Source organism: Zootermopsis nevadensis, unplaced genomic scaffold, assembly GCF_977971745.1.
Source record: "Zootermopsis nevadensis isolate Lab colony 2312 unplaced genomic scaffold, Znev_1.0 Znev_ptg000030l, whole genome shotgun sequence".
Lineage (NCBI taxonomy): Eukaryota > Metazoa > Arthropoda > Insecta > Blattodea > Termopsidae > Zootermopsis > Zootermopsis nevadensis.
Window position 1 is genome coordinate 13792394 of NW_028259162.1, and position 999510 is coordinate 14791903.

At 36.4% G+C, this 999510-nt stretch overlaps 12 protein-coding genes and 7 long non-coding RNA genes across 40 annotated transcripts; 11 read left to right on the plus strand and 8 right to left on the minus strand.

Moving 5' to 3' along the window:
• Positions 1-680: 680 nt before the first annotated feature.
• Positions 681-173953, plus strand: LOC110831819 (opioid-binding protein/cell adhesion molecule homolog). Of its 3 annotated transcripts, XM_022068246.2 has the most exons (10): positions 687-871; positions 100514-100611; positions 123746-123953; positions 133424-133582; positions 143733-143861; positions 144673-144810; positions 149175-149324; positions 156819-156908; positions 162042-162137; positions 169247-173953. In XM_022068246.2, exons 1-10 carry the CDS (start codon positions 742-744, stop codon positions 169429-169431), a joined length of 1383 nt encoding a protein of 460 aa, XP_021923938.1. In that variant the 5' UTR covers positions 687-741; the 3' UTR covers positions 169432-173953. The 3 variants fall into 3 exon arrangements, with proteins under 3 accessions (XP_021923940.1, XP_021923938.1, XP_021923939.1); XM_022068247.2 differs by lacking the exon at positions 156819-156908 and having other exon boundaries at positions 689-871; XM_022068248.2 differs by lacking the exons at positions 156819-156908; positions 162042-162137 and having other exon boundaries at positions 681-871.
• A 2492-nt stretch (positions 173954-176445) lies between these two features.
• On the minus strand, positions 176446-177768 carry LOC147872144 (uncharacterized). Its single transcript, XM_087358828.1, has 2 exons — positions 177621-177768; positions 176446-176876 (listed from the first exon to the last, which is right to left on the minus strand). Exons 1-2 carry the CDS (start codon positions 177766-177768, stop codon positions 176446-176448), a joined length of 579 nt encoding a protein of 192 aa, XP_087214954.1.
• A 1026-nt stretch (positions 177769-178794) lies between these two features.
• On the minus strand, positions 178795-182333 carry LOC147872145 (uncharacterized). Its single transcript, XM_087358829.1, has 2 exons — positions 181984-182333; positions 178795-180333 (listed from the first exon to the last, which is right to left on the minus strand). Exons 1-2 carry the CDS (start codon positions 182331-182333, stop codon positions 179574-179576), a joined length of 1110 nt encoding a protein of 369 aa, XP_087214955.1. The 3' UTR covers positions 178795-179573.
• Positions 182334-191139: 8806 nt separating this feature from the next.
• LOC110831813 (neurotrimin) lies at positions 191140-669648 on the minus strand. Of its 7 annotated transcripts, none has more exons than XM_022068236.2 (11): positions 669396-669639; positions 587753-587990; positions 377459-377556; positions 247756-247963; positions 230445-230603; positions 223442-223570; positions 222094-222231; positions 213970-214119; positions 203640-203708; positions 199895-199999; positions 191140-192701 (listed from the first exon to the last, which is right to left on the minus strand). In XM_022068236.2, exons 1-11 carry the CDS (start codon positions 669402-669404, stop codon positions 192535-192537), a joined length of 1470 nt encoding a protein of 489 aa, XP_021923928.2. In that variant the 5' UTR covers positions 669405-669639; the 3' UTR covers positions 191140-192534. The 7 variants fall into 7 exon arrangements, with proteins under 7 accessions (XP_021923928.2, XP_021923927.2, XP_021923934.2 ...); XM_022068235.2 differs by having other exon boundaries at positions 199895-200002; XM_022068238.2 differs by having other exon boundaries at positions 192581-192701; positions 199848-200002; positions 669396-669647.
• LOC110831810 (sodium-coupled monocarboxylate transporter 2) lies at positions 256103-276470 on the plus strand. Its single transcript, XM_022068226.2, has 13 exons — positions 256103-256260; positions 257618-257839; positions 262265-262424; positions 263289-263406; positions 266292-266359; positions 266992-267146; positions 268669-268806; positions 269556-269664; positions 270502-270611; positions 271742-271925; positions 273692-273778; positions 273861-274015; positions 275638-276470. Exons 2-13 carry the CDS (start codon positions 257625-257627, stop codon positions 275888-275890), a joined length of 1752 nt encoding a protein of 583 aa, XP_021923918.1. The 5' UTR covers positions 256103-256260; positions 257618-257624; the 3' UTR covers positions 275891-276470.
• Positions 279906-305321, plus strand: LOC110831811 (sodium-coupled monocarboxylate transporter 2). Of its 4 annotated transcripts, none has more exons than XM_022068228.2 (13): positions 279906-280073; positions 286891-287106; positions 292169-292328; positions 293130-293247; positions 293933-294000; positions 295138-295292; positions 296297-296437; positions 298009-298117; positions 299262-299371; positions 300115-300298; positions 302064-302150; positions 302231-302385; positions 303272-305321. In XM_022068228.2, exons 2-13 carry the CDS (start codon positions 286898-286900, stop codon positions 303522-303524), a joined length of 1749 nt encoding a protein of 582 aa, XP_021923920.2. In that variant the 5' UTR covers positions 279906-280073; positions 286891-286897; the 3' UTR covers positions 303525-305321. The 4 variants fall into 4 exon arrangements, with proteins under 4 accessions (XP_021923920.2, XP_021923923.2, XP_087215035.1 ...); XM_022068231.2 differs by lacking the exon at positions 279906-280073 and adding an exon at positions 283399-283530; XM_087358909.1 differs by lacking the exon at positions 279906-280073 and adding an exon at positions 283402-284024.
• Positions 305463-329898, plus strand: LOC110831812 (sodium-coupled monocarboxylate transporter 2). 2 transcript variants are annotated; one of them, XM_022068233.2, is made up of 13 exons: positions 305463-305668; positions 315347-315562; positions 316447-316606; positions 318235-318352; positions 320098-320165; positions 320461-320615; positions 321766-321906; positions 322109-322217; positions 323800-323909; positions 325490-325673; positions 328074-328160; positions 328241-328395; positions 329583-329898. In XM_022068233.2, exons 2-13 carry the CDS (start codon positions 315348-315350, stop codon positions 329812-329814), a joined length of 1734 nt encoding a protein of 577 aa, XP_021923925.2. In that variant the 5' UTR covers positions 305463-305668; position 315347; the 3' UTR covers positions 329815-329898. The 2 variants fall into 2 exon arrangements, with proteins under 2 accessions (XP_021923925.2, XP_021923926.2); XM_022068234.2 differs by lacking the exon at positions 305463-305668 and adding an exon at positions 315023-315092.
• Positions 341226-361910, plus strand: LOC110831809 (sodium-coupled monocarboxylate transporter 1). The gene is made up of 13 exons (XM_022068225.2): positions 341226-341382; positions 341788-342076; positions 343287-343446; positions 344864-344981; positions 347227-347294; positions 348702-348856; positions 350281-350421; positions 351122-351230; positions 357872-357981; positions 358535-358718; positions 358805-358891; positions 359181-359347; positions 360144-361910. Exons 2-13 carry the CDS (start codon positions 341862-341864, stop codon positions 360394-360396), a joined length of 1767 nt encoding a protein of 588 aa, XP_021923917.2. The 5' UTR covers positions 341226-341382; positions 341788-341861; the 3' UTR covers positions 360397-361910.
• LOC147872146 (uncharacterized) lies at positions 507347-511724 on the plus strand. The gene is made up of 2 exons (XR_015537835.1): positions 507347-507599; positions 508213-511724. It is a non-coding gene; the product is annotated as an uncharacterized LOC147872146 (long non-coding RNA).
• On the plus strand, positions 512765-514375 carry LOC110831815 (uncharacterized). Its single transcript, XR_015537823.1, has 2 exons — positions 512765-512885; positions 514104-514375. It is a non-coding gene; the product is annotated as an uncharacterized LOC110831815 (long non-coding RNA).
• Positions 638093-647899, minus strand: LOC110831814 (uncharacterized). Of its 9 annotated transcripts, none has more exons than XR_015537915.1 (3): positions 647793-647899; positions 639915-640104; positions 638093-639198 (listed from the first exon to the last, which is right to left on the minus strand). It is a non-coding gene; the product is annotated as an uncharacterized LOC110831814 (long non-coding RNA). The 9 variants fall into 9 exon arrangements; XR_015537916.1 differs by lacking the exon at positions 647793-647899 and adding an exon at positions 645951-646055; XR_015537917.1 differs by lacking the exon at positions 647793-647899 and adding an exon at positions 644988-645099.
• LOC110831817 (uncharacterized) lies at positions 656008-657192 on the minus strand. Its single transcript, XR_002543722.2, has 2 exons — positions 657105-657192; positions 656008-656691 (listed from the first exon to the last, which is right to left on the minus strand). It is a non-coding gene; the product is annotated as an uncharacterized LOC110831817 (long non-coding RNA).
• A 1541-nt stretch (positions 669649-671189) lies between the features above and the next one.
• On the minus strand, positions 671190-678607 carry LOC110831828 (uncharacterized). The gene is made up of 2 exons (XM_022068251.2): positions 678322-678607; positions 671190-673177 (listed from the first exon to the last, which is right to left on the minus strand). Exons 1-2 carry the CDS (start codon positions 678401-678403, stop codon positions 672102-672104), a joined length of 1158 nt encoding a protein of 385 aa, XP_021923943.1. The 5' UTR covers positions 678404-678607; the 3' UTR covers positions 671190-672101.
• Positions 678608-708067: 29460 nt separating this feature from the next.
• Positions 708068-709363, plus strand: LOC147872147 (putative gustatory receptor 28a). The gene has a single exon (XM_087358830.1). The coding sequence runs from the start codon at positions 708068-708070 to the stop codon at positions 709361-709363; it is 1296 nt and encodes a 431-aa protein (XP_087214956.1).
• A 2052-nt stretch (positions 709364-711415) lies between these two features.
• On the plus strand, positions 711416-712767 carry LOC110831823 (putative gustatory receptor 28a). The gene has a single exon (XM_022068249.2). The coding sequence runs from the start codon at positions 711416-711418 to the stop codon at positions 712715-712717; it is 1302 nt and encodes a 433-aa protein (XP_021923941.2). The 3' UTR covers positions 712718-712767.
• A 1161-nt stretch (positions 712768-713928) lies between these two features.
• Positions 713929-727012, minus strand: LOC110831824 (uncharacterized). Its single transcript, XM_022068250.2, has 6 exons — positions 726760-727012; positions 723139-723332; positions 721703-721951; positions 719123-719306; positions 717868-718040; positions 713929-715886 (listed from the first exon to the last, which is right to left on the minus strand). The coding sequence occupies exons 1-6, from the start codon at positions 726953-726955 to the stop codon at positions 715689-715691; spliced, it is 1194 nt and encodes a 397-aa protein (XP_021923942.1). The 5' UTR covers positions 726956-727012; the 3' UTR covers positions 713929-715688.
• Positions 727013-747048: 20036 nt separating this feature from the next.
• Positions 747049-764572, plus strand: LOC110831827 (uncharacterized). Of its 2 annotated transcripts, none has more exons than XR_002543728.2 (3): positions 747049-747156; positions 760364-760544; positions 761327-764572. It is a non-coding gene; the product is annotated as an uncharacterized LOC110831827 (long non-coding RNA). The 2 variants fall into 2 exon arrangements; XR_002543727.2 differs by having other exon boundaries at positions 747058-747156; positions 760361-760544.
• Positions 764573-848263: 83691 nt separating this feature from the next.
• LOC147872148 (uncharacterized) lies at positions 848264-849087 on the minus strand. Its single transcript, XR_015537979.1, has 2 exons — positions 848979-849087; positions 848264-848693 (listed from the first exon to the last, which is right to left on the minus strand). It is a non-coding gene; the product is annotated as an uncharacterized LOC147872148 (long non-coding RNA).
• Positions 849088-933061: 83974 nt separating this feature from the next.
• LOC110829782 (uncharacterized) lies at positions 933062-935966 on the plus strand. Its single transcript, XR_002543084.2, has 2 exons — positions 933062-933360; positions 935418-935966. It is a non-coding gene; the product is annotated as an uncharacterized LOC110829782 (long non-coding RNA).
• Positions 935967-999510: the final 63544 nt, after the last annotated feature.

The window sequence follows — 999510 nt, forward strand, 5'->3', positions numbered from 1 at the left end:
ATAAACCATGCACAATGTTCAAGGGTTTATAGATTGCAAAGTTATTTTACAGTACACTTTCCCGCTATTTTTAATTATCATATAATGGCGCCCATAAATTAGCGGACGATATCAAAGGGGAATAACTATTTACTTAAAACACATACGAAAAACTTATAGGTTCTGCTTTAAAACAGGTCAAGTAAGTCTTCCTTCACAATTATACCAAAGCAAAGAATTCTTATAACTTACGTAGTTGAAACTGGGTCGTCAAATCAGTATATATTCTTTTAAATATTTGGTCTGTACGTGAACTGTCGCAGATCATTGGCGCCTGTTAACAAGAATTACACTGGCGCGACTAGCCGCGTGCGGCGTGTCGGGTGTTGTCGCGCGCGGCTGTTATTTGTATTGCTTTTTATAGATGAGAAACCCACTGACGCGGCGCGGCTACCGCGTCAGTGGGTTTCGCATCTATAAAAAGCAATACAAATAACAGCCGCGCGCGACAACACTCGACACGCCGCACGCGGCTAGTCGCGCCAGTAGGTCCCTAGCCAAGGTTGGCGGCTACAAGTCTTAATAAATATATGCAGAAGATAGGCGACTGACGTGCGGCAACCGACGTGTTTAGAGGCAGAGACTGGAGACGGCGGGCGCAGGTGTTGGGGCGCCGGCGTGGTTCTTGAGCATGTTGCCGTTATAGGATGGGGGGTCAGAACGGACACGATCAGTCGTGATGTGGCACGCGCTCTGTTGCACATGGTCGCTGAGAAACAGGGGAACTACTACATGACGGTCGCGATGTGCTCTGTTCAAGCTGCTCTCAAATGGCTACTCTTCACTGCCATGGCCATCTCTGTACTGCACCCAGTTGCAACCGACATCACTGGTAAGTGCAACCTCATAATATTATGCGATTTATATTTCTTATGCAGTTTCTTATTTTATACTACAATGAAATAACGTCAAGTTTATTAAAATCGATGTTTCTCATATTACTCGTATTTAATATGTATCGTAACTAAAAATATTAAACATATCCATTGGCATATTAATTGGTACTGTAACATTTCGGATTCGCTCTATATCACGTGAATAATGTCATCGTGAAACAGAACGCGTTTTTAAAGCTCTGGTAATAATATCAGTGGACCACGCATTGTCATACCCGTGTAAAGTGACGTTTTATTCTGAATTCAATGGTTTATCTGATAGTTTTGAACTTTAATGTTTATAAATATAAAACATGTTGGACTATAGATCATAAAACATAAACATGAATTAGTATGTAGTAAATTAAATACTGCAATAATATTTTGAGTTGAAAGAAAACGTACGACAAAAAACCTAACAACCTAACCTACAAACACGATCGTACTTTCCTTTAATGTTAAGGTCGTGTTATTGTCCGAAAATTCTACATGATGGAAATTATATTGTATCTCACATTGTCTGCTCTACAGTTATGAAGATAAATTGAGTATTCTGCTTTATTTTCTTACTGATAATTACTTATTCCTTTCAATAAATCAACATAAAATTTTAAAAGCTCTGAATGTCGAAAGTTGTCATGACTCAACTATCAAGTACGTAGAACAACTGCTAAACACAACACTTAGGTAAGTTAGCGGCATATTTAGGATAAGAGTGTTATTATTGTATTGCAATATATCTTATAAGCAACATTAATTCCTTTACACTGTGTTATGTAACTATATAGCGAAAAGTCTTTTAGGTCGGAATGTAAAATATAGTTCCCAGTGCTGAATCTGTGGTATTTCAAATTGGAATTCACATTTATATACACCACTTATAAGTCACTTTACAGTTAACACCTACTTGTTATGTTTGAGGTAATTATTCGTACATCAACTGCTATTACAAACACAGTCTACTTCCATATTAAACACCACAGTTAGAGATTATTCTGCAGAATAAAAATCAACTAGATCTACAATACTGGATCTATAATCAGAAATTTTGAATAATTCGAAGTAGAAAAATTATTCTCGTAATGTAAATTTTAGTGATCGCATTTTATAATTGTTACATTTCCGTTGGCCAACAAAACTCTAACTTATGTTAGACTTAACATAAAAATGTATTTAACAGTCGATAAAACACGTGACGATGTACTGTTAAAAGTAATTCTCAAAACTAGGTCATAATCATATATTTGTATGGGATTGTGTTTAACCCCTTCTATCGAACCATCAATATAGGATACTTGTCTGAAGCAGAGCTTAATAATGAAACTTATGGTCTTGTCATAAACACTAAATGATTAATTAAGTCTAGAAAAACAGAAATATCGAAAATACCGTCGTGTATTCAACAGTTGTTTCCTTGAAGATTCCGCCAATGCCGAGCTACTGGACCAGTGCAAAATATAAAATACCTTAAGAGCCAGTCGTAGATAAACATAGGCCCCTACTTGTATTAAAACTGCCAGGCAAGATATAATAACCTGCCCGACTGTCATACTATAAAACAAGAAGTTTCACACGGATATCACTTTGATAGAATACGGCATCAGCTGTGAAATTTGACGTCTAAACTGACTGAGCTATGACATAGTTTAATTAGTTGTGTAGGAAATGATTAGTTAAATGGTGGTTAATTAGGTCAATTCGAAATTAATTTCAATGCATAATTACTGTTGAATATCAGAACTCCGTGTGATAGTTTCGTGCCCCAATAGCTACGACCATGTGTTTGAACACTGAACCACGTCCGACAACTTGGAATACAATCACTGTCACAGCAGTTTACCACACAAATTCATCTCTGACAGGTTTCACACTTTCTGTGATCGGGAGTCGCTAATTAGTTATTAGATAACTTAATTAAAATTCCTTCCATAATATGTGTCATGCAAAATATTTTAGCCCTTCACTCATAAACGAATTTACTCTGTTAAAAATGCATGTCGTTGTGTTAGGTTTCATGTTACGCGTCTAAATTGAATTTATTTTCCAGTTCAGAGATTCGATGAAGGTCAGGTTTCATATGCTTATTGATTTTTTATACTATTAAGTTACGTCATATAGATTTGGCGAAGCAAATATGCACCTATTTACAATTCCTTTGTGAACGCGCCTAAAACAAGACAAAATCTATCAGTTATATCCACATTTGGATATTCCGACAGTATTGTATTTTGATGGAAACTTGTTGACTTTCTCATTCACACACGGCTTATTTATTGGAACACCATGCAACTTAATTTATATTGGATTCTAATTAACAAAATTCATTATGAGACAGGCATAATATTAGTAAATTTTAAGCCACAAACCTAATAGACGTATATAATGTTATTTATCGCTTTTATTTAATGACTTTAGTAAGGCTAAAATGTGTTTTTCTATCGCTAATATTTCCAGAAGTTGTATTTGCTGTCTATTATATTATTCGTCCGCGTATTTTTATCATATTTCGCCTTACCTGGAGGCAACTTCTCTGTTTTATTATAGACGAACACTAAATTAAGGTCTCTACAGGATATAACAGAAAGTTAGAGACAACTACATTGTCATTATAATTTATATGAATAATTGTACGAAATATTATGAGTGTGATCCAATCAAAGAGCGTGAGATGGGTGGGACACATAGAAGGCATAGAAGCGGCTACGAATGAAAACGGAGGTAGAATTGAAAATCGTGAAAGTAATAAATCAGTTAGGCCACCCAGAAGTAGGTGGAAGGATACTATTAAAATGAGTCTTAAAACAAAATGGTGGAATGTGTATTGGGTTATTCTGGGTCAAGATAAGTACCACGGCAATAAACGTTCAATTCCATTAAGAGACGTAAGTTTTCTTGGGCAACTGAGCTAGTAATACTTTCTCAAGGACACCCCTTCCTGGTCATCGTCAAATGCATACACGTATTAAAACGTCCTGAAGTACAGACTTACCTGCAATCTACTGTTCTCTTCCGTAAGTCGATATAAATGTTTCACTGTCTCAGTTAGCAACAAGTAAAATCATTAAAAGTTCGGGGCACATAACATCGATTGGAAGGAGGGTTCACTGACATTCCATTATATTTCAGTACCTTAGAAATGGCAGCATCATAGATTTCATATAACACGTGTTCGAAAGACGTTTGTCATTTGGAAATAGAAATAGGAGGTCAGTCATTTAAAGTATCCAAAATTATCGAACAAAAGTAGGATATATATATTATGTTAATTAACAATAAATGAATTTAAATAATAATGCAGTTTCACCACATAAAGGAACAGTATAAGATAATGTTCCCTTTTCCAGACTTTTATTTGCATTATTGATTGTTTGAAAACAAGTTTTTAAATTAACATAAAAACACTGTAGTGAAGAAAATATTGTTATTAAATCGGAACTCGAATTATTGGCATCTCACTTGAAATAACAATGTAACTCAGAGCTAAACAATTTCGACGACAAATTACTATAGAAATCTTAAAATTTTCAAGTTCTTAATGAGTCAATATATCTGACACACAAGGAAGATCTATATAGTAAGACATCAGGTTCTCACGGTGGTGAGTATTATCCTTTTAAACGCAATTTAATAAGTGCACTTTATGTATATTCCATGTGTAAGAACCATTAACATTTACTGTGGTATATTTTTGAGTGTATGATTAATTTTATTAAATAATCTGCATCTATAAATTATTATAACTCATTTGTTTTCTTGTAAATAAAGAAATATTACTGAATCGTCCTAGTAAATAAAAAAGTTTATTAAACTCGAGTGGAAATAATCTTTAAGAGTCTTTACAAAAGTATAATTAAAGCGAAGAGAATATTATTTCACTATTGAGATTGTCAGGGAAATGTCAAATTAAAGTAAACCATCTGTATTAGATACTCGATATGGTAATCAAATTAATGTAGTGACCAAGTTAAAATAACTGTTAAATTTGATTTAATTCTGATGTATTTAATAATAAAAGCAATTGATTGGCTATTTCTTCTTAGTCTTTTGTTGTTAATCAGCACATTTTAAGCTCTAGCTGGCTTAGTCTGCCAGAAAAGGAACTCAGGGGTCAAACATGCACATCTGAAGCTAACTATTATGTAGTGTTCAGATGGCACAATGGATTCTTTACGTAAAAATGAGAATACATGTTCCCTGATAAATGTTTTATGTCTCATAAGCATTCAGAAAATATTAGCTTATCAGGATACAAATATTTTTCATCATACTGTTCAGATAGTAAACATATGACATCTTGCAAGAAAACTTCATTGATCACATCAAGTCTGAATCCAGAAGTCAACAGCTCAAATTCAACTGTGGAATGTTTCGAACGCCGTAATAGCTAATGGCCTCTGTGACGTTTAACAGCACACTCTTCGGTGTCATAACATACAACTCAAGCGAGGAAAGTTTTTTTTTTTAAATAGGTACTTGAAAAAAGCGTCAACGAAGTGCAATATTTAAAAATGGGTTGCATACACATGCCACTATAAAGTAATTTATAACTTATAATCCTCGTATAAAGAATGTACCTGACGTAGCCATAAAGACACGTTTAGGTAACAGTAGCAGATGCGTCCCTGCGTCAGAGGGTACCACGTGTTTGCTCGCGTATGTCAACGGCGTATCCGAGAAAAATACTTACTCATAAAAAGAGCTGCTTTAAACACACGGATGGGACTTCTGTTTTTACCTATGAACAGACGGTACATCAACACGTCACTTCTTAAACCGACTACAAATTTCCAGGAATTATATCCATCTGTTCCTTTAATTCTTTGTCAGTTATTCACCGAATATAACGTAGCTTTGCTTGCTTAGTTGATAGACGCTGATCGTCCTTCACGCACGATCCTGTCATAACTTTAAGTAGCACCATTTCCGCTCACCGTCAGTAGACACTAAGTAGCGTTGTTCGCAATTAATCTGTCACACCCCTGCCTAACTCTCAATATTTCACTCCTAATTAATGCTGATCTATAGGTCAATCTGTTTTTCTCTCATGATTTGTATCAGACCAATTTATATTATTTCCCGACCTGTCTTTTAACAAACAATTTTAAAAATTAATATTAATGTTTCCAGCGGCAGTCTATATTTCTGTGCGTAGTTACGATTGGACCATCTGTATAAATGTCTGTTGTCAAGTTAACGGCGTACACATAAAGTGACGGCTGCAGACTGGTGTACATGAGTTTTATTTTCAAAATCACTAACTGAAAAATTAATTGTAAAGTTTACTTGGAGATTCAGTAAGTCCTAGACTAGTTTTCCAATTGTCCCTTTTTTATATGAACATTATTTTGTGTAAAACGTATAATATCCTGCGAATTATATCACCTGAAAGTATAAACAGAACCTATATTTCTTATAAATAAATTGTCAATATAATATTTGAGGTTTTCACGGCGATGAAGATGCCAATTTTGGTCTTCAGCTCTGAATATTGAGGTAGTTTCCTCTGAAACGTCTCTGTTTCTACCCACGAGGCCACACAGCTGTACAACCCAGAAGCCCAACATCAACAATTATTCCTATGAAAATGTTTCTAACAGTTTATATCAGTAATGACGAAGTGTTATGCTCAAAGTCATCAAAATCTTTTAATCACATTATTTCTTGCGCATTACCTTGTTTAATTAATTCATTTGAAACCCACATACGTGTTTACTGCATGCATCAAATACGTTCCATTTCATAGGAAACATAAAAAGAGCAGACTCTGCAAGCATTCACTGATCCTGTTAGTTGTTCCAACATTCCATATTATCCACATGTGGAAAGAGAATTTGTAAATATTTCTACTCTGCCATTCCAGAAACATCAAAGAGGGTTGCATAATTTGATTTCAGAAGGGGACGGTTTTGATCTCTTAAAAGTAAAGTTCCCTTGGTCTTATTTCGGTTGACGTGCCTCCACCTTATTAGTGGAGTAATTGGATTGCATGATGGCAATTAGAGAGCCAACTTAATGTAGCCGGCAGGTTGTTTGTTCCCTGGGGGTAGGCAAACACGACAGACATGAAAGGAGAGAAATCTCGCCAAGCACGTGGAAGTTAGGCGTAATGTGACGTGTGAGAGAGAGGAGAAAGTAACTCCCCCCTCTCTCCTCGTTGGTAAGTTCCCTCTCCTTGAAGACTGCTACACAATAGACTTCTACAATATGAATGCTATCATACTGCATCGGTGATAACATTGAAAACTCAGCCATGTTAAAATGACTTTTGAATTTGCAAGAGACTTGAACGGAGACGAAATCTGGAATGATTGTTCGTTTATGCTACAAGAAATGTGGGCTTCCAGAAGTATGACGACGAACAGATGAAGAACTCTAACGTGTATGTTGAGAGAGACCATTGTCATTTATGATGATATTTGCATATCTAAATGCATTTTATATATATACACATATACATATAGTATAGAAAGCATGACGACTACCATATACAAAGTGAGGCAATTTTTTCACTAAAATGTTTTAAATTAATTTTTGCGATTGCACTAGGCCTGTTTTCTGTTTCTCATGTCTGCACACAGACATATATCAAAAACGTTTTGACTATTATTACTTTCTTGTTTTGGACTTTCTCCAACATCTGTTTTAAAGAGTTTTAAGAAACATAAAACCTTTAAAGTCACTGCATTTCGGAAGAAAGATCCATCATTTGAAACGTGGTAACTTTTTTAATTGTATGATTTTTAAGAATTGTATCAGTAAACATTGTATAAAACCCAAACAAAACGTAATTATCTCTGATACAATACCATCACCGAAGGCATACAAAGAAAAACTTGGTGGCTACCAGAAATTCTACCACTAAACACGCAGCAAGAAACAAATTAAACCACAATGTACATCAAACGAAAACATTGGCTACGTACAGTTTTTACATTAAATAATGCCAACAAGATTTATTTCATAATCATATTGGAACTAGTTCACAAATTAGCTTTTTGTGGATGAAATAGCCAACGAACTCTTATAACCATTGCTTCCATTATTACCACTGAAACTGTTGGTGTTTATTGACACATTTGGATTCAACGATTTTAAATTATAATCACATTGCAGTGTCTACACAGAATGACAATTCGCGACGACACAGTACGTGATCATTTTGTGTACGTGACTCCACCAGCGGTAAGAGTAATTCTTGTCGGCCTACACGGTGAAGCGAATTTCAAAGAGCTTCCGAAACCCGATGCAAGCGAGGTCATTTTCTGCGCACGGAGAACAATAACTATATGGTTCAGGGTTTATGCAACTGATCTACCCTAAAATGGTGTCATGATGTCGACATTAATAATATTCGATAGTATTCCATAACTGTAGGTTCTCGGAAAAGATTTGAAAATCATACGATATTATATAATTGATAAATAGCAAATACATCTCAGAATAAAATTGGAAACACGTAATGTAGTTGAACCTCAGTTACCTACTTTAAATAGTAGGACGATAATTATAAGTATCGGGAAGATGATGAAGGCAGTAACACTTTTTAAACGTCGGTAGATTTCTACCAGTCTACACGGCGCAATATCCAAACACCTAAAATATTAGATCGTGAGATAGACATGTTAGGCGCTGAGTTTTAGCTTTTTGGGAATTTGCACAGATGTGTCATACTATAATAACGAAGTCAAGATTCCCTCTCGCTCCAAATATTTCCTCCAGTCACAAAAACAATGCTAGAATTTGGTCTCTCGCTTTTTCGTTCAGCTCACCCACCTCTGTGCAAGACATCACGGTGAGGTCACGTGATGGTTAGGATCGAGTCTAACAACTCATATCGGACTAAAGGATTGGGGTCCCTTCCCAGCTGCCTAATCCCATTCTACCGAGAAAGATTTCCTTTCGTCTCTTGGAAAAGTCGCGTTAGTCCCCTAAGCTTTGAAGGTTTTCTGCTCCCAAGCGACGTCCCTTTTCCTGAACTGCTGTTCCTTTGTTTAGTTTAGCGTGTACTGTGGTCTGGATCTAAGACAGAAAGTGATATTAATTGTAAAGATGAATTAAGTTTTTATAAACATTGAGTAATTTTGAATTCCAGCTGAGAGCATAGTGAAGAACCACGCTTCGAGGTTATCACTAATCCCGTCTTAGTTGACTAGTTTTCATGAAAATTATGGATGCTTTTATTATAATACTTTTACATTTTCATCTTTACTGGGTTCGGTTTCAACCTTTGCTACAAATCTCAAAGTAAATTGAATGAAAATCGGCCAGTTTTATTCCAACGAGTCACTTGAAGACGAATTTAAGGCTTATTGTACACCTAACTCCCAAAATGTCTTGTTAATCATCAAATACACCTAAGAGGGTACAGAATAAAACGTAATACTTAGACCGGTATTATATTCAGCAGAAAACGCCCGACTTCAGATCGAAGTATGCAAATATACTGTAAATTCAACAACTCTAAAGCACCATTTATACAGATTTATATTTCGAACTGTAACCCTACTTCACTTAATTCTCTGGTATGAATTAATCAATTTATATCTGTTACAAATTATGAAGTTCTTTAGCTCCAAGCGTGATAACTTTCTTGTTACGTATTATGTGAGAATTAAAAGTCAAGTACGCATTAAAATACTCCTCTGTCATTTTAATGAGATATTTTATATTTTCATGCAGAAATAATTAATCTAAGAATCAACCTATCAAATTATCGCCCAGTTATATTCCTCCGAGCTCTTTGTATGGGCGATAACTGTGTGGGAATACCGCCTACAACATCCTCTTGATTACTAACATTTCACTGAATAATGTCACCGCATGCCAGGGATTAGGAGGCTGTTCGAGGAAGAAACATGACCTCTGTGTACAGAGTACGTGCCATGCATAGTCCTACTACTAAAATATTCTGTGACGAACGAGAAGAAACAATAATTGAGCATTTAATTGCATAATATTAATTAAGATATATCTTATAAGAGAACAGTCAATAAAACTATTCCTTTAAAGCCGAAGCTCGTCTAAATAATATTTAAAAGTCCAGCGCGTAAAAGAAAAAAATACACTCAACGTTACAAAGATATAATTGCTGAGGCTGTTTAATAAACTAGTCCTTGTTTACACTGAGAATCGTACAAGGAATATAAATACAACATGCATAGTTACTGAATGTTAATTCAGGTGGTACATACAATAAAATTCCTGCTGGTATTTATTGTGTCAATTGCAGAATTAAGAAATATAGGAAAATATCTGTAAGAGATTAGAAGTAAACGGGAAAATAAAATTAGTTACACGTAATTGAATGTTTGGAAGGAGAAAGAAGAATTTTACTTTCATGTAAAAAATAAGTAGGTTATCGTATAGCAGGGCAATGGAGCTATTATAGATAGAAGCATCAAAAGTGCGGACCGCAAAAATTCTCTTTTGTACAAAAAAATTGGAATTTTATGAATTTATTAATTTGATCTAACTACCATCATAATTCCCAGAAAGGGCGGAGTCATCATCAGTGGTTATGTACGTTCATGAGTCAATACAAATAGCATGAATAATTTTAAACGAGGCTAATATTTTACTACCTATATGAACAGAGTCCGAGGCCCTGTGTAAAATTTCGCAACATGTTTTTATATCAAGTATTTAATCTCTCCCTTAACACTCAATCCAAAGGATCACCCTTTGTCATAGTTCATATTTGATTAAGTACCCAAATTTAGGAACAAAATATACATGACATCAAGACAACATTTTTTCCGAAAATTCGAATGCTGGCAGAACATAAAATTTCATAATTCAAACAAAATAAACACAATATTTCCCAAAATAATTATAATGTAAAAAAACAAAAAATGAAGGCATACCATAAACCGTTTGATGTTAAGCAAATTGTAATGCGTCTGAAAATTTCAGTGGAAATCCTCAACACCAAATATAATGACCCATCTCGGCTAATTGTATGCGGACAGACGTAGAGAGGCATGGCAAAACTAATTGGCGCATTTTGTAAACATTACGTTCTAGTGAGCCCAAATATTACCGCATCGCTTGCTCCATTGTGAAAACAGCATGGTACAAGTTTTAATAATATCACGTTTAAATTTCAGGCAATCGATATAATACATAAGCTCTTCAAAGAAGTTGTGGATAATATACCTTGTACTGTATGATGCTGCCTTAAACTCTGAGAGTTTTCTGATTTTCTTCTGACATTTATATTGAATAATTGATTGCACCAAATGTTCAGTCCACCAGTCGCTTCTACACATAACAAGAAAAACATATATAATATATGTTTAATATTTCAAGTAAGAATGTATTGTGTGTAAATAATATGTTTTCAATGCTTCAGGCAGGTCTGACGTTATTTGTCCAACTCTGCTAACCTTTGCAAACTTTGAAGCTATTTTCATTTTATCTTCTACCTAGAGAATACCAAATACTTCGGTAAACTACTAGTAATACAATAGTCAATGTAGCACCCCATTCGTGCATTCCAAAAAAAATTGGAATTAAATTCTGACTGTGGCGATTCTTGTATAAAGAAATGCTAACAACGTTACGGTGGCGCCCACAGTGGTGTCTGGCGAAATCAGCGTTCGACAAGAGTTTAGTGTTGGAAGGCCGTTTTGTGGTTGTGCGTTTGAAAGGAATTTGGATTCCGTCGCCGTGAAGATGTATCCACGTTTTATACATTGTTTTATTTAAGAGTTGTTTGTAAAGCTAATTCTAAAATATATTGTTTTTCTGTTGTACGTAAAGGAGGTTCATTCCCGCAAACTATAACAGTCCCTAATACGATAGTAATATTATAATGAGGCAGATGACTAGCAAGAAAGACCTACAGTTTAACAAGGAGAGAAATGTGACGGAATTTTGCCAGTTTCCTTGGTCTTAAAGCGTAAATACTGTTACAAGAATAATTTGCACAACTGCGTTTACATCAAAGCATCTTAAAGTATGCAATGTCGATTGGTGACAAACGTTGGATATTTAAGTTTCTATAGCAAGAACATCTCTATTTATTTACATAACAGGACCAACTACCGTTTGTACACTTTTCCTTACGGGTCACAACTAACGAATATTGGAGGCTTCAAATAAAAAGAGTGACCTTAAGTTATTACACAATAAGATTATATTATAATTTGTAATTTATAACTGTAATTTGAACAGACAGAACGAACTGCTTTATAACTTGGCTGTTAATTTTACCAATACGTCAGAATACGGATGGATTTCCAATACGTATATTATTTGGAAACATTCATTGTCCTACATTCTGAAGTCGACAACGTATTGATCCCCGCGGTCATTACCCGTTGAGGCATTAAACTACCAGGGTCATGGTCTTCACAATGTAATTTGTTCGTCAATTAACCAACACGCCAGGATCTGGTTTCGTTTTTAAGGCAAAGCACTGGTCATCCTATACATTAATCTATAACTTTGTTGTCCTATTTTCTGTAGTCGATAACGTATTGATCTGTGCGGTCATTACCCGTTGAGGCATTAAACTACCAGTGTCAGGGTCATTAGAATTTGTAATATCACAACAAAGAAAGCAATATTTCTGAATCTTGTTACTCTTTGTTTCCTGGTTCTTGACGAGTTTTTAAAACGTAAACGTGTCGTCCTGATGATTGAGACAGTAAGCTTATCTAAAACGCTTTTAAAATTCCGTTGCTTCACTATCTCTGTCATTATTGTGATATAATTTCGTTACTTTGAGCAAAATAATCTCCTGTTAATGTCGATATTTTTCCTAAAAATCTTAATTACGATTGAAGAAGTGGGCAGAAAGGAAACTTATCCTGGTTATTACTCTCGTCTCCCTGTCCGTCTCATACCCTGTGGAATAAGCCAGAAAATAGACCAGAATTAATTCTCACAATGTCTCCGATTTACTATTTACATTCACTTTCCTATTCGTCGGTATTACTTATTGAGTTCTGGGAGCGTCGTTAAGTATTTCAGGATATATTATTAATCATATATTAATTTAAGCCATTTAATATATCAACACGACATATAACCTACAGATAAACGTCAGCACAGAGGTGAGATTAGGCAGTGTTGTGTCGTCCGACTTGGGGCGTCCGGTAGTTTGCCTCCTGCCACCAGGTGAAGTTTGTGGGTTGTGGGAGTCCGAGCACCATGCGCCCAGCATCGTGGTGGGGGGGGGGGGGAGGGGTTGCGTGCAATCAACGCGAGAGTGTGAGCGAGATGGTAACCGTTTCCCGAATCGATTGTATCCAAACAAAATACAAACTTAAATAACCCAGGAAACATTTCAGGAGCAGGAAGCAAAGACAGCTTTTCTCACGAAGTATTAGTCCCTGATTTATTTATTACATTTTCATTATTTTGTTTGCAGGACTGTACTGTGATTGTTACAGAAATATAACTTCATCAATGCTTTTCAGCTTACTGTCTCGACTTAACACATTTGTGTTAGTAATGGAAAAGTCAACCAGTTACGATACTGATGACGAATTACTGGCCTATTATCAGAGTATCTGAAGAAATAAGATGAAAGCGAGACTATGGTAATCGACGTGATTTATTTTAAACTATACGCATAAAAATTCTGAGGTTAATTTTCTCGAAGTACTCCAAACCGAATCTTACTTTGGAATGACTTTCGAAAATAATTGCTACATGCAATATTTTTACCCTTGCAATTCTCTGTAATAGTAATTAAATGGAATAACTACATTATTAATTAATACCATTTAAATGAGGTACACGTTTGTCGAATTTGAAGATGCTTAAAAGTTAGTGTCTCTAAATGGAATTCATCTGACTTTGTTTTCGAAGATGACTGCATTCTAGGCTCTTTTGACGTGTATCGATTTTAAGAAGTGCTAGCTGCATCCAACTTCAGGACCCTGATATCTCGGCTCCAGTAGAACCCAAACAAGCCAATGCGCCTTAGCCTTCATGTAGATGAGGCACGAACTAAAGAATGTTATATCTTAGAACAAAAATTCACATACTCACCTCAAACAAAATTTACATAAAATTTATGCTTTATCATAAAACCTTCTGCAAGGCGCCGGCTGTGAACTGCATAATGATGTCTTGTGAATGCTGTGGTACAATCCATTTCTACATTGGTTTCTTTTCTGTTTGGTTCGTAAGAATTTTAAATGCGGAATGTCTACAAAAACCGCTTCATTTTACTACAGAATAGAATTATTAGGCATTTAGCGTCAGTTTAAAAGACTATAATTTATGCTCAGTGGAAAATATAGAATTTAATATGAAGAGAAACGAGAAACCCTCGAGGGAACCTGCCACGGTCCTACTTCTGGCAAAGTGTGGAATATAAATTAACTTGGTCTTTTATATGTATGATGTATATGTTGCCGGCAATATATATAATGCCTAAAGTCAGTAGGCAAAGTATGAAATTCAGGCATTCTCCTAACAGTTTATTTTATACTTTGCCTAGGTTTTCTATAGAATACCTAGGAATTTTTTAAAATGCCCCAGATTATTTAGGTAAAGTATATAACAAAGAAGTTTCTATAATACGATTTATACAGTTTTATTTTATCTTTTATATTTGCAAAACCTTAATACAAAACAATTTTTTTATTTCTCAAAACTTTTGTTAGGTTAGGTTAGTGTATAAAACAATTTCTTTAATTCTCAAAAGTTTTATTATGTTCAGATTCAGTAGCTCGGTGTTTTCGCGACTACCTTGCACAACCTCCATCTTAACAGATTACCCTATCGACTTTGATAATTTTCATTTAGACAACCAAACAATATTAACATTATTAGTTATTTCATACTTTGCCTACTGACTTTAGGTATTCTATACACTGCCGGTAACATTGCCTAGGTATTGTATACCAGTGGTATCAACCTGGGGTACGTTAAATTTTAAAAAAATATTATTTTATGATAAACACTGAATAATCAGTAATGTAATTTATATACTATGTATAACTTGAATTATACACCAACAACTTTGGGGGTACAAAGTTGAAGAGAAATTATATCTGGGGGTACGCGAACAAAAAAGGTTGAATACCACTGTTCTATACATTGTCACTAACATATACAAGCCGTGCGCTGATTTATGCATTTTACCGGATCTAAATAATTTCTTTGTATGTTTCATTAATAAACTAAACTTTTTAAAATGGCTTTATAATAAATGAAGAATAAAAATAAACGAAACTGTGATTGGCATTCTTTGTGGTTCGCGAATTACATAAAAAGGGCTTCCTAAATCATGGCGTTGTATCATTGAGTTATTTGATTCCATTACATCTGTTTTCCACACCCCGATAATACCCTGATATTCCGAAATTCTGCATTCTGTATTCATCACTAGCATGCAGCAAAACGAGGATTCTGTTTTGTCTAGGAGGAAGGAGGAAAAAGTATTTATATTGTAATATTAGACTTGGGTGACCGTGGCACGTTATGTGAATACCAATGTTAAACAACCCAGCAATGAATGCGTTGCTTTTATGTATCGAAAACGAATAGGGCAGATATTGGACGACCACGTTTTTCATATAATAAAGAGTAATTGTCCCTGTAAATCCATACAAAATGCCACGCTGTCAATAGGTTTTATGAGCAACATGATGGTGATGTTTGTATTTAGTTACAATTAAAATCAATGAAGTGGTAGTGATGATATAACCTGTTGTAAGCAATGACTAAAAAACTCTGGTAGACCAACATTTAATACGCCATAGAATTTTAAAATATTAGCCCTATAATCCGCAAATACCACCAGCTTTTATGATAAAATATATTCATGTCACGTATCCAGTGCAACGCGTTTGAAAGACAGTTTAAAACAAAACAATAACAATATTCTTCCTTCCGTCCCTTGTATCGTAACACTACTTAAATAAAAGCAACCCCTAAAGCCCTTGTTTTTACAGCTCATGAATACGAACAAAGTTATGGCTCTACAAAAAGTTATAATTTAAATATATATAACACATTTACTTAAACACAATCTGCAATATCCATAGTAATAGTTATTAGTGTGCATTTAATATTGTTGTGAGACAAGAAGTTAGAGGAGGCTACAAAAATTACATATTTGTATTGCATATTCCCTTCACTGGAAGGTGTAGAAACAACATTAATTATTATACTAGATGATTTGGTGGAAAGCAGATTCCATAATCAAACACGGAAGAGATTAATTTTAAAGCAACAAATTATCTTTGCAGTTGATGAATCTATACCAGATTTATTACGAGAAAAAGAAACAAGAGTAATTAAAGTAAATTTTTGTGATGTAGCACTGTAACGACTGAGAAATGAAGATATAAAATCTAATTTATTAGACGCAGTTTAAAATTCGTGAAAATAGATACCGGTTATTATTACAGTACGTTAATTTTGACTCAAAGTTTGTTGTTTGCGTAAGAAAACCAATTTTACTACATAAAAGTCAAAGTTTTATCACATAATTTTCTTAATAATTTATTTTACAAGTGAACATATACTGTACGTACTATTTTAAATATTTGACTACCCTGAAAGTTATCTGAAGTAACTTCTGTGAGATTTTAAACTTTGACGGTGTCGTAATTCAATAAAATTTTCCTGCGCGAAGAGGTGTTTTGATTAATAACATAAAAGTGTGATATTCCCTCTGCCTCCCTTTCGTCTTTAAAGCTAGCGTTGATGATCTGTTAGACGAGAATACAGCCACCGTACATATAACGTTTTGTGCAACAGTGTACTTACGCACGACATAACAACACCAACAAGCCACAAACCATGAACGATTATTCAAATAAGCAATCTAAATTCGCCTTTAACCAACAATTTCAATAGACGTGCACATCTTGGTGTCCCGAAAAAAATATTCCATGCAATACGCTATTGTGTGTCAGAATATTTTAACGCATTTGCACACAGGATGATGTAAACTACCAATAAACATTACGTTTTACTGCATAATAATGCAGATCATCAAAACCTATCCTCATTGTGCTACAGGTAACACAATATATAGGGATATAATATAATACTTTAATAAAGGTAAGCCCCTAAAAATGGAAGCAAATTTAGTTCCCGAAACGTCCGTATTTTATACCAAACCCCAGGACGGATTATAGGTGCAGAACGATGTACATAATTAACTAAAATCAAATAAAGTGTTAAAATAACATGTATAAATATAAAATAATGTTCAAATGATCACTGTGTTGGTTACAACGTCCAAAGCTTCAGTTACGTAAATTTCATTCCAGATAAAAGGGCTACTTGCATCTTGTAGCAGTGGTTATTTATTTCAGTTATCTTTTCAGGGTGACAAAACGTTTAAGTAACATTGAAAAGTTCATTAATTTATAACTGCTTTACCCTCCTAACCTTGACAAACGGTGCAATATTCATCCCATTATATTAGATATGACAAAATATTTCTGAAGCAACCTCCTGCTAAATTATATTAAGATCTATTAATTACAATAAATATATTAGAAAATATAGTGTCTAGATGGGATAATGCAAGAGACGCGCTCTTTTAAACGCACCCCTGTTTAAAGTCTGACATATAAAACATGTATATTTGACATGTTGTTATAAGTTTTGATGTTGTGCTGACTTGTAGGTAGTAATTAGTTGTTTGAAGCTTATAAGAGCAATGAACGTGGATATCCTGGTTAAAGCACTTTGAGGGCTTCTTAAAGTCTCTTAACGTGAATAGTTACATTAAAGAGTACAGATAATATAGTTCATGGCCTTTTTTTTTACTATGCATACCAACGCATTCCATCGATTCCTTTTGTGTAAGGCGATTACTGCAGTTTGAACAAATTAATTTAATAACTTTAAAAATAAACATGCGTCTATCTGCCCAAAATATGCATTTATATCCATCCCAGTTACGAGTGAAGAAATTTGGAGTAGAAATACAACCTTACGTATGTGTTCAAATTACTTAATAGAAAAGTATTTGTATTTTTCGTAACAGGCTGAAACACGAAATTACACGAAGGTACATGGGGACGTCTTAAACGTAAATACAGGACAAACAATGTTCACGCTAAGAATGGAAGTGGGACCAGGTACTGAGCGCACTGATACATATCTTGGTTCGACATAGGAAATACTAGGACCGTACTACGACAAAACACACATCCATCACTCATACACGTCTTCCCATACGAGCAATTCACCCATGGCCAGTATGCTTTATCATGATCTCCCCTTCTGTACACAATGTTGATACAGTGACAAATTTGGTACCCACTGACGTTGACAGGCCGTAAAGAGCAAACCTGCAGCTCTCAATCAAAATGTGCCTTGGCCACATTCACAAAAATGAACATTCTTTATGGTGTGTGTAAGCAAACTCACTGTTCGTTTAAAAGTCATTTATGTAGCCTGAGTAGTTTAATGCACTGTTTAATATAGAGGAAAATATCACAGGCCGCTCGGCATAGACACATTGGAAGAAACATATAAGGCTCCGAAGTCCATTCAAGCCAATATATTCTGGTTAGTTCTTGATATATGAGAAAATTCCATCGATGTTTCAGTGCAGAGTGAAATATGTTTGCGGAATTTTTTTAAATTTAAAACAAGTAATAATATTAATGTTCATTGCCATAACATCACTGCGTTTTCATTCAATGATTTGAAAAATTTTCACCGAAAATAATAAAAATTATTTAATATGTTAATGTTCTGCATTATTCATTAAGGCCGTTCGACCAATCCGAATACTTGTTTTGGGTAGTATCTGAGAAATGCCTCAGTGAAAAATGTTATATTTAGAAATATTTAATTTTATGTTATATATCGTTGTGATGGAATACGAGATTGCAAACGTTATGAAATACGAAATGGTATCCGATACTTGTTTCAACTTCGCATTGACAAAGAAAATGTGCCAGGAATCGAGAATGAACATTAAGCATCGGACTTTCGAAGCAGTTTGTTTGTTGTAACACTGCTGACAGGGACCCACACCGTTTCAGCACGATCACAGGGTTCGTGACACACGCCTCAGTGCCTCAGTGCGACAACGGTTTATCTCACATTACACTTAGCAGCGGCCAGACGTCGCGTTATTCCTTCCTTCCCATACAATTCTTAATCTCATTTCAGGTCTGCAGTATGAAGATGGCCGTATTCTGGGTTGTTGCACCGTGTTGTCTGAAACAAGTTTACAGACGCTTCGGAGTCTTTTGCTTCGTCCATCATCAAGGCGATCGACTACTCGGTGGAACAACCCAGAATACAACCATCTACATTTTTATCCTTGGAAATATTCTCTGTTCTCCGGTTCATACTTCTTGAGTTTACGATGTTTAAATAATCTATTAGTTACTGAGATTAAAGGCTAATTACTTGGTAATAATAAACTACCACTGCCAATCAAACATTTTAAAAATAATAATCTGCATATTTTAAAAAACTCCTTTATTAATTACTGCACATTTAATGTAGTATTGTTCATTTAAGGACTTGCATGATTTGCGCTCTTCTACCAAATTGTTCCGGTGTATTAAGTTGTAAAATAAATTCCAACGGAATTCAATGTACCCATAATTTTCCATCAGAAATGTTAACAAATAGTCCCACTTACCATCGAGGGCATTACATCCGTATGCATCGTCTTATTAACATCGACACAGATGGAATCGAGACAGCGTTTTCTTCATCTAAACGGATTTTTCCAGTTTGTGATCACATGCGCTAATCCTAGGTTCATTCCAGATACTCTGATAAGTTTCAGTAATACTATTTCGGAAATACTTCCTAACGGTTATAAGCAGACCAGTGTTTTAGAAAACACAGATTAAGTGAGAAAATGAAACAGCGCTTAATAATCTTTACTGTTACTTTCTTTCGTGCACAAGGCAAAAATTGTCTATGTCCTAAATTCCTACGGTCGCTTGGGTCTTATCAGAGTAATAACTCGCTCAATATCTTTCGGAGTTTGGAAGACAAAGACGTGTGGAAAGCATAAAACATGATTTACAATATGGTCAAGAGAACAATTTATTACTAGTCTGATTATAAATACTAACGTTAATGAATGAGGATTTTCGTCTTCTGGGTTGTTGAGCTGTGTAGTCTGGTAGATGTTTACCAACGTTTCAGAGGTGAATCATCGCCCTGATGACGGAGGCAGTATGACCTCTGAAACGTTGGTAAACATCGACCAGACTACATAGCGCAACAACCCAGAAGACGGAAATCTTCATACTCACCGCTGTGAGAACCTCAAGTCTTACACGTTAATGAATGAACTGTCATTGGCCACATGGGGTTAATAGTAGAATTACTAAAAGACTAAAAACAAAAATAATAATATCAACAGATGTAACGATTTTCTTAATTTGTGTCGTTTCCTCCGGTCCTTGAGTTTCTTTAATAAAACGAACTTTTTAAAAATATATTTTGGAGTTTTGTAAGTTACAAATTTTGGATACGTGATTTGTATCGTTCTGCTATTGAGACATTCAAATGTGTTTTGGGGAGTTGGGGAGGTGGATATGAACTGGTGGTGCGCTTCGTTAGGCAAACAAAACGTTTCCCCTCTTATCCCCTCTGCCATGGAGTTCCACTATCGACTATTTATTGTTCCAATCCATCACATGAATGTTTCCTGTATACACTCTGATCGAGATGTGGGCCCTGAATCAGCAATTGCAATATTACAAGAGTTCTGGTATACAAACACGTCTCATTCCGTTACATAACTGCAAATCAGTCAGATAAATCCAGTCAAGGGACTTCAATATAAATTACGTCGTAGTGAACTCTATCTTATGCTTAATAATATTATTCAATATATATATTTGGTTTCGGACACAAAATGGCTTTCAGACTTTCGTCTATAAATGGGAGGTTGATTTCTATAAACATTTTGTGTCTGTATATTCCATCTAAAATATTTTGGTAGAGAATATACGTATCAATATAATCACCAGTGAAAAATATTTACAACTTAATTTCAGTAATTTTTATAGGTTGTAACAACAGCTCATTTTTGTTATTATGGACACGAAACATATCTATATTTCAGTGGCCATCTTCCGACAATAATATTTCGCAATGTGAATGAATAATTACAAATTTAGGAATGAACGAAGTAAGTGATAATTAAATCAACATAACCGATGTAAAGTTAAACTAATCGTAAATGAAGAGTAATTTTTTTACGTAGATCCTAAAACTGCCATGTCAGCAAACATTATTAGTTACAATGAAACGATTGCTAGTTTATTCCACTGAGTGCGATGCATAGTCTAGAGCTACAGAGGAAAACCAAGGTATTATCCTATTATCTGGTAGGCATGATTTTGATTGTACGAACTCAGAATTACGAGTTTTGAATACCCTAAAATGGCATAAAGTCCACACCAAATTTCATAATAATCCGTCCATCAATTATCGAGTTATATGCTTACTGGCAATAACTCCATCACGGGCGATGACGTCATCATCTGTAGGAGTGGTTCATTGGTAATAACGTAATTGGGGAGGATCATCATTTATCACGATTTTCGATATCCGACACGTTGGTATTATACAGAATGTATGTAAATTATCTTTTTAATTTCATTCGTGAACAAAATCTTTACAAGAAAACAGACACATTGCTTGAGGGTCATCTGTCAGATAATCTTTCATCGAGTTCCCATTAGATGGTAGCTTTGATTGTTTTCTACGGCATTGTATCCGTCTTTTTAAATCAGGTCAGTCGACATGAGCATATGCAGTTAGGGCCCTTTCACACGTGGCTCATGTGAGCGGCTCACGTGAGCTGAAGCGACTGGTGGGGATAGAAATCCCAGCAAAATACAATGGAACGTTTCACACGAGAGCCGCTGAACCTGTGTGCGCAGCTCTTGAACCGCTATGCAGCTCTCCCCGCTATTAGCGGCTACTGGCGGGCAGAGTCTTATCTGCTTTAAGATGAAACCCTTTCACACGAGGCTCAGTGGGCTGCAGATTAGGGTTTGTCGGTTTTGAAAAACCGGGTTTAAAAACCGGTTTTTTGGATAAATTTGTAACATTCCAAAACCAGTTTTTAAAATTTAAAAAAACCGGTTTTAAATACTAGAATTAATCTGTAATAATTTCTGCTAAATGAACTAAAAATTTTAAAGACTGAAGTTATTTCCAAATTATTAAATGCTTTAGGAGTACGAATTCAAGAAAGAAGATAAGTTGGATTGCTAACCCTTTTGCTATATTTGCAAAATCCACAAAACATTTCAACAAAGAAATCTAGTGTATTTCCACTAGCTTCAAAACTCGATATTATTTAGTTATCTGGAAAAATATTGTCTAGAATATATCCAAATTCTTGCATGGAAACAGATTCCGATGATGAATCTATCAGAGACGGAGAAACTATTAATCAGGGCAATGCTCTAAAAGAAGCCATGAAAAAATCAATTCATAGGTTTCTTGAGGAACCTGAAGAAATAATATCAAATCCGAAGAAACTGAAGGCCGAATTTTCAGTATTTGAGGCAACCAATAAAAGAGCAAAGAATTTATATTTATTATTTGATGCTCTGAAAACGATAAAACCAAGTTCAGTAGCCAGTAAGAGAGTATTTTCTATATCAGGCAATTTTGTATCTAGAATAAGAACAAGATTAAGTAATCGTTCAGTGGACATTTTATGTTTTCTGAAATCATGTTTCCTGAAGAAAAATACCAAAATAAATAAAAATTAATAATTTATATTTTGTACGGATTTTAGTTATTTTAGTTTTTATTTGGTTTTGTATGGAGTATATTTTATTGTGTTATATTTTTGTAGTTCCATAAATATTAAATAAACTGGAATTTTTTAAAATAAGTATAAATATTTTCTATTTTTTTAATTATATTGTTTTTTATAAAAAATCTAAAATCGGTTTTTTGGAAATACTGTAATTCGAAAACCGGATTTTTCAAAAGTCGGTTTTTGTATAAACCCTACTGCAGATCAAGCCAGTCTTTTATACGGAAGAGTTACATTGTGGGAAGATAAACTCCAGTAAGTTGTTTGTAATATGTACTATTTATTAATCATTTATAATATTTATGCTCTGAAATATTACTATTACTTCTTCAAGTTCCAACATGATTTGATGAACGCTGCTAATACACAGAAAATATGTTGCTGGAAGGACTAAGTGAAGTTGGTAACTCTAGCGGAGGATCATGTAAGCCGAACTCTGAATTGCTTATCGGCTCCGCATGAGCTGCATACCGGCTTAGCGAGCCGCTCAGTTGAGCGGCTCACGGGATGACGTGTGAAAGCAGTCTTAAGGTACTTTGCGTGGCTATTGACTTGTCGAAATGAAATCGGATAAACAGGTCCAAAGACATTTTAGAACAATGTATCACAAGATGCCACCACTAAGATCATTGATATGTACCTGGTTCAAACAGTTTCAGCAGGACGGAAATGTTTCTCACAAGAAAGGTACAGGGAGTAAATCGACACGAGCTGCAATACTCATACGAAATTTCAAGAAAATTCGTTCATTCTTTCTCGAGTTGTTAAATGCGAGTTTATAGACATTCTTTAAAAATGTGAGAAAGCATAGAATGCATCTGCGATTGTTTCAAAAGGTAAAAGATAAAGATTTAATTCTGAGCCCATTTGTGTGATTTTGCATCTAAGGTTAACAAGGGATTTTAGACAGGGCGGTTAGTGTTAACTAGACAGGTAATGAAGAACAACTTAAAACGTACAAGGAGAGTGTGAGAATTTCGGCAAAAAACAAAAGACGGAAACTGATTTCGTGTGGCGGTGTTGGTACATGGAGTGGGTGCAGTAGCGTGCGCCATGAAAATAATCGTGCTACGTGGCATCACGCCGCATCCATCAGACACCATAATTGAATTTTACTTTTCCAAAACCTGTCTGGCTTTGAAACTTTTTGAGCACATAACACAGCTCCTGTAACCTGTTTACGGTTTCATTTTGAACGTTGTTCTTATAATTGCTTCCATGTTCGTTTGCTTTGTGTGGTATGTCCCATCACGCTTTGTTAAGTTCAGTTATTAGAGACAAATTGAAAAGTAGGTTAATAGTACTTGCAGACTGACACACATCTAAATGCTGTCAGCCAGATGTCACTAAATTTAGTAGTGTTTTAGAACAGTGCTTCTGATAACGTGGTCTTATAAATGGAGCAACAGCAAAACGATATTGCTAGGGGAAACCAAAGGACTCGGAAAGGAAAGAAACCTATCCCAGTGTCATTTTGTTTACTACAAATCCCGCATCAATTTTTATGGGCGCGAACCGAGATCTCAGCAGACAAAAGCCAAGGATAATAACCTTAGATATAACTCGATCTACTACGAGTTTTTGCCATGGGAATTCCTAGATATAACAATATCTTACACTTTCTTCCTTGGCTATCCTATTTTTATAATTATATTTGTTTTGCCTAAAGCCCCCCAAATCCTCTGTGTAACTGAATACAAAGTATGTAGTTAAATAAACTTTTTGTTAGCGGTATAAATTATTCTCGGTCTCATAAAATACGTAACTAAATATTTTAATGTAATACCTGTGTGTTATTTTCGTGAAATGTTTTTGTTCCTACATTAAAACAGTGTAATTTTATCCACTTTGCATATTTAACGTTTTATGCATGACGAGTGCCTAAGTTTGTTTCGGCAAAATATTATATTATCATAATAATGTCTAGAAGTAATGAGTCATTTCATAAATTTAATTATATTTTTCCTTTGTTTTTTTTTATTAAATTCTTTAAAACGAGTCACTGTTCTCGAATGGTAGATTTAGTTCTCAGTAACGATTCTAGATGGCAGAACGTTTTCTTTTACAAGTAATGCTACTATTAGGCAACTTATAGAAGTTTCTTAAGGAGCTACAGAACGAAAGGGATAATTGACAGGAGGAAACGTTATAAAGGATTGTGATTCTAACGACAGGAATTTCAGCAAGCCTTACTGATACCAAGATCAAAGATTCAATAATGATAATGGCATTTAAATGTAGTAAGACCATAATGTGATCAGAATAATTTGTTATATTAATAACGTTTAAAAATTTAGGGACATGCGATCAAATTATTAGGACAGTAAATTGCAGGAGACATTAATGAGTTAGGGTGTGTTGGGGAAACTTCTTAACAAATTGCCAATTTGAAGAAAAAGAATGCGACAGGATGATAACCATTTCGTTAATAAAATTTAAGGAGTGGGTTTTGAGAACACAAGTAGGATGCATCTTACTCGGTGGCCGGATTTAATTACTCGTGTTGAACTTTCTTGTTACGCTACCAAAGGGGTAGCAGTTAGTTATAAGTTTTACATGTATTGTAGGTTTCTTATAAATTACATATTTCATCAGGAAATACTCATATGCGAAATTTGAATTCTTCCAAGTGGTCTTTTGGTCGATTACTAACGCTTTAGAGGAACATTCTGTCGCCATTTCTAATATGAATATGGAGGAAACGTATTGCTCATAAACGCTGGTAACTATCTACAACACTACATAGTGTCAGAACGTAAGACCACAATCTGAATATAAATCTATGACTTAATTTGTCTTGCCGTAGGTCAACACGTACTGTACAGTTAAAATTATCCTTTTGCTGTTATTCAGGTTTCACCATTTGCTATTCAGTCGCTACGTTACGATTCATGGTCGTTCTATTGAAACATATATTAAATTCATTTCACCAAATTAATTTCCCTGTAACCCATCTATTACTGCTGACGTATAATAAAGCAAGCATTAACAGTTACTAGCTTGTACAGACTTTTTGCAAGGAATGTACAATTTATTGAATCTAAGCGAAACCAACTCAAGGTAATACATTCATGGAACAGTAAATCGTATCCTAATATAGGAAGTGTTGTCCAATTAAGCCTCCCTTCACAAAGAGCTTCATCTCTAAACCTGAGATTCTCGTATTGCCTTATGACGTGCTATTCACAGTACGACCGTATGTGTTGTGTGTATGTCTGAATAGAGCTGGGCAAAGGGGAAGTGTACCCGCAACTCAGCTGATTAAAATGTACTGAGGGGAAAGTGCAAACTTCTGCATCAGTATGTCTACCTTTTAAAATTTCCCTACTGGGCTGCTTACAACAACAGCAAAACACCCAAATGTAAGATCAATTCAAAGGAATTAGAAATTTAAATAACATACTTCCAGGTACGAGTGTCACTTATATTTCATTTGACTATTGACACTTTTGCTGTATTATTCTGGTTTATAGTAAGCCATTATTTAGAAAATCCCATTGTGATTAATACTTCACTATTTAAATTTCATGAAACATATCTCTTCTTCTCAATGCGTGTTAAAGGCCCTGCCCATGCAATCCTCAATAGATACTGCATTTACTAAGAGATTAAATTTTGGACAATTATTATTACATCGAGTACATCAAATATCATAATAGAATTAGTATCCCTGTGTGTATTAGATATAACGAAAAGTGACAAGGCTTTTTAGGTTACAGTTTTTATACACATGATTCTCTCCCTTCGTCCTTGGTCGGAAAATCTGAAATGAAGAGACCAGTAGGAAGTCCTAAATGTACAGTAGAAAATACAGAACCGATATTAAATAAATAGTTTCGGAGAGTTTGTAATAAATTGACCCTGCTCAGTGTATGGACCAGTAGCGATCTACTATGACCATGGCAGTACACCTTTGAGTTCCACAAAAGGCGGAAAGTTCTTGGCTAGCTGAGCCTGTTATGAACTTTTCAAGACCTTCGATACCGACTGAGTTAGGTCCTTCGTTCGTGAATTCGTACCTCAAAGAAAAACAATTTACAATAAAACGTTTAACCTGCTTAACGAAATAATAACTGCTTATTCTAAAACCACATGAAGTTCATAACTACATTTTGAACTAAATTCAGATTTACTGTTTATTAATGAAGGCGGCACACAAAGTTTCCATTACGATTTGAAGTTAAACACATATTGAATACAAACATTTAAGCAAGGTAGTATTAAAATTGCGCTCATGCTGTCACGTTGTACAAATTTACTTGCGTGTCGGTCTACATGTACACAATATTCAACTACAATAGTCTGATACTAATCAGAGATGTTTGCACAATAACAAGCAAACAGCATTAGTCACATCAGACACCATACACTAATGCAAAGAAGATGTGCACGTGCACTTAACATAACTTCAATACTGAATCTTAACACGCATACGTCTGAAAGCAAAAAACTCCATCAAACACATACATCAGTAGTACTGTTATAGAAATAATGTGTAAGTAACAAAAATGTTAAATTGATTCAGACAAAGATGTAGAATTCATAGCTATGTATAATTAACCTTTTCCATGCTACGATCGAAGTATTTTGATAACAGACCAGTGTATTTTAACGTCACTGCATTGCATTTGACAGTATCAAAGAGAAGATAGTTCCTACCTTTATTTCACAGTTTGAGACATTTATCACTCCTCTCTAAGAAACATACACATCTACGTAGGTGCATAAAACCAAAAGAACTACATTTTCATGACATACTGCATGCAAAACGTTAAACAAAATCCATACAGGGAAAAGCGCCTGGCTTTCGCATTTTTTATAGAAATGAACCGCATTGCAATGCTTATTTAATATTATAGTCTTATGAATATGTTTTCCCACTGACCGTAAAAATACCGTAATTCACCGAATAAACTGTACAGAAATAATATTTATTTATGGCAATATTACAAACACACGCAACCGAATGAAACGGCATGTTCGACATAACAAAATTACTAATACACCGAATATTAAAAATCTGTTGAAAAAAATTCACGAGTTCTTATTAAAATAAACGTTACTGTCAACACTCGAGTCTTCTATGTCACTACTCTGACTTTAACCATTTGCCTGTCACGTGTAAGTTATTGCGCTGTGAGGAACACGCGTTGTATTGTTTTTAATTATTATTTTATTTCTAAAAATTAATGAGTGTGGTACGTGTCTCTTATATGTTGTTTTATTTAACGGCGTGAGACAACATAGTGATCGTTTCATGCATTGTACAGTTGCCACGCAACGAAACAGCTGTGAACATAGACAGCTTTATTTAATGCAAAATAAATTTCAACTGTCGTCTATCTCTGAGTTCAGAGACGGATAATCAGAAGAATAAAACTGGTGAGAAAAGACGACTATTTTAGGCCTTCTGATAGGTCCATAATAAGAAATATTTGGAAAAATTATCTTCAACGTTACAAAAAACTAAAATTTTTAATGAGTAAAATATGGATGACGAAACGCTGTGTTATTGTATTCTCAACAACCTATGCTTCTGAAAACACTTACAAGAAATAATACTGCCAAATACTATTTAAATTCATTAACATATTGATCACATTTGAGAAATCATAAGTGAAATTGTAAATATTGATATCCTTATACATAAAATTCTCCTTTCATAATTTAACCCACTCTGCTCGTAATCCGTGTCTCCTCACATTTAACTTAAGCTCATGTTAAACTAATTACTAAACTCCAATACACCTTGTATGGGGTTTGTTACAGACTACTCTTAATTTGTATAAAGGTCACCTTAATCACTTCTGTCTACGCATGCGTGTATATACTACGGCTTGTGGTCTCTTCACTCATGCAGTGAAGGTGGCTGGAATAAGAGGATTCAATTAGAGTATAAGAGTGTTAACGTTGAAAACGGTTTTAGTATAATAGGTAGATATCTCTACCCCCTTCTTAGGAATCTCACTCTACCAAGTAGAGGTGGTCCCCACAGTGAAAATTACATCAGGAACCGTCGTAAAACAAGATTACATCGTAAATTATATTAATCTTCCAGAAATACAGACCACAAGGATCTCAAGCATTATGGGTACAGTTCAGTAGTAATGCGATGTACCTTAACATTTCATCCTTTGCTTTTAACAATTTGCTATGATATTTCAAAAGTAATCACTGTTATTACATGTTGTAACATTTTGTTGAACTTCAAAATGTATAGTCGTAGAGGCTGGTTTTATGGAAACATCTTTTTTTCGCGATTTCTGTCTGTTATTTCACAAGAAAAATAAATATTATCTTAGGTATAGTTTGTAAATTAATATTTAGTCGCAGTCCGTTATACAGTCGATGTGGCTTTGAAAACATGGCTTCAGAATTTCTCTTGTAACTGATCGACAGAAAACAGGCAAAGTCGTAGGTCACCGGGCGTTTGTTGAATTCTGTACGCGTATTCCTTATATTATATTTGAGTTTATAACAGCGGTGATGTCTATGTTATTCTTTTTCTTCAGCTTGATGCCCTGAAGTTGGAGACAGTATGTTTATCTAAATCGTTGATGTCTGCCACAAGTCTATACAGCGCTACTACCTGTCTCACAAACATCAAACAATTTCCTGCTTAGTTTACATTTAGCTGTACTGCTCTGGTTATTAAGGATATACGACAAATAATCAAAGCCGTGATTGAAATTTATCCATGATTCCATTATCTCTTTTCTTTACACCAGATGCAATGGTTCAATATTCACGACGCCGTCGCTTGGACACTGCTCTGAAATCGTTGTTCACCGTATTAAACGAGGCTTTTATTAAATCAGTACAGGCATACCTCGTTTTATTTCGCTTCGCAGATATTGCGTTTTTTTTTAAAAATTGAAGGTTTGTGTCAACCCTGCGTCTAGCAAGTCCTTCGGCGCCATTTTTCCAACAGCATGTGCTCACTTCGTGTCTCTGTGTGTCACATTTTGGTAATTCTCGCATTGTTTTTTTAAACACAATGCTATTGCACACTTAATAGATAACAGTATAGTGTAAACATAATTTTATATGCACTGGGAAACCAAAACATTCGTGTGACTCGCTTTATTGCGGTAGTCTGGATCCGAACCCGCAATATCTCCGAGGTATGCCTGTATAGGATATATTCCTAATCATAACACTCACACTATAGAATTTTGTTTTTGAACACACTGTTACACTCGACGCTTTTCGCTGTTTGCTATGTTTCTTCTCGTCGAGTACTTCTCATCGAATCTCTCGGATGTGGTTGTCATTTGTGGCTACTTGGTGGTTGATTTGGGACTCCCCATCCAGCTGCTTTGGTCGCAGAAGTGAGACTAAGTGAAGCATCAGAGGTGGGAACAGTCGGGGGATTTGGCTGACACACACTTAACAATGAGTAATGACCGATTCCTTTTCATACGAGAGGATACTAATTTTATTATAATGGCTGCAGCACCGATAAAACACACGCACTTCTTCGCAACGTTTCACGTTGGGATAAAATAATTCGGAGTCAGTCATGTGACATTAATATTTTAACCAATAATAAGTCTTCGTGTACCTCTTTTGGAAGAACTGATGATGTTAAATTTTTTAAACAGTTACGTGTAATTTTATAGATACAAATCTAGCTGACGTCCACCACAAGATGGAATTACTTCTGTATCTATTAACTTACTACTCACTTTCTGTAGTTCGTGATAAGAATAACTCCCACATAAATCGACAAGCGGTCTTTACCTGTATTATGGCACCACGTCTGAATTTTCCTGGAGAGAATGAGGAAAATAAAGAAAACTCTTTTCAGGGTGGTCGGTCCTCTGATCAAGATGAAAATCCGAATCTCCCGAATACGAAGCAGGAATGTCAACCGCTCAGTGTCGACATTCGGGCGACTTTACTGTGAATTTTTGTAATGATGTATAGATGGAGGCAGGCTTCCATTTCTAACTACGTACCATATTTCTTTCAAAGTAGTAAAATGTTTGATATTACTCAGATAAAAACATGTGTGAAGAGTGACGACCCAAGAATAATGTATTCCACATTGCGGCAAGGATACAATTATAATAGACCTTTTTATATCACATAATAATTGAATTGCTTGACTTAGGCATTATTGTCTCGGTATTTGTGAGAAAGCTCTTTTCAGATCCTTAAAAAGTGATACACAATTTTTCTGGAAAGATTACTTTGATTGTTTCATTGCTGGCACTTTTAGTGTTGTGTGTGGACTCTGAACACAAACTCTCCGAAAAGAAGTGGTTTACTGCGGTCATAATTGCATTACATAAACTAATTGCTCCAACTACAATAAAATGAATAGACTGTCTTACAAAGTAATGACAACTGCAAATATGAATAATATTTATATCTTTCAGAAAGTCTACGACTATTTTCTTTAATCTTTTATCATTGTAATAATAGTTGGCATAAAAATATGTCCTGATATTAACAAAAATTGTAAATTCTATTTTATAAAGTTTTTCATGCCACAAGAGTTTTATCTCTATGACAGATGAAAAATATTACGTTCTAAAGTTTATTGGTCTGTGAAGATGAGTGGTTACTCTCTGTAACAAAATAGAAATTGTGTTCACGATCTAATAAATTATGAAAATGTAATCTTTCACAACAGGCCGATGACAAGTAAACCTCGCATCAGAGGTCCAAGTAGGTCTAATTATCAGATCGTTACTGAGCAAAAATAAACCTTCGTTTGTGGCAAAGAATCTAGCTTTTTTACGGAAGTCATCTGTTTCGAACATGACCCTTCTTGTAGTGCACAAAGAATCTGTAGAAGCAACTTAGAAGGTTCTAGGGCTTCCTACACTGATATTTTATAATTCCAACTCGACATTCTGACTTCATAAGCTGCGCAAGAAGTTCAATATCATCACAGTTACTCTTACTGTCTTAATGCAGGACAGCTTAACTCACCAGTCTCTCGAAGACACAGCAGCCATACAGTGTACACTACAGCGGCGAGGGAACAAAATATCTTTAAATATAAAATGAAATAAAATAAAATAAAGAGAACTTTCGCAGGACATACTTGATTTATTCAAAAGATATTTGTAACTAAATTCAGACCCTTACGCAATTAAGCTAACGACAAGGAGTGACAGTTGTTCTTCAGCAGCTAACAGTAGTTCAAGAATTTTATCCATTTTATAAAATTCGATGATTCATTACCGTGTCTATAACAGTACAAGCTGGTCCCTGCTCTGAGCTTTCTGAACATAATCTACATGTTCATGCCCTATTAAGAACAAGTTAACATTATCTTACGTGGCCTCTTCCATTTATATATTCCAGTAAAAAAAAATTATAAATTCTTTAGACCTAAGAATTCCATGCTGCTACATGCCTCGTTCCATCTCATTCACCATCTTCATAATATTTGACGAACAATACACATTATGAAGCTCCTCAATTTGTCATGTTATCACTCTAAAATGGCGACAGTAATTGCCTCAGACCTTTGCAAATCTAGAGTCAAGTTCAAATATAGATTTCGTTTACAGCCGGTAGAAAATTACATAAAATAGTCGGAAGCTAGACAAGTAGTGAATCATTTAATAAATTTTATTTCAAAAAGCATTTTAAAAAGGGCATAAATACACAATTTTAACGAACTGTTATATTACGTAAGCAGTTATATTAAATTATACTGTAACAGAAATAAATATATTATTGGAAAGCTTTTAACATAAAAGGTAATAAAAACTAGGTATGAATTTTCCCTTTCATTTCTTGCCCAAACCATCAATTTCCCTAATTAGGTGGCATTTTGCCCACACTAGAATGACCGCCAAATAATTACTAGCCTTATAATAGTTCAAAGAGTATAATATATACAGCCTCATTTTGGTACCATATATGAACCACACAAACCATAGCTCTCCGCTGTCATACATATCTACTCACATTGTGTGTGATGAGAGAGCATTACAACTCTTCTCTTGATTAATTGAGTTCCTATTTCCACATCACAGTAGGTCAGCGTGCACTAATCCGTAACAAGTGCCAATTAATTGGAAATTAATTGTAGCGGTTTCAAAACACGTTAACGGATAAAGTTCCCTATAGCCAAATAGAAACTTGAATATATTATCTACAGAACACTGATTTCAAGAGCTCTCTGGCTTATTTAAGCTACGTTATATTCATATAATATAAATAAATTGGCCAGGAAACTGAAATTTAGTAACTTCATTTAGTACGTGCCAAAATATAATTTAACAGCGACGCCAATGTTTTGAACATTTAATCACAATTATTTATGAACAAATCAATACGTAATACAGTAGATTCCGATTAATTGGGCCATTGGTTAATCGAGGTAACCGTTTATTTAGGACAAATCTTAAAGAACAAACCTTTTTAACTTTTTACGTGGAACTTCGCATAATTGGGGCAGCCGCTTAATTGGGCCAACGTTTTCTTGCCCCGATGTGTCCAAATTGACCGTAATCCACTGTACTGTCATTCGATTTATTTATGGTATAGACTATTTCAATGCTTAATGGTGTAAATATTACTCTTTAAGGAAATTATTCTGAAAAGAAAACTGCTACTCTTACAACTCGGAAACGTTCTATGCAACTGCGTGGTATCACTTACTACTAAAATCTGCCGTAGAAACTGAGGATTAGTTCTCAGTTAATGACCCTTAAGGGTCCACAAGAGGTGTTACGTAATATCCAAAAACTACGGTGTTTCTCACAACAAGCAGTAAAGTTCTAAGCCTAGTGAACTGAAGCAGAGAAACGCATAAAAACGTTCAACTTCAATAAAAAGAAGCTGGTACAATTTGAATTTCCTGGGGTCTACCAATTTAACACTGGAGCTTTAAAACTGTAAGCAGTAATAAAATAAAACCAACCATCATGGCACAGGAAGGAAACGTGTGCTGGAGGAAACCGACATCTCACAACACAGGCTGAGAAGTAGATTTACAAACTCATCTGTATTTAACTATATTAGCATACTGGCATTACAATTCAGAGGAATAAACAGATAATTCACAGAGTAAACGCTGCAAAAAATGTGTAATATATTAATATTCATTACAGTTTTAATAACCTGATGACGAGGCACTCAAAATCTGCATACAGATCGTATTGTAAAGATTATCTCGGAGAGTGGATGAGAATTAACGGGCTTAATACTCTTACCCAGAATGCAGACGGGTTGGGTTTAGATCCTTTTATTCCTTCACGTTACGAATAACATTTCAACCTAAAAGGGATCTCGTAAAAGGCAATATAAGATAAGTTACTGCATAACGAGCATCTCTACTCGTGTAGGTCGCTTATAGTTGTTAGGCTAGCGAAATCAAAAAAGTTACCGTACACTGATCTGTAGCTTCGATAAGGCAGAATTTTGATGGGGAAAACTCTTATAAAGCGTCCATTTGGAAGACTACAATTTTGATGGGAGAATAACATTAAAATGGATCATAGGAAAGTTTGTTGTGAGGGTGGACTCTGGTCGATATTGGGTCAGATTTGAATTCCATATGAAGCGTTGATGTTAGCAGTTACGAATCTTTGACTTCTACTATTATAGAATATTTACTTTAAAATTTAGAAAACATTTCAAATACACAAGGAGAAACTGATAAAATATATTGCTTCTTCTGAAGAGATAGTTCTGACTAAACACACAAATGAGTATATTTGTATATATGCGTATAGAAAGTTATGCCTCTACATGTAGTTTTACCAGCTTCTGCATAATTACGTGGACTGTGGAAGAAAAAGGGGCCACTGAATTGTTGTACTACAGATTCTTCGTAAGTTACTACTTAACAAATAATGTAATTTTTGAAAATATGCAAATGATCGTTGAACCACTTCAACACAAATTAGATGGTCCTGAAATGCATTTATTCCGAATAGAGTATTTTCTCCTGGGTAATTGGAAACTTCCAAAGAAAACAAAACAAAACAAAACTGCTTTATTAACACACTGCGCACAAGCAGATATTCTAAGAAACCGATACGAAAGTACATAATTTAAAACGTGAAAATAAAATTAATCTCAAACGTAAACATGCTAATAATACGTAGGATCTGAATTGAAGGTGTAGACATTAATAGACCCCTCCATTGCCTATTGTGATTAAAACTCATCTGACATATACGAAAATAAATTTTTAATGTGAAGATGGCTGTCTTATGGAATGTTGCTCAGCGTAGTCTGATAAAAGTTCAAAGACGTTTTGTAGGTACTTTCTGCCTATGTCATCAGGCTAGATGAATAAAACACCTCTGAAATGTTGGTAAACTACCAGATTACGGCGAAACACCCCAGAAGATTAATCTTGATGCAAAAAACCTGTGTTGTATGTCGATACAATTTTGAGAAGAATTGTATCCAAATACCACCTCCACATTTAATACTCAAGATATACAACTGTGTTTTTGTCAGAAAAGTTTATATCTATAGTCTAGAATTCCACACGGTGTTACTACCCAGAGACCAACATAGAAATATTCATTGCCCTAAAAATCTCAGATTTCATATACATTCTTTACGCATAAAGTTTATTAAATTTTATTTCAAACCTTGGTGAAGTTCTCCCATAGTGAAGTCTGCACAGAATCATAAGCGGTAGGTTTTAGGTGAGATTCAATACCTCTTCAACATTCACTATCTTATGATTCAAAATAATTTGCATGCACACATCCACGAATTAGGCAGTTGGTCTCTATCCTAGACGCAAATTTAGACGAACGTTTAAAACGTAATATTCATTTCACGTGACATCAATCACAAATGAGACAAAATTCATTATACGACGGAGTGATAAAGCGCTATGCTATGTTGTTCATGTCTCATTAAAATTATAGTGTCCCTGTCATAATTCGGACAAATTAAAAGTGCGTTGTCGGACTTCGGTCGTTGCAATTCATTATCCGTTTCATGAATGAATACAGGCACTATACAAGAATTCAGGTTCTCACAGTCGTCAATATTCACAATGAATTAGACCTACCAAAAAATTCTGCGCAAAGGGAAAGCTTTTGGAGGGTCAAATAGCCCAATATATATTGTTTATAATGATGTACTTTTGTTCTTATAAATTTATTTGTATAGGTATTTTACTACTCTGTGTTTTATTTATTTATTTAATATTTATTGAACGACGGTCAGTTACTCAGACTGAATATTTTCGAATGATATGGTAATTAATAAATACAGATTATGAAAGGACATAGAGAGAAGTTGCCTTTTCCTAATTCAAGGAACTAAACGGCATCTACTTTAAGATAATAATGATAAATGCAAAAACCACAGTCATGATATCCTAGACGAGACTCGGAACTGAGATCTCCTAAATACGAGGCAGGAGTTATAATCACCAGGCAACGACGTTCGGTGACACTTCATGAATAATGAAAATGTGTAGACCACATGCCACATACAGCGTAATAAATCGGCAGCAATGTGTGTGAAACTTGTATTCTATTGAAAGTACATTCCTGAAGTAACTGAGGAAAAGAACGAGAAAAATGTAATTCATCATAGCAACTCACTGGTAGGAACTCGACCCGGGTAATTCCAGATCCGTTAACACTGCGCTTATACAGTCGGTATATACAGTTCTGGTACTTATTAAGCGTAAACACGACGAAGACGAAAGGGGCAGTGGAGATACAACTCCATTCGTTCTCGATATCCTCACTAGATAGAGGTAATGGTGAGCTTTAGGTCCCAGACAATTCTCCCAGGGAGAAAGCCCCCGATTAACACTTGATAGACCCCACAGCCTATCTGGACGTGAGGCCAAGAGAAAAATCTCTTGTCCCTGTCAGGAATCGAACACTAGTCATATAACCCGAAGTCAGTCATCATACCGAGTAAACCATAACAAATTTATTTTCTGATGTATTAAGTGAAGCCTTCGCGGCGACTGAAGGTGATGAAAGACTCTCGGGTTTCAAGCCGCGTCATGTGGCTGAATGGTGAATAAACCATATCTTCTGTCAACGTTTCGACAGCAATCTCTGCTGTCATCCTCAGGGCTGCTCTGGTCCTTTGTAGCGCGCTACGGACGGACCACCAGCTACACAATGCTACTACCTGCCGTCCACCGCCAGTTCCTATCGGCGAACGCGCTACAGAGGGCCAGATTTGTTACGCAGCAGCCCTGAGGATGACAGCAGAAATTGCCCTCGAAACGTTGGAAGAAGATATGGTTTATTTACCATTCAGCCACCTGACGCGGCTTGTAACCCGAGAGTCTTTCATCAAATTAATTTTGTCTCAGTCCCCACATGGACGTTCAACGGGGCTTGGAATTTGTGCTTTTTTTAATGTCTGTTCTAGGAAAATGTTCGACACTCTTCTGCTACACCACAGAAGCAGTGTTTTTCAAATTATGTTGCATAGCAGATGGCTAAAATGGACGATCTTTGATCAAAGGAGGAAACAATGAATTTATACAATATTTTGGTTGAAAAATATAAATCGCTTTCAAACCTGCGTGTAGATGAGATAATGATAAGCGTAGAAAAACAGACAAACTAAAGCAAGATAGTGTGTAATATCGGGCTCTTGTGTAGATCGTGGTGGTAAATCTTCGGAAAACGTAAAGTATTAAATTCAGTACACGGAGGAATATGATTTACTCAAAATACCATGGGTTTCGTTAACTGACTGACAGAATAATCTGTTGTTTGCTTGTTAGTTAGCTTTGTAGTTCAATAAAATGGTTTCATTTGCACAATACGTGATATAGCCTATACACTGCTAGCCTTATCTCTCGCTGAAGGAAATATTTTAGTTCTTTATACAAAATATGTACTTTAAATGAATAAGCATCACTGTAGACATAGTTCTTACAAATTCCGGTTTCTACATCAGAAGGCGATTTTCCTGAAAAGCGTCTTAAAATATGCTTATCTAATTCACACCATATCATGAGTAAATTTAACCCTGACACTAAGAAATATTTATATGCACCCAATAGCAGATTTCTTTACAATATAACTCTAAGGCACGAGTAGATGGTTAGCGTGCCTTGTTTCAAGTTAGTACAAATTCTGCCGTTAGAGCAGAGATAAAGCGTGAAGTATAACAGCAAGGAAACAGGAGCGATATATCGTATAGTTATTTATATCCTTGTATTTCTGTGAGGCTACTAGAGAGAAAGAGGCAATATTTGTTAGCTGATTTCAATGGCATGAAAGGTATAAACGCAAAAGGAATAAGAGTTTTACCATACCGGGCGATGTTTAACGTCACGAGAAATGAATAAATCCCTATCAAACTTACTCGACTGCACTCACTGTTTAATGTACAAGGAGTCTTCTAGTGCACCACAGGAAATTATAGGCTCAGACTTACGTTTGAATGCCAACGGTATTTTCAAGAACGGAAAAATGTGCACAGTAAGTTACATTAATGGAATTATATAACATGTAAAATGTCTGAGGGAACTTAGGAATGTGACAAAGTTTTTAGTAACCATATTCTGGTGGATATATATATATATATATATATATATATATATATATATATAAGAAATGCATTAGCATGAATTCTTTCAAGAATATCAAACACTGGATCTACAGAGTATATTGTAGGATTCCTAGCCACTAAACAACATGATGTAAATTAAGATCATAAATATATTTATTGACTGAAGTGTACAGTACATAACTATTAGATGAGAAGCAATTTTTAGTCTAGACAGTTTGTTTCAAAGTGAAAATAAGAATTTTACCAAAGTCTGTTGATTTTTCTTGCAAAGAGGACAAAAGAGAAAGAAAATACAAGACTATAATTATATGATTGAGTAAGTGTGAATCTAACTATATTTTTGCAGTATCGAGACTGTTCAAAAAGAATTCACATCAACGGAGAAGTTAGTAATTTTTTTATATTTTCAGTAACATTACTACTAATTATAAAAACTTAATTATAGAAATAAAAAAACGTAAATAAACACAAGATGTACTACGGATGTTTTCACACTACAAGTTCTGAAAAGTTGTTTACGTAAAAAAAACAACAGCGTTTGTATTAAGCCAGCGACTAGGTCTCAATAATCAGAAATTTCATAACAAATAAGTCCTCAGACCTTCTGAATGCATGGGAAGAAACATGGGTTAATACAATTTGTGATAAACTTATGATAAGCCTTTATGGCCATGAATATTCGTGAATTTAAAGAATGATGACTTAAGGGAACCGGATATATCGGTCTGTACAAAACAAGCCCAAAAATGATTCGTTATATGCACTTATAATATTATTAATCCTTTCTGATGGATGCTTTATTTGTTCCTTATGAATATGTTTTGATGAAATCTTACGTCGTTATGTCGTACAAGGTGAGAATTAAAAATATATTTTTCGAAAGGATATCGTTGAAGCCTGATTATGCTTATGCGAAGTACACACCTTTCAAGCAGGCAGCAAATTTTATTTTTGTACTTTATATGAAATTCCGCAATTAGATTTCTGAGCTCACTCGAAACTCTTAGAAATGTATCAAAATAATTTGAGTGCACAAAATGAAACAACTTATATCCTTGCTAAATGCCATATAATCATTAAATATAATACCGACCTACTATCATTATCCTAATGTCTATTGTGCATGAAAATAAAATTATTATTTTACTTTTCATATGACCTATCACTTACACAAATGTTCGTTACGAGAATTACATACAATTATCCCGGTATGACTCACAGACTATTTTATCCTCTGATATAATGTTTTCTTTAACATGAGCACTGTAAATATATTCGCGAACACATTGATTGTTATGCCGAAAAATTTATAACACTCAATATCGCTATGCAGAATCAAAGTGAATTGAAATTACTTCAACAACTATCCCTACACTTTCGAATGATATCAACCATTCATCCACAGTAAACGAACGTATTGTACATAGTCTCATGAGAAACTGCTTCAAGGAGTATAAAATGAAGGATATCAAAGTTAATAGTAAAACAAGTACTTAGTATCAAGTGACTGCAATTGTGAAACAAAGATTCTTGTAATTTGAAAACTTTGCAACAGATTTTGTAGCACAATTTTCAAGGGATGTGGAAATTTACATTTTACGTTATATGATGTATTTAGTTCTGAGTAAGTTCTGAAAGTTACGTTTGACTTAAGCTCATTTTACTCAGCCCCAAAAAATAAGTCTTTATTGGCTCTGTAGGCCTATGTTGCAGCGTAAATAAGACATCGCTAATGAATTGAAATATATAGAAATGTTTATGAAATTATAGTTATTCTAGAACAGTGGTCCCCAACCTTTTTGTGCCTACTGGCACATTTGAGAGTTTATGAGATCGTGGCGGGCACCAACCAATTAACAAAGCCAAATTTTCTTTTCTCTGGACAAATACGATATGGACACCAAATAATACACAACACAACACGTTGTTTAATGATGCAATCAAAAATAGTAGTTTTATAAGTACAATTATTATTACTCAAGTGGGAAGTTAGTGTGATGTTTGGCACTGCATTTCATCGGCCACTTTTTCAAATTTGGGAGTGTAAGATGACGTTGTTGCTCGCAAACAATCGTCAAGATGGGCGTCAGTAAGTCGAGATCTGCGCTTTGATTTTATAATGTTAGTGGTTGAACGGCCTTCATTATTCATTATAACCTCTTTCCGTAACAACGCGGGCACCCAAAAAAAAAGCCTTGGCGGGCGCCATGGCGCCCGCGGGCACCGCATTGGGGACCACTGTTCTAGAAGATAAGTTTAAGTTCCAAAATGCGACATTTTTTTGGACAACCTTTACCTTTTTACTAGTCATTTAATTTATCTCGAAGTTTTGTTGTTATTGGGCTGATTCCGCTATTCATTAGTCCGCTTACTTCACAGTAACTGCACGCACCACAGTATTTTGCAGTAGGAATACCATTTATATATTCACATAACGTTTCCAAGTACTTAACACATGCTGGGGCAAGTTTCACAAACGATATTAGATTTATAGAACTTATGCTAGTAAATGAAGCTTAAATGGCCGTGTTTTTGAGGAGTTCTGCAGTAGCTCCCATCAAACGCTTATGAAAGTAAAGGAATGGCTCGCGGAAGCTGTGGCTCGTTGGAGTTTTGGCACAGCACGTAACGAGATCTCGCCCTGGCTTATTATTAATATGTTGATTCTGCTTCTGCAAACCACCAAGCCAAAGAGAGAAAAAAGAAAAGAAAAGTAAAGTAAAGAATGTTAAAACAGGATGTATATAATGTACTAAAATTTCAAACATATTTATACTGGACCAAAAGCAACAAAATTATTTAAAATTTTGAACATTCTCTAAATTATCGAATCTAAGTTTTTTCGTAGTGGGAGAAGAAAACGCATTTGCGCCTGGAATTATCTTTAATTATAATGATAGATTTTAATCAAATAGCACTGTATTAAATGTGTAACGAATTAAACTAAAATCCAATTTGCTGCTTATTTTTATATTTACTCGAACAATCTAAGGAAATAATTCATGCAACCTTTTTCGCTAGTAGGCGTATTTAAGATGTACTCACAAAAGTGTTTATGCTCTTACGTAATGTGGTTGTTAAAATTATTTTACATAAATAAGAAATTAAATATTTCGATCATTTATAGCACTTTCTCCGCTATTTATTTAATTACAATCCTTTGCCCGGTCTTGTGTTGATTGATGCGCGCGGTGTAAGATGTTCACCCCCTACGGCACATCAATTGCGCCTAGACGTGCCTTATTTTTGCCAACCGCAGGTCATTTTAACACAAAACTGTTTTCAATAAACGTTATGAAAAACATCCTGTATTCATAAAGGCTCATCTTCCTTATGAAACAAATCCACACCCCCAAACCCTATTATCTAAGATAAATTTTAACATATTTATGGATTAAAATTGAACATATTATTTTCTTTAAACCACATCGTGAGAGAAACTATTTATGAAATGACACAAGTAACAGTGAGTTCCATATCAGAGTTTAGATATTTAATACTACACTGTGTATGAGGAAAATTTAAAATTCGTCTATGGGACTTTATACTTTTGTAATTAACCTTTTTAGATCAATGCCAGCTGTTCATATATTCATAACTTTCATAACTCACTCAGAGAGTCTGTCTATGGTTTCATTTGCATCTCAGAATAAAGTGCAACAGGTTTCTTAAAGATCGTTAAAACACATTTATAACGGTGACGCGTTTTCTCAGAGGTAACAGCGTCGTTTATAAACATTATGTAGAAGATTTACAAAAAGGTTTAAAGTGTTCTAAAGATACTCAACTCTCACACCATATAGAGGCTGTTCTTTTCTAGTTCTAATGAAATTATTCTGTAAAACCTGTAATGAATTCTGTTCTTCATAACAAGCACTTCGTACCGCGAATATTATATTAAAGAAAGCATACGTAACACAGCCTCAGAAAATAACAAGAGAATTTTTTTAATGACGGTAAATTAATTTGTGCTTTTTTAATCGACGAGGAATATGTTAGGCTTAAAAATTCTGTTTTTTTAATTATGAGATAATACAGAACGTAGACATTTTCGGTGTTTATTTCACAATATAATTTTTATAAATGCTACGACTGGTTTCTGTACATGTAAAGAGTAACGCGTTGTAGATCCACTTGTGGTGAAACCGTGTTCTTTTCATTATCTTTCGTTTCTATAATCCTATTATGCATGATTGTTTATCGCGTTTCTTATTGGTAACTCTTATTAAACACTAGTGACAATGGAGCTTTTGGATAATTTCTATTACGTAGAGATATTATTTTAACTCATTGCCAGATTATTGTTTCATCAAATCGAAAATTATTTCAGATATACTTCTAATTTATAGTTTACCACAATGAATATTTCGTCTTATGAGAACTTCAGGATGCTGTCATGGTGTTGTTATTTTGATTTTAACTCGCAAATAAAATTTCTGGACGACAAAAGTTGCTGTTTTATGTAGGCTTATTACTACCGGGTTAGAATTTCTGCTGACTACGTTACGTTTCACTAAAATATAGTGTTTATATTCATTCTGTCACTAAATGAATTAGAATATTTATGCCCTAGTTAAGGAAAATATAACAGATCTTTTACAGTTGTGTGGGAGCAGCTATTAGAATTATGCGTGTAAGAGGTTTTGCAAATTTCAAAGAATATAAATTCTTATAAATGGGTATGCAATTATTAAAGCCTTACTGCCTAAATATACTTTAAAAGAAATAAATAAAAATGATCACACCTTTGTTCATGTACATTCTTTTGTTTGCAAGTTTTCAGATTTAAATTAAAACAAAAAGAACAGGTAGTGAAATATCATAACGCCGGTTAATTACCCATGTAGTAAAATTGTAATGTGCTCTGATAACATAAAATATAAATTAAGCTTGCTGGCTATTCTAAATACGTTTAGTAGAATGCCTTAAAACGCGTTTAACGAAGGAAAATATGTTGTTACAAAAGACTTTAGAGCCACAGTATATCAAAAGTGCTAATTCCTTTTTAAAATCATGGAAGTGTGCACGTACTAGTAAACCATTTATATTCATGACCATCAAGTAGTAAATCTCGTGGAAGTAAACCATTACGACGAAGGGAGAGGAGATATATGCAAGACCACTAAAAAATGAGCAAAGTACACACTTAAATACAGAGCCCACTTAATGTGTATTACGTAATTTATTCATAGCTCACTAACCAAACGACATTAGTCTTTCACTAGCAAAATATATTGTACTGGCTAAAATATTAAGGAATGCCTATAAATTTGGTAACATAAAGAGACATCCACATCACCATACATAGAGCTCACTTCAGTTGTTACGAGACGTTGAGTTAGCGTAAATGTCGGCGGTGTACTGAAGTCTTCAGGCTTTTCGACTCGTTAAACAGAACATTCTGTTATCACCACAATCTGCGTCTTTCTAACGGGAAAAATCAGCTAACTGTACACTGAATAAATGTGAAATATAAAAGTTAGTTGCTTGTGCCAAGTGAACGTCAGGCGCTTCTCAAAAGAGATTCAAAGCCCGTATAAAAATTATATAAAAGTTTAAAACTGCGTCTATTTAAGAAACATTTAATGTAGTGAAACAACCAACGCTAACACATTGATAAAATACATTCATAACATTTATGAATTTATTGTTTAATCTCAGATAATGATAGCACACATTATCGTTTATAGCTAATTATATTAATTTTGCTTTTAAGATTTTAGGCTCTTCAGAGAATAATGACTTATTGTCAGGTGATTTAAGAAAGCCTTTTTTAAAAAAGAGAATTTGTGTGATGTGGGATAAGAAATGATGAACAGAAAAGTATTTGGAAGAAAACACCCGTGAATATTTGAATGCAATTTTTCACATTCCCTTGAAAAGATCATCAAAATCTACGGGACACTCCAGTCAGAACGGACTATTCGCTGGTTTATGGTTTAAGAGACAAGTAAAAAGTCACGACTAAAGTAAGATTTCTGTTAAATATCCTATATATCGTATTGCCTGTAACTTAGTATAACTATCACTTCAGATTTAAGTTTATGTGTAAATGGTTTAGGCCTATGAAAATAAGTAAACCCGACAAGTAAGAACTTCCCGAAATCTGTATTCACAAATAATGTCTTAAAATACACTACCGCCATATTTTCTAACTTGATATTCGTAATTGTTTAGTATTCATCGTTGACACTTTGCTTCGTTTACAACGATACCAGCCAATTACTGGGTCAGAGAGGAAGTCCTAACTTCGGGCCGAGGGTATGATAATGTGCATCTTGATCGAGGCCATCTCAAACCTCATGGGGTAGAGACAGATTAGCACGAAGCACCAATGTAATGATGGTTAGTAGCGGTAAACTTAAGTAGCCGGAGAAAACCCCAACACAGTGGCACATTCTTAGGCCGGGCGCAAACGGAGCCACTAGTGGCTAAACACGACCACTAGTGGCCGCCACTTGTGGCTAAACACGACCACTAGCGGAATAAACAGTGGTCGGAGGCAGCCACAAGTAGCGAGACACGGCCACTACCGCAGCGAGTGGCCCGGTCGGGCCACTACGAGGAGTTCGTCTGCGCTGAGTCTATTAAAACTCCATACAAAATACAGACCGCAGCTTGTGGCGGCCACAAGTGGCTGTGGCTAGTGGCTCCGTTTGCGCCCGGCTTTAGTCTACCATGAATCTCACTTGGAGTGGCCCGAGACAGCTGGGCTGACAACAGTGTGAAGCTAGCGTCTAGAAGCCTGAAATCGTGGCAGAGTCAAGTATTAATTACTATCCTGTGACTATAATGAAATTGCAGTCGCGAACAACAGAAAAGGGGAGGTCCACTTCGTTGAAGATTTGGAGGAACGTTTACAACTACCCACTGCAAGAATACTAGTATGTCATGAAATGTTACACAATAACTCAAATTTGGCGAGCTCCTTTAAACACGTTAATGAATATTCACGTGTCATAAAACGAGAAAAATTTCTTAACCACCTGATTGATCGTCAGATTCTCAAAGACTCTTCCAATGAGTTACATATTTTACTGCTATCTCCGTAACAGCAATGTGTAGGACCTGACTTAAGTGATGTTACGTCGTATAGTCTGATATAAGTTTACCGACGTTTCAGAAGTGCTTACTCTCTCCATTTACAGGGTAGGCAGCAAGTACTTCTGAAACGTTGATAGACTACACGAAAAAACATTCACATCTGTAGACGCGAGAACCTGAAACCTCACAAACTGTTGATGGATGTTACAATTCTGTGGTCTTACAGACGGATATTATGCGACGTGTTCTGGTGTTTTGCGAAAAACTGCAATGGCTAAATATTTTTCTAATGCCGGTACGTGCAGGTAGCTTCCAGTCCTCCGGTAAAGGAAGGGTTGGCGGGCGGGAGGGAGTTTCTCGTTCCGCATTCAGAACACTTCCTCCCCACCCCCTTGTTTTGCTCCCTTCTCGGCTGCCCTCATTCGTGAAAGCGCGCTGGTGCGTGTGAACTCGGGAAGGAAATAAAAATAAGAGAAGACTTGTCCAAAACTGTTTCTCTTCTCTTGCTGGCTCATTCTGAATGCCAAAAGAAAATGTTCCAGTGGTAGTTGGAATTAAACGTACCGTTTAATACCGTAATTCCGAGGATGTTATTTAAAAAGACTTGTAAACTGGGTTACACAGACCGACGACACAATATTTTAGAAATGGCAGAAAACACGCTAACACACGTACTGACAGGGACCCAGAGGATCTCGTGAGATAAAAGAAAACTTCAAAAGCTGTTAATAGTGCGAAAGTTTGCGCTGACTGAACATACCTGAAGATATATTACAATAAAATACAACAATTGACGGGTCTAATTCAAACAATACATGGTCATTTGTACATGATGTTCCACGAATTAAACACACAGTGCAGTGGCTCCATTTGAATTTCTCGTTTCCAGTCCAGCCGTTATTACCCTATTTTACTTAGGATACTCAGATACTTATACGACCCGTTCTTCAAGTGCCTGAGCACTGCGGGTCCCAACTTTTTGTTGACTTCATCTATAGACATTCGGTAGGACTCCTTGGACGAGGGATCGGCCCGTCGCAAGGCCTCTACCTGTACACAGGACAGCACAACACAGAAAAACGCGGACAAACATCCATGGCTTGAGTGGGATTCGAACCCACGGTCCCAGCGACCAACCGGCACAAGGCCCACGCTACCTGTTCATAATAACAGGAAAATCTTATGTGTTGCTTAAAAATCGTATTTTATTGAAAAATGTAAGACAGCAGCAAAACCATTGCTTATCTTTGCTCCATTACGGTAACTGCAAAGCGTTAACACGTAAATACTTATTTTGGTAAGTTGTATAAAAATTAATGTACATAATAACTTATGGAGGAGTGAACAATAATTTGTTTCAGTGCATTGCTTCCTGAACCCTGCATATACAAATTAAAATTAACTAATATTGTGGAACAAAACATATTACTTATCTCTGCCTTTATAAAGAACAATACAACTTCATTTATTGTAGTCTCAAATACGTATGTTCTTATATCGAGACTGTAATAAATGTGCGGCGTTATAGTACATGTACATAGTAGTCCCCCCCTTAACACAGCTGTCATGGCAAGGTTGTAATATTGTCCCATAAAGCCCAAAGTCCCTTAACAGTAAATGATCACCAAACCATGGCTCCGGTAATAACAAACACATCACAAATACTATCACGTAGGACCCCGAAATCCCGTATCAACAGCAAATGATCATCTACAAATCAGCCAAAATTGTTTACGTGTGTGTGTCTGCAAGGACCAAAAACAAACATTTCCATCAATAACTTTATCTTTCTTACATTTTCAGCGTAATGTTTACGTGTGAGGACGTGAATTAAGAACATTCTGTGATATTAATAAAGTCGCGGTAGTATTGAGCCTTTCCCATGCAACCTGTTATGTCCACAAGTGCTGCCATTTTAAGGCATACCATGTATATAGAAGACCGAACATTAGCCCCTTATTTACATATCTCTATCAGCCTTTAGAGGACAAAACAGTGACAGAAAAATACAAAGAGAAAGTTCATGGGGAGAAATAAAAAAAAATTGTAGCAGGAGAATCAGGAACATCACTTTGTTAGTAGATTCTCATAAAGGCACTGTTAAGTTGAAGACGTATGAAGTAGTAGGTAGAGGCACAGACAGCGAAACTTTGAATGTCAGATGAATTTATGACAAAATTGTAGGTGCTGCCGCTGTGTTCATAATATTTTATCTTCCCGTGTGATATTTAGTAAAGATTAAAATATACAGAACTGTCATTTTACGTAATGTTTTGTATGGGAGTGGGTGTATCACGTTAAACGAAGAAACATAATAAGGGTGTATGAGAAGCAGGCTCTAAGGAAAACGTTTAGACCTAAGAGAGATGATATGACAAAAGCGTAGAGAAATCTGAAAGACGAGGAGCTCTATAACTGCCACTGTTCCACAAAATATTATCAGTTTGGTCATGTCAAGAAGCATGAGATCGGCCGGACATGTAGCGCACATGGGGAAATGAGAAATGTGTTCATAATTTTCATTCGGAAACCTGAAAGAAGCGGCCATTTGGAAAACCTAGGCATGGATGAGAGAACTATTATAAAGATTTCTGTCTTCTGGGTTGTTGCGCTGTGTGTATATTCATCGCCCTGATGACGGAGGCAGTATGACCTCTGAAACGTTGGTTAACATCGACCAGACTACACAGCGCAACAACCCAGAAGACAGAAATCTTCATACTCATCGCCCTGATGACGGAGGCAGTATGACCTCTGAAACGTTGGTAAACATCGACCAGACTAAACAGCGCAACAACCCAGAAGACGGAAATCTTCATACTCATCGCCCTGATGATGGAGGCAGTATGACCTCTGAAACGTTGGTAAACATCGACCAGACTACACAGCGCAACAACCCAGAAGACAGAAATCTTCATACTCTGATGACGGAGGCAGTATGACCTCTCAAACGTTGGTTAACATCGACTAGACTACACAGCGCAACAACCCAGAAGACAGAAATCTTCATACTCACCGCTGTGAAAACCTCAAATCTTACAACTATTATAAACATTGCGTAAAAAGGCATGACAACAACAAAATAATATTTTTGTTTTATCTTTTACTCTTAAGCAGCGGGCTGGAAGACTTTTAATTTTAAAAATTTAATTTCACCTGCAATTAAATCTGTCAATTTCTTTGTTAAAACACTATTTTGTTACTCTCATTCAATAATATTCTACTGTTGCCACGTTTTCTGAGAATTTATTTTCTATCCATATATCCTAAGTTCTGGTGGTATAGATTTATACCGGTTAATTAACATGGACTGAGACAAAATAACCTAGTAAGTCACCTACAGAATGCCGATGTTTCAGCTGCAGGGTTTAGCGGATTATTAACATGGGCAATTATTTATTAATAAACGTCTGTGGAAAAGCTCCCGATAGGATGCGCATTCAATAAAATAAAACATTTATCTGTGGCTAGCGTTCAATGCAACACATTGGTAGATTAGAAACCTTTGAATAAATGTTTGCGTTAACTTCCAACTAGCAGAATATTGTAGCCGAATTCCAAACACGTTCAATCTTCGGCCAGTGTATTATTGACATTTGAAGTGCAAAGACCAATATTAAGATTGTTTATATATATACTAAAACAATGCTTGAAATAAATTTCGCAACATGCAGGTAAACTCACAGCTGAAATGTAGATTACCAAAGAAGAAATTTAGAATATATTATCAATTTTTAGACGCTTGCTTTTTGAAAACATGACTGCACTAACAGAATTTTGTAAGTATGAGGTTTTGGTTATATTTAAACAGCTATTATGAAATTTTAAAGAATATTTCTTCATACACGGACGGCTATCGCATTGCTCGGTCTGCTTCGACTGTGGTTTTTACACAGGCCTTCATCCGTCACACTTCTGTACACTTAGTAACGCTCTAGTGATGTCTCTGCCCTTGTTAAATCAAGGCGTAAGATGAGCTTGACATAATATTCTGAAAGTCCTTCAAGCAGAAGGAGCTGAATTAATCGTGCTGAAGAATCAGATCCTCTTAATTGACAAGCTGCATGGTGTGGACTATATGGATATCGCTTCGGAATAATTGGCGTTTTTGAAGTGATCAACAGCTTTATTCAAGTTTCAGGACCAACCATTCGTTACGAGTGCTGCATATATTTTTCGCGAACGCGCTTGTTTGCGTAGAATATTATGTATCCGAATATATAAAAGTATTGAACTGAAAACTTAATCGGAAATGAAAATCATTTTTGTTAAAGGAAAAAGGTTGGCTTATTATGTTCCTCAATGCTGCAAAGCAGTTGCCAGGAGGCCCATTCATCGCTTCTCCATCTTTTCAATTGTCTCTCTACAGTACATAAACCCCAAAATCTATGTAGAAGCTATGCCAATTAACAGTTAATGTTATTCTAACACGAGCAAGAGTATATTATTATGATCTCAATAATGGGAATGGTGGAGGATGAAGAATTTGGTACAGAAAAGTCAAGAACCACAGATATAAAACTTAAGAACTGCGAAGCACTAACTATAGGCATTTTCATGTGTTAACATTGTCAATATTCATGGTCTCTTATGAAAAGAACATAATAGAAGGACCAAAAATTTCAAAGAAAATAAACATTTTTTTACATAAGACCTCTGAAGGTATTCTGAAAACTAAGTTTTCAATCTTTTTCTGTCACCTGTTTTCGGCTTGTACAATTCTTGTACGGCTTCTACCAAGCAAGAATCGATAATAGCACAGAAACTTATTTAAAAGAATACTTCGTCACATTCGAGTGATTACAACGAAACAGAAAAGAGTGTAGACGTTTTTCTTGTCATTTTTCTATTGTCTGTCAAATATTCAGTCGTCAGCCTTTGAAAATTTGTATTTTGTTTGTCACATTTGTGCGTTTAAAAGGTTCTTCATTCTCTACTCATTCAGCATCAGATTATATGGGAAACGGTGTATTTATCCTGAAACTGAATGTAACAATAACTGATCTTGTAAATTGTTTGCAGTGTTACGTTTACCAGATTCAATCTTGTTAATGTGTTATTTTTGGAAAAAAATTCGGAGCAACGGAATTATGGTATCATGAATACATTAATAATTCTATTTTATATCGCAAACTAGTAACCACTCTCACATAGGTATGTAAAACTGGTACGGACTGTAACATTAATGCTAACTCTGTGTGAAACAGACTTATCCTATTGTTCTTTTAATGGTTTATAGTCGTCATGACAACCGTAAAGCAATTCTAGATGTTCAATATCGATGGTACACATATTTCATGTTTACTGGTTTCGCTGAACTTAATTAAAATTGCTGTTTAACACGGTTTAAGCTACTATTTGTTTAGTTCGTGTTTCAACATGATGTCCACAGAGTCATCAGCGTATGTATCACTTTGCTTTTTGACTGATAGCATGTACTACACTTTGCAGAGTTAAACGACGACATGTTCCATAAATATTCGTTTAATTTATCTTTCTGTATTTCTTTAACTTCACAGTTTGAGACGCATCGTAATATATCTAAAGAATTACACAAACACAGATTATATTTCAGTAACTAAGAAATGTTAATTCCCATAAATCTTGCTCTCATATACGCGGTTTCGTTATTACGCTTCAAAATATCACTTTTTAAATTGAGTGTTGGTAGTACAATCCGAGTCATCTCTTTATACCCTGTAGACAGAAGTTGTTACATAACCATCGAATTAACCTATAGTCGACTCAACTGCAGCCTACTGATTTCCTGCTGTTGATTGTGGTATTTCCTGCACACCGGATATGATGGTGTCTAGATCATTTTCAGTTTTGAAAATGGGACATACTACGTGTATACGTGCATGATTACGCGTAAGCTGGTCGTTAAAGTAGGAGGGGCTTCATGAAATGCAGCCTACGTAACATTTACGCATTCCGCATTATGAGTTACGTAGAATCAAATTTTAATTTTCATTTAAGACAAAGAGCACATCGCGCTCCCGAATGGAACTTCTAGAAGAATTATCTATAGAAATCTGCGAGGATGATGATGTTCGGTTTTGACGTCATGTAGATTTACAGATATTTACGGTCCTGCAGAAAACAGCTTCCTAGCATGAATTAAATGTATAGCTAACCGTGAAAATCTGTCTTTTTACAACCTCATAGTGCACATAGAGTACAGACCTACATTTTAAAGAAGAGAGAATGCTATTTAACCGACGAAGTATCGAATGCCAAGCCAGTATTAATATTCAAACACTAATATAAAGTCTGTCTTTTCCAAGCTCTGTACGAGTCTCAGAGTTTGTAATGAAGTAAAATGTGTGATACAGACATCCACTATTAAATTCTATAACACCGTTATTGTGTTTCTTTATCACCGCTTTGTTCTCTTATGAGTGCTAAATACTGCCGTGGGTTATTGGCTTAAAGGGAAACGAACGTAGATCTTTCTGACGTTTATTCAAAGTCTGATCTCTCATGAGAAGAGAAAGCATATCCTTACAAATTAAACATAAAGAGTAAACCATTTTCTCACTAAAGCACGCGATTCATTCTTACCACAAAGCGTACTTCGATACATAACTAACATATCACTTCTTTAATTCAGTTAAAATTGTATTTGTATTCGTTTTATTTTCTTGTGCTATGAAATTGGCTACTGTACCTGGTGAGTTGGCAGATGAATATAAAAAAATGAATTGAATTGTTATTATAAGAATCACCATAATACTGCATTCATCATCATTCTTTATTGTTGATGTAGCACACTAAAATATTGAATAGAAAATACAAAACTAAATTATAATTACCTCTACCACTACTAACATTACGGTCATGTAACCTGTAATACCATATACCATTTTCATATCATTTTCACTGATATTACAGGAACACCTATTGGGTTTCAGAGAATTATAAAATTTAATTTTGATTATTTATGATTATACATTTTCTGCAGTTGCTGTAGTAAAAATGCTTTAGGATAAACACTGCAATTCAAGCGTATTAAATCGGAGTGGGTCGATAACTGTGCACGTCTGGAGGGCCACCTCCGAGGGAAATGTCGACTTCCATGACCAATCAGTCACAAAATATTTACAGGTCATTCATCTGTATTAAATAAAATGTGTGGTTCATTGGCTTACATAAAGAAGAAACAATAATATTTAGAGGCTACCCCAGAGAGCAGAATTTTGCCTGGAATTCCGACTGTAATGTTACACAAAAATAAAATGTCATTCATTAACACGAGAAATGCACTTTCTACCACTTTCGAGCAAATGAATCTATATTTTAAGTCTTAGGATGATACGTATTTTAGAGGGACTCCACTTTATATATAGTTGCCAGGCTTCCTAGCGTAATGTGGCTAACAGGCCGGTAAACAAAGCAACTACCAATTTAAATTAAGTGCAGTTTATATAAAGCTCCATGTCAGAAGAGAGTAGAAATTGGGTGTCTGATAGAAGCACAAGAAATTGAGTTACATTAAATTAAATTAAATTAAATTACATAAGTGTTACAGACTTTCTAAGAACCCATCTACCTGTTTATGCTCGAGGTAATTGCCTTCAATTGAAATGGAACATTAAATTAGTGACGCTGTAAAAATATGTCCTTACAAATGTTAGACTAATGCAATTTCATTGAAGATAGGTTCTCCTGACGATACTGTATTCTTCCGTTCTGTCTATAAATTTCTTTAAGAATTCTGAATTATTTTAATAAATTTACGGAATCTCTAACATGGTGACTAAAGGCTCAGGTGCATAAAAGTGCCCGTTACGTAAAACAACTACTTTCGAAAAATCGAATTACCTGAATCACCTAGATCTCTTTAAAGGGCTCCACGCTCTTCCGTCACCCGCCATGAAACTCTAAACATAACTATGACATCAGGTGGTATCCAAGTTTCATCCTACGCCTTCATTCTTTTTTATTTCCACTAATCCTTTTCCGTACGTGAGTTGCGTTCTGCAGACGTATTTGTTATTAAATAGCTTTTACATCTTCGTGTGTCATTTTCAGACTCGTTACCGTTTTAGTTACGTATTTCTTTTACTTTATGTGTTTTCCGAGCTATTATTACATATCTGAACTTTAAGGGAGGTTTGTTTCATTTGCAACCCACACATTACGCAAAGCAAGTGAAAACAGCAGAACGGAAATTAAATAAGCGACCTTTTTGTTAAGTAGGTGAGAAATTTCTACGTAAAACTGTGCATCCAGACAGATAAATCGACACAGAGTGTTATCATTCCTGTGCAACTCACACCATGTCACGTAAGACAGAGAGGAACGCAAGCAGACACATTAAAGCGTCTCGGATGGTTTTAAACTTTAATGACCAAAGAGCCACCAGACTGATTTCAGTTTTTATGTATCAACGGATGTCTGGACTGATTTTCACTTTAAAAGATGTATGGACGTCTCGAGTGTTTCTTTCTTTTTAAATGTTGTAGATCTGGTGATCTCTTGAATGGTTGAAATATAAGATATTTCAATTTTAACTACAGATGTCAGTTGCATTCGAATGATGAGTGGTGTAATTGCATAATCGTTGATTATTCTTTTCGACGATTAATTACCAGTTAAGTCTAATTAAGTCATTTGAACTTAAGACACTCAGACTCAGACACTCTATGTAAAGTCGAAATGTTTCAGAATTTCGCTATTATCACGTAATTCAGTTCCATATATTTAACTACATTTGTTATGGTAAAGGGAAGTCTGGCTACTTGTGTGAGTCCCGATTAACTAACTGACGTGTTCATTAACTTTCGATTTAAGGTCTATTTTATGTAAAATGAGCTAAACTGGACCGACGCGTCCCCTCAATATGCCAAACTGCCACAGGACTATGTTTATTTTATTAAACATTAATTTTCCCAGGGACAAGTGGCATATTATGCAGCAAATGGTCTTGTCAAACCTTGACTGAAACATGAGAACAGAGAAACATTTATGAAGTGTGAGATTTGGTTCTGAAAGTGGTGAAAATGATTATATTGTTCAACCTGAATATGGAGTCAGTATGTTTCTCCTAAACCTTGGTATCTACCTATAGGTCCACAAGGCGCTACTACCCACTTCTATTAAAGTTGTCGAAATTTTACTTCAGAGTTCTGGCTCCAAATGGGAGTGCTTCAGTGATTGAAGTGCCAGTCAGAGGTCTTATTTTTCCTGTAGGAGAAATTCGTAGTCAAAATATTCACTTAGGGTGAGACCTTGAAGTTGATATATATCATGAATATAGAAACTTATGAGGGGGTAATAATTTTACACTTTCTACAAGTAAATAATTTAAAGCAGATGGCAGTGAAAGATACTCACTTAAATCCGCCTTAAATAAAGGGGAAGTTGGATCATGCTAAGTGAGTAGGAGGGCTGTTTTGCTGCGTTAGCGCTGTTTCGCTAGGAAGTGATGGTCACCTCAATTCCCGGTGGCGGCAAGCAACGCCGTAATCCGGTGATCCCTCCACGTCAGGCCGCAGAAGCCGCACGCGATCGGTAGGGTCACTTAACGGGAAGGCAGGTCTGGATGGGGCACTTGGGACGACGGCTGTGCCTAGCAAATTGCCACACTCAAGGGCTAGCAAGGCTGAAGCAGCCGTAGGTAGTCTAGCGGAACAGATCACAACTCCATACAAAGAAGCAACTCAGGAAATAGAAGTTAACAAAAATGGCTGTGTTTGATTTATTCATGTTAAGCTGACCCTTTGTCACTACAACAGAGAGAGTCTTCAAATGGCTGGTGGACAAAAAGACTTCCACGTGTGGAGGTTAGCTATGAATGTAGTGAATAAACAAATCTAAAACAACTGACAAGGGGTGGTCTACCACTCAGGGCTGGGCGACTCGTTAATAACTCCTCACCATGTTAATTAAAAGTTTTGTAAAGTTACACGGGACTTCGAGCGGGATACTTTGAAGACGATAATACATTTTCGTGTTCCGTAAAAAATGGCTATCAACTATTAACTTCTCACAAAGCACTCTGTTACATGGAGTCACCTTTATTTACATTGCAAATATTCATTAGATACACTTCTGTCAATAAACAGTGACCAGAATATAAATTATTTCCAATGTTGATTTTTTCATGTCACATATAAACTAAGTTTGTTCAGCCCTGTTGAGGGAGACGTCTTGGATAGTTCCCAGTTTCTCCCCTTTACAAATCGCGGTAGATTTTACCCTTCATAAACCGGTTTCCTTCAGATCGAAGTCCTTTGGGTGTAGCAACTTAATGATGCAGATCGAACACTGCGGACTTGGAATTCTGAAAACAAAGTTCACCCTTGCCTCTTCTCTATTCGACGTCAAGCGTGAAAATACATTTATTCCTCGTTAGAGAAATAACATCAAATCAGTTTCACTTACAAACGTTTTCGTACTGTTACAAAATCTGCCGTCCTCACAGAAAATTTTTCATAGTTTCAGAGAATTAGACCATTGTAGATCTTTCTGGTCGTAAGTCATCAATAATCACACTGTGAAGCAAACAATTATCATTTGAATTTCGGGGATTTAATTATAAAACACTCTATTCCTTTATTATGCGGTAGTGAACTTATTCATTAAACTGAATGTTGAATATTTGAGACAAATATTGTTTTAAACGCCGTTCCTCCAACTGCACAATTTATGGTGTGCTATGTCACAGGCTTGCTACACGATGGAGTTAATATTTAAACTTTTCCTACGGTACAGCGAATATAGTGTTTTTTTACGATAACACTTTCCATCACGTTCATTGTTACAGATCTACAAATATGGAACAGAATTGTGCTTTCTTCATCAGGTAAAAACGGGAGGAGAACAGAAAACCTATCTGTTCTGACCGCTGTTAGAGCTATTGAAATGTCATGATTTTACAGTATTATCAGACGAATCAGACAATGGGCAAAGTCCAAAAAAAAAATTGCACTTTGTAGCGCAATATCGTCAGAAACCTTCAAACTTCAGCTAAGTATCTGAAGGTTTAAAAATAGATTTTCATGTCTTCAGAATTAATGGACCAACATGTAATTATATATTGCTAAGAAAAGTGTCACATAATCAATGCATATGCGTGATTCACCTTGCTTGGCAACGGCAGTTTGATTATAGAACTTCCGTTCTTCACTTATGCTAAATACCTAAGTTAATTAACTCGTATTTGTGTAGGTAGGATGGCGGCGGTATAATTGGATGCATGTGGTAGGTAGTATGTAATAGAGGCCAGCAGGCAGTGGCAAGTACATTACCGCGAGGTTATCAGGTTGTGATACCGTGCGACAGCTCGTGTTGGCTGCTCCCAGATATCAACTGTTACGGCTAGCACGGTGCTCATTAGGCAAATATCGATCTGATGTACGTACATGGCCCAGTGCTGTCCAACCACTTCAGACTGCCGGGAAAATATTCAGACACGACTATACAGATTTATGATTCTTATATATGAGAGAGGAGGACGACAAAGCTTTTCGGAGTATCGATAACCGAAAATTGTAATTAAGTTTTTTGTAAAAGAAGTGTCTAATGTATCGCGTAATTTATCGTAGATCTCTTCCACACGACTCCTGTGCCCACCAAATCCTCCTCGATTTGATCATCCTAATGAAGTTTAATGAACTTTAAAAAGTATCACGCTCATCATTATGTATTCTTCTCTCTTCGATCCAAATGCGTCTCGTTTAGAAACGACTTATTTAGAAGTTGTATCTGGAAACTTTAATGTAATATGGACGCTCTGGGAGTTGAAATATTCGCTGAAATGTTATATTAGTCTACAGTGCATTATCACTAATCTATAATTTCTTCTAGCTTCAGCATAACTTGAATACTTCGACAAAAGTAGACGTTTTATGTTATTGAATATTATGTTCATGCAAAAATCTAACCTTCGGCAATTACAAAATTGTTATCCGAATTCAGCAAAAAATAACTTTAAATAATGTGTATGTAATTTTCGCACAGAATTCATTGTTTGTGATACCAGAAATAGGCTGTACAATTTTTCTTTACGTTCGTTAAACACTTCTTCAGCAAAGATAACAGTTAATAAATTGTGAACTCCGGTTATATAACAAAACATAAGTCAACGTTTCGTCAGTAGAGACTAATGCATTAATTAAAACACTTCAGGAAGATTGTGTGATTTAAATATTAATCTGTAGGTACGAGAGTAGTGTACATACACAAGGCTATAATAACCTGCTCTTTGTTTAATAGAAATAACTCCATACATACAATTCAGGATTTAACAGCATAAAATATTGCATAAAACAAACTCTAAGAAACAACATATTGTCTATGCATGAAAATATAAAGAAATGTTCACATAAGAAGTTAAACTTATCTCTTCTTTTTCAGGTAATAGCTGGAATTATTCGCTCCTAACTTTCAAACATTGTAGTGATGGTCGTTCTATGCCAGCAGATGAAATATGTACACGAAACAAGAAGGAAACAATATTCATCCTTAGTTTAACGCTCATATTGGCGCTTACCAGGTTCTCTATCTAAAGGTCACGTAAACCTTTCTATTTGCTTTTCGATTTCTAAACCAAACGATTTACAAATTATAAATTACTGCATAAATGTAAGAGCTACAAGAATTATCGATAAATGAGATACTCCTTTCATATTCGTTGTCACTGTTTTACTCTAGAGCTCAGAAAGCATAATTTTAGAAAACAGATTCTGAAACATAATGTAGGTCAACACACGGTCCTACTGCAGAAATACTATCCTAAATTAAATTCGAAATAAAAATCTAAAGAACGTGTACGCCTATACGTAGAAGACGTATTGTACACTAAAAATTGTTACCCCGGTATCTTTATGTACTGAGGTTTGAGACAGAATGAATATGCCTGTAGTGTGTTTTTATTTTATTTATAGGGACATTATATTTTTCTAAAACTTTATCATTGCGATAACTACCTATGAAAAAGCACCAGTGTGTTAAAACGTATACAAGATACCTCAAGGTAAATCTACGCTCGTTCTGTACATCCATACTAGACAGAGTAAAGTACACAGCTTCAAGCTCCGATCTACTTCACTCATATCTGATAAAATGGTTAGGTGATTTAGACATTATTTCTGCATGCTGTCGTCCGCACCTTTGTCAAAAAATTGTCATTTAAATTTAACTGACATTTTGAATCATGATTTATTATTCAGTACCCATGTTGTTGAAAATGTAACGTTTTAAATAAAACTTCTCCGAACGGTGTCATTACTCTCTAAATGTATTATCTTCTTTAAAAATTTGTAAATTCCGCCCAGTTTTTCTGTAACAGCAGTACTGTGTATGCAGAATCTCCTTGTTAATGCCCTTTCGCGTCACCGGCGAGACACATAAATCTAGATTTAGCCAGACTTAAAAACGTTAAAGAAATATGCCACCACAGCTTTAATTCATGATAAAGTGCCCACGCTATCTGTTAGGATAAGTACAACTGGGTGTCTATGCTTACTCGCCATGAAGAAATTACTAACAACGTGTGGTGCTAAGTATTCATGATGCACCTACTTTAATCCATATATGAAGCTGATTGCTACATATGACTACGTTATTTAAATAACGCTGTTTCAACTGCACGTAACATGAAGCGTCTAATAAGTTATATGATAACGAACGACAAGATTAAAAATATCTGAAAGAGATAGTCGTGTGAGAGTTCATATTGTTTATAACCAGTATTGTGGTTAATGAAATTATTATGAGCGCGCGACAATGTTCATAAGCCCATGGCTTATGTTCATCAGGAAGCATAATGCATAATTATTCACCCTTTGAAGCACTGAACTTTAACGTTATACCCAAAATTTAACTAAGTGCCTTTTCCTAGATTTCAATTTGATTGGCGATTTCTTATGTGAATGCGCGTGTTACCTTTAGTGAAACAAATACAAATATTAATTTTATTATCGCACATCCTGACAGTACTGACTACTGATTATATATAAAATAAAGGACCAAATAAATCGCACAACAAAAAAGTTTTTGAACAACACCTCTCACAACTATAACAGTGTCGGGACGTGTCCTCGATGAAAGATAGTTCCTTTCGTAGAGACACATCATCTCAGTTAAATTTAAGAGGGTTTATTAGCCGATATCCACGTTCAGAACAGGATATTCAGTAAGAGACCGGAAGACTGAAGGACAGGAATTAATGTGTTCGGAGCACAATCGCGCAAAATACTTCGGTCTCTGGAACAACAGTAACAATAAATTTAATATATAAAGCACCCAAGAATAAATTCTCCCACATGACTTTAAGTAGTAAAAGTTCTATAAATAATACAGAATAACAACAAATATGCGTATTTATTTGCTAGTTGCATAGCATTTAAATGATACCTCTTTTAGTATTTGAGGAAGAAAACTTTTGATTTGTTGGAAGTCGTAAATTACCGCAGAAGTACAAAAGTTGTTATGCGTTATGCCTATAAAAACTCAGCATGCAACAGGTTAATTATTACAACTAGACTTCCCACACAATTGCTTGAATGAAACGAATTACTCCTGCTACTGTATTGTTCTCAGAGTTTCACGAAAAAGTGCTACATTTTAAGGAACATCGACAAAATTATTACTACTTGATTCTGCATATTCCGTATATTTATTTACAAACAATATTGCACTAAATTATTTAAAAGTATTATGTTGTTTTATTTATTCGTTTATTTATCTTTCAAATCAAATAAATTATTATTGTCTTAAGCTTGCATTGGTAAGTAATCTCTTCCATTCAGTTGTTAATTACTTTTTATATAAAATTTCTTTTTTTAAAATATTCCTTTTTTCAACACATGCATTCCATCCTCATAAAAAAGTATTTTGGCGCTTGAAAATGTGATCGAATATAAGGCAGGTCCTCATAAAATCATAATTTTGTAGCATCAACATTTAGAAATGTAGCATCACACAATAAATATTATAACTATACGAAAGCCTATCACTCTTTTATACTTTTCAATACAGATCTTGTTCTCTCTTTTACAAAACGCCAGTATCTTGTTTAAGATCATTTTCTCTCACATTTCCGAAGCTGAATTTCTCAAATTGTACTCCAGCGAACTTACACTTTTAAAGACCGTCTATGGAAAGATATTTATCAGTTTCAATAATATGTATTGCATTATTCAAGGATTCCTCTCCAATACGTAACCCGAAAATTATCACAATGTTTCACCCTCGAACACTGTCAAGACCCACGATTTCAAAGAACTACTTAACTGGTATCTTATTTCCGTGGAGTTTAACTCTCAGATACTGCGACAGAATTATAAAAAAATAATTTGATGTTGTGGCAAAATTCTAGTCCCACCCCGAAATCCGAAGCTAAATAACCATTACTTATTGGATGTCAGCGATTGCTAATTAAACTATTTATCATTTAGTGAGGCCGTCATTTCTGTCCGAAACAGAAACTGCAAGTGGCAGTGTTCATATATTTGAACATATCAAACAATGTTATCTATTTCACAGTATAACCAAACAGTGTAAGATATAATATGTTTTCACCATTCAATCAACAAAACAGAAACAGATATTGTACAGCCCTGAACAAGCTCTCTATTTCTACACGTCAGTTGCAATAAGAGCACGCCACTCTTTACCCTCCATCGCCCCTTCATCATCAATATGGATTAGCATACTACATCAATATTTAAAACCGCCGACATTTGGATAACCCGATTCGACAATCATTGTCATTTTTCTTCTCTCGAAAATTACAAGGGAGGAAACAAAAGTTGTAGAAGAAGCTAGCACCAGGGTGTGTAATATTCATTATCATTTATGTACGCGAGAGAATAAAATCAGATGAGAAGAACAGATATAAACAAGGTAACAGTTAAAAATTCAATCACATATAAGACTGATAATATAGGGAATACGTAGTAACGCATTTCCAACCGCTGAAGCTTAGTTACGCGCGCGCCAAGGTCTATCAATGCATACTGCGTTCAGTACAGCTGTACCAGTGGCGAATGCTGCAAGGTTATAAACAAACTGCCCGTAACAGACAAGCTCGTGCAGACCTACAGTGCGCTCAGAGCAAGCAATGCAAATTGATACAACACAGACATGTGTTTCTGATACACGGAAATATGTTTCTAGCATCTTTCGCTTTATTTCCAGGTCGCTTTATATGTAACGTCACAGACTGGTACAGCTAGATTGTACGGAGTGTACATATATATCTCGTATAAAGAACAGAATGGTTACAGAGCATAAACTTGTAGGTTTTGTATTGCTATGCACTATTTCTGGTAGGTGCACGATAATTTTAAACTGCGAAATACGTATAGAGAATACTTCATACAAAGGTAAGTCACGTAATCTGCAAAGCAGACTCAAAACATTACAAATATACGTAGAAACAGGTGCCACTGATACACAACAGCAACAGTTTCTAGGTTCCGTATGGATAAAGAAATAAAGATACTAATACATAATAATAATTAGTTAATTTGAATTTAATTATTTTTCTGAGTGCTTTACAATAGCTAACAAAAGCCAATTACAGTAAATCACATAACTATACAGGATAAAAATAATATAATAAAATTAAAAACAATTCAATTCCTTATTATTAGTGTGCTGTATCAACAGCCAGAATGTCAGTTACAGATACAGGGCAAGAGAAGAACACAGGAACACAAAATAAATACAAAAAAGTAACAATAAAAAGATTATCTAAAATTACATAATTGTAGAGGACATTTATACATAAGTCAACTTGCGACAGAATACATATCTTTGTACTAATAGTTTAAATAAGTTAAGTAATTTAGATTACCATAAGAAAAAATATGCAAAACCTAAAAGGTATTAGTTCAGAGAATTTACATAATTATAATGACAACACACTGTTGGTCAAAGGTGAATAGTGGAGAAGAAAAAGGGGAAAATGTGTAAGAATTTATTAAGTGTAATTAATATCGAATTCCCGGATACCAGCACAGTTATTTTAGTATGTGATAAAGGGAAACAATTCTTCCTTCAAATATATCTAAGTACCTACAGACAACATCAGCAGGCGATGCCCATCTAGCAGAACTGTTTTTTAATCGAAGGGCTGTAACTGAACATAGAAAAATCTCTCAGATTCCGAGCAGGAATTATACGGCAGTATTTAAAACCGCTGTAAACTAGTATAAGGAATAGTGCATCACAACAATACCCCCTCTTACGTAGGGTTTGGAGTTTTAAATACTGTAAAGCATTAGCATAGATGTAATGCACATGCCGGAGGAAACGATTACAGCAAAGGTTTGCAAACTTCTGCTGAATACGTTCCAGTTTGTTGGCTTCAGTAGTCGTAATATAATTTAAAACGATAGAGGCGTTCTCGAGCTTTGATTTAACTAATAAAACATATAACATATGCAGACAGTCATAATAATAGCTCTTGTGGCAGTAGTATTGGTGGTATAATTATTATTATTATTTTGCTGTAAGTGTAATTCGCCATCTGGCTGCTAATGCAGTTTAATAATAATGAATAACTTTAATGAATTATTATTATTTAGTAGTATAGTAGTTATTCATGTAATTTGACATAACGTTGAAAAATAAATTGAGAATATTAAATAATTATTACGTAGAGATACAACTATTAACAAGAGAAAAAAGCCCGAATACAACTCAAATTAATTGTTGGTACCAAACAAGCGCTGTGTCTTGTATTTTATTTCACGAAAAACTAGACAGCAGATGAATTGCAAACAGCTGCATTACCGACATCGTCGCTCTGTTTATTCGATGACGTGAAGATATCTTGTGTGAAAGTGTGGCGGGTAACTAAACACTGCCTTCGCGTGCTTCGTATCTTAAGTCGGCATCGTCCAGAGTTCGAAGTACTTTGAGGGCGCTCGCCCACACACACACATCTCAGCACGTCTATCCACCAATGAGCATTACAGAGGAATATTGCATGATCAGCAATAATACGACATTTATATGTAATAAATCAGTCAATACCCAGCATTCAAGTGGCACATTCACGTACACCTATTATTGAGGTCACTACTGGCTTCACGGAAATTACATAAATTGTACGGATTGACACAGTTAAATACAGTACTTTCTGATCGAAAAAATCATGGTTTACCAACGCGTTATATAATTTTTAGAAGAAATAACCAAATAATACGCCTATCAGTTACATTTCTTCAAATACAGAAGTTGTAATTAACAGACTGAGATGAAAAAAAAAAATACAGTATAATCCCGGATCACCCCCGTAACTTTAAAGGCATTCTTAATTGAGCTACTGATTTAAACTGACCGCTGTGCTAACTTGGTTTTTTGTATATGCGTAGGGGTATATCGATTTCCACAGCTTTGTATCACCGAATAAGTTCTAGCTTCCTCAACTGACTCCATCATGCAGAGGCCTTCTTGAGAAGCTGGAAGTTGCTTATCTAGTCAATAAATTCCCTCTCTTTTACGGTGCTCAAAGTGTCGTTTCGAAGTAAAACACTTCGGACAGTGGATGTACCGACTTCTTATACCCACAATTTGTACTGACCTAATCGGTGACCAAAATGTTCCAGACTTTTAATTAAGCCCTAAGCAAAGACAACCGTGAGACGTAATATTCTCAAGGACAGGTGTAAGAAGAAACTATCTTTTGAAATGTTACAGCGTGTGTTCTCTTAAACAGGCTATTTATCGATGTTTCTGAGGTTCCTACTGCCTCCATCATCGGGGCAATAAATACGGTCGCGCAATCAATGAGGTATATATAAGCAAACTACGGGTCATATTTAGGGTCAAATCTCGCGGAAATTTTACTTCCTAATAACAACGATATATTGAAGTTAGAGTAGATATATAGATCCACGATTTTTTGGATTACTGGACGACGATGTATAAATTAAAGTTAATATTTGAACATGATTTCAGACGAAGAATTGGAAATGAAAGTGCTAGAAATCTATCGTGGCATATTCTAATTTTTCGTTAGGAAGACAAAGAGATTCACAAAACTACAAAAGTTAGAACAGTTAACACTCCGGTTGATATTCAAACAGAATACTTTGAGAAAAGAAGTATTAGGCAACAGCAAAGTAATTTCAGTATAGTCTGTGTAGCAAAGAAAGCATTTGAAAATTTCAATGAGAGAGAATTTTTAAACATTTCCTGTGTTGAATATAACTTAAAATCTTCCGGAAAGAATTTGAACAGGAATGCATACAACATTCTTTATACTGCGCAGGTTCTACGTAACGTAGGCGCATCAATCACTCCCATGATTTTAGGATGGTAATGATGACTCAGTACGTCTTGCAAGTTCCTTGATTTGATCCCAAGGTGGCTATGAATACTTCGAATGAATTTGCAACCTCGCATCGTTTATCATGTACCTATCTGGTACAAAGAAAAAGTCGATGATGGGAATATGTCTTCCAACGTGTTAACGGGGCTGAATCTGACGCTGTTCAAGCTGAACATGACAGTCTAACAAAGGAATTGTTGGCACTCCCCATGATTTTCAACACAACACGTCAGGGGTATAGCTGGACCAGTTTAAAAACACTATTTTAAAAATGATGAACCTGATTTTAACATTGAATGACAGCTAGTATAGCAGAGATTTATAATATTCACATTTCCTTATCTTCAGAAGTACAAATGATCAAAAATCGATTATTGTCCCAATACGTGGCACCTTAACTGATTTTTATTGTTATTACACGTGTTTACTGAGAAAACCAAGATTTGAAAGTAGATCAGTCAATATAAATTTTAAATCCGATCAAGCAGGAATTTCATCATGATTCGCTGACTCACTATTAAAACCAGAAGGTTTTAAACTTATAAAACAATATTTGACCACTGAGCCGTCTTAAATCATTTTTCCTTTGAATCCATTAATAGGAAATAATAATGATAGTACAACTTTTAAAATTCATCGCCACTTCATTCATGTACCTTTCTCACCCCTTGAAATTGCAATGACAGACAGACAAAGTACACATTCCTGGTAGATTCAGAACGTAGCAACGAAACTATGACTTCGGTGTACTCTAGGAGAATATCTTCTACAATATCAGAGTAACGTTGCGAAATGCCTGTGTGTCAAGCAGAACATCAGTAACAAACACGAATATAAAATCCTTAACAAACTATACAACTGTATATGCTACAGGTGGTAACGTACGTGGGATTGTCACTGATTTATATTCGCAAAAACATGTGTGACCAATAATCTGCATGAAGGACGGTCCTAATTGTATTGAGAAGGTTGTTGTCTCTTAGTTCTTCAAGAAACTCCCTATATGGAAACCGAATATTTATTATCCTGCACGTGTATCTACTATTCGGTTTAGAGTTTTAATTATAGGCTGGCTACAGCCAAAATCAAGAGATCTTGAGGTAACAATTGTGTTTGTGAAATTATAAATATATTAATAAATTCCTTTATCAGTAATACTTCATCAATACAGGTAAATAAGTGACGCTGGTAAATAGATAATCTTACACTACACTATGGATTAATTAACAGTCAATTCTAGTTCAATTCCGAAAGTCTTGACTGCTGTAATGTAACCGAGTAAAATGGAGTGTCTGCATTTTTATTTGTTACAAAAGAATTGTTAACATCCGCTGACAGCCTACATGCGTTGTAACATCGGTAAATCTACTTGACAAAAATTTAGCTTAATTTTTTATTATAGAAATAAATTTCCGTCTTTAAAGCAAGGAACGTGCAATTATGTCACTGTACTTCTGTATATTTAACCCTCTAAAGCAGACGCCCGTCTTCATAATATAATAATTGAGTCCGTACCGCAAAGAAATCACCACACTCGACCATTACAAATTTCAGCTGGTTAATGTTGTTTAAGGAAATAATTGCAGCTTACAGTGAGCGAGTATCAAACAAAGCACAGATGAAAATAGCTCACTTATTGATTGATAAAGCATGTTGGACATAAAGTTGCCACTTGGCTTTAAAGAGTTAATACAATAGAATAGGCTCGAATTCAAGTCGTCTAAATAAATCTTTAAAAGAAAACGAGCTTAAGTAATTTATTTATTTTATGTATTTCGTTGTTTATTTCCATCAAAACATTCTCGCATCCATACATTCAGTGTCGCATCCATCAATAGCATTAATTTATTACTGAAATATTTCATACTGTACTCCTATGACAAAACACAAGGTTCACGGACTAGGAGAGAATATTGAGAAGCTGACTCCTGATCTGTTAAATAAGTAATTGATTAAATGTGTTCCAATTATGTATCATGATCATTATATAATTATCTCGATACTCTAGAAACTTTCATGCAATAGAACTAGAATCTGATTAACTTTCGTGACAATGTGTTCCTTTTCAGATATGACTGAAATATGGACAGATTTCGTGCAACGGCGGAACAACACTATAGCATATTGCTTAACGACCAATATTTGGGTGCTGAGTACATTGATTTGTTGCTTAATACGCATTTTGCATGCTGAGCTCTGAAAGAAATGCAGGAATTTGAGATAATCTGGAGTGCTTAAAAATGTCAAACTTTCACACGTCATTAATCAGTCGCGTTAAAACTTTGTAATAACTTCGTTAGTGACAAATCTGAAATGTTATATAATGATGGACAGAAACGTCCATTTGTTTATTATTACGGAGTAAGTAGATTTATTCTATTTCTGCATTCTTATAAGTTTGATAATAATGTAGAATAGATGAGAGAATTATTAGTAAGTAAACATATTTCAAACAAAACTTCTTGAGATGATGTTGTTCTGGGTTTTGGCGCCGGGAGATGATAACGTTTCAGAAAAACATACTGCCTTCAACATAACGGCATAAGATGTTTATCCGAATCGTTAGCATCGATCGGCGAATCTACACGGCGCCAAAATATAAAAGAACATTATCATCATCCTCATCGCCGTGAGTACCTCAAATATGAAATTTAAATTAGATTCGTCTCATAGGTAACCAATAGTTAAATTTTTCCTCAGCATTAAGCCATCTAAGCATGTAACAAGCTTACATCTTTTGAGCATGAATATTAATATACAAGACTTCATGATAATTAGTTTCAGATGAAGCATTCTGTATCTCAGCAACAGATGGTCAGCGTCTCATTGTAGCCGTGTTACAGAATAATAGGAAATATCTCTGTACCTGTAGCCAAGTTCAACAGAGAACCGGTCTGAACTCGGTGGGATAAGGAAATCCTGTCTCAAAACGGAACAGAAACCATGCCTACCAGCAACGGATGAAGATATATTTATACCAAATAAAAAATAGTTTAAGACTAACAACTACAGAACTTTACAAGAAAAAGTTTCATATATATCTTTGTCCATCCGTCTGTATGAGAGTTTCTTCTAAATTATTTACTTTATTTTGCCTTTAAAATTTCAGCTTAAGTAATTTAGTTTCTTCTCTCAATTAAGGATAGTTATATTTACCAATTACTACCTACATGAAGTTCTTGGTGAAAAGCTAATAGTCGGTAAGCTGGTGAAGAAACTCGTATTGTATGGAACCCGAAAGTACATTTCCGTATTCGCAAAAGCCATAAACTCTACCCTAAGCCAAACGTAAAGGTCCAGTCCAAAGTCTCACACACTATCGAATTAAATTCTCTTTTACGACAAAATACTCCATGTGGTCTATCCCCTTCATGCCTTTTAACGAAATGCTGGCGAATGGCAACAAATACAACTCGAAATTACACACGGGAAAAAACTAACGAAGTTATATATAAGAAGATACAATGAAGTAGCGGTCTGAGGCATCGTGCTTCGAACCGGTGATACGGAATGCGCGCTGGTTCGAGTCTCGGGGGAGAAGAAATTTTCTCATGAGCTTTCGACCGGTGTATGTTATCGGTGCCAACCCAGCATCGTGAGGAAATTGGGGAGCTACAATGAGTAGCGTAATCCGGTCAGGAGAGCTAGCAATGGCCGGGGCTTCGTCGTGCTGACCACACGTCACTCTATATCTGGTTGGATGATCGTTCACCTCTGCTTAGGCTAGTCGGCTTTGGCTCTCAGAGGGCTCTTACGCCACTGATTATTATTATTATTATCGAAATGAATGTAATTATTGTATTATATTTCATGCTGTACTGTTGTTCAGTGCTTGACTGTTATTGGCCTTATCTGGCTGTTGTCAAGCACTTACATAAATGAATTGAATTGAATTAATGAAGTGCGTAACTTATATTTCAAGAATTTAAATTAAATAATGGAGTCATTTACGAAAATAAAAATGTATCTTTATTTCATAATGTTTAAAACAAGTCTAATATAACTAGAAGTGTCATTTAAGTATCAGATTAAATGTATCTTAAATTTGCATGTCTGAATGTATTACGTCAATTTCTGTCACATTGAAGATTCAATAAGATTTTCAACGTCTTTGTGAAAACCGCATACATTTTAAAAATATAGTTAACTTACAATATTTTTTATCATTTAACTGAATTTCCGCAACGCTATGTGCAGGGCGTAACCCACACTAAATAGGTCAAATATGAAAATTTAAACTACCAACATTTTCAGGGAATATTAACTACTCCAACAGACTGGGTTGCTTACTTTTCAGGAACTCGTTTAAAACAACATCAATATTTCAAGAAAGGTATTCGAACAGTCTCGTACTGCTGGAACCATGCTTGTCATAATGTATATAATACCATTTGTTTCAGTATTCCAGTATACGTGTGTGGCATTGTTTTATTAAACTTGACATATCTCGACGAAGTTACTGTATTCTCTGAATATTACATAACATTTACATTACAAATCTTACCGAGCAGCGCCATAATTAACATGTGAAAAACTCTGATACAAGCGGACTAAAATAAAATCAAAGCAACACACAAGATAGTCAACTGTTTCAATTCTCTGCAGGTTAAATGATAACGTTTAGTGTGTCCTCTGTCTGTGGTAGGCATTTATGTGCATATACGACGTTTCGGTAGCTGGAAGTCAAAAATTTTAATTTAAACGTGCCAACTTCGGAAAAATTTCGACGTTAGTAAAACTTAAGAAGCTCAATTCTAAAATGAGTTATGCAGAAAAACAAGAAGTCTGGAAAGAATCGTAGTCTACTTCTGTCATCTAGAATGCAGTCCTAGTCGTGCTGAAGATGGGGCTGACAGATTGATTCGATGCGTTTGCGAATCACGTCCTGCCAGGAAATGCACTCTTGCGTCACTCACCTCACCTGCGACGTCACGTCGGAGCTTTATGATGGCCTTAAGTGCTTTCAACTGTGCACCTTCCATTACCGCCAGAGCCCCCAATGCGACGAGCTGTCATTTATGAAATTTACAACTTGCTGCCCTTTAAGTCCGATAGTTGATGTTACGAAAATTAATCCATTGAAATTCAGGATGTGTACTGCTATAAGCAACACACATTACGACGAAAACTGTAGGCAATTTGTAACGGCAGTTGGCAGAATGAAATAACCTGCTTACCAAAAGACGTTCTCTCTGATTGAACGACAAGCACCAATATATTGGAACCAATCTCTACAACTCTTTCTTATGTCCCCACTTTGGTACACGATTGTAGGCCTGGATGTCTTTATCCTCAGATCGAATACCAATTCGAAGAATTGACCTACTGACCTACAGAATTACTCGGCTCTCTCACACAAATTCCAAAATATTACATAAACACTACAGTCTGTCTTCTTATAATTGTATTTTTATGTGATCTGCGAGTTAAACTTACTGCTAAGTTGGTGTGTAATCAAATGAGGCGCTAAATAATTCAGAACAAAAATTTTACACTAAACGTGTGATTAAACACTTGAATTGTCACTGGCTACTAACAAATGGTTTCTAACAGTAGCCACGGGTTATATTTTTAAAATTTCCATTATAGTTACAATGTACTATTACTTATACAATTAAATATGAAGAATTAAGCTGTCACATTTCACTTAATCAGGAACAATTTCAGCTTTCTAAATTTAAACAGCCACCCTACAAACCAATTGTGGACTTTATTTTGTTAAGTACCATACTGAAGAATCTTTATTATACGCATATTATTGTGCGATTACTAGCCATCGCATGATAAGCAAGGGTTTCTGGACGAACAGGGACCCTAAAGTCGACGTATGCAACAGAAGGAAAATCTATCTCTGTTTCCAGCTTCAAACATACAAACATATTAAAAGACTCTTAATGTGTCTTCTAATCGTGACAGAATTTCCTAGGTAGAGACCCCTCTAAGATCCTTTCCCGGTCTAAAGAAATGTGCACGCCAAGTTTGGTGTAAATCGGCTTAGTTGTTCTCGAGATATAAGCAAACACACATACTCACAATTTAAATTTTATATCGGGTAATCATAAAGGAACTTTTCATTTTCAAAATGATGCGGTAAACAAATGAGGTGTACTTATAAATTAATACATTTATACCAGTCGACAGAAAAACTCTAAGTTTTGTACACATCTCACAGAAAATCGATATGTGCTCCGCGAGTCAGACGGCAGATGTCGGGACGATAATCCAACTCGTCCCAAAATTTGTTGTGCAGATTGTCCTTAGTGATGGAAGTTATGGCAGTTTTGATTCACCGCCTCAACTCTGGTGAATATTAAGGCATATATGGATACTTGTCTGGGTGGTTCCATGTGAATTTGTGTGCTAAGGTCACGTTGAACAGCTGTTACAAAAACTATCTTCGCTAACAGGGGTAGCCAATTTAAAAACTAGTGACATTTAGTGGAGACGCACAACAATCACCTTGATCAGTTAAAACAAAACTTTCAGAGCTTCTTCATCGACTGGTGTGAAATTCTAAGTACGCCGCAACGCAACTATTTTCTGTGTCAAAATGGGACACGAACACAGGTAGAGCTGAGCAAGCCCGTTCCAACTTTAGCTGTAATCATGGTCTAAACGTTGAATTGGAATTCCGTAGCAATCGTCTGGATTATTTTGAGTTACTCATTCCCGATCAACGTGTTCACTAATTTTTTGGACGTACGGTGGTCTAGCGGTTAGAACGCTGGCATTGTAATCCTGGGGTCTCGGGTTCGATTCCCGGCGGTGCCCGAATTTATAACTTATAACTTGTGTTGGGCAAGGCCGTGGTCTAGGCAACACGGAGTTTTCCTCCGGGGGCTTCCCCGGTTTCTCCGTGGCATCCCAACAATTACTCCATTCACACACAGAAGAAGGCAATGACAAACCACTTCTGGATCATCTGCCAAGAACGTATATGAACAGGTCCAAGTCCGAGAAAAGGATGGAAGGATCCTGTTCATATGGACCTGTCGTCAGACAGAACACTAAATAATAAATACCTAACCTAAAAATAAGATGTAGATTGTACCACTGGAGTAACAGGAATTAAATAATAAAATGATCCGCGTCCCGCTTGATACAGAACTGTGACTAACAACCTGATCATAAAAGTTATTTTTTAAAGATAATAAGATGAGAAAAACAATATTTTGTACCTATATACTGAGAAAAGTATTCACCTCCTATTCACGTATTTTTCATTTTATTAATAATAAAATTATAGAGAATCATCATGTGCTTCTAGGCGATTTTACCAACACAGATCCATACTAGACCACCTCAATGATATGTTTGAAAATGCATACACCCCAGAGCGTGAAGTGTTAATAAATCGCTAATAACGTAGAAGGGATGTTTGTCTTGGAAGGTATAAATCCCCTCGAAGCGAACTAAATTTAGAATAAAATAATTTGATTAGTTTAAAACCAAATTTGGTTATGTCTGGAATTTTATAATCTATGTTGAGCAGGATACCGCTTTCCAAAGGAAACGAGTCTCATGGTAGAAATGTAGTATTATAACTAATGGACCTACCTTTTCAATGGGGCCTATCGTGTGACCATAGACAATTGATTTTTGAGCCCTTATTTTCATAATAAGCTATACAACAGACTGACTTCTTGGGACTATTGGGTCAAAATAGGAAGATAACGGCTGACGAAATACAAATGATAATTTTAAAAAGGAGAACATATGTCGGTATAGAGTGACAAATTTTTAATTATAAAAAATATCTGATAAGTACTAATCTTAAAACTTTGCATACCGTGTAGTGTATTAGAATATAGAGTGATGATGACCTCTTGAGGTCGAAACGCGTATGGCAATAGTGTCCATTATAGTGTTAATAGTTATTTGTTTGTTTACTCTATATGATAAGTACTAGTTATGACGAAAAGTTTGTCCAAACTAGAGTTCGAGACCAAGACGTCAAGAAGCCAAAGTAATCGTTTCTGACAGAATTTTAGAGTTCTATTCGTCGTTCCAGGGAACTGAGGTAAGACAATGAGGCAAACCCCACCGACTAAGTTACATGCACGTAGAATTCATTGCTTCTACTGCTTCCAAGCAGAATGCACGTGGGTGACGCAGGTGTTTCTAGGACCGATTACTTGGATTCTGTTACCAGTAACTCAACAACACGTCACATGTATATAAAACAAAACATTGAAAAATTTAACCTGCTTTCAACTGAACTTCCGCCCACTTCGATTTCACGGTCGGTGGTTCAGAGATTCTAATCCAAATATTAAACCTCAGGAAGGATGTTGAATTTCGTATGTCAGAAATACATCAGCTATGGTTTTCCTTGAACGGGATTTTCTGTTGGTAGCGTAATGATTAAGAATAATGCTAAAATACTATATCTTTCTAAAAACATAATTGTATGTTACTACCTACATAAGCATATAAGTTATTTGATATTTGTTCTTTGAGTCACTGTTTTTTTATAATTTTATAAATAAAATGGCAGAGATACTGAATTTTAAATATTAACGAAAAACTTAAAGGATAAATTTAAAGTCACACACTACATATTTAAATGTCCACAGAAAACAAGAGTTCAATGCTGGAAAGAGATAGACGTCGAATACCTCATAAGAGGTTAATACTATCTATGAAGAACTGCGTGTTTGTAATTCTATGTATCATTCCTTATAGATTGATATGTATGACAATTAGAGAAAACTCCCAGACAAATGCTTTACGGCCCCTTCACGTACAATTTTCTTAAATTCTCTGCTACAGCATCAAACAGCATGAGGGCTATGGGTATTTGGTAGTATTTGGTAGTATGTTTTTATTATTAATTTACTTCATTAATATACGAACTTTTGTTACTGTTACTCCGTGATAGTGCATGCAGACTACGAATATTCACGGTAGAAATTTGACTATCCAAAACCTTAAAAATCAAGAGTTACAAATAGTAATTGCAGACAGTACCACATATACGTACCAGTCGCCCGACTTTCCAACTTTATCAGCGTAAATAACTTTTACTCTTGTTCTGTGTTCTGCGAGCAATGTCCCCCCCCCTCCACTCATCTCCGTCATAAAAAGCACTAAGCTAATTAACTGGTTTTATATACTACGAAATTCTTTTTACTGCTTCAGAAGCTTACGCTTTTAGCTCAACATTTTAAATTAGGCTGCTTTGTTACTAACCAGACGCTACATCAAGTCTTTTTGTTACGCTTGGGCGTCTTTTTGTGAACAGCCTATACAGAATGCCTACTAACACTGTAAATAAAAAAAAATCTCAAAGTTTGCCTGTGACATTAAGAGGAATTATAAACCAAGAATATCTGCCTTGGGACTCGGCTTAAATGACGTAACATTTTATGCTATTTTTATTAGTGGAAAAGATCTGACGAAATTTAGGTTTACGTCTTAACCCACTAACCGCTTTCTTCCTACTTTCATAAATTCATATCCTTTGTAAGTACTTCTAAAACCTTCCTAATGACAGCAGTAAGTGTAAAATGCAATATTCTATCATATAACGTTATTACTGTGAACCATGTCGTGTATAACATATACACTTTCGAGTGGAATTGTAACTTAAAAAAGTTTACAAAATTTTGCTTTGCGCGAAACAAAGTAACAACAATGCTGGCACTGAAGTCAACAATGTCGCATTTTTTTCTATTTAGAACATGAAATCGAAACTTTTGTTGGGCGCATAGCTCAATGTTGATCCTCACTCGAATTCATGTGTCGAGTTCAATCTCGGCTCAGAACATTTATTAAGTTTTTTGTACATTTACTGAACCCTTCCAGCAAGCATTGATATAGCACAAAACACAACGAGACCTACCTCATTTTCAACTCAACATCTACCATTATCCAGTAATTTGACAATATGTAACTTCAGTAGATTGTAAAATGTTGACAAACCAGTAGATGATTTCAGGAATTATTGGCGATTCAAAGACGACTTTGTTTGGGCAAAGTCTCTGGAAAGATCTACACTGTTAGAATATACATACAGCCCATAGTTACATGTAGCCGTTCCCGGAAAACAAAATGTACAATCCAGCAAATAATAAACAACGAATACAGAATTTCAGTGGTCTTATTCTGCTCAGGAAGCTAAGTTTAATCGACGTATAAAGAGGTATTCCTCGAGCTACGAATCATTGTTGTAAGATAATTATTTTATATTTTAAGCACAACTTTTGTTTGAATAAGTATCAAAATTAATGCAGTGTTATACAGCTCTTCGTGTGTAATTATACACAATGTTATAAAACACACGCGTCTCCAGTCGAGGAAAGAAATCGAATTACTATGGGCCATATTCCGCACGAGTTGGATCGAAAATGGGTTTTATAACAGCACGGGGATTGTAGGAGCAGGTTTTAAAATGTTAATGGTTCAATGGTTTCAACAGACTGCAACTGATGTTTAATATTGCACGAATGTAGAGGAGACGGAAACTAGCGGATTGTCTAAAACTACTGCAATAAACATGCCAAACGGCTTCCACACTCACTCGCTGATGCGATTTAGCTCCACCCCCCCCCCCCTTCGTTTCCTACAGATCACGTATTCTGCATCAAGCCCAAAATCGGATTATTATTCAATACAAATTTATCGCAACAATTACATTAAGCATCTGGCATTGTTTCCAGGAACTTTCTTCCGTAAGTGCATATATTTTTAGCATAATTTCAGGACTAATAATCCACAGTTAAAAACAGACCTCTATTTAATGACAATTAAATCTGAATCAGGTTACATAAGTGCCATTATAATAATCAGGTTCAGCAGTCTAAGATTGCGTGGGGAGAGGAACAATGGTATAGAGAAGAAAATTTCTAGCCCCAAAAATGGATTATCTTAGGGTGGCTAATAAATCCTTTGAAATTGTTACAAAGTTCAAATATCTGGGAACAACAATAACAAATCAAAATGATACTCATGAGGAAGTTAAGAGGAGACTAAATTCCGGAAATGCTTGCTACTTCCCAGTTCAGATTATTTTGTCTTCCCATCTGATTTCTAAGGACCTGAAAATTAAAGTATACAAAACAATAATTCTGCCTGTTGTTTTGCATGGGTGCGAAACATGGTCTCTCACTCAGTGGGAGGAACACAGATTGCAGGTGTTTGAGAATAGGGTGTTGAGGAGGATATTTGGGCCTAGGAAAGAAGACGATGGGACATGGAGAAAACTGCATAATGATGAGCTTAAAAATCTGTACTCCTCCGCCAATATTGTCAGGGTGATTAAGTCGAGAAGAATTAGATTGGCGGGGCATGTAGCGCGCATAGATGGGACAAGAGATGTGCACCGAGTATTGATTGGGAAGCCTGAGGGGAAGAGACTGCTGGGGAGACCTAGACGTAGATGGGAGGATAATGTCAGGCGGGATCTATGGGAGATAGGAGTTGAAGGAGACTGAATTTTGTTGGCCCAGGACAGGGTCTGGTGGAGGGCTTTGGTTAATTCGGTGATGAACCTTCGGGTTCGGTAAGCCAGTTAGTTAGTTATAACCAGCCTACATCAAATGTGTGATCTAATGAAAAAACTGAACAATGTATTTCATTTGTCATGGGAGTGAGTATTCTGTGCCAGCATTTAAAATTGTTTGGTTTAAAAACACGTAGGAATACAACGCTCTAATTCTGTGGTCATCTTCAGCTGAAAGCAAAGGGAATTTACATTCTGCATACATCACCACATTATCGATAAATACTGAAGAGTTTAAGAAAACATTTGTTTTTTATGTATTGCCCAAAATTAATTCGGATATGAGCTTAGAGTAGTGTCATATGTGAAAAAGTGTGTGCCTGAATTATTCATGTAGCCTTTTAAAACTGCCCGCATATTTTTTTCTTAGATTGAAAAGAGTCACTTAGCAACATTGCATTTTTATACAGTTCTAAACCCAGCTTAGAACTGTCATTTCGATTGATATTTTATGTTTTCAGTAACTGGATAACAACATCTTTAACTAGATCAAAATCAGTAGCAAATGGTACATTCAACCATCTGAAACCTTCGAAGCCGAAGGTCATGTAAATAATGTTAAAGAATTTTGCTTTTATATATATATATATATATATATATATATATATATGATATTAAATTTCAGCTATATGATCTGAAATCACCCTTAGGCACTGAGGCAAAAACGTCAGGACAGAATACTTGGTTCAGACTTGTTACAAGACGATCGCATTTACAGCGACTGCATGTCTAAAGATAGTAAGTCAGCACATGAAAATTATATAAAATACTGTGCGTGTTTAAAATATGTCTCGAAACATGAAATTCTACACAAATTTTAGTGTATTTGTTTCATCACATCTGTCATCTTTTGATTCACGACTACAGAACTGAAACGTTCACACTTCGTTAAGATTCAAATTCAAAACAGTTAAGGAATCTCCGCATCTCGTATTCAACTGAAAACTGTCAGTGGATAGTCTTTGTCCCCAATGATAAAAATGTGACTGAAGCCTGAAATTTTACCATTTTCTCAGTCTAAAATACAGTTTAAGATTGCGTTGAACTTTGAATGCAACCCGTGCTTCTTTCAAAAAGTTTCTAAGCGCAAGGACATTTTCAAAAATTATTGTTTGCTGGAAGAAAGAAACTTTCCGACATTTCAGATGTGCTTACTGCCCCATCATCAAAGCGATCATCACATATTGTAATTCTTACTTAATATTACCATTATCAGCTTCAGAATCCGTAGCGACAGATATAGAGATATTTAATAATAGACACTTTTACAACAATTTTACCATTTTTTAACCTAACCTGAATAGCACTAGTTTTTTCCTGTTAAGAGATCGGCTTATGATTCACAAAAGCTATTACTAAAATTTTTCCTTGTTCTTCTATAAGTCTCCTAGCAACACAAGGTAATAAAACTTCGGTAATATAATCGGATTAAGAAAACGAAGCTAGGTTCAAGGCTATGGAAACTAGCAACTTTTCCTTCTTTGTAGCTTCCGGTATTCGCGTATATGAGAATTCAATTACATTAATGCATCTTCAACACAACAAAGAGATTGAGTCAAGAATGTCTTGTTCCTGTGTGTAGGCTATGCGTCATATAATAATCATTCATAACAGATTTTGGGCTTCGCAAATATTTTATATACAGTCAAATACTGACGAAAGAAATACGTTTCTGACAAAGATGCTGTCTGCTGGGTTGCAGCGCCGCGTAGTCTAGAAGTACACCAACGCCGGAAAGTCATCTTTGTACTCGCTGCCGTGAGAATTTCATATCCTATCTAATTCCTTGCAGGCTGCAACATGTTACGTCATGCTGAGTTTAATAGCAACAAAGGCGATAATGAAATAATAATAAAAACATCAGACGCAAAAATATCCAAAAATAAATATGCTACTGAATCAAATATAGACTATCAGGTGTCTGCGTGCTGTAAACTATTCGGCTTCAATACGTTCCACAACTAAGATGTCCAGAAAATTGGTCAAATTTCGTCATGATTAATTGTAACTTATCAATATAATACAATTAATTTCAAAATTCAGAAGGAACTGGTTTATAATTCATGAAATGTTGGCGGGCATGAAAGTAAGTTATAAGTCTTATACCTTTAAGTCATCGAGTATTCTTTCAACTGTAAAAGAAACAGGGGCATCGTTTTCACTGAATAAATAGAGATGAATACAGATCAGAGGTCCTGAGAGATTTAATACAGTGTTGATGAAACCCAACCTTCCCTACCAAAGTGAACTGCGGAGAAAGTAGATCGAATTTTCTTGGGGTGCACATGAAATCAATCAATTAGACGAGCTTGGGGTCAGATAATGTGACGTAGTCCCTAACATACCCCGGATGTAGCTACATCCAACTGGTTTCAGTGCAGTGTTTTATATACATTTGATCCTCTAATTTGATTCTGCAACACAGTCGAATCAAAACACAGTAATTACACGATTTACTATTGTGAAGATTGTCTCTGTTTCAGTAAATTCAGCAGTATAGCGTTTCTAGAGATTTACATAAGAACCTTCACTGAAGGTCAAAGTTGAATTCAATCGCAACATCTAAATGTTTATGGTTTGGATGTCGCATTTGTGTGTGTAACTTGGTCTAATCTAGATAAACAGACTTCACTTCACATGTGGAAATAGAGGGAACACAGACTTTTGTTTACATGGTAATGAACTTCCGTGTTCAACAATAGGAGTGGGATTTTTTTTGCTAGTGAGCGACTATTAGCTTCTAAAGGAGGATTCTGCTATGTGGAGTTAGTTATGAGTTACATGAGAAATTCACTTAGTCATTTACATAAATATTCTAAAAGAGAACGTTTCTCGCTAATGAGGTACAAGCTAATACAAAATGACTGACCTTAATGAGCTTAAAAATAGGCTTCATTCAAAGGTCTTATACACAGTGAATATCAACATTGTAAATAAATAGAATTAGACCAAAGTTACAAGATAAATTATGTAACTGACGAAATTATGTCATTAACAGCAATGTTGCAGCTGTGAAATAAATAAAGAGTATATACGGAACTGTACTTTTTGGAGTCACAACTTTATTCCTTTCTTAAAATTTAGACTGATAATTAAAATTTACTGGGTGCGTTTCTCCATTATATAGGGCTTAAAACATTTCCCCTTTTGGTAAAAATATTACTTCTGCAACTGCCCTTCCGCAGACTGCTTTCTTCTTACTCTGGTTGCCCCGGGATCAAACCCAGTAGCGTGCCCGGTTTGCCTGCGGTTACAGCTTGATATAACTTCGGATAATTCGGAAACATATAAGGAATAATAAGTGGTGTGGGGTTTGTCGGCGAGCAAGATTGTCCGACTCTCAGGGATTATACGGGGACTGTGATAGTTGGAGCGGCCGTGCGCCAAGGACGTGAAATCTGTGGGGATAATCAACTGCAGACCACACCGAAGTCACCTTGGAAATATTTCACCTTTTATTTCCTTTCAATAAGTTATTCTGATTGTAGGGTAGCGCGATGATTCGGCTGTTGTATTTATAATTGTAAGAATCAAGCAGAAACTGTCTGATTGCCTTGAAGAAACAAACTGTTGTATTTTGTACTTGAAATTTGATGAATCGAGCAGAAACTGTCTGCTTGCCGTGAAGAACCGAAGTTTCAGAGAGGGAGCCCCAACGCAATCTCGCTTTTTATATTCCCGCAACGTAACTGTTCTTGAATTTTGAATTAAATATGACAATCCGATTCGTCCCCCAAAAAGTCACTTATGACGTCGGAAACGTGCCGAACAGCCACATTCAAATTTCATTGGTCCGAGTCGTAGTGGAGCAGCGGTCATCTGGCAATCGTCACTTCACACCTACTAGGGCGCCCCAAACCAACGGTCACTAAACCGAATGTCGGGGGAAGAGACTTTTACACGCCAGGATGGCGCCACTCTCTTTCCCAATGTGATACATTGGACAAAGCCAAAACTTAATAAAATCACTCAAATTTTGATGAAGTGAGGTGTACCAAGTATCATCTAATCACACCTCCGTCGTTCATATAAACCAGATTAATATGCCAAAGCCTGGTTTACCCCTCATCTCAAGTTTCAGTCCGTTCGGGAATTGAGCCACGGACCTGGACTGGCAAACTTCTTTCGCTGAAACATACAATTGCATCATTCGGATATCTTTAATATCTGCGACAGATTTCTGTGAACCTTCGTTTGACGATGGGGTAGAAGAATATGTTTCGTTGTGAAGGGATACAGTACGCAGAGTCAACAAGCTCTAGCAAATTATGCATGTGAAGAAATTTAACACATACGGTGTTTTTTTCCACATTGTTGGCCAAATGGCAATAACAGTAAATATATGTAAGATTTGAGGTTATCTTGGCGGTGAGTCTGAAGATGGCTGTCCTCAGGGTTCTTGCGCCGTGTAGTCTGGTAGAAATGTCCTTTCTGCCTTCATCATCAGGGCGATCATCACCCTGATGATGGAGGCAGCAAGGACTCCTGAAACGTTGGTAAAATTTTACCAGACTACACGGCGAAACAACCCTGAGACAGCCATCTTCACAATAAATATGTGTTTGACATGAATTCATCTTTGAATTTTCATTAAAGGAAATAAATGATATCACCTACATTTCGACCCATGTTTGTCACGGATTTCTCTGTCGTCTGAAAACCTCTGTGCCTTTCCATCATAGCGGAAAGGACATTTTATAATGTCCACACTCTATGATCGGTATTACGTTTCTTTTTAGAACGTCTCTTCCACGTAGACATATTTTATTAAAACAAATATTTTAGCAGGAAATATTTCATGCTCAGCGTATTATATAGGCCCATCATATTATTTACATCTAACATGAAAAACAAAATTTTGTAATATTTAATATTTCCTTCCAATAGTTCTATCTGGAACCCAAGCCATGTTCGTAGATATTACTACACACGGTTCACCACAGGTACTGTAAAGGGTGCACATAAAGATAAATCCTGACAATTTTCCCTCCCTCATTGACCGCAAACAAATATTCACCCGTTTAGAATAACGAGAGAGAGAGAGAGAGAGAGAGAGAGAGAGAGAATATTGGTTAGGATCAACAGCCATCAGCTTTTCAACTCCACCAGCGTATACAGAGAACTGCATACACTGTCTACGGGCTGATGACAGTAAACAATTCTATCCTTCTCCAATTCTGTTGTTTGTGCCAGTGTACCATTTACGAGCTTTGTTTGTGAATGCCTCGCTTCAATGCCAGGTTAGGTCAGGTGAGGCCTGTGCCAGTTTGTATGGCAACGTGTATCAAGATATTGATTTTCGCATGTTTGGCGGTGGAATTGGTAAGGTAATTGGAGTTCCATTTGTAGCATCAGACGGCTATCTGACATGTATAAATATTTGTTGCCTGTCATGTTAACCACTGCTGTTAAACCGCTTACATGCAAACAGTCGAACAGGCCTGTGCAACTGTTGAATGCGTAATTCGTATGTGAGTAATCAACCTTCTTTAATCTCACTTAAAAATAGCAATGATTTTTCTCTCTCTTTATCTCTACACTCCCTGGTAATGTAGTATGTCCCAAAAATGTATAAATACAGTACATAATAAAATAAATGAATTTTAATCAAGTATATAGTTACATACGTCAGCATAGGTATTTATAATTATATTGCATTGCCATCTGTTAAGTGTAGAACACACCAGGCTCACCTCGTAAACACAGCACAAGGAGTTCGATAACAATGTTAATATTGGACATTATAATGTGTATACATATCCTTGAGACGATCTGTAATATTTGTACCTGGAACCTATGTACAAAATACAGGCTCCTGAAATCATTACGATTTTAGAAATTTGTGATAAAGTATACAGTTACAGTTTAATGCATGGTTTCATCATTACGTGAGAAAGATTAGTGTGTAAATTTAGTGGCAATTAACCTCTTCGCTGATGATAAAATGTTTTTAAACATACTATAATAAAATACAATATAGGCTTCATATTAACAGGATAAAGTACATTTTAAGTTTCACACTTATATAATTATTTCTTATTAATAATTAAACCGATAACTCACATTAATTACAAGAGTTAATAACATTAATTGTAAGATTAATTATTGTTTACCCTCAGACTTTTGATACCTTTGTTAAAAATGTGTCCCGATGGAAATATAGTATTAAACATTATTTTTTAAAAATTATGGTTCCCTCTGAAATTCTATAACCTTAATTTGTACTAAACATACATGTTATTTCCTTAACAATAAAAGACTATGTATAATATTTTAATATTTGTAGAAGTATTTATTCCAAAAGCCAATAAGCACACATTTAGTATCTCTGCATAAAACGTATTTTATTTTCGCCGGTCTGTAACGTTGTGAGATATGGCTTTACGCCGAGGAATAATGAACATAAATTGCAAGTGTCTGAAAATAAAACACATTTGAAACATGTGATTTTAATTCCTTATCTTAAGGCCGATTCTTTCCCTCGGAGAACTGTGAGGTTGTCTAGATTTGCCTAGGAACAATTACATTTGTTTCTTTTTATATTAGAGTCGTTAAGCCTTCGAGATCCAAGTCACTTTATCTAGTGTTGGAGTTTTGTAGCTTTTTGAACAGGTCCGATCTTATATTTCCTTGTTTACTATTAAATGCATATAAACACATATTGTGTTTTTTTAATTACCTTTACCTAGACCACAGACTGAAACGCTATGAATAAATATTCCAGAATTAAACATGTAATAACAGACATTGAAAAATATTACCGGATGGTGCTGATTCTTTCAAGTTTGTGCTATCTGATATCTACCCCCATAAGAAACAACGAATCTCATCAGACTACAGGCCGATTGTTCTGTGAGGTTAGGTTAGGTCTTGATTTCCTCCGTTGATTTAAATGGAAACGAGTACAGAAAGGTTACTGCAAGTTATGTAGATGTGACGTGTGAAGTAGCAAGTCGATTGGCTGGCACAGTTATTTTTATGTAGTCCATCAGAAGCCGGAAGCTATGTAAGGTTCGTTTGAAAAATGAGTTTTTATGTCATAAAAATGAAAATGATCCTTAAGATAAATATCACGTATGATTTGGAACAGAATCTATTCTTAGCAGTATAATATCAGTGTACTGAGAATCATGCCATGTTTAAAGCAGAGTAATTTGGATTGACTTAGGGCCTACTAACTATTTTCTAATCCCAAATAATATTTTCATGTGATGTTATCGTAGTCTACAATGGAAGTCAGGTACATTAGTAACAACTGCAATGCAGTGAAATTTACGAAGTAACTACTAGAACCTTTACACACGCTTTGCTAGTCTATAATATAGACTAATCAAAAGTTACGAAAGATGATGGCCAAATGTTCCCAAATTTATAAAACACAGATTTTATAAATACCTTCTTTCCGGTTTCAAATACAGTTCGTTGGAGTTAATTTACTGCTGATACAAATATTGATATATCACTAATGAATCTGTTCACCAATATTCTGCGAAAGCTCTATGGATAATTAATACTAAAAAAGAGATCGATGGAGAAAGTTTATATTACAACAAACACTTAAATAAATAAATACAATTCTTATAGTTCATTTCAAAGGTTCTGTTGAGATGGTACGTTCTAAATGTGAGTACTTAACATGGCTGTATATAAACTAGTCGTGTAGTATATGGTTTAAAGTTTGGCCAAGAAACAATTCCTGTGTATACTAATTACTTAAATTTATTTCGTACCATTCCTGCAAATTAAAAGTACATGAAATAAAGACCGTAATTTTTATTGGCAGAAAGTATTCCTGGTCTCAGTTTTCTCTTATCACTGATGGAGCTATGGACATTTCATGTAGATCCAAAGAAATAATTCCTTTAATAAGGCGCGCGGTGCAGAAATCTGGATTTATTATAAGCTTACATAGAAGCGAAGTGGAATGTGACGCGTGTGTAAATATTCCAAAATATTCATGCCACCAAAGAAGGAAAGGCGTGGAAACTGAACGTTTCAGAATGCATACCGACCAGTATTTACTCTGTGAGGACGTTTGACCACATCCATCACGGATCACTTGAGGTGCTTTGATTTTTTTTTACTTCAGTAAAACTTTTTATTTTATAATACAGTAATGGCCAATTTAATTCCGCAAACTCTAAACTACATGGCCCTCACATGCTCTTGAAATTGGTGCATAAGTTTCACATAATTGCGGAGATATCTGCATTTGTGCCTGTATGATCGGTAATTTGGCTCTTAATAGGCAGGTTAAATGTCTGTAGAAATTCCTTTTCTCACGGTACTTGACCGTTAAATAATTAGATCTGTTTCTCCTCTGAACCATAGAGTAAAGTGGGGAGACGTATGGATGGAAGTTGCTGTTTTATTCTGAGGGAAGACTAATAGAGAAGTTTTAATTGAAGTGAGGTCCCCCACTCACTCCAAAGCCACCACTTACTTTCAAGCACGTCGTTAGCAATGCAAGTCTGCTAATAGAGAAAAGACGAGGGATTTCGAATCTCGATTCTGTAGTCCTTAGTCGCACGTAAGAGAAAATTAGTCCGAGTGTTTTTATTTGCAAAATTGTTTAGTATTTTTGAGTAAAAAAGGTTAAAGGGACATGTTCAACGTTTTGCCTGACCACTTCCATAAATTAGGCGACGAAGGTGAGGGAGAAAATTTTACTTTTAAAAACGCTTATTATGTAGAAGCCTGTATACCTTTCAGAAAATCACTCAAAAACTGACCACATTTAAAACTCTAATGGAAGACATGACTTCATATATTTTTGCCATGACTCATAAATAAGATATTTCTATATGAAAAGTGTCACATTCAATTGACATAAATTTTGTATTTTACACTGTTCAGATAGATTTTAGAAGAAGAAAAAACTTGCCTTCTTCAGATCGCATTATTATGAGGTTTTTCGCAAATTTAATAAATAACACAAGAATATCGTAAAAGTCCTTTGTAAAATCTTCGGTGTTTTGAGGCGTGTCAAAACAATGTTTCTGAAAAAAGTTGCTGCCCCATTTAGGGTCTGAATTTGCAATTCCCAATAGACACTTGAATGGACATGGACATGAACATGGACAACTCTGATAGAACTCTTTCGTATGAACAAAAAATCATTGAAACAGAAAAGCACAAAATGGATTGTGAAAGATGGGAAAATTTTATAGGTTTACTAATCCCTGATTAATTAGAAGTCTGGCAACGTAGAGCACCCAACATCATAACACTTTTGTCTAACCCACTTCGTATTCATTAATGCCTTTGTCATCAGTTTACGAATAAAGGTTGCATCAGTAATGGAAGCAACAGTACCTCCCGAAACATGACATTCTTTGACATTGTCATACGAAGGAAAATATAAAATAATATATATCAGTTTCCTAAAATAGCATCTATTTCTGCTGAGTTTCATGGAAGAGAAATGCTTTCACCTTCTTCGTTATTGGTTTTTTAAAGTCAACAATTTAAAGGCATTGTTAAGAGAAAAACAAAGTTGCTACAAACGAAACACATCTGCTTACTGCAGATTCCGGAATGCCTTCTAACATCATAAAGAGCTGACATTAACGAATACACTAATTGGTTATACCTCTCTTCCTCTACCTCTTTGCCGTCTGATTGTCTATAGCACGTCTTATTTACGTACAATATTTGTTTTCGTTGAACACTTTTGATCTTGATGTCGTGCTCTTTATGCGTAGGACACAAACAAATTAAACAGGAAAGAAACGTAACTAGCACAAAGCGGAAGTTTCCTTGAAAATATATTTTATATAATCAAATACTGAAATTTCACGTATTATATTGTATCTTTTGATACACCGTGATCTTAATAAAGCTTTCTACAACTGAAAGAGAAAGGCTACATATCAATTCCCGGATTATTTGTAACTATTACAAAATACATTTTCTTGTAACCAACAACAACTTATTAGAATATGTACTATATACATCAACGCACTAATATTTTCTACTTTTGCATATGTTTACACATGTATATATATAATTTGTATTTTAAAATTTAGCGTATTTTTACAATTTATTATTTTCGTACGTTCGACGTACACCATCATAAGGGAATACTTCCTTTTTAATATTATTTACTGAAGGCGAGAGATAATAGCAAATGTCCTATATGTTTTATATATCTTCTGAGATGCATCGCTTAGATTTGTCGTGATTGCCCTTGTATTAGCGAAAACTGATTCTATTCATTAGATCCAGAAACAAATTTAATGTCAATAGAAGACCCGCTGAATTTGTAACAGTACTCAGTTATGTTCTTTGTGTCTGTATACTTAAATAACATGTACTTGTGCCTGAATTACAAATAAACTGCATTAACTATGCCTGTACACGGCTACTGTGTTCGGTAGAGATGAGGTAAAGTTGGTTTAAAACCCAGTCCTAATGAATGACATATTATGTGTGGTGATGAATTACCTGAATTCATACCGTGTACCTGCCCAGTATGAACTCCACCCTGTATAGAATTTCACCAACGACTCGTTATATTTTTCTTCTTTTTTGTGGCTTTATTTGTAATCTCTATGCTCATGTAAAGGCATATCCGACTGTGGGCGCAGTACGTTACGCATTAAATATCAAATACTCTCCAAACGACCCTAGGGATTCTAAAACCCCTTTTCGTCTGGTTCCCTGCGATAGCATATGTTTCCATGCACATTTTTCAGTCAATTAAGTCCCAAAAATCGGATTATGGAATGCCCAAAAACGTATAAATTAGCTGTCGTATGATAAAGCATGCTTAAAAATAATACAGTATATTATAAAATAAGTAAACAAGCAACTATTAACACTATAAAAAGACACTATTGTCATACGTGTTTCAACCTCAAGAGATCATCATCAGTGACGTATGGTGTCTTTTTTATAGTGTTAATAGTTGTTTGTTGCTTATTTTATATTCTAATACACTACACGGTATGCAAAGTTTTAAAAATACAGTGTATTGTTTCACATTAAATCACTCGGAATATCGTTAGTAGTATATTGCCAAGAATTTTCAGATGACACCCTACTTTGGACTTCTAATTTAAACTTTAATTAGTAATATGCTATAAGCAGTATAACATTTTAGCTGTATCATCCGATGTATTTCATAAGTTCGTTCCCACTTAGTTTTAATACGCTCCTGTGAATAAGCTATGGGATATTTAAATACACGACTAGTTTTAGGATCTTAAATTAAATTTTCCATATAGGTTAAGGTGGTCATGATATAACAATTGTAACGGCTTTTATTCAAACATTATTCTCATTAAACTGTTATTCTGTACTAAAATTTCTTAGAAGATTTTTATTCATATTTATGTCTGTAAATTAATTTATGTGGAAATCTTGCTGAGTAGTAGAAACATTCAGTCTTTTAATTAACAAAACTTGTACACATAAACGAAAAGTGGTCGCATTGTTTACGTCTCCATAGTGCCTACGTATTTTCGCAGAAATGACATACTGAGAGGTGTTTTCAGAAATTACCCCGTCCTGTGAAATGTTGACAAGAGAATTCCGTGAACCTTGCGAACAATTCTGTTAGTGTCCTTTGTATAGTCGACAGGTCTACCGGTAATGACTCAAGAGAATAATTCAGTCTCCTCGTCAATATGAAGCAGCTACAGCTCCAGCTGTAAAATTAGAGTTGCTTTTACTATGTATATTGTTAGCTGTGATGATAGTGATTTTGGAGATACTGGATTTCATGTTATGAACGCCTCTGTGAACACGTTAGATACACTTCAATCACACGGAAGTCAATCAGTAATCTAACGAGAGACTTGTATACTAATTGCAAGTAATTCTGGTTACACTGTCTGACTAATACCGGATTTTATTAATTTCATGTAGCGACTTGTATATATCTTGAAACAGGGTAGAAGGGTTTTTCGGTGCTGATGCTGGAAGCAACGTGTTCTCCTGAAACGCTATACAAACGTAAACTACACGGCATGATAACACGCAAGACCACAATTTAAACACACGGAATTGTGAAATCCAGACGAAAATATTTTCATTAAGAACTCTAATAGTTTTGGTCACACATTTTAAAAATAAAATTTATTGGAAATCTGAACAGAAGCTTTTAATTTAGTTACTTAAAATTTACCAATTTATATTAAAGAATACGAATATTTACACGCTGCAAGTCAAAGAACCATTTACGGCCTATATGTGTGCATTTCATTTTCGAAACCACCTTTTAGTCTTTCGAATGAAAACACTTCAGTTAAAAGCAAACAACTGTGATAATGAATTTCACGAACCCTATGATATTTGCACTGAAATAGAAATTGTGGAGTGACAGATCAAGCATTACAAAAATTCCTCAAAAGTTATTAAACTTCTGTCTTCGAAAATATAAGTACACGCATGCTTTTAAGGACCAGTGCACCGCAAACCCCACTTCAAAGGCCAAAAACAGGGTTGGTAAAGTTCAAGCTATATAAAGGTTATATATGACACAATCAATGAGGGTCGCAATGTGATTTAGCCTCCCTAACATTCAGTTTTATCTCCACATGGAGAAGAAAAAGGTCATTTTGCGTAAGGTAACGGAACAGGGCTGGCGTTCAGTTTACATTTATTTCAAACCTTAAAAATCCTGTGGTAAGAACACTATCAATAACCTATCTCGCAAACTTCTACCAGTCTAAAGGTGCAATGCCCCATCATATTCACCGCCGTATGAACGTTAATTCTATTAGTCTACGTCCTAAGTTTTTCAAAAGAATTTTTACGAAAAATAAAATATTAAGTAATTTAAAAAATTTCTGTGTGTGTTTTCATTGTAATTTAATACGACAGGAACAAAACGACAAATCTTATTAAATTGCAAAATATTAATTTGAAGTGATGGTAATATGTTTCTTCTAAACACCTCCCGGTCATCGTCAAATTTCATTTTTATTTTCTCAGTGCGCAGAGTCGGCGTTGTTAATTCATATAGTGACCGGCTCCGGACTGGACGGCCGGGGTTCGATCCCCGATGGGAGCAGAGGTTTTTTCCTCTAGTCTCTGCGTCTACACCGGCTCTGGGGCCCACCCAGCCTCCTATCCAGTGGGTACCGGCGTCCTTTGCAGGGGGTTAAGAGCGACCGGTACCTGTTGCTGACCACTCACCCCTATCTAGCGCCGAGGTTAAGAATGAGTAGGAGCTATAATTTCGCTCCCCTCATACGACTACGTGGCGTATAGTGGGACAGCTTTAATTTACTAGTGCGTTGATGTTGCAGAACCCATCAGTGTAAAACTATGTATTTGAATACAGAATTTTCAGGACATAAAAGAACCCATCTGCGCAGGCGCATAGCCGTTCTAATAAGCGATATAGAAACATCAGCTGAATCTCAGTTCGCCTTAGTTGTCTACCCTCTACTGTTTTGTCTCATTTCTGTAAAATCTAGTATGTATGGTGTCACAACCATCGCATCAAATATCATGCAGGTTGCTTCAACAGTGGGAATATTTTTAATAAGGGGCCGATGTTTTCGGGGCAAAGTTAAGCATGACGCAAGGCTTCAAGATCGAGAGACTTGTCCGCTCAGACAGACCGTATGTATGGCTTCATGTCTCATGCAGCTATATTTCGGATGTCGGTTGGTAGGCAATCAATCCTGCTTCCTATTTCAGAGATATCCGGTTAGAATTCTGGCTAAAATGTCTCAAATTTCCTTCTTTATTTTATCAAGGTTTATGCTAGGGCAATATTTTAAAATAGAATTAAATAGCTCCTCTATTGAGCAATTATTTCTCATTTGCACTTTATTTAACACGCAATAATTGTTCAGTTACGTTATCAAAATTTATAACCATTCTTTCTACTTTCCGTACGATTTTGGTGTATTAAATTTATTTTAAAAACACTATCTGAGTGGAAGTCACTGTCCTTGTCTCGTTATCACAATTTCTACTGGCAAACCACATTGTATGAGAGTATTAGGGTTATGATGCGGCTGTAGGGTGTCTTAGAGTTCATAAGACATCTTAAGACTACAATAAACACTTACTTGGCCCTTTGAATGATTTGAGACGATAATTTGTAAAATACACACAGCAGATAATTGTAGTAATTGTTGACATAAGGGGGTTTGAGATGTACTGGTAATTAACACACCTTCAGTAATGACGTAATTAAATTAGTAATGGTGCGGCTAGCGTCGCTTAATGTACTACCGCTAATATTGCTGACACCGGTGCGCATAATTACGCAATTATCTGAATACCTCGCAAAACAAGTGTATGCCCACCAACATCTGATATGCCCTGTTCGCTGTGTTCCATTCTCTAAAAGGAATTTTTATAATTTCTAGTACGAAGAATAAACATCTGATACTGTTACCGACGTTTATATTTTTCGTCAGCCATTTCTCTTTTATGGTAGTTAGATACGTATGATTAAACTCATTTCTTCGTGTTTTAAAATATCGATAAATTATATATATATATATATATTTGAATTTATTGCTCCAAACATAAAAAAGAAGAAATATAAATAAAGAAAGCTTTGATTTCACAAAAATACTTATTTCAATAAATGGCAGATCTTTTGTATTTGGTAGATTCATTCAGAAGTAGATATATTATTTTTCTTTTTTAATTCACATAAAAATGTCTGCTGATATATTGACTGTTTAATAATATTACAGATTCAAAATATATATTATAGACATGAACGACCAGAAACAAGAATTTGAATTCCTCCTTTTCCTATATCAACGTATTTAACAAGGGATTCGTAAATCAATTAACAATTCGAAAAAAAAAGTTTCTGTAACTAACAGTGATATGCATTTAGTTACAATGCTTAATCTGAATTGCAAAGGACATATTTTTTCACAACTTGCACCTGTAGTGATGATATGCACACAATTATTAACACCTGTATGAACCAACACGGTCGTGACTTTCGTTCAGTGCTGCTTATATTTAATACCAACATAGTCTGAGAGCTTAAAAATACAACTAAATTAAAGTGTAATTGCTTCTTACTCTCCTTAAGTTACTATGCACAACGAATATTAATTGACTTGAGGGCAAATACAATGAAATGATGGCATTTTCACTAATGTAGTGTAATAGAAATTTGCCGACGTTTCAGAGGTACCTGCTTCCTCCATAATAAAGGTTATGATCGCTTTCATGACGGTAGCAGAAAGTACCTTCGAAACATCGGCATAATCCTACCAGAGTACACGGCGCTACTACAAAGAAAATTATGATCCACAAATTACGAAGTTCTTTATTCTTAGTAAAACCAATGTGACTGGGTGTCGAAAAACAAAGTGCTGGCTAATCCAGTCTATAACCGATTTTCCTTTGAGAAGCTTCATGTAAACCCAATCTGGTGGTAAAAAAATAAGTTATGACACGTATTGTGAAAGTATGTATTATTTTACAATTTCTTTAATCATCAGTGAATTTCTTCCTGATGATGTCATGGCTTTAAAGACAGCTCCCCATTTTTAGAAATCTCTATCTAATTCTGACACAAATAGAGAGAAAGGTACGAACACGTCACTACCCTGCTTCTGCAAGTTGTCATACGGTTAACCTGACTTGTAGGTACATCGATTCTGTATTTACTGTAAACTTGCTGACGACGGGCGACTGTGTACTAATACCGCCCATTTACCTCTGTGCTATCTGAAGACTGAGAGAATGTGTGTGTATTTATAATTACGTGATTAACGGGCTTCTGATGATGTCTGAAGGGGACATGTTACGTTCTTGAACCTCAATTGAATTTGTCTAGTAAAGGAAGAAAGTAACGTGTTATTTGAGAAAATAAATGTTACCCAAGGAAAAACACTAGACTTAAACAAAGCATAATCGTCTCTAAATTATGTTCACAGTCTACTATGGCACTTTTATATGGTTTATTTAAAACAAACATTAAATATTATGCCCCCATATTTTAATACTAAGGCTGTTATTGAGAAATAATAGCAGAGAATATTTCAGTTACATAGTTTTCAATTAGCAACTGGACGATTTGACATTATTTTACAAGAACAATTTATTCAAATTTCGTAACTTTCACCGTTTCATCCTTCTAGAACAAGTTGTTTACCTTTAAATCAAATTCAGTGAAGACCACAGTGAATTTGGTTTCGGAACAAAATGTTTGTTCGGGAAAACCGAACGGCTATCAGTTTTGTTTCCATCTTTATTGTACAAATCGTAATAAAAAAGAGCAAGACGGAGTCACGTGCAAAGCGATAGTAAGTCCGGCGAAGAAAGGGTCCCAGCGGGGTGTCTCCGGGTAGAGAGATTGAAGCTCCGTGGAGTGAGTTAGATATGGGCTAGCAGCATGCAACGTCGTGTATCAAACCTGCACCCACCGATCTCACAATAATCCGACCCCTGTAGTTTAACTGCTAGCAGTCATCGGAGAGAAAATTATGCAGGACACATGAACGAGGAAACAATTTTTATAACGTCTTTTTCCATTATTTAAATTCTATTAGTACCAAATCATGAATTCAATATCCAGCACACTTCAAATAATTCTTTCACGTAAATATAAGCAAGCACTATATGCTAGATTCTATACGTTATGTATCTTTTTAATTTGCTATACAGGTAGCCCTCGATTTGCGCCGATTCAGAATAACTCCGATTTTGAAACCAATAAGTCAAAAAGTGAAAACAAAATATCATTATTTATAACGTTTTACAATGTTTCTCGTACTGCATCTTATACTAAATCGTACTTCTTACATCGCTGATTTTGAATAAAAATTATAAATACAGTCACCTCTACAATTACGTATGTTTCGTTAACGCGAATTTGCTCCAATGAGATCGATGAATCGGCAAAAGCTGTTTGTGAAATGCAAACTTTTGCATATGCGAGTTTGCTCTGATGCAATTTCATTCCTGGAGGTACCGGGATTATTTTTACTACGCGATTTTCTATAGGTCGGCGTCTTACATGAATGCAACTATCGCATAACAGCAGAGATGACTACAGATCAATCACATGAAAGAATCGCAGTCAATCACGGGGACCAACGAATTGCCGATTGTAAGTGTATAAAATATATTTTTTTAAATTTCCTTTACTATATTTACGTTATTTTAGAGCTTTAAATGTAATGCCATTATATTACTCGTCAATGTTTGGGTGCTGGGAACGCATGTCATTGACTTCCCATTGATTTACATTACAAAAGAGTTTCAATTTACGCCGATTCCGTTTACGCCGTTCCGTCCAGGAACGCATCCCCGGCGTAAATAGAGGGCTGCCTGTATATGAGTGTCAACTGAAGACAGACTTGTGAATCAAGATGCATAGAAGTTTATTCCATCGTTTATATCGTGTTCCTATATGCAAACTTTTCAGTGCTAAAAATTACGAGTGCCTACGATCGTAAAAAGTTTGGTACGACCTAAAACTTCAAATTTATGGCGTGGGTTTCTTTCGTGGAGTGAAATACACATAATAATAAACCACCTACAGTATAAAAATATTTTATTCTACTTCATAGGCGCTGCTAAAAATAAGCCAAGTTATACGAAATATGCTATCAATTCGATTTCGTGTCTGACGTATTCGTTTGTACTGAATTTAGCTTTATTTCATAACCACACATTTTTTGCTGACTGCTGTTAATAAACAGCTTTACAAAACTTATTTATTACTGAAGTTCAGTTATTGAAGTCATGACGGTAGCTTGTTTATCAGTAATTTAATAACGACCTCAGTTTATCTAATATTACTTCTATTTATCGGAGCATAAAATGTTCGTGAATTTCTGGTTGACTTCTTACGCCTTTGAGTACAATTTATTTGCACGGAACATTAAAGTGAAACATACTTCCATCTCATGGCTGTTAATCTTCTTGAGTTTTGAACAGAAGTCTCGTGAGGTACCTGATTATCATATGAAGTCATTTGGAATTATATGACGTAAAGTTATTTATTGTGACTGTATACAGATTTACTATCGTCTCTTGTCAGATGCTTAATATTTCATCGTACGGTGTATAAATACAATATGCATTCATTACCGAGCTCATACGTTGGGAAAATGAATTGTACAGTAAACAAATCAGAATTATCTAAAGGCACGCTGAAGGTAGTGTGTCCTGCTTAATTTTATCATATAACAGCTTTCTTCCATATACTTTTAATTCATCGTTCTCAGTCATACTTCAATCAGATGCTATAATTCCAAAACAGTTCAGAAAGGATAATTACATACGTAATTCAATTTATGCTGTAATATGAGTTACACACAAACACAGCGAAATATAATAGATTGTTATTGAGATAAATTGTGGACCTCCTTAAATATTTTTTACAACCAAAGAAACTACAACTTTGATTACACCGCCTTCAGTAACAACAGATTTCCATCTAGTCCACCAAGGACATTTACGTAATCACAACCGAAAAGGAATATTAACTTATTTTATGAGTATCAATCAGCTGCATTTGTAGTATTGAGTCAAATGATAGGACAGGTGATTTTAATGTATGTGGAAAAGGCCATTTAAGCTACTATCAAGTCAATTTCCTGTAGTCTACGGGCGAAAAGTCTCTCTGTCAGATCGGACCGTTTCTGAGCCAAAATACGATCTGAGCTTTACGATTACGAAGCAGGAATGGCAACCACTTCACTTCAACGTTCAGTAGGAAATTGAATAGACTTTATCTGAAGATTAAACATGCCTCTTCTAGATACGGAATGGTAAATTTGTGGATTTGGTATAGCTTGCTGTTACGTTTTGTGGACAAGAACTCTTCTTACGAAGCCTTCTGCTTGCCGTGGTCTTATAAATGTGAATTAACTTTTTATAAAGAACTTCGTCAAATAGAGCACAAAGAAATAAATCATAAGAGAACTTATGTTTTGTTGGTGGCGGAATATGGGAAATTATAAATAAATAGAAATTAACATTTGTATATATTATACGGGCATATCAGTTAGAAATGTATTCTTGTGGCATTTATAACATTATTTATTTCACTAAACTAACAGGAGTAGTTCTATGTGTAAATTATAAAATCCCACTTCTGCAGTATCCCATATTTTCCACAAACATTTTAGAACCAAATTTTCTTGAAAATGTTGTCTTCAGGCTCTTTTATTTTATGTCCACTTGTCAAAACATTAATTAAAAATTTTATAAGTGTACGAAACAGCGGATAAAATTATTTTATGTGTTATTTAGTTTCTCAAAAGTATACATCATAGCAACATACATAATATTTTCTAATAATCAGTAACAAACTCTGTAAATAGCACTACCTATTTAATATTACAGACCCTAATCGAAGGATGCCGACAAAGCCAATGATTAACTACACAAAAGTGTTAAAGTCAGTTCGTTGCTAATAAATAGAATGGGTCACTAGATCCGTTTCTTTCCATATAATCATTCGTCTTGGCTGCTGTAAACTTCGAGAACCATGATCAAGTGTAAACATGGCCATGGACTAATAATAAATTATAGTAGCTAATAGATGATTAATACAATACAAAATCTCGAAGAGCATAAAGTATATCTCATTGATCAGTTGGTGAATTGTTACCTATATATTTGACATGCTGTATATTTTATGGCTTTTTAAAGACGAAGAAATACATGTTTCATTTGTTAAAAGTAACGGTATATTCTGTTATTTTACTTTAATTAAAAAATATGACTACGTGTTTTTCATACAGAATACGAACAAGGTAATGTTCACATAAATAAAATGCAGCTTGAAGGCAGATGGACTTTGGGAACGAGACGTAGGTTGTATATACCTTTCTGACCTTGAACAAGAATAGCTTTAGCATATGAAACCAGACCCAGCCAGCTCACAGTGTACCACGTACTCTGGTCATAGCAAGAATTATTTTAATTTTGAGCAGACAAAGGGACTGCGTATTTTCTAGAGGTATTCTAGATTTGCACAGAACATAATTCACCTAATTTAAATCAATGATGAACTAAAATCATCGAATAAAAATAATAACATAACGATTAAATTAAGACATATAGTGGGGTTTTATTCCAACGGATACTTAAAGAGATTATTTCACGTCCATTGAATAGGGTACAAGAATATAACGGTTGCATGCCCCCCTCTGTCCTTCGAAAACAAAGTAATATAGAAATATTCATTTTGGTAACAAAATACATAGAGTTCACTACAGCAGCAAGAAATGCTGAAGATACTACACGGTACTACTTACCTCTATGTAATTCAGTTCTTGATCATGCCGTCCAACACTATAATTTCACGACAGAATACAGCATTTTTCACCACTAATATTCGATGAATCATTATCGTCTTTGAATGTAACAAATAATCTTCTATTGTACGTATCTTGCGCTTGGAATTACTTCCATACTATACGTCCAAGCACAATTGTTTAATCTCACTATAGGCTACGTTACACGATACAGCTAGTTTTTTAACACATTCATACACAAATTAACATTTTCCACAACCACAAAAAACAAAACTAACGAGAACACAACAGAAATAGCAAATTAAGCACGCGTCTTAACAGGTACAAGTCACACTCTGCAATAAATAAAGTACAAGAAACTACAGAAAACCAGTGACATCTGACGTTTCAATGGACAATTACTATTTCGTTTACGTACAGATGTCGTGCTGCCATCTAGAAGAATTTGTGCAACAAAGCGTTACGACAAACACAAGTTAACAGTAGACCACGTCCTGACCATTGACACAATATTTCAAATGAAGATGGCTGTCTTCTGCCTTGTAGCACCTTACCAAAGTTTCAGAGCTCCTTGTTGCCTCCGTCATCAGTCTGGCTTATCGCCAAAAAGAAGACAATCATCTTCGTTCACACGGCCGTGACAATTTAAGTAACATCTTATAGTTATTTAATAAAACAGTTTACAATAAGTATAGAATAAAATATTTATCCATGATATATCAGTCGACTCTATTACAGGCTCCACATGTACTTCATTACATTCATTTTAAACAATTTGAATAAAGAAAATGTATCAAAATTAACCACTGTGTGTAAGCCTAAACGTAGTTTCTTAATTAACGGAAACAAGGTAATTAAAGAAACTCTTAGTTAAAAACTAAGAGTTTCTGATATAAACACACAGGAGAACGGACAAAATCTACGTTCCTATTATGTGTTTACTAAATGCACATTGCTAAATGAGCTCAATAAAGTTAAAATTTCAGTACCCTGAGGACAAGATGGTTGTCGAAACGTTGGTGCTTTTTCTCCCATTCAACCACCTGACACGGCTGGTAGTCAGAGATGAATTCGTTATACTTAGTCGCCGTGGAAGTTTGTGATCATACACAAGACTATCGTTGGTTAATTGTTGTTAGTTGAGTGTTCTAGAGCAGTGGTCTTTAACCTGGGGTACGCGTGCCCCCGGGGGTACGCGAAGACATCTTAGGGGGTACGTGAAATTTAAAAATATACATTTTATTTTATGATAAACACTAAACAATCATTAATGTAATTTATTTAATTTATTTTAGAAGCAGATTATATACTATGTATAACTTGAATTATACACCAACAACTTTGGGGTTACAAAGTTGGAAGAGAAATTATATCTGGGGGTACGCGAACAAAAAAGGTTGAATACCACTGCTGTAGAGCTGTGGTATTCAACCTGGGGTTCACGTACCCCCGGTGGTACGCGAAGACATCTTAGGGGGTACGTGAAATTTGAAAAAAAATTATTTTATGATAAACACTGAATAATCAGTAATGTAATTTATTTAATTTATTTTAGAAGTAGATTATATACTATGTATAACTTGAATTATACACCAACAACTTTGGGGTTACAAAGTTGGAAGAGAAATTATATCTGGGGGTACGCGAACAAAAATGTTTGAATACTACTGCTGTAGAGAATACCGAATTGCCAAGAACAGAAAAGGTGATTGGTTTAAAATTCTCCTATGTAAAAATCTAGCTCTGAACAATTTAAAGCCGTTTGAAAACAACACAATATAAGCAAAGCAATCAGAGAAGTATTTGTTTGTCAATGCCAAAGAAAATTCAACCTTAAACGCACTAATCGTCAAAAATTATTTCTAAATTGTGTGCAAGACAATTAGACCTTATTAAACTCTCTTTACGTGTTAGAAAAATAGAATTTGATCACAGACATGTGAGATATAATACCATATCTAACAAGCATAATTTTTAGAAGATCTTTTTTGAAATTCCTGTAATAAACTTTACTGTTATTCCGAGACTTTTACTTTTTTACTTTGTCCGGAGATAGGGATTAGCTCTATCTAGTGGGCCCAACTGTGTATAAACCTGAAGACGGAGATAGAGTCCCATCTCCGAAACGTCGTTTTACGTTTTATATTTACTAGACGATGGATAATATCCAAGAAAATTTTTATTCAATTGACTCTTCACCATCGTCAAGAAGTTTTAGATTTGATTTACTGTTTCTGTTCACATATTCGTATTTATTGGGAAGACTGGTGAAACTCATGAATCCATTCCGATGGAACAAGATAGAATCAGTAGTACTGGGTTGTGTTATTAGACTCTTCCGTGCCAAGCCAACAGTACAGAAAACGATCTCACTATCTGATAAGCTCTTAAGCTAATCGCTGTTGACAGACGGGAATATTCTGGGGCTGGGCATTGATATTCGCCTAAAGTGGTACAATAAGCTGATTTCCGAATTACAACATTGGACTACAATGCAAATGTAGACACAGTCCAAACAGACTGTGGCCTATCAGACATCTATAAATCATTTTATTCTGGACAGTGACACAAATTACACAGTCACATCTTGTAACGTAGTAAATTTCACCGATTTCCGGAACATTACAATGAAATGAATTAATATATTCACACGGGAAGCAAATAGTTTTTGCTTTTGTAGAACAATAATTTAATTTTCATTCCTTTTAAGCTGCATACACAAAGATGTTAAAGATATTGTTGAGGATATTGTTCAAAAGTACAATTTTATAATAGTAAAAAATAATTTGAGATTAATTACAATGCAGCAAAATGCTAATCTAAACAATATTTCAAAATTTAGTTTATACCTCAAAGACAATGAGAACCGTCTCCACCAAAAAGATAAATTAATTGATACTGTTAATTTTAATTTGAAAGACATCACAATCCTGGCAAAAGACGTAATATTTTAAAAAAACTTTAAGCAGTTTAAAATGTCAATTCTTGCATTAAATGTCATAACTATCATTCACACGTCAAATGTTTAGATGTTCTTACATTCATACTGAGAATAATGTGAAATCCATAAACAAAACTTCAGCATTATGGCAGTTAAAGGAGGTGAAACATGTGGTTACAACTGTGTTTTAATGGGTTAAAACTTTGGCGGCGAACTATTTAACCTGTGTCGACGTTGGTCTTTGGTGTGTGACGGTATGTAACCGTGTATGTAAATACCATACTCGCACTGCTTCCGCCCTTACGGCTAAAGATGGAGAGTCTATGTTCCTCCGAAGCGTTGGTGTCCACCTACAACTTCACGCAGAGTCACAACCCAGAAAACCAACATCGTGAGCTTATCGGCTAAAAGAACCTAATCTTATAACATAGTGAACCACTCTTGATTGAATTTCCATGTTATGACTCAGGTCCTCCGCGTAAATTAACCTAGATTGTCTTAATATAAGCTGTATACCACATATTTTTAGATTCGTTATTTATAATGGTTTTGCCATTTGTCATTCGATAATGTCTGGCTTGTAAAGATGGCTGTCATTTGGGTTATAGAGACAAGTAATCTAGGAGATGTTTATCAGTAATTTAGAGGTCCTCTATCATCGGGGAGCAATAACAGTAGGGGATCCAAGAACGTTTGAAATGTTGGTAATAATCTACCAGAGTACACGGCGCTAAAAAGCAGAAGACAGCGGTCATATAACTCCACCGCAAGAACCTGTAATCATACTGTAGCACATATATTTGACACACCGTCGTTAAATATGCCAAAAACGAACGATCCTGTCTACGGATTTTGGTCTGAAGTCTGGTATCATGTAGATTTCTATGTGCTTTCTACATGGTTACAGATGTTTCACTGCCTCAATCCTCAGAGTTTCTTTCTACCCTATAGATGAAGGTTGAATGTTACTCTAAAAAGTTGGTCACGACCCTCAAGACCACACGAAGTTACAATTCAAATACGAAAACAAATAATCTCTCATAACTTTAGATCACGAACAAAATACCTGTTGTTTTTAACGCACCTGAAAATTTATATTAAGTACATACCAGACAGTGGATTTTATACAGTATGATATTTGTAAATGAAACATTCATTGTCAGAAACCTTTAGAGAACGAAAATGTATTTGTTGTAGTGTAGTAGTTTAAATTCTTATTTGGTACAACTGTAGCCTAAATATCTACTCCTCTAGTTCGTACGTGAATACCATTTTTATTTATAAGTTGCTTTGCTGTATGCTACTGTAACACCCGTCAGGTAGAAGAGTAATATTTTCTCATGTTTGCGTTGCAGACATGCCCAAGTTTGGCGAGCCAATCATCAACGTGACAGTGCCCGTGGGACGCGAAGCTACCCTGATGTGTGTAGTAGATGATCTTGGTGCTTATAAGGTAAACTTGACTTCACAGAATTCAGCTAATGATGATTGAGTAGAACTGTGTTTAAATACGTACTTATTCTCTGTTTGGTGTCGGTTATAAAACGTGAACACGCAGTATGCTTCACTGTCGTAATTAGGCATATTTGCTTTTTTATACCCTGTGCTACAAGGTTTGAAAAAAACTGACATATTGGTGAACTGTTCTTAGTTTGTCTTGTTAATGAAAGAACCCCACATTTAAATGCATGGGATATTTGATTAGTTATTGACATCTGCCGCATTTATTACCGTAAAACCTCTTTATAATGTAATATATTATATCCTTATCCTCATTCACCTTTAAAAGTTTCCCCCTAAAGTATTAATTACAAATTGTCTTAATCGATTGCCTTAAAGTTTTAAATTTCTTGTTTTGTAAAATGATAGGCTTATAGCTTGCTACTGATCTCAGTGGTAGCGTCTCTTAAATTCTTATTTGTTAATTTTATTTACCGAATATGCTTTGATTTAATACAATTACGAATACTGTAGAACCTAATTGAATTACCACATAAATACTAATAATATTGTGTTTAAACCTGAAAGAGAATTGAGAATTATAAATAGATTATTTTGTGTTTCAAAGTCAATAATTGTCTAGCTCTGCTATATGCTGATATTTGTGTGTTCACAAATATATTATATTAGGTTCCGTACATTATTATTTATCAAGGGTCAGTGTGAAAATACACATGTAAAATAGTGCCATTTATGACAATGTATTTAGTATCGTAAAATATACTGGGCTTCAAATGTAACTGAATTAAATTTGTGTTTGGTTGATGCAACACACGCGTCAGAAACCTCTCATTCTAACTGACTTTTAAATGGTGTTAGATTCTGTTACAAACATTAAATTATGAATGTTTGCTATTCATGTCATTGCTACGGCAATTTTCATTAGCCAAAATGGTGTCGATACGTTCATTATGAGCCATCGTTTTCTAATAATAAATGGCCACATGAGTGTTAGCAAGAAACTTGTACTGATGACCGATTTTGATTGTGTAAATAAGGAATTTGTCCTTGATGTACTTAACTTCCATTAGTTACATCACGTCTGTAATAACATAATACATTTGCTACTTTAAAACTGCTTGTCCAGAGCAAAGGGTCATATTCAGAAATTTCCTTTACATGTTTTATTTATTACTACTCTTACCCTTCTCCTGCTTTTATTAATATAAACTTATAGTGTGTATTTCCACACATCTTCGTACTAAAAATCATATTTATTTGGTGATCTTTTATGTTAATTAGGATGTCTATAACTTGAACCTTATTTTAATGTTTGGTTAATACTAAAGATCAGTTTTTTCATAAATATCCATGACTCAGAGTGCTCATTATGATTTTCCGAATACATGTCTGTTCTATTATTGAATGATGCAAAAGTCATAATACAACAGCTGTAACTCAGTTCTCGGAAGGCAACGATCGTGAATTATTAAAATAAAAGAGCATTTGTATGTGAGCTTTTAAAGATATTTGCAACGACAAACAAGAAAATTAATTAAATTAAATGTAAGGTAGTAAGGAAAAAGCATATTCTATATACGTTGTGACTTAAAGTGTGTCCTGGATTTTGCACCGTTGTGTATATTAAAGAGTGAATGACCATTATTTTAAAAGAAATGCAATGGCAGCTCTACTTGTTACTGTACACAACGTTCTTTAAATATCACACACACACACACACACAAACAAACAAATAAGGAAATTGCACATTTACAGTTGCTGAATTTAGTGTAAGATTTTTCAACTTTAAATTTGTACCTGCATGATTTAATGTACAGAAATGCGTGTCAGAATTTTGAATGGAGTTTTCCTTACGAAAGAATTGTAGGTTCTTTTGGACGACTTTCATCATTGTATCCCAGTTTCATCAACACACAGACGCGATATTATGTATTTTAAATTGTCTTTAAGCAAGCCCAGGGACAACTAAAGCTTTCGAATGTCTTTTGTTTCTTTAATTAGTCCTCCCTTTATAAAAGTCTATAAGATACCAAATAAAACAAAAGTAAATCGGCAAATTTAAATAAAAGATATAAGAGAAGACACTTCTTCTTCCTTGTCTTTATAACCCAGTGAGGGCCTTTACCGCCTCCCTTCGGAAGTTTTCTACTCTTTGAAATGCGCATTTGTGAGTAGTGAGTGACAAGCCCACTGCCTCTGCACAATTTCTACTCAATCCTGATTTTCCTGCTAGAGACATCTAGTAGAGAAGAGAGAGACTTTGGCGAGAAATGGCCGCTGAATTTTGCTTACGAAACATCTCGTTCATGCTCGTAAAGTTCATTTACATGCCGTAAATCTACGGCATAAGACCGCCGGTTTACTTCCCCTCCGAAGGAAATTATTACTCCTTAAAACCCATCGACCGCGCCCAGGTTTTGAACCCATGTATCTTGGGTCCAGCGGCGAGCACGCTAACCACTTGTTCACCGAAGGCGACATAAGAAAACATATCTACGAAAAGTATGCAATTGTTTCGTGTGTTTCAATATTACCCAGCAACATCCTGCTTAATACTGAGGGTACTTAAAGTAAATATTTTGTTTTATTTACATTTGTTATTGGTCACGTAGTCCAACACAGTGCAGTAGCAAATTTTATCTCGTTGAATGAGAGTTTATATTTTACACAGTTTTATTTTTCGCTGATTCTTTGGATTTATGTGCGTGTGTATGTACACATCATTTTAAACTGCCTTAAAATCGTCCTTATTTCCACGCTGACAACAAAGCTGCAATCCAAACTGAGTTGTGGCCTGAATTGTCTCCTCTGTAGACTAGGCTTACATCCACTATATTGTCGCATCAAACGGTGTTTTGGATAGGATTAATTAGTAAAAAGTATGTTAACAGTATTGATGCTTCCCAAAGGGAAAGAGAGGGATTGGAGAGAAGTCATCACCATCTTGTGATAAGCTCCAATTTTGTGACATAAGGCTGAGACAAAATATCTGGCTGAGATTCGAATAAAGTGCCTCTCAAAGGACAGGCGGTCCCATTGTTGGAACTAACTGTTGCGTAACATCGGGATATCATTGGGTCCCATTGTAGTGAAACAATGGGCCTGAGATCACATTAGTGGAAGAATTAACTTTAGACACAATAACTTTGGATCATCAATGCATGGACGATCTACATTATGTGGCGTGAAGAACATATTTTAAATGCTAGAGTATGTACTCCAAGAATATATATTTTAAATCATGGTATTATTATGATAAAATCACTGTAATTATTGTTATTATTAACTATCATCATGTTTATTTGTCCTTTCTTACTCACGTTATGCACGTAACACAACCAGAAACTAGACCAGGGGCCTGGGTATTCTGCAAAAGCCTAACATTGAAACCAGAAAAGGACAAAAGAAAGAATCAAAGAAATGAAGTAGGAAAGAAAAACATTAATAAAAAGAAACATAAAGTATGATTTAAATGCGGGTCATGTTTTACTTACAGAGATAGGCTTTTGCTGCAAACTTTTTGGTATCCTGTACAGGCAAGGGATTTGTAACTACAAACCTAACACATAAATAAAATTATATTATTCCCAAAATTAGTTACATACTGTAGTGCGGGGCGGGTGGGACCCAGTAAACAAATGTACAATGCGTTCCTTTCTCTACTTTGCCATATATCAGTATCGATTTGTCGTTCATTATTTCTGCATATACACAATAGACAAGCCAAATATGTTAATCAATTGCACCCATGAACAAGGTCTGCGGTAATGAAACCAGGAATTGCGTAATTTCATACACTGCTTCAATTGTTCTCCCACGAGAAATAATTAATTGACAATTATTGCCAAATATATTAATCCATTTCTCAACAATTTCTCTAGGTATATATATTGTGTTCTGAAAACAACAAGTTTTTAAAAATATTGCACATGGAAAACCGACTGAATTACTTCGAGTAAAATTTGTAATAATAATTTTACTTTTCAGCTCCGTGTAAAAATATCAATCTTTCATACACAAAACACACTGTATACACGCCTATATTTTTCGTACGTTTCACAAAAAAAGTGTAACTATATCGTCGTCAGTGAGGTACAGCTATGAATAAATATACATTTAATTTACTGACCATCAAGGAGTGTAATGACCTACATACGTCACATCATTAATATCACATTATTCTTGTGAACCATCCTGGATGTATAAAGGTAATAAACACAAAATCACTGTAAATCCATCGTAATCCTCGAACAACACGTGACACAGGAGTCGTAGGCTTTGTAATTGTTATATACCAACCTCCGACGTACTTTATAATGACAGGGTAATTTCGTGTTACCTAGGCATAAGGTTTAGAACTCTGGGTTAGTAGATTCACACTTTAAATTCTAGTATAAATTTTTACTTTTATGTACGGACGTGATTAATCACTAGTATTGTGCACACGTCACAGAATAGCCAGTTATATCTAAGACTTCTAAAACTAGGAATACCGATGAACTCAGAGAATGAGAACATATAGTTTAGCGGTTGTTAACCCATGGTCCGCCGTTGTCTTTATGGCCCAAAAAATATTATATCATTTATTACAGTGTAAAATGAAAAGCGTTTACCGCCTGAGACACATATTTAATATAAGTAAAAATTATTACCAACTAGATCTGTAAAAAATATAGCAATAGGCGATATGGTGTATCCAATAGTCCTATTTGTGTTACGTTTCTACGATGTTTCAATGAATTATCCTCATTTACAAATTTAGGATCTTACGCCACATATCACATGCTTAAAATTCTATTTTGGTACTATCTACTATTGATGATCGCTGGTTAAATATTGCAAAGAACGAGACGTTTATAGCGGCCTATTCACATCGTGTTTAATTAAAATGAACTAGTGTCTACAATATTAAAATTTGCAGTTATGGGGGTAAAATAAGTCGGATATATCTTCACAGTTCATAAGTAAGATTTAAAAGTTTCCACAGAAATCTAAATGGGAAAAAAAAAAAAAAAAAAAAAAAAAAATCGAAATTTTATTTATTTCGCGGAGTAACTTGTGAATGATTTTGGTGTTCAAAGAAGTGTGTGAGTACAAATGCTGCATTATTTTATTATTATGTTTAAAAGCGCCAATGTGGTGACGATGCGAACATTTAATACAAGTTTGCAAGAATAACGGAAACCAGCTGTTCTTCCATAGAAAAAGAACGCAATGGTGGGATATCATCTGGTCCTGCTAATTACAATATTCTGTATGAATAGCTATTACGCAGTAAGAGAGACAAAATAAATCGACATTTACCACAATATCTGCAAAGATGTGATATCTGGGAAGAGTTAAGGATTTATTGAGCGGAAAAGGAAGGGAAAAGTCAGTGCTAGTACGGAATTGGCAACGCTGCAGAGTGTAATATTTTAAAAAGGAATATATACAAGCACCTCATGAATCATAAATTTTATAAGAATAGGCGTGAATATATGAAGGCATACCGAATCAAGAAATGAATGGAGAATAGTGTATGGAAGGGTGGGAATATGATACAATCTTGTGTAGAAACCCTGGCATTTAAATTTAAAAATATGTAGACGAATCTCTGTGACGGTGTCTCACCTCAAATGAATCTTTCTCTTCTGCGTCGTACGGAATTTCTCTACCCTTTTCACAACGCTATCATTCTTTATACCTTTCGCTGTCAACCTTATGCAGGCTTTATAAGTTTGCAGTGGATAAGAGAAGGCGGACAATTTTTGCACATTCCCTTTCACAGTTCTGTCTGCCAGATACGGTTAAAAAAGAAATACTGGGGTGAAATGGTGTGAGGATGGTGACAAGGAAAGAAACATTCTCTTCAGCATCTTCCCCCGGGGTACATTTCCTTTATCTTCTTACTCCTTCTTCCTGAAAGTTAACCTCTACCCTGGAACTTCATTATCAGAAACTCAAGAACACTGTTTCAATGCTTCAGGTTGCTCGAGAATGTTGTTACGAGCCGCGAGGTGAACTTGTCTATACATTGATTACTGCAGAGTATAAACTTAATATTAATTTTCGCCCAGATAAAATTTTCCGTAACAGCTCAACTATGTATAACCCGACAAAGTTTGTGTTATTTTTCAATATTAGCTTCTCGTCTGTAAATCAGAATCGTTTCGTCTTTTCAACTTTATTTTCAGCATGTATCAACGATGAAATTAGTATTACTTCTAACAGTATCAAATAGTCGCTTAGGAAGATTTACTTTTGCTGTGCGGTGTCGGTCAAGAAGAATCTTCTGCACAAAATTTATTATTTTAACTCTGTGCAGTAAAACTGATAAATGAAAAGGAAATTTGGTTTTATATCTAGTTAAACACAGCCAGATTTCTAACAATAAATTGAAGTTATGAATTAATTAGCTAACGCATTACTCGTATAAGTAGTTTGGAAAACTTAAACTTGACAGTATAATACCATGCCCAGAAGCTGTTACGCTACTTGTAGTTATCTGTCCGGCGCAAAGCCTAGGTGTCATTTAACTCTGAACGAACCCTAAATCAATATCTACAAATTTAAGAAAAAACACTTGAAGCAGTAGGAACTATACGAGGAACTAGATGGCATGTTAGCAGTTAGTGTAAATTCATGAAATGTACATAGGCCTATATTCTTTGTGTAATAGGAAATACGTAATAGTTTTGTCAGCGAAGCAAATGCATGCTAGACTTAGGAGATTGCGGATTGTCATAACAGTTCTTCAAAGCTCGTGGATCACACGTTAACATAAATTAAAACAAAAAAATCCCAGATGAGCGAATCAGCTTATACCCTGAAGAAAATGTCGAAGATTTTTGTTGATGAAATTAAGAGTTTTACCCATAAACAAGCCATACACAGAAAAGTTACAAGCATTGACAAAGACAGTTTTTCGTAAACGTAAAAATGCCCATGTAAAAAATAACCTGAGAGTTTATAAGTCAACTTACACTTATGATCAGGAATGTCATGTATGAAGCATGAATCAACCAAAGAATAAATTTTAATTCCAACGTTATATGTATATGAAGGTGGTTGCCTTCCGGGTTGTAACTGAGTGTCGGCTACATACCTTTGATGAATAAGACAGCATCGACGTCAGAAACTTTGGCAAAATTCTACCAGACTACACAGCGCTACAACCCAGAAGACAGACATCTTCGTATTCACCTTCGTGAAAACCTCAAATCCTAGTTTTATTTATATTTTATAAAACACAGTTAAATTGTCAATTACTTTTTCAGTATTTAACGCCTCATTGATAATGTCGGAATATTTTACAGACTATTATAGCCCATATTTTCCTAGAAACGAAAAACATTAGGACAGTGTTACTGGTGTTACTGCCTTCAGTGTTTTCCATCTCAAGCCAATGGCTCTTAATGTTTATGGTTACAAGTCATATTATTTTCAACGACAGCGTGCTAGATTTTCCCATATGGAAAAGAAAGTAATACATCAATTTAATATCCTGTGTCCCTTCATCATGGTATAAAATTCTCCCCCATGAAACATTTGCCTTTTCTCATGGGACAAAGTAAAATGTCAGGTGAACCCTCAGTCATCACAAAATGTCAACGCGCCGTCAACATTACGAGCTAAATCCCCTGTCGAGTACAGTTTGAAATAGAAGTGGCGACTGTCGACATGCTGACATGTTTCAACATTTATTAATGTATTGTTTGACAGAGTCTGGTAATGACTGATTCAGTTCTGATTATGAGTTCAGAGCAATTAATAAGTGTTATTGCATGTATAAGACGATCTTATGTGGTTACTTAAAAACTTGCAACATACGCTCATAACATAACATCCGTATCGAGCTGTGTAATGAGGACAGATGGACGAACGAACGGAGATATTGTAAGAGGGGCTCAGCAGGATTGTAAACATGCTTAAAATCATAGATCTAGAGTAAGAGAGATTTGCGGTAGGTATCAATTAAACAGCGGGTTTTATAAAAATCTGACATCGTCAAGCTGACATATACATACATCCAAGAAGACCATAGTAGGATTATCTAATGAAATATTATTAAATTATTCAAGTATAGAATTCTTGGACATTATATTCCTAATGAATTTTTAATTATTGTGTTCATTATTTGAAAGTAAAAACTATAAAAACTTTAAAAATATATATATATATATAATAACTATTTTTAAATTGGTATAATTATGACAAATATTTTCAATTGAAATATGCTCATTACGTCATTCTTACAGAACATCAGACTTGTTAACACTCTCGACATTTGTATCACAACGAAATACGGAGAAAAACATGCAGAAGAATCGATGAGAGGACTTGACAAGCTAACACACCTTGTATATATTGTGTCGAAAGATACGATATCGTATTTACAATTAATGTATACACCAGTAATGGCAGATTTTCGCGAGATGCCGAAGAAATAAATCTCCAGAAACAGAAAAAGTAACGGCTAAAGAGAGAGGGAATACGACGTAAATTGTCCATAGTGACTGGGTTCCCCCTTCGACTTAGATTATAGTGTATTGCTTCGTGAATTACTGAAACATTTGTTCATGAATAGTTGTTACTCTTTAGATGAACAAATAACAATTGCTGCTAACATCGCATTTCTTCGTCCAATCACTTTATGTCTGAATTGTCTACCAGAAGGCATCCATTAGAGTTAGGTTAAGAGCAACAAGTCTAAATGGTATTACTATCACACTCAAAACGTTGACTGCCAATTATTACTACAATAACGCTAAACTGTTTCCTATAATATGACTGCGTATGCTGTGGGTTTATTGTTAAAAATAGCATAACTAACTAACTCCCTTGTAGCATAACCCACAGGTTGAACACCGACAACACCAAAGCCACCGGCCACGATCCTTAGCCAACTCCATCCATTTGCATTCCTTACAGCCAACCTCCCTAAGATCCATCTTGATATTAACCTCCCATTTCCTTCTTGGTCTGCCTTCTTGGTTTTTCAGATGGATTCCCTATCAAAAACCTGTGTGCACCCCATGCCCCAAGCGTGGTACATGTCCAGTCCATCGGAACCTCCTAGATTTCAGTATCCTCACTTTACTACGTGACCCGTACAATTCACGCAGCTCCTCGTTATGCGATAATCTAAATTACCCAATTATTTCATCCCTTCTAAGTCCAAATATCCTCCTGAGCACCTTGTTTTCAAACACCTGTAATCTGAAAACAGCATACAGATCTTAAAGCTTTTAGGTTTATGACAATATATGTGTGTATATATATACTACGCATCATTCAAGACTTAAAACGCATTATAATCACTCGCCTAGTGTTTGTGTCAGGTAGTGCCTCATTCGAATTGCTGTCGTCATATCATATCGTGACTAAGGGCCATCGCCTATTCCGGGATAATGCCGTACTATGGTCCACTTTCGCGTCTATTTCGACTCCCCCTTCCCCATCACGCTATTTCAGCATGAAACAACGTATTTGCCACTACATTACTTCAGAAGAATTCCCGTGTCGTGACACAAACATAGAAACCATAATTTTATTTGCTTTATTATATGAATGTGAAATGTGGAATATTATCCTAAAGACAGAACACATTAATGATTGTGAGATTTTAGGTTCTCACGACGGTGAGTATGAACATAGCCGTCTTCTGATGGAGGCACTAGGCACTTATGAAACGTCGATAAAGTTTTACCAGAGTACACGGCACAAGCCAGAAGACAGCCGACTACAGACTGATTGTGTTTGAGAACAACGTGTTGAGGAGACTAGCGGAATCAAAGATAAACGAGAGAGAAAATAAAAGTATAAAAAACTTTGTAATTTGTACTTTTCATTAAACGACTATAAGATTATCGATTCAAAGAGGACATGTTACGCATGGGTAAGATTAAAAATGCGTGAAAATTCCGTAAACCTGATGGACAAAATCAACTTATAATCGTGTCGTTGAATGAATTCAACTGAACTCAGAATAGACCTCAGTGAAATATCTTGAAGATCTTTTCCATAAACGAAAAATTTCTTAACCAACAGAATAAATATTATCACCATCTGTAGAAGACCTCCGCGTGGTGGCATTTGTTTGTTATATACAATCACGTTACAAACATAAATTGTCTGCTACCTTTACGTATATTAATCTTTGACTGTAGCCACAAATGTGACTCGTGATATTTAGTTTCATCATCACCGGCCACTCTCGTTCGGAATATCAGAAAATTTTCAAATAATATTTTTCCAACATCCACTGAAATGTAGGAAATCTCTACATCAGGTGATTATGACAGGAAACCAATGCATATGACAACATGTTCCCCTAAACAAATGAGTCAATAGTTTGCGTTACATACAAGAGCGGTCTAGTCCACAAGCGCACTTACTAAAACCACAATTCATATTGTAAATTAGAGAAACAGTAATATTTCAAATGTTCGACATTGATGAATTTCTTACATTAAATACAAATGTTAGTGTAAATTATGTTGTCAGGTTTAATGCTTTTAAAACGAATATACATTTTGGATTCAAGTCTGTATTTAAAGTTATTTTGAAATGGTGTATCAGCTTCAAGTTAATGCATTGAAGTCGTAGATATTAGACTGAGTTAATGTACGAAGAACATAACATTGCACGAGCGATTATTAAAATGTTTCCTACTGTGGCAGCCATTCATATGTACCTTTCATGTAATGTGAAGCAAAGTCATTCTGAGACATGATGTGCCTTCCAACAACTCGACAAATGGTAAAACCAAACACAAATAAAGTTTGAACTGTGGTGATATTTGCTACAAGAAACAGCATTACATGCAAATAGGAAATACTCAGAGAAGTACCTTCCCCACTGTAGGAATTATGTGAGGATAAACTGTACAATTTAATAGAGAAAAGATGGTTGTCTTCAGCGTTGTAGCGCGGTGTAGTCTGTTAAAAGTTTACAAACTTTTCAGAGGTAATTGCTGTCTCCATCATTAGGGCGATCGCCTCTCAAACATTGATAAACTTCTATTAGACTACATGGCGTTATAACACGCAAGACAGCCATCTTCACAATATCCGTCGTGAGAACTTCAAATCCTACAGCTTTTGCTGCACAAAATATAATCAATTTCAAGATCAATTCAATCTGTGAATTTCTTTGATAGATTTTCTACGGTAAAATTTTAGAAACATTCAATTACTGACTTCACATGTTGAGGCATAATGAATAAGTACGCAGAGGATTCTAATGCATGTGTTGGTGGTGTTTTGCTATTCGAAAATACAGCGTGATTCTCTCGCTAGATGCCAAGACTTTTAGCAGAAAAACCACTCTTTATGCACCATTTCGATTAAATATTGTAGGTACAAACATCAACCATTTTAAAACTGTGTCCCGTCACGTCAGATGCTGAGAAGTGATGAGCCCCGGCTTTTATACATAACTTAACGCGATGTTCCAAAGTGGCGAATAGACGTTGTAACAACTGCATTTAAGGCTGAAATTTCCTGACAAATGTTTTCTTTGATGTCCTTGATGGTGAAGGCTTATTCGCGCAAACATTTCACTTCAGTAGGTCCCACAAGAAAAACTGTTGGCAGAGTTATATTGGGGGCTTTGTCGGCCAAAGGCCTTTCGAGATAACCTGTTCTCTAAAAAAATTCGAATTACTCTGTTCAACTGTGCATGGACGCCGCAAGCGACCACCTCCCACCCCTTATACGACGAGGTACAGTGTCACAAGTAATGAGGGATGCATCTACATAAATATTGGCTTATATTGCTAAAAGTCTGGTGCCTCTAGCAAGATAATCACTTTGTACTTTCCATGACTGAATAATTTTACAATTTCTTCCGGATTTACCATAGCTGTTACATCTGCTGCAGGCTAAACTGGCAATGCATATTTTTATTTCGGAGCATGGAATCATACTTATGTACAAGTTCAAGGTTTTTCATATACATAACCGGTATGTAAAAATTCGTTCGTAAATTGTAACTCTTTCCTTAAGTGCAGATAAAAACAGGAAAGGTACATAAAACATTTTGTTAGGACAGACAACGGGTGACGAAGATAAAATATTCTTACTGTAGCGTGTATTTTTATGTGGAAAAAATAGACATGGTCATTCTTTAAAGGGGAAAAATAGGTGTTGGTAAAACCTCCTAGAGGCACGAACATGAGAGAAAGATTCACATCGTGTAACTCAACCAGCAATGGCAGTTGCGTGTATCCAAAACAGTGAAAGGAAAAACTGATGTGCAGAAGTAATATATATATATATATATTATTCTGATGGAAATGTAAATCTCAGTTACATCTTTAAAGCAAGTGTTCAATCTTAGGCCTGCTTTTGTATGGTCTGAGGAGCAATATTCAGTTTTCATGAGGCAAATACGCTATGGGATTTAAATGGCTGGCATATGAACCAAAGAGAAGGAATAATAAGTGTTACATTTCGACAGATTATATTCACAAAAAAATTAGGACTCTATAAAGAATTCTGCTAGCACTGAAATCTCTTCAATTGTTTGTGTGTTGAATATATGAAATTTAAACGTACAAAAATGTACTCTTTATAAAAGTCGGCAAAACAGTTCACGACTTTTCCGAGGGAGGGTACTTTCACACACTCGTCTATTTACAATGATGACATGATGCCAACTTTCAGATTCAATATCTTTTTCTTTATCGTAAAAAAGAGACAGATTACCTTGAATCATATTTTATTAAATTAAGGCGTAAGTCCATATGTGTGTTTAGTGATCGTAAAAATGAATATCAAATAATAAGAAATAAAAAAGGATAAAACTGGTCTGGTTCTGAACATCGTGAAATGCAATTTGTTCTTGATATATTTAATGGTGGTATAAAACACTGAATCCCGCAATAATTTAAGAGTCAAGCTATATAAATTTCGTAAGTTTATTTTAAAAAGATATACATGTACACAGCAGATGTAATTTTGATACTGGTGTATCCACTTCCACTGAAAACTTTAGAACACATGACTGATTTTTATTCGCTTTCTACAATATGTATTATGCAATTAGAGGCAACAGTATTTGAAACATCTAAAGGAAACTAAGTGTCGTAAGTTCCTCTGAAAAAGTATTTATTTTTTCAAAGAAAAGGATCATATGAGGCCGGTATTTAGTCTTAATTTATCCAGTATTAACCCACGTTTCCTGCAATTTGTACACAAACTACAGTCTTGTAAATTATAGCCAAATAAAAACTGGTTAGCATTACTGCTCTTCAAAATTATTGCAGCTGTCATACTGAAATATGACTACACACGTAATGGGCACTCATTCCTCTTTTTACAGCCCTACTTCACAACTGTCAGTCCAGTTATATACCACACACACTGTATTTGCCGAATAGTTTGTCGGTAACGCAACGAAAATAAGGGCATAATCATATCACTTGAAGAGCACGATGTACATAAAAACACTTTGGCTTTTTATCTGTTCCTGCGGCTTCAGCGTTCCATCCGCCCTCTACACGCGTGCCTTCTGAAAGGTCAGCATGTGTTAAAAAAAAAAAAAAAAACCACACACACACAGACACACACACACACACACACACACACACACACACGTACGTAGCGAACTTAAAAGACAACGCATCATAAAGTATTTTTGTTAACCTTAGTGATGTGAGTGTCCAAAATTGGATATTTACAAGAGGGCATTCAGTATGTCGTTGGCGGTGAAACAAATATAAGAGTTTTCTTCAAAATCGGTATTTATATTCAATGACAAAGTCGGCTAAGGAAAGAACACTTGGATTTTTTTAAAAATTCTTTAATAATACACTATAAATATTTCTAATAACTTTCAAAAACTTATTTATTTACGCTTTGTACAGACTTGCAGCTTATTTAACGACGCTGTTATAGTTGAGACTTGGCTTACATAGTATCGAGTAATAAAAGTATTAATGAATAATCAATTGGAAAAGATATAGTAACGCCTGTGGCTTAATGTTAGGAATTATACGGCTTTTGCCTGAAGAGAAAGGAACAGAACAACTAGCCTATCAGAATATCTCATTATCGGGCATTCATTTGAAAATGTAACCTCTTGAATACGAAATAGGAATGCTGAATACTCGGCTGCTACCTTCGGTGTAGTTGCCTTGATAAAATATTAATTCTTCTGAAGATGGCTGTCTTCTGGGTTTTTGAAGTTAACAAGCACCTTCTACACGTCACTTATACCATACTACATGGCTCAACATCTCAGAAGTCAGCCATCTTAACGTTCAAAACCACCAGAACCTCAAATCTTGATAATTCATATATTTACAAAAGGCGTGTGTTCCTTGAAATGCGTTCGTAAAATAGAAAGTCATTGAGTGAACATGTTAATTGCCATTAATTTAATGGACATAATTATAGACACAGCAGTTTTAGATTATGAAAATGCACTGATGCATAAATACATCAACATCTATTCATAGGGTAAGGTGATACAGTTTAGATACAGGCAAAAATTTCTGGTCACGGAAAAAGTAAAACGCCGAATTTCATGAAAAAGTATTTTAGAACTGCGGGTATCGGCCATGATGATTCAGTGATATTTTAGCTTTTGGTTTTAGTGCCTGTTTATGTGGTGAAAACTTTTCTCGTCAAGGTAAGTGCTCATATAAGAAGTTACGGTGCTTTATAAGAAAAGGATCAATAACATCGGCTGGCAAAAGCTTAGAAAGCAAGCTTGAATATATAAATGCGGTTGAGAATGCCAGTGAAAACCATGTAACCTATTGAAGTGGACAGCGACGCGATCATTTTCTTTAGTGATTTTTGTTAACCAAATTAAGTACAATGCTTTAGCACATTTTAGATAACAAAATCAATACAATTCCGATCAAAAATTTCTGACTTAATTTTTTTATTAAACTTTTGCCAGTGGCATATTTTAAGAAAGGTACGTTATCAATCTGCATTTCACCTAGAGTACGCTCGACAAAATACCTCGCTTTTCCAGAAAATATATTATTTATCAAGAATACCTTATTTTAAATACTTATAATACCTCGCTTTTCCAGAAAATATATTATTTATCAAGAATACCTTATTTTAAATACTTATAATTACTTTTCTTTTGAACCTCAATAAATTTGTTTTGAATATAGCAACTAAAAAATTAAATATTTTTTGTATAATTGTTTTGCTCTTTAAAAGGTTTGATACCGCATTCCTATATAAAAATAGTTCGTATTTTTAATACAACAAATTTATTTAAAAAATGTTTTTAAAACCGGAGGACCCAAAAAATAAAAAGTGTTTGGAATTGTAGCACTTTACTGTAATATTAAAGAAAATAAATTATTATCTGCAGATTTAGCTCTTAGTTTTGACGAGTACTTGAAAAGTCATGTTGAAGGTTAGGATCATTTTATATAAAATAAACAAAGACTAAATACAGCAACCAAGAAACAAAGCTTTAAAATGGCGGCGATATATTTCTTCGGAGCGTTGGTAGCTACCTGCAAGACTGCAATGCGTCACAAACAAGACGCCACAATCGACAAAATCTTTGCCCTGAGAACCTAAAATCTTAAGAACTAATAAAAACAGTGGGAGATGCAGAGTTGTCCATTTTTAAGCCGAAATGTTTTCCTTGGGAATACAGTGAAAATTCACTATGAATATCGAAAGAGAGAAATTTATTTTCGTAGTTAATGTGAAAATTTGTAATAGAAAAAGTTGTAGCTCATCTAATACTTTGACCATTTATACTGACATATTTGCATTCTTGCCTTGAACATTTTTGCGATAGTGACTCTAGGAACGTGAAAGGTACTTTGGACGCGTTCTTCAAATATTCTGAACGCCCCAAGTTTAATAAGTTAGACATTATGTTTCTATTTTTCCCAAGGATTTCTTTCATATGTGTGAGTCAATAAAATATATCGAAATTAAGACCGCCGGAAACATTAAAAAATAAGTTATTGTAAAGAGTGTACGAAGCTAAACCCTTGCCTGAAGTGACTTTTCGAGGTCACGTGTGGCGTGTCAGCCATGGATCTGCTCAAAAAATCTGCGGCATATGAGTGGCCATAATAAGCAGAGTGCGTGGATGTTTGATGAATAATTAACAATATAATCAAGCTAAAACGGTAATTAGCATTCTGTAACATGTGTTACCTAATAGCAGTTGGTTACCCTGTCACCATTTTGTGATTGATGACAGAATATATTAATCGTAGTCTCAAGGTGCGCAGATAATTATATTATAATGCCTATAATTTCAGTTTATTTTAACGATTGTATCCAATTTATGTTGTACATTAAATTTTATTTTCCTTATACGACTTGTTTATGAAATTATTATATACGTATATTTCACGAATTTAAGGCTGCAGGAGGTATAAGAAAATATAAAATAATTTTAAGTAGCTAAAATACTGAAACAAAGTAAAATACAAATAAAGGGCTCATCGCTTTGATGATGGAGGTAGCAAGGACCTTTTAAACTTTGGTAAACTTCTAACAGACTACAATGCGCTGGAAATGAGAATGCAGGCATCCGCGTACACACTGCCCTGAGAAGATTTTATAACCAAAAAACAGTTATAATATGATGCATACAAACAGGCCTGCACGAATGCATCTAAACATATGAATACATAACCTAAGCACCAAAATATGTTAATGATTAGGAGGCATAGAACGCACATTAAAATGAATAAATTAAACAAAATTATGTACTCTTCGCGTCAAATCTAGTCCACCACCCTCCCACTCAATTTTTTACAATCCAGTTTAATACAGGTATTTCCGTCTATGCTAAGATTTTGAAGAGGTTTCTTCTCTTAAGAATTTTTTACTAAAATTCCATAGTCCTTTTACGAATACTAACTGCAGCGTCTATATCCTCCTTCTCGGCTTGATCACCTCCATGGCATTTCGTGTTTCTCTACAGTCTAGTGCATACATGAGAAGGCCATAGACACAAAACCATTTATATACCTATGTTAATGAAAAGTCGAGTGGTCAGCTTCTATTTGGCCTAGTGATCGAGCTTGACTTTGGCACATTACAAAAGAATGCAATTTTCCTGGACACGATTACTTGTACTAAAACCATCCGCAAATAAATGTAAATTTTTGTTCATATTAAACAATAAAATATAAATTTGTATGGTTCTCTTTGAGCTCGCTTTATCTCAGCTTATCACGTCACTATTTTTTGTGGCGTCATGAACTTCAAACATCATGACAAAAGAATAAATATGGAGGATAAAGCAAGAGGAAGCATCATATTTCTATTTAAGCTATGTACAGCAAGTACCAGCTTACTTACTAGTTCAGGACTCAGGGGGTGAAGAGCAAGGTGATAAAGACTGCGCGCGCACCTCCACGATTTTTTTATTCGTTCTACCAGGCCGTTCCGTGCACCGACCAGGCCGTGCCGAGTGCAACTATCCACAGCACTAGGCAGCCCAGCTAGCAGTAATCTGGTCTCTACTGTATTCTCCAATTGAATCAAATCTGTCTAGAGACCTTCTAATTTTACAGGATAACTAACCCCTCGTTACGAAATTAAAAACACAAGGGCGGGTAGAATTTCACTGATTCATCCGCTATACACATAACATCTTTTCCCCCGCCCTCAGGGGAAATATCATCAAATCTCCCCGGGTGGCAAATACGTAATATGAAGAACTACAATCCTAACATGGGAGGAGTCAAGATTTTGTTTCTGTATGATACACATATGGACAATATTTGGTGAGAGGGTTGGAGATGAATGCTGTGAGCAAGGTACAATAACACTGCTTTATATATTGAAATATTCTGAAGCATTCTTTTGATTCTGAACCTCCATATATTCTTCCAGCACAGTATTGTGATAGTTCACAGAGACTAGGAGATCCAGAAACAAACCAATCACACTCGGGAGAAGTTTGTTGGCGCTGGAATTTTATTTTCTTCCTTCTAACCTCGGCAAGTCCGCAAGCTGACCCTACCAGCCCTCGTGTAATCATATTCAGCGTACTAGGAAAATGGCGCCGGGGATATATAGTTTTATATATTTTTCTCTCTGGTTTGCATGAAAAACTGTATTGTGTGTGTCAACTGTGCATTTATCGTTCAACCATTTCCTCTTTCCGGATATTTCACTTGGAATGTGCTATGTTTATAGGACTGTCTCTTGGCTTTACGTGGCTTCATGGCGAGATGTGATATAAAAGGAAATATGCACGTTGGTTTGAGGGTGAAAATATTATCTGATCTATTTTGAGACTTCTTTTATTAAACTGAAACCAGAGAAAGGAATTGCACTTGCTATATATCTTTGTTCTCTTATTCATAATGCGGTCCACAACGGGTAGCATGTGGTCTCAAATACTGGTCGTAACTTTACATATCATTCAAAACACCGGACGCAAGGAACTTGAGTACCCAGGAACCTGCATTGGTTAGAAGTAAAACCATGTCCAAACAGTATAATGAGGCACAATTCTTTGTGCATTTTAAAAATCAGGAGAAAATGGTTCAAGAATCTTTGAAGCTTGTAACACATTTTGTTCATTAAATCTTATCACAAATAGGACATAATATAGCACTTGTATTTTACAAGACACGTCTCTTCAGAAAATTTTATATTAATTCCTTCTTCGTGTTATTGTAGCATTTTTCCTTCTTCTTTAGTTGTTTCTAGAATAATGGAACTCGAAATGAATGTTTGTTCGATAAATTTTGGTGCAGCTAGCACTGATTGTATGTACTCTTGTTTGAAATTACTGGGCAGAAAGCCAATGGAAACTTTCTCCCATATGTTTCCATGGACTCAAAAGATAAATTCGGCTCCCTCCACCATCACTGTCCACGTGGTATGTTTCCTGAACTTCCCATGGCCTCGCCTTATGTTGCGTTTTTACAGTATTCCCGATTGTATGCAACTCCTTTACAACTTGCCTTCTAGCACCTCCCGTTGGGAATGCTTCTCCTTAAAAATTATGGCCCAGACACTCGCGTTGGGACTTTATCTGTGCTATAAATAAGGCAGACAGACAGATGTGGTACTATTTGAAAAAAAAAATACCAACTAACAAATATTTCCCTAAATAATCGATATTATACACTAGTATAGGGCCCAATCTAAACTTTTTCCAACCACTTTTATCGTCCTGATATATGATCCCTTAACAATACATTGTATGGAAACGGAGACTAATAGAAACATTTTAATTACATCCCAATGTGAAAATTTTTTGCTCGCATTCCTTCCATAACTGGGTAAAGGCTCATTTATCACAATTTTGTTGGGTACGTGCCCCTCCTGTCAACTCTTGAAACATTTGAATATTTTCACGGAACGTGGTTTGAACGGTATAGCAATGGCGGCCCCCCAACTAAATCTTTCTGATTTTTTAAAAGTGTTGAACGGTAAGACAGTGCAGTTTATTTGAGCATCACCCTTTCAAATCGCATTGAAAGTACATTTAAAAAATCATTTTAAGTAATGTATGATCTGGAGCTTTCACGGCGACAAAGTACAATAAATTCTTCTCGGGCTGAAAGACGAAGTGACTTCAGCAACCTGAGGTCCAGGACAAGATGGTTCTCGAAAGTTTGGATTTTTTCGTCATTCAACCATCTGACACGGTTGTTTGCACAAGAATAATTTATTATATAATTTCAACTGAAAATACCTTCACGGCCACTGAATCCAGATTCTTGGTAAAGCAAACAGCCGTAACAGCTGACGCGCCTCTAACCCCATCTGAGCGGTTTCGAATTTTTGTTTTGCAAAACCTAAACTGTATAGAGCAATTAAACTCACGCCACAAGGATAACTTCAAAAAGTATTTTGTAGCATGCGGGAGATCAGACATAATTCCAGAGGTAGCTGCTAAGAATATAACTGTTCCGTTAAGGATCCTACAGCGCAAATTAATTTGTATTTCTCCAATTCTAGAAAATTAAGAGGTTATATGGAAGGATTTTATTGTATTTTAGCTTACATAACCAAATAAACCAGTGTAAACAAATAACAAAATTTATTTTAGAATTGAAATTTTACGGCGATCAGACTTGTCATTTCAGAGTTAACCGAGGACTGATACGGGTCATCCATAAGAGTATTTTATAGCAAGAATTATTATTTCCCTTACTCGTCTTTCAACATTTAATTTGACATCTATCCATAAATAACGCTGCATGATCCAAGTAAGAGTTACAGAAACATAAAATGAGCGTATCTAAGAAAACAATTGATCGCATTAATCACCTACACTTATAATCTGAAAACTTTATGTTCTGTTTCACTGTTAATATCAGTTTACCTTCAGTACAGTTTTAATAAATAAAAATAATGGAATGACCATTTAGTGCTCACGTGAAGTACTGATATAGCATATAAGTTAAATTGGCACAATTTTGAAATAAAATACATATTTTCATTAATTAACAGAGAAATCGTAACATTCTATAATGGAGCAAAATTTCATAAAACATTGCATTTCGAAATGTGTACTTAATTAGAATTTCATTGGCTAGTCTATTTGACTTCAATTATCGCTTCCCTAACATTATAATTCGCACACGTACGAGATTACTAAATGGTGATTGAATTCATTGTCTAGAATCTGACCAAACAAACAGGGTCATCATAACAACTGATTGATGTCGGCTGGCGTTCATTCAATTTGACATCACGCAAGTTGTAATAAACGAAAAAAAATATTTTTACGCCTGTCGAATGCAGTTTGTGATTACGAGTTAAAATTTAGCCTACTAATCTCCCCCCCCCCAATATTAGCAGTAAAACAGAATTCTAGTTGAATGTTCGATTAAAACATAGGAAACCAGACGTATTACTCGTGTATGAATTAAAATGCATGTGGACTATCGCTAACGTTTACTAATATAAAGAGTAGAAGACGATTAATAGAAAGTGCCCTTAGGGGATTCTTCACCGTCAAAGAGGGCATACGGTTCAACAACATGAGTAAAACTTACATATGCGTTTGAGTCACAGAATAGCTTACAGACTGACAAATGTGTACACGAGTGCCCGTGCTAACTGGCAACACTTTAATTCTTTAAGACACAGTGACACTTATATCTACCAAAAGCATTAACATTTAGTAATTCTATACTTTCTCATCATGCTTATTTATGAGTTATGAAATTTTCAGTAGAATCGGTTGTTATTTAACTAACGTCAATAACAAATTAATACTATGATGGTGACCCATGTTTTTCTTAAAGTAGAACTGACTTTTAAAAAGAGAGTGAGTCAGAATTAGGCACAAATTTAACGAAATTGTAATTCTGAAATGAAGAAAGGTGAGGATATGACACAAAGCACATTACGTATATTAGAGCAAACTTTAATTTTGCCTTTGTATTTCAAAATCATCATTATGTAAGTATGTATGTGTGTTTTAGGACAGGATCCACTTGCGGACTTCTGTTAACATGGCAATGAACCTTCGAGTTGCATACAGTGCGGGAAATTACTTGACTAGCTCGACGAATTCAGTTTCTAAAGAAGGACTGTGTTCCAGAATGTATTTATTTTAGCTGGGCCATATGGATATTAATTTAAATGGATTTTCGTGAAAACAAGGTCCATACATAGAGGCACACTACTGCGTTTACAAAGAGAATTCATTGGCTATCCCAGCGGAATGCTGAACTCTTTTCATTAATATTCTGTTTCAATTTCCAAATCCATTATTATTTCGGTAAATCTAAATCCCTAGAAGGTACATAAGAGTTTTATTTCATTTTGATTCTCTGTTTATCATTATTTCCATTCCTTGTACTTCCATCAACGTTCCGCGTATCAATTCGAGTAATAAGTAAGCACCAGGCTGTTATTGGTTTTGTAATTTCAACATCTGCTGGAAACGTGTGGTTGCCAATCGTGATTTGCAGCGGTCTCTGAGGCTGGATTATCTGATATATCCCATAAGTTGCATAAATGTGTCCTCGATAGTAACATACTAGCATCCACCAAAACTATTACTTCCCTAAATTACTTTATTTTATAATTTATCACTATAAACTGCACCATGTCTCCTCACATTCATTAGTAGTGCGCGGGACATTTAGGAAGAACATAATAAATAAAAATAATAAAACATATGGCGATACTTGCATTAATTCAGCATAAATACACATAAATGTATAGGCCTACATATATTCACACTAAAGTTTACGCAGACAGACTTAATTTCTGAACGACGCTGTACAATGGTTAGCACGCCTTAGAGTTTTCGGGATTTTCCCGGTTGAAGTTCTGGCTATAGTAGAACGGCTATCTTGGTTGAGTGATTCTCTGCACATGTGACGTATGACAATGCCTACCTGATTCACTACACATATTGTTACTGGGCCTTGTTTATTATCTGATGCAAGTGTATTATAATAATCAAACTTCTATAACCTGTGATATAAGTAACAAAACTATATCTATAGGTCTGAGATTTAATTAAGAAGGTGACAGTTGCTAGGCAGCCAGTGAAAGAATTCCTTGTTTTTAAAGGAATCGAAAATCTATTATCGTGTCCACAAGTGCTCACACCCGAAATTCCCCTGAGTAATATTAATCTTCTCTACATTCTAACAATACTGTTAAGACCCATTTTCAAATTATTTTTCTATCAATGGATCTTTTCCAAAGGATTTTTTTGTTAATAACAAACTTCCGACTATAATTTTGTTCCAGTTTCTCGTGTCACATGAGTATCTCTTTCACCGCTCATCTCACCCTACCTTCTTTGGCAATCATGAATATTTCGTGATTGTTTACAATATATTTTGGGTAACATATCATACACCAGTGACGTGGTAAAGAACATAATGTGTCATAGTATGTAGAATACGAATATCCTGTCTGAAGGACAATATGCTTACAATAAAATTATAAAATTCTGTAGTACGTAATTTACAAGGGTTTTACATTTTATGTGTAAGTGTACGACCACAACATAATGTTCAAATACAATAAGCCTGTTATATTTATAATTAAATAACCCTTGCTCTCGTTACAATAAGAACAGGGCAAGGAATTTTACACACAACCTGCCACTAACGTCCATAATGTACCGATTTATTTGATAACATGTCCTCATGAAAACTGCAGTTTACAATGTGTTTCGAATTTCATTTGTTTCAGGTAGCATGGCTCAGAGGCGATACTCAGACAATCCTTACAATCGCCAGTCATGTGATCACCAAAAATCATCGCATTGGTGTGACTCACAGTGATCACAGAACATGGTTTCTACATATCAGAGAGATGAAGGAGTCGGACCGTGGCTGGTACATGTGTCAGATCAACACGGATCCCATGAAGAGCCAAATCGGCTACCTGGAGGTGGTGGGTGAGTGTCTGCCAACAAACACGTAGTCTGATTTGTGAAGACGCAGGGTGGGGTCCGCAAAGTGACAAGTTTCCGAAGCGCAGTGTCGGAAGTAGGGAGCAGTCAAGGCTTCTTGAATACTTTAACCTCTTAGCTGGAATAGATTGTTGCATGACTCAGGTAAAGGTCCATTTATATACTTCCGGGCCGTCCGTTCATTTTCCGGACAAGATGATTTACACCTTTCAGGGCAGTGTCAGTGTCTAGGGAATGGATTCTGGGATCGTGTTTTCGAAATCCACTAGAGAAGGTTTTCCTTGTCTTGTGTATATAGAAGCCTTGCGACTGACCGACTCCTTGTCTGAGGCGTCTCGCCAACTGTTGAAATACGTTTCCGAAACCTTACATGAGAATGCATTCTGCGTTATCCACACGACTGCAGAGCCACAGAGAAAGTGAACGGCCGTGTCAGTACCATTGCCTATTTTGTCAGATTTGTTTCTTACTGGTTCCTGCGTTGGGTGTGAAGAAGACAGCATTTCATCCTGAAGAATTTAACTGGTCATTGTCCTTCAGATAGAAACAATTATCTGATAAGCTTTGACACAAATGTGTTCATGAACGCTGGAAAACCGAAAGATTATGGGTAAACAAGCCAATTTATTTAAGAATGAGGCTAATTTTATTAATATTTTAGAATGTTTCAGCGTACATATAAAGTTCTACATAACACGAATAATGATATGGCCTAACTACTTTATTGCTTTTATTGTACGTAATCCGACAATTGTTTTAAATCAAAAGAAATATCACGGCAGTGAAAGCGAGTCCTCAATCAATATGGCGGTTATTTCTTAATCGGAAATTATTTAATATTAAGAAGTTTTCACTACAAATGGAGCCTGAAGCAGGAGTAGATCTCATCTCAACTGTCATGTAAACGAAATACATAATTTACCTCAGGCAGCTCAAATGTTTAATTTAAAGTAGTCACAGAAATATCTCACACGAAAGAATTGTTTCTCATACACTATTTCACAAGGAATGCCACTTTTTTAATAATAAGGAAAACTTTCCAGATGTATAATAAATGTAAAATTCCAAAAATTATATTACACTACACGAGACACCCAATGCCTTTTAAATTTTAAAATTCAATAACTATTATATTATTATTATTTAGTGTTCTGTCTGACGACAGGTCCATTGTTATGCCCCAAAACTATAATTGTTTAAAATATAAAATTAACTAAATTATTATTACTTGTATGCCGTAAACGATTATGGAAAGTTATCATAAAATATTCCTTTTAAAATTTACTTAAATATCCATTTTACATTGTAGTTCCATTTTCGTCTGATAAAAATGTTGTTTGAGGTTCTTGTTTATTTAGTTGCAGACGCTAGCTGCTGGTTATTCCCCTCAGGAAACGAACATAAGTCACGAATTAATTTCATGCTGTTGGTTTGAAAATAAGAATAAAATTGTCTGCAGACTGTGTGGTCTTTTGAGTAAATGTCTGAAAGATAAGACATCTCAGAAGACAACAAGCGATAAATCTTTACTGACCACAACAAATCGCATATGGAAAATGAATCTGTGGCAGCAAATAAATAAAAAATTATTTTCGTGATTAATTGTCTGATATAATCATTTTGGAAACAAATGTACTAAATCCAAGGATTGTGTTTTTATGTTGTAACAATAATTTCTTGCTTGGAGAATGATAACAATAACAGTTCTTTAATGACACTAACATGGGACAAATATCACAGAAATTTGCTGGGACATTGTAAGCAATGCGTCTATATCGATGAATTGTTTTAATTTAATTCTCTTTCAATTTGTTCATTTTTAATGCACACATTCATTAGTGTATGACTGTCACAGGCTGTTACCAAACAATCTGATAAAGGAACCCAATTGAATTGTTCTCATGAACAGTAGTAATGCTGCTTTACCATGCCAAACGTCTTATTCCTTATTGGCCTTCATAAAAATTGAATTCAACTGAGAATTTCGTGTTCGTGAATGCCTATTGGAAAAAATTACTGTTGAGTTGAATTTTAAATGTTCGTAAGTTACTGTCAGTAGTCTGTAGAGCCCAATAATTATTCCATGTTTCTCAAACACGTTACCATGGAGATGAGCATTATTCCACGCATCCAAGCAAGTACGGCGTCTAATATTACAGCATCGATTCGATCATTCAATTTAAAAGTAATGTATTCCGGTTTATACGTTTACCTTACATCCCTACCTAACCTATCAGCCCCACTGCACATTTGCCTGTGAAGTTCAGTGGAACGGAGGTCAGAAAAGGGGAAAATGAGCGAGAGAGAAGGACCGAAAGAAGGGAATATAAAGGACTTGGGCAAACAAGGAAAATTGCGGATTAGACATAGAAGAGGGCTAATGCTACGCTTCACACATATTTCGTGTTTCTATTGGTGGTGTCAGATTCATTTCTGTTTATCGCCTGCCCCTCACAGTCTACGTATTACTCGGAAAAAGCCGAGGAATACCAATTACTATCGTCTAGAAAGTCAATACTATTCCCGTCCCTTGCCACCGGACACCATCTGCCTGCAAGTCGCTGCTTCTTTCAGGTCACTCGGCCGTCGTAGTCGTTGTGGTTAGCGGAAAGTCGGTTTAAGGTTTGCTGGCTGCTTCAGTCTTAGAAGTGAGGTTAAGCCAGGGGAAAAAAAGGGTTTGTGAATTACAGATTGGAATGACCTTGCACAGGATCGGAGGTTCTCAACACAAAATGAATTAAACAAATTCAAAGGAGTAAAGAATTCTTTATATTTGCCTTTCTATTTGTTCCGGCTATAGTCTTATTATTACTGGATAACTCCTTTTTAATTGACTTGACACGGTACATTCACTATTTTTGGTTGTTCGCAAATTGTTTACCGTCTCTTAAATATTTCCGGAATGTTTTCTCAGTAACTACCACTTTCTGAGTCTTTGTTCTTTCTTACTACAACCCCTTCGCCGCCTTCTTCACAACGCCACTCGGTCGCGTCATTTTTCGTAGACCGAGCTGACCTTCACCGTCGAGGACAAAGCATCTGTCAAACTTGAAATATAATATTAAAAACTTAAATCACTTGAACTATAACAAGAGAAATGTTCAGACATCTATGCAGTGGATGATTGCCATGGATTAGAGTTCAAGTAGAATGGAAGGGATTCTTCGACGTCGGCGCCATCTTGACATTTACTATACATTTTACTAGCTGTCAGATGTTATGAATCCCTGACAACAAGGTTCACTAACGTTGTTCTAAACGCGTAGGGTCTTGTGGCACGGCACCATAATTTATCTGATTTACTGTTACGTATAATTTGTCTTGGAGCCCTGAAGAAGGGAGATAGGTGTTGAGGAAGGTAGGTTAGTTTGAACCACTACAGCAATTGATTAACTTTAAAGTGACGTTGTACTTTATGTATTCTTTGAAATAACGCATTGCATATTCCTTCCTTAGGCGGTGTTATTGTTTTAATCACTTGTGTTTGCAATTCTGCCAGACTGATTTTCCATGCGGACGGAACAAGAACTTCAATTAGAAATCTACCTGCCATGTCTTATAAATTGTCTATTTTGTTTGGAAATCATTAGGAAGCACACTCAGACAGGCCGCATTTATTATTATCTCATAGCATTTGTTCCCTTCAGAATCTATTATAATATCTAAGTGTCTGAATTACCCTGACCAATTATTATATGCTCACGAGTAAACCAAAGTTTCTTACAGGCCTGCATTGAAGTTAATTATTTTTAACATTTCGTGCATGAAATAAAAATAATGTTATGAAATCAATTATATGAGATGTTAATGTCACCTGAGCAGGTTGCTGACTAATCAGAAATAACACAAGGTGATACTAAAATATTTTTTCATAACGTAAAAATTACGCCAGTGCCCTCACGGTCTAATGAACGTAAAGTGTTTGCCTTGGAATTTTGGGATCATCGGTTCGAATACATTTGGAGGTTCTAACGGTACACGCATCTTTCCTGTTGTATTCCTTCATTGGAGCCATTAAATTGGACCAATTCTTCTCACTAGTCATATAAAATATGTAACGCAGTGGCATGAACTTAATTTCTTGGCTCTAAGTATGTTTTTTAAGTACTAAGTTGGAAATCGTTGAATAGCTACCATCTGTTATATCTTAATTATATTAGTTTACCACGCAGATAAAGATCCATACAAATAACATTATTAATTGTTAACTATTACACAATTCCCTGAAATCGAATTAATTATGAGTCTTGATTGATCCTTTTTTAAAGACAAAGTACAGTTGACTTCATTGGAATTTTATAAACACAGAGTATATGAAAGTAGTAGAAACACTATAGAAGACACAGAATTTAATCTTGCATTTTAAGATGTGTAATTTTCTAACATAAATTATTAATTATCTGGTAGATGTTCTGAGGCAGCCTGTAGGCACTTCCGAGTGATATTTTAAAGTTGTAATCATATAAACGTGTGCATGGAACACGTAAATATATTCAACACGTTTCAAACATGTCGCATCCTTTCAGTTTGTTCTCGTAGAAAACAAAATGACTTAGATCTGTATGCACAGATCTTCAATACCATCAAACGTTTCTGAGATTTCACCCCAAAGACACCGGCAATAGAGAAAAACGAGAAAGGACGTGCGTTTGAATAAGATGAGTTGGTTTACGGCAACAGCATCAGCATCCAGAAATAAGTCAGTGGAAGATTGTGTATGTGATGCTTTGTTCAATTGAGAGATCAACTTTTGAGACGACACTCTACGACTATAGGCTGTAGGACAAAACGACCTCGTTCATCGACTTCTCCCGCAGACACTGGTTTTACAGACACTCAGCACAACATTTTGATAAAAAGAAAACTTGTTCTGATTTAAGAGACAAATAACATGAGTTTCTACATTGTAAACATATCCATAACATTTTTCACTTACGCTGAAATCATACTGATAACAGAAGTGGATAGAAAGTGTTCATTCCGAATTTAACCAAAATAAGGCTTATGAATACAGCTTAAATATGTATATAATCTAATCGCGGTTGAGTGAAGAGTTATAGTATCTAAATATGAAGGCTTCAGTGTTAATAGTACTAAAAGCAAATGCCTCTGTAACGATGCTTCTATAAATAGTTGAACTAACATTATTCAAGTATTACCTCATTAAATTTAAACTAATTCGCACGACACTAAAAGTTACAAAATTAAATGCTTCGTGTATTAAAATATATATCACCATATTTATGAATTATGATCACTAACATTCAATATCCCAGGCATTTTTGGTGATATTTTCACTTCACGATTTAGCATGGCTAAAGATCAGATGTACAAATATTAGGGTACTAATTTGCATGCAGTTTACAATAAAGTTTTAAAACTGTCTCTGAATTAGTGCGAATAAGGAACGGATAACATGATGAAACATGTGATTGGAGTTTTGATAAAGGTTAAATATTGAGTAAGTTCATTATGTTTGATAGCGTAGACCTATTAATTGCTGTCACATGGAACATTTTCAAGGAACATGACTGTCATGGCAAAATATATGTTCAAATCTGAAATTTAAACAATATGTTGTTAAATATTACGTATATATTACTACAATCCTTTCCCGTCTGTAAGATCAACTTTGGGTAGACCTATACGGTTCGTTAAGTAGATTAAAATAAAAGACTTGGAAGCAATGTTATTCAGATTAAAATTGCGGCAGCTTCAGAGCCCTAAAGTAGAGAGAGTCCACAAATTTATGGTGCGGGTTTAAATCGTTGTTTTTCACAACCACTGATACAGAAACTTGAATGAAAGAGAAATTATAATCGTTTACGTGTGTTTTTAACGAAATTTGATGTGATATCCGTTCGTATCTTCGCATGTAGAATATTAACATGACAAAGCTTCATCGTGTTCCACTTTTACTGGAAGACTGCAGCTTATCTTCAGAATTCAGCTTCGAGCAGCAGTGTAATAACAGGGCCAAATGTTTGAAATGTTCATAATTTAATACAACATTTATTTTGAAAAGCAGGTAGAGTATACTAAACTACAAGATAAAATATTAGGATTTAAAAATTTATGCTACTGTATATTTTGTAGTTTTCTTTTTCTAGTAAACATTATTTCATTTGAGAACTAAATTTCTTAGGAATTTTCCAATTTTCATTTTAAACAGTGCTACAAAATTCAGTTCTTCAGACAAACGTTCCTAAGTTGAAAACAGGGTTCAGTAATTTGTGGTTGTTTAACACTAACTTTGTTTCCCTGGAAGCCGTATTATCTCTGCGAGATTATTTATAATTTAGTTATTTATTTTATTATTCAGTCTAGTACTCTTTTCTAAAATAATTCTAAAACGACCTGGACACCGAAGATGTAAATTACCCTTTTCATATAAACTGAAGGATAAGAGATGTCGGGAAAATCCGACAGAAATATGGTAAGAACTCCTAATACTTGCAAACGAACAGACCAGGCTGTGACGTTGAGTATTATTATCAGCCAATTATAATATTCACAGTCAGTGGTTACAGAGCTTAAGTAAATACCTTTATATTCCATAGTATATCAATTCTCCTTTAAAACACTGTGTTACCTAAAACGCATTGCTCTCAAAATCTGTATTTACATTTCACGGATGAATGTAGTCTCTGGTTTTGCTAGATATAGACGTCCATATACTCTGGGCTAAGCCTCTGCCGGATAATTAACACCACAGACTCTTCCCTTGCCTTCGTCTGCATTTTGCTTCGAGCACACGCAAGTGGACTATTATCATCATCACCTCACTCTTTGTGCTAATAGGATGCAAATGTATGGAAAACACCACTTCGTATTACATAACATCACTTCAGCAAGTCGTGCTATTTAGCGCCCGCCAGCACTGTGTTGTACGCTTTTTCGCTTGTCTCTTCTTTGATTGCTTGGAGCCAACAAAATTACAGCCAAAAAGAGCGGTTAAAGGAGTACATAGGAGAACGCGATAAAACCAATGATGTTTGCTAGCAGGCGTAATGCGTGGTTTTGTTATCTAACGTTGTAAAGACCTTATTCAAGCTCATATAATGAACGTAGCTGTTTGAGTAGTTTGTCACTCTTGATTTTATTCGATGGTCTTTGGTTCGACTGCCTGTCTATAGGTCTGATAGTGAACGCAACATTTAAGTGTGTGGGGGGGGGGGGGGGTGTTATTATACTCGAAAATGTTTTGGACAATTTGTAACTTCATAAAATTAGCATAATATTTTCCTTCCACATCTTTTAAAATTCACCAGTGTTATCATCTTTACAGTGGCCATTACATTTATTTAAATTTTATTTACTTTTATATGGTATAGTACATGAAGCTCTCAGTGTCTCAGACTGTCGAATGACAGAATAATTAATATATAATCAATTATAAATTGTGTGTAAGAAAGCGGTGGCGATATAATGCAAGGTACTACCCAGTATTTTCGTGTAATTACTGAAAGATACGAGGGACGCCAGTGAGAATATCCGGTCTCCGGGTCGAGATCTAAAGCTGGTAAGTCTCGAATACAAGACAGGATTAATAATCACTCGGCTACGATGCGGAACACAATTAAACAAATACCAAACCAACTTAGCTTATGACATGAACTGGATCCTACCTAAGTCCTTTATTAGAAATTTACTGAAGGATTACTTTCTTAAATTTACACGTATGGCTGGTAGTTTTAGAACGTACAATAAACAAAAACGTGTTTCTTAATTTTTTGTTTTGTTAAAAGAGGTAAAGATAATTACGCAAAAGGACTTTTTCGGTATTTGTCTTCAAATAATATTGTTAGGTAATTAAAAGATGTAAGTATAATTAATCCTTCGTACTTTCTAAATTAAGGATTAAAGGATCGGAAAGTTTCAAGACTGTGTCAACAGAGGGCGAATCGGATGTATTACGAGCTTCTGCCGCTAGGGGGTGCGGCCTACATTCATAGTGAATCAGTGTGCCAGCCGGCATCATCGAATTAGCATTTGTTTCTTAGTTACGGGCGTTCAGGTAGTGCATTACACCGACCCTCCTGCGATTTCGGAATGGCGTGTGCATCAAATTTTTCCAAAGACTCGCCAAAACGGCTACGGAAACCTATGAAATGCTAAAGCAAGCATTTGGGGAGTCCGCAATGGGTCGTACACAAACTTTTGTGTGGCATTCACGTTTTAAAAATGGCCGAACCTCTGTCGATGATGACGAGCGTTCTGGACGACCATCTTCGAGCACAACGCCCGAAAATGTTACGAAGATTCGGCAGGCCATTCACGAAGATCGACGTCGTACCATCAACGACTTGTGCGACATTGTTGGGATAGGCTATGGGACCTGTCAGCTGATTCTAAAGGAAGAACTCCACATGCGACGCATCGCAGCCAAGTTTGTGCCAAGGCTCCTGTCTGAGGACCAGAAACAGAATCGACTTCTCGTTTATCAGGAGCTCAAAGATCTTGCAAGAACCGACCCCAATTTCCTTTCTAAGCTCCGTGTGACTTCTTCCTCTTCCCAAAGATGAAAATTCAGCTAAAGGGAAGGAGATTTGAGACGATAGAAGAGATTCAGGCAGAATCGCTGATGGTGCTTGACAGGCTGACAAAGAAATATTTCCAGGGATGCTTCCAGGCTTGGCAGCGGCGCTGGGATCGTTGTGTTCACTCCCAGGGGAACTACTTCGAGGGTGATGGATGAATTTAATACCTGAGATAAGTGTACGGGTTTTTATACGCGCAGTCTGAAAAACTTTCGATCGCACCTCGTATGGGTTAATAAGTGTGCTTTAACAAATATGACAGAAACTTTATTCTTAATAGAGGATAAGAAATGAGATAAAATATTAAGCAAATAGTTATTATTTAGTGTTCTGTCTGACAACAGGTCCATATGAACAGGATCCTTCCATCCTTTTCTCGGACTGGGACCTGTTCATATACGTTCTTGGCAGATGATCCAGAAGTGGTTTGCTATTGCCTTCTTCTGTGTGTGAATGGAGTAATTGTTGGGCTGCCACAGAGAAACCGGGAAAGCCCCCAGAGGAAACCTCCGTGTTGCCTAAACCACGGCCTTGCCCAACACAAGTTATAAATTCGGGCACCGCCGGGAATCGAACCCGAGACCCCAGGATTACAAGGCCAGAGTTCTAACCGCTAGACCACCGTGGCAAATAGTAGGAAAATAATTTTCGATTATGTACATATTCCTAACTAGTTCTAGATACTAAATGTAGTTGGGTTTCGGGGTAACTTGATGTGCTAAATAAATTCCAACTCTAATAAGAAGTCTTTGTCCTCGTCATCACCTGTGAAGTTGGGGTTTCACGTTTCTCCAAAACGCTGGTATCTACTGGCAAGTCAAAACTGCGTTATAATCCCGAAAACTAACGTCAGCATGTCCATAAGCGTTATAGGAAGAGGGACTTATGCATGTTTAAATGTGTTCCTGATTGCAGTTCCACCGGACATTCTCGACTACCCGACCAGCACTGACATGGTGGTGCGGGAGGGGACGAACGTGACGCTCCGATGCGCCGCGACGGGCTCACCCCAGCCCAGCATCACCTGGCGTCGCGAGGGGGGCGAAACCATCCCTCTGGGCAACGGTCAAGAAGGTAGGAACGCCACCTTCATTCTTTCGTATCAGTGACATGGGCAGAATGTTTTGAATCTTTTAAATCAGGGTTTCTCGCCCTTTTTCGCTGGCGTACCACTAATTCTAATTGAACATATTAAATGTACCACCAACCAAAGGCGTTCGGGGAAAACTTATTTATGTTAATATTATTTTGATTTTCTTTCTTAGTTCGCGTACCATTCAACATTGGCTCGCGTACCACCAGTGGTAAGCGTACCATAGGTTGAGAAACGATGTTCTAAACAGCTCACTTCATTCCAAATCCACATTCGCATGTTTAATTCATTGTTGATATGGCTTAAGTATGTGACACTCATGGTGAAAATAAGTAATTGTTACATGTCGCATATCGTAGGTTATGATGGCGTAAATTAATATTAGGATGACGGAGATATCAAAGTGGTGAAATGAGAGGGGCATGTACTTTACATAAAGGAGATAAATGAGTGCAAATATTTGATTGGAAATCCTGTAGGTAAGATACCACTCCGAAGGCCTAGGTGTAGGCGGAGGTGGAAGAATAATATTAAATTGTTGGGAAATTTGGATTTTGGGGTGTGGGTTCAACAAATCTGACTCAGGACAGGGGGCGGAAGCAGTCTAGTGTAAACACGGTAATAACTCTCATGCTCCACAAACAACGTCTAATTCTTCACTAATTAAGCATACTGTTGTTTCTAAAGGGGGACTCTGCTCCAAGGAGTCAGTTATTTAGTTAGGAGATTAACAATTATTTATTTTAATCCGTCTTATCACAATATTTAAAATTTCTTATAATTAAGATACTAAAATATCATTGATGTTCCATATCGATTGATCGATTTACATTTTGGAACATCTTTTACACAACATGTTTCGGTTTTTATAAAACCATCATCAGGTGTAAAATATATCTAAGAACTTAAAACTCAATTATGATTTCTGTAGTATTTTGGTGATGTTTCATTACGTTTGTTTTTCCATTTTTTGGGCGAAGGTGTTGTTTTTCTTAAATTTTATTAGATGTACATATCGGTCTGTAAGTAAAAGATTGAAAGAAACACTAAAGAATTTGAAAGAATTTATAAAAGAATTTAGAGAATAAAATGCAAAATATATAAATTATAGTTAGAAAGTATCAATAAAATAGAAATAAAAATAAAAATAAAAATAAAACATACCAAAGATGTAGGAGTGATTTTTCCGATATGTCCAGAAGTACTAGTGTCTTCAAATAGGTGTGGGTCAATACTGACTGTGGTTGCTTGTGGAAGGAGTAAGTGAAAGGTGGCTGTCGGGGTTGGGGTTGAAAAAAAAAAATTGTTATAATATTCACAATATGACGCAATTACACTATCTTAGGAGATTAAATTTAACTTATGTTCATTATGGCGGTGATTGATATAATCTATATCCTTATCACGTAACATGAAATGTCTTGATCAGCTGAATAACTACTGCTCAAGTGGGTTTCCGAATCTCGGACATACACATACAATCACAGAGGTTAACACTTTGATTTAAAAGAATAATCTCAATGCTCGCCGTGTTACTGCAACAAAATTCGGCAAATATTTATGCTGCATATCAATTATTATGTTTCGAAAGCTTAATAAAAGGCCTATTCATTCTATACGTATCAATCATTAACACAGAACAAATTTATTCCTATATTCAATAGCTATATTCGTGGGACTCGATCCCAGAACTGTTTTAGGATAGTAAACCATATTTCCATATCTCAAATCTCTCCACGTAAACAAATAATTTTATACTGGAAGACCGTTCTTTCATTGTCCTTAGATTCCGATTTACAAACTAATTTAAGTAACTGGTAAGTGGAGGATTGCACACGTCAAAATTTTAGAATTTCACCTGGCCCGGCCAGAGGAGCACTTGCCTTGAGAGCGAAGTTCATCTTTAAGCGTCTTACCTGTACCCCACCTAAGTCTGATTTCATTCAATTCCAGCCAGAACGAAGCTCAAACTATTTACACTCTGCCCTGACTAACGTATCATTAATATATTTTTATTCCGAAGCAAGAAAGCCAGTAATTCTCAAATAATTTAATTCACGACGCTTGAACGACATCTGAGGTTCAGGAAAGGTACAAACATCTTATGCGAAGTTCGTAAGTTATCTTGAACTGTGTCTAGAAGGGCCGCTAAGAGGATCTCAGAAAAATCCAAGTTGGTACGTTTTCTTTTCCTGAGCCTGACTGTGTCACGAATATAAGATGTGTACAAGTATGAATAACATTTTCTTTGCTAAATATGCATATACGAGAAAACCCGAAATGTTCTGTAAAACGTTTGATTGCTATAATTTGAACCAAGCTCCAACCCGGCCCACACTCAAACATTATCTGTGCTACCAGCCTCAGGCCAGACCATAGAGTCAAGTGGGGCTGGAGCCCGAAGTCGAGGTCGGTGTCCGTGCAAACGTCTAACTGTAACATTTATCTAGAAAATCTGGGGTCACAAAATATTTGGAAAATCATAAAAAAAAATGCGCCATTATTTTCCAAAATGAGTGTTCTCAAATGTGTATTGTGCTGAAAACAATGCAGGAGAACTTGCTACTTATTTTAAGTATTTTTCCCGATGCATTTTTAAAGCTGTTAATATGGCAGAGATCAGATTGCTTGCTAGCTGATCTGCCTAGTACTGTGGATAGTTGCACTCGGCACGGCCTGGTCGGTGCACGGAACGGCCAGGTAGAACGAGTAAAAAAAAAACGAGGAGTTGCGCGCGCAGTGCTTATGACCTTACTCTTCACCCCAGCGACAAGAACACGCATGTGATATGGACCTTACCACACTCGGGAATCTTTTCAGTTTTATGAAGTATCTAAAATCTAAAACTATGGTGGTTTAATCGTACAATTCTTTTAAGACCAGTATACGATGCCATAATCTTTAAACTAAGAAACGAGTGGTTGGATAGGCAGTGTGTATAGCGCAGTCAGTACGATGTGCCGTAATAATTGAAGTATCAGTGTCGTGATACGCTATAGATGACAAGTGTTGAGTAATGACATCTGAAACTGTTTTCACTATGACCTATGCTAATTCGATCCAGCTTTTACGTTTCATAGCGAGAAGCAAAATTATAACCCATTTAAGATCTATGAGTCTGTGATGATCCTTAGGCACTTCATCTAGCTCTTCATAGTTGACGTTATAGCACATATATATAATTATACTTCATCATCATCTATGGCGCTTCGGCCCGTTTTCGGGCCATAACTTCCCCATAATTATACTTAACAGGCATAAATTAAATGAATATGTAAGAGATAATTCCATTTTGATATGGACAACCGTCTTTAAGAAAAATTTCATTTTTTTAAGGCGGCGAGTACGAAAATGACTGTCTTCCAGAATGGTGCGCCGTGTAGGCTGGTAGACGTTTATAGCGGTTAGAACGCTGGTCTTGTAATCCTGGGGTCTCGGGTTCGATTCCCGGCGGTGCCCGAATTTATAACTTGTGTTGGGCAAGGCCGTGGTCTAGGCAACACGGAGTTTTCCTCCGGGGGCTACCCCGGTTTCTCCGTGGCATCCCAACAATTACTCCATTCACACACAGAAGAAGGCAATGGCAAACCACTTCTGGATCATCTGCCAAGAACGTATATGAACAGGTCCCAGTCCGAGAAAAGGATGGAAGGATCCTGTTCATATGGACCTGTCGCCAGACAGAACACTAAATAAATATATAACATATTTGTCCATTATAGGGGCGATAGCCCTGCAATTACCTCTGAAACGTCGGTAAACTTGTACCAGACTACACGCCGTAACGTCCCAGAGCACAGTCGAATTTATGTAATATTTAATTCTATTTTTTTAGTAATTTATAGAATTCATTTACATTTTTTTATATCTATATAGCAATCAGGGAGAATATGGAATGGCTCTACGTACTACTGCAAACTCATAAATCAATTCGAAGGTTGATATTCTATTTCCGCCCCAGTTATTTTAACAATTTAGATATCCAATAACATTTCCTCCCGTTTCCGTTACTGTTCTCTTTCCTTTTCAATCAAAGGAAGCTATAATCTTTTCACTTGCCACACACGGACATTTCGTCTTGCGTTTTTTTCTACGGTGGATTCTTAGAAAATTACTTACTTCAGATATAATTTTTCGTTACATAGTAAATAGCAGTTAGTCCTATAATTCCTGTTCTTTTATGGATGTAATTCTTGATCTCTTACCTTACGGAAATACGTAGATTGAGGGAGTGCGTGAACAAGATTACAAAACACAATTTATTTAGCACTGCGGGAGTGGACATAACAAAAAGAAAACTGCGTAATGAGGAACTCGGTAATTTTCACTCTACGCCTAAACTTAAGATAGATGAGTTTTGTAGTAATGAACCGTTTAATCTGATAGATACTGTTGCATGTTTCAGAGGAACTTATAGCCAACACCATTTGGGAATTTGAACGTTGCAGTAATTTCCTATGAACCGTAGGTCAACATTTATCATAGTACAAAGTACAATATCCTAAAAGACAGCAAACGTCTTATTCATTGCAGTGAAAACCTTAATTGTCGTCAAATGTAATTAAGCACAACAAAATAAAGGAAAGACAGCATGTCACGAAGTTTTATTGATTTTTAGAAATGTTTAAAAGTGCTATATGATATAATAAAACACAATATTTTTGCTCGCGGTGAAGATTAAATAACTGTCTATTTCTCATTAAAATTCTGTAATGAAAAACGTAATTAGTTGTTAATTCCCCTCTTCTACAAGAGAGAGATAAACTAACTCCGTGAACTCAGACTCCTCCTTATGAATCTGATGAGTAGTCAACTAGCTGTTACATTTTATTTACACTTGAGTCTGTGAGCTTCTAACTACTCTAGTGCAATTACAGAGAAGCGATATCTTCTCGCTCCTCTTATTACGTGCAACTCTGTAATAAATTAGTAGGCTGTGTAGCAAGCATATTAAACGAAACCAAAATTTAGCTTACACACGTATTCTGAACGTAGGGCCCGCACATTGTCAATTTTGTTTCAGTTGATTACAAAGCTTGTTAAGTATGTATTTCGAAACAAAGGGTCACAGAACATCTATTACTTTCAATACGAAATTAACTGACTTGAGTGTAGCTTGACTGTTAGACACTAAATTTTATTGTAGAATTTTGATTTATTAAAGAATACTTTACGTAAGAGGATAAATAAAATTGTTATATATCACATCCACGTCCCATGACATATTTTGGCTGAACTTAATAAGCAACACTTATTCCAGTTTTGCAATGTGTAAGATTTTCACTTTGATTTATTCTAAGGTCGACATTATATAATGGTCTGAATACATTTTTAGACGCATCTCGCAAAGTATTCAGGTGAGAGTATTTCTTGAATAAAAGTTATGGAGAACCATAAAATACACATGTTACGCCCCGTACAGTATTTGCATAAAGCTCAAGAATTTAATGCCACCCTCGGGTTCATTTATTTTATTTACAGACAGAAATCTAATTACGAGGAGGATTATGGTAATTCATGGCGAACGCAGAGTAGCTCATCGTCACGAAGGATGATACTGTAAATGGGTACAGGCGTTAGCTCATTAAAATGCCATCACGCTATTTTAGTTTATGCATCAGACGACTATTTTTATATTGCTTGTTATAGGTATTCTGGTTTAGACGGCAGCGTTTTCGTAAATAATCCCTCAATCTGAGTGTAAGTAGTTGGTGTCTGCAATGTTTTTGAACAGCGTGAAGGTTAGGCGGATTCAACTTGACGGTTATACGAACGTCCTATAATACGTGATGTACTAGAGTGTACTTAAATTACTAATTGCCCCCCGTCTCGAAAAAAGGGCCACTACATTATTAGAAACAGAGAAGTGATCATTGACATCACCGAAAACAAATAATAAGTTAAAAATATATTGAATAAAAATTTTCTTGGATATTATCCATCGTCTAGTAAATATAAAACGTAAAACGACGTTTTGGAGATGGGAATCTATCTCCGTCTTCAGGTTCCAATCTCCGAAACGTCGTTTTACGTTTTACATTTACTAGACGCTGGATAATATCCAAGAAAATTTTTATTCAATTGACTCTTCACCATCGTCAAGAAGTTTTAGGTTTGATATAAAAATATATTGTTGACTGTATGGTTAAATCTGTAAAATCCCATTAACATTGGCAGGAAATCAGAAAATACTGATGGAGTTGAGAATTATACGCCATTGGTAATTTGGATTATACTCTTCTGAATTACTACGTAGTACACTAATGAATTTAAAATTAGGTAACAGACAATTAGATAAATTTTAACGCAAACTGTAAGGCAGACTGGCCAAATATAAAATATATCTTACAACTATTTGGATTTGAAAATATGAATTTCATAAAACTCGCTCAGGATAGAATTTAGTCATGTTCTTACCTGAAGACGATTATTAACATTCAGACTTGGTAAGAAGACAGTAAATTCTTAAGCAGTTAGAAAATTAGTAAGTCTTACTGTTCCAGAAATACCAGGGGCTATTTTGTTGGTCAATTTTTCACGTGAATGTAAATATGTTTTAAGCTACAAGTTCAAGATTAATAAATCAATTACTAGATTATGTGAAAGATGCTGTTTAAACTAGAAATTCCTAGACTTCCAGTAGGGTGTTTATTATAAACGCAGAGAGGGAAAGGAAACTGGAAGACCAGGGAAAAGACGGTCCGACCATATTTGAGTCTCAGAACAGACATTGTCCATTGTCTGAAATTATACTTTTTCACGACGTTTCGTGAGTTAGCTCTACTCTTGTCTTCAGGCGATTTGTTATTATTTTACTGACGTATTTTTGGCCACGTTTATTTTTATTCTAAGTGAGAACGCTTGGAATCGAATCTGAGACATCTCTAGTACTATGCTAATACGCTAACCTCTGTCAGTGGACAGTGTATAACTAATTATTTTTAAAATAAATTTAACCATTAAAGAAGTATTAGAATTTTAATTTCGTAGAAACAATAGGGACAATCATTGACAATTCTAAACCATGTATTGGCATTCTCATGAAAAGGGAGATTCTTCTAAGTTTCATTGATCATTTGACGGTAACTTAATCTCTCCAGTAACGATTATTGATCAGATTTTTAGGTCGTTTTTCTAAGTCTACGGAGCGATCTCCAAGCCCTCTCTGACAGGGGAATTTGTTGATGGCAACCTTTGGTCCTAATTGCACTTTGTTGGCAAATTCGGCTCCTTCATGTAGAGCATCAGCCCAGCACGGTAAATTAACCTCGATGCCTTTGTTCAGCGGACTATCGCCTTGTCTTGTTATTGTTGCGGATGGCCGACATTTATGCTCCAGTGACATGAAGAACAATGTTTATGCGTAAGATCTTAAGTCGTGAAAATGGGTAGATTCTGGGCTGCCAATTTTAGGCACGTCACATTTCTCTGCTGAGTGGTGAAGTCTAACATTTTTGTATCGACGCTTTGTACAAGCATGTATGTTATTACTTTAATTATGAAATTCCGAGAACTGTGACATATATTTCCTTGAATTATTTCAATCCAGGTTAGCAGTACTACTTTTAAATTAATGATTATAACCAGTATTCAGTTATTTATGTCTGTGCTTAATATCTAAAGATTAATACAGTTACCAACTATGCTAAATCTATTACATAGCTCAAGAACTTCTCTCCATGATAGTTCGATGGTAGTTTTATCAACAAAATAATTCGTTGAAGTAATTACTATGCCTACTTCCTTTCACGACTTCTAATACCACTTACCTTTTTATTAATGCTGAGAAATTGAACACCTAATTTCGTTGTAATATTTTTATATTCACTTACATGTCATGAAAATACTTAGGCCTAATCGACACAACTTCCAAATAAATAATTTGAAATATATATTGCAAATTTCCTGCATCATTATTTCAGTGCCAGTAATGACTGCATTTGTCGATATAAAGGCATCGAAGTACCTCACATTTAAATTATATTTTCTGCGAGTCCGAACTCTTATGCCTAATAATTACATTATTCTTTGAACTTCAAACCATTATCTGACTCTCGATTTTTCATGATTACATTCTCTCTTTTTCTTTTTAACATCCACTGGCTGTCAATCATAAAGTTTAGCCTATAAATCATAAATTCTGAGCCGAAATAGAGAATTTTGAGGACGAAATACCGTTTATCCCTGCAACTCTGTGTATTATCGCATCAACGAGTTTCAGTACGATATGGGATGTGGGAGAAATTTTGCCTTTGATCCCAGTCGCTCCATTTCTCCGTTTATTCGGTGTGTACCCTGATCGATTAAACTCAATCATCCGTCACCCTCCAGTGGCAAGCGGTCAGCTTTGTTCGGCATTGCAGTCACTCTTCTATTTAAACTCCCCTCATAACTTTCCATGTTACCTAATGCACCTGCTGAAACTATCCCATACGTTCATCTTCCCTCTGATTGACCCCTTCCTAATTACAATTTGATTGGAAACATCAATTCCACCCATTGTCTCCCACTCCCTTCAAGCCTTTGCCTTTCCCTCCCATCACTCATCGCTCTTGTAGATTCATGGTTGTGGATAATTTTATAGTAGGTACGCATACTAATGTTCACTGGGCACATGGCATTATGTAAAAAAGTGATCACGTTAACCATGCGTAAAACAGGGAAATGTGTCGCATGCCATACGGTCAGTCGGAAATTCCATTTTTGTTGGGGGGATATTACGGAAAGAAAAAAGGGCAAAAGGACTTTAAAAGAAACATCAGAAGCGCTGAGCTGTGAATATTCACGCACAATATGCAGCATGGCCAATTAAACTAATCAGTGCCATCAATTTTGGTGAAAACTGCACGCAACGACAAGTTTAATCTTTATTTTGGGTCTGTATTCTGTATTGTCAGCTGAATTATGCGGATGCATAACGTTTGTTTGAAATTAAAGAACGCGTGAAACTATAAGCTTGCTACATCAAATGTAGATTCCATTTTTATCAACTACTTTTTCGATATGTTATATCTACCACAACATTTATTAAGACAGGTAACGTGGAATTTTAATGCATTATAATTATTATAATTGTTTAAATTACTTCTCAACATACACCGGCAAGAAGTTATTAAATTAAAACAATTGTATCTTCTGAAAAATATAACCTATTAAATCGTGATATACACTCTGCATAATAACCAAATTTCAATTACTTACAAGCAATAAAAATTAGTTCGTCTGGATCCAAAATAATTTCTGTGACATCTTTAAACACGAAATTGTTTAAGCAGCTTTTCTAAACGTAAAGCAAAAGTGGTGTAACTGACGGGACCTTAAGCTTGTAATAAACATTACGAATGTTATATGCAGTACCCTGCTTTAATACGTATTGAGTTATTACAGTGATGGCAATTTATAACACACGTAACTGTGTGACTGATGGAAAATATGCTTTGGTTGAAAATATCCTGCCGAAATTTGGAATTTAAAGTTCTTACAAGAACTTATTAGGAAATTACTTTTCATACAAATTAAGAACAAAATCAACATATATTTCACCTGACGTCTGAATAAAGATTAAAACATTTCAGTTAAAACTGAGTGGATTAAAAACACACTCAATATTGCGGCATAACTCTAACCCGACAACTTCTCTGATATTTACTGTAGCGTAAAGAACATTGCCGTCTCAGTTGAGTTGTTGACTGTAAAATATTAGAAACATGTTTCCATTCGAAATTGAAATTTTTGTATCATTCCTCTGATTTTCACGAAACCAGATTGGAACAATTTACAGCAGCCAATTCCATGTTAAAGTCTAACTAAAGAAGCTGTATTAACGTGCAATTTTTATTTCTGAAGTGTCTTCTTGCGGTTTAATTGAAGTAGCTTAAATATTAAGAAGTGGTGAGAGACATACAGATCTTGAAGTGAAGTATTAATAAATCAGACTTGAATGATAAGTAATTTTGAGCGAGATACCTCGTGTATAACTTGCTAAGTGTACGTATGTATTCATACCTATCTGTTACATAGCCCTTGGTGTATATGTGTAACGGCTGACAGAAATTTATTTTAATGTTTTCTGTTTTGTGTGAAGAAACAATTTCGTATGGTTTATAAGGTTTTGCACTTGTTCTTTTTTAGTGGCGAGTGTGGAGGGCCCAGTGTTCAACATCACTAGAGTGAATCGACTGCACATGGGGCCGTATCTCTGCATTGCCTCCAACGGAGTTCCTCCGACAGTCAGCAAGAGGATTATGCTTATCGTGCAATGTACGTACTGTTATTTTAAGAATGTTTTAGTCCTGAAACTACTAAACGTTTTCGCTTCTTCTACGTAACTTCGTAGCTCTAACATTAAATCTACGCATTTGGTTTACGGAATATGTTGGGCAAATAACATCCGAACATCAGTAGAGAGGCTTTCTGTGAGGAAGCTCAGGTATCATGTCGGTAGAACACGGCTGTTAAAGATAACTTATATTAAAATGTACGAATTTCAGTAATATTAGTAGTACCTGTAAACAAGTTCATGGGTCAGTGACGCGTTCAAGAGAGGAAGAACATTTTTTGAAAGTTGGTCTGACGTGATTTTAAAATTGTATCTTTTCCCGTAATGATAGGTAAATCTTATTATGGACAAGGAATACGAAAAAATTAACCAGTTTTATCTTCTCCAAAGCGCAATTATTTGCTCTCTTGATACCAGCAAATCCTATGAAGGAGGATTAAATAGCTTACATGAGATAATGATTACGAACAATGGTCTCTGAATACGAGACTCGACTGGAATATGTTACGTCACTCGATTTTGACAACGAAAATCTGATCACATTTTATTGTTACTTAAAGACTTGTTACTAGGCGATAATTTTATTATTTTAAAAATTATGTATTTCGGTTGGCTTGTGCCTGTGTATTGGCAGTACGAGACTAAAATATTCGGCTGAGTATAACAATGAATACTTTATAGCGGAAATACATATATAGAACTATCTGGTATACTTAACCTCATTATTTATACATAATTATAAGTAGTTTCCGCTATTAAGTCCGTTTATTAATTTAAAATTTTGCCTTACAGTTCCGCCAATGATTTGGATCCAGAACCAATTAGTCGGAGCATATGAAGGTCAGCGGATAACCCTTGAGTGTCATTCAGAAGCTTATCCAAAGTCCATCAACTACTGGACAAAAGAAAAAGGAGAAATCATTGCTCAAGGTAGTTTGTGTAAAATATCGTTTAAATACTTAATCTTACACTAATGTCAGAGCACACGTAAGCTGGAAGTATACAGTATAACTGATTTTAACTAATGCGAATTTCCTATTTTCACTAAACGGTTTAGTGGCTTTTCTCAGTCACATCTACGTAAATGCAGTGACCAGAGACCCTTTGATGCAAATCCTCCTACGTTATCATTCAAAGTTAACTTATAATTCATCGTTAGATAGTAAAATGTTCTATTTTTGTAAGTGCTTCTACATTATATAACAGTTGGAAAAACTTAGAAAGGATATAAATATACGAAAAGGATGAAAATATGATAAACGATAAAAGTGATTAACATTCGAAAGAAGTTATTCGCCACTGTGTTTCAACGCGTTTTTCACTAATAAATATTTAATTTTTCTAATACAAATTCCTACTATAAATGTGATACAGGCAAATGTGTTATACAGTACAATTAATGAACAATATGTCATCCAGTTTGTTTGAGGATATCACGTATTAATTTTAATAGTATCATCACTGACGTATATTAAAGGTATCTTAGTTGAGATCTGTGTACATGTAGAAGTACATATCAAAAGATATACTCTGAGTGCATTTTGATACTTATCTTACCGGTATTATTTTCAGTTTAATACATTATGTTTATAGGTAAGCGCGTGTGGAATAAAGGATTCTCGTGTGTTCGTAGTACCAGACTTGGCATTGCAGACTCTCCGTATTATAATTTAAAGATATGAAACTATAATGTCTTTCATGCAGTTACTAGCACAAAGTTACGTTAAATGGAAAATGTATTTAATTTCAGAAACTGAACTTAGTGACTCGTAAAACTAAATTCAATATTTATTACTAATTATGGTGTCAATATTGAAAGCGTCCTGATAAAATTGGAAGAAAAATTATTTTTGTTTTATCTTTGTCTTGTTACTTACCTTTAAAGCGTTCGCAACTATATCTCCGTCCTTTTTTCTCCTGTATATATTTCCCATAGTTTTCAACATACTACACCATTTGAACGTTTTCGTTAATAATATTAAAAGCGCATTTAGATCTGTCTTATATTAGAAGCACTTCTAAGATATAATATTTTGACACACAGCGTGATTACTAATAGGGTTTAGGCCTCTATTAGCGCAACCAGACATGCAAAAAAGCAATCAAATATCAAAATTTGTTTTACGTAATACAGATATACAAATATACCTTTTACTTATTTAGCACGCAAAGAAATTCTACCTCTTTGAGTTCAATTGCTAGCAATCATTTCTGAAGAACACTGACACGAAATACGTATTACTGTAATCATGAATTATAATAAATACATGTCACTTAATTTCCTCGCTTATTCTTGTAATAATATTCACATTCATTACGATATCCTTGGATATATTTTTTTTATTTTCTGTACTGAAATATTAGGATCTGCGTCATCTATGAACTTTTACTGACACTATTCCGAGGTTCAACGAGCTCACAGTAAATGTTGAATTTCAAGTGAATAGAAAAGTCCATTGCCCGTATCATTCTAATTTTGTGGTTAAGAAAAAGAGGAATACTTTTATTTTCCGTCGTTTACACAAGCTTATTGTTAAAATCATATAAAATTTCACATAAAATTGTTACATTTTAAAATTGACGACATGTTTCGATATACAATCTTATCATCGTCAGGTCTATCAAAATTAAAATTAAAATCTGGTGTATCTGTTGCTCTGCTTATATTGTTAGAGCAGAGCAACAGATACACCAGATTTTAATTTTAATTTTGATAGACCTGACGATGATAAGATTGTATATCGAAACATGTCGTCAATTTTAAAATGTAACAATTTTATGTGAAATTTTATATGATTTTAACAATAAGCTTGTGTAAACGACGGAAAATAAAAGTATTGTATTGAAACACAAGCATGATGCAATTAAGATATAAGCTAAAAAGAGGAACTTTATCCGCCAGACCACCTTATACCTCTCATGCTAGTTGCTAAGTACAGGAATAATTTGCCATTATATACAGAATTTAATGAAATCTGAGGTTCATAAATGATGATTTTAAGCAGTTTTATGCTTAAGAGAGAAAATAATCTTCGTGGTAGAAACTGAGTTTTGTTTCATAAACAAACCCTACCCGTTACCAGAGACTTCACTATGAAAAATCTCATGAGAATTAAAACAAAGATCTGAATGCAACATGAGCAAGGCGAAGGCACAGTCTTTAATAACGGTCCTAGTACAGAAATGAAAACAGAATTCGTTAACAAAGCACGGGTTTTACGGAATTTAATGGGATTACAGCACCCAAGCCATAAGCGAGAAAATGGGAGGACAGGCCTTGATGTAACGCAAAGCCACAGCTAAAGCTTAGAGACATGGTGCAGAAATTATGACAAAATACCTACAGAGATAAACAGAGTTAAAAGTAACTAAAAGAAATATAAATATTTCACTGACAAACACTGTAATGAAATGAGTGTAAAAATTGTGTTACTGACACGAGTTTTGCTTAAATAATTATATTAACTGAGTAAATAAATATACTACTGCCTCAGATTCTGGCAGTGAACAATGAACTTCCATTTTCTTCTTCTCTTATAACATGGTGATTTTGGATATTTCTCAGAATTTACTTTCCTCATCACATCTTGTTTGTTATCGTAAAATGTAAATTTAGTACTCACATTCCCATCTGAAGTTAATTAGACGCCCTAAAAAGCAAACAAGATAGCGTAAGTAACCTTGTAAAATATGGATAAAATGACTGAATAAACATTTGTTGTACCGTTTTCAGTTCGAGATGAAATTTTATATGCGGCTTGTTTTGTTTTATTAAACATATGATAACATTTCCAGTGTAACTGCCTTCTGTCAACACGTCTCAGTTACGGAGACTCCCAAAATGCATGGAAACGTCAGTTTAAAAAAATAACGAAGATAATTCTATATTTTACGGTACGTTTATGTATTCTGAAGTTCCTCTGAAAATCCGGTCTTATTGTCGCGATAAATCATGGGGTTGGAATATAATTCAATTCAATTCAATTCAATTATTTAAGTGCTTGACAACACCCAGATAAGGCCAATAACAGTCAAGCACTGAACATTAATAGAGGATGAAATATAATATAATAATTACATTCATTCCGATAATAATAAAAGTAAAACATTACAAATACAAAATCAAACAAATGAAACTAAAAATATAAATGTGCCATATTAATAATAATTCAGTTCAATTCAATTCAATTAATGGTAAAAAATAATCCATTTTAACGTCACCCCGTCGAAACACAGGTCATGTAATTCAAGAAAGTATCTAAAATAAGACAAATATACACTTTATTTGGAGATTAAAGCCGCAGTCAGAAATGTCAGGATTATATTCTGATGATACAGATCTTAGGCCTCAGTACAATGAATTATATTGTTCAATGCATTCGCGAATTATGTTTCAGACATTGTACATTGAACGCAACAGAAAGACATTTCCTATAGTTAAGAGTAGTGAGACAACCAAATATCGTTTCTAACAGAGTCACCTATCGCCCTGATGATGGGGACAGTAAGGACCTCTGAAACGTCGGAAAACTTCTACCAGACTACACGGCGCAACTAAACAGTCATCTTTTATGGGATAATAGTTTTAAAAGGATTATTATCCTTTGTCCTTGGATAAATTATTCTACGCTTATGACTCTGCGTGTAGAATTTTTCTTCTTACCTACAGCCCTTTGTGTTCTGTAATCAAGAGTCAACTTATGTCTCTAATGGAAGATGATAAATAATTCCTAGTAAAGACACGTGCACTTCTTAAGCATATAGTCCCAATACTTAATGCTAACCTACACCTGCGAAAAGTTTCTAAGTGATAAGTGCCGATAAACGTTGTCTGTGACATAATAGTATTAAATACTGAAAACAACAAATATTATGTAAGATTTGAGGTTTTCACAGCGGTGACTATGAAGATTTCTGTCTTCTGGGTTGTTGCGCTGTGTAGTCTCGTCGATGTTTACCAACGTTTCAAAGGTCATACTGACTCCGTCATCAGAATCGCCCTGATGATGGAGGCAGTATGACCTCTGAAAAGTTGGTAAACATCTACCATACCACACAGCGCAACAACCCAGAAGACAGACATCTTCAACACATATTATATTAAAGTGTTTGTTTTATGCGTAATTTAGTAGAATTGATAATTAAATGACACAATATCAAGTTAACCAAGAAGAAAATCAGGCTCATTTTCATTAATTATAAAATTAAATCTGTTGTAGGCTTATTCGGAGGTACACGCTTCCTCTGCTTTACCTCTGGTCTTCCCAGAAATGAACATTTATTTTTTGTCGCAGGTAGCAAATACGAGCCAGTGCTTCTGGACAATGCCTACAAAGTGCATATGAAATTGACGATTCGGGCCGTCGGGCCTGCTGACTTCGGCTCGTACAAATGCGTCTCCAAGAACTCGCTGGGCGACACAGACGGCAGCATCAAGCTTTACCGTGAGTGTACACAGCACGTTCCTCTAGTCTTAGATCCCACACTCTTGCTACAAAGGTAAAAATTTATGAGATGCAGAAGGGAAAATTCGAATCATGGAAGAAATGGAAAACGTAGGCTACGATATTTTTGTCAGGAAATATGAAGGACAGAGACCATTTGAATGCTTAGACGTAAATGAGGGGATACTATTAAAATCAATCGTGACGATATGAAATGGATGAGGATACAGACCAGTGGCTGGTTCTTGTACGAGGGAAATGAAACTTGAAGTTTCATAAAAGGCTGAGAGTTTTCGGATCAATTTGAGTAACTATTAGCTTCCCAAGAAGGACACTGTTTCTACAGCGTGGAGAAAGTTACTAACCGTAAGGCTACATATTGATGTGAATAGTGCAGGAGAAGGGAGCAGAGAAACAACACTTTTGTTAAACCTATAATCTGGAAGCTCTTATAATGCACATTAAATTACCAGTCACTAAGTCTTGGTCTAAATATTGATATGGTACGTTCCTCAAAAACACTCTTATCTATCTACCTGCAAGTCTACACGGCATTACAAACCAAAAGATCAACAACTTCAAAGCCAAATAAAATCACTCGATTGCTTTTTTAAGAGGACTCCGTTTTCTTCGTTTTGCACAAGTGTTTTGCCTACGCAAGGATCTGTGGTGTAAGTTCTGCGCAAGCTGTCGCCGTACTGTGCGTCTTACACACAATACGGAGGCTAGAATTTTCCATGGCTCTTACATGCAGTACTTTGAACCTTGTTCAAATGATGATCCACATTTTGGAACAGATAAATATCGTTCGTCTGTGTCGAAATATGTTTTCCGAATATATATTAATTTCTTTGCATGTTACTTCGAATGAAAAACTTTACTGCAATTAATTATGAACATTTTTTCAATTACTGTAATTGCCGTTACGTACCAATACTTTAAGGTAACTGTTTTCAGTCACACGTACTTCAAGGAGTTAAACGCACAAAATTCCGCAAAATAATTTATCGAACCAGTGGCTATTACGTTGTTTTGTATTTGAGGGTCCCGATTTAACTTTTGTAAGATTTCTGATCAAGTGACACTAGTCTGTTCCTTTTTTTAAAAAAAGGTTTTCTTAATTGTACTTCTTATAACTCGCCAATTATAAGACGCAAATTGTCAAACAAACGATCAGCCATTACACAAGTGTAATGTGTCGAACTGTAAGCCCTTGTCACTTCTGTTTAAAATATCAGGTGCCAATGTTACGTAATAGAATGGGCACATGACCTAAATTGTACCCTCTCTGGATGTTACGTGCACAAGCAGTGGTGCCATATTGATCCTCTCATCCTCTTCCTGTAACCCAGTATTGATATTACACCTTTGCGGTCGCCTAATGGACTCCACTAATACAGCACGGGAAACTCACACAGTCTGTTCTGTCCATAGTTCCTAATGCATCTCACAAGAATGAGACGAAGGGAAGGGAAAGGCAAGAGGACAGGGGAATGGTATACGGTAACATATTAGACAAGAAGAGATCCATCAATGGTAGGGTTCTGAGAGCTGATCCCTAACTGGGTTTTCGTTAGTGTTAACTCGAAAATGGACTGACGTTCTGTCCGAGAGTACATCTCCAGAGAATTCAAACTTCTATCCACAACTTTAAAAAAAATACATCAAATTATGTTGGTAGTACTTTGATGTAAACAAGTTTGTTTCGTAGAAGGTTCGTTAGCTAGTTATGTGTAGGATCACAAATGAGATTTTGTAGATGCTAACTGCGTACAAAATTAACTCCATGAGATACTGCCTTTCTTGAGTAGATAACAGTCATAAATAAATTCCAAGCCTATATATGATCCGAAAGTTTATTACCATTCTCACAAGTGCCTTCCACTAGATTAATTCTGAAGCCAGATGACTTCAGTTCAAATAATCACACTGTATTTTCAAGATCCCATATATTACACACCTCCAACGCTTAGATCTACCAAGTGGTCTTTTAATTTAGCTTTTCAGTCACGTTTTTCGACCCTGTTGACAGACTCTCGGGTTACTAGCCGCGTCAGGCGGCTGAGTGGTGAATAAACCATATCTTCTGCCGTTTCGAGAACAATCGCTGCTCTCATCCTCAGAGCTGCTGCATAACAAACCTAGTCCTTTGCAGCGCGCTCGCCGATGAGAACTGGCTGTGGACGGCAGATAGTAGCAGGTGTTGCTGGAGGACTGTCCGTTGCTTTGTTTCGCGCTGACCAATAGGAACTGGTAGTCGAGGTCACGTGCTCGCACTCGCCGGCTCGGCCTTACGGGCGGACAACGGTTTTGTCACAGGATACCATGTCCGGCTCAGAGTGAAACTATAATCCCTATTGAAGTTGTGAAAGCGAATATCAATGGCTTCTTATCCTGAAGCCATGTCCAACACCGAGGTCCGGCTTGTGTCGATTTGGTGCTGACTTTTTGGGTTGTTCAAGACGGATGTGCCTGGTCTCAATAGATCTTCCTCTCTGCCCCACGTACACCTTTCCAAACTCTCAAGAAATCCGGTATACACCTGGGACCATCAGACTTAGGTCATCCAGCCAGTGCGAGCACGTGACCCCCGACTGACGGTTCCCATTGGCCAGCGCGAAACAAAGAAACGGACGGACCACCAGCAACACGATGCTACTACCTGCCGTCCACCGCCAGTTCTCATCGGCGAACGCGCTACAGAAGGCCAGATTTGTTACGCAGCAGTCCTGAGGATGAGAGCAGAGATCTCGAAACGTTGGCAGAAGATATGGTTTATTCACCATTCACCACCTGACGCGGCTTGTAACCCGAGAGTCTTTCATCACCTTCAGTCGCCGCGAAGGCTTCACTTAATATTTCTTTGACCTGTATATGTTCTGCATTATCGAATGAGATTAGAAGGAGGCGTCCGGGCCTATTTCAAGTTTAAATATAAGAATTCACAGAAGACAAGGGAAGCCGATTAAAATCCTCACGATAGCCGGCAGCTCTGTTGATATTCAAAAAGATTATCTCCCGAGTATACGTCCAGGGCTTTGCTGTTACACTGCCTGCTTGGTTTCTTCTTTTCGATATAGTTTCATGATTAAGGTGGTTTTGTTCAAAATTTGGGGGAAAAAGACGAAAACAGGTCTGTTATTTCGGCCTCAAAAGTATAATTTTGATACTGGGCGATATGTAGTTTAATTATTTGTCTATTCGGTTTATGTTTACGCCTGTGGTTAAATGAGAAATTGTTATGAGTGGCCTCTTAAACGTAAATGAAGCAAAGAGTAAACGTGCGCTATCGGACACACAAGTCAGCAGTATAATAATTTTCAAGCTTAAAAATTATAATAACATACGAATTACAATAGCTCTTCAGTGACATAAATCAAACCAAAATATTTTATGCAATTGTCATTTGGCGGCATAAACAATTATTCCAACAAATTCCAAATTTTTGTTAGAACCTTATCACTAGACGTGACCAAGAAATCGTTTTAAAAGGCACTGTTCTTCAACAGCAAAAGTTGAAAAAAATTCTGACAGCTAGCAGTTAAAAAAATTAAAGTATGGGATAGCCTGGATCGCATGCTGTTCATGGCGAATTTTAAACAAGTTAAGAAATGAATGCATAGCCTAACAAATCCGGCGCGTTCGTCACAATTTGAATTTTGACCATCGTAAATTACCACCATGTCTGGCTGGGTGATCGGGACATCGCGGGGTACGTATTCTCCTGCAAGGTTCCGTGGTTCGCAAAGGTGCTCCGACCCGGTCAATTAAGGCAGAAACGGATGTAGGTCTTTATGCATAGCAATTGTTTTACGATTTGAACAAAATTAAAATGCAGTGACAAATTTTAACAGTACTCTCCAATATCGAGTTTAATAATAACCCATTCAGCTGTTCTGTACTTGTTGCTTGCGGACCGGAAGACAGGGCAAACCTGATTGCCATATTTTTACAATTTCATTTACCAAGACACCTTAATGTTCCATCAATTCGTGTCTACTATGATGCCCATAACTGAATCAGAGCTGTTAGAATGAAAGACAGAAATACATGGAGATGGCAAAATGATTTCCTACAGATATTTTGAACACCGCCATTACAAAAACGTGTAGAATATATGAAGTATATACAGTAATAGTGTCCGGCGATATAGCCGCGCGGTCTGAGGCATAATGCTTCGGACCGGCGATATGGAATGCGAGCTGGTTCGAGTCTCGGGGGAGAAGAAATTTTCTCATGAGCTTTCGACCAGTGCAAGGGACCGGTGCCAACCCAGCATCGTGAGGAAATTGGGGAGCTACAATGGGTAGCGTAATCCGGTCAGGAGAGCCAGCAATGGCTGGGGGTTCGTCGTGCTGACCACACGTCACCCTATATCTGGTTGGATGATCGTTCACCTCTGCTTAGGCTAGTCGGCTTTGGCTCTCAGAGGGCTCTTACGCCACGGATTTAATTTTTAATACAGTAATATTCGCTCATCTATGGAGATTCATGTGCTAAAATATATACACGAAATTTAAGTAGAAAAAACGATTTAATGGCAGTGAAGTTTGCGAGCGGTCGGATGCAGCGATTGTAGGCACGTTCATGTTGAATTTTGGAAATAGCATTATGAGATTTTCTACGAGTGTATGATTCTAAACAATAACAACTTTTATGTGCATGCATAAGATACTAAATACTGGTATCTCTTGTTTACTAGTAATAAATACTGGTAACGATATAATTATTTTACTTCGTGTACTGAACGACAAATATGTACAGGCAACATATTGAATATAATATTTTTAAACTACAATGGTATATATATCATTGTTAGTTTAGATTCGAAATGTTATTTTTACGATACTCATTTTACAAAATGTGTTATTATGTGGATTGCATTATTACGCTCCAGAGACGCGTTTCTAAACACAAAGTTACTGGTAAATATGTTGGCAGTTTAAATGAGGGTAAACATTATTTATTTTATTCATTAAACCTACACTGTTGGTATATCTAAACGAAATCGTCTTTAAGGTGTCGCTACGTGCACATTGTCAAAAGCTCCTTTACAGAAATAAAACAGTATTGACCTATGCCTATTTTAACATTTACAAAGTAAAGTACCAAGAGAATTTTCACTTTTGTTTGTAAAGACTCTGTATTATTTCTGTAATTTTAGTAACACACAAATCAAAGTGTTACATTTCTAAATCTCTTCTAATCTTCGTAACTAGCGGACGCTTTGAAGTCCAACTTTCTTTTAAATTCTGAGAAATCTAATGTTTAATTTCTGAAATAAATCAAATGCAATATCACTAACTTATGAAAAATATTTAATTCCTTACCTACATTATTATTATTAATGCGGAAATCATCACTAGCAAGAAACATCCCAGACACTATCATAGAATGTTTTGAAGTTTTAAAGTGACTTAATTTTTAAAATGGAGGAAACGTTCTTTCCAATTGTAGATCTACTATTATATCTTCTTCAACTTCCACCCACGAAGTAAACAGTGGGATTTGATGACGTAACGTTCTACTGTGACTGAAGAGAGCAATCCAGATTTCTTTTTCTCTTAGCTTAGTCTGGATTTGAAACTGTAAACGGTCGAGAGATTCCAACCTCTCAAACCAGATCAATGACGTTGTTCAACCATGTGGTAACAGCGACATAATATATCACCGGTTCAGAACTACTCTCTCTGTTCTGCTTTCTTTTTTCCTGAAGTAAGCTCCGGTGACAATTTCTTTTCCAACGGCTCAACGAATTCAGCGAGTGAATTAGACAACATCTCTTTCTTCTCCTTCAACTTCTACTCCTTAAATCCAAAAAGGTGTCTCCTCTGTAGAGACTTGCTGGTAGTCAAGGGAGCAGCAGGACGTATTTTATCAATTTAAATAATATGAGGTTGAAAAAAGATAATTTATATTTATAAGCGTTTATATGTAGACTGCTAAAACCCTAAGATAGGTGGTTACAATGTACTGTATACAGAATTTAACTCGTTAAATAACTGATTGATTGATTGATTAAGCTGTCTAATTGACACATTCTACGGAAATTCGTTACTTCTGCTGTGTTTTGAATAAGCAGAAGGTAGAAGAGATTCTTAAAATATCTGTAAAATATTTGACGTGGTTAAATATAAAAAAGGAAGTCTCCGATATTTGGTTCCGAAACTGAAAGAATTGTATGAAAATTGTAATACGATGGGAAAAGATACGTCAAGGGAAGTAATTCCTGTTTTCTGAGTATCTGACAAATACAAGATAACCATATTTTAGTAGGTAACGTGATTTTCCACAGACCTTTCGCACTGTAGATATTGACACTAATCTCAGAAAGTGGCGAGCCAAACTGCACACACTCGTTATCCGAGACTTATTGCAGTGCTATAAACAATTTGGTTTCAAGCCTAAAACTCTGAATTGCAGATAGCAGTGCTGAATACATTAGGCAATATTTTACATTCCAATCTGTATCCAATGCTGTGGTCGGACTAGGAGTACGCTGCCAGGTGATTAAAATTGCAGGAACGTAAAAATATTTTACTCTATCACACAACAATGTATTATTATTTAAGTGCATAACGAGAATGCATAATTGGATGCACGTGTCCTTCCGTCTGTCCAGTCGAGTCTAGTCGTGAACTACTGGACGGTTTTAGATGTAATATGATGTGAAGGTTGTGCCATTTCGCAAGGACTTAAAATGGTACTTTTGAAGGCAACTATGGGATCTAACAACTCTCACTGTTGAGTCTTCTGTTAAACAATGATTAGCCATATAATCTATGGTCATATTTGGAAGACAATGAGTTGTTCTTACATTTGTGCAACACTGACCCTGTAAAACATCAGTGCAACAATAACTAGCACGCAATAAACCAGGATTAAGAGGACAAAAAGCGATATATGTAATATGGCGTGAAGATCACCTATGGAATGTTTTGAACTCCATAGAGATCGCTCTTCACAATCCTGGTTCTATGATCATATTCTTTACAGTTTCATTTCAAACCTACTACCATTTTCTAAAATGTATTTTTGTTATATTTCTCTACTCTCGTCGCATTGGACTATGAATCCTAGGAGTGGACGCCAAATAATCTGGTTAATTCTGTAGGTGCTGAGATAAAATGTCATATAGCCCCTGGATGAAATATTTTTTCGGTCGAGACTAATGTTACATGCAACTAGAGATCAAATGGGCCTAACCCGTATGAGATAATCTCCACACGTATTGCAGCAAGAGTGTGAGAAAGGGAGTATTTATAGTATTTTTACGTACGAAGTTCAATTACATTAATCAATGTTCAGTAGAGACGACGTGGCTAGACTGAAGTTACTCGGTACGTTATGGGAATGTTTTGTTTTTTATAAGACACTTCTTTTAATTGTTTAACAGACTTTACTAATTTACGGCTGTAATGTGTTTTGTTAAATATTATTTATGTGATATTTGGTTTATTTTGCATGTAGCATGCTCCTGTTTCTTCATTTCAGCCATTCCGTCTCCCCTTACTTCCTCCAGGACCAATATTATCACGATCAAAACCACAGCAACTACGGACGCGAGAAATCCTGTACAGGAAGGTGAGACAAATCTGCAACACAAGCAGTGGCTACAGGCCTCAGCCTACTGATTACTGCTATCTTTGACCGCTTTATCACTTTAAAATGGTCGTCGTTTTAAGGAATAAATAGCGATGCATAGAGTGTAAGACTGTGTTGCCTTATCCTCAAACAGTCAAAAGTATATATTGAATTATATTAGTCTTAATTAAAGTCATCAAAAATTTGTGAAGAGAAATATGTAATTCATACTAATAATTGTCTTCATTGGCATTAGAGGCAATTTTAATGCAATTTCGATAGATTCTTCACTGTTATATATAGTGGTGGGATAACAGGAAACATGTCTGTGGGTTCAATTTTAATTTCACTGTTTTGACAATATCTGTTGTATGAAAAACTGCTTTTTGAATACAAATAACCTATTTTAAAAGTTTGAAATAAAACTGGGTTAAAATACCTAATCGAAATATTACTGCTAGAGGTTTATAATGAAGGAATACTGTGATCTAGACACTTACGAGGCGTTTTAATTACAACCGTAGCCTGTATAATTATTTTGACTGGCCTCCTGCCTGTTGATACAGCACACTAATAATAAAGAATTGAATTGAATTGAAAGTAACACATGCTCCATCAACCTAGACCCAATGTTATATACCCTGAAGGAAGTTACTGATATATTTATTTTAAAGGAACATTTAAGAGTAATTTGGGGCATAGTTCAGTTTGTAGATTTATAATTTAATGTTTTAAAGTACTGTAATACAGAAAAGTCAGGGCAATTTTCCTTTCTGGTGACTGGTCCTAAAATGTGTATTATATATTTTTTCGAAATTATTATGTTAGATGAAGTTATACACTTTAAATACTTAGGATGCAATATAAGTTACAAGTATAAAAATGATATAAACAAAAAAAAGTGATAGTGGAACCACGGTTCCGGAGAATTTGACGTAAATACGTCTATACGGAAAGGAAGTTTATATATTGGCTTTATTCTAAATATTTCCTTTATACATGCTTTACAATTGAGATAAGTCTGATTAAGACATTGCTTATTTAACTTGAATTAGTTACGCTTAAGATGGGTCTGTGGTAGCTGAATGTAATGTAAAGTAATGTAATGTAAGGTAATGCAAGGTAAGGTAAGGTAATGTAATGTAATGTTTTATAGGTAATAACAATGCTAAGTAAACAGATGACGTTTCCTAGGTAACAATAATGCGTTTCCAAGGTAACATAACAATGCAGTTACACTTTTTCGTTCCACTTTTTGCCGAATGACACTGACCCTAAAATATAGACGTATTTACGTCAAAAATTACATAGATTCGAGGCAATATGTGAAACTGTACACAGGACCCTAAAAAATAAAACTAAGCAAGAAACAAAAATAATATTTTGTAAAGTCATGGAGGTGGCAAAACTATTATATGGTTGTGAAAGTTGTGCCGACACAGAGAGAAGTTAATAGGAAACAAGCAGCGAAAATGAGATTTCTTCGAAGAGTTAAATAATGTACAAAAACAGACAGGTTCAAAAATGAAGAAATAAGGAAGGAGCTGCTAGCAGAGGCATTAATTACAAAAATAATCGATTACCGCGGAAAATGGGTAGTACACTTATCAATGGTGGACAATAACAGACTACCAAAATTTGCTTCTAACTACTAACCCCATGGGAAGATGGGACTTGAGACGACCCGGAAAACAATGGAGAGACTTGTGTAAGCAGAACAAGCAATCATGCCCATCCCATGAAGTTGACAAGAAGCAGAATAAGAGTAATTTAGTACATGCACAACTCATAAGTGGTGAAATAATATGCTGTGCATTAGCACATTCATTAGTACACTTAGTTAAAGAAAAATTCGACAGTGCTTTGTTTTAAAATACTATAACAGATAATCGGAAACTGTGAGACATTTTAATTTTAAACTTATATACGTAATGTACACAAAAGTTCTGGTAGTATGAAGTGTTTAACTACCGTTCGCTTATTGGTCCCTTTAATAATGTTAAAATGAAAATTAAATAACCGTTTCACTAATAGAGACATCAACATAAACTACTGTAACAGAAACTGTGCTATTTAATACAGCTATGTATATTTTCCTCCATTAATGTCAATAATCTCCGAGTCTAATACATGTTAATCTCAAACTGGCGAAAATTGCTTATAAATATGCAAAGTTCTTAAGATGTGAAACAACACTGACACATCATTTTTAATAACCACTAGTTTATTAATTTTTTAGGTCAGTGAACATCATCCTATTAGAGAAGATCATACAGGGGAAAATTTATTTTGAGTTAATATATTTCTTAATGGTATAAACTATTTAATGTAAGACTGTTTTACTAAACCTTATATTCCCCTGAAAAACATAGGAATACTTAGATTTCTTGTGTTTATTAATTGATGTCAATTACAGACAATTTTGTCTCATAAACACGCGTCTTTCTACATAAGCCTTCGCCGTTTAACACAAGTAACTACTGACGTAAAAATTAAATTTCACAATGCAGTGTGCGTTGTCAGCTTAGGTTGATCATTTAAAAAGATTTCCCCTACGTAGAGTCACAATTTTCATCACAAATGTTTAAATTATACTTTTCTTTTATGAAGATTTACTATTAGATTTCTGTATAAAAGCTGAAATATTTTTGAAAGTTTCCTTCATCCAGGCGATGGCATCGTCATGATGATGGGGGCAGCAAGGCCCTCTGAAACGTTGGTAAACTTATACCAGACTACACGACGCTGTAACATAGAAGACAGCCATGATTGGACTCAACGCCCTGAAAACAGCGACTACTTTTGAGACATTATTCTTCATCGCATGTAGAGTAAATATAGGGGAACGGCAACATTGCAGAATATGGCTGTAGTGAGGAAAACGTTATAAATAATACAACATACTCGTCCTCAAATTATGTCCGTCACAGCGATTACGTTATAATTACATACTTCCATGAAATATATGAGTCGGCTAAGAGTACCTTACAATTTTAGATAAGATAAAATCACCAGAACAATCCCTATGAACAAAAACTTTCGATTGGCCAACTTCGATTCCCAGACTCACCACATTGCTTTGTAGTTATTGTCTTACTGATGTATCAAGTATTTAGACTGTATGGTATGAACTGTTATCAAGATACGTACAAAATGAATTATTATAGAAACTCACGATACATAGAAATCATCTTAATGTGCCATCCGGAAATATATTGTCATGGGTTCGTGCGCAACCCCCATTACATAGTTAATCATGTCTATGAAACTTATTTTTGAATAAACGTGCAATATCCGGGAAATTTTTAAAAATCTACATTATGTTTTCATGTTTTATGCATCTCCTATTCTCCTTGATTACTTCTGCCTCCGGACCATAATGTGATTTTATCTTATTTGTCTTTTTACGTTGTGATACTCTCATGTAACCTTTGATTTAGAAGGGCAGGTATAAGATTACCTCGTACCATAATTAAATTAGTAACGTGCGGAAGGCTTTTGAAGCATTGCATAACCAATTTCTAGTTGACAATGATTTAGATAAAATAACATATATAATATCGGTTCTTATTTATCATTCTTGTTATACTACATGGTTGTATTCTTCGTTGTAGGGCCGTATATTCTAATAGAAGTTTAACAACATTTCAGAGGCCTTTGCTGCCTCCGTCTTCACGGTGTTGCAACCGAGACAGCCCATATCCTACTTGTCTTATCCTCCTAATGAATTGAGTAGCAATGTAAGATATTACGGGACATTTGCTTAAATATGTTGTCATTCCGTAAACGTTCACTGAATGCAACGTAATGTAAATAAAGGTGACTAACTCCACACCTTAGTTTCACAACACAACTTCAGGTTAAAACATCGATTCTGCTCTATGTGATAGTTAATTATATTTTATTGTAATTAAGATGTTTATGGGTCAAATTTTTTTCACATTGGATTTTCAACAAAAATCACTGTTGAAACAGTCACACGGATAGAATTTTATGCATAGTGCAGAGAATAGGTTAAATTTAAAATTGGTCCGTGAACTAGTGTAGTCTACTGCTTCAGTTTGATGGCAACATCTTGTACTTAAGGTTAGGTTATTCCACTCGAAAAGAACTACGGAGTCGAATCAATTTCAGACCACTTCTTGGAGCGACGTGATATTGATGTGTCTGCTCGTTCTAGCAAATACGATGATGTGAAAGGAGTAACTGATGGAGTAACGATAAAAAATCATGTTACTTTTGTTCCGTAACCACATACATATGTGTCTTCTTCTGTCGGTATCTTTCTCTGCATTCTATCCTTGATGACACATGTGTTTAAAAATCAGTTATCACTACTCACGCATGAGCTGTTTGTATACAGACTAAGTACGAATGAACAAATAGTGGTATAGGTTTTTGGTGTATTTATCAACAAAATAATCTACAACAGTGTAACAGCAGGATTAATAAATGTGTCTGCTTTATGTACAGGAATGTCACCCATATTTAAAATTCACTTTACCTTTAAAATAATTTTCTCTTAAGAATTAAATTTGTTCCTAATTAATGGGTTAAATAGGTTAGAAATGTTTACTCAATTTCTCCGTCGATGGTATTTTTAAATTGAACTTCATCTTCTTCACAGTTCTGTTCATAAAATTCTTCGCTTAGCAAAAGATTCTGAAGTTAGAAGAATCTAATAATATGCTACTGCTGCTTTAAGTAACTTATTTTTAATTTGTCACATCTTTACCATTCATAATTCCTATTTAATCACAGAGAGGTCATTTATGAAAAGAGAATTTGAACCCTTAATATCAGTAAAAGTGGGCCTCAGATTTCTAGACTGCTTCATCCTATGCTCGGCCCAAAACAGAAAAATAGATAAAATTGTCTTTGAATTTGACTTTATCATGTCCAAATACTCGTAATTCATTTTAGATTTAATATTTATATGTGTAATAATTCACGACAAATATAATCCAGTCATCATGAATCCATTTATTTCGTGGGGTTTCCCTTCATATTTTTCCTTGTCTTTCTCCACATCCTTTCGTATTTTCTTTTGCGTTATGCTTCACGATTTTGCGACAAACTCATGGGCGCAAATGGGTGAGGGGCTAATCCCGCGGTTACTGACTGTGTTTACAGAGAAGGCGGCCGGAGCGTATCCCAGTGACCCTCTACACCCCGGAACTAACAAGATCATGGACCTTTCGGACCCACAACAAATCTCCAAACAGAGAGGTGGGTTTTTTCTTATGCACCAGCGGTAACGGGAGATATTTCATCCCTACTTGAGCGCTCCTTAAGCGTTAGTACGCTGGAACTGCTTTTGAGACTTGCAGGTTACATCTTGGTGTGCACTGTCTAAAAATAACAATTTTCAAACCTTCGACATTTAAGCTACTCCTTTTTCTTGTTACGCTGTTCAGAGTGTGATTCTTGTCTGAAAAGTAAATATTTAAAGAATTTGGCTAACTAGCGGATCCCACAGAACATCTTTTTCTCTTTGGGCTGCGGTCATCTTTAGTAATTCAATTATTTTATAATCTTAGAAGAAAAGTGCTAATTTGTACTCCTGTACTTTGACATTTAACAACTTTTTGTTTCCCTCACAAAGTACTATATTTATTAGTTTCGTTTGATTGACACAACAGCGAAAATCAACATTAATAAATTTACCTTCATATTGGAGACGCGTTGTGTTTCTTTGAGCTAAACACCGGAAATTTTGATTTTATTTAGATGAACTTGGTGTTTTATAAGATTAAAAGTAATACTATATATGGGTGTTGCCATTAATTCAATTCTGCGCAAAATATGTTACATATTTTTAGAAAGAATATATTAGGTTAAAAGAAAATGCATTTATCCAATAATAAACACATCCACAGCGCATCATGAAGTAAATCATAATAATCCCTCCCTTTATGAATACATTAGCTATACTTTGACACAGTCACTGAAAATGAAACCGAGGAATTAACTTAGTCATGCAACATAAAAATTCACATAGCGGAAAACAGCTTTAGCAGATTTTCTGTCATTTGCGACTGCAACAGAACATTTTGGGAACAAATTATTCACGTAATCAACCCCACTTCAACGACAAATACTTTGTATCAATCCGAATTTTCGAGGCACATAAGTTAATTCTATGAACTGAATCCATTAAGTTCTATGCTTTTCAGTTTATAATATATTAATTAGAATTATCTTCTTAATTACTCACTTTGTACATTACCAATTTAAAATGAAAACAAAGAATATCAACACTTCTTAAAAATTCTAATCAGTCGCTAATAAAAATAAGTAACTATATACAAACGTTTATTGTTATAAGTGTAATCACACTGGAAAACATAACTGATCAAATTGTTTACATTCGCCAGGTACTAGAGAAAAAGTGGGAGTAAAATGGGGCAGTCCATAAACTATTTATTGACTTTAAGAAAGCCTATAAAGGTGTCCCAATATACGCCATGTAGGCGCTTGGGGGGAGTGGAGGTATAGCTCCTACTCATTCTTGACCTCGGCACTAGATGGGGGTGAGTGGTCAGCATCACGCCCCGGCCGGCTTTACCCCCGGGAAAGGACCCCGGTACCCATGGGATAGGAGGCTGGGTGGCTCCAGAGCCGGTCTGGACGAAGAGGCTAGAGGAAAAATCCTCTGCCCCCGTCGGGGATTAAACCCCGGTCGCCCAGTCCGTAGCCAGTCACTGTACTGACTGAGCTTCGCCGGCTCCCAAAAGAAAGCCTATGACTGAGTTAAAAGAGAATCTGTGTATATTTTTCTTGAATTTGGTGTACCTAAGAAGCTAATCAGGCAAATTAAAACATGTTTAAGTCAAACTTTTAGAAAATTCGTGTAGATAAACATTTTTCGTATACATTTACTATTCAGAATAGCCTGAAACAGGATGATGCTCTATCGTCGCTGCTTTTCAATTTTGCCTTGGAATATGCCATCAGGAAAGTCAACGAAAATTATGGTAGTTTGGAACTAAATCGGACGTCAGCTTTCGATCTATGCCGGTGATATTCATTTGTTGAGCGATAATATAAATACTATAAAATCGAACACAGAAATACTCTTAAGGGCTATAAGTAAATGTTGAAAAGACTAAGTATATATTATCATGTCTCGGCATCAGAATTCAGGACAGAACCATAACATAAGGATGACTAATAAACTGCACGAAAATGCGATGAAATTCAAATACTTGGGGACGACACTTACAAGTCAGAATAACATTCATGACGAAATCAATAGCAGATTAAATTCAGTTAATCTTTTGTCTTCCAGTCTCATATACAATAACCGAAGGCTAAAATATACAAAAGTGTAATTTTGCCAGATGTGTTGAATGGGTCCGAAATTTTGTCTCCGACTTTAAGGGAGTAACATAGGATTCAGGGATTTTGAAACCAGTGAGCTGAGGAAGATGTTTAACACAAAAAGATAGGAAGACAGATCAGAAAAATTTCATAATGATGAGCTTCACGGCCTGTACTCCTCACCTGATATTGTTAGGGTGATTAAATCGAGGATGATGGAGCTGGTGGATGCGGCTTGCATGGTAGAGTGAGGGGTGTTTACAAGGTACTGGTTTGGAGGCCTGAAGAGAGAAGACCGATTAGAACACCTAGGCTTAGGTGGGAGGAGCGAACTGGATGTACCTGGCTCGGGATAGAGTCCGGTGGCGGGCTTTTGTAAGCACGGTGATGATCATTTGGGTTTCATAGAGAAGCTGGCTTATTCTTTGACAAGTCAAATATACATTAGATTTTGGAAAGAATATCTTGCACCATACAGCGAGTGAGTGAGTGATACTGTAAAATTATAAATTATTGATATACAAACTACGGGTCCTATCTTAAAGCTGTGTCTAGAAGCCTAAACGGCGCAAGGAAATGGAGGATCTGATGTATGGACCAGGATTAAATTAGTAGCGTTATAGCTTGAACAGGACAAGGGCTTAATCCATCCTACTGCTGCTGATAATGGATTATGATAAACCAGTAAGTGCTTGTGATTAGTTCGGTCGGAAGATAAAATTATCATATAGTCTAACATTAACCTGTACCTAGAAAGATATTAGAATACGTAAGAAATGAAACACGCTACAAAATATACTGGGAATTGATCATCATAATTGAATATGTTACTTTATGAAAGTACTAAATAAAGTATGTCCTTACGACCACAACATGTAGGCAAGCTTTTAAAATGTATTTGAGAGAATTTAATAAGTAAAAATAGTATTTTCAGGCAATATGCTCTCAACAGAGCAATACATAAAATATGATTAACAGTTATGGAGCAGTTAAGGCTGCATTTAGTTAAAGGGGCTGAAGGAAGCTGCACAATGAAGAGCTTCACAAGATGATTAGCACTACAAACCCCCTCCTCCCTATATACCATACAGAGGACAGATAAGGAATGCACTCAAAATTTTAACTGGAAACTTAGGCGGAAGAGAATATTTTAAGACTTCTGCTTGGCTTTTAAGTTAATATCAAAACGCAATAAAATCTTCTCGAGCAATCAGAGAAGACTTTATTCAGTCGCTGCGAAAATTTCAAATTAGTATTAAAACGGATCGTTGAAAAATAAGGTATCAAGTTTTAGAGTGGATTAAACTGGCTTGGGATAGAAACCGGTAATAAATATGCGGGTTAATTAAAAGACGGGACGTTTCTTGAGTAAGTGAGCGACAATTAGCTTCTCAGGACGGATTCTGCTACGTCAAGTTTCTTAACAGTCAAACTTAATTAAATATAATACAACCAAAGCTGTAGTACGCCAGGAAGAAATTTCATGAAATATGGAACAACTTATATACTTTGACTACACTTATGAAGTCTTTTGCCAGATTTCTTGTTATATATTTTCTTCGTTATTTCGACCGAAATTTGGCATGAGCCGGCCAGTTTTCTTTTTAACTCCTGTTAGTTTGTAGTTCATCTTTCCAGCTTCAGCTTACTTATGTTCAACTTCAGTTCGGTTTTAGGATTCAACAATAACAGTTCTTACGACGTTGCGGATGTCTATTTAACATAGAAGAGTCCACCACTTTGTTTCCCCCTGCTGCTTATCATTAATGATTCAGTCTTAAGGTTTTCCACTCTTTTCAATACACAATTCAGGACGTCTGAAAGTTTCATCTTGAACTCCAAGAAAGCAAAGAGCAATACTGCTGGATTTAGAAAATGTGAAATTGAGTTTATGCCTCTGGGAATGGAAGACGTACGTAAGGGATGTCTCATCTAAATCAACCTTCATTTGGAATGGTTTTACGTTCGTAGCTACCACCTCTTTTTAATAAAATATGGGTATTCTTTAACGAAGACCCATAAACATGCACCACACTAGTAGCAGAGGTAAATAAATGGGAAAATCTGTATTTGGTTTCCATCAGCTCCATCAACTTCACAACTACATGAATTATTTTTCTACACCGTATGAACTACACGTTGTCCATAACAGAACAATGCGTGTGACCTGCTATAACAAATTTTTAAAAAAGTTATCGCTACTTAAGGCACAAACTTCTAATTTCTTAATTCGATTCGCAGTAGTTCAGAAATGATGAACACGTATTATTGTAAAGTTTGTGCCTCTCCTGAAATAATCTCGAGTTTTCTTCATTTTTATCTCGCGCTTGCTGATCAACAGTCTCCATTCTGTTCATATTTTATAGGCTTTTACCGTCCACCTCTAAATCTACAGAGTGAAAGTCCAGTGCTTTCAGCTAAGTTGTTAGTTATGCAATCCCATATAATGGCAGTACAGCGCCGATTATCCGTAGTATTTGGAGGGAGAAGGGGCCAGGAAAATAAAAAATGGTTAATCCACATTATATTAATTTAGAATTATCATTACCCTTTCAAGCAAAATTATACATTTATACATAGATACATACGTATTAACATTGAAAAACACAAACAATATTAATCATCTTTTCTTAAATTAATTCCATCAGGAAGTCTGTAAAGGTTGTTGCATGATAGAGATAATCTGAGACCACGGATAATTGGACCCGGATAATCGGCGTTTACAGTACTTCAAAACAGTCCTTATCCCGTATTTATTCATTTTTCGTTCGTAATCTCCTTCTTTTCCATCCTGTCTCCATCCATTTTTTAATTTCCTTATTTCATAAGGTTACCACAAACGGTATACAGCCAAGCAAGCGAGTGGCTCTTAGTCGCTTAATGCACAGGAATCATTGGGATAGCACTGTATTTCCATACCAAATGCTTGAAGAAAGATCAGCATAAGGTCCCACGAGACTATATAACAAAAGATACGAAGGCATTGAATATTTACTATGTGTATTATTTCATCAAGTGCGTCTTGGCGGGTTTTCATCCTTCATAATTTCACATGAATTCCAGTTTTATTTCTTATTATTTATTCTTTGTTTACAAGGTTTCCTAATACTATTCCTCTTAAACGAATGGTGAACCATAACATTAAGGCTTCCCGTTTCTGATTTCCTTAAAATGTGTGATGTTCCTAGTTTGGCTGTTTTGTAGGGAATCTGTTGACTGCTTGTCTAGTACTGTTTCGAGATGCCTTTTAGTCATGTAGTTACAATTTCCCTGGTTACAGTTACTACCTGTATGACATATTACTTCATGTTCCACATTCGCTGAACTTCTATGCTATTTGTATTTATTTATTTAAATTTCTTTTCCAACTTCTTCTGTATTATATTCTTTTCCGACGGAATTGCTACATCTACCACTAAGCGAATTTAACATTTCAAAATTTTTAATTTCTATATAAGGCCTATTTGCCTGAAAGTTATTATCTGTTCGTATTCCTTGATTCCAAAGTACTGCTGTACATTCATGTTATAATATTGGCTTAGGAGTGTATTAGTTACATTTTTTTCGTTTGAATGACTAATATTTTGCATATTGAGTTATTATATGTACAGACTTCATCATATCTTGTTATTATATTCATTCTTTGCCGAATGTTACATCCTTATCTTATTTCAATTTTTTTCCTTAAAGTAATGCTGACTGTTTGATCCTGAGCTGACACTATAGTAATCTCTCCGACAATCAGAAATCGATACGACTGTTTCTAATCCACAAATTCTTTATTTAAGCTGTATAGAAACTGTCTATGCATAATTTTTTCTAACCATTTTTCTTTTGAGTTCTAAACTATTGTGTTCATTTGCCTTGTTTCACTTTAAAAGAATTCTTAATTTCTTATCCACTTGTAGCAATGTTGGTTAGTTTTATTCAGGTGTGTCCTTATAACTTGTATCAGTTGTAGGATTTGAGGTTTTCACGGCGGTGAGTCTGAATATTGCTGTTTTCTGGGTTGTTGATGCCTCCATCATCAGGGCGATGAATCATCGCCCTGATGATAGAGGCAGCAAGGACCTTTGAAACTTTGGAAAAACTCTACCAGACTACACAGCTACAATCCAGAAGACAACCATCTTCGGACGTAACGCCGTGAAAACTTCAAACATACTAACTTAGTATTTAGTTCCGTCACGATCAGATCGACAAGAAGTTAGAAGAGGTAAAGAGGTAGGGGAGACTGGGCCGAATTTCATAGACTGGACAGACAGAAATCGAGAGTGATTGGGAAAATCTATTCAGGAAGAGGTCCTAGCAAAGGGTAAATGTTGTTAGCAGTATTATTTATTGAAAATAACGCTTCCATTGATACATTTTTCTTTTACTGCAACTTGTCGTGCTAATAATTACTTTAAAAAACGAATTTCTTATTAAAGTGATTAATGTTTTAACGCAAAAGTGTGTGTGTGCATGTGTTTCATTGGCCACACGCCCACGTAGCATTCGCACATTTCACAAAATATTATTACTCTGATCAAATCAAGATGATGAAATGTTGCGGGCTTGTAGCATGCAAGAAAAATGAAAGATACACAGGCTAATACAACTTTAGTTCAAAAGAATGAATGTAGACCATTCGGATTACTTTGGCGTTGATGGCAGGACAATTTTAAAATGAATATTAAGAAGACAGTGGGAGTTTATGGACTGGATTCATTTAGAGAATAATAGGGACCAGTGGTGGTCTCCTGTGAGCACAGAGATAAACCTTTGTGTTCCGTGAAAGTTAGAGAGGTTATTGACTAGGTGAGCGACTCTAAGCTTCTTACTAATTACTCTCTTTCTTGTAGTTATAAATATAAATTGTTTAAGTGTAAGAGAAGGCAGTTGAACATTTCTGTAATTTATTACAAGGATATTCGCCTCAAAAGTTTGAGGATAGCCATAAATATGACTAGTTTACCGGGCGATAATCGAACCGGTTCATTTATAATATAAAGTTATGTATACTTTTGTTTCAGATTTGAAGTTAACAGGTGGTAATCTCAATGACAAGACCCTGGATCTGCTTGGCGTCAGCTCCAGTTCAGCCTACGTCTCCCATTGCTTTGTGCCCATGTTTCTTGTGATTCTCGTTTCCATCACGTGGCATAACACTTGGACGATCGTTCAGACAACTCAAAATAAAATCAGGACAAGATCTTAGTTATTGGAACAAACACCAGTCACAAATTCGCGCTAATCGAAACGTGTGCACTCTTGAGCCATGTTTACATATCGGACTAAGAGAGATAATGACGCAAGAATACCGGAATTGAAATTAAGTTATGTGCAAGTGACTTTCGTTATACAAGCATAGCTACCCGCCTTTTCCGCATATCCGCGGTTTAATTTCAGTATTATGAGAAGCATCGATATTCATCCAATACCAAATTTTAAAATCTATTTGTTACGTCGAAACTTCTCCAGGCTTAGTTAATGCGATGCAGATTAAAAGCTTTGCATCGAATAATTGTGGCGTCGGTTTAACATCAAAATGGCAGTTGTAAGTTTCCCGTTTGACGCGTTTTTGATATATGCTGTAATGTGTAAGAACGCAAACTCCGTATATAACGTGAGCCACAAGTATTACTAAATTGACGATATATTTTAAAGAAAATCAGTACATTAAAACAGATATTATTATCAAACACGAATCCTATGTGTTGTATCTTTTTATGAGCAACATATATATGTATATGTGTAACCAATATTATTATGCTCTAAAATACTTCAGACGGTACCACACATTATTTTTCTTTAAGAGTTTTGTACGTAAATTATACAAAGGGATGCAAATTATTACAGGAATACGTTTTAAATAAACATGGCATATTTTTGTGTTACTGTTCCAAACCTAACCCCAAAGGAATTGGCCAAAGTGAGTGTTTCAAAAGAACTGTGCTAATGAATTAACTCAGGGAAACTAAACTCAGTGGCAGTTCAATTCTTCTGGTCAGACGCCATACGTGCACTGCGCCAACGAGTGTGCAAGGGCGGAGCGTTCTTGTTAACCGCGTTAGCCCGGCTAACACTTTAAAACATCGAACAACAAAAAGACTTCTGTCTTTCTTTTGGTGGTTCGCTGGTATTCCATACACTGTAATACAGCAGAACCGATTAACTACGTTGCGTCGTTAGCCAGATTGTTAAGGCTTACGCAAGCGTGTTTCTGTATTCCAGTATGTGGCACAACTAAACCACGAAAGTGATACAGAAAGTACAATCTTTTAATTTTTTTATAAAAAATGTTTAGTATGGCTAACACGGTTATCAGTAACACTTTGCCCCGTAAGTGTGGTATGTGTAACGTTCAAATTGTTTAACTATCTCTTTTTTCTAAGTGGGGAAAAGAAGCTAATGGTCGTTGGAGCTTAATATTCATTTTACGCTAAACTTATTCTTTAATGAGGATGGTATATAGACTTCAAAACTGCAGTTCTGTTGGCGAAAATCACTGAGACTGCAGATTCTCCGACAGACCCTACCCTTAAGTGCCAATTCGTTCTTCTTTATTACTTGTTTATAATATTTTAAATTTTCAAGAATACCGGAAAATCTGGACTTTGTGTTTTTAAGTATGATTCTGACGTCCTGTGTTACATGTTATTTGGAAAGAAAGTTTACTTGAAGAATGTTTTTTATATTTTAATGCCGTAGATCCTATTGGTTAGCTGCAAAGACTTTCTGAAGGATCATAAAACGAAGGGTCGTTCTTTTTACAGCCTAGCAGAAATATTAAATGGACTCAAATATGAAACGGAGGCGAATGTCCGTTCTCCAGATCCACGTGAAAATGAATTTCGAGTATAGTACCTGCAAAAACATTAATTATCTATGACGAACCCTTTTCAATATTACACACTATCCTGCAGAGTTTGACAATTTAAAAAAAATTACAATAGGAACGTTATTGAAATATACATCTCAATGTAAACACATCAAATACTGATATACATCCTTAATTGTAAAGATCAAATTAAGGCATTTTATGGTAAGAGGAAGTGTAGCTTCTAATTTTTCTTCCCAGAGAAAGTGTATAGAATGTAAGTTACTGAATAAGAATTATACATTTGAAAGAATTTTAAGTGTTTTAGATGAGTACGCAATATGACGAACTGTTCTTCCACTGACCTAAGAATCGCATCATGACAGTGATATCTCTCTACACAGCATGCCTTTTAGCGTCAACAGGCTTGCACTTTATTCCCTTGCCAGAATGAAACTTGTAGTAAGAAGAATTTACTACCACCTGCTGAATTTATTACACCATCACAACGACTCTGTGAACACTTAAAAATACTACATATAAATTTTGTTGCCATGAGGCAAAATATGTTTATTTGCATTTTATTCTTAAGTAAGAGATAAATTTTATATAGTAAGTTTTCTAAACGAACGTGTAAATACATAAAATATTCTTCTGCATATACAAGTAGAAATGTGTTTAAATTTAATTAGATTTATCGATGTTTCTCAAACCGCAAACTGGTATACGTAAAGAACTTAACATTTGTACAAGAGTCTCTTATGTCAATAGTGATAAAAATATTCTAAGACGTTGTAGAAGTGACAGGAATAAGTGACTATTAATAACCCATGCTAACATATTTAAGAACTACAAAATGTTTTTATCTAAGAACAGGAAACCAACATGTCACATTACATTTTAAACAATACGTTTGAGAAACACGACCTAGGCAAATCTCTGTACATGAAGTGTGTATTTACGAATCTACTGACCAGATTCGTGAGGTGTGATGTAATGTTGTGTATATCTTTTGTTTATCGATAATGAGGAATCAATAATTTTATTTTAAAGTAATGTAAACAGTTCTGAAAATTTACTTAATATGTTTTTAATTATATACGTACAAGCACCAAAGATACAAGAATCCCTCCTCACCTGGAAGTCACAAAGTGTTTATAATTGTCTATTAATATTATAGCTCATGTTAGAAAGGCTTTCTCGCAACATTCTTTTATATTTGAATGTAAATGTACTGATAAATATAGTGTATATATAATTAGGCATTTTGGGTGACGCTACTAGGTACTATGTTTATTTTCATAACATTGAAGGGGTCTTAGCTCTTACTCGTTTACAAGTCAGTAAGATAATGCAATGAGAGCTACTACCGTCCACTTCAGAAGTTTAGCAGAAAAGAGAAAAAGAACAGCAAATTAGCGAACCACAGGGGGATTCTCAAACTTTATATTACTGGTTGCTTCCAAAACATTTTAACTTTATCGCAGAACATTTCTGCAGGCTTTAGATTAATTTGCGTAATTTGAATGTCTTGATAGTTTTTTAAAGATTTTTCCAATCTCAAAATTTATATTTCATTGCCTATCATGGACTTATTTCAAGTTTCGTCTCTATTTAATACAGAGGGCATAATTTTAAACCTATATATTTATATATTAATCAAATAATTATGTCACTGATAACATTTTAATTCCTGAAATTTTATGAAATTTATAATTGCTTCGTGATACTTAGTTTACAGTGATTATTCAATAGGAACACATAATAATAAATACGTAAACAAACAAAATAACAAACACAAAACCAGATTTTTAAATTTGCTGTCTCTGTGACTGGCTAAAGGCCCTAAATACTAGAAGGTGCTTTTATTCTATTTATTCTTTATTTAATGACGCTGTCAATTGCTTACACTAAATAGCGTCCAATAAACAAGTAATTCGTGTAATATAAATTGGGAATAACGCGAAAGAACATTTCATGGCATAAATTATATTAAGCCTTCATTTTCCTGTACTCTATACCTCAAACGCGAAATTCAGCAGAAATACCACGAATTTTTGCGATATAAATTATGTACAAATCTGAATAAAAAAATCAGGACCTTTTTGAATTCGTGTTACTACATATAAATAAAGCATAAAATACATTACAAATAGTGAAACCATTAATTTACTATCATTCCAACCATCATTTTCCTAATAATGTGCATAATTATAGTCAGTAACGTTTCAAAATACTGTTAGCCAAAACAGGCACTTGGAATTTTAGAACCGTGTAAGAAAATAATATGAAATATAATAATGTCTTCTATGAGTAGCTGCTATAGTGCCACCTAGGGGAATTATGACGTACCTGTTTCGAATTTCTGCTAAAGCCAACTATTTTAAGATTTACGATGACATTTCTGCACAGGATTTCAGTTTCTCACGGCGGTGATTATGAAAGTGGCTGCCCTCTTGGTTGCAGCGATACAACTCAGAAGACAGACACTTTTCTGCATTTATGTGCATTTCCTATAAATTGGCCAGATAGAAACTTTAAATAATCCATGACAGTCCTCTTTTAATGTAGTATACGTCGCTCACGCTTTATAACAGCAGAATTTATTACAACGTTATAAAATAAACAAATTGAAAAACAAATTAAATTATTCCGCATGTGAAATATACTTGTCAGCGAACGATTATACCGACTATCAAAGGAGAGTTTGAGAGCCGCCGGCCTGTATAGGATAGGATAGCAAAAATGGAAGGTTTGCATTAGGCCAAGAAATGATTTAGGCTTCCCAGACTGATGTACAGCTTAATTTCCTGTTCTTGTATGTATGTGTAACTGCCAGTATATAACGGGCATATTAAATGAGTCAACAATTATATGTATTATGTCCAGTGAATTACATTAAAACAAATTTACCAATGAACTGAAATTCATTTTCTCTATGTTCACGTTTCTGTTCCTTCCTTTATCCAGATTTTCAACATTTATTTATTTAACAGGTTTTAGAATGTCATGGGCAATTTACTTCGCTCATTTCAAGCAGAACGAACTGAATATTTAAATACAGGCAATTCTCGGTATACGAACGATTTCCGTTCCAAGACGATGTTCGTTATTTGTATCTTGCATACCTGAGCTTTTACGATACATATCGTAAAGGTTGGCAGCCATTCTAAAGCATTAAAACCATGTACCAAACATCGAATGGTCTGTACAGTACGTTTTATTATATGTATATAATTGTTATGATTTATCGTATTACATACGTAACGTACGCCACGCGGCGTGGCATATAAACCAACATTTTTTACTGGCTAGATTAGTTTTATTAACCAAGAACAATTCAGTATAATTATCATAGAATAATTTTCTGATAATTATTGTAATAAATATATTTTTTTTAAATTTTTTAATTTAAATTTTACAATTATATTCACTATACGTTCGGCATTTCGTTTCGTTTCCTTGCATCCAAGTAATTGTAGGTCTTACCCTCTTCTTCCTTCCTTGTAAATACCCCTCTAATACCTTCTTAAGAAGCCTGTCATCCGTCATCCTATTTACGTGTCCATCCCATTTTAACTGTTTGATTTTTTTTATAAAATGTACAATACAATTTTGTACATTTATTTTTTCCGTAATCACAATATTCCAAATTTTGTCCATTCTGGAAATCTTGGTAGAACGTCGCCAAAAGTCCATTTCTGTGGAATGTAATTTTGATTCTAACTTTGCTTTAAATGCCATGTTTCTTTTCCACATGTAATCGTACTGTTAATTATTGCATTATATGTATTTGATTTTGTGGATTTTTAAAATCCTTAATATAAATTTACTAAGTCAGAGTAACTTATGCCCTTCTTACCAAACACTAAATTTATACTTCATAAAAGATGCGTTTACCCGTTGCCTTAATAAATTGTTCCGGTACTTAAATATTTCCATTCACTAGCCCAGTGATTGATATTTCTTTCTAAAGGACATAAAAGAGTAGCTACTCCCCACTTCTTAGCTTGATGACCGAAACAGATTTAATTCACAAATTGTTTTCTTTTCGTTTCGGAATAATATGTCGATGAACGAAGTCCGGAAACCCAGTTGTGCTGACTTTAATAAGCCATCGTCAAATTCCTTTAGATTATTCAACGCTTTTATTAATTCTTACATAAGCATACATTTTCAAGCAGATTTACTATATTGGCATTCATCTGCCACTAAAAACAAATATTCTGCTAACCCTACCAAGTAGATATTAATTTACTGATATTTATGATTTGCAAAATACATTACATACAGCCATTCAACCATTGATACATACAATAATCTATACATACATAAACCTACACATCGACTGGACACAGGTATTATTAATCGAATGCTGTTTCATTGTTAACTTACGATACACCGACATATATTTCTTACATTTTTCTTAGAGAAATACAAAGACGCAACAACAAGTGTAACTCATCTGTTGAACAATTATTTAAGTGTTTTAACTGAACTATATGTAGTGTTAAAGTGTAGCACTAATACCTTTGTCATCATACGCACAATCATCATTGACAATGATAAATTCAGTACGCTAAATCGAATGTTCCTCAACCAAGGGTCCGAATATTGTGCCTAAGGATCCTGCTAGTTGATTGTATTCTACTCTTATATATGAAGCTCTATCACTGCAAGTAATAAGAATTTTTAGCCACATGTTTCTCTTTTATATGTGAGTTAAATACGACAAAAATATACCTTCTATATACATTTAACTCAGCCTATATTGTTCTTAAATCTTGAGATAATTTTTCTTTTTGGGGTGTTCGCCATTCCAGAAAGGTTGAGAGGGGAGGGGGCCCGCAAACAAAAATTTGAGGAACCCTGGGGTGCATCATCAGTATCGTCCACAGTTAATAGGCCTAATATTAACCTCATCATTTAAATTTAATAATCGTTATAAGAGAACAACTATAACGAGGAAAGTTGAACTGCTGAATTCTCTTCCAGATTTTAACAGTCGATTATCTAGCCGAGATATTTTCCACTTCTTACGGAAGCCGGAGGTTTCTTGCTGTGTTTACAGCAGCCAACCACTGCTCCTTATCCTGAGCTATATGATTCCAGCCCGCATCCCTAAGCTCTGTATTAAGATACATTAAATATCCTCCCATACGCGCTTACGTCTCTCAAATGTGTTATTTCTACCTAGTGTGTCACTCCTATTTCGTCACCTATGTGCGTTGACTTCTTCTCAAAATATTTTTCTAGAAACTAAAGTGCAATAATTCGGCTGTATTTACAGCATCCTGATAATAGTTTAAATAATGTTACGAAAAGAATCATTTTGGTCTTTTGGAAGTAACATGTATATAATATTAGCACTTCATTAATGCACTTATTTTGATAACTAAAGTGCACTGCTAACTATTTTTTTGCATGTGTAAACTGTAATAAGATGATAATATACGTAACTAGTGACTCCAGACAACTGCTTAAGAAGCAGTGATTGAGAGTAAAGAATCCACACGGACTGAATGCCAAGTTATGATGTAACAGCTGCTGTGAGAACAGCTGAAGTTCGAAGAGAGTGTTCGGGTCTAGAGGTTTCATCAAGGCCACTTTCTGCACAACCAACGCCGTGCGAGCTGAGTGGCGAGTTGCATACTGACAGGAGACTACGATGAGTATGAGCTTCGAGAGATGAAGTACAATCCACCAGAAGTTCAAGCTCAGAAATAGTGTCATAGGACTTGAGGTAACATTCTCAAAAAATATAGTAACTAATCCTAAGTGAAACTTTAAAGCTATTATTGTTAACACTGCCATTACTTCAAACAGGATTGGTACTTGATACACTGAATTAATCATAGTGGCTATATGATTTAATCTGAAATGGACATCTCTCAACACGTGTATTCTGGAACACATCGACTGCCTTCTTAAACTTTCTTTCCTGAAGTCACTGTATTTTAGATGTGGCATCGAAAGATTTGCGTGTCTGTATTTCGTTAACTTTGCATTCTTTGACTTCATTAAATACCACTGTGAGGACTGAAGCAAATAGTCATCCAATTCCATTTCGTCACAAAAACCAAATGCTTTAACAATCTCTAAATTTATCGTTTTGAAACTGTTTTTGATAAAATGAACGAAATTCACAAACTGAACTACCATTACGAGCCGAATGCTGTTTGTTTCGTATTTAGATAAGCCAGACAATATATCTTTACCTTTGTACCATAATTCATAGTCAAAATGATACAAGATTCCCAGAGCTGCACACCAAAATAACACTTGCACAAGCAAAATCACACCAGTTTTCCTGTATACGCGAGTTGTCGAATTAATTTCCAATAGAACATCAATTTGGCACATTTCGAGTACTGTCTGTCGAATTATTTGCCTGTTTCTTAAAACAATTTCACATATTGAAAGAAATGACGTCATAAATTGAAGGCTTACAGATAAGCAATCAATTATAATAAAAGTAATACTTCGATCACCAAACGTACTGTACATTTTCGAAATTTTCCACATTATAAAAAACGGAAAAGTAACTATGTACAATATCAAAACAGCAACAGAGTAAGTTATATCACATATAAGTGTTTTAAATGTGTTGATTTCGATTAAATTTCCAGTATCTCTCTTCATGGAACTGGGGAACGAGAAAGGTGCTAAGCCAACAAATTTTGAAATTAATAAGATCGGCAGCATTGCCGAGAATAGGTTGTCCGATTTCCACATAGGTTACTTGATTGATAAATTCACTCGCTCGCCACGACAGTGTAACTCAGTATGAATACAAAGATTGAAATCCACAAAATAGCAGAGAGCAGGTAAAATTCTAAAAAAAATGAACATAGGAAACTGCAAATATGTTCTTGTATATTATATTAAATTCGATAGATTATCATTCAAACTACAATGAAGGTTGCTTGACAGAAAGACACGAGATAGACATGTCGCATAAAGGTCAACAAGAGATTTTAATACACGTGTTGAAGACAAATTTGTATTGCAAAATATAGACATGACAAGTTGTCACTGGTAGCAATCCACTAAAATACGACGCGTGTTACAATTACGAAATTTACGTTTTATAAGTAAATCTATCCCACTATAAGCCATATAGGCTCTTGGGAGGAGGTTTAATTTAACTCCTACTAATTATTATATGGGTACCACGGAAAGGATTCTTATAACATGAGACATTAATATACGTTTATGTATATTTAACCTTTTAAACAATAGCATTAGTTTTATACGCAGAGATACAAAATATAATATTGAACGATGTGATTTTAAAGTAATATATAAAAACCACAGATATCTAAAATCGGGGGCTTAAATAGATTCAGATACTTTAACATTACACTCTGCATTCCGTGGTAATTTGAGACCCAGTTCTAAATAACAATTTACGAAGAGATGGGTTTATAGAAAATAAAATCATGGATTAAACAAACCCATTATAAGGCACGCCTCCTATTTGCTTCCCTTAATTTCATGCATTCTTTTGAGAGACACGAAAAAGTAAATTACTAAACGTCGACCGAGACAAGGCACCATGCAGCAAACGATTCAAAGGTAGAATAGAATATGGAATTTCGAACCTTCTTAACCATTTGTTTGCAGTTCAATATATTTTACTCTTTAAAAACTTTCACATTGTGTCGACAGGAAAAAGATATAATGATACATATTTTTCTTAAATACAGCTTGTTTTCGGTATATAACGTAAACCAAATAACGTACGTAAGAGTAGTTAAATAGGTTTCTTCTTATTTTGATCATGTTTATTTAACCATTTCTGCCAGAAATCAATTTTTTCAACATGTGGACCTACATTTTCATGAGAATGCTATGGTTACATGTGTTGAACACAAAATTAGTTTTGTTTCATATCTGTAACGCAATAACAACAGAAAAGACAATAACATTAGATATATTTTAAAACACTTACATTACAATATAATTTAAATTTAAATCTAACATTACAATAAGTTGCGTACGAACAGTAGCTTTATACTATTCGTATTTTCCTTCCATACACAAAAAGGACTTGCACGCACAAATAGAATGATGTTGCAAATTCTGTTGTTCCACTTTTATATTTGTGGCAGAGAAAGTAACTTTAGCAAACACCTGTCTTTGATGTAGACTTTTCAAGTTTATCTAAAAATTAACAATCTGAAATTGGGTATTTCGACATCACTTTTCCCATATTACCCTTTTAAGGCGATACTAAATTCGCGACAATACGAATAATTACTAATAATAATTACTTACGTGAATCGTCATATGATAAAATTGAAACCAAAGGTGAATGTTCAAAACCTTCGTGATTAATACACAGTTACAAACCACATTCACCGATAAATTATTAACACACCATTTCATAAGATACACTGCTTTAGATATTTCAAAAACATTGTTAAATGTAAGGTACGTACATAATTAAATTTAAAATCTAGTGCATACGTGTTTAAATGCTGTAAACATTAAGTGATTTATTAAATGCTGTTCCGTACGCCATTGACTTAGTATAATTACACAATTACGCGTGAATGCTGGCCATAAGACTCCCAGACTTGTGTCAGGAAAATAAGGAAAGTTACAACCGAACCAAGTGTAGAATATAAGAAGCCGAAGTCGAGTGTGAAGAAACCACAAGCTGTAAAGTTGGTATTAACGTGAAGAAGTTGCTGCGAAAATAGTTGAAGCTCCTCCAAAATATCATGGTCCAAATATCGGTTTAACAACAGTTTCTGCACAATCACTGCGGTGCGCTCAGCTTCCTTCTTGGACATCTCACAAGAAGCAGTGATGACAATCAACCGAAGTACAGCAGGGACTGTCCAGGCTAAATTCAACATCAAGAACGTGCTCATTGTATCCTTAACGGGCGTATCCAAGTCTTTAGTCAAGACGACTATCAATGTGTGAATATTTAGCGTAGTTGCGGTTGCAGAACTTATAATCGTCAGCATTATTTGAATACCAAAACAGCTATTCACTGTCATTATAACACTGTGAAGCAACAGATAAATTCTTCGCAATGTTCGTACTGTAAGTACTATCTGATTTCTTAAACGTTTTCTTAACAATTCATTAGTGTAGATATGAGTGTCAGTATCACTTTTGTAACGCAAAATATTCCTGAACCTCTTCTCTCTTCTGATCGTGTTATTTAAATCCACTTCTATAACAGAGACAGTGTCGTTTTGTTCACTACTTGATGCGTTCTCTTCTATGTTTATTTGGTTCGCTGTAATTGTACAGCTCAACTCCATATTCAGAACTGTAAATCTGTGTCCTATTAGAAATATCAAGTTTACAAACTGCAAACTCATTACAACGTCCAGGACATTTATAACGTATCGTATAAAACAATGAAAAAATCCAAAATCCGTTCTTCGTGTAATGAAGTCAAAACTGAATAGCGTTACAAAGTAAGAAAATGTAATAAATAGTTGCGAGACAAGAATTATGTTTGTCTTCTTATAAACAGTAGAGTAAGATTTTCTCAGCAAGTACGTGTCAATGTGACAGATCGTTAATAGAGAATCTTTCAATTCCTCGCGATAAATTATGGCTTGTTGAAGGAGTGACATTACGCTTGCAAGGAACAAGAACACCGAACCCACTACATCAAAAATTACGAAAGTGTAACTATAACTGAAATGGATATGTGTTATTTTAAAATTTAGGTGTGGTATAAAGGCAATTGAAAGACCCAGTATCAATATTAAAGAATGTGCAATACCCCAAGTAGAAGTTTCGATATATTTGTTGTTTCTGTTATTCTTACCAGGATATTGATCGGTAAAGCGGAAGGGAGCTATGCCTATTAGTTTCGATGCGTAGATCAAAGGTTTGATGGCTGACAAGAAATCAGTCTTCCTAATAAACCGTTCGTTCTGCATGCCTACGAAACAACTATACCAGAGTTGTTCTGCTAAGCAACTTCAGATTTATTAGAATATCAACACATGACTGGTGCATTCTATGATCGAATTTCTCATAAAATTCAACAGAAGACAGCCTGTCGGCTTGTCTGTGTCATAGCACAATTCAGGAAAATTGATTTATCCTTTGGGGCTGACAGCAAGGTTTTCAATCCAGGTCAGGCAACAAATTTTTCGAAGAACGAAAGTTATGTACACACATTGTCAATCACGCTGTCCTCATATTATGATCATTGTGTGTGCAATTTTGGTCCTTTCTGCAGAAAATGTTTCAACAAAAAGATCAGTTAATTGGTATAATTAAACACGTTTGTGCTCAAGAAAATAACTAAACAATTACGTATGTGCTACAAAAATATTTTTACAATTCAAATTTTTTTATTAAAATTATTGCATATTTTTAACTTAATTCTCGGAAACATTTCTGCTTCGTTACCTAACAAATTAAGAACCTTTCTTAACGAACAAAACCAACAAAATTCGATTAGTGTGTTAGTACAGTAAAGCTAATAATATTATTTAAATTGATACTTTTTTTTAATTTTGAGATATTTTGTTTTAAATTTTTTGATTTAGTAACAAGACAATGACATACGTTATCGCCACTTTGGCCACAGACCCCAGTAACGTATTGTTCAAATCAAGGAAGTCGCAGGCCGAAGCATTAATGTTTGTGTGCAGGAGCTGATGTGAGAACTGTTGAAGTTGGATCATCGTGTTTCGACTCTTCGGTCGAGAAAACAGCATCAGTTTTCCAACCAAAACCGATGTGTGATTTCCACAGGTCGTAAGCAACTGACAGCTTCTCGTGATGCCGATCAGCTTTGCGGCGTGCAGAAGCAACCAACTTGAACACCAACAAATTTTCTCTAAGCTAATGTAACTTTCGGAAATCACAAAATCCAAACTGAAATAGAGCACGGTAATTATATCGGCAATTATATTAAGCAACTCGAATATTGTAAACACTCCGTAAGTCGAAAAGACAAGCCTCGAAATGTTGCATATTTCGTTGTGGTTTATGCGTAACTGTATCAGCATATACTGCGATTCAGAGCTTGCATTTAGACTGTATTCTCTGTCAGTCATTAGCGATTCTTTACAAAAAAGTTTTTTATCGAAGTCATAATATTCATCCCAGTTCGTGTAATTTTTTTTTTGAAAACGTGCATTTCTATAATCAGGTGGATTTTTGTATTTACGTGTACATGCCATAGAAATGTCATCAAGTATACCGTTTTCCAACTCCCTCTCCGACCGTACACCAAATACTGAGAGCAACTGTTTATTCAGTAAATCAAACCTATGTTTAATTAGTAAATTAAAACTCACAAACTGCATGTTCATTAATATTCTAATGACATGTGAAGTGTAACGAGTCATTGAAATTATTATATTTTCCTTAAAATTTGAAAAGACATCATATGTGCACAGAAATCCAAATATCAAAGCAGTAAACATTATATTCAAAAGAAACAGTATGTACGTTTTTCTGTATCGTACATCAGATTCTGAATATCGTAATGTAAATTTATCACTCTTATTTAACTTTGAAAATATTACGAGTAACTTGTTTCTGTTAAACGTAATAACCTGAAAAATGGATATGAAGACCGTTGCAAATGTCAAAACTGAATTAAAACTGTCAGTTAATATAAATGTATACTTCAGCCTTTTGTAAATATTCCGTATCTTCAGGTGTAGAGAGACACAATGAAAAATAATTAGAATTATGAGGATTGTTAATGAGTACAGGCAGCTGCCAAATGTCGAACCTTTTAAACCAACCGAACCTTTGAAATTGTCTGGAGCAACAACTGATGATTTAAATCGGAGATGCGCGATCCCAAACACTTTCGATAAAATATAAAGGGGTTTCACTGCACTAAATATATTTCTGGTTTTAGAAATTATCTTCATCATGGAAGGAAGTGTTGGAATTAACCTCTGTGGCTGAAGTTCACTTTGTCACTGCGATACAAGTGTCCACAAAAATGGGTCTCCAAGCTGCGAGCTGACAGAAGCCTGCTCTTCTGACAAGCAGCATGAATGTAATATCGATTCCCTCGTATTAAATTTGCATCAACAACAACAACAAAGAATGTGTAAAAATTCTCTTGCAGAAGACCACCTGTCAGTAAGATATTTTCCAGAAATTCCAGCATTATCAAAGGCAATTCTTAAAATAATCTAGTTCTGGGATTTCAGATTCCGACGAGGAGTACGAAAATGGCTCTCTTATGGAATGTTGCGCTATATAGTCTGATAAATGTTCACTGACATTAAGAGCTGCTTACAGCGACCACCATTAGGAGGAAGTTAAATGAGACAGGAGAAAACTAAATAACGAGGAGCTTTTTCCACAAATAAGTATTAAGATGATAAATTAATATAGAATATAGGTGCAAGTAGTGATATAAATGTCACACAGTCTTTGATCAAAAACTGAAGGAGAGGCATTCCTTTGAAGACCTGAACATAGATAAATTAAATATATATCTCTGTATATAATAAGATAAATTATGTATATTTGTTTAATTTTCCAAAAGAAAGGGGCAATAACGAAGTCTCGTTGGCAAGGTTTTGACTAGCTGAATATCTACAGGGTCTGATGGAGGATTGTTTTTATGAGCAAATAGTTATTAATGCGGTAATAATATTGTATGCTAGGATTAGTTACGGTAATTTAAGATAATATTTTTAATTATTTTTTTTAATTTTAATGCTTTCAGTAAAATTTAACTGTTGACGTTCATGCATTACATAATTATAAAATATTTTTATAATCTCGGATAATTATAAGAATTAGTATTCTTGTTTAAAGATGAATGGACGAAGCAGGAAAGACATTAAAAGCAGATTAGCACAAGTAAAAAGAGCCTTCTTCAAAAAGAGAAGTCTACTAGTGTCAAATATTGACCTGGAATTAAGAAAAAAATTTCTGAAGTTGTACGTTTGGAGCACAGCGTTATACGGAAGCGGAATATGGTCAGTGGGAAAACCAGAAAGAAGAAGGATAGAAGCATTTGAAATGTGGTGCTATAGAAGGATGTTGAAAATTAAGTTGACTGTTAAGTACGAAATGAGCTGGTCTTAGGCAGGATAAACGAAGGAAGACGTCTCTGGAAAAATCTTACGAAAAGAAGAGTGAGACACATTCTGAGGCGCCCAGGATTGGTTAAATTGGTACTGGAAGGAACAGTTGAAGGGGAGAATTGTAGGGGGAGACAAAGATTGGAATATGTGACGCAGATTTTTGAGGATGTGGGCTGCAAAAAATATGTAGAAATGAAGAGATTGGCGCAAGATAGGCGAAAATGGAGGACATCAAACCAGTCGAAAGAATGATGACAAACAAATAAACAAACAAACAAATACTATGTACATTTTTAATAGCCTTCTCGCTTATTTTGATAACATTTCGTTCAGTATAACAGAGAATTAGGGATATACGAGGCTCGTCCTTAAAGTAAGTTTCCCTGGGGCCGTTTACAGAAACAAAACACAATTTCATGGAAATATTTATGGCAACAGATACAGCAAGTGTCCAGCTATTTTTCAACATATTCGCCACCGGAATTGAGACATTTGTCATACCGTGGGACCAACTATTGAATACCTGTGTCGTAGAAGTCTGCCGCCTGGGATTGGAACCACTGTGTGACAACCATCTCCGCCTCTCTATCATTCTCAAAACGCTGACGCTGACCGGACAGGAATTTCTTGAGGTGTAGGAAAAGATGAAAATCACTGGGAGCGAGATCCGGGCTGTAGGGTGAATGATTAAACACCTCCCAGCTGAACTCCTGCAGGAGACTTGCTGTCCGTCGAGCCGTGTGCGGCCTAGCGTTATCGTGCAGGAAGACAATACCGGCACTGTAGCATCCCGCGCCGCTTGTTCTGAATGGCCCGTCGCAATTTCTGCAGTGTTTCGCAGTAACGCTCAGCATTCACCGTCTCACCACTGGTCAGGAAGTCGACGTGGAGAACGCCCCGTCTGTCCCAGAACACCGTGCACATCACTTTCCGCGCCGACAACGTCTGCTTGAATTTTGTCTTACAGGGAGATCCACTGTGACGCCAATGCATTGACTGCTGCTTGGTTTCTGGGGTAATGTGTGCAATCCACGTTTCATCACCTGTGATGATCCGGTCCAGAAACTCGTCGCCGCCATCATGGTACCGCTGCAGAAATGTCAATGCTGACTCCATGCGCTTTGTTTTGTCTTCTGGTGTCAGTTGCTTCGGCACCCACCTGGCGCACAATTTCTTGAACAACAGGTGCTCCGTGACAATTTTGTGCAACAAGGAGCGGGAAATCTGCGGGAAATGACTGCTGAGTTCCGTAATTGTGAGGCGACGATTATCCATAATGCGTTCCCGCACAAGCTCCACAAGGTCGTCTGTAATGATGGATGGCCTCCCACTGCTCTTCTCATCATGCACACTTTGTCGACCTGCTGAAAATTGTCTGCACCAGCGACGCACCATCTGCTTGCTCATGACGTTAGGCCCATAGACCCGGCACAGCTGACGATGAATTTCGATCGGCGCTATGCTCTGTGCATTCAAAAACTTTATCACTGACCGCACTTCACAGTCGGCAGGAGCTGGAATAAGAACCTCCATCTTCAACAGCTGCAACGATGCTACTGTGAGAACGCGGGTAGTACCGTTAGTGCATGCGCCATGCTACGTCATTGCTCTATCACGTACGCACAGTCGCTTCGCTCAATATAAGGTTTGCTAGCTGTGGGACGAGTGGGAAACTTACTTTTGGGACGCGCCTCGTAATTCCCAACTCTTTGTACCAAACAGATCGAAAATATCTCGTCAGGTGAACCATTTCGTAAACATAGGCACTTTTCTCAGGGTTGCATCAAACATTGAGTAAAAGAGTTAATATATACATCTCTGAAAGGGGTAGACATTTTCAGGGCTTATTATAACGTTCTTTATTACCCGATTTTAATATAATTTGTTTTTCACAAATAGAACATATTTTGTGATCATCGTATATGATACTACTCTGCTCAGGTTTGACTTTTAATTCGATTAATTCGAATGTAACGAAAGTCTTCTAGAAAGGCAAACGTATTAATATTAATAGAATCGGTAAACATATCGCACTTCAAGTTTACAAACATTTCGACGTTTTACTCTTTCAGTAGTAGAATTTTAATAATACTTTACAAATGAAATGAAACAACAGTGTAAAATTTTTGTTAAAATTTGTCGATGTAAAATTTTAATCAAAACTTTGTTAGGTCACAGCTGATGCATAAAGAAAATGTTAAATAGGAAATGAAGATTCGTAATGAAGTGGGACACAGTAAAAAGGCAGTATAAAATTTAAACTGCATTCTACGGCAGATAATATGTAGCCTGTCATCTCGAAACCAGGTCAATTTCCCTCAGCAAAAATTACGTCTCTTGCTGTTTGGTAGCTTGTGATATTTTAAGAGCTCTTTCCCTTTTAAGCTTCTTGTCATCACAGTGATACAACATTTCATTGTGTCTGACTCTGTCTCTGAACATACTGAAAGTCTAAAACTTCAATAAATTTCAAACTGCATTTAACGGATCAGTGGGGATAATTCAACTAACAAATTCTCTCTACAATATAGAACTATAGACATAGTCTCCGTGTCGAAACTTACAAAAATTATGTAATTGATTATCATAAAAAGAAAAGAGATTTGATATTTTAGCAATTCGTCACAGCTTGTGATGGTATGGCCTCTGCATTAACCCTAGATTATGGTTAATACGATCGTCAACGATTCTTTAATTTGTTCCTTCACAACACAGTTTTAAGTTTACATGCAATTTTATCTGTTCACGGTTTCGAAAATTTAAAATAAAATTTTATACCTTCGGCAGCTTCACTCTTACTTCATGCGCTATCTCATATAACACGTCCTAACTGAAGGAAATGTTTCAGAATTTGTAATCTGCGTAGTTATGACACATAAAATAGTAGCCAATACCGACACGTTTAAAATTAGTCATATTTTTTTAGTTTTACGAAGTGATCAATGAAACTTACATTTCTTCAACACAAACTCACACGTTACGTCACGGAGTGTGGTAAAATGGCGGGCGATAGAAATTAAATAATTCTAATATTCACAATTCCTTTGGAACATTATGTAAAATAATAAAGTTACCCTTTTTTTGATGAGCCGGGATAGCTCAGTCAGTATAGTGACTAGCTACGGGCTGGACGACCGGGGTTCGATCCCCGACGGGGGCCAGAGGGTTTTTCCTCTAGCCTCTGCGTCCAGACCGGCTCTGGGGCCCACCCAGCCTCCTCTACAATGGGTACCGGGGTCCTTTCCCGGGGGTAAAGCCGGCCGGGGCGTGATGCTGACCACTCACCCCCATCTAGTGCCGAGGTCAAGGAAGAGAGGAGCTATACCTCCACTCACCCCAAACGCCTATACGGCGTATAGTGGGACAAACTTTACTTTTTTACCCTTTTTTTGAACTCCTCACCCTTCTCTGTTACTAAATTGGGTATCCTAACCCTAAGAAGATCGCTAATTATTATTTGTATACGAGTGATAAGAAATGCCAGAGGGCCTCTTGATCGGTCCCATTCAATGCCTTTAATGAACAAAATTTTAAAACTGAAAGCAGAAATTTTATAGATGTAAATCGATTTGCTCTTTCTCTAAAACATAATAAAAGTTCGAATTGTGAGTTTGTATCAGTTCAAAGATACGGAATAGATCGATACATGTGGAAGCCACTGTTTAGTGACTTGAAATTAATCGTAATCTAACATTTTCTCCGTAACGATGTTCCAAATTAAAAATGGTTGGGGTTTCCAATTTAATGTAGGCAACGGAGATCCTGTATAATATAGTAAAAAATGGCACTTTAAACAACAGATAATAGGGCGTTGAAAAAGTCGGGAGAAAGCGAAATTAATAAATATCACTAGACAAGCTAAAATACATACAAGAAATCCATCAATGTATTAGTTCTGAGCTTTTCTGCGGAGATTCATTATTAACGTAAATTTTGATTATATTACAGACAGATTTCGTAACTAGCAAGGTACATAAGGAAAAAAAATTATTGTGTTGTCGCTGCTGAGGTAATACACGAAAAGTGTCAAAGACTAATGTAAATAAAAACGCTGCCAACAAAATAAAGTTCCGAGTTGTCATGAAATTTAAAACAAAACATTATCTTGAACAGCTTAAACATTATTCTTCCATGACTAAAATTTAGATCTTTAAGAGTGTGGAAATAAATAACATGAATTGTAAGATTTAATATGAATTAATTTGTTTCCCACTGATGATAACATCTTGGTGTCGAAATGCGTTTTTAACTAAGTGTGTTTTCAAAGTGTAAACAGTTTTGTATGTATGCATGATTTTCTATAATATGATAATAAATTTTAACAAAATAAATACAGATGTACTCTAGTCATATTAGATTCATCGCCTCAACCCTGACGATTCAATCAGTGTGTTCCTCCGAAACGTTAGTATCTACCGATTAGTACACACGCTGTTCCAACGCTTAAGACCAATGACAAACTTTCCACTTACCGTGTTTTGTACAAACGGGTAGTGAGCAAATACTGAAATACAGCAATGTTGCAGGCCGAGAAACTTCATTACGTCGTCCAGTTTCTCCCAAACAACATTCTGGAACATTCTCGCTGAAATACAGTATATTCAATAGTTCAGTGTTTGTCCTAAGTTAATATTTTATGGACATTGTTACTAACTAGGGCTACTTCTTATAAAGTGGTGAACTAATTACTTTCTTAACTTTTGTTTTAATGTACTATACAATAAGTTTGCTCATGTAATTAAAAGCCACTGTTTACGTCCTACAGTAGTTTCAAACAAAGGTAAACAATTTAAATTATTCATTCATTCTATGACATAGAACCAAACATACGTTGCACACGAATACTAGCCAAGGAAAATTCATTAACTGCAATTTTATTAAATCATTTTTAATGTGACAAGAGATACTAAGATTATTTGCCTGCACATTATACTAACAGAATGGAAATCAATTTAAGAAAGCTTCTTGATATTTTTAGTTCTTATATATCGATCCACGTGTTCTGTCCAAATTCAAAATTGTGAGATGATTTAATCTTTTGTGCATTTAGTAAGACCTTTGGGACACGGTTTTGGCCCCATCGCACTGTATCTACTTGTGCAAGTCAATACGACACTCCCACCTAGACTCGTGTCCTCCATGTTACACCGTGCAACCATTCATAAAACACTAAAATGCTTATTAATTAAATTCGTCAAAAATAGTTTTAAGTGTGGATTCTGCTAATGACCCAAATAAGTTCATAAATGGAGTATAATGTTACGTTAATTCGTAAACATTTGTGACAGCTCACTCTTATTTCCTGACTCAATAACCAAGCACGTACTTGAGCAGTATATCGAGTTTTAAGGGAAGCATCCTGTCGTGTGTTGATCGTTAGTTTTGCAGTATACATAAAATTGTTATTATACTCTTAACGTTTATTAAGATCCATTACATCTTCAGGTAATTCTTTTCAAGTGCTCAAAACTAACAGATGTGGCTACTACATTTTACGTAATAGACTTTTTCTTAAGGAGCTTACCTTTTTAAGTAGCGTGGAATATCTATACGTACTCACTGGTGGAAAGGTATACTTGAACTGAAAAGTTTGGTTAGGTTGTGAGGTAGATGTTGTAAGGGGGCTTGAGGGACGTGAAGGGGAGTAGGACGGGAAAGGTGGTGGATCGTGGGAACAGTCCTAAGTTATATTGGAGTGTATCATGATTTAAAACATGAGGTTATTAGTATATACGTTTGTTTCTTTTAAATGAACACCTTATTTTAGACGGTATTGTATGTGATTTCAATAGTGTGCTCAATTTAACTGCTCGTTTTGGTCTCTTCGAGAATTTTAATTGTATTTTCCAACTTTCCTTACGTGCACCTAGTTTGTAAAATATGTAGCGAAAACCCTGTTTTAGGATTATTAGATTTTATATCTCCGATACTTTCCGTGAACCTAGTTTTGAAATTTCTACCTGTTTGTGCTATATAAGTTTCTAACAGAAAATATGTATACAATATGTCAGTCATATCTTTTAGTTTCGAGCACTTAAAGAGAACCAACTGAAGATGATTTTAATACACATTGAGAAAATAATAAAAAATTGTTGTGTAGGCGGAATGTTACGTAATGATCAGTAAATTATTTACCACGTTACCTTATTGCCTCGTAGGCTTCTGCACTCCTCAATCACAACATAATTAGGAATTCATATGAACCCAGATCTATGCCTCGAAAGCTGTCCTACAGACGATTTACGATTCTTGCATGTTGTTCTAACCATCGTCGGCACACGACTTTTCTCATTCCTTCACCTCCTAGATTACGCATGCGCAGAATACATCCTTTCACTTCAGTAATTTTCCTTTCACCAGCAGTTAGCAGCTGTATTCCTTTAGGTACGAGAAATTTTTGAAACATGTATAAACCTCGCCAGAATTAATACATTCCACTAAGTGTTCAATATTTACATCTGTTATTTTAACCGTATTTACAACATTACTCCAGCGTACAACACAAGTCTAGTTATTAATCTAATTGGTTATTTTAATCTGCTACGATTTTCCATAAAACGTACAAGAGAACGCGTGTTCTATTAATTTAAGTAACAGTTAGGAACAAAATGAGTTGTTGACTCATATGCATTATTTTCTTTAAATTATACTTGAATCATGAAGATACACATCCTTCAGTAATACGCAACTCCGATTGCTAATTAAGTAGGATTTTATATTCTTACGGAACTGAGTACGAAGATGGCTGTCTCCTAGGTTATCTGGTGTGGTAGAACTTTACTAGAGTTTCAGAGATCTTTACTGCCTCCATTATCAGGGCGAGTATAAGAGATATGGTAAGTATTTATGCTGAAGTTGGACAAATCTGGTGACTTTACCAGCATTTTTGTAAGTCATTAACATTTGACACAAACGAAATTAAGCACAACGCTTTGATTACGTGGCACTTCACTAGGTGATAGAATTGCTAGAATTGATTACAATGTGTTGAAATGGAATCTTCAGGAACGTGCGAAGTAAAGATTCTCAGTAACTTTAATGTTACTGAAGATTTCACCGCATTCAGTCTTTATTTTGCTAGTACAAAGCACACTTGAAAAGTTTAACATTGATCGAGAAATAAAATAATCATTTTTTCCACACAGCAGAAAGAACAGACGAATAAATCCTATCTGAAAAATACTGTTTATTTAATCACGCTGATTTGATGTTCATTAGAACACGACAAGTTTGCGCAAGCCTGCAACGTAAACATCCAATAATACTTTCACTTCACTTCCAATAACACAGTTCGATGATTAATAACAGGAGATAATACGAATACATTACAATACACAATTCACGCAAAAAGTCTGGACAGAATACATAAAGCATGGAGCACGTAGACTGAGGGACCATGGGTTACGGAAAAGCACAAAGATTCTGAACCCAAATTAAAAGTTAATTAATAAATCTAGTTTAACCTTAATTATTTTAAGTTTCAGTTCTCTGAGACCATAGATAAAGTCATAAATCCAATTCTAAATACCAGTTATAAATATTCATATACTAAAATTGTATAATACAGACTGTGTGCATTTTTAAACGACTACTATTTTTTTTAAAACTACACACTATTTCAGTATTACCAATATTGACTTACTTTATTTCACTAAGAAACGTAATCTAAACGCTTCAAAAAATTATTTTCTCGTCTGTAAAGACTGCTAATTAAAATAAAGAACAAACCTGCCTTTCTAATTTGCCCCCATGCATTTTCCATTGGTCAAATACCACTGTGTCACAAACAGTACGTACGTTGCGTAGGATTTTGTACACAGTTTTGGAATATCACATAACATTCTGTGCACGTTATAATTACGCATGTTCTTAGGCCAATTTCGTAAATACTCGTAGGCATAAACACTGGTCATTCAGATCACTGCCAACGTCATTTCGTATTTCTGTTAAAATAAAACAGCGGAGAAAGATAAGAAAAATCACATTAATAAACGCACAGTGAAGGTTCAGACAACAGATAATATTTAAAACAATGTAATTCATTTGAAATATATCGCCATAAAATAATATTTATCCAACGTTAGTAGCATCATCCTACGTAATTGTATTCGTCTTTCAAAGCAGTCACCAACCGTAAACAAGTGATCACTGTTTTATATTTTGCTTAGAAATCCCTGAGATCACTGGCTCTCATTTTTACATTCTTTTCTTATAATCCAAGCAATATTCCACGTGTTATTGGCAAAATGCGTGTTCAATCATGATATTTCTTCTTCAAAAGACAATTAAGCAAAGACGGGAGAGTCTGAACTGAGATGTATAAAGCTGGAGGATATTCTGTGGATAACGAGTATGTAATTTGAAGAAGCCTGGAACTGTCGCGCTATATCTTGAACACCATGATGAGAGACGGCAGAGTGTTCTTCTGTAGGGGGCTAGATTTTGTCTAGGGCGGAAGGTTTACAATTGTGGGAACTAGAATTTTCGACAGCCATAATGACGTAAACCATATCATAAGTGCCAGAGGAAGTCTAGATACGGCACACGATGTCGGTTCTTCTGCTATGGGCAATTCCATTGCGTTATCATGTGGTCTGCCCCTCAACTTCAGATCTGCAACACAAAGCGGATTATTTTCTGTAACGCCCGTGATAATCATAATGCGGTTATTATAAGTGGGCTGTTGCGAACACGGTATTGAAATTTCCGAGACCCATACAAGACGTAAAGGACTCTGTTCCATGGATTTATTATGGTACTATATTATATTGTATTATATCAAGAACACAGAGGAGATTCTATTCAGGAATACCCAGTGTAATTGGGCGCTTGTAAATACGTAATTAAACTTCCCGATTTTAACAAAAGATTAGGAATTTATAAATAGCTGAGCGACTATTAGTTTCCAAAACAGACGCTGTTAATGGAACTATTATTATAATATAAAACATATATATTTATTTGTGAAATATGATTCAATAAATGAATCGAATTATTATTATTGTTAATATGGTACATTTATATACTTAGTTTTGTTTGTTTGTTTGTTTTGCTTTTATTATTATTGAAATAAATTAATTACTTATTATATTTTATCCTGTACTATGGTTTAGTGCTTGGCTGTTATTGGCCTTTTTGGCTGTTGTCAAGCGTTTAAATAAATGAACTGAATTAAATTGAATTATATTGTGTAGCCTGTTATGCAATAGTGCACCATGTTGCATAAGAAAATATATTATAATGTAATTTTTGTATGCATTACTCTGTATTGATTAGAGGAATGCGGTTGTTCTAAGCTACGGAAGTGGCACATATAATCCTCCGTCATGGAATATTATTTTATTGGTTTGGTTAAACAAGAAAATTTTTTGAGAACACAGTGCTTCCTTTCAAAGAATCATACAGTAAAATCGGTCACTTTACATGCCTACTGTTAATAATTGGATATATCTTCAAAATTCCCTCACTGAAAGTGTAAGGTTGTTTACGTAAAGCAAGGAACATATACAGTGCGGCAACTGGAAAACGGGACTGATGCTGGAAAAAAATAATGGTTCCATGTATGAGCAATCTGAGCATTGTTTATTCAAAGTAGCTTCCTCCTGCATCTACACACTGCACACAACGACGGTGAAGCAAACGGGAGGAATGGCGGATGGCCGTGTCTGGAATTCTGTTCAGTACTCTAGTTACAGCCCTTTGAATGATGTCCACGTCGTCAAAATAACAGCCTTTCAGTGGTGCTTTGAGTTTTGGAAACAAAAAAGAAGTCACACGGTGCTAAGTCTGGTGAATATGGTTGATGCGACAATACACAGACTTTTTTGGTGACCAAAATCTCCCTAACAATGAGAGCCTTATGGCTTGGCGCGTTGTCATGTCTCGATACTGAGGCCGTACACGACGGATACTCTGAAGCAAACGTTTCAAAATGTCCAGATAGTAGGCAGCAGTAACTAACTCGCCACTGGGTATGAACACTTTGTGCACAATTCCCTCGCTATCGCAGAAAATGATTATCATTGTTTTGATTTTTGATCTTTCTTGGCGAACTTTCTTGACTTGGGGAGAGTTTGCTGACTTCTACTCCGCAATTTGTAGCTTTGTTTCGGGGTAGTACTGGAAACACCACGTCTCGTCACCCGTAACGATCGAATTCAGGAAGTTGGGTTTGTTTTCAGTGGCATCAATGAGTTCCCTGCAGTGTTCAACTCACGAGCTGTGGTTGATCGTCTGTTAATAAATGTGGAACAAACCGCGCACAGACCTTACTTTTTTTCAAATCCTGAGTTATTATTTGTCGAATGGTTTCCTTATTAACGCACGGATCCTCTGAAATCATTCGAAGCGTTGCACATCGGTTGTTGGTGATTATTTCCCGCACCTTTTCAATCAACTCTGGTGTTCGAATCGTTTTTGCTGGGCCTGGATGTTCATCGTCTTCCAATGATTCTGTTCCATGGCAGAAACGGTTATGCCACTCAAAACCACGTGTACGAGACAGACAATTATCTCCGTACACTTGCTTCATCATTCGAAACGTTTCCGTGGCACTTTTGCCGAGCCGAACACAAAATTTGGTGTTCGATCTTTGTTCCATTCTTGCTTCACAACACACACACAAGAGAGACGTCTACTTCAGCTAACACTAAGTTCTCAAATGACGGCAATGTACGAGGTGCGATCGGAAAGTTTCCAGACTGCGCGTATAAAAACCCGTACACTTATCTCAGGTATTAAATTCATCCATCACCCTCGAAGTAGTTCCCCTGGGAGTGAACACAACGATCCCAGCGCCTCTGCCAAGCCTGGAAGCATCCCTGGAAATCTTTCTTTGTCAGCCTGTCAAGCACCATCTGCGATTCTGCCTGAATCTCTTCTATCGTCTCAAATCTCATTCCCTTTAGCTGAATTTTTATCTTTGGGAAGAGGAAGAAGTCACACGGCGAATAAGGAGGGTGCGGGATGACGGCCATGGTGTTTGAGGCCAAAAACTGCCGAACTTTGAGGGCGGTGTGCGCTGGCGCGTTGTCATGATGCGTCGCATGTGGAGTTCTTCCTTTAGAATCAGCTGACAGGTCCCATAGCCTATCCCAACAATGTCGCACAAGTCGTTGATTGTACGACGTCGATCTTCGTGAATGGCCTGCCGAATCTTCGTAACATTTTCGGGCGTTGTGCTCGAAGATGGTCGACCAGAACGCTCGTCATCATCGACAGAGTTTCGGCCATTTTTAAAACGTGAATGCCACACAAAAGTTTGTGCACGACCCATTGCGGACTCCCCAAATGCTTGCTTTAGCATTTCATAGGTTTCCGTAGCCGTTTTGGCGAGTCTTTGGCAAAATTTGATTCACACGCCATTCCGAAATCGCAGGAGGGTCGGTGTAATGCACTACCAAAACGCCCGTAACTAAGAAACAAATGCTAATTCGATGATGCCGGCTGGCACACTGATTCACTATTAATGTAGGCCGCACCCCCTAACGGCAGAAGCTCGTACTACATCCGGTTCGCCCTCTATTGACAGTCTTGTAACTTTCCGATCGCACCTCGTATGATGACCTTCAGTGTGTAGATGCAGGAGAAAGCTACTTTGAATATACAATGCTCAGATTGCTCATACATGGAACCATTATTTTTTTCCAACATCAGTCCCGTTTTCCAGTTGCCGCACTGTGTAGTGTTCCTCAAGTCTTCTGTCTTTGGATCACTATGAGGAGTATTTGTAAGAATAAAAAACCCACGTACGCTCGTTAGACTAATCTAAAGACGTGAATCGCTCACTGGAATCGGCAACAAAGCCTCTACACAATTGGGTAAGCTACTGATTCACTGAAGACTTGACTTTCCTGAATACTGCGTTAGCAAAAATTCTTTCAAGTGTACAAAAGCAAATTAAGTTTATAATATTGTGAAATAAAAATGTTTACCTCTAAAATTTCACGCTACATTTCTCCGTTGTTTTTGTGCTGTTCTTATAAGGCTAGTTTCGAAAACATTCAAGCTTCTTTTGCACCACCAATACACGGAATAAATTATTTATTTTTATATTTCTTCCTTGATTACTAAAATACATATTTATATGAACGTTGCAATTCTCTCTTATGCTAGTCCACAAGATGTTCTGCAATGTAATTAAAAAGTAACGTTTTACATTGTTTCTGACGTGATAGTTTCAGATCTAAATTAAGAATTTTGCATCACGTCGCTCTCTAGAAACAAACTAGTAATGGGACGGGAATATAATATTCTTCATAAAACACAAAAGTAAAAATAACTTTCAGTGTAATGGATTTAGAGTGAAAATAGCATATTTTGTAACTTTTGTGGTTTTCTGAGTGTTTTGTTACGCTTTTCAAAGACAATTCAAAATTATTACATTTTATTAGTGGATTCCAAGTAATTGTTTCTTCCTCTGTGTATATTTTTCTTGGTTTCTTGTTGTATTTGTAAACATAATGTAAATGTTTGATGTTTTATTAGTAATTTAAATGTTAAACTCAATTAATTAACGGCCGTCTTTAACACGAATAATATATTATATATACGTTAGCAGATTCTAAATATAAATACAACTGCAGGGGGCAAGGAAAGCTATATTACACGTTTTGATTGAAATTTTATGATCAGTGTGCTGGATTTAGTAAATAAAAGGCTTTCCTCGTTATGGACAGGAAGTAAACGATTGTTATCCAGTTTTGTTACAAATAAGACAAACAACACTATAATAATTTAAATTTCACTCTATTTTACTTTGTGTTACACTGATCATTTTATAGCATTACGACAAAATTTTAAGTGCAGTGATTATGTCGAGTAGCTTTAAATCTTCTTAAATGACTTAATGACTTAATATGCAGCGAAGGATGCGGCAGAACGAAGCCGTAACCTAATTTAAGGTCTATCTCGATAGTCGGGGTTGTCGTTTTCCAGCAGAAATTCCAAAGCTGTTTCCTTCCGAACAAACGTCAAACTTTTCAATACGTCCAGCAGCCATTCTTCCTTCGAGTTAACGGAGAATAATTCTTAATGTGACGAGAGGATGTGTAATTATTTATTACGTTTGTGCCATAATATTAGTTGAGAATAATATTAAAAATATAATCGGAGGTCATGTACTGTGTGAGACATCCATTCCACATCGTTTTACCCCTTAGGATAATTAATTTTAATATTGTCCTTTCATCTACGCCCAGGTCTCTATAGTTATTTTCTACATTAAGATATACAGTCTAAACACGTACATTAATATATCATTTTTTCAACGTAATATAATATCTGATGGAAGCACAAATTATGAAGTTCTTGGTTATGTATTTTTCAATTTTTATTACTTATTCTCTCTTACGTCTAGATATTCTCCTTTACAGCCGGTACTGAAGCCTACATCCCGTAACCATAAATGTGTATACAAATAGTCAAATATAAATAAATATAATATGCATATTAGAGGGTACATTTACTTTTCTAGAAAATGTATTATCGTGGAAATTAGATCTTCTATCGAGTTGCAAAAAAAAATTGAAGGAAAATTACGCATAACAAATTCCATCAATCCATACAGAATCATATCCACAACAGGCTTCTATTTGGCACTGAGGTTGTTTGTCTGAACTAATTACATTCACTTTGCTCACAAAGTTCTTTGGATGTAACACTGGTGTATTACGTTATGTACTCGTACGCTTTCTGTCCACAGCCAAGTGAACTGGAATTGAAAACAGGGTTTAAGCGTTTCCTAAACTTTCACATGAGAAGCGCAAAAGAGAAAGGAGTTGCTTTGAAGTGAGGATGTGAATAAGCTCGCCTCCCCCATACAGCTCATACAGCGCGAGTTGGAACGAAAGCGATTTTGCACTCACAAGGTTTCAGAACAAGAAGGTTCTAACTCACAAAACGCGTCCAAAGAAATTTGTCACGACAGTATTTCGATTCGGGGTCCCCAAAAATAAGATACAGGCACTATAAATAAATTTATTAACACACATCTGCCTCATTGGTAAAATTCATTTCGTTATCCTCTGATACAGAAGCATACGACGGAGAACCACGTGATAAATTAATAAATATCGATTCCTCATCAAAATTTCATTTCACATCGTTATATTACCCAGAAGTTCCAAATACTGTCGAGGTTGAAAATACATGATGCTGTATTTCCACAGCACATAAAGTTATAAAAATATCTCTACCTTTGTCCTTTACCTTTATACATTACAACGATTTAAGGTGAAGTTACTTATATTCAAAATGACTCGAAAAGTAAAAATTCGTAAAACTGTTACATTTCTCAAATTTAGAGTTAAAAACAGAGGTTCCTTTCTTGAGCACAAAACTTTCAACGTTAAACGTCCTGGTCATTTATCGTTATTTAACATGAAATAGCGCTGCAATAACATACAAAATGCACGTTCACAAATATAAAAATAATTAGGAGTTAAAAATGACTTGTTTAAAATATAATACTCGTACTTACCAAAATATGAATGTCAGGTTCTTCAGCATTAGATGGAGGCAATATGTCCCTCAGAAATTTTTGCCTACAAGTTCACGTGGCGTCACAACTCAGAATACAAATATCAATACCAGTAAAGTCTGAATATCACCTTCAATTAATGTGGTAAGATCGGTCGGCAAAGGTTTTCTATGATTTTTGATCAACATCTGTAACCATAGTTTCAAAGTGCAGAACGTTCGCCTTTCAATTAAGCAGATACTGGTTTACTGTTTCGAAATATCACTGGGACAGAATGTTATAATCCTGTATGTTCACGTACAATGATTGTGTTTCTGAGAATTGAAATTACCTAGTCTCGTAAACGTACACAAAGATTTGCAGATCTAGCCCCTGACTTTTGGGGTTACCATAATATAAGGCCCAATCACTGTTATCGTACACCTCATAGGGAGCTGATAGATGTATATGGACCAACAGCGGAATAACGACAACTTAGGGAATCTTAAGAACCATGAGAAAACCCAGCTCCAGCGCACCCTCGTTCACTATGAATCACACTTGGTGCCAGGCGGGATAGATCCTGGGTCTCCATTGTAAGAAGCTATCGCCTAGCCGCCTGAGCTACTAAGTATGTGTATTATGTGCCATAGTACAGTGTCGTACCCAAAGCATTCTGTTAGAAAGAGATTCCAGAATGTTATGTGTCGTACGTCTGTTCTCTGAAGAATAGGCGACGCAGTTCTGTCTGCTGTAAGCCTCTTGTATCCGCTTGTCATTTTGATGAGGAAAAAGCTATTCTGCTTCAACGCCTATCAGCCCACCTGCATATGGAACTCAGATAAGTACTTTTCCTGACCGCTCTGAGGATACTTTACTACGAATATAGCAACACTACGTCTTGACGCCAGATACTAATGTTGAAGAAAAAATTACAGACTGCTTCTGGTTCTACGGACGCTTACCGTCGATCATTTTATCAAGAAAGTACCACCTTCAATAAATCTAAACGTTCCTTTTCGTGTGCAATATGGATGCCGTTGGAATCCATCCATAGCCAGCTACATTTCGCTCACACCATACATTTGCTTAAAATCCATGTAATCGTCTACAAGACTACACGACGCAACGTTCATATTCGTCGCTGTGAGAGACTTAATACTCATTCTTTTCTACGATAGCAATTTCCAAGAGTAATGTTATAACAAAACGGCGATTACTTAATATTCTTATCATTATGAACTGCAGGTAAACCTCCTGTAACAGGAACGTGTACGGACTGTGTTGTTAGGTTGTCACACCTGTGGTAGTGTAAAGCACTGCAGCCCCTTATGTCGCCACCACCCACCTCTCTCTTTGGTGATCTTCTCTGGGTCTGAAAGGTCCATTATCTCGTTACCAGCTTCTTCCTCGTTTGAATCCGGTACCTTCTGACGAGATTTTTGCTTCTTATCTGCTGAAATACGACAAGAACGTTTCAGAGCAAGAATGTTACTCCTCAGGTGATACATGGCAAAACTAAGTTCATGTTGTAAATAATCTTTCTTAAACAATGGTGATCTCATGAGTGTTGATGGAAACGAAAATTAGGCGCCTACCAATTTCTCAGAGCTACATACTACATTTATATTCAAAGGTGAATTTGGAGACAGTAACTTCCTCCGAACAATTTGTATCCACTTATAAGCCTACACGGAGTCACATCACAGAACACGACCGTCGACTTTTACACCGAAATGAAAACCTCATACTTATTGATAATTGTAGTTTTTAGACATCTTATTAATTTAACAGCAAAATACAGGCCTATGGTTTCATTTCTGTGTATCTGTTCACCTTACTATGTAAAGTAAAACAATATGGCAGTCGAGCGATATGCAGTTGAGTCCCGATAATCCAGTCTAAACAGACGACGAATGACGGTCGGGTAATCGAAAATGTCAGATAATATGAAAGATCACTTAAAAAACGAGGGAAAACATAAACGTAGTGTATAACTCAAAAAAACTAGAAAAAATACAAGGCGTCAAATTAAGAATCTCACAAACAAAAATAGCATTTAACATGAAGTACATTTGTAAAAAAAGAGCTTCTTTTTCAGAAATCAGTGATTGGCGCCTGCGCCTAAATCCATTTCTTTGCGGCAAGATCATAACAGCGTCTGAATAGCAGTGCGTCAGTAACGAATAGCAACTCAGTACTTAAAACGTAGAAGCTGCATGGTGGAGGAGTGCCATTAATTCTGCTACATACTGAGTCGACTGTCGATAAAATGGAGCGTTCCGACACGACACGACACGTCAGATAACACGAAATGAACGTCAAATAACCGAAGGACGGATAATCGGGTCTCTCATTGTCATAATTTTTATAAACGGAGATTATTAACAAATATAGGGGTAAGTACAAACTCCGTATAAACCATTTCAAATACTGTCAAAAATGTTACTCTGAAGGGTCATAATGATGCCGCTTTAACTTCAGTATTGGTGTTCTATGGTCCGCAGTGGCCGCGTGGGCCTTGTGCCGCTTGGTCGCTGGGACCGTGGGTTCGAATTCCACTCAAGCCATGGATGAGAATGAGAATAAGCTGTCGCTTTGTTCGACTTGTTTTTTTCAACAAGCGGAAAACGTTGCTGTTAGTAGCGATTCGCCTCAGCGTTGTGCACGTAAGTTATACTTGGTTGTTTGTCGAACAAAATAAGTACTGATGAAGATTGTTTCATTTGTGGAGGAAATGTCTGGCGAGTAGAACTTTTGTCTGCCCGGTGAAGTCGGCCAAAATTTGTTGACTTCGTTAATAAGGCCACTGTAGAGAGTTAAATTGTTTTCCTAATATTTCGTTAAATATTCTCGATATAAAATACTTTTTATAAAATTAGTACATCTAATTGATGTCTTATGTGCCTATTGTCTGAAAAGCCGTATTAAGTATAATAATGCTTTTCGATTTGTGCTTTATATATAACACGTTTTACTGGACCGCTTTGTAACTTTTGTTGCATACTCCAAAACCAATCCGTTTTGTACTTTTGTAGATAAAAATTGAGTAACGGCAGATAGGACCTTGGAATTATAAGCATAATTTTTTACTTTATGCAAATAACACAGAAATTTGTCAGAAACAATGAAGCACGACTTTACAATATGATTTTCAAAAGAAATTCTATAATATACGGTACTTCTTGAAAATGAATACACAAAATAAGTATAGCTTTTCTTATTTTCGTCAAATTTCTGTTGAGGAATTACATCGCCGAAGATGTGGAATTTACAGTATGCGAAATTTGTTACGAGGGCTTGGAAAGTCAAAACTTAGTGAATTTACCTGGAATGCATTCGAAAGCAAATGCGTTTTAATATTCATTTCAGAATGTTATAGAGGAACGCAAACATAGCTTCCATTATGCTTGTTCTTCCATCTCTACGCCGCTGGGTGAACTGAAATCTTCCAAAGATAAGGCAGTTTTTCTCAAACTCAGAACAACAACTCCACACATGCAGAATACGAGACATGCAAGTTATAGAACCATATAAAAATAAAAAATTCATTAATTATTAAATAGTAATATTACTTGACAATAACCTGTTATTTAAAATCGAATAATGACGTATAAAATTTATAAAGGTGTTTTTATAATACATGCGTTGTTACATTTCCAGAATACGATGATGCAGGAAGTGGTAAAAATGTCTGTAATTCTGGGTTGGTACCACTTCAGTTTCTTTTTAGTTTCGTAATGAGATGACACGAGACATGTGAGTGGGACGTCTCGTATAAATCCTCATAATCCGGAACCATCCGTCAGTGTAACTTCACATGACAGTTCGTTTTAACACTCGTGACGGTACTGCACTCGATATTACAAACCTATATGTCGTCTTCCAACTTCGAAGCCCGGACACATTTATTACAGGTCCATATCTCGTTTCCTTGTATAACAGAATCCGAAACCGAGGGCTTAGGACACACGACCCTTTCATCCGAGAGCGTCTGTCTGCTTTTATAATTTCGAATTACTGCTGTATCTTCGTTGACAACGTTAAGACATTTGGGAACGACGGAATAAAATGAAAATTGGAATATGTGAATTGGATTCACCTTTTTTAGAATGCTGGACTGCTTGTGGGGTCTTGAAAACAAGGTAATGTGTCTTCGGGTTGCACGCAGAAAATTTGACTAGCTGGGGCCAAAAACTCAAATCTTCTCATAACAAAAATAATAGCAAATCTCACATTAAATTGCAAACGTATATGATCCTTAACGAGTTACTTTTGTGAAATTGAAACTCAGATTATTCAGAAATATTCTCAATCAAGTAAGATTTAAAATTGTATTACAATTTTACATCTTGAGGATTCCGATCCGTTAAACCAGAGAATATTTTTGTCCATTCACCATCAGATACAAAGCGAACGTAAGAATAATTGTACACACTATCACTAACGATGCGTGGTTGGATGCTATGTCTCTATGGAACTACTGGACACAACCACATAAACCATATATTAACTATTAATAATTCATGACACACTTACGCTGCATATTTCGGCTAATCTAATCGTCAAACGTAACATAGTAACACACATTTAAGGTATTAAGTTTAAGTTAACAAATAAATCAATCATGTTTTAAATTGAAATGTTCGTAATTGTAGACTATCTGTAAGATATAGCACACCGTAATATTTAGTACCTTATGTTAAGGTGGCATTTCAAAGAATGTTCTAAATTTACGCCCAGTGCATACATTACTAGTAACTTGGATAATAGTTGGGCTTCATCTCTGAGTTGGCACTTCGCTGAGAAGTGGTTAATGAATTATATCGGTTTGAAAATAAGCCTATTCATAAATCTGACTAGTAGGAATATTTTAATTTCATCTCCAAATTTAGCCGACGCCAAATCTTGCTACAAACGCTTGAGTGTTTGCGTTTTGAGATTTTCATGTCGAAGCATATATGAATTGTGGCCATTAGGTTGCGTGACGGATCACATTCCAGAAAAAGAAATTATAATCTATAGCTGAGCATCCAGATATAGTAGCATTACAATTATTGATTTAATATATTTCTGACACATTCATCACTTACCTTTCTCAGGTGGAATATTGGGTTCTGTGGTACTCGTAGTTGCATAATGTGTTGAAGGTTGAGGAATACCTGTAAAAATAAATGTTTTTTACAAATGCGGGTGATGGCCATTTATCCTTCAATACGTTTAGTCGCCATGAAATATTTAACATTTCATACGATGACGTATTGTTTCGACAAAACCACTGCCAGATTTTTATTTATAAATCAGAAAATAAATTATTTGCTTCCCAGATCAAAAATTCATATGGTTTCTCTTTTCCTCGAAACATGGCTAATAAATATGAGCAATCAATGTCTAGATGTCGCCCTCGGTGGATTAGTGGTTAGAGTGCTCGCCACTGGACCCAAGGTTCGCGGGTTGACTCCCGGCCGATGGATTTTGAAGGGTGGTAAAAATCCTTAGCACATCTTCCTTCGTCATGTAAAAGAACCTTACGAGCATGATACGAGATGTTTCGTAAGCAAAATTCAGAGGCCATTTCTCGCCCATTTCTCGCCCATTTCTCTCCTGGTTCTCTACTAGATGGCTCTAGTAGGCAAATCGGGATTGAGTAGAAATTGTGCAAAGTCTGGGGGCTGGTCACTCACTACTCATAAATGCACACTCCAAGACCAAGAAATCTGTGAGAAAGGAGGCGGCGAAAACCCACAACCGGGTTGTAGAGCCAAGGAACAATAAAAATATCTAGATACTGTAATGTTAATTTCGTCGTAACGTGTTTGACTTCAGAACCGAATAGAATAAGAATATTCAAGTGATTCAAGTGGCGGTCCGCGGGCCATATCCGGACAGATATTACTTGTAACCAACCAGCAACATTACTTATTAGTGTGTTACTAGCTGTTACAAGCGAATTTACTTTCTTCGAATCCAATGTTTAAAAAAAATCTCGATTCTTATATGGTCTGCTATTTTACATAAAAATGTCACACATTTTATTGACTTTAAAATTCTACTGTAAAACGTAAGTTTTCCAGGTAAGAATTATCATTCATAAGCTGTTGCAAGGGCAGATTTAAAATAATATATACGTAACTCTGTAACAATCTGTGCACATTTCATTACTTAATTTTTATCCGATGTAAGATAAACGTTAGACCGCCCAGGTATAGGTAATATTTAACAACTGAAAGAAACATGGAAACATGTTACAGTTTAAATTTAAAACAAAAATTGTTTCAAAACTCAGCCTTTCTTACGTAGTAACAACTTCTGAAACACACGGTAAAATAAATTCATCTAGTTCTAATAGTACTTTTAGGTCCTGCTTCTTTCCCTGCTATAAATGTGGCTTCTCCCATTGCAACATCAATTTAAGGTTTTTGTGGTGTTGCAATGATAGTAACAAATCCTCAGGCATTACAACAGCGGAAATCTTTTGCTCAGGTGAATAGCTATTTGCTACTCATTAATATTTAGTAAAATATAAATTAATTCGTTCCATAAGTCAGTAGTCAAGAAATCAGATTAAAATTCACAATTTTGAGAGACAATATTATTTTAAGCCTATAGTGGATTAGGCAGAGAAGACGAGTGTTAGGAATTAGGCAGTAGGAAAATACGGCGTCAAGCCAGGATTTTCTCCATCTCTTCAGTTCGTCAAGAGCAGTTTCTTCTGTCAGATGAAATTGCTTCATCTGTTCCGCAGACTGGCTCTCGAGAAAACTCGCGATTGTATCAAGTGGCCGCCCAATGCCCGGAAAGCGTAAACAGTATTCTTTGTCAACATACGTTGACGGGTGTCACTCTCAGGTGTACCGAAATCAAGCAGCCATGATGGATCACAACCAAACGCCTAACAAACACTGATATTGATTTTCTGTTGGAATTCTTAGTGAAGTTCATGTCGCGCTTTCGTCTTAGAATACTTCCGAAACTAACAACAAATTAATTAAATTATACTCCACAAATTAAAATGTAGTGCGTGCTACCGAATTATTACGGAAGTGAAATCGTAAGGTAATATAAAGGGAATACTCGAAACATTTATTTAATATTGCAAAACCTAATAATTATTTCTCACCTAAAGTTCTTAATTTTCATCTTGTATTTCGCTGACAAAATACTTTCGAAAAGACATGTAAGTGTCAGATTCTCTTTAACTTAAAAGTTTCAATCTTACGTAATTTTAAATGGTACAAATCAGAAATAAAATTTATTAATTCCTTCAGTTAATCAAACGACGATTTCAAAATCAGTAAGGCTTCGAGGAAAATAATCACATTATATCTTTTTGCATTAATCTTTGATCAACAACACCAAAGTTGCTCACTGTGTGATACGTATTTAACACGCACAAAGTGAAGATGAACTGAATAAATTTCTGTACTATATTAAATTTATTTAAATTGTATATTAGTGGTAGAGATTGGGATTAAATAGGAATTATTTGATAATATCCATGTGTGCTAGCCACTATACCACTGGATATATATGCTGTATAGGTTTAAATATTTCATAAAAGCCTAAGGCTCCATTCTAGCAAATCCATATATTCAATATCATATCCTGTCCTGAGTGAATGTTCCAACATACCCATAATACATTTCTAGGTTTAAAAATAGTCTTTATTAGTTGTTTGTCAAATGAGCGAACGTTATGACAAATTACAATAGTGTTAAGAAAACTACGGTAACCCACAAATAGTTTCTTACTAGGAAACATTGTTCACAATACAAAATACAATTTGGCTTTTTTTAGTTTTCATAGCAGTAGTTGCAGGAAGGCCTATTTTATGTAAGGAGCAATACAAATCCATCTATTGCAATTCGCTGAATGCGCTGCTTGGAAGATGAATCGTCACTAAACTTGAATTCAAAAGATGCTGTCTGTGTGATAAATGGGAGAGCCACTTGGTAAAAGCACAAGGATTATTGATCTGGAGCAGAGGGGCTTAGCTCACTTTTTGAAACTGTGACTGATTGCCTTTCTGTATCGGCAAGTGTGTAGCCCACTTGGAAACCCCGTCAGTGAGCGAGACCCAGCTTATCCTCGTATTACATATCTGATGATAGGAAAACATATTCCAGCAAAAACGTGTTGTGGTTCTCCCCAAAACTCTCTCATTATAAATGCAAAGGATGCAGACGCTGATAGTCAATCAACTACTCAATATATTTCCCGAAATTTGTAGAAACCAATGGTTTATTACCGTGTTACTGGGCATCGCAGTGGAGTGATTAACTCTCCTGCTTTATATTCGGCAGGTCTCGGGTTCAAATCTCGGCCCAGAGACCGACTAACCTGACTGAGGTTTTTTCATGGTTTTCCTCAGACTCTCCAGGGTCCTAATAGTACCTCAAATTAGGTCACGACCGCTTCCTTCCACATCCATTCCAATTCATTACTCGCCGTTATCCCCTCATCCGATGTTATATGGTCTACATCAAAGGTTCCCAAGGTGTGGGACGCGCCCCCCTGGGGGACGCGAGTGGTTTTCTGGGGGGGGGGGGGGTGTTTGTATGAAAAACGTTTTTAACGAAATATGGGGAAACATTTTTAACATCTTTCGATTGGCTGAGGCAGTTCAGCAGTGGCAGCCATCAAAACAAAGTATCGTTCTACGATGAACCTAAAAAACGACCTTAGAGCGGCCATTTCAAAACTTCAACGTCGGTATGATAAATTATGTTCACAGAAGGAATCACATCCATCCCACTAATCCAGGTATAAAGCGTATATTTATTACAGTTTTTTAAATTAAATGCATTGAATAATATATACTAAATTATAAAAATGTATACTCATAGCTAAATTTTATGTAAAATCTGTTTGCTTGCATTTGTTCTGGAAAGGGGGCGTGAAATTTATGAAATGTTTTAAGGGGGGCGCAAAGTATAAAAGTCTGGGAACCTCTGTTCTAGATATTATAAGCGTCGTTAAATTAATTATAAATATTACAGTGTTTATGTAAGCAAGTCTCAGGTACTTTGTACATTCTGTATTAAGTTGGTTCATTAGTGTGATTTGTTAGCCCTTAAGCCCAGAACCCCGACCCATTGTGGCTGTCCACGACTGAAATACATTCTCATATCTAGACCCCTTCCACACCTGCAACCCGAAGATGCAGTAGAGGCAAGAGATAACATTATTAATGTTGCTACAAACACGTATAAGCCATACAACACGTATTTATAGGCCACATATTATTTAAAACTGTATGGAAATTGCATATAAGGCATTACCATCTCAATGTATTTACATGTGGTAAAAAAAGTTCTTATTAAAAGACTTATAGTTTCTCAGGTGATTAAGAAATTCGTCGCCTTTTATAGACCTCGAAGCACACATCGTTATTACAAGATAATGCTAAGACCTGGACTGAGACAGTAAAATCCAATCCACACAATTATACCCATTTCCTTAAGAACCGTTTTAATATTGAATTAAAATCTTAAGGTTTTCCAACTGCAATTTGTTCGCAATTTTCATCTCTCGTATGTGTAATAAGCCTGCATTCCTTCCGATTTATTTTAATTAATAACATTTTATTAATGTTAAAATTATCAATCTCATCGTTAAATAATTTCCTCTTCCCACTTTTGACTTGTATTTCTTTAGGTGTGTATATTTTTCCAACAAATTGTCTTAAACATCTTTAATTATACGAAGGGACAAATTGGATCACGTTTTTTATTTATTTATGTTGTCAAAACGAAAGATGTATAAGATTTGTACGGAAAATTCTCGTAATATATTGCTTCATGATGTGCAAGACGTAAATTTACGAGCATGGCTCTTTGAAACGAAACAGAGGCCTGCGAACCGAGCTAGTAGTCACCCTGTTCGACATACAAATGCATCCCTTTTCCTTCTCAACCCTTATTCGTCTTCAAAAGGCGCATCCTGCTTCATCACTCTAAATCCATTAGCTGTGGACAGGCCGTGATTCCCCAGCGACACTCTGCATTGGTTCCCACCCTTTCATGAAACTTCCTATTTTTCCCTTAAAAGCCAAGTACTACGAAGTACTTGGTCATAAGCATTACAAACCTATTTTGTTATGAAGATTTCTGTCTTCTGGGTTCTTGCGCTGTGTGATCTGGTCGATGTTAATCGACGTTTCAGAGGTCATACTGCCTCCGTCATCAGGGCGATAAATTCCGCAAGCAGAAATTTATCGAATGATGATTTCCTACTCTGTAACTGCCGCGCGCACAAAATTATATACGTTTCAAAGTAATGTGACCACTACTGGTGTCCTGCTTTAACCATAATATTAATGTATCCAGAAATTTAAAAAAAATAAACTTCTGCAGTAAAGAATTTTAAGGAAATTCGTTCAGCATGATGGAAGAAAAGGGTGAGGGATTTTAACAGGCACTCCGCAGGGTTGAAAATGCGCCTAAGACGGACTCGTGTCTTCTTAACGTTAATGTAGCTTACTGTTAAGTCACTGACCCCCGACACCATGGAACAGTCCTTAAAATCTGGACCTTATCCTGATCCAAATAAATCCATTCAATATCCTGAAACTCTATTTTAATCGATCTATTTTCAAACCATCTCTCCTCCTGCCCCTACATCTCTAGAGATATCTCTTAACCTTTGGAATTTCCGACTAAAATATCGCATGATACAAACTTATTCAGCATTTGCTCTGAAATTTTCGAGTTTAAGAACGTATATACAGTACAATATGAAATAAGCATAATATGTCATATCATTCTACAAGATACTGACGATTGAATATTGCAATTTTTTGGCTAAAGTTTTAAAAATTATAATTACGACTAACAGGGCATCTTTATTATGTGCTCCTACGTATTTTTTGGAATATTTATTGAGCTTTTAGGTGTTGAAGTTTCTCACAGATTAAACGCGACACAGGGAGTATACATACCCGGCTTGGGATTCATTATGTGCCCAATGATGGAGACTAGCTCCTTCTAATGGATACCAGGGAGTAGGAGCTCTTTTCCTTTTGTACCCTGACTTTACTTGATGACGGAGACAGATCCAGTCCCCGAAACGTCGTGTTATGAGGATCAACAGATGATGGATAGTGTCCAAAAATTGTAGCTAGATCTACGATATGACAGCTAAGATACCTGATTTGCATTCAGATGATATCCGGTTAGAATTTTAACCGAACAATCATCTGTGCTATTTGAGGTTAGTTTCGTTCCCATTCAAAAAGCGACTGCGTGTTGAACACGTGAACTAAACTACTGACGCGGGAAAAATATTCTTTTCAGTTTTCCTCCAATACCTTTTTCCAAAATGCAATATAAGTAGCTAATAAAGTTTGTTTAAATACTTTAAACTAAAACAAACACATATTTTCAGAGTGAAGCAATGATGTGTAAGTTTGTAGGCAAGTAAATTTGGGATAAAAATTTACGAACATTTTCATTGTAATGAATGGAGAGTTCAGAAACGGATCAATACGACGCGCTGTGCGATAATTCAAAGCTCGAAGCTTGTGGACATTTCACAATAATGGACAGCGTAAACTATTGTAGTTGGTAGAGTAATTGTCACATCATCTGAACAACAGAAACAGACTCCCAACGGGTATCGCTTTGAACGTGACCCTGTCTCTCAGTCTCTGTCCTGCTGCCAGCAATATTGCATATGTCCCATTAGAGGGAGGTTTGAACGTAGCATGTACTAAATGGATTTGTCCCGTGCGTGGACACAGTGACACAAGGGACACTGAAAATATTCGCGACCAAACATGCAGCGTTCAGTAAACTAAGACAAATCGCTGCCGAAACTAAGTTCTCACCGCCAACATAATAAATAAACTAACAGAACTCGTCGTGTTGTTGGAGATATTTACTTTCAAATCTATAATTTGCTTTGTTTTTATTGTTTACATCCAAGTTATATAGTACAAAGCGATGTGTCAGGCTTCTATACAAACAAAAGAATGCATCTCAAAATGTTGCAAATATTAATGTGATTATGAAATTATAATTTTGCTGTGTTATCTGATGAACCAGAAATCAAGGAGTAATGTTTGAATCGCCCTGATAACGGTGGCAGTATTACCTTTGAAACGTCGGTTAACATCTACCAGTCTACACAGCGCAACAACCCAGAAGACAGAAATATTCATACTCTGATGACGGAAGCAGTATGACCTCTGAAACGTTGGTTAACATCGACCAGACTATACAGCGCAACAACCCAGAAGACAGAAATCTTCATACTCTGATGACGGAGGCAGTATGACCTCTGAACATCTACCAGACTACACAGCGCAACAACCCAGAAGACAGAAATCTTCATACTCTGATGACGGAGGCAGTATGACCTCTGAACATCAACCAGACTACACAGCGCAACAACCCAGAAGACAGAAATCTTCATACTCACCGCTGTGAAAACCTCAAATCTTAAACTTGTGTGTTTGTTTTGCAGTGGAAAATTCTCTTTTCTATTAACTGAGAACTGTTATGGTATCTCTCAGTTAACATAGTTAAATGATTCCGGTATAGTACTCCAAATGTCCACCATCATCCTACATATGAATTTATTTAGATTTTATATGAGAATGTACTCTTTTTCGAAATAATGACCAACAGGTCCTAAAGTGATCTTTTTAATATACGTAGCGTATAAAAATATGTCTGTTCGTGATTCAAAGAATTGTTCTTTGTCAATCGAAATCTATTTGAGATAATAAATGAATATGTGTATTTTTACGACAGACACCAGAAGAGGACAAAGCTGGATTGCAGATTCATTTCTGTCGCTGGTGGCAAGCTAATTATATCTAGACAGTCATCTGTTAGGACATTAAAATGACGTAGTATTAAGCGGCAGTGAATACGTGTTTTAATGTCGTGTGCAAATATTATAGGCAAACGAGGGCATTTAACTTAAACCAAGTGAGTTAGTGGCATTATCATCTCCATCATATGACGTCACGCCATAAATATTTGTACCGCAGAGAGGTGTTTTTACTTTAAAGTTATTTAACGACACTGCTCCAATTACAGAGACTATACAGCAACGAATGAGATGAAAATATGAACAAAATGGCTGGCATGTAAGAATTTAGAAGGAGGCATTTCTGCTCTGTCATTCATCTTAAAAGACAGAATAAAATACGAAAAACCTTGTTAAGCATAACTCAGAAATATTTATGATAAGTAAAAAGCCTTGAACGTTAACTTTCGATTTAGTTTTCGCAATTTTAAATTCAGTGTAATTTAAGCCTCCTAATTTTCTCCAATTCGATTCCAAGAAACGTATAAACCAACAGGTAAGTGGCAATGGTAAAATCGTGGTTTTGTCAGCATGCAAGCCCGCCAACGCAATATTAGCCTCTAGCTACACTGTGATGTGCGTAGTTAGGCGTAACTCATGTAAAAACTTCTCCAATCTAACAATGAAATATTTCTCATCTCGAAGTTCTTAACATTTTTCTTGTGATAATAAAACATAAATTCCGTAATATCTAGTGACTGTTTATCATTGCTGTTAACGAAGATAACTGATCATTAACCACAACTCCGTTAGTATTTTTTGTCGATATATGTCTAACGACGTTTTTTTCTCTCTGAAATTCATGCTTACTCTCTGATAAGCTCTGCACTTCGGACTAAACCGTAGATAAAGCTAGAATGAAGTAAATGATTCCAGATGGAAAGTAATATATTTATTATTTGAGGGGCAATTTTAATATTGTATGACTTATGAACCCATCCATAAACAATGTGATAAGTACACAATACATGCTATTGAAAATATATTGATATATTATTTTATCTGTTGCCAGCGCGATATAAGTTATTAAATAATTGAAGAATTTGATGTTTACTCGTTGGAGATTCACAATCGCAAATTAATATCGGAAGTTGACCAAATCGATGGATATTCTGGAGCTGTCAATATACGTCAGAGATTTAAATATAGCGAAGGTGAATTTAAAATTATTGACTGAATGTCAAATATCTGCTGATCCACTTACAGATTGCTAATTTAATTCAGGCTTGCTTACTGTCGAAATGATTTGTTACAATTCAAAATATTTTGAATCTAGGTTAATAAAATTGCTGGTAAGAATAATTAGGTCTATGTAGACTGTCCATCAGCTTCCGTAATTCTGCTGTATAAACCACAAAAATCCATCAAAGGACTTGTGTTTGTGTGGGATCCCTCACCAAACCATAACTGACATAGGTTGATGGACTGTTTAAGTAATTTGTAACGCTGGATAAAATAACATTCACAGGTGCATATAATAAAGTATACGGGGCAGGGTTTTTCACGAGAAATTATAGTCTTTTACGTAGACATGTTATGTCCGGCATCTTAAGCAACACGAACGTTTATTACCGCGTTCTCAAGTGCATACAGTTGGCTTTATTTTAAGCCACATTAATCAGTTCCATACACTCACTTTCTACTTTTATAAGATTTTTAATACCATTCTCCCATCAACTATTAGCTCTCTAAATGATATTTTTTCTTCGGGTTTTGAATGCGTTTATCATATTCCTACGCGTGCTATATGTTCAGTGTCCTATAATATAAATAATAAAAACGGAATTACAGGAAAAATAGAAGACTTTTATTTGGAAAAATGTGAGAACACTTACGTGGCCTGCTCTTTCATCCCTTCATGCAACCACAACTACGAAATAAACGTCTCAATTGCAAATATTATGTATACAAAATATCAAATGTCCTTATATCATGATTTAATTTGTTCACTCGTTTTAAGAGGCGAAAATGTTATTAAAATAGTTTAGTCCGTACTAAATAAGTATTACAACAATTTTGATAATTGAATGTTAAAATACGTAAATACACACATAAATACTAAAACATAAAAAATCATTATTGTAACACTTCATTTATATTACAGGCATAATTACGATTGTTTGTTACATGCACTGCAATACGTAAGTACACTGAAAAAAAGTAAATTTGCCTACGTATTTGTACGTCTTCACAATAACAAATTTCCACAGATTTTCGAAGCTCCCTGTTTAAAACTTACGTAATTTAAATATTTTTATCGTTTTTATACGTGATTTGCATTTCAAAAGTAAGCTTTGGTGTGAGATGAAGTAAAAGACAGCTTTTGTAAAGTCAAATTTTATGTAAGTTAATTTTAACTTCTATTTGTGTTTTCAAAGATCACGCACTCTTGATACATCAAATTCAGAACTAATCATTGACAAATACATTTTTACGTCTGGTGCAGATATTCACGTATACCGTAAGTTCAAAATTTTGCGACTATCAAAATCGAATCTTCCAATGTATACATAAGAGTAATAATGCGGTATAAATCTTGCAGTGACGCGTTTGTGCCAGGTAAATTTATATTACACTTATACATCACACTTGAGTGTGTACACTCACGGTAAAGCTTGATGCTGCCGTCTGTGTCGCCCAGCGAGTTCTTGGAGACGCATTTGTACGAGCCGAAGTCAGTAGGCCCGACGACCCGAATCATCAATTTCATATGCACTTTGTAGGCATTGTCCAGAAGCACTGGCTCGTATTTGCCACCTGAAAAATAAAACGATATGTAATTTCCTGTTGTCGAAACATACTTTTGTATATCCCGCGTGAAAGCAGATTTACCGATTCTTCTGAGAGCTTCCGTTTAGAACAAGGTACGTTCTCGTAAGGAAATATGTCGACTTTTAAACTGAATTTACTTACTAGTGTAACTTCAGTAACATTAATATTCGAAATCTGAAGATATCGATTGTGGTATATACAGCTATGACGTCATGCGGGTGGTTGCCAACATTCTGGATGAGCCCATCACCTCCGGTTGTAGGGTCTTCTGGGTTGGAATGTTGCGTCAATATGAGTTAGGTACTTGAAGCAGGCTGCATTCTCTTTTTGAATAGACTTTATGTCACTATTTATTTTTTTAGGATTAATTAATAAAACCTAAAATGACGTTTCCACTGTTCCTTTCTGTAATTTGTTGCACATAAAATCAAGAAATTATTTTGTAATATTAGCAACACTTCTGATTAAGCAACAAAAATCCTCACAATTGGGATATATAATATCTCTTGAATCATCCAGCTCTTAAAATTAGGGTCTACAATGCAACTCACGAGAGACGTAAATATTCTCAGTACAGTACAGTAACTTTTTAATGTGATAAAATGTTGTTTACGAGAAAGAAGCTTGGCCTGAGTTTAAAATTATGATATTGCCACAGGAGAGCAGTAAAAACACCTAGGCTAGGACAAAGTTACTTACTACTACAATATTTTATTCCAAAATAAATAACAAAATACAGTAAATTATACAATTATGCAACATATATTACATGATGGCATAGTACAGATTTATAAAATCCAAGTACGACTTATTAACATACTAGTATTTAATCGTAACAAAATATAATTATATGTGAACCCCAGCTCTCGGGTTTAAAAATATATACCAGAAGTAAAGATGGAGGATAGTAAAACTGATCACAAATTTTCATACAATGCTGATATTAAGAAAACTTGGAGCTGCTGTACCTGAGGTAGAGAGTTTCACGAATTACAGGAGAAAGTTTAGCTTTAGCTCTTAAAGTAATTCTCAACATTTGATGCAATTTTCATTACTTCATTGAAAAAATTGGATACATAATACGTACCTAACTAAACATCCTTAATCTCTATATGGATTAAACGCTACAGACTTATGCACAATTTCATATCTGACAAACAAGAGAGATAATTAAATAATCAATTAGACTGTTAGTTAATGTTCAATGTATTATCTACCCTATATGTTACCAATATTACAATTACCAAAAATGTTACGGTTATGAATGGTTTAAGCTTGAAAGCATGACCATATTTGTCTTATGCGTAACTCCATGTTCATATTTCAACGTGCCATTTCTCACAGATAGGTGAATAACATGAGGATTGGTGGGAACAGCGCCTATAATCAGCTACTGTGCAATCATCTCTCATATTTTCAATTCATATCGTGCGTGTTAAATCTACATGTTCATCATAATTAAATTAAAAACACTTTAACACATAAATTAAACAGAAACAAGACTAGAGATTTTGATCCTCTGCGTACTAGTTTGCATTACACATTTTTCTCAACTGCTTAAATTCCACAGCATCGAATGGGAGAATTAATCTAAATGATAATTGCGAATGCATACGATATTTATCAGCAGTCCTAATATTTAGGCATCTATCTGGAGGAAATAAGAAGAATCACGAAAATTAAGTCAAAATTGACAATCATATTACCGATAATGAAACCCGGGATATTCCGAAATACGAAACATGATTGTTAACTAGTCAAAAGCATCGTTTCATACTAGTGACACTCGTGAACTATTAAACAACATTCAGTTATTTTTACCATCTGTAGTTAAGTAGTGATTTATTTATATTATAGATTTTCTCCACACTAGATTAACTAAACACAGACTATTTATGAATACTAATTTTAAAACATGTAACTTCTTAAATAATACACAGGGTATTTTTCTCTAAAACTGAAATATAACCCGAAAAGTCCTATGAACGACGTACGTTGTGTTTCTAATCAGAATCATATATAAACATTTAGGGGCAATGTAATCTGGGCTTAAAATAAACCAAACATATGTTATTTCAATAGTTAATTATCATATTCATGATAGGTCTTTGTGTCTGCTTCTGTTTGAGGTCAATATTAGTTCAAAGCATATATTCAACTTCCATTAGAAAACTCTGAGATGATGAATGTAATTTCTTCCTACCTGAGGAGCTGAAAGAATTCAAAGTGCAAAGCATATGAAATATTCATCGGCAAAAAATTTGAAGATGAAACAAATACCTTTATTTTGTAAATTGCTTCACACACAAAGGAGCATTATATATGGAACAGAAAGAATAAATCTGTATTTCAATGAGAGACAGGCTGAAAAATCACGTATCTTGCGAAATAATCTTGATAATCTTTAAAAATTAACTTGTCCGTTGCGTCAGTTGGATTTCGTATATGAGATTCTACATTCAACATTATAGAATTTTGGACTTTATTAAATATGTCCCCTCATCAAAATCTGTTCTGCATTCGACAAAAACAATTTAGAGTTTATGTTCTGATTCAAAACCATAGTTGAATATACAATACGTGCTAAACACCAGCCATTGTTATACACTAATACAAATGATATGGATATTAATTGAAATAAATGTGCGTTGAGAATGTATGAGAAATCCCAAGTCATAGACCTTCACAGTTTCAATATATACTTATATATTGATAATTTTATTTTATTTATACTGGGATACTGGATACTGGGAACGACCTGTTCTTCAAGTGCCTGAGCACTGTGGGTCCCAACGTTTCGTTGGCTTGATCTATAGACATTCGGTAGGACTCCTTGGACAAGGGATCGGCCCGTCGCAAGGCCTCTACCTGTACACAGGACAGCACAACACAGTAAAACGCGGACAAACATCCATGGCTTGAGTGGGATTCGAACCCACGGTCCCAGCGACCAAGCGGCACAAGGCCCACGCCTCAGACCGCGCGGCCACTGCGGACACCAATTTTATTTATGGTCTCTTAAAATCGATCAAAACAAAGACACTTTACCTTTCAAAATATTGTGAAGACTCATTACCGAATTATAAACATAGACCAATTCTTAACGTTCCGAAATTGAATGTTATGTTTAAAACCCTAACAATTGTATGTGAACAGAACGAAACAAAATTTCTTGATAATGTAATTATATTAATTTTAATCCGTATAAACTCATTCTATGAAATGCTTCTTTAAACAGAACTGCTTATCCTAACGCAATTAAAATAAAACAAGTACACAATAGTTATAGACATATTTCTATTCCCCTTTCAACGCCAGATGCAGATTCTGAAACTTGTTGAGCAAAATGTGTGATTTTATAGCGTAACCTCCTCGTGACTACGAGACTTCTTGTCCTGCATAAAAATCTTACGATAAAATGTTCCAAAAATCACGAGATATTTCGTAACACATATAGAGCGTTCAAAGTAAAACGAATACATAATAGAACTGATTGGAGAAATTGGTGAAAAGGGAAGATAGTGACGAAGAGGCAATTTTCAATACCAGCCTGAACTGCACATCGAGATTTTTCACTATGATTTTTTTATTAGGAATGCTACAGAAATATAAAGGAATGATGGAACCTATGTAATAGTAAGCGAGTCTGAGACCATCTTTACTGGTCTTTACACGACGTCCAGCGACGACTTGCGGTCATGTCCCCTGTCAACTAAAATATTCATGGCGTTGTGATAGACGTGCCCGATGTCAATTCTGCCACTACCTAACGCCTCTCCGTCTCCTACCGCGCCAGTAATTTATGTAACTTAATGAAATTACTCTATTATATGTTTTGTTGCTGTTACAAACGTAATGATCTTCTTTGAAAATAACCTGTTAGGGCTAAAAGAGGTGTGCAAAGTAAAATTATCCTTCAGCAGAAGTATCACATTTCAATTACATGCGTTCTCATACATTTTATTTTGAGGATATTAGAAATAAACTTAATACGTATTAACATACATGAGACTATGCGGGTACACATTCCAACTAAAGAATACATAAAATATCGAACTATCAGGTTATAAAGCAATGACATGTTCTGGCAAACATTTATGCCAAGTAAGACAACAGGATACGAAGTCAAATATAACGGAATGGAATATTTTTCTTTGTCTTCACGGATTGTAAATCCTATGTCGAGATTCACCATATTGTCTTACAATTTTCTTTGTATATGCATAATCAGATTATATTTTCAGTCATTCGTCTTTGCATGAGTTTCCATAATCGCCTGTACTATATGATCTCATAGTAATAACATTTATCCAAGGGTTTATAAGATATGAAGGAAGGAAACAGACCCACATAAGAGAGGTGAATATGCATTAATCATGTTGAAAGAATTAAATTTAGAGAGAAAGAAAAGGGAAATATTTAAAAAACTTATTCGAAGATGTACACGTACAAAACATATTCCTAATGGTGACGACATATTACAAGCTGTGGGCAGGGGTGATTCGAGGGTCGAACAATATTTAATGTGATGATAAATACATAAATAAAAATACAAATGAAGAAATGAACAAGTGAATTACTGAAAGAAATAAAGTACATTTGAATGAATGTAATGACAAACGACAGAAGAAACGAAATATTGAATTTAAAGAAGTAAGAATGAATGCCATCATGAACAAGGAAAATTAAATTAAGGAACTGGTAAAACGATCCCAAAGAGTTTGATAATGGACACAAGAGATATACAGCTTGTGAGTAAGCATCGATCGGATGTAGGATTTGTCGGTATATGGAATACTACAGTCTCTATCTGCTTTCAAGACTGAGATGAGTAGCCATGTTCACGCTCCAAATACTTTGTCTATGACTAACAGGATCTTTACTTTCGGACAGGGTGTCAGTGGACGCGACAACCACTCTGGATATAGTGGTGAAGAGGAACATTTCGCAGCGAAGAATCGAATCGAGTAAGAATTCGTGGGATTTGAGGTTTTCACGACGGTGAATCTGAAGATTGCTGTCTTCGAGTAAGAATTCACTTAAATTACTCTGCTGGAGAAACCTACGCAGTTAAAATTAGTGTCACAGGGACAGTAAAGGAACAGTCGAAATTTCGTACTGCGTGAAAATTTAGACTTATCACTCCTGACTATAATACTTTGCAATATGTCAAACGGAATTCATCCATTTTAACGATTCTTGTTAACAAGAATACAAAATTCAATTCTAAAGGGTTCTGACGACGGTGGATTACACTTAAAATTATTTATTGTCCAGTGACGGAGACTAGCTCTATCTAACGGGCCCAAATGAGTAGGTACCTCTCGCCTGAAGACGGAAACAGAGTTATTTTCCGAAACGTCGTGGTTTCTTCTTTTAAACAAGGGCGATGGAAAAAGTCCAGACAATGAATCATTTTAATTATAGAAAAGCGTAGATATCCAATGCAGTGCACACAGTCCCATTCGTATTTTAAAATCTTTTGTTAACCGACATACCTCACGGGCCGTTGTTCATTTTTATATCAAACTGAAATCAATAAATTTCTGAAAAGCTGATTGCACTCTAGGTATCACAAACTACAGAACTAGAAATTATTATATTTATTTTAATATATTTATATAATTACCGTGTTGATGTTTAAAATGAATTTCGTATATCCGAATGATAGCTATATTTGTCACATACTGTTTTCTTGTACGACAAAAATTGTTTTTCACAGAAATTTTGGAAGATTTAACTTGAGCTTCATAAGAAGAATATACATAGCAGGTTAGAATAAAAATTAATATCTCTCTAAATCTTTCGGTGTGAAACAAAACGTACCATATTCCAATTGTATATTACTAGTTTCAAAGAGTTTTTTAGAAAAACCTTTCAAAGTTTTTGATAACTTTTCAGCAATTTTAAAAATTTGGTTTGATTGCCTCAAAGATTTTAACGATATATTTTTGTACATCTAAACCACACATTTTGAAATTACCACCGATAATCCGTTTCGGGCTGAAATACTTTTGGTGAGGTTAATATATATAACTAGAACTTTGCATAAAAATGGTTGGATTTGGAATTGTTATTATACACCACTGCACGGTTATGATATTTTGCTACGGAGAAGAAACACGCGGATTATAAGGCCAAGCATTGACTTCACATTATAATTAATTTTATAATTTTTATCAAATAATTATCAAATTTTATGAAGTGTGACATCAATATCAGATGTTTCATATTCACTGTGGTGCACCAAAACGCATGACGTGAGAGTACCGTATAATAAAGACGTTAAGCTGTGGGTCAGCTTGTCGGCAAATTAAAATCTTCACTCTAAACGGTCTCAAGAGTGACAAGGATAGAAAGAAGTTAGTGTAATGCAAGTTGCTTCACAAATCGAATCAATCACTTAGCCTTCGGAAGGGCAGAGAACTGAAATGTCAGAAATATTTATCGGCCGTGCCTGCTACACGCAATGTAGCGCCACCTGTCTAGAAGGTGAAGTGCTACAACGTGACTCTCCATTATCCTGTTGCCTGTTATTTGCCTGTCAACCTGACTAATGGAACGAAGTCAGTGAAGGACTTACAACGTAATGGCGGGAAAGCCCTCACTGCGTATTTAAGAAGAATTGTTTTCTAATAGGACTTTTTGCACATTTGACTGGTTTTGAAGTTTACTTGTCTACAAATCTATTTGTTATTTACGAAGTAAATTAATTTTCATTCAAAATTACTACTGCTCGTTCGTTAATACTTAACAGATGGTTAACTGAATTCGACAGATATAATTCTATACATACTACAAAGTGAAGTCAATTCAGGTTTTAACAATGACCAACGCTGTTCGGTAGCTACAATTAACTGTAATATTGTAATAAATAAAAAAATAAAAAAATGGCACCTCTAAGAAACAATTAAGAATAATAGAGCAGGATTTTTAATGGTGTAACACGGTTAAAATTAAAGACACTGCATTTCCTGTGATTTGGTGCTTGGTACGAATAGCTTCTAACATACAATATATTTATTTAATACACTAGAACGTAGATGTCACAAATCGAATTGTAAAAAGGATTAATACGTCACGGATCTGTGACGTAACGACGTATATTAAGAGAGTTTATGCAATAAAATTGCGGTGAAGACAAAGGAACGTATCAGCTCCAACATTCAGAATTACGCACTGAAGAAATTTTAACTTTTGCCTCGAAGCGGCGGGAACTGACATTTGTTTAGAAATACAACTACGGATGTAACAGTTGATTTATTACGAGCGAGCCTTTCAGGAGGAAAATACTGACCCATTATAATCCACATTGAAAATATAGCAAGTAAAAATGACAGTAGTTTTAATATGAGGGCATTTGTTAGCAGAGTAATGTCAGTGAGCAGTCGCGGTAAAAATCTCATGAAAATACACAATTCACGGTAACAGATAGGCGTGACATCTATATTTGTCAAAACATAATTCCACGCGTTTACAGTTCGATTAAGCATTTGACTAAATGTATGAAATATGGAGAGAAAAAAACAGCGAGTCGAGCGATTTGGAGAATCTTCCTTTCTTTAAAGATGTCACGGTGAATGCGCCAATAGTTCCTTTTGAGAAACTTCACAGTTTTGTATTGGGAATCATATTTGCCCTAAGACTATAAATATAATAGGCTCGTTGTCAGAGACTTTCGATGTGCATAATAAATTAACGAAATATTTTTTGTAAAAATATTTTAATTCGATAACTTAATACGGATAAAATAAGACACAACTAAAGATTTCAAAGTCAATTTGGTTATAATAAATACGGAAAGGAGGTTGTTAAGAAATCCGAACGCGAACATAATTAACCCGTATATTTCACCACAAATCGTCTAGGGTGAAATCCTATACCCCGATCATAAAAATATATCTACCAACACTTCAACACAATTCACTTACATTAGGAATAAATCTGATTAGAACTCACCTTGAGCAATGATTTCTCCTTTATCTCTTGCCCAGTAATTAATGGACTTAGGATACGCTTCTGAATTACACTCCAAGGTCATCTGCTGGCCTTCGTATGCTCCGACTAATTGGTTCTGAATCCATATCATTGGAGGAACTGTAAAGCATAATTTATTTTTAATATTTATTTAAAATATCGAGAAAATTATTAAATGTGAACGAAGTTATTTTAGTTACGCTGTAGGTAAAATATAATAAAAGTACAAAAATTCGATGACAGTTTTGTAATTCTGTCACTGCATAGTTTTACTGATACCTTCATAAGAGTTGCACGATTATTTGGAAGAACCGAGAATTAGTAAAGGTTTCTTTAATAGAAACTTGATATCTTGAAATGATAAATAATATCACTGATAATAGTCTGTTAAATAATTCGATAAAAACTTACTGAGGTGAATATGATGATTTAAGATAAACGTTTATAGTCGGACAATAAAACTTACGAAATGAAAAGTTTCATTATTTATACTCTTCGTCACATATTTTTAGTTTTCCGACCAAAGAGGGTGAGGTTGGCGGAGCATATAGCACGCGTGGGAGGAATGAAAATAGCATAAGAGATTTTAATCGGAAAACATGAAGGTATGAGTCAACTCTGAACACATAGAGGCAAAGATCTGTGGAAAGCGATGTTACACTGGATGCAAAAACCTCAAGAAGAAAAGTTTCGTACTGGACTAGAGTCGTCACTGAGGAGAGGATAACGTTGAGGACTCTTGTGAGCATGATGATAAAAGTCCCATTTTACGAAGTGACTTAAATAAAGCACAATTTTGAATTTTACATCTCATCTGCTACTGCTTACATGGAATACTTCCCCTCACACGTTTATAATTATAATTAAATGTTCCTCTAGTAAATAAATTTTAACAATTATCAAGTAAATACAAAAACCACCTGATAAACGTCACTTATTTTATACATACAGGCATATACAGCGGTAATGATGGATAATATTAAGAAAATTGTAGCATTGTTTATTACCATAATATTCATATTGCTCTCCGTTAACATAAATACGCTTGCTGAAAAATTTTATATTACAGGATTAAATGATGGCTCATATAGTCTATGTTTGAAATAGATATGTATGGAACATATTTCCCATAAAGTCCCTGTTACAAAACGGTAATGCTTGATACTATTTCGCATCCATAGGCCTAAATCCACACACATATATGTTACAGAAATCATTATGAATTTAAAATAGCTTTTACTTGCTAGGTGAATGTTTATTTAGTTGCAGGAATCCATACATTAAATGATTAATCTGAGCAATGTAGTGCATCCTCTGATGTAATACGTACAGTGCACGATAAGCATAATCCTCTTGCTGACTGTCGGAGGAACTCCGTTGGAGGCAATGCAGAGATACGGCCCCATGTGCAGTCGATTCACTCTAGTGATGTTGAACACTGGGCCCTCCACACTCGTCGCTATCATAGAGACATAACTCTTGTTTAGGATGCAGGGACCATAAAAACAACAGCCTATTATGAGACAGTGCGCAACTGATATTTATTTTTAAAAGGTTTATATACAGACCAAAACACTAACTTGTAGCCTTTATTTATTTAATTCTGTATAACTGATCAACATTTTAGAGAAATAAAACATATGCCTTTACGAACTATGTTAGTGACACAAGAATCCAATTAAAGTTTAATGTGATTACACTTGTTATGAATTTGATATGGGATTTGCGTTGGTATCACAGCAACCTCTGAGAGCAGTAGACTACCGCGTCATAAAATAAAAACATTGTGGAGAAATTTACTCCTTACTAGAACGTGAAGGAAGACACGTGAGTTCCCTCCGGATGATTGGTAGTGCAATGAACACATAATGAATTTTGATGGAAAAGAAACACATCCATGGGTATTTTATTATTCGTGCTTCATTACGCAATTGGTAATTACATGCAGTAAAGAAATATATATTTCAGATGAGATGAAGCCGAGCGGAATGAAGGACGTTACAAAAGAAGGCACTAATTTATATACACTCCAAATTATATCATCTTAAAAAATTCAAACAATGAGCGTAATACATGGAGTAATTTCGGATGAGGGAAACGAATGGGTACCTTTTGGTTTTCGGGCACTTCAACGCCGAATAAAGAACAGGATCATATTAAAATTTAGGATATATAACGGAAATGGATTGTAAAAATATAAAACAGAGTGGAATTGCTGAGGATGATATCTAACAACCGGTTTTCGTGTTGAACTTACCGCTTGTCTAGGTAGGGACTATAAAGAAAGTCACATTTCAAAAATGTGAACAGTGAGTCAAGTTTCGAAAAAAAGTTAGTGTGTGTATCTGAAGACAATAAACACGGCATCTTCTTGAATACGCCAATAGGAGCCATACAAACTTCCCGCTAACAGACTCCGTGAATCGAGATAAATAGGCGTACATTTTAGAATATTTACTGCAGTATTAACTACTCAGTCAAAAACAACGAAACTTATTCAAATTCCTATTACAGCGTTCCTGCGGGTGCGTGGGGTGCCTGGTATTATTCGTGACGTCATTGATATTATAGAACCCTTAATTTTGTTTTCGGTCTCTTCATTAAAGTTGCATACACGCTATTGAGGATAGATTGTACAGTTATTTTATATCCTTGGATATAAACTTGACTCCACATGTGCTGATGTAGAACTGCTTATCATAATTCGTATTCGAAAGGTCTATAGTTAAAAATGATGTATTACATCGGCTTACTATAATTTTAAACTTATCGTGATGTTTCCGTGTTCATTCATTTCAAATATTGTTAAAATTCCTTGAAAGAGCGTGTCAAATATTTCCTCAGAAGTCTGTAAATTCAACTCGGTCTATATTAATATGTGCATTCCTCGTTAGGAAATGAAATAATAACCTAAGAATTGAAATCTGAAACAAATTTTATTCTGCGTTCTAATTAAAGGAAACTCAAAACACAATTACATTTTCGCCTATCCCCTCTTCGTATGTTTTAGTATTAGTTTGTCTAAAATATATTTTTTTTTAACAATCGCACTTTAATTATATACGCGTACATACTTTCTGTTTAACTATACACGACTTTGTAAAGACGAATAACCATATTTTAATGTAAACGCTGAGTCGCTTGTTCGTAACTTAGATAAGTGTAGTCTAAATCACGACGACAAAATTGTTTTAAAATTCTATCTCTTGATATAGAACTATAAACGCAATAAACTCTTTAAAAATTTAGAGTCAACTTAAACAATGACGAGCATAGTAACGTTACATATTTAGACATACTGAACCAAACACTGCTAACAGTTATGTAGAAAATACCCGAGCATGAGCTACGCTCTGTTCTGGATACAAGGACAAGGACTGAACTATACAGAAGGCAACCGAGTACTGCAGCTACCATTTCTCACCACAACGATGCTAACATGGGCAAGTTAGGATAATTACAGTCGTATAAGTAGAAATTTAACAACACAAAACCTCGTCTTCAAATATCCACATTTAGGTGTAATAATCCTGCAAAGTGGAGTTTGGTTATCTATGTTTAAGATTTCCATAAAACCACATAACATCAGCTCGTTTCAAATGCAACAAAAACGCTCTGGCAAAGAACCAACTTTGAAATACTTAGTTGTCTCCCCTACCTCTCTCCACAGCTCAATGTACTGAATATTGCATAGGAATAATTCAGGTCTGGTTCCAAGCTATTTTTTTATTTCCTATAGTACCTACATATATAAAACGATAAGGTTTCAAGCAACAGTACAGTCTGTTTCAGAATTAAAATAAATTCCCCTCAAATTGCAAGCAGAATAGTTTCAGAACAAGCATCTGAAGTAAGAGAACTGTGTCTTAGACAGGAAATCGAGATTGAATAGAATTTAAAAGAATCTAATATTAAGATTTTGTTGTTTCTGTGTATAAGTTGCATCTACAAAATCAGTCTGTTAAAACTGAAACACATACGGGCCCACAGCCTTTATAAGACTATTATTTATTAACATATTACAATTTAAACAGGTATTTACCTATATATCAAGATACAGACTAGTCATACACAGAAAAGAATTATGGATCAGCGAACAGCCCAGGAACCTCTGTCTGTCCTCTTTCTAAGCCAGGAAAACATCCACCCAATTTAGTCCGAAGAAATAGCAAAGACGTTACACGGTCGACTACAGGGCACAGACTGACTCACACTGCTAAAGCATAACAAAACAGAAGAAGACCAGGACGCAGTCTGGCGGGGGAAACGGTAAGGTTAGAGCAGGATGATACAAAGAAAAGTTAAGAAAGTACAGAGTGGGACAAAGGTAACGTCACAAAATTTAATAGGGAATCTTTCATTTTACAGTTCTGTCCCTTATATATATGTATACAGTGTATATGTAGGTACATACATACAATATTTTATATTTCTGACTTTTTGCAGACGAAATGACAATTTTCTCCAAAAACCATTACAGGTGCTCTAAAATAAAAACGAAAAGGACAGAAATTATGGAGGTAAATTTTTGCATGTTGCGCGAAGACTACGTAACTAAAGCAAAGTGCCTGGGATTTCTAACAAATTTTTTTCTAAATATTGTCACATATTCTTTTAATGACGGAAACTGTCGAGAGAGCTGATTACACGTGGCATACGAACTAAAGAAATGTTAACAAGCCTTTGTAGTTAGTGATCTTGAATAAGATGGACCGAGAAACTGATAAACAAAATCTTCCTGGACAGTGAGATAGTATGAAGCAGTTGATATTTTACTCAGACAATTCCATTGAGATGATCAGCAAAGAAAAAACTTCTCACAATCGTCATTTTCAAATCGAAATACGAAAATAACACCTAACATAAAAGGTGTAAGAATAGCAAGACAACGTAAATGTTAGTGAAAGTAATTTTAATAAAGAATTCGCAAATAGATATCAAAGTAATATCAATGAAAGCAACAATATAAAAATATTCTGAAGTTTTAAAGTTTACTCAATATTACATTTTGGAAAGAGTAGATTGAAATCGAAACATTTCATAAATAACGACGACAAAACGCAAAACTTTCTTCGAAAAGTCTAATTAAATCAGTAGACAGAGTAAAAACAATCTAAATTTGTCTCTTCAATATTTTACGCATGTTCAAATTGCAGACAAATAAAGAGACCACACCAAGATAGTTTGCCGATAATATTTCAAGTGTTAAAACTGAGACCGACAGAGTAACAAATGACAATAAATGTCCTCTTTAATGCTATTCTCTTATTTTAGCAACTGACTGCCCTTTTATAAGATTTGTACCCCGTATGTTGCATCAGAGAAGCTAAATTCCTCACAGTTAGAGGATCCAAATCAGTTTCTCATACCATACGTAACAGAGGACTTCTATGCTAGGGGCCAAATCCATAATCACAGGAGCAACAATTCAGTCAGCGAAATATGTAACCTAGTTGGTATTAGCTGGTGGAAAGAATTGGTGTCCATTGTTCCACTAATATATGCATAAGCACCGTTAACTCCCTGAGGTAAGACAAATTGTATCCAAGTATACACTGGCCTATTTCTGGCATCACCCTGTGTGATGCAGAGAACTGAATCAGTTCCTATAGAGGCCAATCTCCCATTATCTCGTACTGAACATTATAATATCTGCGATGCAGCACGTAAGTACTATTATTCCGTGACCCATTTAAGAGCTGGATGCTTCAGAGGGGTGACCGCCTCGAATCTGCAAAGCGTGCCAGCGGAAAGCACACAAAAAGTATTATCTTACGTATAAATACGGTCCGTATTTTAAAGAGTGTTCCTATATGATGTTACATTCGTGAACAAAGAAATAATGTTTCTGATGACGAAACATATCACTCGTTTCTGTAGAAGATAGAACGTAAGCAACATTTATTTTCTTATAATTATACTTATTTTACATCAACACTTATCGACAAATATACAATATCAAATATTTAATCGTCTCACAGTGATAAGAGTTATACACACAACTAAAACCATACTTAAATATTATGTTAACTTTAATCGTGGCACAAATGGGAAATATAAATGTATTTTTGTGAAAAGAATCAAAGTTACATAAGTGCTGTCCAGCCATCTTAAAAATACTTATTTTTTAACCACTCACGTTTATTTCGATGTAAGAACAATTAATATTGTGTGTTTCGTGTGCAGAGTAAAGAATTGCATACTAACAACTGATAGCACAATATCTAAATGAACACAATAAATAATATTAGCAGCACTGACATTGTTATATCAAGAATAATAAAGCTTAATGTTATGTTATTCGTGCATTGAAGCTACTGAGTAAAGTGCATTCAGTTGAAGGTGTCCTCTAAGAAAACTACGAAAGAATGTTAAAACCATGTAAGAGCATTTGTGATGATCCTAGGTGATAGTTGCTAATTTAATACATTTTGAAGTGAAGCCTAAACGGTTCAAGAATAAATTCCGGTAGCAACAGTTTTCGAAAAAATTTAATTACATATCGAGATACAAAACACGATATATTTTTTGTTAACCAAGTCCTAGAAGAGCATACGGCCCGGAGAAACTGAAGTCTGCCTGCTGCGAAGTTAAATTAAATATAAGTAACATTTATACATTAATTACGATAATTTGGCATGACTGACGAAATTAATATAATATATCTGCCAATATGACCAACTAGTAGAAAATTAGACAGGGATTTGAACTGATGCAGAATTCAGTTCCGGTCCAAAATGTAAACTACGTGGTTTTAGAGACGATTCCATTTAACAGGATCCCATGGTGAATATAATGTATGATTTAGCTATGTACGGTACATTTACAGGACTTACTTCATTTGAACCCCCCCAAATCCGTTAATTTGTATATTGGAACACATTTCTCATGAAATGAACAGAAACACAATTTGAAATTTCTGTAAATGGTATTAGTGCACGATTATTATGAATAACTACCGCATAAATTCAATTAATTATCAGACACTAATCGAAATGACTTATTTGCAGGATTAATAAACATGTAAAGTGGAAACTTTGATCAACTGATATTAATTATCCATATAAATAATTATATTTTCATATACATTTCTACCGCAATGATTAACTCTGCCAAGCGAATACTTTTATCACAAGGCAGCATATTTTTGGATGTAGAGAGTTTAAATCGGAAAATCTGAACGAAAGAGACCACTAATACTATGGAGTAGATGAGAAGAACTACGGTGGGAGAGGTTGAGTTTGTGAGGAACGACTGACAACAGATGATGAACTTTCGGATTGAGAAAAGAAAAGTAATTTTTGAAAAGATGAGCAACTACTATCTTTTCAAGGCGTAATATGCAACATGGAGACTTAACAACTTAGATTATTTCCTCACCTGTGCGTGGACAAACGAGGGAATTTGGATTGTTTTGCTTCGCGGTTAAGAGGATTTGCTATCTTTATTAAATTCCGATACGGTTCAAACTACTTTCGTTTGATACATTTATTTTAACCTCAATGCTTATATTTCTCACTTCAAAAAAACACATTTCGTCTCTCTTACTTATCCTGTATGAAGTTTACAAGACATTTAAGCTATGGGGGTGAAAACAGTTCCCAATTGTACGTAATACTGCAAAAAATTATAAACGTTTACTATTCCATTAGTACTACTTAACACATGACAAAACAATTATCGTAAGGGATAAATTAGGATTTCTCTTCAAATCAGTCACCTTAAATGATGAACCTATACAACGTTTTTTATACGGAAATGGGAATTTGTTTGAAATTATAAGTTAAGATCTGTTCATGCTTAAGCATGGTCGTGAAAATATAAAACGTCCAGTAACTGCATGTCAAAATGCATATGTGGCATATTCTATGTTGAAAAGTGAACTAGAATTCTAGTTAATCGGCGGGAAAACACACAGAACTCACTTAGAGATTTCCAAAGAAATTTAAATAGAATACATTAATCACTGGTTAAAGCAAGGCAAGATTAGAAAAAACAGAAGGAGGAAAAGATAACAAGGAAGAAACTGAAAGTCATGGAAGGTAATCTGAAGCGATAATATTGAAAGAAATGAGAACAGTGGAATTAAATTGAATAAAACAAAACCAACATTTCAATTCTATGCAGAATTACATTCTTGCATGCTGTCTAAGGACAAGTAAAATATGCCAACATCAGAAATACTAAAATGCGTAAGAAAGTAAAAAATCTGGTAATTTTATTTTGAGCGCAAGTACCTGCTCCCCACCACATTTGTGTCTGTAATTTTTCTTATAAATACAGCAACACCACTTAAAGGAACGTAACAAATATTTTATATAAAAGTTACCTACTCTCCTGCCCGTTGCCCAGAGGGATGGTTTCGCCCCCTTCGCGACGCCAGGTGATGCTGGGCTGGGGTGAGCCCGTCGCGGCGCATCGGAGCGTCACGTTTGTCCCCTCCCGCACGACCATGTCCGTGCTGGTCGGGTAGTCCAAGATGTCCGGTGGAACTGCAATCAGAACAAGGCAACCGCGTACTCTTAAAACCTTGCATACCGTGTAATGTACTGGAATATAAAATATGCATACAAACAAAACTCTTCACACTATAAAGGACACTAATAGCTAAGTACCCAATATAACTCCTGTGCAACCAACAACCACTGAAGTGTTACTAAATATGGTTTTGTAAAGAACTTAACATTTTTCTCTGTTAAAAAACAATCTCTTGATTTATATTATATGAATTAACTTGTCTTTTTGCCACTGATGATGACCTCTTGAGGTCGAAACACGTTTGATATTAGTGTCCTTTATAGTGTAAACAGTTTTGTTTGTATTCATATTTTATATACAACCGCGTACGTCAATTCTCGTGCAATACCCTCCATCCTATCCAATACAGGTCTCATTTCACTGGACTAAATTTTGAAAGTACCTTAAACCGTTACTTCATACACGTGGAGGCATTTCACATTCGACATTTATACACTGAAATCTATACACCTATTATTATAAAGTCAGTGTTTCTGTCGGTCTTTGGATCTTGAGTTTATACGCCGTGATTATGATGATTACCACTATCTTCAGGGTAAAAGTGCGTCGGGATCGGTATGTTAGACTTTTACATTTGCCGAGAACGACCAGTAGAAATAGAAATAAAATTAAGATACAGAAGATGGCATTGGTACCGTAAAACTGCATTTCCCATATATAGACAGTAAGACGACACTGAGAAGACCAAATAGCTGAGGGACGAATTAACAGTGAGAGGTATAAAGAGGAGGGAAATTAGGCGGTCCACAGGTAACGATTAGATAGCTTAAAATCCCGACGGAAATAAATCTTTACTTAATTAAGTACCTCAAATTTAAGATAATTCTGTGCCTGTTTGATCCGAAGTCTCACCTACAGAAGTGCTGGATAAGAACCGTTGTGTCGTGCCTCGGCATAATCCACGAAGCAGACACTATGTGACGGAATAATTGAAAATAATGGAAAAGAAGTGACACCCAATCCTTTAGAACTTATATTTAGTCATAGTGACTGCGTGGTCTGAGACGTGGGCCTTGTGCCGCTTGGCCACTGGGACCGTGGGTTCGAATCCCACTCAAGCCATGGATGTTTGTCCGCGTTTCTCTGTCCTGTGTACAGGTAGAGGCCTTGCGACGGGCTGATCACTCGTCCAAGGAGTCCTACCGAATGTCTTAGATCAAGCCAACGAAATTTGGGACCCGCAGATGCTCAAGGCACTGAAGACGGTTCGCGTAAGTATCCTAAGTAAGTATTTAGTTGAAGATTTCTGGGATGAATATCGCCCTGATGACGGAGGCAGTATGACCTCTGAAACGTTGGTAAACATCGACCAGACTACACAGCGCAACAACCCAGAAGACAGAAATCTTCATACTCTGATGACGGAGTAAGTATGACCTCTGAAACGTTGGTTAACATCGACCAGACCACACAGAGCAACAACCCAGAAGACGGAAATCTTCATACTCACCGCTGTGAGAACCTCAAGTCTTACAAGTATTTAGTTATAAATACGAACAAGTCAGCGCCTATTGTAACACTTTAACTCTTCCTCTTAACTACGACATCCAACGGCCAAATTATAGGTCATATAACAGTATTCAAATACCAGTATCGAAATTCGATCCAGATGTTCTCGAAATGTTTTTCCTGGTGTAAATTTATCAGAGAAAATATATTAACGGAAACAATTAAGAATCTAAGTTGCTATCAAATATAAACGTTGTATTTTCTTACGTAAGTATAAAAATCTGTTCTATATACGCATTGAAACAGAATTTAACGTGTAAGCGAAGGAATCCTACAGCACTATCTAGAAACAACAGGTGATTCCCATCACGAGGATGGCCTGTATTTCTGTCAACAAAATAAAATTGTCTCATCAAACAAGAAAGTGTTGTGTCACAGTTCAAATTAAATATTGTATGCTTCCTCGTATCTCATACATCTAATGTTAGTGAGCAGTCGCTAATTCGCAAACAAATAAATATTTTTATTCTAAGTAGAAGTTGAGTTTCTCACTTCGAAGAGTACAAACACGTCTGTCTTCTAAGTTGTAGCGCCATGATGTGGTGTGGTAGAAATTTACCATAGTTTCAGTGGTCTTTGCATCCTCCATCATCAGACCGATGTGTGTGACTCACTTCTTCACCATCACCAACATCTTGCCCTCTTCTGATTACAAGAATTAAATCAGTCTTTCTGTCTGACATGTTGCATTACTGTTCTGAGCTAACAATGCCACTGTTGCGTGTTCCAAAATAATCTCAGTTTTAATTTCTATAAAAAATTGATTCAGCGACTGTCTTATTTGTTTGTTCCAAAAATTATTTTGAGCCACGCGGGTTACCTTTTCTATAGACAGACAGACCAATGATGTTATTCGCTCATGCTAGAGCATAAAGAACGTCTGAAAACAAACAAAGGAACAGCTAAAAATGTTTGAATACAATGATGGAAAACGAATCTGAAATTTGTTGGGTCGTAAGCCTTACGTCGCTGTTCTTTGAGAATCGGTAATCATCTAAGCAACCTTCTGACGTCGGTGCACGTGATTTGGAGTCAAGAACACGTTTGAAACATCAGTATACTTCGAAGATAAAAGCTTTCGTCTCTTTTGATACTTGTTGCACAAATTCCCTAGTATCTGCATTACATTTATGATAAATTATTATGTGCGACTACTCTGAGAAAGGTATCTCCATTACTCTTACATGTTTTATTTAGCGTTCAACGGACAGATCCATTTAAAAAATTTGCAAACTACTGTTTACGACCGTTGAAATTGTAGAAATTCTGAACTAGTGTTCACAAGGTAGGCCTATAGTGTATCAGTCAAATATGGCGGGAATTCTGGCCATTGTGTCGTGAATTTTTAGATACAATCAGAGATTAGATAATTTATAATCGACTTAATTACGATTTATTCAAAGTATTCCACATTTGCAGTTAAAAACAACGTTCTTGAATTTGATGTTGAATTAATGAAATATCTGCTGTTAACGTAACATATAAATAATTGTAGAATGGCTATTTTTACATTACGGTGGTGATTTCGAAAGTATATTATTACGCATTAAAATTCTTATACAGGAATCTCAAACGTCGATAGCAGTATTTTCGGTTATGTTTTTGATGGGTCTGAATAAAAAGAAGACGATCACTGACAGATTTTCATCGCCATGAGAACCTCAAACCACATACATAACTCATTAATGTTTCTATACGAGAACTCAAATATATTGAAACAAGGTTCTTAATAAACAGCGAAGTAGTTCAGAAATTTATGTACACTGTATTGTAAAAGTGTTAAGAAGGAAAAAATTGTTTTCAGAAAAGGAAACTTAATCCCTTCTTTACCAGCTTAAATATAGGCTGAAGGAGATAGGGCGTTGAATATCAAATGGCCGACCAGAGACTAGAAAATTTTTACGGGTTTGAGATTACCTCGAACCCAATGTGACTTAATCCTTGCTTTCTCGTGTGGTGGTGTAGGCATTAAATGTCCTCATGGAAGCAATGTTATGCAACATGAGAAGTATTTTCCACATATTTGCATGTTGTTATCCCTACAAAGTTAAGCTACAGAGAAGTGGTATAGCATATAGTGATGTCAAATGTACTGAAAATGAGCCCTGGCTACAAACTACCTTCCCTCTCAATTCTTTAACCTTCTACCAACAAACCCTTTCTTTTAATCTCCCACAAAGGCAGGGGATGCAGAGTGTATTTGAAAGGGTTCTTGCGTGTCAAAATAGAAGCTAATTTACCACACCCACAGAATAACTCGTTTGTATACATCGTCTTCTCTTACCTTAAAAAAGGTTTTAGCGTGGTCTGGGGTGACAAGTAGTCAGTGCAATGTTTAAATCAGGTCATTTACCCGTCTTCCTATATTACCATCCATCATTGCAGTTAAAAATATAAATGTGGTACTGTTGATTTCCAAAAAAACACCTCCGTTAGTGTAAAATGATTTAACAAGGATTCAGTATTGTAGAACAGAATTATTTTTGGTGCTACTGGAAAGAAACTTAATGACAACCTATAGGATTAAAGTGAAAACCAGATGAATTTTACTTTAAAACTGGTGAAAAACATTTTTTCTCTATTATATAATCTGGATTTAAAAGTCAGTAGCCTATGGTTTATACTACAGCAAAATTGTATTTGGGCTTAATACACACGTATATTAATTTATGATTTATGTAATGTGCTTTACGGATTTGCAAAAGGATTTACATTCCTTGCAGGTGCTCAATAGTGTCACACGCCTGCTCCTTTTATGCAGTATTTTTATAATTCATGACAAATTTCTACTGCTAAAATTTTATACAGTATTTACAGAACTAATCTGTTTTATGACACTGCATATTCCCAGGGCTCAAGGAAATTTAGCTGTTGCTTCCAGAACTATTACAGTTATATTCTGAATACCTCTGTGCTGAAAAAGTGATTTCTCTCCGCGGTTCTGACTTATAAGTTAACTTATTGTTGTAACTGACTTTCAAAACAAAGAATAGTCATTAATACTAAGAATATCACACAAAGACATGTAATATATTTGGTAAGTTCTGCCCAAATTACCTTTATATTCTAAGTTATTCTATAATATCGACTTTGAGAGATGATATTATAAATGTTAGTTTTGTAATCTTCTTCAATTCGAACTGGTAAACGCCAGGAGAGATATTTATAAAATATATTACAAACAAATTCCTTGACTTGTCTTAATATACTAACCTAAAATATAGTTCTGCTTTTAATTCGATTCTGTAGAATCCTAATAGCATGTGACTGAGTTTAACATCGTTGAAGCATTCAAAGCGTAAATGGCGAGTCAATAAACTATAAACGAATGTTTTTATACGGTATGAACAGATATTCTTATAATTAAACTTTTGTGAGGGCTTAAGGGCATAATTAATTAAATATAAAATCCTTTTAATTTGAAGAGCGTATTATTTCCAACAGCTTTCTTGGAATGAGAAACAGACGATTTGGGCTAGCACTGCAGATATTTGATAAACAAAATGTTTTAGGTCTAAAGATGTTCCTTGCTGTTGGAAATAAGGCTGTTGCCAACATATAAAATGTGTGCCTATTATGTCCTGTCTCAGATTCAGAATAAGAAACTCCATTCTTTGATCTACAGTGATTTGGTTACAGATATAATTATTGTAGAAACTCATCGGCATTCCTAAAATACGGGGGAAAAGGAGACTATCCAACCTCTTTCTTAATTATAGAGTTAATGCAAATATGTGCGGTATCATGATTTATCTCTCAAAATTAAGAAATTTCAATTTAGAAAATTTTAAGCATAATTTAAAGCACACGAAATATAACGACGTCATGATGTAATCTAATGAATGAGAATAAAGTCTTTAAGGTAAGATGTTATAAATAAGCCTACATATCAGTACGAGAGCTATGTAAGGCTGTGCATCAAAACACACGAGCCTACACTTTCGTATATGAACAGTTTTAATAGATTTTTAAAAGCGTTCCTAAACGAAAATTTCAAGTAAAAAGAACATAGTATGACCAATAACACTATCATGTTTGCGAGGAAAACAAGAAGAATTTTATGCTTGAAGACTCTAATCGACCCTTTCCTGCTTAACACTTTGAAAATGTCAAAAAAAAAAAACCACACAAAATATAACATAATTTATTAGACCGTAACAAAATCTTCTTCGACTTTTGTTCACGCAACAAGTAGCGTCCAAAGATAGGTCCTTCGAAAGATTTAGAGCAGCTGCCATTTTGTAGAAATGACAGCCTCATTTCTATGCCTTCTACGACCAGACAAAGGTGCTGTGAAACCATTGCATTTTGGTGTTAATCTTACCACAGCTGTAAAAAAGTACCAGCCACGTGTAAAATGATAGGATTGAAAAAAGCGCACATAAACAAACATCGTGGTATTAAAAGTGTCGTCAAAATGTTAGAGCCAAAGCTTGTCTATGTTTCAACATTGCTCTCTCTAAAACTGCTTATAAATGCAAATGTATCCAATTTTGCGTGTATCTCCTTTCTTTTGACTTCATACATACATTCCCAACAGGATTCTCTTTTAATCTCAGAAAGATCATTATCAATTTTTATTTATATCACAAGTTTGAATTTACAGAAACACGCATTTATCTGAGGCGATTAATGTTACTAGGTCTCCTTCTCTTGGCTCTTCCCATCAAGATGATCAAAGCACATGGAAACACCGGAGGGTACGTCCCCCTGAACACACCACAGTCTCCATCACGGAGAATATTGAGCTCAGTTCACAATACGCTTAGCGTAATGAACCAGCCAAAAGTAATAAAATACATTAAAATAAAGGGATGAAAAGTTCTAAGTGTACTTTATTTAAATGGTAAACACAAATTAACTGTTATTAACACAAAATCTACCTTTATCACCGTAATTTTTCCCAGTTTTCTGGAGGTATAATACGAACATTACTAGGGAAATTCCAAAAGCAAGAATTTTAACATTCTAGCCAAGCAGTGATAGCTATGCCTGGAATTGATTACATGGAACAGAATCCTCCTTGAGAACCTAACAGTACGTTAGGCTAGTCAAGACGTTTCGTGTCTTTTATGGATTTCGAATGTTCGTTACCGTGGTCACAAGAACACGCCATCGATCCGTGCTCCAGTCAAATAAATCAAATTCGTACTATCCAATTCAAATTACGGAAATAACATAAAAATATTATACTCCCATTTACGCCTAGGTCTTTTCCTTCAGCCATTCCTGGATCCAAAATTGTATGCTTTAACTAAAGAAACAAATACTATTAGGATAGCAAAAAAAACAGGAATGGATATGGAAGGAAGCGGTTGTTCAGTTTATAGTCAGCTGCTACTTCGCCATTTAACTGGTTGGGGCTTAAGATCCCAGGCACTGCAGGACCTCCATAAGCGAATCATGAGTGTTAACTGGAAGATGACGCGCGTTGTAATAATAATATAAGAGAACTAGTAAAAACATTTATCAGTGCAATAAAACAGGTGATAAGAACATTTTAGAAAAACGCCTATAAACCGAATCCCAAAGACGGAAGAACACAAAACGTGGGACAGTAATATGGACGGCAACCGTAAGAGGTCGAGATACCAATCAGTTAAGCTGACGACACTAATATACATATAATACTTAAGAGAAAGGACTTTAGCCATATCATAACAGAGTAGAACGTCCCGTTCCCATCGTTATATATTGCAAAGCAAGAGCGTGTGTTTTATATTCCTTGACGCCCTACGAATTTAAGTCTGAAGTATGCAAGGCTGGGATGAGGTAATAGGAATTTGAAATGGTGCATACACTCAGCTGTGTGCACACGTGTGCGCCCTGGCGTCATCTTGAATAATGTACACTGTAGAAATCTTCGTCGGCAGCTCCTCCGACACAATTTTTTCTAAAAGAAATATCAGCCAGCATGACCAGTATTGACATCCCAATCTGCGTGGCCTAATAATTTCTGTAGACGATGGGGACTGTTCATCCAACTGCAGCCGTTTGTTTAGTCAATTCGTTACATCGCGACTGTCTAACTATAAATCTTCATAACCCAATTACCGGAAAAGTTTAATCCTGCGTTTTAATAAATTCACATAAATAAAGCAGCTTCATATCCGTAAAGTGATAGCCAGCAGATGTAAACTGAACTGTCCTGTCCTGTCCGTGTCATCTGTATTAATTAATGAAATTTCTGTGGATACAAAACTCAGTTAAATGAATCTGTAGAGAGTAAAGTACATTCTCAATTATTATTTTACACATAAAAACTTGCAGTGCGGTGTGTGTAGCTTATACACAGGGCTGAAATTCCGCCGGCAGTGTGATACGTAATCAAACTGAAGGCATAAGTTGGAATAGTCGAAGTCGTTCCAGAAATATATTTCTTGTTCCCAAAAATAGGCTCACAGCAAATTAAATATATATTTCGCTGGAAGATAAATGCATTCCTCCAACAGCTGGTAATTACTCATGTGGTATTAAAGTTCATTTTATGGAACTAAACATGTTCATTTCCATTTTAACAAAACACATTCAAGAGACGTTTTAATCCCATATACATATTAATTGAATTGAATTGAATTGAATTTTTATAACTACGTCTCTAACGATGATTTTAATATTATCGTAATACTTTGGTCTAATTTTTGAGAGTTTTCCTAACTTTAGATTTCCCAGCACAAATTTTGTAGCCTAGCAGTTCTTTAAAAACTTCAGATCATACGTCACTAAGCAGTTCTTGATTACTCGGCACGTGTAGTGAAATGCAAAAATCTCTAAGCTATGCAGAAGAGATAAAATACATAATTGTCGGTGTTACTGTGAATGTGGTAAGATTTATTTATTACAAAATTAAATTTTATCCGTTTTTGACACTTCCCTAATTACTGAAGCAATTTAAAATCTGTGTTTAAGTTACACACGCATTATTGAGCTCAAGAACATTGCATAGCCCAAACTAAGCAACAAGACATTCAGTTACTTTTTGTTTCTTATTTCGCGATTTTGAATGAGTCTTTGATTTGCTATGTTGCTGTTTGTCTTTATTGTAAATAAGGACATTACTAAGATATTTAACATTCATTACGTTGTATACCAAAAGTAAATAACTATGAAACACAAAATTAATAATTTTCAAAGGGAGAAATTTATAATTTGAAGTTTAAGAAAGTATTTTATTACCTACCCGAATTAGAATGAGAATGAAAAATTTACTAATCCTTTCTACAGATGATGCCCTTGTCGTAAAAACATACTTCACGAATTATACACAGCTATTCTGCCCACATTTGTAGTGCAAAGTAATAAAGTAGACTGAGAAGAACAAGGAATATCACGCGTATTATGGAAACAAGAGCTGCAAACAAATTTGTTGGAAAAGTTCGTGGAAAGAGCACGAAAGTTAGGATACTAATATTTTTAATAATCATACACGTATAGTCACTGGTAATAGTCTATATATCCCGCAAATTAGGTAATACCAGTGCTAAAGCTGGTTGAAGTAACCATTACCATTACGATTACGTATGAGACCGAGGGATTCCCCAGCCAGACATTTCCGCGTGCAGATCTTCGTGTAAATAATCCGTTAATGTCTGATTTTAACCAAAATTGGAATGTACGAGTATTTGAAAATTTTAGTGAAACTTCAACTTCCCAACATAAAATTTAACGAAAATCCATACATAATTTCTCGATTTATTCATGCGTGCAGCTTTCCAAACGTGCCTAAAATGGTGGATTATGAGTGTAAAATTCGACAGGTACTGGGAAGGACATGATTGCAGTTTCTTTGAAAAGGAGATCTTGGCATTTGCTTGGAGTGATAGACGGTAATCACGAGAGCCCTATAACTACGTCTACTCCGACATTCGATCCACATACTTCCCTAATCAGAGTTAAGTTTTGTTCACATTCCACAAACCTCCTGCATTGTAACCGTTGGAACAATAAGAAAAATAACCTAGGGGTCTATTACAGCTGATTAGAAACTTACACTAAGTATGCTTTGAACCCGTCTTTACTGTACATCTGGTTGGGAGAGCATAAGATGGATGGGACCAGCACAAAGCAGTCCACATCATGCTCAGAGCTCATCTTTACTGCCATCGCATCGCTGAATCTCAAAAGCCCATTCGGCTGCGCTCAGCCAAGACTGAACTGACTCGAGCAACGGCTAGGAATTACTGACTGGACTAAGGACGCTGTGTACATTTACACAGTTGTAACTTCGAGGTAATGGAATTGTCCATCCATATAATGCGTGGGCCTATTTCGGTCACCTGACCTCAATGTTTCGTACCGAAGAGCCAAGGTTACTTGCCAATCGGTATTCAAGTTCTCTATGAGAAATTTAATAAACAATATAGTACAGTTACTTAAAAATGAATTAAATATGTTAATATTTTGTTTGAATATTCAAACTGAAGGGGAGAATCTAGTACGGAATGCATGATATTGCATAATTAAGAACTAATTTTATAAAGCAGATTCATTATTCAGAAGCTAATAGTCGCTTAGTAATTAAAAAGTTAACAAATTTTATGGAACCGAAAGTTTCAATATTGCGTTCAGAAATTCCCACCACGTATCGCTGACAACTCACGTGAACCTTGTCCACACCCTAAAAATCATATTTATTTAAGATAGTTTTAATATTATTATTCCACGTCCTAGGTGTCCCAAGTGTTACCTGGCCTATAATTTTAAGACTCAGAAGCGTTTTATGCATTACGCGTAAGTTCAATTGTTTATCAGAAAATCGCAGCAATTAAAGCGAACAAAAAATTCTTCATTGATTTTAAAGAAGGCTGAAATCATATTTTTTTATTCTGTTCACTTATTAGTATATTACAATATAATTTTAAAGCATATATTAATGAACTTATTTATGTATATATAGGACCTATATAGACGCCACGGTGGTCTAGCGGTTAGAACGCTAGCCTTGTAATCCTGGGGTCTCGGGTTCGATTCCCGGCGGTGCCCGAATTTTTAACTTGTGTTGGGCAAGGCCGTGGTCTAGGCAACACGGAGTTTTCCTCCGTGGCATCCCAACAATTACTCCATTCACACACAGAAGAAGGCAATGGCAAACCACTTCTGGATCATCTGCCAAGAACGTATATGAACAGGTCCCAGTCCGAGAAAAGGATGGAAGGATCCTGTTCATATGGACCTGTCGTCAGACAGAACACTAAATAATAATAATAAGGACCTATATAGATAATTTCTTAGTATATGTGAAAATTTTAATAACACATAGTTTATTCATTCAGTATAAACTTTCAATTTCAAGCTCATTTGAATAAATATTTTTTAATTTAATATTTTTAAATAGAATAGAAAAGTTAATTGCACTCATAATTGTTCAGCTTAGTAAAGAGCAGGATATTCATACAACGTAAGGCAAACAAGTTTTGTCCTATATTATTAATTTCACCATTCTTACATAAGAAACTGAATAATGAACCAATTCACGCGCATTGGCATTTAGTTATTTCAAGTCATAATCAGAACTTACAGTGACATGCTTCGGGCCAAAGCTGTCGTTCTCATGATAAGTCTAACTTATCTATTTTGTCGTTTGAATGTTATAGTGCTACAAATGATAAAATATAATGTAATATGCTTTAATATGTGTAATAAGATACATATGCATAAAGCTAAATTTCTAATCCGTTGAACTGTGGTATGTGTTATGACTGTATATGCCCAAGATTCGTGGGGGACATCATAAAATACTCCATCATGGCGGAAATACAACAACACCAATTATAGATTTTATCCGTGTACACTTACAAATTCATCATAACAAACAATTTCGTAACATTAGCAAATTTTATTTAAAAAGAAGCCCGGTTCTTTCGCTAGTTAAAAATATAATATCGAGACATTATTTCGGGTATATAAATTACGGTTCTATTGTTCCACCAAAAGAATTCGCTTACGTCGTTCTTTATTCACAAAAGAAAATTAAACCCTTAAAATAAAACAATAAAAAATCGTCCAGCGCGGTCTTGCATTTGAGACTTCATGATTTGATGCTGTGGTCGGGTACTGTCCGGATGCCTAATGGCACGGTATAATGAAGATGAATGGCTGTCACAGGAACATGACGAATTAAAGAAGAATAGATGTGCTGGGCGGGCGAGAACTGCCTCGCAATGGCAAGCACAGTTTGACGGTTTATATACAACTCATTTATTCCGAAATATACTCAAGGCCTTTCTCCTTTCATAAAGGTCATGTCGTGTAATACTCTGATACCGAAACATCGATTAATCTTTTGTTACTGTCGTTTCTAACCCTGGTGTTCAGACATGCTCACTTTTCAGAAAATGACACAAGAAAAATTGTACACGGAACGGATTAGCTTCAGAGAGAAATATTTCTCAGACATAAGCAGTTTTAATACAGATTGTTAGTACATGGAGTTCTTAAAAACATGTTCTTGAGTTTCCTCAATATCTGTTCTGGAAGACTGAAGGAGTCATAGGGCACCTGGTTCACACTAAATAATGTACTTGATAGGGTGGAATCTTTGAGGTTAATGTTTTGGCTTCACGAAAATGAGTCAGTTAGTGGTTGTAATGGATCTACTGATAACTGGAATTCTAATCAGGGAAGGGCCAGATGAACACGTGCCGTATCGTTTGTGAGTAGTGATCCGAAATTCCGTCTTGTAGAAACGAAGAAGATACTCGTTCACACAGAGAAAATAAAGTTTATATCAAATATGCAAAGATAAAATATGATTGGAGTGTGTGTATTCTGTGGGCACTGCGCATATAGACTCGGTAATCAAACATCTTCGCACGTTCGTTTTCGAGAAGACTTTTTTGCGGTTCCGATGGTCTATCCATTAATTTTCTGAAAAAAAATATCATTTACTCCGGGTTTTGAACTGTGACACTCAATTCGCTCAGGCTAAGACCATTAATATATACAAATTCTATCTGACGTACATATACACTTCCTATAAGCGGACATTTTGAATAAAACGTCCGCTGATTATGCTTGTAAAACTGCCATAACAAATAACTTAAAAGCTGTTTGGACAAAATATTTTACTGTCAGGTTATAAATTTTGTATTTTTCAGTATGAAAGTCCCAATTATTATTAAAATTATATATAAAACACAGTTACCTGTATTGTTATTTAGTACGAAATAAAATTATTATTTTCTAATACAATCTATGTCTGTACTGTGAGATTTCAGGTCCTCACGACTGCGAATTTTAAGTTGGTTTTCTTCTGGATTGTTGAGCCGTGTAGTTTCTTAGACGTTTACAGAAGTATCAGAGGTTCTTGCTACCTCGATCATCAGGGTGCTGACTCTATACGGCGCACTAACCCACAAAAAATCGTCTTCATGTCTATCTTTTATATAAATATAATTCAGGCTCTCGTCTTATCAGAAAGATCAGCAAAAGGTGACTTTTAAAATAATTTTAATATTCAATTTCTGCGCGATATCGCATATAAAGCAGCTTCTGATCACGAAAGTAACATTATTACACATGAAGTAACCTTTTTTAAATTCCTGAAATAGTAGAACATCCAGCGTTATGTTAAATCTTTAGAAAGAATGCGCTATTATAATGAGACCTTTGGTGAATATATAGAAATTATATTGTCTGAGACAATCTTGTACGTGAAGTGGTTACATTCTCCGGCTTTAATAAAAAAACACAAGAAAGTGTTGAACTTGTTTCAAACCCAGAGGAAACAGGATAAAATTGGCCTCGCTTTTGAATGCAGCACAAAATTTCAGGAGGTCTATTTCCTCCCCTCGTTGTCGAGTCTGTATGTGCCATGTCTTCTTCATTGTCACAGGATAGCAAGGAGATTGCTGCTGTTACTTTAGATACGTGCTGTACCAGGGGTTTCCAAATGTTTCAGATCATGTCAAAGAGAATACTTAAACTTCCATAGGAGTTGACAAATTAAATGAGAATTTTATTTAACTTTATTTATTTTCCTCAGCAATTACTGAAACGAAGCGTAAATTAGGCTTATCTGCTTCATTACTAATAGAAATCTGACCTGTTTTACAGATTTGCACGTGTCTCCTTCTTACATTTAAATGCATGAGTCAATATGCTACAATAACCATTAATTAACAACTATGAAGATACGCCACTAGAAATGACCATCGTCATAATAATATCATTAATAATTTTATAAAGCGAGATTCTGAATTTCTGAGGCGGATAGCGTCAGTGCTATTCAATGCAATATCGTGAATAATTGTAAAACAATAAATAATTGAAAAATGCTGAATTTGTTTCATTAAATTTCATGATAAATGTAAATAACGACATGACGATCGCTTAGAATATTTTGGCATAATGAATTATGCTAAATCTATACACTGTCATGTTAAAAACTTAGCTATTATATATTAGGACTCGGAGTTCTTGTAAGATAACTCGAGACGTTGTTGGGGAAATAATTGGGAGTAAACATTTGTCTAAAATTCGTCATCGTTTAAGAGTTACGATGTTTTAACGCTTATGTTACTTCTATTCTTGTGATTGTTGATGTTTACAAAACAGAAACAACAGGTTTTAATATGTCGCATTTTGTTCCTGTTGGAGCTGAACGAAATAAAGAAATAAAGCAAATTCTGTCCTTTGTAGTATTTTCCAATTGTCACTTCACACGTAATTATGTTTGAGTACTTTTATGTTCGTGTGGAGAGAACTTGTCAGACGTATTACTACTACTACTATTATGACTACCCGAGTACGATAAAAGATCTTCAGGTTCTGTAGATTTAAAAACTCTCAGCTCGGAGCCCCGTTAAACGATCACAATATCAACACAACATTACTTCTAGACGGACCTCCTCCACTCTTCATATCTGACCGATTATAAAAAACCACTACATACATTTCACCCACGCAAGATCACAATATACGCGACATACATTTACGAAACAACATTGAATGTGATAACAAAGTACAATTGATCTAGAAGAGGATAACTTTCTGATATTTAATGGACATCTGACGAACGATTGCATTTAGAATATTACATTTGAATTTATATCGATTATACACCTGAAGATGGTTCATTGAAAACCGAAACATGTCGTGAAAAAGATGTTGCTCTGATTGTAAATCGAACATTTCGATAGAAAGAGCATCATTTTAATATATTTTAAATATTTTAAATATTAAATGTTAATTGTAGTAATAATATTTTAATATTTAATAAAATATTTTATTGTGATTAGACGGTTAATATTAAACAATTATAATCATCATAATATGACGCAACATTATCATCTCATCAACGCAAAAACATCATCAATCAGAAAAGGTTATCTACATTTTTTGCTCTAAATAATCCTCCTGTTAATCTCATAAATATTATACTGGAGCTTTAAATTACCCTGTACGCATTTTATATATAATATTTTGAAGCATTGATCCTCATATGGAATTCACTCGTTTGGATATAATCATGCTAATAATTCGAGAACGAAAGAAAAGTATGGAAAACAAACTTTTAAATTCGAAATAAATAAGCCTTTTAGATCCATGTACCTCACTGAAACCTAAACTTGCTTGTAACGTCTGACTCACAATCAAGAATAACAGATCGATGAATTTGAAGAAATTGGGGTTTTGTACAACTGTTCATTGTCATACGGAATTCCGTAGAAGAATACAACACAGAATAAGGATAAACTATTTTGTACTTCATACAACACTCGGTCGTATTTTAATATCTAAAACAGAACTAGTCAGTCGTTGGTGTGAATATTAAGCTGACAAAATGGATGTATAACTTTTTATTAATATTTCCTTCAGAATGCATCAGCTAGAATTTCAGTGACGTAATTCTTGTCTTGTTTTTCGATGACTGAGAGTGTTGGACAGCCCTGTTAGCTTGCAGGTGGCAGCGATATTGTAGTAGCAGGAGTATTGTATTTCTGCCAGTGCTTCTCAGGAAAGGCGGTAAGGGAGAGAGAGAGATGGAAAGAGAGAGCAACTGTGAGGATGAGAAATTGAATAACAACAAAGTGAGAACACTGCGTTCGTACATGAAGTGTCGAGGTGTGGGAGTCAGATACGCCAAGCAAGTGTTTGTGTGTCGGGAATTTCCAATATATGAGAGGGAATTATAAAATAATATCAATTGATAAAATGTATTCTTTTTCAATCCGCTAGACTCGTTGACTGCGTGATATTACTTTGTAATTTATTAAGACTGAACCGGATCATTCAGTGACCAATTATTAATAAATTCGACTCTGAAATTGCTTATCATCAATTGTTCCTGTTTAGTGTCCACTTTCATCTCTATAATAAATTTCGTAAACGGAGACAACCCTTTGCGGTCACATCCCTGGCTGTCCCTAATACATTAAACTAAGTAACTAACTTCCTGGTAGCATAACCCGCAGGTTCAACGACGACAACACCAAAGCCCGCCACCTGCCACGATCCTGAGCCAGACTCCATTCATTTGCCATCCTCACAGCCCACCTTCCAAAGATCCATCTTGATGTTATCTCCTATCTCCTTCTTGGTCTGCCCAGTGGTCGTTTTCCAGAAGGATTCCTTATCAAAATCCTGTGTGAACACCTTTCTCCTCCTATGCGTGCTACATGTCCAGCCCATCGGAGCTTCCTAGATTTCAGTATCCTCGTTATGCTGGGGGACTCGTACAATTCACGCAGTTTCTCTTTATATAAGATTTTAAATTCCGTACTTATTTCATACCTCCTAGGTCCAAATAACCTCCTGAGCACCTTGTTTTCAAATACTTGTAATCTCCGCTCTTCCTTCAAAGTAAGAGACCATGTTTCACAACCATGCAAGACAACCGGCAAAATTGTTTTTTATATATATCGTAAGTGTTATGGATAGTAAACGAGATAACAGTTTTTGAACTGAATAAAAGACTGTATTCCACTCTTAATTTCATCATGGACCTAATTGATATTTGTTATTTTCTTTGCCAGATACTTAAATTTTGAAAAAATTTAAATGATGTGTTATTTATAATTATGTTCTGTAGTTTTTGATGATGTTGATCCCGTATTACGCCCATGTTTCCTAATACGTTACACTACTAAAATTTACTCTTTCGATAAGCATATTTCCAGCCTTTAAACTTGGCTCAATGTCTCATATAAAGGTGATAATCTTCAGAGGCATCTTATCAGAATCTCTCTTCACTTAAAAAAGGTAACGCCGTTTTATTTCGGCTATATTACGACTTCGGAAAAATAATATATATTATTACGAATTATAATAATTGATCGCACATCACACGAAACCGTTACATGTCAAGCAAACCCTCAGAAATTTAAAACACCATTTTCTCGTTCCCCATGAAACACAATAAAGAGTAGCCTTCACCAAGCGACTGTTCCGTAAGAGATTTTAAGTCACGAAGACCAGTCTGTGGAGTTTGCGAATTAACTTTGTCATGCAACACTCTATTCCAGCTAAGAGGTTAAAGTATTCAAGAAGCCTTGACTGCTCCCTACTTCCGACACTGCGCTTCGGAAACTTGTCACTTTGCGGACCGCACCCTGCGTCTTCACAAATCAGACTACGTGTTTGTTGGCAGACACTCACCCACCACCTCCAGGTAGCCGATTTGGCTCTTCATGGGATCCGTGTTGATCTGACACATGTACCAGCCACGGTCCGACTCCCTCACATCCCGGATCTGAAGGTACCACGTTCTGTGATCACTGTGAGTCACACCAATGCGATGATTTTTGGTGATCACATGTGTTGCGATAGTGAGAATGGTTTGGGTATCAACTCGGAGCCATGCCACCTGTAAAAAACAACAACAAAGTACTTACATACTCCTTACTGTCTATTCGGATTACTTTATAATATTTTATCAACAACGATTAGTGATTTTGGGTCGAACGATGTACGAGACAACGGTTATCGATGGTAATCAGGGAGATATGTGACCACATTCAGAGAGATGTACTGAGTAAACCCTCTGCATTTATGGAGAAAAACTTAAATATGGCTGCTGCAAGCTCAGTTCGAATTCTTAACGCTTTTTAATAAAAATACCTACTCTTAAAACTACTACATTTATAGCACATAAGCCTTGAACATAAATTTTACTTCGTAAGAAAAAATTACGTTAATTTAAAATTATAATTAGATTGTATTTAATTAATAGTGGTGTTTGATGAAAACAATGCAATGAAATATCACAAAATCACTGAATATGTTACGCAAATTCCCCATTTGTTTCAATTAATCACTCTCTAATATTGTTCTATTAATTATGATACGCAAAATTGAATTTCAAATTAATTTTCGTACTTCACAACACTCACTAAATTTATTGCGGAAACATAATGAATCATTGTTCTGGTCACTGTCCGTGTTACAGCTTTAATTAATGTTTCACTGTCCGCGGAAAGTAGAGCTGTTAAAGCGGGCATGAGATCAAATGCCGTCCAGTATATGGCTGTTTGTGTAAAATATAAAGTCGTCTCCGAGCATATTTACGCATTGCACTGTGAAGAAGGTGATTTGTAGCTTCAAGCAGTTTCAACCTCTGTAATAAGTGAAGATTACTTGGCAGTATCACGCTCGAACCACTTTATCCCCTAGGAAAAAATCCTCAATAAACAACGGACTAGAGACTGGGCAGGTCCCATAGCCGATCCGCTCGAAGAGGGAAATTCTTGTTGCCACCGGGGAAATTTTTTATCAAAAGGATAAGCTTCCCACCATACAACAACGAGTGTTCGGCTCCAAGCAACGACTTCTTCCCCACCGAGGTGCAAAGTGTGTGAGAAAAAGAATTCTGAGACGAGACTTTCAGGACATGAGTTACATGGTGTCGTTTGAATAAAATCCAGTCAAATAAATGCAGATCAATTGAATTAGCATATACGAAGGAGAGAAAAGTACAACTGTTTTAGAGCTTGAAGGGAATAGACCACTTGGGAGACCAGGACATAGATTGGAGAATAATATTAATTTTAATATGAATGTTAAGGAATATTAATTAATCTTAATTAAAAGCATGCTGCTGTAATGATGATTAATCAATATAAAACAAAAATATGTCCACACAATTGCTTTCGTTTCGTCAAATGGATCATTTTCTGGTGAATTTATCTTAATCATACTACTTACTGGCAGGATTGTAGGAATATTATAATTATATTAAGATAGTTAAAATGATTAACATTGGTTGACACTGATTAGAAATTATTAAAATTAAAATGCTTCAACAAGCTGCATATGTTAGGAGGAGACAAGATTTGAATCACAAGGGTTGTTGTTTATGCGGGAATTTGGGTAAATGAATTTTGCTAAAGGTTTTATGGAAGTTTTAGCTCGTGGGTAAGAAACTTTTGTTGAGTACTGGGATCAAATATGGCGCTTGTGGACTGGATTTATTTGTCAGACAAGGGAAGTCGTTTTCGGTTTCTTGAGAAGAAGGAAATAAATAATCGTGTTTAGTAAAATACAGGATAATTTTTGGCTAAATGCCAATAGTTAGTTGTTTTATCCTCGTTTACATATCAATTTCTAAATTACCGTGTTAACCATATTACGTAATACAACCCACCCCAACATAATAACAGTGTTTATGTTAACATATTCCAACCGCATTTTATTATACAACGAAAAGCATTCGTGTTATTGATGTATTATCAATACCGATATATTGTTAAACAGATACGCTTAAATAAATAAATAAATCGATGAGACCAATAAAAGGCTTATTAGTGTACTTTTATTGCTGTCCTTAATTAGACATCAGAATGTTAAAATTTGTAATAAACTTAATGAGTCTTTTATTTTGCTTATCGATTCATATTTTTGTTTATTTTCACAGCATTAACTTCGTGTTGACTGATATCATGCACAGGTCTGCTACTTTTGTTACAGACTGTCAAAAGGGCTCAACTACTTCTGCCGTATTTTGTTTCAGAAACCGCCGATTCTGTTTCTCGTTTACGAAGTCATCTTGTGACCGAGTATTCAGATTCTCTGTTAGATAATTTTTAAAGAATACGTGAGAAAATTTTGTGCTTTATTTGGTTACTTAATTATTCTTAGCTAGAAATATAATAATGTCGACTACAGAATAACCTACAGAAATATGACAAATTTTGAAATAAATTATATTTTAATTTACAGTTTCTCTTGTAAAAGGAACAATTATTCAGGAGAGACAAAGTACCTTTATATTACTTTGACATTCTGCCAGACCAACCACTCCGTAAGAAATTTTTAGTATCTTTGGAAATTGTCGTAGGTTGGAGAAACATAAGCGAGGACGGATGGTATTAAGAGGCGAGCTTATAAAGTAATCTACACTGAAATGGAACAGAGGACTTCAACGGTGATGGTAATGGATTATTGTAACAGAAAGTTCAAAAATTAGGCTATTGCCTAATAGGAAAAGGATGCGTATAATAAATTATTATTATTATTATTACTGTGTTATCATATTTTAAATAGAACCTTATAAATTCTTAACTACAACGTCTCCATGAAACAAACATAACACATCAGTATAATTAAGGTGGAAGTGGGAGTTGTAAATCATAAAGACAAAATACTTAATTTTTACTTATTGTAAATTTTAAATATTTAAATTTCATGTAAACAGTTTCTGTAGTTTAGAGTAAAAATCATTTGGATTGAAACAAATAAAATTCTTTGACTGCAGGCATGTAACGTAGAAGTGCGAGATTATTAAGGAATAATACATTTTTATGATATATAATGAAGCGAATGTAGCCTAATTTGAGGTGTGTTATGCGAGTATTTTCCTGGGTAAAAAGTAGTTCTTGAAAGGCCGAAGCATTTCGTGCCTGTCTTAATGAAAACAAACCAACCTAAAAATTATTGTGTAGATACTTGAATCGACTGTGACATTTATTACGTGTAACATAATAGGTTACGTCTTTAGCCTATTGTTATTCCTTCAAAAAGCTACATAGACTTATGAACATTAGTCCTCGAGAATGTACTCGAATCTGCCCATCCTTCTCTTATCCGTAACAGTATCTGACATAATGAACGCATTTTTATGAAACTTAGTACGTAAATAATAACATTGGAGGTGATCCCAATTATGAAATTTTAATTTGTATTATTAGGTTAATCAAATCAAAGATGATGTTAGGTTTCTTGTATGCAAAACAATTCAAAAGTAAGACATTTGGTAGTGTAATACCCCAGGCATTTATTCACCGGCTTCTCGCCAAGGAGGACCAGGTTCGCTTTTTGGTCAGTCCATGAAGTGGACAAAGTAGCAATGAGACAGGATTTTCTCCGTATCTTTTGACTTTGTCTTGTTGACATCATTCCATTATATAGTCTTGTTGTCGGGCAAATAGACCCGTTAGATGTCCAGTTTCACAGACACATAGTTTTACCTCATCGCAACAACATTATATAAGAAATATATAGGCACACATAATTTTGGTCAGGAAACCTGAAGGTATTTGAACTTGTGATCTTGAAATAGGAAAATTTTTATTAAATTGGTGAGAACATGTGGATTGGATTTAACTCGCCCGCGACAGAGTACTGTGCTAGGATTTTATAAACACAGTATTGAAACTTTGAGTCCTACTAAATGAGGGAAATTTCTTGCCAGCATAGTTCATCAAACATAGTTTTCTTAGGATTAATTTTGTCTGGTTTTGTTCGTTTGTTCAGTGGTAAAAGATTTCTTCATTGTCTGCTACATATGAATCACAATGAACGAGCCTTACATTCTTTTAGTTCACTGGCCACATTCTTTTGTTGTTTCCAGAGTTGATTTTGACGTTAATTATATTTTAAACTAACTTACTGTAAATTGAGTTCATTAAAGTGTTTACAGCGCAGTGCGTTTTTTGAAATGAAATAATTAACCAACAAAAGTATTTTACAATTTCAGCGCAGTAACTCAGGTTACCTCCCCTCCCATTTACTCTTAGATTCATTTTAAAGTTACATTATTACATGCTCCCGCATTTTATCCTTAAACTAGAATATTTAAAAAAAACAGAAATGGTCATTGTCAAACATAAGTACAGGACAATTAATTAGCTATTGTCACAAACTTTACAGAATTACAAAGTACATTCCGACTCCTAAAATAACCTCGAAGAACCACGAGAGAGATTGCAAAACTGTATAGTCTATGCCATGCCAATATCTCTTACATCTAATTATTCAAAGGCTCTACAAATTCGGAATGGGATATACATGTACTCAAACTGTGTATAATAAATGAATTTATAAAACACGTTTTTCTCATGACGTCATCATAAATATCACGTATGTTACTTGATGGTGTTAGCAGTAATTAACATTCGGAAACATTTTCATTTCATGCACTACGTAACATATATTGTGACTTTCTTGCTGATTGTACTGAAATTCCATGCTCCAATATTGTGTCTAGTTTTACTACAGAGCTTCCTGTGACTGTGGAAGAACGATGCAGCTCTACATATCTGGATCTTTTCACACATGACTATAATACTTTGTAATTCAACCCAGTAGACAAGAGATGATAAATTATCTTAGGTTTGAACACATCGCTATGACAATTCCACTTAAGTTTATTCTGTTTTACAATTGTTTAAACTAAGGCCCATATAATTAAGGAAACTTTCTTTTTAAATAAATATCGATTATTAAAACTTTAATACAGTGGCCTTGTTACTGATACTGACTTCAGATTTGCTAGGATAAGTACACTAAAAACGGTAATTGTTTAATTTTAAACCCACTTGCATTCGGTCTTGGTGACAGCTCCATCAAAAAAGAATAAAAAATTACGTCCACCGAATTCGTCCTAATATTTCGAAGTACAGATGCTCTGAACTTTAATTTGTCTTTATCACACCACCACCTACCAGTCTCTTTATTCATTTATGTATTAGTTCTACTTAACGACGCTGTCAGTTATGTTAGATGATGGGCTTATAGCGTTGATTGATACGACTATTTATGAACAGAAAATTATATGTAAAGAAGCCATCGTGTGCCAATTTAAGGTATTATCCCAGAATTTGTCCCGACGAACTGATCAATATCACAAAAAGCCTCAGATGGTATATCTTGTCTCCGACCGAGATCTGAATCCTGAGCCTCCAGAATACGAAGGAGGAATGCTAACAACTTGGCTGTAATGACCGGTATTATCAGTGTACGACTGAGTGATCTGCAGTAACATCTTTCAAAAGGTATTGTAGATGCGTCATATTGTGAATTAATAGTATTAAAATATTTAAAAATAACCGTCAATCACAATAAAATTAAAAGATTAAAAGATTAAAATATCATATTATGTTCCCTATCGAGTACTCGATTTACATATGGAACTTACACAACATGTTATGGCTATATATAGCCGAAACATGTTGTGTAAGTTCCATATGTAAATCGAGTACTCGATAGGGAACATAATATGATATTTTAATCTTTTAATTTTATTGTGATTGACGGTTATTTTTAAATATTTTAATCTTTCAAAACTTCAATTAGGGCGGATAAATAAGAAGGGTATTGCAGATTGTACATATAGCTCACATAAGAGAAGTAATAAACATATTATTGTAATACCTAATATTGGACTGTTCCACTTTTGGAACAAGAAATTTTATTTTAGTAACAGTGTATACAAAACTAGAGGTTAAAGTATACTATTAAAATTGATGTTAAGTGGGTATTGTTAACCTCACTTGGAAGAAAATTTCTCACCTTCGATTTCAGTGGTAGAATTTTGTTTCACAGTTGTTGAAAGTCTGAAATCTAATACAAAATTTTTAGATTTTGTTACCGGTATTAGAGCTAATTTTTGGTAAAAGTTCATAATTCAATTAGTATAATAATTTGCGTAGTGCACCTACACCAGAATCTCTCTCCCTGCTATAGGCCTGTACTTAAGTTTATTGTTTAAATTACTGCCCATATTAGAGTTTTTCAATCTTAATTTTAATTCAGTCTTATTCAATTCTGGCTACACTGATTAATTTAAAAAAAATCACGCAACCGCACTTAAAAGAAAATTTCGCTTCAGCATGCTGAAGTCACAAATAGAATTCCGTAAAGCTATTACCTATATAAGCAATTATTAACATTAGCCAATTCCGAGTTTCTACACACCTGCGAAACAAATGTAATGAACCGTGGGACACGTTTACCTTATTAATATGTGAATAACACCTAAAAATCGTGAACATTTTTCGCAGCGTTGTGTCATAGCTTAGCTTATGTCGTATAAGTAGATTTATTCCTAACGAAGCATGATATATTGTCCATATAGATGAAGTATTTTTACCTTACAAGCTTAAATGTTTTTATTATAAATGTCAATGTAAATTAAAATTCGTTATCAGAGGGTACAGGTGTTTGAATTACGGAGATTTTCTTGTTGTAACATGTATATTATAAATTATAGACATGATATTAAATCAGAATTCAGAAATATGTTCAACCTACCTACTGTTTCTGCGATAATGTTTATACACATAGAATACGTTCCAGTGTTTAAGAATCTTCGAACATTTTTAGAACAGATCAATCACATGATTTTAAATAATATAAAATATGTTAATATTAACATTGTTTTGTCTAGGTTACAGAGGACAATCGGTGTTCGATTTTTGGAGGAAGAATTTACAGTGCCAAAGATCTCACCGTCTCACTGTCCTGACGTGTACAGGTTGTTCGTAAGCCCACACGTCATCGTATCCTATGTCTTCAGTTGGGACAGAAATTTGGTGGGAAATCCTTCTGCAAAACCACTTGCCCGACCAAGAAGGAGATGGGAGTTGGATTATAGACAGGTGTACTGTGAGGATGAAAAATGGATAGATTTGGCTAAGGATGGTGTCAGGTGGCGGCTTTGGCGTTGTCGGTTGTGGACCTGTGGTTTCAATTACCAGGGAGACAGTTAAATAGTTAAAATATATACATGTTAACTTAATCTTTTTTGAACATTTGTCATGTTATTTCATTAACATAGTACAGGAAATATTCAATAACGTAATCACTCTGAGAAAATCTATATTTAAATATTAATTCATAATCTAAAAAATACAGCGCGTTTCATTATATATATCAATTCATTAATGATGTTTCACGAGATATCGTTATTCTTATAGTCATGTAAAACCACAAATTCATTCTTTGAACAAAATCGAGAGTTACTGAACGTTGAATTGTGTGATACGTATAAGTACCCACTCTGTTTAAACACCTGGTACATGCACCTGAAATACTTTTGTAACGAGGTTACAAGAAGCCATTCCTCAGATCAGCAGTTCATCTAGCTGAATAATAAAAGTGTAACCAGCCTACGTGTCCATATTTCAGTTTATTCTTCCATGTAAATAAAACGAGAAGACAATAAAGAAACAAAGTAAGTAAATACAGAGAGTGAAAGCAAGAATAAAGACAAACAAATCAAAGGAAAGAAAAATAGAATTGAGATAAAGTACCGAAATAAGATGCAAAAAACAGTTTTTATTATACTCTAAACCTGCACAACATTAACGTAGTCCGCGCAGAAGATTTTGTGATTATTTTGAGTCAATACAATTCCAAACAGCCTGATTATTGTTTTTTGTTTATGGCTGTGAAGAAGATCATAGGTGATGAGTTTTAAACGGGAGTCTATTTTCATACTAAGAATATATAACGTCGAGGAAATCAGGTATGTTTATCTTTCTCAGCTTTCTCAGTTTCCGTTCTTCCATTCGCTTAGCGCTGACGCATAGCAACCGAGTCGTGTCTTAAAGCTGATATGGCGACAGCATGTTCCGTTTATCGCATTAAAGTCTCAGAGAGTAATTTACGATACAATATATAGATAAAGTCTCGTGCGACCTTTGTACGTAATTTGAATTGTTACAGTCGCTTGAATTTACAAAGGATTTTATTCTAAAATAAAAAAAATAAAACCTGGCTCAGTTTGTAAAACACCAGACGCGTAACTAGCACTTAATTGCATGCAGTCTTTGTTACAAACAGCTTTAAAACTATTCATGCTACGGAGTTACGATATGAGAATTCAGCGATCCTTCAGTACAACGTCGGACAACATAGGACGAACTGGCTGAGATATATTTTCAGGTAGGTGGCACTGATAAAACCTAAAAAACTTTATTTTGTTGATAAAGTTCTGAGATAAAAGTGTGCGTGTCGTATTCAGACGTAGCAAGAACAGAAGGCGAAGTTTATAGCAGGCTTACACACAGGCTAATTGAATAAGGTTTTTAAAAGTTTACTTTTTAAGAGTCGAAGCACTGTCGGGAATCGATTATAAAGTCGGGTTTCTTAACTACAGAAACCATGTACAAACATACGGCATTAAATTATATAAACAACGTATCAAATTCTGAAAATGTAAACATAAATTAAAGATTAAAAAATTATAGCAACATAAAAGTATATTCCAGAATTCCATTAGATTAGATTAGATTAGATTAGATTTCAGTTTCTCAGTTCAGCGAATATGAAGATGGTTATCTTCAAGGTTATTGGGCCATGTAGTCAGGTAGACGTTTACCGACGTTTCAGAGGTTGTTGCTGCCTTTCACCATCAGTGCCATGACCAAAACAACCCAAAAGTCAGCCATCATTTTTAGGATAATTGCAAGTCTCAAAAAGGGTTTGATGATATTGATGATAAAAATAAGAATAATGCGCTGATAATATGCACTTCAGTGCTTCCGAAGTTGGCCAAACGTTCAGTGTAGAAGGGTAATCAACAGTAATGAGAAAATAACTATTATATGACACGTAGTAATTTTCCAAATACTTTACAGTTAGTTTACCTGCGTTGCTGGGAATGGTAATTATTTATACCAGATACAAAAAATGTTGTAAATAAAACTGCATTTACACAGACACAAGATTTACATCATAAAGAATATTTTAAACTGCCTTTGTAAAAAATTTTAAGATACACGTGTTACTACTGTTCGCTTTATTAACATTTTTAAAATTATATGCAAATATCGGAAGAAATAATCACAACACCTGACCCTAGGCCCGAAACGTGCATTGTCATTGAACGTAGGTGACAAGCTACGCTTCATTCTATTACAGGAAATACGTGTATTCAGTATATATTTATTTATTATTTCAGTCTATACACAAACTTAATTTTAATTTTTAAATGTTGTAGTTAAAATTAAAATTAAAATTTAGCGCTTTTCATCGTTATTACGATGTTACATTTCAGCGCTTATTATTTTACGACATGTTTCGATGCTATTGCACCATCCTCAGGTTTTTTATTGTTATTTTAATCTTTAAAACTAATATATATTTATTAATGCAACGATTTATTGATTTATTTGTTTTGTAGATTTCTTTTTGTATGTATTCCTTTTGATCTTCGTAGTGTTTTGCATATTTTTGGTCAGTTGTTCATTATTCTGTGAAACAATTAATTAACATTCGAATTATTAATTATTGTATTCAGTTGTAGGATGAGTGCAAACTTGACAATACCTTACGACATCTCCAGGACATCGCCTGTTGTTGGCTGGTTGGATTTAACATTTTTTGGTCTCATGCTGGGTTCGTCAACGTTAATTGGCGTTTATTTCGGTTTCTGGGGTAAGAAAGAAGACACCCCAAAAGAGTATCTGCATGGTGGGAAAGCAATGGGCATAATTCCAGTAGCTGTATCCCTTGTATCCAGGTTAGTGTTCAGGAAGGCTAATGATTTTCACTCTTAGTTGTTACTGATTCTACGGTCTAATAATGCAACCTTATGTAACGAAAATAGTAACTCAATGATCACATAGTTAGGTTTCCGTCTTCTGGGTTGTTGCGCTGTGTAGTCTGGTCGATGTTAACCAACGTTTCAGAGGTCATACTGCCTCCGTCATCAGGGCGATGAATCGCCCTGATGACGGAGGCAGTATGACCTCTGAAACGTTGGTTAACATCGACCAGACTACACAGCGCAACAACCCAGAAGACGGAAACCTTCATACTCACCGCTGTGAGAACCTCAAGTCTTACATCACATAGTTACATGGCCACACAACCAGTAAAGTCTTCATTAAAAACTGATATTCGGTTTTGTATTGTTATCCAATGTTACAAATCATCACCACAGCAAAAAATATCGCGACTTGATACAACCCAAACTGCATTCAACTGAATTTACATTCACTCTAGATTTAGAACTAACCAGTACGTCTCGCGTAAAGATGAATTTCCGTTCTATGAAGCTTTATCACCAAAATATTGTAAATATATTTCCCATGGACAGAACATGTTTTAAATGGTCTACTAATACTGAGTTAATGCACATATGTAAATGATTTTAAGTCTTACGAATTGAGAATATACCAATGGGTTAAAACTCATAATAACAACGAGATATGTATTTGTTTTTATCAGTCTTAAATTCTTATTTTTTACAACTAATCATCACATATGTTAAGAGCTATTTATAAGGTTGTCATACACTGCAGAACTGTACAGGCGAAGTTCACATAAAGCTCCACGTATTCCTTATCTCTACATTTACGAGTTTTATTTCACACATTCACATTCCGGTCGCTTTAGCCAAGAAGAAATTACAGTACCCATTCTACGGAGACTGGAAGGGTCCAGAAATTTTTAACCCATGTGGCGAAGAGAAAAGTCCGTTACATACACGAAGAAATTTTAAATGTAACACCTCTTAATTTTTTTCCAATATACATGAGTTTTCTTGAACTTAATTCTGAAATTTAACACATGTCAATACGGTCTACTATGCTGCAGACACACAACCGTCAACGTTCGTATAACTAGGATGTTAAGTTCTCATGGCGGTTAGTACAAAAATGGCTGTCTTTTCGGTTTTAGCGCCGAGTAGACTGGAAGAATTTTACCTACATTTTAGAGTTGTTTCCTCCATCATTAGGGCGATCTACACAGTACTGTAGACTCAAAGAAATACATAAAACATATTATGATTATGCAGTTTTTTATCAAAACTGTTACGTATGACTCTCGAAGTAATATTAATATCATCTGGAATCTTTATAGTCGCTCGTATTCGTATAAAGCTTCACATACGAGTAGTCGTGTTGAATGAAAATCAGCCGCATGTGCGGATTAAATTTCCCAACATATGCCTTCAGCTTTCAATTGCCGATTGATATAAATCGGTGAGACGTTTTCTTCAGTAAAAAACTCAATCATTGCACTAGCTTAGTTTTCTTACACTGCGTCATTTCCACTGTTTTATTTAATTCATTGACCTCCAGTGGCAGAACTACCAAAGACCGCACAGAATTATTCTGGAACTATGAATCCTTTCAGGCACTTGGTATGGTATTTTTGGGCGGTGAGTGAGCCCACAGCAAGGGCTGTACTACATAAAACAACACAACACAAAAATACGTATCATGTATACCCCTATTCTGTGACATATTAAAATCATATTTCCAGAGTTTTAGCGATTATGTCCATCACCGTAGACCAAGAGAACACTGACTGGACAGTCCTCATAATTTCTCTTGTAAAATGTTGTAACTTCTGGGTAATTTAATGTTCACTTCTTGTTTATCTGTCGTACGAAGAAACAACCAGTCAGGTGTGACGTCATGACTGAATTGTCTAAACAATTCCATTCATTCAGGGGTTTGTAAACTTATAATTACATCATAGCAAAATAAGACTAATTATATACTAGTTGCTGTCATCACACCGAAAATCTTTTAAATTTTTTATATATATTTCTAAAACGAATAATCTAGTGTAGTGTACAGGAACGGGTTTCTCTGATGATAGCATTCAACTTTCAGGTTACACAAAACAGGGATATTAGTTATACTTGAATTACTCTGTACTGTTCAATAAACACTTCGTACCGCAAATGATCAAATAAATGTTTTCACTTGTGCTACTGAAATCAAATTTCATTATAACTTGTATTCCGACCTCGCAGTCTACGAGAAAGTAGGAGATTTTAAGATAGTTCATCAGGTGTACGTGAAAACACCCCCATCAGCAACAAATTCACTTCATTCTTTGTACTAGAAGAATTCGTTTCACTCCGTAACATGTCGGAATACAAAATGGCATCAGAAAACCAAAATATTCTGTTGTGTTATGACGAGTACTTATGCGTCCTTTCCGCAAAGGGAGTTTAAGTCAGTCTGTACGTCTGTCAGCATTCTGTAATCTAAAAAAATGAACGGATTCCGATATATTTTAATATTCAATTCAATTCAGTCCAATTCAATTCCTTATTATCAGCGTGCTTAACGAACAGCCGGAAGGTCAATTACAGTAGGAATCAAAATACAAAATAGTTCAATTAATTAATTTTTGCAAATCTCCAATATAAACAACACATTGGAGCTGAAAATCAGCTTTATTTATTTCCTCACACATAATTCACCATACTGGTGTATGGAGTATGATGTTTCGGTCATGGAATTTCAGTGCAACAAACAGTGAAATAATTTCCATAGGCTGTATATATTTGTAATAAATGAAAATCATGACAGTTCAGTATGAAAAATATTAAGCAGTGAATATTGAAAATGTATGTATTTTATTGGAGCTCCTTGCTGCTAGCGGACGGAAAACGTCTTCCCTCAATTGGAGATATCACTCACTATCTCCAGCAAAATGATTTGTTTGAACGTTTACACTCGCCTAATCAGCATTAAGCTGCGTCATGTGAAACCTCAACTAATGTGAACTTTGTTTCATACCAGTATACGCCAGAACTGTTCGGTTCATGTACCGGTATGCACCTGCCACTGAGACGTCCTGATTTCTCATATCTTAGAACTCTGTAGAACGTGTCGCCCTTACCACAAGCATCCGAAACTATTATCCTGTTAATATGCTGGTATTATTGTCATATTTTATTAAATCTTATGTAATCCTATATTACTAACGTGACACCGTAGGAATTAATAAATTTTTTTGACAAGAATTCAAAAATGATAAATAAAATAAATGTGAAGTCATAAATTTGGTGAAAGGTTTTGAAACGTGAAGGAAAATCAGAGTAAAATTTTACCTTGGTCGTCCTGGGAAGTTTCCTTGTTTTAAAACCTTTACGAAAGCACGAGAAGAGATTCGGGAAAGGTATAATCAGACATGTGTCACTACTGCCTAAATGACAAAAATCGACTACAACACAAACCACAGATGTAATTCGGTGCACTTGCCTTCTGCATGAAGTGATAAAATTTGGAAAGAAAAATTAAATCACTCTTCGCCCTAACTTGCACTTAACTTTCCAGCGCTCTTAACAAAAACATTGATTCTGTAGTATAAAATAACTGGACATTTTAATTTAACATATATATCAAGATAATTATTACATTTTAGCATATTTGAGAATTTAACACAGAAGTGAATGGTCCTGTCTTAAAGTCGCCTCCAAAAGTTATATAACAGTTTCAAACTGTACAGTTGGCCGTATTATTTGGGGACCATTATTAGTAATTTATTTATTTATTTAGTGTTCTGTCTGACGACAGATCCATATGAACAGGATCCTTCCATCCTTTTCTCGGACTGGGACCTGTTCATATACGTTCTTGACAGATGACCCAGAAGTGGTTTGCCATTGCCTTCTTCTGTGTGTGAATGGAGTAATTGTTGGGATGCCACGGAGAAAAACTCCGTGTTGCCTAGACCACGGCCTTGGCCAACAAAAGTTATAAATTCGGGCACCGCCGGGAATCGAACCCGAGACCCCAGGATTACAAGGCCAGCGTTATATCTGTAAAACGTCTTTAGTTTTACAATATTCCGTATTAAATTAGTAATAATTTATACCACGTGATAGGAATACTGTACAACAGAATTATGGGTACAGCTAGTTAAGTAAGCCAACTATAATTTACAATTTTTTGTATGATTTCAGATGACTCATAATAACGACTGGTATTGTTACAGTGTTGTAAAGAACTCCTGAAGAAACAAACTATTTAAGAACATTAAAATAAAACAATTAATAGGAAAATTAATATTTTAAAAAGTGATAATAAGGCCATATATAAGTTACTAAACATTAATATTTTATTAATTGAAACTACAGAACATCCTAAGGAAAACAACAAAAGTAACTTGGAAAAATTTACACATTTTTTTTCAGCACTATATCTGGGATCACAGTGATGGGCGTGCCATCCGAGATTTATATATATGGAGCCATGTATTGGTTAGTGTGCATTTCAGCGATCTTAGTTGGGATAATCAACAATTACTTCTACCTGCCAGTGTTCTACGAATTGCAGCTCACATCTACGTACGAGGTAAATCACTTACGGAATTGGGGGCGAGAGAATGTAATAAAAACACAGTTAATTAAAATTTATTTGGAGATTATTGCAATTATATATATACATATATATATATATATATATACACACACACACATAATTTCCTCTTAACAGTTCTTTCACAGTTTAACGTATTACACTCTTTCGGTAAGTCGTACATTAATTCCGTCAGGGATTGCCTATTGCTATATTCAAGGTTGTGATGCCGTGTAGAAAATGGGTGAGGTAGAACCATGAGGAAGGAGGTGATACGTTCGTCCTCACAACCCATAAAACCACAATAGACAGAATTTTAAAGACCTGAATATTTTTACAGAAGCTTTAGAAAAGTTTAAACACAAAATATTAAAATTAATTTTAATATGGAAGATACAGAAAAATATTTTTGTATAAGCCAATTATGGAAAGTATCACTAAGACCAAAGTTTGGTCTGTAATCAGCTACACATTTACAGATTCAAATCTCGTACCGCAGACTGGCTGAGGTTTTATGTCGTTATCCTCAGTCCTTCTAACTTGTTTCCAATCACGTATCGTCTTATTATTCCATGATATACAGTATAAGCTACTGACAGCGTGCTAAAATAAACAGTAAATACATAACAATTAAATCGCGTGTAATATCAGCTGAATATTTCTCACACACATTGGATTAATCACTTTGTTTATTGGAGGTAAGGACATTGTAATTTAAATATTTCAAATATAGACGTTTATATTGAGACTATGTGGGTAGAATTTGTATAGATACTACTAATCTTATTATCCCTGTACCTCGATATGAAATAAATATCCATAAGAATTCAGTAAATTTAATTGTACTATTTTTGTTTTCAGTATTTGCAGCTTCGTTTTAACAAGAGAATTCGCATCATGGCTTCGGTGTTGTGTACCATCTCTCTGCTACTGTACATTCCTATTGTTGTGTACGTCCCGGCCTTAGCAATCAGTCAAGGTAGGTTACTACATTTGCTTACGCAAGATAAACATTCGTGACACGTGATTTGTGCGTGGTCTTCGGGGGGGGGGGGGGATGTTGTGACGTAGTAAATCCTGTAGCCTACGTATTTTCCCTCCATCTTGAAAGTATATCCTGAGATTCAGGTCTTATGGTAACGATCATATAGGTGACTGTCTTATGTTATGTTGCATCGTGTAGTCTCATAGGAACTTACCGACGTTTTATAGGTGTAACATTCCTCTGATACGTCCGTCAGTTTCAACAAGGCTGCACGACCTAACATCCCAGAAGAAAGTAATATACAAAGAAAGTTCTTCCGAAAGTCTGCTTGTTTACAGTACTACACTGCGTCACAACTTGGAAGAATACAGTACAATTTTCACTGACAAGAGAACTTCAAATCGCAGTCTTTAATATTATAAAACTGAAACACATGTCATTAAATGAAAATATTTTAGTAAACATTTCTTGTTTTTTATAAAGTAACAATAAAATGACTTTATCATGAAGACTAATTAGATCACGGTTTAATAATTGATGTAGGCTTATGAAAAAATTCAGGATTATTATTTTATTCTTGTTTTTTTATAACTGCATTTCTTGTTACTTTTTACTCTACTGCTAAATAACGATACCTTTACAGTGACATTCTTTAATTTCGTAATGATAGCTGAGGGGAGGAGATCATTGCCTCTCATGATTCTAATGACAGATTCGGCAACTGATCTGCGTCATGATATTTGCTGTACAGACCCCACACGTTAAGGAATGGTGTGATTAATATACTGTATTTAGGCATAATTTATTCACATACTATCTGAAAAATGTTCCTAGGATGATGAACCTATGATATTAGAGAACCTGAAATTTGAAGTGCGATAAAGTTCGTATGAGTCAAATTCCTTCTCTGTGATTCAATTTATTATTACATCTTACTGTATACAATAATGAGCCGGGATAGCTCAGTCAGTATAGTGACTAGCTATGGGCTGGACGGCCGGGGTTCGATCCCCAACAGGGGGGAGAGGATTTTTCCTCTAGCCTCTGCGTCCAGACCGGCTCTGGGGCCCACCCAGCCTCCTATCCCATGGGTACCAGGGTCCTTTTCCGGGGGTAAAGCCGGCCGGGACGTGATGCTGGCCACTCACCCCCATCTAGTGCCGAGATCAAGAAAGGGAGGAGCTATATCTCCTCTCCCCCCAAACGCCTACATGGCGCATAGTGGGACAAACTTTAATTTTACTCTACACAATAACAATAATAGGGAATAAATCACTTACCTAATTTAATTTAAATTAAATTAAACTCAATTAGGTGGAAATAACTATTATAAATTTTTAAATTACTAAAATCAAAGGACATAAATTACTCTACTTTCATTATAATTATAACAGCCTTGTTGTTTTATATAATGCTTTAATTAGGTCAAAGCTTGAGTATGCCTCGGTCGTTTGGAATAATCTTACACAGACAGATTCTAATAAATTAGAAAATATTCAAAGAAAATTTGCCAGTTTATGCAATTACCGATTTTTCCAGTTTAATATCCCCCGAAAATATGAACTGATCCTATCTACTTTAAATTTTAGAACACTTTATTCCAGACGACGACATCTAGATGCGTTATTTCTTATTAATGTATTTAAGGGCAAAATAAATTGCCATTCCATTATGGACGCTGTTGGTTTACGTGTGCCGGCGAGGCAAATAAGAGAATTTTCTACTTTTAGTGTGAGCAGTGCACTAAGGCATAGTCCTTCAGCCAGGTGCGTCATCGCTGCAAATGACGTATGTAAATCTTTGGACGTATTTAGCATAAACATTGTCTCCCTTGAGGACACGTTCTCAACAAGGGAAATGATCTAGCTTGGTTATCTGTCTTTTTATATTTTTTAAAGTTTTACAATTATATTAGTGTTCCCTAGGTGGATTATTTGTTTTTATTTATGTTTCTTCATTTTTTGCTCTGTGTTAAGATTGTTTCTATTTTCGGTTTGCCTGTACTTGGCAGTTATATTTAATACTGTATATGTATAAGTTTAGTTAATCCGTTTGTGTAATATTATCCATTATTATTTCACTATTATTGTATATATTATCAGTGTTTGCCTGTAATTGGCTTCTTGCTGTTGGCAAACACGTAAATAAATTAATTGAATTGAATTGAATTATATTTGTACCGGTATATATTATATCACCCTAAATATCACTGATCAGATAGATAAGCAGGACGAATACATTTGATCATTTTAAAAATAATTCCTTTGCTCAGACTCTCGTGTAACCTAGCGTCCGAGTGTGTACAGAGCGGATTATGATCCTTTTTATTTGAAGGCGCTTTCTCAAGAGCGAAATTTATATGGCGGTGAATTGTAACATGACTAAGAGTTATGAACGGGGAAGGATCTGGAAGGAAGCAATTCTGGTGTACTTGAACGCATTATTCCAATATTTTAGTGTAAGGGCTGAGGGAAAGGAAGATATATCTCGGTTAGGACAGTGGCCAAGACATTTAACCTAAAACTCTGAGAACACGAAACAACCAAAAGCATATATTTAGAACAAAATATTTTTGTGTTTCTATGTTTTAAACTATAACGAACAATTTTGTAATTGGCATAAATGTTTCTTTAACCCTGTTGGATCAACTTTGAACATGCCCTACTTAAACAGAAACCAAAAGACAGTATTTATTGACTTCCAAATCCTAGTAAGGATACTCTACCTAATGGTTATTTTTATCATTCAAAATGATCATCTTTCAGCTGAGTTATCCTGCCTGTAACGTATTAATATTGTACCACGTATGAATAAAAAATAATGTAAAAGCTCAGTGGATTGATTACACTTTTTATTGATTAGTGTTTTTTTTATTACAGTAAGTGGCTTTAATTTGCATCACATCACTCCGGTTATCTCCGTTATTTGTATCTTCTACACCATGCTGGTAAGTAATCGGTTCACATTCCAAAATGTATTTGCAAAGTACATGTGTTATTGTGCATTGTGTTCGTCTGTGTTCCGACATATATATATATATATATATATATATATATATATATATATATATCAGAGATAATAGAATTGCAACATCAAAAATTACACTGGTTTGATAATAAATGATAAAGAAATATAAAGTGTTGTGTGGAATTTGTAAGGTAAGTTAAAAACATATAAAATGTTAATAATTGATGTACATTTCAGCTCGCTGAGCTGAGTGACTGATACATTATTAAGATGTATTAGACAAATTGTATGGCTGACGTTCTGACAGTTTGTAATGCATTTCTCTACGGACCGGTTATTGTATTAATTTCATGATAAGATATGTTAATTTAAGGATTCTGATGTTATTCAGTAACTTTAATGTATAAACAAATTATACATAACCCCTTGGAAACATAAATAACACTGCCAACAGTGAATAATTTAACAGAGTCTACTAGTTTCATATGATATTTCAGGAGTCCATGCCTACAATAAGCGCAGGAAAGCATAAGCGTTTATGTTATTATGGTAATGCATTGCGATCTCTATTAATAACGTACGAACTTAGTTACATATGTTTTATTTCTACAGGGAGGGATAAAGGCAGTAGTGTGGACTGACTTCTTGCAAGGTGTGGTCATGGTGGTGTCGAGTATTGCCGTCATCATCATGGGCTTTGTCCATGTTGGTGGATTCAGTGCAGTGTGGGAGAGAAGTAGAGATGGCGGCAGGTTACAAGTCTTCGAGTAAGGTTTTCACACATACACACATACACACACACAGAGTTTAAGTCGAATTTTGAAAGGTTTCTAACGACGGTGCGTTGCACGCCATTAAATTATTCTTTTGTGCTTTGTTTATAATCTAAATATTTTCAAATTATAAAATTAAAACATTGCGGAATTTGGTTTCTGCTTCCTTCCCCAGGTGAAAACGAGGAAGGATTAAATAAAACATGTCTGTCTGGACCCGGTTTGAAACTAACTCAACCAAGGGGCCCCCAAAAAAGGTATTTCTTCCTACTTCACTTTTACTTTATGGCGGAAGTAAAATTCAGCTTCCGGAATGTAATTTTATAATCAGGTAATATTTTGAAAACGGACAAAGCCCAAAAGAAGAATAGAGTACAATTTACCAAGTTGTAAACTCTATTTTTATCCCGTGTATAGTTGTAACACCAAACAAGTATTTACCTGAATTTCAGAGATTATTATACCACAGAACATGTTACAAGGGGCGGCCTGCAGCGTTTCAGTGCCATTCAGCGTTGCGTGGACTTCAACGGCGTACTGTGACTGTATAAAGGTTTGTGAAGGTGGTTGATTACTTACAGAAATATTATTTTGAATACTGTTCACCGAGGTATATTTGATATGCACAACGTTAAGTGAGGTTAAGTATGTGATACCATAATACTGAGATCACTTCCTTATTCCTTAAAATGAGTGGCAAAAACTGGACAAGAAGGCCAAATTTTCGAATTTTTTATCGTTTCGTGAAGTACATTAGCAATTTTACTTTTTTGCTTAAGCAGAGTGTATTTTACTGTTGATCACATTTGTCCTATGATATTCCGATAATTTTATTAAATGTCATATGCAGCAACCTCTTTCCGTTTAAATCGAACGTATTTTGAAAAGGACTCTGACGATGACATAAGCTGAAATACGTCGCTCATGTCTAAGCAAGGGAGAATAATATTAAAGTAGATCTTTAGGAAATAAAATTGAAAGATTTGAATTGGATTCATCTGGCTCAAAATAGGGACCTTTCGTAGGCTTTTCTAAACACAGTAATAAATCTTCCGGTTCCATAAGAGGCGAGAAATTTCTTAACCATATGACCTATTGTTAGTTTCTCAAAAACGACTGTTACATGGAGTTAGAAATGTGTGTGATTTATTATCTACTTACGACAAAGCTGGACTGCAGGCCGGTTCTGGAAATTGTCAATGAGACAATATTTGGCAAGATATTCCTTCATTACATTCATACTCTACTTAATATAAGACTAATTTAATTAGCTAAATCTTACATTAAGTTGTTCTTTTGGAGATTTCAGGTAAGCACCTATAGGAAAAATAACTGAAAGTACACTTCGATTTAAGCTTTGCCACACGTCGTAGTTAGAGGTTTAGATCAATGTAATCCCGGTTATCTTCATAATTTTTGCGTTTTCTGTAGTCTTTTCCCGTACCATAATTTTAAATTATATCTCGTGTAGTATCTGAGAAAGAAATACGTAATTGTAAACGAAATATATTTTCAGATTTGATCCTTCGCCTTTCCGGAGATTGACATTTTGGTCTGTCGTTCTCGGGAACACCGTAGCCTGGATGGGCCTTGCAGTAAACCAAGCCATGGTGCAGAAGTTCCTGACCTTGTCGTCACAATCTAGGGCACGCAAGTAAGTTACGTAAAGTGGTTTGCTTTATTCTAAATGCACCTATTTGAGGTGAGTTAAGTAGACAGACATTTGTTTAAAATTTAATTAATTGGGCAGGAAGTGACTTCGCTGAACATATGTACTAAAACTTAACTTCAAAGAATCCATAGAATGAATTATACCGATTTTGAAGAGCGTTACTTAAGAAAAACAAAATATTAGAATATATTTAAGGGATTTATTCTGGGTGTAATTTTTATTAATAAGAGTATTAAATTGAATTCCCGAAATAAACTGAAATATATTCACATGATTTCTATTCCGTACCAAAACAATCTGAATTACATCTCAAATACAGCAAAGTATTTACTTTATAATAACTGACACTGTTTTCTATGTTCTTGTTCTTTGAAAGACTCTGGAAGCGAATTAAAAAAGTGTAGATCGTGTGGACCTATGTGGAAATAAATTACCATAAGGTAACCGCTGTTTCTGATATAAACAATATTTAAATTATTTCCCTATTTGCCTGAATAGTTTAACATTTTCGAATTCATATCACGATACGCTACATGCAGATCATTGTGATGATATTTGTTCACTGATGACAAATCATGGGGAAAAAAACGGTTGTGACAAAACTTGGTTAGTACGCACAGCATTTATTTCTCTACGCCTATTATCAGTGTCATGGAAAGTTTGAATAGAATATCATGTTAATGTTAATCGGCACATCAAAGTTATTAACATACAACTTCAATCCATTCCAGATCACTTATTTTCTTCATAGTCGGATTAATCACATTCAAATCTATCAGCTGCTTCACTGGCCTTCTTATGTTTTCCACGTACCACGACTGTGATCCACTTAAAACGAAGGTAATATTATTAAGCGGGATAAATTTATTTTTGTGAAAAAGTATAATATTTTTTTTAAATTTCTAATTGTAAAAGGTATGTATCTTGGTAAATATCAAACAGTACAAGTTCTTAATAATATAAATATTAACTTTCGGGCATCGAAATGATTGGTAACAAAGTGTAATTACTCTCTGAGAAGCCCTGGTTAAGTATATTAAAACAGTTAGCAAACTACCTCATCGAAATGGTAGAAAGCACGTAGAATATTTTATTCAAACGATTAGCATCAAATTAAGCTGCAGAAACGCCGCATCTGTACGACCCTAAGATGAATTCCCCACAGAAAGGGGAAGAGAAAATGAGAAGAACTGGAGAAAATTCCCTTGTGATGAGAGCAAAACTGTTCTTCGATTATGCACGATGAATTTTAGATTTCGCGGGTATGCCCTACACAGAAGAGGAATTACAAAACGTTAGAGACCGTTACTCATGTAGCACATTCAACACGTACTGTATTACGTGTCTCGCTGCACGAATTTGTCTAATTTCACTTGCAGAAACTCTTAAAATCAATGCTTTGAAATCATAAAAACAATAACAGATGTAAAGTTATGGTCTGTTTACAAACAGTATTGAAGATGTTAATGTTGATGTCATGAGCACTTGTAATTTGATACCCGATTCTCGAAGGACCATAAGCCACCTTCAGAAAGTTAGAATCCAGAAGACAAGAATTGACAGACTTAATTTAACGCTGTTCAATGGAGAGAGTAGCTTTACTAAATTTGACAGATTTTCAGATAATATGGGTCAAATTACCGAGAATAATGCTTATTAGGAAAACAAATTTCGCAGGCCATCTCTCGTCCTGATCAGCTACTGACTTACTACGTGATGGACGTAGCAAGTTACATTCCAGGACTAGCCGGACTTTTCCTGGCAGGGATTCTGAGCGCAGCTTTGAGGTAAGCGATTATTTGTTTCCATAAAGGCTTGCGTTAATTTGTAAGCACATATCGCGAAAGTATTGAAATTAAAATGCAATAATGAAAAGATGGTAAGTAAACAGTCGTCGTATGGTTGGATTTAATTATGTGGAGCAATATCCTTCCTGGAAAGCTGAAATAGATGATAAATAAGTTCCCAGAATTCTTTGTAAACTGAAGTCAGCTAACAATTTGTATGCGTTTCTTATCTCATTAATTGACCCAACAAGTTATTGATACTTGATAGGCTTATATGAAATAATTCAAAGACCATGAATCTTCAGGAGATTATAGATCCTGATATGAATGTTTAGAAGTTAAAGAAAGAGAGCAAATTCATGAATGTGTCCGTGATCCGTTTGCAATTTAATAAGGTCCATCTCAAAACTATTGTGTGGTTTTTAACCCAATGGTAAAAGAGTCAAACTATGGGGCATATATGTGGATGAACGTTGTCAAAAGCACAAGAGCTTAACTGTACGTAATATAGCCTTTTAACGAATACCTGTCAACTGATAAATTTCTAGCCACAGATTTACCGCTATCGAAATTCTGTGTGGGTCGGCACTGCTGAGTCAAAACTTTTCTCCAGATGAACAAACAGTGTACAAGTGGTTGGTAGAGGAACGGGAGACAAGGGGATAATCACAAATCATAAGACTTTTAGTGCCTCAAAATAGATGTACACTTCGACTTTCGGGGTGAGACACGGCTAACTGAACTCCAGCCTTAAAAACAGGGAGAAATATTGAAAAAGTCGTCTTCGTCAGGGCTAAAAGAAAGAAGTTTTGTGCAGGATTTCAGATTGTCATGGCGCTGAGGCTGAAGATGGCTGTACTCTGGTAGAAGATTACCGACGTTCCAGAGGTCCTTGTTGCCTCCATCATAAGGGCAAACTTCTATCAGACTACACGGCCCAGCAACCAGGAATACAGCCATCATAAGAAGTTTTATCATAACCAACGCCGATAAGAAATATCATTTCATTCGTTAGCACTGATAATTATGTCAAATGTACAGACAATACTTTGAAGCATGTAAAACTTCAGATCCTAGCAGGAAAAACAACAACAAATGGGAGCCATAAATTAGCGTTTCTGTGTTCGCAGCACCATGTCAAGTAACCTCAACTCTCTCGGTGCGACTTTGTTCGAAGACTTCATACGCCCTTGCATGAAGAACAAGGTTGCAGACAACACAGCGAACAGTATCATTAAAAGTATCGTCGTTATAACAGGCGGCATATGTATACTTACAGTGTTTGTTGTTGACAAGCTAGGTAGTATTCTACAGGTAAGAATGTTTTATAAATACGTCTCTCTTAACATAATTGTAAGAAATGAATCGTAGAGTATCTTAAGATCAACACACAATACTGTAGATAGCCACATCATCTGATTCAGTTTTTGGTTAAGGGATTTTTTTAAGAGTGTTATTTGATAACTTACGAGGTACTAAAATTTCATAATTCCTGCAACCGATAAATGATATTTTGAAGTAAAGATGCATTTGGAGATCTACGTAAATATACGGGCAAGATCTCAAACTAAATTTTGAGGCTGTGGGCTAGTTCCATCTGGCTTAGAACAGAATGCAGTAATGAAAATTTGGTTTCGAAAACGAAAGATACTTCTCGAGTTGATAAACTACTATCAGATTCTCAAGAAGGACTATTTTCCGCGAAGTTTTCTTTTGTTTCTCTGGCAATTCGTTGGTGGGAGAGATTTAGTAGAAACATAAACAAAGACAAGACTGCAGAAAGTTAAACACTTTCCAACTAGAATTTAGTCTAATGTTAATTATTAACGCGGCTCATCGCAAGAGAAAAGTTAATTGACCTATAACCTCATAATATCGACTGTTGTTCCAATCAATATATAATGTTCCTCTGAAGTTAAGCTATTACTGTGACTCAATCTGTGGTTCACACAGATCACACTCGTAGTATTTATGGAAATTACTGTATCATAAAGAATGTAGAATAAGCAATTGACAACACGTTATGCAATATGTAATTATAAAGTACATACTTATTTCGTCCATTCTTATATTCTCGTATTTGCAATACATTTCTTAATATTTCCTTCACATGTACGAATACCATAATAATGTAATTACTGATATTTGGGTGGTACGGACTAAACACGATGTGCGTCACTTTCTGTACTAAAGACAGCATGTTTTATTAAAGTAAGTTTATATCATAAGGCTAAAAATGTTTCTGGCCGAAATTCTAGCAAATACCTAAGTAGTAGCAATCATTGTGAGATTTAGTAATATTGTACAAATACGAAGTTTTCCGAAATTGTGTTTGCCATAAAAATAACAAGTTATTTTAAACATAATTTAGGACGTGTCCTAGTAAATGAGCAATAAACTTTATTTCCATCATATATGAATATTATATGGATATCATAATAGTCCCCCATTTTACGGAAATAGTGTTTAATTCCTAATTATGTATAATAACCGGTGATTATGTATAATTTGCAAACAGCGAAATTGTATAATCGCCGGTTGTTATTCAGTCATATCCGGTGGAGACTAATTAAATGTAAATGGTTAATCGGTAATAGTAGTCGTAAATTTGAAACACAAAAACGAATACATTTAAATTGTTAGCCAGAAATTTAAAATGGATATCAACGCCCTACATTTTCAGTACACGCATTTAATTTCCTGTAATCTTAATATTTAATATAAGAATTTACCATTTCACTTCGTATGCGACATGAGACAAGATAGCTCATCAGAAAGTGACTGGGTACATTTTGGACAAATACGGTTCAACTGCTGACAAGAGTAGGAAATATTTTCTTCACTTCCAAACCGGCCTTGGACTCATCCAGGCTCTTAGCAAGTTACACCGGAGGAAATTTTCCTGGCGGTAAAGCGGCCACAGCTTAAAGCTGGTCCTCTCACTTCAATGAAGTCCTGACGTTGAGCGTACCTAGATCTTAACTAGTTCACTTCAATACGTTCTCATAGCGTGGTGATTAGGCCTCTTTATAGTGTATAAGTATGTAATTAAATAACATTCTTCTTAATACTGTTCTCAGCTCGCACTGAGTGTTGGAGGAGTCACAGGTGGAGCTTCGCTGGGACTGTTTTCTTTCGGAATGTTTTATCCTAGAGGAAATTCTAAGGTAAGTTCACAGAAACGACAGTCTGAAGTTTACAATTCAGTACAGTTCAGTAAACAGTAAAGTTATATAAGTAATGTTTCAGGGTGCCTTAGCAGGAAGCATTAGTAGTTTGATCTTCATGTCCTGGGTGGTGTTTGGAACTCAGACAGCTATTGCTAATGGCTCAATGAAGCAGAAAGTCTTGCCTACAAATGCGGACGGATGTGGCTTTAATGAAACGATTCCAGAACTTCAGCAGTAAGTATTTGTTTCTGCACGAAATCAAAACAGACTCTCCTCATTACAAGTAATATGAAATGGGTATTAATTCTAGAGGTTTGTGAAGGTGGTAGTCCTTAAGAGAAGCAGTGTTTCAGTAGTTCATCCATTGACTAGTTTTCCAAACAGAACACGTTCCGAAAATTGAATCTTCTTTCCGCTGGCTGTCCAGTGATCAACACCAACTCTTTCCAACGAAAATAACTGTGTAAGTACCCTCTACATTTTTACAAAATGGAATAAGGAGATATAGATTTTGGAACATACAGTTCTATGCTGAATACCAGGCTATGGACAAAACCAATAACTATGCTGTTCCTTTATTTAAGAATAGTGAATATAATTAATTGAACGTGGATGAGAATTTGTGTTTATGTGAGAGGAATTGAATGAAACACTATATATGGCTTTATGCATATACAGATGTGATTTATATTGCCATATAATGACTTTGTAAACACGACGCTAATCAACGCCTAGGAGAAAAATTTCAATTAAGTATACACGTATGCGTTATTTGTAATTTTTAAACTCCGCTAGCCTTGATGTTTATTTATTGAATTTAAAAATGCATTGTTTGATTACACTATGTGTGTAGTCGTATATAATTTTTCATATATTTTATTAATTACTCTCCATATCAATACATCTTTTCAAACACAAGTTCTAACTTCAACGAGGGTTAAGGACAATGAAACAAGTTTGTTCATGACGTATTTGTGAAAAATTTTATGAAACTTGATTTGAGCTTCAGCTAAAATAGTGACTGACTGCAGTCAACATTAAATTCGTCCGACAACTTTCGAAGTGAGCCCCAAAACTAAAACCCAAATCAGGTCTGCAGTTCCGGAGAATGACAATGCGAACGCATGGAAAGGAATATAAATTCTGCTTTTCCATTACGCGTTAATGTTATGTACATCGTCTAAATAATGCATGAGTTTCGGCGTAAATTGCAGTGTTGTAAATTAAGCATCAGGAATATTCTAACGGGAAATGTTTCCTTTTTGGTTTAAAATATGGAGTTTCATCGCATATGTAGGTCGCTTATGCCAACCTGAATACAGACAATATGTAAAGCTGCTGGTGGGATTTCAGGTTCTCACGGTTGGGAGTATGAAGTTGAATTTGTTTTGGGATGTTTTTCCGTGTAGTTAGAGGGATATTGACAGACGTTTCGGAGATACTTTCTGCTTCATCAGGACGAGTAAGCACCTCTGAAACGTAGGTCAGAATAAACCAGAAGAAACGAAGCACACATTCCAGAAGACAGCCATCTTCACAAGAACCTATCCCTACCCACAAAAGTGTTAACTGTTATTAATTAGACGTAGATGGGAAGATAATCTCAGGCGGGATCTATGGGAGATGGGAGGTGAAAGAGACTGGATTTTGTTGGCCCAGGACAGGGTCTGATGGATGGCCTTGGTTAATTCGGTGATGAACCTTCGGGTTCAGTAAGCCATCTAGTTACTCAATTAGTTATTTTATTCACAAGTATAATCTTGCAAACACGACCATTTTGAATATTATGCTTAGAGCACAAAACAGATACCTCTTCCAGTCACCGTATAGAATGAAGATGTATGTTTTAATTTCAGGAATGATACTGCAACAGATGACGTTTTTATCTTGTACCGGGTCTCCTTCATGTACTACACTTTTATTGGGATGGCTGTGGTATTTATAGTCGGAGTAATAGTTAGTCTGCTCACAGAACCACCAAACCTGCAAGAGATGAACCCAGCTCTCTTTACTCCTATCGTGAGGAACTACGTTGAGCGTAAGATTCGGGGATACGTCGTCAAGGAATCCTCAGAAATGGAAAGACTTAACATAGAAACTCACAACTAGTATATTTTAAACTCAAGCGTGTTAATGATAAAAGACTTGTAAAATTGAGAAATATATTTCATGCCTATTAAAAACAAAGTGATACTATACGTATCATCATCAGAATAACACTTATCTTCGTAAATACGTCAACACTGTAAAAATGATAACACTGGTTTACGATTAAAATTTGCGATAATGGCTTTTGCGACAATGAACGCTATGTTTAGCTCAATGAATGTTTGTAAATTTACAGCGAACATTTTGTAAAATGAGTTAAATGCTTTATAAATAAAATTACGGTTATAATGTTAACCGTCAAGTCACGTCAAACTTTTCGAAGTTCTAAAAGCAATGTTGATTTCGATGTTTTTGTGTGTTGTAAGGCCGTATATACTCGTAGGATGAAAACAAAAGTTTTGGAAAAACACAGTTCTAACTTTCTGAAGTGAAGACTCGGTCGAAGATAATATGTATCTCCGAAACATTGGTATCTGCCTACGACTCTACACGGCATCAGAACCCAGAATAAAATATGGTCAATGATTTAAAATTGTTAGTGTTAAGAGTAATAAAGCAAATAACATCAAGACGAGTAACAGGAAGTCGTAATTTATTGCCCAATATTGCTATATATGAGTTGGATCTTTGAATAGGTTTGCATTATGCAGCTGCTTAAAGTGTTATTTCTCCTCATACAAACTGATGCATCATCTTGAATGTTACTTAAAAGTAAACAAGCTCACCGAATAAAACATAGCTGCTAATTTGAAAAGACTGTCTCGAAGAGTTCAGTCTACACCTATCAATATGAGACAGGAAAAGCTGGTAGTCAGCAGACACAGGACATAATTTCTTCCTTTCCCTTGAAATTTTAAGATTAGAAGCTACGAAATCTCGTAAGAATGTTTTAGGAATTTATGACACCGCATCGAGAATTCTTTAGGTCTGAATATAGAGCTCATCCTAAACATCAGTGGAGTAAGAACAGCATAAAGTACATTATTAATGTCGTACTGAAAATTGTATTCTAGCAATATCTTTACTCAGAAGATAGCAAATTTTCTCAGTAAATATATGTATATTTATAGATAATTAAAACAATGTACCCTTCTGAAAATTTGATATTTTAACATTTTATGGACCAGAAATACTATAGTCATATAGAAGAATGGTCATATTCCCAAACAATTCATTGCAATGTGCGTAATTACGCATGGCAATTCACCCACAGCTCTCACTTTGTAGGAATCAAACTTCAATTACAGAAACCATTCTCTATTAATTTCAAGTTTAAAACGTGAAGTAATTCATACCAACAGACACCACCAAAATGGAAAATTACCTTTGAGCCCTTTCAAACGAAGTGGTATCTACACGTTCCGCCTGCTTTAACAGTTATTTTGCGTTTTATTAGGAAGCTAGTTAGATGAATTAGAGAGTTTCCGCAATTATTTGTTTTAAAGCTTGTTGTGTTGGCTGCGCTGCTTATTTTACGGGCAGAAAGAAGCAAGAACACGCTACATTCCTGTGAAATACTTTCGACCTTGATCGGTCATTTGCAGTGTCGTTGTAGTAGAGTTATCATGGACATGCACCAAAGAATAGCAGCGTGGGTTGAAGCTGTATCAGGGGCAGAAATTAATCGCAGACTTTTAGCACAACATAGAAACAGTGCTTTATCGCAGCGAAGTGTGGATTGCCTGGTTCACAAACGGTCGCACAAGTGTCAACGATGAAGAACTACCATGGCACCCGTCCACATCCACTACAGAGCAAAACACTGAAAGAGTTCGTGCCATGATTGTGGATAATCCACGGGTGACTATCGATGAAGTTGTGCATCAGTCATGATTCTGCATATGAAATCATCCTAGGTTTTGTCGAAAGATGTCGCAATTTTGCACGATAATGACCGTTCGCACACTTCCGCCCTTACTGATGAAAGCCTCTGTCAACTGAACTTTGAGGTGTTGAAGCATCCTTCATAGTCCTGATATGGCACCTTCATGCACGTTGGCATAATGTGCTCGTCTCTGTATCTGCGCATAAACGTTAGTAGGCTGAAAAATGTTATCTTCTTTCTAAGATTCTCAAAGTGTCGAATATGACAAAATATTTTCTCCCTGAGGACGAGGACGAAGGTGAGCCTCGATACTCTGGTTTTTCCGCCTTTCAACCACCTGACACGGCTAGTAGCCCGAGAAGAATTCATTACACGAAGATGGTTGTCTTCCGAGTTGTAGTGCCTCCTGATAGTTCAGGCTTCTAAAACGTCGATAAACTAACACTAGACTGCACAGCGCAACGTACCAGAATATCTATTTTTGGTAGTGGTTTGCCCATTTACAAACCACAGATAATAACAATTATAAATACATGTAACTGCAGACGTTTCAAAAAATAGAAAGAAAAAAGACCGTTTGGTAGATCAAGATGTAGATGGAAGGATATCAATTTTATCTTCTCAAATAAGATATTAGAAAAGTGACCGAAGGCTGGATCTTGTGTACATGGCAATTAATCTACGAGTCTTATTATAAGCGTAAAATTTTCCTTCCGGCTGGGAGACTAAAAAGTCTTGTCAATAAGGAAACTTTAGATACTTAAGTAAAAACGTTTACTTCTCCTGTCTTCTGTAAGTTATGATGTTGCAGATGTATACAGCTGTCTTTTTACTGGATGTCAAGATATGGCAGAACAATGGAAATTATTTGTTTTGCAAGACCGTTTGTTTTATGACAGCTTGTAATAATTTCTTAGCCAAGAGAAGTAGGACTGACATTAAACGGTTCAATGATATTTGTTGTCTTGAATACCGTACTTCATTTTTTGTGTTTACTTTCTGCAGTAATTAAATAAGGAACATAATATCAGCATCATTCGGGTAATATTTTACTAAATCCTGATTAATGCAAATGTAATCCAGATACAAATTACAGAACTTGTTACGACGAAACGAAAAGCCTTCCTGGTATGGCCATGACTGTCGGCAGACAATGCAACTCCGCTAGTCGTCAGTGTTCGTCCTTATTAAAGTCAAAATTAATATTTCCCAGACAACGAAATTAATTTAGATAGCTTCGGTTTTTGCCAGTTTGTAGAATTAAACAGCAGACACGTTAGGCTATATTAGAAAACAGTGTATAAAATTAATGAGGGCACGCTGATCTGTATAGAGACCTACCACCATTGGTTCAAGACTGTCCCCAAAAAATGTAACAAACTATAAAGCAGGGCATAGACTAACGATCTTGGGTTCTGCATGACTAGAGCCGATGGAAATTCGGAAGACCCGAATCAGGCCGGTTCTGGATCTAGCAGCGCGGTCAGTCCTATTAAACGGCCCCTAACAAGATCAGGGGTGTACAATGACCTCAGCAGTTATCTGAGTGCCTACGTGAAGATTTCCTTTGAAATGAATACCAACAATAAAAATGTATTAGCCAAATGCAGTTAAAATGCCGACTGAATGCCTCCCAAATATACAAACACACAGAACAAAATCCTTCGTCATAGGTTGCCTTTGGTTTTGTATTTATTTCAAGAATGTTTTCAACTGATGTTCATTTTTCTTCCCTTCCCTTCTGTTTTCTCGTCTTCTATCGAATCAGATGAATAATTAATCTTTGAAACCTGAGCAGGTATAGGTTTTGGTTCGATTACATTGAATTAAATCATGGCAGTGCCTTGTAATTCGTGTAAAGACTTGAAAAACAACAACGAAAACCCTTAGTCATGATAATCAGTCTGCAGTTAAATTATCGAACCCCGGACCTCCATAATACGATTTTGGAATGATAACCATAACATGCGACGTATAACCGTCGAGTTTCTGGGAGCAAAACGAGGACTTCAGTTATCGGTCTATGGTCTGTAGCACATTTATTTTGTTTAGCCGTAATAGGTGTAATTTTACAATCACACAACTTGTCCTCCTCCTCAAATATCTCTTCAAAGGACAGAACAATCTTGCAATCAACTACAAACGTTATATTGGCCTTGACACGTCAAGTGAATTAACTACAAGAAAGCGAGTCTTGAAGGCGTCGGCAACAGCGAAGCCATTTGCGATCTAAGTGGTTGTTGAATTTGAAATGTGCTGCATAAAAAATAACACTGCTCCGGACATCAAATAAGTGTTACGTCCTGCAAGATGCTGGACCTTTACAAGATCCATAACAACACAAATTGTTAAAAGGAGGTGAGTTAAAGGTTTTGGTACCATTTTTCAATAATGCAGACTTAGAGTAGCTACCATTATATACACAGTCTATTCTTTCAATCCACTTATTTATTTTTTCATTCATATAGGTATTTTTAATAATAAATTATCGACAAAAGAGGTACTAAGTAACAATATTAAAAAAGACGTAAAGATGTGTTGAGTTAAAGGAAGGCACGGTACCACTCATAATGTTGGTCACAATATATTAAATATTTGATTAATATTGTGGTATAAAATAATTTAAAATAATATATGCATAATCAGCACTTCCAAACAAATTCGTACTGAAACCGATTATAGTACGGGAATCTATCCCGCCCCACACTGGGGGCTCTTGTTCTAATTATAAAAATTCCTGAAAACACTTCACGGCATCCTGTGATGAAAGCCAAGTAATGTGACTACCTCAGAACATAACATAGGTGAATATATCGGGATTTAATATTATTCTACTGACTTCACGTGATATACGTCGCTTTACAATTGAGATTTGTGCATGTTTCTATTCATGGCCATGTATTAGACTCCTCTTTAGGACAAGAAGATGAGTAAAGCATTTATTGATACAGGAATCTGTCATAACATTATATTTCCTTCTCTTATAATGAAATATCAATTACCCATATCAACAGAAGCAACAATTGCGAATGCCTTTTCTGTGTCATAAGTGCAGTAGAGTTCTTAAGAAGAAGGTAGTAGCCAAGCTAGTCAAGAAACTCCGCATATTTTATGGTTTAGTTCCGTTTTAAGCACAGCCCACCACCGGACTTCATCTTCATCTACTTCATAACTTCAAAATTCTAACACCCCATTTCTTTCAATTTTTTTCAATATCATCATGTCTTGTCCATATATCGCAAGTAACGTTTCTTTTAATAAACTTACAATTTTGTTTGAATTTATCATCATTTTTATGCATCGTAGAAGTGCAACCAACGCCGTCATCTTAATTTCATCACCATAATAACGGACTGATGATTAATGCAACGTATGAAGCTGCTTATTATATATATTTATCTTGTTGTTTATTTTATTTCATGGGTGAAAATATTAGTAGATATTTTCAGACCAGGCTGTGGCATAGCGAACGCTTTGTGAATAGCTAAGAAAATCTATCAAATATAATAAAAAAATAGTGATAGTGGAACCACGGTTCCGGAGAATTTGACGTAAATACGTCTATACGGAAAGGAAGTTTATATACTGGCTTTATTCTAAATATTTCCTTTATACATGCTTTACAATTCAGTAAATTTTGATTAAGACAATGCTTATTTAACCTGAATTAGTTACGCTAAAGATGGGTCTGTGGTAGGTGAAATATCTCAAAATTTTTACATTTTAGAATATCAACATTTCGTGCAAACACCATATCTATATAAGATTTTGATCTAGTAGTACTACATTGAGGATTTGACATCAACATTAAGCCAAATGTTTCCTCCATAAATGTGACAAAGCTTTGATTTTCCAAGTAAACAGATGACGTAACAACTAGTTTCTTAGGTAACATAACAATGTATGCAGAAGTCCATATAAAAGTCACTGATATCGTAATTAGTATATCGGATGATTCTAGGGACATCTCTGAATTTGTACGTTCCATCTGTACTTGCCGTATACATTGCTGCAAAGCCTGCCAGCTCAACATTTTCCATTGAATCAATAGGACGATTTTCATATTTTTGTATAATATTATCATACCATATATCAGTAGAGTTATCATCGAGATTTTCTTGTTCCATCTGTTTCAGTGTTTTTCTACACTTTTGTCTCTCGTGAGGCATTAGTTTTTGGTTTTTTTTGCGAACTTAAGTTCATTATTTAATACTTCTATTTTTTTACTATTTCTGTACTGTCTCATATATTCTGCGTTATGAAATCTTTTAGCTTCAATGTCATCCATCTTGTACATAGTATGACGCAACAAATTAACGCAAAAGTAGATTTCTTAATAATTATTATATAAGATAAGTACTTGTGATATTGTAAAACGTTTTTACCAGCACAAAATTATCTACTCCACGACGCACTTCTTCTAAAAGCGAATCACAGCACAGCTCTTTCCGCAATAACGAAAGCGAATTGTTGACGGCAGTAATGAAACACAACAATGCAGTATAAACATATGACGTTTCCTAGGTAACATAACAATGCATGAAAGCTGACCATTGTTGTCAGTCCATATTTACAAATTGTAGATATTTGCTAGGTAACCATCTTACACATTTTTCTTACACTCTTTTGCGGAATGACACTGACCCTTCCATATAGACGTATTTACGTCAAAAAAGCGGGACTAAGAGAAATATTAGATCGAATTTTCAATCATAAATGTAAGAAGTGTCCATGAAATATAAAGCAGATAACCTGAAATACAGCTTTCGTCTGTGCATAAAATCTGCAATGGATAATTCTGAAAGAGTTATTTTCTATTCAACATTAAGTACAGATCCTAAACACCTGCATTCTTTGGATGTTTTAAGATGCCCGGAAAGCAGGCAGTCACTACTAAAATCCCGCTGTTTTAGGAATATTCATATGGAAAGGCATAAAATGTTTTTCTGAGCACAACATAATTCAATAATTTTGTATGAAATGTATCGAAATTTCTGGAGTTATAAATCATAAAAGCATGTGGTAATTGGATTAGTTGAATGCTTTTATCACAGTGTGACCAAACAGCTTCTATTACACTTACATAAACCTTACATGACTTGTATCGGCTAGAAGCGTTTCAAACTGTCTCTGTTATATCAGTGCTGTATTGTTCTGGTATCAAGATAAAATGACCAGTTTAAATAATGGAAATTAAAATGCATGCTTGGTTATAGAGGGCATTCTTGGAAAATATTATGTATTACATTACTTGGGTATTATCAAAAATAGTTTATAGGATTCTGATAGACAAATTAAATTACGGAATAAGAAACTATAATATTAAAAATACATTTGTATATAGTCTTTTTATACATATCTCTACCCAAGTTCAAATTTATGTATTAAATTGCGAATGTAATTTGCATTAAATTAATGCATAAACGAGTGTTATCAAAAATTAGTCAGATAAAATGAGAAACAGTCTGAGATTTCGAAATCGAAATAGCATTGGTGTTCAGCTGTCTTACTCTAGGTGACCATGACATATCAACATCGAGATTATATTTACAATGTTTGCGAACTGCTTATTCATTCTACCTAATAATGATCATTCGGTAGAAAGCAAACAAAATAGATAACATAAGTAATTTATAATGGCATTCTATTACCATGAAGGTCGAAGGTTTTGACGGCAGAGTACGTAGTAACGTTAGCCTACTGTGTGGTGAAAGTTGGTTGTGATGTGTGATGTGCTACGTGTTGACAAGAGTGCCGGAGGCCTACCACCAGCAACAGAATAGAAATTAGCATGTGGTGTTAAACTGATCTACAGGTTCTACCTAACAAATAGACATCATAAAACAACTCGTCTCATTATATTGATATTCAAACTACAACACTTATATGCCGGATCAAAACTGAGTAGACCTATTAACACTTACGTATTTATTTATTTCTTGGTTCATTTAACAACTCTGTCGTTAAAGGAGAAAGACTAATTCAGTAGCGTTATTCTGAATTCAGTTCCTACATATACGCATTTGAGCAGTGAGATTATAAGAATATGTCTCTGTGAAATGCGGCCGATAACAGATCCAATATCTATATATCAGATAATACAGAACAGAACATGGAGTATCGGTCGAATAATACTGAACGGAAACCTGAAGGACCCCGAGAAAAACCCGCTCAATCGCCACTTTATCCACTGCAAATTTCACATTAACTGTTCTGGGAGCAAACCCTGGCCTCCGCGGTGTGAATTCCAGGAATGCACCATAAAGTCTTCTTTCTATATCATTCGCAACTCATCCCTCACAGTTTCGAGTAATTTTGGTTTCACGTTACATAACCACTGCAGTTTAAATAATTACATATTACCAACAAAAACTGTCATATTTCTAACAATAAAGTGATAACCAATGATCCAATCCATAATCGACGTTTTTAGTCGACAGTATTTAATAGAACCATTAACAAAAAATTGTTTTATTTAACTCTTTAAAACTTTCAACTGTTCAACTAAATAATATTTAAACACTTAGTTCTTACTCAAAAGAAAACAACAGGATATATTTCTGGGTTTTTTATGGAATACTACTGTTTATATTAAAAATCATATGAAATCATATGTACAATCTGTGGAAGAAATTCAGGGTTAATAAATGTTAAAGTATGTGGTAAGCCTACATATATCACATACCACAAACTGGGCTTTAATGGGTTTTAAACAAGCAGCTACGACGCAAAATTTATGAACCGTTATTGTGTAACATAAAATAAGCTAAATAATATATGACCGCTAAAAATGATTAGTCATCATGTGGTGTCACAAAACCTTGTACATAATTACTTGCTCTGAGATCTACTGCATTAACTCTCAATCGCAGGATAAACATTGACATGAAGTTATGTGTCTCAACAATAATAAAATGTATCTCCCTAATACACAGGATGACTGTCAAAACAATGGAACCTTATCTTTCACATTTCACATTTTTTCTACATAAAAATTAACAAGAGTCTCAATTCTATCAGTGTCAGTGTCACATTGTCGCTTCCTAGACTGGAATACTTAGTTTCTTATCTATAAGAATAATTTTCAGTCTCAAACAGGTAACTTAGAGATTACTTCAAGGATCCTCTCCAGAGTGCAGGGCAAAACCATTACAGACGAAATAATAAGCTTATAAAATCCTTCAAAATTCTAATAAACTTCAAATAATTGGGATTACATTAATATATCAGTATGAATTTTAGAATTATGGGTTGTGACACTGTAGTCTTACAGTTAATTTTAACGTGTCGCCTCCATCTTCATGGTAGAAACTAAATGTTCTCCTTAAATATTTGTAGCCATCTACAAAACTATATACGTTATCATAGCCCATAAAACCACAATCTACAATCTTACCGCAGTAGAAACGTCAAATTTAATGTACAAATTATAATCAGTTACGAGTTCGCGATTAGATTAAGACATAATTAAACTCGCGAAGTATTCATTACCATGAAATTCGTAATCTGTTTTGTCTTTTTATTTGATATCCACACACGTAGGATTAAAATTACATACTATAACTTCAAATTTGTTTTGTATGGCTGTGGTAATTCGTATTTTAAATGAAGGAAATATTACTGATAGTTCTGAGGACAGGGCGGGCGTAAGAGAGAAAATAAAAGAAAACTTAAATTTTACTGTTCACCAAATATTATAAGGGCGACCAAAGTACGATGAGATACGCAGAGCTTATGAATGTATAGGAGAGATGAGAAGAACATTCAAATTTTTGTTCTAAAACCTGAGGGGTATATAAGACGGTTTTTAAAATAATACAGTTAAATTCAGTGAATCGAATTTATCTTACTTACGACAGAGACAAATGTTGAAGTTCGTGTGAAATTTTTATGTATTATCGGATTCAAAAAGACAGAGAAACTGAAAGCTACCCTACTGATTTCGATTAATATTAGTATTTCATATCAACATTTATGGTTAATTTTATATTACTCTTCATCGGTTTATTGTAAAATCTACATCTATACGTAACGCACAAATTTGTACACTTTATAAAACGCGAATAATACAGCAATAGGATTACGAACTACAGATCTCAATAATATAATGACTTACAAATTTCATATAAAATATTTATCGTAAAGTGAATGTTTAACAAAATACAAAAGAAATTTTACGTCTCAAAAAATGCACAACTACTTTTGCAGTTTATCAATTCCGAGCGAAATGTATTTGTAATAAACAAACAGCCGGTCTAAATTTGATTACGTAAAAGAGCAAATTACACGTTTGGAAAGTGTAGTAGAAAGTTAATTAGACTAAAACTTTCCTCAGATTTCACTTCTGTTGCCATAGATTTTTATCACGAAGTTTGTGTTACTTCTTAGATACAACTGAGAGCAATATATTCTTACCTGATAAACATATATTCTAATTTCATTCTGATGTCTTTGATGCAATTGTCACAATACCATGGAAAAAAAAAAATAGAAACCAAAAACACTAATTTCGACAAAATGCGATCACTTACACACATACAACTAGTTCGTCAGACGCCTTGTTACTCGGTGTAGCCTGGTAGAACTGTACAGATATTTTAGATGTGCTTGCAGCCCGAATATTCAGAGCGGTAGCAAGCATGTCTGAAAACGTCTTTAAACTACTATCAGAATAGACGGCGAAACAACCCAGAAGACAGCCATCTTCCGATTTACGGCCGTGAGAACCTCAAATCACACATAATACGATTTATTCCCCACTGTGTGTTATGTATAACGGTGCAACATAAGGATTAAAGGATTTCTTCAGTCAAGATATGTAGTAATCTTGTAATCATTACCTCTCCTGCTTTATCTTCACCTCCAACATCGCGTCACTGCGATCCATTTTAGCCTTTCCTCGTACCTCATTCCTTAAGGACTGAGAGTAAATCTGAATCAGGGTTAAGCAGGATATTCTTTAAGCCCCAATTGTGATTTTAATATGAACTGAACAATATTTTTCAATGCTCAATTTTTGGAGTACAATGAACTAATTTAAAGGAAGAAAAAGATATACTGCATATCTGCCTGAATTATTTATATCAAAACACCATTTTAATGAAGACAAAAAAACAATTAGCATAAATGCTTCTTGAGGGATCTAAAATTAACTTATATCGAGGTCATTTTGCAGCGTGAAAATGAATTTCACCATGGATACTACAGAAGACGCGACTAGACTTCTCTTCGGCTGGCTCGACATTTGCTTCTTCATACTTATGTTGGTACTGTCGACATTGATTGGCGTCTACTTCGGTTTCTGGGGTAAGAAAGAAGATTCTCCTCAGGAGTACTTGCTCGGGGGGAAAACGATGAATACGCTGCCAGTAGCTGTATCGCTCGTAGCCAGGTGAGTGCACCATCTTTGAAGTTTACGAAATAAGAATAACTAAAGTTCTAATTCATTCAAAAATATTTACATACTTAAATGCTTGTAACATATCAGGGAGTTAAAAAAGTTTAGGAAAGTTTATTTCACGAAATTAACACGTTGAATATATATATATAAAAAATTTAAAAGAACGTAGTAACACAGATGTACAGTAAGTAGCGGCAGAGAATTGAATTAGTCATTAGAATTCAGTCCATGACACAGTGCAAAACTTAAACAAGATATTGGCTATTGCCACTAAAACAACCTGCAGTATTTATCATCCAATTTAGAAAAGAACGTTCTGATTAATAGCGTTTTCAAAGTAAGATACGTCAACTATATATTAATAATACAATTATTACTAAGGGTAACAATTATTTAATATTGGTTTTTTCGACTTTGAACTTCATTGATAAGAGTGCGGAATATGGACAAAGTGCAGAAATCTAGTAATACTAGATTTTTACAAATGACATACGTAATTCACACTGATATTTCTCTGTAATTTAGGAACCTGAAATGAGGGATGAAAATGAACATACAAAATAAGTTTCCAACAGTAAATTTTTAAATAAATCATTATTATTATTTTTTTATTATTATTTATTTGACTGCAAATGGGTTTTTACCCGGTGGCAGTGGTCCTACAATAAGACACAACAAAACATAAGACAACAAAAACAATAAGAAACAACAGAACAATGAGACAGAACAAAACAATAAGACACAAAAAAACATAAGACAACAAAAATAATAACAACAGAACAATGAAACAGAACAAAACAATAACACAAAAAACATAAGACAACACAAACAATAACAATAAGAAACAACAGAACAATGAGACACAACAAAACAGTAAGACAAAAAGACATAAGACACAACAAAAACAATAAGACAACAAAACAATGAGACACAAAAAACATAAGGCACAACAAGAACAATAAGACACAACATAGCAATGAGACACAACAATACAGTAAGACAAAAAGACATGACACAACAAAAAGAATGAGACACAAAAAACATAAGGCACAACAAGAACAATAAGACACAACAAAACAACACACCACACTCAAAATAAAACAACTCATAATATTACAAAACCGTATAACCTAAAGTACATAACTTAAAAATTAATACCAACTAGACATAAGTCAGTAACAGTAATGAATCACACGTTTCATCAGGACCTTCTCTTCACTTCACTACACTTATGAAGCCTTCCCATCCTCACCCCAATTTACCCCCCTTCACTGCACCCACCCATCTATTCCCTTTACTTCACCTCATTTATCACTTTCCTAACCTTCTTCCTAAACGTACTTGGTTTACAGGAGAGAGTCCCTAAAACCTCAGCAGGTAGCTGGTTCCAGAGTTGGATGGTCCTATTTACAAAGGAATATTTTCCGATATCTGTTCTTTGTTTTCTGCTCCTAATTTTCCGAATATGATCGACTCTGCTCAGGTAGTATGGCCTTTGCAATCTGTCACCTATAGCTTTCCATGCCCGATCTCCCGTGTACGCCTTGAAGAGAGCACATATTCGTGCTATCTTTCTACGCTGTGCCAGGGTTTCCCAGTTCGAATCGCTCCTGTGATATGCAATTTTACATGCTTTCCTTTGCACCCGTTCTAACGCATTTATCTGCCCCTCCCTGTAAGGATCCCAGCACGCCGCCCCATATTCCAGAATCGGACGCACTAGTGATGTGTAGGCTAGACTTTTAGTGTTACTATTCCCCTTTTTGAGAACACGCATTGTAAAATGAAGTGCCTTCCAGGCTTTTTTCACCGTATAATTTACTTGATCAGCCCAGCTTAAATCGCTGCTTAAGATAATTCCCAAGTATTTACAACTGCTCACTTCCGGAATTATTTGGTCCCGTAACGAATAGTTTAGTGGTTCCTTCACCCGACTTCTCGTGAAACTAACTGCCTTACTTTTACTTGGGTTAATTTTCATAACATTTTCAACCGCCCACTCCCCCAGACTGTTTAGATCCATCTGCATCTTTTCTATATCTTTACTATTTATAATTTTCCTATATATTATACAGTCATCTGCAAAAAGTCTAATAGTCGATTCAATGTTCCTCCAAATATCATTTACGTACGCGAGGAATAGAAGTGGACCCAATACACTCCCTTGCGATACTCCTGATGTTACTCTGACTTCCTCTGATAATTGCCCTCCTACTCTAACTCTCTGCGTTCGGCCTAAAAGAAATTCTCTTATCCATACGACTATCCTCGAGTCCACGCCCGATGCCGCGATTTTCATAAGCAGCCGATCGTGAGGAACTAAATCGAAGGCCTTCGAAAAATCGATTATAATCGCGTCTAACCTTCCTCCGTTATCCAGTGTGTCTGCAATGTCCTGACAAACCGTGATTACTTGACTTTCACATGAATATCTCGGCCTGAACCCATGTTGACCCTCGAATAACCAATTCTTTTCCTCCCAGTTTTTCCTCAGGTACGATGCTATAACGTGTTCCATTTGTTTGCAGACCACCGATGTTAAACTGACCGGTCTGTAATTTGTGACCAATGATCGATCACCTCCTTTGTAAATAGGAACCACTATGGTTTTTTTCCAGTCCCTTGGTATAGTGGCATTATTAATTGTTACGTCCAATAATCGCGCCAGGTATGGAATCATGGCTTCCCCACCCAGTTTTAGAATTTCCCCAGAAATGCTGTCAGGCCCTACTGATTTGCTTTTTCCCATCCCTGCTAGCCTTTTTCTAATGATTTTAGTACTAATGGCGAAGGGTTCGCCTGAGTTAGCGCATTGTATCTGCGGGATGCTACGCTCGCAGCTAAATACCGAAGAATAATAGAAATTAAGGGAGTTGGCCTTTTCTATCGAGTCAGTAATGAGCCGTCCATTACCATCCTTGATCGCCGGAATATTTTCCCTGTTTCCTTTACGTCGTTTTACATACTTGTAGAAATCGGTCCAGCATTTACCTTCATTTCTTAATATTGTCCGTAAAAATGTTTCCTGCGCATTTTGTTTAGCTAATAGCAACTGCTTTGATAGACGTTTCAGTTCCTCTTGGTGCTGTTGTCCTAATTTTCTGCTGTTATATGCTTTTCTCACCCTTGACTTTAACCGTTTCACCTCCTTATTGTAGTATTCAGGGTCCGAATTTTTTCTCAGTATTTTATGTGGCACAAAACGTTGGATACTCTGGAATATTATATTCTTGAAATTATCCCATATCTCTTCCACGCTACTACCATTTCCAGCCCACAATTTAAACTTTTCCCGAAGAAAGGTTTGTAAACCTAAAACATTTGTTTTGCTGTACACCGGGACACTTCTTTCTACCTGAGGTTCACAGCTATTTTCTTCCCATTCCACTTCTAATAATACCCCACAGTGGTCACTGGTCACGCTTGTCAGTAAAATGTTCGTTGGGCACTCAGCACTGTCTATTTAAGAAATTAATTTAAAAATTACGAGATATTTAATTTTTCCTGGTAAAATAACGTTACATTCTACAGACGATATCCTTTAAGAGCGTGATATTCTTACCATTATACACAGGTAATGCGGCTAGAATATATCCAACTTAAAATAAAATCTTCTAAATTGTTCAGAAGAAGAAATAATGAACAGAGAATACACGAGCAGTCATTTAAAAATAATAATATAAGTCAGAGTCTCTGAAAAGTATTTTCTTTGCAAAATATTTAATTTGTTAGAAGTTATAATAATTTATATTCCTCATACACATTTATGAATACAAATCGAAACAGGAAATTAAATTGGCCTGCACCTCCGAAATAAGAGAAGAAATATGATACCAGATTGATAACTAAATGCTCACTAAAATCCACGACTTTAAAGTCCACTACCTGTGTGATGAAATCGCCTGCTCCTTGGTCTATTTATCCAAAAATTTAATTTATATTCAGAAAAGTAAAGCGTTTCATGTTTCGCAATTTAAAGACAATTGATTTAGAGAGCTTTACAATATTTTCGAAGTGTCTTTAGCTTGCGTTATTGATTCTTACTAAACTCTCGTGGAAAACACAAATTCAAATTTTTTTGAGTAGTTAAAATGATTCCGTTATTTCAAGACATAAATGCAATCTTCCTTATTAAGTTTAACTCGTATTTCTATCAAAGTAAGTTCGTAAATTTCAAGGAAACACAAGGTTACGTTGCAAGCAATATTATGTACTATATACGGGCCTACTTCCTATTGAGACAAATTTGTAGTCTACTTCTCATAGTTTTAAAACCAATAAAAGACTCGTAATATCACGAAAATATATCTGATATTTTTTGAACTGACCGATTTTAATTATAACATATGAAAACCGTAACTGTAAGCTTAAATACCTTTGCAGTTCTACTTTCTTGCCAATATATTGGCCCTGAACAACAATGAGGAGAGAATAAAATTTTTAACTCTAACTGGGTTCTGAACAGGTTTCTAAAATTCTGTGCGGTTATGGGTATTTTTGAAAAAAGTTTGAAAATCTTATTAAATACATATTTTTTAGATTCTTTAAAGTTATATTTATACTCTTGTTCGAAAACGAAAACCAATATACTATTGAATTACTTGCGGTCACATGATAAATATGCTAAAATTACTAATACAAGATTTTATCATATCTTAACAATTAGGCCTGTAAAAATAAGATAAATGTGAGCCTTTGTGTGTTATGAGGCAAATTTAACGGAGATGTAGTCTGTGTCATTGTAAACTGTAAGCAGGAATAAATCCCTGAATTGTAAATTGTGTAATTATTAAGTCAATATTCTCAGTGGAATCACCATATATATTGAAGCAATTAAAATAGAATAAAATTTGCTAAGTTTTCCCAGAACATTAAAAATTTATATGTATATATACACTTGACTAAATTATGAACCGAAGTTACATAAACGTGTATAAACCTTGTTTTGAAATATCTTCCATACACTTATATCAAAATTATGAATGGCGTTTAAAATAAATAAAAGGAATGAATCGTTATAAATATGATGACAAAATACTGTGCTATTTTTCAGCCTAGTGTCTGGAATCACGGTGATGGGAGACCCATCGGAAATCTACAACTACGGAACACTCTTCTGGTTGAGTTGTTTTTGTGCCCCATTTGTTGGAATTTTAAACAATTACTTTTATCTACCTGTATTCTACGAACTTCAAATTACTTCTATATATGAGGTAAATCATTTTTGTTTACAAACAAGCAAGTATGGTGTCTAATAACACCATACTTGTCTTTAGTAAGTACAGATTTTTTTATTTTAAAAACTACATAATTTTTTTCTGGGATTTATGTAAAACATGTGTAAGTGTTGGTCTGTCACAACAAGGGATAATATAGATAGATATGCTTTTATAAAAAAGAATCTGATATTATCTGAATCTTAGAAGGAGAGAGCAACACATGGACTGACCAATGACGTGGTTTGTAATTTGTGGTGTTCTCTGAATAGAAGATGATATAATAATATACGTTTCTTAAAATTAAATTTAATTGAAATGTGTAGTTTTATGAAAAATAGTGGCATTTAAATATTTCAATAATCCTTAAAGAACAAATTTAATTCTCCCAATCGTAGTAACAATAATATCCTATTGTCGAAAATTTAAATGTCCAATCACTAATTTGAATTTAGATTGCTGTCTTGTAGGTTGTAGTGCTGTGTAGTGTGGCAACGTTTACCTCTGAAATATTTTTAAACTCCCATCAGTCTACACGACGCCACAACCCAACACAACAGCCATTTTCAGATTTACTGCTGCGGAAACCTCAAATCATATATATTATTTTTATAATTTGTGGTCAGTTCATATTATTTTAATTTCAGAGGTAAACCATGACAATTGTGTAAATATTTTGACACACGTGCATCACACGTTATTTTACTATATATATACGTTTTTGACAGTTAAATGACACATCTGAGCCACTTAGACCAATTTAAGATGGGTATCTAATCGTCACGATTTATGTTTCAGTACTTGCAGCTTCGTTTTAACAGAAGTGTCCGAGTTATGGCATCAGTACTTTGTACAGTTGGAATGTTTTTCTACATTCCCATAGTAATGTATGTTCCAGCCTTAGCTCTGAGCCAAGGTATGTCTTCATTATTCTCTAAATAAACCCACTCGCGACAGTTTGTGTGCGTTCTCTTTCTCTAACAGAATTTGTCTAAATTAAAATAAATTCATTAAATTCAGTACGAAACTGTTGTCAGTAAGGGCGACTAATTCAATCATACGTATTTTTTTAATATATTTCCTCATAAGCATGACAAGAAGAAGGCAGAAGTCCGAGGTTATGCGACAGGCAGTTCATTAATATAGAGTATATAATTTTTGACATCGGAAGAACGGGTGTCTTTTAGCTGAGTTTCGTAACTTTCGGAACATACAGCAGAACGAAAGCATATAATTTTTAATAGAACATGACTGCCACGTGGTAAGATAGTAATGCACTGTGACTTCGAAAGCAATAAACCTATATAATCTTCGTACTCCTCTCAAACTTTCATTTGGAATATGCAATTCCATGAAAAGGTTTTGCATGTACGCACAGGAAACATTTTCATATGAGCAAACACACGTCTCAAGTGTTGAATAGACATGTAATAAGTATCTGATTTCAAAAATTGTATAAAGCATAATCCAAAATGTGTTACTGGATATTACGTTATATTACACAGTGCTTACAATATAACATAGTAATGACTGTCATTAAACTAAGTTTTATAAAGAAGATACAATATTCCAATTAAGATATGTTTAATTGTTCTTTTCAGTAATTGGGATAAATATACATTACATCACTCCAATCATCTGCATTATTTGTATCTTTTACACGATGCTGGTATGTATAATTATTTGGTCAAAATATTAAAATATTTTATAAGCACAGGAAGTATACAATTTTCTGAATCAAATATCAGACTGTAAAAATGGCATGCAATATTCTTTTAGAATATTTATTGAAAATTGTAGGCCTACACATTACAGATTGGGTTATTTTATACTTCATATATGTATTTGCAAGCACCTATGAAACCAAATTTGCTAGAGAGACAAATTTCCCGCTGTCATTAAATCTATTCAATTTCTTAAAATTCTTTATAATCAATTATAAAACATATTTAAAAATAATTACTTCACGACGAAACGTTAATGTAGTATGTAGATAAGATTTATCAGAACATAAAACCTAATCTCAGTCTGCAGTTAATGGTATTTCGAAATGCCGACACCCAACATTTATATTTAAATATTATTCCTAGCCCAGTCATTCTTAAAAGAAACTAAATGACATAACCTATCATAATCTAACTTAACATGTCCTAAACTGATATAACCTAAACTAACCTAACCTGATTTATCCTAACCTAATTTAAACTAACGTGTCGTAACCTCATCTAACCTAACCTGTACCAACAAAATCAATTTGATATAACTAACCACTTTAGCCTATTCTTAACATATATCAACACAATTACGAAGAAAACCACGGTGACCATTCATACTTTGATCGGTCTCACTTTGGGTACCATATCGCACCACCTAAATGAGCTATTGTAAGTCCATCTAACGAATTTCCTCATTCGTAATTTTGTAATCACTCCTAGTAGGATATTAGAAAGTACGATTTTGAGTTAGTGCCGAATGGCATAATCTCAATACCAAATTTTATGCAATGCTCCCAGTGTTTCTCAAATTGTATCGCTCTGACAGACAGACGGATATACGGGCGAACGGACACGACGACTTATCGACGAGCCCATAATGCGGCATCCACATGCATGTGTGGAAATATCGCACAACTACAGAAACATTACAGTATGTATTTCTTATAAAGTATCATTTTCGCCAGAGTCTAACAAAAACCAAAATGTTTAGAAAACGTCCAGTGCAGATCCTAATCTTCAATGTAATCCAAATCACTGTAGGTAGTTAGGACAGTGTTGGATTCCTTTCCAAACACTCTTTGGCATTTCAGGGTGGAATAAAAGCCGTCATATGGACCGACTTCCTACAGGGGGTGGTGATGGTTGTGGCAAGTTTAGCTGTCATTGCTCTAGGACTCGTCCATGTGGGAGGCTTTGTTCCAGTTTGGGAAAGGAGCAGAGATGGCGGAAGGATAAGAATTTTCGAGTGAGTATTGTTACGTTGAAGGCAAGGCAATATGGTATCACGTTTGTGTAACGATTTTGTAAATGTAATTGAATTAATAAATTCTTCCCAGATGAATTAAATTCTTACTAGTTCCACGGAATGAGCCGGGATAGCTCAGTCAGTATAGTGACTAGCTCCGGGCTGGACGACCGGGGTTCTATCCCTGACGGGGACAGAGGACTTTTCCTCTGGCCTCTGCGTCCAGACCGGCTGTGGGGCCCACCCAGCCTCCTCTACAATGGGTACCGGGGTCCTTTCCCGGGGGTAAAGCCGGCCGGGGCGTGATGCTGACCACTCACCCCCATCTAGTGCCGAGGTCAAGGAAGAGAGGAGCTATACCTCCACTCACCCCAAACGCCTACATGGCGTATAGTGGGACAAACTTTACTTTTTACTAGTTCCACGAAACAGAGACCACTGTGAAAAGTTAACAACTCAGGTTGTCAATAAATTCATCGCCTCCAATGAATTCTGAAGATTCATTAACGTGTTATCATGAGCGTACGACTGGTCATATCCTAATATAAATGAATATCCTCATTATCGTACTTAATTCAGGTTCAGTTTGTAACTGTAGTCCCATCCGCTTCTAAGTCTTCCAAGTACTCCACCATCCTAAAATTTCCGACTTAAATTATTCATTTCTACTTAGCGCTGCTTTATAGTGTACAACTGAAAACAACAATGGGATTATTGACAAGAGAACAACAACATATTACAGTCAATTAAACGACTATTCTATTAAAGATATTTCCACGTAATAATAAAATAAAATAACAGCTTGTTTTCTACGAAATTGGTGAGAAATATCGAGTTTTTGGGAAATACATATTACACCAGCAATACACATTTCTTAAAATTGAACATAATTCACATCAATACTGTTAGATATAACAATAACATACAAACACTAATATTTCATACAAATAAATAATAAAATGTCCAGCTGTCGAGAACTTATTTTTTAACATTAACTGTTTCAGGATGAGTCTTTCTCCCTTTGAAAGAATGACGTTTTGGAACGTTTTTATAGGCGGAACAAGCAGCTGGCTGGGAATTCTTGCAGCAAACCAAGGAATGGTCCAAAAATTTCTGTCGCTCCCTTCATATGCGAAAGTACGGAAGTAAGTACTAAGATAAAATTGGTTTCTTAATAATAAATATGCTTTAGATGTACCAAGAAACTTTTATCAAGTTTAATATCAAATAGTGTCGACAACTGCGTTTATGCCTCATTAATACTAGTACCGACGTTTTAAATACGTCGCATTTGGTAACGTTATCCTTATTAGAATAAAACAGAACAAAAATTAGAAATAGCTCAATGATGTACAGTTTAAGTCAACACTAACAAATTTAAATACAATCGATTCGGTAATTTAGCGTTGTTACTAGTGAAATGCATTTTAACTGATAAATCGATTTAGAGTTGTTGTTATGAAACATATCGTCATTGCGAACGGCGTACGCAAGTACGGCTAATTGTTGGCTATTTAAAAAAATATAAAGTAACAATAATTTTAACAATATATTTCATCTCCATTCAGTAATTTGCTAGATACCATTAATTTAGGGAATGGGTAATACTAATGAGGTATATTCCTTATAGACATAGGCTAAACTTTAATTTACTGAAGAAAAATAAATAAATAATATGTAAGATTTGAGATGTTCACAGCGGTGAGTATGACGATTTCTGTCTTCTGGGTTGTTGCGCTGTTTAGTCTGATCGATGTTTACCACCGTTTCAGAGGTCATACTGCCTCCGTCATCAGGGCGAAGAATATTCATTGCCCTGATGACGGAGGCAGTATGACCTCTGAAACGTTGGTAAACATCGACCAGACTACACAGCACAACAACCCAGAAGACAGAAATCTTCATCGCCCTGATGACGGAGGCAGTATGACCTCAGAAACGTTGGTTAACATCGACCAGACTACACAGCGCAACAACCCAGAAGACAGAAATCTTCAAATAAATAATATGTTGGCAGAGTCCTTGTTAAAAGGGTTATAATCATGGGATATTTCATTTTCATAGAACCAGAAATGTTATTACTGTGAGCACAAGAAGTAACAAGTGGTCCCTATCTTGAGCCACATAAGACCTATCGACACCCTCAGATTCCACTGCCTTTAACATCAATTTAATATTATTTTTCTATCAACGGTTAGATTTCCCAATTTGTTTCCTTTCTTCAGACTTAAAAGACCTCAATTCTTTACTTCTTCCTCTTTTCTCTCGTTTGTGGGCCTACCACAAACTCCGCCCATCTAATCCTCTCCGACTTGATTATTTTAGTCGTTGCGATGAGTAAAATGTATGAAGCATGTCATTGTGCAGTTTTTATAACAATTATATTTCTCTTAGATACTTAATTCACCCAAAAATTGTATTTGCTGATCAAATTTGTTACTGTCATTGAAATAATTCAAAATTTGTGTCTTTCCAATGTTTAACAGTTCGATGTTCAATTCAGAATGGAATCATCGCCCAGTCACATTTAATCGTCTTTTATTTAGCCCGTCCCTTACTTTAAGACAGTTTGGTACAAAAAACATTAAAAGTTAAAATTTAAAATGGTGGTTACAATATATTAATTTTATTACAGATGACAAAACTAAATTATATAACGGAAATTAGGTAACATGTTTTATATGTTTCATTTTACAGTCTCAATTTGTTGTTTCAGGTCACTAATGTTTCTAGTTTTCGGAACCCTACTAATAAAGTGCCTGACTTGTTTCATGGGGCTCATTATATATGCTACATACTACGACTGTGATCCTATGGACACAAAGGTAATTATTTAAATGAATTGCTTCAAGAGAGTACTGTTACGTAATTTTAAGTTTACGTTTCTCTTGTTCGGACATCTACATTTTTGTTAAAAAGGCGTAAACATGGCAATACTGTCACACATGTAGGTGTAATATTTTGACCATCAGAAAGGAGAATTCGTAGACAAAATACGTGCCGATTACACGTATATGCTTATCTGAGTTATAACTGATGACCAGTAAAAACTATTGTCATAAAAATTGTAAAGGAATATAATTTCACACAGGAATTTGATAAAACTAATGGGTCAGAGCTAATAATGAAGTCTGCATTTAAATTTAAAATTTGTATGAAACTCAATACATGAAGATTTAACAAAACGAAATTCAGTGACTAATTAACGCAAAACAATACCACATAAAACCAATAAACAAATAATTTCAAAAGTAGTTTAAAAGAATTGTATATATATTCTTTAATTCAATATAAGTTCACATCTAGTCTGAGTTTTTAAAAGCAAAGATTAACGTGTTCGGTGTTTCAACTGTTTGATTTAAAACATGGAAGTATGTAGACGATTACTTTAAAGACAAATGCAAAGGAAAAATATTTGAAAGCAGTGAGAACTGAATAAACTGAGAAAATTGGTTTCTTATAGTTACTTGAATAAAGTAAAGGAGGTTTACAGTGGATTAAACACGTAGCTGGTAACGAATATCATAAAATAATTACAGGATTTTTAAACATAAAATGTCCACTTGGGACACCTAAATATAGACTGGAGGACAGTATTAAAATTGGATTTTGAAGAAAAATTAATTAACAAAATGTGAAATATAAACTCCTGTCTTTGGAGAAAGGCCTTTACATTAGATGAGTCGAATACTCGATTTAAAATGCCTCGAAATTACTTGCTGCGTTGTATATAGCAACACAGTTAAACATTAAATAATTTATTATCTTATTAATTAATCACATATATAATTAATTTTACAGGAATATGTTTTAAAACCTAATGGATTGTTTAAAATTATTCCATAATTTAAGAAAAATAAGACTCCCTAAGAATGTTGTAAAATAAAAATTAGCCTTAAGAAACCGGAAGCTGTAGAATGTAATTATCCCACGGAATTATTGATATCTAACTACCTGATCTGTTCACAGGCCATTTCCCGGTCTGACCAGCTGCTCGCATACTACGTTATGGATATTGCTTCAGCAATTCCAGGCTTGCCTGGTCTCTTTATGGCGGGGATATTCAGCGCTTCTCTTAGGTAACTACGACGCCAATGTTTGTACCTAAGATGATTAAGAGGACTAGCCAAGTACTATGATGGGATAACTCTCAATTTTGTCCTGCTGGCAATGTAGTCATACTATAATGCATCAGGACAGATATATAAAATAAATGTATAAAAGAAAGAAATTAGTAAAATACAATAATGATACCTATACACAGTCATTCAAAGCAAAGATTAATCGCTTTCGGACAGAACAGCATAGTCGTATCTTTAAGGACACTCAAGCTGAATTACATATCTAAACCCACGACGATAAATGCGTATCTGGACTGTTTATAATTTATAAACAAGATTTTGTGTGTGTCAGCTAACACAAAATATGCCTTATTGTAAAGAAATATATGTCAAGGTTATTTCCCCTATTTGATTCGTTCATTGTAAAGAAATAAGAATGGGAATGTCGAGTTTAAATTTTACAACTTCAGTGCTAATTCTAGTAAAACTAAAAAAAATAATCATTTACGACGACGTCAGTAGAATTTCGAGATCAACTGTTTTCGTAGTGAGTTTTCTCAGCAACATAGAATTTATAAATACTGTATTATATGAAACATACAGGTTAATTCAAATGCAATTCACAAATTACCAGTTGTGGCCTTGCAGTTGGTCTCTATAATTTCAGAGAAACGTATCACCCACATCTTCAGTGCTCACAATCAATATATCTACTACCTTTAAGCTAAAAATCTTAATTAAACATGTTTCTATACTTTCAGCACCATGTCCAGTGCTCTAAATTCTTTGGGCGCAACATTATTTGAAGACTTCGTTCGTCCGTGTTTAAAAATTAAATTATCAGATAAAACCTCCAACAACATAATAAAATTACTGGTTATAATAATAGGAGCAGTCTGTGTTATTATGGTCTTCTTCGTCGACAAAGTTGGTGGTATTGTGCAGGTAGGTCCATAAAAGTGGTCAAATTTCAACAGCATGCTCTAGATTAGCATGATATAATTCCGCATACCATGCACCTAAAATTTACCATCAGAAGTTGATAAATAAACTTCATTACACTATTAATAATTAGTTCCATGCGGCAGAGTCCTTCTTGAGAAGTTAATAGTCACTCACCCAGTCAAGAAATTACCCCCAACTTTAAGGAGCTGTAAGGTCTACTGCATTAGAAAGGTGTGTTACTTAATACAGATCTAAGATTTATTCTATATGTTGGACTTCCTTCTCATTGGCTTACTTATTATATCTTTACGTATTATTTTCCGTCCACACACTTATAATAATTTGGTTGTTTTAAACATCGTAAGCAGTTTAATTAATACCACGTATCTCCGAGTAACTTGTCGCTGCATCAGCTTTCTTTGCAATGAATTCTAATGTAAGTTCATAAGGTTTAGAACACTCCGACTGTAATCAGTTGAATAACACATTCAATTAGAAATTACTGAATCTGTTCTCTTAGACTTCCAGTCGATTGGCGTTCCATCAGACTATAAGGGCTTACTTCATGTAAATGATTTTAAGTGTAAACATCAATTTCAATTATTTTAATGCATTTAAACACTACTTAAAATATTTAACTATCATGTTAGTCCCATAAAAGTAATTCTACGATATTAACATACTGTGAACTGTAAAAGTGTTCTCTTTATTATTATATCCACCTGTCTTGCTCCATGTCTGTCAAAGCATAGTCAGTCAGGTGATGAGATTTATGTATTCAGACAGACAGGCATTTAGTTGGTTATATACAGGTAGGTGGGAAGTAAGTAGGCATCGATAAATGGTTATAACCTCCATATTTTCAATGTATACCAATTATTTAGTGCCTACTTACTTCCCACCTACCCTGTAGTAACAAAATCATGTAGGTGAACCTACGTAAATGAGTGACTATTTGTAAATAATAGCCATTTTTAAATCACGGATGCGTTAAAAACTACTGCTGCTTTAATACAAACTTACATAAAAAATATATGGAATTCTGCTTGCGAGATGGGACACGAATACTCGATTTCATACTAAATTCTCTCAAAATTCTAATTAATATCAGCATCAAATAATATTTATTGTTGCAAATTATACTTAATATTACACGTTCTCAGAAAATAATTTTTGAGTTCTTGAGTGTTTTGTATAGTCATATGGAATTAGACCTAACTTACGTTTGGATCATTTACATTCCTGATAACAAGATATGCAAGAATATAAAATAAGCAACAAACAACTATTAACACTATAAAAAAGACACTATTGCCTTACGCGTTTCTACCTCAAGAGGTCGTCATCAGTGGTATCAGGGAAATTAATTTATTTAATCACTAGTACAGTGTCGCTAAAAATACTTTAGTTAAATACCCTATTCATTATTTATTTTCTAAATCCAGTTTAAACCATTTGATTAAATGAATTAATTTCCCAGATGCCGCTGATGATGACCTCTTGAGGTTGAAACGCGTATGGCAATAGTCTTTTTTATAGTGTTAATAGTTGTTTGTTGCTTATTTTATATTCTAATACACTACACGGTATGCAAAATTTTAAGATATGCAAGGTATGCTTACAAATCTCAAGTATTTCTATATTTTGAAAAAATTCAGAAGTAACCATATTAAAATATGGCCTAAATTCCATTTGAAAGCTACGTAAATAGGATGTAAAAATTTCAACATTCATCTATCTACTAACAAGTCAATCCACTTTTCAGCTGGCAATGAGTACGAACGGTGTTGCATCCGGAGCATCGTTTGGACTCTTCACTTTCGGAATGTTCTACCCACGAGGAAACTCTAAAGTAAGTCCACAGTGTCTTCTTTAGGACTGATTGAAAACTTTAACCCTACTTTCAGTTGTAAACTTCGATATTTATTTCAGGGTGCTCTAATTGGAAGCATAGTTTCTTTGCTTTTTATGGGATGGATCGTATTTGGAGCACAAAAGGCTTTCGCTGACGGCACCTTGTCATATCCCAAGTTACCCACCTCAACAGAGGGATGTGGTTTCAACCTAACGTTACCAGAACCCATCGTGTGAGTATCCGAATACAATGTGCAAAGGAAATTAATTACAGAATATAGCATTTAAAACGCAACGAAATATTAATCACGTACTACGTTATAAAAATTAAATCAGAAGCTGGTCCACCCTCGTGTTAGTCATCCAACGACTCCCTTGGCGATCGAGTCAAGTTCACATAGATCGCTGCTCTTTCAGAACTAGTGGTGATGCAAACATGGTGTATCCTCGAGCAGAACTTATGTTCATTTTCCAATATTACTTCGCACCGAAATCTTATACAACTGTTCTGGGAGCATTTAACACTAGGTTCCCTGACAAGGACGCAACAACTAGGGGAAAATACATCTACTACGGAACAGTGTTTGTAACAAGTGCTCACAGAGTGACAAAATGGCTGAAATTAAAGCCATGTCAATTTCAAGCAGTGCAACATTTGCGACACCAAGAACCCTCTGCAAGAATTCTATACTGTCATTGGTTTTGTTGTTCTGTGCCTGACGGGGTTCATATGAAGAAGATATTGTTGTGTTTTAAATGCAACGGTTATAAACATTTTTAAAGCGTTAGAAACAGTACCTTAACTTAAAATAAAACATTTATTGATATAAAACTACTGCTCAGACCGTACAAAGTATAGTAGGGACCAGATTACTTACGAGTTCTTGACGCGGGGGTGAAGAGCTAGGTGATAAGCACTGCGCGCGCACCTCCACGCTTTTTTTGTCCGTTCTACCAGGCCGTTCCGTGCACCGACCAGGCCGTGCCTAGTGCAACTATCCAAAGTACTAGGGAGCTCGGCTAACAAGCAATCTGGTCCCTACTGTACCATGCCAGCGCATTTACTGCTCTAATTTACTTCAGTACTCAATTCTATGATAACGCATTTCTGTATTTCAGAACTGACATTCCGCCAGAGGAGGCATTTGTTTTGTTTCGGATAAGTTTCATGTACTACACACTGATGGGCTTCATGATAATGTTTCTTGTGGGAATGATCGTAAGTATCTTCACAGAATCGCCGAACATTGAAGAAATGAACCCAAACCTCTTCACTCCCATTATAAGGAAAAACTTTTTGTGCAAGAAACAAAAATTTGAAATGAAAGTTGTTGATGGAAAAAAAGTTTTATATACGTCTCCTTCAGAATGAGTAGTATAAGACAATTTATAATTAATATATAAATGGAAGGAAAATTAAAAACTTCGTAAACGACAATACACTTTATATGCCCGGTATAAGTAGCCACAGTAGGCCTATAGTTTGAATTAAATGTGAAGGTTTCCGGGTCTGAGCAATGAGAGTTTTAGACAAACAGAATTGCCTCTTTCTGTGGATGAACTTAAGTGGTGCAGAAGAAAACAGTGAACTTTGTGAATAAATTGAATCATTCTGCTCTGCCCACGTTATCACGCGTCCTAGCGTATAACAGCTTTACATTCGTAAAAATATATGACAATTAAAAGGAGCTACGATTAAAATAAACTGGTAGCATAGTATATATTAAACCCAAATATAATATTATATATTATGGACATTGTTAATGTTTTGACGTGGATTAATTTTCGGGTAATTAAATGTTACGTCGGAGAAATAAATGGTGTATAATTCAACCTTATTAGCGTATAAAGATATATAATCAAGTAATTTTTACTTTAAAATTATTTTATATTAATTTACTTTAATATTAGTAAAGTCACAATTGTTAAATTCGCAAATCGTAGTTCAGTAATTTATCGTAATAATTCACCGACAACTCTTCGTCTACATTATTAATAATCGGCAGTTAACTAATTTAAATTAATTATTTAAAACAGTATGTATTTAATTTATAAAACTCCCAAATTGCGTAATTAATTCATATAAGACGGTTTACACCTTAAACATTTTGACTGGTATTAAGATCTATCTGCGCTATTTCACCGTGGTAGCAAATGACCACAGTATGAGTATTAAAATAATTTATATCAAGGCAAAAGTAACAAAAATATATCAATATAATGATAATAAAATTACCTATGCAGTACAGGAGTAAAGCAAACTCTAAAATGTCATATATATCTACAATGTGAAATAAAGCATGGTGTGATAAAGTATTCTTGGAATAAGCTATGAATATTTCCAATGTCCATCATTCAAAATATTCAGACTTAATTCAAACCTCCGTGTTAGTTTATGTGTGGAACACATCCGACTCTTGTACCGTAGCTTTAAAATACAGAATATTCTTTTATCTATGGATGAAATCTGACTATAGAATCCTGTATTTGCTACTAAAAGCGATAATTTTATATCAGTTTGAGATCAGACAATTTGTAAATTACACAAGTCACGAAAATACTTCGCAGATATTTTGTACCATTTATTTGCGCTGTATGATTCCACTTCAAAGACATCGCCAGTACGTGGATTTACCTGAGAAATGGCCTGCGTATGTCCATAATTACACAAAAGCGTGATTTTACATAACCAATATATATATATATATATATATATATATATATATACATATATATGGTACAGCCTAGAGCTCTTCAAGAAACGCCTTTGAAATAAGCATTATATATCCGCTGCCTGCATCGTTTGGTATCTTTATTACGCGCTTTGCATGAAGTGCATGGCGAGAATACATTACGGTCTGGTCATGCCTGTCCGTCTTCTGTCTATTCGATTCAACTCGAGAACCACTCTACAGATCTGGATGAAATTTGATGTGGTGGCCGTGTTGTTCCGCACAGCCTCAATATACTGTTTTGAATATCCTAAGAGCAGTGATAATAACATTACGGAGGATAAAATTCGTGAGGTATATACAAAGAATCTGCGATCTGGTAGCCAAAATGGGAACTATCGAACAAGGCTGATTTAATAACTTTAAATGCAAGTTGTAAGGAACGCATGACAATATTACATGTATTATGGCAAGAAATATACTTCCCAATCTTGTTATTGGCTAGCCTCACTATCCAGTTTATCCAGTCTATAATATGTACAATTTTTACTTACTGATATGATACCCCTCCCATCTCCTCTGTACCGCTTTCCTTTAATTTTAAAGGACGTGAAGCGCAAAGATTAGTCACGGCCACTGTGATGCTGTGTACGCAGAGATGCACAACAGAATCTCTTGCCTTTTAGTATGACAGGTCCTCCAGCTGCTGGAGTTATTGGGAAGGGTCTCCTAGACAGCAACTACTCTTACGTTGTGCTTAAGTACAATTACTCATATTCATTTGCAATGAAACATAAGTCGATTCTAACTGGTGTTCATATCAGAATACGGCAAAGTAAAATGGGTAAGTACATGCTATTAGAGATACAACATTCAGTATTCTAAAAACACGTTAAAAATTAAATATAATAATATATAATCAATTAACTTCTTTACCTATATTTCCTTTCTCTGTATACACGCCAATACGTACGTTATGGAATGAAAAAGTTATGAGGTCAGTGTTTCTTAGCAATAAGTGAGAATTCAAGGACAAAAAGGGCGATGGTTTCTATCTCTTCGGAACAGATGTTGGCCTATAAATAGAAATTCTAAAATTTAGTTCAATTACAAAATGAAATATTCGGACTTTCCGGAATCTAGGCCTAAATGTGTATTTAGAATTATGTAGTTACCTTCATTATCTGCACTGTTGTCTCTTTGGTAATATACTAACTTAGTATTACCTAAGAAAATTACGTTCACAATGTTTCAGGTAGCAAATAATCTCATGATGTTCCTTAAAGTTCAATAAATTAGAGGCAGGTTTTATGTAACGACACTGTCATCACCTCAGACTACTGACTTACGAATAACAGGCTAAAGCAAGTAAGTAATTAATTGAAAAGGATATTGAATTAATACCTGTGCCCTATTTTAAAGTAGGCTTTCCAAAACTGAAAATTGCATTGGCCTGGACGGACTGGGGAAACTTATAAAAAGGTTTTAACATGATATCTAAGCCAAGGTTTGAACAGGGAACTCACATCTATGAAACAAAAGTGCAAATTACTCGAGCACTACGTTTGTTGGAAAGAAATATATTGAACATTATCACATTTATATTACAATAAATAAGTCAGCAACAACTCTAAAAGACACAAGTTTATACATCGACGTTTTAGGTTGATGAAGGCAAAATTCACTCTTATAAGGTCAAGTTAGAATTCGAATTCGACATCACAGCAAGTAAAACTAAGCTAAACAATAATGTGCGCGATATCTGAAACCAATAGGAACACAGATTCGTGTTATTAGTGTCTTCTGTAAATGCAAATATTCTGTGGACTTCAAACCATTTTTCACATATTTTTATCACAACTCAGGTCTACAAATTCACCCACAAATAGATCCAGTCAGATTCAAAATCAAACGCGCTAAGTCAAACACTGCCTGTGTAATATGCGTATTAAATACGAGTCAATAGCTGATGAGAGTGGTTATGATAGGGTGCCATGAGTAATAAACATTCTCTGTCAAACACTCGAAGTTTCTTTGTAACACTCCTCAGGCAAGAAACCTGAGACGAGATAGCATACTACGACCAGATAAAAAAACACTAAGAAGTCATCTCGATATCTCAGAGTGACCAAACGTAAGTACACTTTTTTTTGATTTTAATGGTTACCATATCAAATTGACAACTATGGTCTCACATCGATGTCGTTCTTCGATTTCTAGAAATTTAATCTTTGTAATTCATGTGGACAGATAAATTTTACTTCCTTGCAAAAACCAGTTTCGTAATACGTGTCGTTTTATCCGACGACACACAAATTCTCATAACTGTGTGTCATCGAACTTGAGTAGGAATTACGTGTGTCTCTGTGCGCGTCGGTGTGACAGTCCTATAATTTACAAATTACTTACACGCGTTGAATGAGCAACGTACACAGAGATCTAAACGAAACATGCGCTCATATTAAAGTGCTACACCGTTAGAATACATAGGAACGTAAAGTTAAAATGTTATGCAAAACTGACATTAGATAATTCGGGTTTCGTGAAGTGCCTGTCCTCAGATCGGGTTATAAATACTACGTATAAGAAATAATACGTATAAGTGGTCAGATGGTGGGAAAAGCCTGTTGGAACGAACAATGTGGGCATTCAAACTCACAGTATGTTATATAAATTTAAAAAATGTCTCACGGTCTTAACACATTCAGACATTCGTTTAAAATCAGACCTGAAATTACAAGAGCATGACGTAAAAACTTATGACGGCATTAGGCATAAGCACTCATAAGTAGGAGAATCACGAGTACATAACAAAACTGCAAACAGTTGTGTCAAACCACTTGCCTGCAGACAGAAACACACGGTTTCCACTCATAATGTACTGTAGCTACAAATCAATCAACCCTGGAATTAGTCTTATCATGAAGGTAGATATTTAAAACTCCAAAGTGTTTAATAGGGTTACATAACATTACGAAAGACGTTTAGAACCACACAGTTTGCTCTATAATTAACATTATCGTGATAATTAAACTGAAAATGGCTGTGGGTTATTGCACCTACGGCGTGGTTGAAGGTTACCGACGTTTCAAAGGTGCTGCCGCCATTATTGGGGCTAAACGTCTACCAGACTTTTAGGCGAAACAACCCAGAAAGCAGCCATCTTTACACTAACCACTATGAAAGCTTCAAATTTTAAAAGAATTAACCCTCCAATAAAATAGGTTTTTTAATAAGACAATATTTATATATTAAAATACAAAATTAAATTTATAACACTGGAAAATAAATGAAATATTTAATTATAAGTTAAATATTTTTATCACAGTTGCATACTTGTTGGTCCACCATGAAATCCTTCCATCAAAGAACAGAACTGTTGGCCTATACCCGTGCGCTAGCAGAGGGCCCGCACTGTTACTACGACGAAACTCGACAAATGATTACATACCATGTTAATCCTTAAAGCTAAAGATCGTTTCATAGGCTGACCTCTCGATATACGTCGTTAGATATCACAGGAAAAAAGTATTCCTAAAATAAATCTCCGCCGGGACTCGAGCACAAAATAGTTTTTCGGTTTGTAATTGTTACTCCTGTAATCTCATCGCCGTTCTTTGAACACAGCTACAGAAACCGAGGATAGATTTCTCGTTCAAACAAACAACTGTGCTGTTGGCGCTGATCATATATTTTGCTCAGATTCAGAACTACAAAACCCATTCACACCATGACTCGAAATGAAGATACTATAGGAATTTTAATCCTTCTGAATTCCCATCTTGATTTCGAGTCACCAGTATGCCATGTTTGGTGGAAATATCTGCCCGTTTGAGAGCGAATATGCGTTCATATATACCCACAATATATCCCGAAGATGGCCTGAACTTTATACGGAACACTATATTGGCGATGACGCGACAGTTGCAGCGACGCTCAGCGTCGGACTTTCATTGTCGTATACACATTCTTCGAAAGATCCTAATTCACGCCCGCGTTTTCAAGAACTTACTCTGGGTGATAACGCTATTAACACTCCTCCCCCACGCGTCTTATTAGTACATACTCTGTCAGAGGACCAGACGTTAGTATATAGTTCAATTGCTTAGTCCTGAGACCTCTGACATTTTGATAATAAATGTCGAAAAAATTTAAAGGCTGTTTGTTAGTAGACATGGAAACACCACCTCTGTTGACATCACCGGTATGAGCCATTAACTGAGTTCAGTAGCCTCATCCTTCTGAGGTTACTCAGAATTGGTACTTCCACTTACCGGGCCTGAAGTTGAGACCCCTAAAGATGAAGCTGAAATCCCTGCACCAGGAGAACACGAATGACATGAAACGGTCGTGGCGGAATATACAAGATGTCCCATTCAAACCTCCCGTATTTTATCAGATCGCAGAGCAGAAAGTATGAATGGTATGAAAAGGAAACCACAGAAAATGCAAGAACACAAAAATTTTATTTGGCACACACTAATAAACCTCTACATGTGCACCATTGGTAGCACCAACAATTCCTGCCACGTTCTCTGCAACATTCCCATTGCTACAGTAGCAATCGTATCACGGATGTGGGCTCGTAAATCTGGTAGGTCATTCACTGGAGTAACGAACACACGATCCTTCACATAATCCCAGAGGGAGAAATCCAGCGCAGTGAGATCCGGTGAACGTGGTGGCCACCAAATTGGTCCACCGCGTCCAATCCAGCCATCTTGGAAGGTGGTATTGAGGAACCTCCAAACATCCAGACTCCAATGTGGCGGGGCTCCGTCTTGTTGGAAGATTATGTTAGGCTGCAGATCGGCTACCTGGGGATAGAGGAACTGTTCCAACATGTCAAGGTATACGGGGCCAGATACTGTAGCTCCTCCGAAGAAAAACGGACCGATAATCCTGTCCTTCATTAGGCAGCACCAAACGTTTAATTTTGGGCTGTCTCGAACATGTTCTCTGTAGACGTGCGGATTTTGCGTTCCCCAGATCCGTACGTTATGCCGATTGACAATCCCAGACAGATGAAATGTGGCCTCGTCTGAAAACAAGATGTTTCCAAGAAAGTGGCGGTTCGTGTCGATACGATCAGCATTTCGATAGCAAATGCTCTGACTTCTCTCAAACCCCGCTCGAAATTCTTCAACTTTCTCCTCAGAAACACTTCGATGATCTCCCCCAGATTGTTTTAGAACACTTCCAGTCGCCAGAAAATTTTCGAACCATACCTTAATTGTTTTCCCATCAGGTGCATATCCTCCGTACACTCGTCGGTAATTTCTTTGCACTGAAATTATTGATTTTGATTCCGCATACCACACTACTGTTTGTGCACGCTGCTGTGGAGCCGCCATTTTGCTTATTAATTAGAGAAAAATTACATTACATTACATTATGTGGTTGCAAATAAAATTCTTTGAGTTTTTCTTCCTTCCAGTGCCAATTACAATCCTTAATTTATCATAATTTGTTCGTAATGATTGATTAAAATGTGGGAGGTTTGAATGGGGTGTATTTCGTCTGGATTAAGTCGTCTGAAATACGGGGCTATTAAACATCCACTAGGCCAAACACCGGTATTATAGACAAGATGAAAGTCATCCTCTACAACTGACGCATAACAACTAAATTTTGTCTTTTACCTGGTGCAGGTAAGCGAGGTAAACTTTAGTTGCTTTTTCAAGGATTTTTCTATTTCTGCAGTAGTGACGTCCGGAGAGAAACGCGAGACAAAGAGTGACTTGATTCTCACTCTTCTCTCTTCCTACTTCCTTGGAAGTGTAGCCGAACCAGGTTTTTCAACCTTCTTCTTCCTAGTAACAGTGACATCATAAGACTTAGGCACCCGAGTTGAAGTAACGGAAAGTCCAGGTACCACGGTCAGCTCAGAATAAACTTCATTTGTGGTAGTCTTGGGGGGCACAATGACAACAGGAGCAGAAGTAGGCCTGCAACCACGAGCAGACGTCAGCGCTTCCTTGTAGAATTTAGGTACGTTGACCTTGGGACCATCCAATGACGTCACATCCCGCGGTGGCACAGATGAATCACTAGATCGTCCCGCGGTATAAATGTTTTCCACCTTGATTTTCATGGATTCAATTTCTTTGCGTAATAAGCCGACTTCCTCCGACAGCTTGAGAACCATTTCAGTAAGGTTCTCGATGATGCTGATGGTGTGAACACCATTTAGTCGAACACCCTCGAGCTGCGGACTGACAGATTCGATAGCGTTTCGCTGAGAAGCTGTTTCCTCAGCAGGGGACGTCATTTCTCCATCAATTTCAGATGCCGATGCAGATCTGATAGAACGAACAGGAGTGTTTTCAGACCTCTGACACCGCTCATTCTTGTAACAAGGTTGACACATGTAATTGGACTCGTCATTTGCATTGAAAAAAGGATACTCTGCTTCGCTCAATTTCAGGCACGAAATATGAAAACTTGCAGAGCAAGGCCCAGTGCAACTCAAAAACTTCTCATTCCCACTGAATGCCTTTTTGCATTTGTCACAAATATTCTTACTAGCATCCATGCCAGCAAATTAAAGCTGTTGCTAAAGGAGGACTAGATTCAAAACACAGACACTAGAATCAGCACTGCCAAACACTACACTACACTACACTACACCACAGCACGTAACGGAGAGAACACGTCTGCTCTCCACGAAGACTGCGAGCGTATATAGCTAATTAATAGATAATGACAAGACAATGAATATATAATTCTGAGAATAAGTCTCATATGAGGATGAGATAAACATAAGATAATTAAGAGATAAATAACAGATAAAGAGTAGATGATGATAATATACGGTAGGTTGAATTAGGTGCAGTTAAATATAGTTAAGGCTAAGAACAAATTTAATTTTAAGGATAAGATGAAACAATGACAAGCAAAAGATATAAATAAGGGCAAAGGACAAAGACATTAAAAAAGTTGAGAATAAGAATGAGCATGACAAGAATAATTTCACGACAAGGGTAAAGATAAGCATATGTTGCAGAATAAAGAAATAAGACGATATTAATACGTATGAGAATAAACAGATATGATTAAAGATCAAAAATGAAATAAGAAAGTGATAATACTGAGATGAGGATGAGAAAAAGACATAGATGAAGATTGGATATTGAAGCGACAAGCAAACGATAGTGAAGAGAAAATGAAACAATTAAAATGTACGAGGCTCGTCCTTAAAGTAAGTTTCCCTGGGGCCGTTTACAGAAACAAAACACAATTTCATGGAAATATTTATTGCAACAGATACAGCAAGTGTCCAGCTATTTTTCAACATATTCGCCACCGGAATTGAGACATTTGTCATACCGTGGGACCAACTTTTGAATACCTGTGTCGTAGAAGTCTGCCGCCTGGGATTGGAACCACTGTGTAACAACCATCTCCGCCTCTCTGTCATTCTCAAAACGCTGACGCTGACCGGACAGGAATTTCTTGAGGTGTAGGAAAAGATGGAAATCACTGGGAGCGAGGTCCGGGCTGTAGGGTGGATTATTAAACACCTCCCAGCTGAACTCCTGCAGGAGACTTGCTGTCCGTCGAGCCGTGTGCGGCCTAGCGTTATCGTGCAGGAAGACAATACCGGCACTAAGCATCCCGCGCCGCTTGTTCTGAATGGCCCGTCGCAATTTCTGCAGTGTTTCGCAGTAACGCTCAGCATTCACCGTCTCACCTCTGGTCACTTTCCGCGCCGACAACGTCTGCTTGAATTTCGTCTTACAGGGAGATCCACTGTGACGCCAATGCATTGACTGCTGCTTGGTTTCTGGGGTAATGTGTGCAATCCACGTTTCATCACCTGTGATGATCCGGTCCAGAAACTCGTCGCCGCCATCATGGTACCGCTGCAGAAATGTCAATGCTGACTCCATGCGCTTTGTTTTGTGTTCTGGTGTCAGTTGATTCGGCACCCACCTGGCGCACAATTTCTTGAACAACAGGTGCTCCGTGACAATTTTGTGCAACAAGGAGCGGGAAATCTGCGGGAAATGACTGCTGAGTTCCGTAATTGTGAAGCGACGATTATCCATAATGCGTTCCCGCACAAGCTCCACAAGGTCGTCTGTAATGATGGATGGCCTCCCACTGCGCTTCTCATCATGCACACTTTGTCGACCTGCTGAAAATTGTCTGCACCAGCGACGCACCATCTGCTTGCTCATGACGTTAGGCCCATAGACCCGGCACAGCTGACGATGAATTTCGATCGGCGCTATGCTCTGTGCATTCAAAAACTTTATCACTGACCGCACTTCACAGTCGGCGGGAGCTGGAATAAGAACCTCCATCTCCAACAGCTACAACGATGCTACTGTGAGAACGCGGGAAGTACCGTTAGTGCATGCGCCATGCTACGTCATTGCTCTATCACGTACGCACAGTCGCTTCGCTCAATATAAGGTTTGCTAGGTGTGGGACGAGTGGGAAACTTACTTTTGGGACACGCCTCGTATGAACAAACAATGAGACAATAAGAATACAATAATAACAAAATGAAGATATAATCACTAGATAAGGAATATTTGAAGAACCGAAAGATGTAGATTAGTTAAAGAAGATATGCAGATCGCATAAAGTTTAAATAATGAAAATATAACATACGATAGGCTATGTTGAATCGGGTTAGGTTAGGTGAGTTCAAGCAAGGTAAGGGTAAGTCATGTTAGGTCAGGTGAGGTCAAGTGAGGTTAGGTTAGTTTACGTTACGTTACATTAGGTAAAATAGGTGTAATTCGAACAGATCAGGTTAAGTCACTTTGTTTCAGATTCTTGTAGAATACGTCACGTTGTTATCTATCTTTAGTTTCCTTTAGATTGTTATGTTAAGGTAAATTAATTTATGTTCGGGTCAGGTTATTTACATTTTGATCATTATTCTGTATTATTTTGTATTACGTTGATGTAATGTGTGATCTACATCTTTCGCGGCGAACCGAATTACTACAATCCTCTCCGACTATCAGATATTTCCTGAAATGTCAGCGTGTTTTGACCATTTGATACGGCCGACGGCAAGAGAATATTTTATCAATACGTTATTTGTGTTTGGGGAAGAGAAATATTTACAATTATTTTGCGATCCTTGTCGCTAGCTTCTATCAAGCCTATATGTCGAACTATGGTTAGAACTAGGGCGGTATCAGATCGCCTTCGAACCTTTAACTTTCGTTCTTAATCAGAGATAACGTTCTTGGCAAATGCTTTCGCTTCTGTCCATCTTGCGACGATCCAAGAATTTCACCTACAGTTCTAGAGGTTTGATTCTTTATTACTGTAATTTCTCTTTCGATACAAAACATTTTGTTCTTCAAAATATGCTTCTATCTTTCCAAGTTTCCGAGCTAAAAAAATCATCTGTACTTATACACAGTTCCACATAGCATGGTTTCAATAACATAACTTAATCTATTAATTTATTATTCGGAAAGGATACCCCATAATATTAGAAAAATATTGTACGCAGCATTGCGGTGTGTGCCGAGATATTGAACTAAGGAGCTCTAAAATGGAAAATTTACGTCCAGTGAATATTTTAGATGCCGCAGTAATCATTTACTGCCATTAACTATTCAAAAGCACAACAAAAATGACAAATTTTCTGCTTTAGTTTACACGTTAGGCTGTTACATATCTAATTACGGTTTTTTTCTCATAGTAACTACCACAACAGATGAGTTCTGAGCTACGCTACTATAGAAATCATTAGCTTAAAATATTGTCATACGTAATATTTTAAATATTTCCTCAAGTCGCTCAAATACAAAGGCATAACACACGATCTGTGTTCACAATTACATATTCCATTTTTCTAATATCGATAGTTTCGCATGAATGGTTATAAGGTTGCATGTGGTGATAATGTATTTTAAAACAAGAATTTTAAAAATAAAATCGAATTAAATAGTATATTAGGCACTAAAAATTGTAAAAACAAATAAATATATTCCGGACGTTACAAATATGAGACAGTGGGCTTGTAACTCACTACCCAAAAATGCACTCTTCAAGAAAATTTGCCTTGAGCAATTGTCCCGGAACAGATCAACAGCAATCCTTGTAGTAGTTCATGATGATGATGATGATGATGATGACAAATATGATTTACAGACCTACGTACCTGACTTGCTTGTTCTTGCACAATAAAGAATTCCTTATCTTCACAACAGTCTGCTTTCTACCTATTTTAGTATTCATCTGTCTTTCAGGCGAGCGCCAGACTCTCAGATTTATAATTAACACAGTTCAAGGTATTAAGAAGTATATTCGTCCACGTGTATAAAAAGACTACCATGGTATAGGGCCTATGTATTTTCTGAATATCTATACGCTTGTGGTTACAATGAAAAATCTTTAAATATTTTGTTGTATAACTACGGCCGAAAAGTTTTAGTCATTAAATATTTTTGTGAGAAGAGTTAAAAGAATTTGTTTTAATATTAAATGTAATTATTAGATGACGAAACAAATAATGCTCTTTGTTAAACTGTTGTTTCCATTTCAGAATGGCCACGAACTCCACTCTATATGATGCGGAATTAGTAAACACGAAACTCTTTAATTGGCTCGACTTCATACTGTTCGTATTAATGCTAATGTTTTCTACAATGATTGGAGTGTACTTCGGCTTCTGGGGCAAGAAGGAAGATACGCCAAAGGAGTACCTGCATGGAGGGAAGACGATGAGTACAATTCCGGTAGCCGTGTCCCTTGTGGCCAGGTTAGTGCAGTGAAATTTGTCAAAACACGTGCGAAAATAATGAATCGGCAATCGTTTCTGTTCTGTATTCGAAAAATCACTTTACTCATGAATGTTATACAGCAATAAACGTTTGTACATTCAATATACATTTTGTAAATATGGCCAAAAGAAATATGGAACGTAATATTTACGTGCATCGCCTAAAATACAAGTAGGCATATGAGTAGAGTATAAACTTGCTCCCTTAATAAACTCTGTGTTTAAAAAACATAAAACAATAGATATTTTATTTAAATCTACTGACAAAGATCCGTAATATTCATTGTTTACCTTAACAACATCGGAGTTTATTCACTACAGCCTACATTTTATCGCCTCTTAACGTGAGATAGGCATATAACTTATTATTAGCTTGTCTGAAAATTGCAGTCTACACTGTAAGCTTGCATTTTCATTATCAATAATACCTGCAAATGGCAAAGTCTGCCATTTTTCTAACCAGTACACCATTAAATTTTAGTGCGGGGTTGAAATTCGACAAGCTCTTAATCCTGACACAACACAGAGCTTTATATTCTTATCGCATTCGCCTGAGTTTAAAACTAAATATAAAATATTAAATCAAAACTGATTAACAACCTGCAAAATACGTTTTATTTTTACGTTTAAAACACAGCGAAATGAGTGATATAAATGTACCAGTGACTTATTGTTAATAGATATGCAGAAATACATGGGACGAGTGTAAACCTGGTAGCTGTATAAAACCAATAAGGGGTACATGACAGTGTGCCATTCATTGTAAATCAGCTGTGCTGATAGACATGCCTGACATGTTCATGATTGGTAGTTCAAATTACGTCGGATAAGTAACCAGTAATAATTCATTTTTATTTTTCTAGCTTCATATCTGGGATCATGCTCATGGGAGCTCCAACAGAAATCTACCTCTATGGAACACTCTATTGGCTAGTTTGCGTTGCCATAGTATTTGTAGCCTTAGCCACAAATTACTTCTACCTGCCAGTATTCTACGAATTGCAGCTCACATCTACCTACGAAGTATGTTCTACCGATTTATAAGTTGGATCGTAAGTTACTTAGCGACTCAGTTTAAACTATTATATTGTCGGAATATATGGGAAGATGGTTATGAATGGTGAGATATAAGGATCGAAAAGTAATTTATTGTGAAATATTTTATGATATTGCCGGAATTTTGCATAAAATTACAAAAGGAGACCACAAAACGCCTTTCAGCGCAGCAGGTATTATTATCGAGATTTAAACTTGGTACCTTTCTAAAGAGTTACAGTAACTAGATGGCTTACCGAACCCGAAGGTTCATCACTGAATTAACCAAACCTACCGGTCCTTGTCCTGGGCCAGCAAAATCTATTGCCTTCAACTCCTATCTCCCATGGACTCCGCTTGATACTCGTATTATCCACCCATCTACGTCTAGGTCTCCCCAGCGGTCTCTTTTATTGGTCAGGCTTCCTGACCAATATCCGGTGCAACTGGGTGGCCTATTATTGTTAAAAATATAGTTACATTTCCAGAAATCATGGACATTTATCACCAAGTCATACACATCTACGCAGAGACGAGTTTAGAAACAGTCACTAAGTAACATTCGCACGGTCAACAAATATTAAAAAAATGCTTAGTCTGTGTAAGGCACTTGGTCCCTCAAATTCTTGTCGTTAATATCTTAGACTATAAGCACTGTACTTATACGTTGTTAGTGGTGTAGGTCTGCATGTATTAACAGGTTTCAAACATGGGGTAATTCCGTTAGAGTAAAGACGCATCTAGAGTAGGCGTCTTTGTGCTCGTACTCTTGAAGCTGTTCACATTCACGGAGACAAACAAGACGAAGCACGAGTAATTTAAACGAACCGCAATAAGTAATTAATAAAACGGCATTATGTTAGTTGCAAATGGATTAGTTACATCACAACCTCACGGTAGACAGATAGATGTTAAGGTTGTAGAAAACTGTTCACCAACGTACAAACGGTTACTATTAATAAAGCCAATAAATGTCTAAATTGGGAGGTCACATAGTATGTTTAACAGCACCATTAAGCGATTAAAATGAGTAACAGAATAGACACTCAAAATATTTTAAGACAACATCTTATTATGAACTACTGTTTTTTTCAAATCTAAAAGTTCGTGACGATGGTGAGTTATTTGAATAAAAATTTCCTTGGATATTTTCCATCGTCTACTAAAATAATAAAGTAGAAAATGACGTTTCGGAGATGGGGCTCTATCTCCGTCTTCAGGTACCTACTGTGTTGGGCCCAATAGATAGAACTAACCCCTCTCTATTTTATATTTGTTTTATAATTTGTTTTGTGAGTGTGTTGTCTTTTTAAGGCCCCATCTCCGAAACGTCTTTTTCTACTTTATTATTTTACTAGACGATGGAAAATATCCGAGGAAATTTTTACTGTTTCTTCCTTAAATATGTCTCTAGGGACGATATACATAATCACACCTCTTATTAGAAACACGCGTCACCTAACTCTTTTCTTCCCTGTCTCCATTTCGTGTCTGTTTAACTATTTTATTTTATTCGTGTTGATTCACAAGTATTGTAATTGATTCAATTTTTAATTAATTCCGCGAAATTTACAGAGTGCCTGTCTTGGAATTAACTTAAGATACTGTTATTTCAGTATCTGCAACTGCGATTCAACCGAAGTGTTCGAATTATGGCGTCCGTGTTCAGTACAATTGGATTACTCCTATACATCCCCATTGTTGTGTACGTACCGTCTTTGGCCTTTAGTCAAGGTAAATATAAACACTGTTAGCTTTAACTACTAAAAGTACTCAGCTTGAAAAATGTTGTTTCTGTTATTAGATTATTGAAATGAAAGCGTATTTATCGAGGATATCATACCAGAAGGTAGTATTAGCATACTGCATAATCGGATATATGGGACCTAACGTAAAATTGTGGAATTTATGTAATTCTAGAAGGGTGCAATGTTTATGCTGCTATAAACAGAGATAAACACAGTTACATCTGAGCGTATGAACATTGACAATGCATATTTTTGAAGCCATCTATGTCGAAGAGTTTAGTATCCTTTAAATCAGCCATGTTGACACACCCATCTGGAACAATGCCCTCCACATTATGTATAATTCGGAAAAAATTAAAGTGTGTCAAATGAGCAATGGTCGAATAATTTCTTTCGTTGTCTGGAACAGAGTCGGTCGTGTTATACCTGCTTAATAATCTTTGGAGTAGAGTCCTTCTTGAGACGTCAAAACTCACATTTTATGAAAGCCCAATGTTCAATACCGTGCTCACAACAGCTCGCCACTGCGAAAGATGAATCCAGTCCACATCCAGACACTGTCTCAACATTAATTTCAATATCACGGTCCAACCTGCCCACGTATAACAAATGGTATCCTTTCTCAAGATTTCCGATCATAACTTTGTATTAATCTCTCTTGTTACAAATCACCCGAATAAAATTTGGTGAAGATTTAATTTATGGAACTCAAGCAAATTATTTTTATACTTTTTTCAGGTAATCTGACTCCTGGCGTTTCACGTTCGAAATCTTGTCACCTGGAGAAGCGGAATAGAGCTTATTTATTTAAAATAATTAAAGCAAAACAGAGGCAATATGCAACATTTTGTAACCCACTACTTTCCTATTAAGACTTGTTGTTAGCAACAATTATGGAATTTATATTCGATTAGACGCGCACTACAGTATCGATATTAAATGGTTCTGTAATTCGATAAAATTTTCTTGTTGCCTGTAGCGAAAACCGTTCAATTATGGTAACAACTTATGCACGCACATGTGTTTCTGCTACAGTGTGCTACAGACACTCTACATTGCAACAAGCACAATGCATTTTATTCAAGTTAGAAAAAAAAATAAAAATATATTATGGACAGTGATCTCATAAAAGACCTATGTCCTTCGCGATTCTTGCTTCTACTATGCAAATACGTAAAACATGGAAAAGCATTTGAATTAAAAAGTGTCCTTAAAATGTTGACTGCTTATTAGCGCTCCGATGAACTAATATTTTTTAACAGACTAAATCTTAACATATATCAGAATACTAGCCTTATACCTCTAGAACAGCGGTATTTAACCTTTTTTGTTCGCGTACCCTCAGATATAATTTCTCTTAAACTTTCTACAAACAAAGTTGTTGGTGTATAATTCAAGTTATACATAGCATATAATCTACATCTAAAATAAATTAAATAAATTACATTACTGATTATTCAGTATTTATCATAAAATAATATATAGATATTTTTTAAATTTCACGTACCCCCTAAGATGTCTTCTCGTACCCCCACGTTGATCACCACTGCGCTAGAATATATATTTGAGACGAGAAATTTTTATTATTAAAGCATAACCCACAACTACAAGTCAGTTCAGTTATACATGCAGTAGTTTATCAAGGAATTGTTGCCAAGTCGTCAACAAATATGTTTCTAATGTGGATCAATTAAAATGTTCCTCCTATAGCTAAACACTATTCTGTTTCAGTTAGCGGCATGAACGTACACATCATCACCCCAATCACCTCCATTCTTTGTATCGTCTACACTACCCTGGTAAGTAAATATCTGTGATATTTTTTTAGCCTTCAGATAATACTGAACATCGGTAACTGGAATTTGTGCGAGTTTGGGATACTTTTACTTGATACTCTGGTCTAAACTTTATTATAAGTTACATCACAGAACATTCTAAGAGCCATTTATTACAAATAACATTAACAAAAGTTATTACTTCTTCAGATAGGCTATTTGATCAGTCGATAACATTAACTAGGAACCTACTGTCCACATCAACGATTTAATTTTCAAATCCTTGCTTAATTTAAAAGTTCACTGTTTTTGTCACCAGGGTGGAATAAAAGCTGTCGTGTGGACAGACGTTCTGCAGGGGGTGGTGATGGTGGTGGCGAGTGTTGTGGTCATCATTTTGGGCGTGATTCAGGTCGGTGGCGTGGGGACGGTGTGGGAGAGGAGCAGAGATGCTGGACGAATACGCTTCTTTGAGTAAGTAACAATACCAATTGGCACATTCATCGCCCTGATGACGGAGGCAATATGACCTCTGAAACGTTGGTTAACATCGACCAGACTACACAGCGCAACAACCCACAAGACAGAAAACTTCATACTCATCACCCTGATGATGGAGGCAGTATGGCCTCTGAAACGTTGGTTAACATCGACCATACTACACAGCGCAACAACCCTGAAGACAGAAATCTTCACTTTTTAGTTTGTGCTACATTAATTCTTCTTCTTTTGAAGACGACTGTGTTCGAAACGGTTGTTTTCAGACGTCATTAAGTTTACAAGTTTGTCTCATACGATTCAATGAAAAAATAAAATAGATTACAATTAAAATTATACACTAGACGAAAACTCCAAAAACAATATTGTTATATTCAGTTATTCAAAAGAATTGCAGTAGGTGTTGAGTTTCTTTCTATTATAATATCTTTAGTTGATATTTCACTATTATATTACACGTGTAAAAGCAATTACATGTAAAATTGTACCTTAGGGCTTTGTCCATCATCTTAAATTATGAATCAATAAACAAATGTTTTAGAAGTTGTATTCTGATTATGTCTTCAGCTAAATAAAACGCAGACAAGGACAGTAAGCATGTCAGTTGCACTCCCTGGCTCAGAGAATGTCCAACCTGAACTTTTGTTTTAAATAAAGGCGGAAGCAGTATTTTATAATTTAATACGATGGACACAGTCCAAAAGAATATATTTACCTATTACAACTCACCAATGACAAAATCCTTCAGATTCCGCCCAAGTGTAACTGCATATTCTACCACCCTTTTTAATTTATATCTGCGTCTTAAAATATTGAATTTAAGCACAACCCTACATATCAGCTAATATTCATAAAAAGGATATAGAATAATCATAAATTTGTTTGGGCACAACACTGCTACCAAGTAATCATTGCTATGGATTAGTCGCGCAAAGCTCTGTGATTTGGAAAATTAGTATTGAGCTAAAATGCTCCAGACCTTTACCATCACTCAAGATATAAATCTGTCATGACAAACGTATGGACCTAATACGTGGCCCATGAAACTACAATAACCCATCTTTGAAAGAATAACATTAAGACTTTAGGGAATAAACAAATGTAAATCATGTAGTATTAATTTCAGGATGAGCGCGTCTCCTTTTGAAAGATTATCGTTCTGGATTGTTGTGGTTGGTAACACATTCAACTGGATCGCGGCAGTTTCAATGAATCAAGCAATGGTTCAAAAATTACTATCACTGCCTACGTATGGAAAGGTACAAACGTAAGTCATTTCTTGTATTGAATTAATTAAAGATAATGCAGATATTGTAGAATACGAATTTCCATTTTTAATTGCACGAATCCACATTACAAGACTGTCCTTTGTCTGAACAAATATGAGCTAATTAGTGATTGCTACCATAACGTCTGTTATAAACCCTAAACTATTTCACTAACAAAACACATTTTTATGTTTATTACAGATCACTAATCGTATTTGTCATCGAGTTAATCACCGTAACATCCATCAGTTGTTTTACTGGTCTTCTGATATACGCCAAATATTATGACTGCGATCCTATTACGTCTAAGGTAACTTATTGTAATAAGCTTATAAAATCGCTGGTCTACGTGTTTTAAAATCACGTATCATGGCTCCTCAATGTAGGTTCCAGTTCTAAGAAATCACTGTGTAAGTGTAAACAATTAATACAAAGTGGGGAGGTGGTAATTGAACATCCACACTTTTGATTTTTAAAGTGTTAAACGAATGTCAGTGAAATTTGATGCTGGTTAGTCTACGCTACATACTGACAGATGTGCTTAATTTTCGTTTACACCGGTCAGATATAACGCCACTTAATAAAAAGAAGTCAAACCAAACGATAAGAACTTTCTTAAATAAGGTTCATCGTATGTAAATTTAAATGAATAAGAAATTATTCCATTTACATTCCGTTATGATATGTTAACTCCAGTTCCAAACATTTTATATGACACATCATTCCCATGTTAAAAGAAAAGCCATCTAAATATCTGCAGTTTGATTAACTTTGAATAATGATACATTTGTACGTAGGCTAATCGTACATCAAGGCTATTGAACCTCCCGAATACGTAGTAGGAGTGCTAACCATTACGATACAATGTTCAGTTTCATCACTATTGATGAACGAAATCTGACTGGTGTTACTTTTAAGTAACTTTGTTATAATGTTCCTTAACAACGTCGAATACCTGTATTTCGATTTATATTGCTTTCAATAGTATTTTAAATAAACTGTGACAGACTACTTTATCCTTTAAAATGATAAATTTACGTTAGTCCACTGTGCATTTCCTCATTTCTGTTCTGTAACATTTATATATACTTACAGATGATTATGAACTCAGTAGAGCAATAATTTTCACAGCCTGTAAATCCTACCTAAATTTTGCCACTTTTACAAAGCACTTTACTTCTGTCTCCCTATGTTAAATTATTAGTTTTAATTTTCATTCTGTAGGGGCATAAACACAGAAACTGATTAGATTCCTGTATATTTATTTCTTTATAAATAACTTACCTGGTAATAAAGTTTCTGCTTTACTTTCCTTATTAATAATTTCTGCCTAATTAAATGAGTATCATCATTACCACACACCAATGTCAGCCGTGTTACATTTAATCCCACTCTGTCCTAGTTCTTGAAATTTCATAATAGAACGTTTAAAATAAATGGCAAATCATTATTGCTTGAAACTAATTATTTTTAAGTGTTCTAAAGCTGCAAAATGTGCTATATAAAATTAAATTTAGACCTATATTTTGGTTCAATATTTCAGTTGAACTAAGTTTCCGTACGAATTTATTGTATCAAACTAAAACACACACAGTTTCTGTAAGTTTTCTCTATGTCCATATGGTGAATATTAGCTATGACTTTCTCATATTATTTCCGATACCAATGATCTTAAATCATTTTTACATATACAGCATTTGTTATTCCATTCAATACAATGTGTAAGAGGTAATAAAGCCTTCATACAAAACAAAATCCATTGAACTATGATATAGATGGCTGTCTTCTGGGACTGTACCCTGTAGTCTGGTAGATATTTACGTTTCATAGGACCTTAATGGTTCCATCAAATTGGTACCTAACCTCAAAACTTACCTTTTCCATGGAAACAGGCTGTCTCCAGGCCAGACCAACTGCTGCCATACTACGTGATGGACATTGCTACCTCGATACCAGGCTTACCAGGACTCTTTATAGCTGGCATATTCAGTGCGTCTTTAAGGTATGTGATAAGTGTTACACGATGATACGTTTTATTTAACCCCTTGAAGCCGGAATGTAAAAATTAATAAAATATAAATATCCATTCCCTACTACTAAGTTAGCACAAAGTGTCTATTACAAGAATATAAATATCTGTTGATGCTGTTTAAAGGAACAATCGCTGTTTAAACTGAAACCATATGAAATCTAAATACACTCAGGGCTAGATTCAGAGTTAGTTAATATGAAGGCATAGGTTTACTACAGATACCACTTTGCTTCAAAGGAATACTGCTTTGTGCAAAGCGCAAGGGGAGTACCGTGTCTACAATCAATAGCCTAAGTCTAATAAAATTAGAAGGTGTTCTAGAAAGTAATTGTATTAACTTATTTTTTTAGCTTATATCTTAATTGCATCATGCTTGTGTTTCAATACAATACTTTTATTACATACACAACCCGATATAGGCACCCAGGCGCGTCTCCAAAAATAAAATCGAAGAAGCCTGGAGATGTAGTAAAAACGAGTAAAAACAAAAACAATATAAGCAGAGCAACAGATACACCAGATTTTAATTTTAATTTTGATAGACCTGACGATGATAAGATTGTATATCGAAACATGTCGTCAATTTTAAAATGTAGCAATTTTATGTGAAATTTTATATGATTTTAACAATAAGCTTGTGTAAACGACGGAAAATAAAAGTATTGAATTGTATTAAATTTTACACTAAAGAAATTAATTACTCACGCACTTGTATGCTCCTCTTAACTCGTATGTGACGAATCAAAAGTTCTTTATTCTTCGTTAGGAATGAGTATTAACTGCTGGCACATATTGACGATGGCGTGGGTACGACAAATGAGGTCATTAATGATAACCATTGTAAAACCACAATTAATATAACCGAAATCAGCTGAGAAACGAAAGCATAAATTAGCAGTTTTTCTGCGTTCGTTCTGTTATTTCCGGAAGATTTTTAATTATTGAATGTACTAATACCCTTTTTAATCCATTTACCGGTTCTAGAACTGTCACATGACAATTCCAATATTCACATTTCTGAAACTTAATGTGAAAACCCTAAAGTGTTGCTTCATCAAAAATTATTAGTTTTATTACATTAATTGTTTTGTAGTGTAGCTTGGATATTTTTAGAACAGTAACAAATGAGAGTTACCGAATATTTGTTGCAAAATCTAAATGTTACCCTGACTTTATTCGTAAATAATAGAATATACCATAACCTCACGTTGTTCTACATCAGTACCTTGCTTTTGGAGACTAAATAATTAAACTAGTTTAACCTTTTAGGAGTCATGTCCGCCTCACATGAAGCTTCTGTTCCCACAACACCCAACGCCAGAAACCTCATATCTTACATGTCTCTAAACGCGTGTTGTCTAAGGTTTATTTGAACTCATGTAATGGCAACCGATAACCCGATGACCAAAACAGATCCAAACTCCTGTAACTCTAGTACGCTAATTCATCTATAAGCCAATGGGCAGCCTCATACATAGTATTGGTATAAGGGAGAAGTCATTGCCACATACGTTTATAAAAGAGGACTCATTTGTTGTTCTGTCCTACAGCACAATGTCCAGCAGCCTCAATGCGATGGGTGCAGTTGTATTCGAAGACCTCATCCGACCTTGTTTAAGGAGTGAAATTAATGACAAGACAGCCAACAACATCATAAAATTTGTAGTCGTCGTTATTGGTGTTCTATGTGTTCTCATAGTATTTGTCGTCGACAAACTTGGCTCTGTGTTACAGGTAAGAAAAACTTAAAAGAACAGGATTTTGTGCACAATACACGTGTATTTGCGTAAAAGAGAGAAATCAAAACTGCAAACATCTACCGCAGACACTGCGAAATATTGCTGCCACTGTTTCTGACTCCGCCCATCAGTTGTGATTGGCTAGGGTCCGGCCATGATCACTGGTCGGACAGGTATACATATGGAGATAACTACACAACCCGGCCACATCAGAACCCTGATGATGGGGACAGAGATGGTCCCTGAAACGTCGGTTTTTTTTGCTTAACCATCTGTTGCAGCTGATTGCCCGATAAGATTTTATTGAGTTTTATACAAGTAGTCGATACAGTATAATGTAGGCAGCTGTTTGCACTCTGTGTAGGGCTTTTATTAATTAATCAAAACCATCATTACGTCAAAGGACTGCATTTCTGTAGGTTTCAATAATACATGTGATCAACGAATTCAGAACACACTGTGAAATCTGTATATTCACTAATAATTGAACCCCATCTCGTTCTAAAACCAAAGGGCAAAAGGGTAGAGACGAACAAACTTTCCTGCGCACGATGTGTATACACATAACATGTGTATTATGTCAAATGTATGTCAAACGTGTAATCAGACGAAACAAACTTGTTCAAAGAACAGAGTACAGCACCCCCAGACATTCTAACAATAAAGGCCTATGACTGGAGGTTAATTGTTTTTTACTTTCATGATATTTTGTTACAGAAAATACGACTGAGATGAAGCAGAAATGGAAACTAAAATGCCACAAGCGGGTGTTAATTATATGATACGTTAACATGAAGCAGCCTAACTGTATTTTCTGAAATACTGCTAGAGCCCAGTATAAATATTACTCTTTGAAGTCTATTATACATTGAAATTTGATGCATATTGATAAAATAAACATTATCCATAACGCAGTTCTACCAATTAGAATATTGAATTGTGCCAAGGACCCTTCTTACAACTTCAGAATTGATTTATAACTCAAAGTTCCGAGTTATGATCAGGACATCATGGGGAAAGTATGAAGAGGTCTTGTAAAACCTTAAAGAAAAAATAAAAAGAACAAACCACAAATAACATTTAAATTAATTTAAAGCATGAAACGTGAATATTAAACTGTATTCGAATCTGTATTGCACTAAGTATGCGTGAAGGTTTACAGGTATACAGGTAGTCTAAAATAAATTCCAAATTTATACAAAAATTTTTGACACCTTGTGCCTACTAATTTTGCTATCATACGAATGTTTGATATTGGGGTAAAGTTAGCACTACTCAGTGTAGGAGATTATTTATTCTTTAATAAAATCGCAGTAAAAGAAATACACATACACCTTGATGGCGTACGAATTAGACGTTCCTTAACCCAGGCAGTAACGTAGATAATTGTGATCTGAATTTTTAGGGTAAATACAAAAGATTTCGATGTCGCTCAGATACAACTACACAATGAATGCGAGACCAGATCAACTAAGATTCATAATCGTAATTGTTCTTTGCAATGTAATCTGGTACTTTGCTTAAGAAACCACCCCAATAATATAGTGTTCCTTGTGGTAATAATATTCTTTAAGCCTTCAAATAAATCGCTAGCCTTTTCTGTTAGTCGAAAAATCATGATTATGCTCACAAACGTCTGTCAGTGAATGATATTCCGAGCCAATTAAATCCAGTTAACAACCTCATATCCTATCTTTTTAAAATCAGTTTTCATATTTTCCCCATTTATGCCATAGTTCCTAAACTGGTCTTCTTTCTTCATCTGTTTCAACTAAAGTGTGTATGGTATTTTAGCGATATCTATGTGATAAACGACCCGTCCGCCTTACTTCCCATATTACACAATCATAACAACATTTAGTGAAAAGTAAAACAATTAAGTTCTTCAATATGCAGTTTTCCTCTATTCTGCTTTAACTTAGTTTTACCTTGTCAAATATTCTTCGCAGTACCCAGAAATGCCCTCAGTTTATAATTTTCTCCTTAGAAAGGAGTAATAAGGCTCAAAGCCATACACAGATACAGTATTGTACACCTTAATACTAAGGATTTTATGCGGAAACCAGGAAAATAAAAACATTCTGAACTAAATCGAAATTAACCTGCTCTTAACCTAGAACATTTTCGAAACGTAGTTTTTAATTCTTCCTGTTATTTCCTGTGAATTCTGCCACAGTCTCAAAGGATTTGTTAACATCTTCATATTTAAATCTTGTGCTGAATTTTAGACTGGCCCTTAAACATCGTTTAAACATGTACTTGCAATTCTATCCGTAATAACATCTATAAGAAACGTATCTGTAAGAAGTCTATTAAGTATGTGTGCTCTACTTTATAAGATTATGTTGCATTTTGAAAGCTATATAATCTGAAGTGTCAGGATTTATTGTTACAGCTAACACTGAGCACAGCAGGTGTTACAAATGGGGCCATGGTGGGTCTCTTCTCATTTGGCATGTTCTACCCAAGAGGAAATTCTAAAGTACGTTCACATTTTACACGTGTTTCTTGAAGCCTCTATCGAAATATCTACTAAACCTAAAAGAATTCAATTGTTTACAGGGCGCTTTGGCCGGAAGTATATGTAGCATGCTTCTCATGGGATGGATAGTCTTTGGAACACAGAGAGAGCTGGCCGAAGGCAGGATCAAGCAACCAGTATTGCCAGTCTCAGTAGAAGGTTGCAGCTTCAACGTAACGTTGCCTGTATCGCAATTGTAAGCAAATCATCACACAGCTATCTGAAACATGATCCTCTAAAAGAAGAAAAAAAACACGAGAAAAGATATGAGACTTCAGGTTAACTCGTAAATGCCAATGCCACGCTATCTATAGGATCTTCCCTTAGGGGAAGCTACTTACACTGTTTTTGAATAAATTCTTAGAATGCCGATGTTTTGTCATAACACGACTTAGCCTGAAGTCTTCCTTAGCCATTTGAACCAATTTTAAATCCTAATTTCCTAACATCCACTTGATGTTAACTTCACATCCATAAACTAAGCTCCAAACTGATTAAGTTGCATATCAACTAATCACACATATGTATGGACCTTAATCCTTCATACATGGCACAACAATCAACATTAATATCCTCAATTAACTTTAACTTACTTAAAGGAAAAGACATGAAGTTCATGTTAATCAACTATATTCGCTAGTTATTGTTCTTAATTTAAAAAAATAATCTACTTTAGCTACTTTGTATACAAATTACCCTCAGTCTTTTTAGTAGTAGTTTATAAGAAACAGTCCTAGTTTGAGATCCCTAAAGATAATAGTCCAATTATTGCTTTACACATTTTAGAAATTATCTTTCTTTCTGTCTAATCATTGTGTCGATGTTGGACTTCTTCGTTATAATGTCGTGTGGACTTGTACTCAGATACATCACTCTTTAGTAAATGGAAGCGGTATGTTCCCCGAAACCTTCGTATATGGCTACAAGTCCACATGGAGTTACAACACAGAAGACGAAAATCGAAATTTTCCTTCCCACAAAATCCTCACATTTCATATAGACTGTGTAACTTTTAATGTGTGACGAAAGAAAGCTTCATACATTTTGTAGGATTTGAGGTTTTCACAGCGGTGAGTATGAAGATTTCTGTCTTCTGAGTTGTTGCGCTGTGTAGTTTAAAGCTTCGGACTTCCTGCATTCCTTGTAAGTCTCAAGATTACAGTCGTGAACTGTATGACCTCTGAAACGTGGGTAAACATCTACCAGACTACACAGCGCAACAACTCAGAAGACAGAAATCTTCATGAATTTTCTTTACGTCAGAACTAGATATTTCTGGTCAGGTGTCAAATTCTCGGAGCAGATATAAAGACTGTGGTGACAATAAACGTTAACAAATAATAGAGGAATATACATTTGTTGAAACGTGTGTGTACTTTGCAGGAATAATAATTCAGATGAAGAAGTTTTCGTTCTATACCGTGTCTCCTTTCTGTATTACACTATGATGGGGATGATCATCGTGTTTGTTGTTGGTACTGTCGTGAGCCTACTGACAGAAGCACCAGATCGTGAACAAATGGATCCAGTACTCTTCACGCCACTTATGAGGAAATACGTCACTAAGAAGAATATGGAACCCGCAGAAGAGGAATTAATTAATAAGATTGTGTGATGAAACAAATGTATCACTCTAAATTATTTACAAATGTATCGTGCATCGTGTATTTCCAGACAATGAATAAATTAGTTCATTTAATTCAATTCTTTATTTAGATAATCTTAATAACAAAAATTAATTAATTTTGTTTGGATATCCCGTTAAGAAATATAGTTTCAAATATAATCAAAATTATTTTCGAATGTCTTTCAAGATATGTAACCGAAAAATAATGAGACGCGTTGTCTACAATAATAGGGTATAAGACGACACATGATTTCACAGCCAAAAGTCCTTCCAATGTAATGCTTTGCTTTATTTTGACATTACGAAATGTGATTCTATACGAATAAGAAATTTTAATCTTTTGCTTCCGACCGAGTTTCATAAAAACTCCTTTACAACTGAAGTGACGATAGCACCGACGGAACGATAATATTCAGTAGTCGGGTTACCTTTGAATTTGCTCCTGGATATCACATTCCGAAAGAGAAGAGCCTCATCGATGTGTCGTTTTTACGTCAACTGCATCCAGGTGTCGTCTGCAATAACAGGCGCTCCATAGCCAAATGAAAATAATCTCATTCTATATCCTACGTACATTTGCCAGTCTCTAAATACGATTATCTGTGTGTATACAGGATGAATCAAAAGGTTACGGCCAAACTGAAGGAGTGTATAGAGGGACTCAGAGAGAACAACTTTCGAATAGTAATCCATGTCCTCCGAAGTTATCCTGAGTCAGTCGAGGCCATTGAAGGTAGGGTTACACCAGTCACTATCAACTCACAAACACAATGTAAACATCCCATGGGCTTCTGTAGAATCTGACGGGATACGTGTGATTCAAAATTAAGCTAGTAGGAGGATAGCAAAGTACGATTATTTCAGCGGTATGTTATCAGACTTCCCTACCTTCAATGGCCTCGACTGACTCAGAATAACTTCGGAGGACATGGATTCCTATTCGAAAGTTGTTCTCTCCAAGTCTCTCTATACGCTCCTTCAGTTGACTCCTAACCTTTTGAATCACTCTGTATATCAGTTTAGCCTTCCATATGGGACATTAATTTCTTATTTAGAGACTCGTTACTATAAGAATTTACACGGCCGTTAGAATGATATGTATTCTTCGGCATTTTCCTTTCTGTCAATTAAAGTTTTAATAATATTTAACCTTCAAGAAGTGGGCTGTGTTTCCGTTATCGGGTAAATTTAATTGTTACATATTAAAGGTTCATTTGCTGTTGATTTGTGAACGTTTGAAAGCAGTTTTTAACTTCTTATTCATGACTAATATAATTTACACGCTGTACGAAGATACTTTATCGGTAACACGTAGGAAATGCAATTGGATCTGCATAAGGCCCATTCTCTTACATGATAATCATGTCCTCATTATTGGATAAGAATAGTGCATTAAAGTTACTTTCAGGATGGTTTACGTCACGCTTTCCGTATTCATTTTCGGAGTATCTAGACCGACTGGGATATATTTCAGCTCCTGAGGAAAATAAAAGTGTATTTGCACGAGATTAAGTAAAAAGGTTCATTTCTTACAGCAGCGTAATCTGCAGATCCAGGTCAGTGGAATAGATATCAATTCTACTTTCAGAACGAGATCCCATTTCGAGTTCCGTGATTACACATAAATTTATAAACATATCCTTATTAATAAAAACATTAATTTTAGGTAGAATAAATGCCACTTAAGCCCTAAACCGAAGTCACACGAGTGACAATAAAATTTCTTAAGATGTAAAACTGCATATCAATGACAACACAATTGGAAGGATTTGGCGGTATTAAATATTAATCCCTTTTATCTATTGTCTTCTGTCGGAAGATGTATGTATGTGTGTGTGAGAATTTTATAATGCTATGTTTGAGGGAACACTGGTTTTCAGTTCCATGTCAAGATGTGTAAATTCGAAGTGTAAACAATTTTATTAAATTTTCTTCTGAAAGTACAACCAGATGAAATGGTACCTTAAGATAAATTGTGTTAAGTTTATATTCATCTTTTGGCCTTTAAAACTTAACAAAGCACTTATAAGGTAATTAATTTGTTATTACTATCAGAGACATGTCTATTTTACTCGAATGAACATACCATAATTGTTTTGATAAAACGTTTGGATGACCTTAAAACTTTGCATACCGTGTAGTGTATTAGAATATAAAATAAGCAAACAAACTATTAACACTATAAAAAGACACTAGAGTCTTTTTTATAGTGTTAATAGTTTGTTTGTTTGCTTAGTTTGGATGACGAAAATCATTTTTAAAATTCCCCTCTTCGAATACAAAAACAAAGAGCAGGCTTATCCCTTCCATAACACTGGAAAGAGAACTAAGTGACACAATAGTCAAAACAAACTCTGATTTACTGAACTAATAGCAAAGAAAAAGCTGACTCACCTTTTTGAGAAGATTCAAACGTAGTAAAAATAATTTCTATAAACTGCAGTAAGCCTTAACGCAGGCTTCAAATCTTAGTTCATATGTAACTTCTCTATTACGAATTAATGGATTTTATTATCTCTGAAATTCTAACAAGTTTAAATTTTAAGCAAATGGCAACTAAATATGAGGATCCTGAAATTTTTGGTGGCTTAAAATGTCAACGACAGTACAATCTATGACTGCGAAAGTCGTTGAATACTATCAACGACATGACATCGCTTGTTTGTATTAGCGACGCGTTTATAAACATTTATCAACAATAAACCTGCTTCCGTCAAACGCATTTACATATGAGGTACTATTTCATACCGCAGTTATTGAAAGTTCGCGTTGTACCTTCATTACTGCTAAATTACACTAACTTATTGTATCGAAACCTGTTGATTGCTGTAAAGACGAATATATTAACAGAATTTTGTGAATGCAAGGATATTTTAATTTTCATACAAACTTTCTTTCTTAATTGCTAAGAGATTTTTAATTATTAGCTTCCTACATGCAAATTTTTGTCTGTTAGAATTATGATAAATATGTGCAAAATATAAAAAAAACGCTGAATGAACAAGTCTGAAAATTATATTCGAAATCGGATTATGTGCATTCTCTAAAATACGTTCTCTGAGATTGTGCATAGTGTATCGACTAGTATGTGGGTGTGAAGGGAAAGTGAAATGTCAAACTTTGTGAACTATATATCTCGTTTGTGGGCAGGAAGGGTCACGATCCATAAACCCTGAATACAGTATATACAACAGAAAGGTGCAGCAAGTTTACCACAGTTTCTAAAACTTTTGTCAGAAAATGTACCTGCATAAACAAATGGGATGGTTTCGTGTGTTACTGGTCATTTTCCCTTAAAATATATAGAATAAGATAAAACACGTTCAGTTACTTTATTTGTATTATGTAACTTACATAATTACTACAAGAAATTTAATAATTCTAAATTATCAGTTCAAACTTTAAAAACGCATGTAGTTTTAAAATATAACAACTTCCTTTATATTGGGGAGTATGATTTTTTTTACTTATACTGTGAAAAACAATCATTCAGTTACGAGTCTTATAACATATGAAATTAATTATAGGGCTTATATTAATCAAACGCAAAAATTAATCTGATCACTGAATGAAATTCCTGCAGTTAAATAGCGATTATTTTAATTTCCTATTGGAGGGAGGAATTCTAAAGCATCTGTAGTCTGTCCTCCTAGTCTTGCTAAAAGTTTAGAGCAAACAATTATGTAAACTACTACCCCACATTTGTTTAGAACCACATACAACACAAACATATTTCAAAAGTACCTACTTTTTCACTCATCTCAATAATTCCACTTGTCATGACTGCATCCATCTCTTCATGAACGAAACTAAGTAAATTGATACCATTTTCGATATCAATTAAGACACTGACTTTCAACATATTCCAGACCGAGGGACAAATTTAAACTCGCCTTTCGCCTCGAAGGTCGCAACTTTATGAACAAGGACAATTTATTGGAATTTAATGACCATACAATAAAAGTGAGATTTCAGAATATCGCGGCCAAGAGTATGAAGATCACTCCCTCCTGGTGCATTACGTCGTGAAGTAAAGGTATACGATTACCAATGTTTTATAAATTCTTACTGCTTCTATCAACAGAGCAAGGATTTATCGTCCTGGTGACGAAGGCTTTATGCCTGGACGAAAGATAACATGTTATGATACAATACAATTGCAGATTAGAGTAATTGTCAGAAGTCGTTTGGGAGAATCGTTAGAACAAGAGCTCCTTTGAAAGCTACTTAAGTATTTCTCAAGGGACGCTGCCTTCCGGCCGGTCGCAAGATATTAAGGATTTGTTGTCAGCGGCGCTTGAAAACTCAGTTCTAATAAAGGTGGCCCTTGGGTCATGTCAGCAGTTATTTACAGAAGTACTCCAGAAAGTTAACAGAAAGAAACTCTGTAAATCAATAAACCCAATAAAAGCCTATTTTTTTTTAACATCTACGAACCAATTTTTTTTCCAACATATTTTTTATACTAATGGCAAAACGTTTTGATATACTTCCACTGTTGAAATAATATAGTATCCCAACTTTTAATATATTTTAAATGGAACTCCTTATGCAGATTTTGTACAATTCTAGAGTTATATTACTGCTGATTTATCTTTGTTATTCGTAATCCTTTATATAAATTTGATTTTACTTAATAGGTATTTTTTTGCAAAAACAGCCTACATTTTATTGGCTACTATACGACTAATTACAAATCATACATTTATTAAGAATCAATAAATTAATATTACAATTTTTCTAGTTAATAGGTTCACTACTTTTCAATCATTATGTAAAACTTGTTCTTCTGTAGCAAATTATGTCGTAGGTAAAGCTACACATAAACTTTCATTTCGCTTTTATGAAACAAGTTTCTTTGTACTGCAGACACCTTATTCTACAACTAAAACTAATTTAATTTCCTCAAGTCTTCCTGCATATGCAAGGAAGTGCTTTTAAAAAAGCCTTAAGCTTACTCTAAGGAGCATTCATTTTTCAGCGCTAATAAACGCATTTCCCATCGAGAATTCCCCGTCATTTATGAAATCTTAAGTTTCACTGCCGAACCAAAAATATAAGGCTGCTATTAATACCTATACTTTGCCTGATAAATCCAATCCGCGCCCGTATGTCCAAATTATGTTTGATCTAATTTAATAATATTTTCCCATTTTTGTCTTCAATTGAGACGATAAGATAATCAGAATTTTTTTCTTTCTAATAAAACTAACCTGGTTTATTATGCAATATAAACTCGTACAGAAAAGAGATTCCTTCTGTATTGTTCATCAAAGTGTTGCATTTTCATTCCTTTTATTGCGCGAGAAGTGCTGGCACTTGCGCAAAGGACTGATTTTGGTCGTATGAGATGGACCCGTCCGAAGCACGCGCTAGAGGGGTGTCAGCTTCAGTTGGCTTGTAGCTCTAGCTGTGTTTAGTTTGGTGCATGACCGCAGCTGAGGCTGTGCGACCCCCACTACTACCGAAATCCCCTCCCTCGGCTTACACATTGCGCATTTAGGTTCCACCATTACTCGCGCGACCTTTACACCGTTAAGGTCAACAATCGTGTGTCTTACATGAAGCTACGCGCCTTTGGTGCGTAACGTCAACTCCACCCGACTGTAACATATCAGCTACTATCTAATGAATCGAAATTCATAACTTGATCAAATATTCTTGCTATTGCCAACCTCGAGAAGCTGTTATTCTAGGAATTGTGGGAAATTATTATTTTGTATTTTAATTTAAATCTCAAATGTTTAAGAAATCTAGTACTTATTTTATGTCAAAGTCAACAGTTTCTATAAAATTACATTAGTCACCTCTTTACCGTTTATGCCAAAAATTTAATAAAAGATTTTGCATAGCATAATTTTATATTAATTTATTTGTAATAACTGGTACGATCCTGATAGCATATTTGATATCAGCATTCATACGTGTTGCGTAATGTTCCTGCGATAAGAACATTGAAATGTAATACAATAATTTTATTCACCGTCTTTACACAAGCTTATAGATTGTTAAAATCACATAAAATTATAACATTTCAACATTTGATATTGTTACATTTTAAAATGACGACATGTTTCGATGTTCATTCCATCATCGTCAGGTCTATCAATCAAAATTAAAAACTGTTGCATCTGCTGCTCTGCGTATACTGATTTTGTTCTACCCGTTAGATTTTATTTGTTTTAACCTCCAGGCTTCTTCCATTTAATTTTGAAGGCTGCGCCTGGATGCCTTAAATCTGCAAAATCAATTTTAATTTTCATATCGTGATCCTGGCTACTGACATAGGAAATGGAATAATTTTAAAGAATTACTCAATATATCGTAATACAAGCAAAAGAAAAGTAATCACAAAATATTTAAAGTATTATAACATACCGAGTTGTGTGTGAGGTGCGTGTCCGATATTACGGAACGGTAGACTGCAACTAATATATCGGACACGCACCTCACACACAACCCGGTATGTTATAATACTTTAAATATTTTGTGATTACTTTTCTTTTGCTTGTATTACGATATATTGAGTAATTCTTTAAAATTATTCCATTTCCTATGTCAGTAGCCAGGATCACGATATGAAAATTAAAATTGATTTTGCAGATTTAAGGCATCCAGGCGCAGCCTTCAAAATTAAATGGAAGAAGCCTGGAGGTTAAAACAAATAAAATCTAACGGGTAGAACAAAATCAGTATACGCAGAGCAGCAGATGCAACAGTTTTTAATTTTGATTGATAGACCTGACGATGATGGAATGAACATCGAAACATGTCGTCATTTTAAAATGTAACAATATCAAATGTTGAAATGTTATAATTTTATGTGATTTTAACAATCTATAAGCTTGTGTAAAGACGGTGAATAAAATTATTGTATTGAAGAACACAAGCATGACGCAATTAAGATATAAATTGAAATGTAAGTTGTTTTTAAAGCCGCAGTGTCTATAAGAATTGCATTTAAATCACGACTCGGAATGTGTAGTTAATTATTATTCATGATGACATGCTAGTAATTGGAAATTAAATAAATTCACAATGATGTTAATGTTCTAAAGATAGATCTTAGCCGTTCGTCAAACCCGTAGAATGCAAAGATTGTGTCTTACAAAGTTCCTGATTAATTCCATTAAAGCCTTCAAGTTTCAGCTAAATAACACTGTCTTCTTAACCTTGAAAGATGACAATTATAGTCGACTCTTATGTACTGGACTAACACCTACCTCCGCGTCCGAGTATTTATCTCCCTATACGAGAGACCCTAATTTCAAACTTCGTCACGTAGACTGTCTATCGTGAATTAGACTTTTGTGGTTTCCTCATATTCTTCAAGCAAATGCCGTATCTTAAAATAAGTCACCACAAATTTAATCTTCATTGTTTACAATTAATTATTTATTAACAATCTCGTCCTGTCACGGTATGCAATTTGGGCTATTCTCATCGTCTTTAAGGAACCATAAAGAAGTACACAAACTTTAAGCATGTAACAAAAAATAAAAATGTTGACTCTAAAAGTCAGACATAAGCAAAATCTGAGATTTTAGGTTCTCTTCGCGGTGAAATGTTGGTGAAAATCTACAAGGCTACACGGCATCATAAATCTTTGACAGGTAGTAACAAATTACCTATGTTATCTTCCAAATTAAGTATTAATTATATATTAGATTATTCTAATATAAATTACTTTTGTATTGCATTTTCGTTTTCTGCAAAAAGGATTGAACACAAACAAAAAACAATTGTTTTATGCATAGATGTGTATGTATGTATGTATATATATATATATATATATATATATATATATATATATACACATACATACACAATTTTACTTTCCTTGACAATCAGTGCTCCTGAAATAAATAACTATTTTTTTCACAATTTGCTTGTATTTTTCTTGAGGTTTGTTATGCTGTTCCAACTGCATAGGTTAAAAACCTAACGACAGATACGATAAAAATATAATACAATGTGTCACACCATCGTCAGAAAATTTCGAACTCCAATTACGTTAAACAGCGTCAAATATCTGAATTGTTCATAAAGATCTGAGAGCGGAAACCACTACAAGTATTTAAAGTTACCGCCCACTAATATGTATGGAGGACAGCATACATTTACGAAATCCGAATTCAGAATAACTGGCATCGGCAAATGTTCGAAAAAACTGTAGCCATCTGATGTTTTGTGCTCTGTTAATCCAATAAATATATAACTACTAAAATTATAATCACATCTACGTATTTTATAAGTAAAATAAATACCTTTATATCAAACGTTTGTATGACACTAATATTCTCTACTTAAATATACAAATTAATCTGTTTTTAAGTTAAAGTGTTATGGTCATGCAGAAATATTATAAAATATTCCGTGTATTCCATCTCAGTGGTTTCATGGAATGTGTAAGCATAATAACTTGTTACCTAGTCGTGTATCACTGCAGTGTCTATAGGAAAGTTTGATTCTGTACTTATAGGCCTATTTACATCAAAGTTGATTTATCTTTTTCGCCACTGTGTGCGAAACTCCCGTCACGTAATGGTGCTCTCTGCCTGACTCCCTTAGTCGCTTGTTACGACCTGACGACCAGTTGCCATATTAGTGTAGCTACATATATTTCCTTATAAATATATGTACAAAACCAGCAGAGTTCAATAAAATTATTTATTTATTAACACGCGCAAAGTTTTCGTCATTGTAATTGTTGTAAAACACACGTGCCATCGACCTGTCTTGTTCAATCGATTTACAACGCGTTGTATGGAAGTTTATCTCTACAGCAAACAGGCTTCATGCGTATATAGGACATGCCTTTTTAATACAGCCCCAAGAGTGCATTTTTCCTGTCTTTTGTTGGTAATTTCATCAAATATGTTTCGATACTGAATAACCCCTATGAATTCTTTAGCAATGTAAAATTAATTTCGTTTCAGAATGTCATTAGTAAGGTCCAAGGCAATCAGTGGCGATTGGATTTTTATGGATCATATCAGATGCTACAGGCTCTATACTCAACCCATCCTAAACATCTTAACCCAAATAATAAAGCAATTAAAATAGTAATAATAATAACTGGAAATAATAAATTAGTGTTTTATATACATGAGTATGAATTTGATTTAAAGCCGTACTAAGTAGGTTTACTATCTTTGTAAATCATTACAAAATAATCGTGTGCAAGAAATTCATGTAGTGTTTCAACTTGAAACATGAAGACCGTTAGGCATGCAATAAATGAATTTTGAATGTAATGTTAATTATTTCATTGTATATCACAATTTCTCTACACCAGTCCTTTAAATTTATTGTGGAATCTTCTTACGTTTAGCGATAGTGAAAGTTTGTTATAATAAAAAACCATAACAAATCATTACGTATGACACACATAAGTGTATCTTATCTCATAAAAACATGTGAAAATAACTTAATTACTTAAAATGTTAAATTATGCACAAAAGCATTAATTTTTGTTGAAAGTTAATGTTCATTGTAACAAGTATTTCTAAACGTTCTAAGAGGCCATTTCCTTATACATATAGTTTGTTGATCTAGACATTTCCAAAATTCATCAATTTTAATAATAATTTAGAAATTGGTCTCATATTATAGGTATTATATCTCAAGACTCACGATACCAGAAAGGTATTTCCATTTTGTAAATATACTGCTAGAATTCTAAAGAATTGGATGAACATAAAATTAATATAAAACCCTACTGTTAATCGCCTTAAGGTAAATTTACAAAGCTCACAGGTCAGTGAAGAAAATGCTCACAAAATCTATCACGTAGTTTAGTGCAGTGGAAATAAAACCCTACTAATACACAGACTAGATAGAAAGACTGTGCTAATAGGATTGGAACTTGTTATTGTCTTTTACTAATCGTAAACTAGTAAACAAGAATCTTTTACACAAAACCTTGAATATCCTGATTTATAAAAAAATACGTTATTTATGAAGGCACAGGAATTTTAAATCCGAGAATTATAATACTGCATTACGAGGTTTAGAACATTCTCGAAATTCTTTGATCCACTCACACACAATAAAAAACAACATCAACCTTGGCCGTAAGCGTAAAGAGACAATATATTCTATATATATATATACCGTCTGATTTTTCATTACAACCACATACATTAATTATGTAACAAAGACTATAAAACTTATTTATGATAATTATCTCTTTAAAATACGTAAAAGAGTTTCCGATGACATGAATAAGTAACGCTATTTCTAATTTTAAAGAAAAGATTTGCAGGAAACTAGTGTTTATTTACAATGCAGTATCAAACTGTGTTCAGATTTTAATTTTATATATAACTACTTAAATATTACGTATAATTTATTTACATTCTTACAATAAAATTTTGTACACAGCAAAAACTCTTAAAAGAAAATATTTTAGAATAATTTTTTCACAGACTGAAAAATTAAAGCATGGTATTGACGTTACACACCTTTACACGTAAACCTAAGCATAGTTACTCAAATCTCGTTGAAATAAAATTTTCTATTTAGAATATGTCCAAAAAAATTTAAGGATTCAAGGTTTTCCCGATTACATTAAACGAATTCCAAGTGTTAACACAGATAAGCACTTACAAGCTGAATCCAAAAGAGTCATTATTTAATTTCTAACCAAAAGACGCATTAACAAGTCATCTGCACCATTTAATAGCGGATATATCCCCATGAATGATGCAAGACGAACTTGTAAGAAAGTTTAAAGGTGACAGGACATTACACATTCAGGCATTTAATTTGAAGGACAGAAAGAAACAGTAAGAATTCCTCGCCAAAGTGTTAATGTACATAACTTATACACATTTAAACAAGAGTACATACATTATTTATGAGCCGGGATAGCTCAGTCAGTATAGTGACTAGCTACGGGCTGGACGGCCGGGGTTCGATCCCCGACGGGGGCAGAGGATTTTTCCTCTAGCCTCTGCGTCCAGACCGGCTCTGGGGCCCACCCAGCCTCCTCTACAATGGGTACCGGGGTCCTTTCCCGGGGGTAAAGCCGGCCGGGGCGTGATGCTGACCACTCACCCCCATCTAGTGCCGAGGTCAAGGAAGAGAGGAGCTATACCTCCACTCACCCCAAACGCCTACATGGCGTATAGTGGGACAAACTTTACTTTACTTTTACATACATTATTTGTGTCCTGTATATTAAACGTAATTTATCTCTGGTTATATCTATAGTTAAAGCGTTAGTTCGTAAGATGAAATATTAAAAGTCATGCATACTTTCCAATTTCGCAATCCCCACTTAGGTTGAATATGGTTTGTGAACTAGCAGTTTACTATGTCACTGATAGATAAGGTTGTTTGTCTACTCCAAATATAACTATGGCTCTTTTAAACTATAACTCAGTGTCACTTACTTAATCCATTACCTTTCTCAGCCATTTTGTGTGCGCCCAAGATCTGCTGAATAAGAACGTATTTAAAGTCAGTAGGCTACACAGTCAAATACAGTTCTTGGTTTAACAAATCGTATTCAATCTGATTAAAATGTGTTAGTAAAGAAAGTGGATTCGGGTAAGTATTCTACCAGTGCTTGTTTATATCTGTGGTCTAAGATCATCTGAGCGGTTAAAAAGAATTGAATTTTCTATAATATCAGACCTGGTGCTTGAAGCTTCCATAATGTCCATACTACTTTGTACTCTAATGCACGTTCAACGGCGAAGGAACTTTAAGAGGTAATCTTATGGCCTTACTGACGACTGATAACTGAGATCTAGAATACAACATTTATAACCAAATAAAATCGTCTAACGTATTTATTAGACAGTAAATGGTTATTAGATATGAGATAGTATTATGTATTTAGAATTATGACTTTACGTCTTTAATTCTGGCAGCATAAGAGGCAGTTGTCTCTCTACAGAATTTCGTTTTCAACCTGTTTTCATGTAATATTGTATATACTCTGTTCCATAGGAGATCAGTATAATAAATTGGCAGTACTGATTACATACCTCTAAACATAAAATCATCAAAATCGACCAGAAGCCATGAACATCACAGACTCAGAAGATGGGGTACGAGAGATGACGCGTCTCTACTTCGGCTGGATGGACTTCACCATCTTTGGATTAATGCTTGGATTTTCGGCCCTTATTGGGGTTTACTTTGGATTTTGTGACAAGAAACAAGAAAGCCGTGTAAATTATCTATTCGGGGGGAAAACCATGAAAACGCTACCAGTGGCCGTGTCTCTTGTAGCAAGGTTAGTTTCAGATTTGTGTAAATAATGAGTACGTTAGTACGAGTAAGCAGAGAGTCATAATTCAGAACCTGTGAATGATGGATAGACGCTCGCGAAAAGAATAAATTCGGCCCTAGGCGATGTTTAGATATTAATTATATGGTTCTTAATCCAGTTTTGTTTAAGCTAACCACATGGGAAATAAAGAAATTGCTAAAACGGGTAAGTGATAATTGAGAAATTAATAAAAGTGAAAGTTTTTGATGTACTTAGTATATATTTACTATTTAAGTTTAATATGGGTGTATTTTTAATTGGTTGTGGTAACGTACGAATTCGTTTCAAAATGCATACTACCACATAGAAAATCGCAGAGTTTAGGCATCATGTCCGTATTAATTCAATTAATTTATTAGTGTCCATGAAATAGCGAAGGGCCTTTAACAGGCAACACTAAGAAGAATTTGAGATTTTCAAGGTTGTAAGTTTGAAGATAGCTGTTTTCTGTGTTGTCGCGTCTCCATCATAATCCCCCTGATGATGGAGGCAGCAAATACAGCACTAATAGAAATAAACTAAAAGAAACGGAATGAAGCAAGATTTTTCCAAGTTTTTGCCAAATTTTCAAAAATTTTAAAGTAATTTCCAACACCGGCTAAATCTTAATAATCTTATTTTTCTCCTAGGCACACAAATAACGGGTAACCGTGATGCAATTACAGTTTATTTTGCCCATAAAACTTTAAAATAAATAAATCATTGAGATGTCATCTATAACAAAGTATTCTAAATGTAAACAATTTAAAATCTAGTCATAATTACGTAAAATATCAAAATGAAAGGATTGGCAATGACAAAAGCTGGAAAAATTTAAATACTTTCTTATTTCTTGGAACCAATCAACATCAAACTATTCAGTAAGACCGAAGCACACTATAGCTTTGAAATGTCTTGCCCATTATATGAAACAATAAGGCTTTTCAGATGCGAATAAATTATAAGTAATATAACGAATAAACCATGAAGTACTTAAATTTTGACAATAAACAAAATCAACATGATAGTGAAAATAAACAGATGTGCATAATTAAAATAAAGAGGCACGTCTCGCCCGTAAGCCAACATAGCCTGTTACAAATCACATAGAGTTTTGAATTTTTAGACGCCGATTTCGTACCCAAAAGAAAGTCTTTGGACTGGATAAACAAAAAGCAATTGTGTTCCCTTGCAGCCATTTTTCAGGAATCACACTGATGGGTGTTCCAGCTGAAGTGTACTACCACGGAACACTTTATTGGCTGGTCAATGTGTCTTCCATTATTGTCGCTGTCATTATTAACTACATCTATCTCCCCGTCTTCTACAATCTCCAATTAACGTCATCGTACGAAGTAAGTTACGACTGTCAACGCAACTAATATGTCACACAAGGATTCGTTGATACCAGACATAAACATAAATTAGTGTATTATATTACCTCACAAAAATACCGCTTAATAGAACAGAAATTCAAGTAAACGAAATTAATACTGCAATACCTGAACTTTTCAAATAATAAATGTAAAACTATTTCTCATCAAAACAAGTTACAATGCAAAAGAAATGCGAGGATCAGGTTTTAAGTGCAATTATTTTCTCTTTCAATTTCTGTAAAAAATTTAATACATATGATTGTGCAGAGTGTATATAAATTATCTTTGAAAATTTACTCCCTGAAAACCATTTGTGAAAGAACGTAAACACACTGGGCGTCATTTGCAACAGAAATTCTTAACGTTTCGTGCATCTCATAATCAGAATTTTGCATTTCCAAAACCTATGGATCGGCCTTGCTTGTCCAATCTCTCGGCCGGGTATCACACTCTGTGATTTTCTCCTATGGAGAATGTAGTAGACTATGTAACCAACTCCGGTGTCCGACGTCAACGATTTGAAGACAGAATTGCAGCTGCTAATGCAACAATTGACGTTTACATAATACAGCCTGCATGAATGGAGCTTGTCTTTTGGATATTGTACGTGTAACAAATAGTCCCTACATTGAATGCGTGTAATGTTCAGAACATACTTAAAGAGTTTCCCTCACAGATAACGCACAAAGTATCTGTGTGTTTTCGTAAAGGTTTTATTCACGAGTGAAGTGAATTAATTTATTCTACATCCCATATTAAACATTTATCTGACAATCAGTAATTTGACATGTCTTTAGCTTGTCGATGTTCAACTTTTAAAATTGTATTCTCATCATATAGAAACAAAAACAAATCTCTATGAATACTTGTAGTAATTATATTTGTAGTCAGTTATTTATATTTTATTTATATACAAGGGACCGGTGCTATGAAAATTCACTGCCAGTTACAGGTTTGCGAATCACAAAGTTGGCAGCACTGCGTTGCAATTTATGGCACTGAAATATTCTACTTGACAATTAATACCATATAAATATTTCAAATCGGCATGGTGTTTCTGTAACTGATTTTCACATATCAAACCATTAAATAACAAATAGAGATCACCTTCTCTCTCATTGAAAAGAGATATAGATGTTAAACATATTTAATTCATTATTACCGACTACAGTATCATAAATCTGTTGTTTCAATGCCCCAGATTAAAAATTAATTATTGTATGCTGTATCAGTGATAGTAAATCTGCAAAACATTTCAATAATATTATTCTTAAACATAAATAGAACTAAAATTAGAATTTTTAATTAACGTGAGTGTCTGTAAAGAAAACTTGAGCTTACACATAAAAAAATACATTACTTTATTTGTATTAATGGTTAATGCATTTTATTTCAGTACCTTCAGTTACGTTTCAACAGAAGTGTCCGTGTAATGGCATCTGTCCTTTTCACTGTCTCAATGTTACTTTACGTTCCACTAGTTATCTACGTACCTGCTTTGGCCTTCAGTTACGGTAAGAAATATTTAATTAAGTGTGTTTCGTTCTGCAACACGAAATCTCCATAAAATAATTATACAAGTAGTCTCCAGGAACAACATTTATCATCAAGCCAAATTTACAATAGTTCTGAAGATACAGAATTTGAAAAATCTCTGGCATCTTCCGACGAGGTTACAGACGTCAATACCCAGATCATCACCAACCCCACTCACCGTGTTAACTTCAAAACTCACAAATTTGCAGTAGGCTCGCCCTAATCCCCAGAATGATTACTTTTCGATGTCCATATTCTCAAGAGTTACGATTAAAAAAAATAATTCAATTATTATTTTTACGTGAAAGCACGAAAACACGACGGAATATGTTTTCATTTATACACACTGACAAACAGTCAAACTACAAGGCACTATGGGCAGTTCTGCTCGAAGTCTTGACAACTTACAGAAATAGTCTTATATATTCGCTTATGTCTGGAAATCGTGTAATAAGAAATACATTTGACATTATATTCATGTATTTTACCATATAAATAACCTGCAATTTTACGCTTTATAGGAACACATTATATTCACTTTATTCATACAAGTTGTTGTAAGACTTAAGTAATAAATAATTTTAAAGTGTAAATAAAGGATAAAGGCAGATCTGATTAAATAAACTAAATAAACCGATTATGGAACCCGCAGGTTCATAACCGAATTAACCAAAGCCCTCCACCGGACCCTGTCCTGGGCCAACGAAATCCAGTCTCCTTCAACTCCTATCTTACATAGATCCCGCCTGAGATTATCCTCCCATCTACGTCTAGGTCTCCCCAGCGGTCTCTTCCCCTCAGGCTTCCCAACCAATACCCGGTGCACACCTCTTGTCCCATCAATGCGTGCTACATGTCCCGCCCATCCCATTCTTCTCGTCTTAATCACCCTAATAAGTTTGGGGGAGGAGTACAGATTTTTAAGCTCATCATTATGCAGTTTTCTCCACACTCCATCGTCATCTCTCTTAGGCCCAAATATCATCCTTCCGAAGCACGGTTAACTTTTTCGTAACAATAAAGTTTGTAAAAGGTTGTTAGCCTTACGCCGAACCCCCAAGCTGAAGGACCACCCCTCGTTGGTTGTCCGTGTCTGCTTATTCAATATGTTCGCAGCTAATCCTCCTTAACTGGAGACTGTTCCTCAATCCACCTCAGGACGCGCCATGCCGCGATGACAGGGACCCACTATACATGGAGATCTGATTAAATTCACAATATAACCTACAACAGAGTTTTGTAAAAATAAAAATATCTGAATCATATGCATCTATATTCGTATGTTTAATAAACGCACAGAACGAGAAAAGTGTAGATTTCTATTCATGGTGTTTGTTAATATTTTATACAATACTTCCAATCCAAAAGGTGGACAATTTGTCTGTTGTCACGTATCGAAATCGGTTTCTGCCTCGCAAGTTACAGGCAGGGTTTCATTATCGAAGCGCCTTTTGTGCACACACAATAGTCGGTTCATGAATTGTGCCAACCAACACAATGAAAGCTTGCCGTTTTCAAAAGATACGAGGTTACAGAACATACAGCAGAACACGCATTATTGCTCGTCGGCTGTCTCCCTTAGCATTGGAAAAAACTTGTAGCTTCGCAAGGTTTTAATAATCACTGCATTTATAAAATAAACATTCACATTGCTTCATATTTTATTGTAAATAACAATTATAAATACTTATCTAAATGGTATTCATAATTGTTAGCCAATATCAATTAATCAGTCAATTCTTTCTTCAGTCTGCTTGATCTGACGTCACTTGTTTCCTTCCTTATTTGCGTTAATACTGCCACGATTAATATAGGATATCGACAATGACTTTCGTGAAGTTCTTAATTTTAGTTAAAATAACCTGATCAGTATAATGCATTTTCATACAAATGCGCATATACCGGTTATCCATTAAATTAGTAAAAATAAAAGGTTCATATTTTAGGAAAGCCCGGTCGGAGACGAAAACAAAATGTGCGTTACTGGAATGTCATACCTTCAAACTGTTTAACAGTTATGCACGTAACCTGAATCTGTATTGTTATAAAGTACATCGGCACACATTAATTAGAAAACATATTTCAGAAAATATTAATAATAATCATTAAAATACAGACATGTCTTAAGACTACGAATTTGTCATGTTTGTTCTCCTTACGTTTCCTTGGCATAAATTTTAATTTTAGGGAGATTTCGAAAATTTAATTTTTTTTTCTTTCCAGTTAGCGGCCTGAGTATTCATATGATCACCCCACTGGTGTCCATTATTTGTATATTCTACACAATGCTGGTAAGTCTAGACAAAGCCGGTTAATGAACAAAAGTCAAACATCGAATTAAAACAACAATAGTAAAACGCATTTTACATTTTAAAGCCTGCAAAGATAATGGTTTTCATAAGAAGAGAAATAGAAACTGTCAGACTGTAAATAGAGATTTACTAATTGACAAAACATACTCACAGCATTATAAAGTAATTTCATATTTATTTATAAACTGGGGTCACCATGAAAAATGCGACTTGTAGAGATTAGTAACTTAAAGTAACAGTGTCAGTGAATGCAGAAAATATGCAAATATATAATTCCATTGTTGCTGAATAGACGCAAATATCAGTGACATCAGATAAGATTGAATTTGCTACTAGAGTTATTCATTCTGTAAAATTACGTATGCGATATTCTAATTTAAATTAAGAGCTTTGTTTCAGCTAAATTGTACTGACGACAGTAAATGGGTTCAATTATGTCTAAAATAATAATTCTGATAAATTTCTTACATTTCATAGTTTTAATAACTTATAGATAATATATTACAAAACAAGAATATAATCTACATCATACAGTTAATATAATTAGCTTATATCTGGCCATTATTGAAAATGTAGAAAGTTCCAAGTAACTTGCATCCCACCAACCAGCACTGCGACTGAAATTTTTTGCATTGAATATATTGAATTATAGTCTGAATTCATTCATCCAAACGTGCAATGACAAACTAGCGTCTCCACTATTCATTTTCAAAAATAAGGATACAAAAGAAAAACCAAAAAATAATCAATTAACAAATAATATGTCTATTCCTACAGCAACCGAAGTTCAGAACACTGCATACAGCACACAAATAATTCACCTTGTGTAATATAAATTTATACAAAGAAATGCTTCAAATTCTTTCCTTTGTGACGATAATAAAGTACCCACTCCCTCTCTATTATATCAATTAGAACTATATAGAAAATAACAAAACATTGTGCTAGATTCTGCTATGCATCTCAACATGCGTAATGTATGCTGGACAAATAACAGTTCATGTTTAATAAAGCACAGCTTCTTCAAAACTTACCTCGAAATTTCGAGGTAGGAAAATTAAGCCTTTGCACTTTATTCATATCTAAGGAATGGACATGTACGTATAAATTTTATATTTGTACCATAACATGCATATTACAGACTGCCCATAAAGTCTGGAAACATAGATAATATTATGTTATATTTTTTTTACAGATTTTGCACAGCGCATTGAACTATGCATTGCTAATCAGGGACAACACACTTAACATATAACGTATTGTAATGTAACATCAATAAACCATTTATTATGTACAATCGTCTATGTTTCCAGACTTTATGGCCACTCTGTATATAAATCACATTTTGGGCTGCTATTCGTTCTTACTATCTAATTTATTTGGCAGGGTGGTTTGAAAGCTGTGATTTGGATCGACTTCCTACAGTCATCTGTCATTATAATCTCAAGCATAGCTATCATTATCATAGGGGTGATCAAGGTTGGTGGTCTCGGAACTGTATGGCAAAGGAGTTCGGAGGGTGGAAGGATACTGATATTTGAGTAAGTTTTAATTAAATCACTATAAAGCATAATCTACAGTAACCAGATAAAGATTAAGCCAAGTGCTGGACACTGAAGCAGCCTTTGCATTAGAGGGTTATTAAATATATACCTCCTAACCTATTTTCTTAACATTCAGTTTAAATGGTCTACTATCTATGCTAAGGTCTTCCGAGTGGCCTCTTTCTTTCCGGCTATTAAAAATTGTATATATTTATTTCTCATCCTCCATATGAGCGCTACGTGTCCTTCATAAATATTGACATCTTCCTTAGGCATTTTTTCCAGTCCTGTGTCACTTAATCCTCCTCGGTTCCAAATATTCTCATCAGCACCCCATTATCAAACATCACGTTTCACACCAACACAAAACGGCGGGTAAAATTATGGTATAGTAATTTCAAAGTAAAACCTAAAATTGCATCAAGATGCTTAATATAGACCCATTAAGCAAACGTGATAAACTTTCAATGCATAATTCGTTTACGTTTTAAGGGTTTATTATATCTTCATAAAGGTTGTGTTGGATTTTATCTATAAAATTTTTGTCGGTATATTTTAAATATTAGATTTGTAGTTAATTTGTTATCCCCGTTTTAAGAACACTTTACGAAATATCATTAAAATTATGATCAATCTGATATTACGCTGTTTAAAAATACATCGTATGGCAGGTAGGAGTATTGTATTCAGATATAATTCACTTTATTTTAAAGAACAAAACTGCGTACCAAATACGTATAGATCAATGTTGTGATTATTAGTTTTATCGGCACTATTATTATTATCGTTATGGTGTCCTCGCTGCAAATGACGTATGTAAATCTTTGGACGTATTTAGCATAAACATTGTCTCCCTTGAGCGAACGTTCTCAACAAGGCAAATGATCTAGATAGGTGTCTCAAAGATGATCTAGCTTCGTTATCTGTTTTTTGTATTTCTTTAACTTTTTACATTTATATTAGTGTTCCCAAAGTGGAGTATTTGCTTTTATTCATATTTCTTCATTTATTTTTCTTTGTCTATAATATTGTTTCTATGTTATTGGCTTCTTGCTGTTGGCAAACACGTAAATAAATTAATTGAATTGAATTGAATTGAATTGAATTTTGGGTTTGCCTGTACTTGGCAGTTATATTTAATACTGTACATGTATAAATTTAGTTAATCTGTTTGTGTAATATTTTTATTATTATTTTATTATTATTGTATGTATTATAAGTGTTTGCCTGCTATTGGCTTCTTGCTGTTGGCAAACACTTAAATAAATGAATTGAATTGAATTTCATTATATATTTTTTATAAGAATTTATGAAGTAGTTTGGGCAGAGTAAACATACAACAAAAATCATAAGCAGTTTCTTCTCTGAGGTTTAGACATTGTCTGAGTAGTAGGCCGTAACTAAACTTTCTTCCTATGCAGAATGGATCCGAGCCCTTTCGTAAGAGCCACGTTTTGGAACGTCATAATCGGCAACATATTTTCGTGGCTGAACTACTGTGCAGTGAACCAGGGAATGATCCAAAAGTTCCTTGCGCTCCCAAGTATCACAGAAGCAAAAAAGTATGTACTGTGCTTCTAGCGTAAGAATACAACTTTCACAAAGGAGTAGACTCGTAAAACATTACCCACTCACTTATTCATTTCTAGACGCATTTCTTAAAAAGGTTATAATTTTTTATTTAACTGGTGTTAAGTACATTTATGTACTTCACAATAACAAATGCCTAAGAATAGAATGCTCTCTTAACGTCTCATATTATTAATAATTAATTTACATTGTGGTAATGAAACAGATTGAGAATTATATTTGATTATACAAAGGCGTTGGTCTTTAAATATTAATAATCGACACAATACATTACCATCAGTAAAAAATTGAAATTTTTTAAACTTCAAAATCTAACTGCTTACTTCTTTACCACAATAATATTGAAATTTTCAAAGCAGATAAAATGCTGAGGTGCAGTTCCAAAGGACTTTTACAACATCGTATAGTCATTACGTTAGAATGTTCCCTAGTTATTGTCCTTTGCCTAAAGTAGTTATACTGTCTGCAACTTTTATTATTAAGCATTTTTTTAACGTTACGTCTAAGTATGTTGTAAATATTCTATATATTCGTTTATTTGTTTACTTTAAGAAAGAGACAACTTATAACATTGGAAAATTATCTCTACTTCAGACAATGTAAAATATCCAGGGACAGTTCTAATAACATAAAATGTGAAGACTAAATAAAATATTTTTAACACTGTTTCAGGTCACTAATTTTTTTTTCAGTTGGAATATTTATAATTAAAACTATCAGCTGTTACACGGGTCTCATCATATATGCCACTTATCAGAATTGCGATCCTCTGAAAGCTAAGGTAACTATTCAGCAAATGTACAATGCACCAAGTTTCTGCCTCAAATATTAAGAAAATAGGTTCCTCACACTTTTGTGCGTGAAACGCTGGGAAATGCAAGAAGAGAGTGAATTTTTTTAAAGCTGCCTCTTGATTGTCATAAATGCCTAGTTCTCAATTCTAGTTACCTTCCTGGTTACGTTTAACAGTATCTGTAATATCAGAAGTACTTCAGCGTTTGTAAAGTTAATGTGAAGAAAGCTCTCACAGATAAGAAAAAGTGAAAAGTTTCCAAGTTTAAAAACATTGTCTTTATTACACATTGTGCAACAGCTCTTTCTCGTAAATGTAGGAGGAAAAGTTCAAATGTGCAAGGAAAGAATACAACGTAAACAAGAAGAAAGGAAAAACTGAACACAGCCATTGGAGGCGTACGGTTTCAGGTGGCGACTGACTTGTAACATTTGCCTGTAATGTAACGTGTTACAAATCGAGCATTACACAAGTGAAGACAGCGAACGGAGCCGCTCGATGCGAGCCGCTCACGCTCGCGGGCGCTCCATCGTGTTGTCGGTCTTTTGAGTGTTACATTACAAGTCAGTCAGTCGAGCGGCGTCGTAACGAGCATTCGCGAGTTCTTTAAATAACAGTAGCGTATTAAATGGAACAAAGATAACACAACCTCCACGTCCGACATATTGAACGAAATGAATGGAGAACACACGAGCACAGTCGAGCCGAGCGTTCAAAACGAGCATTCGATGCGCCTCACCAGTTGTGGTGTAATGTAACATGCTCGCTGCGAATGTTACATTACGAGTAAATGTTACAAGTCAGTCACCACCTTAAGTAGGAGACAGTACAGACCAGATCACTTGCCGAGTTCCCTCGTGCTGTAGATAGTTGCACTCGGCACGGCCTGGTCTTTGCACGGAACGGCCAGGTAGCATGATGGTTGTTTCCAAAAATATGACGTAAGGGTCCACTATAAGTATATAAATTTTAATTTTGGGCGGGGGTGGGAAAATCTCGGCGGTAACCACATTTAACGTGAAACCGTTACGAGGATACGGGCGTGCTTGGAAATTTGTCCCCTTTCCTTTTTTGTATTATTGCCCTCTAAATTATCAAATTCCTCTTCTTCGTCGCTGTTATCGCCTATATTAATAATGTCATTATCATTAGTATTTACTGTAGTATATTTCTGCCCGTGTCTGCCTCTAAAAGGCTCTATGTGTTGCTGGCAAACACCTTTATAAAGGAATTGAATATAAAAATTGGATTGAATAATATGCCAATTAATACGTTTCTTCATGTTCATTCATGCATGTTTGTATTCTTGTTCTTGTATTAATTTTATTCCTTTGTTCTGATTCTGTAATTGGTTACTGTAACTGTTGAGTTAGCACGTGTAAGTAAAGAATTGAATTTGATCGAATCATTAATAGCGCTGCAACTCTCTCAGAGACTTGGCTCTCTTGTACTAATAATGTATTTGTCGACAATTTTCCCCATGATGAAGTCCTTTCCCCAGTCGTGTTCTGCTTTTGCAATATGCCTACATACCCTTTTCACTCTGACTGTGTAACAGAACTGATAGCCTCAGTTGTTAGCAACTGCAAGGCCTGCAGAGAAATCTCCACTGGCTATGTTGTTATCACGAATGACGCGTTTGACTTCCGACCAATCCAGTTCGGTAGCATTTTATTCTCAAATGTTGGGATGTAAACGAACGACTTCATGATCATGCTGTTACATCTGGTCCACCCTGAAAAATGTATCTTTTGGTCTATGGGCTTCAACCACTTCCACAAACCTAATTTTCCTCATTTCGATACAACAGCTAATTTGTCTTCCTGTCTTAGAGTGATATGGGGCATTGCCGGTTACAATCACTGAAGCAGGTGGTAAATTATGAATCACTCTTTCAGACGTCGGTTTCTCCATGAAGGTCGCCACTTGTTCTGCCAGCTTTGTAAATAAGAAGGTCATCTGGATGTGAACTATTTATCGAATCAATATGCACAATGGTTAGTCTTCTTGATGCATTTTCAGTAATTATTCCTTTCACATCGCCCATCTTTTGCCAACATTTCCCAAAAGTTAAGTTACTTTAGTTCCAGGAGACATCCAAAAGCTCAGCATTGTTTCATTTGTAAGATTTGAGGTTTTCACAGCGGTGAGTATGAAGATTTCTGTCTTCTGGGTTGTTGCGCTGTGTAGTATGGTAGATGTTTACCAACTTTTCAGAGGTCATACTGCCTCCATCATCAGGGCGATGAGTATGAAGATTTCTGTCTTCTGGGTTGTTGCGCTGTGTAGTCTGGTCGATGTTAACCAACGTTTCAGAGGTCATACTGCCTCCATCATCAGGGCGATGAGTATGAAGATTTCTGTCTTCTGGGTTGTTGCGCTGTGTAGTCTGGTCGATGTTTACCAACGTTTCAGAGGTCATACTGCCTCCATCATCAGGGCGATGAGTATGAAGATTTCTGTCTTCTGGGTTGTTGCGCTGTGTAGTCTGGTCGATGTTTACCAACGTTTCAGAGGTCATACTGCCTCCATCATCAGGGCGATGAGTATGAAGATTTCTGTCTTCTGGGTTGTTGCGCTGTGTAGTATGGTAGATGTTTACCAACTTTTCAGAGGTCATACTGCCTCCGTCATCAGGGCGATGAGTATGAAGATATCTGTCTTCTGGGTTGTTGCGCTGTGTAGTCTGGTCGATGTTAACCAACGTTTCAGAGGTCATACTGCCTCCATCATCAGGGCGATGAGTATGAAGATTTCTGTCTTCTGGGTTGTTGCGCTGTGTAGTCTGGTCGATGTTTACCAACGTTTCAGAGGTCATACTGCCTCCATCATCAGGGCGATGAGTATGAAGATTTCTGTCTTCTGGGTTGTTGCGCTGTGTAGTCTGGTCGATGTTTACCAACGTTTCAGAGGTCATACTGCCTCCATCATCAGGGCGATGAGTATGAAGATTTCTGTCTTCTGGGTTGTTGCGCTGTGTAGTCTGGTCGATGTTTACCAACGTTTCAGAGGTCATACTGCCTCCGTCATCAGGGCGATGAGTATAAAGATTTCTGTCTTCTGGGTTGTTGCGCTGTGTAGTCTGGTCGATGTTTACCAACGTTTCAGAGGTCATACTGCCTCCGTCATCAGGGCGATGAGTATGAAGATTTCTGTCTTCTGGGTTGTTGCGCTGTGTAGTCTGGTCGATGTTAACCAACGTTTCAGAGGTCATACTGCCTCCGTCATCAGGGCGATGAGTATGAAGATTTCTGTCTTCTGGGTTGTTGCGCTGTGTAGTCTGGTCGATGTTTACCAACGTTTCAGAGGTCATACTGCCTCCATCATCAGGGCGATGAGTATGAAGATTTCTGTCTTCTGGGTTGTTGCGCTGTGTAGTCTGGTCGATGTTAACCAACGTTTCAGAGGTCATACTGCCTCCGTCATCAGGGCGATGAGTATGATGATTTCTGTCTTCTGGGTTGTTGCGCTGTGTAGTCTGGTCGATGTTTACCAACGTTTCAGAGGTCATACTGCCTCCGTCATCAGGGCGATGAGTATGAAGATTTCTGTCTTCTGGGTTGTTGCGCTGTGTAGTCTGGTCGATGTTTACCAACGTTTCAGAGGTCATACTGCCTCCGTCATCAGGGCGGTAAGTATGAAGATTCTGTCTTCTGGGTTATTGCGCTGTGTAGTCTGGTCGATGTTAACCAACGTTTCAGAGGTCATACTGCCTCCGTCATCAGGGCGATGAGTATGAAGATTTCTGTCTTCTGGGTTGTTGCGCTGTGTAGTCTGGTCGATGTTTACCAACGTTTCAGAGGTCATACTGCCTCCGTCATCAGGGCGATGAGTATGAAGATTTCTGTCTTCTGGGTTGTTGCGCTGTGTAGTCTGGTCGATGTTTACCAACGTTTCAGAGGTCATACTGCCTCCGTCATCAGGGCGATGAGTATGAAGATTTCTGTCTTCTGGGTTGTTGCGCTGTGTAGTCTGGTAGATGTTAACCAACGTTTCAGAGGTCATACTGCCTCCATCATCAGGGCGATGAGTATGAAGATTTCTGTCTTCTGGGTTGTTGCGCTGTGTAGTCTGGTCGATGTTAACCAACGTTTCAGAGGTCATACTGCCTCCATCATCAGGGCGATGAGTATGAAGATTTCTGTCTTCTGGGTTGTTGCGCTGTGTAGTCTGGTAGATGTTAACCAACGTTTCAGAGGTCATACTGCCTCCATCATCAGGGCGATGAGTATGAAGATTTCTGTCTTCTGGGTTGTTGCGCTGTGTAGTCTGGTAGATGTTAACCAACGTTTCAGAGGTCATACTGCCTCCATCATCAGGGCGATGAGTATGAAGATTTCTGTCTTCTGGGTTGTTGCGCTGTGTAGTCTGGTCGATGTTAACCAACGTTTCAGAGGTTATACTGCCTCCATCATCAGGGCGATGAGTATGAAGATTTCTGTCTTCTGGGTTGTTGCGCTGTGTAGTCTGGTAGATGTTAACCAACGTTTCAGAGGTCATACTGCCTCCATCATCAGGGCGATGAGTATGAAGATTTCTGTCTTCTGGGTTGTTGCGCTGTGTAGTCTGGTAGATGTTAACCAACGTTTCAGACGTCATACTGCCTCCATCATCAGGGCGATGAGTATGAAGATTTCTGTCTTCTGGGTTGTTGCGCTGTGTAGTCTGGTAGATGTTAACCAACGTTTCAGAGGTCATACTGCCTCCATCATCAGGGCGATGAGTATGAAGATTTCTGTCTTCTGGGTTGTTGCGCTGTGTAGTCTGGTCGATGTTAACCAACGTTTCAGAGGTCATACTGCCTCCATCATCAGGGCGATGAGTATGAAGATTTCTGTCTTCTGGGTTGTTGCGCTGTGTAGTCTGGTAGATGTTAACCAACGTTTCAGAGGTCATACTGCCTCCATCATCAGGGCGATGAGTATGAAGATTTCTGTCTTCTGGGTTGTTGCGCTGTGTAGTCTGGTCGATGTTAACCAACGTTTCAGAGGTCATACTGCCTCCATCATCAGGGCGATGAGTATGAAGATTTCTGTCTTCTGGGTTGTTGTGCTGTGTAGTCTGGTAGATGTTAACCAACGTTTCAGAGGTCATACTGCCTCCATCATCAGGGCGATGAGTATAAAGATTTCTGTCTTCTGGGTTGTTGCGCTGTGTAGTCTGGTAGATGTTAACCAACGTTTCAGAGGTCATACTGCCTCCATCATCAGGGCGATGAGTATGAAGATTTCTGTCTTCTGGGTTGTTGCGCTGTGTAGTCTGGTAGATGTTAACCAACGTTTCAGAGGTCATACTGCCTCCATCATCAGGGCGATGAGTATGAAGATTTCTGTCTTCTGGGTTGTTGCGCTGTGTAGTCTGGTCGATGTTAACCAACGTTTCAGAGGTCATACTGCCTCCATCATCAGGGCGATGAGTATGAAGATTTGTGTCTTCTGGGTTGTTGCGCTGTGTAGTCTGGTCGATGTTTACCAACGTATCAGAGGTCGTACTGCCTCCGTCATCAGGGTGATGACAGAAATCTTCATTGTTTCATTTTTATGCGAAATTTTGATCTTGAAGCCACAATGTCAGCACACTCAATGAGGACAAGTCGCTTATTTTGGGATCTCGGAGGAAACAAATGCGCGTTGGCTATCTTCTTAAAGTTCAAATTTTTCTTTGCAAGAGGACAAAATTTGCATTTAAGTTTACAACACTTTGCAGTAATCATATAGAACTCAACTTTAGCCCCCGCAATATCCATTCCACTGTCCTTTTCTACGCATTATGCATGGTGCGTTCAGATCATAAGAACGGTTGGATGTGGGTGAACGGGAGTTGCAGACAACCATCTTACTGAATTCCAATGGAGGAAAGGTGGGCTAAACTTTTCGGCAGGATGACGGGTAGGTCTCAGGAATTTCGGGATCTGGTGGCAGTAGAATCACCGATCGGACACGGAACTCAGCTCGTCACTAGATTTTTTCAGTTTCCTTCGGCAAGGGAGAAACTGTTCATCCTATCTCGTTCTTTCTTAATTTTAAAATATAAATTAAACATTTTGCATACTAATCTCTCCGTTCCTTTTGCTTGCCCACAAGAATGGTGTGGGATTTTGCGGGTACTTAATTTTTTGGAAAAATATTACTACTGAATAATAAGTAAATTTTAGCTGCCTTCTCCAGTATTTTGATAACCTATTAAAATCGCTTGGTTCCAGACGTGGAGGTCAGTCACATTAAACAATTCGTTCCCTGCTGAGAATAAATCCCTGTCATTCAAACCGTAGTCGGTGACTTTATTTACTCTAACAGGCTACATAATTGTAACAGAATTCTATTCAACACTTTGTTTTCGTGGAATTGTTTTCAAACAAATACGTCTGTTATGGAAACTAGTAGCATTATGTTTGCTGTAGAGTTATTTACTTCATCCTGCTATATAAACGTTTATCCAAAATTATTGGAGCCCCAACTGGACGCTTTAGTGTACCCAAAAAATAAAAAGTATTAGCGAACCCAATGTTGTAGTCAAGGTACTCTAAACTCCATAAGAACCGTGACGATATTTCCACCAATCAAGGAGCATTAGTTTATGATTCCAATAAATGCTGATGAATGTTAATAATTTTCTTGGTTTCTCGTCAGGCGATACAAGGGCAGGATCAACTTGTGCCATATTACATAATGGACACTGCTGCCATCATACCTTGCCTCCCAGGTCTATTTGTGGCGGGTGTCTTCAGCGCAGCCCTGAGGTACAGTATCTGATAGAGGTAAAGGAGTCAAGGACATTGATTTATTTTTATTTATTTATGGTTCGCGATGCTGTGAGTAGTTCAGGCTACCAGCTTATATGTAGAATGATAAGACGTTTAATTAACTGTAAAGTATATGGAAAGGCGAGATTGAGATATAATTTATAGCCTGCATTTGCCTGAACTGAGGAAATCTACAAAAAATATCCGGATAGCCAGTACAGTGGTCGCTTCTCAGCCTGGTTGAGTGATGCACATCCGATTATACGAATTTCGGTAACATTTGGTATTGTGGAGTATACTAAATTCTGTCGGTAAAATTAAGTTCTAGTTTAAATTGTACCTATAATCCCGACTTTTCAACATTCTCAAGTGAAATTTTTATGAATATTTAAAATAAAAATGTCCATGTTACTAAAATGTGTTACGATACATAACAACATGTACGAGCCTTGGCAAATTTCGGACTCTTCTATCATGAAAATGAGACGGTAAACTGAATTTCCTGTTTAATCACGCCTTATTTTATTATTATTTCTCCGCATGTCCACAGTTCCATGTCCAGCGCCCTCAATTCTCTGGCAGGTACAATGTACGAAGATTTCATTCGTCCCTGCATGAAATATAAAGTAACGGAGAAATGCGCCAGCTACATCCTAAGATTTGTCGTCGTCATTATTGGTGCCATTTGCGTACTCATGGTGTTCGTGGTGGAGAAGCTCGGCGGCATTCTACAGGTAACAGCTGCACTTCGTAACGATTGCCGTTCGCCCCGCACATCAGTCGTAGCGTAATTATTGGAAAACTCTTTGTGTGTTCACAGCTGGCCTACACTACAGGGGGAGTAACATCAGGAGCATTTTTGGGGCTGTTCTCTCTTGGCATCTTCTTCCCAAGAGCGAACTCTAAAGTAAGTTATTTTCCTTCATTACCTCTGTTTTATCAACGCCTCTGATTCTTCCGACTTGACCTAGAAATATTTTAGTTTCTTTGAGGATATTTAAACACATTTTTTCTTATTTAATTATAAGCCGTAATTAATTTATGGGACCGAATACGTGTCTACTAAGCCCTAATGCCGTTGTCTAAAAAAATACTAAAAATACCGTTTGATGGTATTTCTTTACATCCTACTTTTACCGAAAATCTCACTGAGAATATATATATATGTTGTATAATTTGAAGATATTTGTCGATAGGGAGCACTGACAGGAGCAATTGTTAGTATGCTGATACTCGCCTGGATCGCTGTCGGCGCCCAGAAAGCACTTGCTACTGGCACTATGACGCATAAGAAACTCCCTACGTCTGTTGAGGGCTGTTCAGCCGCCAACAATACAACACTCATAACAACCAATCCCGTAGAGTAAGTAGCAAATTATTTTAGTTTATACAATTTGCAACTGGAAATATGTGTGGAATTTAGCTTTGTGATTTATTTTATGCATTCATAATTAGTAGAAATCATGAAAGAAGAAAGTTACGAAATCCTTAAGGGATTATCTGTATTGGTATTCTGTGCTGGAAAATCATGTGTAATTGTAGGTAGGTAGAGCAGCGCGAGAAGTGCTGGCACTTGCGCAAAGGACGTATGAGATGGACTCGTCCGAAGCACGCGCTAGAGGGGTGTCAGCTTCAGTTGATTTGTAGCTCTAGCTGTGTCTAGATCGGTGCGTCACCGCAACTGAGACTGTGCAACCCCCACTACTACTGAAATCCCTTCTCTCGGCTTACATATCGCGCACTTACGTGCCACGACTACTCGCGCGACCTCTAGGTAGATAGATTGATACAAGGATTCCACGTAGAAAAGAGTACCTCCATCTTCAGGGCTAATAAAAACCTATTTGACGCCTATACGTTGCCTTAAATACCCTTAGAAAGTGTTAAGATATGAACAAATTTTAAAATCCAGTTACAGCTTAATCTAAAAAGGCAAAAATTCAAGTGATATATGTAGGCCTACATGTACCTCTTCAGGTCAGAACTTAATAAGGATATGAGATAGCTACAATAGTCCAATCACACAGAATCTATGTAATTCGTGCACAGAAAGACGGATGACACAAGTAATATAGTAAGAAGCATTTAAACTTCCTTCATAGAAATCATTAACAAAAGCTGCAATTGTCCGTTATCACACAACAGTTCCTGTCTTACAGATCTCCACTAGAAGAAGCTTTCGTCCTGTTTCGCATTTCATTCATGTACTACACGATGCTTGGATCGTTCATACTGATTGTAGTCGGAATGATCGTGAGTCTACTGACGGAGCCGACTAATCCAGAAGATTTGAACCCAAACCTATTCGCTCCGTTTCTACGGAAATACGTCACGAAACTGAAAGAAGAAGGATGTAAGAAGACCCGTAATGAGAGAGAGTTGCTCAACATGCCATCCGAGAAAAGAAGTTAATTGACAGAATTTTGACTCAGACGTTTCGTAAAATACCTCATAGTTTACGACGAGGCTAGTAAGAAATATAAATCAATCATCATACAATTTAGGGGTCAGAATCTGTTTACAATTACCACTAGACTAAATTTAATAATACGTTAAAAATGCATGAATAATCTCCTCGCCATGTTTGTAATTATAAATACGCAATAAATATTTCATACAAAATATTAGGGTATATTAATGATCTATTTCAGTGTAGTCTACCTGGAGTCTAGCGGCCCTAGAACATTGCGACCAGATAAGCAAAATTATTTGTTGATTTTTAATAGTTACTAGAAGCTAATTTATTTTCTTAACTTCGAATTAGGTTATCTTGTCTTCTGCTTTAACTAGGAAATGGCAGTGACTTTAAAACTCTGTCGTAAAATGTATTTTGGGGGAAGTTTATGCCACATACAAGTTATAGCATGAGAAAATTAAGAATTAAATTAAATATATTTAAATTTTGCTTATTTCAGTAAGGTTTATATTTGAGCAAATATAATGATAATGTATTGCTTCAAAATAAGAAATGTTGGAGACCGTGAAAATTTGATATTGGTTTTAAAAAGTAAGGTGGGGTTTCTTGGCCTTAGAGTCCAAAGAGTAATTTATTCTTGGTCCGAGGGGAAATAAGTTAAATAATACTGATCTGCTACATTAGGAAGTTGCACATTTATTAATTAGTTGCCGCCGTCAAACTATCTGCTACTCACCCACATTGTTGTTTCACATCATGCAAAAAAACAATCCGAAACACAAACTGCGTATTTACCGAAGAAGTAGTGTCACTGGTTATGACATCTGGAGTTTATTTAATGACGCTATGTTAACTCTGAAATGAGATGTTTCAATGTTATAAACGGTAAATCGGAGTGGATAAAGGAGGAAGTGCCTGGTACTACCTTAATTGATTCATCAAAAAAAATTGTTAAAATATCAAAAACTCCACAACGGATAATTTTTTATTTCTTGGTGTGAAGTTTAACGTTGCACTTTTCGAGTACTAGTTAATATACAACACGAAAACAAAAAAAACAAAAATAAGCGGGCTTCAAGCAGGCAAAGTCACGTACTTTGCTATTCTGTAAATAAAAAACAAAACCCTTACGAAACAGAATTGTGTGTTTTAAGCTGCAAACATGCAGTGAACGTGTGAACTTCAGCTTCTCATTGTGTACGTGCTAGGAGTATATAAAGAGCAGCATGTGTGTGCTGTGTGGGTCTGACACTACGTCTCCAGGCGATACATCTGTAGTTACAGCCTTGTTCCCATGGGGTCCTGACACTCTGGAATTTTCTGTTTACAGACGGCAAGCGCACTGTGTAAACTACGTCCCAGAAGTTAGTGAGGTCAGGTTTCCTTCGTTGAACTTCTCTGTAGTATTTATCGATACAACGCAAACTTTAGTCACTTCATGTCCTTAAATGAGCCGTGCAGTTTGAAGTGCTTTACTGTATTAAAGGTAATAAAGATGGAAATAAAATCACATGCTATGTCTATTTAACCCGTTCCACGCCAATTTGTAAATAAAAACTTAAGGATTTTTTACATGGCCATGGCAAATCACAATTCAGCATTCAGACAAAAAACAAGAAGCCCTCGCGTGTAGTGAATCAAACCCCGGTCACATAGCCCATAGCGAGTTATCTCTGTTCATGTATCTGAATAAATATAATTTTAAATAATTGAAAACTCATTCTGCAATTTTTATTTTTCTTCTACTCTACAAGTATGTTGTTTAAGCATGTCCTTAACCAATTCAGTTTTCGTGTGTACATTGATTTTATTTGCGGAGATCTGCATGTTTTGAGAGTCTATTGTTGCCTATTCTGTTAATTACAGACCTATTTTATTTTCGATATATTCAACAAAGTACAAGAATTTCTGGAGGAACAGACAGACCAGCTTCTCAAGGTCCATAATTTTTCGGGCGGCCTAGGAAAGCTCCTTTTAAGACGGCTGTATTCTGGATTGTAGCAGAGTGTAGTCTGATAGAAGTTTGTCAACGTTTCACAGGTCTTTGCTACCTTGTTTGATGTTGGAGGCAGCAAGGATCTCTGGAATGTTGGTAAAGGTCTATCAGAGCACACAGCGCTATAACCCAGACGAGAGCCATCTTCGTATTCATTGCCGTGGAAATCTCAGATCCTACTAAGCGTTTTTAATTATTTTCCAAATAGCCGCTGTTTTAATTCCGTATACTTGTTATCTATTCTAGCAAATTCTTGTCATTTAAAAACAAATTCTTCTCAATTTAAAATCTGTTCGTGGATAATATTAGTTGTTTCTTTAACACACTTCGAATGTAATATGCTGCTGTGTTGAAAATCGAACCGTACGCGTGGAACGTTATGTAACGCCTGTGGTAAACAGACAGGACACTAATCACAGGGCGAGTTATGGTTTTTCAGGGTGTGTATTGCACAGATAGGTTTCATTATTTATTTCTCGCCAGCTACCTACACATGACAAGGCTCAGAGCCACCATGAAGCGACCAGTCGGAATCGATTCTTGCCCAAAGGATTAGGTTAATTTATAGTTCTTTTTTTTTTGGAAGAGAGAGCAGTAAGGCTTAACTTAGATACTCTGGACCCAGTAGTTTTCCATACATAACACAAATACGTCACAAAAATGACAAGCCATTGATCAGAATAAAAACGTTGAACAGAAACAGTTTAACACATAATTCCACTATATTTAGATTTTCGTGCGTATTCCCAGTTAATTTGGTTGGGTTTGTCTAGATAGTTCATTCACATCTAACTTTTCGTATCTACCAAAGATCACTCTCGTAGCAACCAATACTTTTGTCTCAATTTAATGCCTATAACCATAGAATTATATTACCTGATTTCTATCCGCTTTCTGGTGATCCATCATTCCTGTGTGCGAAGTTATTTTCATTTATCACAGTATTTCGTTCTGAGGGAACGCGTTTTATATTTTCTTAGTGTTTGGAAAATTGATGTTGGTTTGTGCGTTCTTTGATTATATTGTTTCAATTGAAGAAGATATTTACTGTCTATTGATGAGAGGATGATTGTGGACGGTAATGTGGAAAGAGAAATGTATTAAAGGAAACGAAAGTGAACTGTTTTATTCTGTACGACGGACAGAAAAGAAAACATAGGACAAGAGTGTTTTCTTTGATCAAGACCAAGTTTGCGGTTTGGAAGCGATCAGATGGCACCCCAGTTCTAACCATCTACTGCTTTGATATTCGCCATGTGGGATATATAAACCTCTGGTAGATTAGACAATCAAGTGGCCGAGATTCGAGTCGGATACGTTGCAAATAAAAGTCGTTACAGATTGAACTAGATTAATCGGTTGATTCCACATGGTTAAAAAATCATCAGCTGCCCAATTTCACTATATAGTTTCCGATGCTGCTTCAATTAAAATACTGATTTTCAATGTCCTGATGATCTCAATAGCATAAACGAAGATATTCATGAAACCTTTAGACGTAGCTTGAAATGAGAAATTAAGATCCAGACAATTTACTTATAAGTTTTTCATTACATTATTTAATCATTGTTTAATTATTATATAACCGCAAGCTCTTCGCCGTCAAACACTTGATAATTTATTTGCCATTTCAGAGGTAGAAAATCTTTAAGTTGGACTACGTATGAAACAATAGATAAAGATTTCACATTTTTATCTTCAGATATGAAAAAGTTTTGTGATTTAGTATTAAAATGTACATGATTATATCTTTGAAATTCGGTTAAAATCTCCTGTTTTACTTTTTTACGTTAGATTAAAGTTTTACATGTGACCTACAGAAAATGATCAATTAAGTTCTATATAGCTTAATCTTCATGTTTCATGTCGGATCTATACGACAGTGGGCTCATATTCAATATAATATACCTACTATCTATCTATATAAATATTAACATACATATCCATCTATGTAACCTCATTCTATATATCTCTCAATGTCATTTCTTTTACTTAAGAATGGGATTTGTTATGTTTCTAAGCTAACACAATAAATTTTAAAGCACTTTAAACATATACCATGCTATAAGGTCTCCTCCGGGCGGACAGAATGTAGGTTGTCGTGGCTGTAATTATAAAAAATTCATCTAATGCCGAGGGGCTTGGCTGCAGCCCGCATAGCGGTAGCAAAGCAGAATTGGTAGCTGCAAGATATTTATAATGTCTAGGTACACATGAACCGTAATAATACGACAGGGACTCATAATTTAAATTTTTGTACCACATTTTAAATACCGCGGTATTAAAAATGATGTGTGTGTTAGAAATTGTAGCTTTTTATATATAAGCAGACCATAATAATACTATACATTCTAATACAAACTTTACCATACTTACGGTAGGCTTATCTGTGTTAATACTTCCATTTCATAAAGCTTCATACAAGGCGGACTAAGTAGGTAGTCTCGACTTCAGAAACACTTATTTTGTGTGGCCGACACCCATGTTTTCAATATTAAGAAATACATTAAATTATATGTTCATTGCATTGAATATTTCTGTATTGAATGCAGCTCAGAAAAATACAACTGCTTAGTCCATTATCCAGGTTCTGGAACTAAGATCGAAATATTTGCTACAAGACAAGTAATTAACTTACAGCAAACCCTTTCAGAGCTCGGATATGCCGCCATTTTATTTCATCTCGCTACAGGTCTGCCCTAACTTAATGGTGCGGAGTCGCTCAGTTAGTCAAATCGAAGTATTTGACTGGAGCGTTCATGATAGGCCGCATTACCGTTAAAAAGTAACTTTTCAATAGTATTTAATTAATTATCTTCGATAAATTACTTAATTAATATCCATTTATGATAATCCGCTATTCAAATGCGCGTAAAACCTAACAAACGAAAACGGCGTAGCAAATTGTTATATACGAGGCGCGTCCTCAAAGTAAGTTTCCCTGGGGCCGTTTACAGAAACAAAACACAATTTCATGGAAATATGTATTGCAACAGATACAGCAAGTGTCCAGCTATTTTTCAACATATTCGCCACCGGAATTGAGACATTGGTCATACCGTGGGACCAACTTTTGAATACCTGTGTCGTAGAAGTTTGCCGCCTGGGATTGGAACCACTGTGTGACAACCATCTCCGCCTCTCTGTCATTCTCAAAACGCTGACGCTGACCGGACAGGAATTTCTTGAGGTGTAGGAAAAGATGGAAATCACTGGGAGCGAGGTCCGGGCTGTAGGGTGAATGATTAAACACCTCCCAGCTGAACTCCTGCAGGAGACTTGCTGTCCGTCGAGCCGTGTGCGGCCTAGCGTTATCACTGACCGCACTTCACAGTCGGCGGGAGCTGGAATAAGAACCTCCATCTTCAACAGCTGCAACGATGCTACTGTGAGAACGCGGGAGGTGCCGTTAGTGCATGCGCCATGCTACGTCATTGCTCTATCACGTACGCACAGTCGCTTCGCGCAATATAAGGTTTGCTAGCTGTGGGACGAGTGGGAAACTTACTTTGAGGACGCGCCTCGTATCTTAGAAACGTAATGCCCCAAACTATTTTAAAGGACATTTTGTGGTGGTTTAGTAACAGTCTACAAATAAAACGTTAATGACATTATACAGTAAATATGAAATTTTTAAATGAATAATGGCTACGCCTGTAAATTATATTCTGTTACCAAAATTTGTTTGTGATAACGGGCCTCTGTTAAGAATAAGGTATTAATCTAAAAATAAAATAAAAGAGCCTTTGAGTCAATATATTCTTTTACAATAATAGCGTGCATCAATCCATATCAAACTCTGTTCTTACGCAGATCTATATCGAGTGCGTAGTTAGGCCTGCGACAAACTTTATACAATCAAGAGATTCTTTGAACTTTTCCATTTCAATCGCGAACTCCCTCGTCATCAATTCAATTTATCAGTTACAGCAGCAAAAAGAGCAGAACCAAGAAGAAATCTTCTTTCGAGCACGGGAGCGTGATGTACGATATACACGCGTTACGCCGAAGTACTCGGCAAAGAATGTCTAACATCATCTGGAGAGCAATGTTGACATGCACAAGATGGATTCCCATGCTGCAGAAAACACGAAGCATGGTTAGCTCGGTTTGTAATCGGACGCAAATTGCTACACAAATACAGAATAAAGAGAAATTCTTAGGAAATTTTCTTAATAGTAGTCTAGCATTCATCATTACCATTTAAAAGTGCAGTCTACCGGAGCAGCAAAGGCGTTTGATTGCATTTAAAAATACCTTAACCCAGAAAATGTACTATTGGTATAGGCATAGGTCCAGATCACGTTACTAAAATTATCTGTATTTTATATAACAGAATAAAGAACAACTCCAAGAAGTAGTCTTTTGAGAAGCTAATAGCCGCTTAGCTGGGCAGTAAGTACTTGGTCATTTATTGAACCTGGAAGTTGATTAGCTTACTCACAAGTTATCACCACTGAGCGAGTTGAATTCAGTCTACTCCCTATTAAATTAGAAATAATTTAAATATTTTTCTCGTATGGGTGATCACCTATATGGTTTATTTAACATGATAATATTAAAAATAAACTGAATTTACCTCACCTTATAACCATCTCTAAATTTGTAACTACAATGTTTTCCCGAACGTTGGTTAACATCAAATATTCGGCGCTGCTCTAGCCCAGATATCGAAGTTGTTAATTAAATTTATAAGGCGAGTAGCTTAGTCAGTATGACTGACTAAGGGCGGGATGATCGGGGTTGAATCTCCGACAGGGCAGATGAATGTCTTCCACTCTCTGGGTCTAGACTGACTCTGGAGCCCACCCAGCCTCCTGTACAATGGGTACCGGGGGTCCTTCCCCGGGGGTAAAGTGCGGCCGTGACGTGATGCTAACAACTCATCCCCATTCAGTGCTGAGGTTAAGAATCAGTAAGAGCTATCTCTCTCTTGTGCAACTACATGACACGTAACGGGATGGCTTTTCCTTATTCATTAATTTTAGTACGTTAATCATTTTTATTTTCGTCAAATTTTCAACGTTGCAGACACAAAAGCTATTTGTGAAATGAAGGACGTCTCGCTGGGACACCGCTAGCTAAGGTTTTTATATTTTTGTCTGCCTCTCGCCTTTCACATTTACACAACTTTCGCCAATTTTATGAAATTGTATATGAAACACCTTAAGAATGTGAGAAACTGCGATACATGTCTCGCACTCACACCGGAATGTGTAGAAATATATTAAACCCACAGCATATAAAATCGATTTAGTTTACAGTGAAATAAAATACAGCAGTATTTTAATTTATATTCATTTAAAACAATAAAACAGCTTTCCGAAAATTTGTGAGATCTAAAACTACGTAATATTTATGATTCTTAGCTATTTTTGTATCCGATACAAAATTAAATTAATAGTTGTCATCTTAAGAAAAGAGGCAACAATTAGTTGTACAACAGACAAGGACAATGATATTTCATCTCTAACGAAATGTGGTTCATGCCTCCTAAACGGTAGGCCGCATTTATAACTCTCAAACGGCAGACTGACTTTCACTACAGAATTCTCATATTAACTCCTCAAACACATGACGAGAATACGCTATGACGTCTTCTCCTACGTTCTTCAAAAATTTACAGTCCTTCATCAGCTTTAATTCGACACTTACCGTTTGCAGTCCGGCCAACTTTATTACATCATAACTAAAACATCTTTTATTAAATATTCGAAATGGCTTTGTTGTTCTCGTATACCACAAAGCAAATAATAATAATTATAGACCACCATATGGACATTCGATCATTTAAACACAAAATAAGGCTGGCTGTTCACAAGTAGTTCAAGTGTCGATGTCGAATGTTTAATTTACGATATTATCCCAGAATTCGTCTAAATTCGCTTAAAAATTTACTAAAACACAGCTTGTCTTGGGAGCCTTAATTACGATTCAAACTATTGAGGATCAAGTTCAGACAGATTTTCCCGCCTCTTCGAAATGTTGGCACAAATAAAATGCTACTTCATTACTGAAGCAGGTCGTATGATGGTTAAAGAAGCATAAACAAAGTGAAATGGCAATTCTCCTACGTGTTCCTACTTCAATATTTGTTTAATATGATAATAAAATATCAATAACAAAACGGCTCTAATATTGCATATTGTATTCTGCATTGTGTTGATATAAAATCAGGACCGTGAGGACATTGCAAACGAGTGACTGTCTAAAGGTGACGGTATAGATTCTCCATTCAAATTAGGCCACATGAATAGAAGAACTGAAAGTTGTCATTAACAAGGTACATTCCTCTATGTACGTGACTATAATATTTATTTATATTAGCTAACGATGAACACAGTAAACACCATGTTATTTGTTTTAGAAAAAGGGAAGATTTAACTCGCAATTATTTAAATTAGGTCAGCAGTGACAGTCCAAAAAACCTTATACCTTCCATATAATAATTTGTGGCACGCGAGACAGACTACTTCATGAAGAAGAACAAAACGTCGCATTTTAAGGCAGGAAAAGTCACTTAATTTAATTTATTACAATTCATGAGTCTTTTTTCATAAAATCAAAGCCACAATCCTTTCAGGAACCTCTAATTTCAGGCGCAGTTGATTTATGAGTTCAGTAGCAGTGGCGCAAATGAGGGTGGAAAGACGCGAAGTAAGAGGCCACTGTCACTGACAACCTACAATAAATATACTCTGTTTAATAATACAAGCAAGCGTCCCCAGAGACGCTGAAAATAACTCATTTTCCCCACAACTCGAAGGAAACAAAAGCACATTTAACAAAATATGATATCCGTATTCTCAAATGTATATATTAAGAGACATGAAATGTATTTCTCGTCCATGCTTTATATTCCTTTTCGGAGTCTTGTTTTATATGCTAGATAGCATATTTTATGACCAAGAAACAACAGTTTAAGTTTGAAATATTTTATTACTTTGCTTTTTCTTTCTACTTTATTCCGTCCACTTTTTAATATCCTTCATAACTCGATACCGTGGGTTTCCAAGCTTTTGCTTTCATACCACATAAAGAAGTAATGAATTATGGATTAACAATCCACAACCTCCCCTGCACCTATTAGAAGTAACCAAGTGGATTAATAGTGAGCATAATGTAACACCAGAGATGTAATTTAGACCAGATGGTATAAACAATAGTTTGGTAACAAACTGAAATAATTAATTCAAATTCATTTCATGCCCATAAATATCACCGATTTTATCGCGGTCACAGATTATGCAAATGTAATTCAAAAGTGTGTCCTATTTAATGGTTTTAACTTCGATATTTATACTACTAAACATGGTTAAATTTATAACGTAGTTATTTACCATTATATAAGAATTACCAACCATTTATCGTTACTTACAGTGACAATAGGTGAATATTCCTAAACAAAAGATTAAATTTAATAATACATAAAAATATTTTCGCACGTCTTTGGAAATTTACTGTTCTGTGTTGGTGAAAAGAACGAAATTACACACAACTTATCAGCTAAAATGTTTAATTTATTTACTGTTTTAGTCTTTAAAACCGAAGTGTGACTACACGAACCATCCGGTTTAATAAATAGTAAATATATATTTTGAGGTTTTGTTTCACGCATAATTCTGAGCTTAAACAAGCATTATTTTCTTAAACAACGTTAACCACCTGATATTTTTCATGTATAAGTATGCTGTTTCCTTTGCAGTAAGGATTGAATTCTTAAATATTATTTACAGTTAGGGTATTATTTGACTAGTTGACCATATTATTAACTTCTCAATAAGAACAATGTTTCATGGAGTCAGACAGTAAGAGACCTAAGTTGACTGTGTTACATTTATCGCTTCTCAATTCTTTTTTTTGTTTTAATTCATTAATTAGGTAACAATCCGGCGGAATGAATGTCACCAATGCAAAATGAACAACATAGGCATACAGACAAGATGGAGACAGATGAATGCCTGATTTTAAAGTTTTTAAACATAAAACAGCTCCCAGTGCGTCATACTAGGTAGTTTGTGTAGGTAATGGAACAGAGTATTGCTGTTAATAATAAAAGCAAAGTTATATTTCTACTGTAAGACGTGTTCTGTGAAATTTTAATTGAAATAAAAAGTGAGATATGTAGTGGGTTTTATGTAAAATAAAATTTCTGTAATTCGAGCGTATCCGGAAATGAGGATCGGCGATTGGTCACTATCCTTAGAACGTCTAACGGAAAATACGAATAGTGTTTTACTAACGTCAGTGTCTGCTCATTCCACATTTTCTCTCTCTTCTATGTTCACTGGGATTGAGAAATAATGGGATTAACAAGTATAATTCTGTAATGAATGCAAAGACTAGAGCAGTATCTGGTTTGAACATAACCACAGAAAGACGGACATCACATTGCGCTTTAATATGTAATACCAAGCCAAAGTTAACAAGTTCCAAGCCCAGCAAGAGATTTGATGCAATGAACGAGAATTTTCTGGATTGTTTCAGTCCGTCCAAGCAAATGTCAATTAAAGAGACGGCAAGAGCTTTCTCCCATGTTTTCAACAATTCAGCATTCATAATCATATCCTTTTTGTACACACGACGCCATCCAAGTTTTGCAATCTGCGTGGCGTCGTTAAATTAAAACAAAGAACAAGAAAACCGAACATAAATTTAAGGCACTATAAGGATATGCACTGACAACGCAGTTGAAACTCACTAAAGTGTTATTTTATGATTAGCTGAGTTTGGAGTTGTGACGTAGCAGTTTCATTTGACTCTTTCTCTAAAGGGGCGTGATTCATGTTTGACACTAAAACCCCACAACGGACACCTTCAAAATTGTTGAAATAATATCCATCCACAAAAGAGTAAATTAAAACACAAATTATTTCCTTTTCACGTAATTTATGTTCGATCTCCCTTTCTATGGGAGTTATCTAATAAATATATGAATTCTGTAATTATTTCTTGGTAAATGAAAGAGATTCGAGGACAGGTTTCAGCTGGCTCACTAGAAAGACAGATTAATGGTGAGATTTTGTGAATACGATAAAGAATCGTTATATTCCGCAAAATGGGAGTAAATGTTTGAATAACCGAGAAACTACTATCTCTCCAAGAAGAGTTCTGCTCCATAGAATTCAAAGAGTATAGAAGCCGACTATTAGCATTCTCTATCGACCAGCGATTTGAACATTTGTTAGGGACTCCCCGTTCTTCTCCAAAAACGATACTGCCATCGCACCAAAGGTAGAACGTACCTCAGGGTTCGATTGTGACTTTGTTTCTGTGATGATCCTCGAAACAGTGTATCAACGTAATTTGGTTCTACATAATGAAAAGATCGCATGTCTGGAAGAGTCACACGTGGAGTGTCGTGTCTGAAACCAGTCGGTGTACAAGCACCGCCTATTTAAAACTTGCAGACTACCATCAAATTAATTATTCCTGTTCTCGTAAATTTATTTAACCTCTGTGCATTGTACTGTTTGCCCAGTACCACTCTGTCGATAACTCTGCTTACCCTTACCAGTCTTCATCGTCACATACGATAGGCCTCAGACATTGCCAGCCGGCCAACTGATGGGAAGGTAAAGCACTTAGATAGTGACCTTCTAACGTCAACTGATGCAATTCTAATGCTCTATTTGAGTAAGAAATTTCAATAATAGCAATGATAGTATGCACGAATACTGTTGTAGACAATTTGACGTACAGCCGTGCAATGTGTTTACGGCTACAACTTATGCTCGACAGGTGCTTTATCCGTCAAACTGCAGTATGTAAATGCCCTGTCTTGATAACTAAGGATTTTCGGAATCATATTTATATAAACTTTCATCATTGCTTTTCATGTACAGCTCACCACTAAAGTGTGTATGTCTAGTATAGAATCATTCTGTATCTAGATATTTTAAGTAATATTTTAAGACAAAGGATTGAATTTTAGAATTTTAAGTATGTTGCTTGTCTGCCTTGCTTAATTTTAAACTTCCCTCTTAACCATAGAGTTAACAAGTGAAAATGCGTTGTACTAAATTATCTTATACTTAAAATCTTATCTTGTACTTAAAATTCTGCAGAAAATTCGTACCCTGTCTCAAAGTAGACAGTTTCACAGTGATTTAATTAGCTGCATAATAAGAATTATCCTGGTAAAAGCGTTGCTCAAATCAGACCTAAAATTTACCTCACGATAACTCACTATCATAGGCAGGCACAGTTACATGTTTTAGAAACGTAGGACGTATTAGTTCGTAAAGACACGTTCATAACTTTGATTGTAAATCATTCATAAAAAGGTAATTGAAGAAACGAAAAGTAGCATTAAAGTTGAATTTAGGTAATTAAGATCTGAGAAATTAATTTGAAAATGGGTGGCCCAGTATTGTGTCAAATGGTGCATTATGCTGTTAGCTGTGTTTAAATTTCAATTTCTGCCACCAGTGTTATTCAGTCAGGGCCAATGCAATCCTGTTTCTATTTTAATGTTCGTGTAGCATCGATCTTTCTCGATTATTTTCAGAGTACGCGTTCAAGAATAATGCGACTTCAGCACGAAGCATCCCTCCGATATGTCTGCTTTGGTTGGTTATCGCATTTCAGACGAGATGTACTGAGTCACAAATTAAGCGCTTTGCTCCCTTCGTAAGTTACTTTACATCGTGAAACAACGTTTGGAAATGGACAGCAGAACACGCACATAGACTTACGTATTAAATATATATATATATATATATTATATATATAATATATATATATATATATAATATATATATATATATATATATTATATTATATTAAATAGGTAACATGAAGCGGTATTTAAAGACATTGTATACCTTCAAAGGTTATTTAATGTTTAAAATATGCGGTGAATTTGTAAAGTAAAATATAATGAAATCGTGGATACTTAAAAGGAAATACACAAAATATGCTTATGAAAGAGATTCTGTTTTTGATAAAGCCGTATCGTGTTTTGATATGAGATGTTTTTGTTCATTTATAACCCTCTGTGTTTATTTTCCGCTGCTAATATTATGCACACACACACACACACACATTAAGGTCACTCTAATGAAAGCCTACTATTGAATTTTCCTGTCCTGTACAATTTTCCAATATCCCAATAAGCTTAATGCAGGGCACTCGCTTCTATAAAACTAATTAGAGACGTTTACGTTAAGGCTGTCAGTGGATCTCCTGTATTTCCACCAATCAATATGACAACAGAATGTTCCTAGCTGCGTCATATCCCATACTGCATCATTCGTTGGGAACACATGAAATTAAATAAACTTTAAAATAAATAAAAAGTGTTCAAAGCAACCATTTCAGTAACAGGGTTTGATCGCTCTAATCAGATGTTCTCAACTTTCTTTTTATATGAAATCATATTTAGATCTACGTATCGATTCGCGGTCAGAAGAAGTTAGAAATAAGGAAAATTTATTCAAAATTCATAGCAAATTATCAAATATGCGACTATTAAGGTATGCTGATGCGAATATATTCGCACATTACTCCTTCATTTTAGTTAATGCTTCAATTATTAGTGAGACACAGGTTTTGCTAGAGTAGCATTTCAATTTCATTTACTTTCCGATTTGCTCTCCATGTATTTCTTCGCGTGATTTCGTCAGTACAGATCTTTCCTGTTCTCGATTCGACGTTCATTATCTGACAGCTGTTTACAGCGATATTTAATGTAAAATAATTTTTTTTATCAAAACTTGTGTTCTGATTTCAGGTAACTATTTATCACACAGCATAAGAATATTATAAACCATGAAAGCGATCATCACAACACACGTGGGAGGACTGCAAAGCAAATTAATTTATTTTTATGTTCTGTGCTCTGCTTGGGTGCCATCACTTGGACAAGGTATATGAAACTGTCTATTGTAAGAGACCAGAATTTGTAAACCGTAAAAGAAGAAGAAATTAAGAAAAAATTCGGATTTATTTTTAGGTTACCTAGGCTATGTGAACGGAATCCAATGACAATGGAAAAAATAGTATACAGGGAATTTTCTAAAAGGATTCCTGGTCGATTTGAAGGTGCTATACCGACAGTTGCTTGGAGAGGTTACAAGAACCTCAGTGAGGATAGTTTAAAATTATGGCGAGATTCGAACCTTATATTTCACGAGACTTACATAACCTGAACCTACGCGACGTAAAGAGAAAGGACAGGAGAAGAGGAGAAGAGGAGAAGGAACGTGGCATAAATGAGGCTTCACATAAATTATTTCGAAAAAAGGCATTGACCGTTCGAAGTGAAAGATCTCCTATTTGTCTGATTTTAAGATTCCGCGGTAATTCATTTTTGATGTGGGTCGTACTTTTGGAACTAGAAGTTATCCTTCTGTTACATTTCATGTAAATCAATACTGACCGTGTGACATAGGACTGAAGTGTAGCTCAGGAAACTACCAACAGCTTTTGTAATACAAATTATTTTACAGATAAAAAACCCCACAATTTCTTTTCGCAAACGTGACAGATAGTTCGGCGTTACTCGATAAAATTTAAAAATTTTGCACTTTAAAAACAAAGATTCCTACTTTACAAGTTATTATTTTCAAGTAATATCTATTTGAAAAAGTTTAATACAATATAATCAGTTAGTTTTTGAAAACAAAATTCGATCGTGCAATGTGAAGTATGCCTAAACAAGTCTTTGGGCACATTCATAAAAATAAAAGTATATTGAAGATTAATTATTCACGTTGAATGTAGTCTGTCTACAATAATTATCTGTTTATGATTCACAAATCATAATCAAATACAATATAATATTCGTAATAATACCTTTAACAGGAATGTAGAATAATATGAAATGTTCATTTACCTCTTGCGTAAGATAAAAACATTAAATCAGTTAAATAATATAAATATTGTGGGAATTTGTTTAAATATATGAAGTTAATTTCATTTCATGTACTTCTTGATAATCGATAACGTTGCCATTAAAACTGCTCCTCAGTTTCAAAGTAGAATATACAAATTACACGTTCATAAGTAATGTAATTGACACATTTGGATTAAAATTCGCCAAACAAAATAAAGTCAAATAATTATTAATGGGCTATGCTTTTCACATTTAAAAATCTCTAGATAGAATGAGAATAAATTAAAATAATTAAAGTTTATAAGCTTTTATTTTCATTCCTGAAACAAACTTATAAATCTTAAATATATCTTTTTCCTGTCCATTCAAGCGTTATCAGGTTTTATATAGTTTAATACTGAATGAAGCAAGAGCTAGAGTGGACTTAGATTACCAGTTTTTCCTAAAAAAAAAACATAATATTTCCAATTTATTATACCGTTTCTTATACGAAATCGGCCTCGATTTGTGTACTGAACACCCATATCAAAAAAAGTACCCTGGCTCACGAACATAAAATTTATTGACCAAACGATCCGCCCGTGAAAAAGTTTGGAGACCCCTCACGTACTCCACAGAGAAAGTTTCATGCGGGTCGGTTCTGCCCATTAGAGGTCACGAAACTTCCGTGAATATTAATCACACTCAGCGGTAACCAGTAGGGAATCCGCGAGCCAAATGTAGCACGCAATTTAAAAGTAACATCTGATACGCGTAACGAACTATTTTGTTTAGTTATCTTTCATATTTATTCGTCTCTCTTAAAAAACGTGGATTACATTTATTGTTAAGTACCGCGAAAAGATATTTATAGCTTCTTATAATGTCTTCACTTGCGGGCTGTGCGAAGTTAAAATTTATTCTGGAATTATTAATGTTCAGGTATTTAGTAGGACTCCTTGGATGGGTAATCGGCTTATTGCAAGGTTTTCACCGAAAAACAGCACAACGTAAAGAAACGTGTACACACCAACATGCTTTAAGACGTGTTTTGGAACCACGACTCCAGACCGAATGCGCCTCCGATCGAAAACATGTTACATGTATTCAAATTTGACGTTCACGAAATAAATGTGTTTACCTGCGTGAAAGAAGCTGTTCACGTCTTGATCAGGCATTGAAAATGGATTAACGATGTTTTTAATTCCTATGCTAGATATAGGCATTAAAACTCTCACACTGAATAATAAGAACTAATATAGTAGTCTTATATTTGGAATCAGAAAACTAAAAATTTAAATTTCATGTTAAATATTTTATAATTTACGGATAAATAAAAGTTTAAATAATAATCTGTAACTCGTGAAAATATTTCTGTAGAAATAAATTTCCACGACTTAAATATAATTTACTTATATCTATTCTCTCACTGCCATTAAGTTAGTTACTAGGCATCTGCATTTGTTAACAGTAATTTTCTGAGTTTCAGTAAATTTAATACCAGAACGTTTTTCAATTTCAATATATTCCTAATAGGCTGGAGTAGGAGAATACTAATACTTAAAAATGAACAATATATTTAATCTTTTACTCTAATTCACAGTTAAAGTAGAATATCTTTTGTTGAAAAATTAGACCTATTTAAGCTGCAAGTCACATATTTATGCATTACCACGGTTCACGTTTTCTGTAAAAATCTAAAACTTGACTCCTGATAAAATATTCTAATCAACAATTTTCAACAAAATAACAGCTAACTATTTAAGTATAAATAGTTGTAAATTTTAGATATTTGAAATATAAGTGTTACTATTATTTTAAAATGCATGTTAATTGCTACAAACCCTTCTTATTAACCTTTCGTAGAAATATATATTATTAAATACCGTGATAAATATATCGAAGAATTAAAACACATATTGATATAAATTTCTGTCTTCGCCATTACCAATTCATAAGTAATTGATCCTTTAATTATAACAAGATTGTATCTGTGCCACCACGAGTAATCATGTATAAATAAATACCTGCTACTTATTTTTATAAGTAACATTAAATCCTGTTGAGTTTATCAATGGCGAAAAATTATGCTTATATACAGCATTGTACCAAAATTATAAAGTAGTATTATAAAACATTTAGGTGGTTATACAGGGATATATTCATAATATACTGTAATCAATAGTTAGAAAAATGTTTGCTGTGGCTATTGACTACATGCAGCAGGTGGTTAGGGTTACAGTACCTTGTAGGTGGCGAGGTCCTCAACCACACAAGCGAGGGTAGCTTCCCGGGCCACAGGGATTGTCACGTTGTTGATCGGCTGTCCGAACTTCGGGACATCTGGGAAAAGAAACAAAACACGATCAACTAGGTTATTGGAAAAAGAGTTTCTTTCTGTCTCAATTTGACTTCTAAACGAATAATATCATCTAAATTCCTGGTCACGTCTTCTGGACTTCCACATTTGGTGCCATCATACATTGTGTTTCAACATTTACACCAATTTCCAAGTTATTTTGTTCTCGGTGATGTATTTAATCGCGTACGTCCCATAGGAGTAGAATTATTTCATTTATTTCTGAAGTACGTAGACAATCTTATTCTCTTTACGCTTCTCTTTCGGAGACAGGTCACAGAAATCATCAGACTTTCCGCTGCCTGCAAATCATCACAGTAACAGAATCAAAGCAGGTCTCAATAATCAGTACCCAGATGAATGGTTCTTCATTTTCCAGTATGTTTGCAATATTAGTTTGTAAAATATTAAATGCCAGGTTTAAGTGACTGGAAGAATATGTAAACGTCTCCAAACATTGTTGAAGTTTTCTTATTTGAGGGAACGGAGATGCCAACAGTTACATTAAAAATGGTCATAGAAGCAGAAACCTTTATACATAGCCTGAAGAAATTAGCACATTGAATACATGGCCGCCAGATACAAGAACGCTGGCCTTGTAATCCTGGGGTCTCGGGTTCGATTCCCGACTGTGCCCGAATTTATAACTTGTGTTGGGCAAGGTCGTGGTCTAGGCAACACGGAGTTTTCCTCCGGGGGCTTCCCCGGTTTCTCCGTGGCATCCCAACAATTACTCCATTCACACACAGAAGAAGGCAATGGCAAACCACTTCTGGATCATCTGCCAAGAACGTATATGAACAGGTCCCAGTCCGAGAAAAGGATGGAAGGATCCTGTTCATATGGACCTGTCGTCAGACAGAACACTAAATCAATAAATAAATAAATGTATATTCAGTTTAAATTTTATTGATTCAAATAATTTTGTGTTTGTGGTAATAATCGAATACAACCCAAAACCTATATTTTATTTTCCCATACGTTAAGTTATAAATTTGTAAATTTTTTAGTGATAAATAGGTTACAGATTTCACAAGTAACTGGGAGACTTGTACAATTTATTGAACAATCAGCTACTTAATTTAGTGTGATTATTATTATTTCGGCAACAAACCCCTTAAACTTTACTGACACGAATGTCATCCATAACTTACTTTTACAAATTTATCTTAGTCTGTAATAGATTTTTGAAAAAGCATAGTGACTGAAAGCCACTTCACCAAATACAACCACTTGTTTATATTTATTAGTTGTATTTTGATTGCTTGATGTCAGAATTATTTTAGCACATTTATTAAGACGGGCATAAAATACTTAATTAGTGACTTCTCCCTTTTAAGTATTTAAATGTTTCGTAGGCAACGTTCTTCAATAAAGGACAAATAATTGGATTTTCATTATACAGAATATCAAGCAAAGCAGACTAAAAAAAGTTAACGTAGATGATATCTGAGGATCTCTTGGACGGGTATGAAGTTGGCTGCATTTTAGGAACGCAGCAACGTTCAGTCTAATAAATATCAGAGAAGCTTACTGCCTCTTCATCAGGACGATGATTTTACATCCCAGAAGGCAGTCATGTTCATAAATCTATGCACCTAAAAAGTAAGATTTCAAACGAGCCTGAAGCACAAAACAAAGATTCAGAAACCATTTCATTTTAATCAGCTATACGTCAAGTCCGTCTCTATGAGTGGAACTCTAATGGAAGTTGGAGGCTTATGGGATCCATGATTTATAATGCGTACTTGTAGCAGAAAAAGGGGTAAAATGGCGAGTGAGTGAGCATGGGGTCGTGCATGAGGCACAACGTTAAGGTGCCGAAGTGATGCATTGGATCGCGTGTCACGAGCCCATCTCCTGCCCGGCCGTTTGCTTGCAAGGTGTTGGTTATATCGAATACTAAAAAAGATTAATAGTGGACGCAGTACGAGGTGGGTTTTCTATACCTAGTTCTTTGTGCGCCACCAAGAAGACTTCTTTTCTTGACTTGACTCGATCAATCTACTGCATCGAACTCTCTGCAGAAACTACAGGATGTTTATTTTCTGCATGTTTGTTATTCGTTTTTATTTTAAAACTTCAAGGCTCCTATAATGATTGTGTTCTTTATGTGATGTCTAATATTAGATTAATGGATAATAAATGAGAACATATAGAAGCAAATCAAAGTCTAACTTTAGGTAACAGGTTTGTTTTTTATTCATAAAAATTCTTGAATCGAAGCAAACTGCTAGAATATTTCAAGATTGCAATAGTTCATTCATAGCTAAGCTGCATGCTGCTAGAATTACAAAAATGTTACACATACAGATTCCTGAGGCTGGCGAATAAATAACTTGACAGGGTTTTCAATGTGTTTTTAAATTACTTTATTTCATAATACACTCTCTTAGATGATTTTCTATGTCAGTTTACCGTAAGAACGCGATCTATACTACGTGTTATTCCAGCAAATATTTTATACGTTACGTTGTTGAAGAAAAAGAGGAAATTATTAAAATTGAGTCTGTTCCAACATTGTTTCTATAGCGGTCGCAGTAGTTTTTGGCCGGTGGAATAGGAGCGAGTCACTTCTACGATAGTATAATGTTTCGTCTGCCTCTAGGAAGGACGAGGAGGTTATCGGACTCAAAGTCCAAACAAAACAAATATACTGACCTTGCCACCTCAAGTACACAGAGCTCGGCTAGCTTCTCAACCTGCCAGAAACTATTGCGCCGACTATATTAAGGAACTGTATGCGGTCGAATGTAATTGGCTGTATTCTAATGAAATTTTCTGCTATAATAGCCTATACTTTACTGGACTGCTATATTCTAGAGTGGACCCAAATCAAGTATGGAGCCACTAGTAATAGTAGTAGTCTATTATTATGATACATTGGGCAGGAAATTGTTTTGCTAATATCAGGGTATTATCGATGGTCTACTGTGTGAAACTGAGGGAAGTCACGAATGGAACGAGGAAAAATATGTAGACTCGAGTATCGATCTGAAAAATGTGTTGCAATTGAAAGCACCGACAGAATAAATATTATTTCTCAAGTACGAACAGATGAGAGAATATGAAAGCGTTTATATTTTCAAAAGCAACGGTACGTTATAACTACATGGTATGTGTCTTGGCTGGATAAGTTTGTAAATAATAGTTTTTATTTACACAACAAATTTACCCCAAATATAACAGTCGTAGAAAGAGATTCCGTCACTCCATTTTCGTCCGAAAATATATACAGTACAATTTGAAAAAAATATGGACTTCTTAACGTGATGAGGATGACAATAGGCTTCATGTATCATTTTGAGTCCTCCACTGGACAACCATCTCAGGCCTGAAGTGCGTTACTTATTTTAATTATTCACGTTTTGTTAGAATCCTGAATACTTATGCCCACATAGATTTAATAGTGGTCACTGATGTAAAAACGCATTAAAGATACAAATATTGTGTTTCCACAAAACGTATGCACATTGTGACAAAAGACAGTGGCGCCATCAAGAAAGCATCCTTAAAAATTAAAACCATTGAGGTTCCCGTCAAAACGTAACTCCTTACTTTTGTAAGTACAAAGTCAAACACAACACGTTAATTAAAACATCGCCTTGTCCCGTGTTCTAATTCATACAGGATCCGGCAGAATTATCTAACGGTTCTTAATAATTAGTTAAAGACATACACCGCTACGTTGTACACGTAGTACTGTTATAAAGAATAGTGGTAATCTTGTAATTTAGTTCAGTATGGAGCGTTGGACTGTACAGGAGCGCGTGACTATGATAGAACAGTCAATTCGAACAACGATTACGACACACATCGACAATTTCGACGCCTGTTTAATCGACGGGACGGTCTCTGTCACAAATCAACTGGATCATATTCCGTTCGCACATCAGGAAACATTGTAGGAACGTTGGTGGCAGCTGAGCGTAGTCCTAGACGTTCAGCAATAAAACACGCTTAGGCGCTCCGAAATCTTGCCGAACTTTACGACGAATTTTATACGAAAATATACACTTCTATACTTACAAATTTCAGGTCGTCAAATTACTGACCAAACTTGTGAACAACGTGTATTTTGATGCATATTTTCGTTGAATTTGATGGATGAGAGGCCAGACTTCACAAAACAGTTTGTTGATAAGTGATAAAGCGAACTTCCACCTAACCGGTGCAATGAATATATTGAATTTTCGTTGCTAGCCCATGGAAAATACACAAAAACTTCAACAGTGGCCTTTGCACAGTTCGAAAGTCACTGTGTGGTGAGCTGTCTCGTATGTTTGGATAATGGGGCCTTATTTCTTCACGACGACAATGTTCACCCCGTTAAAATCAATGCAGAGCTAAGGAAACATACTTGTACATTTTCTGGTTGCAAGAATAAACTTCTACGCCAGCATGAAGCTTTGTGGTTCCAGCAACACGGGACCAGAGACCCCACACTGCTCGCATAAGTAATTCTACCATTCGCAATTTATTCCCGCGGAGTATAATTTAACGATTTACACACGTGTCTTGGCCACCTTGTTCCCTAAACTTTCTCCTCCACACTTCCTTTTCTGTGGCGGTTACTGAAGAGCAAGGTGTACGACACAGCCAGCAACCCTTGACGATCTTAAAACACGAAGTAGTGAAGAAATTGAAAACATTCCGGTGAAGATGTTGGAGCGGGTATAGGGGAGCTTTCCCTCACGTGTACGACAGTGTGTGTCCAGTCTGCCGGTTATCATATGAATATTTTCAGAAATTAGAATAATAAGAATTAATATGTCATGTATTTAAAAATTCGTCTGCTTGTATACTTCATATTAAGCCTCAAACTTAAATTAACGCTGTCACCTCAGAAGTATATTTATTTCGAAAACCATTAGGTATTTCTGCCAGTGCCTGTATAATAGCAGCCCTCTTGTAAATTTGTGACGTATAGACTACTATAAATGCGTGTAAAACATTCAGGCATAAGGGGAAATGGAGGTATAGCTCCACAAATTCTTAACTTCGGCACTATATGGAGATGAATTGTTAGCTTCAAACCCCTCCTGTTTCACCCCCAGGGAAAGAAACCTATCATCGCAGGATACAATGCTTGATAGCCTCAAAACCCGATCTGAAAATTCTGGTGAAAAGAGAAACCCAGCTTCTCCGGGAATCGAAACTCGGTCACCCAGCCAGCAGCCTATCACCATATTGACTAATCTTCTATAGCTCCTGCGATATTGTATAAGTTTTGCATGTAAGGATTCCACTGGTTCTACCTGGATCAATACAGATTTGCCCTCAGATACAACCCCTATGTTCATGTATGCCAATAGGGGTTCAATAGAGAAGCGATGTTGAACCTTAGGCTTCTACTGCAATATAATTAGGTAGGAAGCTAGATTACTATAGGCTGGCTGGCTACCACGTCGAGACTCGGAACCAGATGACTCAGATGACAATTGAAATTCACAACGCCATACATGGAACACAGCCATTAGGCTTTATAAAGGCAAACTAGAAACAATATCTTTAGCTCCAAATATGATAAATCAGGGTGTAATAATAACATTAAATAAAGAAGAGGACTTAAGTCTATTCAGAATTTTAATAGGATTTGAGGTTCTCACAGCGGTATCTTCCGCTTAGCGACCACCATGATTATGGAGGCAACAAGGACCTCTCAAAGAATAAACTACTACTAAATTACACCGAACTACTACCCAGAAGACAATAATTTTCTGAAGTCAATAAATGTGCTGTATGAAGCAACATGTTTTCTAAGTGGACTCCTAACCTCAAAAAGTTAATTTTTTAACCTTGCAGACAATGACAATACAAACGGAATTCTAAGGTGGTGATGAGGTGAACAACACTAATGTGCCTCTCAAAAAGCATTACAAGTCCCTGGATAAGGCTACTTCTACATTAGTGTGCATTGGTCAGCCTAATTTCGTGACCGAAAATGGATTTTGTGTTTGTGAATTAAAAATACTATTTCTATACTGACGTAATTACTACGAGGTTCATCAGACAGACAATTGCAGAGATCTAATGAAAGTAATTACTAAATAGGAAATTATAACTGCTTCTAGTGTAGATCTAAACCGTGTTATTGGGCGGTGTTTTGGGCAGAAGTGTCTGAAATTACCAGAACACACAAGACCATTTATAGCCGTAAGTGAGGGTAGAATTATGATGGCTGCATTGAGAACTTTCATCTATATTCCTTGTGAATTTATGCAAATCCTCCCCTGTTTATATTTTGGGTTATCGAAGAGAGGAAGTTGGTTGTTCTAAAACAAGAGTGGAAGGAAATTAATTCAGGCTGGTTTATTCGGACACTAATAGGCCTGTAATAATATACGCGGATACCAAATCCTTTGCGCGTTTTTTTTCACATCTTACTTCATTATTCCAGACTGCACAAAGACGGTGGTGTTATATAAGAGCTATCAAATGGGAAATTTCGAATAATGCCTTTTTCCTGATCTATGCTCCATATGTATCATGGGTTTAATTATGAAATATGAAATGACTTTGTTTGAAGGCTTTGCTTTCCACATTCAAGGTTACAAGAGTAGCCTCATTATTAGCATTCATTTACTCAGATTCTACGACAACACTATATAAGCCGTGAATTTGTAAACTTGCTGTGACATCACTGGAGAATCATGTTCAGTGACAATTTCTATGACAAGGTGTAACTTATTACCATTTCATTTTATATTTGAAGTTAGGATATACTGTGGTAATATTATGTTAGCAAATAATTGTCAGTCTTGGCCAATGCTTGTTATATACGATCCTAAATAAAAATTATAACAAATCGTTGTTAGTGTTGTCAGTTCTTGAAGCAAGAAATGACATCAAAGAACAATGAAGTTCTTGGTCTTAATGTTAAATTTAAATCGAAATATTTTATTTGTCAAATTTAGTTCCCCTTTTCTAAACATGGTAATTCACATGACAAAACATTTTAATTTATATCAAATGAGACGTGTTTTTCACTGACATGCAAATAAAGATATAATCGTCGCTGTTCTTTGTTACTGAAGATATTTCAAGAAAGGCTGCCACCTCCACCAAAGGTCAATACTATGAGCAGTAGAGGAGAATTCTGAAATAGCTTTCTCACTTTTACTTAGGAACTTCGTTTTACATGCAGACAATTGACCCGACACGTGGTGTTTTAGATATATTGATAAGTATTTTGCAATGCTTCTAATTGCGATAGTGTAATAATCTAACTTTTTATCTTCAGATTGTCAAGGAAGCGTTAGCTGCTAAAAGCGACAGTGCCTGCTCATTCTACTGTTGAATTGCCACACAATATCCGTAATAAGTGGCTCGCTACTACCACGCTTATTACACTTTGCACTCCAAGTTTATTAGGCTCCGTGTCAGGCAATGTCACTTGGCATGTCCCACAGTAGGAGACATTCATAATGCCACGATTTGTTTTGGCGCTAGTAAGACAGAGACAGAGAGAAAGATCATGAACTGACGCAGAACTCATAATGCACATTGTTTCTCGGTGTGGCTCGTCTACCCAACCTGAAGCAAAGAGACAAACTTATTGCCCGTACAAGTCACCAATGTGCAGGAATTATTTCACGACCTTGTGCGGGATAGTAAGTGAAGCCAAAAACATTTATCTTAAATTTCACATATTTTTTAATACATTTTCGTGGTTAAATAAACTACTTCCGTGTCAAGCAGATTTGTAGTAAGCCTAAAAGAATTTAGATAACTTTGACTGTACGAACTATTTTCGGGCCCTAAATACTCTTGGCCTGTGCCTTCGAGTGTTTAAATTCGTTTATAAAATTGGTTTAAATGTCAATGAAATATACTTCGGGCGTGTGTCGGAAATCCAGGAAATTTGGTTCCACGTTAAACTGTGTGGTTGCAACAAGATTGCCACTGTCACAGAATGACAAGACCCACAGGAAGTTTCCGTGTAGCTTAATTTCCGGATGTGATGACTATGGTAGGACTCTGAATATGAAAGACCTTGTACACCGGATTATTTCTATACAAAAATCTATGAAACACGTTGACCAATATGAATGACCACTAAGTAAATAGGGAGTGGACTGCAGGCTGTTGTAGCAGTTTAAGTCTGCCTTTACTTCTGTGGAAGTTCCTTGCAAAATGCCAGCTTAAAAATGTGAAAGGTGCTGTGAAAATATACAGGCCTGTTCTATTTTCATAATTGTACACTTCGGCATAAAAGGAAATAATTAACAACGGCAACGTGAGTGTAGGGTCTGTTAGAAATTGATAGGCTGCAGCAAAAATTGTAGCAAAATTCTAGTAGTAATTGTAATTATACTGTCATTGGGCGGGGTGAAAGCAATTCTAAATTAGCGTATCTTAGAATGTTCAAACGGGATAATTAGCGCTTGCACTTACAGGTTTTTTGAGGGTTCCTTAGCAGCTCTAAAAGAGTTTTGGTCTTCTAGTATAGACCATCAACTCCTCCGCCCCAAATTTACTGCTCATTATTTAAACTCTCATGTCATCTGATGTCGAGTATGGGCTTAGTGCTGTACTTATAGACTGTCAAATTATATTCCCCAAATTTTCGAAAGAAAAATGTCACAAACAGATACAATAAGTCGTGTTAAATTGTGACAATAATTTTAAAGTGTTTAAGACCATCTTATACTCCAGTTATATTCATCTTCTTCTTCTTTTAAACATTATGAACAACCTATTGTGCCCTATATATAATAAGTATTTAATTCAAGAAATATTAACGACATTGTTCAATTAATTTTATTCTCGAAAATCACAATTATTTTAATCCATTCAAGTATACGAAAAGAATGAAAGGGAATTAAATGTACGGAAGAGATTTAGAAAATATTTTAAAAGCCACAATCATCTAGAACTGCGACTCAACCTATGGTACGCGAGTCAATGTTGGGTAGTACACGAACTAAGTAAGAAAATCAAATTAGTTTTCCCTGAACGCACTTGGTTATTGGTACATTTATTGTGTTAAATTAGAATTAGTGGTACGCCAGCGAAAGAAAGTCGAGAACCCCTGATCTAGAAGATGGCCGTCTTCACCCTGATAATAGAGGCGGCAAGGTAGGGCCTCTGAAAGGTGGTAAACTTCTACCAGACTACTCGGCGCAACAACCCAGAAGACAGCCATCTTCAGACAAACCGCCGTGAAAACCTCAAATCCTGCAAAATCAACTTTCTGAACATGACACGACCTTTTATTAAAACAATTATGCCTTCATTACCTCTTATTTGTGTTTGGCAATTGGTATCTTTTTACTTTATTTCAGGAATGAAAGTTCAATGTGTATTCGAGGTTTTTAACATCCCGAAAAATTATTATTTAAAATTTCATTTGTTCATTTTATATGAATCCACTTGAAAACTCTCGTACAAAAAATTATGTACTTAAAACATTTTGAAGTAGTGTGGGGTACATGATAAATCAAGAATGTGGAATAATTATGGTGGGAAATTCAGCCTACCACTTTCCTAGTGCTTCCAGTATGAAATTCTCCCATTGTTATCAAAACCCCTTAAACAAAATTTTGCCCATCAAGTGCTTTTTTAGTTGTAATTAAGTTTGCTCAATAGGCAGAATAGATTTCTTTTCTTCACCGATTCACTCAAACAATATTCTCTAGTAGGTATTCTACGTAATACAAGCCCCAATCTTCCGTTCTGTCTTCCTCCAGTAAATATTCTCCCTCCTTCTGCAACCTTTCCTTTTTCTTAAGCGCATTCAGTGGCCCATGAAATGCGGCTTGTTGTCATAATGAAAAGAGGTTGAACGTTCCCCTTCACAGTTTTTAGCTTACACCGACATAGAGGGAGTGGGAGGAGAAGATAAACATGGATGTGCGTTAGACAGAAATGACGCTATTGTGATAGAGGAGGATTCTGCACTAATACAAGCAGAACTTGATTCAAACTTTAAATCCCACGTCTTTTCTCCATTAGTTGACTTGGAATGCTAATGAGCCTCTTGGCCTAGAGAATTGAGCGGGAGGGGGCAAACCATTATGTCTAGGTTCTGTGCTGCATAAACAGCCAAAGATGGAAAAGGTTACTTCAATTAAAACTTAAATCTAATCTCGTATTTAAAGGCAGGTTACAAAATTTAAACGTAAGATCACATGCACTTTTATTGAGAGGCAAATTTGAAACGATACCGAAAATTATCGATCGAATTGCGTCTAATAACAAATTAGGAAATATACGCATTGAGTAACAATTTCGTTGCATCAGCAAGGATTTTACTTTTGTTAGATAAAATGTCGTTTGTAGCTTTTTAAACATAGAATAATCATACTAAATACGTTTCCGATTATTTTTATTTTTTAATTTTTGCAACAACGGCTAAAATCAGGGATTGGTTAGGCGCATGACACCTCTCCGATTGGACGCTTACCCAACATACGTCGTCATGAGAGATAATCATCATCACGTGCTGTGACATCACCAACATCCCCGCCCATTCTGGAGATAGAACAGGCTGCAAAGACATAGACTTCAATCGCATTAGAGATGTTAATGCTATCAGTGGTAAAACAGTTGTGGCCTTTAATTTATCTATTCACGTGATTTTAGTCTTTTCAGCGTCACGTAACCACTCTCAGAAATGAAATCCTTTGCTTTTAAAAATGACAGACACGCCTATCATATTTTTCATATCTTATCTTATCTTCTTCATTGTGAAATCCTGATTTACTTACGTATCTAACGCTTCTTTGGATCTCGAATGGACTGTTGCAGGTTCGATCTGAGAACAGTTCTTTAAAGATGACTCATGTGGATAGCTTCTTTTATTTATTGAATCTCACACCACATGCTGTTTCGCCTACGCTCTCAAATATTTACTAACAGGAGCTTATACATTCATAATAAAATACAAATTTACTAATCTAAAATTAGACAGACTACCATCTAATCTGAAATAAATAGATTTAGGAAAACAATAATTTCTTCGAAACTGAACTCGCCAATTCAAGTTCTCAGGGAATTGTAAATTCTTTACACCACAGCCAATATTATGTATATTCAGGTAAACGAGCAACAGAATTACTCAAAATTCTGTTACACTGAACTGATGCTGACGGACATTTTCCCCTCGTCTATTAGTTAACAAGCATATTATGTTTCAACAGCTACCTTTACTATAATCCTCAGGTGAAAATATTACAGTTTAATCACCTGAATCCATAGGAAAAACCTAATCTGAATCCTTGCTTCTTCCAATGGACACACCTGTTTAGGCTGTAATACTTTTATCTTAAAATGGAAGCAGAGCCGGCTTCTAAAACCAATAGACGAGGAAAAATTCCCAACAGCATAAATAAGTTCAATAACACGCCTCTGTCACTAACGTTTAGACTAATTCCAATACACTTGCTTAATTCTTGGACTGCAACAGACTGGTCGTTAATCCTTTTTGATTTATTTAATATGACAATTTTATAATAATCTCCATATGCGTAAAGTGAGTAAGGATATTAAAGGATACATTTTCTGCAACAAATAATTTTGTTCGAGAATTTTGTAGAATATTATTATAGAAATTAAACAATGAGTTCCTTTATCATTCGACTGAAAGTAACCATATTACGTATTGATTATTACCACATCATCATATATTGATCTGTGGCATATGCATGATATATTAAGAATGACTGATTTCTTTTGTGTAGTTTTATTCTTCCTCTCAGTAAATTCATTTTCTCTTCAGGAACGAATGAAGGGTGCCTTTAAGTAGAGGTAGGAGTCTAGTCATAGAGCGAAGACTGGATTGCTTTGTCCATTAGCTAATACAATTAGCTACCCTTAACGATTCACCTACCTCTGCACGGCTGGACACAAAACTTGGTTTACGCTTACTACATTACACGCTTGTAAATGGTATGTAATGATGTAACTCAGTTCTCCTTCGCAGCCATAATAGCGAAGGAGCCCAGTAATAAAATCTACCCTTTTACATTTGAGTGAGGATGTGTCCTTGTCCTAAACAAATTGGACTGAGGAGGATCCAGTTATAATCCTGCAAATTCAACCTCAATAACCCTCTAGTGTCTGAACGTTCAACGTATATAATGAAAATCCTCAAATTTCTTGACTACATTTTACTCAAAAATTACAATAGAGGAATATAGTATAGTAAATATCAAAAGTCAATCAATCCAAAATTTAAAAGTAAATATATTTTATTAATATGAAACGGAGATCAATTTACTGTGTCTAGTCGAGAAACTGAACTAATGTTATTCCAGTATGTGGTTTTATGCAGTTTCTTCCTAACAATTTTCCCTTCAGTTAGCTGTTTACTTAGCAAGCATCACGCCGTTTAAACAATGTAGGGCCTTTTCATTGCATTTTGTAAATGATGCTAAAACAAGTACATTGCAAAATTCAAAGGCGCCACGTTTCGCAGTGTCTACGAACTTGCTAAGAGGGTATCAAATAGTGTCAGTGTCCGTACCAAGGTGGGAGAAACTTTAACATACGTTATAATTATGTTATTATAACCTTAATACATGAACTAATATTTGTAATAATATTATATTCAATTTTAATTTGCAACTTTCGTGAATTTTGGTATACATTATACAAGTTTCTTTGCTTTAAAAACACCTGAGAGACGTTGAATTACCCAGAAATCTGGCAAAGTTAAAAATCATTACGATATGGGCCTGTTTTACACAAAGTTGCAAATAAGTGGTTCCCCACTCAATCACCACAAGCACACACTTAAACGAATTCAGCATGAAATATACCCAAAACAATATTTGTTTAATTTCGTCTGTTATTTTTAGATTATGACAGTAGTATTACAACTTCAGGTAGTCTTAGTAAACTATAATCACATTCTCCATCAACCTGTAGAGTACGCGGGAGATTTGGAATTAATGACTGATAAGTTAACAACGATAGTATAAGCATTTTTTTCAACACTTGTCTAAGCGTTAAGTCTTTATTGTTTTGTGTGTATTCATTAATGTTTAATTAGATTATGTAGGAATATAATTAATGCAACTAAATGTATGTGGGCTCTAAATTTGTAGATGATTAACTAGTCTCCGCTCCGTAGCAAAATTTCATCACTATGATAACTAATTTGACGCGTAATCTAATTACGCCCCTAATGGAATTAGAATAGGTAATTCAGCGTATGTAGGCCTATAATTCTGTCCCTAGGGGCTGTTTAACATAATAAATATATTTAGTAATTAGGCTCTGGGAACAAGAAACAAGCTAACTTATTTATATTATGTGAGAACACAGTTTGAAGCCACGTTAAAGATATTTATATTTTTACACTAACAGCTTTTAATTTGGCTACGTAATCTGCATCTAGTGTTTGTATAGATATAAAGTATAAAAAACAGAAATGTGAAATTCCGAATTCCATTAAAAACCGAATCCATAGACGCAAACCCAGTTTAACAGAAAATTCTTCACGTAATTTAAACAAACAAGATCTTAAAATACTTAAAATATATTCCCAATTACTTTTCACACCCAGAATTTATATTAGCTTGCCTGGTCCTAATTACCATTTGTCTGTTGGACCGATTAAAAACTTGGCGGCTACACGATTTTTCATTGACTATTTGTTTCATTTCAAATAAAAATTATTGAATTGCATCTACTTGAAGTACAGAATAATATTACACTAAAAGGACGGAAGAGTTTCAATTATTTTAAACCACGTGAGAATAAAAACACGCGAGAAAATGCATAATAATTATCTGACTAACAAAAATGGATTTGGCAAATTTAAGAAAATATTAAGAGAATACTTGGGGCTATAGTTACTAAACTTCTTCTTATTATTATTTCTACAGGGTTTCCTGGTACATTTACTCTTAAACCAGTACCTAATCTCACTACTCAGGCTTCACGTTTTTGACTATAACTCTTTCTTACAACGTGTGATGCTCCCAGAATGGGTATTTTTCAGACAATATTTGTAGTGCTTTCCTGGTAACGTTTCAAGATACTTTTCTCTGGCTCTTTAGAAACAAATCCTGTTACTCTAGTGTTTACCAGTATGACAAAACATTTTATGTTCCACATTCGCTTAATTTCTATACTTTTTTGTATTTTAGTTCTTTTTCGAACTCCTGTATTACAGTCCTATCCGATGGTAAGTTACATCTGTCAGTAAGCAAATGATATCTTAATTATTTTTAGTTTTGTCTTAGGCCTATTTGCCAGAACCTCACTATCTGTTTCCATTAATTGATTCCATAATATTGTTTATCTTCATGTTTGCATACTGGCTTAGGTCTGCATTTCTACCAGTTTTCTGTTGTTTCAATTCCTGATGTTTTGCATATTGTGTAATTACATGTACACACTTTATTATGTCTTGTTATGTATTCACTTTTTGCCAGAATGGGATATCCTGATCTTATTACATACGTGTTTTCTAAATTAATGCTGATTGCCTGATCCTAAGCTGACACCAGAGTAGTTTCTGTTTCTCCCCTGGTATTTTCAAACTTCAAAAATCGGTACGAATCTTTCTTAACCACCAAATGTTCGTCTAAACTGCGTGGAAATTGCCCATGCATCCACTTTTCAACCTATTTTTCTCTTACATTCTCAACTAATGTGTTTTGCATTTGCATTGTTTCACTTTGAAAGGATTTCTTATAATCGCCAGCTGTTTTTAGAAATGTTAAGGTCGTTACGTTGGTATGTCCTTACAATTTGTACTAATGGATCTTCTTTACTTTCTACATATTCTTCTTTCTCCCTCTTTTCTGGGAACATATAAGTAATGAAAGTCTGTTAGCGGGTAATGCTATCTATGGATGGTTAGTATTATTCTTGTTCCATTTCCATTTTTTGTATTTCTTCTTGATGCCAGTTTAATGTTAGTAACCAATATCTTAGCACTGGTACTGCCAATAATCCAATTGCTTGCAATTCATTTTTTGCCTTCAGCACCGTTTTCAAAATCAATCCCATTAACCTTACATGCTCCTCCTTCAATACTTATTTATCATTTTTATTGTTCTATATTATAGTTTTCTTCTAGACCCAAATACTTATATTCTTCTATTGGTTCCAATTCTTTAATTTCACGTCCTATTGCGTTTTATATCTGCCGTTTTCTATAAAATGTTACATTTTGTAAAGAAATTCTGGCACATTTTTCTCGATCTAATTTCATACTTATGCTATCGTTGTAGGGTAATTTTCTTAATTTAAAATTTGGTTGGTTCCTGGCATACGTTTCTCGTAACCTCTTCTATCCAAATTCCAACCTCACCAATAACAGTACTTCCTGGTCTCATAGACGAGGGTCTAACAAATGTAGTATAAGTATAATATCAGCCCTGGAGGAAATTTCTACACCTAAGCTTATCCGGAGCTTTTAAAACAGCAGACTAGTAGTAACTTGTCATAACAAACATTTTCATTGCTTCTAAGACCCAAAGAAACATTCAACGCGGTCTTATGCTAAGACGACGGTGCATATTTCAGGTACCCGAAATCTTCAAAAGCACTACTGCTCCATTACGTTATTCTTATAGGCCTACATAAATTTCCACTTATGGACCATAGACAAATTAATCATTTACGTTTAGTTTCAGGCAATTCTAGCCTGCTACTGTAACTGATTAGAATAGCGAATTAGTTCTCTGATGATTACTGTCAGTTAATTAATTACATGCATCTAAGGTGTCGACTTTAATTATTATGCAATGAAAGGTGTAATTAAACCTTGATAAAAGATGTATCTGGGTAAAGTAAACGAGTGAAAGCCAGCCTGAATAATTTAGAAACACGCAACATTGCAACCCTCGTCATATTAATTGCTTCGCGGAATTGATGTCTCGTTATTTATTTTCCTTCTTACGACAGTCAGTTTTAAATTGATTGTATTTAAATTTAAAACGTTTAATTCGGCAAAGCGTTATTTTGTATGACAGCTGCATGTATGCAGGTCTAATCGAATATCACATTTAAACAGTTATATCAAAATTTGTTTAGCAATTTACATTCTTACATTAAGTTCCTCGTCTCAGAATTTACGTAGTATTTCTTGCTTGTTCCACGAACACGTTGTAAACTCATTAACACAGTTTTTATAACAGTAGTAATAAAGCTCTTAAGTTTCTCTTAGCACATTACTTTCAATATATTTTCCTTTTTCCTCCCCCAGAGTGGGAGACAAAGCGTTTTCCTATATAGAAGAGTCAGAGTTATAGTTCATAGCTCATTATTAGTTTTCTTTGGGAAGGAGATTGTGAAAATTGGACAAGAGATAAAAATTATTTTCATCGATTTTGACGTACAGTAGACCTATAATGTATGCCTACTAAATTGTTTGGTGTCCAGGCTGTAGTTTGAGCAAACAACACCTTATAAATCCACCCATTCTACCTATCTGTCGCGTTTTTCGAAACAATGGTAGCTGTGAAGTCATTGCTGGAAATATTTTAACCCTGGTGACACTTCGTGAAAAGAAACATAAACGCTGTTTCTTACTTCTGTGGAAGGGTGGTACTCCACACACTGAAACATAGCAGAACCGATTTGATGAAATACATCTTTAGCCAGCTCCAGTCAACCAGGCGCCACCTGCTAGCGTAGATATCAATTATATGGCTAACAAAGCCTGACTGGCTATTTGTTCGGTTCTGATATGTTGCAGTGTATGGAATATCGTGCAAGCACTAAAGCAATACAAAAGACTTTATTATTTGTTTTTGGAAGTGTTGGCAGATTAGCAACGCTTACACGCTTAACATTAACATTCAAACCCTGTTAATGAAACTGAACAGTTTCTCGCAGCGATTGGTCACGAGACATATTAACGATATTACTAAAACTTATTGTCTAACATCAGAATTATAAATGACGCACGTGGATTGCGGAATCACAAGTCCTGCTGGAATAAAGGCAAGCCTACAGATCTTATAGGCTGTTCCTTCTAATAGGTGCACTCATGTGAAGCCAAATTTAGAGGTTGGGGGATAAGGTAATGTCGTTGACCTGAAATTACAGTTTTACCACAGCAAACGTAGCTCAGGACTGATGCCACTAGGGCGACAGTTTCTCTTTAGAAGTTTGGTTTCCCATAATTCTATCCCCTGCACATGTTGAATACTCCCAACATTCGTCTCCATGAAACTACAGCAGAGTTCCTTGGGCGCTTATTTCCTGGGGCCGGATTTAAGTTCTAACATTTCTCCGGCAATTTTAGTTGTTTGACCATTATATAATACAGTGAAATATAGGTTACCAGTTTGTATATATTTGTGTTTATCAGTAAACACGGAATACAAATATCAGTTTAACGTGTGCCACATTACGGGTTGAGAGGTACAGTTCAGATCGGGGCTCACCTTGCTTGTTTATCCGGCTTTCAGACTGCTGTTGAATACTATGTTGCAGGCGCAGGAGGAACCACCTGACATGAACTTCCGGAATGCCTTTCTGTAGTACAGACACATTCAGCTTTAAAGCAAACTCCGTATGGCATCGTATCCGTTCCAAAGTACGTTGCTGACACGTAAGTGAGGATGGTATATGGGAACGTGTACATAATGCGAAATGTGATGAACTGAATGTTGAATGGTGGAATTACTACTAACGGCAGATATTATACTTGTTTACGCATGCTGTAAACACATAGGCATCAACATTTCACTTCATAGAGACCGAAGCCTACAAAATTCCGTCCTCCGCATGTTTATGTAAGCCCATATATTGTTCCCATGCTAAAATATAATAATGATAGAGGCATTATCTTCAGACTAACAGTTTATTGCATAGAAGTTCCACAATACAAATATTTCGTAAGGATTTTCGATTTTCATATGTGACAAGCCGTGTTAATAACGTGGTGTTAAAGACCTCCTAGATTCCGTCTGAAAGGCATTAGAAGAGGCACAAAGGGAGTAGTCCTGGTTACAGAGGGTTAAGGGAGATTAAAAGGACCCCCTTTCTGTTCAATAATTGTTCCTACACAATCTTTCATTATAAGAGAGAATAATAAATCCACAGATTGTAAATGTGTGAGAGAGATTGAAAGGCGTAGTAAAACATGCTTCTAGAATCTAGCAGGCTTGTTTTCTTTCAGTCATTGTCATCTGATAACTTAAGTTACTGGGATTAACAATATTCATTCATCAAAAAGTAATTTAACCCTTTTGTGTGTATGAATGAAATTCAAATCTGTTGTTGACTGATGTAATGATAATATAATGAAATTGCTATCAGTATTTAACATAACTGCTCAATATATATAAAGACTGTATCGATTCCTGAGCATAAATATCTTGTTAATTTTGTGATTTTGCCCACATTCTCGGTAAAAATGGCTATTACCTTAAAACAGTGGTATTCAACCTTTTTTGTTCGCGTACCCCCAGATATAATTTCTCTTCAACTTTGTACCCTCAAAGTTGTTGGTGTATAATTCAAGTTATACATAATATATAGTCTACATCTGAAATAAATTAAATAAATTACATTACTGATTATTCAGTGTTTATCATAAAATAATATTTTTTTTTAAATTTCAGGTACCCCCCTAAGATGTCTTCGCGTACCCCAGGTTGAATACCACTGCCTTAAACATACACATGTACAGGAATCCAAATGTAAAAATTGTACTTACGATTAATAATAATATAAATTAGTTTACTTTAAACGGATACGATGTGTAATCAGTAAAAATAAGTATATATATAGATTAGATCAGATTAAATCATGAATTAGACATGTTCGTCCAACTTCTATTCTAAAAACTATGACAGATAGTTGATATTTGAAATGAATTGAATTGAATTATACAGTACAGATTCCCGATTATGGGCAATGTGGGATAATATGTAAGGCTAATCAAAACGTCGAGAGCAAATACCTTTCGTCATTATCTTTGAAATCATTGTCGCCAGCATGATTCACAAGACCTACTTTGTCGTTATCAGTCATCTGTTGATATTCGTCTTTGCATTTCTCTCTTTGTTCTGTGAGCCAAGCAAATCACTCACCTTCAGCCACATGCTGATTTTACAATTGATCAAACGGAGCTTTCCGCTGCAAGTCGGATAAAACGGAATGAATATCGTCTACCCTTCTGTATCTAGTTTCATAAGCTTAACTTCCGATCTGAATAATTGGCATTTCCACTACCTTAGCTTTATTGTCACACACAGCCAATGCCTTGTTAATCGTCTAGCTTATAGGCCTACAGGCATAATATCTCGAATCCACCGTCTCGAAAGTTTTAGCCTGTTTCGGTTGTTTCGAATTTACTTAGAGATGTTCTGCTGAGTCTATTTGATACGGAGGAACGTAAAGTGACAAGTTCCTGGCTTAGTGCTGAAGGGTTGAGGTGGGTTAATTAACCTTAAAAAAACTAGCATGTTACGAAGTGTCGCACATGGTCTCAGTTTATGCCGTCTTGTTAATAAAGCAACAAACTTTCGGACTCCATAAAGAAGTTTAAATTTAATTATCTGAGTAACTACCTGCTTTAAAAATATCAACGTTTTCAACGTATTGACCTGTTACCAAAGAACTTTCATTTAATTACAGAACAGTGAATACACACATTTTATTCAATAGCCACACGCATGGTGTGGATTCGTAGCGAATTCCACGTTACGAGTCTAAATGATGGAGTAGATAACGGTCATACTAAAAGTCGAAACCTCCAAAGACATCAGCAGGATAACACCGCGTTAATCTCTTGGGTATTTGCATTACCGAAGTCAAAGTTGCCCCTATAACCAAAATCACGGACGCTACTTGCTTCCCTTGTGATGCTCTAAACAATTCCTTCGTAGACATGATTAATTGATTGATATATCCCAAGGCTGCTTCTCAACGAGTTCGCTCTTAAACTCTCCTACTCCGGTTCGACTACAGAAAACCTACCAGTTCCACGCCGATCTCTACAGGCACTGCACAACGTAACACATACAGAAAAATATATGAATGTTGAAAAGTAGGTCTGTAAAGTATAATGCGGCAAGAATTATTTGTTTCCTATCACTACGATTCATTTGCATTCTATCCAAAAGTTTAAAAGATAACACGGAAAAAATTTAATAATATACGTCTATATCTTTGTAAAATATAGACTTGGCTGTAGAGAAAATGAAACATTTATATTAAGATTTGAGGTTCTAAAGGAAGGTAAAGATATCGATGATTGTTATTATCATCGATTGTAACGCCCTGAGGACTTGTAGGTAGATATCGATGTTTCGGAAAACACAAAATCAACTTTCAGTGCGTTATAACTCAGACGAATTTCGAAAATATTTGTATTGTTCGAAACCATACGCCTGTCATTAATTTATTTTAAATTGCGAGAGAATCTCAATTAATTTTATAGGAACAGATTAAGATTCTATCCTAGCGGAGAGATAAGGTATCGAGATAATATTTTTCATGTTGTTTAACTCAGAAATCCATCTCTGTATAATGTAGACGCCGGTTCATGACACCAGTACCTCAAATAATAAAACATAAAACCAAATATTTCACTTTACCGGACTCAAGTTTTAGTATAAATGGTTATAAATAGAAAAAAGTCACATAATTTTTATTATATAATATCTTTCAATGGTACTAATAAATTGTTCATTTAATAGTCATCATCAAATAATTTTGTATACAAAATATGTTTGCATTATATCACTTAATTTTATAAATCTAAAATATCCTCATATTAGTCAGGATTTTAAGCATTGATATCAGAAGAAATGTGTTTGAATTCTTGCTAAATCAAGACTGATCATTGCCGCCTGTCGGTCGGAAATAAGAAAACAAACGAAGAGTGAACTTCGTAAATCAGGTAGCAAGATAATTTTTTTACTTCCGTGACAAGTTGAATCCTCTAAATTTGCACGGCATGAAACTTGCTTTATCTTTGTTCAGAAAATTTCATGTATTTCATCGTCGCGACAGAAAAAGAATAAAAGAAAACAAAACAATGGAATGGAATGGAGAGAAGCTTGATCTATGAAGGTATAAAAGTTTCATAAATATTCTAAGGGCAGTGAATAAACTGCCGCTGCCTTTAGTTTATTCAGGCAACAGTAGAGACCAAGAGCGTATTTACAATACGTCAAATAATAGTCGAAAGAAATTATTTTAAAACGTGTTTTTATCTGTTATAAAATTCGGAGATCGTTTGAAGACGTTCACGACTAAAATGTCTATATAAAGAATAAGAATGTAACAAAATCTTCAGTGTATCGTTAAGTATGATTTACAGTCTCTATCGAAAAAACTATAGCTCTGGTAATAAAAACTTTTAATTCTATCTGAATGGTTAGGACATCAACGATTACGGGAGACAATTTAAAATTCTGATTCACTGAATAAAACGTTTAGGGATATTTGGTGACAGAGGCAGTCACATTTTTATTTGCAGTTAAAAGTAGAGGTTAAAAATACACACGCTGTGTTCTTACCTGGAGGAAATTAAAACTTTTTTCATCCAGTGTGGCTGGCGAACTACTAAATATCACATTATATTATTAATCGAATACGGTTTTATAAGAAATATATTGATTGAATCAATTAACTATTTGTTCAAATCAGCAAACATATTTTTCCCATAGCTCAGCTGACCTTCTCTTTTACGACAGTTCTTAGGGCTCCTTGTAAAATGGGTCTGCCGGTCGTAAGTCTTTCTCAATAATGTATACAAGTATATAACCTTCTTGCTTCAACCCATTTACAGACAGAAATCAACTGTAAATGACACCGATTTCTTCTCCAAATTATTTCGATCCAATCATTTCATTTTTTTTGCCAAAAATTTCAAATTTTTACCGCTGCTGAAAGCCGACAATTTCAAATGTGCTCGAAAGAGTAAAATATGAAAACGTAACGGTTATTCCAATTCAGTTAAGAAACAGATCTCCAATTTATTACATTTTCATGACTTATACTACATATTCATTTTTCCTTATTCGCAAATTTTCTCGCCAACTTGTATCAGAGGACTCAAGGAAACAAAAAAAAGACACTTAGCGTGTGTAGCAAGTAGAATAAATTTGGTCGTTACGGTGGTCTAGCGGTCAGAACGCTGGGTTTGTAATCCTGGTGTCCCGGGTTCGTTTCCCGGTGGTGCCCGGATTTATAACTTGTGTTGGGCAAGGCCGTGGTCCAGGTATCACGGAGTTTTCCTCCAGGGCTTCCCCGATTTCTCCGTGGCATCCCAACAATTACTTCATTTTCATCATCATTTGATACTAAGCACACAGAAGAAGGCAACGGCAAACCACTTCTGGATCATTAGTCTAGGAAACATATGAACAGGTCCCTATCAGAGAAAACTTGTTCATAAAGTCACCAGGGGTCGGCTCCGACCCGATGGTACAAAAACAAAAAAGAATACTAGCATTCGATTTTCAAAACAAAGCCGTTATAAAATAAAATTCTTAATATATGGAGTGAATATAACTTACCTTTTCTCATTTACTTGTAAATAATGCAACATTTGTCACACGTACAATGTCCAAACGATGTAAGCTCCATCTATGTACGCTGCAGAAAACCACAGGTTGCTGTATTCATTAATCTGACCGCTCAAGAAATGGGACCGACACGACCAATCCATCTGTTTTGGAAACGCTGATAAGAGATGCACGGTCAATCAAGATCTAAAATGATGGTCTTCCCAGAACACGACAGGCTGCATTTCTTGTAACTATGGATTGACGAAGTTTTCCAGCATATCCAGGCAACTACCGAATGTCACAGGCGCTTCGGCAAAGAATAAGTGTCCAATCAAACGGCCGTGCAACAGGCCACACCCCACATCAAACTGCCTTGAATCTGATCCGCAGATGCGTACGTTCTGTTTGTTTCCCCACCCTGAACCGTATAATGTAACCTCGTCGGAAAACATGATTTTCCTCAGGAATTCGTTGTCTTCATCCAATTTCTTAAGAATGGTTACTGTAAATTTCTTTCGGGCGGCACTGTCATCCAGCGTAATTGTCTGCATCAGTTACAACTTGTAAGCACACAGACATAAGCATTTTCGTAACACCCGATGGACTGTCGAATGCAGAATAGATTTGCAAGTTACGTGTTGCAGCTCGTGTCGACTTACGTGGACTGCGGACGAACATTTTGCCTGCGTATCCATTCGAAATTTTCATCACACACACGCCCTGTATCTTCATCGTGCAAAACACTTCCTGTCACTTTAAACTATTTGTAAATATCGATGGTCATGATGATCGCGTCTTGTGATACGTTGTTCTGAAACGTAATTAAACCTGTGTATCCAATTTAGTTTCCACAAACCACTCCACGCACTGTGCCTTGTCCTTGGGTTTCATGGCGACTGACCTGAATCACAAAGACTGGTGCAATGAACTGGAAAACGAGTGCTACTATCTACCGGGAACTTGGCGATACTTTTAGAATTTCTCGCGCAGCTGACGCTCAAACAGTGTACCTATGTTTCTTTTGTAAACGTTTCATTAAGGAATAAAGCTGTACAGACAATTTATATACACCATAAATATAATTAATTTTGCATACACGTTTTCTTCGAAGGGCGTTCAGCGATTCTCAGTCTCCCGATCATTACAATCTAGTACGTTTAGTCGCATGTAATTGAAGTGCTGTGACTCCCTATACAAATAACAATTCTTAAAATACATCTTTTCCAAAATTATTCAAACTGTCATACTCAAGGGATTCGCTATTGCTATTACATTTTTCCCTTCTGCAATATTACAGAGACTCTTTCTTACAACCACTGGAAAATATTATCCCAGGATTAAAATTTGACAATATGAACGCCAAATAACTATCGAAGCAACTGCATGCTTACAAATGCGTGTTGTGAACTAATGAGCTTACACTGAAATATGTTTGCTGTTTAAATTTGATGTCAGTAATTACATTCTAAATTATCGTCAATGACAGTAGCAATTTTACAGTTGTATTTTCGGAGATAAAACATTCATATATCCTACTTCAAAATAATTTATCATATATTTGTACAGAAAGGAATGGGATAAACTTTCCGAAAGAATTTGTCTCATATACATACGACTCATTTACGTAGTTTAATAATATATAAATGTGATCAATTCAACGTAGTGAAGTTTTTCTACTCTATAGCTAGAAAGAATGATTGATGGCTCACATACATATATTAAACTCAGGGGAAACTTAAGTTTTCTTATTTTGTGTAGAGCAAAGTAACTAGCCACTGATGTTGAATAGAGATTGTGATAACGTGTCGTCAGATAGAGTTAATTCTGTTGAACACATCACTCTTGTCTGTAGTAGGTAGAAGATGACTGACAGAGGAAAATGTAAATGTAAGGAGAAATACGAAAGACAGAGAATCAATAGACGACCCTCGGATTGAGAACTCTGCTACTTTGCAACACCCCAAACTCTGCGACATACGCGTGAACAAAAATAATAAAATTTCAATTTTTATAAATTTATAAATTTATAAATTGAAATTTTTAAATTTATTATAGCCGAATTCCCAATACAAAATGTAAGAAAGTTGTAGTTAATATTAATATATCAAAGTCTGTGGAAATAACAAGAAATCCATAAAAGGTATAATATGACAATTATGGCGAAAACTGCCATACCGTTCAGGATACGATGATAAAATGGGGTGTTGTATCACCGACAAAAAAGGAAAGAAGAATGCAACGTAAAGGGGAAGCAGGAAAGAAGAGAATCACCCCATTTTCCCAGACTAGTCGGAACAAATTAGTACGGTTGTGGAAGATTTATTTAACATTTATATTGGAATTCCTAGCCTGCTGTTTTCAGTTTCAATAACATACTTCTAAAGCAATTTAAAATTTATTTCTATACGTCAATTTCTCATACTGAAAGAAAAAGTAAATACCAGGAGGCTAGTACAGGGTGCCTAAAATAACCTAATCTATGTTCTTTTGTCTGTCTAAAGAATGTTTTAATGCTAAATGAAGCTCAATTAATAAGCGGCATTGAACAAAATAAATGTATTTTCAGAAAGTTTGATGAAGATTACTGAATATTTTTATCTTAAAATGTTGTGTTTGTTGTGATTTGTCATTCTTTAAGATGAATTAAGGGGAAGAATTTACAGTAAAAAGACTTGAAAAATCATCTCAGAAACGTCGGTCACTATCCATAAGACTACATGAAACGACATTCCAGAAGATGTCCATCTTCAATTACAAAAGTATTTTCAGGGTACGTACAGAACTGATATTTTCCACACATGTTTAAAGTATGTACAAAACAAATGCAACCAGTAAAGAATGAGAGAGAGAGAGAGAGAAAAAAAAAGCCTGGAATGGCAGGGAAAACATATTAGCGCTTACTCTGTTACATAAAACTCAGAAAATACCTTAGTTCAAGCTGAGCGTAAAGTTTTTAGCATCTATTCACATGACATTTATCTTCTGAACTGCTAGTTAGAAAAAGTGTTTCTCCTTACCCACATTTTAAATAGCCAAAGGGGCTTAAAAACAAACCGAATGCATGTAGCAGATCTGCCCTTGAGAAAATAACAAAACGTCAGCCAGCCTGTTACAAAATCTCAAAGTTTATTGTTTTAATCATAAACAGAACCTACTTGTCTCCATCCAGAATCAATTAAAAATAGACTATAAACTTCTTATTTCTTTCGGATTAATTTTAATATTATTCTCCCATCTACTTTCAGATGTCTCAAATTGTCTCCTCCGTTCAGATATTAAGCAAATATTTTAATCATATTTCGTATCTTCCACACATGCAGCGTCTTATTTGATTATCCTAGTAATATTTGTTTAAAATCACAGTTTAAGAAGCTATTAATTATTCAATTTCCTTAACACTCCCCCTGCTACCTCCTTTCACATTTTCAAAATATTACTCCATGCACACACCCTCATTGTGTGTTCTTCCCTTAAAGTGATAAGAGGAACCAAGTACCACGCCCACACAAAACACAAATTATTTATGTTGAACTTGTAACAGCAAATGAGCTCGCTCTATTTCTCAGTTTCTGACAACTCAATTATATGATATCACCATTGAAGGGATATATGAACATAAAACATTATGGATATTTAACAAACCGACGACAATGGTATTTTTTATTTGACTCTTAATTATTCTATATCCGAATCTGTCATTTATATACAAAACAACCGATATGTATGACTTATGTTATTTACGTATATCACAGCATAATGAAAGAATATTTATGAAGTTGCATAAAATTAATTAAATATGTTACGATGTAGGCAAATACTACTTTTTCTAAAGCATTATTTTAAATCTAGCAACTGTAAAATCAAAGAAGATTTTAAGTATAATAATTTTATAATTACAACTTTCAGATTCTAAATATGGCTTTATATAACTTAATAGCTCAGTTATAAAAGGGATAATGGGCTATCACACAGGCTTAGAACTATCAGTCGTCATTAAAACAGGCGTCGATGTGTATGACTAATTTATTATTATTATTATTATTATTATTTGGTGTTCTGTCTGACGACAGGTCCATATGAACAGGATCATTCCATCCTTTTCTCGGACTGGGACCTGTTCATATACGTTCTTGGCAGATGATCCAGAAGTGGTTTGCCATTGCCTTCTTCTGTGTGTGAATGGAGTAATTGTTGGGATGCCACGGAGAAACCGGGGAAGCCCCCGGAGGAAAACTCCGTGTTGACTAGACCACGGCCTTGCCCAACACAAGTTATAAATTCAGGCACCGCCGGGAATCGAACCCGAGACCCCAGGATTACAAGACCAGCGTTCTAACCGCTAGACCACCTTGGCGGTTGTATGACTAATAAACAACTCCAAAGTCGGTCACTTATTACAAAGAACTTGTTTCTTTGAACGACTATCGGGGCATTCTCCGTAATGAAATACAAACTCGAGATTTCTATTTTTGACACCCTGAATACGTTCTCATGATGGGTGCACAGTGTCTTTCTAGAGTTTCAATCTCTAAATCACTTTGCCCATATACTGATAACATTGTACATTATAGACCAGACAAAATAACATTATTTTCAAAAGTGTACTAATTAGGGCTATAGCTGGTACTTCGCCTGAAAATCTTAGTTATACGGGTATCGAATATTCTACTTCCCAGCAACATATTTCGTTAATTTGACTTGGTATAATGCCAAAGCATTTTCCAGACCTCAAAAGGCCACATTCCTGTGACGTGCCCAACGTCTGCTAAGGGACGCGAATAAGCACTATGCAGACGACTGTGTACCTCACACACATGACTTTATTGTGTAGGATCGTGTGTAGTGAGCATTCATGGCATGACCGTGCTATATTTTAAGTTCCGTTGCGGTATAACTACCCTGTTTATAAGTCATTCAAATTTCTCAACGCTGACAGTTTACTGTCAGATTATTTGTCAACAAAGAAACGATGTATAAAATTTATTGATCTGTTCATCGTATTAAAGTGCCAGCTGGCAGCTACAAGCTTCAATTTATCACGCTTTTCAACGCTTCTATTGGCATCTCGTCCTTCAATCAGACCTTCCATTGTGTCATTGTTACTTGGATCTATAAGTGTTTCAACTTCGTTAACACATGAATTTATACTATGCACAATTCTGGTAAAAATCTGTCGTTAATAATAAATTCTGCAGCACTAATTGTGGTACCAAAAATGTACGCCTTTTGTGAGTTGGTCCTCCTCTCTAGCAGTGATTTACATTCTGAATTAATCAAACTTCATATACAAACTTTAAAGCACGATATCAGGAATAGTTCAAAATATTATAAAAACTTGTTCTGACAATGAATTTAATCTGACGATAATTACGTACTCAACACATTTATCAACAAACACTAAGTAGGCCTACTGACGTTAATTTTAAGAAAGATTTGTAGTATATTCAGATAACTGTTTTCATAGAATGTTATGACAGAAAGAATGTTACAGTGCAAAGGACAAGGAGGCTGAAATGTAGACGGAATGGAAAATAAATTGAGCAATATCAGGTGAGAAGATAAATGCTCGAAATCGATAAAGGAAAATAAGAAACGGACGAGGCATTATTAAGATAAAAGTAAATCATATTTCGTCGAATTTCAACGGGCTTTTAGAACAGTTTGTTTATAAAATTCCGCACAAAGTCCTTGTCCTGCTGTCACGTTGGGGACATGCATGATGTATGTTGAATGCATGTCTGTATACAAACATACCACACACACACAGTTTACTTCTTCCGTCAGCGTACGTAAACAATAACATTAACAGTTTTCTGCCAGTTTCCGTCTTAGGCAAGGACATGATAACAATTGAAATATGAATTTGTTGTCTAATTATACTCATTTATATTAATTTCATACGACGTATTCTTGCGAAGACATCTCATTTACATGTAGAACAACTGAGTACTGAATTTCAAGTTATGTGCTACTACCACCATTACAGCAAATGCTATCTGAGCAACCCTTAGTACTACTAATTGTACTACTACTACTACTACTACTACTACTAATAATAATAATAATAATAATAAGCAAGCATCCGAGTTATTACGGCAACACGCCTGAAGGTTTTGGCTGCTTGTGGACCAATTAAACAATTCATAATAATAATACAAAATTTGCCACCACCACCACACCACCAGTATAATACTGCACCATAGGCACTAAAGCTCATTCTGAGCATTGAACTACTTCCTTAAGAAAGCTTTCATGTCAACTGTCCGAACGTTTCCCCGATATATGGAAGGATTCTTTGGACAGAGGTCGCCCCATCCATCTACACAGGACAGCGTAAGACAAGAAAAGAATAAACATTCATGCGTCGAGTGGGATTCGAACCCACGAACCTAGTGGTCAAACGGTTCAAAATCTGAGAAGCCACTGCCTTCGGAGACTAATTTATATACCCAAATGTTAAATTCAGTTAATTGATTTCGACAATCTTTAAATAAAGTGGACGGTGAATTATTTTATGTGACTGAAAGTTCTGAAAACTCACATCCCAGAGGCACGGTAAGAATTGCAGACAGGATTTTATCACTAAAAGTTTCAGGAATTAGTAGAAACAATTATCATTTTCACCCTCAAATTTATTATGGTAATTCTTAATCCTTCTTCGAGGTACTGCCTTGAAAATTTATCAATCAATCATAACTTATCAGGACTGAACTTCTTCTTAATATGAGATTTATCTGTTCAGAGACTGCACGCAAAACTGATAAAACGACCACTCAGTTACATTTGAATTGAATTAATACGGTCGTATTGTAAGTAAGTATCATTAATATCAGTCTAAATATTTTCATTCATTTTCATGGTTCAAATATTTACAGAATTAAACATCCATAAATTAGTTCAGCGTGTGTCTAATTAGGCTTGCGGTCCATAATTTCAGTAACCACTAATTAATGGATAACGATTGGCTCTTGCATTAGGAACGATAGCACTATCGAATCAACAGCACTTTATCGATTATGATCTATTAGTATAAACCGATAATCTGCTGATGAGATCGTGGATACAATAATTTTTAACGAGTGATTTAATGCAGATATAATTAGAATGTTTACTGCACTGACGTATGTTACCGAACCAATAGAGATTTTAATGATGTTGTTCTTCTAGTTTTTGGCGCCGTGTAGACTTGTATGTAAATGTCCACGTTTCGGAGTGAAATAGTAACTCCTTCCTCAGATCTGAAGTGGGATATAAATCCCTCAAATTTCCAGCATTACCACTTCAACCCTGAAGATGGAGGCTATATATTTATTTCAAAATCTGGAATATACCGACGAGTCTACAGAGCAAAAATACCCAGAAGAACATTATAATCCTCACCGAAGTGGGAATCTTAAATCTTACTTTAGATATTTTTATTGTCGAATGCAATCGCCTGAGGAGAGTAGCTAAGACATGACAACAAAAAAGATCACGTAGTCGGTAATGGTAGTCATTCAAATAATATTAATTAATTATTATAATAAACATAAATTTCCCACATGAAAATTTAAGACACTGGTAGTACGTGCCTCAACCGAGGTTTATAAATTTTGAAAAACTCTAACTCTGAAGAATTATTTTCGACTGTAACCTCCATAAAAGAATGAAAGTTCTTCAACATCTTAGAAATCTTTCATTCAAAAAGAGTTTTTGCTTTAAAGGATAACGTGAACAGAAACAATTAAGAGACCGCAATAAATAGGAATTTACTGAGGCATGTTTTTGCAGTATACAGACAAAATAGCCAAATCACACAGATTACATGACATACAGAACACATGCAATGGCATTTTAAGTTAACATCCGAGATAATATCAATAAATTGTTATTCTCCTTTAAAACACGTTGCAGCAGAGAATAGACTATGAAATATAACACGAAAGACAGACGTGTTATCAGATAATCACAGTAGAAAGTCCGTGTATGGAAAGTAAGTGAGGAGCTAAAATATTCTGTGTCGAATCTACGAATAAATTTAACACGCTAGCCACATTACTTTACGCTATAGTACAAGCCTACGTTGGATACCGAATGTAAATTATAGGAAATGGCTCAATTCTCTTGTACAAGTCAATTTTAGGGATAAAATTATAAAATAGTACCTTATGTGACATAACTCGACTCATTCATCCTTGAACTCCAACATCCCGTTGATAAGATCCCCTACAGGAAGTGATTTGACCTTTAATCCTACGCACTTGGACCTTAAAATAATGTTAAGTCATGTGCTCACTCCTCAGACTGGTCATCTTCCACTTGTTATCATATAAAAGAAAGATATTGTACTATTATAATTGTCATTGTACCAGCAGACTACGAACTGTATACTTATAGAAGACTTACTACAAATCTGTATTTCGAAATTCTAAATAAACCATATCTTCATTCTTCGCTGAACTTCTAACTTCACGATCTCCTTCGACTCTAGTCAAGACAGAGTCCTCATCCCACAACAAATTGGACACTTACCAACCTAAATTAATATTGTTTGTCTCGGCTACGTGACATAAACTGGTGGCAGCGTCGGGATTGAAGGAGACTTCATCATTTACTTGTATTATTCAAGAATACAAGTCACAACTTCACTTCAAAATTTTTCGGCGATCAACATCGAGGTGTCTGACCGTCATACTTCACTAGTCCTTCCACCTGGTGACTGGGAACGTCTTTTCTTCCTCTACCCGGAGGCCGACGCAGCCCGTCCGTCTTCTGGCGTCGAGTAAGACCGTCGACTATCGTTCAAGTACCGATTGGGGTCCTCGAGGGGACATTGCGCAACCCAATAAGCCTGCAGCTATCCTTCTTCGCGGTGGTATTTGCCTTCGGTGGTGGCTCCGAGGAGTGGTCTTACTCCCTTTCATTTTTCAAAGTAAGTCTTCACCTTCATTGTGCATTGTGTAAAAACTATACATATATAGTAGCATATTTTAAAATGTCTATTCCACAACCTCTAGACCCTAATACTGTAGCAAGAGCTCCAGCTCTGGGAGCTGACGAACAGATAAATCAAGTCCATTACAGGGTAGTCTCTATAGATACAGCTGTAAAGCTGTTGAGAAGTACTTTCAATGGTAATCCAAACGAGTTACAGGAATTCATAGACAATGTAGAAAACGCCTTCAGCGTTCTAAATCCAGTAGATCATCCAACATTTCTCAAATTTGTTTTGACTCATATCACAGGAGATGCAAAAACAGTCTTAAGTTATCGCACTATCCCAGAGGAATTACAGACATGGGAGACTATTAAAGACAAATTAGAACTAAATTATGCTGTTCAACGAACACTTGATTTTTATGCCAACAAGTTGTTTACCAGTAAACAATCGCCTAATGAAAATGTAACGCAATGGGGAAATAGAATTGAGAAGATGACAACCGAATTAAATAAAGCCCTTGATAGACAAATGTTAACTTGGACACCTGAAATGCAGGATGGAGGAAACAAAACAATTTCTTTGCTTAGCAAATGTTGTTTTATCCAAGGACTTTATGATGATTCAGTTAAAACCATTACACGAGTAAAAGCAGAGGACAAGCCATTGAAACAAATAATTGAGATAGCATTGGAAGAAGAAAGTGCAAAAAAATCTAGGGAACATTTCAGAACACACAATGGTAACCAAGGTCGTAGTAAATATGTGGTGGGCAAGGGATTCCACCAAATGCAGAACGTACGAGGTGTAGGTGGCACCGGTACCTCTTCTGTACAGGTTAAAAGGGAACCAGGAGTAAACGCAACTACAACGGTTATTTGCTTCCGTTGTCAGAAGCCTGGTCATATGTCAAGAGATTGTAACGACAAACCCTTTTGTAAACTATGTAAGAAAAGTGGACATGTAACGAAAGATTGCAGGGGCAATCAGGGAAACAGGCAGTAGGGCTGTCTGAGCAACCCAGGTTCAGTCCACCTCAGGAAAATGCAGGTTGCATTATGAATAACGTAAAGTTGAATCCTTATGTTGTGTATGTTATAAATGATCATTTAATTAAAGGTTATGGAGAGGCATTGGTTGACACAGGGTCACAAGTCTCTTTAGTTAAACAGGGTAGTTTAACAAATATGAAAGTAAGGCCTGAAAGGATATCTTTCCAAACTGTAACTGGTGATTTGTTACCAGTTATAGGTGTTGTAAATCTAAGTGTTAATAATGAAAGGAGTGGAAAAGAAATGCCGTTTTATGTTGTAAAATCTTTACCACAAAATGTTGACATGCTACTTGGTCAGGATTGGCTAGAACTTCATGACAGTGAAATCAAAATTCCTTGGAAGCAGGACTTCATAAAAGTACCTCCATTAAGTGAAACCGTTGTTCAATTCTCGACAGACAAACAAGGGATAAGACATTGTCCAAAGCAGATGATAGGAGAAAATGTTATTTGTGCTGATAGCATTGTTCGATGTGAGCAAGGTAAATATTGTTGTCTAATAATTAATTGTAATGAAGAAGAGACCCTTATAGAAAAGGTACCAGAATTAATAACTATTAGTTTGAAAGAAAATGCACACGTAGTAAATCCAGTAAATAGAAATGAGCTTTTATTAAGTAAATTGAGATTTTCACACATAAATGAAGGTCTAGAAGAGTTAAAGAAAATATGTTTCGAATACAATGATATTTTTCGCCTTCCAGGTGATAGATTAACTGAAACAAAAGCAACAGTACATTCAATTCCTACCCCTTCCATACTTCCGAGCAGAGCAATAACTCTTAAGAACTATAGGATTCCTGAACAACATCAAAAAGAGGTAGATAAACAAGTAAATGAAATGTTGAAACAGGACATAATTGCACCAAGTAAGTCACCTTGGAATTTTCCTATTCTTGTTGTTCCAAAGAAAGCAGATGCTTCAGGCGTTAGGAAATGGAGAATCTGTGTAGATTTTAGGAAGCTCAATGATGTTACAAAAGGAGACAGTTATCCCCTACCTAATATTCAAGACATTTTAGACAAATTAGGTAGATCTAGGTATTTTTCAGCTTTAGATTGTGCAAGTGGATACTGGCAAATTCCAGTAGCACAAGAAGACCAATGCAAGACTGCTTTTAGCACCCAGAGAGGACATTTCGAGTTTAAGCGTATGCCTTTCGGTCTAAAATCAGCCCCCGCTACTTTTCAAAGATTAATGAATACAATTCTAATGGAATTAGTTGGATTACGTTGCTTAGTATATTTAGATGATATTATAATTTTTGGAGAAACCCTTCAGGAACATCATTCTAGACTTCGACAAGTTTTTGGTAAACTAAAAGAATATGATATTCAGTTGGAACCAGATAAATGTGAATTTTTAAAGACAGAATTGCAATACTTGGGACACATTGTAACAGCAGATGGAGTGACTCCAGATCCTAAGAAAATACAAGCTATAATTCAATTTCCAACCCCTAAAACTCCAACAGATGTAAAATCATTCATAGGACTTGTAGGATATTATAGAAAATTTGTACCTCACTTTAGTAAGGAAGCTAAACCACTTAATGATTTATTAAAGAAAAATCAGATGTGGAAATGGGAAAGTGAACAAGAGGAAAGCTTCCAACATTTGAAAGAAACGATAACGAAACCTCCAGTTCTGAAATTTCCAGATTTCACACAACCTTTTGTATTAACCACAGATGCTAGTGATTATGCAATAGGCAGCATATTAAGTCAGGGGAACATTGGCAAAGATAAACCAATCGCGTTTGCGAGTAGAACCTTAAATAAAGCAGAAATTAATTATAGTACGGTCGAAAAGGAATTACTTGCAATAATCTGGTCTTGTAAGCATTTTCGTCCATACTTACTAGGGAGAATGTTTACAATAGTCACCGATCATAAACCTCTAACCTGGATATTTAGTGTAAAAGATCCAAGTTCGCGTTTGTTGCGGTGGCGACTATTATTAGAAGAATATCAATTTGAAATTGTGTATAAGGCAGGTGTAAAGAATGTCAATGCTGATGCACTTAGTCGATATCCTGTTGTAGGTAGTGTTCAAACCACTAACCACGATATTTCAGAAGAAAGAAAATTAAAACTGCTCAAGGAAATGCATGAATGTCCAATTGGAGGCCACCAGGGCATCCAGCGGACATACGAACGCCTAAAATTATATATATCATGGCCTAATATGTTTAGAGATGTAGAATGCTACATTAGGAAATGTTCAGTTTGCCAGATAAACAAGCAAACACTCCCAAAAGTAAAAGCTGATTTACAAGTAACAGATACCCAAGACCAACCATGGAATAAGATTTATTTAGATATAGTAGGTCCATTCTCTATGACCGAGAAAGGGAATAAATATTTGGTCACATGTCAGGATAATTTAAGTAAATATCTAATTGCCATCCCAATTGAGAACATGACAGCAGAAACAATAGCCCAAAACTTCGTGTATGAAATTATTTTAAAATATGGTATTCCAGATCAGATCTTGACAGATCAAGGAACGCAGTTCACAAGTGCATTGTTTGTAAATTGCTGTAAACTGTTAAAGATAAGGAAATTAAAAACTAGTGTGTATCACCCAGAAACAAATGGAAGTTTAGAACGATCACACAAGGTTCTAGTCGAATACCTACGTTGCTTCAGTAACAAATTGCAAAATGATTGGGATAAGTGGGTTCCATTCGCTTGTTTCACTTATAATACTTCGCCACACACTGTCACGAAATTCACACCATATGAATTAATGTTCGGTCGAAAAGCAAATATGCCAGGACAATTGCAAAATGAACCTCAACCTTTGTATAACCACGAGAGTTTAGTGCATGATATTAAACAAAAGTTTCAAGTAGCATGGCAGCAAGCAAAGGAACGATTACAGGCAAATAAGATAAAACAATGTACAAGGGTAAATGAAACTAGAAAGTATAAACAATACAAAGTAGGAGACTTGGTATTGGTTTATAATGAACAAAGAAGAAAACTTGATCCTCTATGGAAAGGTCCATATGAAATCAAGAAAATACGAGGAACGAATGTGACTCTAACCAAGATAGGCACGACAGGCAAAAAGCAAATAAAAACCCATGTTAATAGGACCAAACCATATGTTGCAGGTTCGGTTGAAACATGAAAGAAAAGGTGTGGACAATTAAGTTGTTCCTCCTTTGGTGGTGGCTATATGTGATCATAGGTCAACATGCAGGCGTGCACGCTGAAACATTGGACCTTAGGAAAGGTTCACAGATAACACAAATTTCAAGCAACACAGGCGTTTATTTCGATAATATTGGAAGTGTTTATTTTTACCCCACTGAATGGAGTCTGATAACATACTTGGACTTGAGACCAGTTAAAGATTTATGGAAGCAAACCAAAGAAAGGGTCACGACACTCAATGAAATGTGTAACAGATTGCGTAACGAGACTTGGTATGTGTATACTGATTGTAAACCAAGTGCTCCTTACTTTCAATCTAAGCGACGTGTTGTTGACAGACTTAAGGATATTTTAGTGGATTTAATTGGAAAAGAACAAACTAGGCGTAAAAGAGATCTTTTTGATTTTGGGGGTAAGATTTTAAAATTTCTTTTTGGTACCGCGACAGAAGATGAAGTAGCCTCAAATTATGAACATATAGAAGCAATGGAAAAGGATCACAAAGAATTTTTGAGAATAGCGTCAGAACAATTATTGGTTTTAAAGTCAACCATTGTTACAATGAATACAACCCTAAAAGATGTTTCGGTGAATGAACGCAAATTAAAAGAAGTTTTAACAAACTTAGGTCGCGACGTTAAAACACAAAGTAGGCAATTGAAACATGAAGTAGATACAAGTCTCATGTTAAATGAATTAATTAAGCAAGTTGAAAGAGGAATTGAAGAATGTCAACACACATTCGACTTGTTAATAGATGTATACTTGCATGCTCAAGACGGTATCCTCCAACCACAAATCATAACCATTCAGAAAATTAGAGCTGTATTAATGCAACAAACTATGCCAGAATTGACAATATTTCCTCCCTTTACCTCTTCCGAACTCATTTCCTTAATCAAACCCATTATATATACACAAGGTTCATATTTAGTTTATGTTGTAAAAATTCCATTAATTTTGGAAACTAAATTCCTATTACATAGAATAATACCCTTTCCTGTGATAATGCAATCTAACTTCACTACAAAAGTGTTGAATGTGAAAAAGGAATATCTCTTTGTGGATATGCTAAATCAAAGATATGGACATATTTCAGAAAATGAACTAAAGAAATGTTTTCAACCTAACAAATTAAATTATGTTTGTACTGAAAACACACCAATTGTAACATATGTACCCGATGTAGATTGTGTTGCTACTCTTGTACACCCAAATACCCAGAAAGTACCAAATAGTTGTACATTTAATTACTTACCTATACAACAAATTATGTGGATACCGTTACACATGAGTAATTCCTGGTTGTACGTTGCACCCCAAATGGAATTATTCACAACAGTGTGTCAAAATGGTCAACGACATTCTGATCGTTTACAAGGCAGAGGAATCATAACCATAAGAAATGATTGTAAAGGACTTGGTAGTAAGAGTATTCTGTATCCCCTTTCCCATTTTGAAACAAACTTAACTAAAGATGACATTATTCCATTTGTCAATGTAAACATTGATTGCTGTTTAACCCTTCCAGAGCAAGAAATAATAAAGGATGTCCCATTAAACCTTCCCTTATCCAATATTATGTCATCTGTGAATGATCTAAATCTTGCAAGTTTTAAAATTGATGAAGTAAATAAATTTATTGAGGATCAGAAGCTTCGAGAAGAACAAAGAACTTCTTCTTGGAAAAGAATTGGTACTGTATGGTATACTTATGTACTTTCATTAATATTAATTGTTTGTATTTGGTTTTGTGGATGTTGCTGTTGTTCATGTTGCCGTAAAAGCACTATTTGGCTATTTAATCAATGCTCTCCTAAGAAATGGTGGGCAGGATCAAAACAAGTATGTCCTAATTTTACTTTTACAAATAGCCCTATAAATCAAATTAATGTATCATCGGAAAACATTCCACAGATACAACAACAATTGGAAGGACAAAGTCTGATGAGCAATGTAAACTTAAATGATGTCATTACCAGTCAATCCAAAAGATTCGAATCAGTTCGATCCTTGTCTTCAGCACCTGAATTAATTGCATTACAAGAAACAAAAACAGAACGGGACCAGGCTCACTCATTAAGGAGATCAGACAGGACAAAGAAGAGAGAATCATGGTCAATTTACAAAAATTAAGGTTTTCTCTTACCTAAAATTTTTGTCTGAAGGAGGGAGGTGTGACATAACTCGACTCATTCATCCTTGAACTCCAACATCCCGTTGATAAGATCCCCTACAGGAAGTGATTTGACCTTTAATCCTACGCACTTGGACCTTAAAATAATGTTAAGTCATGTGCTCACTCCTCAGACTGGTCATCTTCCACTTGTTATCATATAAAAGAAAGATATTGTACTATTATAATTGTCATTGTACCAGCAGACTACGAACTGTATACTTATAGAAGACTTACTACAAATCTGTATTTCGAAATTCTAAATAAACCATATCTTCATTCTTCGCTGAACTTCTAACTTCACGATCTCCTTCGACTCTAGTCAAGACAGAGTCCTCATCCCACAACAAATTGGACACTTACCAACCTAAATTAATATTGTTTGTCTCGGCTACGTGACACTTACTTCAAAGACAAAGATAAATAACTTCTCACGTAAAAAGGAAATAATAGAGACACGTGACTGAATGTAAGTGGCCTCAGTAATCAACAATAGGTAGCTGATTACGATAAAAGATTATTACATAATTTATGTGATTTTGCATGTTTATTGGCAGAAACTCGCAGTAAACGGTGTTTTGCAAAAGAGCACATACGTAGAAAAGTAACTTAGACTCAATAAAATTATTGAATATATTCCTTATCTGTTATCCTTCAATTAGAATCTTTTATAATGTTTTAATTATTTAAAAATTAGATGTATTTTTAGGACTGGCATATAAATATACCTAAAATTTGTATTATGTTTTTCAAATATATAAAAATTAGTATATTCCTGGCATATTTTCTTCATGAAAAAGAAAATAAGGAGTTCTAATTGATGTATCCATTTGTGTGTTGAAAGTTAGGTTAACAGCCCGTCTACACAACAATACTTGGATCCAAATTAGCAGTAATATCTATTTGTTTCGAAAACTTAAAGAGAGTCACCTGAAGGTGACCAACTAAGGTCGAAGCACGTGGTGGATTCTTAATAAATATTTAAAATAAAATCAAGAATTGTTGTGTGGGCGTACATTCAACCTAAAAGAAAATTATGTTAATTACCAGAGAAATTATAATACCCTGAAAGAAGCACATACTGGACCGCGTGTCGGAAGTATTATATACAGAGAAAATACAGTAACTTACTGAATTTCTTTTTAATGACTGATACTGAAGAATAATTTAGTGTTTCCTTCGATCTGTTAAGAATACAGGCGTTTTGCTGTTATCACATAAAATCATATTTCAAGCATAAAATTTACATGTGCATAGTGACATTTCCATTCACACAAGAACAATTTTCGTAACTACAGATAAAAGAATCATGCACTACGAAAGTCTTTAAGAATCCATGTATATACAAGAAGAATGTGTTCACGTTCAGTTAATATTTGCCTGTATAAAAAGCCCTAACATATATTACACCATTTTTTCATAAGCTTAGAATTATTCATCCGGACTGACTGACAGTCTGTTATTTCCGAAAACAATTTGAGGAATAGTAGTTCCTAAGATTGCGTTAAAATTGATGCAAATGTATCCGAACACAAAACGTTCTCGAATTTCACAGCTATTCTGTTTTCATTAAAGTCAAGAAATATGGTAGAAAGCTGGCCGATTAAAATAATGGTGAGTAACGCTGTAGGAAGCCTTGAATAACGTAGTTTATTTGATTATTTAATAATGTTTTATATATAAATATACGTGTATTAGATTATGTGGCTTCGGACGAGAAAATGGGACGTCACTAGAAATATCATACAAAGTAAATGCAGTTAATTTAACTAATGCTTCTCATGAAGTGGGTTTACATAAATGTTCATATCTCTAATTCGAATTAGGAAGTACCGGGTTCGAATTTCTGCCGACAAAGCTCTCCCCATTTACATTTTCGTGGATTCTTTTTCTCCCTCTAAGAAAATATCCAGATAGTATATTATTGTCATACTTTAGTCTACAGCCCTATGTTAAGAAATAGACAAACAGTTAAGCAACTACACATTGTCTCGTCGAAAAGCTTTCTACATTGATACTGAAGTAGACAAGGATTTTAACCGGACACGAAATAAAAGAAGAATCTTTACAAATAAACCAACATTTTGAATATATATCGGAGATACCAGCCCTTAAAATCAGCACAATGAAAACAAAACCAGTGACTGTGATATAAGAAGTTGTAGTCCAAAATCGTTAAAAGTTTTTTAATGTCATTATCGATCATATACAACAAAGACATAAAATGACTGCGGTCAGGCTACTCTCCTCTAAAATTAATGAAGACATTTCCAGACTATCCAAGATCTTGAACTAAAACTTTGCCAAACTTTCGATTTTCTCTTATGTGCAGCTACTTTAAGGTTTATTTTCCCTCCATATTACGTTTCATCTCTTCCATTTATGCTACCCTTCTATTTTCCGTCACTTTACACCACGAGGCAACGTACACTCAGAGGGCGTCTCCTTAATTTTTTTTCTCAGCTAGTAACGTGTCGCATACTACGAAATACTGTATCAAGTTAAAACAAGTTTCGGCTGCAATGAAGCAAGAAAACAGGTGTCATAAAGCGAAGACGTGGCAGGTGAGTTAGTGTCGTCTGGGAGAGACAGAAGCAGCTAGTCAGAGAGATGAAAACGTTATAGACAGAAGCAGCGGAAAAGACGTGACCACCATAACAAAGTCGCCCCACTCTCTTCTAATACCCTCTGCTACAGCGACAAACATGAGAACCCTTAACTATACAGAAATGGATCATTGCTTGGTCAGAGGCTACCTTAATGAGCTTAAGGGCGTCAGTTATATGAGGTTTCTGGTAACACAGTCCAAGCCCAATAATGATGTTAAAGGGGACTATATGGCACAGATGATTAAACTAACATTGCTGCAAATACAGTAGACTGCAAAGGTCTGAAAGCATTATCATGAACTAGTAGGATACGAAAATGAGATTTCATTACATCGAAGCACATACTTGATGTTTACTCGAGTTGTAACCAGTTAGTTTCACTAATGCTTTTCATATATCACGTCACTTCGAATAGAGATTTGGGATCTGAACATGGCGACTATAACTTAGTTTGCGTGTGTCAAACTCTGATAAAATAACAAAACATAGATAATTATCTGCATTTCTTTGTATCCTTGACACTATCCGTTACTCGTCTATATGACAAATAAGAAACATATTCGAACAAATTTCGTTAATATTCACACAATTATAAAAATTAGACAAAACTTTAACTTCACATTTCCTGTTATACAGAACAAAAAGTCTGTAAAATATTGGAATATTAATTCCTGGGGGAAATGTGTTTCGCAATTTTCAATATAATTTAAATTTGCTTTCTGGAATATAAGTTGACAATTTCTCCCTCCTTCACCACTTCCAGACCGACACTTAGGACTCACAAAATCTCTCATCAAAATAATATCAAAATAGTACATTTGCACGAAAACAAAAAGGCCAGTAAATATTTGGGAGCACTTATTCTTTTTGGGTAAAAAGTGTGAATTATTACTTCTGCTTCCAACACGCGCCAACACAATATGATTCTTAGACACACTGAAACAATATGGAAATAGGGTTAGAGGGTGTTGATTGGATTTATCTAGCTTAGACAGGGACTGCTGGCAGGCTTCTGTAAACGCGATACTGCACATTCGGGTTAAATATGGAGAGGGAGAATTTTTGACTAGCCGAGTGTGCTATCAGCTTCTCACGAATAATTCTGCTTCATTGACCGGGATAGACCGGTAGGGTGTTAATGAAATATGACAGTTACAATGAATAAGTAATCTAGAATGCGACTGTATTTTGTACAGTCATTTTCGGATGCGTGGGTATCTGATTATTTAGTTTCTTTTCTTAATCCCTCCAAGCTACAACCTACCGAAAAGATTAACTTCAAACAGACTTAATTTGCAATATCCTCAACTCTTACCCCGTCAAGGTTATTCTTACACTCATGTCGGCAGAACTACCGAAACTTTCAAATCGAAAATCCAATCGTTTTATGGCCTCAATGAAATTTCGTATTGTTCATCTAAAAGACTAATACTGACTGAAATTATTTATGATTCCGAAATAGTAAAATTCCTGAGGAGGGACGCGTTGAAAATCATCAATGAAATGTAGCTGACAGTATTGGAGCCTCCCAAGTTTGAAGTTTATTCTTACAGAGCCTTCTCAAAAGCAAATCCCGTATTGTACTTACGGTTTAATAAAAGTGGCCTGGTCTAGTGAATGTTATTAGCCGAAACATTTCATGTTTCAAGATCATTGAAAGGTTTCATTCTCCACCCCACTCCCCACCCCCTTTAAGGCAATGCTCCAAGTCGTCAGCCACGTTGCTAGTTTTGCCACGCTTCAGGTTTTGAGCTGTCTTTATTTACGTGGATTCGCTGTTTGTTTCGCAATATTCCACTACTCTACTGCGATCTTTCAGCATACCATTTAATGATGGATAATCTAACAGGTAAGATTTTGAAAGCTTTTATGTATTTTCCTTGCCTTCAACGTTAAAACAATTAAATTAAGCTTTAGTCGTAACAATAATATTAAGATTTTTGTTTCAATTCTCTGATTTGAAAATACTCATCTGTAGGTCTTGAAGTCTGTTAAGATGGTACTAAACTGTGAGAAAGTGCTTAGCATAATTATCCCAAAAAGCGAGAAAGATTTTAAAAATTTCTTAGTGTACGAGGTACGAACGGAAAGTTTCAAGACTGCGTCAATAGCGGGCGAATCGGATGTAGTACGAGCTTCTGCCGCTAGGGGGTGTGGCCTACATTCATAGTGAATCAGTGTGCCAGCCGGCATCATCGAATTAGCATTTGTTTCTTAGTTACGGGCGTTTTGGTAGTGCATTACACCGACCCTCCTGCGATTTCGGAATGGCGTGTGCATCAAATTTTGCCAAAGACTCGCCAAAACGGCTATGGAAACCTATGAATTGCTAAATCAAGCATTTGGGGAGTCCGCAATGGGTCGTGCACAAACTTTTGTGTGGCATTCACGTTTTAAAAATGGCCGAACCTCTGTCGATGATGACGAGCGTTCTGGACGACCATCTTCGAGCACAGCGCCCGAAAATGTTACGAAGATCGACGTCGTACCATCAACGACTTGTGCGACATTGTTGGGATAGGCTATGGGACCTGTCAGCTAATTCTAAAGGAAGAAATCCACATGCGACGCATCATGACAACGCTCCAGCGCACACCGCCCTCAAAGTTCGGCAGTTTTTGGCCTCAAACACCATGGCCGTCATCCCGCACCCTCCTTATTCGCCGGATTTAGCTCCGTGTGACTTCTTCCTCTTCCCAAAGATGAAAATTCAGCTAAAGGGAAAGAGATTTGAGACGATAGAAGAGATTCAGGCAGAATCGCAGATGGTGCTTGACAGGCTGACAAAGAAAGATTTCCAGGGATGCTTCCAGGCTTGGCAGCGGCGCTGGGATCGTTGTGTTCACTCCCAGGGGAACTACTTCGAGGGTGATGGATGAATTTAATACCTGAGATAAGTGTACGGGTTTTTATAGGCGCAGTCTAGAAACTTTCCGATCGAATCTCGTAAGTGCAAGCCTTGGTTGTCTGAATACAAGATTTCCACAGGCCAAAACATTCCTGTGCACATACTACTATCAAAGTTTCCAATAACACCGTACACACATTGTAGCTTTCACATGTGAGCTTAGGTCCACACTCAGAGGAAAGAAAACGGAAAATCGATGGGAAGTAAATTTACGATACACTCCAGAGATCTGGTACACTGTAAGGCAAACAACGGCTTCCTCCTACTTCAACCGAGAAAATACGGGCATTTGTACTGAATCGAGACAATGATTCTTAAAGTAATAAAACAATATAATAGTAAAATATAACACAAAGCCACGATAGTTATTTTAGTTTGTATAGTTTTATCATATTACGGCTATACCTATAATATTAATTGCGGAGGCATTTTTTCAGGAAACTTTTATCAACAAAACAAAGAAATTTCAACCTAAAATATAAATTAAATTAGTAACTATACTTGACTGAGAAAAAAATGCATATATGAACGTAACACACTAACTCTTTCTATGTATCATGCAAATTAAAACATGCAGCAGAATACTTGTTGCAAAGAAAAACCATATATTGTCTACTAAACTGCTATGTTTCATGAAATCTTTACCGCGAAAGAAAGTTTCTTAAGCTGTTTACAAAGTCGTTATTAACTGTATATATTATGTAGCATGTAAGTAGTAATTTGTTAGAAAGCAAATGTGAGATGGATTATGGTGATGTCTTATTTTAAAGTGCAGTTCAATTTTGACACAAATGACTGAGGAAAACCATAAAAAGCCTTCCGAGGAACTCAGTTAATGGCTTTATTTCGAACAAATTACGTTCTGAATGCGCGATTGATCCAGGTAACTAAGCAAAATTGCTAAATATTTGAGTATTCAACAGTTTATTTAAGTGGGATCTGCCATGGGATTTTCATTGAAGGTATGTATCTGCAACGAGTGTACGTTATCAAATGTTAGGAATTCAATGTTAGGAATACTGTTCAGTGTAATAAATTCATCACAGTTTGCGTCTGTGCTTAGTACATGGTGTAACGTTTGACAACACTTCAACTACAGTCAGCAAGAAAGCTCCAAGCATATACTAGTCATCGCTCACATCAAAAATGAAAACAACATTTAGAAAGTACTTGAAGATGACTTTCTTCTGTATTGTAGCGCCGTGTGGTCTAGCAGAAGTTTACCGACGTTTAAGAGGTCCTTCCTGCCTCCATTGTCAAGCGATCGCCCTGATGATGGAGGCAGCAACTCAGAAGACAGCCATCTTCAGACACATCTCCGTTAAACCTCAAATTCCACATATAAATTACTTGATACATCTTGCTTCCTCCAAGCGCATCAGTCTGTATAATCAAGCTGGAGAAACTACATACTAATAATTACGGGATTTAATTATTATTTTCTGTACATATCTTCCAATACTATAGATTTGCATTTAATAAAATCTAGAAGACAAGACGTCTAACTTCCTTTTTGTAATATTTAACATATAAAATATATGAAATAGAAAATTTCGATTACGTATTACCAGATAGCATTTCAGGGCCTTTATAGGCGTGGCACTTGTAAGATGTCTGAAACGTCGGCCAATTTCTACGTGACTACCACTTCACAACACATTATATTCGCTTCTACTGCTCGACATCTCCCCCTCCACACACACACACACTCATTGTCCAATCTCATTAGATGTTATTAACATCTGAAGTTAATACATAGTCAATATTTTCTTGCTTGTCCGCGAAACCGCGGTTACGTAAGCGGCTAGTCCAACATTAACCTGCCGCGCGTCTGCAGCAGTAGCAGTCGGTAAAAGCAGATAAAATCTGAAGGAAAGCTACCGCAGTGAGAATAACTTTTATAAAGTGTAATGAAAACTCACGAGTGCTGCACCAGATGTTGAAAATGTTGCCCTCCTGACCGAACGGACTCGGTGCACCTGTGGAACACGTTGCCGTTAACTCTCTGGACTTCTTCACCGGAAATTACATAATATCGAGGCGGATGTTGCTTCTTACTTCTTCCAGAGTGTGCAGATATTGCAGAATCTTGCTGTAATGATCTTCTTCTGTCAGCTCGACGAAGAATGGACGTAAAATATTGTTCACGTACCTGGCAGCTTTAACTCTTTCGTCGTAAGAGACAGGTCCGATTATCCTGCATGACCTTAGCGCACACCAAAAAACAATTTTTCGTTATGAAGAGGAAGTTCGTGAATAAGTGCCGGTTTTTCTGCACTCCTATAATGATTTTTCTGAGAATTCACGTCTCCACGTATGGAAAACTGAGCCTAATGAGAAAAAGAACACTAATCATGGATCAACTTGTCCATTATGTACAGAATGAAGAAATCAATTACAAAAATTTCTTCTCGCCACCGGATCATGTTCCTTCAAAGCATGAACTACCGTTGTCTTATATGGTCGCAGTTTTAATAATTTTGTGACCCTGCGTGCAGATGCACTCGAAACACTCCTCTCCTTTACTAGCCGTTTAAGAGATTTTCATGTCTAGCAACAATATCGTCCAATGCCTCATCTGTTAGCCCAGTTCGTTTCCTGCCTGGCTTTAAGTCTACCAATAGTCCAGTTGTTTTCATCTTAGTGACCAGGTATTTTGCCTACTTTGACTAGTTCTCCTGGAAACTTGCGCTAAAATTTTCTGCGATATTTTCCAGCAGACTCATATTTGTAGTAGAGTTGCACTAAACTCACACGATATTCAATAGTACACCACATTCGACCCATATTGTACAACAATGAATGGTTGATTGATAAATGCATCATTAAAAGCCGTCAAATACGATTAATTACCACCGACGTCTACTGCTGCAGACCCGTGGTAGGTCTAGCCGTTTAACTAGCCGCCGTTTTGCGGACAAACAGGAAAAGATTGATTGTACAATGCCATTAAACACATTCATATTAGTCAAATAATTCTTCTTCGCCAAACGCTGTTATTAGTAGTAAGCTCGTGTAGTAATTCCTCCATCTACTTAAATCAAATTTCTTTCTGAAAAAATGCTGAGTTGAATTCTAAATATGGTCCTAAAAGCTTCATTCGACATGCTTCCAAACACAACATTCATAATAAATAAAGAACAATTAATTTCAGTTTAGAAAACTAATACATATATACAAATACTTAGCACGTTACACTCAGCCCACCTGTTACATTCGTTGTAACGTACGCATGTATCTAGGCCGTTACAGACTAACCAGTTTACAAAACACAAAACGGACAAACACGTAGCGTATTACACACATCAAAAGCAACCGACTGAAAAATGTAGGACAGTAGGCAGAGAACAGAGGAATCATACACATGTGCATTATTACACTATTTTCTACACGATTTGTTCTTTTTAGCATTTAATAGGAACAGAATTACTTCAAAATTATGGAACTGGAACATAGAGAGACAAAAAATCTATTTTTTTTATTACTTGCTATATTAATATGAATTTGATCAAAACAATTCACTAACATAAGAGAGTTTGTTGTTGGGTTTTAAAAATATTTGTGTTATACGAACAGACAAATCACGCATTCAATTGCTCTATTACCAGATTACAATAAAGTGAGATTTGTTCAATTCTATGTTATCAAGGTATGTTCACAGTTTTAAGCCAATTATCAATCGTATTATTCTCCAGATGTTTCTTCACCATCTACCGGAATATATCAGATTATTACAGTAATCTTAAAATATCGAATTAATGCGTTACCCTGAAGAGAGTCTAATATTTTAATACTATATAAAATTCAATTATAACATTTCGAAAGCGTTTGAAAGAAATTATTTCGCAGCATTCATTCATATAACAAAGTTGAGACTGCGCGTAATAGAGTTTAGAACTTCTTCATTTGTAGGATTATAATATTCTAATAGTCTTATTATAGACCAATAAATAATTTTTTAAAATATTCTAAGTGTATAGATACGGTAAAGCATAATTTAACTGACTGCATGATTCACTTATGTGATCGAATACACAGTTAAAATCAGCTTTACTGTCATTAAGCTATAAAGTTTAGTTTTATGAAACAAATACAAAAATGTTTGCAACGGCATAGTAGTTTCTCACACATTAATGGAAACATGTAACAAAATGCAATGTTATAATATTTTAGTCTGAAAAAGCCTGAAAAGTTAGAAAAATATTACTGAAAGGACAGGAAGAAATGTCAACAATTGTTCGAAAATTACTACGTATTGGCAACAAATAATCCAGTTCAAAGTATGTTCTGTATATAATATTTTGCAACACGTACAGTTTTTATTTTAACTTTCTACAAATGACATTACGGTTTTAAGCTAACATCAATGGATTTAAGTACTTTTAAACTAAATACCAAACTTATACAACATCCACTGAAACTCCTATTGATTATTGCAGTTACGTCTTCCTGTCGCAAGAAGGCAGCACTATATACTTCAAACGTTTCTAACTATATTCTCAGCACGAGAATCTATGATCCTCTACCAAGTAACAAAATGTTAAGACTTAATTTCTCTCTCTTCTCTTAATGAAATGAGATGTTAACGTAAAAGAGATAGGCATACATCTCCTGGAAGGAAAAAATATGACTACTATGACGAGGTATCGCAAGATCGAAATGAAAAACGTGTTTTCAGCCATCAGAATTGTATGATATAAACTGTTTCCCACTCAGAACGTAAGGGACCCATTGGCAGAATGGGTCATACAGTGTTACGCTTAAGTGACGAACTTGGAGGACAATACAGGAAAGTGCAGCTTCAAACAAAATGCACTTTTAAAAAGTCTCAGTACCATAAAAGTTGTAAATAATATTTTGTAAATAGTGTAATTATAAATATTAAAACAATAATATTACTGTGGGCAACAACAATACAATTACAGCGGTGAACATAATGATACAATATAGGCCTATATTCTATGGATTGTTGAAGCGTGCTTAATAACAACCAATAACCTCTAAAACCTTTGAAAATATTAAAATTAAATCTATGACAATTTTATTATGTGCTTATGAGCCGCGACACAAAATTGTCTTGTGAGGACTGTGTGTGTCATTGCTACGAGTTTCCTCAGCCAATCTAGTCAATGTCGACTTATTAACTTGAATTAAAAGACGACAGTTTTCTTCCATATTCATTCCAATTAATTAATCTTCAGTTATCCTATTATTATATTATATATCGTAAAAAGCTTAAATAATCCGTTAAATGAACCACAAATAAATAAACAAATATACAGGTAACCTATCCTATCCACAGATATTTCATCCTTAATGTATCAAGAACATGAACAGAATTGCGTATTATGGTCAGTGGGAAAACCAGAAAGAAGAAGGATAAAAGCATTTGAAATGTTGAAAATTAAGTTGACTGATAAAGTACGAAATGAGCTGGTCTTAGACAGGACAGGCGAAGGAAAAATCTTACGAGAAGAACAGATAGGATGGTGGGACACATTCTGAGGCACCCGGGATTGGTTAATTTGGTAATGGAAGGAACAGTTGAAGGGGAGAATTGTAGGGGGAGACAAATATTGGAATATGTGACGCAGATTTTTGAGGATTTGGGCTGTAAAAAATATGTGGAAATGAAGAGATTGGCGCAAGATAGGCGAAAATGGAGGACCGCATCAAACCAGTCGGAAGACTGATGACAAACAAACAAATTCTATTGAGCGTGTTTCTTTCCCTGTTTATGAGAAGCGACTCTTGGTTGCATATCTGAAACTTCCGGCAGGGGCCAATATTATTGCTGAGATCTGTTGGTGACACAGATGTTCGTACTGGCGCTATTCATATTGACCTGATTTTGGCTGGACACAAATCTCACTAAAGCGAAAAGAGAGGCATCAATAGTCCATTCCGTATTTCTTCATTTAATTTGTTTTTAAACTCCGCCTATTGGTGTGTGATTCAATTCTTGATATAACAACAAAAACAGCTAAGAAAATCACTGTTCAAAATAAACGTAGGAATTAATCGTTTGAGATATAATTTCTGCTCCAGATAAATAGAAAAACACAAAAAAAAACTCACCGAAATCGCAGAAGGTGACTTCGGATAAAAATATGTCAAAACCAATAAGAGGCTTGTTTCAAAATAATGGCGTTACCGACATGTCCACTCAGTCACAGATGGCGAGTGGGACGTTGGCAAACTCGTGCAAGATTTCGGCTCAGAGAAAGAAGAACAATACAGGAAAATAAACCACAACAAAGATAAATTACTCAGCTTACGTCGAACCAACACGCAAGGGTGGGAAAGAAATGTTGCCAATTTAGAAAACTCTTCAGTCTTACCAAGAAAATTAAAACATTCGTAATTTTATTTACTAAATTACTGTGCGGAGAAATTAAACAAGAAACATGGATGGATTTGTTGTCACGTATGCAAAACTTTATATAATTAATTGTTTGTTGGGTATAATTTGGGTCATGTTTTTCATATGTAAATATTGTCTCCGAATACATTTTTCCTCTTTTACGAAATTTGACGTTCTTCATTTTTAATATAATAAACTTGTTTTAAAAATAATTGTTTGTTAAACCTGTATACCCGAAAACTAATAAATGATTGAAAAAGTACTACTTTTTCAAAATAATGTGATATTCATTGTGGATCTGTTTATAGTGCGTGTAGCTGTACGTTTTATTAGCCAACATTTTAATTGAATTCCTTAATTTACATCCCAGTTCGACAAGTACAATTAAGCTTATGTATATCTATCCCAGTGATTCCGAACTAAACACAGGCTTTGTTAAACTCAGGTGAGTATAAAGACCGTACTCACAGTTACTGACGAATTTCAATCAGAAACATTCATTCACAGGTTCTGTGTTGATAACAGTAATGTATTTGTTGTAAATTTTAATAACATTAATTTGTTTTCCATTATACGCCATATCATAAAGAAGTATAAAAAGGTATGGAAACTATGAACAATAGCAAGTTGCTATGATGAACATGGAAACCGTGACGAGCTCAAGGGTTAAAATCCCACTTGGAGCTTGGATGCGCATTTTTGATCTTCGCTGATAATAACCTCTGCATATAAAACTCTTCCCTACCAGTTATTCTATAGAACACAAAGTGTAGATTTTAGATATTTAGATGCAAGAATTCTAGATAAATATCACCAAATGTGTCCCTTTCTGAAGAACAGTATAAGTAGATTAAAATGGTGATATATGGAAAAAGTTACTCCTGTTCATAAGTATTACACTTCGAAGGCGAAGAAGATACAAACAGGCGAAGTATCGAGTGTTTTGTGTCTACCAAAAAACGTTGCTCCGTAATGGTATTTTTTACACATAGCTTGTTTTGGGACATGTTTAAAAACCTTAATTGGGATGTTAAAGTTTTGTAAAAGATATGATCTGAACTTCAATCTCACATAGTGTATTTGACATTATAATTTATGGGCTACAATTATTATAGAAAATTAAATCGATATGTAGGTTTATGGATTTTGGTTTCCACCGAAGGGACCCCGGGTTCTTGCCAAGGGTAGTCCATGTGGAATTAGCGGTAATAATACAAAGTTTTCACCAAGTTCTTTGATTTTATTGTGTTAAAATCATTCCATCAACGTACTGACTGCCCCATATTCTCTCATGCGCCATCTGAATTATGGACAGTGAGGCGTCTGAAGTCGTAGTTTCATACCGACAGTCTGCCCCATTTGAAGCAGTAATAAAAATTGAGGTTTTTAAATCTTTACTTCTGATGGGGAAAGTACATTTCTTAAACCACTGCTAGTCAGCTGATACACTGTCGACTTGACAACATATAAAACGTGAAATGAAAAAGGATTTCAGCCTTAAATTACGTACTACTTGGAGTTCTGTACCATAAAAGTATTCATCTTATTTACTTCCTCTGAAACCTCTTCACCTTTCCCTCGCCATCCTAAATCAATTCACGTACCAAAATTCGGAGTCCTTTTGCCCAGCAGTTTTGTCTTTTTTCCACCCGTTTTTTCTACTTTGAGATTCATAACACTGAAAGGTATTTTATGGGTATTGTGGTTCTGGCCCGACGACCCAACCCCAAACCTGGAGAATCACACTGTTCCTCTTCGTCACACGTCCAGCCATCGACCTGTCCGACAACAGACAACCTGCCAGTAGCTATGCTACCGCCATTATAACCCTTAGGATCACCAGTGCACACATATCTCACCACAAGGAACACTGAGGAAATGTTTGTTCATATTTTAATATTATACTGATAATGTAACTGTCCCGCCGTCCCTTCGCGTCAAATACAGAGAAAAGAAATGGGATCATCTATGGATGCTGAGAAGCGTTATGTACCTAATTTCACTTAACTTTGATGTGTACCACCAACGACGAAGACAATAGAGAAATTCATTATTTTGACACTATTTTTCATAACAGAAATAATTTCCAAAAATGTTGGTTCCATATCCCTTAAAGGAAATAAATGGTATATTATAAGGAGATCATAGCAATATAACAACAAACACACGAACTACCCTGATATATGTGACAAGATGGGCAATAAGTCTGTCATAAGTCGCAGGACTTCAAGCGAACGAAAATTTCTTTTAGTTGTCATAAATTATTTTATGACACTGAAGCAATATCAGGTGAAATTACCCACTTGAAATTCAGGAAACAATTTGTTCGTGACATTTCCTTCATCCCGAAGACAGGGCTGTAAATGGAAAGGGTACAAAACGAGGTAACAAAAAAAAAACAGTCCAACATCATCCCAGTTGTCCCGTGTTGAAGAATAGCAAACAATGCGAGTATATTGTTGCATGGCTCCTGGTGCTGCACTGTGCATTTAAATGTGTTTGAAAGTGTACCAAGCAAAACCTGACCCTCAAATAGTAGACTACTATGGTAGAGAAAAGTTTGCTGAATCTATCTTTGTGTGAGCGTATAGGAGAAACAAAGAATTCTACATTTTTGAGGGGGAAAATAAACGTTTACACACTGCGTTCACAATTTAAGGTAAATAAATTAATAATATAACAATATTTTCCAAAAATTTAATATAATGACAGCAGAAAATTTAAATACGTGCTTCTTCCAATTATAAATAATCTTGCGCCGTGACAGTTTAATGAGCGAATCCATGAGATAAAGTACACTCTTCCGAAGAATATGCAGTTTATTTCATTGTTTTGTGTGGGTTTTGAAAAAGATGCATTGTTTTCTAGAAATGCATGCACAATGTAGTCTCACTATGGAATTTAAATTGGGACAACAGGAGATCCCGGGATTGAGAAGCCTGATACTTTAGAGGTTAAAGCATACTGGATGGCGCGAACGAAACATCCATGAATTCTACACATACTCATTACTTGGATGTAAACGGTCACCTACAAGCTCCGGCCGCTTGATCTTCGAGGACAGTCCCTGTATCTACTGGATAAGACTCTGTGTGGATTCGAGTCTAACACGGACAGTGACAAACAGAATAGAATTTCCTCCTTCTGGGAGTCGAATCTTGGTCGTCTATTATTTAGCCACTTACGTTAATGCTTAGTAAAGTAGTTGCTATTTATAATAGGTCCTAATGGTTTATAATGATATTGATATGTAACGTAGTTCCAGTGACAGAATAATAGAAGCAGCTGGTTTTACCCCTAAAGATTTCATATCTGCAACCACACTATGCACCACCTTGCAGAAGAGTTATCTACTGGCTCAATTCAGATCGTAAAGACAACTTCCGCTTAGCATCAATACCACTACCAGTCACTTTTAACACCTAACGAGATTTTGTACGTTTTCGGTTATGAAGACAGTGACTGCAGGTTGCATATAGTTTACTGCGAAAGGGTAATGACAGCAATAAAAGTAGCTAATAAGAGTAATGCTGTTCAATATTATTTGTCGGTATACGAATATCGAACGGAAGAATATTACCTGCATTAACTAACTTCTTAGAGCAGATTACTTTTTAGAATCTGTCACTCGTTCAGCCAGTCAAGAAACTCCTCCCTTATCTTAGCCACATCATTCCAATCTCACACACTCCAAAAATATTCTAGAAAGATTCATTTTAATATTATTCTTTCAGCTACGCCAATGTTATATGAGTGGGTTCCTCTCTTGAATCTTTACAATTAATATGTTGTACACAGACCGTCTTTCATCAACACGAGTCCTACATGCCTTCGCATCTAACCCGGCTACGTTCTGTCATGCTAATCACATTTAGAGAAGAATACAAATCATGGAGCGTTCTCAGACACCCGCTATCATTGTTTTCCCGTTGACCTGAAATACCAATTTTCACCAACAGATAAAAGAACGGATAAATTCAAACTTTGTGATTTTAACCTTCACGTTTTAGACAGCAGAAAGGAAGTTATTTGCATTCACAAGAATAAGACTTACTTTCTTCCTTCTCGCGTCTAGATCACTTTTCGAAGAAGAAGATCTTCACTGCTTTATGGCATCATATTCACTCTGTTTGACGTCTGCGAAGGGCTTCTTATACCAAAGACATCTCCAGAGGTTGAAATATGATCAGTATAAATCCACTGCAGTTAAGAAGTCCCTCCATTATGCGGTGTCACATGACATGCACTTTGCATTACGTGCGCGTGTCTGTATCATCCTTCCCAACAGAGATGTTGGAAACGTTATACGTTGCTTATCACTTTGGGCACCATGAACTCTGTAGCCACCAAATTCCCTGGAGGATGGGTTGGTAGCAATGACAGCATGCCATGGTTACACTTTCTGCGATTTACTGCAATGCCGTTAAAATATTCTCTACGTCTTATGACGGGGACACGGGCAGTGCAATAGCTCATTCGGTTAACTGTCGGTCTTTCACCTTGGAGACACGGACAGCGCCCAGTTCACTTCATACGGGATTTGTGGTGGAGAAGGAAGCTCCAGGGAAGATTTTTCTTCGAGTTATTTGGTTCACTCATACAACATATGGGAGATAGACAAGGGACCCGTTAGAGATTTATTGTATGTATAGTAACATGACAGAACACATTTTAAACAATAAGAGCTCAGTAAATCAAAAAATGAAGTAACTTGTGTCAAACAAATATTTAAATTTTTATCATAATAGTCAGATAACAATTTCAAAATTTGTTCACAGAAAATTTGTAACGTTATGATCCATCATTTTTCATAGGGTCTAACAATGAAAGTTCTAATGTTTACATCACCTTGTTGAAACGAAATTTAAAAAAAAACTGCAGTGGAAAGTTACTTAAGTTTATTAAACCTATAATAATGTTATCTAATACAAGGAATCTACAATAGAGGTACTATTTTGATCACCGATTAATATTGGAAGTTTTTTTAGAAATACGCTTAACTGAAAATTAAAAACGGCTATTTTATAACAAGAAATTAATATGTAACAGTGTAAGAGAAATGTCACACATTCCAGTCTAAAAATTAAACTAATGACTTCGATAAAACTCGGGAGATTGCTTTTCTAGATGAGATTAAATAAATTCAGAATTCTTTGGTTTTAATTTATTTTCACTTAATGTGAATATCTTGGGGGATCAGCACAAAACACGCAGACAATCATATCCGCCATTCAATAACACCTCTACTGAAATTACTGGGTATTTTCGGTTCGCGAAGTCCGGCTTGCATTTTTATCACCTCTGACCACACCATCACCATCGTATTTACCGTCGGTTGTGGTAATTATTCCACTGAAATATCACCATGCTAACATACTTTTCGCCGAAGAGTCTTGGAACCTACTTTCCAAGAACAAGAAATATAATTAAATAAGGAAATTTCTCTGCGAAATAATTAGAGATACATCTAACGCTCATATTAATTTTCGTCTTTTGAACTGAGATGGAATTTACGATGTTTTAGAAACGAACTATAGCGGACGTGTTTATAAACATTAATAAAGTATTGTACTAATTAATTCAAAATTAATACAAGTATGAGACGCAAAGCATTTCTGTTGTCTCTTTCCTTATTGGAATGTTTGTAATTCTCATTACAAAGATATTACTGTTACGGTATTGTCTATTGCACTGCGTTTTATTTGTTTCCTCAGGTAAATTTTATTACAGTGATTGTAATTAGAATTAAAATGTTAAAATTCAATGAACATTAACACGAAATTATAAACTTTAATTTAAAAAGCACAAAAAAATAATAATATTCCCCACAACATATTACACTTCTAGTCTGACCAGACAATCTGAATTACTGCAGAATATGCATACAAATTCCATTCAGGTGGGGAGGAAACTATGCGATTCTGAAATTCCAAGCGCTCACAAACATTGCTTTCCATAAGGTATGACCTCAGAAACATGGATACGTAGCCTTCAAATCGCCGAGTACCTCTAAAGAATTTGTTCAGGTCAGAGGAACATGACGTGGATCTATTTTCAAAACGTCGTAACATGACTCACCACACTAGATTATATCTTACCAATAAATTTAAATATGTATTTTTATAATATGACGAAAATTATAAATATCACAATAATTTTTCATGGTTAAGTTAACACCATTTTTGTTAAAGTAGCGGTAGTATCAATAAAGATCCACTTGATCTTTTAAATTAATGCAGAACCCAGTGATAATTTACTTTTATTGGTTTACTTAGAAGAAAAGCCAAATGAACACGGGTGGATTCATACACGTGCCTACTTTCATGAAGTCCAGTCCGTGCGGTACTGTTGGTCTAAGTCTAAGTATAACAATATATATATATATAGTAGACGTTTCAGAGGCCCCTGCTACCTCCATCATCACGACGATGAGCGAGTGGAATAAATAAGAATTAGAACATCAGATAATTTCACAAGAGAATTGTTAATGTTCAATAATAATTAATACAACTCGGTGCCCTGAAAATTGCCAAAGGGGTCTGATGTCAACATAAACCAGACGTTTCAACCTGCAGGATTTCTTTCCTCCAACGGCCCGTTTCATGTAGAGATCAGAGTGTGTACTTGCTTAGTCCAACAGCTGCTTCCCTTTTAAAATTACTGAACACAGATTGACAGCAACGTTTAATACACCACAAAATAAAAATATAAAATATCTAACATATTAGCAGCGACATACAACTATCTAATTGAAAGACTACCAAATGTTAAATACGTGTTTACGTAGAGAGAACGTCATATATATATATATATATATATATATATATATATATATATATGTTGTTCATTTAATGTTATTTATTATGGTGTCAGTAATCGAATAGCATTGTGTCTGGATAATCTAGTGCCATAACAACCAACAATTATGGTGGAAATAAGGCTGGGACTTCAATAATGAATAGAGAAGTGAATGTGTTATGTGTTTTTATGTTCTAACAAACTACGTATCAACGGAAACATGTAACAAATCACATTGCATATAAATCTTCAATACACGAGTCCGTGGTACTTCCAATTCTATTTTTTAAAACTTCGGAGATCAGGTATGCTTCCATTTCATAATTCTGTTTATTGACAAAATTATCTGCAATAAAATTAGGCTTAAACTTCGTACTCAGTCGTTTCGGGATTATTCGTCTTTTCATGCAGTTTCACGTACTTTCAGCTTCGTCCTTTGTTACTGTCGTGGTGTATAGCCTACGTATACGCATGTGTGACGTGTTTATTCACGGGCATCAATACGAGAGGTGATAATTGATAGCGAAATTAAACCAAAATATTTTAACCACATTTAATTTTGGTTTGATACCAAATGTAATTAATTATTTTAATTTGTGACCTGCTTTAAACTTTTTATTTATATTAGTTTCATTGAATATTGAAATGCAAATACAGATATTTGAAGCTCTCTATGTTGTAGGTTTGATGTAAAAGTACTTATCCTCACTCCTTACTCCTCAAATACTTTATAAGTTTCTAGTTTTGTAAAAAGTCATAGGCTAAACAATTAGTGATAAATACAAAGATTACTGTTCTTTACCATAGGTCATCATTAATTAGTTTAGTGTCGACCAAGGATTAAAAAACACAAACAAAATAATTTATGAAGATGAATCACCCTGCTGACGGAGGCAGTATGACGTCTGAAACGTTGGTAAACATCGACCAGACTACACAGCGCAACAACCCAGAAGACAGAAATCTTCATACTCATCGCCCTGATGATGGAGGCAGTAAGACCTCTAAAACGTTGGTAAACATCGACCAGACTACACAGCGCAACAACCCAGAAGTCAGAAATCTTCATACTCACCGCTGTGAAAAACTCAAATCTTACAAAATAATTTATATTCTGAGAAATAATAGATTCAGTCGATAAACACAAGCACACCCAAGAAACTATAAAGTAATTCGTAATTAACTGGAAACAGTCAACAAGCGGGTTTGATAAATAATGATTTTAAACTACCGCAAATATTAAAATAACTGTTCACCCTATCAGATCATCAGCGGTATTGTCAGTATACCAGACATATCTGTGGAAATAAGAGTAAAACTTCACAGAGTAACTGACGAAATGGACGTCGGTAAACGCAATAGGCTAGCAGGAAGTCAGCTGTACCAGATACACTGCCTTCACCAAAGCAAATGTAACAGACTACAAAGAGTTGCCATTTCTAAAAAGCTTTTCCTTGTTGGCAGAATTTCTCTTGTCACATTGAACTTCTTCCTCCATAGCATTAAAAATTTGCGATCACTGTATCTGCACCGTCTTAGGTGGGTGTCATGGCCACTTGGATAATGGAACTGTGGGTTCGAATCCCATTCGTATCATTACTGTTTATCCCCGTCTTTTTCCCCTGTGCTGTCTTTTGTAGGCCTTTCGATCAAGGACTCCTACCAACTGTCGAAAAAATACTTCTGAAACCTCAAATACGAACACGTCATAAGTTCTCCGACAAATGTAAATCCACTGGAAATAAAAGAATGTATTCAAATTTATATTGTCATTAAGAAATACCACAAGAATAAGGAGGTGTTCTGTAAAAATATTTTTACAATTCCTTCTTGATATTTTTCATGAATTCTGGATCGGAAACCGTTTTTATTTTATTAATTCGTTGAAGCGAAGACGGGAAGGCAGGATAGAACTAAATCAAGACTGTGGCAGGCTGTTCTTAAGTAAAGCGCCAGAAACCTAACCCCATTGATTTTATTTACATATTCCTTAAGGCGACTGTCTGGGTATAAATAATGTCACAGAAGCCTTCAGCTCCCAGAGCTCGTAGAAAGGCCAAGAAGGAACCATTAACAAAATGCACCATCGATCGGAAACACGCACGTGAGTTGAGGTCCTTTTAGAAGGATAGCTCGCTGGATAACAATGATCCTTTCGATAATACGTGAAAGGGTCGTTTATTCACCTACAGCAGTCACCATTATCTCTTTGTCGACTCCAAATACTTGGAAAACTTCAGATTCAACATAAGAATAAAATGACACAGCAAAATATGAGCCTTTATACAAGGAATCAATTCTTTATATAACTTTGTAATAATCAATGTTGAGCCATAAATGGACAGAAGGAAGGGCTATTGCAATAGCTCTGCATGTCTTCAAACCGCCACCAATTCCAAGAAGACCAAAGTTTAAAGCGATTCATCTCACGACACAATCTTATTATGCCAGGATGTGTATAATAAATCTTCTAAGTCCAATTCTAAAGGGTTTTGACGACGGTAGTTTACATCTAAAACTATTCTTTGTCAGGACTTTTTCCATCGTCTGTTCTTTAAAATCACGACCAGCCTCGGAAACGTCGTGATTTTAAAGAACAGACGATGGAAAAAAATCCTAAATTTACATCCTTACACTCTTTGAATTGTTATTATATTTCCTATGTCAAAATCCATAATCACGACTTGGAAAAATTAATTTCACAGATAATGAACATGAAAATGCATACTCCAAATCAAGATGAAGACTGAAAATTAAAAATCAATAAATGCAATGCACAAAAATGTACAATAGTTTTTAAAAATGTATGAATTGATAAGCCTGAAGATGATGTGGTAAACATCGAAACATGTCGTCAAAATCAAAAGCGCTGTGATAAATGTAATATTATACGACACAGAAAAGGGCCATAAAATATAACATAATGCAATTTATATTTTAAATGTTATAAAACTTTAAACAACATTATTTTAAAACAAGTTTTGTGTATAGACTGGAAAAATAAATATATGTGTTGATATAACACAAACATGACGCAATTAAGATATAAAATGAGAAATGTGTAAAAATTTCTTTCATTTTTTAAAAATTTCCTTTGCTGCAATTAAAGTCTTCTGAGCAGAATTAGATATGGAAGAAAAATTACGATGTAGTCAGTATAACACTCAAATCAGGATTTAAATGTCAGTACATTAAACCTAAGGGCAGTAATTACGAATGTGTTTTATTTACATTCTAAAGTAATGCAGCTGAAAGGAAAAAATAGGATATATACTTTTGGTACCTGTGGGAATTCAAAACCTAGCAGTTCGAAACCAACTAAAAGAAATGTCTTCCAAGTTACTTTAGGTCTGGACATTCTGTTTCTACTAGAACAGGAAGATATTGCAACGTCTCTTGAGACACTCTGAGATGGGGGTGAAACGACCTGCCTGGTGTTGATCGTAGCAGAGGTTGACCGCAGGTTCCCGTGGGGCTAATCTCAAAACCTGTGCTAACTGCCTACACTTGATATAGATGACGAGGAAGGAAGAATCACAGTTCTCTGGTCAGATTCCTGCGATAGAAGTATTTCCAAATTACAAGAACTAGGCGAGGCTATCGCTTGAACAGTTTAAAGATTTTACCACTGCAGGTTTTACACAAAACAGACTTTCAGAAAAGCTGTCGCGAAAGTTGACCTTGCTGACAAAAATATCAGTAACAGCATTCGACAGGCGAGCCTCTTACCCCAAGTTATGACAATGTATGCATGCAAACATGTAGATTTCATACTGGGGATTTATACTAGCATAAGGTGCTATTATATTTACAAAAACAATTTAATTCAAAGCTCTCTTCATTTTATAAACTATAAAGCTATTTTATTAATAAGTAGAAAGATAAAACTAGATTATACAGGGTGATTCAAAAGGTTAGGGCCAAACTGAAGGAGCGTATAGAGGGACTTGGAGAGAACAACTTTCGAATAGGAATCCATGTCCTCCGAAGTTATCCTGAGTGAGTCGAGGCCATTGAAGGTAGGGAAGTCTGATAACATACCGCTGAAATAATTTGGTTTGTAAGATTGCTAATGTACATTGATAAAAAACAAAATTAAGCTAGTAGGAGAATAGCAAAGTACGATTATTTCAGCGGTGTGTTATCCGACTTCCCTATCTTCCATGGCCTCGACTGACTTAGGATAACTTCGGAGGACATGGATTCCTATTCGAAAGTTGTTCTCTCCAAGTCTCTCTATACGCTCCTACAGTTGACACCTAACCTTTTGAATCATCCTGGATATTCTTTACACATAGTGACAGAGACCAAAATACAATTTAAAACATTGTTTTATCATTAACATCATTAGCTACATGGGATAGGTTAAATACCCTATTCCAGCACTCATTTGAGACCATCAATTTTGGGCCCTTTAAGTTTCAAGAAGGAAAAACCGAGGTCACACTTCGCTAAGCACTGTGACATACAAAGTAGGTCTTTAGCGACAAAGAGGCTCCACGTATTCCTAATCCCAGAAGTAGAAAGAAGCTAAGCGTACCAGCGCCACTCCATGACCATATTCCTGAGAGGAAAGTTGCCATTCAACATCCATTAAATATTAGGATTTGAGAGCGCCAAACAGATTACGAACGTAGTAGTAAGACAATCTAAATGAGCCTAAAGTGAACTGGATACCATTTATCAACTGTACAATTCGTTACTCACTGAGGTAGTGTGTTTTCAAAATTTGTAATAAACACCATCGCTAATACTACGCAGTATCGTTAAAGACGTAATTTTCCCATACGATACGATATCTCTTCGGAACTAAGTAATCACTTAAAAGCATGCAAACCATATTTCATAAACATTCAAACAGCGGTTCTCGAGTTGACTCGAGCGGACAGGGTCAGCTCTATATAAGTACATTTTATACACATCGTATGAAGAACGAGCAGTTTCAAAACATATTATAAGTTGTATCAGACATCATGAAATTTAACAACTAAAAAGGCAGTGTATGTCATATCCCTTCTCAGTCTTCCAGTTTTATGTGTGGACACCCCTGCAAAGTGGCGCTGAACTCAGTACACGCAATTCCCCTTTCCAGACCTGGTCGGAATATCGTCATCATACCTGCTTATCTGTTAGTTCGGTCGCAGGTAGCAATGGCAATTTCACAAGGTGTCTGTACCATTCCGTATGTTAAAACTAATTGCGTCAAACGGGGCATAGTGGTTCTACAGCTTCATTTGAAAGCGGAAAGTTGTCTTTCATCAATGCACGTTGTTCAGGTACAGATTTTAATTCCTTACACATTCTTCTAGTTGACACTAGGAGATGGATATCAAATAATAAAGTCCATCCAATTCAATGTGTGGTACACAGTCATTCCAAAGTAGTTCCTCACATGGCAACCGCGAGGTCTTTCAAACAAGAGGACGTTCTTAATTCTTACATTACGAGTGAACGCAAACTAAGCAACTTCGTGGACCAAATTCATTCTTCAGAAGCTAATAGCCACTCAAGGATACAAGAAATTTCGCACCTTTATCGAATCCTTTCCTTATTAGATAAATATTGATATTTATTCTTGATGTAATTTATCATATGCCGTCAGAAATGTAATAAACCCTGAAGAATTATATGTGATAATACGCATAATATAAATGACTAGTTATCTCTACCTATTTCGTAAATAAGGAAGAAAGGATGTGATTGTTTCTAAAAACATATGAATCTAAAGAAATATCTCCACAAAACCTAGTATAAGTCGCCGTAATTAAGAGATTAATCTATTCCGTTATAATGTTAAACCCGATATATCATGTATACGCAGTACAGAGACATGCTAATACCAGTAGCATTAATTTTATTCTGAATAACATTGAAATTGTCTCACTGGTTAAAAAATTGATGCACTAAACTAGGCAATTTTGTGACTAGTGATGTGTCAGAAAACTAAAGACTAACACGGGAGGTGCCGGAAGTTGGGCCGAATTATGAATTGGTTTTATAAAAATTTACGCCCAAACTGATCGCATTTCGAGACAAGATTTCGTTCTCAAAATCACAATGGAGAGAGGCAGAGGCTTCTGTCTTACACTACTTAATCCGTACAGGCCTAGTTTACTGGCAGCTTCGTGAAGTAACGTCACGAAGACAGATAATAAATTGTACAGATTCTTTAACTCTGATCTTTGCAATTATGTATGGTCTCAGTCACATCTTTCTTCGCAACCCCGCTGTATTTCTCATCTTCCTACGTACCAAAGAAAACAAATTAGGATATAAACACAGAATTTGTATATACATTTCCAATAACTTTACCTACGCGTAAAGAAAGATTCTGTTTGGCTGAATAGATTGGTATACCTAGGATTACAAATGCATACTAAATATTAGGCACTGAGAGACGAAGATTTGCAAAGGTAGGGTTGGACGTAGAAAGTTGACTGACCAAGAACAGTTGGCCTCTGAACAGCGACGTACAGAAGTAAAATATCAGATTAGAGACAGCGCTCCGGAATTAGCTATGTTATATTTGTTGGTTGCTTTTTAAACACTTGATCAAGGCCCCCCAAAGGAGGGGTTGGTCAAGTGTTTTAACCCTCCATTCGGGGGTTTAGTTTAGTTTCTTACACAAGATTTTAAAACGCAACCAACCCCACCCCCCCGAAGGGGTTAGTTGCTTTTCAAAAACTTTACCAACCCCTCCGAGGAGCGTTCTGCCCTAGTATGATATAAAATAAAAGTAAGTAAGGACATGAAATAGAATTACAGAATATTACTTGTAATTCAGTGTGATATGTTTGAAGTATGAATTCTAAAAAGGGCATTTAAAGAAGCGCGTTCTTCATATCGGTGTTGGGAAGTTAGTGGGATGTAGGTTCCCACAAGTAAAACTGAATCCTTCAGGAGACCGCCCGGTGCGGTCCTCATCCTACTCTTTGACTCAACACTTGTTTGAAACTAACTTTGTCATGTGCCTATCTATCTTGTGCACAAAGCCAGATAGTATACTATCCCCTCTTCCATTTCTAACAAATCCGTACTGTTTCTTTTGAAGAACAGTTTAATTTCCTGCATTTATTCCAACTTAATAACTCCTGAGCTAGGTCAACTGCTAGCAGACTTAATCCTTTTTCTCCTCCTTTATCTTTCTCCTTTTATTCTTTCATTCTGTTACGAAAAGCTGAACCTGAAGTAAGATTTCAAAGTTTCTGAAAACAAGTTTTGTTGTTATTGCATTTAAGGGCTAAACTAGCTGCAGAGGAACCCCTGACAGCATAGAAGCAGCTGTCACAATCTCGTAGGCTCAGATCTTCCCACAGAGAGCGTAACAGAATCCCCCTGGCAAATAACCTGCATAGTTTTCTCAACTCGCGCTGGCTAAAATCTCGTACGTAACTTAAATTATGGAAGGATGGAAAAGTTTCCATTCATCCCGCTCCAGAACTCGCATAACTAAATGAGCATTACACCAAAACTTCCAAAAGATGACGTTCAAATTGAAAACTACGTCATATGTTAATTAAAATTAAATTTACCTATGAAAGTGGTCGTGTTCTTTCAAGTTTGGTCTTATAAATATTTCTCGATGCGCAATCGTGAAAATTATAATAAATAACTTAGGATTATCCAACTGAATTACAACTCATCTCATGAGAAATCTTAATTAATATTAAAGCACTGATGTAAAAATTAAATTGATAGTCCTGGGCACTTAACTACTACAACTTGAATTGAAAATTAAGCGTCTTACAGCTGGCTTAATCATATGTTTATTTCATATGACGGGAGTCTGAAACTATATTTTGTTTTTCTCTTGTGTGTTCACATCTTTGTACTTCGTTATTCTACTTACTACTAACAAAAACTTGTATCTCTGTTTACGCACAGTTCAATTTACTAAGAATGGATGTTTGCTGATGTGAATATCAAAAAAAATCTACGATAAACAGTGTATAACCATATAATTCTTATATAATTATACATGTGTATGATTTCCAAAATTATAGCGCTGGAATAAGTCAAATTGTAAAAGAACGAACTTGGTAGTTTAGCCTATACGATTTTTCCGGACGAAGTTTATTATTTCGGTTGTATCCTGACTAAAGACAGCTGAGTTTCCTTCCTTGTATTCCAATACTTAACGTGTGATTACTTCGGTATTTTACCACGTTGCATCATGTGCAGGGACTATGGGCTGTGAAACGAGAAATAATAGAATAATTTATGAAAAATGGATGGAATTGTCTCATTAACTTTAAATTTAAAAACGTTCTATCAACTACGGGGAATTAAGATTGATGACGGACTACGGTGCTACTATTCTTTCCAAAATATACCTGAAATCTTCCTCAGATACAAAATAAAATTTAAATTTAGTCGGTTTCCAGACGAAAATCGAACCAAGTATCTCCCAAAAGAGAGTCAGAAGCATTTCTACTGGAGAAAGCCTGCCATTACATTAGAGTCATACAAAACTATTTTATACCACGGACAATATTCACGGATATTTCTTCTCTGTACGCTATGACTTGGAGTTTCTCTCTACATAATGGACGCATATTTCTACCTAAATATTTGATGAGAACGGAGGCTTTTAACTTTCTGGGCAAAACCTCAATTTGAAGGGAAGACGAAGACCCGAGTTGAGGTCAAGGCTTACAGAGCCACGAAACGGTCATTTCCCTTTACCAAGCCACCGCGTTTGAAGATGGGGGAGAATTGCTATGCTGTGAAACCCTTTAATTATTCTGCAAGTAATTAATAAGGGGTTGGGATGCTGACCACACTAAGTTCTCATTAAAAAGTCCACTTTCATAAGTAGGGGGAAGAGTTAATGTATCAAATGTCATAAAACGTATCGTTAAAACTCTACCGTCTAGCGTTTTAGAAACTGCTGCTAGTTGAGGGCGTCTCCTGTAACGGGCTGTCCTGCAAATTGCAGATCCACTCTTTTCTCTGGGGAACAGAAGTAACCGAAGGTCTACTCTTTATTCTCCTCTGATGCAACCAATCTTGAAACTCTTTAGATCTTGTCATATCAAGAGCTTTTAAACACGACAACAGAACGCATTTTAGGTGAATCCTTTCTCCTTTTAGTTACGTACAAACGAAAACTGCGTGTCGGACAGGCGTAGCGCTAACGGATCGAGATAATCACGTCTCTTAAGCACTTGAACTGAAGGCATTTCCAAACAAGTACACATGGATTTCAAGAATATAAGTTGTTGGATGCAAGTCTTATTAATTTTACTTAAGATATCACTAATGTGTATATATTCTGGACCGTTCATATACTTCATTGTACTCGTATATTGTTCTTCGTGTTCAATTCAACTGTTTACTAACGAAAATTTGGTTAACAGTCTTTTGAAATGACGCTAATCTACCACATTAAAATACTTGATAAATAATTATGACTATTATTGTATGTGAGTAAGAAAACAGATATCTCATGTTGTGGGAAAAATATACACCGATGAATTCTAGAACGAAGCAATTTGAGAATATTTGAATTTGAGATAGACAAAGTAACTTTAAAAAATTACATAATAAACAACTTAATTTTCATTCTTCAACATATGTTATAATTAGTAAGGTGGTAAAATAAAGGACTATGAAATTGGTTGAACATGTAGTACGTAAAATAAAAACCTAGGCATAAATGGGGAAATAACATTGATATGTATGTTTATGAACAATGTTACTGGCTCTTATGAATACCTTAGTAAAGTATCTCCTCACTATTTAGTGTGGGCAGCCCCTGAAAGGCTTTTTATAGGGTCTTTGATAAATCCCACCCATAGATAGACAACCCCTCAATAATAATTTTATCTATTTGTTTTATGTATATTTGCTACTCACGTGCTTTAACGACGATTTACATTTCTCTTTCGATTGGCAAAAATATAAAGCAACAAACATGATGATATATACTTGAATAATTCATACAAGACATTTAGTAAATCAATACATATGTGGGTCAGAGTAGTAGAGGATAATACGTTTCTAAAATCATACATAAACCTGTAACACGTTCAACTTAAGTCTGACATACCAACTGAATGATATAATCCACTTTACCTCTTTAGAAGGTGCTACAGCATAGAGTGGTAGATAGCATAAGTTATGTTCTGAATCGAAGCGTCTCTCTCCACATCGAAAAATAACGTACATATCCGTTTAAATATTCTTACAGAAACGGCTTCCTCTTTAGTATTTCATTAAACTGTGTTACGATGCTGAGCTCCTTTGAAAGTAGCTTATAGCTCTGGACGAGTTATACGCTCAGAGCTTTCTATGAAAGGCGTGTTTGCGAGGTTTTCGGTGTGATATAAAATAAGCTATTTATGTAATGTAAAAAGCGACTCAATTATTTACAGATCAGCGTTTTATTGTGGATGTAAAGTATATAATGTAATTTACTACATGTCATAACAGAAATGATGAAAACAATAAAGGAAGGCTAGTTCTGAATATTCACAGTAATTTATTCACGCTACAAATGAATTTGTTTACCTTAGATTATACTAAGAGCTGATTAAACTTTAACACGATCAAATAAATGACACATAGCATCTCCGTTTGTGTGCCAAGTTTTTCCTCACTGTGTTAAGGGCCGAGTCTTGTACTGCATCATAACATTACACTAAAACCTAAGAACATTTCGGAGAAACATACTGCCTCTTACTTCACATTCCATGTGACGGAGAGTTAATGTCAAAAACATTTATACAGTAAATGTAAAAAAAAAAGAATTGTAATTGTTTCGAATGTTGTAAAAGTAAACGTCACACGTGGTAGATTTCGAATGATAACCCATCTGAGTTAGAAATACAACTTACATTGCTACTATTAGGATATAGTTTGTAAGACTTGAGGTTCTCACAGCGGTGAGTATGAAGATTTCCGTCTTCTGGGTTGTTGCGCTGTGTAGTCTGGTCGATGTTAACCAACGTTTGAGAGGTCATACTGCCTCCGTCATCAGGGCGGAATCGCCCTGATGACGGAGGCAGTATTACCTCTGAAACGTTGGTTAACATCGACCAGACTACACAGCGCAACAACCCAGAAGACGGAAATCTTCAGGATATAGTTTATCAGTGGTCAGCCATCTAAACATTGAACACGGCTAAAAATAATGCAAAATGTTTGAGGGCATAAATGATCGCATATTGAAAATATTAATAGCTACAGAATACTATATATGCTTTATGAAGAAAATAATCTTGTCGAAGTATCATTACTATGTCCCTCAGTCACTCGTAAAACAACATCCGAATCACCTGACTCGCATGAAATTCTGTATGGAAGTCGAGACAATGGAACATATTCCACATCCAAAATTTAAATTTCTCTGTCATCTTGGATACAGCCAACATAATTTAAAATCATTCAGGTTCCTGGAATTTGTTTTATCGTCGGAGATTTTATACAACGGAAGTTCATGTAGGTTATTATTGTTCGTAACGGATAACACAGAATGATCTTTTTGTAGGCCGCAAGACGTAAACATCTTTCCAAGTTCTTTAAAGAGCGTTTTGTGTATCGTATGGAACATAACACGATTACAGTGTCAAATTCAAAGGTTGAATGACAGCTGTTAAGAAATGGACATCTATTGCATACAAATTTGCATATATACAAAAACATACAGGTTGATTCTTGTTGTATAACGACAGCATTGACCTCCTACTGCAAGATTTAGTCAAATAACAGAGAAATTTTAAATGTTTCCTTGAAAAGTTTGTAAAAAGAAGTCTGCGTAGGCGACATAAGTTAACACTCTACGAGAAACAGCGTTTGAACAATAAGGCAGACAATTTGGTGCGAAAAAGAATCGATTTCCTCCGTTCTCAAACCACAAGTACTTTTATGTGATTTCAGAAATAGTTTAATCATGAGACAAAACGTATAAAAATTACATTTCTACCAACACTGAGACCCACCCGTAACGTTAACACATTCTGTAACACCATATCTAAACCCACACAGTTTAGCCAACATGAAGAATTCCCTTCACTCATAAAATAATTTTATGGTGAATTATGTAAATCCTCCAATAAAGAGATTCTTCTCGGTGGTATTCCGAGAAATTATTTGTGTAATGCTAATATATCTCGGAACTATTTCGCTTTAATTTCCTTTTGTATAGTTGATGCTGTACTCTGTTGTGCCGTTGAAGTGTTTATAAACCCGCCTTTAAAGGAGTTAATTACTGAAGTTGTTCCGAAGTGTCCCTTTCATACCTAAAACTGAGGAATCAGGTTGACAACAGGCATAAAAGAGCGGCTTTGTCATTATATAGGGACTATTTCAGTTGATGCGAAACGCGAGGCTATAAATGGATGAATCGTGCGAACCGAGCCCATTAATGGAAACACCAGACAAAAGAAATCCGACACTTTCTACATTCCACACGAGTGCGACAGCCAATATAAAGAATCCTTTAACGGTCTGAAATTAGGCAAGCCTTTATTAATCTATATTATGACGTCATATTCAATTTAATATACAGAAATATATTTGGCACTGCAAAATTTATATTCAGGCGGCGACATGTTCTTTCTCCTTTGAAGCCAAATCTCATCTGAAAAATATTTAAGATTTCGAAACCTACCTCAAAGAAAATACATTCATCGCCCTGATGACGAAGGCAGTATGACATCTGAAACGTTGGTTAACATCGACCAGACTACACAGAGCAACAACCCAGAAGACAGATATCTTCATACTCATCGCCCTGATGACGGAGGCAGTATGACCTCTGAAACGTTGGTAACATCGACCAGACTACACAGCGCAACAACCCAGAAGACGGAAATCTTCATACTCATCGCCCTGATGACGGAGGCAGTATGACCTCTGAAACGTTGGTAACATCGACCAGACTACACAGCGCAACAACCCAGAAGACGGAAATCTTCAAAATACAAGACTTCTTCACTTAAAAAGCATACGCTTAATGCTTCTTAAGATAGTATTCGCTGTTTGCAATAAGAATAATACGAAACCCATAATACAATACGCAGATTTATGAATTGTTGAAAAGAGCTTGTAAATGTAAATAACATTCGGCTTTAAATGATTAAATAATAGAAAAATAATTGTCTAACAATAGTTAATTTTTAATTGAATTTTATTATAAACAAAAAACAATTCAGTATTGGTTCCAGCAGAGCAGGATATTTATATAACAGTAAAGTAATTAACGTTTGTTAGTGAAGAGATTACATTCTTTATGGCGTTTGTTAAAATTCATGCAGGAAATTAATCAAAACTATACATAGTTATAAAACTTAAATATATCTATAATATGATTCTTAAAAATAAGAAATGTTAAACATTGCTGTCTTCTTGGATATAGCACCGTCTAATCTGATCAGGAGCTACCAGACTACGTGGTGATACTTCCCAGAAAACATACATCCTCCTAACCGTGGCCATGAGAACCTGAAATCTCACCAAGAAGTTTTAATTTGTCAGTATTTTGTTACATTGTAATATTATTGGAGGTCTTCTGGAATAGCAGCCATCTAAGCTGTAGACTCGCCTCGAGCTAGCCAAAATGCTGATGACGTATGAATTCTTGCCACCACTCAAATACGTGACATTTGAAATTAATGAATATGTAACGATCTATACATTAGTCTACTGTCACTGCCACAAGCAGCCCTACTGTTCGCATTATTATTCCATCAAAGAATGCACGCAGTTCACTATTCTGTATAACACAAGATATAAGTAAAGTCATAGATGTATAAAATCCACCCTTCAAGTCACCCTATTTATAGAATTAAAAATATATAAAGGTAATGTTTCAAATTCTGAGGTCATTTCCAAGTGTCATTCAATATTTAGCTTGATTCGTATATAGTACGTACAAACTCTATGTAATTCTGAAGTAAGACAACTTAATTTACAAGTTAGTTTAGGTTCTCAATTACAAATAATTATGCTGTTAGAGTGTTGGAGTTGCGTGATTCATGCGGATTCTGACTAGTTTAATTAAATGATTTCCAGTGAAACCCATCCGTTGTAGTTTGAAAAGTTTAGATTGGTGCTAATTAGTTAACGTCAAAGCCGTGCCACAGAGTCTTAGTAATTATGACTAATCCATCCTGGTGCTTGTAAGACTAGTTAGTGATTGTGACACGTGATAACAAAGCCGAATGAAATTAGTTCTCTTGCAGGTGTTTCTGGCAAGAACCAAACTTGTGAAGTCGTAATTTATAAGAAAACATACCCCCGGTCAGTGCCCGACCCTTAACGACAACATTTCATATCTGTTATCCACATCGGTGTTTCAGTAATACTGTGAATTAATAACATCAGCAAAGATTCGAACCGAAACAGCTGTATTACTCTAATTATACTATAGGCCTACTTATGACTCAGATATTAAGAAGTTTGTCAGATAATCCTGCAATTATTGTTCATTACATATTCCAGATAATACTAAAATTTCGATACAAAATGTTATCAGTATTATGTTTCTACAGTGAGATTTGAACTAAAATTTGATAGTTTGTTTCCCGATAATTTCGTTTGTTAGTTTTCCGAAGGACAAAAATGCCTCCACACAAAATAGTCTTCACTGTACGTCTGTCTACTGTCTGTCTAACGACTGTCTTCAGATTCAAATAGAAATATTATAATTACTGACAATGACAATCACTAGGTCCGAAAAACGGTATTGTCTTCAGGCAATTGCAAAACTCAATATTTTTAACTAACAATCCAATTGTAATTTCAATTATTTAAAGACTTTTGTTTAAACCGGAGTATTATTTTAAGATGGCAACATAGGTCTAAACTGTAGTATATAAATGCAGTAAACTGAAAGGAAACTAGTTACCAGTATATTTCCAACCCTGTCACGTGACTACAGAACAAGATCATAATTTAAGTCAATGTAATTAAACCTTCGATAATTTGACACAGTTTAAATACTGGAAACAAATTACAAATGAATTCTTGAAATTAAGTTCTGGTAATTTTTGTTTCCCGCCTGCTATCTGAAGATGACGGAAGATAACAAAACTACAGAACTGTTACGTGTGACCACTTGGAAGACCAAGGCGTAGATGGTGGAAACAACATTAAAATATATTTTAAGGACACAGGAAACGACAATGTGGACTGGGCAGGTGTTGCTCAGAACAGGGTCCGATAGCGTCCACTTGAGAACATGGTAAATAACGTCAGGTTTCCGTAACACGCAGACAGCTGAGCAACTTTTAACTTCTAAAAAATGACCTTGTTAGATGGAGTTAGCAAATGCATTTAAAATTTTATTCCACAGTGCTTTTTAAATTGACTTTACGAATGGCTGGTAGGCGCGGGAACACAAGTTGTGTGCGTAGAGAAACACCCCGCTGGCTGGGAGAGCGTCTATGTTCTGGACTGCCACTACGGCAAGCATTAAACTACACACTTAAGTACGAAATGCATTCAGAGGCACCAAGTAGAGCTTTTTCAGGCAACCATGTAGGAAGCAATGTTCTTCCAGAACAGCGATTTGCGAGAAGTTTACGCGTTTCTGAAGCGGCAGTGGAGGCGACTAGGAATTTCTCTGTCCCTCCTGAGAACTACTTCCACCCCAGTCGCTCCAGCCGTACAGGGAGATGGACCAAGTACTCTGAAACGTGCTTCCAGGACAGCCGTATAGAAAGATCGCATACACGTTCACATGTCGAATATGGTAGAGTGACGCTCCATGACTTGCTTTCTGGTGGATCTCAACTCGAGTTGTGTTTCAGTTTTATGTAAAATGTGATTTATAGCTCCCACATTTCTTCCATATTTCTCCATGTGCATATCATAACTATACAAACACCAATCAGTGTATTCGAAACCAAAAGGCTTGCAGAAATAATAGTTCGGGCTTCCTAACAATAGCGCAAATTACATACACATTGAAATTGTAAACCAATTCATTCTAATTTTTTAATTAAAATAAAATAAATTTCTGCAAATACATGAAACAAAGCTTGATCTGCGAGAAATATTTATTTTTGTAATCGTTATCCTTCAATGTATCTTTCTTATTTGATTTCAATCTTTGTGCCTGTTTCCGTACATTATTTCCTTTTTATTAATTCCTTCATCTTTGCTTCATTCTTCACGTGTCTCTTATTTTCTTCCTTCTATCGTTCTTTTTTTAATTTTTTGTGTCTTTCCGCCTTTTTCTACTCAAATCTTAGAAAGTAACAACTCCTATTGGGGAAAAAGTTGATCAAAATTTGCTTCAATAAATATTTCCCGGTTATATTTTACAGCAAACTCCATTCGCTCTGACAGGTGTTAGTTTAAGGGTAACACAAAACGAAAGTAAATATTTCAACAATGATCAAACAATAACAGCAAAGAAGCAACCCGGTAGTTTTATTAAAAAAACTGTTTTTATCACAGCAGGTATCATTCAAAACTGTTTCCGTTTTGTTTGGAGGACTTGGTTTGATTCTCCCGAGGCTGTTTTTATTGCGACCGCGTTTATTTTCCGTTCTGTTGCGTAAATGCCCAGAAAGGTCCCATAAGTCTGTGTTTACGGACAAGTGACCCGCCGACGACTTTCGTATTCAATATCCGATTAGCTGGTCGGTGCATGGAATCTCTTACTTCCGTCCTTACTCGCTGCATTTCACGGAACTGAAGGTGGAGGCGTTCTTTGCATCACCAACCTGCCAAATTCTACTACGTTTGTAATAACAGTAATGAGTTGAATTCAGGGATACTTAAAAAGAAAGAACTATAGTATGTAATAACTCCTTTATTTCAGCATAACCGATTACGAAGATTTATGGTATTCAAGGTAAATTCAAGATAAGGTAATATATTCAGTAGGTGTTGTGTTCCTTAGCGTTTTTAACAGTGAGGTATCACCTGTAACTTATGAATTACCTAATAATTCATCTGAATAAAATATTACTCCAATTAAGAAATTCAAATATTAAATACATATTATTATGTATGTATTACGTATGTAGTGAAGGGTCTTCCTTCAAAGTTGCATTTAATTTATTCGACGTAAATAAGCCAGTTAAATCAGATAACATTAATTTTCTGAGCTCTCTACTTATAATTTACACAGAAAATATATTTTATTACCCTTCAAACACATTCCATTCATAATATTGTTGTACATGCTAGTTAGTTATCCACTGAATGAAAATTTCTGTTAATGCCACGATTTTAGAAACTAAATAAAACTACATTTAACCGAAACCGTACTAAGGTGTAATCATGTCGAATCCTCTGCAGGAAAGTTTATATTTGTAGCCCGTACTTGAATAATGAGGGAACATTTGACATGGAAATGCGATAGGTTAATCCCAGATAAAGCTTTCTGAAGCTGTAACGTGTATCTCGAAATCTCAGCACGTTCCATTATTAGCGTAAACCTTCCAATCCATTCTGAAGAGTAATGGCTATGCCGACAACTTTATCATCTTTCCCCTTCCTCTGAACACATATTCCAACACCACATTCTCTTCTCATGTGTGAGGATTCCAAATGCAACTCGATCGCACCATATATCAACGTACAAAGAACATTCGCAAAAGACTCTACGAAAAAGAACTCTACAACAGATAAGCTTTCGATACTCTAGAGTTTCATGAAAGGAATTTTCCGCCAATTTTCGTTCCCAGTAAATCTTTCCTTATAGGAAACATACTGAAATATTTTCAATGTCCACTCGTTTCCTTTATCTCTTAACATACAAAGTCAATAAAAAAACACGATTTTCTCTTTTATATAACGAAAAACTACACATAAATAATTTTCATTGTTAAGTTTTTGACCTCGTCCGTCGCATGATGATGTAAAAAAAAAACATTTCGAGGACTGTTTCTGTCCTCGGCTTCCGGTGTAGTAAAGGGGACACGTAACCTGTGATATCTCTCATAATAAGCAAATACCAATAGTTGGATACCCTGGGTCAACCAAACCAACCATAAACCTAACCTAAAGGCGGAATCCCATACAAGTGAAAAAAATAATCCCTTGCTAGGATACAACATTAACGCTTATGAAACGCATTTCTGGAAATGGTAAACAGTGCCTCAAAACTATAACGGGGATGTGCTTAAGCTAACGGGATTTTTATCCTGGCGGAAGGCTCTGACTATTCAAACTAGAGGCTGTTGCTACTGGTGGGAGATTATCCCTTCAGGCAACTTGTGCTTTGTGAAGATGATCTTGGTTGGGCGGCTCTTAATGGTTTGAAACCAGAAGTGCTGGGTTCGCTTTGTCTGGTGGCCTCTGCCACTTCAGTCGAAGGCCACTATGATTGAGAAAGACCCCTTTTAAAATATACCCTGGAATTTGCCTTACAACTAAGGAAAATCACGGAAAACCTCAGTTAGTGTAATTGGACGTAGGTTATCCAACAATTAGGATTAACTCATTCTAATGGACCCCAAGAGTACGTACTCCTTTCATAACACCTGAATATGAGGACAGATAAGTCCTCTAAACTTTGTGTTTCATAACACCAGACAATGGATAAGGCCCAAAAACCCAACAATCCAGATTGTGTTATACCGTCGTCAGAACCCTTCAGAATTATTAGATAAATATTCTTATATATATATATATATATATATATATATATATATATATATAAAGATAAATAGTGGTCATATTTTGGATATGCACAAATATGTTGTTCTTAATGACGTACTGCCTACATTGACTCAGTATTCATGCTATTATCTTTACTCTTTAATGTGTCAATGCAGAGTGAGTATATTAATGGGGGGCGTAAGTGCTTTCGCTGATCTATTCTGAAATAATCCATAAATTTCTCATTCCAAATAACGCAGCAATGTATACGGTTCAGTTTGATGAGTGATGAGAAGTAATCGTGTTGCTCAGATTCAAAGGTCATATATAAACAATGGAATTATTTATCTTCTTTCAGAGCAAATTTTCATTTCGTCACGACTGAATCCAAATGACAGATCGGGACTCTGTTCCTGAGAACTAAAAGTCGCTCTGCTAATCAACAAGTTCTCTATCTTTTATGGAACACAGAAGTCTGCAGATGGAGGCAATATCATCCTGCGAAGCACTGGTCTACATATAAGTCCACAAGGCATTGAAATCCAGAAGACCAATATCGATATTTTCACCTCTGTGAGAAGTTCAAATTTCATATACAAATTAAATCAGCCATTAACTTCTCTGTTTATGTAACTTTCATATGTTAAGTGTTGATAAAAAAGGAATTAATATTGTAATATACTGAAAGCAATTAATATCTGCCGTTATATTAAGATTTATGTTTGCATTCTGATGAGTTGGTCATGTAGATCTACTTTGTCCCCTCTTCGTTTAAATCAAGATCACCCCTTTACTGGCATTTAATAGTGATTATTTTTGTTTCATTTAAAATATTTATCGTTTCAACTAATATGCCATCATTATTACCATAGCCCAGAAGATGACGAGCCCCGTTCAGTTTCAATCTCTTTAGGATTTGTTGGATTTCTTTAATGGCGTATTATAAACTGAAGCTGGGAAGCTAAGGTGACAAATCTTCCCTTTCTTCCACATCATTCTGAGAAAGAACGTCATCTGATAAATGTTTATACAACGAACTTAATTAATAGATTTCATTCAAACATATTTTTACTTTTGTGAATTACTACTATTAATGTGTATCCTATAAGCAATAAAAATGTTGTACAATATGCTTCTATTCAATCAATAATTTTCTTTAAATTTACAAATAGCTGATACACTGCCCCAATGTTCGCTTCTTGTATATATAAGATCCGCAGTACACGAACTGAACAACCACTAGGTGATATATCACGTGATACTCGACAATCATTATTCCAAATTACTTCGCTTAATTACGAAGCTCTTACTATCAGACGTGAATGATGGATACAGTTCCAAGTAAAGTCACTTAAGTGTGATATATCTGCAGTTAGATTGTTTGGCCTTTTTTATATGGGTACAACTGTCAATTCTACTTTATTTCAAATAATATGAATTTTTCGGATTTCATATTGTAATTATATTCTGAAATGAAATTCCAATAGAGTGATTCCTCGTTAAAAGATTAGTTCAAGGTGTCTTGCCTCTACTCGAGACGCAGAGGATGTTGTTTCACCACGACGGAACTTCAGCGCACTTTGGATAAGATGTCTGGCAGCGATTGAACGCGACATATTCAAGAAGGTGGATTGTACGTGGAAGACCATATACCTCCTCGGTCGCCGGACATAAATCCGATGGATTTTTCCTGTAGGGACACCTGAAGAACCACGTTTACTCAGACCCTTCCAGGACTATCTATGAACTCATGTCAAGACCTAAAGCAGCTGTGGCAACGGCCGAACATATTAAAGCGTGTTCGAGAGAATTCCGTGTGACGCACTGCCATCTGTAGTAAAATGGACGGCGGCTTCTTAGATCGCCTTTGGTAACTACAAGGCGCACATGATTTGGTCACTTGACATATATTACGTAACATTTTCGACATCTTTATTGACAGGGAATCACTATGGGGAGATTGTGGCGAATTTCGTTGAATCTGTATATCGAAGATATAATCTGAAGATGTATTTAAAATTGGAATCTGGTAGAATATTCAAAGATGTGTAAGTCATTTTGAAAAGCTTCGAATACGTCTCCTTACTGTTAAGTTTTAATAGTACCCAACACGTACTATAAAACGTATCTCGTGTCAAGTCTGAATAAGACTCTGAAGTACAGATTCCGATATTTTCTTGCGGACTGTATTTACGAGGTGCGATCGGAAAGTTTACAGACTGTGTCAATAGAGGGCGAACCGGATGTAGTACGAGCTTCTGCCTTTAGGGGGTGCGGCCTACATTCATAGTGAATCAGTGTGCCAGCCGGCATCATCGAATTAGCATTTTTTCTTAGCTACGGGCGTTTTGGTAGTGCATTACACCGACCCTCCTGCGATTTCGGAATGACGTGTGCATCAAATTTTGCCAAAGACTCGCCAAAACGGCTACGGAAACCTATGAAATGCTACAGCAAGCATTTGGGGAGTCCGCAATGGGTCGTGCACAAACTTTTGTGTGGCATTCATGTTTTAAAAATGGCCGAACCTCTGTCAATGATGACGAGCGTTGTGGACGACCATCTTCGAGCACAACGCCCGAAAATGTTACGAAGATTCGGCAGGCCATTCACGAAGATCGACATCGTACCATCAACGACTTGTGCGACATTGTTGGGATAGGCTATGGGACCTGTCAGCTGATTCTAAAGGAAGAACTCCACATGCGACGCATCCTGTCTGAGGACCAGAAGCAGAATCGACTTCTCGTTTGTCAGGAGCTCAAAGATCTTGCAAGAACCGACCCCAACTTCCTTTCGAAGCTCCGTGTGACTTCTTCCTCTTCCCAAAGATGAAAATTCAGCTAAAGGGAAGGAGATTTGAGACGATAGAAGAGATTCAGGCAGAATCGCAGATGGTGCTTGAAAGGCTGACAAAGAAAGATTTCCAGGGATGCTTCCAGGCTTGGCAGCGGCGCTGGGATCGTTGTGTTCACTCCCAGGGGAACTACTTCGAGGGTGATGGATGAATTTAATACCTGAGATAAGTGTACGGGTTTTTATAGGCGCAGTCTTGAAACTTTCTGATCGCACCTCGTATAATCACCTTTTTAATGATTTCCAGTGACAATAAACATTAACCCGCATAACTAAGCAGCGCCTTGTATTAATTTAAGTCATCGCCCCAAGAGGACGCATTTCCACATGTAATGGCTAGGAGTTGATCCCTGGTGTCTCCGACTATTTCCACTAATTTCAGGTTATAATAATTTCCAAATATTTTGTTAAGTAACGCGTAAGTTGTCATTCGAAACTGATACACAAGAAACGCAGAAGCCATAAATGCTCTCAGAGAACTTTTATTAAAATTGTTTGGAATTTAAAAATTATGGTACTGGAAATAAAATTTAATGTAGCGTAATTTCCGACAGGTAACTCTGTATCGCTTGCACCTTTCAATTTACATTTGCTTTTTCATTATTTATTACAAAACCATGCACCCAATACAGAACAATTCGGATGTTATATGTTGGTCTCTAAGGGATGTGGCGTTTAAACCTTAAATGGCCGTCAGTAATTTAATGAATGTGACGTTGAATATAATACACGCGATATTAGAGAAACCACTGCCAATTTTATTATGTAAATATTTAACAAAGCATGAAATGTATAACAATGCGTAATCATAAGAGGCAGGAACTGGGGGCGGTTACCAGAGGGCATGGTCTTTGTGAAAGTCTAACGAATCAAGGATTTCTTAGTCTTGGTGTAGAAAAAGCTCTATTATTATTAGACCTATTATTACTACTGTTGGCAGTATTGTCATCGTCATATATGTGTGTGTGTGTATGTATGTATATATATATATATATATATATATATATATACCTTAAATGATGGCCTTTATATTCCAAATAACCATTTCTACAGAGGTTTTCTCACGAAAAATACAGAGAACATTTAAATTTTAATTCCTTTCCGAGCCACTTGTACAGTCAAGCAATATCCTTTACAAAACAACTCGAATAATACTAAAAGAGTTAAATATTATGTAATAATGTCAATTAGACTACCTACCTCCTCTCAAGTCGCATTTATTTCTATAATCGACTGTAATGGATTTATCATACCTTATACGATGCGTAATTTTCAGGTAACAAATTCAAAATAACTGTACTGCGCAAATTGTACGTCAAATAACTATATATTGTGTACAGAAAACTTATCATATATAGATTATCTCGTAATATGTATGTTATCTGAAGTCGGAAAAAGATGGCCTTTTGCCTCTCCGTCTTGTGACCTGTGGAAAAAACAAATGCAGGTTCCGAAATGTTGTATTTTTTCGGAATGCTCGATGACGGATGCAATGTACCATATTCAGAACCGCTTTGAACTGATTAAAAAACACAAACAAATTAAAATATAGAATAAAATTAGCCTTGAATTTAAAATGGGAATTTCAAGTAAATTCTAGTAATTTCACAGATCTTCAAACGGAAAAAATAAGAAGTAGGCTTTCTATAACGATAAAATTATCGCGACAGGCTTAAAACAATTTTTCACTTTATCTGCTTCTAACTAACTAACTAGATGGCTTACCGAACCCGAAGGTTCATCACCGAATTAACCAAAGCCCTCCACCGGACCCTGTCCTGGGCCAACAAAATCCAGTTTCCTTCAACTCCTATCTCCCATAGATCCCGCCTGAGATTATCCTCCCATCTACGTCTAGGTCTCCCCAGCGGTCTCTTCCCTTCAGGTTTCCCAACCAGTACCCGGTGCACACCTCTTGTCCCATCCATGCGCGCTACATGTCCCGCCCATCTCACTCTTCTCGACTTAATCACCCTCACAATACTGGGGGAGCAGTACAGATTTTTAAGCTCGTCATTGTGCAGTTTTCTCCACGCCCCATCGTCTTCCCTCTTAGGCCCAAATATCCTCCTCAACACCCGATTCTCAAACACCTGCAATCTGTGTTCCTCCCTCTGAGTGAGAGACCATGTTTCGCACCCATACAAAACAACAGGCAATATTATTGTTTTGTATACTTTAATTTTCAGGTTCTTAGAAATCAGACGGGAAGACAAAATATTTTGGACTGAGAAGTAGCAAGCATTTCCGGAATTTAGTCTCCTCCTAACTTCCTCACAAGTATCATTTTGATTTGTTATTGTTGTTCCCAAATATTTGAACTTTGTAACCCTTTCAAAGGATTTATTAGCCACCCTAAGATAATTTTGCCCGCCTGTCTTCTGATGACGAGATACTAACATGTACTTAGTTTTTTCTGAATTTACTTCCAGCCCCACTTGTCTACCAGCCTCTAGTAAAACTTCTGCGTTCCTCTTTATTGTATTTATATCGTCCCCCAATAAATTAACATCATCAGCATATGCCAATAGCTGATGTGTCCCATTCAATTGCAAACCCTCCTGCCTACCTTGGACCTTCCTGATGGCGTATTCTAGCGCAAAGTTAAAGAGCAAGGGAGACAAAGCATCTCCTTGTTTTAGACCGTTCTTGATGAGGAATGTCTCAGATACATATTTACCTACTCGAATTTTGCTGCAGGTTTCATTTAAGCACATTTTTATTAGACCCACTAGCTTCTTTGGTATACCAAATTCAATAAGAATATTATATAGCACTTCTCTCTTCACAGAGTCATAGGCTTTTTTGAAATCTATAAATAACTGATGTACAGTCCCACCGAACTCCCATTTTTTCTCTAGTATCTGACGAATGCAAAAGATCTGATCAATCGTTGATCTGTTTCGTCTGAACCCACACTGATGATCCCCAATAGTTTCATTCGCATATGGGGTTAATCTTGCCAAAAGAATGTTGGATAGAATTTTGTATGAGGTTGATAGCAGCGATATTCCTCGGTAATTACCACACTCAGTCTTGTCCCCCTTCTTATAAATAGGAATAATTATGGATTCCTTCCATTGATGTGGCATCTCTTCCTTATCCCAAATTAACTGAATAAGCTTATGGATCCTCATATGCAACCCTTTGCCACCTGCTTTAATTAATTCGGCCGGAATCTGATCAATTCCTGGAGATTTATAACTTTTCAACTTCCCAATGGCTAGTTCCACTTCATCTAAGCTAGGTTCTGGCACCAACAGTTCAGCTGTATGCATTTTAATCTGTCTAATATCACCAGTATTATGAACATTTAAGAGCTCGCTAAAGAAATTTTTCCACCTATTCACAATTTTTATTGGATCTGCAAGCAAATTGCCACTATCATCCTTTACCAAATTGGTCTGGGGTTGATATCCTTTCTTAAAGTTATTAATGCCTCTGTACAGGTCTCTGATGTTTTTTTCCTTATTATTTGTCTCAAGTTCAGCAATTTTGCCCTTCAGGTATTCCCTTTTCTTAGTCCTAAAGGTTCTATTAGCCTCACGTCTCACGTTACATAGATTATCCGCATTTGTTTTGTTTGGGTTCTGCAACCATTGAAATTTTGTTTGCTTCCTTCGATCTATTAATTTTGAACATTCTTCATCAAACCACGGTTTATTTTGCTTTCTCCTGTAGTATCCTAGTTTCTCTTTTGCTGAAATTTTGATGCAGTTTCTGACATTTTCCCACTCCCTGTTGATGTCCACACTTTCATTATCCTCATTTGTCTCTAAAATTTGAAACCTATTCGAAATTTCAACTTGATATTGTTCCTTTGCCTCTCCCTCACTTAATTTTTTCAAATCAAATCTTTCTGTGTCAAAATTTTGTTTAGTTCGTCTACTTACTGAAAGCCGCTCCCTCACTTTTGCTACCACCAGATAATGATCAGTGTCGCAATCTGCTCCTCTGAATGATCTCACATCAATTACATTTGTCTGCCTTCTCTTATCTACTAAAACATGATCTATTTGATTGTGTGTTCTGCCATCTGGGGAAGTCCAAGTGTATTTATGAACATCACGGTGTGGAAATTTTGTACTTTTTACAATTAAATCTTTTGACGTAGCAAAGGTCACTGCTCTGACGCCATTATCATTACTAAGTGCATGGAGACTCTCGCTGCCTATTGTGGGTTTGAAGACATCCTCCCTCCCAATTTTTGCATTGAAATCTCCTAGCAGAATTTTCATGTGATACTTGCCAAATGTATCAAATACTGATTCCAATTCTTCATAAAAGCTATCCTTGATATCATCGCTTTTGTCTTCAGTTGGGGCATGAACATTAAGGACAATGATGTCGCACCAACGTCCTTCCAAAATTACGTAAGACAACCTGTCACTAACAAATTCTACTCTCTTAACTGCTGCCCTAATTCTGCTATGAACAAAAAAACCCGTCCCTAGCTGATGATTGTCATTCCCCTTTCCATAGAAAAATGTAAAATTGTCCACTGGGATCGTGCCCTCCCCCTCCCATCGCACTTCCTGCACTGCCACTAAGTCTAACTTATAATTCCCTAATTCCCTACACACTGATTTCAGTGCCCCAGCCCTATAGAGGCTCCTAATGTTCCAGGTACCAAATCTCATGTCCTTTTTCAATTGCTGTGGTCGTGCCAAAGAGTCCGTCCTGATCCGAGGCTTGGTTGATTTTTTCGTAACACATATTTTTTTAAAGGTGAAAGGTTGTTAGCCCTACACCCAACCCCCAACCTGGAGGACCAGGGTATCACTCTTAGTCTAGCGCATCTCCTTAGACCTGTCCGGCTTGGGTGACCCTACCATGAGCCGAAGCTCAGGCCGGCATAGCACTAAGGGTCATTTGAGCACGCAAGCCTCCTCACCCGGCAGATTGCCTTCGACAAGGTGGTGATACCTTCGAGAAGGCTTCTAGTTCCTTAAAATAAAGGCATAATGCATCTGATTATTTAAGGGCTGAAAGAATAAAGACATTTGTCTTTTGCGCAGAATATACTAATAACCGCGGAATACAGTCAACAAACAGAAATTATAAATATCAAATCTATACACATTCATGTTTCTACGAAATGTTTGTCAAACTTCGCGTGGATATTCATTAGCTCATTGTAATTTTAAACTCCACTATACAATTATGCCTAAGTATTTCTAAAAATTGTATAATCTATCAGGAAGGTTTGAGCATGGCCAATTTTACTCCCCACTTGTGTGTAGTAAAAAATTGTTACCTGTTCAGCGTTATTTCTACAAATCTCGTATTGTTTCGCGTTACTGATCCAGTTCAAGAAGCTGCAGACATGCTAGATGCTATTAATTTTAAAATAACTGTTTTCTTGAATCATTGAATACTCGTGATGATAAAGTTCCCTGGTACTGTAACATTGCGGCAGTTAGTAGGCTATTCCAATAAAGACGCTCGGTTTTATCTTGCTGATGGATGGCGTAGTTAAGAACATAAACATCTGCTGAATTATTCTGATACTGAAAATAAAAGTGTATTTTGTAGAACTATATATTATGTAAGATTGTTGTTTATAATTGGTCCCAAGTCTTATGGAATGAGATATGAAATATTAAAAACCAAATCATATTTCCAGCAATTTCAGTGCTGAGAGAATAATTACATCGAACTTCAGACTAGGATGCCTTACGAGCTATATTAAATCGTGCCATAATAATAATAATAATAATAATAATAAAAATAATCCGTGGCGTAACAGCCCTCTGAGAGCCAAAGCCATCAGTTACAAAATAATAAATAATGGACAGTATTTTTAGAAACAAAATTTCTCTATTTTAAATTACAGAAATAACACCCTAACGATACGTGTAGTAAGTGGCTTATTTCAAAGCACAATTTAGTATAGAATATGTTTCCACTGAACTATTATCTTAATGCAGTTGAATATGTTAGATTGATAGATTTATTTTTAATTAGTCGATATGCTTGTAATTTTTAACTCATAAAAGTTCTGTCTCTCTCCGTAATTCTTCGTGGTCACAATCTAAACAAGGGAATTACTAAGTACAAAGAACGGATAACCTTCAGTAACACAATATATATACCAAGTGTCATGGAAATAAGAGCTATATGTCAGAATACAGATAATACACACACGTGCGAATGGACATGACAAATCAATGAACCAATCTTATAAAATAAGCATAGTCGGTTAGCACAAAACCTTCAGTGCGAATGTGGTTTATGCCACTGCAGGTTAACATATCACTCATTTCATCACCAGTTCCATCGACTATGAATATTTAAAACGCATCAATAAATAACCCACGAAGTAAAATCAATTGACGTTTTACATTTCATTCCACTATAAATATACACAAATCCTCTGCAGCTTTGTGTAATTCCATCAGTGAAAATGTTTGTAAGGGCCCCCGTCATTGTTACAGCAACAAATTGTTAATAATGTGACGCCACACGATTAACACCTATATGCTAGCAGCGTATCAACTGCATGCTCGTGAACCAAACGTTTTATGATTCATGAGTTTGTCTAGTCCACGTGTTTCACAGACATAATCATACAAATAAATCATTTTAACTCTACTTTTAGACTTATAAGCTTCACAATGCTGCTTAATGGAACACGATGCAGTAAGTTTATTCCTACAAGTATAGGCTTAAGGTGATAATCGCGTACAATACAAAGACTCGTTACTTTTGAATGCAGTATTTACTCGGCACTGAATATATTAAAACATCCATCTTACGATGTATTTGTGTAATCATTTACATAATGCAGTATTCCACAATAACAGGAAAATAGGGTATGAAATAATGTAAAAAAGAATGCAACAAAACAATTTCTGCTACTCACGTTTTTTACTTCAAAATAATATATAGAATGTCCCATTTAAATCACATTACTGACGAGCTTACAAAACCCCTTCACGCACAGAACGACAAAGCCAATAAGAAAATCTTACAACCGTATTCCGTTGTTCAAATGATGCATTGCGACTTAGGAACAAAGATGTTCCTGACGCGAACGGAACAGCGGAAATTTGGATATTCTAATGGATGTGGGTGGACCAGCTTATAAATTCAATTTTGATTTTTATATCATAGTACATGAATGGCTGCGTTTTAAATACACACTTCGCATATGTTATAGAATCTATAGGTACTTGAAGGGTCCATTAATTTAAAACATAAACATCAGTACGTCAATGGTAATATTGTTATAGACTCTAGACGAAATGTATATTAGTGTAAAATATACAGGGAAGTTAGGTAATGGTAATATAGATTTCAAACTACTATAAATTTGTCTCCTTTAAATTTCTTCTGAACCACATTCTATACATCTTCATTAATCTAAACACTGCATTAATCCAAATAAATTATTTGAGGTTAAGTGAATATTTATTGGTTCTGAACAATCTGTGTCTCGTATAAATATTTGTGTCGGGACATTTTAACGGTGCTAAATTTAAGATAGAAACTAAACATAATGGGTGCACTGAATTGTTGTTTTAATGAAGTTCTGGATATATGAAGATCGGACATTTTGATATCAACGATTATACGTTTAAAGCGGCTGTAATTTCAGTCATTAGCAAATGCAGATCCTCTGCTCTATATCCTGTTTCGCGTATCTTGTACTTATAATGTATAATTAAAGCGGCACTCCTTACTTAGACGTTGTAAGGATTAATAGTCAACACACAAAATATTTCATAACGGTAACCAAAGTTTGAATATCACTAAAAGTATATAATTTTAATGTTAATGTCACCAATTCGGAATACGTCAGTCAAACAGGATTATCAATCCTCATTATGAGTCATTATAATATACGTTTTAATAATATTATGCCAAATACTGATGTGTTCCTCAACTAGACGTATTCCAAGGTGTGTCTAAGCAATATCCTAGTGGCATGTTTCGTCTCTGAAAGCCAAATACCGAATTAAACATTTTCACTATAAAAGTGTGAAGTTCAATTATAATTGCCAGTTCGTAATTTAGAAGCAAATAAATTGCGAGAAATATTCACTGCCTTGAATATATATAGAAACAAAATGAAATACAACTTAAATTCTCCAAGGATAACTATCAAATGATGGGATTATCTCCATAGCGTCTTTTTCTCTCCTAAAAGATACTAACTTACACTATATTTCAAACAAAATAAATCTGTACAATTCATTTTACAAGAATCGCTTACAATCGGAACGAATGTTTCCCCGAGTAAAGAGACACAAATTGATATCTCCGAGTAAATCACATTAATTCAAATAACTCTGGATACAGCTGCAGTCCAAGTAAATATATTTCCAGTTTCTATACACTTGAATCCTATGCCCTTATTTCTTAGCTGAAGTAGTCTTATGTTCACAAATCACGATGTTAGTCTACATTTATGTTGACAATTGGTAAAATCGGACCCTACTTCAAACACCTGCAATTTATGTAACTCCCTAAAAATGAGAGACCATGTTTCGCACCCGTACAAAACAATAGGCAGAATTATTGTTTTGTATATTTTAATCTTCAGGTTCTTATAAATCAGACGGGAAGCCAAAATACTTTGAACTGAGAAGTAGCAAGCATTTCCAGAATTTAATCTCCCCCTAATTTCCTCATGAGTGTCATTTTGATTTGTTATTGTTGTTCCCAGATATTTGAGCTTTGAAACATTTTCAAAGGTCTTATTAGCTACCCTAAGATAATTTTGCCCGCCTGTCTGCTGACGGGATACTAACATGTACTTAGTTTTTTCTTAATTGACTTCTATCCCCATCTGTTTACCAGCTTTTAGTAAAACTTCTGTGTTTCTCTTTATTGTATTTATATAATGAATAAAAAAATTTATTACGACCCTATTTGCAGTTTTCACCACTCCACAAAAAGTACAACTTAAAAAATAATTTAAACGCGGTATACTCCGGTTTGTTTTTTCTTTAGCCACGTTAGTTGCTCAGAATATATAACGCCGGATGATATGATAAGTGTTGACTAATAAATTGGAAATAATGTAGAAAGAAGTGGTCGTGGTCTAATTGAAATATTATCCTATCATTTGCCTATAGAGCCTGAGAACAGCCACAAAGATCTGAGTCAGAATAGTCGGTTCCGAGATTTATACTTGAACGAAACAATTCTCAAATTAAATCTGAGGTGCTAATAACTCGATCTCGACGTTCGGTTGAACGTTTTTAAAGTGAACACAATAAACCTGTTAGTAACTTCTTTTGAGGATGAAAGTTACTTCTACTCGATTACTTGCTGTTTGGCAATCTAGGGTTTCTCTGAAAATAATTTTATATAATGCCTTTATTATCCACGAATTCTTTTCGGCTATTCTAAATAGATATTCGTAAACAATGAAAACATGCCATGACTCAAGAAAATATTCAAATAAAACCGAAAATCTTGCAGTTTAAAATAGCCCGAAAGTTAATAATTTCATTCAGATTTTATTTCTCGGTTCGCCATCGCTTTATCGCGTCATGCGAACAGCAGAGTGGTCCAAACCACTTGGACATCTGCGTCAATATTCCACGACATGAACGCGTGCAGGGATAGTAGAGGTAAAGCGTAACTCGTATTTATTTCCGACAGTAGATAAGTTTACGCGTGGTCAGTACACGCTACAGCAGTTTTCAGTCCAGGCAAGCTTCTGAATATAGTGGCAGGAGGAAATATACAGCATTTCTACCGGAAATCAAGCACTGGCCAACCACTTGCATCCAGCGAAATGACTTGCATGCTAATGGTTCTGTGAGGGTTTGTGACAATGGCTAACTTAGCATATCGTAATTGTACTGGGAATTGTGTATTACATGAGGTATATTTAACGTACATGAAGCTAGAACAAACTCTCCTACACCTGGTAAATAATAAATATGCCTCAGACAAGAAATTAAATTTAATATTTATATGTTGTTTAATAATATTACGTGATTTATGTTTATTATTTCAGAGTCAGGTCCCATAAAATGTGGGCCAAGATAATTTACAAGTTATTCACGAGACTTGCCTCAATATTTGCACATAAAATTCTATGAAGCCAGTTTTAATAAATATATAATTTAGTCATAAAAGGTCATTGAATGTGAATGAATGTTTGCTTATAAGTAATTAAACTGCCTGCCAGATAAAAACCGACTTTTTAATGCCCTTGCTCATATGAAGTGACCATAAGAAAATCTAGCACCAAGTAAATATATCGTATGAAGTAACAAGAAAGAGAAGTATTTAACTTGTTTATCTGCATGTGTTAACATACAGTCAATGCATTATTATAACGAGTTTCTCCGCTAGTTGCCATGGTTACTGGTACAGTGAACGAGGATTCGTCTGCTCTTTAGCAAGTGGGGGAAGAGTTGGTAGCTAAGCGAGTGGAAATAGCGACATTTTCGCTTGGTCCGATACATTATCCTTGAAATAGTCCCAGAAGTCTCCAGAGTAACAGAAAAGAGAATCCTGGCTTGGAGAACTTCCGTTATGCTGCTAGCATTGGCTTGACAAACTCAGGCACAGTTAACGACCCTCGACGCCTGACTTATTACCGGGATTTAATGTGGTGATTCTGACGCCGTGTCAACATTGCAGAATGAACATCTATTCACTCTCATACTTTGTGTCTTCAACGTAAAGAATTATGAAGAGCAAACATTTTGCAGTAGGGAATGGAAGAAATGCTGAATATAATATTTCTTCTAAGAGCAAATAAAGGATTAGTGAGTTATAGCTTAAATGTTACGTTCTTTCTAGTTTCCCTACAATGGCTCTAAAGAAATATCTTGCAAGTGCATGTGCTTTTGGAAACAATGAATGGTGAAGTTGTCAGAAAATATTCTACGGACAGCAATTGTTACTTCATCATACAAATGGAGTACACTTCGAGCACACTAAATTGTAAATTTTACGTTACAGTAAGGATTTAAAATTGTTTTGTACTTTCCTCTGCTACTGGGCATGACTGACAAGACTTGGATTAACGAAGTGCCTCAAAATGAATCATCAGTTTCTAAATATGTAACGGGCCTACTCGTTTATAATTCATGGAATACAGGCAGCCCTCGATTTACGCCGGAGATGCGTTCCTGGACGAACCGGCGAAAACGGAATCGGCGTAAATTGAAACTCTCTTATAATGTAAATTAATGGGAAGTCAATGACATGCGTTCCCAGCACCCAAACATTGACGAGTAATATAATGGCATTACATTTAAAGCTCTGAAATAGTGTAAATAAAATAAAGGGAATTTAAAAAGTATATTTTATACACTTACAATCGGCAATTCGTTGGTCCCCGTGATTGACTGCGATTCTTTCATGTGATTGATCTGTAGTCATCTCTGCTGTTATGCGATAGTTGCATTCATGTAAGATGCTGACGTACAGAAAATCGCGTAGTAAATATAAACCCGGTACATTCGCAGAGATTAAATTAGTCCTTTGAAAGTTTAAAGCGCCAGGAATGAAATTGCATAAGATCAAACTCGCATATGCAAAAGTTTGCATTTCACAAACAGCTTTTACCGATTCATCGATCTCATTGGAGCAAATTCGCGTTAATGAAACATAAGTAATTGCAGAGATGACTGTATTTATAATTCTTATTCAAAATCAGCGACGTAAGAATTACAAATTAGTATAAGGATCAGTACGCGATACATTGTAAAATCGGCGTTATTCTGAATCGGCGCAAATCGAGGGCTACCTGTATACTGAATTCATAAGATAAAATTATGTTTTATAACGGGACAATATTATTCAAGAACCTGTTGGCTATTAAATAGGTAAACATTGTCTGAGTTTTAAGCCAGATGCTGGTGATTATTGACAGTTATTATTATTATTATTATTATTACTATTATTATTATTCCATCTATTCACCGCTTTATAAAGTATTTACTTCCATGTACCTGAGAGAATTCTTGCCTCCGAGGTACATAGTTCAGTAGCTATTTCTGAAATACATTTTGTTTTTAACACGTGTTACGTGCATAAATGAATTGAGTTGAATTATTATAGTTTGATAACAGCATCAGTAACAGTAGTAGTAGCAGTAATATTATGATTCTTCTTTTTTCTGTTTCTCGCAAAATGTAAATCTGATTACACACTGCTACACAGTACTCAATTTAGTAAAGATTGAAGCTGTAATTCCATCTTACTTCACTTTCTCTATATATGTAATCAATCAGACTTTTTTTTAGACTTCAAATTTATTACAAAATTTTGCAAATAAACATTACAGAAATGTGATAATTTTCGACTTAAGTTAGACTGATGTCGTAGTGTCTTATTTATTTTTCATTTTTTGCATATTAGTCATTCAATAAAGCTGGATCAACGAAATAGATGATTTATCGCAGAAAGTGTCGTTATGGCGTGGTTGTTATAGAATAATGTAAGTAAGAAAATATTTTGAAGTAAGCATTGGTACCTTACATCAGAATACGTTCCCGGAAATTTGGATACTAAGGAAAACTATAAAAAAATCTCCAACAGTAACAGCCAAAATCCCAGAAAAAACGTTAACAAATTTCACACGGAATGCAACATACAGTGCTGTGCTACAGTTCAATTATAATGTTTCTGAAAAGAATGTGATGTTTACCGAGAGAACACATACTGGACTTTCGGCCCAGAAACTTCACAAATATTTGTGTAATTACATAAACAGAGATAGGAGAGAGAAAGCTTAAAATGCTTTAGAGTTTATCACAAGCTCAAATAAGTAAGCGAACACAATTCTCGCGCACATCCATTAAGACTCTGTCTTGGCAGTTTTCATATTCGCATTCCGGTGTAGAGAGGTCGTTGTATAAATCATTCCTCTCTTCCTCAAAACGAATATATTACTTACTCATTCGTATTCTATTTATTATCTGATCACTTAAATAACCGATACCAATATTTCCACAGCACCATCTCTCGTTAGACGAGTCATTAACCTCCTTTTTTATCTGTCTGACGACAGGTCCATATGAACAGGATCCGTCCATCCTTTTCTCGGACTCGGACCTGTTCATATACGTTCTTGGCAGATGATCCAGAAGTGGTTTGCCATTTCCTTCTTCTGTGTGTGAATGGAGTAATTGTTGGGATGCCACGGAGAAACCGGGGAAGCCCCAGGAGGAAATCTCCTTGATGCCCAGACTACGGCCTTTCCCAACACAGGTTATAAATCTGAGCACCACCGGGAATTGAACCCGAGACCCCAGGATTACAAGGCTAGCTTTCTGACCGCTAGACCACCGTGGTAACCTCCAACTTAACGCAGTGTTAACAATCTCTTACGGATCATTTAAATCTTTCTATTAGATTAACCTATGTCAACTTGCATGCACTGCGTTCACTTTGACTATGATATGCTATTACTTTTTTTAAAAACTGTTTGTAGCAGATACTGCCTGAGCAGATGCAGACCGCTAACATTGATTTTAGTTTTGCTATAGCAGTGAAAATGTATCGTCCGTTCGAGCAGGCTACAGTGCACAGAAGTGATTTAAAATGGCACGCAGAGGAACGAAATAAAATGTTAGCCATATTTCTCCTGATTTTCACTTTCCACATCACCCACCGGCATAGCTAAGTATCAAACGCCATAGACATTGCTCTTGTATCTCACTGTAAATTTCTCGGTTCGAATTTCGAGAGGCATATTTAAAATGCCGTAATATGGTTTTCCGCAGCCCCTGCAGTCAAATTTTAGGAACGTTGTTGAAACAGGCCACGACTTTCGCCGCCTGTATTCTAGCTCGCTATCCTGTACTTCATCCTCATGAACATTGGAAACTTTGCAGTTCACACAGTCGTAAAAACCTTTTAAAACTAAACAAAATATACTTGTACACGTAAATGCGTATATTACATCAACCATGTAGCTGACAGTGCACTGTTCAACGAGTATATTAAAAGTTATTTAAATTTAAAATTCTGCCTCTACCGACATGTTTGTTCTAATGTAAAGGTACCCCTCGGTAGAAACATGTCCCGCCTGATAGTTTGCCTGTGTAGGCATCAGTGCAAACAAGCCTAACACAAAAGCAGCTTGTGTACTTAGGTTTAAAAGTTTCATTTAATCAGCTTTCATTGTGTACCATTGCACATGCCATCTATGTAATACTGTAATGTGGGACGAGAAAGCAAATGTCGACAGGGGCTGATTGCTGCAGTAATCATGTTCAATTTGCAAACTTGTTTCACTCGTAAAAGTTGTTAGGCTTTCACGGCAGTTTGTAGCTTATCTTTCTTCTGCTATGAAAGATTACAGCGTGTTGTTGTAGACTTTACTTTTTAACAAAGAATTATGAAATTTCGAAAAAATCAGTCAACAATAAAATGACATCACCCAAAAACCAAGCAAAAATATATTTAATTTGTTGAAGATGAATGACGTCTGGGTTGTTGCGTCGTGTAGGCTGCTAGTTTACCAACGTTTCGGAAGTGTTTGCTGACTCCATCACCACGACGAATTTCCTCGTTTGATACCACCAACCATCTTCCCAGAAATAACCAACTAACAGAGCAAATATTATTTCCTTTACGAACTGCTGAAGTCATGTGCTACATCCAGTGTTCTTAATACAAAAGATATGTTACAAAATGAAAGCGGTGATGATGGATTACAATAAGAAACGACTACGCTAAGCAAATCAAAATTAGTAAATAAGTGTTTTAGTGCTATACTGTAATAAATTACAAAGCATTAGTGCGTTGAGAAAAATAACAAAACTAAAACAATAAATCTTCATTCGTAAGCTGCATTTTTCGTCTACAATAAAATAAAAACTACAGATGTGCAAATATTTTTTTCTGACATCCCATTTTCCTAGTCTGTAACAATTCACTTAATTTTAATTTTTTATTTTAACGTGATAATTCAACTGCTACAGTAACATACATACTACTACTACTACTACTAATAATAATAATAATAATAATATTAATATAAACTCAATTAAATTTGTTATTAGAGTGTTTTACTTGTAACAAACCAACATACACTGACAAAAATGAAGGATAAATAAAAATCAACTAAAAATAAAACAAAATTATGTTAAAAAGACGTCATTTGCAGTACTGAGACTCCTGGCTTGGTGCACTGTTTACGTAGAAAGCAGAAAATTTTCTTATTCACCTTGTGGGCGCACGAATACCAACAGTCTCCATGATAGAATGTCAATTAGTTTTGCCCTTGAAAATATTAATAATGAATATAGCGTCCAGAAATTGTCGAATAGCATGGTAATTATGTATTTTATAAACTTTTAGTTAAAATATAATTACGTAACATACAAACAACTATATAATATAAACTGCCAAATTTTCTTTGAATACATTCTCTTTTATTAGTCATTTAATGTAAGCTTATTGTACGCAATAGAGATATATTCTAGCCTTGGCCTGAATAAAGCAAAACAACTATACTATCTAAGGAAGAGAAGTAACACGCAATAACATGAAAACGCCATAATGTCCTTGGTACCTGAGAAAAACAAAGTCGACGTGACATTGAAAATAAAATTTACTGTCTAACATTAATACCTAGATTTTTAAAACAACTAGCACACAGACTTAAGACGTCTTTGACAAAGTATTTAAAATGTATATTGCTGGTAATAATTTTAGGTTTCTGAATGTACAGCCCAATAACGTTTCCGTCACACCACTTTTGTACTATATGAATGTAAACTTTAAGAGTTTTAAACCGTTAGCAGAATTATTTTTTTGGTAAAGTTTAAGATCAACGGTAAATTGGAGACATTTGGAATTATTACTTGTATCAGAGATATGTTTGATAAAAATGTTAAAGAAAAGAAGTTAAAGGGAGACCCCTGAGTTACTCTCGACAATACAGAGAAGAGAGAAGAAAACGTTCCTAAAATACAAATGAATTAAGATCTATACGATAAGTAGCTTTGGAACTAAGTGACGTAAAATAAAGAATTGGGCTTGTCCGATAACAGTGTGAGATACATTATGTAAGACCTGACTAAGACATAAATTTACATAATCGAACTGCCCGTCTGAACATACAGACTGCAAAATATCAATAAGGAAGTTTTTAAATTAGTTGCCGTAGATTTTAATTTAGCCTACCTCTATTGATTAAGACCTAGCTTAAATATTAAATAAAATAAATGCAATCGCATATAATACTTTCAAAAATGTTGAAGACATTATTCAAAATCCCTATAGGTCTACAATTACCAACAAGAACTCTATTGCCTTTCTTAAAAACAGGTACAACAGCTGTTTGTTTTTAAAACGGTAGTTTTCCGTAGTCCCTCCAGGCAAGTGTCTGGATAGTACCTTAAATTAGGCCACGACCGCTTCCTTCTACATCATTTCCAATTTATTACCCACTGTCATCCACTCATCCGACGTTGCGCAGTCTGCATACTCAAATCGCAATTTAATAAACTACAATAAATAAGTACAGTATGATAGTAATCTCGTTAGCTTTTAGTTCTATTAAACTCTGCTACTGTGACCATATAGACAAACAAACGTGAGTTTAACAGCAGCGATTAAGATTTAAGTCTAGTGTCTTCATGACAAGATAAATTGCAAGACACTACTTTCAGTTCTAACTTTCTCTCTGTAAAGAATTAAAATACAGAATCTTACAAAAATTCATTCTCTGTGTACGCTTTAGTGTTGATAAATTATGCAGAAAACGCGGCATGTGTAGTAATAATAAGAACATGTAGAAACTCGGGTTTTCACAGTATCGATTCCTTCCAAGGAGCTAAAAGATTACCCGCGTGTGTAAACTTCCCGTCATCCAGTACCAACGAAAAGTGGATTGCTGTTTTCCACACAGAAGTGAGTTGAGCTGCAGCGGAAATAACTCTGCATTAGAGCTATGTTTTTAAGTTAGCGTATAGAACTTTAACTTTCTGGTAAGGTATTTGACTGCGCTACAGATTGTAATAGGTGGATGAAAAGTCTTGAAATACGAATAAAACGGTGCTCTAAAATCACGGAAACATATCTGCTAATATCACAATAACCAAACATAAGCAGGACAGAATTAAAAGTAGGTATTCTCCAATGTACATCTAAATTAATTACGAATTGGACTATCTGTAATACGTGAATTAGTTCTCTCACCTTAAGATATGAAAACAGAATGAGAAAATTGAATAAATAAGTGGACACGAGAAAGTAGAAAAATGCAAGGGGACTGACAAAGACGAGACAAGAGGCACACATGAGAAAAATTCGTAAATATATAATTGAAAATCCTGAAGGGACATACAGGCGTAGATAATGATAATATTAAATCAGATATTAATGAGATACGGTATCTTGGTGTGGACTTAATTCAGGTGGCCCAAGATAGGGTGCAGTGGAGGGATTATGTTAATACACTAATTCCTTATAAATTATGTTCACGCGGTAAAAAAAAATATTCACCAGTTTTTGATTAGTTGTAAATAACACGACTCTCATATCTAAGCCTGTAAAATTTGGCGCCGAGAAAGTGGAACATTTATTAAGCGTAATCTTTTCGACAGTGTCCATGTGGAAAAACATCTTCTTATCATTTAAAGACAAACAACGCGCCCTGAGTTTACATTAATAATAAATCCAAGTCTTGTTATCATTTTAAAGTACACTATGTTATAACATAAGTAATAACATCAGTTTTTTAACAAAGCCACACAAAAGGAAATATGATACAACCGTACGATTAAATCCAAACACACTGAATAAATTACTACACCACAGTACGAAATCTAAACTTTTCTGTCGTTACGTTTCGTTACATTTCATAATAAAACCTGCTCTTTTTAAATTTGTAATGTAAGTCCAGGATTTAGTTACGTAACATTTACATGTGAGGATATTCAATTACTACCACTACTCCACCTATTCCCTTTTATGTTTGAATACAACTTCATAATAATATACCTACACTGGTAAATTTCCTGGAATTCAACTTTTCAAAATTCCACGTGCCTGGCAGAGACTGATAATTGTTAACTTCCTCGAGGAATAAGAACATCTGAAAACGAGCAAACTAAATTTGTAAGTATCACAGAGGGCTTTTTCGTTAATTTAGATGCAAATCCGTTACGCTAAATTTAACAGTCACTCAAATTCTTCTCCTGGTCGCTGTAACGAAAATTGAAGGAATCAAAGCAAATATATTTTTTTAAATTAAAACTATATGGCGTAAAATTTATTTTAAGTTAATTTATTGCTTAATGGAAGAAGAAAGATAAACAATAAGCCCTATTAATTACATTCTAAATGAGTCTTTTTCCCTAATGTCTATTTGCGACAGAATGAGCGACTATAAATTGGATCAACATCTTTTATTTCATTGCCAAAGCTGTTATTAAGAATATAAGTAATGCGAACAAAGATTCGGAGCAGATTCTGAGAATCGATCAAATTAGAGCAAGAATGGTCATAGTTCCTATGTGGTTAAAACAACAAATGGGCACGTAACAATTATTACATTCTCTCCATATTGTTCTTAGGTTCCATTAAACTAATAATTGTAAAATTAAGAATCCTGCGACATTTGGTAGGAGTCCTGTATGTCATGCAATGGGTCAGTCCATCTCATGATAACAGAATATAGGAAAACGCGTACATCAATTACCCAAATGGAGTTCAAAACCGGATTACCAGTTCAATTCTAAAGGGTTTTGACGACGATACGTTACACTTAATATTAATCGTTGTCAGTGTTTTTTCCATCGTCTATTCTTCAAGTCCCGCCTGAAGACGGAGACAGAACCAGCCTCCGAAACGTCGTGGGTTTTAAAGAATAGACGATGGAAAAAGTCCTGACAACAGATAATTTTAGGCGAAATACCAGTGTTAAAACGAATCACGACCGTTCACTAGTTAGACCGGGCAGTACATTCTATGTACAACAAAAAACAAGTAGACAATTAAATAGATGTGTAAGATTATTATTTTGTTATATAATTTATAAATATTACAAAAGATACTGGAAATAGCTGGAATTAAAGTCAAAAAGCTGTGATAACAGACAAATTAGCTACATCTCTATACAAAAAGATAATTATACTAACAATGATAACCCTGAATAGATTCGAACCCGGAAGTAGCTAGATCAAAGTCGTCGCTTGTCTCATCCATCAATGTCACCTCGCCAGCATGCACAGAAATTACTCTCTCCCTGTCTCTGTCTCTCTCTCTCTCTTAGCTGATAATATGCAGGCAAGAAAGGATTCATTTCACTGAGTCCCTGCGTGTGAGTCTAATTAGACAAGTTTGTCAGTTCTAACGTTGCTATTGATCAAGCTAAGGCTAAATTAACTGACTCATGCCAGGGTTACCGACCCTCCCTCGTTCCCTTCCGCCCGCCCTTACCCCATCTTCCGCAATAAGACGCCCCACAGTTCACTTCCAAATAGATAATTCTTAGAGGAGTACCTTCGTCACTGAGTTACGTTAACAGCACTTTCATGAATATTAGACATAAAGGTGCAGCAAAAACATTTCAATCAATAGCGGATGCTACTATAGGAAGTCAGGTTCCAAGGATTATCTAACGGGTTTATATAAACAAAGTTGTGGGAGATTAATAATAGGAACCTCGGTTGCAGCTCACAGTTAGAGTGCTTCGGGCTCTCATAAGGTCTGATATTACACAAAGCCTTTACTGTAAGAGTGTTTTCCTTTGCTCACTAATAATGTACCTTGCTGCAGTAACAGGTAATAACTGTTGATACATGATCTACATGCGAAAATTACCACAAATATAAATTCACAACATTTGTTACTAAAACATACTTACTGATTGTTTTACTGCGATTAAAAAATTCTTGCTTGCCCTAACCAGAGAAGTTTCATGAGTCGCGGAGTATATGTAGTATCTATTACAGTACAAGTAATTGAACGAAAAGCTTACATAGGTAATATATTCCATTCCCTTTTTATCAACCGTAGATGAATACTGAGTATATGTCCCATCAGCCCGTAATTTCAAAAACAAAATTTCAGTTGAGATTTTAGATTCTGATGGAGACCATTACGAACGTGCCCATCGTCTGAGATGTAGGACTTTGTAGTCAGATAGACACTGGCCACGTTTCAGAAGAACTTCGTGAGCCATATCATGATATGAGGTTCTCACAGCGATCAGTTTTAACACTAAGTAATTTCGTAGAAGTTTACGAACGTTTCGGAGGACCTTGCTAGCTCCATCATAAGGGCGTTGAGATCTCTATAATGTTAGTAAACTTCTACCACATTGCACGGCGCTATAACCCGGAAGACAGTCATCTTCATGAGCACAGCGATGGAGGCAGCAGGCGTCTCTGAAACGTCTATCAATATCTGCAAGACTATACAGTGTTACATCCGAGAAAGTAGCCATATTAAAAAGAAACAATAGTATTTGAAATGTAGGTGACACATGATGAAAGCAAATTAATACAAATTCTGTGGAAAAGGTATAAATACTTTCGAAGTCTTCAACACTACTTCAGAAAATAAAATACCCCACTTCAATTACGGGTCACAAAACCTAACCTAACCTTCATTTCGTTACATGTGTTTCAAACCGGCAACCGCGATCTCTTGACAGATAGCCGCTCTACTTCTATGCATTGCAAGCCTTGGCCTCCTTGTAATTAGTGAAGATGCCAAATATTTTCAAACTTTACTGCTGGTACATATAGATCTCTACCAAGTTAGATCAACGTCCACATTTCCAGAGGTGGAATGTGTTAACGTCCGATTTTCTCTAAAGATTAAACTATAAGAACTTTGTAAACTAACTGAATATTCAAGTATAAAAATGTTTCAGAACAAACTGACAAATTATTTTAAAAAATGGTATGGACATTACGTCACTGGAGGAATCACGAATCTGCAATACTTACACCAGTTAAGATATTCATTAATTTGTATTTTTCAGGTATAAACTCAAATATTCCCGCATTCTTCATATTTAAATGTTTAAAAAAACACGACGTTCTATGGGAGTGTTGATCTCATGTTTATACAACACATTACATGTGCAAGTCGAGAGATTATTTAGCTATCGTCATGAAACTATACGTAAAATATAGATTTAATGCTATTTTGTATTATACAAACAATGCGTTAACAGAAGTTTGTTAACTTGTATCTGAAGTTTCAATTTCTTTCTTCACAAAAATTCGAACGACTAGCTATCACGTTGAGAGTATTGATGTTATGCTCATGTGGACAACTAACATTAATTTCCGTATAAAACTTTAAAGTCATCCCTCTATATGCCCTTCAGGCAAATGGGGGAGAGGTGGTGTAGCTTCCACTCATGTTTACCCTCAGCAGTAGATAAGGGTGAGTGGTCAGCGTCACGCTCAGTTTGCGCATTACCCCAAGAAGAGGACCTCTTAACCCTTCTACGATTTGAGGTTTTCACGACGGTGAGTCTGAAGTTTGCTGTCTTCTGGGTTTTCGCGCCGTGTAGTCTGGTAGATGTTTACCGACGTTTCATCGTCCTGATGATGGAGGCAGCAAGGATCTCTGAAACGTGGGTATACTTCTACCAAACTATACGACGCAGCAACCCAGAAGACAGCAATCTTCAACCTATTAACCCATTGGACAGGAGGCTGGGTGGACCACAGAGGCTAGAGGAAAAAATACTCTTCCTCTGTCCGGGAACGAACCCCTGTCGTCCAGTCTGTAATCAGTCACTTTACTGACTGAGAAACCGGCTACTTAATTACTGAATACTCCCGATTTTGTTTCGTTGGGAAGTTTTTTTTCGGATAATGAAAACCCCGAATTATCCATAGACGTAAAAGAAAAACAAGCGAATGTAACAAATACGTACGTTTAGTTAAAGGTATACACTATTCAATTGCTTATAAATTTACTAACAACAGAAAGCGGTTTACATAAAATTTAATACAGTGCATACCAACTTTAAGAAAAATGATTCCAACAGACGGTAATAACGTACTTTTGTCTCAAACGTCAGGTTTCAGTAACAATTTATTTATGTCAATACGCTAAATAATGTCACTGTTACATTTATTTCATCCTTTATAAACGTTCTAAATTTTATAACAGTTTTTCTGAACTAATTTTTAGTCTTTGTTTAAACCAAATAGACCCCGGTTAAACGGCCCCCCGGACACCCGGGAGTCTTTTGCTTGTCATTCGTCTATATTTCCACGTCAAAGACAATCAGTGGACAAGAAGGCGTCATACGTCCGAGTCAGAACTTGCTGTTGAGTTATAGCTTCATTTTCAAAATGTGATAGATTCAAATTAATAGTGAGCTTGAATAGACATTGAAACCCATTATCCAGTCAATTACTACTCCGTGTAACAATTCGCACTAAAACACGTAACTCCGCGGTCTTCCGCCACGATCAACACATCACCAAGTCTGATATGTCTAATGCGGATTCGGGCATTATATTAGAGGAAGGCAGATTTACAGGATTACACTTATCGAATATTCCCGACCAGTCTTCACCTCCTATTGCCGTTATGTAGATATTAGTACTCTACCAGATAATAGTCAGTATGGGAGTGAATATCCCTGTTACACGTCAGAAATACTTGATAACATAAAATCACTGTCAGGGTGTCAAGAAGCAGTTTCATTTAAATAAGAGAAAGTTGTCGTAGACTGCTTGGATTCACTGAGGAATACTACGGAAATCAGGTATTATAGTCGTCTCTTTATTGAGTTTTAAACCTGGTTCTTTTGGAATACATTTCAGATGTGTTACGTTTGAACTTACAGTGCCTGAAAGCACGAAGTTCGGAGGAAAATTCACTGGCCTAAACTAGGTCAATTGTGAGTAAATTGTATAATAACGAAGATGGTTGTATTCTGGTTTGTAGCGCCGTGTAGTCTAGCTGAAATTTCAGAGGTCTTTGCTGCTTCCATCTGAGGGGAAGGATGAGTGATTATGAAGGCAGCAACGACCTCTGAAACGTCGGTAACCTTCTACCAAACTACACAGCGCTAAAAACCAGAAGACACTCACAGCCGTCAGAAAATCAAATCCTATAATGCAGTAAGTCTATAACAAAGATACACTTCGTTACATTCGTTACTAGGTAAGTAACTAGGATAGACAAAAAAATTAATGCGTACAGAATTATGTGGAAACCTCTTGGAAGACCATAAAGGAAATGGAAACATGACACTATTACAACAAAACAGAGGGTTAAATTAAAAAATGTGAGATATAATAAGATTACTCTAAGCTGAAGTTGCATATAATAAAATTCTAAGAAATGATCTAACAAGTATTTGACAAAGAGTTTCGTGAATGGTGATTAGGAAATAATAACGCAAATAATGTATAGGTAGTCGCAAAGGACACTTAAGGTATGTGTATTATAAATTGAATTACACCTTTTGATTGTTGCCCTTTTTATATAACATGGCTAAAACATATAGTAAACGTATACTGACGTTTCAGAGGTCCTTGCTACCTCCATCATCAGGGCGATGAGTAACATGCAGTAATTTTTTAAAATAGGAATTGCTTCTTAGCAGTTCGGGAATTACCAGAACAAGCTTCCGTTTTAATAAAGATGATTTGTTCAGTTTGGAAGTATAATATAAAGCGTTATCTCAAAGCGCAATTAGACCAATTGTTGAGAAGGAAAATTAATCAATTAACTAACTTACAAAGATGGATGCCCGTATTGTTCTATTATGCAGAATCGGACTAACCATTATTATGTCCAATAACAAAAATTTCCACTCGTGTTTATTTTTAACAATTTAACAGATGGAAGGCTTACTCCATGAATTATATTGCATTCGTCAATTCTGTATAATGTGTTTATATAACAGAATGCACATATCCACGTTGGAGCTTTTCGTATTTGCTTATACAGACACGTGTACTTCTTTCTGAGAACAATTCAAAATCAATGACATTTGTATTTGGAAAAATGGTTGCTATCATAGTTATTTCAAAATGTAAACATTTCTGACTTAATTTTAAAGACGTTATATGAAATATGTGTTCTTTTATCAACACTATCCAATCATCTAAAGTATTAAATATTTCTGGCCTCAGTTAACGAAGTGCGACAAGGTCTCCTTGCTTCTTCGAAAATAAACCCGCCATTCAGAATATTGTATTCGTAATAGAATTTGAAAAGATTTTTTATAAATAAATGATTCAATTAAATTATGTAACAAAATTATACACAGCTTTTAAAGAGTGATCTTCAACAAACTGCAGATTTATTATATCATCGAAGGAAACAGAAGAATATTACGACAGCTAACTTGTCAGGGACATTTAAGAGAATTCAGGGATTAAATTCTTCATAGAAGTGCGATAAAATTCTCTTCACTATCACATTCAAATCGGCTGTAGATTTGGCCCTCACAGCACACTTCTTTTTAACAAATACCATTGTCATTTTTCCCTACAGCAAAGTTTACCGAAGCGTGAATTTGATAACTAATCAAGACTAGTAACCAGTTTTCGAATTTATAAAGCTTACCCTTAGGCTCCTATAAAACTTTATGATCTACTTTATCGCGGTGAAGCGTAAAGTCCCTTTAAATGTGCCTAAGAAACTATTCCACCACCTCGCATTTCCCTATTTTACTTCAAAATACATCAAAGAATAACGATTTATTGTACAGTAAAAGTGTTTTTCTGACTTTGTTTATTACCACTTGGCTTACTACAACAGTAATGCTTTCTGCTAGGCATATTATCCTTTCCAAAATGCGCCATTTACGAACTTATGCAGAACCAACCACTCACTACGTCAATACTGAACTAGTACAAGTAATGACCGCTTCCACGAAAATTCACATGTTCTCATAAAACTTGATCATATTACTAAAAGTATTTTTATTTATTTGCGGATTAATTAATGACGCTGTCAGTAGGTGTAACAGCAGTGTTAAATAATGTTATTAGTGAATGAGTCGGAAAGGATATAGAAGGAAAAGGTTATAGAATTTATTTACATGGAGGGACTAAAATATCGCTTAAAATAGGTTCCTGATGATGGCAACTGTAAGCACCTTTGAAACATCGGTGAATTTATACAAGACTATACTGCGCAACATCCCAGATGAGCGCCACCTGCATGGAAAATTTGTATTTAATTACCGGATCTCTATTAACCGAAAGGCTATTTTGCAATTAATTCCGATTACACTGGTAGGTAAACAATATAAAATACGATGGGATATCCTAAATACACTTGAGTGAGAATAAAATTTAGTGTCTTTCAAAACAACGCAGTGAATGAAGAAAACAGTTTTATTTATCTATTCTATTCAGTGAAGCTTGGAGATATTTGTACATAAGTATGGATATGCCATGAACACTGTGGTGGTAATAATCTGTCAGATGTATTCTTTAACAGCAATGGTGACTTTTTCCCCACAAAATGAATCAGTATAATGTTTGTTTGTGCACCTTCCCAGTTTATCGTGTACATAATGCGTCATGTCAATTACAGAACTGATGATTATCATTCCACCTATGACACACACATTCGTATTAATATTGTGCCCGTTCTCGAAACCCCTACTGCCTTGGCTAAAGTTCACTGATAACTTTGATGTTGGATGGTCAATCAGCTTATTAAAAACTTTCATGAAACTATCATTGCCAATATAACATAGTATTTCAAAAGCGTTCCAATTTAAAGACACACAGTGTGTGTCGTAATAAACTAACATATTGTTCACATTCTAGTTTATGTGGCATACCCAGAGTTACCGGACTAACAGAAGTTTAATTTACACACAATAAATATTTCGATATATCCTTATATAACTTGACCTCGTGGATATATTTGCTCTAATTAGAGCAGCTATTGCAAAATATCCATGCTAGTGAAAACTCCTCATTTGTTTCCTATGCCGTATTTCATCTTAAATATCCAAACAAAATTAGATTCAACATGATCACAATTGATTACTAATCTCTCGTATGCGCACTGAACAGCTGCAGTTTTGTAAAAATTTGACAGGTTACCAAATAGACTTTCGTTCTGAGGAGGTTACTTAATCTACTAGACATTTTGGTAGGAATCCTTGGACGAGTGATCAGACCTCTACCTGTACACAGGACAGCTTTGTGCACGATTACATAAGATAATTTAATTAAAGCCTGATTATATGCTTCTCGTTAAAGAACAAAGATGCCTGTCTTCTGGGTTGTAATACCGAGTGGTCGGGTAGAGGTTTATCAAAGTTTTAGAGGTCCTTGAAGCCTCCATTATTTTCTACCAGACTACACGGCGCTACAACACAGAAGACAGCCATCTTCGGACTCAAAACCTCATATCCAATTCATTCAAAATGTTTCAGTGCTGCATATTTTATGAAACCATTTGAAATTAATCAAAACGAAAGCCTTTTTTTAAGTAGCAAGATTCACACCAAAGCAACTAGTAAAAAGAAACAGACTATGCGCGTTGAGCGATAGATGTTGCTTGCATTTCAATGTGAAGCTTTCGCACCGGAATAACAGCGATATAGGTTTTAAAATTATCGCTCAGTGACAGGCGATACGTGACAAAAATAACCTTCATACGATATCACTGAGCGATAAATATCTTGGCAAAATATGAATTATAATTTCTTCACACAAATGCTTCTTTTTAATATTTCTACGTTTACGAGGAAACTTCATGGTCGAATTGTCGAGTCGAGTGGTAACGAGTTCTAATCTCGACATGGAGAGCGCCTATCCTGACTGGAGTGTTCATGGTTTTCCTCAGTCCCTCTAGGCAAATGACACAATCGCTTCCTTCCACTTCCTTTCCAATTCATTATTCATTGTCATCCTTTCATTCAATTCCATATAGTCTGAGTTAGTGAAAAAATGTAATATATATTATAAATATCGTACTTCAGAATCTAACAAAAACTGAAATTCCGTGTCGAGATATTATGCTCATATTCTGAGCTAAACTTGCAGTTGATTTGTCGATCTTGGTATTTTAGTTTGTGATTCTGTGTTGTCCTGTAAGCGGTGTTCAAGAAGAATCTGACTACAATTAAACTTGGCTCAAAACCAATTTCTTACAACTGGCCGATTATCACATTTATAGAATCGTTGCACTAATTACTGAGATAATATAAATGACGTTCATGCAAAAGAATCACAGAGATGATGTTAAACTAACTACAAGCAGAAACAGAATAACTGGGTCGGTACTATTTTTACTCAGGAGAAAAGTTTTGACTTTGGCATTGTAGACACACGCAAACGTCCAATGGCCGCTAGAAATTTCATCACATCAAAACGTATTTCTCAAAGTACTTCAGTATGCAGAGTTAAACTCTTATAGTTTAACAAGGTCCATTTGCCCCCCCCCTACAAATAATGCCCATCCACACTGTTAAGGGAGCAGATTTTCTCATGATTACCATAGAATAACAATATTCAATTCAATTCAATTCAATTAATTTATTTACGTGTTTGCCAACAGCAAGAAGCCAATAACAGGCAAACACTGATAATACATACAATAATAGTGAAATAATAATGAAAAATAGTACATAAACAGATTAACTAAACTTATACATGTACAGTATTAAATGTAACTGCCAAGTACAGGCAAACCCAAAATAGAAACAATATTAACACAGAGCAAAAAATGAAGAAATATTAATTACAAATTAATGTGGTTCAGTGTGGACTGTATTCATCTCGCCCAGGGCACGAACTTATAGTGTGCTATTGTGAACACGGTAATGAAAATTCTGGTTGCATAAGAAATTAATATCCTCACTACATCAGCGGATATTAAAATCACATAATGGACTCTGCTCCATGTAGTTATCTGGAATTTCTTTACAATAGTTTTTGTAGTTTTAAATATTATAAAGAAAAATATGGCCAGTTATGAAGGTAACAAATATCTCTAAAGCAGCAATATCAATCAAATTTTAATTGAGCTCGAAAGAATTAAATTGGTATGACGTTTTGACTAAATTCAGCTTCTTTTGGGTAAGGCCCAGTGGCGTGCTCTTATGGACATTATAATGAGTCTTCCGTATTCAAAAAAACCGTAAAATTTATTGAAGTACAAACAATTTTCAAGAACCATATACGATTAATGATAATGTTGTAAAATACGAGACTCATTACTGTACACATTCGCCCGTTCATTACTTAACCCTCTGAAGCACGAAGTTTATTTCAATTATATAAAAAATTCTGTTCCTATCTCAAAGAAAACACGTCGTACTGTGTAAATATCAGTTTTTATATGTTTATGGAAACTATAGCTGTTTGCTATGAGAATAATAAGAAACATACAAACACATTTTTTGTGCAACACAGCAGATGGTACATATATATGGCACCATGTTTCAAAGCGTCACGTCTAGAACTTGTTAGGGGCCGGGTAACTGGAACTTGCATTTACGAAAGTGGCAGTACCTGTGTCACTGACGTAAATAAAGCATATAATTGTTATTAGGGTAGAGGCCTTGCGATGGGCTGATCACTCATCCAAGGAGTCCTATCAATGTCCAAAATAGATCAAATGAATAAATAAAAACCTCGACACCTAAGGATAAAAGATAAAGATTAAGTAAGTAAGTAACTGTTATTAATGCAAGGAGGGTGTAAAAGGCGTGCTATCAAAGAATGCCAATCACTTGCTCCATTTTTTTGAACCAAGAATGTACTTCATGAACAACGTAAAACGCTGCTCGCTTTAGTGCGCCATTTTCCGTTTTTACAACTCCTCATTTCTTATCAAGTTTCCTACCTTTCATACACAACAACCCTTGTTTATATCTATTATATATGCTTTTCAGCCCCTTCTTACCTACTGAAATACGGTATAATAGCACGAACACCCCTTCTCACTTGTACTTCCTCGCTGCTGTTACGTGTACTTTATTTGCTCAAAGCACAGCTATACGACTTTGATACATTTCTTACTCCCAAAACCTTCCTATTGCCAGAATACGCGTATGGTTCTATTTTTTTTTTCACTCAGATCCAAATGTGAACGACCTGAGATTGTACGTTTGTCTATCTAGATTTCTGGATATTCTTTTGTATTTTATAGTGCTGTTTATCTCCGTGACAATCTTCGTCTGAAACATGTGAATTTTACAACGCCTTAGAACAATATTGGTATATGGTGAAATAATAAAGAAAGTATTATAAAAAAGTTACTGGATATACACAGGGTGATTATAAAGCATGAAACCATAATGCATTCAATTAAACCAAAATATATGACATGGTAATCAAATACTATAGTGTCCACGGTAACAAATATTTTGTTTTATATTGAGGCTGATATTCTGTGACAATAAATACACATAGCTGTGATTGTGAGGACAGTTTTTTTAAATATGTTGAAGAACGAAAGTTTTCCCTACTTTTAAAGCTGCTAAAGCGTTTTTATATATTCTTGAAATTTTAAATATCTTTATCTTTGGAAACAAAGTCTCGATGATAGCGTCGTTCTGGATTGTCACGCTGTGGAGACTCGTGGGTAGATACCAATGTTTCAAAGCAATATACCGTCTTCAACTTCAGGGCTAAAAATGGTTAAACAGGGCGTCGGCGGTAAGACGCTGGACACTAAACGCCTGAGCTGCAGCACGGCCAAGCGTTTCAACAGCAGGAAAGCCGAAATAATTACAAATATCGCCCAACAGTGGGGCCTATCAAGGCATACTTAGGAAAACATATGCTCTTTAATATATAAATAATAAGATCTAGTATAGAAGTAATAAAATAACCTTAATTTGTTCCTCTACAAAAGAATTCCAGGAACACGTAAACGTCGGTCTTCTGTAGTTCTGATAGATAAAGGAATCGTAAATCGATAGATAAATGGCGTGAACTATTAAGTTAAAAATTATTTTACTTTGAATCGTCCCAATCCTAGAAAATATTTGATTACCTAAAGGAGGTAGACAAAATTTTGAAGGAATGAAAGTCGAGAAAGGGGGACCGTTTCGTTTGTTTACCTGTTTAAGCAAGTCATTGATTTGTGCCTGTGGCTCCTCCACGCTCCATTAACCGGTCCATCTAAAAGATATAAGTAGAGTGGTAATGTTACATTTATAGGCATAAGGGGAGCCGTATTGAAGGAAAAACTCCATTAAGTTGTTTTTAATGTAATGTGATACCTCTCTTTATGATGCAACTCGCAACATTTTCCTTTAATCTTCGAAAGCGGTGTAAAGGTTTATAAATAGGAAAGAAACACATTTTCTGGTAAAGACCGCGGGTAAAATATTCAGTATCTTTCTATGACTCTTTAAACATACAAATATGTTACTCAATTATTTTAAAAATGAAAGTCACAATTTCAAAAGTAATGTCGGTGTTTGTTAACTATAAACGTCGCTATTAGAATTTTTGGTCCTTCAGCAGAACCGAACTGGCAAACCACACCCTTAATAAAGCAGTTTATGATAGGATTACTATTTGAAAAGATCAACTTATTCAGATGCCATAATGGCGCATATAGCTATGATGTATTCGTTCTGAAGTGGTCGCTTGGGGCGCAAATAGACGTATATAGTCTGTATTTTATGCGTTGAGGTGTGTAAGTGGGGAAAATCTTAATTAAGAGTAGAGCGAAAGCCAAATACATTTGTCTGTGGCATATGACACGCGTAAATGCATACGGCCAACTGTCCGACTTCACCGAATTAGGACGATGTTCTGCGAACCTTCCACCAGCAATCATTATGGCGACTACTGTACATGAATAAAATACGTAGTTATTGAAGATTTCTGGGTTGTTGCGCTGTTTAGTCTGGTCGATGTTTACCAACGTTTCAGAGGTCATACTGCCTCCGTCATCAGGACGATGAGTATGAATATTTCTGTCTTCTGGGTTGTTGCGCTGTGTAGTCTGGTAGATGTTTACCAACGTTTCAGAGGTCATACTGCCTCCATCATCAGGGCGATGAGTATGAAGATTTCTGTCTTCTTGGTTGTTGGGCTGTGCAGTCTGGTCGATGTTTATCAACGTTTCAGAGGTCATACTGCCTCCGTCATAAGGGCGATGAGTATGAAGATTTCTGTCTTCTGGGTTGTTGCGCTGTGTAGTCTGGTCGATGTTAACCAACGTTTCAGAGGTCATACTGCCTCCGTCATCTGAGCAACACATTTTTTTTTATGGCAGAAGAAATGTAAAGCTGTTTCAGTAACCTTAAGAGAAATTCACTGACCGCGTATTATAATGGAGAAAATTGGCAACAAAGGCAAATACTATTAAGTTTAGCGAGTAGGGATTACATTTCAAAACAGGGAATATACTAAAACCGAAGAAAATTTTATAATTTCGTCCGAACTTATAATATGTGCAAAGTTTCTCTTCATTGTTACAGAATAAACGTATCTGGTTATATTACACAGAACGTTAAACATTATCCCTCTAAGATTTCCTGTTATTATGTAGGTTCAGACGCCCTGTTCTTCTCTGCACCTGATAGAAGATCACTTGACCTTACGTTTTGGTTAAGTTTCTCCGAATTGTGTATTGCACTCTTTTTCGAGTTTTTTTTATATATTATTATAGTTTATTGCTATTTTTGTACTAATGCCTTTTGTCTGTGAAGAAATAAAATGTTGCTGTAATAATTTTAGAGTCAAATAAAATTACTTTTTAAAACGTCTAGAAAATTTGCAGTTTATCACCTCGTACAAAACTAAACGCTTTTAACAAGTTGTCTTCGAAGTACAAAAATTGTCCTACAGTAACATCATCACCAAGGCCCTAAAACAAGCTTAATTTGTTATACAAATGTATAATTAATCCATTTCTTCATAAGTCATTTACTGAAAACTTTTACTTTTATGTACTATATTTTAAGGCATTACGGTAGTATTAATACGTTTCGTAACATTGTACCTTTCAGTCTGTATTTCGAAAGTGGTTTCACCATCTGCCTCGGTTGTTTGCTATAGCAACAGTCTTATTTGGGGCTTTGTGTGTGTCAGTGTTTTTCGAAGCTTTCTGACAATAGGAACGACAGAACAGCAATTTGATGGTTCTGCTAACACCGGTATCCTACCCCTCTGGAATTGTAAAGCACAAATGTAATATTCTAATAGCTCGCCACGTGCACAGGTTTTAACTTATTGACTAACAACTCCTGGAAAGCTTCGGCTGAATAACGATGCATTTTAAGTGTTCACTTCTGCTGTGTTCCTTGGTATGAAGTATGACTGAGCGTAATTAATACAGAATACTTTATTCTTTATTTTTCAAAGTTTTAAACGGGATAAAAATGTTAACATGACCTTTTGCTTCCGACCTGGTTTAATGATTAATAAATCGTATGCTCGATTTCAGGTGAGTTCGAAGATTGCTGTCTTCTGGGATGTAGCACCGTGCAGTCAGAGGTCCTTGCTGCCCTCATTATCAGGGCGGAACGTTGGTAAACTTCTACCAGACTATACGACGGTATAACCCAGAATACAACCATCTTCAAATTTTAGGTTATCAGTATTCTCGAACTGTCATTCAGTAACGACGGTAATATTTGTTAATATATGGTTAGAAAGGTATATTCCATTAAAGTACGCTTCTTCTAGATGTTACACTACCTATGTCGCATACTTTATTTGCCTTGATAGTTTATTGTATGCAAAATCTACTGTTCTAAAACTGATCACAAGAGTATAACACTGCAGAAATTTATAATGTTTTTTTAAATACATAGTCCTAATGAAAAATGTGTTAACTGAGAGTTACTGATGGTAATTACATTTATATTTTAATTTGCACACAATCTTCTTCCGCTTAGATACTCTTCAAACTTGAACTTCATGCAAAATATGATTCATAATGCATCGTAAAACATCAACAGTAAATTCACCAAACCAATTTATTTTGTTCACCTCATGACCAAGTTTAGGCAATAGGAATGGCTGCCAAATCGGTTAACGCGTTTCAATGTAAACTCATCGATTCGTAAGTGCCGCAAAGGCTGTAACTATAAAATTGTTTCTCTAAGATGACTATCAAATTCATTTTAGTTCTAGTCCTGCATGCAATTAACACCTGCAGAAAAGTAGGCATAGGCATGCTAGAGAATGGTCAAGGCTCGTGAAAGTAACAGATGCGAGTATTGAGAACCAGACAGACGTCTAGTCCTTCACCTGTAACGACTATGGGTTTCCCGGTAGGACAGAATAAGGTTTAAGTCCTCGAGGAGCATAAAATGGCCTTGCAGTGGGGTCTACGGTTAGCTTACTCTACAATTCCCCTCTTTTCAAACAACTCATTACGTTCCTCAGCTTCTACTGTGGACCCACTTAATGACTCCAATTTGAAAAACCAACTTTTACGAGTCTATTACTGGTAAGTTTAATATTATGTCCCTTCTCAGCTAAACTGGTGTATATGCAGCGTGGTTTGTGTGTATAAACGTACACAATTCCAGAAACAATGATTTTAGTGACAGATACTTACGACAGACTAGAATAAGAAAGAATAATAGGTTCATAATAATACCTGGAATGTAATCACAAAATTGTAAGCAAGAATTATATTCACTAACACCTCAATGATTGGTAATTTTATTTGCTTTATCAATAGTTTTACAATTAAGGCGATCGAATTAATACTTTTGTTCCTTTAGAAACGTGTTTTCATCTCTAAGAGGCACTGAAATGTTGAATAATCATATTTACAACTGCGACCTCTAGTATTTATGCCTTGTTTCGGTTTCTTAAATTTATGGTAGTCGTCTAAAAAGTTAACAACAAATTCCGTCTACGTGAAGTTTGTCGGACTGTCGCCATGTTGTAATTGTTGATGTATAGAAAATATTTCAACCATGTTTTGTAGGAATGTTTATAATCCATCTGTATACAAGATTTCATACACTTACAATGAATTGTCCGCTTCTTACAGTTGTCAAACTGAAAGGTCGATCAAAATTATCGCGTGACCGCCATTTTGTTTTTACTACTACAAAAGAAAACCAATTTAAAAGCTACATATTTTTCTAACATCTTATATTAAAAATCATATAATACGCTATTGTAAGGGGTACACTGTACATAAATTGGGACACCATTCTCTTACGTCAATGTACCCATGAATCATAACAAATTTTGTAAAAACAGGCGAATCATTTCAAGAGTTTAAAGGGTAAACACACATCCAAAGACTGACAGCATATTATTTCAAAAGCCTACTGAAAAATAACTTGACTCAAATGTGGACTGATGACCACAATCAAAGTTCTAACGACATTGAAAACCTCAAAAATCATCCAGACAAATAAAATGCTCTGAAAAGCCATCTCGAGGATACACAGCGCTTCCATTTTAATTCACAAAACTTACAGCACTTGATAACACAGGTTTAAATACTCTTTAGAATTTACCATAGTACTATGGTTGTTTAATACACTTCGGTGTGCAGATACACCGGTGCTATTTATTAACGTTCTGAACTTTTAAAATCAGTAAACTCTTGTGTTTAATAAATGAGTTGTGCACTGAATACATCGGTCACCTTTGGTCCATTATCTGCAGCATACAGACAGGATGTGGATTTACGAGTGGATTACACTAAATGGCGACATTTTTGATGAAAGAGCCCGTTTTGTGTGAAGCTTTTGTTAAGCCAGTACTAGCGTCAATCTGTATATATTTTTACAGAACGAAAAAATGATAAAGTTCATAGTTCGTAACAATTGGAGATTTGTGATTGAGGTAAATAATGGTGGAAAAAATGAACATCACTTTTGTCTCGTATAATCCCCGGTGTTTATGACATGGCTGAATGAAACACGTCAAATCACTTCAGATATTTAAAGATAGAGTTCAATAAGAGCATGAGTGTGCTATACGAACAACGCTCAATTCCATAAGTAGGTAAAAATGCCTAATATGTCAATGTGAAAATATGAATATTGAGTTGAATATTTGAGTTAAAATAACGAAACATGTGGTCGGTTAAATTATTTTAAATATGACGTCAGAAAGTACAAAAATGAAACTTCACCATCACACGCATCAAATTGCTGTCAATTTTATGTAACCAATAATTTCGGTCTAAGAAACATTTCATTAAGATTTGCGTTATATATAATCTTTGTGCAAGTTGAAAACTACAACCATTACGTCGTGTGTGTGAATGTGTGTAAGTGTGTGCGTGCAGTTCAACAAACGGAAAATTAAATGAATATCAAGTAAAAAGAAATCGACAGACGTTAGCGGCACAGTCTGCAATCAATACGCATCACGAAGGATGCTAGGTTCTGTGTCTCCGTCCACATGCCCTGTTCGTCTCGTTTCTGCGCCTAATTATTTTCAAGTATTCTGACTGCATTTATTGGAGAAGACCGTTACATATGGAGACGCATACGTAGAATTACACATGTAGAGTTTGAGGTTTTGACAGCGGTGAGTCTAAAGATGGCTACCTTCTGGGTTGTTGCGCCGTGTAGTCTGGTAGATTTCCACCAACGTTTCGGAGGCGCAACATCCCAGAAGACAGCCATCTTCAGAATTACACAGTTTATATACATAAGTTCGAAATTCAGTACGAAATTTTAAGGAAAATCAATTCTAACCTCAAAACAGCACTTTGGACTTACAATTTTAAAACCCTGGTTTTCGACAATAAAAATGGAACCAGAATCCGACAAAACGTGATAGGCGATGGATATGAAAGGACCTTGTATTTGATGTTATGTTTGTAAAGAAGAATCAGAATCAATTTAAAATCTACTTTAATAGAATCCTCAATTGTAGAATTATTCAGCCAGTGCTGATAATAGTCAGTAGTCACTAATACTTGTCTGGTTTCGTAATCCAACATTTTCACCATTAACTGTATTACTTCTTAGCTGTTTTTACGACATTTTTATTTTCTCACTATTTTTTTGTTTTTTCCGTCTTATATTTGTTTCCTTTGGCGAACAATTTCTGTAGAATGCAATTTCGTAATCGGTCTCATTTTTATCTACTTCTTTCAAATATTTATATTCTGAAATTCGACAACGTCTCGTAGCTTGATCGAATTTGAGTTTCTCAACACCAACCAAGGTCATTTAGTAGAAGATCCACATATTCTGTACCTCTGCATCAGATAAAGATGACAGACTTTATTCATTTGTTTCAGTTTTCCTCGTATGTATTTTATGATAATGTGTCACTGATCTGCAAACTGTCTGAAGCGATGTCCCTTACACCATTTACGCATGTAAATACTTTTATATTCCTATGCCCATTGTCTGTATGGAGCTGAAAAAGTGACAAAACCAATGAATCACGGAAATCTCGCAATGATATGAATGAAACAAGTGATGGTACTGGAACATAACCCGCTAGATTTGACATTGTAATTAACAGAGTCTATTGAAATATATCTTTCACTCTCTACACGATATCAGGTTCGCATAAACACATTTCGATTCGCATCAGTTGCATCTGTAACTGCAGAGAGTGACAAGGAAAAAAATACGCCCGTAAACAGTTCCTGTGAAGCTATGATTGAACCTATAGCCTACAGGAAAATCAAACTGTACACACATTCAGCAGTTTAGGTTTAGTCAGTGACGATTAATAGAAAATACGTTCCCTTTATGATGCTTAATTAGCCTAAGGCAGTAAAACGAATAAATCAGAAGTCTGTCACAAACACTTGAATGCGTCGATGCGAACGAATGTCTGGAAACAAAGAAGCCTGTTTTCCAGAATTAAAGCTGTGTAGACTAGTAGAAATTTGCCGACGTTTCAGAGTTATCTACTATTGTATGTACTAGGGACACTCATGTGTCTCTAATTACCACTGGATACCACTGAACGATATATAAGAAAAGAACCGACAATTCAACACAAACTTCATTTTATATTTAAAAACATATCGTAGCTCAGTCAGTACAGTGACTAGCTACGGGCTGGACGACCGGGGTTCGATCCCCGACGGGGGCAGAGGATTTTTCTCTAGCCTCTGCGTCCAGACCGGCTCTGGGGCCCACCCAGCCTCCTCTACAATGGGTTCCGGGGGTCCTTTCCCGGAGGTAAAACCGGCCGGGGCGTGATGCTGACCACTCACCCACATCTAATGCTGAGGTCAAGGAAGAGAGGAGCTATACCTCCACTCACCCTAAACGCCTACATGGCGTATAGTGGGACAAACTTTACTTATATCAAAGTACAAATTTGATTCATCTTGCTAAGCAAGTGGCCTTGTGGAGGGTTTTAGTAAATTCCGTAGTAAATTTTTCGGTCTTATAAAAAACATCAAATGTCTAGACTAATTGTGTTTATTATTAGCTTCTTAAGAGGGATTGTACTCCATAGAATGACAATTAATATTTTGTAAAGCTATAATATTAAAACTATAAATCGCACACTTGTTCAGTTTTAACTCGAAAGGAAATTGATGAAATATATTACTAACTTAACGATGTTATATAAGCTGGTGCGGATAAATAATAAATATTTTGGTGTTAAGTTATACTATGGTTAAACATCATCAGTGGGTTAGGGCATTACCTAGTACCATGAAATTTTAACATATAAAAAATATTTCAGCGTTCTAAAGCAAGAGCTAAGAACATTTTACATATTTTGTCATGAAAAGAGAAACCGCTTACCTGCCTGTCGTTAATTTTGATAGAGGCGTGTTTTGATATATTAAGAATATTTCACTGTTATCATAAATCTGAGTTAAGAAATTAACGATTGAAGTTATTTGTGGGGCGCTTGAGCTGTTACTGACTATAGGTTGGTGCGTACATTTTTATTTTTTAAAATTCATTATCGTCACTTCAATCACCATCATAGCTTACGTCCTTTCAACTGCAGTGGTCTTCATAACAGCTCATGAATTACTGTATCCTTAAGTAGTACGCCGATCTACTGGAGTTGTAATTATCGACACGTAGATAGCGTCTGTTTGTCTAGTAATATTTTAACAGTCCGTGGAGTATAGTCTTTCTTTACAAGTTAATGGTCACTTATCTTATTATGATATTCCCCCTCATTTATTAAAAACTAAGATTTATTATCGCTATCACAAGAGCCTGCCACTGGGTCATATCTCGTGTCAAATAAGGTTGACCCACACCACCATTTTTTGGGAGCCAGCGTAGTTCTAACTATTATATTTAATTAGGGACTTGAGGGCCAGGGTACGATCTCTGGTAAAGGAAAATTATTTTTCTTCTAGCCTCTCCGGCTCTGGGGTCAACGCTGCGTCCTATCCAATGGATATTAAGGATCCCTTACCCGGGAGTAAAGCGCGGCCTAGGCGTGACACTGCCTACTCACCCCACATCTAGTGCAGAGGTCAAGAAAGAGTGGGCGCTATACCCGTCTCTCTCACAAACTCCGGCACGGCGCTTTACATAAAAAATTATCTTAGTTTCCTTCAAGATCTTTTATGTTACTAGAGACTAGTAGACAGGTGGGGCTAGAAGTAAATTAAGAAAAAAACTAAGTACGTTAGTATCTCGTCATTAGAAGACAGGCGGACAAAATTAACTTAGGGTAGCTAATAAGTCCTTTGAAAGGGTTACAAAGTTCAAATATCTGGGAACAATAACAAATTAAAATGACACTCATGAGGAAGTTAGGAGGAGATTAAATTCTGGAAACGCTTGCTACTTCTCAGTTCAAAATATTTTGTCTTCCCGTCTGATTTCTCAGAACCTGAAAATTAAAATACACAAAACAATAATTTTACCTGTTGTTTTGTATGGGTGCGAAACATGGTCTCTCACTCAGAGGGAGGAACACAGATTACAGTTGTTTGAGAATAGGTGTTGAGGAGAATATTTGGGCCTAGGAGAGAAGACGATGGGACATGGAGAAAACTGCATAATGATGAGCTTAGAAATCTGTACTCCTCCCCCAGTATTGTCAAGGTGATTAAGTCGAGAAGAATGGGATGGGCGGGACATGTAGCACGCATGGATGGGACAAGAGGTGTGCACCGGGTATTGGTTGGGAAGCCTGAGGGGAAGAGACCGCTGGGGAGACCTAGACGTAGATGGGAGGATAATATCAAGCGGGATCTATGGGAGATATGAGTTGAAGGAGACTGGATTTTGTTGGCCCAGGACAGGGTCCGATGGAGGGCTTTGATTAATTCGGTTATGAACCTTCGAGTTTGGTAAGCCATCTAGTTAGTTAGTTAGTTTGTCCTTGAAGATCTTTTAGGTGATCTCTTCAAAAAGTTTTATAGTTAAAATTCTCATTTCTCATCCATCATACAATTCTAGACACTCAACAGTTTCGAAGAAAGCAACATTAATCGATAAAGTTATTTTGATATTGCGGTCTATCATCTGGCTGCTGTACACATTTAAAAATCAGAACTTCTTCAAGAATCGTAAAAGCTGATAAAGGAATAAGAGAAAGAAATACAGCATTTAAAGCAGTTGGGCGCACTTCGTCCGTGCCCATTAATTCCATTTGTAGACGTCAGTAACAGGAAGCACTGCTAGTGAAATTTTCTTTCATCTGACGACCTGAGCTATAGATACCATATCTTTGCCTGCAATCTAACAAACATAACAAGCGAATGAGGCTGAGTTTAGCTACGACTTGGGTGTGTACTGCCGTTTTGTATGCCACTAGAAAATGACCGAGTAACATGACAGGCTGAGATTAACAGGGATAAAGCTTCATGACATGTGTCGGCCATTTGCAGTGACTTTCTCGTCCTCTTGCCATTCGATGAAGCCAGTTAACGAGGCGCATCGCTCACTGCGGAAGGTCGGAAGGTAGCCTAGAATGATATTGTGCTGGCGGTGTTACTGTTGTAACCTTCAGTCCTGTGACTGCTGAGTTCTGACTGCTGCAGTACACGCTATCCTGTTAGTTCGCTCGCCCCTCGGACATTTCCTTCAGGGGATAAACATCAAGTTGCCAGAAACAGAGTAGAATAACCCCTATAGGTAAGGATGATAATCAAACGAGTTATAAAATCTCTGCAACCTTAACGCACTCAAACTTTAATCATCTGTAAATGTAATAAATCAGCTGCACTACTCGTTAAATCCTGTAACATGAAAGCGGTTTGTTCTTCAGAGACGAAATTTAATAAGACAGAAATTAGTGTACGCTACTACATGACAAAACTAGTTTCATATGGTTTCTGGTTGGGACTGGTGATGAGCTTTCGTGATCACGGTAACGAACATTCAAGTGCCAATAATTGTCGCGAAATATTTTGACTACCTGAGCGTATTATTAAAGTTCTCAAGAACGATCTGCTCCATGGAGTACAGCAGTTAACATGATAATCCCAACCACCAGAAAAAGCAAGTCAAGTCTTAAGTGAGAAGCTGATAGTCGCATAGATATTCCATGAATGTCTCGATTTTTACAGAACCTGGAGGCACATTATGTTCAAAAGAATATACCTTATTCTGTGCCAGACAAATCTAATCCACACTCTGACAGACAAAAGAATTATTATTTATAAATCAAATTATGTAACGATTCTGTATCAATTACTGGCAATATTCATCCCCCATTTATTTGTAGAATTATAATACCTAGTAATTGAGATTGTGATAAGTTTGAAAGTAGTTAGTTTAATAAACACAGGACAGTGTTATATTTCTAAACCACGTATGTAATCAGACGTATAACTGTACAGATCATGCATTAATGTTCGTAACTCGATAAGTCAGACACAGTTCCTTAATGAGTTTACTTGGTCCTGAGAAAAGTAACAAAGGTTTTACTGAACATTATTAAAAAACATATTTGTAACAGTGATGCAATGTGTTTTCTTCGAGATAAGAACAACATATTAAAATGTTATAAAGACAATTTTTTCCTGAAATACCTCCCGAATCAAAGAAATCAAAAACACCCGGTTACGGTAGGGCCATCCAACTACATATCCTTCAACAAATTGTACAGAAAAATGTCGTTTAATGAAATATTTTAAGATAGTGCTGCATTATTAAATCAGGGAAACCATGAGTACTTGATCTGAGCTTACTCATACTGATAAGAGGAACACTATGTTATTTTGTGACGTGGTTTCAAATACACTGATAATGTATGTCCTAGCGTAGAATAAGACAAGAATGTGAACATAAACGGAAAGTGGCCTGAATATGGAAAATATTTATGGTATGCTTTGAGACAGCAGTCCGAATTTGCATGTAGAGACCGAGCTATATAAACAATCCATACATAAGAGTGAAGCACTGGTCCTTATGAGCTTTTACTTCCATTTCTGTCACCCCCTCCCCCCCTATGGATATGTTTTTATTTACAAAACCGAGAGTTCCAGTACGACTGTGTTTCGTAAGAACATACTTTAAGCAATTTGTAGTAGATTACTAGTGTGAAGAGGTTATTTAAATGTTTAAATTTCATCTAATATAATGTATTTTTATTTTATAATTAGCGGGGTTGTGTAGGGCAGAAGGAACAGCCACTACCGCAGTTGCACGGCTTGTGCATGTGGTGATTTGGAGTGTAGTACTGGGCTATCCAAAGAAATGTTAACAGGTGTTGGTGTTTTAACGGTAATTTCTTGAAGTTTAATTTATTTTTGTCAATAGAATAGATAATTTAACTTCTGCCAAACGAACACCGCGCGCGTTTAGCAAATACTACAACCCTCCGGCCACAAGCGCTCTTATTTCTGCAAGCACCATCGAAATAGAGAGAGTATAATCCTCGAAAACCTTCCTAACTGCATACATATCCACGCGTTAGAACAATGGTGACCAACGTCGACAACGTTATTTCTCTGCTAGCTCATGGAGGAAAGAATATTAAATATGAACCAAACTTTCCCTCACGACCAGTCCAGAATTCATTGTGACCCTCTCACCTCCAACTTTCCCGTACAATCGCTGTAGATAATACAGCGTGCTTTAATGATCTATGAAACAAACACGTGTTATTGTTAGGATTATGGTGGATTGTCCCAGTTCACTAACAAAGACGGCTGTCGTATTGTGTATTGTTCTTAGCTGGGAGACACTCGCTTTGTGCACAATGGTAGCAGGATTTGTACGTCACTATTGTATAACACAAGGTAATATTAGGCAGCATCTGCACTGTGTTCCAATCAGCACACTGGTTTCTGTCAATGTCTTTAGTGATCCGAAAATAGTTCAACAGTCTGGACACAATTTATTGTACAAACCAACAAACTGAAGTCCAAATGATTTGTAATTTGATTAATTCTCTCCCTAAACTATGCTGCCTTACTAAAATTATATGGGAGTGTCATGTTGTGAAAATTATCTAAAATATTGTTATACTAAGGCTGTACGCAATAGTCTGACTTTATATTTCGCGTTACGAACCCATCTGCCGGTCATCAGTATAAGTTACGTACTAATTCACTGTTCTTAACACTGGGATTCTGATTGTCTGGAAAAGCTATTTTAGGTCTCTTAAAATATATTAAGCCACTTCACGCGGTTGATATGAAAGTGCAAGACAAAATTTAAGGTTTGTGAATTAAAAACAAAGTAAAACTTGTTGCTGTTAAATTTCGATAAAAATAAACACTATGCGATTAAAACTATGTGGGTCGCCATTACGAAATATTATTAAAGTATTATAACATTCTCGAGGTGAACCAGGTAAGTTGGAGTTGTCATAACCGTACTGGTGAAATTGGTGTACAGTTGAGAATGATAATAACAGCCATGTTCTGTTTTCAGTAGAACCCGGGATGCTGTAGAGGAAATACGGATAAACAGTACGTCAGAATTTTGGAGTTCTTATGTCGAGTTACGATATGTCCAGCAGGAGTTCTACATGCATTCGTTCCTCTTACTTTGGTGCTGTATATGTTTTTTATGTTTGTGTTCCTTAGGTATTGTTATTTTTATTTTGCTTCAGTGTCTTAGGGTACCAACCTGAATTTCTGTTACTGAAATTTGCACTAGTAAGACGTGTTCTGATTTTTGATTCGACGTACTTCATTAAACTGAGCAGTTACTGACAGCGATAATAACTGACACATACTGACGGTGATTGCAAAAAGGTGTTTTTAATAACAGGTAGGATACCTTATTTTATTTTTTTTGCCGCTCAATAAATTTTTCGCGTTAACGTGGTAAATGCATTTTAATTCTCACGAGTTAATTTTCGAGAAATGGTAAATGGACTAGATCAGTTTTGGAGCTAAACTCTGCACTGTTTCTAAAATTACCAAATTACTTTAAATGTATGAGGAATAAGTGTAAGCTTCAGCAAACTTGTTCTTAGAAAATGATTTTCTCCTGGGTTACAGCTCCGTATAGGGCGGTAGACGTTTACAAGTGTTTCAGAGGTCGTTATAGCCTCCATCATCCACTGCCTCCATACGCCGTTCACCGAACTGAAGATGGAGGCAGCAACGATCTCTGAAATGATGGTAAACTTATACAAAGCTAAACGGCGCTACAACTCAGAAGATAGCCATCTTTGTACTCACCACCTTAAATCCTACTTATACTTCGAAATTTGCCAAGATTTATTATTTCAGTATCAGCGTTTGCAAAGTTACAAGAACATGTCGAATTACGTAGACATAGGTTGCTGGAAAAGTATGTAATGTTTCTAGCTCACCGTATGTTTCCAACCCATTCCAACTCAGACTAAGTCACAAGAACATTTTACTAGAGGAAACAGCCTTGCAAGTAATCTCTGTTTTAATCCTCAAGCTAGAGGTCCTGTAATTTTGTGAAAACATGGTTCATGTATTGCCCTTAAAATTTTCTCGACGTGATGTGATGCTCTAATAGCTGAATTTCTTAGATCACCGTAACTTGAGCATAATACAGAAGCAAATATTCTAGCTGGAGTATGGCGCTGAGGGTTTCCTAAAATGCATAAAGCCACATTTCCGGAATTACTGTGAGGACTGGGTGATAAGGCTGAGACCTCGTTTTAAAACAAAATGCTCCATGGCAGACAAGGGTGGTGGGAGTTGCAGTTTCGTAGTGCATCCAAGGGGTCACTGACCTTAATGCATATTTAATGCAGGGCAAAGACTGGAAAATGTTTGTTGTTTAGTATAAAGAAAGCAAAAAAACGTAGGCAGACTGGTCTCAAAATTTGTTTTAACCGGTAAAATGGAGATATACTGCCAGTTAAAGTAGGTGCTACGTATAATTACCACTATATTTTAAACGGGTGTTTATGCATTACAAATAAAGAAGGCTCTGAAAGGAAGAGTTAAATCTTTTACCATTCATCCGGGAGTAATAAGAAGACGAATAGAATGACCGGATACCCGGCTCATGTTAAAACAGAGTACAATAAAATCTCAAGGCAGAAGACCAATTTCATACGGCCAAAGGTCTATGCCACATTCTCGAAGGACTTGCTAAGTGCTTCATATTATAATTCTGACATAACGTATATGGGGATATATAGGTCTATTTAGGTTCTTCTGCTTATTTTTATAAACAAACCTTCTTACGTTTACAAAAATTTAATTTTAGGTCTACAGAAAAGCTTTCTTATAAAATTTCATAAAACTCTGGAAGTCATTGACAGTATGATAGAATGTTCGCTGTCTTGTAACTTACAACTCCTGCATTGAAGGATCTACTTACCCTGAGGTTCATATGTTACCTTTATATTATCGCGCAGTTTGGCCTCTGTTACCGATTATTTAAAAAAAACATCAGTAACGTAATTTATTTCCGTAGGCCTTCACGCAGATCAGATACAAAATTATTAGGTTACAAATTTGGAAGATAGTCCTCGACTTTTTTAAAAAAATATAGCGTACATTAAGCGACTTATATACGTCAAATATAAATCTTTGTTTAAATAAATATAAAATTAATATTTCGCTTCTTTGAAGACAAAACGTCAAGAACTCGACAACTGGACGTCTCAATACCAACATCAGTGACTTTATTGCCTCGATGCTGTAGATTTGAGTAGTATAACGCATTTCCACGCATGACATCCGCCCGCAGTTTCTGACAGAAATTCCTTATCACCTTTTGTCTAACCCCTAAGAACCTTCCGCAAACTGCGACGTCCTCCCCTCAGCCTGCCTAGCCTGGAGACTGTTTCTATTAGATCTTCAAGAGACGAAATATCTGCAATTTCAGATTGTCTTATTTATTCACACAGCACAGCGTCTCACAAAAGATTTCAACTTTTAGACGTCAACTAAAATTCACTAAGTAAATTTACTCTAATCTGACTGACAACTTACACCGTTTATTGTGTGCGAATATTTTAACTGACAACAGGTTAAAGAGAGCGATTTATTTATAAGTTAGAAACGAGTATTCATGCTAAGTGAGATACACTTTAGGCATTCTGTAATGAAATAAACAATTTTATATTTAAACGCTTTTACAACTTCACAGTCTCTGTCAACAAAATACGGGTTAAATCCAATCGAAGAATTCTGACTATGAGTTTAATATAAACCTAATAAATTTACCCTTAAATTTTTAAACATTAAATCCAAACATACATTAGGCTAGGTGCTATACGAAATTCTAAAATGTAAGCCATAAAAAACATTTTTGTGTGTGGATGTTGAGTAGCTGAAAAGACATTAATCTAATGCTAGTTTAAGATTTCAAACAACTTAACTCTAATAAATGAACTGAATTGAATTATTGTTTTGTTAACTGCAATTGGGTTTGTATCAGGTGGCGGTGGTCCCTACACTACACAACTACAAAAAAATATATATAATATAAACAAGTACACTCCATAGAACACCCTACACACATAACTAGATATCCACCCCGACAAAAACATTCACACCTTACACGGACACACATAAACACAATACAAAAACACACACATCATTAACATTATCGCAGCGCTAATTAGCACTCCGTTGTCTTCAGGTCAGCAGTTTCATAACAGGTGAAGCCTAGTCTAATGATAACGATATACTGAGTGTCGCTCTGGACACTGTGTAAGGAACAATTGGTATTCTCATTATCACACGTACTGCAAAACCTTAGATAATTAAGTCAATGCAACACAGGCCGTTTTGAGAAGTTAATAGTAAACATAAAATAGCCCGCCTTCTGTGAAGCCTATGAATTAATTGGTGGTTAAAAGAGCCCAAAAATATATCTAGTCCTTAAGCAGATTAATACAGTCCCAATTCTGACTTTTCATTTCCTTAAAATTCGATGTAATATATTTTTTCACGTACTTAAAGGTTTCCAACTCGTCTCCTCTTCAGATTCTCTGGCCACTGTCTTGTACATAGACCTCACCTCTCAAGCATATAGTATCATATGCTCCGCTAGATATATAATAGACGATATATCGGATAATGTAAAATTATGTTAAATCTGGTTCTGAAACGCAGTGATTCACAATAACATGATTACGTCTGGGTTGCGTTTCGAGGAGACAAATTCTTGTAAGAGTTGAGGTTTATAGTGCAATCTGTGCACATTGTAAGACCTGTGTTTAAACACAGTGTTAGTAGGGAGTTCCGAAACGTCGGAGGCTTCCTTGTTCAGTAAAATGCTTTTCACTTCAGAACACAACACACAGCAATATTTATTTTTAACATATAATCAGATTAGTGAAGAGAATATAGAAATTTGTCAAATCAGAAATTTTGCATGGTTTTTATCAAGCATACATCTCTGATACAACATAATAACTTTTAGAATATGAAATTATTGAACAAGCATTAAAAATTCTATGTTTAGGAACTGAAGTGTGGCACACAGCTGTCGACATAGAACGTCCTGGTAATAAAAATAATAATTATTATTATTATATCAATTACAACTTGTAACATCTAGCGCGGTGGTAAATATGCATCTATAAGTGTGGCAACACTGAAAACCGTAGGAAAGTAAGGATTACTGAACTGTGATATCAAATAAGATGAAACAATGACAGTAGAAGAAGTTACGTGTGTTTAAATTGTTATTTTCATTTAAACTGATTAATTTGTGTTAATCCTTTTTGCGGATAGACAAGATTCCACATCAATACAAGGCAATAATAAAAATTATATTTTCGCTTATTTTAATTGTTCGTTTTTAGATAACAGACTGGAAACAGATAATCGATTTCTCCACATTTTCCGTGGCATTACATAACCTCTTCAGTATAGAACATGAAGTATCGTAGTCATTTTCGTGTTGTACACATTACGAATTGTGCAGATGAAAGTAACAACTTTCACCTTTAATACATAGCCAGTACCAATGTATGAGAATAGAATACTGATTACATTTTAACCCATTTTCCCCTTAAATAAACTATGCGTGCTACTGAGCTAAAATCAACCAACTTTTATTTTCTAAATTTACAAGCACGGAGAGAGAATATACGTCGAGGAAATGCAAATAGTCTACACGTGTTTAATGTATCTAACACGGTTACAGGCACTTGCAATCTTGTAATTTCGTATGGACCTCTCGCATTTTCATGTCCAGGTTAGTACAATGTTCATTATAATTTACACAACTGTTCTTCTTTCTATATTAGCCTGCAGTCTAATGTTTGAGGCATAAAGTACAATTCTTACTCAAGAAAAGAAATTACAGCCGTACAAAGATAAAATGGGGAAAGAAGGTGAATATTGAATACGTGACAGAATGTTGTTCCCCATTTTTCCGTCGTCATGGCTTATTAGCTCATTAAATTTGAAAAACAACAGACGCAGAATTAATTAAAAATTCCATTTAGACACTGAAAGGACAAACGACAAATTAGTAGACATCAGTAACGGACAGATGTAATGTAAAACATCTTCAGTCGTGTCACTTTCTTCGTCTGAAAATAATGTATCAACTCTTGGAACGCGCATTTTATAATTCCAAACGAAACTAGTGATAAAATGTATGAAAGAAGTCAGTTTGGGTACAGCCATCACATAGACACGAAACAGGCTTACTTACATTAACGAACGGTTGAAATAAAATCAACTGTACAACGATAAATGAAATGAAATTCAATTCAATTAATTTATTTACGTGTTTGCCAACAGCAAGAAGCCAATAACAGACAAACATTGATAATACATACAATAATAGTGAAATAATAATGAAAAATAGTACACAAACAGATTAACTAAACTTATACATGTACAGTATTAAATGTAACTGCCAAGTACAGGCAAACTCAAAATAGAAACAATATTAACACAGAGCAAAATAAATGAAGAAATATAAATAAAAACAAATAATCCACCTAGGGAACACTAATATAATTGTAAAACTTTAAACAAATATAAAAAAGATAACGAAGCTAGATCATCTATAAGACACATATCTAGATCATTTCCCTTGTTGAGAACACACCCTCAAGGGAGACAATGTTTATGCCAAATACGTCCAAAGATTTACATACGTCATTTGCAGCGATGACGCACCTGGCTGAAGGACTATGTCTTAGTGCACTGCTCACATTAAAAGTAGAAAATTCTCTTATTTGCCTCGTCGGCACACGTAAATCAACAGCGTCCATAATGGAATGGCAATTTATTTTGCCCTTAAAGACATTAACAAGAAATAACGCATCGAGATGTCGTCGTCTGGAATAAAGTGTTCTAAAATTTAAAGAAGAATTGAAATATATTTATTGTTTGAATATTTAAGAATCATTCTGTGTCAAGATTTATATTTCATTTTTGTCGTTGCACTTGAAAAGTACAGAACTGCTTCATAACTTCACTAACTTTAGCTTCTCATTGATAATGTTATGTCATTTAAGCAGTTATAACTTACCGATATCCTACGAATAGTGACAATGATTTTAAATTATGCCTTGTGTTTACTTCTACTACATAAATCAACATCTTTTCGCTTTCAATGACATTAGAAAGCCTTATTTATAAAGTAACAAAGATTTAATCATGGTAATAGCAGATTTCAGGCATTAACAGCGGTTACGTACCAGTGTAAATCCTTTTTATATGTGAAGGCGTAGAGCATATTTTGTTTTTTAGACGTATCGGATATCCTTACAGTCTCTAACTTTATGGCGGAGCGACTATCCAATTGTCCCTGCCGACACTTTTAGTACAAGACGATCACAATTGTTTCAATTGACGAAACAAACGTAGACTTTTCCACGTCGGCAGAACCGCCCACATGTACACGGTACGTTCCAAATGTCACGCTAAAACGTAACATATCAGGAATTTAAAAAAAAAATCTTTTAAATATATTGCAACCGTGCAGATTTATATACTGGTGTCTTTATTTTCTGTTTATTTATTTATTTATTAATTTTTCTATTTACGTTTCAAACTGCAAATTTAAGGATGTGTACTACCACTGGGACCGCCATGGTGGTCTAGCGGTCAGAACGCTAGCCTTGTAATCCTAGGGTCCCGGGTTCAATTCCCAGTGGTGCTCAGATTTATAACTTGTGTTGGGCAAGGCCGGAGTTTTCTCCGGGGGCTTCCCCGGTTTCTCCGTGGCATCCCAACAATTACTCCATCTTGTTCACCAAACTTGTATTCGGAAAAATAAAAGTTTTTATTGACATTGAATTAGACAAGATAAACTAAATGTGTCGAAGAAAGAATATTACTGAACAGGGTGGGTGTTTAAAAATGGTAGAAACTTTTCCACCACTTACTGAATGTAGCCAAAACGAACAGTTTCAGTCGCCACGACGATACAACATAGGCCGAATCTAAAAAAACAGCAGACTTTCCCAAAGAAAAAAAAGGTGAAGCGTCTAATCGCAATGTGCGAGCGACAACAAGACGCAGTTGCTTGGTTATTGGGTTCCTCGACGATGGCTTTTTAACCGGCAGGATGACTGTGCTAATGACGAATTCTGAAGAATGTGGAATGAAGCCTAAGGTACTATCCCTACTTTTATGTGGAATTTGGAATCAAACTTTAATAAATTTCAGAATATTGAATCTCCAGGCCGAGTTTCAAACCTGGAAATATCAGAATACAAAGCAATAATGCTGCCAACTTAAGTGCTGTCTATGTCCTCAGCTAGGAAAGAGAAATTTCGCTTTGTCGTACTACCTCACAAAACTGCTTAGAGGATAGTATGGGACATTCAAGAGCTTTAACTGAACGAAGAAGACAGAAATTCATCTGCCTGTGAAATCCAATTAAACTGCAGCTTGATATTATATGCAGAATCGAACAAAATGGAAGGATAATGTTAAAAAGGGACTAATAAATTCGGCAGGACAATGGTAGGACAAATGTATTATCAGTACCAAGGAACTCGTCTAGAATTCTGCTACAAGAGATGAAAGAAAACCACAAAAAATATTTTGTTTCAGAATCACTTGTGGCTGAGTTTGACCACGGTTATCTCTAGACTCCTCGTGACTGGAGTTACAGCTGAACTAATCTGAGCGATCAGTATTCAACTCGATATTCATAAGGATTTGGTTAGATCTCCGAGTAAATTGGAACCACTTTTCCATCGTCTCTTTCTAGAATTTAATTTTGCATCCAAATTGTACTGAGATGTTCTAATTTAAAATCGTATGAAACTTGTATACAGAAGTACCATAACGTACAGCCCATGGCAAATCACGTATGAACTTCGAATTCATTCATTCTTTTTTTCTTTGTCCTATTATGGTAGTAATATTTATGTTCGCATCACATTAAATCTTCTATATTAACCTAAATGCTCACACTAATTTCACAAGAGAAACAATGATAACTTACGTTATGTAAGCATACAGCCTAATTCTAAACAATATTTATAATGTATTCTTATACAGCTGCCTTTTTTTCTGGAAACACGAGGAAAAGCATCAGGTGAGAATATTTTTTGAATATCGTACTCAACTATTCAAGATCAACAAAACAAGATCTCAGTACTGGAAATGTACGATCTCGATCCCACATACTACTTGTTCTGTCTAATATTGTGTATTATTTAAAGGGAAATTTTAGATCTGATTTAAGAGTAAACTTCCGGATATGGCTATTTCTTGGTATACGTTTGGTTTTATGAAGCTCAAAATATATAATTATCGTTATCTGAAATGAGGTTAAATAAAGATTGTAATTAATTTATGTAGTACAATTGAAAATATTTTCCGAAACTATTAAAATTTAAAAATCTTATATTCTCTGACACCTTTAAAACGAATGAGAAGAAAATTCAAAGAATGCAATTTCAAGTAAAACTTAGAGCACTACACACACACACACACACACACACACACACACACACACACACACATATATATATATATATATATATATATATATACACATACCGACAGTTTCAGTTTTTGTTTATGATTATTATATTTTATCAACATATCAAAGGATAATCTTTATCGTCGTGTTAGACGCAGTCGCTTGGTAAAAGCAAATAGTGAAATTCGTGTTCCACGGACGGTTATTTGCCCAATCACGTTGATTGCATTAAGTTGAAACACACTCCGGGATACATTGCGAGAAAATGGCTGTCACTGGCAAGTCGTTTCGTCAACATGCTGTCATTAAATTTCTTGGGAAAGAGGGATACTCGGTCGGAATCATCTACGAGATTACGTGGTGTGTATGGAGATGTCTGCATTGGTACAAACAGTGTCAGAAACTGGGTGAAACACTTTAAGCACGGAAAAATGGACATCACCGATAAGCCACGTTGCGGTCGACTGTTGCAACTGAGCGCAACAAGCAAAAGGTCAACGGGTCATCAGACAAGACCGAATGATGAGTCAGAGAAACTGCAGCGCAGCTTGGAATGGAACATCATGCGGTCCTGGAGATGCTTGAGACTAAAACGGCCCCTAGACGATCAATATTATTGCACAACCATTTTTTTTTTTAGTGTTCTGTCTGACGACAGGTCCATATGAACAGGATCCTTCCATCCTTTTCTCGGACTGGGACCTGTTCATATACGTTCTTGGCAGATGATCCAGAAGTGGCTTGCCATTGCCTTCTTCTGTGTGTGAATGGAGTAATTGTTGGGATGCCACGGAGAAAAACTCCGTGTTGCCTAGACCACGGCCTTGCCCAACACAAGTTATATTGCACAATAATATTGTGAGGTGCTCCAGACCGTACAATATTATTGTCCAATATTTTAGCTGCCGATTTTCAGTGTACATTTGATTGTTGTGCAGTCAACATGTTAAGTGACACAGAAGCTGCGTGTGTGGCCATCGCTGTGGCTGTGTGTCTGAAGAAGACGGAGAAAGCGAAGATGGATGAAGGAATGGTTCAAAAAAAGAGATGAATACACTCATGAGAACTTATTAAATGACCTAAGAGTGAGTGAACCAGGCGACTTTCGGAACTTTCTGCGTCTAGATGGTGAATCTTTTGATAAACTGCTAAGAATGATTACCTCTCGAATTCAGAAAAGAAATGCTACCATGCGAGATGCTATCTCTCCAAGTCAGCGTTTATCTATTACACTACGTTATTGCGCAAAGAATTGATTTTTTTAAATCACTTCTTGTTTTTCAGCTTCCGGATGTCTTTCTTTGTATTTGTCAACGAGCAGGTAGTATTGTTCATTTTTTTTGTTTCGGTTGCTGTACTCCTTACTCTTAACATTCCACAAAGCCGACAACGAGTGATAAACCTCTATAAATTCCAAAATGAACTTTCGTTCGTCATCTTTCACTTTAGATGACGACATGTTCAGCGCGCACCGACGTTCACGCCACGACGTCTGGGACAGAACTGAACGATATTGCGCAATACTGCCTACAGATGATACAACCGTTTCCACATTGTGCAATAAATATCAAACCATTTTTGATTGACACAATATATTGCACAACCTTTCAATTCGTAACATAGACGATCAATATTATTGTACAAAACTGAATATTGCACAATAATATTGACCGTGTAGGGGTCGCTTTAGGGATATCGGAAAGATTACGAGCCCTCTGACTTTGTACGTCTGATCTTACAGAAATTTTAAAGGAACGCCTGGTAACTCATCTCTCACCCACCCCACAGTCCGGATTTGGTCCCCTCAGACTGCCACTTGTTCGGGGTCTTGAAAGAACACCCGAGTTGTTACCACTACGAGACTGACGAGGAAGTCCAGGAAGCCGTGTGAAGCTGGTTGCGAGGAGCTGGAACGGAGTTTTGCGGCCAATACATCTTTAAGATTTTGCACCGCTGGCAGAAATGTTTAGATAGGGATGAATGTTTTGTATAAAAGTAATCAGATATGCCTATATTTTACTGAACATTTGTTTTTGTGTGTATATCTTCGTTTGACTGTAAACAAAATGTGCTCGTTACTTTCGGTAGGCCCTCGTAGTTTAGAAGGCGAATTTATCGGTAAGGACAGAAATAACATTAATAAAATAAGTGATGGTGGAACCACGGTTCCGGAGAATTAGACGTAAATACGTCTATACGGAAAGGAAGTTTATATATTGGCTTTATTCTAAATATTTCCTTTATACATGCTTTACAATTGAGATAAGTTTGATTAAGACATTGCTTATTTAATTTGAATTAGTTACGCTTAAGATGGGTCTGTGGTAGCTGAATGTAATATAAAGTAATGAAATGTAATGTAACGTAAGGTAAGGTAATTTAATGTAATATAAGGTAAGGTAATGTAATTAAATGTTTTATAGGTAACAGCAATGCCGAGTAAACAATTGACGTTTCCAAGGTAACATAACAATGTAGTTACACTTTTTCCTTTCACTTTTTCTTTCACTTTTTGCCGAATGACACTGACCCTAAAATATAGACGTATTTACGTCAAAATTAAAATCAGAAGAACATCCCGGTTACAATCGAGAATTATGTACGAATGCGAAACTAACGAACTACGAAGTAAATAAAAAAATATTTTTCATTTCTTCCCATCTTAATTTCTTTTTCCGACCTATAATTTATGCCACTGTCTTTCTTCAGCGTAAAACCTTCCTCTTTCCTTGTTTCTTTTCTGTGTCTTCTTTTGCCTCTAATTTTCTTCTGTTATATTTCTCTCTGTTTATTAATTCCATTTTACATTCTTACGTTCTTTATCTCGGTCTATTCGTCCTTCCTTAAAGCCTTAATTAATTTTGTTCCTCATTTTAGTTCCCTTTCTTCACTTCCTTTACCTCCTTCTTTATCAGTTTTTCGTCATTGGCTTCATCTTTTCATTGTCTTTGCACATCATTCTTCTGCTTCGTTCATTCCATCACAGGCCTAATTTCCTTTCATTTAACTCGGCATTTTTCCCTCCCGTATTTCATCCGCCGCTTCATACTTATTTTTTAAGGCTGGCGAAAACGTGGAAATGGTGAGAATTAAGAAAAACGAAATTTTGTTATAATTAAAAATTAAGGGGGGCATACGACAGAGAACTGAGGACTAATAACAGGTTTTGTCTCCTCCTTGGCGTACCGGAATTGTAGATCTTACTCAGTGGAGCTGCAGACCACACTCAATAGTTTGTTCTGCATTAATGCACAATATTAAACCGTGGTTTTCGAGAGAACAAGAAAGAAAAAAGGAGCGACCAGGCGGTCCGTTTGTGCCCGAGTTGGTTCATCCCCGTTCGAATCGCGACCACAACACAGCTGTGTGCCATGTGACGTGCCCCACTGCGGTCACACTAACTCATTGCCCGTTTACATCACAATTAAACTGAAACTAAATATCATAGTTCGTAGTACTATATCCGCAACGTTGATCTAATACACAAGACTACGCTTATCGGTTCAATGAACATGACAGTTTTGTTTGATGAATGAAATTGCAATATTGATATTTAAATTACGAATGTCGGTACAACACGAACGAAATTTGAAAGACATTAACATGGCAATAATAACAATCTACTGCTGGTCTAACAGTGTGTTGTCATGGTGAAACATGTTTGCCTGTCAATCTGTTAACTGTAACATCTGAATGAAATTGGACTACTCGTTCAGAAAATTTCAGTGATACACATCTCAAACATTGTACGGACAAAGCTTTCTTGCATATTGTTTTGCTAATGTAGTGTCCATATTTGGTACTTGAGAAATAATGAGACTATAAGTACAGGAAGTACATAAATTATCTTTACAACTTCACCAGAGAACAAAATTTTTGTGTAAAGACACTTTTTGATCGTCACCTGCCAGAGAAACTCTCAAAGTTTCACCAATTTTCCGATGATAGCATCCGTTGTTTCCCGCTGCACTGCACCCATCTTTGTGAATCAGATCAGTCGTCATGAATCCGTATAAGGTACAATGCGCGGACTGGTTTATCTAAACGAAATCGGGTACAAACAGTTTAGGGATACCGGAAGTGTTCTGCACAAGAAAGTTACAGGGAGTCCACGTGTGTCTGATAAAAATGTCGAAAGGTTGCGCAAGATCTTTGTCCGCAGTCCACGATGTCGACACGACCTGCAGCTGCAGCAAAGGCTTTGCAGTGACTATGCTTGAAGATAAAAAATTCCTGAGGAAAATCATGTTTTCCGATAAGGGTGTATACTAAAATTCAGGGGGGAGGGGAACAAGACATACACATTTGACGACCAGAACACAATCATGATACAGTGGAGCACATTAGAGACAGCCCCAAAGTTAATGTGTGGTGTGGCATGTTACACGACCTTTTAATCTGACATTTTTGACGTAAATACGTTTTTAAGGAAGGGTCATTCGGCAAAAAAGTGTAACGAAAAAGGGGAACGAAAAAGTGTAACAATGGTTACCTAGGGAACGTCGTCTGTTTACTTAGCTTTGTTGTTACCTAGGAAACGTTACATTACATTACATTCAGCTACCACAGAGCCATCTTAAGCGTAACTAATTCAAGTTAAATAAGCAATGTCTTAATCAAACTTTACTCAATTGTAAAGCATGTGTAAAGGAAATATTTAGAATAAAGCCAATATATAAACTTCCTTTCCGTATAGACGTATTTACGTCAAATTCTCAGGAACCTTGGTTCCACTGACAACTTTTTTCTTTGCCGAAGCGACTGTGACATTCAGCAGTTATCGGATATTTCATCCTTTGATTTTCTCCCATGCGGATACGTAAGATACTGCTTGTACCGAACAAGGGTAGCCGACACCAACGATTTGAAGGACGGAATTGCAGCTTCTGTTGCAATAGTTAATTTTGATATGCTGCAGCATTGGACCTTCAACATCGTTTGGACGTGCGACAAATTTTGCTCTTACTGAATGCGTGCTGTGTTATAAAGAATTGACAGTTTCTTTCGCAGATGATGCTCAAACAGTGTGTCTATGTCTTCTCATAAAGATTTTATTCACGCGTAAATTTGTAAGTATAATTTAAACATAAAATATAAATCTGTCTATCACAGTGACGGCTTGGTATTGGACTCTGAACGATATTATAATAACACGATACTAGGAGACGGTGGATTATAATGCTACTTGAAGCATTGATTTTATGTGTTGTGTTCCATTTGTACTATGTTAATAAAAATTGTTACAATGGATAATTTAAGGATTGGCAATCTAGCAAAAGGACCGGTTTTAACTGAAGGGCTGTAACTAACACAGGATATAATAATATTGTTAACAGTAAGGATCTTAACCCTTTGAAGCCGAGTAAAGTTTGTCCCACTATACGCCATGTAGGCGTTTGGGGTGAGAGGTGGTATAGCTCCTCTCTTCCTTGACCTCGGCACTAGATGGGGGTGAGTGGTCAGCATCACGCCCCGGCCGGCTTTACCCCCGGGAAAGGACCCCGGTACCCATTGTAGAGGAGGCTGGGTGGGCCCCAGAGCCGGTCTGGACGCAGAGGCTAGAGGAAAAATCCTGCCCCCATCGGGGATCGAACCCCGGTCGTCCAGCCCGTAGCTAGTCACTATACTGACTGAGCTATCCCGGCTCTTCCTCCTAAATACGTACTAAATACAAATCAGAAACAAATCCAACTCATAAGCATATTAGTTTATTTCTCTATTCACCTATTCCATTAAAATCTTGTCACTGTCCGAGCTTATTTAATCTACAAGCATTTTATTTATAATATTCCTAAGTTTTAACAAAACAATTAAAAATGTATTTCAATGTGTCGGCACTGCAAGTTTATGTTCTGAGGATAAAATTTCAATTAAAGCGTTTAATCTGTGGCTGCGAATATGACAGTCGCCGAACTGCATGAATATTGGATGACACTTTCATCATCCTATTTAACTTTCTGGTTCAGCTGTGTGCTGGAATGCCATGAAGATTAAATACTTTCAGTGACGAAGACTGGCCAAACATGCCCAGGGTTGAGGATAAACAAATATCCTTTAAATAAAAATAAACTGGGAAACCCAGAAATAAAACTCAAACGTTCTTCCATTATTTCATTAACAACTTACTATCATGTAGCAATAATTTTAATTTTGGATAATAAGACTGTACGAAATATATGGTTATATTAATTACCAGTTAACGTAGGTGTCCTAAATTTCAGATAAAGAATAATAAATTTAAGTATATCAAAAACAGAATAGATTTTTTCCTTTTTTCCCAGAAATTTTTAATTTTTTTAGTTTATTTATTGATGATTTTTCAGTAACTCAGATTATATAGCATCAATTGAGAGTATTGCAGTGAATAACGAATTGAAGAGAATGTGGAAGGACACGGTCGTGGCCTAATTTAAGGTATTATGCCAGAATTTGCCTACAGGGACTGAGGAAAACCACAAAAACCCTCATTCAGTATAGCCGGACTCCGGGCCCAGATTTGAACCCGCGACCTCCCAAAGAACGAGTAATAATCACACGTTCTGTCGTTTCTTGGAATGGTTAATAATTATTTCTCATAGTCGATTATGTTGCATTTATACATTTATAATTAATATATAAAAGAGTTAATCGTTCACAACAGAAAAATTATATTTTTAAATGACAAAAGTTTAAAGGAATTCATGCCTCTAAATGTAACAATAAGTCACATTGAATTTTAACAATTGAACTTCGTAACGCGAAGTATACAAACGCAAAATAATGCTTTTATTAGACACAATAGCTAATGCCAGTACCGTACGTACTTTTTATAATCAAACATTCAGCATTCGCGTTGACAGTCAAATAAGTCCATGCAGATGAACAAATAACACGAAGGGAAATAAAAGGTAGGCAGGTTGGTAGGTGAAAGGGTCACAACTGTCAAGAACTGAGCTTTATTCAGGTTATTTTAGTGATTTTAATTCCACCATTGTTCCACGTACTTTATTTTCGTAGGGGATGAAAGGTTTCTGAGAGGGAAAGCGGTGTCTCACAAAGAAAACGGAATTCGTAAAGATTCTACACAATCCGTCCGCCCGTCCGTCTACCAGAAACTTGAGCAGTCTTGTTTAATCTACTATGTTTGCACACCGTGAAGATGACTCCGGATTGCGGGAATAAAACGGACGAAAGTGTTTTTAAGGTATTTTGGATCCTAGTTTTAGACGAGAACGGGCTACATGACGAAACAAAAATTGCAGTATTATTTGGAATTGTAGTTTTCTCTGTTCTTTTTAATTGTACAGTGCAGAGTAGCCGATCCCATTAATTTTTAACCACAGTGGTATTTTTCTTTGAATATAGGTCTAGCGGTTAGAACGCTGGCCTTGTAATCCTGGGGTCCCGGGTTCGATTCCCGGTGGTGCCCGAATTTATAACTTGTGTTTGGCAAGGCCGTGGTCTAGGCAACACGGAGTTTTCCTCCGTGGCATCCCAACAATTACTCCATTCACACACAGAAGAAGGCAATGGCAAACCACTTCTGGATCATCTGCCAAGAACGTATATGAACAGGTCCCAGTCCTAGAAAAGGATGGAAGGATCCTGTTCATATGGACCTGTCGTCAGACAGAACACTAAATAAAAAAATAGGTAATCATGCAGCAGCCATGATAGAGATGATAAATTAGCACGTACTATAGTCGGAAGACCTGCAAGGACTTAGGAGATGTCGGTGCAAATAGGAAGACAGCGTTAAAGAGGATCGTAAATAAATACAGCTTGGTTCTTTGTTAGTGTTGTCTGGCTGCAAGAACAAGCGTATTTATGTATGTGCTTGCAAATATATTTGTAAGAGAAGACATAAAAAGTAATTAACTGAATACAAAATAGTAGGAAAAAACATACGCCTTTCATTGCAAGTATATCCTGAATTATTTATACCACTCTGTAAAACATGAATGTTTAAAGGTCTGTCTAACTGAGGACAAAGGCTATAACTAGCACTTGTAAAAACAGTACAAAACCTTAATTTTTAAAAAAACGCGGGAATTTGGGATTGTTTGGTTCTTACGTAGGACTCAGACTAATTTCAAGCAGTTACTACCTCAGATAATATATGCAATGAGTATTTTTGTAAGAATTTTTCTGTGTGATGACGTTTCTATGACATTATTAATAAGTAATATTTTAATTGTAGCAAACCCTATTGTTATATAACACAATGTTATAGAGCTAAAAATTAAGTAATCTGTTCAATTCTGTGTTCTTCAATTTCCAGAAAATCAATTCTCAATATTTTTATCGTCTCGGAAACAGAACTAACAGATAAATTATTTTTAGATTAGAATTTCATCAATCGAATTCCCATGAATCCCCACCCATTTCTTTAAGATTTATTTTAATATTCCTATACGTCTAGGTTTTTGTTTCAGGTTATCCGAGCAACATTCTCATATATCTCATCGTACGTGCCCAGTCATTTTCATACTTTTTTGGTTTCATAATCCTGTTAATATTTTATGGCTGCAAATTACAAACTTGATTGTTAGGTTTTTGGACGCTGTGTTTTATAACATCAAACGATAGACAAGGTCCAAGAATGCAATAATTCATATTGTATTACACCATCGTCAGAACCCTTCAGGATCTACAAATTATGAAGTGTCTTATTTGCAGCCTTCTCCAACCTTCTACTATTTTCAAACAGACTCTGTTCCTGTACTGTGAAAGATAGTTTTCTTCACACCCATACGAAAAAATACACACTATTAGATTCTTGAACATTTCTGTCTTCTGGGTTGTTGCGCTGTGTAGTCTGGTCGATGTTTACCAACTTTTCAGAGGTCATACTGCCGTCATCAGGGCGATATCTACCATACTGCACGGCGCAACAACCCAGAAGACAAAAATCTTCATACTCACCATTGTAAAAACTTCAAATCACACATATTAGACTATTTTTTCTGTATTTATTAGTTTTGTGTTTGGATAACAGAATGTAAGAAAAATATTTACCGAATTTAAAACATTTTTAATCTGTTCATGAATGTGATTTTTAATATTTCACAGTGGCTCCTAAATAAGCTAAATTTTACACGTTGTTAAAAGATTTGTCACGAGTCTGTTTTTTCCCCTGAATTTTTGAGATATGAAAAGACCAGTATCTTACATGGAATTATCTACATTTACTTGTAGTCTAACATTCTTACTGGCGTCTAATAGTGATCTTTATTTTTCTTCTTGAACATATAATGACACACGCTGTTCATCTATTTGTAAGTTCCTTTCGCTTCAAAAACTAATCCAAAAATCTTATGTGCTTGAATGTTAGAGAAGGGTAGATCAGTTTGGATCTGTTTTGTGCTAGCTCGTGCAGGCACGGGTTAATATTTCACTCATTAGCTTTGATGGTGATCGATGGTAGCTTGGTGATAAATGACTTTCTAGGGAGGAAGAAAAGGTGGTTTCTCTCACCTTCTATCTAAACAATTGCTTGGAAAGTTTTAGAAAACCATAAAATTTTAAAGAGAAAGAAATAAACACGAACACATCTCCTGTAATCCATTTTATATACCTCCGAAATCGTATGACTAAGCTACAGATCCTTATCACTAAACAATTTATTTGTATATATATTTCGCTGTGTCTTAAGTACCTGTCAAACGAAATATCTTACTTCTCTAGTTAATGACAGCAGTATTGTTCGTGCATAAATAGTGTGGAAGTAGTCAGGGACTTTTAATAGGTATCTTATTTTTAAACTAATTCAATCGTAATTAGTAATTTCGTTCAGAAGGTAAAGTTAGAGCATACGCAGGTCACAGGTTAATAGACAACATACATATATAATGAACGCCGGTTATTGTCCTTAATGGAATCATAGGTTTACAACATTTCAGAAGTTGTATTTCCAATTATTTTTCTTTTGTAAGTACGAACAAATTAATTCTTGCAAGAAATTTTTGTATAAATCAACTTCTTAATTCTTCAGTTAATAACAGTTCCTTCACTCAAAACATTTCAAAGTATTTCATACAGACTAACTAGATGGAGAAAAGTCTATCTTACAGAACGAAGATTCAGTCCTCAGTTCAACAAATTACTCAGTATTTATGGAACAAGAATAATATTTACCGTGTTCACATGAGCTAACCACTAGACCAAACCCTGAACCAGAAGTAACTATTTCACACTCTGAAATGACACTTATTTGAAACATGCCCTCCGAATTAATTCTGTGTGTATTTTTATTTTCTCCATGTGTGATACATATTTCGCCCTTCTCATTATCCTTGATCTCTTAACCTTCATAATAGACCTGTCTGGTGAACAGTACAAATTATGAAGCCGTCATTATGAAATTTTCTCCTGCCTTTGATTCTTCTAAATCATAGGCCCAAATATTTTCCACAGTATCCTCCTCTCAACTCTTCAGTGGGTAGAGTAAATGTGACTAGATTTAGCAATACAAGTAGATTTCTCCTACATTTTCAAATGATACAGTTTGTAGAAAATCAATGGTATCACTTTCATGTCCTGTGGGCTGTACAAATTAAACATAACTAAGTTTCAGCATCCGTTTAGAGTTCGCTTCCAACCTTCGATGGTGGCAATTGAACTGCGTCATGTTTGAACCATATCACGGATCAGAAGTTGTAGTTTCTTCTCGTCCAAACCCGGGGGTACCTGAAGAACTTTTAACCACGGAGTGATAACGAATATTCCGTGTCTTGCCTCCGGTTGACAGGTACGCCGATTTTATCTTGGGTGAGTAAACTTTCTTGACGCGTACCAAAGTTCCTCGGCGAAAATTACCTTAAGGCATCTTCTACGCCTATACTATTTTGAATTAGACGTACTAATAGCTTGAAGAATTAACTGGCTGTCTATTTCAGTCATCACCAGGTGGATCCACTAGCGAACGCATGCTCAAACACAAGAACAGAATCTGTTTTGAAAGCACTGAAGACAACGAGCAGGTTGCATTATGATTTAGTTCATTATAATACTTTTCAGCCATTATGGACTTCATAATATTACACAAAATTGCAGATTTCTTTACAAAAGCTGTTGTTTGTAACATTAATTCTACCTCTTCGGTGTGTACAGACAGTTCTGTCAGTACTGCAGCGAAACCTTCGAACCGATGATCGCTGCTCGAGAAACCGTCCACACTTACGAAGACAAAGTGACTGAGGGCGAAACAAAGCTAAAAACTCTCGAGGCAATTTGGTAGTGATAGTGGTTTCAAAATTAACAACAGTAATAATAACAGTCCAGGGTGTATTATTAAATTTGAAATACCAAAGAGTAGGGACATTTGTCTGTAGTTGGTTGGTAATAATACTGTGACTGAGCGTGTTTGTGGAATTTATTTGAAATGACACTCCAGTGTGATAATGACTTTATGATTTACAGGATTTTTTCCAAATGGGTTAAAAGATCCTAAATACAGCGGATAATTTTTACTGATGCGCGTTCTGGTCTTACATCGACGACTGTAAAGTCGTCGAGGTTATCATAAGAACGGGATAAATGAGTTTATAAAGAACGTAGCAGCTTCGATCTAATTGTATGCAAAATAAGCATCAGCGATGGAACGAAGAAGTACAAGAATAGCTAAAGACTTAATAAAATAATTTTTTTCTGGTGAACTTAAGAAACTTGGGTCATTGAAACGAAGATTTAGAAGCAAGACGATGAAGTGGGAAAAAATATATATTTCTTAACTGCGTTGCTTAATTTGTCAAAACGTACTATAATATCAACAGTAACCTTTGGCTTATCCGTCGTTGTATTCATAACAAATCCTAAATATGTGTAGGAATACTTATACTTAACAAACAATATGTTGACAACATAAAGAATATTGCTGCTGATTATGATAATAATATTTATAATTGACATGAAATATATGTTTCTAGCTTTGAAAAAATTTTAATTTTGCATTGGTGCTGGAAAGTAGGTATAAGAATATATTTAAAAATATGTATTCTTATATTCCTTTAATATCCACAACAAAATTATTTCAACATAATCGGCTCGGTTTCTTTTCCTTGAAAGTAAAACTCTAAAAATATTAACTTACATAGCATTTGCTTGATTTATAAACATTTGGAACAATTTTTGTCAAAGACTCCTAACGACGGATATAAAGTTAGTTATGCCCAAAGTATCAGACGAAAAGCAATTCTATTTACATTTATGATATTTTTCTTTCCATTGAATAGTTTAATTATTGATGGTGAAATAATTGTTAATCCGAAGTGAAAAACGTAAACAATTTGTTAGTTAACTCCCTGCGCCGATAGTCAACAAGAATAGTGACGTCGCATCGAATTTCTCGTCACAGTATTGTATTAGTAGCTCCCTGTTAATCAAGATACTTGTTTTTGTAACCAGAATGTTTTGCATTCTGTTCGTTTAACAATGTACATACTGGGACCTGAAATGGACATGTAATTAGAGCGAAATTTAATTAACTGCAAGGATTTTAACGGTTCTGCTTGTAGTTAACCGTTTATTTATTCACGTTACGAATACTAAAGCGACACATAATATTAGGAGATATTACACAGCATAGACATTGCTGTTACAGATCTCTTAAATATTAGACCTACTTCATGTACTAATCTTATAATTGGGTGTTCAGAGCAAAAATGTTGCTTCTTATGAACTATGTCTTCTTAAATGCCAAGTATTAGTATACCAGATTGCCGTCAGAAAATCGTCTCTAATTTGCCAGCAACTAGAATAAATTGTTGTAGACAGACATCAATTATAATAACACAGAATACTTTAAAAGTAGTCTTCTGTATTAAATTAAGCCCTGGCATGTTTCCTGGTGTTGAAACACAACAAAAATAACTGCACATTCTTAAGAATGGCAATTTTCTCAGGCACTTTCCATTGTGTTTTTGTGTTCTGGCAGTGATAAGATAATTTGTAATAGATAAAAGATGCTGGATTAAAGCCTGAGACTAAAACACATAACTGTATGGGGTGTAAATATAAACAATTTCAGTTAATGATTATCTGTTTACGATTTTATAATATTACGCTGACATAATCATGTTACATACGCAAAGATTCACATGCGTTCCTAGATTCATAAAGGAAGTTCGGAATGTATGATAAATTCTTCTCAGATCGTACATCAATAAAGTTCGGAGTGAATACCAATACAGCTTCCTAACAAAGTTGGTTTCAAATTATTTATGGCAGTTATAAGATGGTTTGCGTAATACAATTTTAAAGTACAACAGGCTTAATTGGAAACACGCTATTATTTTGATACATGTAATGGTTTCTTTACATACGTAAACATATCTACTTATTACAAAGTTGCAGAATTCTTACAGTGTTTGTAATATATTTAGGATTTTTTTAAAGTTTCTTAATAAAACACTCAATTGCGAGATTTATTAACTCGAATTCGGAAGCTGTTAGTGTAAAAATAAATTCATTTAAACTTGCTTATAGTAGTTGAAACCATCTGTCTTCTTCCATAAAATATTTTCCCTTTCCTTGCTCTAATTACGAAATATAGCCTTTCTCTGTTACATGCGACTTTGACTGACCCCCCCCCCCCACCCCTCTCTCTCTCTCTCTCTCTCTCTCTCTGGCTAAAAGTCCAACTACAGAAAGACACTACCCGAGAAGAATTTAACATAGCTAAGCCTTAGCGGGCATGGAGTGTGCTCTAAACTTTAGCTTTATGGCTTTGTACTGAGTATCCATTATGTTGGGAAACAAATTGAGTAACTTTCCTTTAGCAACCCCGCAACACACATGCATACATACATCAGTCGCAAAATGTGTAGCAGTTTACTTTATAGAAATTCACTATTTCTTTCGTAACACGACTGAATTCAAAGTCAGGAAACAAGTAATGTATACACTTTGCTTAATTATACTGTAACCGGAGATATTCGTTTGAGAAGGTGGCAAATTAGTGGCAGGGCAGAACAGAACTCTTATCAACAAAAAGCTTGTAGGTGATATTTTGGGTTGAAACGGGACGAGTCTGAAGATGAGTGTCTTCTGGAATGCCGCACCGTGTAGCTTGGTAGAAGTGTACGGAAATTTTAGAGGTGCTTGCTACCCTCATCATCAGGGTAATGATTCATCGCTTAGATGAACATTGGTTTAATTGTCTCGTATCTGCATGTGAGTGTATATTTACGTCACAATTTCTGTGTAAATATAAACACTAAAATTAATTTGATGTAGTACACAAATCAAATATTGTGTTTGTTCTTGTGGCTTGAGAAATTTTTTGATGAAACGGATCTACATGACGCAGAACGAGTAGAAGTGATTGGATCTGTGTTATAGCTCAGTTTTTCTATTAAGTGGTTTGTATGTGTGACGTAGTACGCAGATACACGCAGATACTATTCAAGAAATGTTTATAATTATGATGAAAACACATATCCAGTGTAGAGGTGGTGAGAAAGGGGGAAATTGTATATATTTGTATTGAATGTAATTAATATCTAATATATTGACAGTACCACACTTATTATAGTCCATAATTAAGAACAATTTTTGTTTCAAACATACCAAAGCCTCTACAGACAACATTAGCATACAATATATAATAATAACAGAATGCTGAGTGAAAGAAACAATGACGTTTCATATTTGACAACTTACTATCTAGTGAATAAAAAAACTGTTTTTAATTTAATATGAAGATGTTTGGTGCTTCTTAAACACACAAAGAAATGAGAAAATTTTCTTATTGGTTTTATCTCATTCGCTATGTTGGTATACAGATATAAAGTCTCATTCTATTAAATGCGTCTCTTTCGGAATCTTGTGCCAAGAGAATTCAGAAAACAATCTGGCTACAGCCCACAGATCGGGGAGAGATGACAACACAAAACAGCGGACGAAATGCCGAAGCCCCACGCAGCTATTGCGGTGAAACCCTGCAATTGATCGGCATAAACATGAAGGGGTCGGTTCTGTAGTGCTGTGTGCGAAATTCCTCAGTGAGGTGACCCGCAAGTTGTGGAAGGAGACCCCGATGCCTTCAATCAGTTCAAACACCTATATTAAATTAATTCTTTGTTATGTGTTAACCGAAAAGCTCGCAACGGGAGAATTTCAATTTTGCAGTTATTAAACATTTCTTTCTGCCGTTAACCGCAAAACAAAATATTGAAGAATTTGTAAAATGCTTTATTTACTTCCTTCTGGCTGAGTGATGTTACAGTCCATATAAAAAAAGTCATGAGGAATAAAATAAAATTTGAACGTGAAATGGAAAGGAGTAATGAACGTGGGAAGAAATTAATTCTTAAAACAACAAGTAGACTGATATTTTCTGTATAGAACGATGTCGTTAAAAAGGCAATTAATTGTGTAATATGCAAATTTTACTTGTTTATTTTATTAATAAACTTGAGTTTTGTTATTGCAGCCTAAATTTTCCTCCGAGATTCTAATTGAAGTAAATGCAGGAGGATAATAAGATTTAACATCAAACATGAAGACAAGTGACTCGGTCGCAAATATTATCGACATTACCACTCGCAGAGAATGGGACGTGTTCAGTTTCCAATTCCGATATTGTTTTTCCCTTTTATCATCGGGAAGAGAAGACAATCATAAAATTTCTGAAGAATCAGTTTGTTCATTTCAGTACTTATATATTTAGAAAATCTGTTAAGACAAATGGACCCTTTCGCCAGTATTCAATAGCTGCATATTTAATGATCTGACAGAAAATGTATTAATCATAATTTTTTCATAAATGAACTAGGAAAGTATATGAACAGTGACGTTTCTCATAACTTAATAATCACCTACATCTTTCATGTTATGTAAGATTTGAGGTTTTCACAGCGCTGAGCATGAAGATTTCTGTCTTCTGGGTTGTTGCGCTGTGTAGTCTGGTTGATGTTTACCAACGTTTCAGAGGTCATACTGCCTCCGTCATCAGGGCGATGAGTATGAAGATTTCTGTCTTCTGGGTTGTTGCGCTGTGTAGTCTGGTCGATGTTTACCAACGTTTCAGAGGTCATACTGCCTCCGTCATCAGGGCGATGAGTATGAAGATTTCTGTGTTCTGGGTTGTTGCGCTGTGTAGTCTGGTCGATGTTTACCAATGTTTCTGAGGTCACATAGCGCAACAACCCAGAAGACAGAAATCTTCATCTTTCAAGTTGTCGGTACACTTATTTATAAGAGGCTTAGAAAAAAGTGTGAGTAGAGTATACTTTGAAAATACTGCTTAATTTTGTTTTTGTAAGTTCGTCTAAATGAAAGTATCTTTATCGTGTGTTTCTTTAAAATAAGTTTTACGGGCAAAAATATTCAACCGAAAAGATTTAATTAAAAATTCAGTGTCACACTACCATGCTCACAACAGAACAACTTCAAAAGAATGAATTATGATTTTTAAAATTGTAGGATATTCTTACAGTTACTTATTAGTTTCAATTTTAATGGTCAATTATATGCTTAAATTGTATAAAGCTCGACAGTTAATTAAGATAAAATAAGAAGCGTCGACGTCGAATATTAGAATAGAGAATATTACATTTTCAAAACGACTTCATTCTAAAGAAAATTACTAATAATGTTTTCTGCAATATAATAAGTCAAAATGCAGAACTTTGACAAACTAATTTTCTGTGACAAATAATATATACAATTCCCTCACCTCAGTACTTCCACCTGTCACCTCATACACAGCTAAAGTACTTGTGTATTACATAACGGTGAATTAACACATCGACATTAAGTTTACAATGAATGGGAAAGAAAACTGTATGATAATGGCTATGTAGATTCTTATATTAATCCACTGGGAATTTTAAATAAATTTAAAGTGTTTTTGATGCTTCTTCGTACAATATTAATTAGCTAATTAGTGTCATAAAATTCTTCCCTTCATTTTTAAAGTGTATATGAAACTGGACATGGACGGAAATCGACTTGCCTAAGTGTTCAGTCACTGTTCCCCTGAATAGAATGAAGTACGTACATCGTCCAAAATTTCTTAACACATGAAATGACGGCCAGCTGACCAAGGCTTCTCTGAACTAAAGGTCTCGTATTATCTTCTTATATTTTGGTCCCACTATAACAAGGACTTAGTGTGTTGTAGATTTTCTTATAGAGGAATAAAGAAACCTTTTTTTAATCTGCAGAATACAAATTTTTCAACTTTACGTTTTTTTTATATTCGTGTTACATTTTTACCACATAAAATACTTAATTAAGTTAAAATTGAAAAGTGTCATTAATGGTAGAGGTTCTGTAAGAAATAACCTGCTACGTCTGAATTATTACATAACATTTTAAGTACGCTTTGGCTTTAGTTATGCGGTTAAATTAGCGGTTCTTTTCCGGCAACTTTCTGTTTCACTCCTCTTTCCCTTGTTATATTTTTATTGTCATCCTTCACGTGATCTTACGACGTTAAGTTAAGAACTACAACGAAAGAAGCAATGCAGCATAGATGACACTTAAAATATTTAATTGTAGACACACTGAAAGAAGTTTACTCTAAACACAAAGTTGAAAGTTATGACACCCAAAACAAAGAATATCAGTTACATTTTATAAATGCTAACCCACTGCTTATTTCAGGCGGATTTTTATAAACGGCTGATTCTATATTTACTTCCTACAAGAATGCCTTAAAATTATACAGAAAATATTATGAGATGATAATGTTGCGTCATATTGTGTTGAATATATACTTGCTCAATTTTATCAGTCTAATCACAATAAAATATTATTATTAAATATTAAAATATTAAAATATTATTACGATTAACATTTAAATATTTAAAATATATTAAAATAATGCTCTCTATCGAAATGTTCGATTTACATTAGAGCATCATCTTTTACACTACATGTTTCAGTTCTAAATGAACCATCTTCAGGTGTATAATCCATATAAACTCAAATGTAATATCCTAAGTGCAATCCTTCGTCAGATGTCCATCAAATATCAGAACGTTTTCCTCTTCCAGACCTATTGTACTTTAATATCGTTTCGTAATGTATGTCGCGCTTAACATGATCTTGTGTGGGTGAAACGTTTTGCAGTGGTTTCTGTATCGGTCATAAATGAAGAGTGAAGGAGGTTCGTCCGTCTGGAAGTATTGCCTTGTTTGAACTGGAGTTCAAACACGGCAAGATCATGTTAAGCGCGACATACATTACGAAACGACCTTGAATGCGATATTAAAGTACAATAGGTCTGGAAGAGGAAAACTTTCTGATATTTGATGGACATCTAACGAAGGATTGCACTTAGGATATTACATTTGAGTTTATATGGATTATACACCTGAAGATGGTTCATTTAGAACTGAAACATGTAGTGTAAAAGGTGATGCTCTAATGTAAATCGAACATTTCGATAGGGAGCATCATTTTAATATATTTTAAATATTTAAATGTTAATTGTAATAATATTTTATTGTGATTAGACTGATAAAATTGAGCAAGAAAATATTATGTCGGCTAGGAGAGCCTAAGGCAAACTACGAAAACTTACATCCAGGATTGGCGTTCCCCGAAACCAAATTTCGATCTGGGTCCTTCTGAATAAGGAGCAGGAATACTAACCACTCGACAGAGATATTTGGTAACTTCTTGAAAGAATAAAATGTTGTTATGTAGTCATTATTACTAGTGAAGTGTCACCAGTACTCTTCGAATCTTCTGATACATACGAGGCGCGTCCCAAAAGTAAGTTTCCCACTCGTCCCACAGCTAGCAAACCTTATATTGAGCGAAGCGACTGTGCGTACGTGATAGAGCAATGATGTAGCATGGCGCATGCACTAACGGTACTTCCCGCGTTCTCACAGTAGCATCGTTGCAGCTGTTGAAGATGGAGGTTCTTATTCCAGCTCCCGCCGACTGTGAAGTGCGGTCAGTGATAAAGTTTTTGAATGCACAGAGCATAGCGCCGATCGAAATTCATCGTCAGCTGTGCCGGGTCTATGGGTCTAACGTCATGAGCAAGCAGATGATGCGTCGCTGGTGCAGACAATTTTCAGCAGGTCGACAAAGTGTGCATGATGAGAAGCGCAGTGGGAGGCCATCCATCATTACAGACGACCTTGTGGAGCTTGTGCGGGAACGCATTATGGATAATCGTCGCTTCACAATTACGGAACTCAGCAGTCATTTCCCGCTCCTTGTTGCACAAAATTGTCACGGAGCACCTGTTGTTCAAGAAATTGTGCGCCAGATGGGTGCCGAAGCAACTGACACCAGAACACAAAACAAAGCGCATGGAGTCAACATTGACATTTCTGCAGCGGTACCATGATGGCGGCGACGAGTTTCTGGACCGGATCATCACAGGTGATGAAACGTGGATTGCACACATTACCCCAGAAACCAAGCAGCAGTCAATGCATTGGCGTCACAGTGGATCTCCCTGTAAGACGAAATTCAAGCAGACGTTGTCGGTGCGGAAAGTGATGTGCACGGTGTTCTGGGACAGACGGGGCGTTCTCCACGTCGACTTCCTGACCAGAGGTGAGACGGTGAATGCTGAGCGTTACTGCGAAACACTGCAGAAATTGCGACGGGCCATTCAGAACAAGCGGCGCGGGATGCTTAGTGCCGGTATTGTCTTCCTGCACGATAACGCTAGGCCGCACACGGTTCGACGGACAGCAAGTCTCCTGCAGGAGTTCAGCTGGGAGGTGTTTAATCATCCACCCTACAGCCCGGACCTCGCTCCCAGTGATTTCCATCTTTTCCTACACCTCAAGAAATTCCTGTCCGGTCAGCGTCAGCGTTTTGAGAATGACAGAGAGGCGGAGATGGTTGTCACACAGTGGTTCCAATCCCAGGCGGCAGACTTCTACGACACAGGTATTCAAAAGTTGGTCCCACGGTATGACAAATGTCTCAATTCCGGTGGCGAATATGTTGAAAAATAGCTGGACACTTGCTGTATCTGTTGCAATAAATATTTCCATGAAATTGTGTTTTGTTTCTATAAACGGCCCCAGGGAAACTTACTTTAAGGACGAGCCTCGTATTTGTAAACTGTGACTACATTTTCCCTGTTGTTCAACCAATCAGCCGTTATACACAGGCTTCTAATTTCCGACGGAGCGTCGGTCCCCACTGTTCCGGGCCCCAGTACGTGACGTCGATCATCTGTTTTGTATACACTTCTAAGTTTAGTGGTATATTTTAAATAGACACAGAAATCTAGAGAACACTGCTCATTTTGTACGCCTTTTAATATTCGTTTAACTTCTTGAATATCTGAGCATATCATTAACTTCTCAAAAAGGAATCTGCTTGGTTAGTTGCAGTAGAATTAAGAAATAGATAAGACAAATTCTACCCTATACTGAGGCAATCAAAACTTCAGATAGCGTTATTTTAACCGTAGTAAGTTTACTCAAACTTTTACTAACAGATGACGGGCCCTTAATCTTCGGTCTTATTCTTACGACTTAAGAGACATTATTTTGAAACTATATTTTTTTTGTTTCGTTTTGTTGAAAACGACCAACCAATAAGTGCACACAGAAAAAATTATAGACTAGTACTAATTTTGTTCTACATATTCTCTGAGGAACATTACTAAACAGCTAAATCGATTAGTACGTGTATTTACTTCGGCATATCTGAATATACGTATGTTTAGATTTTCGAGGCAAGTAACAGTTTGATTTTTCGATAAGGCACAAAATCATGTTCCATTAGCAAGAGTCTTGTATACTGCTGCCACCAGAACTCAATAAATAATTCACAGAAGTGACATAATGACTGTGGCTCTGACGCGAGACAGACTGACAGGGACACAAAATGATGTGCTCTTAACGCTGTCTGCATGCAAAACGTGATATAACTAACATTTAACAGGAAATGAAAGGCTAACAAAGTACCACAAGTGGGCAGAATTGCACAGGACTCAATTTTTTCTTTACTTTTTTTCAGTGACATACCAGACTTATTCAAATTATATATATTCATTAATTATTATTTATATTATATTAACTCGTCCAAGCTATATCACGCAAGACCGATTTGTTACGCAGTTTTGGAGGCGTATCTGCAGCAGAGTAAGAATCGGCCTTTATCATACCATGATTTCTGCTCAACCTGAAAAAATTATCTAGCCCTGTATTCGGTAAGCTAACTTTTTGAGTAACTTCGTCTGTTGAGATCGATGTTTCTTTGGTTTTACACAATCCTTATGGACTTCAACGCATTATTGGCAGTCAACCACCTGTTGGAGTCGGTGAATAATTTCATCAGAGTCTCACACGACGTTTACTGCAGTTGCCGTAGTATGTTAAGTGTGCCAATGGGACACTTTAGAGGCACAGAATGTAGCAGACTGTACATCGCGTGTTGAACATTTGCTTAATAACTGACCATTTGCCGTTCTGACAGCGACAGGATAAACACTATATAATTATTATGAACATGATTACAAACAATAGATATGCCACATTATAAACATACACAGAAACACCGAAAGATTCATATAAAGGATAAGAATTTTCGTGTAACAGATTGAACACGTCAAGTCTGAAGATACACAGAAGAGTGGTTTTATGTCATTAAAGAGAATCATACTTTTCCCTTGAGTATGTTTATTTCGAGCACGGTGGAAAAAGTCAATAAGTGTAGATGTTTGTGGTTAGGATGAAATTACGGTAACACTGCAGACTTTTATCTGACGTGCCTGCTCCGAATCTATGCTGGGTTGTAGTTTATGTTCACTATAACATTTTGCTGTTATCCCCAGTACCTCCAGAGCAGGGGTGGTCAATCTTTTCATTATCGCCAGTCGCGTCGACTGTTCGTAACTTTGTCGAGGGTCTCAGAAAATAAATGTATAATGTCCTAGACAGTAAACGAAACCGTATTTCTTTAACTAAGAAGCATATCTGGTATTAACTTGAGAACGGGTGACAGTTGTATGTTTAGATATATCTGTTTGTTTAAAATACGTTCTTTGTTAGCATTTAAACCGTTTTGATTTTAAGTCACTATTAATTCTTAAAAAAACTTTACTGATTAATACGACAGTAATTTTCATATTTCTTAAATTTAATATGTTTTTAAAAACGGAACAAAATGTATTTGAGCAGTAATGCGATTTAAACTTTTAACATTTACAAAATTTTTGTTTCCATAAAATATTTTTGTTATTGTTTGCCCTTATTCTGTGTCTTAGTGTATTTATATACATGTAACAACAGAAAATGTTTTCGCCCTATGGATTTGGCTGATTATCAAATTGTGAGACGGGTTACTTAACTTTGTGAGCGTCACATGCGGCCTCCTCCAGATGAAGCTAGAACAATACTCTGGTACATAAAACGACCACCTATTTCCTGTTTCATGTACAGAATTTAGACTACAAGGAAAACTGCATGAACGGGAGGAGTAGAAAATATTATACTAAATTAGTTTCTTCCCTAGTGGTTCCAGAATTTCTTTAGCAACGAATACAGTAGCGCCATTTACAATGATCTGGAAATTTCTGCGACAAAGGAGTCGTGGCCTACCTAACTTGTTCTACCTGCATATTTCTAAAATTACTAAAATACCACACTTCTCTGCCAGCATGTCCGGCTGTCCTGTACAAAGTCAAATAAAGTACCGCTAAAAAGCAAATCGTAACCACTGTCACTTGAGCTAACCTACCCTGCATGGTAATTTACTGAAACACAGAGGAATAGCTGCTAACACGGAACAAAGAAATGTTCTTCGAAATGACACTATGTGTACAACCCATCGTGAATGTGCGGTAACTGAATGGTACTTAAGAGAAAGATGAAGTAGAATTAATTTCCTCGTAGCTGGCTCGAAAATACTGAGTTTATTTTCGCTCAAAATTTAGTATATTTGACTGTGTTTGTAGTAAACGTCTGCCTTGGCTGCCTCGGAACGAAGTTACGTCGACTGCAAAGGCTGGAAACAAATTGGATTTTATAAGACTTAATTCACTGCGACTAAAAATTATAAATCCTTTCGGTCGGCGAGACGCGTCGATTTTGGAACATCTACCATTTCCTAGTTTCGGAGACAAAGAAGACCTCCGAAATGATAGATTTGTGCTCCGAGCCGACGCGCCCGAGAGGGTATTATCACTCCGCGTCTGCGGAGATGTTACTAAAAATGTCGTCTATTGTTACTACACACTGCTGTTGACGATATAAACACAATTTTACGATCGCATGATACACGATATGGGAAATTGTGGGCTAATACGCTGATAATGATGATTATAATAACGAAAAAGATGTCAAAAAAGATAAACTGGCACGTAGAGTCTTCGAAACGACGCCGAGGTGAAATCAGTCTCGATAATTATTTGTAACTACTTTATTTTTGTTAATGCAAATTGATGAATTAAAAGCATATCCAAATTAGTAGTCTAGCGTGATTAGATAAGTTAGGCTGAGATGGATGGGCATGTAATATGTACAGATACTGATAAGAATGTATATACATTTTTTGTCGGAAAACTTGAAGTGAAGAGACCTCTTGGGGAACATTAAAGAATATATATCACATTAACATATATCTTAAATAAATAGAATGTAAAGGTATAAACTACGTTCATCTAACTCATAACAGGGACTAATGGACGGCTCTTGTATACAGGGAATGAACATTCAGGTTTTATATAACCTAAGAGGCAAAAAACTGCGACCAGAAACCGCAGGTAGTTTTATTATTATTATTATTTATTTGACTGCAAATGGGTTTTTACCCGGTGGCAGTGGTCCTACAATAAGACACAACAAAACATCAGACAACAAAAACAATAAGAAACAACAGAACAATGAGACAGAACAAAACAATAATAACAATAATTTTGTTACGAATGTACTGATTATTTTATCGTGGATTTTCATTTCAGGGACATGATTCCAGGTATGAGTTACATGTACTTGCCCGAATTTCGTTGTCAGCATAAAACTCCTTTCAACATCCTCTTGACTTATGATTCTACACTCAACATTTCGATAAGTCAACAAATTCTGTGGTGAAACCACTGTCTCACTTCCACCCCAACCTTCCTTAAACACGTTGATTAGAACGATGATACTTGCTGATATCCGCGTTACATCAAAAGTTTAATTTATTCAAGTAGTTCAGAAAACTGCGTAGTTTAGCTCGGTACAGATTTAAAATCCACATTTTAGACCTTGTGAGAGAAGAGATTTCAACCTCGCTTTAGAACTATTTGGTCTCTGGTAGACGCTGCTTAATACGTGGTCACACTTTTTACAGCTCGTACTCTGGATGATTAATTGCGGCCGACCTTTCATATGAATACCATCTGCACGGTCAGACTGCAGGACCATAGCCAGTTCTCTTCTAACACTTTAGTTTCCGTCTGCTAACCCAACTATTCCCAGCAACCGATTACCGTCGAAGTAGACACCACAGTTTCAAAGTTCAAACCTCCTATTTATTAAGCTCACGTACATATCCATTAATAGGACTTAGTCAGTGTTCTATTTCATAGCTAATGAAACAAACTCCGTACTAAAGTTCTCGCTTTGTAGTTACTTTCTACTCGTGTTGCAACGTCGAATTTCCATTTTTATTTCCGTATTCTACCACCAACTAAAGCGCGTACTGTGCTGTTAATTGCGTAATGGTTACTGTAGTGTATTCTCATTATTGTCCATGCTTAGTGGCCTACCAAGCTTTATCGAAAAACTTCGTTCAAAATAAAAATGTGTGTTGTGTAATTCGATTTCCCTCTAGCCACAAGACTGACGGAGTCGATTAGTACAGTGCATGCTGAAGACCTTGCTTCATTATAGTTTCCTTGTAGGGAACAAAAAAATAAGTTCTTTGTAACTCTGTCTGGTACGCTGTCCCGGATGAACAGCAATGATTTCTTTTTGCTATGTTATTTAACGACGCTGTATAACCAGCGTAGATTATATAGCAAACTGTACGAAACAGCAGTTCTTTTACTGAAAAAGACATGAGGAGGATATATTTTTGATTTATTACTTAAAGCATCTCTTTTCTTCCCCTGGGCCAAGAGTACTTCTCCAGTTTCACCCCCAGGGACCGGAAACCCCTCCTGGACGTTTTTGAAAAGTAATAGCCATTTTTTGTTATCGCTAACAATACTTACTAAGAAATGACATATTTCCATAATACATAGTAAATATCACTTTTAGTAAAATTTGTAATAATTACTACAGAGCTGCATATTATTTACAAATACGCTCCTTAACAGCTTGTAGATGACACAATTTATACCTCGAAAACTTACATTTCACAATAGGATTTTTTTTTATTTTCAAACCTTCGGCGTAAGAAAGTAAACTGACTTGTAACTATCAACAAATTAACAAATTATTTAAGGCTCTTGGTTACAAGTCACCTTGGGCCGAATGTGGTCCGCGAGTGGCCCATTGAACCACGCTGAATTAAAGTAGTCCTACTTTCCCATCATTTGCCTATATATATTATCCGCATTTTTTATCCTTCCTGAAAAACAAAACTTATCTTCATCAAAAAATATTTTGAAAAAGTTAAATCTGACTGTATTGATTTTAAGTGCGTTCATTTATAACAGATCTACATACGCTTGTATCTTTGACATGTTTTCGGAAAGTCCCAGGCTCAAATCCTGGTTATCCTGACTGGAGGTTTCGTGGTTTTCCTCAGTCGCTATAAATTCCTGGATCGTGCCTTAAATTAGGCCACGATCGCTTCCTTCCACATTCTTTCCAATTCACTCTCATCCCTCATTCGACGCTGTAAAGTCTGAGCTACTGGAAAAGTGTTCTTAAATAAGCTACAAATAATTTGACATGGTGTGGGTTTACACATAAACAATATCTTTGGTTTGGAAGATTAGTTTTTATTTGTATCTGCATTTCGTGGCATGAGTAAACAGTAGTAAACCAACTAATATTGTATTTAAGAAAGATAAATATTGGCGTTAGTAATGTTTCGTTATATTGTGTTGCAGAGAATTTCGCTTGATTAGCCGAAAAATTTGGATAAGAAGAATTTATAATTTTAGTCTTTAAAACCTGAAAAAGACACCGCTAGGTGATCTACGCAAGAATGGATGAATATATTTCAAAGGAATGAGTGTGGATGCGTTTGGACTCGGCTCGGCCGTCACAGGTGGGCCATTATGAAAATGGTGCCAAAAATTCGGGGAATTTCTTCATTAGATGTATGATGATTCCTTCTGAAGACAGGATTTTACTCCATGGAGTTTCGGTTTCCATTGACGCATTAGCGATCTATTAAAGTAATGTAAAAGAAGTCGTTAATGCTTTAAGGCCTCTAGAACATCTATGTCAACTAATTACTTTTGAGTCTAGCTCACATTACTGATCTATTCGAAAAATCTATCATGAAAATAGTAATTACACGCAGATGACTTTTACGTAGAAACAAACGTTTAGAAAGAACATATGAACTCAGTTTTTAGCGATTATTATAATATACGCGTAAACAAACACGTCAATCTTTCCAAAATAGCTTTATCTATCCACACTGCTTAGTGACAGCACTGAAGTTAATTATGTCGGATACGATTTCAGTCCGTATTTATTATAAGTAGTCTAACTCCATAAAATAAAGTGCTTCTAGAGAAGCTGAGAGTTGGCCAGTGTGTCAATGGCCTTTTATAAAACCCGAATAATTATTACAATGTTCACAGAAGCTCTTCTCAGGTCCCTTTGTTGATCCAGTTCACACCATTCCTGGGATATACATTTTAATATTATCCTAGTTCTTCTCTCTTATTTTAATGTTTCCTGTTGAGAGAATTCTGTAGTCCTTTGCCATAGCACCCGATATTTTCTTTCTTCAAATAAAATCGCCCACCATAACTCTAGTTCGAACCAATTTGGTACAGAACCTTGGTTCTGAAAGTAAGCCTATATTTTGTATAACATTTGTAGATGGAAGATTGCTTTTTCCACTGTAACTAATTCGGCTACGTATTCGCCTGTGTTACAGAATGTCGATATAACACGTATGATAAATCAATAAAGTGCGTGTGTGCCACAAGCAATACCTAACAAATACACATGTTTAAACAATCTACACATTTCAGTTTCTGTTTTGATTGTTTCCGATTTTTCTCTAAATTTTAATTTTAATCAAATTCAGGGAACGTGGTTGCAACATATGATGCATTTCACACGCTGTTAACTTCACCAGGTTTATCTCTTTCAGAACCAGAAAGAAACTGAGAGTAGTATATTAAATCACTGTAATTGCGGCTATAATGCAGTTCCGAATCCTTCGTCTTTGGCTCTGATACCCAAAACTGAGAAGACAAAACTACAATTTTACCTGATTTTGCTATTGGTGTGAAGTTTAGTTCCTCACGTTCGGGGAGCTTAGGAAAATATTTGGGACTAAGAGGGATGAAGTGGCTGGAGACTGAACAAAGCTGCCTAATGAGAAGCTACATACTCCATTCAGAACTATTCATAATATTGAATTAGGATAAACAAATCAAGAATGATATAAAGGAGGGACATTTTAGGAGGTGATAAATAAGTATTTGGTTAGATGAAACCATTCAGAAGCCCTGCATCTATACGGGAGGACAACTATACCCTTGGGAAATACTGTGGTACCGATGGCGACCAGTGTCAACATGGTATTTTACCTTGTGGTTCTATGAGAAAATGAGAAAATAACTTGACTAAGTGAGTAATTATAAGTCGCAAAGAGTCCTTTACTCCACAACTTTGTCAGTTTACTTACTAAAGCAAAAAATAAATTGTCTGCTGTGACGTCTTGAAAAATACTATTTCAAGTATGAAAATATTTATTTTTAGATCCCTGAGGCACATAGGACATGATTTCTATTCTTCAATTCGGATTTTACGTTCTTTCAAGTCTCTTCATTGTTACTATCTATCTTTTAGGAGGGCTTTGTAGATTTTCTCAGTTCTTACAAAATAATGCCAGAATCAATCTCGAATTAGGTTTCCTTATAGCGAAGCTTCCTTCAGCTCTACCTAAATATGCAGTATATGCAGGTTATTTAACCTTTTACAGCCCAGTAGCAACAATGTATACTAGCTGCTTCTTCAACAATTAATATTACTTCATTTTCCCACAAACTTTTTTAATCGGTTTCGTATGATTGTCAAAGTAAACAGCGATCATTCTCTTAATCTGCCTTTACCAACTGATCGAAAAATTTCGTGTTTCCAATCTTAATTTTTCTACTTACAAGATCCTGCCTTGTTATTCTAAGCTACATTATTAAAGTTAACTTATTACAATCTAAATGTCTGTAATATTTCTCTTATTTATGCTTAGAAAAGAAAAAATATTCTATTCTTTGAGGTTTTCCTTCCAGAATTTTTGTGTGTTTCTCATCACCCTTATGCGTGCTACATACCCCGCTTATACCATTCTTCTTTATTTAAAAATTTTGAAGCCACTCATTATCCAATTCTATCCTTCCTTCTTGTTATTTACCTTCTCTAAGTTCCAAATATGTTCCCCAGCACTCCGATTTAAGACATTCTAAATAAATTATGTTTCTTCACGGCAAGAGATTAAATTTCATACCCAAATAAAAAACAGGGCATAATGATGTTTGCATATTTTAATCTTTCGATTTTAAATAGTCCAAATAAACGGGGAGATTATTTTATCCTAATTCGATTACTTGTTCTTATATTATATAATATGATAATTAACGTAAATTAATATTCTATTGTCTATTCTCAAAAACTATTGTTTTCTTCCGGATTTGATAACTTACGACAATATTTCATGAAACAGTAAACAAACATAAAGAAACAATACTAATGCAAAATCTCAATTTCTCAATATTAAAAAATTATTGTAGAATAAACTTATATTATTTTACGTACATATCGTTCGTAGTTATTTCATTGTAATTCATGTTGGATACAACAGACTTGGAAGCTAAAACATTTTGAGAAATCGCGTTCATCTTTCTTTGAATACAGACTACGTATCGAGTCATATCATTTCAAAGTCTCTCTCCAGATGGAAAGTGATAACAAATCTGAAATTTCAGAAAGAGGTAGACAGATTTTTGAGCAAAATATGGTACTACTATATGTCTGAAGTTTTCTTGTTTGCAAGGGAACTAGGTCGCAGTTGCACACCACTAACATATGCCTTGGAAGGGCTGACGTCAGTTGTAGCCATTTGTAAAACAGGAATCTTATTTCCATGCCAAAACTTGTAACGTTATTGTCCAGAGGATGTCGTGGAGCCTGTTACAAGAAAGCAGATACACGATCGAGCGCGCAAAACAATACGAACCAAGAGGATAATTCAGCATCAGCGGAGGCTATGAAAAAAAAACACAAACACAAAATAGTGTCCATCTAAAGTCACCACACTGAAACATTAGTATTTCAAGAACGATTTGATTATCCATCAAAGAGATACCATTTTTAGAAACTATTAGTCACTCAGCCTGTCAAAAAATTACCAACCTTTTACACAACTTTCATGTTCATTACCTTGTTTACAAAAGCCTGTTACCGGCCCCTATCCTGAGCCAGATTATGTACTAATATATAACCCTATTTCTTTAAGGTCAGTCACAATGGTGTCCTCGTAAAGAAAGTCAGAGTCTAATAACTACGTCACCTGTTTCATGCTTTCCTGCTAAAATATCACACGCCCTATGCATCTATCATACCACTAAAGCTTTTACATCCGTCGTTCATCTCATTCTGCTTGATTTTATCAATCTAACAACTTTCGGTAAAAGTTCAAATTACGAAGCTTTAATAATGCAGTTCTCCATCACCCTGTTACAGTCTCTTTGGTCCATCACTGATACTATTCCAAGTACGTTAACTTTACCTAGTAAAATCTGTCACCATGTTTTTAATTCACATGTAAAGAAATATTCACATGGTCCATTAGTTCACAGTTATCACCATAAAAGGTAAGAAACCTCCGGAAATATCGCGCGGACGCCATATTGTTTTATATTAAAAAAACATTTCCCATCAGAGTTGCATATTTTTTTTACAATTACTTCAACTCATAATCAGAATCAGATATTAAGAGGTAATTAGTGCTGATCTAAGTTTTTTGGTGCGGGTGCCATGCTTTTATAATTAGTAAAAAAATTCAAAATTACGAAGATGAAGTAAACTCTAGGCATGATGCTTCAACTAAGTTCATTAAGATCTTTCAAGAGCTATTAAGATAGACAAATGGGCATGAAGCACGACCGTTGATGTAAATTAAAGTAGCAATAAAACAAGGAACAATAATATTTTTCTCTGAAATAAAGACAAACAATTCTACAAGCTGACATTTCTTTCCTGACTTCGTACATATCATCTTATATTATGCCAGCAGGCTGAAATTCTTGAAATTTGTCATTTGTTTGTAGAAAATTATGTAAGTATTATTGGTAAGTATATTTATAATTACATGCTATATTTATAAAATGCATTGAGGGCCTGTTTATTAATAGACATTAATAAGTTTGCGGTAGTAATTAGTAATATCAAGCTTAATTTATCGATATAACTTAAGATTATAATTTCCGTATAACTGTGTAAAATACATTAAAATAGAGATTAATATTATAAACACAATTTTTAACAATATGGACGAGCGTTTCGACGGAACTTCTTTATGTTGATACACTGAGTAAAATTCTATTATGATACGAAGTATCGCGAAGTTCATTTACAAAAGCTAACCTGATTACACTGTCCGGTACTAGCTTTGAACGTTTAATTTCAATGCGTCACACAAAGACAGATTACACGTGTGTTCATGAAGGTATAAAGAGGATTGGATCAAGTGAGATCCAGGGGTTAATTTCGAATGCACAGACAATAAGATGCCCAAGTTATGGTAAGAATTTCATGCAGTTCAAGAACTGTAAGTAATGCTACTTACTATCTAAGTTCCGAAATAACAATCTTCCAGTATGATATATTAACACCCAAAATAGTGCGAGTTTTTTTCATTATTTTATAAATACATTATTTGTCTCCTCAGACCGTATGTATTTAGATGACAGCTAATTTATTATAAATGAATGCTGCAAACTGATAACTTCCTCACATATAGGTGACATTTATTGTCTAGATTTGCTATGTAATCTACTTTTTCTTCCGTCATATCATGTTTTACAGCTATCAAAATCATCCAAGTGGCTAATATTTTACAGTACTAAAATTTATGGTTCTTTCTGAAACCTTTGCTTCCAGTTCTGTCTCTAAGTTTAATTACTGATAATGTAATATTTATAATATTTTCTGAATTTATTATTTATTTAAAATTGTACTATAAAATTATCGCAATATTTTTCCTTAAATAAATAAACGCAACGATTTCAAGGGCATTTTACTCTTTTTTTTACTGGTCGTTAAGTGGGCAAAGCGCTAAGAAAGCAAAATTTCTCCCAGCTGTTATTTTTTAAACACTTGGAAACAATTTCATTGATCGATGTGGATGTGGGAATATATATTAAAATCCATGCTGTCAAATAAAACCAACAAACGCAATACACGCTTTTGACATATAAGTCAACTACTAAAACGAACGAAGCATTTTCATCCATCACACTGAATTTTATTCAATATCGAATTTTGATTCTACCTGGACTTTGATATTTGTTTCTCTGTGCGTTATTACCTATATACATCTACTTTCGATACAGTAAACATTACCGAAATACATGCCACATTTGAATTTCTGTGTAACAATTACGAAACAGTAACTTAAGAATTTGTCCCACGAATTTCGCTTTATTCAGTATTACAGCCTGATTCGAAATTTTGTGAAATATTACGGTTTATTTTATCAGGTCTTTGGTTAATCGGCATTCTACGAGCTCTGAAAAATCTAAATCTAGTTCTGCTCTACTTCTTTTTGTCCTTAGAATGACTGTCATAACCAATCACGTGTATTTTATATTCTTACTTTCATATATTACATTTTATTGATTAGGAAATTATTTGTATTAAATTAAAATTATCAGGCCAATTGTCACTTCATTATTAAGCTGTTACTTCAACTACATTTAAGCGAAAAGTTAAAACATAAATAATACATTTTTCAGTGCTGTAGTTGTAGAAATTTCTCACAGAAACTAATTTTGTTCACGCAAATCTGAATCGTTTAAGGACATATGACGTCTTGCATCAATATTTGGCTATTCTACATTAATCAGAACAAATATATCCTTGAAAACTTACGGTTAGCGTAAGTAGTACAATAACATAGGAGAAATTTACATGAATTATGCATGTTTATGAAACTCTACTGTGTCAGGAAGCGGTGAAACACAGGTGACAGTACTTGTTTGCTTGGCGTTCGTGTTGCCCCTCGCTACTCAGTATGAAACACGCAGTGGGCCTCAGGTGTGCTCTAGGTGTGTTTAAGCTCCACCTGAGCCGAGGTTGGTCTCTGTCAGTACTAACTCTTGCAAATAGAGATAAAGTCAACTCATATGGGACTAGCCACGTGTGTCTCGTTATGAAGACTCATTTCTTACTTTCACAACCCGTAGGTTTAACATTTCAGACACCTGCTACCTCAAAATCGATTCAGTTTAAACATTAGTTCATAACTGACCGAATTGTTACGGAAACGGTTAATAAGTCTCGATTGTGTTAACAAGTACCCTGATAATGTAGGCAGTAAACGCTTCCGAAACGTCGGTAAACGTACACCAGAAAACCCGGCAGAACACCACAGCATGTAGACATTTTCAATTCTTAACAGTCTGTTTTATTTTAAAACGCTGTCAATTGCTCAGACTGTAGAGCGACAATTATAGGAATAATACTGAACAAAAAATTGGAAAATAGGAGGAAGGAAACGGACATAGTCCATTTTAAAATAATATTCCGTTATCTTCCTGTGAAGACAGGGAAATTATAAAAGTTTTCAGTTAGGATAGCCAGTCTCCGAAAAGACCGGAAACCTTCTGAATACGAAATATACACTCCAAGTACAATTTGCCTTTCCGTCTTCTTTCTACCTGTTCCAGACAATGCGTGTGGTAAGGGTTGACTATTCCGGTTACATCACTATGACGCACAGCATAACACGTGTCACACTAGGAATCACTATGTTTCCATTGAGGCCAAAGGGCGAAAGCTAAAGTGCGAGTCTCGTATGACATGCATTATTAGGTTCTGTCGTTAGTATTCACCTCATAATTATTGTACACATCCAGAATAACAGCGCTTCTCCATGCATGTTTAATCAGTTAAGGTTGCTAACATTTTGTTTCCAGGTCACGTATTTCCACTGAACATTAAGACTTAACATTTAAGCTGACATGTTTGGGATGAATCCGGTTCGAATCTCAGTTACCCTGACTCAAAGGTTTTGTGATTTTTCTAAGTCATTCAAGGCGAATGATGCACCATTTCCTTCAGATAGTCTAAAAACCACTTCCTCTTCTGATCTTTGCCGCATTTATATTAAAAATAATCCTGTCATCTCATTCACGGTAAAAATCTAGAATTAATCTACTTACATATGTCATTCCTTCAAATCATAAAATTTAAAGCAGTGATTAAGAGTATTTTAACATATCTATCAGTGTTTCACGATTCCAAAAACAGAAACAAAACAGATGAATAGGAATTTTACGGGAAATGGACTGGTGTAGAGCATGGAAAAATTTGGCGACTTAAAGACAAGATAAATTATGAGAGCACAAGACAAGTCAAACATAGGGTGTGTGTGTGTATGTGTATATATATAAAAATATATATATAACAAAATCTTTCGTTAATATGGTCACGTCTACACACACGAAATTTTGCTAAAATGATAATGATTTCGGCATCTATAAAAATGACTATTTATATGGAAGTTGGGTAATGGGAGAACAGGAATGAGCGGAGTTTGGGAACCAGAAGGAAACATCAATTTTGTGACCCGGATTAGAGAAATTATGTGAGAACATAGACGGGATTAATTTAATTCACGATACGAAATACAGGCGTACCCTAGTAAACAGGGCAATGGAGCTTCGGTAAAAATAAAAGTGAATAATTTGCTGACTAGTTCAGCTAGTTAGGTACTCAGGAAGGACTTCAGTTTATGGAGTTAGTTTGTTAGTTAGTTAGGGCTACAGCATCGTTCTGGATGATAAAATGGGCGTCTGTGCATCTACTAAATAACTGTTTTTTGGTACTTTGATATATCGCGAATGTCCCCTGTAGGAACAAAACACATAGGTGAATGACTCTCATCGTTGCTAACACTCCCATAACTCCTGAACTCTAAGACAAACTACGTAGAAAAAGATCCACGATCACACACAAGCACTGGATACACCCTGACTATACAATATGACTGGCTGCAAATAGCATTATTCTAAGCAGAATTAGTCGAATTCACTGTTGTAATCATTATACACAAAAACATGGATATTAGCCTCTTATCAGTCGCATCTAATTCCAGGAAAGTCACCCATTACTCCTATCACAAGAATGCATCTCACGTCATTAAATAATATGTTCCAGAGTTTCTTTACCTACGGCCCGTCGAAATGTTTTGTACTTCGCTGTGATAATGGAAAAGCCTGTATTGATACGCTAACATACCATCAGCCGTAGATGATATACGTGCTCTGAGATGAGTGAAAAAGTAATAGTTTGTTTCACTGTGTCACAATTCAGTTGATAATTTAATAAATTAAAAGTATAATTGGATATTTCAGCAGAGTTTACTACACATCACGCAAACAGTCTAATCATATTATAAAAAACGGATTGTCTCCTATATTAATTTGAATGTTACATTTGATTTATACGACGTGTAGGGAGTTGACACTTGGGGACATTGTCAGGTGATTCTTTGTTATTAAATTGACAAATTTTTAAACATTCGTTACTATTTTAAATATTATTGACGATGGTTGGAATAAAATTGACACTTTTGTCTTTTGGTTCACGCTTTAACTATTAAATACAGTAGCGGAGCAAACTCCCGCAACGTCGTGCATATTAAATGTAACATACGTGATGGACAATGTCATAGTATTGGCAGATATGCGGCTTCATCGACCTACCACGCAATTGTTCCTTAAACTTATTACGTTATCACTTTTCTAGACAATTTGTAAGCCTTTCTTTTCCTTTTTAACCACGGTAAGCATAGCTGTTTATTGCACGTCTTCGTTGTAAGTAAACTTTCGCAAATTATAATTTAATTGTATAAATAATGCAGGATAAATGACAAGGTTTTACTGGTATCTGCTGCAATGAATTAGACACGTAGTCACAGAACACATAAAGGAAGAAAAATTGATTAATCTGTGAAGAGTAGTTGAGTCTTGTGTTTTTCGAAAATCCATCGTACATAAACCATTGATCTATGATTCCCAAGTAAACTCTAAATTATTTCATGTGCGGAGCTTAGGGACATGAAAATAAATATTAATTTTACGAAGAGATCAGAATTATATTTCAACATTTTTCGCCTTTACTTTCAAGACTTTTAACAAAAGCATTAATACAACACAATTAAAACAAAGTCTGCATGAAAAACGTAAGCTTCTATATGTCAAGGTGTCGGCCTCTCAGGAACATGTAATATCGCCATGCTGTTACCACTAACTGGGCATTGTCCCAGAATTATTAACTTCAGTTGCTAGAGCTTCTGTGACTACCCGGGTACTCTGTGTTACAAAAGACAGTCACTTTTACTACTACTCTGTAATGCTGCAGCCGAATCAGCCCCTCAACTGCCTTCCTTACACACTGCGCAACATCGTTTCTCCAGATACGTTGCAGCAAGTGCTCATAAACGTTTTACTATTCTTGGATGGGTCAAATGAGAGAAAATACTGTCGGTAGTGGAAGATTTTATGATGGAACGAACTGTCAGAGGTGCCTCATTAAGTACGTCTCCACAAAGCTTGAGTGTATATTACGACCAAGATTTGCTAATGAAGTAATTTCACATTCCTCACTCAGAGGCACATATGTAACAATATCTCTGTCCCCCCGTCTTGTCAATAAATATTACCGTTTCAGAAAATATGTCCTCTCAGCGATAAGTATAAAGATGGCCGTCTTCTGTAATGTTGCACAGTTCAGTCTGTTAGAAATTTATTGCTGATTCAGAGCTATTTGTGCCGTACATCGTTGAGCCTATGAGAATAAAAATCTTAAATATATGTAGCAAAGCGTTTGATTACTTAAAATTAAATTAATATAAAACTATATTTATCACATTACGATACACTCTATGATAAAGGATTATTAGTTTTTGACGTAGAATAATCAATGCCCCACATTAGTCTTCAAGTCATCCAAGACCGTTTCCTTCCAAAACTTCCCTCTACACTATACAGATCATCTTCACGTGCTATTAGATACAGTGCCGTTAGTAACATAAGCCTCTTCTGCAATATGTTCGTACTTATAAATCTGAGATTAATCCTGACAGCCTGGAATGTGCATGCGGTAATGTATAATCAGCGCACAATTCCCTATTCATACAGCATATGACCTACAAAGAAATTCTGGGATAAAATCATTACTGCGCCCATACATTCAAGTAGCCTCCCCCCCCCCCTGGCATATAGGACCCCTTCGTTTATTAATGAAAAACTGGAGTGTAAGGGATGTTCATCATTTATTTTCTGAAATGTACGGACTGAATAAAATAGCAGTGCTGTTTACAGAACCGGCTTTTATATCTCTGAACAGACTCTGGAATGGGTTGGTCTAACAAAATTAGTTTGTTGCCAGTTTGGGCAACTGCGAGGTGTATACGCAAGATTTGTGAATATTTTCAATGTCTGCCCAGTTGTAATTTATATGTGGGTGAGCAGAGAATATAAATATGCATAAAAATGGCTCCTCGGTCACATCGAAAATGGTGCAAATATGGCATTCATATTGCTATGCCTTTATCATAATGAAATTCTCACACAAACACTTAATATGTGATATCGAAGGATTTGTGATGATAATAATAATAATAAGAAGAAGAATAACTATGAAATTAGACGGAAGACTTAAAAATGCGGTTGGCAGCTTAACGTAGGTTGCAATATCCTACGGTACATGAAGAATAGTATCAGCGTGTAAACTTGTAAGCCGATGCCTACTTTAAAATTTTTCGTATTTGCAAGTTCTTAGGTTATTGAGTAAAGAGATATGTTAGGTCATTAATGAGAATGATGGTCAGAAGCTGTCCTTGGTCCCGAATAAAATATAACCAAATAATCCCGAACTCATTCTCTGTCAGTGGCTTTGTTATATATAGAGATACGAAGATCGTGTTCGTCATTCCAGTAACCTGTAGAGCCTGCCATTTATACCACTCTTCTGAAATAGACAAGTGTCAGCGAACTATCATACTCCGAGAATAAATAAATAAGACAAAAATAAACTAAGAATGCCTTCAGCTACAAAGACGGAAGAGCTAAAATATTGAATAATTCATGTTGATGGACGACGTGACTTGTCAAGTATGGTCGTCATATATGTAGACGTCAATGGATTTTAGCAATCTTGAACATTTCGAGATTTGATTATGGTATTCTGAGTTGTGATGCAGTGTAGTCTCAAACTTGGTTATCAAAATTGTAGGGAGATGTATATTCTCCATCTTCTGGTTAAAACAAGGTATAATAACCAAGAAGACTCCTATCCACATTGTAACCGCCATGAAAATCTCAAATCTGGTCTGAAATTTAGATGATTTCTCACTTCATTTGCAAATACACTTCTCAGTAATATAAATAAAATTATAATGAACAAGTACGTGGTATCCGCTCAGAAATACTTCCATTCATACAAGCCAAATGCTATCAGAAATTTTTGTGTCTGTTTTTGTCTAAACGCCTGGGAGAAGTATCAAAAAATCCTGTTCTCTTCTGTATATTTACGGTAAATCCCACAGATACACAATCATATAGGTATACAGATATGATAAGTTTTCAGTGGTACAATAATCTACATATGCACCACATTCGTAATCCTGCACTAAAGACGAGCATAAAACTTCTCTTTACTAATACTGAAGGACTACTCATAATTATGAATTAGGCCCACAAATTATGATTATAATGATTTGTAGCGAAACAAGAAAAATTGCATTGTTATGGATAAGATGGCGGACGGATTTTCTGATTCTAAATTCGTAATGCCTGTTTTCACTTACACACACACACACACACACACACACACACACAGGACAAAGGTTACGTTAAAAATCAAGTTTTGCCGACTGTAGAAAATGCTGAGTTCATCACAGCTTATATTAGCCTATGGTATTCTCGTGGTATGACTATAATTTATATCCTTTCCTATTCTAATTGCTTTCATAACTTACCTGACATACTATCTTTCAGACCAAACCGTGCTTACCGATTCATGGATACATAAGCATTAAGTCCTTTTCGTGTCTAATATCGGCCACAAAAAATATAGTATAGTTAGCTTTAATTTGTTGACGATAACTGATAAACAATTGTATTTTGGAATGCAAAATCTTTTTAAGGAGAAATATTGCAAACACGAGTCCAGGTTTGAGTGAAACACTTTTTATGTTAGTGTTTACAAATATGGCAATGGTATGAAGGTGTGACTACCTGAATCAGCAAATTCTACATAGAAATAGATCACTAAATTGCAAAATTATTGATTAAGAGACCTTGCTATTCATATTGCATAAATTATATATGTTCATTTTTATGCTTTATAAAGCATTTTAAGGAAAGTATGTGTTGTAAATTCTTCTCAGAATTTCTCTCTCTTTCTCCGTAATTTCTCATCTACCCCCACCAAAATAATACGTCTCTCTACTGACAAACTGTGGACAGAAAATTATAAACTACAATGTTAAATAGACAGGCAACAAAAACTGCCATTTATCGCGATTCCAGTCAGTTCCAGGAACACCTTGTATTCATAATCAAAACTCGTTATAAAGTGGCCCTTAATCATCCGTTTTGTTAATTTTTTCTCACGCCTGAAGCAACTACTTCCAAATTAATACTTTTCGTGCCACCCTGAAAACACAATAGACTAAAATTTCCCTTGTGCTGACCCTCATTAACATTCCGTGTTTCCCCTTTCTTCCTAAAAGGCTTCTCCCTTTGTCTTCACAGATTTAACTCAAAATCAATTTACTTACAGATAAAATAAAGAATAGAGAATCGCAAAACAGAGAAGTTTCCAATCAGGTGATTTTCTCAACCAAAAGCGACTTATTTTATTATTTTCTCGTCTTTTCTCTTCATTTGAAAAGTCTCTTCATGGACTCCCAATAAAAGCTCGAGAAATGGAATTATCATTATCCGAAAACTCATACCTCGAAATTATCGTTTCCAGGGCCAGTGCATATAAATACTCTTGCTTAAAATGAAGATAAGTTTCATATGCCCTTGATGTATCCTTCACGCCATGTTCCGCAGTCGACAATTCTCATGCCGTGTCTAAGGGGTCCGTGAATTTTTCATAAACGTTATTCTTTCCAGACTATAATATATTATACATTCACGGATAGAGCAAATTTGTGTCACAACTAAACCCGCCTATTTTATGTTGTCTTTTGGTGCTGCATTACCTTACGTTACAAAAGTAGAAGCAAGTGAGCTGCGACAATTTTTAATTATTTTCCATTACAATGGAAAAACTGTACCTCATTTCTATAATTTAGTTTAAAAACACATTTAGTAATATTATGACAATGTGGGGGAGGAGTACCAAACAAGTTTAATCGGGAGTGTATACACGATACGACAAAAGTTTATAAACACAGCTTTATGCTATATTGTCCAATAGGAAAATCTGAACATGTCATAGTAAATTAGGCCTTATGTAAAGCTGACTCTATATACGCCATGTACTCGCTTGGGGGAGGGGAGATGTATAGCTCCTACTCATTCTTAACCTCGGCACTAGATGGGGGTGAATGGTAAGCATCACGCCCCTGCTGCGCTTTACTCCTGGGAAAGAACCCGGTAACCTTTGGATAGGAGGCTGAGTGGAACCCAGAGCCGGTCTGAATGCAGAGGCTAGTGGAAAAATCCGTCTTACAGCTGTAAAATGTGAGAGTTGTTTGGGGGGCTCCTGTGAACGAGATTACAAACTTCCAGGTCCTAAAACAGTGGGGAATATCTTAACCAATTAAGCTACTATCAGTTTCCGTAGAGGAACTAATGTTCCACAGACAATTATCCTAAATATATTCCTAGACGAAATGCTTCAAGTGAGAAATATTTTACATATATTAAACTACAAAATCTTACACATAAATTTCTCTTGCCTCCAGACTTTTTACTTGTAATCATACCACATCACTCTCCTAGTCTGTTCTTTCTCATTTTCCTTCATACACTAGCCTCAAAAGGACTCTATATCTTACAAATTATCAATTAAGCTAGTAGTCAATCTAAGTTTCTTTAGTCCTAATTAAATTTAGTGCTCATTCCGTACACCGCGCTGTACTAAGGCATTGATCTTTAACAAGCACTGGTTACATCCCTTGTTATTTCTGCAATTAAGATTTGTATGCGTTTGTCAGTACGTGTGCCATGATATCACAATTTGTTTCATTTATGTTGTTTATTCGAGAGAGAGTAGTCGCTTAGCAACCTGTGTTTGTTAGCATCAGGGAAGAAACTAATTTCGTAAAGCTAAGTTCAGCTTTACTAATTACTGTTCACGATAACATTTTGAGTGATGGACCGTGACCCACTAGCCCTATACATCGGATATCTCCGAAGCTCTTCCCTTGAATTATTATTCGGTTTACAAGAGCGTTTTTAATTTAAAATCATCTTTTTCCGTAGTTTCAGAGCCCTAAACCGATGGCATTCGCGGACACAGTGTAAACCTCGTCGTATGGATTTACTCGATCCTTTTTTTATTCTTGCTGTTCTCTTTATCCCGGGTTGGGATCCTGAATGACGCATCAAGTGCCCTCCAGATATCCCATGAATGCCTGCCTACCTCGTACTTCGTTTCTATAATTGGACCACTCGAGAGACCACGCGAGGAAAGACTGATTGTTGATGCGTATTTTGGTAAAGCGTCTTCTGTTCATATATTTCATCATTCCATTACAAGCAAACGCATGAATCGTTCGGTTTGTGACAAAGAGAACATCGCATCGCTATCACTACAATTGTACAACGTAACGATGATTTGGTACGATGACTTGTGTGTCTTACACAAAGACCACATTGTACCACATTTAAAAATGAAAGAAAATAATCATTCTCCTTATTTTAAGAAATAGATATAATGTCTCAAAATTATCTTTCACTCCAATTAAGACGTTACATTTAAAACTTTTGATCAGACGACATGAGAAAATAGTAGATATATCATCGCCGGATTTACATCTAAACTTTATGACAATAAAGTATTTATTATTCATGATAAGTAGTCATAATTTATATATGTTATTACGGTCGATTTTAAACATATATTATTATCATACGATATGTTCTTTAACAGCTATGAATATGAATACAATGCCTCATTTCGACATCGTTTTCGAAACAAAGACAAGAAAATAACCTTCCTCTGTATCAGATCTGAGGTTCTCGTGACAATGAAGATGAAAATATCTTTCTTTCAGGTTCTGGCACCGAATGTACTTGTGAGTGGGTACGAACGTTTCGGAGGAACCTATTCTTTTCCCGAGACCCTAACTAATCGATTCATTGATTCTTTCACTTGAGGTAAGGCCAACGAAGCGTGAGGCTGACCGCTCACTCCTATTCAACGCCGATGCCAAAGTGTGTTGCTATACCTTGTCTCCACATGTCTTTATGGCGCTGTGCTTATTAAAAATCATGACACACTGTTCATGGGAGCAGAGAATGTTCCCGAAACGTAGTGGTCTTGTATTAGGAAACTGCACGATGTATCAAGCCCAGGAAACAGCAATATTAAATCAGAAATCAGGGCATACTGCTCGACGTATCGCATCAGGTTTTAAATAATTCAATTCAATTCAATTCAATTTATTATAATAACACGAAATTATTTTCTTTGCTCTTTTAAGTAAACTATGAATGGAGACTTTTAATACCCAGTATGTAGCATTAGAAATAATTCTAGCATAGATCAAATACAAAGAAACAATTGTAAAATGGGTAAATATATTACTGCATATGAAATGGTTTCTTCTTGAATTCTGTAATAAGAGTCTGAACAAGAGATTTCTTATTAACTCAAATATCACTTACCGTTATCACAGAAGCCCATCAGACATCGTCCTATTCCTATCGACCGTAATCCAGTTAACACCTTTTCGACATAGTTACCCATGATTAAGCTTAATTTTAACAGCAACATGCAACATGCTCTTATCTTTCGCAGGTAGTCTATTCCACTCTTTTACATATAAATTTGAACAGACTAGTTTTTTCGTGTGTTATAAATATACCATCCACCTGATCCATCTTAATTCTATTACCCCAGCAAAAGTAGTAGAAGATTACAACGATAAACATAATCTTCATGTAATTTTCTTGGACCGAACTTGGTTCTTATCTATGACGCTCAAATATTCTCCTCTATATGTTGTTCATAGACCTCATCACCTCTTATCTCAGATCAAAATGAAAAACTGTCTTTCTCATTCATAAGAATTACATATAAAATTACGTTCCTAAGAACTTTCTTAATTTTTTTAATAATTTAAACTTTCGGAACTAAAACGTATCACGCGTTTCGATAGGTGGTTGTGCTAACAACGTGATATAATATAATGAATGTAAACCACAAACTCAGAAGGCTTACTGTATCTCCTGTATAATATAAATATTTCGTTGAACAATGTTACAGGCCTCTTCGCCATACCATACCTAGGTGCGTATTTCAAACGACCATTTCAGTACCAACATACCTTTACCTCCACTCTCTGTATATTTCTTTTATTTATATTTTCCTCCTCTGCGAGTCAGACGCTGCATTTTTCCATGCAGCATTCATGGCACCTCTAACAACCAATAGTAACCACAGACGTTTTACTGCTTTGTACAGCAACGGAGCTAAATCTCTGAGTTACGAACACTTATGTTTAGCTCACAGAAGAATGTTCTGGGCAATCACTTCCATGTCATGAAGAAACACTTAACAATAAAATAAACTAAGAGCTCGTAGCACTTTCTGTATCGACTGTAATCCGTTTTATTGCCACAAAGCCAAAACTCCAGGGTGATGGAGACAATAAACAACCGACTTTTTTATACACCACAAACACGAGCTCTGATTTCTGCATAAAGTGGTACAAATAATTTTTAAGAATGATCATACGAAATTTTAGGTTCTTTTGGCAGTAAAGATTCCCTTAGTGGTCTTCAGAGTTGCGAAGCTCTGTTGACTTGTTTGTGGTTACCAACAATTCGAATTCCTACTTGAGGATGAAGGCAGTATGTTTTAGCACCATGTGATGACCATCGGTAATTATAATCAATTGTCACAACCCGAGCAAAGATAAATTTGAGCAAGTAAATATGAGAGTCACAGAGAGATATTATTGTGCTAGTTCAGTCTTCAGACTTCACGCGAGTTGTCATTGCGGTGCTACCGGCGAAGAGGAAAACGTTCTTCTTGCGCATACACGTACGAGGTGCGATCGGAAAGTTTCTAGACTGCGCCTATAAAAACCCGTACACTTATCTCAGGTATTAAATTCATCCATCACCCTCGAAGTAGTTCCCCTGGGAGTGAACACAACGATCCCAGCGCCGCTGCCAAGCCTGGAAGCATCTCTGGAAATCTTTCTTTGTCAGCCTGTCAAGCACCATCTGCGATTCTGCCTGAATCTCTTCTATCGTCTCAAATCTCCTTCCCTTTAGCTGAATTTTCATCTTTGGGAAGAGGAAGAAGTCACACGGAGCTAAGGAGGGCGCGGGATGACGGCCATGGTGTTTGAGGCCAAAAACTGCCGAACTTTGAGGGCGGTGTGCGCTGGCGCGTTATCATGATGCGTCGCATGTGGAGTTCTTCCTTTAGAATCAGCTGACAGGTCCCATAGCCTATCCCAACAATGTCGCACAAGTCGTTGATGGTACGACGTCGATCTTCGTGAATGGCCTGCCGAATCTTCGTAACATTTTCGGGCGTTGTGCTCGAAGATGGTCGTCCAGAACGCTCGTCATCATCGACAGAGGTTCGGCCATTTTTAAAACGTGAATGCCACACAAAAGTTTGAGCACGACCCATTGCGGACTCCCCAAATGCTTGCTTTAGCATTTCATAGGTTTCCGTAGCCGTTTTGGCGAGTCTTTGGAAAAATTTGATGCCCATGCCATTCCGAAATCGCAGGAGGGTCGGTGTAATGCACTACCAAAACGCCCGTAACTAAGAAACAAATGCTAATTCGATGATGCCGGCTGGCACACTGATTCACTATGAATGTAGGCCGTACCCCTTAGCGGCAGAAGCTCGTACTACATCCGGTTTGCCCGCTATTGACACAGTCTGTAAACTTTCCGATCGCACCTCGTATGTAACTGAAATCAGAATTTATTTCACGATCGTCATGCATTTAGTTACGCGTGAAACCACGATTTAACTTTAAGAGTAACGGTAATAAAGGAGGGTGAAGAACACCAAGAAAAACAACAGATGTTCACAGCATGGGTCGAGAAATGAATAGAACGGTATTTCCAAAACAGTCAGTGTTTTTGAGACGGCTAGCGCAGCACCAGGTCACTCTGAATCTATACCTGACCATTATCAATAGAGTTCAGCATTTGAACTAGGGAGGTCGTAACAGTCTGGCACGTGCAGTACTCAGTTCTCAAGTCAGTAATTCAAGCGCTGAAGACCGCTTTTCTGTGTTCATATTTGAGTTATCGCAAGTCATGCTAACACATTGCCTGTTTTGAGTGATGTTTTCTTCAGCCAGTCCAGGTAATTACAGCGCAGTAGGTCTCGTTGGGCTTCTAGCCATATCTTTTCATGCCCATCAGAGCTTATCAGTCAAGTAAATAACATGGAATTATTGAACAACCAAAACGAAGTGTAGTATTGCAGAGTTTGGAACAATTGGTCGTATAATTTAACCAATGTACTTCTATCCTGTGGTATGATGATTATTCTATATTTTTCAAAACCTCTTTCAGCAGTAATTATGGAAGACAAACACAAGGTCAGAATAAAGACGTAAGTAAACTTTGCTTGCAGGAATATATGTTACATATCAACTGAAGATATTTAGTATCTTACTTTCAAATGACTTCTGTTGGACTTCAAGTATCCATGAATTCTTTTCCTCTGTTTTCCTTATGGTTTTGTCGACAAGTCTCTACCACTTTGTTTTAAAATTTCCTTTTATAAGCATCGTAATAAACGCCACTTTCTGTGCAACTCACGTATTCTAGCTTTGTTTTTATCGCTATTTAATCTTTGTTAAAATACAGTAAAACAATTGTTCTAAGAAACTTCTGCTCGTAATAAGTAGCTAATTAGCTGTACAGCCTGATTTTTTGTACGGCGTCACTTAAAATTATTCTTCGGACTTAGTAAATATATATATATATATATATATATATATATATATATATATCGTTCAAAATAATTATTGTAATTTTTAAGAATGCTATTGCAACGATGGATTTCGCATTAATATTGTTTATAACCACTGTTATAACAAACTTTCCTCTTACAATTCTGAGTTCCTCCCTTCTGTCTCGTTCCAGGACTTTTCTGTTCAAGTCCAATGTAAATGAGATGTGATTTCATGACAGGAAACAAAATAAAATCATCAAAATATATTTAAAGTGCTTTGTGTACAGCCACGTTTATTCTTAAATAATAATTTATGTTTCCAGCGACGACACACAAAAGTAATTTTTTCTTCTTAATTAGAAAACGTTCTGCAGTTATTTCTCATAATAAGTTCTAATTACACGAAAATTATTTCGTTCAATATGATTTCATAACAATATATACAGTATAACAATAAATTATACACTTTCATTCGCCTGATAACAATACTGGATGATATACGATATTTCTTAATAAATGCTAAAACTCTTTAACGACGGAAGAAAACGGGATCTAATTTACGATGAAAAAACAGGAGAGCAAAAGAATAAATTCTGAAACTAAATATAATACTTCATGCTAAAATGTAAGTACAGACGGGACGCAGTGGGTGTTATTGTACTGAAATAAATAACAATGAGTCTAGAACATTGCCTTAGGCGTAGGAAGAAGAGGCTAGATTAACTTTACAACATTGATGATGCTGTATGTTTAACGAACCAGATCATCCGCTTACTGGAGGTTGTTTAATACACCCACTGCTCGTCCAAAGCTCGTATTGTCCAGTCCCTCCCAATATTCGGTATGTTCCAGTCCATGAGTCCCGGTCAGATAATATTACTACCGATATCTTTATTTTCGTGTTCTCCTGGCTCCGTGAACCGTAGAACAGCAAACGTGAACATACTGCAAAACATGTCTTTAAATCATTTAATATTTTCCCTACATGTTGTACAAGAAAATTGTCAATGCTTGACCGGCCATTCCGCTGGAAAATGACAGTAATTTATTGATGCGTGTTCTGTGTACGTAATGTGTATGTGTTTAGATACGCTGTACTGCAAACCGCTGAAATTAAATCAGTGATGTCAGCGCCATTATAATTCTTCACTTTCCTAGTAATTTTGCTAAAATATCTTCTTCTACGTCATACTGTATATATTCTTCACGTAACGTAATAACGTTACTGACTTCAATATCGAATTTTCCCAGGTATCGTAAAGTTTCTCTTATTCTTCACCCATAGATTTTAATGTTTAGAAAACATGATGAATTATAGGTTTTAAAACTCACAAAGTTCAAAGGTCAATTTGCAACAATTTGTCAGTTAATCCTCGTATCAAAATAGTTCACGTTGCCCTCATGTTAACTCTTAATTAGGGGACGGACGGACAGATATCAACTGAGCTTCTTATTATAGATCAGGTTTCTCAAAACGTAATCTTTGGAAAAATAAAAACAAAAATGAGATAAGAATATGTTTCCTCCACTTTTATAAGGACAAACCCGCATCTTAATTCTGCTGTGTGGACAATCTGTTTTCGCTTTTAAGCTTGAGTACCATTTGTCTTCATCACAAGAAACTTACATATCCTAGAAGACTTTCACAACTTCATCCCAGCCAACCTACTGGTGAGCTCAGCGTACATACAATGAGTATTGAGGTTCCTTTAGCTTTAAGACATGAATCCAGATGTCGACGCTAACCTTTCATCTCTGCCTACTGAGGATAGAGCACAGAAATTCAACTTCACGTCAAATGTACGCACTTACGTTGTGGTTGGACATTGGCAAAAATTACTTTTTTGCCTCTACGATGTTTATCTTTTTTTCTCTCTACTTCAATAAAATCTTGTGTCATTGCTAGTTTGCAGATGGATGTTGCCTAAACCATTCTTTAGAACTGTATCTCCAAGGGATTAACTACGTACTATCTCTGCCCCCTACAACAAACGCAGCATCGCTTGTTCAAAATAAATCGTTCGTCTACCCCCATATGGTGCCGAGGTCAAGAAAGAGTAGGAGATATACCTCCACTCCCCCCAAGCGCCAATAGGCGTGTAGCGGGACGTTTTACCTACTGAAGTGAAATAAATAATTTCAAGGTGAGTGTCAGCTGCCAGGACTACAAAAAGTTTTGCAAAAGTTTCGCCTTGGATGAAACGGGATATAAACACAATTGCCATACAACAATGACAGCGTCTGTAACAATAACGAGTTTTAATCTTTTGACTAAGACAAAACAGTGTACTGGTCCCAGAGAACAACATTTTCAATTTACTCTCTATATTAGAAAGTTGTATATAAAAGTTTACTGCATATTTACTATTATCGAAAGTTTTGTTTTTACCATAAACCACATCCGGAACGCGGACAGATTTATGGAAGATAAACTGAGCAATCTGTGATCATACGCTAGTGTCTGTGTTTGTGTGAAGTAATATTTGGGTGATTAAGTGTCCTGAAAATAACTATGCAGTTAAATACGACTATTTGAATATTAGGAAGTGTGAAATTTACAAATAAGCACATAACCTAAAGCAAGACAACAGCTGCACGTCTCATACCTGCCAGTATTTTGCTAAGGGTTTCAATAAACATCTAGTGGTTTCTGCTAGGCAAACGTGACATGTGCAAATGAAAGCATTACAAATTCATACTATGGGTTGTAATTCAAACTATATTAACTATATGACTTTTAATACGGCTTTCAATGAAACTGTATTTTTGCACATATCATCCTATAGGTTCTCGGTACAGATATGTGATTTCACATCTGATGCCCATTAATATATTTCTAATTTCATAAGAAACGTGTCTAGGTGTGCACTGACGATCCGTTTCCTCAATGTAGCTGTTCCTTCTAATTGATAAAATATACACTGACCCTCTTGTTATGCGGGCCTTGTGGAGGGATGGAGGGGGGCACACTTGAAATCAACATTAGATTGGAGTAGGAAGGACAGCTGAAAATCTGAGTCGACTTTCGGTCAAGAAGTGTAGAACATAGAGCGACTGTGTTTGAAAACAGGGTGCTGGGGAGAATATTAGTACCTACAAAAAATAAATAATAAGCCAATAGTTGCCTTTTATGGAATCAAGATATGAATTAACTTGTTAAAAATTACTACTTAATGTGCAATATTCCGGGCCAGTTTAATCCGACTCAAACCTAGACCTTGAATATCAATTTTAATATTTCAGTGTTATATTATGTTATATTTTTATGTACGCTCAGTTTTTTAATCACTTATAATTGTTACAGTGTTTATAATTCCGCTATAAACATTATGGAACTTTAATTTTCTTCAAGTTATAATTTAAGGATTATAATCCTTTCCAAAATAAAGAGACAGTGTCAGTATCTTAAGATGATACATAAGTTACGTTGGACATTAGCCCCTATTACAAGTAAACAAATATAAAGGTTTAAGACGAACTGGAATGAACACCAATTTTGTGCAAGATGCTGTAATATTGAAAGAACTTTAAAGTCAGTTATTTTTACACACGCGGAAATCATACCGGTAATTTATCTGTTAAAATTATGCTAACCGGCAAACTGGGGTTGAGGGTCGCGGTAGGTTTTGTTTTACATACAACACTGAGTATGTGACAAGCTTTCTCTTTCCAAAACTTTCTTGGGATTTGTGGAGAAACAACGTGAAAATTTAGATTTTATTTAATTGTCTAACATGTATATATCTAATGCTAACTATACATCAACAACGATTAGTTATGAAGTTTCACTTCCTTTCTGAATGAGTAAATTCAACTTTGTTGCACTGTTCTTTTGTGGCTCAGTGTGGCGGAAGGAAGCAAAACTTCTTTGTAACTTACATGAAATTAAGGTACGTATTTGGTTTCTTTCTATACAAAATGGAGCAGTAGTTTAAAAAGTATGTTATTACAAAAAATATAAATTATTAGTCTTTTGTCGAATATGCTGAAAATGGCCAAGCCCCGACACAAAGTTTATAAAACAGTATAAGAATGAAATTAAGTATTCTTAAAACGTTTATATTACTCGTAATTAAAACTGACTTTCTTTTACATATTTAACATTGAATGTTTTAATATTTATTGGATTAGTAATTATACCAGTCTTGTGATATCTCTTTAAATTTACTTTAAATTTATGTAGCAACCCTGATCGATATTTCCTCGTTGAAGGTTGGTAAATTAGTCCTTACACAATAACAGTTTGCAAATAAATTCGAACACATCGTGCGTCATTTATTTCATGACTTAACTTATCTAGGTCAGAACGCGGTAATTAACACACATTCAGTTAGAACTACAGTATAAAGAGAAAATAGAACCTGATGTACCTGCAGAGATTAAATATCATTTAAAATGTGAATAAAATCTGCTCACTCCTAATATTTGCATATAAACAAAAGAACAGTAGAAACAAGTGTACTTGTTATGCACCTTGTGCTCTGCTACGAGTATGATGTCCTGCTGAAGTCAATTGAAGTCCTTAATTCTTGAAAAATATTTAATGTGGGTATTCATATTTCTAAAACAGAAACTTTCTAATAAATTATGCACTTTTCATAGCCAACACGGAATGTCTGAACTGGTACCTTGTAATTTTTGCATAGACGACTCAGTAATGCTAATTTCGTAAATGTAATAAAACTAAATTTATTAAAACGTTAATTCAATTTCTGAGAGAATTTAAGTAAAGAAACAAAGAAAGAAAGAAGTACAGAAAAAGCACCGGGAACTTTGAAATGAAGGTATGTAATTAGCACGAGGGATTCGGTTAAATTTTGACGAAGATTAAACCTAGTCCTTTGGAACCCTTTGCGGATGAAATGCATTATGTGGCCAGAACTGTATAAAGAAAAAGTCATCCTTATTCGTTAGTTAACTTGTAACGCTGTGAAAAATCTCTCTCAAGGGCCGATCAAAACAAGTACGTAAAAAGGTAAAGTGCTTTCCAACGAAGATTCGAGTTTTGTATATATATCAACTTTGATTATACTGTTGTAAGGCCATGTGGACTTGTAGTATATTATGTAAAATGCTCTGCCCAAAATCTGCCTAGTACTACAATGCTCTCTGTAACATTCCTGCTTCTTTGTATGATTTATGCCGTACAGCATGACTGTTTTAATGATCGGCATTATCCAGTACATGGTGTAGCAATTACTTGTGCGAGTACAGAACATGTTACAGTGGTGAGATAGTAAACAACGAGGTAACACAAAATAAATTGTAATATATAACTACACTTTCGCTATTGAATTCAGATGTTGATTGCTATTTGTGTAGCGCGGAGTTTCTCAACTAAACTTATGTAAAAAAATGTATTTTTGTATCTATTCATCCATTCTGAAATGATTCTTATAGATTTTATGTCCATATTTTACTATTTCACAACATGTGACATTCTTTAAGAATGATTGGTTTGAACTGTCTTTTCTGTAAGTATTTTGGTATTATAATTTGAGTGAAATGTTACAAATACATTCTACATTAATTAAAGTTTCGAAAGTTTTCGAGAATAAGCCAATGATTTTTTTTTAAAAAAAAAGTCCACACAACTTAATATTTACGTCTTTCGATTAAAACAAAAAGTAATATGTAATTAAATTACGAAACGCTTTTTATAAAATTTCTTAGAGACAAGGCATGGACTCAGTAATTGTTTATACATCCTCTGTTAGTGTACTTACGTCGCTTATCTATCACTAACATCAACTGCCAGATCTACATAAGAACTCCGAAATGTCCCTGACAATGGCAATTGTAACGTTCGTCGAAACGTTGGAAATTCTTTAAAATTCTACGAGGCGTATTCCCAGAAGCCAAGGTATCATACACGTTTAATTTGTGTATTAATCTATAAACTAAACAATACAAAAACAAACAACAAAACAGAAAGTCCACGCAAACACCAAACAAATTTAACAACTCACGGCAGTTGTCTCTCGCCCAAAACAAAATCCTGGCGTTTGTAAATTATTTGCCGATTTCGTGTTAACAGACATGCCCAGTGACAGCTTATTTCAAGGCGCTGCATAATTATTGTGATTGCCCCTTCATTTGATAAAAACTAGTCATTACAGTCTTATAATGGAGATACTTTGTGTATTCTTTACATTACATTCTTTTTATTACATTTTCAACTTACTTCGAACTTAAATTACGGTACTCCAAGATATTCTGTCGGTTACTATTCAACACAATCTGATTTACAAATGGCATAGCAAAGTTGCGAAGTTTATATTAAAAAAATGGGAATATTTTGGCAATGAGAACATTAATAAAATAGCAAATATGGGACGTAAAATATTACAGACCAAGATTGGAAAAATTTTATTTCAAAATATCTGAGAAGAAGAATGAAGCGATAGATAAAATTTAAATATATAATAAAATATATTAATGAGAATAATTGAAAGTTGTGATTATTTTATATGTGACTGTTTTATAAAACTCTGTATTTGGTAGCTAATATGAGGGTCAGGTGGTTAAATGTTGTTAACCATTAGTTTTGATAGGTGTGAATATACAAATAAATGAAACTGGCATAGTTTAAATTAGCGATATGACAGTATCTTTGACGTATGACGTAGTAGATTTATATAAAATTTAATTATCCACAAACTAACATGCTCCCATAACATTTTCCATTGTTATTATTAAGTGTTCTGTCTTACGACAGGTCAAATTTCTAATACAACAGTAACTACAAACAAAGTGGTAAAATAATATACACGTGAAACAATTGTTTTAACCCAACAATAATATTATCAACCTCATGTTAGATTGTTAGGGAGGGCTTCACAGTAGATAATTTTAATTCCTGCTTCGATTCGAATCGATCCGTAATTACGTCACGCTATCAAGTGCCTTCCACCCCCACCGAGTGGTGCATGCTTTGTCTTATTCCCTTTAACACACAAACTTGTATCATGCTTTAATTTCACTTCCTCCTTACAACTTCTCAGTGATAGTTCTACCACGGGGTTATCATGGCGGTCCGTTTCTAAACAAATGACACGCAAGTCCTTTAATTACCAGGACAAACCCGCAATTGTACGGACCGGATGATTAAAATGCTGCTACAAGAATTGTTTTACACATTTTGACGTCAATTTAATTACGTCGAACCAAGTCAACGTCTAAAAGTTCCGACGTTTCGAAGACTTCCTCTCTTTCCATCATCAGGGACTGATGTAATGACACATAATATGTTAACATGTAGGTCAAACGGAGACAGGTCCTCTTTTTGATAAAAAAATCTAAAGGATGTGAATCTGGTGAGATAAAAGGTTAATTCTTAGCGCAACTGACAAAACAATATTTTGGTAGGATTACTCATCGCCATGATGATGAAGGCAGCAAGGACCTCTGAAACCTTAATGAACTTCTACCAGAAAACACGGCGAAGGAATTATATTTTGTTATCTCTAAATGCGATGGCGAGTGACGTCTAGACAATACATTTCTTTTCGTTGACTTGGAAAAAGTATGTATTCAATTTTCAAACCACATTCAATATTATAGATTACAAAATTTCGAAAGCATATGGACTTTTAGACCGGCATTGTTATATAGCAGCGAAGTATGGTCCGTAAAGAGCACATCAGCTGAAGCGTGTTTTATGAGACGGGAGGCTTACACAATTCCTGGTAGATTGACTCTTGATATATTCAAAGAAATGAGCAACAATTCTCTGGTCTGCAGAACCTGAAGGCTACTGCCATACACCTACCAGAACAGTGAAGCTCGTGGCAGCCTACGTATGCCAGCACGATACTTGATCGACTACGACTTCATCGCCCTGATGATGGAGACAGCAAGGACCTCTGAAACGTCTACCAGACTACACGGCGTAACAACCCAGAAGACAGCCATCTTCACTCCACCGTTACTTAACTTTCTGGTTGGTTGGTTGGTTGCCATAATTCGTTACAGTGGCTGATTACGTCCTCGATGACCGAATGGTACATTCTCGGCAGGAACAGGATTTCCTTCGCATTTGCCTCAAGGCGCCGACCGATTGTGGGGACCACACAGGCCCACATTCATTGAATAGGGTGGGGAGAGGGGTCTTCCCCGGGCGTAAACCAGATGGTACGTGAAACCGATTACCACCCTCCATTGTGAAGCAAGATTAAGAATGAATGGAACTATGTACCTCGCAAACATTGCGATGTGTTTAACTGTGTACAGGGAAACGCCACTCCTAATTATTATTTATTTAACTTCGTGCATTTTATATAGCCATTCACAGAGGTATAATCAACACTTGAACAATAATAAATATTGAGCTTTATTTTAATGTGCACCCTCCCCGCTTAGAAACAAAAATTTCTGTCCACTAGGTATCCACAGTGGTTTCTTCCGTATAAGGTTTCCGAATAAAATAATTTATATGCATTTATAATCTTATTAAACGCACTATGTGAGAAAATATTTCAGTGGCGGACTCGTAGATACAGGGATGAAACTTAGGTTACATGAGCATTGGAACATTATTTTCCATCTGATTATTCTCATCTGCTTAAGAGAAACCTTATCTGTCGTATTCTCTTACTCAGTACCAAACACCGAAACTATTTCATAAAATTAAATCAGCAGTACAGAGCAGTTGCGTGGAGGGGTACAGAAATTTTTAAAAACAAAACAATAAAACGTCGTTTATGCTGTAAGACCAGGATGAGGGACCTGTACGTTGTCCTCAGCTACGTTTATTTCAGATCTAATTTCGAAAGTCTCTATGCTACAGGATGAACAGATAAAGTTTGTATAAAATAGAGTGCGAATTATTTTTTTCCATTAGCCCAGTTAGATGAAGCAGAATTACTCATCCCATAAATTAATAGGATTAGGAAACTCGGTTAGGAGAGTCTAAATATTTAGATCAGAAAGTAGTGACAGTAGTAATTAACAATGTAAGACTTGTGGTTCTCACAGCGGTGAGTATGAAGATATCCGTCTTCTGGGTTATTGCGCTGTGTAGTCTGGTCGATGTTAACCAACGTTTCAGAGGTCATACTGCCTCCGTCATCAGGGCGATATTCATCGCAATAACCCAGAAGACGGATATCTTCAGTAATTAACAAGCTTAGCAAGTTATTCGGTACCCCTAATACAAATTGTAAAATTGTTTGGCCAGATGTTTATGCCGTGACATGATTGTTACTTGGACTTAAGGTTAATTAGCGGCAAAAATAACAGCCCTTCCACTCTCATATAAACCCATGTGCTTCTATATTTAAGAGGTTGCAGGGATACCATTTCAAGCAAACTGTGAGAAAGATATGGTTTTAACTACATCTTGCGTATATCCAGCACTAAATTTTAAGTTATAGTTTAAATGTTAATAATTTTAAATTTTCACACAACAAATATCCTAATAAATAAGTTTATTATGTGCTCACTTATATGAAGTTTGACAATTAATAATACTTTATTTATGTGCACAACTTGACACTCCAATATAATTTAATTATACAAACAATACTGCTTTAAAATGATAAGTCCAAAGGGGTTCATTGTTTCATTAAACATGTATCAAACTATAATCATAATTAAGGACTCAGAGCATTTAACATGTATTGGAAATCTCATGTTTGAATCCAAGACAATGTTATATGCACGCCGATTGTCTTCGAAAATGTGTTGATTTTTAAACAATCATCGCACTAATGTATGTAATTTTGCCATATTATGATGCCAAAGAGTAAACACACATTATGATCTCATGGATTATAAAGTGTTTCTTCAGCCATTTAGGCAGAATATTACAGAAACAACTTGACAGCCATTGTATATGTAGTTTATCTATGGGATATGCTTCCCGAAGTTAAACCTTCAGACCCCCCAGGTGGGGATTAAACGGTAGGCTGTTAAGGTCCCTAGGTAGGTAAGATGAAATTACTCAACAGCTATTAGAGTATGTATGTCCTTACCAAAATTAAATTATTTGCAACCAGAAATTGTGAAATGTTGACATTAAGGATCAGAAATACCGCTGCACTCCAACCTCAGTACGAGTGAAAGGAGAGAGACTGCTCATCCATCACGTGACCATTACGATACGTTGAAAAGAAAGAATTGATGTTGTGTTGCAAATGGGGAATAATTCATGTTACTTTGAACATTTGATTGAAGGCAGCTCAGGAAGTTGCATCCGTTGTTCAACTTGGTAGACATGGCGTCTCAATGACAAAAAGCGAAAACAAATGCCAAAAAACATAGAGATTTTTTTAGAACATGCAATATGTGAGCTGACTCCAGCGATCTTTTTATGAGAAAGCATCTGACCAATTAATTTTAATAAGGCATTCTTTTTGGTGCAACAGTTAGTTTTCAAAGGAAGTCGACAAATAATTTAATTTTTAAATTATTATTCAAAACGTAACGACTTAGACGTTACACTGTTTCATTGTAGTTGCCGAATGATTATGATCTGGGTTCAAATAATTCAGCACATTAATATAACTTCCTCCTGTATAATAACTTCCTGGCCTTGAAGATTCATTGACTCAAAATTTGCCTCACGTTAATTTTGATCTTATTTGTATAACCAAAATGTGGGAGATCGAGTTGTACTTAATAGTGAGGTCCTTCCTAAAACCAACTAAGTCAGTGGAGAAGAGCCATTTTTGAGAAGCTAACAATCGCTGAGCTTTTGTTTATCGCTGTGTTCATAAGATTACATCATCTTGAGACAGATGAATTTAGGCCACAAGCTCACGCCCAATTTCTTTTAGACTCATTTTAATGTTACCCTAAGAAATACCTACTCATTTTAATTGTTGTTCCTTCTTAAGGTATGATGACAAGTCAAACGTCTGACAATACTGAGTCGAGCAGCGGATGCACAGATCTGAGATCATCGATGATATTTTGAGAAATAAGCATGAAGATATTGCGGATGACCTCAAATTTTATCACATAACCGTACATTAACAGCTGTTGTTATTGCGATTTTAAATAGATATTTTGATAACGATGTAATCTTCCAAGTAACATGGCAGCTATAATCTGTTAATACAAAAAACCCGATGAAATCAGCTGGAATATGAAATATAAGTTCAAATGTTAAGTGTCTTTTAAAATCTGCAGCTAAGAATATTTTCTTCTCTTTACTTTACACCTAAAATAGAATTGTCTTATTAATCGCTACAGAAAACAAATTAATTCTTCATGTACGATTGATAACGCTATGAACATTTCTTCCACAAATCGTAAATAAAGCTCTTCTCGTAATATTTCATGCCTTATGCAGTTAACCCAAAGTCGAAGCAAGGTTTCCTAAATTAAAGCTAAAATTAGCATAACGCTGTGTTTATCCTTCCCCCGACCCACACAGTCAAAGTTTATGAACTCACTGACATGTCCCTTTGTCTCCTAGCCATAGATACCAGTCGGTGGCATAACTAAACCCCAGAGCTCATACACTTCACCCCGGAACCAGTCTTCAAGCTACCTTCCTCTTCCTCAAATCTCGTCCCCCTTTCACCACCTTGACATGTTTGCCAACAACCCCAAGGGAACAAACAATGCAGACAGCTGTCATAATAGTCCCTGCTATAGGCATTCCATATTAAATGGACTCTTAACTTTTACACCGTGCAATCCGGTTATTGTATAATGGAACTAGTATTGTTGCGATGGGGAAGAAAATGTCTCTGTGGAACTGGGCCCCTAAGGGGCTCTTTATACACCCCTCAGATAATACCTAAGTGAATATGGTGCAGCGGTGGAATAATATTTACAGGGAAAAGCCAGAACTCAGAAGGAAATCTGTCACTCTGCCACTTTGTCCACTATAAATCCCACATGAAACTTGGTGCAAAACCGGACTAACACCTGAGCTATGCTCTGACAATAAATCTTCACGTAATTAGAATACACTAAATACCGGCCAAAACCTTAATAAAGGAATAGTGGAATTGAGGAAATTATAATATTTAAAATATTTCCTTGCTGCCCATATTTTGTGGTATTTAATTATTGTAAGATTTTTCTGGTTTCTTATTGTTTATTTATTTTCAATTAGTATTCATATTCTATCTTATATGTCATCTATATATTGTACCATAGTTATTGACTGCTGTTTTTGTGCCTGGCTGTAATTGGCCTTGTTTGGCTGTTGTCATGCACACTAAAAAATAAACTGAATTGAATATTTCTACTCTTGTCCATGTTAACTGTTAAATAATTTGTTCTTAACACAATGGGCAATAAATACACTGTGTGATGGCATCGCATTACCACAACGATTCAAGAGTAACGAAACAAGAAATGCGTTCAGATTTGTGTGGGATATTTTTAAGATGTCAATTTGAATATATTTATAATTAACAATTTTTACAATACCAGTATGGGTACGTTCATAATCAACAATCTACAGTAATTAGCTGCTAGACCAAAGGCAGAGAATATAATTAATATGGATGTAGCATGAGGAAGAAGAATGTTGTTATGATGAGAGATGTATGACCTAGCTCACGAACTTGTCGAATTGTAGGATCCGATGTTGAATATTTGAGTTTTACTACAAAACATCTAGTTCGATTCGAATATCAAAATTACTATGAAATTAAACTACAAAATTATGTTCGTCAAACTAAAAACATTAACACAAATAACAACACCAACCGAAAGAATATAATACAAACACACGTCATTTACTGTTACGAAATTTTAACAACAGCAATAAATATAATCAAACGTTAAAAATCCATATGTTTGAAAATAACAATGGAATAGGATTTCAGGTTCTGAAGGCGATGTGAGTTTGGATTATGATCCTTTGGTTTGTTGTGAAGTGAGGTATTCCGTAAGGTTTTTACAAGGCGCAACAACCCAGAAGACCGCAAATAAAACTTTGCAATATATTTATACACAACTAAGTGCCTACCTAACAAACATACATATATTGAAACTATATCTAGTATGGTTCCTTAAGAAGGCATTACCACAGACTTTGTAGATAAATAAACGTATAATGCTTTAAAATAACGGATAAAGGGACATTCACAAAAATACACAACACGAAGTACAAGCAGAGAAAGGACAACAATTAGGTTGTTAATTTTAAGAGTGACCAATAGTTTAAATGTGAATTTTAAGCTATTTATGCCCATTACATAGAGATTCATAACGTTACTGCTGCTGTAGCATTGTGCTAACCTATGTCGACATTATCTTCATTAAATTCTCAGCGTAAATGGAAACACGCACCATACTCAGCTTCAAGCAAATAATGTAACGGCCGTCAGAAGCACAATTTAATATCATGTAGCAGACAATTCGTAGTTAATTGCAGGTCACCGTGCGTCACCAATTAGAACATGCACCAGATAATTTTGTCTTTGTATACAATAATTATGTGAACGAACTAAGTTGAATGAACATGATGTGATTATGACTCAGACTGTTGGTGAGTAACCTACATGTTTGTTCTTTGTTGCAACTATGCCCGTCGGAATTCCAACAGATCCAGACAAATACAATTTTACACTCGAGGCTGAAGTAATTATTATTACTGTAAAATAGTTCCAAAAGTGTAGATTTTATACAACATATAAAATTTCTTATCCTATGTACATTACATATAGAATAACTTAACCTTGCTAAGTACACAAGGGTATTTGTAAAGAAATAAAAAATTTGCGAACAAATGTAAAAAACAATTATGTGCTGAATTAACACGAAAAATTACAGATCCTATATCGTAAATATGAACAGCCACAAAATCTGAAGTAAATTAAGGACTCACATTTCAAAATTGTGCTTAATGAATATGTAAAATATCTTCATAATTTACTTGAGTACAAATTTAAAAACCTGTGTTTAATAACCCCAGTTCTACATTAGCAACAAACGTCAGCATAAATTTCTTCTATTAAAAATATGATCACTTCATTGGTCTACATTGTTCGTGCACATATAATTACAAGAGATATAAGTGAGAATATTAACACATTACACTGTAATTGTGTCCACTTCAACGTATTAGAATCACAAACATGAAGTTAATTCTGTGTGATGCGCGTTTTTTACATCGTGGAGTGTGGTGGGTGGTTACTAACCACTGGCTGTTTTATTTGTGCGTGACAAAATGTGTGACTTTAATGGCCACTGTTTTAGTAAATATTTTAAAACGTGTATTTGAGCTGTAAGGATTAGCATCACGAAGGAAAAAGAGCACATGGCTTTCCTTTACCGATTAAAAATTCATAAATTCGCAACTGGTGTAATTAATACTTATCATGCTGTTAAAATGCTCGTTAGGTATATTTATTGCTTCAATGGTGTAATAATTTTTTTATGTTTGTTTAAAGATGTTTTTAATTGCAAAGATTGCAACGCATAGCGCAGAATGATAGCATTATCAGTTTGATGTCACTCGCTAGAAATAAATTTTATGGATATTTTAAAATACAACGGAGACAAATATTCTTGATTATACGCACTTCCAGATTTGTAAACCTAAACACTTAATACTGAGCCAATAGTGCACTTCAATATTTCAACACAATAGGCCTTATATACTCACATTTGTATGAAATTAATTACAGATTGTATTAAAGAAATTGTAACAAAGCGACTCTGGCTGAGCGGAAAATTTGGCATTTTATTTCTCATACACGAACATCCACATGTTCTTTCTACGTTCAAGAATGTTTAAATTCAAAGATCGGGGTTTTAAGCTTCTAAACAGGAATTCAGATTATTTACACGGTTCATCATGTAAAACAGATGACTCCCTCAGCACACATTCTACATATAATGGCAGACGATTTTCTTTTGTTTATTATAATACAAATTCAGTATATAGAGAAACAGTCATTATATTGAATGGATACGGGCTGGTCTACTTGGGTTTGACACGCGGAATCGCTAGAGCGTCGCGTTACACTCAATGTAGTGCGCAGACTCCCAGGCCACAGCCTTACTCCACCTGCACGTCCCCATGTGCGGAGAATAAGACCAGGATCAATTTTACATTCTATATAATATAAAATTAAATCTTAATTACGAAGCAGAGTATAATTATTAATTTTATGTAATACAACAACGGATACTGGATATTGGTTTGGTAACTGAGGTTTTATTTCCGACAGATTTAGACATAACTTCCAAAGTGATTCCGAGGTCCACCCAGTTTTAGGTGCAGTTGTACCGGTGGTTTTCCTCAAGAGTTTAGATTGCGAATTTCGAATTTTGAAATTCGTATCTCATGTTTCACCTATTTAAAGAACACTGAGATACATTTGTTTGTCTCCTGGCTAACGTTTGCTAACAAGTAGTTTAATCCGATGGTTGGGCGATGGAATAGTATGGCATACAAAAGCAAACACAATTTATAATCGGACTACATGCTCCACCCATCCTAAAATCTTCCATGTTTAACCATCCAAGGAGTTTTAGATGAGTACAAATTAGTAATCGTACATCATATAATTCCTTTTGTGTTTCTCTCTGCCCTGTCATTATTTCTTAGTGCCACGCACACAACAATTTTTTAAATATTAATTAGTTTTTGGCACTGTTGGTGACATGTTACGACATTAGTTATGTCTTCTTCGGACCATATTTAAATTAATAAAATATTTTCGGGCTGTCAGCCGTGTCAGATGGCGGATTGCTCGAGAAGATTTTATAAATTCGGTTCTCCGTGAAAGTTTCATATCATATATAATTACATTCCTAGGCCAGACTAAACTATGCTGTATTACTTCAGCAATATAAGCAGGGCCCAAAGATGTTAATATTAAACCATGTCACAATCAATTTCAAAAGCTAATTCGTATATTTTTTAAATTGTTGTGTACATATCACATTAATATAAGAATGCAGATTGTTATGAACCATTTTATGTTAATTTACATGTATTCGTTGACTTCGCCTTTCTTAGAACCGAGCACTTTCTTCAGAACTTTACTTCCAACCACGTTCAATCTATGATTTTCCCTTGAAAAGGAAAGGTCGCATTTTAAATATAAAACATTATGACAACAACGGATTGCATTTCGCATCTTTATGATCATCGACAACGAAACGAGGTCCTCTGAAAGGTTATTTAATCCCGATATTTAAAACAGTTGTCCCTTCATTTCACCCAAACAACTGACACGTGGTAGAGTAGTGTTAAACAGTAGCATCATTTCAAACACACCAGAGGGTGCCACTTTGTAGTTACACGACAACTTTCACTGCGGTTTCCCACACGGTTCTTTGTAAAGAGGCGCCTGGCGTGCAGGAAGAACAAATCACTTATATAAATCGTTTATTTATCTGTTGTTCTGAACCGATGCCATTTTATTTTCAATCCACAAATAAAATATCGTGTGCATTTCTTTCTCTTCGATTACACAGAATTATTGTGGAATCCATTAAATCTGATACCTACAGGTGATGTCTGTCACGATAACACAAAGCTTCTCTCACGAGTAAAATCGATTGGCAGAACGAATTTAATTTAACAAACATGTTTATTAGATTCTCATTAAAGTTGTAAAATTTAGGAAATTATTGCTAATACAATATCTCAGTCACTACAGTGTAGCTGTAACATCGGGGTTTGATTCCCGTCAAAGCACGATTTTCTCTTCGAGAAAACATCCGGACCCGCTCTTCGGACCATCCATCTTACTGTCCAGTGCTTACCGGATTCGTTCCTCGAAGTACAGTGGGCGAAGTGTGAATTTAATCATTTACCACCATCTAGTGTTGAGGCCAATAATGCGTGGAGCTACTCCTTCATTTCCCCATGAGTTTTCGTTTTTTGGTGCTTATATAAGCATCACGAATACCTCTACCCCGTTACTTATAATAAATTATTTAAGGCGCTAGAATTTAGCCTGTATGGAACATCAAACGTTTGCAATAACTGCCTAAACTGTAAGGTTATAAATTTAAATGTCTGTATTTAAATGTGTTGTATAACTGCAACACAGCTGATTGGCCTATAATTTGGAAACGTTTTATATTACGGATAAATAAAAATAAGCCAAAGCTGGAAGGAATATTTATTTTAAGAGGACAGAGTACAGAGAGTGAGCTCTAATAAAGGCTTACATGAGAAACTGCAGTTATAAATTGATAAAAAAAATATATAATTTCAGAGAGAGTAGGTCTATATCAATTCAATCGATTTAACATAATGTAAGTTACTAGGCTAATATAGGCCTATTCACAATTAAGTTCCAAAACTGTTCAATAAAAATAGTTTTAGGACACACCTACATTTCAAGTGCCAACTTCAAGTGATACATAGAAGATGCACCTTATTAATTTTTAAGACGTAACAATTTTTAACTTTATAACCACCTAAATCTGACTACACGTTTTTGTTATCACCGCACGTATTGTGTTCAAACGCACTGCTTACGTCTCGCTATTGGCCCTACCATCTACATGAATAAGAATATTTAAATTCTTGCAATCACTTTGAAATAGGTTACATTTGCAACAATAGTGTTGGCACAGATTTTAAATAGTGCTCCGGGTCGGAAACACTGTATGAGAGAATTTGGACATAGGAAGAAATCGATTATCGGCTGAATGTAAATCGTCAAAGTACACGAACAAACGCTTGCTAGCTGTCAAAATGTACCATACAAGGTATGTCTTCTAGCATTCAAGTACAGAAGAACCAAATGGCATAATACAGAATGACTCAGAACAACATGACCAAAGCCATCGATTAAAGTTCACTGTTTCACTAACTACCCGAAACGCTGAAGACTTATATTAAAGCATACAATTAAGATCCTACATATGTATGAATTGAGGTAAGTTTGATGTAATGATCAAGTTTAATTTCTCATGTATGATTTCAGCAAGGTTTTAAGTACCTCCGAAATTCTACGTATTTCAATGAAAGTACGTTAAAATGAATCCGTCTGTATAACGATAAGCTTCAACCTGATGGGACGCCATTAACTCTCTAAGCCTCCGATATTTCAAGCATAAACTAAAGCAATTAAAAGTGTTCAACATAAATAATGATCCCAAATCTTTATACGATGAATACAACACGTCTGATATTGTATGAATAGATTTTAAGATTACAAAAACATTACAGTTGAATCATTTCGGCCAATGTTACGTTCTTCCTTTACTTTAAAATATGCATTAAAGATGTTTTCAGACAGTAATTCGATAATAATTATAACAGAAAACTTTAGTTTTATGGTTGGTTTTTGGTTTTCTGTAGTTATGAAGGTACAAACACACTCTACTTACAAATACTGAAAGCAGCAAACATTTTGAGCGAATAATATTGTCTTAAAATTCTGGCTGTAAATTGGAACAATAATTCTCTCTCCCAAATGTAAAAACGGTCGAGTTAAACACACCGCTAAAATTTCAAAGCTTTGTGTTAAAATTACAAAGTAACGCATTAATTTACCGGAATTAATCATCATGCTGAAAACTTAATTCGTTCTCTTCATTCCCAGTGTTGGATGCAGTGAAATATCACGATTTGCTTTAAAAATTACAAGATGCCATTCAAATAGGCTAACGTCACTCCCTATATTGTACAATTTCCAGCAAACAATTATCTTCAAATATTTAACAGCCATAAAGAAATTAAAATTAGTGAATTTTTGTTCCTTTGTAATGTTGCGTCGTGTAGACTCGTAGAAAGTGGCCGACATTCAAAGGCCTCAATAACGGTAGTAAGCACCTCTGAAATTCAGCAAATCTATACGAGTCTACACGGGGCAGCGTTTTATAAAACATCTTCATAATCGCCGCCGTAAAAACCATGGAAATAATTTCATAATACTGACTTAATTATCTAAAGCCCCTAGGAATAAATTGTGAAGTTTTAATTTAAATTATATGTTTTTTTTATTATAAGACATCTATTAAGTATTTCCTGCTTCTTCGATTATTTCGTGGTATTATATCAACCGCTTACATGTGTCAATTATGAATTGTTAAGAGAGAAATGCCTTTTATGTATCCACAAAACCTTAGTAAGCCTACAAACCAGCTTAAGTTACGGTACCTAGATTCGTGGCTAAAATTCGAATCAGAGACACAAGCCAATAAACTGCGCCAATACTCTCGACACCAAACATCAGCTTTCAGTTAGAGATCATATTAACAACGGGCTGTTGTAATAGATTCATAATTATAGATATTAATATGTCGATTTTTAATACTGACTGGTGCTAAGTACAGCATCAGTATTTAGTAGGCTTTTTGGTGTGGGGGAAGGACTCTTAATTCCGAATCTAGCGTTTTGCATGTTCATTTAATTCTTACATGGAAAGTGAATCAAATTCGTTTTTTTTTTCAGAATCTTAATTCCGATGAACCCATGAATAAAATATAGTCGTTATGAAGGTAGTATTCAATACAGAACGTTATATACATACTTTGGGGCATAATTCAGCACAGTTAAATGTGATGTAATTATAAAAACGAAGGGCAGGAATCTAAACGTAATTAACTTCTCATCTGCAATTTTTGTATTTTATCTGGCATTCCGAAACATCGGAGTAACCAGATTTTGAATAAAATATTAACTGAATCTTAAGATGACTAAAATATACGGACTGCAAAGCATAAATGCCTCCGAAACGTCACTAACGTCTAACATACTACTCGGCGCAACATCCGAGTGATCTTCATAAATAATGTTACGCGCAATCATCCTGTCAAATCTCTTTTGCTCCGAATCCCTACGGTAATGGTATTATAATACGACTGCTTTCATTTTGGACCTCAACCATTGTCTACTAAAAGTTTCAAAAGAACTTTATAAAAACTTTCTGCAGACGATGAATAAGTACAAAACAAAGAAAGTATATGCACTTTACGAGAGGTAACACAGTCCAAAGCATTTAACTGCGAAACCATTAATTTGTCACAATCAGTCACACTGAATCTGTGGTGCAAGAAATTCTTTGAAAATGTCATTGTATACTCGGTTTGTCAAAAAGTAGCCCACTTTCTATACGGAGCCCGAATGTTCATCTCCATTTCCACAAAATCCCGCCACTGAACTCTATCCTGAGCTAGCTGCATCCAATAAGCTACATCGATTCCTGCCTCCCTAAGGTCCATCTTAACGTTATCCTTCCACATACGCCTAGGTCTTCTCAGGGGTCTCTTTCTTCAGGCCTCCCAACCAGTACCCTATAAATACCCCTCCCCTGCGAGTGCTGCATATTACATCCGCCTTATCCTCCTCGAATTAATCACCCTAACAATAACAGGTGAGAAATACAGGCCGTGAAGCTCATCATTTATTTTAGGTCTAAATATCCTCCTCAATACTCTGTTTTCAAAGACCCTCAGTCCATGTTCCTCCTTCCAGGTGAGGGACAAAGTTTCGCACCCATACAGCACAACTAGCAAAATTACACTTCAGCATATTGTAATCTTTACTTTTTTATATAAGACGAGAGGTCAAAAGATTTTGGACTGAATAATAGCAAACATTACCTGAATTTAATCTGCTGTTCATTTCGACATTAATGTCATTCTGAATTGTTAGTGTCGTCCCCAAGTACTTGAATTTTGTCATATTTTCGTATTATTCATTAGCTATCCTCATATTCTGGATCTGTCCTGAATTCTGATCCAGAGACATGATAATATACTTTGCCTTATTTATCGTAGACCAACATCCCTACCAGCCCTTAAAGAATGTTTCTGTGTTCGCTTTTACAGTAGCACTGACCGAAATCTGGTTTCCCATTTAATTCCAAACCGCCCTGATTTGCTTGGACCTTCCTGATGGTATATTCTAAGGCCAAATTTAAAAGTAGCGGCAATGTAAAATCTCTTGTTTGAGGCTATTCTGAATATGAAATGTATTGGACAAATGTATGATTTGAGGTTTTCACAGCGGTGAGTATAAAGATTTCTGTCTTCTGGGTTGTTGCTGTGTAGTCTGGTCGATGTTTACCAACGTTTCAGAGGTCATACTGCCTCCGTCATCAGGGCGATTCATCTACCAGACTACACAGCGCAACAACCCAGAAGACAGAAATCTTCATATAGGACAAATGTTTATCTGCACGAATGTTGCTAGACGTTTCAATTAAACACGTTTTAATTAGCCTGACTGGCTTCTTAAGTACGCCAAATTCAAGCAAAATATTGTAAAGAACTTTTCATTTAACTGCGTCATAGGTTTTTTTAAGTCTATAAGTAATTGATTGTCTGCCCCATTGTACTCCCACTTTTTTCTAGTATCTGGCGAATTTAGAAAATTTGATCAGATGTAGATCTATCACGACTGAATTTAAACTGATGATCCCCATTAATTTCATTGCTATATGGAGAATTGTCAGAATCAGATTAAATAACAAAACCAATTTTGTAGCCTTTGATTCTGCTTTTTAAATAAAGAGAGTAACTTCTAAATTAAGCTACTAAGATGGAAAATAAATGTTTCCAATAGCTATAAAATCTTAATGTAAGACGAAGCTTGGCGTAAATTGGAGGGTAATATTAAAACGAGTATTAAAATATAAGGTAGGAGAATGTAGACTCCATGCGTATAGCTCAAGAAGACACCAGTGGCGGACTCTGGCATATACGGTCATAAAATTTGTTCATTCAAGTTGGACTTTAACAGAGTACGGTTATTTTTTGATTCAATTCTGTCCGGCACTAGTAGTGGTCCGCTTTATACCCAGCAGACCTCACACGAACCTGAACTCACAAAAGCACGCCTCTGCTGCTCCAGTCGGTGAAACTCTGGATTTCTACTCATCAATAATTCTACTCTATGCTCACGTAAGCCAGAAATGAGCATCAAGTGTTTCTTTTTTTCGCGCGCTTCAAAACTCGCGTTAACGGAAGTAGAATACGGGAGAGGGTTTAATGCTTTTGATACCAAGGCTCAGTTTGCTGCTAGAGTGTAAAATAAATTGATATGGAACATAAAACACTAGCTATTTGCTAAAAGGTTTATACCCTTTAATTCTGAAAGAGTCATGCCAATATAAGAGAATTTATAGTCGCCACGGAAGTTTTAGACTGAAATAATATCATTGTTACGTTAAATGAAATTGATACAAAATGGTAAAGTTATCACGTGAGATTGCAGCTATAAATAAATTTAACCAGCATTATATCAAAATTATTTTTTTCTTTTCAGACTAACTCGAGAAATTGCATTAATTGCTATAAATATAGTCATTTACTTTAAGAAAATAAAGTATAATTTATTTATTGTATCTTCTGCTGCAGGCTGCAACTGCAACTTACGTCCGAAAACATCAAACCCAAAACTCAATTACAAAACAAAGTAATTTTGTTGTTATAAAAAAACTAATTCCATGGAGCATAGTACTTGAAAAACTGACAGTCACTCAACTAGCCAAGAAATTCAAAGCATTCCGTGGATCTCGAAGTTCCATTACCGTGAATATTTCTGTCTTCTGGGTTGTTGCGCTGTGTAGTCTGGTGGATGTTTACCAACGTTTCAGAGGTCATACTGCCTCCGTCATCGCCCTGATGACGGAGGCAGTATGGCCTCTGAAACGTTGGTTAACATCGACCAGGCTACACAGCGCAACAACCCAGAAGACGGAAATCTTCATACTCACCGCTGTGAGAACCTCAAGTCTTACATTCCATTACCGTGTTCGTTCAAATGGGGCCCGCATTGTTTTCTGACGAATACAATTGTTCAGATTTTCTATAGCCTATTTTATTCATATTATATCACCTGCTGAGCTTCAAAATCCGACATAGGTCTACATGTTGCTTACTTCAGTAAACGTAAGCAGTTTAGTACATTCAGTGTTGTAATATAAATAGCTCCCTTCCTCTGTATCCTGTCAGGTCTGGGTCCAAAATAAAGCCACAACTCAGATGACAGGCTGCAATAGTTTTGGCTAATGGTGTCTCTCCTTTACCTCTTGCAAAATAATAAATTAATGTTGGTCATCTGTGGAACTGTGACTTGACATGTTACAAAGGTTCTGGCTCTGTTACCTACATATTTCATTCAGACAACGCTGGGTTCGATACCAGACATTTGCTATGGGTTGTCACAACCAAACGTAGACCTGCTTAGTTACTTCTAACCGGAATATCAAAGCATAGACAAATCTATAAGCGTACACAACGCCCTTCTAAATGTTGAATGATTGTTGTCGTTTGATGACTTGTGACATTTCAGGCAATTTGTGTTCTCAATACTCCCAACCTAACTTCCTGAAATAATTAATGATTTTAATTTAGAAAGGACAACAATTATTATTACCAATGAATTGTATAAAATTATTATTTTCATATCCATTAAATAACAGTCAATCAGCTACAGACATCAAGTATAAGAAAATGATTTTCCTTACAGTGGAGTACAACCATCACTATCAGTAGATATTTTTGGAAAGTAAAATTTTGAAAAATTAAAGGTGGAATTTGAATTCTCTGTGTCAGAGACAATTAAACACGGCTGGATTTGAGTTCTGACATCAGCAAACCTAATTAACTAACTGGATGGCTTACGGAAACCGAATATTCATCACCGAATTAACAAAAGCTCTCCGCCGGTCCCTGTCCTGGGCCAACAAAATCCTGTCTTTTCAACTCCTATCTCCCATAGAGGGGTCCGCAGTGGCCGCGCGATCTGAGGCGTGATATGGCATCGGTTTCTTCAGAAATTCTCTGTTCGAAATTATTTAAGTCTGCCGGACGTGTTTGAAATGCTTTGCTTTACAAGTAGTTCCTTAAAATAAATCACATGCCAATAGATCTGATAAAAGGACGTGGAAAATTATTCGATATTCAAACACAGTCCTTGAAGTATTAATCGACTGCCAAGTAGTATGCGCTGTCGCTCCATCTTGTTGAAACCAAAGTGTGAAATGTCAGTATCTGGACGGCGTAACTATGAAAACACGAACTCACTCACAATATGCGATCGAAATATGTCATGCTGTCTTTTCTTTCTGAAATTTTAAAGAATTATTATAGGCATACGATAAATTGGTGACTTTTATGGTCTTCTATTGATTGGTTTATTTCTTGTTTGGCGGAAACTAATCGCCGTCCTTTTGATTTCATTGAGGGTGCGTCTGAGTTCATTTCAAACATATACAAGACGCTTTCGTGCGGTTTTACAACAACAACGTCAATTATTTTTAAAGATGGAACAACCATTAGTGATATCGTATGTGAGGCTACGAACACATTCTACTTCACTAATTCACTAATATTATAGGCAACAATAAAATAGTACGGCATATTATTGTGTTGGCATCGCAAGACGAGAAAAGTGTAAGATGTATTTTTGTTGTAATATTTTTATCATTTGTACAAATATAATTAATAATTTAATAAATATATAGAATGTTTTCAGAGAAAATAAACCAACAAATTTATCGAAACAACACATTGCGAAATTCAACATCTGAAGAATTAACGTGCCCAATAAACTCTGTTAAATGAAATAACACGTAATAAACCTACTGATACTACATAGTATTGTCACAATTACGAAACTTAAAGTTTCTTAATTATTCTCTCAGGGAAAAATTTATACATCAGTAGATTGTGTTAATTCAGTTACATACAAGATATTCTGACGGATTAATGTACATTCTTCACTTCGCATTCCATAAAGGATGAGTGTCAATGTGGCAGATAAGTTACGAGTCTCTGTCTTGGAGTGCTAAGGAATCCCTCATAAAAGTTTCAAAAGCAATAAGTGAAAACGTATTTGACAGACCTTACATTAATAGTGACAAATTGCACAATTGAACGTTAATAAAACATGTTGCTAATTGTATAACAATAGCTGCATTTTCTTCCAGATGTCATTTTCTGTTTGATTAAGATTATAAATTCTTTTTTTCATAGAAGTACTACAGACTGTGATAAAATTAATTTCTTTATAAACTTCCTAAAACATACATAAAACTGACAGTTTTGGGAAGCAAAGGGGAAAGAGCAGAACACTTATTTTGCTTAACTGGATAATAAAACTACAGTAATCAAAACACAAAACATTCCTATTCCCTAATAGTTTATTGGCACATATATTTCGTGTGCCCCCCCCCCACGTGCCTTAATTACTACCTTGCATCTGTCAGTCATCAGCTTTATTAGACCTTCTCTAATATTAACATTAATATATCAAAATATCTGTTTCACGTTTCTCTTGAGATGTCGGGACAGTTTAAACGAGTTACGGCCGGATATTACTACGACTTCGCGACTCGATAGGCCTTTGTTGTCTAAAGCGAAAAATACCTTCTATTCTTCAAGATGTTATCTGCACTTGAAAAGCCATAATGCCACGTCACATAAATTCGGTGTATTAACTGCTCTTGGTACGAGGCAATTGCTTTTACACTAAATGTAATACAATCACAAAATTACATAATAAGATGCAATAAGTTTACCTATGATGAACTAAACGTTGTATAGATGACAATAATAATCTTGTAGTACATTATAATAAATTTCGACTCTGTTACATACGAAATAAATTGATTTGAAAATGTAATGCAATTTATGTGATTACTTCTGTATGTACGGAGATGGCAGGTGCCGTACGCAGTTAGATTTTCCGTCTCTTTCTGTTTTAAGAGAAGGGAAGGCGTAAGAAGACTATTTAGTCAAGGAAGTATGCCATGTCCCTTGTGTGACACCAAATATTAATGCCTACTCACCGCGAGAGAGAACTTCTGGTCCATAACTACAAAAGGATAGAACAAGATGGAAACAGCAGGAAGGGATGTGAGGTTGAACTTAATTGCTTGTTCCCCCATCACAAGTTTTAGCCAATAAAAACGGTGTCATGCATAAAACGTTAGCATAACAAGATACAAAAATATTCAAACACAAGGATAGAGGTAAATGGGTGGAGACCAATCTATGGTTCCTTATTACAAATTGGCCATAACCAATTCCAAACCGACAAGCATCATTATGAAAAGATTAAAAGCTGTGAGTGTGGATAGGCTACATGTATGAGAATTTGAAATTTAAATACAGGAACGTTAACGGTACATGTTGTAATTGAAATATAAAATTTACCATAAAATTTAGCATAGCTACCTAGAAGTCTTAATTCAAAGACCACTATACGAAACGAGCAAATTCAGTATCTGCGATTCAGTTTATGATATACAGGAATAAATTACAGGCAAGAAATAAAATATTAAAACGAAAAGTAATGCAAGAGACAAAGTTGGAAAGCAATAAGTGACAGCTGCCACAATTTATGTTGAAGCGAAATACTGAGAAGAAATAAATGTTAGCAAAATTTAACTAGCGAAGTAATATTTGTAACAAATTCCAACGGACGACATAAAAGGCTTCAGAATCAAAAACAAAGTTTTCGGTAATTAGTTAATATTTATTCTGCAGTCCCACTCGGAACACTAGGTTGTGTGAGACAAAACACGTAACTCATTTGTGCAGAGGGCGCAGCGACAGGATTCTAAAACTTGCATTTTGTTACAAAACCTAAAGGGCGTATATATAGAGTGAAAACATTTAAAATTCGGATGTGAAGTAACAAGAGGCTTCAGCCTAAGTTATTGAGAGGAAAGGATTAATATGTTCTTTCAAACAAAGAATTAGAGTTTACTCCGGGACTGTCGGCTGCAATAATTCGTGTACGCCTTTGTTCTCGAAAGTTATGAGCTTACAAAATTATTTTTATGTTAATTAATGATGTCTCAGACTAAATCGAAATAAACATGCATGGAGAGAGAACTTTCAAGAGACTCGTATTCATTGTAAGATAATATTAAAATTAATGTTAAAGAAATAGTGCTGGCAGTTGTGAACAGGATTTATTTGCCTCCTGAAACAGACCAGTGGCGACCTCTTGTTAACACATAACGAAGTGAAATTTGAGGTTCTCAATGCGGCAAGTGGAAGATGGCTGTTAGTTATTGGTTAGTTTACTACGGTATGATTGTGCCAATGTGTGAATAAAATATCTTCTTCGAAGTAAGGTTTCAATTCTGAAGATGCAGACAATACGTTTCACCGAAAAGTTTGTAACCACCGGCAAGATTATCCCAGAAGACCACAATCAACTTCCTCACTATCGTGGGAACCTCAACTCTCAAACAGTATTTTAAGTGTGCATTAAATGATCCCATTCTTACTTACTTAGATACTTAGACGACCCGTTCTTCAAGTGCCTTGAGCATCTGCGGGTCCCAACTTTTCGTTGGCTTTGATCTATAGACATATTTGGTAGGACTCCTTGGACGAGGGATCGGCCCGTCGCAAGGCCTCTACCTGTACACAGGACAGCACAACACAGAAAGACGCAGACAAACATCCATGTCCTGAGTGGGATTCGAACCCACGGTCCCAGCGACCAAGCGTTCACTGTGGCGGCAAATGATCCCATAGAGTTTAAAAATATGCATAAAACTGGACACAAAAATGCCTGTCAAAATAATATTAATTACAAAGCAATATTATTTAACGTTATGGATTCCATTTGCCAGACATACAGAGTTCTGTAAAACCGTTTCGATGACAACAAACTAAATCGTGACACATACGTAATTGACACCAATTACTCTGCTGCTGGGCAGTAAATTATATTTCATTCTATAAACTAAAACTTTCACACTCATATGTCAAACGCTGGTGATTGAAATGGCAATCAGCGGTAAAACTCGTCAGCAGCAGTAATGAAATTTGTGATATATATTATTGGCGTAGTCCTACTTCCTTGTAATAGTCATGTACCACATTACTCACATCGTTGTGCACTATGACCCCATAAATTACGCACACGTCAGAAACGTGTCAGGATTACACATTTTATCTTCCAAATATTTCAGCATATTTGCCTTAACAAGCCGAGTTCTGGATATGCCTTCTCATTACCACCTAAAAACAACGTAGACAATGATAACCACATCGTGACAGGAAAATGTTCCTTAGTAACCTGTTGTAAACTGATTTTTAAATCATGAATGATGTTACGACTCAAATGCTACCGATGACATCAAAGTACGTAAAAAGTTAATTGTGTATACGGAACTGATATTAACAGTTAATCATGAGAAATTAATCTACACATTCTCTTATTTAGAAATTTAAAATAAATCAGAGAGAAGCCAGGCATTTTTGTGTTTAAATTTGAACGAATGTGGGGTGTACTGCGATAGTCTTTAAAAATTCGTTAGGCTGTAACGTATTTCTTTAACATATTTGAAAGCCACATGCATCTGGCTCCCGCCAAATACAGGAATGCTTTGTCCACATTAAACCAATTACAGTAAGGTCTAATATGAGGGAACGACCTCAGCAGCCGAAGAAATGTATCATTTGTAGTGTGGAAAAATGGCATCCGTAACCATAAGAGATACGCTGTATCACAGGGCACATGCGCAGACAATCAGCCATATCAAGAATTCATTTAATAACGAAACATATTTGAATTGCGACCGATATACAGATAGTAGCCCTATATTAACTAAATGTCTAATTTTACACAGTGATCACTGGCGTTTTCATTCTGGTACTTCGTCCAGTAAACAAACCTCTCTGTCATTTACAATCGAGTGAGTAGTTAGTTCTTCTGTGTAAAGCTATATCATACTAAAATGTATACCGCAGTTTTCAAATCACTTTCCTCGAAGAAACATTATCACTCGTCCAGTGTGAGTCTCACGTTGCATTTCAACACAGGAAATAAGGCGGTTGATTAGATGGCTGCTTATCGCACAAGTAAAGTGCAGTAGCAGGATTTAAAGCATCACAGGTGTCGGAATCTAGGATTCAGTGGGTGCATAGCGCACGAATTCGCTTTATGGTAGCTGTTTCCCGAATTTCTGGGGATTTCGGAAACTCTCACTGTCACATATATAAGACTAAAAGAAACAGACAACGAAAATATTGATTGGTATCAATTTCAAAGTAGGTACCCACTTCATACTTTCATAAATTAACAGACGATAAATTTATTTATATTTCATTAAAGTAGGGTCTCCATACAATTAGGCCAACAAATTAATCCTATCCATATTTAGACATTTAATTTATTCATACCGATGGCTTCCGTTGTATACTTTTGGATACTTTATCATACTGACGCCCAAAGAATAATTATAATTACACAAAATGGTAAGTACAGCAGCATCTAGATCATTATCGACTCACGGGTCTGTAAATACGAAGCAGGAGACCCTTAGTCTTGATTTACATGGGCTAACATTCTGTTGTAGCCAGCACATCTATCAGAAAATGTGAAATATATCTTAACATTCAAATTCAATTAATTCTGTATTTGTTTCAGACTTAATTTTACATGCCTAAAAAATCTGTATTTACTTTGATGCAGTAGGCCTATCAAGATGAAAGTAAATCAACAATTATAATTCAATTAAATTCTTTATTATTAGTGTGCTGTATCAACGTCCAGAATAATACATGTAAAACCACTATACGCCATATAAGCGCTTGGGGAAGAAGTGGTATAGCTCCCACTTATTCTTAACGTCGGTACTAGATACAGGTGAGTGGTCTCCCGCGCTTTACTCTTGTGAAATGACTCAGATACCCATTGAACAGGAGGCTGGGTGGGCCCCAGAGCCGGTCTGGACGCAGAAGTTGGAGGAAAGATCCTCTGCCCCCGTCGGAGATCAAACCCCAGTCATCCAGCCCGTAGCTAGTCACTATACCGACTGAGCTATCCTGGTTAATTATCCGTTTTCTCTCTTTTTATATGCGAGCATAACATAACATGTTGTTTCAATCGGCACTCGTAAACCGATGAGTACTGATGTTTACAATCATCAATTATGAATACCTTTATTTCTACAAAACCACATTTATTGCATGTGTGAGGAACTCAGCTATGACAAAATACGTCAGAGATTATCCAGATGTTAATCCTTCGGCAAAAATATATTTGCATAAAATACACATTAGCCAGAAGGCCTATGTCTGGTTTATTTTTCGACAGTTAATAGCTCAGATCAGACAAAATAATAATTGTCGCTCAAATGATTTGTTATCCACATCACAAATTGAATCAGTTTGTTTAGATAGATAACAATGGAAATATAATTCGAAATATTTACACACATTAATTAACCACATAATCGTAGGTAATCACAGTTTATATATAACACACATCTTACAGAACACTATCATATTAAGTTTAATTCAACTTATAAAAGAAATGTTTTACTTCTGATCGTTTTATAAAACTTTTTTTTAATTTTAAGCTATCAACATAATTAAATGTATGATTTAAGGTTTTCTCAGCGGTGAGTATGAAGATTTCTGTCTTCTGGGTTGTTGCGACGTATAATATGGCGCAACAATCCAGAAGACAGATATCTTCAACATAAATAAATTTAGCTAATATCAGTAGCCATATTAAACTAGCTTTTAATGATATTTGGCGAGGTTGTGTATTGAATCCATTTCGCTCAGAATATATTCTAGTAGCTAGCTCCTGCAATCGCCGTTATGATACTACGGATCCCATAGAAAGTGGAGGAATTTCTTGGCTAAGTGAGCGACTATTTGTTTCTCAATAATGATTGTTTCATGTAGCCAACCATCCTATACACTTAACACTGAAACGTTGACTAAATTATTAATGCGTAATTAGTATTGATGGTAATGCTCTAATGATACTGACTCTATAAATGTCTTTTAGTGTCAATGTTTTTGTTTCGTAACTAATGGAAAAAATTGTAGAAAATGTAGAAGAAAATGGAATAAACCAACGTGGGCTTAACGTAATGAAGATTTCTCTGTAAAGGTGTTTGGCCTGGAACGTGGGCAGGCTTTTTGGAACAGGATTCTTAACTATTTAAATCCAGCCATGAAGACTGAGACAGTACCCTTCTCCGAAACGTTGGCTTCTACAAGCCAGTCTACATGGCGCCAGTACCCAAAATGACACTATCAACATCGTTACAGTAGTGAAAACCCAAAATCTCACATTTTTAAACCCAGATCGTACTCTTAACCATTCCGCAAAATTCATTCTCATTCACCATCTTTATCCTCCTCGGTCTTCCGTGTGGTATTTCTTCATGAATTTTCTCACCGAATTCTGTGTACAGTTCTTCGTTCATTGATTCGAGTAGGTCGCAATTCGTGACAACGTCTCTCTAGCTGACTAGTCTGTGAACTATGGATTTAAATTAAGCAGCAACATTCTGACGTAATAAATTTAATATCGCAGCAGTTAGTTCCGTAGACAGGTTGAAGGTAAACCACTGTGATAACTATCGGCACATTGGTTGTACAGTTAATATTTATGAACTGTACGACATGGTTCAACAACACTGTTAACAAACAGCTGTCTGAGACTATTTCTCTAGAAAGCAGATACAAAATACAGAAAATCAGTCCATTAGCTACAAAAATCAGTATAACCTATGTATTGTTTCAAACAGTTTATTGGCAGAAAGCAAAACTTTCCGACCTTTAAAAGCCATTCCACGATTCTAAATCAATGGAAAGACGTAGAAGAATAATCACGGATCGTATTTATCTGAAACGTAATTTCACATCGTTACTGGTTGGTCAACATCAACTGATATCCGACACAAATCCTTCATCTGAGTAATACACAAAGTTTCCGTTTTACATAGAAAATTTAAGAAAACTAAACCAAGGTAAGAATCGGGACTTATACACTGGTAATCAGTGAGGGAGATAAATAAACTGTCGTGCGAATAACGAGGCAACACACAGAATAATTAGTCTGCAGAATGTAAGTCCTTTGTATGTCACGGCTGTAAGTCGATTACATTCCTATATTTTACCAAAATTCAGTAGTTGACGACTCGTGATAAACATAATTAATCAGGTTATACTCCGTCTACAAAACACTTTCCTTCTGTCTTCTTTATTCGCTTTGTTTTTCGGCGCTCACTGTTGAAGTGTTCCTTGTGCGAGTAGAAACAGCTCAAAACACACCCAGTATTAAGTTACTAACGGCATTTCATTTTACTGATTGGTGGCATCAACCACTCATCCAAGCTATCAACTTCCTTTTGACATTTCTCACAAACGAGACGAGAAAATTCTTGTGCTGACAAAGAAGCACTTACGACCGACGGCGAGGATACATGGTTCAGAAGGAGAATAACAGTTGAATTTCGGACTGATATATCATTTTATAAAATTGTTGTGATTTTCTTCAGTCCCTCCAGGCAATTAACGGAAGTTCACTTAAAATGACCACGTGAAATATCCTTTTATATATTTAACTGGTAGAATAATTTACCTCCATACTTAAAAAAGTATGATTAGATATTTCATTTTTAAAGTTTAAATGCGTCATGTTTTGTTTTATAATTAAAATATATAATATAATTCAGGTCTATACACAAACTTTATTAAATAAATAAAGTTTGTGTATAGACCTGAATTATATTATATATTTTAATTAGATATTTCATAACTTACACATCTGGTTCAGCGTTATTACATTAATGAAGGGTAAAGGAGTTCAGTAAGAAATACATTTAAAGAGAAAAAATGTATGCAAAGTCAAGAACTGACTCTTGACATTTGTGCCAGAGACAAAAAGAAATGTCTTTCACCGTCACGAATTCGGTACAAATGTAATGCACTTTAAATTATTTTTTGTGTTTTACACCACAGAGCATGAGATGTGTTAAACCGGTGTACAATAACCGAGTTCTCTGCCTTCCTGTATTGTCTGTTAATGGCACGGCTTTGCTCCCCGCGTGGTCAGTGGTGTCGCATTTACCACCCTCTGGGTCCACCATTTGACTTCCCACTATCACGGTTTATTAAGCGTTAAGACAGAGAATCTACTGGAATATGTGCTATAAAAGTTGTATGCAATAATCTGAAGAAAATAAATGTACCTCTGTCAAAGCTGTAGCGAATAAGATAAACTGTCTTTTAATATCAATTACTTTGTAATACTTTTGATATGACTGCGTTCTTTAATAACAGTTGGGAAGTATATTTGTACGACCTCAGACAGATCGTTACACCCCTGAGAGTCAAATTGACTGTAGAAAACCGTACGTATTTCATATTTGATTTAACAGTAATAAATGTGAGCGACAAATCTAATCTGTTACTCCAGAAAATAGTAATTTGTAACTACTTTTAAGCCAATTTTTATTTCAAGAGTACTTCAAGACTTCAAGACTGAGAAACATAATACGTAATCTTGTTTCGTTTATCACTTGAGAAACATAAAAACGAATTCAATATATTTTTATTGTAATTATTCTGTGACAAATTCCGACTCCGGTCTTGAATTCCTCTAACAGACGAGGTTCTAAGAAGCTGGGATGTCTCAAACATGGAATAAATCCACTTACACCCGTTTTCTGCAAATTATAACAAAACGTGAGTTAAAATATCCATTCCTAAGGCAGTATTCGAATCTGGGACCACATGACTCGACGTACATACAATAAAGACTATATTTCACATATTATATGTTAATTATATTTTGAAATTTAAGACGTAAGTTGTTTTACAGTTAATGAAGAAAATAACTACGTATTTGAGGTTGTTCTTTTTACCCATTACGGATAGAAATTTCTATCCTATTTTATTTCTAACTCAAAAAATATTATTTAAAAGAGTGAAAAATAACTTAAGTAGGTACGTAAAGATTGATTAATTTTTCATATTCTGAAATTTATCTTATACTATTATACTTTATGTATAAACACATTCGGGTATTCTTCAGCAACCTAATGTTATGACATGTTTCAGAAAATGGAGAATATTAATTGGATTATCACATTTTGTTAAGAAACTTCCGATAAAGTAATATGTTGCATCTGACTCGCAGAATGCAAGTAAAAGTCACATTCATGAATAGATGAAGGCATTCCCTTAGCCCACGAAGGCGAATAAATCCCTAGTCTCGCTCTTTGCATTTGAATTGCATATGACACAAACAAATTGTCAGGTCACTGCATCGCCATGAATTCAGCCAATCATTGTAAATGACATTATTTTCTAATTTCTGTGTTGTACAGGTCTGTCACTCCATTCCTCAGCAAATACGGTAATGTTACAGGTTTTGGTACAGTCAACTTAATGATAGTTATTTATTGATTTTAAGGCTGTTGTAAGACAGTTTGAAACATTTTCCAAAGCACAATACAATAATAGGATGATATGTATTTATCTGATGTAGATATATCAATTTTTCTTGTGTGTGAATGAATCATCGTCTAGTTTTTTTGATTATATACTATAAGGTTATCATGCCAGAAGAGCATATCAATATATAAGCAGATTCGAAGTTATTTGGCCTAAAACATAAAATAGCGGATGTATTTCATAACATAGGAGCATAACACTGACTCTTCTCTACACATAAATACAATCACACTTTGACGTATATACACTTTTATACATATTAGTCAAAACAAATAAGGAGAATAATTTATTCTCCTCTAATCACCTATTTTTTGTACACCCTTCTGGAATGATACCCTCGATTTTAAATACAAGTTGAGTGCTTTGTGTTTCGCAGATGTTATTTAAAATAAACTGCATTTACAATAGCAATGAGAATCCCTTGTTATTAAGAAACTCTGTTGTTGACGAAAACAAATGCACACATTAATAGGCACATTAAACACATAATTGTTCATATTGGTACCTGTCTGCTACTTTAGCTTTACATAACAACTGGGCATATATGAAATTCTAAAGAATTAAACTAGACTACTGATACAACATAGACCTCAAACACATCTGCAGAATAAATCCTAACTCGATCTTCTCATGTTTCTGAAGCATGAGGGACAAACCAGTTTCCAATCACTTTAAACTAATGAACTGCGACTTAACAGCCCTCTTATGGGTGTTTAATTAGGTACACACCAATGATCGTCAATTGCACTTGTCGAATTACACTGGCCAGAGTACCTAATGGGAGCTGGCGGACGGATATATTTTCTGTCACGTGAGATAGCAAGGAGAGGCTATTTATTATGTTTCGTCCATCAATCTGAGAATGTCCCCTGTGCAGAACGATTCCTTATCGATTCTGTCAGCAGCAAATAACAAGTAGACTAGAGTCTGGCGAGCTGAGTGAATTTATGTCTAGTCAATTATGCCACCGATACTTTAAAAAACTGATTCCTCAGCGAAAAGAGGACAGACGCATTGAACTGTTCTCAGTGTTTACAATTTCATGAAGAATATGTAAGACACAGGATTAATTCTAATGGCTGTAGCACTCGCTTACGAAGCTCGGACTTCCGTGGAAGAATCCGATAAGAAAAATGTTACGGTGGTCCTGATCCAAAAATCATAACATGGTTCCATTTCCAACGCACCCGTTATTTTCAGTTGTGATTATTGTGATATCAAACTGAAATTTCTGTCTAAATAACAGTTTTTAAAAATTATCAAAACCTACTAAGGAAGAATACATGTCCAGTTTTCTTTACGTGAACTTTACGTGCTGGAGGCCGAAAAAATTAAATAACCTCTTTGTCTTCTATGTCACTTTAAATATTTGAAGTTTGCTGCAAAATTGAGAAAAAATACTTAGTTATTTTCTTAATTTCAAGCAAAACTTGATTACGTAACTGTGCCATGTCTACTAATAACAAATCTTCTTGGGCCTGTAATTTACGAACTGCTGGTACACTTTTTCGTAGACAACAAACTTCAACTAGATTCGTAAGAAATATTTATCACAAGCAAACGTTCTCTAGACTACACAATGACATAATCATTATTTGCAACTTCCATTTAACAAAGCATAATTGTTGCTAAAATGTTAATCGTTTTCGATAACGCCGTTGACTGACACAAAGAGGTTCCTAAAGAAAATAATGTCCCGTTTTGACTTACCGGTGATGTCTGTGGTGACCGGGCAAATGAAGACACCGAGTAGGGGCAGTGCGATGAATAGGTTGCCGTAAAGGCGAGGTCTGCGATTACACGCGTCTCCCATGTGTACTTTGCGCTTACCAAGGGCGCGTGCCACATCACGACTGGCGAGCTCAACCCATCTCACTAACCTATATCCCGCATGGTCCCTCTGCCACGCCGGCGCTCTGAGACGGCTGACGTCCTTACCAAGATGCGGCTGTAACAAATAACATTGGACCCCATTTGACTCAAAGGCACGGGTGCACTTGATCTTCTAGTTGCCAGAAGGTAGTCAGTTCTTGAAATGAAATTGTAATGATGAAGAAAAGAAGTAGACACTCCGGTCATTTAGATTAGAGTGTAAAGACTTGCAGATGGAGAGAATACAGTGAGAAATAAAAAGGAAGAAGGGGAATAAAAGACGAAAGAGAGAGTTCGCAAGAAGGAAGAAAATAAAGTAACAACAAAACAAAATCTGAATAAATATTTGTCACTCTACTATGACTAAATTCGGTGCCGACAAAGACCAGTTGTTATCTATAAGAGATCACTGATATCAGTGTCTCTAATAAATAGAATTGTACGAATGTTAGTTACGTTTTTTGCCACAAAACCATTCGCCTTGGTTGCCGTAAACTTAGACAAAAAATAAAAAAGGGTTGAGTAAAATTTGAAGTTTTCACGGCGGTGAGTCCGAAAATGGCTGTAGTCTGGTAGAAGTTTACCAACCTTTCAGAGGTCCTCGCTGCCTCCCTCATCAGGAGGATGAATAAAGAAGTGTTGTTAGCCTTGCTTTTTAAAAAATTGTTCCTGGCAACTTTTTGTAACTTTTTTAGCATTTATTTGGTTTGATTCCTTGGGTGTGGGTCGGCCCGTCACGAAACCTATGTAAACATAGGACAACCAACACAAAAATACGAGGACAAACATTCATTCCCGAGTGAGGAAGGGCTTTTCTATCAGTTTTTATTATTTTTTTACGCTTACAGAGACTAACGAGTACCGTATTACATTTTTCGATATTCCCTCCTGGTATTTTAAATTTATCTCGTATTCAGACACATGTGTTATTAATCAACGTGAGACGTCAGTAAAGTCACAAGCACTGAAAGAAACTTCCGATAGTTTTGACATATTATACTTCTACAGATTCAGTGACGTATTATCAAGAATTCTGTGGACAGTGTTACATTATATAGTGAATTTTACATTTGAATGTGCTACAAAGGTCGATATTTCGAATGTATTAGATAATCTTAGGGTTTCGATTTTTTAATAATTTCTGCTAATAGCAGAATTTAATGTTTTAGTTATTTTCCGAGAATGGACTATGTAAAATGTTTTAAAATGCATTCACTTTTGCTCTCGGCCGAGTAAAGTCTGTTAGTTACTTAATATGGTGTAATAAGGGACAGTGATGCATTACGAAGTCTCGTACACACACGTTATCCTCAACCCGTTTGTTTTCAAATGAGGCCCTGGTGACCGAGTCATCAGATTCTATACTGTAACAAGTAAATACTCATAAGCTTATCTAAAGCTCCGAAGACAATATTCCTAACATCAGTCTACTCATCCATAGTAATCAGTTAGTTGTAATTACAAATTATACGTAGGTTTTATAGAGTAAACCTGACAGACCCATAGAAAGTCAACCTTAAAAACTTTCAAAGATCCAATTTTTCTACATTTCCTGTAATTCTGTATTGTAAAGCAAAAGGAAAATAATTATTTGGATCTTTTATTTATGTTTTATTATTTTCCTTCGCAGGGAAATATAAATGTCACGTAGTTCTGTAGATCGGGGTGATATTTTTGTTATAAAAACATGTAAATCTGTTCGCTGCAAAATTAAATTGAGTAATAATAAGACAGGAACACATTTATAAACACGATAAAACCAATTTTTAATGTTAACTTTAATAGAATGCCTTACGTACGGTAGTACCGATTCACTTGAATATTCTAACGAAATCAATTTGGGAATAATTGGTGTTCTTAGGTGGTAAGACGATGGCTGTCTTCTAAGATGTTGAGGCAAGTAGACTGGTAGGCCCAACATTCTATATGAGAGTCATCTTCACATTCGTCGCCGTGAAAATGAAAGTTCGTCTTTGTTATGCCTTTGTTCTTAATATTAATCCAAATTTTATTATCATCGTTAAAATATTTTAACAAAATAACAGCCTCATATATTCCTTTCGACCAGATGACCCTTGCGAGTCGCAGTCTCCTCTAGCATCAAAGATCATAAAATATTTATTTTTTCACTTTTAACTGTAAGCATATTTGAAATTTTTACACTTGACTAAGACTGCGTTTAGAAAATAACACTCTATAGGACTCTTTACAGTTAATCAACAAAGTTTGATTTTCATTGTTTCACAATAAATTCAATTATTTCATGGAATTCAAAGTTTCACAGCAGTACTCAGAAAAGTATGCCACTTGGTTACATAACCTTTTTCGTAGGGCTTTATTAATAACTTATATATGTAACAAAAGTAAAAAATTTGGTTAATTTATTCTGGATATTCATTTTAAGTTGTGTGATAGTCATGACTAAGCAGCAGATTATCATAATCTCGGTCCCAAGTTTGGGGCTTCATTTCTGACTGGAATTTGGCTGGTCTCGGAATAAACTTTTTTTCTATTTTAAAGGGAAGTTAAACTTCCTCTTTCTAGACAAACTGCTTCGCGTTTACCGTTTCAAAATTCCACATTTTCTGACCACTCTCAAGGCGATGAGTGATTGCTCTAATGATGGAGGCAGTGAGCACTTCTGAAACGTCGGTAAATATTTTATCAGAGTACACGACTCAACATCCAGAAGACGGTCATCTTTATATTCGCAGCCCTGAGAACCTTAAATCTCATATTTTCTGGGTTTTAAGCATTTAAATATATATTAAAATAAAAATAAGCATACAAACAAAACTGTTTACGATATAAAGAACGCTAATGCCAAATTCGTTTCGACTTCAAGAGGTCATCATCAATGGCAAAAATGGGTACATCACGGTATGCAAGGTTTTAAGATTTAAATAAATGTTTATTTTATTATCATCTTTGTGACATCGGCCAGTTTACATCACTGTATAATCTAATTCTTTCAGAAACAGGTAGGACCGTTTAGTAGTGCATCATTAAATACATGTCATTGCCTAAATAAAATGCGTACACGTGTGACAGGCATTCTGATACAAGTCCCTGATACTGACAGTTAACAGAAACCATCGTTCCATTACCCTTTGTGTTGAAAGATACAGTTGGATGTGCTTCATCATTGAACCTCTAATTAATCCATCCCTTTTATTACCGGATTAACATAATATTCTGCAGGTAATCAGAATATATACACACTTCATCATAGCAAATACAAAATAACTTCCATTTAACAAAATCGTAAAATCTTTCCCTTGATTACATTACATTCAACACTAGTTTCTAATCAGATCCACACATTACACACGAGTATTCAGTGGATTGTGAATGTGTTATTTAGTGCGGTCATATTCGTCAACTGCCCAGATTAATTTGAAGTGAGGAAGAGAAACGCTTTGTATATCCATGGATTACAGTCAATTAATTTCTTCTACAGGGTGTATCATAATGAATTTATAAAGTCATATTGACTTCTCATCTGCTAGCAATGTACTGCTGTGAGCAGTCCGTAAAAAATTATTCTGTATTCTAATTTATAATGTAAACTTTACGGACATGTACAAATAACAAAAGATTATGTACTGAGATTATTAAAAAGAGTTCCGTTATGGACATAAAGAAATCATAGTCACGTATATAATGTGGAAAGAAGCAGTCGTGGCCTAATAAGAGGTACTATCCCAGCACCTCACTGGAGGAACTGAGTAAAATCAAGGAAAATCTCAACTAATATATCTCCAGGCCAATATCTGAACCGTGGAGAAGGATTTAGAAGCATACGACCACAACCAGCCACGATGTTATCCTTTTATTGACTTGTATAACTTCAGGTTTAAATGGGAGAATAAAATGAATTAAATATAATTGGAAATAGGGAAGCGTGAAATACATTTATAGAAATATTTGAGGCTTTTACGGCGGTTACGAAAATGGTTATGTTCTTATGCCCCATCATCACCCCTGAAGATGGAGACAGTACATTTCTCCGGTTTTGGCACCCATCGATCACTCCAGAGGGCGCCAAAACCCATAAAATATTGTACTGTTAGAAAACAGCGTCACTAGAGTTAGTTGTGTGGGAGATAAAGACCACAAAATTCGGTGTTAGACAGACGCAGTCTTCTGAACAGAGAATTCAATTAGTAAATGAATGATTGATTATTCTTTCATTAGGTTCTTTAAGACAGAAACACAGCAAATAACAGCACTGCGTATGTACCTGTGACGTACCATTTTGAACAGTTACAAATTCTACATTAACTAAACTAAAGAAGTGATAAGACAAACAAAATTACTTTATAGTATTCTAGAGGTTCCGTGTTTTATCCTCAGTCCAGAGGCAGTGCATTGTTACTAAACGTTATATGTTTCTTTAGCCCCTGCAGATATATCCTAGGATAGTTATATAAACATATCACGACAGCTACGTGTGAGACCATCGAACATTGCGATGTGTTTATGCACTTACAGTTGTAACAGATTTAAGTTAAGTGTAACAGTACGTACAACATTAAATTTCTTATTTATTGCATAATATGAATATTTCATTCTACGCTAAGCAATTTACGATAAGGAAGACAGAAAAATTATGTCAGACAATTACGGTAGAAAATTATGTAAAATACACTTCACCGTCAGTTAGGTTCACTAAGCTTTAACTCCAAACTCCCTTTTATTCTTGTACCCCATTATAGTCATAATTCTGTTTTGAGAAGCAAATTTTCTGAACCTCTTTACTTTTAATATGCAGGCCTATTCATTATCCATAAAACGTCTATTATGTAGAGGTAAAACGTTATGACAATTTCTATTGTTATTCGTACTATGAAGACGACAACATAGACTGCAGGAGATTCAAATAAACATTAATGACAACTAACATTCTGCTGGCACAACCAGTGACAATATTGACGAGCCAATTAAAAACAAAAAAAAATGGCAATTACCTTGGTATTCGCTTTGTGATAATTCAATCGCTGTGAACTGGAAATAGCACTGCTGTTTCAATGTTCAAATTGTCTAATTGCATTGCAACATTGTAGATAAAACGGGACTGTAGAACGATGAATGCTCAATAGCATCTAAATAGGCCAACTTACTCTAAATTATATGGAATGTGCAGTTTACCAGTGGTTGTGGTGTAAATTTGAGAGAACTATACGTCACAAACTCATCCTTATTCCATTACTATTTTATACAAGAGGAAATATTAAGGACAAATTCAGAGACTAAAGAATGTTATAAACCCACATATTGTTTTTCCAGTACAAATGTTTATGTTAAGGTAACAATCAATTATTAATAGTTATGCTAAGAGCAAGCAACTCACAACTTTCCTAAATACGGAATTGTAGGCCTGCATACACGTGTGAGACAAATCTTCACTGAAATAGCAGTCTTTTGATAAATATACACAGTAATTTTATTCACATTAAAGTCACATACTGTGTCCCACTTAACATGAAATCCACCACGACAGCAAGACACAGGAGAAGCAACCCAACTACAGGCAAATGAGTTAATCAGAATGTACAAAATAGGCGTATGATGCTATTAGATAAGTTTCGAGTTGCTGGGGCTTTCTATATAAAATGAACCAGGGCAAAGATTTAAATTTGAAGAATTGTGCTAGGGATCGCGTCAAATTCTGGTCTCTTGTGTTTCACCAATGCGTCAGGTACGCAATTATGAAAGAAATAGGTTAGGTTGATACAAGTTCGATCAAAATACGGGAAATGCTGAATTGTATTACAAAAATGTTGGTAGAACTGTGAGCATCGGCAGTGATGATTCACTGTTGTTTCAAATTCACATTTTGCTGTTAATCGTACTGCTAATTATCTGTGGTGAAGTAAGTGCTCATATAACATATTACGGTGCCTTATAAGGTTATAAAGTAAATTTTAATATCCAACTGCACTGGAGAATGGTCAGTAAAAAATCATGTGACACGTGCGAGTGGATAGTGGAGCGCTCATTTTCTTACAAAGTTACTTTTGTCAGAAGATGGCTGTCTTCAAACTCACCGCCGTGAAATCCTCAAATCCTACATTACTTTTGTCAACTAAATTTAAAATAATTATTTAAGTACAATTTCGATTAAAGATCTGTGTCTTTATTTTATTCATTAAACTTTCACCGGCGACTTTTGGACATTAACAACAGTATGTTATCGTCTATTTTTAACCGAAACTATGTTCGACAAAATGGCCCAGTTTTACAGATACAGGGAACGACCCGTTCTTCAAGTGCCTGAGCACTGCGGATCCCAACTTTCGTTGGCTTTGATCTATTAGACAGTTGGTAGGACTCCTTGGACGAGGGATCGGCTCGTCGCAAGGCCTCTACCTGTACACAGGACAGCACAACACAGTAAAACGCGAACGAACATCCATGCCTTGAGTGGGATTCGAACCGACGGTCCCAGCGACCAAGCGGCACAAGGCCCACGCCTCAGACCGCGTGGCCACTGAGGCCCCAGTTTTACAAAATAATACTTAAATACTTACGGTGATTTTTTTTCCCTTTCGAAGATTAATAGATACTCTAACAAATATTCCGAAGGATGAACTTGCACATTCTATTTTAGTTTTAAATTAACTTGTTTCAGATAACGAGAAACCAAATTGAGAACAAAAAGTATTATCATTAAACTAATGAGTCCATGATAAAACATACCAACGTAGTAATGGGTGGATCATTATCCACAAGGGGAACACCCCAATTATTTTGTGTGCCATTCAGTACATTGGAAACCAATGTAACAAAAGCTAAGTTTGTTTCTGCCTGATTAAATACTCACTTGAGAGATGTAAGTGGATATCCGAGACTCTTCAGTTCTGATCAAGAAACTGTTTTGGTATATCAGCTTCTACATTTGAAGAGGATTGGTTTCGTCCAAAGTTCTGACTAAGTTAGGCTGGCAATGTATTTGTTGGTGGTAGCAAACTCACTCTAACATCTAATTGACGATACGAAGGAAATTGCTGAATTTCTTATATTCATGAAAAGGAATACAAATCTGGGTGTAAGAAAATATGAGAGAGGAGGGAAGGGACTTAACAAAGGGAAAGCAGCAGTCTATTTTAACTTGCTAGCGACTGTACGTGAATAATATGATCTGTTAGATAAGCCCCATAAGTTTTATAACATGGATAAGTCTGGTTTCCCTTTCAAACACCCCCCCCCCCCCAAGAAAGCTGTTAGTGCAAAGGGGAAAAAGTACTTAAAGATGTTTTTGTATTGAGTAATATACTATTTGCGCTGGAAATATATTCCATTTTATTGTTAACGCCGTTATTTCCTTACTATTTAACAAGACACTTCTTTCGTATAGTATTTAGTCTTTACTCTACAAAACTGGAAAGAACTTAAGAATTCACATATATAAATGCAAGTATTATACTATCACAAATATTGCGCAAAAACCAATTGGTTTCTTTTATGTTTAATTTTTTGTTTGCTTTGTTTGGTAAGGTAGTACATTGAATAGCAAAAGCGTTTCTAAAGGACACCCAGAAAGCGTGCAACAGAAATTCCACAGTGTACCTTTATTCCCTGTTCCTCCTGTCGGTAGTCTATAAATCATCGCTCGCAAACAGACACTTCATTTGGAAAGGGAAATGCTTTTCTCTTCCCACCCTTTTGTTCCTCGAAGCGAGAGCCTCCTAAAAGCTATTATAATGTCATCCTGTGACTTACAACCCCCGACCAGAGACTGATAACGTGATTCAAACAGAAATCGCGGCGAACGAGACACACCGGAGTGTAACACTTCACACTAGGAGTAGGCTTTGAATCTTGACACCTGAGCTTTAATTTAATAAAATACGGCTCGCCATGACTCCTTTCTTAGTCCCCCACTCACAATTCAATTAAGTGTAAGCCAGATAACTCTTGCCAACTACCACTGCCATTATTCATAACCCTCCATTCGTTCATTCTTAACGGTTAATGTTTTCTTGTATTCATCTTCGTAATTCAATCAAAGTTTATTAAACTCAATAATCTCCTTGATTAAGGTATTTACATGGCTTAATTTACTTTGTATTAATCTTCGCTAATTGTGCGTAAAAACATGGTACTCTCAAATGTGAGGTGCCGTTTTCTATGTTTTCAAAACAAAACAATAATTTCGCTCGCAGTATGCTCACCACATCCACAGCACGGGCGTCGCTTAACTACGAGTTGTTTAATAAGCAATAGGGAGATTATAAAATTAAAAGTAATATTTTCTCAGTATCTGAAGACATATTCTCTGGTAGTATAATACCACTAAACAAATTCTTTCCAATTCACTATTCATTAATCTCATTTCTCATCCCTCACTGTGTGAGAGGGCTAGCAACAGCCCAAGAAACATTTTTAAAAATAACAAACGAAATAAAGCATAGCGCAGATCTTCTTAGGTTATTGTTATTATTATCATTATTATTGTTCATTGTTTGTTTCCTTTTGGATTGTAATGATTGTTTAGTTGTTAGTGTTTAGCTGTTGTGAAGCACTTAAATAAATGAATTGAATTGGATTATTAGCGTGGCGTCTTTCTTCACAGGTTTTCTTGGTACTATTCTTATTGATGAACCCCAAACACTTATGCTTCAAGTTTCTGATTGTGGCACTTTCCTTAAAATGTGTGATGTTCTAGTATGACTATATCTTGTAGAGAATATATCGAATAATTTCCTGGTATTGTTTTCAGATTTCTTAATCCTTTATTTACAATTACTTTAACCCAAAATTTATACAGGTATGACAAAATATTTCTTTTTCCACATACGTTGAAATTCTTTATTTAAATATTTGTATTTTAATTACTTTTCGGACTCCAACAGTATTACATTTCTGTTATTATTTTTATTAATTTAATAGTAATATGTCAAAAAGTTAATAATGACGGTTGTAGTAAGCGTAGTGCAAAATTACAGCTGTATAAATCTCAAATCAGTTTTACATACGACAGATACGAGATCATCGTGAGGCTTCCATCTCTTTTTTCAGGCGGGAGACAATTTATGAAATACGTTTTACCGTGAAAATGCTCTGTATATAGTAAGCCTAGCTCAGAAGAAAATTAAGTCTCACCCAGCAACTGACTCCAGGTTGTACAGTAATAAATACAGCTTCAATCCACTGATTTACTAGCATCGTTCCTAAGATTCTATAACAGCACTAATTTAGGTCGATCACACAAAAGAACACAAGTTTTGATAGACCAGCCAGACACGTTCAAACGTAACAAGTAAAGACGCTCGGAGCTAATGTTACAGAAGGAAGTCCGGACGAGACTCCGTGATAAAAGTCAACGAAATCCATCAGCTGTCAGAATAAATAATTTGGCCGTAAGATAGGGACGTCCCCGGGTTTCACCACACGCGAAAAGCAACTTTTGCTACGAGTACTTAACTTACGTTCACTTTTCAAGGGATAATCCCATGGCCTCTACACACAGTACACCGTAACTGACTGCCCTTCTATAAACCATTACGAACACTAGTGTAGACCCTACGTAAAAAATACTTGTCGAAGCCGTGTTAATCCACAGAGCGATGGTAGATCCCACGCTTTATTTCACTGCAACACCTTATACAAGTGGATGTAATGTCATGTACGAGTACTTCAGTCATCGGAAGGATGGGCCAGACAATAATGTGCGTGTTGAAATAATTGAAAATGGCTCAGCCACGTGATTAGAAACAGATTTACACTTCCATTACAACTGTCACACAAAAGTTTTTACAATGATGCTGTACTAACTGTAGAGATTATTTAACACAATTGGGACCGCAAGACGTATGTATGAAGAAATGGGAATGTTTGGGGAAGGTAAGGTCGCAGTGTAATTCAAAATATATCACATTTTCTCATGAAACCTCCAATGTTTCAGGAAAATTGTTTCTCCGTCTGGGATTTGAATAGGAGACATTCAAAATACAAATCAGGAGCATCATTATTGCTCTGCCTGGCGTATTGATTATCAAATTCTCAGCAAACAGGTATGAAATTAATTATATTATATTACTGATCAACGAGCAAAATGCAATTTAAAAACTTCTGCTTTCAATAGAGACTAAAAGTTTCTTAAGTCTTTTGGTGTTATAGCTACAGGCTTTAGGTTATTTAGCGACTCTGTTTCACCTATATATATATATATATATATATATATATATATATATATATATATTATACAGTATAACGTGAAATAACACGAGAAATTATCGTGTAGAATTTGAGATTTTCACGGCGGTATCTGGGGATGTCTGTCTTCAGCGTTGCTCTAGTTTAATAAAATTGTGAATTAGGACTTCGTTAGAAACAACTGTAAACAATTCTTATAATGTAAGATATGACGTAATGTTCTAATATTTAAATTAGAATCGTATCCAGAAAAATTAGCATGAAATCTCGCTCGTCTTAAAGCCTGATTTGTGGTACTGACGCAAACAACCGAATGGAAAACAGAAAGCGATCGATTTGTAAAAGGAGACAAGAAGAGAGAGAAGTCTTAGAAGTCAGCTATTAGCTTTAATCTGTGCTAACAGATTTATATTACGAAAATTGTATCAAAGTATTAACCCCGTATTTTGCATCGCAAACGTAGTTTTATTCAGGTAGCTGCATATCCGACCCCCTAGATTAGTGGCGTGTTTCAAGAACCCTTTTTGCTGAGCGAAATGTTTTAGGCATTTTGCGTAAAACATTATTTAAAGGCGGGCTTTTAGTGATTCAATACTGTTTTCACATCAGTTTAAAAACATTGTGAGTGAAATGGATGCATCTGTTTTACTTACGTAAGTTAACACATATGTGCTAGAATTCTATAGTTACGATTCATAATTACACCAGCTTGTTTTGGTTTTATACTGAACGAGATATCTGAAGCACCATGTAAATATTTATCTGCATGGAAGTGGCCAGATGAAGTTTCTGTCTGTAAAGAGAGAAAAAAAGACGCCAGAGAGAATTCTTGAAAAACAAAACCCCACGCTTAGCCCGAATTTTTAAGAACGTAATATGAATTTTGAACAAACCTGCTCAAATTTAAAACACATTGTGGTCCAAATATAGCCTTTGTCTCAATGAGTATCTCACACAAACATTAGTTAGACCATGCTGAGACACGTTGCACATGTATGCATATTTTAATTTGAAAACAAATACAAACTCGCGCGTAACAGAAGCTGACAACACGAGAGTGCAATGAGAGCTTTAATGTGCATACAATCGAATTCTGTCCGAATCTAATTGAAAGTCCTTTATTACTATACCTGTAAAAATATAATCAAGGCTATCTGTGGCTACCTGTTTGAGAGATAAAAGGCTGGTTTATGGATTTCATTCCGATTCTCATGAAGACAGTAAGGACTATTTCCTTAGCCTGCTTCCCGTTTAACAACTTTGGTTAAATGTTTAAAATGTAACTGAATGACTGTGAAATCTCATTTGGAAAATTCGTAAGAAAAGGGGATGAGTACTTCCTATTGGCAATAAGTCTTCAATAAATTAATTATAGGCTGTGGGCTGAATTACCTGGCTCATAATAACGTCTATTGGCCTATGTTATAAATATCAAATGTAAAGTAACACGTTTTCATTAGTATTTGGAACACGAATATATCCAACTATATTTGGTACATTTCACATACTTTACCTCAAACACAGTAACTGATACATTATACTACTCATTTTAATGGTAATTAATTTAATTTAATTTTCTACCTTAATATTTCATAGAATGATGCATTCCAATAATACAACGAGAAACACTATAATTCACGGAATAAACGTGTAAGTCGTTGTATGAATAGTTTAATGCTCGAGACAGTTTTTTTAAATATTAACTTACGGCACAAAGTCATGTCCATGCCTTGACAGTTGCAAGAAATCTGACACAGTTCCACCCCATGCAATTCGATTTACAGTCATGTTCCTGTTGAGAGGGCGTAACCACAGGCGTCTGGGCGCCACAAGACGCACGGCAGTCTGGCCGTCTTATTCGACCGCGGCCATCTCGTACTCCCCACCCAAAACCAAATTAGTGGTGGAAGGCAGATTTGGCACAACACTCTGCAAGACCCCTTACTAACGTCGTTTGGCCGACATTTTAATGGTTCAGTATCAAAAACTCTGATATTGTAGTCTAACTTTCTGAATTTAAATTTTAACAAGTTAGGAAATGTACTCATATCGTAACAATTTTGGTGCGAATGCCATAATTTTACCTTTGGTCGTAGGGAATGGTAGAGGAATTACACGACTTGGGATTCCCCATGCAAAGCAAATTCCCTGGGCGATCTACAAATTGTGGTAAATCACACCCGTATCAAATTTCGTGAAAATCTGTCCGGTGGTTCTCGAGTTATTACATGAAGACGAGGGACAAACTAATTTGGCAGTATTAGTAGACATCTTTTTGAAACTTTCGCATCGAAAGAGCCAGAAATTTGTCAAGTAACGCTAAGGTAGAAGCTGGTGGACTTCATAATAAAACAGCAATACGATAAAAATAATAGTTTATACGCGTATCGAGTAAGTTCTTACACAGGCAGGACTTTCCTTATTTACAGAATACATTTTTGTAGATGCGTACATAAAATATTTATATCAGTGAGTTTTGTACGTTGGATTTATTTCAGGTCAATACTTTAATTTAATTCTCTTCATTTCCCCGCAGGGGACTGAAGTTAAATCCATATTGATTACGTCGGTTCTTGACGGAGTCGCCTTATGGCTTTGTCATCTAATTTTTTTCATCCTCCAGGAGACGTTCTGCGATATGACTCCTCTCGGAAGACGACAGTGACATGGTACCTTCAAAGCAATTAACCTCAGCTTTATTGAACCTTCGCAGTGCACGTAACAATTCAACTTAATGGTAACATCAACATTAACAATTATTAAGTCCCTTGAAAGCAAATATTCACCACAGAATTATATAAAACGCAAATATCTACCGTAAGCTAATGTGACAGACCGAACTAAAATTTAAGTGAAACATTTTAAGGAATAACTAGTATGATTACAGTTTAGCATCCACATCTTACTTCTTAAATATTACTTGTTTCAGATGACCTCCATAACATTGATACTTAGCCGTAATCGCTGTTTAAAGTTCTGCAAAACTCGCTGAAATAAAGCATAATTATTTAATTGTTCAAATTTCCTCCGTAATGCAATCTTTCAGATCTTGGATGAAGTGGGAAGCGAATAGCACACACTTTACACTTGAGATACCCATACAGGTAAATGCCTGGGGATGTAAATCCGGGAAATGACCTGTATCTTATCTCTAAAGCCCCGAAATTCGATAGTTTTTATAGCTTCATACTGTTCATAGGCTCATCATCATCTTCTTCTTCTTAAAGTGCCTATACGTTCCGGATGTTGGCGATCAGCATAAGCTCATATTACGGTATTTCACAGTTCAATCACTCTATATACAGAAGTTGGTGACCAGTAAAAAATAATTATTTGGCTACATTTTATATCAGTTGCCCTCCATGCTAATAAAATATCTTAACTCCAATGGCTCTGCAATACATATCACTGTTTGTTCTCTGATCGGATAACACAGTAGCACTGAACACGTAAAACTTTAAACCCAGTACAACAATTAGTTAAATGTCTAGGTAAATGGTTTGTCTGTAGGAAATCGGTAGATGACAGGATTATGCAATATTTATGAAACGAACGGAAGGAAACAGTTTCTGTTCTATTAACGAAAATGCATTTCGTCTAATCCTTAAAAGAGACTGAGGAAATCAGTAAAGTTCTCTTTGACTATTATCCACTTGCCTATTTTCCTTCCATGTAGAACAATTGAAGTTATTTTCTAGTAATCTAACAGGTCTGTAATAGAATTACTCATCCTTTCCCCTTTAATGCATACACATAATATTACTAACTCTGATCCTACAACTGGAACACTTAATAAATATAGTATATCCTTCGTGGTATAAAGAGTTTTCGAAAAATAAATAATTTAATCAAATAACTGTGATATCATCTCCAATAATTTTAATTCATGAAATTTTTATCCCACTTTAAATATCATCTGTAATTTCTTGCACTGAAATACATGCCTTCTATCCATGCATCTGCAACTCTTATAATACGTAATAAAATAATTTTAACTCTCTCTGAAAATTTATGAGTCACAGAACTTCATAATAATAAATATTTAACAAATTTCACATTGAATTTCATAAATGTTAAGACTGTTTTCACTTCCAAAAGACCTAGAAGTAAATTACATACGAGTTCAATACCTTTAAACACTTAACCACCAGGTGTGATCGTTTGATTTTACATCCATACTCTCAGGCTTTATTTTCAATATTGGCTTACAATTCCATCGCTCTTAGTGCGTTTGATTACGCTTTAGTCAAAATTAGAGACGTGAAGCGACATGCAACTAAACTCTTTTATTTTTAATTTACTACTTCAAAAGGACAGAATTTCGACTGTCAGTACTCCTTTCCCACACTCGCTGCTTAAAATTTACTCATAACAAAATTATTCAGGCTCAAAAACTGAGAACAGGTGTTCATTTTCCATCAGACAGAAAAGTTTTTAACGTTTTCAATTAAATCCTTAATCAGCTGAACGTCTTTTTAAAGTCTGGTGTAGCAAGCAACTTTAATGGAAATTGACTTTTCTTATTTGCACGTTACTTAAGTAGCAAGAAAAATGAAGTCGAAAAGGAAAATAGCTAGCTGTTACTTTTTGATTGCTCGGCTTACTGTATAAAAGACCAGACGTGAGATAAACTGAATCGTGGAAGAGGAAGTTTGCCTTTACCAATGCCTTTTCTTTGGAGAAAAACGAAATCTTTTCAGAATTCCACGACACCTGTGAGAAGAACACCACTTCCACCCGCTAAATATAATACAACTGAATGTGTTGGATGTGTCTCATTTCCACTAGCTAAAACATACTTAGATTATATATTATTGCATACGTCACTACAAGAAAATAACACTGTAACTTCCTCCAAAATTTCAGAAAATATTCAGTCACATTTTTAAAATACTACACGTATATGAAATTTGCTAACAAAATTCTTGCCGTAGATGTTGCAGCATAAGTTATTAAATTTTTCTAAGTGCCCTATTTTAATAATATGTATAATTATATTAGATCTTATGAAATATTTTTTCACAGTAAAATTATTAATTATGTTGTTTAATTAATTGTCTGTTTGTTAGTAAAAAAATATCTCCGAATAAGATAGTGTAATTATCAGATACAAATTACAGTATTATGATTCAGATTGCCTTGCTGATTCGGATAGACGAGTAGAGATCACATTGTCTGATCAACGCACCTAATATGCGTATATAATCACATCTCATGTGCTTATGATTACTATCTGTGAATAGGATATACATTTTGTTTAAATTTAAAGCTTCCATTTGCAATTTTTTGTAAAACACTTCTGTTTTTTATGTATTGAAGGTTTCTTTGTCAGATGCGTACTTTGTAAGCACCGGATGCTAGAAAGAATAATACTATACGATGGTAGAATGACTGATAATAATTTAAAAGTACTGGACTATTGTAATGTAGTTCCCCAGTATTCTTCTGGAACGATTGATAAAAATCACAAAAACTCGCTTAGGGGGTCTGATCTACAAGTTGGGTCTCGAAATGGAGTCATCAGAATCACATACAAATGACAGCAACTTCACAGCAACGTTCGGTAGTAATTTCAATTATATTAAATTTATAATTTACATCCTGTTTTCCGGTGATAGCATTGTGTATATATATGCTGTATTGATGATGATTTTGAGATCCTTATAGTTTCCATTATCAATTTTAAATGACTATCCAGTGCTCCCTGCAGGTCTGCAAGTCGGTGAGAAGCGCCATTTCATTTCATACTTTATGTAAGACTTTCCTTCATGGAAATTGTGGTAGGAATTTTTTCAGCTGTGATTTCATATATCACTGTCGTTTAAAAGTTTCTCTCATGTTGTATGTCATAGTTGTGCTTGTTCAAGATATTTCAGGACAGGAGAACGGATTACAATTATTTTGTAAAAGTCACAAAATCCTGAAATTTCTGAACCCCCGGAAATATTTGTTTAGTTTAGAAGGTTATGATTTATTAGCATAGTTGTTAGCTGGTGTTTCTTCACCCTAAAGCGTTTTGCAGGAGTTTAAAATAAAATTATGATACATTAATTGGTGACTCCTACAAAGGATGTGAGGTGCAATATTTCCTGCAGAAAGAGAGACCAAACCAAACGTGAATCTAAGCTCCTGTTTGTGTTTCGTACCAAAATCGATAAAGAGTGTTGCCTCCTCACGTCTCTGCAGAATTAATTATGCAGTTATGAAGGCGCATCGCACATGATAAAGGTGTGTGCTGACAGTTTTGTTTGATGTTTATATTAAAATTAAAACAAAGCGATATTCTATCGATAATCTAAGTACATAAGACTTTTAACTACAAGAGTTTCTGTTCATGACGTTGTTATTTTTATGAGAAGTCACTATGGTCGTATTACACGCACATTTGTTAGTCTGCATAATTTTCCTTTGTTTTCTTTTCTTAAAGCCTCTCACAGATAAATAATAGTTTGTTATAAAGCATAATAATTAAGGCAACTTCAGAAGTCATATTCTGAGCTCCGTCAATAATATTTGGGTTTATGTCCAGCGATGTTTTAAAATTTAAGAATAAAAAATTGATTATAATATACATATACAATACTGAAGGTAAATGACCGATAATTTTAGTGTACGTTAACGAAATATTTTCAAACGTGCCCGGTTTCAGTATAGGCCTGTTTACCACATATCGTTATTTTATTCAGTCTCACCAGATTAATATCGAAATGTCTTGAAATAGGTCATATTAAATATACTCGTACCTAACGAGACCTACTAACGAGTCATGGTGATTTTCCTATCCCATTTGATACTATTCAATTTTATGGTATATACAGCGTTGTTAAGTAACCTAAGAAACAATTGTATCCGTAACAGACTTGCTAATATAAGTCTGATAACTATAAAAGGATAATGGTGTTCCCTCAAAAAGAAAATGTACTACCTTGTGGTTCGTAATTATGATTCTAATCTGAAATAACATTCTTGGTTTTTGTTGTATTGGCTTGTGTTACTTTAATAATGCCTTTTCCCTGTGTATCTACTTATCCATAACAGTGTAAGACAGCTGTAACTGTCCTTCAAGTTACTAAATATTCGTATGCATTAAATGCATCATATCCACCAATCGCGTTTCTATTTGTTACTAGTACAGGAAGTACGTGCGTCATATATTAATCATATGCTTCAGCCTGAACGCTAAGATACATTACAATATTCTAAACAAACAGCCCAGTCCTTTGGGAATATGAAACGTATTTTCCCGCATTGCAATATAACTTAATTAATATTTGGAATGAGAACATAATGATTGTTTATTAATTCCGAATAAGTGTAAAAAGGGGAGAATTTCAGACTCTTTCATTATTCCTGCTTTAGAAAATCGGAACTCGTCCATTTTACTAGCAGTGTAATAATTTATTTACGTCGTAGGACCAGTGAGGATGTCCCGTGAAATAATGTTAGCCGGGAATCAATCACAATAAGCACAAACATTGACCCTGTTCCTGTAGTAAACAGTTCGCGTTCAATCGATGGTGTTAACTAAATTATCGATAATCAACAGTTATCTCCTGAGGTTCGGGCTCACAAAATCATCAATCTAAATACAACTCTTTTATCTTCACACCCACTCCCCACGCTTTCACTCAATTCTGTTTTTGTAGTAAACAGCAAAACCTCCCAGTGTTTTGTCCGGGTTGGCAAATTGCCCTGACACCAATACAAAGTACTACGGTACGTTCGTAATAGTTCCAATACGAACGTTCGAAATTACGAGTGGTAATTTGGATCTGGTCCTATTGTCATCAAATGTGACGGTCCTTTGTCACGCTACTGCCTGGACTGTGCTGGGAATGGTTTAATTAAGCAATGGAATACAAATATAGCTATCTGCATACAGTGTAAAGGAGATATCTACTAGTCACTATCGACTCCTAATTCATAAAATTATTTGTGGTGCAATAAGAATTTATGGAAGAAGTAATAATTATTCTAAATGCAGGTGTTTTTGAACAGCCTAGTTCTTTCGCGAATAGAATACTTCTATAAGTCTGGGACGTCACGCATATTCAGGGATGTTATGTCAATGAGGTGATGGAGATTGGAGGTTTAGGAAGTCATAAAAGGTGTGGAAAGGAAGGTTATTGTATGCCAAGACTGGTGATTTCAAGGATATCAGGTAATGGTAGAGGCATGATGAAAGGAGAAGAAGATAAGTGCAGTGAGGGCAGCTAGGAGAGATTAGGGAGATCTCGTAGGTCAGAAACGTTAAGTGACTGTAGAGAGTTTAGGAGACGTCTTGTAGATTGGATCATGTAGGCCACGTGACCAAGGTCACTCTAGGTCAGGAAGATTTTTTGAGTTCTGGGTTATTATGAGACATCCGGGAGGTAGTTTATTTGGCGTTAGCGAGAATAGGAAATCTTATGGCGGTTGGGTGAGGTCTGATGTGTCACGTGAAGTCATGAATTTCAGCAGGGGTCAATATGACTGGGAGTTGTCAGGGAGGTTAGGGGATATTGGAGAGATTATGGAGGCACTGGAGGTTAGGAAGTCAAGTGAATGTTTGAGGCGTAGGAAGATACGACGGAGGACTGGTAAGGTTAGGGAGTTTAATGGGCCAGGATCGCTATGAGAGGTCATGGTAGACAGATGAGTTAAGGAGAGTCAGGAAGTCAGATGAGGCCATAGAGGCTGCTAGAGGAGAGGGGATAGGAGAGGTTAGGGAGGTTACATGATGTTAGGGGATCGGGTGAGAGCACGGAGGTCCCGTGATATCATACAGATTATAAGACGTCAGCAAGGTTAAGTGTGGGAGGTTGGGCTGAGTGAGACGTTTAGGTGATATTAATGAAGTTATGTGGGGTCGTGCACGTGTAGATCACTTTTGGTTTTAGAAGATAGGTGATTTTTGTGAGGTCGTGTCTGCTTCAGATGGATGGATGATGTTAGGGACCTGGGGGGAAGGTTACGGATGTTCAATTAATTATCTTACCGGAAAGGGTGCATTGAGAAACGTAATATAAAGTCTATGACTGTGGATCGTCTCACGGCGTGCCATATAGTGACATGCGAGGGTCATGGCGCTTTGTTATGCTATATTATTCAATAAGCTGTTATATTTATGTTGGTCCGAGCTCTGACTGCTATGTTTTTCTAAACCAGGCGCAAATAAAGTTAGGTTGAATTAGATTGGATGAGGTTTTGTGTAGTTATTGTAGCGGAGTTACTCCTCTTCGTTTATAAATATTCCATAAATCGTATATATTATTAAACTTACAAATTACATTAAATATTTTCTGATATAGCATACTGAACTTAGACCGATGAAGAACTTTCTTTTTTATGGGAATGCATAGAGTTTTCCACAGTTGATAATGTTACTGGGGCAGAACTAAATTTCATAACAATTTCGAAGTAAGAGATGAGTGCTGGTGAAGTTTTCTACGGATATTGGAAGCTAATAAATTCTGAAATATTGGATTTATTAATTTAAGGGTTCTTTAGACTTCATTAAATTTACACTATCACTCTCTTTCACTTTCTGTCTGGCTCAGACGAAGAGTTAATTAACATTTCAATACACCTTAATTTTTCCAAAATTTTACTTATTAAGAATATGAAGGACTACCAGTCCATTATAACTCGTATTATATTACGATGTGCTTCGAATCTTATATATTTGAACATCATTTATGAAAACCATTTTTCTTTTCCACATCTACGTACTGTTTTCTGGAGAATTCGATTCTGTAATGTATTTGGGGTTGTTTAGAAAAGTGATGATAAACACTTACAAAAAGTTCTAAGTTTTGGAAGCCCTAAACTGAGTATATCGCTCCCTGCCATGGATCCTTCCGCATAGCATAAATATTATATTCAACAAAATCATAGTTTTATGATATCTGAATCTCAATCTCATCATCCCCACAAAACACCACTATAGATCATATTTTGATTCTATTTAACAGAGCCCCTAATCTGAATTGCCATAATTTTATTTTAACATACTAATAATATTTGTGTCTCAATTGCTAAATTCAGTCAACATGTGTATATATCTTATTTGTCTCATCCATACAACATACCACGTCCTTCAAAACATTTTTATTTTATCATATATATAGTAATATGTGTCCATTAAGGGTCTGTTAATGTCTACGTGATGAAATTATCTCCGTTAACTTAAAAATGTATCTGTACTACGCGTAAGCAATGTTCTCTTAATATTTAACTGACATTAATCTTTTATTCTACCATACAGTAAAACTTCTCTAAAGATTTCTAACGATGGTGGATTACACTTAAAAGTTATTCGCTTCCACAGTGCTTGCTTAAAAGAAAGAAACAACGACGTTTCGGAAAATGACTCTGTTTTCTATCTTCAGGCGAGAGGTACCTATTCATCACTGGAAAAGATATGTCATCCACTGTCTCAACATATCCACCTGGGTACAGGTTGTCAGCAGGTGACAGTAACAATGCCTGTGTTTCATGTTGGAGTTCTGTAACAGATTATTTTACAGTGACAGCCAATGTAGCTGAGTTAAATACCTTCTATGTTGACTAGTCCTGCAGTGTAACACATTGCTACCTCGTCACTAATTTAGGTTTAAACTACCCACTTTTTGTGCTGTAATGACTGAGACAGGTAAAGCGAAAACAAATGAACAAAGTGTGCTCTGATAATCTAAATTGATTTTAAACATACTTTTATTCTTGATCCAAGTGCATGACTATTTGAAACCGTCTATTCTGTATCTAAGGGCTACCAGTATGCTTTGACATTTCTATTGAGTAAATATAGATTACATTATTTGAACTAAAATATTACAGTTTTTCAGAATAAAATATGTGGCCTTGTTATTCACTGTGGACAGTTCTGTGAACCAATATAAATATTCAAATGTGTATAAATATAACCTGAAAAGGATTTATATTGCCCACAGCTACAAAAACTTCAAACGGTATCAGTTATTTTGTTGTCTGTCCCGCTGACCGATTTTGTTACGTGTTTAACACGTTTCATAACACTACAGTTCGCAGTGAGATACATTGCAGGTCTTTGAATGCTGTACAAAATCTGCCAGGTACTCGTTTGACATTTTCGTTAAGTTATAAAGTTACAAATCCAGGGTGGTTTATGAAGCCCAAAATAATTAACCAAATATATAACCTAAATTGAGGATAAATCAAAATCATTGCTTAAGATTGTAGTATAACATCACTGTTTTACCCACACTGGAAAATTGATACGTCAGCTTGTTGGTGGAGCTCGGTTGAAAAGTGGGTACACTAAGGGGCGATATTTTTGTTTCCCTATGGCACGCTAATCTGTGTAGGAGAAGGTCGCATGGGTTAGCAACCGAATATTAATAAAAATTTGGGAACAAAATAAAATCTAGACGTTGAATTTATGTAATGGTATTCATTATACGAAGATCTCAAAAATGACGTTGGCTGTCCGCTGGGTTGTAACGCAATGTAGTCTGGTAGACGTATACCAGGTACCTTAGTACTTACCGCCGTAAGACCCTCAAATCCTACTAAGATCTCAGTACTTATTACAATGCATAGAACATCCACAAAAAATGATCTGTTACACAATACTCCACATAAAATTTAAAACATTTACTTCCCATGGAAACATAACCTAGAGCCGTAATAAATATAAAATATTTTGAGTGACCCACGAGAAATATCATAACCTTATTAGAGTAAGACAGAAGTCATACTAACTTCCAACTATATGACTGCATTTATTCTGGGACCAAATGTTAATTATGAAGGTTGCAGTCTGCTGGGATATTGCACTATGTTGCCTGATATATTAATAAGCTCTTTAGAAGACCTTAATGCCGCCATCATCAGGGTAACAAATCTTCGGTCACTATCTACCTTACTACACGGTGCAACATCCCAGAAGACAGCCACCTTTATACTTGCCGTAAAAACATGAATTCTCACAAACATTATGTAGTCTTATTGTTCATAGCAAACTCCTTACTAGTAAACTAAACCCAACATATGGACGTTCCTTATTTCCAGACTTAAGGTGATTAATAATGTAAAATTGTTATTTTCAGCTACAGAAATATCATCACTCTTCAATAAGCACATCTGATAAGTACCTCAGCAACAATGAGGCACTTGGTTTAATTCGTTCATATATTAAAGACATAACAATTCACCTCTCTTCCAAAACTTAAACTTATGCATATTGGTATTCTTCATTGAGCTTTCGGGTCATGTATTCAATATCTTCACACTCTTGGGCCACGAACACTTAAGGTGTATATGGTGTCATGTATCGAATGCATTTACGAAAATATTGGTTTAGCTCCATTTAACTTAGGTGTCAAACGAAACATATGCACCTCAAAGGTTGAGGGAAAATCCTGTAATCCTCCTCGGCTAAGCTTTTTTTATTCAAAATTTATCTGACTTGAATTCCGACGGAGACCGTGTATCCTCCCTGATGACATCACCGACTTCGTCATTCGTCGGTTCATATGAATTCCGAAAAGTACCTAAAATATGAATCCATGTTTTTCTCCCAGTCCCCTAACAATCGATTTAACACTCAATAACTTTTAACTTCCTATTCGGCTAAAGTTTACATGATAATATGACAGATTCTAAGGACCTAAAATATTTTGGCTGTATAGGACCACTCTTGCCTTTCATAACCTAAGATGTCAGGTTTTTGACGTAAATACGTCTATATTTTAGAGTCAGTGTCATTCGGCAAAAAGTGAAACGAAAAAGTGTAACTGCATTGTTATGTTACCTAGGAAACTTCAATTGTTTACTCGGCATTATTGTTACCTACGAAACGTTACCTGTTTACACGGCATTATTGTTACCTACGAAACGTCGTCTGTTTACTCGGCATTATTGTTACCTAGGAAACATTTCATTACATTACCTTACATTACATTACTTTACATTACATTCAGCTACCACAGACCCATCTTAAGCGTAACTAATTCAAATTAAATAAGCAATGTCTTAATCAAAATTATCTCAATTGTGAAGGATGTATAAAGGAAATATTTAGAATAAAGTCAATATATAAACTTCCTTTCCGTATAGACGTATTTATGTCAAATTCTCAGGAACCTTGGTTCCACTGACAACTTTTTGTGTTCTTCACGATCTACCGTGAGTGAATATCTTAATACACCTGTCCATATCTGTCCTTTTGTCACGTTTTCCTGCGGGAGCAGGCAACCTGCATAACCAGGGTTCATTGTTGCGGAGTAATGGAAGTAATTCACTCCTGGACCATATTTTTGCTTAACAACGACCTCGGATCACATGATAATGAACGAATGACCAAAGGCGCAGAACTTACTTAGGATCGCATTGGTTCACCAACGACCTATGTGATGAGTCTTAAACCCCTGTGGAATGTCAGTATACTCCAGAGAGAACAGCTCCCCATTCTTATTTTAGATTTTTATGCCAATTTCATAAAAGTAGATCAGTTTTCCGTGACGAAATATATGTGATTTATATCGAAAGAAATAACTGGAATAAGACGTATAATTACCATATGATAGACTACAGCATATTTGTATTATTGTTTGCTCACATCGCAATCCATTTACGAAATGCCCTCGTCATCTTTTAATTATCGTCAGGGTGTGGTCAATATCATTGAAGTTACCGTTTTTTTTCGTTAGTGACATGTCGAAGTCAAGTCTGTGACTGATGGATTCTGGGCTGGTGGAAATAAACCACTCCCAGGCAAGTGCGTGTACAATAGTCAGCACACATTTTGCTACTGCACCTACAAATCAATATTGTGACACTCTTGCCTCCCATCTGACCTTTTCGTGGGCAAGTACTGGAGAGAAGACTAAAACAGGCTACAATGAAATTGCACAGCGTATCACTAACAGAACCCTTAAAAGAACTTCATACAACGAATAATGTTTAATATTTATTCCGTAACCAATTGCAAAAATAAAGTTTTGTCTAATTTAAAAATTCATAACCTGCTTTTTATTATCTAATTCAATACTATCCACCCATCGACATATAGGATTTCCATTTTTTCCCCTCTGATGTTCTACTAAAACTTTGTATCCACTATATTTTTCCACGAAGTATGCTATTTATCTTGTAGAACACGATCTTCCTGATTAAAAACACGCATGTATAAACAGTGAAGCTCTTCGGTGTGAAATTTTCTTTCTTTGTAATAACATATTATTCTCAAAAACATTCAGTCCGAATATTTCAGTCACAATAAGAGACCAAGTTCTATACTAATGCATAATAACAGGTAAAACAACAAATGGGCATAGTCTATACTTATATTATCAAAAGAAAAAGTTGAACAGCAGTTTTTAAACAGTATATTATCATGCATTTATTATCCTACACGTTACAGGAACACATTTCACGTCATTATATTTACTTGCGATATGAAAATAAAACAACTCACTTGTAACAAATGTAGTACATGCATTACAATCACTTCTCATTACCTTAAACCATTTTAATGATTCGAGGAAGTAAATAGTACATATACAGGTTTGTATCTTAATATTGTTATTGACATCTATTAGTACATAAATTGATAACGTATTAATAAACACATTCACTTACTATTTTACACCGAGTTGCCAAGCATAGTAAGTTGTACAGGATATTTCTTTTTGCCTCAGATGTAATTCATCTGACTCGCTTTCAAGAGGTAGCCGGCTAAAATCTTGGTCTAAAGCCATATCTTCAAACACAGATATTATCTTTCATCAACTTGTCCCGATGAACAATATAGCCTATAAAATATCTACGCAAAACAAATGTTTTCTAATACAATACCTCTTATTCGGCGTTGAAGCGTGTCTAAGCACAATACTTCACTAAATTTCGTTTCATTAACCCGCTCTGATGAAAAAGGGGGTTCCAGTTTTGTTATATAAATTAATCAAAGTATGTTGATCCAACATTTCTCGGTAGCCATTGAATATCAATGTGAATTTTAGGATCTGATCCTTGGAATCAACAAATACTGGAATGAGATGGGCGTGTTAATCATAAAACGCCGTGCCATGCATAACATCTGTACCTCAGGCAGGAAAGCTGTCGAACACATCACACGGCGTAAATTGAATCTGAGATCTCAGGGGCTGATTGGAAATATGCTGGCAGAGTATTTCATAAACAGCTCTGGGTTCTGGGGTTGTTAAGGTCTGTACTACCGGTTAACAGAGTATTATGTGGGAGGTCCTAATGCTATGTAGACCTACTCTTAATTGATTTGTTCTGAACAATGTCTTAAATCTTAGCAACGTGCTATAGTTCCTTCGCAGGTGATGAAATAGGTAGATTGGAGAGGTTTGTAAAAGAATGAATAATTTTAGAAGAAAATGTTTGGATGCATGGTGAAATGAAGACGCAAGCGTCTGTACAAGAAACGGAATTTTATGTCATAAATGTAACATGTTTTCAAATAGAAATTACTATTTTTCATTCCAAGTTCTGTATTCGAAAAAAATGCATAGATTTTATACCAGCGCCATTTTTTCTCTCACAGTACCTTCACGTATTCCTGTGCATTCTACTTTCAAATATTTGCAAGATGTTTTCTTTTCTCACATTAACATATCACATTACAATCCCATACAAAACAATTAACAATATTACGGCTTATATATATGTTTGTATGTTTAAGTGTGTATTTGTGTACTGATTTTTAGTGCTTTTTTAAGCAGACTGGTTGATACTTTTGCCATAATAATACTAATAATAATAATTTATTTCTATTTTCTATTTTAGTATGCTGCATCAATACCCAAATATAATTTATAGATATAGCTCAACACAGATAATATAAATAATAAATATAACAAAAGAAGCAAGAATAACATTATACTAAAATTTTATTACACAAGGAAAATTTATGTACGAAAGGCTACTAAAACAAATATTTATAACAATAATATTACTGTTGAAAGACTGCACGCCCATTCTGATTTTAACTAATGTAAGTCTAAAATATTTTTAAAATTTAATATTACAAGTAGTGTTTGAACGTGCCTTGCTACGTCATTCAAGTAGTCCTACCAAATGTATGAGTTTTTAAGAAACGTGATGTATCTGACGCGGCCGGATACGTCAAGGACTTTAGAGCCACAAATTAATTAATTATTTCAGGTAAGTCCTTCATTCCTTATCGTGACTGTATTATATTAAAACACTTCTGCTTAAAAACTGAATATTCAACGCATGTACTAATTTTAAGAATATTGTTAACTAATTTTGTAGTCTTTGCAAAATAAAGACGTTCCTGAAGAAATCAGACTCGGTGTGGAGAGTGCTGAGAGTTTCTTTGTATATGTGAACGTAGAAACTGATACGGCATCGCTTAAATATTTGTCAACTAACATGCAGTTTTTTATTCAAACAAGCTAGAAATATTCACTGAATTTATAGATTAAAGTAATAACTTTATTCTTGCCATTTAGAGTACAGACAATTATTTTCTTGTTGCTCATGTTTTAGTCGTTTTAGTCGTTTTAGTGATGTAAGCTTCTGAATAGAAATGACTGAACACAAAATGTTAAATAATTACTTTCTATCTCTCGCCCAGAAACTGGCATGTGATGGACGCATGAAATTCAGTATTTCGTAAGAGAGAACGAATGGAGGCTACTGGAAAACCGCTTGGCCTGTCAAAGTTGATGCAAATACACCTCTTCTGTGTCAAACATAAATAATTTATTGCGGAATTATCTTTTAAAATCGCACTGAATGTGCAACTTGTACAAAATTTATTTTTAAGTAAATTAAATACTAAAATTTATCCACGACAAGTGAAGCTACATTCCTGCCGTAAGCACCAACATGAGATCCAGAATCCGGCCAAACGCAGAATCCGCCATAAACCACCACAGTCACCGTTTGCATTTCTTATAACCAGAGTTCATACCGTCGGACAGTAATTCCAATTTCTTTCGCACTGGACGAACGGCGCACTCAAACAGTCGAGCGTCACAAACATTCGCTTTTGTGTTAGGAGTACAGTCCACAGATCAGGAGAAAATGCCTGCTAGTAGTTCGATATACGCGCATGCGCAAGATTACGCGGTGAGTGACGACCGATTCTAAAAGCATTCGTTCCACAGCCACTGAACGAACAACAGACGACAGGCTTTCATGTGTTCAAATGGGTACAGCTTTAAGATTACCTCACAGTGGCACAGTGATTTAATCTAGAATATTATCGCAACACCCGCAGAACACATTAGAGGTGAACTCACTACTCTTAACTGTTTGATGTTTTTAGTCTGTGTAGTAGCGTAAAATTCTGACGTATCACACTTCCCACTAATGGCAGCCCTCTAGTCCAGCTGATAAGTAACATTCCCCCCGCACCGACCAGAAACGACTTCCCTTAGCAGGGTTTTTCTCGTGATCTGTGGACAGTAGATAATAGAAGAGTGAATATATTTTATTAACAAAATAACATAATAATTGTATTCATCACACATCTTTATTGAACCAGTTACGCCAGTGAGTTTTGGTAAAGCGACAACCATTATATTAGTGTTTGGCCTGTTATGATATAAACTTTATTTCATTACTTGACAAACGCTGTAATATGAATGTGGTGGATTACAAATAGCCTAGTTTATAAATTATACTGGCATAGACGGAAAGTGCATTCATGGTTAAACTGTTAAATCTTAATTACCCAACGTTACAAGAATGGGATATAGTGGATTTTAAAAGCCGTTGGCTCGGAATGGAATTATTATTCATATGGTAATTGTGCTACTGTGAGATTACTCTTTACTGACACCTTGAGACAACGATAACTCACAGCAGTCTATATTTTGTTTCTTGGATGATGAAATTGTATACGACTCTTGCAGCGAGACATGTGATAACCTCCCCCCTATAAATAGGTCTTATTACTTTATTCAACCATAGACTTAACACGTCATGAACAATATTCTCTGCACTTACAAATGCAAAGTACGTAATATTCTTACTGAGTTCTCTTAATAAGTGCTGACTGTATACTGTAACGTCTTCCGAAATAATTTCGTATGTTTTCGCGAATAAAATGACGTGAAAGCTAAATCATAAAAAGATTAACACAAGTCTTTCTGAGAAATTTTTCATAGCTGCATAAACAATTAAAGCTTCATGAATCAGGCCGTACTGATACTAATTCAATTTACAATTATTTTGATTCCATGTCATTAAATTATTCTAACTTTGACTACAGAATACTGAAATTAGTTTCCGTCGTGCTTTTTGTCTCAGTTCTGTAGATTGACATTCATATCTAGTGCTATACACCATCCCTTCTAACTTCTACAGCCATTAATCATTAATGTAAACTATTTGTTTCTCCTGTAATAAGTTGTAAGTTGATACTTCAACATTGCTCCAGAATGTATTCTCTGATAGTGTGTTAAACCCAGTATACCTGGGTTTACCAAATGGTCTCTTCCTTCCAGGTTTTATTTACAAAACTGAGAATGCATTTCTGCATAATGAGGAGTTTCATAATTTGCCCTTTTCCCCAAATATTATTGCAATGATCAAATCCAGGAATGTGAGATGGGCGGGGTATGTAGAGTGCAAGGGGAGACAAATGCGTAAACATTTGACTGGAAAACCTAGTAGTAAGAGACAATTCAAGAGGACCTAGGTTTAGAAATAATAAGGATAACATTTGTATAGATAATAGCCAAGGTCCAGTGGCGAGCTCATGTGAAAACCGTAATGAACCTTCGAGTTACAAAAACCTTTGTGCATTTCGTGACTAACAAAACTGTTTTATTTATTTATTTATTTATTTTGGAGAAAAAATGGTCCGTAGATACAGCAAAACACGTCTGTTTAAATGACACGAGTATGAATATAAAATTTAACAGTTTAGAGTGACCATACATCACATGCTGATATTTTCTTTAGTGCTGGCTTCCTCTTCCTCCTACCCTACAACTTCTAAATCCATGTCAAGACGTTTAAGCCTACAAGACTCTGTATCGAATATTTCTTAGCCCATTATAGGCCTATTGGAAACGGTAAAGCCACATCCAAAATTCTGTCAAGTAGGCATATTAGAGCAATAAAATAATAACATTATATTATAGAGCAGCTGATGGTTAATTTAAAGTATGATTTTTTAATATTATACGATAGATTATATACTACGGTGCTCTAGCGGTTAGAAGGCTGGCCTTGTAATCCTGGAATCTCGGGTTCGATTCCCGGCGGTCCCCGAATTTATAACTTGTGTTGGGCAAGGCCGTGGTCTAGGCAACACGGAGTTTTCCTCCAGGGGCTTCCCCGGCTTCTCCGTGGCATCCCAACAATTACTCCATTCACACACAGAAGAAGGCAATGGCAAACCACTTCTGGATCATCTGCCAAGAACGTATATGAACAGGTCCCAATCCGAGAAAAGGATGGAAGGATCCTGTTCATATGGACCTGTCGGCAGACAGAACACTACAAATAAAAACGATAGATTATACTGGATAAATTATTAAGCGAATCAAATATTAAGTGTAATCGAGAGTCATGTGGAAAAGAACTATGATATGACGAAAATCTTAGTCGAATGTTTCGAAAAGCACCTCTCCATTTTGTGAATATCCAATGCAGTCATTTAGAAAAACCTTCTTAAACACTTCCACTTCAATAAACTTTTAATGTATACGATACACAAAAGTCCGAAGAGAATATGAATCTCCATGCAATTTATATTGCTTACAAATTTGTTAAATAACAAGAATATCTACTTTTCAGATCTCTTGATTTATGTCTGTTGCAAGGTTTGGGGAAATTTGTGCGGGGAAAGTACATAAGATAATAATTAGTATCAAAAATTGCCTATTTTGAAACATTAAACTAAAGGTAAATAACTCCCGTTTTTATCAGAAAAACATGAGAAAGATATTTGAACGAAACGTATTGACCAGGAACGTAAGTATTAAATTGAAACTTTGTTCGTTCCTAGATGTTTTCGTTTCCTAACTCAGGCTCTGTCTATTACATTAGAAACATACGCTTCCAGTTTTATAGTTAGGTAATATCAAAGAACAAAGACAATGAAAGCAGCTCGAAACCAACGCCTAATAATACAAAGTCTTGGATGCGTGAATTTTCGAACATGGCATAAGCTTATATCGTTATGGAGTTGAGGTGTGTGTAGGAAGAACAGAAAGGGTATTCAAAGCGAGCAAAATACTACCTTATTACAAGCATTTCGGAAAAAGAGGCACTCATTTCCCTTCGTGGAACAGATAATAAAACGAGCTAGACGTAATTGCAACAGCTTTAATTCCCTCCTTTCTTTCTTTATTTATTCCAGCAATCAAGGTGGCCAACATTCCGGACCTAACTAAAGAAAATGCAATTTCTTGCTTGTGTAGTTACGACATACAGTGGCACAAACAATATCTGCGATGCCAGATATGTAGAACAGCTCTTATGCCCAATGCAGCGCAAGGATTTCAATTCCATAAGTCCATTTATTTTACTTCCGAAACAATACAAATTAACGTTTATTGTGCTTGAACTATTTATTTACTTTATACAAATTTTGTATTCCAAGATCAAAGTTGTTCTTTGCTAATATTCACACAATAGGAAATGAAACATTTAGGATAATCACGTACATTTTTAAATAACTTCAAATGGTAATATATTTTCCACCTTCCATATTTTATGATATTCTGAATTTGCAAATAACATTTCAATTTATTTTATAATCATTAACCAATATTTACGTATTTTGAAAGGCGTCCAAACTTTTAAGATTACATATTTCGTCTTCTAATTAAAGACACTCCGATTTTTGGTAAATCCAACGCCAAATACACCAAACGTCAACAATAATCACCCCAAGTCATATTAATCGATAACACTGATACAAACTTCCACTTCTAACTTCCAGTTCAATATTCTTATCAAAACTCATCAGCCTTTCGTGTGACTGCATTCAATAAACTTCGTATTTACTTCTTATTTCTTCATGGGTACTACGTGTGCAGTCCAACCACGGAGTCACTTGGACAATAAAGACGAGCTGTTATTCATTCTGCTCCATTTCTCACCTACTTAACGTTGCTAACTACCTTCATTGTGCATAGACCTTCTTGAAAGGCTAATAGTTACCAAGCTTCTCAATAAACTTGCCTTTTATGAAACTATAAGTTTCCAGTCATCGCGGTGGTCGGACGCTCCAACGCCTAAAATTATAAAATCAAAAGACTAACTTAAATTTAAAGGATTAATTGCTACGAGTAATTGATGTTCAAATCAAGAAGCTATCAAGTATATGTTCCATCACACTTTCACGGGAAAACAATACAAATGAATGGAATAAGGGACATTCCTTACGTCTCTCTTAACACCAGAAGAGATGCATCTCTTGAAAAGTTACATTTCATCTTAAACATTAAGAACAACCTTCTCGCATGAATTTGACTGATACCAAAACTGTAGTAATTATTTCTTAATGTAAAACAAAAGTATTTATTTACGGTGTCTGAGACAAACTTTTCCTATGAGATGATCTTATGAGATCTCTACCAACTAAATTGTCCGTAATTGAAATATTTATCGATCGAAATCCATAGGGTGAATTAATTTCTTCGGGTGCATTACAATCATGGCTTACATGTCAATAATTTGACTGCAAGACTTACGTACAGCTCTGACATACAAAATTTCGGTTATCAAATGTTTGTATACATTTTGAATAACGTGAAATATAAAGTAACAAAGAAGGGAAGAAATGGAGATGCGTTTAAAAATTACTCAGATATAAAAGACAAACATACTAATCTATAAGAAACTATCAATTGCGTTTGCATGCGGGTTAATTTTCTTTATGTGCGTATTATTTAACGTCTCATTCAATAGCCAAGTCAGATAAGAGGATGATTAATTAGTAGTGAATTGAATAGAATGTGGAAGGCGAGAGTTCATATTTCAAAACTGAAAACAGAGCAATGCGGTAATAAACCTTGTATGCAGCATATACCAGAACAAACCACGATCAGAGATTCAATGGTCAATTTACTGATATTTTCATGATAACTCTCAATTTACTGTAAATAAGTCACAACTGAATACTTTCTGATTGCCATTCATGATAATTTCCCCATTTAGCGTAATCCAAACATCAGCCTAATTCAAAACTGGCACTCAGTCCATGCATAATGAGAATGTGTGTCTATGAAAACGATATTCAGAGTAAAATCATAAAATTTCAGGAATTCGATTACTTCATATGGCCTTCAGTCCAGTAATGAAGAATATTATTTCACTAAAAAGTACTAAAATAACGCGGTTATGACGAGTTGCACTTTCAGCTCGTTAATTTATTGTTACAGAATGAAACAACGCCGTTTGCAATGCATACGTTATTCAGTATCGAATGAAATCGTAAGATGGTGAGTGGAGAATTCGTCAGAGTTAGGAAGGAGGCAATTATATGTTTGAACAAACTTTCCAAAATTCGCCGAAATGCGTGTCAAATAAGCCGGCAGCTTAACTTTCGTGCCTACACTTCAACATAAGTGCCTTTAAGCCGCTATATATATATATATATATATATATATATATATATATAAATTCATTCATGTAGAGCATATAAATTATTGCAAAGAATTTAAATGTGGGACTGACATTTCTATAGCAACGCGCGCGGGTCCTCAATAAGCTTTGGAAAAAAAATCAATAATTTGCATTAAACTAACGTGCATTTGATTGAATCAGTCTTATATCTCTTGAGCTTGAAAAACAATAGCACTTAAATCAACTATATATCTGCTGCTCCAGAATTCGATAATACTGAATCAGCTTCTTCTAAACTGAGATATGTTTCAACGTCACTCAGACAAAACCCCGTATTTCTACCACCGCGATACGGGATCAGACTTGAACAACAGACTTCAACTGTAACACATCTGACTTCTAATGGTAAAATTATGTTCTTTGGAACAACAATGTCTGTACTAATGGGCTCCTTATATCTCTCCTTATATTCCTTCATACATTTCACCAGCTACACAGACCTTCCTTCAACCTCCATATAAGCCCAATGGCGATGATACTTAATTCACACCCACACATTTCACAATTGTAGCTTCGACACTAAACATCAGACTAAAATATACACATAGCTAACGTCTCCATAGAATCTCTTAACGTTAGAACTTTTATCGCACGAATGGTTGGTTGTAGGGGGAATATAAGGTGTCTCAGCACTAAGCATACATAATATAGTCTCTTTGGTTTCAAGTCATTAGTTGTATAACGACGCTGCAGTAACTACTAATTATGTGTCTCCAAATAAGAGCTAGAAAACTGGGCTTGGATATATAAACAAAAAGAGTTCTCGTTGCATTTTAAAGCAAGTCAAACTGAATGAAAAATCCAAAGTCATAAATCTCTTGAAAATGTAAAATTTGTCTAAATTCTTTCAGTAGCTAATTATTAATTTATTTAATAACACTAATACACGTAGCTTGTATAACGTAGAATGGTATAGGGGTTTGTGACAGATAAACGGAAAATTATGAGGAATGGTGTAGTAGTAATTTGAAATACTGTCCCAGAACTTTCTTAGCGATTCTACAATACTTCTAAAAAAAATTAACCCTATTACAATTAATATCACAAATTATGAGTGTAAAATGTTGATAAATTATTAAGGACGCTCACAATTTTTACCATTTTACGTAGTAGATGTATAAACAAAACTAAGTACAGTCCACGTAATCTTGAGACTTGGGGGTTGAGGAAGTGGGGTGAAGGAGGCAGGAGGAAAGATAGCGCCTGCCTTTAACGCTTCGTACTTCCTGCATTCCTTGCAAGTCTCAAGATTACAGTCGTGGACTGTACGCCAGTAGATCCATAGCCACACCAAAGTCGGTGTTGTACTTTCTCCAGTAGTCAAATACTTCCTGCGGCCCAACTCGATAAAGAATGATGCAGGCTTGTCGTCCTGTCCTTACATTTACTAATTATATTTGTGATAGACTTAGTCGATAAACTGAAGATATAAACTGTCAAATACTCAATAAATTAATATAATTCTTAAACTCTAGAATAAACCCGACTGTGACCTTTCAGGTTGTGATGCCGTGTGGATTCATAGTTAATTACTGAAGTTTCACATGTGCGTCCATCTTTAGGATGGAGAAAGGCAAAACCCTGAAAATGGAGACAATATGTTCTCCAGAAAGTTGGTAAGCCTTTACAAATATACGAATACTTATGCGGTATCCGAAAACCACATCAAGAAGTAGCTTTCCTTTGCACAGCCGTGTGCTAATGTCGTTAGTCTGAAATATAAAATATATTCGGGGTTGACGTGATGTAATTTATTCTCCCAAAGGGCAGTTTACAGATGTTAATGCACTCATCCTAACAAGTCTACTATTAATAGTGATTGTAAATAGTGAAATTCCACACATGACTCAGTACTTACGGTCATGAAGAAATATCGCGAAGTGTTTCCATGATGTCATTTGCAATTAACTTTTCTAACACTTGAATACTCTCCGGCAGTGAAAGCCTACTTAATCACAGTAGTGTTACTCGCGCCTCGCAAGTTCGCACAATCAACATGTTAGTATTATTTCTGACAGGGAGTTAAAATATTCCAAAATATGGAGTTCTCCAATGTCATCTTTATAGGCAGTTTCACGAAAATTTATCAATTTGTGTCAATATCCGAAATTAAATTGTCTCTAAAAGACGGACAAACAAGTGTAATTTAATGACGTTGTAAGTAGCTCAGAATATATTGAAATATGACATCCTTCTGAGATATTTCGCCGTATAGTGTCGAAGATTTTGACCGACGTTTCAGAGATGCGTGATACCCCCATCATTACCTTCATACACTCCGCCATGACGACATAAAAATTACACAGAATGCGTAGGTTCGAATGATAAGATGATAAATGAATAAAGCATTGGAAAAGATATGGAAGGGAGATGTTGAGATCTCATGCCCTGACCTACCGAGTACAAAGCAGAAGTGTTGATCATTCAATTGCGTCATTTGTTGATGTTCAGGCTGGTTACATGTGGTTCGCTTATAGACTTCCGAATAAAAAACCCTTTTATTCCAAACAGTAATAAGAGAGTGTTTGTTCTGATACACCCGGTATATTTAGGGAAGTAAGGACTGAATAGAAGGGTGGTGGGAAATTCAGTAACAGTTGCTGTCTTTTAATACGAGCTGTTTGGCAAGCATGCATGATAACTTCAATTGCACTAGATAAACCTTGCAACCATGACAATGGTTGTTCTGTGTAATGACTTTGGCAGAATCCATTGTTCTGCTGGTAGCAAGAAAGTAGCCAGAGAGCAGCTTCTCTATCGTATCTCTCAGCGGCCAGCAAGCTCGGATTATTTGCACGCATTATTATCACGTGACTTAATCCCGGGCGAATACACATAATTTTTTTAAACAAAACAAAATAATACTGGAACTAGGTCTAGTACATTTGCACCCAGAGAATGTACGTGTCATATGCTGTGGGTGCAATTTCTAAATGGAGATGAGTTGGGGGTGAACACTGCTGGTTTGTAGTGGGATTTGGATTGGGCTTGAAACAAGTAACATTATGTGCTCATATCTTCGGTTTGTGGTTGTTATTCAACTATAGACAAACAGTAATCTGCAACAACAAAGATAACATTGAACAAATATGAAATGAATAGGCAAGATTTGTGAGCTTGTTTTGACAGACCTAGTCCACTCTCCAGCTAGGTTTATGTAACTCGTTTGACGAAGCTGTAGAAACGACAGAGTGAAAATGCAAGGCATTTCAGTTGTGAACTAAAATTAATCCGCGTCATTATAATGGCTTTTAAATTTATTGTTAAAGTGACAGCGGGCCATGGATTATGAGGCGTGTTAAAAGTAATCAGAGAATAGAGCAAAAATAACAGTATTATACACATGAGCGTGATGGAATATTCATGTAAACAGTTTAATTTTGTTTTATTTTACAGGAATTTGCTACAGTCACTTTGTTATAAATCGTTACGACGTTCCAATCTTCTGTGTAAAACTACGTTGATTCAACACGATTTTCGTGTCTGTTTGTTTATTAAATAAAGTATAACTGAACAAGTTAAATAATAATTTTAACTTGAAAAGCAGCCTGCTGTTAAATAAATGTCCATTTCGCGTTAAAAATTGTGAAGTGGCAAATCATACTCACCATTGACTAATTTTCGGAATAAAGATTTGAACATTTTCTCTTCAGTGTCTCTCGATGAAGAACATTTTTTATTTAACATTTTTTTATAACGCTTCGATGTATAATTTTTGTACACCCTTGTACCTAAAATAATTTACTGAAAATATAAACGTTTCTCAAGATTTCCTTTCCTACAGGAACAATTCTTGCATTTACCATTTCTTCTGAGAAGCGCGACTGTTAATATTTGAACACCGGTATGTTAATTTTCGAAACAGAAGTATTAGTTTTCTAGAGAGTTTCCATCCAAGCGGGAAATTTTGTATAGTTGCCAATATCTCTATTCGTGGCTTAGGAGTGTGACGGGCAGACGGACGGATTTCGGCTATTATGAACATTTTCTCTTCATTTGAGGGACTCAGAATGTATAATCTTTTCTTTACCACAGAAACTGTGTTGGAGTCTACACTTCTATCCCTTTCGATTTGTCCGTCAAAAGGGCTGCTCATAACGCGCAAAGAGTATCAGAGATACTTGGAAACGAGTAACGAAACACTGAAGTAACAGGTTACACGCACTTCAAATTTTACGTCATCCGCAACATAAACCCAACAGGGAAATAATTGAAGCGATGTGTGGTACTGGGCACAAATTAATGCTGATTTAATAATGCTCCCCTACATCCGTTCCCGTACCATCCCTTGACAATAATGTGGTTGGAAATATATACTGAGCACCAGTGGAACTTAACAAATTGTTAGTGGCATCGACATCAGTGAGTGGTAGTATACACATGATTGTTTGATTGATTGATTGATTGATTGATTGACCAGTTGTGGAATATACCCTTACGGTCAGATCTCTCATACAGGGTCGCGATGTGACAGTAAATGGATGTTCTTAGACACAGCGGGAGCAGTTTTGTGTTTATATCAGATCAATACATGAACTAACATATATTAAGCATGGCCACAGAGACTGGGTTACACCTCACAGTTACGCCAATATCACTGTGACACCAACAACACCCGCTGTCCTTTTGTCAAGCTCCACAACCAGGGTTTCTTCCGCACTTACTTATTTTATAATGTGCCCGGAAGGATAATATTAAAAATATCAAGAAATATTGTAAATGTGTGGAAGAATTCATCTGGCTTAGGATAGAGACCACCAGCGTCCTCTTATGAACATGGTAATGAGCCCTTGGGTTCCATGAAACCCTAGAATTTTTTTACTTTCTTAACGGCTAACTAACTAACTAGATAGCTTAACGAATAGGAAGGTTCATCACCGAATTAACCAAAGCCCTCCACCGGACCCTGTCCTGGGCCAACAAAATCCAGTCTCCTTCAACTCCTATCTCCCATAGATTCCGCCCGACATTATTCTCATATCTATGTCTCCCCAGCGGTCTCTTCCCCTCAGGCTTCCCAACCAATAACTGCTGCACAACTTTTCTTAACGGTTATCAGGGTAAAAGTGAACAAATCATGTGACCGATTGAAACGGATCTCGGTTCCAAAAATATGCCGCTCGCTTTGACCAGCCTTCCTTGTCATTCACAAGACCGTCAACACGTGGCTCATCAGTCTTCTTTCCAGGATCCGCCTCATTAACTGTTCATTCACTTCGTTCAGAGATCGGTCCTAGGTGACTCAAGTTCTGACCTGACGTTGGATGACAGTAGCGATAACTTCTACTGGTTTTAAAGGCTATACGAACTGCAAGGCGCAAACGAGTGAAGACAGCTCAGAACTTGAAGCTTAGCAAAGCTAGAAAATCTATAAGGTGCTCTAAACCTCGCGGCAATAGATGTGAAGTCTTTCCGTGACCAATTTGGTGACGGCTACTACAGTCGAATTTGTTATACTGAAATCCCCGGCAAAGAATCCAGAAACGATGCGTTGTCGCCTATGAAGCAATAGGACTAAACAAAATAAAACCGAGGCCAATTTGCGCTCATCAGAAGGCCAACAGCGCGACTGTAATGCAAGTCAGTTATTGTATAATTACAAAGGCGTTGCTAACAAGGACAGTTCAGATTGTTGTGAAAACTTTGTTGCTGGAAAAACGAACTTTAACACAACCATTAGAAGCAATTATGTGTTTTATTTAATTATCAATATTTTAGCTTAAAATCTATACGCGAACTGAGCACTCGATAGGATAATGCTATTTTATCCCACTACATAAATACTGGCTTTTCTGTGGATCTGTATATTACTTCTCTGTAAGAGAGCCATTTAAATAGGATAACTGAATGTAATTTCAAAGCACGTTATTAGCTTTAATTCAACTGATATGGGTTGAATAGTAAAAATACTATTTTAAAATACCTACGACTATCAACACGCTAATTATGCACAAACGCGTCGTAACATTTAGATGAGACTAAAATTTCTGACCACAAACACCAACTACCAGCTAAGTTACAGTTACAATGTCAGTGATGTTCAGAAAATTGTCCTATTTGCGCATTCGTTTACACTTTTAAAATTTTTAATATTTCAACTTCTCATTAGATCCCTTAGATGTAGTGAAAGGAATGTGGCTATTCCACCCGAACTTAATTCTGTATATGCAAACTTTAAGGTTTACGAAATGAAATGATAAATGGCCATACACCTGTCAGTTACAGACACTGGCTTTATTATGAAACACTTCGCTTACTTCAGATTTTCTTGTCTGGGGTTTCACATCTTGAAGTAATAATCTCATACATCTCAGTGTTGTAATAAAACAAATTAATTACTAGGGCTTCAAATACTTTATATATTTGCCCGTTCACATGAGATGAGTTGATTGTGCGAGTTGGCTAGTAGAAAATAGCAATTTTTATTTAGACCTTTTCATTTTAAATTAATGTTCATATGTTGGCAATGTATTGGCATGCATAGCCTCTTACATCAACTGAAAATTGATCTGAAGAATGTAAACCATCAGACCACAATTTAAGTTTAAGTTCCGTTACTTATTGGTACTTAATGTTTGCATGTACAGAATTAATATCATCCGTGTCCAACTGCTAATAATTTATACCACTAAATGGTTATATGTTAAAAATCAGACTAAAAACTACGACAATAATACTAGGCCTAAATGTTCAAACTGTTTTCGTGTGCGTATAATTAAATTGGTTGGCGCTAAAATAAAGGTACGTTGCATAAATTTTCAGTTACCATGCTTCAATTTTATGAGAAATGAGATGTCACGAGTTTACGTGAGTACTTTGCCTAATGCAGTATAAGACAGAGCACACAATATGTAGATAAATGTATATTATCTAGAGCTATTTAATATATAATTTGGATGTTTATATAAACTACATTTTCAGTGCTTATAGCAATTTATCATGACTTCAAAAATGTTATGGACATACTGTCATGTCCGCCAGTGACCAGTAATTAACAAACTGTAATTGGCAGAAGTGTACGTTTTTGTTATCTGAAACTGTATTGTACAGATTATGGCCCTCGGGACAATTGTAAATTTCCAGACCTGTGTCTCATACCAAAAATATTGACCTAAAACTGATATTGACACTCAGATCATAATTTATATAAACATTAGGTATACATTAAAATTGAATAACGGATGGATTTTTTGTATCAATTAATTGACGATGACGCAATATATATTTTGTTTTCTGCTTCCATATACCGGTAAAAACTATCGCACAACTATGCTTCTTGTGTTTTGAGAGGTCTAAGAAAATTCTGAAGGGTGGTTAGTCTGATTTGGAACTGAGATGTTTGGACCTAACTTTGATAAAATGGGTGGATGTAGAAATAATTCCCTTCGACTTTTGTGTCTCTCCAATATAACTGAAAGCACTCAACCTTAAAACCAAAAGTAACATAATTACGTAGCTGATCATTTCACTTACATTAGTAGAATTAATGTAGGAGCTACGTAATGACGTACATTACATTATGTCCGTAAACAGATAAAACTAATTTCATGGAAACCAATACTGAATATAATGCCCAAAACATTTCCAGCCTTTTATGAAATATAACGTTTTATAACCGTGCTCCCAAACGCAACTACTGAATTTACCAAGAAATAAATAAATTTAATACAAATCCTCACACACTATTTCTTTAAAGTCCATTGCAATATTCTCCTGCCATCTAAGCCTGGGCGTCGTAACTGATCTATTTTTGATAGGTTTTCTTGCTAAAGTTGTGTATGGTGTTCTCATCTCTTACATTCGTGTGACATGCTCCATCGAACTACTTGATATGATAAATAATATTTGGTGAAGGTGTAAACTTCAGCTGCAATTAAATGGACCCGTCCTTAGGTCTGTCTATGCAACGTTAATTGCAAATTGGTGCAGACAGCGAGAAATAAAACTGTTGTTTTTCTAGCAGCTTTAAGGACTCTTTCAGAGTACCATCAGAGTGATTGACATTGATTTTATGTCAAATCCAATACAGTGGTTAACCATTAAAGGAAACCGCAGAACATGGCTTTCAACGTCATACAAATTGAAACTACGCCGAAGAAAGCTTAATACGGAATTTTTAGAAAGGATCAACATTTAATTTCCATGTCTGTTTGAATGGGTTTATTCCGGAAATACATAGTTATTAAAGAGGAAATAAACTTCAGAATAATCTTTAAACGCAGCAACAGGACTACGTAAGAGAAAAAGTTTAGTAATTATAATTTGAGAGACAGCTGTACAGAACAAGAGTTATGGAAGACTAAAAATTAAGTACGGACCATATACTGAATTACCGGTATTCATAATTACTTTTTACATTCAAAAATTTCAGGTAAATTTCCAATTTTGCCCCTACATTAATTATAATATTTTTTTGTACTGTGCGAAACGAAATTTTTTCTCTTGGGGCCTCTCATCACTGGTTTCGACTGAAGGGACATCAAAATAAATTATGTGCTCATCCTTAATGTATAATGAGGATTGAAAGCATTTATTTTATTTCTGGTCACGTAGAACTTACGAAATATAAAACAATAATTTGTTAGATCTAACAGTGTCAGATACATGGTATTATTTTTTGTGAAAGCAGATAATGTGTTTGGGGCTAATGACATTAAGAAAAATCATCAGAGTACTCTTGTTTTATTTCAAGTTCTCTTCTGCTTTAATGACGAATCGATTACTTAAAAGACCTGCCAGTGCAAATAATACACCGTATTGAACCGGCATTATCAATCCAAAACAGAAGTTGTAATTATGGTTTAAGTATGTGAAATGGTTATTATGTGGAATACGGATTATAAGCAGCGATACAGTTTCATGTGTCAGGTTAGAGCAGGGAAAATATAGTCACGTGAACACGGTCAAAGTCCAGGCCCGTTAAATTTTTAGAGTTATCTCACTTCATTGATATGAATACATGGAAGGAAAAAGAGAAAAATGCCACACCCAACTGAGAGTATTAACAGTCTTTTGTGACATTTTAACTTACAGAAAATTACGTTTGTTTTTCTCAACATTATATTTGTGCTGTAACTCAATGTTGTCTTCTAGGTTCGTTCAGTCTTATTTACAGTCGTCATTTGGAGTTTCCGCTCTGAATTTCTTTCAAATGGCAAATTATACCTCAAATTTAGTGCCTTATAATTGCTAGTTTCTTGGATAAGTGTAATGTATTGATCCACTTGATAAACATATTCAATTTTAAATATTTTGTATACACCCTTCTACTTATATTGGATCACCTGGTATATGGAGCCTCAATGAAGAGTATATAAAATAAAACGTTCGCGAAATACAAGGAAAAAGACTCTGAAAAATTAGGATAAAACCACAGGCCATTCATTCAGTTATGGACTGTAATATTACATTCTACTAACAGCTAACAGATTTTTATAAAACCTAATGCAAAGAGCAGATTGAATTATTCAAGGCTTCCTAAAATCTCCCATTTAAACTTTCAGACACCAGTGACATCAAGTGGCAAACGTGTGAACTTATTAAGTGTAAACCTCAGATTTACCAAATTTGGTTTCTAATATGACTATCAAAATCATCTGAATACATGATACGAGCACGTGCATTAATAATAAAAATCAATAAAGTCTAATCACAATGTGAACCTTCAAGATCCATGAAAGGTGAAGAATTTTTAAATAAGCTAGAGACTAACAGCTTCTGATGTGAATTATAATTATTCGAACTACGATGATAAAAGTAAATCAAAAGTAAAGCTGTCCCACTATACGCCATGTAAGCGCTTGGGGGGAGAGAGGTTATAGCTCCTTTTTAATTCTTGACCTCGGCAATAGATGGGGGTAAGTGGTCAGCATCACGCCCCGGCCGGCTTTACCCCCAGGAAAGGACCTGGTACCCAATGGTTAGGAGATTGGGTGGGCCCCAGAACCGGTCTGGACATGATAATACAAATAAAAATAAAAATAGTGAGTACTGAAATAAAGAAATAGTAAAACATATTTAGTAATTCAGTGTAGTTGATTCTAATTATGAATTGAATCGCAGATAAAATATTTGCAGGTTATATTATGTTTCCATAAGAATGAATTAACGAAGTAACGACGCACTAAACAGAATTCGTCAACAACAAACGATATATATACTACGCCGAGATTCATCTGTTTTAGAAGAATAAAAATCTTTTGTATATATACATATATATATATGTGGGTGGGTGTGTGCGAGCGTGTTTACTGCTTAATCTTCTGCATATATATATATATATACCAAAAAAAATTATTCTTCTATAACTGCAGTAAGCACATTTCAGACATTTTGCGGTATCAAGTTCAATTTTAGAGGTGATGTTCCCGCAAGAGTTGTTGTACAGCGTATGCCTATCAATGGATGAAGATGCAATAGTAATGGGCCTTTACGTTCTGCCTGATGGATTGACTTGGTCGTTCAATAACCATTCCAAGTATTCATTTCAATGACTTCTCATCTCAGCGCGCAGTGAATCGAACTGCTGCCTGGTAGTAACGAAGTGACCTCACAGTTAACTTTTCATGAGCTGAAGGTGTTCCTCTCGGCCGCTCTCATTCATGTCGGTGGCTGCGCTAACCTGTCCAAGAGGTGAATTCTTTATGATTTCCCATATTCCCTGGACCATTATATCTGCACCCTAGAGCCAGGCCAGCTCAAGTCCTGTTTTGAATTTCTCTTTTAGTCCATCAGGACGCCTGCACGTTAGCGTGTTTCCATTTCTGCGTGTTGGAAATTTACAAGTCATACAAAACTAAAGTGAAATTACGAAGCATTAAGAGCACTCATTATTTAAATTATATATTTACGGTTCCGAAAGTTAGGTTTTTCAAGGATTTGTACCGTTGTACTTTCATGGACTTGTGACATGAAACTTTGAACCTTGCGGATGACTGCTGATACAGGACTTCGTAGTTTTCTTTACCATTCTGCACGAATGCCGTCATAGCAACTACCAAGAAGTTAGATCGCTTCAAATTATGCTCCTCTCATTTTACCATTTATATCCCATTTGACAATACATAAACACTACTGTGTCATCCCAGAAATCAGTCATCTTCAAATACATTTTAATAACTGTGTTGACACTGTCAACTCATATTCGAGTGGGAACGGATTCTATGGGTTATTTATAACAAAAGAATTACATCTGAAAATAAAGGACACAAAGTCATGGTAAGTAATTAATTTAAGCGCTGGTCTCCGAACCTAATTTATTTTCACATCAGGAATATTATACCTTTTCATTTCATGATTCTATAGACAATTTCTTACAAAATACAATCTTAGATTTTTGAGATACGTAAGCGAAATTATTATCAAATAACCATTTGCAAGTTATCGATGTGAATCAAGAACAAACTTCTGGAATATTAAGACACATTTTCACTTGTCTAACCCAAAGATCTATCTAAATACTGTGCATTACATGACAATAAACTCACTTAATGATGTATAGAAATATATTCCGGATATTCATCTATGGTTCAGTGAATTCGCAGTGAGCGAGTGGTACCTAGTATTAACAGTACATATGACTGTGTTACAATAACGTGTAACCGTACTTAAATCAATATTTACCTAAAAGAGACGTTTGCTTTCCAGAAACGTACCTAAAGACAAACGTGCACAATGTAGTCATAACTATAAAATGGTACACAGAGTGTAATATTGCAGAACTGCTTCTCTGTCTCGTCCCTCCTGCTGTATGATTGTGCCACACACCAGACTGGCGAAATTGCACATCAGTAATGTTACAGATTTCGATTAAGAGAATACACGAATAGACAATTCTCTCTCACCTTCAGCCCCCTCTTCAGCTGGCTTGAAGAATGAATTCTGCTGTTTCATAAAGGGCCAATAAATAATGTATAGTGCCTGTAATTTTGACGGTGATTAGGGAATTATACTATACCCTACATGTATGTACACGTATCCAGGCTTTTATCAGAGATATTCCACCTTCCAAAACAAAAGCTCGGTCCCAGATCCACGTCTTCTGTTCGTTCACATTTTAAAATAGTCGGTCTACAAAACTTCAAACGCTTTCCAAACGCAGCGTTAAAACACTTTGTGAACTGAGCTTCGGCGTGTATTTTGTACGTCTTTTATGATATTTATTTTCACACCAAGAATTCATTAGGTTCAGTCGTTAATTAAATCAGAGCTTATATAACATCTTTTTAGCTTTAAATAAGGAATTTATTCCTGCCAGTCCTGCGACGTATAACATACATGAAATGCATTACATGTTGGCAATACTGAATTTCAGTTGAATCCGTCTGAAAGACCTGACCTCGGTCACTAGTTCTTTTCACATCCCGGAACACTGTTCTTCTCGGAAAATTAGATGAAGAGCAAAGTACAGAAATACTGCAAAATTTACCGTCGTCAGAACTCTTTTAAAATTATTTAGTGTTATATATTTTCTCGAAAATGTGCCGTTCATTTAAAAACAGATATTCATATATCTGATCAGTCACGAAGTTTTAATTTACTCTGTCTGAATTATTAGACTACTATTTCAGAATATTCCATCCGAAAATTGCTAAAGTTGCTTAATATTTACGACCAACATTTTTAATATTGCATGGATTCATGAATTCCAAGAATAATTTCCATACTGCTTCCCCGTCTCCAAGTTTCTCTGGGCAAAGAGAACATACCGTCTACACAATAAATTATTACTTATATATTACGTATTTTTAAAGCCACTATATTTTACTGTTGTTCCATCGACCATTTATAGACGTTTGCAAATACAAAATACTAGTTCTACTTTTGTACATTTCTCTTGTGGAATACACTGGTAAATCTGACGAGTCACGGGTTAAGTGGGCCCTGAAACTACGGCATGGAGAGGAAGGTCTCCAGATATGGAGGAGATAATATTAAATATATTCAATAAGCAGTCGCGGACAGCCGACGGCAGGTGGTCCTCGGACGGATATAAAGGCGGACTAACAACTCCTCACCGAAAAAGAATTAGCATGTCATTAAATGTTATACAGGACGTCAGACAATACTGTATGAGCGACTATCAGCTTCTAAACAAATATTCTGTTTCATGGAGTTGGAGAACTATATAATAAGAAGCTTCTGAGTAATTTCCCGGTATTTTAGATGCCTGGTAACCTAGCGGAATGGGAATAGTTTATTAAAATTTCACACAAAACCTACTTGCTCGACAAACGTATGTCAGCAAAATACTTGTAGGTTGTATTCGAGAACAAATGAATATCAATCTCGACTGTAGAACCTGCTTTCCTTGTTATTTGATTTTTCTTGTTTCCTCCAGTGCTTGCAAGCGAATTCCTGACATAAACTACAGTCATTTTCCAACCATCTTCACTTCATTTGCCAGACAAAATAAAGGAATAAAAATACTTACGAAAAACATCTGGCTCGTGGACCCCAGTCTATCCATAAATCAATACTCTTCCATCAACGATCTCAACAAAAGCGCAATGAAATATGAGCAATCCCAACAGGACGTAGACACATTCCCCCAGGGATCTGGACTTAGCGCAGTCTTTTGTTGTTTTATAATAACAGAACTTGACGTCCTCTCTCTGAGGGCAACAGGCAAGGCTTTGCTGGACTGCGGGATTCGATTTTCTTTTTTGCTGATGTCCGCTCTTTCTATCTTCAACTATTTGGGCTTTGACTCTCTTCAGGAACCAACAAGTTTCAAGAGTCCACATTTGGACTGTCAGTTTGTTAATTGTTACCACATGACAAAAATGATAAAAAATGTATTTTTCAGTTGTGTAAACTTAGGACATGAATAGTGAAATTAAATAACATTACACGAGTCTGGTGATGGAAATAATGAGGTTAACGAGTATGTTAGCAATTAGTAAACGCTTCCAAGATATACGTGAAATATTTTGGTTGTAGCATCCATCTATATGCCACGGTGGTCTAGCGGTTAGAACGCTGGCCTTGTAATCCTGGGAGACTCGGTTTCGATTCCCGGCGGTGCCCGAATTTATAACTTGTGTTGGGCAAGGCCGTGGTCTAGGCAACACGGAGTTTTTCTCCGGGGGCTTCCCCGGTTTCTCCGTGGCATCCCAACAATTACTCCATTCACACACAGAAGAAGGCAATAGCAAACCACTTCCGGATCATCTGCCAAGAACGTATATGAACAGGTCCCAGTCCGAGAAAAGGATGGAAGGATCCTGTTCATATGGACCTGTCCTCAGAGAGAACACTAAATAATAAAGCATCCATCTATTCCATGATACTTTTCAGGGAGCTTTTATTGAATTTTAACTTCTTTTCATGAAATTTAATTAGCATAAATAAAATATCTGACATCTAGAGATGCATCTTTAATTGTCAGTAAGCTATGTGTATTTAATTACGTCTTTCAATTGCATGGATTATACTGTGTTACACAGCAATTGACGGGAATATTATGAATTAATAGGTGAATTAGCACTTGTTATTTATCACCATTATCCTCAGAAAAAACTACGAAAAATTACGTTTCAATAGCCGGCCTCCGGGCCAAGGTTAGATTTCAAACAAATAAATATAAACCACTACGCCGGGAAGGGGGTTCTTTTCATATTGAGAATAACAAATTTTTTGTGTGCAGTTATAATTACGGGTCTTGGAACCAAACATTTTACGTTTCCGTAACGGGTTGCAAACGAACGTTTGTGTAATGATCTGATACAATGAAACATCGTGTCAATAGCTAATGTAAAGTTGGTCAACTACCGTTAGGCCAAATTAGTACAGCGTTGCAATTTCTACATAATTTACTGGAAGTAATCTATGGGTAGTAAATACACAAGTTATGTTTCAATTTATGGTAATCTGATAGTATCAATATCATTATTACTCCATTATTTCTTGTTCAATTAACACGGTTACTGGATAATACTATGTCATTAATGAAGTGTCAAGATCTGATGAAATGCAGATTACAAACTCAGAGAAGGGAATTCGGTCTAACAATAGCAACAATTGTGTCTATGCCTTCAGTTTAACACCACGAGTACTACATGAACGCTTGTAAGTTAACAGTAACCATGATCGTTAATATTCTGTGGTATACAAACAAAATAAGCTTAAATTGCTGACTGAAATAATATAAATGATAAACTACATCTTCAGAAGACAGCATATTTACATATCACTAATATTTAAAAGCTCAGGATAGTGATATGAGACATTTTAATAGGCCTATTCATTCGACACATAAATTGTAACTCAACAAAATGTTTCTCAGAAACAGGAAATTTTATAATTAATTTTACGAAACAGAAACAGTGCATCGCTGTCACGGACCTACATAAGTAAATTCATTAAATTATTACAATTAATCACAAGATATCTGTCATTTAATTTACGTCTCGAGATGTCTGACAATGACTTCTAACGACTGATATAACAATGTTGTGACAAAGCAAGGATTAACTCAACTATGATACAGCATGAATAATACAATTCACTAAACCAAAAAGTAGTAGTGGAACCACGGTTCCGGAGAATCTGAAGTAAATACGTCTCTGTATTTAAATTATATTTAGGCAATAAATAAAATGAAAGGAAGGTGGTTAAAAGACTTGGTTGCGTTTTAAAATCTTGAGTAAGAAACTAAACTCACCCCCCTGAAGGGTTAAAACACTTGACCAACCACTTGGTCAAGATTCCTAGGTACCAACAATGCCGAGTAAACAGATGACGTTTCCTAGGTAACCACTGTTGTCGATTTGTTGATATTGATCTTATACATTTTGACATCAATACGTCTGTAAAGTCAGACCGACATATGGGGTACCAGGACGGAAACGGCGATGTAACGTTTGCAGGGTGATCCATTCCGACACTATAACCTCGTGACTAATAACACGATTTAAATAAATGTGGTCTCGTTCATCGGGAGTACGACTACGATGCGAGCATGACCTTGAGTTGGCGCCGGGCATGCGCGAGGCGCGGGTGGCGGCCTGCGGCGACTGGCGACCATTTTCGGCGTGGGCGAAACTTTCCGGGCAGTATATCTCGCGACTCCGATGTGCTAGCGCGCTGATTTTGGTGTCAAAGGAAATATTTAGTCTAGATTTGTCGATTTAAGCCAACTTTGTAAAATATATGTTGGTGACAAATCAAAAATAATTCGTGAAGAATTTAAACTTTCTGTTGTCGGCCCATACTCACCGAAACGCCCAGAGGAAATACAAGCAACGCATCTCATCGGAGACTATGTGTATTTGTTATGCTAAATAAAAGCCATTTATCCATTTCGTTACTTTCATTTCATTCCCAAATCCCAAAGAAAATATTACCCGCTAACGCAGACGTATTCACGAAAACCCACGGCCGCGACCTCAAGTTTTTCGTGACCCGTCTTCGTTACATTTATTTGCCGAATGACCCTTCCGTATGGATGTATTTACGTCAAAATAAAAAGGACCACGTATGGAAATATTTATGTCCTATTTCCATAAGAGGTTAGGAATAAAGGCATCATAAATTGTTGATAGTTACATGAATCCCTTAATCATCACTGCTGTTTGTAGGTGCATACAAGAGCACACAGCATCACAACCCAGAAGACCATGACTGAGAGGTACATGACTTTTTAAAGGATTCATATAAATAGTGGTAGACTGATCTACAAGTGGTCACTACTACTACTACTACTACTATCTACTACCCTGATCTTCTCCTCTGATTCCCATGCCTTTTACTTCTAATGCACAGTTCTGTCCTGGCCAATTTACTGAAACAGGTTGAACATTAACCTTAACAGAAATTGTATAAACTCAAACGTATGAGAATGTGACTCCAGTTACTGTAGTGCATATCAAAAGGCTGATGTAAACTAAACCAAGACAGTTTGGAAACGAAAGTCTCCATGCAAAACACGATTGCAACGCATATCAATGTTTCTCTGGCTACAATTTATTTGAAAATAATTATGCACTTTCAATCATTATAAACACTTTAAAATGTCATGTCTACATTTTCTGCGTGTTATTTTTCACCAACCTACACCACTTTTTAATCGTACCTTAATTCAGGGAAAGTTGTTACAAGTTATCTAAAGTCATGGGGTGGAGGTGGTGTTTAAAGGACGTGATATTCTACTGCATCATGCAGTCAGCTGGACTGTGCATAAGCCATGATACATGGCTGGCAGAAGTTAAAGCCAAGACCAATAGTCTGGGGATTCCGAATTATTAAGAAGTAAGGTTTACCACAGAAGACAAGCTTAAAAACATAATAACCTGGAAACAAAATAAAGAAAGAAAAAACTAATACAACTGACTGTACTTAAAGTAAAATTCATGATCTAAGAGATAGAAATTCTGAAAGTACTGAACTTCACAACTCTTAAAAAAATTGTACTACTGCAGATAAATTTTTATTGCAAAACAGAAACATGTCCATGCATGGACTGTCTGTACATTACAGAATAAAAATTTTAATTGCAAGCAATTCAAGTAATACATTTGCATGAATAAATTTTATCATAAGCCCACAAAATAGCAAATCTCAATCAATGGGGCATGGCAAAATATTTAGACATGATGTAATACATTTGAAATGTACAGCGTGTCCACAAAGTCCCTTCGGGGTTTTGAAAAATTGTGGCGCGCAACCAAACTGGGCTAGCCATATGCGATTTGCAGCAGAATTGAAACTCTGGAAGTTTTTTACTGACATCAGTAGACCTCGTTGTAGGCTCCCTTGGTAAAATGGAGAACATCCAGACGCCTTCAGGTCACCAGTTAACGGACTTGACCTGAAGACCCGTATCGGAAATGCGATCTCGGCTATTCCAGCGGACATGCTCAACAGAACATGGCAAGAGCTCGAATATCTGGACGTTCTCCGTCCTACCAAGGAAGATCTACTGAGGTCAGCAAAAAAGCTTCCAGAGTTTCACTGTAATCTGCCGCAAACCGCATGTGGCTAGCTCAATTTGTTTGCGCGCCACAATTTTTCAAATCCCCGAAGGGACTTTGTGGACACACTGTATTACAGTTGTTAATCAGTATTTCATCAAAGTGTGATGGAAAACTTTATAATACAGTATATGCAAGATAATTATGCAAAAATGTTAACAAATTTTAATATAAACCAACACCAGGGCCCAGCAATTTCTGCATATTGTACACAATGGACAACAATTGTGTACAGTGCTACCGGTTTAAATCCTACATCTGAGGTTCAGAGAATATAATGCAACACATTTCAAACTGGTAGGCACATTACAACAAAGACTGATGAGTGGTGAAAATGGTAATCTGGATGAAGAAATTCACCCCAAATTCCAAACATTCACGTTTTCCTCTTGCTGCTTTTGGATCTTCGAGAAGTTGATTTCCTTGAGACAGACTTCCTTCTACGTTTAGAACTAGCCTTCATACTCTTTCTCACTGCTTGTTTTGCAGCTTTGTCTATCATTTTATTAAGAGCTCCCACAGCTTTTTTGGCAGTAGTAGGGCGACCTGAAAAAGTTTATCACACAGCATTTAAATATTGAATGTATTTATAAACCCAACACAAGCAGTTATAAACGCTTATTAATGTAGGACATAACTCAAAATATCTTAGCTACACAAACATGCAAAAACCACACCATCATTTTTTATGCATGGCAAAGTCCAGCTTACAATATACAACTTCTTTCTCTCCAGCTAAATGTTCAAATTACTATTCCAGAGGCCCAATCACATTTGACTGTGTATGATGCAACAGCAATGACTGAACAGAACGTTTTGATACCTTCAGTCTTAAGTTTGGGGCTTCATCTCTGATCAGGCACTAAACTGGTCACAAGAGTAAATATAGCTTAGATTTACTGTTTTTATTTTATCTCTGGGGAAAAGTAACACTAGCTGTGATGTGCAGACAGATTGTCTCTCAGCTCCAGTAGTACTAAAGTGGTTCTTCAGCGAAATGCTTAACAAAACACAGCCTCATTCAAGATGCGTCCCGTTCGTTGCAAATTAACTAGGTCAAGTGGACATAAATCTTGGGGGCCATTTTAAACACTAACCAAGCCGATATGCCAAACCTAAGATCCTGATCCGTATTTTATGCAACGGACGTCATATGTTTCAGGTAGATTACCAATCTGTACACATATGCAAGAACACCTGAAATGAGTCTCGACCACTAATATATTAAGATTTAATATTGATATAGGTGAGGTTCTACTTACTCCTCCTCTTAGAAACTGCGCGCCGCTTAACTTTCCTCGCTGATTTTCTTTTAGCTGGCGTCTTCCTTTTACTTCTCGATCTACGAGGAGGCATGTTTCACACTTTGTATGTGGCTTATTGAATTATCTGAGTTAACCACTTTATATTGCTGTCGCTTCTGTACTCCGACTTTCACGAACTGACTGCCACCTAGTAAGCAAAAGGGAAATTTGTCCATGAAGTGTAGCGGGGAAACCTACATACAGACATGACAAGATATCTACTACCTAGAACAACGCTAGAAATACTTCAGGGTAAAACCTAACCAGACGTAAAACAAAACAACCTTATCTAACCTAACATATAAAACCTAACCTAACCTAACCTAACTAAACCTAACCCTAAACGCAACCTAATCCAATGTAAGTTATCTAAAATCCAAATTAAATGAATCCAAAATAACCGACCACCATGGGATAAAACCAACCGCCACGTAAGGACTTACAAATGACTTCACAGGATTTCTCCAGCAATTCTCCATGACAAAACAATTTGCTCATTACGTCTCCAGGACTTTCCCGACACCACTCTAGGATATTACCAGGATTTCTCCACGAATTTTCTAGGAATTCTCCAGGATTCTCAAGGACGTTTACAATAAGTCCCAACGATGAATACGATGAAAATTCTCCAGGACAACCCAACCCACCGTAAGACAACAACCTTATATAAAGCACCCTTAACTTACCTAACTTAACTGAACTTATCTTAACCTAATAAAACCAAATCAAACCTAACCCAACCTAACCCAACCTAACACACAACGCCACCTAATACAATGTAACTTATCCCAATCAAACTTAAACGAATCCAAAATAACCGACCCGCATAGAATCAAACCCACCACCGCTTAAGGAATTCCGAATAACCTTCCAGGACTTTTCCAGGATTTCTTCAGGACTTCTACACAGGATTGCAGGGTCGGATGCAATTTTAGGTGGAGTCGGAGTCAGTAAAGATGTACGACTCCGACCTCGATGTAAAACCTTAAAAACAATTTCTATACCGTGTGAGCCTAACTCTTACGGAGATTCAACGACGCGTTGAGCCACATGGTGTGGGAATAATGTCTTGTAACTTTGGCTCCGGTACCTTAAGAATACAAACTGCCTACAAGCCTAATTCTCTTACAAGAGTTCACAAATGCAGATGAAAACATTAAATGTGATGAACAATAATTATAAATAGGAATCCCTTACCTCAAACTTTGTTCAAGTTCTAAAACTTTTTTAACAGAACAATATTATCTACTCTACCACGAAATTCCACAAGCGATTCACAGCTCAGCTCTTTCCGCAATAACGAAAGCGGATTGTTGACGGCAGTAATGAAACACAAAAATGCCGAATAAACAGATAACATAACAGTTAGTTTCTCCGGTAACATGCCGAGTAAACAGATAACTAACAAATAGTTCTAAGGTAACATAACAATGCACGCAGCAGTTCATATAAAAGCTGACCATTGTTGTCGGTCCATATTTATACATTCTCCAGGACAACCAAACCCATCGTAAAACAACAACTTTACATAACGCACCCTTAACTTACCTAACTTAACTGAACCTATCTTAACCTAACCAAACCAAACCTAACCCAACCCAACCTAAGCCTCAACGCTACCTAATACAATTTAACTTTTCCCAATCAAACTTACACGAATCCAAAATAACCGACCCGCATAGGATAAAATCTACCACCGCTTAAGGAATTCCAAATAGCCTTCCAGGACTTCTCTAGGATTTCTCCACCACTTCTACATGACCGAAGAAATTGCGCATAACCTTTCCAGGACATCTCCGGCACTGCTTTTGGAATAATCCAGGATTTATCCAGGACTTTTCCAGAAATTCTCCCAGACTTCTCTACAGGGCTGTGGAGACGGATGCAATTTTAGGTGGAGTCGGAGTCAGTAAAGATGTACGACTCCGACCTCGATGTAAAATCTTAAAAACTATTTCTATACCGTGTGAGCCTCAACGGAGATTCAACGATGCGTTGGGCCACATGATGTGGGAATAATGCCTCGTAACTTTGGCTCCGGTACCTTAAGAATACAAACAGTCTATAAGCCTAATTCTCTTACAAGAGTTCACAAATGCAGATGAAAACATTAAATGTGATGAACAATAATTATAAATAGGAATCCCTTACCTCAAACTTTGTTCAAGTTCTAAAACTTTTTTCACAGCACAAAAAATTATCTACTTTACGGCGCACTTGTTCTACAAGCGATTCACAGCTCAGCTCTTTCCGCAATAACGAAAGCGGATAGTTGACGGCAGTAATGAAACACAACAATGTCGAATAAACAGATAACATAACAGTTAGTTTCTCTGGTAACATGACGAGTAAACAGATAACTAACAGTTGGTTTCTAAGGTAACATAACAATGCACGCAGTTCATATAAAAGCTGACCATTGTTGTCGGTCCATATTTATACATTCTCCAGGACAACCAAACCCATCGTAAAACAACAAAATTACATAACGCACCCTTAACTTACCTAACTTAACTGAACCTATCTTAACCTAACCAAACCAAACCTAACCCAACCCAACATAACCCACAACGCTACCTAATACAATGTAACTTTTCCCAATCAAACTTAAACGAATCCAGAATAACCGACCCGCATAGGATAAAATCTACCACCGCTTAAGGAATTCCAAATAGCCTTCCAGGACTACTCTAGGATTTCTCCACCACTTCTACATGACCGAAGAAATTGCGCATAACCTTTCCAGGACATCTCCGGCACTACTTTTGGACTAATCCAGGATTTATCCAGGACTTTTCCAGGAATTCTCCCGGACGTCTCTACAGGGCTGTAGAGACAGATGCAATTTTAGGTGGAATCGGAGTCAGTAAAGATGTACGACTCCGACCTCGATGTAGAATCTTAAAAACAATTTCTATACCGTGTGAGCCTAACTCTTACGGAGATTCAACGACGCATTGAGCCACATGGTGTGGGAATAATGTCTTGTAACTTTGGCTCCGGTACCTTAAGATTACAAACTGTGTATAAGCCTAATTCTCTTATAAGAGTTCACAAATGCAGATGAAAACGTTAAATGTGATGAACAATAATTATAAATAGGAATCCCTTACCTCAAACTTTGTTCAAGTTCTAAAACTTTTTTAACAGCACAATATTATTTACTCTACGACGCACTTCGTCTACAAGCGATTCACAGCTCAGCTCTTTCCGCAATAACGAAAGCGGATTGTTGACGGCAGTAATGAAACACAAAAATGCCGAATAAACAGATAACATAACAGTTAGTTTCTCCGGTAACATGACGAGTAAACAGATAACTAACAAATAGTTTCTAAGGTAACATAACAATGCACGCAGCAGTTCATATAAAAGCTGACCATTGTTGTCGGTCCATATTTATACATTCTCCAGGACAACCAAACCCATCGTAAAACAACAACTTTACATAACGCACCCTTAACTTACCTAACTTAACTGAACCTATCTTAACATAACCAAACCAAACCTAACCCAACCCAACCTAAGCCTCAACGCTACCTAATACAATGTAACGTTTCCCAATCAAACTTAAACGAATCCAAAATAACCGACCCGCATAGGATAAAATCTACCACCGCTTAAGGAATTCCAAATAGCCTTCCAGGACTTCTCTAGGATTTCTCCACCACTTCTACATGACCGAAGAAATTGCGCATAACCTTTCCAGGACATCTCCGGCACTGCTTTTGGAATAATCCAGGATTTATCCAAGACTTTTCCAGAAATTCTCACAGACTTCTCTACAGGGCTGTGGAGACAGATGCAATTTTAGGTGGAGTCGGAGTCAGTAAAGATGTACGACTCCGACCTCGATGTAAAAGCTTAAAAACTATTTCTATACCGTGTGAGCCTCAACGGAGATTCAACGATGCGTTGGGCCACATGATGTGGGAATAATGCCTCGTAACTTTGGCTCCGGTACCTTAAGAATACAAACAGTCTATAAGCCTAAATCTCTTACAAGAGTTCACAAATGCAGATGAAAACATTAAATGTGATGAACAATAATTATAAATAGGAATCCCTTACCTCAAACTTTGTTCAAGTTCTAAAACTTTTTTAACAGCACAAAAAATTATCTACTTTACGGCGCACTTGTTCTACAAGCGATTCACAGCTCAGCTCTTTCCGCAATAACGAAAGCGGATAGTTGACGGCAGTAATGAAACACAAAAATGCCGAATAAACAGATAACATAACAGTTAGTTTCTCTGGTAACATGCCGAGTAAACAGATAACTAACAAATAGTTTCTAAGGTAACATAACAATGCACGCAGCACTTCATATAAAAGCTGACCATTGTTGTCGGTCCATATTTATACATTCTCCAGGACAACCAAACCCACCGTAAAACAACAACTTTACATAACGCACCCTTAACTTACCTAACTTAACTGAACCTATCTTAACCTAACCAAACCAAACTTAACCCAACCCAACCTAAGCCTCAACGCTACCTAATACAATGTAACTTTTCCCAATCAAACTTAAACGAATCCAAAATAACCGACCCGCATAGGATAAAATCTACCACCGCTTAAGGAATTCCAAATAGCCTTCCAGGACTTCTCTAGGATTTCTCCACCACTTCTACATGACCGAAGAAATTGCGCATAACCTTTCCAGGACATCTCCGGCACTGCTTTTGGAATAATCCAGGATTAATAAAGGACTTTTCCAGAAATTCTCCCAGACTTCTCTACAGGGCTGTGGAGACGGATGCAATTTTAGGTGGAGTCGGAGTCAGTAAAGATGTACGACTCCGACCTCGATGTAAAATCTTAAAAACTATTTCTATACCGTGTGAGCCTCAACGGAGATTCAACGATGCGTTGGGCCACATGGTGTGGGAATAATGTCTTGTAACTTTGGCTCCGGTACCTTAAGAATACAAACTGTCTATAAGCCTAATTCTCTTACACGATTTCACAAATGTAGATGAAAACATTAAATGTGATGAACAATAATTATAAATAGGAATCCCTTACCTCAAACTTTGTTCAGGTTCTAAAACTTTTTTAACAGCACAAAAAATTATCTACTTTACGGCGCACTTGTTCTACAAGCGATTCACAGCTCAGCTCTTTCCGCAATAACGAAAGCGGATAGTTGACGGCAGTAATGAAACACAACAATGCCGAATAAACAGATAACATAACAGTTAGTTTCTCTGGTAACATGCCGAGTAAACAGATAACTAACAGTTGGTTTCTAAGGTAACATAACAATGCACGCAGCAGTTCATATAAAAGCTGACCATTGTTGTCGGTCCATATTTATACATTCTCAGGACAACCAAACCCATCGTAAAACAACAACTTTACATAACGCACCCTTAACTTACCTAACTTAACTGAACCTATCTTAACCTAACCAAACCAAACCTAACCCAACCCAACCTAACCCACAACGCTACCTAATACAATGTAACTTTTCCCAATCAAACTTACACGAATCCAAAATAACCGACCCGCATAGGATAAAATCTACCAACGCTTAAGGAATTCCAAATAGCCTTCCAGGACTTCTCTAGGATTTCTCCACCACTTTAAATGACCGAAGAAATTGCGCATAACCTTTCCAGGACATCTCCGGCACTACTTTTGGACTAATCCAGGATTTATCCACGACTTTTCAAGGAATTCTCCCGGACTTCTCTACAGGGCTGAGGAGACGGATGCAATTTTAGGTGGAATCGGAGTCAGTAAAGATGTACGACTCCGACCTCGATGTAAAATCTTAAAAACAATTTCTATACCGTGTGAGCCTAACTCTTACGGAGATTCAACGACGCATTGAGCCACATGGTGTGGGAATAATGTCTTGTAACTTTGGCTCCGGTACCTTAAGATTACAAACTCTCTATAAGCCTAATTCTCTTACAAGAGTTCACTTATGCAGATGAAAACATTAAATGTGATGAACAATAATTATAAATAGGAATCCCTTACCTCAAAATTTGTTCAAGTTCTAAAACTTTTTTAACAGCACAATATTATTTACTCTACGACGCACTTCGTCTACAAGCGATTCACAGCTCAGCTCTTTCCGCAATAACGAAAGCGGATTGTTGACGGCAGTAATGAAACACAAAAATGCCGAATAAACAGATAACATAACAGTTAGTTTCTCCGGTAACATGCCGAGTAAACAGATAACTAACAAATAGTTTCTAAGGTAACATAACAATGCACGCAGCAGTTCATATAAAAGCTGACCATTGTTGTCGGTCCATATTTATACATTCTCCAGGACAACCAAACCCATCGTAAAACAACAACTTTACATAACGCACCCTTAACTTACCTAACTTAACTGAACCTATCTTAACCTAACCAAACCAAACCTAACCCAACCCAACCTAACCCTCAACGCTACCTAATACAATGTAACTTATCCCAATCAAACTTAAACGAATCTAAAATAACTGACCCGCATAGCATCAAACCCACCACCGCTTAAGGAATTCCAAATAACCTTCCAGGACTTCTCTAGGATTTCTCCAGCACTTCTACATGACCAAAGAAATTCCGCATAACCACTCCAGGACATCTCCAACAATACTTTAGGACTTATCCAGGACTTTTACACAGGGCTGTGGAGTCGGAGTCAATAAAGATTTACCGACTCCGACCTCGATGTAAAATCTTAAAAACAATTTCTATACCGTGTGAGCCTAACTCTTACGGAGATTCAACGACGCATTGAGCCACATGGTGTGGGAATAATGTCTTGTAACTTTGGCTCCGGTACCTTAAGATTACAAACTCTCTATAAGCCTAATTCTCTTACAAGAGTTCACAAATGCAGATGAAAACATTAAATGTGATGAACAATAATTATAAATAGGAATCCCTTACCTCAAACTTTGTTCAAGTTCTAAAACTTTTTTAACAGCACAAAAAATTATCTACTTTACGGCGCACTTGTTCTACAAGCGATTCACAGCTCAGCTCTTTCCGCAATAACGAAAGCGGATAGTTGACGGCAGTAATGAAACACAACAATGCCGAATAAACAGATAACGTAACAGTTAGTTTCTCTGGTAACATGCCGAGTAAACAGATAACTAACAGTTGGTTTCTAAGGTAACATAACAATGCACGCAGCAGTTCATATAAAAGCTGACCATTGTTGTCGGTCCATATTTACACATTCTCCAGGACAACCAAACCCATCATAAAACAACAACTTTACATAACGCACCCTTAACTTACCTAACTTAACTGAACCTATCTTAACCTAACCAAACCAAACCTAACCCAACCCAACCTAACCCTCAACGCTACCTAATACAATGTAACTTATCCCAATCAAACTTAAACGAATCTAAAATAACTGACCCGCATAGGATCAAACCCGCCACCGCTTAAGGAATTCCAAATAACCTTCCAGGACTTCTCTAGGATTTCTCCAGCACTTCTACATGACCAAAGAAATTCCGCATAACCACTCCAGGACATCTCCAACAATACTTTAGGACTTATCCAGGACTTTTACACAGGGCTGTGGAGTCGGATGCAATTTTAGGTGGAGTCGGAGTCAATAAAGATTTACCGACTCCGACCTCGATGTAAAATCTTAAAAACAATTTCTATACCGTGTGAGCCTAACTCTTACGGAGATTCAACGACGCATTGAGCCACATGGTGTGGGAATAATGTCTTGTAACTTTGGCTCCGGTACCTTAAGATTACAAACTCTCTATAAGCCTAATTCTCTTACAAGAGTTCACAAATGCAGATGAAAACATTAAATGTGATGAACAATAATTATAAATAGGAATCCCTTACCTCAAACTTTGTTCAATTTCTAAAACTTTTTTAATAGCACAATATTATTTACTCTACGACGCACTTCGTCTACAAGCGATTCACAGCTCAGCTCTTTCCGCAATAACGAAAGCGGATTGTTGACGGCAGTAATGAAACACAACAATGCCGTATAAACAGATAACATAACAGTTAGTTTCTTAGGTAACATGCCGAGTAAACAGATAACTAACAAATAGTTTCTTAGGTAACATAACATTGCACGCAGCAGTTCATATAAAAGCTGGCCATTTTCGTTGGCGCCGGTGGCAAATCCCACTGCACCTGCTCTCAAGAAGACTGACCCCACCCCACCCAAGGGTCAATCACCGCTCCAGGACATCTCAGATATCCTGGAAACCCTCTCACCACGGGTCTGCATTGAGTTGACACGACGTCTCCTCGCCGCGATCCATTCACTCCCCCCCAGGGGGTCTCGTCCGCGAGCCCTCCTCAAAACCGTTCTCCTCTTCATGGCCGACAATGACTGCACGGCCTAGAGGACACGGTAGCAAGGCCTTGCGGCTGGCTTACTGGAACGCCGACGGTGTCCGCGACAGGAAGCTGGAGCTGGAGCAGTTCCTCGGTGACTACGGAGTCGATGTTTGCCTCCTGAACGAGACGCACCTCACGTCGGGTCGGGCCTTGAGGTTCGCGAACTACGTTTGCCACCGTACGGACCGCCCGATGCTAGGGGGTGGCACAGCGATCCTTGTCCGCAGGGGCATTGATCATTACGTTGTGCCGGTATCGGGTCTACAACAACTAGAAGCAACCGCCATTCACCTGGTACTGGCAACCAGGAAAGTCAAGCTAGTGGCGGCATACCTCGCACCCACCCGGCCATGGATAGAGTCGGACCTGACCGAGTGCTTGAGCGGGGGTTTCCCGGTCCTCTTGGCTGGTGACCTCAACGCGAAACACACGGACTGGAATTCTAGCCTTATCTCTACTAGGGGCTCGCTCCTGCGTGATTACGCCAACAGAAATTCCTGCTTCATCTACGGGCCGGATTCTCCAACCACGGCTCCCTACACACACAACGCCACACCTGACGTCCTTGATATTGTCCTCATCAAGGACTTCGTCCTACCGGTGCACCTGACTGTCTGCCCCGCACTCAGCTCAGATCACCTGCCCGTCCTCGTCGACACCACGTGCCGATCGTCCTTTCAAAACCTGCCTGATCGCCCGGACTTCGCGAGAATGGACTGGGCTGCATTCCAGGCTTGCCTCGAAAGCAGACTACCGGGGAACCCCGTGGTAAACGACGAGGAAGAAATTGACAAGTGCGTCGAGGAGCTGACCAGTGCTATCCTGGAAGCCACAGCAGCGTCCGCTCCCAAGCTTCGACCCCGCATTGACAGGCGACCGCTTCTACCCGCTAGTATTCGAGATGAAATACGCCTGAAGAACCGGCTGAGGAGGCGATGGCAGGTCACAAGAGACCCCGCTCTTACGACCCAGGTCAATCGACTCCAGAGGTCGGTGACCTATCGTCTCAACGAGTGGCGAAACGAACAGTGGAGCGACACGCTCGAATCCTTGGACTGCGAGGACCAGTCGCTTTGGAAAATGACCAAGCGTGTGATGCGAGTCCCCACTCCGTCGCCCCCCTTCTTAGTGCCGGGAGGACTGGCTCTCTCGAACCCCGAGAAGGCAGAAGCCCTAGCCGACAGCCTTGAGGTCCAGTTCCAGTCGGTAGACTACCCGTCGGACCTGACTACAATTGACATGGTTAACGAGGCGATGCGAGCATACGAGTATGCCCCTGTAAATGAACCAAAATTAACCAGTCCATCGGAGGTCGCCCAGGCCATCAAGGGACTCAAGCTTGGCAAGGCTCCGGGCCCCAACGGTATACCGAACAGGGTCCTGAAACATCTTCCACGACGCGCGGTAACCTTTCTGACGAAAGTGTTCAACGCGGTCCTTCGCAGGCAACACTTCCCCTCGGCATGGAAACACGCTCGAGTGGTGTCCATACTGAAGCCGGGGAAGGACCCCACGCTACCTTCTTCCTATAGACCCATCAGTCTTCTCGACACGGTCGGCAAACTCTGCGAGAAAATCCTACTAACGAGGGTCCTACACGAGGTCAGTGAACGCGGGCTGCTGCGCGACGAGCAGTTTGGGTTTCGACCCAGACACAGCACATCGTTACAGCTGGCTCGCCTCGTCGAAAGGGTCAACAGAAACCTTGATGAGAAGCGGCTAACCGGCGCGGTTTTCCTGGACGTGGCCAAAGCCTTCGACACAGTCTGGGTCCAAGGCCTCCTATACAAACTGACCGTCCTCAACTTCCCGTCGTACTTGGTAAAAACCATCTCTTCCTACCTCGCTGACCGGACATTCCAGACATCCTTCCAGTCGGCCACGTCCACACGTCGTACCATGCGGGCTGGAGTTGTGCAGGGCGGAATTCTCTCCCCTGTGCTCTTCAGTCTGTATGTCAACGACATACCCACACCGTCCCGCCACGTCGAGTTAGCACAATACGCGGACGACACGGCTCTAGTAGTCACGTCCCGTAGCCCAACGCTTCTCGTCAGGTATCTGGAGACCTACCTCAGTAGACTTGAGCTCTGGCTCAGGGCCTGGAGGATTGCTATCAACGTCTCGAAGAGCACCGCGGTTCTCTTCATTTCCGCGAGAAGACACATCCAACAGCCCCGAGCAGTGCAGTTCCTCGGACAGCCGATCCAATGGGTCAAAACAGCGCAGTATCTGGGGGTCACCCTTGACGCCGGGCTTACTTGGTCGGCGCACGTCAACCAAGTGGGAAAGAAGGCAGCGCAACGATTAGGTGTGCTAGGCCCGCTTATCAATAGGAGAAGTGGCCTGTCAATCAGGAACGGTGTACTACTCTATAAGCAGCTCATCCGTCCCATAATGGATTACGCATGCCCGATCTGGAGGTCAGCTGCCCACAGCCACGTCCAGAAGCTGCAAGTTCTGCAATCCAAGTGTCTTCGAATTGTTACTAACGCGCCCTGGTACGTTAGTAACAGGCAAATACATGAGGATCTGGGGGTCCCCTTCTTTGCCGACCACATCAGAGCACTAACTGAGAGGTTTGACTCGAGGTTAACTGGTGTGGGGAACCCCTTAGTTCGGCAACTCGGAAGACACTCGTGCCGAATGAGGGCTGCCAGAGTTCACCCAAGGGCAACCGAGGGCGACTGATGTTCAGCAGGCCAGCCGAAGCCATCCCCAAAAGACGGCCAAGTCAGCACAACGAGTGGTTAGACTACTCGGCTACCCTGACTGAGGTTTTCCGTGCTTTCCTCAGTTGTAAGGCGAATGCCAGGGTATAACTTAATAGGGGCACGGCCCGCCACCCTTCCCCCCGATCATGGAGGCCATCAGCTGAAGTGATCTTCCCCCCATGCCGCAGAGGCCTTCAGCCGATACGGCCCCTCCCTCTCTGGGTTCATACCCCAGAGACCCAACCAACCAAATTCCTTCGACAACTTGCCTGACAGGATAACCTCCCATCAGCAGCAACAAATCCCAGTTTGAATGGTCGAGGCTCCCGCCACGACGAAACCCCGTTAGCGTTAGCAAAATTTCCGTTCTTATATTACGACCGTTTACCATTTCCAGCAATGCGTCTTGTGCGCAGGAATGGTTTCACCTAGGTAGGGACGATGCTTGCGCTTGCGCAGGCCTCTGCCCTCAGTTAGCTTCTTTGGTTGGTTGTTGGTCGATATTTACATATTATTGATAAGGATCTTACACATCTTCGTTACGCTTTTTTGCCGAATGACCCTTCCGTATAGATGTATTTACGTCAAAAACAATAAATACTTCTGCCACACACTGAAAAACTGATATTATGTGTAAATGAATGTAAGTTTATTATTTCATAAATTATTACATAAATTATTTTCAAACACCCTAAATGTGGAAGACAGGCCCAGATCTTTCTGCACTACGATTACCTCCGAGCAATCAGCTATCTGATGAGTGAGCTCGTTTCGTCAGTCTCTTTTACAACAGTATCTACTTTTCCGAAAAAATGCCTTGTTCATTGGGTTAATACACTACCATCACCATGTCGCAGAATACCCTAATTCTGTAGAAGGGGTTGCCGCACGGATACTCGTTTTAAACAGGATTGTATCGTGCAACAAGTGTAAATGCATCGGAAAGAATTGTTTATTTCCGAACTCCAATTCATGATCTGTATTCCGGGCCTTTACATCCAAGCAATGGTGTTCCACATCATCCTTGTAATTAATTTCCATAGATTTAACATGTATCAAGTATTTTTTGCAAAAGCATTTCAAATTTTCAGTCAATGCTAATTAGACTCTATAACTTCAACTCAATAATTCGAAGCACTTCTAGGAACCCAATTAACTGCTTTTATCATTATAGTAGCGATTCAACGATTATTTCGTTTGTCTTTGTCCTCTTTCATTGTGTTCATTGGTCTATATAGTTTCTTTTAACTTGTGACTTTAATGTTCAAAGACCTCTCAGTCAAAGGTACGTCGACGGTGTATACACTACAATGATTTATAGTTGATATTTCAAGGCATGAGTACACCATATAAATCAACGCTTTAGAGTAAAATATAAGTGACTAGATTCCAATAACGTCATTGGTCAACATTTTTCTTCTGAAACTATTCTAAACTACTGATATTTTTAAGAGTTCTGACTGAAATATTTGCCCTAAGGGAATAAAAGCTGTAATGTGTTGAAAATAAACATTGAACGTAATTTCTAATGCCAGAAATTCGGAAGACCCTTATTTCTATTTTTATAATACAGATTATAAAATGTTTTGTAGATTTCCATTCAATGCGCCCATTACGCTCTGACAGATAAATTTCAATACAAGGTAATAAATCAATTCTATTTTTCGTAAATTATATTCACTCAGTGACTTGATCATTTTTTAGCAGCTGAGATCAGATGCATGGTACCGATGACAAAACGTCTCTTTTCCACAAAATATATGAAGTGCCGGGGTACTTGTAATTGTGGGCCAACTGAAGCCAAATCATATTAAATAGTTTTTGGACCTATGCTATTGAAACACAACTGATTAGTACATCGGAGTAAAGTAACCCCCCCCCCCCCCCCGGTTCGTATTAAAATTCAATTCAATTAATTTATTTACGTGTTTGCTAACAGCAAGAAGCCAATAACAGGCAAACACTGTTAATACATACAATAATAATTATTAATATTATTAAAATAATAAAAATTTATTAATTAGCATTCATCTAAGCCTATTACCCCAAATGAAAACTGTTGAAATCGAGTCAATGTGCCACGACCGAGGGAACTTCCAAAAGGATTTATTACTAATTGATTAATACCATAAATTCATACAGCCGTTGCCAATAGTTCATAAATATATGCTACAGAAAACATTAAAAGTGTGCTCGCTCCGATGCTGTGTAAAATATTTTTTCTATGAGGTTAACATTTAAGGAGAGACACTGTCATTGCGGTAAATTTAAATTAGTTATTTTAGTATGTATTAATTATTAATCACTTAACAAGCTCAATCGGTATAGGCTAGGCTATGAAATGAGTGACCGGGGTTTGTTTCTCAGCACGGACATGGATTATTCTGTTCGATATATGCACGTATGTGGCTTATGTGTTGTCTTTATATATCGAGGGCATCATGCCATAAGGGCGTTAAACATATGTGCATAATCGGAGATAGTCTGTCTAAGAACATGAAAGGGTAAGATGAATTACAGGTCAGAAAAGCGTATTATTTAAAGTGCTCTACATGGAGATAAAGTCGCATTTGGTTGTATGAACACAAACAATGAACATTTGCCAAACTGTATAAGTGTAAGAATTTCAGAATCCTGAAAATCAGTAATTTTATTGATACGCTCTTCTGGCATTATGCCCTTGGCATACATATTCACACATGCAGACAGACAAACTTCGTGCGTAAACCAAGTTCAGCATCATTTTGGTGCCCTACATAGCGTGCATTTGCCTGTTCTTCTGATTTGTTATTTAGGTGGCTCCAAGAAATTTGTCCAAATCCTATAACCTTCAATAATTCTCTGGCTTGCTACCTTTATATAGTGAGGGCCTATAGCCTCATACACTATCCCAAAGCTTCAGGACATAATTCACATTTGTTAATACAAGCTGCAACGACGTAATAATAATTTCGGAAGGCTCTTTATATTCGCCGCCATATTTTTATGGTTTGTTCTGTGTAGCTCATACGGACCGGAAATTACGTTTAAAATATCTTTACCTCTGTTCCCATAAAAGTTGATTTGTGTTAGCTTTGTATAATGAAGGCTGCTTGCATGGAAACATGTGTACACTGGTTAGTGTGACTTTCAGGTGGTCATATACAAGAGACGTAGTTCTTTGCTATCTGGAATGAATAGAACGCGAATATTGGTAACACAAATCATGTACCAGTGGTCCAGGAGCCATGTTGTGGATTTAACACTCACTTCCGAACAAAACAATTTTCCTTTCTTTCTACGGGTAATTTTTAAACTTCTTTGTCATTTGTATAACTCGACTTTTAGACGAATTTCTTTGTTTTGGTCGAAGGATAGGTTAATGTTAAAATGTCTTTCACTGTCCCAATTAATAAATTTCGAATAAACAAGTACATTTTATACACTTTTAAAACATAATAATACGATTATATTACTTAAGCATGAATATTACTTACTGTCCTATATGGTACAGCACGTGTAGGCCATCATAAGGGTTGCCAATTAACCATTTTATGAATGACATGCCACAAAAGACCCTCTACGTGTGTACTTCATATTTCCCACATATGTTAAGTTATGATTTCATATTTTCTAAATAAAATTACATATAACTTGTCACCTACTTGAAATCAATGTTATAAAGTTAGTATTTCACATCAATTCAGCCATTTACTTCAAATTTTAATTTATATAATAAAAGTTTAATACAAAATATTGAAGATCGTAATAATTGTAAGAGATGTGGTAAAGCTATGGACATAAGTAAATTCTCGTTGAACGTAAGCCAACACCGTCTGTTATGTCTGAATGAATAACTTGTATAATGTATCATGGTATTCCTCAACTTCTTCTGAAAAATATTGGGACATTCCTTTAGCCTAAAACACGAATGCTTTCCTCAACGTCCATTCCAGTTCATGTCATGGACTTCCTTTCTTTATTCGCGGTACGGTAGGCCTATAAATGAATGATTAAGTGTTTCTGAATAGGAAATATGACAGTTTTTTTAGTACCGAATATAAATAAGTTGCATTACGCTGAGACAATTTTATGAGAAAGCATAGTACCAGAGATATATTAATGGTAACTTAGGCCTAAATAAAAATTGACAGTGGAACCACGGTTCCGGAGAATTTGACGTAAATACGTCTATACGGAAAGGAAGTTTATATATTGGCTTTATTCTAAATATTTCCTCTATACATGCTTTACAATTGAGTAAAGTTTGATTAAGACATTGCTTATTTAACTTGAATTAGATGAATGTAATATAAAGTAATGTAATGTAAATTAATGTAATGAAATGTAATGTAACGTTTCCTAGGTAACAACAGACAGATGACGTTTCCTAGGTAACCAACTTACACATTTTCCTGTCACTTTTTCGTTACACTTTTTCGTAACACTTTTTTGCGGAATGACACTGACCCTTCCATATAGACGTATTTACGTCAAAAATAAAATTGAACGTCTCAGGGATATACTTTAGACGTACAGTAAAATATTGAGTTAGGAGGTCCTATGGCAATTGTAAGTAAAGAAAGAAGTCTACGAAATAAATTAATTATACAACTGATTTCAATCTACTTGAAAAGAATGTTACTAATTATTTCACATTTTAGACGAACTAACTCCTAATTTAAGTTGGTAGCAATAGACAGAGAGTATATTTGTGGAATTGCGGGTTTCTTTAACTTAAGAGTACTAACTAAACTCTTCTCCGATCCAATCAGCCGCTCGCGTGATGAATGGAGTCGCTAATGCGATGGGACTTGACTCCGGTGACCAAAGCCATCACTCATCGCGTTAGTTAAACTACCAGCGACCTCCCTCGACCCAAAGACATTTCAATCAATATTTCCACCATTTTTTGTGTACATTCCACTCTTCCGGTGAATTTTCATACAGACCTACTTCTCATTTTACAAGTATAAATATCTATCATGTTTTCACATGCACACATCTGATAAAATAAACATCTTTATTACCATTGTCACAAACTACTATAATTTATCTTTCGTCATCTTTATTAAAAACACAAATTTAAATCACAGTTGTCTTATATGACACACCAGTATGTTTAGCACAGTATTAATATTGGTCCATTTTATTGTTTTCTTCAAAGGCCTGATTTTAATTCGGCCGAGAAAATGAGTATCCAGTTTTAAACGTTTTGTTAGTTATGTCGGAAAAATATGATGTTCGTCTTCACAAAACTTACATATTACATTACAAAGGACATCATTATTTATTTCGAAACCCTATACCATCCATAACGTTCACAAAAATTCAGATCTGCATAACCCGGGATATGATTTAATGTACAATAAAAAAGAATAATGATAAATTAATATAATTGTGATACCTAGATAAAAGTTTTAAACGTGTTTGCTAACCACAAAATAACTGATTTCTACAAAGATCACTTCAAATTATGTGCCAGAGGATTTCCTCGAGTTGTAGGCCTGAATTGTCCTTACTCTGCCATGTTATTCATCCTGCTATTCCATGGATATATTTACGAGACGCCCGTGGACAGTGCACGCAGGAAACTGACTACATTGGCAACCACGTTCTGCACTCATATCTTGGAATCACGGTAATGATCATACGACTCAAGGGGCAGATCTTTAAAGAGAGATGGAGTTTGCCTCTAGTAGAAGAGATTTTAGATTCCAGACAGTGAATATCAAGACGTATCCTATCCATTTATATCAATATTATTTCTTTCTACAAAAAAGACCCCACAGCAGATAACTTTAACCCAAAAGCTTATTTTGCCTTGATAGGAAGTTTTTATCAACAAATCGCTCGAAACCGAAGTCAGGAAAAAATGTAGTACTTAGTATCTGAGTTGATGATTTTAAAATGAATCATCTTAAAAACTTTTAAAATTGATTTAAGTTCTTAATATTAATTGAATGTTGAAGACTGCTGGTCTGTACATGTGAGCATGTATGACAAAAGTCACACAGAATCTTCTTGAGTAGGACTGAACACGTTTCAAAAGCCTACTTTAAAAGAGTAGAAGATGTTAAGATAAAATTTAAGAGTTATTTCAGACCTGCAAAGAAGAAGACTGTCTTCCAGGATGATTCGCCGTCTATTCTGGTAGAATTTTACGACGTTTTAGAGGTACTTACACCGGAGCCCTGATGATGGAGGTAGCAAGCGCCACAGAAACGTCTAAAAACTTCGGTAAACCACATTACACGGCACAACATCCCAGAAGACAGTCATCTTCAAACTTGTCTTCGTCAGAGCCTGAAATCTTAACAGGGAGGTTTCAAAGCATGGAAAATGGATGTAACTGGCTTAGGGACTCTTGTAATGCAGATTTTTGTGTTAGTGGTGTTGATCCTTCAAGATTTATTACACATCGTTAATTTCTTTTGTAGTTGATATTTATAATTAATTCTTTATTTCATTTCAAAATACTGTACAAAAGAAGACGAACTGTATTTCTGATATGTCTGAAAATATTGGAAAAGCAAGCAAACTTCTCATTTAAAAGAGCTAAGATCATATCGTATACAAACTTCATGCAAAATAAAGGTTTGAATTAAAGTGACTGTGTGCCAGATAAATTGAAAAAAATTAAGGAAGAAGCTAATATTACGGTATCTGTTGCACGATATGGAACAAAATTTAAAAATTATAGCGAAATAAACTAGTCTTATATATGACAGCATGTAGCTAACGGAAGCTGCAGTTAGGGGGTGGAACAGTGGAGTTGTGTGTTTGACTTTGTCCCCAGGAGCAGCACTGTGTGCTAATATGTGACTCTGCTAGTGTCCATATGAGCTTGTGTTGACTGTTTGTTCTCTTACGCAAATTGACATTCGTTGACCAGGGGCCTTCACTAGTACACAATTTAATCGATTTCCCAAATTTTCGATTCCAACTTCATTCCTAATCTCGAACACGTACACTATATGATGTGATCACCAATACCTATATTGCTGATCAGATCATCTAATGTACATCAAATGTTTATGTTATTGACACCATTGTATCTGTGAATTAGTTTTCTTACATATACATACTGAAAATACAACGTTCAATAATTGTTGCTCAGTACATTATCACAATTCTAAATAACATATGCTGCTTCTGAACAACAAAAACCGGCCTACAAACCTACTAATTTATATCCATATTTTGTTACGAATGATTAATGTCATTGTATTAACAGAGTAAAATAAAATTTGTATGCCAGCGTTTTGAAGAAATCTCCGGATGTATTTCCGAAGCGATAAAGCCTAAACGATATAGGCTCTAAACAAATTGTGAATATTTTATAGACATAATCAAATATTAATATTTTCAAAAGCATCTTACATAAGTCTGGAAATTCATGACTTTATTATATTTTAATTAACAGATTACATTGCCTCATGGAGTACAGTAGAAGAGAAGATAATAATCTACTAGCCCGACAATAAATTATCCTTTTTGACGTAAATACGTCTATAAGGAAGGGTCATTCGGTAAAAAAGTGTTACGAAAAAGTGTTAATAAAAAAGTGTTACGAAAAAGGGAAACGAAAAAGCGTAACTTCATTGTTATGTTACCTAGGAAACGTCATTTATTTACTTAGCATTGTTATTACCTATAAAACATTACATTACCTTACCTTACATTACATTACATTACCTTACATTACCTTACCTTACATTACATTACATTACATTACATTACATTACCTTACCTTACCTTACCTTACCTTACCTTACCTTACCTTACCTTACCTTACCTTACCTTACCTTACCTTACATTACCTTACATTACATTACATTACATTACATTACTTTACATTACATTCATCTACCACAGACCCATCTTAAGCGTAACTAATTCAAGTTGAATAAGCAATGTCTTAATCAAACTTATCTCAATTGTAAAGCATGTATAAAGGAAATATTTAGAATAAAGCCAATATATAAACTTCCTTTCTGTATAGACGTATTTACGGCAAATTCTCCGGAACCGTGGTTCCACTATCACTTTTTTATGAAACCTGAAGGTTCATTCCCGTGTTCAAAAAAGTCCGTCACTGATATCTGTCCTAAGTCAGGTTAAGCTAATCCCAATGCTCAAACTCTATTGCTTCACGACCCCTTTCAATATTATCCTCCTATCTGTGCCTCGGAATCCCAAGTGGTCTCTTGCATTCAGATTTTCAGATTGAATCTTGTATCTGTCTCGTATTTATCGACACATTTCACGTACTCACCCATTTCGTTCTTCTTGTTTATATCACCCTACTAATATTTATTACAAATTACAAAGCAACTAATTCTGCAGTGTTCCTCCATATTCCCGTTAGTTCGTCTACTTTGGACCCAAATATTCTCCTCAACATTCTGTCTTTCACACCTTCATTTTTTTCTTCCATTAAGAAAAGATGATAGCGTTTATTCTTATAGAAAACTACAGATAATGCTGAAAACATATACCAAGAGGAAAAATATTGTGAAATGAATACTCGCAAACGGTCCCTGAATTTGATTAGCTATAAATTGGTTAGTGAAATGTTTTTTTGTTTCTGTCGATCCCGAATATTTAGACTCTGTAGCATTTTTGAAGGACTTCATAATCATCTTTATAACATAATTTTGGTTTATTGTTAGATTACTCTCACAATTGTCTACACCTATTTTACATATACGCCCATTTCGTTATTAATTAAGCAAAAATGTATTGTACATGCCTGATGGTGATATAGAAGTTCAAGTAATAAAACAAGAATAGGCTCGTAATTTGGGAGCAATAAGAAAATGTTTTCGTTATGTACTGATTAAATTAATTCAAGATTATGTCCAGAAGCGGAGATTTTGGGTACTACGCTAAACCATGTGGTTCCAAACAGAGATAATTGGAAATTTAGTTCCCTTAGCCAATTAATTTGTTTTTGATGTGGATAGGAATCAAAACATGAACTTAATTTATGAATGCATTTTTATTGTAAGTTTTCTTGTTTTAAGGACGACTATTTTATTAAAACAAAATTGCGTTCGCTGTGGGTGGTCCTCATACACGGAATTTTTGTGGTTATTTTTTTAAACAAGGCGTAGTTATCATGACTCGTGTTATTGGAATGAGACCAGAGTGGTTGAAAATGCAAGCAAAACAGACATGTTATGAAATGGGTATGTTTATAAATATCAAGCTGTTTGTTGCGGATGGGTCTAGCTATTGGGCATCGGTGGTAAACCAACATCGGTTTCTGACGGTGCGTCTAATGCGAAACTTAGTAGTTGAACAAAAAGAGGAAATTTGTCTGTAACACCGGTCATAAAAATATTTTTGTGTTTGAACTGTTTGTACAATACTGAAAATTTCATGGACACTTATTTTGCTGAACGGCAGTCTCTCTATTTGAAACCCGTATTACTGTTGTGTTCTTGTGGGAAAACTGCAAACGTCTCATACGTGGCATACAAGGTAATTTTCATCATTTTCCCGTCTCGAAACCATAATTTTATCGAAAACTTGAAAGGAAATACAAACTTATCTTCAGCAACATTCTATAAATATTTTAGTCACAAAGAATCTCTTCCAATAAATGAAAATTTGATGTCCACACAGATTAAATTGGGTAATTTTGGGAAACTTTTTTGAATAAGAAGAAGTAGAAGTAATGTTAATGTTCCTAACTTCAGTTCCAAATCTGTGCTGTCTTCTGAGAGGTAAATCTGGATTTCACGATGAAAGACAAGAAACATTATTTTAAAAACCCATATAAATTACAACACATTTGTGTTATGGAACTTCTGCTGTCGAAATATCAGTGTTTCTTGCAAAAAAGTTCTATTATAACTGGAAGGTTAGGTAAACAGTGTAAAATATTTAAGACCTTTTCCATTCTAGTCTATCACTAAACATTTTACATGTCATCATATTCCTGACTACTGTGTGAAACAATATGTCAAATTAATCTAAGGAATTTTAAAATCAAAATATTTCATAAGTAATGCAGATATTATCAATTTAGGGAACTTAGAAAATGTAACGCATAAAATTAACAATTCTGGATCCTTCACTCGTTTATTGCATTTAGATTTTCAGTATGCAAATGTTGACGTGTGTTTATGTTTAATCGTCTTGGAAACTGTGAGACTTCCGGAAAAGAATATCAACCTCAAGAAATGTTTTGCGCGAAGTATTTATGTACTGATAAATATGTAGCAGGTGGCGCTAGAATTACGCTCAAGATGGGAGCAAAACGCATGCAGGATTGCATATAAAGTGGCTATTAATATCGTCTCAGTTTAACTAAACTTGAAATGTGTCAACAAATTCTCTTACTTCATAAAAATCCAACCACCATTTCTCAAGTTGTACATATATACATATATATTTTGGACAGACAGAATGTGACATTTAAATTGGTGCTTTGTAGGGTTGCAAATGAGTTTAAGAAACTATGGACAAACGATGGATAAAGTCCTTCAGAATAATTACATCCTAAATAAAGTAGCAAACTAAATGAAGAACAAATGACTAACACGCAATAAAACAATTCTGAACTCCTCCATGCAATTTACTGCCTTGCGTGATTGCGAAGGCACATCAAACAAAGCAAACCGAGCTTAAAGTCTATTTGATTATAAGCACGACAGCTACATATTTTGTGATGGTACCCCAACAACACCTACATTCCATAATTTGTATATTCGGTTTCACACAATTTTTCTCAGGATTGTTAATAATATTATTTGGTATCTGTAGGCAGTATCGGTTGCGTTAGAATTCGCCACCAGGAAAGTCAAAGATAGGCAGGAGGGTTTGCAATTGAATGGAACACATCAGCTATTGGCATATGCTGATGATGTTAATTTATTGGGGGACGACATAAATACAATAAAGACGAACACAGAAGTTTTACTTGAGGCTAGTAGAACGACGGGCCTAGACATAAATTCAGAAAAAAAACTAAGTACATGTTAGTATCTCATCATCAGAAGACAGGCGGGCAAAATTAACTTAGGGTAGCTAATAAGACCTTTGAAAGGGTTACAAAGTTCAAATATCTGGGAACAACTATAACAAATAAAAATGACATTCATGAGGAAATTAGGAGGCGACTTAATTTCGGAAATTCTTGCTATTTTCTCAGTTCAAAATATTTTGTCTTCCCGTCTGATTTCAAAGAACCTGAAAATTAAAGTATACAAAACAATAATCTTGCCTGTTGTTTTGTATGGGTGCGAAACATGGTCTCTCACTCAGAGGGAGGAACGCAGATTGCAGGTGTTTGAGAATAGGGTGTTGAGGAGGATATTTGAGCCTAGGAGAGAAGACGATGGGACATGGAGAAAACGTCATATTGATCAGCTTAAAAATTTGTACTCCTAACTCAATTTTGTCAGGGTGATTAAGTCGAGAAGAATGAGATGGGCGGGGCATGTAGCGCGCATTGATGGGGCAAGAGGTGTGCACAGGTTATTGGTCGGAAAGCCTGAAGGGAAGAGACCGCTGGGGAGACCTAGACGTAGATGGGAGGATAATGTCAGGTGGGATCTATGGGTGATTGGAGTTGAAGGAAACTGGATTTTGTTGGCCCATGATAGGTTCAGGTGGAGTGCTTTGCTTAATTCGATGATGAACCTTCGGGTTAGTTAAGCAGTATCTTTAGCTTACCAGTCACAAAACTTTGCGCTTCAAGCATTGTTTAAAAATGCGCACTAAATCCAGCTTGTGTCAAAACTTGAACCCTCAGAATGAGTGTCGTAGTCGAATGGTTAACTCTCATGAGTTCAAATCTCAGCTCGGAGAATGGCTATCTTGACTGAGGTTTATCGTGGTTTTACTCAAGTAAACGTCGTTTTAGTTATTTAAATTAGACCATGACCGCTTCCTTCCACATCCTGTCAAATTCATTACTCAGCGTCATCATCTCATCTGATGGTAAATAGTCCAGATACTGAAAGTGTAGTTAATGAGAACTGCTGACATAACTAAAGCTTCAGCACGGAAAGCAGACCATGAGGTCCGCTACTTCGAAATTACTATAACGCTCAATTCTGATACGCGTTATGTGTTCTATTCTAAGCATTAGAGATGTTAGACATGTCAGACATGTACAGTATGTCACTAAATGGTAGCAAAAGCTCAATCTGAAAAAGAATTCCAAACATACATCTTCCCTTTTTACGTAAGAACTGTCCATAATTCAGTCCACGCACGAAAATGCTTCTACACTGTGTTGTTAACATATATATACAATTATCTTTTAGTGCTTTGATATTTTTGTTAACGCTGTTGGTGTTGTCCGTATCGATGTTGTAATCTTCGCTAGTGTTATTGGTACTAGTAACTTACAATTATTTCTTGAGAGACATTAATTACCTTGGTTTTTAACAAGGTACACATTGTGCGAAATATAACAATAATATACAGTTTCGAAACGCGTTGAAAGTAAAAAGCATGTAATTTACATGTATTTTATTTCGCCCGATACAGTTCACGTACTAGAAATTAACTTAATTGATTTCCAATATTTTCCTTATAAAGGTACAAGTGTTAAATTAAAATATATTTGAGAAGTGCAATTTTAATTTCATAAAAACGGATTTCCAATCAGTATTATAAATTGAAAAAATTTGTAGTTCTTTGAGGATGTAAAATTAGAGGCCGAACCATACCACTCAAGTTCTGAATCCCTCCTATTATGAGGACGGTGATATTTGAATATTCATTTAAAACTGTAAATGAATTTTTGCTAATACGTTTCGAAGCAATTAACTGAAAGAGCTATATTACAGTCACACACTTTCTTCCAATAACAATGTATCAAGTGAAACAAGATGGCTCTTCCCTCAATTTCATTGTTAAAGCCACTTCGCCTCTTCACATATTTGTTTGTGTCCTGCCATGAATGTGCCTGTCCTCCAGCTAATTTATAATTGACATTCTTTATTTTTGCTTACCACAGACGTGGAAATGAAACAGCTTAAACTGCAAAAACCACAGTATTAAAACGGATTGCTGTTATCTACAATGTTGCTTCTTCAATAAGTCACATGTTTGGAACGTTACATATACGCATCAGTAATAACCAAACCGATACCAACGACATGCAAAATAGAGTCCTTTGTGTTATTGAAGGTATGAACACAGTGACATCATAAATTGTAAGATAAAGTAACACAATCTGAAAACATTACAACTTCTCGGTGTGGAAATTTGCGGTCTTCTGTCAAAATTTATCGGGTTCGAATTTTGATCTGGAAATGGGTCATCTTGACTGAAGTTTTCTCTGCTTTACTCAGTCCCTCTTCGTCGTGATAGTAGTGAAGAAAGACCATGAGCAGGCACTTACTTACCATTGCCCCTTTCAACGTCACATAATTTTTGCATTCATTTTTTTTTTTGGGGGGGGGGTGCTTTGCAGTATTTGACGAACCTTGGCCTCATCACACATAGAGGTTCCTTAATATTTGTAGACATTTGGTGATTAGCTCGCCGTAAGGCCTCTACCTATGCAGGACACTACAACACAGAAAAAATACATCGATGCTTTGATCTGGATTCGAAAGCAAGATCTCAGTGACCAAGAGATGAAGACCGAAGACCCCACACCCCAGACCACGCGGCCACTGCGACCGACAGTAAATAAAATCAGCTACAACAAAAAAATTATATTTACCTAAAGTATTCTTCATTCATATTATATTAAATATGAGTTTCATGTACCATATTCTTATTTTAGGCCTGTTTATTTGGATTTATTTATAATATTTCGAATGAGCTGTACTTCAAAATGGTAGGTTACAGTCTACACAGGCGCTTAAATTTATGTTTTATGTGACATGATGTTTCCTGTAGGATTTTAAGATACACAAGTCAAGCAGGGAATATAACTTTCTCTTTCTATTTAAAAGGGTTTTCAGCTCCGGTTCTTTTACTTTCTTATATTTTCTGCACTCTAGAGAGTATGAACAGACAATGCCGTATTTAACCTCTATTTTGTAAAACGTCATATGTTTCGCAGCTTTGAGCAGGATATATTCTCATCTCCAGCCACATTACAGATTTATTATATAAAATGGGTGGGAAATAACAGGAGATACGAGGTACCGGAAGTGCTAATTATCGGGGCTCTCCATAAGATGGCCTATGAGATGGAAGATTTTATTCCCGACACAGGCGATATATTTTTTTCGTCACGTCGAGACTGATTTTGGTGCTCACCTAGAGCGGTGTGTTGCCCGCAGGTAAAATAGCCACTCCTTTTACATAAAACGTGAAACTTTATGTTCACTCCTCTTGAACACACCTTCATGAGGCGGTATTTAAGTACAGAATAAATGCTACGTTTACCTTTCGAACAAACGTTAAACCGTCGAAGCACAGTGGCAATTATTTGTACCACCTTCTATAATACCCTCTCTGTTCATTCTGACCACTCAATTCCATTGTTTGAACGAGAAACTATGGCCGAGACGATGCAATACGTCGTCTCCTTAGACATCGTTATAATATCTTTGCCCATTAGACCGAATTCCTGTACAGAAAAGGAAGAGATGTTCCGACGCAACCAGCCAACTTCTGACATCTTTAAACCCAATTTACTTCAGCAACCAATTGTCACGGAGGATGAAAATGTATGTTCCGATACAGAAACACTCTTAAGGTACAATTTGGCTGCACGCGACAGAGACAAGCGACCGAGGCAGGCGACAGAGTTACGAGACCGAGACTGGTCGCTTCCTGTCTGCTCTCTGTACAATCGTATGAAGTACAATTACGAGCGCGAGACAAAGACAGGCGACAGAGACAAAGCACAGGAGACCGCTCTCGGAATAGTAGTGTCTCGCGACGGGCTTAGGCAGCACGTGTCTTGTTGAGTAAAATAATGGCAGAAATTAAATTTACTGGTGACCAAGATGAGCAATTGGTAGAATTAGTAGGAGAAAACCGACCACTGACCACCGACAGAAAGATCCTTCTTCACGTCTGGTTTTGAATATTGAACTCATAGGTTTTCTTTGTTTCTTTCGCAGCAAAAAACACAGCAACACATCATCTTCTTCTTATTCTTCGATTAACCTTTTTAGAAGCACTTTTGTACTCATTTTTCACAGAATATGTGCACGTATGTCTCAACAAAACAAAGAAAACAAACACTTTGCCGCATGTCTCGGTCGTCACCTCAGAAGTGTTTGGCGACAAGCTGCGATGTGTCCGTCTCCCGTCTCTGTCGCCTGCCTCGGTCGCTTGTCTCTGTCGCGTGCAGCCAAATTGTACCTTCACGGTCAAGTTCAGCTACGCTATATCTCAGGTGGTTAGTCGCCGGCTTGATATCGCGAAGGCCATGATTCATGCCCAAGACTGTTAGAGTGGGATTTGTAGTTGACAAAAGCATCACTGAGATAGACTTCATTCTCCGCGTCCCTCGAATTCCCCTTTCATTATAATTCCATCGGTACTCCATTTTCACTCATATACTGTCTCGAAGACGAGCAAAGTGACCCAGTTTCACAGCCACCTAGTCTCAACCCACGACAGACACTTGAAAGCACGATAAGAAATGTATACTACTCGTTTTAATATCTAATATCTCTATTTAAAGGTTTCGTATGTTTCTTAGAATAAACATCGATTATTTCTCTAAGAACTTTAACTGCTTAGTATTTGCCACTGATACGCCTTGTATTTGATTTGTGGTATAAACAGACTTTTCAAATAGTAATCCCGTTCATGACAACCATTCCGCTGTCCTGTTGGCGAGATTATCTGTAAATTGAAGAGTTTTGGTTTTGAATATACATACTCACACAAAAATAAGCGTGAATGAATTATTCAATTTGCTTGCGTACAGATTTAATGCAGGCTGTTATTTATCAGAAAGTAGGGGCCCTACTGGGGCCCACCCAGCCTCCTCTACAATGGGTACCGGGGTCCTTTCCCGGGGGTAAAGCCGGCCGGGGCGTGATGCTGACCACTCACCCCCATCTAGTGCCGAGGTCAAGGAAGAGAGGAGCTATACCTCCACTCACCCCAAACGCCTACATGGCGTATAGTGGGACAAACTTTACTTTACTTTTAGGGGCCCTACTTATCGGGATAGCTCAGCCAGTATAGTGACCAGCTACGGGCTGGACGACCGGGGTTCGATCCCCGATGGGGGCAGACCATTTTCCCTGTAGCCTCTGCGTCCAGACTGGCTCTGGGGCCCACCCAGCCTCCTCTACAATGGGTACCGGGGTCCTTTCCCGGGGGTAAAGCCGGCCGGGGCGTGATGCTGACCACTCACCCCCATCTAGTGCCGAGGTCAAGAAACAGAGGAGCTATACCTCCACTCACCCCAAACGCCTATATGGCGCATAGTGGGACAAACTTTACTAGGGCCCTACTTATAGCAACTTATGAAAGCTAGATCTACGCTGGATAAAATCCAGAAACCGCATTCACGATTACCAAGACGTAGTAGGATGAAGTTTAACACACAGATGGGTGCAAACAGAGCGGAAGCCGCGACCGTTCAAAGATCGATGAAGCTTTCGTATGTGGCACTAAATTCTATAATCTCCTTGAATAATAAGCATATAATCAAATATAAAATGGGAGTGTTAGCTGTCCTTGAGGTTTGTTAGTACCACAATTTTAATCTTAATTCCTTTTATATGTGGTGAGTTTTTAACTAAACACTGGAAGAAATGTGTCATTATACTATGCAGTGCGGTGTAATTTATGCAATTGGCTTATCAACAATAGTTGCATCTGAAATAAAGCAGAGTCAGAGTCGACAAAAACTCAACAAGGCGAAACCATATATTTAAATATCTAACTCCGACGGACTACAAGTGACCACTCTTTATTTTCCTATAGGAACAGAAATTCTTCTGATAGTTAACATATTACCGCATCCTTCTTAAGAAGCCAATATTCTCTCAGCTGGCCAAGAAATGCTCGTCTGTTATTGAACCAATGTCCACCGCCGGTTTAAAAACAGCCCGCCTCATTATTCTATAAATGCAGTACACGGCCTTCCACTACGTGATCTTGAGATTTATTTTAATTATATTTTCTCATCTCTGCCTAGGTCTTCAGAGCTGTCGCTTCCCTTCAGGCTTACCAACCAAAACGTTTTCAGCATTTTGCATTTCCTCCATTCTCCGCCCACTTCACCCTCAAAACTACGCATTTTGGGGGTCCTCGTTTCCTCCACCTTTTACTTCATTCGTCGTATGTTCGAAACATTCTCAACCTGTGTTCTTTCTGTGGCTTGGCAATTGCTCGAAATAAATCGAATCATGTCAAAAATTCTCTTGCTCTATCGATCTAATTAATTTTACTGTAGATCTACACAAACCACAACTAAATGACACACAGAACTTGTTAACCAGGGTCACTGACTTTGATTATGCCGATTTTGACCACAGGCTTACCAAAACACCGCCACATAACCTCATGTGGAAACGGTCCACAACCAAACAAGTTATTAACATGGAACTTATAACGAGGAAGAGAAACCACTAGCAATAAATATTCCTGTACAGCAATTATTTTAATTACAAAGAGGATCGGGACTAAAGAGCCAAGTTCCTAATAACGTCTTTACATAAACAACCAACGACGAAACAGATATGTTGAATAGATATTAATCTTCATAGCATACTGCATGTGTCATTGTCAATGTTTAATGGTATGAGTAAACACACGAAGTGTGTTGCTGTTATTTTTAATATTATTATTGCTGTTGTTATTCTTCTTATTCCTGTTCTTCTTTATAAATGCTTTTAATTTTTCGCAGTCAGTTTTTCAGGCCCCTACGACAGTTCAAATTCGTAAAATAAAAGCGCTGTTTCGTAACTGAAATTGTGATAAATTGTTAATGTTATATTTGTATTAATATTCCTGGAAGGATATTGTAATCTGATGCTGATTGCAAATATTCGGCAACTGATGATCGTACGATTCGTCAACAGCGGTAGTCTGAAGTCGACAAATGCTTCAACATAAATGTTGTTTGAGTAAGCATAAAATAAAATAAAGTTCAGTGAAAAACAGTAAAATAGTGCACGCTGTATCTATGGGCGCCATTGTATGAATTATCTCTTACACGTAATAAATACTAACAATTAAGATACAAACATAAATGATTTGTCTTTATCGTCTCATCTTCATCGAATTGTGCTACCTGTTACGTCTACAAAGATGGCTGTTTTCTGGGTTGTACCGTCGAAAGTATGTTAGAAGTTTACCAGCGTTTCAGAGGTTCATGCTACCACTATCATCATCACCCTGACGATGGAGGCTCCACAACCTAGAAGACAGCCATCAACATTGTGTCGCGTTTTCTGTTCATAAAAGTTAATTAAATCAAATCAAAAAGACGACTTACCTTCGACATTTACGGATCCGAGCCGCTGAACAGAAGGAATCCATGTAACTCACGCACTGCACAATTAAATGCTAAACTACAGAAACCTACATACGTCGAGGTTTGATTTATACAGAGCTTCCTATGCCAAGCTAATTCTCCGACCACTACTTTAACTAACAGCCCAGATGTTTACAAGCAACTGAAACACAAGGTCAAGTTCTGTTCGAGCGCTTTCACTGTCCACATCGCAGTTCGCTCACTGGTACTGTTTACTGTACTCGAAAGCGCACAGCAAGACGAGACGAGAACAAACCCTGCTCATGTTACAAAGATGTGGGCGAGTTCAAATTAATTCCCATGTTTCTATTTTTAAATCTAAATGGTACAAAGCATTGACTGAAAATGACCAGTTCTTATGAAGAATAGACACTACTGAAATCTTCTGCTTGGACAAAAATTCGACTTCAGCTTAAAATTCGTGTGAATTAACTCTAGTATATTTGTGACCTAGTTTTATAACTGATACATTCGTAAATATATTACTTTCAGTAAAATAGGCTCATGGGTTTAGCTGTCTCTGAAACCGATTATACTCAATAATATCCTTACGAGAGTGTAGATTCACATAAAAAACATTTAATACTCACTTCGGCTTCTTCTTAAATTGTTTAATTCTGATTTACAGTCCTGAGAACGCTGAAACCGTTAAATGCATGATCCTGAAAAAAATTAATTATAATACATAATTTTAAATAATGTTTCTTAGTTTCGTGTGATATAAGAATTTGTGTGTGGCAAACGTGTGTAATGTTATCGCGTTGAATAAGATATCTAATCAACCCATACACGTAGATTCAAAGTTTATGAACTGTTTTCAAAATTGAGAGAAGGGAGGGAGGGAGGGAATTTAGCGCACATTAGATTTGTCTTATCCGTTCAAGGACGTAATTGTTTCTTTGTATTAATTCCGTTACCACTGGTTGGAATATAGTACGTTGTCTACAAATTAAATATAACTAGGTATTTACAACATAAAAAAAGCAATTGTGAGACTTATTGAGGTAATTTTTTACAAAGAAACATTTAAGGTTTTGAGCATTTATTTATTTATATATAACTTACTTAACGACGATTTTCCATGAGCTCATACTACATAGAGTCGAATGAGAGTATGTTAGATGAATTAGAAAGGATGTGGAGGAAAGAGGTCGTGGCCTAATTTAAGGCACTGTCTCGGCATTTGCCTGGGGGGTCTGAGCAAACCACAATAAAAACCAGTTAGGATAGCAGGTCTCCGACCTGAAATTTTAACTCTGGATCTCCCGAATACGAAGGATGAGTATTCACCACCCGACTATGACGTTCGGTGTTTTAGTGTCAGTTCAGATTTTTTGCCATCCGTGAGCTTGATTTTAGAAATTGCAACAAATTTGTAGGCCAAATTGTACTTACAAACTGCGTGTGCACACACACACACATATTTGATATTTGACAATAAAGAAATGAAACTTCTCTTTTATAACACTGCAGTTATCTATGATTGTAGCCTTAATTTTAGTGAAATATAATCAGAATTTATTTTATTTATTTTAGTGTTCTGTGTGACGACAGGTCCATATGAACAGGATCCTTCCATCCTTTTCTCGGACTGGGACCTGTTCATATACGTTCTTGGCAGATGATCCAGAAGTGGTTTGCCATTGCCTTCTTCTGTGTGTGAATGGAGTAATTGTTGGGATGCCACGGAGAAACCGGGGAAGCCCCCGGAGGAAAACTCCGTGTTGCCTAGACCACGGCCTTGCCCAACACAAGTTATAAATTCGGGCACCAATATATTTAAACATCGTGTAACAGCTTCTATTCCTGCTTTGGATACATTAGGTGTTATCATTTTTATGAAGATTAATATAATTATTTGAACTAACATAATACATTATAAATCTCTGTCAAATATATCTTATTCCTTCTACATGAATATGAAAACTTACAAAAATTATTTTCCTTATGAAATATTAAAACGTGTATAATATATGTCTTACAAGCTATTATAAAATGGCTGAACTCAATTATGAACAACATTTGGTTTTCATTTTGGTTCCCATCCTCGTCTCTTTTTTTTGTTACAGTAAAAACTGTAAATCATAATTTTGTGTAATAATATTAGAACTATGTATCAATTACATCAAATTAATTGTCATTAAATGAGTAGAAAAGAAATATGTATTCACTGTATGTAGAGAACACGTTGCAATGATATATTTCGTTCAGCGGAGATTCTGCTTACCACATGATTGCACCGGAGATTCCTGGTTATATTATTATTGGCACGTTTATTAATTTTCTATTAGTATCATGATTAATTTAGTAATATTTTACAAATTAAATATTAAAAAGCATCGATTGGTAAGTTTTCTATAACAGATAAATAAATATTTAAGGACGAGGACGTGGTTGTGGCCTATTAAAATACTATCTCGAGACTTTCGGTATTTGGATCGAGTCTGTAAACCGGAAATTCCAGACTAAGACGCAGGAGTGCCAACACTACATTGTCAAGTTCAGTGTTTATGTATTCTAATTGTGATATGTAATCTTGTGGCATTTAAATACTTCATTATAACCACCAACGTACGTATGAAGTCATACTATTACAACTATTGAAAGGAAAACTATACGTTTTATCTATAGGTTATTTTGCACTTATCTATTCTTCGGCAAATACCCTTATAAGGGCACCCATTCTAATTTTGGATGTGTCTGAAGATAGTACGACTTTGTGACGTACTTAGTAAATCCTGGATTGTAGTTTGATTCGGTTCCAGTGTTTAAGGGAAGGGTGTTTTGAATTTCGTTTGACTGTGGAAGGAAGTATAGTGGCATGTAATGTTGAGGTAAAACGTACGGGAATTGTTGTAATGTATTTGGGTTGTATGCCAAATTTTGTAATTGTAGATTTACTGGATAATTTGGCAACATGTATTCACGTTCAGAATTTTGTTTTGAACTTCCTTCGTTATTATTTAGGGGTTTTGATGTTTCTTGCACGTGGTTTAGCTTGGGTCTCAGAGGATTTATTGGGTTCCTATATATTGCTTCTTTCACTGGGTACTGATACAACAGTTGAGATCCTAAACTGGGGATGTTCAAAAAGTTCTGACTGTGCAAGAGTTCCTCTGTTGGTACGTATGACAGACTTGGTGGGACTGGTTGCTGATAATTGTCTGTATACCAATTGAGTGGCCCATTTGTTTCTTGAGGATACTGGTTCATTTGGTACTCAGGCCATAAGTTACCATCGGGGGAGTTATAAAAATCTACATTGTACGTCTTCGGATTCACTTCTATAACGGCGGATGCATTTGGAGGGGAAGCATAACTTTTGACTTCAATTTCTACAGGCTTGTCGATACTTCCCGATTGACTAGGAAAAATGTTAATTTGCAAATCGCGCTTCACAAGTTCGCTTTTGGAATCTGAATCTAACGGTAGATTGAGAGCTTTGCTGTCTGTTGGCACGGATGTCTTTGCAGTTCTTTGTTCTTTGAACATCAAAGCGCTGTTGCTATGGTCCTTCTGTTTAGAGGGTTTCTGTGTTGTACTGCCTTCAGATATTTTCTGTGCATGCGACTTCTTAATTCTACCATCCCCTGTATTTTCCTCATTGCTAATGTGTTTCTTAGTGGTATGGTAAACAGTAGAGTCGTGCTTATTTTTCGTGGCGTGGGAATTGGCATTTTTGTGACTTCCGCTTGAAGTTGCATCTGCAGCTGGAGCTGGTGGCAATGGTACACCTTCTACACCTAGAAACAAAATGGATTTTCTTTAACGGTAGAAACAATATATGTTCATCAATATAGTGCTTATAAGCTATGCACCTTGAAACATGAAACAGAAAGGATGTTTTGCACTGTCAGCACTTATATCAAACAAGGTCGTTCAGGGTTGACCTAGACTTACACAAAATATTTCTGCATCAGAATGACGAAATACGCTTCGTGGCAGATGTTGGCAACAGTGATCCCACTCCCACACACGCGCACATAATCACGCCCTTCACGTTTTCACATTAGAATCTGTGCAAAATGACGTGTCTCAATCACTCCGAGAGTAGAACAGCGCTGTATCGTCAAATTTCTGCTAAGGGAAAGCGTAAAACTGGCTGAAATTCTTCGCAGGTTAAGAACACATTATGCGGAAGAGATCTTATTATGTGTAAACATATAAGATTGGCACAATAAATTTTTTGATGTCATGAACATGTTGCTAGCCGACCTCATGGTCTCATGCAGTCGACAGCCGTCACAAATGTAAACATTCGTGTCGATGAGGAGAAGTTTTTGGAAACTGACAAAATGAAGTAAATATGAATGACATTAATATTGCATCCACAGTGTGCATAAGAGTTGGGACCGAGAGACAATTATTCGCGAAGACTTATTGTTCAAGAATGTGGGCGCGCAGAGGGTCTCAAATATTCTGACCTCGACCAGAAGGTAAAATGTGTTTCTGTGTCACCTGGCAATCGAAAGCGGAGTGAAGCTGAGGGAGAAATATTTTTTTGAAATGACGAGAGATGGGTACGCTACTTAACTCCATAAACAACAAAGAGGTCTAAAGAAAGATGTATTTTCCTTAATTGGCTAAGCAGTCAGCCTAATCCTTGAAGATGCAGCATAGTCTGATAGACGTTTCAGAGGTCCATTATGCCTCCATAATTAGGGCGATAAATAAGCCGTGCCAACTAACAACAACTAAAAGTCTAACTAATGTTAAGACCTCGATCGGCACAAGTGCTTTCAGAGTTGCTGGACTAAGGGGTTCCCCACATCAGCTGACTTTGAGTCGAAGCTCTCATTCAGTGTTCTGATGTCGTCGGCGAAGTGTGGAATTCCCAGATCCTCGTGTATTTGCCTCTTACTAACGTACCAAGGCGGGTTAGTCGCAATGCGAGGACACTTGGATTGTAACACCTGCAGATTCCGGACGTGGCTCCTGGCAGCTGATCACCAGATCAAGCATGAGTAATCCATCATAGGACGAATGACCTTCTTGTAAAGCAGCACACTGTTTCTGACGGATAGGCCACTTCTCCTGTTAAGGAGGGGGCCTAAGACGCCAATCGTTGCGCTGCCCTCGACGTTCGTCGGCCAGGTAAGCCCGGTGTCAAGGGTCACCCCAAGACACCGCACCGTTTTGACCCATTGTATCTGCTGTCCGAGAAATTACACTGCTCTGGACTATTGGATACGTTTCTTTGCCTTAACGAAGAGAACTGCGGTGCTCTAATATTCGCAGTAACATCCGTAAAAATCTCAGTTACTTAACGTAACTCATACCATTACACATATCGAGACTACTAACCGAAGCACATTATAAAAGATGAACTGAATTTCACTGAGAATTCTGCAAATCTATGTAATTTACAAGTAAAATCAAATCACTCAGCCACTGTTTAATAATACACAACTACATTTCTAGTTCCTTTCTCCAATTTTGTCTTCGTCCTACCATTTTTCTTAAAAGTCCCGCTTGACTGTGGTGCTATTTTCGTCTCCCGCAAATTGTCTATGCCGTCTCCACGTTCTCGTTTGATTACATTCAACGTATGATCCACTGCCTTGCAACATTTCACTTAGTACGTTATACTTGTTGCAACGTAATCTGTTCGTTGCAAAAGTCATAAATATATGAGTTGATTACTTGTTAAAATGTCTTGTAATTCTCCTTCCGAAAAGTTTGTAGCTTATGAAATCACTGGTGCTTCATATTCTATGATGACAGCAAAGAATGAGGGACAATTATATGTTATTTGTTTTTATTCAGGGGTTCTGCTACCGTATTGAAAATTACTGGGACTTTTAAATTTGTATCAAGACAAATACTTGACAAATATAGAAAAATACAACACAATAGACGATTTTTTTTGTTTGTTTCCGTATTTTTGAATTTTATTCTCCCCAAGGTATAAGATAATCAGGCCCTTATTATAATCATATTCCTGCATTTTGTAATGTATTGGGATAATGTAAGATATGAATCGCAGTAACAACTGCAAAATTTCAAATTTTGTTACTAGACTAAAATGGAACAAAGTATCTGAGATACTAGTGTTTTAAGCTATTTTAATTTATCGTAATATTGATAGCAATGTAAGCGAAGATTTGATTCAGATTCGACTGCTCTGACTGAGGAATGATAATATTAGCATGATTATGCGTTGCTTTTCAAAATAATATAGGGGACGTCAGACGGAGGACCTAGATGTAAAATTCCACACAATCTATGCCTGGCCACTAGAGTGAAGATGACCGGTATCTAAATACTTTATAAGACCTTCTACATTACTCGATTTTGAATATAGAACTCCGAACACCACTGCCGTCAATGAAACCCTGGGATTCTAGTTCATAATCCATAGCTGAAAAAGTGTAACGGCAATTTTCCTCCACGCCATCTCTACGCCTTTAAAAAATACTTTTCGATTATCATGAGATACACCTTTGCAGGGCAATTAATGTTAATCCTATTGTCGGTGCCTTTGTTACTACATTTCTAAAACTCTCGACGCTAACTACATATATCGGGCTTGTGCAATATTAATAATCAGTGATTGTGTTCTTCAGGTACCAGGTTCCAATGTGGGTCGGTTCACTGGCTACCCTATTTTCGTGGCTTCACTTGGTTATTTTATCGAACATCGATATAGTACCTAAAACAGGCCACGACATCCTCCCTCAAAATCCTTACCTACTCACACTTTAGCCTATTATTCCCATTTCATTTGAAGCTTTACAACATGTACAGCCCAAACAGCATTGCTGATTGACTTGATAATCGATTTATCTCTCACATAATTTCTACACAACACATATACAAATTCAGAATAGTGCATTTTAACTACTAGGCTAAAGTTTGCTTCACTGTTGTTAATTACGTTCGGAAAATATAGTATTTTGTGTGCACTGATAGTACGTAGGTATCAATCAAAAACGGATATTTTTTTCCAAGAATTGGTACAAAATAGCCACCCATATGCAGAACTCTATCAACAGGACTGGGTATGGAATTGCACGTGGTCCAGGGTGATGACAGCAAACGCTAACACAAACCAGCATTAGCAAAGGTCTGAGACTGTCATCATGGTGGGAGGGCTGACTGTGAAACCAACGTCAGTGGAAGCAGGTATGTGCTTTGGTTCACCTCAGAATAAGCAACAGATCCCATGGAGTTGATTCAGATTGATGATGTGTTTACATAACCACATGTCAGTTAATTTTGTTCCAATGGCTGTTCAGAACAACGGTTACACATAGGGTGCATCAAAATCCCCCACTATTATGAAACTCCCTACTATTAACATGTTGTTAGAACAAAACACAAGCTGAATAATGAAACGTTCTACAGGAAACTTATGTCAACATTCACCCAAAATACTTTTAAGTTTCTATAAAATGACGGGCCTTTTGCCTACAATTATATAGCATTTTCTACGGACTACCTTACATGTTGATAAATATTTGAAGTTTTCATGGCGATAACAATTTGGGTAGTGGCTCTTTAGGACTGATATACGATAACAAATGTTTAGCAGCACTCCCAAGTCTTCAGAACAGAAGTCCAATAAGAACGCCGGTAACACTGCATGACGTAACACAGACGACCACATCCACATATTTCCTTTTAATTTACATTTATTCACCTGGTCGAGGGATGTGCATCTTTTATGGAAACAATCTGTTCGCCATAGCTTCAACTCGAATTCTGTCTGTAGTCAAGTAAATTGAGTGGTCAATTTTACAATCTGTAAATCTCTGAGATGTAATCCATGTTTAGGACTCCCAAGTGATCTTTTTCTATGCACTTCTCATTTTCTCGACATGTCATATTGCTTTTTTTTACACTTCGTAATTTGTGCAAAACCATCTCTCCAAGTCTGAGGCTTTTGTGGGATAATTTATGTTTAATATTATGGCTCCTGATATTCTACGTGTGGACTGAAAACCAGTTTTCATGACGGCAGCATAGCAGTTAATCATTCAACGATTGCTTCAAATAAGGTTAAAGAGTTATTATGCTAGTGGCAAACCCGTTTTCCGACATTAAACAACACAACAATGGAAGTCAGTTATAGAACTATGTCGCGTTGTCATCAGATTTCAGTTATAATTTTGGCTCTGATGTATTGTAATTACATCCAAGCAACTAGTAACAGATTTCCCTATTTATATGCGTAATGTTCGTAACGTTTCTCATTGACTCTTATCATCTCGACACAACACATTTCAAAGGCTGGATCTTTACGTAGCACAGATTCAAATCTAAACTTTATGCAATGTGATTATCAAATTTATTCAAACTGTAACATTCTATGTTCTTTACACCAGTAAGTACCAATGTTTCAGAGTAGCAAAATCCCTATACAATCATGCTGAATATGTAGGCAGGTTGTTCTTAAGAAACGCTGGAAATTACCACAAGACTGCACGGTGTAACAAGAATACCACAATTAAATCTCATATAATTTTTTGTTCCTTGATTATTTTACTTTATGCAATTTTCGATATATTGAAACTCAGATACAGTGACTTACTTAGGCCTTACGCATTCACTTTCTTAGCCTATCATAATGGACCGTTTCAAACCAATTATATAGACAATTTTTATCAATTATATTAATTGAATACTTCTTAGGTCTTCTGGACAGGGGCAGATCCATCGCAAGACCCCCAACACACACAGAACGAAAGAGTAAAATACATATACATATCAGTGACCTGTACGGGATTCGAAACTATGATTCCACTGTTTCATGAGCGATCACAAGGCTCGTCAGTTACTTGATTATAAAGAAAATCTCTACGGTATATTAGTAAACCACAGTCGACTTCATTACTGCGCTATTGATCAAGATGTTCTGAGATACAATTGAGATTACATTACTCACCGGAAGAGCTGAAGCAGAAGACGGCTGTAACAAATAGGAGACTTAGCACGAAGATCGCAGGTCGCTGTGGTGTAATGTCCATGGCGATATCACTGTCGTGCTACAAGCTGGCTTGATTCCGTAAAGACTTCGTCAAGATGTGTGCGTTGAACTGCGGAGGAGCCGGTAGTGGTAACGGCAGAGCCTCAGAGCCTGATAAACTCGATTGTCACTTTGGATTAGATAAGCTTCCCCGACTTTTTCTGGGAGTTGTTTATGTATTTGTGATTTTAGATGGGCTGGTGACTGCAACAAACACAATCATATTTTCAGCACAATGAAACTATATTAATGTTTCGGTCGAAAAAAATAATATAAGCCTTTTAGTACTAGACATATTAATCTGACACAGTCCCTGTTTAAATTGACAAATGAAAAAATATATAGATGGTTTTTTTTATAAGTTAAGGACGCTGCATCAAATGTAGATATTTTGGCGTCGAATGATATTGAAGCGATATATAATTAAGGTATAGTTTGAAGGACTGAGATTAAGCTATCGTCTCAAGAGGTTTCTTCTCATTTGGTTTTCTAACAAGATTTTCGTATTACATTCTTGCGTCCTCCATTTATGTTTCATATAAAACCAGCTAACGATTTTTCATTTTTTTTTGTATTTTTCGCCATTAAATCTGATTTATATCTTCTAAGTTACCCGAGGTGAAAATATTCAGTCGTTCGAATCCCCTGTTTTGTGCCGTTTCATGGATAATCTGAATGTCCATTTCAATATTAGCTCTGTCGCTGATTATCTACCTGTATCCCACTTCACATAGCATTTAAAACATTTGTTATCAAATTGTAGCTATATCAGCGTACAATTTGAGTGAGCTATTAAGCCTTAGAAGGTAGTAAAGGTGCTTAAACACGAATAGAAAAGGGAAAATCTGTAACTAACAAAAAATATTAGGGAACCTGGGTGGGCAAAATATTATAACAGTAAGTAATCAGCAAATAAATTTAGTGAGTAACAAACAGAAGTCGATTGAAACTCAGTTTTAACTGAAAACATTCCGTGATGTTAATTTTCTGAGCGTTTTATTCAACTTAATACTTTCAATATTTGTTTAATATTTTTCTTTTACGGTATGCTTGTGTTTCGGTTTTACGAAGCCACGCTAAATGCTGAAGGTATTAAGTTTTAGTACGAACATAGAATTTACACTCAACATAAACTTCGTAAAACAATTTACTACTTATTTAACCGTTTGTAGTTAAATTTCAGATTTACGTAGGTCACCTCGATCGAGCTATTACGCCTAAATACTTATTTATTTTTACGTGGACGATCTGGCTATTACTAAGTAAGACTTTTCTCCGAAAATACAAAGATTGACAGTGTCACGTGGAAACAGGATTGAGAGTTTAGAGTAAACATTCTACTACCAAACCCCAAATCCGATTGAGAAATATCTATACGAACTGTGTTATAGTCTTATCTTAAAAACCTTGAATTTTCGTAAAACTTCAGCGGTGCTGCGATTAGATAGGTATTTACGCAGTTTTTAAAATACGCTAATCGTTTCATTGTCATTTTAAAATAGGTTTCAATACCCTCATATTCCTCGTTCCCTCATCCGTTACATCTGTATGATACAAATTAACGAAGGATATGGAGGGATTACTGTGCGTAATTAAGTGCCACGCTATGCAGACATGTTGGATACTGGAAGAATGACTCCACGCATTTAAAATCTATATTCTAAATAAATTTGAGTGATTTGCTTTACACCCCGGCCGCTTCATCCCCGGAAACGAACCTCGTCTTTACAGTAAGACAAGAGACTGGGTCGGTTCTGATATTTTAACAAATTTGTATGAAACAAAACCAAATGTTGGAAATTGTTTTTTTTATAAATTTTGCATAAATGTTATAAATCTTGATAAGAAATTTATTGTAGTTTTATTATGTTGGACATTGCTCATTTGTAACATTATTAAATAACACATTTACGGAGTTGACTTCCGTCTTTAAGGCATTCTAGTGGTGTAGGGATTCACATAGGAGTTTAGAAATAAAATATTTGTGATTCTATAACGAAAACTGCCACTACTATCAAAAATAAAAATACACAATGACAACCAGTTACATGAATATGGAATAGAGCAAGCTCCCAAAATGTCGTATATAATGTTCAATATATTTCATACCATTGAAGAGATCCGAAATGGCTGTGGTTTAACGGCCATTATGAAGTACCTCTGCAAAATTATGAAAGGATTTGTATATTTATTTGAGCAGTGATTCATTTCTGAGAAATCTGACTGTTCGTACAGATATTTTTATTATTTTCATATGCTACTAATATTATAATCGTCTAATGAAATCTGTAGTTCGGGACATTATTTTCCATTAGTTTTTCATTAATTATTTAATAATTTTTCTCCTGTTTTTTGTATATTTAATTCTTTAATTATTCTAGTAATCATTTCAATATTAAAGAAGCCATATTTTACATAGCCGAAAAGCTTCATAGGATACGCGTTTGGAGATGACTTGCATGAGTCATTGTCCCGTGTAGTCCGGTAGATTTTTAACGATATATATGAGAGGGCATTGCCGCCTCCATCGTCTCGTATCGCAAGAAGCATCTCTATGACGTCGGTAAACGTCTACCAGACTACTCGGCACGAGTCAGACAACAGCTATATTCACACTCACCGCCGTGAGAACGTGAAATCGCACTCAGTCATAACGGTTTCGTCAAATCAAAATAGTTGTAATCAAATTTAAAAAATCAGTTAACGTAGGCAAAATGAGACGAACCAGAATGTTGATTTACTAGAGACACAGAAAATTTACAAGTTTACATGAATCATTAAGGTAACGGCGCAGTTTATCAAAGCCGAATTACTGATATAATTTGAACTTGAAACCTTGCATACCGTTCACTGTATTGATATATAAAATCATGCACTAAGTGTCTTTTAAAGTGTAAACAGTTTTGTTTGAATGCGTGATTTTATATATTGTTACTTAAGTACACCAACTTCAAAATTAAGTCCTCCAGACACATCGAGTTTTGGCATTCTCGGTTATAACGGCAAGAAACTTTGACTTGGCCAGTCTGCGTACGAAGAGAAGTCGAGGGATCCAAGTGTAAATAATTAATCATGAGTCCGTGGTGCTTCATATGCTAACGTTTGTTCACTTTGTAGCGGCACATATCAGACATAAAGCCACGCCCTGTGTCAAGAAAGCAAGTTTAAAATGTAACAAGTAAGGGTGGATGTTCTACTATGACTTTTCCCCCTAAAACCACTAATTCCCGTATTTGTTCCCGCCAGTATAAATTCTCTTTCTGACGCAAGGAACACATTATGGGTGTAACAGACAAGTGCTTCTCACATTTCTAGACAAGCCCCTGCGGATATTGTGAATACCACAAAAAAGAACAAAATATCGATGCCTGTTAAAATTCTGATCAAACTGTTAAAACAGCTAACATAACCTTAACTGGCTGGTTATCCGACTACACTGTTCTTCCGCCTTTACCCTCAGTCCAGTTGTAACTGTTTCATTACTTTTCGATACATGCGCTTCAAAATCACGAGTACTTCGAAATGTGACGAATGATTTCAAATCTCAATTATATATTTCGTTCATTTACAGCAATTTCTAAATGTTTCTATAACTGAATAATTCGTTACAACGCCATTTTGTTTAACTTTGTCCACTGCCTGACATTATTTATGAGGTTTGCCCCACCTATATCTCGATTACTTTTTGTGCTTGTAATGACAAAATTCATAATTACCTTTATTCTTTTATTTTAGTGGCAGTGGTTTGGATAAAAGATTTTGTAATAAATCATCCATTGAAACGAACTTTTAGAAGATAAGCAAGCAATATACTGGAAGCCTAAGAATGAGAGGTTAAAATAAATAGATGTATAGATGTAACAAGTAACTGTACGCTTACATAAAACATGTATGAATATGAAAAGTCTACAATTAAGAACATTTAACAACCAAGATTTAGCAGCTGCTGATTGCGACCGCAATTTCAGCATCATATAAATCGGCGCCTGCAATAAGTACGCTGGGAGAGATACCAAAGTGTTAGGTGATGGACGGCCATAGTGTCCAGACCTCCACCAGTGTTACCAACCATTTCATTCGATGGGCACCTGAGAGAAATACCATAGGCCAAATAAAATATGTAAATTCCTACATAGATAGTTTACTGTCCTATCGCCAAGTGGGTTAGTTGGTAAGTTAATTGAAACTCCATCATCTGAACAAGATATTTTTTCAAGTGCTGTAAGAAAATGTATGTGAAATGCGAAGCGAAATGAGGTTGATAAAACTGTTGTAGCTTATTTGAAGGTACTGTTCAGTTATTTACACGTAAAGAGTTAAGAGTGAATAAACTTGTTAAGAACATCTGTCATGATATGCTGATTTCCGGATGACATTCGAAAGGGCACATCCCAAATAACAATTAATCTTGTTACAGCTCGAGTTAACTTATTAGAAAATAAATTTTATGATTATTATATTTATATTTCTTATTATTAATTGCAAAATTTCCTGTAAGTAAATTATAGGGACATTACAAGTGCCACACGAGCTATTTTAAACCAGATTTTACACTGATTTTCTATGCCAATAGTTGGAGTACCAGTGCCTTGACGCTGACATGTTTTTATTTTCCTTTCCATTCCACCATGCACAATCATTCTTGCATCTTATTCGAACTAAGTAATCTATGCAGTTTCTACAGCACTGCTAACTATCTTACAAAAGACCTAAAATGCTAAATCGTTTTTACGGTATCTGTATGCCGTTGCTCCGTTGCTTATCAACAAGATACCTCTTTCATTGTCCTGCATTTCCTGCTCCTGTTACAGGAGATGATGAATGCCTACTTTGTGCCGTGAGAAACAAGACGCAATGTCAAGTACTTCCTGACCAATAACCGCTCATAGGAAGGACCTGTAATCTTGCCTTCACAATGGAAAATGTTTAAACAGCAGACGAGCTTCAAAGCACGTAAAGAGGGTAGATTTGCTTTTGAAAATATAATGGACATTATTGATTTTGTTATTTCAAACAGTTCACTATAACAACTAGACAATAAAGTTCCATATCAAATAATTCGTAAGCAATATTAAGTAAAAACGAAAAAAAAACATATACTTCAGTCGGAAGCAGCCTATTTATGGCTTTCAAAAAGCGCCCAACGAACACGTTCTCCTTGAAGATGACAACTATAAAGTTTGCTGAAACTTTTAGTAACGTGTAACATTCGATTCGGCTAATTCCCGAGCATGAAAGTTTTAAATTGAACTCCAGCTGCGAGAACCTAAGAGCAAGAAACATGCAGTCAGAATTTACCTACTTTACTAACTGAACTATCTTTGCTTATTTTAATGGCACTGTAAACGGAATTTGTCCTCTAGTTTGGTTTAAGATTTAGCGGTTTACAGCGGCACTGTATGTTTCCTCAGTACAATAAAAAGCATGATTGTGGGTTATCTCGCCGCTGTATGTCGTAGCCTCGTGGATTCCCCTAAGAGTTTAACTTCTTCACACAATTTCCCTAAAGGTCAACCTCAGGTCTACAGGGTAAGGATTTATGTGTCACAAAGCAGCAGCCCGCAAGTGTAACAAGAGAGAGGGAGACCAAAGTGAACATACAAAAACCTTTACAAAAACATATCCGTCATAAAGTAATTAATTGTCAAATATGATCATAGAAATACCTCTGCTATTTCACAAACATGGAATCTACAAAGTACTTTCCTTGTTCGGTTAGACGGATGGCTTTTATCTGTTTTATCTCTGTCTAAAGTAGGTCAACCTAATAAGTGGAGCAACACAATGAACAGACCGAAAATAGAGCAAGAGACAACGGCACATTGTTTGGTTCATTTTCATTCAGCTCAGTCTTTTGATGCAAGCCAAACACATCGTTTAGCTTCGAGAGCACGTGCACAGCTATACTTAAAGACTAGGATTTGTGCTCCTATCAGACAGAGTTCCATACGATGTGTTGCCGTCAATGTCACTATGGTCTCTGGATAAATTCTCTTAAACATCTGTGAGTTTCTCATGCAGGTGAAGACCTCAATGTGGATTTTGTGAGTTGTAATGCCATGTAGACTTGTAGGTAGTTATCTACGCTTCACAGAAACATATTTGTCTTCGTTTTTAGGGCTGACGATGAAGACGGTATAGTCTTCCAAAATTTTGGTAACTACCGGTAAATAGAAGTCGACATGGCTTTAGTACATAGAAAAGCAAAATCGACATGTGTGTGCACATTTATCTTTTCAATTCTAAGATCAAAATGTAGTTGTTTGTGATGTTTGATTCATAGGTTAATTAACGAAACTGTTTCAACTCAGTAAATTACATAGGGACGAATGAAATGGAACTACATCGTGGACGGTAAGTGTATACGAATATTAAAACAGACAGTAACAGATTATTTCGTTATTCTTTATCTAGAGTGGGTCACTTTATAAAACAGGGTTCTTCGTGAAATTATTTAATGTTACAGATTTTATCCGTAAACCTTCGTATTTATTATGCTTGCAATAATACAACAGTATATCTGTTTCCTCAGATTAATTGGCCGCAATCTTTAGATCCTAGATTTCACTATCCTCACTAAGCTAGGTGACCCGTACAATTCACTCACCTCCTCGTTATGCAATATTCTAAATTTCCCAATTATTTCATCCCTTCTAGGTCTAAATATCTTCCTGAACACCTTGTTTTCAAACACTTGTAATGTACGTTCTTACCTCAAGGTAAGAGACCATGTTTCACAACCATATAGAACAACAGACAAAATTATTGTTTTATCCTGATCTTTAGTGTTTTGAATAGCAAACGAGATGATACTTTTTATTTACTTTGTTTACTTTAATGCTGTTTTGCTTTAAGGTTTAAACCTTTTTATTCTTATAGTTACTACCACGCTGGAGTAAAACTATACCTCCAATCTTCATTTTAATACCTTTTATTCTATTTACTCAAAATGTATAAGTAAATTTAGTAGTAAATGGGGCCCACTGTATCAGAAGGGTTAAGATTCACAATTATGGAGCACTTTTGATACTCCTAAAAAAGCAAAGACGCAATTTATTATGGCTCTTTTAACGGTGATTTGAATATGGCTCATCAGGTACAAAACGCCGAAAGTTGCCATGATTAGTGGATGGCTAATTAGAAAAAGATATGGATGAAAGTGGCAGTGTTCAATTTACGGTTCTACTCCGACACGAGGCAAAAGGGGTGTGTAAAAACAGCTCAGTGGATGATAGACGTTTCGGGCTGACATTTGAACCTCCGAAATATAAATCAAGAATACTAACCACTCGACAGCAATGTTCAGTCCAGTACATGCTGTTTCCAAATATTTCGTGACATTTTAATAGAGATGAAACGTTGTACATTCTTTTGTTCATACAGTGGATATCATCCAAAGACAATACCGCCATGAAGATTGGTCCTTTTATTCAAGAAAATGATCTGCATGTTTAAATTGCTTGTAACAACATTTTACTGTCATATTTTGTATCTCATCGTTCTTAAAAGCTTTGTATGAAGGATTATAGCACGCTGCTGTGTTTGCATTAGTAACGAGAGTTTTGGTGAGGGGGGAAATAACAAAAGCCAGCGATTCGATAGTGTAAAGGCATGGAAAGACGCCATTCAAGAGAAGCCAGTTTTTCTCGCACTTCGGCTTTACTCCATGTAGCAGTACTTCACTGCTGCCTGTCAGGACCCCTATTAGCATTGTTATTCAGAAATATGAAATACTGCGCCTTGATTTCTCGTTCGTTTATTCAGTGATATGGAAGAGACGAATCCAAGCATGCAGTAGAGCAGTTCTTCCTCATTCCCGTGCGGCTCGTTAAAATCTCTCCCCTAATGCCACAACCACACCGTGAGGCCAAGTTACTGGTCTCGTTAGCCGCCTGCACCGTAGTACCTTTCCCAGCACCATCATAGTCGCCGTCATGCTACCGCAGCCACTTTGCAATACTTTAACCTACCGACTCGACCTTGCGGTAATGAAGGTGTTTACATGCGGCCAAGACGTCGGGTAATTAGGCTAGCATGGAGACGAAATGTAGGGGGTAGCAAAAACTACGATGCCTGGAGTGGTACTTTATTAAAGCAGAGAGAGGCAAGCATGTGAGAGACGGGCAGACAGGGTCTATTATGGCGGAGACGATAACTGAACTGAATAAGTGGCTTCAATTATAGTTAACGATTTACGTGGTACAGTGAGATCAAGTACAGGAAGATCCAAAAGCTAACGCGTGTCTTATATAGTAGAGGAGATAACCAAATCGCATATATTTGTCAGGACTTTTTCCATCTTCTGTTCTTTAAAACTACGACGTTTCGGAGGCTGGTTCTGTCTCCGTCTTCAGGTGAGAGGTGTCTACTCTGTTGGGTCTCTTAGATAGAGCTAGTCTCTGTCACTAGACCTCTCACCTGAAGACTGAGACAGAACCAGCCTCCGAAACGTCGTTGTTTTAAAGAACAGACGATGGAAAAAGTCCTGACAATGAATAATTTTAAGTGTAAACTACCGTAGTCAAAACCCTTTAGAATCGGATATTTTTGTTTTATTTATTTTAGACGTACATTGTTGGATGCAATGGCTTGTCACTATGAATGGAAAAATTAATGCATAATTCTTTAAAAATTAAGTGGCGTTAGATTTTAAGCTCACATATTTTTTAAGTTTTCAGTCATATTATTTTTTTTTTCGATAAAAATACGTTTCGGGAGTTTAATCAGCTTCCGTGATCAGGAGAGGGCAGTGTAACCTATTCTGTTGGATTCATTAGTTGGAGCAAATGTTTACGTAATACATTGGCGTTATAAATACTTTAGGAATTATTCTCTTCTCTCAGAATAACCGTGTAAACCACTGAATGATTATCATCAACTGCTACTATACAGAATAATTTAGTATTTAATTCCATACCTCTGTAAAAAATACATTGTGCAGTCGCCCCACTCTAACGTATCCCTGGGAGTGTTTTAGTTAAGTAATCTCACGGACAGCTCCGTTTTCCTCAAAAAGAGTCATAGAAGTGACGCAACTGTTGTCATTCTTCAAGGCAGCTTACAAAATAAACTTATCTTCTGTAAACATGAGTTTCGAAACTTATATTTATGCAATACATCTGAATGAAAATCCTTCACATTTCTACTATTCAAACCCTGAGTGTTGGTTTCATTCGGTACCTTGAAATTAGTTCATCTCACAGGTAGTGTATCGAAAGATCCTTAACTAATACGCGGTACGCAAAGTCCTAAAAATTGTAGCAAAGAGCGTACATTTAAAATCATACATGGATGTGTTTATATTACTAATAAACAGGACATCCATATTTTGTACTCTTCACGAAATATTATTAGAATTATCAAATTGAGGATGAGATGGGAGAGACATATAGAGAGCATGGAACTGAGAAATGCATATATTTCGGTTTAAAGTCTAAAACTCGGAAACAAAATAGTTGTAAATGTAAGAATCATATTACAATTTATCTCATAAAAATAGGATTTGGAGTGCGATCTGGATTCATATTGAACAGTATTATTTTATTTAGTGTTCTGTCAGACGACAGGTCCATATGAACAGGATCCTTCCATCCTTTTCTCGGACTGGGGCCTGTTCATATACGTTCTTGGCAGATGATTCAGAAGTGGTTTGCCATTGCCTTCTTCTGTGTGTGAATGGAGTAATTGTTGGGATGCCACGGAGAAACCGGGGAAGCCCCCGGAGGAAAACTCCGTGTTGCCTAGACCACGGCCTTGCCCAACACAAGTTATAAATTCGGGGACCGCCGGGAATCGAACCCGAGACCCCAGAATTACAAGGCCAGCGTTCTAACCACTAGACCACCGTGGCGGGCATTGAACAGTACGGGCGAAATATTGTGAATACATTCATGAATCTTCGGATCGTAAAATAGCGAAATTTCTTAAATAGCCGAGCACACAACTAGCGTCAGAATGTGGACTCTAGTCCATTTACGTAATTATTTAGTTTACTAACAAAGTAATGCTGCAATGGAAAAATAAGTTCCGTATCACAACGCTTCTGTAAGGGTATCTTTGCGATGATAAGAAATTAAATAAAATCAAAACAAATAATTTTACTTTGGATGCAGTCATGATCACTGAAAAATGTCTTTATTTATTATCTGTAAGCTTAAAAGTACCTAGGGCTCTTGTCGTTAGCATAGAGACCAAGTCATGTAGACTTCTCCTACACATAGGTAGAACATCGAAAGCTGATTATTACTATAAATTTAAAAATTATATTCAGGTCTCTCAGTACCTGTATGAACATACAGAGATGTCTCTTAAAATCGTCCACGACCCACATTCCTCGATATTAACCATTCAGTTGAAAAATAATACATAATTATCTCATTCAATGAATCACAAGGTATGAAACTGAGAAAGTGGTTTTAACGCTTTTAAGTATGTTAGCGCTGAACAGCGCGTTTTGTAGTTCATATGTTCTTCGACCGCTAGAACATTAAAGTAATCTTAGTTAAAATCTTGTTCAGGCAATGAATGTTTCTGTCCGCTTCCGCTGTATGTTATTCTATGTTCCAGTTATTGTAACGTTACACTCGCTTGAAACCCAGGCCTGAATAGGACTGTATACTTAATCTTCTTTCCAATCTGAAATTTGTCATTAAGTAAACATGACTACTGTTTAGTATCCGGAATTTTGTGGATCGATTTTATAAACAGCTGCGGGCTATTCACTACAGGCAAATACTTCATTGCGAAATTACTTTTATGCCAGGACTATTTCCTTCCATACAATTTTCAATTTATTATATACAGATATTTTATTTGACAGTATAATCTATAATATATATAGCTGAAACATCGTCGTTAAAATATAAAACTTCTCTTGTTTATCGTTTTATGATAGGTAGTCAGAATGCAAACTAAACGTATATTAACTTTAAAAAAAGGCAAACGTATTTTTTTTCCGTTCTAAATAGAACAGATATATAATCAGAGGTGCTGGTTGACGTGCGCTATGGAAATTACAGCTTTATAAACCAGACTCCTCCTGCTTAATAACTGTAATAGCTAGTCCAAATGAGTTTTAAGATATGCCCCAAGATTGGACGATATCTTCGGCTTCAGAGTGTGTGGTAATTACTGAGTGTTTGGCGATGCGCAGGGTATTCCAGCCCACCAACCAACAACACAGAAAGATAGGATGAGGAGACTAACATGCAACACTCGAAAGATTGTCGCTTAATTTTCTGCCTTCCTAACCAAGAAACAGAATTCTTCTTGAGAAGCTAATAATCACTCAGCTGGTCAAAAATTCCTCGTCTTCAAGATTTATTACTGTGGTTATGAAAACCGACCATGGTCCTTACCCCGGGATAGTTAAATCAAGATAGAATTTAATTTTCTATCGACGCCAAGTATGGAGATGGCTTTCTTTTGCGTTAAAATGTATAGACGTTACAGAGATGCTTGCTGCCTCCGTCATAATGACAGTAATGACATGAAATGTTCGTAAATTTCTATCAAACTACGCCACGAAACAACCCAGGGGACAATTATCTCGATTTTAATCCAGTTAAATCCTCACACTCTATTTCAAAGAGGTGAACTTTATTATTATTCTTCCATCTGCGCTATCTTCCAACAGACCTCTGACTAAGGTGTTCCGATCTAAATTTTGTATGCATTTCTTAACCTCTCTCCCATCTCATTTTCCTTGGTTTCATCACTGCTATTAGTATCTGCCAAGAACGTATATGAACAGGTCCCAGTCCGAGAAAAGGATGGAAGGATCCTGTTCATATGGACCTATCGTCAGACAGAACACTAAATAATAATAATAATACATAATACAACTATTAAGGAGTTTTCTTTCGTCTTCTGTTATTTACTTCGTCTTAGTCCTTAGACTATTTCATGGCATTTTATGACAAACAAATATTTTACACACATGCAGATATAAGCGGGACGGACAGACAGCCACACGGAGCTCGGTATCAGTGTTCCATACAATAAATCTAATCTGTCTGGCCCTCCGATTATTCCACACACTTATAATAAGCCTCATCGCAAATCATATCGCATGTCACTCCTAGCATCGAACTTGCCACTTCGATAATTCTTGTGTCGATTTTTGGACTCATGCAACCAAAACATTTAAAGCAATTTCAACAGATTTTTTAACAAAATTATCGACTTCAGCATTACTCGTTATAGAACACCCCTTGCCAACGAGAAAGAAAATGCAGTATACATTATACAGAAAAGTGAAAAATCAATGGTTATGTTGGAAACGTAAAAGAATACCAAAGTTCATCCAGCTAGTAGTCAGTGATTAAAACTATGAAGTTTATAACAAGTCAATAGTACGAAAATAAAATACGGTTGACTGTACAACGCTAAGAAAATGTCTGTGATTTCCATTCAATAGACTTTATCCGATTCATTGATAAATAACCTAATCTATGATGAAACAGAAGGATGAAAGGGACCAAAAATGTAATGTGAAAGATAGAGGTGATAAATATATCCAAAACCTTAATGGGAAAACGTGGAGCGAAAATACTAACTGCAAAATGTAATAGATGGGAGAAAATATTAAACTTGATTTCAAGGGTATGATATAAGGTCATAACTAAATATATATGGCTCAAAATAGGGCCGGTGAAGGGCTCAGAATAACATTGGCGGGCTTATGTGAACACGGTAAAGAACATTTAGTTCCCAAAAACGCAGAGAATTTCTTGACTAGCTAAGAGATTGTTAGTTTGTCAAGAAGGACTCGGCATTCTAGCGTTAGTTGGTTGGTCAGTCAGTCAGTCAGTCAGTCAGTCAGTCAGGCAGTTAGTTAGTTAGTTAGTTAGTTAGTTAGTTAGTTAGTTAGTTAGTTAGTTAGTTAGTTAGTTACTTATTTACAGAAATAAAGAATGACATAGGCATATATACAAACCTTACAGGGAAACTAGACCTCGAAATCGCAGGTTATCACACAAACGCTTAGGACGAAGTTAATCATCTAAAGATCTATTTGTTTCAAATGTTAAAGAGCACACTAACGTGAACCGTGTCCACGTAATGACAAGCATGGTTTTCCAATTAACTACCACACAATCTGGTTACGGTTGATGCGTCAAAAGAGATCGTTTTAAGACGTGACAGGAAGTAGCTTTTTGCTGGAATTGGGACAGACTTGGATTGCTTGAGAGCAAACCGAACTTAGCAGCAGTACGTCTCTCCACTAAGGAAGCACCTGAAAGTCTTCATTTTACATCACCGTATTTTCAGTGCGTCTATCACACGCCAAGGTGTTTATTGGTACTTTTAACCCCATTTTCAGTTGCCATTACCATCAAACGACGCCGTCCGTCTGACATTATATCCTTAAAGCCATACCAAATACTTGCTCCACGAAATTGCCTCTATACACCAAGTAGACTTTAAACATCTAGGTCAAATAAAGTACTAGGCACTTTTAATGCACCGAATTAGCAATGCGATGTCACGCGAAAAGTTACCACCCACTCTTTGTGTAAATTAATTGAAGTAATCACTTCCTGTACTTCATAAGTACATATACTGCTTAAGTATGCTTTATACCTGTTACACACGCAAGACATTTCTAAAGGAAGAAGAAAAGAGAAAAATACAATCATCTATAGCTATCACAATGAAAAACAATGTCTTCAGATTCATTGTGACATTTTATTATATAATCTATATTACTTGTAATGTTAATGTTATCCCTTGGGATGACATTACTTCCCGCTACAGCGTGCTAAAATACAGCTCCGTCAGCTTTATTCTGGTATTCCATGGTTAAACTATGGCTAGCACGTCCCCTTCCGTTTTTCGGAGAAAGGGCTTAGTCCCTGAGGTCACTTGACTTCCTGCACCTATAGTGAGAATTCATACGTCGGTTATTCAAGGTCATTTCATCTGAGAGATATCTATTGTAGTCTGTGAAATGGTGTTCTTAAATTCCATAAAACTTCCCAAACCCAAACAATTAAAATAATAGTCATGTCTATTTATATTTATTAATTCCACAGATCTGTTCCATGTCGTATTCAACTATTTGCTATGGTCTGTGTATATCAGGATTCCTAATCCAGTTATACCTAGAAGGTAAGATATGACGATTTTAAGTTACATTTTCACACTGAGTGTAACAAAACAAAAACAAATACGAAAACAAATTTCTGGGTTTGTGTTTGGAAGCATGTCATTGTCATCTACATCAAAAATTTGCTTAGATTTGACGGCATGCATATATGGTTATGACTCACAAATACAAAATACCAGAATTTAGTACATGGATGATTAGCTATAAAACAGCGAGGGATATACGAGGTGCGATCGGAAAGTTTCTAGACTGCGCCTATAAAAACCCGTACACTTATCTCAGGCATTAAATTCATCCATCACCCTCGAAGTAGTTCCCCTGGGAGTGAACACAACGATCCCAGCGCTGCTGCCAAGCCTGGAAGCATCCCTGGAAATCTTTCTTTGTCAGCCTGTCAAGCACCATCTGCGATTCTGCCCGAATCTCTTCTATCGTCTCAAATCTCCTTCCATTTAGCTGAATTTTCATCTTTGGGAAGAGGAAGAAGTCACACGGAGCTAAATCCGGCGAATAAGGAGGGTGCGGGATGACGGCCATGGTGTTTAAGGCCAAAAACTGCCGAACTTTGAGGGCTGTGTGCGCTGGCGCGTTGTCATGATGCGTCGCATGTGGAGTTCTTCCTTTAGAATCAGCTGACAGGTCCCATAGCCTATCCCAACAATGTCTCTCAAGTCGTTGATGGTGCGACGATGGTCGATCTTCCTGAATGGCCTGCCGAATCTTCGTAACATTTTCGGGCGTTGTGCTTGAAGATGGTCGTCCATAACGGTCGTCATCATCGACAGAGGTTCGGCCATTTTTAAAACGTGAATGCCACACAAAAGTTTGTGCACGACCTGTTTATAACGAGAGACGCCTCTACTGTCTCTTCACAGCCATCAGACAGGTGAACTCTACGCAAAGCAATTGAATGCAGGAAAGAATTATTTATTGTTATAGAATGCCTGTGGGATACAACCTCAGGTTAAAATGTTTATCATTGACTCTCAATTCATATGTTTTTAATCTTTTACACTGGATGCCAATTGTATTACTTTCTGCGTTTGTACGAATAAAACACTGCAGCAGGGGATAGACGGACCTGGCTCAGTCCGACGTGGGGGAACAGCGTGTTGCCACCTCGGTTGTGATTTCCCTACGGATTACCGCATTTCACACAATTCGGTTTACAGTTCAGATAGACATAACGATATGTGCGTTTTAATTTTGTGCGTATTCCCTTTGCGTGTACAGTTTCCGTTTGATTGGTAGACAGTGGTACAAAAGAACCAGCATTCAAATAGCACTTCTTTTAACTCATTCCATCTGACCAGAGAGATAGGACAATCTAGTAAATTGTAACTTACAAGCCTATAATTGTATGAGCGTTTCAGTTTATTTCACAGCATGGTAACAAGTGTTGTGTTCGTATTACAAATGGTATGATAAATTCAACAAAACATGAAAATTTAATGTGCACTATCATTTAATCTTAAAACTTCAATCGCTCTGAACAACTTAATTCAGAAATGTATGATTTGAGGTTTTCACAGAGGTGAATATGAAGATTTCTATCTTCTGGGTTGTTTCGCCCTGTAGTATGGCAAACATCTACCATACTACACGGCGCAACAACTCAGAAGGCTGAAATCTTTGATTCAGAAAGTCAAATAAGGAACGAAAACGGGTCTTACTAATAAACACTTGGAGGGATACATGCGAATTGCAGCGAAATAAATTAAACCTCACACTGAAAGACTTGTAAAACAAAATACAGTCACATATCTCAATAATGATTGATATTGTTAAAGTAAATAATTGAGTAGTATGTGAACCTGTTTAAAAAGAATAATAATATCTAAATAAAATTATACTGACATTCAATAATCATTCAATTTTTCTGTTTGTCTGTAATTTATTCATCTTTCAATATTTTAAAACGAAACCACTGCAAAAAGGTCAACAATTATATATATATATATATATATATATATATATATATATCCTGTGACATACGAGCCGATAAGATAATGTAAATATGGTCCCTGGTCTTGAATGGTTGAGAACCCATTACATGTATATTTATTAAATAATGCCAGATAGATTGCGTTCATGTTTTATTATCGATTATGTGAGTGCAAAATATTTATTCGCATATTGTATTTATGATTGTAGAGGAAGATATATCAAACGTGGCACGGCCTTTCAGTAGACAAATATCACTTGAAGGATTGAAATTCTCTCTGGATTTATTTTGGTGTGGCGTTTTGAGTCAAGACCTTTTTGTTAGCTAACTTTCCGGTCTCCGTGCTTTATCTCGGTTAGATAACAGTGACCCGATATGTCGACGCATAGACGAGAAATCCTAACACAAGATTAAAATTAAATTAAAGTAAATGTGGGCTATGAAGCTTTCCTTCAAGTCGAAGTAGATATTTTATATAAATTCGTAAATTTTTTGCTCAAAGAGTATAAGATTTGTTTCCAAATCAAAATTTCGGTTCTTGTATAAACAAAACTCACAACATTCAATCGTTCCAGTGCAAATGCAACATTAGCACAAATACAGGAAATCCTTTTACAACGACGACAAATACATATTTACGCAGATGTACGTTAATCTTGAAGTTTTGTTTCGTAGTTTAATGGATACCTTTGAATGATTTATTCTCTCCTTCAATATCTTCCTCTTCTATTACAATTAATTTGTTTGTCTTTACATATATTTCTAATGTATTTTCTTCCTCAAAGTGATAAAAAATTTGTATAGCATGGAAAGAAATTTGAACCCAAACGCGTCAGATTCGACATTTTAGATAGCACTGAATGTCAGATACCTATTTAAACAATCCCTAGCAAATCAATTAGCTAGTTCTGATTAATCAATGAGTTTGTGAAATGATTCGTGACATTTCTCTAATTACCCAGTGGAAATGGAAAGTTGTATTGCTGATGCATAGCTCACTGTAATAATACCAAAGCCATAAATTTAAAATCGCCAAGTGATTGCAACATATTCAATATTTATATATCATGTAGAAGTAGAATTGTGAAATTATGTTTTATAACTCTACAAATTAACGTATGGATTTCTCTTCGGCGTAGCAGTATTGAGTGTGTAGAACATTTATTGCCAATGTAGGTACGACCGAGTTTAATTAATTTATATCGAAATCTTTTACTAAATACAGGTTATTCATAATTCCCTGACACATTACAAAAAAATCGCTAGACTTGAATGGTGCAATGGATGATAACATAGGACATGCCGATAGAAAGAAAAACTCTCCAAGTTTATTTTACATATATCATAAATGCTCTGTGTCCGTCCTTTGTAACGCGGCAGACGACAAGCCGCTAATCCATTTCTGCCCAACGAAGCAGCGCATTGTCATAGAGCATTTATGAGTACAATTCAATAACAGAGCCCCAAATCAACATTTCAGGTTCCTACATTAAAATACGTTACATGCCCACACCTCACAATTCATAAGAACCATTGTGTTTCTTTTCTTTAGGTAAGAAATTCAAAAATTTAAACATGAGCAAGACTTCAAAGGCAGGACCATAAAACTTTACGAAATACGCCATTTGCTTAAGAACGTTCTATGGTACATTGCGTTGCGATAGAGTTACCGACACAATATGGAATTAGTAAAATTTGCTAAAATATATCAGTCTATTTTATTTTAACATAACAAAAAATATTCGTTTGTCTTTATCGTGTACCATTGCAACATAAATTAGAAGATTGCTGTCGTCTTCTGGGTTGTTGCGCCGTGTAGTTTGGTGACTCATCGCCGTGTTGATGGAGGCAGCATGGACCTCGTTAACGTCGGTAAATTTTTACCTGACTACACTGCGCAGCAACCCAGAAGCCAACCATCTTTAAGCTCACAGTCGTGAAAACTTCAAATCCTACAACATAAATTAATAAATTCTAACATAAAAGATATATAATCTGTTGTTAACAAAACAAAGGAATAATTCTAGATATCGATGTTTCCTTTTGATTGTATTGAACATGAGATGAGATACGGTTTATACAATTTTTAAATTATATAAAATATTTGTCTAATTCTGTTGAGACTTCTGTACCTCGAGCTGCTATTTTGTGCCAAAAACAGAGCTATTAATTAATGACGCTCAGCGTCACTTCTGCTTTTACTTCTCAGCTAGGCGATATTTTTTTCATTACACATCTTATCGAACCCCGTCTAAAAGACTACAGTCTTTAATGAGGTTCATGTGTTACGTCATTTTAGTACGATGAGCTTCTTTGATCAAATTTAAAAGAAGTATATACGTTTGTCATATAAAATAACGGGTTTCATATTTCACAAATATATACAAAAACATTGTTCAGTCGACAGCATTTTACGAATGCACAAAAAACCAAATTTAATCCATACACGTCCAGTAGTGTTGGTGATAAAACGAGCACACAAGTAGAAGCAGACTATATGACAGACTCAAAATGCGTTCATTTTATCGTCTTCGTATACATAACGTTAGGTAATATTACAGTCTAGTTCTGCGTTCAATGTTATGGTATTAGCAGACATTTCTAAACACCAAAATGCCCTTGGAAACTCTTCACACCTTCCCGTGTGTTTAGCGGGACAGATCAGTTACAGTCGCATTGGTCTAATTTCTGCCTGTGATCTGCAACCTTATCTGGCCTCCACATCCAGAGCCGGTATTTTGAAAAGTGTTGGTAAGATATGTAGTTGGGTTCTTCATTTTTATCTTCACAAAATTCATGCATGTTAAAATCACCAGGCTATCACTCCTTTTAAATACATTGCCTTGTTTCTGGACAAAGAAGTGTACACATCTCTCGTCGATTCACAAGTGCTTCTCCGTCAGTTTCGCTGTATTTGACCTCCTGGTCGACGTCAGAATATTTGAGACCCTCTGCGCGCCCACATTCTTAAACAATAAGTCTTCGCGAACAATTGTCTCTCGGTCCCAACTCTTATGCACTCTGTGGATGCAACATTAATGTTATTCATATTCACTTCATTTCGCCTGTTTCCAAAAAATTACTCTTCAGCGAGATGAATGTTTACATTTGTGACGGCTGTCGACTGCACGAGACTTGTTCATGACTTCTGAAAATTTATTGTGTCAATTCTACATGTTTACACGTGATAAGATCTCTTCCACATAACGCGTTTTTAAACTGCGGATAATTTCAGCTGGTTTGATTTGTCTTTCACTAAAAATTTGACAATACGTTCCTGCTTTACACTGGATGTGACGGGAACAGACGCCATATTGTATTGATTCTAATGCGAAAACGCGAAGGGTATGATTGTGTATGTGTGTGTGGGAGGGGAGAGATAAGGTCACTGTTGCCACCATCTGCCACGAAGGGTATTTTATGATACTGGTGAACATAGTTTGTAAAAGAAAATCCGCGTAAACCTTGAACAACTTTCGTATGTTTTTTTAGGATTTGTGTTTTGTATTACGTGCGATTTCACAAACACGGTGATGATTCTTCAAAGTAATAATATCAATTTTTTCTATGATTGTATTTACAGGTTTTGAGGTTCCTGTTTGTTTGATCTTCGAAAATCTCTAAGTGTCTTATCAGCCAGTCGCAAGGCCTTTATTTATTTGTTTGTAGTGTTTTAATGACGCTGTCAACAGCTTTATCCATAGTCTATAGTGTCGAATTTGGGGCGATTAATGAATTTGAAATAATGTGGAAGCAGTCGTGACCTTATTTTAGGTATTATCCAAGCATTCTCTGGGGTAAATGAGGAAAACATGAAAAACTCAGTCAGTATAGCCGGTCTTTGGTCCAAGACTTGAAACATGCACCTTTCAGTACACATCAGGAGAGTCAACCACTCGACAGCGACGTATCATTACGTGCCCAAGATAACACAGATCAATAGTAGAGAGGTAGGTATACTTAGATTTGTAATCGGCACGTAATAACCACAATGCCTTATATGGAATTATTTATACCCCATACGCCTTGATGTTTACTTATGACAGATTTTGTCGCGGATGCAATTCTAATTACACTGAAGTTATAAATTATTTTTAATTACATTTTGTTAAATAAGCCTATATGAAACAATTTTATAATAACATTTCAGTTCTTAATACAATCTATAGTTCATATCAAACTCCGAATTCTGTACGTTGAGTCATTTTTACTTAAATTAATAGCGTATACTTTTGCTTTATGCCTGCCCTTTGAATCCCAGCTGTAACTGCATGTGACGCCACATTTTTAAATAATCGATTATCCTTCAATTTTTCCAGGAGAGTGTGATTCTCGGAGTAAACCGCGATAATTTCCTTTCACAGCATAAACTACTTGATTCGATGTTTTCTTTAAGATGCGGACAAAATACTTAAATATCAAAAATGAATTCACTGCAATTAATGGACGTACCAAATTTAATAGGACGCCGTTAAGTATTTTAAGATAAAACGTAACGAGATCTCGAGGGACAGAAGAACTCAAATATTTTTTTCCGTTAGGCATGCATTTTTAAAATGTATTTGAAATAACTTACATCATGTAAAAACCTCCACGTTGTAAGTGGTATTTGAACCCGCTTTCTACGGTTCCAGCAGTTCAAGACCGTGCAAGTCTTAGACCGAACGATCTCTGAGATGGCCATTATTATTTTGAAGCAACATTAGCAGCTAATCTTTCAGTTCATTCAACACCCGTGCGAGAGAGCTCTCCCTGTAATTTACTTTATTTTACTGGAACACTGCTTTAATTGTGGGTACTATGCGTAATAAAACAAACAATGTTTTAGGAAGTCTAATTTATCGGCAACAACAAAAACGGAAATCCTCAACTACTTTGAAGCTATCAGCATCCCAATAACATTACTAAATGAAACCCATCTAAAGTCTTCCACGAAATTCAAATGTCCTACTTGTGTAATGCATACAGATCCTGCAACGAGATACAAGGTGGAAGCATAGCTATTTAAATCAGAAAAACGCTAAATATTCAGAAATCCTTCTACCCAAATTGTAACACATGGAAGCCACTGACATCCAGTTGCATATTAACAAATTGTTGAATACTTTAATTTATATATAAACTGCCGGACTAAACTTGCACAGATTTCATTTTTGCCAGCGACTATAATGCAAAGCACAATACGTGACACGTTATAAAAATAATGTTTTGGGTCAAACGTCCCCCCCCCCCCGTGAACCTAACTCATAATCCAGCTAACGCAGATGTTATAGAACTCCCGTTATTAAACAACGTTCTATCGCACCTCACACAATTAAAACCATGGGCGTCCTGCCCCACACAGATCACAACCTACTAACAATCCGAAGCCCTGTCCAGTTAGACGAGCCGAAAACATCGTTTGTGAAACTAGCAATGTTTTTCAAAATTTGGCGAACATAAATTTAAAAATCAAATTACTAGGCAATAAAGCGACAACTACTGAAATTAATTATGCAGTTACTCAGTTTAACGACGTGTTTCATCTACCTGTTAAAAGACAATTCTAAGAAAACCTAGGACCTTTAGATCTGTGTGGGCCAAACAGCACCCTCGACACGCCTGATTATTCAGGAATTCAATAAATTGCAAATTAAATGGCAGGCGATATCCCCTTATGAAAGTCTTGCAAACATCAGACGGAAACAGACATCAAATGCCAGTTAAGTGTTACCTGGAAACGTACAAGGCGAGGTCTAGACCGCAGTAATCCTCGAGATACATGGATAATCACGAAACAGAACTCAACAATTAACACTAACAACATACCTCACTTAAATTAAATGGTACGCCTGAAGTCGCTCGTGAGGAAAAAGTGAACCTATTTGCAGACAAACTGCATGACATCTTTTCCACAAAACCAGACGTAGACCGTAATTTCTTTAGACTTTAGAGAATATCTTAGAAATTTTCTGAGTCAATCACCATTGCCGTCGGTGATAAAATCAAATCACCAATAGGTTGGATCTTTCGTCACTTAAAATCTTGCAAAGATGACATGCAGAAAATCGTACTAAAAAACGTAACCTCGCATTTATAGCCACACTATAATAACACCTCCATAACAAATAATTACTTCCCTTCTCAGTGGAGTGTTGCAGAAAGTATGCTTTCAAAGCATTAAAATGGAAGGAATACGCAGCTCTGAAAAGGGTTGACGGGGGACATATAATATTGGTTAGAAATGAGCTGAGTTAAATTAGGTTGACGTTCAGTGGGCAGATGTTCGTGGTGGCCGTGACCCTTCAGCCGCTCCTATATCAGAACAGGGTCCTTTGTAGTGGAATTAAAGATAGGTCTGTGAGTTTCGGTTGCTTTCCAAAAAACACGAAAACTTAGCTGATACCGTAATATTTACGCAATGGGTTATCGCAGTCAGATAACGGTCCCATTTTCTGGTACTCGAATCAGAAGTGTATTATTATAAACATAAGAATGTCACGTATGGCAACGGTTGCACGTAAACGATGTGGAAGTGTGTGCAACACTGTCGTAAGTGTATATAGACCTATTGATTCTAACATAACTCTGCTTACAAGGAGAACAGTTTTTTCACATAGGTTCAGAGTTAAGACGAGTGAGGGAGAAACCTGCTACATTTTATGTGCTTGAATCGTCCGAACAAGCCCATGAACACAAACTGGCGTAAATAGTATTCAGTTCAATTAAATTCAATGCTGTATCAACAGCCAGAAGGCCAATTACAGACACAGCACAGAGATGAGCACACGAACACAATAATAAGTATAAAAAGGATATAACAAACATAATACAAAAATACATTAGTACATAGGATGCTAATACACAAAGAAAATTGCTCTAAATACATTAGTATATTATAACAAAAATAATAAAATTTCTTTCAGTTTTTCACAACAGCAGAGCCTAAACGGACAAAGACTAATAAAAATCTTCAATACTAATAAAAATCTTCAATACTAATAAAAATACACTAATAAAAAGAACATTATAATAAATAATCAATCTAGACACTTTCTCGCACAGAAAAAAAGTCCCCGAAGAAGATGACTATCTTCACCGCGTATTCGCAAACATTTTCCAAATAACCACCTTTAGATGATATTATCCTGGCATTTAAATACTTTTTATCTCTTCCTTCTTCGATTTTAAGCGTTTAATGGCATTGAAGTCTTTGCTATAATTTTCCATCATATGACGTATGACAGGAAGTAAATCGCTGTGTATTTTCGGTTTTAGTTTGACTAAATTGACTACAGTCCAAGAATAAATAACCTCTAATACAATGGAAGGTGAAAAAACTGCTGGAAGAAAAATTGTGAAAGTTTCTTCTTATCCAGAAGTATGACCGACCACATCGTAGGGACTCATTCACCTTTTCGGCTGTTAATAATCTGCTATGGAATAATATGTTTAAATAATAAATAATTAATGTCATGTTTTCTGACATCAAGTTAGGATATATGTATAATTAACATTCAGACTTCGAAGTAACTTAATATATAAAGGTATTAAGCTTATTCGTATGGTAATGTAAATTATAATAAACTGCAATTTTCAGAAATTATTAATTGCATATTATGAAGTTTTGCAGCGATTTTCCCATCCAAGACGTTTTGTTATGTTCTGTCGGTACTAATGCAATTTATTTTAAAAGAATCCACTGTATCGCAGTTATTTGAGTCGTCAATGTATTGTACAGGACCCTATATATATATATATAGTGTACATATACAGAAAAACACAGATATTCGTATTTAAAGAATGTTCAAACAAGCAGCTCAAATTTAAATATATATTTACGGTTTATTGTAGAACGTTGTCAGTAACTCAGACTACAGCATCGAATGATGTGATGAGAACATACGTTCCTATTACTGCGTCCAGTTTTAATACAAAGCGTGGTTATGCACTGACATATTTTAGTCATATTTTAAAAAAGGCGGGTTGTAGGAGAGTTCAGATCGACTGGGACATCTACCGAGATCTTAGTGAACTTCATGCACTGTATAAGATTCAATAGTTCTAATAATTGCCTGTAGAGCGCTCCTGAGAGTTTGTTTACGGTATTATGATACGATAACTGTTTCCTGATAAATAAAAAAATAAGAACTGGTGATGGCCCGAGGGCTTAAACCGGAAGAGGTTAATAAATATGTGTTGATGGCGGTGATGATAATGATGATGCGGATAAATTTAATCGTAGTATTTTATATCAGTATTACACTCCTTTTTATAACCGTAAATTTCAAAATATCTATAATATACAATATAGGAATTCGTCTTGCCACCGGCGCCTATCGCACTATTCGCCTGGAGATTTTCCACTGATGCATCCTAAGGCCTAAACAGTTTTAACAGCTTTCTCACAGCCGAATAATTTGCTCTCCACCGAGCTCTTCTCATCCGCCGCCATCCTCGACATCATATTATCCGTACACACAGTGTCTCAGTGGCCACTCTCCTGACCATCCCATCGTTGCCGAGATCTTGATCCAAGTGTCCCAATTCCAGATATCGGGAAAGTTTGTTGTGTTTTGTTGGATACCTGGACACTCCGGGCTGCCTGGCAACGAGGAAGCCAGGCGGCGGCGGCCTTGGACGGAACGCTGACATCTGACATCTCTCGGCTGTGATATCCACGCCATTCTATCCTCGCGGCAACAGTGCTGAGACCACACACGAGGGAACAAGTAGGCGCAAATAGTCGGAGAAGCTGATAAGCCCATAAATTCACCACTACTCCTCCTACTACTGCTTTTATCGTAAATTATAATTCGCCCACTTTTCGTCTAAAATGTTTGGATTGATATTGAGATAAATTTATTTTATTTCACAATGATCTATGCCAGGGTAGTCCAACTTTTTTCGTCGCTTGGTAAAGAATAGTTTTCCTGTCGGACCCAAGGACCAAGAAACCCCTACTGTCAATATTTTTGCATTGTCGTTTTCTTTAATAATACTGTTCCAGAAATGACAAATTACCATTGCACATGCTGAAATATAATTTTAATTTAAAAGTGCACAAACTACTACAAAGTTGTATATCATTTTGTTCCTTCAACAGCTTGTCTCTCACAATTTTTACCTGGGAAATTTACACAAATTATTTGAATTCCGCTATTTTAACAGCTTTTATCTAATAAAATAATAATTTGTATCAGTAAAACGTATATCTAATGCTTTTAAAGTCAATGGCTTTAGGGAGAGCACTGATCAGAATGTCCTTTTACCAGTGGCGGAATATCAACTTCGATTTTTTTTTTTTTTTTTTTTTTTTTTTTTTTTTTTTTGCTAAACGAAGGGTTGATCGTAACACATCCTCAGATAACCTGTTCCTCTGCTTCGTTTTTAACATTTTCGTGGCGGAGACAAAGTACAGCAGCAGACGAGATGAGAATCACAATTATTTTTTTCAAATCCCTAAGAGTAAAGAAAATAAATGTGTTTGCACTAACTAGTAGCAAATTAACAAATACTTTCGCGGATCGCAAGTTGGGTCACGCTGGTCTACGCGATCGGAAAAGAAATTTAAATGTTGTAAGACTTGAGGTTCTCACAGCGGTGAGTATGAAGATTTCCGTCTTCTGGGTTGTTGCGCTGTGTAGTCTGGTCGATGTTTACCTGATGACGGAGGCAGTATGACCTCTGAAACGTTGGTAAACATCGACCAGACTACACAGCGCAACAACCCAGAAGACGGAAATCTTCAATTTAAATGTTATTTGCCGGCCTTGTACTTGGCCGTCTTCAATTAGTCATTTAACCAATTAGCACAACGATAGCACACAAGAATGAAATACACTGTTTTCACACACATTCTTCACAAATTCTGAGTTCTGAATGCACCTCTAATTTTATAATGCTTCTTTCTACACTTCCATTTGCACTCAAACTAAGTACTGCTGCATTGCCTGCTTCACTTTCATCATCATGAAATTCTTTTTCAGGCTCTCTAGCTGTCAATAAGTCTGCGATTTCCTCACCTTTTTCCCCCGCAAAACCTAAGCGATCTGCTAGTGACTGTCATTTTTCTATCGGCGTGATTCCCACGTTCAGGTGAAGTGCAGAGGTGGGGGATACAGCTGCTAGAGTCATCTACAGGTGGTATACAAAGACAGTAAGAGGTCTGTCTTGCAGTTCATTATATTCCTGATAGATGGAAGCATATGCACAGCAAGTTGGAACGCTTTCAGGAAGTTTATAAACAACGTACGTAGAAAGGGCGCCATGTTGAGCTATTCCTGTAGTATTACGATATTAGGTAAAAAATATATCATACCTAGTTTAAATGTTACCATAAGCATCGCACGAAACGTAGCAAATATCAAAAGTGATATAAAATTATGCGCGTGGTTCTTCAATTCAAGATTTTTACTTTAATTCTTACAAGTTTCCTACTCACAAAGAAAATCAGAAAATTTCAATCCAATGCACTGTAAATACTTTCCACTATTATCATAAAGAGGCATGTAGATACAATTTAAGCATGGTTATGTTTCTATATTTTCTGCTGATTCGATTGTTTATCGTAAAACGACTGTTTACATAAATTCAGAGGACCATGATATTGTGTTACAAACTGATCGATCAATGTGAGGCCTAACATATATGTTGAATGTTTGATGCCCTGTGAATTCTACAGAAACAATTATTCTTACGAATACGTCAGTTTGCTTATGTCAACAATTCTATTTTGTAACTACTCGTATCATATCTTATTAATATCATCATTAAGTAGCGAAAGTCATTATCAGTGTAACCATCGTGGTTTATCTTTGTGGTAGCGAACTTAACTCGTACACACGCAGTAATGTGTTCGAATCCTGGCCAAATTAAACTTTTGTTTCATGCAGCAGCCATGTAGTTGTTACCGATTGCAGATAATTGAATAGTACGATCGTAGGATAGGCACAATGGCATAACTCCTTATGCAAGATCTCACTATTTCCAATGCCTGTGCCCTGGGACCCTTGACCAATGCCAGATATTTGTTCCCTTTGTCACCTATTGCCAAGATTATTTGGTACAGAATCGATTTCTAAAGTGCACAATAACTCCATATTCGAGACATAACACCAAACTGTAGCTTCAAAGGCTACGCTTAATAGTCTAGTTACTTAGTTACTTACTTTATGGCGCAGGATATTTTTTTGAAAAGACTATTGTTATTCGGCTTGTCAAATAGTAGCCCACTTTCTTAATGGAACCCCAAGATTCGTCACCGCGTTCCCAAAAGCCTGCCACTGGACTGTCGAAACTTCGTCTTCTGTTACCACTTACAAATTTCGATAATTTATGTTATAAAGTTAATAAGTTTTGGAAAACTGACTTATAATTAACAATTTCATGAACATCCGTCTACAAAAATAAATTATTTTAAGTAATAAGTTTATGAATTCTCGCCGGGATACTGTATGACTATATGCAGTCACATGTTCAGATCTATGTGCACAGATCCTGACATTCTTGCTACAATCACTATCAATGACGCCGTTTATCGTAAATGGGTATTTAGTGAAGTTTCAGTCTGTAAATATTGTCTTTTTTCTCAAAAGTAATATTTTACATTCAATGTTAAACTCATAATCTGTCACAAAACACTAAGACGTATCTTTTAAAGGAGGGTCAATCTTATGGGTTAAAAATCAGTGATATTCCGTTTACTTCCGGATTTCCGTTCAACCTCCACGCTTCTTATTTGTATCGACTCAACTATTACTTCCATTTCTTCGACAACTTTCACGGTCAACGACCGGAACGGTCCCAGTGACATACTAACTGCGATTAACCTCTTCGACCGTCTGTGATGGGGAATGTAGATCAAATGTCTTCATTACTCGTTTCTTGTAAAACTAAACATCGCGGTCGAGTGATCAGAATCCTACGTAGGATTTGAGGTTTTCACAGCGGTGAGTCTGAAGATTGCTGTCTTACGGGTTATTGCGCCATGTGGTCTGGTAGATCTCTACCAACGTTTCAGAAGTCATACTGCCCCCGTCATCATACCCTGATTACGGAGGCAGTATGACCTCTGAAACGTTGGTTAACATCGACCAGACTACACAGCGCAACAACCCAGAAGACACAAATTTTCAAACTCATCGCCCTGATGACGGAGGCAGTATGACCTCTGAAACGTTGGTAAACATCGACAAGACTACACAACGCAACAACCCAAAAGACACAAATTTTCAAACTCATCGCACTGATGACGGAGGCAGTATGACCTCTGAAACGTTGGTAAACATCGACCAGACTACACAGCGCAACAACCCAGAAGACAGAAATCTTCATACTCATCGCCCTGATGACGGAGGCAGTATGACCTCCGAAACGTTGGTTAACATCGACCAGACTACACAGGGCAACAACCCAGAAGACAGAAATCTTCATACTCATCGCCCTGATGACGGAGGCAGTATGACCTCCGAAACGTTGATTAACATCTACCAGACTACACAGCGCAACAACCCATAAATCTTAGTTCAGAATCCTACTTCGTCTTTCAAGGGTCAAGTCTTGGCCTAGAGATCGGCCGTCCTCGTCCAGGTATTTATGGTTTCCTAACCTATCTTAAACATCAGAGCCAAGATTCTACTTTATTTTATTCCAAGAAATCTTGCTTCCACGTTATTTTCAATTCATTAATTACTAGTGATTTCATCACTCAACACTATATAATCTGAATTAGCAAAAACATCTTTGAAACCTATTAAATATTTTCTTGTATTCCGTATAGGGCACGTAGTAATGAAGTAAAGACTTAGAACCAATGATTTCAATCTCAAAGTCGTGGGAATGCCTTGGCTGAAACACAGACTTTGTGTTAATGATTACCTATAAATTAATACTTTTAAGCATTCTTTTGTCAAATAGTCCCCAAATCTAGCCTTATGGAAATGTGGGTTGTACAGTAAATGCAAATGTTGAAACCCCTCGTATAAATTAAAGGACAGGTGGGCACAATTTTTGTGATAATATAATATGATAACATAACAAATCATTTTAAAATGTATATCTGTGGTTCTTTCTCGGCTTTATCCAATTTATTAAATCAATAATAATAATAATAATAATAATAATAATATCCATATTCATTTACCAAGTATTTTAAGTGTCTGAATTTTTTCAGATTCAAAAAACGTCTGAAAGAAAACACATTAATATTATCAAATACTCCATCTTATTTCTTTTACTCTTTACCCTATCGGAAGAAATATAAATTTTGACATTATCTTTAAGCATACAATTTAATCGAGCGTAAATCTGGGTCCTATTCAGCTTAAATTCTTCGTGACAGAACACCTGTTATTTTTTCGCCCACCTTGACGACTAATGTTTAGAAATTCATATCTTCTATCGGCCTAAGTTCATTGTAATAACTGTTCTAAGTCCCGAATTCATCGGACAAAAACTGAGTTTTCAAGGAATTGGATGCCAGTTGAATGTTTTGCTTGGTATCGCTCTGACCTTGGTTTAACGCTACAGTCAGTAAGAATTATAAATAAGGTTTCATTGTCCGTAAAACAAAATTTACTCTGGTGTAAATCAGGTTTCCATTCCACGTAATCAGCTCGTGAACACCTATCATGAAGAGAATGCAACATGTTAACATTGTGTCAGCTGTGCGACCTTTATATTACGTGTCTCGAGTTTTGGGCCTTGCCCCCTTCTCTTTTACTGACAGCTTTGTCGTCAAGGAAATTAATACCTTATGGATTCTGTACACAGTAATCTTATTAATTGCTGTGTTGACCTGTGGTGTATATTGCACGGTGCAGCGCGTTGGACAGTCAGGTCTGTTAGCCACAATAGTTGTCAACGAGTTCCTCATGATGTTTATTGGAGCTTTAAAAGCCGTCTCATCCATATTCATTTCTGTCGCTATGAATGGCGCAAAATCAAGGAAATTTATTTCCACAGTTGTTAAAGTTGACAGAAGCCTGTTGTCTGATCCCATTACAACTTACAGGAATACGTTTATTTTCACTTTGGTTCAAGCGGTTGCAGTGTGGAGTTATATAGCAATCTTGTTCACATATGACACGTGGGTATGGAAACAGGTGGCTGAGAAGATGAGTATTTGGTACCTAATCTCGACATATCCACATCGTATTGTGAACACTGACACTGTTGTTCAGTCCTGCAATCTTGTTCTGCTATTAAAAAACCGCTTAAAAGCTTTAAACAAAAGACTTGGTTCAATTCTGCAGGAATCTGACGAGCCTTACATCGAAACAGCTTTGCTTATTAATGTACCATACAATTCTGTTTTTAGCCATACTGAAAATAAAAGACTTTTTTCAGGAATGAAACGTTCATCTTTAATGTCACATGTAGAATCACCTCAAACTGTTAACCGCCTTCGACAACATACTAAAATTTCGAAAAAGTGGAATTTATATAATATTAGAAAACTTTACGATGACTTATGTGACATTAGTGTCCTTGTCAATTCAATGTATGGTTTTCAGCTTCTACTGGAACTAGGCGTGACTACAATGGAGCTAGCTTCGGCTTTGTATTTTATATTCGCAGCAATACTGAAGATCCAAAATTTCGAGAGAGATATTATTGGCCACTTTATCAGCCTCATGGCAGCGTGGATATTTCTAATCTCATTCAAACTTATCAGCATCACAGCTCCTTGTCATTCTGCAACCACAGAAGCGGAGAACACGGCTGTGTTGGTGCAGAAGTTGTTGTTGGTACCAAACTTTGACCACGACACAGTGGCAGAACTCCAGCTTTTTTCTCAGCAGTTACTCCAACGTAAAATAAAATTCACTGCATTTGGTTTCCTTATTCTCGATTACCCTCTCCTGTTCACTATCATCGGAGGCGTCACAACATACCTCGTGATCGCCATGCAGTACGAGAAGTGAGACTTACCGATATTCGTGCTTCTAAAAGTCATTTTCATTTACCTCCAAGGGTTATTAAGACGATCGTTCCGAACGAAGGCGGTGACGCAGAGAGATGTACAAATGGCGTGACAAGAGATGGACAGAGGCGTCCAATACTGAGCAGCCAATTTTCGTGTCGGTCACTTTGACTTACACGATTGGTCATCAGAAGTCGTATTATAAGAAATATGGATAAAACTTACATTATGTTACTGGTGTTAATGGTATCACGTCCAAAAGGCACCAAAGAGAGAGAAATTAATGGCAGTTTGAAGACAACTTCCTAATGAGAAGCTTCACAATTTGTAATCGTCGTCTGACGTCATGAGGGCAATAAAATGCATGAGATACACTGAGCACATAGGACGTATTGAAGTGTCCGGAAATTGTTAAAAATATTCTAATTCTAAAAATTTCAATACAAATTTACCTAAACCCGCATTCTTAAGTTTAATTTTAAAAATAACAACCAAACTTTATTTCGTCCTTCCCAGTTGTGTATTTTGATGGAATTTCCCCATCTTAATCTTTGTGCATTTACTGTTTCTTCCGCCAAATCTACAGGCGGAACCTACTCTAACGTCCATTATTTCAATATCCGGATTGAAAATTTAGATTAATTTGAACAGTTACGATGTATAAAAATATCAACTTGCTTCTTTGTAAAGTGCCTATATAATGAACATTAAAACGCTGAAGGATGCGGTTTTCGTGATACAAATTCCCCAGTTAATCATCAGTCACATGTCAGATACATAATGAAACTTTGTAGAAAGTGAAACAAGGAAAGTTGAGGCGAAATTTTGTTTATTGTACTTAGGACGACTCAGTTGCACTTTGATCGATAGGTCTACTACTGCGTGTTTGTACGTCGCGATGTTTGGTACATCATTTATTCCCAGTAAACGTCGACTGCCTGACACATTGCCACGGCATAATCTAATTTACATACATTTACTTTCTCATTAACACATTTCAGGACAATCCAGTGCTCAACTGAACGTTGCATATGACCAACGGGATTACAATCCGTGCTTACATCCACAGGTAAACCCGTGTGACAGATTCAACGAGCAAGATTTACGCTGTCATAAAGTCATAGGTCATCAGTTAAGTCAAGAGTTCTTCGTTTCCCGAAAAAAGTACTGAATTTAAACATGATACATGAATTGACATTAATATTACGTATATTAAAAACGTACTTTTAAATGTTTATAATTCTAAGGTGAAGTTTATGACATCAAGATCAGTCAATTTAAATTAGTGTGATATTAATATATCAAAATATTGAAAAATAATATCATTTACATATGTTCAATATTCTAACTAGACAAGCCGGCTTGGAACTATGGACCAAATGGATGCGTATTAAATTTAAACGATTCATGTGTTGGATACTGAAGACAAATGAGACTGTCTTTGTTTGGCGAAGAATCTGTTTGTTTATTACATGTGAATGTAATGAAGCATTCAATTTGTTTTCCTCGTGCTTTCCGCCTTGAAATATAAACAGGTCTTAGAAAACAGTCTGAATTATTGACTCTGCAGTAATGTAAATCTTCTTTGAAGCTGAAGCTCATCTAAATATTGTTTGAAGTCAGTCCGCACCTCAAAGAAAACACAGCATTTCTTCATTACAAAGATTGATTGGTTGATGCTCTTACGCAAATAATCGCTTATTCCGAGATTCATACACCAATGAGCTTTAAAGACTTAACTTCCTGTGTCTGTGGATAAATTGTTGTCATCATTCACGACGAAGTGATTTACGTGTTGAGAATTTCTCTTTTCTTACCGACCTATAAACTACTCGTTTGTATTCGATAATCTGAATGTGCACTGTTCTTTACTAGGAACACGACACTTGATAGATGTCCATACCAAAGAGCTTTGCTATTGCCCTTTGTCAAAATTTCAGCGATTGACGAAGTACGAAATAAAAATAAGGTTATGTTGTCTACGGGACAAAATATTCTGTGCTGTTAAACGTGTTACTCAGTTTTGACTGTTTAACTGCTACCATCGAACGCAATGGAGAGGGTGTTACCTAAAGCGAATTTTGTGTTTTCTGTGCGACCTTTATATTACGTGTCTCGAGTTTTGGGGCTTGCCCCCTTCTCTTTTACTGACAGCTTTGTCGTCAAGGAAATTAATACCTTATGGATTCTGTACACAGTAATCTTATTAATTGTTGTGTTGACCTGTGGTGTATATTGCACGGTGCAGCGCGTTGGACAGTCAGGTCTGTCAGCCGCAATAGTTGTCAATGAGTTCCTCATGATGTTTATTGGAGCTTTAAAAGCCGTCTCATCCATATTCATTTCTGTCGCTATGAATGGCGCAAAATCAAGGAAATTTATTTCCACAGTTGTTAAAGTTGACAGAAGCCTGTTGTCTGATCCCATTACAACTTACAGGAAGACGTTTATTTTCACTTTGGTTCAAGTGTTTGCTGTGTATTCGTATGAAGCAACCTTGTTCACTTATGACACGTGGGTATGGACACGTGCTATGGGGAGTCTAAGCATTTGGTATTTTATTTCTGGCTATCCACACCGTATTGTGAACATCGGAGGTGTGCTTCAGTTCTGTGACATTGTTCTGTTGCTGCGAAGCCGTTTTCAAGCTTTGAACTCAGGACTTGGTTTCATTTTAAAAGATTCTGTTGATCCTTCTATTGTATTTACCAACGTAGCCCATGAATCAGCTTCAAGTTCCGTTGTAATGAGAAATGAAAATAGTGTTTCAGAAGATAAAAGTGTGACTATAATACCATTTCGAGATTCTTCTCAATTTATGGTAAACCGTATTCGGCAACCACGATTTAAAATTTTGAAACAGAAAAATGTTCATGATTTTAGAGAAATTTACGATGACTTGTGTGACATTAGTGTCCTCATCAATTCAATGTATGGTTTTCAGCTTTTGCTGGAATTAGGTGTTACCACATTTGAGCTAATTTTGTCGTCTTATCTTATGCTTGCAACAATTCTGGGAATCCATAATGTGGAAACAGACACCATTAGTCAGTTTATCAGTCTCATGACAGCGTGGCTTCTTCAGTATGCTTTCAAACTTATCAGCATTACAGCTCCTTGTCATTCTGCAACCACAGAAGCGGAGAACACGGCTGTGTTGGTGCAGAAGTTGTTGTTGGTACCAAACTTTGACCACGACACAGTGGCAGAACTCCAGCTTTTTTCTCAGCAGTTACTCCAACGTAAAATAAAATTCACTGCATTTGGTTTCCTTATTCTCGATTACTCTCTCCTGTTCACTATCATCGGAGGCGTCACAACGTTTCTCGTGGTTGCCATGCAGTACAGTAACTAGGGACATGCTAACCACATGCAGGTCCCAATTTTGAAAATGAAATTCTTTAATATGACCTTTATAAAATCAATGAAAGCGTAAACATTTTTCACTCCTTCCCGCTACATAACAAATGAAACAAATTAATTCTCTACTGCCGCTAGTTGCAACCAATAGTAAACTGGTTGTTCACGAAGAAGTGAAATGAATCACAAGTTTTCATATGCATATTTACTTATTAATACGCTATACGGTGTAGAATCCTTCTGTGTTGTTTCATGGTATTTGCTGTGTATAAGACATATTTTCTATTTGTCACGCTTGTAAATTGCTAAAATGAATTTACACTATTTAAATGCATATGTCTTTATTAAAGGTAATTTTCTGATGAATCCTAAAGCATAATTATGAGATACTTGTATGGTATAGTTAAATGTTTAGTATTTGGATATAGCATCTTAATGAAACCTATACAGTGAGACTCTGTAACCAGAACCCAAATTCTGTCGAGCAGCTAGCTAGAAGTCATAAAATGTACGTGAGATAAATCAGGCTGGACTCTGGACACAGAACCTTGCCCATCGCCACAGCTACGTCTAACTTGAGGGTTTAAATACTGCCTGAATGCAGGCGAGGGGTATTGCGTTTTTGGGCAGTCAGCTGGCAAGTGCGGACTTAACCAGGTTTGGTGTCCCGAGTCGTCGCCGAACTCCGATCGGCTAGAATTCAGGGTTCGGTCTCCACAGTGGACCCCTCTGTACCACTACTGCTTAATAAACTACCAGCGTATGTACATTCGTCTACTCAATGACCGGATTTCAATCGCTCCTTTACCTACCGCTCGGTCGTGTTCCGTTTGAGATGCAGCACAACACAACACGAATTTTATCTCTTATTTCATATTCAGATTAATTTTAAGATTTGTGGATTCAACATTTGTTAATTTATCTGGTTTCAGAATAGATATTATACCTTATTATTTGAAAACTCAAGTGTATATTTAAAACAAATTTTACAATGCAAATTTTATTTAGCTACTGACGTAGGTTAACGCCACTTCGCAATTTCATGGACACTATGACGGGCTTACTAAACCAGCGGAAATAACTTAACGATCATTCGACCACCATAGATATCATAAGACAACTGTGCCTCACATAAGCAAGTACATGTACTAAAGAATGTGTTTTTAAAAAATCATTATTTAAAGAACAAAAATTTTCATAAAAATGTCGAAGACACATAAGTAGCAAATTTAATGTAGTACGAATATTGTAAAATTATACACAAATGAATCAACAAAACAAACATTAATAATTGTAATGCTCACCATATATTTTACAACATTTAATGACATGTGAACATCACAATTTTGTTCCCATTACTTCTCGTTTCAGAACATCTGTTGTAGTTGTAAAATCTTTGATAAAATAACTTGATTGGAATGTGTGTTAACGCGAGAAATTGTGTATTGTGATTTTTCTTGATTATTTCTGTAATTTAAATATATCGTTATTTAATTATATTACGTAAGCAAAGTATCTACACACCAGCAGTTTGTATTTATTGTTATTGTTGTTATTATTATTTTTTATATTATTATTTTACTGTGCATATATTGTCTTTATATTAATTAGATTATGTAACTGTGTGGTAGATACCAGCATTTCAGAAAAATATGTAGCCTTTATCTTCAAGGTTCAAATCAAGATGGTGACAGTATATTTCTCCGAAACGTCAGTAGGCCTGTAAGCGTAAAAGACTACGTTTTGTAAAAACAGAAAACACAATCTGAACTAGTAACGCAATAGAAATCCTGAATTTCATAGAATATTCAGCAGATTAAAGATCAAAATGAAGTCTGGATATCTTTCGGGAAGAACCCAGTTCGAATCTCAGCCTGGGTTCCTGCTATAATAACTAATTCTCTCCGTACCTTCTACAGTCTTTTCTTTATTGTATAATAAAATATTTCAGTCCATCTGACAATACTATCTTCCCCATTCGATCATTACCTCCTCTCAACTCCTTCTACGCTACATATAGTGATATTTATAAGCTAGAAAAAGTAAATACCTATAATATAATAAACATATAACACCATTAAAACATTTCTACATAACGTTACGTTTTACTTAAAGTAATAGTCATATGAACAAAGTTTCTTCACGTAATTATACGGCGTTTAAAATTGTAAGGGCTCTTACCAATATTTACAGTTACCTTTATCAGTTCAATGCCCCCCCCCCCAATTGTAACCTCTACTCATATAAATAAAGAAGTTCTATGTTGTTGCTCGAAGTGCATATTATCTGTGTATCGAAGGTACGAAATTACTGTTTCAAATCGGCTATAAAATACAAATTAATGCACACAGCAATTAGCAGGACTACATCTTAATAATTACCATGTTAAGAAATTCTCTGAGGTGTAATTAAAGCCAAAGGAAACAATGGCGGTATTGCTGTAATATATACGCTAGTCACTCTGAGCTTCTGCCCCATTGTCTATTTCGTTTTAGAAATACGACAAGAGTCAAATTTGATTTGTAATATGATGTACAGATCCAGATCTTTTGGTACATATCGGTGTCCTGGGTTAAAAGTACTTCTAAATTGCTTTCATTAATTACTACTAATTTTTCTACAGTTTTTATAAAGCGAAACCAAATACGACTTTCCGATGATGAAATTCGTGTTACTGACACAAGCCAAAGCTACGCTAGCGTAATTTTATTCCTCTAAAAGCAATTTTAATATAGTTCCCTGATTATCAAACACGTTCGAAACTGTGAGTCTCATATTTTTTGCTACAGATTAAAATTAATATTACTTTTAAAACATTTTTTGTGTTAAAAGAACGATTATGAGATGAGTAACAACTGTGCTTTCAACAATTCTGAAAGGATGACTTATGCTAGAATATGTGGCACACTCTTCTTTTTATTTTGTACACGGATATTCAAATTTTATCTTGTCTGTTACATCCGTATTTATCTATGTTTCTTGAGATCATCTTTGGTGAGTTTGAATTCGTTCTTATTGCTGTTATAGGCCAAAGGATTTTCCGATTCTCTTTCCTGCAAATCATTTTTGATTTCTTCTTCGGTTGCTTCACGCAATTCTTTCCCACGCCCGTAGTATATTTCTTCGGTGTAAATGCGGTCCTTTCTTCTGTAGGTTCCGTGCAGCTAATAAAAGAATGATATTATTAGTAATACATAACATATGTGAGACTTCAGATCATATCTCGCAGAATTCCTTTAATCAGCACAATGTTTCTTCAATAACAGCATCAATATTTGAACAGCAAGTACTAAATCCATGAAACACAGCGCTTCTTGGGTAGCTAATAGTAGCTTATCTAGTCAATAAATTCTCCGTCTTTTAATTCTGAAGTCCAGTAAAATGTGGAAAAGTCTCCGCCACTGGCCGCTACCATGAATAAGATGACTGCAGCATTTTTTCTTCTAATATGATTGTTAAATTATTCTCCCATCTACACTTAGGTCTCCCAAGTGGTCTCTTGTATTCGGGCTTTTCGTCTAAAATTGCGTATTCATCTTATGCGCGCTACATGCCCCGTTCACCTCATCTTCCTTAATTTTATCACCTTAATAATATTTGGTTTTGAGAGCAAATATTAAAACTCCTCATTACGAAAATGAATCCCTTCTCCTCTTAATTCCTCTTTCTTAGGCTAATATACTTTACTCAATATCTTATTCTGAAGCATTCTTTTCCGAAGATTTCGCGTAACGTGACTTCACTTTTCTCAAACGTACAAAACAACAGGTATTACTACTTTAATAACAAACTAATTACTTAGCTGAGGTTTTCGTTCAGGTTATATACTGTGTACAACCAGCAGGTACTGAACTGTTAAAAGAGATCGCTATTATAGAAGAAAAAGTTCAGCTCCGCAGAACAAAATCTCACAATTTAAATTCAAATCAACAGAAAGGCCCCTCTAAAGGACTCGTGTTGTAAATTATGAATTTGAACAGTCAAGATTTGTTGACATGTAATTTAAATTCCTTCTAATGTAACACATAAATCGCATATATAAATTATCTGCCCTGTGTTCCTTTGTTCGGTAGCACTTCAGATAATTGGTTACAGATGATTCAGGTCAACAAAGGAGCAGTTCAACTGAGATTTGACACAAACTCACGGACCGCTGTATATGCAATTCGTTGAGTCACTTTTTAATAATACCAATCATCATCACAATTATTTAAGTTTTCCAACACGAAAAATTTAGCCTAATAGCCTCTTAAGATTTTTAACATAGTCTGTCTGGTAGATTTTTATATCATCAAATTATTATTGTAGACTGTACTACAATATCAAGGTTTTTATTATAGTGGATTTCGAAATGAACTTATACAAATTCCCAGCCAAACTTAATAAAAATTTCGAATAGATTTTGAAATACAACACGAGGAGATTTGCTTAAATTTTGTAATATGAACTACAGCTATCATTTTAACGTGTATATAGATGTAAAATTTCTTGGAAATTAATTTGTCTTTCTAGCTTATTCATTTATCGCGTTGTTATTACTTCATCTTAGGTTTGCAACAGAAGAAGACAATCTAGATTTCACAGCTGTCAAACACGTTCTTTCACGTGAAATATAAAAGTGGTGTATTTTTATTGTTTCGTTCCATTGACATAGCCTGATAACGATACAGGCCTGTAGAATAAATAAGGTTAAAACTCACAGTCGACAAATGTCTTCGTGTGTATTTACTTACTATGACAAATGCTCTTCCAGTATCATTACCGCTTTCACAACTATCATCATAATTATCATTTCTATTAGTGACTTAATTAACCGTAAAGAAAATAGTATTTAGGATAAACACATCGCTAAACAAGTACAATATTAAAATTATAATAAAGACATAAGTATTTTATAAGTAAAATAAAATCTACTCTTTACTTCATATCTTATATAGCCGTTACTCAATCACGTCATTGACATCAATAACGTCTAACGTTGTAAGGGGAATAATTCTCATTGCGTACTGAGTATTAAGTATTTAAAAATTAGAGACGAGAACTTGGTATTTTGCTGTCATCAAACATAGTAGCCTCTTCATTAATGATTAGGCGTTTTGTCACGTTATTCATTAGTTTGTTCACAAAAATAATATCTCAACTAACCTTGTCCCAAATAAAGCAGTTGAAGGCAAAGTTGACATGGAAATATTGGTGATGATTATCGTGAAATATGGCGCCTGGCTGCCATGGCTGCCACCAGTAGGCTTTGAAGTTAATACCGGAGTGGTCGATAATTCCGTGGTAATATGTATACATCATTATAATGTAAAAGGGTACTGAAAACAAAATGGATGTTATAATTCAAATCCTATGACAATATCATTAATAAATATAAATATAAATATTTGTGGGTCAGAGTGGCAGTTGCTGAAATAATTTAATCAAAAGTAAAATAACATTTATACAAAATGAGATTTCAGGTTCTTAGAGTGAAAATTATGAACCTAACCTAACCTTCTGGAATATTGTGCCGTGTAGTCTGGTACATTTTGGCATGCATTTCAGAGGTGCATACTGCCTCTGTCATCATGCTGATAATGAAGGCAGTACGCCCCTCTGACACATCGATAAACAACAACTAACATACACGAATTAGTATTCTAGAAGGCTGTTAACTTTATTATTTGTATACGTTACCGCTTGTATTTATGAAAAGGCAAACGTCTCTTTTGCTATTTTTAAATCCTAAAACATTTTATTTGTATCTCAATGAATATTCATATCATTAAGAAAAACGACTGAAAAAGGTATTTTATTTCATTTACAAAATCTATTAAAACTTGGTAATGAGTAAGAAAGTCAATTAAGAATGTTCTGCCACTTTACGTGGACGTTCGTGACCCGTGCCTGACCGATTAGGACTGTTCTGAAGGTAATAAGTGTAAGTCATGATTCATTTTGTTTAGTGCAACGTGTCTTTAGATATACAAGTTTTGCCAATAAATATTTCGAAACTATATTTTTGTTAAAACTCTTCTTGTACTGGACTTTGGTGTTTTAGGATAACTATCAGTTTCGTCTATAATAAGTTTTGATTTCTCTTAACTCCACGAGGAACAATCCTTCTTTAGACGTTGATAGTACTCTCACTTGGTCAAGAAATTAGAAATCAGAACCCAAAGGCTCGTTACTTTTTCCCAACAGGCTGCAACCGGTCTTTATACTGAGCCAGATAAATCCAATCCACTCCCTCCAACAGTACTTCGCATAGACCCATTTTAATACCAAACGCTTGACCACTGTGTTAAACCGTCCCGATATGAGAAACTGTTGATGTCGTGTAACAAGAAATGGCATCGTATTCATTTCTGTTTGAAACACTGGTCGTGAATAAAAAACGAAGCTGAAGTGTACTTACTGAAGTGAACAGGTATGACAAAGAGAGGGGAGGCCAAGATTAGTTGTATGTGCACAAGCTCCACTGGGTGAATGGCGGTCGTAGAGAATGCCGTGGGCTGTTTGTATTTGTGATGCAGTTTGTGAAAATGCTTGTACAAGAACGGCGTATGATACATTCGGTGCAACCAGTACGTCATGTAGTCCTGAAAACCAGTAATATGACCAGATGTTTACTTCTACCAGACTACACATCAGTGCAACATAGAAAGCAGCTATATGTGTACACACAGCAGTTAAAACTTCAAATCCTACTTAGTAAAAGATTCGGCACAACTTGTTTTGCAAGTTTATGTCTTTAAATGGTACACTTGTTTATAATGTTCAATTGTAAACAAATCTTTCAAGCATTTGGCAGTCTTTATTCTTAAACTTCCACACTTCCGAGTCAAAGTGGGGCATTTAGAGTGTTCAATTTATTTATGAGCTCGCTCGTAATTTCAAAAGGAAATTAAGGATGGATTAAATTAAGGAAATATAGGCTACCATACAGTAAATCACCTTTGTCTTGCAGGTTCCTATCTAAAAATAAGGTACTATGGGTTATCGGGACACATCGCTTTAAAAATAGGTTAGGTTAGGTTAGATTAGGTTAGGTTAATGTGTTTGGATAAATGACATACTTGAAACTTATTATATTTTATTTCAATAAATGACAAATTATTATATTTTATTTGGATATGCATGCGATGTTAATTGTTGTTACCTCGCTTTCGGTAGTATTCCTTCATCCTGCAGAAAAGAGACAGAATCTTCCTCACCGTTAGGTAAATCCCAAATTTTTAATATTGTACCGAACAGCAATAAATAACTGAACGAACTAACAGATAACAACAACCGAGTATACGGGTATACTGATATGCAGGCGCAGTTTTCCGTCCAATCCAAGTCCAGATATTCGACTCTCCCGTTTTGTGTCCCGATAACCAAAAAGTATCGAAAATGTTAAGGTTAGTGTATACAAAATTTTAATTGTAGCTGCTACTTTGTATCGGTGTAAAACTGGGTCTTTAGCTTTAAGGGAATAACACAGATTGAGGGTGATTAATAAAAGGATGCTTAAGAGAACATTTGAATCTGTGAAGGGTAAAGTGACAAGAAGGCGGAGAAAACTGCATAATGAGAAGCTCCATAATTTGTTATGTTAACTGAAAATCAAATGAAGGAGCTGAGATGAGTGGGGAATAACGCGCATGCGAGGGTTAAAAAGTGCTAAAAATTTCGTTGGAAAACCTGAATAAAAAGACCACTCGGAAGACCTAGGCGTAAATGGATCTTGGGGAAATGGATTTGGATGGTGTGGATTTGACTAATCTGGCTCAGGAGAGGAACTGGTGGTTTGCTCTTATAAATATGGAAATGTAATTTCGGTTTCCATTAAAAGGCAGCAAATTTAAACTATCAACATATCAATAATGACTCTGCTCAGTTGATTTGATTATTTATTTTTTTAATTAACGGCTCATTGTCGTTTATCATTTGTGGTAGTGACTGTAATCGATCAACTGGAGTCCTGCGTGTTAGGCCGAAGGCAAATGGGATAAAATCGCGAAATAATATCACATATCAAAACGAATTCAACCTGCTGTAAAGTGTGTGTGCATGATACTTGTTTCTATCAATTCCCACTGCTTTGGATTACGTTTAAGTAAAGTACATAACTTAAAAATTGATATGCTTGGTTTAGATATTATACCAACAGTATACAACGATTACCTTACTCTCATTGCGTAACTGACCCCACACTACGCCGTTACGAGAAGACGTAAAATTGTTGCCAAACAAATTAAGGCTCATTAAACATAAATTCCATTTACTCCGAGGTTCATGCAGAAGTATTTAGTTAAATTTAAATCCAAATAATAAGAAGTTTCGGGTTTAATACGAAGGTGGCATGATAACTGCTAACATACAAAGAGATTTTTTTATCTTAGAATAACAATGGGCTTATTTTCTAGCGCCACCGGCAATTACCCAACTCTTCAGACGGAAGAGACCGACGGCCTTCCCGTTACGTTAACAACTGAGTTTCGCACCGACAAACCTACAACCTGAACACGTCAAAAATATCTTTCTGCTACCTCAGCAAATAATGCATACAATCGGCCTTGTTCCACATGCTTTCCTGGCAAATTATAGGTATTATACAGAGTGATTCAAAAGGTCAGAGCCAAACTGAAGGAGCGTATAGAGAGACTCAGAGAGAACGACTTTCGAATAGGAATCCATGTCCTCCGAAGTTATCCCGAGTCAGTCGAGGACATTGAAGGTAGGGAAGTCTGATAACATACCGCTGAAATAATCGTACTTTGCTATGGTATGTTATCAGACTTCCCTACCTTCAATGGCCTCGACTGACTCGGGATAACTTCGGAGGACATGGATTCCTATTCGAAAGTTCTTCTCTCTGAGTCCCTCAATACGCTCCTTCAGTATGGCCCTGACCTTTTGAATGAATCTGTATTGAAACGCTTAAGTTCACGGTAGCTGTTCCGACATTAACTTGAAAATGGCTAAGGAATCCGACTATATATTTCCTTACCTGGTAAATGAATATGACTGGAAATTGAAGAAACCACCAAATCCACGTATACTCATCGAACTTATAGTAGACTGTACACCAGCCACCATTGTTGATGTAACATGCGATGATTGCAGTGACCGTGTTGGAGATGAGAAGACTCAAGGATCCCAATATGATCTCATGGCGCTCCAGGTCTGGGGGTAGCCATTTGTGAGGCTGACACTTCCATTCTTCCGCATTATCTCTCTGCTTTACGTAGTAATACCACTGCGGTTATATAAAAAGAGGTTGTTTTTTAAGTAACTCAAAAGAAACAGCCGACTTGATGCAATCAAACCGACCTTCGAATAATTTCAAGGACTTCCTACACAGAGTGCTTCTTAAAACGTGGGTCAGATTTTGGGATTTTATTACACGAGTCTTTTCGGTAAAATTGCTACATAATGACTGTCCGATTACCAAACGTTTGCACCACTACAAACATTCTAGTGTTTCAAGATACTGCGCTATTAGAAGTCTACAAGCTTCATGCTTACCCCCACTCCGGTAAACAACTCCCTCCTACCCCCACAACTCTTACCTCATTCTCCCCAGTAAAAAAAACTATCCTGTCATATATTTATAACCACACAATGCGTTTCATGACGCTTATGACGCATATATTAAGTTTTACACTAGGCTGGACGTTGATAAATAAGTAATTGCTTACATTTGGAATTAATATTTGTAGTTTAACTAAGTATATGGAAGGTAACTTTCATCGTATTAATAAATATATTAAATAACAGACGCATAAACGTCTGTTGGAAATTGTTGTTACTCCAAACATAAAACACTGTTGAAGCTGAGACATTAATTAATCTACTTATAAAGTAAGTAGACAATAAATACGTTTGTGTGAGAAGGGAGGTAGTGTTTCGTGCAGAAGGTTGCTGCAATGAAATACTTTCTTTCTTTAATCTAAAGCTTATTCTAACAAGTGACCTTTTAAAACTGGTATCCTGCCCCGGAAATTTTGTTATTTCTTTTACATTAAACCTTGCTATTTTTATAGTACACCGCAGTCTACAAGACCTCTTTGTATTACAGTACCAGATGCTGATTACAAACACGTAATCCATAGAAAGTAAATCATTGAATTGGGTAAGGAGCTCGGGGCGAGAGTAAGCCTCAACCAGTTGGCTAACAACACCTAGCTGGGTAGAACTGGATTACGATACATTTCACCTGATTGGTTCTGCTGTAATTCGGTGTATGGATGACCACTGACCCACGAATGTAAGACAGAATATTATTTTATTTTTCAATTTTCAAAGTGTTATGAACGCTTCGACAGTGGCTTCTCAATCACGTAAACCAACGATTAAATTATTACAAATCAATACGAAAATCTAATGTCGATGTAAACAAACATCGAAGTATCAAGTTGTAACAGAAATGACTTGGAGACTCACGTGCAGAAAGCCGCCCATCAAGAAGTACATGGCGTAAGCCGTGACTGACACACTGAACCAGAAGTATTGCAGATCCTTCAGGTAAAGTTTTTCGAGACTGATGTCTGACAGACTGAACGTCGCATTGCCATTTCCGTCTGCTTTGTTGTATTCCAGGTATTTCACAAAATGAACCAAGATAAGCAGCCATTCTCCTGGAAGAAATACAATATTATATTATTTTCAGTAGTTAAGATTATATATCGTCGAATGAGAGGATGTCAATTAACTGGAAAGGGTGTGGAAGGAAGCGGTCGTAATCTAATTTAATATGATTGAGGGACTGAGTAAAACCATAAAAACCTCAGTCAGGATATCCTGCCTCTAGGCCGAGATTTGTACCCGAGACCTCCCGAATACGAAGAGAAGCAGTCGACCACGACGTTCGGAAATATTGTAATTGATAACAGATGTTAATTTTCGATCAAGAGTACATGAAAATAAATTTTGAAATCGATGGTAGTCTTCTCAGTTGTGGCATCGTGTGAATTTGTAGGTACTAGCGCTTCGGAGAAATGTTTTGCCTCCATCATCAGGACACTTCAGTAATGAAGACGGAGAGAAAATAAATCTTATATCAGTTTATTATTTAATTAACATAATGCCTGTCAAAAATAAAGGGAAAATCTAAAGTATTAAAGACGCAAATAATCACTTATATTGTCCTACAAAATGCACAATTCCTCAAAAGCAATACCATAGCATAAAGCTTAAGATTCCTTGACAGCAAATTATCATAACCAGCTAACGTTTGCTTGTTCTTAGCTACTTTCCTCACAGGCTCACTTACCTATTATTATTATTTAGTGTTCTGTCTGACGACAGGTCCATATGAACAGGATCCTTCCATCCTTTTCTCGGACTGGGACCTGTTCATATACGTTCTTGGCAGGTGATCCAGAAGTGGTTTGCCATTGCCTTCTTCTGTGTGTGAATGGAGTAATTGTTGGGATGCCACGGAGAAACCGGGGAAGCCCCCGGAGAAAAACTCCGTGTTGCCTAGACCACGGCCTTGCCCAACACAAGTTATAAATTCGGGCACCGCCGGGAATTGAACCCGAGACCCCAGGATTACAAGGCCAGCGTTCTAACCGCTAGACCACCGTGGCGGCTTCACTTACCTATACATCATTCTAATTGTCTAAAAACTGTAACAAATGTGCCTAGTGCATGCGACTCATTGAAGTTAAAGCCCAAGAAACACCAGAGTTTGACCTGCAGAACCAGTAAATACATTTTATAGACCACATAATTAATATTCTGATTTCGGAAGGAATTATATTAATATAACAGAAAATATTTTGAAAATGACTGATTATCCATATTATGCAACATATATGAATAACTACTTCAGTAAATAAATCATCTATGAACGTTATTTAAATTCGTGAGCGTCAGGACAAGACAGTAAAAATATTATGTGATAATGAAGGATGTACAAACACACACACATCGACATGATTAGAGTGGAATTACATATTCAACACCTGGCGCAGGTACTTGAGCAAAGTGTAATCCCTACAATGATAGCAAATCAATCATCGTTGACAACAGATCTGTGAGAATTAAATCGATCGGTGCGGTTGCACTGAATGAATAAAGATGATTATCTAACTGATAATGTATCCGCTATTTCATCTCACTTGTTTCTGTCACGTGCTGATAAAAAATTCGATTAAAGTTACCCGTGTGGCCATTTTCACCTTCAATTTTGGTTGGTTTGTTTGTTTTTTATTCAAATACTGTATTATTTACATTAATACACGTAACGTTCAATGCCAATCTGAAATCAATTTTAGAAATTCATTAAGATGATTCTTGTTAGTTCAGTCCTTGTAGTTCATAAAATACTCGATATTTGTTCTTTTCTCAGGTTCTTTTTAAATGGCTAAGGCCAAACCATTTTCACAAATAAGTCTGACTAAATTTGGAATTGATAAACTACATTGAGAAAAATTCGACTTATAGGAAATATGACAACGATTAAAGTCTATATTCTATAAGGAACGATTTGCGTACTTCCTCTATTTTAAGACGCACCTTTACACATTATAGAATTTCTGAAATTTGGTGCGTCTTACATTTGATAGCGTCTAAGAATTCATGTCTAAAAAGTATATGACTACATTGTATGACCAAAGCGAAAGGAAAATCCTTATGTCCATAAAACAAGTCATCATACAGCAAACACAAAGTTAACAATAAAGAAGGTACCAGAAGTATAATACAATTTTTTATGTTTAAATATTGACAATTCCTACTGCAATATACGTACGTATTTTTCACCCTTAAAATCTTGTCGGATCCCTGAAACGTCGGTAAACTTCTACTAAACTACACGGCGCAACAACCCTGAAGAGAGCCATCTTCTGACTCACCGCCGTGAAAACCTCAAATTCTACTTCAATATGTATCTTTACTGACTGAAGTCTCTCAACCGAATTATGTGTCAGACAGTATAGATGTGAATATTAAAAATGACAAACTAATTATTTTATAACCATGTAGCCATGTAATTCAATCGCCATAACTTAGCAAGGATGGATAAAGAAAGGAAAACTTAAGCTTGTAATATTTTTGAGGTGTGAACTTTCCTTATGTGGTCACATGAAAGGCCAAGCCACGTGTAAATTAAAAGATGTGATGAATTGGCTGATTTAATAGTACAGGATATCGACTAATGTCTGGTGTTACCTTACAGATGGTGTAATATACAGCTCTGTTTAGTTACTTGGCTTTTGCTTATTTCTTTCCGAGGCAAATACACGAGTATTTGGGAAGATTTGTTTAATTACAGGGACAGTAAATAACGTTACAATTTTGTGAAAATTATTTCAGGCATAAAACGAATCATTATGTTTACTTGCGCAATAAATTCTTGTTTAGAGGATTACTTCAGCTTAAATCTACTTAAAAGTGACTGAAAGGTTTCATATGATTTTCAAGGTTTATTGTAACGCAAGTAATCAGCTAGGAGTCGAAGTCGAAAAGAAATGGGAATTAGATCAACTTAAAGATTACAGACTAAGATAATCAGTATAGTACCCGTCAATTTACTTGGCATCTCCACACTATAGAAGTGGTTCTATAACACTAAAAAGATCTCTTCCTCAATCTCAGTTTACTTAAATTTTTTTCAAGTGGAAATTCTTTCCAGATATTTTCAGGATATGTTCAGGTACGACAGAAAGTACCTTAATGTTAAAGTCACTGGTTTAAAGAATTCAGTCTAAACCGTTTTCGAAAACTATACGAGATACTACGAGTTTTTAAATTGTGTAATAAAAATAATTTCCCCGTTTTGTTTATCTGTTTATTCAATCGTATATATCATTTTTTAAATTAGTCATTGTTTTCCCCCACCGTTTATTTAATTTATTGACAAGTTATAATTATATTTATATAATGTTTTTACTTAATAAATTTGAAGTTGTATTTTATGGTAAAAATAAACTGTAAATTTATAATTCTTATATTTACTTTTCTTTTAAGCTTTCTTTCTTTAGCCATAATACCGTTACATTCTAAATTCATTCTTGAACTTTGTCATAGTTTATCTTTGAATTCTGGATTGAAACATACCTCTAATTGTAGCACCCAATGTAAATACAGCCAAAGCCACTATTATAGAGCCCATGTAGTTAGGCAACTTGGTCCAGATCTTTTCCATTGTGTCACTGTATTTTTCCATCCATGTAACCGCCATCGGATCATAGAAGTGGTCCCCCATGCTGCTACCATCCACATGTTTTTCTGATTCTTTAATAGTAGTCCCCATGTTTAAGTAAGAATCATTCTAAACTTGTCACTCGCGACAACTGATGATAATATTTTGGTGTACCTCCTTTTATATAAAATTATTAAAGTACACATGCACTTAACAACAAATATTTCATATCATATGCGATTCTAAAGGTCGTTAATCGTATCCAGGGTTCAACGATTAGATGAGATTTGGCTATAAATAAAGCACATGATGATGCATGCATGCATACATAAGAACTGAAAACTCATGTTAATTATAAAAAAACACAATTTATTAAATACAGATATTGACGACAGGTAAGTACATCGAAGTACCATAAAGATTCTACAAAGATCCTGAATAGAATAGAATTTTCTGAAAAAGTAATTTCATGGATAATGATGCCTTGATGCATTAAAGTACGCAAAAAATAGCGATCACAACTAACACGAGTACGCAAACATTCTCAAATTTGCGATGTATTTATTCTTTATTTAATGACGCTTTTAGTATCTACACTATTTCGACCCGTTTTAAAGGATTACAGTGAGTAATGAATTGGTATAGTTGTGGAAGAAAACAGTAAAGTAAAGTAAAGCTGTCCCACTATACGCCATGTTGGCGCTTGAGGGGAGAAGTTTAATAGCTTCTACTCAGTCTTAACCTTGGCACCAGGTGGGAGTGAATGATCAGCGTCACGCCCCGGTTACGCTTTAGGCAGCCGTGGCCTAATTTATATCTATCTCGTCATTTGCCTTGAGGGGCTTAGGAAAACCATGAAAAGTCTCAAGCAGGGTAGCCGGTCTCCGGGCCGAGATTTGAACCCGGGACCTCCCGAGTGCTAACAACTCAACTACGACATTCAGTTACTTTCTCTACACAAGGTATTTATGAATTAAATATTATTGTTCTCGTCTCTCGTCCTAATTACAAAGACGTTTTCCGAACAATCGACTAAACTATTAACAAGATATTCTTATTTTTATTATTATTTAACTAAGCTGATATTAGCTCAGTCTAAATAGCGGTGAATGATGGGATGATTAACAAACAATAAATTAAGATAGTGTAATTGCGTCATATTGTGAATATTATAACAATTATTCGTTTTAATCCGTCTGATCACAATATATTAATTTAAAATTTAAAATTTTATAATTAAGATAATAAAATATCATTCATGTTCCATATCGATTGATCGATTTACATTTCGGAACATTTACACAACATGTTTCAGTTTTATAAAACTATCATCAGGTGTAAAATACATCGAAGAACTTAAAACTCAATTATGATTTCTGTAGTTTTTTGGTGATGTTTCATTTTTAATAGTTTATCCATTTAGGCGAAGGTTTTGTTTTTCTAAATGTTATTAGATGTACATAGCGGCCTGTAAGTAAATGATTGAAAGATATACTAATGAAATTGAAAGAATTTTGAAAACAAAATGCAAATATATAAATTATAGTTAGAAAGTAAAATTAAAAATAAAAATAAATAAAGATAAAACAAAAATAAGCATACCAAAGATGTAGGACTGAGTGTCCCGATGTGTCCAGAAGTAGTAGTGTCTTCGAATAGGTGTGGGTCAATACTGATTGTGGTTGCTTGTGGAGGGAGTAAGTGAAAGGTGGCTGTCGGGGTTGGGGTTAATGATCTGTAGAGCATTGAAGATGGGGTTATTAAGATATATGTTATTATCATTTAGACAAATGTTTTGTTTAAATGTTTGTTGTATGTAATATTTTTTCTATTGTATCTCTATGTCTCTTATTTGGTACTATTTTTAATATGTCCATTGTTTCTGTTATTATATTGTATGCGTGTCCGGTATTTAGAATATGTTTTGCGTATGCAGAATTATCTTTGTTGTGTTTTATATTTGCAATGTGTTCTTTATATCTGTGTGTGAATGTACGACCCGTTTGACCTATATATGTTAAGGGGAAATCTTTACATTTTAATCTGTATATGCCTGGTAAGTTGTATTGATTATTTATATCTATTGGTGGTTTTTGTTTGAGAATGTTTTTATTGTATTTTTTGTTTTGTAAGCTACTTTTATTTTGTTTTCTTTGAATAGTTTTGTTATAAATTTAGTTTCTTTACCTATATATGTAAAAGTGGCCCATTTGTTTTGTGTATTTTCATTTTCGTTATGTTTTGTTGTTTTTTTAAGTTTTTTATTTAAAAAGTTGTAGTTATTACATCCGTTTTCTCTGAGGATTTGTTGTATTATATTTAATTCTATTTGTTTGTTTGTTGTGGATATTGGATATAGGTTTTTTTCTATTTATTAGGTAATTGATAGACATTTTTTTATGTTCAAAGGGGTGGCAAGATGAAGCGTGAATTATGGTGCTTGTGGTAGTGGGTTTTCTATAAATTTTGAATTCAAAGCTTTTGATTTTTCTTATTATAGTTAAATCTAAGTAGTTAATAGTATTGTTTTGTTCAAGTTCTATTGTAAATTGAATGCTTTGATTTATGTTGTTGAATTCGTTAAGTACTTGTTGAATATTTGTCTTTTTCATATTGTAAATTATTAGTATATCATCTACGTATCTGCTATAGTATTGGATATGGTTTTTATTTAAAATGTTTATTATGTTCTAAATATTGGAGGAATATTTCAGATAGTATGCTTGACGTGGGGGCACCCATAGGTAGTCCTGTATTTTGTTGCCAATATTTGTTATCAAATTGAAAATAATTTTTATTAATAATAAGGTTTGTTATTATTTTAACAAAACTATTCAATGAAAACAAAATAAAAGTAGCTTACAAAACAAAAAATACAATAAAAAACATTCTCAAACAAAAACCACCAATAGATATAAATAATCAATACAACTTAAAAGGCATATACAGATTAAAATGTAAATATTACCCCTTAACATATATAGGTCAAACGGGTCGTACATTCACACACAGGTATAAAGAACACATTGCAAATATAAAACACAACAAAGATAATTCTGCATACGCAAAACATATTCTAAATACCGGACGCGCATACAATACAATAACAGAAACAATGGGCATATTAAAAATAGTACCAAACAAAAGACATAGAGATACAATAGAAAAATATTACATACAACAAACATTTAAACAAAACATTTGTCTAAATGATAATAACATATATCTTAATAACCCCATCTTCAATGCTCTACAGATCCTTAACCCCAACCCCGACAGCCACCTTTCACTTACTCCCTCCACAAGCAACCACAATCAGTATTGACCCACACCTATTCGAAGACACTACTACTTCTGGACACATCGGGACACTCAGTCCTACATCTTTGGTATGCTTATTTTTGTTTTATCTTTATTTATTTTTATTTTTAATTTTACTTTCTAACTATAATTTATATATTTGCATTTTGTTTTCAAAATTCTTTCAATTTCATTAGTATATCTTTCAATCATTTACTTACAGGCCGATATGTACATCTAATAACATTTAAGAAAAACAACACCCTCGCCTAAATGGATAAACTATTAAAAATGAAACATCACCAAAAAACTACAGAAATCATAATTGAGTTTTAAGTTCTTCGATGTATTTTACACCTGATGATAGTTTTATAAAACTGAAACATGTTGTGTAAATGTTCCGAAATGTAAATCGATCAATCGATATGGAACATGAATGATATTTTATTATCTTAATTATAAAATTTTAAATTTTAAATTTATATATTGTGATCAGAATAATTGAAACAATAAATTATAAAAAATATGAAATAATGTGTTCGTGCCTAATTTAAGGTCTATTCAGGCATGTGACTGGAGAGGCTGAAATAAACCACGACAATCCTAAGTAAGAACAGTCATTCTCCGAGATTCTTATCCGGTACCTTCAGAATATGAAAAAGGAATCACCAACTTTGGTCTTCTGGGCTGTAATGCCGTGTGGATTAGCACGTAGGTACCAACGTCTCGGAGAAATCTTCTGACACCCTCCATAGGGCATATCGTAAAGTACTCAAGACACAAACTGTAATTATTCACAACACAACTGTGATTATAGTAATACAAGAACGTGTGAATCTAATAATACAACACACGAATTAATGAACATTTCGGACAGGAAGTTTTATCTGCGGCAAATTCTCATCGAGCGACGAAAGACCTCAAATTACGGTCGTACCGATTTCAAGCATTGCTTCAGCAGCAAGAACAGTTTGTGGCTAGAAGAATTCAACATTGCCTTTGGTTCCATCGTTTCGTGTGAAGGGTATCACGTGTGGAAGTTGGGAAGTTGTGGTTGCATCTTAATATATCTTAGTGAAATGATAAAATTCCACGGTACACATAGGTCAAAACTGACTGATTAGTGATTTTAATTCCCTTATCACATGAATTGGTTATCACCAACGTCTTAAAGCACCTGGCCACAACGTACTTGAGTGAAATACATATCCTCACGTAATTTGAAGATAACACATTTTCTTTGGCGAAAATTGATAAATCTATAATTCTTTCGCATTTACAAGAGCGATGGTTCTATACGTATCCAACAACGAAAGTGTAAATGTAACTACAATTAAGTATAACTGTACAAATGTTATTAATTATTTTAAGACGAGAGATACATTAAGGGTAAAGTCACTCACCACCAGAATCTGTTTCTGAAACGTCTGGGTTGTAACGCCATGTTATCTTGTATCCTGAAAATGCAAATGATGCGGTTCTTCGCAATGTTGGTAATCTTCTACCCACAAATTAACATTGCCTTGCAAAACACAAGATCACAATCCACTGAAATGAAACCCTGAAGATCTTATATTTGCCGAAGTTTCGGAGGCATACATCACCCATATTCTCATGATACAAGATTACACGGCTTTTCAACACAGACGAACGTTCGTTGACATTCAATATGAAGCGATATTTATTCTTACCGCTCTAATAACATGAAATATCACAGTTAATTTCATATTAAATTATAGAGATATCGAGGAATATTAAGGCCTACATAAAAGCTTAAATGTAAATTTTGTTAATGGTAATAGTGATATAATACGTATATATATTTTTAATAAAGATCACTTGAAGGTACCCCATCACTTAGGATATTATGAGCATTTGATACTTGCAATTTATTAAGGGTTACGATCGTTAATTGGTGTAAATAGGTTTAAAAGAAGTTGCTTTAAATATTTGACACGGAGCTGCTAAACTACAGTGAAGCATGCTTTAGGTTTTTGATTAACGATCCGATTGGCTATAATATATTTCTTCTTATTCTGTTGTAGTTCAGGGTACAGAAACCAAACAAGATTACAGAATAGAAGGACACATGCACCGGTTATCTTAAGTGACCTAAGTAGGATTCACACCGATTCGAGTATCAAGTGCATTAGCCGCACGCGATACGCCACAGATGTAACTAAAGAGATAAAATATAATGTACTTAAAACTTTGCATACCGTGTAGTGTATTGGAGCATACAAATAAACTGTGTACAATATAAACGACACTAGTGTCATTTATAGTGTAAACAGTTTCTTTGTATACTTATTTTTATAGATATAATGTACGTTATGATGCTTACACATAGGAATGCTAGCGATGTCGCTCTTGAAATTATCACTGGGTGACATACGGTACGTGCCGAAAACAACTTTTCTCTTACATCGCCTAGCGGCACAGAGACCTTTGCCTTTGATTAATTAAGTGTTCCTTCTTACATGATAGGAATCACCATGTCTTAACAGCATAACTAAATGGAAGTGTAAATATTTACAGGTCCTATTAAAATTTTTCATGTACTACCAAACAGTGTTTTACGGCATTTTGCAACCCAAAAGCGTAGTCCACAATATAAAATAATTATAGTGGCTACAGACTCTAGGTCTGTTTTAATAAACACCACATTATTCAGTCATAATAAAAACCTTAGGCGGAACGTAAGTGAATTATTTAGGTAAGATACAGAACTGACGTAAAGAAAAGAAAGCAGTATATTCAGACTTTCAGATCAAACCTATTTGACGGTTTCCGTTATTTAATTGACCTGTTGAGAATATTGTCTATAAACAGAGGTATTACACTACCCCGACTCAATAAAAATGAATTTGTATACGGAATCCCGTATCAACTTAAAACAGTAGGCAAGGATCTAATGTAAAATATGAAATCTTCCGTCCCTTTTTCGGATTCAGATTGCTGCTGAAATAAATCGTGGGATATAGAATTCCTTTCAACTTCAAGAGGAACGAAAATATTCTGTATTAGCTCATCTTAGGAAGAAAAACTTCGAAGTATTATTTATAAAAATAATTAATTTCCATATACAACTAAATGGATGATTGAAGATTCACTAAATAAATTATAAAGTGCCTTCCAAAAGATAAATTAGGGCTTGAATTACAAATTACTGGAAGACGTAAAACCCAATGAAATCTCGGTCGAGTGTTGCGGCCTAGTGACTGCCCTCAGTCTTTGTATTTTAGAGACTCCTAGTTTAAATATCGCCTTACTGAGGTTTTCGTGGTTATCATCATACAGTTCAGACAAATACCTCAAATCGGGTGCCGACACATTTCAGCTTCGTCCCTTCCAACTTATAATTCATTAATCATCTCATCATTCGACACCATATAATCTGTGCAATTGACGTCATCATTTGATACACCATGCATGAACACTAGACAACTTCCTGAACAGACCACCATCAGGTGCCATATATCATTGTTGTTTACGGTGTTGTCCTTTATACCCTAGATTTATTTCCAGCTATTCGTTACTGATCTCTGCTGAAAGATGGCAGCAGTGTGTCATATGTCTATCCTGCCATCTGGTAGTGGAACAGTTTACTTCATTCACTCCTGCCGTGTGTATACAACAGATAACGGATGACTTCCATTACCCACTATAAAATCCATCACGAAACTCAATCTACAACCAGGCCAATCGTTGTGGAAGACTAAGAAACGTTGATTGATTGTCGAACAACTGGTCATAATGTGAAATGTGGAAATATTTATTTAGAAATCAGTTTCATGTTTCATAGCTTGGCATAAATCATTGCAGTAGCGTGAGGCAGTCATCAAACTAAGCATCCATACCAATAGAACTTGCACCTTCATAATGCTCTTGGCTCGATTTATCACAGTCTATGATATATATTCCTGTTCGGGATTTTCTGGGAAATTCAGATCTCACAACACCTTAATACATAAGGAAAGACAGAAAAAAATATTTCCTTTTCCGCTCTCATATGTTAAATTAAATTTATTATTAATTGTATACCGAAGGAAACAGTTACCATGCATTTTGTTCAAATTTAAACGAATCAGCCAATTATTACGTACAGAATCAGAATGTCAGCCCACATTAATCAACGTGATTTCTGTATTCAACAATGAACATAATATAACACAAATCGAACTTGATGATACTTTTGTAATAATATTATGGAGAAGGGTTTCATTGCCATAATATTTTATTGCGTATGCTACCATCAGGAGAAGTGCATTTCCAAATATCACGGTGTGAAAATTGTGTACTTTTTACAATTAAATCTTTTGACGTAGCGAAGTTTACTGCTCTGAAACGTCCTTTCAAAAGTACGTAAGACAACCGGTCACCAAAAAATTCTACTCTCATAACTGCCGCCCTAATTCTGCTCAGAACAAAACAGCCTGTCTCTAACTGATGATTGTAGAAAAATGTGAAATTGTCAAATGGGACCGCGCCCTCTCCCTCCCCCCACACCTTCTGCACTACCACTAAATCTAACATAATTATCTAATTCCCTAATCACTGATTTCATTGTCCCAGCCTTATAGAGACTTCTAATTTTCCAAGTTCCAAATCTCTTATCCCTTTTCAATTGCCATGGTCGTGCCAAAGATCCGTCCTAGTCCGAAGCTTCGTAACAGTTTTTTTCGTCCAACCCGCAAGCTGGAGGACCACCCCTCGGCCGCTTTACACGACTGTTTATTCATTATATTCCCAGCTAACTTCCTTACCTGGAGGCCGTCCCTCTATCCGCAACCTGAAGACGCACCATGCAGTGGTATAGTCGTCGCAGTAGTTTTTGGCCAGTGGAATTTTCAAGGGGAAGGCTAGGAGCGAGTCACTTGTGCGCTGGTATGATGCTGACTGCGCCAAGGAGCTTATCGGACTGAACGCCCAAACAAAAGAAATGCACTGGCCGTGCCACCTCAGGTACACAGAGTACTTCCGTCCGCCAGCTCCGCTAGCTTCTCCACCGGCCAAAAACTACTGCGCCGACTATACAAGACGACCCCCACCATACATAGAACATAAGTGAACTGCCGCGCCATATATTAGCGAGAGCATTAACTATTATTGTAACAAAAAGTGAAATGCCGCTCCATATAGTGGCTATGACATCCACTTATATAAAAATAAATAGACTGCCGCGTCATATATCAACGAGGGCATGAACTAATGCAGTTAAGGAACTGCCGCGCCACGTATTGGCGAGGACATGAACTAATGTAAAGATAAGTGAATTGCCGCACCATCTGTTGGGAATGTATAGACTAATGAGCCCGCGAAAATTTTCTGACCCGTTTACCTCCTTAGGTATCCTATAACCCGGATAGAAACATCGAAAAAACTCAAAGCTAGGTGACCTGCTGCGCCCTCTATTAGCAAAGATATGAACTAATGTAAAGATAAGTGAATTGCCACGCCATCTGTTGGGAATGTATAGACTAATGAACCCGCGAAAATTTTCTGATTCGTTTACCTCCTTGGGTATCCTATAACCCGGATAGAAACATCGAAAAAACTCAAAGCTAGGTGACCTGCTGCGCCCTCTATTAGCAAAGATATGAACTAATCTAAAAATAAGTGAATTGCCGCGCCATCTGTTGGGAATGTATAGACTAATGAACCCGCGAAAAATTTCTGACCCGTTTACCTCCTTGGGTATCCTATAACCCGGATAGAAACATCGAAAAAACTCAAAGCTAGGTGACCTGCTGCGCCCTCTATTAGCAAAGATATAAACTAATGTAAAAATAAGTGTACTGCCGTGCCATCTGTTGGGAATGTATAGACTAATGAGCCCGCGAAAATTTTCTGACCCGTTTACCTCCTTTCTTATCCTATAACCCTGATAGAAACATCGAAAAAACTCAAACCTATGTGACTTTCTGCGCCCTCTATTAGCAAAGATATGAACTAATGTAAAGATAAGTGAATTGCCCCGCCACCTGTTGGGAATGTATAGACTAATGAGCCCGCGAAAAATTTCTGACCCGTTTACCTCCTTGGGTATCCTATAACCCGGATAGAAACATCGAAAATACTCAAAGCTAGGTGACCTGCTGCGCCCTCTATTAGCAAAGATATAAACTAATGTAAAAATAAGTGAACTGCCGCGCCATCTGTTGGGAATGTATAGACTAATGAACCCGCGAAAAATTTCTGACCCGATTACCTCCTTGGGTATCCTATAACCCGGATAGAAACATCGAAAAAAACTCAAAGCTAGGTGACCTGCTGCGCCCTCTATTAGCAAAGATATAAACTAATGTAAAAATAAGTGAACTGCCGCGCCATCTGTTGGGAATGTATAGACTAATGAGCCCGCGAAAATTTTCTGACCCGTTTACCTCCTTTGGTATCCTATAACCCGGTTAGAAACATCGAAAAAACTCCAAGCTATGTGACTTTCTGCGCCCTCTATTAGCAAAGATATGAACTAATGTAAAGATAAGTGAATTGCCCCGCCATCTCTTGGGAATGTACAGACTAATGAGCCCGCGAAAAATTTCTGACCCGTTTACCTCCTTTGGTATCCTATAACCCGGATAGAAACATCGAAAAAACTCAAACCTATGTGACTTTCTGCGCCCTCTATTAGCAAAGATATGAACTAATGTAAAGATAAGTGAATTGCCCCGCCACCTGTTGGGAATGTATAGACTAATGAGCCCGCGAAAAATTTCTGACCCGTTTACCTCCTTGGGTATCCTATAACCCGGATAGAAACATCGAAAATACTCAAAGCTAGGTGACCTGCTGCGCCCTCTATTAGCAAAGATATAAACTAATGTAAAAATAAGTGAACTGCCGCGCCATCTGTTGGGAATGTATAGACTAATGAACCCGCGAAAAATTTCTGACCCGATTACCTCCTTGGGTATCCTATAACCCGGATAGAAACATCGAAAAAAACTCAAAGCTAGGTGACCTGCTGCGCCCTCTATTAGCAAAGATATAAACTAATGTAAAAATAAGTGAACTGCCGCGCCATCTGTTGGGAATGTATAGACTAATGAGCCCGCGAAAATTTTCTGACCCGTTTACCTCCTTTGGTATCCTATAACCCGGTTAGAAACATCGAAAAAACTCCAAGCTATGTGACTTTCTGCGCCCTCTATTAGCAAAGATATGAACTAATGTAAAGATAAGTGAATTGCCCCGCCATCTCTTGGGAATGTACAGACTAATGAGCCCGCGAAAAATTTCTGACCCGTTTACCTCCTTTGGTATCCTATAACCCGGATAGAAACATCGAAAAAACTCAAACCTATGTGACTTTCTGCGCCCTCTATTAGCAAAGATATGAACTAATGTAAAGATAAGTGAATTGCCCCGCCACCTGTTGGGAATGTATAGACTAATGAGCCCGCGAAAAATTTCTGACCCGTTTACCTCCTTGGGTATCCTATAACCCGGATAGAAACATCGAAAATACTCAAAGCTAGGTGACCTGCTGCGCCCTCTATTAGCAAAGATATAAACTAATGTAAAAATAAGTGAACTGCCGCGCCATCTGTTGGGAATGTATAGACTAATGAACCCGCGAAAAATTTCTGACCCGATTACCTCCTTGGGTATCCTATAACCCGGATAGAAACATCGAAAAAAACTCAAAGCTAGGTGACCTGCTGCGCCCTCTATTAGCAAAGATATAAACTAATGTAAAAATAAGTGAACTGCCGCGCCATCTGTTGGGAATGTATAGACTAATGAGCCCGCGAAAATTTTCTGACCCGTTTACCTCCTTTGGTATCCTATAACCCGGTTAGAAACATCGAAAAAACTCCAAGCTATGTACTTTCTGCGCCCTCTATTAGCAAAGATATGAACTAATGTAAAGATAAGTGAATTGCCCCGCCATCTGTTGGGAATGTACAGACTAATGAGCCCGCGAAAAATTTCTGACCCGTTTACCTCCTTTGGTATCCTATAACCCGGATAGAAACATCGAAAAAACTCAAAACTTTGTGAATTGCTGTGCCCTCTATTGGCAAACACATGAACTAATGTAAAGATAAGTGAACTAACTCCTTATAACGAAAGTCACAATTCATTCAACATTTCTTAAAGTCGCCAATAGATAGAGTTCCTCATAAAACGAAATGCCAAACGTATAGTGAACATAATTGTAAGATTTAAATTAAGAAACTTTTAAAAAGGTATTTATTACAATAATTATTAAAAAGTATTATCTGATAATTATACAAACATGTCCTTGGTTATAAAACTAATCTAGCCAGTAAAGAACGTTGGTTAACATGCTACGCCGCGTGCTGTATGTTACGTATCGTATACGATAAACCATAATACTTATATACATTATAATAACCGGTCACTAACAAATTCTACTCTCTTAACTGCTGCCCTAATTCTTATAAGAACTGATGACCTTCATTAACCTTTCCGTAGAAAATTGTTAAATTCTCCACTGGGATCGCGCCCTCCCCCTCCGAACAAACCTTCTGCACTGCCACTAAATCTAACTCATAATTCTCCAATTCTCAACACACTGATATCAGTACCCCAGCCTTAAAGAGGGCTCCTATGTTAAAAGTTCCAAAACTCATATCCCTTTTCAAATGCCAAGGTCGTGCCAAAGAGTTCGTCCTGGTCCGAGGCTTAGTTAATATGTTCGTAACTGTTTTTTATGGTGAAACGTTGTTAGCCTTACGCTCATCCGGCAAGCTGGAGGACCACCCCTCGACAGCTGTCCACGACTGCTTATTCAACATATTCGCAGCTAACCTCTTTACCTAGAGGCTGTCCCTCTATCCGCACCTGATGACGCGTCACAGAAGTTAAGTGAACTGCCGCGCCATATATTAGCGAGAGCATTAACTGTTATAAAGAAAAGTGGATTGCCGCGCCTTATAGCGGCTATGACATGCAATAATGTAAAGATGTGTGGACTGCCGCGCCATGTATCAGTGAGGGCATGAACTAATGCAAATAAGAAACTGCCGCGCCACGTATTGGCGAGGTAATTAACTAACGTAAAGATTAGTGCATTACCGCGCCATCTGTTGGGAATGTATAGACTAATGAGCCCGCGAAAATTTTCTGACCCGTTTACCTCCTTGGGTATCCTATAACCCGGATAGAAACATTGAAAAACTCAAAGCTATGTGACCTGTTGCGCCATCTATTAGCAAAGATATGAACTAATGTAAAGATAAGTAAATTGCCGCGCCATCTGTTGGGAATGTATTAACTAATGTCATTCCACTTTCCATAGAAAAATGTGAAATTGTCCACCGGGATCGCGCCCTCCCCCACCCATCGCACTTCCTGCACTGCCACTAAGTCTAACTTATAATTCTCTAATTCCCTACTCACTGATTTCAGTGCCCCAGCCTTATAGACTCCTAATGTTCCGAGTACCAAATCTCATATCCTCTTTCATTTGCCATGGTCGTGGAAAAAATTCCGTCCTGGTCCGGGGCTTAGTTAATGTCTTCGTAACAATTTTTTTTCGCCCAACCCGCAAGCTGGAAGACCACCCGTTGACCTCTGAACACGACTGCTTATTCAATATATTCCCAGCTAACTTCCTTAACTGGATTCCGTCCCTCTATCCGCAACCTGAAGACGCACCATGCAGTGATACAAGAGGACCCCCACCATACATAGAACATAAGTGAACTGGCGCGCTATATATTAGCGAGGGCATGAACTAATGCAGATAAAGTAATGTAAAGATAAAGTAATTGCCGCGCCATCTGTTGGGAAGGTATAAACGTATTGGCCCGCGAACATTTTCTGACCCGTTCACCTCTTTGGGTATCCTGTAACCCGGATATGAACATCGAAATCTCGATGCTTGGTGACCTGCTGCGCCCTCTATTGGCTAATTAGACGGCTTACCGAAATAACCAATGCCCTCCAAAGAACCAAGTCGTGGGCCAACAAAATCCAGTCTCCTTCAACTCCTATCTCCCATAGATCCCGCCTGAGATTATCCTCCCATCTAGGTCTAGGTCTCCCCAGCGGTCTCTTCCCCTCAGGCTTCCCAACCAATACCTGGTGCACACCTCTTGCCCCATCCATGCGCGCTACATGCCCCGTCCATCTCATTCTTCTTGACTTAATCACCCTGACAATATTGGGGGAGGAGTAGAGATTTTTAAGCTCATCATTATGCAGTTTTCTCCATGTCCCATCGTCTTCTTTCCTAGGCCCAAATATCCTCCTCAACACCCGATTCTCAAACACCTGCAATCTGTGTTCCTCCCTCTGAGTGAGAGATCATGTTTTGCACCCATACAAAACAACAGGCAAAATTATTGTTTTGTATACTTTAATTTTCAGGTTCTTAGAAATCAGACGGGAAGACAAAATATTTTGAACTGAGAAGTAGCAAGCATTTCCGGAATTTAGTCTCCTCCTAACTTCCTCATGACTGTCATTTTTATTTGTTATTGTTGTTCCCAAATATTTGAACTTTGTAACCCTTTCTAAGGACTTATTAGCTGAAGATTTCCGTCTTCTGGGTTGTTGCGCTGTGTAGTCTGGTCGATGTTAACCAACGTTTCAGAGGTCATACTGCCTCCGTCATCAGGGTGATGAATATGAATATGACACGATTTATTAGACACCCTAAGATAATTCTGCCCGCCTGTCTTCTGATGACGAGATACTAACATGTATTTAGTTTTTTCTGAATTCACTTCTAGCCCCACTTGTCTACTAGCCTCTAGTAAAACTTCTGCGTTCCTCTTTATTGTATTTATATCGTCCCCCAATAAATTAATATCATCAGCATATGCCAATAGCTGATGTGTCCCGTTCAATTGCAAACCCTCCTGCCTACCTTCGACTTTCATGATGGCATATTCTAGCGCAAAGTTAAAGAGTAAGGGAGACAAAGCATCTCCTTGTTTAGACCGTTCTTGATGAAAAATGACTCAGATAATTATTTACCTACACGAATTTTGTTACAGGTTTCATTTAAGCACATTTTTACTAGACTCACTAGCTTCTTTGGTATACAATACACGACGATGCGATGTAGGCCACAGGACAAAAATATTATAAATAATTTAAACCTTTGTCGGAGAAAATATAATACAATCAGATCTTTTTACTAAAAAGTCTTACACGGTGATGTAACAGCGTTTAGCTCCAGAATCCTGTCGTTGAGTACCCCGTAACATTGATTAATGTTTATCGGCATCCTTTTGACTAACTTTTTCTCCGCATCTCCTACGTCTACTGCTTACCAACCCGTTCAATCTCCATGCTAAGGAGTAGTATGATGACATTGCGACATCATTCATCTCACGAGCAATATCACAAGCCCACACAAAGCTAAAGAGAGGGGCAAAAACCAAAAGCCTACACTTGTCTTTAAGCTTATTAGGTCGAAGGTAGGACACTCTCTTTCATCCTTTGAGACTAGCAAAAGTTATCTTGCCGATGGATTGCTTCATTCATTGCAAATTCCCTCATCCCCAAACAGCAACTCAGTGAGGATACGATTTATTGCGTTGTTCCTTCAATCTAAATAAACGTCTATTCCTTCTGTCTGCGGCATTCTTGCGTCGAAATAATCAGCAATCACTATGTTGAAGCTTTAGAAGTCTTCCATGTGATGATTTAGTCTTTGTGATGAGGAATCTAAGCAGAGGAGAAAAAAGTCAGCGTTTTCCAACACACAAATTAGGAAGGAGTAAGCTCGTTTATATTCTAGCTTGAGGTGATTGCAGTTGTGTTTGGTCGCTTGATGTGATTGAATTTCACAAAAGTTAACTCGTTCTTTTTTGCTTCCTGTTTACTCTTTGAGAAATGTATTCATTTTGAAAATATGTACACTGCAGCTGGAATTATCTTTGATAAATTATCTTCTAGAAATTTCATAGACATGTTAGAAGCTTGGAGTTCTAAACAATTAAATTACGATCAGAGAAATAAATAATTACCTTCGGTTTATGTTTGAGTACGATTCGAATCTCCTCCTCAGCACGATCTATCGTGACTGGGTCATTTTCGAATTTTTGTCTTTCCCTCCAATCCTTCTCGATCCACCGTACATAATAATTCTTTTTCGCTTAGTGACAATAGCGTGTAATGTTAGAGTTGATTCATCATTGTTAATTAAGCAACCAACCTGCCAATAAAATAGAAGGAAGTGTGACCAAGTAACTTGTAATAACCTATCGTGTAGGCAGTAAAGGTCATAGGCCTATAGTTCAATAAAATTAATCTGTTGACTCAGTTTGCTTTGGTCAATCCTTGTCCTTTCCAGAATGGGTTTACGTGTGGTTTTCTAAAAGGCTTTATAGCGTCTGTCTACACAGCCTCAGACAGGCCACACCTTTCATTTGAATACACTTACCATTTATAATCGCCATGCAATTTGTTAGTCTGTGACTTCAGAGGTTGGAGAGACATTAGCATCACTGGGTAATCCTCAAATTTCGATTAGTCTTTGATCTTCGAGATACGTTCACCTATTATTGATATTGCGTTATTTTTTTGTGGATTGTTACATTTTTCGCATTTAACTTTTACTGAAAGAAGATACAAGTTCAGAATGATAGTTGTAACATATGACAATGGAGTCCTCGTAATTTGTCTACCGTTACTTCTCTTTTTCATTTGCTTACGTCACAGATAAACTTTTTGGCTCCTGTTATGGAGTCTAAATACAATGGCACAGATCTATTGGAGCTGCGATGTTCGTACTAATTGTCCTATACCTTCGGTAGGTGGCAGTTCAGTACGTCTGTTAAATCAAGTAATTCCGTTACCAGTTGCAAGATGGCAGAAGTAGTGCTATACATAACTGTGATCCATTAGTTCACTGCCCTTGCACTCGGAGCCGCGTTATGTGTCGGGCAGCGACGGGGGGGTGACGGACGGTATAGCCAGCAAGCGTAACGATTCCATCAAGAAAATTACTCGCCGGGAAAAGCTAATAATCACGTGCCTTTTCCTCCCCTTCGTGGTAGTGACAGTCCACATGATTTATTGCGCTATAAAATATCATTTGTATTGCGCGTCAGAAAAGGGCAGGGTGATGTAGAAGGAGGGAGGGGGAGACATGATTAATGTAGGTAGACGGGCGGGCACAATGAATACATGCACGGCATTTTGTGCTAGAGACCAGAATCGCTTAGAGAAGTGACGGTCTTTCAAGACTTCTTCAGTCGACTTTCCATTCAACAGTTCTTTTCAGCCATTTGAGTCTGGTTAATTGCAAGCACGCTTATGTAATCTGTAGTCTGTAGAAGTTGCATAGCTGGCAGGATTATGTTCGCCAGTTAGGCATTATGAACAAGGTTCCATTTTACAAATGGTTTGTACCTAATTTATATATTGAATCTAACCATCATTTATACCACGAAACAATGACACTGACATGTTCGGTTGCCCGTGGCAAAATGTTCTGAACACATCTCGGATGTACGATACTCGATTTGAAGGTTGGTGTGTATTTCAGTGCCCCAAAATTGTGGGTGAGAATTTTTCAATCCTATAAACAGATTTTTCCTTCGCCTTAGACAACGTTCTGAGCACTCACTGTCAGCACACGAAACAAACAGTTAAGCTAAGATTGTGGCTTCGTTTTTCTCAAATTTTCTTTTCGGGTTTCATATTAAATTTGATTAAATTAGGTCCGGTAGGTTTGCACTAAACATGCTTAAAGCGGGCGGATTTCGTTCTAGTCCGTATCGATCCACTGCAATCCCTATTTCCATACAAATTAAATCAAAATTTAACAACTTTGTCTGCACTAGTTCATGGTTAAAACATGGATGTATAATTAAAGTGTAAAACTATAAGGCCTGTTTGATGAAGTATTAAATATAAATTTGGTTTTATTTAGTTTTGTTTTCTCGGTTTAACAGACTGTAAACGTACTTTAATTGTTGTGATATGTAATTTTGTATGTAGATCTACGTATTTCTGCATGAACTTCATTTATGTTCAAAGGCAACAATTTGTTATTTTCTAAAGAGACTCGAATTTTTCTGCCGACGACTCCGGAAATGGCGTTAATAAGATTTTGAGATTAATACTTCAATTTATGTTTCAATTCTGTCTTTTATACTATAATAATTTTACTTAATTGCTCTAAATAATAATTGCCTTAGCGAACCATACATTTTGTTATTGGTCTATTATTACCTTCAAACTGGTTTTGACTGCCAAATTATCTTATAGTATCCTGGGGTCTCGGGTTCGATTCCCGGCGGTGCCCGAATTTATAACTTGTGATGGGCAAGGCCGTGGTCTAGGCAACATGGAGTTTTCCTCCGGGGGCTTCCCCGGTTTCTCCGTGGCATCCCAACAATTACTCCATTCACACACAGAAGAAGGCAATGGCAAACCACTTCTGGATCATCTGCCAAGAACGTATATGAACAGGTCCCAGTCCGAGAAAAGGATGGAAGGATCCCGTTCATATGGACCTGTCGTCAGACAGAACACTAAATAATAATAAGATGAGGTGGTCTAGCGGTTAGAACGCTGGCCTTGTAATCCTGGGGTCTCGGGTTCGATTCCCGGCGGTGAACGAATTTATAACTTGTGTTGGGCAAGGCCGTGGTCTAGGCAACACGGAGTTTTCCTCCGGAGGCCTCCCCGGTTTCTCCGTGGCATCCCAACAATTACTCCATTCACACACAGAAGAAGGCAATGGCAAACCACTTCTGGATCATCTGCCAAGAACGTATATGAACAGGTCCCAGTCCGAGAAAAGGATGGAAGGATCCTGTTCATATGGACCTGTCGTCAGACAGAACACTAAATAAATAAATGCTTTCCAGATGTTGCAATAAGCCCTTTTAGTGACAATTGAGATTTTGTAGAACGTCGGGTAAAAGCAGGAATAAAACAGAACTTGCATTGTGATTAATATTTCTCAAAATTTTACTTTCAGTGACAAGTACCTAAATTATAATGTCCAGTTTCTTGTTGCAGAACGAAAGTATCTGATTTGTTAAATTTGGACAGCGGAAGGGCGGTCCTTCGTGAGGACGGATTTCTGTTCATGAAGGAGACACGTTCGTTCAAGGGTTGCATAAATTTCATCTAATTCATATTCTCTTCGCAATCAGCATGGTTAGAGTTCTTTGTGTTAAAAATTCCAGCATGCGATTTAAAAGTCTGTGCACATTTAAGGTCTACACAGTTCTTATACCTTTGTCATTGTCGGAACAAACATGACTAGTCATTGTTTCATCTGCATTCACTCCGATCGCAAACGCCTGCTCGAACAAGAAAGGCCATACAATGAATGAGAAAGCCAAATATGGCTGTCCGTAGGTAGGCTACATCTCACTCTTAGTTTCTAAGACACGTAGAATAAAAATAAAAGACCCGAGTGTTTGTTGTCAACATTTCGAGATTTGGTTTCCGCTTCTTTGTGGTCACCGCAAATTGAACGAGTTGGCACAGCAGCGCATACCTACACATGCCACGGTGTTTCCTTCAAGTAGTGATTCCCATCGCGAGGTCCGTGAACCACCGACGTTCCTCAGAATCGTCCAGACAAATCGATTGTCAGTTAAGAACGGACAAGTTGAGGAACAACTGTTATTGATGCCACTACTGAAACTAGAGAGTACCTTCGTCATACCGCGAGTGTCGAGGACAGCTTCAACACCCGCATACTTGGTTCGAAAAACTGTCTTCGGCGAAGTGGGTATAATCAGCGGTTCCGAGGCATATCGAGGTAATTTTTCTTCGTATCCATTGCCTCCTCTTCCTCAAAATATGATGGTGCTGTATTTATCTAGGAAAATGTACGCAGAAATATTTTCTAAGGCAGGGGTGGCCAACCCAAATGATCTTTCGGGCCACTTTGGAAATGCATCATAACTCCGCGGGCCACATATAAAATTATATATCCCCATATCAGATTTAGATACACTATAGACATTTTTTTTATAATGGCCAAAGTCTTTGGCCATTATAAAATAAATATATTTTGTAAAAGTGTGATGAATCTCGGGCCGCGGGTTGGTCACCCCTGTTCTAAGGGCTGCTGTTCTTGGCGTACTTTCGTCTTTTCTAACTCGACATAAGAAATTTATTAGTCTCTGGTTACTGAGATGGACCTAACAATAGGACCGAATGGAAGAGGAGAATTGAGGAGGCCATGGACCGAATACGGACCGGAGAGCCATAGAAGAAGAAGGTTACTGAGATGCGATTCAGCCATCTTTCTGTATAATACTATGACATGTTCCAAACATCACCAAAATAGGCGATGATGAAATTGTCATTGATTTCACAGGAAGACAACATACGGCAAGACAGTTCTCCTTTCTTCAGACGTTTGTCCATTGCAATAAATTGATATAATTTCATGTAACAGATGGTCCAGTAAATTTCAAAATAAAAAATGGTAGGACCGTAAGTCAGTTAAGGACGTTGTATGAACTAAGCAATCAAACGATACGAGAAGATTATTAAATTTTAGAATCTGCGTAGGATAGGACGTGAAGCTTCATAAAACTCACGTTTGAAGTTGTGTTGAAACATTCAGTTTGTGCAGCCTACATCTGAATTTTAAGCAACAAAAATGATATAAATATTGTGGAGGTCGAAAGAGTTTGGAAGGTTAAAATTACGTCCCTTATGATCTAATGATACTAAATCAGTCCGTACTTTGGAATGTACCCAGAATACGCTCTTGGTCCCCTCGATGCACACGCATACAGTGGACCCGATAACAAAAACACTGTTGGCGTCATCAGGACTACATAGTTTATTAATGACAATGACGAATCACACACATGTTGTAATCATTGGCTGCTAATGAGTTCAGTTCACGGTCAATGCGACCTTCCCAGCTTGCATCCCGCACACCTCCCACGTTTTCAATTTTGTAATAGACACTTTGTTTGAAAACATAACCAATATTACAGCAAAGTTGCACAGGCGTTTATTTCGAATGGTTGTGTGTGCGTACAAGAGAGGTTTGGCACAGTCAATAAGCTATTCAAGGAGTGGTCTATGCGTTGGTATGTACAGCTCTGAGTCTTCTGTTACCAGTACGTAATTGGTTGAGACATGTTGAATATGATTGAGATCTCTGTAACTTATTATTATGTAGTGAAATGTCAGCAAGAACACGGCTTTATTTTAGTACACGTGGGCATAACACTCCTACTTACAAAAGAATCTTTGTTGTGAGTTTTATGTGCAGAATGTCGTTATTCATTTTTTCTAATGGTGCAGTGTGAACAAAAGATGGAAGTTAACTTCTGAGAATTCAAGAATTAGATACTTTAAGAGGAATGCCCGAAAAGTCACGCACCCCAAAATTTAATTCCATGTTTACTGTACATATTAAACTGGTAATAATTACCAAATTACAACGTATGTTAAAACTACACTTCGTAACTTAAGCCGTTTGGTCTTCACTGTTTTAAAATTCTACCATCCGTCGGGATTTTTCAGTTAACAGAATTTAAAGTCTTGTTCGTTATCCGGCGACACGCGTATAAAACAGCATCAAACAAAACAAACATTTTCCACTCTAGTACATTAAAATAACAAGTAGTTAATGACCGTCTTTCTTTGTTCCATTTTCCTCTCAATTAAATGGCGAATATGAATTAACTTTGTCGCTTTAAACAAGAATACGAGATTACAAAGAGAACTGGCAATTGTTTAGAGTAATAAATACCACGGAGTTCTGAGGCGTGGGCCTTGTGCCGCTTGGTCGCTGGGACCGTGGGTTCGAATCCCACTCAAGCCATGGATGTCTGTCCGCGTTTTTCTGTGTTGTGCTGTCCTGTGTACAGGTAGAGGCCTTGCGACGGGCCGATCCCTCGTCCAAGGAGTCCTACCGAATGTCTATAGATCAAGCCAACGAAAAGTTGGGACCCGCAGTGCTCAGCCACTTGAAGAACGGGTCGTTCCCAGTATCCAGTATCCAGTAATAAATACCACAGAAAAATCAAAATTATGCACCGTTCATTTGTTAATTTTTTCAGTTCCTCAGTTGATGTTCAGGAGTTAGGGTTTCCACCGACACTGCTAATATTTATATCAAGTGACAATAAAATGTTGATGTGATGGCTGTGATGATGAACATAATGAGGACCTCTGAAACGTCGGTAAATTTCCACGATATTACACGGCTCATTATTCCAGAAAGCAGTCGTATTCTTAGTCGCCGCTGTGAGGACTTGAAGTCTCGCTTGTCCGCTGTAGCAATTCGTGTATCTTTATCATCCCAACACGATAAATAGCATGACGTATGATTTCGGTGGCACTACGCAGTTGCTAGGACTAGTCGTTTGTTGTCAGCATTGAATTACTGTGAGCCTCAGGGGACTGGGGGCTAAAATGGACGGGAGAGAAAGAATCAGATCGAAAAGCGACCAGGGAGAGTTGAGTTTGGAAGAGATATGTAGTGCAGTTGACAGCATCACACGCAGGGACTGGCTGTCCGTCTGCTATATCCCATCGCTAATTAGTATTCTCGCCACGCTTGATAGTGCAAAATAACGAGGTTGCGTTCCTCTGTATAATGTTTTCACTTCGTGCAGTAGATAAAACCGGAGTTTCACTGATGTTGCAGCTGCCAGTTAGAGTAATGGAGTTGCAAGTGTTGAACGAAATTCACCATCACGATTGCATAATGATGAGATTCATTTATTTATTCGGACCAGAGTCACGCAATGGGTTAACCTCACCCTTCTGTCTGTCTGTCTGTCTGTCTCTCCAGCCTTGTCCGCTTACCCTTAACACAGTTATTTCAACTAACAGCACACCTTTTAACATATCAAGAGATGGCAAATGATAATGAGATTCTAGGTTCTCACGTAGACGAATAAGAAAATGGCTGTTTTTAAAAGATGATAGGTCCCATCAATGGAGACCAACAGGATAAGATGATCTCAACATTGTTACAAGTTTTCTTAATTATTACAAATTAGTAGTTCCGAATATTTTATGTTTTATGTAATAGGAGGTTCTGGACAGATTTAACGATGTAAGGATATTATAAAGTTGTTCCAGCGTAAAAGAAAAACTGTCCCGCCACACGCCATGTGGGCGTTTGGGGGAGAGGAATATAGCTTCTACTCATTCTTAACCACGGCACGAGGGGATCATTTGTCAACGTCACGCCCCAGTCGTGCTTTACCCCCGGGAAAGGAACCCGGTTCCTTTGGACAGGAGGCTGGGTGGGCCCCAGATTTGGTCTGGACACGGAGGCTAAAGGAAAAATCCTCTGCCCCCTGCCGAGTTTCAACATAATGAGCAGGTTTCATCAACTGACGGGTATGTAATAACAAAGACGTAACATTGTTCTATGTTGCAATACAGTATTTCAGATTTTGCCTGGAGGAAACCCACAGGAAGTTTGTTGCGGACATGTCCCCTCCTGGCCGACATTCGAACTCTTAACCCTACCGAACGCGAGGCAGGGATGTTACGTACCAACCGCTACATCCGATAAAGTTTAGGGAAATGTAGTTTATCGCAAATGATGTTTGCTGGAAATCGTCAATTTATTGACAACAAGGAATTCGGAAATGATATTTCTGATCAGTTTAAACTGATTTACATTATTAATTGGTTGTTCCTTAAATTTTTGAGGTATTCTTTACCAGCTTGTAATTTTTAACTTGTAATGTTGATTCATGAGCCGGGATAGCTCAGTCAGTATAAAGACTAGCTACGGGCTGGACGACCGGGGTTCGATCCCCGACGGGGGCAGAGGATTTTTCCTCTGACCTCTGCGTCCAGACCGGCTCTGGGGCCCACCCAGCCTCCTCTACAATGGGTACCGGGGTCCTTTCCCGGGGGTAAAGCCGGCAGGGGCGTGATGCTGACCACTCACCCCCATCTAGTGCCGAGGTCAAGGAAGAGAGGAGCTATACCTCCACTCACCCCAAGCTCCAACATGGTGTATATTGGAACAGCTTTACTTTAACTTTAATGTTAATTCACTGCAGTATATGTTTTTTTGATTTTATCATTCAACGATTCTTACTGCCTTTTTGCGAATGGTTTTCTAGTCTTGCTAAATGACCTCCCAGAATTGAGAAATTTGTGTCTTAGCATCATGCTATGTAAAAAATTAAGGCGTATGTATGCATTGGTAGTAGGTCGGATTTTAAATAGACCTGTCGCACACACACATACGCGTATTCCCCACATCCTTGGCACGATTCTTTATTACAAGGGCTTCGTGTGTGAATAAATTTGTCACCAACACATCTTCACTTCCAGAGGATTGGCATAATGCCTGACAACATTTTCAAAAGTGGCACAAGTTGTTTTGCACAAACCCACTTCTGACGTAAAACGAATAGTAATTGCTTCTTAGAAAAGTTATATTTTATGGAATGGCGAGTTTGTGTGTTTCTTTTGTAAGTTCAGTGTTTTACATTTCTAAATTATACGGTTTAAAGCAAAGATTCTTAACAGCTTATTCTCAGAGTGCTACAGATCCGCTGCTTAATTTATGCCTGTCTAGAAATTCCAATTCACACTACGTAGTATTTTTTTTACCACAGATGGAAAGAACAGGGTAACTTTTCTTTCGCTGATTATCGACTGGAAACAGGCAAATTAAATTAATTTTATTTTTACAATATTACATAATTTTTAATTACGAATGTTAAATGTAGGTGATATGGCGTTTCCAAATTTCAAACCATATATATGGTTTGAAATTCGGAAATGCCAAATATAAAAGGAGTCAGATTCACATTTTAAATAAGTATGCTAATAAGTATTAATAACAAATTGAAGATGACTGTCTTCTGGAATGTTGCGCCGTGTAGTCTGGTAGACGTTTACTGATGTTTCAGAGGTCCTTGTTGCATCCATCATCAGGGCGATTAGCTGACATACAATTTATATTTCAGGTCCTCGGGTTTAAATTTTGCAATACAGTGTTCCTTATGATGTGTTGTCACAAGCAATACGAGAAAATTATTTTTCCGTTATGTTATTAGGTTTCAGGCTTATTTATTTCTTTCATATTCTTCTCTTTATTCCATCACGTTTAGTTTTATATATTTATCTTCTGTAATTGATATTTTATTTGCATTGCATTTCACGTGATACATGTCGATGTTGAAAATAAGATGTCTATAAGCTAAGGGCCAATGGATTGTCTTTTTCTTGGTGGCTCACTTTGCACCGTTACATAACAGTTCCAAATTTCTATGTTACTGTTTCTGTTGCCTCCAGTTTCGCCTCATTATTCTTGGGTATTGTTTGTTTTTGTGATTGAGCTAGTCATTAATACACTGCAATAAGAAACATCTGCAGGTATTACACCAGCCTTTCAGTAGGAAAAATGGAAACTTTCGTTGTTCGTACCTTTTGTTTAACATGTTGAACATAATTCAATTCTAAAGGGTTTTGACGAACGTAGTTTACACTTAAAATTATTCGTTGTCCAGTGACAGAGACTAGCTCTTTCTAAGGGACCCAACAGAGTAGGTACCTCTCACCTGAAGACGGAAACAGAACCAGCCTCGGAAACGTCGTGATTTTAAAAACATACGATGGAAAAAGTCCTGACAACGAATAATCTTAAATGTTGTACATAACCTCAGCATTCCTACATGTCAGTGTGTAACAGATAAAATAACAAATAACTAAATAATTCACGATAAACCTATGTATTTATTTAATTTGAAAATACACTTGGTCTTGTAAGTTGAAAAATTTCCCTTTGGTACGCAAGCGCGTTTCATATGATAACACCGTGAACATATTGTATATGTATTTTTGTACTAATGTTACACGTAGTAGCCAATGCACATTTCCAATCATGCAGTTCCATGCATGGCAAAGATAGGTTGAAGGGTTTTCGGGGAATGGGAGGGTTATAGCCGTATTGTGCTAGAGTTTTCGATGCAGTTCGCATGCACACCAATATCCAAATGAACCAACGTCATGCGTCTCTCTGAATGGGGTCCACACAATGAGGGCTTATTCTCTTCATGCTATGTCCATTACTGCCTTCACTCGAAGCGTTAATGTGCGCTAACCAACCACACCCACCATTTCATTACGCCACTGTTCTTCCACGCTCCGACAGTTCATTATCAGTACCCTCATCGCTCAGGGGTGACAAATGTAAACGAATCCTCAAATGGTAGTACGAGGTTGTAGCTTGTTTTGTGGATTTTATGTATTTATAATTTCATATGGTGAACTAGATTAGAAATAGACTTAACTGTAGCTTTACTTCTGCGACCGTGTAAGTGTCTTTCACTCCCTTATAGCTTCAGTGACATTTTTATAAGGAACCTGGAACGATCCCGCCCGGGCGTACGATAAGTCAGCTCCTTTCTGTACTTTCCCTGACTATGCTACCACTAAGCTTCTCTGTAATTGTGTCAAAACCTACAGCACAAGAATGAAAAGCTACTGTGTGTAGAAAGATTTTCTTTTACAGAATGTGACGAGATTATACATGCTCTTCTTTACGAGGATATTTTATTAACTCAAGGATAATAGCTTCTGTTTTATTTGAATATATTTAAGCCTATAATACGACACGTGAGGTTAGTCCATCTGTAAGTCTGGCTTGTGTTTAAATTAGCTGTGTTTTTAATGTAATGTTTAGCGTACCAGATACAAATTGTTCATCAGTCTGATGCTAGTCTTTTTAGTAAAATTGATCTCAGCTCATGATTGCGGGCAAGACAAATCCTGAATAACTTGACCATTTGCTAGTTTATAATATAGTCAGTTAATGTAACAAACCAGGTTTTGTTTTTCGTTGCATTTATTTCTAAACACACATAATTAATACTGTTCTGTCTAGTAATCGGTATGGGATGTTTGAAAATTAGCTTAGCTACCAGAATTAGTTCTGAACAGAAATTATTAGATACTATTACTGAGCAAAGCGATGCTTCGGCGTTGAATGGAAATAAATCCTTCGTAAGTAATTTACTCTGTGCTTATAAAAATATAAACACCGTCATTTTCAGAAGGAATATTTTAGGCTGCGGAGAAAGTTCTATATAATTTTACGTCACTTCTGAAATGTTCTCCCCGTATGTGTCTAAGAATCAATTTGGAAAAAAAATATGATGTTAGATCTTACAAGACTCTTCTTTCCTAGCAGATAGTTTTTCCCTCATGGAAACAACGCCACATTTGTCCCCGTGTATGAAATCGCCACATTAACAACGTTCCAAAAGGAAACGCTTCAAATCTCCACACACATTGACCGACAAGTACAGCTGACTTGACGATAACAAAATCAATCCCAGCGGCTAGCAGCATACAGAATCACAGGAACTGGCCGGACAATAGTTTTCGTAATGTGACATTTCCGTTGCATTTCGTGTATGAAAGAACTCATACCACCCATCCCAACGTTTGCTGGCATTGGATATATGTAGGGGAGAGAAGCCTATTGTTCATTAGTGCACGTAGCATGACCAAGCTACATTAGTGTTGGTGGAAACAAAACCACATTCAAATCATTGTGTTATTCTGGACTCGCTTGGTCACTTGGTGAAAATGTAGGCCCACTAATTACAGACCAGTAATGATGCATTTCAAATGCTCTGGCGGGTCTACAGACAGAGTTCATATGTAATTGCTTATTATTCCCTACTGCAGAGCGGGTAAAGTTTACGTGTGAGTCCATGGATCTAATCCCGGAAATGATTTTTCTGATTTAGGCTGTCAAAGCATTCCTATTTCCTGACGAAAAGATTACATAAAGCGTTAGACTTTCTTGTACTTCGTACAGATCCGGATTCGGTACGAGCTCAGACACTAGCTCTCCTGATACAGGCGGTTCCTGGTTTATCTGAGTCCACCCAAGCGAATTTCGAAATAGGAATTTGTATTTAAATCGGCCGCGACTGCTTCGTCCCTCAGTAATTAACCTAACCTGGCCTGTTTTAGTAAACAGTGACATATTAGCTCAATACATCCAGCTGGGGTTTTGTTTAGCCCTGATTACGTGGGACGTAGCAAGCACCAGCCCGGGAAGAAGAAAGAAGCGTTATTGTGAAATAATTGAACAGCAGACGGCGTATACACGCAATCGCGATCTCAAGCGGCTGAAGTGCACACCAGAGCAGTGCAAGAAATAGTGGAAACAATGAGTAAAACAAAAAATCCTGGCTAGCACGTGATTTTATGCCAGTGTTGCATTAAGCAATGAGCAAGGGTATTTTCAAAACACAGTTTTCGCATAGGTGCTTTCCATAAGAAAGTGACAATCTTCAGACTCACCACTGTGAAAACTCAAATTCTACAATGTTCTGTAAATTTGCTCACATTTGATGAAAGTTATTTCTGAAAATCTTTAATAAACTGCAGGTCCAATCTGAAAGATTAGAATTGCATTGCACCCGTAAGATCAGAATAACGAATTAATGGCTTTGTTACGTTTGAAATATCTTCAGGAAACATTCACAAAACTCACAGAAAAATACTTACCTTTTCGTTTCTTGCAGTGTAACGTCACCTCTCAGTCTTAACGTATTTGGATACATATTTTTATTGGGCTACAGTTTAATGCCAGAATCCCATAGAAACTGCTGCCAAGACGACCAACGTCGGCAAGAAGTGTTAGAACAATTCGAATACGGCGTCCGTGTTTGGAAGTACGTTTCAGATGTGCCTGTACAAGATAGGCTATGACGTTCTTGTTTGCGTAGATCTTCATTTGTGTCCAGCATGTTTCAGCATGGGACCTCCTGGAATGTTCCAGTCCATTGAACACCTGGTACGTGTGTAAATAAATGTACACCCTCCACAAATTGCAACGTAACTCCTTCCTGGAACATTCGTGCTCCACATCGTTAACAAAAACCAACCGAAGTGATTGATAACCACGTACAGTTCGATTGTATGTTTGTCCCCATTTATGTAAACCCTGGGTGGTAAATGTGCCAGCCTCCATGCAGCGATTTCATGTTTATTTCCCAGCTCCAGATTTCATCAAACAGGGTGGTCTCGGCTACGTTTTTATAGGGTGGTCCAGACCAACATTTCATGTTGTACTCAAGTCTGATCGAAATTAATAACATGTGTCATGTAGGAGAATAATACAAAAACTATAGTCTTACCTCTTGTTTTGTAAGGATGCGAGGCTTGGTCTCATACGTCAAGGGACGAACAAAAATTGTGTCTGAGAACAGGGAGTTGAGGAGATATTTGAATCAAAGAGTTACAGGGGCGTTCCATAATTCATAATCTTCACCAAATATTATTAGGGTGATCAAATGAAGAAGGGTGTAATTATGGACGAGTCATATAACAGGCATTTTGAGATGAAAAATTCACAAAACATTTTTAAAGCTTGAAGTGAAAAGACCATTCACAAGAACTGGTTGTAGATGGGAGGATAATACTATGAATGATCTTAACAGAAGTCTGAGAGAGTGTAGATTGGATTCATATGGCTCGGGATAATGACCAGTGGTGAGCTGTAGTGAACATGGTAACTAACGTTCGCGTTTCGTAAAACGAAGGGAATTTCTTGGCTAAGGGCTCTATTAGCTTTGAATAATGACTTTGTTTCATTAAGTTCTTTGTTAGTCTACGCAATTTAACGAAAATCCCAGGCTAGACGTACCCAAGTTTTCTTTTAGTAATAAACTTCGGAATGTAGTGTTATGTCCCATGTTACATTTTTAGTCTATCTGAATTGTGCCACGCAAAATTTACCAATATATTTCATAGATAAGGCCCTTTATTTATCACCTACAAATCTTATATCGACACAATTCTGAACTGCATCTATTAGTTCAGTAACCGTGGATTTATATATTTATAAATTAATGCATTTTATTTCTTTCCATAGCTCATATCCCCTACGTCATTCAACGTGACGTATAACCTTCTTAATTATGAACATTTAAGATTTTGATAAGCTTATAGTTTCAGATGTTTTAGTCTATAATCCACGTTACGATAGTTGGTAAAACAGACTGTTGTGGAACCTAAAAATTGTATTTTGACTTGTAATCATTTTAGTGATATTGTACAAACATTCGAACACAAAAGCTTCTATACTTGACAGGCTGACACAGCAAATTTCGGACTAGAGATGTTTATCTTGAGACTTCTGCTGTCTTTCTCAGATTAGGCATAATACCATCAACTGCATTATTGATGCTCCTTTCTAAAACATTTTATATTATTTATTCACGTTCAGTATTGCTTTAAGTACTAGTGTTGTTACGTAGATTAGGTTTTTGAATATTTTCAAGTCGTCTGGCTCTATTCGCCCGTTCTTATCAGCTCTCAGGCCACTAGATTGTAACTACGAGACTTTATTGAAATGCCATGGGAGGTTACTGGAAGTGGTGCGAACATAGATGTCCACAATTTTCTGTAATGAATAACTTGTAAATGTGTATAATTTTCTACTAAGGGTCGTCTATAAAAGATAATTACTTTTTGGAATTAAGCGACTGCATTTTGCCATAATTTCTTCAGCACTCAAGTGTACTCTATAACAAACACTATGGATTCTGGGACGAAATTAGTGCTTTTAAATTGGCGTCTATCACTCACTTTATCCAAATTTGGAATTCTAAATCATCTAAATATGTAATTCATTATTTGCTAGTATCTGAGGTATGAATCTGTTAATCATGTTTTCTTCTTACACAACATACAAATATAATATTTAATTTACGACAAAGGATTTTTTCAATACAAGTAACACTTCCTCGTAATATCAGGCAGAGACTATGTTCATCAGTCTCTCTTAATTCGATCGAAATAGGCGCTGATAGAAATTGTTTTGTCAAACATTCAGAAGCCTGTGTAACTGGGGACCTTTCGCCGCAGTTTATACACAATAGGCCTAATAGTTGTTGACAGTAATTAAATAGAAGCCCACAAGTGCTTTGTCCCCTTTACCTGAGCATTTGCTTAAGGTCTGTTTCAGAACCATGTTATGTTGATGAAGTTGTATTTGTGTTACGTGGCTGTCCAACTCTCACTTGAAACCCTAATTCACTTGTCTATTATCTTTGAATAAATGACCTGCTTAACATGTGTTTAAGCTTCTTTGTGGACAACCCTGTGTTAAACAAACATTCGCAGCCTAACTGCTGTGTAAACAAGACCTGATTGATCTTACAAGCACAGTGTTTTGAAGAACTGCCATTATTATAGCTGGATGCTGACAGCTACATTTCAAATTGCCTGGTAGTCAAGGACGACCATATTTAACCCGTAAATATCAAAAGCAAGGATTCTGAAAACGCGTCTCGCCGCGGCAATCGAAGTCCTTCATGACTGAACAGTCCCGCAACTGTCAATACATCTCCGTCTTTTCTGAAACCCGAATGTTAATTGCCGTATGGAAAACATCCCGCTGTTTGATCCTATTCTTAGAAAGATTATATCGTCAAAAGAATCCGTATAATTTCGAGATCTGTGTGACATTTCGAAAAACACTTTTTATTTACATTGAGGGGCCGTCTGCTTCCCACAGAGTCCACAAGATGTGGGACCACTTTTGTCGAATGCCTGCCACTGTTTTTTTCAATATATTCGCAGTTTCCGTTCATATTTAAAGACATTCTCCTCCGAACGACGCTCATGAAAGTGGTGACAAGGGACTTACTCAGCACGTAATTATTTCATTGCCGGCTTGTCTACAATCATTCAGCAGCAGAGCGTCTAATATTAAAATACCAACCCGAATATAATCCAGAATGCACAGTAACATCGCGTCTCAGTTCTCATGCATTGCTGAAACTTGTTCTGCATAACTGTCAGTATGTCAACAAAATTCTACGCTGTTACGCAGTCTTACAGTGCATCTTCTAAGTATTTGTTGGGCTATTGGCGATAGAATTATCATCTTGTTGGTTTCGAAGAGTTACTGTTTTTACAAATCTTGTACTTAGCACAGAAAAAATATTACATACTACAGACATTGGCTACTACCATGCTGTCATGAAGGCACAGTTCTGAATTGGTGTTGACTTCTTCCAAAACATTATTTTGTTTTGTTTTGGCAAACTAGTAAAACTTCCTTAATTCTTCAAGTATTATTATTTTATCTACATGTTTATTTTCTGATTTTTATATACAGTTTAGGACTCGATTTAATTCAAAAGTAAGTCAGAAAAATTCTTGTCAATAAAGTATGGAATAAAACACGGAAAAGACGAAACTTTATTTTATCCATATATTAAATTCTTTACGTTGGATAATTATAGCACAATAAACTAATAATTTTTCTTCTTCGCTAAATTTTCCCATTCCTATAATATAAGTTATACTGTTTGCATATACTCACGTATATTTTATGTAATCTTGTTGTAACCATTCACTTATTAAAAATAAATATTTCAATTCGTTCTTGTATCTTCCTCTGAACGCTTCCTAACCCACACACTTGTGCAAAGACATTTATCTACGATTGGGAAAAAAACCCAGTCTGTGTTCATTGCACGCAGTGAATATGTGTACATGAGACGTGTTAATTATTTGACAGATCTCAACTGTTACCATACTCCATATCTGTAATTTTACACCTCTGTAAACACAAGTGATCAAATGGGTCAAGATGAGGGAAATAGATCTGCGAGTTGTTTATTTACAGGCAAGTTATGTACTCCGGTACCTGATTAAGGCATTGTTATATATCAGTAATATCAACACGTACTGCTTATTAGGTAACTAGAACCCCGTTGCACCCACAAGTGTTAAATATGGATAGCAGCTGTTCATACTACCAACACTTTCCTCCTTATATGTCAACATATTGCGTTTATTTTTTTATCTCTCCCTCATTTGCAAAATGACTTAACGAGAAGTAAATTACAACGCAAATTCTGACCTAACTGTGGGTACATATCATAATCAAATGATAGCCTACATCATTATAATATCCAGCTGTATTGTCGGTATTTGTAACATGTATTAAATTCATGGGTTCATATAAAAAAAAAGAGATGAGAAGTTTGAAAAGAATAAAAGGAAAAGCTGAATGTGAAAATAATGGGTGATACAAGTCGTAAGGAACAGCAGCGCCGACACATAAGCGTAATTACGAGAGACAGAGTCATTATAACAGTTCTTGTATTGCTGTAATGACGCAATAATTTATGGTGGAACTTTCGCCTAGAGGTAATTTATAGGTTAAATGAACAGGACGCAGGGCCCACTGCTGTTGAACATGATTTAAGCCACATGTCTTAGTATAAAGAGCTTTAGGCAGTTGTCAGTATAAATTTTAGGTCTCTTAGAGCTACTTCCATTAGCACTTTTCTTTACGGTACATTGATACAGTACGCGACTGTAATCTTGAGACTTGCAAGGGATGCAGGAAGTCCGAAGCGTTAAAGGCAGACGCTATCTTTCCCCCTTGACCCCACTTCCTCACCCCGCAAGTCTCAAGATTACAGTCGCGGACTATAGCTCTGGCTGAAGGCATCAGATTTATCCTGTTTGTTTAAAGCATGAATTTTAAAGTCGATAACGGAAATATCCGCTTAGCAATATTAATTATACGTGTTTATATGAAGAGGCGTAATCGAAACTCGTTAGAAGACTAAAAGGACGGTGAGTATTCTGGGATAGTCATGATGGCGGCGATGATGGTGATTAATGTACTGGTATGAATTAAGAACGCGGCCGTCATTTGTTTTAGATCACTGCTATGACCGGAGAAACCGAGCGGTTATATAAGTCAAGAACTATGTATGATAACTGCAAGCCACGTCGTGTGTTATTTACAATTTTACCCTGTCACTCGGGAACCTAATGCTTCTGATTTTTTAACCGAATGTTGTGCTGTAGTTACTCGCAGTTCTGTATCATGTTCGGGAGATCCTATGCTTGAAAACTGACTTGGAGACGTGCTATCCTGATTAAGCAGTAAAAGCAAGTACATTTTTTTGATAATACTGCTTCTTTCCATTGAGATGTGAGAATGTTTGTCGCAATGGGAAGATTAGCCGAAACGTCAAGCTTATATTACAGAGATTTCTGCGTTAGTCAACGGAATGCCGTTGACTCAGCAGAACTTGTAACCTGGTGCCTGCAAGTCAGATGATGTAAGAGCTTGGATCTACATCAATGCACGCTTTTTAAATCAGTGCTAATCGTAACGGATTCTAGCCTTCGTCTATGAATTTAATTCGTCTTAGGGATTCTGTTGGTAGCACTGTATAAACCTAAATGCATGCTTCCTTCGTAGAGTAAGAGTAATGATCAGATATTATACGAGACGCTTTCTGTCAGCAGGCAGGAAGCGGGAGACAACCGGAGACTTCCTCAGCATCGGCAGATGACTTTGGCGTGGTGACAGAAGAATGGTCTTTACTGCCACTGCGGCCTCTTGTTATCCCACACAATACCTAAGAAAGTTGTATGGGTGTGAATGGTTAAAAATGACGACCGACTGACAGTGAACAAAGACACTCACGTAAGTAGACATTACATGAAGAACGGGCGGACAGAAGTCATTTGTCTGCTGCTGCATTTGGCTTGGGTGGAGACGAAAACACGAAGGGAGTTAACGTTATAAGTATTGAGTCCTTGGTTACAGATGCTCACCACGTAGCGGGAAAACCAAGATACTTTTATAAACTTACACAACACAGGTCTGGAAAATTATTGTATTCGAATTCTGTGCCACAAGCAACGGCCATCTTGAACTTACTTCCCTGTAGACCTACGAGAAATGAATTATGTATAAACAATAACTTGCCTTAAATACGTAAAGTACAAGGTTTGCATATTCCAAGACACTTGATCATTATTATGCTACTTAGCAATATTATACATTATATTAAAATCTCGGTATTAACACTTTCGATATCCACGTTTTCACGTGTCCGCGGTTTATATTTAATTGTTGTGAGGTGCATTAATATCATAAACGCAGCCGAGTTTTAAAGCCTGTTAAAATGCGTCGAACCTTCTCGAAGCTAACGTTAGAATGTGGTGCAGATGATAAGCTTAGCGTCAGATAATTCTGCCTTTTCGTTAAATGCAGCGATTCGCACGAACGCAAACTCCGTGTACAAATACAGTCGCCTGTAATTACCTGTTGGTATAGGCCAGCATGATTCAATGTTTGATAAACACAAAAGACCGCTGTCAGTGGACTGATCTCTTGTATGGCGAAGTGTTAACATGTGCCATACCATTCACAAACAACCAAATAAATTAATTTCCTGTTGGGATAAATGCTCCTCATTTTAGCTGCCTGTTCATCTGGAGGTGGTCCAGAGGATCCAGTCCCTAGGCAGAATTTAAGACTGTCCCTGCTCTGGATTAGACCGAGAAGCCACATCACTGAGAAGACAGCTGAAGAAGAAGATTTCTGTCTTCTGGGTTGTTGCGCTGTGTAGTCTGGTCGATGTTAACCAACGTTTCAGAGGTCAATCTGATTAACTGTAGATAAAAGGAGACTGAGCACTGTGAAGTAAAGAAAGGATTGCTGCTTGAATACCACACCATTACCCCATAAGGCAGTGGTATTCAACCTTTTTTGTTCGCGTACCCCCAGATATAATTTCTCTTCAACTTTGTACCCCCAAAATTGTTGGTGTATAATTCAAGTTATACGTAGTATATAATATACATCTAAAATACATTAAATAAATTACATTACTGATTATTCAGTGTTTATCATAAAATAATTTTTTTTTTAAATTTCAGGTACCCCCCTAAGATGTCTTCGCGTACCCCAGGTTGAAAACCACTGATCTAGACCACATCTGTACATATTGTTCGTCTAAGATGCATTTTTCTACTGACTTTCCACGCATGCGTCTTTCTTACTGTCTGTAGATCAAGGGATCTCGTACTTTTAATTTTGCCGACCAGATAGTGCAGTGTAAACTTCTTACTTTTTCTATGTGTGTGCTACATGTCCAACACATCATTATCACAATCTCCTCTTATTCTTGCTTCCGAAAACCCTCAGTCCGTTTTTATTTCTATTTCTAATTTTAAGCGTTCGAAAACAATTATCTCACTAGATAATTATTTTCGAACGCTTAAAATTCTACAGATATCAAATAAATGAGTGGTTAAACGAATTTCTGCATGGCATAAAAATGTCAAGTTTTTACCATGTGTATGGGTAACCTTGTTAACAAATTTATTTTCAAAATTGTGTTGGACCACTAGTCTCATACGTTCTATATTTCTGTTTGCACACTCTCCCTAAAAATGTTTATCAATTTTGCTTTGTTTACATGAACGTTGGAATTATTTTCATGGAAATTCATGTTTATAAGTTCGTGTCTGTAAACTAATTATGCACAGCGACATCACTGTGTATGACGAATGGGAAAATGTTCCTTCCGTGTGCGTTGTACAAATTTATTTTGTCCCAAGCAGCTGACAAATGACATTTTTATTTTATTACTGAGATGAACATTTGTGCATATCAGACAAAAACAGTAATGAAATTAATATGATCACAAAACTAACGGACTCAAGAGACTGTAATACATCATGAGACGTTGGTAAAATTAAGCAACTATAGAAATTACCCTCATTTTATGGAACCTGAAGATTCTTTGCCGTGTTCACAAAAGCCAGCAAAGAAAATTTCGAATAGTATGCAAATAGTAGTAATAACAGCAAAGCAAATAATTCCAAAAGACCTTTACCACAGCAAAAAATAAAGTTGCTTATTATCTGAAGCAAAAGTTTGGTAGGTTATTTGTTATTAAACCACAAAAGGAGAGCGGCAAAGAAACTAAGATTGATATAAAATAACGAAGATTGAAAAATATAAAGTTGCCTACATGCCTAAATCTACTCCATTAAGGAATCTAGGAGGGAATGGAGATAAATACCCACGTACTGGTAACCTCGACAGCTGACAAATATCGGCAGTCAGCTCCGACCTTTTTATCCCACCGTCCAGTTCCTGCGGGATTTTTGGCTTTGTGAGATCCATAGCTGGTTTCAACGTGGTATGTAAAAAGAATCATACTCTGCCAGGAATCGAACCATGATCTTCCAAGCCATAACAACACATTTTATTCAGTGCGCTAGAAACAATAATAGTGATGATAATTATAATGACAATAACAATAAGGGTCCCATTCGATAATTTGACAGCTCAAATTATAATAATAAGTTATCTATTTAATTCAAGATTAACTAAGCACCACACGTGCACATATATTAGGGAGTCAAGGTATATCTGCAGGCATTTTAAATCCGGCCCCAGCGCGTTATTTGTCAATATATGTGTACATGTGTAGAAAAATGGCCCACACAATGCATATCTTCTTTTGTTGTAGTTGAGGGGTGGATATGGGAGACGACCACCATGTAATAGAGGGTCACGAGGCCGCGCTCTCAGTTGTCCGTGTCACCGCTCCCACACGTCAGTGAGCATTCCTGTCGCCGCCCACAATAGAAAGGTCGATCAGTCGGTGTAAGGGCACGTGGTGTGAGTGATAATCTGAGGAACAATGACTTTCATACTTGAGTGACTTACTGGAGACTGTTCATGTACTGTGGTCCATTACGGCTACAGACCTCTAACCGTCTTTTGTGTGAAGGTCAAATTATTCAACTGCTTTGTCAATTAAAACTTGTCAGGAATTAATTATTATAGTGTCTTTGACACTGAATAAAAATATTGTAAATTCTTATCTTCTTTTCGGAACGTCTATAAATGTTTTGGTTTCAAGTTTGTTGCGAAAATTTTTTCAAATTTTTGCAGGCTCGTTTAACGTTATATCGATATTAGATAGCTGTAAAAAAGTTTATAGAGTCTATGATTTGACATTCACCTGATCAGACCTGACCAGCCGAGGACACACGACACATCAAACTCCTGAAATAATGAACAAATAACATAATACGCCACATAATTATGCAAAAGAATCAGTAGAAAAAGGAACATCCGCAACTACAACCTACAATCTACAAATACTGAAAAGCGTGCATTAAAAAATATTCAATAGTTTTAAAAATAAAAATAAAACCTGAAGATGATGCTGAAACATCGAAACATGTTGTAATATATAGCGCAAATTGTAACATCGAAGGAAACGATGAATAGCGCGAAAAATTTATATCAATTTTAATTTTTAACATCAATATTAACATAGTTTGTGTATAGACTTGAAGAATAAATATATGTATGAGCTGTAAAAAAGTATTGTTCTCAGTCTACGTTTAGACGACATTGTTGCTTTGTGCAAGAACTCTAAATGCGAATGTTATCTGTTTCAAATACGTCTTCAGCAATTTAAATCCTTCAAGTTATTTCCATCCTTACCTTTACTACCACGAAATTGTAAAAATGATATGAAAATGATTAAAAAGAAAATATTATTTACTTACACCTGACTTGTCTTCAGACTAACAAGCTTTCTCCTTGTTTGAGAGTTGGACGGAGATGTCAAAATAAATAGTTTTGTGAAGTTTCACATGCGGTATATAGTTTCCACCATGAATGTTTCGATCCGTGGTGTGTGCAGAATTCTCTGGATGTCAGCGTCACCTTCATCCCACACGTTCGCATGCAGTGAGATAAAGAGCTCACACAACCTGATAATTTATCGCCTCAAATAACTTATGTTACGTTAAGATAATATTTTGCTTATTAAGATAATGTTGTTCCAAGATTCGGTTTTTGGGCTTATTTGTGCTTATCTAACTTCGGCACGGTTTCTCAAAAATTTGTTACTGTAAATTTTCTGTTATCAAACCTAAGTAATCGATATCGGCAGAAATTAATTGCTGTAACCGATATCCTGATATTTTAGACCGACATATTCAACACTACTGACACATAAACTCGCCTTTAGACCATATATAGAACTACGCCACTATCAGCTCCTTAAAAGCTAGTTAAATATTTCTCAAACTCCACATACGTCTTCGGCCGTTAACCAATTTCCTGTAAGCATTTCTTCTTCATTCCAGCCATAAGCTATATTTATTATAACATCTTTAATTACTCGAAGCCGTGCGAAGATTTTGTTTCAAATTTTGTATCAAAACGCATCATACTTTAATCATCTGCATCCATAACATAAAAAGTTCCTCAAGATACAATTTAACTTAGATCTGTACTAATTTACTTCCGTTATGCTGTTGCAAAATTGGCAGATTTCCAACTCTTTTCATCTTTTTAGAATACTTTTAAAGTGTGCATAAATAAACTTTTCGTAAATAGTTCAGGGGGACATCACAACAAGACTGTTTCATTTCCATTTGGACATTACTTTTCTCGAAGGAACACAAAAAGCTTGCCTGTTTTTAAATTAGTTTTCCACATTATGCTTTATAAAGGTATAGTTGTGAATGCAATAAAGAAACAAATGCATGCAAAGACTAACGAAATATTGACTCAAGCTATTTTAAAAAGACGAAATAATATCCATGAAAATTTCTACCGCAAATACATTCATTATTGAAACTGCACTTCTGCATTCCTTAGCTGCACATCACTTTAGTATTTGGTATTATAATAAACGAGAGACACCATACATTGGCAATTCTCTTGTTTACACACAAACGGCAGTAACGCAAAGTTCATATAACTTAAACTAAGGTAGGGCAGGCGAATGACACGCACTTATATCGTTTTTATGTGAGCACTGCATGCTCTAGGAGAAGTTCATCCTCACACATTGCATTCAGTTTGTGCCACGTTAATTTGTTTGACATGTCCACAGAGAACATGTTTTCATTTTTGGTGCTTTATATTTTATTTATTTAGTGTTCTGTCTGACGACAGGTCCATATGAACAGGATCCTTCCATCCTTTTCTCGGACTGGGACCTGTTCATATTCGTTCTTGGCAGATGATCCAGAAGTGGTTTGCCATTGCCTTCTTCTGTGTGTGAATGGAGTAATTGTTGGGATGCAACGGAGAAACCGGGGAAGCCCCCGAAGGAAAACTTCGTGTTGCCTAGACCACGGCCTTGCCCAACACAAGTTATAAATTCGGGCACCGCCAGGAATCGAAACCGAAACCCCAGGATTAAAAGGAGAGCGTAATCATAGGGTATCATATGTAGACGAGTTAAACCCAACAATTTTAAAGAATGGATTTGAAATGTTTTTTTAAAATTAGTTAAGCCTAAAACATGTATACGTTATACTGTCTAAACACTAGCCACGTGAGAACACGTGTTTCTTACAGAGAACATAATTCCACACATTTTAATTCTTAAATGAAGGTTTTTTTGCGGAGTTTGTTTCCATGACTTATCCCCTTTCTGAGCGCACGGTTCACTTGTTACGCTTGCTGTGTGCATTATCTCTTAACCTAGTCATTAGATTCACTTCATCATTATTTCCCGCTTTGAGGACGTCGCCTCGTGTTCTTGTACCGCCCCTGATCCTAAGGCAATCATTACGTGATATATCACAATCAAAGTGGCATTTTCTAGTTGCTGTTTCACGCAGCACATGTGTTCTCGCTTTTGCTCTATTCTAGTGTTCGCACAGTGCAGAATGTTCTGCACTGTGACGCACGACTCTTATTGTTTAATGATTACATGACTAGACTCGAGCTTAAAATTTTTGGCGTAATAAATTAGGATATAACATGCAAAACCATATGGAAACAAATGTCTTCACTGTAATTTTGTGAATATTTTATTACATATTTTGTCAAAATAGAATAGTTATAGTCGAGATTGCAATGTGACATTCTTTAATACAAAAAAGTAAAGTAACAAATGTGTTTTCATATTACATTTACAATCGTTGCATCACTTTACATATGTCAAATTCTATCATTACCTTCAGACAGGACTATAATAAAGTATATAATACTTCTTGCCATATAACATAAATATAATTCAGCAGGTTTAATTCTAATTAAAACATAATTATCATTTCTATTTTTCTCTCACAAAACATTTTTTCTGAGCATAGGCGTACATTTTTGCAAACTTATCTACTTAAATATATTTAAATTGTGTGCCCTACGTTATGTCGGTTTTGTCGGATGCGCACTTATGTAAATAATATTTAGAATGAATCATAGATAAAAAGGGTATTCAGTATAATATATAGGTTTGCACATAATGCAGTTCTGTTAATCTGATTTAGCAGTAAGTTTTCCTGCAATTCTTAAAAATCCACAAAAAACTCATGGTTGAGAAAACAAGCGTGACTATATGTTTTGCTTCAAATTGAGACTTTGTGGTGTGTCTTGTTGTACAGCTCAACATTCATTTCATGTTTCGTGTTAAATGAAGAAATACGTTTCGGTAAGGTTGACAGACATTGAAATATGAATTGTCAGTTCAGACAACCTTCGTGCTTCATCCTTCTGTTCTCAAAATTTATGGTTATATCTGGCAACATTTTTTGAGTTAGAATTATGTCTCGAGTCCAGGCACAGTACATCGCGTTCGCGTTCAGGACCCATATCCTGCGAGGTATCTAATTCCCTTTGTACTTAACACGATTACGTCTTAACATAATTGCGCTGTCTAAAATAATGCAGGATATTTTAAAAAGTGCTTCTTCCATTATTTTCATATGCATCAGACTGCATCGTGTAATACGAAATATGTGTTTACCGTGGACTTTTGGGTTGTGATGCCATCCAGTCTTGTAGGTGGTTACCAACATTTCGGTGGAGCTTATGTGTGTACCAATCTTCGTACTCACCTCCGTGAGAATCTCAAATCCTACGATTATTCAATAGATATTTTTTTACTGTCAAGTAGAGCTCGCGCGAGTAGTGGTGGCACCTAAATGCGCGATGTGTAAGCCGAGAGAGGGGAGTTCAGTAGTAGTGGGGGTCCCACAGCTTCAGCTGCGGTGACGCACCGATCTAAATACAGCTAGAGCTACAAACCAACTGAAGCTGACACCCCTCTAGCACGTGCTTCGGACGGGTCCAACTCATACGACCAAAATCAGTCCTTTTCTCAAGTGCCAGCACTTCTCGCACGGCCTCTAATGACGAGTAAGACTACAGAGCATGTCTCCTTGGGGCGAGACACTGTAGGAGAACAACCATGACGTCAGCACTGTGAAGTCTGTGCACTGGAGAAAAAACTTCACGGGTCAGCACGCAGAGCGATAATTCACTGTTTCGCTACGCCTTTCGATATGGGGAGGGATATCTAAATCAGTGGGGAATGAAAGAAATTTATGTAATGTACAGTGTAGTTAAACTATAGATCGTGCGAATGTCGTGCTGATACAAAATCCTTTGCAAAATGGTGTTGTGACATTGGAATATTATCGTCTTGGTCCTTAACTAGTGCACTGTGTAGTACAAAGCTCCATAAACGTATTCTGTAAAATGGAAAAAAAAAATGTTTTAGCATATTGTGAGAAATCTAAAATTGAATAGTTCTGATTTGGAGAAAAATTCAATTCGACAGAAATATTGAATTTAATGCTGATTATAATAATCGATTAATACGTTTGATTGTTTACTAATATGATTTTAGTATCTTAAGCGTTATAGAATGCATTTCAAATATTAAATATAAATGTGAATGAATGAGAATGTCATCATATGGTTGTATCAACCGCGATGTTCGGTTCATACATTCGGAATATGCTGCGAAGTTCCGTGGAACTACTCTCGTTTATTTTAAATATCAAGTGATATCTAATACTGTGAAGTCCACTTTCTGCTGGATTAACTAGACAGCATAAAATAGAGAGAAATGGCGAGGATATCAGTGTGTCCAATTGGACGCCAAGGGAAATTCATTGCCTTTATGAGTGAAGGAGTTTGATCACAAAAGCAGTAACTTCTCCATATGCATAATAATCTATATTTTCTGTCGATAGCCTTTCCATAAACGTCAAACTTGACATATAAAAATATCATACGTAGATTTCACTTATTGCTTGTCATCAGTCATCATTCATCACCGCCCGTGACACTTGCCGTGTGCCGCCATTTGCATTATGTGCATGCAGCTAGCAGCGTCGTTCATAGGCCAATAACCGACAGAACCTCTCTTACACTGCCTAATATCAGATTTTTGCAGCTGTCAGTTTTACCACCTTGGTTACCTTTAACTCCTCTATATTGTGCATCGTGACGTAGCAGTGTATTTCCGTCCAATTGTATGTATTAATTATCTGTGAGTTCGTAGTCCGCAATTTTTTTCATTACGTGTTAGGCTCAAGAATTATGATTTCATGAGCAATGTTTATTAATTATGTTTATTTCCCTTGAAATTCGCACTGTAGTGTAAAAATCCTGTCCGTAATTTTAAACGCTCACAAATATGTAGCAACTGAAAATCGAACACATCTTCATATTTTATATTTTAATCAAAACTACTTATTTAGCCATCTACTGGAGTCTGGTGAGGAGTGACCGGGACATCTCTGTGTCATATTTCGTCATATAACTGAATATGAGTTAGTGATTCATTTCAGAAAGTTTTGTATGAACGTTATACCATTTGAAGTTACCAAACCTTGTGCTTTTTCATTTATTAAAATCAGTAATAAATAATGGCTAAGTTATGAACGTGTGAAGCGATGGCGACCTTAGTGTCACATGATATAGGCTCCTAAAATTAAATTTAGTAATAGATCTTCAAACAATACGAAACGTTCGAAAAGATAGTTTGTAGAATATAAAACAATAACATGGAAACATGCTAAATTTCTATTTAGCTTTCAGTTTGGCAACGATAGTTAATGTGCAATGAATGGTACAAATACTACATTTTTTACGAAAATAGGTCACAAACATTGGTATAAATCGTATAGGTTATATTGTTTAAAACTCAACAATTAGGCCTACTCTCACGGTAGGTCCAACGGTGCAAAACTTTATTTCACACGATAAATTTAACATAGGCTCAGACAGAATGTCTAATTAAATTATTATTCTCCCCCTTTCCAAGAAGAAAATTATGATAACAATATTCTGTAACATACTTCCAGTTGCAGTAATAAGAAACTAAGACGATTGTACGATTCTATCCTATGACCATCCATTACACTATCTCAAGACACTAAACCGTGAATTACAGTGCAGTTTGTACATTATAAACTCACATTACCTAAATAAAGTGTAGCATTAGTAATACACCGTGCCACGGTGGTCTAGCGGTTAGAAGGCTGGCCTTGTAATCCTGGGGTCTCGGGTTCGATTCCCGACGGTGCCCGAATTTATAACTTGTGTTGGGCAAGGCCGTGGTCTAGGCAACACGGAGTTTTCCTCCGTGGCATCCCAACAATTACTCCATTCACACACAGAAGAAGGCAATGGCAAACCACTTCTGGATCATCTGCCAAGAACGTATATGAACAGGTCCCAATCCGAGAAAAGGATGGAAGGATCCTGTTCATATGGACCTGTCGGCAGACAGAACACTACAAAATAAAAAAAAATAGTAATACAAGTTAAATCGGACTGTCCCATAGATAACCAGACTTAATACGGTCTTCCCTGTACTTTAGTAGTAATAAATAAATAATAATAGTAATTAAACATTCGCAATACGCATAAAACTGACATACATGCATGCATATATTCTTAAATCGCAACCAACTTCTACAAATACCGGGAGTCTGAGATGGGTAAGTCAGTGACTGACGTGAGGGGTGTCCATTGTCGGTTCATGAGTAGGGCACACAGGATTAGGCAGTTGTATCTACGCCTGCACAGCGTGCGACGTAACGGAGATGAAATATCTTTATTACCTCGATAATGGAATTGTCTGCGCTTTTCACTTCACCCCCCCCCACCACCACCACCACCACCATCACCAAACTACCGCCACTCTGCAGTTTGCAGATGCTGTGTACTGTTACAGAGCTACCCACCCCATTGGCAGGGTTTTTTTATCTGTCCGTTGTTTGTTTTCACTTATCCGCGTTCATGTCTGCTCATAGTCGTCATTTAACGCGCAGAGAAACACCGTAATAACACTCAACCCAACTCTTCAATAAATCATGTTATATTTCATCGAAATGTGATCGAAGTGGAATGAATATCTGTACATCCATTTTTATTTTCCCCCGTTCTAAAAACAAAAAAAAACTACAACAGTGGTTTTATGCGGTTGACAGATTGCATTAGAAGTCTGCAGGTAAAGTTGTTTCTCATAACTCTTGGAATAAAATGTATCCTAGAAAATCAACCTTCTTGGTGTTTAAGTTAAAACAAGTGTTACAAGATCTGTAGGCATGTGATCACTCATGTGTTATGTCTTATTTGCTTTGCTCCTAGGCGTAGATGGACAATAATATTAAAATAATTATTAAGAAATAAGGAGTTTAAGGAGTGCATCGATTTCATCTGCGTTCTTATAAAAAAATGATCAAACAATTTTGTATAAAAATGAATATAAGGAGTAACTATTTTCTAATTGCACAGATGTAAGTGAGTTGAACAGAAGACAGGCGATCCACATGCGGCGATCGGACGCAGGTTAAGAATCTGAAGATGGCTGTCTTCTGGGTTGTTGCGCCGTGTCGTGTGGAAGAAGTTTACCGAAGTTTTAGAGGTCCTTGCAGCCTACACCATCAGGGCGATGGAGGCAGCAAGGACCTCTGAAACGTCGGTAAACTTCTACCAGACTACACAGCGCAACAACCCAGAAGACAGAAATCTTCATACTCACCGCCGTGAATACCTCAAATCCTGCAAGTTAAGAATTCATGACATATGACATTAGTTAATGTATCTGTGATGTGATATAATATATTTATTCATTGTGTCGCAAGTTTCAAAGCGTAGGGAACGACTCCCCACACTTTCGATCCACCTTCTCTTTTACATACTTTCATATGAATTTACTTAAGTTACTGCTATAAATCTTTAATCTTTGCTCGTAACCTATAGCTTTCATTAATTAATTTAAATCATATTATATTACCTAGAATTCCATTTTAAAACTTCTTGACTATATTTGCTTTTCATCCTAACATTTAACTTTAGGCATACTGCACCCCATTTATCGTCTACATCCAGCAGGGACAAATAGTTCATACCTATTTCGTATATTGATGTTAGTCGAAGTATTTTAAAATCCTTTGCTTGGTTCTTTCATACAAAATCTGTTGGTTAAATACAACATTTAAATTGATGTACTACATTCCTAAACCAACATACTTTCAGGACATAAGAGAATTCGAATTTATAAAGCACTTTTTAGGTTATAATTGTCCTACAGCGTCGAAATATATACCATAATGATTAGTAAGTAAAGTTAATGAATGAATATGTAATGTGTTTAAGGCCATAAAATGAAAGAAGAAACTATTTAAAAGTAACATTTTATAAAGCGCTTTGGATGCAATTGGAAAAATTGTTATTGCAGAAATTCGGTTAGCCTTTCTTTAACAAATCAAATAGTAACTAAAGAAGTAACTTCTAGGAAAACAACAACGTACTTTGTTGGAATGTCGAAACAAGTATTTTCATACCTCAGCTTTGTACAGCGCTTTTGTATCTATACTTGTGAGGTTATTTAATTCCAGTTTTGTCATTCGTAACCGAAGAGCTTTTTCCAAGGCATCCTCACTGAGAAACAGAGGCAGTGTCGTTACTTCGAGAGACTCCTTCATGAACTGAGTAGCCTATATTACGTACATAGGAAACACATTTTTCGTTAAAGTAGTCGCTTGTTGGAAATTTTATCTCACGTAATGAACGTTTTGGGAGAAATTTATAACATCTACTTCTTTAATTTTTAGTACTTCACACCCTCTTTTTCATCCCTTGTCTTATTTCCCCTCCCTCTCCCAAAATACATTCGGATTGTAATACGTGATTCTCAGGGGACAGAGTTGTAGCAAAACTTTGTTCTGTCTTGGGATTTGGGAATTTACAGCTCAGCTATTTTCCATTCCAGTTCTCGTTGTTCTCTGTACATAATATTTCTGCAAAAAACAGTATAACCATTCTCGATGTTGCATACTTTTAAAATCAAGCGAAAGCTTTGTTGTCCAACCACTGGAAATGTATCAAGGCAGCGTGGTTTGGATAATATATACTACCTAACGTTGGGTGAGGCCATACAGGGTAATTCCGGGAGAGATGCCGCACTCTTTGCAACATTTGTTTTAACTCAATCCGAAATGGTCAAAACGGCTGAAAATTCAGGGGTATTATATTTAAGATCTCCATTATACTAAGCCGTAAACAAAATATCTACAGCAAATTAATTATCAGAGATACAGGGCGATTAAAAAAAGTTGTCTTTGCGACATCTCTCCCGGACATGCCGGGAGAGAAGCCGCTCTTAAAAAACATCCTGTGAATTCAAAAATAAACATATGTAAATGAAAACTGATGAACTTCATTCAAAGTAATGAATTAATGTGAACATTAAAATGGAAAAAAAATGTGAATACCAATACAAATTGAAAGGTAATGAATATTCAAACGAATTTTCAATTATCAAGTAAATTGAAAGAAAAATGTTCCAGAGGTTGCTTGAAGTCTAAGTGTAAACCAGTGAAATTTGTACGGAGAGCAGAACTCATGCAGCCAGTTTCTGCAAGAGTTTTCCCAGTACTCACAGCACTTGTTGGTGTTACAGTTTTCAGGGTTCTCTTGATTAGAACTTTCTTTTCTTGATTCATTTTTTTAAAGTTTTCCAACCTTGTAGACCTGAAGTACTCGGACTGTTTACCTTTGCCTTTTTCCTCTGCTCTTTGACTTCATATCCTCTTTGCTTCTTTCGCCTTTCCTCTATGTTAGCTGTTTCAGTGAGGACAGAAGCCAGTTGCCTCCTTGCAGTTGAGTTTCTTCTCGGTATTTTCAACACTGGACTAATCTTCCTCAATAACATAAGATAAAGCAATAGAACATGCATTTTTGAGTACTCTTTAATGTATATGTATATATTTTTTTCAATCAGACGTGGTATTTTTTAAGTGCGGCATCTCTCCCTTAATTTCTAGCGGCCTGTCTCCTTATCTTCAGAGAGAGACGCCGCGCCCTCCCACTTGCCTTACCCAATGACCAACATGGCGGCCACATCGTCAAGACCAGCAACGCTGGAAACCTCATAGTTACTGTCGACTGACCAGTGCAGACGTGATTTCAAAAACCCACACACCCACCCGAGTACGTTTTAACCGGTTATGTACAGATTATCGTCCTTCATCATCTCCCGAAATATTTTTTATTTAATCATACACTCATCATTTCTTCTGGTAAAACATTTATTTTTAATTAGAAGGACAAGATATAAATAGTTGCGTGGCGAATAGGCGTTTAAAAATGATTCAATTTTTCTCAGGGGTAATTTGTATGACAGTTTTAAGGGTAGCAGTTCATAAACATTCAAGTTAAAAAAATCACTAGAACACATCATGGCGGTCCAACACGTGCATTTTATAAGTCTATATGAAACCTAAGTTTTGATACAAGGCCGGTAAAGTATGTTGGAATGTCAAATATTGTTAACATACTTGCACTTAGACATTATTCTTTTAATAACACACCCTTCTGTGTATATATTTACTCTTAAATGATTATAATTATCAAATATGGAAAGGAATTTAACCATAAATAGCGCACTACAAAGCATTTCATTAATAATAATCGGATAATCAAAACAAGTTTGATCATTTCCCAATTCACAGAGACGTGACTCTTTAAGGCTTAGGCCCTGATTGGATAATATTGTAACTTGGACGAGCCACATGATTGATGCATTAGGTTTTCCTAGTAAGTGGCAGAAGGATTTTTTTACACGGATTCTTGTGTGCCATACCCGTAAAATTGGCGTTGGTGTGTAAAGGTTTCGCGGTTACGAAACTTCTATACTGGCTTTGGAATTGCATGTTACAAGGACCTTTGTGGTTTTATAAATCACCAGGTAGCTTGTTATTAGTATTGTGAAATCTAGGATTCTGTGATTGGCTGGACGTATGGCTGAGATGGGGGAAATGGTGAATGCACACAGAATTTTGGCAGGGTTATTTTTTAAAAAAAAAACGGCCGTGTGGAAGGCCGAAATGAAACATGAGGATAACATTGAGATGGATCTGAACTCTTTAGCTATGGAGATCCCAGGAATGTCAGGCGCCGTAGCGGAAGCTCCAATATAGCAGTCCAGCGGATATCGCGTTTATGCTGAAATTTTTTCTCCTGCCAATATTAAATATCTTTTCTTAGATAACACAGGACATAGCTTTGTTTCTCAGGATGTTCCAACTTGTAGATGGCTTTGTCATGTTCGTAAGTTATAGCCAATTTTATTTTAGGCTAAACAGATTGCAGAAGACATTTATTCAGAGAAGATAACTATCTTCTTGAATGTTGCACTGTGCAGGAAGGTCAAATTTTCCGACATTTCAGAGGTGCTTGCTGCCTCCATCATCACAACGATGAGTACGAAATCTCATTTCTTACTTAGAGTGTTCGAATGTAAAGGTGAATGTAAGGACGTTAAGCAGTTTAAAAATAAACATAAACGTAAAATATATTTTCAAATTTATTTACGCAGCCAAAACTGTGCAGCGAAAGAGAAACAAAGAGAGCTGAATGGAACTGACTCAGGTTCGTTTTAAACAAAAGGCATTGGCATTTGATTAGATTCTAATAATGCTGAGCTAACTCAGGTTTGTTCAAGAATTTACCAGTAGTTCCTGACTAACGGTACGATTCCAGATATTCTTAAAACAGATCACAATCGTTCACATATCGGCATCGTACAAGGAAGAACCTGTTCGGATGGAAGAGAAAAGAGTTAAAGAAGTTTATAGCAGTCCAGACGCCATTAAAAAATATGACGTAATTTTTAATTTTTCCTTCTGGTCACGAAGTTACGCCAGTAGGTGACCGGTTTCGGATTCGAAGATTTTAACTGTCTGGTAGTCTTTGTAAAGTCACCTGGGTCTTCGCCCTCTGACGGTCTAAAGTCAAGTTGTTACGGGTGTCTCTTTCTTCCTTCTAACAAGATCAGGTCAATTTTGTTTGCACTCTGCTAATTTATTTCCGATTGGGTTCATATCATTTCATACAAAACATTTTCGCTTCTTCTAAGGTCCTGTTGTAATTTTCAGTAATTTAATTTCCTTGTTTCATTGTCCAAATTTCACAGGCATGTAGACCTAAAACTGATGGGATTTTCAAATAACTAATTAACTAGATGGCTTACCGAACCCGAAGGTTCATCACCGAATTAACCAAAGCCCTCCAACGGCTCCTGTCCTGGGCCAACAAAGTCCAGTCTCCTTCAACTCCTATCTCTCATAGATCCCGCCTGACATTATCCTCCCATCTAAGGCTAGGTCTCCCCAGCGGTCTAACAGACTCTTAAAATGTATTTCGATATCGTTTTTGCACTAAATTTAAGCTCATAAAATTGTTCATAAATTCGAAGTTTTGCACAAATTTGCTTATTTTTTATTTTTTTAGTCGTATCTTACATACGTAAATATATATATATATATATACTTGTTCAAATACCCTTGTTTTAATGTGTCACAATTTTGATCCTGATTAGAATCTTTCCCTTAAAATCCATTATTATAGATTTTGGTAGATATATTTTTATTCAGAATTGTTTTGTAGTGTTGTGTAAGTATATAATGCTGTCTGAAAACCATCTTCTAAGTCTGATATAAGTAACTTGTCATCTACATACAATAGTGCTTTATATCAATTTAAATATTTTAAATAGAATCATATATTTATGACGTCATTGCCTTTACGTCTGACACGGCATTTCATAAGCCACACCTGCAGTTGTAACACTTTTCAGTTATGGCAGAAACTCAGGGACTGGATCGATTTTCTGTGGTTTCTGTACACTAAATGTTTAAGTAACCTATGACCTGTCGTATCGGAACATAACAACCTCTCATTCATCTACCAATTGAAAAGGCGGATTTGAACCGTAATCCAAGAGAATTTGGCTCCTATTCAACGTTGATTCTATTAAAAATGTGATTAAATTGCAAATAAAAAAAAAGAAATTATAGGAGATTGCTGTCTCTTGGTTTGTTGCGCCGTGTAGTATGGTATATGTCCATCAACGTTTCAGAGGTCATACTGCTTCCGTCATCAGGGCGATGATCGCCCTGATGACGGAGGTAGCATGACCTCTGAAACGTTGATGGACATACGAGGTGCGATCGGAAGGTTTCCAGAGTGTGTCAATAGAGGGCGAACCGGATGTGGTACGAGCTTCTGCCGCTAGGCGGTGCGGCCTACATTCATAGTGAATCAGTGTGCCAGCCGGCATAATCGAATTAGCATTTGTTTCTTACTTACGGGCGTTTTGGTAGTGCATTACACCGACCCTCCTGCGATTTCGGAATGGCGGATTTTCATGAACAAATCAAATTTTGCCAAAGACTCGCCAAATCGGCTACGGAAACCTATAAAATGCTAAAGCAAGCATTTGGGGAGTCCGCAATGGGTCGTGCACAAACTTTTGTGTGGCATTCACGTTTTAAAAATGGCCGAACCTCTGTCGATGATGACGAGCGTTCTGGACGACCATCTTCGAGCACAACGCCCGAAAATGTTACGAAGATTCGGCAGGCCATTCATGAAGATCGACGTCGTACCATCAACGACTTGTGCGACATTGTTGGGATAGGCTATGGGACCTGTCAGCTGATTCTAAAGGAAGAACTCCACATGCGACGCATCGCAGCCAAGTTTGTGCCAAGGCTCCTGTCTGAGGACCAGAAGCAGAATCGACTTCTCGTTTGTCAGGAGCTCAAAGATCTTGCAAGAACCGACCCCAACTTCCTTTCTAAGCTCCGTGTGACTTCTTCCTCTTCCCAAAGATGAAAATTCAGCTAAAGGGAAGGAGATTTGAGACGATAGAAGAGATTCAGGCAGAATCGCAGATGGTGCTTGACAGGCTGACAAAGAAAGATTTCCAGGGATGCTTCCAGGCTTGGCAGCGGCGCTGGGATCGTTGTGTTCACTCCCAGGGGAACTACTTCGAGGGTGATGGATGAATTTAATACCTGAGATAAGTGTACGGTTTTTTTTAAAAAAATAGGCGCAGTCTAGAAACTTTCCGATCGCACCTCGTATACCATATTACACGGCGCAATAACCCAGGAGACAGCAATCTTCATAATCAACTTTGTGAAAACCTCATCCTACAAAGAAATTATAAATAATATACAAGTAAATCATGTTCAAGATTTAGAATGGACAATGTTTTACTGTGTACCGAACATATCTCTTTGTACGTATAGACGGATATGTTCCATTCAACTTACGAGCTTCATTCAAATCCCGTGAAGCCGTTAATTTATGTAGTTCTTAACAGACATTTTATTTTGTTCTATCCGGGATAATGCAAGATAATTCATACTTGCAACACCGGTCGAGAAACACGTATATGAACTGAGCCGAAGATTTAACTTAGAAATTTATTGAAATTGGACTGAGGAGATTCTTTACCACAATCCGTTTAGCCGAACTATCTGCTATAAGCTATCACTAATAATCTTGCTTCATTTAAGCCTCTTACTGCTGAACTGTCGGACAACGACCCCTTAATACAGTCCATAATCTTCTTGTGTCCTGACCAACAGACCTTTCCAATTTGAAGGAGCTGATGTGTTCCTGCTGCATTCTTTGTGTCAGGCTTCTCACACACAGAAGCAGTTGTCGGTCCTTTTGTCCTCCATCCTCGCAACTAATAAAGGGAAAATAAATGACGTCATTAGGACAGGGTCGTGTCCTTACATTTTTGCTCGCATTTGTCGGCTCTATTCGCCCTTTTCATCAATGTCACGAGAGGGGAGAGTGTGATTTGTCAAACTGGCATGGTCCCGCTCTCTTCCTTGGCTCTTGGGATGTGATGGTGACGATTCTCGTGGGAATGAAAAAATGGATGGATGGATGGAAGAGAAGGCAGGATGTTGGAGTGGTCACGGGAGAAAGAAGAAAGGAATGGAGAGTGGGGTTCCTTGGGCAAGGCTTTGTCCTAAATTAAAAACAAAGACTATACTTAATTCCAAGAAATGTGTAAAAAACATAAATCTTAGTTAATGTCAAATCCGTGAAGTCTATGGACACATTTTTATTAAATTTACAGCTCTCTATCCATTTCCCCACTTAAAGTATAAAGCTCAGGTTAAGTTAGAGGGATGTTCAAAGGTTTCATGGTACTACTCAGTATAGAAAGTTATTTCTGCCCATCAAAATCTGTTCAATAAAAAAATATTATTTTTGAATTTTAGATCATGATATCACAAAAAGAACGAAAGAGAGAATATATAAAACTATGATACAAAGCGTGGCTCTATATGGAGCAGAAATTTGGCAACTTTCGGAACAACAAAACAATAAGTTGAGAATAATTGAAATGGATTTCCTAAAAAGAGCGGCTGGAATATCCAGAAGAGAGTGACAAACTAAAGGATTAGAGAAATCATGAGGGTGGATCGAGATATAATTGAGGTGATAGAGAAAAGACAACTGATTTGGTATGGACACGTGCAAAGGATGGAGGAGGAAAGGTTACCATGAAAGACTATGAAATGGCAACCAAAAGAGAGGAGGAAGAGAGGAAGACCGAGACCAGGATGGAACGACGGAATTATAAGAACCGTGATAGAGTGGAAACTACCTCCGGGAGGATGGGAAAATAGAGAAGAATGGAAGAAAATATTAGGCACCGGAAGACCGAAGTAACGGTCAAGAAACGGAAGAAGAAGAAGAATTTTAGATAATAATTTTTAACCCAGCTGCCATATTCCGACTTAAAAAATCTTTAATTCCCGTTCTTGTGTAACCTAACAAAAGTCATGTAAAAACCTTGCAGACGTTTCATTTGCTCAAGTTCTGATTTTTTGTGTATAAATAAATGTACACGTATATATTAAATATCGGAATTACGTGTATGCATAGAAGAATAACCATAAATTTCTTGTTTTGAAACTGAAAATGCTTGTCACTTTGAACAAACATTACAATCCCTTAAATAACGAAAATATTTACTTAAATTTTAAGTTTTATCTTACCGCTGTGAAATGCTGGAATTTAATGCAAAACAACGATTATGTAACTGTGTACTTTTCTGTTATATTCCAAAATATAAATATGTTACAAAGAAAACGTGAAAGAGAAACTGCTTTATATGGAAGAATTTAGAAGGTAGGTGTCAGTTTGTCCTGCCGATAACATAACAAAACGGTGTTAACATAAACTGAAATATTTCAAGGACATTATTCTTGGTTTACCAACATCTTATATATAATTAAATAATGCAAATAAACCTGCATATAGCCAGTAATAAAATAAATACATCTATAAGTACGGAACCTTCTGAGTCGACTTCGTACCGACCTTTTTGAAGAAAACAAATGTTGCGGTGTTAGTATGTGATCTTATTATGTGCATCTTCTTCCAATACCGACGTTAACACTTCACTACCTCAGACTTGCCAGTTTTTTGTACAAACACCAATAGTAAAGGATTCTGAGCAGTCACGTTGATCAAGAGATCAGAGACTGAATTTTTAGCGCATCTCAAATCAACTTATAATGTTATTTATATTTGTTACTACTTATCACCAGAGTAATAACATTTTCTTCAGCTTCTTCATTAGCTTGACGAAGACGTCAGTTCGGCAAGTAAAGAAGCTGGCCATGAAACTGAAAGAATCTGTTCATTCTCTTCTGCAGGTAACGTCCGGACATACACAATGCAAACATTAGGCCTATGGAGTCTTAGCATTGGAATGATGCCTCATTCATCCAGTGAATGCAAGTTACGAGCTTCATACAAACATGTTATACAAATATTGTCGTATTTTGAAGGTGTTTCGAATTACATCAGATGCTTCACGTTGTCCCATAGGTGGTAATAACATGTGCAAACCGCCCATAATTTACCTCACAACAGTACAGCCATTTTTCTTGTACTTGACTTTTTTTCATCTAGCTGTGTAAGTTATATTATTATTATTTTTAAATGCTAATATTAGATTTGTGTTAAGCTAAAGTTGGTCATCTGGTAAACTTTGCTATTACCGGTACTGGTATCTTTAGTCGTTTGCTTTGGATTAATTTCATTGAATGAAATTATAATATCTGAGAAGAAATGGTAATTTAGACGGTTTCTGAACTTTACAATCGTAAGCTAGTGTTTTTCGACGAAATATGGGTTAAAGATGATGCAAAAATTAAAGTATATTAAATACCACAGATCGAAAGACAATTAACTTTCCGTGGATATTGAAAATTGTGAAAGTCATGGTTTACAAATATTGCAGATTATCTGTGTAGGCGCACGCATTTGAACTGGATTTTTCAAGCGCAAAGCAGCCTGGTTGGTTATTCCTTTATTTAACACGCGAATTGTGTAAGAGATATGGACGTTTGTATTAATGACACGCTGTTATCTGAACTTAACTGTTTTTTCAATCAAAATTTTCCGCAAAGTCACAACGCTATTTAATTATAATACGATTTAAGATACCTGCCCTTAGTTCCGTTTTTAATAATATGTGTTTATTGTTAAACCTCTTCATTTGTTTACGTATGCTTTCTCAGCTGAACAAATTGCGGAAGGAAAAAACAATTTGTGGTCTATTTAAATTAATATGTCAGTCCTTGTTTAAAACAACTGAATTAACCACAGAAATCTCAATAAGAATAACTACCTCATATCAGAGAATGGAACAAGAATATCAAGCAGGAAGTCATAACTATAAAACAGTGAAGTGTTAAAGTTAAACTGTCTTAGTGTGTTCACAAGATGACTACATTATCATATCAGAGTTAAGCGATCGGTTTTCTGTAAAATAGAAAATGTTATGTGTACTCGTAGCCTACTGGAAATGTTGAAGTTATAAAAATTCTTAAACTTGCTTATGATAGATAAATTAGTCCTGACTTTTTCTTCTTTAATGACATTATAATTTGTTATCCACAGACCCATATAAACTTTCCCGTGCTTGTATGAGTGTAGATTTCAACTTAGGCTCCAATATTCTCTATCGAATTAGTAGACCTACAATATTTCCTGCAGTTCCAATGAATTATTAGGTCGGGATGTGTGTGGTATCATCAATTTTGTGTTAAAACCGCGTAAATGTTTAAAATTATTTTTACAGTCATTGCGTTATACATGTGTGAAGTTAGTAACTGGTTTGTACCACAGATTCAGTCGTTCGTGTGATTCAAGATATCTGTAAATTTATAAAAGGTACTACATTTGTCTTTTCTTTCTAACCTTATTCAGCGCACAGCAATGTATCAGCGGGAGGGTTCGAAACGACACATCCTGGTGATATAGTAGACAAACTCAGGAATTCAGATTTACAACCACTTTCCTCTAGAAGTGTTAAGAAAGGAATTACGCTCTGGGAAGTAAATGAGATGTGTCGGCAGACATACATACTTCCAGTGACTAAGCCATCCCTCCTTCATCTTAGTAATGCAGAAGAACTAGGAACCGATTTGTGCAAAATGCATTTAAGTCCAAATTGTTGATTCTGGTATTCTGGTTTGTGACGTTCTGCAGTCTTACAGATGGTTACTAAGCTTTCGGAGGAAATTATCTACTTCATTTTCAGGAAAGGCTTCTAACTATACTTCGTAAGAAGACACAAATTCTCTGTGATCTCAGACTATTTATATTGGTACGAATTAGCTGTAAGTTTCTATTTTGGTAGAGTAACCCTTTTGGTATAAAGACGATGTGGCGGTGTCACTATTTTATCTCCTAAAGTGGAGTCTGCAGAGTCTGCGTGTGCCGTTCAGTTTTGTGTTGTCCTTTTGGCAAGAATCTGGCTTCAATTGCAGTGAGGATATTTTCATACTTAACTTACTTTTTGAAGAAAACTTATGAATTTTGTACTGCCACTACTATGTGCAAAGACAATGTTTTACAATTATTGATAGCACAAAGAAGGTTAATTTTCTTCATATTTTTAGAGTTACATAACGCTAGTAACATTATAACTATGTTTCTATCAAATTTGTTTTTGTCTTAATGTCAGTGGGCCAATGGAGAAGACGTTATGCAAATATGGAGGATAGTTGTGGATAGTTTATTCAAAAAACAACCGCGACATCCGATAAGATATGGTTCTCCTGTCTGATGGTTTGGCAGGGTTAACTTCTCAGCGTACAAGATCAACATATTACAAAATGTTACACAGAGAATTTGACTTTAGCGGTCTCTTGTGAATCCGGAAGTCTAGGTAGACGTAGTGCATTTTTGGCTTCCATGAACGTTGGGAGATTCCTTTAATGAGTGACTATTAGCTTCTCAAGAAAGATTCTTCTTCGTGAAATTGATTAGGTCTATATACGAAACATTACACTTAGATAAAGCGTCAAGATAGAGAGATTATATAATTTCGTAAACTCTGGAAACTTAATAGGTGTTACTTTGAACTGTTGTAAGCTCGTTCTATATGGAAAACTTTATAATTAACATATCATTTCTGCATCATTTTTTATCCCTGTTTTGTTATATAAACAAATAAATAAACCATTACCGTTGGAAATATTGAGTAAAATGTGTAAATAGATTTTTCCAATGGAAATGATATCCATAAAGATTTTCTGTTATTCCCAGACCGTAAAATCCATATTTACTTTATTCGTTCATGATGTTGGGCTTTTTATTGTACTCCACTGGTGTCACAGGCCACTAGTAGAGAGACCAGCTGTAGAAGAAGAAAATACGTACTTGTCTGTTTTTTCCACTGTAGTAACTTTGGTGCTGGTTCTGTCGACCAGACCCGAGTAAGTCCCTGACTGGAGCACAGGGGAATATTTCTCCCTGTCAGCGAGAACAGGGCCGGGAGGGCAGACCTGGCGAGATGAATCGCCTCCAACCCTTAGCTTCAGCGTCGAGGCTATCTGTCAGCTCTGTCGACCGGGGAAACACCAGGTTACACACATCCAGCCGAAACCACGAACCAGACCACTAAGTTGTCTGCCACTCAAGACACAGGCAAACATTTCGCTCGGCAGACATTTCCTAGAAGACCCTTAAATAGGTAAGGCATATGGAAATATCCAGGAATACAATTTCTGTACTAAGAACAGTGATCTCTGAAAAATTTTGTTTGAAAAGCGTAAGACCTATACGTAGATGTTTCGTGACTTTTTCAAGAAGAGTGCATAGAGTTTTTCAAACAGAGCGTGGTCCAAGTGTAAGTCCATGTGTCTGTCATATTTTTCGACGACCTATACATTCCGGAAATTTTTCCTACAAATCTGTAGCGTGTGTAGTATATAATGTCTGCAGAAATGCACTAGGAAATAATTCGAAGCATGGAACATTTCCTGATGACATTTTTACAATATTATATATATATATATATATATATATATATATATATATAATATTTTGTACTGCAGTGGCATCTGGACGTGATTAATAGTAATTTGTGTTGCTTTGATGGAAAATATTTGTTGCTAAGGCATATTACAGATCCGACAGCGGATCTAAATTCCCTGAAATTATTTTAATTAAGAGTGCAGATTCCACTTTTAGCAAAATATCTGTCCCCTCTTTGGTAAGCGGTCTTCAGATTGCAATATTCACTGTCCTGAACTAATCATGTCCGTGTGAGTGATACAATGATACTGTCACATGTGGCTATGAGACCTCTGTACTCTTAGTTACTAGATTTTGAAAGATTAAAGAGGATATATGAAGAGCTATGGCTTTTCGTGTGGGGGCAAACTTGCAATAAAAGTTGGCGTAGTTACTACAGCGAATAGACAGGTTTCGATTCCCGACAAGTGCAGATTATTCTCGTCATCACCGCGTCCATACCGGTTCTTGGGCCCACTCAACCTCCTGCCCAATGCGTAACAGAAGCTGTTTTTCCACAAGGTTAAAACGCCTGTGGTAGAGGTCGCGCAAGAAGTGCTGGCACTTGCGCAAAGGACTGATTTTGGTCGTATGAGTTGGACCCGTCCAAAGCACGCGCTAGAGGGGTGTCAGCTTCAGTTGATTTGTAGCTCTAGCTGTGTTTAGATCGGTGCGTCACCGCAGCTGACATATACCAATAAAATAATAAGTTCAAGAACAGAGTAATATCTAAGGCCTGGGTTTCCGTTTCGAATGTCGGCTAGAACCGTGTATTCTGATACAGACTATCCAAATGACTGGAGGTTGGTGATCTACCTCAGAATACGCCGTGGCCAGAACCATTCATATATCTTTGTTCGCCATCTAAAATTTTCCATTAATATATATACATATATATATATATAACAATAACATAAAAGGAGCCAAATTATGACCTAGCATTACTAAGTGTAATCTGAAAACATTCCTGGGCCACCGGCAGTGTCCAACAGGTACCTTCGTGTACTGGACCATTGTGCAAAGCGTCAGAATGCCAACTAGTTATTAGTTCTACCGGCCCACCTGCCATTTTCTAAATGTGGGCCTACATTTGCCTGGAAGCCAACAATCAGTTTCAGCGGACCTGACAAGTAACAACCTTTTCTATCTGCGATATAATTAATAGTCTTTCTGAGCCGAACCGACACCTCTGACAGCACGGGCAATGTACAGATTTAGTTTCAGAGTTGCTCCTGGGGAAACCTTAGAATCGTGTTCGTTTCTGTTATTGATTCTTCAAATGCAGCTGAGCGATGATTCTTCTATCAATGGTAAAATAAAATTGGAAAATAAATTTACATTCTTTTTTGTCTCCCCATACTTCGATCTACATTACAGATAAAACATCCGTTTCTGGAGCGCTCTGCTCTTAGTTTGTTTGTTTCTTAGTTACTTAGCTAGATAGTTTAATTTTCGTTTGTTAATAAGTTACATATTAAAATAATTTGTTTCTTACTTTGTTATTTCCTTACTAATTAGTTTGGTTAGAAAGTTAGTTGATAATTCAATTACAATTTGTAATCTGACAAAAGAAGTTTAGTAAAACAGCAGAAACCTTGAGGATACATACGACGTCGATGTATATGGTACTCTTTCAGTCCAGTAGCTAAGAATATTTGACAACAAAAAAACAGTAGTCTACTAAGGCTTTGAGTTTAAACGCATTAATCTTCCGGCTGTTGAAACTTGTCCATGTTCAGAAAATTTTGAGTGTACTCGGTATTCTGCCTGCATTATTCCAAGGTCACACGCCTTTCATATTTGCGGTGGCCAAATTGTCATCATTTAAGAGAGAAATATAATTCTTACAGGATTTGAAGAAAAAAAAGGCATTCTGAGTTGTAAAACAGTTTGGACCAACATTTTAGCGGGACATACTGCCTACGTCTTCAGGGCTTAGGCCTGAAGGTGGAAACACAAACCAACAATTTCGCACAGCATTAGATCAAACAAGAGCAAAATCATGAAATCCGGCTGAACAGTTTAACGTGGAAGAAGCTAATTTTCCAGTTAACTTATTCTTACCGTGGACTAAATCTCCACTGGGGCGGACGCAATGTAGAAAAGGACTTGGTGTTGATAAATATGGTGTTAATTAACCTTCTTCGCTCTCCACCTCTTTCTCTTTGCCATTCCTTCAAGATAGCTAATTTAAATGTATTTCTTTATAATATCCTTGCCGCGATATCAAACTAGCAACTATAATATTAGACTTTTTATGCCGCAGTAAATGTAAACAGTTGTCAGTCAATCATAAAATATTCGCTGTAAAAATAAGAAATAATGAGAGATCAATCTACGTTAACTATGAAATAAATTTCTCGATCATTATGGAGTTGGTCTAAGTATAATTTTTCCTCAATTCTTCAATTTTTCTGTCAGCTGAATGGCGTGGAAACGGCTAGTACAATTTTACTCTTTTCAATCTGTGATCCCGATTTCTTCTATTCTGCTGTCTAGTTTTTTATCGGCTGGAGAAATATGGATGTCTGCTTTGAGCTCACGGAACACAGGAGAGGAAGTCAGGATGATAAATTAGACGTCTCCCCATCGTTTATAATGATTGCTTTCTCTATGGATTCAATAAATAACCCTGCAATCGGCTTCCCGTTTCTAATGGACGGATGCGCCATAGCTCGTTCAGCTTTGAATAGCACGTCGTTTCATCGTTAATATATCATAAACCAGAATATTCAAACGTACTTAACGTTCCATTAAACTGTAAACTTGTAGTCACTTCATTTTTAAAGCATATGCAACACATCACAGAACCAATCCATTTTTATTCGAATTTGTGCCTGAAAAATTATGTTCGTCTTGAAGATTTCTGTTCCTGTTTTGCCCTGATGACGGTGGCAGTATGACATCTGAAACGTTGGTAAACATCGACCAGAGTGCACAGCACAACAACCCAGAAGACAGAAATCTTCATACTCACCGCTGTGAAAACCTCAAATCTTACATATGTTCGTCTTAATAAGCTCATGTGACTTGACAATATTGTCAGGAACCCGACGGTCTGTGTACAAGAAGGCCGGAAATCAGTGCAGGAGAAATGAGATTTCTCACTTCTTATTTTGTATGTATTCATGATGGTGAAAATTAGAACGTGAGGGCGGAATTTATAGAATAAGAAACGTGGAGCTAACGTGCCCCGTACATCGGTTCTGCAGTAGATAGCAGGGCATGTTAACTATTTTTCTTACAAGAGATTGGAAAAATAAAGATTACGCTCTCAGAACCTACTGCATAATGCAAAACTTTGAAGCGAAGAATGTGAAAAGGTGTCACCACTCTTTCATTGCATCCGCCCTAAATTGTCAGACTAGAATTTTAAGAGCATTGATATTATAATTGAAAAGTAGTACCTACACGCCCATTCACGCTATCTCAGAAAGCAGATGTATATCACAGGGCGTGGACCTCTCCTCCCAATCATGATTCCTTTGTTGTTAGTTGATCCACCTAGCAACTAAGAGACGTTGATGTGCATGAATCATATGAAAAACCATCCATTGGGCCACTGGCTCCACTCCGTGAAGCGGAACACAACTACGTGGCTGTATCTTCCGATAGTGTTTTTTTTTTTCCTTTTTGCTTTAGTTAATCCACTTGACCAAATTTGTGTCGGGTACATATGTTTTATAAAGGTCTACAAGACGTTTCGGGATATGAATGTTTTTGAATTTAAGAATATGCAAGATCAATTTTGAGCCTTGCGACTAATATCTAAACTGTAAACAATAAAACTATGTCTCAGTTCACTGATAACCGGAGTACAGCCCATTCAGAAACGTCGGCTGTGGCAGATAATGTGAGATTAGGGAAATTTTATCTCCAAGTTTCTCGATGTTTTCGTAAAAGCATTATGTGCATTATTATTATCAAAAACCGCTACCGATTCAGCTAAACAAAATGTTATAATTATGTCGATACTGAGATGGAATGTTACCTCTACCCACGGCATTTGTCCGGGATGATGGTAAGAACATTTACATGATATTACGTTGTGGCCACCTGATTTGTCAGGGAAGGGGTTACACACATTGTGTTACTCTGGCCAGCGAGGTATTGCCAACAGACACGAGAACCAGCAATTGAAGTAACGAACAGTGTAAATATTGTATTTTGTGGGAGGCTATTAGGGTCACCGCTGGGCTTCTAATCCTGGGGTCCCGGGTTCGATTCCCGGTGGTGCCCGGATTTATAACTTGTGTTGGGCAAGGCCGTGGTCCAGGTATCACGGAGATTTCCTCCGGGGCTTCCCCGGTTTCTCCGTGACATCCCAGCAATTACTCCATTTTCATCATCATTTACATACAGAAGAAGGCAACGGCAAACCACTTCTGGAACACTTGCCTAGGAAACAAATGAACAGTTCCCTATCAGAGGGAACTTGTTCATAATGTCACCAGGGGTCGGCTCCGACCCAATGGTACGAAGAAACAAAATTAGGGCCACACTGTGTGGACGTTTGATGAAAAAGAGATACGATTTTTTTGTAATATACGAATTGTTTTGGTTTACAAAGTAGCAATTACACGTAAACTTGCAAAATCACTCAGCATCTGAGCAAGGCTCCATCCTAGGTAAGATGTCGAAATGAAAAGTAAATTTGTGTTCTTGAACCTGGAATTATGGATTTTTCAGGAAGTATTGATTCTGGTCATCTCAATCTGAACCAATCTGGATGTAGGATAAAAATATAATTGCAAGTTTTTAAATGAGTCATGCAATTTACAGCATTTATTGAAACTTAACTGTCTACAAACCAATTATGGGTTCCACTTCTTTTGGTCAAATTGGAAATTAAGTGTTATATTATTTTCTTCCATTTTAGATTATTTTTGAGTAAAATATTATTCTTATTTTTTAAGGTAAAAAAATTGTTTTTTTCATCCCAGATCTTCCGAAAATTTACTTCTGAACTTGAAAACGTTAACACATTCTAAAGCTAAGCGTTTACTTCGGCAACAAACGTTTCAAATAATAAAAGAGTGTTAGGTACGGGGAGCACAATGCCATTTATCCTATTTCACATATTTAGAAAGGGAGTTACGTGTTCTTATTGCACATGTTTAACAAAAAGAACTTCACAAATATTTTTTGCTTTGAGAAGGATGTTTCTTTATGTGTAAGTAAGCTTGCCACGGAAGCACAGTTTGAAATTACTTTTATTATGCTGTAGTTACATATTAAAGTTCGGGAGCTGGGTAGAAATTATACATCTTATTAAACGATAACACATCCTACCTTTTGTTAAAAAAGAATCCTTTACCAGCCTACAATTCACTGCCGTCCATATTAAGTAAGCTGTATCATGCAGAGATAAATTACATAAAAAAAGTAGTCTGTCTTCTTGTTAAGTAAAAGTAATCACTTATCTAATTATAAACACTTGTCGATTTCACCTGCGTTAGATTAAGGCTGATATTTATTTGTTAGATTGTATTGCTTCCAGCAGGCCTACGCTTTCTCCTGAATATTCGTAGTAAGAAAACAATTATAAGATGGCCTAGTTTCAATGTATATAAATTTTAATGCATGACCTGCGGCTATACTGATGAAGGAAAAATTCCAACGTTCATCGGTACTTTCTTTCTCTTAGAGTCTATTAAATAAAAACTAAATTTAGTACGAACTCTACTCAATTTTCAATCCAATTAACATGGAGAAAGTCAGATTTATGCCTAGTCATCTGACTTCAATTCAGAGGGTTCTTGGAACAAAACCTACAATCTGTTACCTGGCTGAATTGTTTCATAGTGTTCCCTATTTCCTTAAAAACAGACAGGTATAAAAAGTTTGTCATTATTTTTATCAAGTTGTTTCTTAGATTAACGTCTCTTGATATTTCAAACAGTAGTGAAATGAACCATGTTTGGTTTTCCGCCTTGTACTTTGCCTATTATAAAACTCTCACATATAAGGTACTTCATTTGTTAAAACGTGACTTGGGAGTGCAGCGAGATAAGATTTGCATGATGGCGCCACGAGTACTGCTCCTTGTAAAAGGGGAAATAAAAATATATCTTCTTAAGCTATATAAAACTTCACGTGTTGGACGTGTGAAGGGTTGCGTTCTGTCACCCCTAAGAAGATGAAAAATACAGTAAAGCACGTGGCAGTTTATTCGCGTGTAAGAGGGAACCCCCACAAACAGCATTCAATCTGCCAGCAAGGCGACGGAAGTGCCATGTTTTCAGACTGCAATATCAAAATGGAATTAAGTGCAACTACAGACCTGATTTTAATGCAAAACAAGATTTTAAAGCGCGTTTTATCATACTTCTGTGAATTGTGCTTGTGAGATTGTAAATTAAAAATTCCTTACAATGACTACAAAAATCACTGCCTACTAAAAGTTTTGATATGGACACAAATTTAATTCTACGGTCTTCATTTTATTAGGCCTATGTCCACAATAGGCACTTTAGTAGGCAAGGGGCGTTAGAACATTAGGATTGGCATTATCAAAACTGTAATGTGTAAGCACACACATTTGTTGGAATAAGATGATAGCAATATTAATGGTTTCTCCTTGTGACAGCAACAACTAGCATATATATATATATATATATATATATATATATATATATATATATATATATCGGTATTCAAAAACTACTTTTTCGGGAAATGTTGTCTAAATTTAAATAAATATTACATTTTTAAGTGAGTAAGTTCAAATTTGTAAACAAATACAGTTTGTTTGTTTGTTTGTTATACACATTTCATATCGAATTGGGTAGTTGGGACTGGATACCCCAGCAAAAGACTTTTATTTTTGTATCAAGCGCCCACAACCTGTGGCCCTAATAGCCTCCGACAAAATACAACATTTACATTGTTTCTTCCTGCAGTTGTTGGTTCTCGTGTCTGTCGGCAATGTTGCCCCTGCCCCGCGAGTCTTATGTCACTTCCTATCGCTCAGAACCTTCCGTCTACCGGAAACACTTGATGAGAGGTTCTGAAATCAATTCTGTGCCAGTTTCTTGTCCTGCTTACTTTATTTTTGCAACAAAATGTACAGACATACCTCGGAGATATTGCTGATTCTGTTCCAGACCACCGCAATAAAGAGAGGCACACAAAGTTTTTGGTTTCCCAGTGCATATAAAAGTTATGTTTACACTATACTGTAGTCTATTAGGTGTGCAATAGCATTATATTTAAAAACAATGCGAGAATTACCAAAATGTGACACACGGAGACACGAAGTGAGCACATGCTGTTGGAAAAATGGCGCCGATAGACTTGCTCGACGCAGGGTTGTACAAACCTTCAATTTGTAAAAAAAACGCAATATCTACGAAGCGCAATAAAACGAGGCATGCTTGTATCTCATGTTTGCGAAATATTAAACAATAAAGAAAAAAATGAAACCAAAATGCCGAGTGTAATGCCCAATCTGGAAACGAAATTTAAAATAATTCCTGATTGTGAACGTGGCAAACGAGGAGTCAGCAACGGATAAGAACGTTAAATACCGTCTATAAACAGTAAGAGTAATTGCACATGGTAAACCAAACTATAAATATGTTGTAAATGTAGCAGTGACTGTCACAATTTAATGGCGGAATCAGAGAATAATTTTTTCCGAAAATGGAAAAAATTATTATGGATCTGAATAGTTAATGGGCAAGCTAATGAGAATAGTGTGAATTCCACTTTGAAATGAGAAAATGTAAAGAAATTTTTCAACAATTGGAAGGTTCAAGTTTGGCTCCCCCGAAAGAGAATATTTCTACACAATAAGAGAATATTGTTTGGTTGATGATAATTTGCTTTTAAGGGATTTTGGACTCGATGACATATTTATAAATGTGTGCGTTGTTATGAATGTTGACAAGGTAAAGTGCTGCAAAGGGACTGTGGGTATTCCTGTCTTCTATTTATGTCTCTGTCGGTTGATTACCATTTGCTGTTATTGGATTTTGTAATTTATGGAATAAAATTTGTGGTTGCGTATTTACTACTTTTGATGTTATCATTACAGAATGCGATTATACTGTTCCAAATCCGCCATTTCCTTATACATCGCACTTCTGAGTGACAAATTAACAACAGATATCGAGTGCCCATTGCAACTGAAGGTAAAATATAGGACAGAAGAGCAGCCTAACGTTTAATAATATTTATTAATCTAAAATTATTTCAAAATTTAAATTTAAATTCTACTTGATGTAGCCCACACGTTATGATACCTAACTGCAGAGAAGCATTTCAAATGAACTGAATTTCCAATATCGATACAATTTAAACGCTAGAACACGAAACGTTGCTGGCCAGAGTAAAACAATTTATGTAACTCGTTTCTCTAGCAGGACTTGTCACCTCTTTAGTAACGAATTTGACGCACAACGTAATATATTAAAAAAATTCGTACTTTGTATCTTTTTCAATCTAATATCAATTGGATCTGTAAAGACAGGGAATAAAATTTTATGTAGGATTTGAGGTTTTCACGGCGGTGAGTCTGAAGATGGCCGTCTTCTGGGTTGTAGAGCCGTGTAGTATGCTAGAAGTTTGCCGACGTTTCAGAGGTCCTTGCTTCCTCCATCATGAACTCATCGCCATGATAATGGAGGCAGCAGGGACCTCTGAAACGTCGGTAAACTTCTAGCATACTACACGGCTCAATAACCCAAAAGACGGCAATCTTCAGATAAAATTTTAAGTCGTATAAAGAGTCTGATAAAATATCTTTTATGGAATTAACAAAGATGGTTATCTTAGGGTTTCAGCGCTGTGTACCCTGGTAAAATTTTAAACTCTTTTCAGAGTTTCACCGCGATGAATCATCGTCCTGATGATGGTGACAGTAAGGAACTCCGAAACGTTGGTGGACTTCTACCAGACTACACGGCGTTACAAAGCAGTATGAAGCCATTTTTGAGTTCATCTCTGTCAGAATCTCTAATCCTAATTTTCTAGGACTGATTAGTTTCGGAAATGTGACTAGACGATAAAAGTTGCAGTTGCTTTATAAACTACTTCAATGTTTTATACACTGGTAGGACTTCAATAAATGGAATATCGACTCGTCCGTTATTTGTCCAAATATTTTCCACACGGCTATTTCAGACAGTTATTGCTGGCCGTTTTCGGGTTTTGCAGCCTGGAATAAAAATGTGAAATGCAGAGATACAGTGACCACAGCATGCTCAATTTCTCCACCTAAGCGTTTCTAGCATGCAAGTCATGGAACTGGCGAAAGCATAGACATTCATAACATGGTTCGGCCATCCTAGTGGAAGATGTATTGTAGTGATATCTTCCTAATTTGTATGCATGTTGAATGCCAGGCGCAGTTACGTAATTTATAAAGAACCTTGAATTTTTAAATTACTCTAACACACAAAGCAAAATATTGAAAGTTTTTGACTTGGATGGTCGTATTACATGAAATAACTAGCAGGAGTACTTATGCGTGTTTTTTTTGTATTATCAACCTTTGTAATCCGTGTATGACAAAACAATATAAAACTACTTCCCAAATACTACTCATTATTAATGTAGCCTCCTATTATTCTGGCGTAAACGTTCTTTTTTTAATTTTTACAGCTTCGCAGCATTTCATGTGTTTAGACATGTATAAATATCTGATTTATCAATCAGATGTTAGTATTTGGCAATTTCGTCACATTGAGCATCTGTGCACAACATTAAAAATTATATTTTATATTATATATTATAAATACAAATAATTCTAGTCGCATGATATGAAAATAATCGTACGAAAATGAAGGAAGTAAGTCCATATATTTCTTTAGTACTGGTTCAGGCTTCTTTATTAGGCGCGTTTGTAACATCCCTGGTTCCCTATTACGAAGTTTGTTTTGTCCGTCTGTAAGAATAAGATCTCCAGAATGGATCAACGGTTTCTCATGAAAATGGTACGTAGGTTATGCCGTTAGAGATTCGTTGAAATTTGTGCTTTTTTTAATTTCCTACACTCTGTAATGCCAGCATGACGGATGATCAAACTCATGAGGTGGTAATTACTCCTCCGCGAGACGCCATTACTCATTATCTTCTGTGGCAACTTTACCAAGCTCTGCCAGTATTTCATCTGACAGAAGTCAAAGTCAGGCAAAGGCCCCATAAACATAATACAGTGCGCGCATTTGCGACATTGTTTTGGTAAAGTACAAATTTTTATAAAATTATTTAACGTAATAGTCGTCGAATCTGTTTTACATGCTGATCGACTGTTAGCTTATCAAGAATCAGTCCTGGGGTCTCGGGTTCGATTCCCGGCGGTGCCCGAATTTATAACTTGTGTTGGGCAAGGCCGTGGTCTAGGCAACACGGAGTTTTCCTCCGTGGCATCCCAACAATTACTCCATTCACACACAGAAGAAGGCAATGGCAAACCACTTCTGGATCATCTACCAAGAACGTATATGAACAGGTCCCAGTCCGAGAAAAGGATGGAAGGATCCTGTTCATATGGACCTGTCGTCAGACAGAACACTAAATAAATAAACTGAACACGCCGGTCGCAATACGCGCGGTTTCCAATGGTCTTCGTTCCTCGGATGTTAAATCTTCCGTTAGAAATTATGACAGAATGCTTTCATACTTCAGAAATCATCGCATAACCTGGCCATAAGTTTGCGTTCTGTCTTCTTTCCGTTCCTGTTTGGTATATTCTTCGGACACTGTAGTTATTAATTATACGGAGTTTATTTATTATAAAGCAAAACATTATGTCGGTGTTGGTGATCGGTTAGCAACCCTCCTATAGGCACAGCATAACTGTTTGTATTAGATTTGTTGAACGTCATAAGTAGATATTTAATTGGTTTCAGTTTGACGAAGCAGCTCTTACATGAAGTTTTGGAAACGTTATTAAGGAAATAACTCTTGCCAATTTGTAATTTAGTTTAGAAGGCAGACACGCACATATTCATTCCTACACACATCGCCAATTATAAAGAAGGTTTGTTTGACGAATGGCCGTTTTAAAAATTAAATTAACACATAAATTGCCTTGTGTTTCTGTCGGTCGTCAAAATTACTTTTTAAAAAACAAAAATCCAAGTGGATTTATTAAGCTTTTATTAGAACATAAATTCAAGTAATAAATATCATGCGATGATTTAGTTTCAAGGTTCTGCATTAAGACAATAGTTTTTTGAAACCACTCGAAGATAAGTCAAAGTTCTCAGTCTTAGTTAAGCTAGATTAAATTACCATGCTAATGTTTTATTACCTGTGCTGACGGGTAGTTCCACCAGTTTTCTGTTTTTGTTACCAACATTTGATGTTATTACTAAGATTATAGTTACAAAATTACTTGTAAATAAAAGTCATTATGTTTCAAGTAAACTATATTTTGAGACTCAAACGTTACGTTAATTTAAAATGAAGCATTTTAAGAGACACCTTTGGAATCGCTGACATACGCGGATCATAAAACTAACAGAACCCCCAGGGTGAGCATTCTAGCTCGTGCAGGGATATGAAATCATGTCTCCCAAGAACAAGGGAAAGCAGCAGTTACTTGCTAGCACATTTATGTTCGCCAGAACGGTAGCTGAAACTAATAATTCAATTCAGTATTTCTTGCGGTGACGTTAGCAGGAAGTATTTAACATTTCAAACGAAGAAAAAGTGTTAGGCTGATTTTATCGTATATTTTACGTTCGTGAAACTTTCACAAATGAGTGCTTCTCTTTATGTTTTTTAATCGACATACACTACTTTGCTGACGAAGCTGAACGTTGGGTGGTCTTCACGTTCTGACAAAATTAAACAAAAAAATTGCCTGCAAAACAAGTCTTTTCTCATGTCATGGAATTCAGCTGTGTTTCCAAATGTGTTGTGTGTTCATATCTGTTTCCTTATAAAGACCCGAAAACGTTTAGAAACATCAGATCTCATCCTTAACTCTTTGCGACAAGCTGTAGAAATTCTGTTTCACAGAACAATCGAATTACTTGGAAATCAGATTTGGAAACGGAGATAAGGGAATAGACTGAATGACTCAACGAAAGAGGAAGCCGATGAAAGACGATAGAATTTCAATTTCACGGACCGATCTAGTGCAGCAAACCAATTACGGGTATTTAGACGAAATCCCGCCTCACAGTTTGAGACAAGTCCCATGGCGTTTATTTCACGATGACAGTAATTATAACTCGTAATAAATGTTGTTGAAACAACTGTCTGTTTTGTTCTTAGCTTTATCTAATTTCTGCAGTGGCTTAACTTTTATGCTGTGTTTGAAAAGTCGGTCATTTGGTTGAGGAGTTGACAGTCTTATGATATCTAACATTTATAAAAATTAGATTGCTTCAGTATGAAAGTTAGATTCGCATACCAAATAACACGTGTGTTAAATATAGTCTACGTTGCATTTTTTTGTTATAATTTTAATAAAATCAATTAGGTTTTATTAATGTTCATTACTTTGAATTGACATATTCATAGTTGTAATTCCTGTCTCTTCCAATATATTTTAAAGGAAAAACTGAGCAAGTACAAGTGTGAAACAATCAAAGAATGTATACTTTTGTAACCTTGCGCCGATCTTGAAGGATTCTGCATTCCTGCTATTGGATATAACCAACGATATCTCTTTCATAAGCCAAAATTGTGATGAGTTTAAGGGCTTCTGACCCAGGGATCGAGACTATTAACTTTTTCTAAGTGATAAAACGGAGTAAGAAGCCCCTCCCCTATTGAAACCTAATGGTAGAAACAGATCCAGTGTCTGAAACATCGTGTTAAAAGAATTAGGACTTCTACAGACAATGCCTAAAGCATCAGTATATCAGATAATAGTTGATACATTACCATTTCTCCAAATAAAACATTTTTGGTTAGCATCTTTAGATAGAGAACAGGGATAAATTAAACTTATTTTAATTAATTGTGACAACTATTACTAAGTATTTAGTAGCATGTATGTTTGTAACTAACCCAGTGGCCTCTGGACGAAGAACGTTCATTCCTGTTCAATTTATTACAAGAAAATGAGTCATTAAGATAAAAACAACAGTGACATGACGTAATTTATGTTATCTTTATTAATTCAATAATAATATCTGTACCAACTTAATTCCGGGAAAATTAGAAAACTCGGTTGTTTGACTGATGGTTGATCGACCAATTGTATGGTTAAATGTCAGCTCATCTGCAACTACTGTTTGCGAATATGAACACGTCATCACTAAGGTTTTGGGCATACCACCATCGAGGAAACAAAAATGCAATAGTGGTATAACTCAATTTATGCCCCCCTCGCCAAGTTAATACTTTTAAAATCAGACTAATTTAATTTATTGGAGGGTCTAAAGTCGACTGAACTGAAGTTGTATTTCGTACAAGCGAACACGAATCCACATGCGCTTTTAATGTTTACTTTAAAATTTACCTTTTCATGCTCGTGTAGGTAATTTTACAGCCACGTTTTTAGAGAAAATCCTGGCGTATTTAGAAGTTAGACTGCTTTAAAGGAATTCTTAGTGTCATCATGCCCTCTCTATGTGACCTCCCTGATAACATGCGAATCATATTAATTCCTATGGTTGCATACTTAATTGGAAAGTTTTTACAAATTTTACAACTTTGTCAGAAGCACATAATTTATATACGTACTACATATTTATTTAAAATTAATTATTTGATATAATAACTGTTAAATACCAAGTGACTTTATTTTAGTTGAAAATGTAAGCATTAATTTACGGTTGACTAAATGAATAAGTAAAATTGCAGGTCTATATAAAACTTTGTATTCACAGTGGTATTTCTTAATTTGAATTTTTATAGTAAAGTGTGAAATATGCGAGTTAGCATTGTATCAGAATTAATGCTGAGAAGTGCAACCTCGGGAACGCCACGTACCTCACGTGTATTTTGCGTTCTTTAAACGGTAGTAATCAAATTGCTTTCATTTTAGAATAATAATTATTTAGAATTATAAATCTGATGCTTACATTTTTCAATCTCGTAAGCGTGCGCGTTTTAAAAGAGGCTTAAATGAAATGGATATGGTGGCGTAATTAAGTTTGTTATGTACTAATTATTACCTATGTACTCTCCTCTTCTTTTGCATACATCCTTTAAGTAAATGTATTTATTTAAAAGTAACAATACATCCGAAATTTCTTTAGACAGATTTCACATTGAAAAAACTAGCAGCAAGCAACAGACAACAATGTTCGATAAGCAATGTCATATCGCTTGTATGCAAAAAATAAATCAATTAAATCGCTAAGTTGGATTTGAGGCTCTCATAGCGATGAGGGCGAAGTCAGCGCTCGTCTAAATTGTAAATCTGTGTAGTCTGGTAGAAGTTTACCATCGTTTCAGAGGTACTTCCGGCCTCCGTCAAAAGGGCTAGTTTTTAAAAATGTCGAATTAATTAGTCGTTGCATACAACAAATTCTATAATTTCTGGGACTTAAAATGTCGTTGCACTTCAACAGTCTTACATTCTATGTACTGCGATGCGTTGCACACAAGACGATTTATGGCATAATACACTAAAAATCTTTCCAGGAATTAAAACGAGAAGCCGAGAATAGGAAAAACTGGAGAGCTCTGTTTGGGCAGAGCAATGGACCTGTCGTAAGACAAAACACTGAATAATAATAACACTAAAAATAACTCTCTACCCACTTTCCACAGTGATAAGCGATATGGCAGAAAAGTTCCCTTCGACAAATATCGCCTGTCACCTAGAGATAAGTGTACTTCATAATGTAATGCATATAATTTCTAGGTATATGCAACATGCATCGTCTATCGCATTTTGTCTGTTAATTGTTGCTAGTTGCTTCGGTGTGAACACTGCTTTGTGGAACACTGACATAATGCATTTTCTGTAGGAATACGACCTGACTACAATGAATAATACCAAGAAAAACAAAAGGTGACACACATCGCATAAGAAATCTAAATATACCTGACTCACGACACGTCCGGCAATACACGAGCAACTTCCAGTCCGACACAAAACATGTCTTAATTGATTTTTTATATAATTTTACCCTGCTGCCTGCCAACACCGACTCTTCACGTTCCAGTGATTTTGAAACATTCCTGTATGTCCAAGTCTAATGTTCTTTCTTTCTCTGTCACTCGCCTACTGTTACGCTGTTTACAGAGAGACTGATCAAGCATGAAATACCTGTCTCAGTAGCAATGGCCTTTGTCCAATCATGCAATCAATGCGACAACCAAAATGCCAATATAAATGACAGCGACTGGCCAGAATTGGAACTGATTTTCTTTCACCTGGGTCAGATGTTTCTAATTTAAATTTTTCTTTGCGTTTCGCTGAACCTCGGAGGCCTGTATGTGAATACAAGCGTCGCCAATTAACCGGCTTTAAGGAATTTGTATAATCTTCTAACAACGCTTTAATACACTTTAACAAAATTATTTTACTTCGAAAAGTTTGAATCAGGGGCTCAAAGAGAATATGTCCTGACCGCACAATAATTTTATTGTCAAGTAATGACCAGTATTGAATTACCGGTGTTTTGATACATTGTCCATAATAGGAATTAAAAAATTATGTTCCTAATGTGTAGTTTGAACGACTGACATCTAGAGGTAAGCACAGTAATATTAAATTATGTTTCAGCTGTAGAAAAATCCTGGTTAATTTTATTCATTTATTTGAGTTATGAGCATGATTACAAGTTGGCATAGCAAGATGCGTTGAGAACTGCCTCAAGTTGAAGTAATAGCTTACCTTAACATAATTACGATGCAAATGAGATATCTGACCATCTTTGCTTGTACTTGGTAAAAATGATATGTATCACTGTCTTCCTAACGAGAAGAATGTGACTAAACTCATACAGTTGTGATTGCATAAAAGGGAAATTACGTAAATATAATTATATTTCCGGACGAGAGAAGTAAATAACATAATAATTTTGTGGAAACAATTTTCACGCTTTCTGTATTTAATTTTATTATAAGTGTGATAAAATTAGTAGGAACAATAATCTAAAGATAAATTAGCTTCAATGAACCTTCAAAAGTCCATGACACGTTGAAATAAAACTTAAAACATGTTGGAGCTACTTCCATGCTTCATAAAACGTTACTGAACTGTCTGCCTTAGTAAGTAATCACTGTGTTTGTGCATAATCTAAATAACATAAATATTTACATTATGAAGAAACATAGCGTAATATGCAAATTCCATATCTACTTAGAGTTCTGTTGTACGTGTTACGCTACAAAATTAGTTTTCTGGATTGTCCAGAGTAGGCCTATAATAATTTAACTTTCATTTTCATATAATAACAGTTTAATAATTCATGCCACTTGCAAGGTATCATAGGTGTGTTGTCTAAGAAAATATAAATTTACTTTAAAATTCGATTTTGTTCACTCTTATAAATTTAATGTCTCAGACACTTTCTAAAATGTACTCGAAGTCAGAATAAGTGTCAGTACAAACATGTGCAATTCGTCTGTTCAAAACCCTGATGTTAATCATCTCTCACTAATTGTTAGTAATTAAAAGGCCTCCTTAGTTGCGTGTCCATTTCATGACTTGCAAATCTACATTCTTCTTATCTGAAGTTGTGGGTGGACAGAAGTGCAGTAAAGGAAAATTTCCAGTTCATAGCTCACGTGCTTTACGATCTTGATTGACTATAAGCCTAACTTATTATATTTTTTGTCATTTTCGTAATAAATTACTTAGTCTCAAACGAAAAATACTATGAATTAAAATTTCGAATTTTTATACTGCGACAAGTAGAAAACTTTGAACAGTATTTTATTTCTTTTTTAATATTAATATGACTGTTATTTAGTGTTTTTGTACATTACCATCTGTATTTTTAGGCACTTTTCGTTTGTAAAATAATTTACGTCCCTATTTCAGGTCTTCCAGTATTCCATATAGTAGCCCTTGTAGACCTTATTACAGAAAACTGTCGCCGGAAATAAAGGCCGTGTTAGTTACATACAGTATGTTATTCAACTGTAAATTATTCAACCCCATTATCATGACTCATGTTGAAGGGGCCGTAAAGGACAATTACTCTCTGAAACGAGACTATGATTTCGTGCTTTGTTTCACAATTCTTTCCCACAATTGCATGTACTGTAAGGCACATATCAGGTACTCCTACATGTCATTTTCTTAATGAGTCTTGATAAGGGATGTTATAGGTCATTATAGGCGGTTTAGTTATGCGTTACTTTACAATGGCAGTTAACATGCAACAGATCGAGATAGATTTTGTAATGACACAAAGAACACTTGTTCGGTTCCAAACTAACCATATAGTTACAGGGCAGGACAGAACGTAAATTTAGAATCGTGGAAGTTTCTGTATAAGGCACTCTGCGTGACACAAGGTCCCTAAACTGAAGTTGCATCACGTCTTGTCGATTGGTAGATTCTGTACTTTAACAGAAGAACATAAAGATACGTGGTAAATCTTTTTTTGGTTTGAAAAGAAAAAAACTGCAATTAAAGTGACGGTCACGACTTTGCATCAGAACGTCATGGTGTAGTATTTGGCACTACTGCTTTGTATTCGGGAGGTCTCGAGCGCAAATGTTGTCCTTGAGTTCGGACATACCTTTTCCTATCTTTTCCGCAATTCTGTCATATAAATATACTGACGTACCCAAGGTACATGTGACCTCCAACTTTTGCATTCTTTACCGTTCATAATCTTCGGCCAATGCAGTATATATACTGTACGAACTATGCTGGACATTGTCCATTTTTTGAGGCATATTTGACGACGTTTCGGGAATGGACTGTAAGTCCCACTTCAAGTTCTTGATTGTCATTCTAATACTCCCACTACAGGAAAACTATAATTCGTTCTGAACCAAATTCATGTGACTTTTCTTAAGACAAAATCATATAATATATCGACCGTATTCGCTTATGGATTTTTAGATTGACAACTGAGTCTTGATTTCTGCAACGACACTTTGTCATTTTCACAGGTTACGTAGCGCCGGACGATGTAATGATGATGTGTGAAATGTGAAATGTGAATTGGAAATGATATGGAAGGAAACCGACGTAACTTGTCTTACAATACTTTACAAGTATTTGCTTGGAATATCAGAGTAAAATCACGAGAACCTCCGTCATAATAGCGGTCTCTGGATTGAGATTTTAAATATGGACCATTCTAGCTGCCTGCTAAGGTTCAAAACGTTCAGTCGAGTTTTTGTTATGAATATTGCTAGTTAATAACTTCTGAACACGAAAGTAAGTCTAAATATATAATTTATACATATTCACGAATTGGTATAAAGGAAGCTGCTTTATGGATTGTTGCGCCATGTAGTTTAGTAGAAGTTTATCAACGTTTCAGAGGTGATGAGTTGCCCTGATGATGGTGGCAGCAAGTACTTCTTAAACGTCGTCAAACTTATACCAAATTACACGGGGTATCAACCAAGAGCACAGCTATCTGCATACTAGTCGCCGGAAAACCAAAAATCTCACCTGGCATACTGAATTGTGAGACAAGGATCTTTACGCAGACATCCATAACGTGTCTGACAATTTAAAGACGTGAGGATTCCATAACTTTTATTAATTCAGACAGTGCATTTTGTCTCGCGGCGGCAAACGTCTTTACCAGAAGAGAGGTCCGCTGCATATTGTAATAACAAGCGACGTATACGATTGGGATATCCCGAGTAGACGATTATATGCCTAAAGGCTGGGAGCCAAGCAGTTAAAGTTTGGCCAGAGAAGGGACAACAATTTTTGTGCTTATAATATACATGGCCAAACAATATTTTAAATTATAAGAACTAGTTCGTGTTAACGAAGTCCAAATAACCACACCTCATGTTTCGTATTTCATTAAAATTAATTAAATTAATGAACATCGGCGAGATTTTAGGTGTCTGCCCTTCTACTTGTTTCATTTCTAAAACTTTCTTAATGTTTTCTGTAAAATTTAATATTGAGATTAACACTGAACGTTTTGAGGTGGATTAAATTCTGAAACGTACTTGCCAAATATAAATCCATTTTCTGTCAAACTCAAATTTCTCTCAGTCACGAATCCTACATTCAACAGTCTACATTTCTAATTAGGTAGAATGTTATTTGTTTTTTGTGCTAAACATAAGCAAAGGTAGTTTTATCTTGTCTGAAAAGAAAGTATTTGTTCCACTGCGTAGTGCTCATCCTGCTATGTGGTAAACTGTTTAGCAGATATTTAAAAAGAAATATACGTTCGTATAAACTCATACCACATTGCTCGTTCGTGTATGAAAGGAAAGGAATTTATGTTTCAGTTTTTTGCGGATTACAGCATATATACAATTGTGTGGCATACTGTCTTTGCCAAATAGCATGTGCTTCGTGACTTTGGAACACGGGTCACATAATAAGTAGTTATCTGAGCTGCTGTTGTTTTCCTGTTCAGCTACGTAGCAAAAGCCAAATGCTTCTTACTTACTCTCTTCCGTCTCGGGCGATTCATATCTCATTGTCCCTACGCTTATACTACACTGCATGCTTTGGTATGAGGTCGTCTTTCTTTCTTAGAAGCTGCTGTGCGCATTATTTCTTCGATATGCATGGTGTTGTGGTTAGAATAAATATCTTAAGTTCTTTATGAATATCTTCATTGTTGCTAATTGCAACAAGCGTTTCAGTTCTGTTATGAGTCGAATTTTAACTGTTATATACGATGACTGAAGAGACCATTTCTTTGTACGTTTTAATAAATTTTACTTTATTCCCTGATTTATGTGATTTACAGCCACACACAAACGTATCTTGACCTGAAAGAAAAAATTTATACTCTTGATATTACAGATTACAGTCTGTATTTTACATAAGAAAACTTGATACCTGTTCAGTCGTGTTATTAATAATCATCCTTCATCCACGTTGGTTTAGCACCGAAAATATTTTGTCTGTTTTGGTCTTTGCTCCAGATATTTTCAAATTATATTTCCATATAATAATATGTATTTCACGACTTTGATCCAAGCTCTTCTCAAGGCAAAAATTGTCCAATTTCAAGTAGGATACTTGTATCATCCATTACAGTTTTTTCCATAGTGTCTAAGAATGCTCATGTAGTAACGAATAAAAAAATTCCTATTTTGTTTCTTAAGATAATGCTAAAAATGAGCGTTGTAGTCGTATGTTTGCTAATTATTTCCTCGAGTTGGCAGTTAGTAACTATTACAATGATTATTTTGTATTTCTTAAGCAGTTATTTCGTATTTACGATTACGATTATTCAATTCAATTCTTTATTACCTCAAATATAATTGTTTCGCTAATCATTTCGGATTTCATTACCGCCTTCGACAATTTAAAAGGTCTTTTGTGAAGCTACGCGTTTCCTCGCTACATATTTTCCACCCTTGTATAAGTTGTCCTTGGAGGACCCACTTCTTCGTTTTCAAATTTTTAAAATAACATTTTCGACCCTACTTTGAGGCAAAGTCACAAATTTGAATTTATATTTTCATATAATACTGGAAAGTAATGTGTTATAGTTCAGTGGTAATGGGTTAAATTTCGTGGCAATAGAATGAAATATTCCATTTGCTGCTGTTATCCCATGATACATACAAATTACTAGGCTCTAAAAATTGCTGCTTAAAACAACGCTTCCGTCACGCTACTACGAAATATAGACAGGCAGACAATTCATCAAATGGAAATGAAAGGGCAATTTTTTCGAGCGAACTAAAGACCAATTTACCAAGACGGAGAATCCTCGAAACTTTAATATTTAAAAACAATTCTCTTCAATTTCGTATGAAGGAGACTCATCTGAAAACCTTCAAATTTCTCCTGTGTATACCACTTGCCCATTTTTTTGGAATTGAAAAGTAGACCAATCACCAAGCATTGAAATATTGAGGATGTACTACAAAATTATATGAAAGTTACACATTTTCCTTTTGGCTGATACCGTAACACCGAAATGACAGGTAAGAATAATAGCACTGATATTCTCCTTTCTCACAAAGTAAACCTGTATGCAATCAGATCCTTTAACAGTTCAAATACATTATTCGTATTTCGAGATAAGAGTTGTAATCGTAAAGGACTGGAAACGTGTTTAACTTATTACGTCTAACAACGTATGACATATTTTACAAGCTAGCCCACCACAAGTAGCGGACTAACGTGAATTATTTATATATGAAATTTGAAAACAGGTAGTGTCTAATACCATATCAGAACTATTTCCGATATTACTAATTAAATTCCAATTTTGGAGCCGAAGTGCGGAAATATACTGAAATTAAACTAAATACCCTATCCCTCTCGATGAAAGCAACCAACACACCTCTTTCAATGTCGGAACACAAAGTCTAGGATACAAGTTATGCATAATTCTGTTTTTGTTTAAAATAAACGTTATTTTAATTAATTTCTTTATTATTAATACGCTGCTGCAACAACAATATAGCCAATTACAGGTGTAGCACAAAATAATAATAATAAGAACAACAGATGCCGGGATTTGAAAAATACAGTTTCGTTTTCAAGCAAGAACAGATCTTGGCAACTCGAAAGTGTACAGTTTGTATTTCTTTCTCACTTATTTAAATGTCAGTCTGTCCGCCTGCCTGTATGTTCCACATCTGAAGCCACTGAATTGATTTTAATTAAACTTCGTATTTGGGATCTACACCAAACATCACCGAAAGAATTTTATTTTGGTTCGTACCTGTCCAAATTTACATGCATCTGTTATTTTCACGACTAACAAAATACGCATTTCAGGAAGTCTACGGTCTCGTTTTTTAGTCTGGTAGTGTTTATAAAATGACGTTTAGATAAACGAAAATAATAACATTGATAAGGGCAAAGATGATGTCATTACAGATGAATCATAAGTTCTGGTAATGTTATCTATAGTAACCGAGACAAATATCCCACACCTTATGACCTTTGGACCAGCACCAAAATACTGGAACCTCCGAACGAACGCTGTGTCGACTTCCGAATGTGGTGAGTTATAAAAGCTGGATAAAATCGACCCCAGAAGCAGTGATTAAACAAGTACATGCTCTGTACGTAAATCTCTGAAATCACAGTGAAGGTAGCATAACTTCGGCAAGTGACATGCGATGATGGCCAAAAAATTAGCGAGATGCGTAGCGCACATAAAGGAGGATTGTGTGTGTGGGGGGGGGGGGGGGGGGTGGAAGAGAGAGAATGAAATGAATCTCTCATCCTGTCTCTGTTCAAGCATTGGTAATGTCTAAACCAGGGGTTCTCAACCTTTTTCGCTGGAGTACCACTAATTCTAATTTAACACATTAAATGTACCACTAACCAAATGCATCCAGGGAAAAACTTATTTATGTTAATATTATCTTTTGATTTTCTTATTTAGTTCGCGGACCACTCAACACTGGCTCGCGTACCACCAGTGATACGCGTACCATAGGTTGACAAACGCTGGTCTAGACTGATGTCCATATTCAATTTTGACCATAATTTCCCATTCAGGAAATATAATGAGCCATATTTTGTATGATGATGGTTTTTAATATGCATACGCTTTTCCGATGTTAAAAAATCGGGCTGACGAATGTTAAATTACAACCATAAAATAAAATTAGAAGTCATATATACTGCAGTTCGATATTACCTTTCCCATTCAATTAGCTCATATACACGCGGTCGAAGTGAATTATGGGATCAGTAAAACACAACGGCATAAAATATTTGCGATGTATACTACACGCATAGACTATTTTCGCCTGTCGCCCAGGAGACCAGATTAGTGACGAGACAGACCGAAACAGTGAACAGGTATATAGGATATATCACCATAGTTGATGCGTGCATAATTCATACATAGAATAAAACAAGTGCTAAATGTGTCTCCCTAGTACCAATGCACACAGTGAATCTGTTAAAATAAGAGACAAACACACTGACAGTTCAATTTATCCTTTCCTCTTATTCACCTTGGACGGATTAGTCCTTGTGGTCTGTTCGAATTCAGAATTAACTTCTGTAATTATGAATCCTTTTCGACATTTAACAGGATTCCTTGGACGCAGGGGTCGACCCGTCATATGGCCTCTGCCTGCACAGAACAGAACAACGAAGAAAGAGGCGGACACACATCCATGTCTCGAGTGAGATTCGAACCCACGATCCCGATGTTTGAGCGGTCCATGACCGTACACGCATTAAACCACGTAGCCTCTGTGATCCGCCCATGTCCTATGCATTTGCCTAAATTAAAATTAAGAGTTATTTTAAAAAAGTGGAGTGGAATTTGAACTTTTGATTGTATTTCAAAGTTCCGAAGAAACTCGTGAACTCATTTGCAACATGCCACCATATAAACTTCAAATTTAAATTAATTATAGGGTTTCTACGATCTAGTATTCCGTACAAAAACAGTGACTGGTGTAGTTCTTTGTAACGGACCCAACTAAGTAGGTGCTCCCTACCGTTTCATCAGTGGACGGAAACAGAACCATTTTCCGTAGTTTTGCATTCTCTTTGAAATACTATACGATAGACGGAGTTCAGAATTCCAGTAATACTCATCGTTATAGCCCTATACCATTGTCAGAAGTCTTTAAAATTAGTTTTAAGTTGTAACGTAGTCAGTTAGTCGTCAATCTACAATATTCCGTTATTTTAATATTTTTCATTTTTCAGAAAAAAAAGGTTACATAAAAGAGTGCATATTTTTCTGTATATTCGTCACCATAACAAACTTCAGGACTACATTGAATGGTTCTGGTGCGTGCTGCTTGTTATCGTTCATGGAGTCTCAAATGGCGTATCCGAACCAAATTTCACGAAAATCGTTTCTCATCAGGTAAAATTTTAGTCATGACAGTCTGTGTTAAGCTAGCTGAAAGCTGGTATCCTGCACGAAAGAAGTACAACCTCATTTTCATTCTTACTAGATACAAGACATTTTATCTGAATTTACTGTGCATGGGATTCGTTTTGAAGTCACAGTGTTGGGTGCACGAGGTATGAAGAAGTTTTAGCTTAATTTCCTCGGGTACATCTGATGCCTAGCTGATGCAAGCAGGCGAGGAAAGCGCCTCCACGCGTGCCGAGGCCAGATTACTGACGAATAATGGTTCCTCCGGACTACAAATCGCGAGCCATGTTTCTTCTTGCATCAATTCTTCTTCGTCTTGTTCTCTTCTCCTTTACCTCCGCTACTTCTTTGAGAAGAGAAATTGGCGAGGAAATGTGCATTAGTAAGAATGATCATCAACTTGACAAAGCCACTTCAATCCATTCTTTCGCCCCTTTACTTCCCCCATCCGATAATATAATTCCTCTTTCTACTTGGCTATTTCTGTCTTTGTCTCTCCTTCGAAGAAAGTTTGCCATTTTGCCTTCCAATACTACTGTGACATATTACATCGCTGGAATGTTGCCCAAGCAATAACATTCAAGTAGAACCTTGATTTGTACGTCTTCTGTGTTGGTTTCGGTTCGCGAAACAGGACGTTTTGTACATAAATTATTGTTGTCCTGCACCTAAGAGACGCGATACACGATATATGGATAAAAAAGTGGTTACAATAACATATGGGTGTTCTATTGCTGCAATGTACATATGTAATACAAGTAAAGAAAACATTAAGATAACCGAATTTAGTAAGAATGCTTTTTCCTGTCTAATTTGCTGTGACTGAATTTGTGCCACATTTCTTAATTAATGAGGCAGCAGGGTCTGAAAGTCTGAGATTGTATGTTTTGAGTTAAATCCTACTGTGATTCAGTCTACAGACGATGTGTCTAGAAATGTTCACACTGATGTCAGTTGTGTTATTTTGAAGCAAAATGTAGTTAAATTAATAATTTATTAAAGTCTTCAAATTCCCACAATATTACTTCTCTGTACCTTCACGACAAATCTAAAAAATCAGATGCCATTTATATCACATATTTATATTTTTTCATATTTATATCATATATGTTTATGCACTGAAAAAATAAAGAATACAGTGAACGTGTTATTTAAATAGTTATATATTTGGTGCCAACATTGCTCATTATTTTTATAAATCAATATTTTTAGTGTTATCATATCTGTTTTGTTAGTGAAGATTAAACCCGGATATCTATGTCTCTCTGTATTACTATCTTCAAACGTTTCTTAATGACGTATTCTAAGAAAATGTAATTGGGAAGTGTGTTACTAAGACAGTGCTTATTAAGGACGCTAACACATAAAATTATTGGTAATTCTAGAGTCTACCAGATTATTCAGAATTCATCTAATCATTTTCTGGTCCTAAACTTACTTTAAACCTACTACATTCTTTAAATGCTCGAAGCACCTGTGTTCAATAACTCAATTCAATTAATTTCAATTCAATTCATTTATTTAAGTGTTTACCAACAGCAAGAAGCCAATAACAGGCAAACACTGATAATTCAATTAATTCAATTCAATTAATTTATTTACGTGTTTGCCAACAGCAAGAAGCCAATAACAGGCAAACACTGATAATACATACAATAATAATAAATTAATAATGAAAAATATTTCACAAACAAATTAACTAAACACAGACATGTACAGTATTAAATATAACAGCCAAATACAGGCAAACCCAAAATAGAAACAATAATATACACAAAGAAAAATAAATGAAGAAATATGAATAAAAGCAAATAATCCACGTAGGGAAACACTAATATAAATGTAAAATGCTAAAGAAGTACAAGGAACTAATAACCAAGCTAGATCATCTATCAAGACAACCTATCTAGATCATTTCTCTTATTGAGAACACGCCCTCAAGGGAGAAAATGTTTATGCTAAATACCTAAATACGTCCAAAGATTTACATACGTCATTTGCAGCGATGACGCACCTGGCTGAAGGACTATGTCTTAGCGCACTGCTCACACTTAAAGCAGAAAATTCTCATATTTGCCTCGCCGGCACACGTAAACCAACAGCGTCCATAATGGAATGGCAATTTATTTTGCCCTTAAAGACATTAACAAGAAATAACGCATCGAGATGTCGTCGTCTGGAATAAAGTGTTCTGGAATTTAAAGAAGATAAAGTAGATACCATAATAATACCACATTAATTAACATTTTACGTACCATTATCTAGATATATCATAAACAAGTACCATATATTTATATAAAGTGATTTTCGTAATTTCGGTGTAATGTGTTTAGGATTTAGGATTATCTAGCCAAAGTTACTATAGATGCGTAGGGTCTACATGGAAAGTTTAAAGGCAGATGGTAATTTTTAGTGTCATTAGACACTCTGGAACAATAATAACATTTTATCAGTTTAGGTGTTGATTGTCTCATTCATACGAGTTATGAGGAAAATTAGAGTTAACAACACTAAGAAAAGGCCTATATGTGTACACTGAGAATATCATACCCAGTTCTTTGGTTGTTTCTTACTTGCATTGACATTCGTATACAGTGATTTCTGTCTATGGCAAACAGATATTTGCTGCGCCTAGTCAGACAAAAAGTACTATTTAAATATCCATATACATTTTAACATCTGCTGCAAATCATGTTTCTAAATTGTTATTGGAGATAAAACAGCATTATTTCTTGTTCGGTAGTTCAATTTTAATTGCGGTTTTAGCAATAAGAAACTAAATGAAAGCCTTTACCAGCATAGTTTGTTAGCCTATATATAACACCTGTCAGCGATGTGTGGCAAGAACTGTGAACGGATGTCGTGTTACTGATGATCTTCATCAAACACCATTTACTAAATTTAATTATCAAAACGTACTCTCGTACTTTGGAGAGAAAAAGGAGAGTATATGTAAAGTTTTTGTCACAGTTAGATTTAGCAAACAACGTTGTGTGTTTCGTCACAAAATCAATGTAAATATGGTCCTTACAGCATCTGTAAACGTGGTTTCACCACCATTTATACAGTTTCCCATACCATTTTATAAAAGGGAGCTAAATCTCTATCGCTTCGAAGCAAACATGCAGTTAAAATACCGATCTGGTGTAACAAGACAAGCATTCTTCAGTCTGGGGAATAATCATCAGAAAAAGTGACTGTTCCCCGTTGTTTGTAACGGAAATACTTTTATTTTGATACACGTCGTGCTGTGTATGTCTCTATCCTTATAGGAAACTTGACGTGGTCATGTCAAAGTAGAATTACTGCTGGAATTTCAGAGGCAAATTTTCAGGAAATCTGCAGATTTTATAATTATAATTTCCTGTATTATATTGCTTGGGTTTTTTAACAAAACAGTGGTTCCTTCCATGTAGTAATTAATAAATACTTTCCGTGATATGTGCCGTGTAATGTCATTAATATAAATCCGTCGTTCCGGTATTAAATACTTTTCCAGTCTTTGAGTCAGGGCTTATGGATTAGACGTTTTTGCAGTCTCTGTCACAGTTCTATGCTAATAACCTGTCATGTCTTGTAGTGAGGAAGAATTTATTGGGTTATTTTCTACCCTGCGCCTTACTGTGAATGAATTACAGGGAACATTGGGGTTTAAAAATGAAGTTCTGAAGAAATAAGATATTTGAACCTAGGTGAGATGAAGTAAAGTGGCATAGGAAACTTGTGTAATAAGAAACATCGTAATTTTTACTCTGAATTTAATATTTCCCGTTGTTAGCTGGACAGACTCTTCTGCAAAGAGGGCTCAAGTCAGAAAATAATTTAAAGAAAAAGATTGTCAGATCTGATGTTCTCACGGTGTTGAAAATATTAATGTTGGCCTTCTGAGTTATAACGCCGTGTAGACTTATAGGCAGATAACAACGTTTCGGAGAAACATATTATCGCCATCTTCAACAGAGGTCTTATGATGGGGTAGAATAAAATTCAAAATTTATTTTAAAACCCTCAAGGAAATAGTCCACTTTGGAGATTTCAATATAGGTTCGTGTGCAGTTAATGTGTCTTTTCTAAATAGTATATAACAGAACCTAAACTACTTTACTTTAATAGCTTACTCCCATCATTAAAGTGATTCATTTATACGAAGTCTATCACCAAAATCCCATGAAACGTCTTGAGTATCTGTCTTCTGGGTTTTAGCGCCGTCTGCTCTGGTAGAAGTTTACCAACGTATCAGAGGTCCCTGCTGCCTCCACTATCAGGGAAATGGAGGCAGCAAGGACCTCTGAAGAGTTGGTAAACTTCTACCACACTACATGACTCTACAACCCAAAAGACAGCCATCTTCGGACTCACCACCGTGAAAACCTCATATCCTAATTCTTCAGTATCTGCCTCAGCCCATCCCAGATTTTGTATATGAGTACTTAAGGCATTTAAATTGTTTCTCCCAAAGCATTGGGATTCAGGGTATCGCTTTGGCAGTAAATGGCTGGTTATTTTTTACAGATGTCAATTTCTCGCTACAGACATCAAAGATTAATCTTTCTGATCACAACTCCTCTCTCCCATTTGACCCTATCCTAAGAGAGATTAACCCAGTTCACAATAGGTTGTCTACAATCAGTTATTAAGATTACCACCCATCGTTTCCTTGATCTCCGGAGTGGGTTCCAGGCCAAACGTGTATCTTCATTTCTTGTTTTCCTATGCCTATCATACCCATCCTATCTTTATTCCTCTTAATTTAATTAAACTAACAAAATTTCGTGAGGAGAACAAAACATCCTTTCCTTTTCCATTCATTTCCCTAAATTCAAATTCTTTGTTTTGAAGGGCACAAATATTTTCTCCTTTCTGTCGTAAGAGCGAAAGACAAGTTTCCAGATCCAAACAAAGTAACTGGCTAATTACAGGCAGGTAATTATACTACTTAAAACTGTATATTTCAGTTCTAGTTCATTTAAAAGAGATATATGAAAGGTTCTGAACCCAGTGATACACTACATATGTTTATGAACTCGAAGGCTACTCAACAGTTTTATAGCTTTAATTTCTCGCATTTAGAAGACCAGGATACAAATCGTAAATGCCTCATTCAGTGAGCCAGATGAGTGCCGTGGTCATCTGTTGTAATAACGGTATTGTTATACTCGTGTGCCATCATGCTCAGCCGCTTGTCTACTCTAGATGACGGGCTAACACCCTCCTCGTCATGCAAAGCTGAGGTATTAATTACAGTGTTAAAAGCATGTCTAACCCGCATGCAGACAGTGATGTGTGTTGATAAAACGTGGGTAACATTAACATGACTTGCATTAGATTTTACTATTAATAAGCTTAGCTTAAGCTTGCGATAAACTCCATTGTGTGTATTCAAGTAGCCAAGTATTAGTAGTAGCCATGTGTTATCAACACCTTTGGGTCCCTGTTACAGTTTAGATCCTCTTGTAGTTGGGATATAACATTGTTTTCGGGGAGGTATATTCTGTGAAGTCAGTAATGTGTCTGGCTGTGGACTGGACGACCAGGGTGCTATTCCAAATAGGTGCACATATATTTTTTCTTCTAACATCTTCGTCAAGACTGACTGCGGTGCCCAGACAGCCTGCTATCCGATGGGTGTTGGGGGTGATCCCCAGTCGGGGCGTGACTCGTATCACTCACATCCAGTGCAGAGGTCTAGAACTAGAATAAGCTGTACCTCGTCTCCCCCATGCGCCCCCATGGTGTGTAGCGGGATAGCTTTCCTTTATATTCTATAATGAAGGGTATATACTTCACCAGAAATCGATTAATATTTTAAACTTCATAACAGCTTAAATATTACATATTGATGAAATCTATGCAAGCACGTTTTCTTGATAACCTGTAACTCGCTGAGCTCGTCCTTTTTAGAACATGCAATTTTATTCCTGTGCTCACAAAAGTCCTGCGCTGGTCCTTATCCTGTGTCAAATGAGTCCAGTCCACATCCTTCAACCCCACCGGTCTAAGATCCATTCTAATATTTTACCAAGTGGCGTCCTCAATTCTTCCTACCAAAATTTTGTATGCATGTCATATTTCCCATGTGCGATGCATACATTCACCTATTATTCTTTTTGTTTTGATCCCCTGCTAATATTTTGTGAAGAGTACAAAATATAATTAACCTAGCTATACAATTTTATATAGGTTTATTTATCGATTTACGACAGCATATTAACGCATATGATTTTAATTTTAATTTGTTTGTAGACGCCCTTCAGTTGTTCAAGCGTTACTTCCAGAAAAATGTTGCTAAGTTGGATATTAGGGCTAAATAAATAAAATGAGTCACAAACGCAGTGATTTACAAAAAAATAACAATAGCAGATTATTGAAACTTAAAATACATATATAGGATATCTTATGGCATTTAAACTCAGCCATTAAAAGATACTCGTAAAATACCATTTCTTTAAATTCTAATTCCAATTCTACGGTAAGAAGCGGAATATATAAGACAATGTAGTAGATATGGTATTAGCACAAGAATAGACCTACTGATACAACATACTCAAAACTAAGAGCAGATTCGTCCGTGAGACACTAATAGTAGCTCACATGGCCAATAAATTTGACACATTTTAGGTAACCCCCAGATTCATTGCCCTTTTAACAAAAGCCCGCCTCAATAACAGACAGTGAGAAAGATATACAGAAACGAAATTCACAGAACATTTTAGCCTGAAATCTGACAGGAAGCGGTCACTTGAGAGACCTGAGCACAGATGGAAGGATGAGATTAAAATGCAACTTAGATAGTGTGTGATCGCAAAGACTGAATGTGGCTTAGGAAGGGAGGGGGGGCAATTTGAGAGCTGTTTCGATAATAAACTGCCCCCCCCCCCCCCCCAACCGGTACTTTTTTTTACAGACCGACTCTTAGCTTCCGAAGAATTAGTGGAGTTATTTAAAATAAATAGGCCTTATAAATAACATAAGAGCATTTCTTCGTTGCTTAAGGCGTGTGGCTAGCATTCGGGTAATCATGAAATCGATTCACAGTTTCATGTATCTTACAAGTTGTGTGACTTATAACAGATTTCTCTTATAGTTAACCACATTTGTTGGTACTAATTATCATGTACACAGAAACTAAATTCTGAATTCCTTATTAATCCCATTTTTTATATATCTTGGTTTCTGTGATATATTTGTCTTCAGAAATTAATTAATTCTTATTTATAACACGTAGACTCGGCAACGACCCGACAATGTTTAACATTATTCACCTGTAATTAACGCTTTGGAACCGAAGAAAATCTAAATAATATTTAAAAAATTGTTTTCTTCATTTATATCCATTTTAAAGGCCAATGTTTTAATGCTGTTTAGGAAAATAATCCCTGTTTATCTTATGAATTATACGAATGCTCTCCCTGAGTAAAATTGAGAGTTTCTGGTTGGTTAGAGCAGATGATGTGCACAGTTACTACGTACTAGTATCAAAAGGGTTAATCCATCATCTTAATTGAAAAAAGAAATAATCACGAGTTAACATACTGATAAAATTGGTAACGTAAACCATCTTCTAAATTGAATCCTTAGAGTGACAATCAGATGAATGATTAGAGCTATATGAAACAGCATCGTGCAGATATTCCTCAGCACCTGTTCATTGGCAAAGTGAAGGACTGTGAGACAGCTCTGAAAGCTCAGTCCGTAAATGAGTTTTCGCATATCGTGTCTGCAATCTGCCGGATGGTATGAGTTGAACAGCCTCCAAGATGTCACGCTTCAGTGGTGACTGGTAGCGTCGCATGGTATGGGCCGTCAGTTTGTCACTGTCCCATTTGCCACTCCACTTTATTCTCAGAGCCATCAAGCGTAAAAGAAACGAGAAGAATGAGGAAAAGAAATGGAGACAGAAAGAGATGGGGGAAGAATATATAGGAACTGGAGTCAAAGCACTAAATTTTAACCCAGTGCATGTTTAATTTCCCACCTGGAGCATTAATCTCCTCAGACATGTGCACGGCACAAGGAGAGCTTAGGGGACCCATCTTTCTCTCTCCCGAGCTCTCTGGCCCACAGCCTCACTGTACCTTCCCTTATATCTTCAGCAAGAACTGCCTCATCTTCCTCTAGTATTTATCAGAGCAGATTCGCCCCTCCTTCACTTACTGCTACAACGAACTAAATTGGTCACGGACAGAACATTGCATGAACATTTTCCGTGATAAACGTCTTTATGGGGAACCTGTGCCTTCATTTATATATATGAGGCGTTACAAAGTTGAAGTTGAAATTTGTGGTCTTGGGCACAGTTTTATATCCATCTTCCTTCCTTTATGACCCCTCTGCTGGATAACAGCACTCCTCTCTTAGAAGGAATCTGGCTGGGTCTACTGTTTTCCTATGGTGGCATGACGTCCCCACGTTTGGCAGTCAGACAAGGGTTCAGCTGCATAATGTGTTAGGGCTTTATGCGGTAACACATTTTAGTGATTTTTCATTCTTTGCTGTGAAGTATGGTGACAAAATGTCTTCTCTGTCATTCTTTAGGTTTTTATCACTTGATAAGAATCTGTACTATTTTATTTGTTCCCATGAGTTAACATCTCCGTGACAGCGCGTATGTTATTAAGACGACCAGGGATGGAACATTCAAATAAAGATGAAGAAATTTAATTTATTTCTCGTTCTTAGACTGCACTAATAATGGAACTGATGTTTATACGGTACGTGAAAAATAATTAGTTTCTATTTCTTCTGCTGATGTTAAAAATCAGGATCATTCGAGTGAATATTTATTTCATGGTCATTTGAGATCACTTACATATAGATCTGACAAAGTGTAAAAATTATTTACATAAGATCAATGTTGTCAACACAATTTTTTTATCAAAATGACACTTCTCTTGTTCCAATTTCGTATAAACATTAATTAGATTATTTTACAAATAACATATGTGTCTCATTATCTTCCTGTTTTTAAGGAATCACTAAAGACCCATATTAAATTTTATGATTTTTTGTTTGTTCTAATTTTTGGAAACCTGAAAAGCTTTTTATTTGCCCCTACAAGATTTTGTGTAATTAAGACAAAATGACTATCATAAAACATTCAATATAACTATCAGCTTTAATATTTCGGAAGTTCTTTCAAAATTAAAATAATTCACGTATGTTTTAATGATGGAACATAATGTCATGCAACTTGTGAATAGGTAGTAATAGAAAAAGTTCCACAGGATATGCAGGTTGTTTCAGTAGTTTTTCAGCTATATTCTATTGAGACAGGACTGGAAATGTGTACTGAAATCGTGTGAACTTGTTGGTGGACATTTTGTATAGTTTCTTGAACATAAAATATAAACACCTCATTCAGGTCTTTTAATAAAATTATAACAGACGTTTATTCAAATAAAAATGAAGACACAGCCTTTAATTACATGGCGTGACTGAAACGTAAAATATGTCACAATTGGGCAATAGAAGGGGACGCTAAAGTTTCTGTAGAGAATACTTCTATGGAGTTCATCTTCGGATTCTGAACCGTGAATTATTTCTAATTTGTTTTATTCCCATTTACAATCTCTTCCTACGTCACTGGCGTTTCAGAAATGTAGAAAGTCGAGTGGTCTTTTGTACGGATGCTGAATTAACCCGATTACTGTGCCATTTATCGCTTCTTAGTTTAAGTTTTTAACTGTTTTCTTCCATGATATTGACGATGTTATTACAAGTTATGGACTGATCAGGAAGTGGGATCACGTAAATAAAGACCAATCAGAACAGTTGTCTGAAGTGAATTATGTATTACACGTCAAGCCACCTTTCCTACTGAGAAGAAACCCTGTAAACACTTCTCTTGCAAGCCAAGTACATTTATCTTTATAATGGGTTATAATTCTGTCAGACTTTGTAGTAACATAATTCTGTTATGAAAGATAAACTCAAGCAGAAATAAACTACAGTAAAACGCCTCAGCTGGTAAAATAATAGAAGTGAGTAATCATATATCTCTCTATTTTGAAGGGACTGCATTGGCGTTGAATGGATGGAAGAATGAAAGTTGGTGACTTTTCGCTTCTAAAATGAGATATTTTATTTTGTGAGCTCACTCACATTTTGTTCCGAATGTTATAGTCGGAGTTATTCGTTCTTTCTAAAAAAAACTCTCTCTCGTGTAATGAAAGTAAAGGTTTATGTGTTCAGTTTTATCTGGGTGGACTTTATATTACAGACATGTAGCCTGTATTTGAAGCTAAGCTAATGAAGCCCTGTCTATATTGTGCGCCATGCTGGACATTATAACGTTGAATGGGGTCGTTCGTTGTGTGTCCCTCCTCTTTGCAGACATTTAAAGGCAGCATTTAGAATGATATGAGTAGTCTCTGCGTTGTATGGTTACTTCAGACTTAAAACACGGTTTACGTATTAATTTGTGATTCTCCCCCCGTGTGAAATTTGACTTTCTGAGCTTGTTTCTGTATAACCAAACTGACTACCGAAATTTTAACCAAAAATTGACTACGTAAAGAAATGTTACGTATGTTCGTGGCTCTTACGCGGTGTGTACCAAAAGCCATGTAACCCAAGGTTGAATGGCATGTTAATTACGTCGTTTAAAATATAATTACATATAATTACAAAATACATTTATAGTGTCCCCCACACTGTCGTAGACATAATTCAATCCATTCCAACATATTCGTAGAATCTCGGCGAAGAGTGGAATCGCTGATTTTTAAGTAAAATTTTGTTTAATTATTTGGTACATCACTAATTCTTGCGCCTGTTTAAATGCGTCGTGCGATTACGTTAGAAAATAACGATCAACAATAAACTCACGTTGCGCTTTTGAAAACGTCGTGATGCTTGTTTTAAAACAACTACATAAAAATCAACTAATATGGAGAGACAGACACAAACCACCTATTTGTTAAGATAACAAGAGTACTAAGGACATTTATTTTTTAAATTATTTAACAGTCACGACATCCATGTTATACAAAAGCACGGACATGCTACACAAGACACTAAAATATTCACACTTGCAGTTTTCTCTGACACCATCGTTAAGTGTTTTTGTTTCCGGATCTCCAAATTTAGTTATCTTATTGAATATCATCCTAGTTTAAATTACTGTGACAGGATATTCTGGATTACCTTAATGTTAGCCATCATTACCGCTGTATCGATCTATAAGTACTGACCAAATTTAAGTTAAAAATGAAATCAACTTTAGCACAAGATAAGTGCCTTCAAAATATGCTCCGCCACCGAAGGCGACGCAAAATTCTTTTACAGGTTGATGAATGAGTCCTGGTTATAACGGCTTGATCTTCGTGATGAGTGGAAAATCACCAAGATCCATCGAGTTTACGAGTCTAATCACTTCATTTAACCGCTTATCACATTTTATTATCCGAGTACTGAAGGTACTGTACAAAGTAGTTTCATGTCATGAAACCGCCATCACAAAATTTCGGCATTATATCCTGACCTCAACAATTAATATCCATTTAATATTTGAAGAATACTTTAATATCGTATGACAATTCTTCTTAGAGTAGAGAACTGTACTGAAATTTAGAAGTTGGTTTCTTAATAACTGCTATTTTCAGTGCAGAATACAGAAAAACTAACTGGGATCTAATTTACGTAACAACCCTCGCTGTTTAAACTTTCGAGGTATACAGCATTTGAGGTTTTCAGGGGAGTGAGTCTGAATATTGCTGTCTTCTGGGTTGTTGCGCCGTGTAGTCTGGTAGAAGTTTACCGACCTTTCAGAGGTCGTTGCTGCCTCCATTATCAGGGCGATGATGGTGGCAGCAAGGGCCTCTGAAACGTCGGTAAACTTCTACCAGACTACACGGCGCAACAACCCAGAATAACTATCTTCAAATTTCAGAATTTTGGACACGATCGGAAAGGCATGGTTATGATTTGTACGGATTAAGAAATTCTCAATCCCATTACACCAAGACGATTTCTAAATTACTGAATCATAGTGGAAGTTATAACATAGAAATCATACAGGCTATCGAATCAAAATGGAATCACATTATTACAATTATTTAATAACTTTGGAAGGTAGGTAAATGATGGTAGAAATTCCGCATGTTATTTCTAACACTTCGTTTCTTTTTCAATAATTTTCATTGGTAACAAGGTTAACATGCAATCCAATAAACAATGCCTTGATTGTATGATTTGAGGTTTTCACAGCGGTATGAAGATTCATCGCCCTGATGACGGAGGCAGTATGACCTCTGAAACGTTGGTAAACATCTACCATACTACACAGCGCAACAACCCAGAAGACACAAATCTTCATACACATCGCCCTGATGACGGAGGCAGTATGACCTCAGAAACGTTGGTAAACATCTACCATACTACACGGCGCAACAACCCAGAAGACAGAAATCTCCAATGCCTTGATTGTCGGAAATGGAACAAAAAGTTGTATATGTGAAAGCGTGTCCATAGTCGGGAGGACAAAATTTGGTCATCCCTGTTCTACAACTTGGCCCACGGTGGCCTGGGTCTTCAGCTCTCAGCTTCAGCCATTGCGCCAGATTATTTTACTTGTTCCTTTTCCTTCGTCTTTTTCACTCTTTTTTTTTTAATTACCACGAATTAAAGCACTCCAGTTAGCACCACAATAACCGGAAGCGAGCAGTCCGGCCTAACGCGAGGACGGAGGCTCCATCGTTCCGGAGCATAAATACCCCCCACCCCATCGCCTTCTTCAAGCCATGTGTCTGCTCCATTAAACAGGGATTTTAAGTGCACTTTGAAAAGAGTCTCCCTCCATTTGGGTTGGCTTATGTTCATACGCAAAGAAAGGAGAAAAATAAAGACGTAATAACACTCCTTTAAAGGAATATATTATTATACAACGGTTTCTTCACTGTTATACGGATTTGTGCTCAATTTTTATCTTGCCAAGCGTGTAGTAACATAATGTGATATTAGATAAAACATTTATTAATTGGCTTTAAGCAGCGGATTCCTTATTGACAATTTCAGGTGGTCAGAAATTTCCATCACTATTTATTGAACCCGAGTGTTCATAACAATACAGAAAATGGCCGCCAGTGCACCATAACGTAATCTAAATAAACCCATTTTATACTCTGTTGTTTTAAAGATCAATTTCAATATTATTCTTCTCTCTAGGCACACGTCAACCTTCTCAAGAGATTTTCCGACACTAGGATTAAATAACAGAATTATAAAAAAATGATATGGAATGATCTTTGAGAGGGTAAGTACTTCAGAGTGACAATCGGATATTTGTTAGAAAGAATCTCCCCGGATCGTTTGAAGAAGAGTAAGTGATGTGCTGGGGTTGTCAGCTTCCTGTGGAGCTCCATCCACCCCCGGGGAGAGAACAGACAACCTGCCAGTCAGCTTGTGCCCGACTCAGTGCCACATCGCCCCGGGTGGGCCGCCTGCAGGAGGACTTCTGTTGTAGGCTATGCCTCCAACCAGTCAGTCAATGTCAAATCCCACGAGCGTGTCGACCCCGCACTCCCTGATTGATTAATAGTTTTGATGAATTGCTACATTATGCGGTGTACTTCCAAGTCATTACGAATTTATTATTACGTTGAAAGGAAACATTTCTAACTCGCCCTTGTCTGCTTCTTGAACCTTATTATATACACAGTGCTACTTCCTGACCAGCAAACGCAGTTGGCCTTTTGTCTACAGCTCGAAACTCCCCCTAGAGTTATAAACCGTATCAATTTCTTATCAGATAAATCTACGTCATTTTCACGTCTCCCCCCCCCCTTTCTGATGTCAGTCATTCAACTATTTTTGTCATTACCATCATTAAAACTACCCCACTTACAGAAGGTAAATTATTTTAGGGAACACATAGGATATCCTTTTCATGCCGTTACTAGAAGATGTGAATACAGGCTTCAGATTTAAAGCCATGATCTCTTTCCGTACATTTCTTGCACTAAATGTTTATATTCCGCGTGTCCCCCCACACTAGCTACATGACCAGCTCACCACAGCCTCTAACAATACCGGATTAAATAGGTATTAACTTCGTCTGTTACATCCACACATTTCCCTGACACTTCGGATATAAAAGATTGTAAAGAAGATGGCTGTCTTATGGGATGTTGCACCTTGTAGTATGGTAGAAGTTTGTCGATGTTTCAGAGGTACTTGCTGACTCCTCTATCAGGGTGATCATCGTTGATTATACATGAGTAGTCTGCCGAAATACGAAATGATTTAAATGAATAATGGAAGAAACAAATAAATTAACTGTTAAATTACTCCTAAATCTTCAGAAACGAACAGGCATTATGTTGAAAAGAACAATATATTAACAATGTATTTAAATTTGTATAGGCTATTTCTCAACGAAGGTCTAGGTACGGACAGCGTAGCCACAGTTCACGGGGGACCACAACGCAAACCACAAGAGCGACTTTGGCCATTGGACACAGCGCTGCAACACAAGAACGCCTCCACCTCGAACAGAACGAGGCGACCCAGCACATATGAGTGACTCAATGGGACGACATACCAGTTCTTGTGCAACAAACCGTAAAGATTCCTGAACCAAAAGTGTGGTAAAACATGACATAAAGGAGCAAAACACCGTCTTCACACAGAGTGCATTGTCGCAACACATTCTTTTATAGACTATATCGATTCAATTCGTTAATAGACCGATTTTTATTTGCCACTGATGATGACCTCATGAGGTTGAAAGGCGTCTGGCACGATCCAGTTGTGTTTTAAAGCGTAAAAAATTGTATACGTGATTTATATATTGGTACTTCTCAACGTGTAACACAGTATTAGTAAATGTTCTATGGCTTCTCGGTGCCATTCTATACGAACCATTTCCACTGACTACTGATATCAGTGATGGGTACACACAAACTGACAGGATGTGATGACCAGGTGAGTGGTAAGTGATCGAAGTGATACGTTTCAGTTAGATGTTGGTAACGCAGTTTCGTATTTAGGGTCTCCACATAGATTACAGATTTCTCCTATCGCTTGATTAATACATTGCCCATCTCGTGTGGTGTTAGTAAAGCTCCGACACTAACTCCTTCAATTTAAGCGTGGCATTCCTGTAACTGCTTTCTATACCCTGGGTAAAGAACAGTGACAATTTGGCAGACCACACAGGCAGTTATGTTCTGTCCCGGGGGCTAGCGGGTCCCGCAGGAAGTCGATATTCCCGAACGTCTTGGAATGATGTTCCTCTAACGGGGGAATGGCGGTCAGCGAGTAATGCCGGTCAAGCACTTTTCTGACAAATTATAGCAAACAGGTGGTTTCAGTTTGGGCTGCTACTGAAGCACACACTGGCCCACACTCTTTTATTGTCCAAAATACAAATCAGACTATTATTTATTAACAAAATACACCCAAACTTGTATACATATAAAAATACAGACCATTTACACACAGAATAGACAGATGGATCAGCAAAGCAGTCCCAGGAACCGGTGTCAGCGCTCTGTCCCACTTTGTAAGTCAGAAAATACCGACTCAATTTAGTAAAAAAAGAAAACGCAAGAACCTCGAAGCGTCCGACCACTCGGCAGAGACTGACTCACACCGGTCCCCGTATAGCAGGAGGAGATGAGGGCGCCATCTGACGGGAAAAGGTAAGGTTAGAACAGGATGTTATAAAGGAAAAGTAGGAAAGTACATCCTGTGACCAAGGTAACGTCACACTACCTAATGCCTTATTCGACGAAGTGCAAAAATGCATTTCGCCATCTGCTTCTGGAGCAGTTACCGGGATAGTTGCATGTGTTTGGTTTGTGCTTCCGTGATTTAACACTTCTGAATCAAATATCTGAGATAAATGTACATGAACTTAGAATTAGTGCATTAAGGAGATTTATGTGTACACATTTTGTAAGGTGAGTTATATGTCTGTAAATTGCTAATAAAACACAATTTATTCATATAGGAGTTGAGACTTTCGCGGCGAGTACAATCAATAAAATCTTCTCTGGCAATCAGCCGCGTCAACTGGTCACCGTAGCAAACCGACGTTTCTGGAACCAACTATGTCCCCATCATCAGGGTTCCCGAAACGTCGGTTTGCTACGGTAACCAGTGACGCGGCTGATTTCCCGAGAATATTTTATTGACATTTTATTCAGTCATTGTCTCATCTACTTCAGCGGCATCCTAAAGCTCAAATGGTAATGGTCATTACACCAAGGAGCAGGGCAACCGCTTTAGTTACCACTTCCTAGAATACTTATGTTATTTTGAACACATCTCATACTGCGTGTTAAAGATTGTCTATACCCTTAGATTAAATGTTTATTTATTTAAATTTCCAACTTGCATACAGGCATACTTAGATATTCGTTCAAATGACCTACATTTATCAGCTTTCTCTCTAGGTAGAACCTAGTCAAGCAGACAGTATGTACATATCCGCTGACATATGAATAATAATACTGAATGCAGTTCTTGTATATTACATTTTAGTAGATTTGTGTGTACAGACCGGCTTTGGGGCCCACCTAGCCTCCTATACCATGGGTACCGGGGTTGTTTCCCGGGAGTAAAGCGCGGCCGGGGCGTGACGCTAACCACTCACCCCCATCTAGTGCCGAGGTTAAGAATTAGTAGGAGCTACACCTTCATCCCCCTCCAAGTGCCTACATGGCGTGTGGCGGGACAGGTTTTAAAGCCTAGTGTTTTTTTTTAAAAAAAAGAGGTTCAAGTTAAGTACAGAGAGTAACAGAAGTTTCTTCCCTGAAATAATTAAGTAATGTTTCCGTTTTCAGTACATCCACACCCGCACATGTCGCGAAAGATCAGCGGAACACAGACCTACATTCGTCACTGCCAGCTGTCCATTCTAAAAATCCACATTCAAGAAGTTTAAAACTTCTTGTAACTGGATTCTTTGACAGGCCATTGCAGTATTTCACCCCTAGGAGGTCGGACCCCTATTAATTGGGTTTATGCAAAAGTAGGCATAAGTGACCTAGTGTCACCACGCGATGTAAACTGTCAAAGTTGACCTCGGGTATCGAACCGACAAATCAGAGAAAAGTTATTCTGACTTAAATTTAAATTATTCAACCAATCACAAAACAAAGCGGGAAGTCGAACCAATGATGTTACAAAATTCAGATTTCGGAATGAATGGGCGAAATTAATATATTTGGGAGAAAACGTCTTTTAGAGTCAGTCGTCGGTCAGTTGGCAGTTGTTGCAAGTTGAAACGTTATCACGGACGCATTGGTGTAGTACATTAACTTTTACCAATTTCGTGCAGAGAAATTAATTCAGCAATCACCTGAAAAAAATACCTAAAGACAAAGCTGAGGCGGTCTTTAATTAAACCCCGTAAAGCCATCATAAGAGTCTCACAGATTCCTTCATCAAACCCGATCCCACCTTGGCAACACGCTGCAAAGAAGAAGAGGAACGGTTACAATATGGTCCTCTTCTGTAACAAGCCGTAATGAAGCTCTCATCTAACAAAACATGGTAAACCCTCAGCTGTGTCAGTCTTTGTCCCTTCCGAAGTTGAGGCATCACAAGACGCCAGCTGGTCATCTGTCGCTGCGACAAACATGTCTGTAAAATTGTCTAATCATTCCAAACTTTGTAACATTTGGAAAAATTTATAGCATTAAGCATTTTTATGGTATCTTTCGAAAATCTTTGGGATTGTACAGTGTGTCCACAAAGTCCTTTCGGGGTTTTGAAAAATTGTGGCGCGCAAACAAATTGAGCTAACCACATACGGTTTGCGGCAGATTACAGTGAAACTCTGGAAGTTTTTTACTGAGGTAATTTGTAGCATATTAAACAGAATAGAAGCCTTCACACAGCCAACTAAAAGTACAGTTTTTGTTACAAAATGGCAGAACAACAAGAACTTGATGGTGATGATGATAATGAGCTCTCTGTTTGCAGAACCATAGATAACAGGCCCAATACACCAACCTCTCATCCTTTTAGCACATTTAAGTAAGAACTGCTGCTATCTGATGTAGTCACAAACAAGGCTCTAGAAATGCAAGTAAATCCACTGGCTTCTTTGCAAAATCCATTCGAGTCCTTCACACTCGCCGGTAACCGTTAACTCCCACATGCGACATGATATGCTTTCATCAACTCGCTGATGGCGTGCCAAGATACGTTGTTCAGCTTGTACTTGCAGGTGCAGCCATCTGTCTCATTTCATCTCGTCAGCCCAAAGTCCTGATTGCTTTATGCGGAGCGGCGGCTTGAGGCTTCTCAGCTGACATAGGAAATGAATGATGTAATGAGCGGAACTGATTTCCCCACGCACTAAGTGACGAGATGGGATTGCGTGCGGTTGAGAGCAACCCTTCCGAACTGTCAAGCGAGCAGTGAGTGTGTGACGGAACAACAGCGTAAAACGTTTTCCTTCATCTCAGATTTCTGTCACTCCTACGATCCTACGTAATTTCCGATTCACTTGAACCAATCTTCTCGGAGTACTTTATTAATTGTGTACATCGCTGGCAGATTATTACGGATCCATCTATCACAGATTAAAGGTTAAATATACATGAATTTAAATGTGAACGGTGTAGGCAGTGTGTATGAGATAATATTCATAAAAAAACAGATTAAGTTCCTAAAATGTTTGCTACCATTCACTTTAGAATTTACTTCAATATTCACATCGTCAATCTTTAAATATTGAGATTAAAATATACAATAATATAACTACGAGCAGTTTCGTGGTCCAACATGGCTTAGGTCAGGAATCGAAAGATGTAAACCCAAGTTGAACCCCGGGTTACTTAAGTGAGAGATACCTGGTGAGCGTCTAACATTGAAGAGTTTAAATGGAAGTACAGACTGCACATATTAAATGTTTCATTTTATTGTAACATTGCTTAAGAATCGAAAGGCAAAGTAATAAAACCAACGCATTTGAGCATTTGATCAAGTATATAATTCGTGCACTTACAGTTTTCAGATATTTCAACTTGAAACGCAACACTTACATTTACTAAAATGGGGTATCAAAGTATAAAAAGCTAAAAGCCTGCTGTGAGTGTACGTCCGCGGTTACAGCGAAAAGCTGTTTGGAACGGAAAGGCCAACAAAAATGTCGACATGCAAGTGGTTTAAACTGTTTGGTCAGACTGGTTGCATTTGTAAGGGAAACTGCCCCACAATACTTGCTTAACAACATATGGGTTGAAACTGAATACTGCCCTCACTGAACATCTGCAAAATGTAGGTCACAAACACGTGTATTTTCCATTCCCTTGTCTTTTAGTTCACTGGCAATATTTTAGTACAATGGAACACATTTCATATTACACTCTGTATTTCAGTGTATGGTATATTTTATTGACTGTGCGTGTTATAAACCCTAATATGGCTCAAGAACTGAAATATTTCATTTCTTGTAAATTATAACGCTATAACAGGACTCTTCTGTCCGTAAAACCATGTGGCTTGAGATATTGAAATTACTAGAACAGTTAGGTAACGTTGTTAAAGGTTTAGAAAAAATATAGATATATGTAGTGTGGGCCTTGTGCCGCTTGGTCGCTGGGACCGTGGGTTCGAATCCCACTCAAGCCATGGATGTCTGTCCGCGTTTTTCTGTGTTGTGCTGTCCTGTGTACGGGTAGAGGCCTAGCGACGGGCCGATCCCTCGTCCAAGGAGTCCTACCGAATGTCTATAGATCAAAGCCAACGTACGTATTAAAAAAATAGAAATATGTATTACTTCGCAAAAATATGAATTATTTAAAACTATATTTAAAATAAAAAGAGTGCTAAGGTAGTTAACTACAATTCTGCACGAATTTTTCCTCTCATGAACGTTGAATGCTGCTTTATACAATTCTCCTTGGTTTGATCACCCAAAATAATATTTGCAGAACAATGCAAATTCTAACACTCTTCAAAATCACTTATTTTTCATGCCACTTAAAATTCCCCTCTCTTAGGCTCTAATATTCTCTTTATTACAGTGTTCTTCAACTTCCTCGTCCATTTTCTTCACTTAGATTGAGATATTATATCTGTAAGGTTTTTATTGCTGATGGCACACAGAGTTTGGAAACAAATTCCTTTTTGTTGTTGTTTTTTATATTCCTGCTTTGCATGTAAGTGGAAATGTTCATTTAGCGTAACGAGGAATTAAACTGCGTGTTGTACGCAGAACGCTGTGGTAATATTCTCAAGCACATGGCTTCTCGCTTTTGGGAAGAGAACAGCGGAGAATAAGAAGAACTACGACAGGGTAATGAGTCTTTAATGACTCATTATAAAGTGTTAATTGGGATTTAGAAACTTTGCTTCTTGGACTGAGATCCGTCCCTAAATTAAAACTCCTTTCAAATACCGTAGCTTGTGTGTGATGACATAACAAATACTCTCCCGACAGCCTGCGGAAATGCCATGAGGAAAGTTCAAAGAATATAAAGGTAGCGGCTTCGCTGCCTGTTTCTTAGCTGCAACCAGCTCGGTGGAATGCGAATAAATCATTGACGGAACAAAATGTCTGACAGCAATATAGAAATTTACGTCGATGGGGGTATTCGTTAATCACCCATTCTTTTTATTACTGATCTTGCCGTACAAGTAAATGATGATCCTAAAAGATAAGAACGATTAATTACATTCCTAAATTGCTTTCTTTGTTTTATGATACACTGTTCGGCAGGAAAGGTCATAAAATTGATTCTCTGTGTAATAAATTGTACAGACGTTGCAGTCAGATGGGGGCAACTTAACTTCCATAACTACTAACTCACACCTGTAACAAATAAATAACAAACCCATGATTATTAATGCTAAGATATAGTTTTCTTTAAGAACTGCTAACGAATATGAAATTCGCTTTCAACACTAAGTCAAACATAAAACACTCATCTAAAAATATATGGTACATCAACTCATGGTTTACGGCCTTGAATGAACCCGTATCGGTTCTTTATATGTCTACGGAAAGATTTGGATCTACGAATACTTACTAATATTTTATTCATTGCTTTCGAATTTCTGTCATACTAGATCTTTTTATATATATATATTTATTCTTCAAGTCTATACACAAACCATTTTAAATATTGATGTTAAAAATTAAAATTGATATAAATATTCTGCGCTATTCATCGTTTCCTCGATGTTACAATTTTGCGCTATATATTACAACATGTTTCGATGTCTCAGCATCATCTTCAGGTTTTTATTTTTAAAACTATTCTATATTTTTTTTAATGCACGCTTTTCACTAATTGTAGATTGTAGGTTATTGTTGTGGGTGTTCCTTTGATCTTCTGATTCTTTTGCATATTATGTGGCGTATTATGTTATTTGTTCATTATTCTGTGAAATTATCAACAATATAATTAACATTATTAATATTATTTATATGAAAATGAGTTTGGATATTGTCACAAAAATTCATTATAAACATAGAAACACAATAACATACCAAGAGTTTGATGTGCAGTGTGTCCCCGTCTGATCAGGTGAATGTCAGTTCATGGACTGGTTTGGTGTACTGATGTGGGTCGTATATATAGGTAGAAATGGTGTTAGGGGGTTGGGTCAATAACCTGGATTGTGTTAAATATAGGATTATTTAAATATGGGTTGTTGTCGTTTAGCGCAATATTTTGTTTGTGTGTACGTTGTATATAGTATTTTTCTATAGTTTCTCTATGTCGTCTATTTTGCACGATCTTTATAATGTCCAGTGTTTGTTCGATTCCCCCATATGTGTGCCCCGTGTTTAATATATGTTTTGCATAAGCTGAGTAATCCTTATTATGTTTGATAGCTGTTATGTGTTCTTTGTGTTCTATCAAACATAATAAGGATTACTCAGCTTATGCAAAACATATATTAAACACGGGGCATACATATGGGGGATTAAAAAAAATATATAGAATAGTTTTAAAAATAAAAACCTGAAGATGATGCTGAGACATCGAAACATGTTGTAATATATAGCGCAAAATTGTAACATCGAGTAAACGATGAATAGCGCAGAATATTTATATCAATTTTAATTTTTAACATCAATATTTAAAATGGTTTGTGTATAGACTTGAAGAATAAATATATATATATGAATTGTAAACACAAACATGACGCATCTAAACTATAGATCTTTTTAATTTATTAATATCTGATACCTTCACTTCGAATTATTTACGTTTTGATCTTCCAAACAATTATGCCCAACCGAAACGCTGTGCCTGTTTGTTTTTTATATAATTTCGACACTAAGCACACCGGTTCTTACCCTGATTAACTTGCCCTCACTTCGCATTGCACTGAATTATCCATATAATTCGAAATTTTTGCAGAATAATTTCGTATCCTCGACAGACCAGCTCTGGGCCCCACCCAGCCTCCTATCTAATGGGTACCGGGTTCCCTTCCCGGGGGTAAAACGCGGCCAGGGCGTGACGCTGACAAGTCACCCCTATCTAGTGTCGACGTTAAGAATTAATACGAGCCATACCCACTCTCCCCTCAAGCGCCTGCATGGCGTATGGCGGGACAGCTTTGCTTTTTACTTCACTTTACATTTTACTCGACTGAAGCATGATACTAAATTACTTTTGAAATGTAATGGCAATTAATGTTTCCAGATTTCTTTAATACAGAATATCAACATCGCGGTCCTCTTTAAAGTTTTGCGGGCCCCGACATATTTTTAGAATTTTCACGATGTGCGGCTTAAAATGTATAAGTTTTATAAATTTAGAAGTTTTAAATGCATGCCAAATAGCTACACGTTTACAGCTGTTTTACATTTTAATTTATTAAAGTTAAAATTTGTTCCAATGAAACTCATATTTGTGTGTGCTTGTGGGAACGTTGAGGATTTAAAAATATATCCTAGGTCTAAAATTATAATTAGTGTTTAATCTGCTCTTTAGACACTAAGTTTGACATGCCTGCCCTAATAGATTACAGATTTAAGACTGATGTGTCACATAAGAAAACTCATATGCTGGTTCCCCCACATAAATGTTAACATATTTGCTTTTTGCCTTTTTTTTGACTATATACGTGTACTACACCTTTATTTCAATGAATAACATAATAAGTAAATGGCTTATATATACAGAAGATTTTAACACTAAATATTATAATTTCCAGTATGTTAAACAGATTAGAAACAAAAGCAGTATATTTGTGTTTGATGTCTGATTTTGAGGTTACTGTTTTTTAAAGCCATTTCATTGTTTCACTTTGAATGGAACCTACTGTTGATTAATGAATGAGGACTTATTACCTGACACGTAACACAGACCGAACACAAATCAGTCCCCATTTATAAAATGTACAGTTTCCACATTGAAAACATTTTATGATATAAGTGACTAGGTACGTATTTTCAATCCATAAATATGTCTTTTAAAAACGAATTTTGTAACGTTTGAGTATAAACTTATATGTGTTTCATCAACAGTTATTAAAGTCGTTTTTCAAAACCGAAATGGCAATTTACTTTTTTATATATACTGTGGTGAGATGAAACACAGCTGTCATAATGTTTTACCATTAATTTCCACTGAGTATTTGGGAGTGTTTATTTTAAAGTAATATACACGGACGACGCGATGTGCTTGAGATCGCGTCTATAAATTTTCGCTCCTGCAGAGGCATTTTGACATGTTTATGTCCCTACCACAGAGAAGTAGGATAATAACCTCGAGAAATTAAGTGTTTTGCTCCGAGGAAATTCGAAACACTTTTTGTTTCTTTCCTTCCACCATGACACGGCAGGTTGTTTAACATCTCCCGCGGGGGGGGGGGGGGGGGAAGGAGGAGGAGTTGATCGTAATGTAGTGTTACCTGTATTCTTGGTAAACAATGTTCTAAAATACAATTGGCCTGGCGTTTCATGTTATTTTCTTCGTCTTCCTTTTCATATAAATAAATTTTCCGAAAAACTTAACGTAAAGGTGTGAGAATAAGAGTCATATAGTTGCATTACATCTGTATTACATTACACGAGCTGAGGTATCCGTTTCAAGTCGCAGTTCCTTTGATGTTTTTACGGATTATTTGATGTGTCTGTCTGTAGTTCAGACTATATAAGTCTGGTCGATGTTAACCAACGTTTCAGAGGTCATATTCATCGCCCTGATGACGGAGGCAGTATGACCTCTAAAACGTTGGTTAACATCAACCAGACTACACAGCGCAACAACCCAGAAGACGGAAATCTTCATACTCATTGCCCTGATGACGGAGGCAGTATGACCTCTGAAACGTTGGTAAACATCGACCAGACTACACAGCGCAACAACCCAGAAGACAGAAATCTTCATACTCTGATGATGGAGGTAGTATGACCTCTGAAACGTTGGTTAACATCAACCAGACTACACAGCGCAACAACCCAGAAGACGGAAATCTTCAGACTATATAACTTTGAGCAGTATTATGATTAACGAATTTTAAAAGATTCATAAGAAAACTTTCGTTGCCTAATTGAAAATATGTTCGTGGGATTCTCCTGGAGGGACTGAGTAAAACAGCTATAAACGTAAGTGGAAAGTCGGTTTCCGTTCCTCAATTTAAATCGGGGGACGAGCCGAATACAAAGCAGGAATGCTAATGTTCGGGTACGTCTAGTAAAGGCAGTGTTGCAGGATCTGTTTAATCTGTAAAATTGTCCATGATTCCCATACTTTTGCCCACCGAACCCATAAAGCATGGGCCTATATGTATTTTATATAAGAAGCTGAATTATTAGCATAACAATCTCAGCCATAACAAATGTTGTTTGAAATGTGTCATGAAAATGTCTAAGTACGTTTTCAATCTTTCAGGAGTTTTGAAATTCGTGTTTCACTAATTTAATTGTGGCGAATCAGTGACGAGAGCAAGGAAAATCAATTTCTCATATCAATGTTCTGATTAGCTTTGTGACGACTGTTATATACGTTTATCTGTGATCAATTAACATCAAAGCGAATGCGCTATACAAGATGGAAAAGAAGACTTTTGATTCTTACACGAAAACAATGTCGTTTCCTTGCTTTTTTGTCATGAATTAATGTAGATACCTCACCCTACTTCAACAAAACTTAGTGTTATTATTATATAAGTTGTGTGCAAAGATTTAGTGTGGCTGGCTCGTAAGAGATTTCAGACTTCGGACTGTATGTTTCTCTTCCAAGTTGTATTTCTCTTAAACACAGAGATTCCACTCTGGTTCCCTTTGTGAAAATAAGTCGAACTTTCCAAGTTTGTAATATTTGAAGACGGGAATGAGATTACTATCTTAGCCTGTATGAGGGGGCCCAGCGAAGAGGAATATGTTCCCGCAAGTAAATGATTTAGCCATTCCAATAAGTAATCCCTGCTTGGCAAGAGTACAACGACGTATTTGTTCTGCATGGCTCCTTTCATTCATCTTGAGAATATAAATATTGTATTCTTGCCAGATATTATTATAACAGTATTACGTGAATCGATTTATACGAGGTTCTTATTCTTTGAGTGTCTGCAGTAAATTAGTAACACACTGGCTACTCCAAGAAGAGATTTATTCGTCAAGACCTATGTAGACGTTATTATTGGTTTCTCAGTAAAATAGAAAGCAAAGTTCAGATTAGAGTTTCCTTTACAACTCTCTGATAGATAAAACAAAGAAACAGTAGAATGTAAACTGATTAAAACCAAGCTGTTTAGAACGGACAGAAAACTTAACCAACATTCAATTTACCACTGAAGAAACTAATTTACTAAAGTGATCTTACTTATAATCCACAACAAAACAAAAAGATTGGACTGAGAACGCAGCATTAAAAGCCGATGCTGCTATACGAAGATTTAAACCCAATAAACAGAGCGCCAACAGAGATCTAGTTACAAAAGAATCACAGAAATTAATCAAAGACAATAACAAGAGAACACAAAAACATGAGTAAAACAAGAGAACGCCATGATTTGAAGCTTCACGAAGAAAGTTGTAGACAATAAACTGATACTCAGGCAAATAGAGGAAAAAACAATCATTATTCTACAACAACAACAACAGGAGTGCAACCAAAGAATATTTAATTTTTTGGTAAGTAACCACATATCTGAAATAACCAAGTATACGATTGAAAAATATCAAAATAAAATAAGATTAAAAAAACGAATGAAGTCAACTCAATTTTATCAAGATGGAGAAATTAAAATATGGCTTTCTGTTGGCCGATGCCCCAACTTTAAAAACATAAATAAAATTTCACAAAAATAAGCCCGTGCGACCCGCTATTAGTCGGCGCAAGTCACCGGCAAAACTTAAGCAAATACATTAATAAGCGTCACAAGAAACATTGAATCTGCCCAATAAAGTCAACGTGAAGAACTCGTTAAACCTCATTCACGAAATTTATAAATTAATCATAGATCACAATACACGATTCTCTAATTCTGTAGTACCACATATATAAATAATAAAAATATTTATTAGAATGATTTGGGGTGTTATAGGACGTCATGTTACTTTATGTTCTCTTTCACGCTTACATGTTTCTTATATTGCTCATATTATGTTTAAATCACACTAAGAATACGCGCCCCTAAAGTTTATATCACGCTTAGATGAAATCTCCGTTTGATGACGCTTTTAGACTACACGCACGTTATGGCTATACACCACTTAAATAACGCACAAGCGTTGTGTTAAGCGTCGAAGTGAAGACGAGTCGGAATGGGGAACCTAGAATTTTAATTTTAATTTTGTGTGTGTGTGTATTTTTGTATGCTTCTATAATATAGCGAAATGGAAACTCACATCGTTGTGACGTTAACGTCTTGGAGTGAACTACATGCTGAGATAATGTGCGAATATTAGTGTAAGTATGTAGTTGTAAATTATTTCGAAAATAAATTCTAGAAGAACCTTACAATATCAGATTCTCCCTAAAGCCCGTATGTCCGTTACTGCAGTCGTAAAATAGCTTTTCCATCAGGCGACTGCAAAAATCATTACTAATTTTGTGGCTGTTGTCGGTCTGTTGAGTAATGTGGTCCAAAACTCTAGTGATATTATCTGACCCCTTTGTACTACAGAGGAGCTGTGTGTCTCGTTCCTGCTACCCTGACGATGAATGACGTGTCTTCCACACGAGATGGGCGTCATAAATCACAGTTTACAATGACGCATCTTTTGTATATGTCTGTGTGACGACAGATAAACTTTATCATTTTTCTTTGTTGTTTGAAACATTGTTAAAGTTTCCATCTATTATATTCTACCACTCCGGATATTAAAATAGTTTTGAAGCCTTGTAAATAAAGCGCCGCAGCTACGGGAAGTTGTTTAAAAAATCTTGCTAGGAGCACGATTATCATCAATGTCTGTCACAAAATGTCAAAGGCAAAATGTCGATCCGTACTTAGAGAGACGTGCGATACTGACTTCGTTGTGTTTTAAAGTCGATGTTTGCTGGCGGTAGCAACTGGACATTTCTCAAGATGTGGGTTTTAACTTGGCCATGGAGAATGTCTTTTACAGATGCGATCAAACCTGGGAATGGGGACATCGTAATTCTTTCTCAATTTTTGTAAAAGCCAGCAATTGTTCGTCATATACGGACTGGACGACAGGGTTTCGATCCCCGGCAGGGGGCAGAAGATTCTTCCTCTATCCTGTGCTTGAAGTAACTTCCTGGCTGTTGATTAAATTATTTGGAAAATGCTTCAATTTTGGACCAATGTTTTATATCTTCTTTATGCATTTCAAAATTCAGAGACTGAACACGTGATATTGTCACAAAATCTTATTTCACAGAAGAATCGACCTAATGAAACCTGGATCTTACATTTTTAGACGCGAGTACAGGCTTTATTTGAAATGTGTATGTACTATCAAAGATAAAACAGTTCATTCAGAATTTTAATACAGACCAACATGTGTATAATCGACTGATGACAATGGTGCTGTCAGTTACCCTCACAAATAAAGGAAGTTGCAACTCGTAAGATCAATGAAGAATGACTTACGTTGTCCTTTTATGAACGACACATAACACGCTCAAACTGTTTCACCTTCCGACTTCAGTATCCTGAGGACGGAGAACGAAGTTGATTCTCAAAGTGTTTTTGTTTGTTTTGTTTTTTCGCCTTTCAATCACCTGACACGACTAGTAGCCCGTGAGGAATTTACTTGAAAAGAAATGTTAATGATTTGCTTTGTGTAAATTAGTGTGATATAAAATTAAAAACAGAAACAAAAGAACTACTGACATTATTCATAGTACACGCGAATGGAACTATGCATTGTACTGTTCAAGAAAAGTACGTAAAATTACACGAAAGCAGACAGTTTTTTTTTTTAAGAGGTTTTAATAAATGCCTCTAATTTAAGAACGAGAGCTGTCATATATGCATAGACCCTGTCATCATTAGTAAGTAAAATTGTCTTGTTTGTAATGGTATACAGTAACACGTTACTCATTCTTCAATGTTTAATGTAGCGTGTGACATGTCCACATATACTCAGCATAATGAGAGTGGCTTCTATTGTTCTGTCGATTTCCATATTAGATATGCAAATTGTCGTGTAGGTTAGAAATTGCACGAAAATGACTTCCACTTGTGGATTTAATTTTTGTTACTTGTATAATTCAGTTTATGTTTGTGGTTACATCGCTGTCATATAAGTTAACTCAGTTGCCAGGCCCTCTGTAATTCGAAATGCCTTGTTAGTACATGCCAAGTTGTGTAACTCGTGTTTATTAACATGATGTAACCTCACTGAAAGTACTACCGTCCGTTGAACCCATGTTCTATATCATCAGAATGACAAATAATTTATTTTACTCAAGCTGCAGAACCCACTGAATGTCAAAGGAGGACACCAGTTTTGTATGAACAGCAGATCTCAACACGCCGTCCTTGCTTCCATACTAAGTTAATTCTAACTATCCGTCGCTGATATTAAAGCCTCATACTTTGTACGGGGCATTTCGATTCATACCACCACAAAATATGCCATTCATATACATTTTTTTATCTCTGCCCTCAAAATGGCATATTTTTAAGAATTGTCAAGAATATATGTTCCCTATATGCGCTACATATCCATGTTGTTTTAACTTCATTAATTCAATAATGAAACTAGAGTATAAATTATAACGTTTTCAATTACATATTTTTCCAAATTTTATATCTTTAATTTCCTCATATATATATATATATTCCTCAGTACACTTGCTTTACATAAACTTTAATTTATTGTTTTCCTGAAACATAAGAAAATATAAAAAACATAATTGTTCTCACAACTCTTTTTAGTTTAATTTATTTTTAATCCAGTGTCTATTCATTTCTTCCTTCTGACATATTCCTGAAAGTGTAGTGATACCTCTTTTTCCAAATTGTTAATCCGTGTGTTGTTACATACAATGGGAGTATCTGCCGAGATCACCAAATCTTAGTAACTTGTTGCATCTAGAGTGAGCATCTCGCGAGATCGCTACAGGTTCAGAAAGCTGCTGCATCTAAAGGGATCATCTCTTGAGATCACTACTTGTTCTATCTGTGCTGTTATCTTTCTCCTTCGCTCCCTGTCATTCTATGGAGCATAATTCTCAAATTGAGAGCATCCACTTTTATTGGCAAATAACACGGTTCTTGCCATCCCTTTAGGTTAATTCCGCTAGTACTCTCCTCGAGCTTCGAGGAACCCCTCAGACCCCTGCACTACCAAGTTATTTACGACTCTCGTAAAGTAGTGTGTGTACAGGCACTACATGGCGACGTTAATATGAGTTTATGGAAATATAGAGCTCAATATATGCCGACAAGGAGCGCATTAATCATCATTAAACGTTTTGGTAACGGCCGGACCGAACGAGGGCAGGGAAGTGCACATCACCATCAAGTTACGTGCAGACTATGGCAGATAGCGAATGACTCCAATAAAAGCGACCGACGCGAAGTGAAACTGAGGGGTAACATAGAAGGAAGGAGAAATAGTCCCGACCAACAGTAATACTAAAAACAGGTGCAAATTACATTGTTCACAAATGAAAGTGCTAGATTAGGGATCGCCAACCATGTGCCCGCGGGCACCAAGTTACCCACGGAAGTGTTTTCGAGTGTTCTAGAGCAGTGGTATTCAACCTGGGGTACGCGAAGACATCTTAGGGGGTATGTGAAATTTAAAAAAATATATATATTATTTTATAATAAACATTGAATAATCAGTAATGTAATTTATTTAATTTATTTTTGATGTAGATTATATACTATGTATAACTTGAATTATACACCAACAACTTTGAGGGTACAGAGTTGAAGACAAATTACATCGGGGGGTACGCGAGCAAAAAAGGTTGAATACCACTGTTCTAGAGAATATTTACGTAAGTAATGAATTAGAGGCATTTCGGCCTTAGGGTTTCTTATATTTGTAATAGGTTTAAAAATATGGAAAAAAAATTGTGTAACACTGATATTATTGGTTCCTTCGTCGTGAAAAGTAGTCTTTTCAAACAATTTTGTTGTTGTAAAACCATGTGGTGCCCGTCTTGAATTGAAACATCCTCTTAGTTGTCCTTATACAAAAGTGGTTGGCGACTCACGTGCTAGATGACAGGATAAGTAAGGCAGGACACACCGGTAAGAGGAGACACCCGTAAACACGTTTAGACAGGGTAAGATGCATTACAGCCTATGGGAATACGCACATCATGATTGAGATATGCCTGTACTGTATTTCTGCCTGTGTGCTTGCAACATTTCGATTAGTCGGCCTTTGACAAATTGTTTACATGGAATGTACAGACCTATATTTTGTGTTGTGAACGTTATTGTTCTCTAATTTGAAACAAAATTGGATCTTGTCGACAAATTTTGTACTAAAACTCCTCAGTACCAAATTACATCAAAATCTGTTGAGCACCTCTCGTACGGACGGACGAAGCTGTTTTAATAGGCGGTTCAGCGAGTAGGCAAACGCTCCTTAAAGAGCAATGGCAGATTAATGGAACGTCTACTTATTTACTTTGGGTTTTAGTGCAATTACATGTAAATTGCGCTTACAGATTGGCATTTTATTTCGTATTTATTTTCACGCTATTGTGATTTCATTGTAGTTCGGCGGTTTCATTTTACTGACCCAGTGTCCTCTGAGGATGCAAACCAAAAACCAATCGTACTAATTGTTTCAGTAAACGCTGCAACTGTTAGCGTCACTTCCTATTAACTCTTGGCGTCGAAATCTATCGGAGCGTGGCCACAGAACCTTTCAGCAACTGTCACACAAAATAATTTTCTATTTATTATTATTGGTAATCTGTTCGGTTTATACATTGTGGCAGGGCAGTGAAAATGCCCAGATCTGCGGTCCAAATTCAGAAGCAGGCCTAAAGGGGTGAGTAAGAACTACACACAGAATACTACAATTAAAATGTAGCACAGTAATATTTGGTTAAAGGCGCTTCAGTTTTGGTGACAATTCGTTTCGTGTACAATGTTAGCCATACAGGGAGTGGTCTTGTTGCATGTATTGTTAAATAAAGTTCATAGAGAAAGTAATACAAATGAAGATAAAATAACAATGCGATTGCATTTAAAATTTCCCATTCAGTGTCGCTGATTAGTTTGAGGTTCCTACGACAGCAATTATTCTTATACTAGTCTAACTTTGTTCGCATCAGTTTTTTTAAGTTCGCCAGATGAGCGACCCAATAATGAGTTGAGATGTAGGACTATCAACTCGCCTTGTTTTTAACCACCAACCAAATAAAAACTCGTAAGCGTAAATATTACTTGGTTGTTGTATTTACTTTACTTTATAATATTTTATCCTAATACCTGTGTTGCCATTCTCTCGTCTTATCACCCGACAGAAAATGCATTTCTTAAACACGAATAATTATATCGATCACAATGATGATATCAGTTACTATATCTCTTGATGAGCAGATGACAACTTATTGTGCATAATGAGCAAAGGATACATGATTTTCTTCTGTCCCTTTTTACGCATCTGGCATAGCAAACAAAATTTATATCAGCTTCCAAAGTCTTAGAGTTTGTTCCTGTCCATAATTCGTGTCTATTCTTCATGTCCTACGCTAATCAATACCGTTGAATAACCTAAAATTCATTTATATTGGGGATAATGGAACTGATAATTGTTCAGGCGAAAATAACCGATTATCAGTGCAGCTTTTGCTCATCCCTACGCAGTGTAAACAGTCATTGAAAATGAAAACTGTTGTCATCAACATTAATTTTCCGTATGAGGAAGGCATGTGTTCAAAGTCAGTCTCAGGCGCCTCATTGCGTGTGGCCTGCAACATCTCTTCTGACTGTTTAGACAATGACGAGTGAACTCCAACACTAGGAAACTTCGCATGTTTATGAAGCCCAGGTGCCGATTAGCGGTCCCCTCCCAATCTTTCCAGACAACATTTACAACGTCTCGCTAAATAGATTATTGTAAAAGACAGAACAGTCGGGCTTTTGAGACCTGCTCGCTGAGTACACATTGCAGGAAAAGTTATGGGAAGATGTGAAGGTTTAATGGTATTGCTGTCTGCAGAGAAGCGGTTTATGATTGCCAGGTGCTAGGCTATAGTTGACTGTCGTAAAGATTACTGCTTTACCTTTCACAATAGCCATAGCATCTTACCTTACTTTTAGATTTTTTAGCGGTGTGTTCAATGGGGATTTGAAGTCAAGGGTTCATTTATTTGCGTTTACTTGGAAATGTCCCGTAAAAATTATGCTGAAAGGGATAATAAAAGCTAGATAGATTAGACCTACAGGGAACAAAGCTGTGTCGCAAACCATCAGGTTTCATAAGCACGGACAGCAGAATTGTTAAGCTCCGTCAGACATGAAGAAAGAAATAATTCCAGCCATTCATTATGTGCATTCGTAACTTGAAGAACACATGTCCGCACATGGGAGATCGTTTGAGCATGCCAAGAAAGATTTTGTTGTGGTACCCAATTATGTGCCACGGTGGTCTAGCGGTTAGAAGGCTGGCCTTGTAATCCTGGGGTCTCGGGTTCGATTCCCGGCGGTGCCCGAATTTATAACTTGTGTTGGGTAAGGCCGTGGTCTAGGCAACACGGAGTTTTCCTCCGGGGGCTTCCCCGGTTTCTCCGTGGCATCCCAACAATTACTCCATTCACACACAGAAGAAGGCAATGGCAAACCACTTCTGGATCATCTGCCAAGAACGTATATGAACAGGTCCCAGTCCGAGATAAGGATGGAAGGATCCTGTTCATATGGACCTGTCGGCAGACAGAACACTACAAATAAAAACCCAATTATAAGTATTGCTTCATCTCCACTGTAATGATTTGTAAACATTAATTTACGTTCTCCTTCACCTTCTATCCTTATGTTTATGATTGCGATTAATCCCATCAAAATTTATCTTTCCACCGTGTTATGTGTGACGACATAGATCGTGCTTAGTTGTGTATTTGCAATTTCCTTTGCTTTGATGTAATTTAAATGCGATTCCGATAACCTAACCTTCCATCGTCAGTCTAACTTCCCTCGATAAATTACTGACCTATCAATCATTTTACTTTTCTGCTGTTCTCAGAGGAAAGAAAAATATTCCACCTCAAACCTCGTCCAACATAAAAGAACAACATTTATTTTATATACATTTAGAATGGAACTGCATGTTGAAAAATACACGCGTCTATTAACATAAAGTTAAAGTGTTACCTCTAGTCCAATAAACAGTACTTATATGAAAATGTACAACCTTTCGACTCAATCATTGAAATATCGTTGTTAAACAGGTCACCATTGAAAATTTATTGGATTTTTTAGACGAGAAAGTAAAATGAATTATAAATTTATGTTGCAAAAGGCCGTCTCCTTGCACACTACTTAATACATCCTGAAAGGGAGGATTCGAATGTCCCATTAACGAAATATAGTGTTCACAATTTTAAAAATATTTTATACACAGTCATGACAGAATGGCCTTGAGGCCTGCACTAGAATCTGCGTCTTGGTGTAATAGTGTTTGTTAATGTTACGTCACAGGCAGGGACGTAAAAAAGTGCTGGGGTGGCCTGGCACGCATTTCCATGTTGAAAGAAACGTGCATAAATTATTATACAATGCATTTCTTGCTGATACTTAATGTTATCTTTAAACATTCAAGTGGAGACTTTAACAATAAACAGCTCATGAAATGATGTGAAATTACTCAGACAGAGAGGTCGGAAATTAAACAAGTTTAAAGCGTGTGACTTTATTTAACTTTTTTCAAAATTTCTAGAAGGGTCTACTCAGGGTCTTATATCTGATTGGGGAGGCCTCAAACCCGGCTTGCTTTTAGGGTATGCCACCGATGTTTGACATCAATCTCTTTAAATGAGTGTTTCACCCCAGAGCCGCTTTGGACAGCCATGGCTTGACAATAGCCATGGTTGCTGTCATAGTCCAGTTGGAACTGTGATTAACGTGCTACAGTTTCCCCGTTAAAGAGGAACCGATCAACGTAAAGCTACTGACAGAGTTCTATTTGAATTCTGTTCGATAGATTCTTGGCCTGTCCTGTATATAATATTTATAGTTTCAAAATCAAGTAAATTATAAATAAAAATATATTTATTGATGTTCAGTGTCGGATGTGTTAAAAATGCTCGGATCCATCACTTGCTATTGCTGGTATAGTATTACGTCAATATCGTATTAATGTTCACATCTAGAGCACGCTGCTAACTGAGCTGCTGTTTTACACGCTTTGAAATGAAAGTAAAGTTTAAAAATACTATTAATATTTCTTAATCACGCAGCAACTCATTTCCTGCGTACTTTTCATTTAAACTATAGAACACTTTACTCACGACAAATGTTTATAAAACATTTTAATTGGTAATGAAAACTCTCTCTCGGGATAAAATCTTCTGAAGCGTAAATCTACCTATTCTCTTCAAATTAGTGCAAAAATTAAGATTGTTTTTGGCTTTATCTCCATACTCGTTAAATACCCTCATGATGTGGTGTACAGCACAAGGTTAGCTTTAGATTTTTAACCAGTCTTTTAATACATTCTTGATGTAATAATAACGTAAAAGTCAATTTCATATATAACTTTCGCAAATAAAGTTACAGTGTTTCATTTCAGTTCATAAAGCATTAATTTACGTTTCACAGACACGTCCTTTGCTACAAGCAATGCATACACAAAAGTCCCAGTACTCTGCTACAATGAACACGCCAAGTCTTTGGACAAGCGACAGATATCGAGGTACTACACATACTTTGATTTAGAAATCTCTCTGCTATTCTCTTGTACCCAGAGGCTGGTTCATATTTATTTGTAAAATAATTTCTCTGTTTTACTATTGACCAACATTGTCGGTGAACACAGAATACACTTGAGGCTATAATTTGTATCAGCACGGTCATCCTCACCATACAAATCATTGTCCATGACAGCTTTGTGTACACAATAAACTTGTTCGTTTCAGTGCCATATAAGAAGGAATAGGAAATAGGGCGTTGTAAAGGCAATTCGTTATGGAATTGAAACCTCAAACACAGACTAATAAGACTTTTTCCTTAGAGATTTACAGTTATTAAGTTATTTCTAACGCAACTTCAATTTTATTTCGAACTTGGGAACTTCGTAATATCGATCGCCTTGTCAATTCTTTAATGGGAAAAAAACAGAATGGGAGCTGTGAAAGGTTTTAAATTCTTATTTATTCAGAAACTGACGCAGAAAGTAACTTATTTCTTGAGTTTTCTACAAAAGAAAAAATGTTCTACTTATTTAAAAGTAGGGAATAATGCAGGAAAGTCACAGCCACAATCCACATGGATCTGTTTTGTCACTGTTGGCGTTAAAACAGACACTTTTTACCAAATGCTGTGTATCACACACATTTTTGTAGGTAACAACCAGTTTTATGGGATAAATCTTGACAGGGAACAAACGGATTTTTGTAAGTACGCTATTTCACAACTCATTTATGTGACATCGAATAGCAATGATTGTGAATTTAACTACTTTTGTACCATACATTGCGGTAACAAAACAACTGTTTCTCACTCGGAATTCTAACCCTTTGAAACAATGTGATGTTCCGAAACAAGTAGGCCCAAATGGACAAATCTCTGGTGACTGACTGACTGTATCCAGGCCTTGGTTCCAAAGACCAGTCTTTCATGTCGTCTTCATTCCTGGACCCATTTCGTTGTCCGGTCAGTCCGTGTGTCTCTACCAGTCTTCTATTTTCACCTAATTCACAGACCCTTTTCAGTCACTGAGTCACATTATATACCTCGCGGCCCCCCGAGTCATAAAGTGTGGAATCAGAAAAAAGACCTCTGCTTTATTATATATATATATATATATATATATATATATATTGATTTTGGGAAGAAATTATATTCTTTCATACTCGTCTATCTGTGGCATTTGAAAATCAAGTGTTACTAAATTACAGACTAGGTCACTGTTAGGTATATTCTTCTGTCCCACGACAATATCAAATAGGAATATTGTTTAACTACTAGAATATTTTAGTGACAGTAGTTTCATAAACTCGGCTCGCAATTCCGTTAAAATTAAATACGATAAATATTTATAAAAATTCCAAGTGTGAAACAGAAAGTCAAAATTATAGTAAAACAATTTCATCTGCAGCTCATGCGTAACTTAACATGCAGCCTACACGGAACTGAAAGAAGTATAACTTCTAATGTAGTTTTTATTTACTGCTAATATACCTACGGCCTGCAAAAACCGGTATTCGAATTTGGGTAGCAGCACTACATAAAGATCGGCTCTTGGCTACTCAGTCTCTTCCTCATTTGGAACCTTGATCTGTCTTGGTGGGAGCAAAGCGTCTAGACCTGAAACTAAGCTCCCGGATTTATCGTACTTAATTAATAATGGCAGGAATTTTACCGTTATCATAAAATTTAAAGTAATTATATAAGAAATAATATTATTGTAGACTAGAACCAAATAAAAGAACTGTTACAAGTGGGGACATAAAGGTAGAGAATAAGACGAGCTCATTATTAGTTCCGGAACAGATTCTAGATTGAATAACTCAGAAGGAAAACAAATTGTTATTATGACAACACTTATAAAGCAATCTGAAATATATACAGATTTGTCGAATGCATGCATTATCTTTCCTGACTCTTTTGTAGCATGAAGAGTGACTGTTCTGTCCTGGTCTGTAGTCAGAACGACAGATGCCTATATTACGCGTTACTCCTTCCTCGCAGATGACAAAGCATGCCAAAAATTGTGCAGCAAGGGGCGAAACTTAAATTAATCACCTTCATTTGTCTTTTCATCCCTCGCGTCTCTTTTCTTCTTATTCTTCTTCTCCTTCTCACTAGCACCTCGCATCATCACTGGCGGCACCAGACCCGAGAAAGTTAGGATCCGCCAATTTCACTCAAATGCCACGAGATTCGAAAATCCCAAAGAGTAGACATTCTAATTTGACTTCGTATTCTATTCCTTAAAATTTGTCTAATTAAGAAACACTTCATTATTCACTCTTTCTGAGAGAGGAAAAGGATTCAAAAGGTTCTCCCGCCAACATGTTCCATCTACACTAGGTACAACTAGGATTCCATATAATGCACATAATTGTGAATAAAATACGGAACGCAGTTGAAACTTCTTCTTTGATTGCATGGTCTTTTCCAGATTAATAGCTCTGCTGGGGTGAAACCTGTCGTTCTAGTGAATGGACTTTGAACTGAGCGCGTAAAAGCGGCGGAAAAGATAAAGAATTAATCTGCCCTTGTTATCTCCACTCGTAAAGTAGAAATCGGTCGTGTTTCATCAGTGAAACTGTTCCATTTTCAACTTTATTCAAATCTGAAAAGAAGCTTGTCTACACAAACAGTACTTGAAATTTGTTCCTAGAAAATTTCTTTTATTTTAAAGAGATGACACGATAATTTCGTAATATTGCGTTTGATGAAAAGTCTCTCCACGATTTTGCGTGATATTTGAGTCATTTGCACAGCTAAATTGTACATGTCCATAGCATAATTCATATAGGTTTTATTTTCTCAACTTTTACTTCCTTCAAGTATGCTCCATTAATTCTGGTCTAAATATTTCGTGCTATAGCCTACTTGGTGTCTGTAGATTTCCCTTCTTAAAATAAAATATCTTGGGTTCCTAAATTACAGTGTTATTGTCTATATGCCTTATAATGCGATTCTGAAAGTGGCCAGGACAGTAAGTCACCACCCAACTTAATATCTGCTTATAAGTATGCACTTATCTAAAAATAAACCAATATTATATTTGTAATACAATATTCATACACGGAAGAAAGTTCGGTGGCAAGAAACTCTTGTTCATTAAGAAGTAAAAACTGGCTAGATTGAATATTAGCAGAGTGATGAGTCCTCAAGGCACACGTTTCGCTCTGATACTATGATTTTAATGACGGTCTCAATTTTGACGTGCAAGATAAGTGAGGTTTCTTATAAGTTGAGAGGCGGCAGGCGGTAGTAAGATATTAAGAGCAGCAGGAAGAAGTTCTTGAGAGCCTAGTTAATGCGCAATTAAGAGTGTAATTACTGTTGCAGCCTGAGATGCTTGTCAGTCTCGCATTCTGCAATCTCCTCAGACGCCCCGGGTGTTGACGTCATCAACGTCACGCAACCAGTCCCTACGCCTCCAAAATGATACATAAACCTGCCTGACAGCCCGCTTAAATGAATCGCAAATTATTTCTAAACCGTTCCTAATTTAGTCTCGCCTGAAAAATTAAATTAAGTAGTAACGGTAACAGAATTATTTTGTAATTAATTAGACTGCTTATAACTAATACTGATGAAGAACTCTGTGTGAACGTGGCCTACATGTCATCCACCGACGTAGTCGCTCAAATCTTTTCGACAACTACCTTCACGATTTCCATGGTCACTAAACCATATTTCGTCACTTCTTCTCCTCACCACGTGTCTTTTAAAACAGGTGCTCGTCGCCAGTTGGACAACAGTCCGTTCTACCATTCAGATCCGTCATATCCCATTCGCCGCCTAAAACACCCTGGCCCTACATAGTGCTTCAAAGAAACTACCAACATATTCATCCTGAAGATGGCAACTGCATTGTATGCCGAAACGTTGGATAACTTTCGACAATCTACGCGTTTCAGTCCTGAAACCTGAAGTTCTGTTTTTAACACCGGCCGCGAAAGCCTAACATAAGAATCACATGTGATATCTTGGTTCATCGCTGCAAATAATTCTGTTTGTATAATTATGTAGACCTACAAATCCTGTATGAGTTTTGCCGTTCTTCACGAATAGTAGAAAGTAAAGGAACAGGTGCTTGGAGAATATTACATAATAACGAGCTTCATAATTTTAACTTCCACTCGGTATTAATAGGATAATTAATTTAATCAAGGATAATATCGGAGGGGCATGTAGCTCATAATTTGTTGGTACATAAAAAGTGTACGGTGTATCAGTTGGATGCCTTAAATGAAGAGATCTCTTGGAACACCCAGACTTCTTAAAATGGATTCAGTAGGATCGTGACAATTTTTAATGGTGGGCTTCTCTGCTGCTTTTAATTACACTATAAACTTGCTATGTCAAAGGATTGCATATATTTTTGAGTCTGTTTAACTTCTAAAAACACACGGTCATTCTTTATTTAACTTACAGTACTCCTTAAGTAATTAAGATATAAAGTTTTTTCCTAATACACGTATAGTCCCACTGATAACTATTTTAAATCTCATTAGTCAAATCCTTGGGATAAGTATAGTGACTGGACGACGGGGTTCGATCTCCGACAGACGCAGAGAACTTTTCCTCTAGCCTCTGCGTCCAGACCGACTCTGGGGCCCACCCAGCCTCCTGTCCAATGGCTACCGGGGTCCTTTCCCGGGGATAAAGCGTGGCCGGGCCGCGAAGCTGATCACTCACCCCATCTAGTGCCGAGGTTAAGAACGAGTAGGAGCTATACTACCTCTCCCCCCAAATGCCTATATGGCGTATAGCGGGACAGCTTTACTCTTACTTTACTTAACTTTATGATATAAATGCTTTTATTATAAAAGCCATTCTCTTAATTTTCGGTGTTTAAATCGTAAAATTATACTGGCTACATAATTTGTTCAGCTGGAACACGGAGCTTTGGAGGCCATCATTGTCTCCCGCTCCCCATTCTTAGTCCCGTGTTCACATAAAATTCTCTAGATACGTTATCCAAAATGTAACAAATGTGTATCAAATTCTGTTTACTTTTCACCAACTGCACCAAAATATTTCCAGGTATAATTTAAATATGTATCACATTTTGTTTGCAAATTTGTTTTTAATTTAAAACTGTTATGTATATTTTCCTCTGACATCTTCCTTGTTTCCCAAGCCTTCTTCGTCCGAGACTAATGTTTTCTTGAACGGCGTATCCTCGTTGAGATCCGAGCACAGCTGCTTTTTTGGGGTTTCCACACTAGTGTAGCAGATGTCAACCTGTCCAAACCTTGCCGGATAAGATTGGATCGTTACACTGTAAAGTCAATATGCAAGCCGCCAATTAATTATCCCAGATCCAAAAGAATCAGGTACTGCGTACAAAAAGCGCATGTTTTATGTGTGAGAGCCGTCAGTTTCTTGTGTGTCACGAAGTTTGATCTGTACGTAAGTGAACTGTTGCGAGGAACAAATCATTGTCACGCGGACAACTTCTCTTTCCTGCGTGTCGGTCCGCCGGCCAGACAGTGACGAACGGTCTGTTCAAGAAGTTCGTGTTATGAGGCGGTTTATTTCACGGTGGAAAGGAAGATATAATTACCTGCTGTGCCCCGTCACACCGTCCAGTTCTTGGCTCAAAAGAAACAGCTTGAAAGACCCCATAAATCGTCAGAGCTAGCCGGGAGATGTAACCAATGTGGAGGAGACAGACAGAGTACGAGCATCGGAAAAGACGGAAAGCGACACGTTATTTATGGCGGGTGGCAGGCTTCGCTGGTGGCGGCGCAGTGCGGTCACTAACTGAAACACCGTTTGTACTCTTGTTCTTTCATTCTTCATTCCTTTTCCTCCCATTACATCTTTTTTTCTTCTTGTTTCTTTTCTTTCAACTCTGCCAGTTAACGAAACTATTATGGCCCCGTCAATTAATGACCCACCATTTGGATGTCTGTACATTTCGTGTACAGCATGGTGTTGAAATGGCGTGACCCTTATTTATAGTTCAAAGGCGGACCGCAGCTCAACGAAAGCGATAAATAGAATAAAGCAAGAAGCAATGTGTGCTTTCATACCACATGCACATTTTGGAGTATTTGGCCTCCACTGATACGGCGGCATGAAATACACAGGAGATTTGAATGTTCTGTCCAAATGGCGGGTGAAGAACAGTGGTTAATTGGTTCGGCAGCCGATGTGTTTCTGGGAACGGATGTCTGCCCATTTGCTCAAAAACAGAGCAGCCACTGCGATGACATTCGTAGAAATTTCTGGGGGCTTTGGGGGGGGGGGGGGGTAAGAGGTCGTAGTCGGGACAGCAGAACATCTCGTCGAGTTTTATATCATTTAGGTTTGCACCGGTCCTATTTAAAAGAGGTTATAAAACTGGAAAAGCGATCAGAAGGTTATATTCGTGAACCGTATTTGTTTTCATATATTGAGAATAACGCCTTCTCTATTCTAAAACAATTTTGCCTTCACTAGGCTCCATAATCAACACTGAGAGCCCTGTGTCTGCAGATTCAATTAGCTTCCGTTACTTAAATCACATGTTTCTACTCGCTTGTCTCACTGCATACTCGTCTGGCCATGTTTATGAAAAAGAAATGGTGGGGATGTATATCGTATTCATATCTGAATGTCATTCAGGACCGTCTTGGGAGTGCGCGGATTCTATGTTTGGCTCCGAAAAACGTCTCTTGTGTAACGTTGCAGTCGAACTACTGTGGTACAGGACAGGGCACTTCTTTCGGACATAGGCAACGTATCCTAAAAGCAAGCGGTGAGAACCCTCCCTAAAATATAACATATATAAAATACATCATTTTCTTTGATAAAGTTTACGTGGTGCTTTTTTTTCGGGCTTCGCCCAGTTTCACAGCATCCAATTAACGATCATTACGTCAAGTTCCCGCATTAGTGCGTGCTTGGTTAGCGTAGAGGCAGCATTCATTTATGTTTAATTATAAAATTTGCGTAACAAAATATGCCTAGGTGCCTTTTTATGTTTTATTATAATTATATTATAAATATTTTTCACGTTAAGTTCTTGTTTTATATTGCCATGATTGAAAAATTAGAACTTCGTATGTAGTTATACTACAATTTTACTAAGCACAAGAATTTATGCCTACTGACGCTAACATTTAAGGCAACGCCTATAGTCGTAATAGTACTTTACCTGAAGATGACTTTGTAGGCATGCACTACTTGTAAGGACGAAAAACATATGCATTGTAGGCGATGTTGCGAAGAAGTTTTGGATGTAGACGAAAAGAATTGTTAATATTTGAAAATCTCGTAAATTGTACAATCTTGTATTTTACATATTCCCCGAACATTCATGCTTCCCGAAAGTAAAATGAGTGATTCAAATGAACGTGTTTATAATGTGTGAACAAAGAGAGTAATACCTAACTGATTAAATGTGAGCACAGCCATACATAAATACAGAATGTCACAAAAATATGTATACACAGTTGCAAATGTGGTGGTCACTTGTCAGACAGTTGTTCACCGCCGTCAACTGTGGCACGAAGCTAAAGATTATCAATTTAAACTCCTACACTACATTCACTAATTCACTAAGTGAAAATGCTGACGTACGTAACGGTTTAATTTATTAAAATGTCTTTATTTTATTCACTGAATATGTGTATACATCTTTCTGAGACACTTTACATGTCTCTGTTCAGTTTGGAGTTTAGAGTAAAGTCAAATTTATTCCTATCTTATACTGCATATAATCTTATATTTCCAGTACATTCTGAAACAGTGTATTTTATAATTTCGTAATGGTTCTGTCACGCCCTCAAAACATCTAAGATTCTTGTTGTTGCATCCAATTATGATTTTAGAAATTTAACTACTAGAAAGTAGCTTAATTTAATTTATCAAAATGGTAGAAGCCATTATTCAAACCATTACGATGCACCTCTCTATAAGAGTGGTTTAGTAGTATTTCAAGGTAATGGGACTCCCCCTTCCACATAATCACTAGTATCAGCTATTTTTTAAAATCCTCTCTTTGCTTCCTTCCTTGTAATTTGTTATTTTTCAGTTTTCTCAAGATTCTCTTCAGGACGGAATGGTTATGTATGGGAGAGAAAGAGAGAACCAGTTAATCTCATTAACGTCTTTAGAGACTTGATTAAACGTCGCGACATGCTAACTCATTAAAAGAATGTTGTGAACAGTTTTAATCAAAAGTGCTCTAAAGTTACGTTTCCTGGGCCTGAAAAGTGAGCCCGCCGCTAAATCAGGCTGTCTTCTTAATCCTACTTTCTCTCTGTACACTTAGTTTAATCGGACACTGCATCTTTTTCAGTCAGAAAGGCGGAAAACTATTCCTATAAAGTTCCAGATGATGATTAGAGAGGTGATTTTGGTCGTTGTTGTCTTCAGTGTCTCATTTGTAAAATCGTAGCAGACACCGCCATTGGAAGAGCGTTCATTCCCTTCCTCTCCGCCTACAGTTCCACTTGAAAGATTCGTCTGGAGCTGGAGTTGAAGTGGTACAACTCACCCCTCCCCATTACCGCTCCCAATGTTCGCTTCTCCGCCCCATAATTCTTCAATTCTTTTAATAAAGGTCCCGGTGTGCGGGATTAATGAATTCACAGCCTACGGCTCTTCTATTGATCATTGCCGAGCTTGTTCTTAATTACGTTTGTCCGCCATCTTTACTCCAAAGAAGGGAGAGCTTCCTTTTGTAACTTTCTGGCTTCGTTCCATGTTCGGTTCCGACCCCGTGACTCATGAAGCTGACTTGAATAATTCTCAATTCTTTCACATTAAGCTAGGGTTGTCTTAATAATAAATTATTGCTGTAGCGAATAAGAAGTTCTTTCCATGCGTTGATTAATATCTACTTACAAATCTAGATCTTTAAATACACATAATTCAAACATATATCATCATAAGCCTATTGGACGATAATAAATTAATTTGTCTTTTAAACAAAGGTAGATGAAGTATGGTAGGTACGTAAATTATTAGTACCGCCCATATTCGGTTAGTGTTGATGTATTGGAAACGTTCCTACTATTACAGACATCAATGTCTTTTACGTAATAAAGCTCTTAATTAAAGAAAAGAATATTATCTTGTCCGGCAGTAAAGTGATAGCGGGGGACAAAGTTGTTCTCCTGAGTAAATAATGACAAACAAGTTTCAAAGCTGCTGGAATTTTGTGGAAGAAGGCCTTCCACTTCGCTTTACGTCAACCCTTAATTTACTAAAATTACCAGTAATGTAGAGTACACAAAACTGTAGTAGTTATCGTACACTATTAAAAATTTAAAACTCCGTTTTAATACTTTGTTAGATCTAATGCGAAATTAATTTGTTTAAAATGGCTATTGTAGTTTAGCAAATTATTTCTTAAAATTTTAAATCATATAAAATTTGTGGAAAAGTATTTTGAAATGAGTAGGTTGACTGGAATCGTCTCTCAGTTTTCACAGCTAGAATCTTCTTCTGTGCCAACTGTATACGGCAAAGAACCCCAATCTTGCTCCCGAGGGTTATAGGTGTTCATAAGAAGATTTAAATGTTTAAAATTTTAATTTTTCGTTTATTTGTCACTCTCGCAATAGTTCCACTTCACTGATCTGAGGGAAACGTTTCCTCGAATTTTAAGTGCAGCTGCGAAGATGTTATTTATTTAGCATTTATTGTTTGTGCAAAACGGCCTTGTGAAGACACGCAAGCTACTCAAATTAAATATTGAAATAGCATTAATGAGGATACAGATTTTCAGAATTATAAGTTGACTTCAACTCCTTGTGCCCACACTACAGGCCACACATCGGGTTAGGTAAATACAACACAAATTGTTTCCTAAAATATGCCGTGCACTTAATTCAACTTTCTGCATACGGAGCTGTATATTACAAGGAAGTAAAACGCGTTTTTGATTCGAGATGACGAAAATAGTTTACTGTCGAAAAGAATACCCAGCAGTAATAAATTAAGTTAGATTGTAGGTCTGCTTACTATCAGAATTCTCCCTTTTGAAGATTCTGCTCTTGCTTTCAATCTATAAGCCAAATGTCTCCTTCATGCTCACATTTCCTCATTCCGTCTCATCTAACAGCTGCAAACAGTTGGATTATTGGGTGTTACATTGGATCTGTGTTCTGCGGAAGTCGAGACAGGATTTTTGTCGTTCTTTAAAACCCGGGGCTATTCCCTTAGCATTTCGCTTGTAGCATTTCCCACCAAAGCCAGCCTGGAACTGCTATGAAGACATCGGAAATCGGTCCCACACTCTTCCCTTTTACCCCCAAGGGAACACTAAGAAGAATTAGTGTAGGATTCGAGAAGCAGAGTCGATGTAGGATGTGACCTCGGAGGGCATGTTGGAGTGGCCGTTTCACCTCGATTCCGATATCAACATGTGATATCATTCCAAGACCTGGCAACATGAAGTCAGGAGACAATACTAACATTCCCTGTTACCTCCCAATCGGATGGCTTACACTAGGAAAGGTGGTATTTCTCTAACAAAACCCTTAAGATACGGTTTGTATTTTTTTTTTGTGTTTTAAATTGCATGCTTTCCAAAGAATTATGTATTTGTTTTGTACAACGTGTAACTGCTTTCGGAACATAAATTACTAATATATTAGTTCTGTTCTTACGTTGATTTAGTTTAGTTTACGAAGGTCTAAATGTATTCAACACATTGCTTAAACCTTATCATTCTCATTACATCTGGAAGAAACAAGAAATCAAAATATTTGTGAACATGAAGATAAAGTGCCCCTGTCTGTAGACAGGCATCAACATATGTGGAAGTTCGAACAATTGATATTAAAGATTCATGTTTAACTGCTCTCCCTAGACAAGAAACAAACAGATTAATTAACCTTATATTTCATTAAATACACAATTAGTAGCCGGAATGAGGGACTAGACACAGATTCGAAAATGACGGTTAAGGCAGGTATATTTCAGACAACTAAAAACGTTCAGTATGATAAAGCTGTCTCTTAATATAGCCAAGTAGCTTTTTTTTTGAGGACGGTAGATCTATTTTAACTTGAATTGAGCAACAGACAATTATAGTTTTATACACTTCATTTTACAATTTTCAAACTTATGCAGTCTTAATATTAAATACAGGAACTAATATAAGTTAGAATTTGAAACATTTCCAATGTAAACTACAATTTCGTATATCCAAAACAGAACAATTGAAAATTATTGAACTGTTTCAAAACCTCTAAATTCATAGAGCAAAGTTTTACAAGATGTTTTGACAATTATTACACACGCCATTATACACGTCATGTACGAACTTAGGCTACTGAAGGGTTTTTTGTTTGGAATTGATTTTTGTAATGGCTATCTTTGCTCCACAGGTATTTCGCTGATTAATTTTCCTATACAGCTCTATCCCCTTTCTTGTTCTGTTGTCAGGAGCAAACCACAGACTAAATATTTATACCCGCATTTAGTGACAAAAACGTGCTTTATTGTCGTTGATACGCAATAAACAATAAAAAAACAAGTTGGTAGAAAATTAAATGTATAGTATTTAACCTGCATTGTTCAGTATCCAAAGAGGAAAAGCGTGGGTTTTGACTTCACCCCATGCGTTGGAGTGAAGTGACCCTAGTCAGATTGCAGTTCAACCTCCAAGACTCGAAAGAAATTCTACTAAGAGCTAGCAGTAAATTTGGTGGCTGATCCGACCAGAAGCTGGAACTGGGGTTACTTGGTCTCAGAGGGCTCCATAGAAATTCTCACCATGGCCTCTACTACATCTTAAGTTGAACACTTTAAATATATAACATCTCCTAGATTGAGATTCACTGTTGAGAACGACATTAGCCAGTTGTTTGGTGTGATGTATTTATTAAATCTGACTGTGGAAGGAATTTATTTCAGGCTTCCTCAATTAACTCATCAGTTCTCTAGTGTCCTTGTAAAATATAGGTAGCGCAATAATCCTTTGCTCTACTGCATTTTGTTTCACGTATCCGCGGTATTTAATTTGTGTACGCACGGGAAAAATCCGTGACTTATCATCCATCAAGAGGTTTAAGTTTATTGACGGCAGTTATAAAAACCATTTCAGTCCAGTCAACACCCGAACACCATCTTTCTGTAAGATTAATTTATTGTTCGCCTGGCTCTGTCTTTCTGTCATTCCGATTAAACTATTGTCTACAGCAGTGTCCAAACCCCAAATATCTCATAAGGCCTTGATCTTGCCAACCGCTAAGCATTTAAGGGATGCAATCCCTCAGTAGGCGAGGATTTATTATTTATTATATTTAGGTTGTGTGATTGGTCATTAGGTTATTTGATGAAAATTATGAATTTTGCAGGTTAGTGAGCGAAGGATAGAATGAGATAAAGATGTACGGTGAAACGTAAATGATGAAAGAGGGGTGGTAGAAATGACTGTGGCTTAAAATTCAAGGACCTACACTAGCATTCGTCTGTATATATGGAAAATATTCCATAAATCTACGTTTTGAGAGTACGCCTTTACTGAGGCTGTAACCAGAATCCTACATCTCGAATATGACGATTCTGGAAAATAAACTTTGTATTTAAATTTAAGACATAGTTCATGTCACAGTACATGAGTAGACGTGTTCATAAAATCCAAACATTCATAAAACTGTCTTCTTTTGATGGACTTGTGTTGTTACTTTGGCAGATCTTCGGTGGTATCCTCCAGTATTTCCGGTGTCATATGGCACATGGATAAGGTCAGTATGTTTTGTGATGCGTCTGCAGTGGCTTGTTCCCCACCGCTTGGGGTTCTCAAGAAACACTCTTGTTATATTTGAAAGTATATCTTCAAAGTGCTCTGTTGAAATGGGTCCGATAATGGTGCGAAACAAGTAAGGGAAGATAGGAAATTACATAACGTTAACTTTAGAAATATTTCTTTTCTTTGCTATAACAGAGGTAAAAATTTAAGGGGTTCGTAGTTTTATTTCCCCTGAGTGTAGTCCTGTTCACAAGCAATTTGAGCTGGTAAATTGAGGCATGTCCCACTGCGGTTGTTGGATGTTTAACCAATATTAGATGCTGGCCTGTTGAGGGCTGTATTAACACATAGTCTAGGGGTTGTTCCTATTGTTTGCTTTTAACGTTGGAGGCTGTAGTCTTAACAGTGTTTAACGTTTTTATCAACAGGGTACAACCTGACTTGAGAGCTAATAGCTGTTACTTATCCTGAAAATAATAACGAATTAATCACTTCTTCTAACATCACACAAGGCTTCACTTTTAAATTTACGGATCTGATTTAAGGTAACCTACTTCACACTACAGTACACGAAAGTTAAATGAATGTGGCCAGGAACTCACGTCCTGCATTACTATCATACCGTAAAACGTCGTGTATATTCTGATTTGAAAAAAAAACTTAGGAGACATGCATTGTGACACTAAAACCAACAACAAAACATATAAGTAAATAACAACACTACAAACAATGGAGCAGCGGAAAGCAACAAAAACGCTTGAGAAGTATCTTTGTACTAAAGACCAATGTTTTCCTCTCACGAATAGTAACGTACGCATGCGCACAAAATCACTTGCCTACTGGGCCGCCTACGTCACAGGAATTTATCTCCAGCGGACTGAATTTATGTCTGCAAACGAATTCAACTTATATGAACTCGGTAAGTATGTTCCTTGTCGGAATACACACAATATCCTCACGCGTTCTTTGCAACGTGCATTTAAAAGTGTTAAAGCCGCGTTGTACGATAGTTCCCACGTTGGCCTCCAGATATTAGCACCTCAGTGTCTACTCAAAGAATTTCCTCATCCGTCATTTTGTTGTCACTCCTCGTAGGATATTCGAAGTACGTTTTATGAACGTGCAAAATAGCACAATATTCACACCAAATTTCATCTGAATCCGTCCAGTGGTTCACGAGTTTAATCAGCTGGACAGACGGACGGACAGAAAAGACTAGCACACAATACGTTCTAGCTATGCACTTGCGCAAAGACGCACAATAAGAAGTCAACAATTCGACTGTACTGAACTGCACTGCACGCACCATTTTCGGTCCCAATGATAAACTTTAGTAATAAATACCGTAGTGAATGCCAACCGAATAAGCTAAAATCAGTTCTTTCTCCTTATTTGTCATGTTTATTCAAGTCAGCTTGGCATTGCTCGAGGTTTAAACAGACGGTGGAGGAATTTATGCAATGCATTTTCTTTCAGAGAAATATTCTGTATCAACATTGTGAGCACTAATGCGCTACAACACTCTCATGAGTACTAACTATTGTCTAGAGACAAGAAATGTTAATTGTAGTATTCTAGATTTTATTATCTCCTTCATGGTTTGTAACAAAATTTATACCACAAAGATGGCAATTTAAATTTTACGTATATTTCTCGGGTACCCATCGCATTGCGCTCTGTTCAATCATTACACGATGCAAATGTTGCCTACAAAAAAGGTAATAATTGTCTGTCCATCATTTGGTGAATGTTCAATTAACTAAACGGATTGAGATAACATTTTATACAATTGGTCTACGTTGAAATTTGTATATCGAATTTTAGTTTTTCTTTTAAATATATTAGATATATTTTCCTAAATTCTTAACAGGACAAGTAATCAAAATATTTTAATATTTATACTTTTCTGTACCATTATGTTGTCTTCGAGAATGTTCTTTGTGAAATTAACATTACTACTCACACCTATTCCTAAAGTTCTCTCTGCTGCAAATGACGGAGACTCCATGCCTCAGTAACTGTTTCCCAAACGTAAATGATTTGAGGTGTTTCATACGCCCATTGACCAAACAAGACTTCTTCTGAGAAAAGAAGAGGTTTATTTTAGCATAAAAATATTCCTGGTATGAATTTATAGAATAAGTTCGTGCAAAGACAGGCGTATAGTCGGAAGTTTATTCATGGACATAGCAATTCCTGTGCATCTTCTCCATTTATCTTAAAAGCAAACACTTTTGTGTTGTTTAGTCAAATAACATAAGCACAAATTAACACGTCGCTCAAATAACTGTCTGTAGATCTTGAAACGTGTTCCTAAAGCAAACATGGGTCTATCTGACTGCTAAAGATTTAGCACCATATTTCATTTTCTACAAAATAATTCCTAATTACTTTATTATTACTCCGCCTTAAGATGCTTAATTAATTTGTATATATTTCTGAAAAATATTAGTTAGCTTAATGGATTTAATAGGAAACTGATGGTTTGTAATGTTTACCATAGAATATTCGTATGATCAAATAAGAGAAGGGTGTGATGGGCGAGATATGTAGCACGCAGGAAAAGAAGATAATGGGCATAAAATCTTCATTTAAATGCCTGAAGGTATCGGACCACTCGAAACGTTTAGGCGTGTATGGGAGGGGCATTAAAAACGATATTCAGGAAACATGGTGGGAAAGTGTGGAGTGGATTGATCTGGCTCTGAAAGGGCACTGAGTATGGGCACAGAATATCATAGGCTTTTATCTCATTAAGGAAGTAACGAGAAAATGACTAAATTTTTTAGCTTTCTAGCAGACAACTCGTCAACTTTCTACATGGTATCGATGATTACCGACAAATTCTTAGACGCTACATATCACCAATATAATGACAATGAAACACGTTGTCAAAACGTTCAGTGTTTGAACTGCATTTTTTGACGTAAATACGTCTATAAGGAAGGGTCATTCGGCAAAAAAGTGTAACGAAAAAGGCAAACGAAAAAGTGTAACGAAAAAGTGACAGGAAAATGTGTAAGATCCGATAACAATGGTTACCTAGAGAACGTCGTGTTTACTCGGCATTATTGTTACCTAAGAAACGTCATCTGTTTACTTGGCATTATTGTTACCTAGGAAACGTTACATTACATTATATTTCATAACATTACATTACAATACATTACTTTACATTACATTCAGCTATCACAGACCCATCTTAAGGGTAACTAATTAAAGTTAAATAAGCAATATCTTAATCAAACTTTACGCAATTGTAAAGCGTGTATAAAGGAAATATTTAGAATAAAGCCACTATATAAACTCCTTACGGTATAGACGTATTTACGTGAAATTCTCCGGAACCGTGGTTCCACTGTCACTTTTTCCTTCAGAATTTCTCGGAGTGTGCAAAGCATTTGCTTCTCCAGGTCTCACAATTGTAATTCCTGAGTTAGTTACTGCGTTAAATCCTATATCCCATCAGAAGTAATCATTCCACATAGTAGGTCATTTTAAATTTGTCACTTATTCTCCATAACTCAGCGTCAAATGAACCTTGCATTATACTTATCTTCAGTCTGTATCCTTGGAGTTATTATATGGAAGAAACATAGTTTTTATGAGAGAAAAGCATATAGTAGCGTAGCTTTAGTAACGATAACAAGAAACAGAAGAAAATAAGAATGCGAAACAATGGGCAGTATTTTCAGTGGCTCGCAGATGTATGTCACAGTACAGCTGTAATGCCATCAACATGGAAGATTCAGGCTTGAGATTACCAGCTTGCTGTTTCATGCATTACCTGGTGTTGGGGAGTGAGGAGGAGAAACATGGGGATGCCAACAATGACGATGATGAGAAAGAGACAGGAATGGTCAGATTAAAACCAAGGTGGTCCATGTCTTCCTAAACATCCCGCGGAGATCATCATTTACTACAGTTCTCTTGCTGAAGATAATGCGATGAGTTATGTATGACTGAACCACCACAGCGGGAGGCCCGACGATTTCAATGTGCCAGGAAATGGAGGGCGATGAGGCTTCTGGGTATTTACTGGTGGGGGGTAGCGCTATAATCAAGCCTTTACAGCACAGATGTAACTGCTGGACCTCTCTTGCTTATCCGAACTTTCCTCTACTTCTCTATGGAGCTAATTACTCTTCATGGCCCGTCTCCTCTCTTCTTCACCCTTGGTAGTGTTGCTATTCATTCTTTCTTCTTTGCTTAGTCTTGTGTCTGCATTATGTTGATCGTGGATATTGCCACGTCACTCCGGCCTTGTGCTCCATCGCTCTCATCCTTCTATCTGCCTGCTTCCTTTGTTGACCACACTGATATTCATCGCATTGTATGGATGGACACGCGCTGCATTTAAAGTGTCCAGGGCAGCGCTTCTCTGTCAAAGTGACATGGACTCCCCAACCCCCTGGAAATTTATATATAAGAAACTTGTCAGGTTCATAATGAAAAGACTCAGAATCTCGTTCCAGTTCGATTGGTAGACGACTCTCCATGGGGTGTGATGAGTATCGATTAAAGCACGCCGCTTTAAACGTGCCGGCTTTCAGCTGTTATTCAGATTGCAGGTCGAAGTAAAATTAAATTTCGAAAAGCGGCTGATCCCATGGAAGCGGAAATGTTGTACGTGAGGTTTAGGAGTAGGATCAGAGATTCGCTGATGTTAAGCGTGTCTCTGGCTAATGTCGTATTTTCACCGTTCTAGATCAGTAACTCTCAAAAGTCAGTTGGTATAAAGATGGCTGTCTTCTAGGTTGTTCCGTATAGCCTGATAGAATTTTACTGACGTTTTAGAGTTGTTTCCATGATCAGGGCGATTACCATCGCCCTGATGTTGGAGGCATGTCTGAAACGTTGGTAAACGTCTTAACAGACGACACGGCCCGACAACACAGAAGACAGTTATTTTCATACTCGCCACCGTGATAACCTGAAATCTCACTACACTTAAGTTCGATTTGTTGAAGCGTGTTTAAATTGACTGGAGCATTGATCTTATGATTACTATTATTGGCATATTTAATTTTCAGTCACTCACTCACTCACTCACTTATAGACTAGGATTTCTGAATTCTGGGAAGATATTGGCAATCAAAGTATGTTGTTATTGAAGAGGAGATCAGTAACAAATGAAGGTAATATTACTCAAAAACGCAAATAAAAAATAAATTCAATAGATTCTTATTTTCGGACAAAATGGTTAGGTTTATTCTTTCCAAATTAAAAAACACTACGACAAGACATAGTCATTTTGTTATTTGTTGCTTAAGGTTGTAAATAGACTAAAGATAATATTAATGTGTAAGTGAGGTGAAGAAATGTGGGGATGTAGAATGTTGAATGGACTGTAAATTCAGGTCGAATAGTGGAAGCAACAAATGAAATACAGCAACAGGTTGTGAAGATGTGAACTGGACTGAACTACCTGCAGTTCAGATTCAGTCTTAACTTTCGAAATTAGACTCGCTGAATTTTCCGTATGTGTTATATAATATTTCGTTACTTAGGTAGTAAAAAAGTACCTGTGTTTTTACAAATATAGGAAATATCCAAATAAATAATTTATATACCTAAAGTAAATTCGTGTGTGTCGTAGTCTATATTTGTATTATAGCGGTGTTTTATTATAACCAACTAGATGGCTTACCAAACCCGAAGGTATATCACTGAAGTAACCAAAGTCCTCCACCGCACCCTGTCCTGGACCAGCAAAATCCAGTTTCATTCAACTCCTATCTCTCACAGATCCCACCTGAAACTATCCTCCCATCCACGTCTAGGTCTCCTCAGCGGTCTCTTTCCCTCAGGTTTCCCAATCAATACCAGGTGAACACATCTTGTCCCATCCATGCGTGCTACATGCCCCACCCATCTCATTCTTCTCGACTTAATCACCCTGACAATACTGGGGGAGTAGAAGAGATTTTTAAGCTCATCATAATGCAGTTTTCTCCATGCCCTATCATCTTCTCTCTTAGGCTCAAAAATCCTCGTCAATACGCTATTCTCAAACACCTGCAATCTGTGTTCCTCCCTCTGAGTGAGAGACCATGTTTCGCACCCACACAAAACAACAGGCGGAATTATTTTTTTGTATATTTTATTCATTAGGTGCTTAGAAATCAGACGGGAAGACAAAATATTTTGAACTGAAAAGTAGCAAGCATTTTCAGAATTTAGTCTCCTCCTAACTTCCTCATAAATATCATTTTTATTTGTTATTGTTGTTCTCAAATGTTTGAACTTTGTTCCACTTTCAAAGGATTGTTAGCCATCCTAATATGATTTTTCCCGGCTGTTATTATGAATACATATATAACATTAATTTATAATTGATTCTAATTCTCCTTATATAACTCATGGTAAAATATTACAAGGTTTTATGCAAAGAGAATTAATGTTTCCTATAGTGGAAATATTTTAAATATTAATGCTAATTTATCTCAATAAATGTAACTTAATTCGGTGAAATTTGGTTCATTATTAATAATAAGTAATTTATTATTTTTGAGAGAATATTTTAAATTCAAATGTCACATTATTCGTGTTGAAACAGCAGACTGCATTCTAAACCGAATCAATTAATCACTCAACGTGCAGATCACATTTGGGCCTACCCTTCCACTGCAGTAATTTTCAATAGTAGCACCCTGCTTCAACAACCCTTTTCAGTGGAACTGTCAAGAAAGGATTAGAAATCAAAGCAAGGCAGGAAGCAGGCAGAAACACGCGGTGGTCATGCTGCTTTGCCACGGTTTGGCAGCGACTGATGCGATGAAGATGATGGAATAGCCCGCTCAATGTGGGACTACTAATGACCGGCGTCATTATGACTGTGGCCATTGTTGTATCTCAACAGCGGGGACCTCGCGGGACCTCTGGTTGAGCATGAAGGAGTTAATTTGTGGCTCTATTGAAAGGATCTTCAACTTGATTTGTTTACTTCCACTGCAGAAACTCCTGTTGTTCGGCGTTGTTCTCTCTGTGGTTCTGTGCTTCGAGCCTCACTTGATTTGTGTGGTAATGGTTATTCTCAAGTCCGTTGTATAATTATTTTCCTCAGGGATCTGATCTGATCTCACTATTTAACTCCTAATGCAGATATTTGACCTATTTAGGTTTTTATAGTGCTGAAATCCAGGCAGCCTTTTAAACCCAAACATAAGCCTTGCTCACTTAAGATTGACTTTAATGTTCTCCTCCCATCTAATCTTTGATCTTTCAAGTTCCTTTTGTACAAACATATACTCAATAGTTTATATATGTTCAAATCCAATTGAAGACGAAAAGTATTCGGACATATACACAATTTTGGGCCCTTTTTATTCAACTTGTGAGTTCAATATTTTACATAGCAATTAATATACAAATTATTGATATTATTGTCAAACTCGGCGATAGATGCTTCTATGTAACAAAGTCCTTCTGGAAAAGTTGATAGCTGTTCATCTAGTCATGCAAAACTCTTCCATTTTTAAAAACCGAAAGTTAATTACCGCATTCACAGGAGCTTGCCACGACTCCCTATTCTGATAATTTTTCTATTAATTTTTCGGAATATTTCACATACGCATACATCAATCGTGTGATTTGCCATAACCTGAATATCGTCACAAGCCCATAATACTAGCACTACGTCTCGATCTGACAAAAAACTTGCGAAGTTGATAAACCCTGAACACAGTCGCCATGTCATCAAAATCTTTTACAGTTATATAAAACTTCGTTTCCACTACTGTCAGCATTCACTGTATCGTCATTTGAATGTCGCACAATATCAGACTAGTTGTAAACACATTTCCTTTTTGAACCATCCAAAATTACTTCTTCACTTTAACCCTGAAAAGGAGCGAACAGGTTCTCCCAAAATGTCCGTAATTGTTAACACTTGGGCATTGTACGACATCCGGACGACCATATACAGTGAGAAAATCCTGTGACGATAAGTAGATAGCGCGATGCTCCGTTCGTCTTTATACAACACCGTCCACCCTGCAGATATATGTCTTACAGACTGGTCTTTGAGCTTGTTGAGATCCTGTACACAACCAGTAAAATTCAAACCGACCATCAGAACCTGAGAACCTGTAATCTCGACCGTCAGATGAGCCTACTGACTGTTTCTGCAGTTGGAGCTCAAACCACAGTTCATGGCGTGTGGAGGGCATACGGATCTGGGCTGCTATCTGGGAGGTCGTGTGGGCTTCTGGTCCTCCGCGGGACAGCATGAATATAATGGTGACACCATGGCGAAGTGGATGAAGCTACTCATCTCGCTGTATACTTACAGTGCTTTGTCACCACCAACACAATACAATCTACTTACCACTATAGCTGGCTTATTCACCATGAGGTCTCTACCACTACAGAAAAAAAAAGTTTTGTTCCGCAGTTTCGAGACATCAGTAACTTGAATAGAGTCTAGCTGAGAGCTTTATTTCTCTGCTGTAAAGTCAGTGTGGCGTGAAAAGTGGTGTGGAGGGGGTTCCGGTATTCTACAACTGATGCATTTGCATGTTGATACCCTTTCAGACTTTCGATGTAGTTAAAGTGGCGGATCTGGACGTGTGAAATACACAGTTTCAAATAATGCAAGTGACAGTAATGTAAATTATTACAATAACTTGAACATTCCCGACAAGATAAATCCTAGTACTTTTGACCTATTGTACAAGCCCATACAATTTGTCAGCCTCCCGTAAAAGAAGAATTCCCATTATCTTAAAACACTAAAAATCTCGTCCATTGACGTGTACCGCTGACTCCTGTGTAAAGCATCATATGCGTTTGCGGCCTGAAAGACAGAATCAACTTGAGACATAGTCTTCCCTTTGTAGGCGTATTAGGTAAAGTAAGCATTACTTCTGTATGATCTGAAATTTTCACAGCGAACCGAATTAATAAAATACTTTTGGAGCAATCGGTCTTGCCACATGGTTAAAACTTACCGCCATCACTGTCCCCACAATTAATTCTCGCCCTTCAGTCGTGTATTCGCATTGGACTGCCATGTTCTTACTTGTGAATTAATACCCTCACACTTGTAACACACACAATAAAATATATAAAAATAAACTTAGACACAAGATACGTATACAGGGAAATAATGAGGATTTGAACGCAACTTGTAAACTTCTTTCTGTTACATTCACGAGAATGTCGGCACTTCTTTCATTATGACGTCAAGCAAATGTTAGAACTGTCCAAACACACTGATTATGCCTACAGATATTTTTCGACAGTACAGGAAATAATGGTTTGTCACATATTATCTCAAACGTTCCTGTGGATGACATGCTCGCTCACTCACTAAACCACTCTATGGTGCAAGATATTGTTTAAAAGTCGACTATATACTCGGCTTATCAAAGACATGCTGGCGTTTTAATTAATTAATTTAATATGATGTATATTTAAATGTAAACACTTTTATGTTGCTATATCTTAAAGATGGCTGTCTTCTGGGTTGTTGCGCCATGCAGTCTGGCAGATGAGTGAGCACTGCTCACTCATCGCCCTGATGATGGAAGCAGCAAGGTCCTCTGAAACGTTGGTAAACTTCTACCAGACTACACTGCGTAACAACCCACAAGACACAAATCTTCATGAAAATACGTTTTTGCATAAAAACCGACACAGACAGTATTGCATTTTTCTAGACCCTTCGAGTAACAAATCCGCCACTGGTTACAACTAAATTGGGGGGGGGGGGGGGGGGGGGACAAGTCAGACCAGACTGACATGAAACTCAACCAAGCACCAGGAACTTAATATGTTTTCTTCGTAGCGTTTGCTTCCCATCAGGAAACAATTATAATTACCATTCATACATGCATATTTCAAATAGAGACAATAAAGAAGGATTGATAACTGAAAATGATGTATGTTTTCTCTACATGTTTTGACGATCATCTCTGAATTGGTTCCATCGTAGAATGTTTAGAAACTATTTGTTATTTGCTGTCATCATAATTATAATAATTTTATCATGCCTTTATGTACGAATGATATATAGGCTATCTGTGTCGGATATCATAAATCAAAAACAAACCTGCTTTTCGGTATTCTATATAACCCATTCCATAAATATGTAAGCTTATCTAAATAGCATTAAACAAGTACAAAGTTACTGCTATAAAATATTTATTAGCTCGAACTGTTGTAATAACTTACATTTCTCAAGAACGTTAAAGATTTTAGTGTTTGGAACACCGAGACGTGGAATTTGTGGCTAGTTAACAGCTGCTTCTGTAACAGGTTTGAAACCCACATAGTATAGTAAGATATAAACCCCGTTTCTGCATGACAGCACCTTGTACTTGAAGGCTTTATTGCTAGAGTTTCGGAGATTCTTATTACCTACGACGTGACTATACAATGACAAACCCATTACAGAGAAAGTGTTGTGACCAAATTTGATAGATTTTCTAGTGTTTTCCACTGCTTTTCGAAGGGACCTCATATTTCTTTACGAGATTTGATATTTACAAGAACACCTTTTTCGATTCTTGACAAGACCTGTACCAGAATAAAACAGGAGTGATTTACTTTATTAAATAAATTAGCGTAAAAATAAATTTACGTTAAAACATAGACTTAATTGTTAAAAGATTGTGGAAATTCTTTATTAAGGGACTTGTTTTTGTGTATAGCGTTTTCGCAGGAAGGATTTTGAGCATGGAACATAGTCCAGTTTGGTGTATTTTTAAAGTTCTAAAGGTTAAATACGTCAACTTCTGATAAATGGAAGATTTATTAGGGTACGTCGGTTGTTTACAAAGGCTAAATTCTCTACTGGCTTCTTTCAGTTCAGTATGTCGACCATACGTCCGTTCAGTCCTCCGAAACGTCCTTACATTAATGTGCTTGCTAGCAGTTTTGCGTGATTTGTGAACACTTCGCAATTTCACTTCGACAACTCTCTCTTGTCGCATTTCGATCCTCAATCGAATGCTGGATGTTTATTAGAAGGTACACGGTTATTGATTCTTAAGTTACTAACGGTCCCAATTTAACTCCAGAGGTTATATAGCTTCTAACGTAACGGGAAGTTCGTTATGAATTGTAGGCAGACAAGTATGTGGAATAATAAAGCCTTGATTTGTTTCAAGGTAGACATTCACTTGGAGGGACTGTGTAAAATCACTAAACCTGCAGTCAAATTAGCCGGTAATCTGGTATAGATTCGAACCAAAAACGTTCCGAATAAGGTAATGTTACCTCTGCACAAACTTGTTCGGTTATGTAGTTGGGAAAGCAGGACTGTCCAAAGTTTACGCGACAGAAAATGACAACAAGGAATTGGATCTTACTTCACTTAATTACCCCCCCCCCCCCCAAAGCAACTTTGCACTTCTGTACCAATTTTTATTTGTTCATTAATAATGTTTCATCTACTTATATAATTCCAGCTACTCCGCTGAGCATTTCAAGAAGCTGACGGACCACTGGTGGTTCTCGATCACACTGCTTCAAACACGTTTCGTTACTGGCAGCTAACTTTCCGAATCAGTGTGACAATCAGTACGAAAACACGAAGCAGTTTTGGGATTCCATGTCACCGCCCTTCCGGCTCTGTGAAACGATGTGAGACAACATGGCAGTTGAATGTGTGTGAGGAATTGTGTTGCACACACACTGTTTCGGCGTGGGAGACAAAACATTCTTAGGCTTTGTGGTCATCATTGATACCAGATATAACTCCAACATATTTTATTTGAACCCGAGTAATGAAAATCTTTATAAAACGTCTTTACATTGACAGTGACCCTCAGGTTGGGAACTAACATTCGGTAATTCCCGCTGTTTTCGTCAAAATCTGTATTTTTTGTTTGCAATCACCCTGTGTTAATTTCCTTCTGGCTTTGTCTACAGACACGAGTAAATCGACTTCTGTTATTAATTTGTGCGACCGGCTCAATTTAAATAAATTTGTCTTGATGTACATGTGTATAGTGAGGTCTCTGTGTGAACATAGTATTCTGGTCGACCTCCCTGCACGCCCTCTCTCCTCCTCCCCCCTCCAACTGTTTTTCCTCTTTAACAAACGACGTCAGCCCTCAGCGTCACGTTTTGTTTATTATTCATGAGCGTGTTACAGGCGGAGGCTCGTTTATCAAAGGATCCTGTAACTCTGATAAAATTAGATTAATGTGCGGATGTTGGTCACTATTTATCCCCGTCACCTGACTTCAAAGGGCCGGAACCCCTCATCCCATTTTCCCAGCTCCTACCCGTAACATTCGCCCTCTCACTCCCTCGCATGTCGGTCGTAACTTGTTTAACTCCACCAATGAGAATACAGTATGCATCAGGGACCAATACGGACCTGCTATAACTCTTTTCTGTTTCCCAGGGTTCATTGCGACAGTTCCACGACTTCTAATGAAGTCGTATGGCAACAAGCGGAAGTTGCAAGTTAATAATATTGTTTATATGTCTTTTTTATGTTGCAGCAGGATTCATGTTTCGCATTATGAACATTATTGTGGATGACTCATTTATTCATGCTTTTTAGCACGCCAACCAGTCTGAAGATTTTTGTATTATGTACTGCGAATGGTATACTGCAACAGAAGTAGCGCGCTGTGTTACTGTGTTGTCCCAGGTATTATAATACTCACAAGGCATTGAAAATAGAGGCGTACGGACGTAAAAGGCGGTCAGTGAATAATGCCAGGAAGGAACTTTTGCGACATGCGACAGCGGATAGAAGCTTTCAGCTGGTGCTGCCACCTAGTACTTGATTGAGTGTAGTGGAAATACGAATTACACCATCTCTGGTGCAGTTGCGGAGATAGTTGAAAGTGTTGGTGATTTGATTTGATTAAAATATCTAAAGTGAGTAAACTTGAACTTGGAATTTTTACATTAAAGGTACAATTTGGCTGCACGCGACAGAGACAAGTGACCGAGGCAGGCGACAGAGACGGGAGACGGACACATCGCAGCTTGTCGCCAAACACTTCTGAGGTGACGACCGAGACATGCGGCAAAGTGTTTGTTTTCTTTGTTTTGTTGAGACATACGTGCACATATTCTGTGAAAAATGAGTACACAAATGCTTCTAAAAAGGTTACTCGAAGAAGAAGAATAAGAAGAAGATGATGTGTTGCTGTGTTATTTGTTGCAAAAGAAACAAAGAAAACCCATGAGTTCAATATTCAAAACCAGACGTGAAGAAGGATCTTTCTGTCGGTGATCGGCGGTCGGTTTTCTGCTACTAATTCTACCAATTGCTCATCTTGGTCACCAGTAAATTTAATTTCTGCCATTATTTTACTCAACAACGCACGTGCTGCCTGAGTCCGTCGCGAGACACTACTGGTCCGAGAGCGGTCTCCTGTGCTTTGTCTCTGTCGCCTGTCTCTGTCTTTGTCTCGCGCTCGTAATTGTACTTCATACGATTGTACAGAGAGCAGACAGGAAGCGACCAGTCTCGGTCTCGTAACTCTGTCGCCTGCCTCGGTCGCTTGTCTCTGTCGCGTGCAGCCAAATTGTACCTTAAGACGATTCGTAAGTGTGCACATTTTGTAAGCTACCCTATAGCCCACTACTTAATAACAAACCACATTTTATTGTCTCATTTACGTCAGCGATATCCTGAAGCTGAAACAGTGACCGTCATTGCCCCTAGAGACGGGTAATACCGGACATCAATTGTCACAACCTAGAATATTTTATACGAAGTGTGTGTCCGCGCGCGCTTTTATTCGGTTGAATGAACTTGCTGGAATCGTTATAAAAATTCCCACACAACGCCGGTCGCACAAACACGAGACATTAGTAACATCACAACGGCAGTTCCATAGCCTAACATTATGAAATGTGCACGGACATGTGGGCTCATTTTTGAAGCGACGATGGCCTATTCTGTTACAACGAAAAACAAACATAAAGCGCACTTCGTACACTTTCCGGGAGTGGTAGGGATCGTCCCTACCCAATATGTGGAAGATAGGTAGACTTCGTACCGTCTTCAGCATAAGAGTATTTTCTAAACGAGAACACATCCTTATACTCACACTGAAAGACCAATCTCTTTCTGTTCATGGCTATTTATAATCTTCGATTCCATATTACGTGAGGAAAGCTACATCACTGTTCTGTGAATTGTGGACAGGTGTCTGGTCCCTGTCCGTTCGCAGAGAATGAAAGCAATTCACCGATCATTATAATAATAATAATATAGATCATTATCACCCTTTCATTAGTACCGTAATCAGTGAGTTGAGATGTTGATATCTCTTGGTTTTAAAAATTCATAAGGACAGTTCTGTTATAAATTCTGATTAAATTTAAGAGACTTTCTTTTTCTCCAACGTGGATGTAAAAATGTGATGATAAAAATCATAAATTTACAGAATAAAACATAATAAATGTTATCTTCTCAAACTGCGGACCTCTTGGACATAATTTGCGGACCCCTGGTTGAGAAACACTGGTCCAGAAGGAACCATCAAACTTTCTTGAAGCGGTGTCAATGACGCCTATTGCCTTAAATGGAAGAGTCAGAAATTCGTCTCCTCAGATCAGTCGCTAGTTTCAAAATCACGTATCGTAATAGTAATGTAAAGAACTTGGAATAAGAAACAATAACACAACAATAGAAATAAAAAATTGGAAAAGTAAATGACAATAACATTTGGAAAGAATATGTTGAGTACCGAGTTCTGTAGCTGCTCTATCAATTTACGAAATATTGAACAATTTTTTTAAACCGAAATTTTCCGATATCCGTAATGTTGATTGTGTCTTTACATTTAATTCAATTCAATTCATTTATTTTAGTGCTTGGCAACAGCCAAAAAGGCCACTAACAGACAAACACTAAACCAAAGTCCAGGATAAAATACTTACGAGGTGCGATCGGAAAGTTTCTAGACTGCGCCTATAAAAACCCGTACACTTATCTCAGGTATTAAATTCATCTATCACCCTCGAAGTAGTTCCCCTGAGAGTGAACACAACGATCCCAGCGCCGCTGCCAAGCCTGGAAGCATCCCTGGAAATCTTTCTTTGTCAGCCTGTCAAGCACCATCTGCGATTCTGCCTGAATCTCTTCTATCGTCTCAAATATCCTTCCCTTTAGCTGAATTTTCATCTTTGGGAAGAGGAAGAAGTCACACGGCGAATAAGGAGGGTGCGGGATGACGGCCATGGTGTTTGAGGCCAAAAACTGCCGAACTTTGAGGGCGGTGTGCGCTGGCGCGTTGCCATGATGCGTCGCATGTGGAGTTCTTCCTTTAGAATCAGCTGACAGGTCCCATAGCCTATCCCAACAATGTCGCACAAGTCGTTGATGGTACGACGTCGATCTTCGTGAATGGCCTGCCGAATCTTCGTAACATTTTCGGGCGTTGTGCTCGAAGATGGTCGTCCAGAACGCTCGTCATCATCGACAGAGGTTCGGCCATTTTTAAAACGTGAATGCCACACAAAAGTTTGTGCACGACCCATTGCGGACTCCCCAAATGCTTGCTTTAGCATTTCATAGGTTTCCGTAGCCGTTTTGGCGAGTCTTTGGCAAAATTTGATGCACACGCCATTCCGAAATCGCAGGAGGGTCTGTGTAATGCACTACCAAAACGCCCGTAACTAAGAAACAAATGCTAATTCGATGATGCCGGCTGGCACACTGATTCACTATGAATGTAGGTCGCACCCCCTAGCGGCAGAAGCTCGTATTACATCCGGTTCGCCCTCTATTGACACAGTCTTGAAACTTTCCGATCGCACCTCGTATATAATTAAATTCATTTCAATAATAATAAAATTAAAATATTACAAATACAAAAACAAACAAAAGAAAACTAAATATATAGATGTACCATATTGTTAATAATAATTCAGTTCATTTATTGAATAATGTTTTACAAGTAAATGGGCAAACGTTACAAATTTAGTTTTGTTTGTTTCGTATTTAAAACCCCTTTCTATTTTATATTCCTATTTGTTGATGTAACAGCGTAACTCCAAACAGTCCTGTCACATAATACCATTCAACCCTCCGCCGCCTGGCAGCAGTCGGAGTAAAATTTCCCATTTTTCTTTTTCTATCAATTTCAGGATGATAACGAAGTTTAAGATAATGGTACCCCAAAGCTCAACAGGGAAACCGAAGTACGGATAATACAAGCATGATTTTCAGTTGAATTTGAAGTTTCAACACATGGACTGTGTGATTTAATAAATCTACGCCTATAATTTACAACAAATGAAGTGATGAATTATTTAATTTGCCATAAAATATTGTATATATGTGTTTAGTAATATATTAAGAGTGAAGGACTTCATTTTTCCAGGGTTCATTTATCAGAAGACGGTTTCTTCTTTGTCCCAAAAAGGAACGTCGTCATTTATTAGACTTTTTGCAGGCACTGCATATGAACTTTTCTATAGTAAGCGTTATAAATGACTTCATTAAAATGTATTACTGTGGTGTCAGATTTATGCTTCAATCTCAAGTAAAAGACCGGCGCGTCATAAATACTACAGAACAAAATAAAAAAGTATGCTTGCAATTTGTTTTGGAAGGAGAAGGCGTTGTAGGTTCTTGGTACGTGGGGAGGAGACAGGGAGGAAGTATGTCACATAACTCATCATCTTGGAAACCTCCGCCATCACCCCACACCGGTGCATGTGATGTTCAATACTGGGGCCGCGGGGGACTACCCATGAGTCCCTGTCGCTTGAACAATAGCACAGCGGGAAATGCAATGACACCGCCAGTTTGGGATGGCACATGGGCATCAGTCACGAAACGCGAACAGATGATATCTTATCCATCTACTGCAGAAGTATCAGTCGATGAAATGTGTCCTCTCCTTTTTCTGTTTTTTTTTCCCCCTTGTATATTACACTCCAGGAATAAGATTTGTAACTGATCTTGGTATCTGCAACATAATATATCTTATTGGCACTACCAGCAGACCTGTAGCCTATGTTCTGAAATTTCATAGTTTGAGTGTAATTATCGAAAAGCGTACGGGAACTGTCGTCCTTGGTGGCAATTAAGAAAAAGGAATTACATTTCCAAACATTGCAAGGAAAAGAAACCGAATGTTGGATACTTTTTGTGATCACATTGTGGGTTGTAAACAATCCAAAAAACATTAAAAACCTCTTTTCATTCTACTTTTAGTTTGTTGCACTGTATTGTACCTTACATGTACTTGTTTAACGTAATAAAGAATACACAATCTTAAATTTCAAGGTTAAAATAATTGTTTGTAATATCGGATGCAAGTAACTCCTAATAGAGGTTTGTTATCAGCAATTATTAGAATAGAAAGTGTAGTCAAAAGGCCATGTACTGACATACAATTTGAAGAATGAATTTATAATAGTTAACAAAAGCAACGATCACATTTTCATTGTTTTGAATTCATTTACCCAGCATCTCGTGTCCTGAATCTACCGTTTTCCTCAATGTTCAGATCGGAACGTTTGTAAACAATACGCGAACTCCTCGCCTGCTCTCAGGCTCCTTCTCATTTTCAGAAGAACACACAAACTTATTTTCCTACATTTGGAAGCAAGTAAACGTCGTTTAACCACAGTTCACTTGCGTGTTTTAGCAATATCTGACTTGCCTGATTTCAAAGACGAAAAAGACGGCTTGTCATGAGGCAAGCGTTTTCCATATTCTTTTTGAAGGAAGATGAAGTGATTACAACGGACTTTACCATTTTTACATGTTTTAACCTTTATGTCGGATATCCGAATATTTATATCCGCGTTGTCCGACATGCCAGTGGTAAAACTGCAATCGATATAACTACGTAGCTATTATATACTAAACATTTGCCAAAATAAACATGTAAAATTATCCGTAAGATGTAAACTATTATATGATATTTGTTATTAAACCCTTCCTCCTTCTTATTTTTTCCAAACACGTGTGGAAATGTCAAGAATAATATAATCAGATTATCTAAAAATTACAAAACTTGTTATATATCGTCACTCATTTACATCAAGAATCAATCTGCACAAATTTAACATGGCGGAGTGATTTGAAGCAATTTACGTTACATACGTGAGTCTGTGGCACATACAACTTGAGAAACCAAGATATCCGATTACAGACAAATACCCGATGTTCGGATACTTTCCCCTGCCGGCTACGTCGTTTGCACAAATGTTACTATAAGTATGTAGTGATCCAGAATAAATATGAGCGCATTACGTACATGGACGAAAACACTATTTAAATCTCCAACTATCTGATTTTCAGTTGAATGATTAACCAACCAACATCACATCTAGTGGTGAAACACAGCTCGAAAAAAACGCTGTCATTGTAGCTTTTAGTAAAATAGCCGTCATCTGAGACTAGACACTGTAATATATGACAGTGGATCCTCAATATACCGCGCCTCGTTATAGCGCGGACTCGGATATACCACGGCTGTGATATGTCCCCAATACGATTATATATTGAATAAAAATTTCCTTGGATATTATCCATCGTATAGTAAATATAAAACGTGAAAAACGACGTTTCGGAGATGGGACTCTATCTCCGTCTTCAGGTTCTTACACAGTTGGGCCCACTAGATAGAGCTAATCCCTATCTCCGGACATAGGGATTAGCTCTATCTAGTGGGCCCAACTGTGTAGGAACCTGAAGACGGAGATAGAGTCCCATCTCCGAAACGTCGTTTTTCACGTTTTATATTTACTATACGATGGATAATATCCAAGGAAATTTTTATTCAATTGACTCTTCACCATCGTCAAGAAGTTTTAGATTTGATATACGATTACATATGTTTTACATATTTCACATATAACGCGGGTAGCTTACAACATGAGTACTTAAGCTGTCCTCCGAAACCCGCGTTATATCGAGGTTCCACTGTATTTGTACAACTTCTTTTGAGCAGACTTTGCAATCATCCGTTATTTCCTTGGCACGCAATGATAATTTTGTAGAATGTAATACTCAGACGGCCTGTATTGAAACAGAAACTATCAACAACTAACTTTCTCTTCTATCCGTACCACCGCTAATGAATTAGCATTTGAATGCAAACAAAAAACCCGTCTTAACAGGCGCAATTGATCATATTTAATAAATGTTCGTCACTTTGTTTATAAACTAAAAAATTGTCTGTTTTTCTCCTGATTTATTTTAAAATCTGTCCTCTGAATAAAATAGGTTTTTTTATTAATTACAATATAACCGTTCTTAATGAGTGCTACTTAACGAAGCAACGATGAACTTAGATCGCTTCTTGCTCTAAGATATGGTCAAATAGCAACCAGGCGTAAACACAGGAATTTTGTATGAGGAGGCTCACAAAGATCGGTAAAACACTGTAGTATGCAACTATATAAATCTTATAAACCAGACCAATTTAGATATCTGAAACCTTAATTTCCTCGATTAACAACAAAACACTAATCTTTGGTAGTCCGAGTCGCTCAAATTGAAAGGAATTCCCATGCTATTTTTAATTTAACTTAAGCTGTAGAATAACCTAATCGTAAAGTAACTACACCAGAACAGGGATTCTCAACGTGAGGTCTTATTCACCCTTCCTTATCGACTCCCGGCCCTAAGTTTGTAAATTAAGGCAGTTTGCAGAAACTTCATAGCAATTTATTAAACATGCCACTAAATCAAGCCTGCTATTGCAAAACACACACACACACATATATATAGTCAGTAGTGAGACATTTAAAGCTGCTTTTACTTGAATAACCCATCATTATCAGGTTTAATTTCAGTTGCTACAATTTACTTGCATCCCTCGAAATGTTCATCAGTGAGTCTTATCCAAAAAGCTACCCAGTTGCTTACAGTGACAGTTACTACTAAATACTGACGACATTAGCCAGACATGTTTTCTGTTACTGTAACTGTAACAGAGTGGCACAGTATTGATAAAACCTATGCGGGCCGCACGAAACACACTGGCCTGCCGTGGGTTGAGAACCCCCGCTGTGTAACATAATCGACCTAACCTCGAACTTTCTCGTTGTTCAGTTTATCCCTTTATTATTTTTATGTTTTTGGTCCAACATCTGTCTTAGCACTTTGCTATCATATGTTTTAATTTGTTCCCCACGCCGCTACCCCCAAAATTATATGTTCATTATTTACTTCCGAGGCGTCGTCGAAGCTGCAGAAATGGGGAGGAAGTAGAAATTTGAGTAATTGCTTACATATTTAAAAAAATTTCTATTAGAACTGTAACTTCGAAGGATATCAGGCCTGAATACAAATAATGACAAATTGGTTTTATTAATATAATACTTAACAATGGTTTGCAATTGATTTCAAATTGTGGGTCAGTTTAAATGCCGGTGCCTTAGCCCAGTGGTATTCAACCTGGGGTACGCGAAGACATCTTAGGGGGTACGTGAAATTTAAAAAAATATATATTATTTTATGATAAACACTGAATAATCAGTAATGTAATTTATTTAATTTATTTTAGATGTAAATTATATACTATGTATAACTTAAATTATACACCAACAATTTTGGGGGTACAAAGTTGAAAAGAAATTATATCTGGGGGTACGCGAACAAAAAAGGTTGAATACCACTGCCTTAGCCGATTCAGTGACATACAGCCTGAACATTCAGAAGAAAGGAAAATATTTCTCTACCCAACTTTTTGTTACCTGTAAATTCGGCAATATATAAAAATCGCAGGAATTTTAAGACGGGGTACTTATTGCAATGCGTTTTGTCTACACAGACTTCAGCAGGAGCTCATGTGCTTGTGCTTTGGAGCACCAACGTGTTGACGAAGGTAAACACTTCTTTAAGATACTTGCCAACATTCTCAAAATTTGTTTCTCTAATGTTCGTAAATCTTGTACGTCTGTACCACAATTGCATAAGCGTCTGTTATTTTCGTCCAAATTTATTTCGCATCTCTTCTTACTAAGTAACCGTTACAGTACAAAATGAAGAACCTGAGAGGTTGTTCACGAAAAATTATACATAGTACGAATCTTAAAAAAAGAAAAAAATATTTGAATATACCAACCCTGACACTAATATTAGAAAGTTTAGGGACAGCATTACGTTATTCTGCAGTGCAGTAAACAAATCACGACTCTTTTCTTTATCACCAGACAAGAGACGGTTGCTCTTGCAGAAGAATAGATAGTTATATTCGTGTTGTGTACTAGCGCTTGCCGCTTCGGTAATCCAAAAATAATTTACCGAGTTGTAGACAAGAAGGCAGTAGTGGGATGAGTGAAAGAGAGACGCTTTCTTGGTTCACAGTGCGAATCACAATGAGCTTACTGTAAAGCAAAACACAGTAACGTAATGGTCGAGAGATGAAAACTTCAAGACATAATCAATTTCATGTTGTGCTTATGGTTTTATTGCCTGGTATCGCACTTCCAAGAAAAAAGCAGGGTTTCAAGGTACCATTATTCAAAACAAGTATGATGGAATTAATTTAAATTTAAAAAAGGTTATACAGAATACGAAAATTGCGTTTCAACATACGTGTTTTGTATTCTTAGTTAAAGCACCATCTCTTACTCTTACAATTTTCCACAACACTAACAAATTTATTAAATATGTGAAGGACTTGATCAGAGAGGTCAGTGGTATTCAACCTGGGGTACGCGTACCCCCGGGGGTACGTGAAATTTAAAAACAAATATATATTATTTTATGATAAACACTGAATAATCAGTAATGTAATTTATTTAATTTATTTTAGATGTAGATTATATACTATGTATAACTTGAATTATACACCAACAACTTTGGGGGTACAAAATTGAAGACAAATCATATCTGGGGGTACGCGAACAAAAAAGGTCGAATACTACTGAGATAGGATATTGCTTATTTTTAGTTTGGTAACACTATGACCGTTCGCAGACCTTTTTGTGCATGTATCTATGCTTTTTTCCCTTTATATTAAAGTACAATAAGCCCACAAATAAGTCTACAAACAATGCTGATGCTGACGTAACACAATGTAATTAAGGTTTTGTTACAGCAGCCATAGTTGACGACACCTACTTTCATACACACAGTGTATGTTACGTTAAATATGTTACGCTGAGCGAACTCTGAATCAGCCCTTTTAAAGATGAACGCCATACAGTGCAATGGAGTCGAAATAAAACATGGGTTGTGAAGGGGGACCCGACAAGAACACAGCAGGGGCCACAGTAAGCATGTACTAAAGTAGACGGCGTGACATCGCCCACGATATATCACTCAGCAACAGCAACATTCGTGGTAAGAGAGCGCCCCATCTTTTATTATGAATTATGGCTTCTGGGGACAGTTGGGTTGTTCTTACTGCTTGTTATTTCTATAGATCTGGAAGCCACTCATTTCGAAAAAAACATTGATGATAACACCGGTGTTTTGTTTCACATAAAACATGTATTTCCTTTAAATTAGAGGGAGGTGTTTTTAAATAAGTATAGCTTTTTGGATGAAATAAGTGGGCAATTAAGGAGAGTATTTATTACATAAGTTTATCGAAAAGTCACACAACTCATATTGAAATGTTTATTGATGGTTCAACAACCCACGCAGGTCATGTCATGTAGTAATCTGCTCGCGCCAGACCGTCAATTGTCTTTCAACAGTCAAAGTGCAAGGATGTCTTTTTCACAAGTGCAACGAGTGTTCACTGTCAAACACTACCTGGCATCTCCTTCTTACTTATTGCAATAATTTGCTTAGGGGTATATTTACCGGTTCTACTGTGGCAAACAAATGACGGACCATATCCGTAACACAGAAACATTTTACCGGGTTCCATCGCTAAATACGATGGACTTTTCCAAAACTTAATTTAAGATTATTCTTTGCTTTCTGATTTACTGTAATTTATCTTTTGACAGATATTACATGTGTCACAAATGAGTTGCATAACATTTAAATCATCTATATAAATACTAATTTAGTGATATATAGAGCATACAGATCATCGTTATAGTGAAGAAATCTCTGTGGTTACCTGAAATTCACACAAAAATTAAGCGGAAACATACGATTTTGATGACGTAAGAAATGGTGGGATGATGGGTCTTAGAAAAATAGGTTGAAAGGATGTAAGACAAATAAAAGGATGTCATGTAGACCACGATTTTGTTTGTGCGGTCCACATACATTTGCAGAAAAAAGTTTTGTTACTGTGCGTGTTGTTGGAAAACACGATTTGTTGATGCCAGAAATTTCGCGGTGAGGAACTGTTTCCCTTAATGACAAATTCAGCCTAGGACGTGTCTTACTGGTGAATGCGAATCGGAGGAGAAAACTGTTATTGAAAGATCACTCAGTCCAGAGAAGTGTGAAGTATATCAGTAGTGACTAATTCTGTTATGGAAGATTGCTGTGTGCGTAATATTTGAACTTGTTGGTATTAGCAAGTCATCAGCACATTTAACAAAATGCTCTGAAGTTTTAATAAATTTTCCTCAGTTACAACTTTGCGGCCAGTGAGTCATTAATCAAGGCTGAATGTGATCCTAGGTCTGGAAAATGTTGAGAATCTCTGCATTAAACTGATATGAGAAAGACATGTTAGAAATGAACATTGACGTATTTCACTACAGTTTTAAGATAAACTTTAACGAAGAACGAACATTTTAACTAGTGTCGAAAAGTCGCTGATACGTAACTGTTGATATAAGGCTGTGGAAAACAAATTTCAGTTAGGGAAAAATAAAGTGTCTTTTATCGTCTATGTTACATTCACTGAATATTAAAATACATTAGCTTCCAGCACCTAGTGTCTGATGACTCAAAGTTGGAGATAAGATTGACTGTGCAAGGACAGTAATTGAAAGCAGGCTTCTGAATAGTTTGCCACAGGGTAATTTTCTGTGATTTTCTACTCTAGATTTCCGTCATGCTAGTGTCTTATTGAGAGCATATTATTATTATAATTACATATTCATTATAATAATTACTATTCCATCATCTTTCCATAGCCCTGTAGGCAATCAGCAAGATTAAATCACCAGTGATATAATTGTGATTTATAGTGTGTCCTGAAAACATATTGTGTGATATGTGCCTTTGAAATTTTCAAGCATTTGTGTGGGCTAAAAGAATACTGTACTCCTTTATTAAGTATGGGTTTTGGAAGATAGGATCAACAAAAAATTCCACCAATGATAGTATTCCTTTTTGGCTTACTTAACGGTACGAATTTCTGTCATTACTTTCGGAAATGTAATGCTTATAATTTCCATTACATCGTTGTTTATTTAATACGAATGTAAATATTCCTGCTAAGCAAATGAAATGGATTACGGAAATCTTATGAATATAGCCTCATTCTCGTTGTCCAAAAAATGCTATCGATATTTTCAATAAGCTGTACTAAACTAATGAAATTGTAGGTCTGTATTTCCATTGACTGATGTTAAATTATATGGCGTCGTGGTACTGCGTAGTGACAACTTTATACTTCAAAAGGGTGGTGTTTAAATGTAAGGCATCCAGAACTTGTGGAGAAGAAAACAAAATATGCAATATTTTAGTAGGAAAAAATTACAGAAACGGTCCATTTGGGAGATCGAAGCTTGGATAGGAATAAAATATGAATATAATAGGTACAGACTGCGAATGGAATTTTCAGTTGACTCAGCATCAAGCTTCTGTAATGAAGACTGTGAACTTCTGTTTTTGAGGAGAACAGAACCAATTGAATAATTCCCAACAAACGCGACCTTTTAGATACTGAATCTCGTATGCTATGCCACAGATCGTTTAAAAACTGTGACTCTTAAAATTACTTCCATGTTTTCAGAAAACTCTGTACGTTAAGGACATCATCATAACTTAACCCATGGCATATAAACACAATTATTACTAGCGTACTTAAATATATTTATCGACTACACGATTAGGCTAGAAGAAAAGGTTAATAGTCAATGTTCAAAATATAAAATTCGAAATATTGATAGGCAACATGCAATCGACAATCGACCTGTCATTAAAATAGAGAATAATTATATGTTATTCATGCATGTGAGATTAAAATAGCATGTTTAAAATTCACAAAGGAGGATATTATAGCAGTCATAAATCTATATAATTTATTACTTAAGTTTGGACTCCTACAGGGATAGATTAATACGTCGTGCTAGAATTGATTGCGATATTTAAAAATATGTTATAATGCAGTTACAAGAAGCTAAAAATCATTAATCGTTTATTTATTTTACAGAAAATTTAAAGCCTCAGGACGACGGAGATAGAATTGATGATAGAATAGATGAAAATTTAATTTCGGTTTGCCTTAATGCAGTGTCAGTGTGACAAATAAAGTATTACTTGACAGTAAGAGAGACTTCAGGTAACTATAGCAGTTATAAATTAACGCACGACTACTTACAAAAACCTGCATATGAAATACAAGTCTTACTCCCTAAGATTTGAGGTTTTCACAGCGGTGAGTATGAAGATTTCTGGGTTGTTGCGCTGTGTAGTCTGGTCGATGTTTACCAACGTTTCAGAGGTCATACTGCCTCCGTCATCAGAGTATGAAGATCTTCTGTCTTCTGGGTTGTTGCGCTGTGTAGACTGGTCGATGTTTACCAACGTTTCAGAGGTCATACTGCCTCCATCATCAGGGCGGTGAGTATGAAGATTTCTGTCTTCTGGGTTGTTGCACTATGTAGTCTGGTCGATGTTAACCAACGTTTCAGAGGTCATACTTCCTCCGTCATCAGAGTATGAAGATTTCTGTCTTCTGGGTTGTTGCACTATGTAGACTGGTTGCTGTTTGCCAACGTTTCTGAGGTCATACTGCTTCCGTCATCAGAGTATGAAGATTTCTGTCTTCTGGGTTGTTGCACTGTGTAGTCTGGTAGTTGTATCTATACTAACGTTTCAGAGGTCATACTGCCACCGTCGTCAGGGCGATGATCATCACCCTGATGACGGAGGCAATATGACCTCTGAAACGTTAGTATATATACAACTACCAGACTACACAGCGTAACAACCCAGAAGACAGAAATCTTCAAGTCTTACTCATTAAATACGGTAATAAAACGTAGGAATAGAAAAAAGAATAACAATGTTGAATACAACTGACTTTAGTCCATTCATATTGGATTAATGGAACGTCTTATACTACGTAAATTCAAAATCAACAATGCAGGAGTAGAATGCATTGTACGCTATTCTAATTAAACAAACAATCTAATAAACAATGCAGGTTCCTATTATTTCGGGAAGTAGACACTTGTACCGAACTTGCCTCCATTTGTGAAAACCGAAAGAAATTTATACCTGCGTTTGTAGCCAATACCGAAAAGATGGAGGATTGTAAAGGAACAAAGCCAACACCTTTCACTATGAGTTGCACATAAATAGCCCTAGTATCATGTTAAAGATGTCTGTCTATGTAACCCATCACTCTTATTCTCCACCTCTTCATTCCATTTCCTTTTCTTCCATTCTCTTCTTTGCAAAACTAAAAACCTCTTTCCCATTTTTCTTCAACTTCATCTTCAATTTCTTTGCTGTCACAAAAGTTTTATCGCCTACGGGAACCCCCCCCCCCCCCCACAATTTTCTTTTCTCTTTTTCCCCTCTCCTCCTAAATTTCCCTTCCACGTCTCGCCGTTTTCTTTATTTGGTTGCTGTCATGATCACACGAGTTGAGCGCCCTCTGGCGGTGACAACCGGTAACCTTCCACGCCAAAGGTTAATTGCAGCTGTCAAGGGAAAAGTATACACTTCGTGGCTGCTTGCGTAAAGTAAATTTATTTAGCAAGTTTTTCATCTTGGTTGTTGTGTATTGTGCATTTATATATGTAGGTAATTTTTTGTACAGGTACGACTTCAGGTAAAAGGCACAGGCCTGTGGTTAGACGTATAAGCGACGCTGTACACAAGACTGAACAGGTAGGAAATAATTTGTACCCAGTAAGTAACTTTAATGTTAGAAATATTTTATGTGTACTCTGGGAACACGAACTTAACATGTAGGCTATAGATATATGTGACGTGCGTGCGTGCGCACGTTTATTTAACTTCCGTGTTAAGTTCTTTCGTAAACATAAGATGCTATATTTTTTACATAACGTTAGAATCAAGGAGAAAATAAATTGGTTGTAGTAGTTATTGATCAACAGTTGGTAACATGAAGACACGGCTCTGTATAACCAATAAATGCATAATTATTTATATTTTGTTTTATCATAGTTGTTTATGTAAATAACATGTTCGTACATGAGAAGACAGTGAGAACACCAGAAAAAAATTAGCAAATTATCCAATGTGCTCCCAATAGGACCAGATGTAAACAGAACCAATTATCATACATTTTACTGTTTAGTTCGAATCGCTGTGCTTGATTATTAACTTCTTTAACTACGCCTTATTTTCTTTTTGAGATCGAATGAGATGAAAGGGTGGTAATGAGTAGTGGGGAATGCAATAAAGAGGGTGTAATCTGTTCATTTAGGATGTTTTAACTTGGAATATCGCTAGAGGGACAGAGGAAATCCACGACAAACCTAATTATCGGCACTGCATTTATAGGCCTGTTCGTTTATACATATGGTATTCTTTATACGCCTTGCAGGATACTTGCGCCCTGATGACGGAGGCAGTATGACCTCTGAAACGTTGGTTAACATCGACCAGACTACACAGCGCAACAATCCAGAAGACAGAAATCTTCATACTCATCGCCCTGATGACGGAGGCAGTATGACCTCTGAAACGTTGGTAAACATCTACCAGACTACACAGCGCAACAACCCAGAAGACAGAAATCTTCATACTCATCGCCCTGATGATGGAGGCAGTATGACCTCTGAAACGTTGGTTAACATCTACCAGACTACACAGCGCAACAACCCAGAAGACAGAAATCTTCATACTCACCGCTGTGAAAAAACCTCAAATCTTACACAGTATGAATTTTAGTTCACCGTCCACAGCTGTTGAAATCAGTCAAGTATTACTCACTCAACGGGACCTTCGGCGTGACATTAACCTTTGGACAATCCTGGACTAGGATTATGGCCTTCCGCATCCAGTACTAAGGTAACATTTTTACTGGAAATCAAAACCAGTTCAAATGTTCGTGGTTGTGGAATTTTGTAATCGTTCTGTTGAAACAAACTTATCTGGTCCGAGCTACAAAATTGAACCTAACCAGGACTCGAACCGAATACATTTTTTCGCCTCCAGATTTCAAGGCATAAACATGTAAAGTCTGGTATAAAATTGTCTATCCCTTCTTGAATTATAAGTGAACATACAGATACATACACAGTTTTAATTGTAAATATGAGATTAATTCCTACCTTAAAAATAGCAGAACTTTTGGTCATTACAAAGATCCAATGGCTTAAGATGTTAGGGAAATAGTCGCTGTTTATTTCTGAAATCATACGAAACCCAAGATATTGTGTAGAATGCACAGTATAGAACGTCAATCAGTTGAGAAATATACTGAATTTCAGCAAGACGGAATCTTGTCTTATGTACAGGCGTATGAAATGTCATTAGAATTAGGAACATATCAATTTTGTAGGTACCAAATAAAAAGATAAAATATATAATGTGAAACATTACCTTTGTTTTGTAACATCCCCAAAACGAAACTCGTAAAGAAAATTTATACATTGGTTAAAATATTGCTGTGAAAATTTATGAAGCCGAAGTGCAGCGTCTGTCAGAATGAGGACCGTTTAATTCACATCCCATTACGGACACTAACATTGAGATAAATCCACTGATTAGATGAAATGTAGATCGTGAGGAACTGGAACACAACTTTAACCTATAAGAAACCACATATGTTTTGTAGTTGACCCAACTTTTGTCGTTTGAGGAAATGAATGAAGGAAATAGCCTGATACAGAGCGTGTAATTTCAAGCTGTGGACATACAGAGACCAGAGGCCAGCCAACTGTCGCTCTAATGGGTTACCGCTCCCTGTATGGACAGAATGGTTCCTTTTATAGGACACTACCAACTAGCAACACGAAGATGTTCCAGGAAAATACAAGGAAAAAGACAAGCGATATTAAAAACAAGGGAACACATGTTTCGTTACATACCAGAAAGTGAACTCATTTAGTACAACTGAGAAAAGCAGAAAAAGTTATATTAAAACTTTATCATTGCCTTGAACATAACTAGAGCCAATACTGTTACCAGGAGATAATTTTAAGTCAGATAAATGTATTAGAGTAGGAATTTAGAATGTGTGGCTCTCGAAGCCATAATTAAGACTCGTCATTATACTCAAACTTATCTTCATAATTTTTATAACTTTTTAATTTCCACACAACACATGACAGGGCTTCCTGCAAAACAATTAAAATATTTTTAGCTTCACAGTGTACGATATCTAATTTTTCTGGGTCAGAATTTCATTAAAACTCTTTCTATTAGAGCATTAATCTACTGCATTTTGTTCTCATAAGACACTGACACTGTACGCCTGTTATATGTGGTAAAAGTTAATGCTGGACTCGTTACCAATAACGAAAAGCCAGAGAGCGAATTTCTGAACAGCAGTAGGCCCTATTTATTTCGTACTTTTCACCAATTTACATTACCTCCAGCAAGTGAAGATTAGGGGTATAAAATGCCGATGTGGCGGCGACATGAATCATGTCTCCCTCTGGTTTTCTTAATCGCATTTACATTGCGATGTCTTTCCTAATGGAATGCGTTCAGGTTTGTCGCTGTCCAGAAACTGCTTTTTGAACTGTCTTTTTACATACGTGCAAAGAATTGTGAAGCACGGGCCAAACAAAATACATAAATCGCGTTCATCCGTCGCAAGAACGATCCTGAGAGGTGTCATGTTGTGATCAGATGCTACAGTACAACCATGATTTGCGTGAGATGAAATAAATGTAGTGCCTGCCAACTAAGTCATTTTCATAACATGCAGACTACGCCTCATAAACAATCTCGGGTATAAATAAGTGAAAGTAATATCAAAATACTATTTCAGTCATGTTCCATAGCCTCACAATATTTTGTGCAAACGGTGCCACTTGAAGGGAAGTTTCGTACAAATAAACACCTGGACCCATCCGCAGTTCTACACGCTGATTCTGTTGACGTGTAATTACAAATTGGCTAGGATGGGAGACACAATGAATGCGTACGGAGTTTTGGTTGGGAAAACACTTAGATATCCGAGAAGGAGAAGAGAGATTAACATTTAGACTCAGGGTGGATGGTTTTGAAGTGGATTGTGGGTGGGAGAATCATGTCTAACGGCGGTCTGTGGTATTAGCGGTGTTGAATCGTAGTGGTCTTCTGCTATAGTTTTAGTAACCTTCAAATTTCCGTTGTTAACTGTGTGCTTACCGAATCTGCCGAAGACGGAAAACATTTTTTTTTACTTTTTTTTTGTAGTCTAAAATTCCCAAATTAATCAATTTTTACTGATTCATACGTTCTAAATACACCATCTTCAAATAATTACCTACGCATACCGATATCCTTGGAGTAAGGTAAAGAAATACCGTCACGTGTTCCTTGCTGGCATGCATACCCGTTCACATTTACCCTATTCGTAGACACCCAGGTGTGGGTGCAAATGTGTCCGTATCCGGCCTTTCCTCAATAATGCAGTACTATTTGGGGCCCACACCATGGCCATAACGAGAAGAAGACTATTCCAGCGCTAGATATGGCGAGCTTTTTGCTATAAATGTCGGCCATGAATACAGTATAACACACACGCGCTGCCAAATTTCCTAGAGTGCATACAGGCGACATTTGCTTCGCCAGCTAGCAACTGTTCTTCAATAAATCACTGGTAAGAGGAGGGGAACTGTTTTATGATGCGATGTAAATCATATTTAACGGCTACTCGAAATCTATAGCAGACAGAACTGAAACGAAATCAGAAATAACCTATGAGTTCTACGCTAATTTTATTACAAGTTCAGCTCCGAGACGATGAAATGCCATTCAGAGAAATTTCAATTCCCGTACTAAAAAAATTGTTTTCTTCTTTTAATAACGTGTTTCTAAACTGAAGTGTCTTTTGAAGCGAGAATTTATATTTTAAAGAGCTTGTAATATAAATTATTACCTTCAGTCGTTCCTGTAAAATCGATTTTTTTTTTCGAACTTGAACATTACAGCTGTTTTATTCATCATACGATTCAGGATTCGATGGGCTTAAAACTAGTAACAGTTCTAGGATGAATAAAAAATGTTGACAACCACTGATTGATTTGTCTGAGTAGACAGCGTTTGTTGAAATGTCATCATGTTACTCGCTGTGAATAGTTCTAAATACATTATAAATTATACCATAAAATTACAAAAAAAGCCTAACTACATATTTTAGTTTGAACTGAAACGAACATTGTTATCACAATATCAGATACCTTTCAGTTCTCTATTCTCCGCCTAACTAATAATGCCAACTATTTTGTTCAGTTTGTTGTGAATGTAATTATCAGATGGATATAAAAGTAGAGAACAAATACAGAAAGAAAGAAAGCGAAAAAATGAAGAATCACTAATGAGTAGGAAGCATAAAAGGATAAAAAACGCCTGTATAGATTGTGTGTGTATGTGTGTGCACACACAGACACATAAGGGGAAGGGAGAATGTAAGAAGAACATTGAGGGAAGATAAGACTGATAAAAGGATAAACGGATGAATGGAGGAACGCATAAAGAGGTACACACAGACATACAGCTTAATAAAACATGCGAGCGCACACATACGTACACAGTTACGAAGATATGTACGTACATACATCATGCTTACATGCCAGTATATATGTACGTACATAAAATCATACATACTTTCGTTCGTAGGTAAGTAATTCCCGCGATTCATGGTAAGGAAGAGAAAGGGTTGCCTGCACCTGGCTTACAAAGGGTTAGACCAACAAAAGGTGACGTCGGCTCTTTGTGACCCATGGCCTAGAGCTTTACCCCTCAACCAGGTGGTCGTTTGGTCGTTCTCGAGAACGTGCATACAAATCGATTCTGCGGGCGCCGAGTGGCAAGAGGAAAGAATTGGACGGAAGGATTAGTCTCTTGTCTTTTGCCACACGGTGAGTGCCACAATTGGGGTCGGAACGAAAAGTGCTGACCTTAGAAAATTCGCAAGTCATGAATGGCTGAAAGGAGGTTGGTTGAAAGCAATGGTTCCTGTGCACTGCACAGTAGAAACTACGTAATTTGCTGAGAAGAGATCAACTTTTTGCTGAGGTATTAAGGACGATTCTTTTTTACAAGGGCAACAATTTGTGTTAAGGAGACCAAGGCTCGAATTTGGGCTGTCGCGCCATAGAAGAAGAAGAAGATGATGATTTTGTATTCATTAGGGGTACGGAACTTGGAGAAGTCTGGATATTTCTGCTTCACATCACAGTATTTCGACAATTGTCACTCTTAGCTATGGAATTATCGAAAAACAGTGACATACTATCTCTAATTCACTAGTATTCTACAAAAGAGATGTATTTTAGAATTAATATGTAACTGCGTGTTTTATTTCCGTTTGACCGCAGCGATATTCAGCCATTCAGATTATTTGTGCATAAAATGATACTACCCTTAACATGTGTAACTAATTTTAGATGTAATTTTTCGCGTAATAAAATTACGATATTCAAAGTATGGAACTCTCCTGGCCAGCTACAGACGACAATTATTTACAGCCTACTCTGTATCCAAATGTTTCTTAACATGAATTACCAAAAGTGCTTTCCTTTAAAAGAAGAATATGGTTAGCAAAGTGCACCAAATAACCAATTTAGATGTTTGAACTGACCTTGAAAGGGGCTGTATTTTCAAGCGAATTACCATCCAAAGTATGCACAATATTAAAAGACGCTAAGCAAGTTAGATGAATTTTGTGTGAATGTGTGTGTGTGTGTGAGTGAGTTTTGACTTTACGGGATTTCCTTATTTAATTGCCTAGTCCCGCTTGATCTTTCCGAAATTTTGACTTAGAAGCAGGGAAATTTTGGAAGACGTTTTCCTTATTTTGGCAACTGTATATACAGCGGTACTGCAGATATTTAATTTGAGACTAAAATTGCAATATGTTTTCCATTTTCGTCACGTTGACAAGGATTAGCGGGCAGAGTCAACTCAGTGATAAGCCTGCAAGTCAGAACGCAGGTCAACAATTGACATTTATTAAAACAGAATTGCTGTAATTGCTTAAATATTTCAAACAAATCTTTCCGTTTATGGCATGGAAGAAGGCATTTTGTCATGACCAAATTGTTGACGAAGGAGAAGCGATAGAAGAATTACTCTGTCAGAATAATACTTTTATTTGAACTCAGAATTACAAGTTATTATGGATTCCCTGCTGTTCGTAAATTATTGTCCGAGGTTAATTTTCTAAGAAACATCCCTGATTTTTTTATTTCAGTTGTCCAACCAACTCCATCATTTCAAGTTCAACATGTTGATCACTGTCTTCAGAAGAAAATGGTTTCAAGTCTTGCTGACGTCGGTCAGTTTCTTTAGTCCAATCATAAGCACTAAGGCTCCTTCCGATTTTTACGTAACAGACCAAAATCCTGTAAAATTCAAGCACGGCCACGAACTTCACCGGAGCCAAGCATCGTGCCACCTCACATATCACAATCCAAACATCGCGGAAACTCAAAATCGTAAATGTACGAAAACAATACGCTAAAATTCATTTCCACATGATACATTTATTAGTTCTGAAATTGTTAATACATTTCACTCTTCTTGAATACGGTATCGATGGAGTTGAAATTTTCGTTCCGGGAGAAATTTTCTAACTCGACCGTAATAAATAACGGTCTGATTTGTAGTTGTAGGTCATTTATTTTAGTTTCTGACATCGAGTGCCTCTCCGTACACCTCCCAAACCCGGTTCGTCATTTCTGGGCGATGCACTAACTGGTCATCGACTGGAGGGCAAAGCGCTTCATACCCGGACGGCCAACGGAGTGGCCGAGCCTCCAGATCGTAATCCGCACCGCCATCTCCCATTCCACCGCTACTCCTTTCCTCTCTCCTCCACCAACAATATAAATTTTCCGATATTCGCCGGTCGTGTCATTTGAAATGGGGCCGTTTTCCCCTCCCGAAACCTAATGGTTATTGCCTTTCTCGAGCGGACATATTGCGTTCCATCCACTGCAATGCGCGCCGGCTATACATCACCTAACTACCCTACGGTATATACAGAGAGAATATGTCCGTAGTGCGAGGGTGTGGGACACCAGTGGCCTAACACGGATTGTTAGTAGCACTAGAGGGGCTATCGGAGCCTTCGACTGACCCATCTCTGAAACGAAATGGCTGGAACGCTAAACGACTCCGGAGAAGTGTAGAGATGTAGGAAAGACTGAGCAAGTAGTGGTGTGGTGTGGTGTGGTCTGGAATGAAAGAACTCGGATTATTTTGAGTGCTCATAATGCTGTTGCCATCCATATCAACACCGGATACGATATATCGATGTTTTTAGATTGTAGCTGTAACTTATGTCATACACTGTACTTACTGCCCCACCAACATGGATGAGAGGGATAACAGCTCTCATAACGGAGTCTTTGGATAAGTTCAGCTATGTAGAAAATGTATGGGACGCTCTTGTAGATAGTCTGGAATTTTTTTTGTCAGGCGTTAGTGTCTACAGTTTTTATTATAGGTGTATAACTATAATATATATATAAGGTTATAAGGCCCCCTTACATACAGCAACCACTTTAACGACTTCAGAAACTTGTCTCGTATGGACAGTGTGAGACAAATCCAACAGAACAAGGTGAATAATTCCTTCCTTATAATTAAATGTCACTGAAATGAACGGAATATATGTTATATATCATTATTATGGATAATATCATAATGAACATTGCATAAATATTTGACAATATTTCCACACATTTATGGTGCCTAGTTAACGTTTATCATATCCTTACAACATTAAACTCGCTCACTTCGTTTCATCAGTGATTATGCTACTCATTGGTGGCATTAATGTTGTGCTCGAAGCGTCTAATAGTGAAATCACCCCAGTTCTTGCATCGTTTTAAAAAATAGAAAGAAAAAACAGGTCGTAATTTATCTGGAGGAATTGAACGGCATTCCGTTTCGAAAGCTATGCGAAACTGGAAGATGGTTCTTTTAAATCGTAACGTGTTTGGTTTTAGGCTACGTATATTTCACGTTGTTTCGTTTTAATTCAGACACTGCGGTTTTTCAGACACATTGCAAATTCTAAGGATAGCAGAAGAGTCACAGAGCCTACATACTGATTTATCTGACATAAAAGTGTTGGAAAGTAATTAAGAGTTTACAGGTTTATAACTAAACTAACCCATGGACAAGAAATTAACCGCTTTTTATACCACCCGGTGGTTTTAACGTCTTGTTCAAAAGAGCCTGCTACTGTTCTCCGATGAATTGAGTCAACACTCTCGTATCCTGTTTCTTTTACTCACTTTAATATTATCTTTTTATCAACGCTTACTTGGTATCTTTCTTTCAGACATTTCTAACAAAACTTTATTTAAATATTTCTTTCTTCTGGGTAGTTACGCGATTCATCGTCCTGATGACGGAGGCAGTATGACCTCTGAAACGTTGGTGTAGATACATCTACCAGACTACACGGCGCAACAACCCAGAAGACAGCCATCTTCAGTCATATCAAATTTGTTGATCCACATTAATGTGTGTGGGCTACAGCCATTTGTAGTAATAAATATATATAATCTAAATGTAAAAAAAGTGTTTTATTTTATTTCTCAGCAGCGTATCTCATTTCCAGGTGAAGAAACTTAATTCTCACGTACAAACATTACAACCATTTTAAACTTACAACGCTCTTTAGTTTTTACATCAAAGGTACTTACATTACTTCTTAGCTTTTTGAGCACTATTATCTAGTATCCTAGATGTAATTGTAACTGGTATAATGTCTTTCATAGAAACATTTAAAAGAAAATTTTCGTTTCACACATCAGTGGCAGACCACTGCTGGACTTAACAACCATCAGCATTGCTTTCCTTAAGCCGATATGTTCTATTCTATGCCGAATGTAACAACCTTCCCAGCTTTACAATCTTACAGAAAGTAAATTGGTATCAACGTTCTTGATAATATTTGTTCACGAGATGATTGCTTCATGAAGATTCTAACCACGTCTCTCTTCGACTTCTTCTAAAGCTCCAAGTACTACGTGGTTTTAGATACATCCTTGTTGGCGAGATGCTACTCTGGAAAGAAGATGTGGAGACATTTTCTTTTCACGCTTGCCAATGTTCTGACATGCGTTTCGCCCACGTAGCATAAAAGCAATTCTGTATTGACTGTATCAGGCTAAACATATAAATTACAAATATTTATTGTGTGACTGACGTTTTAACTGCTGTTTAATAAGTTGATTCCAACCGATTTATTCCGAATCCTAATATGTAAACAATAAAACTCAGTAATTCCCCATATGAGAGATTAGACATGGATAAAAAATTTATTTTAAAAACTCTAAGGAAAGAGACCTCCTGAAAGGATAACATTAAATTACAGCGTTCGGTTTAAAACGCAACCCTATCTGTAGCAGTATTTGCTATCTTTGGTGACGTCAATATAAGTCAAATTAGTTGTTTCTTAGTAAGAGCTTACAGAACAGATTTACACCAAAAACTGAAACTGTCCACCACCTTATCGAAGACAAGCATTCACCGAAATTTTGTCGTCCGTCTTATTCCGAACTACAATGCGAGGGCGTGTCTAGCAGAATGCTACACGAACAACTGCAAGGACTTCGATGCGAAATTGTGTTCATGAATGAAAAAACATTCTACTCGAGAAAGAACCATTTTCGCGCATGCACAGTCTTCGCGACCCTGGTGTAAGTAGCAGCTTAGTTACGACGCGCATGTCACTGGGAATGTTAAATGAGTCCATCACACGTGGATGGATCTGTTTCTGATTTAATTCTCATAACAGTTTACGTGCCCTGATTATGGAGGCAGTAAGTACCTCTGAAACGTTGGTAAAATTCTACCGGATTACGGTGCAACACCCCGGAAGACAGCCATCTCTTAATCGTCGCCGTGAGACCTCATATCACAATTTAGACCTTACTTTTATTATTTACTCCACTCGGTCGGTGTCAAATAAGTTCAGCTACATGAGACTAAATACACATATAATGTAATGTGTACTTAGGTTCAGAATAGAGATGTGAGGAACAAATACAAGACGTAATTCTGTTAGTGGTTTGTAAACATCCTCAACTGAGTTAGGGGATTCTCATCCAACTTCGTTCAGAAATGTCAGCCATCTGTACCTTGTAATAAATATTTCTTCCTCCTGTTATACAGAGAAAGAAATATGACATATTTTGTGACCATACCTAGAAATTTCCTCGAATCTAATCAATTCTTCTCGGGCTGCCAGCTGTGTAAGGTGACTTAATGAAGAGATGCCCCTGCCCTATACACCTGAAGACGAAAACGGATCCGGTTTTGTAAACATCGTAAACATTTTAACCTTGATGATGGACAGAGTCCAAAAACCCAATAAACCCGACAACTTGAGAAATGTAAAATGGATTTTCACGAAACTTTATATCGCAGCGTTTTACTAAATTCGTCTAAATATTCAAGAGCTGGTTTAAATCGAACAATAACGGGGGCTCCACACGAAGATCCACGAGCGTTTCTTTGCTCAAAAGAGTCTGTGTGGACAATTTTCGGATTGGTAATTCAACGACTATTCACCAGTGTCAAAGGTTAAATTCTAGCGTTATGCGAACATTTTCTATCTTTCTGTGATATACTAAACTTCAATACACAAATAGGCTTAAATCAGGAAGAACGGTGTGATAAAAAGAACTATGTTCAGTACAGTTAACCTCGCCATCTTGTTTTTTATTTACAACTCCACAAGTGACAGAACAAAACCGAAGCCGGGGGAGTTTCTAGGAGTGACAACATTGAGGATGTCTGAGAACACTATAATAGAGAAACAAAAGACTGGTTGTGGTGCGTGCTGATATTCTTATTCCAACCACTGCAGGAGGTAAACTTCTCCAATTACGTGATGATGCAGGAAACAAAGAAGACTCAGGAGGTCTTCCTTGTATATCCATTTCAACGCATTTCAGTATGATATGCTACTTACGTTATTACCTCTCACACCGCTGTGCGAACTGCAAGATGGGTTTTATTCATTCGATGCCGAGAATATTTTACACTGCTGGGCGAAGATAGATTCAAAACTTTATGCAAACCCGTTACATAACTGTTAGCAGACGCTAGGTAAGTAGGATTACAGGTGAACATTCTAACATAACATCAGAATGCAGGTGAAATGTTCTAGTTCAATAAATTCGCATGACTTCTGCAAAATGTCGAGAATAGGAGTATCAGCGAATTAACTCGTTGAAGAAATTTTCCTCGTCAGCTCTTCAACAGATTCCCGGCCTTTTATGCAACAAGAAGGTCTGTGTCTTGTGTCAGATAACACCCTCGTGTCCTGCTTCTTCTAGAATCTCCTTTTTATATCTTCCCATCTGCGTCCCTTGAATGGTCTCTTCCTGCAGGAATATCGCAAATTTATTTGCAGCCCTCTCTTTTGAACATTGTGTTGAGCGACGCAACTTAAGAACGAAATAGTGACTGGATTCAGCTCAGATGAACGGATTTACACACGTAGGTGTAGGCCTAAATATCTTAAGCTCATAAAGTTACTGGAAACTGATAAGAAATTTGAAAACCAATCTCTCTTATTTATCTATATTCTCGTCAGTGTCCTGGTTTTGAACACCCTCAGTCTGTATTCTTCCCTTAGGTGAGAGGCAAAGTTCGACATCCACACAGAGCAACTGACCAGGCTAAATTATAATTCTGAACCGTCTATTGGAGGGGTGCGGGGCTGTATACTGTATTCATTAAAGTGTTTTATTATTTATTTTCTAGGAAAACAATTAAATTAATACATTTGAATACGTTTTATGTTGCATTTTTAAATTATTTGTCTTCATATGCATTCACCAGGATCTGGTCTAATGGCGGGGTCTAGAGAACACTGCAATAAACCTTTGTGTTACAAAATAGGCGGGGAAATTTTTTGACTAATTGGGTGAGTTTTGGGTGTTAAAGAAGAACTCTGTTCCATAGAACTAGTCACGGAGAGTCACTTGTTACAGTCTCTATTTTGTAGTTAAATTAGACCTATATTCCATCATCCTGCAGTATTAAACGAAGATTATAATTGTCAGTCTATTCATTAAATAAATGTATATATATATTTATTTATTTATTTATTAGCGGCATGCTTCTTATGGTTTTTAAAGTTTGCCCGTCTTTCTTCAGATAACCGATAAAGAATTCTGACTTTGAATTTAAAGGGGCCAATGATTTGTCGTCCTTAAGAACGAATTTCTTAATATTTTTTCTTCTAAATGACGAGCACTGAGGGGGTCAGTATAACAAAGACAGGATGCTGGAGACCGGAGACCGTATTTGCATCTTCATCTGGTTGGCGGTGGAGGAGCGTCTTAACCGTGGTTACCATAGACCAACCACTTGCCCATTATTAAGACCCAGCAGGACGCCTAGTGCGGTTGGCTTTTAGGGGGGTCTGGGTATTCATAAAGGGGCCTAATGGAATTATGTGGTCATATCACAAAGTATATGGTACCGCTATGGGATCTAGTTATACAGGTGAATTAACGTGACCACATTATCGTACATAATCACGTTGTCTGCGGTCTCGTATTCAGGAACTTACTAGCCTGGAATCACCGCATTTTAGATTGATTACAGAATGTTCGAAATTTCTTACTAATAATCTTTGAGTTCAGCTGTACCAGATAAAATTCTAACTTAAGTAAGTAATGTAATTATGTACTGTTCTTAGGCTATGATTCTGATACAGTTCTAAAGATGTGAAAGTCAATGAAATTCTGAACCATTTCTTATGGGACTCTCTTTTTTTCGTGTAATTGGATGCTATCCGTAATTGAGAACAGGGCAATACTTAAAGCATAGAAGATTTTGGGTCCATCCTACGGCCCCAAAATGTAAACAGTCACACAGGAAACGCAGTTCTGCTTAAATGTCATTTAGGAAGTTAAGATTTTTGTTACAAGGGATGAAATTTTATATAAAAAGCATTCGTGTTGGTTTTTTCTTATTTGTTGTGATAAAAACTTTTGTTACGTTAATAAATAGTAATATTCGAATGCAATGTGTGTGGAAACCTGAAAAAATTTAATGGGCCTGTTTGTTCTTTATCTGACTAATCTATTTTATCAGCAGTTTGCTTCAGCACCACACTTTTCAACCACAAACTTATATTTGTGCATGCGTGCACCTTATATTAAGCCTATACCACTATCATGTTAGACGTTGTCCATTGCCTGTGCAGGTCTGCATCATATGTAAGTGTCCATAAATTAACAGACGACATCAACTGCGTATAATTATTTATTTACAAAATACGAATGAAGAACTTTGTGTGAACTTCCGTTACAAATTGTGAAAAAAAACCTTGAATCTTATGCGATTGTCTCGTAGTGCATAAGTTCTTCGTATTTGTTATTATTGAATACTTACAAGCCCTTCAAATAATTTGTTAATTTATGGAATTAGTTATTTACCTTGATCGTTACAAATATTTAAGTTATCAGGTTCCGCCGGTTTTAATTTACTAATAATTTTAAAATTACCACCTTCCGTATCTTCAAACAGTTCTTCAGTACTACTGGTACACTACAATAATCAACCGTTGGCACAAACCTCTACAAAATCATCCAATATTATGTTATGGTGAATTTGGTGTCAGTAAAAGTTTCGTGAAACTGATCATGATGAATGTAGGCCAGAGGGAATTAAATGTACACATTAATTACAAATTCTTTCCAGCGTTTCAAAATTTTTGTGAACTGTTTTGTGATCACATTACATGGAATAATCAAATGTCACATTCCATCATTCGATGCTATATTATGTGAGCTATTGACAGCTCTGTTAAATAAACCATATACTAAATAAATAAATAAAAGTAAGCTATAGGCCTGTGTTTATTACAAAGAGCATATAACCCAGGAATTTCACTCCCAAGTCGTTTTGTTTTATTTCAATCTAAATGTCATAAAGCTTTCACTATGATTATAGAGCTTTGATATACAGGCTATAAAGACAGGTCCCATAATTGTCAGCGTCTATAATTACTCGAATGTTGATTATATGAATGAATTTGTAGAAAATGTTTTATAGGACATTTTACGAGTATTTTTTGGTATGGTAGTAAAAGTAAACAATTGTTTGAAAGATTTGGTATCGCCCTGCATCTCTGAGAATTAATTTGCTTTAGATACTTTGTTTACGGATTAGTATAACAGAGATCTTAAATACAATATCTCTGAATTTTCACCGTTTTGACCATTTTCGGATTGAGTTAGAACAAATGTTGCAAAAAGTGCGGCATCTCTCCCGGAATTACTATATATTCTTGCCCGATCATTTAACATTATGATTTGTTACAAACAGTGGCGTATTATGGTCACTGATTGTATGATTGCCTAGAAGGAGAAAAGTATATTAATGAGTTGTGTCTATTGTCAATCATTGTTACTTCATTGCTGCTTTTTGTGAAGTATCTAGCAATGCGTTCCTGGCAAGTAAGCGCCGAATAAGGCAACAATACGCCGAATGTTAACACAATTTTAGTCTGTGATAAGAGCTCTTTGAGCGACAGAGCAGATGAAACTAAAGCCGTACAGATTTCAAGCAATGCATCAGCTGCAACAATGGGATATGGTTGCAAGAATTCAATATTGCTATCAGTTTCGTCGTCTTGTGATTGAGTGAGGTTATGTTCGCATGCTAACTGGTAGAACACCGACTTCGGCCTACGTGTTCATTTCAGCTGTGCCACTGTACGATATAGCAAAGCGGTAATGCAGTTATGTTGTTATTTTTATGTCGTAAGGGAAGAAAACAACATTCAAGCTAGTTTGAAACAAGTTTAAAAGTTAGATAAACCAGATTCCTGCTTCAGTTCTTGTAGATGTTATGCATCTGTGAGTCAGAGATGAAGTGAAGTTGATCTGTCAAGTGTGAATACAGAAATAAGTGATTTTTAGTACTTAAAACCAAACGTTGAAACTTTTCTTTCACAGAATGTTACCTGTTATACAAATTTCTGAAAAGAAGAAAAGAGTATTTCATATTTTTACATCTGCTTCTCCCTCCTCATTCACTACATATGGAATGGTCATCACAAACAAATGTTACTGGTTTTTCTGTTCCCAACATTTAATAAATGCATTTCACATATTTTGACATAAATCACTACAGAGCTCTGATATTACGAATGTTATACATCAGTGGAGGTGAGTAAAATGTGGCCCGCAGAACAAGTTTATGATAGTCGCAGAATTACGTGCATGCGTTTCAGTGTCTCATATATTTTATAGAATTTATATTAATAAAACACAAGACACTGTGATGTTTTATTAATGTATTCGCGGTCTCTTTAACTACTCATTTTCTTGCGTTCAGAGTCCATGATAAAATGACAGTGAGAGTAAAAAGGACAGGTATTACTTCCGCCCCCCTTCAAAGATGCGAATATTCACATCAACACATTGTTCCAAATTCCGTCAACCTGCGTTTTTCCTTGAAGTGTAAGACAAGCATAATTTGTAAGATTTGAGGTTTTCACAGCGGTGAGTATGAAGATTTCTGTCATCTGGGTTGTTGCGCTGTGTAGTCTGGTCAATTCATCGCCCTGATGACGGAGGCAGTATGACCTCCGAAACGTTGGTAAACATCGACCAGTGTACACAGTACAACACAGAGGACAGAAATTTTCAAGCATAATTTAATGCTTACATGGAGGGTGTAATGTTTTGTAGTAAAGTGTATTTGTGGTAGCGTTGAAATTTCTTCTTACGTGATATTTACATTACGGTATATGTTCTATTTCCCTCGAAATGAGTTTACCAGTTTTTCTATCTGCAGCCCGAACTTTTGTAGTATGTATAATAAAATAAAACAACTTTGCCGTTCTTTTCCATGAGCTTTGAAGCCCAATAACAGGTTGTCAGACGCAGGCGGCGAGGGCTCCACCTCGATTATAAACAGCAGACGCCCGGAGCGTCATTCCGTCCGCTGTCTACCTCAGCCAACGGATCGTGACAACTTCCATATTCTTCTTTTGCTTCTGTCGGGGCTATTATTTTTTCAGGGTCGTTTCTCTGTCGACTACGCACGCGTCGATCCGTGTAACCCTCCTCTTCCTCCTTCGGTCTTTTTTAACACCCTCTGACAATGAAACACCCCCTCACCGCCTAAAACTCCATGTCGTTGTTCCCAACAATGGACCAGTTTCCTTTATACTGCAGCACTCGAACATGCAGAACAGTTTCTTGAGAGGGATCAATTTTAAGGAAAACTAGTTTACGAACGCTGCGTCAGAGATTCCAGTTTTCAGAATGTCTGGTCCTATTCATTTCATTATTACTATGTGGAGACTGTTGGTAGAACTGCGGCCGCTAACGGGTTCACTGTCCATCGATATGAAGCTGTGGTGGAATGATATTGACAAGAAAAAACCCTAAGATTAATCTGTCACTGCGGCACTGAGTTCATCAAAAATCTCACATGGACTGACTGCGAGAGAACCCGGGACTTCGAGGTGAGAAGCCAGCGACTTACCGCCTTTTCTAAAGAATAGCCCAAGACTAATCCAAGCCTACTGTACCTACTCGAATTTGTGTAAATATATATCAACACTCCCAAGGTACGCGGGTTCAAACCCAACCGAGGTCGATGGATTTTTAAGGGTGATAAAATCCTTAGTACAACTTCCTTTCGAGGGGAAGTAAAGCCGGCGGTCCCATGTCGTAGATTTACGGCATGTAAAAGAACCATACGAGTATTAAACCATATGTTTTTTGTAAGCAAAATTCAGCGGCCATTTCTCACACAAGTCTCTACTGCTTCACTGCTAGATGGCTCTGGCAGTCAAATTTTAATTGGGTAGAAATTGTGCAGAGGCAGTGGGTTGGTCACTCACTACTTACGAAAGCACACTTACAAGACTAGGAAACCTCCGAAAAGGAGGCGGCGAATACCCACAATCGGGTTGTACAGCAAAGGAATAACAACATATATCAACACTACAGTGTCCGAGAAAAATAATTTCTTCTTTGCAAAAAATGAGAAGAAAATATCGGCGTCACGGGAGCAGCGATCACGGAAGATGATGAAAAATTCTGACTACAAATGATATGCCAGTGAAACTACTGTCCTTGCCGCGTTGTAGAACAGGTATCGAAATCAGCATTCGCTAGAAATGAAACACACTTGACAGCGTCATTACACTTTCTTTGAACATTTTCTAATGCTTATGTTCGACGTAGTTTCACCACGGGAATGCAGCATTCAGCAGAAACGTCATGTTATTTGAAGATAATAAGTTCTAAACGTTGTAAGCCAACAGAGTACTTTTCTGTTATAATAGCATTATCTGAATATCGTGTAAAACTTTTGTTTTATAAGCAGAGGAAGTTTAATTAAAATATATAAAATGCACGTGCAATCGACAGGGATAAAACACGATGGTAGAAGAAGAAGAACAAAAATATATATGTATTCAGAGTTATCCACTCCAGCCGGATGCTGTAGACATCAAACGTCAAAGCATGTCACGGATTTCACTGTGTTTTTGTGAGATGTGTTTAAAATTTTGGACGCAATCATGTTTCTACTAAGTTTCGAAATTTATTTTCTTGTAGCTTACCTATTCTCATTTTTATATCACCACGGGCACTCTTTTCATGTACAATCTACATGTGTACGTGATAGGTTTAAGTTTTGAGTTAGCACGACATGTTATACTTCTTTTAAAAGAAAGTTAATTTCTCTTCTTTGTTAAATCTGTTCCTTGTACCAACATTGAAGATCTTACAACGTTCAATACATACTATGGATTTTGTGTGTGGACCAATTAAGAACTTTAATACATTATTTCGTTGCCATTTATCGATTAGTCGGTATAATAGTCGAGTAATAGAAATATAACTTGATACCGAAAAATAAACTGGTATTCAGAAGAAATTAGTTGTGTTTGGGCAAGATTAAATTGACCCAGAATATGTTACTTTGAGGGGCTGTTCCTAAACATTTGTGATCTATAAATGGCGGAGAAATTCTCAACCAGCTGAGCAACTGTCCGCTTTACAGCTAATCCTGCTTAACGGAGTTACTTTTGTTCTCAATTATTTCCAGCTTTTGCTGATTAGACTTTCAAACTACTAATTCTTTCAGATATTAGGTGGGATTCCGAGGTCACATTCATAAGGTGTAATATAATAAATGTGTAATTAGTTGTTTTAAATCTGAGAAACGTACTGCAGTGTTCTTTGAAATTAGAAAACATATAGACTCAAAATTAAAGTGTACATATTTTCTGTTTCCTTCTTTGCTATTTTACGTCCTTCATTGGTCTTGGCGTATATTTAGTCTATTCGTGGTACAAATTTTATAGTGGGGCAATTAAAAATTTGTTTATTATTTATAACATTATTTAACTGCAAGGAGCAGGGCCCTTGTTAGGAAAATAATAGTTGTCACCTAGTCAAGAATTTCTCCGCCAATTTGGGATCCGAAATTCTTTGAAATTTTCTCAACATTCGGCCTTGGGAACCTTGTTTTGAGCCACTTGAGTCCGTTCCGCATCTTTATGTTATATTTCTTTGAGATCTCTTTCAATATTAACACCACATCTTCGTCTAGGTATTCTAAACAATCTAATCCGTTTTCCGGCTAAAATTTAGTAGGCATGCCTCATGTCTCCTATGCGTGCCCCTCTCATTTCATACTCCTTGATTTCATCACAGTGACGATATTTGCCAAAGAGTAGACAAATTAAGAAGTTGTCATGCATTTTTCACGATTTTCCTGTTTCTTCCTGTCTCTTAGATCCAAATATTCTCCTCAGCATCGTGTTCTCGAATACCCATATAAATCAAGAAATACAAATACACAGATGGCTGTCTTCAAGGTTGTAGCGCCGTGTCATCTGGTAGAAGTTTACCAACGTTTCAGAGGTCCTCGTTGCCTCATCTCCCTGATGATGGAAGCAGCAAGGACCTTTCAAACGTTGGTAATCTTCTACCGGACTATACGGTGCTACAGCCCAGAAGACAGCCATCTTCATATCCGTTGTCGTGAAAACCTCAAAACCTAGATACAAGTACAGTTTCCTGCAACATTCCCCACAAGGCGCTCAGTGTGTTTTGTGTTGATTTTCTGAAAACATATACGTGACAGGTTAAGGCAATGCAGCACAGCCTGAGCGGAAAATTGACTCGACCTTAATAAAGAAGCAGCAACATGCGAAGGCACACAGCCGTTCAAATACGCGGAAAAGAATCACAGGCTAACATTCAATTCTCCATTAGTTTTGTAGCTTTCTGCTGTATCTTCACATTCTTATAATTTCAGTACTTCAAAGTTTGCATAATACTGAGTTTCTTTGTCGGGTCACTCGCAACACATCTATAAACAATATCATGCAGATTCCTCCAATGGTGAGAAAGTTTTTAGTAAGGGGTAATGTTTTTGGGACAGCATTCAGCATGGCGTCAAGGCTTCAAGGTCAGGTCAGACAGAACTTCCTTCGTCTTTTCGCTTTTGTGACGTCTGCATTAGGTTGTACTGTAGTATAGAACAGACATAAAAAGCGGTGGGCCCACACACTATAATACCGGAGGATTGACGCAACTATTAGGCACTCGTTTGAAGCCGTCAAAGGCACACGACCATTTGGAAAGAGAGACCAGAGTGGACAGCGGTCGGGCGGCCAGTAATAGTACAATGTCAGACCACCATCCGGTTCAGCTTAACAGACGTCCGAATCACATGTCGACAAAAAAAGCTCAAAAAAGGAGAAAGAAAACTCCGAGGCGTGAAAAACATCGAACGAATGTTACATAGTGATGCTGAAACCGAAATGACGCTAACCCGTTGCCCATCTGATTCGTAGAGGAGAGAAATGGAGGGCGGGCAGGGGTGTTCCCGAACTGACATGTGACGTATGCTATTAGATCCTCCATTATATCTGGTGCTTAAATTCAAATGAGACATCCTTCAGTGACAGCTTGATTTTGAAACTTGACTGGCGGTATGTTTTTTTTTATTTAAAAAGTTGGACGAGCTCAAAAGCCCTTTTCTATTGACGTCCGTGAGCGATATATTATTTCTGTTTGCATGACTGTTGTTGCTTTTTGTATTCTTTTTAATTTTTATTTTTGTCTAACTGTTCAATAAAAATCATTTATTTCTTAACACGATATCTATTATTAAAATTTTAATCATGGCTGTCTTCGCCGAATGATACATATGCTGATTTCTGTCTTCTGGGTTATTGCGCTGTGTAGTCTGGTCGATGTTAACCAACGTTTCAGAGGTCATACTGCCTCCGTCATCAGGGCGATGAATATGCCAATAGGGTGTGAGGAGTTGGATTTATAGGTAGGGAAGTGAAAGGTGTAGCCTGCCCCGAGCCAATGGGAGCAGGTATGGGAGTGGACCAATGGTAGCACGTGGGCGAGAGTGGGAGAGGGAGAGAAAGTAGAGAGAGAAAGGTGAGTTAGTTGTAAGAATGACCTCTGAAACGTTGGTTAACATCGACCAGACTACACAGCGCAATAACCCAGAAGACAGAAATCTTCATACTCACCGCTGTGAGAACCTCAAGTCTTAGATACATATGCTGAAAGGCATAACTTCAGCATTTGATAGTTTGCCTGTCCTTGTCAAGTGTTTGTTAGTTTTGTAATTCAGATTTTACAGTGTAAAGACGCAGCTATCTATGCTGAATCACTTCCTGCTGTTACAGTAAAACGGGAGCGAACAAATTAAAATCGTTTTAGGTTTTTAAAGAGTAGGTAAAAGTTGTAAATGCGATTTTAGAACAGTATTTCCATGGAAACGAGTGTCGGAAGTAAAATTTGGTACTACGAAGTGAAAATTACGTAAAATACAGCAGTTCTCAGAAATGTCATACAAAATACCGCGACTCATCATCACTTAAGTTTTGAATGTGATGTGAATAACTTTTATTCATTTCGTTAATTATGATTAAGTATCGATACGCCTTTAACTGTATTCTACTTTGTTCAGTAGGTTCTACGTGCCGTCCCCACTTCACTTTGAGATGAACTTACATCAGACGCCAACATTTAAGCCTATTGTCAAAAATAAAAACAAAAAGAACGGAAATTATTAAAATTATATTTCATTACATAAAACAAGTCTACTTAATAGTCTATACAATGAAGAAGAAATATGATATGCCAACCTTACAAACACATTTATAAATTTATAACACGTAGTTTGTGTCTGCTGCCCAGATATGTGAACTTACAACTTGAACTATGCATTAAAGACTATCAAAACGTCTGCGCAATTTGACCCCGAAAGTCAGTCGCTTTGCCCATTCGATAATTCGGCCTTGGTCATTAACATTCAACAGGTTATGTCTTGAATGTGTTAACGTAGGCGTATGGAATAAAAAAAATGCAAAATACGTTGTTCCCATATTTGTGTTTACTGCATTAAGATGTATACAAATGGCTAAGAAGTATAAAGAATGTGTTTACTGAAGGCACTCTAGAGTGCTATTTACCAAATCGTAGAACGTTAAGACGTGAGACGACAATCAGGTGCAGGAATGTAATGAACCTCGTTCTAAAACAAATTCTTTAGCAGGATAATAAATTGTAGAAAGCAATAAAGACGTAAGAAACCTCAGCGCTTGGTGTCTGTTCATTTGCCTGCGTTTCACTTCCAAAATATTAACTCGGTTTGGGTGTCCATTGTGTTGCCGAAGTAAAATATCCATTCTCATTTTGGTCTTAAAATGTTAAATTAATATTTAATCTATTATATAAATAGTCTGTTAATTGATCATTTAAATATTATTAATTATATGCCTATTTTAAATAGGCCAACGTTTTATATATGTTAAATGACAGCATTTTTTAGTGAGATAAGCATATATACCTTATTTTTTATTTGGATAGAATAACATATAGTATTTACAGAAGAAATATGTATTTTTTGAACTTCTGAGATGTTTTGAAAGCACTTACGCTGTGACTGTATAATTTGCAAACCGATCTTGAAATCCGCATTGCCAATTGAGGAGCTGTAACATTTGTTTAAGCTGACATAAAGCATGTAAAATATAAAACGAACTGATAAATGACGCTACATTCTGCACTTGATACATCAATAAAACGCGGTAAAATAATTGTCCCTGGGATTTTTACTCTATCCTTCATATAACAGCCTGCAATAACTTATCTTCAATTTTGCAGTTTAGTTTTTAATAGCGCATTAATGTCACACCGAGCTCCACAACCGAAATTGTTATTCCTAGTTTTACGTTCAACCGTCGGCTGACTTGGCACATGAATGCCGTTTTTCCCCTTAAACAACATTATGCCAAACTTCTGTGCCCGAGTTTGATTTCATATTAGAGTGCCATCAAGTTTATGAGAATAAGAATAGCTCATATAATTACCTGCCTACAAGACGTTACGAAGATGTTCATTTGTAATATTTGACTAGCCGACATATATTTAGCATGGAACAGGCTAGCACAAAATACTAGTTATTATGGTACATAATTCATATGTAGTTTACTCACAGAGAAGAGAAATAAGAGGGAAGGTTAAAGAATGTATACAAAAAAAGGCAGCATTCTCAGGAGCCTTGAAAATTTATGAGTGAGGAAAATTATCGCATCCTTTCTCTCTTTATGTGTTTATTTTCTTTCCATATATCTACCAATCATTTCTTATTATTACCTACGACCAGTCTGTTCGTTAATAGGTATGTTTTCATAGTTTATTTCAAAGCTGTTATTCTGTGCGTGAAGTTTATATTAGTATCATTACAGAAAGTTCGATGTATAGTCTGTATTTTGTCTGTGGTTAATACTATAGCAGCCAAATAGCAGGTAGGCTAGTATATAGCTCTGGAGAAAATTGGATCATACGGGTTTGTAGTGTGTGCCTTCTGGCTGTAAAATAAACTCTGTTATTTGGAAGGAACTTCTCTCTCGTATGTTAATGGTAATGTTGCTACGTCTCTGATATTGTGTCTTATTGCTAACTTAAAACGCATTGGCTGACAGACGTATCAAGCACATGGCCTGCGGACCTTGTACTGCCTTACAACTGAATGTGATGCCTCAGGACGTCTCGTTTAGAGAAGATTTTCTACCGGTCAGCCATTATTGAAGATAGTGTTTGAAACGCCGTTATTGCGTATGGATTATTGGGCGTCTGTTTCCAACAGGACCAAGTTTGATAAGTCTTTTGGGCTCCTACGCATATCAATTACATAATTAATATCGTGGAATTTAGTAGCCCCCTTCATGAATCAATAAACTGCTTAAACATTCTATAATATTGAGTTTTCAGGGATAGCTGAGCTCAAAAATAAGTAGCGAAAACTTAGGTTTATTTATTGGTGCTAAGGAGAATAAAGGCGATGGATAAAAGAACGGTTCAAGTAGCGACATATATTTATCCATGGGGATTTGTTGAAGAAATTAAAAATAAGTTAACTAAGAAATTATACAACTATTCTTTGCACATGGGTGTTTCAACTTATAATTATTTATTAAAAATGGTTGCTCCCTCTATGGAAAAACAGGACACTATAGAATAAATTCCATCCCCGCTAGCCAAAGACTTTCTGCTGATGTACACCTTTTGGTTACTGAAGATTTTAAATTTATAACTGCAATAGCACTTCAAACACTGAACGGACTAAGTTTTTCTTGTTGTTCCCGCCATGACGACAGAACTAGAACTGAGGAGATATCGCATAATATTCACATTATAAAATGCAATAACATTTATATAAATCCGACTGCGCAATATAAAATTCCACAATTACAAACTCGATCTATATTTCTTCAACACTGCTAATACGCCCTCGGTTATAATTGATCAAGCCCCATATTGTGAAAGAAATATTGCACTTGTAGGGTCTCCTTACTCGTCCAGACAAAATCTCGAGTCAGCGTTCCATTTCGTGCTCTGCTGTAATCAAAATATAATTTTTGTAATTGGCGCTGTCAGAAACACAGTGACGGCCATAGACGTCGCTCTTCCTGAGGGCCAGTAGTTGAAATTATATTTGTAAAAACAGTTTATCCCCAGCATTCGATAACGTCACTGTTATCGTTTGGTACGCGTCATTAAAGCTGAACGTGATGCTAATATAGCAGCCATTATTCGATTCCTATACTTTATCTCGTTATACTAAGTGTCGAACGTAGCATCAGAAATACTAGAAACTCTGTGGACGATGAATAAGAAGGTAAGAAGAGATTGTGGCTAATATTACACCATCGACAAAGCGTTCAGTTGATGGATTACAAGGAAACAACCCAACTGATTTGAATCAGGTGCTTTCTGAGCAAACATCAGATACAACGACGTTTTAATTAACATTCGCACTTAGACGCAGAAGACAAGAAAGTGCCCTCAGTTATACTGTGGGGAGATTCAAAACGTTAACAATTTCTTATCCAGCATTCTTGTCTGAAAGCTGATCATAAACCTGATTATCCGACACGTAGACGTGTTGTTGAGTATAATAGAAAAAGAATATGTAACCCTTAACCCAAGAACATTTCCGTTTACAGTATTATCTACAGAAATTCGTTTCAAAGGTACTCGTCAGGATTTTACGAATTCCTTCTGTGTGAACATAGCCTACAGAAGAATGTATTAATTGCATCTTAAATGTGATTAACTGAGAATATGATATAAAGCGGCAAGCTCACAATAAAACTTAAACATTCATGCGTTAGTTCTATTTATGAAATTGATTATTATAGTCTATAAGGGTAGAAGAATGTCTGAATAAGAAAGTATAATATAGGTACTTAACATAAAAATTATTAAATTAATTACTTTTTAATTTAATTACTTAAAATGCAAGTGTTATACGTTTTATGATGAAAATCAAACACAGAACGACTTTAGAGATTACATTTTTTTATACTTTCATGTAGGCGCAAACATATTAATACCTTCTTCAGAACCAGCTTATACCTTCTTTTAACCATTTGAAGCCGAAGTTCGTCTGAATAATATTTAAGAATTTAGTCCCTACCGCAGATATAACGCCATACTTCATTATATTAAAAAAAAGGGTTACACCCCTGCCCAAGGGGAAACTAGCTTCTGGAGGTTCACAAAGGACTGGTGTCAGTGGCGTGCAATACGAAGCACGCAGTAAAACTTCTAGTTCCTTCTCTGTGCTCTGAAGAGACGTTGAAAGTCAAAAATAATACTTGAAAATTACGTAATATCACACTTAATTGGTTATCTGATTAAAGGAAATACACTCCTGGCAGCCTGTTTTATGGTTCAAACTGACAAATTCTCTCATTTTATAATTTGTTTTACGATGTTGTCCCTGCGTAGTAATTACTTCAGTCAAATATGAAATAAGACACGAGATGACAGTAGTGTGACGACTGGGATGATTAGTATTCGCCTGGACTAAATTTGTCGAAAACTGTAAGACCAATGACGATTTTCATTTTGAATAGCCTGTTATTAGTTAAATAAAATTCATATTACGCTATTCTGTCTGTACAGTCTGCTATCTTGCGTAACAAATACAGTATCCTAGTGTACTTGTACTTGAAAAGCTTTTAGTATTGATACTTGTCATGTTCCTTAGTTGTTCCACAACACTTAAATAACTTAGTGACATAAACTGAGTTTGAAACATGTCTTTGCCTACGTGGTTTCCGATCCGGTTACGAAATACTTTAAACCTGAGTCAGCGTACGAGGCTTGCGGTGAGGTGGTGTCGCGTAGGGTGAACCTCGTGGCTGATTGTGCCTAAAATAATTTATTGTACCAGTAAATAAATTCTCAGTTACAGAGTATGTTTACTTTCAGCATACTAAGCAATGCAAAGTACATTTGTACAGAGATAAATGAGGAAGGACGACATCACATTAACACCTCAGAGTGACACCACAATTTGAAACAACCTTCATACTTCCAAAGTTTTTCAGTCCAAAGAATACCTGCTAACTGCTCATTAACACTGTTGTTGTTGTTGTTGTTGTATGAGGGCAGCCCATTAATTATTTGCGTCTTCTGTCTGTCGTGTTTTTACACTACAGTCATCATTTCAAAACAAACTTTTTAATCCCTAAAATGGTAACTATACATTATCATTGATTGGGAGAGTAATAAATAAATCAATCAATCCGATTTTAGAAAACAATTTTGTAAAGAAATTAGCAGTGTTTATACAACACAAAAGGAGGCATGTACGAGTTTACCAAATGACAGTTTATCCCTAAATTATTATTAAACATCTGCTATAAAATTCAAACTGAATCTGCTACAGAGTGAGGTTAAAACATTCTTGTACCATAAATAGTACAATAAAATGTTATTGGAATATTGTTTCAAAAACTTGTAAATTTTCGAAAGAATAGTAATGAGCTAGCTAAAGTAGTGGGTAGGGACTGAGTTAATGTCTGCCATTAGCATAGGTTTACTCCTTCACTCCTTCGTTTGTTCACGATGGCAGACTAAATAGATGGGCGATAGAACTGGCGTGTAGTCATAAACTGAGAACTTTGAAAATTATGTGTTTTAAACATCAAACCTATACTTGAAATAATTGCTGAGCGATTCATAAAATGATACTTAAATTTACCCAGTTCTATAAAAAAGAACAGGATGAGAGTATGATATATATATATATATATATATATATATATATATATATGAGATGCCATTAAAATGTATTGTCCTGTTCTTTCCCAGAACAACACAATTCACCTTCACTCTTTGCCTGTGTTTTGCTTGAAGTCGTAAATACCGGTGCCATTCTAGTAAAAGGGCAAAAACTTTTGCGTGGCAGCCATACCCTACGGAGAGTAATAATTTACATAATATCATCTTAAATTACAGATGAAAGTTATAAAACTTATTAACGTTGTAAACAGAGGCAGCTCCGTGTATTTAAAATCCAGAATAATTTCAGCACAAGTAACACAAATTAATGTGTGAAATTTCGTAAATTGTTTCAGAGGGCCTGGGTGTTCTTGGCTGTGTGAAAATGATATTTTGTCACATGGGTTATGTTCAAAAGAGTGTGTGGTTCTATTATGACAGTGGAAAAGCCGAGATACAATTTGTTATGGGTTCACTAGGTAAAATAGATATCGTATGTTAGGTGTAAGAAAAATTATTTTCGTGTATCTTCAACTTTCGGGGATGAATCACTCCAAATGTTGAAAATTATCCAACGTTTCGAAAAAGTGCAGTATTTTTTCGAAAAGTTAAATCATTTTCAACATTTGACGCGGCACATCCAAGAAAGCCGAGGCTGCACTTTGAACTCCAGCCGCCAAAATACAGGATAAGAAAATTTTCTGAATAGATGTTGTGATCGTTTCGTATAAACAAAAACAAATATGCCTGATGTCACGTACGTTAAATTCGGACGTTACGTGCGTTTTAATAAGGCTTAAATAAATTTGAAATTCTTCTAAAACGATTCCTTACTATTCATATTAATGTCAGAATCCGATATAATGGGGTTTCATTTCATAAAAGAATGAAGTGAAATGACGTCGTGACGTCCAGAAGTTTCTTTAGAAAAGGATTCGACAAACGCTTTTGTAAATATTTTAGCTACTTCTATAGCAAACATTATTTGTTTATTTAAATGAAACACAGTGAAAAGATAATGAATGATATGCAGAGGAAAGTAAGAAGGAAACTGCTTTAGTTTTTCTATAAGTTTCGGAAGTTAACGAATTAATGTTTTATACAGCCAGAACTGTCTCTATGGTGTTAAAGTTTTGTTCTGTGTGACTGAAGAAAATACGTAGCTGACCTTGCCAAAAAACAGCATTTATTTATTCTTCTCTATAGAAATATCAATAGATTATACCTCTAAAATTTCGTATTACTAATTCAAATAACACCTCACATATGTCAATGTAGTAAATTTGTAGCTACAAATACATGTAATCTACAAGGAGTTACAAAATCTTAGAAACCTTATTTTCTATTTTTGTATTGTTAAACCAAAATATAATATAATACTGCTTATGAAAATCATGGAGACTAATTTCACAAGTTAAGTGAGGAGCATGATGTAGCTTTCCTGATTGGCAAAACCCAGGTAAATTTCGAAAAAAGCATCCACACAACCAAGAACATAAGAATTACAGGACATGGATCTAGGAAACGAACCCATAAAATCAATGAAAATTTTCTCCATCGGTGCTGTGGCCAATTCTGATGCGAGCACACCAAAATGGACGGAACGGGCCGGTTTACTCGTGCAGCAAATCTGACAAGCTTCGACGCGGGCAGCGGTATCATTCTCCATTCCCTTTCAAACAAAAGCTTAACGGGCCGCATGGCGAGTTTTATGCATTCCAAGATAACCACCACGTGGAGACTCGTAAAACCGGAAAACTACGGGAATTAACTGTTGAGACACAACCCTTGGCATGTTCGAGATATAACCGAACCTGTTGAAGTTGGGTGTAATTCAATTTCGATGGCCGCCCTGATCCACGTATCCGGATTTCGTTGACAGGATGGAGGTGTCCTGGAGTTGGATGCGGTGGCCCCGGTTGAAGCAGTGCTCGGCCACGGCGGATTTTTCACGTGGCTCCAGCCGGAAGTGGCATTGATGCTACGTGACCCTAGTCCCGATAGAACGGCCGGTCTGTCCAATGTACACTTTGCCGCACTCACAGGCAGCCTGCTGATGCGGTTGAATGTCGTTCTTACGTTGGGTGAGAAGGCATCCGGGGCTGGTCTCTCCGAGGGCGGTGTCACCCTCGCTGGTAGGTTGAGGGCTCGTCGGATCTGCCGGTCGCTGTAACCGTTCTGTCTGAAAGCTTAGCACTGCTTCAATCTGTGCCACCACACCAAAAGACGATAGTATGGCGGTCTTCAGTGCAAAAGGGCAATTTATTCCCAGAGTGAAATGGGAAATAAATGACTCGGATCCTCAAATCCATTAATAAGCCCGTTTTGACCAAGAAATCGCCGCCCAAAATAACCAAAATCGTGAGGTTATCAGAAACCAAGAAATTGAAAAGGCAAGGATATTTGTCCAAACGGTGTTTACAGTTAACTTCGCCAAGAATAGACGAAGGCTGAGAGGTAGCCGTGTGGCATTTAACCGGAGTTCCCGTGAAAGAACGAATCTTAAAAGATCACGTAATTCCTAATTAGCAACGGTGGTCTAGCGGATAGAACGCTGGCCTTGTAATCCTGGGGTCTCGGGTTCGATTCCCGGCGGTGCCCGAATTTATAACTTGTGTTGGGCAAGGCCGTGGTCTAGGCAACACGGAGTTTTCCTCCGGGGGCTTCCCCGGTTTCTCCGTGGCATCCCAACAATTACTCCATTCACACACAGAAGAAGGCAATGGCAAATCACTTCTGGATCATCTGTCAAGAACGTATATGAACAGGTCCCAGTCCGAGAAAAGGATGGAAGGATCCTGTTCATATGGACCTGTCGTCAGACAGAACACTAAATAAAATAATTCCTAATTCCAGACGAAGGGTAAAAGGAATAACAGAGCAAGAACTTCTCGAATCCACCAGAGGCCAAACCCGTGGTACAACCGGCGAAGGAAACACAAAGTTGCGAAGGCTTGACAAAATAAAAAAATATGGGCGGGTCCGGGTGATGGGAGGTTGTTGAATATTAGAGCGAGAAGTGGTCCCGCCAATCTTTTACAACATGGCCCGAACGATGGCAATAAATAGCATTTCCTGCTAAACTGCAGACGAGGCGCGGCTCTTGGGTTGCCAGGCACCGGATTCCGTCCTGGAGGAAACGAGGCCCCGATACTATCAGAATATTCAACTCTAACAGGACTCACACAAAGGTTTTCAAGTTCTACTATAGAAGTGGGTTCCTTAACGAAAACTAAATATGACTTTATAGTAGAAGTCAAGTAATCCAAAATTCCACCTACAATATCGGCCTCTGGGCACTCAAAACGAAAAACCTTTTGGTATAATCGGCCACATAGTCCGCTAAAGACTCGCTCTGACGTTGAACACAGACGAAATACTGTTCTTGCAACCCAGCTTTAGCGCAAGACGGGATAAAGAATTCCAGCGTGTCCACATGAAGTCTATCGACAGACGTGGCAGCACCGATAGATTTACTAAGTCTCCTTGACAATGTGCCAGACGTATACGGGTATAAAATTTTCAAAATAGAAATATCAGGAATGGACAAGACTGCAGCATTAATACGTATTTCTACGAGGAGTTTCAAAAAATGTAAGACCGACTCACGGGTATCACCCGAAAATACAGTTTGACGGGACAAAATCCTGTCAAAGGCGTTGGGTAACTTCGTGCACTGAAACACGCGTGTACTGACATGACGTATGTTTGCCGACTCTAAAAAAAATCCTGGTTAAGATAGGCAGCTTGTAAAATAAGAGCCTTGGTACAATCGGAGGTAACATGATCAAGAGAACGGGGTTCCCGGGGGGGGGGGGGGGGGGGGACTCGTGGGAACGTTTGAAGAGGTGGCTACGAGACTCTTCCATAGACGACACTAAGTGTGAAATGTCCTCAGACAATTCGTCTAGCGAAGCAGTACTGGACTGGTATAAAACTTTCCTGTCGGCGAGACACCTTTAAGTCAAATGGGGTAGGCGCGTCATAATCTTAGTATATTGATTATGCGTTATGTTGTCAGAACAAACGTCAGCTACTACCTCTTGGATCTGATAAAAAATATTGTGCTAGGTTCGCAACTCACCCAGTGGTTCGATGGAGTCCAAGGCCGAAATGTGATTCTCGCTGCCAGCTAATTCACGTAAATGATTTCGAAGGCCGGAGACCTTCAACTGTTGTGTGTACTCCCTTCCGTATGGTGACTTCGTATTCCAGCTCATCCTTCCTGAGGTAATCCGGATCCGGAAGTGCTCGATTCATCGAAACAATGAACAATAATTCACAATGAAAGAAAAACTGCAAGTTCAGCAACAGAATATCTTGAGTGGATTGAATCGCAAAACCGCGCACTTGATACGCACACAGGCCCACAATCCTTTATAAAAATTGTTTATTCACAAACTATAAATTGCATCGCCGGCTCTCTGCCCCAGTTTATAATCCAGAAGGAAAACCCCCAATTTTGTCCGAAATAAATGGAAGCGACATGAAAACAGAGTGTCACCACCGGGCAGAGGCTAGCTCGGACTGTTCCCCGTACGACCCTATAAAACAACAGAAGACAAGGGCGCACTCTGACGGTAAAATAATGAAGGTTGGGAACAGTTTCATACAAAGGAAAGTAGGAAAGGTACAGAGTGACAGGGAAGGAAATGTCACACGTATTAAAAATTAAATCTGTTTTGGATATAAACATATAAAGATACAGTTGCTGTCATATTTATCAAGTACTGTCCACCGGCCACGAGTAAATCCCTGAGGCGGGAAGTAGGTTCTAGGCTGCGGTGGAGGGGGAATGTATACTATCAGGTGGGCTAGAGGGCTGCCATTGGTGGGAAGTGTGACACGCCAGAGAGTTACTCTACTACACACAGACCGAAAACATCAAGCAGTTAAGAGTAGCGTGTAGTGAGAGCACCTGTAATGTGTTCTGTGGGTGTTGTGATTGTATTCTAGATTAAATCTGTTCCGCTGTGAGGTAATCTTAAAGCCATGCCCATTAGAACACACGAAAGCCTGCTGTCAGGGTCGTCACTCACCGCGAAATCTTGCGCATGCGCGTATATCGAATTCCTAGCAGGGATTTTCTCCTGATCTTTGTACTGTACATGATCACGAGCTACCACTGACGTAGAATGTTTACATCTTCAGGGTCTTGAAGGATCCTTTCGTATATGATATTATTTTGAAGACGTCACATTGTATGAAGAAAATGTTACATAATAACAAATGTTGATGAAACAAATAATACAAAATAAACAAGAGCCCATGTAAAAATATCTGAACTTTCAAGCGATAACATTGATCAATGTTGTTGGAAGACATTGTTCTAGGTTTTAATTTATGCCTGAGCGTTTAAAGTATAATGTTTTTAAAAAAAATTTACATGCAGCGTCTGAGACGCAAGAGATGTGTGTATCAATTTAGGTACCTGTACATATCGAAGAGGTTAGAGCATTGACAACCTGTCTTTGTTTCATGCAGTATTAAATCTCTCTTGAGGCACCGCCTAGCTTTCTGGAGGCGTTTCGTGTTCCACTAGAATCCGTCGTAACTCCTACCACCGTACTAAACGAAATATGACCGCTCCCTATCCGATCCGCTTCAGGTCATGATCATCTTCGTGTTTTATCCTACCCTTTGTGACGAAATAAAGTAAACTGAATTAATCAATAAAACACCACATTAGAAGTCATCAGATATGTCGCCTTATGAGTAATGTTGGTAGGATTTGGACTGAATTTCTGTGGCTTCAGTAATCGAGACTATTATTATTATTATTATAATAAAGAATTGAATTGAATTATTATTATTATTATTTAGTTTTCTGTCTGACGACAGGTCCATATGAACAGGATCCTTCCATCCTTTTCTCGGACTGGGACCTGTTCATATACGTTCTTGGCAGATGATCCAGAAGTGGTTTGCCATTGCCTTCTTCTGTGTGTGAATGGAGTAATTGGGATGCCACAGAGAAACCGGGGAAGCCCCCGGAGGAAAACTCCGTGTTGCCTAGACCACGGCCTTGCCCAACACAAGTTATAAATTCGGGCACCGCCGGGAATCGAACCCGAGACCCCAGAATTACAAAGCCAGCGTTCTAACCGTTAGACCACCATGGCTGTTAATCGAGACTACTTAGATATAATATTAACACACTAGCTACAGACGTTGTTAGCATTAAAACAACGAATTTCGAAACGTAGATGTGGACAAGAGTACTAAAAAAAATAACTAGGAGAAAGACGCTACTCTGAAAGTGTTTTGACATGAAAGCAACAAATCTTTGTCCGTATTTGATGCACACTGGTATGATCCAAGATGAGTGTTGAATTTCTGTTTAAAACACAGAATTGGCAACACACGACCTCTTTGGTGAGTTCAATGGTGTGACCTTTAGTGCGGTCACCTACAGTAAAATGGAAAGAATATTTTTCTGTCATTACAGGACTGATTTCATGTTAGTGATGCTTACATGTTCCAATCTGGAAATGATTAGTGATTTATTATATCGAGTTCATCATAGGAGTGCCGTTTTCAGACGAGGGTTTCCACCATTTATTGTCATCAGCTAATCGGTGGCAGAGTGGGGAGAGACGAAACCCAGTGACACGTGTTGTTGCTACAACCCGATAAAGAGAAAGTCAGTCCCTTTGAACGATAGTTTTTACATTTTCCATTGCTACAGTAAGCAAAGGTACTGATAAGGCATTTTCCGGCGACAGCTTGTAAAAGACACACATACTGAAACACGCACAGAGCTTATCGTCATACGTCACTCTGTGTTTCCACGGATCGCTACCGGCAAAGAGGCCGAACAGGTTATATTTTAAGTGCCCCAGTCGGTTAGATATATTATAATTCCCGGTTTGTGTATGCGAGTGGGTGTTTCCCTGTGACAACAAAGTAGGAGAGCAGGTAAGTCGACGCCTAGCTCCGGTAAATCGAAAATAACGTAATATGTAGTCACAACTGATATTTGTTATTGTTATTCCTTTGTAAGGGTACGTTTGATCGATTCTTTCTTCCTTTCAGGTGCTTCAGATTCACTTTACAGAGTAGACAAACGGAGTGATTCAGAAGTCTCTGCGAACCTGTAAGAATAGCAAGTGTTGGATTTGGGAAGTTGTTCAAAAGTCCTTATGCCCTAGGTGACTTTTATCTGTGGACATAACCATTACATTGTAATGTCTAGTAATCGAGAGTTGAACATTTATTTGTATTAAAGTAGACAGCCTTCTGGAATATTTCTCCGTGTAGTCTTGTAGAAACTGACCGACATGCCACAGGTGTCCACCAGGGCGACACTCGCCGCTGTGACAATGAAAACTCACTATATTTGTGTTTTTAGAAGCACGTAGGAAATTTTTAATCATCCTGTATATTAGTTTATCGTCAGGTATTTACTGAGGTATGGAAGTTACAGGAAGAAACAACTGAAGAGTGCAGGAAAGAGGAGATAAATTTTCGAAATGACAAAAGAAAGAATGAAAAGCCGAAGAGTGGTTAAGATATGAAATAAATAATTTCTCGTTGAATTTTAACAGTTTTTTTTACAGAAGCCATTAAAGTAAACGCTGCTTTAGGCAGTGTTTTATAAAGTGGTGTGTTAAAGAGATTTATGGCGCTAAAACCAGGTCAGCTAGCAAGCAGTCTACACAGATGTGTAAGGCGACTATAAAATTTTAAGACAGACATATAAATAGAAAACAAGCAACAAATGTTTGTGGTGAAACGTGGAAGACGAAGTTGGGAAAAATAATATTAAAAATGGATCTGAAAGGAATGATTTGTGAGGAAGTGAACGGACTCAATCGAATCCAAGAGGCAGGCATTTTTGTTAGCGATACTGATCTGCGGATATTACGTCTTTATCTTTGTTCATACAGCAGGGAAAGTCTTAAGTGGTGTTTGAAAAACGCGTTCGAACAGCATGGCCATAAGAAGAGATTCAATCTACAAAGCAGAATGGTATTGTACCACTACATGTTGATCCTCGGTGCTGATTGCATGACGTACTCTTTCGTCAGATGGCAGTCAAAGCAGATGACATGTACTATCCAAACAGTTCAAAGCTGCATTTCCCTTTGTTTGTATTGCATTTCGTATTCAGTTGGCAATTTCAAACTTCTTTTTTGTTAGAGGGCGGGGTTTTTGTTCAGTTCGTTCCGCACGCTGTCCACTTGAAGTGACATCTGTCTACGTCGCTTAGCTTTTGGAAGATAAACAACTGACTGGCGTGTGTTCATTGAGCATTCTAGATAGGTAGACAAAAGGACACCATCATTGCAGGTGAAACCAGAAACGTGTAGAAATAATTCACACAGTAAAGTGATACATTCCACCGTCTGTCTCATTTGAATTTAATATCCAGCGGAGTGGTAATGTAAGTGGAAGGAGGCTCGGGAAATAAGTTTAGAAGGACAGAGGGATAGGAGGCGTGTCTCAAATACACACAGAATAGCAGAGGCTGTTCTGTAAAGTAAGGAGCTACAGGTAATGTGGTCCCATCACGCAAAATTGCAATTAATTTCAAATTACGAACGTTATCCTCGTCTCTGAAGCTAGCTCCCAGCCTAGTTTTAATGGCATGTACTGAACTCTATTCTTACGAGCTGTACATTTCAGTAATGATGTGACAAGACACAAAGGAACCAAAAAATGACGTGCCGCAAGAAATATGAAGAGGGGCAGAGAGACCAGAAGCAAGATATTAAACCAGACGCGAAGAAAATAAGCTCGTAGCTGCACAGAGCTTGTTAACTGACAATTTCCAGCGCCTTTGAATTGAAACATTCCACGGAATCTAAGTTGCAGCTTTATTTGACATCTGATAGGACTTCTTGGAGATCGGTCCTCTGTAAGGCCTCTAACTACACTACAGCACCACACAGAAAAATGTGGGCATGGGCATATCCATGTATGGAGTGGGACTGGAACCCACTATCCCTGTGTTCTAATGGCCAAGACATACGCCGTAGATTGTGACGTCAGAGATGCAAATACATAAACAGCTGGTAGCTGAAAATGTCATACACCACTGCTTCGTAAACCGTGTACCACGAAACGTTGCAATTCCAGGAGAGATTCCAGAGGGTTCGGTGAATTTCAATGCCTTCATCAATACAAAGTACGCGTTTCTCATCTTTAATTAGTTTTGTACTTTCAGTTGAATGAAGAATTGTTTCCCAAGCGTATAATTGAACAAGATAACCTTGTGCTACGTACGGAAATAATAAAATACTTCTTTTGTTTGAGTTAAATTCCTTTTCTTAGTTTCTCAGTTCAATGTTTCTCTGTTCTTATGATTATTTTTTTAATCATGTATGAACTGTTTTTGGTATTGAATCTTCAGTCCATTGCCCCAGTGCCTCGCCATTCTGACAGTCTGGGCAACCGAGACATTTCACGGCAATATTCTCTCTTTACAATTGTGACTTGTGTGATAGAGAATTAAACCAAACAATTTTAATTGCTTTCACACATCCTTAAGAACGTAAAACAACGATTCATAGCTAGTTCGAACAGACATTTCACATCGTATTTGAGAATCTGCAATTTTTCCTTGTCGAAATTTTTAAAATAAACGTAAGATAAATACTGACAAACGCTCACATATTTCCATCTTGGGCCTTTCCTTGCAAAACAAAATTTCCTCTTCGGTACGTAAAGTTGAGCGCGAGGCCGCGGTTTTACCACCCCTGACCTATACATCATGAAGTATACAACGTTCTCACTCTGATGCTTCTTCAACAACTGTTATCAGCTTCGTTGGATAATTACATAGAAGAGTATTTAACTGATGGTAATAGGGTGCACAGGGTAGCGTTATCTCTATAACATGACTACTCTGTGATTAGATGAACCGTAGAACGTAGTTGCGCATTATATACAGCGACTTGTTTTATTGGTCTTGAAAATACTGTCCAATTGACACCAATATAAGGTAATGGAGCATGACGCAGGCCTGGTAATGATATATAGGAAGAAAGACTCGCCCTGCCATTTTGATGGCTTGTAATCATGACTCAGTAGTCACAGATATAGGTCGCGCGAGTAATGGTGGCACCTAAATGCGCGATGTGTAAGTCGAGAGAGGGGAGTTCAGTAGTAGTGGGGGTCGCACAGCCTCAGCTGCGGTGACGCACCGATCTAAACACAGCTAGGGCTACAAACCAACTGAAGCTGACACCCCTCTAGCGCCTTCTTCGAAAGGATCCATCTCATACGACCAAAATCAGTCCTTTGCGCAAGTGCCAGCACTTCTCGCGCTGCCTCTATCACACCATGTTATAAATATGTATCAGATCTAGCCGCAGTTAGAGATTTTTACTAGAACTGTGAAGGTCCTGGGTTTCGTGGGGATATTGTTCATACGTTGCAGATATTTATGAAGTTGGATTTAAAATAATTTATTCTAATTACCATACAAATAGAATATTTATTTAAATAAACAGAATAATTAAATCATACCTTGAGTTTATTATTGATGTAAAGTTAAGCTGAGAAATCTTGGCAAATTAACTCAAATGATTAATTCCACACAAATATTAAAGTGGAATTAAAAAGGCGCATGAAACAAACGTTGACGTGTTCTGTTCAATTGTGATCGGAGTTGAATGTCTCTAACATTCGTAATGAAATTTTCCAAAGAGAAGTTGAAAAGCAGTCTCGTTAGAGCATCTCCTACCAGACCGTTCTCAATAAGAAATGATCAGTGCGTTAGTCTAAAGATAATTAAAATCTTAATTCTACTCTTCAATATTCCTGGTCTTCTGCAAAATGTCTTCAAAAAAGTATTTTATGATTAACAGACTGAGTCAGTCTGGAACCAGAGTCTGAAAATCACTACTGCAGAGGTGCCGTGTGCAGATATAACATTTACATTTAAGAATACTACCTTAAGTACAATTCATGGGTCAACAAATAAAATAAAGTTCCTTCTGTGAGAGAAGCACAAAATAAGCCTATAAATTTAAATAACTTATAACAGTCTCAATAAAATCTTCTCGGGCGAAAAGCCGCGTCAGATGGCTAAAATACGAAACCGACGTTTCAGGGACCACGTCTTTCCCCATTACCAGGGTTCTGATGGTCCCTGAAACGTCGGTTTCGTATTTTAGCCATCTGACGCGGCTGATCGCACGAGAAGATTTTATTGAGTTACGTCGCCGTGAAAGCTTCAAATCTTACAACAGTCTACATTAATCTTTCAATCGAACAGAAAAATACATGTACTTGACATGACCTTAGAGAGATGGAAAACACGACCACACCTACAGTGTTGCAAGCGAAATAATAAATGTTCTCCCCAGTATGTGGTCGTACGAAATTAATGACCTTTAGTTACATATGTGCTTCTTTAAGCTCCTGTATATTAACATAACAAAGAACTATTGTTCATTGTAAAACATAATAGACTTATAATAAATTCATTTCAGACGCCCACTAATTACAGAACTTTTCCAAGTTAAATGGTTGTCACAAGTTATTAGTGTAATGAATATTACTGATTTTTGTTTGTGTTCATAGATGCGAAATTCAGTAAAACTTAACCACTTCTTTGGGAAATTGACACTTTTTAAAGGAGAATTTACGAGTCCGATGGTGGATACGTAAAACGACCTAGTAAGACATCACGAATCAATCTGCCAATTAGAGCTTTACAGTTTCTGAGCCTCAGTGAGTGTGTCTTCTTAACTGGCTGTGGATTGGACAACCGGACATTCATCCCCAAGGGAAATGGAATTTTGTTACTCCAAGACTGAGAATCCTTAAGTAGTGTAGAATTTCCCACAATCCCCGCACATCTTCATATTTTCTGGGATCATCTAGGTCAGTGGTATTCAACCTGGGGTACGCGAAGACATCTTAGGGGGTATGTGAAATTTAAAAATATATATATATATTATTTTATAATAAACACTGAATAATCAGTAATGTAATTTATTTAATTTATTTCATATGTAGATTATATACTATGTATAACTTAAATTATACACCAACAATTTTGGGGGTACAAAGTTGAAGAGAAATTATATCTGGGGGTATGCAAACAAAAAAGATTGAATACCACTGATCTAGGTCAAATGAAAGTTGAAGTTCTGGACCGTCCGAGATCCCCGACTCCTTCAAACTTGATGTTCGGTTCTCCTACAGAAGTTAATTTTACACGTACCTTACAGGCCTGTATTTTCCGCGAACTTATTCTTGTGCAGATGTAATAAATGAACATTCCTTATCCTAAACACATCTTCACATGCTTAAGTGTCAGCCAAAAACTCTACACTATCTTGACATCGGCATTTGTTGGAGGTGAGCAGTTAAGCTGTACGCTCCGGTTTTATTTATCCCCAAATAGGAGTGCTGGACCGCATGGACAGTAGGCAGGTTTAAATAAAGAGTAGTTTGTACGTTTTTCTAAAGAAAAGAATTTCGATTATGATTAGTCGCTCATTTTGTATCCGATCTTCCCTAATAGTGCCGTAGACTGTTATGTAAACTGTGTTAATGTGCCATTACTCACGATTCTTGAGTAATGTTAAACGTTGAAGATCACATCTTTGTCATATTTTAACATAAAAATGGTCATGATGTTAATGTTGCATTGAAATTGTTAGTCTCTTTCGTCACTCATTGGTCCAAACTGGTTATAATTACTACTCTTTGCAGCTATATTGTCATCCCATTGAAAGTGGGAAGGCAGATTCTTTGTTTAAATGTGACCGTGGCTCAGCTGTCCAGGACATGTGCTGTTTTGTATATATAAACCGAGGGTTTATTACTGTTCCTAGAACCCGACACACAGTGAAAATACATTTTTTATATCAGTCCTCACAAAAAGTACATTGTGAAAAACGTATAAGTATCATGATCCTCACAAGAATAAAATTCACATAAGATTCTGCTTATCGAGAACCGTGCGTAATTGTTAGCACGCTGCTCAGTATTCCAGGGGCTCGTACACCGGAGACCATCTGTCCTAACTGAGGGTTTCAGTGGTTTTAACCAGTTTCTCTAGAAATATGATATTAAAAACTATCGTTACTTGTCGTCCATATGAAAAATATTTTACATATCTAAAGAGAAGTTCATAGTTGTTAAAGTGGTCAAGAAATTCACTGTCTTTTATAAAATAACAATATTATTAGCATCTTGTATGGCTTGAAGCTTTCACGGCGACTAAGTATAACAAATTCTTCTCGGGCTACTCAGCTGTTCTCGAAACGTCAGTGTTTTCTTCATTAAGCCATCTTACACGGCTGATAGCCCGAGCATAATTTATTATATTTTTAGAATCTTACTAGTTCTCAACATTAATCGTAATTGTGGCATTGAAGATGAGATTATGCCGTAGACAATTTTGTTATTTTAAAGGAATTTTACATTCCAGGTGGTGTTCCATTCAAAGAAATGTTCCAACCAGTCTTGCGATTACGTGGAGAAATTATTATGCTGGACAGCAACGTGGAAGTAGTAAATACGATTTCAACACACTATCTGCTCTGATTTTACTTACATATATCCAAATACTCTGACGCACTTTTAACCAAAAAATGACACCGGTGTTACTTGTTGAAACCCTTCTTGTAAGTCTGGTCTTATATGGTTTACGTAAACTGAACTGAACCGTTCCCAGGAAGCTATGTATTTTGCTGATGGAATTCAGATGTATTTGCGAATTGAAATCAACCTTCTCAGAGTGAGCGATTGTATTGTCTCTGATGGATTACTTACAGGCTTGCTGCTTCCATCATCAGGGCGCTAAAACCCAGAAGGCAGTCAACTTCAGACTCACGGTAGCGAAATCCTCAAACCCTACTTAGTTTACCTGTCTGTCATAAGATAAAATAAATTCGCGTCTATCGATTGTTAGGATCCGTTTTCATTAAATCTCTAATTAATAACAACCCACTGGAATTTCGAATTTTAAAATGAATTATCGTACCACAAAAAGAATAAAATGTGGACACGCTGTGCCACTATACGACATTAAAGAGAATGTGTGCTACTTAACTCCACGGGAACATTAAAACGCCTGAGCTTCAAACTCAGTTAAAATAAAATTATGAATAAAGAATATATAATTTTACTAGACTGTACAAGAAACGAATATAAAAAAATACTTCCAAGTAAATTACATGCCGCGTCAAAGATTTGATGAACGGGCAAGAATCATGCGCTTGAAAAGATCTTGTGACATATAAAACAGCTCTAACTAAAATCTACGTGTGCTTATTATTAATGACCTGTCAAAATCCAGTGTTAAGGGCGCTTAAAGCAGTATCAGTATGATTAATAACCTGCCTGATTGGACGTTATGCGGGCATGCATGTGTTAGTTCCCCATTCGGTCTCATTCTCTGTAATACATTCTGCAATATTAAGGTTATACTGTGAGCTGTTTACTGTAGAGCCCAAACCGCGTAATAATTCCTGCAAACCCCTTCCCTGTCTTTACAACTCATTGCAACCGGTCATATAAACCAGAATTTCCGTCAGTATAACAAGCTCTAATTATAAGTAGTCTCAAAACATCAAGCATCTGCTAGTTCTGAAGAAGTCTCATAACTCAGGTCTCGCTTATTTACTGTTAAGGTAACAACTTATCGTTTAGAGTATGAGCAATCCATTCAAAGCCGTTAAGGCATGTGGCTAACTGGTTAATGAAATATGTATACAAGTCTTGAAGGGTCTACATGATATATGAGTGGTGGAATAGATGTAACGATCCAACAGACATCTGCGTAGAATGCCAACAGGTTTCACCCTGCAAACGGTATGTTGATCCCCTTTCAGTTATTTCTTTTGCATATTAAATTATCCTGACTTTCTACATGACAAAAGATATATGATTGATAGGTCTCAAAACCAAAAAACTGAATGCCCCGGGCTCATTCTTCGTGTTACGTATTATTGTCACAAGAAAAATTTAGAATATTTAAAGGTAATACAGTTAAGGACATGATTTTTTGCAATTTTATATAAAAACACAAAATTACGAGACGTAAATCTCTTGCATTAAAATTTCTATTGATTTGTTCCAATTCATTGGAGAATGATGTATTTCGCAACTTAGCCTTTGATGTAAGGGGTAAGTTTCAACCTTTCCTTAATCACCTTCCTATCTTATGTCTTTCCCTTATTCCTCACGTATTCTTTCTCATTCTTGTAATTCCAAAGTTTTCGTTACTCCAATTAAAAGTACTTCTTACAGATGACTAATGGTAGCAGTACATCGAATAGAATATTTTGCCACCTAGCATTATTATAGAGAACATTTAGGCCTGTGTGAGCGCGAGCAAGCACCAACTACCTGTGTTTTACATAGGCCTAATACAAATACTGAAAATGTAATAACACGTAAACCGTTTGTACAGCTCTTGATTAAGTGAGACGCATCTGTGCGCCTCCAAGTGGGGGAAGTCGGTACGAAAACTTGAAGGTTTAAAACATTCACGTCGTTAAGAGGCCCACTTAATAGTTACATTTAAATACAATATATACAGACCTGTGTACTAATCAGCAGAAGATTATTATGATTATTCTTTATCACGGGTTTTCTTCTTTTCCTGATATTTCTGCTCAAGAAATAGTCATCCCCACAAATCAGGCTTCAGATTTAGCACTTCCATTATCTTCTGGGATGTTCCTAGTAGGGCTTTTGTCCGCAGAGAGACTATTGAACACTGTCTTGGTATTTTACCGGACATATTTAGAACCTTTATGATGGTTAACATTATTACATTTTTACACCTAACCAAATATCCAATCTCATTATACCGGACTAGAAACGCAACTGAGTCCACAAAAAGTTTTCATAGGGCCAACAAGTATGGGCCTCTTGTATCCTTTTGTCAGTCAATAATTGTTTCAACATTTATCTTCGCATTTTTCGCGTTATAAGTCTAGAAACTGGTCGAGCTTCTAGTAATGTGTAAAACTTGAGGTTCTCACAGCGGTGAGTATAAAGATTTCCGTCGCGATCGCCCTGATGACGGAGGCAGTATGACCTCTGAAACGTTGGTTAACATCGACCAGACTACACAGCGCAACAACCCAGAAGACAGAAATCTTCATTCTCTGTTGATGGAGGCAGTATGACCTCTGAAACGTTGGTTAACATCGACCAGACTACACAGTGCAACAACCCAGAAGACGGAAATCTTCTAGTAATGTCTCTGAAATTATCTTCCTGTAGAATTTAAAGAATGACAAAATATTTAGGACTCTTATAACTCCATACCATGACACAGTTACGAAACTCAGCTACTCAGTATTAGATACAAGCTTTATGTTGTTATGAAAAGTGCTGTGCCATAATTTACGTAAGAACAATTTGTGTCTGTTATTCGGTCGTGCGCCTCTGTGTTTGTTCAGATAGCACAAATTCAACATCAGAGAATTCGCGTAGTCGTATTAGTGAATTATAACAGATCTGTAGACACGTGTCACACATCTGTTAGATGTGCTCAAACTGATTCTACGAATACTTAGAATGAACAAGGAATGTATTTCCTGATGCCATTTATGCTTTAAGAACATTGTCATTTTTCACATCAAATATGTCGACTACAGACAAATGGAACACTCCGAAGCGCTTATTAAACGTTAAAAGAAATATGACGACACCGAAAATGTCAACACTTCTTTTGAGTCTAGCTAGGATCAGAAATAATTCACACCTAGCTTACATAAAGATACATGCTAGTTTTGGGAACTTAAATTAGTAGTTTGTGTAAACTGTCTGCTACTATCTATATTGTAGTGTAGTATTTTAAGAATAATATTTTGTAACCTTCATCATTCTCACCGCCACATTTTCTGTCTCCAGTCTTCAAATTAAAACCCGGGAAATTAAATAATATGGAGTCATTCGCAATGGCAGAACAAATTATCATTTTTATAGGATTCTGTAGTTCTACCATGAGACGAACTTAGGCCCAAAACTCTTTTTAAAAAAATCGTTTATTGACAAACTATGTGTTATAACCTATGAATGACACAACATTTTACAATATATAGGTGAATACAGACAGTTAACAGGCATATAAAAAATTGAGAATTAAATACCGTCCAGCGCCAAGGACCTGTACCTGTTCTCTGCCCCACAGTTCTCAATCCAGAAAGTCAAACTCCATTTCGATCCAAAATAAATAGAAGTGACTTGAAATGTACCTCCACCCGGCAAAGACTGACTCGGGCTGGTCTCCGTAAGATCCAAGAAAACAACAGAAGACGAGGGCGCACTCTGACGGCAAAATAATGAAGGTTGGGAACAGGCTGATAGAAAAGAAAGTAAGGAAGGAAACGTCACAACTACTGGCAAGTTCTTTATAAGCATTTCTGAAGTTTGAAAGCTGTCAACTTCTTTTTCAGTTTCAATCGGTTGTCATTTTCTTGTGTTTATTTATTTGTACGATTTATATTGAAGTTGTTCTACAATGAACCGTTAAAACAGGTAAGTAGCGAGAGAATAAAAATCCCAATACAGTATTTTAGACCCGTTTCTTAACGTAGAAATTCATTAACCTTTAGGATTACAGGCTTAATTTGGTCTGTATTAACAAATGTTAATTTCTCACATAGTTTATCGCGATGTCAATGCATTCTCAAAAAATATCAAGTATTCCGCCAATCGTGGCGAATCCCAAAGCCGAAGTAAGCCTACATTTGATTGAAAATAAGCATCGTTTGTCGAAAACGTTTGCTCTATAGACTAGGTTAGTTTGGAAGACAGGATATTTAACAGGAAATGTAAATGGAGATTTAATTGAATTATGTATGAAAACATTTTTTTTCCTATCTTGGAATGCCCTAAAATGGAAAATACCAGCAGACAGTTGTTACAGGCTAAACGTTGCTATTAGGTTTTTCCTTTCGTAAAGATTTTTCTTGGAACGAAATTTTAATTTGGTGTGTTCCCTTCATTACCATCAATAGCCAAGAGAATAATGTAATGCTGCTTCCGGGAACCCTTAATAAATGTGTTGTAGTGAAAGAAATTTCTTCGTGGAACACTGAAGGAAGTATACGTAGACTATTGTAGTTTATAGTGTAATAAGCACTCGTTGCAGAACCTACAATGCATAGTGTAGACGTTTTACGCGAAAAATGGTGAAAATATTGACATTTTAAAATATAAATATAATATTAAGAGGCACAGGGTAAGTAAAAAAATAATAAATAAAAGTCTCTATTCTGTCGCCGGCTTATGAACTTTAACCTTTGAACCGCGAATATAAGAAATAACACAGAAAAGAAACGGTACAGTGTCCTTAAAAGCTAGTGCTATGAAATTTTCATTCTGAGCACCTCCTGTTATTAAATTTGTGGTGGTTTTAGGAAAAGAACCCTTTAAGTAGAAGGCGCTTTCCGTTAACTGATATAAACAGGAAGAAGGTGGAATGAATCGTAATTTTGAAGAAGTGGCGTGATAAGACGACAGAAAAGCACGAACTTTGATTAAGTTCGCGCGCGAGTCCCTAAACTCTCGTCGTGTCTTGCTGCTAATTAGATCTCTTGCGGTAGTGAAAGATCTTGTTTGCTTTAAACGAGTCGTTGCGACGTTGAACACCGACAACCCAGTCGCCTGACAAAAATCGACATTATCGATACCACAGCCGCCGCAGTTGTCCTCAAAGATTTTATATTAAAGTCGTGTTATCTATTCTTTGGTCTTCTGATACAAATTTTTATCACAAACTTGTACTTTGTAATTCACTTACGTCACAATTTTTTCCATGTCAAATTATGAAAGTTTTTAAGTTTTGTATTAATTCCGGATGGGTTAAATGTTTGGCGGCTTTACGGTTTGTTCCTTTATGAGGTAAAATTGTGTAGTTTTCTGTTGCTTGCAATTATTTTAATGTTAATTTTTGATTATGTTCATTACTTTCTGATTTGAAATTGTACAGTCTTATTCATACATAACTACAGGCCTTATCAAGTAAAGAAATATTGGCGAGTATTAAATTCACATCTGCTGAAGTAGAAATTGAGGAGCCCACATCAAAGGCACCAGATTTTTTAAATTTGAAAACAGACGATGATAACAAGGTTATGAATAACATTTGTTTATCGAGACTATTCCCACTACATATAGGCTTGTGACATGCTGTGTTTTCTTCGACTATATTTTGTCTTTGGCAGAAACATCTTTCCTCTTTGTACTTCGAATAGTTACAGAAGCGCTAACTCTTTTGGAAATAGATCGGTGATGGAAAATTTAATTCACGTGGATTACTTAACTTAAGTGCCTGCAAAACGATGATTAAATAATTTGAGTTACTTTTGAAATGTAGACGAGAGTATGGCCGAATGATGTAATCTATGAATTATAAGAAATAATATAGAAATCCTTACTTTACTTAATGTTACATCTTAAAGGTTTTGCCTCTGGATCCAGATCACAAATGCATCGGAATTCGATCCGCGAACTCCTACACATTCTGATTCTGACCTGTTTTGCTTGGCACGTCGTATATAATTCAGCAACACAATAGTTATATGGACATCGTGTTACTGAGTCAGTAAGTGTTGTGGAACCATGTTTTCAAAGTGGTTATAGGATTCTGCCCACACCAGTTGCAGCAGTAGTTAGAGGGGTTGTGGACATGGTAAAGGGTAGAGAGGGAGGGACTTGTCAGGATGCGTTAAATAAATGGAGAGTGACGAGAAGTGTAACACAACTTAATGTTTTGTTAGAAGCTTCATTCGTCCCCTAATCACTCAACATGTCAATGTTGTCAGCAACCCGGCTTGTTACAGATACCCCCCTCACAGCAGAGTGGGGGTAACTCGTTCCTGACATTGTATCTAGCAAACGAATGAAATGCCTTTCTCAACACTCGTCTTTCTGACGATGGATAGAATCACAGGAAACAGTAAAATTCTGACATAAAAATTAGGGTAGAGAATCGACATTTCAACTCGTCTAATATCTGCGTAGGATTGTAAAGAACAATTAATATTACCAGGCCTACATGTGGTTCATAAAGAAGAAACTATATATTACAGAATTTGGCTTTCTAAAGAGGGTAGCAGCCATGATCTTTACTCACGTTTATCATTCAATTTTGACAGAACGTATACACTAAATTTTGCTAGGAATAAGATAGCGAATATTTGGTATGGACACCGGAACAGTCATTGCACAGATTCTGAACCCTTAGGGTACAAGACCTGACTTCCAGGTTTTGGGAATAAACCACTACTTGTCTGTAGCACATAAAGTATAATTCTGAGGAAACAATTAATTTCGTAAACTCCGAGAAGTTCGAATTAGTAGCCAATAGCGTTAGAAGTTTTCAGGGAGTTATTATTTTCATGCAGTTGAAAATGACATGATCGTGTTAATACGTGGTCTCGGACTTCTAAATTCGGGAGTACTTTTCGTAGTTTCGTGACAGCCATGGGCAGAATTCGCAGTTCTGGGACAAATTAGGAAGGTAAAGTTCTCAGACGAAAGTTTTGAACGCATTTTTCATCTGTAGACCGTCATGTCCTCTACATGTTCCACCAATTTCATCCTTCCTAAGTTATTCACCCTAATATTTTTAGTATGTAATTGGTACATATATGAAGCACCTCATTATACAGTTTTCTCCAGCCCCATATTACTTCCTGTCCCTTAGGTCCAAATATTGCCCTAAGCACCCCGTTAAACAAAATGCGATTCACCAAAATCAACGCTACAGCCCATGATTCTTACATCTCCTCGAGATTTTTGTTCACAATCGGTGCAGGCATGCGATGTAGCCTATGTGCCTTTCTCCTAGCCGCTTTAAATACGATAAGAATTACTTTCTGTTAATATAATGAATTTATTACAAGTTAAATTATCAAAGAATAAGCCACGAGTATATTTTATTCTCCAAGAAAAATACAGAACACTTGGTTAATGTTCTTTAAAGAAATAATCGCTGTTTACTCTGATAATGTTCAATGTTATTGAATGTTAAAGTATGTTGCCATTTCCAGGGGGTAGAAACACTAATTTTATTGTAAAAAGCGTCTGAAGAGAATCATGACAGACGATCCGGCTGAAATTGAAACCTGATCGTCTGTAAACAAACCGCCTCGGTGCGGTATATAACATCCTGGCATATTTAAGCACACAATAACCGAGAATGTCTCTCATGTCGACTGTGAATACGTAGATGCACTCTTGCTTGGGGGCTGGCAAAGGCCAGAGCTTCCTTCTCTCCGTTTTACTCTCTGACTTACCCGCGCAGTAATGAAGATTTATCTGCGGTTTCCGCGCTTGTTACTCTATGAACCAGCATCCAGACAGGAGAGACATACGGACAGGCCGCGCGACAGGGCCTGATGGATGGTGCCCATCTCCGGCTACAAATCCCTGCCTCCTCTCTGCCCGCTTCGCACATAATTACAACGGGACCGGGGCGGCATGGAATAACAGACCCCTACTTTCTCTCTCTTGGTAGCCCAGTATTGGTTAACTGTCATCCCAGACGCTTGACTTACTACTGCGCACAATAAAATACATATACAGTAATGTAATATAATGTAATGGAGATTTCTGTCTTCTGGGTTTTTGCGCTGTGTGACCTCTGAAACATTGGTAAACATCTACCAGACTACACGGCGCAAGAACCCAGAAGACAGAAATCTTCATACTCGCCGCCCTGATGATGGAGGCAGTATGACCTCTGAAACGTTGGTAAACATCTACCAGACTACACGGCGCAAGAACCCAGAAGACGGAAATCTTCATACTCACCGCTGTGAAAACCTCAAATCTTACATAATGTAATGAAATTTAACAGGGCATGAAGTACATGGAACATAGTCCTTCTAGAGAAGCTATTAGTTGCTCAGTTAGTCATTAAATTTCCCGCAATCTATGGATCTGTAAGGGTCATTACCGTGTTAACACGAGCCTCTGGTAAACTCTCTGTCAGAAAGAAACATGCACACATGTTGCACATTGTTCATTGGGGTTAAGAACACGTCCTCGTAATGGATGTAATCAATGGAAATACTTCAAGCAACGAACAATGATGTTGTGGACTGGATTCATTTGTTACATGCGTATCAGTAGGCGTGTTATGTCCGTCATTGCCCATTCTGATTGCGTTTGCCCACTAAGAAATTAAATCAGAAAACACAGTCATTTATTTTATGTTTTTGCACATCTCATGACATCATCAGACAAGCATTTTTAAACATGTGTTTCGAATTATGCTTACTATAACACATATTCATATGCGCATAAACTATATAAAGTATTTAAAATTTTAAAAATATATAAAACAATTATATTAAGCTTAATTAATATATTTAAATTAACACTACTGCTGTGCTATGCTGTGTATAGTATGTCCCTTATATACAAATTACAACCCAAGGTATTGGAATATCGTATTGTGTATTTTAAAATAAATTGCTGTGTTTGACAGACGTGTCACAAAGGTTTGTTGCAAACAAAGTCCGAAATATTGCGCAAACCTGTTGACTGACTCAGTCTTAAGCTAATTTCTGTTATAATCAAATCTACTCCCTAATATCTGACTACATTGAATGAAGTCATTCAAAAGCTAATAATTGCCCGAATTTATAACTTGTGTTGGGCAAGGCCGTGGTCTAGGCAACACGGAGTTTTCCTCCGGGGGCTTCCCCGGTTTCTCCGTGGCATCCCAACAATTACTCCATTCACACACAGAAGAAGACAATGGCAAACCACTTCTGGATCATCTGCCAAGAACGTATATGAACAGGTCCCAGTCCGAGAAAAGGATGGAAGGATCCTGTTCATATGGACCTGTCGTCAGACAGAACACTAAATAATATACGTGGTTCATACGAGTTCTGTGTATACTCATTGATAGACGTGATTACTCAGACAGTAGCAGATGAAGAATAAAATTGATGTAGTGCGTCGTTTCGAAATACTCTCCGATCAGTGTTTTCCTCTTGGGTCGAAATAAACCCTACCACATTTTCTTTCAGATTAGTCCCATTTCTTAGATAATGTTGACGGGTATAAAACGTCTGGTGACGTCAGACGGAAGGTCAGGTGAAAGGAAAAGACCGTGGGCAAATTAAGTCAGCTTGAAGACTGATGAAAAACTTGGAAATACCGAGTTTTATTCGTAATGCTTACGGATAATCTGTGACCAAAATACAAATCCGTTTACACAGCTGGTAGGTAGCAACATTTCACAAAATTATTTAACCTCGGCACTGTTTGCGATCCTCTTTGGACACTATGAAGTAAGCATTTTCTAAAATGTAATTCTGTTCATTACGTTACTGTAAGGAAGTCGTGTACCAGCCTTCACAGCAGAGGGGACAAAACAAGTGGCAGACAGGATGCAGATACCATACAACTGTCAGCGGAACTTAGGGCTTCTTATAAAGAGGTCTAAATGTGTGTACGATGGTCAAAGCCTCGTCAGTGACATTCTATGCTTGCTGTGTTCATTGTGTTCTGTATAGGCGCTGTGGAGTAATGAGCTTGTCCCTTGTGTTGTTCAGAGCCGAAAGTAAGTTATTCTGAGCCTAAAAACATACACAGCCCTAAATTCTATGAGCGTATAAAGTGTTTTTGTTGTTCCGTCGAAATATTTTCTGTTTTTTTATATTTTATTTAAATTGATCGGTGTGTGTCTGTGCTTTTGTGTGATACGAACATATTTATGATTATTCATAGCTCTTTCGTTTTATTGTTTGATTGCATTGTGTGATTCAAGCAAAATTATGTTTGTACCATGGGTCATAAAAACTTCACAGTTGGGTCAGAAGGTTGTGAGGGGAAATCAACAGGGGTATGTAACCCACAAACATATAGTATATCTCTTTCTGTGATTTGTTAATTTGTGGCTTATTTAAGGAACCTAAAGGTTCATTACTGTGCCTACAGAAGCCCAACATTGCCACTAACCGGAGCCAGATGAATCCAGTCTAAACTTTCATTTCCTGTTTCTTGAAGTCTGATTGTCCAATAAACGTAGGTTTCCTTTTTTTTATATACCAACCAAAATTTTATAGCGGTGCATTTAATACTTTATAATGTGTGTCATGCTCTTCTTCATAAAACACGTCTTGGCATATCTCCTCATTAATTTTATTCAGTCTCCTGTTAATTAATCCATCTTAGGTTTAAATAATCTCCTCAAACACCTCCAATCTAAATTTTTTAAAACGTTCAGACTAAAACATTCCTCAATATTTCCAAAAATAAACAGTCCTACCTCAGTTTTGGTTATAATTCCTTCAAAAGATCGTTTGCAATGTGGTATTTATTTAACGCTGGGTATAACCTAAGCCTACAGTTGTAAGCGGGCTGTTGCCCTATGTTCAAAATAGTAACATCTTAGATTCCTTTTTCAGCCTACCAATTTCTGATGATTATGTTATTGATACACAGAATTACCGAATTATTTTGAACCAAGTAGAATAAATTACATTTAGACTAGTGGTTAGCACTCCAGCTTCGTATATGGGAAGTCCCGTTTTCAATATTGGGCCCGGATAATGGCTATCCTTATTACACTATTCATCAATAGTCCTATCGTCCGACGTGAGAAACTCTGAGCTACTAAGAGCGTCGTTAAGAGACGTGGTTTTGGTTATCTGAGTGGCTATTCGATTCACAAGAAAGTCTCTGATACATGGAGTTAGAACATTATTTTTAGATTCCGAAGTAAATGACTTTTATTGCTTGCTGTTGATGGCAAGTTGTGGCAGCTCGGCTATAGTTCAAGAAGGACTAGAAAAGCACCACTGACTGTAGCCTGACTGCAGTTTACGTCTACAGACAGAAGCGGGCGGCGTAGTGAAGGATTTACGTGCCTCCAACTGAGTAAGCGAATGGATGGATATATTCACTCCTTGGCCCAAGTTTAATGAGGTTCAAATGGGACATGTGGGTTCCCAAGTGCTCCCCATGTACTCGTATTTTAAATGTGACTTGGTACTTTAAAGGGCTGTGTTTATACGGAAAAAAAATAAAACACTTTCTTTCTTAGCCTAACAAGAACACCTGTTCCAAAATTCTCTGTCCTTTCGAAAGATGTTTTAACACTGGCGTTATTTACATTTTCATTTCGATTAATAAGAGTGTTTGCTGGTCTGCTTTGAACTGGAGAGTCGTAGTACAATCACTTTTAATTAATGATTCGGGTTTCTTATGGTTCTTCTTATTAGTGGACTGGTGATTTCTCCTACGCGTGTTGTTACTTACTGAAGAAAAACGTATTTTTCCTTTTCCAGTTTGTGTACTCAGATTATGTCTATCAGTGTCTCGATATCAGCAAGAACATAGTTATCATAATGATAATTCAATTCTGAAAATAAAATACATGTGATTTTTATTATTTCTGAACACTTCGTTCTCATTAGAGGTATTATAAAAATCCAAATAAACCGGAACGAGAAAGAACTAATTGTGGATTTAAAACTAAACACAAAGGTTTTTAGTGTTAGTGTGTCACTCATGCCCAATTTATATCATTATTAATTATTTTTAGCACAAATCATTATGATTACTTCCGTTTATGGCCGAGCAATTTATAATTTCACTTTGTTCTCTTTGTTACAGGCTAATTCCACGGAGCAGAATCTCTTTTGAGAAGATGAAAACTGCTCAGCTAATCAAGAAATTCATCGCCGTTTATTAAGTCCGATGGTTTATTGTTATTTTCTATCCCGCACCATTTTAAATCCGGTCCACACATTCCCACTCTTCATATTCACGATCCATTCAATATGATCCTCTCTTCTACAAATAGGCCTCCTCAGAGGTCTCTACTTTTCAGACTTTCCTTTTATAACTGTGTTTGCATTTCTCATGTTTATGTGCTAGCAGCATTCCGCCAATCAATTAAATATGTAACATTATTGTCGTCGAAAATAATTGCCGTTTTCCCACTTGGTCGCTGAAGCGACTGGGACGGGGTACATGGAGAGTAGCTGTACAGACCTGCAGAAGTTAGAAGCCTCCTTGAAGACACAGACCTATCTTCCGTGTCTAAAACAGCCAACATTGCAGTGGCGTGAATCTTCGATGTCGTGTTCATTTCATGCGCCAACGAGACAGGTTATAAGTTAGATGTAAGATTGTCGTGGTAAATAAAAGCAAACATATATAGTCCTGCTGGTTTTTAATGTTTCCCAAATATTGTTTCGAAAGTGAAATAGCGCCTCTCTGTAACTCGAAGTCGGATAGGCGCCAGATCGTCTCCTGCATGTCTGTTCGTTTATTTTGCAAGTAATATAAGGCCTCACCTTGTGGCCTCCAAGCTTCGTACTTAGAAATCCCAGTAGTCACTTGGGAGGATGTGGGGCCTCGAGACGGCGACGCTGGAGGGCGGGGCAGACGCCGTGAGACGCTTCGTGCCAGTTTAACTGCGTTATACAAGTGTGGAACACCCCTTTCTAAGTCAAAGCTTTCTCTCGTTTGCCAGACTATATAATACAACGCTTGTTCAGTTTCTACTCCAATTATTAATCCCATGAGTGGGCGGAGAGGTGCAGAGAAAATGCTTTGGGAGGCGCTAGAATAACTAATGACGTCGAACTGCAGGGAGCAAACCACTCTTCTAACTTTCCACCAACCATCCTCGCCAGTAATGAAAAATTGGGTCAATTAAGTTTCATTACTGATTCATTATGCTTCCGTTCCACGCCCAGTGATCATTAATTTGTGTTTCAGCGTAGCCACTTCACTTCATGCCCTCCATTGCTTGAATCCAGCGTCTTAACACTTAGGTACTTCACATTCACACCCATGGACTTGCGTCTTACTTATCTCACGCCATCATTAGAAAGGACTGGAGGCATTTTCGTAGTCAACATTTAACAGTGAAGATTATTGTCGTCTAGGTTGTTGCACCGTGTATTCTGGTAGAAATTTACCGACGTTTCAGAGGTCCTTGCTCCCTCCTCCCTGATGATGGTGTCAACAACCATCTCTATCTACCAGATTACGATGCATCTTTTTATTTGCCACTTCGATTACTGCAATTATCACAATATTTATCAGCACCAGTCCCGTAGTTGAATGTATGATTCATCCTTGTCCTCGTAGGTGACCGATATTAGAATAAATGGGGCGACGGCAGATTAAATACACTGAATGATCTTACAAATGAAAGCGAAGCAGATCTGCACATTTTAAGAGTGTAAAAGAAATTACTTTGTCTATAAATTATAAGATTACATCTTTCAGAAGCGTTCTATGCATGACTCTTAGTGGAGAAATTCTTGTGGCAGGAATAAGTCCATCTGTTTGTGAGATAATGTATCAGAACCCCTCTGTTAACAAACACTGTTTAGGCTGACATAATTTTATATTGTAAGCGTCTTTACCAACGCAAAACATTCTGTAGTGCCAATTGTATAGAGGGTTGGTATTCCCCAGTATAATTGTAGATGTGGTGAAAGAAGCTTGCATTGTCGGGAGCCGAACAATGGACGTCAAGTCCGTAAGTTATTTTACTGGCAGTTAACACAATCTAAATATATCAGATATACAGGTTGCACCAAAAAGATTTATATACACATTTAATAAATGAAATAAATACATTTTAATCAACTACTCGTAAATCACTGGCTAACAAAGCTGGAAGGACAGACAAAAGCCCACAACATAATATTCCACTAAGTAAAGAAGTTTTTCGATTCTTTATCTTTGCAATCTGTTTGTGTTCAAACTGGGTTTTAGAAGGTTCTAGAAAGAATTATTTTTTTTACCTGTCCCCAGGACTCAGCATTCGTCCTTCACTCAGTTTATCCCAGTGGAATAACACCTCCCCCCTCCAGGGTGATACTCTAGAGCCGGTTCGAGTCAATCACCGTACGGTTTTTTAAATTTTGAAATTTGGATCTCACCCAGGGCAGTCCACGTGGTAGGCTATTTTGACTCTGTGACAGGTTTCTCACTGAGTCGATCGGTTTACCCCTGCTAATATCATTCCACTGCTGTTCCATATTCACTCATGTGTCATCTGGGGGTGGACAAAAGGCCGTTAGCGGCCCAGTTACACAGACACATAATCTCACTCCACCGCAACAGTGAAAAATGTTCCGAAGCCTTCACGGCGAATGAATGCACTAAAATTATGGGCCCATATATTACTTAAATATTAATTTATACTATCATTAAGACATATTTAGCATTTTTCATAATGTTTAGTTCCGTTCATGTCCGCGAAATTTAAATTTTACTCTGTTCTGTTGTAGGCCAACTCCATGGAGCATGAGGAGTTCATAGCTGCTCAGGTGCTAATTAAGAAATTTATTGGCCTTTGTGGACCCAGAGAATATTTTAGTACAGTACGGCTTTATCCCTTGCGATTGCAAAGGTCGCATTTAAATAAATCAAAACACTTGTGTTGTAAATAAAATTTATTTATTTTATCGTAATTACTGTTTGACTATAAGTACATCATACTAACTGCCGGTTAACCAGAAATTAACAGTTACCGAACATAACCGTGCAGTTATGTAGGAAATTTTGCAGCTCAGAAATCAAATCTCTCCCTGAGAAGAAATGCTTAAGCGTGAGTTCGACTTGCTCTTTGCAACTGAGCTACAGAAATACAGGGCAGGCTGCCTTTTTCCTGTTGTAAAACATTACCTTGCCTTAATGATCCTGCTGTATGGTCTGTAGCCCATTTCTCCTGGAACGTAACTGCCCACTACACTCCGCACGTCCAGAGTAGATTACCTTCCCCGTCGTCCATCCGGAATCCTCTCGCTGAAGTCACATGCTACCAGACATATTCACGAGATCGGATAACCAAAACGTTTTGCAGATGTTTATTGCTGGAATTCAGAGGGAAAGCAATAAGCCAAGAGCATTCAATGGTCATAGCGACTGTCTTGATGTCATGGGCTCTGGAATTTTGTTTGATACTGATCTTCATGTCCTGCATTCTGTTTTAACATCTCCTCTGGAACACAATTTGGATTTGACAACCAAAGAGTAAACATCTGAAGTCAGCGAATCTGAACTAAATAGTTAACAGGGAAGCTGTGGGTCTTTCAATTACATTTTGTAGAGATTAGGTAAGCTATATGCTCATGTTTAGTCACAAGAATGACAAATTTTTACATGGTAAACAAATCAAGGAGGATACGATGGAATGGACATGCAGTAGACCTGAGAAAGTGAAAGTCGAAAGGGAAAAGAGCACTTGGGAAAACCATAAAATAGATCTTAAGAAAAGAGGATGTGAGGATTTGGACTGGACTGAACTGGCCTAGCACAAAGTGCAATGGGGACCATTGTGAAAATACTATGGAAGAAATTTAGGCTATAAGAATAATGGTGTGTGTCTATCGATTCCATAATCATCTTGAAAATATGAAGCAGCTAGTCTTGACAATACAGTAATTATAGATACTATTTATTATTACTTTAACTGCTAACAACAAATGCACTATGTGCCGTACTTCAACAAAATTAAATTTTTAAAAGTGTGCATGCCTCGATTGTTATGATTGGGTCTTAGGCCTATAAAGTTTCGTGAAAATTCTTCGATTTGTTAAAACTTGAAGGAAAGACGTGGACATAATGATGCAAGAAAGCTGTCTTTTTTAATAAAATAAGTTGCTAACGTAACCTGAGAAGATGTAATGATGCCAGTTTTCAGTCACTCTGTTACCAGGACAACGATTATCTCAAGAATCACTCGTTTCTTTCGTAGAAGAAGAAGCATTCTCTCACGTAGGCTTCCGGCTGGTTTATATCAGTTCAATAAACTTGGTAGAGAAAGGCGTGTGTAAAGATACCATACAGCACATCCCACCTCGCACTTGTGATAACAAGTTTACGTTAGCAAACAGCCTACTTCAGCACATTATGATACATAAGCCTATTTATTTACATAATCGCAAGGTCTCACAAACAACATCTATTAGTGAGACCGTAAGAAGTGATCAGTAAAAACCATTTCGTTTTTCATAAAACATGTAATAAATCCAATACGCAACTAATTTTCCTGTAACACTAAACTTCATGAAGATGGCTGTCTTCTGGGTTGTTTGTTTCCGCACGGCTTACTCATTGCCCTGATGATGACGGCAGCGATAACCTCTGTAACGTCGGTAAACATCTACCATGAGACAGCCAACTTCGTAGAGGTCGCGCGGGAAGTGCTGGCACTTGCGCAAAAGACTGATTTTCGTCGTATGAGATGGACCCGTCCGAAGCACGCGCTAGAGGGGTGTCAGCTTCAGTTGGCTTGTAGCTCTAGTTGTGTTTAGATCGGTGCATGACCGCAGCTGAGGCTGTGAGACCCCCACTACTACTGAACTCCCCTCTCTCGGCTTACACATCGCGCATTTAGGTGCCACCACTACTCGCGCGACCTCTACTAATCTTCGTGTTATTGCCTGTTCGTCTTTATCATTTCTGCAAGTCAATGTGTTTATGGAAAATAACTCTGCATAGTCTTCCTGATTTTAATTCGAATGTTCGGTTACATGTCAGATGAATGATTTGTCCGTTTTTGACTATTTCAACAGCAGAAGAAACTCGCAACTCTGCGCGTTCTTAATTGCGTTAACAGATGAAAGTTTGTGATCAGCTTCTCCACGGCCGCTTTGGCCCGGACAAAGAAGCCAGGTACCCCGTTCGTTTGATAGGAGGCTGGGTAGGCCGGAGCCGGTCTGGACGCTGGGAGGAATCGAACCCCGGTCGCCCATCCCTCGTCATTCTATAAATGACTAAGCTGCCACGTAGTAGCATAAGATGAGCAGCAAAACATGGAAAAGAAACATTGAAAACGAATGAACATTGTATGAAACACGTGGGTGGATTTAGTAGATGACACGAACTTCTGTCTATTGACAAATACGTGGCTCTTCCTGTGAAATTAGTTAAGCTGATCCATTTGTTTTCATTGCTTTGGAAGAAATGGTGGCGTGGTTTGTAGAGTGAGACAAGTTTCCTAGAAACTCCTGACGACATCAGAGGTAAACATTGTGTGGATGATTGATCGATCCTGCCGTCACTCTATACCACAGACCTGCCATCAATCATACGGCAACGTACACACGCTGAATAAGCTTTTCGTCGTGGCTTATGACGGTTTGAGGATCGGTTTTGCCGGGATATTTGACTGATAAGCTCTAGAATGTTATAATGCCTGTTGGAACTCGAGAGCAGTCTCTATTTGTTTGTAAGTGCCTCCATTTTATGTGTGTAATCAAAGGTAGTGATGTTTTTTATTACGTGTGATATTTCATGATTAAACTAGTAAATTCAGTTATCTTAATATTTTCGAGTCCTACCTCCAATGTAAAAATTTGTTTAAATATCATCGAATAAAAATAATAAAGTTGGTTTTGTTTGATATATTTGTATTTTTCTCAGTCGCACTTGAGTAAATATTAGACATTTTGTGACTCAATGAAGATCATAATGTTTATGATTTATCCCCTTTTAACGCTTTCCATGCGGAGATTTACATTGAGCTACATTTTAGGCTGTATAGGTTCATATTTGAGAGGTTACAGGTTGAAATCTCGTTCTCGAGACCCTGACTAGAGTTTTCATAAATCCAGAGTAGAAGTTTAGACGAATGGAGCCTGAATTTCATTAATAAAAAGGAAGAAGGAAGAATTGTAATTACTTATTAACTTTTGTAAGATTTAATATAAGCAATATATATACAAATGCATGTACAAATTATGATATCGATTCTGTGTTTGGGAACAACAGTTTGTGAGAGTGACAGATATGGAGATAAATTATTGTATGGATTGCCGGCTCGTGAAAGGAATAATTGTGATATTCTGTTACAAAAACACTGTCAACTTTAATTTTCAACGTTACTTTGTCTCGTTACAACTTTATACCGCAAATTACGACTAACTACTGAACTGTCGATTGCATTCAGTGCTTCATACAAAATAGAGACATATGATATACCATGTTTAATATGACCTTTGCTTTCGTGCCTATAAAACCTTAGATATATTTGTTACTCTATACTGGTATGAAACTTTGTCCCTCGCCTTCTTGGTAGAACGCAGATTGGAATGTTTGAGAACAGAATATTGAGATAATAGGTTTGTTTGTACAGTGATCGTCTGTTAAAAATGGGTGTGGACAGGAATGGCCACCTCATAGCTCAGGCATTTTCTTCTTTGGGGCTGCATCAAAGAGAAAAGGTATTTGCGCCGAAAAAAATTTCCACGTATACTAGTTCGTTTGTGCATGTGAGGGTTTAACGTCTTTGTAGTAAATTTTAATTCTGTGTACCTTTAAATATGAAAACAGTTTGAGCATCACTCTTATCCGGTGTCCTACTTGAGCGATTAAACGCGAGCGGTGCGAGTTGCGTGGGTGAAGCGGAAATATCAAACTGGCTGGCGAAGCGGTCAGCGGCCAAAGTCCGATATCATATATTTTGATATTTTCGTGTGAGTCGCTCCGCTGGCCAGTATGGCGCATGTGCAAGAAAGCTCTGACCGTGCAGTACACGGAAGGGGCATGCGCAGGAAGGCCGTGTCCTTCTCTCACGTAGGACAGAACAAGCGATTGCCTTAAGTCATATGACCCCATGCTGCTTATGCAACTCGCATAGCTCGCCTGTTATCGCTTACGAAGGACATTGCCTTAATACGACAATAATAATGATAATAATTATTATAGGAGCAACTGGAACTGTCTCTAAGTCACTTGGAAAATATGTGACCAACTTTAGGGAACTGCCATTTTAGGATCTTCATACATCGTTCGAAATACGCTGTCGTAAAATATAGTTATCCGTCACAATAAAACTATATAATACATGTAACACACATTAAAAACAAAATGTATTTCGGAAATAGCTGCTGTACTATGTACCTCAGGAGCAAGGTTTGTCTCGGGTACATAGAAGTAAATACCCTGTAAAATGGTGAATTAATGGAATAATAATAACATAAATCACTGGAAAACCTTTGGATTCTATAGGTAATAGCCGGGGAATTTCTTGACTCTATGTGCGACTGTTAGCTTCTCAATAAGTATTCTGCTGTGTGGAGTGGTTATATTATAAAGTGATACAATATAATACAATATGTATGTGTGTTTTTTGAAATTAATGTCTTCTAAAATTGTTTGAATTTAGACAAGAGATTGCATGTGAACAGAGCTCAGTGTAACAATTGAATGACGATCTATTCAGTGGGCTCCAGGTATAGAAACAGCACAATAAATAAGCTGCTTCTGTCATGGGTCGCTTGACCCGAACAAGGCTGGTGCCGGCACCTTGCTGAACATTGACTGGCACAAGCAATGTGTGCTCACCGCCACGTCCATTCTTAGGACGACCTTTTGTGTGCGTTCGATGAACAAACTGCAAAGCTAACGCTTCTCATGTCACCGTGTTGTTAAAATTGATTGAGGAAAATGGGGCTGCGTTCGAATGCATCATCTTTACTATAAAGTTGATGACGGAGGCAGCGAGAACCTCTAAAACGTCGGTAAACTTCTACCAGACTACACGGAGCAACAACCCAGAGGACAGCCATCTTCAATTAAAAATGTGTCCGTAAGCGAAAATTATTAATGACCATTGAGTGCGTCGTACAGCGTAGACTGCCATTGATTAGCTTCGTTAAACGCAGAATGTATTACTGTATACCCCACAGTTTCTCTGCTTTTGATTAGTTCTGTCAACAGTAGATTGTATCTGTAATAAATATAGCCTACATGAACACCAATTAGAGATGTAAATCGCAAATAAAGCATTTGGAAAACCCATGCGCTCCGCCCAGACTAAAAATCCCCACTTTCGTTAATCGTAGGACATAACACAGGCCTCACCATTCTTATCAAATTGAGCGGATGCAAACATTGTTTTGGTTGTTGAATTTCTTGTCGTTTGAATAGAAACTAATAATTACATTTGCTGAATGATAAATGACCTTTCATACTGATAAAATAACGACCAATGAATGAATTTTTAACTTTGCTCTTTGAACAATCGCGAACAGCTCTACGTGTTGTTGAAACGTTAAACACTGATAACAGCTGTAGTATTCGATGGGTTTTCCCGAAAGCCACCAATTTAAGGCAATGGATTAGTTGAAGACTGATGAATTTCTTCACACTCAGGATGCACCTTCAACACATAAATCACATTTGGACAACTTAAGCTTTAAATAACAACACAGATGTTTGTCCACGATCCATTACGTGACTTTGCGTTTTAATAAAGTTAAATAATTAATTACATTAGGATCAAACGGTACTCCTACATTTAACTATATCTGAGCATCATTTTTAAAAATAACTTTGATTACTTACTATATTACAGTCAGTTTAGATGAAGGGTTTAATGCAGTTTTGATTTGTACTAAAAGGGGCACACAAGACGTAGCTTACTAATTATCGTCGGCAATGAGATTGTAAGATTGCTTATTCGATTCCCACTAAGCTCTGAAACGACAGTACTTCTATCAAAATCGATTATAGGGCCACTTTTTGTCCCCGGTTTATTCCCACCCCTGATTTGTAGCTCATTAATCAATTCCCTTAATTCAATATAAAGCAATGTGTGCTTGCTTACAAATAGAATTTATTTCCGGATTTCGACTGAATCTTCTTTTGATGTGTTGTGATCCAATAAACTTCACGGAGCAAATTCGTCATTGAGAAGCTGACAGCCTAACATCTTGTTGAAAGATTATCAATATCTAAATGATTTTCTTCATAGATGTTGCAAGATACAGAATTACTGATCATAAACGTGATAAACGTAATAAAATTACTGGAAATAACACATTAATTACTATAATAATGGAAGACTATCAGGAGGAATGAGTAGAATAATGGCAAAGAACAAGCCAATAACTCTGACGCTGGTGATTATTCAGATAAATGGTGAAACAATTTTTTTACATATTATTAGTTACCGTCAGAAAAAGGATTTCATGTAATTTTATATCATTTTTGACGTTACGTAAATATACAGTGTATGGGATAAAACAAGTCGGGTTTGGAAAAAAAAAAATCTGTTAAGAGATCCAAAATAAGTGATTTTATTTTGTTTGTTAGCCTGCAGATTAAGATGACTTGAGGTGTGACATAACCCAAACTCATAGAAAGAAAACTAAGTTTTTTTGACGTAAATACGTCTATAAGGAAGGGTCATTCAGCAAAAATGTGTTACGAAAAAGGGAAACGAAAAAGTATAACTTCATTGTTATGTTACCTAGGAAACCTCATCTGTCTACTCGGCATTGTTGTTACCGAGGAAACGTCATCTGTTTACTCGGCATTATTGTTACCTATAAAACATTACATTACCTTACTTTACATTATCTTACATTACTTTACATTACATTCAGCTACCACAGACCCATCTTAAGCGTAACTAATTCAAATTAAATAAGCAATGTCTTAATCAAACTTATCTCAATTGTAAAGCATGTATAAAGGAAACATTTAGAATAAAGCCAATATATAAACTTCCTTTCCGTATAGACGTATTTACGTCAAATTCTCCGGAACCGTGGTTCCACTGACAACTTTTTACTAAGATTCACGAATCGAATATATTCGTTGCAAAATAACAGGCAATTTCGAAACCAAAGAGTATTCTGCAATTTAATTCGATTTGAAAAGAAACTCTCCTTGCATGTCATTCCATCTTCCATGAGCTATTCTAGCAATCTGTGATGCTTCAGTGAAGCCGTACTAATACTCAAATGTTTGCATATAAAAATCGTGGCATGTACCCAAATAAATTGCTTCAACAGAAAATGTTTTGAAGAAAGAATTCTCCCAGGCATTTCAGGAGGAAACTTCTGTTTCGAAGCTTACCAAAAACATAAGTACTTCGCTAAGATACTAAGAATTCGAACAATGGTACTCACTGTTGTCAAAACGTCTTTTGTTGGTCATCATTGAAAATTCTTGTTTCTGGAATTTCAGTGTTTCTTAGAAGTGCCAGAGAAACATTAGAACCCGGCCGTCGACAATTACTGCAGCTTTGTCCTTTTTCCTTTACATGGATTGTAAAGTAACACAACGCTTCCTGCGGCAAACCGAGCCTGAATGCTGTCACATTCTCTTGCTGAATGCAGTCGATTAGGGCTGATTATTAGGTGTGTTCACGGTTGAACGAGTACGCCTTCATGTCCTTATGATGGGCCGGGGTACGGGGTGCGGGGAAGGACACGCCATTGTGGAAACTTTACTAGCTTCATGCATCGAATGAATAGCCTATATTTCTACCAAAGGATATACCGTCCACTTGGATGGAGAGATAATGTTTGCAGCTTGGACTCTAAATATGTGAGAGCATAATTTCACACCCGGACATAGGTAGATCCTTCATAAGCAGTTTCTTTTTCAGGGTTTCTGGCTCTAAACCACCGTATTTTGAATTCTGGAGGTTCATGACATTTTAATGATCCACGTGAATTTCGGTACATGTATTTTAGCTAATTTATACTCTCTGATGGAGTACCCCGCCCTCAGAATAACTACTGAAATGATTGTGATCACCAATGCATAAAATCTCCCAGCTGATTTCTTCTAATTCCATGGAGCAGAGCCCTTTTTGAGAAGCTAACATTTCGCTCGGTTGGTCACAGAAATTTTCCGCCTTTTATGGAGCACGAAGGTTCATTGTCGTTTCCACAACAGACCGCCTAATTGAGACTTGAATCTGTTTGTTTCTTTGTGCAATCATAATCATGTGTTTATTTTCTATTGCCAGAGATGTCTGTCTACCTGATTAATTAATTAACCAGTTATTTCATGTCTTGATTGGTTAAAAGGTTAGTCCGGTCAGGAAAAGCCCAATCCACGACGCTGCCAGGAATGGTTTGTCTCCAGGTTTCCTCCGAGCAGTCTGGGTTTCTTCGTTAGTAGCTCCTGCGGTCGTGTTTGTACGTCGACTTCTGTTTCGAACCGTCCTGTACAGCATATAGAACGAAAAATAAAAATATGTTCCGTCATCTCCTCATGACGAAACCCAAATACCACCGTGAAGGCATCATGTCATACTAGATTCTGGAGAGCTGTCAGGAGCGAAGATTCAACATCTTTTTCTTACGCGAGATTTCACAAACTTTGAACTGTTTTCTTCGTCTTCTTTTACTTCGCTCGCCCCGCTATATGACAGAGGCCAGACTCCCTCCTGTCACCAGGTAACACAACCCGACATCAAAAGCTCGCTCCTGAGCTCTGACAGCGCCACAAGATCCCTGTCGCCCTCTCACATAAACTGACTCCAAGTCTAATTGACAGGGACAAGTCAACCAGCTGGGCCGGAGCTAAGGGAAAACTGTCATCCTCTGAACTCTTCTGCCAATCTTGCTTCCCCCCCCCCCCCCCCCAACGTTTTCCTACCACTCTTCAACGTTGTAGACAGGTAGGCCTATGGAGAAGACAGGCCTTTCATTATATCCCGGCTAGAGTAATACAACTAACAGCAATGAAAAGACGGACACATTCATCTCACACTGCCTATGATTTACATTCCTTCTACAGTGCAAAGATGCCGATGTTGGCCTTCTGCGTTGTAACGCCATGTGGTCTGGAAGCGCACTTCAGCCATGAAGATGGAGGCAGTATGTTCCTCCGAAACGTGTAAGCTCACCAACATCGATATTTGCACCACCATGAAAATCTCAAATCTTACGCAGCAGTAAAAAGTCTGGAAGTACCCGATTTGAACTTCAGTCGGGGACCCAATGTCATGAAGTTTTCGTAATGTTCCGAGTCCACGCAGACAAATACTGGGGCAGCATCTTCAAATATGCAAGGATCGCTTTCTATAAAATCGTTTCGGTTGTGTAATTCATAATCAGCCTACTTTGGGTCCTTCGGTGACTTCAAATGAGATTATTGGTGTTTGAAGTGGCATAGGAGACGGTTTTCTATTTATTATTCAGTTTTTAACTTCTGTTCGCCATTCTACGGGCGCACTACACTCATCTGTCACCGCCCAGTGATGAGTGCGACAGACCTGATTAAGAATCACACCTTCACACCTTCGGTCCCAAGTTAGGGCTGACCTCAGAGTGAGAGTAATTTAAGTTACGTAATTATTTCAAAATATTATGTATTTATGACTCAGGAATTGAATGAATTGTGAGAGAAGCGAGAGAACGCGGTAAATTCCCCGTCGTAAAATCTACACTGAGCGACTGTACGTGTTTGTTCTGCACTTACAGTAACTTTTATTTGCTTAATGGGTTTTTAACATCGTGTGCTAAATTGATTATGTATATAGGACTATTAAGTCCACAGAAGATTTCCAATAAAATTCAGGTTTTATCCGATTTTATTAAGGTTCACACAGACAACAAATTAATTAACGATGTATTGTTCATGTTTGGGTGGTCTGAGGACCAATATCGATTCTCGATGTCATTCTCATCGACCCATCGGAGGTAAACAGGAATAATATTTGACCAAATTTAGTCTTAACCGTTCCCGTCACTGCTTCCGGCAAATATACCTTCTAATGTTTGTCATTCTGTGTGATTAAAGTATTGTTCAATATTTGGAAGTAACTGTCGCTATAAGCAACTGTTCAGATCAATGAACAAAGTCAAATCAAGAACCACGATGCTTTGTACTATTGAAAACTTTGAGGAATGCATGTAAATTGCAACAACAGAAATTAAACATAATACTGAAAGTTTAATTAAGGAAAAAATACTTTAAAATAGCCTGCTAAAGGCGAATTTTGTCAAAAAAATTATTGGGTAATATATCAATCTACTTACAATCTAAAGCCTCATTTAGAAGCAGTTTTACAAACTGTCACAGTGTTTCAGTACCTTGCAAACCGCTATTTCATGTGTCTTTACTTCTGGAATGTTTTGAGAAATCCTTTTGTAGTGGGTATAATTACAGGCTCAGATACACCAGCCAATACATAAACGTTATGTGAGCTGTTCTTCTTTTAGTTTATATGAACTCAGGAGCGAAGAAATTGTACGAGCCGTCTTGAAATTGAAAGCATCGTATTCAAAACCTGAGAATAAACAGAAAGCACAAGACAGATTTCGATTATGATTAGGCAGCTTGAGAGAAATATGTTAGTTTGCCACACAGTAGCCAAGTAAGAACAGTCAACTGACGCCGTGCGTCTTAGTTCCAGACAGGTTCTCAACTACCAGATACAAAAGAGTAGAAGCATTTCCTAAACAAGTAATCTTAATATTGATTGGTCTCCAAATCCTTAAGAAACAGAAAGGTCTGTGCCGACACTAATTGTCGGGCGTGTCTGCAGCTATATTAAAGTTCTCAATACCTTTCCGGATTAAGATGCCAGGCTCTAACAAGTAAGAAATTCACTGTGTTCTGCTAATTAATAAGCCGTCTGTTAAGTTAATGTCAAAAGAGTTGTCGTTACTTAAAATATCAACATGACAGAGTAATGGGTTTGGCCTTTCACAAGACAGGTAATGGTCTCAGTCTGCTATCACGTTTTACATGAGTTGTTATAGAGAGGGAATGTGAAGCGAGTTTGTGTCTAGAATGGCAAACTGTTGGCACCAGTGTTCTAATCGGACCTCGCAAGTAATTAAGAGAAATTAATTACGCAAAATGTTTGTAACTGTTTACTGTACAAGCTTTATCGATTAGTAATAAAACTTTTATTACCCATAAATAAGCCTTCCAGGTAAGGCTTGTTAAGTTTTTCTTGTATTTCATTACAAAGAGCCTGATGAATGTGTGACTTGAATTTATCAATATCATGGTTTCTAGAATTCCATGTAGTGTATCGATACCTCGAGAGATAAACCAAGAACCAAATGAGTCATTTAATCAGCGTAGATTGATCGCGAATTTAAAGTTTCTACATATTTACTTCATCCGAATGTTTGAAGTTTTCTCATTCCTGGTAATTTATTCCTAAGATTAAATCGCCGAATAGGGTTACACAGGCAATGACGGGAACGACTCACAACTGTTGAATGTTCAGGGTAGAATTCGAACCCGCGACCACGATGTTTGCTGGGTGCGCGCGTTAAACCTCGCGGTCCTCGGCACAAGCTGAATGTTCGTTGATGTGGTCGCAATGTATCTGTTTAGAGTAGAGGTGACTGTTTATATTAATTGGAGGTCGGTTAAGGCTATACCGAATTGACATTGAAATAAAGAACCTACTAACGAACATTTGGTTATTTAAAAAAATCTTACACTGACATTAATTATTTACCTACAGAGCATAATTTATAGATGGGCTTAAACGAAACTGCGTATAAATGACAATAATAGTATTTAATTCGGATATAATGTCGTGTATTATGTTTTTTGAGCCGGGATAGCTCAGTCAGTATAGTGACTAGCTACGGGCTGGACGACCGGGGTTCGATCCCCGACGGGGGCAGAGGATTTTTCCTCTAGCCTCTGCGTCCAGACCGGCTCTGGGGCCCACCCAGCCTCCTCTACAATGGGTACAGGGGTCCTTTCCCGGGGGTAAAGCCGGCCGGGGCGTGATGCTGACCACTCACCCCCATCTAGTGCCGAGGTCAAGGAAGAGAGGAGCTATACCTCCACTCACCCCAAACGCCTACAAGGCGTATAGTGGGACAAACTTTACTTTTACTTTTATTATGTTTTTTGAAGATGGCTGTCTTCTAGGTTACACGCCGTGCAATCTGGCGGAAGTTTACTGACGTTTCAGAGGTTCTTGCTGCCTCCATCATCAGGTAGCATCGCCCTGGTGATGGATTCAGCAAGAACCTATGAAACTTTGGTAACCTTCGGCCAGACCGCTTGGCGCTACTGCCCAGAAGACAGCCATCTTCCGACTCAACGCCGTGGAAACCTCAAATCCTGCACGTTTCTTGTTCTCAGGCTGTCAGGACGCGTTAAACAGAATATGCAGCAACCACATTCGACTTTCTTATACCGTTTCATATTTGAAGATACAACAAATGCCACTAATTAATGCGTACCGTGCAGTTTATAATCTTATGTCTTCCCGTTGTACTGTACTTTTATCTGTTCTTTCGTATAAAAATGAAGCTTGATCTCTAACTTGAAAGGAAGGAAACAGATAGAGGGGGAGGACAGGGGCAGTCTGGGTTGTTGCACCAAATATTCTGAAGTGTCGAAGAAACATGCTGCCTTAACCCTGTAGATGAAAGCAGCATGTTCCTCCGAAATTAGAATACAACTATAAAACTACACGGCTCATCAACCAGAAGAATCCGTACTGATATTATCGTGAATCTTACGTAGACTGAGGTTGTTTTACGGCAACGTAAGACAAAGGAAGTGTCAAATAACTGGAGAAAAACTGCATAATGAGGAGCGTGATAATTTGTAATCATAACCGCATATCATGAAGATTATGAAATTAAGGAAGATAAAGACGGAAGGGACATGTGGCACGAATGGAAGTTATAAGAAGTGCAGGCAGAATTTTTATCGGAAAACCTGAAGTGAAGAGATCACTTGGAGGACCTAGATCTATCTATATTTAAGCATAATTTTAAAATGGATGTTAAAGAAATATGGATATGGAATGGGTAGATGGAGTGAACTGGATTCATCATCCTCAGACCACCACGCGATCTTGTGACGCAGTGTTGAACCTTCCGGTTCCATAAAAAAATTGTAAATTTCTTGAGTTTTCAAATTGCGAATGCCTGTAAATTTAAGGATCTTCCTAATCGTCCTTTTTGATAACTGCTTCTAAATTAAATGTTTAATGTATTTCTTGTTTCAACGATTCCTGAAACAATCCACGAAGAAAAACACATTTAAACAAAGCTCGCAGAGGAAAACAATTTTTATACCTCAATTAAAGATTAGAGTTATATCAGAAGTAGAGCAGTGTTTGGATTTTGTAAGGGTCGTATGTGTCTAATGGAGATCGGTGACGTAGATGTTTGTGCAGAGAGTGTCTGAAGAATGAAGTGACAGCTTGTCATGCAGCAGTGATGCTATTCGTAATGTTTGTATAGGAGGAAGGTTTGTCGGCTCTTCCCACAAGTTGTTTTGATAGCCCTCAATATGACAATGCCGTAGAATTGTAGATGAAGGCGAGCTTTCTTCAACCCCATCTTGTCCTTCAACAAAAGAGCTGCTAGCACTAGCAGGTTAACAAGATGATTACAACACAAATTTATTTTGATTTTAACAAAGTTTCACTTACATGCGACACTTGCAGATAAATTGATCCTGTTTTAATTCATCGTTGTTTATTTAAATGTGACACACAGAAAACAGTGGATAATAGTGATCAAGTTCTACTGCAAAAATATTCAGATGCCTTTTCCGTGCACTCTGTAGCATTCGATTAAGTTACTTAACTTTTACTTCAACTGAAAAAATCACGAAGTGATTTGAACAGTAAGACAAATTGTTTGGTTACGAGTAAATTGTCGCTTTGAAACTGGTATTTCCTTAACAGGGAAATACATTTCATGGCTTTGTGAAACTCGAAGTTTTATTTTTCTGTTTTTATTATTATTATTTACCCTTCCACATACACACTGTCTCACAAGGTTGTCCTTCAAAATTACGTATATATTTGGTCCCTCGATTACAGAATTATGATTTTTCCCCCACAAAAAGAGCGTTCAAGGTAAGAGCATTTCTTTTTCTGTAGGATGTCAGCTAGACATGTTGAGTGCTGAAATAACAAACCTGCCAATCATTCCTCAAGGATATACAACTCAGCGAGAGCCAATTACATCGGACTGGCTGACGTCATCAACCTGTTAGCAATGGTAAGGTAGGGGGGGGGGTCGAGGTTAGTTTTGCTTATGGACATCATTATCTCTGTTCGGAAATTTTATTAGGAATGTCAGATGCTACATGATGTGGAACTGTGTGATTCCGATATGCGCGGAAAGTGGGGAAGGAAGCGTTATTAATATTTGTCGAAATTCACGAATTGGTGCGAGACCAGGAATGTATGCTGTACAGCGTATGCGGATTTGCAACAGCAGACACGGATATTAGACATTTCTTATTATTATTTATATTAAGAGCGACAGATCGAAAGTTGTATTTTGACATTTGCGAACAAAAAGTATTGAGACCTATGAGGATTGAACTTACATTAATGCGGAATGAAGGGAACAAAAAAGTACTAGAACAGCAGAAATAAACCAGAGTACAGTTAGTCAAGAAATTCCCTACTCGAAGATTCAGTGCCACATCCAGTACTTACCGTCAAATCCTTTTTAAGATTAATTTTAATATTATCTTCCAATCTGCCCCCATAGTATTCCAAGTTATCTCTTACTTTCAGGTTTTCAGATCCAATTTTGTTTTATACATTGCTCGTTTCTGATGCGTGATATACGTATATGCAGTCCATACAGTTAATTAAATTAAATACACCGATCGTGTAATAGACCTAATAATATTATTGAAACATAAATTTGTGGGCTGTAAAACACTTCGGACTAGAACAGCCAATTAGAAAACTTTTAATCCTTTGCCGTCCTATGTTGGACTGAGTCCGCCACGTATTTTACGAATTATATACGTGATCTGGAGTCAAACTGAGGCTCGCAAACAGTGCCAGCATATTATTTAAGCCTTCATCTGCGTACTAGTGCTATCCAAGTTTTCCTGGTAATAATTTCTGAACCTTATAATAGTAAAAGGAGGCAGGAGAGAAATGTCTTTTTATTCTGACACGTGTCCAAGGAAGCCAGGATTCCACACCAAGTGTTTTGCCATACATCTTACAGTGAAGGAATACCATTGCGTGTGTAGCTGTCATATTTATTTAAAATAGAAATATTTTATATCCGATAAAGTTATAAAAGAAATATCTCATCTTCCTAGTTGGAAAATCTATTTTTTTAAAACTATTTTTGACGCATAGAGTAATCCGCCACTGGTATAGGCATATTCATTCGTCTTTTTATCAAGCATTCTTTATGTGTAGTGACTTCGTCGTTTACACTTCGCGTTCTGTTTCAGATTTATGGTGCTGAACTTGGTCTTGAACTTTCGAACACAATCAGCGCAAAAGGAAGCATAGCTCTGAGATTATGAAATCCAATTCTTATACATCATTATCTGCATGCAATAAGAGATGTTTAGACGTCGCCATGTCATATCTATCGACTTGGTCTTGCTTTATTATCTGCCGAACGACATGAAGCAGAAAAGCGACCTTTACTACACATCTCACTAGCGATAGTGGTACAGTCCGTGAAAAATATTTCACACTGTCAGTATTCAATCAAGAGGAACTACGATCCTCTCAGAACGTATTTTCATCATATTTAGCAAAGTTCCTTACGTTTTATGCAAGTTATAAATGAAAATCAAATCAGTTCATTACAGTAGTTTAATTTACATAGCTTAGTGGTATTTCAAAGAGACCGCTAAGGGTTAAAAGACTGCTTAGGCCGACTTCCGAATGTTAGCGTTTGGATCGATCTCAACATTTTCTGGTTCCATGGCAGAGATTTGAGTATTCATATACTAAATGCAGCTTTTGTTACATCCAGCCAGCATATTACTTAACCAGCTCTGTTACTCCACTAAGAGCAGGCGACAGGCCAGAAATAACTTTTGACAGTTTTGAAATACATAACTGTCGACGTTCGTTAAAATGTTAGCTTCCATTATGACTCGCTGCAGCTGTGGGCTTATGTTCTCTTCTATGTCAGCAAAGACGAGCATTCGTGCTTTAGCAACGCATTTCAACTCCTGTAATAGCAGTTCGCGACAAACCAAATGCCTCATGCTACGTTGTATAGCAGTGCTTTCGATAATTGCATCTCTAGTTGCTGTCGAGATTTACGTCAGTCACAATGACAGCCGAGGACATGCGGTTCAACGCTAAGGTATTGTCCGTAATCATTAGCGCGGTGTGGAAATGTGAAAGGCACCTGTCTCAAGAAGCTACGTCCGTAAAGTATAAATGCGTGATAGACTAATTTTACGGATGATTGTCAGATATGAAATAATTAGCCGTCTCGGAGTGATAGAGGCTCTCATGGCACGGATAATTGCAGGGCTTAATATTTGCGGCAATTTGGGACAGACCGCGACAGACAAATGCAGCTGAAGCATGTGACAAAACTTGTATCTGCTCACCATATTTGGCGAAGTGTACAAATTATGACGCTCCTCATTATACGAGACGGTGAAATTTGAAATCAACTGATGAAGTGATATACTGGTAAGTTGTTTTTGTTAAGAGAAAACAAAAACAACATATTTGTTCTAATACGAAAAGTACGGCATTATTTGTTCTTAATGTTTCCAACTTTGGCGATGTAGACATCGCAGGAACATAGCTCGCCACTTTCGTCTCAGATGCTATAATTTAAATATTAATAGGATCTTTTTTTACTTCCACTAGCATAGGTTGCCTTTATGTTTGATGCTTGGGTTCCTAACATCTTACTGTCGCATTATTTTCGTTCTCCGTCTTGATGACCATAGAATTCATTAATTGGACATTATATTTAATTAAGATGGTAAAGTTGCGTCATATTGTGATATAATAAGTATATATTAAATCTTGTCCGTCTAATCACAATAATTCTTATTAAATATTAAAATATTACAATAATTAACATTTTAAAATATTTAAAATATTAAAACATTAAATGATATTCTTTATCGAAATATTCGATTTACATTAGACCATCATTTTTCATGTTTCAGTTCCTAAAAGAACCATCCTCAGGTGTATATAATTATATAAAGCTTCAAAACGATAAATAATTCAAATGATGGTCTAATGTAAATCGAATATTTCGATAAAGAACATCATTTAATATTTTAATATTTTAAATATTTTAAAATGTTAATTATTGTAAAATTTAATAAGAATTATTGTGATTAGACGGACAAGATTAATATATATTTAATTAATATTATATACTTCACCCCAGAAAAGGTTATTTATAGTTTCCACAAAAGGACAGGTAAGTAGCCTACATATATAAATAACGCTGAGTTGTTAATTTATTGGTTTGAACAATTAGAGCAGAAAATATCATATGTGAGTAAAGTCACGGCAATATTGACGGGGAAACACAATACGTAACCAAAACACTTTAAAAGCAGGATATGTTTTAACAGATAATGGCAGAATCAAACTTCTTGATTGTACCAACATAGTATATCTCATTGGGACACTACAATATTGTTGCTGATTTAAGATAAACTTTCTTCATAAAATCACTAAAGAGATGGAAATAAATGTCCCCTGGGAAATTACACCGTGTACCTTTGTTTCTAGGTGTTTATTATCAGCGCGATAAGTAATATCACACAAGACAGCCATCTTCACATTCGCCTCCCTGAGAACCTCAAACTTGCTTCAAAGATGATCTGAAATGCTATGAGGTCAGAGTACATTTAGAGATGTCGGATCATTTGACTCTTAAATTATGGAGTTGATTTGGAAGTTGATAGACATATAGGCCTTATGCATATATGACTGAGGTCATGACACTGACAGAAATATGACTTGTCTTACACGTGACAGGCGAACTGGCTGTCATATGACTATACTCTCAGTAGGCACAATATATAATTTAATAACAGATATGGAATCCAGTAGTCAGTTCACTCAAACTTTCCACAGTTATGTCATCTCTCTGTACGGTTTCATTAATCGTCTGCATTATATCTGCCTCCATCTGTGACATTTCGTTTTATGGAAGTAATGACAAGCGGTGTACAGCGTCACTCTGCGACATGCAGGTGAGCGCGAAAATTTCGCAAACGTATGCCCATCATTCATTCGGCTAGCTCACAGCTTCCTGTCACATTTCGTAGTAACAAGACTGTCTAGGCTGGGCGACAAGCTGATGACATTAGAATGTTTGCGGGAAGTGTGCGTCGCATCGCATAGGTCTAATGAGTGTTACCACTGCCTTCTCATTATACGGTATTTGTGTTTGTTCTGCGCGGAGGCAGGAGAGACTGCAAGACAAAGAATTTTGAAATTGAAAGCGGAAGTAATACGACAAGAATTATCGATCTCTCAATTTGTCTAACTTTTTTAAGTCTATATTCTTCCGTCCTATATATCGATGACTGACTGATTGACCAAGTTATCAGTAATGTCCCCAGGTGGCAGAATTTTAAATGTTATATTTGCTGCTAACATCAGAATCTTTTAGAATTACAACAAATGAACGCAGGGAAAAATAAATTGAAGAAATGGGCCTTTGAATTTCAACTGAATTTTTCCACTAGTGATATAACATACTGACTAAGATAGAAATAGACAATTTAACCTATACAGAGTCATTTTATTGGTATAAATCATGGCTTCTCGCCCTGAAAGAACTGGCAAGTCTGAACGAGATCTAAGAAGTACAGAGAAATAAACAAAAAATGGTTTAGAGAATTCAACGAAGAGGAATGAACGAGGACAGGAGAACTCCAATCTTTGTGTTGTGGTATTAAGCTAATATTCAAGTGGAGACTGGATGAACGCAAAAATCATGATGATAAATGGATAAAAACTACTGTGTATAGAAAATTTTATTTGGTGAGGGATTCGATGGGCAGGAGATGTAGCACGCGAGGGAGAGGTTAGATATTCACGCAGTTACAAACTTTTGGCCTTAAAATCTGAAAGGAAGAAGTTAGGAAGACCTGGACGCAGATTGGGGGGTTGATGTCAAGATCAGTCTTCAATAAACGCCATGGGAGCACGTGTCTGACCGTTGGCGGGCTCTTGCGAACACAGTACTAAACATGTGGCTGTCATAAAAGTTTGCGAATTTATTGATTACTAAAGTGACTTAGCTTTTCGAGAAGGACACTGCCTAAGAGTTACAAGTTTTGGTAAAAGGCGAACAAGGATAGCCAACACATTAATTAGTTGAAAATACATCAGTTTTGTCTTAATTTTGTCCTTAATGTATCATATTAACCTTCGTTCACTGGTAAATATATTTCAAGCCTTAAATATTATTGGATCTGTTAGTAAGCATACCATTTTGGATTCAATGCTGTGTTCCGTTTTGTCTTGCAATGACTTTACGTATCACATAGCAGGGAACTAATATTTTGCACAACCTCTGCTTTATGTAGAAATGAGATATGTCACAGTTCATAAATGAGCACATCATATTTTCCATGATGACAGTTTATTTTGTCAGTGGAATACGTGTCTGCACTGATGTGTAGGTTTACTGTGATACATATGGCAACATTTCAGTGGGAAATATATGGAAAACGAGCATCGTTCATAGTCACTGTTCAAGAGATTCGATGTCACATTTGCAACAAGTCTGCTCATTGTATGAATAATGCAGTCCACAACCCTTACCATACACAATGTTTGTTTGAGAATTCACAGTCGTTGACAGGTACTTTATTACGACAGTCTGACTTTCTTAGGTGTTACCTGCTTGACTTTGGGACTCCTTAACCTTGATCAAGTCTTAGACAACTTTCCTTCATAAAAAAACTATAGGCTTATAAGAATGTATATTTTCTGTGTGTCAAAGGAAATAACTTCTAAATGAATTAGAACATTTTTATTACAGTCCTAATTTGAAACATCGAAAGGTATTGATAGTGAAATTACAGACAACACATTTTTATATTTATAACGTCAGTGATTATGGCATTGTTATAGGATGCAATTTTCGGACTTGCTTTCAAAGAAATTTTCTGAAATTTTGTTTGGTTTCAGAGCTCAGTAATGTGTCGTCTCTTATCCAAACGATTCATGATCAGTCATAACACATTCCAACATGCTTCGCCATTTTCTTAGTCAGATGTTAACACAGAAGTATGTGAACTACATTGCTATTTGTTCTTTGCAAATTCGAATACAAGCGAGGTATAGCTAATATAGTTAATATTTAATTAGTATTAATGTTTTTTAATTCGTTGCATAGACTGGATTATTAGATGATAAAATTAAAAATAATGAGATTGATAGGATATGTAACACTGTATGGGAAGATGAGAAATTCGTACACAATTTCAAAAAAAAACCTAAATAGAACAGAACATTTAGGACACCTAGGCACATATGGGAAGCCTTTATTTAAAAAGTATCTTAAAGAAACAGGAAGTGAGATTGGAGTCTTCTGGCACGAATTTGGGTAATGTGGTGGACTGTTATAGACCTTCGGGTAAAATTAGAAGCAGGGAATTTCTTGAACAGTTGAGCAAGTATACGTTTTTTAGCAAATAATGTGTACCATGAGAGCTTGAAGCACACATAGCAAAGCCCTTCATCCCGGAACCGAGACTTAATGAAGTGGAAATTGTCATTGGAAAATTAAAACGTTATAAATCCCAGCGGAACTAAACCATGAAAGTCGTGGGACATTGCACTCAGAGACACATAATCTTATACTCTCGATTTGGAAGGGCTCGAATTGAATGGTGTGCATCAGGAACTTGCCTACGCTGATGATGTCAATTTGTTGGGGTGGATGATGTGGGTACCATAACCAAGAATGCAGAAACTCTCCCACAGGCTAGCAAGGAAATAAATAGGCCTAGAAATAAATGTAGACAAAACCAAATACATGGGCGTAATACGGGATAAACATCAACAACAACGGCAGAACATAATTATAAACAACACATCATTTGAAAATGTTTCAAAATTAAATTACCTGGGAACAAAAATAACAAATAGAAATGAGGTCCATGATGAAATTAAGAGTAGAATACAGTCGGGGAACGCTTGTTTTTTTTAAATTCAAAAATTTATCATCTCGTTTGCTATTCAAAACTCTGATGATCAGGATATACAGAATGATTCAAACTGAAGGAGCGTATAGAGGGACTCAGAGAGAACAACTTTCGAATAGGAATCCATGTCCTCCGAAGTTATCCTCAGTCAGTCGAGGTCATTGAAGGTAGGGGTACACCAGTCACTATCAACTCACAAACACAACGTAAACATCCCAGGGTACCTCTATTTAATCTGACGGGATACGTGTGATTCAAAATTAAGCTAGTAGGAGAATAGCAAAGTACGATTATTTCAGCGGTATGTTATCAGACTTCCCTACCTTCAATGGCCTCGACTGACTCAGGATAACTTCAGAGGACATGGATTCCTATTCGAAAGTTGTTCTCTCTGAGTCCCTCTATACGCTCCTTTTGGCCCTAGCCTTTTGAATCACCCTGTATAAAACAATTATCTGGCCTGTTGTGGTTGTGAAACATGATTCCTTACCTTGAAGGCAGTACGGAGATTACAAGTGTTTGTGAACAAGGTGATTAGGAAGATATTTGGACCTAGGAGGGATTAAAAAGTGGAAAATTTAGAATCTTTAATAGAGAAAATCTGCGTTAATTGTACTGGTCACTTAGCATAGTGAGGATACTGAAATCTACGAGAATCCGATAGGCTGGGCATGTAGAACACATGGGAGGGGCAAGGGATACACACAGTATTTTGGTGAGAAATCGTTCGGGAAAGCGACACTGGGAAGACCAAGAAAGAGAAGGGAGTATAATATTAAAATACATCATTTGGAGGTTGGCTGTGAGGATGGTAAATGAATGAGGTTGGCTCAGGATCGTGTCCGGTGGCGGGCTTTGGTGTTGTCGGTGTTGGACCTGCGGATTCTGATACCAGGGATTTGTGTTCTGTGGAGTTACCTGGCGACGCTCTGATGATGGAGGCGGTAATGAACTTTGAAACTTAGGTAAACTGCTACCAGAATACTAGGCGCAACATCCCAGAGGACAGAAATCTTCAAATAGGAATTATGACAAACTATAGAAAAGATTTATGCGGTCAGGTGTCGATCACAGCTTAGTGAATATCTACAGCTTCAGGAGACAGAAATTGACCACATCATAAGATCTGTGTTGAGGTTTACGTACGAGTGTTATAAATACAGCCTATAGTACTACTGCAGTCATTACAAACTCAGCTTGCCAACTGGACCAATTTGCGTGACATCCCGATGACACCAGTTGAAATACACTTGAATTTGATTCATGTCTTGAAGTCATGCCTTCATTTTCTTGTCTTGAGAAGCTGCCAAGAGTGTGTTACATACGTAAGTTGGAACTAGACAAGATAAATATAGTGCAGGAAAATGTCACTCTTCAGGGTGATCTCCAGCCGAGGAAAGCTTTCCAGCTGCGTCGCCGTTCCTCTTAACATACTCACAGCACGTCCATCATCAATTTAGCATACTCTTTAGTACAGTCACAGAATATTACAACAGTCTGAACTGCTTTTAACCAATGAAAAGCGAATAACATCATAAATGTTGCATGCGATGTTAAAATCAGAATCACTATAATGCGAGGTGTTTCTACGCACTTGCTCAGGTAGGTCTAATAACTAGGTAAATAACCGATGAAATCTCTGATTATAAAACTTGAAGGCCTAGCAACACTTATTTAAAAGCCTGCCATTCGAACTGAAGCAACTTCATGCATCTGCCATACTTGAGCTAAATTGTTTTGAAACATATGTTTTTGTTATGTTCTCGTAAATTCGATCTTAAAGCAGCCCCTTTCCTTTTTACTTACCCACGAAAATTCTGCATAGATTCTTTGTTTCCTTTCCAGACTATATACACAGCCCACCGAAGCTTCCTAGATTTCATTATCCTCATGATACTTATAAGTGGTTTGTAGGTCCCTCGTATTTCGTCTTGCGAAACGTAACAGAGTGTTATTATCTTCTTCTTCTTCATGGGTTAATCTTCTTCGACTGTTCAGACCGCGAAGGTTGCAGTCAGAACCCATCTTTCTATTCTTACACGGTCATACCGTTTGTCCTTTGCATTTATCTGATAAAATCATCTCGCAAATCTTTCTTCCATTCTCTCAAAGTGACGGAAGTAATTCGTACGATGGAAATCTATTTTAGTTAGGCTTTCAAATTGATTCTTTTCTGATTATTTAACTTATAATGTTGTCAGTTTTCCTATAGCCCGCAACAGCCTCACTGCCTATAAACCCCAAACGATCATATGGACACTAACAGAACTTTATGAGACGTTAAAAGAATTTTTCTATTGAACATTAATTTAATTGAAGACGACTGTCTTCTGGGATGTTCACCGCCGTTAGAGGGGTACTTGCGATGATTACTAACAGCCCTGATGATGGCATGAAGCAGATCCAGGTGTTGGAGAGGCAAAATGAGGCTGGGTTTTATGTGTACAACATGAACTGAAATTGTGGTAGGAATGTTCCATCAACCTCTGACCCCAATTCACCCTAGGGATTCCAGGGAACGTTCTCTAATCGTCAGAACCATTAGTGGTAGACTGCAAAACTGGATATAGCAAAAAATAATGATACAAACCCGTAAACCACAAGTGTTTCGTTCAATGCGTTTCAGTTACTGTGGTGATGTTGCTATACTTGCTAACACAATTGGACAAATTTTTAGTTTTACGATTCAACAGAGCGCCTTCCTCTGTGTCCTGTAACCGAGGTGCATGATTGAAATAGGATATGTCAGTGATACGGACACTCGCTGACTGACTGACATATTCTGCTCCTGGGAAAGCATTCATAAATATCTTTGTGAGTTAACAGTCGCTTTGCTATGCAAGAAAACTTTCTCCGGGAACTTGGCTGATCGATTTATTATCGTATTCACAAAAACCTGCTGTAGTAAGGAACAGACATCGAATTTCACATCCTGATTAAGTTACATAACATGCTTTCAGGATAGCTAAGATATGTCATGGGCGAAGTTCAAACATAGGACCATACTTGTCTTAAAAAAAGCCATTGTGATATGCAAATCTTTATGCATGACTGTATATTTCATGCTTCTGGATTTGGGTAACGAGCAAAGGCTTGCCAAATAGGTGTCACAATGTTGCCACACATCAGACACAAGGAACTAAATGACACCACGAAGAGTGAAGCTAGGCCGGCAGGTGTGGGATCGTACCCCAAGTACGTCATAGAATACATCGACATACAGTCCCGATAAATCGACATAAAAAATCTGAGCATCGCACAGAATCGCATTTCCACTTTGTCACGGTTCCCTGTTCCGTTGGCACACGGATTATTTCAGAATTCTGTAGATTAAAAAAGGGCAATTCAATACCAAACACTCAAAACGTCCACCGAAATAAAATCACATACAAAACACGCCAGAAAAGAAATGTTATGACTGAAGCTCGTGTGTATATGCTATCATTCATTTTAAAAACAAATATCAGGGCATGTGTGTATTGGGCGCCACCCCATAATGTATAACAGTGGAGCATCCAGTATGTCGTACGCCTGTGGTTCAATAAATAATGGAGCTATCATGCTTTTCTTGTCGTGGCGTTAGCCAATATTTCAGAGTAGCAGTGGGGGGGGGGGGGGGACTGACAACCCAGCAACAGCAGCAGCAAGCTCATGGTTTCTGCATGCTTGAAACTGAAAAATATTATCATCAATCGCTTTTGAAAAGGGGGATGTTTTTGGTGGGGTTGACAGATCTAGAGTGAGGATGCAGCACACCGTCCTTTTTTCTATGATCTCCTAGCACATACACTGTGCCGTTGCTTATGTACACAGTACACACACATGAGAAATCAATCAACGTCTGTGCTGCCATGGGACTCCCTACTTGTTAATCGAAGCCTGCATATACAATATGCGGCTCTATAAAATGAATAAGTGAAAAACATACATCAATGTCAAAACATCCGCGTTGGCTTGAAAAACGAGAATGGGTGAACATAAAAACGTGAAAGAAAGAAGGACACACCTCAGCGTCATATTTATTAAAAATAAACTACATATTTAATTCGAGAAAAATATTTTAATATTGTCAATAAATTGCAGCATTCGCCTTCAAAACCGTCTGTAGAATGAAGCAATTAAACTGTTCACACGTGTAAATTACATTCACGTCTCTGTGGAACACAAAATATACCATTCTTGTGGTTGATTTATATGCCACTGTTGCGTGTAACCTTTATATTTATAGAACCTGTATCTCACATAAAGTTGTATGTTGTGGTGATGGTGATGATGTTTTGTGTATGTGTGAGATGGACCCCTACTACCCTTTTGACCGTGTACCGCCGGTTACTGCTACATACACCCATGTGGCGACTGATAGGAAGCACCTGCTGATATAAGCTACCAAATATCCAGGGTTTTATATATATATATATATATATATATATACATATATATAAAAATAACTAAATAGTCCTAGTGCTGTTAATGATAATCATGGCGGTACAAGGACAACTGATGCCATGGTGCTGCCATCATCTGTCTAGCTGTCAGTTTACTGAGAAAGCGCTCATCTCCGCGAATGTATTTTAACATAAGTCAAAGGGATGAGACAGGGTGAAATAACTATCGAAAACAGTGTTTTCGTGTGTAAAACTAGAGGTTGGCAAGACCAAATCCTTAAGAGAAATTGTGCATTACGGGAGCAGCTACTAACACTCAGTTCCTTCACAAGACACAATAAATAAAAGAGTAAATCATTTTTTTAAAATACTACATGTTCAGGCAGCACATAAATTTGTTAGAACAATGTAATAATTGTTTTGTATTTCCCTGAGTTTGAGTCAATGACGGTGGAGTAAAGCTGTTCCACTACACTCCATGGAGGCTGTTGGGGGATGAGTTGGTATGTATGGTTCCCACCAGTTCTTGACCTCGGCACTAGGTTGGGTGAGTGATTAGCGTTACTACCCAATTAAGCTTTACCCTCGGGGAAATAACCACCAGTACACATTGGTTCGGCCTCAGAGCCGGTCTCGACGCAGATACTGTAAGAATGATTATCTACCTCTAACGGGGCTCGAATCCCGGTTGTCCAGACACTAAGTACCCCGGTTCATAGTTATGACGGTGTTCGCCTCTTCCCACGCTAACTTAAAACAAAAGTTACATACTGCAAATACGTTTTTCTGTGAACAACATAAAACGTTTTTAATGTTCTACTATTGTTCCTCCCAGGTATAAAAGTAAAGTTTGTCCCACTCTACGCCATGTAGGCGTTTTGGGGTGAGAGGAGGTATAGCTCCTCCCTTCCTTGACCTCGGCACTAGATGGGGGTGAGTGGTCAGCATCACGCCCCGGCCGGCTTTACCCCCGGGAAAGGACCCCGGTACCCATTTTAGAGGAGGCTGGGTGGGCCCCAGAGCCGGTCTGGACGCAGAGGCTAGAGGAAAAATCCTCTGCCCCCGTCGGGGATCGAACCCCGGTCGTCCAGCCCGTAGCTGGTCACTGTACTGACTGAGCTATCCCAGGTATAAGCCTGTTAAATGATTTGTGTGAAATTAAATCCGAGGTTTTGTGAAGGTGATGTATTTATACAATTGCAAACTTCTTGGACAATAATTATTGCAAAATTCAAATATGGCCTTGAAAGTTTCCATCACGTATCATTTTTGTGTTATTTTGTCTTAACGTCTACCAAATGAGTGAATTTCTTGATTCCATAGGGATATTTTATTTTGCAGGTTGGCTACACTGGCAGTCTTCCATAACCTCACTTTAAGTGTGAGTTTTGACGTTTAAACACATGCCATTGTAATGACATTAACGACCATATGAAAGGAATAGGAGTCATTTATGATCCAAAATCATGGCCACTATTTATAGACTCGTCAAAGTTCAGCTTGAAGGCCTTGCTGTTACACAATGGAAATGAAAAAGTTTCAATTCCAGTAGCACCTTCTGTAGGCCTAAAAGAATCCTATGAAAATATTGAAAGAATCATACAAAGTGTGAAGTACGAGAAACACAAGTGGCAGTTATGCGGTGATTTTGAAGTCATAGCGTTGTTACTCGGTCTCCAAGGGGGATTCACTAAATACTGCTGTTTCCTCTGAATGTGGGACAGTAGAGCAACAGAGAGGCACCATGAAACAAAAGACTGGCCTGGAAGAAATGAATTCATTCCGGGAAAAAGTAATATCAAGTTCAAGCCTTTGGTTGGCCCACAAAATGTTCTCTTACCACCACTTCATATTAAACTAGGACTTATCAAAAATTTTGTTAAAGGAATGGACAAGGAAGGGGAAGGATTCAAATATCTGAGGGGAATGTTTCCGAATCTTAGTGATGCCAAGTTGAAAGAAGGAATTTTTGTCGGTCCTCAGATCAGAAAACTGTTGGACGATGGAAATTTTGAAGCCAGACTTTCTGTTAGAGAACTATCAGCTAGGAAATCTTTTGTATCTGTGGTGAAAGGTTTCCTTGGAAAGCGAAAGGATGAAAACTACCAGCAGCTCATACGGAAACGAGAAAAAGTAAAAGTTATCGTATCAAAAAAATCTTACGTGTTTTGTATTTTTTCAAGGTCATATTTGAAATCAGCGCCCCAAAAGTAGTAAAGAACACTGAAATTTGTCCATGTTACCGGAAAAAAGTGAAAAATTGTTTCCCTGTGTAACCAGCGTTAGTTAAAAATACGACATTTCTTAGACTGGGTTGTCTTTGTTTCCAGGTAAAACTTGTTCTGATGGGACCAATCGATAGAGCCGGTCCTCTAGTTTTTAATTAAATTAAAACGATGGGCAATTTCAAAGAATTTTGCTACTCTTGGTAAAACTTTTGTAGCAATACGTGCTGTGTGTAGTGTAATAAAATCCTCGGGTTATCAGCCGTGTCACTTAGTTAAAAATCTCGACGTCACCAAATAGTTACAGAATGATGCATTTGTCACTTGAGCATTAAGCCAATGCAGTGCGAACACTATGCTCGTAGACTGCTCTAGCAAGGCGTGAAAGGACTTTCTGTGTGGCGCAGGCTAGCAACAACGGAACAATGAAAACGATTATGTTGCTAGAAGTAGCGATGATTCACACCCCACCCCTCCTGTCCGTCATTTCAACAGTGGAAGTGAGAGAGTTAGGGCTGTGAGAGTGAATAGGTATCGCAATTAGCGAGAGTTTCAACTGTCACTCACTTGACATGCTGGTGCAGACTGTGCCGCAGTGCATGCTGGGATTGCGTGGACACGTCATGTGTTACCAATGCTATGTCGTATTTTGGCCTGCTTGTACTTGTAATTGTCCTTGTCAACATGCATTACCTAATGCTCAACATACCCGTCCATCACAAGCTGTACTGAAACATCGTCATACCGCATGTGTTTCTGGTATTATACTGTATATTAATATTGTAATAAAATAATGTGGACACGAAACCATTATCTGCTACGTGGGCAGAGCTGATTGTGCTTGCTTCACTCGAATAAATGTACATAAGCTACAGGACATAACATGGTTTGTTTGGACAAGAGGTATCAACTTTTTACATTTTAATTACAACGGTAGTAGCCGTCACCAAATTGCATGCGTCAAGGCAACAGAAAAGTCGTACAACGTTGCAACACGAAGAGCGGGTCCAATTCGAGTGAAGGCAAATCATAACTTGCAGTGTATCAAAGCTAGATCCGCTGTATATTATATTTAGTGTTCTTTTCTGACGACAGGTCCATATGAACAGGATCCTTCCATCCTTTTCTCGGACTGGGACCTGTTCATATACGTTCTTGGCAGATGATCCAGAAGTGGTTTGCCATTGCCTTCTTCTGTGTGTGTGAATGGAGTAATTGTTGGGATGCCACGGAGAAACCGGGGAAGCCCCCGGAGGAAAACTCTCCGTGTTGCCTAGACCACGGCCTTCCCCAACACAAGTTACAAATTCGGGCACCGCCGGGAATCGAACCCGAGACCCCAGTATTACAAGGTCAGCGTTCTAACCGCTAGACCACCGTGGCTATAGATGCGCTGTACTGGAGAAAAAGTCACGTGGTAAGAGGAAGTCCTTCCGTTTGGTATTGAAGTATACAATTTGGTGCCGGCTTCTTTAGAACTGCATGATGTGCATTCAGACTTTAAAAGAAATTAATAATTTTTCTTCGGGACAGAGAAAGTTCAGGGAAATACAGCTACGAAACATTCGTTCAGGTCCAACTGTGAACTCAGTTTCCAGTAAAGATCTACCTGTTTTCTTTTCATCTTAATAGAAGCACAACATTACTAAGCTCGTAAACTGTAAATATATCTAAACTCTTAAAAAGAGTAAAAAAAGAAAATAAATAAACAAAAAGCCAAAAGAAAAAGCTCCCGCAACTTTGTCCATTGGAATACAGAAGGTTGAGCTGAAGTAGACGTAGGCACATGGCAGGAAGACGAGTATTGGCCGCGTCATTTAACTTGTATTCAAGTATAAAGGGGGGTTGAAGGAAGAAGACTTGTGTGAAACGCTCTGCGCATGCTCCGCTTAGTCCACATAACATTTCTTAGTTGTACGCACAGTATGATTAATGTGCACATGTAACAATGGAGCGAACACCACCGCGCAGAATGTTTTTTGGCCGGTACATACGTGCCTTGCTTTCGCGTTGCATAAACCAGATGTAACGATCCGAACCAACGTCTCTGCTATGGCGCGTAGACGCAATGTAATTTAACGAGGGCAGTACATGACCCCAGAGTATCAAATGTACTAATAATGGTACGTGTTTCCCCACAGGTTTTGAACAAAATATTTCTCAGATAATGAAATAAATGCTTGGGTTGATACAGATTGATTTCCAAATGTCATTCAATGTTTAAAACTCAATAAACAATCCGTAACTTACATCTCTCACTCCTTGAAAACGAAATAAATACAATTACGTCTAATCCTTATTCTGAATTCCTAGGTTTCTTTCTAGGATGCTGACGCAGGTAGATAGACACGTCTGTGAAATGCTCTGTATCCATAGCTACAAACAAAGACCAAAGCGATGTGTCTGTTGAGTTCTTCTGAAATCAGAGAGAATGAGATTCGCCCCACAGGTGTGAAAAATATTTCGAAACAAATGGTCCACTTTTCAACTTGTTCGAGATATCGTTGCAGAAGTGCGACTCCCAGAATTGTTAGTCACTTCAGATGGTCAATTAGAACCATTTATTAACACGTTACTGCTTATACTGTAAGTACTGATTATTATTTATACGTTTACTGCATGAAGTGCACTAACTATGGACATATCTGCCTATGCCTATCGTCCGCATTTATCATATCCAAAACTACCTAATAAATTTTCATTAATTTCTGGGTGTCTACACTGAACTTTGTTGGAAGAAATTCATTTTGGTTAGTATTGCAGTGATATGAACAAACATCAGATTTACCAAATAGCATTACTGTAAAAGTTCAATATCATAGTTGTTTAGTTGGTCAAAATATTCCGCCTGTTATTGAACCCAAAGTTACACTACAGTGTTATAAAAAGTCATTGCTGACACTAGCAGAAAAATCCAGACTGTGGAAGTTAATATTTTGCATCTCGGCCTAAACACCGGCTGAAACTACTTTGATATGAGGAACTGTGTTTACACGCCCGATACTCCTCATTGGTGGAGGCACAAATAGGCCCTAATTTCCTTCATTTTCAGGTGTTGAATGAATGAAGTAAAAAGAAAATGCTATTACCAAGAAGTGTGTGTCAGCCATATGAGAAGCAGCTACCGTTGTGAATAACCACTATAATGTAACTCGGTGATAGTTTCTTAATAATACATCACAATTTTAATATAACACAATATGAAAGAGTGCAAACGAGGATTAATTTTAAAGGAATAGTTCGTTTTGGGTTAAGTACTGGATAGATTTTACACAAGAATATTCTATTTCTTCCGTGCAATGCAGCCACAACAAAATTACGGTCTGAGAAACAATTTTCAACTACCCCTGTTCTTGTTTATGTGTGAGAGCCAGTCATTCAAAGGATAACGTCTAGCTACTCAAAACGAGAGGACAGGCTGTTTTATGTGATTATGTACAAAGCTTTGGATGGTAACTTCGCGGCTTTCATACAACTCTTTTTATTATCCGTCATCTTACAATATGCTTGTTATGTCTTCATAGAGTTCTCAGACATTGCTAAATCTGGCTCCTCCCTTTTCTGATACCCTCTTCCCATGCTTCTACTTGTTAATTCCATACCATCTGATAGCGTCGGTGAATCGTACTGTTACAGAATTTTAAAATAAATAACTAACACAAAATAAATTTTAAAATATTTTGGTGCAGAAAATTATTTCAGTCCCTGTTTGATTACGTTATTTCTGCCCATGGGGTGATGTTGGGTGACGGAAGCGGGGAGGGGAATTATCTAAGAGAAACTGTGAATGTGACGTTGGATTTGTTGAGGTACAGCTCAACCAAAACAATTTCTCGCTTTGTAGGATTTGAGGTTTTCACGGTGGTGAGTCTGAAGATGGCAGTCTTCTGGGTTCAAACGTCGGTAAACTTCTACCAGATTACACGGCGCTACAAACCAGAAGATAGCGATCTTCAATCTCTCGCATTGCTTTCTGTGCACGTAGAAGCCATCTTTGTCTTAGACATTTTTATGTTCAGGTATATTTATGAAGCCCTTAGTTTACTTCATCCAGCCAGTTTTATTTTTTATGTTCTCGCCACGGTCATCTTCCACCCACTATAGACCAACGTACTGTTGAACCCACTCTGGTCAGATAAGTACAAACTTGTACTTCAGTTATTTCGGCATGCGTTGTGAACGCTGTCTCTTGTGTGTGATGAATCTTAACTTTATGACTACTTCTCTTCGTGTGCAGGCCAACTACTTTAGAACTACGTTACGCCTTGAATTAGGACCGGCCGAGATTCGATGTCTGAAACAGTGAGGTTGCTATTGTACTCATATATGTACTTCAGTTAGAGAAAATCTTCCAAACACGGCAACTATCCTTGACAAATAGTAAAGGCCAAGACGTATAAAAAGTTAATATGATATTTAGTTAGACGTTATAATTGTCTGTTATTTAAAATTACGCTAATATTCACGTTACAAATTAATAATAATGCCAATATATTTTTCTATACAAACAGTTACTTGGTTACTCAGCGTTAAATGTCCATTTAAGTATATACGAGGTGCGATCGGAAAGTTTCAAGACTGCGCGTATAAAAACCCGTACACTTATCTCAGGTATTAAATTCATCCATCACCCTCGAAGTAGTTCCCCTGGGAGTGAACACAACGATCCCAGCGCCGCTGTCAAGCCTGCAAGCATCCCTGGAAATCTTTCTTTGTCAGTCTGTCAAGCACCATCTGCGATTCTGCCTGAATCTCTTCTATCGTCTCAAATCTCCTTCCCTTTAGCTGAATTTTCATCTTTGGGAAGAGGAAGAAGTCACACGGAGCTTAGAAAGGAAGTTGGGGTCGGTTCTTGCAAAATCTTTGAGCTCCTGACAAACGAGAAGTCGATTCTGTTTCTGGTCCTCAGACAGGAGCCTTGGCACAAACTTGGCTGCGATGCGTCGCATGTGGAGTTCTTCCTTTAGAATCAGCTGACAGGTCCCATAGCCTATCCCAACAATGTCGCACAAGTCGTTGATGGTACGACGTCGATCTTCGTGAATGGCCTGCCGAATCTTCGTAACATTTTCGGGTGTTGTGTTCGAAGATGGTCGTCCAGAACGCTCGTCATCATCGACAGAGGTTCGGCCATTTTTAAAACGTGAATGCCACACAAAAGTTTGTGCACGACCCATTGCGGACTCCCCAAATGCTTGCTTTAGCATTTCATAGGTTTCCGTAGCCGTTTTGGCAAGTCTTTGGCAAAATTTGATGCACACGCCATTCCGAAATCGCAGGAGGGTCGGTGTAATGCACTACCAAAACGCCCGTAACTAATAAACAAATGCTAATTCGATGATGCCGGCTGGCACACTGATTCACTATGAATGTAGGCCGCACCCCCTAGCGGCAGAAGCTCGTACTACATCCGGTTCGCCCTCTATTCACACAGTCTGGAAACTTTCCGATCGCACCTCGTATCAAACTGTGAAAATAAGACGATACTGGCTATGTGACATTATACAGAGGAATGGACAACGCAGATAAATATCTAACGAATATTTTATCAACTTTAATTTGCATATTGTGTGGAATCTTCAGGTGAATGCGAAGACGGCAACTGCAGTGTTTGACGAAACGTCGGTGCACGGACGATCAATGTACGACACGACCATTTTCGAAAGGCTTTCAGGTATGATAAACGTCTTTGGAACAGAAGTGTGGATGTACTTTTCCGTCTTGTTAAGTAGTGCCTTGTGCCTTGTGTGGTTAGTCTGTTATTTAACGTGGTAAACAAATAAGTAGCCTGTAAGAGGGCTAAAAACACATAGTAATAGCATGGACGTAAGACACGCAGGTGGCCAGGTTTTGGCTATGGGCATGCACTGATTGATGGCTTTCGACGATTCTGCGAAGTGAGTGCTACTTGAGACAAGTAACTAACTTCACGAGCTTCGCTGTAGTGTTACAAACATACTTGAGTACGAAAGTTAATGTAGTGTTACTTGAATGAAGTACTGAAAACAAATAAGTGGAAATTGGAAATTAGAGACTTAAGGGCAAGAAAACACTTTAGACAGAAGGAGACGGTTTGTTTATGACGTCCATACACACCATTGTACCGTCACCATCGGTTCCAAAACTACGGACAGGTCGATTGTCAAGGTTCTTGGAATAAATATTTATACTGACCATCTTCAATACGTAAACAAGTAAGAAGCGTTTTTGTATTAAAACTGCATATGCGCTGACTGATTTTGTTTCCCATTAAATCCCTTAAACTGGAATTATGACAAAAGACATTTAAAAATATTAAGTACTTTGTGTGTATGACTTCATGGCAAAAGTCATGTAGCATGAAATCATTGAATTATTGTCCTTGTTCAGTAGATGGAATCATGTTCTGTATCGGTCAGAACAAAGCGGAGTGTTGTGATTAGAACTGCTATTGCTTGTTACGACAAAATGTGGTTCAAAGAACGAACCTTCATGCATTTATCAGGCTGTCTGACTGACTTACGTGTGCTCAGAGTCGTGGCTTACAAAATGCCTTGAAAATATTGCACTGGCAGAGAATCAAAACAAAGACTCGGCATTTCTCTCAGTATTAGGAAAATTGTCAGTAAGAGGAGCGAAAATATTCTTCCCGATATTCTAAGATACCGTGCAGAAAAGAATTAAAATTTTTGGTAACGTTATCTTTCTTTACTGTGTACGACGCGAATCTGCACATTTCCATTCTCTTTATATCCGGCTTTCTACTTCCGGCAGAGATGTGGAAGGCCTTATGTTTCAGCGGACAATGACGTTTAGGAAAGCTTTTATTTACACTAAAAACGGTTTAATGTTTTCTTGGTTAATACATTTCCATCAAATTCACTCTAAATGTGGGTATGCCCATGTTTTTCATTACAGGAATATAATGTTTATTTATAAACAGGACTGTGTTAACATTTGTTCTTTAGCAGCATTCAGGCTTGCAGGCATATTATTTCATGATTTGTTTTAACACAGTTCGGTCACTTTAATCAACTTATTCGCCCTGATGATGGAGTCAGTAATTTGCTCTGAAACGTCGGTACATATCTACGAGACTACACATTTCATCATTCCAGAAAACATCACTCTTCATACTCGTCGCCGTGAGAACCTGAAATATCACTATTTCCTTACATACTTACTGTTCATTCAGATAGTCATTAATGACAGTGGCTCGGGTCTTGGGTTAATTTCGAAGAAGTACTTTAAAAGACCTAAGGAAGCCAATTGTAAATCAACGAAGTCCTAAATTTTGATTAAATTAATGTGGTTCTTAGTTAATTAGGTTCTCTTCTCTTCGGTTAATCAGTCATAAGAAGTGTGGTTTTAAAGAACCCGCCATCTTACATCTGCAGTAAATCAGTTTTCATGTCTATAAATCCTGGATTTAAATTATTTATGAAGGCAAGAATTTTATTATTAAATACCTCACCGAACTTAATTGCTTTGAGTCTATTAACTTGGACACGTTTTCTTCATTGTTTGTGATTTTAAGTTGGGTCCATCACCTTTAAATATAATTCTAGACTAAATACAAATGTAAGAATGAACTATTGTTAGTTGCAACATGGATGAACAGTTTTGTCTGCGAAGTCTTGTCCTTAAAAGGCAATCAATTTCGTCGCGATAATAGACTGGCAGGTAATTACTCTCCCATTATTACCCATAACTAATGGCAGAAGTAGCATACAACTCAGCAGATGGGAGATACGAACTGCTGGTTTAATCTTGATGTGTACTTTATTGTTCATGATGTTTTGGATTCGGGCTCATGATTAAACCTAAGTTCTTAAGAGCACTTAAGTATGAGAAGAAGTTAATTAAGCCTGAAAATAATTCTGCTGGTCATTATAAAATAATAACCGGCCAGTTAAAGTTGTTAATATATTATAAGTTAATAGCATATGATACGTGTAACGTTTCAAGTCAAATACGTTGAATAATTACTTACGGAATCAATATGTAAAATGATGCTTTACTTTGTTAATTATAACATTACTGTAATTAGTTTCATAACATTTTGTAGTTATTGTATTTCCATCTGTAGAAATATTTTAATCGCTCAAAATACTGACCACTACCAAAGGAGCCCAATATGCCGTAGACCCGTATAATTTAAGAAATAAATAGTATCTATCTTTTATGAGCAATTTCATATTACATGCTGATATCCTTTTGTAAATCTTAATATGAAGGAGGTACCTGGATGGACAAGTCTTTTGATACCATTTCTCAACGTTAGTTGTACACAGAACATAATATGAGTGAACAATTACGTATAGTGACAACTTATGTATTGATAAAATTTCGATAAAACTCGGCATTGGTCGGAGTCCAAGCTGAAATCCATCCGGTAAATATGATTTTTTCCAGCCTCTTTCATGTGTGCTACATGCCTCCCCCATCTGATCTTCCGTGAACTGATCAAGGACAAATATGAATTATAGATGTGGGAAAACTATTTGGCGCCAGCCACTATTAAGAGTGGCTCGTAATGGTCGTGATGGAAGTCATGGACACGCCTTGCTGAAAACATTTAATTCCGGTTTTAATTCTGAATAGCAGTTCAACTCGTGCAGTCAACTCCAAGTGTGAGTTATGTCGTTTTATTGACAGGGAGTATTATAGTTTTTTTTAAATGTATTCATTTCTTGAGACGGAATGCGTTTTTCATGACCAGTAGAATTACTATAAATTTTCTAGGATTGTGAACCTCAGGCCAAGTTATATTATATTAGTAAGATTAATGTACGAAGATGGCTGTCATCTGAGTTGTGGTCCCGTGTAGTCTGGTAAAAATTTACAAGAGTTTCTGAGGTACTTGCTACCCCCATCATCAGGGGTGACAACACGGAGCGACAATTCAAAAGTCGGCCATCTTCTTTCTTACCGCTGTAAGAACCTCAAATCATACTAAGATTAATGCAAACTTTCAACATCGAGATTTTTGAGTACGTTGATTTTCATTTCGCTGCATACGCCACAACAAATAAAGTAATTATCTTTATATTAAGGTGCTGAGTTATTGCCTCGCCTTTTCACAGATTACAAAGCTGGTTTATGTAGTCATAAAAAATGTTGATTGCTGCACATTACAACCAGCCATGCCAGTTGCACTAGTTCTTGCGTGTTAGTGAATATAAATAGTAGACATGAAGCCATTAGAGTACACCTTATGCAAGGCCAACAGAGCGAGAAGGGGACTGCTTTTGAGACACCGATGTAAGGAAGGAGCCTTAAGACAGCAAACAGTCTCGGTAAGAGAAGATGATGGATGGACGAACTCTGCACCACTAATGACCAAGATCTCTGCAGGTCTGTCGGTCTTCCCATGTTCATCCCCTTTGTCTCTTTCAAACTTTATACTGAGGTATTTTATCATTGAGCCACGGTTACAAGCCAGGAACAAAACCTACTTCTTCCTCAGACCTTGAGAAATATTATTGATGACCAAATCTGAAATGACAGAAAGGTTGTTCATCTCTGTCCATCATCATCAAACAAGATTTCCGTCAACAGATTGGCCCAATATTTACGAAGAGAAATTTTGACAGGCCACAGCACGTCAAAGGACTGATGGATCGTGGTACTCTTTCACCCCCTCCTCAGTGCAACAGAACTCTCCACCAACAACTTGCGCACACGCAAGTACACAGCAAACGTGTGATTGATGTCAGCCACGCAAACCCCACACGAAAACACTGCAAATAATGTTTTGAAAAGTGGTTTGAAAATTGTCGTTATGTAAGTACAAAGAAACTCGTATTCAACAGTGTCAAAATGTATTTAGAATTTGAAATTTTTTATCGTTTTAACGTACCTAGATTTATAGGTAAGCGAAGAGTAAAATTCAGTTCTAGACGTTCTTCATGGAAGCCATTAGCGGAAGTCATTCAAAAACAGTTTCGTTCATAGTTTGTGTGTTTTGACATACTTAATAACTACTGGGTGGCGCACGAGATGTTGAACTATTTATATTTAGGTTTAATTCAATATTACACCACATAAGTTTACAAACTACATAAACTTTGAAACACAAAAGCATGGAGATTTGGTATTAACGGAGAACATGTTCAGTGTGGCCACCGTTTTGTCGCACTAGCTCTTCAAGACGAACGTTCATATTCTGCACTACTCGTCGACACAGATCTTCATCTATTGTGCTGCAGACTTGCATGATACAGGCTCTGAGTTCCGCCATACTTTCAGGATGCTGATGGAAGACTTGTTCTTTTAAGAATCCCCAAAGAAAATAATCGCAGGGATTGATGTCGGGGCTGTGAGGTGGCCAAATTCGGTCACACTGATGGCGCTGAGGAAAGCGGTGGGACAGTATTCTAGAGAATGCAGCACTGCCATTTTATACGGGAATAAATGAAGGTCCGAATGGAGAATCCGTTGATTAGAGCGACGAGAGATTCCAAGTTCGGCTGCGGCTCTTCTTGTTGATTTGCTGGGGCTGCGTTCCATTGCCACTCTCACAGCTTCCACGTTCTCTAGTGATCGGACTTGAGAAACACGTCGGCCCTTTGGTTCTAACACTGTTCCGTTATTTTCAAACAGCTGAAACAATCTATAGATTGTGTTTTTAGCGGGAGCCCACCTTGTGCCGAAATGTTTACGAAAACGTCCCTGTGTAACAATCACACTCTTCGTTTCTGCGTACAAAAGCACCAATTTCGCTCTTTGTTCAACAGTAAGCCACCCGTTGTCAGCCATCTTAACCAACTCATCAGTGCTGAACCGTAGAGGACTTTCCCTAAATCACTGCATCTATGCGCGAAGTTTGAAATATCTCGTTATAATAGTACGAACAAAAACTGAAAAACAAATGGTTCAACATCTCGTGCGCCATCCTGTATGTAGCAGAGCAAACACCTGTCCGACTAGGTAATGAACTCTTATAACTGTACTGTATAGTAACTGTTATAGTATGGCAGGAGGTTCACTGTTGTGCCTTGTCGTCAGCCAGTACACTGCAATCCAGGTTGCATTATGTAATCCATTTGAAATTTTCGATATATTTTTTAAACATTGTTTACAAATAATCTATATGGTGATTCAATTCAGGGACTTTCCAATTACAAGCACATAAAACCTCTTCACCCTCCCTTTCATCCCGAATTTGGACTCCGTCTTACCTCGTCCACGTCACGCTCTGGCTTAGTTCATGAAGCACTTTTCATACTCTTGTGAATTGGGAATTAAAACGGTGTCGAATTAGAATGAAGATCCTGCAGTCACATATAGAAGTGATGTTAACAATGTCTTTTATCGGCATGGTGTGTTGACTTTTGGTATCTTTTTCAAAGTGACTTACAGAAAATAATCGTTTCCCCTTTTCTTTCGTGTAAACTCTTAGAACATAAATAAGTTGCCAAAACGACTTTGGTTCATAGGTTGTAGACGGCCAGAGATCCTAACCATTCCCTTCCTTTTTTTACCACTTTTCACTTCTCCTCTCACCCCTTTTATAATCCTTAGCCTCGTCAATCCGCAGGAGTTAGTTCGAAGAGTTTTCGTCCTGTTCCTTGTGTGTGTGTGTGCCAGAGCTGAAGTCGAGCCCCTGCGAACTACGTACAGAGGATAATAAATGGGTTTTCTTTTCTATCAGTCACAAGTGATTGATCACGGCAGATAGAGGGAAAACGTGCTTGATCTTTAGTAGGTACACACACACACACACACACACACAGCGGAGCAGCCAGAGAGTGATGAATCGTGCTAGCGCGGGTCATTAATATGTGTCAGTTTGAGTATTGAACCTGCCAGAGAGTCTTGCCTCTTCGTAGTAGTACCACTTGCTCTCTCAGCGATAGCTTTGCCTTACCTTTCTACCTTCTACCTTGTCTTCCAGTCTACACAGAAAGTTTGGCACAGAAGATAGATAAAGTCATATAAAAGAAGAAGAAACACCTAGGCCTACATAACAAAACAGAGACGGAAAGGAGAATGTCTTTTTTTTTTTTTTTACAAAAAGGAAATAAACTCTGTTTTTAATATTTGTTAGTGTATAGTCTATGTGTGTTTAGTGTTGTGTCGTGCCTTCTTTGTATCGATACATTACGATTAGAAGCTTCATGCACCAACTTTGATAAATTTAATATTGCCTACAGTAAGTAAGAAAGAAAACTTTTACCAAAGGCAACTATGTTTAATAAACATATTTTAAAGACAGGTTGCCGATAAAGGAGCCGAAGCTGTAAATCCATTGTAGTGTGCTTCTCAGAATACTTAATTACATTCCCTTGACTGCTGTTTTGTATCAGAATATTTACAGTATGATTGGACTTCCCATTAAGTGTCGTTGCACAATAGCTAACAATATTTCGCTCAGAACGGTTGTCCTGAAGAAGGCTGGTTTCGTAACATCTGGCTATCTCTTGAATTCCAACAGCTCCTCCGCTTTCTATAGTACGTTCACGATGTGTATAGGGAGGAATAACACAAAATGCGGTCAAGGGCAGAAAAGCAGTTTGCGTAGTTCATTATCACTCCATACACGTTCCATTACATGTGTACGGAGTAGGAAACATGGCGTGAGCCGCAATCAAAGGTACTTCTCTGGCTTCCGTCCAATAGGAAGCCAGTATGATATTGCTTCCTCCACCGTGTGGTTTAGTAGATATTAACCGATGTTTCAAAGACTCTTATTGCCTCCATCATCAGGGTGATGTGCTCCTCTGAATTGTCTGTCAACTGCACGGTGCAACATCCCAGAAGAGATCTTTCGCTATACATGTTTCTATTTCTATTTGCGTATGATGATGTGTCTCTGTTTAGAGATCTTAAAAATCACACACGATTGTGTTGTTGTGTTCTCTTCATGTCATTCAAATTTCACATCCGAACAACAGCATAGGTACTAAAGTTATCACTTTGTGCGAGGTCATATTTATTTTACTTCTTACCTATAACTGTTCTGGTGTTTGAGTCTACATTGTTGGTGTTCATAGTGTGATATAAACGAAAATGGTGAATTATTACATACACTTGTAACCAGGGCTGTGGAATCGGAGTCGGAAGCAATTTTAGGTGGAGTCGGAGTCAGTAAAGATGTACCGACTCCGACCTCGATATAAAATCTTAAGAACAATTTCTATACCGTGTGAGCCGCTTAGGGAGATTCAACGACGCGTTGGGCCACATGGTGTGGGAATAATGCCTTGTAACTTTGGCTCCGGTACCTTAAGAATACAAACTGCCTACAAATCAACCGATTTCTGCAATAACCTTTAGACGTATATTTAAATAAGTAGGCTGATGATTCACGTGGCGGTGATGAATTCTCTTATGGTGCCATTTACCATTTTTGTAGCTTTACCATTATTAATACATATTGAGCTTTTATGAAGGAGTCGTGGTCGGAGTCGGAGATCTTAGTACCGACTCCACAGCGATAGAGAAAAGGCCAATGTTGATTGTAGTTTTGTTCATATTTAGTGAGCGTTGTTAATGTACTAACACATTAAAATAATGCTGTAGAAATTATCATCCAGACATAAAGAAATTTCAAACTTGGCTACACAAATGAGCATCCCCCTCCCCCCCAAGCTACGTATTTAAGCAATGTTTGTTTAACTTACGGAGCCTCTGAACAAGGACATGCTTCAATAAGAACCTCTGTGATCGTCAACGTGTTTGTGACAGTGTTCGATTTATTATAGTAGATATTGGACAATCTCCTTCGTGTGAGGTGTTTTGACGCAAACAACGTTTTATTACTTGTCCCAGATTCCGTCTTTAGCTGATGTCTTCTTCTTGAGTGACATTTCAGTAGTTTTTTAAATGTTGGTATTAGTGGCGATGTGGGTCTAGTCGTTAACATAGTAGACTTTTATTAAGAATGTCCCCAGATCGATCCCAACTGTCACCACTAATATCGAAATAAAAAATAATAATTCATCAGTGTTCTGATGATTGCCTAAAGAAGGGAATCGAACCAACTACAAAACGTAATGTATATAAAATATTCCTCAGATAATTTTTAATGCTCAACATAGTAGCCTGTTAGTGTAAAGAAACATAATCATGCGGCATAATTAAATATATGTCAGCTGCCGGAGTTACTTTTGTTCTGAGTTACAGAGATTAAAAATTCTTTAACACTCGGAATTCCAGCTGTATAATTTTCAAGCTTAAATAAGTGTGAATGCAGATTCCACTTACACCTCATTAATACAGTCTTAAAATGCTTTTATTATATAACCAATGAGGTAAGCGATGTAATTAAGATTTTAGACCATATTAACAGATATTGATATGCAATTAGAAAATTTTCATTAACAATAACTTGTATCACGCTTAGATTCAGACAGCAGCTAGTCACTTAAGTCAATATACGACGGGACGAAGAATTACGCTGCACCAGATTATTGAAAAATGCATTAAGGACGACTGGTGAGTAGGAAGCATGTATTTAACCGTTATGATGCCTTAAAGGTAGTGAATAAATTTCTAATTGAGATTGTATCAAGTTAAGTGAAAATTGCTCTCTGCCTGACATGAGTAAAAAATTTTATTCTGCTTTGTTAAGAACATGCCGAGATTTATAATGAACATTCGAATAGCTTTGTCAGTTTACGCATTCGGCTTCATGCAAGATAGAGCTATATATTATTCCACGAACTTTATGTGTTTTTATAGTTTAGATACATTTTGTGTGTATTTCAGTGCACCGAATGTACTTAAAGTGTTTATATTTTGAATAATTTTGTGGTAATTTAATATTCTTGGAAGGTTATTGTTTTGTGTTTGTTATGTTATTATTTATAATATATTTTATGTAATAAAACTCTTTGTGGATTTTATTTTAATAGCGCGCAATAGGTCCATTGTTTGTATATTTTGTAAAAGCCGGAACCTAATTATTCTTCAGAAGTTAGGTCTAGTCCATGGTTGGGATGAACTATACACAGGGGTCCAACAGAATAGTGTTTCGTCCTCCCACACAAAGAAAACCATTTACCGAAATGACGTGGTTTTAATAGATAAAAACACTTAGACGACGGATAATGATCCAAAAATTATAAACTGCATTACTTTTCGACACAAAGGAGCTCTATTCCGGCCAACCCTGACGGGTCATTCACTACACTAGTAACTTTATGTAGGTATGGAAGTTTCGGTCCTTTGCATAGTTAACGGCGTTAGTTTGTAACATAATTCTATTTCAGTACATATAATTCTGATTCTTAATTTCCAAAATCTCGCCTTGTAAAATAATATTCGCATGAAACCAAAACGTTTATGACAATTGTCTAATCATGCTGGTCCTGGAGACCTTCTTGTGCTTTGTCCTCTGGTATCATCAACATAATGATCATTAGTCACAGATTATGTTTAAACGTGTTCCGGATTCAAAATTTGTTTTGGATATATCTTCTTAGATTTCTGATTGACTTTCTTCTCCAGGGCGATAGTTATTACAATGATTGTCTCGGTAAATGTTACTGTCTCTGTTCGTTCTCAAAGTCAGAACCATTGATTTATGTGTTGTTTAATTTTCTTGATTATATTAAAAATATCTAATTATTATTTTGTATCTACCCCTAAGAGGAATATACTACAACATATAAGAGTTTCTTCTCGATTTTCTGTATCTGTTTTTCGTTTTTCTTTGTCATTGTCTGACATTGTTGTTGATAATTCCATTACTTTCTTAAATTCAATTTGGCTTTCCCTTCAGACTCCCCCTTAAACTGTAATTCCAATTTTTAAAATTCAGTCCCTGTTCTTCGGTAATAAATATAGAATTTTTAGGTTCCCAGCTTTGTAACTTGTATTATTTCATTACTTAATATTATTTCAAAGCGAACATACTGTTATCCTAAAAATGGAATTACCATGATAGCAGCACATGCAAATTTACTCCGCTTTCTGTTTCCGTCTTCAGGCAGGAAAAGAGGTTCGATTTTGTTTAATCCCTTGACGAGGATTAGCTTTACGAAATCGAGATTCAGTAAATGCTAATGCTTAAAAACTTCATTCTTAAGTTTTACAGTAGAAACGTACTGAAGTTTCTGCAGTAGAGGTCGCGCGAGAAGTGCTGGCACTTGCGCAAAGGACTGATTTTGGTTGTAAGAGATGGACCCGTCCGAAGCACGCGCTAGAGGGGAGTCAGCTTCAGTTGGTTTGTAGCTCTAGCTGTGTTTAGATCGGTGCGTCACCGCAGCTGAGGCTGTGCGACCCCCACTACTACTGAACTCCCCTCTCTCGGAATACATAGCGCATTTAGGTGCCACGACTACTCGCGTGAGGTATAAGTTCTTTTCACAGGGTTTATAGTTATGACACAACACCACTATAAATCAACGCAAGCAGAGTTTAGAGCTCTAAATGTCTCTTAAAATTGTTTCGGAGCAAGATGCTCAGCTACTCCCGATGAAATCTCCAAGTAACAGATTTATAGTCGTTCGTTCTGAATAGCAATGTTCAGTCACTTATGTGAGGGAATTCAACTATAGCACTCCGAGAGTTTTGTAATAAACAGGAGGAAAGAAAAAAGTTAATACTTTATGAAGTCTTACGTGAGCAATTTCAAATCCTGAGAGTGGTAGTAACTGAGAATATACTCTATACATAATAATCTGATGAGATGCATATTAAGCAGCCGTAAAATACCAAGGCCAAGAAATACTTATTTGACTCTGACATCCTATTAATTCTGATTAACCTATCTTCCTGTTACCCCAAAAGAAATAAATTATCTGTGTTAATTCAACCTCACTATAGCCTATGATTATTTAAAACCTAGTTACACTGTTGTTAATGTATTATATCTACATTAAGACTCTGTTTTATACTGACAAATCAAAATACAGGCTAAAGAACATTTCGGTAATTGACACTACTCCCATCTTCAGATTACAGTACTTATTACAATGACCAACATTTTAATATTTTAAATTCTTAAGGTAACTGACGGATGTTGTGTGATATACTGGAGCCACGTACTGAAATGTAGACCAATTGCATATCCAGTATACCTCAGACAATGAACAATGTCTAACGTAATATTGACATATAATTGACGTCATATGTACTTATACCTTACGCTTTTTAACATATGATGAGCTTCCTATGGTATAATTTAATTAATTTGGATCCAGTATCTGTAACAGACAGAGAACTGATTAGACCTGAGTCTGCAGTCGCTCATTAACTGACTTAAACAGAACCATTGAAGAAATAAACAGATAACTTTGTTTCAATTATAAAGAAAACAAATGCTAACAACATATTCAACCTTACGAAACACGAATAAAAACAACCTTGCTCCATAGCTAAATTGAGGGTTAAGCTCAACCGGCATGAACCAATATTAAATTTGTTTGACCTCTCAATACCAAAATAAATTGAATCCCTTTGATTAGTTTCGCAAATAAAGTATATCGACGGACAGACTGATCAACGTACATAATCTCCGTTTTATAAGGGACAGACTACGGTAAGGGCTATCGGGATTGGATTCCAGGCAAGGGCAGAAGATTTTTCTCTTAGCCTCTGAGATCAGGCCAGATCTGGGGCCCAGCCAGCCTCGTATCCAAAGGGTACCGGGAGCTCTTTCGCTGGGATTAAAGCGCCCGGAATGTGGAGCTGCCCTTCCATTGCCCCATACCGGTACGTCTTCACAGCGTTGTGGGGCAACGTTACATGTACACTTTACTTTGTGCGAAGAAAGAACAACGATTTAAAAATTGTTACAAAATGTTCAGTGAATACCAAGACTGAATGCCAAGGAGGTCAAATTCCAAACTACTTTTAAATAGCGTAGTTGGCCTCGAAATGAATTCAGAATTATGTCGGTCATTCTAGTAATTTGCCAGAGGGCTGTTTCACAGAATGTGGTTTATCTACTTTGAAATATTGAGCGAATAATCCGGTTAAACACAGGCTTCTACCAGCTACTAATTCGATTGTTAACTCTGTGAGACAGACTTCTCCATCTTTTCTGTTGTGATAGGAGCTGTGGAGGCGTGAGACGTGTACGAAATGGGCGCCGATGTTGTCCTATGTTCTACTCATTCATCTCAAGAAGAACGTCTTTGCTGGGATGTCGAGGCGCGTTGCTTTCTTCGGGCTCCGCCGTGGTGTGAGGTATGGTGACGTATGGGCGGCTGTCCAACACACGGATGGCTCATCTGTCTCTATTTGTCGGACGCCTGCGCAAGCCTGCTTCCAAGTCAACACCAGCAAAACAACTTGACAGAAAAGGAGGTAACCCAGAACTCCGAAAGAGAAAGAGACGGCAAACGCCTGACGTGGTGAAGGGTTGTTGAATGGTGTTACATGCAGACGCACAAATGAATAATGAGGAAGGAGGGGTGGTTTGTCTGTCAATGTGAGATGTTTCCTGGAGGAGTATTGGTAAAAGAGATGATGTGACAGGAAAACGAAGTGAAAGCATTTGAAAGTTTTGCTTCGTACGTCAGATATTTCAGAAAGGAAAGATAATTCATCTTCTGTCCTACTTACTGTCAACCTTTAAAAATGTAATATTCTATTTTTCTGTCGTTTGTTTGTCAAGTGAAAACGCAGGGACGTACTTTCATACAGCAAATACGTAACACTTAACACGTCAGAAAGACAAAACGTATTTTACGGTTAGAGAATTAAGACCGGAAGTCTCTTCGTGAATACTGCAATTAATGAAAAAAATCAATCAATTAGCCAGTGAGTGATCCGAGTTATTATTCATTATATTACACGAATATTATTGGACATGTCGCTTACCGACAGAGTCGCATTCTACACATTACAGCTTGCTCTGTGCTTGGAAACTCAACGTGAACAGCTTCTTTACGGTTACTACACTCGGAAGAATGTTGTCTGTAGGAAGTTCATATCATAACTGTATGGACCGAACTGCACTGAGGACCACGAGAACACAACTTATCCTCTTTCCGGTGTCACTTTGCAAATAAATTGCGAAAATTACATACGATTCGGTAGAATCTGTTCCCTCTTCTTCAATATCAAATTTGCAGACAGGAAGATTATTCGAAACGTCGGCAATTTCTCTTTCTGTGTATTGCTCTGCCCATAATAACCTACAATGTACATACACCACCTTGAAAGGAGCAAGTCTAATTATCTGGTTAATATTTCGACTTCGACATTAAGATTTATGATAAACACACAGTTCAGCCCAGTTTCTACCCCAGCCTGAAATGATAATTACATTTATCTACACTGTGATGCTTTCTTGAAGAGTGGAGTGACAGGGTGAACATTTGACTGGCGAGATGTCTCTAAAAAAATCGTTTGTGTTCTGTAAGAAATCAAACGTAAATTTTATTGGCTCCAATCGTTCTTTTCAAGCGCCAAAGAAATGTCATCAATCTTAGAGAACAGTTATCTCTTTTGTGTGAGAAACGGTGTAAGTTTATCTTGTCCCTATGACTATGTTCTTCTCAGTTACTTCGCCTGTTACCTTCAACCGAAAATGTTACTGGATTTAATTTTTAAAATAAAGAAAATCTTACTCGCTTGCTAAATTGGCAGTCGTTTCACGAGGCCTTATTGACCTCCATGGGAGTTTGATATCTCATAAACTGCAAGAAACAGAAGATCGGTGTTTTGTGTGGAGTTTTCTTCCCGTGGTGATGGTGGGTGATGGGTGTTATGAGGTGCCCGGTGACATTATGTCAGTAGGCGGGAATTCAGGTTCTGATGATGGAGGCAGCAAGTTTTTCTGAAACATCCTTAAACTTCTACCACGTTAACGGCGCAACGATCCAGAAGACAGCCATCTTTATTTGACGCCGTGAGAACCTGAAATCTCACTTAGTAAACCTCTATGGGGAGGGTACAATCATTGCCCTGATTATGGCGATAAGCACGTCTGAAACGTCGGTAAACGTCTACCAGACTACACAGCGCAACAACCCAACGCTCTTTAATTGTTTTCGTCTTGATAGGCAGCAAATATAAACTCCTGATCTGGCTAACCAGCGTCTGCGCAGCGGAATTCCGTATGTCAAGAAATCGAAAAGAACACGGAAGAAAGGAACCACTGTTTTGGCATGCGAAGTGAAATGTTGCCTCGTCTTATAGTCAAAAAACCCATTACCACCCCTCATAAATGGGAAAAGCAATGTTCCCCACACTACGAGGATTAACGACTTCCTCTACTTGAATTTTAATGGGTTAAATTAAATAATTAGTCGCTCGAATGCATTCTAAGAGCTTTCTGTCGGCACCGACTTCATATGCCCTAATGAATATCTTAGTAAACCATTAAAAGTGGGCACAATCTCATATGTCTCGAAATAATGTATACGTGGCTTTGATGCATGAAACTGAAGTTTCCGTCTCCGGTGTATAAAGTTCTGTCTTCATCCGGTTATATATGATGACGCCAGTCAAATAATGGTTCCTATACGGTGGTCTGTTGGAACGTGTAATAAATGTATGCTTAATATGATTTTACTTTTATTTCCGCTCTTAAACTTGGTTGTACCTGTAGCTGTAGTCACATTAACCTGTAATTACGAGGAGCCGCTGTTAAACGAATCCAGCACTCAGCAGGACGCTTCAGACCTGATTTAACCAAGGAGGAGATTAATGCTATGACGCCAGTTTGCTTGCCAGCAAGAGGACTCGGTGTTTGGTAAGCATGTCGTCGGAACAGAGGCAAACTACATGCATGAAATCAATGCAGCGGTGGTACACTAATTGAGGCCTGAAAAGTAACAGCATAGTGTTGTCTGTCGCATCCTGGGGAAGTTGTAAATCATAGCAACTGGCCCCAACATTGCAGAGAAACCTCGCTCGCTACCCCTCTGTGGGCAGCATTAATAAGTCAACAGTCAGCTTACTGATGTTAGTCTACAATTAAACTTGATTGTTCAGCTGTGTGTGTGGTGGTCTCACGATTAGAGTTAGGCAGAATTGCCAACCATCGAAGATTTTCTTAGTTTCCTGTAGAATGATTAGATTTCATAACAGCCCCATGGTCGGATGTGATTAATTTCTCGTTCTGCTGCTGTTAATGCGCTAGTTAATGAATGTGTCATATATTCATGTTCCCTGCGCATAGACATGACAGTTTGCTAGAGTAGAGTCAACTTTGATCTTGTTCAGGACAAAAGAAAAAATTCTGAAGCGTCGAGTCTGAATTTCTCCCACGAAGAAATTAAGAGTAGGTTAAATTAGGCGAATACTTGCAACCAATCAGTTCAGAATTGCTGATTTCCAGCCTTTGTTAAAAAAAATAATTATTAAAATACGCACTAATATAATTTCGCCTAGGCCTGCGGTTATATGTGGGTGTGAAACTGATCTCTCACATAAGGAAAATAACACAAATACACTGGAGATGTTACAGAACAAGTTGCTGAGGAAAAAATCGTATTCTGATGTAGAGTAACACGGGGCCATAGAAAAATGCCTAATGTGGAGAATCATAATTTTTACTCCCCCATTTAATATTATCACTGTGATAATATGAGCACGGCATGCAACACTTAATGTAAAAGACATGAAACATGCATATTCTTACTCAGTTTTAGTCGGAATACCTAAAGGGAAAGAAAAGTTGCAAACATAAGTGTAGTTTGTTCGATAATATTAAAAAGTATCCTAAAAGTAGGGTGTGGGGATGTGGACTAGACTCATCTGGGTCAGGACAGATACTAGTAATGAGTCATTGTAAAAACTGCTATGATCGTTCGGGTTCCATAAAACGCTGAACATCTGTTAACCAGTTAATGGACTACTAGCTTTGCATTGTTTATCCTCCATGATGTTGATCGTGAGTACGATATTCTAGAGGAGTCATGCGTAAATTAAAGTTGCTTTAATGTTCTACCATTAAGCATAATAAGCGTCATACAAATGAAATTCCTTTGCTTGATGTAATATTTTATTCATTTAATCTTTGTCAGTAGTTCTCGCTCTACAACGTCGATTTCATGTTCTCATTATGGTTTTCAGGTGCGTTTGTAACATTTTGTTACAGAAATGCGCTTGTAGCCTTTCGATTTTTGTCTGTGTGTCTATGTATCCGCAAGTATCATGAGATATATTTTCATAACACTGAACATTAAGGAAATTCACTAAAACTTGTCGAAATTTCCAATTTTGTTTAAAATATGTTAACAATATCGGTAATTTTTCTACATGCTTTTCTGCGCGGGGTCCGCAGTGGCCGCGCGGTCTGAAGCGTGGGCCTTGTGCCGCTTGGTCGCTGGGACCGTGGGTTCGAATCCCACTCAAGCCATGGATGTTCTTCTGTGTTGTGCTGTCCTGTGTACAGGTAGAGGCCTTGCGACGGGCCGATCCCTCGTCCAAGGAGTCCTACCGAATGTCTGTAGATCAAAGCCAACGAAAGTTGGGACCCGCAGTGCTCAGGCACTTGAAGAACGGGTCGTTCCCGGTATCCCAGCTTTTCTGCGCATTGAGTTGACTGAATGCGGAATCCCCAGTCAACCACATGGAAAAATCCTCCGTAATAATCTCATCGTCAATCCAAACGTGCACCAAACATTCCGTCCATGAAAAGGGTATCGACCCCAAATAGATCTGACGTTATTCACGCCAATCAAAATTTAACTCCCGGCGGACTCGCTAGATTTAACCTAAGCGTGAATTTTCTGGCTTGTTTCCTTTTGTGCTAATTCCGTCATTATTTCCTGTTGCGTGTTCATACTGAGTGTTTATTGTTCACATTGTTCATGAATATTGTGAAAAGACATTGTTCATCAACCCTTTTTCATTTCCACTAAGAAAATGTTTTCATTACGAGTTGCGCTGTGTCGATTAGAAGTTTTGTCGTTCGTTTCCCTTAAAACCTTTCCTGCGCGCATCAGGTTAAATTTCCGATTTCACAGTACAAAACTTTTGTACGTAAAATCTTAGTTTACGCTTCTCTTAATTTCTTTCTACTAATGATCATTTCCTGCTGAGAATAATAGATGTGAAAATAAAAGAAAACCAGTCAGTTCTTCGTTCGACCTGGAGAAGTTCATTTCAGATATCCCGTTTGTTTATTTTATTAGCATCTCTGCTGAAGAATAATGAGTATTATCATTATATTTAAAATCAATACACACAAAACTAATTCTATCCTTCCTTTAACACTGGCGTGAAACCGAAGTTGAAGACATTAAAAACAAGCGTGGACGGGAGTAGGTCTCCTCCATTCTAGAATACATTGTTTCCAAAAGTGTTTAATTCTTCATTGTTCCTTATTTGGACTCACATTTATTGCAGAAACAAAACTCCATATGACAGAGGTAGAGATACAATAGAGATTTTGCACTTCATAGATCTGAAAATTCAATTGTTTTTTCTGAGTTATTCAATCGAAGAAATTGCATTGCACAGAAGTATAAATGACTTCCGTCTCATGTCAACAAATACTTCTACACATTTAGTTAGCCAATAAATAAATGAAACGAAGATCACAGTTCATATTGCAACTGTATTTCATGTCATATGCCGATTTTTGTAACATAACCATTTTGTATACAAATGTGATGTTACTAAAATTAAATTCGGCCGACAAAGTTCAGTTACACAGAGTAATACCATATATAATACCCGTATATATAGTACCTGAAGAACAATAGTAAACCAGCTGTTATTTGTAACAATATATCCAAGACTGTGCACATAAGGGCATAAATGTGTATTCTTAGCAATTAATACATTTTAAAGGAAATGCTGGACTTTTATCTATATTTTATTTCTGCGATGTTTCTTCGGAATGTTTCAAAGCGAATGTCAGTCTAAAGACAAACGCGTGTCATTAAACACGTACGTATTTTTGGTCAAGAGATTGTGGTTAGCTTTGACCAAAGAACATGATAATAGAAGCGGTCAGCTTTCGAAATGCTGTGTTTTCGTTTATCAAAAGGACGAGGTAAAATGCCCAAGAATATGTAACAGTTTAACTTCAACGTTGTTTCTTCTCAAAGATAGCGTTCCATAACAAAAATAAATATGTTTTTCCTATTCGCTTTATCTTTCGAGCCGTTTAACTTATTCAGTGGGTTAGAGAACATTTTTTCAAAGCTAACATTCACACACTCGCTGAAGTTGGTTAAATAATGAAGGATGAAATATAAGAGAAAGTTAGGCATTCCACCACGCAAAAGAGAGACGAGAAACATTTTCGGAATTCTGGTTGTTTAACCTTCGTTGGAGGTTGAGATGCAGATGTGAGGACAGACGTCATGTGAGTCTGAATCCCAGAGAAATAGGCTCTTTTGTTGCAGACCGATTTAAGCTGGATTAGGATATCAGTACTAACACAAAAGGAAAGAAAATTTACCGTGGATTTAATCTATTATTTAATGCTGTGTAGATGAAGTTTGGGAACCCCTGTTTTACATTAATATTCACTCTGTGTTTCCGGGTCAAAGCTTACGGTAAGGTGGCAGCCCTGGTACCTTATCACAATAGCACATTATTCCACTCGTGCGTGCCATATCTTTTTTGTAACTCCACAGTAAGATGAGCGTTGCTTTAACAATACCCGAGAATGGGTGGGGTAGCTAATTGAAATTGATTCTAGGCGTGTAGGTTGCCAGTATAAATATTAATTCTGTCCTATGACACAATTATTACAACGGATATTGCTTAGCTGCATTACAGGAACGGAAGGCAGTAATGTGCCATTACGTGTTCCCCAGCGCCGAACTATTGTCAGTAGGATGTCATGGACTGCCGGCAGTTAAATCTGAAGATTTTGCCTTTTCAGGGAATTAAAGAATAAACTTTTCGTGACAAAAATTTAATTTAAATGTCCCTTTGTCTACGCGCACTGTTAGGGTGTGGATATAGAAGTTCACGCAGGCTTAACTTCGGCAGGGGATGGAAGTGTTTTATCAACTTTTTTCAACAACAGACACAAGAAAATCCAAGCCCAGAACGAATCAAATCATTTGTAGGAGATTTTGTTGTTGATTGACGTTGGCTCTTGTAACACGAATACTTCTTGTTTGGAGGAAAATAATCGAATTAATTTTTTCACGTTTCAGTCGCTTTATTTACAGAAATGGAGCACCTTCACCTTGTACCCATCAGATAGGTGGCTGGCTGGCTGGGTGCGAAAGCTTAAATAAATAGATGATGACAATAATAGGCTTGATGCATATTAATGATAGTGAATATAAAGTAACAAACTTTTAGGTTAGTGTCTGAGGCAGAATTAAAAACATTATACCTCGAAGGCGCTAGTAGGGAATGTTATAGAGGAGAGTGCGTAAGTGGCATGCCCAGAGGCAATTTTTTTGAAGTTTTAAATATTTACTAAATCTAATTTTTTTCCACAAACTCAGCGTATTTTATAAATTTTCTTCGGTGATTTACTTAAGTTAAAAATAAAAATTATAAACCAAATACCTGCAAACGGTGCAAATGGGTTCTTTTTAAAATGGACTTTATAATTTATAAAATAGTAAAAGAGGTTACAAGTGAGTAAGCAAAAAAATATGCAGTGTAAAAACACAAAAATTGCGTATTTAAGTCAGACAGCGTGTTATATTTTCTCCAATATATAGTTTGGACAAAAAGTAGAAAAATCTTTGTATAAAAAAATCACAAATGAGACAGAATTCTTCTTGCAGTATCCAGTACACTACTCAGGCGCCCACTTTTAAGTGTTGACACCCCAAAATCTTTTCAACCGCTGATCCTTTATACAACATAAATCCATTATTCATGATACACTTCTATCACAATTCACCTCCAAATTTCTTTGTGACAGATATTCCGCTTGTCTTTTAATTTTTTCATGTTTTTCCTCTTGTATATTCCTTTGTTATCCTGCTTAAGTTTTGTTAAGTTCTAACTGATTTTGGTATGGGCTACTACTGAGAGAATATTAGCTCTTTGAGCGCTCTTCTTAATCGGCTGTCGGTTTTGGGAAGGGCTATATTTAATTAAATGGGACTCTTTTATTTTTAGATGGAGAGCGGTCTGTTGTGACATCTGTAGTGTGACGCAGATTTTCAAATCTGGATGCACTTCTTTGTGTGAACTGCTGATCTTTCCCAGCCTGTGATTCAATACTGCGAAATGGGTCTCCATTAAAAATGTTGATATGTCCACTACAATAAAGTAATATCCAGAAATTGCACTTCGGTCGAAACGCCATAGTTCAGTTGTCCGAAATCAATTTTCTGCATTGGATATTGATGTTGCCTTTCTTTACGCTTCTGAATGCAGATAAGACACTCGAAACTGAATAACGCGTTGACCAGGGTGGGACGCAGCCATCTGTTGCTTGTCTGGTCGTAGAAAGTTTCCAAAGGTTTGAAAATAGCAAAGTCCAAAGGTTGGAGAACGGGTTAAATCGCCCGGTAGGACTCCATTTTTACGAGGTGTCTCTACAGCCTCCGAATTCTCGAATGAGTAGTGTTTAGTACAAGTAACATCTCGTTATCAGTTGTTGATTTTACACGATTTATAAAATTATTCGACTACTTTACAAACAACTTCTAATTGATGTAATCACCTCAAAAAATTTCAGTTGGATTCTTGGGTGGTACTGCAGAGAGGGATTATTTCTTTATCGGCGAAATTATCAACTGAAAAAAAATACATTCCTGAGACGCTAGCAAAATATAGGAAATTAGTATTGAATCTTCTTTCCCCACTGGAGAGTACACCAATCTGATGTTTCCTTTTCTTACCGAGTACTTTTTTTGCTCGCTTCTGAGCTGTGGAAAAACCCGATTCATCAACATTTGATATTCGGAATGCACCAATGTTATTTTCGTCTTTTCCAGTATGTAAAAAACAGAAATACTTTATTTATTGAACCTTTCACTCGTGCCAATGAAATGCGTTCTAGTTGACGAAAACTCCAAGTGGGAGGTCTCTTCATGAATAAATAAAGCTATTTTTTCCCAGACATTTTTTATTTATATTGAATCGATGATTGACTTCACTTAATTCGGACGTTTCTAAAACAAGCTTTCTCACATTTGTAATATTTATACCAAACATATTTTCTTCAAATGTTAAAATATGTTGATCGAGTTCTTGAATTTCTTCAGGTAAATCGGTTTCAAGGTCATTGATTGATTTCTTCATACGGTCACACACGTTTCTCTGTACACTTCCTTCTACACGTCTCTTAAACGAGCGTCTAGGGATGTTGCCTGCAATTTTATTCAGACCTATCTTTCCTTCCTTGAACTCAGCAAGGGCTTTTTTTCATGTCCTCAGGCTGCCACAAGCCTTAACCACTAACACAATTCTGGAAAAAATTGAAGCAAGATCACCAGTGCGATTTCAGGAAACACCTGAGTGGGGAGTTTTAGAACCCCCCCCCCCTCCAGGAAGTCGTACTGTGGGTTTTTATCACCCTACCTCAGCCGGGTTTGAACCCACAAACCTTGGGTCCAGTGACAAGCACGCTTCCACTAGATCACCGAGGGCGACCCTGCCGGCATGTTGTTGCTAAATATTACACACTTTCCAAAAATATGACACAATGTACAATTTTAGAACCATCAGTTGGATTATTGTTCTCATTAAAAAGGCATGGCTGAATATATGAACTTGGATTAGTCTCTAAATACGCGAAGGTGATGAGAGTTAATAAATTGGTTTAAAGCGTGTAATATTTTCTTTCGTTATGAACCAAAATAGTAACTATCCCATGCTTAGCTCTTTCAGTTGGATGGAAAAATGATGATGGCAGTGGGTTATGGTTGTTTGTGGTAACACAACTCTGATATACGCCCTGTTAGTCAAACCGGAGCACACTTTATTGCATATTTCCCAATTTTTTTTTATTGAAATTGTTGTGAAACATAGGTTATGCATTTCCAACACGAACGAGAACACATGCACCATTTGTTATCAATTTCAAAACAAAAGAAACAGTTCCAGGAATTCTAAGTTGCCACGCCCTTAAACTAGGTGATCAACGGATTCCGGTTTTGGAAGGAGTCGGCCCACAGATTTGTAAAGTATTCAAAATTCATATCCTTTTCTTCCTACCCATTCCAAATTACTAAGTAAAATAATGAATTATGACTACAATTTGTCGACAGTCAGAATCCTGTAGTGTTGAATGTATGATTATACTAGTGAATCGGTTCGTAATGTTGCTGCTAAATTTGTGGGTAACTATTCCTCAATTAGTCTTCCTCACAGCCCCATTTTAGTAATGATTCACTAACACGGAATAGACATTATAAAATCAAATCAGGCTTGATACCTTTAGGGGTTCGTTCAGTATATTGTATCATCTCTTCTCCACGTGTATCAATTCCTAAGCCTTTTCATAATATAAAAATTGTATATTATAGGTCTAACGTAACGTAACGTAACGTAGTATAGCATAATGAGGTCTAATATAACATACATAAAATTTTTTGAACATCCCAAATAAACGCTTTTTAAATAAATATAAAGTTGAAAGAATCAAGAAGGTATGAGCCTAATAACGTCTGTTGATTATGCTACCTGCAACTTAATGATGAAATTATTATTTGGATATCGTTGTATCAGACATTTGCCTTCGAGACAAAAGGTCTACGTTTCAATCCACTGTACATGGATATCTTAATTAACTAGAACAACATCATTCATGAGAAACAATTAGTCATTCAGCAAGTCAAAAGAATCCTCATCTTTTATGGAATCAGAGTGTTCATTACCGCGTTCACAACAGCCCACAACGTTTCTATCCTATTTATTTAGCATTTTTTTATATTTTCCTCCCATTAACGCCTAAACCCTCCAGATGGTCTCATCTTTTCAGTTTGCCCGATCCAAGTTGTGTACATGTTTCTCACCTGCCCCATGCCTGAACTACACGTCGTGTTATCCCCCTTGTGCTGACAATTTTAATGAAAGGCCTATGTGGCGAACATTTCTATAGATTAGCAGACGGGAGAGTAAATGATTCTGAACCGCACGGTAACAAGAATTACCCAACTTAAATTAATCTTAATATTTTTGTAACAGACATTTTGCTTTGTTAATGTCGTTTCCAAATATCTTAACTTTACCACATTTTTAAACGATTTATCTCTGATTATATTAAGACTTTGTCCTACATTCAACTCACGATACATGAAAAATTTCTTAATTTTCTCTGCACTTCTGAATAAAACTCCTTCCTAACGTCTAACAGAACTGGCAAGTTTCCTTTTATCGTATTCATAAGTTCTTCCTATAAATTACTATCAGACCAGAAGCTGATGTGTCCTATTCGATTCCAAAACAGCTTCGGTCCGTCCAAACTGCGTGTTCGAATGCGAAGTTAAAAAGCAACGGCATTACAGCATCTCCTTGTTCCAGATCATTCTGATTATGAAGTGCATGAATCATACGGGATATCCCAGAAAGATCTACGCACATTCAATAAATGAAATAAAGATATTTTTATTGACTAAACAATTGCACATAAAGATATTGCGATGCCACACTAGGTCACCCTCGTAAACACAACACACAGAGATCGATTATAAGATTAAAATTCCGTGTTGTTATGTGCGTACACTTTTTTTTTAATTTCCTGAATGTTTAGCTAACTATACGTAAATGCATTTCAATGATCCTGTTTAGTTTTATGGGTAGGCTATACTGAATCATGTTCCAAACTCCAAGATTAATAGGAATGTGTTTACTGAGGCCGTGACTAAATGTAAAAATGTCGAAATTAAAGGTAAAATTACTTTCGCTACCTGAACTACTAGCCTATCGTAATCACATGTCTATTCTTCTCTGACAAATTAGGCTCATGAAGGAACTGATTCCCTGTGGTCTAACATTTGTGTTGGTGGAGTGAACTGTATGAAGGGTAGCCGCATTTCAGGGATACTGATTTGCATGCACTTGGTATAATTAGTTTAAAGTAACATTGACATGTAAATATTGAAAGCACCATGCAAAGTACAAAAATCAAAGTTGACAGGAAAAATTCTGGATGTGCCCAAACGTGATGCGTCAATTGGACATCAATGTCATTTTCAGTACCAGTTTATGCAAAATAAAGAAGTGGGAATTGTTGCATGGGTTTTGATTTTGTCCGCTAGGTGACACGATGTGACTCAGCTATTCAGCTGACTGTCAGTTGTTCGTTGAACAAGTGCATGTGACTGCAGTCCACTCTAAAATTCTGATCCTGCACTCGTTGCAATTTTAAATTACACGGGTGAGGGGGGGGGGGGGAGCGCGTTTTATCCATTTTGCGTACAGTTAGTAGAGGGATTTTCATGTTGTTCCAATTTCGAAGCTTGTCAGGTTTCATGCTATTTTTGCACATTGATATAGCGTCCGTTGGTTCGGGGAAAAACTGACATATTATTTAGAAATCAACGCTTCGTAACTTACAGACATTCCACTCAACAACATGGAACAAATGTTTCAACACGGATGCATTTTCCCCATTCTTCGAGAAAAATAATATCGTACAGCAGTAGATTGTTACTACAAAAATGCATTTAAATTTAATTCCAAGTCGAATATATAATCATATTGCAAATTATAAAACATAAATTTGAGTTAACAGTTGGTCACTGTAGGAAACGGACGTTTAAGCACGTCTGAGATGATCAAGATAGACACTGGGTTGTTGTGAGGGTGTGAACATATACCTATGTGGTTGTAAGATATAACTTAATAGTGTGTGGGCACCCATCTACGGGCCTGCAGACACTTAGTTACCCTCGTGAAACAGAATAAATTCGATAAGATTTCAGGTTATAACGGCGGTGTCTGCAAAATTCGATCAGACTAAACTGCGCAACATTCCAGAAGACAGCCATCTTTAAAATAAATTCTGTTTTTAATAAATCCTTTCTGCTTAAATTTTCTTTCAGGTCTAGTGAGTTTCTGATTGCATAAAATAATCATAACGAAAGTCCGTGTTACCTTATAAGTATGCATATCACTTACTTTAAGATAAAACATAAAGACTATCTTTCAGACAATGAATTCAAAGAGTTTGCATCGGTAAAAGCCGCGCCCTTCAAATAACTTATTCTTTTATAATGTTGAAGTCTGCTGTTTGTGGGAGGTGTGTCCAATTATACGTTACAGGTTAAGTATACAAAAGTGTTTCCCCACCAAGAAACAGTTTTGACATGAGTTACGCCTATCAGAAGATGAAGCATTTACTTAGCCATTGATTCACCTTTTCTCTTTTGTGTTCTTGCCGCCTGAAGGCATATATCAAAGCTGAAAGATTACCTGTTCGTCTGCCTTCCCCTTAACCCGTCCGCCAAAGACTTCTATTACCATCAGTAAGTTCATTGTTATATTACCTTTCACATACAACACTGTTACGAAGTAAATTAGTAAAAATAAATATATACTAGAGTGACGGCCCTTTCAACAGGGATCAGACCATATTTATAAGATACTTTATAACAGGTCGTGCTACCTTATCTAGTGGACTAATTAGATTGCTTTATTTTATATCCTTCGTTAATGTACAGTTAAGATCAAGTCCCGTCCCGTTTCGTGTCTGAATTTTGGGCAAATTTTACAGATTTACAAGTTTAGTTCCTCTAAATGTGACGGTCGGTATATAGTTTAGAGAGCTGGAGCTGTTATATTCCTGAATTGTAATTAATGTACCGTGAACATGACTTGCACGCGATCCTAAATAAAATTTATGTTGTGTTTTTAAAATATGTTACATAGTTTCATTATATTTAAATTTTACTGTTTTAAATGCAAATTTCGATTGCCATCACAGTCATAAGAAGATGCTGAAATTGGCACCTACAAAATAGGTCTAAGTAAAACTGCGAATTAGATGTGGTAACAAAATCCATCTATAAAATATTCTCGGGCAACACGCTATGTCAGTTTTGAACAAAACCCCAACATTTCAGAGATCATCAGGGGAATCATCCCTTTGATGATGGAAGCTCAGATGGTCTCCGAAACGCTGTGCTTTTGTCCACCACTGACAACGCTTTCTGCCTCAGAAAACTTTATCGAGTTTAGTCTCCGTCAAAATTTAATGTTTTTTAAAGTTCCCTACTGGTGTTGACGTCATATTAGATATGAATTTCTTGGCCAAATGAACTGTTAGAAGAAAGAAATCATAGTACATTACAGTATGTGATAAAAATATATTTCACAATATTTTGAGTTTCCCTACAGGACCGACGTAGGAAATATTCAGCTTCTATGCCAAACAATAAAACTCAGCCATTTGACATAGGAAATACCACGCATAGCCTATAATATCAGATCAAACCTTTCCTGCACTCCGGAGTATTTTATGTATTTATTTTATATCGAATTTTTCGACGATATGGTGTATAACAATGTCGAATACTTCGATCGAGCTTGCAGTGAGCCGCCAGAACACTACAAATTGCAGCAATGGGAAAGAGATATTTTACTGTGTAACACGACAGCGGCATCTCGATATTATTACACTTAAACATTGTGGTTTAATTGTTGAAGGGATTTAACAATACCATATTTCCATACCACCAGACGTCCGCGCAAAAATTCGCCGCTTGTATGTACGTTATAAAGCTATCAAATATAATATGGAGGTCACTTTAACAAGCGTTAGAGATTGGCAAATATTTGTTTACTGGTTCAGGTTAAACGTATTAGGTTTGTGAATGTTTATTAGCTTCTCATTTGTTTAAAGCCAAAAATCAGGCAAATAGGTTTTCGTGAACAAATTTCATTACCACGTAGGATTTGAGATTTTTCACGGCGGTGAGTCCGAAAGTGGCTGTCTTCTGGGTTTTAGTGTCGTGTAGTCTGGTAGAAGTTTACCGAAGTTTCAGAAGTCCTTGGTATCTCCGTCATCCGGCCGGAGTAAAACTCATGGGGTTTCCTCATCGTATGGCAGCAACTACCTCTGAAACGTCTGTAAACTTCCACCAGACTACACGATGCTATAACACAGAAGACAGACATCTAAGTTGAATTGTTACTTTTTAATCTGCATGATAAGTTACTGCTGTAATATTTGTTTTTCAGTGCTAGGAACTGAGTGGTTACAGTGCATGTCGGTTTATACAAGCATGCAGCTGTTCGGGGCTATGAATTAATCTGTGTCTTCGTGTATAATTATATTTTATTTAAATAAAGAAGCTATGCCAGAAATGTAAAACCATTAAAAATTGCGGACTAATGCATGGTAATTGTTCTATCTGTTCACTTCTTAGCACCGTATTTATAGTTTTGAGTGGCCTTGTATTTCTCCTGCAGAGCTTACAGCGGTCATACTGATGAATTACGAAAGGGAAATTAGATATAATGGCGATGGTACTGTCGCTATCGATTTATTTTTAGATAATCTGTTGCAAATTAAAAAGGGCAAAAGTTAGCTGTTCTAATAACAGGTCCAGTTTAGTTACTTTATTTTTAATTGACGGAAGAGAAATAACTTATTTAAAACGATCGTACTTTATATTATAGAGCGTAAAGATAAGTGTTACTTTTAAGTAAGAATGTATCGAAAACTTT

Coding starts and splice junctions, on each gene's coding strand:
- LOC110831819 (XM_022068246.2), top strand. CDS start 742: ATGGTCGCTGAGAAACAGGGGAACTACTACATGACGGTCGCGATGTGC. Junction 872..100,513: donor AGTTGCAACCGACATCACTG/GTAAGTGCAACC, acceptor TTTGCGTTGCAG/ACATGCCCAAGTTTGGCGAG. Junction 149,325..156,818: donor CGGCAGCATCAAGCTTTACC/GTGAGTGTACAC, acceptor TCTTCATTTCAG/CCATTCCGTCTCCCCTTACT.
- LOC110831823 (XM_022068249.2), top strand. CDS start 711,416: ATGGAGAGGGTGTTACCTAAAGCGAATTTTGTGTTTTCTGTGCGACCT.
- LOC147872144 (XM_087358828.1), bottom strand. CDS start 177,768: ATGTGGAAATCGGACAACCTATTCTCGGCAATGCTGCCGATCTTATTA. Junction 176,877..177,620: donor CACATTTAAAACACTTATAT/GTGATATAACTT, acceptor TGATTAATTCAG/TGTATCAAGTACCAATCCTG.
- LOC147872147 (XM_087358830.1), top strand. CDS start 708,068: ATGAAGAGAATGCAACATGTTAACATTGTGTCAGCTGTGCGACCTTTA.
- LOC110831811 (XM_087358909.1), top strand. CDS start 283,969: ATGCACCATAAAGTCTTCTTTCTATATCATTCGCAACTCATCCCTCAC. Junction 299,372..300,114: donor ATATTCAGCGCTTCTCTTAG/GTAACTACGACG, acceptor CTATACTTTCAG/CACCATGTCCAGTGCTCTAA. Junction 300,299..302,063: donor AAGTTGGTGGTATTGTGCAG/GTAGGTCCATAA, acceptor TCCACTTTTCAG/CTGGCAATGAGTACGAACGG.
- LOC110831813 (XM_022068235.2), bottom strand. Junction 247,964..377,458: donor AGGACCTCGCCACCTACAAG/GTACTGTAACCC, acceptor TGTTTTTTACAG/GTGGCATGGCTCCGAGTTGA. Junction 192,702..199,894: donor GAAGATCACCAAAGAGAGAG/GTGGGTGGTGGC, acceptor TTTGTGTTGCAG/ATCTGAAGTTGAGGGGCAGA.
- LOC110831810 (XM_022068226.2), top strand. CDS start 257,625: ATGAGTGCAAACTTGACAATACCTTACGACATCTCCAGGACATCGCCT. Junction 257,840..262,264: donor GCTGTATCCCTTGTATCCAG/GTTAGTGTTCAG, acceptor ATTTTTTTTCAG/CACTATATCTGGGATCACAG. Junction 270,612..271,741: donor ATTCTGAGCGCAGCTTTGAG/GTAAGCGATTAT, acceptor CTGTGTTCGCAG/CACCATGTCAAGTAACCTCA.
- LOC110831824 (XM_022068250.2), bottom strand. CDS start 726,955: ATGGGGACTACTATTAAAGAATCAGAAAAACATGTGGATGGTAGCAGC. Junction 719,307..721,702: donor CAGTCATATTCATTTACCAG/GTAAGGAAATAT, acceptor ACTGGTTTTCAG/GACTACATGACGTACTGGTT. Junction 718,041..719,122: donor TGTCATACCTGTTCACTTCA/GTAAGTACACTT, acceptor TTTTGTTTTCAG/TACCCTTTTACATTATAATG.
- LOC110831809 (XM_022068225.2), top strand. CDS start 341,862: ATGAACATCACAGACTCAGAAGATGGGGTACGAGAGATGACGCGTCTC. Junction 347,295..348,701: donor GTATATTCTACACAATGCTG/GTAAGTCTAGAC, acceptor TTTATTTGGCAG/GGTGGTTTGAAAGCTGTGAT. Junction 357,982..358,534: donor GTCTTCAGCGCAGCCCTGAG/GTACAGTATCTG, acceptor GCATGTCCACAG/TTCCATGTCCAGCGCCCTCA.
- LOC147872145 (XM_087358829.1), bottom strand. CDS start 182,333: ATGCAGTTTGTGAGTTTTAATTTACTAATTAAACATAGGTTTGATTTA. Junction 180,334..181,983: donor GAAATATGCAACATTTCGAG/GCTTGTCTTTTC, acceptor AATAGGACACAG/ATTTACAGTTCTGAATATGG.
- LOC110831812 (XM_022068233.2), top strand. CDS start 315,348: ATGGCCACGAACTCCACTCTATATGATGCGGAATTAGTAAACACGAAA. Junction 320,166..320,460: donor GTATCGTCTACACTACCCTG/GTAAGTAAATAT, acceptor TTTTGTCACCAG/GGTGGAATAAAAGCTGTCGT. Junction 328,161..328,240: donor ACCCAAGAGGAAATTCTAAA/GTACGTTCACAT, acceptor AATTGTTTACAG/GGCGCTTTGGCCGGAAGTAT.
- LOC110831828 (XM_022068251.2), bottom strand. CDS start 678,403: ATGGACATTACACCACAGCGACCTGCGATCTTCGTGCTAAGTCTCCTA. Junction 673,178..678,321: donor CTTCTGCTTCAGCTCTTCCG/GTGAGTAATGTA, acceptor TTTTGTTTCTAG/GTGTAGAAGGTGTACCATTG.